This window comes from Ambystoma mexicanum, chromosome 13 (assembly GCF_040938575.1).
Source record: "Ambystoma mexicanum isolate Mex_15411 chromosome 13, UKY_AmexF1_1, whole genome shotgun sequence".
NCBI lineage: Eukaryota > Metazoa > Chordata > Amphibia > Caudata > Ambystomatidae > Ambystoma > Ambystoma mexicanum.
Genome location: NC_090938.1, coordinates 674,250,948 through 675,404,380, shown reverse-complemented (window position 1 = coordinate 675,404,380; position 1,153,433 = coordinate 674,250,948). Strand labels below are relative to the sequence as shown.

Genomic DNA, 1,153,433 nt, shown 5'->3' with positions numbered 1-1,153,433 from the left:
TTAAACAAGCAGGGCGCCACTATATATCCCTGTCTAGCCCCATGTGGAATGCCCCATTTCTTCAATTTGCACCATAGCTTCCCTCTATTGATGGTATCAAAGGCACAAGAGTGATCCATCCACACTACATAAGGACCTGTTTGTTTTAAGTTGTTAGTGGATAAGATTTTAAGTATTGTACCATTTAATGAGGTAGAAAGGCCCCTGCGGAAGCCAGTTTGATATTTCGATATCATATTGGCTTGGTCTGCTCAATCTTCCAAATCTTTATGGACCAATCTAGTAATGATTTTACTGTCCACATCCATCAATGTGATCGCTCTGTAGTTTGTGGGATTGGATCTCTCCCCCTTTTCTAAGATAGGAATGATTATTGCATTATTCCATGAAGGTGGAATTTTGCCAGAACTCAAGATGTTATTGAACAAGGCTAGTAAGACAGAGGACGATAACCGAGTTGATTTACGTAAGATCTCATTAGTTAAGTCATTAGGACCTGATGCTCTTGATTGACTAGAGCTGCAGATGAGGTGTTCAATCTGATTTTTATCCATGGTTAGTGAACACTTCTGATCATTTTCCAATTGACAAACGATTGTATTAGATTCCTCGAATTTGGATTGAAAGTATTTTGTCCAGACTAGCTCACCAATACAATTGAACCGAGAGCTGGAATTCGTCGAGGAAGAAGCATTAATTAAATTCTAAAAATGTCTAGAATTAGACTCCATAACTGCCCGCAACATCCCTTTGCGATCTAAGTCCAGTCTACCTGCCCTTTGTAATGGAGAGCAATTTCGGTATTTGTTCGGCAAAGATTTTATTTCCCTAAGCATCACTTCATACTCGCCCCATTCCAGTTTGTGCTTACGTATGGCGCAATTTAAATTTCTTTTACGGGCTGCCGTTTCTTGATCAAATCTATGTGGATGTTTTGCTAGTTTCCTTCCCTTTTTGGTTATGGGTTTATCGATTTCCCAGAGGGATTCAACAAATGTACCTGGAGTTGTTAGAGGGTTAATTATATTATTCCTGGTACAATTCATTTGTCTGTCTAGTTTGTTATTTAAGTAATCGCCCTGCTGCCTGAACCTCCGGACACAATATCCACTCTGATTTACCGATAATGCAGTGTTATATACGTCCCTTACTTGTGCTGTTTTCTGTAATTCAAAAAATAAGGAGATGGGAATATGGTCAGTAGACCCTCTGTCCACAACTTTACACTCCCTACAGTTCGCAAAAAGCTGATCTGACATGACAAAATAGTCTATAGTGGATGACTTCCCACCACTTCATCCGTGTAGGGGATTTGTGTGATTTTTTTGGGGCACGGGGCGGGGTTGGGGGCATAACTGGCACTGCTGCAGGGTCGCTGCGCCACGGCTGGTTATGGATGTGAGTATCCATGAATACGCTGTACGTGAAAATGGGTTTTGGTGCACGCGCACTCTGTGCGCCAGCCGCGTGCGCCACTTCTGTGCTTGATTCCATGAATTACCCCCTAAATCTCCTGCCATCACAATGTTGTCATCGGGGTATTTCATCGACACAAGTGACAAGAGATCTGAGAGATCATCCCAAAAAAAACAAAAAACGGCCAGATTGGAATGGGCAGGGTTCCAGTACAGACTAATTATGATCCAAGAAGCTTTTAGAAAGGAATTTTCAGGACAAAGGAACAATGCCCTCACCGCAAGAATCCCTTGCCTACTAATCAGCAGTTGTTCAGTCCGGGATATGCGGGAGTCCCATATCATTATCATCATACCACCTTATGGTCTTCCTTTTGGAGCTTTTTGGGTCCCCTGATGAAACGACGTGAAGCCATCAAGATGCCATTTTTCTATGAGCCATGTCTCCTGTAAGAGAACGACATCATGAGTCTCAAAGATATACACCTTCATCTTTTTCTCCCTAAATGAGGTTGAGCCCCGCGTATTCCAACTGACCACCCCCAAACATTGATTCACTAAAGGAAGTCATCAGCCACGGATAGCTTCTGAAAAACCTCTGTGATGATACCCGGAAGGAGATGCCAGATCTTATTTTTTGGGTGTAAACCCTGCTCCTTCCCACTCCTTAATATTCTCTGTGGCTCCATCTTCCCTCAATGCAGGACCTGCTTTAGAAGTCGTCCTAGTCTGAGAACAGTTGAGATCTGGTGATGGTCTTGACCTCCCTCCAATATCAGTAGTGATTGACAAACTTCGAGGACCACTTTATTCATGTTGGCAACTGCGTTCTTTATAGCTGTAGCCTCCAAATGGGATTTCATCACCACCTCTGCCACCCAAGGGGCCTGATTGTATGGGAAACTTATGCGATCAATATCTTGTGCTGAAAGAAGGTAGAGATCAGGTATTTGTCTTGTCAACGACAAAATACAGCTTCTATCAAGGCTTCCCTTGCCCTTAGTGGAATTAGACCTTTTGAGCCATAATTTAGGGATTGCAAACGGATTCACAGGTTTCACCATAGAATTTTGACCACCTTGACCCATCACCATTTCCTTATTAGTAACTTCCCCTTGATTCAATTGTATGGGTTGTCGGGCTGCCTCCATCTGTAGAGTATCTTGTCTGCAATCCCTAGTTTGGCTTTGTTCCTCTAAATCAATTGTGATGATTAGTCCTTTATCGGAACTACTGTGTTGGTTGGGGTGGTCTACATTTGATTCCTCAGGCTGTTTTGTTTTCCTTTTTAGGAATATTGTACAACTCTAAGAGGTTTCTTAGTAGGTCCAGTTAGGTCTTCTGTTTGTAGGCGAACACTGACCTTGTTGACCTTTAGTGGACTCTTTGCTACTCCTGAGCCCAAACTCAGGTTTCCCGAGTGTTCTTCCAAATCTCTTTTGGATTCATTTGCTTTTACTTTTCCCAGAGCATTTTTGTTCGATTCCGAAGTGGGGTTTTCTTAGATTTTATTTAGGGCCTTGAAAAATGTCCTTTTTCCGGCTAATTTTTGTCTTCCTTGTTTCTTGTTATTTGATTTCTGCGGCTGAGTTGGTAAAATCTGTGCTTCCCCAGCTTCAACATTCATTTTTGCTTAAATTTTTCTTTTATTCCTTTGCGGTTTCTTCGGATTTACAGTCTCGGGTGATGCGTCCTTTTGGGGAGTTAAATCTAACGCCAAGTCGTCACCTGAGATTCTTCTTCTGTGGAGTTCTTAGTGTCATTTTTTTTTATTTTTAAGCTCATCTTGGGATTTCTTCAAGTCAGCCCTGGGAATGTCCCCCCAAGGACAGTTGTGCGCGACATCATCACCTAATTGCGCTAATCTTATAAATTCTTCCAATGTTGACTGTGAAAAAGGAGTATCATCTAATGGGAGAGATTCCATAAGTACCTCCCGATAAGCTTCTCTTAATTCCACCAAGTCATTGCCCATAGAAGTGACATCAGATTTTAGGAGTACAAAGTCAGAGTCAAGTTTGACCAAATGTGCCTTGATTTCCTTGCCTATTATTATATTCTGCTTTGCATCTTCACTCAAGAGCAATATTTTGTTTTCAACAGAAGCTTGAATCAGACCATTGGAGCGTATCATTGCAGAGTCACAGGCTTCCACCTCTATTGTTAATTCCAGTAGAGTCCCAGAACTGGATTGTACCTCCACTTTTAACAGTTTGAATACACTGACCAAAGAGTTTAAAACAAAGCTCAGAGTCGAGAGTGTAGAGTCTGAAGTTGAATGGGATTTTTCAATAGGGCTTTAGGTCATCTTTCCATGTTGATGGCTTTGATCTGTGTCTTCAGCTTCCCTAGTTGTAGGAATAGTAACCTCAGGTTCAGCGACAGCAGTCACAACTGCCGGCACCTCCCATTTCTTTATCTGCACCTCGAGTTGGTCCATCAGCGTCATGGCTTCTTCTTCATTTACTCTGCCATTCTAAATAGGCCCACCACATTGAGCCTCAAATATGGCACTATCACTTAGGGTTCTTTTTGTAATTTTTCCATTGAAGATAGTTTTTTTAATTGATGAAGTTGAAAGTGTATAGTCAAAATTGTTTTGCAGTATATTTGACATTGAGATTGTTTGAAGACGAGGGCAGGGACTAGATGTTACTAAATGGACAGAATAATCAGTATTGAGGCCCACCGTCCCCTCATTGTGACTATGGTCTATCTGAGGGTAGTGTATAGAAGTACTAACGTCTTGATCTTCAGAGGCTTGCATATTGTCGGCCTCAGGAGCCCTTAGATCATCCTTCCAAATACCACTTGGACCACCTGTACCACTTCTCAAGTTGTAGCACATTTATGCCAAACTGCGGTATAGGTTTGTTTCAGAGAGTTTAGCAAGACTTTTTTCTTCTATATCTCTTTTCCGAATGCGAATTACACTTCATGTTGAAATGCACCTAGATATGTAAGAGTCTTGCAAGCCTAGTTATCAGAGCCTTATAATGGTTCCAAATCAACCTCTACTCCAGGATCAAAGGGTAAAACCCCACAGTCTCCTGAAGGTTCACTGACACCATAGAGATAAGGTCAAGAAGCAGATTGGTTTCAACAACAGATCCAAAACGGAGAAGTCAAAGTTAACCAAAACTTTCCAATCTAGCCGGCCCCCAGGATCAAAGAGCAAATCCCCACAGTCTCCTGGATTTTTCACGTCTTTGGGCCAAGAAACAAAATAGGCCTAAAATATTGTGTTTCCACGGCTCTGTAGGATTGGTCACCTTGTCCCCTAAATCAGCAAAAAGAGCCCCACATAGTACAAAAGGCACATGCTTTCTCCAGGCAAGACACAAAAATAAGTGTCACCCAGCACCGCACATCAGAGCTCTGCAAGGCCAATCGATCACAAGATTATTTCCACAGCGTATTTGCAGATTACTTCCAGGTACAAATAGACAAGGGATGTTTTCCAAAAGTAGGCTTCAAGAAAGCGTAGCGAGTACTTAACGCTATACCCCCCACTCTCCCACAGTACAGAGTGTCACTTAACACCACACGTATCAGTAATTCATAAGGCAATTTGCGATTCAGGTTCCACACTTATAAGTGACCCTGCACAAATTGGCAGGTTTCCCGCAGTCCCCTCAGCTCGCTTAGAGTCTTAGCAATCCACTGCTTCAATTTGCATATCATGGGTGTAGAATCATATAGAAATCGTGCTGCGTGTAGAGAAGACACAAAAGGCTCTGGTCAACTGAGCTAGTGGCAGCCAGTCGGAACCTTAATTATTAGGATCAAACATTGTGGTATATTTTGTCAAAGGACTTACTTGAAAGCACCCTCCCCGCCACTCCTGAACACAATCAAACACTTCAGCCACGCTTCCGCGTAGGACGTGGATATTCTGGCTGTAGTGGAGCCTGCCTCGTTAAAGCTGCAGTGTCACGTTTCCTCAGCCAGCAATAGTAATAAAAAAAACAGAATGGAGCACACACTTCGTTCCTCTCCTCAGGGACGAAATAACAATTACTTGCACAGCTTCCCAACATGACCAAGTATAGGTGTTGGACACAGACAGACATTTGCTTAGGACTTCATGGCACAGGCTATCCTTAGTTTTCATTAGGTAGGGAAATCCCACCTTAGCATAGGGCATGTTAGGCCTTACTCCATCCTGATTTCTAAGTCAATAAAACTTTGTGTACCAGACTTGAACCGGTTGTCTGTATCTGCTTCATGATGCCTTCACAACATTCACACCTTCTCATCTTCAGCCTTGGATCACCTCTGAAATTCAGACTCTCAAAACAAACATACGCCTTGACCTACGGCGCTGATGCAAATCAAAGACACCTTCGCTACTCCTAGCCTACAAGATTTTCTTTACTGCCATAACCTCTGCATTGGACTATCAAGTCAATATCCATCGCCTACTTCCTTTCTGCTCACTACCTTTCTTCCAAAATCTCTAAAATGTATGACACTCTGACAGCCCTCCTCTCTCACCCATCCCAACCCTTCTTATGTCCATCATTGCTCCCTCCTACGTTATCTATGCTCGACTACTTCTCCCCTACCTCTCTTATTGAATTAGCACCCACCCTTCACAGTGCCAACCCATCTTGCGGTCCCATCAACCCTTTTGTTCCACAAATGGTCAAAGACTTAGTCTCAATCACTTGCCCTTATCGCTTTGAGCTCTTTTACCCCCTCTCTCTCTCCTTGGACTCTTCCCAGCCTCCTTCAAATCTGCAACTGTCGTACCACAATTGAAAAAAATGGCTGCTGACCCAATCATCCCAGAAAACCATCAGCTCATTTCTCTGCTTCCCCATTATTCAAAAGTCCTTGAGCGGGTGGTCTTCGACCGGATAACCAAGTACCTTGAGGACAATGGCCTTTGAGATCCACTTCAATCTGGCTTATGCAGTAAACACTTCATCAAGACTGCACTTGTGCATTTCTCCAACTTTCTCTCTAACGACTCCAAACTCTTCTATACTTATCCTTTTGAACCTGTCTGCTGCTTTTGATACTGTTGACCACTCCTCTGCCCCTCACTCTTCAGGACCTTGCATTTCACAAATCTGCTTTTACCTATATCGACTCCTATGTGGAAGGTTGATCCTTTCAAATTGCTTGGAACTCACAAACCTCTGACTCGACTCCTCTCCTTGTCGGCATCCCCCCAAAGGATCAGTCCATGGACCTCTGCTCTCCACCCTCTATGTCTCTGCTGTAGGAAGACTTATATCATCCTTTGCCTTCCAGCATCACCTTTTTTTAGATGTCACTCAAATGTGTTTCTCCTTTCCCTCCTTCACCCCCAGACATCTCGGAACAGATTACGAAATGTCTCTCTACAATTTGTCACTGGATGGCTCTCCACTGCCTCATACTGAACTCTTCAAAAACAGAAGTCATCTTTCTCCCAGCTTCCAGTGCCATCCCTACCCTCTCCTCTCCTTCCCACTTGGTTTTCTTGCTCCATCACCCAATGGTCACAATCTTGGGGTCCTCTTTGGGTGCCTCTTTTACTTGTATTTAGCTCCTCAAACTTCGGAAAATGTATTCTTTTCTTACTGGCCACAATATCGATAAATGAACACTCTTGTGCTCAGCAAACATTTGGCTACGGCTCAAGAATACTCCTTGGCCTTCCTCTCTATTCCTTGCTCCCTCTAGACAAAATCCTCAACCTTTCTACTCTCTACACTCTAGTTCCTTCTCCTATTCTACAAAGCTATCAATAGTCAGTACCTTTCTAATTGTATCTCATTTTACACACCATCTCTCATTCCCTCCGATCCTTACCCTCCCCTGCCTCCTGTCTCTTCCGCTCTTTATCCCTATTTGCTCCATCCCACTGGAACCCACTGCACATAACAACCAAAGCCAGCCCAACTGTTATCTCTTCAAAGCTTTGCTTAAACGTGACTTACTGTAAAGAGGGAGCTCCCCGTGTCCTCTCCTCTTTCCTCCCTACCTGAGCCCACCACTGCCTCCAGTGACGCTTAATATAATTTTGTATATTTAATTAATACTCCTCTTTGGTTTGAAGCACTTGCGCCCTTAGGTTGTCACCTTTTTAAGGAACCTGTTTTCTTGTATAAATTTTGTTTACGTTTGTTTTGTTTTTCCCCTGGTATATGTTCTATTTTTTTACACCATCTAAGACTGGCTCACTGCTTGTTCTCATCTGTAGGCTATTGTACAGTCACTGGTTGTGGGAATGCTTCTGCCATCTACAAATGTGTTCTTGTAAGTAATTTCTGATTGAAGTAGACATGTTCTTCAAATAAATACAAATACATAAAATGAGACACTGTTGTATGTGTGTGAGCTCTTGGGAAGATTCTTCCGTTCGACAGGCCGTCCTGAGAAATTGGTTTGCTTAAGATTGTCAAAGCTTCTCCCTTCCGAAATTGTTTGTGAACTGCCAGAAAGTATGGAGGAAAGGGGACAGGATGAAGGAGTAAGAAAAGGTCACTCACTATAGTAACTATTGTACTTCTATTTCAGAGCCCTTTCCTCAAAAGCACTTTTCACCAGCTCCCATAAGATATAGCTAGCCAGCATCAGGGCTGACACATGAAAAGGGTGACTGATCGGCAGGCTTCGACTGGCCTATAGGGTAATGCCCGAACCAAAAACACAAAATGCTAGTGTGGGCCAGTTTTTATGTTCAAAGCGGCCCCTTTTTTGTTCCATGTGGGCCAGTTTGATAAGTTACTTCAGCGTGCAGCTTTGACCAGTGGTACGGAATTAATATTCTTTGAAATGCACAATTTGTATCACATTTGATCAAAAACCTCCCACTTCGGCACTACTCAAATAGTCTGTCACAAAAGGAATGAATTGCCATTTGCAACTATGGGCCACTTTTACATTGGTGCTTTAGACAATTTAATGCCCCAGTCCAACCCTGCTGAAGGGCTTTGCCAGGGGTGGAATCAGAAGGATCTGACCACGCCCGAGCCTACACGTATGATAACATTTTAAGGAGAAGGCATGGTGAGGTGCCAATGGCTCCTTTCCCGTACCTGTGGGAGGGACACCTGTGAGTATGTAGGAAAGGGGACTATTGACTAGGAGTACAGTGATCTCCCAAGGGAGGGGGGGGGGGTTCCACCTTTTCTTTGTCACTCATGCTTATGACGTGCACCATGTGCTTATATTACCGATAACATACCTGCCACCATAAGCAATGACATCCCCAGACCTAGGGTTTTATTACTTAAGCATCTGTCCACATGATTTTCAAAGGTTTTATTCTTTTATTTCCAGACCATCATTTCTGGACCCCTTATCTATTCCTGCATGTTAGAAAGTGTGTCATGTGACCATGCTCTCTATGTTCCCAAGTCAGGTAGGAGGTATTTAGCTAGCCAGTATTTTACCTCACAAATGGGCCTCATTCCGAGGTTGGCAGTAAGGGGTTAACGGCGCCGGTAATGGTGCCGGTGCCGTTAACCCCTTAACGCCGCATTACGAGGTCCTTTAGCGGGTCCCGCTAAGGGTGGCTGGTTTTACCAGGCGCCCTTAGTGGGAGCCACTAAAGGACCAGCATGCTAATAACGGGCCCGTTATTAGCATGTTCCCCATTCCCATTCAGCCCTATGGGGGCTCGAATGGGAATGGGGAGGTACCGGGTCCAGGTTCCTTGAATGAGGAATTACCGGGTCCTCTAAGGTTGAAATGGTCCGGTAATTCCTCATTCGAGGAACCCAGACCCGGTATGCGGTAAGGGGGTTGCCATGGTGCTAATAGCACCATGGCTACCTCCAACCTCGTAATGACCCCCATTGTTTTCACCATAGGGCATGCCAAACCTCCAGTACTAGATGACAAAGTGATCTGAGCTAGACAGCACGGACTGACAAACAACCTGACATGGGAGAACTTGGGATCTTTGCATTGCGGATGAAGTGGCTGCCCAGATTTAGTTGTGCAAAGCATAGTACACCAACAGGGTTCTGAAGCACAATAGAATAAGAAATATTAGCACACAGGTTCCATTATAAAAACAATACTGTGTGCAGAGACTAATAACCGCACAGGCTTTAGCTACTGGACTCCAGGTATTTGAAGCTTGGTAATTGGATGAGAGACAACCCAGGGTGCATAAAGATGTATTGTTTCGTTGAAAGAGTACTCTCATAAATATTCAAGTCACTTAGGCCATATGAAAGTATGGTACATTTCATACCAGTGGTGTTTGTGTATTTATGTGGGGGGTTTGAGAGTGCTTCATGCATACACTGCCTCTAACGAGGAATGAAGGAGCACAATAGGTAAACCTATAAACAGAGCATCAATATTTTCTTAAGGTAGAAATATGAAAGGCAGGCACTGAACACGGTGCAACTAAGATGTGACTTTAATAAGTAATTACTTCTATGGAGTGTACAGTAAAATAAACAGGACATGTTTTCTCTTTAGCATTTACTGCATTTGTCATGTAGCTGGTGGGAAGTGATCCAGGTGTCCGCCTCCAGGCAGCTCCAGTGCTTTCACTATCACATGTTGAAGGCATCTCTAGCTTGTAAACAGGATGCGGTGGGATGGAAACACACCTAAGTGAACAAACAACATACATATTGTTAAGAGTGCAGTGAGATACACCACTGATCAGCCCAGAAGCCACACAGAGCCACAGCCAGTAAAGCAAGAGGCGGATCAGCTGCGAGGAGCATTGCACGAATTGATGGTTTTCTGGATGCACCCTTCCTGTCCTGTGTCCTGTGTCAGTTCCAAGGCATCTAGAGTGTGACGGTGCAATTTCATGCATGCTTACACAGCACTTACTCAGCAAAAACAGGGGGCATTATTTTATTTCACTTCTCCCAATAGAAAGGTTCTCTTAATGAGAGCTGAGAAATTAATCATATACGGATTAAAATCTCCATGTATGAGTGAGTCCCAAAACGATTTACCAAAGAGAAAAATCTAATTTCTTTACTAGCCAAAAACGCGATACAAAGATATATTTAAATTTTGAAATAAAAAGCCAGGAAAATATAGCACTTTATGAGCTTTTGCTTTCTTGTAATTTAAAACAAAAATACAAAATAAGTCAATGCATAGTGTGTTTTGGATAGTGAGGATACAGAGAAATACTGATTGCAGCGATTTGAATGCAAGGCTCCTAGAAACATCTAACGTAGAGACAGTGAAGCGGTTTCTTCAGAGAAGTACTGCATGCTGGAACTTGGTTACAAAGCTCCTTCAGAGTTTGGAAAACCTATTGTAAAGAGTAATAGGCCATGCCGGAAATAATTGTGAGACAGGCTGACTGAAAAAGGCCATATGCGGGAGCTTAACAATCTTCCAAAAGGACATGCAGTCTGAGGTGTGTATGGCAACAGAGTAGACAAGGATTAGACTCACTGGATGAAACTTTTAAAAATCATAAAAGTTTGAACTCTATTGCATTGTCCAAAAGCAACATTTTAAGAAATTAACACAGCCGTATAAGTTTAACTGCACATACATCCACAGAAGCAATTGCTAATCTGAATGGAATGAATCCCACACTCTTTGTTTATTCCTGTTTGGGGGCGGGCACACCCAAAACAACACAAAAGCCCTATAAAAAAGGGGGAGTGTTATAGGGCTATTTAGCCCTATAACACTCCCCCACATCAGTGACTAACCAGATCTTAGGCTCTTCCCTATGGATACCACTCCCAAGTTTCTCCACCAAACCCTTAGAAAGCAGATTGACACACAAGAACTTGGTACTTCTTACCTGCACCCATCAAACCACAGGTTTCACTTCTGCCTCTCCCACTAAATGCTCCCTCCATTTTCTTACAAAGCCTAGTACAACAAAACCCTCAATAGTGGCAGAAGGGTACTATACAACACCATTACATCACATTCTGTGATATAATAACATTCTGTGGAGGGAGTGGGCACTTGCACTTCCCCTTCAGACGCAACATCATCAACTGGTTTAAAGAAAATGCCAATTAATTCTCGGGACCTCCCTGCCCCCGCCGCCAGCTTCAGCCCATGTTCTCTCAAATGTACATAATGTTGATTTCCCCACATCTTACGGCCTATCAGCCATGCCATATCTATGTCTGTATACATATAATGGGCCTCATTACACGGATGGCGGAGAACCATGGCGCTATTAGCGCCATGGTTCATGCCGGTAAAATACCGGCACCGCCTTGGCGGAAAGGGGAATTACCGCCCCATTCCAAGGTTGGCGGGGCGGTAATTCCCCCTTCCACCATTGCCCTTCCCCATTCCCATTTTTGCCCCATAGGGCTCAATGGGAATGGGGAAGGCACTAATTACGGTACCGCAAATTGCGGTACCGTGATTAGCTCCCTGGGTCCCTTTGCGGGTTGGTTTTTAACGCCTGCAAAAAGCAGGCGTTAAATCCCCCAACCCGCAAAGGGACCTCGTAGTAAGGCGGTAAGGATTTACCGGTACCGGTATTTTACCGGTACCGGTAAATCCTTACCGCCATCTGTGTAATGAGGCCCATTGTCTGTATATACATTATATATTATGCCTGTATATATTTTATCTAAATGTCTGTTCCTCTTACCCTATTGTACTTACTGTATAGCACTGTAACCTAAGCTGAAAACGTCCTTGTTTCTCTCTGCGCCCTGATACCCCCGGGTCTGGCGCGCATTATAAATAATAAAACAAACAAACTTATTGATCGCAATTCTTAAAAGCCATGCTGAATGTTTTACCTCCCTTCCGGAGGGCTTCAGATGTCTATCTGGAAGTCTTCTCTCATCCAGTATCAGTGCCAGAGGGCTAATTCGGCCAGGTTTTGCTTTGGTGCTGCATTCTTTTCAGGAGGTCAACAATACCTTGCACATGCCTGGGCCCACTAAGTAGATTCCTGCTTCTCCTTCTGCATTACGATGCCATCTGCAAAAGTCATATGAGCAGATCCGTCACTTGTTGTCCCCATCCATGGAAGTTCTTAAGGTGAGACCTGCGAAGAAACAAACACATGTTCCTCATCGGCCAGCATCTAATGTCATCTCTTGAATTATGATAATAAACAGATGCACCTCTCATTAAAATGACACTGAACTGCTTATATTTCCCTCTTAAAGATAACTGTAAGGGTGTAAGGCCCTCTGCTCATGGAGAAGTTACTCACTTCCAATAATCAATCCCAACAAAGATACGCTAGAGTCCTGGCTCTGTCACCAGCATCCCCAGCTAGAACATGAGAAACCAATAACATATAGTTGGATCTCACAGAAACCTTAGATTATAAAGAGCGACTAAAAAGCTTTCTGGGAGAAGCAGTCCAGGAAATGCATCATACTAAAATGCTACAGAATAATTACAATAGACTTTAAACTTGCAGAAGACCGGAAGGTGAGACGAAACAAAGATCATGGACACATTTTCACCAACTACAGACGAGTGACCACCATTTTGAAATAGAGACTGGCCAACACAGAAATCCAAAGAGGGCAACATCCTACAACAGCGTCGAGACTCATGGGCCTTATTATGGGTGTGCCGGTTCGGGAAAAATGCTGGTAATACCTCATCTTGTATTTTTACCAGACCGGCACACTCCAAGTATGCTGGTAGGGGCAGTGAACTACCGGCAGGCCTGACCTGCCGGGAATTCAGGCCCCTACCGGCAAAGAAATTCCCCAATCACTGGTGCCGGTGATTGCGGCAAACTTGGAATGGGAACTTACCGCCATTGCCGGCACCCGTAATATCCAGTTAACAATGGGATATCGAGCGCCGGCAAGGCGAATTTGCCGATAACCCGCTGGTATTACAGGCGGATTACCGGCAAACTCATAATGACCCTCTTAGAAACACCTTGTCCAATACTGTCCCAAACAGATAGAGTTGTGGGACACTGATTACCCCACTTTCTGCAAGACAAAGTTGACCTCCTGAGTAAAATGATGTGGAACGGGAAATCCAGAAGCTGCAGAGTCTCTGTCAGTCACCAGAAAAGAAGAAATTCATGTTCACTTATGTATCACTCCGTGTACCTTTTTTGGCAATCCGTGCAAAATGGGGAGGATTCCAGGCAGTGCTGGAAGTGGAAGAAATGTACTCAGGGGAACTATCACCTCTTTGGAGGGGTGGGGCTGTTAGTAGGGGGTGGGGGCAAGGGATGTGGCATAGTATCTCTTCATGGAACCCAATCCTGACAGTTTGTATAAAAGCAAAGAGCATTATGGGAACATCATAATGTCCACAATTTTAAATGTTAAACATGGCTTATAGTTATTTCAAAAAAGGTAGCAGGCGCTCCTCTCCAGAACGAACATGGCATGATAACCAGTTCTTAGATGAGAGTTTGCAGCACACGCTTTTTGCTCACTGTACCTTTCACAGATGGGAAATATCCATTTGCATATCAATCTTTGTCCCGCCCACATGGGCAGTCCAGCACCGAAATGCTATGGCAAATCCTCTCTGAATAAGAGTACCAACAGCAACCCCATACACGTGTTTCAGCCTTGTTGGACCTCATCAGTGAGGTGAAGCTGTGCCTCTCTGAGCACAGTGAGCAGGGAGTCCACGTCTGGTTGCCCCCAGGTAACTCAGGGTGACCAACCCCAAGTTCCTTACAAATATTTCAAAAAAAGGTAGCAGGCGCTCCTCTCCAGAAGGAACATGGCATGATAACCAGTTCTGAGATGAGAGTTTGCAGCACACGCTTTTTGCTCACTGTACCTTTCACAGATGGGAAATATCCATTTGCATATCAGTCTTTGTCCCGCCCACATGGGCAGTCCAGCACCGAAATGCTATGGCAAATCCTCTCTGAACAAGAGTACCAACAGCAGCCCCATACACGTGTTTCAGCCTTGTTGGGCCTCATCAGTGAGGTGAAGCTGCGCCTCTATGAGCACAGTGAGCAGGGAGTCCACGTCTGGTACAGTGAGCAAAAAGCGTGTGCTGCAAACTCTCATCTCAGAACTGGTTATCATGCCATGTTCCTTCTGGAGAGGAGCGCCTGCTACCTTTTTTTGAAATATTTGTAAGGAACTTGGGGTTGGCCACCCTGAGTTACCTGGGGCAACCAGACGTGGACTCCCTCCTCACTGTGCTCAGAGAGGCGCAGCTTCACCTCACTGATGAGGCCCAACAAGGCTGAAACACGTGTATGGGGTTGCTGTTGGTACTCTTATTCAGAGAGGATTTGCCATAGCATTTCAGTGCTGGACTGCCCATGTGGGCGGGACAAAGACTGATATGCAAATGGATATTTCCCATCTGTGAAAGGTACAGTGAGCAAAAAGCGTGTGCTGCAAACTCTCATCTCAGAACTGGTTATCATGCCATGTTCCTTCTGGAGAGGAGCGCCTGCTACCTTTTTTTTAAATGGCTTATAGTTATTCAGTAAGAAATTGGGAAATATACATCAGTTTGGACATCTGCAACTCTGTATGTGAAGCTTTGGCAGTTTGTCTGCAGTGCAAGGCAGCTTTTGAAAGCTTGTTGAAGAGCGGGTTAGTTGTGCCTGCAAGTTACTCGGGTGTGCAATAAGTGCTGTGAGACAGGCATGGTATCAAGCGAGACACAGACTCAAAGATGTTCATTTCAAAACCTTTATTTACTAAGGTTCCTGGGTTGGTGTAATGCCTAACTGGCCCTTACACTAAACAGATGGTTCCCTTAACTGATGTTTCGAAGGGCCGTCAAAGTCTGAAAGTCCAAAACAGTAATCTGTCTGTGTCAAACCTATGCTTGCCCTCACTCTTTACAAAAAGGTTTTAGGAAGTCTTTAAAAAGGAAAAATAGTGGTTCAAAGGAAAATAGGAAACCAGGGTTGGTTTCAAGTGGTCTTCTCACCAGGTGTAGTTTGGTCAATGTCACAAAATTGAGTTCAATCCAAAAGGGCTGTTTGTAAGACCTTCTCCACAGGGCCCCTGAAATATTCTCAAATATGTTCAATGTCTTTGGTTCCTTAGGGTTCCCTTCCCCAAGCTTCAATTCCTTCAGTATGAAATGTGTTGGGCCTCTCAGGGTTCCCTTCCCCAAGCTCAGGCTGCTTCAGTTTCTAACACCAAATTCAACATTTCAGGATGTACCTTTTCCTCTATATACAGTTCCTTTCTCAAATAACCTTTTTGTGGGGTAGAATCAGAGACTTTTTGAAAACACCAGGTTCTTCTGCTCCTCCTAAGCGCGACCACTCTAATCTTTGGCCCTTCTCTGTATTTCCTGTACTTGCTTTTCTTCTATCCCTTCATCTTCAGGTGTTTCCTGCACCCCTTTGTTATCCTTCACTTGACTGCGCCCACTGGCACCTTCTTTGGCTTTCTCTTCTATCACCTTGTTGTGCCCCTGGCACCTTCCTTTGATTCAATTTACTTTCGTGCACCCTTACACCTGTCACTCGCACCCTTCTATTCACCTTAATGCCTTTCCTTGAAACAATACTGGCTTCCTTTTGGCTGAGGCAATACTTGTGTTTCAAGTGTTTCTTCTTCTTTATTACATGGGTCCCAGACCTCTATAACTTTCTCATATATGCAGGTCCCAGACCCCTTTGGCTTTTTCATATAACTTGGCTTTTCACTACAAGTCCCATAATGTCCCTCTTCCTATGGACAATAGTGGATTTTAAGGTCACGAAAGGATTTTTTTCTCTCGCTTTCCTGCTTCGTTTCGCTTTACACTCTTTCACTTGCTTTCCATTTCATGCCTCTTTGCAATCTGTCGCTTGCTTTTTATTGCATGCTGCTTTACAGTTTGCGCCTTTCTCCTGCTCCGCTGCAGTCACATGCACACTCCTGAGTTTCTCATTCACTTTCACGAAGCTCACCGGGCAGTGTCGCGTTGACAGGCAGTCCCTTCAGGATCAGGGTCTGACTACTTGCCCCTCAGACACGCTTGGGGCCAGCACAGGTCCCAAGGCAATGAGCATTCATCTGAACGCCGCCAGTATGATGCAGGCAGCCTCACTACAGCTGCTTGGAGACACAGCTCTTTTGCCATGCTGCAGACCCTCACAGACACCGGGCCAGCATATCGGCACACCGTTCTCCTCCAGCCTTCAGATCCTGCCACTCTCTGCTCCTTGGCTTCTCTGGTCCAGACAGCATCCTCAATTCGCTCTCTGCTTTTGACAAAAACTGGACTGAGAAGGGATGCCCTGCTGGGCTCAGCCACACAGCCTCCCTTCTTCTCTCCCAAATGCTGCTCTCTCTGCTTTCTCAGCAGTCTCCCTTTATATACCTGTGTTGTATCAATGTGCTGCAGGTGTGTGGTCAGTGCTGGGTTTGCCCGGCCTCCAATACTCCAATTAGCATGACATGCCTGCCCTTCAATCCTGAGTGAGTTCTTAAAGGTGCAGTGTACATTTTCCTTCCCTGCTCTTTCTTTCTGATAATCTGTAGGGGAGAGTCAAGTAGAGTCAGGTTTGCACAGTTGTAGTCAAGTGCCTGACCTTGCCTGACTACAGCCTAATGGTGGTATGTAGTAGGTCTCTTTTTGTATCTACATGTTTTTCCTATGTGTAATTGTCATTGCTCTCAATCGCCTCTTCCTTGTCCCAGTACATGTTGGAAAGGGGGACGGGGGAACGGGATGAGATTGAAAATACCCCCTAAAGGCTGAGGGAGAGTGTGATGATGTATGATATCGAATGAGTGGTGTTTCTAATTTCTGATTGGGAGTATTGGGGTAGTTGTAATGAATGGGTGTTTGTTCCAGTTTCCCTAGTCTTAGAGCCTTATTAAAAGGAAGATGACTGGGAAGAAGAAAGTTAGGTTACAGAATACCCTCTAGGTTTTGAGGGAAGAGAGAAAAGGTTAGTGTCATGTTTTGAAAAAAGGATGGTTTACCTTTAGATCTGGGTTTCTCTAGCTTCCTTCCGAAGGAAAGTCATGGGGTAATACAGGGTCTGGATGACAATATCCCATGAAAGTAAAGGGATAGTAGGAAGGATTAGAGCAAGGTATGGGTGAGTATCATGTCTTGCCTTCAGGCTCTCTCCCCTCAGTCCCCAAAGACCTCCTGTCCAGGTGATCCTCCCTCGCTTGTCCGCCCCCAGGGTTGGGATCCTCTGGGATTATTTGTAAGAACACCCACAGATTTCTCACAGTGCATAATGCAGCTTCATAGTTGGTTGGTAGCATTTCTGTGCAAAGACTCTGGGACCGTGATGTGCTAGCCCCTAGTTCTGGGGGACGGAGCAGTGCTTTAACAAGACATTTTTTGCCAGAGCGCCGCTCTGTCTTGTTCCGGCCCATTCCCTGTGCTGATTACAGGTATATTTAGGCAGGGGACAGACACACAGTGGGGCAAATAAAATCTGACATACACAATGGCACTACCGGGCTGAAAAGCACAGTCTTTTAGCATGACAATGCCTCTCATACGTGAAGTAGTTATAAAAAGCTTTTAAAACTGAATTCAGCATCCTGCAAAATATATCTCAGGCCTGCGACCTGTGGGCACCAGTGCCAAAATCATAAACATCATCAAAATTCTGTAGCAATAGAGAATGGGTGGCAGTGGCCAAGGACATCTACTTTATGATTAGTCTAACGGCTGCGATACAGGGCTCAAGTGCGCAGATAGAAACCGACTGGCTGCAATTTATGGAGGCGTTTGTCAACACAGAGCACATGTCTGGAGGGTAATCGGAACTCTCCACTCGGCCCGAAACCACTTTTCGCATAGAACCCATTGTACAGGACTCAGGAGAGTAGATTACACATCGGCGGCCATAGGCCCGGCTGGTGCTGCCCAAAGAGGAGAATCTCGAAAAGCGGACACTGAGTCCCGAGAAAAGGGCGTGGGGGGCAGGGAGGTGGTAAGCACCCGAGACTTGTGACTCCTTTATGTTCTGAAGTTGTTACGGGCATGCGCCCAACGTATACTATATGCATAAACTCTTTTGTTGTCTTGAAAAACCAATAAAAATTGAATTTAAAAAAAAATAAATCTGTAGCAATACAGTAAGCTGGGCATTTCTGTGTAATAGTGCAAAAGGTGCAGTAGTCTAAAAATATATTGGCTGATTGTAAAGTCGAAACTTAAATGTCCAGGCTTCGTAAACACAAGTCATACAGACTCCCAACATATTTTTGTGCACCTCCACCCGCCTTTGTAAGACAACATGAGACTTCCTACCACATTTGGAGGTGTGACAAACTTGAGGATATTCTCACTCCTATTCCCCCTTGATCCTCTTCTTAGGTGGCCAGGGAAAGGCCATCCGCTCTTGGATCCTGACCCAGGGGGTGGAGAAGCGATGTGGATCACCTGGTTAGAGAGTCCTTGGGGATTGGGAGTGGGGTGCCCGCAAGCGAGACATGGTTTCCCCTTTCCCTATTGACGACTAACCTACCCCTCCCCTGGCCTTTAAAGGCTACTGTAAAACCTCTTGCCTCATTTCCCCATATTTGACCTCTGAAAGTACTGGGACAAGGAAGCGGCAACTAAGAGTAATGAACACTAGAACTTAATTTCACCACTCTGGTACTGGGACGTTGAAGAGGCCTGTAGAGTATGGGGAAACTCAGGCATGTCCCTTTAACTATGGTCATGCAAGCCCAAATGGGAATCCCCACCTGCAACCGGTTATGTGGTTGCAGCTGTATAAAGGGAGACCAGTGAAACAGCAGAGAGAGCAACAGGGAGGCCTGTGTGGGAGAGACCAGCAGGTGACCCGTATCGCGAGGAGGCAACCGTGGTGAGACCTGAGAAGGAGCCAGGACACCGGCAGATGTCCCAAACAGTCTGTGAAGACCAAGGCAATTCGAGCCATTAGGCTTCCACAGGTCATCTGTTACCCCCAGAAGCAGCTGGGGCTGCAAGCAAGGAAGGAGAGAGAGAGAGAGGACGGTGTCCGTGAAGATGAGCACAGCTGTCTGCGTGGGATCTGAAGTGCCTGGAATGCGAGCAGGGCTCGCTGAGACCAGTCTGCTCACCAAGGAAGCCAAACAGAAGTCGCGTAGCTGCTGAAAAGGGAGGGGGACATCGAGGACCGGTGAGTGTAAAGAAATGTCTCTCCAGACTAGGGGTGCTTCTAAGCACTATGCATGAATACTAAAAAGCTGTGTGACTCCGATTGACTTCTGAATTGAATGAAAACCTGAAATTAAGTTAAAGTATGCATATTGAAACTTAAAAAGAATGAAAACTCGAAGAAGAGTTAAATGATGCACATTCAACACCGAACAGAATAAAACTTGGAATTGAGTGAAATGTTATGGGCAAAGCCAATAGTTGATGGAAGCTAAAAGGGAAGGTCCCCTTTTTTTTTTAAGTAACTACGGAAAATAACGCAAGTGTGAGAGAATGTGACAGAAAGGTGGTTATTACATAAAACCACCTCAAAGGGTATTCTTATGAATGGATACAGTGCCGCAAGGTCAAAGACTGGCAAGAGGGGTGTGACAAATAATGGCAAAGCCAAGAGGCTGAAAAAGAGAAGCCAGGAGAGTGTGAACCTGTATATAAAGGCAAGAGGCCAACAAAGAGAAGCCAAGTGAAAGTGAATTTTAGCACAATAGGATTCTTGGTTGCGCGATCTGAGATGGGTGGACCGTGTGGTCTGACAACTGCGCCTAGACCAGGGAGCCCTGAATTGTGAAAGCCAAAGACGTTGTGAAATATACCAAGGAGCACTGTACATAAGCTTGTGATGCACACCAGAAGGAGGGTCAAGTTGGCCTGGATTTGTGTTGAACTTTGAAAGACAAACTAATATCCATTGTTGGATTAAAGTGTTGGGGAAGCGAACCACGAGATCTGAGGCACTAAAAGCACTGTCTTGAGGACAGAGCCTCAAGACCCTTTTCTTTTTAACTGTGTTGCTTGGAACTTGGGGAAGGGAACCCAGAGGATTGTGCAGAACTGTCTTGCCTTGAAATGGAGAAAGGTAATCTTGAGACTTTTGTGGAACTTTCTTGAACTTGGGGAAGGGAGCTGAAAAGGAGGCTCAGAGCTGAAAGAAATACATATCTTGTGTTGAACAGCATTTATCTGATTATTGACAGCCCTACACATTGTTTAGCTTTAGTTGTGAGAGCAAGGATAGGTTTTGACACAGACTTTTAAGTTGAACTCTTTGACTCAGACTTTCCTTAGTTTCGTTCAGGTAGGGAAATCCCACCTTAGCATAGGGCAAGTTAGGCCTTCTACCACCCTGACCTTCGATTTAATAAACTATTTTGTTTTGAACTTTGAATCTGTTGTCTGTGTCTTGCTTCATGATGCCTTTACAGAGGATCTTTCCCGTTGTAAACACCCCTAGTAGTGAGGTTGAATCATTGTACATAACATTACGAGTTCGGCGGTGTGGGAAAAAGTTGCAGTAATTCCGTTATCACTGCTGTTTTGGGCACTAACATAATTACCACCATTTTTACCACACTGCTAAATTCAGAGTTTGGAGGAAAACTGGAGGATTCACCTGCAGCAAAAAGCTGAAGGTAAATCCTCGACTTTTCCTCCGAAACTTGGCAGATTTGACTCGGCGGAATTACTACTCTGCTAAAATCCCTATTGAGTCCTATGGACTCCAGATTTGAGGAATTACACCACCCTACCACCACTTGTAGTCCCGTGATAAGCCCTTTGGACTGAGTGGCAGTAACAGTAAACTAGTTTGGAAGTAATTCTGCAGATTTACAGTGGCATAACCAACTAAACTCTTAATTGAGACAGAACATATTGTAAATGTACTCCTACATCCTGTCTCCTTTTCTCCATACTCATGGGGGTCCATCCCATCAGTATAGGAAAGGTGCAATTTTTAAAAGTTGAAGTCATACACTGACTCTGCCTCACTGACAACACCCGCCAGTTCCTTTTCCCGGTGTTCGCTCCTGCTCCTGCCAGCTTTCATTGTTTCCTCCTGTCATTTTCATTCAATACCAGGCACTCACGTGTCCATCCCCTGTTTTATGGTGGAGACAAAAGCCTTTTTTTCCTTCCGCAGGTAATGTGCGCATCAATATTATATGCAGGGTCGACACTTCTTGTGTTTAATGTATCTGGCTCTCAATCATTACTGGGATGCACGCAGGCCTGTGACACCCTTTCTCATTGGGCATTAAGTAAAAGGCTCTAGCACTGGGGACAGGAGGCATCTTGTCAAGGGCAATAGATTCCCTGAAGAATAGTGTACTTTCCTCCATACTGCACCCCCATTGAAATCATAGCTGGGAGGTGTAGTCCGTCGAAAGGATGGTTGAACAAAAGCACAGCTTCTCCCATGCTGAAAAGGAAAAAAGGGTAGGTTACACAAGGTTGGAATACCTGTCAATGCTGACCCTGCCAAACCCAGTTTTCCCTTATCCGACCTTAGTGAAGAGTGATCCGACGATAGACCTACGTGAATTGCCATAACCACCAGAGAAGTACCTGAGTCCATAGATTAGAAATCTACCTAGTACCAAGTCCGACTACCAGGTGTACAAGGGCTCCAAGGGGCATAGAACAACAAAAATACATGTTTGCAGGGACCGGACCTGAATGGAATGAAGGCGCAAAACTAAAGGAGTCCAAGGGATCCATGGATAGTAATTAAAACAGACAAATCCATGCATTCATGTACCAAACGACAATCCAGGAAGAAAAGTCTGCAAAAACCAAAAGATCCAAAAAAGCAAAGAAAACCAATCCCAGGAGGAAGATCTGAGTTGACAAGTCTGTGTAGAGGAAGCCAGGATTTCACAATGCCATTCAAGATCAAAAACAGGATCGGGATGGAAGGGCACGCTACTCACAGGTAGAATGCTGTTGAGGAGCACAAAGTCCAGGGAACGCATGCATTTTTGAATGCCACTTTGTTATTTCTCGGCACGTCCTGCGACCTGATTGGTTGAGCGTCGTGGGACATGCCAACGTCACTAGCGTCATGCCAGCCATAACGGCCGTCTGAGCCTGGGCTTCTGAAACACGTAGTGTGGAGCATGTTCCTGGTCCCCTAGCCAGCACAGCAACTCTGCCGCTCTTGAGGTTACACAAGGTAACAGCAGCATCAGGCTGTGACAGAGCCCTACTGCAAAGCATGCGGTCCCTGCGGGCATGCTGGATGTAGCCGATGGAACTTAGCCACTAATGCTGATGCTTGCACCTATCGCGCTAGTTCTCATGTCCTATTCTCCGGACTATAAAACTTCCAATTAATGAGATAATACGTGACACCCTGCGAAACCTGTGAATCCAGAATACTTTGGACTTCATATTATTCAGAACCGTCGATGAGCAAGGCTAGAGATTTCGCTGGTAGACGCGTAAGGGGAACACAGGGCTTCATGTTGAATACGTGAAGACTGGGTGTATTCTCCAGCATTTAGGAGTTGTAGGCGAACCGCAACAGGATTCACTATTCGTAGGATTCTGTACGGACCCACAAAGTGAGGTAACATCTTGCGAGTTCCAGGTATACGCAAATGGGATGTGGACAGCCAGACCCTGTCCCCGGGTTTGTACTCCAGGGATGGTCTGCGGCGTGCATTCGCGTACTGTTTCATGCGAGTTGTGCATCTAAGAGCTGTTGGTGCACCTGTGGCCGAGTATGGTGTATATGCTGAATACGTGAATCAGCTGTGGGAAAGGCTATGGGCGATGGAAGGACAGTGGCTAGAGTGTGACGATGTCCATGTAAGGCATAAAAAGGGGGGGGAATTATTATACTTCGCTCAGCTACCTCGAAACTCTGAGGGTCAGATGTTTCTCCAAGCTGATAGTGGGGGGTAGATGTCTTTCCTCTGCAGGTGCCTCACTCAAGAAACAGCCTCCCAGCCGCACTCACACTTGAGCCAGACCACCTGAAGTTCCGGAAGCTGCTCAATACCTTCCTTTTCTCCTCTGCCTTCTCTCTCCCTCTTCCTTGCTAACCTTCCTGTCTGCCTGCCCTGACTGGTTGCCGGGTATGGTACCAGGCCCCTCCATGACCAGTCTTCCTGTACTGCATCCCGGCCTACTGCACACTTCGGGGCTGTAACTCCTACTGCCCCCTGCCTTCCATGCACTTACCCAGAGCTGCACTGCCCTTGCTGCACTTACTCAGAGCCATGGTACCCTGACAACACTTTCCACGTCCCTCTCCCCTGCACTGCCCCCTTTCCGTTTCCCCCTTGCCCTTCTGTTGTCACACTTGCATGATTCGAATGACACGAGGCCTAGTAGGATCATTGTCCTGTCTTCCCTCTGTCCCCCCCTTCCTTAACTTGTGGTGCCTAGAAACACTTGTGTACGGTGCGTTAGAAATACCAAATCATATATCATGGGCAAATTCAGCAAGACCAATGAACGTGGTCCAGGATTCCTGATGTTGCAAAAAGAGACAACAGAGGTAGGTTTCTAGGGTCTGGTTCACTATCTCGGTTTGACGGTCCGTCTGAGGATGATAAGCCAACGAATAATGGGCGTTGATGCCAAGCATGGCTGCGAGAGCATGCCAAAACCGAAAGGTGTGGGCCTCAATCTGATACTATCACTGTAGGGAGGCCAAAGAAGCAAAAGATCCCACGAAAGAAAGGATCGGCCAGTAGCAGAGTCAAAGGTATCCCTTTGCATGAGATAAAGCGAGACATCTTAGTAAAGCAGTCAATCACTACCGAAATGGTATTGTATCCTTGAACGCTAGGTAGTTCCACAACCAAGTCCATCATGATCGAGTGCCACTGGGAGTGGGTGTGACACCTCTTTTCAGGTTTACATTGGCCAGATGGCGCATTTCCGGATGTATTCGACACATTGTTTTTCATGGATGGCCACCAACACCAATGCTTCAACAGGTCCAGGGTTTTATTCTGGCAAGGATGCCAGGATATCTTATTGTCATGACACCACTGGAAGGCTTGAAAGCGCATGCCAGAGTCAGGGAGGAACAAGCGGTTGTGCATCATGGGGAGCCCTTCTATAATAGAGCGGTCATGTCGGCCACTTGTCCGGAGCACTGGCCTACCCAGGTATGGAGATAGTCAAACAGATAACTCAATGGTATACAAGCACAGCATACCTTCTTGGCCCCAGTATCGGTTCCTGTTGTAATGGTTCAGGTTCTCTGCTACCTATAAGAGATAAGGCATCGCCCCTGCCATGTTGACTCCCTGGGCGGTACGCAACTGTGAAAACAAAGAGGAAAGAAAATAGATGCCAATGGGCTTGATGGGCGTCAGTACACTTTGCTGAAGTGATTCCAATGGTCAGTAAAAACAAGCACCTGATGCTTGGCCCCCTGTAAATGATGCCGCCATTCCTGGAAGGAGGCCTTTACGGCCACCAATTCACACTCTGACGGTATAGCGTTGTACTATTGCCGTAGGTTTGCATGCAAAAAAGCCACGGGATGCAGAGAACCTGTTTGAGGGAATTTTAGGGATAACACTGCCCCCATCACCACTGCAGAGGCATCTGCCTGGACCATAAATGCACGGTTCCGGATTGGGGTGCTGGGGGACCGGGGCAGTAATAAAAGCCTCCTTCAAGGTTGAAAAGGCAGCCTGGGCTTCTGCCAACCCGCAAAAACGCACATTCTGACCGGTTAAAAGGTTGCGTGGAGCCACTCAGAGAAAAGGACCTAATGAAGCGCCTGTAGAAGCTGGCAAAGCCAAAGGAGGATTGCAGACTTTTTACTGTGGTAGGTTGAGGACAGTCCAATGTGGTCTGTACCTTGTTAGTGCTCATGTGTACTCCAGAGGGGTTGAAAAGGAAACATAAGAATTCGACTTGCATGGCATGGAAGACGCATTCTTCAAGCTTTGCATAAAGTCGATGTTGCCTAAGGCATTTCAGCATGGTATGCACATGTAGGACGTGTGATTGTGGTTGAGTAAATAAGGATATCGTCCAAGTATAACATGACACACCTATCAATGAGATTGTTGAAGACCTTGTTGATGAAATACAAGAAAGTGGCCAGGCTGTTGCAAAGACCAAATTGCATGACTCAGTTCTCAAACAGCCTGTGCCTGGTGCAGAACGTGGTCTTTCATTCATCGCCTTGTCGAACACAGATAAAATTGTACGTCCCCCTCAAATCCGACTTTAAAAAGATGGTAGCGGAACAAAGTTGGTCCAATAGGACATAACGAGGTTAGCGATTCTTTATAGTGATCTCATTGATTGCAGTATAATCTACACAAGGCCGGAGATCACCTTTGTGTTTGGGCACCAAGAAGATCAGAGAGGCAGCGGGAAACCGAGAAGGATGAATAAAACCATTTTTGTGGGCGGTTGCTAGGTACTCTTGTAGGATTTCGTCTCCCTTGGGTATCAAGGAGTAAGTGCATCTGTGAGGTATCCGAGCCATCTCTACAAGGTAAATCGTAACTACAATGGGCTGGTAGGTGTTCTGCTAATTCTTTGCTGAAGACGTCTATCAGATTGTTATATTCAGGGTGTAAGATGGATCCCACCACTCCTATTTCATGGCAGCCATACAACCTGGCCTGGCATGGACTCTGGAAAACAAAAGCAGACTCAGTACTATGTGAGGAGCATCCATCAGGGAACCAAACCTGTCCAGTCACCCAATCAACAGCTGGATTATGCTCATGAAGACATGGAATTCCCAAGATAACCCGGAAATTCTGGGCTGCTACTAGGTCGAAAGCCATCTGTTCTGTATGCCCTTGGGCTGTTTCCAATGTGAAGACTACAGTATGGTCAATAACAGGACCAGAGGTAAGACGAGAGCCATCAACCGCCTGGACTGGTTCAGGTGTTTCTTTTTTGACCCAGGGAATCCCTTTTTGGTGAGCATACTTGGTGTCCATGTCATTCCCTGTAGGCCCTTGAATCAAGGAAAAGCAAGACGGGGATGGTCTTGCCTTCCGCTACAGACACGGTTCCCGGGAGATAAAGCAAGGCAGCATTCCCCTCTAGGGAGGAATAGGGCAGAGAAGCAGTAAGACTCGTCTGAGAGGCCCGTCCTATGGGCGAATCCTGGTGTTTTCCGCATTCTTGGAAGACTTGACAGAACAGGTACGAATGAGAGGACCTGGCTTCCCACAGTAGAAACAAAGAAGGGACCCTTTCTCTGTTCTCTCTCCTCCTGTGTAAGGGGTCCCTTTAGGATGCCTATTTACATGGGTTTGGTGGTATCTGTGGTTTCTGCAGACAAGGGTGACTCCCCCTTTGTAGTGTGGTGAAAAAGGAAAATAGTGTATGCGACTATGCTCGGCTATTTGGCTGTCTACTTGTAGAACAAGGCCCAGTAATTCAGTATATGCTGTAGGTATCGAGGGCATGATGGCTAGGGTTCAATTTAGTTCCTCAGAAAGGCCTTTATAAAACACAGCCACCCCTTTGTTGTCAGGCCACAAGGTTTCAGCAGCCAGTTGATTGAAGCATGCTACGTAACCAAGGATGCCATCCTTGGTTGGGAAAGGTCCAAAAGTGCACAGTCCTGAGACTGGACCTTGAAACTTATCAAATACCGTGCCCATGTCTGTCAACAAAGTCTCACAGTCATACAGAACTGGATCATTCATTTCTAGCAAGGGGTTGGCCCAAGTAGCTGCCAACCCCCCTTGATTTGACAGAACAAATGCTGCTTTAGTTGTAGAGGTCGGAAAAGCAGAGGGTCTACACAGAAAATGTAACCGGCATTTGTTAATGAATGTCTTGTATGATGCAGGGTCTCGGGAAAAGCATTCCGAAGGTGCCGAAGGGAACGGATGAGAAAGAACCACTGAAAGAGGAGAGGGAGCTCCTGCTGCAGCTGCTGGGAATCCCGCTTCAGAGCCCTCCTCAGGATCCGGAGGGAGAGTATGCAGCTGGCTCTGCATGGCATCCATCCTGTGACTCGGGGGAGCATGTGCCACGGTCATGTCTGCCTAAGGGCAGTGACCACCTGTATCAACATGGTCACTGGAACATTGGCCGCATCAGGCTCTGTGACACTTACTCTTGTGGGGAGGTAAGGCTCCTCAATCTGTCAAGGGCTGTAGATTCCCCAGAGAATAGTATATTTTCCTACGGATCGCACCCTCATGAACAGAAATGAAATCAATGCTGGGAGGTGGAGTCCAGCAAAAAGGTGGTTGTGCATCCACACAGCTTTTCCCAGGCTGAAAAAGGAAAAAAAGGGTAGGATACAAACATTTGGAATACCTGTCAATGCTGACCCTCTCTAACCCAGTTTTCTCTTGTTCTACCTTAGAGAATAGTGATCAGACAATAGACCTACTTGACTTGCCAGAATAACAGTGAAGTACCAAAGTCCGTAGATCAGAAACCCGTCTGGTACCAAGTCCATCTACCAGGTGCGCAAGGGCTCCAAATGGGAAGAAAACACAACAAAAATACAAGTTTGCAGGGACCTAACCCGAACGGAATGAGGGCGCAAAACTAGAGGAGTCCAAGGAATCCCAAGATAGTTACCAAACCAGACAAATCCATGCATCCATGTACCAAAAGACAATCCAGCAAGAAAAGCCAAAGTCTGCAAAACCCAAAAGATCCAAAAAGCCAAGAAAACCAATGCTATGAGGATGATCCGAGGGTGTCCTGTGATAAAGTCGCCTGGGAAATATCTGCCAGGGGGCGTCATTTATCCAAAAATGCACCCTCAGTCAAATCAAACACTTTCCCCAAATATGCCGAGATTGAAGTTTATATATTAAATTATATCCCTCCTAGAATATTTGGGGAAAGTATTTTATGGTTTAGGAAGAAAAAAATGTACATTTTTAAAAATTGCCTACTTGGCTGACAGCAGATGGCGCTTGACGAAGCATGGCCGCCTGAGAGAAGCTCCGAGGCGCGGGACAACATCCTTGCAAATAATAGCTGTGGCACTGCATCAGCTACTACGGAATTGTGGATCGATTGCTGAATGTCCCCCTGATCGCGATCCGAACCTCAACCCGGTACAACACATGGATCCGGAGATTTCAGCTGATCTAGCGCGACCGTGAGGGGGCCTTTGCCAAACCCGGCCCACACTTCCAGAGGAGACGGCCCGCCTCGCGAGGAGACGCTGCAGCTGTGCGGTCTGCTGTGGGGGAGGGGTGCGGCACCGAAGCGCCGGAATTCTCTCTCCTGGGAGCCTGCCAGGACGCTCGTCGGGAGCCTGATCTGGTGGGGGAAGACGCACTCCTTTCCATACCAACTTCGTGGCACCACTGCCTCCCACCATCCGTACAGGATACTGCATTCTGCTGGGCTGGTGCCCGCGGATGTGTTCGGAGCGCGTTACCGGCTCTCATCGCCTTGATCCTCCCAGCTGAGACGCAGCGAGCGCCTGCCCTGCGGCCACGCCACCCCCGCAGAAGTGGAGATTCCGGACCCGCAGACACCTGCAACGGCAGGAGAGGCTGTGACCTGTGTGGATCCACGTGTGAGAGGCGCTGCCTCACACCATCACAGTGAGTCCCCCGTGCGCTACGAGATCTGTATACCGCCTTCCATCTGCGGAGCACGCACCCACCTCGCTCAACATGACGCTCTGCATTGCACCGGTGCCCCCTGACGGAGCTCCATCGTGGGCAAAGATCGTCCCCAGCTCCACTGCACGCTGATGCTGCTGGCGCGCGGCGGTGACCCTTTCCAGCCTCGTCTCACGGCCGAGACCCCACTGTGCGGCCAGCTGCATGCCGCAGACGGCAAAGGTGCATGAACACAGTATCTTTAGCTCCTTGAGACCCCGGCAACTGGGGTACTGACGCTGCACCCTACCACCCCTATGCTATGCCAAGGAACATAATCTAGCCAATCTACTGTGGGTCCTGCCGGACGTACAACAAGATTTCATATACTACATTGCCTTGAGGGGCTCGCCAACTGGCCCCGGCCCCGGTGGAGACCATCCAACTAGTAGCCCTGTGAGATTACTCAGTGTCCATCCAAGGCCCTGGCGGAACAATCCAGGTAAACGACGCGGCGTGCTGTGCCCTGGCACCTGGAGGGCTGTTGGTCGCTCGTCACCGTGGTGAATAACTGTGACCCCTGTGTTGAGCAGTCCCCTCCCAGCTGTAAATTTCTCCACACGGTTCCACTCGTGGAGGGGGTTGCCTGAGGAGTCTGGCTGCCTACGCCATCTTATATCTGCTATTACACCGCTGCTGGGCCCCTCACGCCCCCCCACCCACATCTGCAAGCGAGATGTCATTGACTGTACTAGTGCATGTGGAGCCACTTAGCATTGCAATATCTCAGTGCTCACACGCTGATCCAGCTGCCTTAATTGCACATGGCAACGGATCAACCCTGCACCCTTTGACACACCAGAAGAACTTTAAACGTGTCCCTACATGTGTGTGCCCGAGGTGTGCCACATCTCACAACACATGGGGAAACACAGTTCATCCATGAGCGAAGTGGATTGACCTGATCAGGCATCATTGTTGCTACTGCTGCCGCTGGGGATCCTGCTCCTCGTCGGTGGACCTTCTTGCGGTGGAGGTTACTTGCCCAAGTCTCCATAACAGAGCCGGTGTAATTGGCTGGGAACCTTCAAACTTTCCTCACCATCACGGGGGGCCTTCCTGGTTAACACTGCCTTGCCTGTGCGACTGTTGCACTCTTGGGTCTGTACGCTGTGACTTGCGGGCTGGGTCTGTGAACTCGCAGGGCAGAGAGTGGAGGACTCCCTCGCTTCTGAGCGCATTGTAAACAAGGGAATGTTGGTAACAAGTAGTAAGCTACAAACGCTATTGACCTGAGGCTGAATGCTGCAATAGACACCGAGATCAAGCCTGTCGTCCGCCCGACTACGCTACCCCAATCCCCCTCTACCGAACTGCTAGCGCTAGCGGCCAGCGGGGCTCTTGTGGGGGTGAATTCCAGCAGCTACGCAACATCAAGGACAATTGGTAAAACACGCTCAGTGAGGGTTTAGCTGCGCTCCAGCAACCGTTGCGGTCCAACTACACATCCATATAAAATCACTGAAACTGTGCCTCTAAGTCAGTGTCGGCACTCTAATTCTCAGACCTACAGCGTGAGGAACTGGGTCGTGCTGGCCGATTGGCTCCAAAGGAGCAGTAGTCACTGGGCGCAGTTGCCTAGAAGTACGTGCTAGTCCCTACTACCCACGCGTCTAGCAGGCAACATCGCAACCCGACCCAGGGGTGGGTCCTAGTGTGGGGGCTCCTCCGCCTCTGTCATCGACCGTGTGCGCTGGGTGCGAGCGGTCTGTACGCACAGTTGGAGGGTATCCCCCTACAGAGATTGCGATCTACACATGAGATGGGTGAGCTGGGTGAAATACTCGCTCTGTTACCTTTACATGCTTATTAATAAGATAAACTTGGCATCTGCTACGTGACAGTCACGCACAGAAATCTGATGAGCAGACGGCATGGGTTATAACACTCCTCCGAAGTCACTACAAGACCTGTAAGCAAACGTGACCTTAGGGCACTCCGACGACCCAGAGAAGGCAACAAAGACCACAAGAACAACCAGGAAGCACGTTACGGACCTAGGAGGTATAAGCGGTGAAGGACGTGTATGCTTGGATTCAAGGAGTCATCCCCTTGGCTTCCGAGTAGCACTGACTGCTCCCGACGGAACAGCCCTGATGCCAGGGGTCAGAGGAAGAAATGGACAGTCAAAACCAAGAATCCAAGTCAAAACTCAAGTGGGCCAAATTGAAAAGTGCTGGGGTCAGAGTCGTCGAGTGGAGAGTCAGTCATCCCCTCTACCGGTTGAACGTACAGTAGAAACACTAGCACCCACAATGTCGTCAGATAAAGAGGAACTCCTGAACTGCCTGAAGGCGATGGAAGCCCGACTCACAAACTCGTTCCACAACCAGCTGGAACAGATGAAAGAAGAATTGAAATCTTCCCTCCAGGAAGTAAGCAGAGAAATGACGGACCTAGGAAACAGAGTAGATATAGTCGAAAATGGCTCATCAACTGTGGCAGAAGAACTTAACCAGAACAGTGTCCTCCTGGAACAGCTGGCCAGCGCAACAACCAACTTAGAACTACAAGCAGAAGACCTTGAAAACCGCTCAAGAAGATCCAACATCAGGGTTAAAGGCCTCCCCGAAATGATCCAGGACTGTGACCTTAAAGATACAATGCAACTGTGCTTCAGTAGTCTTCTGCCGGAAACTCAATCAGACCAAATCGGCTTTGATCGTATACATCAGTAGGCCAAAAACGGAATGACCCTGGAGCAAGACCCAGAGATGTTCTAATAGCAGTAACGTCCTACTGTCAGAAAGAAGAAATGCTGAGAGCAGCAAGATTCCACAATGACCTCACAATTAATAGCTCCCACATTCAACTGTACCAAGACCTGGCACTGATCACACTCCGCAAAAGAAGAATGATGCAGCCAATTACAAAGGTACTACAAGCAAAACAGATACGATATAGATGGACTCACCTTTACGGCCTCTCATTTATGTGGGAGGGCAAACAGCAGAAGATTACTACTTGTGAGAAGGGCTGTGCAATCCTGCAGCTAGAAGTAGTCCTGGAACGACCGATTGCCCGAACACGTCCTAACGCCCTAGACACTGCGGGTAAACAATGGGAATGGTCAATTGAGAAAAAGCGTAAATCAAAAAAAACAGAGAAGCCCAAAATCCAGCAACAGAGCCAGGAATGACGAGATGCGGAAGGACGCTCGGAGAAGCAGCCAAACCAGGGAATGAACAGCAGCAGAACGATGATGGAGGTCTACAACACATCGAAACATACAAAACCTACACGGAGGAGAAGGAACAGCACACCCAGAAGATGGGAGCTGAGAGGGAGAACTGGAACGCAGCAAAAAGAGAAAAAAACAAATCAAGAACCACATCAACAGTGCAAGCCCGAGCCCTAGGGTACCAAAATGTAAACGTGAGAGACATGGATGCAGCTCTATCCCAGCTTGTAACACCGCAACCCCTCCCACACCAAAATGGCTGAGTCAAGAGTTATATCTCTGAACGTACAGGGCATGAACTCACCAATAAAACGACGGGCGATACTAGACAGGCTGAAAACATTGCAGACGGCGATTGGGCTCCTGCAGGCGACACACCTCCTCCCTAAAGATGAGAAGCGCATGACCAGTCGGAGCTTTCCACAACAATATTTTGCATCAAGTGGTGAGAAAAAAAGAGGAGTAGCTATACTAATTGGGAGGGCCCTAGACTTTAAAAAACTACAAACTCGCAAAGACAAAGAGGGCAGATACTTGGGGCTCAAAGGGCTGATACATTTTTTTTGTAAAGGTCTTTCTAGTGTTTTACTCTGCGTGCCAAACCAGGTTTGGTTCCTTTGTTCGCCGTCCTTTGGTGGGCTTCTGCACAGAAGCCCTCCTTAGGTGCCCGAGTGTCTGGGTGGACAGGATGTGAGGGAGGGGTTTGAGGCCCCCTGCACAGGGTCTCCTTGAAGACCCAAGTCACACTCTTGTTTGATTGGCTAGGTGGCTGCCCTACCAGGACAGCCACCCTGCTGTATGATTCACAGCCAGGCTATGCGAATGGGTGATTTGGGGCATAAAAAACCAGTCTCTTGGACTGGAAGGCAGAGTGGCCATTTGAAAGAGAGAACCAAAGAGAACCTGAAGGAAGACGACTGCTGCAACTACTGGACACCCGCTGAAGCCCTGATGCAGGTCCGAATCACCTGGAACTTCGACGACAGAGGAGATCTGCAAGGAATCTTCTTCCCTTAAGCTTGGTGGGAACAACCAGCTCGCCAAACACCAGACCCCAGTCCTCATCCTGGTCGAATTTACTGTGCATCGCTGCAGTAGATCGGATAGCCAGTGGGAATAGAACCAGTTTGGGTTTTAAGGAGCACACCTTTTATTCGTCATTTTGCTCCACTGCTGGCTTCTTCCCTGGGCAGTGCAGGACCCTCCAGCCGTCCTTGACACCATGACAGAAGCTTTAGGAACCGCAAGCCTGCAGGAACAACAGCCTCAGCTACAGAATTCTTCTCCTTTAAATGTACTGTGCAAATTTGGTAGTTCGTTCCGTCCGACAGGAGTGAAAGCGCAGGAAATCTTTCGCCTCTCCGAAGGCTTGTCCTTCTCTTCTCCTTTAAGTAACTTTTCCTCCGACCAACTTCGTTTTGAAAGCCTTAACCGCAAACTACTTTGAACTGTGTGATCCTCTGCAAAGACTCTGAACCATTAACATTAGCCCACACCCATTGACTTGAATCCTAGTTGTAGTAGCCTTTTCTAGATTGCCCTGCCTATAACTTGTTGGTGCTATTGATTTTGGATAACCTTGTCTTTCCTCCCTTTTAAATTGGTGGAGTGCCATTTTGCTCACACTTCATTTTGAGCTTAACTTGTCCAGAATTGATTGGGTGTTGTTGTAGTATATTAAAAAGGTGATTTTCTGCTGCTTTATGATAGTGAAGTGTTTTATAAATGATGGTGTAAATAAATGTATATTTTGTTTCTCAGAAACATTGAATCAGTGTTTGTTTGAACCATAGTAATTGTTGTACTTTGTGCAATCTCTTGTACTGCTCACTTTACTGTTGAGATAGGTCTGGCTGCTCAGCCACCGCTACCAAATACTGTGTAGTACGGACTTGTACCAAAGGTGAATTTGTACTTGCACTTGTAGTCTAAATCATGTGTGGTGTTCCCAAAGGGTACTGCATATGATTCTGCCTAACAATGGAAAACTAAAAAAACTTCCAAGCCCTCCACTGCGTCACAAGCCCCAAGAGACAAAGTGACAGCACTCTCGGGCTCCTGCATAGGTGCCATTTTGACCACCACAGACCATCTCAGCAATGTCCTTGCCAAACGGCTCTGAGGCTTCCACCAGGATTCAGCCCATGAGTCAGTTACATCTAGAAGGATTTGGTTCCAGTGCGGCGACTCCTACGGTATCTAGGGGATAGTTTGCACCTCAGGTTAATTGGTCCATGATGAGCACCAGCTCCTGGTCCACGATTTACCCAGCTACATCTAATTCTCTCAGGTTCATGGAACTGTGGTTGAGTAATTATAGGCAAACGTATTGGGTCCCACCTCCACCTGGACCCCAGCCCCTATAGCTTCATGGATTCCTGCCTCACCATTGACATCATCTTAAACCGCACGTGAGGATAGATTTTCAAACGTTTGCAGAAATTCAGGAGTTCTCCAGGAATTACTTCCTAATTGAAGTGGTTGATAAGAGAAGTTATACCTCAGACAGAGCTTCACCCCCTAAGCCTATTCTGAATGAGGACTCACTGATTCTCCCAGATCGCAATCCATCCTAGACACATTCTGCTCCAGGAGAGGAAGATGCATTGTCACCTATGAGCATCAATTCTATTATGGGAGAAGCCCCACCAGACAGTACTGATGTGGGGTATCGGGAAGGAAACAATGAGCTCCTATCATTAACGAGAGCATTCAATGACCGCACAAGTGGAGTAGCAGAGTTTCTAATACTCCCTACACCAGTTGAAGCTCTGGCTAAAACAGGAATCCTGTGGGGTTAGTAGGCCTGAGGTAGGTGTAAAATCAGGCATTGCCCTACAGAAGGAAGTGGTTGCAGAGGACTCCAAGATTTGTAACAAACCTCAATCAGTAGTGCCTACCAAACAAACTGGAACTATGGTACAGGCAGTAATATTGTGACACTATTTGTCCATCACCGCACCCTAGAGCTCGCCATTAGTGGTTGTGGCAGCTTCTCTTTTTACACGGGTACATCTAACGCAGTGTCTTCCTCTGCTTCTACTTCTTATTTGGCTCCATTGGAAGGGGAAGTGCTTTCTTGACTTTATAGGAAAGAAAGTTTACTTAAATGTATCCCTCCATTTAAGGCAGACTAATGCTGATGCACTTCTGGCCACGGCAAACCAACTCCTCTGGAGAGACTTGCAGAGATCCAATCAGACCTTACCAAAGAATGAAAAGCAGATTTTCGGTCCTCTCTTGCTGATGCCAGAGCTATAGGGCAAAATCTTTAGAAACCCCAACCCACCACATTGATACAGCGGCAAGAAGCATATGCCTTGAGGCAGATATGAGAAGAACAGCTTGGCCACATTTGAAAAATGTTCACAGGATGTGCATGATGATCTTGGGTCAGCCCTTTGAGGGCTCAGAACTTTTTCCCAGTACCACAAATCGCATATTAACTAAAAGAAAAAAAGGATATTCACACTGACTGCTGAATTCCTATCCATTCTGACGAAGCCCCTAGACAAGTCATTTCAGTCCTCCTGGGGCTTGAGGCAGGATTTTAGATCCAGGATGTCTGGTGGCAGCTGAGAACCACTACGAGACGTTTTTGCAGGCAACCTTAACATCGGCCATGATGGAGGAGAACCAAAAATTATCTCTACGCCCCCCTGTCTGTGGAAGAGTCATGGATTTCAAAACAGGCTAAGAATTTGTATGAGTCTGGCTATGGTTGGAAAGGGCTACAGACTGGCGCTCTCTCTTCCCCTCTTCTAGGTCAGTATATACAAAGTCTCTTGGACATTAAGGCAGCAGAGCCTGTTCCCATGGCAGAGAATGGCCAGGGTTTCTATTCCAAGAAAGTCACCTTTCCCAAACACAACTGGGCAGGATGGGAACAAAGTTAGACTTGTCCCCTCTTAATGCCTCATCCTAGAATTATTCAATATGACCATGTATGCACAGATCCAGAATTCTCTGTCTCAAGGGGACTTGTTGTGTGCAGTAAACCTGAAGGGTACATCTTGATGTTGTGATATGGCCACCTCACAGGAGATGTCTTCGCTTGTCACTGGGGGAGGAACGTTTGCAGTACAAGCTGCTACCCTTTGACCTGAATGCAGCTTTAAGTATTTACCAAGCTCATGTTAGCAATTGTAATCCAGCTTTACCTGAAAGGGATTCACATATACCACTTATTGACTTCTTCAGCCCTCTAAATTTCATTTCATTTTCATTCTATTAGATTTATAGAGCACCTTTTGCCAAAGGTGCTGAAAAAAATATGTTTTTTAAAAAGCGGTACAATCGTGATAAAATGTAAACATAGGTAAAACAGAAAAGGGAAGAGCCATAAGATTAGGCAATAAAAGAAGATAAAAGATGAGTTTTAAGATTTGACTGCAAGATACGGAGAGATGAAGCAGAACAAAGTGAGAGGGGAAGGGAGTTCCAATGTTTTGGGGGTAGGAGACAAATGAAGCGGAAACAATCTGTATCAAAATGCCCAGAGACCTGGGAATTGAGAATGCAAAGACTGAAAAGATTTGTACATAATGTCGGGTCACTAGAGACCAACACTTTTTGGAACGGATTGGCTTCTGGAAATTAATTTTGCTATTTTGGTCTTTTATGTATTGAATTTTTATTATTTTAATGAGTTAAGATTGTATGTGATTAGATTTTTGTATGAAATAACGTTTCTAATTTCTCATTGAAATGTTTTTTTTTATATTCTGCATGAAGAAATGTTTAAAAAGTCAAAATTTTGTTTTTGGCTATGACCCAATAAACAAATGTTAAAACATTTGTTTTAAAAAGGAAGAAGCACAGGGAGGTTTTGGAACAGTTAAAAGAAATAAATTATGTGATCTTAGAGGGCGGAATGGGACATAAAATGAAAGTAAAGCATAGAGATAAGAGGGGGCCAGGACATGGGTAATTTACAAACAATTGAGAGAAAGTGATAGAGAAGACAATATTTTAAAAGGAAGTAATGAAATAGAAAGTAAAGCGAGTGTAACAGAAGGCCGAACGGGTAAGGAAAAGAGGAGGCGAATAGAGGAATTATAGGCTGAGCAAAGAGGGAGAAGATGGTAGGCAGGAAGACCAAGCAAAATCAATACGGGAAAAGACAAGCGAAAAAAGACGTTAATGGCATGAAAAGAGAGATAGGGGCGAGCACGACAGATGTTAAAAAGTGCGTAATGACAAGAACGAGCAATAGAAGAAATATGAAGAGAAAATGAGAGAGAATGGGATCAATGATAATGCACAGATTACGTGATGATGGTGAGAAAGAGTTAGAAAAAGGGGGAAAAGAGAGAGAGGGAGGGGGAAACTAGGTGGAATAGTGGAAGCAGAAAATAACAAAACATCAGTTTTAGACGGGTTGAGATGAGGAAAATCAGAGGACAGTTTTGAACAGCAGAAAGACAGTTTGAGACAATAGAGTGGAGAGCAGAATCAAAGGGAAAACAAAATCTGAGTGTCATTGGCCCATAGATGAAAAGAAAGATTGCAAGAGGGGATAATGGTAGAAAGGGGAGTAGTATAAAGAGAGAAGAAAAGAGGACCAAGTACCGAACCTTGAGGGACACCATATAGAAGAGGGAGTGAAGGAGAAAGTGTCCAGCCCAGGTTTCGGAGTAGGACCGTTGGGAAAGGTAGAAACAGAACGATCCAAGAACAGACCCCGAAATAAACAAAGTAGAAAGAGAAGAGATAAGAAGAGAGTGATGAACAGTGTTGAACACCGCGGACAAGTCAAGAAGAATAAGGATAGAGGAGAGCTTGGAGTGATGAGCGGAGAGAAGAGAATTTGAGACATGTAAAAGAGCAGTCTCCGTAGAGTCAGAAGGATGAAAGCCAGACTGGAGATGAGGGAGGAGAGAATGAAGATTCTCAAGAATATTAGAAAGAGGAGGCAGAAGAGAGATGGGACGGAAATTGACAGGAATAGATGAGTAAAGAGTGTTTTTTTCAGAATGAGTGCATGCTTAAAGGTAGTAGGAAAACAAGAATTTGCAAAGGAGGAGTTAATAGGAGAGGTGAGATATGGAAGGAGATGAGGATATACTTGAGGGATAAGAGAAGAAGGAAGAGGATGATCTGAAAGAAAAGCACTAGGGTAGATCTTATTGGATCTAGTTTACAGATTGGAATGGTCTATTAGAAGAAATCTTAGATGATTCCCATACAGTCGATTTAATTCATAGGGTTCCTATGAACTATTTTAGAGCGCCGATCTTCGCCACAGTGTACAGAGTAGCGGATATAAGAACAACCGTCAGGTTGTTTCTACGCAGGAAGCATCTTTCAGCTTGGAGGTTTCAACAGCTTCTAGGATGACTACCTTTCTGAGAACTAGCAGCGCCCTTTGCCAGGTTGAAGATGAGGTGGACACAGCAGCATCATGCATCTTCTTGGGGCCAGTCTCGGGATGCTCAGTCAGCTTGGATATCCATCCCTAAATCTCTGCAACAGGACCTTATATGGTTGGAAGTGGTGCTTCCCCTTTTCAGATCCCCCAGAGAATGTCATTATGACAATGGTTTCGTCCCATTTGGGGATGTGAGCAACCCTACAGGAGTGCTCAATGCAGTCTTTGGCCATCTTCAGATAAGTGGGAGCAGTTCAATGTTCTCAAGCGCTGGACTATTTTGCTGGTTCAGAAAGTGTTTTTCCCATGGATTGTGGTCAATGTTTTTTTGACCCAGACGACAACACGTTGTATATGTATTAAATCAACAAGGACGGCGGCAGCAGGTCTCCCCATAATGCAAGATATCTGTAGAGGTCTGGGAGTGGGCCCTCATTCATGTCATTTTCATTGAAGAACCTCATCTTCCAGCAGTGTAGAATGTGGACACGCACAGGGTGAGCAGGATAGCTCAAGCCAACTATGAGGGGGAAGCTCACCCATTGGTTCTTATTCAGCTCTCCCAGCAATGGGGCACCCTCAAGTGGACACGTTTGCATTTGTGTGCAACACAAAGTGCAGAATGTTCACTTCTCAGGGGCAAGGTGGCAGTACTCTGGCTCCCTTTGGGAGGCTTGCATAATACCGTGTTTCAACAGGTCAATATAGGAGTTTCCAATTCTGTTGATTCACATGGTAGTGGTGATATGCTCCCGGTGCATTGATGACACGGATAACCCCTCATTGGCCAGCCTTGGCATGGTTTTCGGACCTAATGTCACTGTCCGGAAAGGTTCTGATATCCCTCCCATCATTTCCACGAATTATTGCTCGTCATGTGCGTGGGGGTGGGAGTGATTCATCTCCTCCCCTCAATCAATGAACTTAGTGAGCGGTTTCCTGAGGGGTTAGCCTTGGGATACATTGGTCTCCCTTAAAGGAACTTGGGTCACTGAAGCAGCTAGAAAGCCCTAAATGTGCAGTCAATACAAAGGCAAGTGGTTAACAATGTGTCACTGGTCACTATACCAAGGACTAAATCCCCTGGAGAACATGCTAAATCAGGTTCCTACTTTCATTACACATCTGGTAGAATCTGGGGTAAAAGTGGACTCTTATTGCACTTATTTTGCATCTGTCAATACATCCAGGAGTTCAAATCCCTCCCGGTCAACATAAGATTGGGTCGCTGGCATTTTGAGGGCTTTATTCGCCTCTCTCCACCGGCAAGACCGTCTCATCCAGCGTGGGACCTTACGTGGGCGTTATCTATATTGTTCAACTCATTTGAGCCCATGGCACCGGCAGAAATGAGATTAGTCACTTGGAAGGTAGCCTTTTTAAAGGCAGTAACTTTAGTTAGATGCATCAGCGAGATATAGGATCTGTCCTCTTCGGAGCCATTGACCATATTCTATAAAGACATGGTCGTCTTGTGCACTCACCCAAAGTGCCTGCCCAAGGTCATTTCATCTTCCCACATCAATCTGGAAGTGTCGCTACCCGTCTTCCTTGGACACTGAAAGGGTGTTGCATTCTGTGGATTTCCATGGGGCTTTGAAGTTTTACCTGCATAGGACATCTTTTTATAAAGACTGCCTCTGAGATTTTCGTAGGTTCTCAGTCGCAATTGCAAGATGGATTGTTTCCTGCATTTTTGTGGTTTATTCTTTCACAACAAATCATCTCTTAAAGGCATTCATGCTCATGCACTCAGAGCAAAAGCTACATCAGTGGTTTTTCAGGGACATGTTTCGTGAGACGTCATGGCTATGGCAGCCACTAGGTCATCTCCATGAGCATCCAGCAACATTTAAAGACTCTACAGCCCTTCAGAAACTAAGAAGCCAATATTACCCTGCTGTCCTGTAGTGACAGGATGAGGTAACTGCAGCTAAGCTAGAGAAGGGTGTGCAAGGCTGAATTATGCAGATTAACTCCCCGAAAAGTGCAGCCTCAGTCTAAAAGGTACTCCAAACTTCTACACCACCTTTACCATCCCCATAAAACTCCAGGTAGGCGTCAAGAACTGCCAAGCATCCTGACCCAGCGCTTTACTGACAGTGAATCCACAGATCAAAAGCCATCCTCATTTAAGAGTGCCTGCATTTCTCCCAGCTTTCTTTCATAATGTATTCCAGTGGCTGGTTTACAAATACACTATACACAAGGGCAACACCCATTCTTCTTCTATACCCGAGGCAAATCTGGTATGGATCGTGGTAGGGGAGATCCTTTTATCAAAGTCTTATTTTATGTCCACCAGCACCCATTCTGTACACAGCCAATTCCTGACTGCGCCACCTCCATCAGTGGGCCTGGCTTTACCAGAATCCCCTCTGGCTAAAAGGAGGAAGGAATACAATATGATTATCTGGCAAGTAGCCTCAAAACTCATGACGTCTCGGGGCCATCACACATCCAAAACATGACTTATCATAATCCCATCACTCCATGCTGGTAATGGTCTCCATGGTGAATGACCCAGGCCCCGGGCCGCATGAAATGCGGAACGATAGAGGATCTGGGAGTTTAGGCGCGGGGTGGGGGGAAAACGGCGCGAAAGCATAGGGAGGGGCGTCCGAATGGCGCCACAAGAAACAAAGGCCCAGGAAGGGCAGGAAGCAGCACCTGGGTAGGTGCGAAATATAACAACAAGAGGTCAGGGGGTAACCCGGCCGCCCCCAGGAAGGAACAAAAGGCCGGGGGGGTATAAGTAAGCCTGGAAAAGGAGAGGCGGCACAAACCAGGTAAGAGCTCACCTCTCTCGGGTAGGCTCTTGGTACCTGGAGAAGGGAAAGGAAAAACGTTTGCTCTTGCGGGTTCACGCGCTTTTGACCCTTCAATAAACAGAGCTCTTGCGGGTGCACGCATTTTATACAGCGTTCGTCGCTTGAGACTAACGCGACAACCGAGACATCACAGAGTCGTGCAGTTGCCAGAACCGGCAGAATTCAGACGAGAAAGATGGCGGATGGGAGAGCGAAGAGGGCCCGGGAATTCTCGGACTGGGCAAGAAAAGCGGAGAAGGAGTATGGAGCCCAATGGGTGCTGGAAGTAATGCAGAAAGAAGAAAGGGCGAAGCAGCATCACCCTTACTGTTCATCGAACACAGCAGCAGTGAGGGCGAGGAAGAAGTGCCACAAGGACAGAAGAGGGGGAGAACGGAGACAGGGAGAACGGAGGAGGAGACGGAGACAATGGTCAAGAAAAAGAGAAAAGATAAAAAGAAAGGTACTGTGAATAATAATGTTGGGAAAAAAATAGTAAAGATGTTAAAAAATTGCGTCACGGTTGCGGGTAAGTCGCCCAAAACCAACGACAGGAAAAGCAGACGGGGGAAGAAGAGCAAGGAAGAATGGTTGGGTAATTCGTCAGAGGAAACCAGCAGTGAGGATGAAGAAAGGGATCATCTAAAAGCTTGGGTAAAGTGGAAAGGAGTGGTGAGCAAGGAAAAGCGGAGTGGGGTAGGGGGGGCAGGGATAGAACCCAAAGAGGCCCCGGTCCCTACCCCACAGGGGGCACCAGTTGAGCCCAAGGAAGTTCCGGTCCCAACACCGCAAGGGACACCAGTAGTCGCAGTGCCACAAGGAGCGCCAATTGTAGCGACGCTACAAAGCACGACGGTAGGCCCAAACATAGGGGCAGGGGCAACAACAACGGCAGTAACGGTAGAGAACGGGGCACCGCTCATGACGAAGTATGGCAGGCCAACCATGGGTAAAGATGCACAGGGCAGGTCAATGAAAGCGATGGCTTGGTACATAAATGACAAAGTAAAGGAAAAAATTTGGAGAAAGGAGTTGATCGATATATTTACATTATTAGATTTTCAAAAAAGGGGGATGAATGTGGCAGTCGAAGACATGAAAGAGGATGAAAAGAGTTTGCTCAAAAAGGGGCCAGTAGTTAGGAACTTCGATAATTGGATGTCGGCCTTTACAATAATGTCGACAATCATATTACAGAAATTCCCGGAGGATGGGGTAGCGTTAGTTGCTTATCAACAGAGGGTGCTGAAGGTCCACGCAGCGTTTGGGGGGGACGCATGGCTAGAGTACGACCATGAGTTCCGAAAGGAGATGGACTGCTTCCCGGACATGGGCTGGGACGAAGAAAATTTCAACCTTTACATCTTTAATGTGCTGAAAGAGAAATGGGATTCCAAGGAGCGGAATACAGGGGGTCAGCAGAAAAGGCAGTACTGGCAGAGCGATTACAAGACAGATTACAGATCTAGTAACCGAAGATACGACTCCAGTTACGACAGATACAGGGAACAGAGTTTTCGGAGCGGAAATTTTGGGCCACAGAGAGGATGGCAGAGCAGCCTGCCCCCAACAACACAAGGGGGGGGCAGTGGGAGCCCGGGTACGGCTCGGACAGAACCAGGGCAATGCAGGAGCTTTGAAAAAGGGGTACAATGCAGCTGGGGTTGGAAGTGCAAATTCAGCCACAAATGCGAGAAATGCAAGGGAGACCACAGGAGTTCCAAGTGCACAAGAGCTGCAGCCCCGAGCGGCAGAAGAGACGAGACACGGAAATAAGAACTGGAGCAGGAAAGGGGCCACGCCGGTAAAGATCGAGAGAATGGAAAAGTGGCTCCGAGATTACCCCGACCAAGAAGCGGCAGAGCAGATTAGGCGAGGCTTTAGTGAGAGGTTCAACATCCCGTTCACCGGCCAAGGAGCGCGAGACATTCCCAGGAATCTGAAATCAGCAAGGGAAAACATAGAGATAGTGACCAAGAAGATCATGAAGGAAGTGGAATTAGGGAGGGTGGAGGGCCCATTCTTGGCCCTACCCTTTGTAGAATTCTTGTGCTCTCCGCTAGGGCTGGTGCCAAAGAAAGAGGAAGGGGAGTACAGGTTGATACACCACCTATCCTACCCCCCGGGGGCCTCAGTGAACGACGGCATCGCACAGAGCGAAGCAACAGTAACGTATTCAGATTTCGAAGACGCAGTGGAATTGGTCAGAAAAGCAGGGGAAGGGGCATGGATGGCGAAAGCAGACATTAAATCGGCATTTCGCCTGTTGCCAGTCAACAGCGGATCACAAAAATGGCTATGTATGCACTGGGAGGGGGAATACTTCATCGACAAGTGCCTCCCAATGGGTTGTGCCATCTCGTGAGCATATTTCGAGAGGGTGAGTTCATTCTTACAATGGGCAGTGGCACAGGAGATGAGGGAGTCCATGATGGTGCATTACCTAGATGATTTTTTATTTGTCGGCCCCAAAGGGGCAGACATGTGCAAGGCAACACTGGACAAATTCGTAGAAATAACGAGTGAGTGGGGCATTCCTCTGGCAGATGAGAAAACGATGGGGCCAACACAGGTGATCCAGTTTCTAGGTATAGAGATCGACTCAAACAAGGGGAGGTGTCGGATCCCAGAGGACAAAGTGACAGAGCTAATCAAAACAATACAGGAGCTGCGAGGAAGAAACAAGGCAACCGTGAAGGAGTTACAAGCACTGGCAGGGAAACTGAACTTCGCAGGGAGAGTCATACCGCAGGGAAAAGTGTTCCAGAGAAGGATCGAGCTGAAGACAAGAGGTGCTACCAAAGGGCACCACAGGGTCAGGCTAGGGGGAGGAATCAAGAGAGACTTAGAAGTCTGGGCTGAATTTTTGGTGAACTTCAGGGGTACAGTGATATGGCGCTCGCCAGTGAATGAGGAAGGTAGAAGAGTGTTATTCACTGACGCAGCCGATGGTTTTGGTTTTGGAGCAATACTGGGGAGAAAATGGTGTGCAGATGAATGGCCGGAATCATGGCAGGTGGCGGAATGGACAAAGAACATAACGCTACTAGAGCTCTTCCCGATATGGGTCGCGTTATGTGCATGGGGGAAGGAGCTAGGCAATAAGGAGTTGGCGGTATGGTCGGACAACATGGCGGTAGTGCATGTGTTAAACAAAGGAAGTGCATCATGCAGTGTAGTGTTGGAATGGATGAGGGCAATCACATTGGAAAGCCTGATGTTAAATACATGCATAAGGGAGAGGCATATCGCAGGAGAGGAAAAAGTGGTGGCTGATGCAATCTCTCGTTTTCAGTGGGAGAGATTCAGAGAGCAGAGACCGGACGCCGACAAGGAAAAGACGCCCACGCCACGAAAGGCATGGGTCCCGTTGAAGGCACTAGAAAAGAAAGCACGGTTGGCCTCAAGGTCGACTCAAAAGTGGTGGAAAAAGAGTGGAACAAAGAAAGGGTCATCGACAAGCTGACCAGGAATGCCCTGACATACAAGACGGGTAAGCGGTACGCAAAGATGGTAAAAGATGTGTTGTTGGAAACAGGTGTAAAAGTGGTGGATGAAATATCAACGGAAAGAATCTGTGAATTCCTAGAAGGGGCATTTGCCAATGGTAAAAAGAAAAGCTGGGCAGCAGCGCATCTGGCGGCGGTGGCATATACCGCAAAAGTGGCGGGCATACCGGACCCGACTGACAGCGATAAGATAAAATATGCGATGAGGGGATGGGCGAAGCTAGAGGGGAAGAAGCCAGATAGCAGAAGACCGGTCAATTTTGGGAAGTTGATAATTTTACTGAAAGTGCTACCTAATATATGCAGCAGCACATACGAAACTGCGCTGTTCAGGGCGGCATTCGCGCTAGCGAACTACGGGGCTTTCAGAATAGGGGAACTGGTGGCCAGGAATACGATGTCAGGAGACGGCCTGGCAAGGAAAGATATCAGTATGGGCGACAAAGGTATGTCAATAATGCTAAGGGAATCTAAGACAGACCAAACAGGGAGGGGGAGAGCGATAGATCTCAATTGCATCAGAGAGAAGGACCACTGTCCCAGATGCATCACCAGGGAATTTTTAGAGCTGCGACCAGAAACTGACGGGCAGCTATTGATACATAGGGACGGCCGCGCGCTCAGCAGGTATCAGTTTCAAGCAGTATTGAAGCAGGCAGTGGCAAAGGCGGGATGGGATCCAGCCGAGTTTAGGACACACTCCTTCCGGATAGAGGCAGCAACCTCTGCGTGGGCGGGGGGCCTGGGGACAAAGGGGGTGAAACGAATTGGGGGATGGAAATCGCAAGAGATACATAAGGGAGGAACTGATATGATATTTATCTCCCCCGTTTCCACAGAGGTTGGACCCTACAAATCGGCCTGGATAGTGGGGCACTCTTTTGTGACCCGGGCAGGCAGGTGGCTGGAAGAGGTGAATCAAGGATTACATTTCAGGAACACAATCACGTCATGGTGGGGCCTCCCGGGGATGCACTGGGCGGACATCCACGACAGGCTATCGGACTTAATAGGTTACAGGGAACCCCCCCCGAGTACCTGGTTATACATTTAGGGGGGAACGATCCGGTGAGCACGAACAGGGGCAAATTGCAAAGGGAGATCTGCGAGTCACTGCATAGCTTGGCTCGCAGCTGGTGGAAGACAGAGATTTTTATGTCAGAGATAATACCTAGAAGGATCTGGCATGGGGCACAAAAGAGACATGCGATCGAGACAGCGAGGAAAAAGTTAAACAAATCAGTAGAGAAGTACTGCAAGAGTACAGGTCTACATTTCATAAGACATGGTTTACACCGGAGCAACCCGGACATGTTCCACCAAGATGGAGTGCACCTATCAAAGGTTGGGATGGGGGTTTTTTCCGACAACATTTTTAGGGCACTCCAAGCAAGAGGCTGTAGGTAGGGGGCTTTTGGGGGGGACCTGAGTGGGTGTAAAGGACACCCACTCAGGTGTGGCGGCATGTGCCCAGGAACGAAGGCTCAGGGATAACAAAGACTCAGAAGGAGCCTTGAGCGGCTTCGGAACTGGACACAATGTGCCCAAAAGCATATGTATATGCAATGTTTTGTTATAATGGATTTTCTGTAAGAAAAATAAAATGCCTACGGCCTACAAATTTTCCATACACAAAAAGTTGTCTGTAACTTATTATTAGGTAGGGATCTGATAAGAGCAGCAAGGTGAACCCACACTACTCAGCCTATGACCCAGGCCCCGGGCCGCATGAAATGCGGAACGATAGAGGGTTTGGGAGTTTAGGCGCGGGGTGGGGGGAAAACGGCGCGAAAGCGTAGGGAGGGGCGTCCGAATGGCGCCACAAGAAACAAAGGCCCAGGAAGGGCAGGAAGCAGCACCTGGGTAGGTGCGAAATATAACAACAAGAGGTCAGGGGGTAACCCGGCCGCCCCCAGGAAGGAACAAAAGGCCGGGGGGGTATAAGTAAACCTGGAAAAGGAGAGGCGGCACAAACCAGGTAAGAGCTCACCTCTCTCGGGTAGGCTCTTGGTACCTGGAGAAGGGAAAGGAAAAATGTTGCCACCCAACCCACTCTGCAAAAGAAACAGAAGAGGTGGGGGTGTGCAGGCAGGAGCCAGGACGCCGAGTACTCCTTCGGTACACGGTACAAGATGGTGCAAAAGTGGAAGAAAGAACGCCGAGTACTCTTTCGGTACACGGTCCAAGGAAAGAAGGAATAAGCAAGAGGAAAGAACGCTGAGTACTCTTTCGGTACACGGTCCAAGAAACGTCGTAGGCGGCATGTGCCCAGGAACGAAGGCTCAGGGTTAACAAAGACTCAGAAGGAGCCTTGAGTGGCTTCGGAACTGGACACAATGTGCCCAAAAGCATATGTATATGTAATGTTTTGTTATAATGGATTTTCTGTAAGAAAAATAAAATGCCTACGGCCTACAAATTTTCCATACACACAAAGTTGTCTGTAACTTATTATTAGGTAGGGATCTGGTAAGAGCAGCAAGGTGAACCCACACTACTCAGCCTATAAGTGATGCTCTTATCCCTGGATTTGATTACATTTTCTTCGGGGCCATACACCGAAAACTAAATGGTCATCCCAACAATCACTAAACTAAGCCCATTTGTATAGTTTTCAGCGTGACCGGTAATTCCTTCCGAGACTGGTAGATGTCCTACAGGTCTGGTCATTCTCAAACACAGACAAGTGGACATGCATTGAATGTATCTGACACAACTACATGGCATTTGCATGTAGTTGCATGCTATCTGCGTTGCATGTGTTCTGCATGTAAAGTATAGTGGAGCCCTAAACTGTAAACAGTTGCCCTGGGGGTTCATAGACTGATTTAGACTACCCCCCACTTCACCTTTAGCACTGTGCCACGTAGAATATATCTGAGTGCTATTGAAAATTCTGTCCAGCTGTCACGGTCACTGACATAGCAATCTGTGCTGTGCCTCTTCATACAACAGCTATTATGATATTATAATGTCACTACACTAGTCATCTCGGCTAGTCCCTTGAAATTTTAAATAGTATTTGCATGCAGTGCAATGCTGTTGCTATTTCATGTATGTATGTATGTGGTGGTGAGGTCACTGCCACCATCTTCCTGGAGTATCTTTTCACCTTTCTTCCAGGTATGACCTGTAATGTTTGAGGGTGGAGATGTGATATTGCAGAAGAGTATGGCATGGGTTCCAGATACAAAATCTAAAGGGCTAATCAAAAAGTTCCAAAGCCGGGGGCACTGTCGAGCAGCCAAACAAGATGGCTGCCTAAATGAGGAGCTCCAGCCCCGTAAAAAGCCGATATATAAATTAATCTGTTTCTGGCTACATATAGGGAAAACTGATACCAGCTGCGCGATCGTAAAGGTGCTGTGAGTCTGGGGGCACACTTTTGTACAGATCCGGATCGGTGGTGAGAGGCAGTGGGGGACTATGCACGTGACATTTCTGGCTCCAGACTACGTGGAGGTGTGGGAGGCGGGGCGTGCCCACCAGTGCGGGCTGCCTGACACTCCTCCGTAGCCCCTTCCGTCCTCTTCATTGCTGACCCACCTGTGAGCAGGGGCAGCTGCTGAGCCAACCGCAATGCCTAGAAGCCTGCGGCAACAGACATTGGGGCTGGCTGCCGGCATCCCCAACTGCGCTCTCCTGGGAGGAGGAGCGGGGAGAGCAAGACGTGTGGCTGGTTTGTGACTGCAGTGACCGCTGGAAAATATACGAACACCAAGGACACGACTTAACGTCCCCCTTCGTCAGAGGCCCGGTCGACCGTTGCCGACTGTGACCTGCTGGGCTTGAACGAGCCTAAAAGGGCGTTGGTGGAGTCCGACTGAAGGCACTGAGCTATGGGACACGAGCACTAGGCGGACTGTGGATTGGTGCGCTGGTTTTGCTGATGCGCACATCAGCCTGGAGGCACATTTCGCCGTGAGAGGAGGCCATACAATACACGGGCCATAGCATGAGGGCACTGCCCTGGGTTTTGCACCAACTCCAGACACCTATCCGACGAGGCATCCTAAACGTGGTGATGACCTCAGCCCTGGCAGATACGCTTGGAGTGGTGTTCGGCAGTCCCTGCTGGGGCCATCAGGCTTTGGTGCCGATTTGGGCCCTCCTGGGTGCCCGTCGTGATCCTGTGCAGTCAAACACCCGATCACAAGTAAGAAGCTGTGGCGCAGACTTATCCACCCATTTGTTAGACTTCCGGGCCGTAAAGTGTGTGCGCTGGGGTGCCCATGCGGCGTGGGCGGTGTTGAACCGGGCTGGTACGCTGCCATTGAAGTGAAGTTTGCATCCCCAGAACGTCGTCCCGCATGTGATGGCTCTGATCCTCTGGTGATCACGGGGGCGGTGCTCCATGCTGCACAAGCTGCCAGAGTTGATCCGGGATCGGCAGGCCCGGGCTAAGAGACTGTCTAACTAGTTGCATGCCCAACACGTTGCGAGTACGCCTTGGAACTCGCTATGCTCCCGGAATGACGGCCACAGGACAATGATGTGAGGATGTAATAGAACCACCGAGCCCTGCATAATCCGCCAGAATATTCAAAGTGGGAAACCTTGGTGCAAATAGGAGTCCGGGTGCTTCTGTGGTGTGGGTAATTGTCACACATTGGCACAGATCAGAAACAAGGTGTAGCTGGGAATACAGCGGCACAACTCACGGGGGCCACGGCGATAAGTCACTCTTGGTACACAGTGTTGTTGTCAGCATCCCCGCCCTAACCGTGTACTCGTGTTTAGGCAACCGATCCCAAGACAGTGAAAATATAGCTCCACACACCACCCTGGGTGATATCCTTTGTTGTCCTTCATCTCCGTGGGAGCGACAGCCCTAGAGGATTGGCCTAGTATCCTTAGACACAGCAGCTAGAAAACGACTGAATATAAGGTACCCTACAGTCTCACGGAGCCCGCCTGAAGTGTGCCAGGAGGGCACAAGCAGATGAATTCCAATGCAAGTGGGGGGCCAACAGTATCCAAATTGACTTACAGTGGCCACAGTGAGACCCGCTTTCAGAGCACAGTGATTCTCGTAATGTCCCATTCCTAAAAGGCCTAAAGTGTTTCTGTGGAGGGGGAGCTGAAAACTGGGAGTACGCCTACGTAACACACTGCTTGGAACTACTTTGGATGTCACGGTACGGCACTGCCTATGACCCAAGACTAAGGGTTTCACTCTAGCGACCCGGGCCCAGCGGCCGCTCATGCAGCGGTAGAGGTCCGCCTAGCTCCCCTTAATACGAAACCTGCTTGACAATCCCGAGGTCAGCTGCAGATACCTACTGGATCACGATCTCGCCACGACGGAGACACAAGTACTCTTGAGGTTAACCTGTCACTGATGTTATACTGACTGCTCCATGGTGAAGACAACAAACCAAGCAATACTGCAGCTACAGTGACCCCTAGACACGATTGGTTTGTCACTCACGAAAGATTCACCACACAATAGTTGAATACGAAATGCTGATATTAAGCGGAAGACAACATGACAAAGGGAGCTGGATCCAAAACGGAAGGCCCAATGGACACATACACTAGTACCCCGGCCACGAACTTAATACCACCACAGAGGACCACCTTCTCTCTGCAATGCAGAATGGTTTCATGGCTGTGAACATGAAACTAGACGACATCGTCACCACCATTGGGTCGCTGAAGTCTAAGCTAGAAAAAGAAGGGGCTCGCGTCACAGAGGTGGAAACAAGAGTGGGCGAAACGGAGGATAAAGTCACAAAGCACAATCAAAGCAATGCGCATCCTCAGCAAGAGTTTGGTAGAGTGCAGAACAAGTGTGACGACATAGAATCAAGGTCTCATCGGAATAACATCCGGATAGTCGGGATCCCAGAGGCAGCCTGTAAAGGCCTGATGTAACAATTCATCGAGAACTTGTTAAAAACACTATTTGACTCTTCCAAATTCTCAAAACACTTCTTAATTGAAAGAGCACACCTGGTCTAGGCCCCAGTCCCCAAACCCGGGGCCCCTCCTCATACCACCCCGGCTAAGATGTTGCTATCGAGACAGAGATCTAATCCTACGTATGGCACGAGAAAAAGGGATGCTGAGGTATGAATCCACACAAATTCATATATATCCTGACTTTGCCGCTAATGTACTGTCCAAACAGTCATACGATCCAGTTGAAAAACTATTACGAATCAGTCAAATCCAATATGCGCTGCTATATCCAGTGAAGTTGCGCATACAACATGGAGGAAGTGCTCACTTCTTTGAGGATCCTGATGAGGCAACTGCGTACATTGAATCCAAGATCTCTATACCACTACCGAGTAGAGATTGCGATGGGGGAGGTGGCTCCCCTGCACGCAACAACGATCTGAACAACATGGACAACGACTGACCCCAGCTGGTTGGTTAGGCCCTCACTGCGAAAGGACTATGGGCACAGGTCATTTAAATCACAGGGCTGGTAGCTGGAAAGTGGCCATCAGAACAGGTCCTCGGACTGCACACAGTGCACCCCAAGAGTGATCAAAATGTTAATTAGTAATGGGGATCCATCATCAAGTTGTGGGGGGGAGGATGTGGGTGGGGAATGCAGTTGATTGCTTTGCAAATGTTTAGCCCTTATAGGTTCACTTTTTCAAGTTGGTATGTTTGAGTTAAAAATACAGTGCAGACTGTTCCTTTAGTGCATAATACTATTACATCCTGGGGCTGGTCCGGCAGCGACTGGGCCTCAACTGTGCATTCTCCAGGCATGGTAGGAACTGATATTACATTTATGTCATGGAACGTCCAAGGACTCAACCACCCTATTAAGGCGTGAAAGGTTGCTGCATACATGAACAGGCATGCTCCTAAAGTGGTGATGCTGCAAGAGACGCACGCCATGGAGGCCATTAATGACTCATTGGCTAAGGCATGGGCCCAGAGCGCGGTTACACCAAATACTAGTCACAGTCACGGGGAGTGCTGACGTTAATACATCAATCCATTCCATTCAAAGAAACCAAGCATAGCATTGACCCAAAGGGCAGATATGTCATTCTATGGGGTGAACTAGCAGGTGTCGTCACAACTCTGGTAAACACTTATGGCCCCAACTTTGATGACCCCCAGTTCTATGGCCAGATATTAGATACCCTACTGGGGAAGCCCCACTCAAATGTTATCTGGGGCAGTGGACTTCAACCTGATATTGAACTGTGTCATGGACAGATCCAGAGCTACACAGTGAGACCGGACCAACGAGAGCCGGATGCTGTTAAATGTGACAAAGCACCTTGGTTTGACGGATGCATGGCGAGTGTGATAACCAACCACACGTGAATACACATTTTACTCGACAGTTCACGACGCACACTCGAGAATAGATTACTGGCTAATCCCCGCCTCATTTATTCCACAGGTAGAAGAGTGTAGGATTTTGCTGTGCACAATTTCAGCTCATTCCCCGATTATTATGACGCTGAAATGGAATGGACACACTACACCACGTCCACTATGGCGTATGCCCCCTACATGCCTGACTGACCCAGTTTTCCTCGAGGTGTTGTACAGTGGGACGGTGGAATTATTTCAAAGGAATGACTGGACTGTGCAGCAACATGGCACGATCTGGGAAGCCTTTAAAGTGTGGGTTAGGGGGGAGGTCATCTCCATGGCTTCTGGGGCATTGAAGGAAACTAGACGTGAATTGGGTAGAGTGGAAACTGACCTTAAAAGTTTGGAAATGGAATCTGGTAACACGCAAGGTTGAGCCCTTCTCGGTTGCATTAAAGGGAATCTTTTGAAATTTAGGGAACTAGCCGACAAGGAGGTACGGCTGCTCTATTATCGCGTACGGGCATGAAGATAACCCGAGGCAGATAGACATTTGACTTTCGCATCGCAAAGGGATTAAACCTGTCCCTCATTTTCATCGCTGACGCAACCGTTTTGACCAGCAAATACTGCGTTCATCACTGTTTGACAGAAAAAACATAATATATTGAGTTGTTCAGCTCCAATAATTCACCTGTATAGGTGCAACAGCACTTTGCGCTTTAGTCTTGCACTTTGTATAGGCCAGTTTTTGTAACTTTTTTAATGTGCGTGTCATAAATTGTGATATGAAAGTATGTCAGATGTGTTATGTAAGGCATTAGGGAGGTGTTGATACCTCAATACAGTGGATATGGTGTATGTGAATACGTGCTACACTGTATAATTTTAAAGAGGTTTATGTCTGTTAGATAGGAGCTAAACAAGTTTTTTGACCAATGAATAATAAAAAGGGTTTAATATAATGCATTATTGAGTCTTAGAAAATCTGTGTTCATAATAATTGGGTGAAGTTTTTTTTTTTTAGATACCACAGGTGATATTTACAGACTTACTATATTGTAGAAGTCTAGTGGGGTAAGACAAGTCCTCATACTTTAACCCCCCCTTTGGGTGTAAACTTTTAATAAGGATTCCAATGCTCTGTTTCCCTGCTCTCCATGATGCTTTCAGGGTACCTTGATGTATGATGTATCAGATATGATTTGCGCCTCCGCCTGCACATGTCTGTGCATTTAAAAGTGCATCCCATTTGTGAAATCGGGATGTGCTTTTAAATGGCCCCTGATTTGCACAAACGCGCAAGGGGGTGAAAATGTGCATTTGAATGAGTGCAGTTAAGATGCGGTCGTTCAGATGCCCTCTGTGGATTGGACTGCTTCTTTGCTTGGCACAAGTGATGTGATGCGCTCACTTGCCCCAAAAGTTGTGCTGATCTTCCCATAAATGTTCCCTACGTGTTTCCAAGTGCGGCCTGAAATGTTCTAACAATGCCATCATAGGTCCTTCCACTCACGCATCCTAACCCAAAAGCAGCCACGCTCCGCATCCGTTCTAAGCCTGCGTCGCCGTCAAGCAATACAACTCTCCTCTTTCCCCCACTGAGGTATTAAATCCCCCCCCCCCACCATTCCCTCTCCCCCACCAATCAGCACCACCCCGAAAACAGCCATACCAGGCCTGAATGCCCCTAATAAAAATACACCTCTTTCCCTGGCACGCAGCGTCCCTAATGAAAAGTATGTCAGAGCTCTCGCTGGCCTGTATATCACACACGCATTGGCCGCGGGCAGACCTGAGTGATAAGGCCGACTCACCTGCGGAGCGTCAGGAAGGAGGCCCTGCATGGCCGTGTGCGGGGGGTAGGAACGGCCCGGGCGGCTAATCGCCCATCACAGCATGTAGATAACGTAGGAAAGAAGCACCAGCCCGATGATGGCGAAAAACATGAGGATGAAAATGTCCAGCATCTCGGAAGCTAGAGGCGCACAGTGAACCCAACACACACTGGGAGGTGGAGGCAGCACGGCTCATCCAGCACACGGGGGAGGGGGGGGCACAGAGCACTCAGCACCTAGCGAGGGGCGGGAGCACAGAGCATCCAGCACGCACAGGGGAGGGGGGACGAGAACTCGAGGAGGAGGAGGAATAAGACGAGGAGAGGAGGGTGCAGGACAGTTGCGAGTGCGCCACAGAATGAGGAAGAATATGAGCACACAGGCGGAGGCGGGTGCTGCAGACACAGCACGCCGAAGGAGGGGGGGGGGGGCGTGGGGGGGATGCGGATGAAGGTCCGGCAGCGGCACAGAAAGTGTGTTTGGGTGGTGGGGGGAGGGCAGTTGACCAGAGGGGGGTGGAGGGACACGGTAACCAGCAGGTGACACTGATGGACAAGATACCGCCCCTCCCGGTGATCGACAGCTAGATTACCCAATGCGGCCAGCAGTACATCGGCGACCCTGCGGCATTATTTCGGAAAAGCCTGGGTCATCTTGAAGGTTTTCGGGGACCAAGGCACTGACAAAACGCTCCCAACCCAAATTAAGGACGGGAACCAAGAATCTCTGTTCGCTCCCACTGCCTTTGCCCAGATCACAGCCCATAGACCCGACCCACCCGATGCCACAGCAACTATCAACATAAGCACGGGAAGTTAAGGGGACCTGCCACTATCGCAATAAGTGGCATTGCCAGGGCAACCAGCAGCCTAAAACCAGGGTAATGTGTTCTAGCACAGGTATAGCAAGAGGAAAGTATACAGATGTTATATAGCTGTAGGAAAAAAATACACACACCCTTGGATTAATAGAACAAAACTCACATTTGCACAAAAAGAAGGGGAGGGGAGATAGAGCCAGAGAACAGAAAAGGAGAAAAAGAGAAAAGAAGTCCGAGTTAATAATATACCTCAAATCAACCTAAAAGGTTACAATTAACCTCAGTAAGACTCACCGGTAACAGTCTTGCGAATGCGAATACTGCTAAGTTTCGGTGATGAGGGGAACGTCTCTATAGTAGACGTTTAAACACATTCTGTATAACCAAGAGAAGAAGACAAAAGGACTAGTGTGAGCACAACACAACCAATCACTCTTAATCTGACACTACAGGGGGTATATATTTCTTTTTTATCCTCCCTAAAATGACAGCCAAGTTCCGTGACTGAAAAAATTCTAGGTGCACGGGAAGTAAACACTGCATGACTATTCAGGACCCCGTCACCAATAGCTGAGGATCAGTGTTGCTTATCAAGAGATAAGGAACCCGTCTGAATCCAAAGAAAAATTGATAAGAACTCGCACTCGCGTGCTAAAATACCAGTGTGTTGCCCACGGGTCACCAAGCTGCCACATGCATGTGATGAGTTGTAAACAGGTACCGTTAACATCATACCCTCTGGGAAGGTAAGCGTGAAAAATCACTGGACCACTCTGTCTCCCACACATTCTAGATCAAAGTGCACATCCAGGAAGAAGTTTTGGTGAAAGCTTGCAAGATCTGGCAGAAGCCCCACTCCATGCAAGCAAGCAACCAACAGGAGACTTGAGGCATGCTACAGGCACCTAACTTCTGAGAAATGGTGCCTCACCACACTTGGCAACCATACTAGGCTGTTGTAGCCTCAGCATTGCAATAGGCTAGGCCCTCTACATTGGGCAGTGCCCTCTTATCACCCACCGTTCCTGGGGTAAGGACGATAAACATTTGGAGGCTTATTGACGCACGGTCGAAGCCAACGCTTCTTTGCAATTTAGGCAAGCTAGTGCACCTCTGGCTACCGCTAATCATAAGCTTCAGTCTTTCCTCCCTCCTGAGAAACAGCAGGCCTTTAAATCAGGCCTGATAAAAGCTAAGCTCACTGAAACCTGTTAGAAACTTACGTCCACCAGATCAATACGTCCAGTAGAGGCATGGCATTGTGGGGCGACTTGCACAGGGATGCATGATACCAATTTTACACAGGAGGTTTGAGACAGGATACTGGATTTGCCATTCGACAGTAAGGATTTGTTTAATCCATCCGTGGACGAAAAGCTAAACAAAAGAAAGACCTTGACCCAAACTTCTTAGTCTCTTTAGGTCCTCCCCAAACCTGGACACAAATCCGTTCTGTAGTCATCTTTCTTCAAGGAGGCCAGGCAGAGATCGTTTGTTGATTTTCGTGGCAAACAGTACAGAAAGAACAGAAATCCTGGCGGGTTTCCCAGTGCCCATAGGGGGAAATAGCCATGTACCTCTTCTAAGGGCTTCTTTGCAGGTACTTCATCCACACTTTCAGCAGATCCAAAGAAGCAAGGACTAGTTGAGCCACCCAAAATTGTCGGCTGCAGGCTCCCTCGTCACTTCTCTCACTGGCATATCACCTCTCAGGATCCTTGGACACTCTCCATGGTATCCAAGGGCCACCACCTTCTGCTACTCTTTATCCTTCTTCCTCCTCCTCGCCTCTCATCCAGATAGTATCCACTCTGCTTCTGGGAGAGGCCACCAAGTGCCTGCCCATGAAAAGAATAGCGGTCGTTCCCCTGAATCAGAGGGGCAGGGCTTCTACTCCCATGTATTCTCTATGCCCAAAAATAACTAGGCTGGCCTGTGGGCAACACTAGATTTTTCTACTTTCAATCTTTTTCTCCGTAATGAAAAGTTCAAGACAGTCATGCCTGCACATATCATGGGATCAGCTCAAAAGGGCGACTGGTTTTGCGCTGTGGCCCTTAAGCCTGCATGAATTCCTGGGTCCATATAGGATCCCCCCGCCCCCACAGATTGTTGAGATTCTCCATCTGCAGGAGGCATTCACAGTGCTGGGCTCTCCCCTTCAAATTGATTTTGAGTACTTACCAAACTTATGAACACCATAGCCAACTTCCTTCATCTGAGGGAGACACATGTTTCCCCCTAATTGGACGATTTGCTGGTTCGGGTCCCCTCGGCTCAGCATCCGGCCACATCAGCCTAGTTTCTAACAGACAGACTGCTCAAACTGGGATTTCTCATAAACCATCAGTTGATTCTGTTTTCATCAGAGACTAACCTTTCTTGTATTTGTATGGGACTCCCAGGTTGCAAGGAATTTTACCATCTCAACAAAGGATCACAGACATCGTGTTGGCAGTTGGCCACTTTAGGCAGAAGAAATCCCCCTCTGTCTGGTGGTTCCGGAGGCTAGGATTGATGGCTAAATGCATACTATGCATCCCACTGGCCCTCTTGTAAATCAGACATCCCCAGTTGCACTTAACCAGCTCCTGGAACGAATCCCCTGGCGGTCAGACAGTATGCCGATTACAGCCTATCTGGCATAGGACCTGGCATGGGTATCAGGTAATAATATCGCCACATATATCGTCGCCGTAAATAATATCGCCGGGAAAATGTCGTGGGGATACTATTTGGGTGACCATATATATGGCGACAGGGGCAAACAAAAAAAATAAAAAAAAATAAAAAATTGGGGGTTGCGGGGGTGTCCCCAATAATGTTGCCACAAAAAACGACAATTTTTCAGCAATATTTTTGTATGGCGATATTTTTGTGGCGACATTATTACATGGAACCTTGGCATGGTGGAGCTAGCTCATCAGTCTGACTGAAGGTATTCCCTTTCAGAAATTTGACCCAGAGGAATGTATTACTATGGACTCCTCTCTCCGGAGATGAGGGGGCACCCTGGAACCTCTCGAAGCTGCATTGTCTATGGTCCCAGGAGGAGAGCCTTCTCCACATAACATCCTTAAACTGCCAGAGTTTTTTTTTAACACCCTGAAGGCTTCCTTCTAGACCTCAGAGGGAAGAGAGTTCTCATCCAGACTGACAGTTCATCTGCATGTTTTACCTGAACAAGCAGGTGGGAACCAGATGTTCTCCCTTTTGCCAGCTAGCAATAAGGACTGGGCGTGGACCATTAAGTAACACATTTCCATGAAGGCCACACATCTCCCTGAAGTGATCCATGTAGAAGCAAACCCCCACAGCAGAATGGATATCAAACACTCTGTCTTGGAATTCGTTTGCACAGTGGGGTCATCCACATGTATACCTCTTTGCCATTTCTGAGAACAGCAAGTGCCCTCTCTTTGTGCCCAGGGGACGAATTGGCAGAGATTGCTTCAATTGACTCCATCTGTATGCATTGTAACCCTGTTCTCCCCAGGTTCCTGTAGAGTTTCTCCACCTGCAGGAATGCCACTCTTATTCTGATAGCCCCTCAATGACCAGCTCACTTCTGGTTTTCTCGCCTAGTGGAAGATTAGAGGGGGACGGGGGTCGGATTCTGCATCCTTTGGCACGCCATTTTCCACAGAACCAGCAGAGCAGCGTCCTCCACCCCTCCCCTAAAATACTGAGCTTAACAACATGGTTCCTGAGCAGCTCATCCCAGACCATCTTTGGTTGTCAGACAAAAACATGGAAATAATGAAAGCAGCTTGGAGGCATCCACCCGGGCCCAGTACACGAAGCAAGTGGACCCGTTTCTGTTATTTACGTTGATTGGGGAATTGCAGCGGGAATCACAATGAGAGTGAAATAGTGTGTGGGAGTGGTCCCCTTCCCTACAAAGTTACAGCTCCTGTTAAGTACTAATGTTTGGGCTATTCGAGCTGGTATGCGAAAATCTGCATCGCAAAACTCAGAGTTGACTTCTCATTCTATGCCCACTGGAAGATAAACAAAGTCGCAACCCTCCTAATGCTTACTATACCCCGATAACTGCTTGTTTGACATGCCTAAAAACACATCGTGCAATGGCAACTTGTATTCAAATCATGTACAAAAAGCTATATGCCTCATTCAAACAATCAATGACTAAAATCAAGTGTCTTTATCGAGCTATCATTTTTCGGATGTGTCGGCACCTTGTAAGTACCACAACACATAAGAGATTCCAAGCAGTCTCACCTCAGATGTGAATGTTAATGTGATTTGTACCATGTACCACTGCCATTTTCATGCTCTCCAGGCACGCATGTGGCTCTAAAAGAAAGGGCAGTTCCTGTTTGTACCTGTTCGGACCAGAAGGACCCAGGACCAGAACCCCTCCCCCTCTTAACATCAGGTAAGCTCCCTTGAAAATGTGTTTCACTCCTCTCTCCTAACAGCCCATTCCTACCATCAACACTCATCGCCAACTACACCGCTCACCAGCAACATCATGGATACCACATCGCAAAAACCTCAACCATGTCACCATACACCCCATCACCCCTCCATCATCCCCCATTACATGAAAATTGATGCTTGCCGATGTAAGCTCAGAAATCAACCATGAAGCTGGCATCGCCGACCTCATCACCACACATGACTTGGATGCCATCTTAATTACTGAGACCTGGATGAGATCCATGTCCACCCACATCCTAGATGTCCTAACCACCAACTGCTACAGAATTTGACAAAAAGACCGACCAGTCAAGTTCGGCGAAGGCCTCGTCATCATTCACAAGGTATCATGACCATTCACCCAACTGGACATCATCACCATTGGCTCTTTTGAAAACCTATCCTGCCACTTTCCACTCTCCCCAACTGACACAGTAACTTTTCATCTCATCTACAGACCACCCAAGCCCAACACCTCCTTCATCAAAGACTTCACAGACTTGATCACCACAAATGTCTCTCATGCATGCCTACAACATCTTCCTCAGTGACTTCAACATCCCTGGCAAGCTAGCAACCAAATCAATGAAGAAAGATCTCCACTGCTTACTCAATACACAGAACCTCAGACAGCACACGAAAGAACCAGCTCACAGGAAAGGTAATATCCGTGACCTCATCATCACCACTTTGCCCACAAAGGCAATCCCCTTTGAGATTAGTCACACCACACCTCTCAAACAAACCCAGTGGAAAGCAAGCAATCAAGGCTTCAGATCCTTCAAGAACCTCCCAGTGGATGCTCTCACAGCAGACCTTACCAAACTCTATCATACATGGCCTAATGTTCCCCTGACGAACCAGGACTGCAACTCGCTTCTGCTAGAATTCAACACCACCCTCACAAATAACCACCATGCCCCAGTGAAACGGCACACCCTCAAGCCTAAACCTTCAGCACCTTGGTACACTGAAGAACTCATCCGCAACAAACAAACCATCAGAAAACAAGAAATGAATTGGTGTAAATCATGCAGCGCATCCAACCTCACCCTGCTCAAGGAACTCTGTGCTACACGCAGGCGACTGTTCAACATTGCCAAGGCCAACTAGTACCAAAACACAATAGCCAGGGCCAACCATGAAAGCAGAGCCCTCTTCAAAGCCATCAAGCACTGCATCAACCCTCTGGCCGACCCACCCATAGCACACTCCATTGAAAAATATCTCCCTAGCAACTCTTCCTTCATCAACAAGATCAACATGATCCACCAACACAAAGACACCAATGCCAAAACTGCAGCACATTACACACCCCATCTCTCAAAACCACAACTACCCGGACAACTATCAAGACACTAACTATGGAAGACCTCCCTTCCATCTTAGCATCCCCCAAGGCCACATTGTATGCGGATGACATCCTCCCTGCCTCCTTACTCAAGACCCTTACGACTGAAGCACTCCTCCCTTACCGGACAATCAACAGCTCCCTAACTCAAGGCACCTTCCCCTGGACCCACAAGACCAGATAAATCCATCCACTTCTTAAGAAACTAACCCTTGACACTGACGATCTCGGCAACTACAGCCCTATTATCCATCTTCCCTTTCTGGGTAAGATTCTTGAGAAAGCAGTAGCCATACAACTCCTCCATAACATCGAAGCCAATAACCTCCCTCGGTCCTCCCGATCTGGTTTCGGACCCAGATGAAGCACAGAAACGGCTACCATTAAGGTGCTCGACAATGCCCTTAAAATCCTTGATGATAGCCATCCTTGCCTCCTAGTTCTCCTTGACCGCTCGGCAGCATTTGGCACAGTAGACCACCAGACACTCACTGACAATCTACATCGCAGCATGGGGATCAGCAAGATCATCTTCGGTTGGGTCAAATCCTACCTTGCAAACCGCCAACAGTTTGTACAAATGGATTCTTCCAGATCACCAACTCTACCGATCACCTGTGGAGTCCCACAAGGATCCATCCTGTCCCCTGTGATCTTCAATCTATACATGGAACCGCTCAAAACCCTTCACTCTCCACACAATATCCACATTCACCAATACGCAGATCTGCCTCAAGATATTCTCCATGAAAGACATCCACAGGCTCAAGGCTTGCCTCAAATGCACCAGGCCTGGATATCCAGTGCTTACCTGAAGATCAACCCCTCCAAACCTGAATTCCTACTGCTGACCCGAACACCCTGACATTCAGACCTGGCTCTCTGCTATGAACCTCGAGGGATTCACACCCCAGCTGGACCTCTGTGCCAAGTCCCTTGGGTTTTACATCGACAGACACCTCATGTTAAAACAGCACATAGCAAGGAAGACACAAACGGCCCGGTTCCAACTTTCTCTACTGTGGAAAATCAAGCCCATCTTCCCAGAAAGCAACTTCAGATCCGCTGTCCAAGCCTTGGTCCTCTCGCACCTGGATGGTGGCAATGCCCTTTTTGAAGGCTTTCCAGTGACTACCCTGGCACCCCTGAAAAGTGTCCTGCATGCTGCAGGACGACTCATTAATTCGACCACATTGCCCTGACCCTCATCGAACTACACTGGCTCCTACAGCAAGCCTGTATCAAATTCAAATCCGGTTGCATCATCTACAAGGCTGTCATGCTGAAGTCCCCAAGCTACCTCACTGAGAAACTCAGCACATGAAGAGGCCTGCGATCCACCATAAGTAAGGAAATGTGCAGACTTGAATTACAACAGTGCAGGAAGGAAAGAACTAGAAGACAGGCCTTCTCTGTCCATGTTCTAAGGCTCTGGAACCTTCTCCCCGTCAACATCAGACTTGCCCTATCACTTCTACAGTTCGGGAAAGAGCTCAACACCTTCCTCTTCAAGGAATGGCTCCTCCTCAACTCATTGGTCCACACATCCTGCACTCCCCACCCTACCCGAGACTCTGATCTGCACCCCACTGCCTTCCCCCATACTGCTAATAGCCCACCCTCCCCTGTTAGCTCCCTGCTCCTTTTTTCTCTGCTTCCCCCAATGTGTTCCTCCCCCCATGATTGCTTCCCGAATAATTTGTATATTAGAAACAATTTATGTTATGTTATTTGGCATTTATGTAGCGCTCTATATATTCTTGGTATGACCTCAGAGTGCTTTTGGGTTGAACGCCCTCGGGGACCAGGTCAGTCGAGAGTAAAGGGAATCATGGGGTGCTTGGGTGCACCCAATATGTAAGCAGCTGATGCGATTGCCTGATGGTAGCTGTATCCTAACATTAGGTGTGGTGGTATTGATGCATCAGTTGAATGTATGCAGACTGGAGGTTGGTCTCAGAGACTGGATTCTAGTGGCATTAGGCCTGTGTAGGACGCTTATGTGTGCAGCTATGCTGATTTTCTTGGGGTATAGCTGCGTTCAAGCAGGATTTTGGGGTGTTTATGGAGTATTGTTCATATGTGAGCAGCTAGGCTGAATTTGATCGAGGGGTGTAGCTGCGCTCTATTGTGTATTGGTGTAGAGTAGAGAGCGAGCGTAGTGATAGGAGAGGTGAGTGTCTGCAGTGGATGTTTTATACTTACGAGCCCACTGTTCCGGATTACATTTACGCATTTTGCGGTAGCTGCGCTCAGAGGAGATGGCACAGTAGGCAGCTAGGCATGTGTAGACCACTCGGGAAGCGGCTAGTCCGCAGTCATAGATCGAGCCCTTGCAGGATGCTAAGGTTGTCATCTATGGTAACCAGTTCCTGATCTGTCTAGTGAGATATTAGTTGCTTTCAGTGGTGTAATTGCTCGGTATCTCCTTGAACATTTGTCCACAGGTTGCAGGGTGTCAGCCGCCCTAGTTGGTCTTAATCGGGTTTATGGAAAGAGACAGGTTTTTAGAGCTTTGCAGAAGGCCATGTAGTCTTGGGTGTGTCGAATGTGTGGGGGGATTGAGTTCCACAGAGGTGTCAAGGTTGAGAAGGCGGATCCTCTCATTCTGGCTGAATTGGAGGTTGGAATCACTAGTAGGAGGGCGGTGCTTGATTTTAGGGTGTGTGATGGGAGGTAGGGTTTTATCTTCTCTTGTAGGTACATTGGGGCGGTCTTGTGCACTGCTCAGTGGGTAATGTATTGGGTTTTGAAGGAGGGCCTTCATCTGACAGGGAGCCAGTGCAGGAGCCGGAGAGTGGGAGAGATGTGGTATCTGTGTCCCATGGCGAGAAGAAGTTTGGCGGCAGCATTTTGGGCTCTTTGGAGTTAGTTAAGTTGGTATGCCGGTGCTCCCAGGTAGAAGGGGTTGGCATAGTCCAATCTTGGAATAACAATGAACATAACAGCGGCGAGCCCGTTGGGAAAGGTGAGGTAAGGGGAAAATGCGTCTAAGGAGTTTGAGGTGGTAGTGACAGGATTTTGATACATTATTGATCTGACGGGAGAGGGTTGGGCCTGAGTCCATGGTGCAGCCAAGGTTTTTACTTTTTGGAGAGGGAAGGGGGGCCAAGGGAGTGGTTGCAGGAGAAGGGCGGTATTGCTGCACACCATGATTTCAGTTTTGTCTGGGTTCAAAAGGAGGTGGTTTTTTGTCATCCATCTGTCAATATCACAGAGGCAAGCCTTAAGGTTGGGACATGGGTTGGTGCTTGTTTTGGGAGTTTTTGGGATAATTTGGGTATTGTTGGCATAGTTGTAACAGGACAGGATGTGCGCACTGATGATTTCTAGTAGAGAGGTCAGATAGAGGTTAAAAAGGAGAGAGGCAGGTGCCTTGGGGTACTCAAGTGGTCACAGCGTGAGCAGTTTAGACAAAAGGTGGTGAGGGAGGAGATTTGTTTCCTGTTGCTTAGGAAGCAATTCATTGGAGTGCCAAGCCATGGATTCCTAGGGAGTAGAGGCGGTCAAGGTGGATTCAGTGGTAAACAGTGTCAAAGGTTGCTGACAGATCAAGAGAATCAGCGCTGCACAACCCTCAAGTCTGATGTTACCTTGAGATCATCCCAGATCGAGATCAGAGTGGTTTCTGTTCCATGGCGCGGTCTGAAGCCTGATTGTGCGTGGTCGAGTAGTTTGTTGTATTCTACGAAGCAGTTGAGCTGGGAGTCTGCAGCCCTGTCGATGATTTTCACAAGAAATCTGGTTTTGGAGATCGGCCTGTAATTCTTAGGGTCGAGGGATGCCTTTTTTTAGAAGTGGTTTGACATGCACTATTTTAAAGGCTTCTGGAAAAGTGCCAGAGGTGAGGGAGTCGTTTAGTATGGACCTTGCATGTTCTCCTGCGCAAATAGAGGAGAATATTTCTTTCAGAAGCGAGGCGGGGCAGCGGTCGAGGGGGGATCCCGAGGGTCTGCTGCCAGATAGTAGACCTAGGAACTCATCTCTCGAGATGGGTTGGAAAGAGTCGATGGTTGGCATTGTGGTCGTCGCGACAATGGGATCGGGGTTGGGGGTAGATGTAGGGCAGGAGGTGCGGGTGGAGAGTTTGGTGTTAAGGGTTGCTATCCTGTCAAGTGCAGTGTCATAGAAATGTAGTGAGAGGGAGTCGCAGAGAGTTTGCGTGGGGGTGGTTTGGGCAGAAGTGCAAGTAGGTTTCACTAATTCGGGGATGATCTTGTGGAGTCCTTTGCTGCTGCTGCTGTCACAGTTGAGAATCTGTTTATTGCAATAGGCCTTTTTGGCCTTTCAGATCGCGGATTTGTAATTACGGTGGTGGAGGGCAAACAGATCTGCTGAGATCAGTTTTAGATGCTTGCCATTTGCACTTAAGAGAGTTATTTTGACTTTTGAAAGTCTTCAGGTGGGGCGTGAGCCATTTGGGGGATGGTCCTTGTGTGAGGCTGCAGGACATGAGGGGGTGATAGGAATTAGTGATTCTTTAAGCCAGGAGTCAAAGGTTTCGATTGCTAAGGGTCTACCACAGGTCAGCGTCGCTGGGGGACAGAGTAGCAGGGCTTCGGCTAGGTCGGGGAGTACCTTGACTTTGTTCCAGCATTTTGGATCAAAAATGGGGGTAGGGGGAGCTGTAGGAGGAGGGGCTGGTGTGTGGATACCGAACGGGATGGCAGAGTGGTCTGTCCAGATAAGTGGTTTGGGATTGGATGTAGAGACATGGTCATGGGAGCTGAAAATCGCATCAAAGGTGTGACCAGAGGAGTGAGTTGGACCAGTGGTATGTCGGGAGAGGTTGAGTGCATCAAGACTGTCGACCAGAGGTTGGGTCATGGGGTTGTTGGGCATATCGAACCAGATATTCAAATCTCCCAATAGTGTGAGAGTAGGGTGATTTACCTGAATGGTAGATATTGAGTCACAGAGATGTGCTGGCAAAATGTCTGTCATATCCAGGGGGTCTGTATATGAGTAGGAAGCTGTGAGGGAGTGTTGATGGTAGCAAGAGTTGTACTAGAAGGGATTCACATGTAGCGTTGCAAGTCTGGGTTTTGACCAGTAAGGCAGAGAAATTAGGCTTGTAGAGTATTGCCACTCCGTCACCTCTGGAAGGTTTGTTGTGGGCGATAAGCGAGTAGCCAGTTGGGAAGACCTTGTGCACAACTGGTGCAAAGTCGTTGGAGAACCAAATTTCAGTGATAAAAATGAGGACAGGATTGTGAGATTATAGGAGGTCAAAGGTGCTGTGTCTGTTTCTACAGAGCAGGCATTGAAAAGGATGCATGCGACTTCATGAGGGGAGGTGATTTTCATGACGCTCATCGCTGGGAGTGCTCTGTGGACATGGGTGCCCAGTGAGATGGGAGGTGTGCTAGGATCAGTCTGGGTGGTTGAGACTGACTGAGGTGGGCTAGTGGTGGTGTCTGGATGCATGTACATTTTGAGGGTCAGGTGGGTGGGTTAAATCGATGGGGAGCGGAAAGTGTAGGTGGGCAGTGGTAGGTATGCAAGAGAGTAAAGGATTCCAAGATGGCCACAGTACTCATCCTCACGCTCTCCGGCGAGGCCCTCTGCAGCAGGCCCTCGGGCCGATCAAAAGCAATCAAACAGCACCAAATACCTCCTGGTGACAGGACGTGGCCCGTTCATACAAGGACAAGAAGGGATTGCCCGACATCTGGACAATAACGGAGTATTCCCAGAGAAGATGACCAACAACCACAGAAGCGAGCCCTCGGCGGGCATCCCCCCACAGCTGCGATGACCACCCAGCAGGTAGGAGGAGGGAGAGGAGAAAGCCTCGCTGAGAAAAGCAACTGACCCCCCCCCCCCCGACGACATCCAGCATGCCGCCGAAGAAGCGAATGCTGTCGCGTAGCAGAGCAAGCAGTGTCAGACAAGAGGAACTCTGATGATCTTGGCCGCCCTCCATCCCAGTAAGAACAGATTAGACCCGGACCCCGACGGCAGCGACAAGGCGCAGAACTTGCTAAGGCGCAGTGTCTGTCCCAAGCCAGCACAGGAAGCCCAGGGGGTAGGAGGCCGTAACACCACACCCTCCGACCGGACCCAGCTTTCCCCAGTGAATTCGGCTCTGGGCGAGACACAGCAATAATATAAGCAGAGGGACGGAGCATTGGAGGGAAGAGAGGAGCAGTGTATCAGAGCCTCTGGAAAATGACACGGCCGTGCATAAGCATTGCAACAAGGCCTCCTGATCAGACTGAAGAGTGGAGGTCAGGGCGCTGGAGGGGGCAAACCTTTACCTAGAAGAGCACGCCCGAAAGCAGGCCAAGTCAGCGACTAAACGGGAAGGAGAGCGCAGGGGGGAAGAATCACTTTCAAATGCCAGGGGCAAGAAGCAAGAACCCCACAGCCAAATCCAAGTTGACCATAGGCCCACAAGGGGGACAAATAGAATGCTGCTGCCCCCACAAGACCACAGAAGCAAACAGGGGAGAAGAAACCTACGACATGGCCTTAAATAAAGAAGATCTTTTGGAATGCCTAAAGGGAATGGAAGAAAGGATAGTGAGCGCCTTTCAGGATCAACTCACAAAAATGAAAGAAGATCTGCGGAGCTCCCTGCAGGAAGTGAGACTCCAGATTAACGACCTAGGCACCAGGGTTGATGTAACGAAACAAGGACTCTCAAATCTCTCTGAAGGCAGAATAGCAAACTCCTGGAACAGGTTGCCAATGCCAACCCGGAATTGCAAGCGGAGGACCTGAAGAATCGTTCTCGCAGGTGTAATATCAGAGTGAAGGGCTTGGCCGAATCTACTCCGGACCGTGAGCTGAAAAGCACGATGCAGCAGTGCTTTGGGGCCTTACTGTCGAACATGCGCCCAGAGGATGTAAGGATTGATTGTATACACAGAGTGGGCCCAAAAAGGTCAGGCCCCGGGCTGAGACCATGCTATGTCCTAGTTGCGCTGGCTTCATCTGCCGAGAAGGAATCTATTTTGAGGGCAGTGAGGCCTATGCAGATATCACGATAAACGGGTTGTCAATTCAGCTATTCCAAGATCTAGTATTAACTACATTGCAGAAACGCAGAGCGATGCAGCCAGTAACGAAAGTGCTCAATGCAAAACAAATCCCCTACAAGTGGACCTTCCCATTCGGGCTCTTGTTCACGTGGGAGGGCTGACAACAGAGTGGTAACGTGCGAAGAAGGCTTGGCTGCTATGAACATGGAAGAGGGGGAAGATCATGCAATGCATAGCCCTAGAGCTGCTCCCCCCCTAAATCCCAACTCCTGGGAATGGTCGAGAGTCAGAGGATGGAAGGCCAACAGAGATAGAGGACCAGAAGGTCCCCAGGGCAAGAAAGGAGACTTGGGTCTCCAAGGCTGACATTGAACCGCATCCGGGGGTCCTGGCAACTGAAGATACAAACCATCGGGGCAACATGAAATGGCGGGCCCAGGATACACCAAAAACGAACATTGGAGCGGGAGGTAGGAGGGCACTTGGGCCAAGCCGGAGAAGGAATGGCAGACTAATGGATTAATTAGAAGGGTAGAGTTTGCCCTTGGTGGAGAAAACCCCCAGGTTATATAAGGTTCGACACCCTAGGGTAGAATCTGGGGGGGCTCAAAGGACCATAAGACCTGGCCGGGGCAGAGAGGAGGGAATATGGGCAGGGATGCGAGTGGAGGGAAATGGGCTAGTGGCAAGGAGGTGGGGGAGAATCAGGGAAGGAGGGAATGGGGTGAAGCAGGCAGGAGGGGGGCTTCCACACATCAGAGGGACTAGAAAATACAGATTAACAGCTAAGATACAGAGACAACCCGGGAACGGAACACAGAGGGCAAGATGGCAATCTCAGTACTATCCTATAATGTTCGGGGCCTAAACTCCACAGTCAAACACATGAAGGTGGAAGGGCAGGTGAACCAAATTCAAGCTGACATAGAAAATGCTACAAGAAACCCACATAAAGAAAGTGGACAAATCTATCCCCCATTTCAACCACTTCTCACAACTACACCAGGCAAATGGACAAGGCAAAACGGCAGAGGTAGTGATAGGTCTCAGAGACTCGCTGCAGGCAAAAGTACTGCGGAGCTTGAAGGATCCCCATGGCCGGTATGTGTTCCTGAAGTTACAAGTAGAACGAAGAATGGCGACACTGGGAAAGGTTCATTCCCCAAACGTGGCAAAGGAACGATTCCTGCGGGATACCCTGCAGAAGTTAGAAAAATTTGCAATAGGGGAAATCATCTTAACAGGCAACCTCAATATAGCATGGGAACTGATATTAACAGAATCGCAGGTAGGAACCAGGGGGAACGCCCCAAATTTAAAACCCCGAGAGAAGCTTTTGAGAATCTTGCACTTAGGGACATGTGCGAAACAAGAAGGGTAAAGAAAAGGGATACACCTGCATCTCATGTATATCAAACAATGTCCAGAATAGACTATGTCTGGATGACACTGACCATTTTGGGGAGGTAACAGATATTCAAATAGGGGCAAAAACACTATCTGATCACGCCTTGATGACCATCAGGGTGAAGAGGTAGGAATCTCATAGGGGGTTGTGGTCATGGACACTCCCCTGGGAACTATTGGAGGATAGGGTGACAGCGGATACACCGAGGGACAAAATAAAGGAATATTTTGAACATAATGACAATCAGGAGGCCTCACAGGAGGGGGTATGGGAAGCTTTTAAGGCTGTAATGAGAGGGTAAGCCATAGCACTCCATACCCAAAAATGCAAGCTGAGAATAGTGCAAGAAGAGGAACTGGAAGCCAACTTAAGGTGGCAATGCTAGAGGTGACCAATAAAAATAAAACAACCATGAGGAAACTGAAGATTAGAAGCCAATTAGAGATGCTACAGTCACGCAAAGCAGAAACAGCCCTACTGCACACACATCAACGCTTCTATGTGAGTGCAAATAAGGCAGGCAGGCTCCTGGCAAGACAAGTGCAAAAAGCGGATGCAAACTGCACTGTAGCAGGCATCATGCAACAAGATGGCATCGGACTCTGAAAGAATATTGAGCTCCTTTGAAAAACTATTATATGGGAAGCTCTATACATCTGACAACCCAGACCACTCAGCGGTGAGAGAGACTATTTTAGGGACCAACATTTGCACAAATTGTCACCCTCGGAGCAGGCGGCTGGCCCGTTTGTCAGAGGGTGAGAAGCCTGAGGTTTGCCACTTCCGCTCCACAGCTCTGCACTTGCGTTTCAGGGCTGCAAGTTCAGAGTCGTACCAGGTGTTACGTTTGGAGGCGGGTTTCAGGTGGATCTTCATGACTGGGGCAAGAATGTCAAGGGTGTTGGTGATGGCTTCTCTGGGACTGTGGCAATGGTTCCTTTTACAGAAGATATATCAATCAAAACAGGAGGCAAAGTGGTGCGTGCACCTCTACTATATTTGGAGAAATCACAAGTAAATTTGCTATGGGGTGACATCTTAAGCACACCCAGTAGGACTCTGGGTGAGAAAATATCCACTGACCTAAGAAGCAGAGAAGGGGATAAGAGATACCATTTCCACACTCCTAAATCCAGGGATTATTGTGCACTCCAGTTCAGCATGCAACACAACCATGTACTCGATAAAGGAGGCGAAGGGGTGAAGGTGGAGAGTGATACAAGATATCTGCCCCTTGAATGACATGGTACAAGCAGAATTTCTGGTAGTTCCTAATCCTGAGACCATTCTGTGCAGCATCCCAAAACAAGCAACACACTTTACTGTTGTAGATTTGAAGAATGCCTTCTTTTCCATACCAACACACCCAGACTCAGTACCTCACCACATTTATGCATGTGGGAAAGAGGTACGAACACACAAGACTGCCACAAGGGTATTGTGAATCCCCTAGCATCTTCAACAGAATATTACACACAGATTTGGTAAATATACATGTACCCAGCAGCATCATTCAGTATGTGTACGCCTTACTGGTATGCAGTGACAATGAGCAACAATGTTGAAGGGACTGTTACACTCTTGTAGCTGTTAGCATCTATAGTGTGCAAGGTAGGTCAAGCAAAGTTACAATACTGCCTCCAGGAAATTCTTTACTTGGGACAATTAATATCCGTCCACATAGAGGCAATAATACCAGTGCGCAGTGCTCCGCAGCCAAAAACTGTCAAAGAAATGTAGAAGTTCCACAGGTTGTGTAATGACTGCAGAGCGTGAATCCTATGTTATGCTGCATACACTAGGCCCTTACAAGCTTTAACAAACTGAAAGAGGTCATTTCCACTGCCCCAGTGTTAGCAACCCCTAACTACATGCACGAGTTGTACTTGTTCTCCCATTCTTATGTCCACATGATGAAGGCAGTACTCACTCAGAAGAGCACTACAGGCTATAAGCCTTTGGCTTATTACAGCAGAGTGCTGGATACAGTAATGCAGGGGCAATTCCCTTGTGAGCAGGCACTTGCCGCTGTTGCATTTGCAATAGGGAAACCATGGGGTGTCCTGTAACATTGTTATGTTAATTTCTTAAGCGCGCGGTCACCTGGGGCATCATTGTGCTAGGGAGGGAGGCCAAGTTCAAACCAGGAGTCAGGGTCAGCACAGGGACACGCCTAGAAGAGTGCAGTTTTAAGTGCTTTTCTGAAAGCCAAATGGTTTGGTAGCTTCCTAATCGGGGGTGGTTACCTGTTCTATAGGTTGGCCGCGGCTATGGAAAAGGCACAGTCACCTATCCTTGTGTGACAGAACCTGGGTCCAATAAGGAGATCTGCAGTAGAAGAGTGCAAAGAGCACCCAGGTTGATAGCGGGAGAATTTCGCTTGAAGGAACTCTGCACCCTGGGAATGGAGAGCATGGTGCACTATGCACAGAGCCTTAAATCTGATGCGCTGGCCAACTGGTAGCTAGTGGAGAGAGCGTAGCACTGGGGTAATGTGGGCTCCATAAGGGGTGCCAGTTACCATCCGGGCTGCCAAATTTTGTAGACGCTGCAACTGCTGTACAAGGCCGATGGGTTGGGCCAAGTACAGTGAGTTGCAGTAGTCTAAACGACATAGAACCAAAGGCACAACCACCGAACGGCGGAGAGGTTCAGGGATCATAGGGAGAACCTTCCTCAGGACCTTAAGTTGGTAGTGGCCTGCCTGGCAGACGGCTGCGACTTGGTTCGTCATCAACAAGGAGGCAGAGAGGATAACCCCTAGATTTCTTATCTTGCCATCCGGGCTAGGAAGAGAACCAAGAGTGGAAGGCCAAAAAGCGGAAACTCAGAGTGAAGGATCAGGGGGACACCCAACCACCAGGACCTCCGTCTTGTCTCCGTTCAGTTTGAGACAGTTGTGGTCCATCCATGCACCAACGGCCATCAAGCAACTCTGAAGGCACGACGACACCTCAGCTTGATCACGGTCGAACCGGATCAAGATCTGTGTTTCGTCAGCGTAGGAGTAGCAGTTGAGGCCGTGGGAGCGGATGAGACACACTAAGACCCAAATGTAGATGTTAAATAAGATCGGAGATAAGGACAAGCCCTGTGGGACACCACAAGTGAGGAAACGGGGGGTGGGGGGTAGGTGGCATGGAGAGGGTCTGTGTGAGATCCACCATTAATGAGGTGAACCAGGCTAGCACCTAACCAGATATGCATATCTGGGCAAGGCGAGATAGCAGGATGGGGTGGTCAATATTGTATGTGGAGCATACAGTATTTGCCATTCTGGAGCATCTAAATCAACCTTAACCACACAGAGGGCATCCATGTATGAGGTTATTTTATGCAGCCCAAACATCAACGTAGTAGTGTAAAACAATAAACCCTGCTACTTTCCTAACAGAACTATTTACTGAGGAAGGCATCGCTAGGCATGACTAACATTTGAGGGGGAGGAGGACATACCAAAAGCAAAGAACAGCCCACTTGAAGAGGGGGACATTATTTTAGTTGATGGGTCAGCAACTATTGACCAGGGGACAGGCATGAGACTTACGGGTGCAGCAGTTGTCTGTCTAGTGGATGGTGAATACGAGGTGGTTGCAAAAAAAAAGGCTGCTTTTGCATTACTCAGCTCAGGCAGCAAAAGCTCATACCGCTTATTGAAGCACTTCTAGCCAAACATGTACCCTCCAATAGCACAAATTATAGAATTACAAGGCTGAGCCCCACAGGAGCAGAAGCAGTTATGGCAGAAAAGAGGGTATACACAATCCCTACAGACATATTATGGTGCCAAGAGAGTACGGGTAACGTTGTTTCCTGCACCTGGCCAGTTGCATCATCAGTCTCATTTGTCCAAGCAATATATTGCTGCAGATATGCAGGATGACTGATTTGTCCCCAATCTGCTCTTACTAAAATGGTTAAAAATTGCATCACATGCCAGACCTATAGTACTGGTCACACCCTGAGAACGATACGAGGTGCACTACCACGCCCTACTGGACCCTTTCGAGAGCTCCATATAGATTATGCCGACATGAGAGAGCGGTGCAATGGGTGTAAGTAAATACATTCTGCACACCAGCAAGGGTGTCGTAAACGCCACCCTCATTGGTATGCAGAAAGTATTTTGCCCACAGCGTCTCCAAGGATTTCCTTTGGAGAATCTGTGAGCAAAATACTGTCAGCAAAAAAACTGTCGGGAGAAGGCTGTAGCAACAAAAATGCAAGTAGCTTATTGGCTGCTGCAGCATTCCCCTTGCAGTTCCACTCACTGATTAGCAGTTCCACTCGCTGATTAGCTGTCTTCTCTCAAACAGAGAGAAGATAGCTATTCATAGAAAGTAGACTTTGGCTTCCAGTGAGTGTTTGCGGAAGTATTTGGCTGAAGCCAAATAAGCTGGATTTCAGCCGAATACTCATTCAAAAATGAAGTTCGGTACCCCTAGTTTAAAACCTGTGGTAACCTTAAGGGTCATGTGACCCACTAGTACTTCAGAGTAAAGCCAACCTTGCAGGAAAGTTCTTCACGCGGGCACAAGGATCATACAGTGCAGCAGCACCCCAAATCGTAGAAAGCTCATCATGGAACCTCTCTAGAACCAGAAACAATGCTACGCAGCCTCAGCTTCATTAGTTCTCTCCTGTTCTAATATCCGTATGCATAACACTCACTAGCGAGCAGGAGGGAGAGCCCACCAGTCGCCCCAGCATACTGGAAAGACTTCAGCAATATCACTGTAGAAAGATGCTTGCTCTTTCGAGCAGACTTCAGAACAGTGGCATGGCCCTTTTAGGTGTTCACTCGTCATTGCAACTTGGTACATGATTGCAGATTAATCCAAACAGGAGAGAATGAATCAAACCTCTACTTAGTGGATCAAGGGAAACACCCATTGGGTGTAAATCAGGAAGGAGGTATAACCAACCAGGAAAGGAGGTTTGAGGGAGATTGGAAACCACCAGTTAGGGAGCAGACTGAATAATCCAATTAACAAACCAAACTATAAAAGGCACGAGGCCCTACGGATAGTACCACTGACCAAGCCACCATCTAGCTGGTGGTGTGGGGGAAGAAAGGAGGCAGTGAGGCCGAGCTGAGAGGAAAGACGTTGAGAGAGAACAAAAAGTATGCTGAGTGGTACATCACAGCAACTGTCTCGGACACTCAGAATGACCAGAGACAGAAAAGGAGAGGCAGCAATAATCCTGTTGGGGCTAATTCCCCAGAGACTGGGAAGAGACCAGTCCTTGGCAAAGGAAGCCATGGCCCAGGAAGCTGCTCTGTGGCTTGTGGGTTACAGCAGCCTAGAAAAACCAATGAGCAAGGAGGACAAAATCTATTCTGATAGGAGTGTAAAAGAGGTACCATGACCACTCCAGTAGTGCTAGAATATCAATGCTGGATACATACCCAAAGCCAATGGGTGAGTAGTACTTGCACGTAGGTATAGCCGGGAAGTGTAGAGGGCACTATGTCCCTGACCAACTAAATGCTGAGGAATACTTGGTAAGAAAAGCATTTCCTTAGACCCGGTCATGTTTTGATTTAGGCCATCCAGACCCCTTTAGTACTAAAATCCTTTTTAGCCACATCCATCCCATTGTTGAATAGACGTGATGAACTCCACTACCAATACCTGTGTGGCCTATTGATCCTTCACCACAGTTTCCAACAAAATTGTCTGATCCGAAATAGTGACATTACTCTGGTCACACATATTGCATATATTATGTTATAACCTGCCCTTGAATAACATTTAAAGACTGTACATTACTATCTTGCGCCCTTAAACTAATAGTAACCAGATAGGCTATATTCATTAATTACTTTCTGCTACTGGAATTTTGCACATAGGATGAAAAGGAAGACTCCACCTTTGAGAATACTACATTGGGGTTCCAGGTTTGTTCTGATACCTTGTGGGATAGATAATTGTTCTCATTTTTAATTGGTGCATCGTTAAGTAAGAGGAAGGTGACTAGCACAAACGTGTGCAGCAAAAGAAACAAATAATTCACCTTTTCGATTTTTATTTGAGGAAAGTAGTGCAAGGTAGATCCACATCCATGAAGCAGAGGGGCACATTTAGGCTGTGGTAAAACTGGAATAACAGTAAGCAACTTAATACAAGAGAATTGGAAACAAAGTGGAATGACACACATTTAAATCAACAGTCACTAGTGTCTCCTTTAATCTGTAAAAAAGTATGACAAGCCACATCAAACTGAAAGCCATAAATCGCAGGAGTCCTAGTAATCATTCTGATTTAGAACCTCATGGTTTTAGTGACCAAAAGTAGACTAACTTGACTAGCAGCCTGCAAAGTACACCCACACTGACGAATATCAGATTGTGCCCTAAAGAGAAAAAAAAGAAGAGGAGGCAGTACGAGGACTTCTGAAATCAGTGGCTTTTTTGCCAACAGCCCAAGTTGCTCAAATGACCCAACCAGGTTCCATTGGAACAAAGAGAAGTAGCTAAGTCTGAGTTATGTAATTCGTGTACAAATGTGCCATCTAAGTGTACAGGCTACACAGAAAAAAAGGGGTTACTAAATTAACATCAAAAGGAAGCCATGTCATTACTGGAAAGGGAAAAAGTAATCACTTCTCACACCACTAGAACTCTGACCAACCTTGGTTACTGTGACCTACTGCAGCCAAACCAGCTTTTCCTAGGCAGCATTGTACTGGCAGATAATACCCCTAAACAAACGTTCCTCATGGAACCTGCAGGAAGGGAATACCAATGGACGTTAAAGTGTATACATTCAATGTTGATCCACCGTTCCCCACCCTCACGAACTAGAAAACACGAGATTGTCAAACGTGCCAAACATTCATAGCATACCCTTAAATCCTCAATGGTCACATACATCTAGTTTAAAAAGAAGCATTGCAAATGTAATATGTGCTAAATGCTACAAACTTTATATCCTAACATAGGAGGTAAAAAAATAAGGACCGACTTAATTATACAGGAGACATTCCTTGAGCAAGACAAGGAATATATATTAAATGAGACTTAACTGAGATATGTATCTGGTTGACGGCAAAATTGTGGGGTGGGGAGCAACTTTATTTTTACAAGAAAACTATTTCATAGCAGTTAGTAAGCAAGTAACAGATGCATAGAGCAGGCATGCAGCAGTATTCAATGTATTAGAGGGTAAAGGCACTGCCCTTTATGAAATGTATACACCAGATATGGACCAGGAGGTGTTCTTTAAAGAAATTGAGATCATAATGGGGGCGGGGTTATTATAAGGGGTGAGTTTAAAGGGGAAGTTCGCTCAGAATTGTATTGGCCCAATCGATCGGGCATGTATTTTGAGCATGCATCGATCGATCTTAAAAATATTTCGCATTTCTTCTATAAGTATCAATGTCCATCAAATATTTCTGATTGCAACACTTTTTCATCTGTATGTTTTCAGACCATAACGGCTGGCATATTGCTCCTTATTATTGCTATCGCAAAAGGACAGATTGGGGCCTGGCGATCGTCCCAGAATATCAATCACAGATGCATTGCCGATGATTATTGTCCAATTCTGGAAGATTGTATCCATGACAGGCGCACATCGGTAGAACATAGCTATGTAAATTTGAAAATGCAAAAATATATTTCAGTACCAGTGTATAATAGACTATAAAAATTAACATGTACTAGGTCTAGTCTTTGCATCAAATTGAACATTTATCCGGCACATAGTTAATCATCAAGCATACCTGCCATCGTCTGTCGCCTAAATATTATGTAAAACTATACTTACATTATTGGTTAATTTTCCATTCTCTCTATCCGAGGGTGAACAACCTCCTCGAACCACAGATCTCAGTAATGGAAACAACTTTATGTCCTCTTTCAGTATAGTGAATATTTATGAATACTTTGTGGATTTTCGACACTTTGTGTCCTTCAAATTGTTAGTACGGTTGATTCAAGGACAAATAACAATGAGACCCTTTATTGTGTCTTCTCAACTAGCAACGGGTTGGTTTCATTTTTGGGAAAACTTGCAGTGAAACAATAAAATATTTCAACCATTCCACATAGCACAATATTTGCCTCAGTTTTAACAGTATCAAAACACCTTGTCCCATAAGATTTATGGATTCTTTTCCAGATGCGGCTAGGCGAGGTGCAGAACACATACATCACACATTACCGTTTGGTTGTGTCCACAAACAAGCATTTGTGCCCTGGGCATATATGTATTGTTTGATACAGATGCCCAGAAGGGAGGTCATCCTGCAGCAGTATGGGTGGGGGTGCAGATCTGTCTGCCCATACAGTTCAGATCGGGCCAGGTGCTGATTGCATTACTGTCAAAAGAGTTTTTACAAACACGTGCCAGTATTTCTTCAATGTAAAGTCAAGCAACTACATCAAAACGAAACAGTTGTATTGCGCCTGTACGCATTCAACCAATTTAATAATTTCTCAAAAAACAAATTTGATTACACAACATAAAAACAGGCTTTTCCACCTCGAATCCAATACAATGACTTCTGAAATTATGTCCATTGCTTAAATCATTTCACCCTTGGTACTCTGCCACCTACTGCAACATTACTCAATGCAACTACTTCTCAACATCTGATAAGTATTGCTGTTAGCCAGCTAGCTATTCACTACCCACCTTCAGTGCAGATCAAAAACACAAACTAATTTCTCAAATCCGAGGCATACATAAATGGTTACAGCATGAAATATGGATACCAATGGATGAAAAGCGGTGGATTAATATATAGAGACGCCACAGGTGGACCAGGAAGGGGGACAAAGGGACGATTGCCCACCAGGCTTGCTTGACTGTTGCTCCCAGGGCCACATGTGCAAAGTACAAATAAAAAAAAGATAAATCGCTAAAGTTCCAGCCTGCCTTGAATGAGCTGAGTTTCGAAAGGCTTACTCACTTCTGTGTAGATGTAGTCCAGGAATTATCTTCATTTCTGCAATGTTGCAGGTGCGCCTGGGGGGCCTCCACATGTGTCCCGCCAAAGTGAGATTAAAATGAGCATAGGCCACAGGCGCATGTTCATACTGCACATCACATTCTGTCACCTGGGATTTCAATGTTGCCTAACACTGGAATAAACCTTTGGTCTCTTGCAACCCACAGCCACTTACCATCATCAGTACACTCCATATCTTAAGAGTTGTTTCTTGCTTTGATTATGTATGACTGCTTCTCCAGTTTTCTGATGAGATTCTTGAGCTCTTGTGAGTTCATTACAAAAAAGAGTTTGGTAGCACCCTGAGTAATAACCATGAATAAAAGTTCAATAATACACACAGATGGATGCACCAGTGAGGTATTACATATTATAATAGTACCATTACTGTCCATATTTTATGCACATAATAGACAATATTGTCCCCTTAAAGCATTTCTCATGAAAGGCTGTGAGAATGTGGGCATCTGATATGCTATTCCTTGCACCTCTTTCCTTTGGGCCTTTCTGAAAACTAAGTGTTTTGAAGGAAATCTCCATCGCTTCATTGAAAACACAAATACATATTATTGGTCACACTTACTCCCTCTCCATCACCATATCCATGGATGGCACCCCACATAGTTACCTCTCCTTCCATGAATTGAAATATGTAGCAAACTGTACAAGAAAGTGCAATACGTCAGCACAATAAATGTCAAGCCAACTCAGCGTCTTTCGCTGTGTTGTCCATGGGCAGACTCCATAGCTATAGTTACCACCGAGTGCGCAACCATAACTTCTCGTGTTTTACAAAACATGAATGGCAAAAAAAATGTGATCTACCATGTACATGCAAACCAGGACAATGGAAGGGTGCGAGTTACAAGCAATTAGTCAAAGGGCTATGTGGGCAAATGAAAGTCAGTAAAGAGATGGCACACAATGGTAACAGGTATGTGAGAAACCTGAGGGTGGTTTCACATATAGACCCCTGGGATTCTTTGTTCAGGTGGCCAGGACACAGCCATCACCTTTGGAACTAGACCCTAGGGGTGGACCAGTCGGAGAGGATCACCTGGACAGTGGGTTTTTGGGGACTGTTGGAGGAATGCCCTCAGATGGGTCTCGGTATTCCCCCCTTTTGTCCGTAACACTCCTACCCGATATCCCATCTATCTTTGGCGGATATTGTCAGCAGAATCCTGTCCCACCCAAACTCTTTAACTTAGAAAAAGGAAAGAGAAAACACCATGGGAAATCAAACCATCTTTTGACCCTTAAAAGTAACCTAGTACCTCCCTCCACTGAACCGAGAGGACATTTAAGACATCCCTCCCTCCAAGCTATCTACCATCATGACAGGAAACTACAACTCCCATAATTCCCTAACTCCACTGAGTTACCCATGTACTACAACTAGAAAGAATAACTAATAATATGCATTGGCCCTGCCCCACTGAGATCAAGCAGGGTCAAGCGCTCAATCACAATCACACCCATTCTGCCTTTAAAGCACACATTTTCCATCACAACTCCCCTTCCCCAATTTCGAAAATCACTAAGAAGAATAAAGATTACTAAAACCACACTGAGAGACAGAAGACAGACTGCCCCATGCTAATACTGGATTGGCCCACTGATAGAGTCAGGCAAGGTCAGGCAGATCCAGCCTAGATCTCACACCTGCAGCCTGTTAAAGAAACCCAGATGTATAAAAGGTGGAGTTCCTGGCAGAACCGGGAGCAGCAGGTCGGAGAACTGAAGGGAGGCTGCGTGGCTGAGTCCAGCAGGGGATCCCTTCTCAATCCCAGTCCCACTTGCTACTTGGGGCAAGGAAAAGCGAGATGCCGGAATGCTGTGGCTGGAGGCTTGCAGCCTGGAGAGAGAGCCAAGAAGCAAGCAGAGCTGCCCCAGCAGGCCTCAGAGCAGTAAGTCTTTTCCTAACAGCATCAGGTGGCCAGTGAGTTTCTAAGCGAGGGGAAACCTGCCACGCGTGAGGCTGAAGCGGGAACTTGTCAGAAATATATCAACTTTTCTTGTGAGCATGCAATCCACTATTTCACAATAAGGAAAGGTGCATTATGGGACATGGAGGGAAAATACCACCCCAAAGACATCTGCACCTTGCCTTTAACTTGGGAACTGTGGACAGATGCTACAAAGTAACAGAATGATACGGCATAGTGAAAGTGCCCAATCAAAAGTCTCCATTTGGATGAACATTTAAGACTGAGAAACTGAATTGAAAGTCTAAACTTTCCTGCAAAAGCCAAGCACACTCGAAAGTCTTCGACATCAGGAAATGGTCCGAGCCCGACTCAGGGGGTCGGAAGTGTAATAGGTTAGGGGAAGAGAACCCCTAAAAGATGTCCATTAAGCTTGGGGAAGGGATCCCCTGCAAGTGTTTTGTTGTTTGATTAAGGTCCGAGCCTGACTGAGGGAGACCTATGTGGAATCAAGTGCTTCTTGTTGAAAGAGGTCCGAGTCAGTCTGAAAAAGATCTACATGAACTTTTAACTCCCTTGTCAAAGGTCTGAGCCCGACTGAGGGAAACCTGTAAACTAACATGGTGTTAAAAGGGTTCAACCCCGACCTAGGGAGACTTACTGATATTTTGCGTTTAAAAGGGGTCCGAGCCCAACTAAGGGAGACCCATGTGAACTTTTGCTTCGAAGGGGTCCGAGCCAGATTGAGGGAGACCCAGTATGAACTGTGAACCTGAGCCTTGAGAACTTTGAGATCCTAAAGAGAAGGAACTTTGTTTTATGTGTGTCCAGGCATTCTGTGAATGTGAGACTGTTTTAGAAAGAGACTTTGTGGCAGAAGGCCCTGACTTATGTACTGAACTGCATCCTTGAGTCAAAGAAGCCAGAGAATGTTCCAAAGCCTGAGTGTGCCCCCTTGTCCCGTGCTGAAAACGTGTGGGAGGGAACCCCACTGTCCAGTCATCCTGATACACACTTTCTTGAACACTGTTCTCTTTTGCATACACCTTTTTCCTTACACACATTTACTATAGCTTAAGGATTGGCAATTTATTTTTAGTATAGGCCATTTTGATTTGACAAGACACTACTAGGACTGTGTTATTTATTATTTGATGGTCAAGCTTCCTCTCATCCTTAGATATAGGGCTAGATAGGCGTTCCACCACCCCATCTTTGCTAAATAAACATCCTTGAACTGTGATTCATTTGTGTCTGTCTTCATTCATGATCCCATACCTTCCTTACAGGTATCAAACTTCATTGTAGATAAGCGTAGGATGAAGGGGCATCAAGGATATGGTGCAATGGAAGAGCACCATAGGATATGGTGTATGTAAAATAGGGTAAATGAGAGGTATAAACCATGAAAGCTGGGTCATTGGATTGAGTGCCACTGCAAAAGATGTATCCTTGACTTGCAAGCCAATGCAACTCCTTGTGGAACTGGCTTGACTCCTTACTTGTTCTAACAAGGCGATTCTTCATTGCATTCAGAGTATATGTTTCAATTACGACTCATGTTAACGACACTTCTTAATGCTATGCGGCCGAGAAGTAATGTTGATCAAAGTTTACAATTAAATGCATCTTTGTTGCATGCTAAAATCCATACATTGTCAGCCTATTTGTTCGGCGTTGTGCATGGTCGGAGCTTAATCCAGTGTTAAAATCACAAAAAAGAAAGGGTTGACTCATTAACATACCAATTGAATGTTGTTTCACCTGAAATTAGCATATGAAAATACACTCTTAAAAAGTGGGGGGACTACTGGGGAAAAGTTGCGCTACTCCGTCCACACTCGTGTCCCTTAGACATCAGCTTTGTCAGAATGCTTGATTACTATCAATCACACAAAAGTCATTGTCCCATCACTCAATGTGCTCTGTGCAAGATCAAATAAAAAATGTTAATATTACATCTTGCATTGTAAATATTCAATTATGTTTTTGCATTACTTTCAGTTGATGTTCTTTTTCTCATAATGAACATTTTACCAAGACCTTTCACAAATTGTTTGGAAATTAAAAAGCATATCTATATAGAATTATAATCCTAAAAGACTTTTCCATGATTTTAAAATAAAGGCACATAATTAAAATTACATTGTCATTTATTGTTGTAACATAAAGCAATGATGTTGAGGGAAACAAATATAAAAAAGGACAAGTAAAACAGAACTATTAATGCATATCTAGTAAGATTACATCACAAAAAATAATTAGAATCAATTATTCAACAATTACATTGCAAGTTTTATACTATTACACTTTTGTATAATCAATACAGTTTCCAAACATTAGAAAAAAGACAAACTTGATTCATAAAAATTGTAAAGACTACTACACATCATTTCAATCTTGAAGTCAACCTTTCAACAAGTTCATGTTTTGGAGGACAACCAACTTTTGCAGTGTTCTCTGGCATAAACTGGGCCCTGGCAACAAATTCTGGAGGCATTCCACGCATGGCCAACACAGGCAATGTTAGATCTTTATCAAATTCATAACCCATCTGCTGGAATATTGGTTTTGCCACCCACTGTTTGCTTCTTTTTGTAAACGCTATGTGGTAAAGAAGCATCCCGAAAGTTCCTGCAGTTTTTGCTGGTTTCCTACCAGCGTTCTCGTTGTGTGCAAGTACAGCCAGTTTTGTTCTGATCTTCATACCATCTACGCCAAAATGCAACCTTTTAGGCCAGTACTTAAGGCACAGATTATGAAACACCTACAAATCTCCAGTGTTGCAGAATACGGTGAGTCCCTTCATGTCTCTTGAAAGTGTTTTGTGCTACACAATCTTCTCCAGTGTTGTGTGAGGAGGGTAGCCTGTCACAAACCACTTTTTCTTACGCTACTGCTCCTTATTCAAAGGTCCATGTACACATTTGTGGAAATGTTAGTTTTCTTCCCAAGAGTGTATGTTTGAACAATGGTGTAGCATTGAATGCAACTTTTCAAGAAGAACATCTACAGATCCATCACAAGTTTTTGTGCTCCACCAAAGATGGTTGCTGATACTGTGACCAATTGAACAACATTTCTGTACCCTTTTTTTTTACCAGCAGCTGTAATTCATTTAGAAATTGATTTTGCGACATGCCATATATCATATTGATGCTGTATGTGTGGGAACTGCTCTTGCATGGCCTTTGGCTATCAAGTCTATTTGCATTCCCCTGGATTGCAGAAGTTCAATGGATTTAATGAAACCATATTCACCATGGAAACAGAAGATGTACATTCAGACGCTTGGATGTCGACTGACTTCACATTTCTTTTGCTTTCCAAGGGCCTCATTACAATTCTGGCAGTCCGGAAATAAGGGTGCCGGTAGCAACGTACCGGCACACTTTCTGGACTGCCAGACTATGAAAATGCCTGCAGGGGGCGGACCTACTGGGAGGACCAGCCCCTGCAGGCATTTGTCTCACGGAAGCAATGGTGCCGGTGCTTCCATGTCCCCATTCCAATGCACAGGAATGGGGAACTTACAGTTTCTGCCGCCTGACTTGTAATGTCCCGGTGGCACTGGGATCTCAGGCGGCAGAATGGTGTTACGTCGGCAGTAACCCGGCGGGTTACCAATGACCTTGTACTGATGTCATTACCTACAGAACGCACCCCTTTTGGACTTCCTGGTCCTTGTCTCAACGGGGCTTGCACTCCCTGGTACTCCCAACATGGCCGTCCAGCGTGAAACACCATCCTCGCTCTACACGTTGGACGTAGCGTGTTCTATTAATAGACCACGCCCGCGGCTCCGCGCATCTCAATGCTATTGCTAAGTAGCGACCAGACGTGTGCTCCGTAGCTCGTGGTATTGCTTCCCTGATTCTGTCCCTACTAACTCCATTCCTAGTCCCTCTCCTTTCTTCTTACTTCCTGGACTCGTGTACTGAGTAGTGCACTTTCTTAATTGCCCGGATTCCTGGATCGTTGCATCCCAGAACTTTGAGTGCACGCTGGAGTCAGAAGAGACTCGTGCAGCCTTATTCAAGACCCGATCCGTCCGCAAGAAGGCATCGACTAAGAAATCCAGCAAAGATCGGACTCAGGTGAGAAGGGGGGAACTCCTTCACCACTGAGGCCTTATGTCTTGGAAGGGGTACATGCAGTATTTAGCAGGAAAAATCAGAACTGTCGCACTGTCCATCACCAGTAAGCCTGAGCCTTTTGCCAGTGAGAGCATTGTCCACTGATATCTGTTTGAGGTTCCAGGCCTGGCTAACAGCGGGGAACAAGAAATATTTCTGATATTTGCAGTATTGAATCTTCTTCTTTGTTGTCTATCTCTCTTCTGGGTGACGCTGTGTGCTGTAACAATTATCAATGGTTACTTTCCATGGGCCACTGGTGACTTTCAATTCAAATTCCAGCCACTGGACATCTGCATCATGACTCTGAATCTTTTATTATTAGTAAAGTATTTATTGAGTGCAGAGCTAGGTTCTAGAAGCAACTGAGCCCTTTACAGAGGTACACGACAATACAGATACATAACTGAGCGCTTCACATAGGTGTACCACATTACAGATGCATAACAGAACACTTTTCAGTGGGAACAGTAGAACAGATATACAGTGGGGGCGGGGTAGGATACAGAGGGGGACAGAGGAGGGGTACAGCTGTACCAGGTGGCAGGGGGGAGAGGGGCAGGTGATGTCTAGCGGGTCAAGTGGCGCGAGGGGTGTCATGATGACCTAGGTGTTGAGAAGGAGAGACTCCTTGAAAAAGTGGGTCTTGAGTTCTGTTCTGAATTGTAGGAGAGTGTGGGTGAGGCTCATGCTCACAGTTAGGATGTTCCATTGTCTTGGGGCATAGGCAGAGAAGGCTTGTTTTCTGGTCCTTTCCATTTTGCAGCAAAAGATTTCAAGTCTGCATGTGTCCTGGCTTCTGGTGGTGCACTGTCCGCCAGAGATGCAGAGTTTCTCTGCGAGGTAGCTGGCTGACTTGAGGGTGACTGCCTTGCAAGACTTGAAGGAAATTTTTGCGTGCAGTGGAAGCCAGTGAAGGTCGATGAGGGCTGGGGTGATGTGGTATCTGCGTAGACCCTTGATGAGACATGCAGCCACGTGTAGGACACTTCTCAGGGGCACAACGGAGGATAACGGGGGGCCTTCAAGGAGTGCATTGCGCCCATCTAGATGGGATAGGACCAGTGCTTGAACAGTGGATCTAAAGCTGACCGGAGGGAGAAAGGGCTTGACTTTTCGCAGGAGGTAGAGTGGATACCAAGCTGTCTGAGTTTTCTTAGCTCTGTGTGTCTTGAAGGAGAGGTGTTTGTTGATGTGGAACCAGACGGACTTGGCGAAAGAGGTGAACTCTGGTGTGCAGCCCTCAGAGTTCATGGTTGATAACCAGGTCTGTATGTGTTGGGTGTTGGAGAAGAGTAGGAATTCAGTCTTGGAGAAGTTGATCTTCATGGTGGACAAGGCTGCGGTGTTGTGCACCGCAGGAGACGCTGGCTGTTTGATACGTCACACGTTGCGCTATGTCCACGCAGCGTATCCTTTAGAAAATAAGGATCGGACCCTCTGCGCAGGTGTTTGGTGATGAAGGGATATCGGTGCAGAGTGTGAGTATGCAGCGCTGCCATTGACCAGCAGCAACCAGAAGGTGTAGTGGCACAGAGTGCAAGTATGCCACGCAGCTGTCGACCAGAAGGGGTAGCAGTGCAGAGTGCGAGTGTGCCGCAAAGCCGCCGACCAGAAGCGACCATAATGTAAGTAAGGTACTGGGTAGTGAGAGCAGCCACTACTGCTCTCTACTGAACTGCCTGGCATTTTTGCATACTTCCACCTATACACCTGACTTACTGTTCTCTGTCTCTGCGCAACCTTAGGCTTTCCCTCCCTTGCGGTTACCCGTACATTGTGTTTTTTTACTCCTTACTGTGTCCCTAGTCTGCAGTTGCTAACTGCTATGTCCTAGGTCTGTCCCCCCCTTTATGTTCCTACTCCTCTGACATTGCTGCTACTGTATTACTGTATCCACTAGGCTCTCTCCCACCTCTAGGTTCCCACCCATCTGCTGTTACTGTGCCTTTGCTGTTCCACTACACTCTGTCTCACTCTCTAGGTTCCCCAGTCCACTTACTGTGTTTACTGTGTCTTGGCTGTTCCACTAGGCTCTCTCCCACTCTCTAGGTTCCCATTCAATTCCACTGTGATTACTGCTGTTACTGTACTGTGTCTCTGCTGTCCCACTAGACTCTCTCCCACTCTCTAAGTCCCCATTTCACTGGTCACTGCGGTTACTGTGCCTCTCTCCTCCTTGTTGTGTGCCATTCCTTGCTTCTTCTTGTGTTTCCCACCTGTTGTGTTCCCCTGTGTGGCTTCCTCCTATCCTCCTCCTGTGCAACCTGTGGTTCCAGCACTGCGCTGTGCTCTCCTCCTCTCTCTCGCTCACCTCCCCCAACTCTCTCACCTCCTCCAACCTTCCTCCTTGCACCCCCAATGGGGCTCTCCATTTCTCCCATCTTCTCTAACTGCTATTCTATCGACTATTCCATCCCTCTCACCAAGTCTGGAAAGAAAATGTTCAAGAGGGATATCCTGGTCTCCAACCCATGCCTTCCTATCGCTGACACCTACATCAGTGCTTCATCCAGACACTCTCACTGACATCATCCTGACCTATGGACCCGTCATATGGTCTCTGTTCTCTCTCCTATCTCCTCCTCCTCTCCCATTGAGGGTGACACCCGGTGGGAGGTCCTTGTGGCCCCTTCCAATCCTCCAATACCATCATCAATGTCTATCTAAGTGGTACCATCATGCTCCAGGGCTCTCAGCCCAATCTCCTCCTCCTTGTTAGGTGTCTCCCGCATCTCATCAATTTCCTCCTTTCTCCTGCTACTCCTAACACCTCTCTGGCCCCTTTGCCACCTCCTTCCTCCTCCACCGCCTCTCTGACACCCACTTTCTTCTCCGATCTGGCCCCTATGCCACCGCAGTCTACTGCCTCCACTCGGTGTACCTCACTACTGCACCACACCCTGGAAGTCTTTCAAATGTGGCAACCTGCTCCACGTAGCTATTCTCAACGCTCGCTCTGCCGTCAAACATTTCTGACCTGCCACCTCATTGACCTGGATGTCCTCGCTCTCACTGAGACATGGTTCACGGCCAGTTCTGTCACAAGTTTTGACAATCTCCTCCCTGAGGGACTACAAGATCCTCTCTAAGCCCAGAACCAACCGGCCAGGAGGTGGAGTGGCCCTGATCTTTCCGGAGTGGGTCCCTACTCCTGTCATTCCTATGCAGCCATACTCCTCCTTTGAATGCCTAGTCTGCAGGCTCTCTCTCTCCTGCCCGCTCTCTGACTGTGGCCACCATCTACAGGCCACCTGGATGCTTCCAATCACTCCTCTGGGCTCTTCTGCAACCTATGCGACTCCCTTTCCCTTTCCATTCTACCCTCTGGTCCGACACTCTGCTGGACACACCTTGGATTTTCTCATCTCGTCAGACATCCCCCTCTCTACCCCTCTCACCTCTCCACTCATGAACTGACCACTTTCTGCTCTCCTCACCTGAAACATCTTGCCCTTCAAGCAAAGCTTACTCCAACACTGCCACTTCCTTCTCAGTCACTCGGCCCATGAAGTGAGTGTCAGTGGATGCCTTTGCCTCTACTTTCTCAATTCCTTCTACTCCTGCTGCTCACTCACACTCTGACACAGCCCTCTCTAACCTGCCTCTTACTATCTCCAACACTCTGGACATCCTTGCCTCTGTCATGAGAATGTGTCTGAAGCCTACCTCCAGGTGCAACTCTTGGTACGACCTCGATCTTGCTGCCCTGAAACACAAGTGCAGGGTGGCTGAGAGGAAGTGGAGGGCTCCGGTGCATCCTCTGACAAACTGGCCTGCCGCCTGCTCCAAAGGCAATACAGACTCTGTCCTCTCTAAGAGGGTCCATATCCAAGCCTGCGTCTCTGTGGCCTCTAACACGGCCGAACTCTTTAAAATCTTAAAAGCTTCAGAGCAGCCAGAGTCATGGAAACTGCTCTCCTGAACACCTGTGAAGATATGCTCTCTAACTTCGACTCCAGCTCTCAGTCTGTCATCATCCTCCTTGACCTTTCCTCAGCCTGGGCATCACGGATCAGGCCCTGGCGTGACTGACACCTTTCCTCCTGGACCGTCCCTCCCAGGTCCAACTTGGGTCCTTTCTCTCCACCACCTCCCTCTCCACATGTGGTGTCCCCGAGGGCTCTGTCCTCTCACCCTGGCTCTTCATTGTCCATCTGGGCCCTTTTGGTCCACCTGAACTACACCTTCTCTAACGTTCAGTGTTATGCGGATGACACTCGCTCTTTTTCTGTCTTCCTTCAGCCTCCTCTCTCCTCCCTTGCTCATTCCTGACTGTCTATCCACGATTCACAATTGGTGCGCTTCCAACGATCTTTGCCTTAATGCCAGTAAAACAAAGATCCTTCTCAATGAGACCCCTACTCCTGCTTTACCGCTCTCACTAAGGGCCGCGCTACTTTGGCCCTCTACCCTCACCTTCCTGTGAGGCAAAAAATATGCATCATCCATAAGGCTTTCTGGGGACAGGGCCTGCACTACATCCAACTCTCTTCCGAAATACTTTCTGTCTAGAGCCCTTCGCTCTGCTACCTCCAACTCTCTGAGAGTCAGACGCTTCTCCAGGCAGAGAGTGGAGGGTAGATCTCTCTCCTCAGCAGGTGCCTCCCTCTGAAACAGCCTCCCTGCTCCTCTCAGACTTGAGCTGGAACACCTGAAGTTCCAGCAGTACCTCAAGACCCTCCTTTTCTCCTCTGCCTTCTCTCTCTCGCTCCCTTGCTAACTTGCCTGTCTGCTGCACCGATTGGTTGCTTGGTTCCCTCAGGGTCTCACTGGGTACCAGGATCCTCCAGGATCAGTCTTCCTTTCCACTGCCTCTTGGCCTACTGCACACTTAGGAGCTGTAACTGTAACCGCTAAAGCCCCCTGTCTCCTTGCACTTACCCAAAGCTGCACTACCCTGGCTGCACATACTCAGAGCCATGAGGCCCTGATCGCACTTCCCCCTTTCCTCTCCCCTTACACTTCCCCCTCTCCTTCCCCTTGCATTTCTTTTGTCGCACTTGGACGATCCAAAATGAGACAAGTCCTGGTAAGAATGTCTTTTTCCACCCTAGGTATTCCCCCTCTTGTCTTGTGTTGCCTAGAAACATTTGTGTACAGGTGCGTTATAAATGTCATTATCATATCAATACATATTGCACATTTTGCCTGGGAAAGGAACTAACTTGTGTAGGTTCTCCACCTCACTTTGGTCCTTTATGACCCCAACCAATGAGGTGCTAGGGCTTAAGCTCCACCCCATGCAGCTATCTTTAGATTTTGAGCCATAGTGACTGCAATACGAGGACTGACTGGCTTTGGAGCAGCCTCCCAGGGGAGGAGGGTGGGCGGATGTGAATCTATGAAAGATACCAATGCTGGAGAAGAACAAGTTACTTACCCCTGGTAATGTTCCATCGACTGGATGTTCCTCCCACGTATTCCTCATCTTTATTTTCTCCAGCTTAGCTGCTTCAGAAGAACGTTTTCGTTAGAGCGTGCTGTGAGTCGAACCGGTCGACTCGATGTCCCTCGAGGGCCTCAGTCTCGAGGTTGACGCCATCACTGGTACATATAGTACGTGCAGCGCCCATTCGCTTCAGTTCTGTTTTTACACCCTTATGCACAATTAACGGCATTAGTGTATCCACGGACCTTGAAAGAGCATACAGTGTAATGCACTGAAATTCTACTGAAGGGTAGGTTGGGAGGGGCGATGAGGAATATGTGGGAGGAACATCCAATCAAAAAAGAACGTTACCAGGGGTAAATAACTTATTCTTCGAATGGATTGTGTCCTCTCACGTATTTGTCATCTTTAGATAGACTCCCAAATCAGTGTTAGTTTTGGAGGAGGGAGTAAGAATTTTAGATGTGAATTTAAGAATTGGTAAGGACAGCATGTAAAACTGCCTTACCAAATATTCCTTCCTGACCTGAGGATGAGTCCAGACAGTATTATTTTGTGAAAGTGTGAATGGAAGACCATGTGACTGATGCACAAATATCATGCATTGGCCCCCCCTTTCTGTAAAGCAGATGTTGTTGCCATGCCCCTTGTGAAATGGGCCCGAGGCATTCTGGAGGATCTTTCTCAGCCAATCTGTTGCATCCCGTAATGCCCAATATGATACAGCCAAAGTTTGTTTTGTAACAGATAGTCCCAACTTGTGACCCGTGTATCCAGAAAAAAGTTGGTCATACTGACATGACTGAGCCATCCTGAAAATGTAAAAGCTAAGTGCTTGTCTTGGATCGAGCCTATGCAGTCTCTCCTCCTCCTTGCTAGGATGTGGAGGAGGATGAAAAGACGATAACACAATTTTCTGGGATAAATGAAAGTCTGATACAATGTTTAGTAGAAAAGTTGGTTTGACTTTAAGAACTACATTGTCCTTAAATAAAATAGTATATGGAGGCTTACAAGATAAGGCCTGTGGTTTGCTCATCCTGCAGGCTGATGTTAATGCAACTTATAGGATGGTTTTAAAGGGAAACTGCCTTAAAGGACACAAATGAAGTGGCTCGAAAAGGAGCCCACATAAGGAATTATGATACAAGATTGAGGTCCCAAATCGGAAATTGAAATGGAGATGGAGGTAACACGTTAGTGGATCCTTTGCGGAATGGTATGATTAATGACCTTTTGAAGTAGGATACCTCCTTCGAGGTATCCTTTAATTGTCCCAATCTGGAGCCCCAGATTTGCCAAATGTAACAAAAAAAGACCTGGACAACTATTGCTAACACACCCAATCGGACTCCATTAAATGGATTTGCTGGAATACTCGTGGCCATCCTAGTATACCTTGAGGGCATTGCTCTTATTGCATCCTGCAGAGTCTTCATTCTCCAAGAAACTGTCTACCAAAGCATTTCTTATCGACAGTAATAACATCACACATCAACCCGCTAGCCAAGGATCTAGGGGAGAACCCATGGGATGCCTAGCAATTGGATCTCAAACCACTTTTAGCATAACATCTTTTGTGATGAAATTACCTGTCCTTACATTCTAAGCGTCATCTTTTCTGACTCATCTCACTCTCTCCTCAACCTTGATTATTAACATCTACAACCATCCTGGGGGTAAGAAATCCAGCAATCATCACTAATATACTCCATGAATGGACTGAACTGTATCCTAGAGGTAACATTTGAGTAGCATGTGACCTAAACGCCCCCCTACTATTATCTATTCCTCCATCACTGAATGAGTAGTACCAAGATAAGTCCTATTCAATTAACCCTGCACCAGCTAGGGGCATTTTGGAATGGGTCAATCTCCATGTCATATTTGATTTGCTGTGTCTGAATCACAAACACAGTAACGTCACATTGCATGTGGACAAATGGGAAAAGTTCTTCCTGTTTGCACTACATTTCCGTGGCTAGGACATTTTGGGAATGTTGTGGTGTTATTTCAGCTACATTCACTGCGTCCTGGACTTATAAAACGTCTCCTCGTAGTACTACCCACATTAGACCCCATATTATGTTAAATACCCAGGGAAACCGTATGTAATGGAGCAGTAAGAATGTCTCTAATATTAATAATTTTGTGTGCATAAAGAAAACCTGTTTGCTACAGTGGCTGGCGATGATTAACTGCGACCTCTCATCTTTGATGCAATATTTGAGAAAATCGCTGCACCTCGATCATCGGGTATCAATTGGCACCGTTCATAAACACAGCACATTTGACCTAGCTATACATCATGCCAAGAAGACTCACTGAAAGAAATGCACTATCATTAGACGCAATCCATTACACACATTGAGTGGGAAAAAGAAACGGATCACTCATGCCCATACTCAATACAAGCATTGGCTTTTCCATTTCTAACGCCGACTCAAAATGTCTCTTCGGCTTGCTCAGAAGTAACAACAATAAGAAATTCTGGTAATTGGCCAGAAACTTCATCAGTGGACAGTCCTCGGAAGAACTTAGCTGATAGTCGAATCTGAGTGGGTCTCGACTATCACACAACTCTATTGTGACCGTGCAAGTCCTCCTGCTAGGGCTATCCCTTATATTCCGTCTGCATAATTTTTCTCTGGTTTCGAAAGGGATGACATCCTTAGAATAAAAGCACTGAAAAACTCACACGCCCCTGGCACGGATTCTTTGGTCAGTGTAGTGCTGAAGGGAAACCCCAAATTCTGGGTCTACATATTAGAGCACCTCTTTTATAACATCTTAATTAACGGGTCTATACCAATGAGTTGGCGGAAATCCATCTTGGTACACGTATTTAAGAAGGGCTGCCGTACGGACCCCCATGACTGCAAACTTTTGGCAATGCTAGACATGAGCCAAAAGATCTTTGCAGATCTTCTTCTGAAAAAACTCTCCCAATGGGCCTTAGATAAAGGGTTGCTTTCCCCTTTCCAAACTGGTTTTCGTAAAGGGCACAGCACCCCGCATAAACTTGCCATCCTTCATTTCCTTATGGCTGAACGTAAGAGTACGGCAAAAAGCAAACCTCATCTCCCACCCACTTCTTTGGAAGAAATCTATAGACTGGGGAATAGACCCTCCATTACTGTACTTTATCTCTGCTTTGTACTCTGACACAGCGGTAGTAGGTCGTATCAACCAGGAGGGGGACATTTCGATAAAAGTATCTACTAACATCGGCCTGAAACAGGGCTGTGTCCTAGTACCTCTATTGTTCAATCTTTATGTTGCTGATATGGGCCTGTCCGTTGACGTCATGTGCAATTTTTCCCACTGCATTGGTAGCACGCCAGTAGCATGGCTTGGATACACCAGTGACACTATCCTGTTGGATCAAACACCCATCGGCCTGCAGCACTCAATAGATGACACTATAAATCTTAAAATAAATGTAAAAACAAAAATGTTAATTATTGGGGACAAATCTAAGCCGTCCCGGTACCGTTGGTCGCTTAATGGAACCCCCTGGAAGTGGTTGAAAGATTTATTTGGGAGTTCCTATCGGTTCATCTCCTGTACTCTACTTCTATTATGATTTAATTCAACCGAAAATCTTAAGGAAATGATTATGCCTGAAGAAATGCATTAATAGAAAAGCGGGTTACAACATTGAGGGCCTTACCCAGATTTTTCAGAGTATACTGCCTGGGTTATTATACAGCCTCGCAATTCTGCCCGAAATCAAGTTAAAGTGGGTGGCCAAGTTCGAAGGTAAACTCCTATGTTCCATATTAGGAGTACAATGATCTGTACCAGTTGAGGCCCTCCGAATGGAACTGGGACTCCCTTCTAATCAATCTTTATGGCTTTGTCAACGCTGCACTCTCTCAATAGTTCCATCTCCCCCAAAGCTTCTGACACATTATTAGGCTTACTGGCTACTCAATATTCCCGGCTACGTACGAATACCTTTTTGCTTGAACTCTGCTGTACTGCACTCAGTCAATTTAAGAACATTGAAATCAAGCTTGTGGATCCAATTCTAGACCCTAATTTGTCAGTAATTCTCAAGTATAAAACCAGAGATCTGGACATGAAACCCCCACATTTTCTTCTTTTTTAAAATAAAACACATTTTAAAGGTCTCATGAGAATAAAACGAACTTTACAATGCTGTTTTTACGATCAAAAAACAATCTGGTTTTTGAAATCCTTCTTTTTCCTCTTGAGACCTTTAAAATGAGATCTTTTCACATAGAACAAGCAATTAGTCTATTGAGACCGCACAACATCTCCTCACTAGCTGCCCCATAATGCCGCCATTTTATCTGAAGGGCTACTCCAACTATGTAACTAACATCATTTCTAATTAAGACGTCAACGGCTGTCTATAACGTCTGGAAAGTTGCTCTTAAATGAATTACACCATCCTGAGGACTTTTGTCATGCCATTTGTGACTTTTATATACTTCTTGTTAGCACAGTTATTTTATGATTTGCATTTTAAAAGTGGGTATCAATTCACTGTACAGCTCGACATTTTAACAATGTCATGTTTTATTGTAATGTTATGAACGCATCATGGTCTTATTATCTTGTATTTTTACTGTGATATGATATCGTTTGTGCTAAAGCTTTGTTTTATAACCAACGCACAATAAAAAAAGAAATTAAAAAAAAATAATACCATCAGTGTACTACATTGAAAAGGTTCCACATCCTTCTCCCTGCACTAGTTACAGAAATTGCTCCAACGGCAGCAGTACAAGGATTTAGTTGCTTGCCTTCTGGCCGAAAGAAAAATCTCCATTACGTCATCCGGGAGGTCCCAATCCTTATATCATAACCTCTCAGAAACCATGCGTGAAGGTTAAATGTCTTGACCTCTGGATGGGGAACACCAACCCTCCTCTCATGAGAGAAGGTCCTCTCTTTGTGGAAGACGTATTGGAGAGCAGATGGACGTGTCCAGAAAGTCTGGGTACCTGGCCCAATCCGGAGCAATCAGGATCATGGACTTCCCGAACTTTCTCAACCTCCTGATCACGTGAGGAATGACAGGGACTGCAGGAAACACATAGAGGAGTGAAAACTCTCAGTCCACCACAAACATGCCCCCTAGAGCTCCTCTTGGGGGAAATTCCCTGGAGCAGAACAGTTCGCACTTCCGGTTGACACTAGGCGCAAATAGATGTACTCGAGGGGTTCCCCAAAGGGCAAAGATCTCTTGAAGGACTTCCTGAGCTAGTTCCCACTCGTGGGAGACTCTGCTCTGCATGACCAGAGCATCTGCCACTGTGTTTTCCTCTCCGGTTAGGTGAACCTCTGACAGGAAGATTCCTTCTTGAATTGCCCAGAACCAAAGCTGCATTGCCTCTCTGCACAGTGGTAGTGACCCTACACCTCCTCTCTTGTTGAGGTAGTACATGGCCAGTGTGCTGTCCGGCATTATCAGGATATTCTTTCCCCGTACAGAGGGCAGAAAGGCCTTCAGCGCTAGTCTGATTGCCCTGGGCTCCAAAAGGTTGATGTGTAGTTTGGACTCTAATGGAGACCAACAACCGCTTACCGTCAGATTGTTGGCATGGGCTCCCCACCAAGTGAGTGAGGCCTCCGTAACTATTATCTCTGGCCATGGCTGCCAAAATGGTACCCCTTTCAGGATGTTCTTGCAGGCCCACCACAGGAGATCCTGTGCAACTCTGCTCAGTACTTGTATTAGATCTAATATCTTGTCCAAGAACAGGGACCACTATGTCCTGAGGGTCAATTGGAGGGATCTCATTCTCAGGTGAGCCTCTGGCACCAGAAAAATGCAGGATGTCATGAGGCCGAGCAACCTCAAAAAGTCAAAGGCCGCAAGACACTGGGCACTCTGGAATTTGGTGACCATCTGCAGGATGTGCTAAGCCCTCACCTCAGGTAGCGAGGTTTTTCCCGAAGGATGCATCCAGGACTGCTCCGATGCATTGGAGTCTATGAGAAGGTATCCTGTGGGACTTCTTGTAATTGAGGGAGAAGCCCAGTCTGTGGAGAGAGGGGCAGGCTATACAGAGATGTTCCAGGACCTGTTTGGGAGAACAAACCCTGATCAGCCAATCGTCCAGGTAGGGGAAGATGTAAATTGAGGGGTAGGTGTCTCCTGAGAATCACTGCCACCACCGCCATTAAGTTGGTGAAAACCCTTGTGGTGGAGATCAGCCCCAATGGCAGAACTCAAAACGGATAGTGAGAACTGCCAATGGCGAACCTCGGGTACTTTCTGTGCTTTTGATTAATAGGCACATGAAAGTGAGGATCCTGAAGGTCCAATGACACCATCCAATCCTGAACCTGGAGGGCCTGAAGGATCTGAGAAAGGGTAATCATCTTGAACTTCTCCTTCCTGAGGAACTTGTTCAAGCATCTGAAGTCCAAGATGGGTCTCAATCCTCCGTTCTTCTTGGGGATTAGTAAATAGGGAGCGTACCACCTTTTGCTCCTCTCTGTCACAGGTACTGGTTCTATAGCACCTTTCTTTAGCAGACTCAAAAGTTCCTGCAAAAGGAACAGATCTGGAACTTTGAATGAGTGTCTCCCCGGTGGAGTATCTTGAGGCCTTTTCGGAAAGGGGAGGCAGTAACCTTGAGCTACTGTTTCCAATGCCCACGCATCTAAAGTAATACCCCACCATTCTTGCAGATGGTGCAAGAGTCTGCCTCCCACTGGTGCCTTGTGGGTTAAGGCTTCAGGTTTTGAGGTGGCTGAAACAGCGACTGATGATAAGGTAGTCGTTGCTTGGGTGGACTTGGCACCCCTCTCTCATCCACCATGAGGGACTCTTCGTTGGCCCTTTTGACTAGCCAGTCCTCTTGCTCTTCTAACTGAGGAGTAGAAGAGAAATGACCTACCCCTCCAAGATGATCCACTGCGGTGAGATGGCTTTGGCTGTCTGTTAGTGGCACCAAGGGATTTGGCTGCTGCCTTTGAGATCTGCAGCTTCTCTAGGCTTTCGTCAACCATGGGGCTAAACAGCTGAGTGCCGTCAAAGGACATGTTGAGGAGCCTAGACTGCATGTCTGGTGCAAATCCAGACTTCAACCATGCCAACCTGCACATCACAGTGCTAGCCGCCAGGGCTCTACTGATGCTGTCAGCAGAGTCCAGTCCTGATTGAAGAGACCCAAACAAAGCCTCCTTTCCATCTCTTACAATATTCAGGAAGCCGTCTCTTTCTTCCCCTTCGGGAATATGCTCAACGGCCATGGCTATACAGTTCCACAGGGTGAACGTAAATTTGGCTAAAGTGGCATTTGCAGACTTAAGAGCCATGCTCCCCGCAGAACACACTTTCCTAGCCCAAGCATCAAAGCGCTTATCTTCCCTGTCTGGCAGAATGGTCGGATAAGCCGCTTGTTTAGAAGTAGATGTTGCCGCCTGAACCACCAGGCTCTCTGGCGTAGGATGTTTAGACAAATATTCAGAATCGGCACTGGAAGGTCTGTTTTTTTTTTATGAGGTTTGTATTCATTGCTGGACAAGATTCGGGAGCCTGCCGGTTTCCCTTTACCCTTTTCTTGTAGGACAATATGGAAAGGAAGTACAGGAACCTTCTGAGGCCCTTTAATATATCCATCAAGTCATCTTGTTCGAATGGGGGTGAGGGTCTGCCCCATCCTAAAAAATCTATTACCTTAGTCATAAGCTGCCTATAAGTGGCATCTGCATGGTCTGCCAGGTCGGCTTGCCAAATTCAAGTTCAGGTGACGTTTCAATGCCATTTGCAGATTGAAGATTTTCGTACAAGTCCTTTAACCTGAACTCCTCAGAGATGAAGGTCTCTGGGACATTATGTGTACCAAATTGTAATCAAAGGGAGGAGTATTTTGGTCTGGAGGCTCGTGTTCTTCTGAAACAGAAGAATAAGATTTGAAAAAAATCCTTTCTAGGTAAATGTTTGTATGATTTTTCAACCTCTGTAGAGGGTAATGAAGACTTAATGGGAAAAGGCATCGGCTTTGACGCCAATGACGTGAAAGGTTTTGGCACCAGTGGTGTCAATGGTTTCGACACCAATGGCATCAACAGTTTCTATCCAATTGGCGTATATGTCCTCAACGACTTTGGCATCGACGGAGCCCTTAAGGGGCTCCAACCCCGACTCTTGAGTCTTCAACACATTTTCGTCGAGTCGAGACCTCAATGGTTTTCGTGGGATTTCTGGCTTATGTCCCAAGCTTGACGGCGCGCAAGGTTTTGCCTTAGCCCTTTCCTTGTCGGCTTTTACAGGTGCAACAGGAGCATGGCTTTTATCCTTCTTCTTAAAGCAAGGATTGCTGTATAGAAAACAAACATCCACAGAAGGCCTAAATAAAACTCAGTTAGTAATCCCCAAAACCCACTGGAAGATCATACTAGAGATTGCGAATTCTCATCTGACAGGGGGGCGCCTAGGACAAGCTAAGACCCAGACACACATCAGTGGGAAGTTTTACTGGCCAGGTATCATGCTGATATAAAAAACTTTATTCAGACATGTGAAATATGTCAGAAGAACAGTACTCACATCCCCCTCCCCTTATGTCCCAAGCTTGACGGTGCGCAGGATTTTGCCTTAGCCCTTTCCTTGTCAGCTTTTACAGGTGCAACAGGAGCATGGCTTTTATCCTTCTCTTTCCAGGGGGTCGGGGCCACCTCCTCGAAGATTTTTAACATTTCCTGTCTGAATGTCTCCCACAAAGCAAGAGTTGATTTGTTTGGGCATGTAATACTCCTCTCAGGGGGCCTACCTGCAGCTAATTTCCCTTTTCACTCTTTCAAAGCCTTACCAGTCATAGACTGAGAGGACCCGCATTCTGCCGTCCGATGTTGCACGCCCAGGCACCACAGACACACTCGATGAGGATCCCTGAGAGACATCTTTGCGACGCAATCGTGGAATTTCTTTAACCCAGTCTTCGGGGTCGATGGTGTCTAAGATGAGGCCATCGTTATTCAACGATGTCGCAGTTTTCACTGGAACCCAAAGCGCGCCATAATTTTTTGAAGCGTCAGCTACCATGGAAAAACTGAATTGAAGCTAATGGGCGCTGCATGTGCTATAGGCACCAGTGCCGTCGACCTCAAGACAGAGGCCCTCGAGGCACATCAAGTAGACTGTATCGACGCACAGTGCCCTCTACCGAAAAAGGTTTTCCCGAAGCAGCTAAGCTGGAGAGGATATCGATCTAAAGATAAGGAATACGTGGGAGGAGCCAATCCATTCGAAATACAGTTAGAGGTAAGTAACAGACGCCTTCAGCATTGGATCATTCACAGAGTCACTGCTTGAATAGAATACTAAGCAGTGAAGCATGTCATGCACTTGTAAAATACAGTTGAGGTTTAACCTCAGCATTAAGCAAAGCACTTGAACCCTTATGCATCCTGGATAACCATGGAAGGGAAGGAGGGTAGAACATAGGCTGTTCCTACCCAACGAAAACAGGTGTCAGAGGACTACCTGCCCGACTGCTGACTCCCTTCTGATGTCTTCTGCTAAGCAGTAATGCTTGGCAAACGTATGGAGCATGCTCCAGGTGGCCAGTCTACAGATGTACTTTATCGCCACTCCCACTTGAAATGCTGCCGTACCACCAGTGGAGTGTGCAGTGGGTGGACCAGGGAGTGGGTCGCCTCTGGATCGTTGGCAGTGGCTGATGCAGTTCACCACCCAGCGTGAAAGGTCTGCAGGCCTGCTTTGATAGGCACTGTCATTTGGTGCGACCTGAGAAAGCCACAAAAAGTTTAGAAGAGGTACAAAAATGTTTAGTTCTGTCACGGTTGGCCAGGGAGCATTTTCCCCAGGATTCAGATTTCCCAGGAGTCACTTGCTACGGACGCATCCGTGGAAACTGCATTGGCGTTTACTGTAGTCCTGTGTGACCTGCGATGTGTATTTTCGGTTATGTACAATTCATCTTGTCATGCATAATCAATTTTAGAATGTGTATTAGGTGACACTATTTTTTGGAGGATTTCTGTGACTCATTAGCCAGATAGGGCCAGGAAGACAGTGGCCCTCATTACGACCCTGGCGGAAATCGAAAAACGATGGCGGAAATGCAATACCGCCATCGAATAGCGCTCGGTGCGACTATGACCCGTCACCGGAAAGTATGAAGCCATTAGCGACACCGTAGTGAACGCCAACGCTAACTGCACCAAGCACGCGCGCGCGCGCCATGCCAAACCGCAAACACCACCATGGTGCAACGGTACGCCAATTCCGACCCTAGCGGACATGTACCTAACGCCATCAGGCATGGCGGAATGTACCATTCCGCCATGGCGAGAAGTACGGCATCGCGAATCAACCGTAAACGGCCCCACTGAGTGCCTGTACACCGCTCCCTGCCCACAAAGTACAACTCCCGGTAGGTGCAATGAAGTCACAATGCAACCATTGAAATGTACAAAGCACCCATGCATGCCAACGAACAAAAGCAACACAAGAGGGGCCAATGGGAGCTGCAGGTCACAGATGGCACGAATACAGAAGCCATCCCAATGGACATGACCACAGTCCCCCACCAAGAAACGCACGCAAACACAGGCACCTGTGCCCAGCAACATTCCGAAAATCACATCATTCCACCAGTCCACCTGGCTGACCGGCATCTGTTACACAAAACCCAATCCCCCGCCCCTGAGCATGACAACATTCAAACTGTCATATAGGCAGCCCCCATCCCTGACCTCACGGGCTTAGTAGGCAAACGCGCCCAGTACAGTACCACGCAACTAAACCCCGAAGCTGGAACCCAATGCAGATCTCCTCACAATACATCGCCCCCCAAATAGGCATATGCCACATCACTTGCAAAGAAAAACGCTACACGGGCCAAATCAGAATAGCAATTTATGCACATCAAAGACACCAAGCCCATACAGCCATCAGGCCATGAACTCCAAAACACTAATCACCATTGTGGGCTGCATCCGCAAGAAATGACCAGCCACTACTTGTGTGTCGCCCTGTACCCCCATGGTACACAGAGCCACATTCACGTACGAAAAGGCAACATGGAAGCGCACAGAACCGCAGGGCTGTCCCAATGGGGAGGCACTAGTCCAGCTGAAAGGCCGAAATGTTGCTCCGAGACACCAGTACTGCGTAAGGGCATGTGGGCCATTGGCGATCGTCCCATAAGATCGTAATGCTGCTCCACCGATTAACACGAAGCAGCAGGTGTCGGGAGTAAAATCCATCTGCAGGAGTGGCATACAGATGGCAGTGGCAAAAGGGGAGGAGATACCTGTCAACCAAAAGAAAAGAAAAAGAACAGAATGGCCATCAGAACTACATTCGAACAACTCACTTCAATGATCACACGAAATCCACAGCCATATGCATGCTAGCCCACTCAAAAGGATCATCACCACCCCAAAACAACTTGCGACTCATAACCATCTATATCGAGGTGCAAACACCATCACTAACGAGTGTACCTGTGCATGCGTCTGTCAAAACAGAATCCATCAGATGGGAATGTCAACGTGCATGGACACAAGTGTCTGAGGGCGCCTCGAGACAGGGAGGACTCAACAAGGCCAGATAGACGATGGCCCCACTATGGCAGGCCTGCATCACATAGCGTAGGGGAGGCGGATAGATCCCAAGAAGCCCTGTACATGGCAAACTCTGTATCAAATCACCTGCCCATGCATCCATTCATCATTCCCTCATCCCGGGATCAAAACGCCTGAATAATTACTCACATGACATTAGAAACATCCATTGAGTCTGTGCGTTATGCAGCCTGCAAAATCCACAGTGCCCCAGCCCGTAATTCCAGTGTTGTGAAGTAACATGTATTTTGGAACGGCCGGCCTCATCGCCCACGTAGCTAATGCGCATCCCAAACTATTCATATCAATCATTGCTCCCTCGCCATGGGCCCTGTCTCAAGGACATTGAACAATAGAACGTTATATTTGCAGTCAGACCTGTGGGCATCTCCTCGCCGCCAGCTGATAACCGAAAGCGCCGCCCTTCGAATTCCTCATTTGCAACATCACGTCGAAAAGGCATCTGTGGCCGTTTGAAATCACTAATTATTCCATCGAGTGCGGCTGTGTGTGAAAATGGCAACTGCCTTCACCCACGAATGGGACGCCCCGCCCGTCGTTGCAACTCGGTACAGTGATGCATGAGGGCCCACCGTTACTCGAGTACTACGTTCCACTGACCCTTCACAAGTCTGTTCGCGACTGCACAGATAGAATGGGAAACAATGGGACCATAGCCGAATGAACATAACAACCAATCCAACACGCCCATCGGGTACAAATACATGATAGCAATAGCAAGATACCATTCCCCGAATTGCAGCGTTGTGCGCGTGACGTGCTCGGCCAAAGGGGAGAGCAGTTTGCACAGGTGGAATGAATCACCACAGGTGGAGGCCATACAGCCTGAAAACACATGAATTGCACAGCCAGTCTCCTCCCACAACCACACCGAAATGCTACCGGCAGGACTCGCGATGTTGGCCCTGGGGGACCTGATAGCACTGCAAGTGCTCCAACTCCAAGAGGAAGACGAACACCAACTACAACCGGCCGCACGGAGGAGACGCAGGAGGAGGAGGAGGGCAAGGCAGGGCCAGCAAGGCCCACCAGCACAGCCACTACCACCACGCAGGCAGCCCGCAATCCCACGCCTCCGAGCACATCCGTTCAACCTCACTGATGAGCAGATCCACACCCTCTACCGTTTGGACCGGGACACCATAGCCGCCATTGTGGACATGACACAGGCTGACCTTGTCAGCATGATAGATAGCCCAACCGCCATCCCACCCCTACTGAAGGTGGTGTCTGTACTCCACTTCCTGGCCACAGGCACCTACCAGCACACAGTCGGACAGTTGCATGGCATTTCTCAGCCACTGTTCTCACGGACACTATTGCAAGTGCTCGATGCCCTCCTGCAGCACGCAGACGACTACATCTGCCTACCACGCTCGGAGCAGGAAATTACAAACACGAAAGTGGGATTCCATGCACTTGGCGGCATACCGGGTTGCATTGGTGCCATCGACTGCACCCATGTGGAATTGGTCGTCCCACATGCCATGGAGGCCCAGTACCGCAACCGAAAACAATTTCATTCCCTGAATGTACAAATGGTGTGTGACTCCAACAGGATCATTACACATTGTTGTGCCCGATTCCCTGGATCAACCCATGATTCTATGGTCTTGAGGAACTCTACAATACCACGCTACATGGAGCGACACGCAGGGAACAGATCCTGGCTACTCGGTGAGTCTCATTACATGCATGATGATGTGGGGTATGTGAATTGGCAATGACCTGGCAGGAAGGGGGGGGGGGGTGTGCGTACGTATCAATGGCATTCCACATCATACGTTTCTCGTCCACATACAGGTGATGCTGGATATCCACTGAAGAGATGGCTCCTCACACCAGTCCGGAACCCACGGGACCAGCATGAGGAGGACTACAACCATGCCCACTCACGTACCCGTGTAGTCATAGAACAGGCATTCGGCCTACTGAAGGGCCGTTTCCGCTGCCTCAGCAGGTCTGGCGGGGCACTCCTGTACCGCCATGAGAAGGTTGCAAAGATGGTGATGGCATGTGTCATGCTCCACAACATGTGCGTACGTAGAAATGTGCCCATGCCCCCTGACGCAGAACTGCAAGCACCTGATGATGGTCATGATGAGGGTGGGGATGTGGCAGCACCTCATGGAGTCTGCGAGGCACCGGAGGCCCGTGACATTCGTCAGCATCTCATTGATGTATGCTTCTAGCACTCACGCCTGGTGGCTGATACATGGACACGGGACTCGTGGCACTGCGTGTGTCTGGGACATGCACAATATGGACTGTACGCCTATGATGGCCTAGTACACAAAGATCAATGTCCACACATCTCATTGGTTGATCGTGCACTTTTTATGGCATATGTGATGTCATGTTGAACACCCTATCGACCCGCCACCCAAGTGAGCCCAACACACCCCCTCCACCCCCCTACCTCCCCCCCGAACACCAGTGTCCAAAGATGCTCATTGTCAGTGGGCTGTCGCTATTGCAGGCCCCCTCTGCGGGTATCAGGGGCACCCCTGCCTGTGGAGCGCAGGTTCCTTCCAGATCTACGTTGGGGGCTGCCCTGGACGGAGCTTGCAACGGATGATGTGTCTGCCTGCTCACGTCCATGCATGTCCCTAAGGGTTTGCGAGAGCTCAGTGAGCACACGGCGCACTGCGGCAAGTTCGGCACATACGTCCTTGGCCGTCGCATGCAGTTCCCCCCTGAGGCTCTCGGTGCTTCTCTCCATTTGGACTCTCAGGCTCTCGGTGCTACTCTCGATTTGTGCCCTAAGTGTCTCAGTTGATGTTTCTATGTCTGCCTTAGTGCCCCCACATTCATCAGCATGGTCCTTGAAGAGCGTGGCCAGTTGCTGCTGTTGTTCGATCAACTGGTCGAGGGACTGTTGCCTCTGCTGGGCCAAGGCCATTTGCGGGGGTGTCACAGAGGGGCTGTTGTCCTCATGTTGCATTGCCACAGGGCTTGTGGGGGATGGCCAGTCGTCGTCTTGTGGGTGCCCCTGCGTGGTATCCTCATGTTGTACGGGATGGGACAGACAGGGGGATTGGGACAGGTCATGGATGGATCTGACTTCGGCATCCCCGTTTTCTGTGTCGGAGCATGCTGCCATCAATGGGGTGTCACCTATGGTGCTGCTGCCACCGGAGGCAGTGCCTTCTGTGGCATCCATTGGGGGGACCTGTGGTGGTGGTGTTGTGGGCATGCTGGCTGCTGGGGTGCCTGTTGATGTTCCCTCCTCTGTGCTGCCACCTGATTTGTGCTGCTGCCGTGTCTTGATGCGTGCAGCTGAGGTGGAGGGTCTCTGGCCGTTGGTCTTGGCCCTCTTTGCAGGTGTGCTGGTAGGGGTGTCCTGTAGCTCGTCGTTTGGATCGGACCCTGTGGTGGAGTAGAGGAGGGCGAGGGTTATTGGTGGGTCTGTGGGAATTGGAATTGCATTGTGTCACATGCATTGGGGTGGTACCTGAGGGTGATTTGGGCCGGGCCCTTGGAGGTGCTTTGATTTGTGTGTGGAGTGAGGGTGCAGTTGTTTGGCAGCCTGCAGTTAGGGTGTGCCTGCTGCACGTGTAGTGCGTGTATTAGGGGTTTTTAATTATTTATGTATTTATTGTGGGTTTTAACGTGCGCTATCAGGCCGATGTGTGTGGACGTTCTCCTGGACATGTGTTTCTGTTGCACTATGTGGACGCATGGTACTTCACATGGATGGACTGTGTGGATTTGGCATTGTTTTTCCTGGCCCACCTACCTGTATCTTCGGATGTCTGCACTCCTTTCTCCATCCCTCCGACTCCCTCTATGCTCTCCATTCCGATGGTGGAGGCACAGATTTCTTCCCAGGGGGTCAACTTGATGGGTGATTCAGGACTTCCCCCGGTGGCTGTGGCAATGTTGCGGTTGGCAGAGAGTATGCTGCGGACGCGTATCCGCAGGTCGTCCCATCGCTTGCGGCATTGCTGTGGGGTGCGGGGTGCGGTCCCCACCGCACTTACCCGCTGTGCCACCAGAGCCCATATGGCCTTCTTGTTTGCAAGTGCCGTCCTGGTCATTTGCGTGCAGAAGACGACGGCAGCATTCTCCTGGAGGGTCTCTGTTAGCACGGTGAGTTCCTCACGGGAGAAGTGGACCTGCCGCTTGCGGTCGCACGCTTTCTTCGCTGCTTTTCCCATTATTCTTGGTTTCGCTAGGGTGGTTGACGGGTTGGGGTGTGTTTCAGGGTAGTGATTTTAGTGGTTGTGTGGTTTTAGTGTATTTATAGGTGTACGCCGGGATGTTTCCCGTTCCGGGCCCATGTTTTAACTTCCGTTTCCGTATATTTCCGGCCACCGTACTTTCCGGTAGGCGCACACTGCGGTGACCGCTAAGAGGGGTGGCGGTATTGCACCTGGGGCGCCGTACGGCGGCGGTGTGGGCCGTTTTGGGGTCATTTCCGCCATCGCGGACTTTGCACTTCCGCCATGCCGTGGTGCTCGTGCCCGATGGGTCGGAATGGGCCGCACTTTGCTCCTTCGTGCAATGGCGGAAACGCTATTTACGCTGTGGCGCTCCGGTCAGTCGCTTTCCGCCAGGGTCGTAATGAGGGCCAGTGTTTTGTGCCCGCTTTCCTCCAAATTGCAGAATTGTCTGTGTCACCTTTCGTTTTATGATTGAATCACTGAAATGCTATTAGATGTATATATACATCCTCCATATCGATTTATGTGTTTTTTTTTACTTTGTTAACGTAGGACCAATGGCCTATGCAATAAATTATAATTATTTTGTATAAAATGACAAACACTGTGTATTATATGTAACATTCTGTGTGGTGATTCAAACAGCATATGGAATGGGACCTGGTATGAGCTAAAACTGGGCCATTAAATCAGTTGCTGAATGGTTCATTTGGGGGACCCCCCTACGTGTGTTTGTCCTGTGTGCACCAGCACAGGCCGCTTAGCGTCCCGTTGTCCAGGCAACAAACTGGTACTGCGTGACAGCAGGCAAATGTGCATATCCTGCCTGTCGATTCTCCCATTGCCTAGGCAATAAGGTTGTATACGAATTGATCGTTTTACAACTGCTCGAATGACAATTGACCTTTTCACAATTGACCGAATTGTGAAGGTCAATTGTACCATATATGTGGGGGGAAACCCCCCACAACCCACCACCAAACCCCCGCAAAACCCATATATATATATATATATATATATATATATATATATATATATATATATATATATATATATATATATATATATATATTCGGTCAATTGTGAAAAGGTCAATTGTGACCCTTTCAATTCGGTCAATTGTTCATTCGAACAATTGTAAACGACCAATTTGAGTAATACCAGCAATAACGTGGGCTAGGTGGTCACCTGACTGCTCTTCAAACTATATCCGTTGTTCTGGTTACCATCACAGCACTTCTGATTGAAGTTGTTCTGCGTGTGTGATAATTTTGAAACCTTTGGTTTTTCTTGACTTTGTACTTGGAACGTTCCCAGACTTCCAGTGCTTCTGGTCAGATGCCTTGCTGTGACCCACGTTCTAACAGAGAACTCCGGAGCAAACATCCAGTTTCTCAGCTGTTACGCTCCTCTCCACTCAACCACGGCACGTCCCTGGATCGCTTGTTTTGCCTGCTCCTTGTTGGCTTGGACATTGCCTTCTACCTAACGACTTCAGCACTTCCATGACCTCCTGGCTGCCTACTCCTGGTCTGTCTTGACGCTGCCAGTTGGTATTACGACCTCAGAACGTCACTGGATATTCTAGGCATATTCCTTATCGGTGACGTCGAAGTTGTTTCTCCAACGCAGAGAATCATATTACCTGTGCCTTGCTACTCATCATCTCTTGATCCCACTCTGAAACCTTCCAACTACTCTCTCCTTCCTCACCAAGACTGTGCATCATTTCCTTATCCAAGGAGTCCCTGCAGATATTACCTACCTACTGGATTAGATTGCTAGAGACCTTTTTAACCATGGAATGGACGCTATGCAGAAGTGACGTTTTGATGGACCTTTCTCCATGAAACTAGTGAGCCCTCGTTCCATTCGGGTTAGGCCCTATTACCCTACTAACCTTATAGCCCCTTTCCGGTGTTGGCTCCGTATTCATCTCAGGATTCCTGGTAAGGAGTCGTTACACATCCCAATTTCACTTGCATTCATACAAGGTTAGTGGTTCTACTATTTCCATCATTCCATTTCCATCTGCCTTTTCCATATATCTAATGCTCTTGTCTTTCTTTCTTCCTAGCTTGGTGTGTGCGATTTGCACTTGCTTTTTCATTCAAACCCCTGTACTACCTGTTGATTCTAAGTGTAGTCCGGTCTCTCGAAAGAAAGGGCGCCCTCAAACGAGGAGGTACACTCTGGGTTTTTAACGTGTCTTGGTGGCAAGCCGTCGGACATCATCCTACGCTGGTTCCTAGTCCTGTAAGTGAGTACAATAAGTTCATTGAATGTAGAGCTTCAGTGCCCGTGAGAGATCAAAGGAGTGAAGGCCGTACTCAGCTGCCGATTAGTGGTTGATGAAAAAGGTAGGGAGTATTATTCGCTGGGACAACGTCATCCCAGAGACCTCAAATTCATCCCGAAAGTGAAGCAGTCTGAGAATCACACTATCCTTTTGAAAAAAGGTGAAACGCAGCTCTGTTGGGAGGGCCTGAAGCTCACCAATTCGTCTCACTGACGTTATGGCTACTAAAAAGATGACTTTCCAGGATAAGAATCATAAATCACATCTATGAATGGGTTCATAAGATGCCGCCACAAGTGCTGACAAGACGGTATTCAAGCTCCAATACGGCACCGGGTAGGTTGCTGGAGGAAAAGTTCATAGTAATCCTTTGAGAAAAACCTTGACCGCTGTGACTAGTGAGGCCTGATGCAGGCCTGTGCTATAGGTTGAGATGGCTGAGAGATGCACTTTAATGGATGATTGCGATAATCCACTCTTGGCCATGTGTAGTAGGTATCACTTGGTCTATAGATAAAATCAGGGGGTCTAGATGAGACGTTGCACACCATGTAGTAAAGCGCGTCCACTTCTTGGCGCAAGTCAAACGAGTGGACTGGACTGTGCCCTGGAGGCTCTGATGACGTCCGTGCATTCCGTGGACAATTTCAGATTTGCTCGTTTTCGCTGCTCAGGAACCAGGCTTCGAGTGACAGACTCGCCAGGTCGTTATGAAGAATTTGCCTCTGTTGGGTTAACAGGTGCCGATGCAGCCCGAGGTGAATGGGTGTCTCTCGAGACACCAAACTTGACGTGCCCACGCTGGCATTATGAGAATCATTTAGCATGGTTGTTCCGCAGAACTTGTGCTAGCAATGGTGTTGGAGGGAACCCGTAGAGGAACTGTGCCGACCACGTCAGGGAGAAGGAGTCTACCAGGGACTGTTTTTCAGGTACCTGGAGGCAAAGCAGTGATACTTAGGGTTGCAGTTTGTTGCAAATAGATCGATCTCTGGTTGGCCACATCGGCAGAAGATTAGATATACTTCTTTGTCGTCCAACTCCCATTCATGTCCTTTCCCGGCAGATGTTGCACCCTTTGTTAAACCCTGTACTTGAGGGCCCATCTCCATAGCTTCTGTGATCTGCAGAGAGAATTGTTGACTTTGTGTCTCCCTGCTTGTTGGTGTAATGCATGGAGGTTCTACTGTCCGGCAGGAATTATTTCAGCGCCCAACGGACAGCTCTGAGTTCAAGAACGTTGATGTGAAGCTAGAGTCCTGTGGCAAGCATGTGCCTTTTGCCTGAAGCTCCCCAGATGTGCTCCCCAGCCTGAGAGGGATGCATCCATTCTGGGGAGCAATGTCTAGATGGGTGATTGAAACAGCATGCCTGGATTTCTATTTTTCTCCTTGTCCCACCACTGCAGCGGTCTGTGAAACGGCAATGTGAGGAGAACAACATCTTCCTATGAGCTGTAGGCTTGCATCCATTGGTGGTCCAGTGTCCCCTGAATCAGCTGCATTCATAACCGGCAGTTGGGAATCAGGTACAGACAGGAGGACATCATTCCCAGGAGGGATTTGAAATGATGTACCATGGTGGAGGCATTGCCGAAAAACCATGAGACCAGTCCCAGCACCGTTTTTATCCTTTCTGCTGAAGGTTGTACTCTGGGGATGCAAGTATCCAACTCTGCCCTGAAGAAAAGAGCTGTTTAAGTAGGTAGAGGGGTTGGCTTGGTCCTGTTGATGAGAAGCCTAGGGTTTCCAGCATGGGTGCTGTCTTTGAGACTGCAACAGATGCAAACCTCTGAGTTTGCCTTTATTAGCCAGTCGTCTAAATATGGAAACGCCTCTATCCCCATTTGCCTGAGGTGTGCTGCCACTGGCGCTATGCATTTTGTAAAAACCCTTGGTGACTATTTCAGGGTGAAAGGGAGTAAACAGAATTGAAATTGTGCATTCCCTACCGAGAACCTGAGATACCGCCTGTACGCTGGGTGAATGGGAATATGGAAATGCACATCTTCCAAATCCCGGGTCGCCAAAAGTCATTCTTGTTCAACCACGGGAGCACATGTTGAAGAGAGGTCATCTTGAATTTGATGCATATGATTAATTTGTTTAGGACACTTAGGTCTAATATTGGGCACCACTGTCTGTCTTTTTTGAGGAGAAAGAACCGAGAATAGTACCCTTTTCATTTCTGGCCCAGTGATACAGGTTTTATGGCCACTTTTTGCAAAAGCTTGTCTACCTCCAGTCTTAGATACTTCAGAAGATGGACCCTTCAAAGTTTGTGGAGGAAGAGAAGGGGGACAGCACACCAATTCTATTGTTTGTCCATTTTATAGCACTTGTAACACCCACTTGTTGGATGTTATCTTTAGCCAATGATGTAAGTGTTGGCTAATTCGCCCTCCCACAGGGGTACGATGTGGGGAGTGCAAGGACGCCCTGTCAATTCTGCCTAGATTGGGCCTTCGCTTGCCCCGACCCATGCCTGCCTCTTAGCATGGAGTATCTGGTTGATTACTATTGGTGCCAGTTGCCCGCCCAATACAAGGTCGAAAACTACCTTTGGTTGTTGAACAACCTGTTGTAACCTCTGAATCTCATGGTAGAAGCACAAAATGGGTGGCGATCCTTGTCTATCTTTCAGCAAGCTTATTGCTCTAGCTTTGTCCGTATCAGATTTAATTCCCTCGAGGTGGTCATTCACTTTTAGCCAAAGAGATCCTGTCCATCAAAGGGCATGTCCAGAATTTGGGCCTGGACTTCAGGTCTGAAATTCTTTGCCTTCATCCAGGCTCGTCTCCTGAGGACAGTACCAAGGGCCATTTGCCTGAAACCAGAATCTGCCACGTCCACAGCCGAGATCCTGTGATCAGATGTAGCCTCACCATCAGCGGCAATGGCTTTTGCCTCTTCTTGAAATTCTGCTGGTAGATGTTTCGCCAGTCTGGACATCATCAGCCAGAGCTGCCTGTCAAATCTTGCCATCATTGCCAGTGTATTAGTTGCTCTTACAGTAAGAGAGGCTGAAGATGATACCTTCCTGCCCATAGCTTCCAATTTGCCACCTTCATTATCTGGTGGGAACTGTCAATGGTGAAGAAGGGTTAGCAAACTTCTTCCTTGCCACAACCATAATCACTGAGTTGGGCTTTGGGTGTGCCCTTAGGCAAAAGGGAGCCTTATCAGGCACCTTATATTTCTACTCTGTATGAGAAACCAGGGCGTGAGTAGATAAGGGGGTTAATTAAAAATGGCCCCCTGTTTCCCATATTGTATTTAAAATTGTAATAGTCCTCACTGTTCCTCTCCGCTTATCCCTATCCTCGTAGAGCACAGACTTCTTCTCACAGGAAACTCTGCCGCTTTAGAGATTATCGTATGGAATGATATAACATCATCAGCAGCACTTTTTCACTGTCAAAGGTTCCGGTACCCTATGAGTACTGCCTGGCAAGTCCATATTTTTGGCGTTTCTATTATATAGTACCATACATTATCTTGGTCTGGTGAATCACTAGGTAGTTCCCCTTCCTCAGGTTCATCGTCTTGTGACTCAGGATCCGAGAAGTCCCTGTACAGGTCACATGATGGGTCTTGCTCATATGGATCTTCCTGACAATCCAACACTGATACTGCGGATGGGGCTGCAGTGGCCCGAGCTCTTGGAGGCGAAGACCTCCTTGGCGATGCACGTCTTGGTAAGGACCCGTCACAGGATGTTGCACGTGGTGTAGGAGAACGCTTGTGCTCTTGGGACCTACCGGGCGGTGGCGATTTGCCCTGAGGTGCTGGTGGTGATCTGCCCTGAGTTGATGCATGTGAAAGGGACATTTACTGATGATGGGGAGCTGTGTCTCATTGTGGTGATCTTGTACCTACGCTTGTAGGTGATATACTCCTGTGTCTCCCTTCCCCTCTTCTTGATGGTGGTGAGATACTTCCCGGACTTGAGGTCGATGGTGCTAGAAGTCAAGCTCTTTGTTGTCTCTGAAATCCTCCATGATACTTTGCATTGATTGTATAAGTGCAGGTTCAAAGGGGTCTGAAACGCCCTCTTGGTTAGGTTGCCAAGGTGGACCGTTTTGTTTTGCCATATGAATGGGCCTTTCCGACACTTACTCAACATCCGAAAACTCCTCCTGGAGAATGCTATTCCCCCATCCCCTTGATAGGTGATAAGTTTATGGTCGCTTCTAGTTTGCTAGGTATTGTCAGCAGTTCTTCCTGTCTTCCTGCCATGGACAGAGCCTCATCCAGCTGCACATTGGATGTTTCTCCTTTCCATCAGTCATCAGTGATTTTCCCATCGATGCAATGCCCATAGACTTTTCCATACTGATGCTCATGGACGGGACCCCTCGACGAAGAATGGAGGACGAGGTGTTGCTCATGGATGAGGACACTTTAACTGTGGTCGTAGACAGATGGCCCTCCGTGGACAGTTTAGGCATCAATGGCACACACCATCAGCGATGCAGTCGCTTGTGAACAGTGTTCCATCGGCTGCAAGCCTGTAGACAATCACCCCAAGGATGAGAGCTTAAGGGAAAGTTCCTTAGCTTCTAAAGAGGTATTCTTCTCAGAATAGTGGCTTTTATGGCCTAGTGTCCCCTTTGAGGGCATAAGAGAGCCTTTGTCACCTTTTCTTCATGTTCTTAGGAGGTGGATAGACTCCCCTCTCTACTGAAATTCTTCTTTTTGGAGTTTGCTTCTCAGTACTTTTATGAGATGCAACAAGGGCTGTTTTAGAAGATTCATCATCAGAAGACTAACCTTTGCTTTCTAGATAAAGGAGCCACCTATGCCTGTCTTGCAATGCCTTATGATAGAAAGTATTGTAGACCTGACCTTCTTGAATATCATGAGGGTATAAGCAGTAAATACACTTTTCATGTGGATCCCTCATTAAAACAACATTTGTTCTACACCTACTGCATTCCTTAATGAGGGAAGGCCTCTTATTGGATGCTTCCAAACCTGGCTCTGCAATGGCCATGAGGTCCCTTGAGAACCTTTCACCCACCGATTTAAGACATGGTGTGACTTTCCTGAACCCAGAAAACACAATGAAGAGCACAAACATTTTCTGTGCTAAAGTAGTAGAAATGGTAGAATAAAGTAGTAAAAACTGTCCAAAAATGTTGAAAGCTCAGAGAGCTTAAGATAATTCCCCTTGTCTTGTAGACTGCAGTGACAAATCTGAAAATGGCTGCCTGGGGTGGAGCTTATGCCCTGCACCTCATTGGTTGGGGTCATAAAGGACCAAAGCAAGGTGGAGGGACTACCCAAGTGAGTGCCTTTTCAGGCATAATGGGCAATTTGTATTGTTTTGTTTCCTATGGAAAAAATGTATATATCAAATGATTTTAAATTACAGAGGATTCCCAGTCTGACAACAGGTAATATTTATTTGCAACCCGACTCGGCACATTCATAGCCCCTTGAATTGACAAAAACAAAGCAGGATTTTTGCAGAGGCAGAATATTAACAATAATGTGAGAGAAGGAACTGATATTGCTCCATCTTTGCAAAAAATGTCCTGATCCATAAGCAGCAGCTGGTATAGAGGGAGGAAGGCCTTTGATACAGGGAGCTGGAGATACCTATACACTGTGTTGTAAAAACTTTACTTGGAACCAAAATTCTCACGCGTTTTGTAAGCTTTATATAGAAGCTTAGATTCTAGCGAATGGGATAAAAAAAAACAATATTTGGAAATCCACTGTGGGACTAGACTAGCTTGACCACTATATATACTAGTATTTTTAATCTCTTCATTTTACTACTGGGGGCAGCAATTCTATTGAAAAAAGGACTATAAATTATGCCCATGCTGCAGTTTCATCTCCAATGAGTGTGGTCGACCTTCTGGTTTTCATTTCAGATTCTGAACACTTGATGAACAGCTTTAAAAAATGTGGTACTTCTAGAATTTCAGTGTCAACATCTTAAACACTGAAATCTTCCCAATCACTCAGCTATGTGTCAGGGGCCCAATTTCCAACCAGCCATTTAGACAGATTTAAGTATCTTGGTATCACGGTCACACACTATGCACTTACTGGAAAGCAATGTAGCACTAAACAAGAAATTGCTACCGGTCGCAGGAGGTGGGTAAAACTGAACTTAACTCTGGGGGTGGTGGTGATAAATGTGTCTTTTGGGGGTGCAAGGCAAGAAATCGATGCAATAAAAATTACTTTCCTTCCCAAATTTGTTTAGTATGCTTCCATGGCCTTTACCTACTAAACAATCGAGACATAGGAAAGACTACATTTCATGTTAGGGGGCAAGGGCAGTGGGAAATTACGACTGATGCCTTCCATTTTGGGACACCCAATAAAGCTGGTGTCTTTACTTTCTGCCCTGTCTGCACGACTGTAATAATTGACATAAGGTGCACACACCGCAACCTGTGTGAATAGCAATAGATTCTGTGCATTCCATGCAGACAATGTAAAAAGGCCTCCAAGTTACCAGAAGGCCACCTCTCATCAGCCATGTCCTGCCAGAATGGAAAAATGTTAAAGTAAGCTCTTACACGAGAATTAAGCATTATGATGAAATCCTGCTAGATAATAAGCAATTGAAATGGCGATTGTGACAAAACGTAGGGACGTGGACACTCATGTTCCTCTTAGAGAAATGCTGGTGGACTTTGGTTTCCTTTGCATCATTTACAAGTCATGCAATTCATAATGCCCAGGATATTATACATCTCCTCACCATTAAATGCAAACAAGCACAAGGTTTCAGAATTATACTATCTCCCAGATATCTCTCACAGTTTCAACAATTTAGCACTATTTATGATGAAAGTCTGCTTCTCAAATAGGTGGGCTAGACAGAGGCTGCATGGAGGGAGGTGTGAAGATGAGATGTGGGCAGTCATTGCAGAAAATGATTAGATGGAAACATGTAGAGAAGTGACAAAAATGAAAGTAGACCTGGATCTCAAGTACACCCAACATGGAATCACTCTATATTGGTTACTGTGGAAAATGAAAACTATAAACTTGCCATCTGACCTACGGCGGACTTGAAGAAAATATCATATTACATACATTTTGGAACTCTGGTAATGTAATTTACTACTAGGAGGAAGTAAACACACAAATTGAACTGGTATCAAGATTCTAAGCTCAGTGTTCCCTCATGCTCTTTGTACTAGCCCCTCCCCCCCAGGACCCATAACATTCCTGTGACATTAACAAATGGAATTACAATGCACTGAGAAATGGCAAGGGAACAGCTTTTGAAGAAATGGAAGAGTAGTAATAAACTCCAGTGCAAGGAATGGATTCAACAGGGGATAACCATATCACCAAAGGAGGAAGGGTCTCATGTTGAAAGGAAGACCCCGGATGACTACACATAAAGCAGGGGTTCATTTAATAAATGGATACAACATTGTGACTAATTACATATGAACTAAAGACTAAGATTTTGCTTTGGTGATCTCACCAACAACCTTCTCCCCTCTTCTCTTTCCTACCCTATTTGTGAATAAGTTATGCCTGACTGAAGGATACACCTGAGCTAGTGGATAAAGTAAGGCAATTATCTGGCAACAGCTGATTTCAATTATGTCAGTAACAGTTGGGGATATTGAAAAGGTCCTGTTTGGAATAGTAATCTGCCAAATTCAAGCTGGCATAGGGGTTGATCTTTGTAAAAAAGAAAATGCTAAAACCATCTGAAAATGCCCCATGGCCCACTAGGGTAGAAGGACAATGTAAACAGTATAAGCAAAGTATGTTAGTGAACAAACAGGAAATCTCTCAGTTTGTGCGAGCACGATTGTGAAATAGGTAAGGCAGAAGTGTTTAAAGAAAAAGCTTAAGGATTGGGTTGTTCATTCTGGTGCTTAACCACCATAGTATAATAAACTGACCAACTTTGAAAGGAAATAAACCTGCCAACAATGCACACCTCGGGCCTCATAGGTTTTCTGGTATTCTGCCAGTAATTCTAGTGGGATACTGGCAAACTGACCTACCGTTTCTGTCACTTGATATCCTGGACTTTACAGGATATTACAGGTGGCGGAATGGGCGGTACATCCTGTAGGACTCCATGGCGGGGATTATTGGTATTACTGGCACCAGTATTACCAGTGCCGGTAATACCAGCAGTTTTCTGCCGGTGGGGGCTTGATTTACCTCCAGCATTTGGCTGGAGGTAAAAGGGTGCACCCCACCAGCAAACGCGTAGTTTTCCAGTGCAGTGAAACTGCTGGTCACAGAACTACCGGCACTTTTCCCCACACCGCAAAACTTTTAATGAGGCCCCTTGAATCTAAATATTAGAAACAAAAACTGTTGGTCATCTATATTACACATTTTCCTGCCTTTTAAACCAGAGCAGCAGGACAATACTTGTCATCAATATGGATATAAGTTCAATGGCTGACTTTGCACATTAACATGTATATATTAAACCATATGATCTACTGAAGGCCAGAAGATTTGACTGAGTCAAGCCTATATATGAAAGATATTTGTTTTAATATTAACCCTGCCTAACTGCAATATACAGGTATTAGGCTCTATCCCATAAAAGTAGAACAGACATAGCGGGGGAATTGAGGAACACATTCTACTTTTACAAAAAAGGCCACCTCCCATGCCGGACCAACAAACAGTCAAATACATTACCAAACCATTAGTTGATAGAAGCGATGATCAAAATCAATGCAGATGGTAATGAAGAAAGATGGCATTTCACAGAACAATAAAAATGATTGCCCCTTTCCTGTATCCAACCAGCACTGACAACTATCACTGTTTAAGCAGGACAGTGATTAAGTGGAGTCTGAAATGGGGTTGGTGGGATCATTTTGGGGCATGGCCTAAGAAGTGTAAATAAGAAATCCATGTTCATTAAGTAGTGAGGCCTCTGTAACTAAAGACATGGCCCAACACTCTCTTTGGTAAATTCCTACTTGGATATAATCAATTTTAATCTTGGGATAATACTGCCCATTCTGATCCTCAAATACATTAAGAAAATACCTAAATCTTAGATCGCTGTCAGAAGCTTTCCTCTTTCCTTCTGAAGATGTACACACACAACGTAGTCAATTACTTACCTTTTTTAGGGGTACAGTACAGGCATTTTAGCAAATGGCCATCTGCCACCCACAATATGAGCCTGCTGTATGGTGGTGGCAGACAGTATAGCATGGGCTCCTAGTCCTGCATGATGTTGAAAAAGGGGGGAAGAAAAGCACCCACCCTTGAGTCCCTTCTAGGGCAGATGCATACAGACAGGCAACTTCGGTAAGGCTGCCTGCCCTTACCTGCTTTATTGGGGCGAGATGGCAGGGGCAGACTGGATGACCACCTACCCCTGTATAGTGCCAGAAAAGTGGGGGAAAAAAGCACATTCCTACATACCTAGGATGCCAAAGATATATCCTCACTTTTATGAGAGATATGATGCAAGTGAACTTCAAGACTAAAGGGACACTTGGTTCTATACAGCAGATGAAAAACATCTGGTTCCAGTTAGAAGGTCATTGCTAAATGGCAATAGCAATGCACATGCAGGGAAGGTAGGTTCCTTATGGAAGCTTGCTTTGTTGTTGGATGTGAACAGTGCTGTGAATACCAGTTCTTTGATAAGGCTGAAAGCGTTTTTTGGTTGTATGCTGGGCGACAGTAAGACCAGCCTGGCCTTTTCAGTTCCGATATTCATAGCTCAGTGTCACTTTGTTGGTACAGTAGGGGTTATTGAATTGCAGAGCAGCTGTAATGGTGTGAATGTCTTAATTTTAAAGTGTTGTTTTATAGGGCGGTTCTGCTACTATTGGTCTTTCTGCACATGGCTCTGTATGAAAAAGAGGGAGGTGGGGTTGGGCATTAGTGGGAGAGGAGGCAGACGTGAAACCTCTGGTGTTGATGGGGGTAGGTCAGAAGTGCCTGATTTCTTTGTGCCACTGTGCTCTATATAGATTTGGCAGAGGAAACATGGGAGTACGTTATCATTGGATAGAGCCCAAGATCTGATAGTTTACAGTGCTTTGGGTCTGGTTATCCACAGATGCGGGCACGTGAGAGGGATAAAGAGGAGAGATTTGTCGTGGTTCAGTTAGTGTTGATGTGCTAATGCTTAGGCTTGTGGTGGTTTGTGTGGAGCATAAAGGGAGACCTTAGAGGGGAGTCAAATCGGGGCAAGGGGGAGTAGACCTTACAAAACAAAACAACCAGCAATCCTGCACTCCTACCATATTCCAGACACCTCCCTTTTCAATAGCTAACATTGGCACTGTAAGTCCCATTCTGTCTCTAATGCTTTGTATGCCAAGTGCAACAAAACAAGCATCTCCAAGTTGGCAGGTGAGGGGGGGGGGGGAGTCAGCATGCACTATATGGGTCAGAGTCGTGTTTGCAAATGGTTATGGGAGGCAAGAACATTTGGTTCAGAGAAGGGACTGCTTGAAATATGAGGAGCGCAGTCACCCATTTCATCTTCCTTAGCATGTTAGTTGGCAGGCTGAGAGTTGTTTCACACGTCACTAACTTACTAAAGTGCTCAGTGGCATTTTGTGACTTTTATCGGTTCTGAGCAGAGCAAGGCGTTTGCCAGGCAGTAAGGACAGGAGGCTGAATCCACATTTCATTCTCCAAGAGGTCTACCCTGTTGTCTACTACACAAGTCCCAAACTCAATTCACACAGTTCAAAACGAACCCTCCCGCCAGACAATGCCCACAACTCAACAGGTATTGCGGCATCAGGGTGATGCAGCAACCCTGCAAAGGGTTGTTCATTATGTAAGGAGGACCAGATAAGATGAAAGGTAAAGTGGTTTTCTTAAAAGGGCCATCTTATTGCAATAACATAGGCCTTTTAGTACCAACCAGCTTTTTATTTAATCTGGTGATCTTATGGTCAGTACGTTTGGCAGAGTGTGTATGATGAACATGTATATTGATTCTCTAATTTGACCATGGTGCTGTGCGCTAGTTTTATTCTTGTGAAGATTGATAAATTGTTGATGTAATATATATTTCTTTTTCCACATACGTTTTTATTAACATTAACACTCAGAACTGTCCCCCCCCACCTGCCTCCCCCTTTTGTCCCATCCGAACCCCGATATAGTCTTTCCTTTTCCTTGTAAGGGCATAGTCAGGGTACTCTTCCTTAAATAAGGCCCATGCCCCTTCTGGGTCCTCCTTTTTCTCCTTCTCCCAACTGCCGGGCCAGCCTCTCTTTCTGTGTCTCCCTCTTACACCAGACCCAATAGTTTCATTTGTCTCAGGCACCATGCTCCACTTGAGTCTTTTTGTAGGATTTCATCACCAAGTCCAGTCCACCACAAAACCCTGGTCATTCCCTGTATGGAGTAAGATACCCATTCCATAGATGTAAACTGCCAGATTTTGCTCACCCATTCATGTGACGTGGGTGGATCCCTTGACTTCTTTTTGAGCAATTACAAGGGCCTCTGATAGCATTAGTATCACGTAGACTTTTCTGTGTGCTTTCGAGGGGAGATCCTCCACTGTTCCTCCAAGTCCCAAGATAGCTCTACCTCAATTACCCTTACATTTGAGTCTGGTCATCTCCTCTACCGCCCCTGATATCATGTCCCAGTACGCCTAGATTCAGGGTCATTCCCACCATACATGTCCCCAAGTCCCTTCTTCCCCACAGTCCCTCCAGCAGTCTTTCTTCACTTGCGGGAATAATTTGTTCAGAGCTCTCGGGGTGAAATGCCATTGGCACATTAGTTTAGTCCAGAACTCTTGTAATTGTATAGATTTCATAAGTTTTGGAATGTTGGCCCACACCTGCACCCAATCGGATTCTTCTGACGGCCCACTGCCTCCTCCCATAGCTTCATAGAACGGGTGTTCCCTGCTTCCTCATTTTGATTGATGGATTTATAGAAGGTGTCAACTACCTTTGTATCTCCCACGTTTACTGTTCAAAGTTTTTCAAAAGGCGTTGGGGGCCTCAGTGCTGCCTTCTTTACCTCCGGCTGCAGTAGCCAGTGTCTCACTTGCGTGTATCTAAATCTCTTCTCCTCCCCCAGGGAGAAGTCTACTTTACATTGGATGAATGATTTGATTTCCCCTCCCTCAAACATCTCTCTTATCTTTAAGCATCCTCCCTTTTCCCATCTGTTAAACCCCTTCCCTCCCTCGGGGAATATTGTGGGTTGTAAAAAATTGGGGTAAATGGTGATGGGTAAGTTGTTAGGTCCACTCTGGTTATTAGTTTGTCACATGTGTGGCCCACTAGTGATCCTATCGTACTTTTATATAGATTTTGAGGTCTGTCCCCTTGGGTTTTCACAGCACTGACTCTAATTGCCCTCCTGCTAGTGCCACTTCCATTTGTCTCCACCCCTTGTTGCTATCATTTTTCATCCAGTCTCTAATTACTCTTATTTGGGTGGCCAGGTAGTATGCTCTCGTGTGTCCGGCACCACCAACCCCCCTGTTTCTTGGCATTTGCATCAGACTTTTTGCCACTCTGGGCTTTTTCTTGTTCCAAATACATTTTCCAATGGACGTTTGTATTATTCTAAAAAATTATTTGGTAACTTCCGTTGGGTTTGTAGTGAAGTAGTACAGGATTTTAGGGAGAATGGTCATTTTAATTACATTAATCCTTCCCAACCATGAAATCCTAAGTGGGCTCCTTTCCTGTAGTAGTCTAATGTCGGCCAATAGGGGCGGATAATTTTTGGTGTATAGTGATTCAATATCTTTGGTGATGTTGATCCCTAGATATTTTGTCGCTGTGGTCACCTAGCTATATTGGAAGGTTTCTTTAATCTGCCGTTCTTTCCGTTTCATTTATCGTTAGGTTCAGGGCCTCAGACTTGTGTGTGTTAATTTTTAAACCTGCTTCCTCTTTAAACTTCCCCAATTCCCTTTCCAATGCCCTAATGGACTGCTCTGGGTCAGTGAGTGTTAACAGTATATCATCTGCAAAGGGCGTTACTTTATGGGACTGCCCACCAAAAGGAATGCCTGCTATGTCCTCAGTGGCCCAAATTGTAGCCAGCAGCAGTTCTAGATGTATTGCGCATAGCAGAGGGGAGAGGGGACAGCCCTGTTTCATACCTCTTGTTTGCTTGATTGGCCCTGATAGCTGCCGGTTTATCAGTAGCCGGAGACTTGGATTAGAGTAGTTTGTCTTGATCATTGCAAACATTTTATCCCTTAATCCAAATGTCTTCATAGTGGCAAACTGCTATTCCAACCTATCGAACGCTTTCTCAGTGTCTAACGCAAGGAGAAGCGCTGGTACCTTTTTTATGTTCACCTTTCGACTAGGTGTGCTACCCTTCTAGTGTTGTCCCCGGTCTGTCTGCCACACATGAAGGCCGTTTGGTCTATTCCAATGAGTTTCCAAAGATAGAGATCTATCATAGTAGCCAGAATTGTTGTATGCATTTTTGCGTCAATATTTATTAGCGCTATCGGCCTGTAGGGCTTGAAGCATGTCGGGTCTTTGCCTGGTTTTGGAAGGAGGACTACCTTGGCTTCTTCCAATGTTGGAGTTATTTTCCCTTCTTTCCCAAATTCATTAAATCGTTGGACTAAGTAGGGGGTCAATTCTTCTCTAAATGTTTTATAGAAGTCAGCCGTAAATAAGTCGGCCCTGGACCTTTGTTATTGGGCATCAAGTTAATTACTTTGCGAATCTCCTCAGCCGTTATAGCCTGGTCTAGGTCCAACCTTCCTTGGATCGTTAAGGTTGGAAGATGTAGCGTTTTCAAGTATTTTAATTGTGCTTGTTCCATGGGATTTTCCGATTTGTCCAGTTCTTTGTAAAACTCTGAATTTATTTTGTATCTCTGATTGCTCGGTACTCTCCCAGCCACTTTGCTTAATTTGATTTGGGTTATAATTATATCTCTTTCTTCCTTCCTTAGAAGCCTGGCTAGCAGCCTATCAGCCTTGTTGGCTTTTACATGATATTTTTGTCTATGGTGTAGCAACGCCCGTTTTGCTTCTCTCGTTTGCAACACCTCCAATTGACCTCTTATGGCCCTATATTCTATCCGAGTTTCACCACTTGCCACAATCCCCATCCAGGTCATAACTTGTTTCAATTTGCTTTCTAGTTCCCTTTCCAACTGCCTTGTTTCCTTGTCCATCCTGACTTTAATTGCGATGACCTTTCCTCTGATCGTGGCTTTAAATGCATCCCACCTCAAGTTTTGGCTTGTGTCTCCCCGCTTGTTGAGTAGAAAATCTTTTACAATGGCCTTTTTTTATCGCTTCCCCCAACTAGACCCTCTTTGACTATATATGACAGGAATTTCTACTTTCACAACCCCTGTACATTTGCCCTTCTCTTTACTGTGATAGTTATGGGCGTGTGGTCGGATAAAGCTATTGCCCCATCTCCATTTCAGCTACCGAGCCTAGCAAGCCTTGTGAGATCCACATGTAGTCGATCCTCGAAGAGGACCTGTGAACGTGGGAGAAAAATGTGTACCCCTTTGCATCCCACTTTTCCCTCCAGGCATCTACTAGTGCTAGCCTGTCCATTTTTTCTTTCAGTTCTTTTGAGGGTCTACCCTGGGAACCCGCTCTACCTACACCCCTATCTGCTTCTGGCTCCCAGGCCATGTTAAAATCCCCCGTTAGGATAATCTGGCCTTTTGAAAATCCTTCCATTTGGTTAATTTCTGTTGTAGGAATTTATCCTGCCCAGAGTTGGGTGCGTAAATGGTAGCTATAGTGTACACCTTTCCACCTGCTTGTAATCTTGTGGCTAGGTACCTACCGCTGTTGTCTTTCTCCCAGATTGTTGCTAGGAGATTGAGGGAGGACCTTATGGCCAGCAAGACCCCACCTTTCCTCCTTCCCTCATTAGATTGAAATAATTTGTTGTATCCCTGGATTCTAAGCTTATGTGCATCCTTCACTTGTATATGCGTTTCCTGGAGTGTCAGGATGCCTGGCTTCTCCCTCTGCAGAAACCTCTACAGTTTTTTCCTTTTCAAAGGGGAGTTAAGCCTCCTGACGTTCAGAGACATGATGGTCATTTAGCTAACCCTTTCCATCCCCATTATGGTATCTGGAGCTGTTTATATCTCCCTTTTCAGTTCAGATGGATTCCAGTCCCCCTGACCCATCCCCCTTACCACCTGCCCCCTCTATTCCCCCCCACCCCCAGCTGGGTGGGCTCAATCGGCCTCTAGCCCCTCCTGATGTTGTGTCTCAGGTATTGAGCCCTTTCCTTACCCTAGACCAGCGAACTGCGGGTTCTCCCCAGTCTAGAATTAGATCCCAATTCCCACCTTCCCCCTAACTTTGGTCAAATCGTGGTATTTACCCTCCATGGGCGATCATTCCAGATGTAATCTGTTCCCTCCTGTTCCTTTTATGTTGATTTTGGGTGCTTCGGGCCCTCTTGATGCTCTTGCATTTAACTTTTGTCCAGTCACACGTTTTCTTTGTTCACAGGCCCATTGCTCCCGTTTTGCTGAGACCTGGTTCTTCCTCCTCTATTCCTAATATGCTCGCTCCCTCATTGCAGGTTGTGATGGTGTTTTCCTGGCCATTCGAACACCAGGCCGAAGGGAAAGGTCCAGCGGTATCCAACATCCTTTTCATTTAGAAGTCTTACTACCGGGCCCTTTCTCCTCCTCTTGTATAGTATTATGTGGGATAGGTCTTGGAAGAGCTGAATTTCCGATCCGTTATATTTTAGCTGTTTCACTCTCCTTGCTGCTCGGAGAATCTCCTCCTTCTGACCGTACTCATGCAGGGCCGCAAGGGTGTCCCTGGGTCTGGCACCAAGCTCTTTCCTCAGCGGACCCAATCTAGTTTTAATTCATAGTCTCCTTCCAGTTCTATTAGGTGTGCAAATATTTGCCTGACCGCCGCCTTGGACATCTTCAGACAGGCCTTTTATCCGTACATTCGATTTCCTGGACCTGTTTTCCAGGTCCTCGGTCTAGAATTCCAAGTTGTGGGTGGCGGTTGCCAGCTTCTCTACTAGGTCTTCTGTCTTCCTTGCATCAACAGCCATGTCCTGCAGTGCCATTTCATTTGTGTCTGCCCTTTCTTCCAGTTTACGGATGTCTCCCTTCACTTCGTGGAGGGCCGATGCCCAGTCCTCTCTGATCTTGTCCATTTGGGTCTCCACCGTTCCTGCAATTTTATCTCCAAAGTCCTGCAAGTACTTTCTAAGGATTTCTTGCGTTGCTGGTTGGCCTGGTCCCTCCTCGTCATGTACCGGCCTGCTTGGCCTGGCTCTCCAGACTCCCTTCCGCATCAGGCTAGTAGTCAGTGTCCTTCCTCCAGAGCATTTGGAATGGGGCCATCCTGCGTGCTTTTTTAGCCTTTTAGGGCCATTTGCGTCTCCTTGCCCGTGGTTTTCGACATCCTCCTCTGAGCCCCTTGATTACAGTACTCTGGCCTTCGGGGGATGTCCCTTTACCGTTGTTGATCTTGGGGCCTTACTTGTGGCCTGTTTTGTCCCTATAGACCTACTGACTTTAGGGCCTATTATATCCACTCTTGCTCCCCACGCCCCCTCCCAGCTTCTTACTGCTCCTTCCAGGTCAGACCAGGTGGGATGTCCTTTTCCACTTTCCTCTCCACCTTGTAGCCTCCTGGGGCTATTTCTCCTCAGGGGCGGGGGCGCCCTCCTTTGTATCCCCCTTCACTTTGTGCTGATTATTTCACTTTTTCCCCTGGGTCCGGGCCCGCAGTCTATCCCCTCCGAGATTCTTGGTGGTCTTTCTCTGTTAGAGGGTCCACGAGATGTTGATAGGGGTTTGTCCTCTCCTTTCTATCTCAATTTTCCCCCTTCGGTCTGCTTCATCTGAGGTGTGGTGTTCCTTCACTAGTGGACACCCTTCTCCTTTCTTTTGGGCCCCTCAGCCGGTGGGGACTGTGCCCACGCTTGTGGTCTACCCACTTTGATTGGGTGCTCTCCAATTAATCCCAGTGGATCACCTCATTCCGAACCCCAGGCTGTGCTCTTCATATCTCACCTTGTGCCTTGTGTGTTTCGTGGGGCAGGAGCCTGGGTCTCACCTCTCTGTTAGGGTCGGGCCACTTGTTGCCTGCTCTGACCTGTTGTATGTTTGGTGCTCCGGTCCAACTCCGCCATCTCCCGTGACACCTCCTCTCCTCTCCGGGTCAGTTGGGCTTCGGGACGGCTCCTCCTCTCCGGATCTGCTGGGCTTCCCTCTCTGCTCAGCTCACCCGGTTTGCCGGCTCCTCCTCCTCCTGCTCTCTGGGTCTGCTGGGCTTCCCTCTCCTCACCGCATGCCCATACTCTGGCCTCCATCTCTGGACTGAGGGCCTCCCCTTCAACTTCTCTGGGGGCAGCGCTTCCTCTCCTTGCCACAATTGGTTGGCTCCCTCTCTGCTCCTCACTCCCAGTCACTGGATGCGCTTTCTGCCCGGAGGGCCTCCACTTTGCCGTCCTGTCTTCCTTCCCCGGGCACCTTGGCGGACTGCCTAACGCCTCTCTGGGATATCTGGGATACGAGTCAGGGGCACTCCACAGGTCATCTCGATCAGGGCTAGTATCAGGTAGTCTCCTTTGCGGAAGGGCCCCCCCTTCGCACCTGCTCCTCCGGGCTCACAGTGTACACCTCCTGGTGTACAGGGCCAGCGCAGCTTCGCCTTCAAACACTGCTGGACTGTCCCTCAATTCTTTGCCCACGTTGCACGCTTGTTTCTCCACTGGACCCGGTTCGCTCTATATTTCGTTTCTTTTTTGTGGTATTTGCTTTCCTGCTGGCTTCTTCTCACCCCTTCTGTGCCACTGCTTTGTACCCGGGGAGAGAAACACACTTGCAGCTTTTTTGCTTGTGGGGGGTCAGGAGAGCGTCTTTCAAGGTGCTCTCCCTATGGCGGCCATCTTGGAATCCCATAATATGTATTTTAATAATGTTTTATTATATTTATGAAAGGTAACGGCAATGAATTCAAAATACATATGTATTCTTTTTTAATGGTGCTTAAGGTTTATGTTAACCAAATGCACGATAAAAAATAAATACAAATAAAATAAAAGTGCCATCAGAGGCTAAAAGGTAGTGAAGAAGCTGCAAGATGGTGAAGAGCAATATGCTGCCAGTGACAAAGGGGGTTTCGGGTGAGGGTGGGGGCAAGAGGAGAGATAGGATAGACTTTCCAATAACACTGCAAACTTCGATTCTACATGATTAGCCCAGACATTTCCTTTTGGGGGATCGTGGCACTTTCTGTGCCGATTGTAGTGGGCTTTCTGACATCCTGATCCTTGCCCTGTAAATATGGAGTTGTTTAAGGTATGTCAGTGTGTCTGTACTTTTGTAGTAGTGGTCTCCAAATCTGTGCCATTCTCCTGTTTCCAGTTAGTTGAGTTAATGGCAGTGTGCTCAAAGTATCAGCTATCCATTAATGGAGTATGTGGTGTCCTCTAGTAAGTTTCAGTGGGGTCTTGTGCACATAGTGGGCTTAGATGGGTTTAGGGTAGAGAGAATGTGTTCCATCTTCTCCAGCATTTGATCTTTCATCGATTCCCATGCCGTTTGAATATTCCCCGTCGTCAGGCTGGGAATCCTTGGTAACATTGCGGTTTCAAATCTAAATGTAAACTTCTGTAATCACTTTAGTGTTTTCTAGAGTTATTTTGGGTCATATTGCCCCACAGCCAATAGGCAGAGTTCCCTAACTCCTCCCCTGGTGTCATGCCCAAAAAGGAATCCCCACCCCTCCCCAACATTGGAAGCCAAATGGAGTATGACCCTCCCACCTTGGTACTTACAGGTCACCATGAGGCAGCCAGTGGGGTGGGGGAGAAAGAGGGTTACGGAGAGGTTGTGGATAGGAAGGGGGTAAGAGGGACACTGTAAAGAGGGTTAGGGTAACAAACGGATAGGCAGGGGGAGTGTAGAGAAAATCGTGCAATGTTTCTCACACAAATGGTTTGGCAAGGTGAGGCTCAGCACTCCCTTAATTAGTGTCTGAAGAAATACTGTACACATACACATAGGGCCTCATTACACGGATGGCGGTAAGGATTTACCGGTACCGGTTAAATACCGGTACCAGTAAATCCTTACCGCCTTACTACGAGGTCCCTTTGCGGGTTGGGGGATTTAACGCCTGCTTTTTGCAGGCGTTAAAAACCAACCCGCAAAGGGACCCAGGGAGCTAATTACGGTACCGCAATTTGCGGTACCGTAATTAGCGCCTTCCCCATTCCCATTGAGCCCTATGGGGCGAAAATGGGAATGGGGAAGGGCAATGGTGGAAGGGGGAATTACCACCCCGCCAACCTTGGAATGGGGCGGTAATTCCCCTTTCCGCCAAGGCGGTGCCGGTATTTTACCGGCATGAACCATGGCGCTAATAGCTCCATGGTTCTCCGCCATCCGTGTAATGAGGCCCATACACTCTTAGAATTGAATGGGCTCCTTATTCCCACCTTCCCTCTTGCACTGACATTCCCAAAGAATCACTGTGAACAAATGAAATGAAACATGATGACATAAGAAAATGGCATGAAACACAACTTCATGACAATGGAACATAGGAGACCAATGCTGTTCACCAACATACACCGTCATGAGGCTGAATAGATGCTCACTGCAGAGTTGCCCAATAAAGATTACCCCTGCTAACTGCGCAGGGAGTATTAATTCTATTAAAGACTAGGAGGCGAGCATTATGCTTCACTTCTTTTATTACTACTCCTCAGCAGTTCAACAAACATATATATAACAACTCTGAAATGTTAAAAGTGTTCCACTGTAACTTTTCCATCTTAAAAACTACAATCCCCCTAGTCTCTGTAGTCCATCTCTCTCAGCCCTCTATGACACTTCCGGTCCTTGGGCTCCTCCTCTGCTTTTTACGTGCTCTGAACTGTCTTTAAGATCCATAACTTGTCCCCCCAACTGTGCGAAGACCCTGAAACTTGTGTGATTAACAGCCGTTGACCTCTCTGTTCTTTGGGCTAACTTGATCCTTCCTTCTGCTTTCAGCTATTCTTCTGCTCATCTCCTATGAAACATACAATAGAGATATTCAGGGTGGTGTCCATGTACGTGTCCTAATCCATACATTTACATTACTTATTAGACAAAACATGATCTGGAGGGAATGTAATGCTCACCTCCTAGTCTTTAATAGAATTAACACTCCCTGTGCAGTTAGCAGGGGTAATCTTTATTCTATGACAAGACTGGAGGAGAGCATTATGCTTGTTCAAAGCTTCCCTAATACTGTCCTTGCCAAACTTTCAGTAGGTTTAAAGTAAAATTCTTTAAATACACAATCACTCAACCAATCTGCTGCTAGCATAATCTCTCTCAATGGCACTCCTGTCATAAAGGTCTCGGAGTCCATCGCTCCTCTCACTGAATGCGCTCCATACGTTCCCACATTCACACCTGCTGCGAGCATCACTTCTTCAACCCATCTTGCAATGGTGGCTATCGCAACTGCGTGAAAAGATTTCCTACGCGCTATTTACAACTGTGTCGTGCCTGCTGACCTGCTTTCTGCAGTTCTCCCCTCATATTCCTTAATACATTCTACTACACACCAATTAGCCTTGCTCGGGAAATAGGGGCAATGGACCGTCGTCGTCCCTGTCTTAGTCCTCTTAGCTATCGAGAACGTTATTCCTTCTGGCCCAAAAGATCGTCTGTTAATCTCTAACGCTCTAACATCCGCTACTCTTGCAAGATACCAGACATAACAGCATTGCTAGTTTGCCTGACAGCTGTTTCAGAGAGATACCTATTGGATGGCCAGTCTTCTAACAAAAGGAGAACCGGTACTTTGTACTTTGCTCCTTTGATGAGCCTCACTACTGCTGGGTTTTCCCCAGCTGGGATTCCCTCGATTGGCAGGTGACCTGCCGAAACCGCTGATCTGTACACTCCTCTTGTGCGAAATGCTTTCCCGTCTTGCAATAAATGCGCTAGAAAGTTTAATATTGCTACTACAGGAGCTGAAACAGGATAAACACTTCTCCCTTTACACCAGTTAGTCCACTTGGCCCAAGCCGCATCGTAGCTCCTCCTAGTGGAAGGAGCCCATGATTCCGCGATAAGCTCTGCAGCTTCCGTCGAAATTCCTGGCAGCGCCCAGCGTCTCCTGACATCCTGCACGCGACTAGCGGGAGTGTCCCTCTCACTCTCAGAGGATGTTACGCTCACCTGGCTCCCACAGGGGTGTCGGTCGGACCCGGACAGCTGCGGTCTCCACCCACGTGATGCGTAGTGCAGCGATGACTGACTGGATCTGCGCTCCTAATCTTGTCTGCTTAACCCGTAGAAATATTCTCCTGCAAGTGGAGAGATGGATTTAGCCACTTGTGGATTCAAGTGATGGCACCCCCACAGTCCTCCCCAACTAATCACCTCCGAAATGCCCTCACAGCAATCTTACCTTATATTCTTGAAAGATGAGCTCTCCATCCTGCGTGGATTTGCAAGGGGCGCGTCGATTCCAGTTACTTCACTGGTTTGAAGGCTCGGGAGAGTTCGGGAGAGTATGGACTCTGAGGTTCCTGGTGAGGACCAGTAAGTATTAAGTTCATAGAGTTCAATATGTCCGATGTTCACTCTTGTTCCCCCCTTCCTTTCTTGTCTTGCAGCTGGCTTGTGAAAAGATGCTCTTGTGGCAGCTGGTGGCACTCAGGTAAGAGTCTGTATTACCCGGCGCTGTCCGGTAAATGTTGCACGTGGAAAACGTGTTGTTTTGTCTCTCTTTACCGATGTGGCACATGAAAATATGGAGATTCACAAAAGGATGCCTCCGGTGGTAAATCAGTTAAGTCTATGGTGGTAAGAATTATATTTGTTGGTTCCCTCGGCTCAACTTGTGGTTTTCTTTTGTCTCCTAGGTGCTGAAGTTCGGCGAAGAAATGGGGTCCGGAGACGAGATGGATCCAAAATCAGGTGTGGAATAGAAATAAGTTTGTTTTCTAACCTTGTCCCTTTCTTTCCTCTTTGTTTTAGGAGCTCTGGATTCGAGGCGGGCGTGGCAGAAGACTGGATGCAGGCTGCAGGCACGGTGAGCGTTACGCTGCTGGATGCAGAATAACGCGAAGCGTGTGTTGCTGGTCGGGCGTGGTTTAAATAGCCTCAAAAGTAGTCCCAGGTAAGAAGTCCTTAGAACCACACCAGAGTAAAAAATAGTCCCTGTAGAAAAATACTCCCTTTCAGGCTTCATGTTGGATTGGAGTCATTTGCAGCATGGTCTGCCTGAGGTAAGTAATGACTATGAGCCTGGCGCCTAAGGCGCCAGGACTGAACCCAGATAGCCCCTAGCCGGGGCTGCTGAGGTTTTACTAAATGTCTAGATGCCTGCTCCCGGGGCTGATGGGCTTGGTCCGGATGCCTGGGGGTAGGCATCATGACAGTGGATGACACAACCTAGCTGGGTCCATGAGCAGTTGGTCTCCTTCGGGGAGGACTCTCGGGAGGTCTATTGACAGTTCCATCAGTGTCGGGAACCACACTTGTGATTTCCATAATGGTGCTACTAAGACCAATTCTGCCCTCTCCCTCCAACATTTCGCTACAACTCTGCTCAACATCACGAAGGGGGAAATGCATAGTGTGGACCGCCTGATCTATCTTGTAGGAAAGCATCGGTCCCCTGCGCTCCCTGATCTAGTCTCCAACTGAAATACTCTTTTGTCTGAGCATTGAGCCGGGATGCAAAGAGATCCATGTGTACTGAGCCCCATCTCGTGTTCAGAATCTGAAAAACTGCTGGATCCAGTCTCCAGAATCCGTAAGGTATCGCGAGTTCCAGTCTGCTACTACGTTCAAGGTTCCGGGCAGGTATTCTGTGCCGTCACCAATGTCTCTGACTGTAGGCATAAATGCCATAAGTCCTTCGCTAACTCCGTTAGGAATTTGGACTTCGTCCCTCGTAGATTGTTTATGTATAGGACTGCCGATATGTTGTCCATTTTCAACAGTACGCACTTCTTCATCTTTCCTCTTGTAAATACCTTGATCACGAAGGAGCCTGCTAGAATTCCAGGAATCCATATTCTTCAACCACCATTCCAGCTCTGTAATGGATTCCTGATCCAGTGGAACTAGCTGGTGGTACCTCAGACATTGCTGCAGGTGCCTTATCTTCAGACTCTGGAGGGCTCAGTAGTGCAAGGGACCTGGGAATATGGCTTGAATGGATGCTGCTAATAACCCCACTATTCCTGCTAATACTCTGAGCGAAACCTGCCGTTTGCTTAAGCACGCTCTGATTTCTCTCTTGATATCCCTTATCATTCGAGCAGGAAGTTCTAATGTAGCTTTCTTGGTGTCTAACACAAATCCCAGAAAGTCTAGCCTCTGCGCTGGCGTGATATCTGACTTTTCTATATCCACTAGAAATCCCAGTGATTGTAGCAGGCTCTGCACCCAACTTGTCTGATAGATTAGTGCCTCTCAGTCTTCTGCTAGGAGCAGTAGATCGTCTAGGTAAATAATCAGCCTGATGCCCTTCTCTCAAATCGCCGCTGCTACTGGCTTCATCCGTTTCGTGAATGCTCAGGGAGCGGATGCAAGACCGAAGGGCATTGTCCTGAATTGCCAGAGCTGTCTGTTCCAGCGAAAAGCTAGGAACATCTTGTATTCCTCTTCTATAGGAATAGTAAGGTACGCATCTTTCAGATCTAAACGCGTCAGCCGTCTCCCTCACTTAGGGAGTCCCTGAGCTGATGGATGCCCTCCATCTTGAAGTGTCGGGACATAATCCCATTCAGATCCTTGAGGTTTATAACTAGGCATACTTTCTCTTTCCTGCGTACTAGAAACACATTGCTCACAAATCTGGGGGTCGCTGTGCATCTTTCTATTGCGCCTTTCTGTTCCAACTGTGCTAGCTCACCGTCTAGGCACTTCTGCTTTGCTAGTGCTAATCTTTGCTGATGTGGCCAATACTGTTGGGTCGGTGTCTAAAATCTAGCCGCAGACCTCTGACTGTCTGCAATATCCAAGTGTCACCGGAAAGCACGCGCCAATTGCTCCAAAACATGCGTGTTCTCCCCCCAACCAGAGGGCATACTATCACTCACCTGGGGTGAATCCTTGGCCTCGTCCCGATCCTCTGGGTCGACCTCTGGGGAAGCGTCCTCTGGATGGGAAGAATGTGTCCTGCTGTTTGATTTTCTTGTGCTCTGGTATTAGAGGGTCTTCGTCCTCCCTGTCCTCGACCGGCTGCACGACCCCTGAAGCGGCCGGTCCCACCAAAAACTCTGCTTGGAAAGATCTTTCAAATGGATGCCTGTGCTTTTTCTAAGGAGGTATATGTGCCAACGAATCGGCCCATCTCTTTCCCAAAGGTCGCCCCGAAGAGGGGCCCTTGCACTGCTTCTCCGGCCTCATAAGATGCTAAATCGCTCAATTTCGGGTCGATCTTTAGAAGCAGGCCTCTCCTTCTTTCTGATGCTATTGCGCACTTCGCGTTTCCCAAAAGGCACACTGCTCTTTGAGCCCAGCCGGCCAGTGCGTCGGGGTCCACTTCTTCCCCTGTGTCTTTTGCCCTCTCTGCTAGGTCCATGATCTTAGCGAGGGGCCCGGATAAGTCTAGCAACTTTTCCTGACAAAACCTCCATGATCTTTCGATTCCCTTGCAGGGATCCTTGCTGGTTTTTGCCACAAATGTTAGCATCTTAGGGCCTAGCTCGGGGGATCTCCGCCACCTTTCCTGGGAGTTCTGGATGCGGGCATTCCGCCCGTAGGCGCTGCCTCACTTCCTTATTGAGGGCCTTACGTAGCCTTATTGTCATGTATTGGGTCACTCTCGAGGATGGTTGCCACTCTGTGGACTTTGGGTTCCTGATACTCTCAGGATCAAACATGTCCTCCTGTAGTTCACAGAGGTGTTTTTCTTTACAAGCTCTTTTGCCACTGCTGGGCTTGACCTCTTCATCCTCTGACCTCTCCTCACTTTCTTGCAAGGCAAGGTTTACCGTCGGGTCCTCTTCCGAGCCTGGGTCATCCTGGGTCATCTCCTGTCCCCTGGAGTGGGGGTCATGAGGTCTGGCAGTGCCTGATGCTGTAGGTAAGCCTCTTTGAGCTTAGCGAAGGTGTCGGCAACCTCTGGGGCCTCTTCTTTCGCCCTGTCTGAAGGGCCCTGGGGGTCGTCAGAGGGTTTCCTCTTGCAGGCTTGTTTACTCCCCATTGACCCTGTTCCTGAGGGTCCCGTGGGCGTGCGCTCCATATCCCTGGTTCTTTCACTGGACTGTGTGAGGATGGCTTCCAGTGTCTCCAGTCTTTTCTTGTAGGAGCCTCACCCCTTGAGCCACTGCATCTAATAGGGAGCTTCCTAGCACCTCTTTGAAGCTGGCAGCAAGGTCTAGCTGCTAGTGCTGTGTGCCTGTATACCTTGAGCAGGTGTCTTAGCATACCCACTGCTCCTGTGATGCTCAGTATTTATAATACATTTTTATTTTTGTTTTTTCTGTGGCTGCACCAGGCTGTCAATTTATCCCTTTACTGGGCCTGTGCACAAGAAAACTCGCTTTGTATGTGCTAGTGCCTACTGAGGAGCCTTGATGTTGAGAAGGGAGAGCCCCCTCCGTGTCAAAAGCCGATGCGTGTGTTAGCGCGTGTCTCCTGAGGTGCACTGCACTTCGCGTGGCCTCCGCGATTCTCGGATCGCTTAATTTTAATTGATAAAGCACAGTTTACAAGTCGTGCCTTCCTGCAATCACCGCCGGGCCCGGTGTTCTTTTCCTCATTCGTCGCGTAGAACTGCAGCATCTGCGCATTAGCGTTAAAACGCGAGCGCTGAAGCTCCGCCCCCAAATGGGTGGGGGCTGGAGTGTTGCAAGCTGTTTACGCTCTTCCTCCTGACAGAGGTGCCCGGTACGATATAATTGTAAGCCGCGAGGCTGAGCTGGTCCCCTGCGGTGCCAGGAATGTGGCACGGGGCTGCTCGTCTCTAGGAAATATCAACTACTGCTTACCTGCAACGCGTGTCCGCTGAATCCTGCTTTCCTCGTGACAAGTGCTGATAAACTTGCTGCGCCCTACATATTATGGTAAAATACCCAATTCTACTCAGAATAACATTATCATTCTACAGAACTGTTACTGTACGCTTACTACGCAATGTTCTCTCTCCTCAGTCAAACACTTAATCAAATCTCACATCTGAACGGAGAGGGATAGAAATAGTACTTATCTGCTTGAAGAGCAGTAAAAGAAGAGGAGGAGCCCAAGGACAGGAAGTGTGTCATAGAGGGGCTGAGAGAGAGAGATGGACTACAGAGACTATGGGGATTGATGGAAAAGTTACAGTGGAACACTAAACATTTCAGATATAGATATATAGATATATATATATATGTTTGTTGAACTGCTGAGGAGTAGTGATAAAACGTAGCATAATGCTCACCTCCAGTCTTGTCATGGAATTACTATTGTCCCAAGAAACACACCGGTAGCTTCCCAGTGTGCTCACTTATCATACATTCATGACTGAGCAGTCTCCATCGTGCGTAAAACACACTGTTTGCATCACAGTGGCTCTCTAAACATAACATTCATGCAAGTGCCAGTTTCGGGTATCTTAGGCTCGGGGAGACTCGTGCGGCATCCCCGAGCATTGAAATGCCGGCAAGGATTCCACAGTACAGGAAGTCTCAAGCAAGCTCCCAATCTCACGCCTTGCCGCCGGGCTCTGATAATACCCACACATAGTTGTCACCGCCAGATCCATTCCACGTCCTGCCCATGCTGCAAGGTTCTCTAACAATCCACAACAAGGCACAGGCAGGAGCGGCTTATCAGAACCCGGTGGCAAGCATGCACTGCACGTTGCCGCCAGGCATCATGGGGCTTGAAGACCTCAAATGTTCGCAGGCCGAATGACTCTCACCGCCATGGCTTGTTAGAAAAGCCAAAATGACTATGGGCCTCATTACGACCCAGGCGGTAAGGGGTTTACGGCAGCGTTAACAGCGCCGACCCTTACCGCCTAAGTACGAGGTCCCTTAGCGCCATGGCGCTTTTAACACCTGCTTTTAGCAGGTGTTAAAATCCATGGCGCTAAGGGACCATGGAGTTAATTACGCCACCGTAATTTACGGTGGCGTAATTAACACCTTCCCCACTCCCATTATGCCCTATGGGGCAAAAATGGGAATGGGGAAGGGTAAATGGGGATTGGGGACTTACCGCCCCGCCAAGGTCGGAATGGGGCGGTAAGTCCGCCAACCACCATGGCGTAAACGTAGTTTACGCCATGGTGGTAAAGTCACGGCCCAGGCGGTAACTTACCGCCTGGGTCGTAATGAGGCCCTATGTCCACACAGGCTACTTGTAGCCTCACATCTGGAGACCATCTTTAGATTTTTTTACCACACGTTCAAGTGGGCCTCCTCTCGAAATGCTCTTATTCATTAGACGATCTACACACTTTTTTCTCGATTTTCCTCTTTCTACTCATATTTTAAAGTTGTCATCAAGTGCTTTCTTTGGTGGTTTTTACTTTTGGTGCTTCCCTGCTGTCAGACCTTTGTCCCCTCAGGATTGAGACCTGTTACAGGATCCTCTTCACCAGACTATGGCTGAACCGAAGGCAAAGCAGTCTTTTCAAAGCACGCTCCACCTTCCGCTTTAAGAATGTCTATGTGGAGGACCAGCATGTAGAGTGTATCTACTGCCTGTATCCGGATCACGTCAACTCATGTACTATCTGCCATTCTTTCTCCAACAAGACTTCCTGCACACAAGGTTGGTGACTTGGCTTGGCAAGGATATTGTGCCCTGAGACACTACTTCTGTTCAGAGCCATGCTTCGCTCCCCACGGCAGACTGCAGGAGTGTACTCCCTCCTCCAAGAGGTCGAGGTCCCAAAAGGATCCTTCCTGTGGTAAGAGGGTGAGCAAGGAACATACCACCAATGCTCAGTCTGCCCAGAATAAGGCAGTCGATGAGCCCAAGCCTTCATGAAAGAAGCCAGAGTCCACTAAGACCATTGTGGTGGTTTACGGCTGCTCCGAAGATGCCATCTGTGTCTACAGCACATTCATCCACCAAGTACTACATCAACGCCCTCCTTGTCAACAGCAACAAGAGCAGCAAGCCTGCTTCAATCTCGTTCACCACTCTGCTGGCCTCATCTTCAGTGACTCAGTCAATGACTGCTTTGTCCATGGTACCATCAACGACCAAGAAGTTCACCTTAGCGATGACGAAAATACTTCGGTTGACTAGCTACCACTTCGATCACACAAATGTCTTCCGGCTCTCCTTGACAATAACAGCCTCTGTTTATGATCACTCCTTATGCTCCCCTCCTGCTGTTCCAGGCCCTTCACAGTTGCCTCCTCAGGAATTCCTTGAGTATGAGAGATATGGATTTTGAGGAACTGGAAGGCGCAGTTTCCGATGACAAGTGGAACATTCTGTCATCACTGCCGCCTGCGCAGCCGTGACCTCTTCCGGCCATGCATCTTCAACATGCTGCTTGTACTCCCCACTGTTTCTCATCATTGACCTGCCCCCACTAAACTGAAAGCAGTCTCTTTTGCAGGACATTTAGTCTACACTACAGATTCTTGTGCCCGAATAACAAAGTACCGTTGGTCCCACCTGCTCCACATCAGCCTCCTGCTCCTCCGGCTCCTCCTAGATGCTGCAGTCACGTCCATCCATTTCCTCACAAGGTAGTGATTCTACTCATACTACAACTGATGAGTTTGATGACCTTGTGCCTGTGGATGGTGAACCAGAATGATCTACCAATCAGCGATTCTTCTCCTGCCTGATTGGTACTTTCCACTAATGTCCCCTACCGGTTAGAAATCTTTGACAAGGTGGTCCAGTTACAAATCAAGGAGTTCCTTTTTCATCACAATATTTTGGGACAGAAAGGATCTGGGTTTCGACGTGCTCATAGCACAGAGTCTTAAACTTCTTTAATTAAAATCCAACATATTTGATATCTTTGGAAAGGGGAATACTGCAATGCTTGTGCTACTGAATCTGTCCACAGAATTCGATTTCGTGGATCACTCCATACTTGCATACATATGTAGCACAGAAATTTTATCTGCCTCAGCTGCAGGCTGGTTAAAATAATTTCTATCAGACCGTAAGGCCAGAGTCTTCATTACGGAGGCTAGGGCAGAGGAGTTCTCAGTAACTTGTGGTGTGCCACAGAGCTCATGTGTGCCGCCTACACTATTCAACATCTTCATGCTCCCATTATTCAATCAATTGGATGCAGCTGGCATAATATATGCCAACTACACAGATGACTCACAATGCCTTGTTCCTCTTTCCGGGGACTATACCATCATCTATATATAGTCTGATTCAACCTTGGATGCAAGCTAATAAGCTCGCACCTAATGATTTTAAAATAGAGCTCATGGTTGTGGGTACCACACCACAACTATGAAAGTTAAGCCCAGAATATCAGCAGTTCAATATTGCGGGTTGTACCATCAAGGCCCAATCCAAAGTTAAGACTCTAGGAGAAACCCTAGATCAAGAGCTGTCCATGAAAGCACAGGTTAATAGCCTGGTCTTCTATACAATTGCTGGCCCAGCTCCACCCCTTCTTAAAAACCATCAACTGTGCTACCATCGCACAAGCTATTATAATGGGGTAAACTGGGCTATTGTGCCAGTTTCCTGCTGGGCATTGCCGAGGGGGAGCTCACCCGTCTGCAGGTCATTCAGAACAATGCTGTTCGCATTGTGGAAGTGCTGCGCAGAACAGATAGTTTCCTCGGCTAGAAGAGCTTTGCACTGGCCCCCTGTGAGTAGCAGAATCCTATTTTGTGTAGATTGTATCACACATCGATGCCTCTATGGGCAGGGGCCCAGGTACATATCTAACTGCATTCCATGGCTACCGGCTCAAAGAAGATTGCAATCCAATAATGGCTACCTTCTGGTAATCCCACAGACCATACTCTCCTGCTTGGCACAGAGGTCCTTCCCACACGCAGCTCCCAAACTCTGGATGGCTACCAGCTCAAAGAAGATTGCAATCCAATAATGGCTACCTTCTGGTAATCCCACAGACCATACTCTCCTGCTTGGCACAGAGGTCCTTCCCACACGCAGCTCCCAAACTCTGGAATGCTCTGCCACTAGACGAGAGTATGCACATCGCTATCGGTCTTCAAACGGGGGCTGAAAACCACCTTGTTTTGTGAAGCCCCATGCTTGTTGATTTCCAGACTCGCTGATGTACCAGATTTATTGTTGACTGTTGGGTTCCTTCTTGTTAAGTACCTCCTTGCCTTAGGTCTCTTGTTGCGCGCTATATAAATAAAAATATGAATATCCAAGGATGCTACGATGTTTGATCTGCTCCCAAAGGAGCAGAGAAAAGAAAGGCGTTGTGACAAATCCCAAGATGTCATCACTTCTCCCCAATGGGGAGCCCCTTCCCATATGGGCTGGGAGGTGAGGCCGCTACCCGATAGTCCCACAGGGAGTGGTACTCAGTGGGAGGATCTCATGGGGAGAGACTCCCCCGCCCCTTTCCCTGGGGATCAGGTACAACGACAGGAGACCACCGTACAACACCTCTCACCCTCCACTCACTTCCTTTACCCCCCTCAGTCCACAAGGCCCACCTTACCATCGCTCACTTCCATACCACACGCTTTCATGTATATATGTGACACTGAATACCCTACAGTTACTGAGATGAGGAAGAATAAGGATGAGTTAATGAAGATCTCCTTGACAAGAACTGAGACAAGGAGGTGTGGAACAATGAAGAGTCCTCCTTAGAACTTGAATTAGCATTTTAGCTGTTATCGCTCAATCAACATGAAGAGAGAGTAAGGACTTAACTTTTGGTCAAACTCACCCAGGAGGATCTGTAAGTCTGGCAGACGTCCAGAGTGGAGGAGAGAGGTGGCTGCTGACTGGGACACGTGCAAAGGAGCTGAAGAGTCTATTCGGTCCCCCGTGTCTAGGCAGACCAAGGAACTGGAGGAGCAGAGGTCCGGTGGAAACAGTAGCTGGTCTGCGCAGTCATGGCAAAGCGCACAACCCACCCAGAGAGAAGTGCTGCAGATGCCGCGGAAGTAGCACAGGAACACGAGAAGCCAAACAAGACATTAGTGAAGGACGTGACCGACAGAGAAGAACCAGCAGAGTCCCAGAAGGTACATGGGCTGTTGGGATCGAGAAAAGGGGCAAGAGAAACCTCAAACCCAGGGTCTGGGTTTCAGATATACCCAAGGGGAATATCTTAAGCAATTGGCCATATGATAGTACCTGGCAGGAGAGTGAACCAGGTATATCAGGAACAAAATACAGAGTAACCACAACCCGAGGAGGAGATCCTCACTAGCCATCTTCTTCATGGTGATGCTTAGCAGACTAGTGAACCAGGTCTTCCCAGATGAAGCCTTAAAGAAACCCGGGCCTGGGACCCGCAATAACAGGTTTATATATGGGAAAGGCCAGGTGAAGGGAGACAGTACCCCTGGCATTGTGAACTAACAGTAAAGCCAAGAAAGATCAGGGGAACAGAGTCATTCCCCTGTTACTTTGAAACTAAAACCAAGAAAGGCCAGGGGAAGGGAGTCATTCCACCTGGCTTTGTGTGGGGAAAAACACAGAGCCAGACACTAGGAGAAGGGAGTAATTCTCCTATTAATTGAGTGTACAAGTAGGATCAAAACAGCGATCCATGATAAGGCAGTCATTCCCCCTGGAGGGAAGAAATAATGAACTTTTGATCCAAAGTCCTGTTGCTACCTATTAGCCCCTATTTCCGTTTCCATGCAAAGCTGGCCCCCCACAAAGGTCCGTGCCCTTCCCTGTCCAGGCCCGTCAGGGCCGGGAAGGCCAGAGTCCATTCAACGTGATAGCACCATGTAAGTGCTGATCATTCTCTGTATTCCTTTCTTGTTCGTTCCAATGTACTTCAGATTTCCCTTACTCCAAATACCACTCACCACCTAATCCTGCCTTGCAGCTTTGTGCTGCAACCTTCACAATTTAACTTGTAACCTTGCGATACATATGTAATTCTTATGCTACCTACTGGATTTAACTTTAGCCTTGTGCTACTTATACAATTCTCATGCAACCTATCTGATTGGACTTGTAGCCTTGTGCTACATATGTTTCTCATATGTAAACTTACCTGATTTTTCTTGCAGCCTTGTGCTACTTATTTAATTCTTATGCAATTTACCTGATTGGACTTGTAGTCTTGTGCTACTTATGTATTCCTATGCAACCTACCTGACATGACTTCACTTTGTGCTACATATGTAACTTACCTGTAAAGACCTGATAACATCTTGTAAAACCATATCCACTGTAACTAGCGCCTAGATGCCTCAGGGCTTTTGTGCGCTGCTATAAATGAAAAATAAAACCTTTATTTTGAAGTACTGAAGTCAGGGGAAGGGAGTCATTCCCCCTGGTGAAAGACTAGACTTGAAAACAGAATTGTGCTGTCCAGGAGTCATTCTCCTTGACCAAGAACCTTGATACGACTTTAGTTATAAGTGTAAGGGACAGAGATAGGGACGTTTGACACTGGACTCTTTAGTTGCAACAACATCCTGACCGATCCATTAGCAATTTTAGTTGAGGCAGGGAAACCCCTCACAGATCTAATATGATAGGTTATTTATAACGCACTTAATACCCAGAGGTTTCTAAGCGTGGACCTGGGGATGGAACCAGTGCTGCACAGTGTCGTCTTGCTTCGAAGGCGAGCATGTTGCCCCTGAGCTATCCTCCCGAGATACAGGGAAAGGTAGGGGATCTCTATTTTGATCTTAAATAAAAGTCTATAGCAATCACTAGGCCACCTGTGTGTCAGGTTCCTCCTTCTGCGTCCTTATAGCTTCCTGTACCAACCCAGAGAACATGCCCGGAAGACTTGTCTATCCCTGTACTGGATGACATCTCAGAGGATGACTACCTAACCATGAAGAACCCTTTTACAGCACCTCCAAAAAAAGGACAGGTTCTAGAAGTACAGGGCCCCTTAGAACACCTCCAAGTGCCCGAAAAAGAAACCTGCTCTAGATTCTGTGCTCTCCGTGGCCAGATGCAACTGCCCAGCCAACCATTCACCATGTGCTGCTCCACTGGATAAGGAAGGAGCGGGGCACTTTTGGCAAGTGCATTATTTCCACTACAGCCACTACCATTAAAGCCGCTTATTCCTTGCACATTCTATTCTGCTATGACAGGAAGTTATGGTTCAAAATGGGTACTATCGTGGATTTCTTGCCAGGCGACAAAGAGGAGGCCATCTCAGATAATGCTTTCTCGTTTGCAGTGGAAAGCGGTGATACCAGTTTCCGGAAGATGGGTATCCATGTGGTGCTGCGCCGAAAGGGATGGTTGAAGGCTACCAACTTCTGGCCAGATGATATGCCTTTTGACAGTGAGAATCTCTTCGGGAAGAAGGTAGGTGACACGCTCCAGGACATCATGATGGACCCAGACACTGCCAGGTCTTTGTGTACCCTGCAACAGCGCTGGCAGTTCTTTTCTTCTGCTAAATCCCAGTTTTCAAGATCCAACTGGGGCTATAGGCTGTCCTATCGGCCACAGTCACATGGGTCTTCCACCTATACATCAGGCGACAACTACAGGGGAAAATCCCAGTACTACAGGGGAAACCAGTGTCGGTGTGGCTCTTCCCAACAGAGAGGTCAAGCCGGTAATGCAGTCCTGACTAGCCTGCGGATTCGCCCACTCCCCATTTCTATTCCCCATGGGAGGGCGTCTTTCCCAGTTCCTTGCTGAGTGATCGAACATCACCACGGACAAACAGGTTATGTCCTTACTCCAACATGGACACACCCAGGCATTTCAAAGCCAACTGGCCCAATATTCCTCTCACCACAAAGGTAGAAAACCATTTGTCAATGCTTAGTCAGGACATTTGGGCCTTCCACGTGAAAGGGGTCATAGAATGCGCCCCTTGCTGTCAATGAGTTTACTCCAGATTCTTCCTGACAAGGCAAAAAATAGCCAGTGGGAGGCCAGTTCTGGATTTTCACCTGTTAAACAAGTTCATCGGTTCACAGACTTTCCATTTGCAGAATTTCAGGATGGGTTACTCTTCAGCACATCCTCACTCACGTTCAACATGGAGAGTTCCTGTCCTCGCTGGACTTGAGGACACATACTACCACTTCTCAATAAATCTGCAACACCGGAGGTTCCTCGGTTTCACAGTGGTAAACATGCACTATCAATTCAGGGGCTTACCCTTTGGCTTCAAGTCCGCCCCAAGGGTTTTCACCAAATGCCTCGCCCTAGCGGCAGCATTCATAAGTACCCTTACTTCGACGATTGGTTAGTCATGGCTCGCTCCTTCCTTCCCCTCATCCATCCATCAGGCCATACGTGACACCACTAGGATTCTCGATCAATTACAGCAAGTCTTGCTTTGCTCCTTTATAGCAAATGTTCTTCCTGGATGCACAGCTAGACTTCGCTTGCCTGGCTACCACATCAGCAGAAAAGGTTGCAGCCATCCGTGCGAAGACGGACTTATCGCTCACATAAGTAGATGGCATTGGTCCACTTTCTGAAATGTCTCCTTGAACTCAGAGCAGAGTTTTGGAGCCCTGAAGTCCATTCTCCTCCATATCCAGGGGAAGGTGGTTCGGGTGTTCAAGGACAACATCACCACCATGTTTTACATATGAAAACAAGGTGCCAACCGATCACCACTAGTCTCAGCAGAGGCCCAATCATTCTGGAAGTGTGTCCTTACCCATGGGATATTCATGTCCCCCTTTCATCTGCCAAGCATCACTCCTTCCAAATGCCTTGGTGTACAAGGTCCTGCAGCAGTTTCACATTGCCTGGCCTTGATTCTGTGAGCCTGTGTTGAAGAAGGGCTTCTGCCGTAGCTCTGGATGAGGTAGGAAGCATTTGTGTTCATCACCCCGAACCCTCCAAAGAATATTGTGCAATTTAACTGGAAAATCCAAAAAGGCCATTCCAACAATTTTTTTCTGTGCATTTTTGCCGAAATTACAGCGCTCCATCATCGAGCTTCTGTGTGGCATTTTTATTTTAATCCAGCTACCCTGCACTGAAAAATTGTGTGTTTGTGTACTTTTTTGCCTACAACTAACTTGCACCATGCAGTGCTTTAAACATGGCCACCCGGGCCTTTTGACCATCTGAGGCAGTGTTTTTGCCGTTTGCCCCTCTCCATCCTGGTTACGGAATGGCTGGGGTTAGTTCCCTCCTTGATTTCTCTGTACTTCCTTTCTCTCCGAGTACTCTCAGCTTGCCCCGTTATGTACTCATTTGAAAGCTGTTTCTATACTCACCTTTCCATCTAATTCCCACTTTAAATTCCTCAACTACTTGGCCCTCATTTTAACTTGAAAATCAAACTTGGATGGATTTTGTATTTAACTTGAAAGTCAAACTTTAGTGTATTTTGCATTTAGCTTTAGTCACACCTGGGTGTATTTTGCGTTTAACTTTGGCCATTGATTGTAACCTGCTAGCCCAGTGACTGTTCCATACCATTGTACGTACTTGTCTCTCTGCCTCCTCTCATAGCATTTTCTGTTTCTCCCATCTACTCCAACTGCTTCTTTATCAACTATCCTTCCCTTCTCACTAAGTCTGGAAATAAGAAATTTAAAAAAAAATATCTTGGCCTCCAACCCTGGTCTCCCCATTGCTGATACATATACCAGCGCCTCTTCCAGATACAGCCTCACCGACATCCTCCATTCCTTCGCCGGATCTATGGACCTCGCATATGATCTCTGTGCTATCGCCTCCTCTCCCATTAATGGTGCCACTTGCTGGGAAGTCCTCATGGCTTCTTTTGACTCCTCCTTCACGTCTACCTAAATGGCACTGTCATGGTCCAAGGTCCTCAGGCCAATTTCCTCCTCTTCGATAGGCGTTTCCCTTGCCTCACCAACTTCCTTTCATCTCCGGCTGTCCCCTCCTCTCATCCCTTGGCTACCTTGCCCACTCTTTCCTCCTCTTCTGCCCCTCTTCAGGCTACCTCCACAACTCTGCAGGTCGTACCTCTGATGTGTCCCCTCCCCGGAAGGTCTTTAAGGCCGGCAACCGTCTTCATCTTGCCACTCTCAACTCTCGCTGTGCTGTCAAACACTCCTAGGACATCTGCCACCTCCTTGAAGAACTGGACCTGGATGTCCTTGGGCTTACGGAGACATGGTTCATGGTCAGCTCTGTCACAAGCTTTGACACTCCTCCCAGATGGCTACAAGATCCTCTCTGCTCCCAGATTCACTCAGCCTGGAGGGGCAGAAGCCCTGATCTTTCCTGAGTGGATTCCTGCGACTATCATTCCCACTCAGATTTACTCCTCTTTTGAATGCCTTGTCGGCAGGCTCTCAATCTCCCCTAGTCACTCTTACTGTTGCTACTCTCTACCGGCCCCCTGGTCAAATCACCTCTTTTCTCTGAGTGGGCTGACCTCTCCTCCTCCCTCCTGGCCTCAACCACTCAACTCCTCCTCCTTAGTGACCTCAACATCCACCTCGATTCTCCCTGTCTCTCATCTCTGCTCTTTTGCAACCTCTGCAATTCCCTCTGCCTCTCCATCCTCCCTTCTGGACCGACGCACTCTACAGGACACACACTATGTCTTCATCTCCTCTGGCCTCCCCCTCTCTATCCCTCTGACCACTCCTCTCTCCTGGAGTGACCACTGCCTTCTCTCCTCTAATCTCTCACTCTCTTCTCCCCAAGCCAACCCCACCCCAACACTGCAACCTACTTTCTCAGACATCCGACCTATGAAGCGTGTGTCAGTTGAGGCTTTCGCTGCCACCTTCTCTCCCACCCCTCCTCCTCTGGCTGTGACACACCCGGACACAACCCTGTCCCTCCTCTACTATTCTATTTCTGATACTCTTGATGCACTTGCCCCTGTCATGAGGATCCGCTTTGATTCCAAAGCCAAGTGCAATTCCTGGTATGACTCCAAACTAGCTACACTTAAACATAAGTGTAGGGCAGCTGAGAGGAAATGGAAGGCTTCATGTTCATCCTGACCAACTGGCCCATCGCCTGCTCCAAAGGCAATACCGACTCTCTGTCCACACAAGAAGAGTATCCACATTCAAGCCCATGTCTATGCAGCATCTAACAACTCGGCCGAATTCTTTAAAATGTACAAGGAGCTTGCCAATCCTGCTGCAGTCTCTAACCCTTCTCTTGCCTCCCAGGCTCTCTGCAATGCCCTTGCCTCTCACTTTATCTCAAAAACCCAGGACATCCTGTCCACCCTTTCCTCCTATTCCCCCTCAGTCTGTGCTTGCAGATCCCCCCCTTTAAGCACCCCTCCACCCTCCTCTTCCTTTCCTCCCCCGATGAGGTCGCTAGACAAGTCCAAACTGGTTCATCCTTGTTCCTCTAAAAGCATCAAGGACCACATTGACACCCTTGCTCCGGCCTTTTTGCAACCACTCCTTTCCCTCAGGATCTTTCCCCTCCCCTCGCAAGCACTCCCTTGTGCATCCTCTTCTCAAGAAACCCACAGCAGATCCTTCCTGTCTGGCAAACTATCGCCCAATTTCCATTACTCCCTTTCTGGTCAAACTCCTTGAAAAGCTGGCCATCTCTCAGCCTAATCTTCATTCCGATTCTGTTGGCTGTCTCCATGACCACCAGTCTGGCTTCAGAGCGGCCAGAAGCACAGAAACTGCTCTCCTGAACATCCGTGAAGATCCGCTCTCCAACCTTGACTAACGTTCCCTCTGTCCTCATCCTCCTCGATCTCTCTTCTGCCTTCGATGCGGTCAACCATACCATCCTGCTCAACAGTCGCCGTGATAACCTGGGTATCACTGATCAGGCTCTGGCCTGGCTGACCTCTTTCCTCTCTGATCGACCCTCCCAGGTCCAACTGGGGTCCTTCCTATCATCTATCTTCCTCTCTACCTGTGGTGTTCCCCGGGGGTCTAAACTCTCGCCCTGGCTTTTCAACCAATATCTGGCAACTCTCGACTCACTGCATTGCCATTTCCTGCTCAGATTTCCAGTGCTGCGCTGACAACACTCAACTCATTTTCAGGCTGCCCTCGGCCACCTCCTCTCCCCCTCATCTCTGATTGCCTAACTGCTATTCAAGATTGGTGTGCCACCAATGATCTTTGTCTGAATGCCAGCAAGATGGACATCCTCCTCATTGGCACACCTTCTCCATCCTTTCCCCACACTCTCTGGCCGGCCTCCCTGGGCCCTTCACCTCCACCCACCTGCCAGGCTAAGAACCTCAGGGTCATCTTTGACTCCACACTTTCCTTCTCCGCCCACATCTCCGAGGTCTCTAAAAAGTTAAACTTCCTAGTGCATATCCTCAGTGGTACTCTGCCTTTCTTCTCCTTCCCTCAGAAGCTCACTGTCTCCCAAGCTCTGGTTCTCTCTAGGTTGGACTATTGTAACCGCCTCTTTCTAAATCTACCGGTCTCTACTCTCCGCCCTCTGCAACTAATCCAGAACAGGACTGCGAGACTTGTCCTTGGCCTCAAGCCCTGGGATCGTATCACTCCAGCTATGAAATCTCTCCATTGGCTCCCACTGATGCAAGGATGAAATTCAAAACCCTCTTCATTGTCCACAAGGCTTTCAGGGGCCTGGGTCCATAATACCTTCAGCTATCCCTCCGCGAATACTTCCCCTCTCAAACTCTTTACTCCTCTACCTCCAACTCCCTCAGGGTCAGTCGTTTTTCAAAGAAACGAGCTGGGGGTAGATTTCTGCCTTCGGCTGGGGTCTCCCTCTGAAACAGCCTCCCTGCTACTCTAAAACTTGAGGAGAACCATCTCCGGTTCCGGAAGCACCTCAAGACCTTCCTCTTTGCTTCTGTCTTCGCCACCCCGGCCCCCTAATGATCTGCTCTCTTGGTGCTGTGCATCTGGCCACCCTCTGTCCCCAGGTACCTGCTCACCCTGCCACCCTCCTGCATTGCCTCCTGGCCACCCCGTGCACTGGGGACTGTATCTGTACCCATACAGCCCCCCCCCCATTTTCTTCTTTTTCTGCACTTATCACACTTACCCAGTCTGCTGCCGTAAACACAGCACTTGCTGGCTGCACTAACACCGTTTATTGTCTCCATTATCTATTATTTATCTGTTCTCCTCTGCTCCGCACCTTCCACTCTCCCCCTTCCATGCACTTTTCCCCCTTTCCCATGCACTTGCGTGTTCTCCATGTCTCGGGGCCTAGTACAATTGTTGTGGTGTTCTCCCCTGTTCCCCTCCCTTTTCGCACTCTGAAACACTTGTATACGAGCGTGATACAAATAAAATATATCATAAGCATCCACAAATCCATTGCTGATTCCCTGAGCAGGGATTTGCACTCCTGCCATCTCATCTTCGAGGCGTGGTGAGTTCCAGAGATAGATTTCTTCACCATCAGTGAAAACACTGAATGCAGGATATTGACCAGAAGGTTCCCTCAAACCGGAAGCCTGGAGACATCTTCATGTTCCTGTGGACAGGTAAGGTTCTCTATGCCTTCACTCTCTCTGATCCCTACGGTCTTACACGCTTTCAGGCGAGAGCGGTGCAAACTGACCCTGGTGGTCCCAGATTGGCGGATTATATTCTGGTTCTTTGAATTTCTCAGCCTCTCGTCAGTGCCTCCAAACCGTCTAACGCCCGTTTTAACCTACAGTCCAGAGACAAGGGGGCAGTACTGAACCACGAACAGCCCCCAATCTGATGGCCTGGCTCATGCTTGCTAACAATTTGGACACATCCCTATACCACAAGAGTGAAGCAATGTTCTAGCTAAGGCATGCATGCCATTAACATCTCCTGCTACCACCACAAGTGATAGTGCTTACGACTTGGTGTGCTGCCAATCAGGCTGATCCTTTTCGCTTCCTACCAGAGGACGTTTTGCCATACCTCCAGTCCTTTGCCTGTGATGGCCTTTCACACTTCTCCATCAGAGTCCATCTGGCGGCTGTTTCAAGATTCAACCGCACACCTGATGAGTCATTGCTGTGGGCCTACCGCTTGGTTAAGGAGTTTCTAAAACGTCTTTTCTGGGCCTTCCATCTGTGCGGACAACAGCACAGGAACTGAAAGTTGTTCTTTCCAAACTCATGGGTCCGCCATTCAAATGTTTGCACAAGGAAGGCAAAGTTCCACTCCTGCAAGGCTGTTTTTTTGGTCACCATCATCTGTGCCAGGAGAGTAGGAGAGATGCAGGCTTTCATGTAAGCCGCCATACTTGGCATTCAGCATGTCCAAGGTACAAATGAATCCTACTTTTATAGCTAAGGTACCTTCATCTTTCCATCTTAATGAGCCCTTTGTCCTGCCTGTTTTCTTTGCTTCCCCCTCTACTCTGGCTGAACACAAGCTTGATCCGCTGGACTTCATGCAGGCTTTAAAATATGACATTGCCTGCATCAAATTGCTACGTAAAGGAATAGTGCGCTCAGCAATATTATTGTCCCGAGGGTTCGGGCATGTGTTTTAAGCATACGCTGATCGATCATACAAACATTTCCTATGCACCTTAACATACTTCTCCACTTTTGTACACATGCGAAATCAAGCAACAGGGCGCTGCCATTGTGTGATAATCTTATCCGTTGCCACATCGCCCAAGCATGACTGCCCTTACGGCTCTAAATCATATCCCCCATCCCTGAGCCTGACATCACCAAACCTAGTGACATTCTCTGCCTTTCTCTGTGGCGTTACTGGGCAGCGTAGCCAAACGCGCCCAATCACCTACGTGACGTGACACAGAACCCTGAAATCAACACATCGTTTCACAACACAGCGCATCACAATTCGGAATATAAAACTGTACTTTAAAAGGAAACAGCAAGACTGTACAATTTGTAAAGTACTTTTATTTCACAATAAAAGCTCAGAGAACATCCGGCTATTGCCATATTCAATCAAATTGTTATTTTTTCTTTGCTCTCGATCCACAAATGTTTATCGCGAGTCACGCAGTGTTCCTTTTGGGTACACAAGGTGTTCATTTTGCGTAAAAGAAGCGCTTTGGTCGCACAGTGAATTGCAAGGCTTGTGCATCAACTTGGCGCTAGACCACCGTAAAGGATGTTATGTTGCTCCTAATGGCTGGTACCGCGTAAGGGCATATCGGCCCTTGGCGATCGTCCCAAAGAGTCAAATATATCCAGTTATTGACATGTATCTGCAGCTGCCGGTTGAAAAACCCATCAGTTGGTATCTGGAATCGATGAATGGTCCCTTTCTATCAAGGTCAAAAAACAATTGAACCTTATACTGTGTGCGCGATGCGTGGGCTTCCTCAGCTCGCAAGCAAAAATTCAAAGCTGGTGACCTTCACTCAGAATGAAGATACGTTCTTAGTTTGCAACATCTAGGCTCACTGCATCCATGAGAACTGGAATTGTGGAGCACGGGCACAGGAGGAGCAATGTGGGGGCTGTCCTTGCTCGATGTTCATGGCGCTGCTGAGGGGTAGGGGAAACTTGGCAATGATAGAATGCGCCCTACTCCAAAATTGGAGCCGAAGGTACACAAAATGGAGTCAAAGTGTGTCTAGCAATAGCCCCACCTCTGCTTATGTCACGGCCTCCTTCCCTTATGTAGCCTAGGTCTCATCCCTTTTGTGGGACGAGCAGTTATTCAGCTATTTGAGCAACTGTATGGTAAGGCAACTGCCGAACCGCAAAGTTTCTTTCACACAGTTATCCATCTGGCCCTCCCACGATCAGTGAAGGTCCCACAGTAGCTCGACGAAACTGATCTGTGAAAGCACAGCGTTACATTGTATGGCAATCGTAAAAATTGTACTAGTTGAAAAAAAAAAAAAGGACAAAGGATACATTTTAAAAGACAAATTGGATGCTTTATTTGGACAATCCATAAAAACATGGCTGATCAAAAAAAACAGATGGTAATCATTTGTACCTGGATTTGAACTGTTCCACAAGCTCTGCTTTAGGTGACCAGGGCACGTTGGCAATGTTTTGTGGCAATATATGTGTACTCGGAACAAAATCGCACACAATTCCGTGATTATGCAACTCCAAAACATTAATAAGATCTTTCACAAAATCGAATTTCATTTGCTCATATAGTGGCTTGACCACCCATTTTTTTTCTTCTTTTTGTAAAGGCCATAGTGTAGCTAAGCATCCCAAAGTTTCCTGCAGTCCTCGATTGTTAACGGCCTACATACTCGTTATGCGCTAATACTGCTAGTTATGTCCTAAATTTCATCCCTTCAATGCCGAAATGCAATCTCTTTGGCCTGTACTTTAGGTACATATTGTGGAACACCTCCAAATCTCCCATGTGACAGAATTCTGTGAGTCCTTTCAGATCTCTTGTTAGAGTTTTATCAAACGCAATCTTCTCAAGGGCTCTGTGTGGAGGTGAAGATCGAATCAACTACTTCTTCCGTTCCTGCTCCAGCGACAAAGGGCCATGTTCACATTGGTGGAAATGTTGGTTTTCTATCCAAGAGTGAACGTTGGAACAGTGGTGCATTAGTGACCTCCATTTTTCTAGTAGAATATCTACAGACCCATCACAAGTTTTGGAGCTCCAACAAAGATGATTGCTGAAAGACTGGGACCACTGTGAAATACTTTCAGAACCTTTTTTTTTCCCTGCAGCTGAGATTTTTTTATTGATGGATTTGGCAACGTGCCATACATCAAATTGATAGCGAATATTTGGAAACTGCTCTATCATTGTCTTGGCTATTGAAACATGTCTATCCATGGCTATGACGTCGATTTGCATTCCCCTTGATTGTAGATCTTCCAGTGATTTTAGAAAACCAAGTTTCTCCATGGCCACTGAGGATTTACATTCGGACACCTGCACGACCACCAAACTCACAATTATTTTTACTTTCCATGTCCTGAAAGTGGTACGTGCAGTACTTTGCTGAAAATCCGGGGCTGTCACACTGTCCATCGCCAGCTAGCCTGAACTGTTTTTCGGAGAATGTACTTTGAATAGACAATTGTTAAATTTTCCAAGCTTCACTAATGGCAGGGAATAGATATTGACGTTGATATTTGTAGTACTGCTTTTTGTAAATGAAATGGAGTCCCACAAATTGACAGAAACTGGACATCTTAATGAAACTAGAGCCACTGAAAAGTAAAGCTGCTGCACACAGTAGATTGCCAGCTGGCAGTTTCCCCGGTATTGGTTGAGCAGACCATGAACATTTTTCATGGAACATTTCACAGGTGGCATGTATTTTGAGGTTATTGCCTTGTGATACACGAGTCACATTCACCAATGGCTTCCCACAAATGTACCCTCTCACTGAATGCACACATTTCAGCATCTTTATAATCTCCATCAAGCTGCTGTCGAATACTATGTATTTGGCCTCCTTTATTAGACTGTCATCCTGCATTAATGTTGTTTCTGACTGAACTGTGGTTGACACATCAACCAAACTGGACATACTGTAGTCGAGATCTTTGTCTAGTTCCTCGGCCAAATGTATTGATGCTTCCGTCTGTCATTTCAGCGTCTGTTACTTAAACCTGAATCGGAGAAAACAACAATGTCGACTGGTTTTTTGGTGGCCCTTTTGTCTGCGACTAATTCTAAAGCATCTTCAATACATTCAGTTTTATCTTCATCTGGTGGAGCAGACGCATTGTAGCAATGGTCCAAAAACACTTTGCTGGCTTCGCCGGTCACATTAAATTCATTTTCTGGCCATTGGGCAAATGCATCTCGAGTCTGAACATGCAGCACTTCAATTAATAGTTGCTCCATGGTGAAAACAGTTTGGCAAGCAGCATCTCTCATTTGTGTCGCTGACTGTATCTGCATAGTCCGTACACCATCGGGCAACTAGAAGACAGGTTGGAAAAAGATGTTAAATGTAAATCCAACATACAGTACTGGACAGTTTACATTAAAAAAAGCATATTATGAAGGACCCAGCACAAAACACTGGTTGAAAATTGAAATTGTTTATAAATTACCTTATCTTTCTTGCTTTTCGTTGAAACATTCTTTTTTGTAACGTCAGCAACAGCAAGATGGTCCACCGACTCGGATCCACGTGCCGCCTCTTCTATATCTGGATCTTGTATACATCCCTAGAAAAGAGTAGCCATTTAAAATAAGTCATTTGTTAAGTCATTTGTATTCGAAATAAAATGATTCCTTCGCACACATGGTTTACACAGATAAACTCGTACATCGTGTACATCATTTAGTAAAAATATACATTTGGGATTTCACCTGATTGATGGCTAGTTTACTCGATCAAAGTTGACTGTCCGAAGCACACTCTTCGAAATGTTGCACTCAAGTAATTTACAAAAACTGCTTGTTTCTAATACGGTCACTGTCTAATAGTATCAGATCTAGGACCGACTTTCTATCATTCAAGGGTCAGTACGCATACCTCTGGCTCTGTATCAACTACAAGGGTTGATGTATCTGTAGTCAAAGCTTCATCATCTACCTGTAACACAGTACTTGTATTAGTATGGTTGAAAACATTTGAAATTTAACACACAAAATGTGACAGACAATGGTACATATCTATTAAAAAACACAAATGAAACATTGTGTAAATGAACGACACGATAGGTAAATATGATGAGATTATCTCATTTGATGGAACTGTCAGTACGCATACATCTGGCTCTGGAACAGCTACAAGGGATGATGTAATTGTAGTCGAAGCTTCAGCATCTCCCTGAAACACAGAACTTGCATTACTATGGATGAAACAATTGAAATTGAACACACATTGCGACGCAGACATTGGTACATATCAATAGCAATCCACGAATGAAACATTGTGTAAACTAATGACACAGTATGTAAATATGATCAGATCATCTCAAATTCCATGCATAAAACAATTCCGGAACTGAATAGCTAAGTAAGACTACCTGATACGCGCTCGAAGTGGTTGTTGACTCCAGGCAAGACATGGATGCCGAATCTTGCTCCTTCATATTCAGTGCATAGTCATGGAGTTGTAAAGGGAAAATATTATTTGATTTAGAAATGCTAATCTTAAAAATTGGCATGTAAGGAGACAGATTATGTAAACACTATGCTCATTTCAAAGGACACTATAGCATAGTTATCTTTGCCCATAAATCAATTTTTTATGAGGCTTCTAAAACCAAGGACAGTTGTTTAGCAAAACAGTCTTTATTTAAAAAGAAATACAATCTTACTAATATGAAAAGTATTATAAGGGACAAAAACACCTAAAACACCAATCAGTTAATTTAGTTACCTGTTCACTACCCCAAGGGCTACAGCTAAATCCGGAACCGTGACTCACCTGAGGCGGCATGTGAACGAATAGAGTCGGTATTGCATTTGGGAGCAATTTTCGAGTCGTTCTGAGTTGATTCTTCTTTGTGTACATGGATGGGTCGTACATATTCTGGGTAAAGTGCAGGCTGCAGATGCGGAATCAATCACCCGTCTTGTCCTCCAAGAGATCTTTGACTCTACTTTCAAGCTCCGCCAGCGCATATTCCATGATTCAGGATTGGTGCACCTCCATGCAGTAAGACTGAGATCCTTCTCAGTGCGACCTCTGTGCCTGCTTTCCCTCTCTCTGTCTGGCCGCCCGCATTGGGCTCTCTTCCTTCGTCTTCCTGCGAGGCCAAAAACATTGGTGTCATCTTTGACTCCACTCTCTCTCCTCACATCTCGGACGTTGCCAAGAAGTCCCACTACCAGCTGCACCGCCTCAAAGGGACTCTTCCCTCTCTCACTTTTCCCCAGAAGCTCACTGTCTCCAGAGCCCTGGTTCTCTCTAGGCTGGCATACTGCAACAGCCTCTTTCTCAATATGCCTTCCTCTACTGTCCGCCCTCTGCAACTAATCCAGAACAGAACTGCGTGACTTATCCTTGGCCTTAAGCCCAGGCACCATATCTCTCCAGCCCTGAAATCTCTGCACTGCCTCCCGGTGGCTGCAAGAATCAAGTTCAAGACACTATGCATTGTCCACAAGTCTTTCTGGTGTCGGGGCCTGCACTACATCCAACTCTCTTCCAAAATACCTTCCTTCTCAAACCATTTGCTCAGCTACCTCCAACTCTCTAAGGATTAGACACTTCTCCAGGCAGAGAGTGGGGGTAGATCTCTCTCTCTCTCTTCTCCAGGTACCGCCCTCTGGAATGGCCTCCCTGCCCCCCTCAAACTTTAGCCGGATGACCTAAGGTCCCGTAAGCAGCTCAACACTTTCCTCTTCTCTACTGCTTTCTCTCTCGCCTGCTAGCCTACCTGTCTGCTGTACCGACTGGTTGCTTGGTTACCCTCAGAGTCTCACTGGGTACCAGGCTCTTTCTTGATCAATCACCCTTGCACTGCCTCTGGGCCTACCACTCACTTAGGGCCTGTAACTGTAACCCTACAGTCCCTTGTTCTCCTTGCACTACCCAAAGCTGTGCTGCCCTGGATGAACTTACTCTGAGCATTGCTGCCCTGTTTTCCCCTCCCCTCTCCCTTACCCCCTTCCGTTTTCCCCTTGCACTAATTGCACAATATGAATGATGCAAGGCCTAGTAAGATAGTTTGTCTTGTCCTCCCTCTGTCTTCCCTGCCTTGTCTTGTCACACCTAGAAACACTTGTGTGCAGGTGTGTTATAAAAGACATCAATCATTATTCAATAAGAGGTACAGGAGAAATAGCCGGGAGTAGAAGAGGTAGTAGTAGTGGTGGTGGATAAAAAGAAGGGTTTGAGGGGAGTGCTGCGAGTCACGAATTTCGGACATCTTAGAAGCAAAAATAGTGGAACCGGAGCAGGCAGTGGACATTGACTTGGGAGGTGTGAGCAAATATTGTAGGCTAGATGAAAGTTTGTACAGGTGATTGCAAAGGGAGGAGATTAGATTTGGAAAGTAGGGTATTTGGGCAGCAAGTAGCTTTTTATAGGCTAGAAGTATGGTAGGTGTCTGTAATTTGCGCCAGCGTCCTAGTTCACAGCACATGTTTGTTTTGAGGGTCTGAATTTTAGAGGTGATCCAAGGCTGGGGACAGGAAGGTTTGAATGTGCAAGCAGGATAATGTTAGTCAAATGGAGTCTTAAGTTCATAGTGAAAGTCAGAGAAAGCATGGGAAATTAAGATGCATGAAAAGGGGAAAGAGGCAGACCAGTCCTCACATCATCCAGGTACGGGACAAGACAGTCCTGCCTGAATTTCTTAGTCATTGAAGAGGGGAGATGAGTAGTAGAAGGTGGAGGGACTGAAATGTTAAAGTGAACAATTGAGTGATCAGAGGTAAAGGAGGTCGGAGAAGGGTGAATTAGAGAGAGAGAGATAACGTCTAGAGTTCCCACCAGAGTGGGTAGGCTGGTCGTGGAAGGAGTAGAGGGAGTGTTCACACAGGAGGGAATTAAGTTGAAGGAACTTGCTGCGGCGAACTAGTGGAGAATTAAGTCCCCCAGCATGAGAATCGGTAGGAAGTGAGTCAGGGAGACGGGTCAGACCAGGAAAAGGGGAGTTTAGAGCTAGAACAGTGATAGGAATAGCAGTTGAATATAGTAGCATATATAAAACAGGAAGAGTTGTCAGACAAGGGGTAGGGATGCAGCATTGAGGGCCTTGTTGATCAGGGCGTAAGAAAGGGTAGGTCCCAATTTTTTTGTTTAAGGGGGATTGAGCTGAAGTAGGGACTAATTATAAAGTGTCAAAGAACACGCACAAAAAAGCTCAATTACCCCTCTTTTAGTCCACCTTGGAATTAGATCGGGGACAAAGAAGAGAATACTGATAGATTATCTATTTCATCTTTCTATAATTCACATAGAACGAAACATTTTTTCCAAAGAGTAAGCAAAGTAAAAACACATTTTTAATCAATACATTTTTCACACATTGATGTAGGGTGGGTGCTTTCCACAAGGCACCTCACACATTTAAAAATAATTCAAAATTAGAAAACACAAATGCTAAAAAGTCCAGCAAAAACACATTTTTCACTCGAGGTGTCTAAGGTTAGTATAGTGACAGTTGTAACAGATCACCTTAACAAATTGTATTCAGAATATTGATTGTCTTGCCATTTTTTTTAGGGGGAAATGTGTTTTTGCTGGACTTTTTAGCATTTGTGTTTTCTAATTTTGTTCTATGTGAATTATAGATAGATGAAATAGATAATCTACCAGTATTCTCTTCCTTGTCCCTGATCTAATTCCAAGGTGGACTAAAAGAGGGGTAATTGAGCTTTTTTGTGCGTGTTCTTTGACACTTGGTGATCAGGGGCCTCACACTGCTTCCCTTCCCACCAGGCCAGGGAAGAGTAGGAGAATGTCAAAATGGAGAGCTGCTAGTATAGCAGAGTCATAAGGGGATATCGAGATTTCTGTGATAGCAAGAAATGAAAGTTGAGGGTTAGAAGAGTTGAAGTGGTCAGTGATGTAGGAAGGCTCGTTGCAGTGTGCGGTAGGCGCGGGTAATGGATGAGGTTGGAGTCCTGTTAAAACAGGGTCATCAGATTTCAGGAATGGCAGGTGCCAGGGGATTGGGGGATTATGAAGCCAGAGAGTGATGCAGGACGTAAACAACATTGAGGCTAAAGGTTATGAGAGGAGGGGAGGGAGTGAGAAGTCAAGATGCAATATGAAGGGTAGAGGAAATGGGCAAGTGAAGAAAATGAAAGGGTGCAGCCCAAGAGAGGGTAGGTAAGTGAGTAGGAAGGGGCGAGTGGTTGGCTGAGAAGAAGCAGGTGTAAGTTCTAACTTGGCCTAGAATGGGCTATTGGTAACTAAGACAGTTAAAAGGCTCAAAACAGCAATGTTACTTGTTCCTATGAGGTAACAAAAGCACTGCGGTGAATGGATAGTCAATGGTTGGAAGGATCCCTATGCATGGAAGCTGAAGTCTGTTAAAGGGTGAGCTCGTTGAGGAGGGGTTCTGACCATAGACCCTTTCCAGCCCCTTTTCAGACCCAAACGGGGAGCTTCCCTTTGCTGCTTTTGGCTGCAGACACCTCATCTAAGGGGAGAGTAAATATGGGAGGCAGTGTGTCACATGTCCCTCTGGCAGCCAATCCAGTGCTCCAGATGGCTTTCACATTTGCAGGCAAATTTTGTTTTACAGGCAGGACCCCCCAGATGGTGCACATGGCCCTCTGGCAAAGCAGGATGTGGCCAGAAAAATCATTGCCCATCATTCTGGATTTGTTTTATCCATTCACAGATAAAGAGCTAAATAAACAGAAGACCCAGACTGCTAAGGGTCTTGCAATTGTTTTAATTTAAATTTGTTTAGGACTCAAGGATCCTTTACAAAACTGTTAAAATATGTACAGGGCACATTACATTTCATTAAATGCAGCATTTCAATCATACAAAATATATACTAAACATTGTATTTTGCTCTGATTACTAACTACTCACTTGCCAGAGCCTATTTTTTTTTGCCTCAAACCTTACCATTATTGAGGATACAAAAGATTTTTAGCCATTTATTTCACTGATTTTCAACACACGTACCATCGCAGATATTAATGCAACGTTAGAACCTGTTGTTAATCTGTCCCAAAAAAGTTCTGAGACAAGGTTTCCTTCATGTCGCACAAAACTCCTAAACAATACTAGGCACGAATTCCATGTCCCTCGCATTCCATTAACAAATGCCTAAGTGTTTGCTTTGTTGGATTGGTACAAACTGTGCATAGCTGTTTTGCTCCATCTCCTTGGTTTCGCCTCTCCAGTACTTCTCCAAAATGTACCAGGTTTAGCCTTATCCTTAAGAGGTTGTTACTGTTGAGCTATCCAGAGATTTCATGAGATAGTTTGAGAAGCAACCCAATTTCATCTCACCCTGCAAAAAAGGGGTTATCAGGGGAGAACCTTTTCACTTTCTCAATTGTTTCTATCCAGTCAATGGACTCTTGCTTCCTCTTAATTTGCAAAGGATTGGATATGAGGCTGTCTATGTTGAAGTAAATCTTGGAAAGGTCTTGCAATCTCCACAGTTGCTTGTAAACCATTACAGCCGTCCTCTTTCTCCCTGGGTGCCAGACAAGTGCTTTGGTGGGTTTTCTGGCTATCTGGATGGGTAAGCCAGAAATCCTGACCAGTCTCCCATAGAACAAAGCAACCTTGCTCCTCTTCAAAAGCCTTCTTTGCTGGATCCTCATCTACAACTCCAGCACATCCCCAAGAAAGCAATTACTGTTCAAGCCAGAGCTACACAACACCCATTGGCTGCAGACTCCCACGTCCCTTTTCATACTGGCAGACCATCGCTCAGGAACAGTGCACACTCTCCATAGTCTCTAAGACCTACACTCTTTGTTCCACTTCACCCATCTTCCTTCCCTCCTTTCATCCAGAGGCGTTCCACTCCTCTTCTGGGGCAAGTCAATAAGCTCCTCTCCACGAAGGCCATAGAAGCCCCCCGTACCCCATGGGTCAATGTTTCTATGGGTCAATGTTCTACTTCTGTCTATTCTTTGTGTCCAAAAAGAACCAGGCTGGCCCGTGGGCAATCTTGGATCTTTCGACCTTTAGTTTTTTTCTCCACATGCTTGCCTAGATCCTTGAATCGCTTCAAATGGACGACTGGTTTTGCGCTGCAGACTTCAGACTCGTACCTTCCTGTTCCAATCTGAGAACCCCGTTGGGGATTCCCAAGTTTGTCCATCTGTCGGAGGTATTTTCAGCACAGTACCCTCCCATTTGTTTTAAACTCTGCTCCGAGAGTGTTTACTGAATATATGAACACAGTAGCCAGCTTCTTTCGTTTGAGGGGGGATACATGTTTACCCATACTGATTGACTGATGTAAGCCCCTTCAACACTCCAAGCAGCTACATTGGCCCAATTACTGACCAACACTGTTCAATCTGGTATTTTCCCATCAGCCATTAGAAATTGACACAGTTCCCTTCCGAGACTGGCCTTTATTGGATTTATGTGAGACTCTCAGGCTGCAAGGATTTTCCCATCCCGACAAAGGCTTGCGATACTTGGCCTGTGTGGGCCATTTTCCTTGGGGACTGTCTCCATCCGCTTGGTGGTTTCAGAGGCTCCTAGAATGGTGGATGCATGCATACTATGTGTTCCACTGCAGGACTGAAAATGTGACTGCTCCATTTGCACTTAGCCAGCTCCTTGAACCAATCTACTCTACAGTAATAATCAGGCTGCATCCAGGACTTGGCATGGTGGAGCCAGCTCAGCAATCTGACTCTGAGTTTCTGTTTTGGAGTTGGACCTATATGTCACAACTGACTCCTCCCTTGGTGGGGGAGGGGAGGGGAGCAGGGCCACCTTGGGCCCCTCAAGGCACATGGTCTATGGTTCCAGAAGGACCCTGAACAGCAGACTATTTTCAGTGCCCTGAGGGCTTTCCTGCCATTCCTCAGATGGAAGAGAGTCTTCTTCCAAACCAACAGTTTAACATCTGTTTTATTGAAACCAGCAAGATGGTTGGGGGCGACAAGATTGCCTCCCACATGTCTGCTGTCAATACAAATGTGGGAGTGGGCCATCGAGCACCATATTTCCCTGAAGGCCATCCGCCTACTGGGGGAGCTCAATGCAGAGGCCAATTTCCTCAGCAGGATGTCCTTGCCGGATCATGGCTGGGAAATCAAGCACTCCATCCTCAAGGCTCTTTTTGCTAAATTGGGGTCACCAACAGGTAGAGGTCTTCGCTATAGCCGATAAAAGCAAGTGTCCTCTCTTTGCCCCCTAGGGGAGAAGTAGACAAACTCTTTGGGCTATGCCATGTCGATCCATTGAGCCTTCCTGTTACTGTATGCTTTTCTCAGAGTCCTCCTCTCCCCAGGGCCCTGGAGAGGTTCTCTAACTGCAGAAGCGCATCTCTCATTTTGATAGCCCCCTAGTGACCAGGAAGGTCTGATTTCTGCTTCAGACAAAACGCAATCTCTTGCAGCAAAAGCAGGGCAGGATCTTCCACTCCTCCCCTCGATTACTCCTGAGCAGCATAGTTCCTGAGCAGCTTACCCTAGGCAATTTCAGGTTGTCTGCAGAAAACGTTGATAATTGAGGCAGCCAAGAAGGCATCTACCCGGGACCAGTACAGAAGTAAGTGGACCAGGTTATTGTTCTTGGCTGCTGACATGCACATCAATCCCTTGAACGATCCTCTAAATGAGATCCTTTCCTTGCCCACCTTGTGGCGTCTGGTTACTTGGTTGACTCCTCTCAAGCTGATCCGTCAGCTGTCTGGGTCTATCACACTACCCATGAAGTCCTTCAACTTCCAACCCAGTTGTGTGCAGACGGTTCCATGTAATAATGTCGCCACAAAAATCTCGCCATGCAAAAATATCGCAGAAAAATGCCCCTGTCCCCATATATATGGTCACCCAAATAATATCGCCACAACATTTTCCCGGCGATATTATTTACAGCGACCATATATGTGGCGATATTATTACCTGATACCGTGCAGACTCTTTGAGGGTCTCACCAGGCTCTATACTCTTGTCATGAGTCCTTATCCAGTTTGGCATTTGAACATCTTCCTTTCATCATTGGCGCTCAAAACCTTCGAACCTTTAGTGATCCACTGAACTGAAGTTTCTGACCTGGAAAGTTGCACTTCTTTTGGCCTTCGAGTGTGAGATTCAGGGCTATCTGCTTCCAAGCCTTGCTCTATTTTCCAACAAGTGCAATATGTTTTTATGCACTCACCTAACCTTTTCAGCTTTAGTAGCGTCCTGGTTACATTTCAACAAGGAGGTGGTCTTGCCCACCTTTTTTCCAAACTCCAAGTCTTTAACGAGTATTGCTCTTCACTCTCTCAATGTCAGAAGAGCGATTAAGTTCTACATTGAACTCAGCTGTTCAGTAGATCATACGCCCTTTTTGTTACTTTTGGTGGTTAACACATTTGCTCATAGGACTTTGAGGCCAATTTCACCAGATGGCTGTTTCAGGCATCGGGCACTGCTACTCCAAACAAAAGCGTGAGCTTCCTTAAGGCATTCACACCATTGGGGCCAAATCCATGGTGCTGGCTTTTCACCGGAATGTCCCTTGGGATGTTATTAGCAGGGCTGCCACATGGTCCTCACCATTTGCATTCTACAAGCAATGCTGTCTGCACCCCAATTCCAGGGCTGATGTCAGATTTGGAGGGGCTGGTGCCATTAGCATTCCAGAATTTCATTTGCGTGTTCTGCTGGTTGGATGTGTATAATACATTCCGTTTCTGTAACTTCAAGACAGTTTGTGTCTGAAGATCATTCTGTTCCTACCTGTACCCCAGACTAAGCTGCTTAGACAGCACTCCAGCAAAGTTGCTCCTAGCTTTTGTCCTTGGTTTCCCCAGATCTCTCTGTACTTATTTTTTGTCCCCGATTAGGAGCGCAAATCATGTGCTTGATTCTTTCTTTCCAGACTTGGCCTGAATACATTAACCTCGATTAAGCCATAAATTACTAAGGAGGAGGAGGAGGGTTTCTGCCACAGGCAAATTTGCACCCTGAAGGCTCCTCTGTGTTACTTGACTTTTCACCTACCTGCCAAAGTTGGTGTCTCCCCTGCCTTCTCCCCATCCCCGTACCTGAAGCACGAGTCCCCTCTTCCCAGTAATACTGTACTTTAGTATAGTTGTACAGAACTGGTCTTTAGTTTGAACCACTTAACGCAAAAGATTGATGTTACTACCTTTTTCACCTATTTTTGTTGTAGTAACCTTAGTCTATGTGCCACTTTGTTTGCAACCTCATAAACGGGCTCACCACTTGTTCGCATGTTTGTGCTAATATATAGACATCTTTTAGGGCAATGGCTCTGCCATCTGCAAGTGTGTGTTCTTGTACGCCCTTTCAGATCACAATTGAGAGCACTGTTATAACATATATAAATATTGTATCCCTATGCTTTGCCATACCGAATAAAACTTAGATCCTGGCCAGATCAGGTTGCTTAGATAGTGCCTCACACTTATGCCACCAGCTCTACTTGAGCAACTGCAATAACAATTGCTTACAAACACTACAGAATCAAAGCAAAAAAGTGCTCTGGAGCTTACCATCATCCTCATCCTGTAACTTTCCTTGACCACACGCCCCCATGAGCTCAGCCTAGACAAACCGGAATATCTAAACACTGTCCTGGACCAACTTGCATGGTGGAAATGTCCAGGCGTGCCATTTCTCCCTCCCAGGCACCTTCTCATTTACTATCATTCTACCCTGCTAACTGCAGGTATCAGCCGGATAATGACAAGAACCGCACAGAGGAGATGGAACCCTCCCAACTTGAAAGCAAGATAATGGAAAAGGACCAAATACTACTGGAATTCTTTCAACTGCTCTAACGAACCGTGTCTCAATGATCAGTGTGCAGTGTGAAGCACAGACCCCCGCCCCCACACAAACCTCTGCACATGCGCCCTCTGAGACCAGCCAAGGAGGGCTTCCAGGGCCACAAGTGGAAACTTTTAATCTTGGTGGGGTGGGGAGCTGCACTATGCAACACTACTGAGATAGTGTTTCATAGTCCATGAAATGAAGGCCAATAGGACAATGACGGAATCTAGATTTTACTGTGCCAACCCGGCTAACTATTCCAAACTGATGAAAGGACTTCCTAGACCAGCTGCATCCTTAATATGCTATCTATATCAAAGCACAGACTTATATGACCCCTTTCTGTATAAAAAGGACTGCCTCTTTGTTGCTGGCATCTGAATGCCCATGCAGCTATAATCAGTGAAGCTATTCCTCCCAGTTTTAAGGTGTACTTTGCTAAACATGCATGTGAAAAGAAGGGTGACATTGTCCTTGCACACAAGGAATGGCTCTACAACAAGGTAGCAACATCCACCACGATCCCATACTGCAAAGCACTCTTGGTGCATTTGACACGTCGCTGAATTGGCAACTTTCCATTTCTATTACTCTTCTGCCCCCTACAACCTCTTTTTGCGAACATTCCCTTATGTGGTTGCTAATTTAACGGTTGACCAAGATTGCTTGATCATCCTCTGCCACGTTATCTAATGGCTGGACCAGAATTCCAACACTGCAGTCCGATCCATGTGAGCAAATCTGGATGCATTATATCAGAAGCAACTTGTCAAGGATCTCATCCACTCTCCAGGGCATAGAACACTCTCCAGGGCATAGAACAAACAATCTTCTGGAACGGCTCCTGACTTTGCCCCTTCCACTCTTTCACTTGGGGCAATCACCTTACATTACCATTAACTATACTATTGCCCTCCTTTTATTTCACCAAGGCAAACTAAGGCCCATCCAGTGTTCAGCCAACCATGGAAATGTATGACGGAATAAACACCTGTGCTCCTGCATTTTGTATCTTTCTTAGAGTCACATGCTGTTTGAATATTCAATAACAGGCTGGGAATCTTCCGTAGCATTAGGGTAGATTGCATTTAAATTTTGAACTGCAATCACTTTAGTGTTATCTCTGAGTCATTTTGGGTCATATTGCCCAACAGTCAATAGGCAGAGAGCCCCTGAAGAATTCTTCACTGGGATGTCATCTTCTGATTTGCATATCGCACTTGAAAGTAGAAATAGGAGCCAAGAAGAGCCATAAGTGGGATAGGAGGGAGGTTTACATGTGAATCTACCATGGCTGGTGAACAGTAGTTGCAGGTAAGTAACTCATTTCTTCTCCGGCAGTGGATCTTTCATAGATTCACTTGCTGTTTGAGTAATTGTAAAGCAGTATACACAGACCCATAAAATGCAAAACATGGGCAGAGGAAGCAGGCTTACCTTCAGGAAACATATTATGCGACCAGATGGCCACTGCTTCTCTGATCCTGGACTCTGGAATCCCTGTACACACAGTAGGACCTCGTAAAGCTCTGCACAGACCACCATGTGGCCGCTCTACAGATAACCAACAGTGATACACCAGGAAGGAATGTGGTAGTGGAAGAAACTGCCCTTGTGGAGCACGCTCCTAAGCAGATCTGGAAGAGGTATGTTAGCCAGGAATTGGCAGTAGGAAATACAGTTCCACGGTCAGCAGGCGATGGACGACTTGGACAGCCCTTTATCCACAGCCGTGGGACCAAAGGCCACAAACAACTGAGAGAACTTAAAGGAATAGTTCGCTCAGAAATATTATTGTCCCAAGGGTTCGGGCATGTGTTTTTAAGCACACGTTGATCGATCGTACAAACATTTCCTATGCACCTTACCGTAGTTTTCCACTTTTCTACACATGCAAAATCAAGCAACAGGGTGTGGCCATTTTGTGATAATCTTATCCGTTGCCGCATCGCCCAAGCAGGACTGCACTTGCGGCACTAAATCATATCCCCGCCCCTGAGCCTGACATCACTAGACACGTACCGCCCATTTCACAACGCCAAAGCACGTCTCGTGTCAACATTCTCTGCGCCTCAGCTAATGGCAGGACGCCTCTTTCCTCAATAAGTATAAACAGATTGCTTCACAACAGACATCAGATTTTCTTTTCCATTCCTCTCATTGTATTTCTTTGAGTATTCTGTGCCTTGTTTCTGTGCTCTGGTCAGCTAACTTCGTTGCTTGTAGCACATGCGAACAGATACCAGTACAATTACTGAAAATTATTTTCGTTTGTTTCCCCCACAATGGCAACAATACAGCCCTACCAGTATGAGCCAGAGTATTCTGAGGCGGAATTACTCGAAAGAGAAAGATGCGGAAACGATAGGGCTTCGGACGACAAATGGGAGGACAATTCAACAGATGAAGAGCCTGGTCCTAGTCACATGGACAGCTTTTCCACCTGGTGTACCTGTTATCGGTGCGCGTTAATGCCAACCAAGGAGGAGAACTGCTGCTGCCGAGAAAACGCTGGATGCTTGTCCAACATATCGCAAGACGAGCCACCACCGCAATGCGTTACCGAGCTGCCAGACTTCAGGGCAGCCTGCCTCACACGGTCCGTGTTGAGGATTTTGATGGTGCTTATGCACGAACTTCGCAACAGTTCACCCTCGGAATCCAAGTAACGAGTAAGTATACTCTGGTTCTGATGTCACTTAGGCCACTATTACAAGGTTGTCTCCTATATTGTCGTAACTTCAATATATCTTTGTCAAACCAATGTAGTCTTGCAATTCTCTAGTAATAGTCGTATAATAGGCGTTCAATATTGTACAGTGTCTAGGTAGCACTTGCGCTGGCAACAATGCCATTGGATACAAGAATTGTCATTGGCAACTAAGGTTTAATACACTTATCTTGGTCATTTAAAACCAGTTTGTATCTTTCTCTTTCACAGGTGGTGCAGGCTGGTGGCCTATGGTTCATACACACGGTGGCTTCATGGGAGGCTTGGACACCGCGTTCGACGAGTAATACCCGCCTGTGCCGTTGGTGCCATTAGAGACACATTCCCCAGTGAGAGCGGTCAATACAGGGGATTTTCCCTCACTGTGCTGCAACCTGAACTTTATAATGTGTAGTACATTTGTGCCATAAAATTAAGAAACAAAATAAAGCACAACAGAACTTTTATCAATGGTTGTTTCAGCTTTTCAGTGAATCAAGTGTCTTCATTCAGGAGTGTTCCGGCCCTTGTCTGCACGCCTAAGGCCCATCCATCCCCCTCCGTTATCAAAGGCAGTTCACACCAGTGGATGTGCGCTGCCAAAGGGGGCTGGCAGGGGTGGGAACGGCCAAGGTGCCTAACACCATGTACACTTCAAAGGTATCTTCCGCACACGGCCCATACTACACATGGCCTATACAGACCCCGTGTCTCCAGGCAGGATCCCCTGAAGCAGGCCACGCCCCTGTAACCCACATAAGACCACGACATATACACGTCATTCATTCACATACACATCCTCTTTTCTAATTCTTTATAAACCACTTGATATTTATCATGAGAGCATCTTTGAGCACTGCAAGTTAACTCGTGAACGTGCTACCTGAGAACCTCGGTGACCACTGCGAATCTGCTCATCGTCGTGCTACCTGCGAACATCTCCCTGTTCTCCTGCCACTAACTACCCTGCTAGCTGAATCTGTTTGTTGGTCAAGGTAAGGGCATGTCTCCTAATCATATCTCCTTGATCTCTACATTTCCATCTATTTCGAGCAAACGTACCCAGCAGTGTTATTTTCATTCGTCTCATTGCCATTGACTTGAGTTTAATTTGTTATGTTATCAAGATGTCAATTGTCATCAGTGTCAATTGGCATGAATTGCATCCTTAGCGGACCGTGTCAATATTATAAGCACGTTTCCTTTTGATGCACGATAGTACATTCAAGGGACGAGTAACATGTTCTGATTTTCGTCACATCAAAGAATTGTTTACAAAAATGATCCTATAATACAGCCGCCCACGCTACACTGCTTTTGCTGTGGTGACCAAAACGTACCTTGCATAGAAGAATGTATGGTATAATCCTTCTTTCACTTTTTTATGCAAAGTAATTTTCGAATAATGTAGACTTTTTTTGTTGCAGAATTTACAATGCCTGCATGTGTGATTTTCGGTTGCCCTTCTAAGACCCATGAGAAATCTGAAGGCACTAAAATGCATGTATTCCCAAAGAGTGTAGATCGAATAAGAGAAAGGGTCAGATATTGCAGATATGCGCTGGCGGAGCTTGAAAGTAGAGTCAAAGATCTCTTGGAGGACAAGAGGGGCGGCTGAGGAGGCTGAGGGGGGCCAAAGGGAAGCAGAGTGTCATGTGCATAACACTGAAAGGTAGAGGAGAAAGTAGAGATCAGGTGGGCCAAATGGGGCACCAGGGTGAGAGGATGGAGCACTGGTGAACTAAGCACCCATCCTGTGCAGTGCCAACCCATTTTGTACACCCATCAACTCATTTGCTCCCCAAATGGTCAAAGACTTTGTTTCAATCACGTGCCCTTATCTCTCTGAGCTCTTTGGCCTCTCTCCCCACCTCTTTCAAATCTGCAACTGTTTTACCCTATTGAAGAAACCTTCTGCTGACCCAAATGTCCCAGCAAACTTTCACCCAGTTTCTCCCTTTGCCCCATTATTGAAATGTCCCAGAGGGGGTGATCTTCCACCTGATCACCAAGTATCTTGAGTATAATGGGTTTGGAGATCCACTTCAATCTGCCTTCAGTAGTATGTATTCCACAGAGACTGCAATCATGCATCTCTTCCACCTCCCCTAATGCGCACCACTCCACTTTTTATATACTCTTCATTTTGGACCTTTGGATCAGTCCTTGGACCCTCTGCTCCTCATTCTCTATACCCCTATCCTAGGTAGACGCTAATCCTTTGGCTTGCACCATCACATTTTTTTTGCTGCTCAAATACTTGTCTCCTTTCCCTCCTTATCCCCAGCCATTTCGTAATTGATTACAATTACTGTCTCCCTGCAATTAGGCGCTGGACGACTCTTCACTGCCTCATGCTGAACACTTCAAAAACAGAAGCCATTTTTTCTCCCGGCTCCCAATGCCATCCCTCATCTTCCTGTTCTTCGGGTCCTTTTTGATAGCGACCTACGACTACAATTCATCACTACCACTGCCTTTGCTGCTCATATGAACCTCAATTTTTGGAAAATTCGTCCTTTTCTTACCAACCACCCTACAAAAACTCAACTCTCCACTGTAGTGCTTTGCAGACATGACTACTGCTCAAGCCTACACTTTGGGCTTCCTCCCTCTAGACCAAGTCCTCAACTCTGCTACCTGCACTCTACAACCTACCCAGATCCTCCCCGTCACTACCTACTGATAACATGCTGGTTGGCTCAAAGCACAACTGCTATCTTTTCAAGTTCCTTGCCCTAATCTACAATGCTATCAATTGTCTTGTTCCTCAATACCTGTCTGATTGTATCTGTTTACTCACCATCTGGTTCCCTACTCTGCACTCCGCCTCACCATCCCATACACTCCCTGTGCCTCCTCTCGCTTGCGCTCTTTCTCCCTACTCACCCTGCACCATTGGAACCCTTCTGCCCATGATAAAGCCTGGCCACCTGTGGATCTCTCCAAAGCTCTGCTTAGACTGCACTTACTGTCTAAAGAGGGATGTCGCCCTGCCCTCTCCCCCCCATCCTCCCTACCGGACCACCTCTGCCTACAGTGACACTTCATGTAATTTTGTATATATACATTTACTCTTCTGTAGTTTGAAGCACTTGCCCCCTCATGTTAATGCCAATTTAGTTAAGTCCCCTGTTTTTATATATCCGAGACAAATTGTCTGATGTTTCCATCTGCTTATATTTACATGACTTGCAAAGGCCTACATCTAGTAGTCGGTGCAGAGTATTGCATGACTTCCTTTCAAAATCGAAAAGGGACGTCGACATGGTGTGTCGAATACTATCACTACTGGGACATGCACTGTACCCATGGTCCCGCACGCGTTAAGGTGCTCAAATTGTTTTGTTTCAGCCATGCGGTTTGGAGGAGAGGGAGGGAGAATTTGACATGCGCCACGTATTGTTAATACTGATACAAAGTTTGTTAGGTTTTGAAAATGACAATAAAATTGATTTACAAAGATTTTGCGGCTCTTCAATGTGGGTTGTTTGCGCGCAAGCTTTGGACCAGACGGTCCACCGGTTACAGGTCACGCAACCACCACAGTACCTCGTACTTCCCATACAATCACCTATGCTGTGCCGCAGTAGACTAGTGTTGCCCGTCTCGGCACAGTTCTCGGACTGCACGGTCCATCCACCAGAGGTCACGGCACCATCACACTGACTCTCGATTTCAGGGCAGTCAGCTCCCCGCCGACTATCAATAAGCTTTCCTGGCATCCCTCGGTTTGTTCTCGTCGCAGTCCGCACCACTGCTTTGATACAACCTTCGAACGCCCTGTTTCAAACTAGCTGGCTTTTTGGTTGCCTCCTAGGTCACAGACTTCTCCTTCCGGATGTCGCTCTCTTTGTCCTTCCTTACTGTTTAGCTTAAGTAGCTGGGACTGCCCCAGCGTAACGCCAGTTCGATTGATAACAGGTGGTTGAACATTATTCAGGCTTGACTATAGCTTTCTTGGGTTCTTCTTCGTCTCAGTACTTGCTACGGCGAGACTGACTGAAACTACAGTAACACATGGTCTCGTATTTTATCATATGGAAGGAAGATTGAGTGTTATTACCCTGTGGGGATGGGCGATAAAGATGCTGTGAGCCAGACTCATGTCCTTGTCCCCAGGAGGGGAGTCCCTCCCGCATGTTACCACACCTAGGGGGACTGTTGGTTGGCAGCTTCACCCCCCTAGCCTCATGGAAATGGGCTCCCCTTTGGAGAAAAGTGACACTATCTGGAGGGTCGTCACACCTCCTGGACACCACACGCTTTCTTATATTGTAGGTCCACGGACTGTAGAGACAAAGCATAAAGACAAGGGGTGGGAAGAAAATGGAACCAGACATTTCAACACATTGGACAAATAGTCATACCTCCCCCTATGGCCAGTACCAACAATCCACAGTAATTCACATCAACAGGAGTGAAGAGCATGACTTTAAAAATCACAGGTAATGATATAAGCCATTTATAACGTGCCTGTACACAAGTGTTTCTCAGTTCTTGGCATAGAATTCCCTAAACTCTTGCTTAGTATAGTGTATCAGGGGTCCTCGCAAGGCTTATAATAGTTACCACAAGGAGTCCACAAAGGGGCGCACAGCAGACAAGAAGTAACACGGTTTATTACAGCTGGTTTAGTACAAATCAAACAGAGCAGTGGAACATAACTGGTTGATGAGAGCCGACAAAATTGCACACAACGAACATCTTTTTTATACTGCTAATACAATGTTCATGGCATTAGAAACTGTTGAACTTCAAACCTCACGTCTTTTGCAGTTCCCACAAAGCCTACTGTTTAAGATACACCATTCCCCTATAGTTAGACATACGTTAGTCAAACCTGATTGGAGCAAACCGATCTGCCCTTTCTTAACTCATCTACTCCCCATGTGGCACCACATTGCTTCTCACTGCTCCCGCAAAGTTTGCAATTAGTAAAAACAGTTTGTGCTGCATTATTCTGTCATTGGTCAGCACCACAGCGGAAAAGAACGCGAGACACCCTGAACTAGTGGGAAGGGAGACATTCACACAGCAACTGCAAGATAGTGACATTCGCAAAACACTGTAGTGGACAGACTCCAGACTGGTTACTTCCCAGGGACACCGAAACGTACTGATTGGTTCTTTAAGGAATGTGGCTCATTCCCACTTCCCCAGTCTCATTCCTGCTGGCCAAAGGGCAATTAAGACTGTCTTGGTATTAGGTGTGTGTTCTTCTGGATCAGGTCCACTTCCCCAGCTCCCATAAACAGCCGTGGGACTGGCTTGCCACCTTGATTACATCACCCTTTGCTGTGTAAGCGACTTTGGTCCGCTGGAGGTGAGCAGCTTTAGTTCAGCTTCCCCCTCCCTAATCCTCGGTGCACGGGTCATGTGCTCGATGCAGGCCTTCTGGGTGAAGCCCAACCTGTGGCATCCCTTTAGTGTGTAATTACATGTGGTTTCTCCTTACATACAAGTTATTTGTGTCAATGTTATTGACAAAGCATCCCCCTCCCCTTGCTCTCTTCCAGGTCTGGTTCAGAAGGGTCACTACATCCCCCAGAATCCACATGTCCCCCTGCAACCCCACACCCAGTTTATTCCCTCAATAGGTAGGTGCCTTCATTACATTCACCCCTTCGATCTTTTGATAGACACCTTCTCTCCCATCATTTCCCTACATAGTTCCTTGGGCATTGCATTCATAACCGTTTTACCCTGTTCATGGCCTCTCCTTCCTCATACCCTTCCAGTGTGTCCCCAATTATTAGACAATCCCATCCATATAAGGAGCAGGCCACCCAGAAAGCATCATAATCTTCTACATTTGGTGGGGGTGCTACAAAAACCACATGCACTCCGTCCTCCCCCCTCATTCATCCTGGGAGGCAGTCCTAGTTCATTACTATCCTCATCAATTTTATTAGCAGACATTATATACTGTGCTTTCCTCTTGACAATTGCACCGGCCGATGATCCACTGGCCGACAGATGGCAACAAGCATCACGACGAGGACTGGGACAGTTATTTTGAACATAGCCGCTAACCACCCAGGCAAATATTGAATCGAGCCAGTTGTCCGGTGTGCTATCATGCTTTAATTTGCCAATTTTTTCATGCAAGGTGCATATCTCCAACAGCTTCCGTGAGTATCCCATTGGTGTCATTGTTGGCAGGTATTGCGGTGCAGCAGCCACTTCCCATTTTATGGCAGACACCACCTTCGATTGGTGTCATTAAATCGAGGATGAATCTATTTTGCAGGGCCATCAGGCGCAGGGCACAACGCTATTCTCGCACTGCGTTCAGTTCTTTTTCGGTCGCCTTTTGCCCTCTGGAGCACCTTGTACCGGCTCATCTGCAGCCACTTACCATTGGTACCCCGGGAAGCAAAAGAGATGTGAAAAACACGATGCCTTGCTGTAAAGTTTTAAATGCTGTGGGATTGCATCCAAGATCTGTGTTCATTTGGCAGATAAATAGTTACTGCCCCTTTTCTTCCTTATTACTTGCTTTAGCTCTCTCTCCTCATTCGGCTCCCTTTCCTTATTCTTCTTTCTTTGCTTAGAAAGTTAGTTCAAAGGCAACAAATCAGCACAGGGCACTACCAAGGCAGAACTGGGCAGGGTCACTAGTGCACATATCCCTCCCCAGTCTGGTGGCAACTGGGCATATGCTGAGGATCCGCAGGCCCACTAGAAGCCCACCACCGCTGCCATCTCTTTCTGTAATGCCAAGATGCCCATCTTCCTCTCGCAGCCAGTGTTCATCCACAACACAACCGTCCCCATTGCTCTGAAACACAAAGAATGCTGTGTGAACAGTTTCATGTATACTGGGTGGTGTTTTTCCATCCATCCATGTAAAAGCATGTACATTGACATCTTATATTCTTTTGCATTCACTATTTTCTTCACCACCCTTTTTTTCATATCCCACCAGCCTTCTGCACGACACTGAACCATCCCTCTTTCCCATTTTCCGTTGTGAAACACTGAACCCTCTATTCACATCAGAGGTCTTGTATATCATGTTCTTGCAGTATATTCTCTGGTGGGTTGTAGCCAACTGTTTCCCCTCTTTGTATCCCTTCGGTATGCTATTTTAGTATCATTTGCTTAGTAGCTTATACCCGATCCATGCTTTAAAGCTGAATATAGTTATCTGAATATACCTCCTCCCCATTGTCTATCCATTGCACTTCTACTGTGTGCCCCTAAAACCGCCCTCTAGTTCTACATAGAGATAAACGCATCAGGCATGCTCCCTCCTCAGCTGCTACTTCTTGTGGGAAGAATTGTTTCGGTGTCCCTGCGATGTGTGGGATTAGGGAGCAAACCTAGCAACTGCTGTTGATGCTACCTTGCCCACTCTCTTGATCTCGTACCACACATTTTCAGATGCCAGGTTTCCTTCCTCCCCAATGGGTTCATAGAACATTTCAAAACTAGTTATACTTCTCTTGGTGCCTGTCTTCCTTGAATTATCAGCTAATGCACCATTATTACCTTTATGCAGACAAAGAGACAGACCAATCCTACCCCTATCAGCTTTATATTAAGCTGATTTTTCTTCTCATTCCCCCATTGCTCTCTTGCCCATCATCTTTTGTGGGCCTTCTATAAAATTCTTATAGCTGGAAAGAAAGTCAACGATAATTGAAGAATACCCTTGAAGTGGTGTTTCTCCCTTCTGTTGCGCTGCTGTTGGCCTTGCAGATATCAAAGATGTGGGTCCATGCCCTTCTTCCCTTCACCTTTATTGCTGTGGGCGTGGCGTATACGACCACAAAGGGCCAATAATTCAAGGTTCTTTCCACTTCGATACAACATTTCGGATGAGGATGTTGTCATCTGGATATTGGGGCTGTGCTTGTGGAAAGTCTGCCTCCCTGTGGGCACTTGTTGGTCTTTCAACATTCGTTGCCCCACATGTTGCACGTTTAATCGGGCAGGAAATTCATTTGAGGACATGGGTTATTTCAGGGACATGCATCCTCCTACCAGTTACAATTTCGTGCAGAGTCAAGTGGTGATCTGCACTGGGTGAGTTGCGAAGTGCAAAAACCGCCAATGGGAGGCAATAAAGCCAATTTTGGCACTGTGAGGATGTTGGCTTTGCTGAGTGTTCTTGAAGAAAGCCGTTTAAACTGTCAACAATCACGTTCGCCTGCAGCCGGTACATTGTGCATAGCCTGCGTTCGATTGCCAGGAGGTGTTTTATTTCTGTAAAGAGGCTGTTGGTGAAATGTTGGCCGTTATCCAATCTCATCACAAACCCCCCCCTCACTTTCATCTTGAAAACATTGCCCTTACCAGGAACTTGGCGGACTCATTGTTTGCACAGGGCCCCGCCTCAAGCCAACGTGAAAAATTGACAGATAACTGTAAGCATATACATGTAAGATGCACATCGGTCTTGCATATCAACTTAATCAATGTACAAGTGCCAGAAGGGGCCCTTCCAGTCACAGCAATGTCTCCCACACTGGCCTCAAAGTATGACCAGACAAAAAATTGCTGACACCACACAATTTCCCATGAACTCTGCCACTCGCTCATGTAAATTTGTTAATGCCACCCTTCATTTATTTCCGCCATGTTCTCTTTTGATGTGGGGGCAGGGAAGTGCAGCTGTTCTAGTGCCACACCCAGCAATTCTGTGGGCATCACAGACTTCCCTGTGCTATTCTGCCTCCATATTAAGTCGGTTGGTGGAACACCCTATTTGAATCCAATACTCTTTCTTCCTTCAGGGCCTCTCCTTGCAGTTCTATAATCTGAACAATGGGTATTGTATTGAAATCTTCCACCTTCTCTCCCTTCTTTCTGTTGCCATCAGGTGTCTGAAATCTAGGTGCTATTGCACTTCCTCCCTCTTCAGAGTATCCCAAATCTAGGGGTAATTGCATTTACTGTTGTGCCCCCATTTTAGGCTCTTTTGCTCCCTCTTGCAAGTATCCCAAGTCTAGGTGCTGTTGCATCTGCTTTTGTGTCACCATTTTGGGTGCTCTCGCCCTCTGTTTGGGTGTCTCAAATCTAGGTGCTGTTGCATTCACTGTTCCACATTTTAGGAGTATTCAGGCATCTTGCACCTAGCTGCTTATCCTCTGCAGCCACTGTCTCAGATTTGGGCCCGATCTAGCTCACCTGCCGCAGTGCTCCCTCACACGTCCATGACTGGCAATTCCAATCTGACAGCGACAACCGAGACCACCTCTCCGCCCCCACAACTCTGATCCATCTACACCACACTCACCCAGAGCACCACTCTGGCACACAGCTACTCACCACAAGCATCCCAACCCACAAACAAAAGAAACCCTTCGGCAAGCCAATAAGAACCCCACCCAGCCCACCACCGTCAATCTAGCACCTTTTGATTAATTGATATTTTATTTCTATCGTGCCCATACACAAGTGTTTCAGAGCGCGACGAGGGAGGGGAACAGTGGAGAACAAAACAAAGATCTTACTAGGCCCAGTGACATTGAGAACGCGCAAGTGCATGGGAGAGGGGGACAGGAAAAGTGCATGGAAGGGAGAGAAGTGGACAGTGCGAAGCAGAGGAGAAACAAATAAAACAAACTGTGGTAGTGCAGCCAGCAATTTGCAAGTGCTAGGTTTAAGGCAGCAGACTGGGTAGGTCTGATACATGCAGGAAGAAAAAAAGGGGGGGCTGTATGGATACAGATACAGACCCCAGTGCAAGGGGTGGCCCGGAGGCAGTGCAGGAGGGTGGCGGGGTGAACAGGTAACTGGGCCCGGAGGACAGAGGGTGGCCAGGTGCACAGTGCCAAGAGAGAGCAGATCAGCAGGGGAGAGGGGGAGCAAAGGCAGAAGAAAAAAGGAAGGTCTTGAGTTGCTTCCGGAACCGTAGATGGTTCTCATCAAGTTTTAGAGTGGCAGGGAGGATGTTCCAGAGGGAGGCCCCAGCCGAAGACAGATCTACCGGCAGCTCGTTTCTTTGAAAAATGTTCATTCACAAACCCTGGGTACACACCACCTATCTCCAACCTCAGGACCAGAATCCTCTTACACTCTGACCCTTTTCACCCTTCCTCCTCTCACCACACCCCCTCTAACGCTCAGACCAGAAGAGCTATCTGGTGCACCAAGAATCTCCCTTCCCCGCTCCAATACACTTCCGCACATCCTCCCGTCAGGCCCCCCCCCCTCCCTTAGGCCATCCATTGAGAATGGCCCTCACCCCACACTTCTATACACTGTGCAATATCCAACTCTCAAGCCAGAGGAGCGCTCTGGTGCTCCAAAACAACATGACCTCACTGACACTACCACAAAATCTGCACCACCTTGCAGAAATTCCCCTCCCAGATCAGTCCCCCGCCCGCATCCCTGCCCGCCTTAGCCAGAAACCCCAAGGACCCCTGCACTTCACACCATATCAAACACTCCTACGTGGGGAGCTCTGCGTCGCACCACTAACCCCAGCCCACCACCGATATGCATACCCTTCCCCCCCCCTTCCACCTCTGACACACCTCACCCCCAGCACCCCTCCCACAAAAACCCAGCGCCTCCTGGACAGCCCCATCCCACTCACCCCCCTCTCCGAATTCCACCCATTCAGGCCCCCCTTCCTCATCAGCTGCTATGCACACCCCTCACTCACATGCCCCCCACCCTCCATCTCCAGACTACCCTTTTCCCTTCTCTCAGCATGGCACACCTTAGTCTTCCCAGAACTATTGGTTCATCCCCTTTCCCCTCTGACCCCCTTACCCTCCCACACACCTCTTGCACCAAAACACCTAAAACACGGGAACAGAAACCAGCCCTGACCCTCAACTCTTCTTGCCTCACCTCGCCTGCATCGGACCTCCCTCCCCACCGTCCCCAGCTGTCAGGACCTCCCTGCTAGCCACTACCCGACTCTACCCTTTTGTACACGACCTCTCGCCTACCACATCTAAACTTCTACCTCCCCATTTAACAGCTAGCCAGAACCCACGCACAACACTGGCACCATTCACCATCCATTTCCCTACCCCGATCACCTCCTAGCATCTCACACAAACCAGCCAACGCTTGCTCCCTCCCTCCCTTCCTCTTCCGACCCACCTCGCTCACTCACTGCCCCCGCAAACAGTATCCCAGATAGCGTTCTGGGCCCCACCCTTGTGACGATACCTCCCCACTGGGCACTCAGTCCTGCCGAGTCCATCTGGCCATGAGCATCAAGGAAGCCACCACATCCCATCAAGTCACCTCCCTCCTATTCAATGTCTGCTTTCAGCCCAATCGCGCACAAGGCTTTCCCACCAGACTACTTGCTCATCTCCCACAACAGACCTTCCAGAGGTGGCAGAGTAGCCATCCTCCACAAACCTCAAATCTCCATCTCACTCACTGAAACCCAGCCATGCACAGCTAACTGCGAATCCCTCCTTGTCAGACTCTCCCTGTTGCCCACTCGCTCACACAGTTTCCTACTCCTCTACAGGCCACCGGGATACAACAGACATTTTGCCAACAGGATCTGTGACTCACTAGTTACCACTCTGGTCAACCACCCAGCACTCACACTATTGGGGGACTTTAATATCTGGTTTGATGTGCCAACAACTCCATAACCCCAACCCTTGGTCGACAATCTAGAGGCATTCAACATTTCCTGCATACTACAGGCCCCACCCACAATGGGGGCCACACCCTTGATGAAATCTTCAGCTCCTCCAACATTGTCTGTGTCCGTCCCCTAACCCCTTATCTGGACAGACCACCATACTTTTCTCTGTCTGTATCTGTACAACACTCCCACCACCCAAGGCCCACCTTGTTCCGCCACATGATCACAAATGCTGGAACAAGGTCAAGGTACCATCTGACCTGGCTGGAGCCCTTCTACGCACACTCCCGGCCTCATATAGACCACTACCTATCAAATCCTTTGACTCCTAGGTAAATGACTTATTCCTCCCTCTCACCCCCTCTGGCTCTGCTGCCATCAGCAAAGGACATACCCCAAAATGGTTCACGCCTCACCTGAAGCCTTTCAAAACCCATAATCACTCCCTCGAGTGCAAATGGCAGGCATCCAAAAACCCCTCATAGCAAGTCTGTGTTCGCCCACCATCACACTAACTACAAATCTGAGATCCGAAAGGCCAAAAAAGCCTAATACAATAAAAGAATCCTGAACTGCTGCAGCGACGAGCTCCACAGGATCATCTCGGAATTCGTGAAGCCATACTGCACCATTGCCCCGTCCACGTCCAAGCAAACGCTCTGCAACTCCCTCTCCCTAAACTTCCACAGCACTGGACAAGACAGCCACCCTTAATGCCAAACTCTCCAACCTCATCCCCTGCCTAAGATACGCTCCTCAACCATCCCGTCCCGTAGAGCCATCTTTCAATCCCATCTAGAGCAAGGAGTTCCTCAAACTATTGGCCAGCAGCAGACCATCCAGCCCCGCCCCTTGCCCCCCGACCTCTGGCCTGCTTCTCGTCTCAAAGAAACCTTCACCTGACCTGTGCAGGAGAACGGGCAAAATCCATACTCAACGACTCCCTCACCTCTGGCATCGTGCCAGAACCCTTCAAAGTAGCGCATTTCAAAGCCCTTCTGAACAAAGCATGCCTTGACTCCCTCCTGCCAATCAATTACAGCCCCATCTCCAACACCCGATTCTTGGGGAAACTCACTGACTGCTCTGCTTACTCAGCTCAACCTTTTCACAGAATCCAACAACCTATTGGACCCCACCCAATCAGAATTCTAGCCGCGCAAGGAAAAAGACACCACACTGATCTCGATCTGGGATGACCACAAAGTCTCGGCAGACTCCGAAGGATGTACTGCACTGGTTCTCCTTGAACTCTCAGCAGCTTTTGAAACCATTAACCACTCAATCCTGCTTGACAGACTCCACTCCCTAGGAATCTGATACTCCGCACTCAACTGGATTGCCTCGTTTCTCAACAATAGGAAACAAATCACCCCCCCTCGTCTCTCCACCACTCACCATGTGAACAGCAGAGAACCCCAAGGCGCTTGCCTCTCACCTATCCTTTTCAACCTCTACATGACCCCTCTGGCAGGGATCATCTGCTTGCACAACTGCACCTGCAATAACTAGGCTGACACCCAAATGATCCTGAGAATCCCCAAAATGTGCACCGATCCACGACACGACCTTCAGCTTGCCTCAGAGATTTAGACCTTTGGATGACAAGGAAACACCTTCTTAACCCAGGGAAAACAGATCATGTGTGTGGCAACACAGCTCTACTTCCACAACCACTCCCATGGCCCCCTTCCCTTGGCGCCCCCCCCAACTCCGTGAAAAACCTTGGCTGCACAACCCTGTCCCACCAGATCAATAATGTATCCACATCCTGTTACTACCAACGCATCTTCCTTTACCTCACATACTCCAACAGACTGCTATGTCCATTGTCATGTCCAGACTGGACTATGCAAACTTCATCTACTTGGGTGCACTAGCCTACCAACAAACTCCAAAGAGTACAAAACAAGGCCGTCAGACTCCTTGCACTGGGACGAAGGGATCACATCTCAACTGCTCTCTGCACCCTTCACTGGCTCCCATTGGACGAAGGGCCACTTTAAAAATCCTATGCATCACCCACCGAGCAGTGCACAAGGTAAGATTACACCCGACCTTCCAACATGCCCCCTAAGGTCAAGTATGGCCCTCCTGCTAGTAATTCCAGCCTCCAATTCAGCCCGGTTTGGAGGGTCTGCCTACTCTACTTTGGCACAGACACTGTGGAACTCACTGTCGCCCCACATGCGACATAACTAGGACTACATGGCCTTCCGTAAAGCATTGAAAACCTGGCTATCCCTAATCCATGAAAGGGACTACCTAGGTTTGCCAAATGCTCCACCAATGGCCAGATTGCAGCTAGAATCAGCTAGAGCAGCATTATGTCGAAAAGTAGGTCAGGCCACGGAAGCCAGATAATAAGGCATCACCATGGACAAGTAGGAACAGTTGGGGCACAGAAGCCGGCTCAAGAGACCAGCAGCCTCTGGACTAGGCAGCTGTAGGCTCTCCTCTCCACACTCCGACTCAACTACAATGGACTAGCAGCCCCTCTTGTGCCAATAAGTTGGCCATGCCCACCCAGCGCTCCAAATCCCATTGCCCACAACTCCAAACCTTAGACTTGACTTCACTATAATCATACGCTATGAACAGGCAAGCTTTCTGCCACCTGACCACACATGCCCCACACTCTAAGACCTGGAGATGTCTGTATTTAACAACCTAGAAACTAAAGCTAATCAGCACCCATAACTGAGCTTAATCATCTTCCCATAAGGAAGCACGACACGGTCACTCCAGGAGATGCCAACCACTGTCATACAAACCTATCCGCAGACCCCTGCGCACCACCACATTCCCAGAGGGTAATAGCTCCTCTGACAGCTAAATGCAACTGAACCTGCGCCTGTCGAACCTTACCCATCTGTGAATTAACACGCAAAATCACCATGGCAGGCCCCCTGCCAACCATCAACGTTTAGCCCCGTTTCCTGTTTACCCAGTCTACCGATCTGGGAATCAACACAGAGAGCCACTACTGCAGAGCCTCATAGCACTTCTGTTTCTAACATTACGGGTGGGTCAGATCATGTCACCTATATGGTGCAAAAGGCAGTATATGCTCAAGTCAGGCAACCCTGGCCTACCTAGGAATAAGGCCAAGAACTCCCACATCCAAGGCACTATTGCAACTATGCTTGGTTGGAGTCTCCTGAGAATCATGCAGTAACCACAAACGTGTCAGAAATTACCCAACCACCTGCCATAAACTATGACCAGGGACCCGTAAAATGGGCCCTCCAACACCTAAAACAGAGCCTCTGGCAAAAGGACCATCCAACCAGGCAAACGTAACATACTCCGCATCAGCCAATCTCTCTCAGAGATCCACTACTGTGAACCACCAGGACAGACACGGCCAGCTCATCGGGTTCCGGAAAAGTAATCAGGAACAGGGGCCTCCTACCAGTAAGCGCAGACACTCACTCCTACTAGTATGCTCATTCTCCACTTTACACCAACAATAGAACGCAGCTAAACCCCTCGATCAATTTTGGCCTAAATGCACACATACCCACACTACTCCTTGAACACCAACACTGTTAAAATGCAGCTATACCCTACAAAGAAATCGGCCTGCCAGCACACAATCTCCTACACACACCCCATGGCAGCCAGAATGCAGACTTGGAGGCCAACTACCTTGCTGCACACATTCCACTGATCTCTCACAACCACCACACTGCACATAGCATTAGAATGCAGCCACCTCTGCGCAAACTGCACTGGCTGTACACATACCAAGTGCACCCAAGCACTATGATGATACTCTCTCCACTGACCTGGATTCCGGTCCTAAAGGGTGTTCAACCCACAGTGCTTTGAGATCATCCCAATGCTATATAATGCGCTATACAAATGTACAATAACATAACATGAGGTTGCACAAAGTGTGTATTGGAGTACATGAAAAATGAAGGTGTAGTTTTTCTACGTCCCTTGTACTCCCAATAGAGGGGAGGAAGGATGGGCGCATGTGAATCTAAGCAGATACAAGCATCAGGAAGACTATTACAGGCATGTAATATTTGTCTTTTGAGGCTTGTGGAGTTGCATAGAATCACATTCTATGCGTAGACTAGCAAACAGTACCAGGAGGAGGAGGTGGGTTGTTAGAAAAAACCAAGGCAAACCGATGTTTTAACACTGCCTGTGCCACCTGAGAATAGGTCCTTGTTTGTGTATCTACACAGTAATGAAGAGTAAATGTGTGAACTGAGCTTTCTGTTGCAGTCTTGCAAATTGCATATATGAGCACATTTGCAATGAAGTCTAATGTTCCACCAGTACCCCGAATAGTGCGCTCTGGGAGTTAACAGTAGTCTTGTTGGACAATGTGTAGCATTGTTGTATGCAATTAGCAATCCATCCAGAAATCACTGCTTTAGAGACAGGGTCGCCTTCTCTCCCTGAAGCTAAGGAATTTAAGAATTGCTTATTGGTTTAGTTTTTTTGAGATAACCACTCTTTACATCTAGTGTATGGAGGGCTCTCCAGAGTTTTGTGGTTGCTGGAAAAACGCTGGTAGTTCAATTGATTGGTTGAAATGGAATTCAGAAATGAACTTCAGTGCAAACCATAGGTGTTCTTAAGACCACTTTGTGTTTATGCATAGTGACAAAGGGTTCAGAGACTGATCACGCTTGTAGCCCACTCACTCTTATAGTGGTGATGGCTATAAGGAAGGCAAGATCGAGGCTTGCTTTATGCATGGGTTGCACTATGCTGGAAGGTGAACAGTCAATGGGACTAACAGACTTCCTATACCATATTACAAATCGCTTCCATTTGTTAAAGTAGCAGTGTCTAGGATTGGGGTTTGTGTGCCTATCAAAATGTTCATGTATCTGTCAGGTAAATTAAGAAGTTCTAACTCTGGCTTCAGGAGCCAAGCTGCTAAGTTGATTGTCTAAGTGTGAAGATGGGATGTTGTCCCTTGATGATGTGACATGTAAGGGCTAGGTAGTTTCATTGGTGGACAAACCAACATCTTGAGGACATGAGAGAACCAGATCTGTCATGTCCACATAGGAGCAACTAGGATCATTGTTAAGTGTTCCCGATGCATCTTGTTGAGAAGTGGGGTGGGGGAAATGCATACATAAATATCCTTGACCAATTGATCCACAGTGCGTTCTCCTTGGACTGTCAGGGAAACCTGTAGGCGTGGCATTTTGGGTTTTCTTGTTTGACAAACAGATCTACGTCTGGTTGACCCCATTTTGTGAAAATGCTGTTCAATGTCTGTATGCAACTCCCACTCATGTTCAGAGGAAGTTCTGTGTTTCTGCTTGGCACATCTGCCAGTTGTGTTCCCCTGGAACCTGTTATGACGTTGTATAAGCATTAGACAGTAGAGGTAGCGATACCTAGTTATCCACAAAAATGAGAAATTTAGAACAGCAAAAATTATACAACACCTATTACACTTATAACATGCAATCATGCTACAATGCACACGCATTCACAGTAACAGTCCGAAACTAATGTCAATCACACGAGAACGGCGCTGACAGCTTGGCAACACATAGCGTTTCAGGAGTTGTCATGGAGACATCCCCGCCCCAGGGTAATCACCCGGGGGTGGGGCGCGAGGCGTACGTGCTCCGGCATACCTGTCGGACCTTGACGCCTCGACTCCGTCTCCAAGGCATCGTTTAAATAGAAGAGACATGCGCGTGCATGTCTCTCTGCAGAAGACAGAACAACGCAGGAACTGAAGGTAAACGTTGGAGAACATTTGCCGCTTTGATTCATAGAATCACTAAAGATATGTTAGAACGGCTGTCTAATAGCCTGTTTCTTTCACAGAGACACAATTGACATATGCGTTTCACCACGCATCTGCAACACACCTGGCTGGAGCCGTGAGGGTTGCAAAATAAAAGCCTTTGGGGCTTACCAGATTTGACAGAGAGCGCATTGAAAGTGATCAGGTAGAACACTCTTCTGTCCTTAAACTGTGTACAGAGTTTTGTAACGCTGATACTAAATGATCATTTCTGACTTTCATTTATTTTTTCTGGCGTACCAATTGAATACTCGTGGGACAAACAAAATGGTATGTGTGAATTTATGTATAGTATACAGACCATTTAATGAACTTGTATTGACAAATGTATGACTATGCGTAGCTTGATGTAATCAAGAGCCTATATACAGCCCTGATGAAGGTTTTCACCGAAATGCATTGGCTAAATGTATATTGATGCCAAAATATGATCGCCCAACAGATCACATTCAGAATAAATCTAATTAGAAAAACAGGGATGTGAATAAAACATTCCTGGCCAAAACTGCACAGATCTAACTGATGCTTTGATTTTATTAGACCATTGGATATAAATACTTTGGGAACTTGCAGCCCTCTCTAGGGGCCAACTGAGAAGCGCCAGTTATAATAAGGCAAAGTTACCTTGTTTTCTTTTGTTGGACGCATGTGCAACCTTGCATGTGGTACAAGAAAATGCAGAAAGCCATCATACAAAGAAGGCACATAACCCCCTTCGGACAGTTATCTGACAACTGGCTGTCTAACAAGGGACTTGAAGCAGCATGTTCTGGACAATCATTGGAGGGGAAGACTAGGGAGTCTTCGGTCGGAATAATTGCCCCCAGAAACTGTTAGACTTGGCTGGGGGCTAGACTTGATTTTTTATCGTTGATGGAAAACCCTGGTTGGAATAAGAGTACTCCTATGTCCCGTCCCCTTTCCTCCATAATTTTGGGACATATCGTCCTGTGGGACAGGACTGGAGCACTTTTTTAAAAAAAAAAGCAAATTGAAAAATGTGTCCTCTTTTTACGCGGGGTACTGTACGCGGCCGTAACCACGCCCTCCTTAGCTCCGCACATCGCCCTTTAGTCCTTTTCTCCGTGCCGTCAGGGCTGGACGCACTTGTATCACCGGGAAGACTTTCTTTTCCCATTGTCCTTCTCTCCTGCTCCGGTTCTGCGATTGCGTAGTCCTCCGTCTATGCCGGATCGGTTGGGATTTGTCGCTTGTTCCTCTTGTGAACGTCGCTTCACTAGGGTGGATCCCCATTCTCTGGAGTGTCTGGGACCGGATCACCATTGGGACTAGTGTTTCTACTGCGTCTCCCTTTCGGTCCGGGCACTTTAATGTCGTCTTCGTTGGTGGGAGATCTTCCAGAGTTCCTCCACTGCATTTTCAGCTCTTCAGCGACAGAAAGAGGCCCAGTAAGTTCCTTACTTTTCAGGACACCCCGGCCGGGGGACTCCTTCCTGGGGTCCTCCAGGTCCGGAAGGGGCTTCAAAAGCTCTGCTACCAGGGTTTCTCATGAGGTGCCTCACAGGCCTAATAAGCGTACCAGGGTTTTCTCAGAGGGTTCCCGCAAGGGGCCTGCCGACACCGGATCACAAACTAAGGTTCACCAATCAGGTGCTAATAGCCAGCCCAGTCATGCTGAGGCTTTGGGTACCGGAGTTCGCTCCAAGGTCTCCTTGTCTGGAGCTTCCCATGCAGACAGCGGGGTGCGCCGTGAGGCCTCCGTTGAGGCTTTCTTTACCGAACCAGGGTTCGAGGCTAAGGTGTGTACCGACCGATCTGAGAGACCTGTTAAGGTCTTGTCTGAGGTGGATTCCTCAACTTTCCTGCACTCGCGGTGTTACCGGTTCTTTTGAGGGGGCACAGGGAGAGGTCGCTGATCGTGTCTCCTCTGTTACCGGCTCAGCCAAGGTTCCTCTCTTAGAGGCTAATTCGAGGGGTCACGTTAGGATGTCCAGTAAACATCCCAGGCCCCATAGTACCGGCTCTGCCGAGGATCCTTGTGTCAAGGCTAAAGTTTCAATCAAGTCCCCTGACCAGTCTGTGGAGTTACCTGCCTCATCCACACATGGGACAGTTCTCAGAAGCTCACAAAATAGCAGGCCTGCCTGCGTGGTCTACGGCAGCCATTTTGGATTCTTCCCTCACATCCACGATATCAATGGCGGGTGCTGGGAACCTTTGTTTTGGTGGACAACCTTGTCCACCAGACAGTGTGAATACGTTCGTCCCTTCCTATGACTGGTGGGCTCGGTTGCTACTACCGCATAGGGTCTTGCTTCCTCCTATTTCTGCCACCTTGCTCTTTGGAGACCCCGTTGATGGCAGGCCCTCTGAGCAGCCTTCTTGACCACGTTTTTGGGGATATGCCCCTCATGAGTGGCCTCTACCCATTCCAGTACCTAAAGTTACAGCAGAGGATACCTTTTTTGGGAAGTTTCAAAGTCTTATGAACACTGATCACATGAGGGAGTACTTTAAAGGCCTTTTTAGGGAAATCTGCCCTCTTGTGTCGCATGCTGCCCCTGCAGCTCCAGTCACGGCACCAGTCGACCCGGCAGCGGTACCACCTCTACCTCTCGGCCCGCCTCCACCCCAACCACCTCTGCCTCCGTTGTCTCCGGTTGACAAGACTCCAGCAGAGCAAGATGCAAATTTGACACTGGTCACATCGCAACCAGCGGATCCTGATGTTCGGGACGACCCTCAGGCAGACCAGGATAGTGAGGACCAGCCCTACTCTGACAGAGCATTCCATGACCGGGTTCTGGACATGTCACTCCTTGACATACCAGTACCTCAGGCACCCGCTCCGCAGGAAGGGGTGCTTTCGGGGGTGCTCACCTTGTCTCCACAGGAGCGCACCGGCCTGTTCCTTCAGAAGGACGTTCTGGCCGAGGCCTGCAAAGTCTGGGATAAACCCCACATTGGGCTACATATAAATAAGAGAATTTACGCCTGTTACATGCTTCACACCTCTGAGGAACTAGCCTTGGCGTCATGTCCGCTTCCTTCCTCAATGGTGGTTGCGGCCGCCACTCTGCAAAACAAGCCGGCCTCTGCGACCTCTGCTGCCGCAGCTCAAGTTCTGGCCAAGGAAGGCAAGTTGCTCGACTCCTTAGCCAAGGAAGTTTTTGCCAACTCGGCGCTGTAATTGAGTCAGGCTAACGCGAAGCTTATTTTGGCGGCAGAGGCGAATATGAAACTGTGGAGGGATTTGGCAGACTTCCAGGAGTTCATTTCTGGAGACAGGTTGGAAGACTTAAAAGGCGATTTGTCAGACATCATGGTATTGGCACAGGATATGCTAGAGGCTGCTGCGCACCATGTGACACCTCAGCTCGAGGCCTCATGTTGGGGGTGGACACCTCATCAAGGTTGGCTTCATGCAACGAAGTTCTCAAAGGAGGTCCAAGATAAAGTTCTGGACCTGCCTTTTGACGGCAAAGAGTTGTTTCATTCTTCAACAGATGGCGAGCTTACAAAGACTAAGGCAAGCATGCAAACTGCCACGTCTGTCGGTGCTAGTGAAGCCCCCAGTCAAAGCTCAGAGATCTGGATCGCAGTCTCGGTGGTCCTCAGGCTTCAGAGGGTTCCAAGAACGCAGGACACGCAGAGCTGATCCCCCAACAGGTAGCTCCCGTCGGAGACAGCAACGGGGTTGATTTTTCTCTCGGTCTTCAGCCTCCTCATCAGGGACAGGTAGTCTCTCTGTGAAAAGTCTGCAAAATGATATTTTTTGGCATTCGCACGGGACTCCAGCGGAAGGACGAATCTCGCCTCATCTGGAGGCGTGGCAAACCATCACCAAAGACCGGTGGGTTTTGTCCATCGCTCGGGCGGGCTTCCGCTTCCCCCTGCTCCACCCTTCAATCCTCCCTTTCAGCAGTCGGGAACGCCCTCCCTCAGAGCTGAAGTCCAGAAGCTTCTAGATCTCAAGGCGGTGGAACCCGTTCCCTTAGTGGAATGAGGGGAGGGGTTTTACTCTTGTCTGTTCACGGTGCCCAAACCCAACCAGGCTGGCCTGCGCGCCATCCTAGACCTTTCGCAGTTCAACATTGCTCTTCCCCAAGAGAAATTCAAGATGATCACGCCCTGCCAAACTAAGTCTTCTCTTCAGAAGGGCGACTGGCTCAGCATTGTGGACCTTCAGGACGCGTATATGCACATCCTGATCTGCAGCCCGCATCGGAAATATCTGCGGTTCTCCCTGGGAGAGGAGCACTTCCAATTCCGAGTGCCCCCTTTTGGTCTCAGCTCAGCGCTGCGTGTCTTCACCAAGATTATGTTGGTCATCGCGGCTTTTCTTCGGCTACAGGTTATTCATGTGTATCCATATTTGGATGACTGGCTTCTGCGCAGTGCTTGTCCAGTGAAAGCCTCAAGCAATCTTCAGTCTCTCCTACAGCTCCTGTTCTGCCTTGGGCTGTCGGTGAACTGGCAGAAATCCTACATGAAGATCTCTCAGGACCTGATATTCCTGGGTTTCTGTTGAAACACGATCGACTGCAGAGTGTACTTGAGTGTGGCCTGATGGCAGATCGGTTAACCACGTGTCAGGTTTTCATTCAGTCAGAGAGCATGTCGTGCTGGTGGTTCCAGAGGCTTCTAGGCCTCATGGCCTTGTGCGTGCCTGCTCTTCCCCCTTGCTCGTCTCAAGATGCGACTCACGCAGATGGCTCTTCGGGGCTCCTGACTTCAGGCAGTGGATCCGGACACCAAAATGATTCCGGTTCCACCCTGCATGACGACAGATCTCCTATGGTGGTCATCTTCCAGCAATCTGTTGGGGGGTGCTCCTTTTCAGGAGCCCTCCCCTCAAACGACCATTACGACGAACGCCTCCCCGATTGGGTGGGCAGGACGTTGGATCATCTTCAGGTTTTCGACCTATGGTCGCCACAGGACAGACAATTTCACAAATTATCTGGAGCTTCTGCCGATTTTCCTGGCGCTCAAAGCTTTCAAGCCAGTAATTGTGCACAAAGTGGTCCGCATCCGCACAGAATGCGGTATCCATGTTTCACATCAACAAGCAGGGGGGTACCAGGTCACCTCCCCTTGTAAATCTAGCCATTCATATTTGGGAATGGGCCATTCAGCACAGTGTTTGGCTGCTGGCAGTGCACATTCTGACCCAACTGAATGTGACTGCAGACTGTCGACGAGCGGTGGTCAGCTACGAGTGGGAACTGAACACTGAGATCCTCTGACCTTTTTCGCCATTGGGGCACTCCAGAAGTGGACCTCTTTGCAACGTCAAACAGTAAACTTCCTCTTTATGCTTCCAGGAACAGACTCGGAGCTTCTTCCCTGGGGGATGCTCTCGAGATTCTGTGGCACAACTTGAGGGCCTACACATTCCTGCCTCTTCCTCTGATTCACCGTGCGCTATGCAAGCTCAGGAACTCGACAAATTGCGCTCTCCTGCTCATAGCCCCTTCGTGGCAAGTCAGATTCTGGTTTTCAGAGCTTCAGCATCTGTCAGTCTGCTCATCGATCAGGCTTCCGCCGATTCCCGACCTGCTTCACCAGAGCAATCAGCAGATGTGGCACCCCTCCCCACAATCATTCAGCTTGGCAGCATGGTGCCAGAGTTCAAATCCTTAGAAAGTTTCAACTTGTCTGCAGATAATATGCGTATTATCAAGGTGGCTAGAAAACCTTCAAAAAGGTCTCAGTATAGGAGCAAGTGGCTCTGTCACTGGTGTTTAGCTAAGCAGCTGGACCCCAGAGAAGCTACCATCGACACGGTCCTGTCATTCGTTTCTCATCTGGCATCTTCAGGCATACATGTCTTGTAGGACTTATTTGATGGTTATCACTGCTTACCTGTCCACGGACTCTTGCTCTTTTTCATTGACAAACCCGGTCATTAAAAGACACTTTGCAGGTCTATTGCATCTTTATCCACCTGTGCGCAACCCACATCCAAAATTGGAATCGGATGTGGTCCTCACTGCCTTATACCATAAACCTTTTGAGCCCCTGGCTACGGTGGACTTGAAGTTCCTTTCCTGGAAAATGGCTTTTCTGATTGCGGTGACGTCTGCAAGGCTTGTAAGCGAGCTTCAGTCTTTGTCTGGAGAACATCCGTTCCTCACCTTTCATAAGGATAAGGTGGTCCTCTGGACTAATCCTTCTTTCCTTCCAAAGGTGATATCTGATTTTCATCTGAACCAGTCTATTTCCTTACCGACTTCTTTCCAGACCCAGCCTCAGATGCCGAGAGGGTATTGCATAATTGGATGTCAGACAAGCACTTAAGTTTTATTTGGACAGAACATCTAAACTTAGGAGCTCTTCCCAGCGTTTTGTGACCTTCGGAGATCTGAAAGGAAAGCCAGCCTCGAAAGCAACTATCTGTCATGCTCATCGGGCCAAGGACACAAACATTACAGGGCCACTTACACAGAGGGCCTGGATGGACACAGTCCATCCAGGCCCTCTTGCGCCAGGCTCATGAAAAACAATAAGCAGGAACATGTATTTGGGTCAAGTATACTTTTATTATGAACATGGCACCTCATTTTGGGTGCCAAGTGTATTTAACATAGGGAACTTTCATTACTACAGCAGCCCCACATGTACTCTTGGGTGGGGCTGCTGCTATTGGGTTGCCTTGCACATGCTGACTCTCTGGGAGTGGCAGGGTGTGGTAGGCAAGCCAGGCCTAGCGGGCATGCCACCGACTGCAGCTATATAAGCTGCTCCAATCCCTGAGACAGAGGCTTCGCATTATTCTGCACTTCCATGCAGCATAACGCTCACTGCCGCCTAGGGTTAAACTTACCTTTGGAAATCCGGTTACCTACCTGCTCTCACCTGTGCGAGTCTTCAAATCTTCCGGAACGCTGAAATCGCCTCTTGGCACCGCAGCTCACCTTCAAACCTTCCAGAACGCTGACATCTTCACCTTGGTACCGCAGCTCATCTTCAAATCTTACGGGATGCTGAAACCTTCATCTTGACACTGCAGCACGACGTGCTCCACCCGCGGCCGCAGCACCTGCAAGTAAAAACAAAAGGCAAGGTTAGACACTTAACAGACATTAGGTTTAAAGTCGCGCTACCACCTAACCTCATGCTTTTCCTTAAACCATCACTCACCTGTTGTCGGACATTGCGGTTTTATCCATCTTCCTCCCGGCTGCGCCTCCACAGCTGCTTTTGGGCCGCATTTCCACCTACTGGGAAGAAAACAGAAGAGAAAATGTTATTCAGGAATTAACAACACTATTGAGAGCAATAATACCAAGACAGAAAACAGAAAGGGGAAAAGACAAGAGACATTGAGAGACACCATCAACCAGGGAAAAGCATAGTCGCAGCTAGACTGGACTATTACTTACCAGGGATTAGTGAAGGAACTAGATGCCATCAACAAGCGCCTCTGCCCGAAGTAGCAGGACGGAGAGCTCATCATCAATAATTATCAGGTGAGCCTTATGGGCTGATACATGCCCACAGAAATCGCACCTTGGGTTGAAGGGTTAGAGAGGTACAACAGTCACCGACCAGCGCACTCACGTTTTCTCATATCCATGCAGGAGCAGTGCAACCAATTGTCGCCATCCACAGCTTATTAGAAGGGGGAAGAGACCTGACGGGGGTGATTCAACTGCTGGGAGGGCTACAACCGTGCCCCGACGCCTCCGCAGAGACCAGGTGAGCGTAACACTATCTCCCGATGGATTGCTTCCTGTATTTTAGAAGCGTATACCGTTCAGGGCCTTCAGCCTCCAAAAGGAATCGATGCCCATCTTGTGTGGGACAAGGCAGCTGCTGTTGCCTTCCAGAAATATGTTCCCTGGGAAACCATTGCCAGAGCAGCTAGGTGGGCTTCCCCATCAGCTTTTTGTATGCATTACTGTTTAGACCTGAGCTCTAGAGCCGATGCTCAGTTCGGGCAGGCGGTTCTTAAAAACCTTTCAGTAAAGGAGTTCCATCCACCAGTTTTCCTATGAGGAGTGCTTGGTAATCTCCCAAAAGTATCTCCCTTTTCCTCGATACGCCCGCCCACCGTCCCCTCTAATAAGTATCCTCTATTATTGCTTAAATGGTCTCAGACCTTGCGATAGAAAAGGACTGAAGGGCGATGCGCGTGGCGGAGCTAAGGAGGGAGGGGTTACAGCCGTGTGCAGTTCCCAGCATAAAAAGGACACATTTTTCAATTCCATGCATTTTTACAAAAAGTGTTCCGGTCCCGTCCCACAGGACGGAATGTCCCAAAAGTATGGAGGAAAGGGGACTATGGACTAGGGGTAAGGTAGTCACTATGGTGAGTAACTTAGTTTATGGTGTCTTGAGTGTGCATCTGACACATTTGTGGCGGGTCTCCTGCTATTAGCCAGTCGTCCAGATAAGGGCACAATGGGATTGATTGCCTGCACAGGTGAACCACCACTACCGCCAGTAACTTTGTCAACTCCGGAGGAACTGAAGCAATCCAGAAGGGTAGCACTTTGAACTGGTAGTGTGCGGACCCTAACTTGAACCATAGGTATTTCCCGTGAACTGGCAACATTGAAATATGAAAGTATGCATCTTTCATGTCCAGTGTTGCCATGTATTCTCCCTGTTTCAAGAGTAAGGTAGTCACCCTTAATCTTTGAGGCTGGACATAAGTATTTGCAGGTCTTAGACCTAACACTAGGCGTCTTTCATTGTCTTTCTTTGGAACAAGGAAGTACACAGAACAAATACCCTTGTTTATCTGTGATGGGGGGGGGGGGGGGGGGAGAGGGAGGTTTTATGGCTCTTTTTGAATAATGATTGTATCTCTGCTTGGAGGATTAGTTTATGTTCCATGGACATGTTCCTGGATCTTGGTGTATGATTGTGTGGTTTCTAGGATCTGATGCAATATCTATTTGTAACTGTTGAAAGTACCCACTTGTCTGTAGCAATTCCCACCCATGCATGGGCAATTGAAGAAATACGAACCCCTACTGCTGGGACATGGGAGGGGATCTGTATGTGGGAGTCATTGTTCGAGGGGGTGGCTGAGCGCTTAGCAGCTTGGCCCCTACACAGACTACACGCTCTTCTGAACACCCTGTAGAACGAGGACGGAGAAGATGACGGTTGCAGTTGGCTGCTATAACGTGAGCTGGTGGCAGCACATGGGGACTATGCAGACTGATGTCCTTGAGTTCCCATTGCCACGAACAGTGTGACTGGTGTTCTAGGCCCCTTGTTGCATAAACAGCTTATTGGCAAATTGTCAAACTTTTAAGAGCCTCTTGCTGTTTCGATAGCATCAACAGCCTTCCCAAATAGCACATTATCCTCAATGGGTTTATATACAAGGGTGATTTGTGTCACAGCTTTAAAGCAGCGTTTCTCAGCTATATGTGGAGTTTAATAAGTGTACCCTCGGCCACCACCCTTCCTGCAGTGACTGCGGAATATAAGGAGTTTTTAATAATGGCATTAGCTGTCGGCTTGCCCTCAGCTAGAGGGCTAAGAATTTGTGACTACAAAGTTTCAAGTGCCCCCTTAACCTGTTCCTCCACTTGGTCCCACTTTGCCCTGTTGAAACTAGCAATAAGGGTAGAGTTATTCACATCTGGAAAGCTGAAGTAGTTACCTTCTTGCGTAGAGAGTAGACTTTCTTGCTCTCTTTACCAGGAGGTGCTTCTGAGATAGCAATGGGATTGTCTGCCCTCTTGCACGTAGTTGTGCCCACTAGAGAGTCTGGCTTTAGGTGACCTCTAATAAAAAGGGGGTCTCTTGGGTGCAGGCTTGAAATGCTTCTCAATGCACAGATTAACAGGTTTGGTAAGGGTGGGAGTAGACAAAGATGAAAGTAGGCATCTTTTAACGTGACTAACAGTGGGATGTATTGCTCCACTTTTTTCTTCTTATTTAGTATGTTGTCGACAAAGTCGGTGTCCCCAGACTCGTGTGTCAATCATGAAGTGGTCCACAGCTCTTTTTAAAAGGTAATTATAAAGAAGCTCATCAACAGGGGAGTTTGCTAGAGGTTAATCTGGTATATTTGGGAATTGTATGAAGTATTCTTTGGGGTCTGTCCCAGGATCGTTTTGTAAAAATAATTCATCCCCATCATCAAGTGCTATTACGGACTCATCATAAGCGTAATATTGGTCTAATCTAGGGCTTTTAGCTGGGACTACCCCTACTTTATCCATTGTACTCTCAAACCTTTCCTTAGTCCATGAACCAGCAGCCAGTGTGTTTTTAAGCGGGAAAACTATTTCCTCTGGAGACTGACTTCCCCTGGAGTGCATGTGATAAGGGAGAGGGAGCCCTATGGCATTCTGAAACCAAAGAAACTATAAACCACAGAAGCTACCTGTTTTGGCAGCTGTTTTGGTGCTTGCACATGATTGGATGTCTACGTAGAGACATTTGGTGTGTTACTACTAGAGGTCAGCGTCTGTTTAGTTTTTAAAACATGCGAGTAAGGCTGTCCAAGAGGCGCAGAGATTTTCTTTGGCACCAATCTGTCTGCTGAAGGGACAGGATCTGTAACTGGATTAACTTTTCGGCAGGTTCGCTAAACTCTGGCTGGAGGGTGTACTTTGTTTAGTATGTGTATGCACCTTGTGGAATGGGCCCAAAGTCTCTGCAGAGCCAAAAGCCCCCTCCACGTCGTAAGCTTTTGTAATACGAGACAACTCACCTGGCGAGAGAGGTCACAATAAGTGACAAAGAGTTGGTCTGATTTTCTGAACTGTTTAGTTTTCTCAAATAAAATTTCAGAGCCTGTGACACGTTCAGATTATGTAAAGCTTCTTCGGCTGGTGAAGAATGTGGTCTAGTATGAAAGACCGGAAGGAACATTTCTTGATTTAGCTGAAATTCCGAAATCACTTTAGGTTTAAAAAAAAAAAAAGAAAAAGAGGGCACTGTACGAAGGACTACCATATCTCTATGAAAAATAAGATACGGTTCCTTTATGGACAAATCGTGACGCTCTGCTACTCTCCTCCCCTAAGTAATGCTACCATGTTAAGAGATCCAAAGTTCAAGAAACCATATGCTCACCTCACGATCAACCAAGCACGGTAAAAAAGAGAAGTAACCAGGAAAAACAAGATGGAGGGATAGGACCAGAAAAAAAAGCACCCGACCTCTTCACCCACCTCGCCAGCCAACAGAGCTCTGGAAAAGAGAGGGTGATAAGCCAGAAAAGTTAGGGCCAGGAGGTAGACCAAGGAAAACCCAGGGATGGAAATGGGAAAGGGAGGGTCACCCCCAGACATCTCATGTGTAAGGGGGGGAACTGGACCAAAAACAAACTATGCCCCTACTAGAACTAACACCCCCCCGACCCCCAAGGCAATCCAGTTAAAGAAGTCCCCGCCCTGCTGATCACTCTCTGGCCTAGGAACGGGCATCTAATCAGAAATGGGGACTGCACTCAGAATTCGGGCAACAGACAGAGTAGCAAAGTAGCGCAAGAACCCTTCAGCCAGAGGCCACTTTACTGATACAACTGGAAAGGGCACACAGAAAAAGGGAAGACCCAACTAATTCAGAAATGCTGAAGATCAGCCACGGCCACTAAAAACCCACACTGTTACTAATGATCAACCCTCTGCATCCACCTCTCACATACTGCACTAAAACAACCAGAACTCCTCAGCACAGCAAAGCGCACACACTTCACAACACTGCAACAAAACATAGTGCACACAACCTTGCAAGAACACCACATGACGTCCGCCTCCTGAATCTCGCACCCAAGCTCAGTGAACGGTACTCCCGAACTGAAGCTGCCAACAGCACATCACAGCTCCCATGCTCTTTCTACCGCTCCTCACACTAACCTACCACCCCCTCTTTTCTTTCACAGAACCGACAGAGTGCAGAGAGACCACACAAGTGGCACCTGTGCGCGGAATAAAAACCTTTAACATTAACATGCAAAGGGTTTGTACATTAACATAGAACCACTGCAGTGGAGGCTCGTGAAAGGGTGGATGCAAATGAAGGAGGCCCTCACAATGCCTCTGGATTGCCTTTTTGATAAAGAAAAAGATGTCGGTTTTCTGCTCAAGTAGGCACCTATCTCTGACAAATAACGTTTACAAGTGTCAACTTACACTCCACTCGATACCAGAAAAGACATTACATAGTCGATTGAAGGCTTCAAGAGATTTAAATTGTCATCTAATGCACAATGACAAAACCTCTGCCATTTACTACAATATTGCTTCTTTGTGGAAACCTTCCTGGAAGCAAACAAATTTTAAATATTGATCAGACAGAAAAAATTGAGCAAAGCTCAGTTCTACAAGAAACAAGCCTTCAAGTTCAGAAAGTGAGAGGGGGGGGGGTGAAGCACCTGCCCTTTCTGAGACAGATGTTGTTCCTTCACCAGAAGATCTACATGTTATGTTACTGCAAGATACAGCACATCCGCAAACCAAATCAGGCGTTGCCAGAACATTACTAGGAGGATCATCGTAGAGTTGTGAGCTACTTTGAACCTCATCAACGTCTTGTGTATTAGGGGGACGTGGGGGAAACAGTCTTGTTTGACCAGTTCAGATGCAGGGCTTCCCCCCAAAGAGCGACTTCCCTGTCCCTTCTCTCAATGCAAATAGAGTACATCAGGCATTTTTCTGGGTTTTAAAAAAATGGTCCACTGACGGGCAGCCAACTTCTTGAATAGCACTCACAACCAATGCTTTTAATTCCCATTTGTGTGGTGCAAATTCTAGTCTGCTCAATTTAAGACTTTCTTTCACTCGACGGGAGACTATCAGAAAAAGATGTTTTTCTCTGACCCAATACCATATTTTCTCTGCGAGAATACAGAGGACAAGACCGAGTCCCTCATTGTCACCATAAAACATTGTGGCAGTATGGTCCATACAAATCTTTACCACCTTACCCTGAACTGAGGGAAAAAATGATTTTATGAGCATAATAAATTGCTTTTAGCTCCCGAGCATTTATTTGGTCCTTCCCCTCCTGCCTTGACCAAAGACCGCCTAGTGCGGACAATGAGCCCCCACCTGTACTCGGACTAGTCCGTTGTTACAACTTGATGTAGAGGGAGTTGAAAGGGAAACACAATAAACAGATTTTGGGACTTGTTCTACCAAATTAGGGATTCTCAAAAAAGGATTTGCCACCAGAATCTCCATGCTCTAAAGGCTCAGTCAGGGGATTCCAGTTGCTGGGAAGAAGCCATTGAATAGTTCTCATTCATTCAAAGTCTTGAGATGGGTACCAGATGGATGCAATATGTCATCAGACCCAAGAGCCTTTGGTACAACGAGCCCGACAGACTAATGCATCATGAAAAGGTTTAAGTCACTTACCTGTAACTATCGCTCTCCAGTATGGGTTTTGCATGTATTCACATGCTCATTAATATTCCCTGTGAGACCAGGTAGCCCCAGTAAAAGAAAAAACAGTTTAACTTTCACTTTAAAACTGTATTTGTCCTCTAAAACCAATCACTGTCCTCTCCCTAAGACCCGCCTCTGGCAGACATCTTCAGCTTTGTTAAGTACGTAAAGTAGTATGATCAAGTAGAGCCACAGAGGGGCCGGAGGGAGGGTTTGCATGTGAATCCATGGCGGACCCATGCTGGAGAACGATAGTTACAGCTAAGTAACTTAACCCTTCTCCAGCATAGGGTCCGACATGTATTCACATGTTCATGAATAACGAATACCAAGCAGTACACATTACACAACCACGGGAGGGGGCAAGGCTCAACAGAAGTAATCAACACTTGCCCCTGGAAAAGACTCGCCTCAAGCGAACAAGTTTCGTAGCACTGCCTGGCCGACTCTCGACTCCTCCCTGGAACCTCTTTCGATGCAGTAGAACCTTGTGAAGGTATGAGTGGACCTCCACGTCGTAGCCCAGCAGATGTCGAGCAGGGGTATACCAGAAAGGAACACCCTCATCACAGCGATTGCTCTGGTAGAGTGGGCTCTCAGGCGGCCCGGCAGAGGCCGGTAAGCCAGCCGATGACAGTGCATGATGCAGCCGGAGAGCCATCTTGAGATGGAAGCCTTTCACATGGCCTTCCCATATTCACAGGTCCAAAGTTCACAAACAATTGAGAAATCTTCGGAAACCTCTGTGTGTGCTACGTCGAACTTCAAGGCACAAGAAACATCCAGCAAATGCAAGGTCCTCTGCGCTGGTGACAAAGGTTTCGGGAAGAAAACCGGTAACACCAAAGGCTAGTTGAGGTGGAATTTAGAAGGAACCTTCATCATGAAAGAGGGGTGCGTTTGCAGCACCACCCTCGATTTGTGTAAAGTCAGATGTAGCTGCTTGCAGGACAGGGCCCGGATCTCACCCACTCGTCTGGCTGACGTGATGGCCATGAGGATTGGCGTCTTCCACAAGAGAAACTTGAGTGGGGTTTGATGCATAGGTTTGAAGGGTGCCCCCATAAGTCGTGTCAGGACTATGTTGAGTTCCCAAGCCGGGGCAGGTACCTTCACCTACAGGGAAAAAACTAATCGAAAAAGCCCCTTGAGAAACTCCTTTACGAGTCTGTGGGACACCCCCCGTGCATATTCCCCACTTTAACTTCCACAGAGTATGTACTAAAGAGGTAGAAAAGGTCATACTCCCCCTCAAACCCTTGAATTGCCATGGGGACCTATGCCCCGCACAATTGATAAAGGATGCGGCTCGTGATCTCGCACCATTTATTACCAAACTAATAAATGCGTCATTCACATCAGGCAGTGCACCTAACAATCTCAAACAATCTTGGGTCCTCCCCCTGCTTAAAAAACCGAACCTAGAAACCCTCCACTCCCACCAATTACCGTCCCATCACTACAGTACCATTCCTTCTTAAAATCCTCGACAAAATAGCATACCAACAAATCCAACATTACCTTGAGCACTTCCATCTCTTAGGAGTCAGACAATCGGGCTTCAGGCCTCAGCACGGCACCAAAACCGCACTCATAGATCTCAAGGCACAGAGAGATGAGATGAGAGATCAGGGTAAAGTGGCACTACTGCTTCTTCTTGATCTCTCGGCTGCATTCGACCTGGGCGACCACGAGATCCTATGTGACCATCTTCAAAAAGCCGCCCACTTTTCTCATGAGGCAACTGACTGGATCCAATCCTTTCTAAACAACCGCACGATGAGTCTTCTCCCTACTAGTAGCAGCCGACCCAACACCCATCACCTGTGGCGTACCTCAGGGATCTTGCGTCTCCCCAACCCTGTACAACATCTTCACGAAGCCCCTTTTTGATGATCTAGACGGTCTGGATATCACCTACACTAACTATGCCGATGATACACAGATCCTCATCCCGTTGACGGGGGATTATGACAAGGATTTGGCCTTTGCCAACAAAGTGTACCTCATCATCCAGGCATGGATGGCCTCACACGGTCTATGCCTGAATGATGACAAAACAGAACTCCTCAATCTACGGTCCTCACATAACCTGAACAAACTAGACCAAAACTACTCCTCCTTCGTAATTGACAACAATAAGATCACGGTAGCCAAGGAGGTAAAAACCCTTGGCTTCTACCTAGACTCCACTCTCACCTTTAAAAAACAAGTTAATGCTATGGCATCCGCCACTTCTTACACATGCAAACTCATCAGAGCAGCCAAACCTTTTCTCTCTCTGTCTAACTGTATCACCTTAGCCAAGGCTCTGATCTTGTCCAAGTTGGACTATTGCAACGCACTTTATGTAGGATGCAACAAATATATCACAAACAAAATTCAGATCCTTCAAAATAATGCCCTAAGAGCGGCCCTCAGTATCCCAAAGAAAACCCACATCTCTGATACTAGAAGGTCTGCCAACTGGCTTTCCACCAAAGACAAAATATTCCTCAAATCGGTCTCCCTGACCCACAAATGCCTCCACCAAGCAGCCCCTCAATACCTTATCTCTAGATTCACCAGACCCACCTCTGCTCGCCCCTCTAGAATAACCAATTCCAATCTCCTCCTGGTGCCAAGGTTTAAGCGTTCCATGTCGGGTGGGAACAGCTTTCCGGTTAAAGCAGCACAATATTGGAACTCCCTTCCACCTCCTTGCAGGGAGGACCTCCCCTACCACCTATTCAGAACCAAGACCATCCATTGGCTCAAGATTCATGACACCCAACACGCTCTCTTGCTGCCCTGACACTCCACTACTATGATTGCAAATATGTATATTTAGGTTGCCAACTGATCAGTGCAGATACCTTGTCACTAGACAACCGATGTATTGTAAATAGTTTTGCCTATGTTGTATACTTCTGTAACCCATGCCTCCTCGGCGCGCGTTGCTTCTTTTTGGCGTGTCCAGCATTGTAACCACGGCTGGACTTCTTTGCCCTGTATGTAACCAAGATTTGCAATCCTCTTCTTGCCCCTGCGCCTTGCTACCCCTTTGGGGTTAGGTGCGCAATATAAATAAATAAAATACAAATAAAATACAAAGAGAATCTTCCCGTGGATCTGGTATAGCGTGAGATGGCCTCCAGGTGTACCTTGGACGAGTGAGCCATACCAGCTTTTGCCAAGGAAAGCAAGTACTGAAGAATCTGTGGGGCCATGGCCCTCAGGAGGTGTAATCTTTTGCAACCGGCACCACATAGAAAAACGCTTCCACTTATGGCCGTAGCACTTTAGTGTCGACAATGCCCTGGCTTTGGCGAGGACCTCCCTACAGTCCCGCTGGTAACTCATAACCCCTAAACTCTAAGGCTGCAGGAGCCATGCCTTCAGGGATGCGGGGTCGTGAAGGATTGTGCCTCCCTCTCTGGTGAGCAGATCCGGAAGTACCAGCAACTTTACTGGAGGTGAAGCTATTATCCGGACCTACTCAGCCTATCAAATCTGCTTCAGCCACGCTGGGGCGATGAATATCATCCTGCACCGATACTGTCCAAATGTGTTGATCACACGTAGCAGGAGAGGAAACAGGGGAGGCGTACAGAAATAGACCCTCCCATGACAAGGAGAACGCATCCCCCAAGCTCCTCGTTTGGTGGAATCTGCTGGCAAACTTCTGGCATTTGGAGCTTGCCACCATGGCAAACGGATCGATTGGGGGTCTCACACATTTGATGAATAGATGATCCACCTGATCCGGACTAAGCTCCCACTCGTGGCAAGCACGCAGTTCCCTACTGAGGGAGTCTGCGATGGTGTTCTTGACGCCTGCCAGATGGAGTGGGACGAGGAACATCCCCTGTCTGATGCTAAGTGCCACAATCCATGAGCTTCCTTGGAGAGCGCTGGGGATCAGGTTCCCCCTTGCTTCCTGATGTAGAACATGGTGGTGTTGTCTGAAGATCATCACCACCTTGCCCTTCACAGACAGTAGGAAAGTCTTTAGGGCCCAGAACACTGCCCGTAGCTCCAGGATGTTGATGTGCAGATCCCTTTCTTCCGGAAGCCGCAGACCTCTGGCGTGTGGATGTCTGGTGTGAGCCCCCAACCTTCCAAAGAGGCATCCGTGGTGACCATCTCCCGGTATGGTGCCGTTTGAAATCCCATCCCCTGCACGATGTAGTGGTGCGCCCCCACCACTCTATCGTCTGCCGGACCTCTTCGTTGAGGGGGATCTTGTCTGCAATCGACAGTCGACCGTCGTTGCACCTTCCCTTGAATGGTTGCTAGCCTCTCCTCCGAGGATGACGCCAGGCAGGCCACTGTGTGGAGTCTGGTGCGGAGGAACAGCGTGTTCTGCTATGGTGTTGGTACGGGTATACATGTATGGTAGGGCCTCGAACCAGTAGTGTTGGCCTTGTACCACAAACCGTAGGAACTTTCGATGTTTCCTGTGGATAGTGACGTGGCCAAGCTGGAGTTTTGAGTCAGAAATTGATACAGAGGTTATCCTCGTAAAATTGTTAAACGTTCCTTTAAGAGGGCTTCGAACAATCATCGAGAAGCATTATTAGAATATAAGTCCAAATCCTCCACATCCGACCAGGATGGGCTAGTTTTTGTGAGCACTTACAATCCTTTATCACACAAGATTGTGAGAATTATTAGGCGGAATTGGCATATTCTTTCTAAAGGAGGTCAACCAATTCCAGCTCCCAGATGTGCGTTCAAACGAGGACGCAATCTAAAAGAATTGATATCTAGGAATGATGTTAGCGAACAGTCTAGCTCATAACGAACCATTACTGAACAACGGGGAATGGAGAAACCGAGTGGCCATGCTCCCTGTGGCATGTGTAAATGCTGTGTCTCCACAAAACGAAGTACCTGTGTTGATATTGGTTTAACCAGACCATGGTGTCAAAAATCGTTCACCAATTGCAACACTAGTGGTGTTGTATACACAGTTTGGTGTCTGTGTTGTAAGTTTACATTGGACAGACTGAACGAAAGGTTAAAGTACAAATAAGCGAACACAAGAGCTGTATTCGGAATAAAAATGTGACAGTGCCCATGGTTGGACACTTTGTAGCTTGCAACCATGATTGTGAAGATTTAAGGTGGACGGTGCTTAAGAAAGTGCGCACCTCCAATGGTTACAACACCGATAGGTCTACTTTAGTGAGAAGAAATGCCACTAATATTCTTAACAAATAGCCATCAAACTGGTCTTAATGAACAGTTAGATTTGGTTCTTTAAATACATCACATTTGGGTGAGCGACTAATACATACTAACTTTGGCGAGACCCGTTGTCCAGGGTTATGGGCTGTGATCCACACAGTGGTACCCCAGAATAACACCATTTAAGTTGAGAATGATTTGTTTGTTGTATTTTATAATACTGGTGTGCTTTGTGTTCCCCCTAGCGACTTTGTATATTTATTGAGTCTCTTTACCCAGTTTACCGTGTGGCAGTGAGTTCATTTATAGACTGATGAGAGCTGATATCAGTTAAGTATTAGCTGAAAAATATTTTCGGGTAGACACTTGAATCAGATTAGTGATGTGACCTCGCTACTTCTTATATTCGCCGAGAGTTTTTTACCTTGGTTTTTTAACCTTGCTTTCTGTGTGCAAGTGAGCTCACGCACAGACACTTCTTAATGACAGCTGATGCTAGCCTAGAACCAGCTGACTAACGTTTGGCCGGGTGCACTAATTAGGCTAGGCATGTGACCTTCAGGCTATATAAGAAAATACGTTTTTTGTTTACTCGCAGCCTGCTTGCCATTTCCTGGGATGTACGCACGTTACTATGAACGTATGCAGGCATTCTGATTGATTTACGGTGAGTCTTGGTGTTTTAACTTTGAATGCGCTGCCGAGTTAGCCACGTACAAGGGAGCTGGGTATTTACATTTTTTATGGTCCCTTTGAATGATGGGTTTGTTTTTGCAGGCTCAGCCGTCTAGGTTTTGAAGTACAACTTGTGATTATAGTAATGAATACGAGAGATTGGTGCTCACCTGTTGAACACTAACAGAGTGTACCTTTTCAGTTTAAAGGGTTCATTTTAAATGGTTTATTTTATGGTTGGATTTGAGAATTGCCACAGTGCCGAAATATTTTACAATCAACATTTAATATAAGCTTACTGTTTGTTTAACCCGTAACAGTTATGAGCTCCGAGTGCGAGTGGAGACGTTTTATACCGATAGCTGCATTTACAAGTTTTGTGCACAACAGGAGCCGACTGTTAAAGAACAGTGGCACGATTTAGACTGCCTAAACAAGTAAGTGTCTGGGCTGTTTTTCCCCTCACATGTCCTTTTACAGCTGTAGGGCTAATACATTGTTGGTTAAGGGCATTACTTTAATTATTAATGTGCCCTATTTAAGTTGCCTTCCTTTGTACAGTTTTCCTTGTTATAGGATGTATCTTCTTACGAACTTTGATAGTTGCTGAGAAGGCCATCCGTTTTATTCAACCATCAATAGTACGCCTGGACCTCGAGTATCCATTCACATATAGTGTGAGTGTTTCTTTTGAACAATCTCTTTATTGTTAAATCATCCAGGACATGAGAACTATATATTGTATCATACTGGCTGTTGACAAACTTTTGTTCGGTTAGAATTTTGCTAACATCAGTGCTAGTCTTTTTAACCACAGATCATTTGATCTAGTGAAGTTCAACAGAATTAGATGTTTTAGCTGTACTCACTCTTTATGAGTAGAGTCAGATTCTGTACTAGACCGTCTCATCATGTCTTTTTGGAAATATTTGTAGTGGTGATACGGGACGGAGTGCAGTATTGATCGTTTGTGAACAGGTAGTGTGTAGCCTTTTTCTAAGGGTGTGTGTCTTACTCTTACAAACAGTGCATTAAACAGGAATGAAATTTAATTAGTTCTTTGTTGAGACGGCTGGATTAATTAATTTAGCAACCTAGTTTTAGGTATTTGGGCAATTTAGCCGCCTGCTGGTGACTCAATTATAGAGCCATATGTATGCAGACTGATCTCAGTTAATGACAATTTGCATGAGATCAGTAATTTTTTGCTTTTTCGTTTAGGTGTAAGGACAAAGCAACAGCTATTGGTGCATCTTAACAACCCTTTTCCATTCCTCTCCGAATACTTCAGACCCTCTGATGAATTTCCAAAAATATAATTAATCAAGATGGAAAGAAACATGTTGGGTCTTTTTTGTGTTGTGAACATATGAAAAACTGATATAATAAGCCGTGACTAGGTCTTCCAGTCACTGAGAACATTATATTTAGCAGTGTTATGATTTTTTGTCACTGGTTATAGTATGTTTATTTTTGTTAATGAATATATCATTGTGGGAGATTAGTTTTTCTGCTACATTATATTATTGTTGTAGGTTTGTTTTTTTATATTTTCTTTGGATATATATACTTTTTTTGATTATATTTAGACCAATAGTATGTATAGTATGTTGTTGCTGATTGAGTGTAGTATGGGTGGAGTGTTGTGGTGATGTGAATGTGTTTGTTAGATTTTGCACTATGAAGAGGAATATGAATTAATTGTATATTTATGATGTATGGGTCTTTCTATTTTTTTCTATATTGACATACGTTAATAGATTTTATTATCCTTATGGTAGTTTTTATGACCAAATAAATGTATTCTTATAAGATCTATATGGGAGTGAATTGAATTCTTTCACTTCTGAACATGAGATAAATTGTTTCACCACTTTTGGTGGGGGTATGCAATAGTTGCTTTTGTTTTGCTCTGCCTTACACTTAAATTGAAGAAGTTGAATCCCGACCTCTCAGTATATATATATATATATATATATATATATATATATATATATATATATATATAGAGTGTTTCCCAGGTGTGGTCAGGTTTGTGTTTGATGATTTGACAAGCACGTACTGCAACATAACCATCCTGAATTTGTGGGACTTTAGGTACTTGTTCAGACAGCGCAGATCTAGGATGGGTCGCCAACCCTCCTCCCACAGACCCCCCCTGGTCTTCTTCCTGATCAGAAAGTATCTGGAATAGACTCCGGAGCCCCAGAGCCTTTGAGGAACAAGCTCTATCGCCCCCTTCCGTAACATGGCTTGCACGTCTTCCAGGAGCTGAGGGATTTGCTGCTCCAGACGGGGAATGTTAGGTAAAATTTCCACAGAGCTGGTAAATCTTCCTTTCCTGGTTCAACGCCAGAACTTTTTGCTTTTCTAGTGGGATATTTTTCATTAATACCTCAGTGAGTAGGAACCTTTTTCCACACTCACCTAATCTTTAACTCTTTTTATGGGTGTCATTTTTAAGACTCTCCATAGTGTCATTTCAAAGTTATCATGTCTAACAATTTATTGGCAATAAGTGCCTGTTGTTGCTGGGTTGCCCTAGGGACTCCCCATTTAAATTTCCTGTGCTAACCTTAAGTGAACTACTATTCCCAAGGGTAGAAAGGATCTTTGGATCCCTTTTACATTTTATTCTGTGAAACCAGCACACCCCACCTTATGTGGAGTGCTGGGGAGATACAATGTATCCCCTTTCACATTAAAACTAACAATTCTGTTACAGTGACAAGCTTACCTTTAATGGCTGGTGGCAGTGATACCTTTTACTAATTTGGTGCACCTTTACCGCGGGCTGTAATCACAGCTGCAGTAAAGGCACCTAAGGGTGCTCATTTTACCAAAATGGCCCCCCTGTCTTCTTTTTTTGCCATTTTAGTGTTTGTCGTTTCTTGTTCCTTCCAGGCAGGAAATTCCTTTGTTTGAGTTTTGTCTTTGGCGGCAGTCCCCTGGATACCCCGCCCATGCTCCAGTCAGTCTGTAAGCACAGGAAGTGGGGGAGGAGTTCAAAACTCCCTCATCCTTTGTCTTACGCCTTCCTTCAACTGGGACAAATCCCAGTGGGGGGCTGGCTGTCCTGATTGGACAACCAGACGCCCCTTTCTTGTAAAATGCAGGGAGAGAATGCAGATGTTGTGCTGTAGTTCCTGATAAATACTGGAAACCTGGTAGCTGAAGTCATGTCGACCACTGGAACAGAAAACCGAAGAGGATGACGAAGGAAAAGAGTCGGGAATGATTCCCAGCCACCGGAGAGCCTGCTGTGTAACCGGAGTCTGCTGCAGCCCTTCCTTCCAATCGACCTGGGGTCTCTGAAAACAACAGCCCGAACCTTGAGCCTGGTGAGACCCACAAAACTCAAGACAACCTGCTTTTTGAGCCATCCCACAGGTTGCTGCAACCTTGCGTTCTTGCAATACCCCCCAATACCCTGGGACCTCCAGCCACTGTGCGGTGCACGGTCGTCCGAATTCCGAATCTCGCTGAAACTTCGTGGGCATCCTGTTGTATCTCCAGAGACATGAATCAAGTCTGAAAAGTCCACTCACAAGAGTGCTGGACCTTTTAAACGACAAGAATTCCACTGCAATTTTCTGTCTTCTTCTGTGCTCCTTGAAAAGGCACCAAACCCGCAGAACAACATTCAGCCGCGAGAGAAATCTTGCCTAGCGCCTTCTTCATCGATCCCTGCTGCAATGTCCGTTCTGGAGGTCGTGTTCAGTCTCCAGGACAAGGAATCCACTGACCGGGTATTTGGCTGCAGTCCCTGAAGTTCTCCTGCTGCAAGCTCTTCTTCATTGCTGAGGTAATGTGTTGGCTTGGGTATATATTTACCTTAAGCCTGTAGGGATTTCTGTGTAGCTTTTGGGGTGTCTTCTGCGATTGGGAGGTCCCTTATCCAGTGCACCCAGTCCCACTGCTAGAATCCTGCAGGGGTGTCTTCTGTGAAGCCCCTGGACCCTATTCTAACCCTAGAAGTAAAGTACTCACCTGTTTGCCAGTTTTCCTAAGGAAACTGACTTTTGCTACTTAAGAACTTATTCTAACACTGCCTGTTGGTCACTAGCACTAGTGACCCCCCTTCTGCCACTGAGAACACTCATGCTCCAAGAATAAGGGAACAACTTTGAAGGGATTGGGACTTCTGCCTAGAAAAGAAATCAAGTGTTTTACTTACTTGTAAAGAGTTGGTGGGTACCTGTAATTCTCAGAGTGAACAGTTACAAAAGTTTTTACTGATCTTGAAAGTGTGATGCACTATTCTTGAAAGTATGATTAACATCTTTTCTTCCTTAGCCACTGTTTTACCAGTCTAAAAGAAAGTAGATGTAAAGGTATTTTACTCTCCTGTGATTAAGTTGTGCCTCTTTGCAAAACTAATGTGTTGGTTTCACCAGATTATTCCTGAAGGGTAATTGTACAAGTGTCCTCCAACTGTCGGTATCACCAGGTTAGTCCTGTTAGGATAACTGTATGAGTGTCCCCCAACTGGGTCTTGCTTCCCCTGACTTGCTGCTAGCCTGTTCCTAAGTTTACATTAGGTTGTTGCCTACCTAGAATAACTATTCAGTAAAATGTGAAATTGGGTTTTACTTTCCCCTTCATTGTGAAGTTAAAGTATGTGGATTTTACTTACCTTGTGTTAGCTGTGTGCCATCCAAAACAAGTTACCAGAATTATTGCTTACCTCAATCTGGGGTTCTCCGATTCCAAATCATCTGTAATTGTGTATTACTTCACTAGGTTTCTACTGCACCTAGAATGTGTGTTTCACTATTCACCAAAAAAAAGTATATAGTCCAGTTGACTGTTTATGTGATTTGTTCCAAGAGTCACTGTACAACTGGAAGGACCAAAAGTAATCTGAAAGTAACCATTGGTCTTTTACTCCCAAAGAATAGGCTTGACCTATACTAAATGTGTATAATAAGGTTTTGGCTTCCCTAGAACTACTTTTAGGTGTTCCAAATAAGGTCTATCCTTGGGTCTGTGTAGTTTCAAGTATAATGTTGTGTTTTATACTATGATTTCATATAATGTGTTAGTACTTAACCCCTAGATTTATCTGGGCCTACCTGTATTTAAATAAATCCTTTATTTTTACCATACATAGTGTTTCAGTGTTTCTTTGGATCATTTGTATTACCATTTTCACTTGTACTGCTTCTACTGCCCTCTCTCCCTCCTAAAATAAGCCTGGCTGCTCTGCCTACGCTGCCATGTACTCAGGTGGTACAGTCTTATACTAAGAGTGGAGTCTTGTACTGCCTCAGTTGAATGGTTTTGAAGAAGTGGGTAGCACTTCAGAAACACTGTCCTAACAGGGAACATGTGGAATATGAGGGCAACTGCATTAGAACTCCAAGGTGTGTCCCTGGGCGAGAGCATCCAGCACCCATCTGTCAGTGATCTTCTTCCACTCGCTGACGAACCCCATCAGCCGGCGTCCCACCGGGGGGGAACAAGTGGGGCCCCGATGTCTTGCCCAGTTCAGGCTTGCTGGGCACCAGCGCCCTGCCTTTTGGGCGATGCTGAACTCTGCTAGTGTAGGCCTGGGAGCGACCGCTGTAAGCTTCCTGCGTGGAGGATCAGTGAGGTTTTCTGTACGACATGGAGTATCCCTTGGATGATCTGCTCGATTTCCCCCCTGAAGGATCGAAAAGATGAGCGATGCTGCTGCAAGAGAATGCACCGTCTCAGTGTCCGTGTTTATGGCTTGAAGGGATTCATCAAAAGACTTCCCAAACAGATTTTTGCTGTCGAACGGCATGTCCAGCACCTTTGCATGAACATCCTGGCGAAAGTTAGTGGCCTTCAACCATCCCTGCCGATGAAGGCAAACACCATTACCAATCTGCCGAAAGACCGAGTCAGCGATGTCTAGGGCCACCGTAATGGTATGGTCCAACGCCACCTCCCCTTCCTGGAAGAGGGCCCAGCTTGTACCAAAGCTCCCAGTCGTATCGGGACAAGATAGCCAGTGCATTAGCCGCTTTGATTGTGGATGCCGCCGTGTAGATGACTCTTCCCCATGGCGTCCATCTTCTTCCACTCATTGTCCGGAGGGACTGATGATGCGAATGCCGGGTTGGCAGAATGTTTTCTTGCGGCGGCCGACACTACCGAGTCCGGCGACTGTTGTGACCTCAAACACTTGGGTGCAGAGACCGTCGCACTCTATTTCTTCTCCAACCTGCCCAGTTTGGTTGGAGCCATGCATGGGTTCTTCATGAGGGCCAGGCCTTCTTCCCAAATGTCATCCATAAAAGGGTACAGCAATGATAGTCTTCCTCTTGGACTCCCGTCGCTAATATAGGAAGACCTCCTTTTTGGTTTCCTCAGGCCCCAGCTGAAACAACTCAGAGGCTTTGGACATTGAGTGGAATTATCCCACCTCATCTGGCGCAGAACCTCTATGAGGGGCGTCCAGGTGCGGCAATTAGCTGTCTTCCGGGACGAAGTCCACATCCTCGTCGGTTTCTGTCTCTGTACCAGTGTCTGTGTGTTTATGCGGGCCCGCTGGTGGAGCCTGGTCTCCGACATGGTGGAGGAGGCTGATTCGTCGGGTGACTTTTCCTCTTCTTGCGTGGAGGCTGGCCAGGGGCCTGTGGAACACCAGGTGCTGAAGGCAACCTCTGCCAGATCTCCGTCACTAGGGCGTGGAGAGTTGGCAGGATGTCCATGGATATGTCCCTCTGCTGGAGAGGGAATGATGGGAGTGCTAGTCCCTGCGCAGTCGTCCTCCTCCTCATGGACTGGGTGGATGGACGATTGCTCCTCGTCGTCCGGGGAGGAGATGTCCATTGGCTGAATGTAAACCTTAAAGGGCTGTTTCGGGGCCTCCTCGTCTCCCCCCCTTTTTCCTCCTGAGGGTTGTGTACTGGGATCAGAACTGGTGCCCCCCCCCCCCTCAAGAGTGCCCGCAGCCTTTGCTGCTGCCTCAGCGGCCGTGCCACGCCTGGGAGGCAGGGACACTGTACAGTAGGGACCACCCTCACCGGGTTGGTACCGCTCACCATAGTGGTCACCCCAGAGGATGTCAACGAAGCGGTCGACGGCGTCTTCGGCTTTGCCTGATGAGCCTGTGAGGCCGCCTTCTCTCCCTGTGGCCGATTTCTCCCGCAATTTGGCTGGGGTGGAGGCGTTACTCTTTGAGGAGGAACCCGATTGCAGGCTGGCTAAGGAGGTGGACGGCGATCGTGGTCTATCCAACCTGGGAACCGCATCAGCAGCAAACCTGGGGGAATCATTCTTGCGGTTCTTGCCCTTGTCTTGGACCCCCACGTCCTCAAAGGACTTCCTCCCGGAGAGAGACCGCTCCTCAGACGGATCGGTCCTGGGTGAGGCATGACCCTGCTCAGAGCACAGGTCAGAGGCCTTGCTCGACTTGAGCCAAGCCGCCAGCCTGCTATAACTGTCCATCTTCTTCAAGAAGCCCAGGCATATCTTGCACCCATTCTCGCTGTGGCTGCCAGAGGTGGGGCTTAGGGAGGACTGTCATTTGATGGGGAAGTATGACCCAGAGGACAGTGATTGGTTTAGAGGAGAACAAGTTACTTCTTACCTGGTAACGTTCTTTCGATGGGATGTTCCTCCGACGTATCCCTTTATCTTAGATAATTCATCTCCAGCTTGCTGGCCTCGGAAATTTGTTCTCTGTAGATGGCGTTGCGCGTCGACGTCCGCCGAGTTGGTGTCCCTCGACAGCCACTGTATCGGCGCCGACGTCACCATGCCCATAAATAGCCATGCGCGGCGTCCGTTGCTCAGTTCCGTTTTGTAGCATAAGATAAGTCTTGCATGAATTGGCTATTGACCTTGAAGGAGCGTGAGCTGCAACCACAAGGGAAGTATTACTGAGGGGATGCAGTGGCATCTAATTAGAGGTGGGAGTAAGAATGTCATGTATCCCTTTTAGGAATGGACCGAATGTAATACGGCTTTGCCAGATCTGGTCTCTGGACTAGCGGAGGAATCCAGATTGTAAAATCTTGTGAATGTATGTGCGGTCAACCATGTGGCAGCCGCACATATGTCTCGGACCGGTACCCCTCTTTGGAGGGCCGAAGAGGCTGCGATACCCCTGGTTGAATGAGCCCTAAGATTTTGAGGGGGCTCTTTCCCTGCCAGTTTGTAACATTCCAGAATGACCAAAATAATCCACCCGGAAATGGTCTGTTTTGTTATGGGTAGTCCCAACTTGTGACCTGAGTAGCCTACAAACAGTTGGTCTGCTTGCCTAATCCTAATCCTAGCCAGTCTGCTGATGTAAAAGCTTAGAGCTCGCCTTGGGTCCAGCCTATGTAGCCTTTCTTCCTCTTTCCCCGGATGGGGAGGAGGGTAGAACGAAGGTAAGGTAATTTTCTGAGTGATGTGAAATTCAGAAACCACCTTTGGGAGGATATTAGGCTTCATCTGTAGGACAACTTTGTCCTTATGGAAAATAGTATGGGGGGGTTTACAAGATAGAGCTTGTAATTCGCTCACCCTCCTAGCAGATGTTAGTGCTACTAATAGGACAGTTTTAAGAGTGAGAAATCTCAGCGAACAAGAGTGGAGTGGTTGGAAGGGAGTACCCATTAGGAAATTTAAGACTAAATTTAAGTCCCATAAGGGAACTTGGAATGGTCTTGGAGGATAGACATTAGTTAATCCCTTGAGAAATTGTATTACTAAGGGTAGTTTGAAATACGATGGTTCCTCCGCAGTGCACTTGAAGATAGCGCCGCGAGATAGCCTTTTACAGTGCCAACTTGAAGGCCTGAGTTTGCCAAGTAGAGTAGAAACCATAACACCGTTGGTGTCCCGCATGAAAAAGGGTCGATATTGTTCTCTCTACACCAGCTGCAAAATGTGTTCCAACGGCAGCGGTATAAAGACTTTGTTGCTGGCCTTCTGGCCAAAACCAACACCTCCAGGACGTCATCAGGGAGGTCCCAATCCTTGTACCTCAACCTTTCAGAAGCCAAGCGTGAAGGTTCTTATGTCTGGATGGAGAACCTGACCTCCCTTCTGCGAGAGAAGATTCTCTTTGAGTGGAAGACGGATTGGAGGGCAGATGGACATATCCAGAAGGTCCGGGTACCACGTTCTCCTGGCCCAGTCCGGGGCAATTAGGATCATGGTTTTCCGGAATCTTCTCAACCTCTTGATCATTTGAGCAATAACAGGGACTGGTGGAAACACGTAAAGGAGTGGAAACTCCCAGTCCACTACGAACGCGTCCCCTAGAGCTCCTTTTGGGAGAAATTCCCTTGAACAGAACAGATCGCACTTCCTGTTGGTACTGGTGGCAAACAGATCCACCTGAGGGGTTCCCCAAAGGGCAAAGATCTCTTGAAGGACTTCCTGAGCTAGCTCCCACTCGTGGGAGACTGTACTCTGCCTGCTCAGAGCACCCGCTGTCAAGTTGTTCTCTCCGTCTAGGTGAACTGCCGATAGAGATTCCTTCCTGAATTGCCCAAAAGCAGAGCAGCATTGCCTCTCTGCACAGTGGCAGTGACCCTACGCCTCCTTTTGTTGAGGTAGTGCATGGCCACTGTGTTGTCTGTCATTATCAGGACATTTCTCCCCTGTACTGATGGCAGGAAAGCTTTCAGCACTAGTCTGATCGCTCTCAGCTCTAACATGTTGATGTGTAGTCTGGACTCTGATGGAGACCAATGACCGCTGATGGTCAAGTCATTGGCATGGGCTCCCCACCCCGTGATTGAGGCGTCTGTCTACTGTTATCTCCGGCCATGGTTGCCAAAACAGTTCTCCTTTCAAAAGTTCTCTGGATAGGCCCACCATTGAAGGTCGTGGGCTATCTTGTCCGGAATCCGGAGGAGATCGGTCATTCTTCCTGAGTATTGTGACCACTGGGTTCTTAGTGCCCACTGGAGAGATCTCATTCTCAGGCGAGCCTCTGGCACAAGGAAGATGCAGGATGCCATGAGGCCTAGCAATCTCAAAAAGTCTAAGGCTTGGAGATGTTGGGCATTTTGAAACTGGTTGATCATCTGCAGAATATCTTGAGCCCTCACCTCTATTGGCAAGGCTTTTCCCAGGGAAGTGTCCAGGACCGCTCCGATGATGAACTGGAGTCTCTGATGGTATCATCTGTGACTTCTTTAAATTGAGGGAGAAGCCCAGTTTGTGAAGGCAGTGGCAGACATAATCTAGCTGGATCTGAGCTTGTTCCGAAGATACAGCTCTGATCAGCCAATCGTCCGGGTAGGGATAGACGTGGATCCCTTCCCTCCTTAGACTTGCAGCCACTACCGACATTAGCTTGGTGAAGACCCTCGGGCGGAGGTCAGCCCAAATGGACGAACTCGAAATTGATAATGAGAGCCGCCAATTGTGAACCTCAGGTATTTCCTGTGTTTGAGAAGGATTGGCACATGGAAATAAGCATCCTGGAGGTCCAGAGATACCAGCCAGTCCTGGATCTGGAGGGCCTGAAGGTTCTGAGAGAGAGTTACCATCTTGAACTTGTCCTTCCTGAGGAACTTGTTCAATTCTCGTAAGTCCAAGATAGGTCTCAGTCCTCCGTCCTTCTTCGGTATGAGAAAGTAGGGGGAGTACCAGCCCTTGTTGCTCTCCGCTACAGGTACTGCTTCTATGGCACCTTTCTCTAGCAGGTCTACAATTTCCCGCAAGAGGAGCGGATCTGGAACTTTTAGAGAGCTGTGCCCCGGTGGATGACTGAGGGATGCGTAGAAAGGGTAGGCAGTAACCTTGGGCAACTGTCTCCAATGCCCAAGCATCTGACGTAATAGCCTGCCATTCCGTCAGATGGTGAGTTAACCTGCCCCCTACAGGTGTTTTGTGTGGAAAGACCTCAGAGTGGTTTGGGGCAGCTGATGCAGATGCCGAGGGTAAAGAGGCACCTGCTGCTGCTGCGGCCTTAGTACTTTTGACCCGTCCACCTCGGGTGGATCTCCTTTGGTCTCTTTGAGACGGCGGTCCTCTGCCTTTCCCGAATGCGGAATAATAGCGAAAGGACTTTCCTCTCCCAGAGGTTCCTGAGGGGCGAAAAGGAGTTTGGCGGATTGCAGCTCCTAAAGATTTTGCTGCTGCTTTAGATGTTTGCAACTTTTCCAGACTGCCATCAGCCTTTTTACCGAATAAAGAGCCGTAAAAGGGCATATTCAAAAGTCTGGCCTGTACATCTGGAGCAAAGCCAGACTTTCATAACCACGCATGCCTGCGGATTGTAGTACTTGCCGCCATGGCCTTGCTGATACTGTCAGCGGAATCGATGCCAGTTTGAAGAGATTCGCACATGGAATCTTTGCCATCTTTAATGATGTTAAGGAAGGCTTCGACTTTCATCTCCTTCCGGTATGCAGTCAGCCGCTGATGAAGCACACTCCCACAGTGTGTGACTGAACCTGGCGAGCGTACAAGTGGCGTTGATGGATTTCAACGCCATACTACAAGCAGAAGAGACTTTTTTTGCCATAGAATCGTACCTTTTGTCATCCCTGTCCTGTGGAACAGTAGGATAAGCGGATCTGCTGCTTGATGAGGTTGCCGCTTGAACCACCAGGCTCTCTGGAGTCGGGTGTTTTGATAAATATTCACGGTCAGCCGCAGCTACCCTATACTTGGCTGACAATTTTTTTATTGACTGCAGGGATAACCTCAGGAGTTTCCCAATTTGATGAAATTTTCCTTTGTAAAGCTGTATGGAAAGAGACCACAGGATCCTCCTGTGGACCTTTATCTAGTATGTCTGTAAGGTCATCCTGTTGAAAAACAGGTGAAGGCGCAGACCAACCCATGAATTCAATAATTCTTGCCATCAGGGTTCTATAGGGGGTTTCGGCATGTTCCCCTGCGTCTGGTTTGACAAATTGCCCTTCTGGAGAAGTGTCCAATCCACTTGCCTCATGTAAGGATTCCTATAGGTCTTTCAACTTTCTTTAGAGGTAAAATCCTCTGAAACAGGTGGTGTGGTCCTCTGCAGCCCGAAGGGTCTTTCTTGGTCAGAATCCTCCCCTTCTTCATAGATTGAAGATAATCTGGGGTACTCTGACCTCGGAAATGGTGTAAAACCCATTTCTAAAGCAGAAGGAGCCAAACTTGTCATTATTGGCCGAGAAAACCTCAATGTCGATGACTCCGATGTGAAAGGCTTCGAAGGCGCCGAGAAAGGCGTTGAGAAAACTGGAAGAGGCCTCGAGGAACTCGAGAGGATCGGGATCCTGCTCGAGGATGTCGACGTTCTCAGCATCATGCTGGAGGCTCTGGGTATAACAGTTGGCTGTGAAGTAACCGTGGTTTTTTCTTTTATCGGCGTCGCCGTCGATTCGATCGACGCGTCGAAGAACCCTTCGATAACGGCGTCGATGGCGCCGATCCATGAGTCGAAGGGATTTTCGACGACGGCGAAGATGGTGCCTTCCGACCCGATGACCCGTGGCGCTCTCGGGTGGACTCTTTCGCTGGGTGCAACGACTCGCGGCGTTTCGATTTTTGGGGTTTTTCACCCAGGGTATCACCCTCTGCTGTCTTCGAGAGGGTCGAAGACGCTTAGCATCTTTTTCCTGAATTCTTCCCACTCAGCCTGAGAGCTGTGTTTTGTGGGGCAGGAGACCCTTTCTGGGGAAACAGAAGATGACGAGGAAGGGGGATCTTCGATGTCTCCTTTTTGAGTGTCTAGATATCGACGAGTGGTGGGAGCTACTTCGAGACCTAGAATGGAAATGCTTTCGACGGCAAGGAGACGAATGCCTCGACCGAAGAAACTTTTGAGGGGGTTTTGACTGACTTACCTCTCTCGAGCTTCCCCTTGCGCTCCTTCAAGGCTTTCGCCGTCATGGACATGCAGTCCTCACACTCCGAACAATGGTGCTCGACTCCCAAGCACCACAAACAGATCCTGTGAGGAACCGTTAGCGACATTTTCTTTCCGCAGTCTTACATTTTTTGAAGCCAGACCACGGAGTCATCGGTTCGGATGAGGAAGCCATTGAGTACGAGTTGATTTCATACAATGTAGAAATATAAAAAGGTTTATCTGACTGAACTGAGCAACGATATTCCGAGGCCCCACGAAGCGCGGAAAAACGGAACTGAGCAACGGACGCCGTGCGTGGCTATTTATGGGCATGGTGATGTCGGCGCCGATACGGTGGCTGTCGAAGGACACCAACTCGGCGGACGTCGACGCGCAGCACCCTCTACAGAGAAAACATTTCCGAGGCCAGCAAGCTGGAGACGAATCATCGAAGATAAGGAATACGTCGGAGGACACAATCCCTTCGAAAAACTGCTTTAAAGAGAAACATTTCTCTTTTACTGAGGATTCCCGGCCTGATGATAGGCAATATTAATGCGCATGTGAATCCATGCCAGACCCCATGCTGGAGAACTGTGATTACTTGTTTAATTGTTGCGATCCTGTCTAAAGGCGAAAAGGCCGTTCTTAGAGTAGTATCTATTACTGCTCCAATAATTTGAATCCTTTGAGATGGGATTAATTTGGACTTGGCCACATTTTAGAGAAACCTAGGTCGTGCAACGTGTCGCATGTAAGCTGCACGTTCTGCAACACTTCCTTCAGTGATTGCGCTTTTAACAACCAATTGTCCAGGTAATTACAAGTTACTCACCGTAGTGACTAACGTACTCCAAGTCCATAATCCCCTTTCCTCCATACTGCATTGACGTCCCTCCTAGGGACAGGAGACAGAACTTTTTTCACCAGAAAAACACTTCTTCCCCTTTAAATATTTACCATTGCCTAATGTCACCAGTTTTATTAGGGGGGGTGTGGTGGGACGTATGGAGGAAAAGGGACTATGGACTAAGAGTACGTTAGTCACTACGGTAAGTAACTTGTCATTACTCTTACGTCCCATCCCCCTTCCTCCATACAGCATGGGCAATTACAAATTAATGTAGCCGCAGGGTGGAGAGAAGACTCTCCTCAAGAAAACAAGTTCCTTCGTACTGCCTGCCCAAATGGCGCGTCAGACCCGGAGGCGGCATCCAAACAGTAGTGCTTGCAGAAAGCTGAAGGAGTGGCCTACGTGGCCGCCCTGCTGATGACCTGCCACGGAACAGCTCTCTGGAATGTGACCACCGCAGCTTTGGCTCCGATAGCGTGGGCATGCATGTTAGCCAGAAGCAGCTTGTGCTGCCACTCATATGCCTCCTAAATAGCTGAGACCATCCACCTTGCTATGGAGGCCTGATAACCTGGCCTTGACCCGCCAAAGATGACAAATGAAGCATCTGACTTGCAGAAGCTCGTGGTTCTGTCAAGATAGAATTTTAGCACTCGCCTGACATCTAAATGATGCAGGACCCTCTGAGAATCGTCTTTGGGGTTTGCGAAGAAAGTCGGGAGTACTATTTCCTCGTTCAGGTGGAAACGCCGAAACTACTTTAGGTGAGAACGCAGGGTGCATTCGGAGGACCAGCGTGTCCCTATGAAAGGTAGTGTATTGCTCGGAGGCCACTAGAGCTTGGATCTCGCTGACACCCCTAGCCGATGTCAGACCCACCAAAAGAGATGTCTTGATGGTGACCAGCCTGATGTCCGCGGACTCCATTGGCTCATAAGACTTCTGCGCCAAGGCGCTCAGCACTATATTGAGGTCCCACACACAGTGGGGCTTCTTAATGGATGGGTAGAGCCTAGTGAGGCCCGTCAGATGTCTAACCACCGGATTGGCGGCTGAGAAAACATCCTCTTCCAAGTTCCACTAGATAAGTGCAGCACGTGTCTATCTGAACACCTGAGTGTGCGAGGTGTGCTGAAAAAGAAAGTACATTGTCCAGTGAGCAAGTGAGGGGATCAACATTCTTATCTTCTGCCCAATGGCAAAACCTAGTCCACTTGCTTTTGTACTGGCTCCTAGTAGCATCGCTCCTAGCCCCTTGATGTCTAGATTTGCCTGCGAAAGGCACAGATGTTTCAGTGTGACCTGATCATGAACCACGCTGCGAGGGCCAACATCTGCAGGGTGAATGACCGTGCCCCCTGCTGGGATAGGAGATGAGCTGGGTGTCATGGCCACAGGGCCCAGAACACAAAAACCACACCATCTAGTGATGGGGGCAATGGGTCACTTGACTCACTTATGTCCCTTTGGGACCCATACATACAGGGTCCTTGGCTGGACTCGGTCCTGGCTCCTTTGGCACCAGGCACATATAGAGATGTGAGCAGAAACACTATTTCAGTGCAGGAGTGCTTTTATTTTACAAGAACTTTCCAGGAGCTGAAAGCCTTTATTCCAGAGAACATCCTCATGTGCTGACTCATCGGGTATGGCTCCCTAGGCCTGGTCTTCATGTGCTGACTCATCAGGTGTGGCAGGCAGGCTGAATCTGGTGGGCATGGCTTCAGAAGCTCAGCTATATAAGCTGCTCCATCCTTAAGGCCGGTGTTTCGCGTTACTGTGCACTTGTGTGCAACGTGACGCTCACCGCCACTTGGACCAGTTTACTTGGCTTTGAAACCAGGTGGTCTCCTGCATACTCACCTCCAGGAAACATATGCTTCATTGCTTCCTCTGCAGACTCCTCTTCTGACATCCAGTGATCTTGATCCCGATGCCGCAGCACCACACTCTGCATCCACGAACTGGGACCCTGTGAAGAAGAAAGACAAGGTTAGAACATCCTTCCTAGGTCCGCGCCGCATTTGATTCCCGCGCGCCCCCTAGTTAATTTACCAGCTACTCTACCGCTGCAGCTTCGTTCCTCATCCCTCCGGCTGCTGCCTCGAGCTCCACAGCTTCTGCCGGGCCGGCAACATCACCTGCAAGGGAACAAAGTAAAAGAGCAAACATCAAAAGTGGAACGGACAGCAATACAAGACAACAAACTTTACAATACAACAAAAACAGACGAGGAAAGACAAAGGCAAACAGGAACACTTACCTGAAGTATAGTGGCTTAGTCGCAGCAGCACTGGACTACTACGTGCAAGGGACCAGTGAAGGAACTCGGTCCAGATCATACAAGCACCCCTTGCCAGAAGCAGCAGGACGGAGTGCTTGCCAAAACTAATCAACAAGTGAGCTTTCCAGGGACAGCGCACCCCATGGGTACCACGGTTTTGAAGAAGGGATCTGGAAGGGGATCAGGAGCACAAGCTGGGATACTCACGCCCCCTATTCGCCACGCAGGAGCAGTCCCGAGCAGCATCACCTATTACCACCAGTCACCACATTAGCGCAGAGGGCAAAGTCGGACCTGAGCGACCTCACCCCCGGGAGGGCTACAACTGTGCCCCAACACCTCCGCAGGGACCAGGTGAGCGTAATACTGGGCCCAGTGGAAGGTGCATCAGAGGCTGGTCCAACAGGCTGAGTAGCTCCGGGAACCATGGCCTCACAGCCCACCACAGAACTACGAGGATGATGCTGAGGTGCCGGAACTCTTATCTTGCAGATCACCTTGTGTACCAGTGGCATGGGTGGGAAGGCATAGGCGTCCATGCTGTTCCACTGTATCTGCAATGCATCGCACAGGGAGCCAAGACCCTGCCAGGATACGAACTGGGGGCACTTCCTATTGAACCAGGTGGCAAAGAGTCCACCTGTGGATGACCCCACCTGCTCAAAATACACTGCAGGACCGGATTGTTCAGCTGCCACTTGGAATTGTCCGCCCCCAGTCTGCTGAGACTGTCCACCTCCAGATTCGACTCCCCCGGGAGGTGGATCGCAGTCAGGTGAATGCTGCTCGACAGGGCCGATTCTCAGATTCAGACCACCAAGGTGCATAATGGAGGGCACCTGGTGCCACCCTGCTTGTTGAGGTAGTACATGCCAGTGGAGTGGTCTGTCTGGATGAGGATCGCTTTGCTGGTGATGAAGCAGGAAAGCCTTGAGGGCCAGCCAGATGGCCCTCAGTTCCAGCCATTTCATATGGGCCGCCTGCACCTGAAGGGACTCCGTGGACGCCGTGGTTGTCCAGGGTCGCTCCTCAGCCTTCCAAGGACAAATCTGTGGTGATGGTAACCTGCGGTGCTGGTTGTCGGAAGGGTCTGCCTACCCTGAGGTTGCAGTCGGTGCGCCACCAGTTAAGGTCCTGGTGAAGGAAGGAAGGAATGCTGACTCCAGATTCCATGAGTCTGAAGTGCAAATGTAATCTCCTCATTTTGAGTCTTGTGAAGTGCACTGCCAGAAGACGTGCTGCCATAATACTCAGGATGTGTTGGTACCACCAAGCTGAGGTCACCCCTCCGTGAGAAAGTGACTTGTTGTCTTCCTGATGGCTGCAATCTTGTTCTCTGATGGAAAAACTCTGACCTTGAATCCCAGATTAGGCCCAGAAACATTAGACTCAGCGTCAGTTCCAGCTGAGACTTCTTGAGATTGATGGAGAATCCCAAGTCGTGCGATGTGTTCATGAGGGCGGAAGAGGTCTGATGGACCACCTTCGGGGATCTCGCCCTGACGAGCAAGTCGTCTAGGTATGGATAGACATGGTGACCTTGGGCCCTCAGAAGTGCTGCCACTGCGTTCATAAGTCTGGTAAAGACCCTTGGGTCTGAATTGAGGGTAGAACTTTGTACTGGAAATGGAAACTCATGATCCTGAACCTCAGTAAGGACCAGTGAGGCTGCCAAATCGGGACGTGCAAGTAAGCGTCCTTCAGATCCAGGGAGCACATACAGTCTCCCCTGCACAGTGTGTCTGCAATAAGCGCTGGGGTAACCATATTGAACTTTTGAAGTGGGAGGGGAAAGGTTCATGGTGGAAGTCTCAGGCCAGCCTGGTTCTTGTGTATGGCAAAAATCCTGGAGTAGAAGCTCATACGCCACTAGGAGGCTGGGACTTCCACTGCCTGGCTCCCTACGAGCTATTGAATCTCTGCCAACAGAGTTGCTGTCCTAATCTATGGGAGTGCAGGGGAGAGGGAGAGGGAGGGGGAGGTAGCCTGTGGAACCCATTGATAGGATCCATGGATCTTCGAACTTCGCGCGCCAATTTGGTGTATGGAATGGAGAGCAAGCCTTCCCCCCCACAAGTGACATGTGGCTCTGGAGAGGAGTGTCATGCCTTCTTTCCCTCTGAGGCCAAGGAGGGGGACTGAAAGAAGCCATTCCCCCGTCCGCCGTGTGCTGCCTGCGGCGGTGTTGAGTTGGAGAGCGGTCGGCTGCCTGGACCATCGTTCTTGGAAGCCCTGGAACACGCCAAAGGCCTGACCCTTTTCGGAACACTGGTGCTTTCAACGGAAAGTCTTGGGCGTGGACTTTGTAAGGATGGATAACTACTTTGCAGTCTGAACTGTTCTTATCCAATTCCTCATCCGTAGAGGAATGAAAGAGGTCACTACCCTCAAAAGGAAGGTCCAATATGCGTTCCTGGACGTCCGGGTTGAACTTGGTAGCCTGGAGCCAGGCCGTCCTTCTCATGTCCGTGGCAATGCAGATAGCATGGCCTGAGGCATCTACATGCGAGACTGGACTCCATGATGTTCTGAGCCACCATCTTCGCATCAGCCAGCCCCGCCTTGAAATGTGCCAGACTATGCAAGTTCCGGAAGGAAGTCAGCTATTTCCCGCCAAAGCCTCTGGTTAATGGCTGCGAGCATAGCATCTGCATTCGCTTGACGAAGGTGCATCAAGGCATTGGAGTAGACCTTTCCATACGCCTCCAAGATCTTCTCCTTGCCTAGCAGTGCTGAGGACGAAGGGGCTGAGGAGGATTGCAGCTTAGAGTATATGGAAACCGCAGCAATCGCAGAGGAGTGTGGGCCCGGGTGTGCCAAAAACAAGAGTATACTCCCCTCCAACTGCCTGTACTTGGGCTGCGCTGAGTGGGGTTTCAGCCATCCCTTTTTGGCCAAGGCAAAAACTTCCTTCTGCATCGGAATCCCTGTTCTTGCCGCAGGGCATAGATGAGGACTTCGGCCAGGACCCCCGCCTCGGGTTGTTCAACCTCGGGCTGTGGAAGCCCCAAGTATTCAGCCAACCCTGCATGTTGATCGTGGAAGGCCTTGGCTGATGAGGGTGTGTTGGGGTCCTCATCTGTGTCAACCAGGGTGTCCGACTGGTCTGGTGCTGGTGGAGGAGTACTGGTAGCTGTGGCTGAGGTGTGGAGACCAGAGCATGCTGTGGAGGCTGCTGTGGAATGACTCGAACTGTAGGTGCCAGGGGAGCCGAATCGAAGGAGCCGGTGTGGGCAGCTGAGGCGCCTGGGCCATAGGTGTAATGACTATGGATGCTGGCAGCGGGACTTATGGAAGCATGTCCCTAATAACATCCCAAAGGATGCAGCTCATTTGAGGGGACCTCATCAGTGTGAGGAACCTTTCAGAAAACCGGTCTTCACAGGCTGGTGGGGGGGCAGGTGACATTGACTGAGTCACTGCTAGGACCTGTGCGTACTCTGCTTAGATTGTTGCAGGGGGCACTTGCCATGTGACATAGAAGGATAAGCTGTAGGCCACGTACCTGGTTGAGACCAGTCCCACCTGGCTTCATCTCTTACCTGCTCCCAAAAAGGGTTTGGTGTCTGACGAGCGGACATCTTGTCTGGCGCAGCAGACATTTTGTCGAGCAGCATGCCACATGCCCAAGTCGTGGTGCCTGGCTCGCTGGGACCAGCCTCCTCCTGGACTCTTGGCAGTGGATTTTTAGGCCTATCCTGCACCTGAGGACCAGATCTGGTAGGCATAGAGCCCTCGGTGGAAGCACCGGTAGTGCTGCTTACAGGCACCCCCTCAGACATTTGTCTGGTATTAGCGCGTAGCACCTCGGGTGGAAACCCGGTAAAAAAAATACTTGCAGTCCCTCAGCGCTGTCTGGTGAGGATCGAGCGATCCCTCGGCCTGGTGGCCGGTAGCTGAATGAACCTCGGGACCTGTGCTGGTGTGAGAACCTGAATGGTCCCTCCCACTCAGACGTTTCCTAGGAATGGAATCATCCTTGCGGGCTGAAATGGAGAAAAGCGGCACTGCCTTGGGCCTGGACTTATGCTTTACGAAATTCTTTAAGTCCTCTGGAGGCAACTTCTCAAAGAGTTCCTGCCACCTTGCTAACTTGTTCTTCAGAGCTTGCGGTGTAAGCACGTTGCACGCAGTACAGCCCTCCCAGTCATGGTCGGGCCAAGGCAGCGGAGGCACAAAGCGTGGAGTGGGGAGCAGAGCCCCTCGCAGGCTGGACACCTGCTGAAGCCCAAGGACGCCGACCTGCGCCAGTGAGGAGCGTGGCACCAGAGGCCCGAGTACCTATTTAAAGAATAGAAGAAAAGAGACTCCGGGGAAGAGCGCGTGGAATTACAAGGCCGAAGCCAAAACCAGGAGCGCTGATTAAAGCGTTCCGTTCCCGTCAACGCAGAAAAGAGGACTGGGGAGTGGCACCGGTGGGCGGAGTCAGGGGAGCGCATGCTTCCAGGGTCACACCTCTAAATTTAAAGGGAAGAAGAGTTTTTCTGGTGAAAAAGGTTTCTGTGTCCCATCCCTAGGAGCGACGCCCAGGCAGTATGGAGGAAACAGGACAGGACGTAAAAGTATGGATAGAGATGAAACTTCAACCGAAGATGAGCTGCTAAAGCAACCTAGAGTTGGTGAAAACCCTGGGAGCTGAAGTCACCCCAAAAAGAGTATTGGTAATGCAACTTCCCGGTTGTAAAACTCAGGTATCGACATTCGTTCAAATGGGTATGTGGAAATGTGCATCTTGAAGATCGAGGGATGCCACCCAGTCGTCATGCTGGAGAGGCGCTAGAATCTAAGGCACAGGTACCATGTGAAAAGTTTCCACTAGCAGAAATGTGTTCAGATCCAAAAGATCTAATAACTGATGAATTCCCCCCGTCTTTTTTGGAATTATTAAATAGGAGTAAAACCCCTGACCCATTTCTTTCTCTGGAACCAATTCCATCGCCCCAAAGGGAGATGTTTTTTAATCTCTTTGAGAAGCGCCGGAGATCATTTTTAGAGCTGGTGGGGAATACTGTGATGTAGCAGGAAGAGCCAGAGAGTAACCTTGGCAATTGATGTTCAATACCCAATACTCTTTTGCATGAAGTTTTCCCATTAAGGAATTCCGTAATCCTTCCTGCTACCGGGAATGTATGCTCCTTGATGCATATTGGAGCAGATGGTTTGTACACTTCTTCTGATCCGGAGAGGCAGAAGACAAGTTGGTGACCCCTGACTTCGCCTTTGGCCTGAATCCCCTCTTGAGGAATAGTAAGGTTTATTAGCGGAGGCTGAACCATTATTATCCAGAGTATGTGGCTTAAGATGATGGTACGGTTGTTTCACCGAGATGGAACAGATTTAGCTTCTGTAACACTGGCCCTGCATTTTTTTATTTAATTTAATAACACTATTTAAATTTTAACAGCGAAACAACATAAACAGGCATTCAACTGAAAATCACAGCAGTATTGTCAGCGGAAGGCGAAACAGTCATGGAGATAATAATACATCCGCAGAACAGGTAATAGATGGCAGTTCTGGTTACATCTCATACCTTTGGGTTAGGAGAGGGGTACAGGGAAGGGGGAAGAGGAGGGTAGGCAGGGGATGTGCCTCAGTAAACATCCAGCCATTTCCCCCCATATCTTTTCAAATTTTCGGGGGCAGCCCCTGGCATTCTAGATACGGCGTTCCAGAGATGCGCATCTACTTAGTTCGTTGATCCAATGGTTCAAGCTTATTGGGTCTGCCGATCCCAGGTTTGCGGCTAGAAGTCTTTTCCCTGCACCCAGTGCCACCAACAGGAACAATATTTGATGCTTAGTGAGGTCGACCTCCCCCCAGATTCCCAAGAGTGTCATTTTGGGGTCTTTTGGAACTGGCGTACCCAGTATGGTGGAGATTGTATTAGTGCACTCACCCCAGAAGGTCTGTAGCACTTGCCAGTTCCAGGTCATGTGAAAGAAGGTGGCCGTCTCTCTTTTGCATCGGACACGTCTCATCTCCGGTCCCTCCCCATCTGACCATGGCTGTGCGAGAGTAGTATTAGCAGTGGAGTATTCTGAGTTGTATCAATCTAAGTTTGGCCTCGATACCCATGTCTCGGTGGGACATTAGTGCGTCTATCCAGTCCTCTGGTTCTAGAATGCCAAGATCTCTTTCCCACCTTTCTTTCAGCTTATCAAGTTCTTTTTTAAAAAAAAAATTTGGTTTTATTGATTTTGAAACAAAAATAAACAGAAAAACAAAACAAAAAAAAAACAACAAAAGATTCGAGCGTTTCACTTGTTACAACTCTTTTAGCATGTGGTTACATCAAAAGAACAAAACTAGAGTCTCATTGTACAGTTGATCGTCCTTGCGTTCGTTTCAGATCTCTAGTAGTAACAATCAGATTAACATTCTCCATACTCACCCCCCTCCCTCCCCGTGGTTGGGCAAACATCATTGCAGCATCTTTTCTCTGTTGACATGTTCATAGCGGGTATTGTTCGGGTCACTATTATGAGGTTTCCTTGATTCTTAGCTGGCTTGCATTGAATGCTCTGGGATTCTTGGTTCATTTAAGATCATGTAGTGTCTTCGGGTTGGGAGTCCATCGTCTCGGAGAGGTGTGTGCTTCGAAACTCCAACCATAAGGTCTCGCATTGCGATGCTTTGTTATGCAGGGAAGCCGTGATCAATTCCATTGTATAAATGTTAGTTGATAAATTGATCCATTCCTTTTTACTTGGAACCTTTTTGGATTTCCATTTTGTTACTAGCAGCGCACAGGCTGCTAATAGGTGTGGGGCAAGACCCCTAAGTCTAGTCCATTCGTCTTCGTTTTTTCCATTCCGAAGAGAACCAAACGTGGATCAACGTCTCTGTATGCCATCTATGACCTTAATCCATGCCAGGACTTCCTCCCAGAATACTCTAATGCGTGGGCAGCTCCACCACATGTGCCAGTAGTCGGCAGTTTCTCCACATTCTCGCCAACATTTCGGGCTCAGAGTCTGAAACATCTTGGACAATTTGAGTGGGTCGTATTGCCATCTATGTAGGAGTTTGATGGCGTGTGATTTAGATTGGCTGGATAAGGACGTCTTAGATGCGTTTTTGCATATCATTTCCCATTGTTCTGGGTCTATCTCCTCTCCTAAGTCTCTCCTCCATCTACTTCTAAGATGTTCCGTGGATCCGGTGCCTGCTTCGATAAGTTCCTTGTACATAACCAATATCAAACCCTTCATTTCAGACTTAGAATCCAAGAGTTGTTCAAATGGTGTGAGTTCTCTCTGCAGTTGTTCTTTCCATGTGGATTTTGTGAGGACTCCTTTTATCTGGATGTATTGGAAGGTGGACAATGGGCCTATCCCTAGGGCATCAATTAGGTCTGGGAGAGTAATGAATTTGTCCTTCTGCTGGAGTTGCCCTACCCTTCCGAGTCCCGCCTCGTACCCGGATTGGAATCTCCCCACCTCAGGTATGTGATCGTTTATGCCAGGGGACCATAAGTGGCTAAGTGGGGACGGCCAGGTGGTGATCTTGCTCATTGCTTTGCCAGGTTGCCATGTTCCAGATGGTACTCAGTATCGGGTGGCCCTTAATTTTCCGTTGTATCCTTTTGTGAGGGGTCCATAGCCATTCTGACACAGTGGCCGGCGAGAAGTAATGATTGTCCATGTGGACCCATTGTAGATGGTTGTGTTCACGTAAGTGTGGGATAAGAATGCGTAGTTGTGAGGCTTTGTAGTATGTTCGCAGGTCGGGGAGACCTACCCCTCCTTCGTCTTTGGAAAGCGTCAGAGTATTGAATGCAATCCTCGCCTTTTTTCCCTGCCAGAGGAACCTAAGCATACGTTTTTTAGCTTCGTCAAAAAACGCATTTGGTATCTCGATAGGTAGCATCTGGAAAGGGTACAGGAATCGGGGAGGCATACCATTTTAACAGCGTTAATCCGCCCTAACCACAAAATCGTGAGTTTGTCCCACCTGTTCAGATCGGCCGAGTTGCTCTGGAGGAGGGGAGGGAAGTTGGCTTTGTATAGGTCCTTTATGTTTTTGGTGATCTGGATGCCTAAGTATTTAAATGCAGAGTGCTCGAGTTTGAGGCCTTAGGGCAAGAACCTGGTTTCGTTTTCCTCCTTTGTTCCTTGCAAAGGGAACAGTATTGATTTAGTCTTGTACACCTTAAACCCAGAGTTTACCATATTCTTCTAATAGTTGGAGAGCATGGGGGACAGATACAGAGGGGTTGGTAATGTGTAGGAGTATGTCATCAGCATAAAGTGCTATCTTATATTCTTTTGTTCCCAATCGCATGCCTTCTATTCTGGAGTCGGATCGTAACTTTTGGGCTAGGGGTTCTAGGGAGAGTGCAAAAAGTATAGCTGAGAGGGGGCACCCCTGTCTAGTACCACGTCCCATGCCAAACCATCTGGAGTATTCCCCATTAACAGAGATAGATGCCGTTGGGGATGTGTATACTGCTTGTATCCCTTTCCTAAATCTCGGCCCAATCCCCACCTTGCGGAGGACTGCCCTCAAGAATCCCCACTCCACTCTATCAAACGCCTTTTCTGCATCTATTGACAGTAGGGCAGGGTCACTTGGTAGTTCTGGTGATGCATGGATGAGATGAAGAGTTTTACGCATGGTGTCAGCCCCTTGCCTACCCAGTATAAATCCGACTTGGTCATTGTGTAGGAGGTGAGGGATCAGTAATCGAGCGGCTAGTACCCTGGTGTAAATTTTTGCGTCCAAGTTGAGCAATGAAATTGGGCGGTATGAAGCACAAAGTTTGGGGTTCCTGCCCGCCTTTGGGATCACTGTTATTAGCGCCTTTGTAAAGGAGTCGGGGGCCGTCCCGGTTTCTAATATCTCGTTAAAGAGCTCTGTCAGGAATGGTGTCAGTTGGTTGCTGAAGGTTTTTATAAAACCCAGCGGTATAACCGTCCTCTCCGGGGGGGATTTACCTATAGTTAGTCTTTTAATTGCCTCTTGGACCTCAGGTTCGGATATCGGGGATTCTAAGAGCTCAGTTTCAGGGTACGAGATTTTGGGCATATCTATCTGGGAGAGATAGTGTTCTGTACCTGATTCTGCTGGAATCACTTCAGTGGTGTACAACGCCTCGTAAAAGTTGGCAAAACTCTCTGGGATAGTGTGGGGGGTTGGGGGGTTCGTAGGGTTATCTTCAGTTATCTCTTTGACTTTCCGTTCTGCCCTTTGTTCTCCGAGTCTGGCTGCCAATAGTGCGTCGGCCTTGTCCCCCTTCTCATAGAATTTCTGTTTGAGGAGGCGGAGTTTGCGTGCTATTTGTTCGTGCGCCAATAGTTTTAGCTCTTCCCTTTTACGTTGTGCCATGTTGATATTGTCGCAGTCCGTGCCCAGGTGTTCTCTGTTCTCGCTCTCCAGTTGGCATATTTAGGACTAAGTCTGTGCTCAATGATCTTTCTCTCTTTTTTTGGTAGATCCTTCTCGTATCAGGGTGCCTCTCCAGGTGGCTTTTGCCGCCTCCCATATTATCTGCTTGGAGACTTCTCCATTGTTATTTAGTTTGAAGTATTCCTCGATTTCAGTTGCCATTTCAACTTTAAATACGACATCTTTCAGCAGGCTTTCATTACAGCGCCACTTCCCTCCTGAAACAGATAAGTCTGCCCATCTTATATCTGACAGGACCATGTCATGGTCCAACCATGTTATTGGAATTATTTCTGACAGCGTTGTGGTGTCAAAGAGGTCCTTGGTGAGGTACAGGTAATCAATCCTGGTGTATGTTTTGTGCAGATTGGAGTAGAATGTGTAACCCCTTTCGTCAGGATGTTTAATTCTCCACGCATCTTGTAGATCATATATCTCCATTATGTCTGAAAGTTCAGTGCGTTCACTTCTCATTTGGCTTCTTATCTCAGGGTTACCGGGTTCCCAGTCTTTGGTCGGGTCTGCCCACTGGTTGAAGTGTCCTCCAAGAACAAATTGGCCGGATGCTTCCAACATTATTTTGGGTATTGTCTTTTCTAGGAACTTGGCTTGTCCTGCATTGGGAGAGTATATTACTGCGACTGTTACTTTGACCTTTGCGATTGTCCCAGATATCAGGAGGGCCCACCCGCTTACATCAGACCAGGACTTTTCCACTTCGAAGTTAATTCCTTTCTTGATCAGGATTCCGACTCCGCCTTTCCTAAGTGGGCCCGAGCCCCAGAATTCCTTTCCCCCTCTTTCTCCAAGTATTCCTCTCTCCTCCCCTTTGGCAAACTTTGTCTCTTGTAGAAGGAGAACGTCTATTTGAGATCTACGGAATTCCCTTGCCACTAGTGATCTCTTGGTCGGCGAGTTGAGGCCTTTCACGTTAAGTGTTCCTATCCTTAGGGGACTCCCTACCCTTCTGCTCTTCAATTGGTGCCATTATCACAGTATTTCGGTTGTGGATTCGAGTCCCATGTCAAGTATGTATATTGGTCATAGGGACTCGCGTTGTCTTGAGTGATCCTTCGTGTTGCCGGTATTGCTTCATCCTCTGTACATTTCTTGTCTGCCCAGCCCCCCACCTTCCACCCTTCCCACATTGACGGCATCCGTGCGGACCCAGGTGAAAACGCTGGTCCCGCATCGAACCACCTTTAGGGACCGTCGCCTCGGGTCCCCAAGACTATTATAACATCATAATCTTGATTGAGCCCCCCTTCACTCCCCCATTGTTGTGTACATGGTCTGGATCTTTTTTGACCATAGATATCCTTACACAGTTCAGGCCATGGACATATGTATTAAAGTATATGTCGTTTTACCAGTGTTGTAGTTCATCAGTTCTCTCCCCCTGGGGTGGTAATTACCTCTCCGAAATTTCCTTAATCCCTTGACACGTTTCCTTCTGGGGCCCTGTATACGCCATCCTCTTTCTTCGTGGCGTGGGTCTCCCCGATCATGTTCCTCTGCGCTTGATCCAAGGAGTTTGGAGATGTATGCCTTGATCTCCCCTTCTGAGCTCAGCTTCATTTTGTTTCCGTTATATTCAAAGGACAGAAAGAAGGGGTACCCCAACCTGTATCTTATGTACTTTTCCTTCAGATGTTTGGTGATAGGCCCACACGTGCGTCAGAGTGCCAGGGTCATGGATGATAGGTCTTGATATATCGAGATTCGGGATCCTTGGAGGGTAATTGAGTCGCTGCCTCTTGCTTTCTCGAGGATCCGTGTTTTGTCCTGAAAGCGGTGGAATCGAGCGAGGACAGATCTCGGTCCGCCTGGGGGCCCTCCGGCTCTGTGTATCCTCTCCGTCTTAGGTTAATCAACTGCATCGTCGGCAACTAAGAGTTTGATGTCGTCGTGCAGGGTATTCTTCAGATCGCTCTCCGTTTCCCCTTCTCGTTCCGGGATTCCGAAAATCCTCAGATTATTCTGCCTCTCCCGGTTTTCCAAGTCATCAAGCTTTAGTTTGAAGCTCTCCTCTCGTTGCTCCAGTACGGTCATCCGTTGGTCGAGTTGTGCTTCAAGAGAGTCTATGGACGCTGGATTGTTCTCGACCCCTTCGTGCCTCTCCTCCACGGTATCTAGACATTGGGTAATCTTGTTGATTTTGGAGCCAATGCTGGCACCCATATTCTTTATTTCGCCCAGCAAGGCGGCAATGTCCCCTTTGGTAGCTGCTGATTCACTTTCCGAGGGATTTGGGTTCGCCATGGTATGGGCACAGTTTTCGGCAGAAGTCGAGACGTAGGAGAATGTGGCTAGTTTCTCCCTAATGTCCATTGGTTCTCTCGAAGTTCCTTAATATCACCAAAGCTGTTCGATGGGGAGACGGAGTCGGGGTCAGAGTAGGCAAACGCCCCTGGATCGGTGGCCCTACCCTCTGCACTTCGACGTCGGTGTTCTCCGTAAGTTAGGCGTTTGCTGGTATGCCCAGGGTGCGGGTTCGGTGATGCGTATGGGTTACCCGGAGTGCGCTTTGGGGGTGATTTCTTCCTGTGCAAGGCGAAACATTTAGGGCCGCTGCGTGGTGGTGCCGCCGTTGTTCACAGGGTAGATGGGATGGGATGGGCGAGCCTACCGTCTCCTCGCTCAGCTCTGTTCCAGGGCCTAGCCTAGCCCGGTCTTCGCAATCTCCGCCGACTCGACTGACGCCGTCCCGCTCCTTTTGCGGCGCGGGACGTCATCGGGAGTGCGAACTCCGTGGTCAGGGTTCTAGGTCTTTCGTGCTTCCTTTGTTCGGCAGGCCTAGGGTCCGCTTCCGACCGTTGCGCGGTTCCTTGCGAGCGGGCCGCGGAGCCGTTCCGTGTGGCATCTTTTTGATTGACGTATATCTCCGGTTTGCAGGGGTCATTTTTCGATCGGGTTTTCGACCAAACAGGGAGGGGGGGGCTCTCTGCTGGCAACACACCGACCTAATATCTGGGGGGGGGGGGTCGTCAAAGTGGGGGCTCAATCCCTCTTAAGGACCCAAAGTGGCGGAGCTCATGCAAAGTCAGACCACATCCGCGTCCCCCCCCTGGTGGCCAGTCCCTTATCAAGTTCTTTAGCTCCGAAGGAGTTCAGGGCCTGGTAGAGTGTGGGAGTAACTTTGGAGGGGATACGTTGCAGGAAAATGTCTGTCTCCTTGGGGGAATTATATATAGCAGTTATATCGGGAAACTGGGTGTGCATGGTGTGAGCAAGTTGTGCATGTTGAAACGGTCCATAGGTGCCAAACCAAATTTATCTTACAAAGTATCAAAGCTTAGCAGTTGTCCCTCTTGGATTATGTGTGTCAGTGTAGATATCCCTCGTGTTTCCCAGTTCCTGAAACAGCCCATTTTTCTCATTTCTGGGAGATGTGCGTTGTGCCCGATGGGTTGGGCTAGTGTTGGTTTTGCCTTCCAACAGACGAGTTTGTGTTTATACCTTCAAGCGTGGAAGGGTGTGGCGTGACATTCTTGGTATTTTTGGGAATTGGTTGTTAGTGGCATGTAGAACCTGAAAAGGGGGGGGGGGCACCGGGAACATAGTCTGTTTCAATGCGGATGTGCGGTAGTGTGGGCTTGGCATGTAGCCAATCATTTACTACCCCTATCTGTGTTGCTAAGTAGTACGTGCGTACGCATGGTAGTCCAATGCCTCCCTCCCAGGCAGAGCGTTGGCGTGTGGGGAGGGTGATTCCGGGTGGTTTCCCTCCCCAAAGCAGCGTACGTAGGTTCCCCATCTATGAGTGCGAAGGTTTCATGGGGGATGGGAAAAGGAGCATTTTGCAGAATATATAGGAGTCTTGGGAGCGTCATCATTTTAAACAGGGCTGCCCTGCCCATTAATGATAGGGGGAGCGATTGCCAGTGAGAGACAACCTTGCTAAATCTATCTAGTACAGGTTGTAGGTTGAGGCAGAGGAATCCGTCTAGGGTCGGACCAATGCGTATGCCCAGGTATTTAAACTCCCTGATAGAGATATGGTAGGGGCAAGTCTCGGGAATCGCAGCTTCGCCACCTTGGATCGGGAAGTAGATCGTTTTGGACTTGTTCACCTTCAGGCCATCAAAGGTTTGGTATTCCTTAAGGATGTGGGATACAATCAAACATGAGGTGACCGGATTACTAAACTATAGAAGGAGGTCGTCTGCATACAACGAGAGCCAATCTTCTCCTGCTCCTGGCCAGGCAAATCCAGACCAGCTTTTATTCAATCTGAGTTCAATTGCCAGTGCATCGATAGCGAGCAAGAAGAGAAGTGGGGAAAGGGGGCATCCCTGTCTAGTTCCTCGGCCCAAATGAAATAGTCTGGAGGACTTGCCATTCACCCTCATGGTAGCCTCTGGGGATGCGTACAGGAGATTAACCCAGGAGATGAGGCTTCACCCAAAGTTCATTCGGGCCATAATTTCCCACAGGGCCTCCCACCCCACAGAGTCAAATGCTTTCTCAAAGTCCACCGCCAGGAGAGCCAGTGGATACGGTACCTCTGAGGCCCTGTCTAGGGCAAGTTGGATTTGTTGGGCATGAATCCACATTGATCTGGGTGGACAAGTGTCTATCCCCTAGAGCAGTCTGTTAGCCAGTGCCCTGGCAAGGACTTTGGCCTCTCCGTTGATCAGCGAGATGGGACGGTAGGAAGCAAATTCTTCCGGGGGCTTTCCGGTTTTATGTATGACCACTATGCTCGCTCTTTTGAGGTCCGGAAGGAGTGCGCCTTGTTTTTTATGCAGTGCATATGTCCCGTTGGCGTGTTGCAGAGGCATTTCCAGGTCTCTGTTGGGAAACCGTTGGGACCCGCGGTCTTTCCAGGTTGGAGTTGTGCCAGCGCCTCTTGGATTTCGTTTTCGGTGATGTCGGTGTCTAGGAGATCTGTTTGTTGTGTAGACAGTTTCGGGATCTCAATCCGGTCGAGAAAACTAGAGGGAGCGGGTGTGGGATTCCCGATTGGAGGGGTATAGAGTTTCTCGTAGTAGGTGGCGAATGTTTCTATTATATTAGAGTCTGCAGTTAGCAGCTTCCCCGCAGGGGACCCGATGGCTCGCACGTACCCTTTGGTTTGTTCACGTCTCTCCAACCAGGCAAGGGTTTTATTTGCCTCGTCTCCTTTCTCGTAAATTTGACTCCAAACTAGCCAGGGGGCCGCCTGTGCATTATCCAAGGCTGTATTACTGAGGGCTTCTTGCACGGTTATCAGGGCTTCCTTGGTGCTTTGGGTACCGTGTGCCAGGAGTTGTTCTTCACATTCCAGCACTTATTTTTCGGCTTCCACAATCTTTTGGGCGTGTCGTTTCCGGTAGGCCGATACCGCGGAGATGGCTTCTCCGCGGAGGACAGTTTTATATGCTTCCCATATCGAGATCGGACATTCCACTGAACCTTCGTTTATTTCAAAGTATTCCGTAGTCTTTTTCTCTAGTTCTTCAGCAATTTCGGGGAGCCGCAGGTGGTATGTATTCAGGCACCAGGTGGTGTCTGGGTGGTGGCAAGCATTTTTCACAGTTATATGGAGCGGGGACTGGTCTGAGATACCTCTTGTCAGGAACTCAGCGGATACAAGCCTGTGGGATATGTTGCAGGGGATGAAGGCACAGTCGATTCTCGAAAACGTTCTGTGTACACCGGAGAAAAATGAGAATCCGGCTTCGATGCCGTGCAGTGATCACCAAGTGTCCGACAATCCCACGGTGTCGGCAAACATGTACAGAGCTGTCGGTGCGAGTCGAGTTTCAGCCCTTCTGTGGGACCTGTCGGCTATGACATCCATAACTTCGTTAAAGTCCCCCCCTATGGCCCATAAATCGGCGTCTTCCTCCAGGAGTATGTTCTGCAGTTCGCGAAGTAGCTCCTTCGTAAGTGTGGGGGGGGGGCGTAGACCGCAACCAGACCCCATTTTTACCCCAGATGTCAGCAAGCAATACCACGAATCAGCCCCTGGGGTCGGTGCGTACCTTCCTGACCTGTATAGGCACTCGTTTGTGGATGAGTATCATTGTACCCCTGGCACTTTTTGTGAAACCAGCTTGATAGGTATGTGGGTAGTTGGATCTTCTAAAGAAGCCGTTGCCGGTTCCGATCAGATGTGTTTCCGTGAGGGCTATATCTGGTGAGTATCGGTTGAGGTACTGAAGCACCAGTCTTCGTTTCACACTGGAGCCTAGGCCGTTGACATTCCTGGTCAATAAGGACAGCTTGTCAGTGTTTGTACTAAATGCGTGGGTCTCATTGTGAGGCATCAAAAGAGATCCGATGTCTTGTTAGCCACTTGGGTCGTATGTAGTGCTCTCCCGAGCTTTGTCTGGTGTGTCACACGTCGGGGTCCATCGCTGCCAATGGGGGCGTAGTGTAGGCCTGGGGTACCCAGATGTATCCCTTGCAGGGCGTCGTCCAGAGGTTGCCATGTGACTGTGTAACTTGTGTCTGGATAATGCGGGTATCTCGGGCCCCGCAGGTGGACTGTTTGTTTCCTGTGCCAGGAGGAATGGGTGTCATGCCTTCTTGTTCTGTGACTCCAATTGCCTATACGCATAAAACTCCCCCCACCCTGTACTCTCCACCCCCCTCAACCCCCCTAACTGGGAGCACCTGTCACCCAAACATTGAACTTTTAACTGTGAAACTTCTTCGGGGTATGCCAGATTGAGGTAGTGATTACACCGCCTAGAGGGCGGTGGCAGCGCAAAGTTAGAGTTCCCTAGTATTACGTTGCAGGTCGGTCCTTGTGGTGTAGAAGCCTCATCCGTTCTCAGTGGTGCTTTCGACCGGATGCTGTGGTGTTTCGGTTTCCAGACCCACCGGGGTTAAGGGGGGGGCGAGAGCTGTCCGGATTTGGGTTTCTGTGCAGACTGTCTATGAGGCGAGCGTCGGGCTCCAGGACCGTTGAGGATTTGCGTTTCGAGCCATTCCCATGCCTCTTTTGGGTTGTAGAACAGGTGTGTGGTGCCCTCATGATGAACTTTGAGCATTGCCAGGAAAATAAAAAAGAGCATACTTGATTGACAGAGATTGGAGTTTCTTCTTGACAGAGTCGAACGACTGGCGGCCTTTTGGACCTCCTTGGTGTAGTCTGGGTAGAACCCCACTCGGTATCCATTGTATGTGATTGGGCCAGAGTGCCGTGCCATCTGGAGGATAGCATCTCGGTCTCGAAAATTTAAAAGGCGTGCAATTATTGTTCTTGGTGGGGCTGCAGGGTTGGGTCGCCCAGTGGGCACTCTATGGGCTTGTTCGGTGGAAAAGAACTTGGATAATTTTTTGGGGACGAAGACATGAGCCAGCCAATCCTCCAAGAAGAGTTCGGCACTGGGGCCCTCTTCTTTTTCCGGGATCCCAAGAATCCTGAGATTGTTGCGTCGCGCCCTTCCTTTGCTGTCCTCGGCGCGATATTCAAGTTGGTTAACTATTTGGGAGATTACGGTTAGCTGCTGTTCCAGTCGACAGACGGTGTCCTCTGTCTAAAATTCTCTGTTCAGCTTCTCCGACTCTGGACGATAGGTTGCGTAGGTCTTGGCGAAGGAGGGACACTTCCGTGGATAGCCCTCCAATTTTGAGTTCCATGGACATTCTCAAATTCCCAAGCTCTTTCATTAGGTCGGTCAGTGAGAAAGGAGGGTCTTGAGCATCCTCACTGGATTCCTCCTCCCAGGTTTGTGTCCCAAGGCGGGGAGGGGCCCCTACTGTGAAGAGGTCTATTTTACTTTGTAGGGTTTTTCTTCTGGCCTTATCCTTGCCTATAGCGCCAGTAGGTGGTCTTGGTGGGGTGCTGGGTCAAGGTAGGTTGTGTTGGCGTCTTGAAGAGGGTTGGTGTTGGAGGATTTTGCATGTGTCTAGTCTCTGCGCTTCCGACCTCTGTTCCAGAGTGTCAGTGGGGTTCCCTCCAAACTCCTGATGGAGGATCCCTTGCTCTTGGTTCGCCTGTTGCGTCTGGTTAAACGTTGCGCACACAGTGGAGGGTGTCCGCTATTGTGTCTGTACGAGGGTGATAGCCGCGCCAGTAGACTGTGCTCGCTTGTGGGTCTTGGCCATGTAGACTTATCTGTGGCAGTGATCATTCCTCAGGGTTGACATGATTCACTGTGTCCGAGTGGATCCTGTTAGTCTCCTGGTGCAATGCGGCGTTGAGGACTGTGTGTCTTCTGTTTTTCTGGTGCCGGCCCGTGCTGTGGCAGAGGTGCCACCAGGTCTTATTGTTGCCTATGTTCCAGTGAGGCTTCCCCCAACTGTTCAGGGGTAAGGTATTCGTCCTGCGTCTGCCAGTTGTGCAGTTAGTCGTTGTGCAAATGGGTGTGTCGTCTGTAGCACCTGGGGCTGTCCACTGGTGTATCCGTGTTTGGGTTGTAGTCACGGGAGTGTGGACAGAGCCTCAGGGGGGTGCCTGTGGTGCCGGTGCCAGGTGGGCTTTCTCTGCGGTGGTCGGGTCTCCGGCCTCCCGGCTCACGCGGGTTTGGTGTTTCCTAACTAATGCCCGCTGTCTTTAGGCAGGTTGTTATGTAGATTGGGTGTGCACTAGCATGCCTCCTGGTGGTAGGTGGAACACGCGTTGTATATGAGCCGGTATCTCAGGTGTGGTCGTGCTCGTTATCCCACTGATGCAGGGTGCACGTCACTTATCTTGCAGCGAGGGGCGTTTTGATCCCAGGTCAGGGTGTTGTATCTTGCAAAGCAGCTTCCAGTGCCTGTTCTCTTGTGTGTATTGCGTGTGGGCTTTGCACCCAGGGCCGTTTACCCCGCTGGGTTTGTGGTCCGGGGTGTTGGGGGTCAGCCTAGCCCTGAAGGAGGCCTACATAGGTAGTGCCCTTCTAGCAGCCCGCCCGTGGCCCGTCTCCAGTAGCAGTGCTGTGGAAGAATAAGTGCTCCTCCTCGCTCTGGGATCAGAGTGCTGTATTCCCGTGAACCGCTCCGGCCAAGTAGACCTGCTCGAGGAAAGGTGTGCTCCTGGCAGTGGCTGCTCTGCCCTGCGTTTGGGGCAAGTACCCTACATGGGGTGGGGGGGGGTCCACTCGGCCGCCATAACAGTGAGATGCCCGTGCTTTGGGGCCCGTGTTGCACTTCTCACCTTGGTCTGCTGCTGGTGTGTGCGGACGCTGGACCCTGTGGCTGGTATCTGGTCTGTCTGGAGGGGCTCACAGGTGACGCCCGCAGCTGCCGTGGATTTGGTGTCCTAGTACACCCGCTTCCAACTGACGATCGCGTCGGTGCGGCACGCTCTCCACATCCGCTCCAGGCTGCCGCGGGCAGTGGTGGTGTGGGGGCAGGCAGATGGCCTCCTTGCGCTGGCCAATATGGCGGCCAACACTACGCTGGCGGTCTTCGGCCCGTTAAATGCTTTCCAGGCTCCAATTCGCCACAGGAAGCAACGTGTGCTGCCCAGACGGTGCCGCCACGTTCCCGGGCAGGCTGGGTGCAAGGTTATTCCACAATGTTTGCAGTGGCAGCCGTGAGCCGATGCTTTTAGGTGTTCATGCACAGCCCACGCATGCGCAGTCCTCGTGCTGCATTTTTGAAGAACTGGGTCAGTTGACGAATCAAATAATGTTTTACCAACAAATTGAAGGTCTAACATCTTATCTTGAATATCCTGACGTAGCTGATAAATATGCATGTATATGCATGCACACTTCACTCGTTACAGCTCTTGCTGTAGTGCCAGTCAGATCTTTGGTCACCTGCAGTTGTTGTATCGCAGCCTCTCTACCTTCTGAGACCCAGAGGAAAAATGCATCTGCAGCTTCCTGTGGGAGCATCTCTGTAAAATGATTCAGGTTTTCCCAATTTAAGATATTAAAACTGGCTAAAACCATATTTGTAGTGACCTTCCAGAGTTGTAGCAAAGCATTGGTATAAGACTTTATGCCCTGTGCCTCCCAGGCTTTAACATTTCTATTCAGCAATGAAGCAGGAAAAGTTGCAGGACCTTTACCCTTCGTACCTAATGCTGCAGAGACTACAGAAGACTGTTCTGATAGGGAAATCTACCTGTACAAAGGGTTCCTCTATTTAGCATCCAAAGCTTTGGATACACGAGGATCAGAATGTGGTTTACCCCTATTGAGTTAATGCCTGTTCAATTACAGTTCCATAGGCAATGGAGATTTGGTTTCTTGAGAGCGTTTGTCTTTTGGTGTAATCTCCAAGGCCTGCATGGCCTTTGCCACAATGTCATGGAACATTTTTGTAGGAGAAACAGATTACCCGAATCTGTGTACTTCAACACCTTTTGTTTCGTGCTAGAAGGAGCAGCACCCTCTACAATTGTAACTGGAGTTAGTAATGGAATTGGCTCCTTAGAATCCACTCATTGAGGAGGTTCAGGAGACCCCATCTTATTCTTAATACGTTGGGCTAAGACTTCCAGAAACTATTCAGACAACAATCCCCAGGACTGTATTAGTAATATCTTTAGCCATATCTGATGGTTCGCCTTGGATTTCTTCTAGTTTCAAAGGAGATGTATTAGAGTCAATCATGGATGATTGCTGAGCAGGAATATAAATGTCGAACACCATAGATCTGGGCACCAGATATTGGTCAACACTAATTGCAGATTCAATTGAGTAGATTCTGCCAAAAATTCCTCAGTTTTAGGAGAACATTGGGGATACATCTCTGGATACTTAGCGCTCACTGGAGTGCCAATACATTCTTGAGGTTGCACTGTGAAGTGTTTTGACTAACCAAAATCCTCAGAGTCCGAAATTAGGCTAATATGCTCATTTTGACTTTCTGGTACCGATGTCGCTATGGTGGATCTGTTCTTACAAGATTTCCTCCTTTTGTTATGTTATTTTACATTTGCATAGCACTTTTTACCATTATTACGATTGCAAAGCTATGTGGGTTGAACGCCAGTGGGCACCACAGTCCAGGCCAGTAGAGAGTAGTGTAGTAGAACGTGCTTGGGTGCACTCGCTATGCATGCAGCCAGTGTGCAATAGGTGGTGTGTAGCTGCATGCTAGGTGTGATGCAGCGGTTGTGCAAGATCAGTAGAATGTGTGCAGCAAGGCCAAGGTCTATGGTATCTGCATTCTGGCAGCCCTGGTGCTTGAGAATGACAATGTGTGCAGCTAAGCCGATTTTGAGGGGTATAGCTGCGTTCTGGACTGTTAAGGGGAACGTGGAGGTGTGTAAGCATCTGTGCAGCTAGGCCAAATTGATTGAGGGGTGTAGCGGCATTCTATTGATTGTTGGTGCAGAGGCAAGAGTTAGCATAGTGGTATGTTTGAGTGCAGATGTGTTTTCCAGGGGAACCTTGTTCCTGTTCAGTTTCCAGTGCCTGTCGATGGCATGGTATCTCCCCGTTTCTTGATGGGTCAGATTGTTTTGGTAAAGACCGGCAGGTGGCAACAGGCAGATCTGGCCCAAAACTCAGGTTATTGTACATGTGCTAGCAACGTCCTAGCTCAGCAGTTCTGCTAAATAGAATCCCTGATGGGTAGTTCTACTAGGACATTCCCAGATAGTTGGGATTAGCAAATAATAAGAGCTAGAACGTTCCCTGCTATATAAAATTGTTACGCTCACCTGGACCCCACAGGGGTGTCGATCGGACCCGGACAGCTGCGGTCTCCAACGCGATGCGTAGTGCCGAGATGACTATCTGGACTGGCCCGCCTAGTCTTGTCTGCTGGACCCCGAAGAAGTATTTTCCTGTAAGTTGAGACAGGGATTAACCACCTATGGGTTTTAGTGATGGCCTCCCAACTGTTCTCGCTCTCCCACACTAATCACCTCCGATATCCCCTTAGTAATCTCATCTTATGTTCGTAAAAGATTAGCTCTCCATCCTGCGTGACTTGCAGGGGCACGTAGATACCAGTTACTTCACTGGTTTGAAGGCGTTGTGAGAGTTCCAGTAAGTATTGACTCTGAAGTCCCTGCCGGGATTGGTAAGTATCAAGTTCAAAGAGTTCAATGTCCCCAATGTTCACTCTTGTCCCCTTCCTTCCTTAAGTTGCAACTGAGTTCGTGAGAAGGTCTCGTAGCTGCTGCTGGCGTTCAGGTAAGAGTCCGTGTTACCCAACGCTGTCCGGTAACTATTGCATGCGTTAACGTGTTGTTTATCTCCCTCTTTACAGATGCAGCATATGAAAATGTGGAGAGTTATGGAATAATACCGCCGGTGGTAAATCAGGTAAGTCTATGGTGGTAAGAGGTTGTATTTGTTGATTCCCTTGGCTCACCTTGTTTTTTCTTGTGTCCCCTAGGTGCCGGATTATGGCGAAGAAATGATGGACAGTGCCGGATCGAAAGATGCTGTGAGAACTGACGAGTATGGGGCCGTGCTGGAGCTGGCGAAGCGACGCGAGCAGGACTGATGTACTTTCCAGGTCCAGAGATGAAATGGTTCCGGAATTAGGTGAGGAATTTGAAATAAGTTAGTTTCCTAAGATTAGCAACCAGGGCATTTCCTGGATTGACAGTGTAGTGCATATATGGAGGGCAATGATCAAGTTCATAAGTGCCATTAGTGCTTGGGTTGCTAGTTCTGCTAGATCACTGGTGGTTAGTTCTGCTATATACATTCACCGTTCGGTGCGATTAGTAGATTAACTGCTAGACGTTGCCCCGGTATCTAGTTCTGCTCTTGGATTTCAAGGTTCTCAAAGACTGGTGGCTACACAGAAATCCATTGGAAACAACCCCTGAAGAATTTCCCACAATTGCACATATTATTGGTTGTATGGGAATGAAACATGTTGGGTGATTAGGAGCTATATTAACCATGCTCTATGAATTCTAGCATTTTCTTTTTGCGGATTTGCTTTAAGGTTTTGTTTAATGTGCTTTCTGTTGTTGGTTAATAGTGATTTATGTTTAAATGTAATTGATGGTGTCTTGGCAACTTAACTGTGGTGGTATGACACATGAGTGCGAAGTATTAATTGAATGTTTTACCAGGGTCTGTCTTGTGTTTTCTTAACAAAATGATAGTTCAAAACAATTTATATTTTTATATGAATAAGGGTAAATTGATTTTTTTTCCCTTCATAGTTGCTCTGTTTTGTGATTCGCTGTGAGTGAACTTGAGCATCCAGTTCTTGTGTCAAGTTTCTTTAAATTGTAACCAGGGTTGACCGGACTGCTTACCACCCTGGAGTTCCCCCTTTGGTATATAAGCGTAGAATTAGAAGGCATGTGCCTTCTCTGACTGATTGTGTAGTGCATAATTGCATAGCCTTGATCAACCCCATGCATTATTGAGGTGATTGTTATGAGTCTAGTCTAGCAGAATTGCCCCCGATTAATGGCGATAGATAACTATGGAATCGGTAGGGTGGACTGAACGATCTAATGCATGCAAAAATGGACAAATCAGTGCACAATGGTTTCATGGGCATATTAGCGGTGTGATGGATGGATGAATAGATCAATCGGTGGATGGATAGGTTGATATATGATTGAATAGATGAATGGGTGTAGGGATGGAAGGATGGATAGATTAGATGGATGGGTGGGTGGAGGGATTTTGTGCTTCATCGGAGAAGCAGGTACCGTGCTTGGTACAGACTAAGAATGTTTTTCTCTTGTGAGAACGTTTCTTACCTTTCTTCTGTACCAAAGCACTAACTGTGGTAGCCGAATTGGGTACTGATGCAGTCACAGAGGAACCAGTCGGTAAAGATTCAACCCTGGAGGCTTTCATCCACTTTATGGCTAATCTTGCCTGTACGGTTGAATTTTGAGGCAGAAGACCCCTTTCCCAGTACCATAGTGATTTTGTCTGGCGTGAACAAATCTTTCTGTACCGGGCGGACCATTTCCCAACTGGAGGTACTAACGTTATCCCACCCAGAGGTACTCACAGGAGTAAGCGTCCAAACTTTACCCTGAACAGTCCTGCATTATTCCCCGAAACTGGGGTGGCAGTCTTCACATGGGTACCGAGGGCTGGTGCCGAAACATGTCCTTTCAAAGTCTTCAGTTGCCTTCGGTACCGGTTCAAGCTTTGATATGGAAAGACCACTATGCAGAGACCTCGGGTGAATTCCACAACAGAAGAGGCACAAAATCATCAGGTGATAGATCCCCAGGCATCAGACACAGGCGTGATGAGGATTGGCCAATGAGAACTGCTACCTACAACGGATGCATTGCTTGAATCCAGTAGTAAACGACATGTGTCGAAGGAAGGCACTGCGTTGAAGAAAAAAAAAGAAAAATACACAGATCCGAATGAAAAAAAGGGGATGGACAGCCAAAAGGTTGCCCCCCAAATAAGGGATGTCACGGAGGGCAGCAATTCCAACCCACCCAGTAGTCTGAAAAAACAGGAACTGGGTGTGGGCAGTTGAGACGTAGGGGTAAAGAGGGGGATGGGAACGAAGAGGGACTGGCGTGCGATGTGGTGCCATGAAGGTAAAACTCTTAAATCGGTAGCCATCTTTTGGAGCCAGCTTCTTCCGACCAGCCTGTGGAGGCAGGCGTCCCAGCCAGTTGGGTAGGAGGGAGAGCAGGATGACAGAAGAACAAACAACTTTCCCCTGGTAATGTTCTTTCGACTGGATGTTCCTCCCATCTATTCCTCATCTTTGATATGTTCGTAAGTCTGCTTGCAGCTTCAGAAACATTTATCATAATATCGGATGCTGTGCATCGTCGAGGCCCTCCGTCCTGTCCTCGGCTAGTGTAAGTAGCTTGTGCAGGGATAATTGCCCCAGTTCTAGTTTGTTCCCCTCTCAATACTCTGCCATCTTAAAAAGGGTGACCCAGACGTTCAAAGAGGAAGATGTAAAATCACTGAAATTCTCTGCAAATAAGAGGGGAAGGCGATAAGGAATACGTGGCTGGATCGGGTCGACAGAACATAACGAGGGGTAAGTAATTTGTTCTTCGAATGGATTGTTTCCTCTCACGTATTCCTCATCTCTGATACACTACCAGAGCAGTCAGTATTAGGAGGTGGGCACAGAGAATTATTTTTGATTAATGCTGTGAAGTACAGACTTCTAACCTGACAGAGTGTAGAAATTATTATTTGCTGAAGGTATGCAAATAGGACTAAGCTGCCACGCTACATATGGCCTGCACGCGTACCCCTCTTTAAAGAGCAAAGAAGTAGATGGAATGCACTCTTAGGCAAACAGAAAAATGCAGTCTTTGCCAGATAATGAATAGAATTCTGAAATGCATAGGATTATCCAGTGTAAGATTGTTAGCTTGGTGACAGCTAGCCCCAATTTATGTCCTGAATAGCCTACAAAAAGCTGGTCATTCTGCCTGACCTTGGACAGTCTGGAAATGTAAAAACATAAGGCGTGCTAGGGCCTAAACGGTGCAATCTCTCCTCTTCCTTAGAAGAGGTGAGGTGGTGATTAAAAAGGCAGTTAACCCTATTTTCTGTACAAAGTGGAACTCAGATACCACCATAGGTAAGAAAGCAGGGGGCACTCTCAACACCTTGATCTTAGAACGTAAGGGTTCAAAAGGTGACCCCATTGCATATCTTGACATTATGTTCAAGTCCAAAGATGGTACAATAAATTGAACTACGGGGAAGATGTTTGTTAACCCTTTAAGAATTGAATTACAATGAGGACCTTGTAATGAGAACCCTCATTAGGCCAACGCTTAAAAATAGAAAGCGCTGCGAAGTAACCCTATAATGTGGAGACCTGAAGCCCTAGATGGGTCAAATGGAGCAAAAAAGACAATACTTCAGTGGCATTACATGTGTAAGGATCAAAACTCTTTCTGCACCAGCTGCTAAATCCAGCGGCAGAGATTTCGTTGCTGGCCTTCTGGCCAAAAGGAACACCTTTACGTCTTCCGGAAGGTCCCAATCTTTGTAAACCAGGCGTAAAGATTAAGAGCGATTTCTGGATAAAGGAGACGACCCTCTTGCGAGAGCAAGTCCTCTTTTTGGGGAAGACTAATCATGGATTCCCCAAACTTCCTCAACCTCTTGATGACATGAGGAATGACGGGGACTGGTGGAGGAAGCACGTACAGAAGAGGAAATTCCCAGTCCATCACAAACGCATCTCCTAGAGCTCCTCTGAGGAAATTCCCTGGAGCAGAAAAAGTTGCACTTCCTGTTGACACTGGAATCAAACAGATACACCTGCAGGGTTCCCTAAAGGGTGAAGATCTCTTGAAGGACTTCCTTGGCCAACTCTCACTCGTGGGAGACAGTGCTCTGCCACCTCAGAGTGTCTGCTGCTAAGTTTTATTCTGGAGTGAACTGCCAGCAGAGCGATTCCTTCTCTTGGTGCCCAAAACCAGAGTGCATTGCTTCTCTGCATAGATGAAGTGACCCTACGCCTCCTCTCTTGTCGAGGTAGACCAAGGCCACTGTATTGTCTATCATTAACAGGAAAGTCTTCCACCCCCACAGAAAGCAAAAAGCCATCAGCGGTAGTCTGACTTTTCTCAGCTCTAAAAGGTTGATGTGAAGCTTGGACTCCGACAGAGACCAATGACCGCTGATTGAATGGTTGTTCGTGTGTGCTTCTCACCCCATGAGGGAGGCATCTGTCATAACTGATCTCCGGACAAGGCTGCCAAAAGGGATCTCCTTTGATCACGTTCTCACGGGTCCACCATAGGAGATCCTAAGCGACCTTGTTCGGGACCTGAAGAAAGTTCATCATTCTGCTGGTGAATTGAGACCACTGGGATATGAGAGTCCACTTGGGGGACCACATTCTCAGATGGGCTTGTGGCACCAGGAAAATGCATGATGCCATGAGGCCGAGCAACCTTAGAAAGTCGAAGGCTGGAAGATACTTGGCACTCAAACCTTTGGACCATCTGCGAAAGATGTTGAGCCCTCAACTCAGGAGGCAAGACTTTTCCAGAGGACGTGTCAAGGACCTCTCAAACTGAAGCCTCTATGATGGTATAAAGTGGGACTTTTTGAAATTCAGGGAGAAGCCCATCTTGTGGTGGAAAAGGCAAGTCCGACTGAGATGATCCTGAGCCTGCTTCGGAGAGCAAGCCCTCATCAGCCAATTGTCTAGGCAGGGGTACATGTGAATCCCTTCCCTCAGACTTGCTGCCACTACCGCCATATGCTTGAACACACTGAGGGCAGAGATGAGCCCGAATGGCAAAACTTGAAACTGATGAGAACCAACAAAAGCGGGCAGTAGGTACTTTCTGTGCTTGAGATGGATGGGTACATGAAGTAAGCATCCTGAAGGTCCAATGGCACTACCAATCCTGGTGCCGAAGAGCCTGAAGGATCTGCGAAAGTGTTACCATCTTGTACTCGTCCTTCATGAGGAACTTGTTAAAGCATCTCAAGTCCAAGATGGGTCGCAAACCTCTGTCCTTTTTGGGGATTAGAAAATAGGGAGTGTACCAACACTGATCCCTTTCTGCCGCAGGTACCAGCTCTATTGCACCTTTCTCCAACAGGGTACATATCTCCTGTAAGAGGAGCGGATCCAGGTCTTTCATTGATTGGCCCCTGGTAGAGCAATACAGGAGTTTTCTTATAAAGGGAAGGCAGTAGCTTTGGGGCACTGTCTGTACTACCCAAGAACCAGAGGTTATACCCCACCAATTCTCCAAACACGGAGTCAGCCTGCCCCCCACTACACTCCTGTGAACTAAGGACTCAAAGGTTTTGGATTTGTTGCCGAAGCGGAGGGCAAAGAAGCGGAAGCAGAGAGCAGCTTTCACTCCTTGTCCTTTGAAAGCACGGGTAGCTCTTCTTTGACCCCTCTGCGCAAACTGGCTCCTTCCCCTTGTAATAGAGGAGTAAAAAACTAAAAAGGGCCCCTCCATCCATGGGAAGACCCTGGGACTGATGATTTGGCTGATGAATTGCAACTCCTAGCGACTTTGCTGCAGCTTTGGATGCTTGCAATTTTTCTAGGCTCGCATCTGCATTTGAGCCGAAACAGTGGGAGCCATTGAATCGCATATCGAATAAGTGTGCCTGAACATCAGGTGCAAAGCCTGATTTCCTGAGTCATGCAAATCTGGCAACGATGCTGGCCGCCATATCCCTGCTGACAGAATCTGCCGAATCCAGTCCGGTTTTGAGAGACTGGCACATGGCATCCTTGTCGTCCTGTACCAGGTTTAGAAAGCCTTCCCTCTCCTCGCTTTCAGGGATATGGTCCACAGGCAAAGCAATAACATCACACAGGGTGAGTGTATTTGGCCAGGGAACAAGTTGCATTCATGGATTTGAGGGCCATGCTGCCAGCACTAAAATCCCTTTATTCTCCACCCTCTCCCGCCCCCCCCAATGCAAACCTTTCGTCTATCCGGGGGGGATAGTTGGATAGGCTGCTGCATTTGAAGTTGACATTGCTGCCTGTACCACTAAACTCAGGAGTTGGATGTCTAGTTGAAAAAACAGGGTCTAGAGAGGCAGCTCTATTTTTTTGTCAAATTCTTATCTGGTTTTAGCCAGTTTTCTAACAGCCTAGCCCTTAAGGCATTGAGAAAAGGTAAAACTGGCTCTCTTGGGAGTCTGCTGATGAGGATGCCAGTCAGATAATTATTTTCCATTATAGCCACTGGCTTTCCCCATCCCAGGTATTCAGTGACCTTTCCCAACACTGCCCTGTATGAAACGTCAGACATTAACATTACTTGCCGTAGTGACTAGAGTACTCCTAGTCCATAGTCCCCTTGCCTCCATCCTTGTGGGGCATCCCTAAACAGGGTGACGTTACCGCAACATTCAATGGCAATGAAACATTGAGCTTCTCCATTTAATTAAGTATAGCATGCCGGGGAGCGGTCTTGGGAACATCGCCAGGCCCCGCCCTCCGGCGCCTCACCCAAGTCCCCTTCCACACATCGGGCGCATACCTGGCTACACTTATTACATATTAGCTATTGGCATACAAGCAGGAGAAGGCAGGTGGGACATATGGAAGAAAGGGGACTATAGACCGCGTACTCTAGTCACTACAGTGAGTAACCTATTACTTGTACGTCCTGTCCCCTTTCCTCCATTCTTGTGGATGATCAAGAACTTAGGTTGGATCTGTAATAACCTGCCTCATAAAGGGGACGAAGCAAAAAGGTTCTTCGGAACCGACTGACCAACCTATGCATCGTGCCTGGAGCTGGTGTCTAGTGAGTAGTGCTTACAGAAGGCTGGAGTGGCCCAAGTAGCCGCTTTGCTGATGACATCCCAGGAAGCATGTTGCTGAAACGCTGTGGCCTTGGCTCTGATCGCATGGGCATTAATCGGCTCAGGAAAAAGTCTGCCAGGGCCATGTACGCCTCCGAAATGGCCTGAAGCATCCAACAGGCAATGGAAGCCTTAGAAGCCGGAGAGCTGGGGAAGGAGCCCCCAAACGGAGCCCCCAACGTCCGAACAATGCCTCAGACTTCCTTAAGGATTCTGTCTGAGAGAAAACTTGAGAACCCTCTTGAAGTCCAAGGAATGTAGGTCCCTCTGCCTCTGACTGCGGGTTCGGGAAGATCATCAGCAAGCAGATATGATTCAGAAGAAATGGAGATTCCACCTTAGGCAAAACATTTGGGTGAGTGAGCAAGATGACCTTGTCGTTGTGAAACAGGGATTGGACGGAAATATTGTATATAAAAGACTGAATGCACAAATAGGGTACGCGGACCCCCGTCCTGCATGCTATTGTTGAATATCCAACCTCTAAAATGCTGACACCAAAGAACCATATGCAGGTAACCCATACTGCTAGCGTACCCACTTATGACCTGGCCACCATTGTTTCATATCCTATGGCCTCCATACCACATACTGTGCCCACATGTAATGAAGCTGCTGATGCTGCATGTCCCATTGCCACTACCAGGCCTACCTTGTCTACTATGCCCATTGATAATGAATGCGCTGTTATTAGTCTCTCTCCATCTCTGTCTGAGTATCACCCTTGATCTTTGTGCAATCACTGAAACTTGGCTACATGAAGCATCTGACCCAGCTCTAGCGCTTGCACTTACCATGGGTTACACCATCCTCTGACAAGACTGACCTTACACCAAAGGAAGCGGCGTAGCCCTCATAGCCAAAGATTATATTGCCATCAGAAAGATTGAAAAACCAGTCACAAGCAATTGTAACTTCCCAATCCTCAAGTTCAACACCTCACAGAAATGCACTGTCACACTCTACACATTGTCTACCACCCCCTGGTCCACTTGCTGACTTCTAGTCCACCGTCACACACCTCTCAGTCAACTCAACCTAAAAACCTCCAAGGTTATCCTGGCAGGTGACCTCAACCTAGTACTCCACAATCCCAACACCACAGCAAAATCCCTTGCTAAGGTGCTGGAAACATTAGGCTGCACACACTCAGTCTCCAATCCACCACACAGCAAAGGAAGCACCATCGACTGGCTAGCACACCACAACTGTCTTCCCATCATCACTGCCAACTCTCCTCTCCCATGAACTGACCACCACCACCTCATCCTGTTCACCCTCTCTCCTCCTAAATACCAGAAAGCACTCGCCATGCATCTCCCTTCTTCCTCCACCAGAAGCGCACGCCTCCTCACTAAAGGGAGACTAGCTCCCTACCTCAGAGTTCCAGCTCTAAAGGCCCTGTTCTACAAAGACTCAAATATACTCGCCCACTGCCTTAACACTATTCTTACTGAGGCACTGGAGAACATTGCCCAACTGTCTGCAAAGCCAAACCCACCAAACACTCCATTACATGGTTAACTCCGGAACTCTCGGAACTGCGTTCCAAAAAGCGTGCAGCCCAATCTAAGGGGCAAACCAAACAACTAGACAGACAATCTTGAGTTCAACATACTCGCCAATGAATACAAAAAAGCGATAATTCACGCCAACGCCAATTCCTTCAACACAAGAATCGCTAATGCCATGTCCAATTCCCTGGAAATATTCGCCATCTTCAGGGAGCTGCAAACTCCTGCCTCTCCCACAACACCACCCCCATCAAGCTATATTCAAGAACAAAGCCTGGTGCACTGACATCCAATCAGCCATTGTCCATAAACTAGTCACCCTCGGCAATAAAATTCTAACCAATCAACTCCATCCTCACCGCCTTAATCCTGTCCACTCCTCCGCCTCCAACCATGGGGCCACCAAATCACACTTCTCATTCAGGGACATCGAGACTGAAGTAATCTCGATCATGAAGAACATTAAACCATCTATGTGCAAAGGGGATATCTGCCCGGCCACCCTTATCAAAGAATAAGCAGACTTGCTCACACCCTTCCTCATGGCATTCATCAATGCCTTCTTCGCATCAGGATCTGTTCCATCTAGCCTAAAGGAAGCGTGGGTACACCCCCTGCTAAAAAGCCTTTCCTCGACCCGACCAACCCTAATAACTACAGACCCATGACCACTCTGCCCTTCCTACTAAAAATCCCAGACAAGGCAGCCTACCTGCAAGTCCAGCACTTCCTAGAATCCAACAACATCTTTGGCTCCCGACAATCGAGCTTCCGTCTGGGTCACGGAACCGAAACAGCCCTGCTAGACCTCAAAAACCAAATAGATGACAGAGACAGGCAACCATGCCCTACTCCTCCTAGACCTCTCGGCCACCTTTCACTTGGTGGCCCACAAGCTACTTTGTCAATGCCTGTGCACCTCAGCCACCTTCTGCCCTATGCCATCACCTGGATCGCCTCCTTCCTCCAAGGCAGAGCCATGCAAGTCTTCTCGGACCATGCATCGGCAAATCCAGCCACCATCCAATGCGGATTCCCACAGGGCTCCTGCCTGTCTCCCATGTTATACAATTTTCATCATACCTCTCTTCAACACACTTGACTCGCTCTGCGTCATGTATACCAACGATACTCAAGTTCTCCTTCTATCCAGCGACTATGAGGCGGACTCCAAAACCCTCAACTCCATTTACTCAACCATCCACACTTGGATGGCTGAGAAGAACTAGTTACTCTTACCTTGTAACGTTCTTTCGATGGGATGTTCCTCCGACGTATTCCTTATCTTAGATATATAAATCCTTCAGCTTTGCTGGCCTCGGAAAATTTTTTCGCCAGAGGGCGCTGCGCGTCGATGATCGCCGAGTCGATGACCCTCGACGGCCTCCGTGCCGATGTCGACGTCATCCTGCCTATAAAGGCCGCGCGCAGCGTCCGTTGCTCAGTTCCGTTTTGTAGTCCCCAGTAATGTTTTTGGATTAGACTAATCACCTTGAAGGAGCATAGGCTGCAAACCCACAGGAAGTCATACTGCGGGGATGGATGGGAGGGTCGATAAGGAATACGTCGGAGGAACATCCCATCGAAAGAACGTTACAAGGTAAGAGTAACTAGTTCTTCGAAGGGATTGTGTCCTCCGACGTATTCCTTATCTTAGATAGACTCCCATAGCAGTGGTATTGTGACTGGAGGCGGGAGTAATAAAAGTTATGTTACCCTTCCAGAATGGACAGAGTGTAACACAGCCTTGCCGAATCTAGTTTCTTGACTAGAGGAGGAATCCAGGCTATAGAATTTGGTAAATGTATGTGCGGACGACCATGTGGCAGCCGCACATATATCTCGAATTGGCACCCCTCTTTGAAGGGCTGAGGATGTTGCGATACCCCTGGTAGAATGAGCCCTTAGATTTTGAGGAGGCTCCTTTCCTGCCAATTTGTAGCACTCCAGAATGGCTAAAATAATCCATCTGGAGATGGTTTGTTTTGTTATTGGAAGGCCCAACTTATGTCCTGCATAACCTACAAAGAGTTGGTCTGCTTGTCTGATCTTAGCCAATCTGCTGATATAGAAGCTCAAGGCTCGCTTAGGGTCCAGCCTGTGCAGTCTCTCTTCCTCCTTCCCCGGATGAGGAGGAGGGTAGAAAGAAGGTAATATAATCTTCTGAGTGATGTGAAACTCCGAGACTACCTTCGGGAGGAAGTTAGGCTTCACCTGAAGAACAACTTTGTCCTTGTAAAAGATTGTATGTGGAGGTTTACACGATAAGGCTTGCAACTCGCTAACCCTTCTAGCAGATGTCAATGCTATTAGCAAAACAGTTTTGAGGGTGAGAAGCTTCAATGAACAAGAGTGTAGTGGTTCAAAAGGGGCACCCTTTAGGAAGTTTAAAATTAGGTTTAAATCCCATAAGGGAACTTGAAAAGGTTTCGGGGGATAAACATTAGTTAATCCTTTTAGGTATTGTATTACCAATGGAATTTTGAAGTATGAAGGCTCCTCTGCAGTGCGCTTAAAGATTGATAGCGCTGCGAGATAGCCCTTAATTGTGCCAACCTGTAGGCCTGAATTAGCCAGGTAAAGTAAGAATGACAACACCATAGGTGTACCACAAGAAAAGGGTTCAATATTCTTTTCTCTGCACCAGCTGCAAAATTTGTTCCAACGGCAGCGGTATAGAGTTTTAGTTGCCGGCCTTCTGGCCGAAAGCAACACCTCCATAACATCATCCGGAAGGTCCCAATCCTTGTACCTCAACCTTTCAGACACCAAGCGTGAAGGTTGAGGGTCTTGATGGCTGGATGGAGAACCTGACCTTCCTTCTGCGAGAGAAGATCCTCTCTGTATGGCAGTCGAATTGGAGGGCAGATGGACATGTCTAGAAGGTCCGGGTACCACGTTCTCCTGGCCCAATCCGGGGCAATTAGGATCATGGTCTTCCGAAACCTTCTCAACCTCCTGATCATTTGAGGAATGACAGGGACCGGAGGGAACGCGTACAGAAGTGGGAACTCCCAGTCCACTACGAACGCATCTCCTAGAGCTCCTCTCGGGGGAAATTCCCTTGAGCAAAATCTGTCGCACTTCCTGTTGATACTGGTGGCGAACAGATCCACTTGAGGGGTTCCCCAAAGGGCGAAGATCTCTTGAAGGACTTCCTGAGCTATCTCCCACTCGTGAGAGACTGTGCTCTGCCTGCTCAGAGCGTCCGCTGTCAAGTTCTTCTCTCCGGCTAGGTGAATTGCCGATAGAGAGATTCCTTCCTGAATTGCCCAAAACCAGAGCTGCATCGCCTCTCTGCACAGTGGTAGTGAGCCTACGCCTCCTCTTTTGATGAGGTAGTGCATGGCCACTGTATTGTCCGTCATTATTAGGACGTTTCTTCCCCGTACAGACGGCAGAAAAGCCTTCAGCGCTAGTCTGATGGCTCTCAGCTCCAACAGGTTGATATGTAGTCTGGACTCCGATGGAGACCAACGACCGCTGATGGTCAAGTCGTTGGCGTGAGCTCCCCACCCCGTGAGTGAGGCATCCGTGACTACTGTTATCTCCGGCCATGGTTGCCAAAACATTTCTCCTTTCAGGATGTTCTCCCGACAGGCCCACCACTGAAGGTCTCGGGCTACTTTGACCGGGATCCGAAGGAGATCTGTCATCCTTCCTGAGAACTGTGACCACTGAGTTCTCAGTGCCCACTGGAGGGATCTCATTCTCAGGCGAGCCTCCGGCACGAGGAATATGCAGGATGCCATGAGGCCTAGCAACCTCAGAAAGTCGTAGGCTGGGAGATATTGGGCATTCTGAAATCTGATGACCATCTGCAGAATATCTCGAGCCCTCACCTCTGGTGGCAAGGCTTTTCCCAGGGAAGTGTCCAGGACTGCTCCAATGAATTGGAGTCTCTGTGATGGTATCATCTGTGACTTCTTTAAATTGAGGGAGAAGCCCAGCTTGTGAAGGAAGTGGCAAACATAATCCAGTTGTCTCTGAGCCTGTTCCGAAGATACAGCTCTGATCAACCAATCGTCTAGGTAAGGGTAGACATGAATCCCTTCCCTCCTTAGACTTGCAGCCACAACCGACATTAGCTTGGTAAAGACCCTCGGGGCGGAGGTTAGCCCAAATGGCAGAACTCGAAATTGATAATGAGAGCTGCCAATTGCGAACCTCAGGTATCTCCTGTGCCTGGGATGGATCGGCACATGGAAATAAGCGTCCTGGAGGTCTAGAGATACCAACCAGTCCTGAAGCTGGAGGGCCTGAAGGATCTGAGAGAGAGTCACCATCTTGAACTTGTCCTTTCGGAGGAATTTGTTCAATTCCCGTAAGTCTAAGATGGGTCTCAGTCCTCCGTCCTTCTTCGGTATTATGAAGTAGGGGGAGTACCAACCCTTGTTCCTTTCCGCTACAGGTACCAGTTCTATGGCACCTTTCTCTAGCAGGTCTAAAACCTCCTGCAAGAGGAGCGGATCTGGAAGCTTCAAAGGGTTGTTCCCCGGTGGATGACTCTGAGGGATATGTAGGAAGGGCAGGCAGTAACCTTGGGCCACTGTCTCCAGAGCCCAAGCATCTGACGTAATAGCCTGCCATTCCGTCAGATGGTGAGTTAACCTGCCCCCTACTGGTGTTCTGTGAGGGGAGACCTCAGAGTGGTTTTGAAGCGGCTGATGCAGTTGCCGAAGGTAAAGTGGCTCCTGCTCCTGCGGGTGCGGCTTTCTTTCCCCTACCCCGTCCACCACGGGTAAATCTTCCTTGGCCTCTTTGAGCCGGTCGTCCCCTGCCCCTTCCATATGAGGAATAGTAACGAAAGGACCGTCCTCTCCACGATGATCCCGAAGGACGAAAGGTATTCTGACGGATAGCAGCTCCCAATGACTTGGCTGCTGCCTTGGACGTTTGCAGTTTCTCCAAACTGTCATCCGCCTTCTTTCCAAAGAGGGTAGAACCGTCAAAGGGCATATTCAAAAGCCTGGTCTGCACGTCAGAGGCAAAACCAGACTTCCTCAACCACGCATGCCTGCGGATTGTGGTACTTGCCGCCATGGCCCTGCTGATACTGTCAGCAGAATCTAGGCCAGTTTGTAGGGTCTCGCACATCGCATCTTTACCATCCCTGATGATGTTTAAAAATGCGTCCCTTTCCTCTCCTTCTTGGAGGCAGTCAGCCGCTGATGAAGCGCACTCCCAAAGGGTGTGGCTGAACCTAGCGAGCGTACAGGTCGCGTTAATAGACTTTAACGCCATGCTACAGGCAGAAAAAACCTTCTTAGCCATGGCATCATACTTTTTGTCATCCCTATCCTGCGGAGCAGTGGGGTATGCAGATGTGCTGCCTGATGAGGTTGCAGCCTGTACAACCAAGCTCTCAGGAGTAGGGTGTTTTGACAAATATTCAGGGTCAGAACTAGCCACCCTGTATTTTGTTGACAGTTTTTTATTTACTGCCGGGATAATTTCTGGCGTTTCCCAGTTTGTCAAAATCCTTCTCTGTAGAGCAGAGTGAAATGGAACCACAGGATCCTCCTGTGGGCCCTTGTCCAGTATGTCAGTGAGGTCATCCTGCTGAAAGGCAGGAGAAGGTGCAGACCAACCCATAAATTCTATGATTCTAGACATCAGAGCTCTATATGGAGTCTCCGCATGTTCTCCTGGGTCTGGTTTGATAAATTCTGCTTCAGGAGAAGTGTCCAAGCCACTAGCTTCCTGAAGTGCATCCTGAAGATTTTTTAATCTTCCTTCCTCAGAGGCGAAAGTCTCTGGCTCTGGTGATGTGGTCCTCTGTAAATCAATATCTTGGTCTGAATCCTCCCTTTCCTCAAAAATCGAGGTTAAAGGGGGATACATTGGTTTTTGGAATGGTATAAACCCCATTTCCAATGCAGAAGGAGCCATCATCACAGGCCTTGAAAACGTCGATGTCGTCGACACCGACGTGAAAGTACTCGAAGGCGCCGTGAAAAGCGTCGAGAAATGTGTACTAGGCCTCGAAGAACTCGAAAGGATCGGAGTCCTGCTCGAGAACGACGTCGACGTTCTCGGCGTCGAGTCGGAGGTCTTTTGTCTAACCGTTGGCTGTGGAGTAGCCGTGGTTCTTTCCTTCACCGGCGTCGATATCGGCGTCGACGTCGGCGTCGACTCGATCGACTGATGCGCCGATGGATCCTTCGACAACGGCGTCGATGGCGCCGACCTCTGTTTCGAAGGAGTTTTCGACGATGGCGTCGATGATGCTTTATCTCCCGATGGCTCGAGGCGCTTTCGGGTTGACTTTTCCGCCGGGTACTGCGACTCGCGGCGTTTAGATTTTTTGGGTTTTTTACCCGGGGTATCACCCTCAGCTGTCTTCGAGGGGGACGAGGCCGCTTTCTCGAAGACGCTTAGCATCTTTTTCCTGAATTCCTCCCACTCAGCTTGCGAGCTGCGTTTTGTGGGGCAATGAACTCTCTCAGGAGAACTCGACGAAGATGACGAAGGGGATCTCCTACGTCTCTTCTTCGAGTGTCTCGATGTCGACGAGTGGTGGGAGCCACTTCGTGATCTAGATCGAGAGTGTTTTTTATGGTGAGGAGACGAACGTCTCGACTCTACCGAAGAAGCTTTCGAGGAAGTTAAAGTTGACCTACCTCTCTCGAGCTTCCCCCTACGCTCCTTCAAGGCTTTCGCCGTCATGGAAAGGCATTCCTCACACTCCGAACTCTGGTGCGTGATTCCCAGACACCACAAACAGACCCTGTGAGGGTCCGTCAACGACATTTTCTTCCCGCAGTCTCGGCACTTTTTGAAACCGGACCGAGGGGTCGTCGGGTCGGAGGAGGATGCCATCGATATCGAGGTAAATAGTAGTTATTATATACGTTTATCTTGACGAGAACTGAGCAACGGTGTTCCGAGGCACAACGAAGCGCGGAAAAACGGAACTGAGCAACGGACGCTGCGCGCGGCCTTTATAGGCAGGATGACGTCGACATCGGCACGGAGGCCGTCGAGGGTCATCGACTCGGCGATCATCGACGCGCAGCGCCCTCTGGCGAAAAAATTTTCCGAGGCCAGCAAAGCTGAAGGATTTATATATCTAAGATAAGGAATACGTCGGAGGACACAATCCCTTCGAAGAACAAGTTACTTTCTTACCTGGTAACATTCTTTCGATGGGATGGTCCGACGACATATTCCATATCTATGACAGGTAATGTCCACAGCTGTGCTGCTTCGGAAAATCTTTGGCGTCTGCGTCCTGCGTCGATGCGCCGTCCCCGAGGACCTCCTCCGACGGCCGAGGTCACCCGATGTGATAAGTAGGACGCACGACGCCCATAGCCTCAGTTATAGTTTTTTCCCAGAACGTGTGCCACCAGTTTTCTGCCAGTCAGACACACAAGGCCTTGCGGAACGCAAGCTGCAATCGCAAAAGAATTTCTGCAGCGGGGAAGGCAGGGAGGGAGCGATATGGAATACGTCGTCGGACCATCCCATCGAAAGAACGTTACCAGGTAAGAAAGTAACTTGTTCTTCAAGGGGATTGGGTCCTTCGACGTATTCCATATCTATGATAGACTCCCAAAGCAGTACCAAGCAAGGAGGTGGGAAAGAATTTAGAATACAAATTTAGCATGCCCAATCAAATTGCGGAAAAGAGAACTGCCTTGCCAAAGGCCAGATCCCTCTGATGGAATCGAGGGAATAGTGACATACAAAAGTATGTACTGAAGCCCAGGTGGCTGCATCACAGATGTGACGAATAGGAACTCCCCTCTGCAGGGCAGTAGATGCAGCCACTCCTCTGGTCGAATGGGCCCGCAAGCCAGCCGGAGGGTCCTTACCCGCCAAGCGGTAACACTCGGAGATAGCTAAAATAATCCAACGAGACAATGTCTGTTTCGTCAAGGCTTGTCCCAAACGCTTTCCAGCGTAACCAATGAAAAGTTGATCGTCCACTCTGACCCGGGACATGCGCGAGATATAAAAGCTCAACGCTCTCCTAGGATCAAGCCTATGGAGCCTCTCCTCTTCCTTACCAGGATGTGGAGGAGGATAGAACGCCAGAAAAACAACCTTCTGGCTCAAATGAAATTCCGAAACCACCTTCGGAAGAAAAGAAGGACGAACTCTAAGGACAACCCTGTACATGTGAAATACTGTGACGGGTGGCTTAACTGAAAGTGCCTGTAACTCACTCACTCTGCGAGTGGAAGTAACCGCTACTAAAAACACAGTTTTCAGAGTTAACAGCCTCAAAGGGCAAGAATGTAAAGGCTCAAACGGAGCACCCATAAGAAACTTAAGAACAAGGTTCAAATCCCAACCTGGCACCAAAAAAGATGACGGAGGGAACACATTAGTGAGCCCTTTCAAAAACTGCGAAATTAAAGGAATCTTAAAATAGGAACACTTCTGACGAGTGCTTAAATATGGACAGCGCCGCCAGGTAACCTTTAATGGTCCCCACTTGCAAGCCCCTGTGGGCCAAAGAAAGCAAAAAAGACAAAACCATGGGAATGTCGCATTCAAAAGGATCCACATTCTGAACTCTGCACCAGTCGCAGAACTTTCTCCAACGGCAACGGTACAGAGACTTTGATGCCGGCCGCCTGGCCAAGAGCAACACCTCCATCACGTCTTCAGGGAGGTCCCAATCCTTATACCTCAACCTTTCAGAAGCCAAGCGTGAAGATTGAGGGATCTGACCCCTGGATGGAGAACCTGACCCCCCCTCCCGTGAGAGCAGATCGTCTCGGTAGGGAAGACGACGTGGAGGGCAGATGGACAAGTCTAGAAGGTCCGGGTACCATGTCCTCCGGGCCCACGCCGGAGCAATGAGGATCATCCGGGAACCGAACCTTCGTAACCTCCGCAACACTTGCGGGATGACGGGGACTGGAGGAAACTCGTACAGCAGTGGGAATGACCACTCCACCACGAATGCGTCTCCTAAGGCTCCTTTTGGAGGAAATTCCCACGAGCAAAACTTTTCGCACTTCCGGTTAACACTGGAGGCGAAGAGATCCACTTGAGGGGTCCCCCAAAGGGGCGAAGATCTCCAGGAGAATCTCCTGAGCCAGCTCCCACTCGTGAGAGATCGTGCTCTGCCTGCTCAGAGCGTCCGCCGTCTCGTTGTCGTCTCCGGCCAGATGAACTGCCGAGATCGAAACTTCCTGCTGGATGGCCCAGAACTCGAGCTGCATCGCCTCCCTGCACATCGAAAGTGACCCTGCCTCCCCCCTTTTTGTTGAGGTAGTGCATGGCCACCGTGTTGTCCGTCAGAATCAGGACACTCTTCCCGCGCACAGTCGGCAGAAAAGCCTTCAGGGCAAGCCTGACGGCCCTCAGCTCCGACAGATTGATATGGAGTCTGGACTCCGACGGAGACCAACGACCGCCGACTGTCAGCTCGTTGGCATGAGCTCCCCATCCCGTGAGGGATGCGTCCGTCACGATCGTCACCTCCGGCCAGGGCAGCCAAAATGGGGCACCCTTCATCAGATTGCCCTTGACGGCCCACCAGAGAAGGTCCCGGGCTACCGAGGGCGGCACCTGAACAGGGTCCGACAGCCTGCCGGAGGACTGAGACCACTGGAGCTTGAGTGCCCACTGCAAAGATCTCATCCGCAGACAAGCCTCTGGCACCAGAAGAATGCAGGATGCCATGAGGCCAAGCAGTCTCAAGAACTCGGACGCTGGGACAGTCTGGGCAAACAAACTTGTCCACCATCTGCTGAATGTGAAGAGCCCTCACCTGAGGAAAACACTGCCCCAGGGACGTGTCGAGCACTGCTCCGATGTATTGGAGCCGAAGCGTTGGTGTCAAATGGTACTTGTTTAAATTGAGGGAGAAGCCCAGCCTGTGAAGGGAGTGGCAGGTGACGGACAGATGATCCAGGACTTGCTCGGGAGAGCTCCCCCTGATCAACCAATCGTCCAGGTAAGGGTAGACATGAATCCCCTCTTTCCTGAGATGCGCTACCACCACCACCATGAGCTTGGTGAAAACCCTCGGGGCGGAGGTCAATCCGAATGGCAGGACCCGAAACTGAAAGTGCAAGTCGCCAACCGCGAACCTCAGGTACTTCTTGTGCTTGGGATGGATCGGCACATGGAAGTAAGCATCCTTGAGATCGAGAGACACCAACCAGTCCTGAAGTTAAAGGGCCTGGAGGACTTGAGAAAGAGTCACCATCTTGAACTTGTCCTTCCTAAGGAGTTTGTTCAAACCGCGCAAGTCCATGATGGGTCTCAATCCCCCCCGTCTTTCTTTGAAATAAAAAAATAAGGGGAATACCATCCCTTGTTCCTCTCCGCTACAGGCACCAGTTCTATGGCGCCTTTCTCCAGAAGGGCTTGAATTTCCTGCGCAAGGAGCGGATCCGGACTCTTCAAAGAGAGGTTCCCTGGTGGATTGTCGTGAGGCCTCTGCCGAAAAGGAAGACAGTAGCCGTGGGTTATGATCTCCAGAACCCACACATCCGAAGTAATGGCTTGCCACTCTACAAGATGCTGCGCCAGCCTTCCCCCAACCGGCGAACCATGGGACCTGGCCTCATGACTGAGTGGTAGCGGCTGCAGCGTTGCCTGAGGGCAAAGAGGCAACTGCCAGAGCGGCCTTGGCACCTCGAGTACCTTTGTTTCCACCTCTGGCACTCTTACAATGGCCTCTTTGACTGCTAGCTCCTCTCGCTTTACTGAAGGAGGAGTAATAGCGAAAGGAACCTCCCCTCCATTGCTGTCCCCTAGGACGAAAAGGCGGAGGTTGGCGAACTGCAACGCCCAACGACTTCGCTGCAGCTTTGGAGGTCTGCAACCTCTCAAGGCTCTCGTCAGCCTTGCTGCCAAAAAGGTGTTCACCATCAAAGGGCATGTTGAGGAGCCAGGACTGCACATCAGGAGCGAACTCAGAATTCCTCAACCACGCAAACCTGCGCATCACGGTGCTCGCCACCATGGACCGGCTGACACAATCTGCCAAGTCCAAACCCGACTGAACGGCCTCACACATGCCATCCTGAACCATCCCGCTCGACCCCTTCGGGAATATGATCAGCCGCTAATGCAACACAGTTCCACAGAGTGTGTGTGAAACGAGACAAGGCACATATGGAGTTGGCCGCCTGAAGCGCCATACCCCCAGAAGGAAACACTTTCTTCGCCCAGCCGTCAAAACATTTGTCGTCCCTATCCGGAGGGATGGTAGGATACGACGCCTGCTTTGCCGGGGCCGTAGCCACCTGCACCACCAAACTCTCCGGGGTGGGGTGCCTAGACAAGTAGCAGGAGTCGCTACTGGCTGGACGGTATTTTCGCGACAAAGACTTGCCCACTGCCGGGAGACTCTCCGGAGCAGTCCAAGCCGCCGCCACCCTTCTCTGCAAAGCCATATGAAAAGGCAAAACCGGGTCAGTGAGTGGACCGAGATCAATTATGTCCGTGAAATCATCCTGAACGAACTCCCCTGGGGGAGCTGACCAACTCAAGTACTCGGTAACCCGAGACATAAGGCGCTGATATGACGAATCGGCATGAGTGCCAGGCTCCGGCCGACAAAACTCCACCTCCGGAGAGGTGTCCAGTCCACTGGCATCATGCAGTGACTGCCTCAGGTCATCAAACTGACTATGGCCCGAGATAAGGTCATCCGGAACCATAACCGGTACCAGGCCGCCATCAGAGCCTTCATCACCCTCTGAAATGTACTCCAGGCGGGGAGAGGTAGACCAATGCGGACCAAAGCAGTGCCAGACCTTAGCTGTAGCCTTTTTAGGGGCAAACCCCGTGCCACGGGGCCCCTCCGACACCACCGCCTCGAAAGGCGTCGAGGGCGCAGAGCGAGTCGGCGCCGACAGAAAAGGCGTCGAGGGCGCAGAGCGAGTCGGCGTCGACAGAAAAGGCGTTGACGTCGAGCGAATCGGCGTCGACGTCAGCTGCAACGCCTCCAGCATCTGCTGGAAAAAACGAGTGTCCTGAAGATGGCCCAATATTTGTTTTATTGACCACCGCAGACAACAATGGTACTTTAGTAAGGGCCGAAACATAGGTCGACTCCAAAGGAAAACCTAATGTTTTTTCCTATGTCATGCATATTGTAAACAATGAATATGTAAATTGTAGAACGCCGTGTTTGTAAAACATGAGTGGAATGAAAGGTATGATTGGTGCATATAGAAGCCAAAAAATTATGTTTTTATAAATTAACATTAAAAGTGATTTATGCATTTGTAACAGTGTATCCTGTCCAAATATTCCCCCCCCCAATCAGGTGTTTTGTCTGCATAAGAAATAAGCAGTCACACTGTACCTATACCTGCGTTCTCATAGGACCACGAGAGAGGGGTAGTCAGTCCGGTTCATAGTACGTGGGTTGCCATCCAGGCCTGGATGATGATATACAGCCTATTCACCAAGGCCAAATCCTTGTTGTAATCCCCAGAAAGAGGGAGGAGAATCTGGGTATCGTCTGCATAGTTCGTGTAGGTGATACAGAGATGGTCCAGATCGTCAAAAAGGGGCTTAGTAAATATGTTGTACATCCTGGTCTTCCTCCTCTTCAAAAATGGACCCGATTGTCTTAAAGAAATCAGCCTTTGGTAGAGGCTCGGAAGACCTAGCTCGACCAACGGTTTCAAAATCCGCAAAGGCATTAAAGGCACCTATGGCCTTGACAAAGGTACCGGCTTCGAAGGCCCAGGTATGTGCTCCTTCACAGGAGTCGAAGAGGAAGGCTTTGCCGTTTGCCTGTGTCGAGACGAAGACTCTTTGAACACGTCACTTGAGAAGTGGTCTGTGCAGACACCCTGCCAGTCTTACTAGACGCGGTGGGCTGTGTAGCCTTTGTGGGCTCTTTCAGGAGGGGCACTCAGAGCTGCCTTCTGGAAAACCTTCAGTATTTTTAGACAGAATTGTTCTCAGTCAGTGGGAGATGCCAACTTAATTGGGAAACTAACTTGTCTGTCAGGAGAGCAGCCCGACGAAAACTACCTATGACGTTGTTTCTTTGCTTTATGGAAGAACGAGCAGCGAGATCTAGATCAAGCACTTTCAGTGTTTTGAGTGCTTTATTTCCTGAGGAAACATCCCTGGAGTCGTCCAAAGGCCTCCTTTTTGAAAGGGTAATAGAAGGGGATGTTGAAGGGGTCCTACATTCCACAAGTTATTCCTCAAGGGGAAACCTCAAGGCCTTCACTGGTCCACACCCAGACTCCACAAACTGATTTGACGCGGGTCCGTAATAGACATTAGCCCCACATTTGGAACAACGCTTGAAGCCAGTCTTCAGTGTAGACATTATTTGATTTTGGAGAAAATACACAGAAGGAATTTGCTACTGTGAAGAATCGTCCGAAGAAGGCTGAGCATACAGAAAAAACGGAGTCAACGATTGCGGCACGAGCTACTATCAACCAGCGACGATGTCATGGCCAAGGACAGGACGGAGGCCGCTGAGGGCGATGTCTCGATATCCGATACTAAAGCTGCAAGACTTACGGATATATCAAAGATTCAGAATATAGGGGAGGACACAATCCATTAGACCAAAAATATATATGTACACACAGACCTATACACTTTTTTACAACCTCAAACAGACTCACTACTGGTTCTCATCTTTGTGCTATTGTAACAGTCACCCTTCGTGGGAATGCCTCCACCATCTGTAAAAGTGTTATCGCAAGTCATTTCTGATGGAAACTGAAAGCCCTATTCTTAAATAAATTCAAATACAAAGTCCAGCATCCAGTCTTTAGCCTATGAGTAAACCTGGTTTCATGCATCCACACCACTGTGCACATGTCGGCACCTCTACTAGAGGTTTTGATGTAGTGGATAGAAACCTCAAGCAGGTCCTCAGTGATGAGCTTGGCTTCTATTAAAAGTTTTAAATGCTTGCTTTATTCTCAATGGGAATAAAAGCTTGAAAATTGACTATTTCCCATCAAGGAATTTGGTTAGCAGCAGCCAGAAGTGCATCGACATTGGCCTTTCTGAAGTGCAAAGAGGCATTGGTGTAGGCCTTGTGACTCAAGGCCTCCTGAAGTACGTTATCCTTAATTCAATAAGCCCGGTGATGAGAAGCTGCACGAGGTAGGCGGCTTAGGTGAAGGCGACGCAAAAGCTTCCACCACCTTGAGAATTGTGTGTGCATGCTCCCTTGACATACTGGTGCGCTTGTGCACCATCTTTTTTGAGTTGCTCATTTTGTGAAGACTGGATTGAAGAGTGAGACATTAGGGCCTTTACCTACCAAAGTGGTGGAGCCCCTGATGTTAGGTTTCAAGAGAACCTTGGGGTGGATCCCAGCAGCAGAGACTGGGAGAGTCTCGAGCATAAACCCAGGAAATCCCAAGGTACCCTCTGCAAGGATGTCATTGGTAACTCCAACTCCCTCTGAACTTAATCCGGCACTAAGAACCCTCATCCCTAGAGCCCATATCAGCAGTTATGGCCTCAAGTGCACCCCCAGTGGGCTTTGGAGCATCCAGGGGACACCTCCCGCACGTGGCAATCCCAGAGAATGAGTAGCCATGCCGGAATGCCTGTGAGAATTAAAAAAAAGTTCCTCCCTCAATGGATCATGAAGCCCTCTGACGAACTTCACAAAACAGGGTGGGAAAGCAAAAAAAAGAATCCTCCATCGACTAATTTTCGACGAAGCGCACAGGTTCCGAAGCTGAACACACTGGGCAAGCGTTCCAGACGTGGTCGGTGACCAGCCATCTCAGAGACTATGCATGTCTAGGGCTGGGAATAGCCTGAAGGAGGTGTATTCTGTTATTACCGCCATACAACAAAGGTACGGCAGTGAATTCGGAGGTGCAACAGCATAAGGAATTCCAAAGGAAAACCTTTTATGAGGGGGAAACTGAAGCAACAGAGAAAGGTTGCAGTGGTGCAAACAGCATCCTGTGCAGTTGAGTGGAAATAATTACTGAAGGGCAAGGCCGGTGGGAGGGATCAGCATGGGCGGGTGATCTCAGGAACTCCCATGCAACAAATTCAAAGGTGATGTTCTTTTTTGTGGTGCAAAAGGGTTCAGTCCTATCCCAGTACTCCCATCAGTATTGAGCAAAAGCAACAGGACATGGTGTAAGCTTTGTCTCCTGTAGAAATATAACTATAATGCCAGAGGAAGCAAAGTGTGAAAGAAGAGAGAACATCCAAAGAAACAGAATGGATATTGTTTTCAATGCACAAAGAGCCTGGTTCATGGACTGCTTTACTGCGACCTGGTGGAATCCATTCAGGCCGCCTTAAAGATCACCAACTTCCATTGAGAAAGATCCAAGCTCCAAAAACGATGTCCTCTGGTTGCAGGCTGATTAGAATAACAATTAAGGGGAGGGCGAAGGAGCATCTACCGCTCCTCTCGCCCACCGCCCTGGAATATAAGCCTTTCCGTTACAGGAAGCAGACGTCAACCTGAGAGATGGAGCCGGTCTGAAAACTATACTCTGTTGGACCTATGAGGAGAAATTTAAATCATACAATAGCCTACACGTTTCAGGTTTCTCGATCACCTTGCCCATCAGAGGGAACCGAGGAAAGGCATTTAGAAACTTGTAGGACCAGTTCAGGAGAAAAGCATATCTGCTAAGAAGGCAAACACTTGTGAGGCTTACAGAGAAAATGTATATGCCCTCAGCTGGGCTGAATGGCGCCACAGAGCCCCCTTGCCTACAAGAGTATGTGAGCCCTGGGACTTTTGCATATTTAGAGTAGGGCGACCATGGCTCCTCGCCTCCACCCAACAGACCACTTTTTTCTGCACTTCATTACACCCTCAGTTGTGTGGACCTCAATGGAACAAACAGGATTTACAGCAAGAGTGGAGAGTTTCCTTCTCATTAGGGACCCATATTATGTTTCCTTCCCACAAATCGCACTTCAGGACGCCCAACCCTTCAGATTCCAGTAGCTGTATGCCCAGTTTACTGCAAGTGCTTATAGCCTCGATAAGAGCCAGCCCTATCAATTGTCCCCATTAGCGAGGTTTCTAATGTTCTTGACTTCTCAATTAGGTTTCTTCAAAGACATATTAAAGGGAGTGATCCCTCAGGGCATGCCACATTCACACCCGTGAGGCAGAGGTTTCAAAACCATCTCATGCTGCAAGTTCAGAAGAAAGTTGCTGACCAGTTCTCAGATTTGAAAGCTAGGCCTACTGATCTAGACCTGGACTAGGACTCAGTTGTGGCCTAGACCTATGCATTCCAAGTGTTTTCACGCCACGGAAAAATGTCTGCAACAGGACCTGCACTCCTTGAAACCCGTAACCTCAGGAATAGAAGGAAAGGTCCAAGAGAAAAAATAGTTTAAGCTGTGCAACAAATCTCATGGCTCCACAAATATTTCGTGCCCCATAGCATGGGAGAAAATAACTGGCAGTTGGGGCATGGAGCATGCGCAAGGGAGGTCTTACGGTGTATGCCTGTGCCAAGTGCTTTTTGAATTGTTGCTGCTCTGCATCATTGTCTGATCCCAATCCCCCCCACCCTGGGTGACAACCCATACAAATTGGAGGCTAGGGGACAGGAGGCAGACACAGGATTACCATAGAGGTTACAGAAGAAAATACATGCACCAGCCACACACGAGACACCCACAAATGAAACAACATACAGCACTCCCACTTGAAACGTAAACTGCACTGAATAAAGTCAGCCAAAGTCAGCCGGGTAAAAATTATACTTTTATTTAAATTTGAGAAAACCAAGAATGACATCTGTTGATCCTTGAGTCTCTTCTCTAATACATGGCCAAAATGTTAAAAATGCTGGGCTGCCCCAGGTCACAGGTGGAAATAAAAAGGTAACCTTGTCATGGGAGAGCAGGTGCATGCAGCTCCCCCGACCAACTCCCAAGACAAGGCATCACACACAAGAAAAAGGGCCACAAAGACAGATGCAATTCAAAGTTAATTTTCATTCTTATTTTATCCATTTGTCTATAGATACTTTACAGCTATGAAAAAAGGCAAAAAAGTGCATTTCTGTGGGAAGAGGAGAGATTGTTTTCCAGAAACAGTACAGGAGAGGAGTGGTAGGGCACAAACAGGTCTTGGGTACAGTTAATGAATGTTCAAGCCTAAATTAAGGTCCCACAGTCAGTTGTGTTATTTGGTCCACTATTAAAAATGTATTTCACATTGTAATAATCTCTCTCCTTCCTTTGGTCAATGATTAAGATAAGTGGCTCTGCTTCCCTGTGCCCCTTTTCACATTTCCCATCCCCTCTTCCGATATAACTTCAGTCCATTTGGTCCGTCATTACGTTTCCCATGGCACCTGTTGGCCACTCAATACTAATTTTACCAGGCTATGTCCATGTAATTTCTGACTTCCTCAGCTGTAGAAGCATACCACTTGCCTACTTACTGTAGGGTCTTCACACACATTGCTTTTTAGAGGCCTCCAAATCCACATTCATTGAAGTTTAAGTTTTAAAAACTTTGATCAAGGCCTCACGCATGAATTAAAGTGTAGTTTCTACCCTTTATTTCTGGAATGCTATAAATTCAGCGGTCCTACTGATGCTCCACTTCATACGACACAAAACACCCAGTAACAGAACCTGCCGCAAAGAATCCCATTTCCAGCCTACAACTTTCCACACAGTAGCAGTTATCCAACTCGGTAAGCAAAGAGGAAAGCTGTTGTACAAGATGGTCTCCAGTGAAAGATAATCTTCTGAAAAACATCATGAAAACACCTTTACATTTTATTATTCTCAATAGGTCTTCTTGGCCAGCTTGTTTTCAGCAGAAAACCCCTTCAGAGCACAGCAGTAGCAACCTTTGGCAAAGGTGGTATCAAACCAGATTGCCTGAAGTGCTTGATGGTGCAAATATGCAGCAGTCCTCTTCCATTCTTCACAGCTCGGATCCCATTTAACAGGAGCTCAATTTGGACATACCTACCAGAAATAGTGGAGCAAACCTGTTTTTTCTGTCAAACATATCCAGTCCTGAGACAAGTTACAGCCTGTGAGAACAGGATCAGACCCATCCTGTACCCATGGTGCAAAGAACAATATTGGATTGTATCACAGTTACATGAGATGAAAGTTTCTTGATTGCGTTAGAGAAAGGTAGTGTTTCATGCATCTGAATAACCAGATAGTGCAATCAGACCATTGGATACAAACAGCACTAGCAAATTGGGGAGATGCTAGTAAGGCTGCATCTTCTAAACAAATTGAATAGTTGCATTCAATAAACTTCCCCCAGTGAAAAGAAGAAATACACAATTTATGGCATTTTGAGCTTGCCCAGCCCAATCAAACTGCATGCACAAAGACTTTGAAACCAGGCCAGTGCTGGACCACGAGTGGTCCAATCACGGTAGGGTCTTTTAGTCAAATGTGTGCTTCCGCAATGGACTTCCCATAAAATGGCCCAGTGTTGAGGAATAAAACCACTCCATCTCACCTATAACACGTCACACTATCAGTAAAATCATTCTTCCACCAAACTGGGGGTTCTCACTAATAAGGAGCTCCACAGTGTACTTTGCCATCTGAATGTGGAAGTGAAGGGGCGGGCCATCAGGATAGGACTCACAAGATACTTCTAGATTTTTTTTAGGTCAGATTAGTTAGTCTCAAAGCGGTCATTCTTGGAAGACCTTCCAGCCCACAATGTTTAAGTCACATTAACGCAATGAGGGAGATCTGCAAACATCAAAGTTCTAGTAAGGTGTTTCCAGAAAAACAGAGAAGTTAAATAAAGAAGGGAATCAAACGGGTGTGTTTCACCCACAGCACATTGTCAATCTGTGGTGGTTATGTAATCTTGAAAGGCTGTGCAGTAGATGTCAGCTGGTTTAGAAAAACTGGTGTTTTGAAGAAGCTTGATCATCATCAAAACAAAATTACAGTATATCACATATGGCATGGGGGAAGCACAAAATTAATAAGGAAAGTAATACGATTTGGTCTTTAAAAAGGTAAGGTCTCTCTTTTTTTATAATCAAAGTAAACCATGCTTTGTGGAGGGGCATGAAGGGTCGACTGTGTTAAGAGCAAATCAAGTTGGACCTTAGCTGTCCTTATTGGACTTCAAACCGTGTGTATAAGGTATTAGAAATGAGTGGGACACAAATGGACGTCAAAGCAAGAGACCGTTTAGACTCTTCCTGCATTTTCTCTCTAGATACTAGTCCTTTAGGGTGTGTGCATTTTGCACTTGAGTGTGAGCCTCCAATCCAATGGTCTTCTCTTGTAACAGTCTTAATAAACCAGCATGTTTCTAGTATGTTTTCATGATTTTATACAGATTGGTTTCGTTTTTTGGTCTTTTGTTAAGACTGCACAAAAAGGAAGGAAAAGATGCCCTTTTCAATATTAAGACAAGGAGGGCGAGGGTGACTGATGCCTGGAATGTCTGAAGCGTGGGCTGTCTTAAAAGAGACTTTGAGCAGAGAGTCTATAGGATCTAGAGGAACCTTTCCGTTGTTCGGGTAGGCTATGATGGGTGAAGCAGGCTTTCAGCATTGTGAGCCATCAAAGACCATACGCTCTGAGAACATACCTTACCAGCTGAGCTGGAGTAGATTTTGGAGGGAAGCGAGGATCATCTACATTTTGCGACACCTAGGTTCTCAGGGAAGATGCAGATGCCAACTACACCTGGGTAGACTGCATAATTAATAAAAAGACTGTCAGCATTACTAGACAGACTGGTTGTGGAAATAAGGTACATTCCCAGAATATAGGCAGTGATCTATGAAGAAAACCTCTGGAGGGCTTCACCCAATATGTTGCAGAGCTTCAGCATCTCGCTGGGAAGTGCTTGATGCAGACACTGGTTCTGCATCAGATAGCACAGTGGGTTTCTATAAACCATACACCCCAAAATCCCAGTTCCTACATATCAGCATATGAAAGGGGCCCATCTGAATGCTCATCTCTACTTTACCCTACTGTGCACAGGTTTCTTGCTCAAGCACCAAAAAAACACTGCATAGAAACCTTTGTTAGAATGTGATGCAGATAGCAGTGGTTTCACTCCACCAGCATTCAAATGTTTTGCTTGAAGGCTCAAAAAGGAACAGCTGTAAACTTCCAGCCAAGGTGGATGGTCAAATCTGCAGAATTGGCCGAAGTCAAGGATGTTTCTTCCTGCTTCCTCCCCTGCCAACTCCCACACATACACTTGTGCCTCAGCATTGACAGAGATCAGTTACCCATCAAAACCTGACAGGTAAGAACATGATAAAGAAAGGCTAAAAAGCAAAAAGGCGAAATCTCTGTAATCAGCTGCAGTGAGACGGGCCCTTCGGACGGCCCTGGAATGAGGTGGCTGACGCTGCTGTGCTTGGCGCTGCACTGGAATGCTTCAGATGGGCTGCACATGTTAAGACAATGAGAGGGACGGGATGGGAAGGGTCCGGTGGCGTTGCTTGGCATTGCAATACTTGGCTGCCCTCTTATAGGACTTCTACGTAGTTGGCGGGCAGCATGCCGGTGTCTCCAGTGCGCTCCACCGTGCCATACATCCAGCCTTCATCAATCTGCTGCACATTGACGATGATGTCACCATCCTGGAACGAGATTTCGTCCTCGTCTGCTGCATTGTAATCATAGACTGCTCGAAATCGTTTCTGAAACAGTAAATAAAAAAAGAATCATTGACTAAACAGTTGGCTTGTACTTTTGGCTCCATCTGACCCACTCGCCTCCTACATCATAAACACATGGGCATTATATACCTCAAGATTTGAACTGTCCACTAGCCATTGCCTAGTGGTAATTGAGTCTTGACGATTAAGAAATTGTGTGCTGTGTATGCACACAATTGAGGTGGCAAGGGACGGTTATGGCTGGCTAGCAGCTTGAAATGTTTACCACTGCTTCAAAGGACTATCAGACTCCCTACAACAGTGACTTCCATTATGTATGAAGGAGGAACACTCCTTCCTCAAAACAGACAGCTGATCAGTCACCTTATTCCGGCTTTGCAATCTCCAGTGTTGGGTATGTTGCTGGAATAGCAGGAGAATGCAGCATAAACTGTACTGAATTGGCATAGAAGCGTAGACCCAGTGAAGGAATAGTAACAGATGCTGCAAGGCGGGCCAACGGGCACTGTCAGAGCTGTATGTGAGCTCCAGATCATGAATAGGTGTATTAAGACTAGAGCTGGGGTGCACTGACAGACCTGTATGTGGTAATTCGAACTGGCATAGCGGTTCTGCAGTCATGACAGACATTCACCATGAAGCACCACAAGCCAAATCTGGACTACCTTCTGACATTCCAGCAGGGCAGGAGCATGGGCAGTTCTCACCCCTCCAGTTATTGGCTACCTCCCAACTATAGAGAGTGCATTTGTCATGCTACAGGGTTTGTATATAATATGTACCTTCTGTTGGAAGGTCCAGACAAGCAAAAAACAGGTTTCATGTAGCAACAATGTTACAGATCTGCAACAATGCTTCTCCATTATGATCTCTTTCTAAGAGTCAAGGACTTGGTGGAGTAATTCCACAGCAGACACTTGGAGATTAGCTTTGTAGCTAAGCACGAGATCTATGAAAGTTAATGCTAGAGAAATCCTATTTTTCTTTAGTGAATGGTTGTGCATTAACCAGAGCGAACGCAACCTGCAGCACCAACATAGGCACATGTAAGTGGGAGGACCATTACCTGGCGGCTCAGTCACTAGTTTTTCTGCTCACTCCAACTCTTCCGTTAAATACCAAGTACAAAATAATAGACAACAAACGTTTGTAGAAAGTGATACTTACCCCTCCAGAAGGAGCCGGGCGCTGGGGGGCAGCCACCGCCACTGGCTCGCTGTAGCCATAGGATTTGGGCGCCTGCTGCTGTGGCTGGATCTGTTGAGGCATCTGCTGGTGATAGGCTAAAAAAAAAATGAACAAAACTCAGGTGAAATGCCTGTAATTAACTTTTGTAGTGCTAAAGCTTCCCAGTCATGGCCAACATCCAGACTGATGTAAACCATCACTTCTGCATATGCCCTTTCCCAAAGGTACAGCAAACACCTTCTGCCTAACTCCCTTCTTTCCCCATGTATGGGGAAAAAAAAAATGTCCTGAAAATGAAATTTATGCCAAGCCAGCTGCAATGAGGACAACAAAGGAGCGCCTCCTTGGTCTACTCAGATGACACGTTCCTACCCTTCTCCATTGCCCGGCTTTGCTGCCTTTTATTTGGTGACTAACTGGTAACATGTTCTAGACAAATCGGCTGTGTTTTTTCCAGCAATTATTTGTTCCAATACCATCTTAAAAGTCAAATGCACATTATTCCAACCCACATGTGCATCAGGCTTAACTAATGTTTGCCAATTATACTTTTGTGAATATTGCTCGTGGACTTGCAACTGGTTTGGACTTACTTTAGGAGTTTAAAACCTTTACCAACAGTGTCTGGGCACTTTTCAACTATACCAAAGTTAGGCTCTATATTTACATAATTAGGCGAATAACCATATTGGTACAGTCAAATTGAATAAATTATATAAATAGAAAATGACTCACCATAATGTACTTAGTCCATAGTCCCCGTTCTTCAGTACTATACTGTATGGGCATCCCTCCCTAGGGGACGGGACCAGAAAAAAGCATTTCCCCTTTAAATTTACAAGCACGCATAGGCGCGGTTATGGGCATGCCCACGCCCCTATATCCCCACGCCCCTATAGCCCCACCCTCCAGTGCCTGGCCCCAGTCCCCTTGTATGCGCCGGACGGCAGGACTAGCCTGACCCAATTATACTGGGGGAGGCCATGGGGTCCTATGGCGGAATGGGGACTATTGACTAGGAGTACATCAGTCACTATGGTGAGTAACTTAATCACTCCTACATTCTGTCCCCTTTCCTCCATACTGTATGGGCAATTACAACTGATAAAGCCAAAAGGCAGGAGTGACTTTGATCACTTAGCATAGTTCGTGAGGACAGCTTGTCCAAATTGAGCATCCACCCTGGAACCAACATCTAGACAGTAGTGCTTACAGAAAGCTGATGGCAAGGCCCATGTGCCTGTCTTACTAATGACCTACCATGGCACCGGTCTCTGGAAAGCTACAGCTGCTGCTTTACCCTTACCGCATGAGCATGCATGTTTTAGGGCATGACATCTGCAATTTATAAGACTCAGTGAAGGTTTCCACCATCCACCTTGATATGGAGGCCTTGGAGGTTTGCCCTCCCGGAACTGATCAGCCAAACGTGACTAGAAGCGCATCAGACTTCCTGAACCATCCTGTCCATCAACAGCCTTGCCGAACAGGTTTGAGTCCTCCACCGGCTTGTTGATTAAGGACGCCCGAGTCTCTGGCTTGAACACGGAGTTCTTCAACCAGACTTGACGTTTTAGCAGGGTACCCTGGGCTAAAGTCCTTCCCGCTGTCACAGCAATATTTTTTAGACTGTTGTGGTTCACCTCTTTACCCTCAGATACAATCGTAAGCAGGCGAGTACGCACCGGTGTAGGGACCTCCTGTAGGCCTTCCTGCAGCAGGTTCCATTGAACACCTAAGTATCTGGCCAACAGCGTAGAGTTCCTGGCTATGTGGGTATAGTATGCTGCCGCAGTAGAGATTCTCTTTCCCAGAGCATACAATTTCTTACATTCTTTGTCAGGCGGTGCTTCGCCTGTGGACAAGGGGAAACCTACCCTCTTCCTTGTTGTTGTGACCACCAGAGAATCCGGGTTGGCATGCCTCCCTAATCTAGAGGAGGTGAGTAGGGGGCAGGGCGAAAAAGGTTTTCCACCAGTGGATTAACAGCCCTGCCCATATTAAAAAGGTGTGAGGGTCCGGGGTAGAGGACAGCCAAGGTGGGTCATCTACTGGCTGGTGCCCCCCCCCCCCCATCCCTGGGTGTGATCAGTAGGATCATCCTGTAGGTATGGGTCAATAGGAACTCCTTCGGTGAGGTCAAAAACCTCTTTATGAAGTAAATCAGAAGTCCTCTGGAACTTAGCCATTGGTGTATAAGGATTTTGTTCACTTGGCCTCTTATGAGCAAACCTTTCAGAAAAGTCTACAAACTTTTCCAGCCTGTTCATGCAACCCTCAAACTTCTCTATGGTCCATGACGAGGAGCCAGATGAGTCTAGAGGAGGAAAGGGCTCTTCCTGATGATCCTCCTCCCTAGAACGTCGAGATTTCTCAACCAGAGTCTAAGATAAGGATAGGTGACTTTCAGAGAAATCTTTCTGCCCTTCCTGGCGTTTCCACGCATCTTTCGACGTGTCCGTCGATTTCTCTTTGTTTAACCGCCGAAACGATCTTAGCGATACCCTCGCTGATGTTCAGTGTTACAGGGAGGTGTTTGGCCTCTGTAGGCGGTTGCACCGTAGATTGACGCAACCAGGACCTTAAGCAGTGTCGACACTCTCTTCTGAGGAGTCTCGACGTCCGCATGGCTTTTGATGCTGGCGCCCTTACTTTTAGACTGTCTGGACGCATGCTGCTGCCGATCACGTGAATCGGCGGGTGCAGTCGAAATATCAGACATACCCTTTGGCACCTTGGAACGCTTCGACTGAACCATAGAAGTGGCACCAGGGGTTGTGTACTTTGTGCTAGTATCGGGTGCATCCCCGTCACCGGGGTGTACATTCCCCATAGCAGGACTTAGGTCGTCCCCAGCGGGGCCGGATGTCGTGGAGCGAGAGCGCTCTGATGTAAGGTCAATGGCGTCCGAAGTGGAGCCTTGGTCGTCGCTTATCTCATCACACACGGCGGTGGAGGGGGCTACCCTCGGCCTGAGACATAGCGTAGGCTGCCCACCGCTTTACTCAACGCTCCTCATTAGTCTTAGGACGTAGGAGCTTACAGGCCTCACAGGATACCTTGTCGTGATTATGGGGAAAACACTTATTGTGCTGCCGGTGCTTGGCTTTCCATGGGAATTTTCCCTTAAAGGAATCTAAATGGTGTCCTGTCCCTAGCTCAGGAATTTAAAAGCAACGACAAAACCAAAAGGGACAAAGAGGGCAGAAGGAAAGACATTGTAGAAAATAATAGAAAACGCCCCAGGCCCCACTCTCCCTACTGTATAGGCCGGCCAGAAGGCCCAGAGCCCAGCCATCGAAGAGTGTTCTTTAGCGGTCTCCGAAGTGGTTCAGGAATCGTTGGGAAGGGGACGATAATATAAATATGACCGGAGATCAGGAAATACATTGCAATTTGGTAAGAGCTCTGCATAAGGCGACCAGCTAGCTGGGCACAAAAAAAACAATCTGAGGGACCTCGATGCGTGAGGGATTTTGCGTACACTACACGTCACGTTAGGAATAGTGTTACAGGCATGCCCATGTCGACGTCCCCTTTCGATCCTCGAAAGACAAGATGCAATACTCCGCTGTTACCACTAGATGTCATACTATATGCACAGCATGTGATTCTAAGCAGAACAAGCATCAGAAAACTACTTTTGGTAGACATTTTGGATGGGTCCTCATGACAACCTTGTCTTTGTGGCAGAGTGTATAAGGCTCTGATGCCACGAGCACCTGGATCACACTTCTACGTCTAGCACATGTCAGACCAACTAACAGAGCAGTCTTGAGCGACACACTTGATGTCAGTGGTAGCCATGGGTTCGAAAGGCTTGTGCGCTAATGCAGCGAGCACCACATTGGAGGGTGTGGACTCTTGACTGGAGGGTAAAGTCTGGTTAACCCTTGCAGATGCCTCTTCACTAGAAGGTTGGCAGAGGAGAAAGATTGTTCTTCAATATCCCTGTATGCCCCAATAGCTGCCAGACATGTGCAACAGGCATCACACTGCATTCCAGTGGTGGCTGGTTAAGCTGAAAAAGACAGCGGGAGCAGGACACTGGATCTATTCTCTTGTCTCTGGCCTAGAAACGGAATCTGATACACCTGCTTTTGTACTGTAGTCTAGTGGACTCCTTTCTCGCCATTTGGATATCCACACTGGACTGTGAAAGCGCTAGCCTCTGCATCTTTATTTAGTTGCTCAGGTACCAGGCTGAGAGGCCAGGGAGTCGAGCTGAGGGTGAACGACCGCCCTCTGCCACACCCCTCCCCCCCGGTGTTAGAGCTGCAATGGTCCCATCGAGGCAACTGTCCCCTGAACTGCTAACCTCACCAGGCCAGAGTACCAGACACTTGCTGGCCAGTCCAGTACCACAGAATCATCCGACATGGAGTCGCGTCCTGAAAAATCTGCAACACCCACTCTATCAATGGCATCGGACGGAATGCTTAACACCACAGGTTGTTCCAGGAAATCTGGAGTGCATCTCCTAGTCACAGTCTGCCCTTCCCCATCCAAGAAGCAAACCGTCTGCATTTGGTATTGTTCCCAGATGCAAAGAGGTCCACCCCTGAGTGGCACCAACACCTGAGCAGGGAGCCAAGGACTTACGGGGGTAGCTCCCATTCGTAGTTGTCAGTCTGAAGCCTGCTGAGTGTGTTGGTCTCTGTGTTGCTCTCTCTCGGCAGGTGGACTGCACAGAGATCGATGCCCTGCTACAGGGCCCACTCCTTGATCTGTAGAGTAAAATTGCACAGAGCTGGCGCCCTTGTACCTCCCTGCTTGGTAAAACATTGAAGTGGTATGTCTGTCCTGATGAGAACCACCTTGTTCTTGATGATGGGTAGAAAGGCCTTAAAGCCAACTGAATCGCTGTCAATTCCATTAAGTTTGTGTTCTTCCTGCGGTTGGGCAGATCACTGGCCATGGATTGTAAAGCTGTCTAGAGTGGCCCCACATGCCTCCAATAAGGAGTCCGTCATAATGATTGTCACCGGCTGCGCCCCCTCATGTTTCTCTGTTGCCTCCACCAGATTAGATCTGACCTGCAGTTGTATAGGGACCCTGTCCGACTGGGAACCCTTCTCCAGGTCCCAGCTTGCCACCAGATGTAACTGCAGCCTTCTCTTCAACTGGGGGTGTTGCACTGTCAGGATGCATGCTGCCATAAGGACGACATAACCTGCCAGTCTAGGATATGTCCTGTGGCCTTGAAGATCACCGTGACCCACTCCCAAGTAGGAAAAATCCTGTTTCCTGGTGTCCCATGCTAGCCCCAGGAAAATCAAGGACTACTTTGGGACGAACTGACTTGGTCTCGTGCACCAAGTACCTAATCTGGTAACTGAGATGGTTTATAGTCATTCCATCGACAGCCAAAGCATCTAATGCCATACCATCTAAAAAAACAAAAAAAAAGCATTTAATACATTTTTTTCCATTTTCTTTTTAATGGGGGTCCCCAAACCCCCCCTTTTTAACCTTGAAACCCCATTTTTATTAAACTAAACCCATTGCCATCTAAAAAATGCATTAGATGCTTTTTTTTAGATTTGTTTTTTTTTTAGATGGTATGGCTGTCGATGCTTTGTTTGTCGATGCAATGACCGGATACCAACTGAGATCCATGAGGCCCTTCATAGTGCTGTGCGCCGCCGCCTGCGAACTGCCAGTGATTAGCCAGTCCTTTAAGTAGGGGTAGACGTGGTGACCCCTGGCACTCATATGCACAGCCGTAGTGTTCATTAGCCTTATGATAACCCATGGAGCAGAGTTTAGGCCGATCGAGAGCACTCCGTATTGCAAGTGATGTACCATGGCTGAACCACAGAAACTACCTGTGCAGCTGCCAAATTGGGACGTGCAGGTAAGCGTCCTTTAGGTCCCGGGAGCACATTCAATCTCCCTGGCAGAGATTTTGCGCCATCTGCGCAGGTGTCATCTTGAATTTTTTGAGTGGGAGGAATAGGTTTAGAAAAGAAAGGTCGAGAACCACACTCAGGCCAGCCTGGTTTTGTTGGGTTCTGTAATAGTAACCAGAGCCCCTTTGATTCAGGGGTACCTGCTTGACCGCTTTAATCTGGAGCAGGGCTAGAACTTCAGACAAGAGTCAGAGACCCCATTTGCAGTAGGGGAGGGAAGACTGGGTGCAGGGATGGTACTGAGAGGCACTAACTTCCGGAAACCACCAAAGTACCGAAGGGTCTTTTACCAATGACCGCCATTGCATTTCGTGGCTCGCCAGTCCCCCCCCACCGGAGAGCGAAGGATCCGGACACCACCCTTACTGTTTCTTGGGGTCAGAGGCCGAGGAGGGGGACTGGTAAACCCCTTAAGCGTTGTCCGCTGGCGTTTATGCCTTAGCAGATTCAGCGATCTATCTGGTTGTCTGCCCAGCAATCTTGGAAACACTGGAAGCCACCGAAATACCCGTTTCCCTGGTCTGACCACCCCCAAGGGCTAAATATCCTCAAAGATGGCTTTGTGAGAATTGCCAGTGACTTTGCGATCCGAGAGCTCACCTTGTTCTTAGTTCCTCGTCGGTTTAGGAGAGGAATAGCTCTGCACCTTCAAATGGGAGGTCTAAAATCCTCTCTTGCATGTCCATATTGAACTTCGTCGCATGCATCTATCTGGAATGTCACATGTCAGTCGCCACACAGATACCTCTTGCTGCTGTATCGATGTGCTCCACTGTGGACTCAAGCAAGGCCTGTGCAACCACATTGGCCTCAGCCAACCACGCCTTGAAGGCAGCCTACCAATAATTAGGTAGATCAGGCATAGAGTCAGCTATTTCTCACCACAACCTTTGGTTGGGCGCAGCCAAGAGTGCATCTGTGTTAGCCTGTCTGAGGTTTAAGCCCACGTTCACATTCACCTTTCAGCCATTCACTTATAGCCGTTTGTCCTGTTTGCTGCGGAAGTTCGCCGCCGAGGAGCCAGAGGTTTTGCATACATAGATGCAGCCGCAATGACCGATGAATGAGGCTGAGAATGCGAGGCTGGAAAGGATGGGCTCACCCTCCACCTGTCTGTACTTGGCATCTGGCCTTTTGTTAACTGGAAGAGCCAAGTAAAATTTGAACCAGCTTTTAACAACCAGTCCTGAAGCATATTTCCGAATCGATATGCCTGACCTACTTTGTGCCCTGAGGGCTAACACCGCTGCAGGGTTCGACAATTGACAGAGATGGGAGCTATTTAGCTCCTGATTTTAGCCAAGGAGAGCCTGGTTAGACTGAAACCAACAGCTACTTTTGACTCCTGGGGCAGGTGTTGCCATACAAACCTAGTTATGAGATATTAACTGTATATGTTTGGGGATGTATATAAAGGACTATACATAACACTTAAGGGACTTTTAGAGCATATTGGAGAACCTGAAATGGACAAAATGATTTGAGTTTGCATCTTGCGCAAAGTTACATTGGCTGCAGATTCTGTACTAGCTCCTGCCTAACTGGTTATGCTGGATACCCAGGAGATGCTTTTTGCTCCTGGTCAACTAATCCCAATTTCGATCTGTGCTCTGCCAGCACCCCAGTTTCTGGTTGCTCTCATTATATATATGATCTGATCATTTATTTGAATTGTGCTCGTACACAAGTGTTTCAGAGCGCGACAAGGCAAGGGATGGGGAAACAAGGGAGAAAAAAACAACCATCTTACTAAGCCCAGTGACATTGAGAATGCGTAAGTGCATGGGAAAGGGAAAGGGGAAAAGTGCATGGAAGGGGGGAGCATGGAAAGTGCAGAGCTGAGGCGAACAGATAAATAAGCAATAAAAATAAATAAAGGCAATAAACAGTGGTAGTGCTGCGTTTACAGCAGCAGACTGGGTAAGTCTGAATAAGTGCAAAAAATATGTATGGGTACAGATACCGTGGCCAGGAGGGTGGCAGGGGACAGAGGTTGGCTAGGTGCACAGTGCCAATAGAGAACAGATCAGCAGGGGAGAGGGGGGGGAGGCAGAAGCAAGGAGGAAGGTCTTGAGGTGCTTCCGGAATAGGAGTTGGTTCTCCTCAAGTTTCAGAGTGGTAGGGAGGCTGTTCCAGAGGGAGGACCCAGCCGAAGAGAGAGATCTACCGCCAGCTTGTTTCATAGAAAAACGACTGACCCTAAGTGAGTTAGAGGTAGAGGAGCGAAGAGCTTGAGATGTGAGGTATTTGCGGAGGGCTAGCTGAAGTTATTTTGGATCCAGGCCCCAGAAAGCTTTGTGGACAATGCAGAGGGTTTTGAATTTAATCTGTGCATACACTGGGAGCCAATGGAGAGATTTCAGAGCTGGAGAGATAGGATCCCAGGGCTTGAGGCTAAGGATAAGTCTTCCAGTTCTGTTAAGTATTAGTTGCAGAGGGCGGAGAGTAGAGGCATGTAGACTAGAAAGAGGCAGTTACAATAATCCTAGCTAGAGAGAACCAGAGCTTGGGAGACCGTGAGCTTCTGGGGGGGAAGGAGAGGAAAGGCAGAGTACCTCTGAGGAGGTGCAGTAGCAAGTTTGACATTGAAGAGACCTCAGAGATGTGGGCGGAGAAGGAAAGTGTGGAGTCAAAGATGACCCAGAGGTTCTTAGCTTCGCAGGTGGGGGTAGGAGGGCCAAGGGAGGCCAGCCAGAGTGAGGGGGAAAGGATGTCTTGCTGGCATTCAAAGATATTTGGCGGCACACCAATCTTGAATGATAGTTAGGCAATCAGAGATAAGAGGAGGTGGCAGAAGGCAGCCTGAAAATGAGTTGAGTGTCATCAGCATAGCACTGGAAATTTGAGCAGAAAATGTCAATGCAGTGGTTGAGAGTTGCTAGGTATTGGTTGAAAAGCCAGGGCGAGAGGTTAGACCCCTGGGGAACACCACAGGTAGAGATGAAGATAGATGATAGGAAGGACCCAAGATGGACCTGGGAGGGTCGATAAGAGGAAAGAGGTCAGCGAGGAGAGAGCCTGATCAGCGATACCCAGGGTATCACAGAGCCGGTTGAGCAGGATAAAATGGTTGACCGTGTCAAAGGCAAACGAAAGATCGAGTAGGATGAGAACAGAGGGAATGTTGGTTGGAGGGCAGATCTTCACAGATCTTCAGGAGAGCAGTTTCCGTGCTTCTGGCAGCTCTGAAGCCAGACTGATGGTCATGGAGAGAGCCAACAGAATAGGAAAGTAGGTTAAGCTGAGAGATGGCCAGCTTTTCCAGGAGTTTGCCCATAAAGGGAGTAATGGAAATTAGACGATAGTTAGACTGACAGGAAGCTGATGTGGGTTTCTTGAGAAGAGGATGCACAAGGGAGTGCTTCAGAGGGGAGGGGAAGGATCCTGAGGCAAAGGAGTGGTTGCAGAAATCGGCAAGGGCCGGAGCGACGGCGTCAATGTGGTCCTTGATGGTTTTAGAGGAACAGGGATGAACCTGTTTTGACAAGGCTTTCATAGATCGGACTTGTCTGGTGACCTTATCAGGGGAGAAAAGAGGAAAGGACGAGAAGGAGGGTGAAGGGTTAAGGGGGGCGGGGTGGTCAGGAGGCACAGAGAGGAAATAGGAGAGGGTGGACAGGATGTCATGGGTTTTTGAGATAAAGTGAGGCAAGGGCATTGCAGAGAGCCTGAGAGGCAAGGGGAGGGGTAGAGACTGTAGCAGGGTTGGCAAGCTCCTTGCAGATTTTAATGAGTTCAGCAGAGTTGTTAGATGCCGCAGAGACACAGGCTTGAATGTGGACTCTTTGTGCGGACAGAGAATCGGCATTGCCTTTGGAGCAGGCGACAGCCCAGTTTGTCAGAGGGTGAGCAAGAAGCCTTCCATTTCCTCTCAGCCGCCCTACACTTACGTTTAAGTGGAGCAAGGTCGGAGTCATACCAGAAATTGCAATTGGCTTTTGACTTCAAGTGGATCCTCATCACAGGGGCAAGAGCATCAACGGTATCAGAAATAGAAGCGTAGAGAAGAGACAGAGCTGTGTCCGGGTGGGAGTCAGCCAGAGGAGGAGGGGCCGAGGATCATGGACCACGACAGTGCTATTTAGGTAGACATTAAGGATGACTCTGGAGGAGTTGAAAGAAGCCATGAGGACTTCCCAGCAAGTGCCACCATTAATGGGAGAGGAGGAGGAGACAGGACGGAGCACAGAGATCATATGGGGGATCCATAGATCTGGCGAAGGAACAACAAAGAGGATGTAGGTCGGGGTCTGTCTGGAAGAGGCGCTGGTATAGTTATCAGCGACAGGGAGACCAAGATACCCTTTTTAAACTTCTTTCCAGACTTAGTGAGAAGGGAAGGATAATTGATAGAGAAGCAGTTGGAATAGATGGGAGAAACAGAAAGCACTATGAGTGTGATGAGGAGGCAGAGGGAGGGGTAAGCAAGTACAGCTGTATAGAACAGTCACTGGGCTAGCAGGTTACAATCAATGGCCAAAGATTAAAATGCAAAATACACCCAAGTATGACTTCAAGTTCAGTGAGGACCCAGTAGTTAAGGAATTGAAAATGGGAGTCAGATGGTAAAGGTGAGTATAGAAACAGCTCCAGATGAGTACATAACAGGAAGAACTGAGGGTACTAGCCGAGAAAGTAAGTCCAGGGAAATCAAGAAGGAGGGAAACTAACACATGCAGAATATGCTAAGAGTTATGTAGTCCAATAGTACAGGCGTAGCAGCATCAAGGTGGGTCAAAGTGTGGTAGTAGAATCATATAGCATCCTGGGAGCAGACAGCGGCCTTAGAATTGGGCCTTCGAACAGAGGGCCGGCTCCCGCCTCCAGGTCCAGCCAATTGGAAGATGAACAAAGCAGTAGCCAATCAACAGGGGCCAAAGTCAGGTTAACAAAGACAACATGGAAAGTCTGCAGCCATCTTAGAATGGGTTGATGGGTGCTGCTGGGGAGGGCAAAGGATCAGAAGTCCCCCAGAATCTGGTGCACTTGTTGGTAGGCGAAAAAGCCTGTGCATCAAGACACATGCTTTTCTAATGCAAGCAGCTGCAATTCCGAATGTACTGCTGTAGAAGCAAAATTTTATTTCCGTATTCCCAAAATGTCTTTGTATAGTGCCTGTGGTAAGGAAGAGAGACCACAATGCTTACCTTGCAAGGAGAGGCAATCTGCAGGAACTTGGGTAGTATCTTCAAGATCAGCTGTGCTGAACAAGCGCTGCGGACGCAAGGTTTTGAAAGCCTTTAACAAGGCAGCTGGTCCACATATGACTAGACACGCGCTGCGAGCGAAAGGACCAGTAAACTCGCGAAAATCACCTGGAGCAAGTTGGAGATGTACGCAGGGAGCGCGATGCAGGAATATCAAGGCAGTAGACAGCAGATCAAGTTAGAAATGTGCGCGCAGGCAGAGCGCGATCATCAGGATGCAGAAGCAGGAGAATAAAGGGTGCAGGAACTCATAAATAACTCTGCAAGACCCTCTGTGCAGTCCTGGAATGGCTCGACAGTTGCTGAGGTCTCGGGGGCTGCTTCATCCTCCATGTCCTTATCCCTCTGCGCTGTGTCAGCCCCCTAAAGTGTAGGCGCTACTGCCGCAGGTGGAGGCTGCTCACCTTCGGTTGTTTGTGCACCAGCCGAAACCCCTGCCTCTGCATGGGTGGGTGCCAGAGCGGGCTGAGCCGAGGGCGGCACTTGCTCCTGCTGTGTAGGACCCGGTGGGGGTTGAGGAACCACCTCCTTATAGATTTAAGGCGGGCAGGCATTTGAGAGGACTTCATGAGCCCCATGAAGCATTCGAAGAAGGTAACCTCACATTGAGGCAGTTGTGGAATGCCTGGTGTGGAGGGGGGATATCCTGGCTGAAACATACTGTGGATGTGGAGCCCTGTGCGGGGTGGTGCCCTTCTGGGTGCACCTCAGGGTAGTGGGCCTGATGGGTTATGAAGTGCAACACTGCACCTGTGTCACAAACCATTCCACACTGGGTTAAAAGGTCTGGGATCCATGGGGCTGAAGGCTGCGCCGAGGAGCTGCTTGGGGCTGGGCTCGGACGCTCCTTTGGTGCGCTCCTGTGGTCAGCTTCTAGGCTGCGCAGAAAGAGGGGGATGCGGATCCAACGCAGGGAAGCAACTATCGCAGGTGGAACACCTGCTAAAACCTGCTTGAGGTGATATGCGCCAGGGCAAGCGAGGCAATGGAAGCTGGTAGAAAAATGACAAAAATAAATGCAGCGAGAAAAGCGGAAAGAGAGCAAACGTTTTTGAGCCTGCTGGAAGAACGTCCAATCCAGTCAGCATGGAAACAGGGACCGAGACCAGGTGCCGGAGGGCAGGGCTATAGGGGCGTGATGACACCAATAGCAGCGCCTGTACATTTAAAGTGGAAATGCTCTTTTCTGGTCCCGTCCATAGGAAGGGATGCCCATAAAGTATAGTATGGAGGAAAGGGGACGGAATGTAGGAGTAAATTGTATAAAAATGTGCACATTTGTCTTTTTTTCTCTGAAAAAGTTTTTGCAATGAGTTGTACAGGTAGATTCTAGTCTGCTTGACTAGACTAATGTAATCTTCTGATGGGAGAACAGTTCTACCCAGTAGATTAAATATATGAAGAAGTCTTGGTGTACAAACAGCTGTTAACAAATGCCCTTCTTGTCCTCTGACCCACTCCATTCTATTCCATAGTATGCACATTGCAGGGATCGGTAGCGGTTGTCTGAAGCAAGGCATGGTAAGTACTAAGAACCCAAGAGTTGCCACAATGAGCAACTCTTACCGACTTCCTCTAGTTTACCAGCCTAGGTGGGACATCTGGTTTCATTAAACAATTCGAACCGGAGAGCACAAACAATTAGAACAGGTCTAGCCAGAAATGTTCTTCACACCATACTGTTCCCCTCATCTATGCTCTGACTAGGGATCACAAACCTTTCATACATTTACTGGAGGGATGGTCCTGGGAGCGGGGTGGGGGGGAAGGGACGTAAGAACACAGGCTAACTTGGTGTACACACGTGAAGTTTTCTTTCAAGGCTGGGGTTTGTTTGGGTGTATCAGGTGAAGCCACTAATTTGTGCCTACATAATATCCCAGACCAACATGTTAGAAACCAATGTAGCCACTGTGGTAGGTCAGAAGACTGACATGGACTCTGATTAGGTATTTCATTGACGAATGTATTGAAGAAAACGAATAAAGCCCATCTTTCCCTATACCACAGGGCTTCCCTACCTAACAAAATTAGCTAAGGTGTTAAGGTGCTTGTCAGTTATAGAAATGAAACTGTCCACCGTCCAACTTTAAGCCGGCCCGAATCCGGCAAGGCCCGCTCTGATAAGGCCCCTGTTGTATGCCTGTTATGCGCATTACTACGATTATCGATGACAGTATAAGGTACGACTTCTGACTCTTTGTCTTGCCTCTCCTTTGCTTCTTTAATTGCTCTATCGCACGCAAGAATTTGACTTGGCCCCACTACCCTCCATTAGAACAGTTATCTATAACAATTAACGTGCTGACACAAGCGCAGAGGGAAATCCAAGCACATCTGCCCACACAGCAACCCTGTACTACAAAGCTACACAGTGAACCAGCCAGCTACCTCCCTTCCCATCCGCGCAAAGAGATAGCCTTCTGTCACGGTATTGCAAGCCCCGTATATTGCCTCCTGAATCTAGATGTGCCCGAGTTCTGACTCCCATCTTGTATTCTGATTCTAAAATGTGCCTGAATTTTGCCACCCACACTGCATCTCGAATCTAGATGTGCCTGAGTACTGACCCCCATATTGCAATTTGATTCTAGAGTGTGCCTGAATTTTTTGCCACCCCAATTGCATTTCAAATCTAGTTGTTCCTGAGCCTTTGACCCCCACACTATTGCATTGATTTCCGTAGATTGTTGCATTCTGCATCCAGCGGCACCCCTCAACTGCCCATACCGCCATTGGCAGATGCTTTTTGCACCTCGGCACACTTAGACGCACCCACCCCCGATGGCCTACTCTATACTGACTGCTGCTTTTGCACCTAGCTGCACCCCTCGCTGACTGCCGCTCCTAGTATTCAGTGGCTCTGCCATCTAATCTCAGCCCCCTACCTACTTTCGCCATGCCTCATCTTCAATCCACCAGCTGCCCCACCTACCTTCCCCTCCAGCATTCCTCCTACATACTTCCTACCCTCCTTCACAGAAAGCAACACCACAGCACCTCATCCTCCACCTAGCATAACCTCTTACACTAGACCCACTAACATCAGGAACCAACTCCTGGGTCTCCGCTCAAGATACCCTAGTATCACTCACCAAGCCCCACCCATCTCACCAAATACGTCAACTACGCTAGCCCTCACGGTCAAACCATCCCCACCTACACCTGCCTTGACGCACCCCAACCCTGCTTCACCGGCACCACGCAACACCACCCCTGCCTCATCCCAACGCATACACAATTTACAGTGTGCCCTTATCAATGCTAGATCCATCCCTGCCCATGCCACTGAAATTCACGAACTTTTAATCAACCTGGACCTCGTCATCCTAGCCATCACCGAGACCTGGCTTCATAGCGCTGCAGGGCCAGCCCTCAACCTTGCCATCCCACAGGGTTACGCCATCATCAGGCAAGACCGCCTTTCCTCAGTAGGAGGTGGGGTAGCACTCATCTTGAAGGATCACCTAGAGGCCAGAAAATCACCTCCAACCTGGGTGACACCATAGACTCCCTAGCTATATATATAAAAAAAAAAAAAAAAAAAAAAAAAAAAAAATCGCCCTCTCCCCCAACTCCACCATCACTTTCAACCTCGTCTACCGCCCACCTGGCCCACTATTGGAGTTCCATGAGAACCTTCTACATCGCCTAACAGAAAACCTAAAACTCACTTCCAAAAGCATCCTTCTAGGTGACCTTAACCTAGGTTACAACGACAAAAAGGACAAGACAGCCAAATCTCTCTCACTAGCCTTAAAAGAACTAGGCTTTGACCAAAAAATAACCTCACACACACACACACACACAACAAAAGCCGTATCCTGGATTGGATAGCCGACCACAACTGTCACATCGACATTAGCTCCATCACCCCGACTCCTTAGTCAGACCACCACAACATTCACTTCTTCATCCCTGTCGCATCTAACACAAAAAAGCCCAACCCTATCCCCCCCAGCACTCGCAAGATGCGCCAAAAATCTTTACTAAAGATAAGATTATACCTCACCTAAACATCCTATGTACAGATCTCAAGTCCTCCGACCCATCAGAGCTAGCAGGATATCTACAAGCGCACCATAAGCACTGCCATTGATGCCATCGCCCCCTTACAGACTAAAAAAGCCAAAACAGTGAAACACTCAAATACATGGTTCTCCACTAAACTGAAAGAACTCCGCTCACAGAAAAGAAAAGCACTGAACACCCGGTAGAAATCCCCTTCCCCAGCCACCCTATCCTCCTAAAAAAAAAAAAATCACCTCCCAATACAAAAAAGCCATAATCACAGCAAAGTCAGTCTCCTACAATGAAAGAATTGCTAATGCAAGCTCCGAATCCAAAGAACTCTTCGCCATTTTCAAAGAACTCACCACACCAGCCACCAAATCACAAGACCTTGTTAAAGACCAAACCTGGTGCAACTCCATACAATCTGCCCTGTTAAACAAAATCGTTGTCCTACAAGCAAAAATTAAGGAGCACCACAAACATCTATCACAGCACCTCAAATCTACCATCACCACTAACCACCTGCCCACCCTCAGCATTGGGCCCCCTTCCACCAAAGCCCCCACCACCCCTTTCAAATTCAGGGAGGTCACAGAACACAAAGTTATTGAGATAATGAACAAGATTAAACCATCCAACTGCAAAGGAGATCCATGTCCAGCCAGTCTGATTAAAGAATGCACTGAAACAATCGCCCCCTTCGTCAAATCTTTCATCAATGCTTCCTTCAACGCCAACACAGTTCCAGACAGCCTAAAAGAAGCCTGGGTACGCCGCTTCTAAAAAAAAATAAAAAAAATTAAAATAAAATAAAAACTCTCGACCCAGAAGTGGCTACTAACTATAGGCCCATCACCACCGTGCCTTTCCTGCTCAAGATCCTGGATAAAGTTGCCTACAGGCAAATCCAGGAATATCTTGAAACCAACCATATCCTAGGCAAAGTCAGGCTTCCGACCAAGTCACAGGACAGAATCAGTCCTACTCGATTTAAAAATACAACTTAGAGACATTATGGACAAAAGCAAACCGGCACCCCTTCTCCTACTGGATCTATCCGCCGCCTTTGACCTTGTCAACCACGATAACTTAGGCATGCACCTAAAAAATGAAGCGCACTTCTCCCCAGAAGCCATCGCATGGGTGGCCTCATTTCTAAATGGTACTCATGAAAGTCTTTTCAGACACTGCCTCGACAACCCCTACTATCATCCACTGCGGCGTCCCCCAAGGCTCCTGTACCGCCCCTACGCTCTAAATATTTACCCTCCCACTCTTCAATGACCTCGACTGTCGTAACGTAGCGTACACCAACTACGCAGACGATACGCAGGTACTACTCCCACTAACTGGGACATATGAAGATGTGACGGCACTAACCAAAATTTACACAGCTATCCAAACCTGGATGGCGGCCAACGGCCTCTGCTTAAACGGGGATAAAACTGAGATCCTCATAGTAGGGACCAGCGAAACTCAACAAACTCCCCCCTCAATACAGATCCTTCAACATCGACAACTTCACCATCACAGTCTCCAAGAATGTTAAAACCCTAGGTGTTCACCTAGATGCCTCACTATCCATGTCCCGCAAGGTCAACGCCATAGCCTTCTCAGCGTTCACCACCAAGGTGATAAACGCTGTCGAGCCTTTTCTCTCCACTAACAACTGCCTATCCATCGCCAGAGCCACAATAGGTACCAAACTGGACTACTGTAATGCCGTTTCCTAGGCACCTCCGCCCACAACAGAAAAAACCTCCAAATCACGCAAAACACGCTCCGGGCAGCGCTGACCATTCCCAAAAGAGAACACATCTTTCAAGCAAGGAAAGATGCCCACTGGCTACCGGTAAAGGAACACATACTCGTTAAAGCCATGGCCATCACACATAGAAGCCTCACACTGGATGCTCCACCCTATCTCGCAGAATCAATCACCCCCAAAGCCTCCATCAGACCCACTAGAGCCCACCGCACCAACATGATCCATGTTCCCGCGTTCCAAAGATCCAGGGCTGTAGGATCCAGCTTTCAATACCTCGCACCCAAAAACTGGAATTCCTTACCAACTTCACTAAGGAATGAAACTTCCTACCCCACCTTCCGCAAAAAGCTAAAAACCCTTCTATTCCGCTAAAGTTTATCCACATGCAGTTATGCCTGCACCGTAACCACAGCAAAGCATAACCCTCTAATTGCAATCTTTTATTGCAACCAACTGCTTACTCTGTACCACATGCTCAGTTATGCTTGCATTGTAACCACAGCAAAGCATAACCCTCTAATTTCAATGTTCTATTGCAACGAACAAGTTACTTTCTTACCTGGTAACGTTCTTTCGATGGGATGGTCCGACGACGTATTCCATATCTACGACATGTAATCACCACAGCTGTGCTGCTTCGGAAACTTTTTTCGGCGTCTGCGTCCTGCGTCGATGCGCCGTCGTCGAGGGCCTCCTCCGACGTCATCCGATGTGATAAGTAGGACGCACGACGCCAGTAGCCTCAGTTGTAGTTTTTTCCCCCAGAACGTGTGACACTAGTCAACTGCCAGTCAGACACAAAGCCTTGCGGAACTAAGCTGCAATCGCAAAAGAAATTCTGCAGCGGGGAAGGCAGGGCGGGAGCGATATGGAATACGTCGTCGGACCATCCCATCGAAAGAACGTTACCAGGTAAGAAAGTAACTTGTTCTTCGAGGGGATTGGGTCCTCCGACGTATTCCATATCTATGACAGACTCCCAAAGCAGTACCAGAGCAAGGAGGAGGGAAAATTTAGAATCAAAATTTAGAATAGCCAATCAAATAGCAGAGCAAAGGACCGCCTTGCCAAAGGCCAGATCCTGTGCTCGGATGGAATCGAGGGAATAGTGACGTACAAATGTATGTACTGAAGCCCAGGTGGCTGCATCACAGATGTTGCGAATAGGAACACCCCTCTGCAGGGCAGTAGACGCAGCCATACCCCTGGTAGAATGGGCCCGCAAGCCAGCCGGTGGGTCCTTACCCGCCAAGCGGTAGCACTCCGAGATGGCCAAAATAATCCAGCGAGACAGTCTGTTTCGTCACAGCTTGCCCCAAACGCTTTCCAGCCTAACCAATAAAGAGTTGATCGTCCACTCTGACCCGGGACATGCGTGAAACATAAAAGCTTAAAGCTCTCCTAGGATCAAGCCTATGGAGCCTCTCCTCTTCCTTACCAGGATGCGGAGGAGGATAAAATGCCGGAAGAACAACCTTCTGGGCCAAATGAAATTCCGTCACTACCTTCGGAAGAAAAGAAGGACGAACTCTAAGGACAACCCTGTCCTTATGAAACACAGTGAAGGGTGGCTTAACTGAAAGTGCCTGTAACTCACTCACTCTGCGAGCGGAAGTAACCGCAACTAAAAACACAGTTTTCAGAGTTAACAGCCTCAAAGGGCAAGAATGTAAAGGCTCAAACGGAGCACCCATAAGAAACTTAAGAACAAGGTTTAAATCCCAACCGGGCACCAGGAAAGGTGACGGAGGGAACACATTAGTGATCCCTTTCAGAAACTGAAATTAAAGGGATTTTAAAGTAAGAACACTCTTCAGACGAGCGCTTAAAGATGGACAGCGCCGCCAGCTAACCTTTAATGGTACCCACTTGCAAGCCCCTGTGGGCCAAAGAAAGTAAAAAGGACAGAACCATGGGGATGTCACATGCAAAAGGATCCACATTCTGAACTCTGCACCAGTCGCAGAACTTACGGCAAGGGTACAGAGACTTTGTTGCTGGCCTTCGGGCCGAAAGCAACACCTCCATCACGTCTTCAGGGAGGTCCCAATCCCTATACCTCAACCTTTCAGAAGCAAAGCGTGAAGGTTGAGGGATCTGACCTCTGGATGGAGAACCTGACCCCCCTCCCGTGAGAGCAGATCGTCTCGGTAGGGAAGACGACGCGGAGGGCAGATGGACAAGTCGAGAAGGTCCGGGTACCACGTCTCCGAGCCCACGCCGGAGCAATGAGGATCATCCGGGAACCGAACTTCCGTAACCTCCGCAGCACTTGCGGGATGACGGGGACTGGTGGAAACGCGTACAGCAGCGGGAATGACCACTCCACCACAAACGCGTCTCCTAAGGCTCCTTTTGGAGGAAATTCCCGCGAGCAAAACCTTTCGCACTTCCGGTTGACACTGGAGGCGAAGAGATCCACTTGAGGGGTCCCCCAAAGGGCGAAGATCTCCAGGAGAATCTCCTGAGCCAACTCCCACTCGTGAGAGATCGTGCTCTGCCTGCTCAGAGCGTCCGTCACGTTTTCGTCTCCGGCCAGATGAACTGCCGAGATCGAAACTTCCTGCTGGATGGCCCAGAACTCGAGCTGCATCGCCTCCCTGCACAGAGGAAGTGACCCTGCCCCCCCCCTTTTTGTTGAGGTAGTGCATGGCCACTGTGTTGTCCGTCAGGATCAGGACACTCTTTCCTCGCACAGTCGGCAGAAAAGCCTTCAGGGCTAGCCTGAAGGCCCTCAGCTCCAACAGATTGATATGGAGTCTGGACTCCGACGGAGACCAACGACCGCTGACTGTCAGCCCGTTGGCATGAGCTCCCAAACCGTGAGGGATGCATCCGTCACGATCATCACCTCCGGCCAGGGAAGCCAAAATGGAGCCCCCTTCATCAAGTTGCCTTCGACGGCCCACCACAGAAGGTCCCGGGCGACCGAGGGCGGCACCTGAACCGGGTCCGACATCCTGCCGGAGGACTGCGACCAATGCGTCTTGAGCGCCCACTGCAAAGATCTCATCCGCAGGCGAGCCTCTGGCACCAGAAGAATGCAGGATGCCATGAGGCCGAGCAACCTCAAGAACTCGAACGCTGGGAGCGTCTGGGCAGGCTGAAATTTGTGCACCATCTGCTGAATGTGAAGAGCCCTCACCTGGGGAGGAAAACACTGCCCCAGGGAAGTGTCGAGCACTGCTCCGATGTACTGGAGCCGCTGTGTTGGCGTCAAATGGGACTTCTTTAAATTGAGGGAGAAGCCCAGCTTGTGAAGGGAGTGGCAGGTGACGGACAGATGATTCAGGACTTGCTCGGGAGAGCTCCCCCTGATCAACCAATCGTCCAGGTAGGGGTAGACGTGAATCCCCCTTGCCTGAGATGCGCTGCCACCACCACCATGAGCTTGGTGAAAACCCTCGGGGCGGAGGTCAATCCGAACAGCAGGACCCGAAACTGAAAGTGCGAGTCGCCAACCGCGAACCTCAGGTACTTCTTGTGCTTGGGATGGATCGGCACATGGAAGTAAGCATCCTTGAGGTCGAGTGACACCAACCAGTCCTGAAGCTGAAGGGCCTGGAGGACTTGAGAGAGAGTAACCATCTTGAACTTGTCCTTCCTGAGGAGTTTGTTCAAACCGCGCAAGTCCATGATGGGTCTCAATCCCCCATCTTTCTTCGAAATCAAAAAATAAGGGGAATACCATCCCTTGTTCCTCTCCGCTACAGGCACCAGTTCTATGGCGCCTTTCTCCAGCAGGGCTTGAATTTCCTGCGCAAGGAGCGGATCCGGACTCTGCAAAGAGGTTCCCCGGTGGATTGTCGCGAGGCCTGTGCCGAAAGGGAAGACAGTAGCCGTGGGTTATGATCTACAGAACCCACACATCTGAAGTAATGGCTTGCCACTCTACAAGATGCTGCGCCAGCCTTCCCCCAACCGGCAAACCATGGGACATGGCCTCATGACTGAATGGGAGCGGCTGCGGCGTTACCTGAGGGCAAAGAGGCAACTGCACGAGCGGCCTTGGCACCATGGGTACCCTGTCGTCCACCTCTGGTACCCCTGCGTTGGCCTCTTTGACTGCCAGCTCTCCTCTCGCTTTACTGAAGGAGTAATAGCGAAAGGAACCACCCCTCCACTGTCCCCTAGGACAAAAAGGCGGAGGTTGGCGAACTGCAGCGCCCAACGACTTCGCTGCAGCTTTTGAGGTCTGCAACCTCTCAAGGCTCTCGTCAGCCTTGCTGCCAAAAAGGTGTTCACTGTCAAAGGGCATGTTGAGGAGCCGGGACTGCACATCAGGAGCAAACCCCGACTTCCGCAACCAGGCAAACCTGCGTATTACGGTGCTCGCCGCCATGGACCTACTGACACATTCAGCTAAGTCCAAACCCGACTGAACGGACTCACACATGGCATCCTTACCATCCTGGACCATAGCAAGGAAACCATCCCGTTCGTCCCCTTCGGGAATATGTTCAACCGCTAATGCAACACAGTTCCACAGAGTGTGTGTGAAACGAGACAAGGCACAAATGGAGTTGGCCGCCTGAAGCGCCATACCACCAGAAGAAAACACTTTCTTCGCCCAGCCATCAAAACGTTTGTCGTCCCTATCAGGAGGGATGGTAGGGTACGACGCCTGCTTTGCCGGGGCCGCCTGCACCACCAAACTCTCCGGAGTGGGGTGCCTGGTCAAGTAGCAGGGGTCGCTACTGGCTGGACCACCGCCGGGAGACTCTCCGGAGCAGTCCAAGCCGCCGCCACCCTTCTCTGTAAAGCCATATGGAACGGCAGTACCGGATCAGTTGGGGGACCAACATCAAGGATGTCCGTCAGATCATCCTGCACAAACTCCCCTGGGGGAGCAGACCATCCCAAGTACTCCAACCCTAGCCATAAGGCGCCGGTACGAGGAATCGGCATGAGAGCCAGGCTCAGGCCTACAAAACTCCACCTCCGGAGGTGTCCAGTCCACTGGCATCATGCAGTGACTGTCTCAAATCGTCAAACTGACTATGGCCCGAGACAATTTCATCTGGAACCTGACTAGGAACCAGGCCATCAGAATCCTCATCCGCCTCTGAAATATAGTCCAGTTGGCGGAAAGAAGGCACCCGAGAGTGCTTGCTCTTAACCAGAGCCTTCCTAGGGGGTTCTCCCGTGCCACGGGGTACCTCCGACACGAAAGGCGTCGAGCGAATCGGTGCCGGCGTCGAGAGAACCGGCACCGGGAGGATCGGCGTCGAGGAAATCGGCGTCGACGTCAGATGCAGCGCCTCCAGCATCGGCGGCGTCGACACAGCCCTCGAAGCCGGAGCCCCGAGCGTGTCCCTCAACGACCTGAGCGTCGACGGCTTCGACGACTTCCTCGGAGCCGGAGACTCGAGAAAGCCTGTCGACGCCCTTGACGCCTAAGACGTCGATGTCTTCCTCGAAGACCTCACAGGTGCATGCGGTCTCGAACGCGTCGAGGACCGGGACCTGGAACGGGTACGTCGAGAACGAGTCTCCTTGTCCGAATGGGACCTCTCCCGTGACTCGTGCCGACCACTCTTGCGAGCGGTGTCTCTCGACCTCTCACGACCGACCCCACTCGGGGGCATGGACGGCTTAGTACCCTGCGACTCAAGAATCGCCAGCATTTTCTTCCCGAAGGAAGCCCATTCCTCCGGCGTCGCACGGCTGGTGGGGTAAGCGACGTGCCGGGCAGAGTCCTCCGAAGAGGACCTGGAAGACGACCGGTGTCGGCGCTTCCGAGAATGCCTCGAAGAGGCTGAGGAGTGGCGAGACCAACTCCTAGAAGGAGACCCACGAGACTTCCGACGATGACGCAGAGTCTCACCCCTCGAATCATCCGTCGAAAGCCCCGCAGACTTAGACTTCCTGGGCTTGGACACCCGACCTACCGACAACTTCTTCTTACGTTCGCGTAAGGCTTTGGACGTGAGCGACTGGCAGTCGATACAGTCATCCGTGTCGTGGGCCTCCCCGAGGCACCAGAGGCAGGCGTCGTGCGAGTCCGTCACCGACATCTTGGACCCACACTCCCCGCACTTCTTGAAACCCGGACGCGGGGTCGAAGACGAAGTAGAAGACATCTTCACATGAAGGATTTTCACAAAACGAACAGGTTCGAAGAACCGAGAAGAACAGAACTCCAAAGAGTCAAGGCATTAACCGAGATTCACGAAACAACACGTCCTACTTATCACATCGGATGATGTCGGAGGAGGCCCTCGACGACGGCGCATCGACGTCATCGACGCAGGACACAGACGCCGAAAAAAGTTTCCGAAGCAGCACAGCTGTGGTGATTGCATGTCATAGATATGGAATACGTCGGAGGACCCAATCCCCTCAAACAACTGTTTACTCTGTTACTCTGTACCTATGTTATGTTTAAGCTTAAGCCTGCTGTAACAGCGCCACGATGCCTCAGGGCAGTTCTGTGCGCTTTATAAATGCAAATAAATAAAAAAAAAAAATAAGCCTCTCTCACTCTACCACTATCTTAACTCAAAGTCAGAATGTCCTGGAATCTGTTGATTTCTCAATAATTGCTTTTCAATAGATATGATATGGCATTTGTAACGTGCCTATACACAAGTGTTTCAAGGCGCAACGAGGCGGGGGGAGGGGGAACAGGGGGAGACAGACAACAATCCTACTACGCCAGGTGTCATTCAGATCGCGCAAGGGTAGAGGGGAAGGGAAAAGTGCAGAGATCTTTAGATAGCCTCCAGTAACTACTTTCATTAGGTCATACAGTCAATTCACTGTGGTCTTGAGCTTTTGTCTTTTCTCTCGTTTCCTCAAGAAAGTGTGATTATTTGCTCTTCCCCTGGTAAACCTATCCAACAAGTATTGTTTGGCTATTTTTATTCTTCTGAACCATTCATAGCCTTTGGTTTTTCCTGCACTTTGCATTTATATACATTACTTACTGTAATCTTATTTCTGATGCTTCCATCAGCTTAGATTCACATGCTGTGCATAGGCCGACATCAAGTGGTAGGTGCAGAGTATTGCATTCTGTTTTTTTAGTTTGGAAAAAAAGGACACCGACTGGGCGCGCTTGTAATACTATCCCTGTGACGTGTATTGTATCCATGATCCTTCACGTGTCGAGGTTCCTTCCATTGTTTGGTTTCTGACAAGAGGGAGCATGAAGTGATAAGTGAGTACAGAAGATAAAGAAGGTGTAAGCTGTTTATGTACTTTCAACTCCAAGAGGGGAAGAAGGACGGGCGCATGTGAATCTAAGCAGATACAAGCCTCAGAAATGCAATAATGGTAAGGAATGTATGCCTTCTGATGCTTGTATATCTGCTTAGAATCCCATGCTGTGCATAGACTAGCGAGTAGTACCAGCAGTTGGTGGTGGAATGTTAGAATGTACATCTGCAAAAAGAGGTCACCACCTGTGAATCGCTCCTAGAATGTGAAACTAAGCAGTAAGGCTGTGTGGATTGAACTTCAGGTAGCTGCTTTTGCTTTGCAAATAGCATCAACAGGTACACTTGCAGTGAAATGTAAAGTAGCCCCTGTACATAGAGTCGAGTGTGCTCTGGGCGTAAAGGGTAATGTTCTCTTGGAAATAGATTAACACATTGGAAGCATTTCAGAATCCTTTTTGAAACAGCTGACAGACAAGATCCCCTTCTCTTCCAGTGGCTAAAGATACAAAAAAAAGGTCAGTTTTCCTTAGTGGTTTAGTTTTATTTAGGTAAAACATTACAGCTCTTCTGGCATCTAAATATATGTAGGTAGGCTTCTCTGTTGAATTTGTAGGGTTTTGAAAGAAATCCAGAAGTTCTGTAGACTGACATGGAACTTGGAGATGAATTTAGGAGAGAATCGTGGGTGTGCACAAAACCACTTTGTCCTTGTAAATGGTGACAAACTGATCTTGAACTGAGAGCACCTGCAGTTCACTCACCCTCCTTATAGATGTAATGGCCACGAGAAAAATAGTCTTACAAGTGTGACACCTAACACTGGTTTTATGCATTGGACATACAGCTTGTTTGTAATTTGGCTTTGGGTCTTAAACTAGTTTCTCTTGGGATATATAGCCATCTAGCACGCAGGAATGTGAGAGCTAGATTACTTTCGACAAAATTAAGTGTTAGTCACTCCGGTGAGTAACGTACTCCTAGTCCATAGCCCCATTTCTCCATCCTGTATGGGAGTCCCTCGCGAGAGACAGAACCTCTTTTCCACCAGAAAAAGACATTTACCCTTTAAATGTACTGGTTAGCGGGCTCCCTTAACCCCGCCCACCGTCGCATCGGCTGTATTACACCTGGTTTTATCATAGGGGGATGGATGGTGGGATGTCTTGAGGAAAGGGGACTAGGGACTAGGAGTACGTTCGTCCAAACAGTAGTGTTTTCAGAAACACTAAGGTGTGGCCCAGGTAGCCGCCCTGCTGATGACCTTCCACGGCACATGCCGTTGGAACGCGATGGCAGTGGCCTTGGCTCTGACCGCATGGGCATGTAAGTTGGTTTGTGCTGCCTCTAACGGGCCTCCTTGATGGCCACGACCATCCACCTTGCTATGGAGACCTTGGAGGCCTGATAACCGGACCTTGACCCCACCGAAAGTGACAAATAAGTGACAAAAAAGGCGTCTGGCTTGCGGAAGTCCTTGGTGCTGTCCAAGTAGTATTTCAGCATGCGTCTGACATCAGACGGTGCAAGACCCTCCGAGGCTCGTCCCTGAGGTCGGCGAAGAAAGTGGTAAAACTTGTTGAGATGGAAGGAGGAGATCACCTTGGGTAGGAAAGCAGGGTGAGTCTGCAGGACGTCCTTGTGAAAAGTGGTGTAGGGTTCTGATGCCACCAGAGCCTGGATCTCGCAGACTCTGCGAGCTGAGGTGAGGCCCACGAGCAGAGCTGTCTTTATGGTGACCAGCCCGATGTTCGCAGACGCCACGGGCACAAAAGGTTTGTGTGCCAAGGCGCCCAACACAACATTAAGGTCCCACACAGGGCGTGGCTTCTTTGTATGCAGGTAAAGCCTGTGGATGCCTGCCAGATGTTGCTTGACCACCGGGTTGGAAGAGAAGAGAAGAGGGCCTCCTCCGAATTCCTGCAAGCCCCTATGGCTGCCAGACAGTTGCAGCATGTATCCACCTGCACACCGGAGTGGGCGAGGTGTGCTGAAAATGAAAGCACGTCTTCCAAGGTGCACCTAAGAGGGTTGATCTCTCTAGATTCGGCCCAATGACAGAATCTAGACCATTTACTCTTATATTGGCTCCTAGTAGCCTTGCTTCTAGCGCCCTGGAGGATCTCTAGGTTAGCCTGAGAGAGGTTTAAGTGAATGGGTGGTCTGTCCGATAGGCTGAGAAGCTTGGAGAACCACGGTCTGGCCGGCCACCAAAGAGCCATCAAAATGATTCACCCTGTGGACGGGAAGGAATATTGTATCTGGAATGCGTCGCCCAGGGAGCCGGAACCCTGCGAGCAGGCAAACTGTTTGCATTTCCTGTTGTCCTCTGAGGCAAAAAGATCCACCTGGGTATGATATCCTCCACTCGTAATTGTCGTCCCCCAGTCTGCCGAGCCTGTCCGCTTCCAAGTTGGATTCCCCCGGGAGGTGGACAGCCATGAGGTAGATGTCGTTCTCCAGAGCCCATTCCCACATGCCAACTGCTAGGTTGCACAGCGGAGGGGATCTGGAGCCCCCATGCTTGTTGACATAGTAAATGCTGGTGGAGTTGTCTGTCTGGATAAGAATGGTCTTGCCCTCGATAAGAGGGAGAAAGGCCTTGAGAGCCAACCATATGGCCTTCAATTCTAGCCAATTGATGTGGGACTCCTACCGAGCGAAGACTCCATGAATGCTGTGGTTGTCCAGTGTGGCTCCCCAGCCCTCTAGGGAAGAGTCCGTAGTAACTGTGACGAGAGGGGTCGGCTGCCGGAAGGGCTTGCCCTGCCATGAAGTCTGCGGACAACCATTGGAGGTCCGAGAGGAGAAAGGGAGGAATGTTGACTGGCTCCTCTTGGGAGCCCTTCTCCTGATCCATGAGGCTGCGAAGTGCAGCTGTAATCTCCACATCCTGAATCTTGTGTGGGGCATGGCCAAAAGGACTGCTGCCATAAGACCCAGTAGGTGCTGGTACCACCAGACTGAGGTCACGTGCCTGGAGACAAAGTGAGCGTAGTTCTCTTGATGGCTGCAATCTTGTCCTCTGAGGGGGAAGACTCAAGGAGCTTGTGTCCCAGATGAGGCCCAAGAAGGTAAGGCTCTGCGTGGGCAGCAGCAGAGACTTCTTGAGATTGATAGTGAACCCCAGGTTGTGTAGTGTGTTCATCAGTGCGGAGGCAGTATGCTGGGCCGCTTCCAGAGAGGTGGCCCGGACAAGCCAGTCGTCCAGGCATCGGTAGACGTGGTGGCCCTGAGGAGGGCTGCCGCTGTATTCATTAACCTGGTAAATACCCTGGGTGCCGAGTTGAGGCCGAAGGGTAGCACTGTGTATTGGAAATGGAAGCCCATGATCCTGAAGCGCAGAAAGGAACGATGCGGCTGCCAAATCGGGACGTGTAGATAAGCGTCCTTCAGATCCAGGGAGCACATCCAGTCTCCTCTGTCCAGTGTTTCCGCAATAAGAGCTGGCGTAACCATCTTGAATTTTTGCAGAGGGAGGGAGAGATTGAGGGTGGAAAGGACCAACAATACTCAGGCCAGTCCGGTTCTTCTGCTCTATCGCTAAAATCCTGGAGGCTGGGACTTCCATTGCATGGCTCTTGATGAGCGACCAGATCTCCGCCAGCATAGTTTTTCCCAATCTGTGGGAGAGGAGGGGACGGTATCAGTAGGCGGTACCCCGTGGAGACTACGGAGAGGATCCAGGGGTTCGAAAAATTCTGGCGGCAAAATTGCACGTGAAAGGCAAGCCTGCCCCCCACCAGAGACACATGGACCCGAAAGGGTGGGTCATGCCTTCTTTCCCTCAGAGGCTGTTGGAGGAGGGGGATTGGAAAAAAACCCTTGCCCCTCCCTTCCCCTTTTGTGGTTTCCTCCGATGCCGACTCCGAGAACGGTCAGATTGTCTGGACCTGCGTTCTTGGAAGCCTTGGAACCCGCCAAAAACACCCGACCCTTGTCGGAGCGTTGCTGCGACTGAGTCTAGGCCTTCGGTGTAGCCTTCTAAAGAAGACTTTGCGGTTTGCGAGCTGTTCTTTTTATCCAATTCCTCAACCGTGGTGGAGTGGAAGAGGTCACTACCCTCGAAGGGAAGGTCCAATATGCTTTCCTGGACATCAGAATTAAACTTATTAGCCCGGAGCCAGGCCATCCTCATGTTCGTGGCAATGCAGATGGCCCGGGCAGAGGTATCAATGTGGACCACGGTGGACTCCATTATGTCCTGCGCTACCAGCCTGGATTCTCCTAGTCCCGCCTTGAAGCACGCTTGGCTCGGTGTTGGGAGTCCTGGGAGGAAGCCCGCAATTTCCTGTCAGAGCCTTTGGTTAGCGGCTGCCAGCAAGGCATCTGCGTTGGCCGGACGCAGGTCCAAGAGGCCGAGTACAGCTTTTTCCCGTACGCCTCCAAGATCTTCTCCTTACCCAGCAGCGTAAAGGACGAGGTGGCGGAGGACGACTGAGGTTTGGAATAGTCACCGCCGTAGCGATCACAGAAGAGTGCGGTTAAGGATGTGCCAAATGCAAGTGTGTGTCGCCCTCCATCTGCCTGTACTTGGCGTCTAGGCGCAAACTGACAGGGTGGGCGGAGTGCGGCTTGAGCCACCCGTTCTTGGCCAGGGCAACTACGTCTTTCTGCATCAGGATTCCAGTTTTGGTAGGGGGTCTTAGGGTGAGGACCTCTGGCAAGACCCCCTCCTCGGGCTGCTCTACCTTTGGCTGAGGAAGGCCCAAATACTCTGCCAAACCTGCAAGGCGTTGGTGGAAGGCCCTAGCTGAAGATGGCGTGTCGTGGTCCTCCTTCTCAGTGTCCACCAGGGTGCTCAGGGGGTCGGGAGCTGGTGGAGGAGTGCTGGGCGCCATGGGCTGCGGTGTGGAGACCGGAGTGTACTGTGGGAGGCAGGGAAGCTGGAATCGGAGGAGCCGGCTGGGGCAGCGGCGGCTGCGCTGGGGCTTGTGGCACCAGAGCCATAGGAGGAATGACTATGGGTGCCAGTGGGGTGACCTGGGGGAGCATGTCCCTGATGGCATCCCGGAGGATGGCCCCCATCTGGGGAGTACGCATCAGCTCTGGGAACCTTCCGAAGAACCCGTCTTCTGAGGCTGTACAGGTGGCAGTTGATATTGACAGAGTGGCTAAGGGCAGCTCGAGCTAGGGTACACTGTCTGGAGTTTAGGGGAAACCTGCCCTGCACCGTTAATGGATAAACTGTAGGCCATGCACCTGGTTGACACCAGTCCCACCTTGTGACTCTTTCCTCCACCCGCTCCGCAAGAGGGGCTATCGGACGAGCAGCTATCTTGGCTGGCGCGGCAGCCATTTTGTTGAGCTGCGTGCCGAAGTCGTGGTGCCTGGCTCACTGGAACCAGCCCCGTCCAAGACGCTTTGTGTTGGAACAAAAGGCCCATCCTGCACCTCAGGCCGTGACTTGGAAGGCGCATTGCCCTCGGCAGAGCTGCCGGTAGTAGTGCTGCGTGAAGGCATCCGTTAGTTAAGATTTTCACAGAACTAGTAAATCTTCCTTTCTTGGTTCAACCCCAGAACTTTTTGCTTTATTAGTGGGATATTTATCATTAATACCTCAGTGAGTGGGAACCATTTTCCACACTAAAATAATCTTTAACTCTTTTTATGGGTGTCATTTTTAAGACTCTACATAGTGTCTTTTTAAAGTTATCATCTTTAACAACTTATTGGCAATAAGTGCCTGTTGTTGCTGGGTTGCCGTAGGGGCTCCCCTTTTATCTATCTTGTGCTAACCTTGAGTGAACCTACAGTTCCCAAGGGTAGAAAGGATCTTTGGATCCCTTTTACATTTTATTTAGTGAAACCAGCACACACCACCTTATGGGGAGTGCTGAGGAGATACAGTTTTAGTGTGAAAGGGGATATATTTTAACAATTCTGTTACAGTGACAAGCTTACATTCAATGGCAGGTGGCAGATATACCTTGTATTAATTTGGTGCACCTTTACCGTGGGCTGTGTTCACAGCTGCAGTAAAGGGACCCAAGTGTGTCCATTTTTACCAAAATGACCCTAGTCTTTTTTCACAATTTTAATGTTTGTCGTTTCTTGTTCGTTCCCCTGACATCCAGGGAGGGAAATTCCTTTCTGTGATTTGTCTTCAGCAGGAGTCCCCTGGACTCCCTGCCCAGGCTCCAGTCTGTCTGAGAGCAGGAAGTGAGGGAGGAGTCAAAAACTTCTTGTAAAATGCAGGGAGAGAATGCAGAGGTTGTGTTGTAATGCCTGATAAATACTGCGAACCTGGAAGCTGAAGATATGTCTACCACTGGAACTTAAACCGAGGAGGAGGAAGGAAAAGCGGTGGAAACGATTTCCAACGACGAGAGAGCCTGCTGTGTAACCGGAGCCTGCTGTAGCCCTTCCTTCCAATAGACCTGGGGACTCCGAAAACGACAACCCAGACCCACTAGACTCAAGACCACCTGCATTTTGAGCCATCCCACGCGTTGCTGCAACCTTGCGTTGTTGCAATATCCCAATACCCTTGGACCTCACGCCATCGTGCAGTGCACGGTCTTCCGAATCTCGCTGAAACTTCGTGGGCATCCTGGTGGATCTCCAGAGGGACGAATCAAGTCCGAAAAGTCCCCTCACCAGAGTGCTGGACCTTTAAAACAATGATTGTATGTCTTCTTCTGTGCTCCTTGAAAAGGCGTCAAATCTGCAGAACCACATTCAGCCGCAAGGGAAGCCTTGCCTAGACTTTTTCATCGATCCCTGCTGCAAAGTCCCTTCTGAGGTCTTGTTTTCAGTCTCCATGACAAGGAATCCACTGACCAGGTACTTGGCTGCGGACCCTGAAGTTCTCCTGCTGCAAAATCTTCAATGCTGAGGTACTGTGCTGGCATGGGTATGTACTTATCTTAAGCCCGTTAGGATTTCTGTGTAGCCATGTGGCGTTTTCTGTGATTTGGAGGTCCCTCGTCCAGTACTCCCAGTCCCACTGCTAGAATCCTGCTAGGGTGTCTTCTGCAAAGCCCCTGGTCCCTCTACTACCTCTAAAGTGAAGTACTCACCCGTTTGCCCAGTTTTCCTAAGGAACGCTGACTTTTGCTACTAAAGAACCTATTCTGACACTGCCTGTTGGTCACTAGTCCTAGTGACCCCCCCCCTCTTCTTTCTGCCACTGAGAACACTCATGAATAAGGGAAAGACGTTGAAGGGATTGGAATTTCTGCCTAGAAAAGAAAATAAGTGTTTCAAAGTTACTTACTTGTAAAGAGTTGGTTGGTAACTGTAACTCTAAGGGTGAACAGTTACAAACTTTCTTACTTATCTTGAATGTGTGATGCACTATTCTTAAAAGTATGGTTAACATCTTTTCTTCCTTAGCCACTATTTTGCCAGCCTAATAGAAAGTAGATGTGAAGTTATTTTACTCTCCTGTGATTAGGTTGTGCCTCTTCCCAAAAGTAAAGTGTTGGTATCACCAGATTAGTATCTTGAGGATCATTGTATGAGTGTCCCCCAACTGGGTCTTGCTTCCCCTGACTTGCTGCTAGCCTCTCCTTAATAAGTCTGCATTAGGTTGTTGCCTACCTAGAATAACTATTCAGTAAAGTTTAACACTGGGTTTTACTTTCCCCCTCCATTGTGACGTTAAACAAAGAATGTGGATTTTACTTACCTTGTGTTAGCTGTGTGCCATCCAAAATAAGTTACAAGAGTTACTACGTACCTCAATCTGGGGTTCCCCAATTTCAAAAGCACCTGTAATTGTATGTTATATCTTTAGGTTTTACTCACCTAGTATAACTGTTATGACAAAAGTAGTTATAGGTTATTACTGCACCTAGAATAAGTGTTTCACTATTCATCAAAAGTATATCATATTGTCCAGTTGACTAAGTGATTTGTGATGAGAATAACTATACAACTGGAAGGGTCTACTGCCCTTGCATTACTGAATGTAATTGTAAAAAGTAAGCATTGGTTTTTACTCCCCAGGAATAGGCTTGACCTATAGTGAATGTGTATGAAAAGGTTTTGACTTCCCTAGAACTACTGTTAGGTATTTCAAATAAGGTCTATACTTGGTCTGTGTACTTTCCAGTATAGTGTTGTGTTTTTATATTGTGATTTCATATACTGTGTTAGTACTTACCCCTAGATTTATCTGGGCGTACATGTATTTAAATACATCCTTTATTTTTACAATACATAGTGTTTGTGTTTCTTTGGATCATTTGTATGACAATTTCACTTATACTGATTCTACAGCCCTCTCTCTCTCCTAAGATAAACCTGGCTGCTCCGTCTACTCTACCATGAACTCAGGTGAGAGTCTTGTACTGCCTCAGTTGAATGGTTTTACTAAGCCCTTAGTTGGACTTCAGAAAAAAAACTGTCCCAACACCCTATGCCTCGGACATGATGCCGGTGCTAAAGCATTGCCCCTCTGGAGTAACCCCGGTATAAGAACCTTGCGGTCCCTCAACACTAAGCCCGGAAGGATCCAGAGACCCCTCGGCTGTGAGCTGGATTAGCCTCAGTATGTGTGCTGGCGCTAGAAACCAACAGGTTCCTCCCGGTCGCGTGCTTCCTTGGGAAGGAATCGCCTTTAACAGGTGCGATGGTGAATAGACTCCTTTCCTTTGGCCTCAGGTGATGTTTGACGAAGTCCTTTAAGTCCTCCGGAAGAGACTTCTGGAAGAGCTCCCTCCACCTAGCTAGCCTGTTCGTCAGTGCCCGTGGAGTCAGTGTTGCACGTGGAACACCCTTCCCCCGCCACGGTCGGTGCCAAGGCAGCGGAGGCAAAGGGCATGGGGGTCGGATGTAGGGAAGAGTCCCTCGCAGGCTGGATACCTTCTGAAGCCCGCTGAAGTCGACATGCGCCGGGGAGGAGCGTGTCGTTGGCAGACCAAGTACCTAATTGAAAAGAAGAACAAGTTACTTCTTACCTGGTAACGTTCTTTCAATTGGATGTTCCTCCAACGTATTCCTCATCTTAGATGTATTCCATCCAGCTCTGCTGCTCTTCGGAAATTTCTTCGGCAGTCGATGTCGAGTCGATAGTCCCTCGAGGGCCTCCGTCGAGGGTGACATCGGGTGTATAAGTAGCACGCGCGGCGCCCAGTGGCCTCAGTTCTGTTTTTCCCCTCTTTTGTATCTGTGATCTTGTACTGTGTAGATTGTGCCGGCAGACAGGTATCATCAGCCTTGTGAGATTTGAGATGGCAATAACCCGGAAAAAATCTACAGAGGGGTAGGTTGGGAGGGCGATGAGAAATACGTTGGAGGAACATCCAATAAAAAGAACGTTACCAGATAAGAAGTAACTTGTTCTTAGAGTGGATTGTGTCCTCCAACGTATTTCTCATCTTAGATAGGCTCCCAAAGCAGTATTTTGCATAGTTCCTCTGGAGGAGGGGTCAGATATATTTTTTTTAAATGCCCATTGATGGCAGAGTAAAGCACTGCTTTTCCAAAAGTTAGCTCTCTAGACTGGGAAGCATCCAGGTTATAGAATTTTGAGGTGGTGTGAAGCGAAGACCAAGTTGCTGCTTTGCAAATGGACCTCATAGGGACACCTCTTTGAAGGGCTGTGGAAGAGGCGATGCCTCTGGTGGAATGAGCTCTAACCCTTCAGGTGGGTCTTTTTGTGCTAGTCTGTAGCATTCTGAAATGCAAAGTACGATCCAGCGCGAAATTGATTGTTTTATTACTGATTGACCCAGCTTTCTTCCAGTGTAGCCTATAAACAACTGGTTGTCCAATCTAAGTCTAGAAAGCCTAGAGATGTAAAAGCTTAAAGCTCTTTTTGGGTCCAGTCTGTGTAGTCTTTCTTCCTCCTTAGATGGATGAGGTGGAGGATAGAATAAGGGTAAAACAGTTTTCTGATTTAAATGAAAATCAGATATTACCTTCGGTAAAAATGATGGTTTAACCCTCAACACAACCCTGTCCTTAAGGAACACAGTATAGGGTGGCCCAGAAGATAGTGCCTGCAATTCGCTCACTCTTCTTGCTGATGTTAGAGCAACTAAAAATGCTGTTTTCCATGTTAATAATCCTAATGGACACGTGTGCATAGGCTCAAAAGAGGCACACATTAAGAATTTTAATACTAAATTTAGATCCCAAATCGGTACTTGAAATGGGTGAGGAGGAAACATTAGTGAGACCTTTTATGAATTGTGTTATCAAAGGAATTTTGAAGTAGGAGCATTCTGCCGATGAGCGCTTGAAGATGGAAAGCGCCGCAAGGTAACCTTTTATTGTTCCGATATTCAGACCTCTATGTGCTAGGGTCAGAAGGAAAGATAGTACTTCCGGAATAGAACATAGAAAAGGATCGACATTCTTTTCCCTGCACCAGTTGTAAAACTTTTTCCAACGGCAACGGTACAGAGACTTTGTTGCTGTACCGAAAGCAACACCTCCATCACATCATCTGGAAGGTTCCAATCCCTGTATCTCAGCCTTTCAGATACCAAGCATGAAGGTTGAATGTTCTGACCTCTGGGTGGAGAACCTGACCTTCCATTTCAGAGAGAAGGTTCTCTGAGGAAGACGTACTGGAGGACAGATGGACATGTCTAGAAGGTCCGGATACCACGTTCTCCTGGCCCAATCCGGGGCAATTAGGATCATGCGGTTCCCGAAGCGTCTCAGCCTCCTGATGACCTGAGGAATGACGGGAATCGGAGGGAACGCGTACAATATTGGGAAATTCCACTCCACCACGAACACGTCCCCCAGGGCTCCTCTCGGGGGAAAATTCCCTTGAGCAATAGCTTTCGCATTTTCGGTTGGTACTGGTTGCGAATAGGTCTACCTGAGGGGTCCCCCAAAGGGCGAAGATCTCTTGAATGACTTCCTGAGCCAATTCCCATTCGTAGGACACCGTGCTCTGCCTGCTCAGAGCATCTGCCGTCACATTCTCTTCCCCGGCTAGATGAATTGCCGTTAAAGAGATTCCCTCTTGAATTGCCCAATACCAGAGCTGCATTGCCTCTTTGCACAGGGGTAGTGACCCCACACCTCTTTTGTTTAGGTAATGCAGGGCCACTGTGTTGTCCGTCATTATCAGGACATTCTTTCCCCCGACAGATGGCAGGAAGGCCTTCAGCGCTAGTCTGATTGCCCTCAGCTTCAAAAGGTTGATATGTAGTTTGGACTCCGATGGAGACCAGTGACCGTTTGTCAAATCGTTGGCATGTGCTCCCCACCCCAGGAGTGAGGCGTCCGTCACTACTGTGACCTCTGGCCATGGTTACCAAAAGGGTTCTCCCTTTAAGATGTTCTCCGCACAGGTCCACCATAGAAGGTCTTGTCTGACCTTGTTCGGACTCTGAAGATCAGTCATTTGACCCGAGAACTGGGACCACTGAGTCTTTAGGGCCCATTGAAGGGATCTCATCCTCATGCGTGCCTCTGGCACCAGAAAAATGCAGGATGCCATGAGGCCGAGCAACCGTAGAAATTCGTAAGCCTGGAGATTCTGGGCATTTTGGAATTTTGAAACCATCTGAAGAATGTCTTGAGCCCTCATCTTGGGAGGCGAGCTATTTCCCAAGGATGTGTCTAATACAGCTCCTATTTATTGAAGCTGTTGGGAAGGTGTCATTTGAGACTTCTTTAAGTTGAGGGAGAAGCCCAGTTTGTGGAGGAAGTGACAGATTACTTTCAGATGATCCAAAGCTTGCTCGGCAGAGCGCGCTCTGATCAGCCAGTCGTCCAGGTAGGGGTAGACATGAATCCCCCCCCTCTCTTGAGGTGCGCTGCCACCACTACCATTAACTTGGTCAAGACCCTTGGGGCGGAGGTTAACCCGAATGGCAGGACTCGAAACGGATAGTGTGAGTCGCCAACAACGAACCTCAGGTATTTTCTGTGCTTGAGATGAATCGGCACATGAAAATAAGCATCCTGGGAGGTCCAATGACACCAACCAGTCCTGGAGTTGAAGGGCCTGAAGGATCTGAGAAGGAGTAACCATCTTGAACGTGTCCTTCCTGAGGAACTTGTTCAAGCTTCTTAAGTCCAAGATGGGTCTCAGTCCTCCGTCCTTTTTGGGGATCAAAAAATACGGGGAGTACCAACCCTTGTTCCTCTCCGCTGCAGGTACTGGTTCTATGGCACCTTTCTCCAGCAGGGTTAGAACTTCCTGCTGTAGGAGCGGATTTGAAAGCTTCAACGGGTGTCTCCCTGGTGGATTGCTTTGAGGTTGCTTTAGAAAAGGAAGGCAATAGCCTTGGGCTATTATTTCTAGAGCCCAAACATCTGAAGTAATGGCTCGCCATTCTTGCAGATGCTGCGACAGCCTGCCTCCTACAGGTGTTTTGTGGTGCAAGTCCTCAAAGTGGTTTTGTGGCGGATGTTGCAGTCGCTGATGGCAAAGAGGCTGCAGCTTGAGCTGGCTTAACACGTTTTCCTCGTCCACCACGAGTGGCTTTTCTTTGGCCCCTTTGACTGGCCATTCCTCTCGTCTTCCCGTATGAGGTATAATAATGATAGGATCATCCCCTCCATGATTGTCCTTGCGCACGAAAAGGCTGAGGTTGCCTAATAGCAGCTCCTAAAGATTTGGCCGCTGCTTTTGAGGTCTGCAACCTCTCAAGGCTCTCGTCAGCCTTGTTGCCAAAAAGGTGAGACCCGTCAAAAGGCATGTTTAGGAGGCGGTTCTGTACGTCCGGTGCAAAACCCGACTTCCGTAACCACGCATACCTGCGCATTACCGTGCTAGTGCCCATAGACCTGCTTACACTATCCGCAGTGTCCAATCGATTCCTGCATGGCCTCCTTTCCATCTCTAACGATGGCTAGGAAACCTTCCCTTTCTTCCCCTTCTGGTATGTGCTCTGCCGCCATTGCGATGCACTCCCACAGAGTGTATGAAAATGTTGCCAAGGCACATGTGGAGTTGGCAGATTTTAATGCCATGCCCCCGGTGGAAAATACCTTCCATGCCCAACCTTCCATGCCATCCATCCACACGCTTATCGTCCCTGTCTGGAGGGATAGACAGGTACGCAAGTTTGTTGGAAGCTGTGGCTGCCTTTATGCCCAAACTCTCGGGAGTTGGATGTTTTGACAGATAGCCGGGGTCGCTACTGGCTGGGTGGTATTTTGATGCTAGGGATTTATTCACCGGAGGAATAGAATCCAGAGTTTCCCAATTCTTGGCCATCCTGTTTTGTAAGGCTACATGAAAAGGTAAAACTGGGTCTTCAGTGGGACCATGATCCAATGGTCTGTCAAATCGTCATGGACGAATTGGGCTGTTTGTTTAGCCCATCCCAAGTAGTCTACCACCTTTGTCATTATTGACGATAAGATGGACTGGCATGCTCTCCTGGATCTGGTCTACCAAAATCATTCTCAGGAGAGGTATCAATGCCACTGGCATTATGTAAGGACTCCACCAAATCCTTCATCCTGCTTTCTTCCGATATTAAGCATTCTGGGACATTTTGGGTGCCATATTCCAACCCAAAAGGTACATCTTCCTCTTCGGATCTCTCCTGATCCTCAAAAATTGAGGTCAAGGATTTGAAAAACTCCTTCCTAGGGAGAGGCTTGAAAACCTTCTCTGGGGGAGGAGGAGGTGTAATACTAGATTTTGAAGAAGACACATATCTTGCAGTTTTCTCGTCCTCCTTTTCTAGCTGCCCTGGCTTGGTTGGAGCCTTTGGCGCCGAAGGTTTCGGCGTCGACATCGATAAAGGAGTCGACGGCATCAATGACATCGTGGTCGTCAACAGGGTCTGCTTCGAGGGTGTCGAGGCGGCCTTCGACAGTTTCCCCTTCGAGGTGTGGAAGGTCTTGGACGGCGTCGTTGACCTCGAACGGTCGACTCGACTCGAGCGTTTTTTCGCTCGGCGTCCTGGAAGGTTCTCTATTCTTCCTTTTACGATCACCCGGGCTCGAGGGCGCACAAGTGTCGGAGCAATGACGTTCCCGGCCGGCTTCCGAAGAAGGCGCAGACCGAGGCTTCGCTTTCTCAAACACCTCCATCATTTTGACCCTAAATGCTTCCCACTCTTCGGAAGATGAATGTTTTGTGGGGCATTTCATTTTCGGAGACTTGTCTGACGACAAGGTGGAGGGAGATCTATGGCGTTGTTTCTTCGACTTTTTCGACGAAGAGCGATGAGAATCGCTTTGAGATCTGGATCTATGCCTTTCGCGTCGAGGAGATTTTTTACCCATGGGGTCTCGACTCAACGCTAGAGGCTTTCCGATCCTTCCAACCTACCTGTAGCTTTCCTCTCCTTTCTCGCAAGGCCTTTCCCGTCATCGCCTGACACTTCGAACAGGCCTCCATGTCGTGGCCTTCCCCGAGACACCACAAACACTCGTGGTGCGGGTCCGTGATCGACATTTTTGAGCCGCATGACTTGCATTTCTTAAAACCCGATCTCGGGGTCGTGGTCGGCGTCGATGACGAGGACATTATTTCTACTGGTAATATTATATTTCCTGACAGAACTCTAGGCGCGCCGAATGTCCGAAGCAACCTCCTGCAGAAAAATGGAACTGAGGCCAACGGGCACCGCGCGTGCTACTTGTACACCTGATGACGTCACCCTCGACGGAGGCCCTCGAGGAACTATCGACTACATCGACGCACGGCGCCCTCTGCCGAAAAAATTTCCGAAGAGCAGCAAAGCTGGATGGAATACATCTAAGATGAGGAATACGTTGGAGGACACAATCCACTCTAAAAAGAAAGCTAGAAGAATATCTGGGGAAGAGCGCATGGTATTACATGGCCAAAGCCAAACACAGGAGCGCTGGTGAATTCGGCCCGTTCACATCTATGCAGAAAAGGGGACTGAGGAGTGGCGCGGGTGGGCGGAGTCAGGCGAGCGCATGCTCCCAGGGCTGCATCCCCGCACACCTCTAAATTTAAAGGGGAAGAAGATTTTTTTCTGGTGAAAAAGGTTCCGTCTCCTGTCCCTCGCGAGAGACGCCCATACACTGTGGAGGAAAGGGGACGGGACGTAAGAGTAAGCACTTTCTTATTTTAAATCCTCATGTTCATACTATGTCCACTTACTGTTGCAGATTCGCCCTGGTCAGAAGCCAGTGCTTTGATTGCGGCAGCCTTAGTGAACACCAAATTGGACTATTGTAATAGTCCTTTATTGGCTACATCTCAAGGTAATATTAAGAAACTGCAGGTGACACAAAACGGTGGACTTGATCGTTGATCACAGGTCTCAGAATTTCATAGGAAACTGCATTGGCTTCCAGGTTGAACAGCGCATTCAGTTTAAAGGTGTTGTCATGGTGTTAAATGTTTGGTGGGTGAAGCACCACGCTATCTTTCTTCTAGAGCGAAAAGAACCCCTGTTCGACGGGCTTTGCAATCTAAACCGAGTAACCCTAGATCAACCACGTGTAATCTTAAATATGATTGGTGGAGCAAGCTTCAATGCCTGGGCTCCTAGCTTATGGAATTCACTTCCACTGGATATTAGAAGCAGTGCATCTACTCTACTTTTCAGGAAACGTCTAAAAAGGAACAAGTTACTTACCTGTAACTGTTCTCCAGCATGGGTCTGGCATGGATTCACATGCTCATGAATATTCCCCGTCAGGCTGGGAATCCTCTGTAAATAAAAAAATCAGTTTCGTTTCTGAACTGTCTTTCTCCTAATAACCAATCACTGGTCTCTGGGTCATACTGCCCCCAGCCAATGGCTGCCCTCTACCTAGGTCCTTCCTCTGGCAGCCATCTTCAGATTTGGTAGCATGTAAAGTGGCAGTAGGGCCAAGAGAAGAGCCGAAGAGGGGTAGGCGGGAGGGTTTGCATGTGTATCCATGCCAGACCCATGCTGGAGAACAACAGTTACAGGTAACTTCTCCAGCATGGGGTCTGGCATGGATTCACATGCTGATGAATAAAAGAATACATAGCAGTACACACATGCACAACCACGGGAGGTGGCAAGGCTCAACATTAAGCATTTCTTACCTCCTCACCAGGCTCACCTTCAAGTGAACAGGTTGCGCAGCACTGCGTGGCAGACTCTGGACTCCTCCCTGGAATCACGGTCGACGCAGTAGAATTTCGTGAAGGTGTGCATCGACTTCCACGTAGCAGCCCTGCAGATGTCCAGCAGAGGCACACCAGACAGGAACGCTGTAGTTGCAGCGATTACGCTGGTCGAATGGGCTCTCGGCTGGCCATGCTACAGTCGGTTTCCCAACCGGTGACAATGAGTGCTGCAGCCGGGGAGCCACCTGGTAATGGAAGCCTTGGAGAAGGCCTTCCCTTGGTTCACAGGGCCAAAGATCACAAACAGCTGTGACTTCTTCTGAAAACTGTGCGGTACACGTAGAACTTCAGCGCTCTAGCCACATCCAACGAGTGCAAAGTCCTCTCAGCCGGCGACAAAGGCGACGGGAAGAAAACAGGTAACACCAAGGGCTCATTGAGATGGAAGTCCAACGGCACCTTGGGCATGGAGGAGGGGTGTGGCCTCAGCACGACCCTTGTTGCGTGGAAAGTCAAGTACAGAGGCTTACAGGAGCGGGCCTGGATCTCTTGCACACGTCGTGCCGAGGTGATGGCCACCAGGAACACAGTCTTCCACGACAGGAATTTCAGAGGCGCCGAATGCAGAGGCTCGAATGTGGGACCCATGAGCCTAGTAAGCACCACATTGAGCTCCCACACCAGGGACGGAGCCTTCACCGGTGGGAACAAGGGAAAAGTCCTTTCATTAACTCCTTAACCAGGTGATGCGACCACAGCGACGATCGCCCCGAGTTCTGGTGTAACGGGAGATAGCTGTCAGATGGATCTTGATGGAGGCGTGCGCCAGCCCCGCCTTGGCCAGCGACAGCAAGTACGGCAGCACTTGAGGGGCCGTAATCTGTAGAGGGTTTATCTTCTGTGCACGGCACCAGACGTTGAACCTCTTCCATTTATGTCCGTAGCACTTAAGAGTCGACGAAGCCCTGGCCTTTGCAAGTACCTCCTTGCAGTCCGCCGGGATCTCGTATCCTCCAAACTCTAGCGCTGCAGGATCAAGGCCTGCATGTTCAGCGACCCTGGGTTGTGGTGCAGAATTGTGCCTCCTTCCCTGGCGAGAAGATCCGACTCTGCCGGAAGCTTGACTGGAGGGGACGCTGACATGTCCAGAGTTTACTGATGAGTCGTAGGAGCAACAGCAGGAACGCATAGAGAAACAGGCCGTCCCAGGGCAATGAGAACGCATCCCCCATGCTCCCCGGCTGGGGAAACCTGCTGGCGAACATCCAGCACTTGGTGTTCGTCGCCGTCGCAAACAGATCCATCTGGGGATTGCCCAATCAATGAAACAGTTATCCACCTCATTCTGCCGAAGTTCCCACTCGTGGCAAGAGCGCAGCTCCCTGCTGAGTGAGTCGGTGATGGAGTTCATCACTCCCGCCAGATGAAAGTGTACCAGGAACATCCTCTGGGCGGCGGCCCAGTGCCATAGGTCCTGTGCTTCCTTGGAGAGCACTGGGGATCTGGTGCCCCCCTGCTTCCGAATGTAGAACATCGTGGTGGTGTTGTCGGTGAAGACATGCACTACCTAACCCTTGAGGGACGGAAGGAATGACTTGAGGGCCCAAAAGACGGCTTGAAGCTCCAGAAGGTTTATGTGTAACGCTCTATCCTCTGGGAGCCACATGCCTCTTGCGTGCAGATTTCCGGTGTTAGGCAGAAACCTGTGCAGTTCCCTTAGGGACCACTGCAAAAGATTTAAGACTACAGGTGTTAGCAGTAAACCCACTTGGTAGCAGTCTGTACCACCCAGATTTACCTGGTAGCTGTGGCTGAGCAGTCAGACTTCCCTCAAGAAGAGTTAGGCAGTATGCAAAGTATACTCAATAGGCACTTAGATACATTAATACAAACAAACACTGACCAGAGCTTTGGTATCAAGGTATATCATTTATTTAAAAACACAGTTGAAACACTCCAGCACTCTTATTGAAAAATATTCTAAACACAGTTACTGTGATATATACACCCCTTTTTCCCTATTAGAAAATCACAGTAAGACACCACTTATTTTCATACAGAGGTGAGCGCTTAACTAGATTGCACTCTAATAAGTTTGTGAAAAAGGGAGGGAAAAAGACAGAATATGAAGAGGTACACCACTCTAGGATTCCAGAACACGGTTAGCAAGGCAGAGAGCAAAAAGTCACTGGTGATCCAAAGTCCAAAGGCTGGGCACACTCTTGGAGAGAGCAGAGCACAAATGCGCCCAAGATCACAGTTACACTAGGCTTAGAAAGTCTTGCAGAGGGTTCAGAAAAGAGTTAGAGAGGCTTAGAAAAGTTTAGCCAGGGTGTCCCAGGCTAACCCAGGTTCGAAAGCCGGGGGCTAAATCTACCCCGTACAGTCGGTTGCAAGGGAAGCCAGGCAGGACACAGTACCTTAAGTGGGAAGGATCCTCTAGCGGTGGCAGTTGTTCCTGGTAGTGGGTGTAAGTTGCGTCGTCATCCAGGGGAAGAGAAGATCTCGACTTGGAGGAAAGATGAAGGTTGTTGCACTACCAGGGCAGAAACCAGCCGCAGAGTTTTCCGGTTAAAGGTGGTACCTTTGTCTCGAGGTCGTGGTAAAACGTGGTATCCCGGTTGCCGGGGTGCTTAGCACGGGCAAGGCAGCCACGAGATACGTCGGGAAAGCGAAAAGACGGTGAAACTGGTTATCCCCACCAGTCAAAGGAAGAAGACTCTCCGGCGGGAGATCTCCTGTGTCGTTGGGAAAAAGTGGTGAGACGGTCCAGCAGGGCTCCACCGGTCATGGTGTCGTGGCAGGTCGGCTCAGCTTCTCCCTCGTTGGATTCTTAGGTCCTGTGGCGACTTCTGAAGTTCCAGTCCCCAAAGCCCTGCTTTTATGCAGCAAACCCCCATTCACTCAGCCTAGCTGTCACTCAAACATGCTAAGTGGTGAGCCGGCCGGCTCACCTGAGCCGGCCGGCTCACCACTTGGGCCAATCAGGATGGAGTGCGACTTGAGTTGCCTAGGCAACTCAGTCCAGGGTGCCTAAATTCCCCTCCACCCCTCCCAAGAACCCCAGACATAGTGGCACCACTTTGGAGGGATTCTGTGGAGAAGCAAGCCCGCCAAAAAGTGGAACAAAGGGCTCGACTTGGGTTGGGAGTCACAGAAGAGAACACAAACGCCATTTTAGAATCAAGTTTTGGCAAAAAATACCAACCGGAGAATTAATATTAATTAAATAAACCGGCGGTATGTGCGAGGCTACAGTAAATAATTAAATAAAGATAGTAGCCTAAAACAATGGGAAATCCCATAGGAAAATATTTGCGGTTGAATATAAAAAGTAGTATCCACTGCCACCAGCCAAAACTCGATCAGGGGGGACGGAGACGTGCCCCCTCGACTAACAGACCCTGGGGCAATCGAATTGCCCCAGCCAGTACGTCCACAATATGATGGTTTATACTGGTTCTGTTCAGAATGTAAGACTAGTAAAGTCAATGGTGACTTTACATGCCCTGGGAGACAGTAGTCAGTCCCAGGGTATGGAGTCTATACTGGGGGGTCACTATGACACCCCTGTGTTACTGCACGGAGGGTGCTGTGTAACACACATCACAAAAACACATGAAACCCTATGGAGTAAAAGGCTCCATAGCCCATTAAACACATCTAGATTCAAAGAAACACACTCAAATCATGTCCAAGAGTGAGGGTAAAAGAGTTTCACTCTTGGCAGGAGAAAAAAATAAACCCAAAAAATCCAGCAAAGCTGCTGGGGGACTCACTAGGTTAGGAAATTCAGCCTGAACAGAGAATTCTCCCTAACATCCGGTATGTGCGCCCCATCCATCCAGGGAGACGTCTGTCGTCAGTCTCTTGATGCGCTGGGGTTTGGAAGTCTGTGCCCGCTGCGAGATACGCGCAGACACCCAACCACCGAATCACTCGACGGAATGTCTCGTTGAGGGCGATCTTGGCCTCGAAGCTTCCCGCAGGCATCGAGGAACTCCTGCAGCGGCCTCAAACGCAGCCGGCACAGCCGAACAAGGTAGATGCATGACGACGACATGCCGAGCAGGGACTGATGGACCACACCCTGGCAACCTTCATGGTCAACAGCCGTTGTACCTTGCCCAGGATAGCATTTATCCTGTCCGGCGGCAAAGCTAGGTGCGCCACCGTGTTGAGTCTGGCTCCCAGGAACTGAGCGTCCTGTGATGGCTCCAAGCAGGACTCTGCATAGTTTATCGAGAACCCCAGTTCCGTGAGCAGGCGGACGGTCCTCGCTGTGTGTTCGACAGAGTTCCTTTGACTTCGCTCGGATGAGCCAATCGTCCAGATAGGGGTAGACGTGGATCCCGCTGCAAGCGCAGCCATCGGTGCCAGGCACTTGAAGACCCTTGAGGCCAACTTCAAACCAAAGGGAAGGGCCTTGAATTGGAAGTGCCACCCTTGGACCACAAAGCGTAGAAACTTTCGATGCCTCTTGAGAATGGGGATGTGGAAATGGGCGTCCTCCAAATCCAGCGACGACAGGTAGTCACCCTCTGCCAGCTGTCCCAGCACGTCCTGAAAGGGGACCATCCAGAACTTCTGGGATTTTATGTATTTGTTGAGGCGGCGAAGATCTAGAATGAGCCGCCAACCGCCGGTCTTCTTTGGGACGAGGAAGTACTGCGAGTATACTCCAAAGCCCGAGAGCCTCTTTTGGACGAGTTCTATTGCGCCCTTTTTTAGCACTGCTCGCACCTCCAGCAGCAGCTGCGGAATGTGGTTTTGTTTCCTGGCCACAGGGGGGAAACGGGCACACTTCCTTCGGAACCCCAGAGCGTGTCCGTGGGTCAGGGCATCCAGCACCCAACGGTCGGTGGAGATGGACTTCCACACACCAATGAAGCTCGCCAGCCGGCCTCCCACCAGGGTGCTCGGGTGGGGGCCTGACATCACGGCTTGTTCAGTCTTGCTTCACCGAGGCCTTACCACCTTGGGGCCCCTTTGCGATGACGTTGTCCTCCGGCCTTGCTGCAGCCTCTGTAGGCTTCCTGGGATGAAGAACGGGCCGCTTGACGGTATGAAGAGCTGCCACCAAATCCTTTGGAGGCACCCTGTGACTTGCCTCTGGAGGACCGAAAGGACGGCCGTCTATGGAGCGGGCCCAAGGCACAGGCCGTCTTGGTGTCTGCCTTGATGGCCTGCAGTGACTCGTCCACTGCCTTTCCGAATAGGTTGTCCCCATCGGAGGGCATGTCCAGTACCCTCGCCTCTACATCTTGACGGAAGTCGGTGGCCCCGAGCCAACCACGCCGGCGAAGCCAAACGCAGTTACCCATCTGGCGGAAGCCGGTGTCGGCGATGTCCGTGGCCACCAGGATGGCGAGGTCCGAAGCCACCTCGCCTTCTTGCAAGATTTCAAGGGCCTCCGCCCTCTTGTCTGGGAGGAAGTCCAGGAGGGGGGCGATTTTAAACCACAGCTCCCTATCGTAGCGGGCGTCTAGCTTCTTCCCATCGGCGTCCGGCAAGGAAGTGGAAGTTGATGCAGTTGCCCCTGCTGATTTCTTCTTGGCCGCCGCAGAGACCACTGAGTCCGGGGACGGCAGCGCTCTGAGGCACATAGGTGCAGAGTCTGGAACCCGGTACTTCACGTACTGATCTCTCTTTGCCGGGGCCGAGGGTCGGTTCTTCAGGAGGGACAGCCCTTTATCCCAGATGTCGTCCAAGAGCACGGTCTTCCCCTTGGCCTCTTGTCGCTGATAAAAGAATCCCTCCTTCTGCTCTTCGGGGGCGTAGCTGAAAAAGCTCTGAGGCCCTAGCGATCATGGCGTGAAATGAGCCAAATTTGTTGGGAGGTGAAGCCCGGGGTGGGGGCGACGGGAGATCTGTACCGCCGCCCGTCCCCGTCGTCTCAGTCGCGAATGGAAAAGAGGTGAAGGATGGCAGGGCGGGGGTGGGTGGACTCGCCTATTCTTGGATGGAGGGCTCCCTGACGGTCCAAGCGCCGCTGGATCACCCGCCGGAGACAAGGGCACCCTTGTCCTTATTTCTGAGCACAGGGTGTGCAGAGCTAGTACGATGTCCTCCAACCTGTCCGTTGGTGGCGGTAGCGGTTGTGCCGAGAGCGTCAGCAGCAGCGTTGTGTCCTCCAGTTCCTTGTCGACCTGCCGTTCCTAGTCAGCTCCCTCGTCACTCTCCACGTCTGCCTCGTCAGGGTCCTTCCCGTAGGACCCGACCAACAAACCTTTTTTCAAGAACTGCCTCGAGGCCCGAAAGCTTGTCCTCGGAGGAGATATCCAAGACCGGTAGCACTATCGTGCCCCCCACCCTTCTCAGCCTGGGGTTTCACGGGGGTCTTATCGATGTGCAGGAAAGATTCCCTCCGGATGGGTAGGGAAACTCTTGGCTTGGGGGCAGTCTTCACTTCCCTCATTCAAAGCTTTAGCTTGGTGAATCTGGGCCTTCACGACCTTAGGCGCGTCTGAGGCCTTCACCGTGGGGGGATTGGAGGGGGTGGGAAGGGTGCAACACCTCGCTCCCCCTTGGCTTTCTCCATCGGAGCCGACCGGGCCTTCTCCAGAAGCTTACCCGGGTGGTCCGACTTACTTTTCGTCGAGCCGGAGCAGTGGCTTGTGGTTGACGGCATCTGCGATGCTGCACCTGGCCTGCCAGCCGCGGAGCCCGTACAAACGGTGCTCCTGGTGCCCACGGACTTGCAGTGCTTTGCCTCATGTTGGGCCCCTGTCGCCGAGGCGCCCTCAAAGGTCTTAGAAGACCGCTCAGATTTTCTCTTCGGAGAAGTACATTGCCAGGGCTCACCTGCCGCCGGGCTCTTTGTCTCCAGCCAGTCAGTGAGTCGTTTGCGACAGTCCTTCATGGTACGGGAGGACATGTCCTTGCAGAACGAACATGCCTCCTCCACATGCGAGTGCCCATCCTCCTTGAAGATGTTCTGTAGTACACATCCTGGGCAGATCCTAAACAGAGGCGTTAAGTCTCCTTTGTCTTCGGCCATGTCTACGAGGGGGTAGGCCTCAAAGATCTTCTGGAATCCTCCAAGAAGTGAAATTTGACAAAAATGTGCCCTTGAGGGGTTAGAGATTTCCGAAACGGGTCCCCTTTATTCAGAAGATGAATCGGTGAAGCTTGAGGCTCAATTTGACCGGAGAAATAAGAGTAAACTCTGAAAAAACACAATACGCAGTAAAAGCTTGAGAGCTAAGCACGAGGACTCCCAACACTTAATGTGCGGTAGAAATCTGAAGCTGGTTGCCAGAGGAGGGGTTTAGGTAGAAGGCAGTCATTGGCTGGGGGCAGTATGATCTAGAGACGAGTTAGTGGTTATTAGGAGAAAGAAAGACCGTTCAGAAACTAAACTTAAACAGATTTATTCTTTTACCGAGGAATCCCAGCCTGACGGGGAATATTCATGAGCATTTGAATCCATGCCAGACCCCATGCTGGAGAACATTTCTTTTTGATAAGAAACTGGACTAAGATACCCACACGACCATAGGCATTGATGAGGTTCTCATCCACCTCCTTGTGTGTCTTCACTCACACTTTCTGCATTATGTCTCAGGTCTGTCATGTGAGCACCCTTCGGCCTTCGGTGAGCATCGCAATATAAACACTTTTTAAATAGGTATCCACCTGGACACGTGACCTGGCGAGATAGGCCGAGAATTATCAGACTTGGACCTTGGTGCAGGTCAGTGCGTTCACCCCATTTTCCTTAGCCCAAAAGCAGAATCCCGTCCATTTGCTTTTGTGCCGCTTGCGCATAGCCCTACTTCTGGCACTTTGAATGATCTCCAGATGGTTGCTAGACAACTTATGATGTTGAAGCGTTAGCTGCTCAGGAACCAGGCCTCTAGGGTTAGCATCTCCGAGGAGGGGTGTAGCACTGCTGCTGCACTAGTAGAGGGCCTTTCCCGAGGGTAAGCACCATCTCCGGCCGGGTTGACAGCTGCCACAGGTTCGAGAACCAAGGTTGTGCCGGCCAGCTAGGAGCTATGAGGATTATCTTCAAGTTCCTCGAATTCCTGATCTTGCTCACCACCTTGTGAACCAGCGGTGTGGGTGGGAATGCATATGCTCACATCACGTCCCAGGGTATCTTGAGTGCATCCATTAGAGAGTTGCAGCGCCTTCCGCCCCAGGATGCAAATTGCCAACATGTCCAGTTGTTTACTGTCGCAAATAGGTCTGTGGTGGGGCGGCCCCATCTGCTGAATACTTCCTGGAGAACTCTCCCATTCAGCTGCCACTCGTAATTGTCGGCGGACAGGCGACTGAGTCGGTTTGCTCACAGGTTGGATTCTCCCAGAAGGTGAACCGCCGGGATCCGCACCTCCTGACTGATCGCCCATTCCAAGATTTCCAGGGTCACCGAGCACAGGTGTGGGGGGGAGGAGGCGACAGGGGGAGGGGATCTGGTGCCCCTCTGTGTTGATCTAGTACATGCAGGTTGTGTTGTCTGTCTGGATGCACACAGACCTGCCCTTGATGGTTGGGAGAAAAGACTTGAGGGCCAACCAGATTGCCATAAGCTCCTGCCAGTTGATATGATGTTGCCAGTCAGTCCAGAGCCCATGCACGAGTGCATTCCACAATGGCTCCCACCCATGGAAGGAGGAGTTTGTGTTAATGGTGTATTCTATGGGGGGTGAACGGAATAGGAATGGCCAGCCCACCAAGATGTTCTCCTCCTGTTACCACCATTTGAGATCATGGTCCAAATGTTGCGGGATGGAGACTTGGGCCCCCTGATGGCAGACTCCTGATCCCAGGAATCAGTGAAATGCAGCTGAATCCTCATGTGGAGTCTGGTGTACAGGACCACCAGGAGGCATGCTGCCAGAATGCCCAGAAGCGGTTTATACCACCAGTCCGTGGTGAATGACCTGCTGCGGAAATGGGAGACGGCAGTCTGAATCGTAACCTTGTCCCCTGTGGGGACTTTCCTCTGCTTCTGTGTGTCCCACAACAGGTCCAGAAACCCTGGTGTCTGTGTAGGGGTGAGCCGAGTTTATTTGTAGTTGATTGAAAACCCCAGGTCGAATAGAGTGATGAGCCTGTCCACTGAGGCTCGAACATGGTCCAGCGACGAGGCCCCAGACTAGCCAGTCGAGGTAGGATTAACATGCAGTCCCTCTGACTCGAGGAGAGCTGCCACCGCATTCATGAGCCTCGTGAAGACTCTCCGGGCTGAATTTAACCCAAAGGGCAGAAACTTGTACTGGAAATGCAGGCCCAAGGAGCAAATCTCTGCTAGGAGTGATGGTGTACCGATATGTGTGATTTGGGGGGGGGTGGGGAGAACCCAGGAGAGGAGAAGGCACAGGGAACTGAAAGCTCTAGTACACAACAGAGATTATCTAGGCGGCTGCGAACTTCGCCCGCCAAGCTTGACTGTGCAGGGCCACCCTGCCTCCAACTTGGGTGCTGTGGACCTGAAAAGAATTGCCATTGTTTCTTCTGGTCAGAGGCTAATGAGTGGGGGCAAACTGGAAGAACCCCTTATTTGAGGCTTTGTGTTTTTTTCGCCTGCACTGACTGGGAGACCTGTGAGGCTGCCTCGCTTTGCGGTCCTGGCAACTGCCAAAAGATCGCCCCTTCTCCGAGCAGGACTGTGGCTGTGAGAAAAGCTTAGCTGCTGGCTTGGTAAGAATCGCCAGCGACTTGGCTGCCCGAGAGCTGTTCTTCTTGTCCAGCTCTTCTCACTTGTGGAGTGGAAAAGATCACCCCCTTCGAAGGGAAGGTCCAGGATTCTATCCTGGACATCCAGGTTGAACAGAGTAGCCTTCAGCCAGGCTATGTGCCTCATTTCCGTTGTCAGACAGATTGCTCTGTTAGCCTTGTCGATGTGGCCTACCGTGGCCTCCATAATGTCCTGTGCCACGAGTTTTCCCTCAGCGAGGCCAGCTTTGAATGCGGCTTGCTTGTCCTGAATATTGTCAGGCAGGAAGTCTGCGATTTCCCTCCACAGGCATTGATTAGCAGCAGCCAGGATGGCGCCTGCGTTGGTCTGCCGGAGTTGTAGGCCAGCTTAAGAGTAGACCATCTTCTCGTATGATTCCAGAGTCTTTTCCGCCTTGTTCAAAAGGGCTGCTGTGCCAGTACTAGAAGTGGATGCCTGGGGCTTTGCATACTTGAATGCTGCAGCGATAACTGATCAGAGGTTGCAGGTGTATCGAGAGTAGCATGCTGCCCCCTCAGCCTGTCTGAAAATAGCTTCCAGTTTTTTGTTAACAGGTTGCGTGGAGTGGGGCTTGAGCCACCACTTCTTGGCCAAGGCGTGCATATCCTTCTGCAAGGGGATACCCGACCTTGCCTCCGCCCTGATGCTTAGGACCTTGGCCACAACTCCTGCTTCAGGGATCTCCTTCTGGGGCTGGGGGATGCCCAGGTATTCCGACTGGCCAGCAATCCTGTCATGGAAGGCTTTTGCCGAGGAAGGAGTGCCCTGCTCCTCATCTGTGAACTGCTGGTCCTCAGCCCCAGGAGGGGTGACACCAGCATCCTTTGGAGATGCTTCCATTGTGGGGGTATGCACCTGCACCGGGGCTACTGGAGCCTCAAGAACAGGCTGATGCTGAGCTGGAGCATGGGCTGTGTTGCGGTGGGTTGCTCGGGCGAAGACTGAGGCAACATGTTCTTGATAATGCCCCTGAGAGTGGAGCCTACTTGTGGAGACCACATGACAGACACACATTTTTCGAAAAATCTGTCCTCACAGGCTGGCTGAGCGCGATCCTGCCTCCCCAGCCCTTGTCCGTACATGGGCTCACTGTACCTGGAACCCAAGATGTTGGGGTACGACATGGTCCAAGGTGACGGGCGTCATTGTTACCCAGTCTGCCCTTGTAGTAAAGCGTCTCTGTTCATCACCTGGCGGGTCTCCACACTTGTCTGTATGGGTTTCTGCCTTTGAGGATTGGGAGTGGCGGCAATCTTGTCTTGTGCCGCTGCCATTTTGTCTGTGCTTTGAGCATGTGAACCTGTAGCCGGCTTGTTCACAGGCTCGGGCCTGCATGCTTGTCTGACTATAACTACAATTTCTTCAGATCGGGTAGCTACATCCACCCCGTATGGCTGTCATATCGGTCCGATTCTGCGAGCCCTGCACTGGCTCACGGTGGCCAAAAGGATCAAGTTTAAATCCTTATGTCTGGTCCACCGGGCGTACCAACACATGGGGGCTGATTTTCTGCAGAATAATGTTTGCCCTATACTCCTGGACCGACCCTCTGCTCGGGGAGTAGTTGCCTAGTGGCCGTTCCCAAGTTTTGGCTGTCCAGGGTAGGTGGTTGTGCGTTCTCGTTTGCTTCTGACAAGCTTTGGAATGATCTACCGGGTAGTTTTAGGCGAGAATCACCTTCACTTTGTCTCTTAAAACACTTTTATTCTAGGGTCAGTGTGTTCAAATTCTGTTGGATCTTAGTGCCAAGATGCCCTTTTGGGTGAATGTGCGCTATATACATTTTGATAACATATTGCAAGATCGGAGCCTGAGCATTATTATGCCCGTCTCTTAGAAACAATCATTTATTTATTTTTGACATTTATAAAGCGCACCAAACCCTCATGCATCAGGGCGCTGTTTCATACATGTTACTCTTAGTGCTTCCGTTACGGTAATGACAGAGCTACGCCTCGTTTTGCGGGGGATACGGCCATAGTACAGATATAGGGTATTAGTTGTGTCCAGTGGTTATAAATAAATTAAATACAAGTGCAGCGGAAGATGCAACGAGAAAAATCAATAGTAAACTATCAATAGACGCAAATGCAGCATGGGTTACAGGGATTCGCATCCGGTAGTGGTACTTCCATATAGGATAAATGCAAATGCAGCACTGGCTGCAAGAAGTCAAATCCATTGGTTACATATAGGTCAAATGTAAGTGCAGCGCAGGCTGCTAATAGATTGAGCCATGAAACAAGCCCAAACAGGTAGTAGCTCAAGTAAGAAGACAGGCAGCATGGTGAGAAACCAGAGGGAAGGCAGACCAGCCTTCCTTACCTTGCATGTGCAGAGATAAGAGTACCAGAACGCCACCTCAATTCACGCTGAAGAGAGATAGAGGTGAGGTCTGGGGTAACAAGACAGCAAATCTGGCTAAGCCACCGTAAGCCCTAGACAGGCAAACAGGCCTTTTATGTGGGCTTTCGCTGTGAGGCCACACCGGCTGTGCCATCTGGCTCCAGTCCGAGTAAAGAACATAAATCGTTTACCAGCCAATGGGGGTGCAGGAGCATGCAGGGATACGAATCTCATTGCAGAAGGGATGGACGGGGGCGGCGGCCATGATGGTGTGGAACTCCGGCTCCTACATACCACATCAAGAATGAATGAATGAAAAAGTAAGCGTGGGCAGTGCCGCAGAGATGAACCAAGTTACTTACCCCTGGAAATGTTCTTTCGACTGGAAGTTCCTCCCACGTATTCCATATCTTTGAATTCCTTATCTTTGATATTTCCGATATCCAGGTTTGGTGCTTCAGAACATTTTATTCAGCAGGTGGCGCTGTGCTTCGCCTCAATGTCACTTGGAGGCCTCCGTCTCGAAGCGGACGTCACCAAAAAGGTATATGTAGCACGCTTAGTGCCCATTGGCCTCCGTTCCATTTTTACGGGTGAAGGATTATCTTGTCTGATGTTTACTCCCCCAGAGAAAACAGACTAACTGCAAGGGAAATTATACCGCGGGACAGGTAGGGAGGAACATCTAGTCAAAAGACGCTACATGGGGTAACTAACTTGTTCTTCGAATGGATTGTGTCCTCCCACATATTGCACATCTTCGATACACTCCCAAAGCAGTTAAAATAATCTGGAGGGAGTAGAATTTTGTATGACATGAGATTACATGATTGTGTATGCACGGAATGCAACACTGCTTTGCCAAATGCAGATTCCTGACCAGTGGAAGAGTCTAAGCTATAAAGTTTAGTGAAGGTGTGTACAGACGACCATTTGGCAGCAACAAGGTCTGTTCTGGGGAACTGGCCCTGATCAGCAAATCTTCTAGGTAGTGGTAAACATGAATTCCACCCCTTCTGAGACTGGCTGCCACAACCGCCATCAGCTTGGTGAAAACCCTCATGCATAGGTCAGCCCAAATGGCAGAACTGTAAACTGACAAGAACCACCAATGGTGAACCTCAGGTACTGTCCATGCTTGCGATTGACTGGCACATGAATGTAAGCATCCTGAATGTCCAATTATACCATCCAATCCTGAAGCTGGATTGCCTGAAGGATCTGAGAAGGTGTTACCATCTTGAACTTATCCTTCCTGAGGAACTTATTCAAGTCTCTGAAGTCCAAGATGGGTCTCAATCCTCGGTCCTTCTTGGGAATTAGAAAATACGGGGAGTACCAGCCCTTGTTCCTCTCTGCTACAGCACCTTTCTCTAGCAGGGTTAAAATCTCCTGCATAAGGAGCGGATCTGGAACTTTCAAAGAGTTGTCCCCGGTGGATAACTGAGGTTTTGCAGAAAAGGGAGGCAGTAACCTTGGGCAACAGTTTCCAATTCCCATGCATCTGAATTAATAACCTGCCATTCTGTCAGATGCTGTGACAATCTCCCTCCTACTGCAGTCTTGTGAATCAAGTCCTCCGAGAGGTTTTGGAGCGGCTGACGCAGTGGCTGAAGGTAAGTCGGTCGCTGCTGTTGCGGTTTTAGTACCCCTTACCCGTCCACTGAGGGAGAATCTTCTATGTCCTCTTTGAGCTGGCCGTCCTCTACCCCTTCCAAATGTGGAGTTGTGACAAAAGGACCTACCACTCCAGGGTGTACCCATGGGGCGGTTTGGAGTCTTATTGCAGCACCAAGGGATCTGGCTGCTGCCTTGGAAATTTGCAGCTTCTCCAAACTCTCATCGGCTTTGTTTCCAAATAAATAAGTGCCGTCAAAGGGCATGTTGAGAAGTATGGATTGTACATCTGGGGCAAATCCTGACTTCCTCAACTAAGCAAATCTGCGCATCACTGTACTTGCCGCCATAGCTCTGCTGATGCGGTCAACAGAGTCGAGACCAGTCTGGAAGGATTCACACATTGCATCTTTCCCACCCTTGACAATATTTAGGAATCCGTCACGCTCCTGCCCGTTGGGGATATGGTCAGCTGCCATGGAAATTAACACCCAAAAGGTGTGTAAATCTTGTTAACATGCACATAGCATTGGCCGATTTCAAGGCAATACGCTCGGCCGAAAAATCCTTTTTGGCCAGGGCATCGTAACGCTCGTCATCCCTATCCTAAGGTATTGTAGGATAGGCATTCTGCCTACTCCGAACCACCAGACTTTCTGGTGTTGGGTGCTTGGATAAGTAAAAAGGGTCAAAGCTTGAAACTCTGTACTTTGCCGTCAACTTTTTATTTACAGCTGGAATTACCTCTGGGGCCTCCCAGTTGGTAGTCACACGCCTTTGTAATGCTTGATGAAAAGGTACAATTGGGTCCTCTTGTGGCCCTCTGTCCAAGAAAACAGTTAGATCGTCTTGTTCAAAAACTGGTGTAGGTCTTGACCACCCCATATACTCCATAACCCTTGACATCAGTTGCCTCTGTCAACTCTGCAAGGTAACCGGGGTCTGCCCTGCCAAATTCAACCCCGGGAGAGGGGTCTATGCCCCTAGCCTCATGTAGGCATTCCAGTAGGTTTTTCATACATGAATCTTCTGAAATTAATGCCCAATGGTATTCCATATTGCAACCCAAAAGGTCTGGATTCATCAGAAGATTCCTCTGCAGCTTCATAGATAGAGGAGAGGGACTTCAAATAATCAGACCTGGGCAAAGGAGGATATGTCTTTTTGAATGTAGTTGTCATATTCGTGGTTGCTGGGGCCGAAAAGATAGAGATTGTCGACGTTGCTGGCTTCGACAGTTGAGTCGATGGCTTGGACACGTGACGTCGAGGAGGTCGACGCTCGAAGCATTGATGGCTTCTCTGCAGTTATCGGTGCTGATGACGCACGTTTCGACCCTGTTGGTATCAAGTCCTTCAGTGAGAATGGCGTTGATGGCTCAGTCCCAGAGAGGACTTTATCTCAACTCGAGGGATTGGATCGCTATCGAGGAGACTTGGCCGCCGGTTCCGAAGACGCATAGCTTTTGTGCTTACGAGGTCTTTCGCACGGAGCATGGCCTTTAGGTGTAGTCGAGGGGGGCAAGGCCGCGTTCGCGAAAACCTTGTAGTCTAAACTCTTCCCACTGGGTCGGTGAACTTGATTTAGTGGGGCAAACGGCCAGTTACGGTGAGGAACTTTTAGACGAGGAAGATGGTGATCTATGGCGCCGTTTCTTTCCATGTCTCGAGGTCGAGTGGTGTGAACCACTTTGTGACCGGGAACGTTTGTTCCTTTTGCGACAAGGAGAAACTGTTTTGACTCTCCTAAAGTTTTTAGTTTTTTTGACTGAGTCGAAGGGGATTTTTGGGTCCTACCTGACGCAAGCTTCCCTCTACGCTCTCTCAGGGCTTTGGCCGTCATGGATACTCAGTCCTCACACCCCGAAAACGGATAAATCGACCACAGACACCATAGGCAGATCCTGTGAAGGTCTGTCACGGACATCTTCGCAACACAGTCACAGCATTTTTTGAAGCCGGACCTAGGAGTGAACGCCGAAGACGAAGCCATTAAACTCAAAGAATGAAGAAATTATCGAAGAATTACCGAAGATATTCCTGTCAAGGAACGAGGCGTACCGCATCCGAAGTGTAAGCGCAGAAAAACAGAACGGAGGCCAACTGGCGCTGTGCGTGCTTCATATACCTTCGGTGACGTGGACATCGAAACTTTAGCCTCTGAGGGACATTGAGTCGACAGGCATCGATGCACAGCGCCCCCTGCAGAAATAATTTTCCAAACCAGCAAAGCTGGATATTGGAAATATCAAAAGATAAGGAACACAAAGATAAGGAACAGGTGGGAGGACACAATCCATTCAAAAGGGAAGGACTGCCTGTACTGCCCGTTTAGAAGTAACAGAGAGGTAACTCTCTCTCAATAACAAAGTACGCCACCTAGGAGTACTACAGTTCTGTTCTTGATTGGTAGGTCAGCAATGGAGCCGCTGAGCCATGGAAGTACTACAGCCAAAGGTAAGGGGACTCCCAACAGTAGACCCATGAAAAGAGAAACAAAAGAGTAGGAGAGGTTTGGGCTGTAGTGAGAACATCAGGGGACTGCACAGGAGTGCTGCAGAGCCAGACGAACAGAATCAACACTTGAAGCAGAGTCTCAGGGTCTCCAAGATGAAGATCCAACAGATGCAGTAGGACACATTCTGTTGAGGAGCCTGGACAGCAGGGTCCTCAGAGGTGCAGCAGGAAAGATTGCTGGCAAGATCAAAATAAGACACTAACAAAAGGAGGAAACAAGACTCCAGTAAGAGGAACCTCCTGAAGCACAGGCAAGGAATATGCTGCTCAGAGACTTCTGGTTAGAGATTGAGCAATAGTGGCCTTAGCTATAGGGTCACAGCTCGAAGAAAATGCATCAAGACCCACTGGAGGGAAGTCTTCATACTGCAGGACAACAGCCGAGCCAGGGTGCCAGAAGAAACATTTGCTCAAATTTTGGGTTCAAATAAGCACAAGTGAGTCCTAGAACTTGGAGTGACTAAGACCTCCAGAACAACCAACCCACCTGTCCCTTCTGCATCGAGGGAAAGGAGCACATTACAAGGTTCTGACTGGTCATAAGAGACTTTCTGGCTTCTAGAGAAAAAAGGTGACAGAATTTTTTTTCTTTCGTCACCATGGGTCCAGAATCAAATTCAGGCAGTTCTGGTGCACAGAGACAGCTTTTTTGCCAAAGCCTGCGGGTTCCAGGTCCCAATAATCTTATTCCTGCATCATTTAAACATTTGGCAGCCTGCCAATCGGTACTGGCCAACACACCAATTTTAAGGGGACTATTCTGAGGTACAAATCATAGTAAGTGGATTCTAGAAGCCTCCTCAGGCATGCACAGGCACAACCAGAGTCCTTCATGCCCAGAGCTCGACAAAACAATCACAAGGGCAACAAAAAAGGTTGCTTGGCTACTGGATTTTACAACAACTAAAGGCTACGTTGGCCGCATACAGAAAGAAAACCTCTTGCGAGACAGAAAGGCTATAACTCATGTGGACACTGTATTAAAGTACATACCGAAAGTACAACCGCCTGGGTCGTGTTCCTGACCTTTGCTTCCCATATGCTGATAACGGAACAGTGAGCCTTAGGGGCAACCTTGAGGTACCCCTCACTATTGCGTGTCACAAGAGTATCCAAAGGATCACAAAAAGAGTAGTCCGTAGTGAGAATTGTTTGGAACACTGGCAAAATAATCAGCGCATCAAAAAAAGTAAAGTACCCGAAATAAGAAGGTTCTACCTTACATTTCTCAAAACCAAGATACTTCATTTGGTCTTTGGTGTACCCGAAAGCCCCGCCCTGAAACTCCTTGGAAGGAGGTGCTTTTGCAGGGCAACTGGGAGGGACTGTTGGCACTCAATTATTTGTCCCTGGTTTTACGGCATACATCTCCACAGAGAAAGTCTTTGGCTCTACTGTTGCAACGGCAAGGCCCATCAGTCTGGCCAACCTCCTTGCATCATCATCTGCCCAGCCATGCATTTGACTATTCTGTGTTCTCACCTTGATTATTCTTAACCCAGAGTGACCTTGTATAAATCTTTGTTGACCCTGCTAGCTCTGTCCAAGTGGACTGGGTTCTATACACAGTTGTGCAGTCTCAGAAGCGTTTAGCCAATGATTTTCCTGCATGCCAGTTTGTTCCTGTGGGGATTTGAAATTAGTTTTCACTTTTGTGATGGCAGATGTGTCCAGTAGCCGCATGCGTGAGGTGGTAATCAGGTCTTACTGTGTGCTGGAACAAAAGTCAGTGAGGTGAATTATCTCATTGACTTTAAAGGACCTAAACAGATGTGCAGGGTCTTTCACATCAACCGGCTAAAACCCCATTATAGCCGAGATGACTTGGTCATGGCATTAGTGACTAACCGAGAGATTGAGGAGGAGACAAACCCCTCCCAGATGACCTGCACACTGAAGCCACAGATGGGTCAGTTAAAGTCATCAACCTTGCAACGGACTGGTCAGAACAGCAAATGCCAGACTATCGCCGTTTACTACAGTTTGCCGGTCTGTTTCCTCCGACTCCAAGTTGTGCAGATTGGTGCACCCATGATGTGGACATTGGAGACAGTAAGCCGGAGAAGATTGTGCTCCACAGGATGTCCGATAATGTTAGGGACACCATCAATGAGGAGGTTTCCAAGATGCTGTCCCTAGGAGTGACAGAGCCATCCCACAGCCCCTGGCCTATCCCAGTGGTATTGGTGCCTAAAAAGACCAGTGGTGGGAAGAGTGAAGTTTGCTTTTGTGTGGATTACAGGGGCTCAAATCTGTCATAAAGACAGATGCTCATCCCATTCCTCGGTCAAATGAGCTCATTGACATGCTTGGCGCTGCCAAGTACATGAGTACTTTGAACTCGCGGCAGAGTATTGGCAGGCCGGCTTGACAGATGGAGCGAGAGAGGTCAGTATTCTCAATTCCAGAAGGACATCATCAACTCACTGATGCCCTTTGGATTGAAGAATGCCCCAGCCACTTTTCAGCGGAAGGTTAACCAGGTTGTGTGGTCTGGAAAACATCAGTGTCTCCTACTTAGATGACAATGCTGTCTTCAGCCACACCTGGGAGGATCACGTATCCCACCTGACACAAGTGCTTCAGGCGTTGCAGAATGCGGTCTGACTATAAAGGCAACAAACTGCCAGATAGCACAGGTCATCGTGACTTACCTAGGCCACCTGGTCAGTGGAGGTAAGAAACAACCTCTCGAAGCAAAGGTAGGGTGTGAAGGAATGGGCCATCCCACCACACAGACGCAGGTGAGCCTTTCTAGGTCTTACCGGGTACTACCGGTCGTTCATCAAGCAGTAAGGGACCATTGCCATGCCCCTGAATGATGTAACTTCCAAGAAGATGCTGAAGAAGGTAACTTGGACGCCTGCATGTCAAACCTTCTTTCAGGATTTAAAGGATGGATTGTGCAGGGCCCAAGTTTTGAAAGTGCCAGACTATGCCTAGGAGTTCATTATCCAGACAGACACCTGTGATTTTGTAATTGGAGCAATGTTAGCGCAGCTGAACTCTCAAGGGGTAGAGCAACCCGTCACCTACATTAGCAGGTGATTGACAAAAAGGGAAAGGAAGTGGTCTGTTGAAAAGAGGCTTACGCGGTCGTGTGGGCTCTAAAGAAGTGGAATTTGTTTCAAGAGAAGTTAGACGAGAAGTACATTTTCAATTTCCTGAATATTTATGAATATTAATATGTATATATTTGCTGAAATTGATCAGAATATTATGCATTATAAGTGTATATAGCTATGGGTTTTTTTTTCTCTCTTTTTCCTCCCCATCCTCTTGTCCCATCTCCTCCTGTTCCTCTTGGTCCTGATTGTGGATTGTTTGACTGTGGGAAAGGTTTTTATTTGATTGCTGTTGAATTTAGAAGAGTTAAGTTTATTAAGTTGAAGATTTTTTTTTTTGATTGTTGGAGAAAAAAAAAAAATCGAATAAAATGAGTTACCAACAAAATATCAGGATTCTGATAACTTGGACCCAGTCTGTCAAATCTCCTTTCAGGATTTAAAGGATGGATTGTGCAGGGAGCCAGTTCTGAAAGTGCCAGACTACGGTCAGGAATTCAATATCCAGACAGACGCCAATGATTTTGGGACTGGAGCAGTGTTAGCCCAGCTGAATTTTCAAGGGGTAGAGCAACCCGTCAGCTACATTAGTGGGGTATTGACAAAAAGGGAAAGGAACTGCGCCGATGTTCAAAAAGGCTTACAAGAATCTGAAACCCTACATCTGTCGGTCGTACAGATCCAGAAAGACCACGGCCTCCTCGATGGTTAATGGCCATGCAAAGGGACAAGGGGAGAGACCTAAGCTTCTGCATTCAGCCATATCCCTAACTGGGGTCAGATATGGACATCAGGCACAAGTCAGGCTACCAGCATGGAAATGCAGATGGCCTCAGCAAGTACTTTTGCCTCGATTACGAACCAAACCTTCAGTAGTGTGGTGGTTGTTCACATGTTGAGGCTGTGGGGCATGCAAGGAATTCGACCATCCGCACAGTGGGTGTGTACTCGCCTGGGCAAATTTGAAATTTTAAAAGAAATTGGATGGTAGATGAACCTCCGGAAAATGTGCAGGGCTAATGAGCACAGATTGTCCTCTGCTCCCCGCACGACATGCACACAGACCTGTGTAATCCAAGTGGACACAGCTACAGGTGCTGTAGACTCTGGCCAAACAGGACCCTCATGCCCCCCACACGACAACATGAATGCAGAGAAACAGATGCATCTCACTCTTAGACCCATCACCACAATCCTCGAAGTATTGTAGGGGTGAGAAAGATTACTCGCTCAGACAGCAGTTCAGACCATACCTAATTGATGATTTGGACAACATGGAAATGACATTGATCGAGCCAGTCGACTATAGTCGAGGTGTTGGACTATACCGCATATACGAGACCCTTGTTGAGCGGGCTTAGGGAGGCAGAGAGGGAGTGGTAAGTTGGTATGGACACATGAAATTACTCAAGTCTTCGGGGAACTGAAGAAAGCAATATGCACAGCTCCAGTACAAGTGATCCCAGACCATCACGACAAGTTGCATTTGTTCTCACATTCCAAAGGAGTAGTGATGACTGCGGTACGCACACAGAAGACTACCCTAGGGCACAAGCCATTGGCTTATTAAAATTGATGTTTAGACCCAGTAACGAGTGGACATTACCCTTGTGAGCAAGATCTGGCTGCTGCTGCATTGATTATCAGAATATTATGCATTCAGTCTGCGAGTATCCCTATGGGGTGTAGTACCATACTTTACGTGGAGCATGCCCTCTGCCATTTTCGAAAGACCCAAGAGTACGTGGACCACAAAGCGAGCTTCTGGATATGAGGCAATTATCTCAAATCCAGTAATCAAGGTAGTGAGGTGCAGGACTTTGAATCCGGCAACGTTTTTAGCTGAACCAGAAGGGGAGGTAGACTATGTACACAACCGTATCACATACAAGAAACAGCACGACTACCTTCCCAAGGTGGGGGAAAAGCCACTTGAGGTGGGAGAAGTGCTCTACATTGATGGGTCAGACACAATAGACCAGACAGCAGCAGAAAGACATACATGGATGGCAGTGGTGAGACTTGGAGCAGACGGTACAGCAGTAGTAATAGCGAGCATGAGATTGCCTTCACATTTTTCGGCGCAAGCATCAGAGGTAGTGGCTCTCATAATGGCACTGTAAGTGCGCAGGGACCAGGAAATTACAGTGTATTCAGATTTGGCCTACAAGACGTCTACAGTACATTCTGGGCTGTCACGATGGCAGAGGAGGGGCATCCAATGTGCTGATGGCACAATGGTGTAGCATGCACCCCTATTGGGTAGGATCATAGATGCGCTTCAACTCCCAGCAGCAAAGGCGATCGTAAAGTTCCAGGCCCACACGAGGGGGGGAGGAGGGGGAGAAGGACGCAGTCTCTTAGGGCAACGAAGCAGCAGAAGCAAAGCGTGCAGCATATTTTCTAGGAATAACAGATTTTGATACCCCATCAAATACACTTATTTGTGTGCGCAAAGTGATTCTAATATAAGGCTATAATATGTTACCAGCCACACAGATAATGGGAGTTTCAGGGAAGGGCTCCGACAGAGAAGGAGCTATGGGTGAGAAGGAGATGTTCAATGTCTTCTACGGATGCTTTGTAGCGACAAGAAAGCACAGGCAAGCTAGTACTCACCAACAGCATTATTGCAGATTGCACTCTCACAACTGTATTATCCTACTCACATGGGTCAAGCGGTACCTGCTGCTCACATTGGGGACGATTGGTTCTGTCCGAATATGGCAGAGCATATACCTGAGTTTATGGAAAACTGTCACCTTTAAAATGATTACTGCAGGTCATACTTTATGCGTTATAAAACCACACGCTGCATATGCTCTACTAGAATGAGCATTTTATATAAACCTCTTCGGATAAACTATAAACCTGTGGCTTTGTTATTCATTTTAATTTCAGAAAGAAGAGAACTATCACATGGGATAAAAAAACTACAGAAGCCCGATAGATAACTAACTCCCCGTCCTGATGAAGGCCCGGCACCACTAAAGGAGAAGACCACGGATGGATGCGGTCCATCTCATGCCATAGGGGCCAAAACGCACTGCGTTGACACAATCTTGCAGCTTCATCCACTGCCCAGTAGTATATGCCTGAGAGGAGATAGGTTAAGAAAAAACCTCAAAACAATATTATTTCTGAAAGTAGTCAGAAATGTGATTAATATAGAAAGAATGATATGTGATTTAAGTAGTATCTCACCTACCCAATGTTGGTATACATTTTTAAATTGTATACGTATATAGGTATATGTCTTGACTAGATGTTATATGTTACACTTGTTTTGTATGTGAAGTGGCGTCTCAAATAGTGAGCCACTTTTTATACTTTGATGAATAGGAACCTAATGAAGACCGGTTAATAAAAAATGTTGTGTACCCTGCAGGCTCCTATGATTCACATTAGCTCTCTTTTTTGAAAAAGGCCTGGTTTTGTTTAAAGACGTTTTTTTGCCCGCAACTCCTGTGGGTTCCAGCTTGGTTTAGAGATTGAGTGATGTATGTCTTATTGCGCACAATGCAGGAGTAGGAGGCAGCTTGTGTTCCCCTCATTCCCTCATATCGTAGTAAGAGGAGCCATAACCCGCCCAATTGGACCTTTCCAACATCTGTATGTTGATATGATCCAGATGTGCCAGGGCTACGCTACACGATAGTGTTAGTAGGACGGTCCTCCCGAGGTCTCAAAGATGGTCCCTGTTCACACACTGATGCCCTCAGGGCAGCAAAATTCCTCAGAGATGTATTCCAATGATGGGGTGTGTGAGGTCCTGCGGTCAGACAATGGGCCTCATTTTGTGAATGAAACTTGAGCACATCACAACCCTACTGGGTATACAGCACAAATTCTTCTGTGCCCATCACCCACAGCCACAAGCAAACTGGGTGTGTGAGCGCCTCAATGGCTTGCTCAAAGAAAAGATTGCAAAGAAAGACCACTTTTATAAAAGGGGTGGCATCACTGTTTGCCCTTCGCACTGAGCAATCAGCCCGGATCCGACCACCACTTAATGCTCCATGAGGTGGTAACAGGAAGGCGCATGAGACTACCCCTGGCTTCTCCCACTAGGGCACTGACAAATGCAACATCTTAAGCTGTTGGAAATGAAATGCATGAATATGTGGCTTTCGTGATGGCTAGTGCGTCTTATTTCTCAACTGCAGGTGCAGGGGGAGAGGTCGAAGAACATTGAGGAAGATATTATCCCATCCACAGGTGAAAGACTCCACAAGCAACCACCACTTTATCCAGGGGACACAGTCTTACTGCAGAGTTTTGTACGGCCCTGGTACAAATCAAGATTTGAAGGGCCCTATGTAGTAGAGCAAGCAACGGATCATGCAGTTAAATTGAATAGGAACAAAGTATGGAATTACACTGGAGACGTTAAGCCCTGCCGAGGTGAGACTTCTTCCTGTCTAAAAGACCATTTAATAATAATAATAATAATTTCGCGTTTATATAGCGCTACGAACCCTCAGGTATCTGAGCGCTGCTTATTATTACCCCTGGTGTGTGGTGCTCATTTATCGACCTCAGAAGGATGAAAGGCTGAGTTTGGCCCTGCCGGGATTCGAACCTGCGTTAGCAAGCTCTGCACGGATGTCAAAGCGAGCGCTCTACTCGCTGTGCAGGGTGGGGGAACAAACGATGCGAACCAAAGAGGGAGGGGCAGACAATGCGGCGCCCCCACCCTCTTCGTTGCCAGGGAAATGCACAACAAATGGGGAAAGGTGTGAGGAAGGACAATGGGGGCAGGAAGGAAGTCCAGCCCCCCGCCCCAAGGGGACAACAAAGGGGAAAGGGGTATAAGTACCCCAACGTGAGGCAGGAAGGACACAACCAGGTAGGAGCTCACCTCATTCGGGTAAGCGCCAGGGCCTGGAAAAGGGGGGGACAGGAAACGTTTTGCCGCCCAGCCCGCCCAACAACAAGAAGAAAAAGAACATGGAACAGGCACGCTGAGTACTCATACGGTACACGGTAGAAGACAAGTCGTAGGCAGCGGCGGCGCGTGTCCAGGAACGGATGTTTTGATGCAAGAAGACCTAGAACAACTGCACGTTCCAGAGCCAGAGAGTGAGGGAAGGACACTACGCACACTATCTTTTCCTTACAATAGGTATTCGAGAAAGTAAAGACTGCCGCAAGCCACATGGTTTTCAAAAGACAACTCATTTCTGAAAGGTTTCATCCGCTTTGTGATACGGACAGAAACTGAACAAATGACTCCCCCACTACTGTTTATGTCTTTCTGCTTTAAGTAGCCCAGACAACCACAACTGACCCGCGGAAATCCATCTGTCATTACTCTGCTTGGTGAATCGAGAATCACTATAGTGTGGGAGCAATTGCTACTCTCAGTACTCACCCAATACTGTAGGCGTAGAGCTTAACTAAACACATATCAACATAATGCATTTCTCAGGCATTCCAGGAGAGTTGCGCAAACCCGTTGAACCAACAAAAACATTCAAGGATAACATGGGAAATATAATTTGTAATATCGTGATCATGTTTTGTGCCTTCTGCTGTCCCTACCTCTTTACACTCCTTGTTCTACGAAGATGGTTTTTTCCCCAAGCACATGCTCCAACACTTACTGACGTAACTCCGATCCATGCTGTTATGGAAGCCATATGTGGGCACACAATAAGCACAGGCACAGTGCAGAAGTAGATTTTAACCAGGTAAATTCTTACATAACGAATTCAGCCTGTATATCAAACAGGTGGTGTAGCCACTTAAGTGAGCAAACAAATGACAAAAGAGCCTTTATGTCTGCTCCCTCATCCCCTATGCCATGAGTGCATCCAAAACGTTTGTGGCAACTGAAATTCCGGGGACAAGAGCACACTGCCTCATGCATTTATCGCTCCGCACCACAAGGGGACGATTCCAAAGGAAGCTTGCCACACTAAGGTGGATGCCCAAAAAACCGTTCCCGTACAAAGATAACTACATAAAGGCTCAGGAAGCATTGAACAATTACTGGAATACAGACAAAAGTATACAGTACATCACAGAGGGGCCGGATAAGGGGGAAGTACAGACAGTGACACAGAATGATTTATGTCCCAAGACAGGACCCAGAGAAATAGGAGGAATGACAGGATGCTGGCAAAGACCGCAGATGCTGGTGAATGGACAATTATACATAGACGGGTGGCAGGAAGGAGTGGTTGGGAGCAAAGCACATGCTCCTCTAAAGGTTCCAGTGGAAGTAGTACAGGAAGAAAATGAGAAGTGCATCAATGAGTGGGAAGCAAGTTCCAAACTGCTAACATGGTAGAAAAAGCAGTTCTCATGTTCATCGTAGAGCTCAAGGGAGCAGCTTTATGTTTCCAGAATGATGGCAAAGTAGAGGTTGGGGAGAATCAAGGATGAAAGCAGATTACGAAGATACCGGGTATGACGGTCGAAACAGCAGTGCTCATGGACCACTACTGGGCCTGCAGGTCGAAGGCATACTTGCAGCTACCACCTAACTGGGGGGAATATGTTGACTTGTACATCTGAACACCCCAGCATTAGTAGTGCCTTGGAAAGACATACAAATAGGAGGGTTCCCTAAAATGGATACGAGCAAAAGAAAGAAGAGATCTGTAGGGTTGACCAGAGTGAAAAGAGGGACCTATGACTCGGATATGGAAAAGGCATTGGATGCGATACAACCAGAGCTCAGGCTGTTCAGCAGAACAGATGTTCTTTGCATCCATCATTCCAGCAGTACAAGCATGCACAAATACCAAATGGCTCCAGATTACGCGTTGGGAGCTGATGCAGACAAACTCAACCATCAAGGAAGAGATGAGCAGTTAGGATAATGGTCCTCCAGATTAGATACTTTGTAGATCGCCTCACAGCTACGGCGGGAGGCATTTGAGCCAAGTTCAGGTCTTCTTGCTGTATATTCACCCCTGCCAATGACAAAGGAAATGGGGCGCTCAAAAAGACCATCACCCGGCTCTCTGAACTGCACATGGAGATGGATGCAGAAACGAAAAATTTAGGAAAGGACGAAGGTTGGATGTCTTATAAATTCTCATGGATACAAACATGGATAGCCAACGGACTGAAAGTACTGGCAGCAGCTTTGATACTAATGTTACTCACATTTTGTGTCATCAGGATAATCATAACGCAGTGTAGAAAGACAACTAATAAGACTTTCGGGATGAAAGTACTGCTGGACGTAGAAACAGGAAAAAAAGGATCATAATGCACTGAAATCACAACTGACAGTGTCCTTTGTTCCTGACAGGAACGGCGTTCCCGTACCCATACAACACCCGTAATTATTGGGGAAAGTGGGTTTGGTGCAAACCTGATGGGGACTGCAGTTACGTGACATGGAGCCTGGATGACCACGCAAAAAACGATTGACATATTGGAGGTATAACAAAGGATTGGATCCCAAAACTGCAGATTAACAGGGAGAGTGGTGTAGGTACCAGAGTGCGGATTATAGACTGGGGGCCTAAAATGACCCTCATGCCCCCGCCAATATAACTGGCAGAGAAACGACAGATGAGCCCCACTCTTAGGCCCATCACTGAGATCCTCAATGTATCTTAGTGGTGAGAAATGTTAGTTAGACAGTCGTTCAGACCATACCTAATAAATGATCTGGACGACATGGAAATGACAGATCGAAACAAGTCGACTAACTGCAAAACGAGGGATTATGACCTCATCACGTAGCCACACTTCTACATGAAGTACATACCCATCCATTCATGAAGTTACACGAACATGCACTAGTTTATTGCATATAGGCAGGTAACACATGCTTAGGACGGACGTCGGTAGAGGACGGACATTTATATTTCACATCCTTCGCCAAAGCTGAAACTGCAAGATGCAAAGTATTCATATGTTTAGCTTGCACATGCTTGACTGCTACTAAAAGAGAAGCCAGAAGGAATGATATGGAAGCTATAGGTCTCTCTGAAATGGAGGACAAAGGAGAGACAGCTTCAGGTACATGGAAAGGCGTACATGATCGCCGCAGACAGAGGCGAGCAGAAACGAGGCACCCAGGCAAGTCCAAGTCGAGACAGGAAAGTTCAAGTTACCAAGACAATGAGCCCCTCAGAAAATGAGGCTAAAATCCTAATAATTACAAGCATGTCAGCCCCATTTCGCAGTCTCAAGACACGTGACCCGGCCGAACAGGACAAAGCTCATTTAACCAAGGTAGACAAAGAGGACTGTTCCCATCGAACCAGAGGGGAAAATGTTACAAGTGTTGCCCACAAACTGCCAACTGAATGCACTCTCCCAGGCTTAGTTGATCAGAGATGCCAACATTAGAGAACACTTTGCACCTCCATGTTCATACCCATTTCCTTGAAAAGGTACAGTCTGGTAAACATTGCAATTAATACTAGTAGAGGTGAACGTAGGAGGAGTCACTAGACATGGCTATCCAGCGGTAGAACTAACCCTTATAGCTCCCATATGTAGCTTACCCAAACTGACCAATGTGAATGTCCGATAGGTTTCTGGGGTGGAACCTGGATTTGTGATGTCACAACGGGATAAAACCGGGTGAGATATGCTTAGAAGACTAGAGCTTCGGAGGATACTTCTTTTTCTGGTGTGAATCCTGTAATTTTCTTTGCTAATAAAATAATAACTTTGTCCAATGGCTGAGTCTTCTGTTTTTGTGGCGGGGAGTCTTTGATGGCCCAAGTGCTCTGTGCTGTTAAGTGGGCTGACTGCTAGAGAGCCCAAGGACACATCTAATACAGCACCATCCCTCTGTCATATTTAGCTGGGATATGACAGCCAAGAGTACATCAAGGCCTCCTGCCATGGCCAGCCTAATTAACTATCAAAGGCTCCATGGATATGCACTGTCCATTTGGTAAGCACTGCAGATGGTGGCAGCAATGAACATAATTAACGCAATAGAGTATACTTCAAACATGCCCACATGGGGCCTGGCTATAGAGTTTAACAAAAGAGACCAGAAACCCCAACAACCTTTGATATGCACTGTGTCAACTTGAAGCCAGCTTTCGCCTCTCAGCATAAAGGGCTGTGACCTGTCCTGTCTGGGACTGACAAGGTTACTCAGCGTAGGGACTACCTTACTCGTAGTCCATAGTTCCCTTTCCCCCATACTTGTGGGACATTCCGTCCATCGGGGCAGGACCTGAGCACTTTTAAAGTATCAAATTAACTTTGTCCCTTTATTTTTATGCTGGGCCACCGCACATGGCCGCAGCCCTGCCTTCCTGAGCTCCGCCTGCGCATCGCCCTTAAGTCCTTTTCTATCGCCAGGTCCAGGATCATTTAGCAACAATAGAGGATACTTATTAGAGGGGACGGTGGGTGGGCATATGGAGGCATGGGGACTATGGACTAGGAGTAAGGTTGTCACTACAGGGAGTAACTGTCATACTCTAACGTCCCGTTTCCTCCATACTTGTGGTAGACTCCCAAGCACCGACTAAAGGAAATATGGGTGGATGGACATTTCCCTTATTGGAACAAATTCTTAAGAACTGCCTGGCGAAATAGGGCATCAGCCCGGGAGCTCATGTCAAGACAATGTCTGCAGAAAGCCAAAGGTGAAGCCCACGTAGCAGCCTTGGCTATGGACTCCCAAGGGATGTATTTTTGGAAGGCAACAGCAGCCACTTTGCCACCGACCAGATGTGCATGAATGCCCTTTGGGGGCTGAAGGCCTTGAGTTTTGTAAGCCTCGGAAATACATGAAGCTATCCAACAAGAGATGGACGCTTTCGCGGCTGGTTTCCCTTTTGAGTTGTGAAAAACTTCCAAGTTCTCTCATTCTGTGGAGGTAAAACTTCAGACCATTTCTGACGTCTAGGTTGTGTAAAACCCTCTCGGCATTGGAGACCTGGTTAGGGAAGAAAACCGGTAAAGATATTGACTGGTTTAAATGGAATTCAGAAACCACCTTGAGAAGGAAAGGGTGAGTGCGAAGCACAACCATATCCTTGTGGAAAGTTAGGAACGGATGTTCGACAGAGCTTGAAGCTCACTTATTCATCTTGCAGATGTTACGGCAATCAAAAAAGGCCAACTTCCAAGAAAGGTACTTGAGCTCGGTAGTGGCCATAGGTTCAAAAGACTTATGACATAAGGCAGTGAGAACCACATTCAGATCCCATTTGGGATGAGGGGCCCGAACCGGTGGAAAAAGATGAAGACCTGCAAAATGTCTCTTGATGACTGTTTGCCAGTGAAAGAGCAGTTGTCTATGGACAGATACGCTGCAATGGTGGATAAGTATGTCCTGCATGATAAAACACGAATGCCAGAGGCTGCAAGGTCAGATAGAAAATACAAAACAGTCAATAGAAGCCTGTCCGGGATTAAGTTGTTTAGCTAGACACCAATGACAAAATCGGAGCCACTAGCCCCTGTACCGAGCTCTCGTAGAGGGCTTACATGCCTCTTGAATTATACGCATGTTCTCCTCAGAGGTTGAACTGCGCTAATGATCGGAACTCTGAAGCATTGTAGGGAGGGATGCCACAACTGGCGATTGCTCTGGTGAAGGTGCTGCAGTACCGAAAACTAGAACCTGGCTGGCCACCAAGGAGCTATGAAGAGGAGCGTGCAGTTGGAGGCCCTCCTGAGTTTCCAGAGCGACCAATGAATCAGCGGCAAAAAAGCAAAATCACTGGCATAAAAGGTTTCCGGTTTGTTGAGGTTGCAAAGAGGTCCACCGCTGGCGACCCCATTGCTGGAAAATCTTGGTGAGAACATTGGTGTTCATCTCCCATTCATAATTCGCCGCACATTGATGTGACCTGGTATATGCACAGCTGGTAGCCAGACATTGTGTTGGATAGCCCAATTCCAAATTTGGATAGCTAAGTCCACCAGAGGAGGAGACTAGGTGCCCCCTTGTTTGCTGATGTAGAACATTGCTACGGAATCGTCCGTGAAAACTCAAACCGCACTGTTGGTGATAGAAGGTTTAAAAGGCTTGAGCGCAAGAAAAACCGCCAGGAGCTCTAGGTAATTGATATGGGACCGCCTGTCTTGGGGCGCCCACAAATCATACACCTCGAGGTGATGCAGTGTCACTCTCCACCTCAGAAGGGAGGAGTCTGTAGTAACCATTACTTATGGGCAGGGCTCCTGGAAGGAGGTCCCCACTGAAAGGTTGCTGGCAGACAACTACCATTGAAGATCCGCTGTCATGCAGGATGGGATTGGAATCATCTTGGAGTCCGGATACGTAGCCTGGGACCAGTATCCCCGAAGAGCAAGCTGAGTGCGCCTCATTTTCAGGTGTGCAAGTGGTAGAGCCAACACACAAGAGGCCATAAGGCCCAGGAGTCTCTGGAACCACCAGGCAGACATATGGGAGACCTGCAGGAAGAGTTGGCACGTGGTTGAAAGGTGAGCAATCCTGTCATCCATCAGGAACACTCTGGTACAGACGGTATCCCAACGGAAACCCAAAAAGATCAAGTTTTGAGCTACCGTCATCAACCATTTCCACCAGTTCACCGACAGTCAAAGATGGAACAGGAGCTGAAGCAGTGACTGAAGATTGGCCATAGCGGTTTGTGGGCAAGGACTGCACAGGAGCCAATCGTCCAATTATGGATATACATCAATTCCCTGCAGTCTAGGAATGCTGTGATGACAGTCATCTTCGTAAAGACATGCAGTGCCGAGCTGAGACCAAACAGTAGCACTTGTTACTGGAAGTGTTCAGTTTCCACGGAGAACCGCAGATATTTTCGATGCGGGCTCCAGATCAGGATATGCATGTAGGCATCGTGGGGGTGTACCACACTGAGCCCTTTCGCAGAGAGGACTTAATCTGGCTGGGCGTAATCATCTTGAATTTCTCTTGGGGTAGAAAGATTGAAATTGGAGGTCGAGGATAGTATGCAGGCCAGCCTGGTTGGGTTTGGGCAAACAGACAGGAGTAATAGCCCTCCCCTTGCTCCCACAAGGGAACAGGCTCCAGTGCTCTGAGGTCTAGAAGTTTCTGTACCTCGGCTCTGAGGGACGGCGACCCAGTCTGCTGAAGAGGAGGTTGAGAGGGTGGGGTAGGGGAAGAGGCAAGCGAAAGCCCGCCCCGGCGACGGACAAAACCCATCGGTCTTTGTGATGGTCTGTCACGCTTCCAGATGAGACTAAATGAGTCTCGTACGACCGATGAAAAACATAATTTAGATGATTTATCGGCGGGGAGACCACCCGTTGCTGAGGAGACTCTTGACCGAGAGAAAAACCACCAACCTTGTCTTGCTGCGAGCACCACAAGCGGGAGCATCTGCCCGGTACGCACGGCAGTCCTGAAAACCTCTGAAACCAGTGAAGGACCTCATTTGAGACCCCGACCTCCGAGTATAAGGTGCCTTAGCTGGGGTTTTGGCAAGTTTGAGCGCTTGCCTTGGTTTTGGCGAGTTCCTCATCAGTGGACGAGTGGAATAATTCCTTCCCTTCGAAGGGAAGATCAAGTACATTGTCCTGAACCTCCTTCGAGAACTTTGTAGCATGCAGCCAGGATTCGCTGGAGATTGTACTCCAACCAGAAGGCCCAGAGGCGAAGTGTCAACATGATGGGCAGCGGCCTCCAGTAGGTCTTGCGCCAGAACTCTGGCATCGGATAAGCCGCCCTTAAAGTTTGAGCCCATCAGGAGGAATATATTGCTGAAACTCGCCAAGCTCCTTCCACGGGTTGACATTAGCAGCCGCTAGGATTAACTTGGCATTAGCCTAACGCAGCCGCAGAGCCGAATTGGAAAATATTTTTCCCCCAATGGCGTTAATAAGCTTGTCCTCCTTGGAAAGGATCTGAGACTCTGCAGTGGAGGATTCAGAGGACGGCTAAGACTGGAGCGTAGCTGCTGCCACCACCGATGAGGGGAGTGGACATGCAGTCAAGGATATGTGTTTGTGTGGAGCTTGTAGCGAGCGTCAATTTTCTTGTTTAGGTGTTGCCCGGAATGAGGTTTTTCCCCAAACCTTGCAGGCTTCGGCCAGGACATCCTTTAGAAGGAACAGACCAGTACGCTCCTGTGTCGACAGAGTGAAAGCTCCAGGAAGTACACCACCTTGTGGAGCCTGGAGGCTTGGGTATTGGGATGTCTAGCAACGCCATCATATCCACAACCCGGTCATGAAAGGCTCGAATAGAGGGGGGTGGGTCTTCACTGTCCTGGTCCGCTTGATCCTCATTCAGTACGGCGGGAACAGAATCCTGACACGCCGCACGCGGCACCTCCGGCGCCGAGGGCAGGGTTGACTGCGCAATGGGAGTCTTTAGCACAGGAGGCAGTGGAGGCAGTCGAGGAGGGGGCACCCAACGGAAGCTGCACTACCAGGACCTGCATAGGGATTGCCGGAGCAATGGGCGGTTCAGGCGGTGATACATTTCCTTGAATAAATCCTTAGAGTATGCCTTCATTGGATGAGAGTGCATAAGCGTCTAAAACTTGCCAAAAGTGCATCCTCAGAAGAAGGCCTAGGCTCTGGAGTGGGTAGACGCTGCTCTGAAGGGGCATACACCCAGTATCGCAAAGAGGATGGTCCTCCACCAACTGGATCCACGTAAACCAAGGGAGCAAACGTAGGATGGAGGGAGACTGCAGCAGTAGAGAATGAGCACGCCAATCCATTGGAGGGCGGAACAGGTTCTTATCCACAAAACGTGGAAAAGGCTGTAAGCCCCGAAAACAGGCCCCTTGGTACCAGCCGTTGTGAACGTTGGTGTGAGAGAGGTAGCCAACATGGCCGCCAACGACCACGGGGGTTGGACAGCCATTTTGTTAACGCCTGAGTTGAACTGTGTCACAGGTGTCACCGAGGTCGTGGTCACCAGAGGGGATCATGGGACTTATGTTCCATTTTAGCTTTGTGACAAGGAACCTCGGCAGAGCCGGTGCTAGTAGATTTAGAGTGTTCTGCGACCCCTTAGAGACTGCTGATGAATTAGCCCACAGTGAGGGAACCTCAGCGGAGCCTGTACTCGAAGACAAGATGTTTAACCTGATTGTTTGCCCCCTCAGCAGGATCGGTTCGACCACAGGCCTGAGTGTGGGAAGGCTTAGCGTCACCCCGAAGCCAGAGCCCTCGAAGGGGATCCTTGGAGGGTAACTCCAGTAGGTTTACTTACCTTAACAGGAACCTCGAGACGAGGTTCGGTACACTTAGTTCAAGGTGTGGAAACCTCAGGAATGACCCGGTGACAAAAACCTCAGAAGTACTGGGCTCAACTTTAGCCCCCAAAAGGGGAACCTCGGATGAAGATCGACCTGGCAGCCCCTTTGCAAGGAGCCTCTGAGGAAACTCTGAATGCCTCTTAGATCCCTTTCGGTACACCTCAGGGAGATCCCTGGTAACAGAGCCACTTGGGCCCCTCCCAGACCCCGAAGACCACCGGGAAGCCGTCACCTGGCTGGGGTGCCCTAAAAAGGAATTAATTTACCAGCTGCTTCTTTTTTCTTCAATGAACTGCTGTAAATGTGAAGGAGTAATCTGCTGGAACACCTCCTCCCACCTGACAAGCCGACGCTGGAATGCCCGGAAGGAGAGGAAGTTGCAATAGAAGCACGAGTCCCACCGGTGTTCTGGGCCCAAGCACTCCAGGCAGAAAGAGTTGGGATCTGCCCTAACGAAATGATGTTCATACGAAGAACAGGACACAAATCCCAGATGCTCTGGCATAGAGGTAAGAAAGACCGTGGTACCGGAGCAGGAAAAAGGACAAGGGACAAGGGAATAAAAAGAAAAGCACAGAGAAAGGGCCTGATGGGCGATGCATGGGGCGGAGCTCAGGAAGGCAGAGCTGCGGTCACGTGCGGTGGCTCCGCGTACAAATAAAAAGGACAACAATGTTTTGATGCTTTAAAAAAGCTGCAGTCCTGTCCGGATGGAATGTCTCACAAGTATGGAGGAAAGGGGACAGAACGTAGGAGTATGTGTTTACAGTAGGCAACCCCTGCAGGGGGACCCCATTTGGAAGGTATGAGCGTGTGGATTGATCAAGACTGAAGAATTAGTTACTTACCAACTGTAACGTTCATTCGACTGGATGTTCCTCCCACGTATTCCTCATCTTAGATCTATTTGCAAGCTTACTGCTTCTATCAGGAAAAAAAATTATGCCAGAGGGCGCTGTGCCCGAGGCCGCGTATCTTGGTCCCTCGAAGGCCGTCGTATAAAGGGCTCGAGCTGCGCCCGTTGGTTCAGTTCTGTTTTTTCGATGTTAATGGTCGCATCAGTTGTATTTTGTGTCGGCAGATGTCATGCTCTTAAGGAAGTACAAGTGCAACAAGCGTAAGAACTGTACGGAGGGGTAGGTTGGGAGGTTCGATGAGGAATACGCGGGAGGAACATCTAGTCGAAAGAACGTTACAGTTGTAAGTAACTTGTTCTTCGAATGGATTGTGTCCTCCCACGTATTCCTCATCTTAGATAGACTCCCATAGCAGTTGTAATTTAGAGGAGGAGGGAGTACCATAGTTCAATTATGCACAGAACGAAGGACGGCTTTTGCAAAAAGGCCTCCTTGGTAATAAGTGGTGTCTAAATAATGTTTTGTAAAAGTGTTCATTAATGACCAAGTGGCCGCAGCACAAATGTCTTGCACTGGGACAGCCCTCTGAAGAGCTGTGGAAGTTGCTATGCCCCTGGTTGAATGAGCCCCTAAACCATCTGGAGGCTCCTTCCCAGCCAATTTGTAACATTCAGATATTGTTAGGATAATCCATCTGGATATAGTTTGCTTGGACAAAGCAAAGGCCCAATTTGTGTCCAGTATAACCGACAAACAACCGATCTGATTGTCTAAATATTTCCAGTCTAGATATGTAGAAACTGAGAGCCCTTTTAGGGTCTAGTCTGTGGAATCTTTCCTCCTCTTTACTAGCGTGCGGAGGATAAAAGGATGGTAAAGCGATTTTCTGTGACAGATGAAAATCCGAAACTATTTTAGGTAGGAAAAAAGGCTTGACCTTTAAAACAACTTTATCCTTGTGGAAAACCGTGTGAGGAGTCTTGCAAGAGCGCCTGCAACTCACTGACCCTCCGGGCTGAAGTTAGAGCCACTAGTAGAACCGTTTTTAAAGTTAGGATCCTTAGAGGACAAGCATGTAAAGGCTCAAAAGGGGCACATAAGAAACTAAGACTAAATTTAAATCCCAAATGGGAACTTGGAATGGTGTAGGAGGGAACGTATTTGTTAACCCTTTAAGAAATTGGATAACTAAAGGCATTTTGAAATATGAAACTTCTTCTGGAGGAGCGCTTGAAGATAGATAGCGCTACCAAATATCCTTTAATAGTTCCAACTTGGAGCCCCGAGTTGGCTAAATGTAATAGAAAGGAAAGCACCATGGGAGTGGTACATTGAAAAGGATCCACATTCTTATCCCTGCACCAGTTACTGAATTTCTTCCAACGCCACCGGTATAAGGATTTTGTTGCTGCCCTTCTGGCCGAAAGCAAAATCTCCATAACGTCATCCGGGAGGTCCCAATCCTTCTATCTCAACCTCTCAGAACCCAGGCGTGAAGGTTGAGTGTCTTGACCTCTGGATGGAGAACCCGACCTTCCTCTTGCGAGAGAAGATCCTCTCTTTGTGGAAGACTTATTGGAGGGCAGATGGACATTTCCAGAAGGTCTGGGTACCATGTCCTCTTGGCCCAGTCCGGGGCAATTAGGATCATGGTTCTCCTGAACTTTCTCAACCTCCTGATTACATGAGGAATCACGGGGACTGGAGGAAATGCGTAAAGGAGTGGATATACCCAGTCCACTACGAATGCGTCCCCTAGAGTTCCTCTCGGGGGAAATTCCCTTGAGCAATACAGATCGCACTTCCGGTTGGCCCTGGTCGTGAACAGATCCACTTGAGGGGTTCCCCAAAGGGTGACGATCTCTTGAAGGACTTCCTGAGCTAGCTCCCACTCGTGGGAGACTCTGCTCTGCCTGCTCAGAGCGTACACCGCCGTGTTCAGCTCTCCGGCTAGGTGAACTGCCGACAGATTCCTTCTTGCATTGCCTCTCTGCACAGTGGGAGTGATCCTACGCCTCCTCGTTTGTTGAGGTAGTACATGTCCATTGTGTTGTCTGTCATTATCAGGACATTCTTTCCCCGTACAGAGTGTTGAAAGGCCTTCAGCGCTAGTCTGATTGCCCTCAGCTCAAAAGGTTGATGTGTAGTTTGGACTCTGATGGAGACCAATGACCACTGATTGTCAGATCGTTGGTGTGGGCTACCCACCCTGTAAGTGAGGCATCCGTCATTCCAGTTATCTCTGGCCATGGTTGCCAAAAAGGTTGCCCTCTGAGGATATTTTCCTTGTGAGACCACCATAGGAGATCTTGAGCCACCTTGGACGGTATTTGTAGAAGATCTGATATCTCCCCTAAAAACTGGCACCATTGAATCCTGAGGGCCCATTGAAGGGATCTCACCCTCTGTCAAGCCTCTGGCACCAGAAAAATGCAAGATGCCATGAGGCCTAGCAACCTTAGGAAGTCGAACGCCGGTGGATGTTGGGCATTCTGACATTATTTTACTATCTGCAGAATGTGGAGCTCTTTCCTCGGGAGTCGAGGCTTTCCCTGAGGTGTTGTCCAGGACCGCTCCGATGAATTAGAGTCTTTGGCTCTGAATCATTTGACTTCTTGTAATTGAGGGAGAAGCCCAATTTGCGTAGGAAGTGACAGGTCATGGCCAGATGTCCCTGAGCCAGTTCGGGTGAACTTGCCCTGATTAGCCAATCGTCCAGATAAGGGTACATGTGAATCCCCTCCCCCCTGAGACTCGCTGCCACTACCGCCATAAGTTTGGTGAAGACCATCGGGGCGGAGGTCAGATCAAATGGCAGAACTCGAAACTGATAGTGAGATCTGCCAATTGCGAACCTCCGGTACTCTGTGTTTGAGATGGATTGGCACATGAAAGTAATCATCCTGAAAGGTCCAATGAAACCAGTCAGTCCTGAAACTGAAGAGCCTGAAGGATCTGAGAAAGGGTCACCATCTTGAACTTGTCCTTCCTGAGGAATTTGTTCAAATTTCTCAAGTCCAAGATGGGTCTCATTCCTCCGTCCTTTTTGGGAATGAGAAAATAAGGGGAGTACCAACCCTTGTTCCTCTCCGCTGCAGGTACATGTTCTATTGTACCTTTCTCTAGCAGGGTTAAAATCTCCCACACAAGGAGCGGGTCTGGAATTTTTACAGAGTTGGCTCCCGGTGGATGATCTTGAGGCCTTTGATGAAAAGGAAGACAGTAACCATGGGTCACTATGTCTAGTGCCCAGGCATCCGACGTAATGCCCCGCCATTCGTCCAGATACTGAGTGATTCTGCTTCCCACCAGGGTTTTGTGGGTTAAGACCTCAAAGTGGCTTTGCAGTAGCTGCAGCAGTGGCTGAGGAGGTAGTAGCCGCTGCTGTGGCTGATCTAGCACCTCTCCCACCACAAAAGGGGTTTCTTTGTTGTATCCTCTGACTGTCCTGCCCTCTCCCTTTTTCAAAAGGGAAATGGAAGCAGAGGGCGACTCTTCCAGGAAGATGACCCTGCGTAAGAGTGCTGTTGAGGTTGCCTTATAGTGACGCTGAGTGATTTTGCTGCCGCTTTCGAGGTCTACAGCTTGTCCAAGCTCTCGTTCGCCTTGCTGCCAAACAACCTCAAGCCGTCAAAGGGCATATTGAGTAATCTGGATTGTACATCAGATGCAAAACCAGATTTTCTTAGCCATGCGAATCTACGCAAGACTGCGCTAGATGCCATGGATCAGCTTCTACTCTCTGCAGTATCCAGTCCTGACTTGAGGCACTCCTCCATAGCCTCCTTCCCATCCTTCACTATCGCCAGGAAACCATCCTGCTCCTCACCCTCCGGGATGTGATCAGCCGCTGCATCTAAACAGCTCCACAGGGTTAAGTGAACCTAGCTAATGTACAAGTCACATTAGTAGATTTAAGGGCCATACTACCAGAAGTAAAAGCGTTCCTCGCCCAGGCATCAATCTTTTTGTCGCCCCTGTCAGGGGGCATAGAGGGATAAGCCGACTGTTCACAGACTAAGCTTGAATCACCAAGCTTTCAGGCGAAGGGTGCTTAGATAAATATTCTGGATCCGAGGGAGCAGGTCTATACTTTCCTACAAATTTCTTATTTACAGCTGGTGGAGATGCAGGTTTCTCCCAAGTTGTCATAACTCTTTTGAAGAGCTTTGTGGAAGGGAAGGTTTGGGTCTCTGAGGACCTTCATCAATAATATCTGCTAAGTCGTCCTGGTCATATCTTGGGGACACTGACTTCCACCCCTTCAACTCTATCACTCTTCCCATGAGGTTCCTATACCCCGGTTCAGCATGGTCTGAGGGGTCAGGCCTTTCGAAATCTACCTCAGGTGAGGTATCTAGGCCACTGGCTGATTGTAGGCAGTCATAAAGGTCTGACATTTTTGAATTTGGATCTGCCAGTTCCTCAGGGACTTCTCTTGTCCCAAATCGAACACCAGCTGATGTAATTTCATCAGAGGTTTGTTCCTCAAAAATAGCAGACAGATTTAAAAATTCTTGCCTGGGCTGAGGGTGGACATTTTTTTTCTGGTAAAGGTGGAACAGACCAGACCTAGCCTTAGCCATAGTGGTCGTCATGGAACTGGTATGAAAAATTTCCCAGACAAAGGCGTTGACGGAATCGACACTGGCTTCGACACACTAAGGAATTCCCGAGGTTATTGAGGAGGGCTTCGATGTCGAGTAAGGCTTCGATGCCGAGGCCGAAGGTATCGACGCCATTTTTGGCTTCGACGGCGTCTGACACGTCAAGTTGATAGCGGACTTCGACGATGAGGACGCCATTTTGTCCTCAGGCAACCTCGATTTATGCACCAAAGGTTTCTGTATATTCTTATGAGGCGCTGGAGAATCATAGTCCGACGACGCCCTCAACTTTGTCGGATTTAGCATGAGACATTTTGGATTTCCCTCCGTCACCTTTAGAGTGGACAGGGGCATGCTCTTAATGCAACTTTGAGGGTGTCGGGCCACCTTCTCAAAATATTTTAGCATTGAAGCCCTAAAGGCCTCCCATTTCTTTGGGGAATCATGTTTCGAAGGACAAGAAATTAACCTTCTGTCGGGCGAGGAAGTAGAGGACGAAGGTCTATGACATTGCTTTTTTGATTTTTCCGAGGAAGACTACTTCCTCGAGCGACTTTTCGACCTCGATCGCCTCGACTCATGACGAGATTTAGTTCGAGTCTTTTAGCCTTTTTGCCGACTTGAAAGACTCTTCCCCCACCGCTAGCTTACCTTGGCGTTCCTTAAGAGCTGTGTTCGACATCACCTGACACGACCCGCACTCGTCGACTCAGTGATCAGGGCTAAGGCACCAAAGACAGTTGCGGTGAGGATCTGTAATGGATATCTTTGTTCCGCATTTGAGACTTTTTAAAACCCGCCTTGGGTGTTGTCGGGGTTGAGGAAGAAGACATTTCTCGATGAGAAAAACTGATGTGCCGTTTCGATACACGAAGCAGAAGCTCAGAAAAACGGAACTGAACCAACGGGCGCGGCTCGAGCCCTTTATACGACGGATGACGTTGACGGCGGCCTTCGAGGGACCAAGCTACGCGGCCTCGAGCACAGCGCCCTCTGGCAAAAATTATTCCGAAAGAAGCAGCAAGCTGGCGAATATATCTAAGATTAGGAATACGTGGGAGGACACAATCCATTTGAAAGTCTGTTCTCGCCGCAGCTTCAAGGGAAACCTGCCGCTTTAATCCGGAACCTCAGAGAGCTCAATTAACTAGAAAGACCCTTTGATCCACTAAAGACAGTAAGATGGATGGGACTTAGTATTACATGTTTTCACCCCCTTACCTTTTCTGTTGCAAAGCACTCTGGTTTTGACATCATGCATCCAGGAGATTGTTGGTGGGGACCCAGGATTGGTTCATTAAGGTAGGCTTAGCCTACACCAATCACTGTGGTCCATTTGGCTTTAAAAGAGGGCTCGGACCCTCTTTTGGGCAGATCTGAAGACTTCACAAGAAGTCATTTGGACCCTGGCTGAGGGTACAGTCTGCCTTACAGCTTCTGCCAGTGAAGGAAAGCCAGGATTTACAAAGAGGGAAACAAGATCCCTCCCCTAAACATCTCCCAGGAAACAGAGCGAGATACTGAATCTAGAGGACACTCCAGCAGCTCCAGAACCAGTACCCAGCCAGCACACAGCGTGCCCTGCTAGGCTCTGTAAGCAAGCTTCCTAGGTGGGAAGTGAGTGTCTGAACCAAACCAAGGGCAAGGCTGTTGACTGGAACACCCTTCTCCGCTTTGGCCCATCCGCCTTAAAGTACGACACAAGCCCAGTGTGGAAGCTAGGAGGAGTACATCGTCAAGCATCAACCAGCGACTGCATTAAAGGACATTTTTGAGCCAGTCGAGCCCCTCGAGCTGCAACTGATTGCACCGCTGCCTTGTCACACTGCAGTCGCCAACATCGCCCGAGACGCCTCGACTAGTGCTTCAGATCCACCAACCAGCACTGAGACAATGATTCCTGACCCCGAGCCGACGTGTAGGCCAGCCGGCAGCCATCCAGCCTCACTCACCGAACTGCCTGCCGCCTGATACTAGTCTTGAAATCTGTGGCAGGAGCTGCAAAGCACCCTGAAGCTGACTCGACCCTGTCGAATACCAAGAACTTTCACAAGCACAAGGTACATTGTAGTGCTGTCCCCCTGGTCCTCTCCGAAGGCCCCTAGTGAGATTTTACGACCAATTGCTCCCTTTGTGTTTAAACCAAGTATACTTTTACTGTTGCAATTAGTTACTTTACCAACTACCCTCCTGTCAGTATCCAGAGTTTAACCCTTATCCTTCTTGAGACGGTCTGTCCTCTGCATTCCTTTACAGGATGGGTTGTATTTTGTAGGGTGCTAGAACTGTCTGTTGTGATAATAAAGTAGATATGTGTTTATAACCTAGACTGGACAATACATTTTATCATTGGGTAATAATTGTATTTTTGCTGTGTTGTAACTAAGCAATGATCCTTGACCTTGCAGAGATGAGTCTGCTGTTCTGTCCACGTTACCAAAATGGGACAAGGAGGTGAACAAGTTACTCTCTTAAATGGTAACGTTCTTTCGATGGGATGGTCCGACAACGTATTCCATATCTATGACAGTAATCACCAAAGCTGTGCTGCTTCGGAAAATCGTTCGGGGTCTGCGTCCAGCGTCGATGACGTCGATACGCCGTCCTCGAGGACATCCTCCAACTGCCGACATCACCAGATGTTATAAATAGGATGCATGACGCCCGTAGCCTCAGTTGTAGTTTTTTTCCCCAGAAAGTCTGGCACCAATATTCTGCCAGTATGACCACAGAAAGCCTGAAAGCAGGGTAGGCAGGGAGGGAGCGATATGGAATACGCCGTAGCACCATCCCATCGAAAGAACGTTACCAGGTAAGAGAGTAACTTGTTCTTCGAGGGGATTGGGTCCTCCGACGTATTCCATATCTATGACAGACTCCCAAAGCAGTACCAACGTAAGGAGGTGGGAAAAGAATTAAGAATATACAAATTTAGAATGCCAAATCAAATTGCACAGTAAAGGACCGCCTTGCCAAAGGCCAGATCCTGCCCCTGGATAGAATTGAGGGAGTAGTGGCATACAAAAGTATGGACCGAAGCCCAGGTGCTGCATCATAGATGTTACGAATAGGAACACCCCTCTGCAGGGCAGTAGAGGCAGCCATACCCCTGGTAGAATGGGCCGTAAGTGTATCGGAGGGTCCTTACTCGCCAAACAGTAACATTCGGCAATTGCCAAGATGATCCATCGAGTCAAAGTCTGCTTAGTAACAGCTCGTCCCAAACGCCTTCCAGCGTAACCAATAAAGAGTTGATCGTCCACTCTGACCGAGACATGCGTGAAATGTAGAAGCTTAAAGCTCTCCTAGGATCGAGCCTATGGAGATTCTCCTCTTCCTTAACAGGATGCGGAGGAGGATAAAATGCCGGAAGAATAACCTTCTGGCCTAAATGAAATTCCGAAACCACCTTCGGAAGAAAGGAAGGACGAACTCTAAGGACAACCCTGTCCTTCTGAAATACAGTGAAGGGTGGCTTAACTGAAAGTGCCTGTAACTCACTCTGCAAGCGGAAGTGACCGCAACCAAGAATACAGTTTTAAGAGTTAAGAGTCTCAAAGGGCACGAATGCAAAGGCTCAAACGGAGCACCCATAAGAAACTTGAGGACAAGGTTCAAATCCCAACCGTGCACCTGGAAAGGTGACGGAGGGAACACATTAGTGAGCCCTTTTAGAAACTGAGAAATTAAAAGGGATTTTAAAATAAGAACACTCCTCAGACGAACGCTTAAATATAGACAGCGCCGCCAGGTAACCTTTAACGGTACCCACTTGCAGGCCCTTATGGGCCAAACAAAGCAAAAAAGACAGAACGATAGGAATGTCGCATGAAAAAGGATCCACATTCTGAACCCTGCACCAGTCGCAGAACTTTCTCCAACGGCAAAGGTACAGGGACAGGGACTTACTTGCCGGCTGTCTGGCCGAAAGCAACACCTCCATCACGTCTTCAGGGAGGTCCCAATCCTTATACCTCAACCTTTCAGAAGCCAAGCATGAAGGTTGAGGGATCTGACCTTTGGATGGAGAACCTGACCCCCACCTCCCGTGAGAGCAGATCGTCTCCGTATTGAAGACTTGGAGGGTAGATGGACAAGTCGAGAAGGTCCGGGTATCACGTCCTCCGGGCCCATGCCGGAGCAATGAGGATCATCTGGGAACCGAACCTTCGTAACCTCCGCAGCACTTGTTGCAGGATGACGGGGACTGGAGGAAACGCGTACAGCAGTGGGAATGACCACGAACGCGTCTCCCAAGGCTCCTCTTGGAGGAAATTCCCGCAAGCAGAACCTTTCGCACTTCCAGTTGACACAGGAGGTGAAGGGATCCTCTTGAGGGGTCCCCCAAAGGGCAAAGATCCTCAGGAGAATCTCCTGAGCCAACTCCCACTCGTGAGAGATCGCGCTCTGCCTGCTCAGAGCGTCCGCCATCTCGTTTTTGTCTCCGGCCAGATGAACAGCTGAGATCGAGCTGCATCACCTCCCTGCACAGAAGTAGTGACCCTGCCCCCCCCCCTTTTTGTTGAGGTAGTGCATGGCCACTGTGTTGTCCGTCAGAATCAGGACATTCTTTCCTTATACAGTCGGCAGAAAAGCCTTCAGGGCAAGCCTGACGGCCCTCTGCTCTTGATATGGAGTCTGGACTCCAACGGAGACCAACGACTGCTGACTGTCAACTCGTTGGCATGAGCGCCCCGTCCCGCGAGGGATGCGTCCGTCAGATCGTCACCTCCGGCCAGGGCAGCCAAAATGGGGCCCCCTTCATCAGATTGCCCTCGACAGCCCACCACAGAAGGTCCCGGGCCATCGAGGGCGGCACCTGAACAGGGTCCGACATCCTGCCGGAGGACAGACCACTGGAGCTTGAGAGCCCATTGCAAAGATCTCATCCGCAACCTGGCCTCTGGCACCAGAAGAATGCAGGATGCCATGAGGCCGAGCAATCTCAAGAACTCGAACGCAGGGAGACTGGGCATGTTGGAACTTGCGCACCATCTGCAGAATGTGAGGAGCCCTCACCTGGGGAGGAACACTGCCCCAGGGACGTGTCAAGCGCTGCTCCGATGTACTGGAGCCGCTGAGTTGGCGTCAAGTGGGACTTCAAGTTGATTGAGAAGCCCAGCCTGTGAAGGGAGTGGCAGGTGACGGACAGATGATCCAGGACTTGCTCGGGAAAGCGCGCCCTGATCAACCAATCGTCCAGGTACGGGTAGACGTGAATCCCCCCTTTCCTGAGATACGCTGCCACCACCACCATGAGCTTGGTGAAAACCCTTGGGGCGGAGGTCAATTCGAACGGCAGGACCCGAAACTGAAAGTGCGAGTCGCCAACCACAAACCTCAGGTACTTCTTGTGCTTGGGATGGATCGGCACATGAAAATGAGCGTCCTTGAGGTCGAGAGACACTGACCAGTCCTGAAGTTAAAGGGCCTGGAGGACTTGAGAGAGAGTAACCATCTTGAACTTGTCCTTCCTGAGGAGTTTGTTCAAACCATGCAAGTCCATGATGGGTCTCAATCCCCCGTCTTTCTTTGAAATAAAAAAATAAGGGGAATACCATCCCTTGTTCCTCTCTGCTACAGGCACCGGTTCTATGGCGCCTTTCTCCAGCAGGGATTGAATTTCCTGCGCAAGGAGCGGATCCTGACTCTTCAAAGAAAGATTCCCTGGTGGATTGTCGTGAGGCCTCTGCCGGAAAGGAAGACAGTAGCCGTGGGTTATGATCTCCAGAACCCACACATCTGAAGTAATGGCACGCCATTGTACCAGATGCTGCGCCAGCCTTCCCCCAACCGGCGAAGCATGGGCCTCATGACTGAGCAGAAGCAGGGACGGCGTTGCCTAAGGGCAAAGAGGCAACTGCTTGCGCGGCCTTGGCACCCAGAGTACCTTGTTTTCCACCTCTGGCACTCCTACGGTTGCCCCTTTGTATTGCAGCACCTCTCGCTTTACTAAAGGATGAGTAATAACGAAAGGAACCTCCCCTCCACTGCTGTCCCCTAGGACGAAAAGGCAGAGGTTGGCGGACTGCAGCGCCCAACGACTTTGCTGCAGCTTTGGAGGTCTGCAACCTCAAGGCTCTCGTCAGCCTTGCTGCCAAAAAGATGTTCACCATCAAAGGGCATGTTGAGGAGCCCGGCATGCACATCAGGAGCAAACCCCGACCTCAACTACGCAAACCTGCGTATCACGGTGCTCGCCGCCATGGACCGGTTGACACAGTCTGCCATGTCCAAACCCGATTGAACGGACTCACATGGCATCCTTGCCATCCTGAATAGCAAGAAAACCATCCCGTTCGTCCCCTTCGGGAATATGTTCTGCCGCTAATGAAATACAGTTCCACAGAGTGTGTGTGAAATGAGACATGGCACATACGGAGTTGGCCACCTGAAGAGCCATACCCCCTGAAGAAAACACTTTCTTCGCCCAGCCATCAAAACGCTTGTCGTCCCACTCAGGAGGGATGGTAGGATACAACGCCTGCTTTGGTGGGGCCGTAGCCGCCTGCACCACCAAACTCTCCGGAGTGGGCAGGGGTCACTACTGGTTGGGCAGTATTTTCGCAGCAAAGACTTGCCCACTGCCGGGAGACTCTCCGGAGCAGTCCAAGTCGCTGCCACCCTTCTTTGCAGAGCCATATGGAACGGCAGTACTGGATCAGTGGATGGACCTTGGTCGAGGATATCAGTCAGGTCATCCTGCACAAAATCAACTGGGGCGCTGACCACCCCAAGTAGTCCATGACCATCGACATAAGGTGCTGCTACGATGACTCGGCATGGGTACCAGGCTCAGGCCTACAGAACTCCACCTCCGGAGAGGTGTCGAGACCACTGGCGTCATGCAGTGACTGACGCAAGTCCTCAATCTGACTATGACCAGAAAGAATCTCCTCTGGTACCGTGTCCAGAACCAACCCATCTTCAGAACCCTCTTCCACCTCAGAAATATACTTCATAGGCTGGAAAGTGGGCAATGAATAAGGGAGAAAGACATGTTTTGCCTTGGCCAGAGCCTTTCTAGGGGGTTCCCCCGTCCCACGGGGTACCTCCGACACCACAGCCTCGAAAGGCGGCGAGGGCGTCGAATGAAATTGCGTCGAGCGTGGTGCCGACAGCATCGACGGCTTCGACACAGGCCTCGAGGGCGGAGCCCCGGGCGTGTCCTTCGACAGCCTGGGCGCCGATGGCATTGACGACTTCCTCAGAGGCTGAGCCTCGAGAGAGTCCGTCGACGACCTTGGCGCCACCGGCGTCGACGAAGACTTCACAGGTACACATGGGCTCGAGCGCGTCGAGGACCGGGACCTGGAACGGGCATGACTGGAATGATTCCCCTTGTCCGAGCGGGACCTCTCCCGCGAATCGTGCCGACCACCCGAGCCTGAAGGCGTACGAGCGGTGTCTCCAGTACGGTCACGACCGACCCCTCTCGGAGGCGCGGACGGAACGGAGCCCTGCGATTCAAGAATCGCCAACATTTTCTTCCCGAAGGAAGCCCATTCCTCTGGAGGAACGCTTGGTGGGATAAGAAACCCACCGACGGTCGGAGTCCTCAGACGAGGAAGGCGACCGATGACAGCGCTTCCGGGAGTGCCTCGAAGAGGCAGAGGAGTGGCGGGACCCACTCCGGGACCAAGACCCCCTAGACTTATGACTACGATGTGGAGAGTCGCCCCTCGAATCATCCGTCGAAAGCCCAGTGGACCTCGCCTTCTGGGGCTTGGACACCTTACCGACCGACAGTTTCTTCTTACGTTCCCGCAAGGCCTTGGACGTAAGCGACTGGCAGTCGAGACAAACATCCGTGTCGTGGGCCTCCCCGAGGCACCGGAGGCAGGCATCGTGCAAGTCTGTCACCGACATGTCGGACCCGCAGTCCCCACTTCTTGAAGCCCGGACGCGGGGTGGAAGAAGAGGAAGACATCCCAAGAATACTTCACAAAACGAACAGGTTAGAAGAACCAAAAGAACAGAAACTCCAAAGAGTCGAGGCGCAACGAGATCTCCGAAGTGAACACGTTCGCGGAAAGAACGGGACTAAGCGTCGTGCGTCCTACTTATAACATCTGGTGAAGTCGGCCGAGGTCCTCGAGGACGGCGTATTGACTTCATTGTTGCAGCAAGATTTTCCAAAGCAGCGCAGCTGTTGTGATTACGGTCGTAGATATGGAATACGTCGGAGGACCCAATCCCCTCGAATTATAATTTACTTGTGTTTCCAATTTGTTTGGATCCCTTCTGGTGTACTAGAGGTGTGGAACGAATCGATGTTTTAGAAACAGATATTCATGCTTGGACCACAGGTGCGCCGGAAGTTGATTAAATACATTCTGGCTTCTAAGAAGGAAGCGATCCAGGTTGTGGCTTCAAGTAAGAATGAGGCTGAAGTGGTTAGGTGGTGGCAGAGGATTTTGTGGTCAACTAGGTCGAAGGCTGCGGACAGGTCTAGGAGGAGTAGCAGGGCAGGTTTCCCTTCATCCCTGATGTCGATCTGGTTTTTAAGGTCTAGGAGTGCAGACTCATTGCCATGTCCTGGACGAAAGCCGGACTGCCGAACTCCTAGGATGTGGTTGGTTTCCAGGTGTGCTGAATTTGAAGCTAAGCCGCTGTGCCCAGGATTTTTTGTAATAACGGGACTGTGGCTATTGGCCAGTAATTGTTAGGGAGGACAGGGGTCGAGGTAAGGTTTTTTTTTTGTAGTGGAAGAACCCAGGCCTCTGAGGCTAGGTGGAACTGAACCAACCTCGAAGGAGGCATTAATGAAGGTTGTGATTAAAGGAATAGGTTGCAGCACCGTCTTTGATAACTGTGGCCGAGCAGACATCACCTTTGCATCTTGATGGTTCGAGACTCAGACTCACCAAGATGTGTGAGGTTTCCAGTTCTGTGACTTTTTGGAAGCAGAACAGTGGGATACGGAGGTTGTTAGTCGTTTGAAAGCTGGTGTTGGCAGTGGTTTGTTGCAAAGGCTTCACGGAGGAGCACTTGGTGAGAATATTTTTGGGTAGGGTATCAATTTTATTTCGACAATCACATTTTGAATATTGGTACACCATGTTTTGTCTTTCAGAAGAGTGGAAGATTGGGTGTTGGGGTGTCTAATTCCTTCAGTATGGTGAATAATTGCTTGGTGTCATATTTGGAATTGGCAATTCTGACATTGAACGTGGTAGCTTTGGCTTGGATGATGGCTTGTTTGTACTGTTTGGCTGCTTTCATGAATGCTAGTTTTATGGCATCAGAGTCTCCGCCCTCCTCTCCCAGAGTTTTCAGCAGTTTATTTTTTGGGTCAAAGTTCCAAGAGGTCAGGGGTGAACCAGGAGTCTAGGTGCCCTGCTGGTTTGGCTTTTAGTAGCCACAGCTGTTACGGTTTTGGTATAGCGGTCTGCTTAGGTGATGGAGCTTGTGGCCAGAGGTGTTCTTGCTTGAGGGCATCAAGGTATGGTAGGATGTTACCCTTGGGGAGTTTGCGTAAGCTGCGAGCCAAGGTTTGAGGAAGAGGTGTGGTAGTGGGTTTGGTGTGGTGGCAGAGAGGGATGTTGAAAGCAATAATCTGACGGTTGGACCATGGGCAGGGAGCGTTGGATCTGATGGAGGCGGGGCAATTAAGGTCTACGATCCAATCCAGAATGCGCACTTTGGCATGTTTAGGGGTGTTGATGTGGTGGCAAAAGCCAAGGGCGTTTGGGTGGTTGGCAAAGGAGGCGGCTTGTGGGTCAGTAGGGTCATTCAGGCCCAGGTCGCCAAGATAGATAACTCTTGACAACAGTTTTATGTTGTCGCTTAACAAATGGATGTTGCCGCCTTTGAAGGTGCAGGTAGGGCCTGGGTGGCAGTAAATGGTGTGGACTGTTATCGTGATAGTAGCGGAGGTAGATATCTTTACAGATTGGATGTCACTTCTTGATGAGGTCTCGAATGGCCTTATGCATAGGTGGTCTTTGGCTATAGGTGAGTGTCATTTCTTTTTTTTTGCACAGTGTAAAACTTTTAGGAACAAACATTTCTTCAAATATTTTTTGCACAATGAATTTATAACCTATCTGGATCCCTAAGCGGAAGATCACCCTTTCCATAAGTGTTGGGTACCTGTCCCTAGGAACGAGGTGATGGAACACCTATCTAATAGGGAAAGAAAAGAACTGTCCCTATATCTACAATGTATGCGTTGCACATATGTTTCTTAATAGAAAAACAGGCTATAGTGAAATGCTAAAAATTGCTCAACCATATCTATTTATATTCCGAAAACATTTTGTGGAGGAGCTATTTCCTCAGGGTGAAGACCCTGTGTATAATTTGTTGACCTCCCACGAAGTGTGTAAACGATATTTCTATAGAGCCAATGAAGGATATGATGGAGAGTCCCGTTTATCTAAAATCTGGTCTAAAACTGAATTAAATTGGATTGGTTAGATTGTGAGAAATTATTTTCTTGCAATCTTCTAAGCGATTGCTCAAGGAATTGTTTTCAATTGTGAAGTAAATCCGGGGACAGGAGAGAGATTGTTTTCCACTCCACTGAAATCAGTTTTTATTCCCTATCCCGTGGCTTCTCTGGGATAGCTTTCATCTTGGCCATTTTCAACTCTTCCCCACATGGGATCCAGCCAGCCACTGAGTGACTCATCCGAAATCTCCTTAGAACGACAGATACCAGCACAAAAAACAAAAAATACACCCAGACATGAACCAAGGAAGCCTGGGGTAAGGGTAAAATTAACAAATTATTCATAACTAAATGACCGTTAATGTAACCAGCAAATGTTCCAAAGTTTGTGTGTGGGGGGGGGAAGGTATGGGGCTCGAGTAGTGCCCATAGTCGCTCAAGAGAGTATCATGTGAATAGAAAGGGGAGATATCCCAGAGATAAATCACTAAAACCGATGCAAGTATGTATTTATGAAAGAAATATAACCGTATGGGACCAAAGTCAAAATATTATTCAATATTGTCCCCAGGTATATGTGGTGACCATCGTCACCTCACATGGTAATGACGATCAGAATGGACGTTGGAAAATTACAGTCCTGATGAAGATGATGAACGAGAGAAATTTGAAACCGGTCGACCAACCAAGATGAACGATATCCCAGAGAAGCCACAGGATACAGAATAAAATAACTGATTTCACTGGAGTGGAGAACAATCTCTTTCCTGTCTGTGGATTTACTTCACAATTAAAGACAATTCCTTGAGCAATCACTTAGAAGATTGCAAGAAAATCATTTCTCACGATCTAACCAATCAATTTAATTTAGTTTTAGACAAGATTTTAGATAAACTGGACTCTCCATCATATCCATCATTGGATCTATAGAAATACTGTTTTCACACTTCCTATGAGGTCAAATTATACACTGGGTCTTCACCCTGAGGAAATAGCTCCTCCACCAATTGTTTTCGGAATATAAATAGATATGGTTGAGCAATTTTTAGCTTTTTACAATAGCCTGTTTTTCTATTAAGAAACATACGTGCAACGCATACATTGTAGATATAGGGACAGCCTCCTTTTCTTTCCCCGTTAGATAGGCGTTCCATCACCTCGTTCCTAGGGACAAGCACCCCACACTTAAGGAAAGGGATTTCTTCCGCTTAGGGATCCAAATAGGTTATACATTCATTGTGCAAAAAATATTTGAAGAAATGTTTGTTCCTAAAAGTGTTACTGTGTGCTAAAAAGATTAGTTTATATAACACTTAAGGTTAATCTATTTGTATTTATTAAGTTTATATAGCGCTTTACGCCAAAGCGCTTTACATTATAACAGAATACATAGAACATGATACCTAGAAGCATAATTACAAACACGAGACAAGCATTAAAAAAAGCATGTAGAACAATTTACCCATGTTAAAAAGGAGTGAAGGAGGGAGGAGTAGGGGGAGAGAAGGGGAGTTAGGGGGGAATAAGATGAAGTTTCAAGGGGAGTAGAGGAAGTGTAAGAGGTAGGTGAGAGAAGAGGAAGGGAAGTGATGAGGAAAGTCAGGACAGGGAAAGGAGAAGAGATTTCAAGGAGGTGCAGGAGGATGATTAGGGGGAATGGAGCAGATAGCGAGAGGTCGAGAGTTCCATTGTAGGGGGGGTAAGGAGTTGAAAGAAACGGAAAAGGCACAAGGTGAGGGAGGAACAGTAAGTAGAAAGATCAGCTGAACGGAGAGAGTGGAAGGGAGTGTAGAAAGAAAGGAGAGGAAAGATTGGGGAAAGATTTAAAAACGAGACAAAGGAAGTGAAATTCAAGTTGGGAGTGAAAGGGAAGCCAGCCAAGGTAAGAGAGCGAAGAGGAAATGGAGTCATGAGGAGCAAGAAGACAAAGGGTACGGATGGCAGAGAGGTAGAGGGATTTAAGGGGAGCAAGATGAGAGGCAGGGAGTACAAAGAGGAGAGAAGAGCAATAGAAGAGACGAGTGAATATAAGGGAAGAGATTAAGAGTTTGGTAGCATGGAAGGTGAGGGAGGTCTGATTTTACGAATATTGAAGGTTAATCTATTATCACCGATCAAACTCCCCGATTGTGTTTCTGCATTTCTTTTTTTTAACACTTTATTTTATGGTTGACTGTTACAACTTAACACATACATCATACTTGACTGTTATATTTATGGTGCACCAATATAGTACATTTTAGGCAAACCATTGATTGCAAGAGAATCATTGTATGGGGTCGGGTGATATTGTGTTGGAGTCTGTCCCCTCCTGACTTGTGGTCAGATATTGACGGATAGGTTCCCATAAGTCCTTTGGCCTGCTTGTGGCCGGCACACCCTTCACAACCTTCCACGCATTCATGCACTGCTATCAAGTCCTTGAGCCAGGCTTACATCGTAGGGGGTTCTCTTTTGCTTTCCAGTTTTTGAGCATATTCCGTTTGGCGACTGGTCCTGCAAAGAGGCTGCTGCGTCTTGACTGATACTTTTCCAATATCACCCAACAGATATTTAAATGGAGTGGCGGGTATATGCATGTCCAAAATATCACTGATCGTGGAGGCCACCACGTCCCAGAATTGTTTGATGGGGGAGGGGGGGAGGAGGTGTATCACGTTTGCTTCGTGGGACGTACATCTGGGGCAGGTTGCCCGTTGGGTGCGTTCAAATTTGGTTATCTTGCTGGGAGTGATATGTAAGTGATTCAGAATTCCGTGTTGTATCAATCGTAGGTTGGCGCAGAGGGAGATAGGCTTGGTATATTGGAAATATTTGGCCTATTGCGTGTCGTCTATGGCTATGTTCAGGTCTTTCTCCCATTTCGCTTTCATGTTGTTTTGGGGGGGAGGGGGGGTTTGGGGGAGTGCGTGTCTGAACTGAGTGTATAGTGAGGAAATGCTGCCTATGAATCCCTCTTGTGACATGACGCTATTAGGAATGGGTGTGTGGTAGGTGCAGATGGGAGTGGCGCCCATCTGTTTCGACATGTTGGTTTCATGCAGTGATATTTTAGTGCTGGGGCGAGACCCGTCCTCACCTTGCTCTGTACCTCCTCTAGTAGGATGAATCTACCGCCTGGAAACAGATCTGCTAGTTGCATTTACATATTCAGATCCCAGGTTTTTTGCAGCGTAGTATACAATGTGGGTGCCATGTCTGGATGGTGCCAGAGGTGGGTGTGAGACCAATATAGTTCTGTGCATCCTACCGTATGGAAAAGTGCCGACCAGGTTCGCACTGTAGAGTAAACAGGGTCTACCACAACTAAGTTATTCTTTGCCTTGACATAAATCATGGATTGTAGGTTCATGGGGGCGGCTACACATTTTTCAGCTTGTATATGGGCGTATTGTTCTGTGCTGTGGGACCAGTATTTTGCAAAGTGCGCTTGCGCAGTGTATTAATACAGTAGGACATCTGGGGTGGCTAGTCCACCTGTATCCTATCTTTCACATAGTTTGGACCAGTTCATACTTACTGCCCCCCTCACCCCCCCCATACGAAGTGGGATGCTAGCTTCTGCAATGTGTCAAAAGAATTGGCGGCCTGGCCATATTGGGTTATTGCTGAATAAGTACAGCAGCTTGGGTATCACAACCATTTTTTAGCAGTGCTATTCGACCATAGGTAGATATGGCGAGCTTGTCCCAGACTTAATTTGGACTTGAGAAGTGTTATATAGGGTTCATAGTTTGAGTCGTACAGGGGCCGGCTATCTGTGGCCATTATCCTGCCCAGCTAACGGGCTGTGGTCGGCGACCAACGAAATTGCGCTGTGGCTGGTGATTCCATTGTGCTCTGGGTTAGGGGAAAATCTCAGATTTGGTTTTATTAACCTTGCAGCCCGAGTATTATTCAAATTCCTGTATCTTCTGCATCACCGGGGGGAGGGTTGGTCTCGGGGTTTCTAAGGTATAGCATGGTGTCATCAGCGTAGAGCGATATAAACTGAGGGGGGACCCTAACGTGAATTCCCAGTCAGAAGTGTTGGTGTCTCAGGCATGTCGCCATGCCCTCTATGGAGAGGGAAAGAGGATACCGTGGGCAACCCTGGCGCGTGCGTCTGTGCAATGTGAATGTGGCCGAGATGTTACTGTTCGTTCTGACTCTGGCCTTCGGGTCATTATATAGTATTCGGATAGTTCTGAAGAAACCAGGGCCAAACCCTATCTTGTGTACTATGGCATACATGTACCTCCAAGAGACAGTCGAATGCTTTCTCAGCATCGAGTGCTACTGCCACTGCCCTCACTTTAAGGTCTAATTGCAATGTTATAGCAAAGAATCTGCAGAGATTTAGGGCTGTGGAGCGCGAGGGAATAAATCCCGACTGGTCAGGGTGAATCAGTTTGTTCATGGATGGCAGAAGACGGTTGGCGATCACTTTAGCAAGTATTTTATTGCCTGAATTTATCAGGGGGGTGGGAAATGGTTTGACGTGGGATCATGTGGGGGTTTATTGGTATTGAGCAATACGGTTATCATTGCCTCTCGCATGGAACCCAGGAGTTTTCCCACGCCCAGAGCTTCTTCCCATAACCGATATGGTATGGCATTTATAACGTGCCTATACACAAGTGTTTATACTCTAGTATTCTGGGGGCTAGTATCGTACTATACCGTTTGTACAGGTCTGACGGGAGTCCATCAGGTCCAGGCGCTTTGCCCGCCGTTAGGGCTTTAATGGCTTGTTCCATCTCTTCAAGTGTGATGGGGAGATCCAACATCTCTCTATCCTCATGCTCTAGCTGCGGCAGTGGAAACAAAGTCAAATATTGTTCGAGTTCGGCTGTTGTGACCCGATCTGTATTTGCGTATAACGCGGAGTAGAACTCCATGAAGACTTTATTTATCTTAACGGCCTCGGTCTGCGTATTGCCCTCCACATCCATTGCCCATAAGATAGGTTTTATCCCCTGTTCTGATTTAATGAGGTTGGCTAGGGTTTTACTGGCTTTATTACCTTCCCCGTACCTCAGGCCGCAGATCAGTTGAGTAACATAGCAGTTCACGGTCAGCTAGGGATCTGCACTTTTCTAGTTGGGCTTGTAATGGTTTAAGTGTTGCAACCCTGGAGGTTTGTGCATGTGCGGTCTCAAGGGACTGCAATGTGTCTTCTGCTTGATTTAGCTCTTTCCTTATTTCCCTCAAAGTCCCCAGTGAAAGTGATAGCAGATGCCCTCTCAGCCAAACCTTGAACGTTGACCAGAGCGCAGTCATTGATCTCACAAAACCCACATTGCGATCAAAGAAATCGGACAGTTCGATACTCAATGGTTCGATTATCGATTCATCCTTTAGGAGTGCCAGAGGCATGCGCCAACACATTGCAGTATGGACAGTTACAGCTGACCGTAAGTCTAATAAAACAGGTGAGTGTTCAAACATTGTGTGCGGTAATATGATGCATTCATTAATTCGGGGGAGCATAACCAGTAGTCTATACGCGAGCTAGAATGGTGAACATGTGGATGAAATGTATATTTTTATTTATTTTATTTGTAGCGCGCACCAGACCCAGGGGCATCCGGGCGCGACGAACTTGGCAAGGATATTTACATAGGTTGCATAAACATACACAACAGAACAGAAATTTACAGTATAAAACAAGGTGTTTCAGTAAGCAATAATCTAGTTACATAAGTTAGTCTAAGCAGAATTTAGATGAGGCATCAGCTACAACTAGAGGTGGTTACATTAGATTTGCGTTGTATTCCTTTTGCGTAGGATGCAGCTCCCTCCAAGTGTCTGCGAGGGTAGTGTGGACATAAGTTGGAGAATGGACAGTGCCGCTTTGGTATGACTCCTACGGCTACTTGAAGTTGTCCATTTGTGGGTCTAGGATAGTGTTTAGGTCACCTCCCCAGATTATCCTAGCCTCACCCACTGCAACTACGTAGGAGACGATCTGCAGCTATAACTCAGGGTATCTATATTCAGACAATAGGAGTTGATCAGAATTAGTACCCGATTATCCATTGCTCCCCATATAATAACAAATCTGCCTTCTGTGTTGATCTTTGTCTTGGTGAGTCGGAATGCAGTGCGTTTGTGGATGAGAGTCAGGATGCCTCTGGATTGAGAAGAGTAGTCTGTGCTAACCCGCATTTCCCCTCAGTCGCGGGCAAATGACTTTCTTTTTTCATGGCATGAGTCTTTTGCAAAAGTAGGCCATCTATTCTGTGTCGTTTAACATAGGCAAGTAGTTTTCTTGCTTTTATGGGGTTTGCTAGGTCTCTAATGTTCCACGTCAGGAGTCTGGACCCCTGGGTCATCCCTGGTGCGCCCATAACTTATCCGTTATGTGTTCCATAAGTACTTTGCTGTCCATTTTGCGTTTCTTCCATTCAGTGCAACCGTCAGTTTTTTCTGGCAAACCTGTTCTTCCCCTCAAATCTGCAACATTGGTACCCCGGCAACAGGCACCCTCACCATCCCTCCAACTGGACAGTGTATACCCGTGCGGCTCTGTGCAGCCATAACTTCCTAGTGCGCTACGGGCCGCTCTTGGGATACACAGCGTCTGCTACTTGCGGTTGGGGTGGATCTAAACCCGTTTTCATACCTCAGTTTGTTTCAATTCATTCATGTGGTATGTTGAGCTACAAGGCCACTTTGGTTCTGTGATATTGGGATATTGCGTTCTATATATGACATTGCCTCGTCTGGTGTCCGAAGAAGTGAGCTCTACCTACATGTTGCAGGCAAAGTTTTGTCTGAAACATTGGGTATGGGATGGACCATTCCCACAGTGCCTTCTTGACTTGGTCAAAGGGCCGTCTGGCTGCCTGGACCCCGCTTGAAAAATCTGGATATATATGGAACCTTGTTGAGCTGTATATCCGTGTACCTTTCTCTCTGGATAGGCGGAGGATCAGGTCTCTGTCCCGATAAGTAAGCGTGCGATGACAGTACGCGGTGGAGCACCTGGTTTGGGCGGGGCCACGAGGGAGCTGTGGGCTTGCTCCACCAGGAACTGTGGATAGAGTTGGCACTGCGGGAGTATCGTTCAGATAACTTCCTCAAAGAACAGTTCCACTGTGGTATTTAAGGGTTTCTCCGTCAATCCCACCACCCAAATGTTGTTCTGACGTGACATGGATTCCAAGTCGTCACACTTGGATTGTACTGTTTTGAGGGCTCTTGATGTTCTCTATATCCTTGCTTTGTGTTATGGCAGTATCTTCCAATGTACCGACCTGGGCCTCTGCCTCCTAGACTCTAGTGTTAACCTTCTGTAGGTCGGATCTAATGGAGGATATATTGATGCCAATGGCATCCAATCTGCTGTTGACTGCAGGGAACCCTGCCTGCAGTGCAGTCATGTACGGGTCCACCTGACCTTCCGATTGTGGTAAGCTGAGTGGTGGGTACGACTGTGGAGACTCGCACCCTCCTCACATTGACTTGTGCTCGTGTAGGCGCCCATGGGGCCCTCCGTTTACGTGCCCTGCATCATTCCTTTGTTCAGTGGATTTCTCTGCATGCATAGTAGACTGGCGCTTGTTTATTTTACATGCATCGATACTTGTATGAAGGTATAGTTCAGTGCAGCAGTTCACTCATGCAGGGTGAGCATTAGCTACCCCCAGGCTCGGTGAAAGCGTAGTGGTATGTCTACTTGCCTCAGTTCTGTTAAGTGAAAACTACCATAACAGGAGCAGAGCGGGTTTGGATCTCGGGTTGTAGTATGCAATTATTAGTGGGAGCCACAGGACCCTGCAAACAGTTGGCCATTGCTTATGCCCCAAATCATTAGATTTGTGTGCTGCAGGAGGGAGTTAATTGTTGCCGTTGGCCAGCCGTCTGAGCATGTGGACTTATTCCTACCTTGGCATTGTCTTGGGAACACAGCGCTTATTCTTGTCTCTCCTAATGTGGTCCGAGCCACTGTGTCCAGAGTCTGCTGCAGGGTACGTAATGCTACCGAGTCCAGTCAGGTTCAGCCCCGGTCATGTCCAGATGATTCACTACCAGGGACGTATAATTAGTAGAGACTGGACGGGAGGGATGAACTGCGTCCTCCGCAAGTCTTATTGTTCCCGGTCCCCACCAAGAGTGATCTGCCTTATACATTTAAGATGGCTCTGGGCAGTAGCACAAACCACATCCAAGAGGCACCCCCAGCGGCCCCCTTCATGAGGTCCCTAACTCCCAGTATCCTATGTGGACAAACACGTATTGAAGCTTTCTTACTTTAGGCTCCAAGGGGAGGGATGCTTTGCGCTCACTGCAGCAGATGACGGTGTCTGCCTGGGAGCTGTGTCATTTCCGTATCTCCCGGGCAGTGGATTCTCTCTATCGGGTTCAGGTTTCCCCGCTCCTAGCCGGCCGCTGGTGTTCAGGCAGGAGGCGGTATAAATGAACACTGCATATGCCCAGTGTGCGCAGCATAGTCACTTTGTATACCCCGCAGGTATAACACAGGAGGCAGTGAGGAACTGACCAGTCCCAGGAAGGTGGTGGGCAGTGGGGGTCGGCATCCTCCACAGCATAGATGTCCCAAGGCTCGGCTACGGGTGTCGGTGTCTCTGGCTGGGCGGGGGTTGCAGGGCTCCCCTCTGCCATCCCCCGGGTCTGTCCTTTCTAAAAGTGGTATATCCTGTAGGGATTGCCAGAGAAAGGGCGGGACCTGAGGCAGCATGGAGCCAAGTTTCAGTTATCTCAAGTGCGTCAAGGTTGTTGGTTATGAGGTGGTCATGGATGTCCAGCTCATGGGCTGGTAGGGAACGGGCATTGACTAAGGCGAATTTCAACATGGTCTCGGCAAGCTTGGTACATTTGCGAGTGTTGACATCAGGGAGATGGTTTACCAGGCCATTAGATTTTATGTCCTGGTTGGGTGCCACACGGGTAGAGGTTGTGGTATAGGGAACTGTCAGTAGGCCAATAGTATAGCTAAGCCTTACGCTCCCTGCCACCTCCTGTGAGAAACCAGATTATTCTTCCATTGGTTCAGGGAGTAGATGGGAGAGTACCTTCGAGTGAGACAATACCTCCCTTTGAAGTGTTACCCATCAGACTCCCTGTCGCGTGCAATGGGGTATCTTCAATAACAGCCCATCATCTTAGTTCCTCCCCTCAAGTCCCATCAACCCTCTATAATATCTAAAAAGAACTTCATTTTGTCCCCTTGATGAGGGCAGGCAAAGTCAGGCACTCTGGCCCAATTACTTTCACCTGAAATCCACTAACCATGGGAAAACGTATAACGGGAATGGGTCAGGATCAGGATCACACTGAACATGTAGAGGACCCGAGAAGGAACATGAAGAGCGAGAGAAATGCTGAGGGGTGCTGTAGAAGAGCCGTGAGAAGTCCAGGAAACGATGAGTCCCTAAGAAGCGATGAAGGGAGAAAATCGTACTGGGCATGGCACGAGTGTGAGAGCTCAGATTGTGAGGCCAAGCCCAAAAAGGAGGCTGTGTGAAAAGCCTACCTTCCCTCCCTTCCGTTTGCGAATATTGGTTCCCCTGTGGTTGGGAAAACACAGGGGTGTCTGAAGGGCAGACGAAAGGCCAAAGCTATTAATTCCGACGAGACGCAGTAAGCAGAAAACCTCAAAGGGGGCTGGTGAAAGCTACAAAAGAAAAGTCTTTTGAATCTTTTAACTGCAAAGTAATGAAGCCAAGATCACGTTTATCCAGAAAATACATTAGAGCGGAGCATAGGCGTTTGAAGAGAAATCATGTGAAAGGAAAGCTCTGTAAGAACAGAAGGATAAAGCTTTTAACTGAGTTGTTGTAGAAAAGTCACTGCATGCGACTGAAACCAATACTAAAGTGTTTTCTACTGTTCAGAAATATTGCATATGGAATTAAAAGTAACCTGGTAATATTCTGTTGCAACCCGAGATCAGTTAAAGGCACAGAACTGGTGGAAAGTGAAAGAACAGTAAACGTATTGAAGAGGGGAACTGCATCCTGGAACTGCATCATGGAACTTGAAGTAAGCAGCAAGGCCAATATATAAAGAAAGACTTTGGGAAACTAATCGAAAAGGGCCTAGGAGCCATGTTAGTAAAAACAAACTGTAAGGAAGATTGGTTGTTGTAAAAATGCTATAAAGTAAAAGTGACCAGACAAAGCAGAAAACCACTACCAGGTCCCTGTTGAACTGTGAATGATACCTTAAAAACCCGATACCCCAGAAGACTGCTACGTACCTGGGGCATGACTGAAAAAACCATGAAGACCCACGATACAACAGGGTCAAAGTGGTCCGGCATGAAGAAAAGGTAAAGTAGTGCGGTTTTCGAAAGCCTCTGACATTAGGTAAAAGGGAAAAATGTAAAAAAGGAAATGTGAAATCGAAGTGGTCCTATAGCGGGTCAAGCTAAACCCTGTGTACATTCGAAAGTCTTTGATAATCAATTTGAACTGAAATTGGTCTGAGCCCGGCTGAGGGGGATACAGGGTGAAGAGAGAATCACCTGAATTGAATACTTGTCAAAAAGAAAGTAGCCTTTTGTTTGTTTTGGTACATCAGGCCCTCTGAATCAAGAGGCTTTGATAAGTAAAGAGACTTGGGCAAGGAAGGACTTGCTTCTGGTAACAGAACTGAATCCTGTGTCTAAGCAGCCAGAGAGTGTGTTATGCTAGAGTGACCCGCCTTGTCCCGTGCTAAAAATGTGGCAAGGGAGGCCAATGGCCTGAACATCCTGACATATTTTGTGAACACTTTTCTTTTTCATAAACACTACCCCACACTATTTGTATTTAGAGGTAAGGATTGGCAATAGTTTGCTTGTATAAGCCCTTTTATTTTGACGAGACTCCACTAGGCCTGCATTATTATTATTTGATGGTCCTAGCTTGCTCCCATCTTTAGATTTAGGATTACATAGGCGTGCATCACACCCTTGTTGTAGTTCAATAAACACGCTTGAACTGTGGTCACTTCTGTCTGTTTTACTGTTGATATCATGTCTTCCTTACACCTGAGAGCGGTACCATGCTACTTCTTTATCATGCTAGGTTGATCAAGCTGGATTGTTTAGGGTGGGAAATGCATCGCCCTTCGATAGACTGTTGGAGGCAGGAATTGTATCAGACCTGGATAGATTGTTTAACCGTGTGTCGCACCGGGATAAAATGGAGGGGATGGGAGATGCACCACATGTGGATGGGCTGTTGGAGATGAGAAGTGTATCACACTTGGATTGAGTGGTGATGGTGGGAAGTGTGTTTCACTTGGATGGACAGTTATGGGCGGGAGATATATCACACTTAAATGGACTGACTGGGTGAAAAATGTGTTGCACTTGAGAGGGATTGGTTGGGGCAGAAACCCGTATCGCACTTGGATGTAATGTTGGGGACAGTGAATGTGTCTCACATGGATGAATTGCTAGGGGTGCTAAATGCATCACACTAGAATGAATGGTTGGGGGAGGGAAATGTATCGCATTTAGATGAAATGTTGGGTGTAGGAAATGTATTGCCACTAACGGTACTAAAAACTCATCTTTCTGCATATGCACCCTCAAACTCTGAACTAAACACAACCTTATCTCTACCCCACCAGTCTCGGGAGGATAGCTCAGGGGCAACGTGCTCGCCTAGGATGTAAGACGACACAGAGCAACACGGTTCGATCCCCGGGTCTGCGCTTAGAAACCTCTGGGTATTAAGTGTGTTATAAATAACATCACCACCACAAAACACACGCACTGTACAACAACCAAAATTAAAACAAGCCATACACAATCACACCTCAAAGCCACATGACTGCTACCAACCAAAAACGCACCAACGCTCAGTGGCCGGTTTCTCCGAACTAAAGCTGCCAACAGAACATCAAAGCTCTTGCTCTTCTCCCTCTCAATCCCACTAACAAACCCTGCAATCCTCCTTCCATTGCAGATCTGCCAGAGCACCAAGAGACCACTCAAGTGTGCGGTACAAAACCCATTAACATTAACCATAAACCTTTCCCTCCATACAACCGTCCTTCCCACCCCCATAAACATAGTTAGCCGGCATTAGAACCGACACATGAAAAAGGAGGAGTGTCAGGTGGCGGAGTGACACCGAAGAACATGTATAAATTTAAAGAAGGCATTTTTCTGTGCATATTGCTCCAATCCCGTCCATATGGAGGAACAACCAGCAGTATGGAGGATAGGGGACTATCGAAGTACAATAGGACCTACAGTGAGAAACGTTCTTTATAGAGGTGGTGACCTTTGAGATTAGTGTAGATGTGCAGAATCAGTACTATGATAGTAAAAGTGCCATTATGTCACCTATAAAGTGCTGTAGAGTAATGGCTATGCTTTCACTGTAAGGGGTCTCCAATAAGCAGAAAAGGGAAGGTATGGTTTAATATACATGGGTGGTTTAGAATACTAGGGTTTATGTAGAAACATGGTTTTCTGCTACTCTAGTACAAGATGTAAAGCAAAGCTGGTCCAGGACGTCTTCAGCATCGATTATTTGGTGGCACCAGTAATGCACAAACTGTGGGAATAAGCAGGACGACAAGGCAGTTCAATTCTTACCAGGGGTGCTTGGCGGAGAGTAGTGATGATCCTGCGGTCTACGGTAGTTTGTTGTATCCTGAGAGCTTCTGCGCTCTGGTTCTCCTCCTTCCCCAGTGCTTGGACCCATCCGGCTCTTCTCAAACTCTTCATGGTATTTAATCTAGGAGACAGAAGATGTGCTATATGTGAAGCACGATCGAAGCCTAAATACCGTTCTAGGGTAAAGTGCACCATGCAAATGTGGTAAATCAATCAACTGTCAATACTCGCGCTGTGCAACACCATAGGGGTTGTGTGGCAGTGCCAGCAAAAGCTCATACAAATGTCAGGTATTGTAAAGAGGCAATAGGATAATGGCCATGACCAGGCCATGATTGAGTCCATGCCACCTGCCACTTCAAAGGCTGCTCCTGCAGACTTAAAATCCAGGACCGCCCCCACCTTATCAAGAATTTCAGGCTAGTGAAAAAAACACTGTTCCAAGTAGCAGTGGTATTCCATTTAGTTTGGATTTTGGAATCTCATTAAGGAAGCCGATTATGTGGGATTCCTCCTTTTTCAAATCACTAATTGTGGTTATAAATAACACATTTAAGGCAGTTCAATGTATTGATCTTGGAAAGATGAATGACAATGTTTTCCCTTCAGTGGTTGTCGCCTGTGATTGCACGTTGCAAATATGAGAATGCTTAACAAGCCGAGCTATTTTACGGACCCTAATGAAATTAAAAGGTAACATTTCACTAGGATGCAAACAGCAAGCATGCCGTTAGCAAGGGTATCCTTGGCAACATTTGCCAATTTACATAAAGGCATAAACACAATTTCAGCCATCAAAATATTGAACTTGGTTTGGTGGAGACTACTGAAAGCACTACTGCAAGCCCTAAAATAAATGCAGGAGTATGGTTGCAGTGCCTAAAGGTGACCAGCAGGTGGCGGCAGAAAACGTGGTCAAGACTACTCTATTTCAATGAAGAAATAAAGTACCAATGTGTGGGTGGCAAGTGGTCAAAAAGGCTGGGGACATTTTTTGCGCGCCTGCGCAAGGAACCTCTGCCCCAAATTTAACTTTTGCCAATTCCTACGGGGCAATATCAGAAACCGGTTGCCTCTCCAGAGCATTTACAAACTTCATAATTTCATAACTAAAGGTTTGTGATTTTGTGTTTGTGTTATCAACTCTGGTATATTCCACACTGAGGTTCCCAATGGCATCAGAAACCTCAAACTTTGTACTTGTTATCAATCAGATTTCACTCGGAACCTGTGCGTGGCATATGGAAAAGTATACTTACCAGTAGAACAAGTTACTTTCTTACTTTCAATGGGATGGTCCGACGACGTATTCCATATCTATGACAGGTAATGTCCACAGCTGTGCTGCTTCGGAAAATCTTTGGCGTCTGCGTCCTGCGTCGATGCGCCGTCCCCGAGGACCTCCGACAGCCGACGTCACCCGAAGTGATAAGTAGGACGCACAACGCCCATAGCCTCAGTTATAGTTTTTTCCCAGAACGTGTGCCACCAGTTTTCTGCCAGTCAGACACACAATGCCTTGCGGAACGCAAGCTGCAATCGCAAAAGAAATTCTGCAGCGGGGAAGGCAGGGAGGGAGCGATATGGAATACGTCGTCGGACCATCCCATTTAAAGAACGTTACCAGGTAAGAAAGTAACTTGTTCTTCGAGGGGATTGGGTCCTCCGACGTATTCCATATCTATGACAGACTCCCAAAGCAGTACCAAGCAAGGAGGTGGGAAGGAATTTAGAATACCAATTAAGCATGCCCAATCAAATTGCGGAATATAGAACTGCCTTGCCAAAGGCCAGATCTTGCCCTCTGATGAAATCGAGGGAGAAGTGACGTACAAAAGTATGTACTGAAGCCCAGGTGGCTGCATCACAAATGTGACAAATAGGAACTCCCCTCTGCAGGGCAGTAGACGTAGCCACTCCCTTGGTAGAATGGGCCCGCAAGCCAGTCGGAGGGTCCTTAACCGCCAAGTGGTAACACTCGGAGATAGCTAAAATAATCCAACGAGACAAAGTCTGTTTCGTCACAGCTTGTCCCAAACGCTTTCCAGCGTAACCAATGAAAAGTTGATCGTCCACTCTGACCCGGGACATGCGCGAAATATAAAAGCTCAACGCTCTCCTAGGATCAAGCCTATGGAGCCTCTCCTCTTCCTTACCAGGATGTGGAGGATGATAGAACGCCGGAAGAACAACCTTCTGGCTCAAATGAAATTCCGAAACCACCTTCGGAAGAAAAGAAGGACGAACTCTAAGGACAACCCTGTCCTTCTGAAACACAGTGAAGGGTGGCTTAACTGAAAGTGCCTGTAACTCACTCACTCTGCGAGCGGAAGTAACCGCAACCAAAAACAGTTTTTAGAGTCAACAGCCTCAAAGGGCAAGAATGTAAAGGCTCAAACGGAGCACCCATAAGAAACTTAAGAACAAGGTTCAAATCCCAACCTGGCACCAAAAAAGGTGACGGAGGGAACACATTAGTGAGCCCTTTCAAAAACTGCGAAATTAAAGGAATCTTAAAATAGGAACACTTCAGACGAGCGCTTAAATATGGACAGCGCCGCCAGGTAACCTTTAATGGTCCCCACTTGCAAGCCCCTGTGGGACAAAGAAAGCAAAAAAGAGAACCACGGGAATGTCACATTCAAAAGGATCCACATTCTGAACTCTGCACCAATCGCAGAACTTTCTCCAACGGCAACGGTACAGAGACTTTGTTGCCGGCTGCCTGGCCGAGAGCAACACCTCCATCACGTCTTCAGGGATCCCAATGCTTATAACTCAACCTTTCAGAAGCCAAGCGTGAAGATTGAGGGATCTGACCTCTGGATGGAGAACCTGATCCCCCTCCCGTGAGAGCAGATCGTCTCGGTAGGGAAGACGACGTGGAGGGCAGATGGACAAGTCTAGAAGGTCCGGGCCCACGCCGGAGCAATGAGGATCATCCGGGAACCAAACCTCCGTAACCTCCGCAGCACTTGCGGGATGACGGGGACTGGAGGAAACGCGTACAGCAGTGGGAATGACCACTCCACCACGAACGCGTCTCCTAAGGCTCCATTTGGAGGAAATTCCCACGAGCAAAACCTTTTGCACTTCCGGTTGACACTGAAAGCGAAGAGATCCACTTGAGGGGTCCCCCAAAGGGCAAAGATCTCCAGGAGAATCTCCTGAGCCAGCTCCCACTCGCGAGAGATCGAGCTCTGCCTGCTCAGAGCTTCCGCCGTCTCGTTGTCTCCGGCCAGATGAACAGCCGAGATCGAAACTTCCTGCTGGATGGCCCAGAATTCGAGCTGCATCGCCTCCCTGCACAGCGGAAGTGACCCTGCCCCCCCCCCCTTTTTGTTGAGGTAGTGCATGGCCACAGTGTTGTCCGTTAGAATCAGGACACTCTTTCCGCGCACAGTCGGCAGAAAAGCCTTCAGGCCTAGCCTGACGGCCCTCAGCTCCAACAGATTGATATGGAGTCTGGATTCCGACGGAGACCAACGACCGCTGACTGTCAACTCGTTGGCATGAGCGCCCCGTCCCGCGAGGGATGCGTCCGTCAGATCGTCACCTCCGGCCAGGGCAACCAAAATGGGGCCCCCTTCATCAGATTGCCCTCGACAGCCCACCACAGAAGGTCCCGGGCCACCGAGGGCGGCGCCTGAACAGGGTCCGACAGCCTGCCGGAGGACTGAGACCACTGGAGCTTGAGTGCCCACTGCAAAGATCTCCTCCGCAGACGAGCCTCTGGCACCAGAAGAATGCAGGATGCCATGAGGCCGAGCAGTCTCAAGAACTCGGACGCTGGGAGAGTCTGGGCAAACTGAAACTTGTGCACCATCTGCTGAATGTGAAGAGCCCTCACCTGAGGAGGAAAACACTGCCCCAGGGACGTGTCGAGCACTGCTCCGATGTACTGGAGCCGCTGCGTTGGTGTCAAATGGGACTTCTTTAAATTGAGGGAGAAGCCCAGCCTGTGAAGGGAGTGGCAGGTGATGGACAGATGATCCAGGACTTGCTCGGGAGAGCTCCCCGTGATCAACCAATCATCCAGGTAGGGGTAGACGTGAATCCCCCCCTTTCCTGAGATGCGCTGCCACAACCACGAGCTTGGTGAAAACCCTCGGGGCGGAGGTCAATCCGAACAGCAGGACCCGAAACTGAAAGTGCGAGTCGCCAACCGCGAACCTCAGGTACTTCTTGTGCTTGGGATGGATGGGCACATGGAAGTAAGCATCCTTGAGGTTGAGAGACACCAACCAGGCCTGAAGTTGAAGGGCCTGGAGAACTTGAGAAAGTCACCATCTTGAACTTGTCCTTCCTGAGGAGTTTGTTCAAACGGCGCAAGTCCATGATGGGTCTCAATCCCCCCGTCTTTCTTGGAAATAAAAAAAATAAAAAAGGGGGGTAATACCATCCCTTGTTCCTCTCCGCTACAGGCACCAGTTCTATGGCGCCTTTCTCCAGCAGGGCTTGAATTTCCTGCGCAAGAAGCGGATCCAGACACTTCAAAGAGAGGTTCCCTGGTGGATTGTCGTGAGGCCTCTGCCGAAAAGGAAGACAGTAGCCGTGGGTTACGATCTCCAGAACCCACACATCCGAAGAAATGGCTTGCCACTCTACAAGATGCTGCGCCAACCTTCCCCCAACCGGCGAACCATGGGACCTGGCCTCATGACTGAGTGGCAGCGGCGTTGCCTGAGGGTAAAGAGGCAACTGCCCGAGCAGCCTTGGCACCTCGAGTACCTTTAGTTCCACCTCTGGCACTCCTACGATGGCCTCTTTGACTGCTAGCTCCCCTCGCTTTACTGAAGGACGAGTAATAGCAAAAGGAACCTCCCCTCCATTGCTGTCCCCTAGGACGAAAAGGCGGAGGTTGGCAAACTGCAGCGCCCAACGACTTCGCTGCAGCTTTGGAGGTCTGCAACCTCTCAAGGCTCTCGTCAGCCTTGCTGCCAAAAAGGTGTTCACCGTCAAAGGGCATGTTGAGGAGCCGGGACTGCACATCAGGAGCGAACCCAGACTTCCGCAACCACGCAAACCTGCGCATTATGGTGCTCGCCGCCATGGACCGGCTGACACAATCCACCAAGTCCAAACCCGACTGAACGGCCTCACACATAGCATCCTTGCCATCCTGAAGCATAGCAAGGAAACCATCCCGTTCGCCCTCTTCGGGAATATGTTCAGCCGCTAATGCAACACAGTTCCACAGAGTGTGTGTGAAACGAGACAAGGCACATATGGAGTTGGCCGCCTGAAGCGCCATACTCCCAGAAGAAAACACTTTCTTCGCCCAGCCGTCAAAATGTTTGTCGTCCCTATCCAGAGGGATGGTACGATACGACGCCTGCTTTGCCGGGGCCATAGCCGCCTGCACCACCAAACTCTCCGGAGTGGGGTTCCTAGACAAGTAGCAAGGGTCGCTACAGGCTGGACGGTATTTTCGCGACAGACTTTCCCACTGCCGGGAGACTCTCCGGAGCAGTCCAAGCCGCTGCCACCCTTCTCTGCAGAGCCATATGAAAAGGCAAAACCGGGTCAGTGGGGGGACCGAGATCAAGGATGTCCGTGAGATCATCCTGAACAAACTCCCCTGCGGGAGTTGACCAACCCAAGTACTCGGTGACCCGAGACATAAGGCGCCGATATGAAGAATCGGCATGAGTGCCAGGCTCCGGCCTACAAAACTCCACCTCCGGAGAGGTGTCCAGTCCACTGGCATCATGCAGCGACTGCCGCAGATCATCAAACTGGCTATGGCCCGAGATAAGGTCATCTGGAACTGTAACCGGAACCAAGCCCTCCCCCCCCCCATCAGAGCCTTAATCACCCTCTGAAATGTACTCCAGGCGGGGAGAGGAAGACCTCTGTGGACCAAAGCAGTGCCTGACCTTAGCCATAGCCTTTCTAGGGGCAAACCCTGTGCCACGGGGCCCCTCCGACTCCACCGCCTCGAAAGGCTTTGAGGGCGCCGAACGAGTCGGCGTCGACAGAAAAGGCATCGACGTCAGCCGCAGCGCCGACACGGGCCTCGAAGCCGGAGCTCCGAGCGTGTCTCGACCTAGGCACCGACGACCCCCTCGGAGGCGGAGCGTCGAGAGAAATCGTTGACGACCTCGGCACCACAGGCGTCGACGTCTTCTTCGAAGATGGCACAGGATCAGGCGGTCTGGAGCGCGTCGAGGACCGGGACCTGGAACGGGCATGGCGAGAACGGCTACCCTTGTCCGAGCGGGACCTCTCCCGCGAGCCGTGCCGACCACCCGAGCCCGAAGGCGTACGGGCGGTGTCTCTCGACCGGTGCCGACCGACCCCACTCGGAGGCGCGGATGGACCGGTGGCCTGCGATTCAAGAATCGCTAGCATCCGCTTCCCGAAGGAAGCCCATTCCTCCGGTGTCGCTTGCATGGAGGGAAAAGCGACCCGCCGACGGGCAGAGTCCTCGGAAGAGGACGGGGAAGGCGACCTATGCCGGCGCTTCCGGGAATGCCTCGAAGAGGCGGAGGAGTGGCGAGACTGACTCCTGGAAGGAGACCCACTGGACTTCCGACGATGATGCGGAGAGTCACCCCTCGAGTCATCCGTCGAAAGCCCCGCAGACCTCGACTTCCGGGGCTTAGACACCCAGCCTACCGACAGCTTCTTCTTGCATTCCCGCAAGGCCTTTGCCATGAGCGACTGGCAGTCGACACAGTCGTCCGTGTCGTGGGCCTCCCCGAGGCACCAGAGGCAGGCGTCGTGCGAGTCCGTGACCGACATCTTGGACCCCCAGTTCTTGAAGCCCGGACGCGGGGTTGAAGATGAGAAAGACATCTCCACAAACAGGTCTTCACAACAAACCGAACAGGTTCAACAAACCGAGAATTGAAAACAGCAAACTCCGAGTCGAGGCGTACCGAGATTCACGAAGCGAACACGTTCGCGGAAAAAAACGGAACTGAGGTTATGGGCGTCGTGCGTCCTACTTATCACATCGGGTGACGTCGGCTGTCGGAGGAGGTCCTCGGGGACGGCGCATCGATGCAGAAGCCAAAGATTTTCCAAAGCAGCACAGCTGTGGACATTACCGGTCAGATATGGAATACTTCGGAGTATATCCGTTTAGGAGCCACACCTTGTGCACAGTTCAATACTCAGTTGTTGCTCTGGTGTGCTTCAACCTTTTTATGAAACTTCAGGAGCGGACATGGGTGTTCCTCTAACAGAACTGCTACACAAAATGCTGCTTACGGTCAAAGACCCACGTCCAACCCCACAGATGCTCAGGAAGCCCTATAAATTATGTAAAAAGACTGACCTGTTGTGAAGTCTCAGTATGTGATTGGTTATTGCGCAGAGACCATTACCTTAAGTGTATGTCTGCTTAACAGCGTCATTTACCTTTTTAGAGGTTTGTAGCCTTTCAGTGCAGCCTGCTTGGCGGCATTGAAATAGATTTCGATTCCCAACTGCTTTTGACACCGTTGACAGTTTTCCCTGCTTGATGACTTGTCTTTTGGTGTCTTTATGTTCTTCTCAACTGATTTATCAGGGCGTTTTGTGACAAAGCATGTTTTTGTAGTCCCTTGGCATACTACTCTCAACCGCCACACACTGAATTTTCAAGGACTTTTTATGGTTTTGGTGAGTAATGGTTGTCTTTCCTCTGGAGCAGTCAGGTGTCCTTAACCCTGCCATGCAAAATCATCCAACGTCCACAGACCATTAATTATTTTACATTCAAGGTTTGCAACAAAGTCGTCCCCCACGCCGAATCAGTTATAAAAGTTAGTCACTGTATTGACTAGAGGGCGCAACCCTTAGTCCCCTTTCCTCCATCCTTCTGGCCATCCCCAGCGTGGGGACAGTAACGGAAACATTTGGCAGCCAAAAATATGAGCTTCTCTTTAACTTTAGAATAGCGCATGGGGCACAGCCCGAGGCATAGGCACGCCCACTAGGCCCCGCCCTCTAGCACCTCACCTCAGTCCCCTTCTAACACATGGGACACTTGTAAGCCTGACTGTACCAATACCTTTTTAGCCCCTGGACTATTAGCGGGGGAAATTTGGTGGGACATATGGAGGAAAGGGCACTAAGGACTAGGAGTACTAGTCACTATGGTGAGTAACTTCTATTACTCATATGTCCTGTCCCCTTTCCTCCATTATTATGATTCCACTGAAACAAAATAACTGGGTGGTGAACAAGTCTAGCTAGAAGCAAACAAGCTCCGGAGGACTGCCTGCCCAAACTCAGCATCATTCCTGGAGTTGATGTACAAAGAGTAATGCCTGCAAAAAGCTGAGTGAGAAGCCAAAGTAGCCGCCTTGCTAATGGTCTTGCAGGAAGCGTTCCTTTGCAACACAACCACTGTGGCCTTGGCCCTCATCACATGAGCGTAGATTTCCTCAGGCACCTTTTGTGCCCAGGGACATGTAGGCCTCAAATGGCCATAACCATCCAGCAAGCAATGGACGTTTTAGAGGCTTGAGTCCCAGGGGCCGTGCTGTCAAACCTGACAAAAAGAGCTTTTCTTACCTGCTTTGTCCGAGAGATGGAATTTAAGCACCCTCCGCAGATCCTGGGAATGCAGAGACCATTCCGCATCAGAGGATTGGGAAAGACCGGTAGGAAAATTCAGGTGGAAGGGAGAGACCACTTTCGGCAGAAACTTTGGATGGGTGCAAAGGACCACCTATATCCTGGTGAAAGACCGAAAACAGCTTGCATGACCACGGAGCCTGCAGCTCGCTAATCCTCTGCACCGAAGTGAGCACCACCAGCCGAGCAGTCTTCACTGTTACGCTTTTGAGGTCCAGTGAGGCCAACAGCTAAATTGGATTGAGCTAAAGTGCAGAAAGCACCACATTCAGATCCCAAACAGGATGCAGTCTATTCACCGGAGGAAACAGTCGCGACAACCGCTTGAGGTGAGCCTTGACCACCGGGTTCGCCTCTGAAAAGACGCCGTCATCCAAGTTCTTATAGGCCGCAGTCGCCAAGAAATAGGTGCGGCAGGTGTCAGCCTGAATACACAACGGGCCACATGGGCCAAGGAGGAGAGAACATCCACTGGGTAAAGGAGAGGGTCTACTCCACGCTCCCAAGCCCAATGACGGAAGCATGACCACTTACTTTTATACTGTGCACGGGTAGAGGGCTTTCTGGTCTCCTGAATTATATCCCAGTTGTCTGCTGACAAGTGAGCCGACGCAAGCCTCAGCTGATCAGGAGCGAAGCTGCTAGGGCCAGCCTGGCCGGGTCCGGGTGTTGCATGGCCCACCCCCTACGCCCCTTTGCTTGTAATGAAGCTCCTGTTGCAGATAGGCAGCAGGACTGATCTCTGCACCCTGAGCTGGAGAAGGTCTGAAAACCAGGGCCTCAACGGCCAATGAGGGGCAATGGGAAAAAGACTGGAGCAAGGGGGAGAGAAGGGAAGGCATAGCCGTTGAGGATGTCCCATGGAAGCTGGAACACATCCCCCCCAGGGAACGTGACACCTGACCTGCCCATGAAGCGAACAGCGAGCACTTATGGTTGTCTTGCAACGCAAAGAGGTCAACATGTGGCATGCCCCATCGGAAAAAGGATCCAGGACGCTGCCATCCAGTTCCTATTCATAGGTGTTGGAGCCAAGCCGGCTCAGCCTGTCTTACGCATTGCTGTACCTCGAAAGAGGATCTGATCCAGATGTCCGGAGACAGAGCCCATTCCCAGATTGAGACCACCTCAATGCAGAGTGCCCATGACCTGGTTCCCCGCGCTTGTTCAGATAGAAAACGGTTGTCGAATTGCTGTTACTGACAAGCACCGATCTGCCTCCTATCAGGGGAAGAAAAGCTTGGATAGCCAAGCCCACCACCTTGAGCTCCAGAAGATTGATGTGAGTTGGCCTCCCCCCCGGATCACAAGCCATGAAAGGAAAACGCCTCTAATGCAGCCCCCGCACATTGATGTCAAGGAGGCACCAGTGTAGGTCCAGTTGAAGAGAAGAAGGCATGAACAGTGTGACAGTGAACCAGTTTCCTGGTGCCAGGAAGCCGCCAAGTGTTGTTGGAGTCACCTCATCTTGAGCCTGGAGTGTGGTACTGCAAGGGCACACCAGGCCAGTAGGCCTAGCAGGTGCTGAAACCACCACAGTGACGTCGAGGAGTTGCGAAGAAAGTGTTTCACCGCCATGCGTATAGACGCCAGCCACTCTGGAGTAGGGAAAACCTGAGCCACGGTATCCCACCCGACCCCCATTAACCATAAGGACTGAGAGGGGATTATCTGGGACTTCTTCTGATTGAGCTAAAATCCTAACTGGAAGAGCACATCAGATAGCCTCTGGCACGAATGGAGGGTCCCCTCCTGGGAAGAGAACCTCACCAACCAGTCGTACAGGTAAGGATACAGGTGATGGCCCTTCGGCTTGAGGCGGATCGCCACCACCGTCAAACTTGAAGACACGGGGCGGAACTGAGGCCGAATGGCAGCACCTTGTACTGAAAATGGAGAGCCATGACCGGGAACCCGCAGAAACTGTGCGGTGGAAAGATGGGGATGTGGAGATGTGGTGATATGCATCTTTTAAGACTAGTGAACACATCCAGTCTCCTGTGCATATTGACTCCGCAATCTGGGTGGGCGTGATCCTCTTGAAGCATTCCAGGGGTAGGGAAAGGCCCAGGAAGAGGAGATCCAGAACTACCCTCAGGCCAGTTTTTGGATACCGAAAAAATTCTGGAATACAACCCAGAGCCCATATCCTGGGGTTGGGGACGGGCGAGAGGCATAGGGGGAAGACACTGGCTCCACTGCCTGAATGTTCAACAGCTTCAGGATCTCCCAGAGTAAGGCAGTGGAGCCCATCTGCAGCAGATGAACAGGGAAGCAAAGGGGGAGACTCAAACTGGAGGAAACAAAGGAGCGGAGACAAGGGTTTGAGAACATGTGCGTCCATGCCTCAATGTGCAAAGTCAGACGGTCCCCAACAGAAGAACCGTGGTTTCTGAGTAATTCATTTTTCTTCCCACCAGAGGAAAGGGCAGAGGAGGGGGGGGGACAAAAAAGCCCCTTGTGGTGCGTTGCCAATTTCCTCAGTGTGTACAGGGAAACCAGTTAGTTTGCCAGGTTTTTCTCTCCAGCCCAGGCTCTGAGGAAAGGAATGGTGTCTGGGCTTGGTAAAAACGGCCAAGGACTTGGCAGTCTGGGTCGAGGTCTTTTTCTTGGGTCAGCTCTTCATCTGTCAATGAGTGAAACGGAACCAAAACCTTACAGGGGAGGTCAAGGATCTGCTCCTGAACGTCAGCGGAAAACCTGGTGACGTGCATCCACACAGTACTCTGCACTCCCAGATCCTCCTGCTGGCTGTGTCAATATGGGAAACCGCCTTGAACGCGGTTTATCTTTCTGGCAGAAGATCCGGGATAAAATCTCTGATCTCCCCCCCACAGCTTCAGATTAGTGGCTGACAGAAGTGCATCCACGTTTGCTTGCCGAAGTGCAGCACAGCATTCAGGTAAGTCTTCCTGCCAAAAGGACTCCAATAATTTGTCCTCCTTGGAGAGGCAACTGGTAGCAGAAGACAAGGACTCCAACGGCTTAGAGTATAAAGAGGTCGGCACCACCACGACCAATGCAGCTGGGGGAGCGCAGCACCAGATTCTTCTCCATCTGCCAAAAACAGTCAACCCTCGACGGGTTTGGGGCCTCCTTCTCGAAGATTAACAACATTTCCTGTCTGAATAACTCCCATTCAGCAGGAGTCGATTTGGTCGGCAAGATATTGTTCTCTCAGGAGAAGAATCGGAAGAGGAGGCGGAAGGCGACCTATAGCGTCTTTTTTTTTCATCTTCTTGGAGGAAGATGAAGAATGGTGTGACCCACTTCTGGATCGAGAACGCCTTTTTGATTTCTTCCTTCGAGGAGACTCACCCAGATTCATCAGACAAGCATTTCGTCGGGCCTACACGCCGCTAATTTTCCTTTTTGCTCTTTGAAGGACTTACTGGTCATTGCTTGACAGAATAGACAGTTTGTCGTGTCATGCTGCATGCCAAGACACCACAGACACTGCGGGTCCGTAAGCGACATCTTGGCGCCGCATTAATGGGCATTTTTTAACCCGGTCTTTAGGGTTGATGGTGTCAATGACGAGGCCATCGTTTGAGTCTGTTTTCTTAAGAATGGAACTGACGCGTGCTTTAAATCTCTGAAGCATTAGCTATTGCAGAAAAACAGAACGGACGCCAACGAGCACTGCGCGTGCTATATGTACCACGGATGGCGTTGGCATCGTGATAGAGACCCTCAAGGGACATCAAGTCGACCACATCGACACACAGCATCCTCTGCCGAAATATTTGGTTTACGAAGCAGTTGAAGCTGGTGACGAATATACCAGAAGATGGGGAATAAGTGGGAGGGCACAATCCATTCGAAAACAGGTGCTTTGTAAGACTAAAAGAGCGCAGATAGTTTTGCTGCCTCCCTTCCGCCTCTTACCCAAACAAGACTGGGTAGCAAAAACATTTTTTAAACCTAGATTTCAAAACAAACATTCCAGAGTGAGGGGAAAACCAATTTTTAAATAAAAATGGAGAATGTAGGCTCTAGGGAAGTCATCTTACTATTTCAATTTACACATGCAATTGATTGATTTGGAATATTTCCCACAGCACACTCGTACATGAGGTTTTGAGTGCAACCCGTGCCTCCACATTTTACCATTACAGCTAGATGAGATGTCTGAAACCAGCTCTGAATGTATTTTTTCGCAGCGTACCACAGCTACCCATGCCTTATTGCATTCTTTTTTTACACCATTATCTGCAAATGCAACTGCTGATTTGATCCACAAGGAGTGGGTTGCTCTTAGAAGTACAACCATGCCTCTGTTGAGAATAGCTCGCCGGGTCGCTGCGGTGCCCTCTTGATAATGTAAACTGATGTTTGCTGGGTGGGAATCTGAAATTCAATGTTCTGTGCATTAAATCAGCAAAGATTGCAAGTGCACCTAGTGGAGAGGATTTAGAGAGAAACAAAGTTTAAAACATCTCCCTCAAAGTCTTGACAATCAGGCTTGGTCGCAGAAAGCCACATCCATTGCCGTGGGATTTTCAAAGTAATCTTGATCATTATCATTCTATTAATTACCTCATCTGCTACAAACATGTATATTTGTGGTTCAGACAAATTGTTTTTCTACATGGGTCCATTGGTGCAGAATTCACAGACCGGAAAAGGCTCTACTCTCTGGCCAGGCTCAGAGTTTAGCACTGGGTGACAGATGAACAAAGTTGTCAGCACCAAACAGAACCTTTTTTGCTGATGCGGACCATGATGAAAGAGGATGCAGAGAAGAGGAATCGAGGATCTTGCAAAGAGTGCAAATGATTGTTATACCAAGGGTAGATCAGTAGGGAAAAGCCAACTCCTATGTGGGTTAAGGATATGGTCGATAAGATTTCCAGCCCACAAACAAACCCGAGAATCCCTGCCAGGCACAGGGGATTCTAACATCCAATATTAATCTCCTGGTGGAGCTTACCAAAGAACAAGTTACTTACCCCAGGTAACTTTCTTTTCACTGGATGTGACCCGCACATATTCCTTATCTTTGATATTCAAAATCCAGCTTTAAATTCTGCAGAGGGCGCTGTGTGCCAATGCAGTTGATTCGATGTCCCTCGAGGGTCTCCGTCTCGAGGATGTCCTAGAAGGTATGTATAGCACGTGCAGCACCCGTTGGCTTCAGAATTTAGTTATTGCTTCCATGAACCAAATGGAGGACAACTTTTCCAAAGCTTCCATCCTGACCGAGGGAAGACTCAAGGCAGTAATGCTTTGTGAACGTGTGTATAGTAGACCACGTAGCTGCCTCACAAATGTTTTTGATTGTGACATCCCTTTGCAGAGCCGTAGAGGTAGCCATGCCCCCTGGTGGAATGGGCCCTTAGGCCTTCTGGAGGATCCTTGCCCGCCAGCCTGCAGCATTCTGAAATTGACAGAATTATCCATCTGGATAAGGTCTGTAGTCACATTTTGTGACCTGAATAGCCTATATAAAGGTGATCATCAATATGAAGTTTGGATAGTCTAGCTATGTAGAAGCTTAGAGCTCTACGTAGATCCAATCTAATCTCTCCTCCTCTGCCGGGATGAGGTGGGGGATAGAAAGCTGGCAATACAATTTTCTTTGGTCCTACAAGGAAATCTGAAATGAATGTAGGTAGAAAACGAAGGCTTAACCCTCTGGACCACCTTATCCTTGTGGAAAATAGTAAAGGGTGGCTTGGATGATAGTGCCTGCAATTCACACTCTACGGGCTGAAGTTAATGCTACCAAGAGGATGGTTTTAAATGTTAGCAACCTTAACAGACATGAATGTAGAGGTTCAAAGGGTGCCATTTTAACACCAGATTAAGGTCCCAAATTGGAACCTGGAAAGGAGATGGGGAAACACATTGGTGAGTCCCTTCAGAAACGGTCACCAGTGGGATCTTGAAATAGGACGATTCCTCCGACGAGCGCTTAAAGATGGATAGCGGTGCCAAATAGCCCTTAATTGATCAAACTGGAGCACCAGTTTGGCTAGGTATTAACAATTCTGGTGTTTTGCAAATTAAATGGTCCACATCCTTGTCCCTGCACCAGCTGCAGAATTGGTTCCAACGGCAAAAAGACTTTGTTGCTGGCCTTCTTGGTGAAAGCAAAATCTCTATTCCATCATCCAAGAGGTCCCGATCCTTGTATCTCAGCCTCTCAGAAACCATGCGTGAAACCAGAGTGTCTTGACCTGTGGATGGAGAACCCAACCCCCCCTCTCGCGAGGAAAGGTCTTCTTAGTGGAAGACTTATTGGAGGGCAGATGGACATGTCCAGAAAGTCCGGGTACCACGTCCTCCTGGCCCAATCAGGAGCAATTGGGATCAAGGATTTCCTGAACTTTCTCAACTTCCTGATCACATGAGGAATGACTGGGACTGGAGGAAACTCGTGCAGGAGTGGATATTCCCAGTCCACCAATAAAGACTCTCCTAGAGCTCTTGGAGGAGATTCCCTGGAGCAGCACAGTTCGCACCTCTGGTTGACACTGGTCGTGAACAGATCCAGTTGAGGGGTTCCCCAAAGGGTGAAGATCTCTTGAAGGACTTCCCTGACCTAGTTCCCACTCGTGGGAGACTGTTCTGCCTGCTCAGAGCATCCGCCACAGTGTTACTTTCCGGCTAGGTGAACTGCCGATAGAGATCCTTCTTGAATTGCCCAGTACCAGAGCTGCATTGCCTCTCTGCACAGCGGTAGTGACCCTACACCACCTCTCTCACTAAAGTAATACATATCCACTGTTGTCTGTCATAATCAGGCCATTCTTTCCCTGTAGAGAGGGAAGAAAGGCCTTCAGCGCTAGTCTAATTGCCCTATGCTCCAGAAGGTTGATGTGTAGTTTGGACTCTGATGGTGAAATAGTAAAGTTTTCTAAAAAGCAGATATTGTAAATGGTGAAAATGCAGGTGTAATTAAGAATAAAACAACCTTCATGTGAAGAGGGACTATGCAGGTAGGCCAGTAAAGAAATTGAGATGGCTTCCAAAGGTGAAGAGTATTCTAGGAGCCACAAAGCCAACCGTTTCAAAATATATTTAAACAAGGACTGAAATGTTTCTCTTTTAATCTTGAAGCACATTTCTTTTTTTAAAGCAGATTATCTTTATGTTCGCAAATAATTCTACAATTTTTAATCTAGGGAAGATTAATGGTCCCAAAGTGAGCAGCACTTGGCCTACAAGGCAAGGGAAAGCAATAAAAAGAACTTTAATGGCAGTATGCGATAGAATCACAGTACCAAGTGCTAATGCACATATACAGGGTTGTCAGTGTGACATCTACCACCTAGTGCACAAACAACAAGGAAGTACTCAACATACAGAATGCTGCACCAGGCAGTACCATGAGTGAAGGTACACTTACATTACTTATCTGGTCCTGCGTCTTCTTGATTCTTTGTAGCTCCGGAGTGTCTGCCACCACACTGAACCCTTTCCCCTTGTTTTTCTCAAAGTCTTCCTTGTAACGCACCTGGTAGGGACAACGAAAAGGGTCAGGGGCATTTAAAATAAGTAATGGGAGGATTTAGGACAGGTACTGCAAATGAAAGCCACACAAAGACAAATGCAAATATTTAGGTGCAGCTTTTTACAGCTTGCAAATGTGTTTAATTGCAAGCCACAGGATGCAGGTCAAAAGTTGAGGTCACTCCTTACATGGAACAGAATTATACGCACAGAAGACCCTGCATGTTCTCCACGAAGCTCCTCCAAATACATAGCTAGTTTCTTCACCTGCCAATAATAATCCATGATCAGAGCATTCAAGAGGAAAGAGGGTGAATAGACAAGGTCTGAGATTACAGGAGTTCTATGGTGAGTAACTAAATGTATCCTTACATCCCTGAAAGCACTCTGCCCCTTTCTTTTCTCTCTGAAGCCAGGCATACGAAGCAAAGTGCAAAAGAAAGCCAGGCAAATTCCTTTTTGGGCCTGTTAGAACTAGAGATGGCCTGAAGCCCTACTCAAAAAATCCCAGGGATACCAGCAGCATGTGAATCACACAACAAGCCCCACCCCCGCTACTAAACATCTACCTCACATACAAACACCCATTTTGCACTGTGCAGCAAACACCTCAAACCCACAGTACTTAATCCACATTGAACACATCACCACCTGCACTCTACCTATAAAAATACAGATGCAACCTTGCGCTACTCCATGTTCCCTCCACTGTACGTCAAGCAAAACAACGTCAACCTCACACTCACAATGTAGAGGCACACCATCACAGACACATGGGCCACCTTCACCTATCCTCGATGGCTTCACAGCTACTAGTACAGAGTCTAGCACAACGTACCCAAGGTCTCATGGACATGCACCTTCTAGAACAACATGTCAATTGAATGCCTCACCCGCTACTTTCCATTCACACACACTCTGACATCCACCTTTCAGCATATCTACCAACCACCACAAACCAAAAGCAACAGTCAACAAAAAAAATCTTCCTTCAAGACCTCAACCTACTCAGAATCCAAGCCACCTAAAACAGACTACTTGAACTGCTCATCAGGACCATAAAGCAGCTCATCACAAAACCAATCCACAAAGAATGCACTACCTGGTATTTGCCACATATCCAGCCATCAAATGCTCAAGATTCCCCTCAGAGAAAATCAACACGCAACTGAGTACACTAAACATACTCATTGACAGCACCAACACTCATTGACCAAAAAAAGTGCGGCTCAAACACCTTCCACATCAGCAAGGGTGCAATCCGGACAAAGAAAGTACTGGCAAAAAACCCAACAAGACAAAACCATCACCTTGACCATACTCACTCAGCATGCAGGAACCTCATCACAGCCACACCAAGCTACACAACCATCAAACAAGCATCTAACAAATAACAGAGCAATCTTCCAAGCTGTGAAGCAATTCATCAACACCCCTCCCCAAAGCCTGCAGTACTGAAATCCACAAATGAATGTCATGAACAACCTGCTTGCAGACCAAATAGACAAGGCAATGCACTGACAGTTCCAAACAGTAGCCCCATACATACCAGCTTACAACATAACCATATACACACAATGCAGGACAATGACTCCATAGACCCAACCAAAACTCAGACCTCAAACCCACCACCTACAAAGAATATGTCCTTCACTACTCAATTATGAAGTCATCTCAGGAGAAGCACTTGCACCACTCGTTTGTCATCCACACATCCCTCATGCAAGGCAACTTCCCAGATCCAGTGAAAACTGGACACCAGTACAAATGTCGGTTTATTCAGATGGAGAACAAACTTGACAACTATTGCCCAAGTACTCCTTTGCCTTGGGGGACCGGATTGAGAAGAGGGTGTCTAGCCAGCTTCATGAAAGTATCATGGAGTACTATTTGTTACAGAACTAACAATCCAGGTTCTGACCATGATGCAGCATCAACAATCCTACATCATCCAAGTTAACAGTCTCTGCATCCTGGACAAAGGAGACAGCTGCTTTCGATATGGTTGATCATGAAACTCCCTGCCTTATCAGCCTTCTTGTAACAAACGCAGGCTTTGATGCAACAGTCCTGCAATGGTTTGCTGCCTAATTCTCAGATTGAGACTTACCAGCAAAGAAATCATGGCTCAAACATAAGACGCCCCGACATCTTGGTACACATGATCAGGAAGCAAGTATGCAATCAAGTCAAAGAAGGTACTGGCGAAAAAAAAACCTGTAGGAGCAAGGATGTTTTGACCTGCAAGTTTCAAAAACATACGGGACAGCCCATCTTACAATGGACGCATGAAGTCTGCGATTATTCAGGCTGTAGCCATCAGATGCTCTAATTTACTATTAAGATTAATTCCAAATCTTCCAGCCATCTCCTCTTGTTTTGCTAATTGGCTATTCACCGTGAAATGTACAGGCTTTCCAAATGTCAAGAAAATAAAAGCCCTGTGTGTGAAGAAAAATTCATAAAGATAGTGTGCAGACAAATGTCTTGGTTAACATGGAAATCTGACAACCTATGGAAGAGAACAACAAGTTACTTACCCCTGGTAACGTTCTTTCGATTGGATGTTCCTCCCACGTAGTCCTCATCTTGTGATTATTATTTCCAATTTCAACTGCTTCAGAATTTCTTTTCAACAGTGGGCGCTGTGTGCCATCTTGTTGAGTCGATGCCCCTCAAGGGCCTCCATTCAACGTCATCAGTATAAGTAGCGCACGCAGCGCCCGTTGGCTTCAGTTCTGTTTTTCCCCCCTCCTGAAGAGGAATTGCCAGGCGTACCATAGACCGGAGGCTCACAGAAAGTGTAAAGTGTAATAACACGTAAATTGTACGCCTGGGCGATGAATACGTGGGAGGAACATCCAATCGAAAGAACGTTACCTAACGGATTGTGTCCTCAAGTATTCCTCATCTTATGACAGACTCCCAAAGCAGTAACAATTTGGAGGTGGGAGTACCAATTACATTTTGATCCAATCATGGACTGAATGGAGGACCGCTTTTGAAAATTGTCCTCCCTGATTGGAAGATGAATCCAGGCAGTAATGTCTCACAAAAGGTATGGATAGACTACCAAGTGGCCGCTCAACAAATATCATTGATTGGGACACCACTTTGAAGAGCAGCAGAGGTTGCCAATCACCTTGTGGAATGTGCCCTTAGGCCTTCCGGCAGGTCCTCCCCCCATTAATCTGTAGCATTCGCCAATAGCCAGGATGATCCATCTGCATATGGCTTGTTTACCGCAAGATCCATTTTGGAGCGAATATATCCAATGAATAATTGGTAATTTTGGCAAAATTTAGCCATTCTGGATATATAAAAATGAAGCCCTTTTTTAGTCCAGTCTATGCAACCTCTACTCCTGCTTTCCTGGATGTGGTGGTGTATAGAAAGTTGGTAAGGTAATTTTTTGTGACATGTGGAAGCCGGAGGCTACCTTTGTAAAAAAAAAAAAAAAAAAAGAAAAATACCTTGAGGATATGGAAAAAACCTTGGCTTTTAAAGACTGGTCTAGCTGGCAACACTTTTCCAATTTTAACTAGAATGTATAATATGTAGTGATCCAATACTGGTTCTTCTTGTCATATTTCGTTCATGTGTCAAATTCTGATTCCCCGTGTTGGCTTTTAGTTCCCCTAACTACAAGCCAACGCGGGGAATCGGAATACACAGCATCAGGATTTAACCCTTGAAATTGACACATGAACGAAATAATATGAAAAGAACAATTCGTTTTTGTTCAGATTAGATATGTTACATGCACTGATTTTATAAAGGCGCATACCGAAACAAGTGTCATCACAAAGGGCGCATTGAGATGATTTTCTCTTATTAAACATTGTTGTTCCAAAAACTCAACTGGCGCAGATCTACACGAGTATTTATGTTGCTCTATTTACCTTGAGGATGACCTTGTCTTTATGTAAAACTGTATGTGGTGGTTTAGAGGAAAGGGCCTGCAACTTGCTTACCCGGTGGGCGGACGTTATTGCAATAAGCAAAACATGTTTTTAATGTCAAGAGTCTTAATAGGCATGAATGTAAAGGCTCAAAGTGAACGCATGTTAAAAATCTTAACACTGGATTGAGATCCCATACAGGGACATTGAATGGGACTGGTGGATGTACATTAGTAAGGCCTTTGAAGAATTGAACAAACAGAGGGGTCTTAATAAATTAATTCTCCTCTGAAGAGCGCAGGAAAATCAAAAGCGCTGTTATGTAACCCTTAATTGTTCCAATCTAGAGCCCCAGATTTGTCAGATGTAACAAAAAGGAAAGCACCATAGGTGTGTCACATAGAAAGGGATCCACATTCTTAACTCTGCACCAGCTGCTGAACTTGTTCCAACGGTAGCGGTACAAAGATTTTGTTGCTGGCCTTCTGGCCTAAAGCAATCTCTCCATTACGTCATCCGGGAGGTCCGAATCCTTGTGTGTGTGTGTGTGTATATATGAGGGACCTCGACGCGTGAGGGATTGTGGGTACAACGCACGTCACTATAGGGATAATGTTACAGACACGCCTTGTCGACGTCCCCTTTTCGACTACGAAAAACAAAATGCAATACTCCGCAGTGACCACTGGATGTCGGACCTATGCACAGCATGTGATTCTAAGCAGATTAACAAACATCAGAAATATATATATGATATATGGCATTTATAACACGCCTATACACAAGTGTTTCAAGGCGCAACGAGGCAAGGGAGGGTAAAGAGGGGAAAAACAGACCCCGATCTTACTAGGCAGGGTGACATTGAGATTGTGCAAGAGCAGGGGGGATGTGGGGGTAGAAAAGTGTGAGGGGGAAGGGAAGTACAGTACATAGGGTAGACAGTAAATAAATCAACAATAAATATGAACAATAAAAAAGTGTGGCAGCTGGTGGCAGATGTAAGGTTAAGTGCAGACATCAGGTGTCAAGTGCTGGTAGGGGGCTGTAGGGATACAGAAACAGCCCTAGGGTGCAAGAGTTGCAAGGGAGGCAGTGCAGTTTGTCAGGAGCTCAACAGGGGAGAGGAGAAGAGAAAGCAGAAGCAAAGAGGACTGTCTTGAGGTGCTTCCCAAACCGGAGATGGTTCTCAATTTTCAGAGAGGTAGGGAGGCTGTTCCAGAGGGAGGACCCAGCCGAATAAAGATCTACCACCAACTCATTGCTTGGAGAAGCGACTGACCCCGAGGGAGTTGGAGGTGAATGAGCGAAGAGCTTGAGAAGGAAGATATTTAGGAAGAGAGAGTTGAAGGTATTGAGGCCCCAGAAGGCCTTGTGGACAATGCAGAGGGGTTTGAATTTAACCCTTGCAGCCACTGGGATCCAGTGCAGAGATTTCAGCCGTGGAGAGATACGATGCCTGGGCTTGAGGCAAAGGACAAGCCTTGCAGTCCTTTCCTTTTCTGGATGAGTTGCAGAGGGCGGTGAGTCGGAGCAGGCGGATTTAGAAAGAGGCTGTTGCAGTAGTCAAGCCTAGAGAGAACCAGAGCTCTGGAGACATTGACCTCCTGGGGGAAGGAGAGGAAAGGAAGACTACCTCTGAGGAGGTGCAGCTGGTAGTGCAACTTCTTAGAAGACGTCGGATGTGAGGAGAGAAGGAGAGTGTGGAGTCAAAGATGACCCAGAGGTTTTTAGCCTCACTGGTGGTAGCAGGAAGAGGGCCAAGAGCCAGCCAGAGAGAGACAGGAAAGGAGGGAGCGGGTGTGCCGAGGAGAATTTGATTCTTACTGGCATTAAGACAGAGGTCATTGGCGGCACAACCTTCAGCCTTTCAGAAACCATGCGTGAAGGCAGAGTGTCTGAACCTCTGGGTGGTGAACCCGACCTTCCTATTGCGAAAGATCCTCTTTGTGGAGGACACATTGGAGGGCAGATGGACATGTCCAGAAGGTCCAGGTAGCACGTCCTCCTGGCCCAATCTGGAGCAATTAGGATCATGGATTTCCTGAACATTCTCACCCTCCTGATTATGTGAGGAATGACGGGGCCTGGAGGAAACTAGTAAAAGAGTGGAAACTCCCAGTCCACTACGAACGCGTCCCCTAGAGCTCCTCTTGGGGGAAATTCCCTGCAGCAAAACAATTGCAATTCCGGTTGAGACTGGTCACGAACAGATTCATTTGAAGGGTTCCCCAAAGGGTGATCTCTTGAAGGACTTCCTGAGCTAGTTCCCACTCGTGGGAATCTGTGGTCTGCCTGCAGAGAATCCGCCGCCGTGTTCTGCTCTCCTAGATGAACTGCTGATAGAGATTCCTTCTTAAATTGCCCAGAACCAAAGCTGCATTGCCACTGCACAGTGGTAGTGACCCTACACGACCTCTCTTGTTGAGGTAGTACATGGCCACTGTGTTGTCCGTCTGTTAAGTTGATAAATGAATCCTCACAATGCAACTTGGTATGATGAATGCTTTTTTATTAAGCTCACATCAGTAACAACCCCGAGCCAGAGGAATCTCTCTCAACTGACCTTCAGCAGAATATGGAACTCACAAGCTGAGGATCCACATTGAGATCAGATAACATTGTGACAGATCATAGAACATTATGCAAAACTATAACACATAACATGCAATCTAAACTATAAAGAGATTAATAATGCTACTTGTAATGGCTCAAACCAAGCCTCTCTAACACCTTCAATTCCTTCTCATTCTTTTCAACATCAGATCCACTCCTTCTCAAAACAGCCACTCTCTATTCCAAACACCCCCTCCTTCAACAAGAATAGAGGAACCTAAATCCATAATCACTTTTTTTGGTTCAGAATATAAAGAAATCCCTTCTTTACCTCGGTGGGAAATTTGACGCTAACCGATTCACCCGATTTCACTTCCAAGTCTCTACACCAATTATTTTTGTCATAACGCATCTTAGACCTATTTCCACTGACAGTCATCCTCTCTCTCACCCTCTCAATATCTAACTCTACACACTGTGACCTCCCCAGCCATCCAGGACACAGATGTGAATTTGGTTTTCTTTGTCTCAATAATTCAAACGGCAAAACTCCAGTGACTCTATGCAGAGCTAATCTGTACTGAAACGTCCTCTCCATCACTGTGCACCCAGTCACCACCTGGGGCCACCGCTATTCTGATGGCCTCCATCAGAGTCCTGTTAAAGCGCTCCACACACCCATTACCCTGCAGATGGTATAACAATGTGATTTGCTCAACTCCATACTTCTCCAAAAACTCCCTTGACACCAATTGGGAACCATTGTCAGAGCGACATCTCCTGGAGAAACCCTCCCTCCAAAACAGATGCTTCAAAAAACATAATACTGCTACTAGATATGTCCCTTATAACACAAACCTCAGGCCACTTTGACAACAAATCCATAATTACTAACAAATATGAAACTCTCCAACCTCTTATATTAAACGGTCCCAAGCGATCTAATGCCACTTCATCCCAAGGAACATTCGGAGTCCCCCTTACAACCATAGGAACCTTCTGCACTCTAATCCCTTGCCACTTTCCACACACCCGGAGCACGCCCTCACCAGCTCTTCAACATCTTTGTCCACCAAGAATCAGCGCCCACCAAGCCTTCTTGCGAACCCTAAATGTCCAACATGTGCCAATTCCACAACAGCATTTCTCATCTTAATTGCGACTACTAATTTGTGAGCGCTATACAAATACTCACCCTTGATACAAAGCTCGTCCCTCACTTTACCATAACCCTCCATTTCCACCTCCTTCCCGTTTATGGCATTTCCAGCAACCAACGCCAAAACATACTGATAAAGTGCATCTTCGGAACAGGCCAAATCCCACTCAGGCTTCTTCAAACTACTGTGTACTTGAAAAATTACCATGTGCCACTACTCTCCACTGTCTGCTCAAATGACCCAGACAATGCATCAGCAACAACATTGCTTTTACTCTGCACATGTACCACTGAGAACGGCAAACCTTGCAATGCACTGACCCACTTCATGATGCGTCTGGACACACCCTCCAGACCACCTTTAGAGAAAATACTAACCAGGGGTTTGTGATCAGAGCAAATAAAATAGACCCCATAAATAACTCTTATACTTCTCCACACCCCAGACACGCCAAAGCTTCCTTCTCAAAAACAGAATACCTATGTTCCTCCTTTATCATTGTCCTTGATGCGAAAGTCACTGTGTGCAGCTCAGAACCATCCTCCTGCATCAACACAGCTCCCAAACCACAATTTCTAGCGTCCACAAAAATTAAAGTCTTTTTCAACGCCTCAAAACTGATCAAAACAGGTGTATTAATCACTGCTTGCTTAACATCTTCAAACTCTCTCATGCAACTCTCATCCCACATGAGCAACGCACCCTTCCTGGCGAGCCTTCTCACGTTTCTTGTCCTGTACAACAAATTAATAAATTTCACATAAAACTCCACTAGACCCAAAAATGACAACACGTCACTCTTGCACTTGGGAGCCTGCATATTTCTTATGGCATCAACTGCATCTTATTTTGGTTTGACCCCCTCATGTGAAATTCCATGTCCCAGATAGACACCTTTTCAAAATCTCCAAAACTCTTCTCAATCGCACATTATGCTCATTGCCCCCACAGACCAACACATCATCTTGATAACAAAAAACCCCTTTCTCATCACCCAACAACTTATGCATGGCACTTTGAAACACTTGCTGCAGACACCAACCCAAAAGGAATCTACCTACATCTGCACAAGCCAATTGGAGTAATGAACGCTGTCAGATCTCTGGAGCTCTCGTGTAGTTCTATTTGATGACACGCCGACTTGAGATCCAATATAGAAAATACTTTTGCTCCTGCCACGCCCACCAATAAGTCATCAATACTTGGCAGAGGAAATCTATCCACAATTAACACACTATTCAAATGGCTCAAGTCAATGCACATCCTGATCGACCCATTTGATTTTCTGACAATAGGACTGATGCATTCCGATGTCTCCACCCTCTCAATGACACCTTCCACTTCAATTTTTTTATTCCTCCAACTCTGCGGAATGCCAACGGCACTGTACACAATTTTGCTATTTTGGGTTCTGCTTCTCTCTTTAATCGAATTTTGTGAACAAACCCTTTAAGACATCCAAGTTCATTGCTAAACAATTGTTGAACATCACTCAGCATGCAGGCCACTTTCTTTTGCTTCAACACAGTTCACAGCCAGGACATGATCTGGATGACTGGCATCTAATTTGATTTTCAACTCTGCTTCATCGCTCCACGATACAAGCTCCCCTCCTTTGTCACACATATGGTAGTTTCTACCTTTCTCCCTTTAATTTCACCTGTAAATTCACCCATAATGTATATAGGTACATCACTGTATGCATTAGCCCTGATGGTAGCTTCCCACAAAGTACAGCACTGAAATTTGTCCCTCCAAATCTCCACATTGATTAGGGTGTAATCAGCACCACTGTCAATTAGCATAGACACAGTGACTCCTTGAATTGTTAACAGGGCATACGGTTTAGACTTAATCTTCCCAGACACTGCTTGCACTGAATTCAAAACCTCTCTTCCTGAATTTGCGTACTCCTCATAGCTTGCACTGATTTCTTGAGCTTAGCCTCCTCCAAAGTTGAAATTCCTACAACAACGGGCAACGTGACCTTTCCTGCCACATTCACGACACAATATGAATTGCCAAGCAGTCTTTATCGAACGCTAAATGCGTTCTGCTTCCACATCTGTAGCATCTCTTCCCAGTCACTCCTTTGTAATCCCTAAACAGTGGGATCCATTGCCAACCCACATTCTTGTTACTGTTAGGAAAAAGTAATTTAATGATGTTAAACCTATCAGACCTTTCATTCCGCCTCACAAACCCACTTAGATTGTTTCTGTGAAGACTTTGAGACTATGCACAGCACCCTCCTCCATGACGGTTTTACTATTGCCATGCACCCCATTTCTGTCCGGTTGGAAAACTTTGATACATTTCTCCGTATGTTAAACAGTCTTCGCAATTTCAATGGCTCTCTAAAGTGGGGGAACGTTCCCTCCACATTTTTTGTCTGATCTCATCATTGGTACACTTCATCATAAATTGGTCTTGTATATGTTTGCCTTGACAATGGGTGAATAAACACTTTACTGATAAACCCCCTTAGCAACATAATTCATTCCTCTATGCTTTCACCAGCTTTTTGCTCTATTGTGGTAAATGTATACCTCTCCAGAATTAAGTTCTCTTCAACATGAAAATGTTCATCAAGTTTGGCTAGAGTTCTTTCATATGCGCCTGCATCCTTCATGTTGATCGGTTCAGGCAGCTTTCTCAGAATGTCTTGCCCTGCAAGTCCCAAACAGTGAAACAACAGCACCTCCTTCCTCTCATTCGAGTAATTTGATCATACCATAGCCAATGCGTACTTTGTGAAACCCTCTCTCCAATCAGACCACCTTATTCTAAGCTCTCCTGGAGTTGCCATGAAAAACACTTGCGCAGGAACATTAGCCTTCTGGACTGCGTGGAGTGGCTGCTCACTATATGTCAACTTTCGCTCAGTTACTGATGCAGCGTATACTGCGTTCACTTGCTTTTGGTTTGGCACCGAGTGTTGTATCCTCAGATCAAGAACATCACCACATGTAATCCAAAGGCCATACTATTGTCTTTTGCATGTCATCTAGCACTCGGTTCTACGTTATTTTGCCGAATGATTTTACATTGTGGGACTTTTCATCGCCACCCTTTCATCGCCCAAAACCTTTTTTTTATTTATGGGGGGCTTTGCCCCCCCCAAACCCCGCCTTACTTAAATAATCATACCCTAAACCGCACCAAACCCCCCCCCCATAAAAAAGTTTTAAAAAAAGGTTTTGGCGATGAAAGGGTTGGCGATGAAAAGTCCCACGATGTAAAATCATTCGACGAAACGCGTGTATACCCTAGCACTGTAACAGACTTAGAACACTTGAGCAGTTCAGAAGAATTCACACAAAAATTGGAAAATCTGAAAATGTACACACTCACCAGGTATGAAAGAGGCAGACCCCTGCTGCCAAATATTGAAGAACCAGAGAAACGCGATGATACGATTCAACAGTAGCAGTAATATCTTCCTTTTATCCGGGTTCACTGTGTTCCGACATTGCTAAAATAGATATAATTTTAGGAGCGGCCCACTGGTGGAAGATCTAAGGGCCCCAGAATGGGAAGAGGCCCCTACTCAGAAATCATTATCGTTCGAAGGTGGTCTAAATTCACAGCCGTGGGCCAGGTGATCAGCACCGACGCACAAGTACATGATTCTGCACATTCAAAACAAAAAGCAGGGGAGGATATTAGGGATGGAACCTACTCCCTGGTCTCAACCCTGAAAAGAGGAAAAGATTTTCCTCCAACAGCCTCAAATATCAAGGGGACAATAGACAACTACTTTAAAAGGAGAAGGCACAGATGCTTAAGTGACTTTGAAGAGGGCTCACAAGGATCCATGTATTTGAAATCAAACCTCCCGGTAGAGACTGGAAGTGCAATACAACATGTGGCAAGTTTGGATTTGTCTCAAGGAAGTAACCTTTCCTCAATTTCTAGCCACGATGTACCAAATCCAGGCCCTTTGTTAAATTCTACAGAAAATACCAGAAGGGAATCAGGGGTTCCGACAGCCCCTAGTATCCAAGGAAACGTATACAGTTCTCCCCGTCCGGCCAAAATTCGAACGGAAGAGCCCATGACAAGTGAGATTACTTTAACTGCCCTGAACTTTGTGCTAAATTCCTTAGTAGGGGTCTTCAAGGAGACAAAAAGACATTCAGGTACACACTGGTATTTTACTAGAAATGTCCAAAGACATTGATTTCTTTGAGTCTTCAAAATAGTGGGTCTCAGCAATGCTATAACTAGTGCAATTCTATCAACACTTGCAGATGCCTTGGCTCTACAAAAGGCGGAGTTAGTAGATACCAACACTATTCTCCGCAACATAAGCATGGAAGGCAAGGAAACCAAATTGCTGCTATTATAACGTATCCACATTCAAGGAAATGTAGAGGTAGTGGATCTGCCTTTGCCAACTGTGCCAAACCAATCCCGATCCCCTTCTACTTGCGAAGACACTCTGTCTCAATTGGTGGAGGAATTTTGTCGCCTAGCTCAGCTGGCAGACATCGCCCCAGAGGATGATGTGATCTGCATAGAAGTAGCACCAGCTCCAAAACAAATGGACACCAAAGAAGGAGAGATTGTGTGGAAGGAAAGTTCCCAACAATCCTACCGAAAGACATAGCAGGATGAGGAAACGTACATAAAAGTGCAGCAGAGAAAAATCAAAAACGGATACCAACAAATTCATCAATAATTTGAGAAGTGCATCTAAAAAAATCTAAGGAAAAGGCAGCACAGGGAGATAAACTAGGAGCCCACAATATGAGGAAACAAGGAATGCCCTCTACAGAAATGAATAAAGAAGAGTCAAGTGATATGGTGAGGCCTGATCCCAGCAAAGTGCACAAGAAAATAGGCATACAAACCAATCTAGTTGTTGCAAAGACCCTGGAGCCTTTAGTCCCGTGGTACCACAGCCCCAAAATCAGTCAAACCGATAAAATGGGCACCTATGTTCCTGCCTAGAAAGATATGAAGTCCCAGTTAGGAGCCACTTTGAAAATAACTCAGATATTTCTCCAGGAACAAAAAAGAGCACGAAGGTGACAGAAGAGCCCAAACCAAGTAGTGATGCCCTTACTGGATCCACCCCAGTAATTCCGGTGCACAGCAAATTACTACATTTAACTTCACACGTAGAAGCTCCAGTAAATCAGATGCAGGAAGGGCAAAAAATGAGATCAGACAAAGGAAATTCATCAGAAGCGGGTGACAAAGCAAAGGGAAAAGCGAACTCGCCCTTTGAGAAAATCTTTCTTTTCGCTGCCCCGCGACTCTGGTTTCATGACCAAAAAGAGAAAATGAATTTCAAACATTTGAACAGACGATCACTCTTAGCACTTCTTAAACAGATTGCAGAGTTGAACAAGTTACTTACCAACTGGTAACTTTCTTTCGACTGGATGTTCCTACAATGCATTCCACATCTTTGACATGTAATGTCCACAGCTGTGCACTTCGGAAACCTTTTCAGCAGAGGGCACCCTGCGTCGATGGCATCGGGTCCATGTACCTCGAGGGCGTTCGTCGAGGACATCACAGGAGGTTATAAATGGGACACACAGCGCCTGTAGCCTCAGTTTAAGTTTTTTCCCCCAAAATGTGTGACACCATTCAGATGCCTGCTGGACTGCATTTAGCCTTGTGGAAAAGGAAGCTGCAATCTCATAGGAAATTCTCCTGAGGGGCAGGTTGGTAGGTCGATGTGGAATGCGTTGGAGGAACATCCAGTCGAAAGAACTTTACCAGTTGGTAAGTAACTTGTTCTTTTGAGTGGATTAGGTCCTCCAACGCATTACACATCTTTAACAGACTCCCAAAGCAGTACCAGTAAATGGAAGAGGGAAAAGAATTTAGAATACCCAATTAGATTGCGGAATAAAGAACCGCCTTCCCAAAGGCCATATCCGGACCATGGATTGTATCATGGGAATAATGTTTTTACAAATGTATGGATTGAAGCCCAAGTAGCGGCATCACAAATATTCCTAATAGGAACACCCCGCTGGAGGGCAGTGGAAGTAGACACGCCCCTAGCGGAATGAGCTCTCAACCCTTCAGGAGGGCGTTTACCCGCCAACCAGTAACACTCCGTAATGGTAAGGATAATCCACCTGGACAAGCTCTGTTTGGTAACAGCCTGGCACAATTGGTGTCCAGCATATCCTACAAAGAGTTGATCGTCCACTCTGACCCTGGACATCCTAGAAATGAAAGCGAAGAGCTCTCCTAGGATCCAACCGATGGAGATGCTCCTCTTCCTTGCCAGGATGAGGAGGAGGGTAGAAGGATGGAAGAACCACCTTTTGACTCAAATGATATTCAGAGACTACCTTAGGTAGAAAAGAAGGACGTACTCGCAGTACAACCCTGTCATTGTGAAACAGTAAAGGGTGGCTTAAGCTCAAAGTGCCTGCAATTCACTCACTCTGCAAGCGGAAGTAACCGTAACCAAGAACAGTCTTGAAGGACAGAAATCTCAAAGGACAAGAGTGCAAAGGTTCAAACGGTGCACCCATGAGAAATCTCTAAACCAAATTCAAATCCCAAACCAGCACCTGGAAAGGTGACGGCAGGAATACATGAGTCAGTCCTTTAAGAAACTGAAAAATCAAAAGGAATCTTAAAGTAAGAACATTCTTCAGACAAGCGCTTAAAGATAGATAGCGCTGCCAGGTAACCTTTAAATGGTACCCACTTGAAGGCCCCTGTGGGCCAAAGAAAGCAAGAAAGACAAAACCATAGGAATGGCGCACTGAAAAAGGATCAACATTGTGATCCCTGCACCAGTCGCAGAACTTACGCCAACGATACAGGGATTTTGTTGCAGGCCGCCTGGCAAAATGCACCACCTCCATCACGTCATTCGGGAGGTCACAATCCTTATACCTCAACCTTTCAGATACTAAGCGTGAAGGTTGAGCGTCTTGACCTCTGTATGGAGAACTTGACCCCCCCCAAACCTCCAACGCGAGAGAGAGCGAGCAGATCCACTCGGCGGGGAAGATGGCGTGGAGGGCAGATGGACATTTCCAGAAGGTCCGGGTACCACACTCTCCTGGCCCAATCTGGAGCAATGAGGATCATGCGGGAACCGAACCGCTGTAATCTCCGCAACACTTGGGGAATGACGGGGACTGGATGAAACGTGTACAGCAGTGGGAATTACCAATCCACCACAAACGTGCCTCCTAAGGCTCCTCTTGGAGGAAATTCCCTTGAGCAGAATCTCTCGCACTTCCGGTTGACACTGGTGGCTAAGAGATCCCCTTGCGGGGTTCCCCAAAAGGGCGAAGCTCTCCTGAAGGACTTCCTGAGCCAACTCCCACTTGTGAGAGACTGCTCTGCCTGCGCAGAGCTTCCGCCGCTGCATTTTCATCGCCGGCCAGATGTACTGCCGAGATCGAAATTTCCTGCTGGATAGCCCAGAACCAGAGATGCATTGCCTCTCTGCACAATAGGAGTGACCCTTTCCCCCATTTTTTTGTTGAGGTAATACATGGTCACTGTGTTGTCCGTCATGACCAAGACACTTCCCCTGTACTAAGGGCAGAAAAGCGTTCAGTGCCAGGCAGATGGCTCGCAACTAACGGATTGATGTGGAGTCTGGACTCCGACAGACACCAACGATCACTGGCGGTCAAGTTGTTGGCATGAGCGCCCCATCCTGTGAGGGAAGCATCCGTCACTAGTCACCTCCGGCCATGGTTGCCAAAACGGTTCCCCCTTCATCAGGTTCCCTTCGTTCACCCACCACAGAAGGTCCTGGGAGACAGAGTGTGGGATCTGAACAGGATCCGTCATCCTGCTGGAGAACTGCGACCACTGCATCTTGAGGACCCATTGCAGGGATCTCATCCGCAGCCTGGCCTCTGGCACCAGAAAAATGCAGGAAGCCATGAGGCCGAGCAACCTTAAGAACTCGAAAGCCCGGAGACTCTGGGCATGTTGAAACTTGTCCACCATCTGCATAATGTGATGAGCCCTTTCCTTGGGAGGCGAACACTTCCAAGGACGTGTCCAACACAGCCCCGATGTACTGGAGCTGTTGGGAAGATGTCAGGTGCGACTTCTTTAAATTCAGGGAGAAGCCCAGTCTGTGGAGGGTGTGGCAGGTGACACCAAGAGGATCCAAAGCTAGCTCTGGAGAACACGCCTGGATCAGCCAGTCGTCCAGGTAGGGGTAGACGTGAATCCCCCCTCGCCTGAGGTATGCTGCCTTGAGGTCCAGAGACACCAACTAATCCTGAAATTGAAGGGCCTGCAGGACTTGAAAAAGTGACCATCTTGAACTTGTCCTTCCTGAGAAGTTTTTTCAACCAACGCAAGTCCATGATGGGTCTCAATACCCCGTCTTTAATTGGGATAAAAAAAATAAGGGGAACACCAACCCTTGTTCCTCTCCGATACAGGCACCAGTTCTAGGGCACCTTTCTCCAGCAGGGACAAGATTTCCTGTGCAAGGAGCGGAGCCGAACTCTTCAAAGAGTGATTACCCGGTGGACTGTCGTGAGGCCGCTGAAGGCAGGGAAGGCATTAGCCATGGGCGATGGTATCCAGAACCCACGCATCTGAAGTAATGGCCCAGCATTCTTTGAGATGCTGAGACAGTCTGCCCCCAACCGGCGAACCATGGGACATGGCCTCACGATTGTTTGGAAGCGGCTGTGGCAGTGCCTGAAAGCAAAGAGGCAGCTGCCTGAGCGGCTTTGGAACCACGATTTCCCCAACCACCACGGGTACTTTTTCGCTGGCCCCTTTGACTGGCGGCCCCTCTCGTTCTACAAAAGGAGGAGTAGAAATGAAACAAACCTCCCCTCCACTGCTGTCCCCTAGGACAGAAAGGCGGGGGTTGACGCACCGCTGCGCTTAAAGACTTTGCTGCAGCTTTTGAGGTCTGCAACCTCTCAAGGCTCTTGTTAGCCTTGCTGCCAAATAAATGTGCGCCATCAAAGGGCATGTTCAGAAGACAGGCTTGCACATCCGGAGCAAACCCCGACTTCCGCAACCATGCAAATCTGCGTATAACGGTGCTCGCAGCCATGGACCGGCTCACACTGTCAGCCGTATCCAAACCCGACTGAAGGGCCTCACACATGGCATCCTTGCCATCCTGCACGATAGCAAGGAAACCATCCCTTTCTTCCCACTAGGGTAGACGCTCCGCAGCAAAAGCAACACAAGACCACAGTGTGTGTGTAAACCTTGCCATGGCACACGTTGAGTTGGCTGATTTCAAGGACATGCTCCAGCAGAAAACACCTTCTGTGCCCAACCGTCTAAGCGCTTGTCGTCCCCATCCGGAGGGATGGTAGGGTACGCCACCTGCCTCCAGGTGGCCGCAGCCGCCTGAACCACCAAACTCTCAGGAGTGGGGTGAGTAGACAAATAGCTGGGGTCGCTAACGGAAGGGCGGTATTTCTTAGTAGATTTTTATTCACCGCTGGAAGAGATTCCAGGGACTGCCAAGCAATTGCCACCCTTTTCTGAAAGGTAGAATGAAATGGCAAAACAGGGTCAGAGGACGGGCCTTGATCCAAGATGTCATTCAGATCATCCTGCACAAAGTCTTCTGGAGGACTAGACCAGCCCAGATAGTCCGAGACACGTGCCATGAGTCTCCTATAAGAAGACTCTGCATGAGCCGCAGGCTCAGGTCTACCAAACTCCACTTCCGGGGAAGTGTCCAGTCCACTTGCATCATGGAGGGTCTGTCTCAACTCCTCCAACTGACTGTCCCCAGAAAACATTGGGGCATCATCCAGGTCACCAGGTTCCTCAACCTCAGACCTTTCCTCCTTCAAAAATATCATCCAGAGGGGGGTTGAAACCCAGGCCTGGAGACAGAAGAGGGCCTGGAGGCCAAAACCGGCCTTACCGACTTCGAAGTAGCCTTTCTAGGAGGATCCACAATGTCTGGGTACTCCTCGGCAAATTCCAAGAAAAAACTCCCAAAGGCACCAATAGCGCCGAAGGCTTAGACGTTGAGAGCGTCGACAACCTCGACATCGAGATCTCCGAAGGCTTCGGCGTCGACACAGGTGCTGACGGCGCCATGGGCTGGTATGACGGCGCCATGGGCTGGTATGACGGCAAGGCAATGTCCAAATCGGACAGACACGGTGCAGAACGAGTCGACGCCGGCCCCGAGCCCTCAATAGGTTGCTGTGGTCTCGCTGGGGACGAGGACCGAGACCTAGAGACACGTCTCTTGCGACCTTTCGAAACCTTGTCCGTACCGTACCTCGGCGGCTCCCGGCATGTGTCGCGTTGTCAACCCGAGCCGAAGGCGTGCAAGCCACAGACTAAGAACGATCCAGGTCTGCTTCGTCAGAAGGCTCGACCAGATCCCTGCCTAGCGATTGAAAAATCGCCATCATAGATTTCTTGAACGGAGCCCATTCCTCCAGAGTCGAGGACTTCGTAGGGCACGTAACCTTCCTCGAGGCACCATCCTCTGAGGACGACGGGGAAGGCGACCAGTGACTGCGCTTCCGCGAGTGCCGGGACGAGGAACACTAGTGGCGGGAAACACTCCAGGACCGAGGACCCCAGGATTCCTTCTGACGCAGAGTCGACCCTCGAGTCATCGGTGGAAACCCCCTTGGACCTGGAAGTCCGGGACTAAACAGGCTTTGAGCCCCTACTCACCTGTAGCTTCCCCTTCCACTCCTGCAAGGCCTTTGCAGTCAGCGACTGGCATTTCGAGCAGTCGTAAGTGTTGTTCGACTCGCCGAGGCACCACAAACAAATGCAGTGGGGGTCGGTGAGCAACATCTTGGACTTGCAGTCCCGGCAGGTCTTGAAACCAGACTGCGGAGTAAGAGGGGTCGAAGAGAAAGACATCTTCAATGAAGAAAGCACACGAGGCGTGAAATTAACACGTTCACAGAAAAGACGGAACTGAGGCTATGGGCGCTGTGTGTCCTATTTATAACATCCTGTGACGTCGTCCTCGACGGAGGCCCTCGAGGGACATGGACCAGATGCCATTGACGCAGGACGCCCTCTGCCGAAAAAGTTCCCGAAGTGCACAGCTGTGGACATTACATGTCAAAGATGTAGAATGCGTCAGAGGACACAATCCATTCGAAGTATCTTTTTGCATCTAAAGACATTGAGTATGTCAACTTTCCTGACTGACAGTTGACCTACTTAGTGGAGGTAGGGTTCACATCCAAGATAGGGGCGAGTGCAGTTCTGGAAGCGGCGGACCTTCTGCAAAAAGTAGGGCTGGCCACTTACGAATCCCTACCCCTACACCTGAGTGGAGGGGACAAAAAAAGAGGGCCCAATCTGAGGAGAAAAGTTACATAAAACTGAAGTCAAAGAATCAACATCAACTGAGCAAGGCCCAGCAAGCAGTGATAAGGCAGCCTTGTGGTCCCTGCTGCCTGAGATCATCACACAGGTCTGTCAGAAATTGGGAGTAAGAGATTCAGCTTTAGTCAGGAAAGCCTAAGGGTGTTAAGTTGGAATACGAAGGGATCCAATTCCTTCAGAAACCCAAAAATGAGAGCAGAGGTATTTGGCAACAATCTGATTCTCCTTCAGGAGACTTAGTCAATTCACCAGATTTAGAGGGTTTCACAATACTCACACAACCTGCGACGACGATAGGGAATGGAAGACCGAAGGGTGGCTTATTTATGGCATGCAACCAGGCAATACCGATCCCCTGCAATTAAGATGGGATTTTGGCAGCCATATTTGTAGCGTCAAACTTCAAGGGGATGAAGTATATAGCAGCCGTAAATCTGTATTGGAAACCCGTGTGTTTGAAGCCTGTAGATTTACTAGATTCTCTATTGGGTGTGTTGACTCAAAACTACACCACCGGGATGCACATGTTTTGATAGCAGGGGATCTAAATTCCCAATGTGTGGAGGGCAGTCGAGGGAAAGGGGTGTCAAAATTCAAGGGGATCACCCTAAATAGGAAAAGATGGATTTCTTTCTTTACTGATTTAAAATTTGTAAATGGGTCTTTTGATGGGTATATTCCACTGGCAAACACGGTCTCGAGGGACATCAGAATCCATCTTGGACTATAATTTTTTATCTAATAATCTTTTTGAACACTGAAAAAGTTTGTGAGAGGGAAGGAGGTTCAAGTGACTACAAACAAGCGCTTAGAAATCTTTCAGATCACACTTAAAGAAATTAAAAGGTGAGGGATGACCAAAATAATAAAAAAAAATAATCATCTGGTGAAATACAAAAAAGACAGTGAACTATACAAAGCCCTAGAACAAGTTGAGCAGATCATTAATGACAATCTTATTGGAAACTGTAATCCCTACAATTTCCATGACTTCCTCTGGTCAGTTGAAGCACCTCAGACTGTCAACTCTAAGACAAACAGTTCATAAACATATATTTGATGAAAGCACTTGGCTGAAGAAACGTGAGAAGCGCTCGTTAGTAAACGCCATAAAAAGGGATCTTGTTGATAAAACTCTCCGCCTAGTGAAACTTAAGGAAATTAAAGTGATTACAAACACTGGTCTAAACAACAGAAAATTATCCATTTGCAGAGGGATAGAGAATCTATGCTCCAGGCTATTCTCAATAAAAACTCGCAAAATTTCTGGGCACTGATTAATACACAAACTTGACCAAGCCATCGCTTTGTCAAACAGCGTTCCGGAATTAGAGTGGGTAACTTACCTTTCAGAAAACTACTCTAACTTGAAAGGGGAGACAACCTTTTGTACATCTGAGGGTCAATGGAATCTGGAAATTACAGAAGTCATTCTTGATCTTATAAGGAAATCCTCAACCTCTAGAGCAGCAGGGCCTGGAGGCCTAATATACAAAGTCCTAAAGGGAAATCCAAAGAGGTGGGCTAATCTGTTGAAAATGCTGTTTCAAGGAATATTAAAATATAAAAAAATCCTGGAGTCCTGGAAAACGGGCATTATTATTCCCATCTTTAAAAAGGGAGATTGTAAAGATCCAAAAAACTATAAACCCATTACTCTCCTTGATGTTGAAAGTAAGTTGTTTGCCAGCTTATTGAGAGACCTGGGACATTGGGCCGATGCAAATAATATTCTTCCGAAACAGACTGTTTCGAAAAGGTCACTCCACGTCCCTAAATGGAATAGTGCTATCTACCCTTTGCAATAATCAAGTTGGTGGGAAAACATCACGCTTATACAGCGCTTCCGTTGATTTATCAAGTGCTTTTGATCTGGTTAATCGAGACAGGGGTGCTCCAATCTCACTTATTTGATATATTATCATTGTTGCATTAAGAAAACACTGTGCAAGTGAACTTAAATCTAGAAGGCTTTCTGTCTGAACATATCCCTGTAAAAAGGGGGGTGAGGCAGGGTTGTATGGTTGCCCCCTTCCTTTTTACTCTTTTCCTTGGAGATTTTGGCCAGGAGGTCCACTGGGCAGTGCCAAGATTGGTCCAAACACAATAAAGTGGCTTATGTACGTGGATGATATACTCCTCCTGGACAAAACACCTGTGGGACTTCAGAAGTTGTTGAATGCCTTAGACCAATACATATGATGGAAAATAGTCTTGTTGTGAATCCCAAAAAGTCAAGAGTGGGGATTTTTGGAGAAAAAGGGATCAGAGGAAGAAATCTTGGGTTTCACTTTAAACGCTACACTGAGAGCTAGCCTCATATGTGCAGATACTACAAAAGTGTTCCCAATTGACGTCACAGTTGCAGAGTATGATTAAACAATACTATAAGTTTTCCCTCCCACCAGCAATCTGGTTTTACACCGACAAGATCACCCCGGTTCTCCTGTATGGCTTAGAGGCTAAACCGTTGACATGGGTAATAGATTGGCAGAAAATTGAGGGCAGGATTTGGAAAAAAGCATTGTCCCTGCCAACAAGTCTGCCAATAGCTAGTCGAAGATTTGAGCTGGGTCTCCCGTCACTCAGGTCAGAGGTTGATTGGAAGCTCCTCGCACTCTTTAGTTCGATATCCAACCCCAGGAAAAATACCCAATGTTATGTTATGTGTCTGCTTGTAACACGCCGGAAGCCCGCAGGCATCAGGGCGCGGGAAACCAAGAAGATCAAATACACATAGTACTCTTCTTTGAAACTAGGATTGGGAGCTGGCGGGAGAAGTCGGCTCTATTGGAACAAAAAAGTTTTAAGCAATTTCCTGAACCTCTGGTAGTTCACTTCTTGCCGTAGTACCATCAGCATTTTGTTCCACTAGATTACTGCTTTCACCGGGAAGGATTTTCCTTGTCCTGGTGCGCGCTTGGCACCGGGTAAATTCAAGGTGCCTCTGTCGGCTAATCTTAAGCATCTTCCGAGTGTATAAAATGAGAAATATTTTTTAGAATAGCTCGGGGCCTCCCCATATAGGCATCTATGGATTATTGTCATGGCTTTAAAATAAACTATCCTCCACTCTTAGCCAGTGGTGTGCTCTTCTCCCTGTAGATTCATGTTCTCCGTTTTTGATATTCTTGACTATGCGAACTGCATCATTTTGTATGACTTGGCACTTTAGCATTTTCCTCTTCGTGGCTCCTAGCAGTAAAGCGTTGCCGTAGTCAAGACGCGACAAAATGATAACTCTAGCAATTGTCACGGCGTTAGCTTTTTTAATGTAGGGTCTTATCGCTCTCAAGAGGCGCAAATAGGCGTTATTTTTCTGCATGTAGCCCAGACCACACCGAAGCTTCCATCATCATTCCGAGAGTTTTGACATGCGGCATCACCGGGATGATGGCGTCTTTGATGGTGAAAGTCTTATATTCCATAACCAACTTTGCTATGGCCTGTTGCGTTCCGAAAATCATCAATTTGGTTTCAGTATTGTTTAAGCCCATCCAATGATGTTGCATCCAATGATCTATAACCTGATATACTTCTGTGATTTAGGCACTGTCGGTGATGTAATCGCCCTTGAGTTCGAAAATAAGCTGCGCGTCATCGGCGTAGTTCGTGAAGAATTCGCTGATGTGTTCCAGGAGTTCGCAGAGGCTTCTCAAGTATAAGTTAAACAGTAAAGGTGACAGGCTTGCTCCCTGCGGGACTCCATAAAGAATGGGAGAGGCCTTGGAAAAATGATCACCCCAATGTACTCTATCGCTCCGATCTTTCAGAAATGACAACCAGGCCAGTGCCTTGGGAGAACAACCTACGATTTTAGACAATGCCTCCTGAAGGAGCTTGGTGATCCACCAAGTCGAAAGCTGCGCTTAAGTCCAGCAGTATGAGAATGCCTGCTTTACCCTTGTCTCTCAAGCCCAACATGTGTCTCTGAAGGTCCAGCATGGCAGATTCGGTGCTATGGGAGGCCCGGAAACCAGATTGTTAATTATGCAGTAACTTCAGGTCTACCACATGTTTTTGCAATTGATTTGTAGCAATTTTATCTAATATCTTCAAAATTAAGTTCGAGTTTGTAATGGGCCGTAAGTTACCGGGATCTTTAGGATCCAATCGTGCTTTTTTGACTAAAGGGGTAATAGTTACCTCCTTAATCTCCTTGGGCACCACACCTTCACTAAATTATGCATTGACTATCTTTGTCAGAACCGGTGAGAAAAGTTCTTTATTCTCCAAGATGATTTTGGTGGGTAGTATATTTTCTGCACACAAAGTCGTTTCATTTTAGCCATTACCTTACATAAATCGCCCTTGGATATGGGCGAGAACCTAAAACTCTCTTGCTTCCAAGTTTGAGGTTTCAACAAGGGTGACAGGTCTGGCTGTAATGATGTTGTTTCTGGCCTTTTGAATCTTGTTAGCAAAAGCTTCCTGCACCCTATCACAGTCTTCACTTGTGGGTGTATGTCGCGGTGACAATACCCTGGGCTTTTTCATTCCCTTGAGGATTTCAAAGATTTTGCTAGATGTTTTAGAGGTAGCCTCAATTTCTTAATTGTAGTAATTTTTCTTATCCTCCCTAACCTCTTGCCTATAGCAGTGGTCATCCCTTTTCCAATTTTCTTTATTTGGATTGGGTTCCGACGCCATATCCTTTCTTTGGCTTGTTTCTCCTGTTTTAGTTTATTAAGATCTCCACTTTACCATATGCTGTGATTGTTTTTTCTCACCAATTTCTGTTTCAGCGGGGCATTGTCTTCCACCAAAACTTGCATGTTTGTTGTATTTCTTTAGCATGCTCTCGCAATCCTCCTTCTCAAGAAAGGACTCTGATCTTCTGTAAGCATGGTTTCAGTATTTCAGGGCCTATATTTTTAAACTTTCTGCTCCACACCTTGATATGGGGGTTGTAATTTCTTATGCACGGTGTATTCAGTTCTATTTCAAAAGTGACTAAGTAATGGTCTGACCATATACATGGTTCAGTAATAACATTCTGACCCTTCAGGTTGTTGGTGAAAACCCAATCTAACTGATTCCCTTGGGGAGTCGTGGGTTCTTTATTTAATACTTGGAAACCCAGATTCTTTGGACTTTTCCAGCAATATTGCTTCTTTGTCCTCAGAATTCCCTCTCCATCTGTTCATATCCCCTAGCAACAATGTAGATGTATTGGTCGAGATATGCTTAGTTGCTTGAGAAGTGACTTCGTTTTCGGAATCTGAAACTAAGGAGGGTGGTCTGTAGAGAGCGATGACATTAAGACTATCATTAGGTGAGTATGTTAGTTTTAATTGGATTGCCTCACAGCCTGAGCATGCAAATTCCGCCTTGAATAACTTCAGGGTATCTCTGGCTATGATGGAAACCCCTCTGCCTATACCATTCTGTTTTTGTTGTAAATTATGTACCCCTCTGGTACTGCATTTTCACACACTGGGCCGATGGGATCCTTCAGCCAGGTTTCAGTTACACACAGAATATCTAAGCCCTTCTCTTTAATGAGGTCATGCACATTATGAGCGTGTTTGTTTAAGGACCTTGTGTTTAGTAGCCCTACTTGCAACTTTGCTATGTTGCCGGTGCTCTCTGGTTTCTTCTCTCCTGCTCTCCCTCCAGCCAGTCTGGAGGGACACTTGGTCAGTGTTGGCTTCCTACTGCCGACTGGATTACCTGTTGGGGCTCTGTTGGACTCTGCCGTGGAGTTTGAGTGTCTCTCCCTCCCCCTCTATCCCCCTGTGTGTGTTGGAATAGCTACGAATTTGCCTCCCCTCACTGTTAGGAGCAGTGGTATGTAAAATACAAAAGGGAGAAAGTATGGGATGATAGCGAAGTTTAGAGGACTTACGATTATGGCACCCCGTGCACCTCCTTGCGCAGACTGAGCCAGACCGAGCCTGCCCGTGCGCACTGGCGCGTTCGCACCGGGTTTGAAGGGAAATGGAGTTGTAGAACTACAATCCTGCTGGGGATTGTAATTCTTAACTGGAAAATAGCGTGTGCTTTTGCTCGAGTCTTCAAAAGGTAAAATTAAAGAAGGCTGCGTACTGAAACAGTAAAGAAGGTAGCTTCTAGCGTCTCCCCCCACTATTAGCAGGTTAATAAGCACAGAAATTCAATACTCTAATTAGTAAAAACACAAAGCTAAAACAATACTGATACAGGCTAAAACCAATCACATTCAACAAGAATAAAATGTATTTTAAAATCTTAGTTCTAACCGTGCTTCCCTTGCAGGCAGTCTTTTATACTGAGTCAGACTGAGCCTGCCCGTGCGCGCCCGCACGTTCGCGCCAGTTTGAAGGGAAATGGAGTTGTAGAACTACAATCCTGCTGGGGATTGTAGTTCTTAACTGGAAAATAGTGCGTGCTATGAAGATCTATGGGTACAACTGAAGTCAGACTCTCCGGGAGTATTGAGTGATTTACAAAGGGCTTTGCAGGAGATTCTGACTAACTGTAACAGTGATATTGATACACTTATCACAAATCCTCTGAAGACAAAGAGGGCGCTATTAACAATCGATTGGATAAAGACAATCACTAAAACTCAGTCTTCCAAAGTGGCGCCTTCTTGCTCCCCGATAGATAAGAGACTTGGTCATCTACCAAATTACTTGTTAAAATTCCCGGATGCAACCGTGAGAAACAACTTTCTTAGAGTGTGCCTAGGTCTGGTTCAGACGGGATCTGTTATCGCCCGTTGGGGACGGGGGGGCAGACTCATGTCCAGACTGCCAGGATACAAAAGACCAGACCACCGTGCACATACTAAGATTTTGCCATGGAACATGGTATGTTCGAAAATAATATCTGGAGCATTTCGGTGCCCGATGGCGGGACACGAAACTGCTTTGACATTAAATGTTGTTCGAGTGTTGCAACAGAGAGGTTTTATTTCTTTGAAGTATGGCAAACAGCTTTCATCTCCTCATCACGTGCCGAAATCCGAAGACTTGCAATTGGGCTATACGTATGAATTTTAGGAGTCCAAAAATGTTTTTTCAAGGATCATTTTGATGGAAAATGAAATTATGTTTATCAGATATGTAACATTTATGTTTCAATAAATCTGATTTTATGAAAAAAACAATACTCGGTTATATCACATTAAAAAAAAAAAAGCCGATTGTCAGTTCGTTGGTGTGGGCTTTCCACCGAGTGAGTGAGGCGTCCGTCACTACAGTTATCTCTGGCCATGGTTGCCAAAAAGATTCTCCCTTGAGAATGTTGTCTTTGCAAGCCCACCACAGAAGGTCCGGCATTGATGGTTTCGCTGAGGAAGGCTGTCCTCTCTTGGTCACACAAGTCTATTTTCACTGTTCCATCGCTCTTCCTGTCCCCATGCGCTAAACCCAAACACTAATTCCATCCTGCTGGGCGGAAACTGGTTCTCATCAGAGGGGACTTGGAAACTCCTTAGTTTGCATCTCGCCCAGGAGATTAATTTGTATTAGTATGGGCTACCCAGCAGACATTAACCTGGTCTTGGCTGCTCCAAAAGCTGCGCGCCTAACCATTGTTAAAAAATACATGTCAATTAAGTCCGAGTAAGCTCGCCCTACCCCTGTGAACATCATTAATGACGGAACGTTAAGTAAGAATCCCCAGCCCCAGGTGCAGCTACTAATAGCACAGAGGCCACAAGAAAATAAAAGCCGGATTCGGGCAAAGGCCTGAGGAAAAGGCCTCTGCCCCTCTCTGCAGCTCCGCTGCGAGAGTTCACAGTGCCCCCAGGACTCAGGATGACCCACCCGCCCACAAAAGCAGAGACGACTGGACCACCCGCCCTGATACTACAAGCGGCCTCTGGCGCAATACACAAATGCGAGGCGCCCAGCCGCATCTCCATGGATGCGAGACAGCACAACACAGCTGAGCCGGAGCCAGCTGACTGGTGTGCCGTGGCCTGCGGCCCCTCCCCTCCCACTTTAAAGGGATAGGAGGTTCGCCGCAAGGCAAAGTCGCATTCGGGCAAAGGCCTGAGGAAAAGGCTTCTGCCCCTCTCTGCAGCTCTCCGCTGCTCGGCGGTGTGCGATGGTTCATGCTTCCATATTCAAGTTAAGGCCAAAAGGCGTCATAACTTGCCTCAATGTCCGCCACTGGGGAAAGCCTACCACTCGCCCCCCCCAGCCCTTCCATGCTTCATTAGAAATTCACGACTCCGTTCGCACACACGCCCCGCCCCTTGCGTGCCAACCCGCAACTGCCAGCTTGGAGCCAGGTTCCATTCTGGCGCTCCCACCCATTTGCATTTCAATATTGGAGCGAGGAACGCCGCACTTCCCCGGCACTGTTTACATCACGGACCCACACCTGTCCAATCACATGGGACATCAACCACGCCTATCTCCACTAAGGTCTACTGCTAAGTTCCGTGATGTGCAACATGATTCCTGCCACTGTATCACCAACAACACTTGCCTCAATGAAAATACAGGGGAAGCCCCGTCGCCCACTTGTAACTTTATATCGGACATTCACTCGCCTGCCCACACAGTTGAAGGCTGCCCTGTGCCCACAACCTCGCTTCCAGATCTGGCGTGCTCAGTACTGCATACGCACCATGCCAAACCCGTACCCCAGTGCCTTCCCGCTATAGTTAATATGATCAAACCACCTGCCATTGCTGTTATGCCCTTGCCGACAGTACTACTGGCTGATGCTGTTGCAATGCCTAGTCAACCACATGTTACTGCCAATGCTATGCCCTTGCCCACAGTAGTACCTGCTGATGCTGTTGTAATGCTTACTCAACCACATGTTACTGCTAATGCTATGCCCCTGCCCACGGCACCTCCGGTTGAGCAACATAACTCCAGCCATACTACGCCCAGGCACCAGGTAATACATCTGCCTGGGCCTTTACCCACTTGTGCCACCAACCCTTGCACGACAACGCCAGCTCTCCTACATCTGCTCTCTCTCACCCCTCCTCCCACCCACACCCTCAAATGTGCACTTATCAATGCTCGTTCATTACCGGCTCATGCACTTGACATTAATGACCTCATTATCAAGGACAATCTGGACCCATTAGTAATCAGAGACACTTTGCTAAACGAAAGTTGTGGCCCTGCACTAGCTCTTGCCATCTCCACAGGTTACACAATACTCATAAAAGACCGCACTCAGAGAGGTGGCGGTGTCGCCCTTATTGCCAGGCAATCCCTCCCCATCAGGGAGGTTGAAGGTCAGATCAGTCCTAGTTGCGACTACCTCCCCCTTAAAATTAACACATCTCACAACTGCACCTTTTCTATGCACATTATATATCGCCCCCGGGGGCCCATTGCCGACTTCCAGGAAAACCTTATCCTCTCTTTGTCGAACATCAAAAGGACCTCAAGTCTTGCTCCTGGGTGATCTGAATCTAGGGCTTAACGACCCCAAGGACTCCCATGCCAATACCGTGAACAAAGCCCTGACAACCTTGGGCTTCTCCCAAATCATCCATGAACTCACACATAGCCCAGCTCCCTTGGCTAGAAGCTGAAGGCAACTCACTCCAGAAAACATTGGACCCTTCTTATCGGTCCCCGCACTCCAAGCCCCGGTCTCCAACAACCCTCACACTCTTGCAACCACCTACAATAACATCACTCAAGCTGTCGACTCTATAGCCCCCCTCTCTCTCAAGAAAGCCAAAAAAGCCAAACACTAATACCTGGTTCTCAAAGGACCTACTAGACGAACCGGCCAAAAAAAGGCTAGCACTCTGCTTGGAAAACCAACCCTTCGGAGGCCACCAGGAGTGCCTTTAAAGCCATCTCTAAAAACTACAAAACAAACATTATACAAGCTAAAGCTGCCTCGTTTAACTCCAGGATCAACAATGCCAAATCAGGATCCAAAGAAATATTCACCATCTTCCGCGAGCTTGAGAAACCCTCCACCACTCCTCCCACTCTCCTCAAGGACCAGAATTGGTGCAACAACATACAGTCAGCCATGCTAGACAAGCTTAATACCCTCCAAACCAAAATCAAAGGCCATCAAAAAGCCCTTAGCCTTCTCATATCAGACCTGCATGACAACACGCCGGCAGCCTCTAATCCTAAACCGTCCACCCAGTTTGACTTCAAAGAAATGACAGAACTGGAAGTCATTGCCTTGCTCAAAACCATCAAACCCTCCAATTGTAAGGGCGATGCCTGCCCGGCACAACTCATTAAAGACTCTGCACACCTCCTCGCCCCTGTCATAACTGCCTTTATCAACTTGTCATTTAAAACTGGCCTTGTCCCCCAAGGACCTTAAGGAAGCCAGGGTTCGCCCGCTCCTCAAAAAACCATCCCTAGACCCAACGGTTCCAGGGAATTATAGGCCCATTACTACCGTTCCGTTCCGTTCCTCCTAATAATCCTTGACAAAGCAGCCTACCTGCAAGTCCAGAAATTTCTCAGACAACCGTCTCCTAGGCCTGCGGCAATCTGGGTTCCGCCCACGACATGGCACTGAAACGGTCCTTCTAGACTTAAAGAATCAAATGGACGATCATCGAGACTCAGGCAAACCTGCGCTCTTACTGCTCCTTGAATTATCAGCTGCCTTTGACTTGGTAGAGCATAACACCCTTTGCCGCCATCTTGCCACTGCAGCTAACTTCTCCCCTAAAGCCTGTGCTTGGATCACCTCCTTTCTCCAAGAAAGGTCTATGAAAGTCTTTTCAGACTCAGCTTCTGCCACCCCCAGCATCATCAAATGTGGAGTACCACAAGGATCCTGCATTGCGCCCACCCTCTATAACCTCTTCACTAGGCCCCTATTCAGCATCCTGGACTCTGCATTTCGTACACAAATGACACAGGTGCTTATTCCACTCACTGGCAGCTACAAAGAGGACCTGATCACCCTCACCACCATATACTCCACAATACAGTAATGGATGGCGGATAACTGGCTCTGCCTTAATAGTGAGAAAACAGAAATCCTCCTAATTGGCTCACCAACCACTCTGGGCAACCTGGACCAGCAATACCGGTCCTTTACTATTGACAACATCCCCATCAAGGTATCCAATAATGTTAAGACACTTGGTGTTTCCCTTGACTCGGACCTGACCATGGAAATACGGGTTAACGCTGTTGCCTCCTCTTCCGCCTACTATTCCAAAGTCCTCAACGCAGCCAGGCCTTTCTTATCCCATCAGAACTGTCTCACCATAGCTAGGGCAATAATTGGATCAAGGTTGGACTACTGCAATGCCCTCCTCGTAGGGACCTCGTGTAAGAACCTTACTAAACCCCAACTGGTGCAAAATAACGCCCTCAGAGCGGCTACGGGAACATCAAGGAAAGATCACATCTCCGCAGTACGGAGGCAGGCTCACTGGCTCCCAGTCCTAGAGTGAATCATCTTTAAAACTCTCACTTACACATAAATGTCTTCATGGTCTGGCACCACCCTACCTCACCCAAAGAATCATTAAGCACACCTCCACAAGACCCCTAAGAAAGAGCTATGCTAACACGATCACCACTCCCAAGTCACTTAAAATCCGCGCTGGGAGGGGGTGGGGGGGTCTAGCTTTCCCACACTGGCCGCTTCTCATTGGAACGCCCTTCCTTCTCACCCAAGGATGATCGGGCCCACCAAGCTTTCCGTAAAGCCATCAAAACCAAGATTCAAAACCATGAACTATTCCCTACTGCCTCATGATTATCTTGTACTACCGATTGAGTGCCCCCCTGATTGTTTTTTTCAGTTCACCTACCTTTCATGTTAACAAGTCATTGATTTTCCATGCTCCTGTACCTAAGAGACCTATTCGGTCACCTATACTCGATCAATTACACTTTCATGTAAGATTTCTTGTAACAGCGCCTCGATGCCCCTGGGCTGTAAGTGCGCTATACAAATGCAAATAAATAAAAATAAATCAAAATGATCAAATTGATGAGCGGGCCGCCTGGAAATGCTTCAGCTCCTATTGTGCAGCTTATCCAGACTAACAGACCACCTCTAATGGGTGCCTGTCTAAATACAACCAGGACTTCTTGTGACAATCCTCCAATCTCAGGCTGCTCCATAAATCTGATTGATGGCTTAGACATCAAAATAACTCTATTGAACACAAGGTCATTATGTAAACATGCTTTGGAGGTCCACTACCACCTTATCCACTACGACATATATATTTTATGCCTCACCAAGACATGGCTAACAGACACACGAGGACCCTTGGTAGATATGTCAGTCCCACAAGGATACTTTGTCAACAAAAACCACACCTTGGGCCATGAGGGTAGGGTCGCAGTCATTGCCAAAAATCGCTTCCAATTTTTTGATAGTCAAATAGCATGCAACAATTGTGAAATATTGCATCTTAAACTGATGCCAACCCTGTGCAGCTGCTTTAATCTCACTGTGGTTTATCGACCGCTATGTGAAATGGGAAATTTCAACAAGAACTTAATAAAGCTACTGAAAACCATAAATGGCCCCAATTGCTCAGCCTTAGTATTTGTCGATTTCAACCGATGGCTCATGATCCAATGGATAAGGAAGGAAGCCTACTAGAACAAGCATCGTAAGAAATTGACTTCAGGGTCAAAAACAATGAACCTACAGCCAAATCAGGCAATACATTGGACTGTGTGATCTCGAAACCTGAAGCTAGAAATAAAATAAATGTCCCATGTAACTGGTTGGGCCAGTGCATTATAAACTTCACCATTCCCTTAGAGTTAGTTCCAAAAAAGCCTCTAAATCCTACTAAATCAGTGTACAACTGCAGTTTAAAAAAAAATAAAGAAAACCCTCCAGAACTGTGTCCTTGATATTAGGTCCACCACATGCTGTATGGATCCTCCTGAAACCCGGGTTGAGACCTTCAACACTGCTCTGACTAAAATGCTGCTGAAAATAGTCGCCCCGGTTAAGAGTAAATTGGTGAGGGAAAACTCCAAACATAAGAATTGGTACACCCCCGATCTTTCAATGTTAAAAAACAGAAGGGAAGTACTGAACAAGCTTGCTTAAAACATCCAACCAAGGCAAATAAAAGTACAATGGAAATCCTTGAGATTGATTATAAGCCTAAGCCAAAAAGAACTTCAATGAAGAAATACTTGGGCCAAAAACAATTCCAAGAAGCTATTTGAGATCCTAAAACACCTTGAAAGCTCCAAGCCCTTTGTCCAACCGATTCATCCCACAGACCAAGATTGCGAGGAGGTCCAGTTGGCCTGTGCCAACAAACTTAAAAAACAGCCCACGATAAAATCGAAAATGACTTGAAACAAGGTGGTTTCTTAGTCCCTGTTCACCCTCTTCATCCAAACTAAATGAAGGACAAGGTACATTTTCTTTCAAACATCTCAGACCAAGATATGGACCAAACACTGTCCTCAATGAACCCAACGTCTCGTCGAGAGAATATTCTTCCCACAAAACTAGTGTTGGATAATAAAGATATATTTACCACTTTCTTCCCTCGCTTTGTCAACTTCTCCTTTGACCACCTATCTGTCCCAAAGGCAATTAAGATTGTTACCATCACACCCCTGGTAAAAAAGGTCAGCCTTGACTCAAAAGATGTCAAAAATCTACAACCAATCACCAACTGCAATCTCTCACTGAAATTTCAGAATAAAATAGCCACCAACCAATTTCAAGCCCACTGTGAATCGGAATCCATGCTTCACAGTTACTCTGTCCGCCGATGGTCTTACCCTGGGAATGCGGGCGTTCAACTTGGCCCACAGAAATAGCACCGTCTTGCTGGTTACTGGGAAGGATTTTATGCTTATCGAAAAACCCAACCCTTTTAGGAGTTTCATAGATTTCGAAACTGCCACACGGGCGTGACTGGAGGAGCTCGCCCTTATCAAACAGTCGTCCAAATATGGAAAGACTGCCATGAGGCCAAGCAACCTTAAGAATTCGACAGCCGGGAAACTGGGCACGTTGAAACTTGACCACCATCAGCAGAATGTGATGAGCCCTCACCTGGGGAGGTGAACACTGCCCCAGGGACGTGTCGAGCACTGCTACGATGTATTGGAGCCGCTGGGAAGGTGTGAAATGCGACTTCTTTGAATTGAGTGAGAAGCACAGCTTGTGAAGTGAATGGCAGGTGACGGATAGATGATCCAGGGCTTGCTTGGGAGAATGCGCCCTGATCAGCCAATCATCCAGGTAGGGATAGACGTGAAACCCCCCCCCTCTCCTGAGGTACGCTGCAACAACCACCATCAGCTTGGTGAAGAATCTCGGGGCGGAGGTCAATCCGAATGGCAGGATCCGGCTCCAGCCGCGAACCTCAGGTACTTCCTGTGCTTGGGATGAATCGGCACATGAAAGTAAGCATCCTTGAGGTCCAAAGAAACCAACCAATCCTGAAGTTAAACGGCCTGGAGAACTTGAGAAAGAGTGACCATCTTGAACTTGTCCTTTAGAAGCTTGTTCAACCAACGCAAGTCCAGGATGGGTCTCAATCCCCGGTCTTTCTTGGGGATCAGAAAATAAGAGGAATACCATTCCTTGTTCCTCACCGCTACAGGCACCAGTTCTATGGCACCTTTCTCCAGCAGGGATCGGATTTCCAACGCAATGAGCGGATCCGAACGCTTCAAAGAGAGCTTCCTCGGTGGATTGTCGCGAGGCCGCTGAATGAAGGGAAGGCAGTAGCTGTGGGCTGTGATATCCAGAACCCACACAACTGAAGTAATGACCTGCCATTCTCCAAGATGCTGCGCAAGTCTGCCCCCAACCGGCGAACCATGGGACATGGCCTCATGACTGAGCTGGAGCGGCTGTGGCAGTGCCTGAGGGCAAAGAGGCAACTGCCTGATCGGCTTTGGCACCCCGAGTACCTTGCCCACCATGGGTACCCTTGCGTTGGCCCCTTTGACTGGCAGCTCATCTCGATCTACCAAACAAGGAGTAGAAACGAAAGGAACCTGCCCTCCATTGCTGTCCCCTAGGACAAAAAGGCGGAGGTTGACGCACTTGAGCGCTCAAAGACTTTGCTGCATCTTTGGAGGTCTGCAACCTCTCAAGGCTCTCATCAGCCTTGCTGCCAAATAAATGAACGCCATCAAAGGGCATGTTCAGAAGACTGGCTTGCCCATCAGGAGCAAACCCCGACTTCCCCAAGCACACAAATCTGCGCAGGATGGTGCTCTAAGCCATGGACCGGCTGACAGTCTGCCGTGTCCAAACCCGACTGAAGGGATTCACACATAGCATCCTTGCCGTCACGCACGAGGGCTAGGAAGCCATCCCTTTCCTCCCCCTCGGGAATATGCTCAGCCGCTAAGGAAGCGCAGTTCCACAGTGTGCGTAAATCTTGCCAAGGCACATGTGGAGTTGACAGCTTTCAGTGCCATGCTCCCTGAAGAAAAGACCTTCCGAGCCTATCCGACAAAGCGCTTGTCGTCCCCATCTGGAGGGATGGTAGGGTACGCCTGCTGCCTCGAGGTGGCCGTAGCCGCCTGCACCTCCAAACTCTGGAGCAGGGTGAGTTGACAAATAGCTGGGGTCATTAACACATGTGCAGTACTTTTTTTCGACAAATTCTTTTATTGACCGCCGGAAGCGAATCCAGGGCCTGCCAAGCCAATTACACCCTTTTTTGCAATTTAAGATGGAAGGGCAATACTGGGTCAGAAGGGGTCCTTGGTCCAAGATGTCAGTAAGGTCATCCTGAATAAAATCCTCAGGAGGACTGGACCACCCCAGGTATTCAGCAACCCTAGACATGAGCCGCCTGTAGGAAGAGTCTGCATGAGCCCCCGGCTCAGGCCTACCAAACTCAACTTCCGGAGAAGTATCCAGGCCACTGGCATCATGGAGGGTCTGCCTCAACTCCAAGGGACGGTCACCCAACAATTCCAGAGCCTCATCCTGAGAAGCAGGGCCTTCATTCTCAGACCTTTCCTCCTCTTCAAATATGTCAAGCAAAGGTTCAGAAAACCCAGCTAAAGTGACAAAAGAGGGCCTGGGGCCCAACACCAGCCTCCCAGACGTAGAGGAAGCCCCTTAAAACTCCTCAGACACATTACGCCCCAAAAACTCAGAGGGCGCCAAGGGCCTCGACACCGAAGGCATCGAAAACATTGACGCCGAGGGCATCGAGAACATAGAGGTCAAGACCGCCAAGGGCTTCGATGCCAGAATCTGCGTCGTGGGTGTCGACGCGAGACCTTTGGCATCGACGCCGCCACAGGCGTGGACAGATAGAACGGTAAAGCATCGTCTGAGTCCGACTCGGCCGGCGCCGAACGAGTGGACTCCTGCATCGGTACCGCCACAGGCTGCAACGGTCTCGCAGTGGACGAGGACCGAGACACGGACACATCTCATGCGACTGCTCTTGTCCACACAGGACCTCGAGGGCTCCCGGTGCGAGTCGATGCGCAAGCCCGAAGGCGTGCGAGCTGCGGATCAAGAGTGTTCTCTGCCGGCTTCGTGAGAAGGCGCGACATGAACCGTGCCTTGCGACTGGAAAATCGCCAACATTTGTTCTTTAAAAGCCTCCCGCTCCTCCGGAGTCGAGGACTTCGTGGGACAGGCTACCTTACGCACAGCGCCATCCTCCGAAGAGGATGGGGAAGGCGAACGGTGCCAGCGCTTCCGAGAGTGCCGCGAGGATGAGGAATGGCGGGAACCACTCCGGGACCGAGAACCTCGTGCTTCCTCCCGACGCAGAGAGTCGCCCCTCGAGTCGTCGGTGCAAACCCTAGACTTTGAACTGGACTTCGAGGGCTTACCTGCACGGACCTTCCCCTTCCTTTCATGCAAGGCCTTGGCTATTGGAGACTGGCATTTAGAGCAGATCGTGTGTCGTGCGACATAGTATTTGCACCATAAGCAAATACTGTGCGGGTCGGTCAACGACATCTTGGACTTGCAGTCCTGGCAAGTCTCAAACCCGGACCTTGGAGTCAGAGGAGTCGGAGAAATAGACATCATAAGAGATCGATGAATCCACGAGGTGTGCCGAGTTTCACGAAGCTATACACGTTCGCTGTCGGAAAAAACTAAACCGAGGCAATGGACGCCGTGCGTCCTATATATAACATCCGGTGATGTCAACTCTCGACGGAGGCCTTCGAGGGACATCAGCTCGAGGCCATCGACGCAAAACGCCCTCTTCTGAAAAGTTTCCGACGTGCACAGCTGTGGACACTACACGTCATAGATGTGGAATACGTCGGAGGACCCTTTTTTGGGGGAAATTTGCTGAATAGTATCATGGAAGACTGGTGGCTGTCGATTTTATGTGGCCAGAATGCGGTTAGCCTGTGCATTAGTGGACTACATGGATACGATCTTAGGTTGACAAACTAATAGCGTAAGTAGATTTGGAAATAACTTGTAATAAAAGTTTATGTAAACTAAAGCTTACAATAAAAAAAACAAAAAAAAAGGCACTTTCTATGCACTGCTGTACTGGGATTAACTGGTCATTGATGGTAGCAGGTGCAAAAAATGGTACGAGTACCTGGGCATCTAATAGCGGTGTCTAACAAATGCCTGATATTTATACACAAGCCACAACTGTTGGTTTGGCCAATGCTTGTTTTTACCAGGACTTCAGTCAAGGGCACGCATAGTGCTTATAAATCGAGTGGCTGAAGGCAGACCAGGTTAAAACATTATTACACCAGTAGCGAGTGTAAATCTCCAATTAAGTCATGTCTGTTTTGAAAAACACTGGCAGGCACTTTGAGTGTAAAGATTGATGATAAGGCTTGATTAAAGCGAGCTCAAAGTTCACATAAAGGTGTTTTGGGCGGGGCAGGAACTGGGTGGGAAGGGTCATATGGATTACCATGGCCAAATACCAAACACCACCTACAAGCTTTGCATCCCATTTCTCCCCATCTATACTCTAATGCAATGTTTCAGCATATAGGGGGAGCTGCACCCAATATCCCAAACTAAAAATAACCTGTGCTGCTATAGCTTCTAACTGCACGCATTCGGTAATGGGCCTTGTACCCTAGATTGTACTCTGGAGCACTGTTTCCCTGGGTATGAAGAATTTGGGACTTAACGGTTTTGGAAATTGTGTGTACATTTCATCATGGCGTGAGGTAATTGAATTGTGTATTTAATGCACATAAACACTTGTCATTACAGGCACTGTTTAATGTAAATGCTCCTCGAGGGTTAAAGGCTACAGCACCTGCTATGGTTTTTATCCAATTATAAAATGGTTTGAGTAAACAATATGTACCACAGGCTGTTCATACTTTCAATATGAACTGTGAACCACAGGTGAGTGACAGCGTCAAAGTGACCCTCAGCAACCAGTCATAAGAAATGGAAAGTAAGTTGGCCGGGCTGTCAAAAGGTGACTATTCTTGACAGACATCTCTGGTGACAGCAAGGGTACCCACAATAGGTGCTAACCTTTTGAGCACCGAAATGAAAGCCAACATTGGCTGAAGTAATTTGTCTCTGCCGGTCTCCTACACCACCTTGACAACGGTATCCAAGATCCACCAACATGCATATCCACTGATTACTACGCTGTAGCTAGCCTCTATGCCCCAGGATCCAGCGAAGATGGGCGCCGCCTCTCTGGAGCCTCCAACTTGCTTCCAGAGTGCCCAGGATATCCAGCACCGGGATTGACTGCTGCCCGCATCAGATCCGGCGCCCCAACCTAGCCGGGAGGCACAGCCGCTCACAAGACAAGGCCAGAAGCTGAAGCCCTGCTCATTCGCCTCTGCCGGCTATGCCGCTTGCAGCTCGCCCTCCCTCTGCAGCATTCCAGTCCCCACCTACCCGCCAGTCCTGCTCACAGCAAAGGTAAGCCATGCCAGTCACAAACTTCCAGGGCAGTGTGTGGGCGTGTGTGTGTGCGGGCGTGTGCAAGGGGCAACCACAAAGGCCCCAAAAAAGAGAAGCCAAGAACGCAGACAAAACAAAAACCAAGGAAAACATTCCAGCCTTATAAAAGGCTTCTTTGTCCTCATAGCAGGATAAAGGCCCTGCAAACTACATTTACCAGCCGCCTCTGGGCCAGGAACTACAGATTTCATGCTGTGAGTGGCACATGCGCACGAAAGCACAAGCACAGGGCTTGTGCTTGAGAATTCAACCAGAGCAGTACATCAGCAAGAGCTCCGGCCAAGGGGAACCATGCAAGGGGCCATAGAATCTTCATTCTGGCCCCTCGCCTGCAAAAGAGAAGTAGTGGGGAAGCTGAGCACGCGCAGCACCATAGGAGCATATGCAGGGGGTACAGCTCAAGCAGACAACGTCCCCCCGCCCTCATTAAAGCAAGTGTGCAGCGCAATTTGTTGCCTGCAGCGACACCCCTCCCAGCATGAGACGCGCATCGGAAATCCATTTAAACAGTCATTGAATGCCGCAAGCACTGTCCTGCATGCATGAGCATTAAAGCCACGGGCGGCCAGCTAATTACGCTGCATTGAACGTCACGGGCTGTTAAGCCTTCACGAACTGCATGCCTATTGCCACATGCGGCGGATCCCAATTGCTGCATGCATTAAGCCACCTTCAGCAAGAAAAGACTTGCATGTGAAACACTTGCAGTTACTTTTAAAAGTTTGCATGAGTGCAAATAGACGACTGCTTCTGCTTGCAAAGGCCTTAGACACCCACTTTGCATCAACCTTGCCCTGGGGAGTGGGAGTCACCAGTCATAGCTGCATGTACTTTAGTGAGCCACGCGCGGCATACTGTGCAATCACTAATGCAAGCTCTCTTTGCAGCATTTGAACTGCTACAGTTACCGGACCTGAGCACGCAGGCAGGAGGCCAGCACTCATACACAGAGCTAAGTGCCTTATTGGGTATCTTGTGTTGCATGCTGCTGAATACAGTGGTGAATGTATGCATGTGGGAGCAGGTTTATGCTGTACAGTTGGCTTTACCCTATGTACTCCAACCCATCCACTACCTCTCGCTAACCCTCTTTCTGGTTACCCTCATCACCCGTACCTATGCAATCAACGTGTCCCTAACCCTCCTGCCATACTGGAGTCAAAGGCCTATTTAAGTTTAGTCTTGCAAGCACCAAGAACGCAGTGGGGGTGGTTGGTTCGTACCACTCCTGCGCCTGGAAGCTTGGAGCCTGATAAACTGTTCATGTACCTACGTGTGCCTGTACTATTCAAAGTTGTGCACCCTCCTCCGGCTCTGTCACTCCTCCCATCACAACACCCTCTCTCCCCACACCCACCCTCGCAGTTGACATACCCCCTCCCTGTACCAGTCCTGCATCCACCACCATGCATCTGCTGGGATGTTACCTGCCCCCAATCCCTTAATTCACCCCTTTGCAGGCTTCGGTACTATTGCCAGAGCCCAATCGACCACGTCGCCCATCCGCTACAACAGCCCACCCCCGAGACCATCCACGCAAGCCTGCACATCACCACACTGCCCCCATATGCTTGGCAATAACCACCAGCGGCCACCTCAGGCCTACTCGGCTGTGCTCACAGCCAGAGCACTACCGGACAGGCACCAAGTCCCCACCCACCCCCTGGTTGCCCTCACCAGGCACATTCACCAGCACAACACCACCACCACCACCAGACCGGCCCCCCCTTCAGCCATCCCCTTTCCACCCACCACTTTCACCCGGGCCCCCTCCGATGCTGACCGTTTACTACCCTATGTCCGCTACCCAACGGACCTCATCTCAACCCTGCACAGACGCACCTCGCTGACATTGTAAGCAACAAAGCGCCAGTTTACCCCTTCCGACTCATCTACCTCCATCCGCACCTCGCAAGGGAGATGCAAAGCCCCCCTGATCATACCTGCTTGCCTTACACGCATCACCACCAACACTCAGCCCACGATCACCAGGCACACATCTCCCGCTCCGCACTCCACCTCCTCAGGCTCCCAGACCCGACTCTCACATCCCCATAAACATGACAGCCACTGACTGCATCTTGCACCTCACTTCACGCACCGCCAGTTCCACCAACCTATCCCCCACGCGTCATATCAGAGCGCAACATGTACCTCAAATACCATACCTCACACCAGGCAAGAATCCACCTACCCAAACCCTCCAGAAACACCACAGACAAGCACACCCAATCAGTCCCCCCCAATACCTCCTTGCACTATGGATCACTAGTGGCACATGCACATGACATTCACGACCTTAACAATCTAGGCATCCTAGCCAGCACTGAAACCTGGCTCACACCCTCCTCTGGCCCAGCGTTGTCCTTAGACATCCCCAGCAGCTACACCTCGCTGCATTGTGACATGTCACAGAAAAAAGGTGCTGTTGCCGTTATCTACAAAGAAACCATTGTCCTACACCCCTTGACCCCCCCCCCTCTCACGGACCGACGTCAACTCAGCCAAAATTAAATGCTCCACTCGGCCCTCCATCTCATCTACCGGCCTCCCGGATCCCTAGCCAGCTTTGAAGCAGATCTCAACTAGCCCTCAGTAACTTGAAACCTACTTCCCAGTTCTTCATCCTCGGTGACCTCAACCTTGGCTATAATGACCCCTTAGACTCAGATGCCACCTCACTAGCCAACAGGGACAGCACAAAGCTAAACCCAACAGATCTCCAGTCCTACCCACACCAAGGGCTGCACGCTAGACTGGCTCCTGGACCATAATAGCAACCACCACACCATATTGTTTGCCATCCCGATCCCGTACAGCCACCAAGCCCGAACCACTCCTAAACCTGCAACCACCCTAGCCCGCAGCACCGATAACCTCTCAAACAATCGCATCATCCTTCTCCTTAGGCAGCCCATACACAACACCGACGACACAACCACCCTTGTGCAACACTTCAATGACCTACTCACCAACACCCTCTATCTCCCGGGGCCCCTCAAAACTAGGAAACCTACACCTCAATGCCTGGTTCACATCAGAACTCAAAGAACTCTGATCCAAGAAAAGAGCTGCTGAAACCACCTGGCCAAATATCCCAGCCCATCTGACACTAGAATCTCCAACGCCTCCTCCAGCTCACGTGACCTCTTCACCCTCTGGGAACTGCATCCCCCTCCCCACCCATCCCTCCTACCACATTCCACAAAGACAATGCATGGTGTACCATCACCCAAGACCCTAACAAAATCACCCTCCTACAGCAAATGATTGCAGTTTAACATTTCAACACCATGTCCCCGCTGCCACTCCACCGGCAGCGCCCAGGGAGTTCCCTTCCTTCAAGTTCCAACCCATCAGTGGCCAAACCCATGGGAACAACAAAGGCCTTAAAAACCCCACCCATTGCAAAGGAGACCACTGCCCAGCTCCCACCACGAAAGACTGCGCCGAACCCCTTCTCCCCTCATTGCCGCCATCAACATCTCATTTGCCTCCAGTACTGTCCCCTCAGCCCTCAAAGATTCTTGGGTACCCCATCCTCAAGAAGCCCTCCCTTGACCCCTCCATCCCTACCAACTACCGCCACATAACCACAGTTCCCTTCCTGCTAAAGATTGATAGGGTTTCCTACCTGCAAATCCAGGACTACCTAGAGGTCCATCACATTCTAGGCTCCCGACAATCCAGATTCAGACCCAAACATGGAACTGAAACGGCTCTAGCTCTACTTGACATCAAAAATAAGCTCGACCAAGACAACATCTCCCTACTCATGCTCCTGGATCTCTCTGCCGTATTTTACCTGGTCAACCAAACCAGAATCTGCCACCACCTCTGCACATTTCTCGCCTTCGGCAGCCAAATGGATGATCCTGTTCCTCGCTGAAAGGACCTTCAGAGTATTCTCTGGCGAAGACTCAGCCACCCCGATCCCCACAGTATGTGTGATACCACAAGGCTCATGTGTCTCCCTGACACTATATAACATGTACACAAAAACAAAACTCTTCGACCACCTCGACTTTCTGGGTGTCTCGTACACTGACTACACAGACACCCAGATACTCCCCCCCCCCCTCCCCCCTTCTCAGGCAAGCAATCACATGACTCCTCAATATCACACTCTACGAAACTATCCAACCTTGGATGGCCACACATTGCTGTGGTCTTAATAATGAGAAGACAGAGCTTCCCCTTGTGGGCCCCTCGGCAAGACTAGCCAAGCCCCATAAGCTCTACATATCCTTCACCATCGATGGCTGCAGCATCCCCGTCGCTGCCTCAGTGAAAACCCTTGGCGTCTACCTAGATTCAACCCTCAACATGACAAGTCAAACCAACCACATTGCCTCTACTTCAGCCTACGCTATCAAATCCAGTTCATTACTGCCAGCACACCTTTCTTGTCCATGAAACATCGGGGCTCGAAGTTGCACGAGCACTCATCTGCTCCAAACTTGATTATTGTAACCCTCTGCTTTGTGGTACCTCTGCCAAAAACACACTCCAATCAATCCGGAAAAATACCCTGAGAGCAGTACTTGAGCGTTACCACGTATCTGAAGCCAGAAGAGCCGCTCACTTACTCCCAGTTCAGTATAGGATTAACTAGGATCCTATCGATCACACTGCTGCCTCTCTGACAATGTGCCTTCCTAACTGGCAACCAAAATCTCAAGGCGAGCCTCTAGTAGGCCACAAGGCACGGCCTACAAACACTGACTCACCACACCCAGATTCAACTGCAAAGGGGGCTAGGGGGTTAGGGAGCTAGGTTCCCAGTCCATGCACCCTGTAATAAACTCATGGTGGCAACAATAAAGATAGACAAGTGATCACAGTTCAAGGGTGTTTATTAAACTGAATATGCAGGTTGGAAAAAGCCTAACCTAAAGCTAAGATGGGAGCAAGCAATGACCATCAAATGAAAAATAAGGCAGCCCTGGTGGCGTCTTGTCAAATAAAAAGAGCCTATTCTAAAAAAAATAAAAAAAAACTATTGCCAACCCTTGCGCTAAATACAAAAAGAAGAGTGTGGGATACGGTTCACAAGAAAGAAAGAAGTGTTCACAAATAAGTCAGGATGTCTTGAGCACAGGATAAGGTGGGACTTCTGAGCACAGCACACTTTTGGGCTTTACCAGCACGAGACAAAAGTTTAGTTTTCAGCTATCAGGACAGTCAATGGTCAAGTCTCCTTTCTCCTAAAAGTCTCTTGCCTTCAAGGACCTGATGCAAACAAATGAAGTTCTGTTCTAAATGTACATTGGGTGATGGCTTCACCCCTGGGTCCCCCTCTTCCGGGTACAGACCCCCTCAAACAGTTCTCATCAATATCATAATCAGAGGTTTTCTCTCCTGCTTCTAAGGATCCGATAGGTTCAAAGAACAAACAAAAAGTTATTTCGAATTGCACTTGGGGTGACAATTCTTCCACCATAGGTCCCCCTTTTCCGCAAACCCGTCTTGAATATCATCCTCCCTCCTGTTGGGTTCACTCTGGCTTGTATTGTAAAGATCTCTTATTCTTGCCTTCATGCGTTGATGGGCTAATGGTTTTCTACCCCCTTGATCTCCCTCTGCCGGGCAGACCCTTCTTGAATATTAGCCTCCCTTCGCCTGGTTTACTCTGGCTTTTGCAAAGATATTTTTCTCCTTAGCATTCACAAATCTTAATGCCTTTTTAAACAGTTCTCCGTGGACATCCCTCTGCCAGGTTCACTTGTCAACACACTGTTTCTTGGGCTCTAGTCTCTCCGACCCCCCCTTTTTATTGGCATCCCTCCCTTGGGTTCACTCCTGCCATTTCACAATTCCTTTCTCTTGCTGTGCTTCCCCTGCGTTTCTCAATGGTTTTTCGGTCAAAGACTTTCGACTGTACAGGGATTTAGCTAGACCCCTGTATGACCACTTTGACCTTTCCTGGTGGCTCTCCTACAGCCTTCTGGTATCAGTACTTTCCTTCAAACATGGGATCGACAAGAGTATCTTGAGTGAGCACCCACGTGGTGCCAGACCCCTCTGGAGCTGGTCTTCCCTAAACAGTTCATAGTTCGATTAACTTTCCTCAAAGTGCCAATTTGCGACCATCATTCAAAACAGTTCTGTTTCTTTATCGGTTCTCCGCTCAACTCACCAGCTGTGATGAACCGCTTGGCTTTCTTCATATCGGGAGTCAAGGCCAGTACCATGGTAGCAGGCGTCTCCCTCTGTCCTGCTTGTCAGCGTAGGCACGCTCTGTGTACCGTTGACATCTGCTGCAACATGCAGTATTACCAATTTTTCTGTGGAGGTTTCACGGGCCTGGCTTGGAAAGGGCAAGTTCACGTCTCTCCTTGTCCCCCCTTCGGTTCGCGCCGTCTTTCTCCTCCTCTTGAACTGCCGTGCTGATTTAGCTCACTCGTCTCCTTGTGTTCCACCTTTTATCCCTGTGGGATAAGGGACAGGGCTGTCAGGTGTATGGTTCTGACCAACTGCCTGATTTCGCATGACCCTTGCATTAGGACATGTCAGGTGAACGGCTTGGTTGTTAATCTGTTGTCTGTGTGCGCGAAAGGGTTTGTGTTGGAAAAAAAAAGAGGGCGGTAGGATTTTTGAGTATCCTATGGGGTAGGATGGAGAAGAACAAGTTACTTCTTACCTTGTAAAGTTCTTTCGATGGGATGTTCCTAAGGTAAGAAGTAACTTGTTCTTCAAAGGGATTGTGTCCCCCGACGTATTCCTTATCTTGATACTCCCATAGCAGTGGAGTGTAAACGGAGGTGGTAGTAAAACTGGAATATTTCCCTTTAAGAATGAACAGAGTAACGCAGCTTTGCCAAATCCTGTCTCTTGGCTAGAGGAGGAATCTAGATTGTAGACTTTTGTAAAGGTATGTGCGGACGACCATGTGGCAGCCGCACATATGTCTCAAAGTGGTACCCCTCTTTGGAGGGCCAAAGAGGCTGCAATACCCCTGGTTGAATGAGCCCTAAGATGTTGAGGGGGCTCTGTCCCTGCCAATTTGTAGCATTCTAGAATGGCTAAAATAATCCATCTTGAAATGGTCTGTTTTGTGATTGGCAATCCATTCTAATTTGTGTCCTGCATAACCTATAAAGGGTTGGTGTGCTTGCCTTATCCTGGCAAGTCTGCTGATATAAAAACTCAAGGCTCGCCTTGGATCCAGCCTATGTAGCCTCTCTTCCTCTTTCCCTGAATGGGGAGGAGGATAGAATGAAGTTAAGGTTATCTTCTGAGTGATGTGGAATTCAGAGACTACCTTTGGAAGGAAATTAGGCTTCACTTGTAGGACAACTTTGTCTTTGTGAAAAATTGTATGAGGAGGTTCGCAAGATAGAGCTTGTAATTCGCTCACTCTTCTGGCAGATGTCAAAGCCACTAGTAAGACTGTTTTAAGGGTGAGAAATCTTAATGAACAAGAATGGAGTGGTTCAAAGGGAGTACCCATCAGGAAATGTAAGACTATATTTAAGTCCCACAAGGGAACTTGGAACGGCTTTGGGGGATAGACATTAGTTAACCCCTTCAGAAATTGGATTACTAGGGGTAATTTGAAATATGATGGCTCCTCCGCAGTGTGCTTGAAGATCGACAGCGCTGCGAGGTAGCCCTTGATCGTACCAACTTGAAGACCTGAATTCGCCAAATAGAGCAAAAAAAGATAACACCATTGGTGTACCGCATCAAAAGGGTTTGATATTCTTTTCTCTACACCAGCTGCAAAACTTGTTCCAACGGCAGTGATATAAAATCTTTGTTGCTGGCCTTCCAGCCGAAAGCAACACCTCCATGACGTCGTCTGGGAGGTCCCAATCCTTGTATCTCAACCTTTCAGAAACCAAGCGTGAAGGTTGAGGGTTCTGATGTCTGGATGGAGGACCTGACCTCCCTTCTGCGAGAGAAGATCCTCCCTGTGCGGAAGACGAATCGAAGGGCAGATGGACATGTCCAGAAGGTCCCGATACCACGTTCTCCTGGCCCAGTCTGGGGCAATTAGAATCATAGTCTTCCGGAATCTTCTCAACCCCCTGATCATCTGAGGAATGACAGGGACCGGAGGAAACGCGTACAGAAGTGGAAACTCCTAGTACACTACAAACGCGTCCCCTAGAGCTCCTCTCGGGGGAAATTCCCTTGAACAAAACTGATTGCACTTCCTGTTGATACTGGTGGCGAACAGATCCACTTGAGGGGTTCCCCAAAGGGTAAAGATCTCTTGAAGGACTTCCTGAGCTATTTCCCACTTGTGGGAGACACTGCTCTGCCTGCTCAGAGAATCCGCTGTCAAGTTCTTCTCTCCTGCTAAGTGAACTGCCGATAGAGAGATTCCTTCTTGAATTGCCCAAAACCAGAGCTGCATCGCCTATCTGCATTGTGGCAGTGATCCTACGCCTCCTCTTTTGTTGAATTAGTGCATGGCCACTGTATTGTCCGTCATTATTAGGACATTTTTCCCTTGAAAAAAAAAAAGCCTTCAGCGCTAGTCTGATAGCTCTCAGCTCCAACAGGTTGATATGTAGTCTGGACACTGATGGAGACCAACGACCGCTGATGGTCAAGTCGTTGGCATGGGCTCCCCACCCCGTGAGTGAGGCATCCATGACTACTGTTATCTCCGGCCATGGTTGCCAAAACTGTTCCTTCAAAATGTTCTGACAGGCCCGCCACTGAAGGTCTCGAGCCACTTTGTCCGGGACCTGAAGGAGATCTGTCATTCTTCCTGAGAATTGCAACCACTGGGTTCTTGGTGCCCACTGGAGAGCTCTCATTCTCAGGCGAGCCTCTGGCACAAGGAAGATGCAGGATGCCATGAGGCCTAGCAACCTCAAAAAGTCGAGGGCGGGGAAAAGTTGGACATTTTGAAACTTGGTGACCATCTGCAGAATATCTTGAGCCCTCACCTCTGGTGGCGAGGCTTTTCCCAGGGAAGTGTCCAGGACCGCTCCGATGAACTGGAGTCTGTGATGGTACCATCTGTGACTTCTTTAAATTGAGGTAGAAGCCCAGTTTGTGAAGGAAGTGGCAGACATAATCTAGTTGGATCTGAGCTTGTTCCGAAGATACTGCTCTGATCAACCAATCGTCTAGGTATGGGGAAGACGTGGTTCCCTTCCCTCCTTAGACTTGCAGCCACTACCGACATTAGCTTGGTGAAGACCCTCGGGGCGGAGGTCAGCCCAAATGGCAGAACTCGAAATTGATAGTAAGAGTTGCCAATTGCGAACCTCAGGTATTTCCTGTGTTTGAGATGGACTGGCACATGGAAATAAGCATCCTGAAGGTCTAGAGATACCAGCCAGTCCTGAAGCTGGAGGACCTGAAGGATCTGAGAGAGCGTTACCATCTTGAACTTGTCCTTCCTGAGGAATTTTTTCAATTCTCGCAAGTCCAATATGGGTCTCAGTCCTCCGTCCTTCGGTACTAGAAAGTAGGGAATACCAACCCGTGTTCCTCTCCACTACAGGTACCAGTTCGATGGCACCTTTCTCTAGCAGGTCTAGAATCTCCTGCGAAAGGAGCGGATCTGGAAACTTCAAAGAGTTGTTCCCCGGTAGATGAGACTGAGGGGTGCGTAGAAAGGGCAGGCAGTAACCTTGGGCAACTGTTTCCAATACCCAAGCATCTGACGTAATAGCCTGCCATTCCGTCAGATGTTGAGTTAACCTGCCCCCTACTGGTGTCTTGTGAGGAGAGACCTCAGAGTCGTTTAGAGGCAGCTGACGCAGATGCCGAGGGCAAGGAGGCACCTGCTGCGGCTTTTGTACTTTTAACGTGTCCACTGCGGGTGAATCGTTTTTGGCCCCTTTGAGCGGCTGTCCTCTGCCTTTTCCGAATGCGGAATAAAAGCGAAGGACCTACCCCCTCCAAGAGATTCCTGAGGGGCAATACAGAGTTTGACGGATTGCAGCTCCAAGAGATTTTGCTGCTGCCTTGGATGTTTGTAACTTCTCTAGGCTGTCATCAGCCTTCTTACCAAACAAAGAAGTGCCGTCAAAGGGCACATTCGAAAGTCTGGCCTACACAACTGGAGCAAAACCAGACTTTAGCAACCACGCAAATCTGCAGATTGTAGTACTTGCCGCCATGGCCCTGCTGATACTGTCAGCAGAATCAATGCCAGTTTGAAGGGACTCACACATTGCGTCTTTACCATCTTTAATCATGTTCAGAAATGCTTCCCTTTCCTCTCCTTCCGGGAGACCGTCAGCCGCAGATGAAGCACATTCACAAAGTGTATGACTGAATCTTGCGAGCGTGCAAGTAGCATTAATGGATTTAAGCGCTATGCTACATGCTGAGAAGACCTTTTTGACATGGCGTCAAACCTTTTATCATCTCTGTCTTGTGGAATAGTAGGGTATGCAGATCTACTGTTCGATGAAGTTGCTGCTTTTACAACCAAACTCTCTGGAGTTGGAGGTTTGCTCAAATATTCAGGGTCAAAAGCAGATACCCTATATTTGGCAGATAGTTGGTTAACTGCCGGGATAACCTCAGGAGTTTCCCAGTTGAAAGATATTTTTCTCTGCAATGCAGCATGAAAGGGAACCACAGGATCTTCCTGTGGGCCTTTAAGTAAAATGTCCGTAAGATCATCCTGTTGAAAAGAAGGTAAAGGTGTAGACCACCCCATGAACTATTATTCTGGCCATTAACACCCTATAAGGGGTCTCAGCATGTTCCCCTGGGTCTAATTTAGCGAATTCTACTTCTGGAGAAGTACCTAAACCACTTGCCTCATGCAAAGAGTCTTGAAGGTCCTTCAATCTGTTCTCTTCAGAGATAACTTCCTCTGGTATAGGTGTAGTGGTCCTCTGTAACCCAAAAGGTCTTTCATGGTCAGAATCCTCCCCTTCCTCATATAAAGAGGACAAAGCTCTGAAATAATCTGACCTTGGGTATGGCTTAAAACCCATTTTCTAGAGCAGAAGGGGCTAAGCTTGTAGTCACCAGTTTAGAAAATGTCGAAGTTGTTGACACGGAAGTCAAAGGCTTCAATGAAACCGAAAAAGGCGTCTAAAAAGTATGAAGAGGCCTCGAAGAACTCGAGAGGATCGGAATCCTACTCGGAGTCGAGGTTATTGACGACATCCTCATGGTCGGAGCCCTCGGTACGTCTACTGACTGAGATGTAGTAACAGCAGTAGGTCTGTCCTTTATCGGTGTCGAAGACGGCATCCATTCGACCGATTTGTGTGTCGACGGGCCCTTAGATAAAGGAGTCGATGATGCAGATTTATGAGTCGAAGGAACCTTCGGCGACGGAGTCAATGACGTGGTCTTACTACCTTTGCTCAAGGGTTCATGACGCTCTCAGGCAGTTTCTTCCGCCGGGTGCAACGACTCGCGGCGCTTCGATTTTTCGGGTCTTTCACCCAGGGTATCACCTTTAGCCGTCTCCGAGGGGGTCGAAGCCGCGTTCTCGAAGACGCTAAGCATTTTTAACGGAATTCCTCCCACTTAGCTGGAGAGTTGTGTTTCGTGGGGCAGGTGACCCTTTCTGGGGAAGTGGAAGACGAAGAGGGAGATCTACAACACCTCTTGTTCAAGTGTTTAGATCTCGAAGACTGATGGGAACTGCTTCGAGACCTTGAACGGGAATGTTTCCTGTGATGGCAAGGAGACGAATGTCTCGAATCTGCCGAGGAAACTTTCAAAGAAGTTGATGTTTTAAGAGTCTTCCCTCTTTCTAGCTTCCCCTTACGCTCCTTCAAGGCTTCCGCCGTCATGGACATACAGTCCTCGCATTCCGAAACAGTGATGCTCCGATCCCAGGCACCACAAGCAGATCCTGTGAGCATCCGTCAACATTTTCTTCCCACAATCTCGACACTTTTTGAAGCCGGACCGTGGGGTTGACGGTTCGGAAGAGGAAGCCATCGAATGAAGAAGATATCTTCGAGGAATAATAAGAAATACTTAAAGGACTGAGCAACACGATTACGAGGTCCACGAAGGGCGGAAAAATGGAACTGAGCAATGGACGCTGCTTAAGTCTATTTATACGCACAATGACGTCGGCGCCGACACGGAGGCTGTCGAGGGACACCAACTCTAGGGACGTCGACACGCAGCGCCCTATACTGAAAAATAATTCCGAGGCCAGCAAGCTGGAAGGGATCTATTAAGATAAAGGAATACGTCGGAGGACACAATCCCTTTGAAAAGGTGTTACACGTGTGTATAGTCCTTGTGCTAGGGGTTTGGGTAACTACAGACAGTGAGATTGGTAGGGGTTGTGGAACAAACGAAAATGACCATAGTATATCGTGCCGTGAACAAGGGGGATTGTGGGAATAGTAGTGTGCTGTCAATGCGGTATACTGGGGTTTCGGTAGAGAACAATCAGAGGGACTTGAAAAAGAATGCCGGGGTGTATTCAGGGAGGTAACAGAAAACCAAGGATTCTGGGAGTTGTGGTTTTTGAGTGCAACGGGATGGTTGGAAATTGTTAAGGGAGCATCTTTGGTTGGAAAGGAGGTGGAATAACTAAAAAAAGCCTCAGGGACTTTGTCCCTGGTAGAATACCACGTCCCTCCTGTTGTATTCCTCCAAGTATAACCCTGGGCTCACCAACCCAGGTGATCCTCCCTTGCTCGTCCGCCTCTAGGGTTTGGATCTGAGCGCGCCAGACCTTTCCTGGCCACATGAATAAGGGATTCTTCAGGTCTACCTGGAAGAATACCCTCAGGTTCCTTACAACCCGCATTTTGGAACGGGCTTCCAAGCTCCCTCAGCGACAAAGCATCCTACATTTTCACTAAGAAGCTCAAAACCTACCTCTTCAACTAAGACTCCTATCCTTTGTGTCCAACTCCTCTTTCTCTTCCTGCACGACTAACCAGCGCCCAACATGCCGACGGGCTTGGTGCGCCTCTCTAAATGCCAAAGAAAAATAATAAACGGCCCTCTCTCACACACACGCACACACACACACACGTTTGCAGCGATAGACTGGGAACTAGAGTGGCAAAGTAAGTTGCACATTGACAGCATTCATAATTATATTTGCTTATATGGCAAATCGCGGAAAGGAGAGCTGTGCCTGCCAAGACATGAGACCAGAGTCATAATGGAGAGATTGTTATTGCAAACCACTGGAGTACATGCAAATTTTCGAATGGTGAAAACTTAAATTGAAACAGCTTCCTCAGGCCAACCTCTGCACCACCTCAGAACTCCAAAACAAGCTGGGGCTGTTGCTGTCTTCATCCCATGCCCCCAAAGACTGTCCCATACCAAAACTGCGCTCACATGCCACCGCTTAGAGGTGCCAATCATGGCAGTGGTCTTCTCAGTTTATTCTGTGCTTTTCTAGGCACCCTTACTCCAAAAGAACAACTTTGGTGTTCTCGCCTTAGGCTCCTGCTCGTCAAAACATGAGGTGGCTAATAGGGGAACACCACTTTTGTTTGAACGGTCTTAATCACATTTGTGGCTGTGTCTTTGTGCCCCATGGCTCAGTCAGTAAAAGCACTGTAAGCTTTAATATTTACGACGTAGCAAAAGCAGACGTTCTAATTGATTCAGGACACACAAGGTTGACCTGTTGTGGCACCTTGGATTGCATGATCACCGGGTCACACCTTACCCAAGGCCTCACCTAAAACTAGGGGATGATCAAGCACAGCATGTGGATCTATAGGAAAACACTGAAAACAACCCCAGATGGTAGTTGAAATGTACACTTTCAGTTGGGACATGAGATCTATGTGATCACTGCAATCACTGTGCTGCCTAAAATACAAAATCGGAAAATTCCAAATACAAAAATTGTGGGGCAAAGTTGTCTTAAAGGAGCCAATTCAGCGGCAGAAGGGTTTTTTGGGGGTGGGGGAGGGGTGCACCTACCAACTGTAAGAGTAAAGGAGGATGTCAGAGGGGGCAGATGCACAGGAAATGACCCAGGTATTCCAAGCAGCAGGTGCCCCTTATAAACGGCATTACCAGAAACGGTAGGGCGTAATAATGCATTGGGCGTACACACAGTCCAAGATACTGGACTATGATTAGCTAAATGAGGGAAGGACAAAAATAGCGCCATCATAAACACACAGGGAAATCCCGCAGGGCGGGCCCCACCTGGGAAATCTAGATATGAACCACGTCACCAATATGACAGATCTGCAAAAGGGGGAATGGGGGGGGGAAATCAAGCTGCTCATTACGAGAAAACCAAAATAACTAGAACTGGGTGATCACAGGGCAGTCAGCCAAACTAGCCGCCCTGCATGGCAACGGGGAGGGTGGCTCTGTACTAGTGTACTGGTCCCATTACCGCCGATTGCAATCGGCAGGCGGCCATGGGAAGGGAACACTGGGTGGAGTGGCGTTCCTGGGAGTACCAAATAGGCATAAAGTTCTTGAGCTCTGCAGAGCTGAACAGCCTCCAAAATATCTAATACAAAGTTTGCAAAGGTCACTATCCAACAGGTATTGTGTAAATGCCCCCTTTCCCACCAGCTACAGGGTGTTTTGTGTTCCATTCGATGGTGCTGACCAATGGCAGCGCATTAAAGTTCTGGCAGTCAGCACAAATTTTGCTTCAGTAATAAATTGTTCCGGGGTGGGGTGTGAATAAATCTACCACATGGGTACATTTATTAACTGTTTGCTTCAATTATCAACGTAATCTTCGAGGAGGCAATGTCTACAACCAATAAAATCCCACAGAAACACAGAAAAAGTGAATTCTCCAATTTACAAGTGTTTCGATGGATTTCTGACCATTGGATTTTTTGGTATAAAACTACTGTTCGAAGTCCATTCAGATGTCAGCCTTTCAATCAGAGCCTGTCCACAGATCCATTTGATTTGTGCTCACCCAACTGTAAAGCAGTGTTGCTTCTTTCCCTGTGTTTGCTCCACCTCGAGAATGTGATTTTTTTTTATTATGCTCCAATTGGTGGACCCCTGACTAGACAGTGATCACATAGTTTGTATTTGGTGCTTTGGAGATGATCTATATATTGCTTTTTAGCCAGCAAATGCAACAAAGATACCACAGCCTTTTCATCAATGTCGCAGAGTTCGGCATCATTCGTGGAGCACCTTCTTGCCTATGAAGAGCGTGTTGAACGGCTCGTCGTTACTGCAAATTGAGACCTGACCCGGGAGCCGGCAGGCAAAGCCGGCCTCCTCAAAGGGCCGCCTATAAGGGCCTGGGAGAGTCCCCTTGGCGGTGGCCTTTGTCCTTGTCCTAGATCTGATTACCCTGCCTTGTCATGGGCCATCTCTGTTCTCCTGTTTCCGAAGCCGCACTTAGCATGTTCCCTCTGCCTGGAGTCCCAACGCGCACAACCAAGTTAATTTCACCTCTCGGCATCCTTGCGCCTTATCTCGCTCCCTGCACCATCTACGAGGCCTCATACTGACCTTAACTGTCCAGCACTGCACCAGTAACTTCTCTCATGTCACCCTACTTCCTGACTTTCAACTTCTACAATTTTACATTCTTAACATTCCACAAGTCCCGACGCTACAGACTTTCACCCTTATCTTCTTGGTTGGATGCCCTCCCCTCTGCGTGCATACTGGCCTGCACGAACATACCCCCACCCCCTTCTCACGAGACTACTTATCTTGCCTAAAATATTCTGTTGCTTTGCTGCCTCTGCATTGTCCCTACCCGCCTACCCTAGCCTGAAACACGTTTATGGCCAGCAAAATCCATCTGTGTTCAGCAATTGCCTGCTATGTTTATTGTTGGGCTTTTTACCCCCATTTACCAATCCAAATCTGGGGGCTGTGATAACACTGGTCACGCATAAATGTTATGCCTTCCACCTTATCATGATGTCTAACCTCTGTGCTTTGTAATTGCTCCTGTTCTATTAATCTATGCCTTTCTTTCCCTCTATTGAAAGTCAACTTGGTTTCTGATACTACTAGATGCATCCAATAGCTAGACCGTTTACCTATTTTAGAAGGCAAATCTATGCTTTAGATGCCTGCAGGAAAGAACGTCAAATCTTCCTATCTGTGAACTGCTGACTGTTTAAAAAAAAAAGTTTGCTTTTCCTCTTTACAACCTTTCCCCACTTTTACATTCTTGGCCTGATCCTTGCATCACTGTGCGGCTAGTTGAGTCGCCCTTCCCCACTTTTACATTCTTGGCCTGATCCTTGCATCACTGTGCAGCTAGTTGAGTCGGGCTCTGCAGTTCCTCCCTCTTTCCCCTGCCACCTCCTTCTCCCCTTTTCCTCTCATGGTGCTCTCAATCTCCCCCATCATCTCCAACTGCTCATCTATCACCTATCCTACCCCTCTTTTCTTTAACATTTAAGGTTTGAGTCATTCACAACAACGTTACCTTCACCATAGCTTTGGTGCCAATACAGTCTATGGTTACAATAAAACACAATTTTTCCTTTGATACAGTTACAACAGACATTGGCTTTCGGCTTGTGTCGCATCTGACCAGTTTTCAAAACATTTTAAACACAACAATTACTATCGATAGTCACTTCTTTAAGGCTCCAAGAAAATAAAAAAATAAAATATAGGCAAATTAATACAGTTTGCGTGGACATCCTGCATATTATATTATTGGTGTATATTTGGTGAGAAATGACTTATATGCTCGATTCTTTATGAATACACAAGCCAGACTGGATATTCTGCTCGCTACATTAATGAGGACAAAATCTTGTGGGGCTTGTGGTGGTTACCAGGATTATCATCGGCATTCACAAATGTGATTAGAGGGGCCAAATCCCTCAGAAACGTGGTCATTGTTCCCTGCATTGCTTTCTCAATTGGACATAGCAGCTAAATACCATATTTTGGCCCACCATTCTTTTATACCTAGCTTGTTTTGTGACTTCCATTGCTGTGCGATTAACAGATGTGCTGCTACTAGGAAGAAGGTAATTAATCTGGAGATTGTGGCTGTTCGTTTGTAATTCCCCTGTGTGTCTTCGTTTCCCAGAAGTAAAACAAGTGGATCCATTTCCAGTTCAAACCCACATATTTGTCTGATCTGCCTGCCAAAAGGTTTGCAATTGGGGCATTCCCACCACATGTGGAAAAATTAGCCTGAAGGTGTGTTGCATCACCAATAGGTAGTTGTAGGAGTAATTTGTGCATATGCTCTAGGGTGAGATACCAGTTTACAGGTATTTTCCCCTGAGGTGGACTGCTTGTTGTCCAGATGTTCTTTTATTGGCTCTTGTCCAGATGTTGAACCACATAAGATCTATAAGCCTCACTACATCTCCTTCCCATCAGACCATATATGCGTGTAGGGGTTTAAACCTGGTTTTATTGAGCACCTTGTAAAGAGTTGCTAACTCAGATCTTGGGGGCGGGATCTCCTAGAAACAAATCCTCAAATGCAGTGTTCTTGCGTTTCCCCAAGGGTGTTACTCGTGGTTGGGTAGCCCAGTGGTATAGCTGCAGATGCTCAAACCTATCCCTTTCTCCCGCCATGTGGGCCTGTCTGCATTCCTCAAACGTGAGTGGATGGTTGTCCCGATACAGCTGGCCCAGTGTATGAAGGCCCCCCCTCCTTCCACCGGGTGAATCTTCGCTTGTGTAAGCACAGGAGAAATTCCCCATTACCCCACAGTCCAGTCTTTGGTGAAGGAAATGTTGTCACCTTATATTTACGCGCAGCTTTGTCCCAGTATTCCAATGTGGCGTTGGAAGACCCCCCCCCCCCCCAACCCCCAGCTTGCAAATCTTGGGGGAAACCCAGCATGCCTCATGTAGCGGGGTTCCTGTGACCTCTTGCTCAATGTCTACCCAATGTTAAGTTTGTGTTTGGGACACCTTCTGGCTCTCCAGAACCGGTGCTAGCTGAGCCACGTTCAATATCCAGCACTGCGAGACCCCTGCTATTTTAGGCGCCATTAATGTATGTCTGGCTACTCTAGGCCTCGTCTGGGACCATATAAAGCTAAATATCTGCTATTGCAAATCTTTAAAGGGAGATTTCGGTATCCAAATAGGCCATGTCTGGAAGACGTATAGTAAGCGTGGTAGCAGAGTCATCTTAACTACCGTCATCTTCCCAAACCAGGAGATTTCCGAACCCGCCCACCTTACTAAATCTTGTTTGATTCTAGTGAACAAAAGGGGTGATATTAGCTGTATAAAGATCAATATATTTTGCAGTCAAGGATACCCCTAGGTATTTTAAGGTTCGTGGGGCCCATGAGAAGGGGCGATCGCTTCAGTTGCACAACCATATCTGATGGCTCTGTAATGTTAATAGCTGATTTTGTTAGGTTAATTTTAAAGCCTGAGACCTTGCAGAAATGTTCCAGAAGCGTGAGGATATGCGGTAGCGTGGTTCCACAGTCCTGCATATAAATAAGGAGGTCAACAGCAAATAGAGCTAGCTTGTGGTAGTGGCCCGCTATTTCAAACCCTTGAATGCCTCCGGATGAACGCACCAAACAAGCCAAGGGTTCCATAGACAGAGCGAATAATAATGGGGACAACGGGCACCCTTGGCGAGCACCTAAATAAGTGCACTGAATTGGGGAGAACCCTGTTTACTTTAATCTCTGTAGATGGTAATACAAAGTTGGCCAGTAGCAGTGTGTGGAAGCGCTGCCGAACCTCTCCAGGACCTTAGACATATATGACCAATCCACTCTGCGGAACGCTTTCTCAGTGTCGATTGCTCGCTTATGTTCTTACGCCCAGGCCGAAATGTCTATTGTACGCCGGAGGTTCTCATGTGCTTGGCGCCCAAGTATAAACCTTGTTTGATCTGCCAACACCAGTTCTGTTAAGAACTGGGTCAATCCTGTGGCCAGCACCTTTGAACAGATTAGAGAATCATAGTTTAGGACTGCGATAGGAAGGATGAGCACAGGGTAGGATCTTTATCTGGCTTAGCAAGTAAAGTCAGGAGCGATTCCCCCATAGTAGGTGTGATCATACCTGCCTCTGCAAAGTAGTTAAACAAAGTTGCCATATAAGGGGAGAGGACTGCTGAGATTTTTTCTTTTCTTTTAAAAAGGCGGCCGTGTAGCCGTCCGGACCGGGTGCCTTATTGCCTGGGAGGGAATGGATGGCATGTGCCATTTCTTCCTTTGTAATCGGTGCGTCCAGAGCTTGCCTTTGTTCGACCATGACCTGGGTAAACTGAGCCTCTTGAATTAAGGCCCCTGTTGAGGGCTCGCAGATACGTCTGCTGTGATTAGCTCACAGTAGAATTGTGATGGGAGTTGTATTTTCTCAGATTCGTTAGTATGAAGCTGACCGCTACTGTCTTGCAGGCCCTCTATTCCATTACTATTATGCTGCTCATGAAGTTTGTAGGCTAGCATTCGGGACACTTTATTGGAGGTGCTAAAGTAAAGGTGCTTTGTGCAGAGCAGTTTCTGCGAGATATCCCCTGCCCACAATACCTTCAACTCTTCTCTGGCTACCTGGAGCTGTCGATGTGTTCCTGGCCCCATCACGCTTCTATTGAGATTCCCATTTGATCACCTTTTCCTCGGCTGGAACTCTCTGGGAGGATAATAGTTTCTTGCGGGCTGTGGCTATACTGATCAGTTCTCCCCTTAAAGTGGGCTTGAGAGCCTCCCACACTCCTGAGATGAACACTTCCTCTAAGATTTTTCTTGAAAGTACTGTGTTCCGTGTTGTAATATCAGAACATATGACGGTCTATTAGTAGCAAATTATTCAGTCTCCATCCCATGGACTTCCTACCTCCCAGGCTGTATCCTAAATGTACTGTGATTGGGGAATGATCAGATGAACAAGTTACTCTTACCTGGTAATGTTCTTTCGATGGGATGGTCCGACGACGTATTCCATATCTATGACAGTAATCACCACAGCTGTGCTGCTTCGGAAAATCTTTCGGCGTCTGTGTCCTGCGTCGATACGCTGTCCGAGGGCCTCCGTCAAGCCAACGTCGCCGGATGTTATAAGTAGGGCGCACAACACCCGTAGCCTCAGTTGTAGTTTTTTCCCCAGAACGTGTGGCACCAATCTACTGCCAGTATGACCACAGAAAGCCTTGCGGAAACGTAAGCTGCAATCGCATAAGAAATTCTGTAGCGGGTAGGCAGGGAGGGAGGGAGCGACATGGAATACTTCGTCGGACCATCCCATCGAAAGACCGTTACCAGGTAAAATAGTAACCTGTTCGAGGGGATTGGGTCCTCCGACGTATTCCATATCTATGACAGACTCCCAAAGCGGTATCAACGTAAGGAGGTGGGAAAAAATTTTAGAAACTATAAATTTAGAATGTCCAATCAAATTGCAGAGTAAAGGACTGCCTTGCCAAAGGCCAGATCCTGCCCATGGGAAGAATCTAGGGAGTAGTGACGTACAAAAGAATGAACCGAAGCCCAAGTGGCTGCTTCACAGATGTTACGAATAGGAACACCCCTCTGCAGAGCAGTAAAGGCAGCCATAACCCTAGTCGAACGGGCCTGTAAGCCTTGTGGGATGTTTCAACCCACTAGTCCAAGCCCTGCAACATTACTGTGCATTGCTCGCAGCAGAAACATCAGAATGGCCGCCGGAAAGCATGCTGCTCTCTAAAAATCACCAGAAAGTGCGCAGTAAAAATCTGGAAAATAGGCCGCCATCCACTTTTGCCTATGTCAGTGTTAACACCGGAGACCACTGCTAAAACCCATCATTTGGCTGCCCACTGAGCAAAATCATTGCAAAAGAAACCCAGAGCTGTTTTAAAAATCCATTTTTTCCTTGGCTGTCGAAATTGCAAAAATCATGGCACAAACCACCCAAAAAGATCCAACCTCCTTGTTGGGTGGTGAACATCATTCTACTTCGAGAATCCACATAATATATACTTCTGTGGACATTGTATTTATCTGATCAAAGTCCACTTTTGAGGATGGTTGAGCTGGAAGAAAACTGTCAAAAATGGGTGTAGTACCGTTACTCACCTCTGTCAGAAGCTGGAGATTTAAAACCTGTCATGTGTAAGGTTGTACATTGAACTCAAACTATGCCAAAGAAAGACTTGCTATCATAAGCTTAAGAGGTGGATACAATTCAAAACTATATTCTAAAAAGGCTTTAAGTAAGAAATTGGTTGATGTATTTGTTAAAAATGTAAGTTATATTTTAGGACAAGACAGTTTCAGACATTGTGTTAAAAGTTAAGGTTTCCCACACTGGGCTTCAAACACATTCCACACCTCCTCCCAAACAAAGGAACCTGTTCTACTGTGCTCTGCTAAGAAACTGGCAGGCTGGTGTGAAAAGGAACTGGCAGGCTGGTGTGAAAAGGAAGTGGGAGTGGCACCCTGGCCTGTTGCTCTGAGTGCAGACAAAGGGCTCCCTTGAGCTGAATGGAAATGCTAATTTGGGGCGTCAATAGAAACTGCCCTGGCAGGAAGGAGGCCATGTGACTCTCTGACTCAGCCAAGACCTTGGAGGCGGGCCAGACTGAAAATGTGGATTTGACATTGGATTAAATATATGTTTAAGGAAAATACTTCTAAAATATTGTCCCGAACTGACAAAAATATGAAACTCAGATTATTGAAATGAAAAATTCGCCCACAGTTTAAAGCTAATCTGGAATCTCTGCGATGTTCTGAGACTGAACCACAAATGTTAATATTGCGGCTATTGTGGTTGTGCTAGGAACATGAAAAAGTACAGAAGTAGGACCAGATGGTATGTGCATGTATATGTAAAAAAATTGTACAGATCCGAAAATGTGTAACCAACCAAAAGCACGAAACTCCTTTGTGAACCGAAACTCTTAGGAACATGGGACTTGAACAGAGACGTGCCTTAATTAATCTATCATGTAAATATGTCTTATGAACAAGTTGTACATATGGGAAATATGTTTTTGGGAAAAATAGATGTTCTAAGTAAAAGCAAAGGGGAGGTTCTCCCCTAGGTTGTAAATGGCAGCATCACTGACACATGATGACACACTGTTCCCTTCTCCAATCAGGAGACGGGGAATTCTCTGACCTATCAGATCCTTAGAGGGTTGGGCATAGACAATCAGCCTCCCCACCCACTTTGGAAAATTGATAAATAGGGACTGTTGAGGACACAGACACACTTTATCACTCATCAACTGATTCCTTGGCGAAGCACCCTGCAGGAAAATCCAGACTCTAGAACCAGACTCTAAAACCCTGAAGCAGAGGCCTAATCCAAAAAGCTGAACCCTTTTCAGCAGGCCTTTAAAATCTAGCAAATCTGATTTTAACCCCTAAACTTCCAAGGGGCACCACAAAATCCAACATCCTGGCTGAGCTGTTTTGCTGTTCTAGCCAAGAACCTCATGCTAGAACCAAGATCCAGACCCATAGAGAAGAGCTGTACCCAGAACCAACCAGTCCGGTCCAGTCGAAGAGGCCACGCAGACCAGAGAGCCTTGCTGAGAGCAGAGTCCAGGTGCCCTGATCCTGTCCGGTGGCGAGTGAAGTCCAAACCCTTGACCAGATCTTTGACGGGCCCATTCCATTCCAAAGCAACAGGAGTGAGTATTTAGTCTAGAACTGTCCATAGTCATCTCTTAGTTTAAAGTAATCCTATTCAATCCATTTCAACCTATCCAGAACTGCATTATAAAATCTTTTGTCCATCCTGAATTCTTCTCATTATATAGTCTGTGATAATTGTAGCTATAATCATCTGTGCGCTAATATTTTCTGAAGATAGTCAAGTGTCCTGGCGCACAGCAATCAGAGCGGAAGGCGCCCTGTTCTGGTGGTTCTCCCGTTGGGTATCTTGCACTTTCATAGCTCCTAAGTATAAGTCCATCTTGGTTCCTAATCTTTAAGGCGCATCTTTCATTTTGAATCTTGACTCGGTTTCTGAAAAATCTACCTTCACAAAAACCTCTACCTTTTGAACCGTGCATCCTAGAAACGAAATGTAAATGTCATTTTGAAGCTAACATCCTCAGCTGTCAAACAAACCCAAAACGTCAGTTTTTCTGCAATCGCGATTCCCGCACGCGGAAAAGTTGACGCGATTTCGCATTTGGCTCAATTTCACCACATGTAAAAATAGCTATTTTGTGATTTCTACTTCTGAATTTCATTTTCCATCTGCTAATCATTCTACAATCATTGCTAGTGTTGACCTGAACCAATCCAAAGCCACTCACTAGTTCTGAATATCATTTAGCGAATTAAAATCATTTGTAGCATTTTCCCCATTCAATTCAAACCACATTTACAAGCCATTGACCCGTTTTAAAAATCATTACTGTTCTCTCCAAGCTTGCTGGGGGAATTGGGATTGAACTGCATTGTTGATTGTTATTCCTGATACCTGTCTGCCCTCATTCCATATCTTCATATGCATGTTGGGGGGAGTGAGTAGTAACGGGGGAAGAGTGACATTGTCCTTGGTTAAATTCATATCAAGTTTATTTCTGTGTTGCGTTCTTTCATATCACTGCATTTCCTTGAACCACACAACCACAAAGTATTCTCTGCTACATTAATCTTCCTATTCCTACTCCTAATTGATTAAAGAGATTGTTGATATTGTAATATTAACCGTTGCTGATGATTGTTCATATAAGTGTGATATTCAGATATTATTCATAAAAGTGTAATCTATATATATTGCTCAATTTTTCAAATAAATCTTTTAATTTGTAAAACAAACCTATTTCTTGGTTCAGTGAGACCGGGGGAATTCAAAGCGAGGGGCGTTATATAAGGGTAAATCATCCAGAATTAAACAAACTTTTTACATTAAATATATAAATAAGGGTTTCCATTAGGCATCCCATACTAGGCATTCACTTAGTTGGAGTGCTGGGTTGAAATCACTTACAGCCTACAGGAGGGTCCTTACCCGCCAGGCTGTAAAACTCAGAAATTGCCAAGATAATCCATGTAGACAAAGTCTGCTTAGTCACAGCTTGTCCCAAACGTCTTCCAGCGTAACCAATAAAGAGCTGATCGTCCACTTTGACCCGGGACATGAGTGAAATGTAGAAACTCAAAGCTCTCCTACGATCCAGCCTATGGAGCCTCTCCTCTTCCTTACCAGGATGTGGAGGAGGATAAAATGTCGGAAGAATAACATTCTGGCTTAAATGAAATTCCGACACCACCTTCGGAAGAAAGGAAGGACCAACTCGAAGGACAACTCTATCCTTATGAAACACAGTGAAGGGTGGCTTAACTGAAAGTTGCTGTAACTCACTCACTCGGCGAGCGGAAGTGACCGCAACTAAAAATACAGTTTTAAGGGCTAATAGTCTCAAAGGACAAGAATGTAAAGGCTCAAATGGAGCACCCTTTAGAAACTTGAGAAAAAGGTTCAAATCCCAACCGGGCACCTAGAAAGGTGACGGAGGGAACACATTAGTGAGCCCTATCAGAAACTGAGAAATTAAAGGCATTTTAAAATAAGAACACTCCTCAGACGAGCGCTTAAATATGGACAGAGCTGGCAGGTAACCTTTAACGGTACTCACTTGCAAGGGCTAAAGAAAGCAAAAAAGACAGAACCACAGGAATGTCACATGAAAAAGGATCCACATTCTTAACCCTGCACCAGTCGCAGAACTTTCTCCAACGGCAATGGTACAGGGACTTTGTTGCCGGCCGTATGGCCGAAAGCAACACCTCCATCATGTCTTCAGGGAGGTCCCGATCCTTAGACCTCAACCTTTCAGAAGCTAAGCGTGAAGGTTGAGGGATCTGACCTCTGGATGGAGAACCGGACCTCCCCCTCCAGTGAGAGCAGATCGTCTGGGTAGGGAAGACGACGTACAGGGCAGATGGAGAAGTCGAGAAGGTCCGGGTACCACGTCCTCCGGGCCCATGCCGGAGCAATGAGGATCATCTGGGAACCGAACCTCGGTAACCTCCGCAACACTTGCGGGATGACAGGGACTGGAGGAAACGCGTACAGCAGTGGGAAGGACAACTCGACTACGAACGCGTCTAAGGCTCCTCTCGGAGGAAATTCCCATGAGCAGAAACTTTCGCACTTCCGGTTGACACTGGAGGTGAAGAGATCCACTTGAGGTGTCCCCCAAAGGGCGAAGATCTCCAGGAGAATCTCCTGAGCCAACTCCCACTCGTGAGAGATCGCGCTCTGCCTGCTCAGAGCATCCGCCGTCTCGTTTTCGTCTCCGGCCAGATGAACTGCCGAGATCGAAATTTCCTGCTGAATGGCCGAGAACCAGAGCTGCATCGCCTCCCTGCACAGAAGAAGTGACCTTGCCCCCCCCCCTTTTTGTTGAGGTAGTGCATGGCCACTGTGTTGTCCGTCAGAATCAGGACATTCTTTCCTCGCACAGTCGGCAGAAAAGCCTTCAGGGCAAGCCCGACGGCCCTCAGCTCCAACAGATTGATATGGAGTCTGGACTCCGACAGAGACCAACGACCGCTGACTGTCAGCTTGTTAGCATGAGCTCCCTATCCCGTGAGGGATGCGTCCGTCACGATCATCCCCTCCGACCAGGGTAGCCAAAATGGAGCCCCCCTCAGATTGCCTTCAACGGCCCACCACAGAAGGTCCTGGGCGACCGAGGGTGGCACCTGAAGGGGGTCCGACATCCTGCCCGAGGACTGACCACTGGAGCTTGAGAGCCCATTGCAAATATCTCATCTGCAACCTGGCCTCCGGCACCAGAAGAATGCAGGATTCCATGAGGCCGAGCAACCTCAAGAACTCTAACATTGTGAGGCTCTGGGCATGTTGAAACTTGTGCACCATCTGCTAAATGTGGTGAACCTTCACCTGGGGAGGAACACACTGCCCCAGGGACGTGTCGAGCACTACTCCGATGTACTGGAGCCGCTGAGTTGGCGTCAAGTGGGGCTTCTTTAAGTTGAGGGAGAAGGCCAGCTTGTGAAGGGAGTGGCAGGTGACGGACAGATGATCCAGTACTTGCTCGGGAGAGGGCGCCCTGATCAACCAATCGTCCAGGTAGGGGTAGACGTGAATCCCCCTTTCCTGAGATACGCTGCCACCACCATGAGCTTGGTGAAAACCCTCGGGCGGAAGTCAATCCGAACGGCAGGACCCAAAACTGAAAGTGCGAGTCGCCAACCGCAAACCTCAGGTACTTCTTGTGCTTGAGATGGATCGGCACATGAAAATAAGCATCCTTGAGGTTGAGAGACACCAACCAGTCCTGAAGTTGAAGGGCCTGGAGGACTTGAGAAAGAGTAACCATCTTGAACTTGTCCTTCCTGAGGAGCTTGTTCAAACCGTGCAAGTCCATGATGGGTCTCAATCCCTCCGTTCTTCTTCGAAATCAAAAAATAAGGGGAATACCATCCCTTGTTCCTCTCCGCTAAAGGCACCAGTTCTATGGCACCTTTCTCCAGCAGGGATTGAATTTTCTGGGCAAGGAGCGGATCCGGACTCTTCAAAGAGATTTCCTGGTGGATTGTCGTGAGGCCTCTGCCGGAAAGGAAGACAGTAGCCGTGGGACATGATCTCCAGAACGCACACTGAATACCAAACCAAACTGAATAAAGGCACGCCATTTTACAAGATGCTGCGCCACCCTTCCCCCAACCGGAGAAGCATGGGCCTCATGACGGAGCTGAAGCGGCTGCGGCAGTGCCCGAGGGCAAAGAGGCAACTGCTTGCGCGGCCTTGGCACCTCGAGTACCTTGTTTTCCACCTCTGGCACTCCTACGGTTGCTCCTTTGACTTGCCGCTCCTCTCGATTTACTAAAGGACGAGTAATATCGAAAGGAACCCCCCCCTCCATTGCTGTCCCCTAGGACGAAAAGGCAGAGGTTGGCTAACTGCAACGCCCAACGACTTCGCTACAGCTTTGGAGGTCTGCAACCTCTCAAGACTCTTGTCAACCTTGCTGCCAAAAAGATGTTCACACCATCAAAGGGCATGTTGAGGAGCCGGGCTTGCACATCAAGAGCAAAACCAGACTTTCGCAACCAGGCAAACCTGCGTATTACGGTGCTCACCGCCATGGACCGGCTGACGCAATCAACCATGTCCAGACCCGACTGAACGGATTCACACATGGCATCCTTGCCATCCTGCACAATAGCAAGGAAACCATCCCGTTCCTCACCTTCGGGAAAATGATCAGCCGCTAAGGAAATACAGTTCCACAGAGTGTGCGTTAGACGAGACAAGGCACAAACTGAGTTGGCAGCCTGAAGCGCCATACCCCAGAAGAAAATACCTTCTTCGCCCAGCCGTCAAAACGTTTGTCATCCCTATCAGGAGGGATGGTAAGGTACAACGCCTGCTTTGCTGGGGCCATAGCCGCCTGCCCTACCAAACTCTGAGTAGGGTGCATGGTCAAGTAGCAGGGGTCGCCACTGGCTGGCCGATATTTCTTCGGCAAGGACTTGCTCACTGCTGAGAGACTCTCCGGAGAAGTCCAAGCTGCAGCCACCCTTCTCTGCAAGGCCATATGGAATGGCAGCACCGGGTCAGTTGGAGGACCTTGGTCCAGGATATCAGTCAGGTCATCCTGCTGAAAATCCCCAGGGGGGGCAGACCACCCCAGGTAATCCGTGACCCTCGACATGAGGCGCCAGTATGAGGATTCGGCATCGCGCCAGGCTCCGGCCTACCAAACTCCACCTCCGGAGAGGTGTCTGGACCACTGGCGTCGTGCAGCGACTGACACAGGTTCTCAAGTTGACTATGACCAGAAACAAGGTCATCAGGAACCCCTGCAGGAACCTCACCTTCCTCAGACCCCTCATCCACCTCAGAAATATAATCCATAGGCTGGAATGAGGGTACAGAAAAAGGCACAAAGACATGTTTAGCCTTGGCCAGCGCCTTCCTGGGGTGCCACGGGCACCTCTGACAAAGCCACCTCGAAAGGCGTCGATGGAATCGGTGTTGAGCGCAGCGCCGACAGCTTCGACGGCGTCGACACGGGCCTCGAGGGCGGAGCCCCGAGCCCATCTCTCGACAGCCTGGGCGCCAATGGCGTTGACGACTTCCTCAGAGGCGGGGCCTTGAGCGAGTCAGTCAACGACCTCGGCGTTGCCAGCGTCTATGTCTTCCTCGAAGACTTCACAGGTTATCGCCATCTCGAGGGCGTCGAGGACCGGGACCTGGAACGGGCATGTCTAGAGCGACCATCCTTGTCCGACCGGGACCTCGAAGGCGCTCGGTGGTCGCGACGACTGCTCGAGCCCGAAGGCGTACGAGCGGTGTCTAGCACGGCCACAACGGGCGTCTTCAGACGGCGCGGACGTACCAGAGCCCTGCGATTGAAAAATCGCAAACATCTCCTTTCGGAAGGAACCCCATTCCTCAGGAGTGGAAAGCTTGTTGGGACAATCAACCCGCCGACGGGCGGAATCCTCAGAAGAGGACGGGGAAGGCGACCTGTGATGGCGCTTCCTGGAGTGCCTCGAAGAGGCAGAGGAATGGCGGGACCGACTCCCAGACTCATGACAACGATGCAGAGAGTCGCCCCTCGAATCGTCTGTCGAAAGACCAGTGGAACGCGACTTCCGGGGCTTGGCCACCTTACCGACCGACAGCTTCTTCTTACGCTCACGCAGGGCCTTCGATGTGAGCGATTGGCAGTCGACAGTCGTCCGTATCATGGTCCTCTCCGAGGCACCAGAGGCAAGCGCTGTGCGTATCCGTCAGCGACATCTTGGACCCGCACACCCAACACTTCTTAAACCCAGACCGCAGGGTGGAAGAAGCCGAAGACGACATACTAATAGCAATGAAGAAACAGGTTTGAAGAACCGAAAGAACAGGATTCAGTAGAATCGAGGCGCGCCGAGATCTCCGAAGCAAACAGGTTGGCGGAAAAAAACTGGACTGAGGCTACGGGCGTCGTGCGTCCCACTTATAACATCCGGTGACGTCGGCTCGACGGAGGCACTTGAGGACAGCGTATCGACGTCATCAACGCAGGACGCAGACACCGAAATATTTTCTGAAGCAGCACAGCTGTGGTGATTACTGTCAATTATGGAATACGTCGGAGGACCCAATCCCCTCGAAACTAAAGCTACTTCTATTGTGGCTGCTAAGATCCCTTGCAATAGAGTGAGAAACCAGAAAAAAATTAATTCTGGAATGTTAATGTTAAAGGATATTTGTACCGCACACTATCGCCATCGGGGTGGTCCCATGGCGCTCTGGCGGCTCTGAAAAGAAAAGGGAAGGGGTGGGGTAGTGCGAGTTAGTGGGGATGAGCTGGAAAAGTGCAAGAGCAGTAATGTGCTGTTGGCAGTCTCACAGTAATTTTGTTGGCTGGACTTGGGGTGTTTTCTGGTCGGTAGCCGGCGTGTACTGTTGGGCGAGTCTATATGTGGCTTGTTTTTTTGTTGCAGTGAAGTTTGTGTGGATTGTTGCGTTTATAGGCTTTGGGTTGTGTTTGGTTAGAGTTTGAGAGGTGTATGCAGAGGGGTAAAATTGTTAGTAGATTGGTTAATTGGTATAGCTAACATTCACATTTTTATCCAGCCGCGGCACACGCCGACATCCACAGCTCAATCCAGGTGTGGCACCTGCCACCATCCACAATCCCATCTAGATGCGACTCTGGCCAATTTTCAGAATTCCAACCAAGTGTGGCCCATGATGATATTCACGATACTATCTAGATGCAACGCATGCTAACCTCCAGGATTCCATCTAGGTGTGGCACATGCTAACAAGACTTGCTCACTAATGTAGGTTCCAGCTCCTCCTCTGTTCTCATCCTTGACGTGTCCTCAGCTTTGACACAGTCAATCACACCACCCTGATAAAACAGCTGTGTGACACCCTTGGTATCACAGACCTGGCTCTGGACAGTTTGAACTCCTTCCTCTCTGACTGACCCTCCCAGGTTCAATTGGGCCTGTTCATCTCCACCATCTCAATCTCCACCTGTGGTGTCCCACTGGGCTCGATCGTCTCATCCTGGCTCTTCAATATCTACCTGGCCCCTCTAACACATCTAATCTCCACCTGCTCTCCTAATTTTCAGTGTTAAGCTGATGACACCTCTTTCAAGCTACCCTCTTCTACTTACTCTCATTCCAGTCTGCCCGTCTGCTATGCAGGCACAGTGCACTACTAACAATCTCTACCTTAATGCCAGTAAGACAGATCCTTCTCCCTGGACCCCTGCTGCCTCCTTCCCGCCCACCCTCTGGCCAACCTTTTTGGGCCCCGTACCCTCACCCTTGTGTGAAGCAAATCGCGTAGTTATATTCGACTCTGACTCCTCCTTCTCTCCTCACATCATGGACCTGGCCAAGAAGGCCACTTTCAGCTACACCTCCCCAAAGGCGTTCTCCCCTTCCTAATCTTCCCCCCCGAAACTCAATGTCTCCAGAGCTGTGGTTTTCTCCAGGCTGGACTACTGCAACAGCCTCTTCCTCAATCTTCCTAATTCCTCCCTTTGCCCCCTTAAACTAATCCAGAATACAACAGCAAGACTTATCTTTATACTCAAGCCCAGGTACCACCTCTCTCCAGCCCTTAAATCTCTCCAACGGCTCCCGGTTGCTGCATGGATCAAATTCAAAACCCTCTGTCATCCAACAAGGCTTTCTGGGGCCGAGGACCACGCTATTTCAAACTCTCCCTAAATACCTCCATAACAGAGCACTTTGCTCTTCTAGCTCTCTGCAAATCAGATGTTTTTCCAAGCAGAGAAAGGGGGGTGGGTAGAACTCTCCTCCACAGATGCCTCTCTCTGGAATGGCCTCCCTGCCCCTCTCAGACTTGAGCCGGATCTTCTTAAGTTCCAGAAGCTCCTCAGAGCCTTCCTTTTCTCCTCTCCCTCCCCTGCTAACGTCCCCTCTGCCCGAGACTGGTGGCCGGGTTCCTACAGAGTCCTACAGGGTGCCAGGCTCTCCTCAGCATTTTTTCTACTTTGACCCGCCTCAATCTTGCACTTGCCCTCTTGGCCCCCCACCTACAATTGGCTGGATTGAATTGCACCCCTTGGAGCCATTCCAGCTCCAAACTTGCTCCTAGTTGTAGACCCCCTCCCTCACTAGCTGCATCCCCCTGCCTGGCCCCGTCCACCTGGCCTCCTTGTGGGCCCTCGCGCCCAGTTCCTGCACTTTCCCACCTCCTCTCCTTCATGCACCTTTTTACTGCACTTGCACAATCTGAACGTCGTAAGGCCCATTAGGATCCCTACTTTTCTGCTACCTTCTCCACCCCCACCTTGCTGCGCACCGAAACACTTGTGTATAGGCGCATTACAAATGAACAATAAAGAACCCGTGTTACCCACATCAACGCCAAAAATGTCAAACCCATCAGCAAAATGGAATTCTCTAAACTGGTTAAAGAAAGCGCAAACTCCAATCAATCTCCTATACTTTCCCTGCCAATTTCTCTGGAAGTCAAAAATGCATCACTGCCAGTTGGAATCTTTGCAAGACAGCCTACACATTAACCTCACTGCTAGAAACATTGAAATCCTGAAGACCTCACAAACTACTGACCGATCTGAAGCCTGACCAGCAAAAGTCCTGGAAACCTATGTTCATGCCGATATTCTGGAACACACTTATTTCAACAACTTCCTGAACCAAACCAGAGTAGGTTTCAGACCCCCTGAAAGCAACCCAACCAATGCTCCTAGCCACATGGGACAACCTAAAGATCAATACGGACTACATCATCTTGGCCCTCCTACGAGTAGACATCTCAGTGATTAGACACAGTAAACCACTCATCAAGAGACTGCAAGAATCATTACTGGGCAACACTGCTATGAGGAGCCAACTCCTTATGGATAGAACAGAAAAACAGAATAATCCCCAGCAGTTCAGCCACCAGCAACATAACATGCGGAACATCTCATAGATGGAGATGATCACCCCCACACTTGAGCATAGGCATGGGTCTACTCATTGGGGATAGAGGAACATAGGCCTCATCTGCTACAGCTAAGCAGACACCCTGATTGTCTTACAAAATGACAGCCAGTAAAGACTGAGGGGAACACCAAGATCCGTCAACAGACTACTTCAAATAATTCAGCAGATAAGACATGGATCTGCCTCCTCTAATGGCACAAACAAACCATGCAACATAGTTACAAGGGAATAAGCACAATTCAGGATCCGTTTACATTTCAGAAAGCCCTGAAGGCCTGGATTTTCAACAAACAGTAGCCAACCAATGCACACAGGAAGTCAACTCAAACCAATGTTGACACAGAAAGTAGAGCAACCTGTCGATATGCTACAAGAGTATGCCACACTCATGTCCAACCTGGGATGACCCAAGTGCATGAGATGGTATCAGTAGAACTTGAGAACATAATTAAATGCCAGTGACGTGAAACTCCATGCTGCGCCACCATCCTGCAAGCCAGGATTACAATTTAATAACTACCCTGGGACCACAATTGCAACGCCTGTCACCGTATGGACTGATCAAGTTGCAAACATTACAGCGGCACAGCCACAGGAGCTGGATTTATCAGCAAATCGTGAACGGAACTTCGAACTGAAAGTTTCCACCTTAACTACAGCCTACAAAGGGCAGCATACCAAGGCACCGCCATTAGGGCACAGGATCCACAGAAGCTGGGCAAAGCACCAAGCAACCTGGCAATCTCACAAATGAGGGTGCTCCTTCAAGAACCACTGCATGAGGTGTGCCACTGTTATTCAATCCACTGGGTGTTCCCTAGGCATCCATTAACAACGCCTGCTGCAGCATGTCACAACACAAAAGTGCCCACTTCGAACTCCATATTCTATAAGTCTTGGAGCAATTCAGTCTCCCTATTGTCTTTGCAGCAATGCAGTCTTCTCCTGTAGGTTAACCCCGTTAACACTGAATCGGGAGAAGACCTACACACAGCACAGACAGGGTCAAAGTCCAATTTAGACATCTCAGGAACGTGTCTTGCACTTACTACACCTGGGGCACTACCTCCAAGGAATTGCTACACCAATTTGGGATGCTGTGCTCCAACATGCATACCAACAAATCCACCCACACACAATTACTATTCCTCAAGAAGCAAACAGAATGCCATGTCTCTCAACTTCTGTAACACAATTTTGACCATTGAACCCTTACACCATGAGCACCCCAAGTCTCATCTTTAGACAAAGGCCCCTAATGCAAACCATCGCAAAATACAAATGTCAGTGGAGTTACTTCTGAAATGCATGCAACAGCAGAGCTATCTAGCATCCTCACCCACTCCCCCAATAATCGACCCTGGTCATCATCCTCATCCATGCTAAACTAGACTGCTAACCATCTCCCGGCCCACTAACTGAACATGCTAATCAGCCCACTCCCCAGTAAACAGTCCCTGCTAAACTCTGCACCCTGCTAACCGACCCCTGGTAACGGAACTATACCATTACTGCGACAACACCGTCGCCCGTTACGAAACTGCGCCTTTGCGCAGTAAAAAAATGCCGACCCCCATTATTGCGACTAAGGGAATCTGGGATTGCGGTGGTGTCCCCTACACCTCTTAGTCAAGGTAATGGGGTTCGTGGGTTGCAGGGGTGTCCCCCCACTTCTGTTAAATGGTGAGCAGGGAACAAGAATGTTTTAAGGGAAAACATTTTTTGAAGGATCCTGCGGCACCAGCGCTGATCCACTTAAGTGGGCGGGAACCAACGCCACAGGGATCGAGGGAAGTCAGCGGCACACTTCTGTGTGCTGCTGTTAAGGTAAATTGGGGGGGGGCGGTCGCGGGGTAAGGGGATGCGGGCCACAGCGATGCATCTGATCACTGCGCCGAAATGGTGGTCAACATTTCAGTCAGCAGAATTATGGGTGGTGCAGTTACATACATGCCAACCCTCCGGGAGACTCAAGATTTTTCACATTCTCCCGCCTAAAGTAATTCCAACCCCAATGCAGTCCTATGGGGGAATAAACATCTCACGATTTTTCTCACTAAATCTCCCTCGCAGGTACGCTGAAATGTTGGCATGCATGCAGTTATTAGATTCCTGGTAACCAACCCGGCTCCCCGGTAACTGACCTGGCTCCTCATCAGCCTTCTCCCCACTAACAGACTGCCAAGTTCCTGCCCCACTCAGCCCGAGACCAACAGACCGAGACCCCACCCCCCCTGTGCCAACTAACCTGCTAATCAACCCCCAACCCACTCTAATCTATGCCCGCCAATAGAATGGTTCTTTATGAAATTTCTGAATATACAAGGGCGCGCGCCCCAAAAATATTTTTGCCCGAAATACCACTATTTCAGAGGGGTTTCACGCACCCGGAACACTCCTTTGCTCCCCCACCCCACCATAAACATTCCTACCTAATCCCCCACTGCCCTCAGACACAATCACAAACAGAAACAGAAACCCACACTTAAACGCCCACCTGCCCTCTCCCTTTCAGACAACAAACACTCCTCTTCAACAGCCATAAACACATACACCTACCTTCTCACCTACTTACCCCACTTGACCCCCCCCCCCCACTACAAACATTCCCCTTCAAAACACACACATTTTTACCCGATGTGCCCACGGCTTCTGCCAGGCGTGGTGGCGCACATCAGCTTCTGCGCACACTTGTGCGAGGCACGTGACAGGTTGCTTTTAAAAAGACCGCTCTGAGCGGTCACAGCGCAGTCTTTAAGCGATTTTAGATTTTATTTGTTTAATCTTTCAATAGAAATGTTCACTCCACACCAGTAAAACTGCCACACTAATAAACCTTCTCGTCCACCCACGCCCCGATAATAAAACCTGCCCATCAACCCGCTGCCTGCTAATCAGCTGTGACATTATTAATCATCCCACTTTGGTGGCCATGTTAAGGTTTCCTGTGAAGACTGCTCTATGCATGGAACCTCCAATCTACCGTCGGCCTTGTGAGATTTGGAAAAGGTAAAGTTTTTGGCGATTACTTCTGCCTTGAAATTGAGGCTTTTTCTTTCCGCATAGACCATGAAGCCAACCTTCTCCAAGCAGATTGTTGACCGCTTATTTCAGGCTGACACAAAAATGTCTATTTGACCTGGCGCCTTCACGCCACAGAAAAATAGTTTCTGAATAAGGTGCAGGTAACCTGGGTATTGAGGAACTCTACTATGTACCTACGGTTTCAGGTACCTGACATTACTACTTGCCTCTTGTATATCACAATGAATGGAGTGTCTACTGTAGAATGACTGCATCCTCTACACCAGGTACAAGTTAATTTGTGTAGACCTGTTTGAATGGCAGCACACAAGAAACAAGCTGGATGGCTGCGCGCTGCACTATGCATTTTATGGCACAAAGTGCAATGGCTTGAGACAAGAACGTTACAGCGCCGACTGCTCAAGATGGAAATAAGGTTTTATGATGTCATGTTATTTATATCAAATTGGAACAATCGCCACATAGGCATCAATGGAGGAATTGTATTTGCCTACCAAATAGGTAAGCGAAAGTTATTGCTAAAGTAGTTACATGTTCAAAACAGTTTAATCCGATCTAGTCTACCGGGAATGATGTGAACATTGGAAGAATGTTAATCTATTGTTCATGCATACTAACAAGCCTGCAAGCAGCCATGAACGTTTGATAACACCCCCCCCGCCTCCATTACCCCCACCCCAAAAGCATGGCCTTACACGGTTTGATGCCAGTCGACACGTTAACGAGTACTATATACAGGTTCATACTGAATAATTTTCTAGTTTCCACAGAAGTGTTGAGAACAGAACTTTTTTTTGCAAGGAGTTAAAATTCGTGGCTCTGGTTCCAGTCACCTAGGAAGGCATCCCTATACAACTATACACAACCATTCCTATTTACACAGCTGGGAAGGGAGAGTAAGGAAAATGGCAGCAACCAGGTTAGGAAACCAAGGCGGCTGCAAAAGCACAAAAATAGAAACCGCAAAACAAAGGTAAATTATCAGGTACTACTTTCATTGGCATTCAATTAGATTCAAGGAATGAGATTTGCAAAGGGGTGTACAATACGTGAATTCACCAGTAAACAAAAAAGAAAGGGGGAAATAGCTCCCAATAAAATCCGTCTAGTTGCAAACAGCCAAATAGCAAGCTTTCACAGTGCCTGGTGCTCCACTAAAACGGCAGTTTCAAAAATCGGGCCTACACTGGAAACGAAATCGGCGCAAAGGAGGAGGTCTACAAACCAAAAACTTGTACTGAAAGCTTTTCCTCGACAATCAGATAGACTATAGCGACAGTCTTGGTCAGTCACCTGCTCCAGCTATTCTAATCGGCACATGGGAGCAGAAAGCGGTCTTCAATTCCTTTGTGGGGCGGAGGACCCCGTCTAGGCCCTACACGTTTGATTTAAAAAGTGCCACCATCTAGGCCCTACACGTTTGATTATTTAAAAAGTGCCATATTTATTATGCAAAACTAAAGGTTCACCCATAAAATAAAGATTCAACATCATAAAAACCTCAAACGGCCCCGCCATCTCCAAATCCAGAGCAGGCAGATCATGGTTGGGTGTGCTTCTTTATAGTGCTTGGTGTGCAACCACACAATCTCTGTAGCATAGAGATGGGCTCATCGTTCAATAAACAAGCAGCATAAATCCGTATCGAGTGACCAAAGATAAACGAGGTAAAAAAGGTCTCAGAGACCATGAACTATGCTTTTGCCCAAAAAGCAAGCGCTACTAGCACTGTGACCCCACCATGAATTCCAGTATGGGCTGCCAAGTGAGCTGCTTTAGCATTACACAAAAATGACTAGAGGGATGGTGAGGAGCACAACACACACTGCAACAGATGCACACAAAAAGTCCAAACATACAGCATTTACAACCTGCATAGTGAGGTGGAAAAATGGAAATGACAACCATACCTGGCTCTGCATCTCACTCTGCTGCTTTAGTCGCAGGTTTTCAGGCGTGTCGGCCACCATAGTATACGACTGCTTTGGATAGTGTCTGAAAAACAAGAATAACAGACGTGTATTTATTCATCTGCATTTTACAGTTTAGTTGTTTATTTGTATACTGCACTGAAAAACCACAGGCATCAGGGCGCAACTTTACACATTCAAGAAGAAACAACGGGCAATAAGGCCTTAGGTGGTAGAAGCCATAAAATGGGAACTGAGAGGAAGGTTACGAAACAAGAATCGGAATATATTATCCAAAGAAATGATTTTTCAAAGCGTTCCGAAATTACTTTTGGTCAGCCTCCAGTCTGAGGGCAGAGGGCAGCGAGTTCCAGCGCGCGTTTGAAGCTAGGGCAGAGCACCTGCTGTTGGTTCGAGGAGCGAAGTGCTCTACTTGGCATATAGCAGGAGATCCAGGGCTTCAACTACAGAGGCACCTTTCCAAAGAAGCACTGATGGATCAAAGTACAGGCTTTGAAGTGTATGCACTGCTGTATCAGTAGCCAGTGAAGATCCCTCTGGTGGTTCGAGTTATGACCCTTCTTGAAATCTTTTAACAATGCACACAGCATCATTCTGAAGTACCTGCCATTTTTTATGTAATAAGAGGCTCCAATCAATAGCGAATTGCAATAATGAAACCTCGACAAAATGGTTGCTCGGCCACGATAGCAGTTCTTTTTCGTGATGAAGAGGCTGATGCTTCTAAGTAGCCGAAGGTCATGGCTACAATTTCAGCTCACTGGAATGACATAGGAATCCACATTCAGAGAGGCTTCCAACTGAAATCCAAGGGTTTAAACCTTGTTTTGTACTTCAATAACACTGTTCCCGATTTGAAATTTTCTATAGTCCAAACTCAGTTTAGAACATTTTAATATTATTTCTTTATTGGGATTTAGTTCAATCTAGAACTCTACACAAATTAGAGCATCAAAGAACGAAATACAAATGCAGATAGTCAACAAAACCAGAGATCAAAAGATCATACATAAAACACCACATATAAAACAGTTCATACAACAATCCAACTTTTCAAGTTCACCCTGGTTTAGACGAAGTGTGGATCAAATTATCACGATAGACCACTGAATTAATCAAAGTTCGTAAAATCCAACTGTAAAATCTATAAAGTCTATTGAACCTATGGAATCCTAAAACATTAAACCCCTTCCATTCAATCCTAAAAAGGGAGTACAACCCCCCTACCCAATTCTTTAATTCTGTCACCTTTTCCATACTGCAGTTCCAACCTGAAGGCAGTGAAAAGTAAACCTAAGAAGCAGCAAAAGTGCCCCAGTGCCAAAAGGCCATCACCAATTCCAGTCCTATTCCCCAGAAGAATATCCCGCCAATACTGCAACTCTTACACACAATTCTCCATTGTCCCCATGACCAGATGGATTAGAGTACTTGGGAGTGAACCCCCTCATTCAGCCAACAAAGGTTTGATGTGCAACCATACATGATACAAGGCAATTTGTGCAGAAGTAGTACCTGCATTTAAACAGTAATCCCAAAAGGAATCTGCTAAAATGCACTCCTAACTATGGACCAAAGCCCCAGGTTGCACATGTACAGAGGCCCCAGGTTAATACACTGCGTGAGCACATCCCTGGCAGATTCAGGTTTTTCTTTTAATCCGGATATGCGACAATACCTGTTCTCAGCAGCTAGACCCAACCAAGGAACCGTTATAGACCGTACCAGCAATTGGTTTGTGCGTAGCTGCAACAAGAATAGTCTTCAAGGCGGATCAGGGCATAAAAGCAGATAAGTTTCAGATTTTCTGTAGCGATGTACCACATGGGACACGGCTTTGTGTCCCTTAAATTTCAAGAGATGTTGTAGATCCCGCACCAATCTCTCTCGTTAAACTGTCTCTCTAAATATTTTTTTAAGTGAATTTAGGGCGTATTTTTGTCAGGAGTCCAACTTATCTCCGTAAAAGGCAAGTAATTTAGGGTCTTGAAGTTGGAACCCCTGTGTACCTTTTCCGCATCATAATTCTGCCCCAATGCTGCCAATAACAGCGCCAGATCAAGATTTTAGGTAGAAGCACCCCATGGCCCGGAGTGCCAAACCGCGTAAAGAGGTTAAGCCCAATTCAAGGCACAAATATTCCATAGAGCAAGAGGGTCCTAAGCCCAGTGTGGAGCGCCAAAAAATCCCTCCAACCTATTTAAGTACAAGTGCCTCAATGGCATACAGGATGGAGGGAACAAAGCATTGCCTATACACCATGATAATCCCGGCCCTCTTCCTGCTCCCTCCTTTGAGGCAAAAAAAAAAACCTTGGGGTCATCTTCGACTTCACACTCTGCTTCTCTCCTCACATCTGACGTCTAAGAAGTCACACTACCAGCTGCACCTCCTCAGGAGGTATTCTCCCTTTCCTCACCTTTCTCCAGAGCTCTGGTTCTCTCTAGGCCTGACTATTGCAACAGTCTCTTTCTAAACCTGCCTGCTTCTACTCTCCGCCCTCTGCAACTCAGGACTGCGAGACTCATTGTTGGCCTCAAGCCCAGGGATCGAATCTCTCCAGGACTGAAATCTTTGCACCGGCTCCCAGTGGCTGCAAGGATGAAGTACAAAACCCTCTGCATTGTCCACAAAGCCTTCTGGGGGTTTGGGCCTCAATACCTTCAACTCTCTCTTCCTAAATATCTCCCTTTTTGAGCTCTTCGCTCATCCGCCTCCAACTCCCTTAGGGTCAGTCGCTTCTCCAAGCAACGAGTTGGTGGGAAAACTCTTCAGCTGGGGCCTCCCCATGCAACAGCCTCCCTGAAAATTGAGGAGAAACATCTCTGGTTCCGGAAGCACCTCAAAACCCTTCTCTTTGCTTCTGCTTTTTCTCCTCCTCTCCCCTGCTGACTTCCTGGCTGAAACTGCACTGGTTACCTGGCCACCCTCTGAACTCTGTGCCCAGGTCCTCTCCCCCGTGAGTCGCACACCTGCACTGCCTTCCTGGCAACCCCCGCACTTGGGGACCATTTTCTGGATCCCTACAGTCCCACTACCAGCACTTGACACCTGATGTCTGCACTTACCCCTGCACTTGCCACCTGCTGGCCTTACTTTTACCTATTATTTATTCTATTTTCCCATGTACTGCACTGTCCACCCTATACTCCCTCCCCCCTCTCCCATGCACTTACGTGATCTGAATGACACCTGGCCCAGTAGGATCATTGTCAATCTTCCCTCTGTTCCCCCTCCCTTGCCTCGTTGCGCCTTGAAACACTTGTGTATAGGCGGGTTATAAATGCCATATCATATGGATAATCCCGCACGATCCTCTGGCAATCATGCACGCCTGGAGAGTCAGATGTTCAGCGCTTCTAATTTTGTTAATTAAGTGGTTATAATCAGCCCGAGCATTAGTCTCTAAGCCCAAATAGGAGTAGGACTGACGGAGCATAATCGATTATACCGATTAAGGTATCAATCCTGGTCCTGTTGACTCTGTTCCTAGTGACCAGCATTAAGCTGGTCTTCTCCAGGTTGATAATCCATGTTGGTAGGCATAATTTGACAACTGGTTGAGCATGTTCTTCATGCCTTTATAGGTCTGATCGAACAGGACCAAGTCGTCAGCGTTCAACATGCCAACCACTGGCAGGTCTCATATCCTGGGGGGGCGGGGGGCAATTTGACTTTACAAACTAAACAGAGGAGAAGGTCAGCTATGTACAAATTATACAACATTGTGGCCGCTACACACCCTTGTTTAACTCCCATATTTATGGATATGGGGTCAGATGTGTCTAACCTTACTCTGGCGCGGTAGTTATTGTACAAGAGAATCAATATGTGCACAAGCCAGTATGGACATTTTAGAGCCCTAAGCTTGGTCCAGAGTGTATCCCTATTGAACTGGTCAAAAGCACTTCTGAAATCCACGAAGGTGATATATAATCTAACATCCCTTCCACTCAGAGTGGTCTGGATGAGCTGATCCAGTACTCTAATATTATGAGAAGTGCCAGAGCCAGGCTGAAAACCATTCTGTGCAAGATTAAGAACATTGTTATTGGATGCCCATTTCTGGAATTCCTTTAATACCAGTGATGCGAATATTTTTCCGGTCACATCCAAAATGGACAGCAGACGATAGTTGTTAATATTGGTCCGGTCTCCTTTTTTATGAACCGGAATAAGCACAGACTACTGCCATTAAGCCGGTATCATATGTTCTCTACAGACTTGAGAGAATAAGATGAACAAAACCAGAGACCAATTCGCAGGATCTTTCAACAACACTATGTTAGCCAAACCATTCGGGCCTGGCGCTTTAGAAAACTTAAGCTTCCTAATAGCGTCTTTCAAAATCTGACGGCTCATAGGTAAGGGCCACGGTCCATAGGAGAAGATATTTTAGTGTTGAAGAATTTAGCAGTGACATGTGCAGCCCATTCAGCACCGATATAGGGTTTAAAATCTTGGTCAACCTGTCACCCCCTGACAGTCGCCAGGATCTTCCATTTAGGCAACTGTCTCGAGTGGTCATTACTTGCACAAAGAGCTGCCAAGCAGACCTCTGTTGAGAGACTGTAGTGTTTTAACCAGGTGTGGAATTTTCCCCTTACAGATTTAATCGCACAGTGCACCAGGGATACAGAGCCCTGGTGCTCACCATAAGAGCTCTAATCTCCCTGTGCATCCTGCGCTTATTGTCTCGTATATTTATATCAAAGGGTTTATCACCCCCAATGTTACCAAAAGTGATGGGTTTCCACAACATGTGACGATGGAATGAGCTAACCCATGGATCCAAGATTCAATGGAGTCCAGATATTTACCTCTGAGGCTACTCCGGTCAACAAACCACAAGGGGAAGGCAGAGGCACACCTCCAGGCAATATTATTCTGACTCCTACTAATCCGGTTCCCCGCGTGATTCGGTATCACCTCCCCACACATAAGATTCTCCACAATGTCAGCAATTGTCTTAACCAGTGAGAGAGTTGCATGGTCACTATAATCATTAGAGGTCACTTAAGGATGCTACACGTTAAAACAATCATTGCCAGCTATGTAGTCCAAAGTGCCCTCTTTTGAGCCTACCGACAGGTTGCACAACCAGGTTGGTCCCCAAAAGTGCGACCATTTAGCAGAGTCAGATTCCATTCCTTTAAGAAGCCCAACCACTGCCTTGCCCTGCCATTGGATTTTTAGCTCATCATAGTACAGTGTTCAAACGCATTTTCATAAACCCCACTCCCATCCCATCTACGCATTTGGCGTTCCAATCTCCAGAAAGAACCACCGGGTTGTCAATTGTGGCATTACACCAAGATGACAGTACGAAGTCCAAATTGACAAACATGAACTCTGATTTGCGAATGTCAGGTGGATCATAGATTTTTACTACCAGCATACTCTGTCACCCCCACACCCTCAGGAAAAGGAAATCATTTGCTGGAGCCATTCCCCATCCTTGGGCAGCGTCAAACTTTGCAGCCACTTGGGCGATGTTTCGTTTAGTTGGGGATTTTACACCAGCCCGTGAGCACTTGCACTCTGTACAGCGCAAAGGCCCATCTTCTGCAGTCACTGGAATGTCCAATAGAAAGCCCAAGTGTACTAAGGATGTCTGATGCTGCCAGATAAGCTCTGCAATCTCCGTCAGACAGCAGTGGATCTGTGTTGTCTTTCGAAGCAAATGTCGTAGAGGTTAAATAAAATCACAAAATCCCCCGAGTTCTAAATCCTTAACGAGAGCGGGGTATCTTATTAAACAGTGCCATTAGTGTAGAGCAGTTGAGTTGGCGAGATCCTTTGACTTTGTCCGATGGAGTAATAATGAGCTTTTCTGCATCCAGTACAAATGGTGGGCCCTTATCAGGGCTTTGCTGTCGATCAGGTTTGTGCGGGCCAGGATGGGTGTTCTGTTTACCTCATTCATGATTATCTTGTTTTTGGGCAAATTGATGTTATTACTGCTAGGAACAGTTTGCCGATCGGGCGAAGATGGCTTTTACTGGTGCCTCCACCACCAGCCAGCTCGTTCGTGTTCCCACAGTCTGAGCAGACATCTTGCGCTGCGCCACCCTTTTCCGTTGTTTCTTTGACATCACATTGTTTTCTAATGGTAAAGTTGAATTGAGAGGCTGGGCATCCATGAGTACAGTGTCTAGGAGGTGTAGGTCTGCTCCTGGTCTGCTTGATCGTTTTATCTTGTAATCTTTTGGCCAGTCTGAGGAGTTTCCTAGAGGGAAAATAAGTTGAGGAACTCGCCTCTATCACTTATGTTTAAGGGTTCATTAGCGCGGGGCTGTCCCTCGGCAGGGACTGGGAGCGGTAGGGGCTTGGGGGTGCGCAGGGGAGATTTATTCGATGGCAGAGTGTTTCTCAGATCTAATTGCTCCTGAGGAATTGAGCAATGCATCACACCAGTACCTTTATGACTAGTTAATAGTTCATGCATCGCTGATCTAGTGGACCCTTGCATTTTAAGGTCCTCATGCATAGCCCCACAAAGTTTTAATAGTATCCTGACAGCGAAATTAAGTACTCTGTTACTTCATAAAGTTCCAGTGGTTTTGTGTATGTTGTAAATATCAAGAATTGAATCTGAGTGATCATTTCCGGATTCATAAAGCAGATTCTGACTAGCTGATAAATCACTGGTTGGCCAGCAGGCTTGGCGGTAACAACGGGCTAGGGAGTGTGGGGGGGGGGGGGGGGGGGTTTGAGGAGAGCACGAAACTCCAACCTTTTTAGCTGAGGCAACCGCCGCCAGATCGGAACCAGAGCAGACTTCAAATAAGTCAACTACACATAGCACAGGAGGGGTCATTGTCCTGGTTTCACAAGTAACCAAAGCAGGCGGGGCACTACCTTGGAGAGCACAGCACAGCTTAGTAGAGAATCATTGTCTAAGTCCAGAGGTAAAGAGCTTGTGTCACCCTCTGGCGAGCAGTTCATTTCCACCACGGTTGTCGGCGTGGCTGAGGCAGCAGGCAGTTTGGTAGGAAAGTAGGCATCTATGGGGCCTTTCCGAGCAGCCTGCGCCTCCACTGAGGGGGCCGAAGTCGCTGTGCACTGTCCGATGCTTTCCAGAGCAGGTATACTCGCAGTGTGCTTTCCAGATCCAAGGCCATAAGGCTTTTTGATGTGGCAAGCCGAAGCCTTAAAGCGATTCTGTCTTTTGTCAGGCACGACAAGAGAGTGGGGACAAGCAAATATTTAGAAAATTGGAAAAGTAGAAAAGTAAATAAAATAAAAATGAAATCAGAAAGGAAGGGGGGAAAAAAAAGATTGGGAAGGGAGGGCAGTGAACGGGAAGGAAGAACAAGTTACTGACCAAACTGGTAACGTTCTTTAGACTGGATGTTCCTCCACCGTATTCCTCATGTATGACATTCAATGTCCACAGCTGTGCTGCTTTGGAAATTTATTATTTTATTATTTTTTCGGCCGAGGGCTCCCTTGCGATTATGGCGTTAAGTCGATGTCCCTCGAGGGCCTCTGTCGAGGGGGACGTCATCGGATGGTATAACACGCAAGGTGCCCGTAGCCTCAGTTCATGTTTTTCCGTTTTCCCCCCTCCCAACGTGTGGCACACATACCCAGAACACAGCATCGACTGCACTCAGCCTTGCGGGACGTAAGCTGTAATGGCATGGGAAATTCTTGAGGGGTAGGCTGGGAGGGCGATGAGGAATATCCAGTCGAAAGAACGTTACCAGTTTGGTAAGTAACTTGTTCTTCAAATGGATTGTGTCCTCCAATGTATTCCTCATCTAGGACAGTCTCCCAAAGCAGTTACCATGATTGGCGGTGGAAAAAGCAATGCCCCTGGTGGAATGAGCGTGAAAACCCTCAGGAGGGTCCTTACCAGCCAGCACGTAGCATTCCAAAATAGTGAGGATAATCCACCTAAACAAGGTCTGCTTAGAAACAGCCCGTCCTAAACGGTGTCCAGCATACCCCACAAAGAGCTTGTCATCCACTTAGATGTTGGCCATTCTGGAGAGAGAAAAGCTCAAGGCTCTTCTAGGATCCAGCCTATGGAGCCGTTCCTCTTCCTTACTAGGATAAGGAGGATAGAAAGCGGTGAGTACCACCACCTTCTGAATCAAATTAAATTCCGACACAACCTTAGGAAGAAGGGACGCACATACTCTCAATACAACCCTGTCCTTATGGAACAAAGTAAAGGGTGCCTTAGAAGAAAGTGCCTGCAACTCGCTCACTCTTCTAGCAGGTGTAACTGCAACTAAGAAAATGTCAAACCATAATGCACAAGAGTGCAAAAGCTCAAACGGAGCACCCATCAGCAATTTCAGAATCAAATTAAGGTCCCAGACCGGCACCTGAAACGGCGGGAACACATTTGTGAGCCCTTTCAAAAATTGAGTGATCAGAGCAATCTTAAAATCATGCTACTCCACTGAAGAGCGCTTAAAAGATAGAAAGCGCTACAATTTAATTTAATTCCCACCTGATGACCCCTGTAGGCCAAAGAAAGCAAGGAGAGAACCTCCGGAAACTAGCACTGAAAAGTATCAACTTTCTTTCCTCTGCATCAGTCGCAAAACTTAGGCCAATGGCAATGCTACAGGGACTTCTTTGCCGGCCTCATAGCCTAAAGGAACACCTCCATTACGTAATACGGGAGGTTCCAATCCCTATATCTCAACCTCTCAGAATCCATGCGTAAAGGTGGAGTCTTGACCTCTGGGTCGAGTACCTGACCTTCCTCCTGCGATAGTAGATCCTCTTAGGGGTAGAGTATTGGAAGACAGAGGGACATGTCTAGAAGGTCCGGGTATCACGCTCTCCTGGCCCAATCTGGAGCAATGAGGATCATGCGGGTCGCAACCTCCTGAGAACTGGAGGAATGACTGGGATCAGAGGAAATGCATACAGTAGCGGGAAGAGCTACTCCACGACGAATGAGTCTCCTACAGCACCTCAGAGGAAATTCTCTCGAGCAATACTGTTTGCACTTCCAGTTGGCACTGGTCACAAACAGATCCATCCACTTGCGGGGTTCCCCAAAGGGCGAAGATCTTGTGAAGTACTTCCTGAGCTAGCTCCCACTCGTGGGAGACTGCGCCCTGCTTGCTCAGAGCGTCCGCCGCCATGTTCTCCTTTCCGGCTAGATGAATCGCTGATGGGGAGATTCCCTCATGAATTGCCCAGAACCAGAGCTGCATTGCCTCCCTGCACAGAGGTAGTGATCCCTTACACCCCCTCTTGTTGAGGTAATGCATCGCCACTGTGTTGTCGATCATGATCAGGACATCCTTCCCCCGTACAGACGGCAGAAAAGCCTTCAGTGCCAGTCTGATGGCTCTCAGCTTTAAAAGACTGATGTGAAGTCTGGACTCTGATGAAGACCAACGACCACATGGTTGGCATGGGCGCCCCACCCCGTCAAGGAAGCGTCTGTCAATACGGAGACAGCCGGCCATGGCTGCCAAAAAGGTTCCCTTTTCATGACATTTTTCCCGTTGACCCACCACAGAAGCTTCTGCAAGACCGAGATTGGAACATGAAGGAGATCCGACCTCCTGCCAGAGAACTGGGACCACTGAGTCCGTAGAGCCCACTGAAGGGATCTCATTCTTAAGGGGCCTCTGGCACCAGAAAAATGCTGGATGCCCTGAGGCCTAGCAAGCTTAAGAATTCTAAAGCCGGAAGACTCTGGACTTGTTGAAATTGTATGACCATCTGAAGAATGTGATGAGCCCTCCCCTTGGGTGGCAAGCACATCCCCCCCCCAATGACATGTCCAAAATTGCCCCCATGTTACTGGAGCTGTTGGGATGGTGTCATATGCGACTTCTTGGAATTGAGGGAAAAGCCCAGCTTGTGAAGGGAGTGGCAGGTGACGCTGAGATGATCCAAGGCTTGTTCGGGAGAACGCGCCCTGATCAACCAATCGTCCAGGTAGGGGTAGAGGTGAATCCCCCTCTCCCGAGATGCGCTGCCACCACCACCATGAGCTTGGTGAAGACCCTCGGGAGGATGTGAGCCCGAATGGCAGTACCGCCAACTGCGAAACTCTGGAATTTTATGTGCTGGAGATGGATCGGCACATGAAAATCAGCATCCTGCAGGTCCAATGACACCAACCAATCCTGAAGTTGGAGGGCCTGAAGGTACTGAGAAGAGGGACCATCTTGAACTTGTCCTTCCTGAGGAACTTTTTCAAGTATCGTAAATCCAAGATGGGTCTTAGTACTCCGTCCTCCTTGGGTATAAAAACATAAGGGTAATACCAACCCTTGTTCCACTCCGCTACAGGCACTGGTTTTATAGCACCTTTCTTCAGCAGGGCTAAAATCTCCTGCACAAGGAGCGGATCCGGAAACTTCAAAGTGTGTTTCCCCGGTGGATTGTCATGAGGCCTTCGAAGAAAAGGGAGGCAGTAACTGTGGCCTATTGTATCCAGAGCCCACGCCTCTGAAGTAATGGCTCCCCACTCTTCGAGATGCTGCGACAGCCTGCCCCCCACTGGAGAACAATGACGGCCTCAGAGCGGTTTGGAAGCGGCAGTGCCTGATGGCAAAGAGGCAGCTGCCCGAGCGGCTTTGGCACCCCTACCTCGTCGACCACGAGGGAACTTAAGTTGGCCCCTTTGACTGACCATCGTCTCGCCTTTCCAAATGAGTAATAACGAAAGGAACCACCCCTCCATTGCTGTCCCCTAGAACGAAAAGGCGGAGGTTGTCTAACAGCAGCACCCAAAGATTTGGCAGCTGCCTTGGAGGTCTGCAACTTCTCAAGTCTCTAGTCAGCCTTGTTGCCAAAAAGATGCGACCCGTCAAAGGGCATGTTGAGAAGACAGGCCTGCACATCTGGTGCAAAACCCCGACTTCCGCAACCACACAAATCTGCGCATCACAATGCTCGTAGGCATGGATCTTGCGACACTATCCGCAGTGTCCAACCCAGACTGAAGGGATTCACACATGGCAACCTTGCCACCCTGCACAAGAGCTAGAAAGCCATCACTTTCTTCCCCTTCGGGAATAAGCTCAGCCACTAGCGAAATGCAATTCCACAGAGTGTGCAAAAATTTTGCTAAGGCACAGGTGGAGTTGGCCGATTTCAGTGCCATACTCCCAGCAGAAAATACCTTGTGCGGCCAACCATCCATGCATGCATTTGTCATCCCCATCAGGAGGGATTGTAGGGTACGCAGCCTGCTTTGAGGTGGCTGTAGCCGCCTGGACCACCAAACACCCGGGAGTGTGTGCGCGGACAGATAGACGGAGAGGGAGGGGGGGGTGGTTTTGGTTGCTGCTGGATGGGGGCTATTTCCTTGACAACCACTTGTTAACCGCCAGAATAGACTCTGGGGTATTCCAAGTAGCAGCCACCTTTTGCAATGCCACATGAAATTGGAAAAACCGGGTCAGTGGACTGACCCTGATCCAAGATGTCAGTAAGTTCATTCTGATAATATTCTACTGGAGGCCTAGACCAACCCAGGTACTCTGCAACCCTTAACATCAGTCTCCAATAAGATGCGGCAGGATCTCCAGGCCCTGGCTTGCCAAACTCCATCTCTGGAGAAGTGTCCAGGCCACTGGCATCAATGAAGGACAGACACAGATCCTCAATCCGATACTCCTCGGAAATGAAACATTCCGAAGCTTTGGGTGTCCTATATGCAAGACCAAAAGGACCCACCTCCTCATCGGATCTCTCCTCATCTTGATGAATATTCTGGAGAGACTGAAAAAAACTCTTTCCAATAGACAGGAGTACACCTCTCTTCAGGCACAGGCTTCACAGACTTCCAAGGAGCCTTCCTTGGAACATCCGCAGCCACAGAGGCTTCCATCAGTAAATTCTGCCCAGCGGGTACAGATGGTGTTGACGTCGACAATGGCGGCAACGGCCTGACAGATTCACTTGACAGACATGGCGCTGATGGCGTCGACAACTTCACAGGGTTTCACCGGAGACGAATACCGCAGCCTGGAACGTCTCTAGAGATCACCCGATGCCTTATCCAAACTGGACCTAGACGGCTCCCGATGCTTATCGCGCCGGCTACCTGGGCCCATGAGTGTCGGGTCGAGACCGTTCTTTGCCGGCTTGCAATGAAGGCGTGGACGGACTGTGCACGGAGATTGAAAAATGTGCAGCATTTGTTGCGGAAAAGACTCCCATTCCTCGTGGGTAGAGGATTTAGTGGGGCAGGCCACCTTTTTCGGGTAGTCATCAGACGAGGACGGGGAAGGCGAACGGTGACGCCTCTTCCAAGACTGCCTCAACGAAGAGGAAGAGTGGCCGTAACCACTCCGGGACCTAGATCTCTTGGACTTCCTCCGACGAGGGGAGTACCCCCTCGACTCATCGGGCGATAGACCAGTAGACTTAGACTTATGGAGCTCGGAAACACAGCCTACCTTCAATTTCCTATCATGCACCCGCAAGGCCTTGGCAGTCAATGACTGGCACTTCGAGCAGTCGTCCGTGTCGTGATCCTCGCCCAGGCACCACAAGCAAATACCATGCAGGTCTGTGATTGACATCTTGTACCCGCTGTCCTGACATTTCTTGAAGCCCAACCTCGGGTGGAAGACATAATACTGAAAGCAATAGGAAACACGAGGCGCGCCGAGTTCTCAAAAACAAGTTTGGGAAAAAACTGAACTGAGGCCACAGGCGCTGTGCGTGCTACTTATAACATCCGATGACGTTACACTTGACGGGGGGCCCTCGAGGGACATATATCCGACGCCAAAAGTTCCAGAGCAGCACAGCTGTGGACATTACATGTCAGATGAGGAATACGTGGGACGACAATCCATTCGAAGGGGCAGTATGCAATGTCGGTTGGCTAATTACACCAAAGGCACTGGATCACACAAAACGGGCGCAAAAGGTGGTCACAGTTGAAGACAACCGCTATCGCAATTTCAGAATTATGGTCACAAAGCAAAGCTCACCTTATTCCATATATCAAGCAATGAGCGCTCTTGAGCAAGTGAGTTGGCAGTTAAGTTAGCTGGCAGAAGAAAAGGGGGTGGGGGAGAAGGCAAGTCCGGAATCCACAAACACAGCTCAACACAGCTCAACACAGCTCAACACAGCTCAACACAGCTCAACACAGCTCAACACAGCTCAACACAGCTCAACACAGCTCAACACAGCTCAACACAGCTCAACACTCATGCCTCGCTCTGCGAGTGGGAAGGCTATTTAGCCATGTGTGTCAGGCAGGGACAGTAAACAATGAAGAAAGACTGGTCCTCCAATCTTGAAACGCACCATGTATCGCCAGCAAAATGAGCAGAATCCCCAACACAGCTCAACACTCCTGCCTCACTCCACCATTTTACCAGTTGCATTGATTAGATAAATTGACAGTGGCAAAAGCAGTGCAGAGGTGCATTACAAAAACGTGATGATCATGAAGTCATGCTGCAGCAATAATTCCCAAATGGTATTAAACTAAAATCCACCAGATTAACAAGTTACTTACCCCTGGTAACGTACTTTCAATTGGATGTTCCTCCCACGTATTCCGCATCTTTAATAATCATATTCGAGCTTCAAAAATAAATCGACAGAGGGCGCTGTGCGGTAGCAATGACTGTCCCTCGAAGGCCTCCGTCCGATGGTTGAAGTCATCCGCAGTAGATGTAGCACACGCTGAGCCTGTTGGCTTCAGTTCTTGTTTTTCCATGTTTAGAGGAATTACTATATTGCCTCCTTAGTCTTTAGAAAAATCAGAGCAGAGTGTACATACACGTACATTCTGCAGCAGAGTAGGTTGGATGGGGCGATGACAAAGTTACTCACCATAGTGACTAACTTACTTCTAGTCCATAGACCCCTTTCCTCCATACTTGAAGGGACATTCCGTCCATCAGGACGGGACTGAAGCACTGCAAGCATCAAAAAATGTACTTTTGCCCTTTAGTTTTTATGCGGGCCCACCTCATGAGCGTAGCCCCGCCTTTCTGAGCTCCGCCCCAGGCATCGCCCTTCAGTGTTTTTCTATCGCCAGGTTAAGGACCATTTAGCAAAGAGGATACAGCGGGCAGATGGAGGAAAGGGGACTATGGACTAGGAGTAAGGTAGTTACTGCGGTGGCCGTCATACTACTACATCCCATCCCCTTTACTCCATACTTGTGGGATTCCCAAGCACTGACCAAAGGAAAAACAGGTGGAGGGAAATCTCCCTTATTTGAACAAATTCTTAAGAACTGCCTGGCCGAACTGGGCATCAGCCCAGGAACTCATGTCAAGACAATGTCTGCAAAAAGCCGAAGGGGAGGCCCATGTAGCAGCCTTGACTATTGACTCCCAAGGGACCTATTTTTGGAAGGCAACAGCAGCTGCTTTGACACGGACCAAATGTGCATGAATGCCCTTTGGGGCTGAAGGCCCTGAATTTTGTAGGCCACGGAGATGCATGAAGCTACCCAATGAGCGATGGATGCTTTCGAGGCAGGCTTCCCCTTTTAGGTCATCAAACGTAACAGTTATGAAGAACTTCTAAGTTTGCGTGTTCTGTCAAGGTAAAACTTCAGAGCTTGTCTGACATCCAGGTTGTGTAAAACCCTCTCGGCATCAGAGACCAGGTCCGGAAAGAAAACAGTTAAGGATATTGACTGGTTTAAGTGGAACTCGGAGACAACTTTGGGAAGGAAAGAAGGATGAGTGCGAAGCACAAACTTATCCTTGTGGTAAGTTAGGAACGGATGTTCGACAGAGCTTGAAGCTCACTTATTCTTTTCGCAGATGCTACTGCAATCAAGAAGGCCACTTCCCAAGAAAGGTACTTGAGCTCGGTAGTGGCCATAGGTTCAAAAGGCTTATGACAGCGCAGTGAGGACCACATTCGGATCCCATTTTGGATGAGGAGGCCTAAACAGAGGAAAAAGATGAAGACTACCTGCAAAATGTGCCTTGATGACTGGGTTTGCCAGTGAAAAAGAGCAACTGTCTGTAAACAGATAAGCCACAATGGCGGATAGGTATGGCTTGCATGATTAGACATGGATGCCAGAGGCTGCAAGGTCTGATAAAAAACAAGACACAAAAATAGAAGCCTGTCAGGGATCAAGCTGCTTAGCTAAACACCAATGACAAAATTGAAGCCATTTGCTCTTGTACTGAGCCCTCGTAAAAGGCTTACGTGCCGGCTGAATTATGCACATGTTATGCTCTGAAAGATTGAACTGCGCTAAGGACCGGAACTCGGGTACCAGGCTGCCACATTGAAGGATTGTGGGGAGGGGTGCCACAACTGGTGATTGCTCTAGTGAAGGAGGTTGGGAATCTGCGGCAACTTGATCGGGTTGCACAACGACAGGTGCTGCAATTCCAAAAACCAGAACCTGGCTGGCCACCAAGGAGCTATGAATGAGTGCGCAGTTGGAAGCACTCTTGGGTTTCCAGAGAGACAGATGAAAGAGTGGCATAGGAGGGAAGGCGTAATCTTTCATGTTGTCCCAAGGGATCTCTAGAGTGTCCCCCCCAAAAGAAGACACTCCGAGAAAGTCCCTGAAAGCATAAAGAGGAAGTTTCCGGTTCATTAAGGTTGTAAAGAGGTCGACCGCTGGAGCACCCCATTGCTGGAAATTCTTGGTGAGAACATAGGTATTCATCTCCCATGCTTAACTTGCCAGATTGGCAGCTGAGGGAGTCTGCCGCAACATTGATGTGACCCGAATGTGCACTGTCTGAAGTCGGACATTGTGCTGGATCGTTCCAATTCCATATTTGGATAGCTAGATCCACCAGAGGAGGAGACCTAGCGCCCCCTGTTTGTTGATGTAGAACATCGCTACGGAATTGTCAGTGCAAATTCGAACCATACTCTTGATGAGGGCTGAAAAGCCTGGAGCGCCAGAAAGACTGCCAGAAGCTCCAAGTAGTCGATATGGGACAGTCTGTCCTGGGACATCGACAAATCTTACACCTTGAGGTGACGCAGTGTCAGCCCCCCGCTTCACAGAAGGGAGGAGTCTGTAGTAACCGTTACTTGTGGGCAGGGCTCCTGGAAGGAGGTTCCCACCAAAAGGCTGCTGGCGGAAGACCACCATTGAAGATCCACCGTCATGGAGGATGGAACTGGAATCATCTTGGAGTCTGGATCCGTAGCCTGAGACCAGCAGCTCCGAAGAGCAAGCCGAGTGCGCCTCATTTTCAGTCGTGCAAGAGGTAGAACACACACAAGAGGCCATAAAACCCAGGAGTCTCTGGAACCACCAGGCCGACATGTGGGAGGACTGCAGGAAAAGCTGGCACATGGTTGACAGGTCTGAAATCCTGCCGCACCATCCGGAACACTCTGGTACAGCATCCCAATGGAAAACTAGAAAGATCAGGTCTTGAGCAACCCTCCTAGATGATTTCCGCCAGTTCACAAGCAGCTGAGATGGAACAGGAGCTGGACGAGCGACTGAAGATTGCCTGTTGCGGCTTGCGGGCAAGGACTGCGCAGGAGCAAACTCCCTGCAGTCTGAGGAATGCTGTGATGACCGCCATCATCTTTGTAAAGACACGCAGCGCCGAGCTAAGACCAAACGGTAGCACTCGATACTGGAAGTGTTCCATTCTCAGAGAACCGCAGATCTTTCCGATGCAGGCTCCAGATCAGGATATGCATGTAGGCGTCCTGAATGTCCACCACACTGAGCCAATCGCCCTTCTGGAGCGAGGACTATTCAGCAGGGCATAATCATCTTGAATTTCTCTTGAGGTAGAAAGCGATTGAAATTGGAGAGGTTGAGGATAGTGCGCTGGCGAGCCCGGTTGGTTTTGGGCACTGTAAACAGACAGAAGCAATAGCCCTCCCCTTGCTCCCGCAAGCAAACAGGCTCCACTGCTCTGAGGTCTAAAGGTTTCTGAACCTCAGCTCCGAGGGAGGGCAACCCAGTCTGCTGAATGAGGGTGAGAGGGTGGGGTAGGAGGGAGGGGCAAGCAGAAGCCTGCCCGGGCATCCGACAAAACCCATCGGTCTTCTGCAATTGTCTGCCACGCCTCAAGTTGAGACGATATTCGTCCTTCCACTGGAGTCTTGAGACGGATGGAAAACATCATTTAAATGGTTTATCAGCGGTGAGATGCACAGTTGCTGAAGAGGAGGTTGTTGTGCGAGAGAAAAACCAGCCACCTTGCCTTGCCTGCTTGCGGCGAAGCCCACACGCAGAGCTTCTGCCCGGCGTGCACAATGGTCCTGGAACCCTCGTAACCAGAGAAGGACCTTGCTTGAGACCCCAACCTCTGAGTATAAGCTGCTTTAGCTGTGGTTTTGGCAGCGACCGACAAAGATTTAACCGTTTGCCTGCTTGCCTTAATTTTGGTAAGTTCCTCATCAGTGGAGGAGACTCACTAAATAGACTCGCGCAGCGTCCGTTGCTCAGTTCTGTTTTGAAGCTTAAGAGTAGCTGTGCACAAATTGGTTATTGACCTTGAAGGAGCGTAAGCTGCAACTACAAGGGAAGTTTTAGTGAAGGGATGGATGGGAGGGGCGATAAGGAATACGCCGGAGGAACATCCCATCGAAAGAACGTTACAAGGTAATAAGTAACTTGTTCTTCGAAGGGATTGTGTCCTCCAACGTATTACTCATCTTGATAAGACTCCCATAGCAGTGGTGTGTAAACGGGAGGTGGGAGTAAAATTGGAATATTTCCCTTAAGAATGAACAGAGTGTAACACAGCTTTGCCAAATCTTGTCTCCTGGCTAAAGGAGGAATCCAGATTGCACATACCTTTACAAAATTCTACAGACGACCATGTGGCAGCCGCACATATGTCTTGAATCGGTACCCCTCTTTGGAGGGCCAAAGAGGCTGCAATACCCCTGGTTGAATGAGTCCTAAGGTGTTGAGGGGGCCCTTTCCCTGCCAATTTAGAATGGCTAAAATAATCCATCTGGAAATGGTCTGTTTTGTGATTGGCAATCCTAATTTGTGTCCTGCATAACCTATAAACAGTTGGTCTGCTTGCCTAATCCTAGCAAGTCTGCTGATATAACAACCCAAGGCTCGCCTTGGATCCAGCCTATGTAGCCTCTCTTCCGCTTTCCCAGGATGGAGAGGGGGGATAGAATGAAGGTAAGGTTATCTTCTGAGTGATGTGGAATTCAGAGACTACCTTTGGGAGGAAATTAGGCTTCACTTGTAGGACAACTTTGTCTTTGCGAAAAATTGTATGAGGAGGTTTGCAAGATAGAGCTTGTAATTTGCTCACTCTTCTGGCAGATGTCAAAGCCACTAGTAAGACTGTTTTAAAGTAATGGTTTGGTCAAAATCTTTTATTGCCCCTACGGGTCGGCCATGTGTTTTTAAGCCGAAGACGCTCGATTTAAAAAAAATTTCCTATTGACCTTACCCGAGTTTTCATCCATTAAACGCACGCGAAAACAGGCATCAGGGAGCTGCCATTTTGTGATAATCCTATCATTTCCCCCCCCCCCATTGCCCTGGCTTACCTGCTTTTGCGGCACTAAAGCACGTCTCGTGTCAACATTCGCTGCGCTTCAGCTAGTGACGTGTCACCATGGAAATGGCAGGACACCTCTTTCCTCAATAAGTATAAACAGACTGTTTCACAACTCACAGCAGCAGATTTTCGATTCCAATCCTCGCTCTGTGTTACTTTGAGTATTCTGTGACTCGTTTCTGTGCTCTGGTCAGCTACCTTCGTTGCTTGTAGCCCGTGTGAACAGATACCAGTACCACCGCTATAAATTATGTTAGTTTAACACACAATGGCGACAATAATGCCCTACATGTACGAACCCAAGTATACCGAGGAGGAACTACTGGAAAGGGAAACACGCGAAAACGATGGGTCTTCGGACGGCAGTTGGGAGGACGATTCAACAGCTGAAGAGCCTGGACCTAGCCGCATGGACGGTGTTTCCACCTGGTGCACATGCAATCGGTGCGAGCTAATGCCAACCGAGGACGAGAACTGCTGCTGCTTTGAAAACTCGGGATGCGTGGCCTACATTTCGGAAGGCGAGCCACGACCGCAATGCATCACCGAGCTGCCAGACTTCAGGGCAGCCTGCCTCACACGGTCCGTGTGGAGGATAATGGTGCTTATGCACAAACTTCGTGCAACTGTTCGTCCTCGTAATCCGAGTAACAAGCAAGTATACTCTGCTTGTCATGCCACTCCTATTTCATGGTCTTCTACTATATCCAAAATAACATATACATATCATTGTAACGCATGAAAGTCGTTCAATAGTGTGCAGTGTCTAGATAGCATTTGTCCAAGCAGAATGCCATTAGTTACAAGAATTGTCATGGACAACAAACGTTTATTAAACTTATCTTCGTCATTTAAAAACAGTTTGTTTCATTCCTTTTCACAGGTGGTACCGGCTGGTGGCCTATCGTTCCTTTACATGGTGGCTCCACGGGAGGCTTGGACACCGCATTCGAAGAGTGATACCCGCCTGTGCCGTTTGTGCCATAAAAGAAATGTTCGAGTGACAGCGGTCAGGGGATTTTCTCTCGCTGTGCTGCAACCTGACCTGTACAATGTTTAAAGTCTTGTATTTTTGTGTCATCAAAATAAAATACAAAATAAAACACCACATATATTTTAACAACGGTTGTTTTGATTTTTTAAATGAATCAAGTGCGTCTCCATTCAAGGATGGACGTCAGACATCTGTGCTCGGAATGGGTGAAAGTCAGGTCGCTATGAAGCAGGGTGGTCACTATCTAAGCTAGCATAATATATTCTCAATAATGCATGCACTAAATAACACTTGTTCAAAGTCTTTCAGTCGGTTATGTCTCTAAAAGTCACACATCTATACTATCAATTAACATTGGATTATACAGGCCTTAGGTTAAGGGTCTTGACCACTATAATACACTGTTTGAAGTGTGGGTCTGTGCTCACAAGAATCCCCGCTATGTGGCATTTGTTATTGATAGGCAACAATATACTGCAGTAGAGTCTAATGTTAGTTGGGGATCTGATAGGTGGGCATCATGGTGTGGTCAGTGGTCTGGCACATGGAGAATACCTTGCAGGGACACAGGATCAGAATGGCAGTAAATTTCCACTGGCGAGGGTGCGTGGGCAAGGACACGTTTGTGGAGATGAACGAGCTATGTGCTTAGTTCAGGCTGGTTCACATGCAGGACCGTGATCTCAGAGGAAGAGTGATGCGTTACATTTATTAGCTGTTGCAAATACCTCTGGAGTTTTCCAGTCAGAGTGGGAACGAGGGTGGGGGCCATGTGCTCTGCGCAGTGAGGCCTGGTCACCAAGATTGAGTGGAAAGGGGGTACAAAAATGGATGCCCCGTGTCCTGCTCAGTGGTCCCATCTATGCGAATGTCATCCAAAGTTATCACATATGGGCAAGGGGCGAACCCACTACTGGAGGCACTTGGTACGAGTTTCTACTGAGAAGTAAAGGATGAGGGGCCTGATGGCCCCTCGCTCCCACACACTTGCCTGCACGCCCCAGGCCCATCCATCCAACCCCCCTCTATCAAATGGGGTTCGCACTCGGGGAGGAGCGCTGGCATTGGGGGGCTGTCACGGGCGCAAACAGCCAAGGTGCCAAACAGCATGTACACTTCAAAAGGTATCCCACGCCCAGGGGCCATCGCTCACATGGCCTTATCAGACCCTGTGTCTCCAGGCAGGCCCCCCCTGAGGCAGGCCACCCCCCTGCAATCCACATAAGTGTGTCTTCATTTGGCAGTCTTCCTGTGCCTTATCTGCACGCCCCAGGCCCATCAATCCCACCCCCTCTATCAAAGGCGGTTCGCACCCGGGGATGAGCGCTGGCATGGGGGGCTGTCACGGGCGCAAACGTCCAAGGTGCCAAACAGCATGTACACTTCAAAAGGTATCCCAGGGGCCATCGCTCACATGGCCTCCTCAGACCCTGTGTCTCCAGACAGGCCTCCCCTGAGGCAGGCCGCCCCCCTGGAAATCACATAATACCACGACATACACCCGTCATTCATTCACACAAACACCCCTGTTTCTGTGTGCTACCTGTGGCAATCTACCTGTTCTCCTGCAACATACTGCTCGGCCTGCTGAATCCAGCTGTTTGTTGGTCAAGGTAAGGCCATGTATCCTAGTCATATTTCAGTCATTTTTACATATCTATTTGCGATTACAGTACCCAATAGAGCTATGGTCAGTGGTCTCATTGCTATTGACTTCAGTTTCAATTGTTATGCTATCAATAGATCTATTTATTTGCATCTGTGTCAATTGTCATCGAATTGCATCCTTCGGGGCTCCAGTCTATAATGTAAGCATGTTTCCTTTTCGTGCAAGACAGAACATCCAAGGGACAAGTCATATGTTCAGAGTTTAGTCACATAATTAAAAAACATTTTTTTTTTAAAAAAACTTTTCTTTATTGGCAAAAAGCAGTGGCCAGCACGTTACATATAACAACAACAGCACACATTACATATTTTGAAGAGTGGATGGCGATGCAAAGACTACAGAAGATCGCATATATTCACGAAAGCAAGTTAATCACAAGGCCAATCATCACTTAGCTTGATCCATCCCCTGCTCAGGAGATGGGGGGAGAAGACAGAAGTTCCAAGTCCACCCTGCTGTTCAGATAGCTACAAAACTCAGTCCATACATTTTTAGGTTGAGCATTCACAGGCAGCGTGTTGATATAGTCCTCACACATTTGTGTCCAGGTAAGGGCCTTTAACCACATTTCCAGTGTGGGTGGGGGAAATCGACACTTCCAACACTGCAGGGTGCATTTCTTGGCCACTATCGCCGCCACATTCAGAAATCTAGCGACCCGCCTTGCCTCAGTCCCCTCCCAGAGCCCAAACAAAAGAGCCAGGGGGTCAGGGTCAATCTGGAACCCCACCATCTCTGAGAGGGCCCCAAGCACCGCCTCCCAAAACGGAGCCAATGCCCCACAGAACCAGAACATGTGGGAGTGATCTGCATCAGTGGATCTGCATCTCTAGCAGGGGTGGGAGTGATCCCGTGCAAATTTCCCAACCACGTGAGGAGTGTAGTACAGGCGATTGAGTAACTTGTATTGAATACATCCAACTCTGGAATTGAGGGAGACCTTGCGTGTATGTATGCACATTTTGGCCCACATACCATCAGTGATGTCTAACCCCAGCTCCCGGCTCCAAGCATCTCGGACAGCGTGGGGGGGGGGGAGGGGGTCTACAGCTCGCGCCATCAACATTTTATCCAGGGCGGACACTCTGCCCCTACCCCCTGTGGAATTCGCAATGTAGCAGATCTCAGGGGACTCCGGGGGTTTGTCCGGATACGAAGGCCACATGTCTTGGACTGCTGCTCCGAGTCTAAAGTATTGCAGCATCTCCAATGAGGACCTGGTCTCCAGGTCTGCAGGGTGATAAATTTCCCACCAGGGAACAAGTCTGAGAACAACTGATATCCCAGGTCCAACCAGTGACGCATAAGCAGCTTATCCTGCGTGGGGGCAAGGCCCGGGAATGACCACAAGGGAAGCCATTTGTAGTCCGGGGGGATGGGGGGGCCAGATCGGGGTAGCAGAACCTGTCGCCACGCCCTGATAGTAGAGGCCACTGGGTCAGCAGGGGTGTCCGAGCGATACGAGTGGAAAAGGATCAAGGACATGACATTTAACTCACCAGTCGCAAGGATCTCGAGCTTAACATGCGGGGGAGGGCCCTGGTGCCGGTACCAGTGTGTAGCGTGCTGAGCTTGTGCGGCTATCCAGTACTGGATGAGATCCGGTGCATTGAAGCCCCCTTTCTCATAGGATAGTGTCATATGTTGCCACTTCCTGCGCACGGCCCCAGAATGACATAAGCGAGCACACCCCGCATGCAAGTCCACAAAGTATAGTTTCCCGGGCCAAAGTGGAACGTTAGCAAATATGTACAGGAGCTTTGGAACTATGATCATTTTGATTAAAGACAGCCTCCCTGATAGTGAGAGGGGGAGGTTACACCATCTTTTCATCTTGGCCTCAGTATATTGCACGGCAGCCCCATAATTATCAGCCAATAGGGAGGATTTCGAGAGGGACACCTGGACCCCCAGATATTTGATGCCTTCAGGGGCCCACTTGAGCGGGAATTCGCATGCAGGTTGGGAAGTTGCAGGTGTGAGGGGAAAGATTTCTGATTTAGTGTAATTTATAGTGAAGCCCGAGAATGTGCCAATTTTGATTATTTCACGAATGATTGGGTCGAGATGGACTGAGGGGTCTCTAATGTACAGAAGTACATCATCCGCATTAAGTGATATAATTTCGGGGGTATCCCGTAGCCATATCCCTTTGCATGTATGGTTGTCTCTTACATTATCCCCGCCATGGGCTCAATAGCCATCGAGAACAGCAGGGGAGAGAATGGGCATCCTTGACGTGTCCCTCTGTGGAGGGAGAAGGAGGAAGATAAATGAGAGTTAACCAGGACTTTGGCCACAGGGTTAGTATAGAACAGTTTAATGTAGGACAACATACGTGGGCCAAGTCCCATCTTCTCAAGCACCGCCCACAAGTACTGCCATGAGACCATGTCGAACGCCTTTTGGGCATCTAGTGTCACGGCAAACGCATCGGCTTTAGGGTCAATCCTAGGGATGCCATTGAACAGTCGCCGAAGGTTTAGTGCAGTGGAGCAGGCAGGGACAAAACCACTCTGATCCGGGTGGATCAAGTATTTCATGATGGGGAGGAAACTATTTGCTATGATCTTGGCGAAAATGTTGGTGTCGGTATTAATGAGGGACAGAGGTCGGTAGGAGCCGCATTCATCCAGAGGCTTACCAGGCTTGGGGAGCGCGGTTATGACAGCCTCAAGTAGGGACTGGGGGAGAGTAGCAAGGCGTAGCAACTCATCCCAAACCTCATACAGACGCGGGGCAAGAAGGGCGACGTGCTCTTGATAAAAATCGGCAGTTAAGCCGTCTGGACCGGGAGCTTTTCCTTTAGGGAGGGTCGAGATGACCAAGGCGATCTCATCAAGGGTGAAGGGAGTATCTAATTGTTCTTTAGTGGCTTGAGATATAAGGGACATTGGGATGCGGTGAAGGAGGATATTCAGATCTTGCGGGCTCTGCTCCCGTTGCTGAGCATAAAGGGTTGCATAGAAATCTGCAAAGGTCTCAACAATGGGCCGGTCAGACCAATGTCGCACTCCATTATTGTCGATACCATCAATCCGGGCTCTGCCCCCCTCGGTCCGGGCAAGACGGGCAAGGGTTCGACCAGGCCTCTCCTTCGCCATATTTCCGGCCCGCAACGGGTCGGGCAAGGTATCTCATCTCGCTGAGGGCGAGGGACTCGAACGTGTCCAGTTCAGTTCGAATCTGGGCTAGCTTGGGTGGAGAAGGGGCGGTGGCGTACTCGCGCTCAAGTTCCTTAAGTCTGGACTCAGAGTGGCGTAAAGAGTTCCCAATGTCTTTCAGGACCCCAGCCTCCCTGGAAATACACACGCCCCTTATGAAAACTTTGAATGCCTCCCATCTCACCCCATCTGATGTGTAGTGGCGTTTGTTATTATCAAAAAACGAGGTGACATCTGCAAGGATGTCGGCCCTGAAGACAACATCATGAAGTGCCTCTGACTTAAAACACCAGTTAGAGTTATGGGGGGGGGTTGTGCGGGTGCAAAGCTATGTCCAATGTGATCGGGGAATGGTCGGACAACGTGCGCGGCAGAATCTGCGTGCCGAGTGTTTTGCCCATGAGCCCAGCAGAAAGAAGGAAAAGATCAATTCTGGAATGATGTCGTGGGCCGAGGAATAAAAAGTAAACTCTTTAGACAGTGGGTAGCGCGCTCTCCAGGAATCGACCAGACCAGCAGTGACCATGTGTGCATGGAGGCGGCGAGCGGCCCTGGACAGTATTCTGGGTGCAGCCCCAGATCTGTCCAATTCGGAGTCTAGAATGAGATTCATGTCCCCCCCCAGATAATTGGAACCCCAACATATCCTTGGAGCATGGCGACAATGTGGTAAAAAAATCAGGTGCATCTATGCTCGGGGCGTATGCATTAACTAGAAGGCATTCTGTATTAGCAAGGAAACAGTGGAGGATCACGTACCTACTCTCACGATCTATGTAGCTACTGCGCAGGGAGAATTCCAAGGACTTGTAGATTAAGGTGAGGACACCTCTGGACTGTGAGGAGTACACTGTGTAATATCTGTTGGGGCCCCATGCCGGGGTGAGAGAGGACGAGAGGTGTGCAAGGGCGTGGGTTTCTTGCAAGAGAAGTATTTTGACCTCGTGTCTCTGGGCATATGCTGTAATCCTGCGTGCCTTCGTGAAGTTGCTGAGCCCTCTAATATTCCAAGACATTAGCCTAATAGCCATTCATTAGCATTCACGGGGCATCCCAGTAATGTGTGGCATCATTTGTTGAGTAAGTGCCGGCTAACAATACAATGACACGCTGCATCGCGCCAAAAGCCACTACTACCTCGCCATTTTTATTATAACATCCCGCAACTGTACCACCCCCCCCCCTCACTGCCTCCCCCAACACAGCAGTGCCCAAAAACCCACCCGAAGATCTGAGGCGAGCTTGCCAACCCCAACAGGGCAACACTTGTCTGCAAGCCCAACTGGGGCGCAACCTGTGACCATAACAAGCCAAACTCGGCGCTACAACTGCAGCGGGGGTCGCTGCTGCCGTGGACCTGACTTAAATGAGCGATCGGTGGAATACACCATATATCGTACAGCGGTAACACATGCTAAGTTTCAAGGAGGCATCACAACAAATTACAATTAACAGAGGATATACAAAATAGAGGATCCATGAGTAGGGAAGGAAATACAAAATGAAGAGTGCCAGTAGTACAGACGAAGGCACATATACGGGGGTCAAGATTGGCCACCTCAACCCTCGTCCTCGGGCACGTCCACAGGGCCGGGAAGGGGAATCTGGGATTCAATAAATTTTACCGCCTCATCCGGGACAGTGAAGAAATATAGCTTATTGCGGTGGGTGAGCTTCAGCCTTGCGTGGAACAACATGGCGTATTCCACCTTCCTTTCTCTGAGCAGCTTCTTGACACCGTTGAACTGCCTGCGCTCCATTTGAACATTAACGGAAAAATCGTGAAAGATACGGATAGTCTGAGATTCCAGTTTAAGTTCACCCCTCTCCCGGGCCAAGCGCAGAATGTGATCCCCGTCCCTGAAACTGAGGACCTTAGCGATAATCGGCCTGGGGAAATCGCCCGGCTTGGGGCGAGGGGCCAATGCTCAGTGGGCCCGCTCAATCGTGAAGAATGGGGAAAGTTGGGGATTGCCCAAGAGGTCCCTCAGGAGGTTTTCAACAGCTTGTTCCATTTTGCCTTTGAGGGCCGTCTCAAGGACCCCCACAATGCGAATATTGTTCCTGCGGGACCTGGACTCTAAGTAGTCGCACTTCGCCTTGACTTGTTTCATGTCGCGCACCAGATCCGAGACCGTGTTTTGAAGTGTGTGCACCTCATCCAATCCTGGTCTCGGCCTCAATCAGCCTAGCGCCGTGCTCATCAAGCTTGGTGCGCAGTGAGGCAACACTGGCATTGATGTCGTCAAGTTTTTCATGAAATGACGCGAAGTTCTTAGCCATGGTTTCCATCAGAGTTGTGAGGTCCGGTTGAGGGGAACCAGAGGGAGTGTCTGAGTCGTCCTGAGGCAAGGCTGCCCCCCCCCTCCCCCTGCTCCTGTCTAGGGAGCGCCTTGGCATACTTGTCCATCGCCCCCGCTTTATTGGCCCCGCGTGATTTGCTGGACATGTTCGGGGACACGCCGAGATCTCAGAGGGCAGTCTTTGTAGGATGTAAGCACAGAGTGTCGGGGCCCAAGGGGGTAAGAGGGTCAGAAGAGAAGTGAGGGTCTCAACCTCCCATATAAAACAGGATCCTCGGATGTGTAGAGGCTGGGGCGAGATGCCCAATAAACCGGTGCGTTGCAGGGCACCAGTACCACCGTGCAAGGGCGGACAGTCTGTCAGGCAGTGACAAACAGCAGTGTGATCCGGAGGGGATACTGTCAGGCGGGGCGAACCTCAGGACCGGGGGGCCACAGGCTGTTAGTGCTGGCCGCGGAGGGTAGCACCGTCAATAGGCGCTTAGAGTGTTCAGGGCGCCGGCAGCCGGATGCAGCGTTCGGGAAAGCAGACACGGTGTCACAAGCAGCGAGGGGGTGGAAAGAGCGGTGGTGGATGGTCAGGAACAGAGCGGCGCCACAAGGACCACCAGGGGGGCTGCACCGCCACGGTAGAGCCAAGGGCGCGTAGCTCGGGGGAAGGCCGGTGAGAGTGTGGGCAGCTGCGCCCTATGTAGTGAGGAGAGCACAGCCCTTAGGAATATCAGCCTGAAGAAGGGCCGGTGCATGGGAGTCCCAGGCCCACAACTCCTCACCTGTATGTAGCAAAGTTCAGCAGGGGATGTAGATGGCGTTTCCAGCGGGATCCGACCCCCCAACCAGGAGCGGTGGGCCGCTCACGAGGCACCGGCAGGAGAGCCACGTTGTCAGAGCGGGATCCGGAGCGTTCAGCCCTCTCCACAGGTGCAGGCGGGTCAATCCAGGCGTCTCCGCAGCGGGGGACCGCTTCAGCGGCCCGGCCCCAGCGGTGCACTGAAAGGATACCGCCCGTTGCAGGGGCGACGTCGCCGCCTCAATCGCCCCCCAGGGGCAGGTCCGAGCGGGGAGCCGCCGGCACCGGCCGCAAGAAGTACGGGACCGGGGAAGCCGGCACACGCCGAGGAGCCGCCTCGCGTAGGACACAGGGAGAACAGGGCCGCAGCTGGAGTACGCGGCCCTGGTGTTGTGATGTCTTCGGTCCTCGTTGCAGGGGGCCTCTCCTGCAGCCCCCGCGATGCGATGGAGGCAGCCGCCTGCTGCAATAGTGATGGCCCCGCCACGGACAATCCGGGGGCCAGGACGTAGAATGGAGCCGTGCGGGCAGGCCGCGAGCACCCAGCACAGGGAGAGCAGCCAGAGGAGGGAAGCGCCGCCCGAGAGGCACGTGAGGGTCAGGCCAGAGAGCAGGGCAACCAAAAAGGAGACAAGGCCCGCTGTCGCAAGCGGTCCCACACAGCGCGGCAGGGCGAAGGAAACCCACAAGGGTGGGGGCGCTGCTGGAGTACGCAGCGCAGAAGACTTCAGCTATCAGGCGCCCGGCACAGCGGCTTCAGAGCTCCGATTTTTGCCCTGGAAATGATCAGCACGATGTAAAGTCTAGGATTAGCACAATGCCCACGGTTTCAGCCTCAGATGCAGCAGGGAACCGCTGATTTAGGCGGATGGTCGACAGCAGGGCCACAGAGCAAGAGCTAGGCAGCCATCTTGCAGGCTGCTCAACAGCAGCCCCCCCCCTTAATTAAAAAAATGTCTCACTTATGCAAATACTAAGCCGCACATGATTAACTGGTATAGTTCCGGCGACCAAAACAAACTTTGCATTGAGCATGGTATAGTTCATTAACTTTTTATGACATTTTTATTCATCAAGGTTTTATAACAATCTTGATATTTACTTTTCAGAATTTTGAACAATGCCTGCCTGTTCGAATAGCGGTTGCCCTTCGAAGACCCATGCTAAATCTGAAGGCACTACAATGCATGTATTCCCGAAAACTGTTGATCGAATAAGAGAATGTGTCAGACATTGCGGATATCCACTGAATGAGCTGGAAAGTAGAGTCCAACAAGTCTTTGAGAACAAGAGGGGTGATCGATACCGCATCTGCAGCCGGCACTTTCCCTCGAACATGTACACCACATCTTGGGTAACAAAGAATAAATGGCAATCGACACGAAAATTGCTCGCAAACGCTATTCCCACTCTATTCGTCCACATTCCACCAATGCCGAGTCAAGTGTCAGTTTTTACCTTTAGGCCTTGGGGTAGTGTGTAGGTAGCCGAATGGATTCATTGATATTTTAGGTATTGTTTCCAATTTGTAATACTTTCGACATTGATATGAGTGTATAGCTTTTTGAATAATGACATTTATCAATATATTATTTTTAGATTTCACAACCCACAAACGAAATCTATATATGGGCACAGGGAACTGTGCTATATTGCGCATTACTCAAGTATTCTGTCTCCTTACATGGCAATTTTAAATATTGGTATTTCATTATCAAACAATTTACCTTTACAACTTCTTGACTATCTCTTGAATCTGAAGCAAGAACATTCTACTTCCATGACGTGCTCGTAGTTATCAACCACTTCTAGCGCGTATCAGGTAATCATACTTGGCTATTCCGCTACAGACTTGTTTTATGCATGTCAAGTAATAGTTTTTATGTATCGTGTGATTATTTTACCAATTGTTTGGTTAGGGCTTTCCAATTGATATAACCTTAGTTGTCGTCCCCTGGTGTTTGTTTTCAGTTATAATTAGTGTTATCCATACTAATGCAAGTACGGTCTTTCAGGGAGATGCTGAAGCGTCCACCAGATTGACAACAGCCCTAGATGTTCTTCAGCAGCACGAGGTATGGATACGGACAGCTCCATCGACCGTGATCATCAGGACTGGAACACTTGTCGTTTGATTGTTCTACACCATGTTTCATTCGTGGTTATCCATATATATGTACCTGTGCGGGCGACCCCAAGTGTGTGTTGTGTTTTCAATATTGTAATCCTTACTAATGCAAATACTATGTTTCAGGCAGTTGTTGAAGAGTCAACCCACGCACTTGATGCGGAGCCCGACATTCAAGTAATTCCAGGGGAAGCGGGACCATCCAGATACGAATCGGCGCAACAGCTTTTGGAAGTGCGCACCACATTGACAACAGCCCTAGATATTCTTCAGCAGCACGAGGTATGGATACTGACCGCTCCATCGAGCGTGATCATATAACTTGATTCCATTTGCTATACTTTCTTCCCTATTAACTCAAGTACTGTGTTTCAGGGAGACGATGGAGCTTCCACTACAATCACAAGATCCCATTTAGATGATGCAGATGTAAAGAAATCGGATAAATAAGTCGATTAAATCTGATCATTTTTAAATATTCCTTGATTCTTTTAGACAATGCAACATTTGTGGTTATCTCTTTATATGTACCTGTGCCGTCGACCCCAAGTGTGTGTTATGTTTACAATATTGAAACGCAAGTACTGTGTTTCAGGGAGTTGCTGATGCCTCCTCTTCAATACAATAATTCGTGGCAGTCCATGCAGAGCCAGAGGTATGGATACTGACAGCTCCATCGAACAAGGTCATCAGAGCTCGAATACTTGTCGTTTGATTGTTCCACACAATGTTTAAATCGTATTTGGCTATTGAGATGTATATGTGTGTTCGTCCTCACGTGTGTTTTATGCTAACAATATTTTGATACACAGTAATGAAAATACTATGTTTCAGGGAGTTGATGGAGCCTCATTCCGTGCTGTCTATGCGGAAAACAGAAAATATAGTAATTGCAGCGCAAGAGGAAGGGGAGACATGCGGATACGTATCGGAGCAACAGCGTGCAGATGTTGAAGGTCGAGTCAAAAAAGTTGCAAAGAAAAGAAACAAAAATAATGTTAGTTACGAACAGTTCATAACTTGTGCTGGGGACTATTTTATGTTTTTTTCCCAGTCAATTGTACTATACTTTATCTTGTGTTTAAACTGAACATCCCTTTTCCAATCTGTCCTTTAGTTACCCGTGGGTCTACGAACTATACATACACAGACAGTGAAGCGAATGAGAGATGTTGCTTGCCAGACCATTTACACTATGGAGGCTATGGAGGAACTATTAATTCAGACACGACGTGTTGAGACTCGGGATGCTCATGTCCAATGTACAGAAAATGAAATGAATGTGTCCGGAGAATCCAGTAAAGTTGTATTGGACCATTGCTACAGTACGACCGCACCACCGCAACAACATGATACTGAATGTATTGTAGCTCTGAAGTAGTCGCATCAATTCACACAATCTACACCCACCAGAAAATTGCCACCAAAAAAAGCTGTCGAAATTGTGTTCTCCCATCAATGTTGACGTAGCAGATGTTGAATGACAGAATGAACCAGCAGCAGCATTCACCGACGCATCAGAACTTGATAGCAGCGATATTTCTTTCAAATGTGGTGATATGTCCTCAACGTCACAGGTCGAAACAACGTTGACGCAGGATGACAGTCTAATGAAAGAGGGCAAATACATAGTATTCGACAGTTGTTTGATGGATATTATAAGTATGCTGAAATGTGGGCATTCCGTCAGATGGAAAGTATGTGGGAAGCCATTGATTCATGTGACTCGTCAAAAACAAGGCAGTAACGTCACAATACATGCCGCCTGTAGATTAAATCATACGTTCTCATGGTCTGCACAACCGATTCTGGGGAAACTGCCAGCAGGCAATCTACTGTGTGCCGCTGCATTACTTTTTAGTGGCTCCAGTTTTAGAAAGTTAGGGTCTTTCTTTCAGTTTGTGGGACTCCATGTCATTTAAAAAAAACTCAGTACTACAAATACCAACGTGAATATCTGTTTCCGGCCATTAGTGATGCTTGGAAAATTGAACAATTGTCTCTAGCAAGTACATTCGAAGGCAAATGATTCAGGCTAGCAGGTGATGGACAGTGCGCCAGCCATGGATTTTCTGCCAAGTACTGCACCTACCACTTTCAGGACATGGATAGTAAGAAAATTGTGAGTTCGGTGGTCGTGCAGGTAACAATGTACATCCTCAGTGGCCATGGAGAAACTAGGATTTATAAAATCAGTGGAATATCTGCAATCGAGGGGAATGCACATCGACCTCATAGCCACGGACAGACACGTTTCAATTGCCAAGACAATGAGAGAGCAGTTCCCACATATTAAACATCAATTTGACGTATGGCATCTTGCTAAATCAATCAATAAGAAAATCCCGGCTGCAGGGGAAAAAAAAGGTTTGGAAAGTATTTCAGAGTGGTCCTAGTCCATCAGCAACCATCTATGGTGGAGCTCCAAAACTTGTGAAGGGTCAGTGGAAATACTACTTGAAAAATGGCGGTCACTGATGCACCACTGTACCAACGTGCACCACTGGTCAGAAAACCTACATTTCCACCAATGTGAACATGGCCCTTTGTCCCCAGTGGAGGCACGAAAGAAGAAGAAGTGGTTGAATCCATCTTCACCGACACACAAAGCCATTGAGAAGATTGTTTTCGATAAAACTATCAAGAGATTTGAGGGGACTGACAGAATTCTGTCACACAGGAGGTTTGGAGGTGTTCCACAATATGTGCCTAAAGTACAGGCCAAAGCGCTTGCATTTCAGCATACAGGGCATGAGAAATAGGACTCTACTTGCCTTCTTGGCCCATAACGAGAATCTCGTCCGTGAACAATCTAGGACAACGCGTAATGTAAGGATGCCTCGCTACACTAAGGCCTTTTCAAAATGAAGTAAGCAATGGGTGATCAAACCAGTCTATGAGGAAATGGAGTTCGACTTTGTCAAAAGCCTTATTGTTGCTGTATAAGAGAAGCACAGGTATGGAATTTTGAACGTTTCTGTGCAGAGCACTGATGCATTGCCACCCAACACTGCCACTGTGCCATGTCCACCCAAAGGAGAGCTGGTTGTGAAGTACAAATCCCAGTTTAAATAATTGTAATATGATTGTCTTTTTGTAAATAAATGTTATTGTACAGTGTGCATAGAAAGTACGCTAACCCTAACCCCTACCTTCACCATCCTGGGTGCCGAACAACCTGGGTGTCATCCTTTGAATTCTCCCTCTATTCACCTCCTATTGCTGACTATGTGTATGTATATATTTTTGTTGATGCAACCAATTTTCGCAATCTCTTGTAAATGCTGCGCACTGGAGGCTTGTGTATTGCAAATAATAAAAACAAACAAATAATAAATCTCACTTTCAACTCAACTCCTCGGGTACTTTATACTTTCCCTGACCTTCCCCAAAAAATTAAAAGTCTCAATAGTTATGGTTTTTTGGGGCTTCAAAGCTCACAGACGAGGACAAAATTAGGGGCCTTAGAACACGCCAAGCAAGCCGTTGCAGATGGGAGAGAAGCCAGTTCGCATTTGCACATTGAGGCGCAGTACATAGATGGATTTGAAACTTAAAAGTTCTCACAGATGGCTTTACTACGGGATATTGCAAAGAAAGAATGAATGCTCATTTCTAGTGAAGGTCAGTGGCTTTGATGTTCAGCTCGCGCCCTGAAGAGGCCCACAACTCGCACTGGCAGTATAAGGTTCTGTTTTTTGACCTTGAGAGACAGGGACCATGCCGAAAGCACTTCATTTAAAGGGTGGGGGGGTGCAATAACGTAAGACGATAAGGCAGAAAATTCTGAAACTAGACCGAGTTTCATGTTAGTTCAGTATACGAAAAAGCGCCGTCAAGAGCACAGTGGGATTTACGGACTGCATTACGCAGAGACACAATGGAAATTGCAAATATTATGTAAGTAATTCTTTAGACACTTTTATACCAGAATGAAGAATTAATGAATGAATGAATGAAGAGCTTGGAAAACGTTTGTGGGATCGTCCTTGTAGCGGGCACATGGGCATGCAGGTCTACATTCCACACGCATGTAGACAAAAAGTCGTTTCTCATTGTGTACTAACCTAGATTTATTTCGTTACTTTTCGCATTGATTTTAGAGCAGAACATACTCCATTGCACTATCCTTGAAAGCAAATAGTTTCAGCTCGGCCGTAACAAATAAAATGAATAATATTAATAAAGATCGGCTGGCGAGACTAATTATACATTCTATTTTTTCAAAACAGGTATATCATTCCCTTTTGCTACTGCCACCAGTTTCAGACACCGGCAGATGGTTTTTTTTAACCGCCAGCTGCAGCTTAATGTAAACAACTGCACAATTCTGATTTTATGGGAAGATCGCCAAGGGCCCATATGCCCTTACGCGGTACTAGTGGCTGGAAGCAACATATCAACCTTTACGCTGGCCTAGTGCCTACTTGATGGAACAGCCTTGCGGTTCAAAGTGCGGCAAAAGTGCTTCTTTTAACGAAAACCAACACCCTGCGTACCATAAAGGAACTGCGCGTGACTCACGATAAACTTTTACGGATTTGCGGATAGAGATAAAAGAAAATAAATGGCTTTTGGAGTTCATATGGCAATTGCTGAATATTCTATAAACATTTAATGTCAAATAAATGTACTTTACCAAATGTACCGTGTTGCTGTTTGATTTTAAAGTGCAGTTTCATATTCCGAATTGTGGCGCGCTGTGTTGTGAGTTGATCTGTGTTGGTTTCCGGGTTCTGTGTGAAGTCGCGTAGAAGACGACTCGGTGCGTTTGCCTACGCAGCACAGAAACGTCAGAGGGAGGCAGGGAATATGAATGTTTTGATAATATCAGGCTCAGGGGCGGGGGATATGATTTAGTGCCACAAAAGCAGGTCAGCCAGGGCGATGGGGGAAATGATAGGATTATCACAAAATGGCAGCTCCCTGATGCCTGTTTTCGTGTGCGTTTAATGGACGAAAACTCGGGTAAGGTCCATAGGAAAGTTTTCTAAAATCGAGCGATTTAGGCTTAAAAACACATAGCCGACCCGTAGGGGCAATAACATTTTTTGACCGAACCATTCCTTTGAGGGTGAGAAATCTTAATGCACAAGAATGGAGTGGTTCAAAGGGAGTACCCATCAGGAAATTTAAGACTATATTTAAGTCCCACAAGGGAACTTGGAACGGCTTTGGGGGATAGACATTAGTTAACGCCTTCAGAAATTGGATTACTAGGGGTAATTTGAAGCATGATGGCTCCTCCGCAGTGCGCTTGAAGATAGACAGTGCTGCAAGTTAGCCATTGATCGTACCAACTTGAAGACACATTCGCCAAATAGAGCAAAAGAGAACACCATTGGTGTACCGCATGAAAAGGGTTCGATATTCTTTTCTCTACACCAGCTGCAAAACTTGTTCCAACGGCAGCGATATAAAGTCTTTGTTGCTGGCCTTCTAACCGAAAGCAACACCTCCATGACGTCATCTGGGAGGTCCCAATCCTTGTATCTCAACCTTTCAGAAACCAAGCGTGAAGGTTGAGAGTTCTGATGTCTGGATGGAGAACCTGACCTCCCTTCTGCGAGAGAAGATCCTCCCTGTGTGGAAGACGAATCGGAGGGCAGGTGGACGAGTCCAGAAGGTTCGGGCACCACGTTCTCCTGGCCCAGTCTGGGGCAATTAGGATCATAGTCTTCCGGAATCTTCTCAACCTCCTGATCATCGGAGGAATGACGGACTGGAGGAAACACGTACAGAAGTGGAAACTCCCAGTCCACTACAAACGCGTCCCCTAGAGCTCCTCTCGGGGGAAATTCCCTTGAACAAAACTGATCGCACTTCCTGTTGATACTGGTGGCGAACAGATCCACTTGAGGGGTTCCCCAAAGGGTGAAGATCTCTTGAAGAACTTCCTGAGCTATTTCCCACTCGTGGGAGACTGTGCTCTGCCTGCTCAGAGCGTCCGCTGTCAAGTTCTTCTCTCCAGCTAAGTGAACTGCCGATAGAGATTCCTTCTTGAATTGCCCAAAACAAGAGATGCATCGCCTCTCTGCACAGTGATCCTACGCCTCCTCTTTTGTTGAGGTAGTGCATGGCCACTGTGCTGTCCGTCATTATGAGAACATTTTCCCCTTGTACAGATGGCAGAAAAGCCTTCAGCGCTAGTCTGATAGCTCTCAGCTCCTACAGGTTGATATGTAGTCTGGACCAACGACCGCTGATGGTCAAGTCGTTGGCATGGGCTCCCCACCCCGTGAGTGAGGCATCCATTCTCCTTTCAAAATGTTCTCCCGACAGGCCCACCACTGAAGGTCTCGAGCCACTTTGTCCAAGACCTGAAGGAGATCTGTCATTCTTCCTGAGAATTGCTACCACTGGGTTCTTGGTGCCCACTGGAGAGCTCTCATTCTTAGGCGAGCCTCTGGCACAAGGAAAATGCAGGATGCCATGAGACCTAGCAACCGCAAAAAGTCGAAGGCTGGGAGACGTTGGGCATTTTGAAACTTGGTGACCATCTGCAGAATATCTTGAGCCCTCACCTATGGTGGCAAGGCTTTCCCCAGGGAAGTGTCCAGGTACACTCCAATAAACTAGAGTCTCTGTGATGGTATCATGTGACTTATTTAAATTGAGGGCGAAGCCCAGTTCGTGAAGGAAGTGGCAGACATAATCTAGTTGGATCTGAGCTTGTTCAAGATACTGCTCTGATCAACCAATCGTCTAGGTAGGAGTAGACGTGGATCCCTTCCCTCCTTAGACTTGCAGCCACTACCGACATTAGCTTGAAGACCCTCGGCGGAGGTCAGCCCAAATGGCAGAACTCGAAATTGATAGTGAGAGTTACCAATGGCGAACCTCAGGTATTTCCTGTGTTTGAGATGGATTGGCACATGGAAATAAGCATCCTGAAGGTCTAGAGATACCAGCCAGTCCTGAAGCTGGAGGGCCTGAAGGATCTGAGAGAGAGTCACCATCTTGAACTTGTCCTTCCTGAGGAATTTGTTCAATTCTCTTAAGTCCAAGATGGGTCTCAGTCCTCCGTCCTTCAGTACTAGAAAATAGGGGGAATACCAACCCTTGTTCCTCCCAGCTGCAGGTACCGGTTCTATGGCACCTTTCTCTAGCAGGTCTAGAATCTCCTGCGAAAGGAGCGGATCCGGAAACTTCAAAGAGTTGTTCCGGTGGATGACTGAAGGGTGCGTAGAAAAGGCAGACAGTAACCTTTGGCAACTATCTCCAATGTCCAAGCATCTGAAGTAATAGCCTGCCATTCTGTCAGATGTTGAGTTAACCTGCCCCCTACTGGTGTCTTGTGAGGAGAGACCTCAGAGTGGTTTAGAGGGGGCTGACGCAGATGCCGAGGGCAAGGAGGCACCTGCTGCGGCTTTTGTACTTTTAACCCGTCCACCGCAGGGAAATCGTTTTTGGCCCCTCTGCCTTTTCAGAATGCGGAATAAAAGCAAAAGGACATACCCCTCCAAGAGGTTCCTGATGGGCGATACAGAGCTTGACAGATTGCAGCTCCAAGAGATTTTGCTGCTGCCTTGGATGTTTGTAACTTCTCTAGGCTGTCATCAGCCTTCTTACCAAACAAAGAAGTGCCGTCCAAGGACATATTCAAAAGTCTGACCTGTAAATCTGGAGCAAAACCAGACTTTCGCAACCACGCAAATCTGCAGATTGTAGTACTTGCCGCCATGGCCCTGCTGATACCGTCAGCAGAATCAATGCCAGTTTGAAGGAACTCACACATTGCGTCTTTACAATCTTTAATGATGTTCAGAAATGCTTCCCTTTTCTCTCCTTCCAGGAGACAGTCAGCCGCAGATGAAGCACACTCCCAAAGTGTATGGCTGAATCTTGCGAGCGTGCAAGTAGCATTAATGGATTTAAGCGCTATGCTACATGCTGAGAAGACCTTTTTAGACATGGCGTCAAACCTTTTATCATCCCCGTCTTGTGGAATAGTAGGGTATGCAGATCTACTGTTCAATGAAGTTGCTGCTTGTACAACCAAACTCGCTGGGGTTGGATGTTTGCTCAAATATTCAGGGTCAGAAGCAGATACCCTATATTTGGCAGATAGTTTTTTGTTGACTGCCAGGATAACGTCAGGGGTTTCCCAGTTGACAGATATTTTTCTCTGCAATGCAGTATGAAAGGGAACCACAGGATCTTCCTGTGGGCCTTTAAGTAAAAAGTCTAACATCATCCTGTTGAAAAGAAGGTAAAGGTGTAGACCACCCCATGAACTCTACTATTCTGGCCATTAACACCCTATAAGGGGTCTCAGCATGTTCCCCTGGGTCTGGTTTAGCGAATTCAACTTCTGGCGAAGTATCTAAACCACTTGCCTCATGCAAAGAGTCTTGAAAGTCTTTCAATCTATTCTCTTCAGAGATAAATTCCTCTGGAATTGGTGTAGTGGTCCTCTGTAACCCAAAGGGTCTTTCATGGTCAGAATCCTCCCCTTCCTCATATATAGAGGACAAAGCTCTGAAATAATCTGACCTTGGGTATGGTTTAAAACCCATTTCTAAAGCAGAAGGGGCCAAGCTTGTAGTCACTGGTTGAGAAAATGTCGAAGTTGTCGACGCGGAAGTCAAAGGCTTTGATGAAACCGAAAAAGGCGTCGGAAAAGTATGAAGAGGACTCAAAGAACTCTAGAGGATCGGAATCCTACTCAGAGTGGTCGAGGATATCGACGACATCCTCGAGGTAATGGTCGAAGCCCTCGGTACGTCTACTGACTGAGATGTAGTAACAGCAGTAGTTATGTCCTTTATCTGTGTCGACAGCGGCATCGAAGACGGCGTCGATTCGACCAATTTGTGTGTCGACGGACCCTTCGATAAAGGAGTCAATGACGCAGATTTATGAGTCGAAGGAACCGTCGACGACTGCGTCGATGACGCGGTCTTACTGCCTTTGCTCGAGGGTTCATGGCGCTCTCGGGCCGTTTCTTTCGCCAGGTGCAACGACTCGCGGTGTTTCGATTTTTCGAGTCTTTCACCCATGGTATCACCTTTAGCCGTCTCCAAGGGGGTCAAGGCCGCTTTCTCAAAGACGCTAAGCATTTTTTTATGGAATTCCTCCCACTTAGCTGGAGAGCTGTGTTTCGTGGGGCAGGTGACCCTTTCAGGGGAAGTAGAAGAAGAAGAGGGAGAACTACAACGCCTCTTTTTCAAGTGTTTAGATCCCGAAGACTGATGGGAACCGCTTCAAGACCTTGAGCGAGAATGTTTCCTGTGACGGCGAGGAGACAAATGTCTCGACTCTGCCGAGGAAACTTTCGAAGAAGTAGAAGTTTAAAGAGTCTTACCTGTGTCTAGCTTCCCCTTACGCTCCTTCAAGGCTTTCGCTGTCATGGACATACAGTCCTCGCATTCAGAACAGTGATGCTCCGATCCCAGGCACCACAAACAGATCCTGTGAGGATCTGTCAATGACAATTTCTTCCCACAATCTCGACACTTTTTGAAGCCGGACCGTGGGGTCGACAGTTCGTAAGAGGAAGCCATCGAATGAAGAAGATATCTTTGAGGAATAATAAGAAATACTTGAAGTACTGAGCAACATGATTCCGAGGCCCACGAAGCGTGGAAAAACTGAACTGAGCAACAGACGCTGCGCGAGTCTATACGCACAATGACGTCGCGCCGATACAGAGGCTGTCGAGGGACACCAACTGGAGTGACGTCGACGCGCAGCGCCCTCTACTGAAAAGTTTCTCCGAGGCCAGCAAGCTGGAAGTGATCTATGAAGATAAGGAATACGTCGGAGGACACAATCCCTTCGAAATGCACTCCCAAAGGGTGTTGGTAAATCTTGCTATTGTGCACATAGCATCGGCAGATTTTAAAGCCATAGTGTTGGCTGAGAAAACCTTCTGCGTCATAGCGTTTATAATCTCTGTCCTGTGGTATTCGTGAGATAGGCATTTTGTCTACCTGAGGAAGTGGTTGCCTGCACTACCAGGCTTTCTGGTGTAGGATGCTTTGTGAGTTGGAGGGTCAGAACTAGAAGCTCTGTATTTGGCTGTTCGTTTTTATTTACAGCCGGGACAACCTCAGGTGTTTCCCCAGTTGGAAGTCTCTCCTCTGCAAAGCCTGATGGAAAGGGACAATTGGGTCTTCCTGTGGTCCTGTGTCTAATATATCAGTTAAATAGTCCCGTTCAAAAACAGGCGTGGGTCTGGACCATCCCATATACTCCATGACTCTTACGAGCTACCTGTACGTTACTTCAGCATGGTCCCCAGGATCTGCCTTTCCAAAATCCACTTCAGGAGAAGTATCAATACCACTGGCTTCATGAAGACAATCTTACAAATTCTTCATGCGAGATTCGAGATAGAAGTTCATCCGGCAGAGATGGTGACCCATATTGCAACCCAAAGGGTCCGTCATCCTCAGAAGACTCCTCTGGGTCTTCATAAATTGAAGGTAGTATTTGAAAGTACTCTGTACGTGGTTGTGGTGTATTAGTTTTTTCAAATGAAGTAGGTGTTAATGGAAGTCATAACAGGAGCCGAAAAAAGTAGAAATAGTTGATGTTGAAGGTCTCGACAAAAGTGCCGATGGATTTGACGATAGCGTTGATGTCTTCATCATTATTGTCGATTTCTTCGACAAATGTGTCGAAGGGATTGACACGCGGTGCCGAGGTGGTGGACACTGGAAGCATCGATGGCTTCTCCCTCTGTACCGGCGCCGACTGCGTAGATGACACTTTTCGGAACCCGTTGTATAGATTTCCTTCCGCATCGATGACAGATTTTTTATGTTTTGAGGCAGCTTTCTCTCGACTCGAGGGATGCGATCGCTCTCGAGGAGGTTTGATGGCTGGGTCCGAAGACACACGGCTCTTGTGCTTCCGAGGTGTTTCGACTGTAGCATCGCCTCTAGGTGTTGTCCAGGGGGCCAAGGCTGCGTTCTCGAACATCATACGGAGCCTAAACTCCCCCCACTGAGTTTGAAGGGCAAACGACCCGATCAGGTGCACTAGACGAAGTGGACAGCGACCTATGGCGGCGCTTCTTGCCATGCGTCAAACACTAGGAACGATGTGAACCACTTCCTGAACGGGAGTATTTGGACCCCTTGCGATGAGGAGACAGTCTCGACTCGTCTGACGATTTACGTTTAGATGCGGTAGAAGGGGATTTCTGAGGCTTACCTCTCGCCAACTTCCCTCTGCGCTATCTCAAGGCCTTGGCTGTAATCGACAGACAATCCTCGCACTCCGAACATGGATGTTCTGACCCTAGACACCACAGCCAGATCCTGTGCGGGCCAGTCAGACATTTTAGCACTGCAGTCCCGGCACTTCTTAAATCTGGACAGAGGAGTGGCTGGTGCCGATGGTAAAGCCATTGTGTGTCGAAAACTCAATGAATTTTCGAAAAAACTCGAAGTAAGATTTCTGACTAGGAACTGGGCTTTACGTTACCGAAGCTGTAAAGCGCAGAAAACCAGAACTGAGGCCAATGTGCGCTGCGCGTGCTACTTATACCTGCAGTGACGTCGAAATGAGGGACACCGACTTGACCAGGTATCGACACAGCTCCCTCTACTTAAAAAAAAGTATGTTCCGAGGTAGCAAGCTGGATATTGGGAAATAGGACATAATCCATTCGAAATAATGCGCTGAGACAGTGGCCTCACTCGGACGAGGGGCGGTTGCTACGCAGGAGAGCTGTAGGACGGGCCAGGCATGAGGGCCCCGATTTGGAAGGTGGCAAAAGTAGGTATAGGGGCGCGGGACAGAGCTGGTGGTTGAGTTTCAGGGTGCCTGTGAGGCTGTGTGAGAGCATTTAAGAGGGTGGTTGTATCAGAGAAAAAGTTCAGAAGCCAAAGAACGCAGAAGGATTAGGGAGCAGGGTCAAAGAGAAGCACAAGGAGGAATGGGTGTTTTAAGAGCATTCTCTAAAGGAGGGTCGAAAGACAGAAAAGGGGATGGGTGGAAAAATAACTGCTCAACATAATGCCGGATTAGACCAGCCCAAGGAGACCTTCCTTATCTTCTGTTGGGGCGTGTGAGCCTCATGTTCATCAGCAGTAAAAGGAAGAAAAAGATCATATCCTCTGGAGGTGACAGGACAGTCAATTTGGGAGTGGAAGGAGAGCAAAGGACCTAACAGATAGCAGATCCTTTACTATAGCCTCCTTCACAGCAGCTCACACAGAGCACAGCAGTTATGAGCAGGGGGCCCTGAGATGATCAAGTGTGGTATGTTTGGGGGCACACTGATAGCCGTTTTGCATAGGTGTACTGGCGATGAATGAGCATCCCACAACCTACCAACCAGTTCAGACACTAACCACTGTACCCATGCCAAACAATGCTGAGGGACCAGAGGGAGAAAATGCGAAAGGTCGAGAGACTTCATGAGCTTTTTATTCAGTTTCACAGACGTGGCTAAATGTGCCGACTTTAAAATGCCAAGGCTTTTTTCCTATTTTAGCCAAACTGCCAGCAGCCCTGCTGTCCTCGTAACTTGGGGTGTGGGGGTGGGGTGGGTGCTGGGGGGCTGCAACCTGTGGTTCTCCAATTGCCAACACGCCTGTACACAAGTGTTTCTAGGTACAACAAGACATGGGGGTGGGGGAGACAGGAGGCCAAAACAACGATCTCACTAGGCCTTGTGACATTCAGATCATGCAAGTGCTGGGAGGGAAGAAGTGCCAGAGGGCATGGGGTTGGGGGCTACGGGGAGGGGGGGGGAAAATCAGGTAACTCAATAAGTGCTGCCTGAGGGTGGCTCATAAGTGCAGAGACACAAGGGACTGTAGGGTTGCAGATACAGACCCTGGGGAGCCCGGAGGCAGTGCAAGGGCAACTGGACATGCAGGAGCCTGGGCCTGAGTTTCAGTGGGTGGACAGGTGACCAGTGTGCAGAGACAGCAAGGAAGAGGGAAAGAGAAAGCCGAAGCGAAAAGTAAGGTCTCGAGTAAAAAGTTGGTTAAACAATTGTGTTAAGACAAATGGAAGCCACAGTCTTTGGCAGAGAAAACGCTTCACTTTAAGAACCTTATAGAATACAGTGAATGAAGGCTTACATGGAAGTACCTGCAACTCGCTCACCCTGCAGGCTGATGTTATTGCAACTAGCAAAATGGTTTTCAATGCCAGCAGCCTTAATGGACTTGTATGCCATTTGAACCTCTTCATTCATGTTAGAAACTTTAAAACAAGATTTAAACCCCAAACAGTGACCTGAAAGGGAGTAGGTGGGGGCACATTAGTGAGTCCCTTAAGAAACTGTATGGTTAATGGGATTTTAAAGTATGAAGTCTCCTCCGATGAGCACTTGAAAACTGAATGCGCTGCCAGATCACCCTCTATGGTTCCAATCTGGAGCCCCATATTTGCTAAATGTAACAAAGGATAATACTGTAAGTGCATAGCATCGAAGAGGATCTACATTCTTTTCCCTGCACCAGCTGCTGAGTACAAGGATTTTGTTGCTGGCCGAAAGCAAGGTCTCCATTACTCTGTCCGGGAGGTCCCAATCCTTATACCTGAATCTCTCAAACCATGCGTGAAGGTAGAGTGTCTTGAACTCTGGATGGAGAATCAGACCCTCCTGCGAATGAAGGTCCTCTCTTTTGGGGAAGACACATTGGAGGGCAGATGGACATGTCTAGAAGGTCCGGGTACCACATCCTCCTGGCGCAATCCGGGGCAATTAGGATCATTGATTACCTGTACTCTCAACTTTCTGATCACACGCGGAATGATGGGGACTGTAGGAAACCCATACAGAAGTGGAAATTTGCAGTCCACTACAAACACATCCCATAGTGCTCCTCTTCGGGGACATTCCCTGGTGCAGAACAGCTTGCACTTCCGGTTGGCACTGGTATCAAACTGGTCTTCTTGAGCAGTTCCCCAAAGGCTGAAGGATTCGTGAAGGACTTCCTGAGCTAGCTCCCACTCGTGGGAGACTGTGCTCGGCCTGCTCAGAGCGTATGCCGCCATGTTCTGCTCTCTGGCTAGGTGAACTGCTGTAAGGGAGATGCCTCTAGAATTGCACAGAACCAGTGCCGCCTTGCCCCTCTGCACAATGGTAGTGACCCTACACCACCTCTTTTGTTGAGGTAGTACATAGCCACAGGGTTGTCTGTCATTATCAAGACTTTCTCCCATACAGAGGGTAGAAGAGGCCTTCAGCACTGGTCTGATTGACCTCAGCTCCAAAAGGTTGATGCGTAGTTTGGACTCGGATGGAGAACTGGTTGTCATATCGTTGGCTTGGGCAATACGGCCATGCTTGCTGAAAGAGTTCTCCCATCAGAATATTGTCCTCGCAGGCCCAACACAGGAGATCCTGCGCAACCCTGAAGTAGGTCTGGCATCTTGCCTGAAAATTGAGACCACTGTGTCTCAAACCCATTGAAGAGATCTCATTCTCAGGCGACCTTCTGGCACCAGAAAAATGCAGGACCAATGAGGCCAAGCAACCTCAAAAAGTCGGGAGGCTGGAAGACGCTGGGCACATTGGTGACCATCTACAGAATGTGTTCAGCAGTCACCTCAGGAGGCAAGGCTTTTGCCAAGGTTGTATAGAGCACTGCTCCGATGAACTGGAGTCTTTGAGATTGTATCATGGGGGACGTCTTGTAACTGAGGGAGACGTCTGTGGATGGAGTGGTAGGTGACGCAGAGATGTTCTAGGACTTGTTTGGGTAAACATGCCCTGATCAGCTAATCGTTTGTGTGTAGGGGGTAGACATGAATCCCCTCTCTCCGGAGACTCGCTGCCACCGCCGCCATTAACTTGGTGAAGATGCTCTGGGTGGAGGTCAGCCCAAATGGCTGACATTGAAACAGAGTGAGTCGCCAACTGCGAACCTCAGGTACTCTGCGCTTGTGATGGATAGGCACATGAAACTGAGCATCCTGATGGTTGAATGGCACCATCCAGTCTTAGAGTGCGAGGACCTGAAGGATATGAGAAATGGTAACCACCTTGAACTGGTCCTTCCTGGGGAATTTGTTCAAATTGAAGTCGAAAATGGGTCTCAATCCTCTGTCCTTCTTGGGGATTAGGAAATAAGGGGAGTACCAACCTTGGTTCCTTTCCGCTACAGGTACTGGTTCTATAGCACTTTTCTCTAGCAGGGTCAACATTTCCTGCACAAGGAGCGGATATTGAATTTTGAATGACTTGTGTCCCGGTGGATGATCCAGAGGCCTTTTTAGAAAGGGAAGGCAGTAACCTTGGGCTAGTTTCCAATGCCCATGCATCTGAAGTAATGCCACGCCATTCTTTCAGATGCAGCGAGAGTGCCTCCCACAACAGTCTTGTGGGTTAAGGACTCTCAGAGAAGTTTAGAGGCAGCTGCAACGGTGGTTGAAGGTAAAGCAGCTGATGTTTGAGCAGACTACCTCTGCCTCGTCCACCCAGAGGGAAGCTTTTCGTGCCTCTATGACTAGCCTGTCCTCTCACTCTTCCAACTGTAAAAAACGAAAGGACCTAACCCTCCAAGATGACTTACTAGGATAAGAATGTTTAGGCTGTCTGATTGCAGCGCTGAGGGACTTTGCTGCTGCTTTAGAGGTCTGCAGCTTCTCCAGGCTTTCGTAAGCCTTGCTGCCAATCAGCCGAGAGCAGTCTAAAGGCATATTGAGAAGCCAATGTACCTGCTTCTGAAGAAGTCCTTGGTGCTAGACCGCGTCGAGAAGGTTCCACTTCACTTCGCAGCCCTCGAGACAGTTAGTGGCAGGAGACAGCTGCAGGCATCAGGCAGTTTGGCAAGCAAGCCTGGATGGACGTCTTCAGGCTGTGCGGCGCAGACACTCTGGGACAAGAAGAATTATCATCTCTGTGCTGGTTGGTGAATCTGGAATGCTGGACGAGGCTCTGGTGACTGCGCAGTGACAACAGTCAGCGGTGCAGCTGGATGCGGTTCGAGGACTAGACTGTCTCGAAAATGTCCTTAAAAGATGGATGCTGAATGATGCTTGGGTGGCATTCCTAGCTTCTTTGCAGGACTCATCCTTTTAAAGGTGGACAGCTCAACGCTCAAGAGGGTTTGCAGGCAACAGCCTTGTCCTTTGTCCAGCTAATCTAAAGCACTTCCCACCTAGGAAGCTTGCTGTCAGAACCTAGCATGGCACGCTGTGTGCTGGCTGGGTACCGGTTCTGGAGCTGCTGGACGGGTCCTTTGAGTCCAGCATCTCCCTCTGTTCGCAGGGAGATGTTTAGGGGAGGGATCTTGCTTCCCTCTTGGAACTCCTGGCCTTCCTTCACTGGCGGAAGATGTAAGGTAAACCATCTTCAGCCCGGGTCGAAATGAGATCCTTACTCCTTTCAAAGTCTTCAGATGATCTGTTAAGTGAGGGGTTCAGGCCTCTTTTAAAGCCAAATGGGCCCCAGTGATTGGTGTAGGCTAAACCCGCCTTAATGAACCAACAATCTTCACTTATGCACATGGTCAGGTGGACCCAGACATGCATTTCATTGCCTTTCATACAGAGGGGTGGGCACTGGCTTCAGGTTGACATATTGCATACCAAAGGGGTGTTAGTCCTGCCTTCCTGTTGTCTCTTCCGCCAACCAAACATCTCCTCTAGGCTTGCTTCAATTATCTCATTAGTATGCAGTGCCACCAGCCGGCGTACAAAAAGTAATGCAGATCCATTGGGCCTTTTGATATTTAAACTTGGCTGCCCATGCTGGAGGAAGGTGTGCCTGCCCCCTACTTGAGATGCATTGATGTACCCAGAGCTGTCACATTCCAGCTGACAATGACAGGGGAAGACTGCCTGTATGCCGTCTATTCCCGGCGCACATGTGACTGTTTTGTGCAGGAAGCAAATGGACTGTGTGGAATGGCCTCACACAGTCCTCTGAGGATGGTCTCCCATCATTCCTTTTCATTATTAAAAAAATCATTAAAGCCCAGGCAAGCGCACTCTCCCAGTGCGGATGGTCGAATTCCTCATGGCATTGGAAGACTTCAAGGCCATGCTTCCTGGTGTGAAGATCATTCGCTCCCAAGCGTCCACACACAGTCCGTCCAGCGGAATTGTGGGGTATGCTGACTGTTTAGTGGATGTTGCCGCCTGGGCAGCCAGACTTTCTGGTGTAGGATGCCTGGACAAATATTCAGGGTCACTGCTGGATGGTCTATACTTCTTGAAAGTTTTTGTTAACTGCAGCAATAGTCTCTGGAGTTTGCCAATTTGATGTTACCCTTTTTGTGCAGAGCAAGGAACAAGTTACTTACCTGCAACTGTTCTCCAGCATGGGTCTGGCATGGATTCACATGCTCATGAATAAGAGAATACATAGCAGTACACACATGCACAACCACGGGAGGTGGCAACAGGCTCAACATTAAGCAATACAACTCAACATTAAGCAACTCTTACCTCCTCACCAGGCTCACCTTAAGCGAACAGGTTGCGCAGCACTGCTTGGCTGACCCTGGAGTCCCGATCGATGCAGTAAATCTTGTGAAGGTGTGCGTCGACCTCCACGTCACAGCCCTGCAGATGTCCAGCAGGGGCACACCAGACAGGAACGCCGTGGTAGCAGCGATCACTCTGGTCGAATGGGCTCTCGGAAGGCCGGGCAGCGGTCGGTTTGCCAACCGGTGACAGTGCATTTTGCAGCTGGAGAGCCATCTGGAAATGGAAGTCTTCGAGAGAGCCTTCCCTTGATTCACAGTCTCAAAGTTCACAAACAGCTGTGAGGTCTTCTGAAAACTCTTCGTGCAGTCCACGTAGAACTTCAGCGCTCTAGCTACGTCCAACGAGTGCAGAGTCCTTTCAGCCGGCGACGAAGGAGACGGGAAGAAAACTGGCAACACCAAGGGTTCGTTGAGGTGGAAGTCCGACGGCACCTTGGAAATGAAGGAGGGGTGCATCCTCAGCACCACCCTCGTGTCGTGAAACGTAAAGTATGGCGGCTTGCAAGATAGAGCCTGGATCTCTCCCACTCGTGCGGCGGTGATGGCCACGAGAAACGCTGTCTTCCACGACAGAAACTTCAACAGTGCCAAATGCATAGGCTCAAATGGGCCCCCCCCCCCCCATGAGCCTGGACAGCACCACGTTGAGCTCCCACACCAGGGCAGGGGCCTTCACCGGCGGGAATGATCAGAACAATCCTTTCATAAATTCTTTCACCAGTCGATGAGACCACAAGGACGCCCGTCCCGTAGTTCTGGTGTATCGTGAGATGGCGGCCAGATGTATCTTGATGGAAGCGTGAGCTAGTCCAGCCTTGGCCAATGACAGTAGTTACGGCAATATTTGAGGGGCCGTAATCCACAGAGGGTTAATCTTCTGTGCACGGCACCAGACAGAGAACCTCTTCCATTTATGTCCGTAGCTCTTGAGAGTTGAGGACGTCCTGGCCTTTGCAAGAACCGCTCTGCAGTCGGCCGGGATGTTGTACCCTCCAAACTCTAGTGCTACAGGAGCCAGGCCTGCAAGTTCAGCGACTCCGGGTTGTGGTGAAGAATGGCGCCTCCTTCTCTGGAGAGAAGATCTGCATCCGTCGGCAGCTTGACTGGTGTGGACGACAAGTCCAGAAGGTCCGGGAACCAGATCTGTCTCAGCCACGCCGGTGCGACGAGGATCATCCTGCACCGGGACCTCTTGAGCTGGTTGATGAGCCGGAGCAGCAACGGCAGCGGAGGGAACGCATAAAGAAATAGGCCGTCCCAGGGGAACGAGAAAGCATCGCCCATGCTCCTCGGCTGGGGGAACCTGCTGGCGAACCTCTGGCGCTTGGAATTCGTCGCCATCACGAAGAGATCGATTTGGGGTTTGCCCCATCGTCGGAAGAGTCGATCCACTTGATCATGGCGTAGTTCCCACTCGTGGCACGAGCGCAACTCTCTGCTGAGAGAGTCGGCGATCGTGTTTTTTATTCCTGCCAGATGAAGAGGCACCAGAAACATCGCTTGGGCGACGGCCCAATGCCACAGATCCTGGGCTTCCTTGGATAGGGCAGGGGATCTGGTTCCGCCCTGCTTCCGGATGTAGAACATCATGGTGGTGTTGTCGGTGAAGATCCTCACCACCTTGCCCTTGAGGGACGGAAGAAAAGACCTGAGGGCCCAGAACACTGCGCGGATCTCCAAGATGTTGATGTGGAGAGACTTCTCCGGGAGCCAAAGGCCTCTCGCGTGAAAATCTCCGGAGTGCGCTCCCCAAACTTCCAAGGAGGCATCCGTCGTCACCGTCACCTAGTGAGCTGGGGTCTGAAAGTCTGTGCCCGCCGACAGATGGGAGTGGGCACCCCACCACCGGATCGCCTGGCGGAACGTCTCGTTGAGGGGGGATCCGGTCCTCGAAGCTGCCCGTCGACTGGACCCAGCGGGCGTCGAGGAACTCTTGTAAGGGGCGCATCCGAAGCCTGCAAAGGCGCACCAGATAAATGCAGGAGGACATCATCCTGAGGAGGGACTGAATAGATCTTACCCTGGCCATGTCCGTGGCCAGCAGACGCTGCACCTTGCCCAGAATGGTCCTGGTCCTTTCCTCCGACGGCGAGGCCAGCCACGCCACCATGTCGAGCTTGGCTCCCAGAAACAGGGCGACTTGCGACTGAACCAGGTGAGATTTTGGAAAGATGGAGAATCCCAGGTCCTTGAGCAGCTGGACGGTCTTCGCAGTGTGCTCCACCGCAAGCTCCCTTGTCCTTGCCCGGATGAGCCTGTCGTCCAGGTAGGGGTAGACGTGGATCCCTGTAGGTGCAGCCGCGCCGCCACCGGTGCAAGGCACTTGGTGAACACCCTGGGTGCCGACTTCAATCCGAACGGGAGGGCCTTGAACTGGTAGTGCCGCCCTTGGACAACGAACCTGAGGAACTTTCGGTGTCCTTTTAGAATGGGGATGTGGAAGTACGCATCCTCCAAGTCCAACGACGACGGGAAATCGCCCTCCTCCAGCTGTCCCAGCTCGTGCTGGAGGGTGACCATCCGGAAGTTCAGTGCCTTGATGTACTTGTTCAGTCGTCGCAGGTCCAGGATGGGGCGCCATCCTCCTGTCTTCTTTATGAGGAAGTACCTTCAGTAAACCCCGGAGCCCCAAAGCCTCTTTGGGACGAGCTTGATGGCACCCTTCTTGACCATCGCCCTTACTTCCAACAGTAGTTGAGGGACGTGATTTTCCTTCCTGGCCACGGGTGGAACGCGAGGGCACTTCTGAAACTCGAGGGCGTGCCCTTGGGCCAGGGGGTCCAGCACCCAACGGTTGGTGGAGATGGACTCCCACACGCTGACGAACCTCGCCAGCCGGCCTCCGACCAGGGTGCTTCGGCGGGGGCCCGACCCCACAGTCGATTCAATCCTGTTTGGAGGCCGCCTTGCCTCCCTGTCGACGACGACGACGGGCACCACCTGACTTGCGCGTCCCCTGTAAGCTTCCTGGGACAAAGCTCTTCCTGCTTGGCGGTACGTGGAGGAGCCACTGCCGGATCCCTTGGAGGCACCTTGTCTGCCTCCGGAGCTCTGAAAGGACGCCCGCCGTCGTTGGAGCACTCCCAGTGCCCAGGCAGTCTCTGTGTCGGTCTTGATGGCCTGAAGGGACTCATCAACCGCCTTCCCAAACAGGCTGTTCCCGTCGAAGGGCATGTCCAAAACCTTGGTTTGTACGTCCTGGCAGAAATCCGTCGGCTTGAGCCATCCTCATCGTCTCAGGCAAACGCTGTTGCCCAACTGCCCCCCCAGCTTTCTTCTTTGCCGCCGCCGAGACGACCGAATCTGGGGTAGGTTGCACCCGAAGGCACAAGGGGGCAGCGTCGGGGACCCGGTACTTCTCGTACCAGTCCCTCTTTGCCGGTGCCGTGGCAGGGTTCTTGAGGAGGACGCGCCTCTCATCCCAGATGTCATCAAGAAGTGGTACGGCGAGGACCGTCTTCCTTTTAGCCTCGCGCCATTGGTAAAGGAACCCTTCCTTCTCTTCTGGGCAGAGCTGGAAGAGCTTGGATGCCCAGGAAATCATGGCATGAAAAGATCCAATTTCGTCGGGCGGGGACGCCCGAGCAAGGGGCAACAGGGGACACGTCCCGTCGTCGCCTCCGTCATCATCTGTACCTGTCGTAGCCGTGTCCGTGCCTGCATCATCCCCGTGGGTAGTAGACCGGGGGGAAGGCAGAGCAGGCCGCAGAGGTGGGAGAGGTGGGAGAGGTGGCGTAGGATGCGTCGTCCTCTTATGCGGTGGACTTTCCGAAGGTCCCGGCTCCGGTTCCTCTGTCGGGGGGAGGGGCAACCTTGTCCTTATCTCCAAGCATAAGGACTGAATCGCTGACAAAATGGCCGCCGAAGTGTCCTGCGGCGCCTGAAACGACGGGCGCAAGGGCTCTTGAGGAACCTCGTCGGCGACACAGTCGCTCTCGTCGTCGCCCTCGTCGGGATCCCTCCCGATGGGCTGGGCCTCTTCCACGGTTGCAGGGAGACTGTCCTGAGGTCGCCTCCACTGGCGTCGCCTCCACTGGCGTAGCCTCCACAGGCTGAGCCAGGGCCGCTGCGACATCCTCAATCGAGGTCTTAGCAGGGTGAATTAAGGCCATTGTCACCTTCTGTACGCCTGGGGCCTTCACCTTGGGGGGAGGGTCCGAGCCTCGCTCCCCTCTGCTGGAATCTTCGAGATCGACCGGGGCCTCTCCAGAAGCTTTGCCGGGTTCTCGGACTTCCTCTTACCCGAGCCAGAGCGCTGGCTCGTGGTTGATGGCGCTGGGGAGGTTGCGCCCTGCCTGGCAGCTAAGGAGCCCCACCGTTCGGCGCTCCCGGTGCCCGCGGACTCGCGGTGCTTGGCCTTTTGTTGGGCCCCCCTAGCCGGGGCGCCCTCACAGAACTTAGAAGACCGCTCAGAGTTCTTTTTCTTCTTCTCGCCTGACGGGCTCTTCCCTTCCAGCCAGTTGGCGAGACGGAGGTGGCGATCCTTCATGGACCGCTCCGACATGTTCCCACAAAACGCACAGTCCTTCTCCGTGTGAGTCTTGTCCTCATGGAGACAGTAGAGGCATAAAGAATGCTCGTCCTCCTTGAACACATTCTGAAGCTGGCATCTAGGGCAGGTCCTGAACAGCTTCCCCGGGCGTCTAGCTTCCTTTCTCCTGGGCCATGTCCGGGGTAGGCCTCGGAACTTCTGGAATCCTCCAAAAGCGTAACTCGACGAAATCTTCACCCTTTAGGGGCGTAGAAAACTCCGAAACGGATCCCCGTTGATCGGATGTAGAAACGGTGGAGCTTGAGGCTCTATTTAACCGAAAAATTAGAAAAATCTCCTGAAAAAGTGCAAAAACGCAGCAAAAGCTCGAGAGCTACAGCACGAGGACTCCCAACACTTGAACGTGCGGTAAAAATCTGAGGATGGCTGCCAGAGGCGGATCTTAGGGAGATGGCAGTCATTGGCTGGGGGCAGTATGACCCCAGAGACCAGTGATTGGTTACTACTAAGAAAGACAGATCAGAAACGAAACTGATACTGATTCCCTGAGGGGGAATATTCATGAGCATGTGAATCCATGCCAGACCCCATGCTGGAGAAACATGAAGCCCCTGCAGTCTGAGGAATGCTGCGATGACCAACATCTTCGTAAAGACACGCAGTGCTAAGCTGAGATCAAACGGAAGCACGCGATACTGGAAGAGATCCTGGCCCACAGAGAACTGCAGATCTTTTCGATGCAGGCTCCATAGGAGAATGTGCATGCGAGCATCTTGAAGGTCTACCACGCGGAGCCAATTGCCTTTCCGGAGAGCGGGCTTTATCTGGCTGGGCGTAATCATCTTGGAATTGCTCTTGGGGGAGAAAGATTGAACTTGGATAGGTCGAGGATAGTGCGCAGGCCAGCCTGGTTAGGTTTGGGCACTGTAAACAAACAGGAATAATAGCCCTCCCCTTGTTCCCGGAGGGGAACAGGTTCCACTGCTCTGAGGTCTAGAAGTTTCTGTACCTTGGCTCTGAGGGTGGGTAACCCAGTCTGTTAGAGAGGAAGGATTGAAGGTTGGGCTAGAGGGGAGGGGCAAGGGGGAGCCCACCCTTGCAACCGACAAAACCCATCGGTCTTTGGTGATGGTCTGCCACACCTCCAGATTAGACGAAATTTGTCCTCCCACCTAAGTCTCGTGCTACCAATGAGAAATATTTTAATGTTTTATCGGCAGGGAGACCGCCCATTCCCAAAGAAGAGGCTATTGGCTTACAGCAAAACTAGCCACCTTGCCGTTGCCGTTTACGGCAGGGGCCCACCCGATGGCGCATCTGTTCGGCGTGCACAATGGTCCTAAAAGCCTCTGAAACCAGTGTGTAAGGTGCCGTTGGAGTTTTTGCAAGGACCGACAATGGCAGTTTGATTGCTTGCCTTGGTCTTCCTTAGATCCTCATCCATGGAGGAGTGGAACAGTTCCTTACCCTCGAAGGGAAGATCAAGCATCTTGTCCTGAAGTTCCTTTGAAAACTTGCATGCAGACACACTTGGCAGGAGATGTCTACCCCGACCATAAGGCATCAAGCGGAAGTGTCTACGTGATGGGCCGCAGCCTCAAGTAGATCCTTCGGCAGAACCCTGGCATCGGACAAGCCGCCCTTGAAGTCATCAAGCCCATTAGCAGGAATATAGTCCTGAACTCTGCTAGCTCTCTCCACAGCTTGACATTGGCTGCTGCCAGGATAAGCTCAGTATTAGCCGGACGCAGCTGAAGAGCCGAATTGGAAAACCCCGTTTTCCCCAATGGCATCAAAAAGCTGGTCCTCTGCAGTGGAGGATGTAGAGGCCGGCTTAGACTGGGGCGTAGATGCTGCCACTACTATAGACGATGGGAGCGGGCAAGCGGACAAGGCTGTCCTCAGATAAATGGAGCTTGTAGCGAGCGTCCATTTTCTTGTTTAGGTGCTGTGCGGAATGAGGGTTTTCCCCAGACCTTACGGGCCTCGGCCATGACATCCTTCTGAAGGAACAGGCCAGTGCGCTCCTGTGTCGACAGAGTAAACGATCCAGACAGAACCCCCTCTGGTGGGGCTGGGGTCTCGGGTATTGGAATGTCTAGCAGGGCCATCATATCCAGCACCCAGTTGTGAAAGGCTCTAATAGAGCAGGGCGGTGCATCGCCGTCCTAGTCCGCCCGGTCCTCATCCAGTGAGGCGGAAGCAGAAGACTGATCCACCGCATGTGGCGCCTCAGGGCCCGAAGGGGCAGCTGGCAGAGCAAACAGTCTTTTCCACAGGGGAAAGAGGCGGCTTGTGGGGGAGGCAGCCCCACAGGGAGAGGTGGCACTACCGGAACCTGCATGGGGTTTGCTGCAGCAAGGACCGGTTCAGGCAGCTTAGGATCCATTTCCTTTAAGAAATCCTTAAAGTACGCCTTCATGGGATCGGAATGCATTAGTGTGACATTTTCCAAAAATTGCATCCTCAGATGAAGGTCTAGGTGCTGGAGTGGGCAGAGTTCGCTCGGAAGGGACATACCCCCAGGATTGCAAAGAGTATGGTTGCCAGGATGGACCTCCACCAATTGAATCCACATAGATCAAAGGCATAGAAGGAGGAGGGAGCGTGACTATATGCCACAGCAGAATGCGAGCACGCCAATCCATTGGAGGGCGGAACGGGTTCTTACTTTCCACAAAACATGGAAAAGGCTGTTCTGCCCCAAAAACAGGCCTCTCAGCACAAGTCGTGGTGAATGTTGGTGTAAGAGAGGGAATCAAAATGGTCACCATGGACCGCAGGGGTTGGGCTGCCATTTTGTCAATGCCTCAGGCAAACTGCGTCACAGGAGTAAGTGAGGCCATAGTCACCACAGGGGTGTTCGGGGTCTTACGTGCCATTTTAGCATTGGAACAAGGAATCTCAGCAGAACTGGTGCTAGCAGAACTAGGATATTTATTACACACCTTAGAGGCTGCTGATAAATTAGCCCACAGTGAGGAATCCTCGGCTGATGGTGCTTGACCGGCTTCTTTGCCCCCTCACCAGTATTGGTTGCACCACAGGTCTGAGTGTGGAATGGCGTAGTTACCCCCTGAAGCCAAGACCCCAAGGGGGGGGAGAGGGGGAAAGGGGGGGTCCCTCTCAATCGTGCATGTGCTTGATACATCCCCAAAAAGGGGAACCTCAGGAGTAACCCTGGTATGTTTAGTCACCTCGAGAGGGACCTCGCGACGCGGTACACTTAGTTCCAGAGGAAACCTCGGGCGGACCCCGGTAACATCCCCAGAAGTACTGGGCCCAACTTTAGCCCCTGAAATGGGAAACTCAGGATATCCGGTTTTTGGCAGCCCCCTTGCAGAGGTCCTCGGAGGAATCTCTGGATCACCTTTTAGATCCCTTGCGGGACACCTCAGTGAAATTCCTGGTAATTTATTTTATTTACTTTTTACGTTTGTATAGCGCACAAAACAGCCCATGGGCATCGCAGCACTGTTACTTGCAGGGAGCTTAGTTACAGGGAGGTACAATATAAATAAGGGAGGTCCAATATACATATTTTACATAATTTACATTGGTAACACATTAATGCAGTAAGCTAGTTGGAGATACATTTGCAGATTTATAGGGAGAGGTGGCGCGAGGTCCTATAGGGACTGTGGTGTAGATCAGGCGAACAGAGTGGTTTTCATGGCTTTGCGGAAAGGCAAGGAGTGAGGCTTCGGCACGAGCCCCTCCCGGACCTAGAGGACCCCAGGAAGGAGTCCCCTGGCCGGGGTGCCCTGAAAAGGAAGAAAATTAACGGCGGATTCCTTTTTTCTTCGATGAAGAGCTGTAAGTGCGGTGGAGGAATGCATGCAAACACCTCCTCCCACCTGACAAGACGCTGGAGTGCCCAGACGGAGAGGGAGTCACAATAGAAGCAAGAGTACTAATAGTGTTCTGCGCCCAAGCACTCCAGGCAAAGAGTGGGGATCCGTCCTCGCAAAGCGGCGTTTGCGCAATGAACAGAAGACGAATCCCAGATGCTCCGGCATAGACGGAAGAAAGACGACCGTGGAACCGGAGCAGGAAAATGAAGGACAAGGGAATAAAAAGAAAAATAATCTGTAAGATGCAAGTATGTCCTACCCAGAGGAGAAAAGGACTGAAGGGCAATGCGCAGCATAGGAAGGCGGGGTTACAGTCACGTGCGGTGGCATGCGTGAAAATAAAAAGGCCAAAAAAATAATTTTTTATGCTTTTAAAAAAAGTGCTCCGGTCCCATAGGATGGAATGTCCCACATGGGACGTAGGAGTAATGTGTTTATTTCATTAAACTCAATCACTTTGATGATTGTTACACTGGTTGGGAAACTATACTGTGCAAATCCATGTAATGGGTGGAGGAGACATGCCCAGCCAAGGTGCAAACTAAAGAACTCAATACCCACTGAATGGAGAAAGCCTCTCCCCTCAAGGACATATCTAACGAATAAGAGTTTTATAAATGCATGTGGAGACCCAGGTGGCTGCCCTACATAAGTCTTCAACGGGGACAGCTCTCTGGAAGGCTCTGATGCCGTCTTCACTATAGTGGACTGAGCATGTATTTGTTCAGGAACCTGGGACCAAAGATTTCGTAAGCCTTAGAAATACAAAATGCAATCCATCTGGAGATGGAAGCTTTGCTTGCAGAGTTAGCAGGTGAAAGGCCACCTTAGGCAACAAAGTCGGTCAAATTCCCTGGAAGATCTTCAAAGTTATTGTCAGGTCGAGATTATGCAAAGTCTCCTCTGCTGAGTAAGTGTGAGGTCAAGTGTGGAAGACCAGCAAAAGAAATATTTTGATTTAAATGAAAATCTTTGGAATGAAAGATGGCACTTAATCCGAATAGACCTCCGTCACTCTCCTCGCGGAGGTTATGGGCACATAAAAAGGCAGCCTTCCATGTGAGAAGCTGGCTCCATCATTCGACAGCACTTAAGGACTCTTGACAGGTTAATAAAGGATTGTATTGTTATTTTAAAAAAAGTGATGCTCATTTCATTGTGTGCCTTGAAATTTGAGGAATGTTTTTCTTTGATGTCCAAAATAAACGCAGCCTGTAATATGTTCAACAAGATCATTTATTGGCTGTTTCTTGGGGGGCAAGGGTACTGCTACTCGACAAAAAAATGAATGAATGTTGGTTTAATTGCAGTCAGATCACCATCATAAAATCTAGTGCCCTGACTGGGTGGAGATTAAAAATATCCAGTTAAATCAAGTGATCGAGGACTGAGGCAGGACCAGTGATGCAATAACGAGATTTCCAGGCAAAAGCCATGGGGTTAAACAGTGAAGTATTACAAGGACACCTTTCCGTCCCACACATTAAATCTGCCCCATTGCAATAAAACGTAATTTCCAAACAGAGTGACTCAATCACTTATATGGACTCCCAGTTTTTGAAGACCAGGCACAGCGAGATTACATGATATTCCCAGTATCACACAATTTGGTAAAGCCAGGTTTTTAATGCACTCTGTATTTAGGCACTTAACCACATATCTGAGTTCCGACAGGTACAAACGTTAAGCTTTGGTGATAACTACAATGCTGTCTATATAGAGTTTACACAGAGTAAACACATCAGATATTAAAGTAACCGGACAATATATAATTCATTATAGAAACGGATTAAGAGCATCATAGTAGCTTTATTTTTCACATCCTAAATGGAAGCAGACAAGATCCACAATGCAAAGAAATGTGAACCTACACAATAATTTACATCGCTACACGCTCAGCACAAAGTCACAATTAAAGAAAGTGTGCAATAAGGTCATCTGTAAATAGTAACTGTTTGGAAGACATTTATGCATGATGCTCCACATACAACCAATAAAAATACAATCTGAAGATAAACAGATACTTTTTTTGCGTGCCAAACTAGCAGACATGGAAATAAAGTAAACTTTAAATAAAGGCGTTTAATTCTAGGACTCATTTTAATTGTCTCTGCAGACATTCGACAGGTACCTGGAGCAGTGGGTGGGCTTTCAGATGTTAATCGCTGTTTAAATGGAATAAAGACTCCTTAAGAAAAGGCAAACTATGTCCTGCAAAGCCATTAGTTTAAGAATGTGACAAAGTTAGTACCCTGACCTTGCCTGTTATGGGATGTATACCAGGAAGGAATCCGAGCCAGTCCCTATCTCAAAGTGGGACAGTGTCAATTGGGAAGGATTCATCGCCCGTCTCCGCCCCAAATACCATTCTACATATATGCCATACCAATATGCTTCAGCCCAGGTGTCTGAACAAAGTATTTGCTAAGTTTTCGTTCTTGTCCAAAGAAACCGCAGACATGGGAGTAGACTACCCACGAAACAGAAAGCAATCAGTGCCCCACACAAACCCATATCAAAGACCCTAGCTCATCCATCAGGAACCCCGAGAGTGGACTACAGACACCACTGGGTGAAGGGACACGGCAGAATGAGTAGCCGGCGCACCGCACTTCAGCCCCAGTCCACACAGCAATGAGACCAGTGAGGCTGCCGTAGACCACCAGACAAACTTAGAAAATACCCAACAGACTATACTTAGCTTAGGGGTGGCAAGGCCAGACCCCTATAACACAAACTCTCGCACTGTACAAAACACCAGTGTTCCACAGCTGCACTGCGTAGAGAAAGGGGGTATGGCTTAATGCACTGTACAACAGCTTTGTCGTATGGAATACCTCCAGGGTGAAGTAAGATCGGGCCAGATTGGCAAAGGCCAACCAGATGATTGGGAAGTTGTTGGTTGTTCGGGTGATGTCAGAGGAAGTGTATGTGGCACACTAAGAGCAGCGTTAGGAAGGATGGTGGAGTGTGGAGGCAATCTTTGGATCAGGCAAGTCATTGGTTAGTGAGTGCAAGTGGTACTGCATTGTGATTGTGAAGTAAAGACAGACAAATGTGAAGTGTTTGTGTGAGTGGAGGATAGGAAGGGGGGGTCAGCCTGGAAAAGGGGGCGCACAGACAAAAGGAAGAGCATCAAAGGGTGGAGGGAAGGCTTAGAAGTATTGAGAGATTGTAGGGGCAGAAGACGACGGGGAGTAGAACAGGAGGAGAGCAGTAAGAGGGAAACATCATGGAGTGATAGGGAGCAGACTGAATCGGGAACAACGTCTGAAAGCCACAACTCCTTATTCCTTTTCAGTCAACTAACCATTTTATAGTGTGTGGTCACTCTACGAAAGCACCGAGGGAAAGGTTAGACAGAAGGCATTTGGCCTTTAGATATTCACTTCTAGCAAAAGTCAAACCTTCGCCAATATGCGTCAATATTCTATATATTAAGCTGGGGAGTCCTGGAATAAGGAGAACTGGTGCTTTATAGACAGAGGGAGAAATGGCTTTAAAGCCCTGAGAAACCACTCACTAAAAACCCTTGAACTGCCTAAGAATGAGTATTACTTGAGCCACATGTGATTATTCCGGTGGATTCTTTCCCGATTCCTCAGCGGTAACCTCGTCCCACGTTGCCAGGAGACCGCAGTCACTAACTGATCCTGACCCTCGGGTGGCTATGAGGGAGGATCACATGGGAGGAGACAGCCTCTGGGGGGGGGGGATATTAGGGCTCCATTGGAGACATGGTATCCCCCTTATTCCCTTGAAAATAACCTCACCATGTCTGAAACCCTCATTGCATATCGTCATTTATCCACTCCTTTTCCTATGAAGAATAGGAAAAACTCTTACCAAATCTATGGAGCAACCTTCCAACTTTGGTCTACCTTGGCAACGTGATGAAATCACCTTTTCAATTCCACTTGTCAAACAGAACTGACTTACCATCAAAATCTTTTAAAAATGCTTATCCAAATTCCATACGTCAGTCATTCACAATGGACTTCTGTTCCCAGAATTTATGAAATACTGCGACAACGAACAAATAAGAGGGATTGAGCACAGTGGAGCAAAAGAGACCAGCAGCGCTCTAGTGTTTGCTGACACACCTGTGCCCGGGAAATTTAAGCAGCTCAAACAGTATCGGAGACGGCTGCTCTGGCGACTGGCGAGACAGCACTGCCCCTCTACTGCTCACCAGGGGAGGAAAGATGAACTGCTGAACCAAGAGATGCTGCAGGAATGCAAGAAGCCAGTGAAGAACTACTGGGAGTTTGCAGACTAAAGAAAGCAGCATTTTGCTTACTGGAACCAAGAGGACAGCAGACGTGTCGAGTGGAAGCCGCGCAGTACCAGCTAACGAAAGAAAGGAGGCAGCGAGAAGGAAGCAGATGGGAATCTTTCACCGGCTGACCGCAAGAGAAGAAACCAATGCCTACAGAAACCAAGTCCACACAGAAGCAGCAGAGACACCGGGGTGTATCGACGAACACACTGAGGGCGAACAATTGAAAGTTACTTGCCTGAGAGAGAAGAGAAATTGACATCGAGAACAAAAAATAAGGAACTCAAGTCAAACAAACCCTAAAATGTAAATTTACACATAGCAAATACATAAGAAATAGAGAGGACAATAAATCAGAGAGAAAATAATGTAACAGAAGATAATAAATCAGGAAGATACATTTATACTACATACAACCTACCAGGGGAGTATACAAGGTAGTCACGAGTGTGTGAAAACCAGAAGCCATGGCAGGAGAGTACAACAGGCATTTGAAAATGATTGTGTTACACAAGAAAGAAGTTGAACAGTTATGTGCAGGTGTTGCTCTTGGTCAAGAGAGGCCCATAACTGTTGCGATTGAAAACCTCAAGGAGTAAAGAATCCAGGGGGGGAAGGGAAATACCCTCCGAGAACAAGAACATTATCATTGAAGAAACCTTTTTGAAAGTAATGTATTCTTTTATTAACACTTTTCTAGACAACTTAAGGTTAAAGACATTTCTCTTGTTCATCTTAGAGTTAGGTTTATAGTGAGGGTCAAAATAGAACTTTGGACAACTGACAGTTTTGTTTTTGACAGACCCTTAGTTTTTGTTTAGGTTGGGGAAATTCCTCAAAGCAGGGTCAGCGAGGACTTTTCCCAACCCCTTTTATTTTCAATTAAAGTCTTTAACCAAACACATGGCACACTTGTGTCAGTTTCATTCCGGACTCCTCACAGACCGCTGTGGGCATTCTGAAAAATAAAGTTACTCAAAGTAGTGACTACCTTACTCCCAGTGACTACCTTACTCCTAGTCCCCTTTCCTCCATACTGGTGGGACATTCCGTCCTTCAGGACGGGAAGGAGCACTTGTGTTAAAAAGCATCAAAAATGAAAAAGGTTTGTCCTATTTGTATGCGGAGTACCGCACGTGGCCGTAACCCCGCCCACCTGAGCTCCGCCCGCACATCGCTCTTCAGTCCTTTTCTATCGCCAGGTCTGCGACCATTCAAGCAATAATAGAGGATACTTATTAGAGGGGACGGCGGGTGGGCGTATGGAGGAAAGGAGACTATGGACTACGAGTAAGGTAGTCCCTACGGTGAGTAACTTTTACGTCCCATGCCCTTTCCTCGATACTTGTGGGAGATTCCCAAGCAAACCTCACAGGTTATAAGGGTGGATGGAAACTCTTTACTGGAATCAGTTCTTAACAGCCTGGAGCTCCAGGGCCAAGCAGTAATGCTTACAAAAAGCCGATGGGGAAACCCACGTAGCCGCTTTGGCAATTGTTTCCCTGGAAACATACTTTTGGAAGGCAACAGCAGTCACTTTGCCACGTACAAGGTGGGCATGAATGCCCCTCGGAGGTTGAAGACCCTGAATGGTATATGCTTCAGAAATGCAGGAGGCAATCCATTGGAGATAGTAGCCTTTGAAGCAGCTTTCCTTTTTGGGTCTCCGAATGTAGTAGTGTGAGGAGCCCCTGAGTTCACTCGTCCCGTCGAGATAAAACGTCAGGGCTCGCCTGACATCTGAGTTGTGCAAGACTCTCTCGGCATCTGAGGCAGGATTCGGAAAAAAAAGACAGGCAATGAGAGAGATTTAAATGAAAATCGGTAACCACTTTAGGCTGGAAAGAAGGAGTGCGGAGCACAACCATATCCTTATGGAAGGTGAGGAACGGATGTTGCACAGACAGCTTGAAGCTCTCTTACTCACCTTGCCGATGTCACCGCAATCAAAAAAGCGACCTTCCAAGAAAGGTATTTGAGATCAGCAGTGGCCATGGGTTCAAATGGTTTATGGCATAAGGCGGTGAGTACCACATTCAAATCCAATTTGGGATGAAGATTGCATACCAGTAGAAAAAGATGCAATAGACCTGCAAAATGCCTTTTAATGACTCGATTCCTCAAAGAAAAAGAAGAGCTGTCAGAGGACAGGTAGGCGGCAATAGCCGACAAGTAAGTCCTGCAAGACAAGACATGGATGCCCGAAGCTGCAAGTTGAGATATGAACGAAAGAACAGTGTCAATCGTAGCGTGTCTGGGGTCAAGCTGCTTAGCTAAACAGCAGAGGCAAAACCGGAGCCACTTGCTCCTATATTGGGACCTCGTAGAAGGTTTCCTGGCTGCTTGGATAATGCACATATTGTCCTCGGACAAGTTAAACCGCGCTAAAGATTTGAATTCAGGCACCAGGCCGCCAAGCAGAAGGATTGTGGGGAGGGGTGCCACATCTGCTGATTGCACTGGTGAAGCAGGTCGGGAATCAACGGCAGTCTGATCGGAGGAAGAATCGAGAGATGCTGAAGTTCCAAGAACCAGAATCTGGCTGGCCACCAAGGAGCTATGAACAGGAGAGTGCAATTAAATGTATTCCTGAGCTTGCAAAGTGAACGATGAATGAGAGGAAGTGGCGGGAAAGCATAGGCCTTCATGTTGTGCCATGGGATATCAAGAGCGTCCCCTAGGGAGTAGTCTCCGAGACCGTTCCTGGAAGCATAACTAGGACGTTTCCATTTTGTAAAAGTCGCAAAAAGGTCCACTACTGGAGTGGCGCATTGGCAAAAAAATGGTAGAGAGAACCTCTGTGTTCAGTTCCCACTCGTAGCTGCCCGCTGTCTGTCGGCTGACTGAGTCTGCAGTCACACTGAAGTTACCCGGTATGTGTACTGCCAGCAGCCAAATGCTGTGCTGGATGGCCCATTCCCAAATTGGTGAGGTCCACAAGGTGAAGTGACTTGCTGCCACCCTGCTTTTTGATATAAAACATCGCCAGAGAGTTGTCCGTGCGGATGCGGGCCACCCTGTTTGTGATGGACTGTTGAAAAGCTTTTAGCGCCAGAAATACAGCTAGGCGTTCCAGATAATATGAAACTGCCTGTCCTGCACTGTCCATGGATCAAAAACCTGGAGATCCAGCGTCGCGGCCCACCCCAGAAGGGACGAGTCCGTGGTAATCGTCACTTGTGGGTAGGGCTCCTGAAAGGAGGCCCCCACGGAAAGATTGTTGGTCGAAGACCATCCTAGCAGATCCCTCATCATGCAGGATGGAACTGGGATCATCTTAGAATCGGAGTCCAAAGCCTGACACCAAGATCTCCAAAGAGCCAGCTGAGTACACCTAATTTTCAGACATGCAAGAGAAAGAGCAAGCACACACGAAGCCATGAGGTCCAGAAGTCTTTGATACCACCAAACAGTCATATGCGCCGACACGTGGTGGATAGATCCACAATCCTGTTTGCCGTTAGGTACACCCTGGAATTGATCATATTCCAACGGAAACCCAGGAAAATCAGGTCTTGGGAGAACGTCATGAAATATTTCTGCCAGTTCACCGACAACCCAAGATGGCCCAGGAGCTGGAGGAGCGACTGCAGATTGCTCAAAGCAGTCTGGACAAGGGCGGCATAGGAGCAAATTCTCCAAATACGGATATACATGAACACCCTGTAGCCGAAGGAAAGCTGCGATGACCGGCATCTTCGTAAAGACAGAGCCGAGCTGAGACCCAAAGAGCACACAGAACTGGAAATGTTCTCCTCCCAGGGAGAAGCGTCGATATTTCTGATGCGGCCGCCATATCAGATGTGCATATAAGCATCCTGAAAGTCCACTACACTGAGCTAGTCGCCCTTCCGAAGATGGGACTTTATTTGGCAAGGTGTGATTATCTTGAATTTCTCTTGAGGAAGAGAAAGATTGAACTGGGAAAGATAGAGGATCGTGCGCAGGCCAGCCTGGTTGGGTTTGATCCCTGAACAGACTAGAATAGAAACACTCCACTTGCTCCCCAAGGGGAACAGCTTCGACCGCTCCGAAGTTTCTGGCCCTCGGCTCCGAGGGAGGGCGTCCCGATCTGTTGGAGGGGAGGGTTGTAGGGTGGGGTAGAGTAGAGGGGCAAGCGAAAGACTGCCCAAGCGATGGACGAAACCCACCGGTCTTCGGTGATGGTCTGCCACGCCTCCAGATGAAACGAGATTCGTCCTCCCACCGGAGTCTCGTGCAACAGACAAATATTTTTTTGGATCGGCAAGGGGGGGGCGACTACCTGTCCCTGGAGAAGAGGCGGATGGCCGAAAGAAAATCCAACCACCCTGCCGTTGTTGCATTCAGCGAGTCCCGCCAGCAGGCGCATCAGACCAGCGTGCACGACAATCCTGAAACCCCCTGAACCCAGAGAAGGACCGAGTCTGGGACCCCGACCTCGGAGTATAAGGGGCCTTAGCTGGAGCTTTCGCCAATGTTGATAAAAGATTTGGCGGTTTGGGTACTTGCTTTCATCCTTGTGAGCTCCTCGTTGGTAGAACGATGAAACAATTCCTTGCCGTCAAAAGGAAGGCCAAGAACTTTGTCTTGCACTTCCTTTGAAAACGTTGTCGCATGGAGCCACGCCTGGCGAGGTGTCCACCCCTTCCATAAGGCCTCGAGCTGAGGTATCCACACGGTGTGCCGCAGCTTCCAGTAGATCCTTTGCCAGCACTCTGGCATCCGACAACTTGGCTTTAAAGCCCTCTAGCCTATCCGCAGGAATGCACTCCTGGAAATCGGCTACCTCTTTCAACAGCCTCCGATTGGCTGCTGCCAGGATGAGCCTGGTGTTTGCTCGACGTAGCTGGATCGCAGAACTGGCAAAAACGTCTTGCTCAAGGAGCCCAAAAGTTTATCCTCCTTGGATAGGATTTGAGCCGCTGCCGTTGAAGATGCAGAGGCCAGCATGGAGTGGAGGGTGGCTGCAGCCACCACGGCGGAGGATGGGAGCGGACAAGCCGATAAGGCCATCTCCTCAGAGGTGTGAAGCCTGTATCGAGCGTCAATTCTCTTGTTGATGTGGAGCCCAGTGTGGGGTTTATCCCAGACTTTGCGGTCCTCGACCAAGACGTCCTTCTGGAGGAACAGGGCGGTGCGCTTTTGAGGTCACACGGTAAAGTCTTCCGAAAGTAACCCCTCCTGCGGAGTGGGGGCTTCAGGCACTGGAATGTGATGGAGGGCCATCATATCCAGGACCTGCTCATGGAATGCTCTCACTGAGTAGGGCTGCTCCTCTGTCCTGATCTGCTTGCGGCTCCTCCAATGAGGCAGGAGCAGAAGACCGGTCCTGCACACATACCGCCTCAGGTTTGAAAGTGTTGGCCCAGTCCTCTGGTGTCTTCTCTATAGGAGACAACGGGGCTAAGGGAGGAAGAGGTGCAGAAGAGGTGGAGGGAGTGGTACCACCGGAATCTGCATCAGAACGGCTGGGGCCAAAGGCGGGCCAGGAGGCTCAGGGTATACTTCCCTGAAAAGACGCTTGAAATACGCCTTCATAGGGTCAGAGTGCATGAGCATCTGAAATTTCCCAAAGAACTAATCCTCAGCCGAAGGCTTTGGCGTAGGTACAGGCAGAGGCCGCTCGTGAGGGGCATACCCCCATGAATGCCCACCACCAGCCGGGTCCAAGTAAACCAGTGGAACAGAAGCAGAAGGTAGCAAGACTGTATCCGAGCATGCCAGTAAACTGACGGGCGGAACAGATTTCTGTTGTCCACTTGATGTGGAAAAGGTTGCTCAGCCCCAAAAGGAATGCTCCCAGCACCAGACGACGTGAACATTGGTGTAAGAAAAGTATCCGACATGGCCGCTGTAGACCATGGAGGTTGGCCCGCCATTTGGTCGACACCTGAAGAGAACTGCGTCACATGTGGAGGTAAGGCATGTGTCTCGTCAGGGGACTTCAACACCACCGTAGCCTTGACACAAGGATCATTGGCAGAGCCGGTATTGGAGGAGTAATGGTCAGTGGCTGCCCTCTTTGCCCCCTCGACAGAACCGGTACCGCTATGACCCGGAGCGTGAGACGGTTGAGGAAAATACCTCACCGACAAGACCTTCAAAGAGGGTCCCTCGGATCAGTCGGTGCTGACCGTAGCCTTAATAAGAGGAACCTCTGGGTTTAACCCAATACATAAAGCTCCCTCTAAAGGGGCCTCGAGCCGAGACTCGGTATGGAATGCTCCAGAAACTGAGACCTCAGGGCGTACCCCGGTGACGGTGTGAAAAGCTCCAGAAATTGAGACCTCAGGGCAAACCCTGGTATCCAGAGCCACAGACGAACTGGGCTTAACCTTAGCCCCCAAATGGAGAACCTCGGAACGATGTCCGGTACTGGCAGGTCCGCTGCGGGACCCCTCAGAGAACACTCCGGTACGCCTATTCGGCCCTTGGGGCACCTCAGGGAACCCCTTGTTACAAGAGCTACACGATGCCCTCCCGGAGCTGGAAGAACCCAGAAAGGAGTCCCCTGGCCAGGGCGCCCTAAAAAGTAAAGAACTTACCAGGCATTTCTTCTTTTCGTCGATGAAAAGCTGGAAATGAGGTGGAGGAACGTGCTGAAACACCTCCTCCCACCGAAGAGGACGCTGGAGTTCCCGGACGGAGAGGGGGTTGTAGTAGAAGCACAAATCCCAAGGATGTTCTTGGCCTAGGCACTCCAAGCAAAGAGTGGGGATCCGCCCTAACGAAGCAACATTTGCAGGAAGAACAGGACACGAATCCCAAAAGCTCCAGCATAGACCAAGGACTACACGACAGGAGAACCAGAGCCGGAAGAAAGGACAATGGGAACAAAAATAAAGTTCCCAGTGATGCTAGTGTGTCCAGCCCCGACCGCACGAAGAAAAGTACTGAAGGGCGATGGTGGTGCAGAGCTCAGGAGGGCGAGGTTACGGCCACGTGCAGTACCCCGCGTAAAAATAGGACAAAAAAAATAATGTTTGGGACGGAAATGAGACTGGACGTAGGAGTATGTGTTAAGCATTTGCAGGGTCCATCTTCAGCTGCTGGCCACGTGAGACGGTCTGGCATTTCAGAATGGGGTAAAAGCCCAAATAGTACATTGGAGCACATGTCAACACGTTTATGAAAAACATGCACATTACTATTCAGGGTAGTAGCTTGGCACGAAGTCAAACTTCAACTGTTTATTAATGTATATATTTTGGTAAAAAGTACAATTAATCTTGAATGCTAATTTTATCGCATTCAATTTATTTTAGGTTAGTTTGATAAATAGTGGGTTAGCAAACCCAAACCAAATCGCTAAAGATAAAAAGAGCAATATTTATGCATTATGCCAAACAATAAAAAGTAGTGACATTAAAAAGCCAAGTCATTCAATTGTAAATACTGTAGAAGCCCTCCATCCTATAAAAAAGGTCCATCACACAGATATTCCTACACAGCATAATTTAAATAGCGCTATTAGTTCTTGTGCATTAAAACATCCCCCAACACTTTACTATTTTATAGCATATTGTAGAATCATGTATTATGAGCAGCGGGCAAATAAAGCAAATCAGTCTGCCTGCACAGTCAGCCATTTTCGCTCAAATGACATGATTCAAAGTCTGAAGGGGACTGATCACAAACACCAGCACACACATCCTCCATGTCCAGCCACCAAGTCTGGCTGAAGACTGCTCATCCATGACCATTCCCTATAATTCAAACGCAGGGTAGACTTTGCAAGTAGACCCCCCCCACCCCCACCCAAGCCGCTTCTTGCGGCAGTCCTTTTCTGATTTGTTGAGGTTCCAATTTAAATGTTGTATAATTTATGTTGCCCTTTGACACGCAACTGCTTTAGTCACCCAGGCGATTGGAACATTAGGATTCACTGGACTTATTTTCATGCATGAACAACTCCAAGTGTCTTTTGCAATTACAGAAGCTAGACGAGGCCTGGCAGTTCTAGTGATTATTAACACCAGTACGCCGCTCTTTAACCGTATTGCTTGTATTGGGGTACAATGGAGAAAACCAAAAAAACATAGGGTGGCATAATAAAACTATTCCCAATATACTGCGCGAAGATGAAGTAGAAGCCATGCACAAAAAGGATTCATGACTAGCTAGGAGGATGGACCGTACAATCAGCCAAATGCACAAAAGTGCAGAATCCCGGTGGATCCCCACAGAATCAAAAAGAAATTCAGAGTTCAGCATTCTTTTTCCAAATGGGTAGAATCAGCAAAGGAAGGGGGGTTTGTTTGGCGAGTGGCTAGATTGACTGAAGACTGCATTGGGGATGCAGTGGAGGCGAGGGAGCGAGAGCGAATTCCCATCCAATAGGAGCATTAGATAACAGTTTACTAGCCCGTTTAGCCATTTCCAACTGGCAGGCGGGTTGTGGTGGAGCCCTTACTAGTAATGTAAGTGCTCTACAAAGCAGATGTGCAGTTTAGAGGTTAGTCTTCAAATGCGCCTAAGGGCACATGGTCCATAGTTTGCTAAACTCAAAGTCTTCAAAGCAAACATTCAACAACGTAGAAACACGCATGTGAATACTGATACTCTAAATCTCGTTCACACATGCTGCAGAGCGGTCACCGAAGAACAAAAATAAAAACACAATATTCCCTCAATTTACCTAGCCTCGTTTAGAGTAACATTTGCTGTTTCAAGTAAAATGAAAGATTACAGGGACTGTTAAAGCACTCGCCACCATGCCCTGCCCCAATTCGATGTACTTCTTGCCCAAGATCTCGCTCTTCATTTTCAGATACTTTAAACCCAGACAACCCCTTCTCGTCTGTGGAAGAACCACCCTTAAAATGCAATAGCAACCACAGCACTCCCTTCGCTCTGCTTGCACCGTTTAGCTGTTACATTAATGCTTCACAGGGATATCTAGCAGGGGTACTTTACTACCAAGAGGACAGACTGCAAACTCGAGATTGCAGCGTTGTAACGCTGCCCATCCAAATCCAACCTGCCCAAACCAGGGTTGGATTGAGCCATCAGCCAATCGGCCCGTGGTTGATACAAAACCATGGAGTAGACCTGGGGGCCGGTTTCTGTGCCTTCACACTTCAGGAACCGGCCCCCAGGTCCTCTGCCTCGCCGCCCGGAGGAATGCAAGTTGCAAAGGATCTGTAAGTAACTAATTTACAGATCCTTTACAATTGCAGCCCCGTCGCCGCTGCAGATGCAGAGCAAGTTAACACCCAAGTATTACCTTTCTTTGATAAATGCGGCGGGCCGGCGGCCAACTGCCGTGGCCCACAACTCCATGGCGCCAGCAGCAGCCAGTGTTACAAAACACTGGGAGGAAGAGGCAGGGCTGGGCGGGGCTGCCTCAGCCAAGCCTGCTCCCTCCCAGTGTTTTGTATTACAAACTCTGGCTTCTCTCCGCCAAGTTGCAGCAGTGGCTAGAGCGGGTTTTTTAATCCGCTTCTGTGATATACACTCCAACAGAGCACTTAAGGTTGCACCGTGGGAACGGAGGTGAGATGCACTCCAGGTTTTTTTAATGCACCCGTCTGATGAGGGCTCATGGACTGCCCCCGTGCTGCATGGGCTGCGTTAGTGGTGCAAGTACAAGGAGCTGGCATATTTGATCTATATGCCGGGCGAACTACAATGTCCTAAAGAGAGGTTTGCTTTGATTTTATTTTTGGTTTTTCAGTCGGTCGCCGGGCAAAGCAGGCAGATTAATGGGGGTGCACATGCCGCAGGGGAGGTTTTTTTATGTGTAGATTTAATATGGATGCTGAATTACGTGCTCAATGGCACTTCATGGTTTTATATATGAGCTCTGGGCGATCTGCCACATGGGCGGATGTTGATGTTTAATGTGGTTGTGTTTAAACGAAAGGGACTTTGATTTACATGCTGGATACCGCTTTTTTCAAGCTTGAGTTATGATGCGCCCAGGGTTGGGCGCCGTGCTGCATGGGCATTGTGATGCATAACTACATCTATTCAGGAGCGTAGGAACTGACTATTTCCTTCTGGGCCTTGCACTTTTTAGCATGTTTGGATTATAGGATGCAAAGGGGGATTCGCATTTTGAGGGGCAGCTGGGTGGAAGGGCCGCCGTATCACACGCGGCTACCCTCTATAATTCACTTGTTATAACATTTCTATGGCCGCCAGGAACCATGGGCTGCTTCTTTATGCGTTGCCGGGATTAGACCTCGCGAGTGGGTGAGCGTGTTTTTACTCAAGGATCTGGGAGGTCATGCAAGATGCTTAATGTTTGTAATTTCAGACTGATTCCGTGGATTCGGTTACATTTCAGTTGGCCGTCAAATGATTGTAGGGACAGAGGTATGGGCCAGGTGCTAATATGTTCATACGGGACGGGACTAGAGTAAACTTGCTTCACACGGGATGCTTTGGAAGCACGAATTTAGGATAGGTGCAGCATTTGGTAATATAAATTAGAGCGGTTGTGATGATGGCGGCCTCGTGTTACCTCAAAGGAGGGTTGGGGATTGTAAAGGTTGTGCCCAGCGCAGTACAGTCCCGCGTTGTTTCCACAGGCCTGGAGGGGCAGGTTTTTCCCGTTTGCAATGCAATGCATGTATAGGTTTAGATGGCGTGCCTCCATTAAGCATCCTTTTGGATAAACATGTTAGAAAATGGGATGAGCCGCATTTCTGTTGCCGGGCAATTACAGCAGGGGTTGGGTTGGTGGGGAGCGTGGGGGGTTAAGAACAGCGTACTCACAATTTATACATTATTTGGGTCACTTCCAGTGCATACACTAGGCTCTCAGGGGGACAACTATGCTATTTGGCCTCCGAGCAGCATGATGGAAGACAGCGTGGAGCAGGACAGCGAGACCGGATGCACAGAGCAGCTGCCTTCCACAGCCTCCTCCAGCATGAGCCAGGAGTCAAAAGGTAGGTCACTTTGCCTCGGGGTTCTTTTGTGCAGTGTTTCCAATTTTAAACATGGGACTCTGGTTGAATAAGAGCACGTATGACAAGGAGCGTGTATTTTTTATTTATTGTTGAGTTTAATCAAAAATTGATTTTTTTTACAACATCTTCGATTTAGTTTCATAGTGAGTTAATCATTTACTTTATTTATTTGCATTTTTAAAGCGCTCAGACAGCCCGCAGGCATCGAGGTGCTGTTACAGGAACAGTTTTTTCTTTAAGTTGCGCAATTGGGTTTTTTTTTGTCTTAGTTGCGTATTTATAACGTGCTTGAATACCCAGAGGTTTCTAAGTGCGGACCTGGGGATCGAACCGGTGTTGCTGTGTCACCTTGCTTCAAAGGCGAACACGTTGCCGCTGAGCTATCCTCCCAGGACATCATAGTGGGACTTATCTCTAAAAGGATCGATGAGGAAACAAAAAGGAGGCTAGGCGTAGTCTAAAAACTCACATTGCGTTAAGTTTGTTTTGTCGTTAATTGTTGCAACATTTTAAGTCGCCATCTGCCATGAGGTTCTGTCCCCGCTAATCAGTCTTGCCCACCATGTTTCTTCGTCTGTCATTGACGATTGTCTAAGTAGGTGTTTCATGTAAGCAAGCCTAATATCCACTGTACCAGGACAGGATAGTAGTAAATGGAGAATTGTCTCCTTTTCCTTGCTACAAAATCTACAGTTGGTGGTCAGCAAAAGTCCTCCGATTTGACGTATTTAGTTGGTGGCGAGGAGAATCAGTCTGGCTCTCATTATGGTGTTTCGAGCTGATCGACTATGGAACTTTTTATATAGTTCTTGAGCGAATTCTGTTTGTTCCACGTAGGCGATGGTGGGGTGCAAGTTTGCTGCAGTTATAGTACAAATCCAGTCCAGCTCTTACTATTTTGGTTACCCTTGTGGGATTGTACTTTAGATCGTCTTCTGAGGACTACACTTTTTTTTTTTAGAAGAGCTAAGTTTGTTTCTCCATGATTTGAGCTTTTTGCAGTTTGATTCACATTTCTTGGATGACCAAGCCGTGGAGGTAGGTACAGTTCGGAAGAACACATTTCCTGTACAACATGTGTATTACACTCAACGGTGCCCTGTAGGGAGAGTAGACTTAGCTCAAGTCTGATCAGAGAAGCTGGGATCGAGTTTGGCAGCCCAAAAATCGTTCTCCAAAAGTGGGTCTCCAGTTTTGGCCAAATTGTTTTGGGTAGATATGGCATAGCCGCAGAACCGTAGGTCACAGTTGGAACAACCATTGACTTGTAAAGGTTTAGTACTGGGATTGTGGAAGAGCGTCCACATTTTCTGTCTATAACCTTTCCTTGTGTCGCCAAGTTTCTGATCTTCGTTAGGAGAGCTTCTTGCATGGAGAGTTCTTTTTTTGAGTTGTCAAGAACCACACTGAAGTATTTAAACTTTTTGACGTTGTCGACATCTATCTTGTTGAGACCAGTTTAGTTTTTCCAGTTTCTTCGTCGAGCATTCCACAACCATTATTTTTGTTTTATCAATATTTATATTTCTAAGTTGTTTTCGGTAGTGAATCTGAGTAGGTTGGCAAGTTGGTGCTGTAAGCCAATGGGTGTCTGATCTATTAAGATGAGATAGTCTGCATATAATAGTCTGCTGATTTTGACTTGGGCTAATTTCGGTGTAAACTATCCGATGGCCTCCTCTGTGTATTGATAGTCCCCCATGTAGGCTAGAAAAAGGGCCAGGGCCAATGGACACCCATGTTTGACTCTTTTTGTCTCAATTGGGGCGGTTAGACATCCATGCTGATTCAGACGAACTTTGATGTTGGTATCTGTGTGTAAAGCTTTGATGGGTTTAAGGATGTCATTTGGACATTCCCAGGCTTCAATTTTTCCTAGAGCCTAGCTCTATTGACCCTGTCGAAGGCCTGAGAGAAGTCTATGAATGTGGTAAACTGTCTTGGGCCGCCCTCCATCACTTTGCTTTTCGGAATAGACAATAGGAAGAGGTTATCGCTTTTCCTAGGTTTTTTTTTTTAAAACCCGTTTGAAAGTGGTCGTTGCATGGCGCTTGAGATGCCCATCTTTGAATTTTTTTTTAGCAGTAGTGATGCGTAGACTTTCCCTATCGGGTCCAGGAGAGCAATTGGGCGATAATTTGTGGGATCTTGGTTGTCTCCCCTTTTTTTTGTATATCGGGACCACGATCGCAGATGACCACGAGGGCAGAACGTATTGAGATTCCGCACATCTGATGAACACAGATTTTATCAACTTTGACCATTCCTCCAGGTGGGTTTTTAGGTCGAGGTTGGTGATGCCATCTGGACCTGGCGCCCGTGATTTCTTCAGTTTTCTTAGGAGGTAACATATTTCCTCTAGGTCGTCAAATTTCGTCCATCCTTGGATTGATTTAAACCCACTTGGGTGCTCCGGAGTCGACGGAGGCAAAGGACTCTCGAATGGGTTTGTTGTGGGAAGAGATCTAAAGTGCGATGTGCAAGAGGCTTCGCTGATGGTATTTACAATTGCCATTCCGTTAGGTGTTATCGGTTTCAGCAGTTACCAAAATTCCCTGGAGTTTTTGGTACAGATTGATTTAAGTAAGGCTTCTGCATCTTGTTGGTATAGCTTCCAACTGTGCGATCTCACCCAGGATTTATATCTTCTGGTAGCCTCTTGAAGATCTGTTTTAGCCTCCCCCAGTGGGAGGTTTACTGCAGTTTTTTGCTTTTCTAAATTCTCGTCATTTTAAAACCAGAGGTTTGTTTTAAGTATGGATAATCGTTTGAGAACTGTGTTTCCCTTTCTTTGTGGTTTCCTGTACGCCATGAGTAGAGGGTCGTAATCGACTGAATATGGGGAGACTTCATCTCCTGGTTTGCTGTATTGATTCTGTAAGTCTCTGATGCGGTTTTCGGCGAGTCTCAGCCTGGTTCCCTGGAGATTCTGCTCTAGGCCAACCTTCAACCTGTCTTTGATCGAGATGAGTAGACTTCCAAGTAGTCAGCAAAAGGTTGTGGTCACTAGATGCTGTTGGGGTGACTTCAAAGGGGGTAGTTAAGGACAGGATAGGGTCGGACACAAAGATATAGTCAATAGTGGACAGAGATGTTCCATTTGACCATGTTGGTAGGCGATTTGGGTTTTTGAATACAGTGTCAAGGTTGGAAAGCTTCCTCGAGTTAATCAGGTTCAGCCAATCCTTTCCTCCTAGTCCACCAGGCGATGCTTTTTCTTTAGGTTTTTGCTGATTGCAAAAAGCGTTTAGGTCCCCACATACTAAAATGTGATAAGTTTTGTAGGTGGCCCGTACGTCAATCGTATTGTTAATTAACACTAAAAATGTCTTTCCGTCTATTGCTGCAGGGTTACAGTACGTGTTGAGAACTGCAATAGAGAGAGACCTTCCGGTTGGTGTTGCGACCAAGTAAGCAAAAGAGCTAACAAGGAGTAGTTAGCGACGAGAACGGTGATACAGTGAGGCCTCGGTCCGTTCAACATGCCGTTAGGAGGTCCGAAGTGGGTCGACCTAGAGTGCCCTTTTCACAGGAGCCAGAAATGTTTCATATCCATCGAGGGAAGGCTTGTTGGACAGCCAAGTTTCCTGTAGGCACAGGAGGTCGTAGAAGCGCAGGTAGACGTCACTGGTCGTATTTAGATGCAAGTACCCCCTAGTGTTCCAGCAGCCCACCCTTAGCTCGTGAGGGGTTGATGTTTTCTGTCGAAGTAGAGTCTGGCATAGGGTTCCTGTTCTTGGGCTGCTATTTTGTACGCTGCGTTGTAAGCGCTTTAGGAAGCCATGACCAGTAGAGAGTCGGGTTATTGGTTCCGGCTGCCGGATCATCTTTCTTAAAGTGAAGATTTTGAGTGATCGTCCTTTTGGTTTCTTGACATTCTTTACAGAGTTTGGGTTTTCCTTCGGTGTCCACTTTTTTTTAGATGGACGGTGCCTGAATTGGATGGCATTACTGTCTCCTGCAAAAACAAAGAGGTGATGGCTGGAAGGTTTAGAATGAATCTTAACCACTGGCATTGCTCTGGGCAACCCTCCAGACCACCGTTCTTCGCCTGCCAAGCCATTACAGAAGGGAAAGTCCATATGCAAATCAGGCTTGGTCCCACCCCAAAAGGGGCAGTCCAGCCCGAACTGCTAGGCCACAACCCTTCTGCACGAGACCACAAGCATCCCCAAACATGTTTCGCCCTTGTTGGGGCTCATCAGTGAGGAGTAGCTTGAGTCTCTAGGCCCAGCAGGCACGGGACCCACGTCTGGGCATACCCGTCCCACTCGGGGTGACAAAGCAAAAACAAAGAGGTGATGGCTGGAAGGTTTAGAATGAATCTTAACCACTGGCATTGCTCTGGGCAACCCTCCAGACCACCGTTCTTCGCCTGCCAAGCCATTACAGAAGGGAAAGTCCATATGCAAATCAGGCTTGGTCCCACCCCAAAAGGGGCAGTCCAGCCCGAACTGCTAGGCCACATCCCTTCTGCACGAGACCACAAGCATCCCCAAACATGTTTCGCCCTTGTTGGGGCTCATCAGTGAGGAGTAGCTTGAGTCTCTAGGCCCAGCAGGCACGGGACCCACGTCTGGGCATACCCGTCCCACTCGGGGTGACAAAGCAAAAACAAAGAGGTGATGGCTGGAAGGTTTAGAATGAATCTTAACCACTGGCATTGCATTGGGCAACCCTCCAGACCACCGTTCTTCGCCTGCCAAGTCATTACAGAAGGGAAAGTCCATATGCAAATCAGGCTTGGTCCCACCCCAAAAGGGGCAGTCCAGCCCGAACTGCTAGGCCACATCCCTTCTGCACGAGACCACAAGCATCCCCAAACATGTTTCGCCCTTGTTGGGGCTCATCAGTGAGGAGTAGCTTGAGTCTCTAGGCCCAGCAGGCACGGGACCCACGTCTGGGCATACCCGTCCCACTCGGGGTGACAAAGCAAAAACAAAGAGGTGATGTCTCCTGTGACAGTCGTTTTTTCTTAGAACGTTTACTTGGGTACTGAGGCAGAACTCTCCCGAAGATGTAGGACGGTGGTCTCTCTGGTTTCATCGAGTAATGTTTGGTTTACGTTGGTTTTCCAATTGTTGGTGGTTTTGACTAGAATTCATGTTTATGACCGCCTTAGTTGGTGAGGGCCCGTAGTTTTTATGGTGATCGTGCAGCGTATTTTCCCTCTGTGAGGTCAAGTCATATCCCAAACTTAGGAATTCTCTATCCTGGTCGATTAAGAGATTTTTGACCCTTCTTGATAGGATGTGGAGGTGATATATCGCTCTTCCATGGTAAATACTCAGCTCTACGGTCCACAAAGTCGTCCGAATTAATTTGTTGAAGCTTAGGTATGAGGTGAATAAGGGACAGAATTCCTCCTCTGTTTAGAGTGACTTCATCTTGATTTTTCATAATTTGTTCTAGTTTAAGGATTCATTTTCTGGGAGATTTTTCGAGCTTTGATGGTTTTCGGTAGACTTCCGTCTTCGATCTGTAGTGCAGTTCAGCATGACCTGCATTATATCTAGTGCTGTTCTCTATTCAATGGCTTCGTAGTGTTTCTTGACGTAAGGGTCTAGGGCTGGAGACTTTCCAAGGCGTTGGTGCGATCTCCTGGTTGTAGACAGTGCTTTTCAGAGCTAGAATTGGAGTGTTTCGGCCCGTCCTTAGAGATCAAATTTTTAGAAGTAGCATTGCTACTTTTAGACACTGTTTTTGGTCTATGTGTTGCTAGGGCTTCAATTTTCTTCCTTCTCTCCTCTAGTCATAAAGGGAGATGGAGACCTTTCCTCGTCTGCTTTGGGTCTTGACGAGGGATCGTGGTTTAGAGGGCCCGATATGGGGAGTCTATTAGGTTCTTCTAAGAGCTGGTCTGTTGTTCCAGGAGAAGCTGCAGCATCTAAGTGCTGGGTGAGATTAATCATGTCGTCACTTGCCATAAAATCCTATTTTTTGGTGAATCCGGGAATTTTTGCTTTGTAGATGTGTCATAAGAGATCGTAGATTTGCCCTCCTGATGGTTTAGTAAATTTTGAGGAACAGTGTAAGAAGTGGCGACCAGATTTGTCTTGGTAGGCGTTGTTGGCCTAATTTTGGTAACCGCTTTAGGTATGGGAATATCCAAATTCGACAGAGGCTTGTTCTGTCTGGGCTTAGAAGGTTCAAAAATTGAATAAGGTTGGTCCGCCAGCTCTGATGAGACTTCCTTGTTCATCTACTACTAACACAATGTTGTTGGAGATCCCATGGGCATCTTGGGTAGCAGATGGTTGAGCTTTTTTGGAGGCAGGCTTGCACAAGAATGCTCAAGGACAAAGGTATAAGGTATCGATGGGGCTATACATCTCACTCACATTTGAGTGGGAAGGATCTACAATGAAAATCACCTCTGAAAAAGGGACGGAAGGATGAGGACAGAGAATGGCACACCAAGGGGTCGAGGCGAAAGAGGATCCTGAAAGTTCAGGAGAATGAATAACTCTCGACATGGAGCATTGATCTTCCCTCCCATCTGTCCCTTTGTGTTTATATAACAAGCATCAGACGATCACGTTAAAACCGTAACTGGGCGCTGAAGATCAGTGCTCAGCAATCGCATGCGGGGGACTGGGCCCAACGCTGGACAATTCTGAAGGAGGAGGGGTGTTGGAAGGGGAAGGGAAAGCGTTTGGGACACGAAAAACGCTGGTTCTGAGGATAGTCTTCGGGGTATGCTGATGGGGGATCTGATGTAAGACAGACACCAAATGGTGACTAAAAACGGGGTTGGAACTCAGGCCTAGAAAATGGGGTTTTTCTTTTTTCTGAATTACGAGCAACATGTTGGGGGCTCATTGTTAATATGGTTATATTGAAATAGGACTGCTTGTTTCGCGGTTCCCACTGGTGGTCCGAGAACGACTGGGTGGTGTTAACCTGGCCGGATCGGACTCCGATTGAAGGGGGGGGGGGAGGGTGGGATGGTAGGAACAACTCAGGGTTCATAGAAGGGAAGGGTTGAAAAGAAGAGGGACACAAAACGGGATCATGATGGGAACCAGACGGGTCGATTGGTGACCCTCCTAGGGCCTAACAGGACCCAACCCAATGGTAACGAATCAGACACAAGGCCGCCCAGCACAACAGAGGCACTGAAACAGACATTTTGGACATTTAAGCACACACCCATAGCTCAAGATGTCATCCACATTCCAAAATGATCCACTACGCATATGCACACTTAATGTAAAGGGCCTGAACTCTTGCACAAAACGATCTACGCTGGCCAGGGAATTCAGGCGATCTAACATTCTATTTCTTCAGGAAACACGTTATCAAAGAGGGGAGGAGAAAGCAATCCCATGCCACGAAATCGGTCTCTCCCTCTGGAGCTCTGGAATTTCAAAAAAGGCGGGAGTGGGGATTATAATTCGCAAAGGCCTCCGTATGACAAATCTTGGGTCTTGGTCCGACACAGAAGGAAGGGCTCTGGTAGTTGTGAGAAACATACGTGGCACAATTGTTACTTTCGCCACACTCTATGCACCCAATCAAGGGCAAAATAGGTTCCTCCACAAAACCACCGAGAAAGTTTTCACTGTGGCACAGGGGCACACAGTTCTTGGAGGAAACTTCAACACGTGGATTGACAGCTCTATGGATAGGCAAACTAAAATAGATGCACTTAACCCGCCACAGTCACAAGAACAAGCTGAAATCAAAATAATTCTTGACCTATACGGCCTCACCGATAGTTGGCGCCACCTACACCAAGTAGATAGAGGCTTCACTTTACCCTCCATTCCCCAAGACTCAAGCGTAAGGACTACATCTTCCTCTCCGAAGGCCTGCTACGAGTGCTTCATAGTGCAGACATACACCCCACTGCATGGTCAGACCACGACATGGTCTCTGTGGATATAGGCTGGAATGACCTTGCCCCCCGGAATACTAAATGGAGATGCAACAAATCTTTATGGTCCGACATGGTCTTTAGAGAGGACCTTGAGAATGAGATTAAACAATTTTTCACCACCAATGACACAGGTGAGGTTGGGAAGGTGCACATATGGGAGGCAGCCAAGGCCACATGTAGGGGGATCCTGAGAGAGTGTGCCCGGAAAAAGAGGGAACGTGCCCTGTTGGAAAAGAACATTAGAGAAAAGCTTTGTACGGCCGAAAAACTGGCAGTCTTTCCCACATGACAGATCCATGCCGAAGCCAGAGAACTCAGGGAGGAATTGAGAATACCTATTGTAGGCAAAGTAGCTCAAAACCTGCAATATTTGAAACAGAAATATTATGAAAAAGGCGATAAAGCAGATGCCCTCCTGGCGGCCAGTCTCCGAGCGCAAAAAACAGAACGATGGGTCGACTCCATAGAGGGGACAGATGGCACCCTCCTAGACACGATAGAAACATCTCCGGAGGGAATACAAGAAGCATTTGCCTCTTTCTATGAAGATCTTTACACTTTGGACCCCCCCCTCCATTAGGAAATATTGACACATACCTTAAGGATACAGGGCCTGCCCCCCCCCCCCCCGCCCACACACACACACACACACACACACAGGCTGTATCCCTAGACACTCCAGTCACAGAAGAGGAAGTTACTGCTGCCATAAAGCGCTTAAAGACAGGGAAGGCCCCGGGGGAGGATGGCTTCATGCCTGCTTTTTATAAAGCATTTTCTATACTCCTTGCCCCCTTCTTGGCAACTCTGTTTAGCAATATTTTTGAAACGGGCCAAGCGCCCCAATCCTTTGCTCAGGCCATCCTCGCCGTCATTCCAAAAGAAGGTAGAGACCCTAAACATTGCAGCTCCCATCGACCCATCTCTCTTCTCAACATCGATGCTAAAATATACGCAAGGGTCATCGCAGGCCAGCTTGAAATGTACTTACGTCGACTTATGCATTCTGACGAAGTTGGCTTCGTCATCGGGAGACAGGGAGCTGACACGATGAGAAAAACACTCCATCTGATACACGAAGCACAAGGAATGAGAAAAGACCCATCTCTTCTGTCCTTAGATGCTGAAAAAGCCTTTGACAGGGTGGCCTGGGACATCCTGGAGAGAGTATTAGTTTGGAATGGGTTGGGACCGAAACTCTGTCGTGCCATTAAGGCACTGTACACATCTCCAACGACATCTGTGACAGTGAACGGAGGCTACTCAAGGTGGTTCCCTTTGGAAAGGGGACCAAGACAAGGCTGTCCACTGTCCGTAATACTGTTTGTGCTGCCCCGTGAACCGCTGGCGCAGACACTAAGACACGATGACCGGGTTAAAGGAATTAAAGTGGGAGAACTAGAATATAAACTGGGTCTTTACGCTGATGATATTCTCCTACATCTACTGATCCTTTAAAGTTAGTCCCAGCTGCACTATGCATAATTGAAGAATATGGCGAATTAGCCGGCCTCAAAATTAATACAGGAAAATCGATCCTCCTCCCAATTGATAAAAGCATAAGGGTGAAGGTCAGCCTCTCCACACTCCGATATCTGGGCATTAACGTTACCCGTGAATTAGGCTCTTTATATCAAGTTAATTTCCCCCCACTATCACTTAACCTCCAGAAAGATATCGAAAGGTGGTCCAGACTCACCGTCTCCTGGTATGGCCGCCTACGCTATAAAAATGGTGAGACTGCCTAAAATACTCTTTCAAATGCTGCCCATTACAATGCCCAAAGAATATTTTACTGACACTAGGAAGTCCCTCTTAACCTTCCTATGGCAAGATAAAAAGCCCAGAGTCCCCAGATCCTTGCCACAAGTACGAAAAGACAATGCAGGGGTAGGCCTCCCAGACATAGAAACATATTACAGAGCGACCCAATTGCGCATATTAATCCCGCACGTCAGGCAACAGTCGGACCCACAATGGATTTACCAGGTTACTCACCGTAGTGACCACCTTACTCCTAGTCCATAGTCCCCTTTCCTCCATACTTATGGGACATCGCTCCGTCCTGTGGGACGGGACCGGAGCACTTTGTAGAAAGCATCCACATTTTTTCAAAAATGTGTCCCTCCTCCCTTTCACGCGGCCGTAACCCCGCCCACCTTGGCTCCGCCCCGCGCATCGCCCATCAGTCCTTTTCTATCGCAGGGTCAAGACCCATAAGCAATAACAGAGGAACCTTATTAGAGGGGACGGCGGGCGGGCGTGCGTGCGTATGGAGGAAAGGGGACTATGGACTAGGAGTAAGGTGGTCACTACAGTGACTAACCTGGTAATACGCCTACGTCCCGTCCCCTTTCCTCCATACATATGGGAGATTCCCAAGCACTCCTTACAGGAACTATGGGTGGATGAAAATACCCCTTACTGAAACAGGTTCTTCAGCAGAGCCTGGCCGAACTGAGCGTCAGCTCTAAAGCTCATATCGAGGCAGTAATGCTAACAGAAAGGAGATGGGGAGGCCCAAGTAGCCGCTTTAGCGATGGACTCCCAGGGAACATACTTCTGAAAAGCTACCGCGGCTGCCTTGCCTCGCACCTGGTGTGCATGGATACCTTTAGGAGGTTTCAGCTTTTGGACGGTGAAAGATTCCGTGATACAGGCAGCAATCCATCTGGAAATGGATGCCTTAGACGCCGGCCTGCCCTGAGGTTTACCGAAGGTCACAAACAGTTGGGAAGAGCTCCGAAGCTCGGAAGTCCTGTCCAGGTAGAACTTAAGAGCTCTTCGGACATCCAGGCAGTGTAGAACCCTTTCCGCCTCCGAGGCAGGGTTCGGGGAAAAAAAAGACCGGAAGGGAAATCGACTGATTCAGATGGAATTCGGTCACTACCTTTGGTAGGAAAGCTGGGTTCGTCCGAAGGACTACCCTGTCCTTGTGAAAGACCAAGAAAGGATGCTCCACCGACAATGCCTGGAGCTCACTCACTCTCCTCGCTGACGTAACAGCTACCAGAAAGGACACTTTCCAGGACACATACTTGAGGTCAACCGTAGCCATTGGCTCAAAGGGTTTATGGCACAGCACCGTCAGGACTAAATTTAGGTCCCAAGGTGGGTGCAGACTACGAACCGGAGGGTAGATGCAGGTCAAGCCAGCAAAATGTCTTCACCACCGGATTAAAGAATAAGAACACCGGTCTGTAGAGGTAAGCGGAAATCGCCGAGAGATAAGTCCTGCAAGACAGAACATGAACCCCTGACTCTGCTAGGGAGGATACAAAGGACAGCACCGTGTCAATCATCGCCACCCTCGGGTCCAATTCTTTCTCCAAACACCAATAACAGAACCTGAGCCATTTACTCTTGTATTGGGATCTGGTCGAGGGTTTCCTGGCTGCCTGGATAATACGCATGTTATCCGCAGACAAACCCATTTGCATTTGCTCTAGAGACGTGAACTCAGGCACCATGCCGCCAAGTTGAGCGATTGTGGGGAGGGGTGCCACATCTGCTGTTCCCCTTGGTGAAGAAGATCCGGAGTTACTGGTAACCTGATCAGCGGACACACCGACAGGTGTTGAGGTTCTGTGAACCAAAACCTGGCCGGCCACCACGGAGCTATCAGTAGAAAAGAACAGTTGACAGAACTCTTCAACTTCCAAATTGCTCGATGAACTAAGGGAAGAGGCGGGAAGGCGTAAGCTCTCATTTTGTGCCATGGAATCTCGAGTGCGTCCCCCAGAGAGGAGGCTCCCAGCCCCCCTCTGGAGGCGTACTGAGGAAGCTTCTTGTTTACCGCTGTGGCGACGAGGTCCACCTCCGGTGTGCCCCAATGCGAAAAAATCCATGAGAGGATCTCCGCCTTCAACTCCCACTCGTAGCTGACCACTGTCAGCCGGCTGAGGGCATCCGCGGTGATATTCAGCCGGCCCGGGATGTGCACTGCAAGCAGCCAGACCCCATGAAGCACGACCCACTCCCAAATCTGGATGGACAGGTCCACGAGAGGGGGAGACTTTGTTCCCCCTTGCTTGTTTATGTAATACATTGACACCGCATTGTACGTTATTATGCGGACCACCTTGTTGACAATGAGAGGTCTAACCGCCTTGAGCGCCAGAAAAATCGCCGGAAGCTCCAAATGATTTAGGTGCAGGAGCTTGTCCTGAGGTGACCAGAGGTCCGAGACCTGAAGAAGATCTAACGTCGCGCCCCACCCGAAAAGGGAGGAGTCTGTCGTGACCGTCACCATGGGGGCTGGGTCCTGGAACCCCGCGCCCACTGACAGGTTGCTGAGAGATGACCACCAGTCCAGGTCCACTCTCATGGAATCCGGAATCATTATCCGCTTGGAATCCGGGTCCACAGCCTGACGCCAGGAACTCCGAAGAGCCTTCTGGGTCCATCTCATTTTGAGACGAGCAAGAGGAAGAGCCAGTACACACGAGGCCATGAGGCCCAGAAGCCTCTGGAACCACCAGGCCGACATGCTCTCCGACTGCGCAAACATCTGACACATGGCCAACAGATCCGCCATTCTGTCCCCGGTCAGATACACTCGGCAGTCTATCGTGTTCCAACGAAAACCCAGGAAAGTCAGGTCCTGTGAGACCGTCATGGAGGATTTCCGCCAGTTCACCGACAGCCCAAGATGGAACAGGAGCTGAAGGAGAGACTGGAGGTTGCCCGCTGCTGCCAACGGACAAGGGCTGCGTAGGAGCCAGTCGTCCAAATAGGGATACACATAGATACCCTGGAGACGAAGATAGGCAGCAATCACCGTCATCTTCGTGAAGACACGCGGTGCCGAACTGAGGCCAAAAGGAAGCACCCGAAACTGGAAGTGCTCCTCTCTCATAGAGAAACGGAGTTATCTCCTGTGTGGATTCCAAATCAGGATATGCATGTACGCATCCTGAAGATCCACCACGCTGAGCCAATCACTCTTATGAGGAGCGAATCTGGCTGGGCGTGATCATCTTGAATTTCTCTTGGGGTAGGAAAAGATTGAACTGGGAAAGGTCTAGGATGGTGCGCAGGTCAGCCTGGTTGGGTTTGGGCACCGTAAACAAAAAGCCCTCCCCTCGCTCCCCAAGGGGGAACGGGTTCCACAGCTCTGAGGAGCAGAAGTTTCTGAACCGCGGCCTTGAGGGACGGTGAGCCAGACAGCTGAAAAGGAGGGTTGAGGGGTGGGGTAGGGGGTAAAGGTAAGCGTAAACCCGCTCGAGCGACTGACAAGACCCATCTGTCTTCTGTGATGGCCTGCCACGCCTCCCAATGAGACGCAATGCGTCCTACCACCGGGGTCCCGTGCGAGCGCGGAAAACCCTAATTTGGCAGGTTTATCGGTGGCGGTGCCACCTGAACCTGATGAGGAGGCTGTCGTCTACAGCGGTTATTCCCCGCAGGAGTATCCACTCTGCGAGATTTGCGGTCGAGGAAGCCCCTAAAACCAGAAGAAGGTCGACCCTGCGACAACGGCCTTTGAGCCTTAAAGGGAGCTTTAACCAGAACAGACAATGATTTAGCCGTCCGAGTGCTGTCTTTGGTTTTGGTGAGCTCTACATCAGTAGAAGAATGAAAAAGCTCCTTATCAAATGGGAGGTCCAGAACCTTGTTTTGCACCTCCTTGGAGAACTTAGTGGCATGCAGCCACGCTTGCCGCGAGGTATCAACCCCAAGCATCAGACCCCGAGCTGAGGTGTCTACGTGACGAGCCGCAGCCTCCAGGAGATCCTGGGCCAAGACCCTGGCATCGGAAAGGCCTCCTCGGATATCCTCCAACTTCTCGACCGGAATATGCTCCTCAAACTCTGACAGACCTCTCCACATCCGCATGTTAGCTCCCGCCAAAATCAATTCTGCATTGGCCTGCCTGAGCTGCAAGGCCGAATTGGCAAAGATTTTCCTCCCTAGGGAGTCCAGGAGCTTGTCCTTTCCCAAGACCTGAGTAGCCGTCACAGAGGAGGATGCTGCAGGCCTGGATTGCAACGTAGCCGCAGCCACCACTGTGGAGGAGGGAGGCGGACAAGACAAGGCCACTTCTTCCGAAGAATGCAGCCTGTACCTCGCGTCAATCTTTTTATTGACAAAAAGTCCCGAGTGTGGCTTTTCCCAAACTCTACGGACCTCAGCCAAAACGTCCTTCTGCAAGACCAGGCCGGTACACTCCAAAGGAGACAAGGTGAATGCCCCAGAAAGCACGCCCTCCTGCGGAGTAGGTGCCTCGGGCACCGGAACATCTAAGAAACTCATGTCCAGCACCCGGTCATGGAAAGCTCCGATAGAGCGGGGAAGGTCCTCGTTGTCCTGACCGCCTTGAGGGTCATCCGACAGGTCAGGATCCTGCTAAGCCGTGTCGGGCACTGTCTTGTCCACTGGGGACAATGGTGGCACAGGCGGAAGCGCAGGGAGAGGCACCACGGGCAAGGGAGGCGCCGGCGGAACCACCTTCAGAATGGGTGGAGCCGGAGGCACAGGTGGGCATATCTCCTTGAAAAGCCCTTTGAAATATTCCCTCATGGGGTCGGTGCGCATAAGCGCTTGAAATTTACCGAAAAAAGCGTCCTCAGGAGATTGTTTCGGAACCTGAGGCGGCCTCTCATGAGATGGACAAATCCAGGGACGTAACGGAGAAGGGTGCCACACTGGCCCCTCCACTGACGAATCCACATAAATCAAGGGAGCCGCCCCCGCGGGCAACGAAACATTGTGGGGAAGAAGCATCCGGGCATTCCAATCATAAACTGGCCGGTAAGGATGCGCACAAGGGACCTTAGGTTCATCCGAAGGACCGAACTCTACACCAGGGGCCGATGGCGTAGTTGTAGGGGTAGTACCTAAAAGGGCCACCGTGGTCGTGGCGGGAATGGCCGCCATTTTGTCCTCATCTGAGGGGAACTGCGGCACGTGAGGAAGGGGTCCCCGTCGATGTGTCGGGGGTCTTAATTTTAGCCTTAACGTAAGGAACCTCGGCAGAGCCGGTATTATGAGGCCTGGAATGTTTCTGCGACATACCAACCGCCAACTGAGCCTTCCAAGGAAGGGCCTCGGCACTGCCGGTAAAAGAAGAAACTTTCTTCTTTGCCCCCTCAACAGATCTGGTGTCACCACAAGAACGGGAACGGTGCGCTGTCACCGACAGGGTCTTTCCCGGCCCCTCAGAACTGTTGGTATCCTTAGCCTCTGTACGAGGGACCTCGGACCTAGGCCCGGTAGAAGCCTTATCGGCACGGGCCTCGAACATCCGTTCGGTAACCTCAAGCCCAGCCAAGACCTCGGGGCGCAGCCCGGTTTTATTTTTGAGGGAAGCCGAAAGAGCAGCCTCAAAGCAAGCTCCAGTACCCCATGACTCAGTAGAACTGGGTCTACAAACAGCCCCCACAGGAGGGGCCTCGGAGCGTACTCCGGTGTTCACAGGTCCCTTACGGAGACCCTCGGAACAAACTCCGGTAGAATTATTAGGCCCGACAGGCACCTCAGGGCGAACCCCGGTAAAAGAGCGATCAACGCCCCTCCCGGCTCGAGAGGAACCCAGAAAGGTATCCCTTGGCCGGGGTGCTCTGAAAAGTAAAGAATTTACCGGGCGTTTTTTCTTCTTGTCGATGAACGCCTGAAAATGCGAAGGAGTCCGTCCGAACACCTCCTCCCACCGCTCTAACCGACGTTGAAGTGCCCGGACTGAAAGGGAGTCACAGTAAAAACAGGAGTCCCACCGGTGTTCCGGACCCAAACACTCTAAACAAAGAGGAGGGGGATCCGCCCTCGCGAAGCGACGGTGACACGATGAAAAGTCTGGAAAATCTAGTTTAAAAGACAGACTAGTAAACAAACGCTAGCGAGAGCCAGAGAGGGAAAACAAGGAAGAAAATCTTCCGAGGGTGCAAGTGCGTCCAGCCCCGATCGTGCAGAGAAAAGGACTGATGGGCGATGCGGAGCCAAGGTGGGCGGGGTTACGGCCGCATGCCGGGCCCCGCGCAGGAAAGAGGGACGCATTTTTGAAAAAAATTTGGATGCTTTTTACAAAGTGCTCCAGTCCCGTCCCACAGGACAGAGAGATGTCCCATAAGTATGGAGGAAAGGGGACGGGACGTAGGAGTAAGCTTTAGACAATTACCATCTTCACCCATTTATTCTAGGTGAATGGCTTTGGGACCCAGGGCCCCAATTACGGAATAGCATTAAAACTCACCCCATCATTGGAACAATATGGGCACTGTGGAAACCTGCTAAGAAAATGGAGGGAATTACGACCTGGCCCTCCCCCCTGGGACACCTGTGGGCGCCGGGAATCCGAGACTTGATCCCGGACCCCGGAAGCTTTGAGGACTGGTATCAGGCGGGATTAGAAAGAGCTGGGCAGCTGTGGAGGAATAATACCTTTATCACCATTCAGGAGCTACAAGAGGCACTCTGTATAAGCCCACTCTGTGTTCTTATACTTGAGACTCAAGGGGGTTATGACAAGTGCGATATGGAAGAGCCAACTACAAAGGAACCTCACCCCGTTTGAAATAATTCTTGATACCTGTACGAGCTCTAAAGGCCTAATAAGCGCAATGTACTCAGCGCTGATTGAGGTCTCCACCACACAATCCCTCACGCTGAAGAGCAATTGGGAAGCAGATATGGGTAGACATCTCGCAGAAACTATGGTTACAAATATGTAGGAGAACAGCAAAATCATCCAAATCCTGCCAATACAAGCTGCATGCCATCAAGCTAATATACAGATGGCAAAACGACCCACTTAGATTAGCTAAAATGTATCAAGGGGTAAGTCCATACTGCTGGAGGGGTTGTGGAAAGAAAGCTGACTATTGGCATATGTCGTGGGGATGTGGGGCGGTCCAAGCTTACTGGTCAGAAGTTCTCAGTTGGATTAAAGAGTTAGATGAAGAAATGGAGAAACAACCATTGTTGATTCTATTTGGCCTGATCGAAACAGAAGAGACTACCATTAAAGCACCCAAAATGATACAAGGCCTACTAATGGCCGTAAGAGCTTGTCTCACTATGGTGTGGAAGAGGGCTATGCTCCCTACCAAAACAGAATGATAGATGTCGCCCAAAACATTTATAGAATGGACAACCTGACTGCAGCCCTTCATGGGGACCGCACCTCAGTTGAAAATGCATGGTTGGAATTTCGGGCTAAATACATCACTCAGTAGAATGTGTGCGAAACATTATGAAAGTCAAAGACATCCTATAAAACAGTTGATAATGTCAGCTACGCCAGATCCAAAAAAAAGTATTATGTTCCTCTGCTTTGTGTAATGATTCTAATAATGATCCCAATGTGGAAAGTTGAATTGCATTAACCCTCCTGTTGGTATTATGAGGGAAAGAGGGGGAAGGGGGACTGGGGGTAGACAGCTTTTGAGAATGCTACTGAGAAAATTATAAGCTTCACAACAATACCAAATGTTATATGCAATATTTTGTATATTTCCTTTTATACAACTTTTTGATGAACATGTCTAATTGAAAGTTGAAACCCCTACTTTAAAATTATTAAAAACGAAATTTAAAAAAAAACAAACATAAGTGCTATACAGTAACATATCATTTGGTCTTGGGCATCAGCTTGCATTCACAGTAATTTGACAATGTGGATCTATACACAGATATTAATGATAAATATGGTGCCATTCTTGTAGGAAATGTATATCACATTAGTGAAATCATAACCATATTTTTCGTAGTGTACTTAGGAACAATGCTATTTGATGCCACTTCCTGTTTTGTCAAGGGGTGAAAGGTCGTGTTCATGCCACTCCTGCGCCTCTGAGCTCAGAGAACTGTATGCAAAGTTATGTTATTTTAGGAGCTGTGTTGTAGTGTAGCATTTTCTGTAAATTTGTGAATTGACGCGATTCATGGATGATGGTTTGAGGGCCACTTTTTCTGAGGCGCGGGTGGGCCACTTTTTTGAGGTGAGGGATGGGCCATTTTTTGAGGTGAGGGATGGGCCACTTTTTTTGGGTGTCTGGGCCCATTTCATGTCCCAGTCTGACCCTGGCCCAAACGACCTTTCACTGCCCACTTGCTTCTCTTCACCTTCCTGCACCAACTGCACCCCTTTTAGGCAACTGGATGGTACGCCCCACTCATGTTGCACTTGGAGGAATTCCATCGTCACCCATTTTTTCGGCTTCTCATTTCATCAAGGGAAGCGTTCTGCAGGGTTGCGGCATCATTCTGAAACCAAATATCTGTTACTGCCTCAACAATTCGTGAGTGGTGGCCGTTGCAGGTAGAGGCGAATTTCATTTTGGGCTGTGGGTGGCTGTGTGCAATGTGTGGAAGGAGTTTCAAGCTTGTGATTTTCCTGACCACTGGGAGAAACTAGCAGGGATTTTGGCTCATGCCCGAACCGCCAGAAAGACTCCCACTCAACATGAAGGTTAAGTCGCAGGTCACAGAATAGCACCCGATCAAGTTAAGAGTAAGGTTTGAGGCTTGTCGCAGGTTGCCAACCAAGAAACAACAAAATTAAGGTCATCAAAATGTAAGCAGCTCCTCTTCTGACCCAACATTTCTTGCCTCCCATAACCCTTATCATGTAACATCGTAACAAGTGGAGTTCACAGACTACCCCTTTTGCCTTATCTGCAGATCCTTATTTTATTGCCAATGTGGTACAATGTAGAAAAGCAAGGACAAAGCGAGCCAGACACAAAGAGCATGCCAGAGAGAGAGGGTGCCGGAGTGGGCACCGCAAGGGCAAAAACAGTGGCAGAAGGGCTTGAGTGCTTGCATTAACTCCCACCAACGATATAGTCAACCGGGTTACATCCTTCAGCATCTACCACCATATCAATGAAACCTACTTAATTTTCACCCAAGGCCAGAAAGAAGGCACTTAGCGGGTGTGAAGGAGTTTCTGAAATTAAACTTTCTAGCAGAAAATTAATAGCACTAAAAATGGTCACTGGTGCATGCTACATTAATTCTACATGCTTTGACTGCAGAAAATGAACCAAAAACTTGAAAAATCCCGGCAATTAAGAACACGAAAGTCGCACAAACACTAAAATCAGTGGGGGGGGGGCAGGCTCCATGATCTAATGCAGTGATATTCAAACTGGGGGATGGGGGTTCAGAGGATGTCCAGGGGGAGGAGAGGTGCAAGGCTATTTCAAATGAGAAGATGGTTCAACAGAACATAAACAGTTCTGGCTTTTGAGCAGCCAGACAACAGCATTTTAACTAAAGAGGGGAACATGCATAAAAGGTTTGAAAACCACTGATCTAAGGTTAACATCGTGGAAAAGAAAGGTTCTATACCACTCAGCATTATGCAAAGGAGACAAGAGACTCGACCACAACAATATGAACCACTTAGTTTTGAGGGCATTTCGCCCCTTTCAAATCAGCAAACCCACATTTTGAGGTTAGAAAAATCCATAACTAAACTAACCGTATAAACACTGCTTGCCTTAAAAGGCTGAAGTGATGCATCCTGCCCAGGTTTCTAGTTCGTTCACTGAGCAGCGTAGGCTCCACTGCTAGAGTGCAGCACCAACCAAAATTGCCCGTTGACGTCACCATATAGCAGACAACAAACATTGCATGATCCATCATTGCACATCAACTCTCACACACAGATCAAGCCTAATCACCTGAGAACAGAAGCCAAAAGCGCTCACCTGGATCGCAAAGAAAACTCCAGACATACAGACAAAGGTCGACCACTACATTGCACCAATAAAACATGCCAGGCTCAAACACCACATAACTAAACCCAGGCCAACTCAGTTTTGTAGAGTGCACGTTACAAGCAACTAGCAAAACAAATTAACCATAAAGGTGTGGCTCACCATCACAAAAGATAAACCCAAGTCCTAACGCTAAACTAAGAACTGGATTCCACCACAAGGCACAAACCAAGAACTGGATAAGTTGCATCGTAACAGGAACATGAATTAAACACTTCAGGTCATGCCATGTGGCAGCCTTGCTTGAATGCTGAACAGGCTCCCATCTTCACAAGTTGAATCACCTTCCACGAACATTTGTTACCTAATATTAACCAAATGGCAATATTTGAACACGAAACTGGCTCCATTACTACAAAAACCATCGTCACATTACATGAAACCCAAACTCAGTCAAGGATTTACCACATAAAATGAACGAAACACAAGATTGAGCACCATAACCATGCAATGTAAACAAAACGAAGGCTTCTGTAACGAAAACGCAGGCTTCTGTTCAATCGCTCCAGATCTCATGCTCCAGACAGGGCCCCACGCCTGACTCCCATTTCCACATCTCCTTTGCCTTCTTTTCAGCATTCAGCTGCCCAGAACACGCTGTGCTTTTGCAGAGTTCTTGCGGTTACACAAGCGAAGCCAACTATGGAAGCGTTCCAGCAGAAAAATGCTCAACTGTGACCCATCAGTGTTCAAGAACAGGCCTCTCCAGCTGCGAGGCAAGACAAGCACGGGATGGATGTAACCAGAGCCAATCTCCTCATCCCACATGGCCTCGGGTGAACTGAACAGACATCGGGTATTACACACGGGCACGGACCACAGGGTCACTGCGGATCAGCCAACAAGTCCCATCACTTTACTAAAATGTGATCAGTATCCATAAGGTGGCCCATCACCCCCTCTTCTGAACGATTCTGTCTGTGCCGCACAAGTGGAAATCCATTTAATAGAATGACTTGCTTTAGGAACATCACACCAGCTTTGAGAACCATAGACTGGCTACCAGTCAAAAGATTTACTTCAAAACCCTTTGCATAGCTAACATAGTCATGCACGTCCAAGGAGCGGAATTTGTGCAGGAAAAAAAATCGCCATCTACAAACCAAAGCCAACCCAAGAGATTCAGCAATAAAACCCGCCTTGAACCAAAGCAATACTCAATACTGGATACAGAAATATGTTGGATCATCAGCAAAAAGTTGCAACTCGCTACACAAAGAGCTACGAACAGAAGAACACCTAAAACGCAGAAAAATACTAAAACCCTGTCTAACTCCACAACCTAAACAGGAAGCACAACTGAGAAAAGGAAAAAATTTGAAAGGCACCACAAACCATTGTAAAACCAAAACTAACTGGACTGGCGCAACGAAAGAAAAAGATAATAACGACAAACCGCAAATTAAGGAATTCAGACTAATCGAAAATGGGCAACTTAAACACACAGACCACCCTCCGTACTAACCCTACTAAAAAAACTTTACTAAAAGCCTCATTGCTAAATTGCCAAATATAACATACACCTACCAGAGCACAGACCGGAAATCGCACAGCAAACAGCACAAACTCTAATTTTACTCAACTTAAACTAAATCTCCAGCACTTTGCCAGACACAAAACAATCCCATATAGACTCACACTACCACACTCAACCCATACCATCTAGAGGCAAACCCAACACAGTGACCGTTTTGTTCCGAACGGAAGTGATCAACAGCAGAGCAAAAAGCTCTTGTGCTATCCCTCTCCCTTCCTAACCCTCCTTCCTTTTCTAATCTTCCGCCCACCCCCCGAATGCACGAAGACAATAAAATTGTAGTGGCTAGAGGTATACATCTCAATAACATAACTTAACAGCAGTCTTTACTCTTCATCTTCAGCAAAACTTCCCCATGTGCCACTTGGCAAACCTAACCCCTCCACTGCTCAGGGCAAACGTGTGGGAGCATTTGCCTGGTGACAGTAGTCGCATACATAAAGGAAGCTTTTGCAATAACAGGGATAAAAGTTATGATACCGCGATACAAACAGAGGAAGCAGTTCAACTCACTGGATAAATGCAGCTATAAAAGTTCTATTACAGGCGCGGTCAGTGGTGGAAGAGTTATATTTCACAGAATTAAAGCCACAGCCTTATCGGTACCTGTACAGACTATGGGGCCAAATGAGGCAAATGAAATTGCAGGGCCAAACAGACGTCTTTCTGGGAGGGCAAAAGGGGCACTTGCCCAGAGCACCCACCTTGGAGGGGGTCCCCACGAGAGGGCCTGATCTAAAGAAGTAAGATTTCATTGTTCACCATAATTAAATAGCACATCTCCGGATATTTTATGGCATGCTGCTGAGGTTCTAAGGCCATTGCCTGTCTGTTTTGACAAGTACATTCCGCCTTGATCAATTCATCATGTAATGCCTTCTGTGTTCACTGTGGTATACATAGTGTGTGTGTTCCTAATGGCACAACTCTGTGGCATTCTTTCCTTCCTGTGGGAATTATGTTTATCATGTGCAATAGGTAAAGTTGAAATGCATTTTGATAAATTCAATGCCACAATCGTTTAGAAGTTAGCTCACTGTGTCAAGCACTCATTGCAGAGATATGTGTTCATATGCAAGATTAGAATAGTATATTGGTTTTGGTGAATAGAATCAGCCTGTGCACACTACCCGGGCCTTGACAAAGACCATGGAAGGGTGAACCAATAAGCACGTGTGAATGTTGGCACAAACGTTTTTGTGAAAAATTATATGCTGTTCATTGGCATGAATGCTTTTCTTATAGGATGAAAAACACTAAGTGAAGTAACTTGTGTCTATATGATAAATGTAAAAACTAACCTAACAAAGACTAGGTGAGATAACTTATGCCTGCAAGATGAATGTGAAACAAAATAAAGTGCTAACATTGTTTGAAAAACCCAACGAGTGTGTATCTCACAATCATTACATAATTTGAGAAATTGTGAGTACATCTGAATTAAAAGCACAAACACTTGCATAGGAAACAAAACGCCAAGATTAGAATAGCACATTCCAGCAAAGCTGACTGAGCCTTTCTTATGTTTGAAGTTTATAAACACACCTGCATATGTGCTTGGTTTTATAGCACAACAGTTGATATTATCAGCAATGTACCTTCACCAGATAGGGGTTGCTAAAAAAAAACGAACATATCTGGGTGGTAAAGGTCTAGAAATAGGTTTGTTCAGATAGGGTGTTGTAAAACCTAGGCAATCACCGGTTAGTCCAAGAGGTGAATAAGTATCCAAATTCAAGACTGTGGAACAAAAGCGTTCATGCTTGTATCCTGGCTTTGTCAGCAGACGATAGTTATCCTGGTCAAATCATCTAATATATTTTACATTACTGTGCTGTCTTATGTGAGGTTTGCCTTCTTACATGCAGTGACATTTAGCCCATTACTTGATCTTTCTTATGTAAGGTAGACAGAAGGGAACAGACTAGTTTTTACAGGCCTCGAGCAAGCATATTTTAAGGTCTGCTCATTTTACACAAAAAACGGTTTGCTTTTTTGTAAAAGTCAACGTTTTTATGCACGTTTATAAATGTTAATGTCGCACGCCATTGTTTTGGAAGTATTTAAAGCTTTAAAATACAAATGAAAAACCCATATTAAATGTGTTAAAGCACATCGATTGGTATGCTGGTACTTATATACTTCCCTTCATGATGGAGAGAACAAAGCTAGAATCATTCCCATTTTGCATAACACCCTTCTATAACATTTTGTTTTTTATAAATGGTCATGTTTGGTAATGTGATGTGTACTTTCTAAGTCAGTTTTATAAAATGAGATTGTTTTAGTTCATAAGAGCTGGAAAAGAAAGTGTTCAATTGCAGAAATTCCAGAGTTGGCACAAATCCACACCTTGACCAATGTGGGATCCTGGGCATCTCATTTAATCTTGTATTGCCTAACCTTTCAACATTTTCAGCCCTTCAGAGTGCTTTCCTTCTCAGGGTACAATCTTCATAAAAGCCTCAATCATAGGTTCACAGGTTATAATGTTCCTCCCACTATAATAGTGAGCATTGATATATTGCACACCACCGCACTTGTTCCTTTGATCTCTGATGACAACACTGAAAACCATATCCCATTTTTTATCTCGGTCTGCCTAGATACAGACAAATTCCTGGTGGCTTCTAATCTGCATCCACTATCCATGCCATGGTATGGTAGGTGTAGATTTCTCCTTCCTTCCATTTGGTCTCCTCTCCATGCTTGAGCACTTTTGCATTCTGTGAGGCAGCTAATGCGAGTTCTCTGTTCTGTGGCTTTTATACAGCGCTCTATATAGCGCTCTGTCTGTTCTGGGTTACATGTACCTTTTACATATGGTCCTGCATTAATACTACAGGCTGCATACCTTCCTGGATGCCAATGAGAAAAAGTCTCCTGTATCTATACTAGAACATAAGTAACCTCTTCATAGACTAATGTTGGCCTTCAAATGCTACTTGTTTATTATTCTGGTTAGAGCAAGAATGAAGAGGGTAAGGGGACTTAAAGGGAGTTAACATGCTTATTTTGAATGCTGCAAGGCAGCATATCAACCTATAGGTTGTGATCTGGATGAGATGGTTGGGGGTGCGACCAGATATTCTTGATCACTCAATTCCTTTGGTTTGGTGGAGAGGGGGCCCCAAAGATGTCTGTGCCCAGGGCCCCAAATGTGATTAAGATGGCACTGGGGCCAAATGAGGCAAATAAAATTGCGGGGCCCCTTCATTTGCATACATCACAGCACAGGAAGTGACATCACTCCAGCTTGAACTCGGAAGGATGAAACTTGAGGGGATTGGAACCTGTGGCCAGCAGTTTAAACATTGATTTCAGCAGTAGGCACATTAACCCAATGGCTATCATTGCTGCATGCATACTAATTTATGTCACACAAGAGTATAAAGGTTACCGTCTACTTGCCCCTTTGCCCCAATACACACAGCACACTTGTTTGTTTATGGTAGACCATCTGCTATACACGATTCAATAACCTGGCATGGCAGCACGTTTCACTCATTCTCTGTTGGGCACTGAATGGCAGCAAAATGATTTAAAAAAAAGTTAATGATGGCTCTGCTGAGGCCAGCCATCTACTACAGGGGATTACCTTATTTGCCCAGGATCACACACGGTTGTCAAACAGTGAAGCTGGGATTTTCACGCATGCAGAGTTTAACCACTTGAAGACATACCTTCCCAGCTCCACTTGGCACAAATAAAGATTGGATTTCAAGGCCTCCAATAATGGGCCTCATTCTAAATTGGGTGGTAAGGGTTAAGGGTCACCGGTAATGATGCTGGTGCCGTTTAACCCTTACCGCCCAATTCCGAGGTCCCTTAACGGGACCGTAAAGGACGTATGGTCCGACGGGTTCCGCTAAGGGACCAGGGCGCTAATAACAGGCCTGCTATTTGCAGGCCTGTAATTAGTATCTTACCCATTCCCATTGAGCTCTATGGGGGCTCAAATGGGAATGGTTTACTGAATGGGGATTTACCGGGTTCGCCAAGGTCGGAATGACCCGCTAAGCCCCCATTCAGCCAGACCGGACCCGGATCCGGTTTTGGAGGCAGCCATGGTGCTAATAGCACCATGGCTGCCTCCAAAATCGGAATGACCCCCCCAATGTCTTGCACAGCAATGTTCTCCATTTTCCCCATGGTTATTCATGCAAATGCCATGGAGTCCTCATTTTCCGTGGCATTCTGGGACTTTAAGTTTTCCTAAATTTCAAACGGGAGAGAAAAACTACAGGTTCCAGAATCGAAATGAAAGACAGGAACTTCATGGCCTTCTCACACGTGGCCCTGAGAAACTCAGATAGCCTTATAAAATACACATATCTAATGGCAACATTACAATAGGTTTATCCTTGGAGAAACATGTCAAAGCAAAATAATTGCTTTATTTTCCACACCCTGAATGGAAAACTAGAAGGCCCACAATGCAAAATATGAAAAGCCTGAAAAAAATGGTTTTAAGACAACTACTTGGATAAATGTTACTTTTGTCACAAACTTCCAGCAGGCTGTTGTGTACGATGTTAAGGCCCTTTTTTTTAACACGTCAGGCATCATGGCAAACCTTTAAAAGGAGAGCTTTATTTTAAGTGAACACCTTCTTACTGGGGTAATGAGCTCATATCAGTGGCAACAACAGGGTTTGCTGGATTAGAGAAAGGAGCAAGCTGCAGGCCGAGTTCAGGACGCTGCGTCTGGCATTGCATAAAAATGGCACTCAGTCTGAGCTTTGAAACTGTGGGATTGGGACACCTTATGGGCCGGCCTAGCTTCATTCACAATGTAAACATACGAGAACGAAAGTCCATCCCTCTTTTGATGTGCGTTTATATTGTGAAGAAACTAGGCCTGGCCGAGTAGCGTCATGCAACCTCATGATGGCTGGTTTCGCTACGCACTACAGTGCTAGAGATTCTCAGACGCTGACAAGCCTCTGCGCTGGGCCCCATGAGCGCGAGGGCAAGTGCAGATGCACATGCTGCACTTGCCTAGCGTCGGCCCTGCGGACTCTGATTCACATTACCAGGCGGGCGGGCATACGTTAGAGCATGAACGAACTAGCGCAACTTTTTACATCCTAATCAAGGGCTCGAAAAACACATGCATTATCCTGCAGTTGGGCTAAAAATAATGGTTGGCTCTAGACATATTATGGACTAATTTGTTTTAAATAGATATTGGTGAAGTATTACTCCTCCTAAGAGGACTGGACACCTTTGCCTACGCCAGGCCAGATTGTTTCATGAGAATACGTATTGGCCGACTACATGAGAACCAGACATTTACGTAAAGCTGGAACACAGAAATCACTTGCAGGTTATTGCAGTTACTCTGGTTAGTGCATATGCACATGTACTTTGGCATGTATGGAGTTTGGGAATAAGCAGGAATCACAGCACTACAGCAAGGAAGCGCATGGTTAGAAAGTGAATGTTATGTAGCATGCACCTATAGATACTGCTTTGGGTGATGACAACCACTGAGATTTTCGGTGTTAGGCACCTGATGGGGCTTGAGCACATTCAGGTCTTACCACACTGGATCACATGATCATACTTTCTTTGAAAGAGTCAAATGGCAATGTAATGTGTTGACTTTATTTTCTCTCGTTTTCTCTCCCTTTTAAATTTTTTTTTATTAATTACTGGTTTAAACCAACCATGGGTGTGTTTGTCTTTTCATTCTTCCCTTGTGACTTATGTATTGAATTATGAATCTAACATTGTATGGATTTCATCATGTGGGAATAATATTGAATCTGGCTTTTGGTTTGGTGTTGACTATTGCTTGGACACTATCGATTTGTGAATATTTTCTCAACATCCGATGTGTATGTTTAACATGTGGGATTAGGAACAAGTTACTTACCTGTAACTGTTGTTCTCCAGCATGGGTCTGGGCATGGATTCACATGCTCATGAATATTCCCTGGCGTCAGGCTGGGAATCCTCGGTAAAGAAAAAATCAGTTTAGTTTCTGAACTGTCTTTCTCCTAATAACCAATCACTGGTCATACTGCCCCCAGCGAATGACTGCCCTCTACCTAAACCCCTCTGGCAGCCATCTTCAGATTTGGTAGCACGTAAGTGGCAGTAAGACCAAGAGAAGAGCCGCAGAGGGCAAGGAGGGAGGGTTCACATGTGAATCCATGCCAGACCCAGGTTGGAGAACAGTTACATGTAAGTAACTTGTTCCTTCTCCAGCGTGTGGTCTGGCATGGATTCACATGCTCATGAATACATAGCAGTACACATGCACAACCACGAGAGGTGGCAAGGCTCAACATTAAGCATCTTAGCTCCTCACCAGGCCCACCTTCAGGCGACCAGGTTGCACAGCACTGCCTGGCCGACTCTGGACTCCTCCCTGGAATCCCGGTCGATGCAGTAGAATCTCGTGAAGGTGTGCTCGACCTCCACGTAGCAGCCCTGCAGATGTCCAGCAAAGGCACACCAGAAAGGAACGCCGTGGTAGCAGCGATCGCTCTGGTTGAATGGGCTCTCGGACAGGTGGGAAGTGGTCGGTTTGTCAACCGGTGAGTGCATGATGCAGCCGGAGAGCCATCTGGAAATGGAAGCCTTCGAGTGGGCCTACCCTTGGTTCACAGGTCCATAGTTCACAAATCGCTGCGATGTCTTCCGAAGGGTCTTCGTGCAGTCCACGTAAAACTTCATCGCTCTAGCCACATCCAGCGAGTGCGAAGTCGTCTCGGCCAGCGACGAAGAAGACTGGAAGAAAACGGGTAACACCAAGGGCTCGTTAAGATGGAAGTCCGACAGCACCTTAGGCATGAAGGAGGGGTACGTCCTCAGCACTACCCTCGTCTCGTGGAATGTCAGGTATGGAGGTTTACAGGAGAGGGCTTGGATCTCTCCCACTCGTGCGGAGGTGATGGCCACAAGAAACGCTTTCTTTCACGATAGGAATTTCAACAGTGCCGAATGCAGCAGCTCGAATGGCGGTGCCATGAGCATGCTCAGCACCACACTGAGCTCCCACGCCGGGGCCGGAGCCTTCACTGGCAGGAATGACCGGAACAGTCCTTTCATGAACTCCATCATGCGATGGGACCACACAGATGATCGCCCGGAGTTCTAGTGTAGCAGGAAATCGCCGCTAAATGGATTTTGATGGAGACATGAGCTAGCCCCGCCTTGGCCAGCGACAGTAGGTACAGAAGCACTTGAGGGGCCGTAATCCGCAGAGGGTTAATCGTCTGTGCACGGCACCAGACAGAGAACCTCTTCCATTTGTGTCCATAGCACTTGAGGGTCGAGAACGCCCTGGCCTTTGCAAGCACCTCCTTTCAGTCTGCTGAGATATCGTACCCTCCAAACTCTAGTGCTAAAGGAGCCAGGCCTGCAAGTTCAGCGACCCCGGGTCGTGGTGGAGAATGGCGCCTCCTCTGGCGAGAAGATCCGTGTGTCGGTAGTTTGACTGGGCGGGGGGGAGAGACGCTGACATGTCCAGAATGTCCGGGAACCAGATCTGCCTCGGCCACGCCGGTGCGAGGATCATCCTGCTCCAGGACCGTCTGAGTTGATTGATGAGTCGTAGCAGCAGTGGCAATGGTGGGAACGCATACAGGAACAGGCCGTCCCAGAGGAATGAGAAGGCATCGCTCATGCTCCCTTGCTGGGGAAACCTGCTGGTGAACCTCCGGCACTTGGCGTTCGCCGCCGTCACAAATAGGTCGATCTGGGGATTGCCCCATCGTCGGAACTGGAGATCCACTTGATCCTGCCGCAGTTCCCACTCGTGGCACGAGCGCAGCTCCCTGCTGAGTGAATCGGCGATGGTGTTCTTTATTCCTAACAGATGAAAGGGTACCAGAAACATCCCTTGGGCGACGGCCCAGCACCACAGATCCAGGGCTTCCTTGGATAGGGCTGGGGATCTGGTGCCTCCCTGCTTCCGGATGTAGAACATCGTGGTGTTGTTGTCGGTTAAGATCCTCATCACCTTGCCCTTGAGGGACGGAAGGAACGACCTGAGGGCCCAGAACACGACTCAGAGCTCCAGGACATTGATGTGTAGCGACCTCTCCTCCGGGAGCCAAAGGCCTCTTGCGTGGAGATCTCCGGTGTGCGCTGCCCATCCCTCCAGGGAAGCATCCGTCGTCACCGTTTCCTGATGTGCCGGGGTCTGGAAGTCCATACCCCGCCGCCAGATGCCCCATCACCAGATCACTTGGCGGAAGGTCTCGTTGAGCGGGATTTTGTCTTCGAAGCTGCCTGCCGCTTGCATCCAACTGGTGTTGAGGAACTCCTGCAGTGGACGCATCCGAAGCCTGCACAGGCGCGCGAGGTAGATGCACGAAGACATCATGCCGAGCAGGGACTTGATGGACCACACCCTGGCCACGTCCAAGACCGACAGCCGTTGCACCTTGCCCAGGATGGCTTTCGTCCTTTCCTCCGACGGAGAAGCCAATCGCGCCACTGTGCCGAGCCTGGCTCCCAGGAACAGGGCGACTTGAGACAGTGCTAAGTGGGATTTCGCGAAGTTGATCGAGAATGCCAGATCCGTGAGCAGTTGAACGGTCTTCGCTGTGTGAATGACGGTGAGTTCTCTTGACCTTGCTCGGATGAGCCAATCGTCTAGGTAGGGGGTAGATGTGGATCCTTTTTAGGCACAGCCGTGCCGCCACTGGTGCTATACATTTGGTTAACACCATGGCCGCCGACTTCAATCCAAAGGGAAGGGCCTTGAACTGGTAGTGCTGCCCTTGGACCACGAATCGCAGGAACTTTCAATGTCCTTTTAGAATGGGGATGAACGTAGGCATCCTCCAAGTCCAGTGACGAAAGGAAGTATCCTTCCTCCAGCTGTCCCAGCACGTGCTGGAGGGTGACCATCTGAAACTTCTGGGACTTTATGTACTTGTTTAGACGAAGAAGGTCCAGGATGGGCCGCCAGTCATTTTCCTTACGAGGAAGTATCACGAGTACACGCCGGAGCCCCGGAGCCTCTTTGGGACGAGTTTGATGGCTCTTTTTTTTTTTTTTTTTTTTTTAACATCGCTCGTTCCTCCAGTAGCAGTTGAGGGATGTGGTTTTCCTTCCTGGCCACAAGTGGGATGCAGGGACACTTTAGAAATTCCAGAGTGTGCCCGCGGGCCAGGGCATCCAGCACCCAAAGGTCGGAGATGGACTCCCACACGCTGACGAATTTCGCCAGCCGGCCTCCCACCGGGCTGCTCGGGTGGGGGCCCAACCCTATGGTTGGGTGAGTCCCGCTTGGCCGCCGCCTTGGCCTCCTTGGCGACGAGGTGATACTGCTGTCTTGCCGCGTCCTCTGTAGGCTTCCTGCGACGTGGAGCAGGCCGCTTGGCGGTACGATGAGGAGCCGCCGCATCCCTTGGAGGCACCTTGCTTGCCTCCGGAGTTCCGAAAGGGCGGCCATCGCTGTTGAACACCCAAGGCCCGGGCTGTCTCTGTATCCGCCTTGATGGCCTGCAGTGACTCGTCCACTGTCTTGCCGAACAGGTTGTTCCCGTCGAAGGGCATGTCCAGAATCCTGGTCTGAAAGTCTTGGCGGAAACCGGTTGCCTTGAGCCAACCGTACCGACAAAGGCAAATACTGTTGCCCATCTGTCGAAAACCGGTGTCAGCAATGTCCGTGGCCACCGTAATGGCGTGGTCCGAAGCCACCTCGCCTTCCTGTAGGATCTCCAGGGCTTCAGCCCTCTTGTCGTCTGGGAAGAAGTCCAGCAAGGGAGCGATCTTAAACCACAGCTCCCCGTCGTAGCGTAACACAAGCGCAAGGGCGTTGGCTGCTTTGATCGTCGTCGCCGCAGATGAGATGACCCGCCGTCCCATGGCATCCAGTTTCTACTCTTCGCTGTCCGGCGGGGAAGTCGAAGCCATCGCCCCCGCTGCTTTCTTCTTGGCCGCTATGGAGACGACCGAAGCCGGGGATGGCTGTGCCCTTAGGCACATGGGGGTGGAGTCCGGGACCCGTAACTTCTCGTACCGGTCCCCCTTAGCAGGAGCCATTGACTGGTTCTTCAGGAGTGTCAGCCCCTCGTTTCAGATGTTGTCCAGTAATGGAACTTAGAGGACCGTCTTCCTCTTGGTCTCACGCCGTTGGTAGAGGAAACCTTCCTTCTTCTGTTCTTCGGGGCAGAGCTGGAAGAGCTCGGATGCCCTAGCGATCATGGCGTGGAAGGAGCCAATTTCGTCGGGCGGGGAAGCCCGAGGGGGTGGTGATGGAAGGTCCATTCCGTCGTCACCACCGTTGCCATCCGTCCCCGCTGTCTCCATTCCCGTGTCATCCCTCGGAACAGGGGAAGGCTGTGAAGGCTGGAATGAGGGGAGGGGGGCGAGTTCTCCTCCACTTGCTTGGAGGGCTACCCAACGGTCCAGGCTCCGCTGGATCGTCCGCTGGGGGTAAGGGCAACCTTGTCCTCATCTCCGTACACAAGGCCTGAATCGCCATCAAGATTGCTCCTGAGTTGTCTTGTGACATAGGCACCGGCTGAGACGGGAGCGACTGTTGCAGAGTACGTTCCGTCCCCTCTACAGCTTACGGCTCCTAGTCAGCACCGCTGTCGCTTTCTTCATCCGCCTCGTCGGGATCTATCCCGTGGGACCAGACCTCCTCGAACTTCTTGTTCAGGATCTTTGCAATGCCAGCCAGCTCCTCTTCAGAGGCGTTATCTGTGTCTGTAATGGCCACTGCCGCCCCCCCCCCTTTTCTACCCGGGGTCTTATCGATGGGCTGAAAAGAGGATTTCCTCCGCGGCGGCAGGGAAACTGTAGGCCCCGAGGCCGCCTCCACTGGGGTAGCCTCCGCAGGCTTTGCCGGGACCGCCACGATGACCTCGATCGAGGCCTTAGCCGGGTAAATTAGGGTCTTCACGACTTTGGGCGTGCCTGAGGCCTTCCCCTTTGGGAGGGGGGGGGGGGGGTTGGTGGGGTTACCGCCTCGCTCCCCCTCTGCTGTCTCCGATGGGATCGTCCAGGACTTCTCCCGAAGCTTACCTGGGTTCTCCAATTTCCTCTTCCCCGAGCCAGAGAGTTAGCTCATGGTTGATGGCGTCAGTGATAATGCGCACTGCCTGGCAGCCGAGGGCCCGACCGATCAGCGCTCTCGGTGCCCGCAGTCTCGCAGTGCTTAGCCTTTTGTTGGGCCCCTGTCACCGGGGCGCCCTCAAAGGTCTTAGAAGACCGCTCGCTCTCCTTCTCATCTGCTGCTGAGCTCTTCCCTTCCAGGCAGTTGGTGAGTCGGATACGACAATCCTTCATAGTTCGTTCGGACATGTTCTTGCAAAACGCACAGTCTTCTCCACTTGCGTTTTGTCTTTGTGAAGGCAGTAGAGGCATTGAGAATGCTCATCCTCCTGAAAAGACATTCTGTAATCCACATCCAGGGCAGCTCCTGAACAGCTTGGATCTGGGCGTCGGGTTTCCTTTGTCCTGGGCCATGTCCATGCGGGGAAGGCCTCAAAGATCTTCTGGAATCCTCCAAGAAGTGAAACTCAACAAAAAACTTTGCCCTTGAGGGGCGTAGAAAATTCAGAACCAGGTCCCCGTTGGTTGGAAGTAGAAACGGTGGAGCTTGAGGCTCGATTGACTGAAAAAATGAGGTTAAACTCTTTGAAAAAAAAAAAAAAAAAACAATCGCTAAACGCAGCAAAATCGAGAGCTATAGCACGAGGACTCCCAACACTTGAACATGCGGTAAAAATCTGAAGATGGCTCCCAGAGGAGGGGCTTAGATAGAGGGCAGTCATTGGCTGGGGGCATTATGACCCAGAGACCAGTGATTGGTTATTAGGAGAAAGACAGTTCAGAAACGAAACAAACTGATTTTTTCTTTACCGAGGATTCCAAACCTGACTGGGAATATTCATGAGCATGTGAATCCATGCCAGACCCCATGCTGGAGAATTACTTGTTTCAACCAACAATGGTTTACCATTTATACCCTTCTTCCCCTTTTCTTCCCCGTGGAATACGGGCATTTTCTGTTCTGTGGACTTATGGGGTATTCCAATTTCTGCTATTCGGGAATTCATTTTATTTCTTTTGTTATATAGGCCAGCCTTAAAAAAGACCCAAGTGGGTCGAAACACGTGTTGGCTTCCAAGTGGCCAGCACATATGACTTGCTCATGCTGAATTAAACAATCAACCCAACAGTGTCACTTTATATACATTGTTGGTATTTCATTTTTATTTGGTACAAGACCACTCAGTCATTTGGGTTTAATTTGACATTTTGGGTTTAATTTGACATTGTCTCATATCAGTTTAGTGCCAGCGCACACCCCATACAAAACTATTTTCCTTGAATTTGTGCTATATGCAGGTTGGGATTTTCCTGCAGCTGTACGGGGGTGCGGCAGACACGTTCCCCAAGCTTTATTAGTCTTCTCTAAACGCAATTCCATAGTGCCCATTACCTGGCAATCCCACTCTACACTCACTCAGTAAAAATAATGGTCCCCTCAGCAACATACCAACCGTGTCGTTTGCTGAGCCTTCTTATTTCAGACTTTAAAATTAAACAAGATACTTCCAAAAAACAATATAACCGCGGTCTAACCGTTGATGTTTTTATTTGTTGACACAAAGAGGAGCATTAGGCATCTGTGCCTTTCAGCTTTCAGTTGAAATGGGCACCTGGGCCCCAATTTGAGGGGCTTGGGGGCGGTGAGTTGTGTCGGGCTGGCAGTCTTAAACATACTGCTTTAATTTCAGACATTAAAAACGGGCACAGCCCGCATGCTACAAGATGACCTTTCCTAGAACCCTGAGACCGTCCCCTGCCTCTTGCGTTCTCCAGCAGCATGCTTAGGAACTCATCAGCTTTTTATTCCCATCAGCACCCTGATGTCAAAGAGCGATTAAAGCTTTTTAGCAGACATTTAGTAGTCCAGCCCAACTCTGGCTGTTTGACCCATGATAATCTGAAGCAATTCACCAATCACTGCAGTCCTTTGATCTTAAATTATAATAAATACCCCATGGCCACCTCCGACTGCTTTTGCCAGCTGTAAGCGAAGGGGAAACACCCCCACAACCATTATGTTGAATTGTGCCCCACCAGCCACGATATCTTCAGCCAGCCCTGCTGGGGAGAAACCAAGATAGTACATCAAAGCAGAATAATTTACGCCAATTACTGGAAATAAACTTTTCAAAAACAAAAATTTACTTTCACAAATCTAAAAAGACCAATTAAGAGAAAAACATTTTTTATGCCCGGACTTTTTTTAACCTCAAAATGTTACCTGGAACCAGCCCCATCACTGTTCATAGCTCTGCAAAAAAAAAAGTAAAGGACTCCCATCTCTTTGCATTTTTAGTGTATTCCCACGCACAAACGACCCAGAGATTAAGTGATTTACGCTTTTCATCACTTCAACATTCTTAAATCTCTGCCACCCATTAAATCCAGGACCATGACAGGTGACCACTGACTTTTTAACTTGAAATGGTTACCTTAAATAGTCATAGAAAATACCCTATTGCAGATACAACTCTTGAAAAATGTCAGACACACCCCCAAACCTTATCCTTACCCAACCATCAGCACCGCCACTGCCTTCTGCCAACTTCCTTGTTTCGCTGTACGCACATGAGTTATTTGGTTTACTAAGCTAAAAATACTGAAAAAGTGCTTCTGTTTTTCCGCCCGAGTCCAGGACTAGGATAATGACTGCATCCATTAGGGGCTCCCTAGACTACTGTAATGGTATTTATCTAGGCCAACCTGAGGCTTTACTACAACGACTGCAGAGCCTCCAAAATGCAGCAGCTTGGCTCACCCTAGGATCCCCTAGCCTTGCTCACTCTTCTGACCTTCTACGCCACCTTCATTGGCTCCCTGTTAGAAGCAGAGTCAAATTTAAAATATTATGCCTTGTTCATCGCACCACTCAACGCTGGGGCAGAGTTTCTTCTGCCTAGACATCTACCCTACAAACCTAGTAGGCTCCTACCACTCGTAGCTTAACAAGCCCAGATTCCAACGGGCCAGATCAGGAGGCAGATCCTTTATTGTACTTGCCATCCCGCTCTGGAATGCCCGGCCACTTGAGCTCCCCAACACTCCAGTCTACCTTCTCTTTAGAAAACAGAATTGTATGATCGGACCGAATAAAAAGCCCAAAAAATGCTACCACCAAAGGTTTCTAACACCAAAAGTTCGAACCTTTGCTGGTAGCCTTGAAGTATAAAAGAAAATATATAAAAATGAATACAAGCCTACGGGGGCTGTATAAGTATCCCCCGCAACACCCCGCTCGTTATACTGTGTGGCATAGTGAGCGGGATGTTGCAGGGGACACCCCTGCAACACCCACAAAAAAAAAATTAAACAGACGACCCTGCAGCGCCGGATCCCGATCACGGAAGTGAAAGGGAACTGGCGCCGCAGGGACACAGCGTCTTAATGGGTAAGTAGAGTTTGAGTATGCTGGAGGTGTGGGTGGATGTGTGTTGAGGGTGTGTGGGTCAGTGGGGTTTTTACTGCCTGTTTGCATGGGAAATATGCGAACCTTTTCTGGTTCGCACATTTCTCATGCAAGCTGTTCCGTCGAGGACTTTGTCGTGGCAGAAAAATCACATAGATCTTTCGAAAACATCAGAAAATTAATCTGTTCCAACCCCCTGGGTCTGAAGCTACCTCACTCCTCAGCGCCTTGATGCATTTTGGCCTTTGTTCATGCTCTACAAATATCCCTACAATACAATTCCACCACAGGCCGCCATCGAGTAAGTGTGGCCTGTCTGGAAATATTTGTCGAAACTGGGTAATACCAACAACATGTTGCTATCTCAGTCTTCATACACAATACATATGGAACTTTGTATCACGCCCCAGTAACCTCATGTTGACTTGATTAAAACAAAAGCTTAAAAATAAGTGTCTTCTCTGGGTGGTAAGGAATACCCCTACCATGGCACAGATTCAAGCCAAGGTTGCAGTTGCCAGTCATCATGGTGGAGGGCTCTCTGTGCAAAATCAACCTCTTTACAATCCTGCTACTTGTCCTTGATTCCATTTATGGTCTCACCCCCACACATCCAATTCAGGGTGAGTAATGGAGGGGGAGCTGGGAGCTATGTAGCTTTTGCTTGTTGTCTAGAAGAGCCTGGTGAGCTTGACACCAACAGCTACCAGGAGACACTTTTGGCTCCCAAGGCCAACCGATGTTGAACAAGCACACCCATTTGTATTGAACTGTGCATTTAGGACAATTTATATATACTATGACACGTCTATACAGCATTCAATGCATAAGGGTTCATACATAATGGACAAAATTGATACGTTTGCATCTTGTGTAGAAGTCAGATTCGCAGAACACTATTTACCATCTCCTCGTTCCCGTGGTAGCTCCTGGTCACTGGTTAACGCTGATCTTAATTTCGATCCCTGCAATACCTCAATGAATGCATCCCACTGTATTCTTCCCTCAGTTTTTCTGCTCATTGTCTCATGGCGTACAGTCCCCCAGCCATCGCACACATGCAACCTTTCCCCCACTCCATGCCCCAGTATTATGTTTCTAGTCTTACAACTTCACCACCTGATATATATCACATTTAATTCAACATTCCCTTATTTAAAGAGGCACCTTATATTGGGAATGCCTCGGTTTCAGCCAACTGTCGGTTTGAAATGACAACCTGGTCCGAAATAAATGGGATGGAAAGAAAATTGCTATTGCATACATCCCTGGTTTGAAACCAGGGTCTAAAATAGGTTTTCCGCCCCTCAGTCCACGACATGCTTTCCATTAGCACCCTCGAAAGGGGCCCTGGCCAATCAAGAGGCTAGGAACGTGGGCTGCATTGTCGGCGGGGATACATTGGGTGCAGTAGGGGTTACCTTCACAGCGTCAGCCCCCAATGCCTTCGTGAGAGCAGCCGCCACCAGCTCAATCAATGACTTTTCCTGTGCCGCCTTGGCATTCTTGTGCAGGTCGGCTGCCTTTTCCTCAGCACTTGGCTTCTTGGGCTACTCCCGCAGCTATGGGCGATTTCCTCTTTGAGGAGGAGCTTGATCACTGGCTGGCGATGGAGGCGGATGGCAATGTTGATTGCGCCCTGGCCATCACGGGACCTGCTTGCGTGGCAACCCTTATGGAACCAGACTTGCAGTGCTTGGCCTCGTCTTGGTCCCCACGGATGGAGCGCCCTCAAAGGACTTAGAAGCCCGCTCCTCGGACCGGCCGTTCCTGATTGAGGCACGACCCTGCTCGGGGCACAGGCAGAGTCCTTGGCGTTCAGCCACGCTGCCAGTCTACTGGGTTGATCCTTCATCGTTTTCTTGGAGAAGCCGAGACCGATCTTGTACTCCGCTTCCTTGTTGTCCAAGTGAACACAGAGGCATTGGAAGTTTTTGTCCTCTACAAACACGTTTCGTAGCCCACATCTGGTGCAGAGACTAAAAAGGGACCTTCCCTCCTCCTCCTTAGTCATGGCCACAGGTGTGGAGTAGGCCTGATGGCCTTCTGGAAACTTCAAAGAAGCTTCGACTATCCTCGCCCTTGAGGGGCACTAGAAATTCACTGACAAACGGATCCCCACTGTTGGCAGATGGAGAGTAGAGCACAGAGGCTCTTTTTTGACAAAAATAGAGGAGAAATACAGTTTGCAAGTGAAAGTGAAACAGTTTCTTTTACTGAGGAGTCCCGGACCGACAATGGGGAATTATGAGCCTGTGAATACATGCCAGACCCCATGCGGGAGAAATAGTGGAACTACGTTTCCTGCTGTCCTACCCACTCCCCACAAACCATGCCGCCATACAATACAAACCCCCAAACAAATGTGCCTGATGTTTAAGGGAACGTTCAGTGGACTGCACTGAAGTGCCAAGTTTCAACTCCTTCCTGCACTTTAAGTACATGAACAGTAAAAGTAGAGAACACTGCTTCCAATCGCTCCTGCTCACTTCGACCACTGATCTACATAAGTGCTAATGGCTATAGCACCCAGACGACCGGCACAGATAACTACCCACCTCCTGTGTTAAGGGACCCTTGCTTCGCTCAGGCCCTTAACTTTGAGAGGGGGAAGGGGGGCAGGGGTTAACTGCCGGGTCGACCTGCCCCCTCTGGTCATATCGCCCCAATGTAAAATATTCCACTTAACTCAGAGACTGGACTAATTCCTGGTAGCAAAATGCAACTTTTAATTCCTGCCTGGCCAAGCCAAAGGTGCCATTACCCTATCCTCTCCATTTGCCCCAGTGCCTCAATCCGCTTGTGCAGCCACTACCTGTAATAGCCACTGCTGGTCCTCCACCAACATCTTCCTAGTCCTCTGATCCACCCAGATTCCTTCTAATGAAGTGGCCCTAGCCCACTCCTTTGGCACCATGGCATGGGTTGGTACAGACCCTACACTGGCATGTGGCCGACCCTCTTCCTTGCTACTGAACCTTCTGGATACTTCCCCCTTCAATGAATTTGCATCCACCAACACTTTGCCTACTGAATAGCTGCGACAATGCCCAAGCAACAAGGTATGCTGGCAGAGTCTGTCCCCAATAAAAGTGATTTGCCCTTTTTCACCACTAAACGCCTTGGCACCTGCTGGAGGTGGACCGAGTTATTTTTGGGAGTGATTCCCAGCTATTTAGGGTGCTGAAACAAATCCAACCCCATGGGCATAAAGACTTAAATACAAGGAATTTTGCCAAGACATTTGCAGAGATATCTAATATTGCTGTTAAAATTGGAAAGGGAGCATTTATCGCTCTTAATGCACAAGTATTAAATGGCTTTTAGCTCACGAAATCTGAATCGTTCATCTTTGACCGCATTAAACAAATTGCTGCAACAAACTTGCCCAGAACTCTGGAGCAAACTTAAATATAAAATTATGCAACTCATCCAGCCCAGGTCCTTGATTGTTTAAATTCAGAGATTAATACTGCTATCTCTTATTCAGTGGATAAGCAGGAACAAGATTGTTGAACTGGTTTCTCTTTTACATTTCTACATTCAGATTCCAAAAATATTTTTCATCAATTCCAGGATGGCCGCCGACTAAGTAGTATGCGCTGGACTGTCCTGGGCCTGCAAAGGACTACACGTCCCTGTCTGCAAATACCATGAAATCCAAATGGAACCAAAGGTGAAAGAAAGGGATAATTTCCTTCCAGAGGTGCAGCAAGAAAGTTGATTAGCGGGCAGTATAAGCAAGGCAGGGAGAGTGTTGCAGTCACTCCCTAACCGAAAACCACCATAGGTGAGAGTGGAGAGGCAAGGGAGGAAATAACCCGTGGGGGTCGCCCAGAGACCAGAGGACTGCTTGGGGAGGCGGGCACGAAAGGCCGATCGGCGACCCACTTTGTGCAATGAACTGCAGAGGGCACAGTGAGAGCAAGGCCCGAGCAAGGAAACAGCCGCTGTGGGAACCAGAGCAAACATGCTCATGGTGGTGGGACAAGATGACTATTAAAGACAGCGGAAGACTTAAAAACTGGGAAGCACCCACCTGGGGCAGGTAACATTACCTCTCGCCACAGCAATGCACATGGTGAAAAGGGCTAGCCATAGGTGGCGTAAGACAACGGAAAACAGGAAAGGATCCCAAAGGACAACATCAACCGGTATGGAAAGGCATTGCCCATAGTCTAGTTACTTTAGCAGATTGAGTGGGGGCTGGGACCTACAATGGGCTGGATCCGACAGTGAGAGAAATTGGGAGTCCATGTAGTTAATACTTATCAAAATAACAGGCTCGTTGTGAGAAGACAGACTCCCAGAAGCCTAAAACAAAGGGGAAAGACACCTCAGCCTGTTTGAAACCTTACCTCCTGCCCCCCCCTGAAGGACAGTTAGAGCACTGCTGGAAACATAAGACAGCTGGCAGTATAGCTCCTCACAAAGTACAGGATATATTGGGGAATCAAATGGCGCTCAGCAAGGAAGCTCTGATTGGGTGCCTCAGAGAGTTCGAGGGGCGAATAACTACCACCATACAGGATTAATTCACACCCTTAAAAGAGCAGCTCACACATTCAATGGAGGAGGTGAAAGATGATATGAGGAGTTTAGGAGATTGAGTGGATGACCCCTGGATTGAGTGCATCCCGAGGGATGCGTAAAAAAGGCAGGCAGTAACCTTGGGCAACTGTCTCCAATGCCCAAGCATCTGACGTAATAGCCTGCCATTCCGTCAGATGTTGAGTTAACCTGCCCCCTACTGGTGTCGTGAGGAGAGACCTCAGAGTGGTTTGGAGGCGACTGATGCAGATCCCAAGGTTAAAGAGGCGCCTGCTGCTGCTGCGGCTTTTGTGTTTTTACCCCGTCCACACCTCAGGTGAATTTCTTCTGACCCCTTTGAACCGGCTGTTCTCGGCACTTTCCGAATGCGGAATAGAAGCGAAAGGACTTACCTCTCCAAGAGGTTGCTGAGGGGCGATATGGTGTCTGACGGATTGCAGCTCCTAAGGATTTTGCTGCTGCCTTTGATGTTTGTAGTTTTTCTAAACTGTCATCCGCCTTCTTACCAAACAAAGAAGAGCCGTCAAGTAGCATTGATGGATTTCAACACCATGCTACATGCAGAAAAGACTTTTTTGGCTATAGAGTCATATCTCTTATCCCTGTCCTGTGAAACAGTAGGGTAAGCCGATTTACTACCTGCTGAAGTAGCTGCCTGAACAACCAGACTCCGGAGTTGGGTGTTTGGATAAATATTCAGGGTCAGCAGAAGACACCCGATATTTAGCTTATAGTTTCTTGTTAACTGCCGGGATAACCTCAGGTGTTTCTCATTTTGCCAATATTCTCCTTTGTAATGCTGCATGAAATGGCACTACATGATCCTCCTGTGGACCTTTGACCAAGATGTCTGAGGTCGTCTTGCTGAAAAGCAGGTGAGGGTGTGGACCATCCCATAAACTCCATTATCCTTGCCATCAAGGTTCTATAAGGGGTTTCAGCATGTTCCCCTGGGTCTGGTGTGGCAAATTCCACTTCTGGGGAAGTGTCCAACCCACTTGCTTCCTGTAGGGTTTCATGGAGGTCTTTCAACCTACCTTCCTCAGGGGTAAACTCCTCTAGTGCAGGAGTTGCAGATCCCTGCAACTCAAAAGGCCTTTCTTGATCTGAATCCTCCCCTTCTTCATAAATAGAAGATAAGACCCTGGAGTGGTCAGGTCTTGAAAATGGTATAAATCCCATTTCCAGAGCAGAAGGAGCCAGATTTGTCATGATTGGCTGAGAAAATGTCGACGCAGACGTTAAAGGCTTTGAAGCCATCGAAAAAGGCGTAGAGAAAGGTGGTAGAGGCCTCGAACTCTAGTGTATCAGGATTCTACTCGAGGTTGTCGACGACATTCTCGTGCTCGAGGCTCAGGGTATGGCCACTGGCTGTGAGGTGGCCGTGGGTTTGTCCTTTCTCGGCGTCGACTCGACTGACCTGTGCGTCGAAGAACCCTTCGATAACGGCGTCGATGACGCCGATCTATGTGTCAAAGGGATCCTAGACGACGGCGAAGACGCAACTTTGCCTTTACTCGAAGGTTCGTGACGCTCGAGTGGCTTCTTTCGCCGGGTACTGCGACTCGCGGCTTTTTGATTTTTTTGGGTCTTTCACCCAGGGAATCACCCTCAGCAGTCTTCGAGGGGGTCGAGGCCGCTTTTTCGAAGACGCTTAGCATCTTTTTCCTGAATTCCTCCCACTTAGCCTGAGAGCTATGTTTTGTGGGACAGGAGACCCTCTTTGGGGAAACGGAAGACTAAGACGAGGAAGGGGATCTTCAACGTCTTTTTTGAATGCTTAGATCTCGAAGAGTGATGGGAACTGCTTCGAGAGCTAGAACGAGAATGTCTTATGATGGAGGAGACTAATGTCTCGACTCTGCCGAGGAAACTTTAGAAGAAGTTTTAACTTCCTTACCTCTCTTGAGCTTCCCCTTACGCTCCTTCAAGGCTTTCGCCGTCATGGACATGCAGTCCTCGCACTCCGAACAATGGTGCTCGATTCCCAGGCACCACAAACAGATCCTGTGAGGATCCGTCAACAACATTTTATTTCCACAGTCTCGACATTTTTTGAAGCCGGACCGTGGAGTCGTCGGTTCGGATGAGTGACTGAAGAACTGAGCAACGATATTCCGAGGCCCACCGAAGCGCGGAAAAACAGAACTGAGCAACGGACGCTGCGCAAGTCTATTTATATGCGTGGTGACGTCAGCGCCGATACGGAGGCCGTCGAGGGACGTCGACGCGCAGCACCCTCTACTGAAAAAAAAATTCCAGAGGCCAGCAGGCTGGGAGATGATCTATCAAAGATAAGGAATACGTCGGAGGACACAATCCCTTCGAAACAGTATTTTGTGTGTAGGGATGGGGTTTGGTTTAAATGTATACTATATTTACAAAAAGGCTGGCTTTTGTGAAAGAAAGGAAAAAAATAAAAATGTGAAAGCTAGTTTGAAAGCAGCAGAACCAGTTCTTCCTGGGCAGGAACTTCAAAGATATCCAGCCCTTTGGGAAAGGAAGCCCCTTTACAAACTTGAAAGGACCAAGGTGTGGGAATTCACGACCGCGTCAGACTGACTGGCATTTTAGCTGCAAGGACCAAAGGATCCAGGGGAACTAGCACTTCACAGAGAAGTGTGAATTCCGTTTTACACCTCGCCTCAGCTTCATCTGCCAGAATCAAAGGGCTCTATGGTAACCCTGTTCAGAACTGACACGGAGGGGGCATTTGGTTGGGCGGTTGGAAAGACTGCCCACTTTTGGGAACAAAGCCAGCCCATTTGATTTAAAAGACATTTTATATTGAGACTCCGATTGGGCGGACATGCTGAGGACAGTGGGGTGACATCACAGTTCACACATTTTTCGAGAGGAGCAGCAGTGATACGTTTTGTGCAGCAGCGACAGATATTGTTTCCTCGGAATCAAGCGGAGTCGAGCGTAGAGTCAGTCTACGGCAGTCGACTATTTTTCTGCGCGAGAGGAGCTGCAGCGACGTGATTCTGCTGCCCTTGGAGTCCCCCTCACTGTGCCTTTAAGAAACTTGTTAGTGCCGGTGGGCGTACTCTACTTAAACTCGACCCAAACGCGGAGCGCGAGCGGAGTCGAGCATAGAGTCAGTCTACGGCAGTCCACGGCTGGTCGAGGCTGTGAGGCTCCTAGCGAACAGTGCAACAGTGCGACCGCAATGACGGGCACAATCAGGCAGGAGTGGCTAGGCGGTCCCAGGTACTGGCCCCCTCACCCGATGAAAGACAATCCAACAACGTCGGATGCAGAACCCTTGGACCGCTCTGAAAGACGACTCGTCAAGGTAAGCTCAGTGCCACGGAAACGTGTGACTGAGAATTGCTTGGATCCACGTACAGTACAAATGAAATTTTGCCACTGCGACATTTTCTCACCTGTACCAAAGAATAAGTCTTCGGAATGTTTATCAACTGACTTACTTCCTGTTAGTACAGAAACATTTACATTTGATAACGGGGCTGAAATTGCAGGCTCACTGAGTTCGACCATCCCTCTTGATATCCCTGATATCACAACCTGCCTGCTATCATCTGGCCATGCTGACCTAAATGCAGTTGTAACTGTTGATGAGCATCTCATCGAAATGAGACCGTCGAGCCAGTCAACCGATTCCGTAGCTACAGGTGTGACTGAGTCTGACCCAGTAAGCGAGGTCGAAATCTCAACTGCAATCACAGACGTAAACAAAGAGGAGGCTTACCTTCCACAAAGACCTTTACTATCCTTGCTTGACCTGCCTCCCCTTCAACGAAATGTTGCGTCACCAGCCGCGGTAAACCCAATTCACTGACAAAGGAGACAAGTTTTTTACGGCATTCGACTTGACCGACGCCGAGTTAATGGAAGCCTCGCAAGATGAGGAAGTCACCACACCATTAAACGATTGAGGTACCATCTTCGAAACTCTCCCAAGAACCAGTCACCTTTGTCAACGATCAAGACGACACCATTCTGGCCGACAGCACGACAGTATCCAATCTAAACAACAAGAATCAAACAGTTTCCAATAACATAGAACAAAGAGTCACCTCCTGTCGAGAAGTTAAAGTAAAATCTTTAAAAAAAACATTGCCTTGTGTTATCTCTACTTACCCACGGCCTCAATTGTTTGAGACTGATGACGTAACATTGTGAACGAGCAGTTCTCCGTCCGTTCGCCAGAATCAACGAGTCCAGGAAATTTCCTCCAGCCGGGCCCACAAGTCAAGTAACTTTTTGCTAAAACCTCCCTGTGGTGCGCTAATGGATCTCTCGTCGGGGTTTGCCCCACATTGTGGCCACCCAGTACACGGCTTTAGTAGCTCTGACGACAGAGAAATCCTAGCATCAAGTCGTCCGTCACACAATTCTTGTATCCAGTATCACAAGATGTCGCCAGTGCGCTTATCGAGAAACAGGGGAATGCTCTTAAAACAACCAAATGCCCTAAAAGGTGCCGTTACGATTGCAAATGGACTCATCTTCAACATCTGATCCCCAGTCCAAATCAGTAAATAGCAACCATTCACACACGGCCGACAAGACTAGTGCCGAGTCTAAGCCTAGCCGCTCGTCGGCAGCAGCTATGCAGATCTACAATAACGTTTTGGCCGCTTCGTCAGCTGCACTTTTGCCTTTTTTGAAGATGTACGAATCTCTTCACAAGGCCCACAAGGACCAGTCTTCACTTATCATTTCTCTAAAAGAAAAGATGGACAGTTTCAACTCAGTTACAAACTTTCTACAAAGTCAGCTGACCCAGGAAGCTGAACGAACCTTGCGCTGGCAGGAGCGCTTAAGCGACCTTGCCGCACGCCACCATTGCCAAAACGATTCTCTTGAAGATGGTCTACTAGAGGCAGTGAAGTGGATGCGGCACCCTACTGCTGAGACGATCTCTAGAGTTGAAAACCAAACAATTGGATTATCATCTGTGAGAAAACTCGACGCAAGTCTATTTCCATCATCAGAGTCCATGATTCAGGGCTCCAACAAACCAAAAGAGCGGCCATTAACTAGACCTACATCCAACTCAATACCTAAGGTCACCTCCTTAATAATGCCTCAACCGAAACAAGATTCTGTATCAAGTAAGAATAAGTCTGATTCACCTTGCAATGCTTTAGCTCCTGCTCAACTTACGTGTCAATTACCGACCGATTCATCAGTGACACATATAGATACGATGCCCATAGCGTCCTTTGGTATCTTCCAAGGACCGCCAAAACAACAAGAAGGACAACCAATAACCACTGATAGTTTTTTAAAGGGACCACCGACTCAAGGAAGACAAAGAAAATCGAGGCAGGTAACCAGGAAGGGTGTATCGTCTTTAAACACACGAAACATGATTCAAAATTTACCAACAGATGCAAACCCAGGCCTTTTCAATCGAGCTGATACTACGAACCAGCCTGTTGCCAACGCCACAAAAGATAGTCAAATCAACACACGCTCTTGGGCCATCGGAAGTCCATTCTAGTAAGCGTCAAAGAATGTACTCCGATCCAGAAAGCTCTGTAGGGAACGTTTCCAAATCCATGATCGATATTTGCGATCTATCTACATACTCTGACATGTCTGACGTTCAACTTACCGCCAATCCTGGCATGGCATGGGAAGCTCCACAAGTGGGGCGTCTTTCGAACAGAGTCCCAGCACCAAGCAGAAATGCGAAACCTGATAATAAGTCAAATATGTCTGAGCAAAACAAGGAACAAAAGTCATCTCGTCTGAATCCAAAACATATCACCTCTCAAGGAAATAAGTCTGCACGCTATATCTCAAAGGCTTCCACATCATTGAGTTCTCGAACCACATCTTCGACCTGCAAATTAAGATTGCAAAATATTCATCAAGACGAGGACGACTTGAACTTGAATCGTCGAACTGTGATGAAACTATTCACCTGTATCCCTTCACTTCGAACAATTACATCCGAAGACATATAAATCGTGAAGTATGCCACTGAACGTTGTTGTGACCAAGTTCTTTTGCATATCTCATCTGCCTTAGTCCGCAATTCCATCTTGAACACAGCGGACGAACTACTGAGGTATGGATTCGATATTTCACTCGAACCAACAAGCCCTGGTCTTGCTAATCCAAAGTCAAGTCCAGGGCATGCAACTTTCAACCATATGGACCAAAGACGTCTGGACCCGCGGCGAATTGCCCTCACTACCGACTGCCAAAGATCACATACTGATCAGACTTTTAAAAAAACGAGAAATGGCAAAATAGACTGGCATTAGCCATCAATTTCTGGAAACAAATGTCCACGTGAATTTATCTCTTGGAACACCAGAGGGTGCTCCCATTTATTCTATCAATTCGATGTGGATTTGGATAACGTTTTTGTCATATGTCTGCAAGGGACATGGTTAAGCGTGCCTCCAACCAGAGATGGATTTATGATCCTACTAAATCCTGCAATCAAAAACACAAAAGGGCGTCTGTTCGTACAAAGCGCCTTATTACAAACGAATCAAGACATAGATGCGAGGAAGCATTTGCTCATCTTAAATGGGTATTGGAACCCGGGGAAAATCACTACAAAATCCGTTATCGATTCCACAATTCACATACTTGACGACGTCATAGTGAAGTATAAGAATCTCTCAATCTGTGCAGGAGATTTGAACTGCAATTGGTTCAAATAGGACGAAGGAACTCAGAGTTATAAGCCAGCCCCAGTCAAAGAAATTGCGTGTCGGGGTCGTCAATGGAGTCAAGCGCTCCATATGAGGAATTGCCAAATGGTCAACGGGCATGTGACAGGAGACCTTCCTCCAAAGCAAACGTGGTCAAATAATAAGGTTCATTCAATCATCGACTACTTTTGGGTATCGCAAAATCTGTTTGAAAAAGATTTGTCATTAACAATCTTACCCATGACAAACAGTGATCACAATCTTATGCGACTCACCTGTCCGGTGGAATGGCCAACAGAAAACCGATGCTACGACATTCCTGTTGCAGTGAACGCAGGTGGCAACCGTCTAAGGATCAATAAAGCAAAAATCCAAATGATCAGCCAGAACTTCAGCAATGAAGAAGAAACTGCGGTTGACTATCTTCCTTTGCTTTTCGATTTTGTAACCGTACGAGCGGCAAATTCCACCATGGGACACAAACAAACACATCGACAATTCTGATGCAAGCTAAAAAAGCAATGCGACGAGATTTGAGGAAGCTGAAGAAGTTGCTTAAGACTACCAACGACACGAGCTCCATAATCTCTGCAATCCACACACATCGCAAATTGTATCGTAATTGGCTAAAATCTCAGAAAATTATAATAGAGCAGGACAAAGCTGAGATTTTAATGAAACAACTAGTGCAGAAAAATTCCCGGGAAACATGGGCAATCATTAACTCTGGGAACTCCAAACACCAGTCCATGGTGTCAAATGAGATGAACAAGTTACTTTCTTACCTGGTAACGTTCTTTCGATGGGATGGTCCGACGACGTATTCCATATCTATGACATGTAATCACCACAGCTGTGCTGCTTCGGAAACTTTTTCGGCGTCTGCGTCCTGCGTCGATGCGCCGTCGTCGAGGACCTCCTCCGACGTCCGACGTCATCCGATGTGATAAGTAGGACGCACGACGCCCATAAACTCAGTTGTAGTTTTTTCCCCCAGAACGTGTGACATAAGTCAACTGCCAGTCAGACACAAAGCCTTGCGGAACGTAAGCTGCAATCGCAAAAGAAATTCTGCAGCGGGGAAGGCCAGGCGGGAGCGATATGGAATACGTCGTCGGACCATCCCATCGAAAGAACGTTACCAGGTAAGAAAGTAACTTGTTCTTCGAGGGGATTGGGTACTCCGACGTATTCCATATCTATGACAGACTCCCAAAGCAGTACCAAAGCAAGGAGGAGGGAAAGAATTTAGAATCAAAATGTAGAATAGCCAATCAAATAGCAGAGCAAAGGACCGCCTTGCCAAAGGCCAGATCCTGTGCTCGGATGGAATCAAGGGAATAGTGACGTACAAATGTATGTACTGAAGCCCAGGTGGCTGCATCACAGATGTTGCGAATAGGAACACTCCTCTGCAGGGCAGTAGACGCAGCCATACCCCTGGTAGAATGGGCCCGCAAGCCAGCCGGTGGGTCCTTACCCGCCAAACGGTAGCACTCCGAGATGGCCAAAATAATCCAGCGAGACAAAGACTGTTTCGTCACAGCTTGCCCCAAACGCTTACCAGCGTAACCAATAAAGAGTTGATCATCCACTCTGACCCGGGACATGCGTGAAACATAAAAGCTTAAAGCTCTCCTAGGATCAAGCCTATGGAGCCTCTCCTCTTCCTTACCAGGATGCGGAGGAGGATAGAATGCCGGAAGAACAACCTTCTGGGCCAAATGAAATTCCGTCACTACCTTCGGAAGAAAAGAAGGACGAACTCTAAGGACAACCCTGTCCTTGTGGAATACAGTGAAGGGAGGCTTAACTGAAAGTGCCTGTAACTCACTCACTCTGCGAGCGGAAGTAACTGCAACTAAAAACACAGTTTTCAGAGTCAACAGCCTCAAAGGGCAAGAATGTAAAGGCTCAAACGGAGCACCCATAAGAAACTTAAGAACCAGGTTTAAATCCCAACCGGGCACCAGGAAAGTGACAGAGGGAACACATTAGTGAGCCCTTTCAGGAACTGTGAAATCAAAGGGATTTTAAAGTAAGAACACTCTTCAGACGAGCGCTTAAAGATGGACAGCGCCGCCAGGTAACCCTTAACGGTACCCACTTGCAAGCCCCTGTGGGCCAAAGAAAGTAAAAAGGACAGAACCATGGGGATGTCACATGCAAAAGGATCCACATTCTGAACTCTGCACCAGTCGCAGAACTTACGCCAACGGTACAGAAACTTCGTTGCCGGCCTTCGGGCCGAAAGCAACACCTCCATCACGTCCTCAGGGAGGTCCCAATCCTTATACCTCAACCTTTCAGAAACCAAGCGTGAAGGTTGAGGGATCTGACCTCTGGATGGAGAACCTGACCCCCCTCCCGTGAGAGCAGATCGTCTCGGTAGGGAAGACGACGTGGAGGGCAGATGGATAAGTCGAGAAGGTCCGGGTACCACATCCTCCGAGCCCACGCCGGGGCAATGAGGATCATCCGGGAACCGAACTTCCGTAACCTCCGCAGCACTTGCGGGATGACGGGGACTGGAGGAAACGCGTACAGCAGCGGGAATGACCACTCCACCACGAACGCGTCTCCTAAGGCTCCTTCTGGAGGAAATTCCCGCGAGCAAAAGCTTTCGCACTTCCGGTTGACAATGGAGGCGAAGAGATCCACTTGAGGGGTCCCCCAAAGGGCGAAGATCTCCAGGAGAATCTCCTGAGCCAACTCCCACTCGTGAGAGATCGCGCTCTGCCTGCTCAGAGCGTCCGCCGTCACGTTTTCGGCACCGGCCAGATGAACTGCCGAGACCGAAACTTCCTGCTGGATGGCCCAGAACTCGAGCTGCATCGCCTCTCTGCACAGAGGAAGTGACCCTGCCCCCCCCCTTTTTGTTGAGGTAGTGCATGGCCACTGTGTTGTCCGTCAGGATCAGGACATTCTTCCCTCGCACAGACGGCAGAAAAGCCTTCAGGGCTAGCCTGACGGCCCTCAGCTCCAACAGATTGATATGGAGTCTGGACTCCGACGGAGACCAACGACCGCTGACTGTCAGCCCGTTGGCATGAGCTCCCCATCCCGTGAGGGATGCATCCGTCACGATCGTCACCTCCGGCCAGGGAAGCCAAAATGGAGCCCCCTTCATCAAGTTGCCTTCGACGGCCCACCACAGAAGGTCCCGGGCGACCGAGGACGGCACCTGAATCGAGTCCGACATCCTGCCGGAGGACTGCGACCATTGCGTCTTGAGTGCCCACTGCAAAGATCTCATCCGCAGGCGAGCCTCTGGCACCAGAAGAATGCAGGATGCCATGAGGCCGAGCAACCTCAAGAACTCGAACGCTGGGAGCGTCTGGGCATGCTGAAACTTGTGCACCATCTGCTGAATGTGAAGAGCCCTCACCTGGGGAGGAAAACACTGCCCCAGGGAAGTGTCGAGCACTGCTCCGATGTACTGGAGCCGCTGCGTTGGCGTCAAATGGGACTTCTTTAAATTGAGGGAGAAGCCCAGCCTGTGAAGGGAGCGACAGGCGATCGATAGATGATCCAGGACTTGCTCGGGAGAGCTCACCCTGATCAACCAATCGTCCAGGTAGGGGTAGACGTGAATCCCCCCTTGCCTGAGATGTGCTGCCACCACCACCATGAGCTTGGTGAAAACCCTCGGGGCGGAGGTCAATCCGAACGGCAGGACCCGAAACTGAAAGTGCGAGTCACCAACCGCGAACCTCAGGTACTTCTTGTGCTTGGGATGGATCGGCACATGGAAGTAAGCATCCTTGAGGTCGAGTGACACCAACCAGTCCTGAAGCTGAAGGGCCTGGAGGACTTGTGAGAGAGTAACCATCTTGAACTTGTCCTTCCTGAGGAGTTTGTTCAAATCGCGCAAGTCCATGATGGGTCTCAATCCCCCGTCTTTCTTCGAAACCAAAAAATAAGGGGAATACCATCCCTTGTTCCTCTCCGCTACAGGCACCAATTCTATGGCGCCTTTCTCCAGCAGGGCTTGAATTTCCTGCGCAAGGAGCGGATCCGGACTCTGCAAAGAGAGGTTCCCCGGTGGATTGTCGCGAGGCCTGTGCCGAAAAGGAAGACAGTAGCCATGGGCTATGATCTCCAGAACCCACACATCTGAAGTAATGGCTTGCCACTCTACAAGATGCTGCGCCAGCCTTCCCCCAACCGGCGAACCATGGGACATGGCCTCACGACTGAATGGGAGCGGCTGCGGCGTTACCTGAGGGCAAAGAGGCAACTGCCCGAGCGGCCTTGGCACCACGGGTACCCTGTCGTCCACCTCTGGTACCCCTGCGTTGGCCTCTTTGACTGCCAGCTCCTCTCGCTTTACTGAAGGATGACTAATAGCGAAAGGAACCACCCCTCCACTGCTGTCCCCTAGGACGAAAAGGCGGAGGTTGGCGAACTGCAGCGCCCAACGACTTCGCTGCAGCTTTTGAGGTCTGCAACCTCTCAAGGCTCTCGTCAGCCTTGCTGCCAAAAAGGTGTTCACCATCAAAGGGCATGTTGAGGAGCCGGGACTGCACATCAGGAGCAAACCCCGACTTCCGCAACCACGCAAACCTGCGTATCACGGTGCTCGCCGCCATGGACCTACTGACGCATTCAGCCAAGTCCAGACCCGACTGAACGGACTCACACATGGCATCCTTACCATCCTGGACCATAGCAAGGAAACCATCCCGTTCAACCCCTTCGGGAATATGTTCAGCCGCTAACGCAACACAATTCCACAGAGTGTGCGTGAAACGAGACAAGGCACAAATGGAGTTGGCCGCCTGAAGCGCCATACCACCAGAAGAAAACACTTTCTTCGCCCAGCCATCAAAACGTTTGTCGTCCCCATCAGGAGGGATGGTAGGGTACGACGCCTGCTTTGCCGGGGCCGTGGCCGCCTGCACCACCAAACTCTCCGGAGTGGGGTGCCTGGTCAAGTAGCAGGGGTCGCTACTGGCTGGACGGTATTTACGCGACAAGGATCTGCCCACCGCCGGGAGACTCTCCGGAGCAGTCCAAGCCGCCGCCACCCTTCTCTGTAAAGCCATATGGAACGGCAGTACCGGGTCAGTTGGGGGACCAACATCAAGGATGTCCGTCAGATCATCCTGCACAAACTCCCCTGGGGGAGCAGACCATCCCAGATACTCAGACACCCTAGCCATAAGGCGCCGGTACGAGGAATCGGCATGGGAGCCAGGCTCAGGCCTACAAAATTCCACCTCCGGAGAGGTGTCCAGTCCACTGGCATCATGCAGTGACTGCCTCAAATCGTCAAACTGACTATGGCCCGAGACAATTTCATCTGGCACCTGACTAGGAACCAGGCCATCAGAATCCTCATCCGCCTCCGAAATATATTCCAGGTGGCGAAAAGGCACCCGAGAGTGCTTGCTCTTAACCAGAGCCTTCCTAGGGGTACACCCGTGACACGGGGCACCTCCGACACGAAAGGCGTCGATGGCGTCGAGCGAATCGGCAACGGCGCCGAGAGGATCGGCGTCGACGTCGAGGAAATCGGCGTCGACGTGAGATGCAGCGCCTCCAGTATCGGCGGCGTCGACACAGCCCTCGAAGCCGGAGCCCCGAGCGTGTCCCTCGACGACCTGAACGTCGACGGCTTCGACGAGGCCCTCGAAGCCGGAGCCTCGAGAAAGCCTGTCGACGCCCTCGACGCCTCAGACGTCGATGTCTTCCTCGAAGACTTCACAGGAGCACACGGTCTCGAACGCGTCGAGGACCGGGACCTGGACCTGGAACGGGTACGGCGAGAACGAGCCTCCTTGTCCGAACGGGACCGCTCCCGTGACTCGTGCCGACCACTCTTGCGAGCGGCGTCTCTCGACCTCACACGGCCGACCCCACTCGGGGGCGCGGACGGCTGAGTACCCTGCGACTCAAGAATCGCCAACATTTTCTTCCCGAAGGAAGCCCATTCTTCCGGCGTCGCACGGCTGGTGGGGTAACCGACGTGCCGTGCAGAATCCTCGGAAGAGGACCTGGAAGGCGACCGGTGACGGCGCTTCCGAGAATGCCTCGAAGAGGCCGAGGAGTGGCGAGACCCACTCCTAGAAGAAGACCGACGAGACTTCCGACGATGACGCGGAGAGTCACCCCTCGAATCATCCGTCGAAAGCCCCGTCGACTTCGACTTCCGGGGCTTGGACACCGACCTACCGACAACTTCTTCTTACGTTCGCGTAAGGCTTTGGATGTGAGCGACTGGCAGTCGACACAGTCATCCGTGTCGTGGGCCTCCCCGAGGCACCAGAGGCAGGCGTCGTGCGAGTCAGTCACCGACATCTCGGACCCACACTCCCCGCACTTCTTAAAGCCCGGACGCGGGGTTGAAGACGAAGTGGAAGACATCGCCGAAGGAAATTCACAAACGAACAGGTTCGAAGAACCAGAAAGAGCAGAACTCCAAAGAGTCGAGGCTTAGAACCGAGAAACACGAAGCAACACGTTCGCGGAAAAAACGGAACTGAGGCTATGGGCGTCGTGCGTCCTACTTATCACATCGGATGACGTCGGAGGAGGTTCTCGACGACGGCGCATCGACGTCATCGACGCAGGACGCAGACGCCGAAAAAGTTTCCGAAGCAGCACAGCTGTGGTGATTACATGTCATAGATATGGAATACGTCGGAGGACCCAATCCCCTCGAATGACTCAGCGCAATGGATGCGCCATTACGCAAAAAATGTTAGCAATCCACATGAAGTCGCAAGTGGTTCTGATCAAAATCTGCCTTCATGGGGCTTGCGTATTTCAGCCGATGACATAACACTTGCAATTCGGTCATTGAAGAACTCTAATGCCGCTGGTCCGGACTTAATTACGAACGTAATGTTAAAAAACAATGAGGCGGAATGGGCTATCTTCATAGAATCCCTATTTTCAAGAATATCTTTAACAAAGAAAATTCCCGTTTCTTGGCGGGATGCAATAATAGTTCCAATCCATAAGAAGGGCAATTGGGCTGATCCATCCAACTATCGCCTGATTGCCCTGTTGGATACCATCGGAATTTTTTTTGCCTCTTTTCTACGTCAACAGCTTTTTCAATTGTCAGTCGTGGAACAAATCCCAGACATTTGACAAACAGGATTCACAAAAGGAGTCGGGGGTCGAAGTGAATTTGCTGCTAATGACCATCTTAAAACTTGAAAGTATAAGGGCTAAAACACGATTGTACGTCGCCTTTATTGACCTACGTGGCGCCTTTGATAGTATCAATCGATCCAAGCTATGGCAAAAACTGAAAAATTGGAACTGTCCTAGTAATCTGATCGACCCAATAAGAGCGCTTCATTCAGATACAGTCATTAGCATACGTTTAAACAATCAAGGTGCCCTATCTGATCAAATATCTACGAACATGGGCGTGAAACAAGGCTGCCCACTAGCTGCCGAGTTGTTCAAACTCTTCATTGCCGATATTCCAGCCTATCGCACAAATGTGAGATGTTTTCCACCAATCCTAAATAACACCGAAATTGGATGCCTCATTTACGCTGATGTGGTCCTCGTAGACCAGACCCAGATAGGCCTACAACGGCAAATGAAACATTTACATGAATATCTCATTAAAAATGACTTGGAGATAAACACTGACAAGACCAAGATCGTCGTCATTGGCGGAACAAACCTTAAAAGACAAAGTGCCTTCACTTGGTACATCGACAAGAACCCGCTTGATGTAGTAGATTCAATAAGATACTTAGGAATCTCTTTCAACAACTCCCTCTGCGAACATCACTGGAAAACTGACCTAATAGCTCGAATGACTCAATTCAGCATACAAGCACAGCTCTTGAACAAATGTATGGGAAATTCACCCTTACTCCCATATTGATATTCTACTCTCAAAAAGTAGTACCGGCGATTACTTTTGGTTCAGAAGCAGGCTGGAGCATAGATGTGGCTTTTTGGCAGAAACTCGAGAGCATTTTTTGGCGGCGGGTCCTGAAGCTGCCAACATGCATTTCAATGATTCAGCTAAGACATGAGCTTTCCTTAAACTCGTTAGACACTAGTGTCTTGTGGAAATCTTTAATGGCATTCCGGAAAATGATTCTAACGCCCATGCCTCCTGCCTATCAGATCTTTTCAAAAAGTGTTGGGCCTAGTCACTCTAACCTACTTGAAGAGTGGAAACAACGTTTGGTACAGATCTTAACTGGTGCTGATCTAAATACCACTGACCTGATAATGAGACCACAATCTGCACAAAAAAAAAGTTTGAGACTGCGAAGTGGATCCAGAATAATGAGCAACAGAGTAAGATGGCCTCAACACTAGACGCTGGAATAGGCAAACACAAGCTCGGTGTTCCATGCAACTATCTGACGAACTGTCTGTCTAGATACCATTGTGAGCAGTTCTTGTGAATACGTCTGAATGCCATAGATACAAGAGCCATGTTGTGGCTTCGTCATTCCAAAGAAATATCTGATGATACATACCGATTTTGTTCGAAGGAACCCGAATCCCTAGAACATCTAATAACTAAATGCACAATGGTCACGGCAAAAAGAATCTTACATCTTGGGAACTTTAGCCCTGCGAGCTCCGACTCTCGAGACTGGTGGTCACATGCAATGGCTGGCAATTCCGTGAAACTATGCTGTGCGATAGTTGACTTCATCGCCTCTTGAATTGGAGGCCATGGGTCAATTGACACAGATCGTGCCTCCCTAATTATTAAGTTAGAGAGTATTTGAACGAGGACTTTGGCCGCCCTTGTGTTCTTCATGCATTCACCTTTCTTTTATTTTCTTGTGGTTTGGTCTAGTGTTAGTGTTTTTGGAGGAACATGTGACAAAAAAATGTTTGTAAAAGTCTGATGTCACAGTTATGCTGAGACACAGTAGACTGATGTTTCAAAAAAAAAAAGTAATCTGAATAAGCAGTAATGTGAAATGGTTTTTAATCTAATTTTTATATCAACAAGATGAGCATGTGGGTCTTTATAGCATGTGGGGGACGTGAACAGCATTAAAGAGGCATTTCTGAAGAAAGCGTATATGACACAGATGCAAATTTAATGGAAATATGGAAATATGCCCGACATTGATAGGTTCATGTGCAGCCATTTGGAGAATTTTAGGTTAAATGCTGTCCATAGAAATGGCAAAAGATTGCCAGAAGAACAAAACAGCATCGCACAGACTTGGGGTTTGAAGTGACATATTCCTTGTGAAATATGGGATCTGCCCATCTGGTTTTCAGGAGTATAACAATTGTAAATATAAGGGTTTTGTTTCAGGGGCGTGGCCTGGAGTCGATGGCGTGCAGTGGCTGATCCGCCGAGCTCTGGCCGAGACGCCGTTTCCTGATCCTTTTTCACCGGCATAAGTGAAGCACCAGCCCGCAGAAAAGAACGCAGTAGTGGGAGAAGCGGTTCCTGTCAAGATTTGCTTGAGGGTTCGGGTTATTGGACCCCCTGGATGGTAGCAGCGGCCCCGGAACGCACTCCCTCCCCCGCCACGCTCGCATCCAAGATGGCGCCTTGCGCAGCGTAGCGGAGCCCCCGTGCGGAGTACCTCCACCAGCGTGCTTTTGGGATTCGGCAGCAGAGAGGAGCGGAGAAGAGGCATCGCATAGGGGAGTGGCCACCCTTGCGACACTCGACCGTAGTCGGCACCAGACTTGCGAGCTCCCGCCCCACTCCCCCTTCACTGTGCGAGGACCGCTCTGCTGGTCCTACGCGCCGGCACTGAACACTACACGCGGGCACCGCCGCATCCGCAGGTGGCCCACTGAGGGAGAACACAGTCTCCGGAGCCCCACTCTACTGCTACACGGCGTGTATCCCGCAGACGGGGGTGCACGGGAGCGGACACGGCAATACTAACAGCCTCTGGCTCCTAGGAGCCACACCTGATTGCTGCGCAGCCACCCTTTTGGAAGCAGGGAGAACGGAAGAGCAGTTGTAGAGACACTTCAAGCCTCTGGTTCATCCAACGGTCCAGAGCCTGGACGAGAAGGCAGAGGTGCCACGGAATGCTCCAATGACAGAAGCCTAAAAGATAAGGTGCGTGTGACCACAGAACACCCGCTGGCGGGACCCCTGTTACCGCCGCCCTCCTGCATTTGCCTCCTTGGCTTGACTAACTTGGCTACCTAATTGGACCCTTACAACAAGGGGCGACAATTCCCACCCCCCAGACACAAACCACTGCTGAGCCACAAGGGCTCCATTACCAGTAAGCCCGAAGCCGAGGGGCAAAATATCGGCGCCTAGCTGGGGCCTAGGGGATCACACAACACTAGTGAGTAGCACCCCCGATCAATCCCAACTATTGGCAACAAACTCTCTGGGCACAGCTACCCCGGGATCCTCATTTCAGGCCCCACATAAGCAAGTGGCCTCAACTTTCACCCCCAACGGCAACCCAGCTCCTGAGCCCCAGGGCAACTGCTACTGCTATCCCAATATGGCCGCCAAGAATAAAGCTAGAGCTGCCACCATGGACTCCTTTGTTTCCGCCAAGGCAAAGACCCCCTCCCAAGCCAGAACAAGCCCCTCCGAAATCACCCGGCCAAATGAGGGGGAAGCCACCGATAACCACTCAAAAATTGGACGCTATTGCCTCATTGAAAACCCACATAGACACCAAGATCGATGAGTTTAAAATAGACATACAACTCATTCGCCAGGACGCTCGCAACTTAGCTGAGAGGGTGACGACCATTGAGAATTCAACAGAGGAAACATCCGGGGCCACCGCAGCCCTACAGTCCGAAGTCTCAGACTTGAAGAGGAAAGTTGCTTTCCTAGAAGAGAGGGCGGAGGAGGCCGAAGGTCGGGCTAGACGGGGCAACATCAGGATCCTGGGAATCCCCGAGGGAAGCGATGGTTCGAACACCACATCCTACATCGAAACCTTGCTGCTACAGGAGATTGGGGCCGGAAAGCTGACACAGGGATTCCCGGTCGAAAGGGCCCACAGGTCCCTCCAGAAACGCCCTCCCCCTGGCTCGCATCCACGACCAATAATAGCTAAGATACTGAACTTTCAAGATAGACAAACTATTTTCAGACATTCCAGGGAAGAAGGTCCTATTGAACGGGGGGACTCTAAGATCACCATATACCCAGACTACACTCAAAGTGCAGAGAGAGAGAGGAATTCATTTGTCCCGATAAAAGCAAGGCTTCGTCATTTGAACCTCAAATACAGGTTGCTCTACCTGTCGCGCCTAAGAGTCATTCATAATGGGCGAGCGATATTCCTTGACAACCCAGAGGCAGCCAACATGTGGCTAGAAGATAACCTCGCTGACGGCAAGGACGCCCCACGGAAGGAAGACTAAACCCTTAAGACCTTTCATAACACCCACACGCAGCCATTAAGAGCACAGGAAACGCAAACAGCCGGACCCTAGAAGGTAATCCAATGAACAGTTCGCCGTAAAGAAACGGCCCGCGTTCGGCCCCGTCGCCTGACACCAGCCCTACCCCCATCGAAAAACCCAATCGGGCCAGTTTACCGCCCGACCCAACTCACGCCTGATTCCCAGATGGGTTTAGACGGCTCGAGAGCGCCTGAGCACCGCGACAGAGTTGTAGTCGCTGGGCGCACCAGTTTGAGTTACGTCATTAGTTCCGATAGTTTCACAGTCTTCGTTTCACTAATGCTGAAGAAATACGAGATGGATGCAGGATATGACCCAAGAGTTCGTGAACCAGTAGTTTCCCGCCTGCAGCCCTCAAACCGCGGATTGACGTTGCACCAAGCCCAAGGGATGGAACCTCATGCCAAATTCGGAATACTGATCCAATGGCGTCACAACTCACCGTGATGACATGGAACGTGAGGGGAAAGGGCTCGTACCTCAGAAGGAATCGCATACAATCTTACCTCAGGAGGAATAAAGTCTCGATCGCACTGTAACAGGAGACCCATCTTACGGAGGACGCCATGTCCAAACTAGCAGACCAATGGGAAGGGACTGTGAGAGGGTCCCCATACTCCAAATATGCGAGAGGTGTACTAATATGGGTAAACCCGAACGTGCCCTTCCAGTTACAGGGGTGTGAATTCGACAAGGAAGGAAGATGCATAGCACTGTGGGACACTATAGAACAGACCCTTATTTGCCTGGCTAACTCATACTTTCCACAGCATGGAATACCGTCACACCTCAGTGCAATGAGCACAAAGCTGGCACACCACCGAGGTCGAACCTTCATATGGGGTGGAGATTTCAATTGCGTCATGGACACAACTATGGACAGATCAATACCTCCTCCCCAACCAAGCAACCCCGCAACTCGCACCCTGACGGAAACACTTAACCAACTTAACCTGGTGGATATCTGGAGGGTACATCACCCAGCTGACAGGATCTACTCACATTATTCAGCCCCACACAGCGTCCACACAAGAATTGATTATTTGTTGATCGACAAGGAACAGGTCCCGTTGGCAACAGCCACAGAGTACTTGGGGAGATTATCTCCGACCACTCTCCGCTGATCATGCAATGGCAACTAAAGGGACCCAAACCCCCGATCCCCATGTGGAGGATGCCCACCGCGGCACTAGATGACCCGGAGTTCAGAGAAGACCTTGCTGAGAGATTAGAGGAATACATCGAAATCAACAAGGGCTCGGTGTCCACCTGGAGCACATTGTGGGAAGCCATGAAGGTGGTTACCAGAGGAGAAATATCAAGAGCTGGCGGCACCCGCAAACAATTAAAGTTGACACTTGAGGCTCAAGAATCAGATCACACGTTTGGAGTCTACCTCTGACATCTCCCCAGAGATCGAAAGGAAGCTGAAAGAAGGCCGCTAAAAATGTCAGTCATCTTGGGACAGATTGGAGAAATTCGACTTTGCAACATACACCACTAGATCCCACAAAGTCAGACAAACCGGGTAGATTGCTGGCCTGGCTGTGCAAGCGAGAACACCCCAAACACCTCCCAACTGAGATAAGGGACGAAGCAGGAGTATCCCACAAGACGCAATTGGGGATCAATGAAACGTTTGCTAAATTCTATTCCAAATTGTATGCCCATGAAGACCAGATACCTACTGCAGAATTAATAGACACCCTGGAAGAGATAGGCCTCCCCCAAATATCCAGTGAGCACCAACAAGGCCCACGGAAGTGACGGCCTTCCGCCTGAGTTTTATAAAACATACGAATCTGTTCTCACCCGAATCCTGCATGAAGTTTATCAGGAGGCCTACGCAAATGGGGTCTTGCCCAACACCATGAAAGAGATTATAATCATCCCCATGCTCAAGCCGCACAAATCACCCACTGATTGTGACTCCTATCGACCCTTGGCCATGCTAAATTACAACAGCAAGATTCTCACCTCCATACTGGCCAGCAGACTTGCTAGAGTGGTGGGGTCCATAATTCACGAAGACCAGAACAGATTCGTCCCAGGTCGCATTACCACAGCTAACCTGAGAAGGCTTCAACATATCATGGCTGAAACCTACGAGAGTGAGGAAGACCTAGCGGTATTGTCACTTGACGCTATTAAGGCCTTCGACGCCATCTACTGGGAGTGGCTGGTGGAGGTTTTGAGGAGTTTTGGTTTTGGAAAGGGCTTCATTAGATGGATCAAGGTACTCTATAATTCTCCAACGGCTAGAGTTAAGACAGGCAGAATAGTATCAGAATCCTGGGAAATACAGAGGGGCACGAGACAGGGGTGCCCACTCTCGCCCATGTTGTATATACTGGGCCTGGAGCCAATTGCCATATACTTTCGGCAACAGTTCTTCGACGCTGGCATTAAGGTGGACAAGGTCTATAATATAATATTATATGCGGACGATGTCCTTCTATACTTGAAGAATCCCGAGGCCAATGCACCAACAGTACTGGGGGTACTTGATAACTATGCAAAATACTCTGGGATACAGTTTAGCAGACACAAATCCTCCGCATTCCCCCTGGCCGGACTGCGAGGCATGGCAGCGAAGGACCTCCCGCCTATAGGGATAAAGTGGCAACTCGACAAGTTCTGATACTTAGGAATCAATGTGAGCCACACTCTGCAGCTCACACATGAGCACAACACTGAAGTTGCAATCACCGGCCTTCGCCTATCTATAAAATTCTGGTCCAAACTCCCACTGGCAATGGTAGGAAGAGCGGCGATTGCCAAGATGATAATTCTCCCCCGATTCCTATATTTCTTTGTGAACATTTGCCACTACGTTCGGCCGCCCTTCTTCAAGAAACTAGAGGCAATCTTCAAGGACTTTTTGTGGGGTCCCCATAGGCACAAACTAACATTGGCCACGTTATCTTTGCCACATAAAGAGGGAGGAATAAAACTTCCAGATCTCCAGCTGTACCATCTAGCTGCCCAGCTCAGTCACATAAGTGGCTATCAAACGAACCTTCGGCCGAAATGGGGCTACTGAGGCAGTCTCCTACCAACATAATCCCCAAGGAAATCCTATGGCACCCTTTCCGGCAACCTTCGGAAACCCCTCTGGTCGTTGAGCTTGGCAGGCAGATATGGGCCAGGACCTGCTACATAAGGCAGGTGAAATATCCGTACTCTCCAGCTAATCCTATATTGGTGGATGTGTGCAAAACGGAGGCAGAACTACCCACAGCAAGGAGGTGGGAAGAAGCTGGCATATACACGTGGGGAGACCTGTTTGAAGAAAGGGAATTTAGGGACTTCGAGTCGCTACAGGCCAATGAAGGACTATGTAAGGGTCAGTTTCACTGGTACCACCGGCTCAAACAGACCGCCAAGAAGCAATGGAACAGTTCGCCGGAGGAACCCACCCCGGACCCATTGCTACAGGAAATGCACGACCTTTCAGATGGATGGAGACCAATCTCCAGGCTCTACAACAAGCTTAACGATAAACCTAATCCCAAAGGAGAGGCGCTGAAGGCGAGATGGGAGGCAGATCTTGAAACCTCACTTACTGATAAGGAATGGGAAAGAGCATTAATATACCCCAAGAAAGTGTCGAGAAACTCCAGATTTGGTCAGATCCAGCTGAACGTCCTTTATCAGACATGTATGACCCCCCATAGGGTCGCTTCCTTCAACGAAAAGGTCTCCCCGGCGTGCCCATGGTGTGGGAATGACAAAGCGGATATGATCCACATGTTCTGGACCTGCACTAAGGTGATGCCACTCTGGTCCAAAGCTAAACAGTCCTGCACAGACGCCGGAATGGGAAGGTACAACTGGACACCTGGAGAATGCCTATTGGGGACTTACCCCAGACCAAGCAAACTCAAACATGTTGTAAAATTGATGGACATTTCATGTATATTAGTTAAAAGGACTATAGCGATGGCCTGGAAGACACCAGCAGGCCCCAGACATGAACGATGGTTGAAGGAAATGGCGAGATGGACGACTGCCAAAACCAGGGCCTGGCAGGACGGAACCATATCCAGTGGAGACGTGGCAAGCGGCACCCTGGATTCCTGGAAGGCCCTCCTGAGCGACATGCGCTTCAACGCAGACCACAAGCCTCTCACTTCCTGAGATACCAGAACTTTGTTCTAATGCACCATCCCGAATGCCACATGCAGTATCATACGAAGACTGTTGTTTTTCTTTGTTCTTGTTTTAGTTCATATGTTTGTATTGTCTTGTTCTAACTGCAACAAAAAAAAAAAAATACTAAAAAAAAAAAAAAGGGTTTTGTTTCATAACTGATTTTGGCAAACGTAACCGTGGTATAACAAAGCACATCATAAAAACACCCACACTAAAACTGATGTCATTTCCCTGGGTCCAATCTGCTTACAAGGAGATGGCGACATCCACAGCCTGACCTATCCCATCTTAGCGGTATGTCCAGGTTATTTCCGCCCACATAGTAAAAATCCTCTGATGTCATCCTGCTTATTAAACAAGGAAGCATAGAGAGTCAGGACTTTCAGAATCCAGATCCAGAGATTCAACATTCCACATTCACCCTGCAAGACTCAAGATCCAGGCAGAACCTCCAATCCAGGCAGAACCCCCAATCCAGGCAGAACCCCCAATCCAGGCAGAACCCCCAATCCAGAATTAAACCCTACAAAAATACCAATAATTCAGGGAGAAAGGGGGGGGGAAGGCTGCTGACCCGTTGGGAGAATCCAGTGACCAGACCTGTCCTTGCCTAGCTGATGCACCCCTCTGTCCACTGTGACCAGAACCCGGTTACCCCGCTGTTCCCTAAAGGAGAGCCTAGCCACTACACAGTGAAGAGATCCTTGTCCCGCTGGCCAGAGACCCGGTTAGCTGTCCAAACTACCCAATTCAAGTGCATTTTTTAAGTATACCCCCTACCCAGTAACCAAAAAGCTGCATACAACGTTCTGTTACCTTGAAATTTGTCCAATCCTATAGGAAATCCTGTAAGTACCCTAGTAACTTCTTAAATTGTCAGAAACCTCTGTGTATCCTGTCCTTAGAAAAATCTGTGTTAGTTTCCATGTGTAGCTTAATTCTCTCCAAATCATTTCAGTCCGTTGTGTAAGTCCTTAGTACTATTTTGAATAAATGAATTCATTTCCCATAGAGATGAACGTGGCGTGAATAGGTTAACCTTGCAAATTAACCTCATTGCGTACTGTGTCTTTCTTTAATATAGCCACTAAAATATAGTTGCACTAAAACAAATCATTTTGCTACCAAAACAGTTTGCCCATGAAAGTGTTTCCCTTTCAGAAACAGATTTTCTTCCCCTATAAAGAATCCCATACGGTCACCCATCAAGAGTCACCCTTTCACTTTAGTATCATACCTGTTATGTGCCTTTGTACCTCATCAGCAAAACCGATTTTCGATTCTGTCAGTTTAACTCATTTCTGAAATGGTTTGCTTATTTTAAAACCTGTGAAAACTAAGCAATTGCAATTTTGCCACGTGTGATTCTTGCTGCACCGTTTTTCCTTCCCAAAGTCCTGCATGCCGTTAAGTACCTTGCCTTGTAGCTTGAAAGTTTCTTGCTTCTTTAGTACAGCCACGCAAATTCCTGTTTTATCCATGCAACCGCACATGCAAAATAACTATTCAGTAATTCCAAATGTCATTTTGCTCATTTTTAAAGGGTTGTTAATCCGATTTTGGCCTCCCATTCAGGGATGGTAGGTTGTATTTCCAATCCGATTTTTGCCCATTATACCCGATTCTTTGCTACTCCTCTCCACTCACAAAACTTGGTTAAGAGGGGTTTGAAGGAGTGTTGCCGGGGAATGCCTAACAGTTGTGCCATTTAAAAGTATTACCTAAAAGTAAACTTGCTTTTCATTTTTGCATTGGTGTGTCTGATGTTAGAAGGTTAAATTAAGGGTACCCTATAATTTTGCTGTGTAATCACCACACTGGTGATTGCTGCCCTATATTGAATAGGTTTGATTTTATTCAAAATTATTTCATTATACACACCGGCCTGGTTCATGGTCCATTGCGACAAAGGGCGTAGGTCAATGGGGGTGTGAGACGGTTGGCTGCCTTCTCAAACAGAATCTGAATTTAATAAACTTAAAAGCTTATTTATTGCGCGCCACATCCCTGGCCAGTACAAAGAGTCTTGGTCTGGAGTGTGCCGTGTCTTTAAATCAGTAACTGGCCTGTTCAGGTGTCTTAGAATACCTTTTATTAAATACTGAAAGTACGCCATGGGATCAGAATGCATACGCGTCTGATACTTGCCAAAATACGCATCCTCAGAAGAAAGTCTAGGCGCTTGCATGGGTAGAGGCAGCTTGGAAGGGGCACACCCCCAGGATCGCAAAGAGGATGGTTGCAATGCAGGTCCACCACCAACTGGATCCACATAAACCAAAGAAGTGGACGTAGGAGGGAGCGACACTGGGCAGCGGAGTCTGAGTACGGCAATCCATTGGAGGGCGGAACAGATTGTTATCCACAAAACATGGAAAAGGCTGCTCAGCTCCAATAACAGACCCCTTCAGTACCAGCCGTTGTGAAAGTTGATGTGAGAGGTAGACAAAATGGCTGCTGTGGACCTCAGGGATTGGACCACCATTTTGTTAACGTTCAAGGTGAACTGCGTCACATGTATCAGTGAGACTGGTCACCACAGGTGAATCAGGGGATTTATGTTCCATTTTAGCCTTGTGACAAGGAACCTCGGCAGAGCCGGTGCTAGCAGCCTTGAGTGTTTCTGCGACCCCTTGGACTGCTGATGAATTAGCCCCAAATGAGGGAACCTCGGCAGAGTCGGAACTCAAAGACTTCAACCAGCTTCTTTGCCGCCTCAGCAGGATCGCTTCGACCCCAGGTCTGAGTGTGGGAAGGCTTAGAGTCACCCACTGAAGATCGAGCCCTCGAAGGGGGCCCCTCAATATTGCTGGTCTTCGATATAGCCCCAAGAAGGAGAAACTCGGGGGTAACCCAGGTACGTTTAGTCACCTTGACAGGAATCTCGAGCCGAGACTCGGTACACTTCGCTCCAGATGTGGAAATCTCAGAGATGACCCCAGTGACAAAAGCCCCAGAAGTACTGGGCCTAACTTTAGCCCCCAAAAGGGAAACCTCGGATGAATATCCAGTCTTGGCAGCCCCTTTGCAGGGGATCTCGGAAGAAACTCTGGAGTGCCATTTAGATACCTTTCCGGACACCACAGGGAGATCCTTGTTAACAGCCACTTGAGCCCCTCCTGGACCCAGAAGACCCCGCGAAGGAGTGCCGTGGCAGGGGTGCCCTAAAAAGAAACAAACTTTTACCAGCCGTTTCCTTTTTTTCTTCAATGAACAGCTGTAAATGTGGTGGAGAAATCTGCTGGAACACCTCCTCCCACCTGACAAGCAAACACTGGAGTGCCCGGATGGAGAGTGAGTTGCAGTAGAAGCAAGAGTCCCACCGGTGTTCCATGCTAAGCACTCCAGGAAAAGAGTTGGGATCCCCTCCCTAAATTACATTTGCACGATGAACAGGACACGAATCACAGACTCTGGCATAGACGGAAGAAAGATGACCGTGAAACTGGACAAGGCCACGGGAACAAAAAGAAAAATATTCCCAGATGCAAGCGCGTCCGACCCGACCACGTGGAGAAAAGTACTGAAGGGCGATGTGTGGAGAGAGCTCAGAAAGGCAGGGCTACGTTCACGTTCAGTGGCCCCGTTAAAAATAAAGGACAAAAAAGTAAATATTTTGATGCTTTAAAGTGCTCTGGTCCCATCCCGATGGGACACCTCTGAGATCAGGACCCACACCCTGGTGATTGACGGCCAACCTCAAATCACTAAAAACACTCAAGCACCGTCTGGAACGGACCTGGAGTACCATCCCTATGGCCCAGAACGAAAACGCCTTTGCAAGAATAACCAGGGCATACAGACTATAAATAAGGAAAACCTAGAAAACATTCTATGGGAACAGAATCCTAAACGCTCGAAACCAGAGCATGGAACTGCAGAGTGATCTCCAAATTCAACTCCCCGGTCTGCTCTGCCCCACCCACTGCATCCCATCCACCCATCTCCCAATCCCTATGTGACACCTTATCATAACTCTGCCACAAGGTCGCTATTGACAATTGGTACACATGCCCCTGCCCCCTACCGACCCACATGCCGACCCTCATTAACCCCCCCCCCCAGATACAAACCTTCAACTCGTTCTCTCCCATTTCACACTAGGAGTTCCTCTCACTTCTAGCACAAAGCTACCCATCAGGCTCTCCCTCTCACCTTCCCCAAAAACATCCTAGCCTCAACCTGCTCAGGCAGTATCACACGATCAATCCTCACCCACATCAGGATCCTTACTGAAAGCCCTAAAAAACTCCTACATCAAAGCCCCTCCTCAAAAAAGGTACACGTGGCCCACCCCTCCCCCAGAACTACCAGCCAATCTCCAACACTCTTCGTTGCCAAACACATGGACCGCACAGCATACAAGCAGCTTGGCCTATTCACTGAAGCCAACAACCTTCTAGACCATGCACAATCAGGCTTCAGAACGCTCAGAGGAACAGAATCCTCCCAGGTGTCCGTCTTGGATGACATTAAAAAAAAACCAGCTGATGCAGAAGGCTACGCTGTACTCCTCCTCCTCGACCTCTCTGCAGACAGCACCATCGATCACACCATCATACTAGGCAGGCTACAAACACTAGGAATCAAAGACGCAGCCCTCTCAAGGATCTCCGCTTTAATTTCTAATCGCTCACAAATTCTGCTCCTCAACCGGTTCACCTCTACCTCATGACCAGTAACAAAAGGGGTCCCACAAGGAGCATTCAATCCCCCCTAATCTTCAATCTAGACTTAAACCCTCGGCCCACAATCATCCGCTCCCACAATATTACTTGCGACAACTACACAGACTACACCCAGATCATCCTTAAATTCCCCAAATTGTCAGGCTCCAAAAGCCCACACCCGGCATCATGCCTCTCGGATACCAACCACTGGATGACGACCAACCACCTCATCCTCAACCCTGGGAAAACTGAAATCCTAGTCTGCAGGAAAACAGCGCTCCCTCCCAAACCGATTCCGTGACCACAATCCCTAGGACCCGCAGCGGCAACTTCCAACCTGGTGAAAAACCTTGGATGCACAATGGACACAGACTTATCCCTCTCCCAACACACCAAACAAGTTTCTTCCATCTATGGATTCTAAAGGGTATTTTCCCTTACCTCACCTATACTTACAGCTTCTTAGCCATCAACTCCATCTCCATCTTAGACTAAGCAAACTGCAAAGAATCCAAAACGCTGCAGCACGCCTGCTCATTAACCCATCTTCCAGAGAACACATCAACCCTACACTAAAAGTCCTCCATTGGCTCCAGATTGGTCGACGAACTACCTTTAAAGCCATGTGCATCACCCACCAGGACGTCCAAAACACAGGCCCATAATTCCTTCAAGACAAAATTCAGCACTACCACCCCTGAAGGAGTCACAGATCTTGACCACCACATGGCCTAGTGGTCCACCTTTACAACTCCTCCAGACTGGGCGGATCCTCGTTCTCCATCCAAGCACCAATCTTGAACTCCCTATCCCTACACATTCGCAATATTGAAAAATCACCCAAATTCTGAAAGGCCCTGAAAAACTGGGTTTTCCCTGCCTCCTCTTGAAACCGTCCCTCCTCTCTAAACTATATTGCTAAACCCAAACACACCATTCATATCCACCAATTAAAGCACAGATGCCAGCGGCAGCCTTCTCAACGGTTCACTGTGACAAACTATCGCCCTCCCCATGCATAACACTCCTAGCCATCAATACCCATGCCAGCAGCGTTCGCTGAGGCACACCGCAATAAACCTTGTTCATCCCAAGAAAAAAACACCACTTCTAGCTACCAATATCTCACGAATGGCGGCAGCTTCTGCCGCGAGGCACTCCTTAAACGTTCGCCCTCCCCGTTATCTCTCACCTTCTAGCATCCTCCATCATATCCCACCTCACCCACGCTGCACAGACTTTCATTCCAGGGAGACCACAAATAGCAAGGCCAGTCATCCGCATTGGACAAAGAAAAACACTGCAACCAAACTCCATCCAAACATACGGTACATATACCCTGCACCACGTCTGGACAGGCTGCAGGCACGGCCACCCATCGATGCACCATAGAATGCAGCTATGGCAATGCCATTCTGGTCTAGTAGCACACACAGCCGTACATGCCTCAACACCTCTGCCACTAGTATACAGAGACAACCAACGAACCACCAACAGCACCCACCCAAGTGCCTGACCTCTGGGCTGCTTACTGGAGCCTAGCCAGCCACCTAAGTCCTATTACAGTGAAATTGCACACAAGCATCTCTTTACCTAAACTCTTAGAACCTCCAATACATAGACTGCGGTCACTGAGGGCTTTCCAACCACAACGTGCCTTCGGGCCATACAAATGGGAAAAGAGCGCTATATAAATAACTAATACAATAAACAATATTCTGACTATTTGCATTGATTAAAGGAACCAGGATGCTACATCAACCATTATTCCAGAGTCAACAGCGCCCTCAAAACTTTACATTTTTTAGAATAATCCTTCAGATGCGGCTACAATAAATAAGTATTTGTTCAAATTCACTCTAAAACATCATGGAGACTAGAGGGTATATTATTGACAACCTAAAACAGACCCTCTTTTCAAATACTCAACAAAAAAAAAAAAGACTTGATATTTTGGTGGTCATACGTCATTTTCGGTCTACAACCTGTTGGCTTACTTCCAATTCCTTTTTTGTAAGGTAGATATACTTTGGTCACAAGTGTTGACGGAATTACCATATACTGTATAACTAAATTTGGTAATCCAACAAGTTTTTAATATGCTAACAAATATTTTCCAATACAATTCACATAATTAGCAGCAATTAGGATTCTGTGGAATACCACTGAGTAGTGTACTTGTTAGCTTTTTATATAAAAACCACTGTTCTGCTATGTAATAAAAGCTCTACAGTTCCAATTCTGGTTGCATTTCTTCTTACGTCACATTCATTCACACCTTTCATACTTCGAATCCTTCTACCCAACATGCACCATTGCTAAGTTCTCTAAAGCCATTTATCTCAGGACATTCTTCAGGGGAACAATACTAGCTTTTCCACAATACTTCTTTAAAACAACCAGAAAAAGTTTGCCTCAATGTTCTTTATTTCTTTCATGGACCGTCTTCTAATTTGTGCCAAGGTGTATTCATTCAATATTCTCTATTGCTATTTTGCAATTCTCTTAACTTCTATTGTATAGTATTTGCCAACCGTTCTCTGAAAAAGAGAGACAGTTTAGTTTAACCGTTCCTTCAGATTACTGTTATTAATGCCGGTGTCCAACTCAAATTGGTTACCAGGAAGTTATTTGCCCGTTTACTTTGTGCAGGCATTTTAAGGATTAAAATGTCAACACTCACCAACTGTCGGTATCTTTATAAGTAGCAGCTTCTAGGGCCGTATTTTACACTGATGTCGCTCTTCATCAAGGCTCAAATCATTCAGATAGTTGAACAAGTTACTTAACTCTGGTAACGGTCTTTCGACTGAATGTTCCTCCAATGTATTCCTCATCTTTGACATGTAATGTCCAGCTTCAGCTGCTTCGGAAAAAGAAATTCGGCAGAGGACGCTGTGCGTCGAGTTGATGTCCCTTGAAGGCCTCGGTCGAGGGGGACTTCATCAGAAGTTATATGTAGCACGCATGGTGCCCATTGGCCCCAGTTCTGCTTTTACCCCCTTCTTGTGTAGCACAGATGCCCATAAATATGGGCATGATAGTACTCAGCCTTGGTGGAACGGAAGCTGTAATAGCATGGGAAATTCTACAGAGGGACAGGCTGGGAGGGCGATGAGGAATACGTTGGAGAAACATCCAGTTGAAAGTGCCTTACCAGGGGTAAGTAGCTTGTTCTTTGAATGGATTGTGTCCTCCAACGTATTCCTCCTCTTTGACAGACTCCCAAAGCAGTATTTACGATAGGAGAAGGGTGTAGAATTTATATATTAAGGATTTTCAAGGGCAGAGTAAAGTACTGCCATACCAAAAGCAACACCTTGTGCATGGGAAGCATCCAGAGAATAATGCTTTTTTTAACGTGTGCATTGATGACCACGTTGCAGCATTACAGATATTCCTAATAGGAATACCCCTTTGAAGGGCTGTAGATAGTCATGCCCCTGGTGGAATGAGCTTGCAAACCTTCAGGAGGGTCTTTGCCTGCCAGTCTGTAGCATTCAGATATGGTAAAAATGATCCATCTAGACAAGGTCTGTTTGGAAACCGCCTGGCCTAGTTTGTGTCCTGTGTATCCCATAAAATGTTGGTCGTCCACTCTCAACTTTGACATTCTGGAGATGTAAAAACGTAACACTCTCCTAGGGTCCAGCCTATGAAGCCTTTCCTCTTCGTTACCAGGATGAGGTGGAGGATAGAAGGAAGGCAGAACTATTTTCTGACTTAAATGAAATTCAGAAACTACCTTTGGCAAGAAAGGTTTAACCCTTAAAACAACCCTGTCCTTGTGGAATATAGTAAAGGGTGGCTTGGATGAAAGTGCCTGCAAACCGCACTCTACAGGCTGATGTTAGAGCTACCAATAGTATTGCGTTAAAGGTTAACCTTAACTGACATGTGTGCAAAGATTCAAATGGAGCACACATCCGGAATTTCAAAACCAGGTTGAGGTCCCAAATCGGAACCTGAAAAGGAGATGGAGGGAACACATTAGTGAGCTCTTTTAGAAATTGAGTCACCAGTGGGATTTTGAAATGGGAACATTCTTCGGACGAGCCTTTAAAGATTGACAGCACTGCCAAGTAGCCCTTAATGGTGCCAACCTGAAGGCTCTTATTGGCCAAGTAAAGCAAAAAGGATAAAACATCCATAGTTTTACAATGAAAAGGATCAACATTATTTTCTTTGCACTAGTTGCAAAACTTATTCTAACGGCACAGAGACTTTGTTGCTGGCCTTCAACACCTCCATTACGTCATCTGGGAGGTCCCAATCCTTGTATCTCAGCCTTTCAGAAACCAAGCATGAAGGTTGAGAGTCATGACCTCTGGATGGAGAACCCGAGGCTCCTCTCGAGAGGGTCATCTCTTTGAGGAAGACGCATCGGAGGACAAATGGACATGTCCAGAAGCCCGGATACCACGTTCTCCTGGCCCAATTCGGGGCATTAAGGATCCTGGATTTCTTGGACCTTCTCAACCTCCCGATTACGCAAGGAATGACTGGACTGGAGGAAACACGTACAGGAGTGGAAACTCCTAGTCCACCACGAACGTATCTCCTAGAGCTCCTCTTGGGGGAAATTCCCTTGCGCAGTACTGCTCGCACTTCCGGTTGACACCGGTCACTAACAGTTCCACATGAGGATTTCCCCAAAGGGTGAAGATCTCTTGAAGGACTTCCTGAGCTAGTTCCCACTCGTGGAGACTGCTCCGCCTGCGCAGAGCGTTCACCGCTGTGTTTTCCTCACCGGCTAAGTTAACTGCAGACAGGTAGATTCCTTCTTGAATTGCCCAGTACCAGAGCTGCATTCCTTCTCTGCACAGTGGTAGTGAGCCTACACCTCTCTTGAGGTAGTACATGGCAACTGTGTTGTCCGTCATTATCAGAACATTCTTTCCCCATCCAGAGGGCAGGAAAGACTTCAGCACTAGTCTGATTTCTCTCAGCTCCAAAAGATTGATGTGTTTGGACTACAATGGAGACCAACTACCGCTGATTGTCAGATCGAGTGAGGCGTCCATCACTACTGTAATCTCCGACTATGGTTGCCAAAAAAGCTCTCCCTTCAGAATATTTTCCTTGCAGGCCCACCATAGAAGATCCTGTGAGACTCTGGTTGGAATCTGAAGTCGGTCCGACATCTTTCCTGATAATTGGGACCATTGTGTTCCAAGAGCCCATTGAGGGGATGTCATTCTAAAAATGCAGGATGCCATGAGGCCGAGCAACCTAAAAAAATAAGAAAAATAAAAATAAAAAGGCCGGAAGACTCTGGTCACTCTGAAATTTGGTTACCATATGAAGGATGACTAGAGCCCTCACCTCGGGTGGCAAGCTCTTTCCCAAGGATGTATCACAGCTCTGATGTACTGGAGCTTTTGGAAAATGTCATATGGGACTTCTTGTAATTGAGGGAGAAGCCCAGTCTGAAGGCAGTGGCAGGTAACGTTGAGATGATTCAGGACTTGTTCGAGAGAATGCACCCTGATCAGCCAATCTTCCTGGGGTAGACGTGAATTCCCCCTCTCCTGAGACTAGCTGCCACTACCGCCATCGGTTTGGTGAAAGCCCTTGGGGCGGAGGTCAGCCCGAATGACAGAACTCGAAATTGATAAGCCAACTGCCAACCTTAGATATTTTCTGTGCTTGAGATGGATTGGCACAAGAAAATAACCATCCTGAAGGTCAAACGACACCAAATCCTGGAGTTGGAGGGCCTGAAGGATCTGAGAAAGAGCGACCATCTTGAACTTGTCCTTCCTGAGGAACTTGTTTAAGTATCTCAAGTCCAAGATGGGTTTCAGTCCTCCGTCCTTTTTGGGGGATCAAAAATATGGTGCATACCAACCCTCGTTCCTCTCCGCTACAGAAACCGGTTCTTTAGCGCCTTTCTCTAGCAGGGTTAAAATTTCCTGCAAAAGGAGCGGTTCCGGAATCCTCAAAGAGTATTTCCCTGGTGGATTGTTCTGAGGCTTCTTTATAAAAACAAAGGCAGTAATGATGGGCTATTGTTTCCAGAGCCCAAGCTTCTAAAGTAATGTCTCACCATTCTTCTAGATGCTGAGACAGTCTGCCCCCCCCCCCACTGGCGAGCTGTGACTCAAGAGCTCAGAGTGGTTTTGTAGTGGCTGTTGCAGAGGACGATAGTAAGGAGGCTGCTGCTTGAGCTGGCTTGGCACCTCTACCTCATCCACCACAAGGACATTTTCCTTGGCCTCTGACTGGCCATTCCTTTTGCCCTTGCGAATTAGGAGTAGTAGCGAAAAGATCTACCCCTCAAAGGTTGTCCACGCGGACGAAAAGGCTGAGGTTGCCCAAACGCAGTGCCTAAAGTTTTGGCCGCCGCCTTCGAGGTCTGCAACTTCTCAAGGCTCTCCACAGCCTTGCTGCCAAAAAGATGAGACCCGTCAAAAGGGATGTTGAGAAGTCTAGCTTGCACATCAAGTGCAACACCCTACTACCTCAACCACGCAAATATGCGCATCACAGTGCTGGTAGGCATGGACCTGCTGATGCTATCTGCAGAATCCAATACAGATTGAAGGGACTCGTACATGGCTTCTTTGCAGGTCCGAATAATAGCTAAGAAGCATTTCCTTTCCTCCCCTTCTGGACTATACTCTGCCACCATAGAAATGCACTCCCATAGAGTGTACGAAAACTTTGCAAGAGCACAAGTGGAGTTGGCAGATTTTAATGCCGTGCTCCCTGCGGAAAATATCTTTCTTGCCCATCCCTCTATGCGCTTGTCATCCCCATCAGGAGGGATGGTAGGGTACACTGCTTGTTTTGAAGTAGCCGTAGCTGCTTGGACCACCAGACTCTCTGGAGTGGGGTGCTGTGATAGATAGCCGGGGTCGCTACTGGAGGGACAGTATTTTTGATGAGATTCTGGTCAACTGCTGGATTAGTTTCCAGAGTCTCCCAATTCCAGCCCACCCTTTTTTGAAGCGCCACATGAAAAGGCAAAACTGGATTAGTAAGTGGACCCGCGTCCAGAATGTCAGTGAGATCATCTTGGTCATAGGGTGCTGGAGGCCTACTCCAACCCAAGTACTCGACCACTTTAGACATGAGCTGCCTGTAAGAGGAGTCTGCATGTTCCCCAGGTTCTGGTTTTCCAAACTCCAGCTCTGGAGAGGTGTCAATTCCACTTACATTATTATCATATAGATTCTGCTTTCCGTTGAAATTAGGCATTCTGGTACATTAGGTGTACTGTATTGAAGCCCAAAAGGGACATCATCGCAATGCTCTTCCTCTTCAAAAATAGAACTTCAACTTGAAAGTCCTTCTTCGGCAGAGGATATATATTTTCTGGTTTTGAACCCAGAGGCTTCGACGTTGTCGAAGTCGATGTTTTCTTAGACAGTGCCTTTTTTGGAAGGTCACTTGGCTCTGAAGGTTTAGCTGGCAAAATTGGCACAGCTGGCGTCAGTTTAGTAAGGGTCGAGGGCCTGATGGGCGTCATCGACACCAATGGTGAATGTCTCGAAGGCGTCAACGACCTCTTCCCAGGTCTTGAATGATCCTTCAATTTCTCAGATCAGGGCATCGAGGGCCCTCAATGCAGATCATGCCTTTTACCCCGGGCTCGAGGGCGTGCACGTTTTTAGGTCGAGACCTCTTCTTTCTGGCTTCCTTAGAAGGCTTGGTCGGAGCACAGTTTCTCAAATATTTGTAACATTTCCACTCAGAAAGCTTCCCATTCTGCCAGGGTTGACTTTTTCGAAGGGCATGTAAACCTTTCGGGGGAACCATCAGACGAAGTCAACAAAGACGACCTGCAGTGCTTGCTCTTTGAAGAGGACGAGTGGCAGGAACCACTCCTGGACCTGGTACACTTGGCCTTCTTCCTCCTAGGAGAGTCACCTCTCGACTCATCGGTCGAAGGCCTAACAGGTCAGGGCTCAGGGGACTTGGGTGTTTCGCCTACCTTGAGTCGTTCCCTCAAGGCTTTTCCAGTCATGGACTGGCACTTGAAGCAAAATGTAGTATTGCGGTCCTCCCCGAGGCACACCAGGCAGATTTAATGCGGGTCGGTTTGGGACATCTTCCAACCACACTCTGCATTTTTTTTTAAACCGAACAGGTGTCCACGGTGCAGATGAAGACAATTATCGAGTTTGAAAACAATTGCTCAGAGTAACAAACTTCACACTATGAGTCGTGCCGAGTTTTGTACGAAGCAAACGCTGTTTGCGGAAAAACAGAACCGAGGCCAACGGGTTCTGCGCGTACTACATATACCTTCCGACGCCCTCACCCTCGACGGAGGCCTTCAAGGGACATCGACTCAATGCCATCGACACACGGTGTCCTCTGCCAAAAAATATTTGCTGAAGCTGGACATTACATGTCAAAGATGAGGAAAACATTGGAGGACACAATCCATTCGAAATTAACTATGTTAAGTGCTTCTCTCCTAGTGTCCCAGGAGGATAACTCAGCGGCAGCGTGCTTGTCTAGAAAACAAGACGACACGGAGCAACACGGGTTCGATTCCTGGGTCCGCGCTTAGAAACCTCATGGTATTAAGCGCGTTATAAATAACCTATCATATCATAGTGTTCCTATTAGTAGATATTCTGTGGGGCAGAGGGGAGAACACCACAAGCCGAGCCCCTTATTAAATGGAATCTTGCACTGGGTACAGCAGCATGCTATACAACACGTTGCGTATGTTTTTGTCTAAACTAGATTGGAACTCACCTGCTCTGACGGCAGTCAATCGCTTACCACCTTTGCTACATTAATAGCAGACTTCACCCCGCTTCTTAAATTAAATCTTTAGCTTCGGTATCTTGTAGTCCTCGAGATACCGAGACACGAAAACATTTACCCATACTTTAGTTTTCGTGTACTGAAAAGTTGCAATTCATTCTCAATATTCTTTAATTAAGCTGCCCATTTGCCGCGGGTGTTCTAGTTCGCTGCTTACCATCTGTCTTTCACTGTCAGCTCTCACTCCTTGGTCGCAGCAGTACGGGTCCTCGTTAGTTCAGGAAGTTGCCTTCGTTACCACTTTTAAATACCTCGTATTTTAGGCGTTTTTCCTAATCATCACATTACCCACATTGTGCGCGTTTCCATGGGCATGGGGGGGAGCTGATATCTATTTTTTCACTTTCTTCTTCTTGATACCTTGTCTCCCTTTTGTAGCTAGACATGTAACGGTGCTATGCGGTTTTATTAATTCTATAGATGAACGTTGGCTCTGTGCATCCCATATGTCGCAGGCGAAAACGTCCATCTAATGCTACTCATTTCATTTTCATTCCTCCGAGCGCTCCTTCAAACCTGTTATCACACTGTTAGGAAAATGTGTTTTTAGTAACAATTTCCATTTGTCAATGTTGACGTGCCCTCCTGCTTTCACTTGATACACTATGCTCCACTTTAGTTCATGAGCTTTATGTATGTATTCAATAAAGTATTCTGTTTTTACTACAGCTTTTGTTTCCAGTGATCCTTGTTTTTATTTTTATGTTTTTCTGATGTATAATTTTCCACAAGGGCTCCATATACTACCATTCTTGAATAGCAGTTTGTCAACGTTTGTTGTTTCCAGACTCTATAAACCCAGGTCTATTGTAACACTTCTGCTAGTTGGATTGCAACTAGTGCAGTTCCACAAGGGAATATGCCCTTTGGGGCTCATCATACCCCAATTTACAGTGATGGTTTGTTAATTTGCGGACAAGCCAACAAACAATGAGGGACTCCAAGCAGAAAAATACGCACGGTCGTGCTTGGAAAAAACGTATACATATAGAGCAACTAGGAGACCGAGGTATAGGAACTTGTTTAGGTGAACAGGCAAGACTGGGCCATTAATAGCACAGCTAGTCAAAAATACAACTAGGTAAGTACTAACCACATCACAAGACAGGAGATGAAAAAATTCAATTCACATCCTTAATTTAATAAGTATATCATAAGAATTATAAAAACTCCTAATTGTCATGAAACATTGAAGTCATAAAATACAATCCATGGAAAAAATAAGTACATGATTGTCAAGAAAATTACTCAGAACAATGTGCAACACAACCAGACCCATACAAGTCACCAATCACTCCATTCATACTAAACTCATACATATCTAAAATTCATACCTCAAATACAATGGTGAAAAACACGGACTATACATTGACACAAATAAACTAATTGCACAAGATATTATAGCACCATGTTCAAATTCCAGTAAATGACAAGCACTATATTACTAGAATATCATTAGAATGTCCTAACATTGGAGACCTTCAAAAGTCATTCATTGACAATATGGGCCACAACAAAAGTAGGGTTGTCACGGTATTAATTTTATAACGGTACGATAAACTTCTTGCCAAGTGACGGTATATCATGTTATCGCGGTATAGCACGCGGAGTTAACTAATCTTAACACATATTTTCTAAAAGGTCACAAATTGTCAGATTTATCATCACAAACAAAACCAGGCACACAGAGCCAGAATTGGGGTTTTCAACATACTTTCCACTGAAATGCCACCCCTTGCTTCCACCAAACACAAACACACATGTGGAGAGGAGGAGGGGGAGGGTGGCCTGCTGCAACTGGGAAAGTAAACTGATAGTTTTTCTTAAGTGGTCATTTAGGCTTTTAGCTCCCCCACTGGCTACTGGGGAAGATGAAAATGTTGCCATCTTTATAACCTGCATGCCACAGATCAATGGAGGATGATGGTAGTATAAGCTTGTGTGCATACACACACACACACACACACACACACGCTCTCTTTACGTTACAGTCTTTAGTTTACTTGCGGGCCAACATGTTACCCTTTGGTATGACAGTAGGGAATACCCACAGAGATTAGTGAATTTCACAGTGTGACTTATTATATGTAAATTCAATGATAGAACCAGGGAAATCCTCCATTGTCATATGTTTAGCAAACATTATCCATTATAAATATATAAACCCCAAAGCCGCCAACCCAAAGTAAACCCTTTTCCTTCTTGGCACTGTATTTATTCTTCCTATTGCTAACATGTTGATTTTGTGTCAGGCACGTGTGGTTTATGGAAGGGCATTAAAAACTGCTCCAACTGAAACTACTTTGCAGATGGCACATCCAACAGTGCAAGACCAAGACTGCGCAGAACTTGCTTACTGCAGCCTTTCCAAATCAGATTGAAAAGCACACTTAACGGTATAAACGGTATACCGGTATAAACAATGTGCCGGTTATTATTGTTTGAGTGGTTCACGGTATCTTTAACGGTATACCTTAATACCGTTACATCCCTAAACAAAAGTGGACCACTTAAAGAACCGACATGTTTCTTTCCATCTTCATGGTTAGATTATGTGGAAATTCATCAGGGTGACTTAAGAACTGAAGTCCTCAATGATGGATGGTGCCGGGGTCTTGCAAAGCACCATAAGCCAGTCTTGTCCTGACACCTAAACAAACAAGGACAGAAATTACTGATCTCTAATTGAATTAATGAGTTCAGTATAAATCTGTGACACGCTCTATCAATGGGCGTGAATGCAAGGTCACATGACCTATTAAAAACACCTGCAGAAGGTCACAAACAACGGGTGGACCAACAGGGTATAGAAACTACATGCATTAGGTTCTAACTCAGTGTACAGTGCAAGAGAGTGAATACAAAAGAGGAAAAGGTCATGTGGAGGCTCTGAGAGCAGACAATCTGAGAATAAATGCACAATCTCAGAAATTGCTATTGATATAAAATTGACACAATATTCAAGACAATTAGCATATACCAATTCTATTTGGAAAAAGTAGCATATACCAATTCTATTTGAAAAAAGTGGGAGAATGGGCGGTCTGGTATAAAACAAGCAGTCCGTGAACAGCTGGTGATTCTCAGGTAGTAAACCAAGGATACCCTTAGTAGCCATAAATGGTCAGAATCAGAGAAAAAGAGAAGCAACAAGGTTAGTAATACATTGACATACGTAATATATTATATAATTCAGTAACTCTGGAGCTAAGGTTAAAGAAACACTTACTCTGCCGTTGACCGAATCACGGCGTACGCCCCAATAATTGGATCAGACAAGTAAAACCAAGCGCAGTGTAACCAAGCGACACTCCTAGGAAAATATACCCTATGGAAATGAAGCATAAAGTCAAATATGACAGATACCAGGTGGGGAAGCAAGTATGTAAGTTCTTGGAATGTCAGGTCAATTAGAATCTAGCATGGATAGGCTAAAGCGACAGAAAATGGACACCTGAAGAATTTACTTGGATGGATCGGTGTCCGCTAGAACGTGGTTAGCAGTCAAGTTATAACATACACCATCAGGTTGCTGGAGCAACATACGTGGATGCAGAAATGATTGTGGCAGATATGTCTCAACAAAGGCTATACAAAGTGTCTGGCAAATAAAACGATAAGTACAAGCACTGTTAGCAAAATGGACAACCTGTCCGTGCATATGTTATTTAAATAAATGCACATTGTCTCGAACGCGAGTGTAACATCGCATCGTATAGTGAAAGATTACATTATAGACGGCACGTATTAAAAAACCGGAAGAGCGGCATGCATCGAAAGTCAGTGATGATATAATGTAGTTCTGTGCCAAAGTGTGCGTTAAGTCCTGAAAACAGCGCGTGTCGTCAATGCATGTGGGTCAGAATCAAACGGGCTGTAACTGACACACCAGCGTCATACGTATCTCCAAGTATATCGGATAGTTACGGTGACAATGAGACAAATTAGGGCCCGGGGAGTAACACCGAGATTAAAGGGCAAGTGCACTCATACAGCTGGTATACTATAGCCCAAAGAATATAGAATCATATGCTTACCGGGAGCGGGAACCTCCATCTGGTATCCATTGTACAAACGAGCGCAGTCTCAGGGAAATGGGGAAAGCACAAACTAACAGCTCAATATATACTGTAGAGCATCACGGTACTAGTCAAGTATGGGAGCACGTTCAAAGGAAATAAGTGCGGCCATATTGGAAAGGAGTCGCCATTCACATAGCGCTGTTATAAACCTCACTGAGATTTGCACAACAAACCGAATGAGCCGCATAACGCAAGAAAAAGGGGGTGGCCATAAAAAAGAGAATGAAGATGGCAAATAAAAAACAGTTGCATCTAAAATCAAGATTACATCCAAAAAAGGAAAGGGTTAGAAAGCGAGGTCTAATTGTTCATTGAGGCCAATTAAATGGCTTTTGGTGAGAAATATTAACCTCATCTCCTCCTTAATCAAAATACTTCTACTTGTATTGTCGCCATTAGCAGTGCGTACCTTTTTCAAAACTGTCCATTTCAGATCTTCACAGTCATGATTATTCATCAAGAAATGGCCAACCAAAGGAGCTGTGATGTTTTTATTCCTAATGCAGCTCTTATGTTCGGTAACGCCGATCTTTATTTTGCGTTCAGTTTGTCCAATGTACAATTTAGGGCAAGGACACCAGATGGCATATATAACTCCACTCGTGTTGCAGTTTGTGAAGATACGTTGTTGCCAGGGTTTAGTCAAACCTATATCAACCATTGTGGTACGTTTGGTAGAGGAGCAGCATTTGTTAATTTGCGGGACAGAATTATTTTGTGTCACCTGATCTTTGATTTTCTTGCTTTTTATATGCTATCAAGCGTCTCTTTAGTGGATGTTTACCATTCTCCAATTTTTGTGAACACTTTTCTTGATATGGTTGGAGGATTGTTATGTGTTCACAAACACCAGGGTTTATTCATTACCCTGGTCTGTTCTACTCTGATGTAGCAATGCTTCACGATTGTTGTAATTTGCTCATTTTATTGCTTGGACGTTAATTTCGGTGGGTATCCCCTATTGTGCAATGTGTCTCTTAATTTCTTGGCTCCTTGCTTGTAATCGTCCCGATTAGTGCTGTTCCTCTTAATTCTCAGGAATTGGCCTAATCGTAGATTGTCCCGTATATGCCTGGGGTAAAAGCTAGTGTATTGTAATAAGGCATTTTTGTCTGTTGGTTTAAGAAAAGGTTTTACAAATAAGCTCTTGTTTTCAATGTCGGCTTTGATAGTGAGGTTTATATTTAGGGTGTATGTAAATGTAAGATGTCCATCTTGTTTATTTTATCCTTTCGAAAAAGTCAGCCGCTTCAGCTTCGTTCCCTGTCCAAAAGATAATCGCCACAGGCGAAAGTGTTTCTTTAAAGGAGTTTGTTTCTGCATACACTCTATTTTCTTCAAAGTACTTCTTACATCTGCAATGATATTCGCTGTGGGATGCTCGTATACAGAGCTACTACATCTAGGCACATTAGGATCTCTTATTGTCGAATGTCACACCTATTTCTTTGATCATTTGCGTGGTATCTTTAACATACAAGGTCATGTTCTCAACTAGACGCAAGCACGTGTCTGCGAATTTGGACAGAGGTTCTAGAGTTGAATCTAAACCCGAAACCATCAGAAGTCCTGGTGGCTTAGTCAGGGTTTTGCGCATTTTTGGGAGGGAATACAATTGGGGCATTCTTGGTTTGTTAACTACCAAGAATAATTCTTTTTTTAAAATCCATGCTCTCTCCCTTGCGCTTTTTCTACTTTTGGGCTCATCAATTTGTCCAATTTTCCAGTAGATCTTCTAGTGTTTGATAATTCTTATCTTGTAATTGTCCTTTACATTCATTGATATAGTCTGTTCCATCTTGGACCACTATAGCTCCTCCCTTATCCGCTCTTCAAATTATTTTATTCTCATAAAGGGATCTGAGCATCTCTTTTTCAACCTTGCTCTTGACCACTTTCAATTTCTAGTTTCTCTAGTTCTCCCAAAACTCGGTTTTCAAAAACTATTGCAAAAAATGGGTATAAATCTCGATTTGTTCCAGATGCCACTGTCTTTCCTCATTTTCCACCTCTTTGTCTGCAAAATATTATTTCAGATGGATCTTGCGCATTAGATCTGAAAATTCCTGTCTGAAGTGCATTGGTTATATGGAGTAGGTGAAACAAAACATTACAACAATTTAAAGGGGATACAATTTAATCAAATATGTTCAAGTTCACCCTAAAACATATTGATTGTTATGTAGAATGTTAACTTAGGCTTCTTTGTCAATATCAACTGGTTTAATGTAATTTATTTCGGATTTTCCTTTTACATCTTTCTTATTTCAATTATCATTACATAGGCGCATAGGCGGAGCATGGAACTTCGACAATGTATTCTTCTACTGCAACCGGTCCGGAGGAGGAGTTAAGAAAAGTGAAAACGTATTGATTTATACTAATGGTTATAGATTGTTTTTTTACATTTAAGTTTCAATTTGTGGTGATTTGCTATATCAGCAAATTGCAATGCATTACATCAACAACCTTGATGTATTTATCGGAGAAACACATGCAACAATCAAAGTACACCTTCAGAAAAATGTACTTTGTCACTAAATAACAATCCCTTTCACCATGTGTTTTAGTTCATAAACTTTAGTTGATTCGCAAAAAAATGGAGTAGGTGAAACAAAATAACACTGCAACGCATTAAATAAGATACAATTTAATCAATGTTTGAGGGTGAACTGGAACCAACGTCCCTGCGACATCTCTGAAGGTTATCAGGTACAGTTTTCATATATGTCTTTGAAAAATGTTAAACATACATACATTGGTCGACTATGGTATTATCAATTTAAAAATGTTAATCAGATATTTTTTTAGATAGTTTAACTTATTGCAAGGTCAACAATCATTAAAATCACTTTAAGGCATGAGATCGAAAGCTTTTAACATTCCATGGTTTAAACATGTATTCAATGTTCTTTGAATTTATTATGTTCAAGGACTGTGCTACTGAAGTTGCCAAAATTGAAATGACATGAACAAGAGGTATACATAACATTGTAAAATATCAATTATCCATTTCTTATATTTGGATACATGGATATATGACCATTTATGTGGAAAAGCGAATTTCAATATTTATACAGTTTAAAAATGTTTTTTCTGGTGGTCATCAAATACAATTTGACAGTTTCACAGAAAAGCCGCAAAAAAGGGTACATTTGAAACAATAACTAGTTCAGGATTTACTCCATTGATATTACATTTTCAAGTTGTAATTGATCTATTCCGTATGTGTGCTAAAAATTAAGCATTTATTTTTTATTAGAGGCCTGCGACGAAGGAGCATAAAGACTCAGACAACTACATTAACCAATGTTGTTGGTTGCCAAAAAGACACGACTTGGGAGCAGCTACATGTTAAGGCTGAGCACGGTTCATGCAAGTTTCAGTGTCATGATGCTGCAGCCCAGTGGCATGAACCTGAAGTATCAGCAGTGACCCATGGAAAGTATGCATGGATCACTGTTACACCACACGTCACCCAGAAGAGACGGACAACACAGCAGATGTTTCTTAATTGCTTATAGAACCGCCCACAAAATCAACACTCTAAAAAATTATTTCTAGGAACCTGAACATGTTCCCCGTTTCTGCAATACATGTGGACAGTATCACAAAGAAGTAACTGAAGCATCTTCGCCACTAATAGACTATTGTGCTCATGAGGAGGACTTCACTCATCCTAGTGTTGAGAACGTATCCACCTCAATGAAATCGCAATCCACAGTACTTCTGGATGATTGGCTACTAAAGGAACCAAAATACATTTTATTCGACTGCTGCCTGATCGAGATTATGAAAATTGTTAAATGTGATAATAAATTGGGTGGGAGGATTTGTGGGGATCCATTGGTTAAGTTTACTCATGTAGTTAAAGGCACCAACATGCAGATCAAGGGTAGCTGTGTACACCACCATAACCCATTTTCATGGTCTACTCAACCTATGCTTGGTAAAGTGCCTGCCGGAAATGTACTTTGTTCATCTGCATTGTTGTTCATCAGATCAACTTTCAGTACACTTTCAAGTTTTCCTAACTTTGTGGGACTCCACTTCCTTTCAAAAACCCAATACTACAAACATCAGATAGATTTCTTGTTCCCTGCTATTAGCCAGGCAGGAACACTCAAACAGTTGTCAGTGGACAATGCTCTTGCTGGCAAAAGGCTCTGGCTTTCCAATGATGGACAGTGCGACAGTCCTGGTTTTTCTGCTAAATACTGCACTTACCACTTCCAAGACATGCAAACCAAAAAAATAGTGAGTTTGGTGGGTGTGCACGCAACTGAATGTACATCTCCTGTTGCCATGGAAAAATATGTTTTCATCAAATCCATTCAACTTCTGCATTCAAGAGGAATGCAGATAGACCCCGATGGCCACTGACAGGCATGTTTCAATTGCCATGAAAGAGCAGTTCCCAGACATAAAGCATGAATATGGTGTATGGCATGTCGCAAAATCCATTTAACAAAACATTACAACGGCTGAAGAAAAAAAAAAAAAGGCTACACAAAACATTTTAAATTGGTCAGTCTGTAAACAACCATTTTTGGATGGAGCTCAAAAACTTGCCACAGATCTGTTGCTAATATGCTTGAAAAAACAGCATTCAGCGATGCACCATCGTTCTAACGTTTCTTGGCAAGTAAACAAACATTTCCAGGAATGTGCACGTGGACCAAGGAGCAGAAGCGTAATAAAATGTGGTTGGTTACAGGCTTGCCTGCTCACGCAGAGCACTTGAGAAGATGGTTTGACAAAACGCTTTCAAGAGACAGGAGGGGACCCACCGTATTCTGCCACACTGGAAATTTGGAGGTGTTCCACAATATGTGCCTAAAGTGCAGGCCTAAAAGGTTACATTTTCGCATAGACTGTATGGAGGGCAGAACAAGACTGGCTGTACCTTTACACAATGAGAACATTGGCAGGGAACAAGCAAAAATTGCAGGAATTTTCACAATGCCTCATTACAAGGAGTTAACAAAAGAAGCCAATAATGGGTGGCAAAGACAACCTACCAGTAGATGGATATTGTTTTTGTGAAAGATCCAACATTGAATGTACTGGCCATGCAAACACATGGAACGGATCCAGATTGTGCCGCTTAAAATTGCAAAAGAGTTTTGCCCTCCCAAACTTGAAGTTGTGGAAAGGTTGACTTGAGATTTAAATGAGTGGCTCTCTTTACAATGATTAACAAAAGGCAGTTAAGCTTTCGTAAAGTGCCTAAAGGCTGTTTTCATTGTACAAAAAAAAAATTCTAAAGTGACTTCAGATGTAAGTGATCAAAAACATTTGCTTTTTAATGAATTACTGTTTGTGAAGTAATGTCACTAGATCGGCATACACATTTCTACTTTCTTTTTCTATTTTTAACCATCAAAACAAACTATTTTTCAACAATGAATGCCAGTGTAATTATTTAAAGTATTTCACTCGAATCATTGTCTCAATGCCAGCAAAACTGATCCTTTATTATTAGGACTGCTGTTAGATCTTGCCTCAATTCACTCTGGCCAGCCTCCCTAGGCTCTCCTCAAGCCAGAAACCTTGGATCTCCGACTCCTCTCCCTTTCCTTCATCACATCCTGGACCTTGCCAAAAAAGGATATTTTCCAACTTCACCTCCTTAGAGCTATCCTCCCTTTCCTCACTTATACCCAGACGCTCAATGTTTCTAGAGCTCTGGTACTCTCGAGGCTGTACTATTAACAGCCTCTTCCTTAATCTACCCGTTTCCTTTCCCGGCCCCACTCTAATACGAAATAGGACTGCAAGATTTCTCCTTGGAATCAAGAACAGGGACTGCATATCTCACCCTGGCTCTTCAACCTTTACTTGGCACCTGTGGCCAACCTCATCTCTACATTCTCTCGTAACTTTCAGTGTTATGCGGATTACACTCCGCTCTCCAAGGTCTGCGCTGCCTCCTCTCTAGCTTATTCCTGACGGTATCCGCGATTCAGGAATGGTGTGCCTCCAACGATCTCTGCCTTAATGCCAGTAAGACTGGGATTCTTCTCATTGGGACCCCTGCTACCGCTTTGGCTCTTTCACTCCGGCCACCCTCCTTGGGCCCTCACATTACAGATGTTTTAGAATTCCCACTACCAGCTGCACCTATTCAGAGGTATTCTTCCTTTTCTCACTTCCCCAGACGCTCACTGTCTCAAGAGCCCTAGTTCTCTCTAAGCTAGAATATTGCAACAGCCTCTTTCTAAATCTTCCTGCCTCTATGCTTCTGGATACGTTGCAGAGGCCGAACAGGACTGCAAGACTTGTCCTCCAGGCCTGAAATCTCTCTGCTGGCTCCCAGTGGATGCAAGGATCAAGTTCAAGACCCTCTGCTTTGTCCACAAGGCTTTCTGGGGCTGGGGGCCACACTACATCCAACTCTCTCTTACCAAGCCATTTCCTTCACTAGTCCTCTCCTCATCCACCTCCAACTCCGAGGGTCAGATGCTTTTCCAGGCAGAAAGTGTGTGGGGGCGGGGTGATCTCTTTCCTCGGCAGGTGCCTCCCTCTGGAACAGCCATCCCTGCCTCTCAAACATGAGCAGGAACATCTCATGTTCCGGAAGCAACTGAAGACCTTCCTTAATGATTTAGCTTTCTCTCCCTCTCCCCTATTGATGTTATCATTCTGCTGCACTAACTGGTTACCTGGCCACCCTCTGAACCTTATGGGTACCAGGCTCCCTCATGGCAAGTATCACCCACACACTGCCTCCAGGACCACCGTGCACTATGACTAACTGCAACCCTACGTTCCCATGCCTACTTGCACTTAATTAGAGCCAGCCACCCCGGCGGCACACTCAAGCTTGCTTATTGCACTCTCCCCTCCCCCCTTGCGCATGCACACTTTCAATGACAAGGCCTAGTAAGATGGTATGTTCTGTTACCCTTCCTTGTCTTGTTGCGCCTAGAAACACCTGTGTCATAGTTTGCTTCCCTGGCCCCCAAACCCTTTTGTCTTGTGGCGACTTGAAATAACATTTTTTGGTGTAGACAGAAATGAAGTAAATGAAGTAAATGAAGTAAATGAAGTAAATGAAGTAAATGAAGTCTGAACACGCTGGAAAGTAGGAACCATAAGTGGCTGCAGATTGCAATAGACCAAAAGGTTCATGTGCCACAGTGTTAGCCAACAGTGACTTAACGGGCAAATGAATATGTAGCAGGAAGCACAATGCCCCACCACACAACTACAACTTAACAGTCCCAAGGATGTTCACCCCATGGAAAACAAAACCAGTCAGGACAAAAGGATACGAACGTCTGAACACACGCTCACCAAGATGGATCCACTAGGACAACACTTCAACACGACCCCGACCCTGGACCATTCAAAGCCTTAACCGACCAGGGTCACACTAGATCACCTGAGAATAGATATCACCCACCTAGTCCCACACCTGAAAATTAGGTTCAGACGCACCCACCAATACAAATAGGATAGAGTTGGATCAGCGCAACACCACCAAATCCAGTCGGCCGACGAGGAACCAGCAACATCCGAACCCACAGGTATACAACTCTAACAGAATCATAAGTATCTGAAACAGGATACAGATACCCAACCCTCAATCTTATGCATACTTAAACCCACACAAAACACCACAACCATCTCTCTTCCAGCAATTTGCACGTACGTTACCACACTGCATCAACAACACAAACTTCACCCACAGCACTCGAGGCCATCATCCGATCCGATACTAGCACCAAAGCTCAGCACTTGGTGTATACCAAGCTGAAGCTGCCAACAGCACACCACTTCTCCCACTCTCCTTCTCCACTCCTTCCGTCTAACCCTACCCCCACCCTTCCTGTTTACAGATCCGTCAGAGCGCCTGGGGACCAATTCCGTTGGGGACGGTGCGCTATACAAGTACCGCTATATATTATATTCAATTATAAAGTGGTTACTGAAATATATTGCAGATTTGAGTGTCATGGGTACAGCATTCCAGCCAACGGCTTCTTCAATAGTATTTGGACACTAATCATCAACAACGCATCTGTGATAACGATCATCTGGGATGATCGCCAGACAACAATCTGTCCTTTTGCGGTTGCAGTAACAAGGAGCAACAAGGCAGCCTATAGGTTCTAGAAACGTGCGGAAGTGTTGCATGCATTTCAATTTTAAAAGCACTAATTTCTCCTCTGTATTGGAGCGCCATGTGCGTAGATTACTCGGTCATGGAAGATAACTTTCTGTGAAGAAGAACAAGTTACTTCTTACCTTGTAACGTTCTTTCGATGGGATGTTCCTCCAACGTATTCCTTATCTTAGATATCTCCTTCCAGCTCTGCTGGCATCGGAAAATTTTTCTCTAGAGGGCGCTGCGCGTCGACGTCCGCCGAGTCGATGTCCCTCGACAGCCACCGTATCGACGTCAACGTCATCCTGCCTATAAAGGCCGCGCGCAGCGTCCGTTGCTCAGTTCCGTTGGAGCCCACAGTATTTCTGTCTGGACTAGACTAATCACCCTGAAGGAGCGTAAGCTGCAACAAGGGAAGTAGAACTGCGGGGATGGATGGGAGGGTCGATAAGGAATACGTCGGAGGAACATCCCACCGAAAGAACGTTTCAAGGTAAGAAGTAACTTGTTCTTCGAAGGGATTGTGTCCTCCGACGTATTCCTTATCTTATATAGGCTCCCATAGCAGTGTTCTATTATTGGAGGTGGGAGTACTGACTTCATGCTGCCTTCTATTGATGAATAGAGTGCAATACTGCCCTTCCAAACCTAGTCTCTTGACTGGAGGAGGAATCCAAGTTGTAAAATCATGTAAAGGTATGGACGGACGACCATGTGGCAGCCGCACAAATGTCTTTAACCGGCACACCTCTTTTGAGGGCCGATGAAGCTGCAATACCTCTGGTCGAATGAGCCCTAAGGTTTTGAGGGGGCTCTTTTCCTGCCAGTTTATAACATTCCAAAATGGCTAGAATGATCCATCTGGAAATGGTCTGCTTAGTTATCGGCAACCCCAGCTTGTGACCTGCATAGCCTACAAACAGCTGGTCTGCTTGTCTTATCCTGGCCAGTCTACTGATGTAAAAACTTAAAGCCTTTCTAGGGTCCAACCTGTGTAACCTCTCTTCCTCTTTCCCCGGATGAGGATAGAAAGATGGCAGGGTAATCTTCTGAGTGATATGGAATTCAGAAACCACCTTTGGGAGGAAATTAGGTTTCACTTGCAGGACAACTTTGTCTTTGTGAAAGATTGTACGAGGGGGTTTACAAGAAAGCTTTTAACTCGCTCACCCTTCTAGCAGATGTCAGTGCTATTAATAAGACAGTTTTAAGGGTAAGAAATCTTAAACAAGAATGGAGTGGTTCGAAAGGTGTGCCCATCAGGAAAGTTAGAAGTTTAAATCCCATAGGGGAACCTGGAATGGTCTTGGGGGATAAACGTTGGTTAACCCCTTTAGAAACTGTATTACCAAGGGTAACTTGAAATAGGATGGTTCTTCCGCAGTGCGCTTAAAGATGGATAGCGCTGCGAGATAGCCCTTAATGGTGCCAACTTGAAGGCCTGAATTCGCCAAATAGAGTAGGAAGGACAAAACTATTGGTGTACCACATGAAAAGGGGTCGATTTTCTTTTCTCTACACCAGCTGCAAAATCTGTTCCAACGGCAGCGGTATACAGACTTTGTTGCTGGCCTCCTTGCCGAAAGCAACACCTCCATAACATCATCAGGGAGGTCCCAATCCTTGTACCTCAGCCTTTCAGAAGCCAAGCGTGAAGGTTGAGGGTTTTGATGTCTGGATGGAGAACCTGACCTCCCTTCTGTGAGAGTAGGTTCTCTCTGAGTGGAAGTCGAATTGGAGGGCAGATGGACAAGTCCAGAAGGTCCGGGTACCACGTTCTCCTGGCCCAATCCGGGGCAATTAGGATCATGGTTTTCCAGAAATCTTCTCAACCTCCTGATCATTTGAGGAATGACAGGGACCGGTGGGAACGCGTACAGAAGCGGAAACTCCCAGTCCACTATGAACACGTCTCCCAGAGCTCCGCTCGGGGGAAATTCCCTTGAGCAGAACAGATCGCACTTCCTGTTGACACTGGTGGCGAACAGATCCACCTGAGGTGTTCCCCAAAGGGCGAAGATCTCGTGAAGGACTTCCTGAGCTAGTTCCCACTCGTGGGAGACTGTGCTCTGCCTGCTCAGAGCGTCCGCTGTCAAGTTCTTCTCTCCGGCTAGGTGAACTGCCGATAGAGAGATTCCTTCTTGGATTGCCCAAAACCAGAGCTGGATCGCCTCTCTGCACAGGGGTAGTGATCCTACGCCTCCTCTTTTGTTGAGGTAATGCATGGCCACTGTGTTGTCCGTCATTATCAGGATATTCTTCCCTTGTACAGCTGGCAGGAACGCCTTCAGCGCAAGTCTGATGGCCCTCAGCTCTAACAACGACCGCTGATGGTCAAGTCGTTGGCGTGGGCTCCCCACCCCGTGAGTGAGGCATCCGTGACTACTGTTATCTCCGGCCAGGGTTGCCAAAACTGTTCTCCTTTCAGAATGTTCTCCTGACAGGCCCACCACTGAAGGTCTCGAGCAACCCTGTCGGGAACCTGAAGATCTGTCCTTCTTCCTGAGAATTGTGACCACCGAGTCCTCAGTGCCCACTGGAGGGATCTCATTCTCAGGCGAGCCTCTGGCACTAGGAAAATGCAGGATGCCATGAGGCCTAGCAACCTCAAAAAGTCGAAGGCTGGGAGACGTTGGGCATCTTGGAACTTGGTAACCATCTGTAGAATATCTTGAGCCCTCACCTCTGGTGGCGAGGCTTTTCCCAGGGAAGTGTCCAGGATCGCTCTGATGAACTGGAGTCTCTGCGATGGTATCATTTGTGACTTCTTTAAATTGAGGGAGAAGCCCAGTCTGTGAAGGGAGTGGCAAACGTGATTTAGCTGGATCTGAGCTTGTTCCGAAGATACAGCCCTGATCAACCAATCGTCCAGGTAGGGGTAGACGTGAATCCCTTCCCTCCTTAGACTTGCCGCCACTACCGACATTAACTTGGTGAAGACCCTCGGGGCGGAAGTCAGCCCAAATGGCAGCACTCGAAATTGATATTGAGAGTTGCGAACCTCAGGTATTTCCTGTGTTTGAGATGGATAGGCACATGGAAATAAGCGTCCTGAAGGTCCAGAGATACCAACCAGTCCTGGAATTGAAGGGCCTGAAGGATCCGAGAAAGTTACCATCTTGAATTTGTCTTTCCTGAGGAATTTGTTCAATTCTCGCAAGTCCAAGATGGGTCTCAGTCCTCCGTCTTTCTTTGGAATGAGAAAGTAAGGGGAGTACCAGCCCTTGTTCCTCTCCGTTACAGGTACCGGTTCTATGGCACCTTTCTCTAGCAGGTCCATAAGTTTCCTGCAAGAGGAGCGGATCTGGAGCTTTCTGAGAGCTGATCCTCGTGGATGACTGAGGTAAGCGTAGGAGAGACAGGCAGTAACCTTGGGCGACTGTTTCCAATGCCCAAGCATCTGACGTGATAGCCTGCCCTTCCGCCAGATGTTGAGTTAACCTGCCTCCTACAGGTGTCCTGTGAGCGAAGTCCTCAGAGTGGTTTTGGGGCGGCTGATGCAGATGCCGATGGTAAAGAGGCACCTGCTGTTGCTGCGGCTTTTGAATATCTACCCCGTCCACCTCGGGTAGTTCTTTGTCCCCTTTGAGCCGGTCGTCCTCTACCTCTTCCGAATGGGGAGTAGAAACGAAAGGACTTGCCCCTCGCAGAGGTTCCTGTGGGACGAAAAGGTGTCTGACGGATTGCAGCGCCTAGGGATTTTGCTGCTGCTTTTGATGTTTGCAGTTTTTCTAAACGGCCATCCGCCTTTTTCCCCAAACAAAGAAGAGCCATCGAATGGCATGTTCAAGAGCCTGGCTTGCACATCTGGGGCAAAACCAGACTCTCAACCAAGCGAATCTCCTGGTTGTTGTACTTGCCGCCATTGCTCTGCTGATACTGTCAGCCGAATCAATGCCCGTCTGGAGGGATTCGCACATAGCGTCTTTACCGTCCTGTATAATATTTAGGAACGCCTCCCTTTCTTCTACCTCCGGGATGCAGTCAGCCACTGTAGAAGCACACTCCCAAAGTGTATGGCTGAATCTAGCAAGGGTGCAAGTAGCATTAACAGATTTTAACGCCATGCTACATGCCGAAAAAAACTCTTTGCCATAGCATCATATTTCTTATCGTCCCTGTCCTGTGGGACGGTAGGGTAAGCAGTCTTGACGTCAGTAGAAGATGCTGCCTGTACCACCAGACTTTCTGGGGATGGGTGTTTTGACCAAAACTCCGGGTCTGCAGAAGATACCCTGTATTTTGTAGACAGTTTTTTATTTACTGCCGGGACGACATCTGGGGTTTCCCAGTTCGTCATAATCTTCCTCTGAAGAGCTTTATGAAAGGGCACTACAGGATCCTCATGTGGACCTTTGTCAAGAATATCCGTGAGGTCATCTTGTTGGAAAGCCTGTGAAGGTGTTGACCACCCCATAAATTCTGTGATCCTGGCCATTAAGGCTCTATAGGGGGTTTCAGCATGCTCCCCCGGTCTGGCCTAGCAAACTCCACCTCAGGGGAAGTGTCTAACCCACTTGCCTCATGTAAGGAATCATGAAGATCCTCTAACCTGCGTTCTTCTGAGGATAACTCCTCTCTAACTGGGGTTGCAGGTCCCTGCAACTCAAATGTGTCTTCCTGTTCAGATAGTTCTCCCTCTTCCATAATTGAGGACATAGTTCTCAATTGTTCTGAACTCACAAAGGGTGTAAAACCCATCTCCAAGGCAGAGGGTGCCAAACTTGTCATAATCGGCCTCGAAAAGGTCGATGTCGTCGACGCCGAAGGCTTCGGGCATGGCGTCGAAAATAAAGGCGGAGGCCTCGAGGTCCTCGATAGAATTGGGATTCTGCTCGAGGAAGTCGACAATCTCGACGCCATCATCATCGAGGACCTGGGGATAGCCACTGGGTGCGTCGTAACCGTGACTTTCCTTGGCGTCGACGCCGGTGTCGAAGATGGCGTTGAGTCGACAGACCCGTGTGTCGAAGGTCCCTTCGACAACGGCGTCGAAGACACCGACCTCGGCGGTGACGGAACCTTCGTCGATGGCGACGATGGAACCTTCGAAGAAGGTTTTGAGGTCATAGCTTTACTCGAGGGTTCGTGACGCGCTCGAGAAGCTTCCTTCGCCGGGTACTGCGACTCGTGGCGTTTTTGACCTTCGGGTCTTTCGACCAGAGCATCGCTCTCGGCAGTCTTCGAGGGGGTCGAGGCCGCTTTCTCGAAGACGCTCATCATATTTTTGCAGAATTCCTCCCATTCAGCCCGGGAACTATGTTTCGTGGGGCAAGGGATTCTTTTTGGAGAAACGGAGGAAGAGGAGGACGGAGAAGGGGATCTTCGACGTCTCCTCTTCAAGTGCTTCGATCTCGAGGAGTGATGGGACCCACTCCGAGACCTAGAGCGCGAATGGTGACGAGGAGACGAATGTCTCGACTTCGTCGAGGAAGAAGAAGCTTTTGAAGTCTTACCTTTCTCCAGCTTCCCCCTACGCTCCTTCAGGGCCTTAGCTGTCATGGACATACAGTCCTCGCACTCCGAACAATGGTGTTCAGCTCCCAAACACCACAGACAAACTCTGTGAGGGTCAGTCAGCGACATCTTTTTCCCACAATCTCGGCATTTTTTAAAGCCGGACCGAGGGGTCGTCGGTTCCGACGAGTAAGCCATCGAGTACGGATCGAATATCGAGGTAAATAGGATAAATTGTCTACGAAACTGAGCAACGGTATTCCGAGGCACTGAGTAAGCACGGAAAAACGGAACTGAGCAACGGACGCTGCACGCGGCCTTTATAGGCAGGATGACGTCGATGTCGATACGGCAGCTGTCGAGGGACGTCGACGCGCAGCGCCCTCTAGAGACAAATTTTCCGAGGCCAGCAGAGCTGGAAGGAGATATCTAAGATAAGGAATACGTCGGAGGACACAATACCTTCGAACGCAAAGACTTGATTAATCCATCGATGATCAGATTTGGCATTAGAAGATCACTGTTACACCAAAAATGAGAACGATCTGAAGTTCACTAGCTATGAACTGTGTTCGAAAAGGTAAACCAAGTTTCTGTGGACTTACTACTTTCATCAGTGCGTCAAACTGAAAACTACTTGTTAGGCTCCCGACTATTGCTGCTTTCTCCAAAATAAAAGGTTTATCGTTTTTGTAAAAAGAAACCAAGGTTTTGAGTTTGTTGTGGACGTGTGTTTTTAAGTTCCTGGTTCTGCGTTAGATAAAGTCATTACATTGGTGATGACAGGGTACGTTTGTCTAAGCTGCCCCCTAACGTCATTGAAATTGGTGTCTAGTGATGTCAGCGTTGGAGGCGGGCAAACCGAATCAGTGCCATGAGGACCTTTGAACTTGGCGATAGGTGAGCGGATAAGAATAGCACAAGATGGTGGTACCCGAGCAGTCGTTTTCGCATGTGTTAAAGAGAAAAACTGGGTTAAGTTGCATTGAAAATTTATGAACAATATGTATGCTCTGAAAAACATGCCCGAGCCATTGGGCCAATAACATTTCTGACCGAACTACCCCTATAAGCAAACCTCTAGTCTTTTTTCCTCTCTCCCCCAACACCCCCCCCCTTTTGTTTTCAGATCCACGAGAGCACCTGGAGACAATGCAAATGGTAGCGGTACAAGGTATAACTGCCAATTGCATGTATAGTTCCATGCTGAACACCGGGACACAGTTCAGCTTTCTTGCATCAATTCTACCACTGTAAACAGGGTTGCTATGTCGGCAGTAGCAAGTGGTAGGCTCAGACTTGCCAGTAGGGAAAGTCAAATGTGTGCCAGTTTAAGGTGCTTTAATCTGCACCATTTGCAACACATTTGCAGTTAAAAAAAAAGTGCACCCTAAGTAGTAGGTTTCTCGTGGAAAATCACTAAGGGCACTGTTCGAATGTGGATAATGTTAAATCCAGTGAGCCTCCCGATTGGTGAGCTTGCATTTGGTACACAGGGCTTTGGGCAGCTGGACGGGTGTGGATCACTGGGCACTGTTCAAAGCAGAAGGAGCGCTGGCCCCAGGGCCGGCGCTAGGTGTGTGCAGCATGTGCAGCTGCACGTGGCCCCACGCCTGCTTGCACCCTGCAGCGACGGTGCCGTTGACTCCCTCTTCTTGCAGGCTGCAGCGTGGGCATGTGTTCAGAGTCCCTATGCTTGCTGCAGGCCACTCTGAGTGCACGGGGCACACGCTGCAGCATGCATGACGGGGAAGCTTATCTTTTATTGTGGGGTAGACCTCCTGCTACGACACTGGAGAGACAAATGCCCCCCACCCCCTCCCAGCAGCCCAAAGCACTGCAGCCCTCGTAAGCACTGCTGATCACTTTAAAAGTGTGTGCAATTTACTAGTGTTGGCCTATTTAAGAGACCATTGTTGTGGACAAGGCATTCTTAACGTGTTAAGAACTGCAAAGGCATTTTTATTTCGAAAGCACATGCAAAGCAGCAGTTGGCTGCCTAAAATCTCTTCCTCCAGCAGAATTAAACATATCGCACAAAACAGTTGTATCCATTTGCTGTATTTCCACATGTTTATATTTACACCAAGCCAAATAGAGTTGAAGTAGAATGACATGCATTACTTACCGTAATAGCATTTCTGATGATTGTATCTGCTTAGATTCACATGCTGTGCATATGGTCTGACATCCAGTGGTAACCGCAGAGTATTGCATCTGGTCTTTCGGGGACCGAAAGGGAACGTTGGCATAGGTGTGTCTAACACTATCCCTATCGTGACGTGTGTAGTACCCAAAATTCTTCATGCGCCGAGGTCCCTCCGATTGTATTTCTTCTGCCATGAGGGAGCCCAAGGCTATAGTGAGTGAGTACGTAAAGAGAGAAAGTAGTAAGACGTCTATGTTCCTTCCACCCGAGCGGGGAGGTAGGGAGGGTGCATGTGAATCTAGGCAGATACAATCATCATCAGAAATGCTATTACGATAAGTAATGCATGTCTTCTAATGCTTCTTAATCTGCTTAGAATCACATGCTGTGCATACACTAGCAAGCAGTACCTGGAGTTGGAGGTGGGTTGTGAGAAGGAACATTAGAGAAAAGATGTTTTAGTACTGCTTGTCCCACCTGAGAATCAGACCTAGAATGAGTGTCTAGGCAATAGTGTTTTGTAAAGGTGTGTACAGAACCCCAGGTTGCTGCTTCGCAAATGGACTCAAGAGATACATTTGCAATGAATGCTATGGATGCCCCAGTGCCTCGAGTAGAGTGCACTCTATGCTTGAAGGGCAGTTCTCTCTTATCAAGAGAGAAACCTAGTGTGATGCATTGGACAATCCACCTTGAGATAACTGATTTAGAGACAGGGTCCCCTTCTCTACCAGCTGCCACTGAAACGAAGAATTGTTTAGTCTTCCTTAGTGGTTTAGTTCTTTCCAGGTAAAACATGACTGCCCTGCGCACGTCTTGTGTGTGAAGGCTTCTTTCGGCCATGTTAGTAGGGTTCTGGAAGAAAGTGGGTAGTTCGATCGACTGGTTCACATGGAACTTCGAGATGAATTTAGCCGCAAACCTGGGATGTGTGCGCAGAACTACCTTATCTTTGTGGACTGTGACAAAGGGGTCTAAAACAGAAAGAGCCTGTAGTTCGCTAACCCTTCTGATAGAAGTGATAGCCACTAGGAAGGCTGTCTTATAAGTCAGGTCTTCCAGACTTGCTTTATGCATAGGCTCAAAGGGGGCTCCCATGAGCCTGGTCAAAACCACCCAGGGGCTGGGTGAGAGATGGGAGGATAAATCCTCTTAACCCCTTGCAAGGCTTTAATCGCCGGTATTTTCCACCATACCACCTTTTGGTGTGGTGTGGTGTAGGCTGACAGAGCAGCCAGATGAACCTTCAGGGAATTTAAGACTAACCCAGAGTCCAACAGGTGGGTTAGATACAACACAATGCGTGAGGGTGAGCAATCGAACGGATTGACGCCCTTGGAATTGCACCGGATGACAAAACGTTTCCATTTGCTCGCATAGCAATAACATGTATTAGGTTTCCTCGCTTCCCTGATTATGTCCATGCACCTCTGAGGGAGTTGCAGGTGTCCAAACTATGATCTCAGGAGCCAGGCTGCCAAGTTCAGAGTCTGTGGGCATGGGTGTAGGGTCCCCCCCCCCCCCCGTCCTGAGATATGTTGTACAGGCAGGGCAGCTTGACTGGTGGGGAGGGGGACATTTCCATCAGGTGAGTGAACCAGGGTTGGCGGGCCCACATGGGGGCCACAAGTATCATGGTAACTGGTTCCTGGTGCATCTTGTGCACTATCTTGTTTAAAAGGGGAGTCGGAGGGGACGGGGGGGGCGTAGACAAATTTCCCCGACCAAGTTATCCAGAGACCGTTCCCCTTGGATCGGTTCTGGGGGTACCTGGAGGCGTAGTCTTGGCATTGGGCGTTCTGAGTAGCGAACAGGTCGATCTCTGGGAAACCCCATTCTGCGAAGACGTTGGACACAATGTCTTTGTGCAGTCACCATTCGTATTCTTCTGGCAGAGGAAAATCTCTGCCGAGTACGTCTGCCAGAAGATTGAGTTCCCCTGGAACAGGTTGGGACAACAAAAACATCTTGTGTTTGAGAGCCCATATCCAAATGTTTTGTGACAGCTTGGATAACCCTGGAGAGCGAGTGCTCCCCTGTTTGTTCAGGTAATACATTGCTGTAGTGCTGTCGGTTAGGATCAGCACTGTCTTCCCTTGCAGCTGCATCTGAAAGGCTTTCAATGCTTTGAACACCGCTAATCGCTCCAGTAAGTTTATATGATTGTACGCTACGAGAGGACCACACTCCGTGTGCTGTCTGCTGAAGCAGGTGAGGCCACCCCCACCCCGTGAGAGGAGTCTGTCGTGAGAGTGGCTTCCACTGCACGGGTGGTGAAGGTCTTCCCCCTTCAAGAGGTTTTCTCTTGACCACCACTGCAGAGAGAACGAGGGCTGGCGAGACAACAGATCTTCCCATTGTCCGCTGGCCTGACACCACTGGCTGTTGAGCCACTCTTGCATGGGACGCATGCGCAGCCGCACGTGGGGAACCAAGAATATACACATGTCATCATCCCTAGCAAACGCATGGCCTTGCATACGTTCACCTCCTGTCTGGCTACATATTGAGGAATCTGAGAGCATGTTCTGACCCCTCTCGCTGGAGGGGAAGACAAGACCATCTTCCGTCCGAATTAGCGCTCCCAGAAATTGTTTCACTTGGCTCGGGACTAAGCTGGATTTCTTTTCATTAATTGAAAAACCCAGGCTGAAGAGGAGATCTACTGTTTTTTGGGTGTTTGAAAAACAAGCATCGAACGAGTCCCCTGTAATGAGCCAGTCGTCGAGGTAAGGGTAAACTGGGACTGATAGTCTGCTCAGGTGTGCTGCTGCCACTGCCAGGACTTTGGTAAACACCCTTGGCACCGAGGCGATGCCGAAGGGGAGTACCTTGAATTGGTAGTGTGTCCTGGATCATGTACCTTGGGTGTTTTCTGTGCGCTGGCAACAATGAAATATGAAAGTATGCATCTTTCATGTCCAATGTTTCCATGAAGTCCACTTGTTTCAGCAAAGGGTCACCTCCTGCAGTGTTACCATGCGAAATTTCTGGGGTTTTATAAAGTTGTTCACTGGGCGCAGATCTAGAACAGGACGCATGGTGAGATCCTTTTTGAGTACAAGTACGTACACTGAATAAATACCCTCGTTTACCTGAAGAATAGGGATGGCTTCTATGGCGTCCTTTCCCAGCAGTGCTTCCACCTCTTGGATCAGGATCTCCAGATGGTCCGGTGAAAGGCGCCGTGAGCGCGGCAGTCTGAACTGTGGATGTCGGGCGAATTCCACGCAATAACCGTGGCAGACAGTCTTTAAGACCCCACTGGTCGGAGGTTATCCCCTCCCATGCCTTGAGGAAAGATGTTAATCGCCCCCCCAACTGGGGAGACATGGGAGGGGAGCTGGAGGTGGTCATTTCTGGCCAGAGGCTGTGGCTCCTCTGGGATTGGGGCCTCTGCCTCTACCTTTGCTGCATTTCCGACCCATTGAGGGGTCGGAAGTGGGGCTTCAGATATTTGATTTGTGTTGAAGTTACCCGTGCCGTAGTTTTGACCAGCACAGGCTTGCCCTCGAAAGAACCGCTGAGAATTATTACCCTTCTGGGAGGAGGGTTTGCGTAATTTGGTGCAAGGACCTTATAGTCTCATGCTCCTTATTGGCTGTCTCCAACACTTCAGCCACTTCTTTCCCGAAGAGGTTAGTCTCCTCAATGGGTTTATTAATGAGGGAGGCCCAAGTCTCAGGTCTAAATCCTGATGTACGCAGCCATGCGTCTCTTTTCAGAAGAGTCCCTTGTGCAAGACACCTGCCTGCTGTTTCTGTAGTGTCCAGGGTGTTCACCACATTCTGGTTAACCAGTCTTCCCTCTGAAACAATGGCGAGAAGCTTTGTCCTGGCAGGTTCAGGAACCTCCTGGATGCCTTCCTGCAGCAAGTTCCATTGGGCATCAGCGTAGCTTCCTAATAGCGTAGTATTATTAGCAACCCGAATAGTGTATGCAGCTGCTGATGTGACGTTTGCCCAGGGCATACAACCTTTTAGACTCCTTGTCCGGTGGCGATTCTCCCGTGGAAAGGGGTACCCCTGCCCTCTTTCGAGTGGTAGTGACTACCAGTGAGTCTGGGATAGCGTGCCCTTTGATATACAGAGGGTCGGAAGGAGAAGGTCGAAATAATTTTTCGACTCTCTGGTTCACTGCCCGTGTCTGAGCAGGTGAGATCAATGAAGGAGCTACCCGTCTCTTAACAGAGTTAAGGAGGGAGATGGATTGACTCGCCAGAGGTTTTTCCTTAATTATATCCTCCACGAAATCCTGCTCAGGTACCGCCTCTTGAGTGGCAATTTTGAAGTATTCAGCTGCTTTCTTCAACATGGAGTTGAAAGCCATCTGGTCATCCACAGGGGAGGCCTGGTGAGCTGGGGTGGACAGAGGAGAGTCTAGGCACAAAATATCAGAGTCCTGATCTTGCTGTGTCCAAGGGTCTTGACCTTTCTGCTGCGTTTCCTCCCAGTTCTCAGTCGTATCCTGTTGATCTTCCTCATAGTTTGAGAAAAAAAGCTTCTTCATTGTAGATGTCTGTGTGTCCATATGGACCACGTCTTGTTGGAAAACCTGAGACTGAACTTCTTGAATTTGGAGGTCTACCCGAGACCTTTTCGGGGGAGGATGATCAGAAGAACTGATAATCTGCTCCAGCCGATCCATACAACCCTCAAATTTTTCTGTAGTCTATTTAGAGGACCCAAACGGGCCTACACGAGGAGAAACTGCGTTCTCCGCACTGTGGCATCGAAAGGAACCTCTCGGGGTGTCGGAGAGAGGCTGTTGACTATCTACGTAAGTGTCATCAGAATCGGGAACCCAATCCGCCAAAATCTTTTCCCGCGGCCTGGCCCATAAACTTAGGCGGAAACGGAGTATGGCCCACCGCCACTGCGATTCTTCCGATGCTACTCTTGATAGTCGCCGAATCATCGTGAGACAATGGCTCCAATGATTTCTCGGCAGTAGAAAAAACGTCCGCGGCACTAGAAGGCCTAGCGGTCGGTTTTCCGGGTAGAGGCCTAGTCGCAGTTTTCGGGCCTACTGAGGCCTTGGAAATCGCCGAAGCGTTGGGCTCCCACGCTTCGGCACGTGTAGGTTTTGGAGTAGCACCCTTGGTCTGTTTCAACTGCCCAGTCGCAATGCACTGCTGCGGATGCGGGGAAGGCTTTGGATCTGAGCGATCCAAGGGAACCAGCGAAGTTTTTGGCGGCCCCGTTGGCTCTTTCGCCTTTTTCGATGAAGATGTTGAAATTGGCATAGGTGTTGTGTGCTTAGAGCGATGCGCTTGTACACCCGCCGCCGGGTGTAGTCCCTGTAGCAAGACCAGAGTCCAGCCTGGAAGGGTCGGGGACGGACGTAGCGGACCTAGAAGCGTTCGCCTCAAGGTATATAACATCCGCATTGGACGTTTGGTCATCCGAAGTAGTACCCAGTTATTTTCAGCTGATGTGGCGGTGGGCGTGGAGGGGGGGTTGCCTACGCAGCCCACTGCTTTACACGGCGCTCCTTAAGGTCTTGGACCGAAGGAGTTTGCACATCGCTTCTCATTGTGCTCTAGGGGGAGACAGGCGTTACACGTCCTGTGTTCGTCCTTCCAAGGATATCTGACCCTACACTTACGGCAGAATCTAAATTGAGTCCTTTCCATAGCAAAAGGGAAGGATGACCAGACCGACGGGGAAAAGAGGGGAAAGGAGGAAAGACATACTAAACGATATGGCCAACCTGACCCCACTCTCCCTACTGTATAGGTCGGCCAGAGGGCCCGACCACGTGGAAAATCCGGCCGCCGGATCTTAGGCACTGAAATCCACAGCCGTAGACGATTCCCCCGTAGTTTGTCGAAGATGTTCTTATTGGGCAAAGTGACTTAACGGGGAATAAACCGACAATTCGGTAAAGATAAACAATGTCTCTAGTAAGAGCTCCGCTTTAGGGCGACTAGTTATCTGGGTGAAAAAAAACAATCTGAGGGACCTCGGCGCATGAAGGATTTTGGGTACTACACATGTCACGATAGGGATAGTGTTACAAACACGCCTAAGCAGACGTCCCCTTTCAGTCCCCAAAAGAAAAGATCCAATACTCCGCGATTACCACTGGATGTCGGACCATATGCACAGCATGTGATTCTAAGCAGATTAACAAGCATCAGAAGCAACATTTTCCTCACTTTGTATATGAAGCCTGCAAGTGAGCCATGAATATTTACCAAGGATGTGAAGAGAGGTCATCATCCTGGAGACTGGAGGAGATATTTTCTCTGGTTCTGGATCTGTACTGATTTTCAGGACACAATTTGATACATGTGGGTGGACACAACCCCAGTTCTGTGTTTTTAAGGCCAGCATTTTAAAAAGTTTGCTTGCTCAAGTGTTTAACTATAACGCTGAGTCCGGCAAGGGCTGGGCCCAGAGGCACAAGGGGGCAGCATCGGGGACCCGGTACTTCTTCTCGTACCTGTCCCTCTTGGCGGGTGTCGTAGAAGGGTTCTTGAGGATAGCCAGCCCCTCGTCCCAGATGTCATCGAGCAAAGGCACCCCGAGGACCGTCTTTCTCTTGGCCTCTCGTCGTTGGTAAAGAAAACCTTCCTTTTTCTGTTCCTCAGGGCAGAGCTGGAAGAGCTCGGATGCCCTGGCTATCATGGTGTGAAAAGAGCCAATTTCGTCGGTCGGAGAGGCCCGAGGGAGGTGGGGGGGGGGTGATGACGGGATGTCGGTTGTGTCATCGCCGCCGTCCATCCCCGTCGCCATATCCTCCCGAGGGTCCGGCGAGGGGAATGAGGGGTCCACAGGCCTCGCGGGCACGAAGGGCGGAGCGGGGTGGACTCTCCTCCGCTTGTTCGGAGGGCTTCCCGACGGGCCTGGTTCTGGATCCTCCGTCTGGGTCCATAGTAACGTCGTCCTTATCTCAGTACATAAGGATTGGATCGTCAACTAAATGGCCCCCGAGCTATCCTGGGGCTCGGGTAATGGCTGCGACGGACGGGATGGCTGCTCCACTGGGCCCTCGTCGTCGCCATCTTCGATCACATCAGCAGGAACCTTCCCCTGGGATCGAACCTTCTCGAACCTCGCGCTGAGGCCAATGAACCTCTCGTTGAGGCCTTTCAAGGTATCCACCGGATCCTCCTCGGAGGCTGAATCCGAGTCCGTAATGGCCACCGGCCCACCCACCCCCTCTTTTTCCGCTGGGGTCTTCACGGGGGTCTTAACGATGGTCTGGAAAGAGGATTCCCCCCCGCGGTGGCAGGGAAACTCTGGGCCCTGAAGCCGCCTCCACTGTTGTAGCCTCTGCCGGCTTCGCCAGGGCCGCTGCGCCAACCTCAAAAGAGGCCTTTGCCGGGTGGATCAAGGCCCTCACCACCTTAGGTGCGTTCCGGGCCTTCGCTTTGGGGGGAGGGGCATCCCCTCGCTCCCCCTCGGCTCCCTTCGAGATCGACCGGGGCCTCTCCAGAAGCTTACCTGGGTTCTCGGACTTCCTCTTCCCCGAACCAGAGCGCTGGCTCGTGGTTGATCGTTCTGGGGAAGTCGCGCCCTGCCTGGCAGCTGAGGAGCCCGACCTTTCGGCGCTCCTGGTGCCCGCGGACTCGCGGTGCTTGGCCTTCTGTTGGGCCACGTCGCCGGGGCGCCCTCACAGGACTAAGACCGCTCAGACTTTCTTCGCCTTCTCACCTGCTGTGCCCTTCTCCAGCCAGGCGGCGAGGCGGGAACGACTATCTTGCTTGGTCCGTTCCGACAGGTTCTTGCAGAACGCACAGTCCTTCTCCACGTGCATCTTGTCCTCATGAAGGCAGTAGAGACATCTCGAATGCTTGTCCTCCTTGAAAACATTTTGCAATCTGCATCCTGGGCAGCTCCTGAACAGCTTGGATCCGGGCGTCGAGCTTCCCTTGTCCTGGGCCATGTCCGTTGAGGTAGGCCACAGATCTTCTGGAATCCTCCAAGAAGCGTAACACGAAGAAAACTTAACCCTTGAGGGGCGTAGAAGAATTCCGAAACGGGTCCCCGTTATCCGAAGTAGAAACGGTGGAGCTTGAGGCTCGATTAACCAAAAAAAATGAGAAAAAATCTCCTGAAAAAGCGCGAAAATGCAATAAAAGCTAGAGAGCTAAAACACGAGGACTCCCAACACTTGAAGGTGCGGTAAAAATCTGAGGATGGCTGCCAGGGGAGGGGCTTAGGTAGAGGGCAGTCATTGGCTGGGGGCAGTATGACCCAGAGATCAGTGAACGGGGAATATTCATGAGCATGTGAATCCATGCCAGACCCCATGCTGGAGAAAGATGGATAATTCATAGTACATAATTATCAAAATTATATCAATAATATCATTATTCCTGTGATGTTTCTGTGCACATTTTAAGAGGTGTTAGGACTCTGGTATGTTCTGGGGGGTCGTAGCGGAAAATAGGGTATTACTCCAAATGTATGTATGTTAAAAATCTGACACTTCATCTGATGCCCGTTTTCCTTGAGCACAATTGTGTAAATTCTGGAAAAGTTTAGAGGTTGTGTTCTGGATGAAAAGGGCAGGATTCTGTCAAAAGTGAACACAACATCTTACAAAGCCAGGGATCAGATGGTTAGGCGCTACAGAAAATATGTGAACTGGAAATATAATATCAGAAAAATTGTACATAGATTATGCACGGCAGAAGCTTATCGGGAAAAATTGACCCAGTTGCAGAGGGAACAATTTATAGCAGGCACTCCCAGAAATCCCAAATCAGAAGGCAGTAGCCACCAGAGGGGCCTTCCGACGATTCCCTCAGGAAGGCACGGGCTCCTATGGAACCCCCAGAAGCATCGTTGAAACTAGGATCGTGGAATACCAGAGGCTTTGCTCACTTAACTGTCACATCAGACGTTAACTTTGGGAGTTTCGACGCCTTATGTCTGCAGGAAACTTGGCTAATTGAGCCACCCACTTTAGACGGTTTCCAAATGGCACATTCGCCGGCTCAAAGAAGCGAGAGGGGCAGACCGAGATCTGGCCTTATTACTGCCATAAGAGTGGGCTCTGGCTTATCATTGTCAAAGATACTTCTGGCCTCAGAATTCATTCTGGCGACGCTCTTGGAGTGGGAAAAGAAGGAAGGTTCTTCGGAGCTGAATCAAAATGCAGAGATTCTATTGATCAACATCTACTGGAACCCAAAGCGAGTGACCAACGACTATTTCCTCGCTCAAATCGAGACTCTAATAGACGACTTTCTGATAACATCTACTTCCAGCGACGTGATCATCACCTGAGACCTGAATACTGATCTAACCTTCCACTCCAAAGTGCTCCAAAGTAGAAATAACATGTGGCACAACCTTCTAAATGCAAGAGAGATGTACATTCTCAAGCAAAAGGACGTGAAGAAGCTCAAAGCCATCCCAACTTGGGAGAGAGAGGATCAAGCGGCAACTATAGACTACATACAGGTTTCGAGAAGCCTATTGCCATTGCTCATAACCTTTACAATTACCAGGACGCAACATAGCGACCATAACTTGCTCACCTTCTCGTGGTATTCACGGAAAAGAGAGGCGGTTTACGAAGCTCAGAACCTGGAAGTAAATCAGAGCGGGATAAGGCTGAGACTGTCAGAAGTAGCCATTGCCAACATAACCACCTAATACAAGGCACGATCGCTGGTTGCCAATTTATGCCCGGAAAGACGGATCGAATACTCGCCCCTTCTGACAGTGTACCATCGGAAAAAAGGAGCGTTGAAGCAAGAAAACAAGGTCCCACTCCATACTTACAATGAACAGCTAGTTGCACGAAGAAAGGGGGTCAGAAAATTGCAACGGGAGGCCGCAAAAACAACATCCTTAAGAATGAAGGTTGAAGCTATTAAGGCAGCAAAAACCTATATAACCTGGTTGAAGTTAACAAAAGCAAACAGGTTCCAAGCTGACGCGGAGAATATGCTGCGCGCTATCAGTGGCCATAAGGCACGCGACTTCTGGTCACTGATTAAGGGTAATTCTAAAGTAGTGAACCAGGCACTGCAAAATTCAATTGGTGAAAAAACATGGCTATCCCACTTTAAAAAACTGTATGGAGTCAAAGAGAAAAAAAAAAAGAGAGCAAGGCCTCCAGCTCTGGGGACCGGTGGGAAATCCCTCTGGACCTGAACACAATCAAAGGGAAAATAATACATCTCAATGGATCCAGAGCGGCAGGCCCCGACGGAATAACCAATTTTGATATAAAAAACAAATTGGAATTCTGGGCACTTTTCATCAAGGAGGTCTTCTCAAATTGCGTCAGACTCTCGACCATTCCTTCGTCATGGAAAAAAGCGATCCTGGTCCCCATTTTTAAAAAGGGAGCTAAAGATAACCCTTCACATTACCGCCCTATTGCTCTACTTGATTCCATAGGAAAGCTCTTTGGTGCCCTAATCCTGGATAATTTCAGTAATTGGATCTCCGTGACTGGCCTGTCGGACCCTTTCCAGGCGGGTTTCGTGAAAAATGTCGGAACAACGGTTAACATCTTGGCGGTGAGCACACTTAAAGCTTAAGTGTTCGAGGGCAGCCCGAAGATCTACATGGCATTCATTGATCTGGTACAGGCCTTCGATCGGGTAGACAAGCAACGTCTTTGGGAAAAATTACAACTTCATGCCTGTCCCCCAAGGATACTGGAGCCCATAAAGGCCTTGTACACGGAAACTACAATATGTGTTCGGTTAAACAATCAAGGCCTGCTATCTTCCTGGATGAAGACGGAAAGAGGGGTAAAGCAGGGATGTCCCTTAGCTCCCGCCCTGTACAACGCATACACGGCCGATTTTAAAGAGCACGAAACAAGAGTCCGGATGTTCCCCCCAACACTGGGACCCAGCAAAATCTCACGCCTATTATATGCGGACGATATAATCCTCTTCGATGTTACTCCGATCGGCCTCCAGAGGCAGATAAACAACCTCGACTCCTATCTGAAGGAAAACAACCTCTTGATGAACTTGGAAAAGACTAAGATCATGACTCTGGGCGGAAACGAAAGGAAGTTGGAGAAATTCACATGGGCGGTAAATAACACCAAACTTGAACTGGTGGATAGCTTCAAAAACCTGGGCGTTATTATCAACAAGAACAGTAAGGAAACAATGATGCAGGAGAGCATCATGTCCAAAGCGAGACTACTCATTTCACAATCCCGAGCAGTATTGAAAAAATATGGAAAATTCACGATGGCGCCAGTGGTGACGTTCTATAAGTCTAAAGTGATCCCAACACTCACCTACGGGGCAGAAGCTCTACCAAACCTCCCAACATCCTTTTGGTTAAAACTGGAAGGATTCTATTGGAGAAAGGTCCTTAATCTCCCTGACTCGCTTCCAATGGTGTTAATAAGAAGGGAACTTTCTCTACAATCGCTGACCTCCATTGTGACCCGTAACGAAGCCATGCTATTCCGAAAGTCTTTACTCCCAAGCGCCCCTTTGATTATGCAAGAAATCCATCAAGAAATTCAGTCGGGATCATGCAAAATGCTAACAAAATGGGCGGCAAAGATCGACGCAATTCTGAAGGGTGTTGGAAGTTCTAAAGACGAATTAATTTACAACCCTTCTAAGGTCAAATTGCGTCTACTACACCAAGATTGGATTGATACACTGGAAAAAGCAGCCGCTTCGAATTTGTTCACTGATCTGCCTCTACAACTGACTAAAGTGAACGAACTTAAGTCTTACTTGGGGAAAGTGCCAGATTCGAATCTTAGGGCGAACTTCTTAAGAATCCGCCTGAACATTCTTCACACAAGAGAAGTTCTATTCCGAAGAAAACTGGCTTCGGACAAAACCTGCAGATTCTGTAGAAAGTTAGAGATGGCAGAAACCATAAAACACCTACTGCTAAACTGCTTAGGAGTCACGGGCCCCCGCCAGAGACATCTGGGACACTTGTTCAAAAATCTATATATCTATGATGAAGAGGAATGGTGGTGTCGGCTTCTAAGTGGGGAAAAGACTACTTGGGTGATTGCGGTGGTGGGCTTCTTCCGAGAGTTAAAACTGCTCACCTGATGGCAGTTAAGAGGGGGCTTGTTTGCCAGCCGGGCGTCCCTATCTCATTTCCTCCTGGGGGGAAGCTAAATTTGACCCTGACTCCGAACCTGAACTCGAATTGAAAAAGAATTGATCTGACGGAGCCTCGCGGGCGTGATGTTTGGGGCGCAGGACAAAGAATGACGGTGGGGAACCTGGAACAGTTAACGTGGAAACTTCTCTTTTCTTCGTTTTACACCTCTTCAATTTTGTAAAAATAGTTCTATACAATTAAATCAAATAAAAAAAAATAAATAAATAAAAAAAATATGCATTTCAGTCAAAAATAGATTTGTGCGCAAAGTGACAAGAGGAGTGTTCTCTCTGTATGCCATAAAAATGAGGTCTCATGACACGGGATGACTCACAATTCAGTTCCCCAGTAAAGCGACAGAGAACCCTCTGCCCATCGGGATCCTCAGAGGGTTGGGCATAGAAAGTCAGCCTTCCCACCCACTTTCAAAAGACATAAAAAGAGCCACTGAGACCCAAGTAGGGACATTCACTTTCCACTTCAAACTGATTTCTTGCGAAGCGCTTTGCCAGAAGACTCCAGAACCAGAACTTAGAACCCAGACTTCAGAACTTGTAGCAGAGAGGCCTAGTCCACAAACTGAATCCTTCAGAGGCCTCGGAATCCAGCAACCTAACTACATTATTGAACAGCCGGGCAAGCTGTTTGATTCTGGCCTAGAACCTTGTGCCAGACCCAGAAAGCAGTGCTGTATCCAGAACCAGACCCAGCAGACCAGACCAGACCGCTGTGCAGTGCCAAGAACTTTTACCAGAACCAGAGATCCAGACCAGCAGAGCAGAGCTGACCCAGATAGCTGTGACTTCAGAACCACCAGCCAGAAGTCCAATCTAAACCTGTTGACCAGATCTTGATGGCCTATTTCAAATTTATAGTGCGAGTATCCAGCCATAACTGTGCAAAACCAATCTTAGTTTAAAATAATCTAATTGAAACCATTTCAAACTATTTAGAACTGCATCATAGAAATCGTGTGTCCATTCTGTGATTTCAAACCTGTGAAAGTGTCATTTGAATCTTACTTTATTTCTGAAAATCTACCTTCACTAAATCGTCCGTATCTTTGAAACCGCATGTGCTAGGAACGAGATTTAACCGACCTTCTATTCCTTATAGTTTTTCTGCAATTGCGATCGGCGCACTCTGAAAAGTGCCGCGAATTGCAATTTGACTCAATTTTACCACACATTAAAAATAGCTGTCCTGGCTTTGCATTGCTGAAATACGTTTTCAACCTGATAATCCCTCATGAATCATTGCTAGTGTTGACCTGAACTAATTCAAAGTAACTGTCACCTACCCTGAATCTCCTATAGGGAATTAAAATCATTTTTAGTATATTTTCACTTCATTGCAAATCACATTAAAAGTATTTCTGCATGTTTTAAAAGCATACCGGTTGCTCTAAGCTTGCTAGGGGTGAACTAGAATTTGTATTGCATTTGATTATATTCCTGGAAATTGTGTGCTCTCCTTCCATCTCTTTATATTGCATAGGAGGGGGGGAGGAGTTAATTGCCACACCGGGAAAAGTGATTATATCATCCCTTGTTGAAACCATATCAGTTTATCCCTGTGCTGCATTCTTTTCCATCATTGCATTCCTTGAAACCATAAAGTATTCTCAGCTACCTTATCCTTTCTATACCAACTCCTAAGAGATTTTAAAAAAAGTGTGCTAGTGTAATATTATCCATTGTTGATCAACTTTATATTCATAAGTGTGCTATCAAATATTAATTTATTCATAAAAGTGTGAGATATATTGTTCAATTTTTCAAATAAATCTGTTAATTTGCAAAACAAACCTACTTCTTGTCTCAGTGAGATCAGTGGGAATTCAAAGAGGGGCGTTATACAAGGGTTTCTCATTCAGATCTATGAACTTGTCATAAAAATATATAAATAAGGGCTTCCCTTGGGCATCCCAGACTAGGCATTGACTTAGTTGGAGTGCTGAATTGAAGTCACTTAACTCCATAATACAGGCCGCAATCCATCTGGAGATAGTCGCTTTGGAGGCCTGCTTGCCCTGCGGGTTACCAAAGATTACAAAAAGTTGAGAAGAACTCCTAAATTCAGATGTTCTGTCCAGATAGAACTTAAGAGCTCTTCTAACATCCAGGCAATGCAAAAACCTCTCAGCTTCCGAAGCCGGGTTTGGAAAGAAAACAGGCAGCGCGATTGACTGATTTAGATTGAAATCAGAAACCACCTTTGGTAGGAAAGAAGGATTTGTCCCAAGGATCCTTGTGGAAAACCAAGAAGGGATGCTCCACCGACAAAGCTTGGAGCTTACTCACTCGCCATGCTGAGGTAACGGCGACCAAGAAGGCCACCTTCCACGAAAGGCGTTTAAGATCTACCGTAGCCATTGGTTCGAAAGGCTTATGGCACAAGGCCGTAAGAACTACATTCAGAAACCACGTCGGATGCGGTTCACGAACAAGAGGGGAAAAGACACATAAGACCCGCAAAGTGACGTTTAATCACTGGGTTTGACAGTGAGAAAGAGCACTGGTCCATGGATAGGTAGGAGGCCACAGCCGAAAGATAAGTCCTGCATGACAGAACATGAATGCCTGACTCTGCAAGATGAGACGAAGGACAACACCGTGTCAATCGTAGCCACCCTGGGGTCCAATTGTTTGTCTAAACACCAGTGACAGAACCAAAGCCACTTGCTCTTATAATGCAACGCCGAAGGCTTCCTGGATCATGCGCATGTTGTCAGCAGACAGGTTGAGATGTTCTAGAGATCTGAACTAAGGCACCATGCCGCCAAGCTGAACGATTGTGGGGAGGGGTGCGACAGCTGTCGATATCTCTGGTGAAGCAAATCGGGAACTAGCAGAAGCCCGATTGGTGCACACAATGACAGATGTTGAAGCTCTGAAAACCAGAACCTGGCCGGCCACCACAGAGCTATGAGCAGACGAGAACAATTGACCGTGTTCTTCAGCTTGCAAATCGTCCTATGAATCAGAGGCAGAGGCGGGAAAGCATAGGCCCTCATGTTGTGCCATGGAATCTCGAAAGCATCTCCCAGAGAGGATGCTCCCAGCCCGTTTCTGTTGGCATACAGAGGAAGTTTGTTTGCCGATGTCGTGAAGAGGTCCACTTCCGGAGTGCCCCAACACAGGAATATCTGCAAGAGGACCTCAGCTTTCAATTCCCACTCGTAGCTGACCATTGTTTGTCGGGTGAGGGCATCTGCCGTGACGTTCAGCTGGCCTGGAATGTGCACTGCCACCAGCCAGACACCATGCTGAACCGCCCATCCCCAAATTTGAATGGCCAGATCCCCAAGAGGAGGAGACTTTATGCCCCCCTGCTTGTTGATGTGAAACATGGACACTACATTGTCCGTGTGGACAAACCACTTTGTTGGCAATGACTGGCCTGAAGGCCTTGAGCGCCAAAAAAAATCGCCAAAAGCTCCAGATGATTTATATGAAGGAACCTGTCTTGTGGCGACCAGAGGTCAGAGACCTGAAGATCCAACGTCGCACCCCAGAAGGGAGGAGTCCGTCGTGATCGTCACCATCGGAGCGGGGTCCTGGAAACCCGCACCCACCGATAGGTTGCTGAGAGACGACCACCACACCAGGTCCATTCTCATTAAAGCCGGAATCTATATCTTGGCGTTCGTATCCACAGCTTGATGCCAAGAACTCCGAAGAGCCATCTGCGTCCGCCTAATCTTGAGTCGAGCAAGGGGGAAGAGCCAATACACAGAAGGCCATGAGGCCCAGAAGCCTCTGGAACCACCAGGCTGACATGTTCTCCGACAGCACAAACATCTGACACGTGGCCAACAGATCCACCATTCTGTCCCCGGTCAGGTGTAAACTGCAGTCGATAGTGTTCCAACAAAAACCCAGGAAAGTCAGGTCCTGAGAGACCATCATGGAACATTTCCGCCAGTTCATCGACAGCCCAAGGTGAAACAGCAGCTGGAGGAGAGACTGAAGATCGCTCGAGGCTTTTAGCAGACAAGGACTGCACAGCAGCCAATCGTCCAAATACGGATACACATGGATACCCTGTAGCCGAAGATAAGCTGCGATAACCGACGTCTTCGTAAAGACACGCAGTGCAGAGCTGAGGCCAAAGGGGAGCACTCGGAACTGGAAGTGCTCCTCGCCCACAGAAAACCGTAGGTATCTCCGATGCGGATTCCAGATCAGGATATGCATATACGCATCCTGGAGGTCCACCACGCTGAGCCAATCGCCCTTCTGTAAAGAGGACTTTATCTGACAGGGTGTGATCATCTTGAATTTCTCTTGGGGTAGAGAGACACTGAACTGGGAAAGGTCTAGGATGGTGCGCAGGCCAGCCTGGTTGGGTTTGGGCATGGTAAACAGGAATAGAATCCCCGACCCTCGTTCCCATAGAGGAACGGGTACCACTGACCTGCGATCCAGTAACTTCTGAATCTCAGCACGGAGGGAGGATGACCCAGACTGCTGGAAGGGAGGATTGATGGGTGGGGTGAGGGGGGGGTGGTGGGGGGTGATATAAGCGGAAGCCCGCCCGAGCGACTGACAAGACCGACCGATCCTCTGCGATGGTCGGCCAAGCCTCCCAATGAGACACAATGCGTCCTCCCACTGGGGTCTTGTGCGGGCACAGAAAACTCTGTTTGTTGGTGGCAGCACAACCTGACCCTGAAGAGGCGGCTGAGGAGCAGGAGAATAAAATCGACTGTTGCTGCCTTTGGTGGAAATTTCCCAAAGGGGTGTCAAACCTGCGGGAATTGCGATCTAAATCTGAAAACAGAGGAAGGCTGAGGGTTTGACAACGATCTGTGTGTCCTGAAAGGAGGTTTAACCAGGACAGACAAGGACTTGGCGGTCTGAGTGGTGTCCTTAGTTTTGGTCAGGTCCATGTCAGTTGTAGAGTGAAAGGGCTCCTTGCCATTGAAAGGCAGGTCCAAAACCTTAACCTGCACCTCCTTGGAGAACTTGGTGGCATGCAGCCAAGCTTGACGAGAGGTATCCACACTGAGAATAAGGCCCGGGCCGAGGTGTCGACGTGGTGCGCCGCAGCCTCCAGGAGATCCAGTGCCAAGACCCTGGCGTCCAACAAAACCGCTTTGAAATCTTCCAACTTTTCAGCGGGAATAAACTCCTCAAACTCTGACAGACCTTTCCACATTTTCATATTCACCCCCGCTAACACCATTTCTGCATTGGCTTGACGCAGCGGCAGAGCCGAGTTAGCGAAAATCCTCCTCACAAGGGAGTCAAGAAGCTGGTCCTCTTTGGCCAGAACCAGTGTAGCCATCGAAGAAGAGGCTGACGCAGGTCTAGATTGCAAAGTGGCTGCCGCCACAACCATGAATTGAGCCTGTAACGTGCATCAATCTTCTTGTTGACAAACAGTCCAGAGTGTGGCTTCTCCCAAACTTTACGGACCTCAGCCAAAACGTCTTTCTGCAAGAACAAGCCGGTACGCTCCGAAGGAGATAAGCTGAACGCCCCCCGAAAGCACGCCCTCCTGCGGAGCGGGTGCCTCAGGTACTGGAACATCCAATAGACACATGTCCAGCATCCGATCATGAAAAGCTCTGACAGAGCGGAGCTGGTCTTCGCTGTCCTGATTGCCCTGTACATCATCCGACAGGTCCGGAACAGGTTGAGTCGCATCCGGCACTACAATAGCCTTGTCCACTGGGGACAATGTAGGCAGGGGTGGAAGAGTTGGGGGAGGCCCAGCTGGTAAAGGCGGCGCCGGCGGAGGCACAGCAGCCGGGACTGTCGGCGAAGGCAGGCATATCTCCCCGAAAAAGCCTCGAAAGTACTCCTTCATGGGGTCAGAACGCATCAGTTTTTGAAACTTGCCGAAAAGGGAGTTCTGCGACAATTGTTTAGGTGTGACAGGAGGAGGCCTCTCATGAGCAGAGTAATTCCAGGGGCGTAAGGGATAGGGTTGCCAAGAAAGCCCTTCCCCACTGTTGTCTACATAAATCAAGGGTGCTGATGCCGCAGGAAGCGAAACATTGTGCAGTAGAGGCATCCGAGCGTTCCAGTCAAACTGGACGAAACAGATGTGCACAAGGAAATCAATGAGAAAACAGCGAATGACCACAAATTTGCGGAACACTCCCATCCCCTGCACACCCTAGTGTTACAATAACAACCAAATGCTCATGCGATTTCATAAAATAAAACTTTATAAATTGAGCTTGTCATCAATTAATGTTTTTGTTCCCAAAGAAGGGATTCTTAGTTGAAAAAAAATACCATTTGACATGACAGTTGTATATATTTAAGATGAACAAGTTACTTCTTACCTTGTAACGTTCTTTCGACGGGATGTTCCTCCGACGTATTCCTCATCTTAGATATATCCTTCCAGCTCTGCTGGCCTCGAAAAAATTTTTCTCTAGAGGGCGCTGCGCGTCGACGTCCCTCGAATCGATGTCCCTCGACAGCCGCCGTATCGACGCTCGACGTCATCCTGCCCATAAAGGCCGCGCGCAACGTCCGTTGCTCAGTTCCGTTTTGTAGCCCACAGTATTACTGTCTGGACTAGACTAATCACCCTGAAGGAGCGTAAGCTGCAACAACAAGGGAAGTAGAGCTGCGGGGATGGATGGGAGGGTCGATGAGGAATACGTCGGAGGAACATCCCGTCGAAAGAACGTTACAAGGTAAGAAGTAACTTGTTCTTCGAAGGGATTGTGTCCTCCGACGTATTCCTCATCTTAGATAGGCTCCCATAGCAGTATTCTATATTCGGAGGAGGGAGTACTGACTTCACGCTGTCTTCTATTGATGAATAGAATGCAGTACAGCCCTTCCAAACCTAGTCTCTTGACTAGAGGAGGAATCCAGATTGTAAAAACGTGTAAAGGTATGGACAGACGACCATGTAGCGGCCGCACATATATCTTTAATCGGCACGCCTCTTTTGAGGGCCGATGAAGCTGCAATACCTCTGGTCGAATGAGCCCTAAGGTTTTGAGGGGGCTCTTTCCCTGCCAGTTTATAACATTCCAGAATGGCTAGAATGATCCATCTGGAAATGGTCTGCTTAGTTATTGGTAACCCCAGCTTGTGACCTGCGTAACCTACAAACAGCTGGTCTGCCTGTCTTATCCTGGCTAGTCTACTAATGTAAAAACTTAAAACCCTCCTAGGGTCTAGTCTGTGTAACCTCTCTTCCTCTTTCCCCGGGTGAGGAGGAGGATAGAAAGATGGTAGGGTAATCTTCTGAGAGATATGGAATTCAGAAACTACCTTTGGGAGGAAATTAGGCTTCACTTGCAGGACAACTTTGTCTTTGTGAAAGATTGTATGGGGGGGTTTACAAGAAAGAGCTTGTAATTCGCTCACCCTTCTAGCAGATGTAAGTGCTATTAATAAAACAGTCTTAAGGGTAAGGAATCTTAACGAACAAGAATGGAGAGGTTCGAAAGGTGTACCCATCAGGAAAGTTAGTACTAAGTTTAAATCCCATAGGGGAACTTGGAATGGTCTTGGGGGATAAACATTGGTTAACCCCTTTAGAAACTGTATTACCAAGGGTAATTTAAAATAGGATAGTTCCTCCGCAGTACGCTTAAAGATAGATAGCGCTGCGAGATAGCCCTTAATGGTGCCAACTTGAAGGCCTGAATTTGCCAAATATAGTAAGAAGGACAAAACCATTGGTGTACCACATGAAAATGGGTCGATATTCTGTTCTCTACACCAGCTGCAAAATCTGTTCCAACGGCAGCGGTATAAAGACTTTGTTGCTGGCCTCCTTGCCGAAAGCAACACCTCCATAACATCATCAGGGAGGTCCCAATCCTTGTACCTCAGCCGTTCAGAAGCCAAGCGTGAAGGTTGAGGGTTTTGATGTCTGGATGGAGAACCTGACCTCCCTTCTGTGAGAGTGGGTTCTCTCTGAGCGGAAGTCGAATTGGAGGGCAGATGGACAAGTCTAGAAGGTCCGGGTACCACGTTCTCCTGGCCCAATCCGGGGCAATTAGGATCATGGTTCGCCGGAATCTTCTCAACCTCCTGATCATTTGAGGAATGACAGGGACCGGTGGGAACGCGTACAGAAGCGGAAACTCCCAGTCCACTATGAACGCGTCTCCCAGAGCTCCTCTCGGGGGAAATTCCCTTGAGCAGAACAGGTCGCATTTCCTGTTTAGGCTGGTGGCGAACAGATCTACCTGAGGGGTTCCCCAAAGGGCGAAGATCTCTTGAAGGACTTCCTGAGCTAGCTCCCACTCGTGGGAGACTGTTCTGCCTGCTCAGAGCGTCCGCTGTCAAGTTCTTCTCTCCGGCTAGGTGAACTGCCGATAGAGAGATTCCTTCTTGGATTGCCCAAAACCAGAGCTGCATCGCCTCTGCACAGGGGTAGTGATCCTACGCCTCCTCTTTTGTTGAGGTAGTGCATGGCCACCATGTTGTCCGTCATTATCAGGACGTTCTTCCCTTGTACAGCTGGCAGGAAAGCCTTCAACGCAAGTCTGATGGCTCTCAGCTCTAACAGGTTGATGTGTAGTCTGGACTCCGATGGAGACCAACGACCGCTGATGGTCAAGTCGTTGGCGTGGGCTCCCCACCCCGTGAGTGAGGCATCCGTGACTACTGTTATCTCCGGCCAGGGTTGCCAAAACTGTTCTCCTTTCAGAATGTTCTCCTGACAGGCCCACCAATGAAGGTCTCGAGCCACCCTGCCGGGAACCTGAAGAAGATCTGTCATTCTCCCTGAGAATTGTGACCACTGAGTCCTCAGTGCCCACTGGAGGGATCTCATTCTCAGGCGAGCCTCTGGCACAAGGAAAATGCAGGATGCCATGAGGCCTAGCAACCTCAAAAAGTCGAAGGCTGGGAGACGTTGGGCATGTTGGAACTTGGTAACCATCTGTAGAATATCTTGAGCCCTCACCTCTGGTGGCGAGGCTTTTCCCAGGGAAGTATCCAGGATCGCTCCTATGAACTGGAGTCTCTGCGATGGTATCATTTGAGACTTCTTTAAATTGAGGGAGAAGCCCAGTTTGTGAAGGGAGTAGCACACGTGATTTAGCTGGATCTGAGCTTGCTCTGGAGAAACAGCCCTGATCAGCCAATCGTCCAGGTAGGGGTAGACGTGAATCCCTTCCCTCCTTAGACTTGCAGCCACTACCGACATTAACTTGGAGAAGACCCTCGGGGCGGAGGTCAGCCCAAATGGCAGTACTCGAAATTGATAGTGAGAGTTGCCAATTGCGAACCTCAGGTATTTCCTGTGTTTGAGATGGATAGGCACATGGAAATAAGCGTCCTGAAGGTCCAGAGATACCAACCAGTCCTGAAACTGAAGGGCCGGGAGGATCTGAGAGAGTGACCATCTTGAATTTGTCTTTCCTGAGGAATTTGTTCAATTCTCGCAAGTCCAAGATGGGTCTCAGTCCTCCGTCTTTCTTCGGAATGAGAAAGTAAGGGGAATACCAGCCCTTGTTCCTCTCCGCTACAGGTACCGGTTCTATGGCACCTTTCTCTAGCAGGTCCAAAATTTCCTGCAAGAGGAGCGGATCTGGAGCTTTCTGAGAGCTGATCCCCGGTGGATGACTCTGAGGTATACGTAGGAAAGGCAGGCAGTAACCTTGGGCGACTGTTTCCAATGCCCAAGCATCTGACGTGATAGCCTGCCATACCGTCAGATGTTGAGTCAACCTGCCTCCTACAGGTGTCCTGTGAGGGGAGTCCTCAGAGTGGTTTTGGGGCGGCTGATGCAGATGCCGATGGTAAAGAGGCACCTGCTGTTGCTGCGGCTTTAGAATATCTACCCCGTCCACCTCGGGTAGTTCTTCTTTGACCCCTTTGAGCCGGTCGTCCTCTACCTCTTGCGAATGCGGAGTAGAAGCGAAAGGATTTGCCCCTCGCAGAGGTTCCCGTGGGACGAAAAGGAGTCTGACGGATTGCAGCTCCAAGGGATTTTGCTGCTGCTTTTGAAGTTTGCAGTTTCTCTAAACCGTCATCCGCCTTTTTCCCGAACAAAGAAGAGCCATCAAATGGCATGTTCAAGAGCCTGGCTTGCACATCTGGGGCAAAACCCGACTTTCTCAACCAAGCGAACCTCCTGGTTGATGTACTTGCCGCCATTGCTCTGCTGATACTGTCAGCCGAATCAATGCCCGTCTGGAGGGATTCGCACATAGCGTCTTTACCGTCCTGTATAATATTCAGGAACGCATCCCTTTCTTCTCCCTCCGGGATACAGTCAGCCGCTGTAGAAGCACACTCCCAAAGTGTATGGCTGAACCTAGCAAGGGTGCAAGTAGCATTAACAGACTTTAACGCCATGCTACATGCTGAAAAGACTTTCTTTGCCATAGCATCATATTTTTTATCGTCCCTGTCCTGTGGGACTGTAGGATAAGCTGTCTTGACATCGGTAGAGGATGCTGCTTGTACCACCAGACTTTCTGGGGATGAATGTTTAGACAAGAACTCTGGGTCTGTGGAAGATACCCTGTACTTTGCAGACAGTTTTTTATTTACTGCTGGTATTACATCTGGGGTTTCCCAGTTTGTCATGATCTTTCTCTGAAGAGCTTTATGAAAGGGCACCACTGGATCCTCTTGTGGGCCTTTGTCAAGAATATCCGTGAGGTCATCTTGCTGGAAAGATTGTGAAGGTGTAGACCACCCCATGAACTCTGTAATCCTGGACATTAAGGCTCTGTAGGGGGTTTCAGCATGCTCCCCCGGGTCTGGCTTAGCAAAATCCACCTCAGGGGAAGTGTCTAACCCACTTGCCTCATGTAAAGAATCATGAAGATCCTTTAATCTGCGCTCTTCAGAGGAAAATTCCTCTCTAACTGGGGTTACAGGTCCCTGTTACTCAAATGTGTCTTGTTCAGACAAATCACCCTCTTCTAAAATTGAGGATATAGTTCTCAATTGTTCTGAACTCATAAAGGGAGTAAATCCCATTTCCAAGGCAGAGGGTGCCGAACTTGTCATTATTGGCCTCGAGAACGTCGATGTCGTCGAAGGCTTCGAGCGTGGCGTCGAAAACAGAGGTGGAGGCGTCGAGGACCTCGACAGAATTGGAATTCTACTCGACAATATCGACGTCGAGGGCCTGGGGATCGTCACTGGATGTGTGGTCACCGTGACTTTTCTCGGCGCCGGTGTCGAGGCCGGCGTCGAGTCGACAGACCCGTGTGTCGAAGGTCCCTTCGACAACGGCGTCGACGGCGGAACCTTCGAGGAAGGTTTGGAGGTCATAGTCCTACTCGAGGGTTCGAGACGCACTCGAGAGGTTTCTTTCGCCGGGTACTGCGACTCGCTGCGTTTTTGACCTTCGGGTCTTTCGACCAGAGCATCGCTCTCGGCAGTCTTCGAGGGGGTCGAGGCCGCTTTCTCGAAGACGCTCATCATATTTTTCCTGAATTCCTCCCATTCAGCCCGGGAACTATGTTTCGTGGGGCAAGGGATTCTTTTTGGCGAAACAGAGGAAGAGGAAGACGGAGAAGGGTATCTTCGAAGTCTCCTCTTCGAGTGCTTCGATCTCGAGGAGTGATGAGACCCACTCCGAGACCTGGAGCGTGAATGGTGACGAGGAGACGAATGTCTCGACTTCGTCGACGAAGAAGAAGCTTTAAAAGTCTTACCTTTCTCCAGCTTCCCCCTACGCTCCTTCAGGGCCTTAGCTGTCATGGACATACAGTCCTCGCACTCCGAACAATGGTGTTCGGCTCCCAAGCACCACAGACAATTTCTGTGAGGATCGGTCAACGACATCTTTTTCCCACAATCTCGACATTTTTTGAAGCCGGATCGAGGAGTTGTCGGTTCCGACGAGGAAGCCATCGAGTACGGATCGAATAACTCGAGGTAAATAGGTATTATCTGACTAAGAACTGAGCAACGGTATTCCGAGGCACCGAGTAGCGCGGAAAAACGGAACTGAGCAACGGACGCTGCGCGCGGCCTTTATGGGCAGGATGACGTCGAGCGTCGATACGGCGGCTGTCGAGGGACATCGACTCGAGGGACGTCGACGCGCAGCGCCCTCTAGAGAAAAATTTTTCCGAGGCCAGCAGAGCTGGAAGGATATATCTAAGATGAGGAATACGTCGGAGGACACAATCCCTTCGAAAAACAAGATTTTCTTTTGCCGTTAATGGTTCAAATTGTCACTATTACTTCATAGTTTCAACAAACCAATCCCTCAAGGATTCATATAAATTATTATATATAACAGGTAGACATTTGTACAGTGCACATTATCCTGGACCAATTTTCTCAATGGTGCATGATGATACCAATGTCACAAAGTACAGAACTCTTTACACATTTCGGGGAATATGTAGCCCCTTCATCAGAAGATATCTACCCGAGTTTTTCTTTGTCCATCTACATAAATTGAAAAATATCATTATAATAATTTCAACATGAATTTCTATCCATCTGTCATAACTGGATCTTTAATCATCAGTGATGCCCTGATTCTTGTCTTTTGCTGATATTTGTTTAAGAATTTTAATGTCAACTTGGTTTGCACTGCAATGCCAATCCTAAAAAATAAAAAAGACTGAGTGCAAGTCACAATGGTAGAACAAAATGCTTTAATAAAAAAACATTACACTATCTTCTCAAATGTATTGACAGAAAAAATGTCAATGGTTACCTGATGATCAGGTTAGATGTAGCCGGATATGGTATAAGGTCTAACTTCTGTGATAGTGATGGTTATATGTGATTTGCCATCCTGTTGGCTGACTTCAGGGCACATTCATAAGCGTTCACCTGCGAATTAAAAAGGGAATCCTAAGTATGCTGTCCTTGTGTGCTCTAAATACAATAGGTCTCCAGTATTTATTATATCAATGTGCAATTGCACATAGTCAAAAATTCTTACCAATTAAACCTGGTATTGTGTAGTCAGTAGATGCTTGTGGCGATCCAGATTTGATCTGATACGCTTCTTGATTATCAAAAATCATCTGCAGTAAATATTTGAGTGTAAGGGAACATCTATTTGGAATAGGAGAAGTAATCAAGGTCATATATAAATGTAAATCATCATAACATCCATTGGTGTTATATTAAAGAGGTCAAGGTAGCAATAGGCTTACCTGTATTAGTGGACTCTTGAACAAGTATATTCAGGAATGTGTGTTTACAAGGCGATATCCTAGAGAGCTGTATACGCCTTCTATTACAAGTCCAAATGTGGTATAGCAGAAAGCCTACAATTATGTTAACAATAGTGGTCAGTCATGTGTCATTTCAAAATGTAATCAAAAAAGTATTCTAAGTTGAATCCCATATGGATACAAGTCTGACAATAGTTAATAGAGCTTACCTAGAGGGGGACTCTTTGAGACGAGCTCCAGCCGTTACTGCTCGAAAAAAACGGCACAGCCAAAATGGCCGCCGTTATAATCATGTTACGTGATGTCATCGCCGCGACATTTTAGCCGTGTTGATCTACATAATGGAAAACAAACGTAGAGGTTTATAGAAGCCACACTTGTACTTACTCTTGCCTGTCAGGGTATGTAAAAAACAAATTATGATCTTTAGATGACAGTGATGTCAAATGAGTCCAGGTATCAAATCTATCCAAGAGTAGCTGAACCTGGTCAATCCCTGATAGAGGAAATCAATGTTCACCTGAAAAAGCACCCCTACACCCAAGGCCGATGGAGTAGTTGTAAGGGTTGTATCCAAAATGGCTACCGTGGTCTTGGCGAGAACGGCCGCCATTTTGTCGGCACCCGAGGAGAACTGCGACACGTGTGGCAGTGAAGCAGGGATCCCCATAGGTGGGTCAGGGGTCTTAATTTTAGCCTTAACCCAAGGAACCTCAGCCGAGCCGGTACTGTGTGGCATAGAATGTTTCTGTGACATCGTAACAGCCAAACTAGCCCTCAAAGCAAGGACCTCGGCACTGCCGGTAACGGAGGGATTACGGTCTAAAACCTCACTCCGTGCCCGCTCAACAGACCTGGGGTCTCCGCAAGAGCGGGAACGGTGAGGAACACACCTCACCTGCAAGATCTTAACAGGTCCCTCAGAACTGTTGGTCACCTTAGCCTCTAAATGATGGGCCTCGGAACAGAGTCCGGTAAAAGACCCCTCACGAGGGGCCTCGAACTTTCGTTCGGTGTCAACAACCTCAACTGAGGTCTCAGGGCGTACCCCGGTGATTTTACGGGAAGCTCCAACCAGGGAGACATCGAAGCAAGCTCCGGTACCCGATGCCTCAGTAGAACTGGGCTCACAAACAGGCCCCACAGGAGGGGCCTTGGAATGTAATCCGGTATCAATAGGCCCCTTATGGATGCCCTCGGAGAAAACTCTGGTAGAATTCTTAGGCCTGGAAGGCACCTCAGGGCTAGCCCTGGTAATGGAGCTTTTGACGCTCCTACCGGAACGGGAAGACCCCAGGAAGGAGCCCCCCGGGCGGGGTGCCCTAAAAAGTAAAGAACTCACCGGGCATTTATTTTCGTCGATGAAAGTTTGAAAATGCGCCGGGAGAGTATGTTGAACCACCACCTCCCACCGCTCCAAACGGTGTTGAAGTACCCGGACCGAAAGGGAGTCGCAATAAAAGCACGAGTCCCCATCGGTGGTCCGGACCCAAACACTCTAAGCACAGAGGATGGGGATCCGCACTAGCAAAGCATCGCTGACAAGAAAAACTATTTGGAAAGTCTAGCTGAAACAGCATAGAGAGACTACCATGCGACCGCTAAGCCAAAGCAAGAGAGGAGGAACTGGAAAGAAAAAAAATCTTCTGAAGATAGTGCGTCCAGTCCCGGCCGAGCGGAGAAAAGGACTGATGGGCGATGTGCTGGACGGAGCTAAGAAGGGCAGGATTACAGCCGTATGCCGTGCCCTGCGTAAAACGAGAGGGCACATTTTTAAAAACATGTTATGCTTTTTACAAAGTGCTCCGGTCCCGTTCCCGTCCCATAAGTATAGAGGAAAGGGGACGGGACGTAGGAGTACTAGAATTTCACACCTGGTGGTCATGTTTCCAATGCAGATGCTTACCCACAAGAACACATAAAAGTTCCATGTAAGCGCACGTCTAATGCTTGGATTTTGTTTTCTTTGGAATATTTCCTAATAACTTTATGAGAAGCACCATAAAATGGCTTTCGGCGAAGGACCAATGACATGTCTAGGATAGCTTCCGACTTACTGCCAACTGCTTCTCACTGCCCTTTTTAGCATTTAACTAATGCCATTAACTATCAAATGTATCTTTCTGTATTATACTTTATCTTGTGCTGTATATTTTGCATGTATTGTCTGAAACGATTATGTAAACTTGTAACCTTATGCAATGCGCCCAGATACCCTCGGGTTCGGAGGGCTATATAAAACAAAAAGTGTTTGTTTGGGTTTAAAAGGTGGGCACCTTTTATACTTTGCTAGTGTAATTTTCCACTCAGATTATTTATACATTTGTTTTTTTTTTACCATGTTTTCGCACCTACCTACATACGTAGTGGTCATTATCTTGTGATGTCATTCCTGTGATGTCATTCCTGTGATGTCATTCCTGTGATGTCATTCCTGTGATGTCACTTCCTACGATGTCATCAAATGCAAATTAAGTGGCACCGCACTTAATTTTACGCACTTAGCCCCAAAAATCCTAGGGCTTCCAGCCCATGGCTGGTCCAATATTTCACCCAAACCTGCTCTATAGGCAATCGGGTGTGTGAAGGGCTATTCTATCTAATTGGCATTTAGTTGCATATTGGACATAAACCCATCTATGTCTCACTTCCTTAACTCGCTTCGATCCACTGCAGAGCCGTCATCACACAAACAGCTTCTTTGTTGCATTTAGAACATGCTCAACAACGCCACAGCGTAGAAGGAGTTAAAATCTTTCAAGAAAGAAGCACCGAGGCGGATGTGGGCAGCGCTAAGCCAGGCTGCTGGGAACCACAAGCAGAGTGAGCTCTGCAGTGTGGAATTCCTGGAATTTCCAGCCATTATGGACTTCCCTTTCACTGGCAGAACAGACCCCGCCCTCCCCTCCGGTCCCAGAAAGCAAGCAAACTCAGCGGGGTCAAATTCCTCCTGCGCCACACAGGGCAGCTCACAAAACGACTCCAAGAATGGGTATGGTCCAGAACGGGTCGGCAATCCCCTCGGGTGGACAGAACTGGGTGGGGTTTCAGACGGAATTCTCCTCCAAGGAGAAGGAGTCGGGCATGTACATGAAAGGAGGATGTGAAATTCCAACGACCAGAGGTCGGGCCAAACCGCTAGTGGGAACAAGCATTGACAAAGCCAATTTTTCCACAGGCATGTGGCTGGCATTTGCCCTTTGACAGCTATCTCCATCATGTGCCCCGATACTAACGTCATTTTCCGGTACATTCAGCATATGGCAGGTTTCATTCTCAGATACCACCATCGAAGGCCACTGTACTCGCACCACTGCCAGTAACTAGCATCAAATGCCGCGCAGCACAGAAGGTCTGAGATGCAGTATTGCATGCAGGTGATCTTATCTATTAAAGATGTGCAGGGCATTAGTTGGCAAACGGTGGCTGTGCCGTCGAAGCTTACAAAACAGCACAGTGATTAGCAAAGATAGGCCAGTGATCTCGTGGTGGGAAAGTAAGATTCAATACCTCGAAACAAGTGGCTCAAAGGAGAAGCGCAGCACGATTTCTCAAGGGCAAGAAGTGCTGTGCCTCTGGCTGAACAGGAAACTACAAAGGAGAGACACGGTGCGTAGACTTCAGGCCACACAACAATCAAAAAGAAAATACAGCAAACTTGAGGGCTAAAAAAAAAAAGGTGGCAAAGAAAACATTACACTCTCAGAAAGGGTGGGAGAGCGGACAATGACAGTCCTGTAGCCAGAGAAAATGACTGCAGAGGGACTGGAAGAGAGCAAGTCATGTCTGGATTGGACAGCCCATCAGCACCCGCCACCTCGGAAGAGATAGTCACCCAACGACCCACACGCTTAAAAGCAGACACTTTTTCGTGCCGTCTGTGGCAAGTCTAAGTTTGACCCAAAGGTCCACCATAGACCGTGCACGCACACCTGCTCAGTCTATGGTCTCGGTCAAATTGCTCAGCAAATGTGCATTGCCCAATGCATCCCTCCTCCCACAGTAGTTTAGAATGTGGTCAGCCGTTGCGCACTGCTCCGCATCTTCTTCAGAACCAGACTGGCCCAGACAAAAATAAATGCTTTCCATACCCACGTGAAAACGCCATTTGTCGATCGCAAGACATGAACGATGTCACCTAGGCATTGGTTGCGCTTCAGACATCCAGTAACCCGTCCTCTACAAAGAACCACATGCTCAGCAGTTAAAGCAGGTATTTCACCAAGTTTTCCATAGTAAGATGGCTTCTTTAATTTAGACCAGCCTACTAGGTAGCTTTATAGTCAACTATCCGGGCAGCCAGTTTTAAAGTATAATGAGAAATAGTTGCAGGATGAATGAGATCCTTCTTCCAGCGTGTTCGAGGACAACGGTTCCATTGCCGTCACTGCTTCAATGCAATAAAAACCCTGGCGAATGATATACCACGCAGAGGTATGTCCATCACAAGTTCATGCATTCCTCCACACCAACTCCAAATCACATTACAAAGTGCAGAAAAAAGCGTGGAAATCGTATCATCCGACAGAGGACCGGAGAAAAAGTGCACGGACATCAGAGAGTGTCTGAGGTTGGGTTTTTGTAAGGGCGCGGGTGGTGATGTTGGGATTTGTAAGGGGCCCAGGCGGCGGGTGCAAAGGAGTACAGGGAGTGGGGTAGATGCTGGGGGCAGGGAAATATTTCAAGTAATTTGAAAGATGGGCGCGCGTTCTTAAGCACTAGCAAAAAAAAAAATTTAAAAAAAAAACACAACTATACTGCTGCTACTGTGGGATGGTGTCACAGATTACGGACAATGTGCTAAGAACTTTGAGTTTGGTGACTAGGGGAAGGACAATGCAAAGAGATTACATAATGTACAGTGCTCTATATAGCCATTGCTTGAAGTTCACCTCCAGTTCTGAGCCACAAAAGCAAGGCATTGTGGGTATGCAAGCACTGCCCCCTTAGACAAATAAAATTTCCTGGAGAAAAAGGTTTGCATTTGAGGTAATTTCCATACCCACAATGCCTTGCTGTTATGGCTCAGAACTGGAGGTGAACTTCCAGCAATGACTACTAGGTGGCATTGTGGAATGTGCATATATGGGATACATTACTCACCGTAATCGTATTTCTTATGCTTGTATCTGCTTAGATTCACATGCTGTGCATAGGCCGACATCTAGTGGAAGCTGCGGAGTATTACAGTTTGTTTTTCGAAACTCGAAAATGGGCGTCGACACAGGGAGTGCCAGCAATACTATCCCTAGTGTGACGTCCACTGTACCCAAGATCCCTCACGCGTCTAGGATCCTCAGATTGTATTTTTTCTGACATGAGGTAGAATGAGGAGTAGCGCGAGTACAGATAATCCAAGCAGATAGAAAGGTAAGACTACAAGCAACCATGCGCCTTCTCTCAGAGGGGAGGAAGGGTGGGTCGCATGTGAATCTAAGCAGATACAAGCATCAGAAATACGATTACGGTGAGTAATGTATCCCTTCTGAGGCTTGTGGAATCTGCTTAGATCACATGCTGTGCATAGATTAGCGAGCAGTACCTGAAGGAGGTGGGATGTGAGAAGGGTCATGAGCAAATAAGTGTCTTAGAACCGCTTGCCCCACTTGTGTATCTGCCTTGGAATGGGTGTCAATGCAGTAATGCTGAGTAAAAGTGTGAATAGAGCTCCAAGTAGCTGCTTTGCAAATGGTGTCAAGGGGTACATTTGCAATGAAAGCCAGAGTGGCCCCAATGCCTCTAGTAGAGTGGGCTCTTGGCGTGAAAGGCAGAGTTCTTTCAGAGAGTGAGTAACACAGCTGGATAAGTTAATAATCCACTTCGAGATGGCACCTTTAGTGACGCGATCCCCCTCTCTGCCTGTAGCTACAGAGACAAACAGTCTGGTTTTATTTACATAGTAGAGGACCGCCCTACGCACATCTAGGGTGTGTAGTTTCACCTCAGCCGAGCTTTGAGGGTCCTGGAAGAAAGCCGGAAGCTCGATGGACTGGTTTATGTGGAATTTAGATATGCATTTAGGTGAGAACCTAGGGTGTGTGCGTAAAACCAGTTTCTCTTTATGGACCGTAAAGAAGGGATCCTGCACTGACGGAGCCTGAATTTAACTGACCCTTCTTATAGAAGTAATAGCTACTAAGAAGGCCGTTTTATAAGTCAGGTGTTTGAGACTACTTTTATGCATGGGCTCCAAAGGGGGTCCCATGAGTTTAGATAGCACCACATTAAGGTCCCACCCTGGTGGTGGGTTTGAAATAGGAGGGTGAAGTCTCTTTACTCCTTCCATGAAGGCTTTAACTACTGGTACTTTCCACCACGAGACCTTGTTATGGGAAGTGGTGTATGCTGACAGGGCTGCCAGGTGTACTTTGGGAGTTAAAAACCAATCCTGCGTCCAGCAAGTGGAGCATGTATGTAACAATAGTGGAAGGAGTGCAATCAACTGGGTTGATTTGTCTACTCTGGCACCAGATAACGAATCTCTTGCACTTGTCAAAGTAACAGCGCCTTGCGTTTGGTTTCCTAGATTCCTTTAGGATGTCCATACACCTCTGTGGTAAATTGAGATGTCCAAACTCTATGACTTCAGGAGCCATGCTGCCAGGTTCATTGAATTGGGTTGCTGGTGCACTGTTTGACCTTGGTGCTGGGACAGTAGGTTGTACTAGGCTGGAAGTTTGATGGGCTCGCACACCGCCATCCTGCGTAGGTGTGGGAACCACGGTTGTCTTGCCCACATGGGAGCAACTAGGATGAGCGTCATCGACTCTGTTCATCTTGTTCACCACCTTCCTGGGGAGGAGTTGGTGGAAAAGCGTACGCAAACATCCCTGGCCAGTTCATCCACAGGGCGTTCCCCTGGGAGTCTGGTTGGGGGAACCTGGATGCAAATCCTGGGCATTGTCTGTTTTCGCTTGTGGCGAATAAGTCTATAGTGGGGAAACCCCACTGAGAGAAGATATCTTCTACGACCTCTCTGTAGAACCCATTCGTGTTCCTCTGGGAGGGAGTCTCTGCTCAGAGCATCCGCTAGGGAAATGAGCTCCCCTGGAACATGTTGTGATGACGGGAAGATGTTCCGTCTGAGTGCCCATATCCAGATTTTCTGGGCAAGCTTCGACAGATTTGGCGAACAAGTCCCTCCTTGCTTGTTCAGGTAGAACATGGCTGTTGTGCTGTCCGTCCGGATTAGCACCGACAGGTTTAGTAGGTGGGGCTCGAACACTCGAAGCGCTCTGAATACTGCCAAAAGCTCTAGCAGGTTGATGTGGTTCTTGACCACTGAGGGAGACCAGAGACCCTGAGCTGTGTGGTGGAGATGGTGAGCTCCCCACCCAGTCAGACATGCATCGGTAGTGACTACTGCCTGTACTTCGGGATCGTAAAAGGGTTTTCCCTGTGCAAGATTCTCTCTTGTCCACCAGTGAAGGCTTTGTACTAGTGTTGGCGAAACGACCACTAGATCGTCCCACTGACCACTTGCCTGAGACCACCTTTTCGCCAACCATTCCTGCATGGGACACATGCGCAGGTGCGTGTGGGGGACCAGGTAAATACATGACGCCATCATGCCCAGTAAACGTATTGCTTTGCGTACCGTTATTTGGTGACCGGACTGATATTGCGGAATTCTTTTCTCTGAAGGAAAGGTCAACCCCTCTGGAGTATCTAGGATTGCTCCTAGGAACTGTTTGGAGGTGCTTGGCACCAGGCTTGACTTTATCTCGTTGATTGAGAAGCCTAATTCGTGGAGGAGGTCGATAGTCCTTTCAATGTTTGTCCTGCAAATTACTGGGGGTTTCCCCTGTTATCAGCCAGTCGTCCAGATAAGGGTACACCAGGATTGCCTCCCTGCGTATGTGTGCAGCCGCCACCGCCAGTACCTTGGTGAATACCCTTGGTGCTGAAGCTATCCCGAAGGGCAGTACCTTTAATTGGTAGTGCCGACTGTCCACCTTGAAGCGCAAGTACCTTCTGTGCGCTGGGAACATGGAAATATGAAAATAGGCATCTTTCATATCCAAGGTTGCCATGTAATCCCCCTTTTTTAGGAGGGGATTACCTCTTGTAGCGTAGTCATACGAAACTTTTGGGCTTGACATACTTGTTGGCAGACCGTAAGTCCCATACTGGGCGCATTGTCAAATCTTTTTTTGGCACAAGGAAGTAAGTTGAATAAATACCCTTGTTTACCTGGTGTCCCGGGACGAGTTCTATCGCGTCCTTTTCTAGCAGAATGGCGATCTCCTCGAGGAGAATCTTCTGATGTTCTAAAGATTGTATTCTTTGTCGTGGAGGATCGTTCCGGGGACGCTAGAGTAGTTCTATACAGTACCCTGAGGATACTGTTGACAGCACCCATCTGTCTGATGTGATGTGATCCCTTCCCAAGCCTGGGTGAAGTTGGAAATGCGTCCCCCTACTGGGGTTGCGTGAGAAGGGACCCTGAACTGAGCGTCACTGCTTTGGTGGAGGCGTGCCGCCTCCTTTGCTGGGGCTGCCTCTGCCTTTACCACGTCTTCTCCTATTACCCCTGCCGTAAGCCAACAGTGTTGGCTGTTCCACTGTGTACCCTGCCCCTGGGAATAGTTAGATCCTCTGGGAATTTTGGCCGCATGGGCGACGAAAATTACTATGCCCTCTCTGGTTAGGGGGTTTATTGGTTAACTGGCCAAGGGACTTGAGTGTCTCGTATTCGTCCTTGGCATTCTTCAGTGCGTCCTCGACCGCCTTACCAAACAGATCGACTTCCACCGGTTTGTCCAATAATGATGCCTGGGTTTCTGCCTTAAAACCAGACTGCCGTAACCACGCATGTCTCTTGATAACAGTACCTTCTGCTATAAATCTGCCTGCGTTGTCCGCGGCGTCAAAGGTTGCTTTTAAAATACAACCAGACACGGCTCTACCCTCTGCGGAAATCCGAGCTAACTGGCCCTTTAAGCGTTCCGGAGCAGAGGCTATGAGTGCCGCGACTTCTTCCCACTGATGGCAGTTGTAGCTGGCCAACAGGGTGGTGGAGTTTGCAATCCTTGCCCGATAGGCGGACGTTAAGGCTACTTTCCTGCCGAAACCATATAGTATTTTGCTCTCCTTGTCTGGAGGAGCTTCGGACGACGACAAGGGAGTTCCAGCCCTCTTACGGGTGTTAGTGACAACTAGGGAGTCTGGTTTCAGATGTCCTCTTATATAGAGAGGGTCAGACTGGGCTGCCCTGAAAAGTTTTTCAGCTCTGGGATTGACTACTCTGGTGAGGTTTGGGTTCACCAGGGACGGGTCTATTCTCCGCTGAATAGACTTGAGGATAGGGATGGTCTGGCCAACAGGCCTCCTTTCTCCCACTAACTCTTCTGCGAAGTCCCTCTCCTCCTGGACACCGTGGGTGTCAATATGGAAGTGTTCTGCTGCACGTGCGAGAACCTCATTCAGGAGGGGTTGGTTATCGACAGGGGAGTCGGTAAGCAGGGCTTCCTTCTCTACCGGGGAATCTACTCTGTAGGTTTCAGGGTCTTCCTCTTGGTCCTCATCGTCCCCATAGTAGCCCATCCCAGTTTGCTCTTCTACCATGGTCAAATCTTGGTCCTCACCAAAGGAAGTCTCTCCTTGATACTGTGAGTATGGCCGTGAGTATGGTTGTACCTCGAAGGGGTCTGTAGACCTCATCAGTGTCTCAAACCGGGGCTTCTTACTTGGGGAGGATAGGATCATTAGAGCCTGAGGGTGTAGCCCCTTGTGGATCATAAGAAAGGAAGTGGTCTGGATTTTTATCGTAAAAGTCTGCCAAGGAAGACATGACCCTATCTATGTCATCACTGGACCATTTTTTGGAACTGGGAATGACTCTCTCAGAAAGATTTGGAGATTTATCTTGAGTAGATTTGCTCTCTGAAATATCAGCAGACCTGGTCTTGTCTGCCTGTTTAGGAGGAGAGGAGTGTTTTACATGTGTGGAAGAGTGCAGAGGCTGCTTCTTCTGCTGTGTTGCCCCCTCCCCGTGAGTGGAAAAGTGTTTTCCCTGTCCCTTTGTGGCTCCGGAGGTTTTCGACGCCTGGCGTCGAGGATCGGTGGTAGAGTCCCTGTCCTTCGAACAAGGGGCCGTGCTGATCTTGTCTGCAGGCTCCGACTCCTGGAGTGTGGCCTGGGGGTGGAAGTCGTCTTCGTCTTCCGACGATCGAACGTCCGTTAGCCTAGGGAGCGAGGCACTCTTGGCAAGAGTGGATGATTGCCTGGAGTCATGCGGGGATTTCGAACGCCCAGAGGACACAGATTCGGACCGTTCTGTTTGTGCCTCTTTCCGAGCAATCGACGTCGTCGAGTCTCGGTTGGACTTCGTGTGTTTAGTGTGGGTGGTGTGTGAAGCACCTGTGTCGCTGGGGGTCTTCCCCATAGCCGCCCTGTCGGACGACCTTCCGAGGTCGGGGACCTGCGCTCGGCTGTCTTTCGACGCCGGAATGCCCTCGCCGTCAGAAAGCACGGCGTCGCTGCCATCGCTGAAGGCACCCTCCGCTGCCATGGCCGCCTGCCTGGCGTGGTGGGCCCAACGCTTTGTCGAATGGTCCTTAAGTGTCTTAGGTTTAAACCTACTACACGCTCTGCAGTTCGCTTCGGGGTGGTCCCTCGGGAAGCAGAGATTGCACGTGGCGTGCCTGTCGACCCAAGGGTATTTGCGATTGCACTTGGGGCAGAATTGAAAAGGGGTACCCCTCCATACGCACCTTGAGGCAGCGGGCTGTTAAGTGTAGGAAATGTATAAGGTGTACCTATATACCAAGAGTGTAGAGTATGTCCAACCCCCCCCCCACTCTCCCTACTTGTAGGGCCGAGGCCAGAGGCCTTCCAAGGCCCGGGCCGAGGCCCAAATCCATCGTGCAGCAGCCGACGGTCGATTTCTTCTCCAGCCGGCGTCGAGTGTCGAAGTTAGACGTTGGGATGGGGAAGGATGTCAATAAATCAATATTTTAGCAAAAGTATGGCTAAGGCCAGGGGGCTCCGCAAAATGCTTCCGACCAGTATGGCGGAAAAAAACATTCTGAGGATCCTAGACGCGTGAGGGATCTTGGGTACAGTGGACGTCACACTAGGGATAGTATTACTGGCACGCCCTGTGTCGACGCCCATTTTCGAGTTTCAAAAAACAAACTAATACTCCGCAGCTTCCACTAGATGTCAGCCTATGCACAGCATTGGATCTAAGCAGATTCCACAAGCCTCAGATATATATATATATATATATATATATATATATATATATATATATATATATATATATACACACACACACATATATATACACATACACACACACACACACACACACACACACACACACACACACACACACACACACACACACACACACAGTAAAAAAGGTGCATCAAATTAATCAGCCCAAGCAAAGACTTGAAAAATGTACATCATGAGACAGCCAAATGCCTTTGATTGGAAATCTAGTTCTGTGACCTGCTAATTACACGTGTGCAGCTGGTGCTCAAACCATTAGCTGATCCCAAACTACTTCACATTCCATCTTGACACCCTGCCACCCTAAACAAAGTACTCTAAAAGTGACAATGTGTAAACAACAACTTCCACCTAGTTTGCAGGTTCTCTGCCTGCCATAATGATACTCCCTCTGTTTAGTCTCTAGCTTTGACTTCCCCTTCTATAAACAATCCAAAGCTAACTAGATGTTTAGGCAGTGTACCAATCAACATATACATCCAGTCTGTACATATACAGACCTACTGGCATGGTGGAATGTTTGCGGACTGCTTCATTAGAAAACACAGGGCCTAAGCTGCACAGGAGCCTGAGATTCTCTGCCCTACTCTAGAAAGGAAAAACGTAAAAGGGTGTCCGTCAGGATGTTTTAAATACTCCTCCGTGCAGAATCCTATGCTAATTTAACTTCTGTCCCTAACACTACAAAGAAAAAACAAAATACAACAAAGTTACAGTTTGGGCCCTAGCCCGAATAAAAGGGAGAGATGTTCATCATAAGGCACTCCTTGCCCACATGCAACGTTCAATCAAGTACACTGAATGCCTCTTCATTCTTTCTCCTCAGGTCTATTAGTCTGATTTATCCCCCTCTCTCTCTCTACAAGTGTGTTCCACGCCACACTTTCACTTTCCCACAGGGTTCCGCATCGGGCGCAGCTTGCTCTTATTTCCCGCTGGCTTCTGGTGAGGCTTCGTTGACAGCTTTCCTGTACGCCAGTTATTTGCGTCTCAGGCGCAATCGTTCTCCCGTGCTCTTCTGATCCAGGAGCTGCCGGCTCCTTGCTTGTAAGGTATTGTGAGCATTCTGCATATTCTACTGCCCCTGGGTCTGCCCCACATGCTTCCCTTGTTTTTGCATATCAAGTAGCTTTGGGTTCTCATCGTAAATTAAGAGGGTAATACAGACGTGGAAACCTTACGCACTGTTCTTAGCGAGGCCCAACCAGGCCGAAACACGTGTCTGGGGTTGCTGTTGGTACTCTTGTTCAGAAGAGAATTGCCAGGCATTTCGGTGCTTGACTGCCCTTAGGCAGGACAAAGTGATATGTAGTGGACATTTCTCTTCTGTGAAAGGCTGGTGGGCTAAAGACTGGTTGAGACCTACCCTGGATATAAGCTGGTAGTAGGGAAACTCCGTGAACCACCCCCTTCTGTGTGCTTCCTCTGACCTGCCTTTGGTCCTCTCCAGCTCTGAAGGATTCTCTCCCCGTCCTTTCCAGTTTTGTTTGGGTTTTTATCTGCCACTCTGGCAATGCGATTATCCACAACTCTCCAGTTACAGGTAAGGACGGTGAATACAAAAGGAGTCAGAAACCAAACCAGCCTTTCTGACAAGTTTAAAATGATCATGTAGTAGCTGCCAAATAGTCAAAAGGTAGGGGCTAGAGCGAACGCTTATCATCCCTTTCAGGGGATTTCCCGTCCTATAAACCCAGTAGGGTTCACCCCCAGTGGGATCAGCTTCCCCTTTTGGAGGATGGGGCGGGGGGGTGCGGTGAAGGGCAAGCGTGGCAGGCTCACCTTCCTAGTCTGAAAGATGGTAGATCCCCCTTGGAGAGGGGGCAAATTCCCTGGATTCGTCACACCGAACACAGTATTTAATCTCCAGATATTACTCATCGATTATGAATAATACAATTTGCACTCAATGGCCATGATGTTGGATTCTTAGCTAGTAAGAAATGGGCTGTGTGAATGGGTAGAAATGAAGCGTCGAGTGACTTTATGCTGGCTAATAGCTTGCGACTCGAATTTGTACCACCTGACTATATTATATAATAGCACTCTGGCCAATGGAAAGGCTAGCAAAGCAGGTGGAATCCACAAGTAACCACGCGTTCCATTCAAGCTCCTTGAGCCTCTCCCAGGCTACCAGCTTTGTGCCTTAGCTAATATCTCCCCAATGCTCCCCACTAGAATCCCTCACCCTGACCCCCATATCCAACTCACCTATGCAACTCCCAGACCAACTCCAGGCCTTGGTAAATCTTTACTTCCAATCAATGACACATTTGTTTAGCGTTTTTATTTTTTGGAAATGGTTGCATGTGCATCTCAAAACCTACTTCCCTTAATGGAGGGAAAGAAAAAAATTAAAAATAAAACTTCAGCACCATGGCAGTCCAGGGTATTACCATAAATACTACATTTGTTGGTGGCAGGCTGGTAACGCAGCGCTCATGGCTACCTGGCTTCGGCAGGCATGGCGTTCCAAACTGTTCTTAAGTCACCAGCTCAGACTTTCTTCTATCATTGAACTTTTTGGTTCATTACATTGCTAAACTGCTCTTTAAAAACCACACGATTGGGGAAACTGTCCTGAACAACAAGGACTTCAGCCAGCTGCATAGAACCTTGCACTAGCATTTAGGATATTGTTTTGAGACTTTTCACGGAGGTACGCTTTACACGTACAGCCATTTATCTCACTAGTGTCTTCAGAAGTACACAAAAATGATATAGCATTTCTCATTTTATGGACGAATAAGGTCAGATGACATTAAAAACTATTGTAAAAAATTGCTAATCAAATAAATTGGCTAAACAAGACAAAGTGAACCAAATGCTGCTAAATCAAACTAAGTTATGCCTTGTACACTCGCCCCCCCGTAGGCCAATTCTCATTCGTAGTAGCGCATGTGCAACATCATGCAAATGGAGAAGGAAAAAGCAAAACGCTTGCGAAAAATACACATGCACTCTCGTTTTCGAAAGAGTCCCGTCTCTGTGCCCTAGCACTTAATATGCACGTCGCCAATTCCTGGCTCTGACCCCCCCCCCACCCTCCCCTTCCAGTCCTGCAATGAACACCCCATTGACTCCAAGGAGGGAATCCAATGGACTACCTGGTTAGTAGCACCCACAACTCCTAGGAGCTCTTGAGCACACCTCAAAACCATCATGCATCCACAACACGATTTAGCTTAATACCAACACCACACTAGCAATGAAGGGGCAGCAGAGCAATAATGTAAGCTTTCATACCTTCCATTGTTTACATTTTCTTCTTGTCAAAGACTGAAAACTATACGCTCATCAAAACAGTCACTAAATTAAGCCCATTTGTACATTGAGTGGCAATTATTTCCAAATGTGGTAGACTGTTTCCAAGTGCTCTGATGGTGAGTATTCAAACAAAAAACCACCTAGTTTGAGGAACCACAGTAAAACATAGTTTTATTGCATGGATTTAAATTTCATGCTGTATGCATGTTTGGCTAACACCAGTTATCTGGCCATTCTTCAAGATAGCCTGACAAGTGGGCATGAATGTAATGTTTCTTTTGACATGTCTGACAAATGTCCATGTGATTGCATGTTCCTAATATTGCATGAATTCTAAAAGTATTGCAGAATCCTAAACTGCATGCAGTTGCCACTGGAGTTAATTGATTTACACTAGTCCCCGTGCCACCTTACATGCTGTGCACCTAAGACCGAGGCGCACAAAATAAATAAATCAGACCAGCTGTCACAGTCACCAATCAATCCACCTCGCGCTTCAAGACTTCATACTATAGCTATTATAATCTCACTTCACTAGTCATCTATAATAATTGAACAGTCACTTGAAATTACAAATACGATTTGCATGCAACTAAGGCTCTTTATTTCATGTCTGTTCAGACTATGGTCTGCCAAAGAGCCATTCACCCCACATCGCCTCAGTCAAAACAATGGTAGTAAAGCACTACACAAATATCAAGTAACCTAGCACTGTAGGCATTTAAAGACTATACACCATTATAGATCGGTAGGGGCTCGTCCAGATTTCTTATTTGGTTCCCACCTAGTAATTCTTTAAAGCTCTAATGTAGGATATATGATAGGTTATTTATAATGCGCTTAATAGCCAGAGGTTTCTAAGCACATACTCAAGAATCGAACCTGTGTTGCTCCGTGTCGTCTTGCTTCCAAGGTGAGCATGTTGCCCCCGAGCTATCCTCCCGAGATAATCCACACCCACTTGTACATAGGTGTCACTTTATGCAAGTAATATACACATGTACATACATTTGAGCGGTATTGAAGTGTCAACATTAAAGTCACTACAAACATTCCAAATTACAGATTTCCTGAATATAAACAAAGTCCCTCCAACTACAAATCAAATGTTACTGCTGAATGATTTTCTACTCCACTGCAGCAACCTCAGTTCTAGTGCGTTTCTTAATGCTCTTGGAAACACAGCTAGCACCAAACATGGACGGCCACCTGGCAGTAAAGTGATTAACTTGTACTGCATTATTCGATCACAAGACTCGCATCACATGTAGGACTGCATTTTTTAAAATGTATTTTATTGTTCATTTATAACACGCTTAATACCAGAAAGTGGTTTCCAAGCGCGGGATCGGTATTCGAACCTGGTTTCCAAGCGCGGGATCGGTATTCGAACCTGGGTATGCACGTTGTCTTGCTTCCGAGACAAACACGTTGCCCCTGAGCTAGCCTTCCTCCCCAAGCTATTTAATACACAAAGTGGTGTGAATTGGTTGCGCGGAAAATTACCGCTTGAGCAGTAAGTAGTTGGGATTTTTTTTTAACCAAACACCCCCACTTTATTTTTGTAATCTGCTGTTCTGCATGTCCTGATTTTTGTATCGTCCCAGGTTTTCCGTTAAGTTTGATGCATATTTGTACCCAGGCCTGAATGTTTATTCACATGCTCGTTTCATTTAATTTTCATACATGTTTCGGCACGTATGGCTTTTTTGCATGTTGGGAGCCTGCCTAAAGGACGAGAGTTACATGATGGCAAAGCATGTGAATTTTTTGCTCATTTTATTTTTGCAACAATGCACGTAAAAAAACAGCTGCTGGCTGTATGGGTTTGTGGTTGCACACATGCTTTTGTTTAGCAGATGTCCGCATTTCGAGGGACACATCCAAAATAGATACATTTTCAAATTATTGAAAGTAAATAATTAAAAATCCTTGATTAAATTGATGTCTTACCAGTCTAGGTAGAAGACAAAAAATTCGAAAACCGAAACAGACAACAGAGTCATTTGTTACTTTTTAGACAATAGAAAAAAAACGTGCAAAACATACGCTTTTAAACACTAGCCTTTTCAAAACGAAAATGCACGTGCTCTTGTATATAGCAACACGATGCCAAACTTAGTGAACTTCCATGGAAGAGTTCAAAAGGTAAGGAGAAAATGATCCTCACATTTTTCTGTGCACCTTAAATAAGATACAACCATATATAACTTGGGAAACGCCTATTACGGTTCTAAATCACACAATCAAGTTTGATGATCTAGTAACGTGCGAGCCATAGTTTCTAGAACGTCTTTAGACCACTCCTCCCCTCACCCCCCAATGAACTTCTGGCACTATAAAACCTAGTTCCGGGTCTCTCTCAATCTCTTGAATTCCAAGAGGGTACAAGTTATTAAAGAATGACTTGTAAATGCAAATACGCTTTCAAGCCTGATTATTAAATATGGAATATGGGGAAGACAGACAGGCATTACTTACCATTGTAGCATTTCTGATGATTGCTTCTGCTTAAATTCACATGCTCTGCATATAGTATGACATTTATTGGTAATCGCGGAGTATTGCATCTTTAGAGGATTGAAAGGGGTCCTCGACATGGGCGTGACTGTAATAGTATCCTTAACGCAATGTGTAGTGTACCCAAAATCCCTTACGCATCGAGGTCCCTCCGATTGTGTTTTTTCTGCGGCGAGGGAGCCTTATGACCAACATGAGTACAGAGAGAGAAGGTGTAAGATGTCTATGTACCTTCTACTCCATGAGGGGAGGAAGGGTGGGCGCATGTGAATCTAAGCAGATACAATGATAAAATGCTATTACGGTAAGTAATGCATGTCTTCTGATGCTTGTTGGAGCAGCAGTGTCTGGTGTGGTCTTCGTGCTTCCCTAAGTATGTCCATGCATCTGAGGGAGTTGGAGGTGCCTGAACTCTGACCTCAGGAGCCAGGCCGCTAAATTGAGAGTGAAGGCATGGATGAAGTGTCCCCCCCCCCCCCCCAATGTCCTGCGACAGCATGTTGTAGGGGCATGGCAGCTTCCTGGGAGAAGAGACTAATGCCATGAGATGGGAGAACCAAGGTTGGTAGGGCCACATCAGGGCCACCAGAATCATCGTGGCTGGCTCTTTGTGCATCTTGTTGAGCAGAGGAGTCCGGGGAGGGGAGGTGCGTACACAAATTTCCCTGACCCTGTTATCCAAAGACTGTTTCCCTTGTAGTGGTTCTGAGGGTGCCTGGAGGCGTAATCTGGGCATTGTGCGTTCTCCAGAATTGCAAATAGTTCAATCTCTGGGAAGCCCCAGTTTGAAAACAAACAATGTCTACGTATAGTTCACACTCGTACTCTACGAGTAATGGGAAGTCTCTACTGAGAACATCCACCAAAAGATTGAGTTCCCCTGGAACATATTGTGACAGGAACATTTTGTGTTTGAGAGCCCATTTCCATATGTTATGTGACAGTTTGGATAGTCCAGAAGAGCAAGAGGTCCCTTGTTTATTCAGGTAATACATGGCCGTAGTACGGTCCACAAGGACTAGGACTGTCTTCCCTTGGAGGTGTGTTTGGAATGCCTTCAAAGCCTTGCACACTGCTAGCAGTTCCAACAGGTTTATGTGGTTGGATGCTACTGCTGGGGACCACAAGCCATGCGCCGTCTGATGAAAGAGTTGAGCCCCCCTCACCCAGTCGGAGATGCGTCTGGTGAGTGGCTTGTACTCTGCGGGAGGTGAAGGTTTTCCCCTGCACAAGGTTTTCCCTTGACCACTGCGGTGACTGAACGAGGTCTGCCGAGAACCACTAGATCATCCCATTGTCTGCTGGCCTGACACCATTGGCTTGAGAGACACTTGCATGGGGCGCATGCGTACACTTGCGTATTGAACTAGGTAGATGCAGGAGGCCACCATCCATAACAGAGGCATGGCTTTGCAGACAGTCACCTTGCGATTGGCTACATAATGAGGGATCTGGAACAGCATGTTCTGAACCCTCTCGGAAGGAAAAAACGACGAGTGTCTTTGGTCTGAATTAGAGCCCCCAGAAATGGTTTGACTTGGCTGGAGTCCAGCTGGACTCTTGTTTATCAAGAACCCTAGACTGAAGGATTATCTAACCTCTTTTGGGTATTTGATAGGCAAGGGATGAAGCAGAGGTGGCTGAAGGAGGGAAATGCTCTCTAGAAAGAAGGGATTATCAGATAAAGCCCTAGAGAGGGGCTGAGGGCTTTCGGAGTACTCCTCTTGAGTACTTTTAGGCCGTTCTGCTGCCAAAACGATAGCCGCAAGACTCTTGCGTATCTTTGGTGGTTGTAAAAGGGATTTCAACATGCCTATAGGCGTCATCGCGATTACCGGCTCCGCCAAAACCTTTGGAGCCGACGCACTGACAGCGTGTTGGCACTCGTGTTCTTTTTAGATGAGATGCCCTTATGAGTGGAATGCCCCGACAGATGCGGAGAGGACGCCGGACTGTGAGGTTCGGCAGGCACTGAAGTCTCTAGCAGGGCTGTTGGCATCTGCTGCTTCGACGTTATCTGTCGAGGAAGCGGGGGGCGGGGGGGGGTGTATGCTTATCCTTGGGTGGTGTGTGTTCCCCAGTTGCCGGGTGTGAACTCCCTATAGCAGTACCGGCGATCTGCCAGTCAGGGCTGGGGAGAGGCACCTGGGAACCAGAAGTTTCTGCCGTAAGGTCTATGGCCTCCAGGTTAGAGCGATGGCTGCCGCTGGAGTCCTAGTAATCTGAGGCGACAGCGCCAATGGGGGGGGGGGAACCCCTCACGTAGGCTGCCCACTGCTTAGTCAACCTATCATTTAACACCTTTGGACGAAAGACTTGGGAGGACTTACAGGATCGCTCGCTGGTCATGACCTAAGCACCTATTGCATCTGCAATGGGTGTCCTTCCAGGGATATTTTCTGTTGCAAGTCGGACAAAACTTAAATCGAGTCCTCTCCATAGCAAAGGCGAAAAGCGCCTAGCAACAACACTTTACCAAGACCCTTCATTGCCTGCTTTTTAAGACAACAAGCGTGCCAAATCCTTCTAACTGCCAGAAAGAACCCCTATTCTTTTTCAAAGCAACACAATCTTTTTCTCTAAAGACTTTTCAAGATCACTCAATCCAGGAGGACAAGATTCCTTGATATCAGAACTCTTGAAATCCCTCAACATCAGATCCTAGTAAGATGATAATTACCATTCCCGACGGTCCTACTAAACAATTCACAGATCAAAATGATGAATTCAATCTACTTCAATCTCTTCAAACTGCACCGATGGATAGATTTATCGGCGGTGTTCGAGACTGTGGACCATCAGGTATTGTTGATCGGCTAGTAACAGCTGGCCTATCGGGCCAGGTGCTGGCATGGTTTGCCTCTTTTTTAGCCGACCGAAGCAGAACACCGACGATTGCCTCTTTTCTTTCTGCCACCATGGCTGTGCTGTGTGGGATCCCCAGGGCTCTGCCTTGTCCCCCGCTTTGTTAAACATCTACATTCAGCCTCTATTTTGCTCATCCGCTCTTCAGCTTCAGGTGTTACTCCTACGCTGATATACAAATCATCGTCCGGCTGGATTCTACCCAACCAGGCCTTGCGTCTCAGTTTAGGAGTTTCCAGTTAGCCGTGGATGGGCAGTAATTGGCTGAAATTGAATGGGGATTAGACCGAAGCCCTGGTTGTGTACCCACCGCACGTCCCTCGGGCGGCCAGCCTTGCTACTGAGCCGACCTGGTCCTCAGCCTTTTGGCCTATCGAACTTGGAGCATGTCCCTCCCCAGCGGTGGAGGTTAAGAATCTGGCAGTGATCTTCTCAGCCTCACTGTCTATGTAAAGCCAAGTGGTAGTCATTTGTAAGGCAGGCTTCTTTCAACTGCGTGTGCTTCGGAAGGTCCTACCTTTTCTTCCCATCCAACTGAGGCAGCTGGTTACGGCCTCCTTAGTTTTAAGTCAGTTGGATCATTGTAATTCCCAGTTTTTAGCTCAGCCCATCTATCTCTTTCATCGCCTGCAGCTCTTTCAAAACTATGCTGCACGCATATGTACCAGTACCCTTTATGGTGCCCATGTGTCCCCGATTCGCCGGTCTTTGCACTGGCTCACAGTTCTCCAGCGCTTTAAATCACTGGTGACTGTACATCAGGCTTTTTATTGCTCAGGTGCCGAGTATCTCCGAGATAAATTTCAACTCTACGCACCCTCTCGGGATCTGTGGTCAAAGGGTTCCTGCCTGCGCTCTACAATAATTAACATAATATACAACCTCCTCGGTCCCCTCGACCAACTCCTCCAAAGCAGATGCTATACCTCATTCACCTACGTTCAAGAAACCTAAGAATCAACACAAAGTTTACTCCGAAGCACAGCAGATCTGTTTCTTCTATTGACTCTCCATCTACTTCGACTCAACTAAGAAAAATGGAGGTCTCCCATCAAATTCCCTGATGCTTCTCTTTCAACTTTACAGACTTGACAAACTCTGTACTTGGCCACCCTTCGCCATTACTTTGTCTAATTTACTATTTGCCTTTATCCAACCAGCCTATCCTTTGCGGAATAGCTCCACTAACCATTCTACTTTTTCATGCTAATCTAACTTTTGACTTTAAATTCATTTCATGCTCTCTGCCTCTTCACCTGTGCTTACTCTGTCACTGTACTCCGTTATCCCCCAGGCTACTCTTGCTTTTGAGCTAATCTCACCTTTTCCCTTATGCCACTTCATATATTTCATCTTTTATTCATCTTGCCTTCTCATACGTTTTCTCAGTCTTGCTCCCTTCCTTTTGTTCGTCCCCTAAGTTTTCACAATGTACAGTCATTTTTACTCTATTGTTTTGTTACATTTCTTAAAAATGCATTCATTATATTATATTAGCGTCTTATTTCGCTTTGCATTTTTTTTACTATAGCCATTATCCTCTTAGACAATACTGACTGTTAACTTCATTACGTGGAAGGTTAAAGGGTTGAATCATCCTATCAAATGTACTAAAATAATTTCCCAAATTGCCAAAAGTAAACCCAATAGTGTTTGCCTCCAAGAGACTCATTTGTGTTCGGCTTACGAAAAGCGCAAGATCAGAGCCTTATGGGTCAGCCACACACTTTCTAAAGCCCCAGACAAAAAAAAGCGATGTTTCTATATTGATCAACAAACATCTACATTTTACTTTAGTTAATAAAGAAAATGATCCTGAAGGCTGATGGATCATTGTAGAAGCAATCATTAATAACCTGCAAGTTACTATAATCAATATTTATGGTCCCAACGCCCCCAATCCCGTTTTTTGGTCCAATTTGAATTCAAAACACAGAAGAATCCAGATCAACTTATTGTCTGTGGAGATATGAATCAAGTTTTTTTACTTTGCCCAAATCTACCTTAAAATTTTGTTCACTCCAATCCCGTAACAGTTTCCTAAACCTACTTCAAAATCTTAATCTAGTTGACTCTTGGCACTTTTGCCATCCAGAAACAAAAGATTTTACTTTTTATTCCCCTCCCCACCAATACTTTTCTAGAGTGGTTTATATTTGTTTCCTCGTCGTTAACGCCACTAACTCCACTATTTGGAACTCTGAAATTGGACCCATAACCATTTCTGATCATGCACCCGGCTCTACCACTTTAGAATGGATACCCATTTCCAAACTTCCTCCAAGGTGGAGATTTAATTAATTTCTCTTCAATGACAAAGCCTTCATTGACAAAACAGTATTTTATTGACGATTTCTTTCTCCATAATCATCCTGAACATACCTTCATGAACAATTATTGGGATCCTTGGGTTCATAATTCCATTTATGGCCATTAAAAAACAATCAGAACTCACTGACAACACTCTATTGTCCTCTATCAAACGTATCAAACAGTCGTAATATACCAACCCTGATTCCAATACCATGAAAGCTCTCATGGGTAAACATATTGAATATAATAAATTATGCACACAAAGAGCTGCTAATTCTATACCTCGATCTAGAACTACATTATATAGTGGATCCGACAAAGCCGAGAACATTTTAGCTTCCTATTTAAAAAAGAAAAAATGCTCATTACCCATATCCTTTCTCCTGATGGTATAAGATTAACCAATCCAAAAGATAAAGGATTTTCATGATTTTTTACTCCAACCTATATTCCACTGATTCCTCTATTAGTACTTCCGATATCCATTCTGTCTTCAGGAAAAACAAAAATAACTCAATCCAGTCAACCTTTCCGCCTCTTGACATTCCTATCTCCCTATCTGAAATCAAACAAACCAGATCAGACTTCAAACCCAATAAGGCCACAGGTCCTGACGGATTTACTGTAGTTTTTTATAAAACTGGTCTACTCCATTGCTCCAAAACTCTTACAATTAAAACTCTTACTTTGTTGAAACTGGTCAAAGTCCTGGTTCCTTGGGTGAACTGCTTCTCATATTCTTTCCCAAACCTGATAAAGATGCCTCCTTAATTAAAAACGACAGACCTATCTCAATTATTAATTCCGATTCTAAGATATTTGGCAAAATTCTAGCGAAGCGCCTAGAGCAATACCTTCCTAGCCTTATACACCCTGACCAATCTGGTTTTATCAAAGATCACCACGCTTCTTACAATACTAGACTTATTCAAAACGCTTTCTTACTCAAAATTCTGATGATCCCCTCACTCTTAGCCCTTGCCGAGAAAGCTTTTGATCGGGTCTCTTGGTCTTTTAGGTTTCAGTCCTTAACTTGGCACAGTTTCTCTCCTTATTTTATCAATCTGGTCAAAGTCCTATACTCCTCTCCAGCTACTCAAATTCTTATTAACAATTCTCTCTTCCTTCCAAATTAAAAAAGGAGGCATCCATCAAGGCGGTCCCCTCTCTCCCTTATTATTTACGCTTGCACTAGAAACTCATACAAAGCATTACAACACATTCCAACATCAAAGGCATCTTCATTAATATAGAAATTAAACTTTCTGCCTATGCAGATAAACTACTTTATCTCTCCAACCTCACCTCCTCTATTCAACATTTAATAACTATGAACTTTTCTTTAGTCTCTGGATACAAGTTACATTTTGACAAATCTGAGGTCATGCATCTCACCAACGCCTGTAATCCTACCAATACCCCTCTATTCGGCATGTCATGGCAAACCTCACATATTAAGTATCTTGGGCTTCAAATTGCTAACGATATTCATACAACCATTATTCTCAATACTAACCTTTTAATTGAAAAAGTTACAGAACTGAGACCCCCTTTTCTCATCTTGGTGGGGGTGCCTTGATACCATAAAAATGATGAATAGCCCATTATCTTTTACTCCTCATCTATGATCCCCACTGCAATTCACTCTTCATTTTACCAAAATGAAGCGTCCCTTCTTCAATTCTTATGGAATGAAAGTGCCATGCATTGCTATGACCAAATTAAGACTACCTAAACGTTTAGGTGGTGTTTAACTCCCTAACTTTCAGTTTACCATAAAGCCTTTATTCTAAAACTATTAACTACCTTTAAACATTTTGAAGCCCATTCTGAAAATGCTCCTCTTTGGGTTGGCATATAAAGTAGCTTTATTTCTCCTCCACTCTACCTCTCCCATTGTGCAATGACTTCCTCTTTGCCCAATATTACCTCATTTCCTACTCTACACTTTTTCAAAACCATTTGGAATAAACTCCCTAACAATTCTCTAAAACCAACTTGATGACATCTTCCTCTGGTTTAATAAACAGACTTCCACCAAATCCAACGCCACTACTATTCACAGATAGTATTCTTCAGGCATTACTTTTGTTAAACCAACTTTTTCACAACTCTGCTGAGATCCCCTTTGCACGGATTGGTCTTCAATACAATATCCCTGAATCGGATATCCCTTTTCACACATCTGTTATCAAATCAATAATTGAATCCCTCTCTACGACCCAAAATTACCCTTTTCTGACTTCTATTAGTGCTGCAAAGCTTTATGCATTCCTACATGATCCCCCCCCACCCCCACCCAACCTAATAAACCACAGCACTATCAGACTATGGGACACAGACTGGAACTTTCCACCGCACTCAGCTCTTTGGACCCAAATTTGGAAAATGTGTTATTCCGCATCTGCCGGTGCGAATCTTACCCAAACCTAATTTTTCACTGTGCTTTCCTCACACCCCTGCGTATTGCCAAAGCCGTGGATAATTCACCTAACAATTGCTGGTCATGTCACAAACCTAGTTCTGATTTTCATCATTTAATTTTCAAATGTGAATCGGTCTTCGCATTTTGGACTAAGATTGGTTATCATTGCAACAGATCTTTCAAGTTACTGAATATTTATTGCTTTCTAATCTTATATTGGCTCCATTGCTAACCCAATTATACAAAAAAACTGAAACTCCTACTTTATTAAATTTGTCAATATTGCGTTTCAGGACATTCGCGAGCGCTCCAATTTCCACCGAGCGCTCGTTGTGGCACGGCGATTCACGGCGGCGGTGGCCGGCGAGGTGAGGGGAGGTGGAGAGCCTGAGGAGCGAGATCTGGAGCCCGAACACACGGGCCCAGGCCGGCTGGAGCAGGAGACCAGGAGTGGAGAGAACCCAGGAGGCTGCAGCCCTGAGGGCGACACAGCGCAAGAGGTCCGTGGGCCACGCCGGTAAGGAGAGGGGGAGGCATAGCCCTACAGTTGAGACCTAGCCACAAAACGGTCTGCCAAAACGGCAAAGGGAGTAGAAATCCTGAAATAGAAGGCAACCAATAAACTAATTGAAGGCAGAGGGCGCCCTGAGAGAGGCGGAATCCAAAGACCGAGACGAAGGGAAGCCAAACAGACTCAGAAGCTGGCCTAACAGGAAGGGAGTAGGACCCACATTCAGTGGGAAAGACAGTTCCAAGCCACACATGTGATCGCAACACAGGGGAAGAAGGGAGATGAGAATCCATAACTAGCACAATAACTGAAAACACTCGGCAGCTATACAGTGCCCCACCCATCAGTGACAACAATCTCCTGCACAGAATATTAGCACTGTAATAATCCATGAGACAAGGAAGAATACATTCCGCGCAACAATAAGCAGACAAACAGTCACCACAATGGGTAAGGATAAACTAACAACAAAAAAGGTGGGCAACCAGAGCACTATGGAGCAATTCACAACTCCCACCCTGTCGCTACCAACAGAGCCAAATGGCCCGGAAGATAGGCAGAACCCGGAAGAAGCCCTCTCTCTAAGGGATGTGATGACCGCCATTGCCAACTCACGCGCATCCATGGAAGTTAAAATGGATGGCATTACCACAGAAGTCTCCCTGTTGCGGCATGACCTTCAGAAACTATCATCCCGTACTGGAGAGACCGAAACCCGCATATCGGTTGCGGAAGATGAGCTGAGAGGCATGGGACAACAAATGAACAGAGCTCTAGAACGAATTAAGATACTGGAGAGCAGGGTGGAGGAGGGAGAGGGCAGATCAAGAAGAAATAACATCCGCATTCTTGGACTGCCCGAAAAAACTGAAGGAGAGAGCATGGAACTGTTCCTAGAAAAATGGCTGGTTGATCTGTTTGCGCCCAAGACCCTCTCATCGCTATTCTCAATAGAAAGGGCACATCGAATCCCAACAGGCGACCCGATCCCCGGTAAACAGCCGAGAACTGTTGTAGCGAAGATCCTTAACTACAGAGATCGTGACGCAGTGCTGCAGATGGCCAGAACAAAAAGAGAAATAACATACAATGGCTCCAGGATCGGCTTCTTTCCAGATTTCACTAGGGAAGTGCAAAAGATGAGACAATCGTTTGACCCCCTCAAAAGGCGACTTCAGACACAAAATGTAAAATATGGCCTCCTGTTCCCTGCACAACTGAAAATATACCATAACGGCACCACAATACATTTTACTGATCCCAAAGAGGCATGGACCTGGGCTGAAAGAAATCTGAAGGGGGAATGGAACCCACATAGAAGACAAGAAACGAGAAGGAACAGACCACGCCGGAATGAACCACCGGATAGACCGGACTACCAAGAACAGGAAGCGATGCCCCAAAGAGATGATGAATAACTGCAGCAGAAGGCATAAAATGACAAAGCACATGACAAACACATAAAACGTAATCGGCCCACCATAAGCAGCACCGAGCATTAAAGCTGGCGGCCCGAAGACCAACACAGCACAAACCCCCACAGCAGGAAGTGCACTCGAAGGTACTCTTGGACTACAGAGACCTAAGCACTAGGAAAATAGTTAGTTAGTTAAGTTAAATGTTTTGTTTAACGGGCGACAGATGCTTCAGTTGGGGAAGGAGTATGGGGAGGGGGAACCAAGAGTCACACATGTATCCAAATGACACCTGGCCTATCAAGGCCACTACGTACAGGCAATATATGAAGATCACAAAAGTCAATCATCTGCATACACCAAGAAACTCGGTGAATAATGGCTACGGACGCACATAAGGAGAAAAAACTTGCCTTCATGACTTGGAATGTGAATGGTCTAGGAAATAGTATAAAGAGAAGACTAGTAACACAATATATAAACCGACATGAGCCAGATATAGTAATGCTGACTGAAACACACCTGGTGGGCACGAACTGCCAATTCTTCAAGAGAACGAAATATAAAACAGCAGTCCACGCGGGTTTCTCGATGGGCTCGAGAGGAGTGTTAATCCTGATACATAAAAGAACCCCGATAGATGTAACAAAAATAATTCAAGACCCGGGGGGCAGATTTGTGTATGTGCAAGGTATACTATGGAACCAAACCATAGCGACAATGGCAATCTACTCACCCCCAGCACTAATGGCCCCTCTACTGGAGGAAATCACGCCTATAATAACAGACAATCCAGCGGATGTGCTGGTGGTGGGCGGAGACTTTAATGATGTGATGAACACTGTTGAGGACCGCACACACCAAAGAGGGAGAAATCCGACACTGCCGACCAAACTGGCGAACTTTGCATCAGCACTGGGCCTGAAAGACGCATGGAGGGACCTTCATCCAGAAGAGAGACAATTCTCTTTCCATTCGGGTGCACATGGATCGATGTCCAGGATAGACTACTTTCTCCTCCCTGGAGAGAATATGCATAAAATAACTGAGGCAACTCTGCAACCCCGAGGAATATCGGATCACTCCCCACTCACAATGACGCTCGAGACAGAAAGACCTCGTCCTCCACCGAATTGGCGACTGAATACATTCTATCTAGGATTCCCGGAACTCACAAAGAAACTCCAAGAAGCAACTAAAATGTATTTTGAACTAAACCAAGATTCCGTGGATGATCCTGGAATAGTATGGGAGGCATACAAGGCGACCCTAAGAGGTGAAATTTTGAGCTGGACCACAGCACACAAAAAAGCACACCGACGAGAAGTAACAGAAGCAGAGGTAGAGGTGAGGCAAGCAGAGGAAAACTTTATTAGCTCCGGTGCGGAAGAAGACAACCTAGCCCTCCAAAGGGCACAAAGGAAGCTACACAATGTTGCGCTAACATGCGCGAAACAAGCACACAGAACTATGCGCGCAAAAATATACGAAACAGGAGACAAAGCTAGCAAAATGCTGGCATGGTTAGAAAAGAGAGAGGAGAGCCACCCACAGGTACGCAGAATAAGAATCTCGGACACTGAATGGGCCTCAACGGACGCAGGTATCGCAGAGGCCTTTGCAACCTACTATGAAAAGCTATACGCCCCACCGACGAACCAAATAGATCCCAACATGTTGGACGCAGTGACCATCCCACCATTGAACGAAACCCAAAAGATGGAACTCGAGGCTGAAATAACGGAGGAAGAACTAATGACTGCCATCTCCCAACTTCAGAATGGGAAAACCCCAGGACCTAACGGCCTACCAGTGGAAACATGGAAAAAAATCGGCACAGAAGAAGTGGCACCACACATGCTCAAAATGTTCCTACAGGCGAAAGAAAAAGGCATACTACCACCGGACCTAAGGAAAGCTAATATAGTAGTGATACACAAAAAAGGCAAACCCCCAGATACCTGCAGCTCGTATCGACCAATCTCTCTAATTAATACTGAAGCTAAAACTCTGGCGAAAATACTGGCCAACAGATTGCAGAAGGTAATAACTTCCTTGGTCCACCCGGACCAATGCGGCTTCATGCCGCAAAGATCCACACGAATGAACATTCATAGACTCCACGCTGCCATTGAAAAATCCTCCACCCTACAGGACCCACTCGCCCTGCTCACTATTGATTTTGAGAAGGCCTTCGACTCGATCCACTGGGAGGGCCTATGGCTCATTATGGACAGAATGGGATTTGGAGAGCATTTTACGAATTGGGTTAAACTCTTATACAATGCACCGAAGGCAGAAATTAGAGTCAATGGCTGGTCCTCACGTACCATAGCACTGGGGAAGGGTACTAGACAGGGATGTCCCCTCTCTGCGATGTTATTTGCACTCGCAATAGAACCGCTCGCAATAATGCTAAGGGACTCCACAAATTGGAAGTGGTTCCACTGGGCACAAAACTGGGAGGACAAGGTATCCTTATATGCAGATGACCTCCTCATCTACCTAAGTAATCCAGTGGCATCCTGCCCCATCGTTATGAATATACTGAACACTTATGGAAACTTCAGTGGGTTAAAAGTAAATTATGACAAATCCCTGCTGTTTCCGATTAAAGGTCTAGATGCAGCAACCTTAGATACTTGCCTATTTAAGACGGAGAGAGAGCAGTTCCAATACCTAGGGATACAAATCACCACAGACCTAACACAATACATAGAGAAAAATCTGCACCCAGTGAGGGACAGGCTCGTAAATGACGTAAAACACTGGATGAACCTTCCGCTCACCCTGCTAGGGAGAGCTGCCCTATTCAAGATGTTGGCCCTCCCCCGGTTCCTATATGTCCTGCAGAACGCACCATTATACATACCTAAAGTAGAATTTCGCAAAATAGAGGAATCACTTAGGACACTGCTATGGGGAGGGGGGCATCCCCGAATTGCGCTACAAACATTACACCGCTCGATATGGGAAGGGGGAATCGGCCTCCCACACCTACAAATGTACTACTGGGCAGCCCAAATGTCAGTAGTGAATGACATATTACATGGCGACCCAATGCTACCACATAATAGAGAAGACACCCAGGCAAACCATGGGATCACCCCGCTAGAAAGCCTCTACCTAAAAACAACAAGACAAGTCACACCCACAATGACTGCTCAGAGAACACAGATATGGACAGACACACATAAACACCTGGGATGGGAAGGGAAAGTCACATTAAAACAACCCCTATGGCATAATAAAAATCTTCCAGAACTTAAAGCAATTCCCAAGTTGATATCCTGGGAGGAGAAGGGGATAGAGACATTGGAACACATGATACGGGATGGAGAAATTAAGACCTTTCAAGTCCTAAGAGAAGAATTTGATCTCCCCATCACAGAACACTTCCACTACCTACAGATGAGACATGCTCTCACGGCGAGTGAAATAGACATTCCAAATGTGCCAGAATGCACCCCGATAGAGAGGAACATTGTGATGGATCGAATCGATCACAAAGTAACATCCACAATGTACAACGCCATCAACTCGTTTGCCACAAAGGAGCTCACAAGACTCAAAGAGAAGTGGGAAAAAGATGTGGGCCAAATACAACCAGAAGACTGGACAGTGGCTCTTATGTACCCCCGAGAATCGACAATCTCAGCCAGAATTAGACTGGTTCAACTAAAAATTCTACATAGAATATACTACCCTAGGGACGACCTACACCAATGGGGGAGAGCGGCGGATCCCAACTGTCTAAGATGCCACCAACAGAGAGGAACCTTCTTTCACACTTTATGGGAATGTCCGCACATACAAGACTTTTGGCAACGATGCTGTGATAGGCTATCAACAGTGCTTGGCCGCGAAATCCCAATGGACCCCAAACTCCTAATACTAGGGATGGATGCGGAGATTGAATTATCAAGATTCGAAAAACTCATGTTTGCAACAGCCACAAGTCTCGCCAAGAGAAACATTGCTCAATTGTGGGGCTCACCCACTCCACCCAGGTACGAAAAATGGATAACGGATGTAGATGGATGTGTGCCAATGGAAATAAGAGTGTATACTACGAGGGGATGCCCAGAAAAAGCGACCAAGATATGGCAAAGGTGGCAGGACAACTGAAGGTTGATAAAGAAGCCGTTAGACACCGAATGCCAAGCAATGAACTTAGATAAGTGATCGAAACGAACTCATGATAGCTGTATAATGTACGCAAAGACAGGTCGAATGCCGGGGAAAATGTATACATGTGTGATTAACCACAATGACTAAGGGTGAATTAAGTATTTTGGTTGGATTTTGTTTGTAATTTATAAAACAATAAAAAGTATTTTATGAAAAAATATTGCGTTTCAGAACATTACTTGTAATGGAAGAATGCATCCAACTTATCTTTTAGCTCCTGGTGGAATTCCATCTGTTCCACTCATCATAAATGTCATTCTTTTTCCTTTGGCGGTTTGCACAAATTTAAAAAAATGTAATACATGTATTCATTATCTCAACAATCCTCACTAAGTATATTTAATTCTTAAACATTGATGTCCCTTCCCCATCCTTTCCCTGCAGTTTTCTGTCTTGTTTTCTCATTGTCTCCCCCCGTGTTTGTCTCTTAATGTCTACTTAGTAATATAAATTGCATTGAATGTATTCAGTTCAACTTATTTGTTATTGATATTTTACTCTGAGAAAGTATATATGTTAAAATCTGTTATAAATATATACCTTTTTATTGTATTACCTGCCATTTACTCATCCAATAAAATTATTAAACAAAAAAATAAAATGGGAACATTATCCCAGTATCTGACTCAGTAAAGACACTGGGAGTTTACTTTGACTCTCACCTCTTTTCGAAAACATGCCTCCTATCTAAAATCTTTGTGTTCATATTATATCCATTTGTTGTGGCAGATTCGTCCATATTTATCCGAACCTAACATAGCTTTGAATGCGGCGGCCATAGTCAACACGAAGTTGGACTATTGCAACAGTCTTCTTAGGTGGACATTGCAGGGCAATATTAAGAAACTACAAGTCCTGCAAAATTGTGCAGTGTGAGCCGTCTGTGGTCTCGACCGCCGTTTCCATGATTTGGAATATCGCAGGAAACTACACTGGCTACCAAATGAACAACGCATTCAGTTTAAAGGCGCTGTCATGGTGTTTAAATGCTTGATGGGTGAAGCACCAAGTTAGCGCTCCTCTAGAGTGAAAAAACTCCTTCCCATCGGACACTGCGTTCAAATAACAAATGATATTGGAACAGCCACATGTTATCCTAAAAAAAGATCAGTGGAGCAAGCTTCAACACTTTGGCCCCATCTCTTTGGAACTCGCTCCCTCTGGATGTTAATGTTAAAGGACATTTGTACCCCGCACTATCACCTCCGGAGTGGTCCCCTGGCGTTCTGGCAGCTCTGAAAGAGGGAGGGGGTGGTTAGTGGGAGCAAGCTGGAAAAGTGCAAGAGAGCAGTGATGTGCTGTTGGCAGCCTCAGCCCGGTGGGTCCGTTGGCTGGGCCTGGGGTGTTTTCGGCCAGTAGTCGTAGTGTACTGTTGTGCGAGTCTATGGGTGTTTGTTTTGTTGCAACGTAGTGAAGTTTGTGCGGTTTGCTGTGTTGTAGGTTTGTGTTTGGTTTGCAGTATGAGAGGTGTATGCAGAGGGGGGAAATTGTTAGTGCAATTGGTTAGTTGGCATCTTTATCCTAACTTTGAGGCGTTCGGGTTCTGTGATCTCCCAAGGTGGGGTTCAGGAGCACCCCTGCGTCCTTGTCCTGGACTGAGTTTCGAATGCCCTTCGAGATCCCCTTTTTTTTCTCCATCCTCACCCCAGCCTCCCACGCAGCCCTACCTGTTTTCACTCCTCCCTTATATGGCTAGCGCATTGGCCAAGTGCCCCCAGCTAAGGTAGTGTGGTGAATGCCAATATCCGGAATAATTCCGGAACAGTGGTGCCTGGTGGCGACAGATGGGTGAGTGCGGGTGTTGGGTGGGATTGGGGTGAGTTGTTGAGTCTTCATGGGTGTCGCTGGTGTTCCACTCTGCCCGGCATCCTTTGTCCAGGTACCGTGGAAGCTTCTCCCAATAGCGGGTTGTCCACAGTCGGTTCAGGGAGTTGTCTGTGTCCACTTCTGTTTAGTCATCCGTTTCCTTTGTTTCGGTTTTCAGTTGGAGTCTGTGGTGTTGAAGAGCCAGGTTTTTAGTAATTTCCTAAATTTTAGGTGATTTTTGTTGTTTATTTCTTTGGGGATGTTGTTCCAGGTTTTTGCAGCTAAGTAGTAGAAGGAGGTGCCTTCCAAGTTTTTTCTTGAGGTATGGTTTTGGTTCCAGGCGGATTTCGTTACTTGACCTGAGGAGTCTTGTTGGCTTGTAGGCTTGTAGATTATTTTCTTTTGTAGGAATTCTGGTCCTTGTCCACCGATCGCTCTGTGAGTTATGCACATTGTTTTGAAGGTGATGCAATGTTTTACTGGGAGCCAGTGCAGTGTTTTTAGGGCTGGAGTGATGTGTTCTCTTCTCGTAGTTTGAGTAGTAGTCTGGTTGCTGTATTTTGGATCCTTTGTAGTTTCTTCAGGAGGTATTCTGGTATTCCCAGGTAGAGGCTGCTTGTATAGTCGATATTTGACAAGATGAGGGCGACGATAGTGAGTGTTTTGACAACAGGAAATATTCATGAGCATGTGAATCCATGCCAGACCCATGCTGGGGAACAACAGCTACAGGTAAGTAACTTGTTCCATAGCGCCACTTGTCCGAAGGCCTCATGCTGCTCACAAGACAGAAGAAAACCAGAATATTGCAGAAGCAACAAACACTGGGCTAGAGATATTGTCCACCCAGGCCTGTGCTCGGCTAATCATCTCAGTTCAACTTTTTATCAAAGAGAAAGGGTAGTGGTAGCAGGATTGCGCCTCCTTCCCTGGCGAGTAGATCTGCGACCACTGGTAGCTTGACTGGAGGTGCTGCTGACATGCTGAGAAGGTCTGGGTAACAGACCTGCCTCCGCCATGCTGGAGCGACGAGGATCATCCTGCACCGACACAGTCTTGAGTTGACTTAGGACTCAGAGGTAGAGGCAACGTGTACAAGAACAGGTCTTCTCACGGAAAGGAGAATGCATCTCCCATGCTCCCCGGATGGGGGAACCTGCTGGCGAACCTCTGGCACTTTGTGTTCGTCGCCAATAGATCGATCTGGGGTCTGCCCCACCTGCGGAAGAGGCTGTCCACTTGATCCTGCCGCAGCACCCATCGTGGCGAGAGCGCAGCTCCCTGCTGAGAGAGTCAGCGACTTTACTCCTGCGAGGTGAAAAGGAACGAGAAACATCCCCTGGGCGATGGCCCAGTGCCACTGGAGAGCGCTGAGGACCCTGGTGCTCCCCCTGCTTCCTGATTTAAAACATTGGGGTGGTATTGTGCGTTAAGACCCTCACCACCTTGCCCTTGAGGAATGGAAGAAATTACTTTAGGACCCAAAACACTGCCTACAGTTCCTGGACGTTGATGTGGATCTGCTCCTCTGCCAGCCGCAGGCCTCTGGCGTGGAGATGTCTGATGTGGGTTCCCCCAGACCTCCAGGTATGCCTCATTCGGGACCGTCTGGTACGGCGGGCTTTGGAATTCTGTGGCCCGGCGATGCTGGAGCGTACACCCCACCACCATATCGCTCAAATGAACAATCTGTCTTTGAAGCTTCTGGACACCCGATCCAATAAGCGTCCAGGAATTCCTGGAGCAGTCGCATCAGCAGCCGGGTCAGGTAGATACACGAGGATATGCCGATCAGCGACTGGACAGTCCTTACTGTAGCGATCTTCAGTGCGAACAGCCGTTGCACCTTGTCCAAAATGACCACTATCCTCTCTTGCGAGGGGGCCGCCAGGCAGGACAGTGTGGAGCCGGGCCCACAGGAATAGCGCGTCCTGCGATTGATTCTAGCAGGACTTTGCATAGTTCACGTATAACCCCAAACTCGTCAGCAGCCGGTCGGTTTGCTCCATGTGATCGACGGCAATGTCCCTTGACTTGGCCCGGATGCTTCCACTTGTACGACGAAGCGCAGGAACTTGAGATGTTTTTCGTGAATGGGGACGTGGAAGTAAGCGTCCTCTAGATCCACCGACAACAGTCTCCCTCCTCCAGTTGGCCGAGCACGTGCTGCAACGAGACCATCCTGAATTTCTGGGACTTGATGTACTTGTTCAGTCGCCGTAGCGAATGGGCCTCCAGCCCTCGGTCTTCTTTCTTACTAGTAAGCATCTTGAGTAAACTCAAGCCCGAGAGTCACTTCGGAACCAGCTCCAGGGCCCTTTTTTTTTTTACATGGCCCGAACCTCCAGCACCAGGGTGCAGGGTCCGATGTCCTGGCCGGTTCAGTCCTGCTTGGAGGCCGGTGCCCCTGCCCTGGGAGCCTTGACGACGGCGCCCACCTCCAAGGCCTTCGAGCAACCCCTGTAGGCTTCCTGGGTCATGGAATGGAAGGGCTGGCAGTAAGAGGACGATCTGCTCCCGAAACTCGAAGATCTGCCAGACTTCCCTCCTGAGGAACAAAAGGACAGACTGTGCTGTTGCAGCGTGCCCAGGGTACAGGCCGTCTGTCGGTCTAGATAGCATGAAGAGATTAATCGTCTGGACCTCCTGCCTAAAGTTGGTGGCCTTAAGCCAACCACGACGATTGAGGCAAACCTGTTTCCCCATCTGGCAGAACCCAGTGTCCGCGATGTCCAGGGCCACAGTAATGGTGTGGCCCGACGCCACATCACCTTCCTGAAGGATCTCTATCGCCTCAACCCATTTGTCCTAGAGGAGGAAGTCCAGGATTGGAGCCATCTTGTACCATAGCTCCCGGTCGGACCTGGCCAGGATAGCTAAAGGGTGGTAGCCTTAACCGTCGTCACCGTCGAGTAGATGCCCTTTCTACCCACGCCGTCCAACTTCTTCCCCTCGCTGAACGGAGGCAGAGGACAACTGGTTGGATGACTTCTTCCATGCAGCGGCCAAGATGACCGAGTCTGGTGAAGGCTTTGACCATAAACACTTGGGTGCACACTACGGAACACGTTATTTCTTTCCAAGCCGGTCCCTTTTTGCTGGGGCCGATGCAGGGTTCTTGAGCAGCGCCAGTCCCTCATCCCAGATGTCGTCCAGGAGGTGTACTGCCAAAAAGGTCTTCCTTTTTGCCTCCCCGCGTACAGGAATCCCCCCTTAGTCTCCTCCGGTGCGAGCTGTACTGATGCTCTGGTAATCATTGAGTGGAAAGAACCCACTTCGTCCGGGGGAGAAGCCCTTGGCGGCGTAGAGATGCCACCGTCATTGGTGTCAGTCATCGCCGGGTCCGTTCCCTTATCCCTAGGGAGGCCAGGGGGGGGGGGGGGGGGTCGGGGGGGAATACTGCGACTGGAGCAGCGGCATAGGGTGGCTCTTTGGCGGTGGTGGCCACGGTCAAGTCAGCATCCTCTTATGAATATCCAACACCAGCGTGTGGAGGGTCGAGAAAATATCATGCGACAGATCTCTGCGAGGTGCCTGGGGAGTAGGGTCGCAGTTTCCGGCGGGTACCTCCTCGATGTTCCAGTCGTCCCCAAAGTCTTCTGGGATGGTGTGGACGCAACCCTCATCCACTACGGAGGATGAAATATCCCCCCCACCCCACTTATTGGGTCCTGAGGGGTCAGGCTAAGGGACAGCATCCTCTTCTTCGAAGTCCTTTCGGCTGGTTTGGCCGAAGCCTCCGGTCTGGGAGGAAGAGACACTCTGGCCACCACCAGGGCAACCTGGCCCGGGTTAGCCCCTTTTGCCTTCGAAAGGGTGGCCGCCACCTATTAGATAAATGCAAACGATTTAGCCTATATGACCTGGGCCTTAACAGACAGGTCAGCCACCTTTTCGTTCTGCTTGGTCTTCTCTAGTTTCTACCGTAGCTTCCCTGCGATAGCAGACTCCGACGACCCGGACCAGACGGCCTGGTCTTGGACCCCCCCCCCCGCCCCCCTCAGATGTGGTGCCCTCAAAGGACTTCAACGTCCGATCTGGCTGGATCCGGAGGAGGCATGCCCCCTGTGAACCACACAGGGCAGGGGCCTTGGATTTGAGCCACGCCACCAGCCTGCTGTGCCGATCCTTCATTGTGCACTTGATAAAGACGTCAGATCTCGCTATCTTCCTCCATGTGCATCGGGTGAAGACAAGAAAGGCACTTGGAATGTTTGTCCTCCATGAAAACATTCTTCAAGCCGCAACTGCCGCAAAGCTTGAAGAGGGAACACCATGCCCTCCTGACATGATCCGGAGTGCGGTGTAGGCCTGATGGCCTTCTGGAAACCTTGAAGAAACCGATAGTGCCATCAAATAACCTTTAATGGTCCGAACCTCGAGCCCCAGATTGGCTAGGTACAGTAGAAAGGATAACAAGCATAGCAAAGGGCCTACATTCTTGTCCCTGCACCAGCTGGAGAATGCGTTCCAACGACAGCAGTACAAGGACTTCGTTGCTGGCCTTCTCACCGAAAACAAATCTCCATTACGTCACCCGGGAGGTCCCAATCCTTGTATCTCAACCTCTCAGAAGCCATGCGTGATGGCTCAGTGTCTTCACCTCTGGATGGCGAACCCCGAACCTCCTCTCGCGAGAGAAGGTCCTCTCTTCAGAGCAGATGGACAGGTCCAGAAGATCCGGGTACCATGTCCTCCTTCCCCAATCCAGGGCTATTAGGATTGTGCGTTTCCCGAACTTTCTCAACCTCCTGATCACGTGAGGAATGACAGGGAGTAGTGGAAACGTGTACAGGCGTGGAAACTCCCAGTCCACCACCAACGCGTCTCCTAGAGCACCTCTTGGGGGAAATTGAAATTCCCTGGAGCAGTACAGGTGCAGAGGTCAGCCCGAACGGCAGAACTCGAAACTGATAATGAGAACCTCCAATGGCGAACCAAAGGTACGTCCTGTGCTTGAGAGGAATTGGCACAAGAAAATAAGTATCCTGAAGGTCCAATGACACCCTTCAAATCCTGGAGTTGGAGGGCCTGAAGGATCTGAGAAAGTGTGTCTAAGATGGGTCTCAGTCCTCCATCCTTCTTGGGGATTACGAAATATGGAGAGTACCACCATTTGTTCCTTTCCACTAGAGGTACCGGTTCTATAGCACCTTTCTCTAGCAGGGTCACAATTTCCTGCACAAGGAGCAGATCTATCAAAGAATGGCTCCCCAGTGCATGGTTTTGAGGTCTGAATGAACGGAAGGCAGTAACCTTGGGCTATGGTTTCTAATGTCCAAGCAGCCGAAGTAATGTCTCGCCATTCTTTCAGATGCTGGGACAGTCTGCCTCCCACTGCGGTGTCGTGACTCAAGATCTCAGAGGTTTTGAGGCAGCTGAAGCAGTGGCTGTTGGTAAAGATGCCCCTGCTTGAGCGGGCTTTGCACCTCTCCCTCGTCCACCATGAGGTAATCATCTTTGGCCTCTTTGACCAGCCATTCCTCACGCGCTTCCAACTGAGAAGCAGTAGCGAAAGGATCTACCCCTCCATGAAGGTCCACTGGGGCAAAAAGGATGAGGCTGCATAATACTGGCACCCAAAGATTTGGCTGCCACCTTTGAGGCCTGCAGCTTCTCCAGGATTATGTCAGCCTTGCTGCCTAAAAAGTGAGACGTCAAAAGGCATGTTAAGGAGTCTAGATTGCACATCCAGTACAAATCCAGACTTCCCTAACCAAGCAAATCTGCTAATTCCAGTCCTTGCCGCCATGGCTCTGCTGATGCAGCCGGCAGAATGCAGACCTGACTGAAGAGACTCACACATTGCTTCCTTGCCATCCCTAACAATAGCCAAGAAACAGTCTTTCCTACCTTTCGGGATTATGCAGAGCCACCATATAAATGCAGTCCCATAGAATGTATGAAAACTTTGAAAAGGCACATGTGGCGTTGGCTGACTTAAGAGCCATGATCCCTACAGAAAATACTTTTCTTGCCCAGACATCTATCCGTTTGTCATCCCTATCCGGTGAGATGGTTGGATAAGCTCCAGCAGTTGCTGCATGCACTACCAGACTTTCTGGGGTAGGGTGTTTCGATAAGTAGCCGTGGGTCATTTCTTGACAGGCAGTATTTTCTTGTCAAGTTCATATTTACTGCCGGAATTGACTCCGGTGTTTCCCAATTGGCACTTACACATTTCTGAAGAGCAATCCGGAAGAATGTGGGGGCCAAAACACCTGGGCTAATTGGGCAGCCAAGAAGGGCTGGCTGAAATGGGGAAAATTAGAATATTAACTCTAAATGTTAGGGGCCTGAACTCCCCTGTGAAAAGGAGAAAAGTAGAGACTATGCTCAGGAGGGAAAAGGCCGACGTGCTCCTACTACAGGAAACGCACATTAAAGCCCTGGATAGGGGGAAAGTTGATTGCGACAAGGGGGGTGGGGGGGGGGTGGAAGTAACATTGATAGATAGACAAGGAAGGGAGATACACATTTGCCCACCCTGAAGCTTCACAACACCATGCTTACTCTGGCATCCATCTATGCCCCAAACACGGGCCAAGATGGTTTCCTGCGAGATACAATGGGGAGATTGGCGGCTCAACCATAATGGCGAGGGGGCACCCACCCAGTGGCCCCTCACCCACTATGGAGGAGCTAAGGATCCAGCCCAGTGAAACAGTGAGCACTCTCTTAGCTGCTTTTTCCAGCTGATGGAGTGCTCCTGGGCTGGCTGAACTGTCAAACACAGTTTCCCTTTGACAGTTTAGTTCCCCAGTCGCACATGCTCACTGAGCCATGCAAGTGCTGGGGCATTTTGCTTTGCCAGCATTGCATAGCTCATTGGAAATGCTGGCTGGGGCACTGCATGTCTGTATGTCCGAGGGGAAGCTCCTGCGCCTCCTTGTACAAACGGACAGAGCAGCCTGGAGCAGGGCGTTTCAGCACCCACATGCAGGCCAATGCAGAAGGTACATTTATGTTCATTATTTTTATTGAAACATGTGTATGGATGCGTGTATGCTTATGTTATGAGTGAGTGTATGGTGATGGATGCTAGTGTGAATGATAGCGATTGCTCTATGAATGTGCAGCGCCTTGCATACACACATAATCATGTTGATTGTGTTAAGCCTAGTGGGGGACAGGGATGGTATCTTTTTACTATCATAGATGTCCAGTTAAAAGTATGCTCTTCAATGCAACATTTTAACCCATTTAAAAAAAAAAAAAAAACCCACAGGGGAACCCCCGACCCCCCCACCACCCCCCAAATCCTCCTTCATTGGTTCAGGCTCCCTCACTATGCTGGGTCGCTATGGCATTTTTGGGGGAAATTGTTATGACCCTCCACTTAAAAAACTCACCAGCCGCCACTGGCCCTCAAAACTGTTGGGAACAGGATGGGGGGAACCCAGGGACTATGGTGGGAGCACAATGGACGGGAACCATGGGACAGTGGAGGAGCAGAGTGGGGAGAGCCCATGGTGTGTGATGGGGTGGGGCGAGACCAGGGACTGGGTAGGTGCGGGATGAGGGAGCCCAGCAACTGATGGCAGCAGGTGACGGCGTGCAATATATACTGTCCATTTGGCATTTCTGGGGGGTCCCGACCTGCCCAAATTTTGCTCGTGGGGGGGTGTGGGGGCGCGCCTGCCAAAAAAGTTTGAAGACCACTGATCTAGAGCATCACCTTGCTTGCGGTAGAGCCTTTATTGGTGTTTCTGAACACTAGAAAGTCAAGAATATTTCCTGAATTTTCATTCTGTCTAGATAGAATTGTAGGGCCATCCTAACAGCCAAAGAGTGATGATCCCTTTCTGCATCCAAGGATGGATTATGGAACAACACTGGAAGGGACATTTTCTGATTAACATGGAATTCTGAAACCCCTTAGATAAGAACGACGGATGAGTGGGTCCATAAACCGTTATTCAGCTGACAAAGCTTGAATTTCACCTAATTGTCTAGCAGATTCAATTGCTATAAATAAAAGTGACTCCAAGAAACTTACCTTTAATGGGGGGGCTGACAGACATACCAGACACAGACCATCGAAATATCGCTTTACAACTGGGTTGGAAAGTGAAATGCATTGGGCACTTACTTGAATTCTGACGAACATAGATAAGTACATTCTGCATGATTTAACCAGAATGCCTGAGGCGGCTAGGCTAGAAACAAAAAGGATGGGACATAAAAGGAAGGCATGGTTATCAACAGTAAAACAGACAAGTGACCACAGTTCAAGGGTGTTTATTGAACTTCAAAAAGGGTATGAAAAACGCCTATGTAATCCTAAATCTACAGATGGGAGCAAGCTACGACCATCAAATAATAATGCAGTCTTAATGGTGTCTTGTCAAAATAAAAGGGCCTATACTAAAAAAAAATTGCGAATCCTTACCTATAAATACAAATAGTGGGGGAGAACAATGTTAAGAAAAAGAAAGAAGTATTCAAAATATGTCAGGATGCCGCTGGCCTTCCCTCCCCACGTTTTTAGCACTGGACAAGGCGGTTCACTAGAGCGTACCACAATCTTTCGCTTCTTTAGCATGGGGATACAGTTCAATCATTAGCATCAGGACCTTCTGTGCGCAAGTCTCTTTACTTCTCGGTCTCTTCGTTCACTGGGTCTGCTGCAAACAAAAATTCTTTTCCTCAAGGGATTTTCTCACCTATTCACTATATATAGGTGATTCACTATTCACCCAGATCCCCCTCAGTCGGGCTCAGATCCCTTTTCTACAATGTTTGCAGGATATTCTTTTCGGGTGGCTCACGGTTCATCCCGGATCCCCCTCAGCCGGGCTCAGATCCCTTTCCACACAATTGTCTCTCAGCCGGCTCAGACCAATTTCAATTTTACATCAAGTAAAAAAGACTTTCAAATGTGCACAAGGTTTGGCTTGACCCATCGCAGGACCACGATTTTACAACTTCTTCTCTTGTGCCTTTATCACCTTTCGGTTCAATATCTAACAGACTTTCGAATGAACACCCACATGGTGTCGGACCACTGTTTATGGCATCGAATCTTAGCTTCAAAGTTCAGTCACTCTTTGGCTGCTTTAACTATATTTGTATCGCTTTCCACATGCACTTCAGGCACTGTTCCCTTCAATTTCCTTTATACAATGTTGCAGCTTGCAACCTTGGTTTCCACACAGCCTGGGCTGATATCAGTCTCCCAAACTCACCGGCTGTGCTGTATTCACCGGTGGTACTTTGTTGTAGGTGCCAAGGACAGTACCACAGCAGCAAACTATTCTCCCTGCCTCTACTATCAACGCAGGAGCGCCCCGGGTACCTATGACACAAAATGCCAGTCTTCAGCCAGTCCGATAGCACAGCGAGCAGAGCGCTCGCTTTAACATCTGTGCAGAGCCTGTCGATGCAGGTTCCAATCCCGGCAGGGCCAAACTCAGCCTTTCATCCTTCCGAGGTCGATAAATGAGCACCAAACACTGTGGGTAATATGCAGCGCTCATATCTGAGGGTTTGTAGCAAATATATCTTACGTTTCCTATTCCTGAAGGCTCATGAAAGTTAAGTCTTTCGGTGAAAAGGTCAAGGGCACTTCCCTCCTTGCAATCCTCTTTGGTCTTGCCGTATTTCACCTTGTATTTAAATTCACATCTTGGAACTGCTGCTTCCTCATGTGCTTTGCCTCACTCAGTGTGCTTTCGTGCTCTGCCTTTTATCCGTGTGGGGAAGCTCGGACATGTCAGGATATTCTGCTCGGGTGTTAGTCTGTTTTCCCTCAAAATGAGTTGTCCATGAGAACGTGTTTGTGTCGGAAAAGTGGTGCCGGGCCGGGGGGGGGGGGGGGGGGGGGGTTGGGCAGGGGGTTGGATGGGGTAAAGGTGTTACAGGGAAGGGGATACCACGTCTTGCCAACCGGGTGTCCCACCTGCACTCCCAATAACCCCTTTTCCAGGTGATCCTCCCCTACTGGTCCACCCCCAGGCACTGGATCCATAAGCGATGGCCGTATCCTGGCCACCTGGATGACAGATTTCAGGGGACTAGCGGATGAGACACCATCAGGTTTCTCTGAGACATCATCCAGGGGAGGAAGTGACGGGTTCTTAGGTCTCTATACTTCGGTGACAAAACTAGAGCCAAAACTAAAGCCATTTACCTTCATATTGAGTCCTTAAAGAGGATTTTCCTTGCCACCTGCAAAATCTGCCCCTTCTCCTCCGAAAGGTGCCAACCCCCTAAGGATTTGTCTGCAGTAATAAGCTGCCAAGTTCAATGCTCATGGGGAGGGGTGCAGGACCTGATCTTCCGCCCGAGTTCACTTCGGAATATCAAAACAAAACTGGAGATTCACCAGATCCGAGAAGCAGAACCAAGACTAGGGCATGCCATCCCCTCCTAGAACTTCCAAAGCTAGTAAGTTATCGGAAGAAACAAACCCCTCCATTGCATCGCATGAAATCTCCAGGGCATCTGATGGGGCGTCCACACCTTGGCTCCTCTTAAATGCATAGGACATTTATTTTTCTTGTCCGTGGCAAACGTGTCCACCTGCTGACCTCTCGAATTTGTGGATAGGCTTAAGAGCTACCAACTGGTGCAGTTCCCTTCCATGGTTGGCCGCTACCAGACAAGCGATCTGGATCTGCATCGTTTACTCCTGGCAAATGTACTACTGAAAGACAACTACCATAGTAAATGATCTATTCCCAGATTGGTACCACAAGGAAGAGAGCTGCACTGACATCTGTGCATCTGTAAACGGTCTTGTTCTGAATGTTGGGCAAGAATGCCTTCAGAGCAAGAAATACTGCCTTGAATTCTAAACTGAGGATTCATGGTAGCTCCCCAACCAAGGAGAGAGGCATCCATGATAATTGTGTCTGAATAGGAGGGCTCAACGAATGGCATTGGTTTGAGGGTCTAAAGCTTTGGACCAGAGGCCCCCCCAGGCTAGTTGAGTTCTGTACATTTTGAGCCTGGCCAGGGGGGACTGCTTTTACACAAGGTTCAGAAGCTGTTGAAACAAGCACACTTGCACAGGTAGTCTGGAGGACAATTGAGCACGTTTTCTCTGTCTGGTCTGTTCTCGTGAATTCTCTGGCCAGAAGTGTACCCAAAAGGAGGCCTATGAAGATCAGTTCTTGAGCGTCCATCAAGGCATTCTACCTTCCAATTTACTGACGGGTCCAATTTGAACAGATGATTCAGGACATACTGGAGTTGTGCCTCCACTACCTGTAGGTAACAAGTTCTCATGGGTGCCGTGGAGGAAGGCTGCAACCAGTGCCATCATTTTTGTAAAGATCCCGGGTGCAAAAACTTGACACTTGTTTGTCTCCCACATGTGATGAATTTTTTCGAATGTAGTCAGATCTCTGCCCTTTCCATCTTATGGGAGGATGCAACAACCAGTGTCTTAGTTGGTAACATTCCAACCTATCCTTTTCTGACAACACAAGTTGTTGTTTGCATTCCTTAAAACATCTATCCTCTCCCCCTTCCATCTTAACTCCTACCTTTTTGCATGCAACTACCCACCATCCAGCAAAGGAGCCCTGTGACATTCCCAGGGAAAACTGTGGATTCCCAAACAATGGGGTACGGAGATGGGTTTGTAGACAGTTGCCAGTGTTTGATCAAATGGTCCCATATGTCACTTACTACCAGAAGTATATGGCTCGTACCTACATTCCTGGGTCTGTCCTGCTTGCATATCCACAGGACCCCCTGTATGACTCAAGTGTGCTGCAGCGTAGTATTTAGCGAAATTTGGGAAATCAAAGCCTCCCTTCGACCTCAGTGCCATCACGGTCTCCAATGCTATTTTGATTTTTTTTTTTTTTTACAAATAGAGTATTTAGCCTGTTAAGTGCTTTAAAGAATGTTAATGGAACCTTGAATGGAAGCATGTGGAAAAGATAAAGTAATCTGGGAAATACAACCATTTTTATTGATGCTATCTTCCCAAATCAAGAAATTCGCATTGGAGTCCTTATTCCAAGTCTACTTTAATTTTTGAGAGCAGCTCTGGGAAATTCGCACTGTATATGGTCGAAATAGTTTTAAATTAGGTACACCCCCAGGTAAGCTATCTTGTCCGATGCCAGATTGAACAGGGACACCTTCTGCAGACCCATCAACTGGTTCTTAGTGAGACCCAAGTTCAGCAGCTCCGATTTGGTCATTAACCTTTAGCCCCGCCACCACTTCTACCCTGGAGAGGTCCCTGCAGCACTACTGGAATTGAAGTTTCTGGATAAGTCAGAGCCAACATGTCATCAGCAAAAGCAATTTTGTATTGTTCTTCCCCCAAAATGTATCCCCTGAATAGCTGGATTTTGTCTGATAGCAGGAGTGATTCTAAATATATTGCATATAAGAGTGGGGACAGAGGACACCCTTGTCTCGTCCCCCTGGAGATTTGCACCTTTTCCGACAATCATGAGTTCATAGAAAGCCTCATCGCGGGACAGCTGTAGACTGCTTTAACCATCTGTATAAATCTTGGTCTCAACCCTGTGCTCTCCAATGCCTCAAATAAGAATAAGCATTCGACTTGGTCAAACACTTTCGGCGTCAAGCGCTATTAATACTTCCGAAACACTACAGAGCTCGACTTGCTCTATCAAATGTGACACCATTCTAGTGTTGTACCACGTGTTTCTTCCCCGGATAAACCCAGATTGTCACCCCTTCTACCAGATCTTGTGGGGATGGACCAATCTAGCAGCTAGGACTCTGGCGCAGATTTTAGCGCTCAAATTTAGAAGCGCGATGGGACGATAAGATCCACGAAGCTTCGGATCCTTATTGGGCTTACCAAGCACTACAACTTTAGCCTCTGCCATTGAGGGGGGTCACCATACCTCTGGCCGAATGAGTTAAAAAGGCATGCTTCAGACTTAATTTAGTGCAGAACCTTTGATAGAAGCATGCCAGATAACCATCCGGTCCAGGAAATTCGCAGCAAACCTTTCATCACAGCCTCTACTTCCTCACTAGTGATTTCTTCCTCCAAACATTCCCTCTCCGATTCCCCCAGTTTCTGACCTGCCCAAAGTATTGTTTTACTGTCTGCTGATCAGGGTTGTCTGACTTATACAGGGACAAATAAAACTTCTCAAAGGAGTTCCCTACCTTCTTAGTCTCAGTTGTTATCGACCCATCTCTCTGGGTTTAGGCCGTTATGGTACGATCTGCCTCTGCACATCTCAATAGGAGTCTATGCGCCCTATTTGCATTTGTGTAGGAACGCTGCTTCGTGTATAGTAGGGATCTTTCCGCCCTACGTGCGCAGAGCAACTCCAACTGTGCTTCAAGGTCCTTCAGCTTTTTATATGTAACCCGGCTCTTAACTTGCTAACAATTGCACAAACCCTAGTATCTGGAATTCAAGGTCCGATTCCATAGCCTCCCTTTGTTTTTGTTTCTGGGACAGTATGGCAGTATGGCTATGATTTGCCTGCGAGATCCCTTCTTGTGCCGCTTCTTGATTCTCATTCTCTGCAAAGTATTCTTCTATCCGGTCTCCCAGCCTTGCCACTGCTATTTCGTTTGAGAGGATCTATGGCGGGAACGACAAGGCCCACAACCCTCTGTGCGGTTCCCCCATCTGTATAGCGATTGTTAATGGTGCAGGGTCAGATAATGAAATTGTTTCCAAGTTCAAGTATTGTACCTCTCCCATGAGAGTTGCCGAGACCCTGATGTAATCAATTCTAGACATTGTTTGGTGTACATGTGAGAAACTAAATAAATCCACTTTCCTCCTTTTTTCACCCGGCAAACATCTTTAAGAGCCAAGTTGTCAAAGGCTTCTTTTAAGCTCTTGGGCGGAAGACTGCTCCCCTGAACCACTGCCCCAACAGAGAGATGCTGGGTCAGTGGTTCAGGCGGGCAGTCCCATGCCAAGTTGAAGTCGCCTGTGAGGCTATCTTCCCCACCGCAAACTTTTCTAATTTCAATATTACTTCTTGAAAGAAATTAACCTGATTTACGTTTGGCGCATGTATAGTCCAAGGTCAAACTCTGGTGACCCAGTTGCACCTGTAAGAATAAGAATCGCCCCAGTTTATCTTGAAGTGTTTAAGACTTGTGCTTGGAGGGAGCCCCTCAAGAACGATTAGCACCCCTGGAGGTTTCCCCAAAGCATTTGCTTGACAAATGTGTGTTAAGTGTTGAAAATGGGGAGCTGATCTATCTGATCTTTGTGAGTCTCCCGAAGCATAATGACATCAGCCTGGTAGTATCTCAGTCCTTCAACTTTTTCGTTTGACCAGTGAATTTAAGCCTTGTACATTGCACGATGTAGTCCTAAGTGACATTGGACCCATTATAGCCATTTCCCTTCCTTGGTAACATCACCAGAAGTTTAATATAGTTTGAGATTGGTCTGCAGACATAGGTCACTCCCCCCTCACTGATAAGAACCCCCCCAACCCCCACAACGTCCCAGAACCAAACTCCCTGCGTGCCTCCTCCCCTCTTCTTTCCTGGTCAGGACCAGAGTTCCCAAGACCCACCCCAGATACTATCCTAGGGTTTTGGAACTGGTTCACACCCGGGAACCTCCCCTGGAGGGAGGAACTAAGCCCCATAACAGACTCAGTCCCCAAACCTCTCCCTCCCTCCCTCCCTCCAGGCCCTTATTGTCCAACTACAGACATATCCCTCCTTTCTCACCCCCTCATCAACGCTCTTATTGAAGCCGTATGGACAAGGTAGCCCCAATTTGAAACCTCTTGTGGTGTTATTGACCTTAGTTCCGGCACACCTCTCTTCATTTGACCTGGGGGCCTTTTCAATGTTACATCTCTGCCACCTCTCCTTCTCCCGAAACCTCAAGAGTCGGGACTCACTGCTGCTCGCCTTCCCACGTAAACAGGAGACCAAACGGAAACGTCCACTTATAAGCAATGTTTTTTGTTAAGATTTTTGTCAGCGGGTGCATAGCTTTCCTCCTTTGTAGTGTGGTTAGCACCAAGTTCTGGTAAAGATATATCTGGATTCCATTGATTGTTACACCCGGGTGGACCCTTGCAGCACAGAGTATTTCCTCCTTCATTGTGTATGAGGACAGGGCCACCAGGACATCTCGTGGCTTCGCTCTTGGATCCCACTCCATAGGTCCTACCCTATGCAGTCTATCTTCACATCCTCTGGTTGAGGATGTCAGGAGGCTCTCAAAACATTGCTGCATAGTGTCCCTCGGGTCAGCGTCAGGGATGGCCTCATTTAGGCCCTTCACCCGAATGTCTGATCTGCGGGAGTGATTTTCCAAGTCCTCCACCTGCAGTTCAAGGTTGTGGGTAGCCCTGGCCACCTGTGCCAAGAGGTAACTATTTTGTTTAACTTCCTAAGCGACTTCCGACAAGCCTCAGTTATGTCCACGCTAGACAGCCGATCTCATGAATTGGTATCGCCTGGCATTGAAGATCATAGCCTAAAGGAATCAAATTGAGTAACTTGGTCATTCAGCGGGATAGAACGTTTAAAGTGACATGGATGCTGTGACAGATATCCCCCGATTAGGGCTTCTGATCTCACACCAAGTCTTCAATGGTAGGAGGTTGTAAAGGTAAGCGTACAGTGATCTGTGCTCCTAATCTACTGTACGAGCCATGGGCGATTTGCAAAGATCTTTTCCCTAAAAGCAACCTCTGGCAGAAAGTCCAAAGCACTGTTTAATGGTCATACGAGAGTGACTCCCTAAAGACAAATACCTTGGTTAACTCCCAGCAGTTGAAATGTTTGTCACGCTCTGCTGCATGCTGTTTGAGGGTAAACATGCTGCCCTGAGTGAGAGAACTACAGCAAGGCTATAGTGTGTACTTGCCACAAATACCAATTTTCAACTGGGATGGTTTTGCAACATGTTAGGAAGTCAGAGGCAAATAACGTGTGGACACATTCAGCAGCTGATGTGTTCTGCTCCCGAGCCATTGTTATAGTTACTGCAATTAATTTTCCAAAAATCCCACTGCACTTACTTTTCAGTAGTTCTAGGTTGACCTACATGCACTGTGAAAGAAGAATTTACAAATACTGAGGAACTACAAGCCTGCATGTTACCTGTGGAGTAGATCTCTCGTCATAAAATCCTAAGGTTTGTCACCATCTTACCTAAGTGCTTATCTGCCTTATAAATCCGAAATTCTTCAAAGACTAGAGCTCTGCTGGAAACACTAGCTATATATTGGTTTTCACCCATTTCCCCAATAAAGTCTTGGGGCACCTTTGTGCCAGAAAATTCTGCAAACGTCCCCACCCCAGTTATCAGAAGGCCACGGGCACACAGTGCTTGGCAATCCACATGGACATATGCAACATATATATGCTTGCCAAGAATAATAAATGCCTAGTTTATTAGGCAATACCTTTGAAATACCCCATGCCCCTCTCACACCGATCATCCCAGAAAGGTAGAATCATCAAAAGAAAATCAAGCTCTCAGTGCTAGAGGCGGCCAACAAACAGGAAAGTTGAGGTGTATGACCTAGGCCTTGTGTTGAGGGAGCGCACTGGTTGGTTTATGCAGAAACTAACAGTTCAACATGTACACAAATGTTATGACAAGCGAACTGTGGTCTTGGGCTAGCACTTACGAGTTGCAGTATGGCTTCTTGTCATAGCCCTTGTAATTCTTCATGTTCAAGGTCATCTTGCAGGTCTCGCAATGGAAGCATGCTTTGTGCCAGAACTGGGGAAAAAAGAAACGTTTTAGAAAAGTAAACACCTGCAAATAGTAAGTCACAAGTTATCCACAGCGATTCAGCTCCAACTTTACTTTGCAACATTAATCTGCAATGCTGACACCATAGCTACCCTCATACTTCAGCAATAGCTCCATTCACAAAAGGGCAGTGATCATGCCCTTACTGTCTGTAGCTTGCTATTTGATCTGTGGAATGGCCTAGCAAAGATCTGCATACAATTCAAGTCACCTGGCAACAGAAAACGATTTCAGTATATAGGTTGGATAAACACCTATACGTTCTAGGTATGCAACCTACAACTGAGTGGTTTCCCAAGTAAGGGTGCAACAGGTGAACTAATGTAAATTTCCAGGTGTCTATGTTCAATGCAAAACAACCAAAGGTATTAATGTACTTTAAAAAGAAACTATCACGGCTCGCGACAACCTGCTCCATAAAATAGTCCCCAAAAGATTGCCAGCGAAAAGTCCATCCCCGTATAAGCAGCAGTTTCTCAGTCTGGTCTCCCTCAGGCTTTTTTGCTATAACCTAATCTCAAGTCAATCCACATTATTTCAGCCTTCTGGTTCCACCATCTTCACAGCCTTGGTGCTTTGCAGGTGGCACTGGTGACTCGAGGATTATTCAGTCTCGGAGACGGTTCACAAGTTTATTTGACTTCAGGGCCCCAAGGCCACCTCCCTGGTCTAGAAAGTTACAATCCTGCCTTGCTCAGGCGTCCCAACAGTTCCGATTTATGCTGCAGGTAAAGACCAAAAAGGTAAATGCTTTATCTGTTGAACCTCCCTTACAGACATCCAGGGGTTTGTTATCTAAAAAGGGGCAGTGGATTGTGCCTTTCAGAGAAACTGCCCGATTCAGTCTTCGTATCACGCCATGTACTCCTCTCCCTCACTTCCTGATGCTCCCTGTTGCTTCTATCGCTTTCCTTTAACTCCGCCCACCTGCTCTATACTTTGAATCTTCCCTCTGTCCCTCCAATGTCTCTCGCTCTCAAGCCTTGCTTAGACTCTTCGATATAACTACTCCCTCCACCTCCTCCACACCATAACTCTGCTCCAACTTCAAACACCCTTCATCCACTCACATGCATTTCACATTCATTCCCTACACGTCCTCTTCCAAGCACTTGCCAGTCTCTTATATACACACATACATACACACACATTCCACTTGCACTCACTAACCAATGCCTCACCTGCTCCAAACATTACCTCCACATTCCACTCCACTGTCCATCCTCCTGCTGGTCTCTTGGTTTGCCTCCTCCGAACAATCCATAACTTCCTGATTCCGGTTGTCTTTTAACCCCCCGCCCCACAACCTATCCTCTGGTTGGTCTGCAGTGCCTGGTCAATCTGACCCGGTCCTGCCCATCTGGGAGAGGTTACATATAAAAAAGCCTTCATATCATCGCTTTACCCCCCTGAACTTTTTCTCCCCATGGAGCCACCCCAGAACAATGATTGTTTGTTATGCACCATGTCCCAGTTCAAGTTACAGGGGTGCAGTTAGGCCTCGCTACCCCTAAATTAAGTCCCATTTTATTTGGTTGGGTTTTCCTTCATGTTTGATCGTCTGGGGGACCCACACCGGTCTCCTCAGGTGAGCCAAGGCTGGTGTGTGGTGTGTAGCTTTGGAAAATGCTGCACAAGTAGCCCACACCTGAATTCAAAAAGGCATGGGGATATGCAAATGGCCACTGTGCAAACAAGTTGACACAAGGGGGGGGTGAGGAATTGGGGCGCTCCCAACTGCCTCATGTCCCTATGGGGTAGGCCTGGCTCTATTCCTCCCTGGTAACACTACCACCTCAGGTTGAGCGGGATTCCCATCCTCTCTTGTTCAGACTGCCTTCTATCACGGTTAATAAATAGTTTCTCCTGGACCTATAACAGTTCCCCTCCTGGAACTAGTCTCCCTCAGGATTCACAACAGCAGACTACAGTTGTAGAGCTCGTCATCCCTGCCACTCCAAATTCATCAGGGTCTGTGTCAGGCCACCAGTATTAGAATGCTTTACTGACATGGATCAGATCTTGCCTGCAGCTCTCTTTGGGATCATTGGTGGAGGCCTGAGGCTTTAGGCCTTCCAAATCCCTCAACGTGAGGCAAGTGCTCCTCCAGCAGCATAGCGACTCGCTCTTATTAAGAAGTCCACGCCCTGGACCACTTCCACCTTGGTCTCTTGTATTACAAACTCTCGAGTCTTTCCCTGTGGCAGTTTCTCCTGGGACTGGCATTCAGAAGAATCACCCGTTGCATCAAGAAAGCACAAGCAGACCCATCAGTCTCCCCGGTGTGGCTCTCCCAGTTTGTCTTCTTTAGACTTCAGTTACTAGGTTAGACGGTATTCCTATCACGCCATCGGATTAGTTAATCCCCTTCTGGACTGTAGGTTTGAACCTAATTTGTTATTCTCTCAGTGGTCTCAAATTATTCTCATTATTGATCGATTAGTAGGATTTCAGTGTTGGTTAATTGTAATGGGACGTCCATTGCCTGGAATTGGAATTAGGATTTGCAAGGTTTGATAAGCATTCATGATGTACTGTGCCATCTTGGAAAATTGTATTTCCAGCAACATGGTTCCATGGGGTATCCCTACACTGCTGGGGCTTAAGCACGTCGGATGTTGCAGTCCAGTATATATCCCTGCTTCCCACTCCAGGTAAGAAATAGGTGGTTTCTCTTGTTTGGCGAACTCACCATTGTTATGTTATGTTATTACAACTTATAGAGCGCACGGTCGTCCAAAGGCATCTTGGCACTAAGCAGGAGAACTGCTCAGTCGAAGAGAGACCAAAGGAGGAGCCGGAGATTAGAATAGGTTAGTTTTCAATGCTCTTCTAAAACTAAGGTGGTCCGCGGTGGCTTTAAGTAGCGGGGGGTAGGTTGTTCCAAAGTATGGGCACAGCAACTCTGGAAAACTCTGCCGCCGAGCCTTTCCCGGTTAGCTCTAGGAACAATAAGATGGTTAGAAGTAGCGGAATGGAGATCCCGATCCGGAACATATCGAACAAATTTAGACTAAGAATTCGGCTCCCTGACCGTGAATTGCCCGGTGGACAATGCACAAAGACTTGAAATGAATTCGCTGCTTCACCGGAAGCCAACGATGTTGGCGTAACACTGGCGTGATGTGGGCCCCATAGGGAGAGCCAGTGGCTAACCTGGCTGCAAGATTGTGCATACGCTGAAGACAGTGGATAAGACCGATCGGTTGTGCCAGGTACAGTGAATTACAATAGTCCAACTAGGAGAGGACTAGTGCAGCCACCACAGGATGGCGAAGGGCTTTGGGGATCATAGGCATGACCCTCTTGAGAATCCGGATCTGATGAGTGGACTGACACACGGCCGTAACCTGGTTAGCCATAGACAAAGAGGCGGAGAGGATAACCCCCAAGTTCTTTACTTTACTGACTGGACCAGGTAGAGGGCCATGGGAAAGAGGTCAAAAAGCAGGAGTCCACAGTAGAGGTTTGGGGGGGCATCCTACCAACAGTACCTCCGTCTTATCACCATTTAACTTTAGCCAATTCTAGTCCATCCATATCCCGACTGCCTTTAGACAATCATGGAGACAGGCTGAGACCTCAGTTTGATCCTGGTCCAAACTGATCAGGATTTGTGCGTCATCCGCGTATGAGTAACAATTAAGCCCATAAGAACAGATGAGGCAAATCATGGCCCATATGTTGAACAGAATCGGCGATAGAGAAGATCCCTGAGGGACCCCACAGGTGAGGGGGCAGGAAACAGAGAAAGGGTGGCATAGCGAGAGTGTGTGCAATCAGAAAGAAACGAGGTAAACCAGGCAAGAACAGAGCCGGATATCCCAATCTGTGAGAGGCGGATGGAGTGGTCCACCGTGTCGAATGCGGCGGAGAGATCTAATAGGATCAGAGCCCCAACTCCACCTGCATCGACAAGTCTGGACATATCCTGTACAGAGACAAGGACACTTTCCGTACCTCTCCCTGGTCTAAAACCAGCCTGTGAATGATTAAAGCTTTTAGAGGATTCCAGAAAGGAAGACGAGGAGTGACCAGAGATTCCAGGAGTTTAGACAAGAGGGAGAAGAGAGAGAGGGCGGAAATTAGCCGGGATAGTAGGGTCCAGGGAGGGCTTCTTAAGGAGGGGAATGACACTCGCCGATTTCAGCTCTGGGGGAACCAGTCCGGTTTGGCATGAGTTATTTATCGCCATCGTGATATCAGTCAGGATGTCGGGGGCAATAGTCTTCATAATAGCAGCAGGAATAGCATCCTCAGGAGAGCAGGATTTGATCTTTAAAATGGCTGCCAGAACTTCTGCTTCGGTGAATAGAGGGAAGGAAGACCAACTAGCAGGAGTGTCAGTGGAAAGGGCGGGCACAAAGCAGGTGGTATCGGAAGGCAGTAAAGCAAGGGATTTTGCAATGTTAGCTCGAATAACATCAATTTTTGTAGTGAAGGAGGCCAGGCCATTGCACAGTTCCTGAGAGGGTTTAGCCATAGAGGTAAGAGTTTGCGAGGAGGCCAACGAATGCACAATGGAAAAAAGAGTTTTAGGTTTGCACAGCGCGTGTTCAATTTCCTGAGCAAAGAAGGTGGATTTCACCAGTTTTACGCTGGCCAGATAAGTGGACAGGTTCAGTTTATATAGGTCTATAAGCGTAGGATTATAGCATAGTCGCCATTTGCGTTCAGCTTGCCTAAGTTGACAGCGAGCCATTTTAAGCTGGTCCGTGAACCAGGGTTGAGCGGGTAGTCTGCGACCTTGAGTCTGTTTCAACGGGGCATAATGATCAGCTGTAGTCATCAGAGAGTGAGAAAGTGAGGTCAAGAATAGTGGCTTCATAGAGGCACAATTAGAAATAATATGGGCACTAAGTGCCTTCGGGTCGACTGACCGCCAAGAGCGTATTAGCCCTTTGCGGGTGGGGGGGGCATCCCTCCGCAAATGCGATTACAAAAGAAACCATGAACCCCACATACTTCAAATACTTCAAATCCCTACCTTTATTATCAGTTTTAAAGTCATACAGGTGGCTGTTACTACCTTCTAGCCCAAAACTAATTTGAAAGAAAAATTGTAGAGTGTGGAAAGCCCTCTCCTCAAACCCCAGTATTAGTCTTTGGGGAAAGAGTGTGGGCTCTAACTTCACTCAGTTGTTTGCTCATATTGAAATGGGGTGGGTTTGGCCACCATGGTAAAAAAACAAAAAAAACACAACAATGTAAAGATGTTTTATTTACTTGTACCGCGCCGCAGCCCGCAGGCATCAAGGCACAACATGTAACAAAAGACAAGACAGGTACTGTTGAAAAGGTGCCACATAAGTACCTATAACAGACATGTTTCATTTCCACTTCGAGTGTGGACCCCCTGCATTGGTGCCTTCCCCTGCCCCAACCCGTTCTAATGAGTAATCAGTACCAGCAGTGTAATTCAGGGATCACGGGTCTACTTTGGCACTGCAACCACCACTTAATTGCATAGAGGACCCTGCCTGCACCAGTGCAGGTACTATTTTACAATGACAAAATATCAATGGCAAGATAAAAACTAGGGGGCCCAACCCCACTACTTCCCAATTCACTTGAACCCTGGGTTTGCACCAAGATGTTTTTCTCGGATAGCCAAATGAGGTCCACTGACGAGCAGAGGGCGGCCCATGCATCAATTCACAAATCAAAGGCACATATCTAGGAATGTGAGCAGTGTATCACCGATGGTCATGCGAGGTACACGGAATAGCAGAACGGGTTCGACCAGACCAATTGATATGAATACTAGTGTTGACATGGTAAGGTTCACCTGATGGATATGTAGGCAAGCAGTTTAGCAAAAAAGCAGGCCCATTTCTTTCTCGTGTCATAAGCAGTCAGCAGGGTTGATGACACTTTAATATCCTTTTAGCGCTATACAAATCACCAAATCAAATGGCAAGGTAATCAAATGTAATCTGTAGTAAAGTATGTTGTATAACCTCAAAGATCTGGATAGAACAGTGGGAAATCAAACAGTGAACTTTTATGAATAAAACAAAGCAGGGCATTTCAACTAGTTAGCAAAGATGGACTTGTTAACCAGAAAAAAAGTGTCCGCTTTTGTCCAACACAAATGACTGAAGAAATGACACCAACATCTAGACGTGATATAGCTATATACAGGGTGCAAAAATTCAAGTTGCAAGTTACTAGCCAGCCATTAGAAATTAACTTGCCACCTCAATTCTATACATGGAGATACACACCCCAAATAAATACTTATCAGTAATAGTCTGTGGCTTGTATCTCCTTTAAAGAAAATCGTATACTATGCATATACCGACATGCAGAATATTATATCTTGTCCCGTTTACGAATTCGAAAAGGGGGTCGACAGGGGCATAGCGGTAGCACTATCCCAGGACTATGTAGTTATCCATGCACATTCACACGTCAATGTCCTCTGATTGTTATTTTTCTGTCCTGACAAAACATGATAAAGTATCCTATACGCACACAGACTTTGCTCCCTTGCGGGAGGACTAGAAAGCAGTACCTGAGAGGCGGTAGGTGAGCCAAGGCAACAGTTGCAAATAAATGCCTTAACACCGCTTGTCCCACACCTGTGAATCTGACATTACATGTTGTTGCGTAAATAGGAGCACTGCTCCAGGTTGCGGTCTTGCATATTGATTCAAACAGCACATTTGCTAGGAATGCAGGTGTTGCCCCTGTACTTTGTGTTCAGCGAGCCCCTGGTTTGAAAGGTAGTGTTTTATTTGACAGTCTAAGATTGCTGTATACACTTGACAATCCATCTACCAATGGCTGCTTTTGTGACGGGGTCTACTTTCCTTCCTATAGCCAAACAAAAAAGTTAATCAGTTTCCCCGATAGATTGTTTTCTAAAAGGTAGTACATTACTGCACTTCTAACATCAAGTGTATGGAGCCCCCCCCCCTTCTTGACACCACTTTACTTTTGTAAATCGACAAAGGCTTCTGAAACAGATAGCGCTTGTAATTTGCGTATCCTTATGGATGAGATTGTGAGAAGGAAAGCCACCTTTTAAGTTAGTTCCTTTATTGAAGCCTTGTACATGGGTTCAAAAGTTGGAGCCGTTAATTTGCTTAATACAATGTTAAGATTGCATCACGACGTTGGATATGCAATTGGAGGGTACATTTATTTGACCCCTTATATAAAAGCTTTGGCAACACAAATCCTCTGCAAGAAGACTTGTATGGCAATGTAGGGTATGCAGACAGTGTAGCCAAGTAAACCTGGAGTACCAAACTAGGCCAGAGTCTAGTAGAGAAAGGAAGTGATTTAGTATGCTACAATTAATAGGACCAATACTGTTTGAATACCAGAAGACAAACCTTGGCCATGTATTGAAGCAGCAATGTCTGGTGTAAGGTTTACATGCCTCCATTAATATTTTCATACACCTGGATGATAGACTGAGGGGGCCTATGACCTCAAGCCAGGCTGCCAAGTTGGTTGTAAGAGGTGTCTGATGTGTAACTTGTTGGGACTGTTGAGTTAACAGGTCCACGGACACCATCAGTTTGTGTGGTGGTGACGTGTTGAGCAGATGAGAATACCATGGCTTTCTCGTCCACATTGGAGAAACCCAAATCATTGTTGCATGTCCCTAATGCAACCTGCAAACTAATTTTGCTAATGGGTGGGGGAAGCATAGGAGAATATCCCCCGATAAACTCATCCATAGTGCATTGCCAGTGACCCCCCTTGTGTGGGAACCTGGATGCAAAACGTTAGCATTTTGCGTTTTCTGTGGCTGCAAAGAGTTGGATGACCGCACAGTGCAAAGATCTGTTTGAATACGTTGGTTTTTAGTTCCCGCTCGTGTTCCTGTACACTGCCTAAGCGGTCTGCTAGCAGGTTTTGCACCCCTGGGAGATGCTGTGCTTAAAAGTGAATTGGCTTCCTGAAACCACTTCCAGATTCTCTGTGAGCGAATGCATAATTCTAGTGAGTGTGTTCCCCACTGGTTTGCTGATGTAGAACACGGCAGTAGGGTGTGTGGATTAGCACACTATTGATTTCTTGGCTGGACTGAAAATAGTCCCCTTTCCCCCTGCCAGAAGTTCCAGTACATTTATGCGTTTCTATGGCTTGTTGTACAGATAATCTTATGTATTTTCAAATATTACAATGACCATGAGTACCTAAACCAGATTTATGACAAGCTCACTGTTTTGAGAAGACACAGCAACGTTTTCTCTTCTAGTGAACACATGTTGCCAACATTCCTGCTATCTTGTCTTTATTACTTCACAAGAAATCACTGTCCTCAGACACCAAAATGAGTTAACAGGCGGGAAACCAATATAAAGTAAACGCAGGTAATGTCACAGTATAAATGCAGTCATAGCAGTATACCATACCAACCTTTTTTTCTTGGAACCTTTGTTTGATCCATGCCTCTAATGGGACACTTTGGTGTTCCTCTATCCCCTTTTTCACATTACCTTGGATAGTGTTCACATCTCCCAGCAATGTGGGGTTTTCTTTGTATGTATCTTTTCCAGATTTTGAGGCAAAGAATTTGGCTTTGAATGCTCTGTCAGTGTTTGGATTTTTAATAGTATGTACACGGATTGCCTTGTGTTTGCTCTTCGGTGTCGAATGGGAACAATGTATTGTGAATAAAGTCGACCGATCTACTTTTACAAGCCAAAATATGTATGCTAGACTTTGGTTGGGGCTCCAGGTTGTTGTGCTTTATATGTACAACCTTAGTGTCACCAGGTATGGACTTCACAGCGAGATTGGGCGTCTGCCCTCCGGAGTTGGGGACTGCTTGTGAGGAAACGAACGTCAGTTTCCTCTGCGTCGCTTTCAAAGCAGATACTACTGCTCCTCGACTTCGACGTCCACCACCTCAGCAGGTGACCGTCTCTTTTTGCAATCGCATCACATACTGCCCAGCACTTTGTGCAGCGCTCCTTTAATGTCTTCCGTTTAAATAATGTGCAAGCCTCAAACGTATCCTCTCTATGATCCATCGGTAGATAATTGCACACCCGGTGCCTACCCATGGGAACTTAGAATTGCAGCATGGGCAGAATTTAAAAGTAGTGTTAAGAGGCCTCCAGATATGTGTCATCCCACGCCTTTCTATGCATTAAAATCTTGCAAATGAGACACCTTTTATCTTACTATGCATAACACGTGCGCAGGGGAGCCGACTTTCCAGGGGGTGCCCAAATATAGGAAGTGACATCACCAGCGGTTACATGATCGCATTTGCACGTAGTTGCCAACTTGGTGTGAGGGGGCGCAGAACAGTGGAAACATTGGCTAGCATATACTGCATATACTAAAGTCAAGTAAGAAGGATGTTTAAGCCTTCCAGTTCATTCCAGTAGGCCATCACTGCCTCTACTCCACCCCTCGATAATCATCCAGGTTGTAGTAGCCCTCAAAAGGCAGAGCAACACAAATAGGATGGGAGAACGAAATGCCATCCCATCCTGTGAGTGTGTCAAACCTCAGAGCAAAGACTGTGCGTGTGCCTCCTACCTTGGAGAACAATCTTACTAATTTGGTGCAAATCTCGCAAGTGTGTGCGTGGGAATCCCATGCATGTGTGTGGGCTGCAGAGCCCAGATCACATGCTCACTTCAGTGTGAAACTCTGGCCAAGGCTCTTTGGGCAAGCATTCAGGATGGGTCTCACCTTTAAAAGTGATATATTGAGTTGGCACCTCACTCCTTGGAGCATAGTATGCCTGTTGCTGGTAATCTCACAACTGAACGTACAGTTCCACTCTTGGTCATCTCAGTGACCCCCATGTATATTGATGGAGACAATCTCCCATCTGGGAAGACCATTATATTTCTGTTAAAACACTTGAATTCTCACTCCAGTTTTCTCGATCTATAGATCCATACCATATTCAATGTGTGTGCAGGGGTGATAATTTGTGTCTGAGAGAGCTCATTCTTTCATTCAGGAGAGATAAAGGGGTAACAACCCCCTGTATGTGGGATCAGGCTTATTTTGCCCCATGGCCCCTCACTCTACAATGAGTGAGCATGTTTTAAGACCCTGCTGATTCTGCTATCCTACAGGCTCGAGCCTTCTATCCCATGCCCCATCACTGCCTCCAACATTCTGAGCGGCAGCTCATGTACAGCAGGCAGCTCATGTACAGCAGGCAGCTCGGGACACACCTGTTGCCAATTGAATGTAGCCAGATCTACTATTTAGACACTTGGAGAGTGCCATGAACCCACAATGGTGGTGAAGAAGCACTCTACATACAGAACACAATGGTATAGTGTTGCAGTCCTGCTGAGAAATGTCAATTTGGTCTGTTTAAATGTAAAGCAGAGTGGCTCAGAAGTACACGCACTGTGCCATTAAAAATAAAGCAGGTGGAAGTGCTGCTTCGGTGGCATCAAGAGTATGCAATTCCCTGCTGGGTAGTGTTGGTCATTTCCTATTGAAATATAGCAGCGCTATTGAGAAGTGCCATTAAAAGTGAAGCTGTCCAGTAGGCTGGATCACTGCTGCCCCATAAAAGGTGTAGAAGCCTCTGAGAAATGGCAGTACTGTCCCAACGGTGAGAAGTGTCGTTTTTTCACATTAACTATATTAAAGCACTGTGGGATATTGAATAGTGCTGCTATATTCCGAGTAATTCCATTCCTTTAAATATATTAGCTCTGGTATAACCACGACAGTGTGGAGTTATTCTGATGATTATGAAGATGATATCAGACTTGCTCAATAGTTCTGGTTCTCCATCATTAAATGTACTTCAGATCTTCAGAGTCTCGGGAGGATAACTCAGGGGCAAGGTGCTCGCCTTGGAAGCAAGACATGGAGCAACACAGGTTCGAACCCTCGGTCCGCGCTTAGAAACCTCTGGGTATTACGTGCATTATAAATAAACTAAAATTAAAATAATTAAATCTGCTGAGAAGTGCTGGGGCCTTGTCAATAAGAGTGTAGCAGCTCAACTGAGAAGTGCTGATGTTGTCCCATCAAATGTATATCAGCCCCACTAAGATGATCTAGCATTGCCTCAACAAAAGCATAGTATTACAATTATAGAAGCCCTGTTGCCAAGAGGGGTGCACAGATGTACAAATACATCCAAGCCAAAAAGTTTTAGAAATTGAGGGACAGACTTGCTTTGCATCTGTGCCTCCATTTCTAAAAATCTTTTTGGGTTGGGTGTACCTCTACACCCCTCTTGGCAAGAGGGGTGCACAGATGTAGAAGTATACCCAAACCAAAATGATTTTTAGAAATGTAGGCACAGATGCAAAACAAGAGCATCTTGCTTTGCATCCATCCCTCAATTTCTAAACATCGTTTTTTACCCGGCTTTCACCCGGGCCGCCAGAGAGACAGACAGTATGGATGGAACAAAGGGCCATCCATACTGCGTCTCTTCTCGCTGGATACTTTTACAAATTAATTTTGTTAAAACAGTGTAAAATACTCCCCCAGCCCAACACCTTATCCGGGGCATGGATTAGTATTCAATGTCTAGTTTAAACGTCCATTAAACCTTTACTTGAATCAATGAGTTATAGAAGATTAATTAATGTGGTAAATATTATTCGTCAGTGGCAGCAGGGCGCTTGCTCAAGGGTGAGAGATTGTCATTACAGCAATAACAGTGGTCACAGCTGCTTTCAAATCTTCAAGACTATTTTTATTTATTTGTATTTATTGGGCATTTATAATGCACCTATACAGCAAAGGTGTTTCAAGCCCATGAAGACAAGGGAGAGGGTCATAAGGGAGGAAATAAAATGTTTCTACTAGGTCCTCAGACATTCGGATTGTGCATGTGCCGTAACAAGAAAGACAGGACGGGGGAGGAGACGGAAGAGGGGGGACAGGGATGAACAATCAATAACATTCCTACTAGGCCGTGAAACTTCGAAGTGTGCAAGTGCAGTAACAGAAAGAGGGAAGAGGAGGGCGGGGGAAGAGGAGAGTGCAGGACGGTGAAGGGGGATGCTCAGGCAGGAGGAAGAAGGGTACATTTAGTCCAAGTGAACAGGATCACTTGCACTTAGAGGAGAGTGTGCATAAGGACGTACTCTAGGAGAAAGGTAAGGAGCCAAATCAAAAAAAAAATCCGCCAGGCTGGGACAAGGAGGCAAAGTAGACCATGAGGATGGGACTCCCAGAGAGTGGAGCCATCCAGAGGTCTCACCAGGTAATGTGAGAGGAGGACCAAGGGAGGCCGGACAGCAGGTGAGGGAGAAGCAATAGGCCAACTTGATCAAAACAGCAATACAACCATCTAGAAACAAGTAATTCTGTACCCAACAACCTGAAACCGTCATGGATTCTCCCTCTTCTAAAAAAAACAATTCCGTGACCCTGCCATTCCCACTAATTAAAGGCCTATCACCACGGTCCCCTTCCTGCTAAAAATCCTCAACAGAGTTGCCTACCTGCAAATTCAAGACTACTTGGAGTCCAATCAACTGTTAGGCCTACGTCAATCTGGCTTCCTTCCTCAACATGGAACAGAAACTGCCCTTGTTGACCTCAAAAGTCAGATTGATGACGACATCAAGGACAAAAACAAAGCAGCTATCCTACTCCTCCTAGACCTCTCAGCAGCCTTCGACCTGGTTGACCACAAAATACTCTGCAACCACCACTCATCTGCTGCCCACTTCTCCCCCTCTGCTGTCATGTGGATACAATCCTTCTTTGCCAACAGAACCATGAGGGTTTTCTCATCTGTGGCTGCAGCAGATCCCATCCCCATCACCTGCGGTGTCCCACAAGGGTCCTACGTCTCCCCCACCCTCTACAATATCTTTACAAAACCCCTCTTTGATAAGCTGGACCATCTGGGCGTCACCTACACCAACTACGCAGATGACACCCAGATACTCCTCACCATCACTGGCAACTACAATACAGACGCCACTAGGATTAATGAAATCTTCTCCGTCATTCAGGCATGGATGGCCACACAAGGCCTCTGCCTGAATGATGAGAAGACAGAGCTCCTCCTAGTCGGATCCCCCCCAACAACCTACAGAAACGAAGCCCTGATTATTCCAACCTCATCATAGATGGCAACATCATCCCAGTCGTTAAAAACCTTAGGCTTCTACCTTGACACCAACACCAACCACTCCAAACGAGTCAACATGACCGCCTCAGCTACCGCCTATACTGGGAAACTAATTCGGGCCTGCAGACCTTTTCTATCTACGAATAGCTGCCTCACTCTGGCCAGGACCCTTATACAATCGAAGCTTGCCTATTGCAACAGCCTCTACCTAGGTACCAACCAAGCTATAAGCAATAAACTTCAGATCCTACAAAAATAATGCGTTGCGAGCAGCACTAAATATTCCCAGGAGAGAGCACATCTCCCACATAAGAATATCTTGCAAATGGCTATCCATTCAACTGAAAAATTGACTTAAAAACCCTCTGCCTTACCTACAAAGCCCTAAACCACCTAGCCCCCCCGCCCATCTCACCAACAAACTCACTCTGAAACCATGTACGAGAATCACTAAATCCTCCAATACTCTCTGCCTCACTGTGTCCAGATTCACCTCCAAAAGAGCTTGTGGCTCGAGTTTCACTGTCCTTGCCCCTCAACTTTGGAACACCCTGCCGCTGAACATCAAATCGACCAAATCCTTCCAACTGTTCAGGAAATTAGTCATTAGCTGGCTTCTGGAGAAACCAACCCTAAAACAGACTAAGCACATTACTAACTGCATATATTGTACATACCTTAGAAATGTTTAACCGCGTGATCCAACTACCCTGCTTGTATATATTGTATATTGCATATTACCTATACAATTGCATAACTGCAAATTCTATTTATATTGTACTTATGTAACCTGTCCTTTATGCACCCATTTACCCCTGGGTCTGGAGCGCTATATAAAAACAAACAAATAAGTGTCCAGGATAAAAGGGAAAAAAACCTAGGTTTCAACATACATCAGAACAAGCAAAAACACCTAGATGTGAGTGACACGGATAGTCCTTAAGTCCCCAGAATGGACAACATACAATTGTGGGTGACATGCAGCAGACTAAAGCATTGGTAAAAGGAGTAAGAGTTGGGCCAGTTTAATGGGGAACGATAATGGCTGCTCCCACTGCCTGCACCTTTCTTACCTGGTCAGTCTCTGCTGGTTGACGGCTGCACTGCATGCTCCACAGGCAGGGGCTGCTCCTATAGGAGCTGCCCTTTGCCGAAGGAACTGCACTAATGAGGTCGGAAGCCAACATGGAAGGGCTATGGTGAGTGAAAAACAAAGGAAAGAGCAGAGGAGGGGAGAAACTAGCGCAGGAGCGTGAAAAAGACAACAGCAAATAAATAAGGTTGAAAGGGAGCAGAGGGGACACAAGAAGGTGTCTCTGCTCAACTGCATTCAGACACTTCAAACATTCAAAAATCGGACTCTACGGCCAGCATAGCACTGTTACAAAACAATGAAATGGTTGCATTTGCAAATGAAGTAGAAACTCAGCAAAACAGGTCCCTATAGTGGTAATCCAGATAGGCATTTAATTGGGTGTTTAGCGCTTCACGCAGAATTCCTCCAACTTCTAAGCACAGTCATTATTAGCTCTGTTGGTAGTCCGTTTAGGGACTTCTGAAGGGTGCAAGGCTAACTCCGGACAGCCAACATTTGACCGCGAGATTCGATAACTTGCCTCTACGCTATCACAACACTGGCAAACCTTTAAGCACTACTAGTTCCAGCAAAAGAGACAACACAAGTAATGTTTGCTTTACTGTGCAAGTGGCCAGGTGTGTGTGTCTTGAACATTAAAATATACACAGAAGAGATCAAATGTGCAGACCTTTTGTCGAGGAAAAATGAAATGGCATATTGAGTGACCTATGGTACACAAATCATTTGTTGGTCCAAGGATGAATTCCTTCTAAATACAGTCTACTAAATTCCTACAATGTGGAGTTTTTCTAATTCGGGAAGCAGAGTTAACCTCTATCGCCATCAATTAAATATTTCCATCTATGAAGAGTTTGCACTGCAGAGGCAATGAACTGTTTCTGTTCTACGTGGGTGGTGATCCCACTGCTGTTATGCTATTCCTAATTCTATGTGAGGAGAGCTTGGATCACTTACCCCCCCCCCCCTGCTGAACAAGTTCTTCTTTGTGAGGGGATTTGGGACTTGTAAGCACGTGCTGTTCCCATTCTATGCAAGTGTAGCTTGCATTTCTGAGGACCATCATTCACCTTTAAAGTGTTGGGTTGCTTGTACTGGTCCATCCCACGCAGCTTCTTCTCTATGCGAGGTGACCCTCTACTGCAGTGACCAACTTCCCTGATGTAATCTTGTACTGTTGAGACCCATGATGTTCCTGTTACATGTGAGGCAAGAATGATCTACTGGGGTCCATGCAGTGCTGTATTTAGGCTTTTTGTTGCCTTAGGCCCAAATAAGTGCATGCACCCACACCCAACTTTACTCCACCTCTGCCAGACTCTGCACCTTCAACAGATTCCGCACCTTCAACAAAACATCAACGTTGGCCAAACAACGCCCCTTCACCCCCATTTTGACTCCATAACATAAGGATGTTTTGAAGGTTGCAGGGATTAGAAAGTTAATGCTTCCTCTCTATTAATTAAGCCTGTCATCTTCTATGTTATGTTAGTTTAAAGAATGTTTTCAGATCTCTGCTGCCCAAGACTTGGAAACGCCAGTGTGTTCTACAGTTGAGCGCACTAGGGGTAATTGTTATGGCTATTTGACTACTTTCGTTTACGACCGAAATCAATCTTTTAGAGGAAGTGATAGGAACATAAGCTGTCTGTCAACTGGGCACAAGTGAGAAGGTTGGAATGAGGAATTTTGGTTTCAATGCAAATATGGTTTCTTTCACAAATTGCCTGCTGTCACTCCAAGAGAAGCACATAGCTCATAGTCTAATATTAATGCAACATACCGAAATGTCTACATCTGGTCTTGCCAAATGGTAAAGTTTACATATGAAATATATGAAAGTGGTACAGGAACATCTTATACAAATGTTGAATAAAAAAAAAAAATTTAAAAAAACTCAACCCCCTTCTCACTGTTACTGTTCTGGTGCTGGCAGGGGACAAATTAGAAATAAGGCAAGATACCTGCTGCAGCTGATGTACCTCAAATCTCTTAGGCTGGAACGCCATTAAAATGTGTAAACTCTGCCTAGGTATAAACAACTCATTAGCACTAGGGTGGGGGGAGCAGTCAATCTCGTCGTGCGGATCGCGGGCTGAACCTGCTGATCTCAGCCTATGTCTCACGGAAACCACAGGCTGCCTCTCCCTCCCGGACCACCACCTTCTCCCCATCTTCCTCTCGCTTTTATTAAAATTCCCAATTCCCCCTCCCCATCCCAACTTACCCGATATTGGTGGCGGCGAGGTCCACCGCCGACGCCGATTCTCTATCTTCCTTTGCCGGCCACAACTGAAATGGATATGGAGCCCCTCTTCCATCCCTGTTGTGGCCATCTTGGAACAGTCATTTCATGAATGGGACGCTGCAGGGTATTCATAGAAAAGACCCCACGATCAGCACCCCGGGTTACCACTTTGGTAACCCAGGGTTCTAATGGCATTAGTAACCTGTTTCATGGACTACACCATGGGGTAATGTTCCGGTGCCCTCGTCAAATGCCCTCACTTCACTCTGGCTGTCGGGCCATTCCCCCCCCCTCCCCCCACCCCGATGTAACCCGTGGAACGGGTTACCTACACCACAGTAGAGTAAAGACATTTGGAGAAGGTTCTTGGAATTTTTAGCTGTGCATTCCCACAGCGGACAAACGGATAAGGGCAACCCTGAACATTCATGTGAGGGATGCAACAGCATTCCTCGTAGCGGCACAATGCAGGCACCTTTTTATAACAAGTAGTGGTACATACTGATTACATCATTGCTGTTTGAGCAATTGTTCATAATGCCCAATACTCGAAGAGTAAAATTGAGCAATGTGTCGGGTGTTCCAGCACAATATTACCTTTGTGGGTGTGATTAAGGCTATGGGTCTTGCTAGCTTGCTTCTAAGGTAATCTTCGTAGAGTTAGTTGGATTGTACAATACATAGGAACATTTTGCGATGTGTGGGTATAGATATAGATTCCCTGCTGTCAATTAAAATACTGTTTCACAGTAAGCATCCCACCTTGTATTTAAAATAAAATGAAAGTAAACATTACGTATAAGCATCGCACTTACGCATTGTGACATTTTGCAGTTGGTTCTCCTGGTAGTACTGAGCATGCAGCAGAATGATCAAAGACGCAGGATAAATCCAGCAGGGATGCTGTTTGCCCGTTTAGCAGTGAGCAGCTTCTGTAACGAGATGGCTGAATGGATATCTTTACGGGACACCTTTACAGCTGTGAAACAGTGCGCACCTTTGGCACACCATTTTTGTTCTCGCTCTTCTATGGCTTTGGGTATTCTTTCACAGGTTTCTTGATGCACTTGCGCATTCAGATTTACTCTTCGCCATTTTACCTTCTTTATGATCCATTTCATGCTTGCACCTTTTGAGCGGCCACAGACCTCGGAAATGTTGGGCCGGGGAGGGAAATTAGTGCTTGCTTCTGAAGAATGTTTTAGTGCCACCCGTAGGAACTCTGTGCGTGACTGGTGCACAGGCATGCGTTTAATATTGTAAAATGATGCATCATTTTTAACCTTTACTTTTCTGAAGGGAAAGCCCTCATTTCTGCAATGGTTTAAAAAATGCATGACGTGTATTTGAATATGTAAGTGATTGCTTAACAAAGCGTAGGTGTGTATTGATTAGAAAGAACTCCACAAATAATGTGTAGTGGCACCAATAAAATGAAGTTTTGGTTGTTTTTGCATATTAAAGAGCATTTTGGGAAGGTAAGAATGGCCAAAGAGCTGTATTTCTGTAACATATGTCAGTTGTATGACTGAATCACTAAATACCTAAAGCATGCTGGGTTTGGTATGTTTAAGAAAATAAATACAATAGCCACCCTTACAATAAAGCTTTTGCAAATATCGAGCGCTAAATATACGTTTGCCCATCAAATACATTAGCTGTCAGTGGAATGACTGCTAAGAGCTCAAAATTACTCGCAGTGTTGTAAATCAGCCCGACTTGGAAATACAAATACATAATTGGCTTTATATTTAAAAATTGACAACCAGTAAATTGAAAATAAATTGCTATAAAATGCTGCTCCTCTGGCAATCTGACACCCTAGGCCTGGGCCTAGTCAGCCTTGTTGCAAATAGGTCTATGGGTCCATGGCATACCTTTTCTATATTAGGCTTCAGGAGTGCACACTCCCCATCTATGTTTCACCGGTTCTATAGACCCATTCCTTATGTGTTCTGTATGGGCATCTTCTACCCTAGGTTACTTGCACAGATCCACTTCACATGTTCTATATATTAATAGCTTGCATTGCTGTTGCCCTGATTCAAATTTTCTGTTTGCGAGAGGGAAGTGTGATCAGCACCTTCTCAAGAAGACCTGTTCTATGTGAGCATAGCGTTAAAATGTTTATGCTGCTGTTGTACCTATTCTTTGCATGCAGGGGAAGCGCACAACTTTAGTGCTCATCTGCTCCATCCGTGAAAGGGAGTTTGTTCTACTGGACACCAATTTATCTGTTAATTTGAGAGTAACTTGCTTTTCTGTCATGATGTGGACCGTTGCTGAATAATGGCCATAAAGTTTTAACTTTTTGGATGCGTCCGCTGGATTTTCACATCCGGATTGCTGATCTTTGAATGGGAAATGAACCCGCTGAATTATTGGTCTACGTCGGTAGTCTTATAAGGCGACTTTTTATAACAGTAACTGGAACGCAGTGATGGTGGATGTACAGGACGGCTTCACAATCACGAGGCAACACAGAGGTCCAGCACCTTCCTTATACAGGAAGGCGACAAGGGCTCAAAAGCAACGCTAATCAGAAGTTAAACGAAAAAAACATGGGGAAACCTATTTGAATTTTGGGTACTTTCAGTAAAGAACTTCATGTACTGACTTTGATGGAAGCATGAACAAACTATCGGCAATACAGACTAATAATTTTTTATTTATTACATTTTTATGTAGCGTGTCTGCTTAACAATTAAGTGGCAGTAATTAAGTTCAATTTTAATACAAATGCCCTGACAAAGCCAGGAGGGCGAAACTGAAGGCTATGCAGTTGGCACAGTTCTTTGATGAAACATTTTTTGTTCAGATATTGAATAAAAAAACTATAATTTCAATTTCACTCTTACTAACTCACACACTGACAAACGTATATGCTGAGATGCATGGTTTCAATAAAACTTAAAACGTGTTTGTGTACCATTTTCAATTGGGAAGCACTTGCCTTTAGGGATACTCTAAACTCAATTGGATTTTCACACACTTTTCGTCCTGAGGCCAGCTAGGATCTTTGAGGGGTCTCAGGAAACCTTTATCTGCATAATCAAGCCCTGGCCAGTCTTCTTGACCTGGGCTGCAGTTAATGCATCAGGTTTTTCATCTTTATAAACCAAAAAGATGACAATTTCTCTTAGCTGTGCGTCTGTTTAGGAGCACATTCTCTTCAGATTCACATCCATTCTTTCCACTTTGGTTGGCCAGCAGAGAAGCTCTCTAGTGCAGATTCTTTGGCACACTGCTGTTCACATTGTAGTCCAGCAGGTTGCAAGCCAACAGCTATGCCCCTAGTGCTGCGAGGTGGCCTTCCTCCGGCACAAGAGGCAACCTTATTTTTAACTTCCAAGTTTTTAAAAATGTTACTCAACTAGTTTAAACACTCAATTCTACGCTCATGAGGCAGATACAAGAGCATTCTGACCACGGGATCGTCTCTCACCTGTGAGGGCCAGGCCTGTAACATGCAGAAATAGCAGCTGTTACATAACAACCCACCAATCCCTTTTGTTCTCCAACTACCTTCACCTTGCATAGAGTTTATTCTTAGCTTGTCCATTCTTGGCCTCCTGCTATAGCAGTTCCCGCATCGCTACTATGGTGTTCAGAGTGGAAATTTCTAGGGATTTTTGATACAGCCTTAGTTTGCATAATTCCAAATATGCTTTGAATACCTCCCTCTCCCCCCCCCCCCCACCCCTTCAACAATCCAGACTCCTGGTCCACCTTAACATATCCACTCACGCGCGAGCAATCACAAACCTTCCTTTTCCCCCCCAGCTACATCACCTCAAAACCTTCCTCTTTGCCTCTGCTTTCTGTCCCGCTCTCCCATGCTAAAATCACTGAACCTGCACTGAATCTGCAACTGGGCCACTCACCGATCTCGGTCCTTGGCCCAGCCACTCTTCCCTGCACTGCCTCCCTGCACTACGGGACTGTCTCTGTATCCTACAGCCCCTCCTCCCGGCACTTTAATTGCACTTGCCACCAGCTGGCCCTATTATTTATCTTGTATTCTACTAACCCTGTACTGCACTTTCCCCTCTCCCTTTCCCCTTGCACTTTTCCCTTTCCCTCTACCCTTGCACTTGCGCAATCTGAATGACACCTGGCCTAGTAGGATCGTTGTCCGTCTCCCCTTGTCTCCCCCCCCCCCTGCCTCGTCGCACCTTGAAACACTTGTGTATAGGCGCGTTACAAATGCCACATCATACCTGCCTCCCATTGTCTATTGCACCCACTTTTCTCATCCCCTTGCCTACTCCCGTTCCTCCACAAACAAGGTCTGGACAACCAGGGCAGGGGTACAATACGCAAACTCCCATACAAGCCAGGCACTCTGAACTACTATGGTCGCGATTTAGCACAATAAACAAAACAGATTAACATAATATAACCATGACTGTGTCTAACAAAGTTTATGATGCCACAAGGAAAACTGATGGGAGGTGGAAGAATGGTAACTGCATTGCCATTGTAGGACTGACATTCTTTTCCAAGTCAAGAGGCAAATGTGCACTTTCCATGGAAGTATGCCGCCTGCCCAGGCCTGTCTGCAGTGTCTAGGGAGCCTACGGTGATGCTTATGAATTCCAACAAACCAGACTTTCTCCACCCTATCCCACAGGTGTCCAGGAAGTAAGCAGAGGACATCAGCATGAAACGTGATTGTATGTACAAAGTTTATTGCGGTAAACAATACCTTAAATGTCATTTAAGCAAAACAAATGGGAAACAATTCCAATACAATTTATAAAAGCAAAACTAGGACTACACAATAAAACCGACACTTTTTTAAAAATACGTATCACCTCATCAAAACGAATTAAAAAATACTGATGAAAGAAGGACAAAAAATACATTTGTCCAGTCAACTTTGCTGTGAAGAGAAGAGCTGTTTTGATGCAATATTTAAGTCAAGCGCCCTAGCAGCAACTTGGTCTAAAATGGGTTCATGATATACAAGCAGCACAAAACACAAACACCTTGTGACTTCAGGAGTGGAATCGGCGTCCCAGCCAGGATTTTAACATATTTAGGGCATATTAGAAAAATATGGGTTTCTGTTTCTTCCCAGGCCTGACAGAATGGACACGTAGGCATTTCGCTTCTTACTTCACCCCACATAGCTGCTGTTCTGCCAAAAAGGTAGTGCTGCGAATCTAAATTGTGTGAGCCAAACTCTGCCAACAGAGATTCCAACGGCCACACCAAATAACATTGCATCCGAGAATTGCAAACAAATACACACACCGGTTGCTTCTTTAAACTGCTTAAACAATGCAAGGCGTCACAATGGACAGAAGTGGTATATTCGCAACCAGTCTTTTGCCCTTCACTCTGTCTTAGTCTACAACTGCCGGCGTCCTCGCTCCTCCTAGAGCACACTGCCGTGGGCTCAGGCTGGCAGGCGACGTGGCACTGATGTCATAGCAGGTGCCATACTACACATACCCTCTTCACAGATTTCTTAAAAGGTCCATGCAAAGTTGATCTCCTACACGTATCCCCTCAGATGTTTAGGTCTTATGTAGGTTCTTCCCGACCTTGACTGCTGATGATTCCCAGATGCATGATCAAGCAAGGAAAATTTACTTCTGCAGTGTTAACACCTTCGCCTTCTCTTTCTCTGTAAATTCTTCATCTCCCCGACATTCTCTCCCTCATCAGCATTATCGCTCTCTTCTGTCCATTCCCCTGACCAAATACTCTATTCATGTTCCATACTCTCCCACCATCATATCTGACAGCATGTTTAAACACTTCTTTCACTACATTGGGCCTGGAACACTTACAAAACCCATCACAGAGCAGGAGGTAGTTTGATTCTCATGTTATCGCCTATAGTAGGAAGAGCGCCGTCTCTCCTAGTCCCAGCACGATCATGCGCTTTTTTGTTTCTCAACTGACTACATCTGATGTTACTAACACTCTCCAACGTGCTCCCCGTAAGTGTCCTTGCCCATCCAGGCTGGAACAAGTTTGGGATTGGCTTTCCTACCTCTAAGCTCAAAAGGAGAAACTCCTGTTGTACAATGAGGGATAAACCCGTGAGAAACAATCACCTCTCACTGCCTTCTCCCAGTCTCTCATTAGCCCAAGCCCACCTGATGGCTTCTTTAATAACCTTCTTAAAGCGTTCTACAACTTGGTTTGTGGATGGTATATGGTGCTTTTCTTATGTTCAATGGAGTTCTCCTCTGACAGTATTCCTCCATTTCCTTAGATATAAATTGTGACCCATTGTCAGTCACAATGACTCTGGGGAATCCTTCCCGCTCACTAATTTCTTCTAAAAAACTCGATAACAGCCCATGTTAATTTAGATCAATACTTCAACCCACCTAGTTAGCAAATCGAGGAATACCAGGCAAAAAGATTGTACTCCATTACTCCACACAGGACCCAAAACATTCATTCCCAAATTATCCCATGGGCGTTTTTTAATATCTGTAATAACCATGGGAATATTAGAACACACACTGTCACTCTTATTGCAAAGGATACAATATGACAGTGGTTTCAATTTGCAAATTGCAGACTGGCCACCAGTAGTCACTTCTCCTCTGTTAGGTTTTAATAATCCCTAGGTGGTCTTCGTGGGTAAGTATCATGAGTTGTTCACTAACGTTATATGGAGGAATAATTTCGTCACCACGCATGATCTCTTCCTGGACACACTTATCTGGAATTTAATAGAAGATCTAAGTCCCAATTCATCGCAAATTCTTTTGCGAGGATGGTCTTTCCCCAATTCTTGTTTGAGTCTGCTTAAACTAGTATCCTGTCTCGTGGCTTCTCCCCATTCTTCCCGCGGCACTGGAACAAGGTTATTGCTAAAACCACTTCTTGCTCTCTATCCTCATTGTTTAACTCCACCCCGGTTGTTATCCTTGACAGACCGTCTGCTGCAAAGATCTTCACTCCAGGTAACTACTTTGCTGTGCAATTGTATTCTTGCAGTTGGCCCTTTGAGGTAATCATTTCCACCAGGGTTTTGTGATCAGTGCAGAACTCTACATTCATGCCCCAGATGAAATGCCTAAATTTGTCCGCAGCACATTTGATCGCCAGTGCTTCATTTTCAATAGTAGCATTACAACATCTCTGCTCTCTTCAGTAGTCTGGAAGCAAAGGCTATGAAAAATTATTTCCCATTCTCTTCCTATGTTATCACTGCACCATCAGTTATAATCGTCATCCTGTTACTCCTGAAGTTCTGTGGTGCAGGAGCTTGCGCCAGAGACTTTTTAATGAAATCAAACTCTTCTTCACACGCTCTGCTCCAAACAAACGTACTCTTCCCTTTGGTAAGCTCACGCACGGATGCACTGTTTCGCAGAATCGTGAATACATTTGGAGTAGTACCCCGCAATTCCTAGAAATGTTCAAACTTTTTCACCAGTCTAGGCAGGTTTTCCAACTGCTTCTGCAAGTTGTCTTTTGGGACGTATGCCTTTGGCTGAGATAACGTGTCCTAGATATTAATCTTCTGGTCTATTAATTTTGCCCGACTCAAAGTCATGCCTGCAGCATGTAATTTCTTAAAGACGCCGTCCAATCTTTTGTTGTGAAACTTGATACGGTCTTCATAGACCATGATGTCATCTTGGAGGCATAAGATTCCTTCATCCCCACTGAATAGTTTGTACATGACCTTTTGAAATACTGAGGCATACGTCCGTACTGAAACAGTCCTTCAGGTGTGCTGAACGCGGTCAAGCACTTGGATTCGTCATGTAACTTCACTTGATATGCAGATGCGAGGTCCAGAGTTGAGAAGTATTTTGCCAGACCTATGATCAATATAATCTCCTGTATGTTGGGCAGTGGATGTCTCTCTGGAACCACACAGTTCTCTCAGGTCTACACAAATGCTGAGTTTTCCAATCATCTTCCTTAAAACAACTAGATTTGAAACCCATTCTGCCGCATCTATGCCCTCTGTGATGCCTTCACTTTCCAGTTTCTTCAATTCTAGTTTGACCTCTTCCCTCATCGACAAAGGGATACTGCGCAGATTCTGCGCTACTGGTGTGCAGTCATTTTTATTTTGTGCACATATATGCATAGGCAGCCTATTTCATCTCATACTTTCTCTTCACTGTCGACATATCACACGACGTGCGTGGTTTCCTCAGCATTGGTATCTAATTTCACCTTGAGTTTCCTTTGATGTGTCCAGCTCAAATGTTGCCCTTCTTAGTCACAAACCTTTCCCTTGGCTTGTCTGTCCTTGAATCTCAGAGTGGCACAAAACCACCCATTTAAATTCATATCAATCTCCTTAAAAAAATGCACCTTTTTACCATCCGCTTTGGGGTAATAGTGTGTACTTGGCACCTGAATCAATCATCGACATTAAATGTGCTGTCCACAAACACTGAGGCTTTGCAGCTGTCTATTTCTTCCTCATCTACCACCATCGATATGCATTCTTCGCCCTCAACGTGGTCACTGCCGATCCAATTGGTGGACGGCTTCTTGGTCCTGCAGCATCTTGAGAGGTGACCTTTGTCTTTGCATATGCGGCAGATCATTTTCAAGTCCGGACATTGAGTTGTCTGCCCAATGTTTCGCACTATCGCACCTGAAACATCTCCTTTGACTGCTCCTCCTTGGACGGTTTCTTCTTGTGCGAAAATACATTCTGCCTCTCTGGTCATCTCTCAAAGAGGGTTTCTGCATCCGATCTACACTTTGGGCAAGTTTATAGTTGTGGTGTGACTTCTGTCTTTAAGTTTGTGTCCTTCATTCGGTCTAATACTTTGACACATTTCTCTGTGTGATCTACTTCTTTAGCTACCCTCAGTTTCCAAATTTATAGCGCTCTAGTAGTGCAACCTTTTTTGTAATCTTTACTAATCTTTTTGACACTCCTTTCGTATTCATTGAGGTCTTCATCCTCATTTTCTGGGAGGTCTGGTAAATCTTCAAATTTCTCTTGTCCAGCAGGACTTCGGCTATGCAACACGAGAGACTTTCTCAAAGGACTTTATCCATCTCTTGCAGGGTAAAGCAGGTTCTCCCATTTCAGGTAGAAATAAAGCTGGTGGGGGCACACTGCTAAATGAGATTGGCGAGATGGAGGGTATTGCAGAAGTTGTACAATGATTGTCAGCTCTATTCTTGCTACAAGCAAGTGTGGATTGTCACAAACCGTCTAGAAATGTGGTTTGATTGGAGTCAAACGCTGGGTATAACATGTTAGCGTTAAGGTACTTTTTTTGTACCTGTATTATTGGAGTATGTGGCTTGTGTACCATGTAGTGTCAAACATTTAAATCCCTTCTTTCTAGGTTGGAGGAGAGTGCTCTTATACACCATATTATACGGTAGAGATCGTCCGATTTACCTGGAAACAGTGTCCATGCATGGCTCCTACACCGTATATTACGGCAGAAAATGCTGTGCTGTCAGGGCTGGCCTCGTGAAGCATTATGCGAAGCTCTGCGTCCACGCTTGGGGGGACTGCGGAACGTAAAGTTTGAGTGTTATGCTTGATGGACCTTGGGATTTCACCTCGCGACTGGGAAAAGCCCTGCGGTCGGCTGCTTGGGATCTCAGCTTACCGTTGTTGTGTCAGCTGGTGAGATCAGGTGAGTGCACACTGGGCGGCTTCGGGGCTTGGGGCTTAGAAGCATCCCATACTCATTGCAGTATATGGCTTCAAGGAGAGAGGAGTTACAGGAATTAACTTAGGTATTTATTTGGGATATAGATATATTCAAACAAGCGTACACAAGCACACATGTGATTGCACTCCCCCGGAGCAGCAAATAAAGAGCAAGATTGCCGATCTACATGAACCACTCAGCCGCGTGCAGTCATTTTCAAAAGAGTCGTTTATTTCATGACAAGTGGACAAAAGTAAAAAATACTCTGACCTCAAGCACACCACCGCGGGCTCAGGCTGGCAGGTGATGCGGCACAGATGTCATAGCAGGTGAACATATAGTCAGGGAATTTTGCGCCGTTCTCTAGAACAGAGGTCATCCAAAATGTGGCTTGATAAAGAAAGTTAATTGCACTCGTGACTGCTGTATTGCTAGTCTATAGTCCCCTTTGCACCATATTATTGTGACATTTCGTAATATGGGGGCGTGACCCGATCATTTTGTGCGCCTCCACAAAAACGGTGTCCTTTATTTTTACAAGGTGCCCAGTGAGTATGAGGAGGCAACTCTGCCCTAGGAGTACAGCAGTCCCTATGCTAACATTTCCTTACTCCTAAATCCCGCCCCTTTCTCCCTACTTCTGGGAGATTTACAAGCATGCATCTACCTATGGGTGGAAGATCCCAAATTCATCTGAATTGAAAAGGTTCCCAAGGACAGCTTCTCAAACTAGGCATCGGACAAGCTCAGTGCACACAGCTCAGAGAAAAATCTCAACTGCTGCTTCATGGCCTGCAGTTTCATCCATGCAGATATCAAAGCATGTGTTCTGGTTTCTGTCAAGTGGCCTACCCTCTGGCCTCAACTGGTGCATAAATGGTACGCATGGAGAGATACAATGTGTGCCACTTGCAAGATTATAATGCGTGAAAAGCCTGGTACAACACTTCTGTTAAAAGTAAGCCACATTGATTTCACAGAATTGTCTGTTTTTAGGAAGACTGGTCTGGTCCTGAATGGTGGGCAAAAAATATTTTAGAGACATTACTTTCAATTCCAGGTAACTAATGTGCCATTTCCCATCCTCCAAGGACCCTAGGTCGGAAGCTTGCAGGTGGCTCATGGCCACTCCCCAACCAAGGAAGGAGGAATCTGTGGCAATGCGGACATGTGGTATGGGATCCACAAAAGGCACTCCAGTGGTAGGTTTTGAGCATCAGACTGCCAAATCAAATCCTGAATCATTTCCTGAAGGATCAGGATTAGTAATTGAGGGTTGAAAACCATAAGGGGAGTTTTCCTAAAGACCACTTGGTGGTAAAACGAAAACTATCCCTTGGTATACAGGTCACCAATTCTTAATAAAAGTCTGTACTACCCAAATGATTGGTAGAATGGCAGAGCAGCCAGGCTTACGAGGAGGATGTGAGCTGTAGTAAGTACACTGAACCCAGTAAATACAATAGTCCAAAGAAACTCTTACACACTGAAAGAATGAATAAAGAATGCATTTTTAACTAACCTAAAACAAAATATATCACACTTTAATTTTTTTATTTTATTTGGGGGGGGTCCCCCCCCCAGCCTCCCGTTTCTCTAGGTTTAAAACCCCAACCCAAACAGTGCCCGACCCATTTTAACCACTTACACCCCGACTACATATGTTTATTTTTAAAACAATATTTTGTTCGTTTTTTAGGTTCATTAAAATTTGCATTCGTTATTTTTAATTTTTTTAAAATCACTGCATACCCAATGCAGGTAGGTAAATACTTATTTTAACTAATCAACACACAAGACTTATTCAAAATACTTTTCATAGGTGACTGCTTCAATTGTAGTTACTCGCAGTTACAATTGTTAGATAATGAAACGGTAATTGCATTCAAAGTCAAATCAGACTAAGTCTGTAGGAAGGAAAATGAGTGTTATCAGTACTTTAGCAGCAATTCACTTTGTATTTTGAATACTACCTAGCCCTTTGGTAGTCCAGTCCCTAACTATCCAAGACTTCATCAAAGTCAGTGTAGGAGTGGAACAAAATTCTTATGTAGCAGCAGAAAAGGAAACGTTCCTGTCATTTAAATAAAAATGCTTAGCAAGGTAACAAGTTATAGGGACCCTGTGAAGGACTTCCAAATAAGACAACCTGTCCAGCCTGGTCCAGGGCTATGGGTGGACACCCAAACACCTTTTCACACACTAGAGCGACTATTCCGCTTAAGGCAAGTTCTACCTTTAGCCCCACAGTACCTTGGGGTGGATGATGAAAATGCATCTGGATTCTGTCCTGTGCAGCAGCAACGGACACGGTCTCCTGATTCCTCGGACTGGTGACGAAATGAAGACTGAATGGAATGTCACAGCAGCAGCCGCGAGAGAGGATCCTCAGCAAGGATTTCTTCGGTCTCCCACTTCAGGTCCGTGGTTTTTGGCACATTTCTATAAGCTCCAACAAAGGATGGTTACAGTCTGGTCGATCTTACTCGGTTCTGGAGTCTGGCACTGCGCTAGAGGAGACGTAGTCTGGTAGGATTGTGCCTCTGGAGATCCAACTGGAGCTCGCCAAAGTTCTGGGAGGATTCGTCCATGCCACGAAGTTGCACTGCAAAGGGGTTGGAGGTCTCCTGATATTCGCGGTTTGCAGCCCTGGAAGGTCACACCACCTGGGGAGATGGCTCGATTTGTAGTTTTCTTGGGCCAGTTGGTCCCACCAGCCAAAGGCAAAGAAAACAGGGCGAGGACAGCAGTGGTCGCTTCACGGTTACTTGAAGGTTCTGCAGGCATCTGTTGACTTCAGCTCCGGATCTCATCTTCAAATTGTCCACTTGCCTTCTGCCTCTGGAACCTTATATTCAGTTTTCCCACTCACTCCTCTGAAACCTTTCAGCAGTTTACAGAAAGAGGCGGGTGGCTGTCCAAGACAGCCAAACCCCCAGTAGGATCTTGTTACATTCAGGCACTCTTGCTGACCAACAGCACTGTAATAGATCTTCCCTCTAACACAAACCAAAGTGTCACCGACAAACCTATAGAACCAGAGCACCACTTAGGACACTAGGGGACACACACACACACACACTTCATATCTGCCTCTCCCTTGAACTTATTAACAACCCCCCTCTTTTCCTATAGGTCCACACAAGCTGGGTCACCAAAAGACCCAAATGCACTACACAAGGCAATGTTAATGAGCTCCAACTGTGTTCTGAGACCCCAATTCTACTTAGTAAACTATCAAAGTTATGGTCACACTCCAAAGTAGCTCATTGTAGCTGTTGCAGTCTACCAAGCTACACCCAGCAGATCAATATCTCCCAGCAATTTTGAATCCTCCAACATACCAGTTACTCCAACAAGCAACATTGGTAGGACTTCGCTCAAATGGCTTATTCTACTTTGCCATAACTTTCAAAGAGGGAATCTGAAGAATTCTCTTAAACAGTTTTGGGTGTTGCATTACACTATACTTTGTCCGAAATCACAGTGAAACACAATCACGTTTTCAGTACAAAGGGAAAGGAACAACATATCAACACTGGCGATTAGGCGTTTAAAGCCAATCCGCGCAATAGGAGACTCTTAAAACAGAGCTTTATCAATGCAACTAGAGTATGTTAGTTTGTGACTTGCACAGAGCATGTGAATTCATTTGCTTCTGTCAGACATCAGTAAATCACACTTTTCCTTGGGTGGCCGTGGCTCAAATGCCAAAGCATGGGCACTACTCCAGGACACCATTAGCCAGTATAAACCGAGAGAGTACTCACTATGTCTGCATAACCTGTGCACCTCCAAAACACTTAACACTGTTGGCTGAGAGGCAGTCCACGTGGTGTTGTCAATGGGATTTTGGTGTGTTCCGTTTTTGTACACTTACACTGAAAGCAGAAGCAGACTGCATGATGTAACGCTAGGTATGCATGTATGGGATGTAGAATGCGCAACCCTAGCTGGGACGCAACAGAGTGCTGCACATTGGGGATGCAACCCGGGGAACGAACAGAGCTAGGACACAAGTGGGAGAGAAGAAGTGTCAAAAGGAGGAACAGCGAAATATCCACCGCGACCTTCCGTAAGTACACCCAATCCCTCCAAATGTGTGGGTAATTGCATCTATGAAACTACCTTGGACACCCAGAAGGAGGTAAAGACAAATTGGAACAGCAAGTGCATTACTTATGATTACTTAACAGTAGAACAAATTACTTGCCCCTGGTAACATTCTTTCGACTGGATGTTCCTCCAACGTATTCCTCATCTTTGACATGTAATGTCCAGTTTCAGCTGCTTCGGAAAACTTTGTCGGCAGAGGCCGCTGTGCATCGATGGCATAGAGTCCATGTCCCTTTAGGGCCTCCGTCGAGGGTGATTTAATCGAAGGGCATACATAGCATGAGCAGTGCTTGTTGGCCTCAGTTCTGTTTCTCCCCTCTTGCAGCAAAGATGCCCATAGATACAGGCATGACAGTACTCGGCCTTGGTGGAACGGAAGCTGAAATATCATGGGAAATTCTACCGAGGGGTAGGTTGGGAGGGCGATGAGGAATATGTTGGAGGAACATCCAGTTGAAAGAACGTTACCATGTGTAACTTGTTCTTCGAATGGACTGTGTCCTCCAACGTATTAATCTTTGACAGACTCCCAAAGCAGTATTATGTTAGGAGGGTGTAGAATTGTAGTCTGTACATTTCCATGAGCAGAGAATTGCCTTGCCAAAAACACCATCCCGACCATGGGAAGAATCCAGGCAGTAATGTTTTGTAAACGTGTGGATGGAAGACCACGTTGCCGCGTCACAGATGTTTCTAATAGGAACACCCCTTTGAAGGGCTGTAGATGTAGCCATGCCCCTGGTGGAATGAGCCCGCAAACCTTCAACAGTGTATTTCCCTGCCAGCCTGTAGCACTCAGAAATTGCCAAAATTATCCACCTAGATAAGGTCTGTTTGTTAACAGCCTGACCTAGTTTGTGTCCTGTACACCCTATGAAAAGCTGATCATCAAAACATATTTTGGATGTTCTGGAAAAATAAAAGCTTAGCGCTCTTCTAGCATCTAACCTATGAAGTCTTTCCTCCTCTTTACCTGGATGAGGTTCCGGAGAGAAGGAAGGCAAATCTGAAATGATTTTGGGCAAAAACGAAGGTTTGACCTTCAATACAACTTTGTACTTGTGGAAGATTGTAAAGGGTGGCTTGACTGACAGTGCTTGCAACTTGCTCACTCTGTGGGTTGATGTGAGAGCAACCAATACAATGGTTTTAAAGATGAATAACCTTAGAGGACATGTGTGCAACGGTTCAAAGGGTGCACACATTAGGACATTTAATACCAGATTTAGGTCCCAAATCGGAACCTGGAAAGGAGATGGAGGGTACAAATTAGTGAGCCCTTTCAGAAATTGGGTCACCAGTGGGATTATGAAATGGGAGCATTCCTCCGATGAGCGGTTAAAAATGAAAGAGCCGCCAGATAGCTTTTAATGGTACCACTCTGGAGCCCCAGATTGGCTAAGGATAGAAGGATGGATAAAACATCCTGTATTTTACACAGAAAAGGATATACATCATTTTTCGTGCACCAGTTGCAGAACTTGTTCCAACGGCACAAAGATTTTGTTGCTGGTCTAGACGAAAGCAACACGTCCATAGCATCATATCGGAGGTTCCAATCCTTATATCTTAGCCTTTCAGAAACCAAGCACGAAGACTGAGTGTTGCCCTCTGGATGGAGAACCTGACCCTCCTCTCGCGAGAGGTCCTCTCTTTGTGGAAGACGTACTGGAGGACAGATGGACATGTCCGGGATACCACATTCTCCTGGCCCAATCCGGGGCAATTAGGATCATTCCTTTCCTGAACTTTCTCAACCTCCTGATTACATGAGGAATGACAGGGACTGGGGGAAACGTGTACAGGAGTGAAACTCCCAGTCCACCACAAACGTGTCTCCTAGAGCTCCTCTTGGAGGAAATTCCCTGGAGCAGTACATTTTGCACTTCTGGTTTATCCCAGTCACTCACAGATCCACTTGAGGGGTTCACCAAAGGGTGAAGATCTCTTGAAGGACTTCCTGAGCTAGTTCCCACTAGTAGGAAACTGCTCTGCCTGCTCAGAGCATCCGCCACAGTGTCCTCTCTGGCTAGGTGAACTGCCGATACGTAGATTCCTTCTTGGATTGCCCAGCACCAGAGCTACATTGCCTCTGCACAGTGCTAGTGACCCTACACCACCTCTCTTGTTGAGGAAGTACATGGCCACTTTGTTGACGGTCATTATCAGGACATTCTCTCCCCGTTCAGAGGTCAGAAAGGCCTCCCGCGCTATTCTGATTGCCCTCAGCTCCAAAAGGTTGCTGTGTAGTTTGGGCTCCGATGGAGACGAGCGACTGCAGACTGTCAGATCGTTGGCATGCGGTCCCCACCCGGTGAGTGAGGCATCTGTCACTACTGTAATCTCCGGCCATGGTCCCTTCAGAATATATTTCCTCGCAGGCCCACCACAGCAGATCCTGTGAGACCCCGTTTTGAATCGGAAGTTGGTCCGACATCTTTCCTGATAACTGGGACCATTGTGTTCTTGGAGCCCATTGAAGGATCTCCTCGTCAGGCGGCCCTCTGGCACCAGAAAAATGCAGAATGCCATGAGGCCGAGCAACCTTAAGGCCGGAAGACTCGGGGGTACTCTGAAATTTGGTACCCATCTGAAGAACGTCTTCAGCCCTCACAATGGGTGGAACGCTCTTTCCCAAAGGATGGTCTCTAGCACAGATCTGATATACTGAGCTGTTGGTGTCATGTGGGACTTCTTGTAATTGAGAAGCCCAGTCTGAAGAGAATGGCAGGTGACAGATGATCCAAGACTTGTTCGAGAGAATGTGCCCTGATCAGCCAATCATCTCCCCCACCCCCTCTCTGGAGATTCACTGCCACTACCACCATCAGTTTGATGAAAACCCTCGGGGTGGAGGTCAGCCTGAAAGGCAGAACTTGAAACTGCTAGTGAGAACTGCCAACTGCGAACCTCATTTCAGTACTTGAGATGGATTGGCACATGAAAATAAGCATCCTGAAGGTCCAATGACACCAAGCAATCCTGGAGTTGGAGGGCCTGACTGATCTGAGAAAGTGTGGCCATCTTGAACTCATCGTTCCTGAGGAACTTGTTCAAGTATCTCAAGTCCAAGATAAGTCTCAGTCCACCATCCCTTTTGGGGATAAAAAATAATATGGGGAGTTCCATCCCTTGTTCCTATCCGCTACAGGGACTGGTTCTATAGCACCTTTCTCTAGCTGGGTTAAAACCTCCTGCACAAGGAGCGGATCCAGAATTCTCAAAGTGCAGTTCCCCGCTGGATTATTCTAACCAGGTTATTCATCATAGTGACCACCTTACTCCTAGTCCATAGACACTTTCCTCCATACTTTTGGGACATCTCTCCGTCCTGAGCACAGGAGCGCTTTGTAAAAGCATCCAAAATTTCAAAAAAGAAAATTCTCTTTTGTCCTTCCTCTCTTTCTACGCAGGGCCCGGCACGCGGCCGTAACCCCGCCCATCTCGGCTCTGCCCCACGCATCGCCCATCAGTCCTTTTCTATTGCCGGGTCAGAGACCCTTTATCAATAACAGAGGAACCTTCTTAGAGGGGACGGCGGGCGTATGGAGGAAAGAGGACTATGGCCTAGGTGTAAAGTGGTCACTACGGTGAGTAACCTGGTTATGCTCCTACGTCCCGTCCCCTTTCCTCCATACTTATGGGAGATTCCCAAGCACTCCTTACAGGAACTATGGGTGGATGGAAAAAAAAAAACCTTACTGGAACAGGTTCTTCAGCGCAGCCTGACCAAACTGGGCATCCGCTCTTGAACTCTGGTCTAGACAATGTTTACAAAAACCAGATGGGGAGGCCCAAGTAGCCGCCTTTGCGATGGTTTCCCAGGGGACATATTTCGGAAAGGCAACTCCAGCTGCCTTGCCCTGCACCTGGGTGTGCATGAATACCTTTAGGAGGCTTCAGCCCTTGAACGGTGTAAGACTCCGTAATGCAGGCCGCAATCCATCAGGAGATGGTCGCCTTAGAGGCCTGCTTACCTTGTGGATTACCAAAAGTGACAGTTGAGAAGATCTCCTAAACTCGGAAGCCCCGTCAAGATAGAACTTAAGAACCCTTCTAACATCCAGACAGTGTAAAACCCTTTCCGCCTCTGAAGCGGGGTTCGGAAAAAAGACTGGCAAGGTAATATGACTGGTTTAGATGAAATTCAGAAACCACCTTTGGCAAGAATGCGGGGTTTGTCCGTAGGACCACCTTATCCTTGTAAAAAGCCAAGAAGGGATGTTCCACCAACAAAGCTTGGAGTTCGCTCACACGCCTTGCCGAAGTGACGGCCACCAAAAAGGGCACCTTCCATGAAAGGTGCTTGAGGTTCACCGTGGCCATTGGTTCGAAAGGCTTATGTTACAACGCCGTCAGAACCACATTTAGATCCACGCCGGGTGCGGACTGCGGATCGGAGGAAAGAGGCGCATCAAGCCTGCAAAATGTCTCTTAACCACTGGTTAAGCCAGAGAGTAAGAACATTGGTCTGTAGATAGATAGGCGGAAACCGCCGAAAGGTAAGTTCTACATGATAAAACATGAACTCCCAACTCTGCTAGGTGGGATACAAAGGACAGTACTGGGTCAACTGTAGCCCGCCTTGGGTCCATCTGCTTGTCTAAAGACCAATGACAGAACCTAAGCCATTTGCTTTTGTACTGAGACCTGGTTGAAGGTTTTCTGGCTGCATGGATAATGCGCATGTTATCCGAGAACATACCAAGATGCTCTAAAGACCTGAACTCAGGCACCACGCCACCAAGCTGAGCGATTGTGGGCAGGGGTGCCAAAGTTGTTCCCCCAGGTGAAGATCGGGGGTCACCGGTAATCTGATTGGCGGATACACTGACAGGTGTTGAAGTTCTGAGAACCAAAACCTGGCCGGCCACCACGGGGCAATGAACAGGAGATAACAGTTCACTGAGTTCTTCAATTTGCAAATCGTCCGATGGACTAGAGGTGGAGGCGGTAAGGCATAAGCCCTCATGTTGTGCCATGGAATCCCGAGAGCATCCCCCAGAGAGGAGGCTCTCAACCCTTTTCTGGAGGCATACAGAGGAAGCTTCTCGTTTGCCGCCGTAGCGAAGAGGTCCACTGCCGGAGCGCCCCAGAGCAGGAAAATCCATGAGAGGACCTCCGTCTTCAGTTCCCACTCGTAGCCGACTATCGTCCGCCGACTGAGGGCATCTGGCGCGATATTCAGCTGGCCCGGAATGTGTACTGCCAGTAGCCAAACTCCATGTTGGGACCGCCCATTCCCAAATCTTGATGGACAGGTCCACGAGAGGGGGAGACATAGTGCCCCCTTGCTTGTTGATGTAAAACATCGACACTGCATTGTCCGTGCGAATCCGGACCACTTTGTTGGCTATGATCGGTCTGAACGCCTTGAGCGCTAGGAAGATCGCCAGGAGTTCCAGATGATTTATGTGGAGGAGCTTGTCCTGAGGCGACCAAAGATCTGAGACCTGAAGATCATTCAATGTTGCACCCCACCCGAGAAGGGAGGAGTCAGTCGTGACCGTTACCGTCTGAGTTGGGTCCTGAAACCCCGCCCCAACAAGAGCCATCTGAGTCCGCCTCATCTTGAGGAGAGCAAGAGGAAGTGCCGAAACACACAAAGCCATGAGGCCCAGAAGCCTCTGGAACCACCAGGCCGACATGCTCTCCGACTGCGCAAACATCCGACACGTGGCCAACAGATCCCCCATTCTGTCCCCGGTCAGGTACACTATGCAGTCGATCGTGTTCCAGCAAAAACCCAGGAAGATCAAGTCCTGAGAGACCGTCATGGAAGATTTCCACCAGTTCACCGACAGCCCGAGGTGGAACAGGAGTTGGAAGAGAGACTGAAGATTGCAGGCAGCTTTCAGTGGACAAGGGCTGCGCAAGAGTCAGTCGTCCAAATACGGATATACAAGGATACCCTGCAGTCAAATATAGGACGCGATCACCGACATCTTCGTAAAGACACGTGGTGCCGAGCGTAGGCCAAAAGTAAGCACTCGAAACTGGAAATGCTCCTCTCCCAGAGAGAAACGGAGATATATCCTGTGTGGACTCCATATCAGGATATGCATGAAGATCCACCACGCTGAGCCAGTCGCCCATCTGCAAAGGAGGACCGAATCTGACCGGGCGTGATAATCTTGATTTTCTCTTGGGGTAGGAAAAGATTGAACTGGGAAAGGTCTAGGATGGTGCGCAGGCCAGCCTGGTTGAGTTTGGGCACCGTAAACAGCCGGGAGTAGAAGCCCTCCCCTCGCTCCCCCAGGGGAACGGGTTCCACAGCTCTGAGGTCCAACAGTTTCTGCATCTTGGCTTTTAGGGAGGGCAATCCCGACAGCTGGAAAGGAGGGTTGAAGGGTGGGGTAGGGGTAAGCGGAAGCTCGCCCGAGCGACTGACAAGACCCATCTGTCCACAGTGATGGTCTGCCACGTCTCCCAATGAGAGGCAATGCGTCCTCCCACAGGGGTCTAGTGCGAGCGAGGAAAACCCTCATTTGGCAGGCTTTTCAGTGGTGTTACCACCTGAACCCGAAGAGGAGGCTGAGGAGCGGGAGAGTCTGTTGCTGCCTCTGACGGTTATTAACCGAAGGGGTATCTACTCCGAGATTTCCAGTCGAGGAAGCACCTGAAACCAGAGGAGGACCGGCTCTGCGACAGCGGTCTCTGGGTCCTGGGGTTTTAACCAGGACTGACAAGGACTTAGCTGTCTGGGTGCTGTCCTTCGTTTTGGTGAGCTCCACATCCGTTGTGGAATGAAAAAGCTATTACCGTCAAACAGCAGGTGCAACAACTTGTCCTGCACCTCTTTCGAGAACTTGGTGGCATGCAGCCACGCCTGTCGAGAGGTGGCAACACCCAGCATAAGGCCCCGAGCCGACGTGATGAGCCGCAGCCTCAAGCAGATCCTGAGCCAAGACTCTGGCGTCAGATAAACCCGCCTTAAAGTCTTCCAGCTTTTCGACCGGAATTAATTCCTCGAACTGACAGACCTTTCCACATCTTCATGTTGGCCCCCGCTAACACTAGTTCCGCGTTGGCCTGCCGGAGCTGCAAGGCCGAGTTAACGAAAATCTTCCTCCCAAGGGAGTCCAAGAGTTTGTCCTCTTTCCCCAGAACCTGAGTCGCCGTCGTAGAAGAGGACGCTGCAGGCCTGGACTGCAAAGTGGCCGTGGCCACCACTGTGGAGGAGGGGGGGGGGGCAGACAAGATGACAGGGCCACCTCTTCCGAAGCATGCAGCCTGTAACACGTGTCAATTTTCTTATTGACAAAGTCCAGAGTGTGGCTTTTCCCAGACTCTGCGGACCTCAGCCAAAACATCCTTTTGCAAGAACAGGCCGGGGCGCTCCGAAGGAGACAAAGTGAACACCCCCTATAGCACACCCTCCTGCGGAGCGGGTGCCTCAGGGACTGGCACATCCAATAGGCACATCATGGCCAGTACCCGGTCATTAAAGGCTCTGATAGAGCGGGGCTGGTCTTCGCTGTCCTGCGCATCATCCGACAGGTCAGGATCCTGCTGAACCGTGTCAGGCACCGTCTTGTCCACAGGGAACAATGGGGGCAAGGGTGGAAGGGTCAAAGGTGGCACTGTATGCAAGGGCGGCACGGGCGGAAACACTGGTAGAGCAGGTGGAGCCGGAGGCGCTGGCGGGCATATCTCCCGAAAAAGACCCTTGAAATACTCTCTCATGGGGTCGGTACGCATGGGCGTCTCAAATTTGCCGAAAAAAGGCGTCCTCCGGGGACAGTTTTGGAGCCGCCGGAGAAGGCCTCTCATGAGGAGGATAATTCCAGGGATGCAGCGGGGACGGTTGCCACATAGGCCCATCCCCCGAAGTGTCCACAACAATCAAAGGTGCCGAACCAACAGGCAACGAGACATTGTGCGGGAGGGGCATCCAGCCATTCCAATCATAAACTGGACGAAACTGATGCGTACAAGGAACTTTATGTTCACCCGTGGAACCAACTCCACTCCGATGGCGTAGTTGTAGGGTGAGCGCCCAAAATGGCCGCAGTGGTCGTGTTGGGAACGGCTGCCATTTTGCTATCCCCTGAGGGGAACTGCGGCACGTGTGGAAGTGAAGCAGGGGTCCACATCGGTGGGTCAGGGGTCTTAATCTTAGCCTTTACATAAGGAACCTCGGCCGAGCCGGTACTATGAGGCCAGGAATGTTTCTGCGACATACCAATAGCCAAACTAGCCTTCACAGGAAGGACCTCGGCACTGCCGATAAGGGAGGAACTTCCACTCCTTGCCCCCTAAACAGTTCTGGCGTCGCCACAAGAGCGGGAACGGTGAGGAACAACCTTCGCCGATAAGGTTGTGGCAGGTCTCTCAGAAATGTTGGTTGCTTTAGCCTCTGCACAAGGGACCTCGGACCCAGGTCCGGTAACAGCCTTACTAGCGTGGGCCTCGAACATCTGTTCGGTAACACCCAGCCGAGGCCTCGGGGCGCCCCCCGGTACTTGAGGAAAGCCGATAACGAGGACTCAGAGGGAGCTCCGGTACCCCACGATTCAGTAGAACAGGGTCTACTGGTATTCCCCCACAGGAGGGGCCTCAGAGCGTGCTCCGGTATCCATAGGCCCCTTATGGCGACCCTTGGAGAAAACTCTGGTACAATTATTAGGCCCAGAAGGCACCTCGGGGCAATCCCTGGTTACAGAGCGATCAATGCTCCTCCGGGCACGGGAAGAGCCCGGAAAGCTATCTCCCGGCCGGGGTGCTCTGAAAAGTAAACTTCTTACCGGGCGTTTCTTCTTTTCGTCGATAAATACCTGAAAATGCGAAGGAGGAGTAAATCGAAACATCTCCTCCGACTGCTCCAACTGACATTGAAGTGGCCGGGCCGAAAGGGAGTCACAATAAAACCAGGAGTCCCAACGGTGACCCGGACCCAAACACTCTAAAAAAAAAGAGGATGGGGATCTGCCCTCGCGAAGCGTCAGTGACACGATGAACAATCTGGAAAGTCTAGTTTAAGCGACCTAGACAGACTAGCAAAACGATTGCTAGCGAGAGTCAGAGGAGGAAAAGGGAAGAAGATCTTCCGAGGATGCAAGCGCGTCCAGTCCCGATCGAGCGGAGAAAGGGACTGATGGGTGATGCAGAGCCTAGATGGGCGGGGTTATGGCCATGTGCCGGGCCCCGCGTAGAAAGAGGAAGGACAAAAGAAAATTCTTTTTTAAAATTTTGGATGCTTTTACAAAGCGCTCCGGTCCCATCCACAGGATGGAGAGATGTCCCATAAGTATGGAGGAAAGGGGACGGGACGTAGGAGTAGGTGGTCTTCTTTTAAAAAGGAAGGCAGTAACCGTGGGCTACAGTTTCCAAAGCCCAAGCATCCAAAGTAATGTCTCGCCATTCTTCTAGATGCAGAGACAGTCTGTTCCCACATACACTCTCCTCCCCCCCCCCCCCACTGGTGAACTGTGACTCAAATCCTCAGAGTGGTTTTGTGGCGGCTGATAAGGAGGCTGCTGCAGAGGCTGATAAGGAGGCTGCTGCTTGAGCTGGTTTAGCACCTTCACCTCGTCCACCACAAGGAAATCTTCTCTGGCCTCTGACTGGCCATTCCTCTCGTCCTTCCAACTATTGAGTAGTAGCGAAAAGATCTACTCCTCCAAGGTTGTCCACTAGGAAGAAAAGGCTGAGGATGCTGAATAGCGGCGCCTAGAGATTTGGCTGTCACCTTTGAGGTCTGCAACTTCTCAAGGCTCTCGTCAGCCTTGCTGCCAAAAAGATGAGACCCGTCAAAAGGCATGTTGGGAAGCCTTGACTGCACATCCAGTGCAAAAACCATATTTCCTCAACCATGCAAATCTGCGCATAACAGTGCTGGTAGCCAAGGATCTGCTGATATCTGCAGTATCCAATCCCGATTGAAGGGATTCACAATTAGCTTACTTGCCGTCCTTAACAATAGCTAAGAGGCCATCCCAGTCGTGCCCTTTGGGAATATGCTCTGCCACCATAGAAATGCAATCCCACAGAGTATATGAAAATGTTGCCAGGGCACAAGTGGAGTTGGCAAATTTCAGTGCCATGCTCCCTGCAGAAAATACTTCTCGCCTCAACCATCTACATGCTTGTCATCCCGGTCAGGAGGGATGACCGGGAACGCTGCTTGTTTTTAAGTAGCTGTAGCCGCCTGCACCACCAGATTCTCCAGAGTGGGGTGTTTTGACAGGTAGTCAGGGGATCACTACTGAGGGTCAGTATTTTCTTTTGTCAGATGCTTATTAACTGCCGGATTGGCCTCTGGAGTTTCCCAGTTTGTAGCCACCCTTTTTTAATGCCATATGAAAGGGCAAAAAAGGGTCAGTCTGAGGACCCCTATCCAAAATATCAGCTTGATCATCTTGTTCACAAGGGACTGGCTGCCTACTCTTTGCCATGTACTCCACTACCTTCGACATGAGTTGCCTGTATGAAGCGTCAGCATGTTCGCCAGGCTCAGGTCTTCCAAACTCCAGTTCGGGTGCATCTACTCCACTTGCATAATGTAAATTATCATACAAATCATTGATTCTGGCCTCCTCCCGTTTGAAACACTAATACATTGGGTGTACCATATTGGACCCCAAATGTAGCGTCTTACTCATCAGTTTCTCTTCTTCAAAAATTGAAGTGAGTATTTTGAAAAACTCTTTTTGGGAAGAGGAGCATAAACTTTCAGGTTTGGAAGTCCTAGGCTTCAATGACGTTGAAGGCTTTATTGGTGCCGACAGATGAGGGGCGCTAGACTTCGATGGAACAGCCGGCGTATGTGACGCAGCTGGCGTTTAAGGTTTCGGTGTCGACGTAGAGGGCCTGGCGGGAGTGGAAGGCATCAATGTCGTCGAGGACCTAGACTTTTCTTTCTTCTGCTCATCTGATGAAGGCCTCGAGGGCTCCCGATGCTTGTCGGCCCGTTTTCCCAGGCTCAAGAGCGCACAGGTTCTCAGGCAAGACCCATCCTTACCAGCTTCCTTCTAAGGCTCGGTAGCAGCATGACCTTGCTTTTCGGAAATTTTCAACATTTCCGACCGAAAAACTTCCCATTCAGCTGGGGTAGATTTTTTCGTAGGGCAAGCTACCCTTTTGGGGGAGTCGGTCGATGAAGGCGACCTCCGGTTTCTTCTCTTTGCAAACGAGTGGCGGGAGCCACTCCTCGACCTAGAACACTTGGCCTTCTTCCTCCGAGGAGAGTCGGTTCTCGACTCATCGGTCGATGGCCCAGCGGGTCGGGCTTGGGGAGGGGGGGGGGAATTTGGGGATTTTTCCTACCTCGAGTTTCCCCTTCCGTTCCTTCAAGGCCTTTTCTGTCATGGACTGACACCTGGAACAACTGGACGAATCGTGGTCCGCCCTGAAGCACCACAAGCCGATACAGTGAAGGTCAGTAAGACATCTTGGACCCGCAGTCCCACCATTCTTTGAAGCTGGATTTCGGTGTGGAAGATTAAGAATCTTGTAACAAACTGTCACAAAATGAGGCGTGCTGAATTTCGTATCGAAGCAAATGCTGTCGCAGAAAAACAGAACTGAAGCCAACGGATGCTGCACGTGCTATATATGTCCTTCGATGACATCAGCCTCGACGGAGGCCCTCTAGGGATGATGCCATAAACGCACAGCGCCCTCTGCCGAAAAAGTTTTCCGAAGCAGCTGAAGCTGGACATTACATGTCAAAGATGAGGAATACTTTGGAGGACACTATCCATTCCTCTGATTCAGCCTTACTCTTGATTTCTTCTATAATTGAGGTTTGGCTTCTCCCAAAGACACAAAACCAAATTAAAGTGACCACAAATAACTCCCACAACAAAGGAGTGGCTATAAAAGTCCCCCTACGTCATAATGATGCCTGTTGACGTACCCACCTCTAAGATGGTATAGAACTAATGACTACAGGGAGCAGGATTAACTGAAGAACTGGCAGAAGAAGTCTGAATCATAGTCATGGAGAATACCATGAAGTAATTAAAACTGTGTCTGTTCCTTGTTGAAGTCCTTGCCTAAATACAGGAACACACAAGAAATAGCCTGTAATCGGCTTCTCTTAACATTACTACACATAACCCATGGTTTAGTTGCAATACTAGGTTGCTGTGATGGCACTACGAAAGTCCCAAAAGACAATAGGCAGCCAATCCCACTTCCGGGTAGTAGTGAGACAAATGTGCCCAAATGGCGCCTCTGGTATAAATATCTGAAAGAACAAAAAAAGTCATGCTCTGGTAGATCTGCCTTAGATTCCTCCAAAAGTTCCATTGCATAGGCCGTGGTAATCACAGCTTGACCCATCCCCACAGATTAGAGAAGCAAGGTTTTAAACCCTTGTGAGCTGCCCTGAAGTTAATGAAAAGGGAAATCACAGATCAAATCTAGCTGCGTTAACGAGTGTATTAAATTATTCTGCTGGACGTAGGCCTCCCACTATGCAGGATTCTCAAATCTAGCTGTGCTTGCAGAGATACTAGAGTTGCACTGCTGGGTGCGGGCCTCTCTCCCACAGTGCAGTATTCACAGGTCTAGCTGTGTACGGGTTGACATTCAAATTGCATTGTTAGGCTGTAACTGTGTCTAAGGTGGTACTCAAATTGCATTGTCTGGTGTAGGCCTCTCCCACTGTAGAGGACCCTCAGGTCTAGCTGGGGGTGGTCTTGTGCTCAACTGCACCGTCGGGGGGTAGACCACCCCCTCCTACTACACAGGACTCTCGAGAATAGTTAGGCTTAGTCTCTAGCCCAAACTTAGGCAAACCAACTTAACACTCCGAGAAAGGACTAGACCGTGATAGTATAGTATCAACCCCCACTAATAGCTTAGAGACCTAGATAGACAGCTACCGAACGTAGTCCTACTCCTCCAGACAACTGTACGCCCAGCACCCCAACCCCACCGGACAACACTCCAAGGTTACATAGCCAACCCACCTCAAGAATAAGCGCACACTAAAAGCGGTGAGCCGGCCAAGCGCAGGGGCGCGAATGGCTGCCCAGCAGATACCCACACACCACCCGCAGAATATCGAGAGAGGTGCCAAACCTGACTGCTGACTGGTCTCCCTAACGGGGATGAGGAACGAGGCGCGCTCCATCACACCGCGAGAACACGTGCAGAGGAGGAGCAGGCTACCGAAGATAGTGGCAGAGGAGGGCCGAGACAAATAAAGACGGCACCTGCAGCCCGAGGCACCGACAGGGCGCCCCCCCCCCTCCAAACACACAAGTTCTGCCGGAGCAAGCCCACGCGGCGGCAGCCCGGAGGGGGAGGCTCTGCCCCGGTCCCCAACAGCGAGAGGCAGGCGGGCAGCCACAGGCCCGGAGCCGCGGCGGCGCAGCAAGCAGCAGCAGCCAGCAGAGTCGCAACCGGAGCACCCGGTAAGGACAAGACAGTGAGGGCAGGAGATTGTAGCGGCTCCCTCAGCGAAGCTGCAGCTGGGTAGAGCGACCACAAAGACTTTAGCCAATGCGTGCCGGTGGGCCTGCACCTTCAGGGGCGGCATAGACCCTGCGGCGCGGGGCCCAGGGAGGTGCCGGGGAGCGGCAGGGCCGACGAGGGCCTGAGAAGGACAGGGCCATGTCTGGGATAACCCGCAAGGAAGGGAGAGCACCGACTACGAAGTGGAGGCCGCCCAGGGGCACACTGCCCCTATCCAAGCACATTTTCACAAGGCCACAAACATCAACATGCCCGACAAACAGAAAGGTGGCAGAGGGAGGCAAACGAGCATGGAGACATTCGCCCGCAAGAGCGAGGACACACAACCTGGGACGGCGGACACAGCTACATCATACGCCACGCAAGGGGAGCTCAAACAAGTGGAGGGCAGTATCCTAGAGGCCATAGAGGCGCAGAAGGCCTCAATAGAGGGCATGCTAGACGCAGTGATTGTAGATGTGGGCCGCCTCAGGCAGGACACGAGGAACCTGGCAGATAGGGTGACGGTGGAACAGGTGCAGAGCAACACAGCGAACGCGACCACCTCTGTCACAAATGTCGGATGCATTGGAACGGATCAGAACACTAGAACGCACGGCCTAAGATGCAGAAGGCCGAGCGAGACGCAACAATGTGCTCATCGGAGGGATGCCAGAGGGGATGGAAGGCAGAGACCCCACAGATTACATAGATAACTTATTGCTCCAGGAAGTAGGCGCAGGAACCCTGTTCCAGGGCTTCGTGGTAGAAAGGGCGCACAGGGCACGACCCGGGCCCGCCACCGAGGCCCACGATCGCGAAGATCTTTAACTTTAAAGACAGGGAGAAAATCCTGACATTCTCGAGAGAAGGCGGGGAGATAATACGCAACTGAGCCAGAATAACCATCTACCCTGACTATACGGCTCTTGTGCAAAGACAGCTAGCCCAGTTCTGGCGGACCAAAGAGCGCCTTTGGGCAGCAGGGGTGAAATTCATGTTACTCTACCCGTCCAAGCTCAAAATTCTGCACAACGGGAGGACGCAGATCTTTGAGACCACGGCAGACACCCAGGAGTGGATGGACCAGCAGGGGATTCCCACAACTAAGAGGGGGTTGAGAGGAACCGTGAAGCACCCCGGCGAGGCAGGGAATGAGGGGGAGGACAAAACATTAAGGACATCCTGTCCAATAAAGATACAGCAGGACAATCAGTAGAAAAAGAACCGAAAGCTTAAATCAATGGTGAACCCGGGGGCTCGAGGCCTCTGGCACTGGACCGCCAAAACCCACAGAGGGCACCCCAAGCAGCGATAAGTTAGCAGTGTCAGTTTCAAGGCACTACGCAGCGACAAGTGCACCCGCGGAACGAGGGCAGCACCTGGAATGCAGCGGGCCAGAGCAGGGGGGGAGGGAGGCTGGGCGTTGGTTTATAGTAGTGTGGTTAAGTTTGTTAAGAGAATGCACGAGAGGAGGTAAACCTAATGAGCGAAGAGGTCACGGACACGGCAAAGGCAACGAAAGAGCGTAAGTGAGGCTACACTCGGACGCGGGAACCCAGCGAGGAACACCAAAGAGAAGCGGTGGTGAGAAACGGACACTGGTGGCGGGGCAGTCTGCCAGAACAGGGGGAGACAAGAGGGAAGGTGGACCCGCGGGTTGCCGGGGGATTAGCCAGGAGAAGACGACGGGCGGACCTCCCAGCCAGCAGGCCAGAAAGGGGAAAACTAAACAGGCCGATGGGAACGAGCGGGCCGCTGGAATCTGTAAAACACAGGAACCAAGATGAACTAAAAGTGGTGACTTGGAACGTCAGGGGGCTAAATGCCTACATGAAGAGACAGTCTACGCATGGCTAAACAAAGTGAAAGCCCACATCGCAATGCTGCAAGAGACCCAACCGACGGCTGAAAAGCGAGCCAAGATGGCCAAGAAATGGGGCGGCCAGATGTACAGCTCCACATACTCTAATTATGCGAGTGGGGTGGCGACCTGGATTGCCCCGGGCATCCCATTCCAACTCAAACAGGAGAGAGAGAGATGCCTAAGGCAGGGTCCTGATCGTTCACGGAATGCTGGAGAAACAGGAAGAGTGTCTAGTGAATACCTACGCCCCAAATCACGACGCGACAGACTTCTTTAAATCACTCACACCCCGGTTGGCCCGTACAGGAATGCTACGACCATCTGGGCCGGAGACCTTAATTGCACATTGGACCCCAGGCTGGACAATAAACACAAAAGGGCCGCACCACCAGCGCGGGTGCTGCAGAAGGCACTGGACCAGCTCGAGCTAGAAGACATCAGGAGGAAGGTACATGGGGGCAAAAAGGGATACACGCACTATAGTGCCCCACATGGGACATTCACCCGAATTGACTATTCACGGGCAAAGAGACACTAGGCGAATTCACTGGGGCACACATTCACGCACGAACCCCATCTGATCACACCCCACTGGGATTAACATGAGCGGATGAGTACGTAGAACTAACAAGCGCAGATTGCATCCAGTACTGATGATTGCGTAGAATGGATGAGTACGTAGAGCTGCTGAATGCGTAGAGCATGGGCCAGACAAGAGTGCATGCGTGGGGCGGACTGGAGTGTGTGGAGCAGACTGGGGTGCATGGAGTGGATAGGAGAACATGGAACGGACTGGAGCGCATAGAATTGCAGGACGTATATAGGATGTTTTGGAATGCAGAGAACGTTTGAAAGAGCATATAACCCATCATATCACACCACCACGCTTATTCTCTCCTTTACACCACCACTCAAATAGAACACAGAAATACTATGCCACCATTTGGTATAACTGTTCTCATACGAACATCCGGCGCACACTCTACATCATTCTAAGTAAACACTGCTGGTTACACACCCCCCCAGCCAGGTGTTCTCCTCAAGCCTAACGCAGCAACATTTGGTCTGGATAAATCCTGCCAGAACGAACACATACTCCTGATCTCTCAACCACCACACCTACCGCTAAGAAGCAGCTATTACACGAATACCGCACCAGCTGCACACATACCCGGTGCTCACATGCACCTTTGACTCTCTCTACTCCCGCTAATGATCTGAACTTCAGTTCCCAAGGGCGTTCAACCTACCAGCGCCTTCAGACCATACCAATTGTATGTTATTTTGCATTTATAAAGCGCCTTATATAACGTAACAGACATACAGGAAAGCCCCCACGTGGAGACTTAGGGCGGAAGCACTCCTGGAAGGGGATTTCGAAGCCCATATCCAAACCACAATAGACTACTTCGAGCACAATATGGGTAGTGTGGACAGCACGGGAACGACTTGGGAGGCTTTTAAGGTGGTGATCAGGGGGGGCAGCGATTGGGAAGACGGGAGGCCTTAGGAGAAAAACCATGGCTGAATTGGACAAGACAGAAAGGAAGATCGAGAGGGCAGACGCACAGGCGGAGAGGGAAGGGGGAGAAACGGGTGACCTCACCACTCTGAAACAGTGTACAGCGGCCTGGGAGAGACTAGGGCGACTAGACCATGGGAAATGCATACAAAGTCTGCACGCAGAAGAAGATAAGCCTAGTAGACTTCTCGCCTGGCTAACCAAACAGGAGTCCAAGCGAGAACCATAAACTCAATCCGAAACAGTCGGGGGGAGATCGAAAGGTCCCAGGAGGGTATAAATACGGTGTTTTCGCATTTTTATGAGGAACTTTACACCAAAGTACAGGAAACAGAAGAGGGAGACCTTGAAGACGCATTTGCGGAAATCAAACTCCGACTGTCAGAAGAGCAGGCCCAGATGTTGGACGCCCCCCCTTACTGTGGAGGAACTGACAGCGGCCATCACCCAGTTACCGACAGGGAAGTCCCCAGGGCCTGAAGGGTTACCATGGGAATTCTATAAAAGATACAAAGATAGCTTGGCTCCGAGATTGTTAGAGATGCTGGATGAGGCGTACGAGAGCGGACCACTCCCGAGCAGTATGTCAGAATCTGTAAATGTCCCGATACTTAAGGCAGGGAAGCCGCCCCTCAAGTGTGGGTCCTACAGACCGATCTCTGATAAATCAAGATTCCAAGATATTGACAGCAGCATTGGCCAACCGGCTAAAAAGGGTGGTGGAAAGATTTCTTAATTGTGGGTAATTTTCCTTCCATGTGGCAACCCCTAAACTTTTTGCTGTTTTCACCATGATCTAGACTTTGCCAGAGAAGTGCAGCCTTCTGCCGCACTCCTCTGGGCTTTCGCTCCATTCTTACAGGGAATGGACATGCCCTTAAGACAGTCAGTACCGGGAAACGTTGTTTTCCGTAGTTTCTTTATCATGTTGCAGCTTTCGCGCAACATGGCACAAGAGGGCACTGTAAGCTAAGTTACTGCTCTCTTGGGTCTCTAGTCTTCTACAGGCCCTAGATACTCTCTTTGGATTGTAAATGAACGGTGCAAGTGAATCACGGATGGGATTGGTGGCAGCGACCGTTTGTGTTTTTGAGCACCTTTTGGCGTTTTAAGCACGTTTCTCGCGCTTAGCCCAAAATGGTGGCCTGGCTCCCAAAATGGCCAGACCACGAGGCTCTTCGTCCTGTCCGCTGACCGTCTTGCCCCCTTCAACTCCCCCAGGTCGAGCCGACCCGGGGCCTTCCTTATTTGGGCATGTACTTTCCCGCGTAACACAGATGCTTTTGCGGGCTTCTACAGGCCTTGTTTGTGCCACAGGATGGGGGCTGGGATGTCTGGTCCCAATACACATCCTGGGCGCCAGAGAGTCTAGGGTGGTGTGAATGCCTGGGACCACTGTGGTCCGTGATAAGGTCCACAGATGGTGCAAGTGTTTTATGAGCGGATCTCCCATTGGGTCCCCTCCGTTTTGGCGCAAAGGGAACCGTGGATAAGAGGGGGCTGGAAACGCCACTACCATGTCGATCTCCTGAGTTCTCACGAACAAAGGAATACAGGAGCCAAGTATCCTGCAACCACAAGGCTGAACCGAGGAAACGCTGGTGACCAGTCGAAGGACTGCTCCTCTGCACTGCTGTCGCTTTGTGAAACCCTTGGTACCTCGGATCGAACGAGAAGGCCTGTACTGGTACTTCGACCCTTGGAATAGTGGGAACAACTATTTTCGGCATCTTCATCTCCTGCACGTAAGCCTTCGGAAGTGTCTCTCGGCCATCCAGCAGACTGACCAGCCTACCCAGGAGTCTTGCTCTGTAACCGCCGTCAGGCTGTGTGGTATTACGAGTTCTTGTCACTCTCACACGATTCGTACACTTGGCATTCCCAGGTCTGAAGTGATTAGTGTACCTTTGGCTGAAATACACACGGCCGCTCCGTTGCCCTGCTGTGGTAACAAACTGTGCGGGTTCACTGCGTTTGGGACGCCCTCAACTCAACTTCTGCTGCTGTGGAATCTACACCACGACGAGACGTCCCCTGCTCCTATCTGAACCTGCCAGCACTGAAACTGATGCGGAGAAGCCTGCGTCTGCTTGCATCGGGGACCGGTGAGTAGCATCGCTAGGAACTGGTCGCCCTCCTGCAGGAGCCCATAGCTTTTCCCCGCTGTGTCTAACAGCACGCCTTTCTGTACTCGTGCTCTGCTTCTGCCCACAGTGGAGGCTGCGCTTGAGTCGCAGAGCTCTGTTCATCTTCATTTGTTCACCGAACTAAACTGCCTGATTCCCTCGAAGAGACTCCCCTTTTTGCCCGTTGGCACCAGCGTGTGCAGGTACTTTTGAGCACAAGGCTCCACTCTTCGTAGGGCTTGTACTTTCTTTTAGTTAGGTGCCTCTGAAGGCAGACTGGGTCTAATTTTTATTTGCACTGCCCGTTTTCCTCCCCATCTAGGTGGTCTACACATTTTGTGCGTCTAACTCGTTAGACTCGTTTGTATTTGTGTATATATATTGTATTGGTTTGATATGTGTTGGTTTACTGGAGTTTTATTGCGATTTCTCGCTACGGTCAATGTTACAAAGGCCTTGTAATAAATGTTTCTATATTTTTAATATAACACCTGCCTGGAGTAATTTGTAAGCGTCCTTGCTTTGTGTGCTCATTGCGGGCTTTCAGTCACCCTCACCCCTCTTGAGACCTAGTCTTGACCGCCGTGATCGCTACCCTGATTTGTCTGGCTTGTCCAGCGGTTACCCTGTTCCAAGAAACTAGGCTGACCTTCTGAACCTCTGCCCTTCCAGGACAGAGGTCAGAAATCAATCTTAACAGGTGGTACCCACAATGGTACACACAGACCAGACGGGGTATGTGCTGGAAAGGAAACACGGCATGGAATCTCCGGGGACTCCATCACGTGATTGACAGGACGAACCAAGAGGAAGGAGAATACGCAGTGGCGTCATTAGATGCAATCAAAGTGTTTGATTCAGTGAACTGGAACTGGAACTGGCTTCTGGGGGCACTCGCCCACTTTGGGATAGGCAGGGGGTTCCCACGTTGCATAACGCTGCTGTACAACGACCCGAGGGCCAGAGTTAAGACGGGGAGGCATGTCTCAGGCGAATGGAGCATAGGGTGAGGCACGAAACAGGGATGCCCGCTGTCCCCGATGCTATATATATATATATATATTGGCCCTAGAACCGTTTGCAGCCTTCCTAAGGGCGGAGTACGGGGACACCGGCATAGTGATAGATGGGGAAACACCAGATTTCAATATATGCAGATGACATACTGCTTCACGTCCAGGAACCACGAACCCACCTGCCGGACCTACTAAAGGCACTGGGAGCGTTCGGCAGGTTATCGGGAATCACCATCAATAAGGGAAAATCCTCGCTGTTCCCCCTGGCAGGTCTGAGGGCGACGGCGTCAAACCAGCTGCCACACCTGGGTTTGACATGGACTCCAATCACCTTCAGATACCTGGGGGTGGACATTTATCACGACACCACGGAAACACATGGCCAACACGCAGGCAGCCGTGAACAAGATAGAGAACGCCATGCAGTTCTGGAAAACACTACCGCTCGGGATGATAGGCCGGGCAGCCCTAATGAAGATGGGGGGACACACTGTGTCCAGACTTTACGATCAACTGCTGGGTTCCATCAACTCTAGGACATTGAACAGTTGAACAAAATGGGAGGAGGAACTTCGGCGACCCCTCAAGAATGAAGAATGGAACAGAGCACTTCAATACACGAAGAGTCTACAGAAACGCAAGGTTTAGACAGCTGCAGTTCTACATAGTGCACAGGGCATATTTAACGCCTAAAAGAATGTCTAACATAGGGGACAGACAAACACGGAGTTGCCCACGCTGCCAGGAGGAATAGGCAGATATGGTGCATATGTTTTGGACATGCCCGGGAGGGACAGCCTTCTGGAATACGCTACAGGAAAGAGCGTTGAAGGCAGGAATCCACATGCGAGCCTGGTCGCCAGCGTCCTACATACTGGGCCTGTTCCCGAGGGGAGACAAGCAGAGGACCCATGTAGCCAAGATGACAGACTCGATGACAATACTGGCGAAATGCCGCATTGCAATGGCATGGAAAGCAAGCGCAGGACCCTCGATAGAAGGCTGGTGGGCGGACCTACAAAAATGGGCAGTAGCAGAAACAACGGTCTAGACCAGAGCCTCGCAAAGGGGAGAAAATAACAGTGGGGCCAGACTACTAGCGTGGAATACCTTGGTACAAGACTTATTTGGGAATGACGAGGAGAATGGCACAACTTCGAGCGAGCCGGGAGGGGAGGAGAACTGCCTTGTCCACTCCCTAGCGCAGCACGCAGATCTGAACGAGAACACCATGACGGAGGGGGAGGGTGCCCAGCCGTGACCTGAGCGGATAAAGCGCATTGCGAACTCAAACTTGAAAGTGCCAGAGCAAAGGTTGCGAGTTGTTGTTCATTTGTGTTGTGTTTGTTAAATGAAAAATAAAAATTGTTATAAAAAAAAAGAAAAAAAAAAAAAAAGCACACTAAAAGCACCCAAGCTTACTAACACAAGAACAAACACCAGTACCGCCATCACAAGGCACCGCAGTGAACCACCCAACCAGCATATCCGCACTGAGCACCAACATGCCCTGGACCAGGAAGGGCCGCAGAGAAAGAGCACAAGACAAGGCCGCATTGGACATAGACGCACAAATCCAACTAGCCCCTAAAGCAACAACAGCAAATGAAGTACACAGCGGCAAAAACCAAAACGACCAGAAGGAACTGCCAAAGGGAAAAATGCTTACATCTCACACCTTACCTCGCAACAACCCCTGAACCTGGATACCTCAATGATAGACATCAAGACACACAAACAGCGAGAGAGCCAGGAAAAAGACGGGAGCACCAAAGAAGAGTGTGGGTAGACTCTGACTCCATCACCCCATATATCACAAGAACAGATGAACACCATCAGAACCCAAGGCACACCGAACAAAACGATGAAGCTCCAATAAGTAACAAGCCAAACATCAATTTAACTGACCAATTCAACAAAGAGGCCTCTGCGGATCTTCATCGAACCAGTATGAATAGAGAAGAACAAGTTACTTCTTACCTTGTAACGTTCTTTCGACGGGATGTTCCTCCGACGTATTCCTCATCTTAGATATCTCCTTCCAGCTCTGCTGGCCTCAGAAAATGTTTCTCTAGAGGGCGCTGCGCGTCGACGTCCTCCGAGTCGATGTCCCTCGACAGCCGCCGTATCGACGTCGACGTCATCCTGCCTATAAAGGCCGCGCGCAGCGTCCGTTGCTCAGTTCCGTTTTGTAGCCCACAATAATTCTTTCTGGACTAGACTAATCACCCTGAAGGAGCGTAAGCTGCAACAACAAGGGAAGTAGAACTGCAGGGATGGATGGGAGGGTCGATGAGGAATACGTCGGAGGAACATCCCGTCGAAAGAACGTTACAAGGTAAGAAGTAACTTGTTCTTCGAAGGGATTGTGTCCTCCGACGTATTCCTCATCTTAGATAGGCTCCCATAGCAGTATTCTATTATTGGAGGAGGAGTACTGACTTCACGCTGTCTTCTATTGATGAATAGAATGCAGTACAGCCCTTCCAAACCTAGTCTCTTGACTGGAGGAGGAATCCAAGTTGTAAAATCGTGTAAAGGTATGGACAGACAACCATGTAGCGGCCGCGCAGATGTCTTTAACCGTCACACCTCTTTTGAGGGCCGATGAAGCTGCAATACCTCTGGTCGAATGAGCCCTAAGGTTTTGAGGGGGCTCTTTCCCTGCCAGTTTATAACATTCCAGAATGGCTAGAATGATCCATCTGGAAATTGTCTGCTTAGTTATTGGTAACCCCAGCTTGTGACCTATGTAACCTACAAACATCTGGTCTGCCTGTCTTATCCTGGCTAGTCTACTGATGTAAAAACTTAATGCCCTTCTAGGGTCTAGCCTGTGTAACCTCTCTTCCTCTTTCCCCGGATGAGGAGGAGGATAGAAAGATGGCAGGGTAATCTTCTGAGTGATATGGAATTCAGAAACCACCTTTGGGAGGAAATTAGGCTTCACTTGCAGGACAACTTTGTCTTTGTGAAGGATTGTGTGAGGGGGTTTACAAGAAAGAGCTTGTAATTCGCTCACCCTTCTAGCAGATGTAAGTGCTATTAATAACAGTTTTAAGGGTAAGGAATCTTAACGAACAAGAATGGAGTGGTTCGAAAGGTGTGCCCATCAGGAAAGTTAGGACTAAGTTTAAATCCCATAGGGGAACTTGGAATGGTCTTGGGGGATAAACGTTGGTTAACCCCTTTAGAAACTGTATTACCAAGGGTAACTTGAAATAGGATGGTTCTTCCGCAGTGCGCTTAAAGATGGATAGCGCTGCGAGATAGCCCTTAATGGTGCCAACTTGAAGGCCTGAATTCGCCAAATATAGTAGGAAGGACAAAACCATTGGTGTACCACATGAAAAAGGGTCGATATTCTGTTCTCTACACCAGCTGCAAAATCTGTTCCAACAGCAGCGGTATAAAGACTTTGTTGCTGGCCTCCTTGCCGAAAGCAACACCTCCATAACATCATCAGGGAGGTCCCAATCCTTGTACCTCAGCCTTTCAGAAGCCAAGCGTGAAGGTTGAGGGTTTTGATGTCTGGATGGAGAACCTTTCCTCCCTTCTGTGAGAGTAGGTTATCTCTGAGTGGAAGTCGAATTGGAGGGCAGATGGACAAGTCTAGAAGGTCCTGGTACCACGTTCTCCTGGCCCAATCTGTGGCAATTAGGATCATGGTTCTCCGGAATCTTCTCAACCTCCTGATCATTTGAGGAATGACAGGGAGCGGTGGGAACGCGTACAGAAGCGGAAACTCCCAGTCCACTATGAACGCGTCTCCCAGAGCTCCTCTCGGGGGAAATTCCCTTGAACAGAACAGATCGCATTTCCTGTAGACGCTGGTGGCGAACAGATCCACCTGAGGGGTTCCCCAAAGGGCGAAGATCTCTTGAAGGACTTCCTGAGCTAGCTCCCACTCGTGGGAGACTGTGCTCTGCCTGCTCAGAGCGTCCGCTGTCAAGTTCTTCTCTCCGGCTAGGTGAACTGCCGATAGAAAGATTCCTTCTTGGATTGCCCAAAACCAGAGCTGCATCGCCTCTCTGCACAGGGGTAGTGATCCTACGCCTCCTCTTTTGTTGAGATAATGCATGGCCACCGTGTTGTCCGTCATTATCAGGACGTTTTTCCTTTGTACAGCTGGCAGGAACGCCTTCAGCGCAAGTCTGATGGCTTTCAGCTCTAACAGGTTGATATGTAGTCTGGACTCCGATGGAGACCAACGACCGCTGATGGTCAAGTCGTTGGCGTGGGCTCCCCACCCCGTGAGTGAGGCATCCGTGACTACTGTTACCTCCGGCCAGGGTTGCCAAAACTGTTCTCTTTTCAGAATGTTCTCCTGACAGGCCCACCACTGAAGGTCTCGAGCCACCCTGTCGGGAACCTGAAGAAGATCTGTCATTCTCCCTGAGAATTGTGACCACTGAGTCCTCAGTGCCCACTGGAGGGATCTCATTCTCAGGCGAGCCTCTGGCACTAGAAAAATGCAGGATGCCATGAGGCCTAGCAACCTCAAAAAGTCGAAGGCTGGGAGACGTTGGGCATCTTGGAACTTGGTAACCATCTGTAGAATATCTTGAGCCCTCACCTCTGGTGGCGAGGCTTTTCCCAGGGAAGTGTCCAGGATCGCTCCTATGAACTGGAGTCTCTGCGATGGTATCATTTGTGACTTCTTTAAATTGAGGGAGAAGCCCAGTCTGTGAAGGGAGTGGCACACGTGATTTAGCTGGATCTGAGCTTGTTCCGAAGAAACAGCCCTGATCAATCGTCCAGGTAGGGGTAGACGTGAATCCCTTCCCTCCTTAGACTTGCCGCCACTACCGACATTAACTTGGTGAAGACCCTCGGGGCGGAGGTCAGCCCAAATGGCAGCACTCGAAATTGATAGTGAGAGTTGCCAATTGCGAACCTCAGGTATTTCCTGCGTTTGAGATGGATAGCACATGGAAATAAGCGTCCTGAAGGTCTAGAGATACCAACCAGTCCTGGAACTGAAGGGCCTGGAGGATCTGAGAAAGAGTGACCATCTTGAATTTGTCTTTCCTGAGGAATTTGTTCAATTCTCGCAAGTCCAAGATGGGTCTCAGTCCTCCGTCTTTCTTTGGAATGAGAAAGTAAGGGGAGTACCAGCCCTTGTTCCTCTCTGCTACAGGTACCGGTTCTATGGTACCTTTCTCTAGCAGGTCCAAAATTTCCTGCAAGAGGAGCGGATCTGGAGCTTTCCGAGAGCTGATCCCCGGTGGATGACTGAGGTATGCGTAGGAAAGGCAGGCAGTAACCTTGGGCAACTGTTTCCAATGCCCAAGCATCTGACGTGATAGCCTGCCATACCGCCAGATGTTGAGTCAACCTGCCTCCTACAGATGTCCTGTGAGGGAAGTCCTCAGAGTGGTTTTGGGGCGGCTGATGCAGATGCCGATGGTAAAGAGGCACCTGCTGTTGCTGCGGCTTTTGAATATCTACCCCATCCACCTCGGGTAGTTCTTCTTTGTCCCCTTTGAGCCGGTCGTCCTCTACCTCTTCCGAATGCAGAGTAGAAGCGAAAGGACTTGCCCCTCGCAGAGGTTCCTGTGGGACGAAAAGGTGTCTGACGGATTGCAGCGCCTAGGGATTTTGCTGCTGCTTTTGAAGTTTGCAGTTTCTCTAAACGGTCATCCGCCTTTTTCCCGAACAAAGAAGAGCCATCGAATGGCATGTTCAAGAGCCTGGCTTGCACAACTGGGGCAAAACCAGACTCTCAACCAAGCGAATCTCCTGGTTGTTGTACTTGCCGCCATTGCTCTGCTGATACTGTCAGCCGAATCAATGCCTGTCTGGAGGGATTCGCACATAGCGTCTTTACCGTCTTGTATGATATTCAGGAACGCCTCCCTTTCTTCTCCCTCCGGGATTCAGTCAGCCGCTGTAGAAGCACACTCCCAAAGTGTATGGCTGAACCTAGCAAGGGTGCAAGTAGCATTAACAGATTTTAACGCCATGCTACATGCCGAAAAAAACTCTCTTTGCCATAGCATCATATTTTTTATCGTCCCTGTCCTCTGGGATGGTAGGATAAGCCGTCTTGACATCGGTAGAAGATGCTGCCTGTACCACCAGACTTTCTGGGGATGGGTGTTTTGACAAAAACTCTGGGTCTGTAGAGGATACCCTGTATTTTGTAGACAGTTTTTTTTTTATTTACTGCCGGGACGACATCTGGGGTTTCCCAGTTCGTCATAATCTTCCTCTGAAGAGCTTTATGAAAAGGCACCACAGGATCCTCCTGTGGGCCTTTGTCAAGAATATCCGTGAGGTCATCTTGTTGGAAAGATTGTGAAGGTGCAGACCACCCCATAAACTGTGATCCTGGCCATTAAGGCTCTATAGGGGGTTTTCTGCATGCTCCCCCGGGTCTGGCCTAGCAAACTCCACCTCAGGGGAAGTGTCTAACCCACTTGCCTCATGTAAGGAATCATGAAGATCCTTTAACCTGCGTTCTTCAGAGGAAAATTCCTCTCTAATTGGGGTTACAGGTCCCTGCAACTCAAATGTGTCTTCCTGTTCAGACAATTCACCCTCTTCCATAATTGAGGACATAGTTCTCAATTGTTCTGAACTCAAAGGGTGTAAACCCCATTTCCAAGGCAGAGGGTGCCGAACTTGTCATAATCGGCCTCGAAAACGTCGATGTCGTTGACGCCGAAGGTTTCGAGCGTAGCGTCGAAAACAAAGGCGGAGGCCTCGATGACCTCGACAGAATTGGGATTCTGCTCGACAATCTCGAAGCCATCGTCATCGAGGACCTGAGGATAGTCACTGGGTGTGTTGTAACCGTGACTTTTCTTGGCGTCGACGCCGGTGTTGAAGTTGGCGTCGAGTCGACAGACCCGTGTGTCGAAGGTCCCTTCGACAACGGCGTCGAAGACACCGACCTCGGCGTCGACGGAACCTTCGTCAACGGAACCTTCGAGGTAGGTTTGGAGGTCATAGTCCTACTCGAGGGTTCGAGACGCGCTAGAGAGGTTTCCTTCGCCGGGTACTGCGACTCGCGGCGTTTTTGACCTTCGGGTCTTTCGACCAGAGCATCGCTCTCGGCAGTCTTCGAGGGGGTTGAGGCCGCTTTCTCGAAGACTCTCATCATATTTTTGCGGAATTCCTCCCATTCAGCCCGGGAACTATGTTTCGTGGGGCAAGGGATTCTCTTTGGCGAAACAGAGGAAGAGGAGGACGGAGAAGGGGATCTTCGACGTCTCCTCTTCGAGTGCTTCGATCTCGAGGAGTGATGGGACCCACTCCGAGACCTGGAGCGCGAATGGTGACGAGGAGACGACTGTCTTGACTTCGTCGACGAAGCAGCTTTAAAAGTCTTACCTTTCTCCAGGTTCCCAGTACGCTCCTTCAGGGCCTTAGCTGTCATGGACATACAGTCCTCGCACTCCGAACAATGGTGTTCAGCTCCCAAACACCACAGACAAACTGTGGGGGTCAGTCAGCGACATCTTTTTCCCACAATCTCGGCATTTTTTGAAGCCGGATCGAGGAGTTGTCGGTTCCGACGAAGAAGCCATCGAGTACGGATCGAATAACTCGAGGTAAATAGGTTTAACCTGACAAAACTGAGCAATGGTATTCCGAGGCACTGAGTAAGCGCGGAAAAACGGAACTGAGCAACGGACGCTGCGCGCGGCCTTTATAGGCAGGATGACGTCGATACGGCGGCTGTCGAGGGACATCGACTCGGAGGACGTCGACGCGCAGCGCCCTCTAGAGAAAAATTTTCCGAGGCCAGCAGAGCTGGAAGGAGATATCTAAGATGAGGAATACGTCGGAGGACACAATCCCTTCGAAGCACTGCTATAGAACAGCCAAGCTCTCAATCTAGCAGACCACTCCAATGAAGATGCAGCTTTCGCTGATGCTCATCCTCCACCATTCAACCGCAATAAAGATGCACTGCAACCAAACAACTGCAAACCAAAACAAGGAACAAGCAAAACCACACCAAAAAGATTCACTGCAAGCTAATTAATGCTAGGTCAATGTCCAAACATGCCACGGAAATATACGATCTGCTCTGCGACGGAGGGATCGGCATCCGATTTGTAACAAACACGGCTAGACGACAACTACAAGATCACCCTCAACAATTGCCTGCCTGAATACTTCAAATGCGTCCAAGCAAACAGAAAAACCAAAAGAAGGGGGTGGAGGGGGTGCGCTGGCAATCATCCACAAGGAACGCCTGGATATCAAATTGGAAGACCCTCTAAACATCGATAAATGTGAATCCTTAATCATACGCCTATCAGTAAGCCCCACAACAAACCTGAAATTCATACTGATATACAGACCACCAACCTATGATGCAACCATCGTAGACGCCTTCACAGAAGCAATCGCCATCCTAGCCATCAAACACAATCATATGATCGTCCCCAGAGAATTCAACATCTGGTTCGAAGAAGAAACCATGACCATACAAAAATCACTAACCAACCAACTAGCAGCAATGAATCTACAACAACTAGTCAAAGGAGCGACCCACTCGGCAGGGCATACACTTGACGCAATCTTCGCAAACAACTCCTTATCACACCACCCCCAATTAAAATACTCTGGAGAGACCATCTCATCATCCCCTTCATAATCAAAAAGGACCACTCGAGTAAACAATCAACCAAACAAACAAACCACCAGTCACCATGAAAAGAAACTGGACAACCATCAAAAACTCCAACCTTATTGAACTCCTGGAGCTCAACAAACCACACCCTACATTTATGGAAGACGACTACCTGGACCAAAAAGTAGCCCTGCTGCACTCCTGGATTCTAACATCACCAAAGAAAAACCTCTCACTCCTCCTTATAAACTGGCAACAGCAAATGGTTCACCCCACTACTCCGCACCATGAAAAGGAAAGGAAGAAGTTACTTACCTGTAACTGTTCTCCAGTATGGGTCTGGCATGGATTCACATGCTCATGAATATTCCCAGTCAGGCTGGGAATCCTTTGTAAAGAAAAAAAATCAGTATCAGTTTCGTTTCTGATCTGTCTTTCTTAGTAGTAACCAATCACTGATCTCTGGGTCATACTGCCCCCAGCCAATGACTGCCCTCTCTCTAAGCCCCACCTCTGGCAGCCATTCTCAGATTTGGTAGCACGTAAAGTGGCAGTATGACCAAGTGAAGAGCCGCAGAGGGGTAGGCGGGAGGGTTCGCATATGAATCCATGCCAGACCCATGCTGGAGAACAACAGTTACAGGTAAGTACTTGTTCCTTCTCCAGCATGGGGGTCTGGCATGGGGGTCTGGCATGGATTCACATGCTCATGAATAAAAGAATACATAGCAATACACATGCACAACCACGGGAGGTGGCAACAGGCTCAACATTAAGCAATACAACAACTCAACATTAAGCATCTCTTACCTCCTCACCAGGCTCACCTTAGGCGAACAGGTTGCGCAGCACTGCTTGGCCGACCCTGGACTCCTCCCTGGAGTCCCGATCGACGCAGTAGAATCTTGTGAAGGTGTGCGTCGACCTCCACGTAGCAGCCCTGCAGATGTCCAGCAGGGGCACACCAGACAGGAACGCCGTGGTAGCAGCTATCGCTCTGGTCGAATGGGCTCTCGGACGGCCGGGCAGCGGTCGGTTTGCCAACCAGTACCGTGCATGATGCAGCTGGAGAGCCATCTGGAAATGGAAGTCTTCGAGAGAGCCTTCCCTTGATTCACAGTCCCAAAGTTCACAAACAATTGTGACGTCTTCCGAAAACTCTTCGTGCAGTCCACGTAGAACTTCAGCGCTCTAGCTACATCCAGCGAGTGCAAAGTCCTCTCGGCCGGCATCGAAGGCGACGGGAAGAAAACTGGTAACACCAAGGCCTCGTTGAGGTGGAAGTCCGATGGCACCTTGGGCATGAAGGAGGGGTGCGTTCTCAGCACCACCCTCGTGTCGTGAAAAGTCAAGTATGGAGGTTTGCAAGATAGCGCCTGGATCTCTCCCACTCTTCGTGCGGAGGTGATGGCCACGAGGAACGCCGTCTTCCACGACAGGAACATCAAAGGCGCCGAATGCATAGGCTCGAATGAGGCCCCCCCCCCCAATGAGCCTGGTCAGCACCACATTAAGCTCCCACGCCGGGGCTGGAGCCTTCGCCAGCGGCAACAATTTGAATAGTCCCTTCATAAATTCCTTCACCAGGCGATGAGACCACAGGGACAACCGTCCCATAGTCCTGGTATATCGGGAGATGGCAGCCAGATGTATTTTGATGGAGGCGTGAGCCAGTCCAGCTTTGGCCAGCGACAGTAGGTACGGCAGTACTTGAGGGGCCATAATCCGCAGAGGGTTAATCTTCTGTGCACGGCACCAGACAGAGAACCTCTTCCACTTAGGTCCATAGCATTTGAGAGTTGAGGACGCCCTGGCTTTTGCAAGAACCTCTCTGCAGTCAGCCGGGATAGCGTACCCTCCAAACTCTAGTGCTGCAGGAGCCAGGCCTGCAAGTTCAGCAACTCTGGGTTGTGATGAAGAATGGTGCCTCCTTCTCTGGAGAGAAAATCCGCGTCCGCCGGCAGCTTGACTGGTGGGGACGTTGACAAGTCCGGGAACCAGATCTGCCTCAGCCACGCCGGTATGACTAGGATCATTCTGCACCTGGACTTCTTTAGCTGGTTGATGAGACAGAGCAGCAACGGCAACGGAGGGAACGCATATAGAAACAGGCCGTCCCAAGGGAACGAGAAAGCATCGCCCATGCTCCTCGGCTGTGGGAACCTGCTGGCGAACCTCTGGCACTTGGAGTTCGTCGAAAGAGCCGATCCACCTGGTCCTGATGCAGTTCCCACTCGTGGCACGATCGCAGCTCCCTGCTGAGTGAGTCGGCAATGGTCTTTTTTTATTCCTGCCAGGTGGAAGGGAACCAGAAACATCCCCTGGGTGACGGCCCAGTGCCACAGATCCTGGGCCTCCTTGGATAGGGCTGGGGATCTGGTGCCTCCCTGCTTCCGTATGTAGAACATCGTGGTGGTGTTGTCGTTGAAGATCCTCACCACTTTGTCCTTGAGGGACGGAAGGAACGACTTGAGCGCCCAGAACACTGCTCGAAGCTCCAGAAGGTTGATGTGGAGAGACCTCTCCTCCGGGAGCCAAAAGGCCTCTTGCGTGGAGATCTCCGATGTGGGCCCCCCAACCCTCCAGGGAGGCGTCCGTCGTCACCGTCTCCTGGAACGCTGGGGTCTGAAAGTCCATGCCTACCGTGAGGTGCGCACGGGTACCCCACCATAGGATCGCCCGACGGAACTCCTCGTCGAGAGGCATCCTGTCTTCGAAGCAGCCCGTCGCCTGAAACCAGCGGGCGCCGAGGAACTCCTGTAGCGGACGCATCCGAAGTCTGCAATAGAAAATGCACGAGGACATCATCCCGAGGAGGGACTTGATGGACCTCACCCTGGCCACGCCCGTGGCTAGCAGGCGTTGTACCTTGCCCAAAATGGCCTTCGTTCTCTCCTCCGACGGGGAGGCCAATTGCCTCACTGTATCGAGCTTCGCTCCCAGAAACAGTGCTACTTGCGACGGAACCAGGTGGGATTTGGGGTAGTTGATGGGGAATCCCAGTTCCATGAGCAGCCGGACGGTCCTCGCTGTGTGTTCGACGGCGAGTTCTCTTGTCCTTGCACGGATTAGCCAGTCGTCTAGGTTGGGGTAGACGTGGATCCCCTGCAGGCGCAGCCGCGCCGCTACTGGTGCCAGGCACTTGGTGAATACCCTGGGTGCCGACTTTAATCCGAACGGCAGGGCTCTGAATTGGTAGTGGCGCTCCTGAACCACGAACCTGAGAAACTGTCCTTTTAGAATGGGGATGTGGAAGTAAGCATCCTCCAGGTCCAACGACGATAGGAAGTCGCCCTCCTCCAGCTGTCCCAGCACGTGCTGGAGGGTGACCATCCTGAATTTCTGTGCCTTGATGTACTTGTTTAACCGACGCAGGCCAGGGTGTCCTGCACCCAACGGTCAGTGGAGATGGACTCCCACACGCTGACTAACTTAGTCTGCCGGCCTCCAACTGGGGTGCTTCGGTGGGGGCCTGACGCTACAGCCGGTTCAGTCCTGCTTGGAGGAGGCCTTGCCGCCTTGGCCTCCTTGATGACGGCGGCGGGATCCTCCTTGCTTGCCGCGACCTCTGTAGGCCTCCTGGGACGTGGAGCGGGCCGCCTGGCGGTATGTAGAAGAGCCACCGCTGGATCCCTTGGAGGCACCCTGTCTGCCTCCGGAGCTCCAAAAGGGCCGTCGTTGTTGAAGCACACCTAGGGCCCGGGCCGTCTCCGAGTCGGTCTTGATGGCCTGGAGGGACTCATCCACCGTCTTCCCAAAAAGGTTGTTGCCATCGAACGGCATATCCAACACTCTGGTCTGTAGTCCGTCGCCTTGAGTCACCCTCGTCGTCGTAGGCAAACCCAGTTGCCCATCTGGCGAAATCCGGTATCGACAATGTCCGTTGCCACCGTTATGGCGTGATCTGACGCCACCTCGCTTCCTGAAGGATCTGTAGGGCCTCCGCTCTCGTGTCGTCCGGCAGGAAGTCCAGCAGGGGAGCTTACCTGAACCAAAGCTCCCTGTCGTAACGGGCTACGGTCGCTAAGGCATTGGCCGCCTTAATTGTCGTTGCCGCCGACGAAATGACCCGTCGTCCCATGGAGTCCAACTTCTTGCCCTCGCTGTCCGGCGGGGAAGTGGAAGTTGATGCTGCCGCACCCGCTGCCTTCTTCTTGGCCGCTGCCGAGACGACCGAGTCTGGCGTAGGCTGAGCCCTGAGGCACAAGGGGGCGATGTCGGGGACCCGGTACTTCTTCTCGTACCTGTCCCTCTTGGCAGGCGTCGTAGAAGGGTTCTTGAGGACAGCCAGCCCTTCGTCCCAGATGTCGTCGAGCAACGGCACAGCCAGGACCGTCTTTCTCTTGGCCGCCCGTCGTTGATTAAGAAAGCCTTCCTTCTTCTGTTCCTCCGGGCAGAGTTGGAAGAGCTCGGACGCCCTGGCTATCATGGCGTGAAAGGAGCCAATGTCGTCGGGCGGTGAGGCCCGAGGGGGAGGCGATGAAGGAATGTCCTTTGCATCATCGCCACCGTCGCCGGTCCCCGTATATGTCGTCGTATTCTCCCGAGGGTCAGGCGAGGGGGATGAGGGGTCCACAGGCCTTGTGGGCACGAAGGGCGGAGCGGGATGGACTCTCCTCCGCTTGTTCGGGGGGCTTCCCGATGGTCCTGGCTCAGGATCCTCCATCGGGGTCCGTGGTAACCTCGTCCTCATCTCAGTACATAATGATTGGAATGCCAACAAAATGGCCACCGAGCTATCCTGAGGCTCTGGCAATGGCTGCGACGGGAGGGACGGTTGCTCCACCGGGCCTTCGTCGTCATCCTCGCTATCTTCGATCTCCTCAGCAGGCTCCTTCCCCTGGAATCGAAGTTTCTCGAACCTCTCGTTGAGGCCCTTCACGATTTTCACCAGATCCTCCTCAGAGGCTGATTCTGAGTCTGTAATGGCCACCGCCCCTCCCCCCCTCTTTTCCCGCCAGGGTCTTCACAGGGGTCTTAACGATGGGCTGGAAAGAGGATTCCCTCCGCGGTAGCAGGGATACTCTGGGCCCAGAGGCCGTCTCCACTAGCGTAGTCTCAGCCGGCTTCGCCAGGGCCGCAGCGACCACTTCGATAGAGGCCTTTGCCGGCTGGATCAAAGCCCTCACCACCTTAGGTGCGTCCTGGGCCTTCACCTTGGGGGGGGGGGGGTCAGCGCCTCCCTCCCCCTCGGGAGCCTTCGAGATCGACCAAGGCCGCTCCAGCAGCTTACCCGGGTTCTCGGACTTCCTCTTGCCCGAACCAGAGCGCTGGCTCGTGGTTGAACGTGCCAGGGAAGTCGCGCCCTGCCTGGCAGCTGAAGAGCCCGACCTTTCGGCACTCCCAGTGCCCATGGACTTGCGGTGCTTGGGCTTCTGTTGGGCCCCCGTCGCCGGGGCGCCCTCACAGGACTTAGAAGCCCACTCAGACTTTTTCGCCTTCTCACCTGCTGTGCTCTTCTCCAGCCAGGCAGCGAGGCGGGAACGACGATCTTGCTTGGTCCGTTCCGAAAGGTTCTAGCAGAAGGCACAGTCCTTCTCCACGTGAGTCTTGTCCTCATGAAGGCAGTAGAGGGGAATTGTTTCTTACCTGTAACTCCATTTCTCCAGCATTGGTATCTTTCATGGATTCACATGCTTAGAATATTCCCCGTCGTCAGACTGGGACCCCTCGGTACACATATATAGCCTTTTCCTATAGAAAAACTTCCGACACTTTTGTGTCCTATCTACGTCCTTTTAGGACCCGCCTACGCATGCTCCGTAGGCCGTCCCAGTATAAGAGGCCCGCCCCCGCGGCTCCCCTTCAGATTTCGGCCCCTTCAAAGTAGGAAGGGTTAAACTTATCAAATACATTGCATTCCGGGGAGGTTGGCGGGCGCATGTGAATCCATGAATGATACCAATGCTGGAGAAATGGAGTTACAGGTAAGAAACTATTCCCTTCTCCAGCATTGGATCTTTCATGGATTCACATGCTTAGAATAGATTGTATAGCAGTAACACTTGAGACGGCGGTGAGAATGTAATGTAATATACCCTCACCATACTACACAATGCATATGTAAAGTAGGAACAAGTTAACTCAGATAACCTTACCCACAGAAAGTATACTGTCATCAAAAAGGTAGAAAACAGATTCTCCACAGCGTGGAGCTTAACTTACTGAAACAGATGGCGCAGGACAGCTCTTCCCATCTGCACCTCGTCCGCATGCTGCCTGGCAAGGCAGTAGTAGCGGGTAAACGTGTGGGGCACTGACCATGCCGCAGCTTGGCATATGTCCGTCAGCTGAATTCCTGCCCATAAAGCTACTGAGGAGGACATAGATCTTGTAGAATGGGCTCAAGGATGTCCTTGCAGTGGCCTTCCGGCCTTGAGTGACAAAACGCAATTGTCGATGAGACCCATCGAGCCAATCCCTGTTTAGAGATTGCTTTTCCTCTCGTCGACGGACCATATGCGATGAACAGTTGTCGAGTAGACCTGAGTTCCTGTGTACGATGTAGGTAAAATTTCAGAGCCCTCTTAACGTCCAGGGTATGAAGAGCTTTTTCTGCTGTCGATGATGGTGTGGCGAAGAAAGTAGGGAGAACAATGGACGAGTGTTTGTGATACACTGTTGGAACTTTTGGGACGAACGTAGGATTAGTTGCCAGGACCACTTTGTCCTTAAAGAAACTTAGGTATGGCGGGTCTACGACCAGCGCTTGCAGTTCGAGATTCTCATAGCTGATGTGATAGCAATCAAGAATGCCAACTTCCACGAAATTAATTTTATGTCGGACGTGGCCATAGGCTCAAAAGGCGGTTTCATTAAGCCTGCTAACACTGTGTTGAGACTCCAAGTTGGGGGGAAACGTTTTACCGGGGGGAAAACTTGTAATAAACCCCTCATGAAGTGTTTCACAAGTCTGTCGCTAAATAGAGGAGACGACTGCCTCTTCCTCGTGAACCTTGTGATGGCCGCCAGGTGCACCTTTATCGATGTGAAGGATAACCCCCCCTCTCCGCCAAGAGGAGCAGGTAAGGTAGAACTTGTTCCGGCGTCACCAACAAAGGTTGTAGGCCTTGTTGTCCTCTACACCATTTACAGAACCTCCGCCACTTATAGGAGTAAGATTTGTTTGTAGAAGGGGCTCGAGCCGCCTGCAGAATTTTTTGACAATCCTCCGAAACGTCTAAAGCACCGAACTCCGAAAAGTCAGGAGCCAGGCTGTAAGGTTGAGACTGTCCGGGTCGTGATGCCACACCGTGCCTTTGTCCTGGGATAGTAGGTTTGGGACTCTCGGAAACGCTATGGGATGTTCCAGCGACAGGTGAAGCAGGTCGGAGAACCACGGTTGCCTTGGCCAGTATGGTGCCACTAGAATTACCCAGCAATTGTATCTGCGTATCCACTGTATTGTCCTCCGTATGAGGGGGAACGGGGGAAAAGCATAAAGGAACATGTCCGTCCATGGGAAGGAGAATGCCTCCCCCATGGAACCCTCTTGAGGCCTTCTGCTTGCGAATTGCTCGCATTTCTTGTTGTCTTTGGTCGCGAAGGCGTCTAGAGGGGGGTGACCCCATTTCTCGAACACTTTCATCAGGTGAACTGTGTCCATTTCCCACTCGTGTATCTGGGCCATGCTTCTGCTGAGGGAGTCTGCTTGGGAGTTCCTTACTCCTGGGAGGTGGTGAGCCACGATGGAAATGTCGTGCTTTAATGCCCAATGCCATGTTTTCTGGGCTTCTATGGAAAGAGTTCTTGATCGCGTCCCTCCTTGTTTCCTCAGATAAAACATGGCCGTTGTATTGTCGGTCAGTACTCGTACTCGCGAACCCTTGATGTGTGGTAGGAATGCCTTCAAGGCCCATCGTACTGCTCTGAGCTCTAACACGTTTATGTGTAGGAGTGACTCCGTTGGAGACCAGCGACCTTGCGTTTGGAGTGCACCCATGTGAGCTCCCCATCCGGTTAGGGACGCATCCGTGACTATGGTTCGCCGAAACTCCGGTTCCTGTAGGGGTACACCGTTGTTCAGATTGTGGAAACTCTGCCACCACTGAAGGGTCCGAAGCAGCTTATCGTCGTCGATGGTTATCTTGTCTAACCACGATCCTTGAGCCTGCGTCCATCGGTCCGCGAGGAATTCCTGGACTGGCCTCATGAATAGGCGACAGTTTTCCACCAGATGGATGCAGGATGCCATGGCCCCTAGGACCGAAACGTATTTTCTCACTGAGAGCCTGGTGTTTCGCATAGTCGGCTCGCTTGCTGATTGAGTCTTGAGGTTCTGTCGAGAGAAGGTTTCACTAGCCCTAACTGGGTCTCGAACTGTGCCCCCAGGAATACCAGCGTTCTCGATGGCCGCAGAGAGGATTTTTCGAAGTTTATGGCGAATCCCAGCTGTTGTAGAAGCTGCATGGTGGCTTGTAAACTTGTGTTGGTCGACGGTGGGGAGGATCCCCTTACCAGCCAGTCGTCGAGGTATGGGTATACATGGTGGCCTTGCTTCCTTAGCCAGGCCGCTACTGGAGCCAGGCATTTCGTGAACGTTCTGGAGAGGTCTTGAGCCCAAAGGGAAGAACCGTGAACTGGTAGTGAGTCCGCCCTATTACAAATCTCAGGAATTTTCTGTGTTTCCGACACATTGGGATATGGAAGTACGCGTCCTGTAAATCCAGGGACGCTAGAAAATCCCCCTCTTGAACGGCGCGGATACCTTCCTGCAGAGTGAGCATCTTGAATTTTAGGCTCTTTAAAGACTTGTTGAGATCGCGTAAGTCTAAAATGGGACGCCATTTGCCGTTCGGCTTTTTTACGACGAAATATCTTGAGTAGACTCCTTGACCTCTCTGTGATGTTGGAACTAATTCCATCACGCCCTTTGCTAACATGAGTGTTACCTCTTGTTGCAGTATCTTCAGATGGGAATGAGTGGTGAACGCAGGTGGAATGTGCGGAGGGCTGTGTTTGAATTGTAGAGAGTGTCCGTTTCTTATAGTGTCCAGCACCCATTGATCCGTCATTCGTTCCCATTCGTCGCCATATGCTGACACTCTTCCCCCCAGAACGGTGTGTTGTATGTCACTGCTGATCTTTATTTTGCTTGTCTCTCGACGACGGATATGATGGTCTTTTCCTGGACGTCTGGAAGTTACGGCGTCGGCTTGCCGTTTGGGAAGCACGTCTCTATCCCTGGGAGGGGTAAGCCGATCTGTCTCCGGACGCAGAGAATCTGGAATTACCTGAAGCCCCTCTAAAGGGACGAAAAGACTTGTAGCTTCGGCCACTCTGGAGGGCACCCAATGAACGTGCCGTGTCCGAGTCCTCTTTCATTCCCTTTAGGGCTTCGTCCACCTTCTCACCGAAAAGAAGGTCTCCCTCAAAGGGCATATCTAAAACTTTGTATTGTACCTCTGGCCTGAAGTAGGTACACTTAAGCCATGACTGTCGTCGTAATACAACCCCATTATTGACTTGCTTGAAGCCTGACTCAGCGAGGTCCACCGCAATGTTTATTGCGTGATTTGAGGCTTCCTCTCCCTCTCGGACAAGTAACATCGCTGCCTTCCTATGCTCTTCCGGAGGATGATCAAGCAACGGAGCTAGCCTGTGCCACATCTCCCTGTCGTATCTGGCTACAATCGCCAAAGAGTTTGCGGCCTTTACTGTGGTTGCTCCCACGGATAGCACTTTTTTGCCAAAGGCATCCTGGCGTCTAGCTTCGTTTTCAGGCAGAGTCGTGCACTTGTGCTGGGCCTTCGCCTTCCTCGCCGCTGCCGCCGACACCACCGAGTCTGGCGTTGGTTGGGAGGATAAACACTTGGGGGTAGACTCTGGAGCCTTAAACTTTTTCTCGAGGCGTCCTTTCACTGCCGGCTCTGAAAAAGGGTGACGCATTGTCTGCAACCCCTCCTTCCACACGTGGTCTAGTATTGGTATTGAGAACACAGTCCTTTTTCTATTCTTCCTGGGACAAACCAAATTCTTTGCACGCCTTCTCCATCATAGAATGGAATGATGCAATGTCGTCCGGAGGGGACGGGTGAGCTGGGCTTCTAGGGGTTTCCAACTCCACCTCTGACTCCCAGGTTGGATCCCTGGAGGGGGAAGATGAGATATCCGACATGGCTCCCCTGTCAGACTCCGAATCTGGCAGCTCACCTTCCTCTTGTGCCAGTGCTGAGATTGGCGTGCGTAGGTGCGTCGTTGGACTGGACGGGCCCGGCTCGTCGACGGGTGACTGTGGCAGGTTTGCCTGAGGTAGTCTCTAGTCCAACGACTGAAGCGTGGACAGAATTTCCAACGACAAAACAGATTGAGGATTGAGAAGAGGGGCAGATACCGGTATACCGGATCCCCTCGTCGACGACTTGTCAGCCACTCGTAGCCCTAGGTCTGCTGGGCCAGCTATTCTCTCGTTCTCCGAGGACAGCGACACAGCCTGTTCTTGCAGTAAAGTATCCGGGGGGGATCGGATCAAAAACTTCATGCCTCCAGGCCTCCTGTAGAACCCCCGTCGACGAGGCCATCGTCGCCGCCGTTGTCGGTGGGACGGTGGAGGCCACCTGCGTTAGTGGCAGGGTGGAGGCCGATGACTGGACCGCCGTCGACGACCGTGACTTAGCAGGTGGTTTAGGCGGTCCCGCCTTTTCCACACTTGGCCTGCTTTTACTCGACTCTCGACTTGTGGTCGATCTATGATGATCGCCCGAGGAGGCTTTCCTTTCCTTTTCATGCTTTTTCGAAGAAGATGATTTCTTTGACGAGGAGTCTCTAGCTGAGTGACTCCCAGATGACTCTTTTTCCGTCGGTCGAGATTTCTTCGCCAGTGGTTCCGACGAGGTAGCGCGGCGCGATGTTTTCGCCGATTGTGTGGAGCCTACCTCCGAAGGGGGGTATACCCCCGCTCCATCATTCAACCATGCCACCAGCCGTCGACTCCGGTCTTTGAGGGTTTTTTGAGAAAACCCTTTGCATATGTCGCAGTTATCAGCCGAATGATGAGGGTGGAGGCAATATATACAATCCATATGTCCGTCCCCCTCGTAAACTTTTTTCAAGCCGCACGTCGCGCATGGACGGAACAGCGCTTTTCCTGACATGGGGTACATTTTTTCCAACTCCAGGTATACAACCTTGTACAAAATAGTAAGATAACGCGAGGAGATCCCACTACTTTGGAGACGGTTGAAATCTGAAGGGGAGCCGCGGGGGCGGGCCTCTTATACTGGGACGGCCTACGGAGCATGCGTAGGCGGGTCCTAAAAGGACGTAGATAGGACACAAAAGTGTCGGAAGTTTTCCTATAGGAAAAGGCTATATATGTGTACCGAGGGGTCCCAGTCTGACGACGGGGAATATTCTAAGCATGTGAATCCATGAAAGATCCAATGCTGGAGAAACATTGTGAATGCTCGTCCTCCTTGAAAACATTTTGTAATCCACATCCAGGGCGGCACCTGAACAGCTTGGATCCGGGCGTCGAGCTTCCCTTGCCCTGGGCCATGTCCGTTGAGGTAGGCCACAGATCTTCCGGAATGCTCCAAGAAGCGTAAACTCGACGAAAACTTCACCCTTGAGGTGCGTAGAAGAATTCCAAAACGGGTCCCCGTTATCGGAAGTAGAAACGGTGGAGCTTGAGGCTCGATTAACCGGAAAAATGAGAAAATCTCCTGAAAACGCGCGAAAACGCAGCAAAAACGAGAGCTAAAGCACGAGGACTCCCAACACTTGAACGTGCGGTAAAATCGGAGGATGGCTGCCAGAGGCGGGGCTTAGGGAGAGGGCAGTCATTGGCTGGGGGCAGAGACCCAGAGATCAGTGATTGGTTACTACTAAAAAAGACAGATCAGAAGCGAAACTGATACTGATTTTTTTCTTTACCGAGGATTCCCAGCCTGACGGGGAATATTCATGAGCATGTGAATCCATGCCAGACCCCGTGCTGAAGAAAAACGTAAATTAGAACTTGATTGGAGAAAACAAAATGCTGTGAATAAGCTGAAATTCCTACAACAGAACTGCGCATACAAAAAGGAAATACAACAAGCAAAGAGGAAACACTACAACAATCAAATCTTCGAAGCACGAAACACCCAAAAAGAACTCTTCAAAATTATAAATGAAATTAAAAACCCTCCGGGATGCAACAACACACCAACTCAGTCTACGAAACTATGCAATGACATTGCAGACCACTTCAAAAACAAAATCACCACCATCCAACAAACCATACAAAGCAGACCACCCAATCTGACTACGACCCCCACCTACACTCAGGAGGAACACGATTCCCCCCCCCACCTACACTCAGGAGGAACACCCGAACAAACTAGGACGCTTTCCGGAAATATCAGTGGAGACATTTGTCAAACTGGTGAATGAAAGCAATAACTCAGGGTCTCCCGAAGACCCCTGCCTGCCAGACATATACAAATCTATTCTTAAACAAGGAACGCCCATGGAAAACTACAGGAACGTCCTCAACATTTCAATCGCAACAAGGAAAGGGCCACAAGCCTTCAAATCTGCATACATCAGGCCACTACTCAAAGATACAAAGAGAACCGTAGAGGACCTCTCCAACTACAGACCCATCTCCAATATCCCGTACAAAGCCAAGCTGCTCGAAACATACCTATGCAAAACGCCCCAAGAATTCATATAAGAGCAGGGCCTACTAGACCAGGCACAAGTTGGCTTCAGACCAATGAGAGGAACGGAATAAGCAGTCCCCAATATGAGATGGCCAAAAAATGAACAGACAGACAACAGCACTGCCTGGATACTCCTAGACCCATTAGCAGCATTCGATAGTTAATCACGGCACCCTCATTACGAGATTAGAAGGACTCGGACTAACAGACACCGCCCTACTATGGATCAAATCTTTCCTAACAAACAGAACGGAAACCGTATGGATGAAACCCTTCAAATCCAGTCCCAGAAATTCCACCTGTGGAGTACCACAAAGATCATCATTCTCCCCGCAACTATTCAACATCTACCTATATCTACTCATCAAAATCATCAAAAGTCACGGCCTCACCTGCTACAACTACACCGACGATACACAATCTTCAAAATACAAGACAACCTGGAAAACAAGGCTCGAAAACTGCCTCCGCGATGTATTCAACTGGATGAACTCCCAACTGCCTCAAAATCAACCCAGGCAAAACAGAAATTATCTCAAAAAAAAAAAAAAAAAAAAAAGAGAAGGAGAAAACCACTCCATTCCTTGGCCAAGGGAACTCTTGACAACCCGGGCAGCCTTGCCGATTGTAAAAAACCTGGGGGTCCTGATAAACAACAATCTGACGCTAGAGCCACAAGTAAATGCTCTCCTCAAGAAATGCTTCTTCCTCCTGCGAGCGGTAGAAAGGATCCTACCGTTCCCATCATTCGCCAATAAAATCAACCATCATTGCCCTCGTCATGTCCAGAGTAGACTACGCCAACAGCCTACACTTGGGTATGCCTGAACGACAAACTACAACACATACAAAATGCGGCAGCCAGACTGCTTCTGAAACTACCCCGAAGAGAACACTCCATGCCAGCGCTGCAAACACTACATTGGCTACCAATAAAACAATGAATAAAATTCAAACCAATGTGCATCACGCATAGAGCAGTACACAACCAATGCGCCGAGTTCCTGAGAGACAAACTACATCTACACCAACCATCAAGAACGCTCAGATCAAGCATCTACTTCTGCCTGGAACCGAAACTCTGCAACAAAAGAAAACTGAGGATCTTCCTTCTCTCACCAAGCGGCGAAAACCTGGAACTACCTTCCAAAGCACATACGTAACACAAGAAACTACTTATTATTCAGGAAATTACTCAAAACTTGGCTCTTCACGTCATAACTAGAAAGACAGGCCACAGGGGCACACTCAACTAAAAACATTGATGAATGAAGAGACAGACCCTGATCCACACCAAGCAACCTACAGAAAACCCTAAGGAAAAACCTCAAGACATACCAAATGTCTAACAGAGACAGCGGTAATAGGACCAAAAGACAGAATACATAGCAAGACGAAGACAGAAACACCAGGACAACTCATCAATAGGACCCGGACCCTAAATTATAGCCATTCCCAACAGACCTAATCACAGCAGACAGCTAGGGAATAATAAACCCTGTACCATTAGATTCAATTCAGAGGGTGATAAATAAGCATCCACTCTACACAATGCGCCATCAGACACAAACTACAACTAAACAATAAGGTAGAGTGTACAAAAAGTGGGTTCTAGGTAACGAACAATCCTGCGCTAAACTCTGTGTATAGTGTGTATAGTTCTCTTGGAGTTGATCTGTTGTTGCAAGGTCACAGGTTGGGAGAGGCAAACCCAATTCCTCTTACTGGGGAAATTTAAGAGAAAACGTCTAACTAAAGAGTTTCTTATATAGCGCAATCACTCACCCAAAGGTCTCAGGGCGCTTACATAACGACACAAACAGATAACAAATTGGAAAAATAAGAGGAAAAAGAAATGGCCGCGATGGCGATTAACACATCCTGAGAGATAGCCAGAGATCTTTAGGGCAAACGGTGGCGATCAAAAAGAAAGGTCTTAAGACCTTTTCTGAATTGTTGCAATGTGGTGGACTGTTTAAGGTGGAGAGGGATTATGTTCCAATTCTTAGGGCCCCAGGCCCCAAAGCTTGCTTCACCCACTTTCTTCAGAAGAACCACGTCCTGGTTACCTTGCAGGATAAGTATTCGGACCCTTATTTATGGAAGAACCTCAAGCGCATGTACGTTTTTATTTGCATTGTAGTAAGGTTTAGACACATTGTCTAGTGGGTGAAGGTCAGCCGACACGTGTTTCAACCCCTCAGGGTCTTTATCAAGGTAATTTGGTAAGGTTCATATGGCACAATCCAGTCGGTTCGTAGAGCCATTGGCTAGTAGTAGTCCATATATTAGGCTATTGTGGGCTGATGCCTGCGTTCTGCTCACTCCCTTCTACTTACCAAATTGCCATGATAAAGACCCTCGGGGGTTGAAACGCGTGTCTGCTGACCTTCACCCACTAGTCAATGCGTCTAAACCTTACTACAATGCAAATAAAAACTTACATGTAACAACCACAGCAGAAACGCTTGAGATCCTTCCATAAATAAGTGTCTGAATACTTATCCTGCAAGGTAACCGGGACCTTTTCGCTACAACTAAACAATAGCCCTAAGGAAGTCACCCCACGGAAACCAAAGAACCAACTGAAAGACAGTCATGATAGGAGGAAACAGAATACTCAGGCTGACCAAGACAGGCGCAATAGGATGCTTCATCAACAGCATTCTGACCCTGAACCATTCAAAGCTTCAAATGACCAAGTTCACATAACAAGAAAATAGATCGTACCAACCCAGTTCCGCACCAGCAGAAAAGGTTCAGACACCTACCACCGCACACAAGACTCACTGACACAGCTGGATACGTGCAGCACCACCACAGTGAGACAACCGAGAAGGAACCAGCAACAACCCCACCCAGAGGTATACAACTCCAACAGACCCAGAAGTACCTGGACCAGGATATAGACCCCACTAACCCAACCCTCAATTTTCTGCATACTCCTCCCACACAACTCACAACCATTTCTCTCCCAGCAATCCACACGCACTTTACCACACTACATCAACAACACAGACCGCACCTACAGCCAGGGCAGTTTCTAGCCAACTTGGTGCCCAGGGTGAAACATGAGAATGCACCCCCGCCCCAATCCCCGACTGGCACACGTCACTTACAAACACCTCTGTCGTGTGACAAAACTCCTCAATATGAATTAGTAAATGCTATAAAAATGAAGCTGGGTTCATTACATTGTAATTCTACTTGAATTACAATGTGGAAAAACAGCTGTTGCTGCCCAAGTAAATGTTTTTTCAGTCACCGGCTCTTACGGTAGGCCTTGCCTAAATGCAGTTTCAAACTGTTCGTACTGGCACACTGGTTGAAAACCCTACCAGGGTCTGAGGGATCACTGACCTGGCCCTGTGTTGCAGGTGTTCTGTTCGTACCACCTCACTTGTATTTTGCAAGGGGCAATACTAGACTAACTAAATGAATTATTTTCTGATAGGTTATCATTCCAAGATGGACAGACTGATATGCTCTTATAGTACCCTTTCAAAATAGCTCTCAGAGTAGGAAAGGGGACAAATGGCACCAATGAGGATTCATGTATGCTTTCATTAAATCACAGTGAATTTCAGGACTATAAAAGTGATCAGAGATCTATACATTTGATAAACTAGTCTGTGATAAAGGGATTGTACATGGTAATCTCTAAATTCATAATTGATGCATGCTTGGTACTCACATCACGGTTCACAATACTCCCTCTAACATTAAAATGTTAGAAACCATGAACCATACATGCTCATTTGGACAGCTTACGTTTTTGGATGAGAGTATAAAATGGCTGCAACATCATCCACTCAAATGGGGTACAAGGGCTCTTTTGCTTCTTGTTTCTGAAGAATTTTAGAGGAGGAAGGGCTGGGTCTTGGTGTGGGCATGCCCATCCCTAATACAGAAACATCTTTAGGGAATTATATCTACAGATAGGGCAGGCTACAGCACAAGAGACACCCATTAAACAATGCACAGAAAGGCTACACAGAAAGGATTGTACCTCTTTCAAACTTTAGCCTCACCAGTAATAAGTTGAAGCGTTTTAAACAAAACCGACTTCTAATGCCCAGTAAAGGGTATACAGTTCACAGCCACTACCGCCTCACTATTACGTAGGCACCACGGGTTATTTCGGCAAAAAAGAGCAGGCCCATGCTTTATCTAACAGAGCTGGCATTAGCATCTCGTATTAGTGCTGGCCTGCAGCTAGTGAAAATCATGGTGTGGCAGTGTAGAAAGGGTGTTTGGCCTCGTGAATTTACAATTTGAGGCAACTTCTTTGATTGCTTTATGTGTTTAAGTGTGGGCACAGTATGGCATGCTCGTCAGAGTTCCAAACAAAACATCTGAGTGTGCTCTTGTATGGACATTGGGCACATCAGACAAAAAAGGGTATATGTGAAGTTACACAAGGGAGCACCACATAGATGCCTTTAACTAACAGGTTGGTGGCTTGTGCTGCGCACAAATCATTGCTGCACACCTATCACTGCTTTGATTTGCCATGGACTACTGTCTGCACGGTGATACACAATTAACTCTACTTTCCTAATCAAGGTGCCAAATGACATTAAGTTGCCATCTGGTGCGTTTGCTTGTCAGTGGCTGGCCCTGTTTCAGACAATTAAAAGAACTTTGCTGCTGAGCAGATGCATTTAGTCCATGTCCCTTAAGCAAGAAAATTCAAGTTAACCTTCCCAGAGATGTGCCAAATTTAACTAAAAACTAATATATATTTTATTTTAAAGTTGGTGTGTCAAATAAAGAGAAACGTTTTAAACAATTGTCTTTATTGTTGTGTGGCAAGTTAATTATCTTGGAAGAACACATTGGTTTGGTCAGCTAACTGATACTTGCCTGGCCTGGTGAATACAAATGCGCCATGTTCAGTTCTTAACATTACATTTTAAGCAGATACCGTGTAACAACAATGGTTTGTTAAGTGAGCCATCACTTGTAAATTGCCCCACTTGAAAGGCTATCAGCACAAAGAATGAGGGGCACAGGGTGTGTGACTCCAGAGCATCTCACAAGCTGCATTTGGAATATGCATTAATGGAGTCCAAGATGGCCGCATAGAGTGGAGGTAGTCGTTCCCCGCGCTCCCGCCTGGCCTGCAACTGCCTGCCCGCCTGCCCTACGTGCAGCCCTCCCCGGCACTCGGATTAGGCGGTGGGGGATCCGTGGAGCGGGGGACGGCGTCGGATCTGGAGGTCAGCCCCTGAGGAAGAGAGGCCAGTGGCGCTGGGGCGTCAGCGGTCGAGCGGCCCGAGCCTGAAGCCGCGTCTCCCGAGTGAAGAGGGAGAGTCTGCGGCGCTTGTGGCGGACCTGGAGGGCTCCGGCCGGGGACTCATCGAGTGGCTGCCATCCCCCCCTCACCCTCCTGCTCCCCGTCGGTTCGCAGAGGAGAGGACAGGCGGCCCACGGCACTTGGAGCGGATGAGGCAGGCTCAGCACGAGGGTGCGCTGTGAAGCCACGGTTCCATCCGAGGCCCGGTGAGGGGGAGACGTGACCACTTCTGCTGGCAGAGGGACGACGGACGAGAGGGACTCCCCCCTGGCCTGGGGGTGCGAGGCGAGCCTGGGGCGGTGGTGTGGGGGAGCCGAGCAGAGAAAACAAGGGAGCGATTTTGCGGCTGGCGCTCCCACCGGGCGCTTTGGTCGGCGGGCTCGGGGTGGGCCCGGGGACCTTGAATTGGCGCCGCGACCTCGGGAGAGGTGTGCAGAGCGGTACGGCCGGCGCCTGGACCGGATCCTGCTATCTGGAGGTTGCCGGTTTCGGAGCCGAGGGCGGCCATTTGGGGTGTGCGGGGGGCCCCCGCTGGACAATTTGGACACTACAAGACAGCAGAGGACCAAACTTTTGTTCAGTGAAACAGCTGGAGCCTCGGATCTTCACCGTGTAAAGGGTGGCCTGGTGCTTGGGCCTACTGAAAAGGTTCACCCGAGGAGGGGGTGCCCTGGTCCGGGCTAGGGAGTGAAGCCTGGCTTAGACACAGTCTACTATATTTCATACAGCCCGGGAGCATGACATGATTCCTCTACATACTGTGCGCCCCCCCCCAGTGGACTCTGCATTGACGCTTCTTCTGACCAATATTCCGGCTCTCTGCTTCCCGGTGATCAGTGGGGGTAGCCTTGTTGTCAAGGGATGTCTAGAAGTAAGACAAAGGACTGCGAACCCCAGGGGAAGAGCCCCAAAAAAACTACGGGCGGCACTCTTGCAAACTTTTGGACTAGAGATACCGAGATGACTGAGGCGCAAGAGAGGACCCAAGATCTAGGCGGGAGCCCCTCTGCAGCGTCCCTAGAGCCCCAAGATAGGCCGATAACCCAAGCGATGTTAGCACAGTTCATGGGTGAGCTGGTGGAGAAGATCACGGCTGCTGGCCAACAGCAAATGGACAAGTTGCGAGAAGATCTGGCTGAAGGCTTAAGGAAAATTAAAAGACGTGAATAAAGTTGAGGAGAGAGTGGACATTAATGAGCGGGCCATTCAAGAACTGACGGAAGATGCAAGAAAAGTGGACAATATGCTGGAGACCTTGGAGGTATCCACGCAAATCCTAGAGTTACAAGCGGAAGATCTAGAGAACAGGTCTAGAAGGGCAAACAATAGAGTCAAATCGCTGCCAGAAGGTGTTCAAGATCAGGAGCTGGCCCTAGTGCTAAAAGATCAATTTGTGGATCAGCTAAACTCAGGCACCAACTCAGAGATGCAGTTTGACACAGGGGCTGGAGCCGGGGTCCAGACCGAGAGATGTGCTGGTGGCCTTCCACAACTATGCGGTCAAGGAGAGGATCATGGAGAAGGCGAGAAGGACCGCTCACATTACTTACAATGGTCAGGAGATCTCGCTATATCAGGACCTAGCAAAGATTACACTAATTAAAAAGAGACGTATGGGTCCAGTCCTGTCTTTCCTTAGATCTCAACAAATTCGCTACAGGTAGGCCCATCCCTTCGGCTTGTTCACTTGGCAAGGTTCTCACCATAAAATCACGACCTGCAATCAGGGGATGGCCCTGCTGGGCCTGGAGGAACAGGCCTCGTCCCCAGTGACGGTTGCGGAGGTGCAGTCGTCGCGTCGCAAGCCATGGGAATGGTCCGCCATCAAGAATAGGAAAGGAAGGAAGAGACCTACGAACGCAGCTCCAAGGAAATCGACCGGTATTGGAGCTCAGGACTGTCTCAGGACAAGGTAGTCCTCCGGCTGCCACTTAGGAGGTTCAATGGCAAGGAGACGTCTCAGATTGAAGCCCGGGGAGGGCACTAATGAAAGTTGTTCTGTTGATGTTGTTGGGCAGTTCTTTAGTGGCGTAATGATGTCCAGGTCCGGACAGCGGGTACCATTGGGGGTCTTGGAATGGGAATGGGTTTTCCTGCGTGGGAAGTTTCTGGGTTTGGTATTGAGATCGGCTCTCGTGGAGAACTCGCGGGGGGGGCCCGAGTGCCAGTCGATCTCGTCTAGAAGGGAGAGTTGGGGGGGTGGGGGGGCAGGGTTTTGATCCAAGGTTCAGGCCGACACCGATTAAGCAGCGGCCCATGGGGAGGCCGCTCACTGCACATAAGTGGGGATGGGCTCGGAGCCCCCGAAATGGTTGGTACAGCCCCATATGAAAAAGGCCCATGGGTAGCCCAGATGCTCTAAAGTTTCTTTCTCTAAATGTGAACGGCCTCAATTCTCAGGTGAAGAGGGGGAAGGTGGAGAGGTTTCTTAGGGGAGAACAGCCCCTGATCGTGGCAATGCAAGAGACCCATGTCCACACTAAGGATGCCCACAGGATTAGATTCTGGGGATACTCCAGAGTGGTACAAGCTACCCAAGCAAGCAAAAAGGGGGGTGTTTTAAATCGCTCTGCGCGACGGGTCGGGGCTGGCCATTAGGGATATGCAGGATAACCTGGGACGGTACGTAGCGGTGTTACTTGAGAGCAAGGGGGAGGTCTTCACGGTAGCCACCATTTACGCTCCCAACCATGCGCAAGACCCCTTCAAACAAAATTCTCTCACCCGCTTAGGGAAGTTTGCACGGGCGAACATCCTCTTGATGGGGGACTTTAACATTGCATGGGACCCTTCCATGGACAGGAGTTCCTCAACATGCGAGACTCAGGGCACTGTCAGGTGATCTTGTAAAGAAAATGCGGGATTTGGCTCTGGTTGATGCTTGGTGAGAACTCTATAGGCAGGCTGATGGTTATACCTTTTACTCCCAAGCTCGTAGGTCTCACTCGCCGATAGATTATATTTGGATCTCAAAACCTCTATTGGGCATGGCGACAATGGAGGTTGGGCGATCGCCCTTGGTGATCGCGCGCCGCTCACTTTGCTTCTGGCTACACCCAGGGGACCCCCAGTCATTTGGAAATGGAGATACCCAGTCTCATTGTTCAGGGATCAGGTCTTGGTCAGGGAAATGGAGCAGGAAATACGGGAATAAGTGGGAGGACACGACCCCTCAGATTTGGTGGGAAGCCCTTAAGGCCACAATCTGGGCAGGATCATAGCACTCAAGGTCAGAAGGGAACGTGAACTACGGCTGGAGGAACAACAGTTGGAGGCCAGACTGAAGGAGGTCATGACCCGGATGGGGTCTAAGATGTCGGCAGCCGTCAAAAAGGAGTACAGGGCAGTGAGAGGCCAGCTGAACCTCATACAGACTAGAGCGGCCAAGCGCAATCTCCTCAGGTTGTGACAAAGGTTCTATATCAAGGGCAGCAAAACTGACTGCTGGCCAAAAAGTTGCGTAAGGAGGCAGGTGACAAAACAATTCTAAAAATAAAGGGTGAGCGAGGGGTCCTGCTCACATCGACCTCTGATATCGAGGGGGCATTCACTAACTTCTATGCTGCCCTTTATAGCTCAAGTTACCCCGATAGCGCGAACCAGGATGCATATTTGCGAGATGTTGGCATTCTACGTGTTTCGCAGGATGATAGGGATGCGCTGGAAGTTGAGATCTCTAGGGATGAAGTGAGGAGAGTTATTAATAACCTTCAGCCTAATAAAGCCTCAGGCCCTAATGGCTTTGTCTCAGAGTTTTATAAAACCCATAAAGAAGTGTTAATTCCCATCTTAACCAAATTATTTAACTGTATGGGGTCCTCGGGGCGCCTCCCTGATTCCATGAATGAAGCCAAAGTCATCTTAATACACAAACAGGGCAAGGATCCGACTGATTGCGCATCCTACCGCCCAATCGCGTTAATGAACGTGGACGCCAAGATCTATGCTAAAGTGTTGGCCAACCGTCTCAAGACCATCCTCCCTAAACTTCTCCATAGGGATCAATAGGGATTTATAAAAGGTCGACAAACAGACAACGTCAGAAGACTGGCTCACCTAATCGAAAAGGCTCAGAAGTGGGATATCCCAGCCCTTCTTTTGGCGACTGACGCCGAGAAGGCTTTTGATCGGGTTGAGTGGGGGTTCCTTTTTGTGGTTCTAGGGGGAATGGGATTTTGCCCGAGCTTTATCTCACGGGTAAGGAGATACTACCAAAATCCAGTTATACGACTGGCAATAAATCATCAAGTTTACGCCCCGATACGGGTGGGAAGGGGCACCAAGCAGGGCTGTCCGATGTCACCGCTCCTTTACGCCCTCCACCTGGAACCGTTCTTGGAGACGGTGCGTGCAGCCAAGGATATTGAGGGAATCCCGTTTGGGGGCAAGGTCCACAATATCGCAGCTTTTGCTGACGCTATGATCCTGTCATTGACTCACCCGATCACCTCATTGCAGGCAGTGGCAAGAGAACTGACTAGATTTGGCCAAGTTGCTGGCCTTAAGATCAATCCCCATAGGTCTGAGGCTCTTCCTCTCACGCTGTCACCCGCTGCAACTCGGGACCTCAACAAGGCTTACAATTACAGATGGGTTGGTTCCTCGCTGAGGTATCTGGGAATCTGACCAAGTCTGTGGAGCAATTATATGCAGCAAATTACCCGCTGCTCCTTCAGAAGGTCAAATCGAAGCTGGTGGACTGGGGTCCCCTGGAGATCTCATGGTTGGATAGGATCAACACTTTAAAGATGGCAATCCTTCCTCTATCACCTCAGTCTTGCCGGTTAGTGGAATATGCATTCCTTTGTTTACATATTCCTAACGCATTGCGTGTCATCCCAAAGTCTGCAGAGAGCAGCCAGCCGCACATTGCAGAGCAGCGCTCACGGCGAAGCAGGCAGCTTAGTCTGTTTGGCAGCTTTCTCGGTGGGCACCATACTGTGCCCACCCTCCTGAGCTATTTAGCTCTGCGCCCGGGCGGTCATCCGCCATGCCCGGGCCAAGAAACGGCGCTGCCTACAGCACATGAGGCCTCGCCCGATGCGATACTTGCACCAAAGCCGAGCACTCGTGTATACCGAGCTGAAGCTGCCAACAGCACACCACTTCTCCCACTCTCCTACTACCCTGCCCCCCCCTCGACTAACCCTACCCGCCCTCCTCCTGTTTACAGATCCGCCAGAATGCCTGGGGACCAATTCCATTGGTGACAGTGCGCTATACAAGTACCTTTAACATAACATTTCCTTAAATCAGTACAGCAAACAAGGTAGGTAGACCATGCTCTTAATTGTGTCAAATAAATGCAACCAGTCCGCCTCAGCAGAGGGGAGATTGGAAAATAAAAAGGGCAGTATAATCTCGTTCTGCATGGAACTGAAAAACGTTATCCCAATATGATGCATATAAGACAACAAGAAAGCCAGTTCCCCCAGATGCCTGGTCATTGTACTAGTCAACAGAAAAAAGTGAAGGATGAGGAAATCACCGAGCAGCTGGGCAAAGGCAAAAGCCAGGATGGATAATTAATAAAGATGCAGGCCTAGAAAGGAAGTCATCTTTCAAAGACTTTCTTCATGAAAAACCTTGTAGGCCCCAGTCCTTCCCAAGCATCAAGGAGGTCTACAGCAGCCTATTGTAGGTACAGATGACATCCCCTTTGGAAGAAATGACATACTATTATAGCCCCAAAAGAAACACGACTAAGCGGTCTACTAACTAGAACAAACTATTTACAGTGTTGATTGTGAGCCTTTACAAAAGGCCTGGACAGACCTGGCTACATGGAAAGGCTTAAACGTTGTAGCACCATAGCAATATACAAACCGAACGATTTAGCTGTTGGCACAAGAGTCTACATTGCCGAATTGTCCGATGTCTACGGGGAAAGTCCTACACCACTTAAAACCCCTGCCTGAAGGGTGAGAAAGACATGCTTCATGTTTGGTCTACTCCCCTGATGTGTGGCAGACAAAAAAATAAACACGCCTTGGCAATGTCAACAGTTTGGCCATTGTGTAGGCATTGGAAAGGCACGTGCCTAATACTAAAAGAAACTGTTGGCTTTGCCAATCCTTGTTTATAACCTGACTTCAGTAAAGGACACACATGGTGCTTATACATGGAGTGGCTGGAGGCAGACCCGGTTGCCCTTTTTATTACATCAGTGGCATGTTTACAGCTCCAAATAAGTCAATTACTCTCAGAAAACTGCTTTGAAAAAGCACGGGCAGGGGGGGCGTGGCTGACAGCACGCCATGCGGCTGTGCTTTGTGAGCTCCGCTCCAAGGTGCCCAAGCAATGTGATTTTATCGGTCTACATGGAAAATTCAGGCCTGATTTTGCTCGGTAGAGGACCGCGATGAAAACCAGGCGTGGCAGCCAATTTTCTGATCCGAACCGCGTCCCATGAAGCCTGCTATTTGAATACGGAATGCACACGCTGGCGGCTACAGAGAAGGAAATGGCGGAGCGCGCCATCCGAGGCAGGCCCTGAGCGGGAGACCCGCGGACTCTGCCACCTGAACGCTGAAGCGGCCCCCTCCCCGGTGCTAAAGGACTCGACGGGGCTCCCACTGCCTCCGCCGGGGACCTTACAAAAACGGGGCAGCCCCGGTGGAAGAATCGGGGGTGGGGGTGGCAGAGTCAGGGCCGCAGCTGGTCTGAAAGCTGGGGCGGAGCGGCCCTCCTTGCCGAAGTGGTGGGGACCGGAGGGCTGGAACTGCGGTGCCCCGGACGGGCTACAGCGGGCTGGAGGTCTGGCCCTCCTGGGATCCGGAACACAGCGCCGCCCCCGGAGATCCGCTCAGGGCGACGCACAGGAGAAGCCTTGCGCCCAGGGGGCCAGACGGTCTGCCCCACTCCTCGGAATGCTGAGGGGGGGGGGGGGGGAAGAGCGGAGCGGCTGAGCATCTGGGGGGCCGGCCCAGAGATCTGTCCCACTGGGTCCCGTTGCTCGGTCTCACCCCTGGGGGCCCGCTCGGGGCTGCGCATATATCACTGAGCCCCAGGAAGCGTCAGCTGCGGATGAGGACGCGGGGACAGCCTAATCCCTAGCACCGGGGAGAGAAACCAAAGCGAGAAGTGAGGGTTTCTGATGATACAGCGAGGAGGAGATATCTGCTGTAACGGACATACACCATTGACCAACTGAGGACTTGATGTGGCAAATTACCGCCGGAGGCAGACGGGGACTGCCAGAAGGTAGTATCTTAATGTGCCTTGGCGGCTCGACCCTCTCGTCTTCCCACCCCTGACGGAGAGGTGCTGTGACACCAGGGCACCACACCTAATACCCTGGACCTGTAAAGTTACCGGGAGCTGAATCATTGATTGCTGGCGAGTGTGGCACAGCCCCAGGGTGGAAATTTGATACCCCATCTTTCACGAATTGCACTACCTTTGCGCCACAACTCCCCGAGCGACCATCCAAACCTCCCAAGTGCCCCAAAACACAGCCCCTGCAGAACGGGGAGAGGGCCCTGATCCAACCCCAAGGAACTCAAAACCCTGTTCCTGGAGGACGCGACCACCCTGGGACCCTCCACTGCATTGATGTCGCTTCTTGGTCAAAATAGACACCACGCGGCCAATGGAGGTTCTCAGACCTCTGTAGATGTCTTCCTCCCACCCTGGGGACTCATCCAAGAGCACCCTACTTCCAAACGCGGGTGAGAGACTGAGGATAAGCTGGACGGCCTGAACACAAACTTGTAAGTTATGCAGCTCCCTATCGCCATTAGAGGCCCTGATAACTATACTCGGGGACACTGGAAATGTCCACATGATAATCGGCTTGGGCGCCTGAGTGGATGGCGCCCGACTTACTTCACACTTGGTTAAAGTTAATTCTGGGGATGAGATTAGTACACTCCGAGATGGAACCAAACTGGTTATTTTGTTTTGTCCGTTTTTATTTTGATTACTTGTTTGAGTTCAACCTGAAATTTTTAAATTGGGGTCATCACCCCTCTCCCCATAGACTTCAAATGAACTACATTGCAGTGAACTCTCTGACCAGATGCTTTGCGCTTAGTCCTTGTGGGGGAGGAAATGTGAAGCGAAAACGCATGCGACTGAAATATGGCAACCCCGAGTTATAGATGCATTTCCCTTAACGTGCAGGGTCTCTGAAACGGAAAGCGCTCCTCCACAGATTAGGATCCTTAGACTCAGCATTTTTATTCCTTTAGGAGACCCACTTACGGGCCGCAGATGAATTCCGCCTTAACGACAAGCTCTATCCCACTAAGTTCCTTGCCTCAAGTGGCCTAAAGAAGCGAGGGGTTGCCATTCTAGTGCGCAGGGGGATTTTCTTTAAAACTGTAGGGGTAGTGCGGGACGAGGAAGGGAGGTTTTTGCTGGTTAACGCCATGTTGGATGGTCGTAAAATCACATTGGTGTCCATATACGGCCCCAACGCTAACCAGGATCTGTTTTTTATGAAACTGTCGAAAGCCCTACTCGACCATGCAGAGGGGGAAGTGATCATGGGCGGAGAATTCAATGCAGTGGTTAACCCCCTATTTGATAAGACCCTCCCGCCCACGCTAAATGACAGGAATAAATTCAGAGCCCTTACCTCCCTGCTTAAAGAACACTCCCTGATTGAAGCGTGGAGGTACTGTCAAGAGGAGAGGGACTACACCTATTTTTCAGCCATTCATGGGGGATTCTCCAGACTGGATATGTTCTTTATAGAAGATTCGCTCATCCATGAGGTTGAGGAAACAGATTCTCCCTGAGGCGCTCACAGACCATGCACCAGTGCTATTAACCTTAGCTCCCACACGAGTTAGCCCCCACACTAGACCCACCTGGAAGCTAAACGACTTCCTCCTAGAGGACCCAGTGACCTGTGCCCATATTAGAGAATCCTTATACTTCAATGAGAACGACACTGACTATGGGTGCTGGGGCACCGTCTGGGATGCAAGTAAGACGTAATCAGGGGGCATTTCATTGACCAAGCAGCACAACAAAGAAAAACTAGGAGATTGCTCCTCCAAGGACAACTAGAGGGGGTAGCCCATAGGTTAGAGCAGATACATAAAAAGAAACCCTCGCAGCGCACAATAAGAGACTTCCGAATGGCAAAAAAAGAGCTTGAAGCACACCATATGGAGAAGGCGGCCTATTGCATGATGCGCACCAAGCAATTCTTTTATACCAAAGGGAACTAGGCTAATAAACTATTAGCGGCTAAGCTAGGAAAACTGACACGGCAGAACAGGCTTGACCACTTGCAAGATAAACAGGGCAAGAGCATCAACTCTGAAGAGGGGAAATGCCTCATTGTTGAGGAATTCTTTAGGGAACATGCAGCCCCCCCATAGAGGAGACTCACAATCCACTAAGGGGTTTATAAACACAGCGACCTTACCACAACTCACACAAGCCCTTCAGGAACCCTTCGAAGACGCAATATTTATTTTATTTATTTTTTTACATTTATAAAGCGCTCACACAGCCCGCAGGCATCGAGGCGCTGTTACAGGAATTGTTGGTTTTTCTTAGTTGTGTTTTTTTTTTTTCTTTGTCTTAGTTACGTATTTATAACGCGCTTTAACACTCAGAGGTTTCTAAGCGCGGACCCGGGGATCGAACCTGTTGTTGCTTTGTGTCGTCTTGCTTCCAAGACGCGCACGCTGCCGCTGTGCTATCCTCCCGGGAATATCCCCAGAAGAAGTGGAATCAGCTATAAAATCACTCCCTATTGGCAAGACTCCGGGCCCAGATGGCTTCACAAATAGGTTTTACAAAACCTTCTGTAAAAACCTTATACCACACCTCGCAAGGTTATTCAACGAATGCTGGGAAACCGGAACTGTTACAGTCCATAGCGGAATCTGACAACCCTAATCTTGAAGCCAGGAAAGGATCCTGCAGAATGCCCATCTTACTGGCCCATAGCCTTGCTCAATACAGATGCCAAGCTATATAGCAAGATTATAGCACGGAGATTGGGGAGATTTTGCCCACACTAATAGACAGGGACCAAACCGGTTTTATTCAAGGTCGATCTGCCCACGACAACATCCGCAGAGCGAATGACCTGATGGCCATGTCCCCATCAATCCCTGGCCCTCTATCCCTACTATCTCTAGATGCCCATAGAGCATTCGATAGCATGTGATGGGAATACTTGCAGTTGGTCCTGAGCGGCTTTGGGTTTTGCCCACAATTTACTAAATTGGTGTTATCAAACTTCCGGATGCCCTCTATCCGAATACGAATCAACTCTCGGTGGACACCTCAGATACCCCTTAATAGGGGAACCAGGCAGGGGTGTCTCCCATCGCCGCTGATATTTGCACTGGCCTGGAACCCCTGGCTCAACACATCCGGCTCCGCCCTGACATTCAGGGATTCGAGATAGAAGGGAGTAGTTTCTTACCTGTAACTCCATTTCTCCAGCATTGGTATCTTTCATGGATTCACATGCTTAGAATATTCCCCGTCGTCAGACTGGGAACCCTCGGTACACATATATATAGTCATTTCCAATAGGAAAAACTTCTGCCCTATCCCCGTCTGCGTCCTCTACGGGGCCGCCCACGTACGCCCCGTTGGACGTGATGGTATATAAGCCCCGCCCCCGCGGGTCCCTTCAGATTTCGACCCCTCCAAGATAACGGGGGGGAAAACTTGCTTACATACCAATCTTCCACATTGCAGTCCGGGGAGGCCGGAGGGCGCATGTGAATCCATGAAAGATACCAATGCTGGAGAAATGGAGTTACAGGTAAGAAACTACTCCCTTCTCCAGCATTGGATCTTTCATGGATTCACATGCTTAGAATAGATTGTCAAGCAGTAACATTAAGAAGGAGGTGAGAGTGCAATGTAACTTACATTCGTAGAGACACCCCCAAACACTACCGTTTACACCATGTATGTAAGCAACAACTTATTATACTGATACGAAACGGATTTCCGCCATACAATGCTATGTCATATGACTCAGTATGCACCCCTTGCGCACATATCTACCCAACCACTTATGTTTAGGTCAATAAACTATGCACATTCATGTATACACTCTGAAAAACCAGCTGAGGCCAAATAATAATAGGCAGCATTCTTCTTGAAACTTTGGCTTACCTCATTGAAAAAGGTGGCGAAGCACTGCCCTTCCCATTTGTACCTCATCCGCGTGCTGCTTTTCCAGGCAGTAGTGGCGCGTAAACGTGTGCGGAACAGACCATGCCGCCGCCTGGCAGATGTCCGTCAGCGGAATTCCTGCCCATAGAGCCACGGAGGAAGATGTCGATCTCGTGGAATGGGCTCTGGGACGATGTAGTAGAGGTCTCCCGGCCTTGGAATGACACAGGGTAATCGCCGAGGAGACCCAGCGAGCCAGACCTTGTTTGGAGATAGCCTTACCCCTAGCCGAGGGGCCGTAGGCGACGAATAGCTGTCTGGTGGCTCTGATATCTTGCGTTTTTTGCAGGTAAAATTTTAGCGCCCTTTTGACGTCCAGAGTGTGAAGAGCCTTCTCCGCCGTCGACGAAGGAGATGCAAAGAAAGTAGGGAGTACCAGGGTCGAGTGCTTATGATAGACCGACGGTACTTTTGGGATGAATGAAGGGTTAGTTGATAAAATAACTTTGTCCTTAAAGAACCTCAGATATGGAGGGTCTATGACCAGTGCCTGTAGTTCCGACATTCTTCTAGCCGAAGTGATGGCAACTAGGAACGCGAGTTTCCAAGATAGAAATTGTAGAGATGAAGAGGACATTGGCTCAAAGGGAGGCTTCATTAAGGCAGCTAGAACCGTGTTCAGACTCCACGACGGTGGGAACCGTTTTTCCGGAGGGAAGGTTCTAAACAGACCCTTCATGAAATGCTTCACTAGCCTGTCACTGAATAGTGGAGGGGACTGTCTTCTTCTGGTAAATCTCGAAACAGCCGCCAGGTGTACTTTGATTGACGATGATGACAGTCCGCTTTCCGCAAGATGAAGAAGATACGGGAGGATTTGCTCCGGAGTTACTTCCAAAGGTTGTATATTTTGTTGTGTTTGACACCATATACAGAACCTTTTCCATTTGCTTACATATGATTTGTTAGTGGACGGGGCTCTGGCCGCCTGCAGAATCCTTCGGCAATCAGTCGAGACTTTTAGGTTCCCGAACTCTGAGAAGTCAGGAGCCATGCAGTTAAGTTCAGGCTGTCCGGATTGTGGTGCCACACGGTCCCCTCGTCCCTGGACAGGAGGTTCGGTACTTTCCTGAATGGTATCGGCTGATCCAGCGACAGATGAAGGAGGTCTGAGAACCATGGTTGCCTCGGCCAGCGCGGGGCCACTAGGATGACCCGGCAATTGTACCTGTGGATCCCCTGGATCGTCCTCCGTATGAGGGGAAATGGAGGGAAGGCGTAGAGGAACTTGCCTGTCCACAGAAACGAGAACGCTTCCCCCAGGGAGCCTGTTTGGGGCCATCTGCTCGCGAACTGAGCACATTTTCGGTTTCTTTCCGTGGCGAAGAGATCGATCGACGGGGTCCCCCATCTTTCGAAGATTTCCCCGAGTTGAGTGGAGTCCAGCTCCCACTCGTGTATTTGTGACATAGTCCTGCTCAGGGAATCCGCCTGTAAGTTCTTCGCTCCCGGTAGGTGGTATGCCACTAGGGAGATGTGGTGTTTTAAAGCCCAATGCCAGATCTTTTGAGCTTCCTTCGAGAGGGTCCTGGATCTGGTGCCACCCTGTTTTATCAGGTAGAACATAGCTGTCGTATTGTCCGTGAGCACTCTTACTTTTGACCCCTTGATGTGTGGGAGGAAAGATTTCAGGGCCCATCTCACCGCCCTTAGCTCCAGGACGTTGATATGTAGGCGAGATTCGGTCGACGACCACCTGCCTTGGGTTTGGTGGCGTGACATGTGTGCTCCCCAGCCCGACAGAGAGGCGTCTGTAATGATGGTGTTCTGAAATTCCGGCTCCTGCAGGGGGACCCCTCTGTCCAGGTTGCGCGCCACTTTCCACCATCGGATGGCTTTGATAACTCGTTCGTCGTCAACTATTATCTTGTCCGACCAGCGGCCTGTGGCCTGCTTCCATCTGTCTGATAGGAACTCCTGTAGAGGTCTCATGAACAACCGGCAGTTCGCGACTAGGTGGATGCACGATGCCATGGAGCCGAGGAGAGCCGCATATTTTCTTACTGACAACCTTCTCTGTAAACGAAGTTGGCTTGTCAGGTGTTTGATCTTCAACAACCTTTCCAGGGATGGTTTCACTAGTCCCGTGTGGGTGTCGAATTGAGCACCTAGGAACTTCAAGCTCTTCGAGGGCTTTAGTGAAGACTTTTCGTAGTTCACTGCAAATCCCAGACGCTGTAGCAGTCGCAAGGTGGTCAATAGGCTGTCGCTGGTCGACGCTGGGGAGGATCCCCTCACGAGCCAGTCGTCGAGGTACGGGTAAACGTGATGCCCTTCCTTCCGCAGCCAGGCTGCTACGGGTGCTAGGCACTTTGTAAAGGTTCTTGGGGAGGACTTCAGGCCGAAAGGGAGCACAGTAAATTGGTAGTGTGTTTGGCCGACTAGGAACCTCAGGAACCTCCTGTGGTGAGTGCGCACCGGAATGTGAAAATACGCATCTTGGAGGTCCAGAGACGCCAGGAAATCGTTCTTTTGGACCGATCTGATTACCTCCTGTAGAGTAAGCATCTTGAACTTTTGACTCAGCAGGGTTTTGTTGAGGTCCCGTAGGTCGAGGATGGGGCGCCACTTCCCGTTTGGTTTCTTTACTACGAAGCAGCGTGAGTAAACCCCTAAGCCTCTCTGTGAAGCAGGGACTAACTCGATGGCGCCTTTTTTTAGCATGAGCGCAACCTCTCGACGCAAGACGCTTAGGTGTGGTTGAGACAGGCGTATCGGTGGACGTCTTGGAGGTCTGGATTTGAATCTTAGGGAATGTCCCAGTCTCACCGTGTCCAGAACCCACCGATCTGTCGTAATTGACTCCCATTCCTCGACGCAACTTGACACTCTCCCTCCTAGAACGTCATTGTTGATCTTTTTGTTTTCCCGTCGACGACGAGTAAGTGGGACGTCTCTTAGAGGCCTGGAAATTTCTGCGTCGGGTCGAGGACTGTGAGGCGCGTCTATAGCCTTGGGACGGATATGAAGACCTCCCGAATGCTCTATCCCTGGATCCCGCAAATCGTGCGTTTCCCGTAGCTCCTCTAAAGGGGCGAAAGGAACAAAAGGGCTTACCGCTTTGGAGAGAGCCCAGCGAGCGCGCCGTCTCAGAGTCCTCCTTCATTCCTTTCAAGGCCTCATCCACCTTTTCGCCAAACAGGTGGTCACCTTCGAAAGGCATGTCGACGACCTTATATTGCACCTCGGGTCTAAAGTTGGTGCACTTGAGCCAGGCCTGGCGTCGTAGAACCACTCCGTTGTTAATTTGTTTGAACCCTGAGTCTGCCAGGTCCACCGCTATATTGATAGCATGGTTCGAGGCTTCTTCTCCTTCACGAACCAGGGACATAGCTGATTTTCTGTGTTCTTCTGGGAGGTGGTCCAAAATGGGTGCCAGTCTGTGCCACATCTCCCTGTCATACCTGGCCATGATTGCCAGGGAGTTCGCTGCCTTCACTGTTGACGCTCCCACTGACAGGATCTTCTTACCGAAAGCGTCTTGGCGTCTAGCTTCGGAGTCCGGCGGGGTAGAGCACTTATGCTGGGCCTTCGCCTTTCTCGTCGCCGCCGCTGATACCACCGAGTCAGGCGTGGGTTGCGTAGAGAGGCATTTTGGCGTCGAATCTGGAACTTTAAATTTTTTCTCTACGCGGCCTTTGACCGCAGGTTCCGAGAATGGATGCCGCATGGTTTGGACGCCCTCTTTCCATACGTGGTCCAGTATCGGTATCGAAAAAACGGAACGCCTATTCTTGCCCATGTGGTCAAAGAGGAAGCAGTCCTTCTTTTCTTCTTGTTGGGTCAAACCGAACTCCTTGCAGGCTTTTTCCATCATGGAATGGAAGGCCCCTATGTCATCCGGTGGAGATGGGTGAATGGGACTTTTCGGAGGATCCACCTCCACATCCGAAACCCATGACGGGTCTCTCGATGGCGAGAGGGAGATATCAGAAGCTGACCCCTGTTCAGAGAGGGAGTCCGAGAGCTCACCTTCTTCCTGGACTGTTGGAGCAGTTGGGCCCACGACCGATCTAGTCGGGCGGTGTGAAGGTCCGGGCTCGTCGACGAGGGGAGTCGTCGGAACAGGCGGGAGCCTTTCGTCCAGGGACTTCAAGAGCGAGTGTAAGGAGGAAAGTACCTCCATGGAGAGAGTAGCCTGGGCGTTTGGAGGCTGGGTGAAAACTTGAGAGCAGGTTGCACCAGAAGGAAATCTGGGCCGTAGCCCCAGGTCTTCCGGGCTCACTATTCTGAAGCCGTCGTCTTCTTTGGAGGCGATCGAAACTGCCTGTTCTTGTAGCAGTGTGTCGGGTAGCCCCATGTCGAACGTTTCTGGCCTCCAGGCCTGGAACTCCGTCGACGAGGGAATCGTCGTCGACGATGAGCCCGTTTGAAAGGCGGGGGACTGTGACGGAGTGGGCACTTGGATCGTCGCCGTCGTCGACGGAGGGCCTGCAGGTGGCTTAGGCGGTCCCGCCTTCGCGGAGCTCTCCCTGCGTTTATCCGCCTCTCTACTCGTAGCTGATCTTTTCTGATCGCTCGAGGAGGATTTTGGCCTGTCCTTATCTTTCTTCGACGAAGAAGAAGAAGAAGAAGAAGATTTCTTCGTCGATTCTTTCGATGAGGCCTTAGAGGAATGACTTCGAGGCACGTCCTTCTCCGTAGGTCGTGATTTTTTGGCCGGAGGTTCCGACGGATGTGAGCGTCGGGAGGCTTCTGATGTTTTCGCTGAGGCGATACTGCGCACCGATCCTACCTCCGACTGAGGGTACGCTCCAGCGCCGTCGTTCAGCCACGAGACCAGTCGCCGATTCCGGTCCTTCAGGGTTTTTTGGGAAAAACCCTTGCAGATATCACATTGGTCCGCCGAGTGGTGGGGGTGAAGGCAGTAGATGCAGTCAAGATGGCCATCCCCTTCATAAACCTTCTTTAGACCGCACGTGGCACACGGGCGGAAAAGAGGCTTACCCGACATTATTGCCAGACCAACTAACAAAACTCGTAGGAGTTGGAAGCGGACCAAACAGACAAACTCGCAGGAGTTAGAAACAATCGATAAGTATTTGAAGAAAATACACGAGGAGATCCCACTATCTTTGGAGACGGTTGAAATCTGAAGGGACCCGCGGGGGCGGGGCTTATATACCATCACGTCCAACGGGGCGTACGTGGGCGGCCCCGTAGAGGACGCAGACGGGGATAGGGCAGAAGTTTTTCCTATTGGAAATGACTATATATATGTGTACCGAGGGTTCCCAGTCTGACGACGGGGAATATTCTAAGCATGTGAATCCATGAAAGATCCAATGCTGGAGAAGATCAATGTCACAAAGTCGCACTTTATGCAGATGATGTGCTCTGTTTCCTGAGGGACGCCCAAACCTCAGTGCCCCCGCTCATGGACCTGCTTGATCAATTCGCGGTAATATCGGGTTTCACGATAAACATGAGAAAATAGATAGGCCTGAACTTATCTGAACCGCAACACGTGGTAAACGCCCTTCACAAAACCTACTTCCTCAGATGGGAAAACTCCAAAATCACTTATCTTGGGGTGCACCATTCCCCCTTTACTAAAAGAAGCTAAAGTATTTTTGCAGAAATGGGCCCTTCAAGAGACATTCTGGTTCGGGCGCATAACCGTAGTCAAAATGACTTTCCTCCCGAAGCTTCTTTACACGCTACAGGCACTCCCACTGTTCATCCCAAAGCGAGACTTATTAAACCTGCAGACAGAGTTAAATCGCTTCATCTGGCAGCGGAAAACGGACAGAATTCGGCGCAAGATTCTCACTCGAGGCAAGCAGTTGGATGGCGCTATACCAAGATAATATCAGGCAACCCAAATTGCCCCCATCCTGAGCTGGACCAACCCACCTGACCCCCCCCCCTAAGTGGCAGGACATCGAACAACTGTTCTCTGGAGCCCCCCCTCGCTCATCTTCCCTTCCTCTCGCGTGAAACACAAACCTCCCAGAAGCCCCTCCTCCAAACCACGAAAGCAACACTCCAGTGTTGGCATAGACAGTACAAACTAAGAGGAAATCCACCAGGATTGGGACCCCTATACCCAATCACGCAGAATTCAGCCTTTACCCCTGGGCTTCAGGCTAACTCCTATCGACACTGGTCAAGAGAGGGACCCCCGAGACTGCAAGAGCTCTATAATGACAATACCCCACTGACATTTGCCCAATGCAAAGGAAAGTTTAACCTCTGAGACCAAGAGGTTTCGATACATACAATTACGGCATTGGATCACCAACCCGATTAAGAAAGCTGCTACTAGGCCCCCTTCAGGCCTAGAACTGACAGCTGCGGAAGGTCAACGCTCACAGAGAGTAACAAGTTGCTATCGCCTTCTAGAACAGGTCCCAGAAGATGAAACTCCCGTATATGATGGCTTGGGAGAGAGCTAGGAATTGAGACACCCCCAGAAGCTCGGCAAAGAATTTGGGACAGGGCACAGAAGTCCTCTAGATGCACGTCAGTGAAGGAATGTGCACTTAAGATCTGTTACCGCTGGTATTTTTCCACCGCACAGACTACACGTGATAAACCCGGAATATCCGGATACGTGTTGGCACGGCTGCGGGGCGAAGGGGGACCTGGGACACCTATGGTGGCACTGCCCGGTCATTCAAACTTATTGGCTAGAGATTAGGTCCAAAATCAAGAGCATATGCAGGATTCTTCTCCCCATGGACCCATTTGTAATGCTATTAGGCGATTCCGCGTACAACGGGTCCTACCCCCGCTCTGGCCCTACTGCCCACTTGATCACCCCACTACTTATGGCGGCCCGCCTTACACGAGCGTGCTTTTGGAAGGAAATAGAAGGCCCGCATATAGAATACTGGTGGGTCAAGGTGTGGGAACTCTTGGAAATGGATAATTTAACGGCTGCAATAGAAGGTCAGACTCCCAAATTCACAAACACATGGGGCTCATTCCTAGACCACATCGCAGAAAAAGAACATATGTTCTTCCAGCAGAGAATGATCAAGTACCTCTGCCAACCCTGACACACCTTTAAAACAGGGAAAGTGCCAACTAAATGGGCATCTGGTAATGAGAGTAGTCCGTCATGGGGCCTCATGAAGAACTGGTTGAAACCTTGGTGAGGTTTTTTTTGTTTATTCTTCTTTTCGTTCCCCCCTGCGTCCCTTAATTTAGATAATAGCTGTTAAGCAATCTATCCCATCCCCAGAGGATACCTACAAACTTTATATACGTGATGAATTACAAAGATGTTAAAATGAAATGTTGATGTTGAATTAAAAATTGTTATACCTGCAGAGAAACTATGAACTTCATCTCCTTATAAACGCTGCCAGAATTCACTGAGCTGATTAATTGTAAAAGGCAGCAGACTGGATTGATTCATAGCCTTTGAGATTGACTGTGCTACCACTTGTAATGACATTTGATGAATGTACCGTTCAAACAATATATCAATAAAAAGATTATGGCAAAAAAAGAAAAAAGCATGGGCAGGCACTAAAGTGCAACGTTTGATGTTAAGGCGTGATTAAAGTGGGCTCTGAGATCCCAGGAGGTGGTGCTTTGGACAGGCAGGGGCAGGGGCAGGAACTGGGTGGGAAAATAACCAAACATACACGATTTGTGTCCTCCTCATATGCCATTTCTCCCTATCTGTACTCTAATGCAATAGTTTTGGCTTATAGGTGTCACAAGTACCACCTAACAGCCCAAACTAAAAAAAGAAAAGAAAAATTTAAAACAAAGTCATAGCTTGCCCAAACTAACCTCTGCACTGCCAGAGCAGCGAGCGAAGAAGAGTCCGTCTTCTGCTGTTCTGCTGAGTGTCTAAGTAGGCCTTGGGAACTGTATTGGCCGATCTTACTCTGACACCCTGGTCAGAGGCGAGAGGAGACAATTCTTGGCTAGCCAGTCTGTGTACCTTAACTGTGCTAGGTTGCGGTTTCGCATTTGAAAATGCTATGCTACTGGACATTTTTTTCTACCAACTCTAAAGTCGGATTTACTTTGTGATTTGTTCCTACACTCCAACAGCCCTACCATACAATACTAGTGGATCTGTACAATTGTACTCTTCATCTGCAATAAATGATGTAGCCCCATTAGTGCTAATAGAACTATGAGGATCTTCTCACTAACAGCCTCTGCGGTACTTTGGCGGGTCCCACAAGGGCCATGAGTCTCCCCTACGCTTTACAATGTCTTTACAAAGCCTCTCTTCGACTTACTTGATCTAGGTGTCACGTATACCAATTACGCTGCTGACACCCAGATACTCGTTCCCATCACGGGAGACCACGCAATAGACAACGCTCTCAACAAAATCTATTCAGTAATCCAAGCCTGCATGGCAAACATGGACTCTGCTTAAACGACGAAATAACTGAATTGCTAATCCTTGGTTCTCACGATAGACTTAACAAGCTTGACCATGCCTTCAAATCTGTCACCATCGATGGCAACATTATCAAGGTCTCTAATAACACAAAAACTCTTGGTATCTACCTTGACGCCACACTATCCTTCACCAGACAAACAAATGATGTGGTAGCAGCATCAGCATACACTTGCAAACTAATCACTGCATGTAGGCGCTTCCTCACGGCATCCAACTGTATCACGCTTGCCAGAACCCTAGTTATGTTCTAAATTGATTACTGCAATCCCTCTACTTAGGGATCTGCCAAGAAATATCAATAAGCTGCAAGTAACACAGAATAATGCTATCAGGGCAACATCTCTAAGAAATCCCACATATCGGACACCAGACGCAACCTGCACTGTTTGTCTGTCGAGCACAGAATCTCCCTTAAAACACTTGCTCTAACACACAAAGTAAGAGCGCATCTTGCCCCAGTTTACCTTACCAACATACTTTCCTCACATACGTCCACAAGGCCACACAGAGCTGCCCAAGCTCATACCATGTCCATCCCGAGATTTAAGCTCCAAAACTCTGGTGGCTCCAGTTTCCCTGTTTTGGCAGCCAAGCTATGGAACACGCTTCCTTCTTCCCTCAAATCAGAACCCTCCTAATCATTTAAGAGTAACACTAAACTCTGGCTCCAGGAACTTGACCTTGCTGGACACCCACAAGCTTAGCTTCCTTATAGGGATCTAGTAGGGAGTCCCCACCCCACCTAGATCCTTCCGGCACTGTCTCTGGCTTTTATGTGATTCTGATTGTACTGCCTTTACTCAATACTGTGTATTGCCTGTCTAGACTATGTAACCTATGTAATTACTGTATATTTTGTGTAACACTTTGTTTGCTAAACATGCGCCCAGATGCCCCAGGGCCAGGAGCGGTTTACAAATAAAATAAATACAAATAGTGCCTGGAAAATCTAAAAAAGCCAAACTTGCAAACTCATGTTTCACCCCAGAACTCTGAGCTGCGCAAAGCCAAGCGCTTAGCCGAAAACAACTAAGAAATCACTTTTCACCCCACAAATAGAATTTTTCCTTGGCAGCAAAATAGTCCAAACAAGCAATTATCTCTGCCAAACCATATACAATCAGAATTGCCAATGTGAAATCTAACACCAGTGAGTTTTTACCATCCTGAGGGAATTAGAATCCCCAGCCCACTAACCCCACCACCCCCTTCCCAGCATTAAAGATGAAGCTTGGTGCTCCAAAATACGAACTATTCTGGAGAAGATTGAGACACTAAGTAAAAACTTCTACCAGAAGCTATCCAGGATCAAACCTCCTGCCACTCCACTACCCCCCCCCCCCCATGCCTCCCAGTACCTTCACAGGAAACCAACCGCCCCCCACTGTTCCACTTCACCTCCGTCACCCACATGGAAACAGACTCGATTCTCAAAAGCTTGAAACCCTCTGGGTGCAAAGGTGACATCTGCCCCCCAACCATAAGGACTGTGCAGACGAACTGATCCCATTAATCACCAAATTCATTAATGCTTCTTTCTCAGCTGGCCTAGTGCCAACTAACCTGAAAGAGGCTTAGGTACTCCCTTTGATCAAAAAAATTCTTGAACCCGACAGTCCCCGCCAATTACTGGCCCGCCCATCACCACACAGTTTCTCTTAAAAATTCTGGATAGAGCGGCATATATACAGATCCAACAATTTCTAGAAACTCATACTAGGGGTAGGACCATGTGGTTTACGAGCGGGCCATGGCACAGAAACTGCCCTGCTCAACCTCAAAAACCAGCTAGATGAGATTAGAGATCAGGGCAACGCAGCACTCCTTCTCCTGGACCGCTCAGTGGCTTTTGACCTTGTTTCACTAGATCCTCTGCCAACACTTGACCACAGCAGCATGTTTCTCACCAGAAGCCAATGCCTGGGTGGTTTCCTTCCTGGAGGTAAGATCCACAAAGGTTTTCACCGAGAACCACAGTGCCCCACCTGCTCCCATACCCTGCATTATCCCCCAAGGTTATTGTCTGTCCTCAACACTTTACATCATACACCAGACACCTTTTCGATCTACTTTACTCCATTGGCATATCCTACACAAATGACGCTGATGACGAGCAATTCCTCGTACCCCACCGCCCCCTTCCATCTGGCAACTACATTGAAGACACTCACGCACTTACAGGGTTTATGCCTCAATACAGGCCTGGATGGCCACCCATCACCTCTTTCTTAATGATAGAAAGACAGAGCTTCTCCTAGTGGGTCCATCAGCCACTATCAAGAATCTCAACGCCCAATAGACCTTCGTACTAACAGCATACAAATCCCAGTTTCATCTTCAGTGAAAACCAGTGGCGTGCACCTTAACGCGACACGATCCCTCACAAGGCAAGGGAATGCCATTGCCTAATCTTCGGCACACCACAAAATTGATTAATGCCGCCAGACCCTTCCTCTCCCAAGACGATTGCCTCACGATTGCCCGTACAAAGGATCGAGGTTGGACTATTGCAACGTCCCATTTGCTTGCACCTCAGGCCAGAACATTGCAGATTACAGGTGATCCAAGCAATGCAGTTAGAGCTGCTCTGAAAATCCCAAGACATGACCATATCTCCTAAGCCAGGAAGAGTATCAACTGGCTACCTATAAAAGAACGTATTATCTACAAAACACTTTCCATCACTCACAGATATCGGTCCAATTCTGCCACAATATACCTGGCACAGAAAATCATCAGGGATCAATCAAGCAGACCCCGCAGAACAGCCATCTGTAACTAACTATTGCAACCTAAATTCAAACGCACCAAAGCTGGTGGTGCCAGCTTCCCAACCTTTGCAGCTAAACAGTGGAACTCCCTCCCTTAATCCCTGAGAGTAGAAAAATCCTACTGGGTATTCAGGAGAACACTGAAAACGTGACTATTTGCATAACTATTCATGTTGGGATGCTCCATTTCTTGCCAGATTACCGTTTTATTTTTTCCTGCCTCCACTGAAAGCTTTTCATATGTGTAACTGGTTTAAAGGAGCCTTGATGCCCGTGGGTTTAGTGAGCTTTATAAATGGAAAAAAATAAAATAATGCAGAGCCAAAAGGAACCTCAGGTGAGCTGCCCCTTTTGGCATGTGTAAGTACGCATCCTCGACATGGCTAGGAAGGATTCTGTGAAGCACGTCCCATCACGATTCAAGTTGATGAATATCCTCGCTTCTCCAGAAACATTAATTACCACAAAGATTATATAATCAACCCTAGTATCCTCTCCCCAACTACCTTCTTCACGATTAGAACAGCTGTCAATTCTGAGACCAACTGGGTTCGGCAGGCAAACAATGGACAAGAGGCCTGAACCCGAACGTAGGGAAGTACTGCGCATGCTTATCAGAGCCCTTTCTCCAGCTCTGAAAACCCAAGCCTCACCTTAACTAAAAGCCTACCAGCACTGTTCCTCAAGTACGATTACTGTCTCAAGACAGAGGCCCAAGCACCGGACGACTAAAGTCGCATGCACTTCTACTTGCACTTCGGCCCCACAACTGGAGGGAAAAAAAATGAAATCTGTCCCACGACATGAAGGACCTAATGGAAACAGACCAACAAAAAAAGCGCCCATTATGGGGATGGGGTGCAAGTTATCGCGACTCCTGAGTGGTGGAAGGGGCGCACCAGACAGCTGTGGATTGACTTTCTTTGGTATTGTGAGCAAAGGGTACATGTTGTAGGGGTGGGGAATAAACAATTATGTAAAGATAAAGAGGAAGGGAAGACTCAAGTAGCAGATCTGGACAATAACATGGCACTTGGCACTACCAAAAATGCTCACCACCTCCACACATTTTTAACAAGCATTGGCAATGCCAACAGTTGGGGCTTTGCGTAGGCATGGGAAAGGCACTTGCCAGGCACAGCCGTAGTGCTATTACCTGACCATTGATGGTAGCACATGTGAAATGGAGCAAGTACATGTGCATCCAACAGCAGTGCCTGGCAAATGCCCAATGCATACACAAGCCACAACTGTTAGATTTGCCAATGCTCGTTTTCCCCAGGACTTCAGTGAAGGTGACGCAGTGCGTGGCTGAAGCAGATGTGGTCAAGACATTTTATTTTAGAGAAAAATACAGTGGCAGGTTTACAACTCCAGTCATTACCTCTCAGAAGCCGGTTTTGAAAAAACACTGGCAGGCACTTCAAGTGCCAAGTTTAATGGTAAAGCGAGCTCAAACAGTTCCCATGAAGAAGTGTTTTTGGGCAGGGAGGGGCAGGAACCGGGTAGGAATGGCCATAGGGATTAGTATGTCCATGGGCAGTCAATGGGTTGGCAAATAACTAAACGCCTACAAGCTCCGAGTCCCTCATCTGCTATGTCTCCCTATCCATACATAGAATAGTTTATCTAATAACCAAACTAAAACGAGTATTTGTGAATTGTACGAATGTTATCGGCATTCGGCACAAACAAGCAGAAATGCGTAGGCCAGCCAGATAGGTGATTCAAGCGACCACTAACATTACATTGCCAACTAAGCAGGACGACGGTGACTAAAAAGAGAAACGTTCTTGTGCCGAGCCAATACTAAAAAGGAGGGTTGCAAGAGGGGGCAGGAAGTGGTTACTCGGGGACACAAATGCACCCAGTTGTTGGCAGCTAGTTCGGCCGGTCACCATCAGCTCACTGTTCGTTTGACTAAACAAAATAACGGCCGCTTATCAAACTAAGCACATAACTGAAGCGTCTTTGTTAATGTTGGCAATAGCACCCTCGCTTTCAGGGGCGGGTGAGAAACTCTTGCAACAAGCTGGAGCCGTGAACGAGCGGGGGCGAGCTTCTACCCGGCAGCTCCCCGTGGACTAAGTTCCTAGTACATTATAATTTATATTACTTGAATACCCAGCAGCGCCATGGACGGGCGATTACAGATCTGCGAAGTGAACCGAACATGGGAGCATCAAGGGCGCATGCAGAGCTTCTAGGAGGAGCTTGTCCCTCCCGTGCAAAGGGCAGCAGCGGCCGCACCCTTTACAACAAACTACTTAGGCAGTTACGGAACGCAAACAAACCAGCAACAACCCACATGTACATTACACCAACACCACCTGGGGTTATCCTGGACGGACTTTACACGTGCTATGGGCATTATAAAGCTCCGTGGAGAAGCCCATTAAGAAAAAAAGAAAACAGAAGTATAACCCCCCCCCCCCCCCCCCAATGAGCGTGTGAAGTTACAAATACATTTAACTTAGTGCGATCTCGTACCCATCTGCCATTAGTTTTAATTAATTTGAAGGTAAACCATTGTTAACTTATGATAGCGGATGCCTACCATTCTAGTGTTCTCAAAATCCAAATCAAAAGACACAATAAAGGACATCCGTCTTGAGAATAAAGTCGCTCCTTGCACGTTGAAAGGTTTGCGGCGCAGAGGCGTGTGACCGATATAGATCGGTGTACAATTCCTTTCTCCTGAGGCTGGTCTCAAACGTGCAGGTGAGGTGATCCACTTGCCTGCAGTGCAGAGCCGCCACTAAAGATTTGAACTGCTGAGAACTTGAGGCATGGATGGGAACAATATACCAGGGAGGGGTGGGTGTAGCCAGCAATGCACTGCGAACGCCACGTTACACGAGTGCTGCAGTGAAGGCTACATCATCGGGACCTCGTCCGCCTTCAAAACGGAGGATCAGCAACCTTTCCAGTATGGTAAGTAGTGGGGTCGAGGTGGAGTAGTAGCTAAAAAGGAACGGAAGTACAGATTAACTTATTTTCCTACTACGCGCCACATGCCCATGGGCCTCAGGGCTCACAGATTGATACATCCGTTATCATACACCATGAGAGCAAGGTAAACGACTCGTTGGACCCAGAATATTGCTCAGTGACATACGCATCCTTCCATCATACATTGGAGCTGGTGGCTGAGATGGGCAAGGGGCATTGCTGGCCAAGATTGATATTTCGGCTCCTGTTGGTGCACCTAGATAGCTTCCACTTACTGGGTTTTTCGGAAGGAGGCGGGGTTCCATTGAGACAGGTGCTTGCCTGTGGGTTGCTCAGTGTCTTGTGCATTTCTTTAGGCCTTCCGCTCAATTTTTGAGTGGGCAGGATGGTGATCCCACTGGTACCTGTGAAGACAGGGTCCGGCGGAAGAGATACGTTCCTGGGCATTGAAATAGACAGTCAGGGAGGCCTGCATGTTGCCCGCTGACAAGGTAATGGGACTGCTCAGAGATTTCGAATAACTTGGCTATAGACAGGAGCACTCTGGAGAAGCTGCAGCAATTGCTGGGCAAGTTGAACTTTGCCTCAAGGGTTATCTCAGCAGGCAGACTATTTGATAAGAGGGCAATGGCGGGGTCACGCAGAAGCATTACCACGTCAGGCTCAGTTCAGCCCCAATGGAGGATCTGCACATGTGGCGCACATTCCTGGGAGGGTTCAATGGGATAAGGTTGTGGAGGGCACCTTGGGCAACCAGCAGTGAGCTCAAATCTACTTGGATGTGTCAAGAAGGGACGTATTTGGGGTCATCCTAGGTCAGGAATGGTGAGCGCAGAAGTGGCCGACACAATGGTGAAAAAAGAAAGGACTAGGAAAATCATGGCGCTAGAGCTGTTCCGGATTGTGTTAGCTCTCTTGATGTGGCCAGGCAGGCTGAGGAACAGGAAGGTGCATTTTTTAGTCTGATAACAGGGCGGTTGTGCAGTCTATTAACTTACTGTCAGCATCAGGTCCAGTTGTGCCAAGTTTGCTGAGAAAACATGGATATTTGTTTGTACCAGGATATCAAATTTAGGACACCATGTGCAGGGTACTGTTAACAAGAGCATGTCAGGTACAGTGTTTTCAGTGGACCAAGTTCCGGAGGGCCCACCCTGCGGCGCAGGCCCTGCAGTTCTAGAAAGAAGGGTGGCAACTTGTGTCGTGGACTGGGCATTCTGGGGTCTAGGGGAACTGTCGCTCACACCAGGAGTTATGTCCAGGTACCCGGAGGGCTATGCCAAGTTCCTAAATGTGTTGCGCACACAAGGTTGCGCAGATGAACAGCTGAAGAGCAGGTGCATGTATTTCGGGTCTGGGCACACAGAAGTGGTAAGAGGTGGAGCTGAGCCACTGGCCACATGGCGGCAATAGCTTTCTACAGCAAGCCCATGGGTAAGTGTGATCCCTACAAATGGTTTTGTGGCACGAACTGCACTGAAGGATGGGGCAGGATAGAGGCTCCTAAGAAGAATGGGCACAGGCCCATTGATTTCAGGGTATTACTGAACCTACTTCGAGGTTTGCCCACAGTGTTTTATGATGACTATGGGATGGCATTGTTTAGGGCAGCCTTTGCTCTGGCCTTTTTTGGTGCGATTCGGGTCAGCAAGCTTGTCTCGGCTGGCAAGAATGACCAGTCAGGTAGGGCGCTGCTAGAAAAGGATGTGATGTTAATGGACGCTGGGATAAGCACAAGGTTGAGGAGATCCAAGTTGAATCTGAATGGATAGGCGAAATGGGTTTCTTTATTTAGATCCGCGGGTAAAGAGAAGTGCCCAACCTGCTTGCTTTCGCAGTACCCGAGCAAAAAAGCAATGGGTGGCGAGTACCTACTAATGTATGGTGACTAGTCCCCATGGACCAGGTTTCAATTTCGCATGGTTTTGGCGGCAGCGTTGGCCGAGGGTGGCTACCAGGGTAAGGGTTGGTCCTCAAACAGCTTCAGAATAGGGGCAGCTACGACTGCTGTCCAGCTAGGCATGCCTGCACCAGCAATACAGAAGTTGGGTAGGCGGGATTCTGACTGCTACATGTTATAAGTAAGGCTCATTTGTGTTGTGGTCACAGAGAGGAGCTCAGCCATGGAGGAGAGGTGGCAGCATGGGTCTGAGGAACACAGAACTGGTCTGGCTGGGCACACAATGGAATAGTTTGCTGCCCACAATTCACAGACAGCTGCGGAGGATGCCGCAATGTGGACTTGCACCTGGGGGTGGGGGTAATGATCTGGCCATACTGGGGAAAGGGCAGCTAAAAGCCCACATACAGGAGGGCATCAGAATTGTGGGTCAAATGCTGGTAGGAACAGAAGTTCTGTGGTCCGAGATTCCGCCTCACAAGGTGTGGCAAGGGGCAGCTTCCACGACTGCCATGGAAAAGTACAGAAAAAGTTAATACGAGTTTGGAAAAAAGGTTATGTCAGGCACAGGTCTATCCTGAGCATTACCTGCCGGTCAGACAAGCCAGGATGGGGTTAGACAGGTGCTGACACCATTCCAGACAGTGGAGACTGACAACTGAATGCTGTGGAGCTGGGTTATTCACTCTATGCGGGGGCTTACTGGCCTAGCAGTAAAATAACCAGAGGTGGTTGTCCGCTACGAAATAAAACAGAAGCGACAGGGTCACCCGGAAGGACTTTAGACCGAAGTGCTGGTGCAAAGATTGTGGAATCCAGCAAATGGCAAAGGGCCATCCGGGGTGTGGTTTAGGCCAAGTACACTGAGCAAGGCTGGGACCACCCATTAGGTTTCCTGCAATAAACGTGATCTGTTCTTCAAATATCAATAAATATAAAAAATATCCTCTGATTTTTATTATGATGGCAATATGTGGTATGTTGTGTAGGTTGGGACCTCAGTAGGGGTTGGCCCCGCTATGCTTGCAAAACTGATAATCAGCCTGCGGAAGCACCACCTCCCATATTGTAAGCAGTGGGGTTGAGGCGCTCATGATAGATGCCTGTGACATGCACTTACCAAACTGTCTGAGCTCCCCCTGCTCCCTGGAAAGAGGGGACCTCTCTAAGCAACAAAAGGTGAGATGCCTGTTATTGCTCCTTTACGAGTGTGGTGTGTAAAAAGACCCAATGGAGGACAGCTGCAGCATACTAGAGTTCTGCTAGCTGGCGAGGTTGTGGCACACGAGTGGGGAGGAAATAAACCAACTCAGCCAGAGGGGCACAGAATGCTAGGGCAGGATCACCTCTGATAAATGACAGACCCTGTTTGAAGGACCCAGTGAACCTACTCTCTTGGTAACCTGTGTGAGGAAAGCTGGCAGCGTGTGTCAAGTTTTGCTTCCTTACCGGTCAAAGACTAAATTTCACTATGCCACTGACAGAAAAGCCCACCAAACACAACTGTTGAGGAGTTTGAGGGGAGGTTGGAAAGCACTTTCATAACTGTGCTTCCAGTTCCATCACAAACCTGGAATCCATTGTGGAGCGAGCAGACATGAGGATACCACACCCCACCCCTCAACTGCAAGTTTGCGATTTCCTCAGAGATACTGTCCATTTTATTGTCTTTAGTGTGAATAGGCTGTGTTCCAGGAAAAGCAGAGGTTGTGAGGGAGGCTGTGTTCCAGGAACTCGGGAGGTTGTGAGGGCGACTCACTTATCGAATAAGCCCGATTGTGGAACTGGTAAGGGCACAGTCGTGTCGCAACTCAGTCAGCTTTTTGGTTTTCATCAGAGGCCACCAGCCCAGGTTGCTAAGACGAATCTTACAAAGGAGTGTGGGAGCCTCTAGTGAGAAAGAACATGGGTCAAATACCCTACTCTATGGAATTTCTTCCACTCACGAGGATCTACAACCACGTTTTAGCTCATTGAACCCTTCACAGAGGAGAAATACCCACTTGCATATCAGTGTTTGTCTCTCTGCTCCCCCCACCCCCACAAGGGCAGTCCAGCACCGAAATTCTAGGCATATCTCTGAACAAGAGTACCATCAGCAACCCCAGACACGCGTTTCGGCCAAGTCGGGCCTCATCAATGAGGTGAAGCTGAGCCTCTCAGACACAGTGAGCTAATAGTCGAGCAATCATTGTAATAGATCCAATTAAATGCAATATTCCAAGACTGTATAAGGTACTCAGACAATATACCTTTTTTTCCTGCCAGACATAATATGTACTCTATTGAATCTCTTAACTTCAGGATTGTGCATGCAGAGCTACCAAGGAGATGATATAAAAAGGCATCATAATCTCAGGTCATGCTCCCATCACTCTGGAAATGAAATTAACCTTTCCTTTACCGAAATCAAACACATGGAGAATGAATGCAACACTTCTTGATGACACTGACATTTTGGACAAAATAGTAATAGAAGCAAGGTTTTTTGTGGTAGAGCACTGGATTGGTGAAGTGAAAGTGGAAGTCGTGTGGGGGGCTTTCAAGTGCTTCATAAGAGGAATGGTGATGGGCCTCTCGAGCAGAAAGAAAAAGAGAAAGACAATAAAATTACGAGCCTGAAGGAGGAAATTGTGGAACTTGAAAAACAAAATATGCAAACTTACACAGAGTTCGTTCAACATACTCAAAAAGAAAAAGGAAAAGCTGAAAGATTTACTAACAACGAAGGCAGAAAGACTCCTTTTCAGAACAAGATGCAATTATTATGAAAGAAGAGATAAGTGTTATCGACTATTGGCTCATCGTCAACGAGTGATGATAGTGAAAGGACGATTAGTGCAATTGAAAATAGATAGGATTTTGACATACGACCCTATTGAAATTAACGAAACATCCAAGGAATACTATTCCAAACTATACTCCTCAGAAGTGCGTGTGAGTCATGGAGGAAGTGAAACACTTTGTAAACGGTTGTAAAGTCTGAAGTCAAAGTATAGGGATTGCCTCAAGAAGGACTTGAGTGTGGAGGAGTTCAAAAGAGAGGCAAGTGTTTTAAATTGAAGCAAATGCCCGGGGCCGGATGGTCTGCCAGCCAAACTGTATAAGATCTTTCCAGATGAGGTTTTCAATCTTATGCTGGCTATGCTGCGCTGCTCATTGGGTGATGGTCGGCTTCCTGCGACAAGATATGCCTCCATCTCCTTTTTCCTGAAAGGGGGGGAAAATCTTCAATGAATACATGCAGCTACAGACCCATAAGCATGATTAACACAGACAATACAATTTTTGCCAAAGCCTTAGTTTTAAGAATGGAGCACTTGTTACTTCACATTATTGATCTGAGCCAAACAGGCTTTGAAAAAGTAAGGCATGCCTCGGAGAATAGGAGGAGATTGTTTACTTTATACGAGAGCAGGGAACATCTGAAGGAGGTTGTGGTATCTTTGGATGCGGAGAAAGCTGGCGATCGAATAGAGTGGGAGTACCTCTTGGAAAGTTTTGTATTTGGGAAAAATATGATAGAATGATTTCGGCTCTTATGCTCATGTCCAACTGCTAGTGTGAACACAAATGGCCTTGTACCCCTCTTAAGTTCACATTTCTGATACAAGACAGGGCTGTCCCCTCTCGCCCATATTATTTGTCATTGCAATGGAGCTCCTAGCTGTGAAGATAAAACAAGACAGTGTAATTGAAGGACTACATTATAGTGAAGCCTATCAAAACAAAAAATCTGGTTTTACACAGATGATATGCGGTTGGTTCTTCAAAACAGCGAGTCCACCGTTTCAGTGCTAATAGACCAAAATGAAATCTTTCACAGTCTCTCAGGCTACAAGCTTAATTGGACAAAATCAGAAGCATTGCCGGCATCAAACTCCTGCTCGAACTTAAAACTGTGTGCCTATGGTTTCAACTGGTGTCCGGATAAGATGCACTACCTTGGTGTTTGGCTGACTAAAGATGTAACTAAAATGGAGGTCAATCTATCGTACATTACCCACAATTCAGAGTCAGAGATTTAAAAAGGAGGAATGAGGTGATATTAAGCCTCTGGGGAGAGTGCATGCAATTAAAATGACGTCACCACAAATTAATTATGTTCTAGCATGATCGCCATGCAGATAAAAAAAGAATTTCATAAAGAAAATTGAGAGCTTAATCCAAACGTTCCTGTGGGAGGGTAAGCAGCCACGTTTGAAACTTTGGAAACTACAACTGTCCCAGGAAAGTGGTGGTCTAGGTGTTCCAGATTTTGATAACTATCACCTGGCGTTTGGTGCTCGACAATTGCTTCCGTTCCTAGAAATCTGAACGGATGTCTGGCCACAGGCTGAGGCGAGTGTATCTTCTCCATTATGCCCTAGAGCAATTTGAACGTCGAAAGACTGGGCAGGTTGTAAATCTTTCCCACCAACGGCATTTATAAGGTCATGTTGGAAGGATATTCGGAGGAAAAGCAAAAAGATGTTGACAACAGTATTACTTCAATCTGGGTGAATCCAGACATAAAACTGGAAGGGAAATCTCTGCTCTGGTCAAATTGGCTGCTGTCAAGCTTTAAGCGATCAACTTTGGAAAAAGGTCTCAAAGATTGCACTCTGGGGAATATATAATACTGAAGAAAGCACTGGTGAACAAGGTTCCAGAGGATGGCAAAGGGTGGCATGTTTGATTAAGAATATACAAATCAGAAGGTCACCTGGCCTCTAAGGTGTACAAGAATTTGGAGCAGTACAGAGATCCAAATAAAGATCAATTGGATAAATGGTCACAAAACTCTAGGCTCAGAGATGACCGAGAACAGGTGGCGGAATCTGTGCAAAAATGTGGCCCTTACCTCTTTGAATCTGGGTGAAAGGAGTCGCCAAATCAAAATATTAAACAGTATTTTGGACGCCGCAAAAATTATTGACAAGCGGTTTACTTGATTCGGAGGCCTGTTAGAGGTGTAAGCATGTCAAGGGAACCTTTGAACACATGATTTGGGATTGCAACACATTAAGAAACTTCAGGAGGGAGATCAAATCAAGAATGAATAAGGTTCTTATGCTGAACGAAGACTTGGATTTTGTGAGTATAATTCTGGGTGAGGAAGATTTAGTGGGAGATGTGCTGGGTGCTCCAACTGTGATGAACTTAGTTTAAGGTCTGTTTCTTTGTGACTTTGATGTGGATGTGTGTCTTGGTTATGTTCTGTATACATTATTAAACGTGTAAATAAAAAATAAAAAATACTGTATAAACAATCGCTAGGGTACTAGTGTCAAACATAATGGCAAACCATGATCGCCAGAGTGAAGGTGAGCACCTTTCCTCGAGCAGAAAAACGGTAAAGTAATCCTACAATGATATGATAGGTTATTTATAATGCGCCCTTAATACCCAGAGGTTTCTAAGCGCTGACCCAGGGATCGAACCCGTGTGGCTCTGTGTCACCTTGCTTCAAAGGCGAGCACGTTGCCCCTCCCACCCCCCGTGCTAGCCTCCTGAGACTCGCACAAACGCCTGCCAAGGAAAGATGAACCGAATTTTAACTGTTCTGTAGCCATTTTATATTAATGTTAAATTTGACAAATTCATCAAAACAAATGACTCGTACTGCAAAATGCAATACACATTATTGGTCACCATTATGGATATCCGAATTGCAATGCAGAAATTGCCTCCCGCACATTTTCTGGGACTATGAACAAACAATTTAAACCCTAAGAATGTAGGTTATATTAAAGTGGCCTGACAAATATATATGCAAGAAGGACAAAAGTAGCCCATCTATATATCATGAAGCGTTTGCAGGAAAAAACATTTTTTCCAAGTGACTGAATTCGCAACATGGATGAGGTGTCTAGATGAAGGTTGAGGGCCTTAAGTGTCACATATAACCCTGAAGTACTTCCAGCTATTATAACACACAAAACAGACTGAGGAACAGAAAAGCTTCACCAGAGCTATTTATTGTATTGTGCAATTAATGCAACCCTAACTCTTTCCCTGCAGGGAGTGCACTAAGCTACCCCTGCTTGATGTTACTAACCCTAAATGAATGCTAATATGCCGACTGTCGGCAGAATTTGCATGGGGACTATTCATACCTTATATTACAAACATGAAAAACCATATTCACAGTGAACTGCCACAATAAATTTTATACATCTAAATTTCGTTAATCCAAACAATTAAAACCAAGACAGTTACGGAAAAAAACCATTTCCCGGCTGTACCCTTGGATGAAACAGACAGGTCACGTGGGACTCGGCGTCACACTCTTCGACAATTTAATTGCCCTCCGTGAGGTGTGTCTGGTTGGTCCAGGAGTTATTTATTAAAACATTTTATAAAAATATATGTATGTGTCGCACAAATTCTCAGCACAAAAATGCACTTTATATTTGATTCATTTCTTTACAAGTGCATGTACCATTCTCTTGTGCGTGACTGTTTAACATCTTTATAAATAGAAAGCATAAATTCTCTGAGATAAATTCAAACAATTTGTGTTTAAAAGTGCATAAGTCCACTTGTGTCACTCTAAATAGGGTGACATCTATATATCTGGTCGACCGGTTTCAATGATGTCTTGCGTGTATCATATTCTTCAGGACCCAATATTGCTTCTTTAGACCCAATCAGCAAGCCCCATAGAGGCGAGATTGCGACATATCCTGTCCAATTGTTTTTATACGCAAGGAACAGCACGTTCGAGAGCTTGTTGTGCTTAGCGTCTACCGCGAGGAACGCTACCCGCGATAATCACGAAACCAGGAAACAACGTGACGGAAGAGATCGTGCTCAGGAATTGAGAATCCAACAAGACTTCCTTCATAAAACGCTATGAACAAAGCTGCGAGACCACAACAAGCTCTCCTTATTGAAGGGACGTCTACAAGTAGAAAGATAAGTACCATTTCAGGCTTTCCAACTCTACTATTTGAAAGTGGCAATACCACAGAAACCGAACGTGCTGTTCCTTGCATATAAAAACAATTGGACAGGATATGTCGCAATCTCGCCTCTATGGGGCTTGCTGATTGGGTCTAAAGAAGCAATATTGGGTCCTGAAGAATATGATACACGCAAGACATCATTGAAACCGGTCGACCAGATATATAGATGTCACCCTATTTAGAGTGACACAAGTGGACTTATGCACTTTTAAACACAAATTGTTTGAATTTATCTCAGAGAATTTATGCTTTCTATTTATAAAGATGTTAAACAGTCACGCACAAGAGAATGGTACATGCACTTGTAAAGAAATGAATCAAATATAAAGTGCATTTTTGTGCTGAGAATTTGTGCGACACATACATATATTTTTATAAAATGTTTTAATAAATAACTCCTGGATCAACCAGACACACCTCACGGAGGGCAATTAAATTGTCGAAGAGTGTGACGCCGAGTCCCACGTGACCTGTCTGTTTCATCCAAGGGTACAGCCGGGAAATGGTTTTTTTCCGTAACTGTCTTGGTTTTAATTGTTTGGATTAACGAAATTTAGATGTATAAAATTTATTGTGGCAGTTCACTGTGAATATGGTTTTTCATGTTTGTAATATAGGGTATGAATAGTCCCCATGCAAATTCTGCCGACAGTCGGCATATTAGCATTCATTTAGGGTTAGTAACATCAAGCAGGGGTAGCTTAGTGCACTCCCTGCAGGGAAAGAGTTAGGGTTGCATTAATTGCACAATACAATAAATAGCTCTGGTGAAGCTTTTCTGTTCCTCAGTCTGTTTTGTGTGTTATAGTACTTTTTGGTAACAGAAAGGACACATACCCGCTTCTTGAGGTAATGTGGAGTTGAGGCAAATCCCTGTGTGTTAGTTGTACTTCCAGCTATGCCAGTGTTGCTCCCAAAATAAGTTCAGCATTTTACTTGCTCTACTTTCGAAAGATTTGCTCTGCCGCCTCAGGATTGGGTCTGTTCCAATCAATTTATAAAAGTTTTTTTTTCTAGTAAATAAGCTTTCCTCTACAAATCTTGGACGACAAAGCATTCAGACGCAAGATCAACCCTTTGACGCGAACTAGAAACTTTCTCAACAAAAAGATCCTAGATGGGGAGAAGGATTCTGAGCTATGAGAATATGCTATATTTGCTGATCGCTCAGTAGAAACCAAACTCGACGGAATGCAAATCAGATAATTGGTGCAAAGACCTAGAATAACTAATTTGAGGGGGTATTAGGACTGTGCAACAGACACTGATGTTAGAATGTGAGGGGGTGCCATCACCAGGAATGATTAGGCATACACCCCCCCCCCCCCTTCCCTCATTCAGCCAATATATCAAGTACAAATATTGTCAACACAGTGGAGTGGACCCTCACTGTAAAAACATGTGCAAAAGTAAAGATAGAGCTGAAATAGATTTGCCTTGCCCTACCGAACAGGACTCGTCACCCACATTAAACTGTAATGCAGATGAATCGTCATAGAATTGGGCAAATAAGACCTAAATCACGGGGGTTGATCTACCAGCCACAGGCACTCCCATTTCGGAGAATTCAGGCATGAAGGATTATTTTGCATCCAGAATACAGGTGCCAGGGATTGAAATTACTAATAGCTATGTATCTTAGAAACAGCTGATTAGCTCGGCACCAACAACTACAGAGAACCACTTATAACACCCCCAAGCCAAGTGCACATACTTGTATGCGACATTAACTGTGCATGTTTTCGGAATGTGTTTAAAATTAGCATTAAGGCACATACAAAAGACAGTTCAAGCATACCGAGTCACATATTTTCTGGTATGCAATATAGTAGCTCCTGCTCACTGGGTGATGCCAGATACCCAGGAGTTGCTTTTAGTTGCTGTTCAAGTCTTATTTTTAATGCATCAATCACAGGTTTAGGGGGGCTACATAAAAATGTGTCAAGTGCTAAAACACAAGGAAATGTTTACATGCCATTAGATTTGTTTACAATGCCAAAATGGGAATATCTGGTTGGTTCAAATAAATATCTAAGAGTCCCTGTGAAAACACCCTCAACATAAATAAGGATCAATCTACTGGGTGGCAGCTGTCAAATGTGTGATTTTGCTCAAATGGTATGCATATGTGAGGGGTCGAGGGGGGGGGGGGGGGGACTTCATCTGACAACCAGAAATCACTAGCCTGTAGTACTGCAAGCAACTATGCTTTGACAGAATTTGGAAGCAGCGCTATATTGAGTTATTTATCACAGTGCTGGGAAAATAAATCTTGCTGTCTGAGCCAAATAAAAAATAAAAAAAACTGTTTTGCATAAAAGACCACACCACGCATTTCTACTTGCGACTGTTGACATTGCTGGAAAAGACAAGCAAACACCATTTCAAAACATCGGGCGAAGAGGAATCAAAAAGGAGAAAGAAAGGGGCAAAAAGGCACAAACGGTTGAGGTCCAAAGTGTACCTTAGCTGGCCACCTTTGCCTATTGAAAAACACGAACCAGCGAACATGATGTAACCTTAACACAGATCAATGAGTGGGGACATGCTAAACAGGTTACCTCTTCCAAGCACCTGGTCCAGGAGTAGAAAAAAGCCGAAGAGGGGAGGGCCTGGGTGGCAAGCCTGCGGATAAGATGGCTCCCCGAGTGCCTCCGGAGCCATGAGGAAGCAAAGGCCTGATAAAGCGCAAACCTATGATGTTTAAAACTTGCTTGCCCTGGCGTTGTTCATGTGAACTTCCTGAGAGGTCGGGCGTGCAGGGCAGTTTCTAGCCAACTTGGTGCCCAGGGCGAAACATCAGAATGCCCCCCCGCCCCCCACTGGCACATGTCACTCCCAAACTACACCTCTGTTGTGTGACCCCCCTCCTCAATATGAATAAATAATTGTTATATAAATGAAGTTTGTTTCATTGCTTCAATATATTGTAATTCAAGTACTTTACAGAAGAATTGTAATGTGAAAACTCAGCTGTTGCTGCCCAAGTAAATGTTTGTCACATGCTCTTAGGGAAGGTCTTGCCTGAATGCAGTTTCAAACTGTTCATACTGGCACACTGCAGTGTGTCCAGCCTGCAGGGGTCTGAGGGTGCACGGACCACTGGCACTGGCCCTGTGTTGCAGGTGTTCTGTTCGTACCACCTCACGTCTTTCACAAGGGGCAATATAAACCATATGAATTATTTTCTGATAGAATGTTATCATTCCAAGATGGACAGTCTGGTACACTCTTATTGTACTCTTTCAAAATACCTCTCTGCGGGCAAATAGCACCAATGAGGATTCCTGTATGCCTTGCATTAAATCACAGAGCATTTCAGGACTCTAAGTGATCGGAGATTTATACATTTGGTAAACAAGTCTGTGATAAAAAAGGATTGTATGTGTGAACCTATAAATTCATAACTGATGCATGGCTTGGTGCTCAGATCACATTCACAATCCTCACCCTAACATTAAAATGTTTGTAAACATGAACCATGCATGCCGATTTGGACATCTTACATTTTTGGATGCGAGTATAAAATTGTTGCAACATCAGCCACTTGAATGGGGTAGAAGGGCTCTTTTGCTTCTAGTTTCTGAAGAATTTTAGGAGGAAGAGCTAGGTCTCGGTGTGGGCATGCCGCACCCCAATACAGAAACATCTTTAGGGAATTATATATACAGAAAGGGCAGGATACCGCACAGGAGACCCAATAAACAATGCACAGAAAGGCTACACAGAAAGGAATGTACCACTTTCTAACTTTAGCCTGACCAGTAATAAGCTGATGAAGCGTTATAAACAAAACCGGCTTCTGATGTACGGTAAAGGGTCCACAGTTCCTCAGTCACTACCTCCTCTCTATTACGCAGGCCTCAGGGGTTATTTCGGCAAAAAAAGAGCAGGCGCATGCTTTATCTAACAGAGCTAGCATTAACATATTAGTGCTGGCCTGCAGCTAGTGAAAATCATGGTGTGGCAGTGTAGAAAGCGCATTTGGCCTAGTGGACTTACAATTTGAGGCAACTTCTTTGATTGCTTTATGTGTTGAAGTCTGGGCAAAGTATGGCATGCTCGTCAGAGCAAGTATTAAAACAGGATAAGGTTAGAAACCTTAGATGGGATAAATGCCTTCCCTAACCGTTATCAAAAACAGTCTTAACACAACAAAAACTGTTCTTTGGGAGAACTCATTTTAGTATAGACTTTACTGTCACATTCGTCAAAATTACTGTGGTTAAAACAACGAGCTGGCTGTCCCCAATAGAAGAACATCCTGACCCTGTTGGGCGTGCCTTGCCCTATGTTATATGTGATACGCTAAAGATCTCTAATAGGGATAGCGGGAGAAAAAAAAAACAGTCTTTCATCGCTACTGTTATCATTTATGTCAAACCTCGTTAAAAACAAACAAAAGGACAACCAATTAACTATATTGTGGAGACCCGACTGGTTATTAAATCCTGTCTGGAGACTAATTGGATGGAAGATTGCAGCCTGGGGATTTTTATAAGTAATGTATTCACGCACAGGAATCAGAAATTCAAAACAAGAGTGGTTGTGCTCAACTTGGTTGGCATCTAAAAAGGTCCCATACATCTGGGACACCTTAAAAAATTATCACTGCCCGTGAGTTCAATTGCACTTATACCGTATCCCCTCATTACCAATTGGTCGACCGGTTTCAATGGCTAATACAATTTATGCCATCTTCTTCAAGACCATTTGTTTTTTAAAGGTGATTTGAGTTCCAGCGTGTGTGCGACAAAGCAGGCGAGCACCTCCGTCCCCTGGTGCCAGGCGATGGCTGCTAATGCTTAAACTGTGGGATATGGATCAACATGGGACAGGCGTCCCAGCAAGTGTTGGTAGTGCCAGACGCCTCGTGATTCTTGCCGTGGCTAGTTGCTGCTTTCTCTCCAGCCGCCATCTGCTCACACACATGCTGGAACTCGAATCACCTTTAAAAAACAAATGGTCGATTCCAAGACGGCGGCGATGGGGAGAGGACGTACCTGAACGTCGCTCTGTCCCGTCTCCCCCAATCCAAGCCGCAACAAACATGCACCTCACTTAGCGGAAACTCTCACATAGCATTTGGAGGTTGAGAGCCACGGGACCCGAAGGACAGAAGAGGAACTTGGGTGCTCCCGGCACTACTAGCCCCCGGGACGTGCATAGAGCGGACGCGGTCCTCGGATGCGAGGAGAGCGCCTGAGGAGCCTAGGACACCGGTGCGGGACCCCCAAGCAGCGAGGGACGGCACAGTAGTGTGGCTTCCCCCAGCAAGAGAGCCGTAGTCGAGGCGAAGGACATTCGAGGGACTGGGAATCGGGCGAGTTCCGGGCCCGTAGTGCCCGCGGGACCAGAGGAGGAGCCTGGTGCCCCACACACAGATGCTGAGAGCGGAGGCGCGAGCGCCGCGCCTCCCCCCCCCCCGGAAGCGTGTCACCCAGATCACCAGAGCGGCCCGCACTGTAACTGAAGCGAACCGGATTGGGAAGAGTAGCAGCAGGAAGGCAGATCAGATCGTGACCGCCCACTGAGGATCCTCAGGTACGCGGCCCAAGAGGGGGGGGGGGGGGGGCGGTGACCGGGCCCGACAACTGCCATCATACGCAATAGGTCCAGGAGGCCTGAACAGACAGTGAGGAGGCCCATCGCACCTCCACCCGGGAGCTGCCGAAGACAGCCACAAAGCTCCACACAGACACGTGCAGAAAACACGACCAAGAGGAAGAACCTCGAAGAAGGAGAGACAGCCAAACCCGTAGCGGGGGCATCCTAACGCCATTCACCTCCCCCCCACTGCACGCCCACCACCCAACCAACCTGTAGCCCCGGTATCGTGTAGGCCGGCACCTCCCCCCAGCCGCTCCCCCCCCGGTCCCTCCCCACCCTCTCTCCCGTGCCGGCCTTCCCTCCTCCACATTTCCTGTGCACGCAATAATAGGCGGAGACAAGTTGTACGATTGGAAGTGTTAATGCCACAGCAGCTTTATTTTGCATAAAGTCTTGGAGTTATCTTACATACGATCCGTAATTCACCACACCACAGGTTCTTCTACTCCGTGTGAGGTTACCTAGGGTCGCCCCCCCCCCCTCCCCGTCGGCGTCATGCGGACGCCTCTGGGGTACCCCGGCCCTGTCTATCTTCTCTCTACCCCGTGTTCATCTGTCGTTGATTGCCACTTGCCCCCATCCATATCGTTTAGTTCTCCTCTTAACTTTGGTCCATTGACCCAAAATGCAGCTCTGCCCGCCCCCTCCCGTCTCTGGGTCCCCCGGGTCCCCTTCTATCTAACGCAGGCCGCCCCTTGGCGCCTTGCGACTGGCAAGTTCCTATACAGACACCACCGACAGTGTCCCAACATCACATACATACACCGGGCCGGCCCCGACCTCCGGTGCCGACCCACCACCACTTTCTCCCTGCCTAAAAGGTCATCGTCCTGCGATGTCCATATGTACTAGTGTCCCATACTACTTAGACTCACAGTCCCAACTTCTTCTCTAACACAGCCTCTACTCGAGACCCTCATCCCCCAATTCCTTCCCCCCCCGGGGGGCTTCCACTTGAATACCTTTGTTGTATTTTGACCTTCGTTCTTTTGATCCCCCCCCCCCGGCCCTCTCTTTTGGGTTTGGAATGGTTTCCAAGACCCCTATCTCCCTCCCCTTTTCCCAGGGCCTCCCCTGAGTCTAGTACTCCTGGGGCACCGTAAGGTCTAATCTGTCAGCTGTGCATTCCCCTATGGGCCTGACAGCGCTTTGCTACAGGGATCGCAATGTAACTCCTCCAAGACTCTCTGCGGGCTGCTGGCGGCAGAGAGTTCCCCCATTTATTTTTTTATTTGTTTTCTTTTTTTTCTTTCTTTTTCCTCCTTCCTGCATCTCATACCCTCACCCGTGCCATTGTGGCCAGTACTCGCCAAATGCAGACATGTTTGAGTATGGATAGAGGAGACCGATTGGTAGGAAGGAGAAAGTTACACATACCCTAGCGTGTCAATGTTTGTGGGAGGGGGGACGCACAGTGAAGAATCGGCCCCCCTTAACCCACCACCCCCCCCTGTGGACAATCCCCTTGTTGAAATCTCTCCTTCGCATTGCGCTTTTACCCTTAAACTCCAACGTAATATCCACCAGAAACATTGACTGGCCCCACACTGGTGTTTGACCCCTTTAACGAGAGTGGATGCTGCCCTTTTTATATCCCCTCCGGTGGTTAAAGTGTACGAAAAGAAGTAGTAACAGTGCTTTACAGAGCGCAAATTACGTGCCATATCCCCCCACCGCAATTGGTACGACATTAACCAACCTGCATACTGCTGTGACTGTTTCCATTATTCATCATTTATGCCTGCGCACCTCGTGTCTTTTTCGCTTGGGCGCTTTACCCCTTTACCTGCGTAGGCCCCGTACCATGAACGTGTTACCTAAACATTTTCATCGCCGAGTTGTGCAGGGCCAATCGGGGCACCCTGCCATAAATGGCCCCTTCCGGCAGGCGCCACTACCCACGAGGCATACTAGGGTGTGCGGGGCGCCCAGCAGCGAAAATTACCCGCCGCCATCATAGTAATCATGCACTTAATTACCCTGCTCCAGTGGGGGTTCCGTTCCCACACTAGCCCTACCGGGATTCTTAAAAGCAGCATCCAAACATCCGTTTAATCGTTGCCCCAAGCAGACTGCCCCTTTATTTTAAAATTCACTGTCACACCCCCAGTTACATCCATACTGCTTGCCTGGATGAGAGGATCCGTATAATCCAAACCGGGCCCTCCCTCGCGCTGGACACCCACGCGCCTTCGCATACCTAACCGCACCATAAAAGTGGGATAGGGAGGGCGTGTAACCTAGAAAATGATGCTACAAACCAGCCTGCCGTGCAAGCTCTGCTGAAGCTTATATTCCTTAACAACATTGCGCAGCGGCTATATTAGCACATGTAAATTCCAAACGGTTGCCCATACTCGAGGTGAGTATCGAGATGCACGTCCTGACACGCCCACACTTATACACCACACACTTCTGAACATCATGCCTGTGCCAAGCGCCCGAATGGTGAAAAGAACTATGCCCACGAAAAACCCCTAATGGTTTTATATTCACGCACCAACTTCTAAGCGCTTTGGGGAAGGCTGGCGTATGGGCTGGTCACTTCTATAACACCCCTGTTCGCTACGTGGGGATCCGAGACCTGCACAGGATCAATTGCTGATACTTACCGGCCCATGTCATAACCCATAGCGGTCCCCTGGAAACGTGGCTCCTTACTAGAAACGTCTCGTCTGCCATAACACAAATGTGGCCCTAAGCCATACCTCTGTCCTTGGTCGCTATTCACCTCCGCTATTACCCGTCCCAGAATGCCTACTGCGAAATTGCCCGTGGCCCGTTTCACCCAATCGCCATGAGTAATGTTGCTACAACTGCGTTCCTCTATTGAATTGCCACCTTCTGTCAGGACCTGTCGCCACATGAGACGTGAACCCGGGGAAACGCAGAACCGGATTTCGCTCTTGGTAGGCACCGAAACATAAAACAGCTGTCGCTGGTGCGCGCACCGCGGCCCCACCCCCGCTCTGGTTTCCCAAGGCAACACTCTGTATTTGTCGCCGATAACACCGCACCAAGGATCCCAACTCCAGTGGCCGACCGCCTTTTTCGAGAGCGCCGCGAGCTGGCACCTCGCCTCCGCCGGAACACCCCCTCCACTGGAACATGCCTTTCCTTCCGAATACAGGCACCTGCTCAGGAGCACCCGAACTTTCCACAGCGCACATGGCTCAGCTGATACCCTATCCTGCGCCAAGTCGCACCAGTTTACGCCCCCGGGGTTAAAGCAGCCCTGAGAAAACCTGAACACTTCCTTCCGTCCCGCCGTTCACTAAATAAAGACATACCACTGTGACGCACATTAACAATTATTAGTGTAGAACAACCTTCCCCGCGCCAAGCTTGCCCCCATCGGCGGCAGACCTTCCGTGTGCGTTTACCCCAACGCTAGACCACTATTACCCTGCATAGGAGAGGCTTCCTCCCAATACAAGGATTCGCGGGAACCGGGGTCCATACTCTCCCCCGCACCTTCGTTCCTCTTTAGAGCTATCATACAACATACGGCAAACCCAACAATACGCATAATCTTAATTACCCTCATTGCGCTAGTGCCAATAAAACATAACTCTGGCATACATTCCTCCCACTGCATAATCCGCCCTGCAGAGCAACCCCTGCGCACACTTGTGTGCCATCCGTACTACTCAAACAACCCCGGTGCACGACAGAATCTTAAATCCCGTGCTGAGGGTGGAAGTTACGTGCTCCCGATACCACCTCCTTTCTTCAACGACACCAACTAGGCACAGTAGCATGCTGAGCTATCTGACCTGCCGAAAACCTGGTAATTCTAGCTTTAAAAAGATCTGTCCTCCCTCATCGGGAATTGAACTCAAGACTGCAGGATGGGGGGTGCTGACATTGACCACTAGGCTACCAGACTGCTAGTCTAAACTGCGCCGTTGTTGACTTGCTAGAAAACACAGCCACTAATGTGCTGCATTTTCACCCCCGTTCCCAACCTACCCGGGAAACGCATGTAAATTACCCCGCCACGTGCTTTCCAACCATTGCTGGGGCGGGTTGTCCCACCGGGCAGATAAGGGACCTGTGCCTGACCTCCTGTCCGCCTGCGGACCCTTGGCCCGCTCCCTGATTGCAATCACGACTAGCCGGTGCTGGTGCACCTTACGCCCGTAAACCCACTGTCGGCATTGAATTCGTGCCCGGCAGCCCATCAACGCTCTCCTATTGGAAGACATTAGCTGCGCACTTTATTTACAAAAGCACCCCTTTGGAAAGTCTTTTATTTTAACAGCTATGAGGCGATAACACCTGTTATTAGTATAGTGCTTCGAATGCGCCTACAAGACTCGCAAAGGAGTTTATGGCAGGAGAGCAGACCGAGAGCTAAAACAGACTTCGTGTCCAGGTTTTCAGGAATCCCCGTATTGCCCGGCACCGTGCATGTGTGCGGTGCCCCCCCACACCCCTTATCAGCATGTCCCCCCAAAGTTAGTAAGGGGAGTAGCACTCCACATTCCCAAGTCCCCCAAAAGTGCGAGACTCAAACCAAATGCGCTTTTTAAATATTCCTTTGAGGCGAGGAAGCGCCTTGATGCGACTCGGCTGGCGCTAGACGGATATTTCTTTCCGTTCCCATATTCGTTGTATACAAACACACCCCGAGTGGCAGCAGGAAAGATATTCCAGAGGGTTACTGGACTGTGGGGTACGAGTTTCCCTGGAGTAAACTTTCACCCACAATGAAAAAGCAGGGGTATCGTAACATGCCAAATATCCAGCGCCGAGAAGCGCGGGGCATGTCTCCGAAGATGCTAACAATATCGTTTCGTATCTCATTGAAGTACATAGTAATGGCATGTCCCTTCACCATACACATATATCCGATCCCCTTCATTACACATATAGACCCAACATTATACATATATACCTCTAACCACATTAATGCATGTCTTGGCATAACATATGCACCCGGATTCCTTTTTAGAACCCCCTGCCTCTTCCCCAGACAACCCAAGTCCCAATTCATGGAACACCTGCCCGGTCCAAACTGACCCTGCACTGCCGACACAACCCCCGATTCCTGGAACCGTGCAAAGTGTATTTTTGTCACCTTGAACCGGGCAAATACTCCACGAATCGGTCTCCGGCGTTTACTTTTCACCAGAGAGGCAGGGGACCGACGAAGCAATAACATGCAAGAACTCCGAGATATCGACAACACAAGAATAGCCCGCACGCGTTTCAACGCAGGCTCCAAGCGCTTTATAACAAACATTTCCCCATTCAAAATAATACATTATGGGGGCCATGACCTTTCATGCCATGCAATCAGATTCAAGCAGCAGGCCTGGCCCAACGGACCAGCCCTTAGCACGACACGCGCGAGTAAGGTCAGATACGTTTTTTTTTTTTAGTTTTTTTTTTTTAGTTTTTTTTTTTTTAGCGCCTGCAGACGCAACTTCACAGTTTCCAGCCCCCGAAAGTGGCACTAATCCGCCCCTCCTGAGCCTCTCAGCCACATGCATGTCACCCTCAGAAAATCGCTTTTTCCCTCTGGGCCTCCGTTCGCGTATCTGAAAACACACAGCGCCTAGACATAGGCTACCGCCGGTTTTCAGCGCCAAAGCGAAAACACGGCTGGGCTTCGATGCTGGCTGGTAAAGTCACATCCAGAGCCCTTGATGAACTGAACGTCGGCTGACCGTTCCCAAGAAACAAGGTCGGGTCACAGCGCACTTTAAACTGGATTTTATTAACCCCTGAGATTCAGTCCCGAAAAACGCCGAGGCTAATGCACATCGCATAAGGCGCTGTCACCAGGACCACTAACTCACTGACCCTGAGGCCACGCATCCCACGATTTCACCCCCCAAACTAATCAGGTCCTTCTATCCCTCAGAGGCCTTGTGCCTTCTCTCTTCCCTCTACCTTTCCCAGTCCCTGCATCGCTCCCGCTCTGCCCCCCCCCCCCCCCCCCCCCCCGACGCCCCCATAGCTCACAGACCCACTCTTTGCCAAACGAATGTCCGCCAACTAGACCCCCCCACCCCCAGGGGCAGTTCGCTATAATCCCGAATTAAAAGCATTCATCGCAAACTCCCGCCAGTGGCATAACACAAGAGCCTAGACACACACGCTTTCGGCGCTATTGTGGACTAGACTGTCCCCGACTCGCCGAGCAGCGCTGTCCGGATCCCCCCTGTGGGCCAACTTACCATGCTTCTTGTGCCCACGTGGGCGGGGGGCAGGAAGCCGGAGGAAGAGGGTTCCGTTCGTAAAGCGGAACAGGGTGCTGCATCTGCATTAACCATGCCATAATAGACAAAATCGACGTTCAAAACGCATACTACCTAATTCGTACAACTCTGCAAGACGCACCTGAACCGCAGATCCTCTCTCAGCATTTCCTATGCAGCACGGCGGCCACTTTAACCCCTGAATGCCCGGAAGCGCGGCACCGGTGCAATCCACCATGGCAAACCTGTCTGGGCCTTTGATAATCCGCCCCCTGACATGCCCAAAAAGACATACGCATACAATATAACCACGTCTATCCTTGTAAACACAGGCCGGCTTGGGCAACGGCAAACTAGTGTGTCCCCTTACCGCCCAACCTTGCCAGCCCCTCTCACCAAAGGTCACCCGACTGCTGCAACCCCGTACACTAGTACCATTTGGCCTGGCATACCTGACGTACAGCAGGAAACAGTGGGAGTTCAATGCTCCCCAATAACTTGTTGGAACCCCCTGCTCTCAGCAACTCGACACCCAGCCGACTGTACTACTAACCCTTTATCGAATACTGGCCCTTGCCAAGCTCATTACGCCGCTCCTTACCCGACGCACCATCCTGGCTGCATCCTTATCACTGCTCCGCTGGAACCCCGATAAAACCGGAACCATTCATCTTCTGGCTGGAACACTTCCTCTTCTTGCTTGGGAACAGCAACACGAACAAAAATGCTTCTGCTTCAGCTTCTGCTTCTACTTGTGCCCACGTGGGAGGGGGGGCAGGAAGCCGGAGGAAGAGATCGTTCCTGTGACGATCCTACCCTTTTGTAGGGTCTTCCCCCCCCCCCGGCTTCCTGTCCCCCCCCCCAAACAATCCCAGGTACCCCCAGCCACTTCCGGGGCGGCCCCCTACCCGCTGTCGTGAGTTGACCCCTCCCCCCCGCACCCCCGTGTGCCGCCAGGAAGCTGAGACTCGGGGGGGGGGGGGGGGGGCGAGTCTCTGGCCCGGCAGCCCCCACTAAGGGGCGGCGCCTGCCATGCCGCGTCCCGCGGCGCATTCGCCCGCCGGAATAGGTCGGAATGGCATAGAATGAACAAGGAAAGACAAGGGAAGAGCCCAGCGTCCACAAAAAGGTAACTAGGAGAGGCCCCAGCAGAAACAACCAACAGAAACCCGGTATGACCAATCACTCCAACCCGGAAGAGCAAAATACACTGAAGGGGAGCTTTCCAGTAACTAAGGTGCAGAGAAGGGGGAGGAGGGCATCCGGAACACCTCTTGGAATCTAAGGGTTTTAGTATACCTACAAGTTATCCCTGAGAAGGTCGGGCATGGCGCGGACGGCGCAACGCCTGAGCGATCATAGGGACCAGAGCCCATCTCAGGGCAGTTTTGGGGGGTGGAGGGGAAGGGGGCAAGTTGGGGGTTGCCTTACTCGTGGAGGGGGGGGAGGGGGGGAAACCCGGGAACCATTCTGATACTCAGGGAAGCTCCTGGATACATACCCAGAGACTCACTGTCCGTGAACATGATGGGGACTAAAATCTTAACATACAGCATCCGAGGCCTCAACTCCCCCGGTCAAAAGGAAAAAAGTGGAGCACTTTCTAAAACAAGAAAGATACGACATTATCATGCTTCAAGAAACATTAGAATACAAGATAGGACAAAGGTCTGCCTGAAAGGGTACAATCAAACGCTCAAGACAAAAAGACAGGGGTCCTAATAGCATTCAAGGACTCCCTAAAAGTTCAGATCCTTTGAACAGAGGCAGACAAACAGGGGAGATATTTACTACTAAACATTAAAATAGAAGTGTCCCCCCTAACGCTAGCGGTACTCTATGCCCCAAACACGAGACAAGAAGAATTTATTAAAGACACATTGGGAAAACTAGAAAGATTCACCATGGGAGCGATAGTGATGGGAGGCGACTTGAACATAGCGTGGGACCCTAAGCTTGACAGATCTGCCCCCGGACAATAGGGGCAATGCTCCCCCTCAAACACCCTGAAACAGAAAATGACCAACCTGCCATTGGTGGATATTTGGAGACACATTAACTCTAATCGACAAGGCTTCACATACTACTCCCATGTCCACCAAACCGTGTCGAGGATAGATTACTTCTGGGGAAAATGTGGAAGGCAGACATAGGCTCTATCTCACTCTGACCATGCCCCCCTCGCGGTTGAGATAATGCTTACCCCACGGGGCCCCGGTCTGTGGAAATGGCGACTCCCAGAGGAGATAGTCAGAGACCCGGTATTGGGGAACTCCATTCGCGAACAAATTTCCTTATACCTTACAATTAATAACCTCCCAGATATTTCAAAGGAAACCCAATGTGAGGCTCTAAAGGCAGTCACGAGGGAACAATCTCATTAAAAGCCCAGTGGGAAAAACTCAACCTCCAATGGGAGAGGGAGCTGGAGGTAGAAATTAGCAAAATCCACATGGAAATGTTACAGAAACCCAATAGGAAACTGAGACATGTACAAGGCCAATTAGAATCCATCCGCACAAAAAAGCAAAAAGGCACCTACTTGTGCTGAAACATTGGTGTTACATCAAGGCTAATAGAGCAGACAGGCTACTGGCCAGACAGCTGAAGGGGAAAACAAAAAAAACAAAAAATCAAGATAGGACAGTAATGGAGCTGACGGTTGAGAAAGGGAACAGAAAGACCCAAACGAGGGAAATTGGGGCCATATTTGAGCAATTATACCAGCGATTGTACACGTCAAACCACCCGGTTGAGAATCTCCAAAAGTTATTTATAGAGAGGGTAACACTTCCGGTACTAACGGATGACGAGAGAGACACGCTAGATAAGGACATGTCATCAAAGCTATTAAAGATCTTCCCAGGAAGAAGGCTCATGGACCGGACGGCTATAACGCCCAATTTTATAACACATACAGTGATCTATTAGCTCCGGCCCTCATGAAGCTATTTAATACATTCAAAGAAAAAGCCAATATCACCCCATTGATGAATGAAGCGCAAAAATGCTAGTAATACAGAAAGAGGGAAAAGATCCAGACCTCCCAACATCCTATCGCCCTATAGCTCTGATAAACCTGGACGCCAAGTTGTACACCAAAATCCTAGCTACTAGACTCACGCAAATACTCCCGAAACCAGTCGGGTTTTGTTCCCAGTAGACAAACGCACAACATCATCAGGAGGGTCCTCCACATTGTGGAAAAAATAGGAATAAAGCAAACCCCAGCGATAATATTGGCCTTGGACGCGTTTGACCGAGTTTAATGGTCTCTTCTATTCCACACACTGAGGAGAATGGGGTGGGGGAATTCTTCATCAAAATGATAAAAGCCAACTACAACTCACCTAACAGAGTAGCAGTAAATGGTGCCCTATCCGAGAAGATTCAAATCGAGAGGGGGACGAAACGGGGATGCCCCTTATTGTATGCAATTTTCTTGGAGCCCCTACTCTTGCAGATTAGAAACAACGAAGAAATAAAGGGCATAGAAATGGGAGGCACGAACCACAAAATAGCAGCATACGCAGATATGCTAGTGATGCTGAAGGACCCAGAAAATTCTCTCTCACTTCTCATGCAAGAAATAGAAACATTCGACTCCCTTTCAGGGCTCAAGATAAACAGACAGAAGTCAGAGATAAGGATACTGGCGGGAGATACCGAGCAAATACAATCTGCCGCAGCGGCCCTCCAGCTACAAATGGCTCAACAGGGAGTTAAATAACTGGGAATTATCCTGACGCATAACATACAACTATACTCCCAAAACCACCCTCAGCTACTACGACAAATAAAAAGGGACCTGGAGAAGTGGAATCCATTAGCTATAACCTGATGGGGGGGGTGGGGGGATTACGGTGATCAAGAGGACTATCCTTCCTCAACTCATGTACCTATTCTAAGCCCTGCCTATAAGACCCCCTCCGCAGTTCTTTAAATCCCTAACAAAAGTGGTCAAGGAATACATATGGCGAGGGAAGACCCCGAGAGTATCTAATACGGCCCTCACCGCCTCCAGAAAAGACGGGGGCTGTGCTCTACCACACTTAAAAAAAAATATGAGGCGGCCCAACTGTGGGTCCTGAAAGAATTGATACCGGAAGTCTCCCAGAAACTGGGCAGCCCAAGACAGCAGTGGCAACCACCCCCATGAGACACATGCTATGAGTGGGGAAAAAAACAGACACCCCAATCTACAAATAAGCAAAATAATGCAGACTGCACTGGAAATATGGGACAGAGCCACACAGAAGGGCACCTTAACTAAAAACCCTGCACCTTTTATGCCCCTATTCAAAAATCCAGCTCCCGCCAGGTCTCGAAAAAAAGGTATTCCAAAAGTGGGAGGAGGCAGGCTGCAAAATGGTTGGGGACATGTACCAGGGAGGACAAGCTCATTTGAAGAGTGTACTTCACTACTGAAACTCAATGCCAAAGACACATACAAATATAACCAGCTTTGCCACTGGCTATACTCGCCCAGAATAAGGGAAGCGGCCACGAGAGATCTAACCCCATTTGAAAATTACCTCATGACAAATGACGGAACAAGAAAGTTTGTTTCAAACACGTACAAATTCATAAACACACTCGAGGAGGCAGTAACATTGCAATACATGAAGAGATGGGGGGGGGGGGACAAAAAAAAAAAAACACAATCCCCAGGGAATGGTGGGAATACACCTGGGAGTTGATACGCAAACTCACGAAGGCAATACACACCAAAGAAATGTGGATGAAAATTCTCAAGCAATGGCACTATATACCATAAAGATTACATACGATGTTCTGGGGAGTACCTAATGAATGCTGGAGGGCATTATGGGGGTGGGGGGGAGGGGACTGGCATCACATATGGGACTGCCCAAATCTACAACAATACTGGAAGGAGGTTAAGGCCCACAATAAGTCAATGTTCCCAGACATGGGAGACCCGGAGGAAGAAGTATGGCTATGTGGGATATGGGGCCCGAGAGATAGAACCCTCACTAAATCCCAGAAGAGAAACTTTATGGGCCTCCTGATTGGAGTGTGGTTAGAAATAGCCCACAAATGGAAGCAGAAACACGCGCCAATGGCACGTGACTGGATAAGGAGAGTATGGTCCCGTATCCCGATGGAGCAAATAACCTACAATCTCCAAGGGAACCACCAAAAATTCAGAGACGATTGGGCAATAACCTTGAAATATTTGCAAAGTGACTAAATGGAACAGTGGTGTCCACACAAAATAAAGATACTGGACGTGTTAAGCTAAACATAAGCATAGACGCTTCGGAACACGGAGCAGAAATGTGGTCTAACCTGGTGGGGGAGGCGAGAGGGGGGCTGGAGAAGGGGGTAAGTTTACAAGTTCATTGTTGTAAAATCAATAAAAATACTTAAAACAAATTGTCCTGGGGCGCTGTTGAGCTGCCTGAAAAATGGCCGCCTAGTTCGTGAGCTCCGTGCCCAATTGACGCCAATCCGACTGCACCGGCGGGTATCCTGATCTGCACTAGCTACAACTTCCACCACACGAAAAGCAAGACCTGAGGCTTCTTCAGTCCGTATCCTGAGGAAAATCGGCCCTTTATACCCGAGCTGTGCCGGGCCGAACTTTTGGGGCTGCGGGAGGCCACGCCGACAGCTGTGACTGTCTGTGCTCCGAGGGCTCGTGGTGGAGCCATCGGGGCCTTGTCTTTGTCTGGGCTGCTGCCTGCAACCAGTTGGAACATCCGAGCCTGCTGCCGTCTGGGTCTGCCTCGCTGCTCCGGGTGGCTCCCTCTGTTCCCCTCCAAAGTGTGGGCTGCTAGCGGGCTCTCGGATTGCACTGGGGATTGTGTGGGGGACCCGCGGCCCGCAGGCGACGGCGCCCAAGATGTGAGGGGCGTCTGCTCAGAGTGCCCCCCTCCTTCTGGTGCCCCCTGGCTCCGCACCGCCAGCCTGCGCAGCCAAGCCTGTTGGTTGCGTCGGGCGGCCCGTGTTACTGTGGGCTCCTCTGTCTTGGCCCTGGGCTGCAGCGAAGGACCACCCGGGACTCTGCGGCAGCTGCTGGCCCACGAACCCAGGTGAGAGGTCGCATGGTGCGCTGCACCTTGGCCCCGGTGGGGCTCTCTTGGGTCCCGTGCCCCCCCACTAGCGTGCATGTGGAGCTTTGGGGCCACACCCCCCTGAAGTCTGGGGGCCCCCGCTGCTGAGCTAGCTCTGGAGGTGTGCTGGCCTCCCTGCCCTGTGGCTTCTACCGTCACTGCTGCATTTGGTTGCAACCTCGCCCGACTCCTGGGGCCTCCGTGCAGCCTGCTGCTGGGTGGGCCTCTCCAGACGTGACCTGAACTCTTGCTGTCCTGGGAACCAGCGCTGCTTCAGCGGCGGTCTGTAGCCTTGTATACGATTCTTCCTGTTCTGAGACTGCTGGGGCCACATTCACTGCACCCTAGTGGTGCATCTGGCTCATCCCGCTTCACTGGACCACCATGGTACTACAATACACTACGTTTCTCCCTGCTCATCTATACCTGCGTGTGCATGCGCCTGCTATGCTCTGACCAAGTGCGAGTCCTGGGGTAGAGTTGACGCACTCATGCCAGTGGGGTGCAGTAGGGGCGGAGGACCACACCATTATCTCAAACCTCTTGTATTCCCATCCCTCTGTGCCAGGATTTTCTGGGTGGGCCACACCAGCATATTGACACCCTTGTCTTGAAACTACTCGATTATGCCCGGACACCCAATGATTTATGGACTGCCTCTCGCTGGAACCCCTACGCTGCTGCTCCTTGCACCCCTGCTCCCAACACCAGCTGTGGCAGTCACTACATACTGCTTTGCCTACCTCAGGCACTGAATACTGATACTGCTGTTGGACCCAATACATTTGAACTAGCCTGGTGCGTCAGCCCCACGGAAATGTCGAACAGGTTCAGAGGCACTAGCAAGGTGGACGCCATGGATGTTTGCTAAGGCGGCGTCCTGAGTCGGGTCACTCGTCAGCCAGCAGCATATTGCCTCACCCCCGGATATACCAGCCCCCAACCTCACTGCGATGATGAAATCCATGGCCAAGAAATTTGCCTCCTTCCACGAAAAGTTGGATGATATCAATGCTAAAGTCGCATCCCTTAAATCGCAGCTTGACCAGGCCGGAACCAGAATCACCGAAGCTGAAACTAGAATTGGGACCAACGAGGATAGTATACATGTCCTTCAGGATACGGTTACTTCCCTTAGCCGCGATATGAAGTTCATTAAATCCAAATGCGATGATTTGGAATCCAGATCGTGCAGGAACAACATTCGCATTGTAGGGGTTCCAGAGAATGCTCTTAAAGGCTGTATGGAACTGGCGGTTGAAAATCTGCTTAAAGAATTATTGGGCAACCCTCAGCTGTCTTCACTGTTAAGCGTGCCCACCGCGCTCTGCCTCCTCGCTCCAAGCCCAGCGACTTCGTCAAACCCATCATTGCTAAAAATTTGAGTTACAAGGAAGGGACCTTGTACTCAGTCTGGCCCGCGACAAAGGGGAACTACACCTTGGCTCCCAGACAACCCGGATCTTCCCCGACTTTTCCGTGGGCGTACAGCAGGAAAGACACCAGTTCCTCAGAGTAAAAAAAGATGCAGAGGGACGCAACATCTCCTATGCCACTTTATTTCCGGCACTCCTCAAATTCACCTTCAGAGATAAATTCTTCTTGTTCACTGTCCCTGATGAAGCGGTAAAGTTTCAGCCCAGCCGATGACCTCATGGATAATGACTCACCAGTGGCTCATTGCCTCTATTTTGCCTGGGTCTTCAGTAACAAATATCCTTCTTTGCCTGGGCTGATGGTAGTGTTGAACTAAGTGTTTCTTCACGGCATGTCTTAATTGTGTTGAGATGTGGCTTGCTTGCCCATGTGGGCCATGGAGGGAATTCCTTCGAAATTGTTATTGCCTTATACAATGAATCACGTGTTGGTATTCTATTGCCTATTGACTCACTGTACTGTGCTTTTGATAACTAGTCATTGCTATATTTTTTTTACATTACACAGGTACAGTTGCCCATTGTTGTATATGCCCATTAGGCGAGATTATGTTCTGGTATCTTGCACCGCCGGCCTCATGTGCCAATCTTGGTATTTCATCGCTCCTACTAAGTTAATTGCACGGCAGCAGCAGAACACACTGCTGTTGCAATGGTTATTTTGGAGGGACTGTTGGGTGTCCGCCCCTGTTGGGCCACCAGTGTCCACCGACCCGTGGTTTGGGGGGTCCGCTGTGGAAGGGGGGATGGGTGAGGGGGGGGGGGAAGACACTGCCGATTGGGGTTGGGCAGTGAAGGAGGGGGAGGAATTGTTACGGGAAGTTATATTGAAAATGGCAGAGGTGGAACAGCATCTCACACTAAAGAAGGGCGGCATAACCGTAATAATCTTACTGGCAGGCGCACGCTAGGTCGCACTAGCTGGGATGTACACTAAAGTAACAATGATTGCAAACATTGTCCTGGAACGTCCGGGGACTGAGCAATTACACTAAGGCCCGGAAAATTACAGCTTACGCCCAAAGGCATGGGATCAAGATACTTATGCTGCAAGAAACACATGCCCGTGGCCGACTAGCAGCAACCATTGCACCGTCCTGGGGGCCTAAAAGATTCTACACCACTTATTCCACCCAGGCCAGAGGTGTATGGACACTCATAAATCGATCAAGTTCGTGCTTCATAAAAGATTCCTTGACCACGAGGGTAGGTATGGTGTGTCATTCTACACTGTACGTTGGTGAACAGGGAGTAGGGACACACCAGATTTCTTTGATAAGGTTGCCTTCATCCTGTTGGGCTATGTGGGAGTACAGATCATTTGGGGAGGAAACACGAACCTAATACTCAACACTCATACTCTATAGGACGGGAACGGCACCCAGAGCCCTATCGCGCACGCGCACTACAAATGCACATCACTTGGTGTCCGGGACATTTGGAGAGCTCTCCATCCCCAGACGCGAGAATATACACATTATTCGTCAGTACATGATAGTTCCTCAAGGATTTACTTTTTCCTGGCATCTAGCGATTTGATAGGGAAGATAGATAAAGCCCAAATACTTACCCGTACATTATCTGACCATGCCCCGGTCACCCTGTCAATCGAGTTGGGATTGCCTGTGCCTACGTACAGCACTTAGCGTTTTAAATTCGCCGCCCTCCTAGATATAGTGTTCAAAGCCGACATACTGGCAGACATTGTGACTTTTTTCAAGCGTTACACCCTAGAGGCTACCACGACCGGGGTCCACTGGGAAGCTTTCAAAGTGTACATAAGGGGAATGGCCATCTCCAGGGAAGCTGGAGTGCTCAAGGTGATAAGGAATGACCCGAGTCAGTCTGAGTCTAAACTTCATGAGCTGGAACGAGACTGCATGTCGGCAGCCGACCCCACAAAACTTGCACAAATAAGGGAGGAACTTGAGGTTTGAGGCAAACGCCTGGAGTGAGGTTGACTATGTAAGCCGCCCGCATGCTGCCCACAAATACGGGGAGGGAGAGAGGCTGGGTAGGACGCTTGCCAGATTGGTGCGTGGGGAACGGGGCAACACCCAGATTGTGTCTGTCAAGGATACACAGGGCACACCTCACTTGGCCGACCAACAGATATTGGAGATCTTTACTGAATTTTACACTAACCTCTATGAGTCACCTCCGGAACACCGTGACCACCACATTAGGGACCTCCTTGACCAGATCCCCACATCTCTCATCTCCCACTCAGTTAGGGACCAACTAGATTCCCCAATTCTGCTCGAGGAGATTGTGAAGGCCATCTGACCTTACGAAGGGTAGGGACCCTGGGCCTGACGGGACACACCCCAGAGTTTTGCCAGGAACACGTAGCGATCCTCGCTCAGACTGTTGGAATTGTGGTCCGGATCACTCCAAGAGTCCATTCTCCCCCCCCTCTGTGCGTGATGCTGCTATAATAGTGCTGCTCAAACCCAATAAACCCGAGGATGAATGTGGTTCATACAGGCCTCGCTCGCTCGCTCATGAATATTGATGCTAAGATCTTTGCAAAGGTGATAGCTAATCGTTTCCTCCCGAGCATGCCATTTCTAGTACATGAAGACCAGGGCGTATTTGTGCCCGGCAGATCTACATCCCACAACATCCGGCGGCTCTTCAATGTGATGGCTAGAATCGACCAGTACTCAATCAGTGCCGTCGCAGTTGCGCTCAATGCCCAAAAAGCATTCGATATGGTCTCATGGCAGTATATGTGGTTAGTCCTGGAGACGATGGGGATTGGTCCCAATATGATTAGATACATTAAATTGCTATACGTCTCCGGTCGCGAGGGTCTGTGTTAATTCCCTGACATCCACATTATTTACACTCTTTAGGAGGGACACGCCAAGGTTGCCCATTCTCCCCGATCCTTTTCGCATTGGTCATCGAACCAATGGCGGACTTTATCAGAGCATGCCATGCTCAAAGGAATACATTTGAATGATTCCACAGAAATAATAATATCCCCTATATACCAATGACATGCTACTATACGTCAGGGACCCTACCACTCACTTGGATCCCATTCTACACGATATCACACATGTAAGGTACCTTCTCTGGCTTCACAATTATTCTAAAATCGGAAATGTTCCCGCTCACTACAAAACAGCCTGTCTCGGAGTATCCACTGCGCTGGTCCCCTGGCGGGATCAGATACCTGGGAGTCCGAGTGTCCCTATCCGACTCCACCCTGCTGGCTGACAACTACACTGCCGTTGCACAATTAGCGGACTCCAAAATGGCGAGGTGGTGCTCCCTCCCCCTGTCACTGGCCGGCAAACTCTCCCTCGTCAAGATGATTCTGGTCCCTAAACTGCTTTACATTTTCAGCAACATGCCTATCTGGCCCAGGAATCAATATTTCATTAAGTTACACAGATCGTGTGAGCAATTCCTGTGGCATGCGGGTGCTGTTTGCAAGAAATGGCTAGACATGACACTTCCATATGACAGAGGGGGGTCTTACAGCTCCAGACCTAAAACTGTATTGGATAGCCGCACAGGCCCAGTTTGCCACGTACTGGTACCAGAGTCAGCTAACTCGCCCGCATGACAAGTTGGAAATTATGGCTGCGCCCGAGGTTAATGCTATGACCTTGATCTTCTGTTGTGAGCTTGTGCCGGACTCCCCGCTTGACCCGGTGGCAACTACTCTACTTGCCTGGGGCCGTCTTCTAAGCCCCACTGTGGAGTGTTACCCCAATTACAGGTGGCTCCCTACATGGGGATTTCCTGGGCTGGAACCTACGAACGATAGGGCCCTGGCCCGGCACTCGAGCGCACTGGGATACCGGGCTCTGACTGATCTTTCCTGATGTGAAATTTATTGACTCAGACATGGAGGCAGGGCCACTCTGGATCTGCGCTCGAGCTGTTACAATACTATAGGCTTCGCGCTGCCTTCCGTGCCAGGTGGCCCTCCTTTCCTGACGAACCACCTGACGCCCCAGCGGCTGCATATACTGCTAACTCGAGTGGTGCCCGTGGTGTGGTCTCCTCCCTATATAGATTGCTATTGGCCGGGACTCCAAACCCGCCTCCCAATGCTCGTACTGCTTGGGCAGCTGAACTGGACCTCGAAATATCTGACCACTTATGGCAAAAGATGTGCTCGCACACAAATAGAGTATCCCTCAATTTCCGGGATTGGTGTATGCAGTTCAAGTTAGTGAACAGATTATACTACACTCCCCGCAAGATCCCCAAGTTCTCTCGCAATGGCACACAACCCTGCGGTCGCTGCAAGTTAGAGGGAGCAGATCATCTGCACATGTTCTGGACCCGTCACGGATTGGGAGATCTCTGAGATGGGATCTTGAGGGCTCTTTCTGACATCATTGGAGCCGTGGTTAATCCTAGCCCACTGGGAAATCTGTTTGGTGTGTGGCGCTCTGATGAGACCAGACGGATGGCTAGATTTTTAAACATAAGCTGTATGGTAGGCAAGAAATGTGTGCTTCAGAACTGGAAGAGTCCTTCTCCCCCCAACTTTTCAGAAGTGGCTCACTGCCCTTACCTGGTCCCAACCCTGTGAAAAATACCTTAAATTGCTCCCGGCACACTCCCGATCCAAGAACATATGGTCTGCTTTTAACAGATACCTTGTTGGTCGAGCTGAGAGTGGGTCTGGACCAGACTCTCCTGCGACCACATGAGTGGGTTCTGGTACATTGCAAAAGGAATAAGCAGCAGCATATGATGCACAATGTACTACTTGCTTTTCGCCTGAACCATGACCTGCTAATTGACTATGTATTATGCTCCGACATGTGCGTTTGCTGTAAACCTCTGCCTATAAATAAAAACTTTAAAAAAAAAAACAAATGGTCCTGAAGAAGATGGCATAAATTGTATTAGCCATTGAAACCGGTCGATCAATTGGTCATGAGGGGCCTCATATGACCATTGGGATATCACAACGAAAGAATGGAGGATACGGTATAAGTGTGTTTTTTTTTTTTTTTTTTTTTTTTTTTTTTTTTTTTTTTAAAGGTGTCCCAGATGTATGGGACCTTTTAGATACCAAGTTCAGCACAACCACTCTTGTTTGGAATTTCCGATTCCTGTGGGTGAATAAATAACTTATAAAAATCCCCAGGCTGCAATCTTCCATCCAATTAGTCACACAGACAGGAATAACCAGTCCTGTCTCCACAATAGTTGATCGTTGACCTCTTTTGTTTGTGTTTTTACAAAAATGAGGTTGACATAAATGAGAACAGCAGCGAGGGACAGTTTTTTCTCTTCTCCTGCTATCCCTATTAAATAGCCGGCGCACCACCTATAAACTAGGGCAAGACACTCCTGACAGGGTCAGGGTGTTCTATTAGGGACAGCAAGCTTGTTGTTTTAACCACAGTAATTTTGACAAATGCGACAGTAAAGTCTATACTCATAAGAGCCACATACACAAAACATCCGAGTGTGCTCTTGTATGGACATTGGGCACATCAGACAAAAACAGGATATATATATATATGACAATGCATTACTTACCGTAAAAGCATTTCTGATGGTTGTATCTGCTTAGATTCACATGCTGTGCATAGGTCCAACATCCAGTGGTCACTGCGGAGTATTGCATTTTGTTTTACGTAGTCGAAAAGGGACGTCGACAAGGCGTGTCTGAAATACTATCCCTATAGTGACGTGCGTTGTACCCACAATCCCTCACGCGTCGAGGTCCCTCGGTTTGTATTTTTCTGCCCTGAGGGAGCCTTCTAGACGTGAGGGAGTACAGAAAAGAGATATAAAAGGAAGTCTATGTTCCTTCCATCCGAGCGGGGAGGAAGGGTGGGCGCATGTGAATCTAAGCAGATACAACCATCAGAAATGCTTTTACGGTAAGTAATGCATTGTCTTCTGATGTTTGTTAATCTGCTTAGAATCACATGCTGTGCATAGACTAGCGAGCAGTACCCGGAGTTGGCGGTGGGTTATGAGAAGGAACAGTAGAGAAAATATGTCGTAATACTGCTTGTCCCACCTGGGAGTCAGATCTCGAGTGTGCATCTAAACAGTGTTTTGTAAAGGTGTGCACAGAACTCCAGGTAGCCGCTTTGCAGATGGACTCAAGGGGAACATTTGCAATGAATGCTATGGACGCCCCCGTGCCTCGAGTAGAGTGTGCTCTTGGCTTAAAGGGCAGTTCTCTCTTAGCAAGAGTATAGCAGAGAGTGATGCATTGAACAATCCATCTAGAAATAGTGGACTTTGAAACTGCATCCCCTTCTCTTCCTGCTGCCACCGAGACGAAGAACTGATTAGTCTTCCTCAGTGGTCTGGTTCTTTCCATGTAGAACATGACCACTCTGCGCACATCTAGTGTGTGCAGAGTTTTTTCTCCCAAGTTGGAAGGATTTTGAAAGAACGTTGGCAGTTCTATAGACTGGTTTACGTGGAATTTCGAGATGAATTTTGGAGCAAACCTTGGGTGCGTGCGTAGAACCACCTTATCTCTGTGAACTGTAACGAAGGGGTCTAGAACAGAACGAGCCTGTAGTTCACTTACTATCCTGATGGAGGTGATAGCTATTAGAAAAGCAGTCTTAAGAGTGAGGTGTTTAAGAGATGCTTTGTGCATGGGTTCGAATGGTGAGCCCATGAGTCTGGTAAGTACCACGTTAAGGTCCCATCCGGGAGCTGGTCAGCTATCGGGGGGTGTATTCTCTTTACTCCCTCCATGAAGGCCTTTATAACAGGGATCTTCCACCACGACACCTTGAGTTGGGAAGTGGTGTATGCAGAAAGTGCCGCTAGGTGGACTTTAATGGAATTGAACACTAGACCTGAATCCAATAAGTGGGTCAGGTATAGAACAATATGTGTGGGAGAGCAGTCAATCGGGTTGATGCTTTTTCCTCTGCACCAGATGACAAATCTCTTCCACTTGCTAGAATAGCAGTGGCGAGTGTTAGGTTTTCTGGCTTCCCTGAGGATGTCCATGCATCTCTGCGGGAGCTGTAGATGTCCGAATTCTATGATCTCAGGAGCCAAGCTGCTAAGTTCATGTTCTGGGGGCATGGATGCAGAGTCCTGCCCTTGTCTTGTGACAGCATGTTGTACTGGCAGGGGAGTTTCACTGGGGGAGATAGAGACATCTCCATCAAGTGAGCGAACCATGGCTGTCGGGCCCACATTGGGGCCACCAGTATCATGGTCACTTGTTCCTGGTGCATCTTGTGCACCACCTTCTTGAGAAGGGGAGTCGGGGGGAAAAGCGTAAACAAATTTCCCTGACCATTGCATCGACAGACCGTTCCCCTTGGATTGGTTCTGGGGGTACCGGGAGGCGTAACTTTGGCATTGTGAGTTCTCCAGGGTTGCGAACAGGTCTATTTCTGGGAATCCCCATTGTGTGAAGACGATGTCTTCGTGCAGTCGCCATTCGTACTCTTCGGGCAGGGGGAAATCTCTGCTGAGTTTGTCTGCCAGCAGATTGAGTTCCCCTGGTACATGTTGTGACAGTAGGAACATGTTTTGTTTGAGAGCCCACTTCCATATATTTTGGGCCAGTTTGGACAGTCCTGGAGAGTGGGTGCCCCCCTGCTTGTTGATGTAGTACATGGCTGTGGTGCTGTCTGTAAGGACCAACACAGTCTTGCCTTGTAGGTGTTTCTGGAAGGCTTTTAGCGCCTTGAACACAGCTAGTAGCTCCAGTAGATTTATGTGTTTGGATGCTACGTTCGGAGTCCACACTCCGTGAGCAGTCTGATGGGATAGGTGAGCCCCCCCATCCTGTGAGGGATGCGTCTGTGGTTAGAGTGGCTTCCGCCGCGGGTGTGGCAAAGGGTCCCTCTTTCCAGGTTTTCCTTTGTCCACCACCGTAGCGAGAGAACCAAGGCCTGCGAGACCACCACTAGATCGTCCCATAGTCCGCTGGCCTGACACCACTGGCTGTTGAGCCACTCTTGCATAGGGCGCATGCGCAGGCGCGCGTGAGGTACCAAATAAATACATGACGCCATCATGCCTAGCAAGCGCATTGCTTTGCGTACCGTCACCTCTCGACCGGTCACATATTGAGGGATCTGAAACAGCATGTTTTGGACCCTCTCGTTGGAGGGGAAGACGAGGCAGTCCTTTGTTTGAATTAGAGCCCCTAGGAATTGTTTGATTTGGCTGGGGTCTAGGCTGGACTTCTTTTCGTTGATGGAGAAGCCCAACTGGAACAAAAGGTCTACAGTCTTTTGGGTATTGGAGAAGCATGTTTCGTAAGAATCCCCTGTTATGAGCCAGTCGTCCAGGTAAGGGTAAACTGGGATGGACAACCTGCGCAGGTGGGCCGCTGCCACTGCCAGTACCTTCGTGAATACCCTTGGTGCCGATGCTATGCCGAAGGGTAGCACTCTGAACTGGTAGTGTTTGCCCTCTATCATGAACCTGAGGTATCTTCTGTGCGCTGGCAACATTAAAATATGAAAGTATGCATCTTTCATGTCCAATGTTGTCATGTAATCTCCCTGTGATAGCAGTGGGATCACTTCCTGTAAGGTCACCATACGAAACTTCTGGGGTTTGATTAACTTGTTCGCTGGGCGCAGATCTAATACAGGGCGCATGGTTAGATCCTTTTTGGGTACAAGGAAGTACACTGAATAAATACCTTCCGTTACCTGAGATAGAGGCACGACCTCTATGGCTCCTTTTTCCAGCAGTTGTTGTACTTCTTGGAGAAGGGTGGCAAGGTGTTCCGGTGTCATGCGTCGTCCCCTCGGGGGTCTGTATGTTGGGTAACTGTTGAATTCGATGCAGTATCCGTGGGCTACGGTGGAAAGTACCCAGCGGTCTGACGTTATTCCCTCCCATGCTGGAAGAAAGGATGTTATCCGGCCCCCGACCGGTGTTGCATGGGAGGGGACGCGAATCTTCGCGTCACTTGGTGTTGTTGGGGGCTTGGGAGCCTATGGGGGTGGACCCCCGACCTCTCCCTTTGCCACGGCGCTGGCCTCTTTGGCTGTACTGCCCACTATTGGTCTGGTAATTGGTGGCAGGGTACTGTTGCTGCTGATTCTGCTGTTGGCGTTGGCCACGAAAAAAGCGTTTGTTGCCATAGCCGCGTCTGGTAGTGGGCTTAGCGATCTGGTCAAGAGTTTTGATAGTATCGAACTCTTTTTTAGCCATCTCCAGAGCCTCATCCACCGCTTTCCCGAAGAGGTTTGAGTCTTCAACAGGTTTATTTATTAAAGACGCCTGTGTCTCCGGTTTGAACCCTGAGTTGCGCAGCCATACGTGGCATTTTAGGAGTATTCCCTGAACCAGGGAATGTCCCGCTGTCTCTGCAGCATCCAGAGAGTTCTTTACAATACCATGGTTGACCTGGGTTCCTTCGCCAATAGTTGATAGCAGGCGTGTACGTAGTGGTTCCGGTGCTTCTTCGGAGTCTTTGCGCAGTTTAGCCGACTGCGCGTCCGCGTAGCTAGCAAAGAATTGTTGTTCGCAATTCTTGCCGAAAAGGCAGCCGAGGATGTGACTCTCTTTGCAAGGGCATATAACCTCTTGCCCTCCTTGTCAGGTGGTGCCTCGCTGGTGGACCGCGGCACCCCTGCCCTCTTCCTTGTATTAGTTACTACAAGGGAATCCGGAATGGAATGTCCCCTGATGTACAGCGGGTCTGAGGGTGAAGGAGTGAAAAGTTTTTCAATTCTTGGATTAACTCCTCTGATTAGTGCGGGTGTGGATAGCGAAGGGATGATTCTTCTCTTCACTGAAGCGAGGAGGGGAATGGTCTGGCTGACCGGGGGTTTCTCCTTAATTACTCTTTCCACAAAGTCTATTTCAGGAGAGATCTCCCCAGTGTCCAGTTCGAAATGTGCTGCTGCTCTGCGCAACAGGGCATTGAATGTGGGCTGATCGTCAATGGGAGACGTGTTTCTAACAGGTGAATTGTCAGGAGGATTTAGGTTCAGGACATCAGTGTCCCGAGTATACTGATGGGGATTGCCAGGGATGAGAAGGTCCTTCTTCTGGATTTTCTCCAAAGCCTTCTACTACCATGTCTGGGCTGTCTTCCAGACCTTCCTCCTGGTTCTGTCCCTCTTCATCGTCCACAAATTCATCCTCCTCCAAGTATTGTTCCTCACCAGTGAGGTCATACACATTATGGAAATCTGAGGCTGTGTCCTGCTGGGGATTGAATAGTTTCGGATATTTGGCCCGGGGGTCCTCTTGAGGCCCTTCTCTTGGGAGTAGGAGGGTTCTGGGTCTTCATAAACCTCTCCATTCTCTCCATGCAGAGATGGAGCCTTTCCATGGTTTCATGGGGTACCCCTGAGCGGTCTAGCGGGGGAAAATTAGTTTCATCTAGCTGAAAACGGCTCGACCTCTCCCACAACGTCGAGGAAAGTGTCCCGTCGCCTTCCGTAAAGCCTTCCGGTGTGCTGGGGGTCCCCCCCCCCCGACTGAAGGGGGTAGTCCCTGTCTTTCTTTGGGCTTTTTCGGCGTGTCTTTTGACCTTTGCGTAGCGCTCGACGTGTCTTTCGGCGTACGCTTCTGGGCGTCGGCTACAACGATCCTCGCCAAGCTCTCTGCGACTCGTTTGTCAGCGGAGGGCTCTGGTTACGGGTGTCGATCGTTCTACGGCGGCGTGCGCTCTCTGCTGGTGCGCGCCGGCCGATGGTTTGGGGGCGGCGCCCTTATTTGCCGAAAGCCCAGTCGCGGCTGCGGTTGCGAGAGGGGCTTCGAACCTGAACGGTCCGAGGAGGCCGCCGGTGGAACCTGCGTCTCTTTGGGCGCTGATGCTTTCTTCGTCTTCGACAAAGAAGAGCCATGGGTTGTGTGCTTATGTGTGGTATCGGGTGCGTCAGTGTCGCCGGGGTGTTCATCCCCATAAGCAGGGCGTGAGCCGAGCCCGTCGGGCCGGGGACAGACGACGAAGAGCGCAAGCGCTCTTTAGAGGGGTCTACGACTTCCGTAGCGGAGGTCGTGTTTTCACGTTCCTCGTCACTGTCGGTGGTAGCAGCGGTGGGTGAAGAATCGGCCTTCGACATAGCGTAGGCCGCCCACCTCTTGACCCTACGGTCTTTTAGAGTCTTTGGCTTAAGAAGCCGACAAGCCATGCAACCCTCCTCTTTGTGATCGAGGGGCAAGCAGCGGTTACACCATGAATGCTTGTCCTTCCAAGTAAACTTGCCCTTGCAAAGCGGGCAAAACCTAAAGGGTGTCCTCTCCATAGCCGAGGCAATAAATCGGGATAACGACCCCAAGGGAAAGGAAGGGGAAAAGGAAAGGCATTCTCAGAAAAGAACCAGAGATGTCCCACGACCCCACTCTCCCTACTGTATTTGGCCTGCGAGGCCAGGCCATGTGTTCGGCAATGCCGAAGGATCTCCTCTGCTCGTCCCCTCCGTCGAAGATCTTGCTCGGCGGAGACAGCTTAACAACTGTGTCGAGGGAGGGATCGATGTGTTATATATTAAATAGGAAAACGACCAAAGGTCGAGGAGATGAAATCTGCAATGTCTCTCGAGGAGCTCCGCGTAAAGGCGGCCAGTAACTGGGCGGAAAAAAACAATCTGAGGGACCTCGACGCGTGAGGGATTGTGGGTACAATGCACGTCACTATAGGGATAGTATTTCAGACACGCCTTGTCGACATCCCTTTTCGACTACGAAAAACAAAATGCAATACTCCGCAGTGACCACTGGATGTCGGACCTATGCACAGCATGTGAATCTAAGCAGATTAACAAACATCAGAAATATATATGTGTGTGTTTTGTTACATAAGGGAGCACCACATAGACGCCATTAACCAACATGGTAGCGACTTGTGCAGCACACAAATCATTGCTGCACACATCAGTGCGTTGATTTGCCATGGACTACTGTCTGCACGGTGACACAATGAACTCTACTTTCCTAATCAAGGTGCCAGGTGACATCGAATTGCCTTCTGGGGTGTGCGCACTAGGCAGTCGCTGGCTTGTTTAGACAATTAAAAGACCTTTGATGCTAAGCAGAGGCATTTAGTGCATGTCCCAAAGCAGCCAGTAGAATACTTAAGCAAGAAAATGAGTTAACCTTCACAGGGATGCGCCATATGTACCTAAAAAGTAATATATATTTTTTAAAAGGTTTTGGTGTGTCAAATAAAGAGACAAACACAAAGACTATAATTTAAAACTTGTGTGTGGGGCACATTAATACCCTTGGCATGCATGGGTTTGGTCAGCTAACTGGTACTTGTACTGGCCTGGTGAATACAAATGCCCCATGTTCAGGTCTTAACACTGAAATGTTAGGCAGATCATGTGCAAAAACAATGACTTGTTAAGTGAGACATCACTTATAAATTGCCCCAATTGAAAGGCTATCAGCACAAAGAATGGGGGGCATGGGGTGTGTGACTCCATAGCACCTCACACGCTGCGATTTGGAATATGCATTCCTTTATTTGCATATTCCGAACGTATGCAGTCATGCACAAGTCGAGCAGCCAGCCGCACATCCAGCCGCGCATCGCAGAGGAGCACTCACCGGCACAGCAGGCTGCTTAAATCTGCTGTCCGGAAAGCAGCTCTATGGGTGGGGCCCCTTACTGAGGCAGCCAGCCTCCTGTTCGAGATAGTCGGTGGAGCTCTGTTACGGCGCTGAACCACTACGGACCCTTTTCATGGGCTTCAATTTCAAGAGAATGGGGAAGTAGTCTCTCCTAGGTGCCTCAGGCTGCCATTTTGGACTGCCTTGAGCTCTGGGAGGGGGGGGGGGGGGCTGGGTGTCAGTGCAACTCCATGGTGTCAGGTGGAATATTGGAAGTGGACAGAGACACCTGAGCTGGTGGTGTGTGGAAGGGCCAGTGTTTCTCCTGTAAGTTACAATATACAGTTGAGCAATAATAAACCTATGAACTTCACTGCTTTCCTGGGTGGTGTGTAACAGAAGAACCCCCACAGTGATCACTTCACTATACCCACCTCTTTACTGGAGCCACATTTCTCACAGTTGGCAATATGGCGAAAGCACACAAAGAAAAAACTTCCGACACTGCTTCAGACACAGGATAAGGTGAAGTAAAGTGAGAACACGGTGGCCGTGGTCCATGAACAAGCGAATCCAGCTAACTCACCAGGTTGGGTAAACGCTGGATAAACGCAAAGCACGTAATTATATATTGGCCCCGATCTATTTGGTGATTCTGCATTACGACGAAGCTACTAACATTGATTTGATACACTGTCATTACTCTACCATGGCGGGAATACTGCATAACACAAGGGCACAAGTAGACTATTTGATTGCTGCAGCTCTCCCGGGTTTGACTCAGGAGGTGGGACAACAACTGCATTGGCCAACACGGGAGGAGGTTGGGCAGCCATTAAATCGCTTTAAGATAAAACTTCCAGCCCTGATGGATTAACCTTTAATTAAAAAAAAAAAGTTTTCAGTGTCTCTTAATCCCTCACCTAACACATGCAATATATTCTTGTCAACAGGGAAGATCACCTAATCTATGCAGGAGTCTAAGTTTGATTCTGAAACCCAATAAAGATCCGAGCCCAACGGACTCAAGACCATTAACTATTATGAACAATGACTCTAAAATAGATTAGAACGTTTTGGCTAACCGCTTGATGGCCATGCTTCCAGACTTGATCAACGTGGACCAGACAGGCTTTACCCTTCATAGAAGTGTACATTATAATTGAAGGAATATAGGTATCCTAGATATGGGTGGGTGGACAGGTCTCACTGCATGCCCATAAGGCTTTTGACCAACTGGACTAGGAATCTGTCCAAACTCTTACAGATTGTTAGATTTGGTCTTACTTTTCTGCGATATATCCTTGCTAATTACAATGTACCTACTACAAGGATATTGGTTAATGGGAAATTGACTCAAACTCTCAATTACGAGAGGTACGAGGCAGAAATGCCCTTTATCCACTCTCCCATTTGCTCCTTCTATGGAGCCATTTGCGTAAACAGGTTAGGCATAACGGGAACAGGACAGGGAATACAAGCTCTTTATGCGGGTGATGTCTTGGTTACAGATACTGCACTTTCTGTGGTTGCAATGATGGATGAGCTGAGGAGATTCAGTTTGGGCTCCGGATTCTCGGTTAATAACTCAAAATCTCAAGGTTTAGCAATCTCTCCCCAAACTGAGCAATCATTATTGAACCTGTGTCCAATAAAATGGACGCATGAAGCAATAGATTACACAGTTAAGATCCAGTCGGCTGTGAAAGACCTTTATCGACTTAATATCCAAGCTGTTGCACAATGTCCTTGCTCTCCCCGTGCACATCCCTGTTGGAAACTTGCATGCTCTACAGAGTAAAATATTCTCTTTCATATGTAACGGTAGAAGAGCTGAAATGACAAAGTCCTGTTGACAAGCACTAAACTAGGGGTGACTGGGGTTGCAGATATTATCTTGCTGCGCAACTCATGTGTTCACGTGGGGGGTCAAAGGTTATTCCCCGCCCACAATGGCTACACTCGGCGCAAGCCTCAACTGCAGACCCACTTGCACATCTCCCCTTCACTAACGCTAAACAGTCTCCTGCGGTATTCCCTCTCTTAACCAAGACTGCTCTTTCTCTCATGTTGGGACAAGGCGATTGGGAGGTGGAGGTGACATGGGAATTGGGCCCACTATCCCCAGTCTTTGGTAAAGCTGACTTTATGCCTATCTGGAAAGAAAGGATTCCAACTTTGGGAAAGGTGTGGTCTGAAGGAATGAAGACAGCTGTATTTAGAAGGAGCCCCACCAACAGTTGCTGAATGTAAAGCAATGTTTGATCGAGACGACAACAACAAGCGATTCAGATACTTGCAGTGGTGTCTAGGGGTCTTTAACCTTGATGCAAAGTGTGGTGCTACCAGGGCTTTATCTGCGCTACAATGTACTTATCTTACAGGTTTCATGAAGGCTCAAGTGTCAACGCTTTATAAACTCTTAGATCGTCGGTGGTCAAGAACTGTTGCCTTATGTGATAAAGGAGCAAGATCTGGGTCAACACATTGCGGATGAATCCTGGGATCGCACCTGGGCAAGGAATCTCCGGCTTCCCGGTGAACATCAGACAGGAAATGGCAACTAAGACAATGTTAATTGCCCCCAGAAATGCTTAAGATTAATCTGGTGCATCCTAATTTATTCTGGGGGGGTGGCAGGGGCAGTGCAATGAGTTTGGGACATTACTACATATGTGGTGTTCATGTGCTAGGGCAAGTTACTTTTGGGAGGAGGTTCTCCCCCATATCAAATAGATTACAGGTGTTGGTTTGCCACTGGATCTGCCAATTATACTTTCTGAAGATACGGGAGATGGGAATCTATCCAACTGGAGGTAATGGAGCTGCTCTGATCCCTCACCTCTCACTTGCAGCAAAAATCACAACAGCGCGTAACTGGAAGGCTCACAAAGGTCCAAACATTCAATTGTGATGGGCCAAAGTTTGGGAGATTCTAGCTGCAGGAAAAAGAATAGATTTTTTTAAATCGCTACTCTATCACTGGGACTGTAGACTGAATATTATGGGATATGGCTCCCATTCATTTCCCCTCAACCCCTCTTCCCCCACCTACTCTATGGTGCCCTCTGTTTCTCCTATCTTTTCAAACCATTTCTATCGACTATTCTGCTCTCCTCACTAAGTATGGTAGGAAGAAGTTCAAAAAGGATATCCTGGTCTCCATCCCTGGCCTCCCCATCGCCTATACCAGTGCTTACTCCAGACAGACCCTCACTGACATCCTCTTTGTCGTTCCCTTGTCAGACCATAGGGTCTCTGTGCTCTCCTTCTCTTCTCCCATTAATGGTGGCACCCGGTGGGAGGCCCTCCTGGCCCCCGTCCACTCCTCCAAGGTCATCATTAATGTTTACTTGAAATGGCACCATCTTGGTCCAAGGCCCTAGGGCCAACCTTCTCTTTGATGGACACTTCCCATGCCTAATCAATTTCCTTCCTTTTCCTGCTGCCGCTTCTCTCCCTTCTTTGGCTTCCTCACCTCACCCCTCTGCCTCCTACTTGGCTACCCTGGCCTCTCCTCCTTCCTGTTCTCCCCCCCACCCCCTCAGGCTCCTTCTAAACCTCTGCGGAAGTCTTTCAAGGTTAGCAACCTTCTCCATATTGCCACTCAACTCTCACTCTGCTGTCAAGCACTCCTCCGACTGCTGACTCATGGAAGAACTTGATCTCGATGTCCTCGGATTCACCGAGACATGTTTCACGGCCAGCTCAGTCACGAGCTTGGACACTCTCCTCCCAGATGGCTACAAGATCCTCTTCATGCCCAGGTCCAACCGTTCGAGGGGGTGTGATCTTCCCAGAGTGGGTTCCTGTATCCATCATTCCTATGCAGGCCTACTCCTCTATTGAATGCCTTGTTTGCTGGCGATCTTTCTTGGCCACTCTCTTACCGTGACTACTATCCATCAGCCACCTGGTCAGATCATCTCCTTCCTCTGAATGGGCGGACCTCTCCTTCTTGGCCTCGACCACTCAACTACTCCTTCTTGGAGACCTTAACATCCACCTGGATGCTTCCTGTCCCTCCCTCTGGACTCTTGCGACCTCTGCGACACTCTTGCTATTCTCCCCTCTGGCCCAACTCACTCTGCATGTTCTGATCTCCTAAAACACTCCCCCCCCCCCTCAGTCCCCCTCACCACTCCACTCTCCTGGAGTGATCACTTTCTCTTTTCCTCCCATCTCTCATGCTCTACCCCACAGGCCAAGCTAACTCCATCACTGCCACCTACTTTCTCGGTCATTCGACCCATGAGGCATGTGTCAGCTTAGGCTTTCGCCGCCACCTTCTCTCCCTCTCCTCCTCTGGCTGACTCATCCTGACACAGCCCTTTCCATGCACCATTCTTCCATCTCTGATACTCTTGATGTTCTTGCCCCAGTCATGAGGATCCGCTTGAAGCCCAAAGCCAAGTGCAACTGCTGGTATGAATCTGACCTAGTCACCCTTAAACGCAATTGCAGGGTGGCTGAGAGGAAATAGCTGGCTTCTTGCACATCCTCCGACAAACTAGCCTGACGGCTGCTCCAAAAGCAATACTGGCTCTGTCCACTTAGAGAGCCCACATCCAAGCCTGAGTCTCTGTGCGGCATCCAACAACTTGGCTCAACTCTTTCAAATCTGAAAGGAGCAGGCCAATCCTGCTGCAGTCTCTCCTGCTCCTCTTCCTCCTGCAGTCTCTCCTCCTCCTCCTGCAGTCTCTCCTCCTCCTCTTCCTCCTGCAGTCTCTCCTCCTCCTCCTCCTCCTGCAGTCTCTCCTCCTCCTCCTGCAGTCTCTTCTCCTCCTCCTCCTGCAGTCTCTCCTCCTCCTCCTCCTGCAGTCTCTCCTCCCTCTTTTCTCTTCCTTTCCTCTGTTCTCCCCTAACGAGGTTTCTAGACAAGTCCAATATATGAGTCTTGTCAAAACAGGTTCTTTCCAAAACCATGAAGGACCACATTGACACCCTCACTCCTGCCCTGGCTGACTTCTGCAATCACCCCTTCACCACTGGAGCCTTCCCTTCCCCCTGAAGCCCTCTTGTGCACCATCTTCTCACAAAACCCTCAGATGACACCTCCTGCCCAGCTAACTATCGCCTGATCTCCATCACTCCTTTCCTGGGCAAACTCCTGGAAAAGCTGGCCATCTACCAGCTTATTCTTCACACTGACTGTTGGTTGTCTCCATGACCATCAGTCTGGCTTCAGAGCAGCCAGAAGCATGGAAACTGCTCTCCTGAACATCCGTGAAGACCTGCTCTCTAACCTTGACTCTAATCTCCCCTCTGTCCTCATCTTACTCGATCGGTCTTCTGCCTTTGACACGGTCAACCATGCCATCCCGCTCAATCGTCCGATGACCTGGGTATCAGGCCCTGGTCTAGCTGACCTCATTCCTCTCTGATCGACCGTGCCACGTCCAACTTGGGTCCTTCCTTGGCGCTCACTCTCTACCTGTGGTGTTCCCCAGGGGTCTAACCTCTCTCCCTGGCTGTTCAATATTTGGCACCTCTCGCCCACTGCATTGCTGCTCTGCACCAACTTTCAGTGCTATGCGGATGACACTTAGCTCGTTTCAGGCTCCACTCTGCCACCTCTTCTTCTCATCTCGGATTGTCTGTCTGCTATCCAGGAGTGGTGTGCCGCCAACCATCTGTCTTAATGCCAATAAGACAAGATTCTCCTCAACTGCACGCCTGCACCCTCCTTGCCTGTCACTCTCTGGCTGGCATCCCTTGGCCCTCTTCTTGCTCCCACCTGTGAGGCTAGGAAGCTCGGTCATCTTGACTCCACTTCCTCACATCTCTGACGTCTCTAAGAAGTCAAACTACCAACTGCACCTCCTCAGAGGTATTCTTCCTTTCCTCTCCTTCCCCCAGAAGCTCACTGTCTCTAGAACTCTGGTTCTCGCTAGGCTGGAATACTGCAACAGCCTCTTTTAAAATCTGCCTGCTTCTATTCTCAGCCCTCTGCAACTCATCCAAAACAGAACTGCAAGACTTGTCCTTGGCCTCAAGCCTAGGGATCATATCTCTCCAACACTGAAATCTCTGCATTGCCTCCCAGTGGCTGCAAGGAATAAGTTCAAGACCCCCTGCATTGTCCACAAGGCCTTCTCGGGCCTGGGGCCTCAATACCAAAGCTCTTTGTAAATACCTTCCTACTCTAGCTCTTCACTCCTCCACTCCCTCAGGGTCAGTCGCTTCTCCAAGCAACCAGTTGGTGGCAGATCTCTTTCTTCAGCTGGGGCCTCCCATGGAACAGCCTCACTGCCTCTCTGAAACAGAACCATCTCCGGTTCCGGAAGCACCTCAAGACCTTCCTCTTTGCTTCTGCCTTCTCGCTTCCTCTCCCCTGCTGATTTCCTGTCAGATACTGCACTGGTTACCTGGCTACCCTGGGATTTCGGGCCCAGGTCCCTACCCGCACGGTTTCACACCTGCACTGCCTTCCGGCAACCCTGGCACTTGGGTCTGTATCTGTAACCCTACAGTCCCCCTACCGGCACTTTTGGACACCTGCTGTCAGCACTTACCCTTGCACCTGCCACCAGCTGGCCACACTTCGGGTTATTATTTTGATCCCATGTACAGCACTGCCCCCCCTCCCTTTTCCCCTGACTCTTTTACCTTCCCCCCCTCGCCCCTGCACGATCTCAATGTGACTTGGCCTAGTAGGATCGTTCTCAGTCTTCCCTCGGTTCCCCTTTCGTTGCACCTTGAAACACTTGTGTATAGACACGTTACAAATGCCATATCATATGTTAATAATACACTTCCTTGGATACAAGCCTAACCTGTTCAGGTACCTAGCTTTGATGCAAGTGAGATATCGGGGTACTGTGAGATGATTGGATGGCATGCTTAAATGAGAGGAGGCACTGTCAATTTGATCATTCGGAGTAAGGGTTGTTATTGCTGGAATCAAAATATTACTTGTCCGAATTAAGTATTGATTGGAATCATCTTATGTCATTGATCTGTTAATTTATTGCTATAGCAAGAAAGTAAAAAAAAAAAATAGCCAAAGAATACACTTTACGGCAGCAAATTTTGTGTAATATATTATTAACTAGAGGGGTTGTAGAAGGGCCTGGCAGTAGCAACGTTGAAGCACCAATGGGCTGTTACAAAGACTTTGTTTTCTTTGGTGGGCTTGTAGCAATCGTTTCTATTGTCCCCCATGATAAGGGTATCATTTGCACACTATCATAGCACATGGAGATTGACAGAGGGGGTGGATTTATGGGTAGTTGTCTGCAGTCCTTATTTTAGCATTCTTCAATAGCATTTCACACGCCGAATTCCTTTGTGGATCTACTCTTGCCTTACCTCTAGATCCTTTAGTTATTTACCACAAACATTGTGCAATTGCATTTTTTGTTTCTGTCCAGGATGGACACCGGTAAAGCAATTATTTGCGCTGTAGCCAAATTCTCTCTTCCTCCGGAGGGATGTCTCCCCAGACAGGAACAGAATGGTATCTGAAAATAAGAATGTTGCCTGCTTCCCTCCAGTCCTGGAGGAATTACACTGGTTGTCTCTTGAGGAGAGGATCATGTGCAGAAGGCTGCACGCTCAAACAATCTAATCAAAACCAAAACACATTACAGACGCAGCATTAGCACCACTTATATCACTCCCCTCCACACATACACAGACCCCTCCATTCTACTCAACCAATACAAGACCATCGTCACAGGCACAAAACAAACCCCTAGAATTACAAAAAATACAACAAACATCACAAACCATGGTTCACCAGTTCCTACCTTTCCATCAAGCAGAAAGCCTAACAAGGCCTGGCAAAATAACCCATGCCCAGCAACCAGAACACCACTGAAACACTGCGCCAAGTAGTTAAAAACAGCCACATGCAATGCCAAAGCCACTCAATTACCTCCAAAAACTCCAATCAGCCCACAATCTTAAACAGAAACTTTTCAACTTATGTCAGTCCCTCTCCAAACCACAATCTACACCTTCTCCACCTCCAGCCACTGCAATATGCAACTCCCTCAAGGAGTACTTCAACTGCACAATGCTCAACAGTAAAGCCCTCTCCTCTCCCACGCTGCTTCCAAACATTCCGACACATGGGAAATTATTCCATCGATACAGACGCTCATCAACCTCACTGCCAAAACAACATGCATACTTCCTGGTGACGCATGCCCACCTCAAGCTGCATCCAACTGCATCAGCACACCAGCTCCCCACGGGCACAATATCAACTTCCATCTCTCATTTCAATTGTCTCTGTACTGCAAAATTGACAAATCTCCCCCCTCCACAAAAGACCATCCCTTGATCCCACATGGAGAAAACTACCGCCATGTTACTAACCTGCCATACCTCGACAGAATCGTCGAACAATTGTTACTACACAACTAACATCACCACAAACCACCTCAACCCTTTCCACTCTGGCTTCTGATCAGGGCACAGCACGGAGGCTGCTACTCTTCATATCCTCGATGGTCTACACAACATGACCAACAAAAAGGACACCGCACTACTCCTACCTCTCTACAGCCTCTAACACGATTGCGCACACCATTCTACTAGACATCCTAACTCGCAACTCTATAGCACCGTACTCTGGTTCACCTCTTTACACACTGACTGGACACACTGTCTCCATGCCCACTTACCGATCACACTCAGAACTTAACAGGCTCCTCCCAGTTTCTACTCCTCTTCAACCTATAAGTTGAATCCCTTGGATGGACCCTTAGCAAACAACGACTATTTCCATCAATACGCAGACACAGACTGAAGTACCTACCCATCTGCCTGCACAAACCCGACCTCACCCCCTGGATCCAAGAACTTGCCACAGACAAGCCACACATTCCTCTCCTCACCCGTCAAATCCCTTTAGACACCCACATTTCCTTCACACACACTACATTGCTGTTGTCACCAGAACATGTAATCTACAACTACACCAACACAATATCCTTCCTCGTGCTTCTGCACAGCAGTCCAAGCACTGGTTCTCTGTAAACTGGATTACGGCAAAGCTCTCCCCAAAAGCACCCTTGCAACCCTACTGCAAGCCATACAAAAAGCAGCCAGACTCATCCTCCACCTGCCTAAACTTTTTTATTTATTTATATTTTTTAACTTGTGTGCATCTACTTTGGTAGATTTTACAAGAAAGTTGGACCAACTAGTCTTCGCTCGTCATTCGTTTGTGACGAGTGTTTGAGAGTGTTTTACATTCTTCCACAGCTGTTGGAGAATCTTTGCCACCGCTATTGTCCAAGAGGTTTTGGAGCCACCACGCCTCCTCTTCTGGTGTGTTGTAATCGGCTGTTACTGGGCTTACGTATGCTTTCCTGATTTGTTTGAGTTTTGTGTAGTTTATTAGAAGGTGGCAAACAGTTTTGATTTTGTCGCTTTCTTTGAACAGTCTGCATGTGTTAGAGTAAGAGTGGCCTCTGATGTAGAGGATGTCATTTGTGTGAAGATTTAGTCTGGCTCTTAAGAAGAGTTGGCAAAGGGGTCTGTTTGGGAATCATTTGAGGTAGTGGAGGTTCGTTCAGTTTAATTTGCTGGACTGGCAAGTGCATCAGAAGTTTCTAAGTGTGGATCCAGTCTAGCTCTGCTAGTTTTCTTTTGATTTTGCAGGGGTTCCCCGATTAGTTCCTCTTCCGAACAGGCAATTCGGTCGAGCTGTTGATTTGATTTGCCCATTTTGTTAGCATGCTGCATCTTTCCGTTTTCCTTTCTGTGTCAATCATTCTGTATAGTGGAGACCGTCGGACAGTCTTGTTTTTCTGAAAAGGGAGATGTTAAAATTCACTGTGGCTTTGAGTGAGGTCAGGCCCAGTTCTCTCCAGATTATTGCCATTGAAGTGGATTGGGGTAGATTTAGCACAGATCTCCAAAAGAAGCTTTCCAGGTTTTACCACAGTGAGTCCGGAATTGTTGGTATTGCTTCACCTCCGTATGTTAAGGCTGGGACGACTTTTGCCTTGTAGAATTTTAAAGTTGGAATTAAGGAGAAGCGTCCGAATTTCTTTTCATGCATGCATGCCCGAGTTGCTAGAGATCGTCTTTTTGCCCAAAGGTGCTTTTGCATGCTTGCTTCTGTTGGTTAGCTGTCCATAATTACACCAAGGTATTTGAAATTGCCCACTGTTTCGATCTGTGCCTTTGAGATTCTATTTGAAGGTTGTTTATCTTTTCGCATTCTTCTCCAAATTCAGGACCTGTGTCTTGTTTATCTCCAGGTTTGCTTCGTTCATGTAATCCGAGAGGTGGTTTAGCTGCCTTTGGAGGCCCATCTGCGTCTGGTCCATCAATGTTATGTCGTCTGCATACATAAGATGCGGAACAAGTGTTCCCCCTATTTTTGGGGGGGGGCTCTGTTAAGGCACGCGTCTTTGTAATCCCCCAAAAAGGCAACAAACAGGGCTGGAGCGAGTGGGCAGCCTCGCTCAACTCCTCTGCAAGTTTGCACTTCTGATGAGTAGTCCATTTCTGTTTAGTTTTACTCTCATAGTAGTGGCCGTGTGGAGGGCTCAGATCGGAGTGAGGATGTTAGTTGTGCCATTCCAGGAGTGGAGCTTAGACCATAACTGCTCTGTCAACCAGGTTGAAAGCCTGTGTTAGGTCTATAAACGCCAGAACAGTCTGGAGGAGCTTTCTAGGGTTTTGTTTTTGATAATGCTTAGCAGCATTAGGTTGACTGTTGTGGCTGAATTTTTTTTAAAGCCCACTTGGAGTGGGTCTGCGCAGGGTGCTAATGATGCCCAGACTTGGAATCTTTAAGAGCAGCATTCCGAAAATCTTGCCGATAAGAGTCCAGAAGGGCTATTGGGCGATAGTTATGTGGGTCGGATCTGTCTTGTAGATGGGTACTACTGTTGACGTGGCCCATGATCTAGTGATTGATCTTGAACATGATATGATATGGCATTTGTAACGCGCCTATACACAAGTGTTTCAAGGCGCGACGAGGCAGGGAGGGGGGAACAAAGGGAAGACAGACAACGATCATACTAGGCCAGGTGACATTCAGACCGCACAAGTGCAGGGGTAGGGGGAAGGGAAAAAGTGCAAGGGGAAGGGGAGGGGGAAGTGCAGTACAAAGTAAGTAGAATAAAAAATAAATAAATAAAAAAAAAAATCGGGCCAGCTGGTGGCAAGTGCAAGGTAAGTGCAGACAAGTGCTGGGAAGGAGGGGCTGTAGGGATACAGAGACAGTCCCACAGTGCAGGGGTTGCCAGGGAGGCAGTGCAAGTGGAGAGTGGCTGGGCCCAGGACCGAGGATGGTGAGGGTGGCCCAGTTGCAGATTCAGTGCAGTTTCAGTGAAGAATTTAGCAGGGGAGCGGTAGAGAGAAAGCAGAAGCAAAGAGGAAGGTTTTGAGGTGCTTCCGGAACCGGAGATGGTTCTCCTCAAGTTTCAGGGAGGCAGGAAGGCTGTTCCAGAGGGAGGCCCCTGCCGCGGAGAGAGATCTACCCCCAGCTCGTTGCTTCGAGAAGCGGCTGACCCTGAGGGAGTTGGAGACGGATGAGCGAAGGGCTCGGGAAGGAAGATATTTAGGAAGAGAGTTGAAGGTATTTAGGCCCCAGGCCCCAGAAGGCCTTGTGGACAATGCAGAGGGTTTTGAACTTAATCCTCGCGGCCACTGGGAGCCAATGTAGAGATTTCAGTCCTGGAGAGATACGGTCCCTGGGCTTGAGGCCAAGGACAAGTCTCGCAGTTCTGTTTTGGATGAGTTGCGGAGAGTGGAGGCAGGCAGATTTAGATAGAGGCTGTTACAATGGTCCAGCTTCGAGAGAACCAGGGCTCGGGAGACAGTGAGCTTCTGGGGGAAGGAGAGGAAGGGAAGAATACCTCTGAGGAGGTGCAGCTGGTAGTGTGACTTCTTAGAGACGTCAGATATATGAGGAGAGAAGGAGAGTGTGGAGTCGAAGATGACCCTGAGGTTTTTTGCCTTGCAGGTAGGAGCAGGAAGAGGGCCAAGAGAGGCTGGCCAGAGAGCTGCAGGGAAGGTGGGAGTGGGTGTGCCGATGAGTAGAATCTCAGTCTTACTGGCATTAAGGCAGAGGTCATTGGCGGCACACCATTCCTGGATAGCAGACAGACAGTCAGAGATGAGGGAAGGAGAGGCGGAGGCTGAGGGTAGCCTGAAAATGAGCTGGGTATCGTCCGCACAGCACTGAAAGTTGGGGCAGAGGCCGGCGATGCGGTGGGCAAGGAGTGCCAGATACTGGTTGAACAGCCAGGGAGAGAGATTAGATCCCTGGGGAACACCACAGGTGGAGAAAAAGATGTCAGAGGAAGGACCCAAGTTTGACCTGGGAGGGTCGATTGGAAAGGAAAGAGGTCAGCCACGTCAGAGCCTGACCAGTGATACCCAGTGATACCCATCTGTTAAAGACTAGGCTAATGAATGGGGCCCACTTTATCGGAAAGTTTTTAAGGTCAACATTGGTGACTCAGTTGGGCCCTGGGGCTCGCAAGGCTTTAAGTTTACTGATGATTGTAGGTATGTACTCTACGTTGGAGACATGTGCCCAGGCTGTGTCAAGGTCGTCCAGGGAGGTCGTTGCAGAAGGTATGGGCGCTTGAAATAGTGCCTCAAAATGTTGTTTCCATCGCTCCCCACTAACCCCGTTTGACAGGACAGTTTTGCTGTGGTGAGCTGGTGTTTTTATAAGGGCCCTGAATTCCCTGCTGTTTCTGCCTGCTCCTTTCTTAGTATGTCTGAGTCATTTTGATGAAGAAGTGCCCGGTGATTTTTTAACCATGCTTTGTATTTCAATCTTTAGTTTGGATTGAAGTGCGGGAGATTTGGAGATTTTTGCTTTTCTTTTGAGTTGTCTTAAGGCTGCGTGTTTGGAGACCACCCGTTTGTCTTACTGGTGGATGCCCCATTGCATTGTCTGGTGCCCGGCCGTGGTTTAACTTCGAAGGGGCTTAAGAGGGGTTGATAGTCGGCTTCCGCTGTTGGGCAGTCTGTGGCGTTGAGTTTAAGTTGGTAGCTCCCGTTAAGTTGTTCAACTCTCGCAGCAGTGATTCTCAAACGGTTGCCCTGAGCAGTGCATTCAATGTTTTCCTTCATTGATACTTTGGTAACTGAGGTTGAGTTCCATGTAGCTTGTAGAAGATTGTGGTCGCTCGCCGAAGTTCAAATTACTTCAAACGTTATTAGTTTCAGAATTGCATCTGTGACAAAGATGTAATCTATCGTTCCCTTTAGGTTGGCTCTCTCACAGGTGGGGGGCCTGCCCTGGTCCGGGAGTGCCAGGTCGATGTTGTGGAAACCGAGCGAGGTCATCAGTTCGTTCCATAGCATGCCTCTTTTCTCGAATGTGTTTTTTTGTCTCGTCTGCTGATCTGCGGGTACGTCTAGCTTACATTTAGCATGGAGATCGCCGCAGATAATATGAGCGATCTCATTGTCTACGTAGATGGAGTCTATGGATTTTTTGATCAGTTTCAGTTTGCTCCTTTATCATCGGAGGTGTTGATTATGGCCAGTTGAGTGGTCCGTTTTTTGGCTGAGGACCGAATGTAGTGCACCCAGTTGGTGGATTGAAGCCGATTGCGTTTCCTGGATTTCGATGCCGCTGCCAATAGCAAGCCGGAAGATGGACGGCCCAGTCTGTTCTTGGCGGCTGGTTCGAATCCGATGTCGAAACCGACTAGAAGTGGTTCGCACAGCCACAATTCCTGTAAGGCAAGTAGATTGAACTGGCCTAGGTCAATGCCTCCTGTGATCGTCATATGGTTGTAACCGCAGGTGTTCCACAAGGCGATTGAGGGTCGTTGCGGTTCGGTCAGGAGGAGGGTGCTGTAGTCATGCGCGACGGCCCATCTTTGTGGGGGCTCTGATTGCTATTTTTTTGTGGTGATGGATAGGGCTTTTGGCAGCCAGGCCCACAACTGCTTCAACAGTATTGGAGTAAAAGCCTTTTGCGTCGCGAGGGGGGGGGGGGGGGGGGGATAGTTTCTGGCGCATGTGGAGCCGCTCCTTCAAATCGGTTTCCCTGTGTTACTGAGTCTTTGAGTCTAGGGGAAAACCTTTTGGGCGACTTCTTGTGTGGCTCCAAGTTGTTTTGCGCTTCTTGGACTGATCTTGGATGCAGAGTCTAGATGATTGCATGTTCTGGTTTGGGGAGTGTTCTTACTTTCTTTCTCGGTTCGTTTGTCGATATTCGCTTTTTATGGTCTCGTCTTTATACAGGCTTTCTGTTTGTGATACGTAGTGCTGTTCGTTTTCCACAGTTGACTGTTCGCTGGATAAGTTTGGGTTTTGTTCGCTGTGGTCGGGCACTGTTAGCTTTACATCGTTGCAGAGGAGGTCTTTCCTGTCTTATGTACAGATAGCATTTGGCTTTATCTTCCTTGTGGTATGGTTCAAGAGTAGGTCGTCCGAAGAGAGATGTTGAAAAGCCTTGCTGCAATGGAATATTTTTAGTACTGTCCCACTATTCCGTACTGTGGCCACCTTGTTTCTGCCAATTTGCTCTAGTTTTAGAATTGTGATTGGTAAGTTTTTTCTCCTGTTACGGCTCGTCGCAAATTTAGCGTGGCCTCGTGGTTTGTAGTAGCCTGATCGGTCTTTTCCCAGAGTCGTCTTCATATCTGTTCTTGCAGTAGTATTGAAGGTGCGACTCGTGCTGTCTTGGAGGCGAGTCGCCGTGAGTGGGGAGTGTGTCTTTGGGGATGGTGTTCCAATTTCCCCATCTGTCTTCTTTGATAGAGCAGTGGCGGCAAGTTATTGTGAGGGTTTTGACTCCCGTCGTGTGACTTGAGGTGGTTTGTTCTGCGATGTGTTGGGGATCTTGAGCGTTTGGATCAATCTAGTGAAGCTCTGTAGCCAACAGTGGGGGCCTTGCAGGACAAGCGGGCCGAGGGGCGAGTTTTTTCCTTTTCTCTAGAGTGGTCGACAAAATGTTGTGATATTTTCATAATTTGTCAGCAAGAAATTTCTCAATGGTGATCGGAGACCCCTCTCGCTGGCAGTCGTTGGCCAGGATGCCTACTGCAACTGGCTTTGGTTCTGAGAATGTTGCCCCCGAAGTTCTTCTAATTGGGTTTGTTTGGGTCTTAGCAGTAGGGTTCTTTTTTGATTCTCATAGTACTTTTGTCATTTGGCGGCTCTTGGATTTTTAAGGGCGTTTGATGTTTTAGTGGTTTCCTTATTTGTGGAGGCTGCTTGTGCGTTGGTAGCAGCCCGCAGCGTCTTTTGGGTTGTATCTTCATTGATGCATAGGGTCTCACCCGACCGAGCTTGCGTTGATTTGAATATGAACAGATCAGGCTGAGGCGCTGGAATGCAGGAGCCCCTGGCTTGTTGGTCATTGAATATGCTGAAAATGTCTTGCGCTTGAGGTGCTGGTTGTTTTGCAAAGTTGAAGGAGGCCCTACCAGCAGCTCCTGGTGATGTCTGGGTTCCTGCGTGGTGTGCCACTTTGGCGTGGTTTGAATGTGACCAGTCCATTGTCCATTGGATGATCTTGCGAGGGCGTACGACTAACGCTCACCTGATTCCCGTAGAGGCGCCGGTCTTGACTGGGCGTATACCGTATCTTCAAAGGTGATGTGTAACACACGGCTGGCTCTTTGGGCTGGACCTCTGTGCACTGTATGTCGGACTCGAAGGGTAAGATGTCTGCAGATAGAAAATATGCGATTAATGAACTGGGTTATTGAATGTCTCTCTCTTCTTCCCTTTCTCTTCTCCTGTAGAACCCCAAAGGTGAACGCTCTCACCTTAGGTAAGTGAACGCCGTGCTCTCCATCTGCCTCGGGGCAGGGTGCTGTAACCAGTTTCTTCACTGGATAAGGGGAGCAGGCCTCTTGACTTCAGAGGACTGCTGTCCGTCGTTTACTGCACGAACGGTAAGTTTCGAGTAATTCTAATGTCTTTAAAAGTCTTTAGTAATGATGTCTCTTGTTTTGCAGGGTTCCGGCGATGGCGGATGACGGGCTGAAGTGAGTTGAAGATGGAGCCCGTGTGATGAATAGAAGCGCCTGGAAGCACGTAAGTAAGCGCTTGTTGCCTGCTTCACGATGCGCTCTAACTGTCTTTTTATTTTGCAGGTACAAGTTCGGAGCGGCTGCAGGGTGCCGGAATACCCACTGGGTTAGATGTGGAAAGGAGTAATGGCACGTGAGTATTAAAGTTCCCCAATGTCTTTAAACGCACCTTGTTTTGTCTTTCAGATGCCGGAATGCAGCGCGAGGCGTTGGTGACAGCCGATGGACCAGGTAAGTGAAGCGCTGTCACTGAAGACCGTAATGCTAACCTGTTCTTTCTTGTCTTTATAGGTGTTGCTGAAGACTGGATTCAGGATGGTAAGCCCTTTTCCTTAGGCCCAGGATCAGATGCGAAGACACGATGAGCGTTCTGCTGCAGAGGATGCAGAATAACGCAAAGCAAGATTCATCCATCGGGTGTGGTTTAAATAGCCTCCTGTAGTGCTTAGGTGTCTCCTTCCACAGCCACGCCTAGGTAAGAAAAGATTTCCTGCTTTCCAGAAGAGTTCCAGTGTTCTGAACCTAGGGAGTGGCTCCTGCCCCACCCAACAGGAAAAGTAGTTCCAAACAGAAAAGGATCAGAGGCTCAACTGGCAGGCAAGTAAGCAGCATGGTCTGCTGCAGGTAAGTCCACCCAAGCATTATGAGCCCGGCGCTTCCAGCGCTGGGACTGGGCCTATTTATGAGCCTGGTGCCACTGGCGCCAGGACTGGGTCCAAAAGGTCCCAATTGGGACTGGTTGGCACTCGGAACCTGGGTTATGGATCTGCTTCCAAGGGAGTTGGGAAAACCCTGACCTTTTGGAAGCAGAGATCATGACAACGACTTAGTTCGGCGGCTTTCTGTATGTCTCCCTTGTTTTGTTCATGGCAGTCACATATCCCTTGAGGTAAATCAGTTTCGAGTGCATCATGGCGGATATGGTGGTATGATCTTTCAAGGCTTCATTAATCGACTCGTACAGTTTTCTAAAAGGTGCAAGGGCAATTGTATTTGCAGACATGATGGTGAGCATGTCTGGTCTTTTGGATGGAGTTTGGTACTTCACTTCTGTTTCTGCTCCTTATGGGAGTGTTTGGGAACAGGTCATGGGTCTTTCGCCGGGGTGGAGTTTGATTTATGGTGAGGTCACTGGGTTTTGGGTTTGGGCAGGGTTTTGGGTTTGGACAGTGTATTGGGATTCGAGGCCCGTTTGGTGGGTTTTTGCGGCTTTCCCGGTGTTCGCTGTCGTCATGCTGCCCTCTGGGGGCGTCGTTCAGCGTTTGGCTCTCTTGTGGAGAAGGGGTGTCCACAACCGTGGGGGGCAGCGGAGCGTCTGTATTTTTGCACTGCGGGGAAAGAAGACTGTATGTGGTCGATTGGAGCTGCTTGCAGAGTTGAGGGTGTTGGGTGCTGAGGAGCTGGCAAGCTCGAGAGCTGATTACGTAAGTGCTTGGGATAGGAGTAGAATCATCTTCTGTAATATCTGCCTCGCTGGGTTCTGTGCTTTCCTCTGAGGGCTGGTGGGGGCCGGTTGGTTCAGCTTCCACAGGGGTCCTTGTGTCAAGGTCAATCACTGGTGCAGTTTCCCGGGTGTCGCCCGTTTTGGGGGTCTTGGAGTTTGGGGGGGCGGTGTCTTGAATAGCTTCAAGCATCTCGGCATCCGACAGTTCTAAAAGGGCATATGGCCTCTTGCTCTGTTTTTTGAAGAAGTCTCAACAAGTTGCTTTGTGAAGGGTTTGTGAGCAGTTTATTTTACAGTTGTTAGCTTCCTCGATTTCTTGTTAATTTGTTTCTCTTTTCCTTGGTTTTTCTTTTTCTGCCTGCTCCGGAAGATGGCCGGGTTCCTGGTTGTCCATGCTGGGTGGCTGAGATTGTTCTTCTGCGTCTTGAGGCATGTGTAATCTCTCAGGGCATTTTTCCTTTGTGTTTTTCCTGCAAGGCTTTAATTTGGGGCTTGGTGTGTCTTTGTTCTTAGTCAGAGTCGTTATGGTTGAGAGGGGGCTGAGTTTTCTTTGTTGCATCCTAAGTCGATCCATTCATCATCGTGTGCGGCTTTTTTGAAGAGAGTGACCGAGTTTTCCCACGTTGTAGATTTCTTCTCAGCAACGCTGGCTGCAGTATCCGCTTCAGCCAGTAGGGGGCAAACAGCACGGTCGTCTGAGCTGGCGTGGATCTGTACGGCAGTAGTCACCCGCTTGGAGGGCGTCTCCTTGGCTCCTTCAGCAAGGTACTGTGGGTGTGAAGCAGCGCCAGGCTTTTCCCGATGGCTCGGGGAGACTGCTTGCTCTTTCTGAGCGGCAGGCGAGGGCTCCTGCGGCATGGAGCCGCTTCTAGTGGACAGTGGGATCCTTCTGGCGTCTGAGGTGAGCATATCCGGGAGTGTTGGAGCTGGAGCATTCTCCCTGACCCGCTAGCACTCTGCCCCCCCCCCCCCCCCACCACTCCTCGTCCCTCCCCTGGGCAGAGCCCAGTGCCGTCAGCCCTTCGGGTGGCAGTGGAGGGGACGCACACGGCGATGACGAAGGTGTGGAGGAGTACAGGGTGCGCAGGCGAGAAGGTTGGCAGCACTGAGGCTGTTCTGTGAGCGCCTAGGGGGCTGACGGGGGCATCTGGCTCGGTCTCCCCTGGTGCTGTTTTTTGATTATGTCGACCAGTTTGAGATCGCGGGGTCTTGAGGTCGATGTATTCAGCACTGAGGACAGTTGCAGTGGCAGGAACCCAGCTGCCCGAGTGCGTGATTTCTCAGTAGTTGTTGGCGCAGAGAGCAGACGAGGGTGCTCCAAAATGGTCCCTTGCGTCATAGGCATGCCTCGAGCGCTTCTCAACGTTCTTTTTTCGACCAGATCTTCAGACATAATGTTGGTACTCCCGCTGGACGTTGGTGCTGGTTTCTCTGTCTGCCATCTGGCGATCAGCCCTGACAGGGACTGCAGAGACTGCGACTCCCTCAGAGACTGGCTCCTAAACATTCATACATCATTCCCTCTCTCACCCAGCTCCACAAAGCTCAGAATTGCTTTCAAAAGACTCTGCATTGCATCTAAAGCCATCCACCTCAAAACGTAATCTCCCCCACCCACAACAAACTCAAACCCATCACCCACACAAATACCAGACAAGCAAGCCAACATAGTCTATACATTCCACTCTAAACTCGCATGCACACAAAAACAAGCAAGCATTTACACACTGGGCATGGCACACCATACCTTTTCACACCTGCACTGCACCCTCCCTCACCACATTCAGAAAGAACCTAAAAATAACACCCATTTCCACACATATAACCCTTCCCTCCACCCCCGCTACCACTTGCCTATCCTACAAAATGTTTAACTTCTTGTTCAACTCCCACCTTTTCAAATTTCGAACCATGTAAGGTGCTCCAAGACACTGGGAATAGCCAGTGCTACGCAAAAATGTATGACGTCTTGTGAACAAACTCCACTGATCTGCGTCAAAATACTTTAATATGCAACGCCCTTTTCTATTATGCGCAGCTTTGTTAATTGGGTGCATTTGCCTCCAAAAGTATGTTCAGTGCCCTGCAAAAGTGGAAACCACCCCCGCTCTTAAAATTCTGGCAGACTACTGAATACAGTATTTTCTAGGATAATCCAGCGATTTAAGGAGCCATGGCACTCTGCTGCTTCAAAAAGGAGTGGCAACTCCAGTAAGACGTCGCACGCACAAACCTTAATCACTCGCATCAGGATCCTTCCCGAATGCCCTAAAAACATCCTACACCAAACCCATTCTCAAAAAACGGACCCTTGACCCACTCCTCCCTCAAAGCTACCGACCTATCTCCAATATGCGTTTCATAGCAAAACTGATTGACCGGGCTGCTTGCACACAGCTTCGCCAATGCCAACAACCTCCTAGACCCAGCGCAATCAGGAATCAGACTGCAAAGAGGAACAGAATCCTCCCTAGTTTCATCTGGGACGACCTAAAAGAAACAGCCAACGCAGACGGCTGCGCGGCTCTCCTTTCTGCGGTCTTTGATACCATCAATCACTCAATTCTATTAGTCAGACTACAAACACTAGGAATCACAAGCACAGCCCTTTCGTGGACCTCTCATCTGTAACAGGTCGCAGATCATGCATCTTGACCAGTTCACATCCATATCACGTCCAGTTTGTAAAGGTGTCCCCAAGGAGCATCCACGTCACCTCTAATCTTCAATTTCTACATACAACCCATTCCCGCAATCATCCGCTCGTACAACCTTACCTGCTACAACTATGCAGACAATACCCAGATCATCCTCAAAATTACAAACTCTGAAGGCTCTGCCAGCCAGGACCGGTCATCATGCCTCTCTGACATTGATCACTGGATGACGACCAACCACATAATCCTCAACCCCTGGGAAAACTGAAATCGTAGTCTGCGGGAAAACATCGCTCATCCCCCAACCAATACCGTGGCCCAAATCACTAGGACAAGCACATGCACCTTTTAACGTGGTTAAAAACCTTGGATGCGAATTTGACTCAGATTTATCCCTCACATACCACCAGCGTATCCAAAACCGCCTTCTTCCACCTATGTATCCTCACGTAGATTTTCCCAAACCTCACTTATACCAAGGAAACTCCAAAGAATCCAAAATGCGGCAGCATGCCTGCTCATTAACCTACCTGCCAGATAACACATCAGCCCTACTTTGAGTCTCCTCCACAGGCTCCCTATTGCTCGAAGCATCACCTTCAAACCCATACATATCAGCCATTGCGCAGTCCACAATACCAGCCCTGAATTCCTCCAAGACGTAATAAGTAACCCAGGGTAGCACACGCCCACCACCACGTAATTCTCTGCTACTATTAACCTGTATAACTCACCCAGGGAAGCTCTCAACACTAGCTATCTCCCCCTACTAAGGTATTCCCAAATCTATATTCAATAAACCATCAACTTGTTACACTATGGAAACCTACTGTAGGCTAGCCACCCCCCCGCCCCCTGCACACCATGCAGGATTCTCGAATCTAGATTCAGCCTCCCCCTTGTCTATTATATAATGTGACCTACTGCATTTTGAGACCAAATCTTGTTGCACACTATACAGGATTCCAAATACAGGTGTAGCCTCTATCTCGGTTCAATATATGCAGATACCTGCTACAGTATGAAAGCTATGCCCATCAGTATAGGAATCTCATTTCTAGATCTGGACATATATTGCCTTAGCTGACCAATCTTGGAGACTACGGTACGTATATCCTCACACCACTAGTGTTGACACAGGCCGCAGGCACGGCCAAGCATCCATGCATGATAGAATACGGCTACTGACAAGCACATCAGGTCTAGCGCACACAGCCATCCAGACTGAAACATCCGACGTACCTCAACACCTCTGCCACTAGCCTACAGCAACCACTGCCCCGAAGGAATCTGGTATAGCTGGCCTCACAGACTCACAGTAGCAAGCTATTGCTAACCCTCAACAGCACCCACCCACATGTCCGACATCTCTTGGGCTGCTTAGTCGAGCCTTGCCAGCCACCCAAGTCCTAGAAAGGCAACATGCACACATGGATCTCCTAAGCTAAACACCCTAGAATTTCCAACCACATAGACTATGGTCAAGAAAGGCGTTCAACCGAAGAAAAAGCACATTGAGACCACACAAGTGGGGAAAGAGCGCTATACAAATAACCAAATACAATACAGTGGAATGTAAACTTTTTGGGGATGAAGGGTATGGATCTAGGACTGTTCCCCATGCTCGCCCTTGTACCCCCTCACCTGCCCCATCCTGTTTAGCTGGCTCTGCGCTGAATTTACACAAAATCCAAACTCTTACGGTAACTTTGCCGGAATAGTTGGTGATGGGAACAGATTAAGTCAGTTTGTCATTGCTCCTTGGTGATCAGCACCACCTTCCTAGGATTGGTCTTCTAGTATCCCATCATTAATAATTTGCTTGCCCTAAATCTTGTGCCGACACACCTGCCCTTGGTTACTTGATGTTCAGATGGTTTATCCTTGATTGTTGCCCCACTCCGATGTGATCCATAATGTTACAAATGGAGCTCTGCATTCTTTTTAGCTCACTATGTTTCTCCTTTGCGTCTCAGATGAATTGCTCTTCCCTAGATTGTTGCTCACTGTATACCTTGTTTTGCCCTTAAAGAATTGCTGCCCCATAGTATTGTGTTCCTGGGCATTCTAGATCAACTGTTGCCCCACTGTATTAATAGTTTACCAATCTACTTATGCCCTCTACATATAGCTCTAATTTGTCTACTCCCCTCTTCTTAACTGAACAATCCGCCCCACTACACAAACATCCCCCACCCAGGGATCTCTTATGCCTAGAAGTTACCATATCAATGTGGAGCTATTACAAAGCTCTCCTGTTTAAATCCTCCTCCCCACACAAAAGCAGCTAACTCAGACCAAAAGCTCTATAAGCCGTCAGATCTTAGGCTCTTCCCTCATTCAAATGTCACAGCAAAACACAGAATGAAAGTGGCGCCCAGGAATCTCTAGCTTCCCCCTGGCACCCTTCAACTCCTCAGGTTTTGCAGACAAAAAGACTGGTGCAGGGAAGACGACTCAGCAACACGATACTAAGAGGAAATCAACACCTATACAAGGTGCAGAAGATACTGACGCCAAGAAGGGCACGCCATGACGAGACACCGAAAAATCCAGGGTAGAAGCAGATCGGTGCAAGCAAGGCACAAAGAATACCAGTTCAATGCAGAAAGAGGGCACTGGCAAACACAAGAGGGTAAGCTTTTTAAATAAAACGTTTCAACCGCCTCCAGTCAGGTCTCAAATGGCACATAGTGGCACCTATACACTAACTGAAGAACCCCTCAAAAGAACATGCCAAAATAAAAGGTCATTAGAACTAGACCTCCACGAGGTGGAGAAAGAATAGTGTAGAGAAGCAGAGGCACAGGAGAGCATCTATAATCAAGATGACAACACTCCTTTGTGGCCTGGACCGAGCATTGGAGCAAACATTAGGCGATCAATTACCTACCCATCTCTGCATTACCAGTTTCTCAAACTGAAAGAAGACAATCTGCAACCACAGCATGGCCCGTTACTGCAATTAGTCTGGTTTTAGTGCGTTACTAGAACCGGATTAAGTGTTCTAGTGTCAGAATTCGAAGGCAAGGCTAAAATATCCCCAACATTAAACTTACTCTAAGAATCCAGCCTGCACTAAACACAAAACAGTTATTAGCCTAATGATGATCAGAAAATCAATTGCAATAGTACAACTTCTTTAAATACAAAATAATAAACTAATACAAAATAATAAACTAAGGATAATAAGCAGTGCAAAAACAAACTTGTGCAAGAAAAGCAATTAAGTGACTGCAAATTGTCATGTAGGATGCTGTTCTGTTGAAGCTGTACACCAAACAATTTAAATGTGCTGTTCATCTCTCAAGGGATTAAAAAAATCCAGTCTATCCAAAATAAACTCATGTATATTTTTTGTCATCATGCAAATGTCTTCCTTTTAGCGATTTAAGACCAACCAAACACTATATGCACATACCAACTAGGTCACTCTTACAGCAATTTAAAGATCACTTGCTAAAAACATCCAACAGAACTCTACAACAATGTACCTACCACCACCCTTTCCAATGCATACTAGCAACATACACGGGAACATATGGACACAAATGTCACTATGATTCAACACACCAGCTAGAAAAAAGACCCACAGGCATAGCTCAAGGTACATCAAGTCTGGCCACACTAACACAACAAAGCTATCTTGCATTGTCCTCCTTACCCCACTACCCTACCCCATCCCAGTCTCCTTCAGATTTGCCAGAGAGGCCGGAAGACCATGCAATAGGAAAAAGTGGGTGGTTTAACATCTGCCACTCCCTCTATCCCGATGAACTCCACCCTCCCCCCCCCACCCTTTTTCTTACAGGGCTATGCATGCACAGAGGCTATCAAAATGGCACAAGAGCAGTAGACAAGACAACGTACAAAAGATGCAACACTAAAAACAAAAGGTCGCATTAGAGCAACTTCTATTAAGGAGAACGTAGGAGTACAAATGAAAAGAAGCTTACGACGCTGCGTAAACACAAGAGTTGTAGAGTCCTGCACACCAGTAAAGAGTTAGGGGATATTGTACGCTAATAAAGAGCAAGACTATCCTATAGAGGATTTTACAATGCAGGGGTTATGCTGGCAAAGCGGGTCACTCCTGGCCCTCGGACCTCAATTCTACTATTCTACTGCTCCTTGCCTACAACGTGCCTCAGCGCGCATCTTCATTGTACCTCAAGCTGGTTGCTTTCTGTCTGAGCTGCAGACCTCACGCTCTCCGCGCACATTGGCTTTTCAACAGCAGCTGTTATGCTCGGCATGTAGACCTGCACGCACCTTCATTCTGTCCAATGCAGTAGTTTCACCTGTTGTCACGCCTAGAGGGAGCTGTTGCCTGAAGGTATATAGTGGTCCTACTGTGTTAATTTAAACCTGCACGTTGGCCCGTGTACACAAGCTTCTATACTAGTGTATGCATAATCTATTGCATCTATAAAATTGGGGAAATTGTATAGAAACATATCCAATTGGAACAACTTATTGCTTAGAATATATTGTTACCAGAGTTCCATTTGTGGGGATGGCACCATGTCCAGAAGGTTTATGTACCCAGCTGACTGGGACCAAATTTCATGCAAAACAGACCATTTCGATTCAAGCTCATCAAGCTTCTCTGGGAAGGCTGGTCACCTTCCAGGAGAGGAGAAACTACCCCAGATACATTTGCTTTAAAAGGTTATGGTTCTGCCACCAAGAGGGAAGTCGCACCAAGGAGGCAACTAAGAGTGAAGTAGGCGAACAAATAAGTGGGCAGTGTTAGAGGAGCCCAGAAGAGTTATTGCAGTCTAGAGAAGGAATCCACCATCTTTCAATTTCCCTAGGGCACCCACACTTGCTGTGCCTCCATCCCTCTTCCTGAAGACAAAGCATTCTGAGACGGACATCAAAAATAGCCTTGTGTCACAGCAGCCACTATCGGACCCGTGCAGAAGGCTTGAAATGGACCAACATGCTGCGGCAAATTGGCCGTAGGAGGGGGTGAACACTTGGGCCAGAGTGTACCCCAATAAGGTTTGAGGTGAAATCTTTCTGAAGTCCGAAGTCCCCTGCCATAGAGTGCAAGGAGGGAGCAAGACCTTCCCCTCAACTATCTTAGAGGACCATTTGGGGTGAACGCAGTTTGGACAATCTATGCTTGAACTCTTTAACCAAGACCCTGCTGACTGGAGCAGACTGCATCTGTAAGCGGTCTCTGGCAACCTTCCTAGCTGGGCAAGGCAGAAAAAGGACTCGCTCTCCCCTTCCCCCCTCCTTATCCCAGGAGAGCCTGGATAGGGTTTCCCAGCAACCCTGAAGTTAAAGACCAGTTCTGGGCTAGGTTTGTCATCTCAATCCACTCAAGTGGACTCAACCACCTTGGAGCTGCTGCAGGTGCCCCGTACCCTGAAACAAACTGACACTTGCAGCATATCAATCCGAGCCCCTGACTCAGCTGTCACCTGTCTGTTCTTTACCCGATTCGAGACAATGACCACTGCAGGACTGCACCGATTGTGTCAACACAACAATCTATGCTCACTCAAAACTGTTGAGCCTCAAAAACAAGCCTAAAAAGATTTGTAGTGGTTCTGTACTCCTCGCCTGCATAAAGGACCGCAGTGAGATTTAAGAACCCCCAACTCCCTACCTTTTTAAAGACATCATCATTGAACATTGCTGCTGAATAGATTGCCTGTCTCACCTGGTCTTCAGATCCAAAGTGCCTCATCTTAAAGTCTGCACAATCTGTGTCTTCTCGTACAGGGGTGGGTTGCTAGTGTGGTTAGTTTTAGTTTAATAAAATTCTGCCATTTTTATAGAAAAATTGACTGGCCATCCTTTATTTTGCTACCACAGGAGAAGTGCTGTTTGGATGCTCTTTTGCCAGCTCACATCGTGAAGTGTATAGCCTGCCATCTGCTTTGAAACACAAGTTGCTTGTTGTGTAAGCATCTAACAAATGCACAATAAATAAAATTACTATAAGAGGCAAAGGCGGTATACCAGTTGGGCAGTGCCTATTAAACCTTTAGGATAGTATTGGGATAACTGCTGGTTTATAAGTAGTGAGGGGCTGAGTAGGAGTTTTATCCGCAGAGCAAGCATCAACACACCTTGTGCTTTCTGCTGCAGCCCTGAGATCCAAGGCCATAAAAAAGACCAGAAGCCCCATTTGGCTGGGGCATCTGGAGGACACTTCAGGGGGTTGGTTACACGTCAATGTGTGCGTTTTAAATAGGATACCAGACTTGCGACTTGAGCAACAGCCCTGGTTAAAAAAAAAAGTCCCATCTGGTCCGATACCTTTAGGGATTCCAGCAGTGTTGTGAAGACAGGATCCTTAAAAGGCCAGGTCTGGTGTCTGTGAGATCTGCATATATTCACTTACTCCCACTGGTACACAGCAGGATGAGCACCGAATGTGTGTTTACTGCAGGAAAAGCGGAAGGGTTACTACAAACAGTGCCTAGATGTTAAAAGGAGACCGTATGACAATCGGGCGGGGGCAGAAAGGGAAGTAATGACAGACAGAAAGCTTAAAATACTTAGTGACTATGATAATTCCATCACTGTTTCAGCGCCCAGGGTTCCTCAAACTAAGTCTGCCAGATCAGACGGGCAGTCGCCATCCCGAGGATTAGTCAGCCTTCGTCTGCCATAGACCCAGACAGGGAAAGGGGACGGAGAAAATAAACTCCAATTACTCCTACCGAAGCGCCGAGACAATCAGCTACAAACCCACCCAGCAAATTAAAAGTTCACACACAGCCAAAGGGCGTCTCTTTCCAATAGCGTCCAAACGATGCCAATCAAAGCCACATCTGGGGAAGAAACATCTGGTTTTCAGAGATGGGAGGTTGCGTTAGAACAGAACAAGGGCCCTTGGTTTTTATTCACAGCTGCAGAACAGCAAAGCAGCCCCAAGTCTACACTCGACAGATTATACTATGTGTTGGAATAGCGAATGGTTTTCTCAGATTCGGAATCCAGCAAAAAAGGTCTCCACGGATCCCGAATCCGCTAGAAAAATAAATAAAAACCGGCCCGTGACCTTGGTGAGCCACGTCAAGCCGATGCACCTGCAGCAATTCACGGTTCCCAGTGGTCGCAGACGTTCCAAAACCTGCGTGTGCGTAAAGGTTAGATGGCTGCAGCCTGCAGGCACAGCAGCAGTGAATGACTAGGAGCGGATATTGGGTCTTCATTAGGTACAAATTGTGGGCGATTGAAGTGGGAGGGACACAAAGATGCAGGCTGTGAGACACCATACCTATAAAAGATTATTCCGTGCAGCGTTTCTTTCTAGATTCAGCGACCTGCGTGCTGGTAATTGTGGGGCTTCAGGATGTGGAAAATAAAGCAATAACAAGACAGACACTTTGCTCAGCTTTATCATCAGATTGGTTACTTTATTATGTCATTCCTGAAAAATTATCAATCTTATTTTAGTCTTTCGTTTAAACACTTTTTAAAAGCCCATCGCTGGTCAGCCATGACTCCACCTCTAGCCCTGCCCCATCAACACTCCATCTCCCGACTCATGGCACCCAAGATTAACCCACCCTCATCCTGCCCCAGCGCCCCCATACATTTTCAAAACTGAATACACTCACTGCACCTTTCGGCAGAAACCAGAGTAAAACATAAAAGGCACAACTTGCAATGCAAGAATTCTGCTTCTCAAACTTTAGTGATTAACAATGTCCTACGATATTGCATGGAACCCTACTCTTGGAATGCTCATGCAGCCGAGCACGGGGGACGGGTATGCACGTGGCACACGCAAAGACTCGTCCCTGGGAATTTTTAAAAATGCTTCACTTGATTAAGCATTCAGATTTTTGTTAGAAGGTTCTACCTCTACCAGCGCACCACCCGGATGAACCCAGAAAGCAGGACAGCATCATGGCCCATAGGAGAGATGCTCGTGCACAGTTAGGTCCGTGGGAGGACGCGCCGCTCATCCTTGGAGAGAATTGCCATCATATCTGGAGTTGGGGAAAGTCGGGTGCTCCCCGCAAGGAGAGATCGCCCGAACTCGGGCATAGTGAAGGCGAGCCAAGTGGTTTTTCAGCCCTTACATTGCAGGGGCTCGCCAACTAAAAGGAACGTGGGAAAGGTAGGGGGCGGTGGTTGCTTAGCAATACTGAAAAAAAAATAATTAGTATGACATAATGGGTAAAATAGATTTCATCCATAGCTCCTGCTCGGTAAACAGCAGCCCCATTCCTGTACAAAGAGCGGTACTATTTTCAGCGTTGCTAAGGAACCGTGCTCGCCCTGCTGCAGAGGGGCCGTGCCGCCACCATTTCAGAGCCAGCTTGTCTGACGGGCTCACGCTGCTCCTGCAAGTTCCCCAGACTCGAGACTTTTACTAAACGACCCAAAGGCCAAGGATAGCGTTTTCACGAAACGATCCAGGGGGCTTGGCTCGCCGGCCTATAAGGCAGTTTCAATCTCCTCGACAATGTCCAATAGCTCCCCATCTGGGGGGCTCGCTGGCGCAGACGAGACAGACTGCTAAACCTTCCAGGATGCTCTTCTCTGCCACCAGCAGCAGATCCGACTCGGAACTGGTAGCCGAGAATCAGTGACGTCAGGCCAGGATTCGTTATGTATGTCCCTTACACATTGGTAAAGCGTTAAAGCGCTCGGTGCCGTTGCCCATTACGTAGTGCATTCCTGCAGCGAGTGGGGTTTTCGGCAGACAATATAGTCTGGCATACCACAAATTATGAGTGACACAGCAGGTTAGAAAGCCAACTTCATCCCATCCAGAAAATAGAACTGGGACTCAACAAGTCTGCAGAAAACTCATGAAACACTAACAGCCAGTTCGCAGGTCATATTTTATCTATACTCCATCAGTAAGGAAACAAATTAACCACAACAGAGAAAATTAAATGGTCACAAAACAAAGCCTTATTTTCTTCCTTGAAAACCAGTGAATAATGCCATAAAATCAAAGTAACGCCAAAAAAAAATGGTGAGTCAAAGGTTTTGAATTAATCTTCTCCACTGCTCTAGGCAACCTTGGACAAAACGGTTTGTGAACTGGTCTGCACCACTGCAAAACGGGACAAGCATGTGCAAAGCATCAGCACCCTATTCTAATGAAAACTGCCCGCAGGTGTCAGCTGCGCGGGTAGGTAATCACTTCAATGGGGTGCAGATGGGAAAGCATCAGCACCCTATTATTAAATGTGCCCGCTCCAGCACTGGAAAGCCCGGCGTCAGCACAAGAGATGGGCGCATTTAATTTCTACAGGGCACCTGCCGTGCCTTCTCCCACCTTTCCGGCTCAGGGGAGCCAATGAAAGACCCCCGAAGTGGCGGGGGGGCTAATAGCACACCAGGTGGTCACCCGGGCAGCCCTGCCCAAGGCCAGCCGGGGTGCAACAGGGATGTGACCAAGATGTTCCAGTTGGACTGCCCCTTTTGTGCAGTGACCAAACCTGCTTTGCATACGGCATCCCCCCCCACCCCCTTTCTTTAATGGCTTGGAAGGCTGAAGAACAATGGTTTGGAGTGTTACCCAGAGATATGCCAGAGGTTCAAATTGTAAACCTTCCAGCTATCTCTATTTTTGCTTTGAAAAAAAATAATTAATTAATGAATGAATGCCGGTGTCAATGGTGGGGGGGCGTTGAGCTGCATGGCTCGCGTCTTTCCGTGCAACCCATAAACCAAGGGGCGACGTAGCAAACTCTTGACAAGGCAAATAAACGCTTTGCAATCAGGCACCAGAAAACCAGGAACCACATTTCAAAATAACCCTACGGCTTCATGGTTAGTGCAAATCTTTCCTTTAAGTTCTTGGAGTGAATCACGCAGCAAGCTAGGCAAACAATGGGACCTCACATATAGAGTGGAAGCTAGCAGAGCGCTAGCTAGAAGCAATATAGAAGCCATACCATGAGCAACACAATTGCATTTCACTCAGATGAGATGACGCAACACTAGCTACTGCGGTCCAAATATTCAAATTAATTTACTAAAAACACAGCAATTAGATAAGATTTAATAAGTGCGGTTAGCGTTTATTGGGTGAAAGGTCATCATTCTAGTTCCACAGGAGTACATAGATATGAAGGAACTACGTGAAAAGGGAGGCAAATAAAAACTCAGCCTATAGCTGCGAATGGTTCATAGCAGAGATATTTGAGCACGAGGTCACATCTCAAAGCCCTGGGCATCTGGTCCTATGTCTCAACTGCACCAGTTGAAAGCCGTATACCTAAAAGGCAAAAAATGACAGAGGGCCCCAGGTGGGCAGATCATGGATGCGGAGCCTAGAGTGGGTGGGGTTGCACAATGATTCATTTTAGGGACAAATGCTACTTTTTAAAAGTTGTGTTTTTTACAACGTTCCATGTTGGGGGGAGTCTGACTCTAGCTACAGACATCTGGGCCACCTCGCCAGGTTTTGCCGCCAACGGAGGCAATATTGAAAGATCAAGCCTGAAGCTAATGTTGGAAATTATAAGGTTCAAGGCAAGTGGAAACGGGAGGGGCCATTACAGGAGGTGTTTTCACAGAAGAATTCCTACAGCATGCAGAACCATTTTGTGCATGTCGCTGGTGTTCTTACCCCATACACTTCAAATGTCATTGAACATAAAAGAGTTAACCTTTTAATCTAAAAAAAAAAAAAAAAAAAAAAAAAAAAAAAAAAAAAAAAAAAACAGGGATTACCTTTTTTGTGGGTGCCACTTGTGGCACTTACACCCCTCAACTCTGACCCACCGCCTCGATATCTCCTCCAGATCCACAGGGCCCGCTGCAGGGCAGTGAATGGAAATGGAGGGAACAAGGGCAGCATTGTGAGGGAGAAAAGTAGATGGGGCAGGTAACAAACACTGATGGGACAGGAGAATGGAGAATGAAGGTGGGCAGAAGCGTGAGCGAGAGATCGAGTGTGAGGGAAGGCAAGAGATAAAGTGATTGAATGGATCCAGGTGTGGGTACAGAGAATGAATGAGAGCAGGAGAAAAGTGCAATAGTTCATAAGGCACAAGAGTAAGGGAAAATGCAGGGTGAAGAGGATTAAAGGGCGCGAGAACAGAGCAGCAGTTTCAGGAGTGTATGGCGAATGGGGACTAATGGAGGTCTCAAGAGTCAGGAAAGAGGGCAGGAGAATGGGAGAGAAGGGAGGCAAGCAAATGAGAAATGGGCCGTGGAGGGAAAGCAATGTAAAGGCAACTGGTGTGACAAGGGAGTTGAAGAGGGATTTGTGATCCTAGGGCCAACCCCCCCACCCCACCAAGTTCATGACAAGACAGAGGCCAGAAAATACTGCAACCATCCATTCTATTTTGGACGAATCCCAAATGCACCAATGCTCGACAAATACAGTGAGGTACCCTCTTAACTCAGCCATACAGACCAGGTACAGTACAAATCTATCCACGCGTGAGTGAAGAGCCGCAGGCCATGGTCCAAGACATACATAGACAGCTTGGACTAAGCACAGAGAAGCCATTTTGCCGACGTCATTAGAGACCACGACATAGCAGCGTTAGACATGAAGCACAAGTGCAATCCCCACTGTGCGGCACAAACTCACACTCGAATACATGAAGACCATGAGCGTACAGTTGGACAGATACATATACATATCGTCATTGCTTTTATTATTTTGTCATTAGCCAAACGCAATAACGAAGAAACCGCAAGGCACAAGAGATCCTGATCAAGCTTGCTGATGCTTAAAGCCAATAGTCGCGTGGACATACAGGAGTATGTATGGAACCTGATAAAACCACATACAGCTACCTCAGAGAATGTAGTAGAACATGGACAATGTAGAAAGCGCATTATATGGTTTAGGAAAATTATTGAGCACAAGACGAGCTGAGCTGATTCAGGCTGGACAGGGAGCAAGACGCGCGAGACAGAACCCACATCCAAGGTTAAGAGATATGAAGACATTCCAATGCCCAGACGACAAAAGGTACCAGCTGCACAGAAATTGAATTAATCCTCATAACTCCGAGCTACAGAGCTAATTTTCGTGGTCTCTAGACAAGTGATGCAGCTGAAGCAGACAATGGACAGTGATCACAGGTGGGAAGGAAGAGCCAATCCCAGGCAGCCAGACGTAGGCTGCAACAAATGTGCGACAAGTGTTGCGACAAGCTGGACATAGTCTCATAAGGCAAAGGGTGTGTACACAAGTTAAAATACAGACAATCGTTCGCATCACCTTGAAAAAGGTGCTCAGTGAGCCGAGAAACATTTCAGGTCCTAGGCCTGGGGACATCAGTTCTAGCCAATCACAGTTTAGTATTCTAGGGGTGGGTAGCCAATGGTAAGTCCACTACTCTGCAACAATGTATTAAGTTTGTAAATTGGGGATCGGACAGGTCAGCCACCATACATCCGAGAGCCAGTAGAATAACACATATTTACCCATGTAGGTTATTATACTCCTGACAGTTAATCCCACACAGCGATTGGTTTTTGGAGAAAGGCCCAAATGATGGAGTAGTGACGTGTTTTTAGAACAAAAGTGGCCTGCTGTGACATGCTGGAATTTTTCAGAGTTCTTGTATCGATCCCTGTTGGTTTGTCTGTAATAAACTGCAGTGTGAACTTGTCAGTGACCGAGTCCTCCATGCATACTGGGGGAGGGAGTTGGGCTCTACAAGTCTGCGGACTTGCAGCATAGCTCTGGCATACCTGGCAGTCTGTCCCCAACAAGTTGGCAGCATAGTCGATGGTTCGCTTCGTCAGCCCGTCACAAGGTAGTCTCCCGCTGCAGAAACAGAGGCTGCAGGACCATTGCGTATTTCGAGAAGACACTGTAAAGTATTGTCAAGGTATTGTCTAACAGTAGGGACAGGAGCAGAGGTAGATCCCCCTTTTCTACGTGTATGGAACATTCTGTTTTAGAGAAACAGTTCTGGTGAATAACCTAGACAATTGACTCGAAGGCACGGATGACCGATGTTCTGCAAATAGTTGTTTTCCTGTGGGTTGGGTGTTTTAGCTCGGGTCATACATGACAGTATCCCCGTAAGGGTTAGCAAAGGAGCTGGCCTAGATTGCAGAAGTTGAGTCGACTGGTTAAGTCTCCTGGAGTGAGACGTTTTGCAAGCTAGGCGACACAGCGGGTACAGTTCGATCACAAGAGAATGTTCGTATACTCTGCCTGCAGGCAGGAAGGCTGTGGTGTTTGGGAGTAATGGGCTATAAGTGTGCGCTTCGTATTCGATTTTTCAGCAATTGTTCAGCACTACTTTGCTTAGTAACTTGGTGACGACACCCATAGTTTTGTACATAGGACACGCAGAGCATGAGACGGTGAGGAGGTAGCGTTGGAACTTGGGGTTGGCAGACGAGGTGAACAAGTAGCGCTGCGCAAGATTGAGGGCGTGCCTGAGGAGGCAGTGAGGACGAGTTTGTGAAGGGGCGGTACGTGTATATCATGCTTGTTTGTGGAGCCGAAGAGGCTCGTAGTAACCTGAAACGTATTGTTATTGCATTGTACTTTTTTCCCTTAACACCGGATTGTCAAAACCCTCAAATGGAGTGCAGGTAAATGCAAGGAAAGTATCGGGGAGGGAGGGGGAGGAGTGAGGTGCCCCTCCAGCACCTGTGTAAGACCCTACTGAGAAAAGATATGTAAATATAGCATAAAATGCTCCAAAATCACTGAGAGAAAGTTAACTAAACCGTGGCCACCTTGCAGACGTTTCTCCAAAGATGTGCAGCAATCACTACTGACACACATACAAGGAGCTAACAAAATGCATGGCCGTATTCAAATTGCGGTGCATGTTCCAGGAGGGTGAAGAGGATGCAGCGAGGAGTCAGTGGATGCTGAGCCAGCAGGAAGTGAAGGAGCCAGAGGCTCACCCCTCCATTCCTCCACGTGTCCCTCCAAGTGTAGCATCCTATGACACAGACAATGAGCAAAGGATGTACCCGTTACAAGAGACAATAGCCTTACAGGAATTGAGAGCAGTAGAGGGGTATTCAAATGCGACATACAAGCCACCACCACATACAAAGGAGGAGGGTGAAAAAGGCACAGGGCAGCCAGCTACTGAATGAGAGGTGAGCAGCGAGACGCAGAAGGGAGCCAAGGAGGGGCTTGGGAGCATAGCCACGAAGGAATGGATAGGAGGACAGATACTCCTGAAGCTTGAAGGGAAACAGACAGGGAGGCAGAAAGGGGGAGGGGGGTTGGCCAAGGCAATGGAAGGTATGAAGGGAAACAACAACGCATCAGACTGGGCGGAGATAATGGATGAGGCAGGTAGGAGGGAGAGGAACGAGAGGAGAAACTAGAAAGAGGACAGGGAGAGGAGAAGAAAAGAGAAGTTGGAGAGAAGATAGAGAACAAAGGGAGGAGAAGGAACAGATGCAAAGGAAAAGATACAAGACGGTTGAATGGGATCGCAGAGAGGAAAAGAGTGGAACAGGAGCAGCGGGACAGAAAGACAAGAGAAGTGGAAGAGATCGAGAGGCAAAGGGAAGTAGCAGAGAAGGAAAAGCACAAGTTGGTTGAGAGGGAACAGAGGAAGTTACAGTTGGACAGACTGGCAAGGGAACGAGCGTGTAGGTAGGATGAGTGAACAATAAGGGCGGTAAGACACAGGGGAAACAACAAACTTGAGTAGAGCAGACAAACGGAACCAGACAGCACAAGCTTACGGAGTAGGAGCACGATGGAAAGAGACAAGAGTAGGCCTAGGAGCTTGAGGAGGAAGCAGATATGACTTAAGGGATATTGACCTCAGCAGCAAACCTAACACGAGGCAATATGACGACAGTGTCCGGGTACACATACTATAACTGTATAAGCAGGTACCTAAAGCAAGAGAGGGGACAGACAGGTAAGATGGACTAGAAGCACGCATGGGGAGGAGGAGTTCACACAGATGCCCTTATTGGAGAGGGGAGAGGTGGGACCTCAGTATATACCACGGAAACATGCAGACAAGGAGAATGAAGTGTAGGCTGCCATCGGTGAGTGCAGGGGCTGGGAAGAGAATGAGATGGAAAGAATGACAGCGGGGAAACAGGTTAGCAGTGGGGGACGTAAAAGGACTACTAGTGGCAATCCTTTGGGACGCTGCTGATGACATATGCAAGAGGGTGGGGTTCTCTGGAGTGACAACACAAAACACAGCACACAATGGTTTGCCGTTCACTGCAGAGCTGCCGTATGGCAAGCATTAAGGGCACAATACCTAGACACTTCGGACATTGGGGCAATTATATCCCAGAAAATGAGGGAAGACCAAGACCCTGTGCAGTATATTTAGGAGATTCGAGAGCTTTGGCACCTTGAAACTCAAAAACCGTGGGACAAAACAATAACAATATTCTATCACATATTAGTGTAGGGGCTAACAGAGTCCGTCCAGTAACACTTTAGAAAATTGGTGGGAATGGAAGCAGACGGTGGCCAGAAATACACCTCACAATAGTTCACCATTGTAGACTATGGCAGGAAAATCTCAAGAAAAAGGCGGAGGAGAGGTAAGCGAAACTGGTACAGAATAAAAACGATCAAGTACGTGATGGATGGGGCGGTACTAGCAAGCCCCACCACACAGGGACAGCAGCAGCAACCACCACCACCACCACCACCACAGCAGTTCACACCGCCCACAGGGGGAGGGTTCGAACCACAAATGCATCATAAACAAGGGGGCTTTCAAGGAGGGTTTCAGAGATATGGGCAGCAGATTCAGCAGGGCCCAGGGGATTTTTCAGGGAGATTCCAAGGGCAAGGGAGGGGAGCGAGCCACCACAGTGTCGGACGTGTGGGCAATTTAGGACACATTCTGAGAGTGTGTAGGAGCAGGTGGCTGCAGCAGAACTGGGGAGCAAAGGAGCAGCAGCCATATCAAGGGGACCAGGACGACTATCCACGACCAGCAGCAGCAAGGAGAGATACAGAGCGCACCTGGCAGATTCACAAGCACAAATACAAGCACCACAGGTGCAAATGCAGATACAAGCACCAGTACCACAGTATTTACAAGCACCACAGGCTAGCAGGTACACACAGCAATTGGCGCAGATACAGAGCAATGACGCAGCATCACATTTGGACTCCATGGCAACGGTTCCCATTAGATAACTGGGAGGAGTTACCATGGTGGGGAACAACCCCATTACAGGAAATGGGATGTCCTTATACCCTTAATAGGATAGCCCACAGATGAACTTGATGTGTCCCATCCTGTCGATCACACCCAACCCTGCAGAGGATCCTCACATAGGGGTGGCGATAGGTGACAACTTTTTCCTTTCTGGTTGACAAAGGGGAGACCAGATCCTGCATTAGGGAAGGATCATTTAAGTTGTCAGGAAATGCCATGACAATCAAGGATTCTCTGGGGCTCAATTATTATTATTATTAACAAGAAGCAGCTCCTTTCACAGACAATATCTCACTTTCTATAGGAGAACACGATCTCTCTCTGCCTTTACTCTCGACAGTCACCTGTAAACATACGGGGAAGAGACATGAGCAGACTGAGCATAACCATTTCATTCACTGACAAAGAAATTGTGTGCTCCACACAAGGAATACACATGCTCAATGTAAGGGAGATTGTTCAAGCTTATTGTGGACAGAAGCTTGAGAGGGGGGGTGCCGGGTGGACGCATAAATGTTCCAGTATGGGACTGAGATTGCTATTGCATGGCTTCCAGGTATTGCAGGTAAAATGTGGCAGGTTCCAGATGGATACGTATGCAGGCCGGAGCTACCATTGGACGAGGGAACTATAGTACCCATAGAAACGGAGGCAGCGGTTGCGAGAGAGGACTGAATAGCAGTACATGGGATGGACGACACAGGACGAGCAGCGATCGCAGTGGCAGAGGGGTGCAGGTTGACCACAGTGACAGACGAAGAGCTATTCAGGGAAGAGGTTAGAAAAAGAGATGGTGTTCAAGACGAGTGGGACTTACTGTTTAAGGATACACTATAGGGAGGTACCTCAGAGGATGGCTCTGGAAGCCCCACCCCCATTCTGCGAGGAAGATCTGGCCAAGGTACCCAGCACCCTATAGACAACACGTCGGGAAGATGTGGGGCTCTTTAAGAGCACAGCAGGAGTGAAAATCAAACTGAAACCAGGAGCAATTTTACCAAGAGTAAAACCGTACCCAATGAGACAATTACATCGATAATAAGAGAGGCGCATTCTGGTACCATCAGAGTCCCCATGTAACACGGCAGTGTGTCCATTGAGGAAGGCAAAGGTGGGGTGGAGGGGGTCATAGCGTTTCATACAGGATTCAAAGCCTCTTAACCACATTATAGAAGCAGATTACCATTTGGTTGGAAATCCAGAAACATTTTGTGCAGCATTCCAGCGGAAGCTGCCTGCTTCACGGTCATTGACTTGAAGAATGCCTTCTTCTCAGTACCACTACACCCAGACTCACAAGACTGGACTTCCTTTATGTACAGAAACTGGAAGTGGAAACCTACAAGACTTCCTCAAGGGTACTGCAAGTCACCATCTATCTTTAACAGAACAGAGTGATACTGATGGACCTTTGCAAGATACAGATGGACAGCACAGTGTTACAGTATGTGGATGACATTTTGATCTGCAGCAAGTAAGTAGAGCAGTGTAGACAGGACTCAGAGCACAGGGTGACAGTGTTAGCCGACAAGAGGTACATGGTGGACAAGGGCAAACTACAGTACTGTACATTGGACAGACTATCTCACAATATGTCCAACAGATTACCCCAGAAAGGGCAGAGACAATACGCAAGACAGCTAAGCCCACGACAGTGAGAGAAATGCGGCAGTTCTTAGGGTTGTGTAACTACTGCAGAGCATGGGCTTTTGACACCAGCACATACAATAGGCCGCTCTTGGGCGCTCTCAAAGAAGTACAGAATGGGCACAAAACACTGACATAGACCACAGAGATACTGATGCATTTGACATGTTCAAAGAGGAACTATGCACAGCACCAGTGTTAGAGATCCCAGACTACAAAAAGGAATTGTTCTTATTCTCACGCTGACTGTAGTGATGAAAGCATAACCGACAAATGAGAAGCGTGGGACACAAGCCAATAGCCTACTAAAGTGGGAAGCTTGACCCAGTGATGAGAGGACACTACCAGTACGAACAAGCTTTGGCAGCTGCCGCATTTGCACTGGAGAAGTCAGCAGCAATTACCATGGGGTGCCCCACTACTCTTTACGTGGAGCACACCCTTTGAGATACTGCAGAAGAGCACCTTGACTACACAAAAAGCATCAGGGTACAAAGTGATACTATCAAATGCTTCAAAGAAAATAGTGAGGTGAAGACTTGTCAACTCCTGCTAGAAAAATTGCGATGTCCTACGAGAAAGAGGGTAACTAGTTACACGACTGTGCAGAAAACATACAGGCATTCAGTCACACTCGCAAGGTAAATGATGATGCACTTGAGGGGAGGAGACGTGTTGTACATTGATGGGTCATCAACTATTGACCAGACACATGGGATCAGGCATACAGGAACTGCAGTAGTAAGATTGAAAGAAGATGGAACAAGTGAGTTGGTAGCCAGTGCGCAATTACCATCCCATTATACAGCACAAGCAGCAGAACGAGTGGCCCCAATAATAGCATTGGAACACAACAGAGACAAGGAAGTGACAGTATACTCTGACTCCGCTTATGTGACATCAACAGTACACTCAGGATTGTCACAATGGATCAGGAGAGGATTCAGGTGGGGGCAGATGGGTCACCATTACAGCATGCACTTCTATTGGGCAAACTGATTGAAGTAATTGATTATCCAGCACGGATAGCCACAGTGAAGTGCCAAGCACACACTAGAGGGGAAGATCCTATTTCAAGGGGGGGAACGAAGCAGCAGACTTTGAAGCAAAATGTGCAGCATATTTTGGAGAGCTACTAGAAATGGAGAACGCATCAAATATCCGAGTGCACCAGGAGCAAGGGTACAATGTATTGCCAGAATCAGATTATGGAATTGCAGAGAGCTGCACCCAGGGAAGAGAAGGAGTTGTGGACAAAAAGGGGATGTACAGCATCTCCAACAGATGCCCAATGGCGGCAGTGGTCATGCCACTAGTATTGCTGAACACTGCACTAGCACAATTGCACTATCCAACACACATGGGGAAGAGGTCATTGATGCCCGCAAACGTGGCTGAATCCTTCAGTAATTGTTTGACCTGTAAGCAGTTTACAGCAGGGTACACCTTTAGAGTTGTGAGAGGAGCCATAGCTCGACCAGTAGGTCCAATCCAGCATTTACAGACGTGATCCAAGTGTGTCAAGAGTACTGCTACTTGATGGTGCGTGTCCATTCTACAGGTGGATAGAGGCAGATCCCCGTCCACATGAAGACGACCTCAGAGCGGCCAAATTCATAGTCAGGGAAGTGTTCCCAAGATGGGGCGTGTGGGAGGTCCTGCGGTCCAACAACAGCCCTCACTTCGCAAATGAGATGTTCCAGTACATCAACACTTTGCTGGGCATTCAACACAAGTTCACCTGTGCGTACCACCCGCAAGCAAATGGCATGTGTGAAAGCCTGAATGGTCTCCTGAAGGAGGCCATAGCCAAAAAACAGCCAAGCACGAAGAAAAATGTTGTACTGCTTGCCTCGTTGCGACCATCATTTAACGCCCCATGAGGTGGTGACAGGACGGCGCATGCATCTCCCACTGGCTCCTCCCACAAGAGCATTGAAAGATCGTGAGAATAGTGCAGATGTTACAACAAGGATGCATGAATAGATAACTTCCTTGATTGCTAGTGGCTCTCATCTCGCCAGATATAGCGACACCGGGGGCGAGGGGGCCAGAAGACAGCGGAAAAACCGGGTTTTCCTTGCTCTTCCAAAACCACCAAGGACCATATTGACACCCTTGCTCCTGCCCTGGTTGATTTCTGCTACCTCTCCTTTGCCTCGGGTGCCTTCCCTTCCCCCCCTGAAGCACTCCCTTGTGCACCCTCTTGCCCAGCTAATTATCGCCCAATCTCTTTCACTCCCTTTCTGGGCCAACTCCTAGAAAAGCTGGCCATCTTGCAGCTTACCCTTCACTCAGATTCTGTCCGATTCTGATGGTTGTCTCCACGATCATCAATCTGGCTTTAGAGCTGCCAGAAGCACGGAAACCGCTCATGAACATCCGTGCAGATCTGCTCTCCAGCCGACTCAAACATCCCCTGTCCTCATCCTACTTGATCTCTCTTCTTCCTTCGATACGGTCAACCATACCATCCTGCTCAACCAGCTCCGTAACAACCTGGGTGTCACCGATCAGGCACTGGCCTGGCTGACCTCTTCCTCTCTGATCGATCCTGCCAGGTCCAACTCAGATCCTTCCTTTCCTCTATCTCCCTCTCTACCTGTGGTGTTCCCCAGGGGTCAAACCTCTCACCCTGGTTTTCAACCAATACCTGGCAACTCTCGCATCACCATTTTCTGCTACCATTTTCAGTGCTATGCTGATGACAAGCTTATTTTCATGCTTCCCTCAGCCACTCCCTCGCCTTTTCTCATCTCCGATTGCCCATCGGCCATTCAGGATTGGTGTGCCGCCAATGATCTCTGCCTGAACGCCAGTAAGACGGACATCCTCCTCATCGGCACACCTCTACCCTCCTTCACTCACTCTGGTCGGCCTCCCTTGGCCCTCCTCCTACCCCTACCTGTGAGGCCAAGAACCTTGGAGTCATCTTTGACTCCACGCTTTCCTTCTCTGCCCACATCTCCGATGTCTCTAAAAAGTCAAACTGCACCTCCTCAGAGGTATTCTGCCTTTCCTCTCCTTCCCCCAGAACTCGCTGTCTCCCGAGCCCTGGTTCTCTCTAAGTTGGACTATTGCAACAGCCTCTTTCTAGGTCTAGCTGCTTCTCTTCTCCTCTCCTCCCTTTGCAACTTATCCAGAACAGGACTGCAAGACTGGTCCGTGGCCTTAAGCCCTGGGATCATATCTCGCCAGCTCTGAAATCTCTCCAATGGCTCCCAGTAGCTGCAAGGATTAAATTCAAAGTCTGTTGCATTGTCCAAAAGGCTTTCTGGGGCCTGGGTCCACTATACCTTCAGCTGTCCCTGCGTAAATACCTTCCCTCTCGAGCTCTTAACTCCACTACCTCAGGGTCAGTTGTTTTTCAAAGAAACGAGCGGGGATCAAACTTTTGTCTTCGACTGTGGCCTCCCTCTGTAACAGCCTCCCTGCCGCTCTGAAACTTGAGGAAAACCATCTCCGGTTCCAGAAGCACCTCAACGCCTTCTCCTTTGCTTCTGCCTTTGCCCCTCCTCTCCCCTACTGATCTGCTCCCTCTTGGCACCGTGGATATGGCCTACTTTCCAATTTCCAGGCCCACGTACCTGCTCACCTTGCCACCCACCTGCACTGCCTCCTGGCAATCCCTTGCACTGGGCCTGTATCTGTAACCATACACCCCCACCCCCTTTTCTTTCGGTACTCACCAGACTCATGCGGTCTATTGTCTTAAAACTAGAACTTGCCACCTGCTGGCTGCACTTCCAATGTTTGTTTGCTTGCTATGATTTATCCGTTTTACTTTGCTCTGCACTTTTCCCCTCTTCTCCCCCCCTTCCATGCAAGTTTCCCCTTTTTCCCTCTCCCATGCACTTGCGTATTCTCAATGTCACTGGGCCTAGTAAGATCGTTGTTTTTTTCCTCCTTGTTCCGTTCCCTTGCTGCACTCTGAAACACTGGTGTACGATAGCGATATGAATAAAATATCAACATGAAGATTACATAAAGACATTAGACCTGATGAACAACTATTGGCAGCTGGATGAAGCCATACAGTACATAACTGATGGGCCCGAGAAGGGAGACAAAGACCATAACACTGAAGGAATTGCTGTGTCCATGGACGAAAGTGAAGGAAACAGGAGGAGTGCCTGGATGCTGGGAGAGGCCACAGATACTCGTGTATGGCCAAGTGTACACAGAAGATGGATTGAAGAAGGGAGTGGTGGGGAGCAAGGCGCACACGCTAGCACAAAACCCAGTGAACAAGGTACAGAAAGAAAATGACAAGTGCCTGAAGGAATGGGAAGCAAGCGCAAAGTTACTGACATGGGTGGAGAATGAAGTTGGGCCACTGTCAATAATACCACTGACGGCACCAACACTGTGTAATCAGAATAACAACGAAGTAGAAGTCGGTAAGAATGTTGGATGAAGGAGCATACAAGCATGCAGCAATGAAGACCACTACTAGGCGTGCAGATCAAAGGCATACGAGAAGATACCATCCAATTCGGCAGGAGTTTGCTCGATGGTACGCATCAACATGCCGTCGGTTGTGCCACAGAAAAATGTACAGCTTGATGAATTACTGAAAATGGAACCAACAAAAGGAAGAAGAGGTCCCTGAAGGAGAAACAGACAGGCAAGAAAGAGAAGCCAGCTGAATTGAGGAGTAAAAAGGGTGAATTAACTTCTCAGAAGCATCAGATACAATACTAGATGAAGTGCCAGCAGAACACAGACTATTCAGCAGGACACAGATGTTCTTTGCATCAATACCACCATCCGTACAGACACACAAATGCAAAATGGTTACAGATTACCTGTTGGGAGCCGATGGTGACAATCAACTCCACAGTGAACGGGTTCAACGCGATAAAAGAAGAGCTCCGAGCAGTAAGGTTGGTGGCACTCCAGAATAGATACATTCTGGATCTGCTCACGGCAATGGAAGGAGGAGTGTGCATAAAAATTGGGAGTTCCTGTTGCACACTCATACCTGGCAATGACAACAGTGCACTGTTAGAAGCAGTATTTCAACTATGCCAGATACATGCCAAAATGGAAGAAGCAGCAAAGGGGAATGGGAATGACCAGAGCTGGATAGCATACATATGGTCATGGATGCCATCATGGCTGTCAGATGGACTAAAGGCGATAATGGGAGCACTGGTACAGGCAGCATTGTCAATGTGTGGGATAAAAATCTTCCTCACCAAGCGTAAGACGACGGCAGAGAAAGCCATAGGGATGCAGGTCCTGATGAATGCAAACATGGGAGGAGCAAAGGATGAGATTGTGGCAGAAAGAAACAAGATAAGAGAGAACACCGACATGTGAATTGTTCCCACTTGGAGTAATGAAGTTGGACAACCCATTCAATGCAAAGTATTATGAAGTGAAGTGGGTGTGGTGCAACCCGGAAGGAGTATGCCGTTATATGAACTGGTCCTTTGATGATCATACAAACTACTATGGACACCTCGGACGAATAACAAAAATAGGTCAACCAAGAGCGAAAAGATTGTCGTATAAGAGTGTGGTCGAACAAACGAGGGAGTCAGGATCCTAGGATCACCCCCACCCTCCAACCAAGTTCATGACAAGACGGAAGGCAAGAAAATACTGCAACGACCCATTCTATTTCAGACAAATTCCAAATGCACCAATGATCGACAAATACACTGAGAGGTACCCGCTTGATCAGCCATACAGACCAAGTGCGGTACAAATCTATCCATGCGCGAGTGATGAGCCGCAGGCCATGGTCAGAGACACCTATATGGACAGCTTGGACTACGCGCAGAGAAGTCATGTTGCTGACGTCATTAGAGACACCATGACATTGCAGCGTTAGACATGTAGCACACATGCAATCCGCACTGCGCGGCACAAACACACACTCGAATACAAGAACATGAGCATACAGTTCTATAGTTGGAGGACAGATGCATACTGTCATTGCTTTTATTATATTGTCATTAGCCAAACGCAGTAACGCAGAAACCACAAGGCACAAGAGATCCCGATTGAGCTTGCTGATGCTTAAAGCCAATAGTCGCGTGGCCATACGGGAGTACATATGGAACCTGATCAAACCATGTGCAGCTAGACAGTGTAGAAGGTTTGGGAAAAATACAGCAGGCCTCAAATTATTGAGCAGGTGACGAGCTGAGCCAATTCAGGCTGGACATGGAGCAAGACGCGCGAGAGAGAACCCACAGCCAAGGTTAAGAGATACAAAGACATTCCAATCCCCAGGCGACAAATCGACCAACTGCACAGTAATTGAATACATTCCCCTAATTCGGAGCTACAGAGCTCAATTTCGTGGTCTCTAGACACGTGATGCAGCTGAAGCAGACAATGGACAGTGATCAGTGGCCGGAAGGAAGATCCGATCCCAGGCAGCTAGATGCCGGCTGCAACAAGTATGCAACACATGTGCAACAAGTGTTGCGACGAGCGGGACATGGTCTCATAAGGCATAAGTGGTGTATGCAAGTTACAATACAGACACAATCATTTGCATCAACTTGAAAAGGTGCACAGTGTGCCGAGAAATATTCCAGGTGCCAGGTCTGGGGGACATCAGCTCTAGCCAATCACAGTTTAGTACCCTAGGAGTAGGTAGCAACGGGCAAGAACCAATGGCAAGTCCACTACTCTGCAACAATGTATTAAGCTAGTAAATTAGGGAATCTGACAGGTTTGCCACCTGAAATGTGAGAGCCAGTAGAATACATAGGTAGCCATGTAGGTCATACTCCTGACGACCAAACCCACACAGTGATAGGCTTTTGGAGAACGGCCCAAATGATGGAGTAGCGACGTGTTTTTAGAACAAACGTGGCCTGCGTGCCATTTACTGTGTGACATGCTGGAATTTTTCTGAGTTCTTGTATCGATCCCTGTTGGTTTTGTCTGTAATAAACCGCAGTTTGAACCTACAGTTGACAGAGTCCTTCGTGCATACTGGGGGAGGGAGTTGGGTCGCATGCGGACTACCAACATCACTCTGGCATACCTGGGAGTCTGTCCCCCAACTGAGTGAAAAAGTGAGTGAAGGAAGGCAGGCTAGGATGCGAATAGCAGCAAAATGAGGAAAGGAGCAGTATCTTTATAACAAAGAAACTTTGGCAGAAATGGAGAAAGAAAAAGGTGTAAGGATTAAGGGAAGGCAAGAACAGAGGATTACTGTTCAAAAAGAGCAGGAAAGAGTGGGATAGTAGAGGAAATTGCTAGTAAGGAAAAAAAGGAGGGCAAAAAGACTGCTGTATGGGAGACAATGGAAGCAGGAGGGAAAGGAGTAAAAGGGAAGCATATTTGTGATGAGGTGGGCAGGTGCTTGCCCTAGTTGCCCACCTATACGCAGTCACAGCTGCAATAGATACATTGACTGGGAACTATTTAAAATGTAGCCACTTAGATAAGAATGTATGCTCCACCAGCACCCCAAGTTTCAGCTTTGTCTCAACCTCATTTCAATAAACGAATTAGAGGTGGATGATCCAGACACAGGGGTGCCTGGATAAGGGCGGTTGTCCCTTAAAAAGGTGTGGCTGGTGGGGAATAATAAATGGTAGACGTTTAACACAGAGTACCTTTATTTTAAAAACCAAACAATATTGTTTTTAGGTCCACATTCCTTTGCAGGCTGCCACTGCAATTGTGCATTCAAGGTGGTGAAAATAAAGCTATAAATGCCTTTTTGCTCGACCCATTTCTATAACAATGCATGTAATGTCAGGTTGGTTTTTTAAGTGAGGTGTACTTTTGAAGTCATCGACAGAAAAACAAATAATTTCGTTTTTGGAAACCCAAACCTTACAGAATATTTGTGATCTATCACTGGGAAGATGTAGTCAAATGCTTACATCACAGCCTGGGTCCAAACACCGATTTCACCACTTAACAAAATAAATGGGTGATCCTGGTGAAATCATTGAATCTCCTGTGCTTGATAGGCTGTCAGTGGTGTCGCTAGAAGTGAATTAGTTTGCATTTTTGGCTAGGACGAAAAACCATCATGGTTTACTAAAAACCTTTGAGTTGTTGGATATTTATAATAGTGAAAATATATTGCACAGCTATTATTCTCTTGGCTTACATGTGGAAACTTCTTTTAATGTCTTCACCAAAGGTATCCTAGAGTATTGAAGACTGATGTTACGGCTTGTAATGTTATTTATTGTGAGGTCACTTCTGATCAGGTCAATCCATATTATGCAAATTAGGGTTCTGCACATCTTTTGCTGGACATGTTCAGAAGACAAATTAGAACATATGTGCCCTGTATGACTAACAGTGCCACAGTGTTGTGAATTTGTTGTGCTGTATATGTGTTCAAGAGTCTCTGGGAGGGAGCGGGGAGGCAAGCCCATGCAGCTGCCCCGATTTTGACTGTCTTACTACAGAGCAACCAGGCCTACAGATAAGCAGCCCGATTCATGGAATTATCTGCGCGTAAAATGCAGATTTGCGCCCCATTCTGCCTGAAAATCCCCGTTTTGAGATCTGGGGATTTTCAGGCAGAATGGCATGCAAATCTGCATTTTACGCGCAAATAATTCCATGAATCAGGGGCAAAGTGTCTATCAGCCACTTTTACTCCCCAACAATAGGCAAATACTGCCAAAAAAACAGAAAGGGAGTAAAAATACTCAAACTAAAAAATAAGAAACAGACACTTATAACCTTGTGCCCCTGCGTTTACCCACACCGCTCCACGAATATGTATGGACAAGTAGTGCATGTAGTAGAACAGGAAGAAACTATTATTACTGCCTTATTGGAAGAAGTAAAGTATCTTTTAATAACATTTCAGTTTTCCAATTAAAACATTGTTACGTGCTTATAAAAATATTAGGGAGTCAAATACTCCCACTTCCAAATTTTATTTGGAGCAGTGACAGCAACATCTCTTTCATGGCATTAAATATGCACTTTGCCTCGTGCACATGTTGCAAGCTTCCCTTTTCTGGCTGCCGTAACCTTAATTCAGTGGTATTCAAACTTTTTCATACCAACCCCCCTCCTCCTCCTCCTCCTCCCGGCACAGTGTCAAAAAAAAAATTTGAGGCCCCCCCCCCCCCCCCCACCTAGGCGTTGGTATAGGGGGCTCGGTTCTGTCAACTATAGACAGATTATCTAGAAGACGTCTACAACTGAAGACTTTAAATGTGTGCTTGGCAGCAGGTCACAAATTGCCTTTGATAGCATCCAGCTGGGATTTTCCTTTTACTCTGGTTTCATCTGCGTTAGCACCTTGCTGACAGAGCAATTACTAACTTTTCAGTGGCAATTGAGTGTTTCAGCTGGCCTCTGGCTGTCTGCCCCGTGAGATTAAAGGGCACTCTCCTCGATATACATTCTTATTTAAGAAATCCAAATCCAAGGGTGCCACATACTGTGTCCACTCCTCCTAACTGTAGGCAAGGGAAGCACATTCACATTGAAATGGGCCCCTGTGAGCAAGTGCTAAAGCTGCTCTTTGTTATGCCACAGTGCCCGACTGTCAGTAAAGAGGGGAGAGTGGGAGGGGTGTGTGTGATGAGGTGAGGTGTTGGACCAGGAAATATCAGGTCCTGGTCACTTTTGTCATCCGAGTGCTAAATCCGCCTCTGCAAAAAGGCAGTGTTTATTAAACAGATTCTGTGCGGCCTTCAACAGCTGGGAAAATTGACACAGGTGGGGGGAGGGTGGGGGGGGGGGTTCATCCACCCACAATCTTGCAGCCCACCCGACACGCCTCACACTAAGGTGCACAATTTGCACTCTCCACTAGCCATTGGCTAGTGATATTGGACTCTTGGCGAGTAAGAAAGTGTGTGCGGTGTGCATCTTTACTAAACACCTATGTCCACAACCCCCACTGCAACCCTACCTTAGACTGGATGATCCCTGGTTGCTTTTACATCCTTTGCTGACAAATTGGCCACCTTAACCTTCCCGTTAACTCAGAATTCCCTAGTTTCTCTGCTCCCTTCATCATGGGATTCACCCTAGGATTTTAAAGCGCAACGTAGCTTCTCAAATCTAGGTCTGTGCTCAATACATACCCCAATAATAATAATAATAATAATAATAATAAGCATAGAATTGAAGTGGCGAGTGACTTGTGGCTGGCTAGCAGCTTGCACGCTGAATGCTTTCACATTCTGTGAAAGTTAAAAGATATGCCTGGCTCGGAATTAAGGTTGGATAAGCAGGAGCTAAAACCAGCCCCTAGGTGTCCAGCATTAACCAGTGCCCAGGAGCAACCGCTGGGGGAATGAGAAGCTAATGCAAATGTAACTTCCACATAAGTCGCAAACATACAATTGTGTACATTATGTATGACCCCTTATGCAGTGTATAGGTGTCCTAATGTGTATTTTTAGATTGTACCAAATGCACACAGTTAAATTCACATAGATTTTTTTTTGGCATCCGTTGGCCTGGGGAGTCAAAAAGTAGCACCCGTTAGCTGTAACCAGGCTCTTCTAGGCTACAAGCAGGAGTCAAATAACTCCCACCTTCCTTCAATTTCGAACCCTGCATAGCACCAAATTACATGACCCTTTCATTAAATTATGTTGATGTCGGAGGCCACCAGCGTTGCACACAGGCAATGGCTGCCTGAGTGTACTGGTCCTGCCGAGGCCGGGCTGTTACGGAGGATTGAGCCCCCCCCCCCCTGACCCCCCCCAGGCGGACCCAACTTGGCGATTTGATGTGGCGACACCCCCCCCGGGCACCCCACGCTCGAAATAGCGACCTCCGGGAACCCCGTTGAGCCCAAGAACGGGTCCCGAGACATACGGGCGGAAAAGTGAAAGCGTGGCCTCGGCGACCACGAAGCCGGATGAGGGGAGGCGTCTCATCGAGGTCACGAGGAGGCACGGGGTGAGCAGCTCCCACCCCTCGATCGGCCACCTACACCTGCGGGAGGAGCAGCCCCCAGCGGAACGGGAGGACAGTTCTGGAGCGAGAGGTGGGCCTTCGTCCCCCCCTCCACCCCACGCCCGGGCCAGAGCATACCACAGGCCCGACTCGGCAGACACCGAGGCTAACTGGAGGTTGGTGCCTGAGGACTGGGGCAGAGGAGCCGGGACCACGCTGAGCCTGTAGCCCCCACTCATCGGATTGGATTGCCTTGGGGCATTGGACAGCCCAAAAAAGTTAAGGCGGCCCGGGAAGGCGGGAGCCTCCCATACCGCAGCAGGGCCTGCACCCCGGCACGAAAACAAGGAGCCGCTTTCTTCGGATGGGTGGGCAGAGGTGAGGGACCGTGAGCATACCGGTCACTCCCGGTCCGTGAGGCCAGCGACCACACCTGAACATTCCCTCCCCCACGGGGGACACTGAGGAGGCTCTGGTGGCCCCGGGTGCGAGGCCCCCACGCGGTGTTGGTGGGGCATGTGCCCGCCCGGAGACAACCCTTCCCCTCCCCCCCCAAAAATACAGTGCGGACGATAGCCATCAAGCAGAGGGAGAAGACCACGGTGCCCTGCCCCCTCTGGGCCTGGTCAAACGGATTCAGCTGCCTATGCAGTCCCCCACGAGGAGGCCGACGAGAACCCCCGACTGTCACGGCTAGTCCGGACAGGGTGTGAGGCCCCCGCCCGGTGTCGGTGGGGCGTATGCCTGCCCTACAGCAACCCCCCTGCAGAAGCAAAGTCACACTAGGGTCGGGTGAGGAGGGGCCCGGCCCCGGTCCCCCCCCTCTCTCTCGAACCCCCTCCGGGCACCCCAGGAAGAAAATCACCAGCTGACCTGTGAAGGACTTATCTACCCCTGCCGGGGCCGCAGTGGTCTCGCAGCAGGGGACAGGGGGTTACCCGATGAACCGGCAGAAAACCTAGCAAGAATTTTGCTTCCAGGAGGCTGCAAGTAGCAACAAAGGTACGACCCTCAATAGCAAAATGGACCCGTTGGAGGCCCCGGCTCCTACCACAGCGGCAATGGAAAAGGGTTTCGCCTCACTCCTGCAGGTGATCAGGGACATGCGCTCCGACATCGCCCAGAAATTCCTAAAAATTAACCAGAGGGTGGATAAGGTCGAGGACAGACTGTTACAGGTGGAGACCAACCAATCCTCATCTGCATCCCAAGAAATACAAATAGGCATGAGGCTAGCGGCCCTGGAGAAGAGGGACGGGCCAGGCAGATGGACGACTTTGAAAATAGGGAAAGGAGGAACAACCTCAGAATCTTTGGGGTTACCGAATCGGAAGAAGAAACAGACATTACCCGAGCGGTGAGATATATCATCACCCTCCTGTTCGCGGAAGAGATGACAACGGAACTCACATTTGATAGGGTGCAAAGGGCCGGGGGCAGAGTGGGGGGGGGGCCCGGTCGATCCTGGCCCGGTTTCACTATTACTTGGAAAAGACAAAAGTGCTGGAGGAGGCCAGAAAGGCCCAGGAGATCACTTACAATAACGCCCAGATCTCAATCTACCAGGATCTCTCGGCCTACACATTGGCCAAACTTAGAATGTGCCGCCCCCTAACGCAACTGCTCCAGGAAAAAAGGGTGCGCTACAGATGGGGCTACCCCTTCTCCCTGGCCTTCGAGTATATGGGTCAACCGTCAACTCTGATTACGGAAGATGACATAAAGGGGAGCCATCCAAGATTAAGTAGCGGACCCGAACCCCTGGAGGGGCCCATCGGGACCAGAGATGGGCAGGACAAGTGGCCCTGGCCCATCGGGAAACAGGAGAAGGAAAACGGGCGCGAGGAAATTCAGAAAAATGAATACTCCGTCACCAGCGAAGGACGGAGTGGAACGACTGAGGATGGGGGCGCCCCGTCAGGCTCTGAAATGGTGGAGTGATGTCTCAGAAGTTCTACCACTTACAACGTCCCAACGAACATCAAGTATAAGGGGGCCATAGAGGAGACGTTGCGACAGGGGGGTGGGCTCAAAGCGATGAGCTTTATACAGATGGCCTGGCCGAGGTGCGCGGGCTGGTGGTTCGGCCAAAGCCAGCGATGGCAGAACTAATTGGCTGGACGCCGTGGAAGAGGGGGGGGGGGGGACACGAAAGTTGGGGTTCAGTTTCGGGCGGGGACAGGGGGGCAGTTGGGGAAATGTTTTACACCCACCCAGGGAGGCGGGGAGGGAGGAAAGGGGGAGCATAAATCAAAACTAAGGGGAGTACGCAAGAAAGGGTAATGAGAGGATGTCGACAGAGAAAAGCGATTCTTGATAATGGCTGAAAGTCTGCCGGCCCTGGGAGTAGATTCCCTCAACGTACGGGGCCTGAACACCCCCACAAAGAGGTCGCTGGTCTGTAGGGAATTTAGGAGGGCGAACCTCGACCTTCTCTTCTTACAAGAGACTCACTGGGCACGGGGGAAGGAGCCCAAGATGCGGGGGGAATTGGGGAGGTCTTCTGCGCATCCCACAAGGGCAAAAAAGAGGAGCAAGCCATCCTTCTAGCAAGGAATGTTAGTTTCGAAGAAGAGGCCATGTTGCAAGACCCAGAGGGCCGTTACTTGCTGGTAAAAGAGTCCCTGCAGGGCGCCCCACTCACTCTTGCTGTAGCATATGGTCCAAATGAAGGTCAAGCCCAATTCTGGGAAGAGGTGGGGGACAGACTCAAGCTCTTTGTCCAGGGTACGATGGTGGTGGGGGGAGATTTCAACATAGTCCTGGACCCAATCCAGGACAGGAAACGCGCTGGTCCCCAGATCTCCAGGGCAGTGGACGAGACCATGGCACAGATCTTCCAAAGGGTTAACTCAGAACTAGCAAACAGGGAAGTGAGTGGGCACCACTGGTTAGAAATCTTTTACATATCCAAGTCGATGTAGAAGTAAAAAATATACTAATTGTTGTTCAAATGGAGCTGGCTGCGACAAGTCTGGAGACACCCGGACTTCAAAGTACAACAACAGCTAGAGACCAAGTATGAATACCAGGTCACACAGCTGCTCTCAAAACGGCCCAGATCCGGGCATCGAGTTATAAAGTTCAAAAAATGTAATTTTCATTAAGGTATCAAGAAGTGCTTCCAGGTTGATAAATAATACAGTAGTCAGTTGATTTTCAGATTGTATTTTATCCAAAAGATAAAGCTGTCACTAATGATTCCTTAGTGAGGGAGCATTTGCCGCAACCCATATATATTACAGACTAAAGCCAATGCATTTCGGAACATTTGTCCTTCTTCAGGGCCAGTCTAAACAGTTACACATTGACAACATAATGTACCAATACCAATATGACCATTTCATACAAGTGCAACGCACTTCTCACGCCTGTATCAAGGTGGGTCCCCAAACTAAAAACAAAATTGCATAGTTGCACTGTGCCCGGTGGCTACCCATAACGAGATATCCAGAAACCTACTAACAATATCTGGCTCGCCACCCTAACTCACCACACAGTGACCATACATGCCTCAGATTAGAGAAAACCTGCTCGCTGAAACGCCCCAAAACTGCAGAACTCGCAAATACTGAGGTCACCCATCTGGCAACAATATGCCTCCAGTGTACATAAGATAACACCAAGGAAATACACAGTTGCTTCTGGTGCTACACGCACCAGCTGCTCAGCAGAACACCCATCTATTCCCTATCCCTCCCCTAACCAACCCAGAACACTTTCCTATCAGTCACAAGAGTGCCTGGAGACCATAAAAAATGAAAACAGGGTGCAGTATAAATCAACATAACATAACTTAGAAAGACAGATATAATCTATAGGTCATCAACACACATTATCTTTATGGTTTTGTTATTTATCCAAGTTCAGAGGGTGGGGAATGACCACAGCTTTTCCAATGCGCTTCAGATTTCACATGAAGGATTTTAGTCTGAAATGCATTGGCCCATTATACCAGTATGCTTCTGTGTTCAACTATATGGAATATGTGGCCCATAAAAAGCTTTTCTTCAGACCCTTGAATTTTTGCATTTATTTTAAATTAAGGCTTTATTGAATGTGCACGATTAGTAAAGTGATTTGCGAGCATGCAGCACCTGAGATACTTAGTTTTGTCCTTTTCTCAAAGTTACATGTACCCAACAGTGCCTATTGCAGGGATCAAAATTACGTTTTGATAAGCAGGAGCTACAAGCAGCTCCTTGGTATCCCGCAGTGACCAGGAGCTGCCACTGGAAAACCAGGAGCTAGTACATATGTTTCCATCTTTGTGGAACACTCACTTTGTCCGTTGTTAAAGACCCCTTAGGCTTAAAATGTTGTATATTAGGTGTCTTAATGATTATTTATAGATTGTCACAAATGCACAAAGTTAAATCCACATATGTGCGTTTGTTCGTACCAGTTGGCATAGGGAGACAAAAGTAGCAGTTGGCTTCAAGCTAACCAGGCTCTTCTAGGCCATCAGTAGGAGCTAAATAGAACCCCTCAATTTCAAAACCTGCTATTGGGGAACTGTAGTGTTCCTATCAAATACTTTCAGTTTACTGTAACATTTAGCAGAGTTGGCAGTGGTGCCGACTCCCATTGCCTATAATGTCTGTGTTAAGGGCAGCAAGAGGGAGATTAACGTTTTTAGAAAGGCCATGGCAGGGAGCTTGGGATGGTGGAAGTCATTCCAGAGAGATCAGGAGAAGGATTGTGGAGTGAAGTAACAGAGGGTAGATGTGGCTTGAATGGTTGATGAGCAGTGTAGAAGGGTGGATGGAGGAAAGTGGAAGGAAAGGAAGTGTTCAGATAATGATGTGTTATTTATATAGCACCTTAATCCAAAGCGCTTTACAGAGCACATATTTACATACAATATCACCCAACCGAAATTGGTACTCATTTATCGACCTCGGAAGGATTAAAGGCTGAGTTGGCCTTGCCGGGATTCAAACCTGCGACCTGCAGATCACACTAAGATCGCAGCAGCGACTGCTCAACCCGCTGAGCTATCTTACTGGCTGAAACTGAGACTATGTAGAAGGAGCAGCATGGTAATGGGGTAAACCTATGGGAGGGAGAGGGATGTTGGGATAGGGTCTGAGGAGGGCATGAGGAGGAAGCTATAGTGTACAATTTCAGTAACTACCAAAATAAAATATTTTAGATGCAATAAGGGGACGGCAGAAGGACCTACTCAAAACGTGGTTGGGGGGGAAAAAAGTGTATAGTCTGTCCACATGTGTTAGCACTGTGGTGCGTGGGGTAAGGGAGCTGGACTGCTTTGTCTGTGCCGGGTCAAAGAGTAGCTGACATTGACAGATGCCTGGGGGTGGTAATGATGCAGACATGGGAGCCCAATGACTGCTTCGCCGGAAGATGGCATGCATCATCAGAGGGTCAGGCAGGCAAATGGAAGCTAGGGTAGGACCTGCAGCTGGACTGCAGGCACAGGCTCAAGGGCGGGTGCCGCCTGCCTGGAGTACCAGATGGCACCAATTCCCGGCTGATACTTATGTATCTCCTCCAAGTCACCTCTCAGACAACGCACAGATTCGTGACAGTCAGCCTAGTGTTGAAAATAGCCCTATTTGTGCACGGGTTCAGCCCATCGCTACTGGCAATTTTTTTTTAAATAAATTTGTATTTCTGTTTGCAAAGGCAAATATGCAATATCCAGTGGCCCCATCAACGTGTAGCTGCAATTCACCAATTAAACCCGGATGTACCCTTCATTGAGCAGTAATGTACCTGAAATGCGTGGAACTGCATTGGAACGAGTGGGCTAAAAGAGCGAAGGGATCTTCCTCTCAGTTAGCTTATCACCCAATGTCTGGTGAGGAATACACGAAAAAAAAATGTTTTTAAAAAAGGTTAGCAGGTAGCAGCCTATTCCAATCATAGTCTTTATCTGATGTTCACTGTGTAAAGTCACCGAAGGCTACGGCTCGCAGCAATTAATGGAGAAATAAAAGCTCGTAAAAGGGTACCGTTTCCCAAACATGGAGATTAATTCTAAACCTTCCAGCCATCACCTTTTTGTTTTTGCTATGTCACCCCGAGTGGGACGGGTATGCCCAGACGTGGGTCCCGTGCCTGCTGGGCCTAGAGACCCAAGCTACTCCTCACTGATGAGCCCCAACAAGGGCGAAACATGTTTGGGGATGCTTGTGGTCTCGTGCAGAAGGGATGTGGCCTAGCAGTTCGGGCTGGACTGCCCCTTTTGGGGTGGGGCCAAGCCTGATTTGCATATGGTCTTTCCCTTCTGTAATGGCTTGGCAGGCGAAGAACGGTGGTCTGGAGGGTTGCCCAGAGCATTGCCAGTGGTTAAGATTAATTCTAAACCTTCCAGCCATCACCTTTTTGTTTTTGCTATGTCACCCCGAGTGGGACGGGTATGCCCAGACGTGGGTCCCGTGCCTGCTGGGCCTAGAGACCCAAGCTACTCCTCACTGATGAGCCCCAACAAGGGCGAAACATGTTTGGGGATGCTTGTGGTCTCGTGCAGAAGGGATGTGGCCTAGCAGTTCGGGCTGGACTGCCCCTTTTGGGGTGGGGCCAAGCCTGATTTGCATATGGTCTTTCCCTTCTGTAATGGCTTGGCAGGCGAAGAACGGTGGTCTGGAGGGTTGCCCAGAGCATTGCCAGTGGTTAAGATTAATTCTAAACCTTCCAGCCATCACCTTTTTGTTTTTGCTATGTCACCCCGAGTGGGACGGGTATGCCCAGACGTGGGTCCCGTGCCTGCTGGGCCTAGAGACCCAAGCTACTCCTCACTGATGAGCCCCAACAAGGGCGAAACATGTTTGGGGATGCTTGTGGTCTCGTGCAGAAGGGATGTGGCCTAGCAGTTCGGGCTGGACTGCCCCTTTTGGGGTGGGGCCAAGCCTGATTTGCATATGGTCTTTCCCTTCTGTAATGGCTTGGCAGGCGAAGAACGGTGGTCTGGAGGGTTGCCCAGAGCATTGCCAGTGGTTAAGATTAATTCTAAACCTTCCAGCCATCACCTTTTTGTTTTTGCTGTAACCTTAATCCATAACATTCCGCAATCCCCACAATAGGAATCCCTCTGAAACGGGCTCGGGAACCTCCACATTCCCGAGTACCGCTCAAGCCAAGTGAGCAACAGGCAAGTGAATATGCCGGGCAGACACACCCTCTCGCTGCTCCATCAGATGAGGTCAAAGCGCTGCTGTGCAAGCAGTTGGCAGAGGTGGAGGATTACCGCTTGCCAGATCGGCGCTCCCTAGAGCCTGGGCTATTGGTGTTGCTCTCAAAGTCCCCCACCCCCGCCGCGCCCAAAGAATTACACATTTCCCACTTTTCTATGCGGGCAACCTGCTTATCCGAACGGACTGAAGGCTGAAATACGAGATTGACCGTAAGCAGCACCGACATGTTGGAAAAAGTGAACACACACTCGATAGCCGTCAGCCGAGAACTCCAGCGGTACACGCCCTAAGCCATCACCACTGTTTAAAGTTTTCCGAGTAAGGAGGGTGTGAGCAGAATGAAACATTTAAAGGCTGTACAAAATGCCTCTGCCGTTAGGACAGGCTCCCGACACTAACATCCGCTTTTGCAACAAACACATACTTTCTGCGTCGCAACTTCCTTCCAACTATTGACATCAATTGCAAAGAAGCAGCGACTGAACAGAATGAAACTTCATTTGGGATCGCCCGGGGAAGTGAGCGCTCGGGGGCCGGGGATTGAGAGACCTGCGACTGGTGGGCACTGAGAGACAAGCCACGGCAGGTTTAAAGGGCGCTGCCCGAGTAGATGTTTGTGAAGAAAACTTAAGAACCTAATTCCTATTCCATTTCCGCTGCCTCGCAGACAGAAAACCAAAAAGGGCGTGCGGAGTCAACTGGGCAATGAGAAGGCTCAAATGGAGGAAGAGTGGGAGAGAAGGGATGGTAATCATATCTGGCGAAACGCCCGATGGGCCACGGGTCTGAAGGTACTGCAGCACTGACTGTAGAGGGAAGCGAGACGTGCATACCGATGTCATCGTCACAGAGTCGTGCATAATTATCCTCAACGTGGTATTGCGAAACCCTGTTCCCATTCATGAATACAAAAGCGAGCTAGCCATACAGAACTCTAGTAAGCAAAAGACGGGCAAAGTGCACAAAAAACAAGGGCACTTCAGCACAATAAGTGCAGTGCCACACAGATCAATCGGGTTCTTGTTTTTCCTACCTCAACTATTCTTTTTCTACTTCCTCGCTTACCAACATCACGTTCCTGTCGTTTTCAACTGACATTTTCAAAGATTGTACTTTTCTTTCCGTTGCTTATTTTATTGTGTCTAGTCTTGACTATTGGTCTGCTCTTTTAATCGGACTTACTATTTACCATCTTGCTCCTGTATGCTCTTATATACAGTTCTGTGATTCATCACTTCTGGTCCCTCTCCTCGCACTTATGCCACTTGCTCTCCCTTGGCTTCCTTTAATAAATGTACTCATGGCCTTCCATCTTCTCTTGTGCCAATGTACATACCTCCTCGATTTTTACATTCAGAAAATCAAATTTCTCCTTAATATTCCTAAACCATCCTGTGCCCAGTCACACTGTTTCTCACTTTCACTTTTTGCACTCAAGCACTGGAATACCTTGCCGCTATTAGGTCTCCTCCGTGTATTTCATTTTAAAATCTCATCTTTCCATTTAATTCTAAAATCATGTACCAATTCTTATTTTGCATATATGCATTGAACTATTAACATTTTAATTCAACACTGCTGAAAGCGCTGTATCAAATTAATTAAAATACTAATGTGAAGATGTGGACCTACATACACTGAAGCTCTTGGCAAAACTGCTTAGCAAAATCATAGAATTTAATTCGCCACTACTCACATTTTTTAGTGGTGAAAGCCAACTTCCCAAGTAAAATGACAGAAAAAAAGTGGAAATAAGCCTAATCAGTAAAGAACACATTGGTTTGCTTTTATGGCACAGCCCTATCAGAGTGTTATTTTGTTACCTGTTGGAGAATAATTGGGCAATTTGTTTCGTTTTTCTCACCTTAGACCCCAAAGACTAAGGAGGCCTAGTGCATCTTTGTCAGCCTGCTCCCTATACCTGCTGAGGCAACCCCCATGCAAACTTGTCAACTTGCTCCAGTTCTGCCCCTTTGCCTCAGTTTTGCACTCTTCTTGCCCTTCTCGCAGTTTCAAAGTATGGTGTTCTCTTTAATCTTGGTGCCCCACTTATTGCCATAGGCAGCACAGATTTTGGAAAGGACAAGGCACGACCAGGTTCCCCGCCCAGCAAAATGGAAGCCATGCAGACCAACGACTTGGAAGGGTAAGCACGACATTCCTGTCTTAGGGCTACTGGACCCCTACCGGTGATAGGGTGGCCAAAGGACCATTGCGGCAAACAGTTGCCACCTCTGGCACAGATCCCTCTTGGGAGTATTAACAGGTAAAATGTCTTCTACTGTGGAAAAGGGATGCAAGGACAATGGTTGGTTAAGGTAATACCTAAAATACGTAAGGGGGTGCAGCTATAAAAAAAAAAAGAGATTAAAAAAAAAATTCTATTCCTGAGAAAAAGCACTATATGTGTTCTTTGAAGCCTAACAATTGGTCTATTTGTGCAGCACCTCTGGAGTTCTGGGTGACCAACTGAAGACTATTCCTCACAACAAACTGTCAGAAGTCTTACTAAAGACCATCCACATATGGAAAGCATAGATTTACCCTGTGAAGATTGAGAGTGAGGGGCAAGGATAGAGAGGCGCGCTCTGTCAGAGAGCTATTTGTAACCAAGCACCTGGACAAACTTGGGGAACTAGGGGAGGCAGGTAACAAAATACCTGGAGTAACAGTTCTTAGAAGCAGAACTGGGGACGTACCCAGCCAACCTGAATGGGACTTGTTTTACATGACTATTCGTGCCATTCAGTCAAATTTGCTACCCTTGGTCCATATGCGGCTAGTTTCCTTTCTTAACTTGAGGTTATAATGAACACAGATTGTAAGCATCCTGCAAGCTGGAACCATGCCTTTAAACATGTGTTGGAAGCATGATCTCTCCAAGATATCAAGACAAGAGAGTAAATGCGTGAGGCAGAAAGTTATAAAAAAATTTAACAGGGGGGGGGGGGACTACTACATACGTAACCAAAAACTAAATGCAATAAAGCTTCTTTGTGCAACGTATTTGAGTCCAGAGTTTCCTTGGTCCATTGTCAAGTGAGACGTGTATAGGGGCCAGGCACTGCATTGCATGGGGTTACATCCACAAATAGGTCCATGTCCACCCACCAGTACAGACCGATGCACTAGATAGCACAAAAAGGATCACCCTAGGCACACAGAGGACATTACACACCTGGGAGACACTAGAGAGCATTGATGGTACGGAGTAAGCACAGAAACTCAGGAGGGCACCAACCCCGTCACTAATATCCTGCCAAACCTCACAAGTAGCAGCACAAAACTGCATGCATGTAGAACTTCGTGTACTCCAGTGGGCGTGTGTAGGTTGGCAATGCATACACCATGGATTTATATAATGTGCCGAAAGTACCACAAGAGTGCTTAAAATACTACATCCTATCCTCTATAGGGCGACCTGCCATCCCGATGGGTTAAGCACTGTGTTACATGCCAAGCCAGTGGTCTTCATTATACCTACAACCTCACTGCATGCCATCTGCATAGGGGTGTCCCTTCCTCCCTGTATATATAACGGGTGTGGCACCCGTCCACCAAACAATATAACGGGTGTGCCCCGCTCCTACGGCTTGGTCAGTACAAACGTCAAGCTCTTTTCACAAAAATAAGCATATGTGCGTGTCCACGTCCACCTGGGCCCCGCCCTCCAGGACCCCTCACCTTGTCCAAGCAGTTGACCTTCTCGGTAGGGTAGACGATCTTGTTGCATCGCGCACAGCTGGGGTTCATGGTGGGGCTGCTCCCTTCTCAGGCCGGGGGCTTCTCTGTACTCGGGCCCGCTCTCTCCAGCTCTTAGCACTTCGCTCGCGCCGCTGACTGTCCTCACACACCGGACGCACGCGCGCGCGCTTCCTGCTCGCCCTCTCTAGCTGTTGAGTCCGACAACTGCCACCGCTGCCCGCGCGCTCACAAGCGGAAGGTGAGGGAGGGGCGGGACCAAGCGCGCGCGCGCGCGCGCGGTCCGCATGATGGGGAAGCGACTAGGCTACAGGCGCGCTCACAGTGCCCGACGTACACTAAAAAGAGGCACAGAGAAAGGACTATTAATGCAGGCTTTCGCGCTAACAGCTACGGAAACAAAATCAAGCCGAGAAAAGCCAAAACCCCGTTCATCTTTGATCAGTGGAACTTATTAATTTCACGAGATGGCGCAGAAAAGTATCATTACTTCGTGTAAACCTCAACACTCTAACTATGTTGTACTACAATATGTATATCAACATATGCAAAATGTACAAAATGAGATTTTAAATTATTTGATCAAGAAATACTTTATTTTTGTATCACTGCTTGATTGAATTCTTCCTAAGGTTTGTTCCCGACGTCAACGTCTTTTCAAAATGGCGCTAACGATTGTGGGTTTTTAAAGTGAGCAGGAGAGTAGACAGTCAGCTAGTATGCTAAGTGAGCTCCAGCAACGAAGACAGGACAGCACTGAACAGTGAGCGCTGTCTCCTGTTAACTGCAGCTCTGTGTCTATGGTTTTCCTCAGCTCTTGCCTGGACTTTTGCCTACAATTATTTTGTGGTGTGCTATCAATTGTGGGACTCCATCAAGAGCACGAGTGTTTTCTATATGCTATTGATAAACATTTGAGATCGTTTTCACTTTTTAAAACGTGTCTCAGTGGAGCCAACTAGGGCAGTGGCATTGAAAGGGTACAGCTCTACCTCGTAGCTCTCAACCATTTGTGCTGCAAAGGCGGGTGAAATCACCCGATTTGGTTTTTGGCAGGTGAGATGCCCATTGGAATGTATGGGCGTGCAGAAGGCTTGGCGGTGGTTCAGCCCTTTACAAGGCAGGTGACACCCGCCAAAAGCGTGTGAGTTGAGATTTGCTACCTTCCAAGCTTCCCAGTTCCGTGCATGATGACACCTCGAGCCAGCATACATTGCTGGGTCGGCAAGCGCCACGTACTAATGCGGCCTCCCTGACGAATAAAGGAGACACAGAGACCTAACAGCATCGGGCACCCATGCTCTCGCTCTGCTGTCAAACACTCCTCTGACATCTGCCACCTCCTTGAAGAACTAGACCTTGATGTCCTTGGTCTTACTGAGACATGGTTCAGGGCCAGCTCTGTCACGAGCTTTGACACTTTCCTCCCTGATGGCTACAAGATCCTCTTAGCACCCAGATCCTCCCGGTCCGGTGGGCGGCGTAGCCCTGATCTTTCCTGAGTGGATTCCTTCCTCTATCATTCCCACTCAGACCTACTCTTCTTTTGAATGCCTTGTCTGTAGGCTTTCTCTCTCGCCTACCCATTCTCTTACTGTGGTTACCATCTACCGGCCTCCTGGTCAAATCACCTCCTTTCTCTCTGAGTGGGCAGACCTCTCCTCCTCCCTCCTGGCCTCTACCACTCAACTCCTCCTCCTCGGTGACCTCAATATACATTTAGACTCTCCTTGCTCCTCCTGTGTACTCTTCCGTGACCTCTGCGACTCCCTCTCCCTGTCCATCCTCCCCGCTGGCCCGACTCACTCTGCAGGGCACACACTCGATGTCTTGATCTCCTTTGACCTCCTCCTCTCCATCCCTCTGAACACTCCTCTCTCCTGGAGCAATCACTCCGTCCTCTCCTCTGATCTCTCCTTCTCTTACCCCCAGCCTACCCCAACACTGCCACCTACCTTCTCGGATATCCAGCCCATGAAGCGTGTGTCAGTTGAGGCTTTTGCCGCCACTTTCTCCGCCCCCTCCACCTTTGGCTGTCTCACATACTGACACAACCCTGTCTCTGCTCTACTCTTCAATTTCTGATACGCTTGATGCTCTTGCCCCTGTCATGAGGATCCGTTTGAAGTCCAAAGGCAAGTGCAATTCCTGGTATGACTCCGACCTAGCTACACTTAAACATAAGTGTAGGGCGGCTCAGAGGAAATGGAGGACTTCCTGTTCATCCTCTGACAAACTGGCCTGTCGCCTGCTACAAAGGCAATACCGACTCTCTGTCCTCACCAAGAAGTGAGTCCACATTCAAGCACGTGTCTCTGCGGCATCTAACAACTCGGCCGAACTCTTTAAAATCTGCAAGGAGCTGGCCAACCCTGCTGCAGAAACTACCCCTCCTGTTGCCTCCCAGGCTCTTTGCAATGCTCTTGCCTCTCACTTCATTTAAAAAACCCAGGACATCCTGTCCACCCTCTCTGCCCACATCCCTTCCCCTCCCCTATCCATCTGTGCTTGCTGACCCTCCTTTAGCCACCCCCCACCATCCTTCTCGTCCTTTCCTCTTTTCTCCCTTAATGAGGTCGCTAGACAAGTCCGATCTATGAAAGCCTCATCAAAACAGGTTCATCCCTGTTCCTCTAAAACCATCAAGGACCACATTGACACCCTTACTGATTTCATTGTCACTGGGCCTAGTAAGATCGCTGTTTTGTTCTCCCCTGCTCCCCTGCCCTGCCTTGTCGCGCTCTGAATCACTTGTGTACGAGCGCGATAGAAATAAAATATCAATATCAATGTCCTTGTGACACAGGACTGTCCCTTTTATTACCAACACACCATAGCTCCCTCAAAGGAGCATACCACACTCATAGCTCTCAACCATTTGTGTCTCAAAGGCGGGTGAAAACGCCCAATTTTGTTTTTGGTGGGTGGGAGCCCATTGAAATGAATGGGTGTGCAGGAGTCTTGGCAGGTGAGTCAGCTCTTTACAAGGCGGGTCACACCCACCAAAAGCTGGTGAGTTGAGAGCTATGCCACACTCCTCCTTTTTCATAATCAAAACAAACGAACACATAATGAACTCAATATCACAACAGGTGGAGAAAACAAGAATGTCAAACTGTATCTGGTTTTGGTCAATAACAACGTCACCTGTTGCATGGTTCTGGTCAAGGGAAACCTACTTCCAAGTCCTGCAGGTAGCTTGGCTGCCGGCGGCGCTCCTGTGTGGGATAACGGCGCTCCTCGATCCGACAATCATCGCCTTCCCCTGGATTTGTTGGGTCGCCCTCATCACCACTGGACAGGGAGCCCCCCTGATCTGACTCTTAACTGCCAAGTCCTGGCCATCGTTTAGGACTCTGTCCTCCAGCCCAGGGCCGGAACAAGAGTGTGTGTGGCGCACCAGCAAAACATTTCTTGCTGGCTCCATTCTCCAGACCCAGGGTGTTCCAGACATGACTTTCAGACCCTGTAATCTCATCCTCAGTATTCATGTCTAGTCTTGTGGAAGAACACACAGTATTGTAGCCTGGTTACAGAAACTGTCAAAGACTCACATATGATTTTGCAGCTGTTCAAATTGGTATATATGTACTGCATTGTATAGACACCTCTTTGTTAGGGTGAATATTGTGACCAATCAAAACTGAAGAGTCCATTATTCGCTTAAAAGGTTTTCTTAATGAATCACCATAAGACATGTTTAACATTTCAAATTGTGGACATTATGTTCCCATAATGCTCCTTGCTTTTATGCAAATTGCCAGGATTGAGTTCTATATAGAGCTACTGGGTTGCACAACCTGGCCGGGAGCCACATCCCTTGCCCCCGCCCCTTCCTTCCCAAAGCCCTGCACCTCCTAAGAAGTGACGGTTCCCCCAAGAAAAGTTTTCCATTTCCAGCACTGCTCCTGCCCCTGTCCTCATTCGACGTAAGCGACGTCGCCAACTTCCAGAAGAAACTGGAGTTCCTTGTGACTGTTATCTGGCCATACGAAACAGTAATCATGGAGCCTTTTGCATCCACACCGCTAAATGGGTGCGGCTGTGGGAATGACAGCTTCCCTGTCAGGTGTCTGGTACAGATCAAAACCTTGCCCCTCACTTCCAGAGGTTGTTCATGGTGCCTTCTCCTGTCATTCTCCCTCTCATTTGCTCATCTCATCCTCTCGAATACAGCATCGTCATTGATCACACTTGGGCTACGAGGCGAGTGATCTGGCAACAGCCCTCTCGTTGGAACAGTGCTAACGCTGGCGGTACACTGGTTGAGCAATGGGGACGGGGGGTGCGGTACTCGGACAAGGACTGGTACAACGCCCTCTGTTCACATTCTGCTTGTCCATGTGCAATTTGAAATACCTTATTGAGCGTGCGCATCAGCCTTTCCGCTTCCCTGTTCGCTCTCAACCAGACAGGTGTCACCTTCCGGTGTCACACCCTGTTGGCGCGCAGGTACTTAGAGAAGCTTCCACTTTGGAAGAGCCGCAGCCCATTGTCGGTGCAGAGTTCTGCAGGGAGTCTGCGGGTGGGAAAGATCTTCTCCAATGTCAGCACTACGTCTTCCAGCGAAGTGGACTCAACAAACTCCCCCTCCGGGTACCGAGTTCACTGATCCACAAGTACTAGAAAGTGTGTGTTGCGGCACGTAGAGCAAAAGTCCATATGCACAACTTCCCGCGGCAGGATGCTCCGGTCCATGGACTCAAGGCGAGGTTCCTTCTGGTGGGGCAATGCTGCTTGGTACCACACGCAACTGCAAACAAACTCCTCAACCTTCTGCTCGAGTCCTGGAAACCAGGCTTTTAGTCGAAGATGCCCCTTAGTCTTGGCCAGCCCCTGGTGACCTTTGTGGGCTAGCTCCAGCACACATGGCAGTAAACTCGCCAGGATGACCATTTTCGATCCCCTGAAGACCAACCCATCTTCCATGAAAGTGAGTTTATTCCGTGTGCGCCACATCTGCTTGAGTGCTTGATGTACCTCACGTGTGCATCAGTCCAATTTCTTGAGCACCCTCTTCCACTCACCCTGATCCAAGTGGACTGCAGTATATGAAATCATTCATTGCCCGCCGAAGCTTCTTTGATGTCTTCAATGGACATGGAGACGGGCGTCGTGGCAGTTGCAAGGCTGTGTAAACATTCTTCCTTCTCACCCTCCTCCTGGCTTAGTTCCTGTGGCCCGACTTTGTAGGGTGTCGGGACAAGTAGTCCGCTGCATTGGCACTCACGGGTCAGAACACCAATTCGATATCATATTCTTGGAGAACGAGCATTTTTCGATGCAAGCTAGGGGTTTGGAGGAGGATCCAACCATTATTGGAATCAGGGGCTTATGATCCATGACGACAGTCACAGCCTTGCTGAATATGTACAGATGGAAGTGTTTGCAGCCCCAGACAGCGCCAGGGCCCCCCTTCTCTATCTGCATGTACCTTTGCACACAAAGACTACTGGGTGATGACTACCCTCCGTCATCCAGTTGCATCAACACTGCCCCTAGGCCAAAAGGCAGGGCTTTAAGTGGGCCGGGGCCTGCCGGGCCCGGGCCCCGGCAGGCTCCGAAATTTCGTTTTGAGGTGGGGCCCACTAATCTCCCCTGGCAGCCCCGGCCACTACACGAAAAGGCATTTTTTTCTACAGCCTGAAGCTTTCGCTCGTGTGCGAGAGCTTCAGGCTTCAGAAAAAAATGCCTTTCAGCCATAATGGTGGCGCCGCACCTGCGAGGCATCCCTTTAATCAAGTGATGCACGTCGGCCGGCGCCACCATTATGGAGAAAACGTGAGGCCGCTGGAAGCAGAGGCCTTGCTTTCTAAATACTGAAGAGCGGGAGTTTTAGTCTTTAGGATAAAGGCCTCTGCTTCCAGTGGCCTCACCCTTTCAGCCTTAATGATGACGCTGCCCCTCCCGAGCTGGCGAGGGGCAGCATCACCATTAAGGCTGAATAGGCGAGGCGCTGTCCCCTGCCAGGCAAGCCTATAGAACATAAATGCAGAGATTAGCACCCTCTCTCCCATTGGGAGAGAGGGTGCTAATCTCTACAAAAGGCTGCCTGGCAGGGGTGCCAGTAGCCCATTGAGCCGGGGCTCGTCAAGGGGGTGTGGCCCAACAGGCCACCAAGACCCCCGCTGTTAGGCCACGCCCCCTCGATGAGCCCCGGCTCGATTTGTAGTGCCACTTAAGGCACTGCCAAAAGGGCTGGTGTCCATGATGATTTCTGCTTTCTTTCCTGGGTCAAAGAACGCCATGGTGTCATCTGCGGTAAGGGCGCTCTTAATGTCCTCAAATGCGCTCTTCTCCAGGGTGGTCCACCTCCATGGACAGTCTTTCTTGGTAAGGTTACAGAGAAGCTCAGGCAGGTTGGCCAGGTTCCTTATGAACCTGCTGCAGTAAGTAACCATCCCAAGGAAACTGTGCACCTCAGACACGTTATTGGGAGCTCCCGCTCCTGGATGTCTTTCACCTTCGCTGGGTCAGGAGAGATACCACCTTCCTGCTAAACAAAACGGAAAAATTCTATTTTCCCAAAAAACAAAAAAAAAAGAAAGGAGCACTTGTCCTTGTGCAGCGTCAACCCCAGCTGTTGGATCTGCTTGATGGCTTTCCCTAGTCTGTCCAGGTGCTCTTGTTCCAACTTGGAAAACACCATGATATCGTCACTAATGTTAATGGCACCGCTGAGTCAAGCCAGTGCCCCACGAATGGTGTTTTGTAAGACTTCAGTCACTGACGATATCCAGAAGCGCAGGCACTTGTACCTGTATAGCCCTTTATGCGTGGTGAATGTCGTGATATAGTGGGACGCTGGGTCTGACACCAACTGGTGGTATCCAGATCTGAGGTCTAGTTTTGAAAAGTACTTTGCGCCCTGCAGGTCCGTCAGGATGTCATCTAATGTCGGCGTGATATCCTGCTCCCTTCTGATGGCACGATTTGGGAGACACATGTCCATGCAAATATGGATCGACTCTGGCTTCTTCAATGGGAGATACCCACGGAGTTGGCCCTTCCATTTCTTCTATGATGTCCATCTTTAGCAGGTTGTCCAAGTCTCTCTCAACTTTCTCTCGCAGGTGGAAAGGCACACGCCTATGCTTCAGCACTATCGGCTGGATGGTGGAGTCAATATGAAGGCCAATTAGTTCTCCGGTTAGCTTCCGTATACCTGTGAATACGCTCAAGAAGCGGGCCAGTACGGACTGGATGTCTACCAGGTATACGCCAAAGTTGACAATGTGGAGTCCTCTGCAGCAGCACAACCTAGCAGCGTCACATCACTCACCTTGTTGACGAAAAACCGTGCTTTTATGGTCATGTTGTCATGCTGCACAGAGGACACGAAAACACCCCTTAGAGGCAGTGGGTGCTTCCCTACAAACATATAGATGCGCACTTGAATTTCCTTCAATGACAGGACCTCTCTCAGCTTCCGATAGTGGTCATCTGCCATGAAGCTAACCGGCGTCCCTGTGTCAATTATTACGGGGATTGGAGAATCACAGATGCGGACAATGCATCTGGGCTGGCGCCTTTTGGACACTTTCAGTTCTCTCACGCTGGAGATGAAGAACACGTCTTCCTCGTCTTCTTCCTCTGGTTGGTCCATCTCAAGGGGAGGCTGCTCCACCTGGACAACCTTGTGTAAAGGTGCCTTATAAATGAGTTATCATATCATATATCATATCATAACCTTGCATGCTGACCTTTGAAATGTCTGTCTTGGGGATGCCTAACCTCTTGATTGACTGGACAGTGCTGGTGCACAGCAGACACCTGCAAAGTGATTTGATGTGCCACATCTGCCACAGATGTGGCCTTTTGCTAGGCAGTGTTTAGAATGGGGGAGGACGTAGCCACATTGGGGGCACTGGGTACCATTGTTTCCTCAGACATCCTTCTTGTTCCACAACAGTCTTTTGTTCGACCTTCTGGACTGCTGTCTCCCCAGGCACATGCATCTTCAAGTCTGACCAACTTCAAAGCGGCACACATCTTGGTAGCCCTTAGGTTCGCTAGCTCATGCTAGCGTCCCAGTTGCAGGATGCGTGCTAGGATAATGAGAGCTCACACAGTATCTGTCTCCTCATCTTTATCGACGAGCAAACCAGGTCAAGCTGCCACCACATTTCTTGCTCATCTGGCCAGGCACACATAACTGCCATGTGCTGCAGTCTACTATAGAAGGCATTGAGTGATTCCCCTTCTGTTAAGCTCACCTGGTATCCACAGAGACACCACCCAGCTGGGTTACTCGCTGTTATGCTTCTCAGCTTTGCCCTGATGTGGTCTGCGGGGAAGGTTCTGCCTGAAAATACAGGAGGACTGTGTTCAAGACTGACCGACTGGGGTAAGTATCCTCCCTCCACCCCCGTATGCTTTCAATCCCTCTGGTGCCCTCGCCTCACCTTGTGGTAGAATTAGGCGTGCTCTCCGTCCTGCCTTCTTTGCAGGCGCATGTTGTCTTTCATGGGCGAGTGCGGTCCAGTTACTTCACTGACGCCGGCCCGTTTGGTATTGTTCAGGTAGGTCTTATTGCTGTTCTTTAGTTTTGTTGCTATCCTGCATGCCTTTCTTTGTTTAAAATGTCTCTTTTTTCTCCCTTAGGTATGCAGAGTTTCAGCGCGGCGAACTGGCTTGGTTGAGCCCAGCTGGTAAATGATGGCGCATTAAGAGCGCTATAATGTGGTAAGTAAGCGCTATGCGCAGCGCTGCGAAGTCTTGCCTTTGCTAACCTGTGTTTTCCTTCCTTGTAGGCCGCAGTGTTCTTCAGTGCGAGTGGAATGCCCGGAGTGGTGCCAGCCGAGAGGCGACCAGCCAGGTAAGCCTTTTGAGCAGTTCGTAATTTGTAAATGTCTCTACTGCTTTCTTTAATGTTGTCTCTATCTTCCTCTTTCAGGTCGTTCTGTCCGGGAGGCGTGCAGATTCGAGGAAGCTGTTCTCAGTAGCTGCGAGTGTTTAAAGATGAAGACTGCAGGTAAGATGCTGCTGCTAATGATGTTCCTTTTGTCTCCTTGCAGGTTCTGCTTCTCCGAGGTTCGAGGGAATAGCTGGACACGGTGAGCATCACGTTGCAAGCTGCAAAGTAACACGAAGCATGTTCTGCAGTCAGGGTGTGGTTTATATAGCCCAGGTAAAGTGGTACCAGGGAAAGTAGTTCCAGGCCTGTGACACCCAAAACACTAGACCGCATAGCTTGGTTCATAGGAACCAAGCTATGTGGATGCCTCCATGTTGGCTGACAATACAATAAAGTAGTTCCCAAGCACATTGTTGTTCATGGTGTATGAGCCTGGCGCCATAGGCGCCACTACTGGCCCCATGAGGGCTTGTGAAGAGGATGCCAGGCTCTAGAGGCCCGAGTCCTGACTCCACCTGGCCAATGGGTTTGCCAGAGGGGGTTTTGGGCGAGGGTCATGACAGCACTCCCCCCTAAGGGCGCTCCCATGGTGTTCCTTCTGTCTGGCCCAGGTTTGGTTGGGAAGTTCAGATGGAATTTCCTGATTAGACGTGGTGCGTGGATATTCTCACTGGGCTCCCAGGATCTATCTTGTGCTCCAAGTCCTTTTCAATCGACGAGATAATATAGCTTGGTCCTAGAGTATTTAGAGTCCAAGATATCTTTGACTTCGAATTCTGGTTCTGTGTCAACAAGTATGGGCTTAGGTGGTGTCCCAATCCGTGTGCCGGGTTGCATTGGTTTCAAGAGGGACACATGGAATACCGGGTGGATGTGTAGATTAGGTGGTAAATCCAGTTTCACGGCTGCTGGGTTGATAATTGCCGTAATGGTATAGAGTCCTAAGAATCTGGGATGAAAGGGCCGGGTTCCCTTGATGGGTACGAATTTAGCGACTAACCAAACTTTGTCTCTTACTTGATAATCAGGGGCCTTTTTTCCAGTGTTGGTCAGCAAATTTCTTTTGTTTTTCTTTGGCATGAATAAGGTGTTCCTTTGCCCTTTTGAAAGCCTGAGTAATGGTTGTGTGTAGAGTCTTTACCGCTGGCAATTCCAAGCTGGCTGTAAGGTCTAGTTCAGAGGTACGTGGATGTCTGCCATGAACGGTATAGAAGGGCGTTTGTCCCGTGCTTGAATGCAAAGAATTGTTATATGCATATTCGGCTATCCATGGTAGGTCTTTCCAATTCCTTTGTTCGTGGTGCAGCATGCACCGTAAATATTGCTCGAGTGTCTGATTGGTTCTCTCGGTTTGGCCGTCCGTTTGGGGATGGTGACTGGTAGATAGCCGAAAGTCGATCTGTGCCATTGCACAGCATTTTTTCCAGAAGTTTGAAACAAACTGGCTCCCTCAATCAGAGACCAGAACCGGAGTGGTGCCAGCCAAGAGGCGACCAGCCAGGTAAGCCTTTTGATCAGTTCGTAATTTGTAAATGTCTCTACTGCTTTCTTTAATGTTGCCTCTATCTTCCTCTTTCAGGCCGTTCTGTCCGGGAGGCGTGCAGATTCGAGGAAGCTGTTCTCAGTAGCTGCGAGTGTTTAAAGATGAAGACTGCAGGTAAGATGCTGCTGCTAATGATGTTCCTTTTGTCTCCTTGCAGGTTCTGCTTCTCCGAGGTTCGAGGGAATAGCTGGACACGGTGAGCGTCACGTTGAAAGCTGCAAAGTAACACGAAGCATGTTCTGCAGTCAGGGTGTGGTTTATATAGCCCAGGTAAAGTAGTACCAGGGAAAGTAGTTCCAGGCCTGCCACACCCAAAACACTAGACCGCATAGCTTGGTTCATAAGAGCCAAGCTATGTGGATGCCTCCATGTTGGCTGACAATACAATAAAGTAGTTCCCAAGCACATTGTTGTTCATGGTGTATTAGACTGGCGCCATAGGCGCCAGGACTGGCACCATGAGGGCTTTTGAAGAGGATGGCAGGCTCTAGAGGCCTGATTCCTGACTCCACCTGGCCAATGGGTTTGCCAGAGGGTTTTTTGGGCGATGGTCGTGACACCTTCCTTCTGTGCTGCCGTCCTCATAAGCAATCTTTCATAGTCTAGGTTCGGCATTGGCGTGAAATACTCTTCTAGCAAATTCTTCACAGCATCAAATGTGCCATCAACAGGTCATAGGGTCTCAAAGATGTGCGCAGCAGCCCCAGCTGAGTATAGCATGATTGACATTTTGGTGATGTCATCATCTTCACCTGTAGCTCCCAGAAACATCTGAAGACACTTCACCCGTGCAGGGCACCTTGGACCCATGGACGATGAGGCTCCTGTAACATCAAACTCTTGCAGTGGGGCAAGGGAGGCTTGAGAGCGTGGCACTCTGCCGCCAGCGGGGCTCCCCGGCATTGTTCGCCATTATATGTGTCCAACGGAGTGCTACGCAGGTATGTGCGTCAAGAAGTCACTGAAATGGACAGCCTTGGCAGGGATCTGGGGCAGGCCAGTGGGCTCTTATCACCCCTCTCGTAAGTGGGGGATCAAAGATGGGGCACTCAAGCACTCCAGACAGGAGCTGCAACCCTCTCCAGGCCTGAGCTTGACAGTGTTCCTTTGAATGTACTTCATTAAACATGCAGGGTATCAGACATGCAATCTTCTTCTTATACTTTTTCCTTTTTTATTACTTTCCTTTGTTAACTTCTTCTAATAAAGTCATCCAACCACTGCTGGCACATACCTTGCAAGTGGTTATTACACTAGGTGGGTGTGAGACAGGCATGGTATCAAGAGAGACACAGACTCAAAGGTGTTAGTTTCAAAACCTTTATTTACTAAGGTTCCTGGGTTGGTGTAATGCCTAGCTGGTCCTAACTCTAAAGGGATGGTTCCCTTAACCATGTTTCTAAAGGCTGTTGATGTCTGATAGTCCAAAATAAAAGTCAATCTGTGTCTAAACCTATGCTTGCCCTCACTCTTTACAAAAATGTGATAGGAAGTCATTAAAAAGGAGAAACAGTATTTCAACAGAAAATATGAATCTAGGAAACCAAGGTTGGTTTCAGGTGGTCTTCCCACCAGGTGTAGTTTGGTCAATGTCACAAAAATGACTTTAATCAAAAAGGGCTGTTCGTAAGACCTTCTCCACAGAGCCCTTGCACTATTCTCAAATACTGTCAGGAATTGGGGCTTAAGAGCAGCCAGGAAACGTGTGTGGCACTAGAGACTACAGTTCCCAGCAGGTTTGGGGAAAAACGGTAGTCATTTGCGCTTTGGGCGGATTAACAGCTGAAGGCTGATTGCAGTTCCTATTTCAACCGCCGGACGGCGTGCGCAGGTGTGGCTTATTGAGAGTATGTAGTACGGGCGGTCACAACGGCGTTCAGGAGGAACTTTGGACATCTGAGGAACGTCGAAGGAATGCTTCACTACATTCATTCGGGCTGCAGCAGTGATCTTTATCTGGAGGATTCAATGCATTGCTACGTTTGGTCTGGGTCTTTTCCCAGTATGCAGCTTGCCTTCACAATTGCCTAAAAAGTACACCTTCGGTGTCAAGTTCATTTTGGAAGCGTTACGGGCAGCTTTAAGACGCTCTGTTCCACGTTTGCGATTATGTTTGCTTACGCTCGCCCACCGGGCCATGTGTGTGTCTCATTCATGAAGGGAGTCATTCCAGTGTATGTTTCATCTCGCTTGCTTTAGTCACTAAGTGTGCCAATGTCCAAATGTGCTACATGTTACTTGTATTATCTCAGTGTGGAAATGTGTTCCTTGTTACTCTGTGAATCTATGCACATGCTTCATGTTATATGTATTTGCTTCATGTGTCAAATTCTGCTAAAACATCAGGTTGTGTAAGGAGGGATAGGGCAGGAATTGGATGTGGGAATATATCTAAGAAAGGTGCATGCAGGAAATTACTGGAGCCTACAGGTATTAGGGTGCACAGGTGTTGCAGTAGGCTGGTGTTAGGAGTATATTTATATGTGTTTTGTTCCTTCCCTTGCAACTCACTTACCCTGTTTTCCGGTTTCCCTAATATCCCTTCCCTATCCACAACCTCTCCCTAATCCCTCCTTCCCCCATTGGCTGCCACGTGGGCCCTTATGATTCTACTATCAGGAGCCCGTGGCAACCTCGGGTGGAGGGGCTGATCTATTTGGCTTCTGTGGTTCGAGGGAGGGTGTCGTACCCTTGTACCTCTTGTGTGATTCTTGACAGAATAAGCCATCCCCGATTTTGGCGTAATTGAACCACCCAGGCCGAATGGAGTCAAGTCCTCCCCCTTTAGCGGAAGTGCTAAAGGCCTTGCAGGAAATACAGGTGGAGTTAGCGCATGCACGACAGGAAGCTAGTTCTTTGAAGGCTCAGGTGCAGGGGTTGGTAGCACAAGGGACCCATTTGGAGGCTGCCTCAGCCAGTTCTTCTGGCGCAGCCACATCAGGTAGGACCTTCACTGTTATTGTACAACCCCCTATTATTGTGTCTTTGACAGCACCCGAGGGGTTTTCAGGAGATCCACAAAAATTCATGATGTTTCTGACACAATGTAGATTACACCTTTCATATGTAAACCCGCTGCTTTTGAGACTATCCAGGCCAGGACGGCGTTTGTGATTTCCTATCTAACAGGAGATGCGGCAGCTTGGGCAATGCCATTGGTTCAAAAGGATGACCCTCTATTGTACAACTGGGATGGGTTTTTGGGGGAGTTTGGGAGGTTATTTGATCGAAGGGAGGTATCCTTGGCACAGGATAAAGAATTACTAGCTTTATGACAAGGGACACGTGACTTGGTGTCATATGTGATGCAGTTCGATAGGCTAGTGATTGAGACAGAATGGCCAGAGAATAAACAGACTGTGTTGTTTTATCAGGGCCTAAGGGAAGAGTTGAAAGATGCTATTGCTCAGGTGGAGCCTCAGCCGAATGGTTACACAGCTATGATCGATTTGGCTTTAAGATTAGACCACCGAATGAATGAAAGGAAAGGAGACAAGAAAAAAACCAGAGAGTGCCCCCTTTGTAAGGTTGGACAAGGGAAGAGGGAGCAGGATGGGGAAGGGGAGCCTATGCAAATCGGGAGTGTGAGAGGGCCACTATCGGCTGCAGAGAAAGAATTGCGTAAGAGCAATAATCTGTGTTTGTATTGTGGGCAAGCAGGACATTATGTTCAGACATGCCCTAATACCCCAAAGAAGGGAGGAGGAGGGGTCAAAAGCAAGGAGGTGCCAGGTAAAAGAGTGGGCCGGCCTTAGGGGTAACGTAGGTATATGGCCCGTCTGAAGGACAGTTCCCAGACTGGGTACCCAACACAGTTGGAAAGGAGAATTTGCACTTGTATCTATTGGTGACATTGATTCTTGTAGGTTCTAAACAGGTGGTGCAGCCAATGGTAGACTCTGGGGCTACAGAGAATTTTATTGACATCGCTTTGGCCAAACAACTGGGATTGCCCCTTCGAGAGAAGTCTCAGGTTGAGGGAATGCAGTCAATGGATGGTTCGACACTCATTTAGGGACCAATTACACAACAAACACAATCTCTACAAATGAAGTGTGGGTCAGGACATATGGAGGAAATTATGTTTGATTTAATAGTCGCTCCACAGTTTGGACTTATTTTAGGAATATCCTGGCTAGTGCAACACAATCCCTGCATTGACTGGGTCACGCTGGAGGTATTTTTTGAGAGACCAGAGTGTTGGGAGCATATGGAAGGGGAATTTGGCCCTGCCTTATTCCTGGCTGACAAGACGCCCTCACCGCAGGTGATCGGAGCAGTACTGGTGGAGGTGCCTCCTCAGTATTCTGAGTTTACAGGGATCTTTGATAAGGGTGGGGCAGAAAGGATACCCCCTCATAAGCCTTATGATTGTGTCATTGAATTAGAACCTGGAGCCAAGTTGCCATGTAGCAGAATATATGCTTTTGTTTTGTTTGTTTGTTTGTTTATTTATTTGTACAGCGCTCCTGACCCAGGGGTATGTGGGTGCTTAAACATCAAGTTACAGGCAATGGTGAGGAACATTTGTACATTTGTGCAACATATGTATAGCTACAAGAAAGCAGATAGTACCAAGCAGACATAGAACAGGATACATTCGTACATTAGGCAAACATACATAATTGGTTATTTATTGAGTAACCAAGTGATGACCTTAGTTCTGAAAGGTTGGAAGGTGGGGGTGGATTTGATATCCAGTGGGATAGTGTTTCACAGTTGTGAGGCTAGAACTGGGAAGCTGCATCCACCGGCTCTTTTGAGGGAGTATTTGGGCACCGTCAGTTGTGGTGTATTGGAGGATCTGGTGGTTCTGGTATTCTGTCTTAAGGTGAATTTATTGGTTAAATAGGGCAGGGCTACGTGGTTGAGAGCTTTGTAAGTGAGGCAGATGGTTTTTAGGTCTATTTTGTGTAGGATGGAGAGCCATTTGCATGAAGTTCTTGTAGCCGAGATATGTTCTCTTCTGGGGATATTGAGGGCTGCACAGAGTGCATTGTTTTGTAGAACTTGCAGTTTATTGATTACCGTCTTGTTGGCACCTACATAAAGGCTGTTACAGTAATCCAGTTTGGATTGTATAAGTGCTCTGGCTAAAATGAGGCAGTTGTTCGGGGCGATCAGAGGTCTGCAGGCCCTAATTAGTTTACCAGTGTAAACGTGGCTGAGGCGGTTTTATTAATTTGTTTGGCAAGTTTGGTATTCGTGTCTAAATAGAAACCAAGAGTTTTTACACTCTTAGCGATGGGAATAGTGTTACCATCAATGGTGAAGCTGGTGTAACTAGGGCTAAGATTCTGGATGGTGTTAGGTGAGCCGACAAGGAGCAGTTCGGTCTAGTCATCATTCAGGCAGAGGCCATGTGTGGCCATCCATGCCTGAATGATGGAGAAGACTTCACTGATCCGGTTGGCGTCCTAGTTGTAATTGCCGGACAAGGTGAGGAGTATCTAGGTGTCATCTGTGTAGTTAGTGTAGGTGACACCCAGATGGTCCATTTTGTCGAATAGGGGCTTTGTAAATATATTATACAAAGTGGGTGAGACACAAGAACCTTGTGGGACACCGCAAGTAATGGGAATAGGGTCGGCCACTGCTAGTGGTGAGAAGACCCGCATGGTCCTGTTTTGACGGAGACAGAGAACCAGCATCTGAAGGAGTTTTTGGATAACATGTTGGGGTAGGGTTTTATTAGGCATTCCACTTCTCCGGTATCGTCCCCCTTATTTTTTGTGCCCAAAAAGGAAGGAACCCAGAGAACTTGTATAGATTACCGGGCATTGAATAAGGTGACAGTGAAAAATAGGTATTGATTGCCATTAATTTCTGTATTGTTGGACCAAGTAAAGACAGCAGTGGTTTATACCAAGTTGGACTTAAGAGAGGCCTATCACTTGATACGAGTAAAGTAAGGGGATGAGTGGAAAACAGCATTCAGAACTAAATTAGAATTGTTTGAATATTTGGTAATGCCTTTCGGACTGTGCAATGCGCTAGCCGCATTCCAATATTTCATGCAAGAGGTGTTGAGTGATTTATTGATGTATTTGCTATTGTATATATTGATATCTTGATTTATTCATCTTCAAAGCAACAGCATGTGGAACATGTGAGGGCAGTATTGTAAAGGTTGCAGGAATGCCAATTGTATGTAAAACTTGAGAAATGTGCCTTTCACACAGAACGGGTTGAGTTTTTGGGGTTCATTCTGACTCCCACAGGCATTGTTATGGACAAGACAAAGGTACATGCGGTCACAGAATGGCCAAGTCCTCAATGTATTGAGGACATCCAATCCTTCGTGGGGGTTGTTAACTTTTAGCACAGATTTATTTCGAACTTCTCATACATTGCGGCTCCGAATACCAGGTTGTTGAGAAAGGCTACAAGGTTTAGTTGGGATGCAGAAGCAGAAGGTGCCTTTCAGGAATTGAAGAAGGCATTTAGCTCAGCTCCGATATTGAGACATCCTGACCCAAAAAAGCTGTTTCAGGTAGAAACGGACGCTTCAAATACAGCAGTAGGAGCAGTGTTGTCCCAGAAGGATGAGGAGGGGGTTTGGCATCCTGTGGCATTCTATTCTCGCAAACTTACTAGTTGCGAACAAAATTATTCCATCACTGACAAAGAATTGTTGGCAATTCGAGTGGCCTTTTTAGAATGCAGGCATTATCTGTTGGGAGCCAGACATCAGGTGGTGGTAGTTAGAGATCATTAGAATTTGCAATACTCCAAGACAGGTCACACCCTCAGTCCACGCCAATTGAGGTGGTCACAATATTTCAATGAGTTTGACTTTGTGGTCACTTTCGTCCTGGAAGGAAGAATGCAAAGGCGGATGCCTTAACCAGGCAAAAGAATCTAGAAAATGTGGTGACAGAGGTTAAACTATTGGAACAGGTAAAGAAAAGTATGAAGCAGAGAGGGGTGAGATGGGGTGGGGAGGATCCATTACGAACTATCAGAAAGGGTCTTCCTTATTATGCAGGGAAATAGTTTTTGCCCTCTCAGGAGTTACAAGAGAAAGCATTGTACTGGTGTCACAACTCACCACTTGCAGGACGTTCAGGATGCAAAAAGACCCAACACATGTTAGAAAAGTATTTCTAGTGGCCAAATCTGAAAAAAGATGTGATTGAGTACATTCAAGGTGTTAAAGTGAGAATCGCGGGAAAGTTGTGTACCTGAATACCTGGTTGATCTCGACGGGGCAGCCAGACTGACGAGAAGAATTGGTGACACAAGCAACCAGCCTCTCCTCCACCCAGAATGGGTACTGGGTAGAAGATGGACCGATTCCCAACGCCACAAGCTGCTCTCTCCTGGTTTCAGTGACGTCGGGACTGTGCGAGCACAGACAGGAGAGGTTGAAGGAGCGAATCCTTGAGGTGGCGAGGCTCCAGAGTCCAAAGAAGTCAGGGGCGAACTCCTGGAGAATGGCACTGGATGCTATGGTGATTGAGAGTCCAAAGAAGAGTGAGCTGTACTCCCGAAGCTGGCACTGGATGCTTTGGTGGTTGAGAGTCCAAAGGAGAGGGAGCCTTACTTCCGAAGCTGGCACTGGATGCTGTGGTGATTGAGAGTCCAAAGGAGAGGGAGCCGTACTCCCAAAGCTGGCACTGGATGCTGAGGTAATTGAGAGTCCAAAGGAGAGGGAGCCTTACTCCCGAAACTGGCACTGGATGCTGTGGTGATTGAGAGTCCAAAGGAGAGGGAGCCGTACTCCCGAAGCTGGCACTGAATGCTGTGGTAATTGAGAGTCCAAAGGGAAGGAAGCAAGCACCAGGAAAGGCACTGGCAGAATACCACTAGGTACAGGCTGAGCCAGGGAGGAGAGAAGAGGCAAAGGCAGGCAGGGAGCACTGGGCAGGCTGAGGGAGAGGAACCTGGAAAGAGAAGGGAAACCAAACAGGGACCAGGTAGGGAAGGAGAAATGCTGGCTGAGAACCACAACCAAACCCAAAGGGAAAAACCCTGAAGGCAGCAGGGAAGAAAGGGAAGGGAATCCCCAGGCAGAAGAGTAGGGCAAGGCAAGTGCTGGAAAAACAAGGGAGAGCGAGTACACGATCCGGAACAGAACGCGTTGAGACGCGATCTGCTCCCGATCCTCACTCTCCCTTTATGGGTCGCCGGCGCCCGCGAGGCCTGGAACACAAGCCTGATTGTAGCCGGGTGCCGGCGGACCCAGAGCGAGGCTTGAGCAGCAAGCCGCTCCAATCCCGGGCAACCGCTCCACGGCGCACGCGCGGAACCATGACCGCGGTCTCCCGTGCATGCGCCGAGGAGCTGCAGCCCAGGTCCCCGGAGCTCTCCCTCCGGCGCCTCCCCAAGCGCGAAAGCACGAATAGAGGCACCAGGAAGGAAGAGCGTGAGTAGCGAACCCCGGTCTCCCGGTAAGCGTGACACTATACCCCCTCCCAGGAAGGCCCGGAGCCCCTGGTTTCCAAGGAAACCGGCGATAGAACTCACACACAAGGCGCAGAGCGTGCACATGCCGAGAAGGTTCCCAAGTGCGATCACAAGCCGGGTACCCCTTCCAATCCACCAAAAAATGGAGCACCCCCCTGCAATAGCAGGCATCACAAATCTCCTGAACCTCGAATTCTGGGACCCCCTGTACCAGAACAGGAGCTGGACAAGTACCGGCACGACCATAGGGATCCACCACATAGGGCTTCAAAAGGGAAACATGAAAAACAGGATGAATATGCCATGAATGGGGCAGCTGGAGACGAAAAGCCACAGAGGACAGGCGTTTGGTAATTGTAAATGGGCCAAAGTACCGGGGAGCCAAGTTAACAGGTAAGTTGCGAAGTGGCAGATTTCTAGAGGACAGCCAAACCCTATCCCCAACCTGGAAATCAGGTTCCACCCTCCTCCTACGGTCAGCCTGAGACTTCATATGGTCTTGGGCAGCCTTCAATGAGTTGCGTGCCAGTTCATGCTGTCGTTGGATTGCTGAAATCAAGGCATCAGCGGAAGGAACCGTACTGGTCGGTACAGGGTGGAAAGGTATTAATTTTGGATGTTGACCCATTGAGCAATAAAAAGGACTGGTCCCGATGGAAGAATGAATGGAATTATTGTAGGACACCTCGGCTAGATCTAGATAAGCCATCCAATTGGTCTGCGTGGCATTTGCAAAACTACGGAGGTATGCTTCCAGTGTCTGATTCGTTCTCTCCGTGAGACCATTGGATTGTGGATGATAACCTGAGCTTAAGGCTCTGCGAATACCAAGGTGGCCACAAACTTTACTCCAGAAGGAAGAGAGGAACTGAGCCCCTCGGTCAGAGATGATCGTCTCAGGAAGGCCATGTAAACGATAGATTTCATGCAGAAAAGCTGTGGCCATCTGGACAGCAGTAGGTATCTTCTTGAAAGGAATGAAATGGGCATACTTCGTAAAACAGTCCACAACGACCATAATACAAGTGTGCCCTTCAGAGGGAGGTAGGTCAACAATGAAGTCGGTGGCGATGGTGTGCCAAGGGTATGGCGGCAATTCAGTAGGTGAAAGCAACCCCAAAGGATGTTGTCTGGGAACCTTGGATTGAGCACAGATCGGACAGACCTGTACATATTTCCGAACCTCCCCAGCCCAGCCAGGCCACCAAAATTGTCGCGACAGCAATTCTTGTGTTGCTCGAATCCCTCAATGGCCTCCAATGGGGGAATCATGGACGCCGTGCAAAATGCCATCACGAATCTCCCCCTCGGGGATGTACAGTCTTCTCCGAAAGAATAGAAGGCCATGATTTTCGGATATTGAGGGCCGTTGGAGCAAAGCCGACCTCCAAGAATCAGTTCGGGTAGCGTCTGATATCGACTGTAAGAGTGGTGATAAAGTCGATAGAAAATGATGAGAAGAGATCAGTGGTTGAGTCCGACTGGAGATGCCCTCTTCCTTCTCTATCTCCAAGGACCGAGACAAGGCATCACCTCTTAAATTCGAAGATCCGGGGATGTAAGTAATATGAAACACAAACGGAGAAAAGAAGAAGGCCCACCGAGCCTGTCGTGGTGTCCGACATTGCAAGGAGCGCAAGTACTGCAGGTTGCAGTGATCAGTACGGACCTCAATAGAGAAGCGGGCTCCCAACAGGTGATGTCTCCACTCCTCAAACGCGGTCTTGATAGCCAACAGTTCCTTCTCAATAACTGCATAGTTCCTCTCACTAGAATTCAGCTTACGAGAGAAGTAGGCCACTAGATGTTCAACCGACGTAGCGGGATCCTTCTGCAAAAGTACAGCCCCAACAGCAAAGTCCGAAGCGTCCGCTTCAACGATGAAGGGCAAGTCGTCCTGTGGGTGGCGTAGGATCGGAGCGGCCATAAAGGCTGACTTCAAGGTGTCAAAAGCTTGCGTGGCAGAAGAGTTCCACAGGAAAGCAATCTTGCTGCTAGTCAGTCTAGTGAGAGGTGCCGAGATCTGAGAGAAACAAGGAATAAATTGCCTGTAAAAGTTGGCGAATCCCAAAAAGCGTTGCAAGGACCTTACATTATGAGGCTGTTTCCACTCTTGAATAGCCTGGACCTTCTTGGGATCCATCTCAATACCAGCCTGACTGATCACGAATCCTAGGAACTCTATCCTCGATTGATGAAAGGAACACTTCTCTGCCTTGGCAAACAGATGATTGTGGAATAGCCGATGGAGGACCTCTCGTACATGACTTATGTGTTCCTCCCTCGATCTGGAGAAGATTAATATATCATCCAGATAAATCCAGACAGAGATTCTAATTACGTCTCCGAAGATGTGATCCATGAGCCGTTGGAAAACCACAGAGGCATTGCACAGGCCAAAAGGCATCACCCTGTATTCAAAGTGCCCAAATGGTGACTTAAATGCCGTCTTCCATTCATCTCCACTCTTGATGCGGACCAGATGATAGGCCCCTCGTAGATCAAGCTTAGTAAAAATCCGAGCCCGATGTAGGGTCTCTAGAATACTACGAATCAAAGGTAGTGGGTACCGGTCCTTAATGGTAATATCGTTTAATTGCCGGAAATCTACACAGGGTCTCAAAGTGCCTTCTTTTTGTTTAACAAAAAATAGAGGAAATCCTGTGGGTGACTTGGATGGTACGATGTATCCCTTACTCAAACAGTCTGATAAGTAATCCTGTAGCACTCGTCTCTCTTCCCGGGACAAAGCATACAGTCTGCCGTGGGGAATCTCAACACCAGGAGACAGTTCTATGGCACAATCGAACGACCGATGAGGTGGCAGGGGTATGTTACCTGGTTCGGCAAAAACCTGTTCAAAGTCGGCATATTCAGGAGGAATCTGAAATGCGGAACAAAGGCTGGCCCCCTTGCCACGAAGTTCCAAGTCAGTCGAAGAAACCAGAGTCTGGACTGGCAGGCTGCATTTCTGGGTGCAAGATGTGGAGGAGAAGGTCAAGGTGTGCGTCCTCCAATTAATAACTGGGTTGTGATGCTGGAGCCAAGGTAACCCCAAGACCAACTTGTAGGTGGGTGACCTGATAACATCCAGAGCAAGCTCCTCCACGTTATCGGCGATCCGAAGATTTAGTCCTACTGTGTGCAAACGAACCGGTTCAGAAGATAAAGGAGTACCGTCGATAACCTCCACAGGAAGGGCAGAGTGTCTGGGCAAAAGGGGAATCTTGTTGATGTTTGCAAATGTTTCATCGATGTAATTGCCAGACGCTCCACTATCCAACAGCCCAAAAGCTTCAAGCGTCCGGCCGGGCAATTGGATCTGGACCTTCAAAGTTAGTAAAATAGCTGGTTGCATGGGAAGAAGAATCGAGCAAGAAGTGGAAAGGTCTGGAAAAGGGGTGAGACCTGTCGTTGCCTCTCCTCCACACGACAGGTCCTCTAGTTTCTCAACTTCTTCTTCTGAGGTCGTAAAGGACACGTTCCCAAGTAGTGCCCGGCTGCACCACAGTAAAGACATAGGCGTAAAGTTCTTCTTCGCCTCCTTTCCTCGTCAGATAACGGCCCTCTCACAGCTCCCAACTGCATAGGTTCGAGTCCAGATTCTGTCGACCCAAAAGCCCCGGCGGGAAGACTGGCTGTTCTGGGACCGACTCTCTCCAGCCGACGTCTCTCAGCCTTTCGTTCAGCTAATCTCTGGTCAATACAAAGCACCTGATTGATTAAGAGTTGGAGACTCTCAGGTTCGGGGATGTGAAGTAGCTCGTCCTTGTACTCTTCCCTCAGCCCCCGGCGAAACAGGGTCTTCTGCGTGATTTCAGGCCATTGTGAATCTGTAGCCAGCAGGCGGAAGCGACTGATGTATGTTATTATGTCAAAACTGCCCTGCTTGATGTCCATCAACTGATTCTGCACATCGGCTGCCAGGTTGGGTGTCTGAAAGACCTCCAGGAATGCCTTCTCAAAAGCAGCAAAATCATTCAATATGGGGCTGTTATCAGCCACAAAAGGTGTTGCCCAGGCTAGGGCATTCCCAGTTAGGTTTCCCAAAATATATCCGATCTTGGCCTTATCATTATTGAAATAGGTCGACCTGAAGAGAAAATGGATACGGCAGTGGTTGCAGAATTCCGCCACTCGACGTGGGTCTCCATCAAACCTGATTGGGGCAGTATGAGCCAAAGAACTCTCAGCCTGCGGAGCACTCCCTGTCCCCTGAGTTACCATCTGGCGTAAGACTTGGTTTTCTTGGTGTAAGGCAGTCATCTCCGCTCTGAGGGCTTGCAACTCATTCCGCAGATCCTGTGTGTCTTCCATTTCCAAATCGGAAGGTAGGCGTCTCAATCTGTTAAGGTGAGAATCGCAGGAAAGTTGCATACCTGAATACCTGGTTGATCTCGACGGGGCAGCCAGACTGACGAGAAGAATTGGTGACACAAGCAACCAGCCTCTCCTCCACCCAGAATGGGTACTGGGTAGAAGATGGACCGATTCCCAACGCCACAAGCTGCTCTCTCCTGGTTTCAGTGACGTTGGGACTGTGCGAGCACAGACAGGAGAGGTTGAAGGAGCGAATCCTTGAGGTGGCGAGGCTCCAGAGTCCAAAGAAGTCAGGGGCGAACTCCTGGAGAATGGCACTGGATGCTATGGTGATTGAGAGTCCAAAGAAGAGGGAGCCGTACTCCCGAAGCTGGCACTGGATGCTGTGGTGGTTGAGAGTCCAAAGGAGAGGGAGCCTTACTTCCGAAGCTGGCACTGGATGCTGTGGTGATTGAGAGTCCAAAGGAGAGGGAGCCGTACTCCCGAAGCTGGCACTGGATGCTGAGGTAATTGAGAGTCCAAAGGAGAGGGAGCCTTACTCCCGAAACTGGCACTGGATGCTGTGGTGATTGAGAGTCCAAAGGAGAGGGAGCCGTACTCCCGAAGCTGGCACTGGATGCTGTGGTAATTGAGAGTCCAAAGGAAAGGAAGCAAGCACCAGGAAAGGCACTGGCAGAATACCACTAGGTACAGGCTGAGCCAGGGAGGAGAGAAGAGGCAAAGGCAGGCAGGGAGCACTGGGCAGGCTGAGGGAGAGGAACCTGGAAAGAGAAGGGAAACCAAACAGGGACCAGGTAGGGAAGGAGAAATGCTGGCTGAGAACCACAATCAAACCCAAAGGGAAAAACCCTGAAGGCAGCAGGGAAGAAAGGGAAGGGAATCCCCAGGCAGAAGAGTAGGGCAAGGCAAGCGCTGGAAAAACAAGGGAGAGCGAGTACACGATCCGGAACAGAACGCGTTGAGACGCGATCTGGTCCCAATCCTCACTCTCCCTTTATGGTCCGCCGGCGCCCGCGAGGCTTGGAACGCAAGCCTGATTGTAGCCGGGCGCTGGCAGACCCAGAGCGAGGCTTGAGCAGCAAGCCGCTCCAATCCCGGGCAACCGCTCCACGGCGCACGCGCGGAACCGTGACCGCGGTCTCCCGCACATGCGCTGAGGAGCTGCACCCCAGGTCCCCGGAACTCTCCCTCCGGCGCCTCCCCAAGCGCGAAAGCGCGAATAGAGGCGCCAGGAAGGAAGAGCGTGAGTAGCGAACCCCGGTCTCCCGGTAAGCGTGACACAAGGATGTGAAACATGTGTTTGCAACAAGGCGGACCATGTTAGAAAGACAGGGTTGCTCCAACCATTAACCACACCTGAGAAAGCCTGGACACATATTTCCATGGACTTTAATACTGACCGTCCTCCTGATAATCAACATGATACCATTTGAGGGGCATGGCCTAGCAGCCATGAGATAGGACATGTCTTCCTGGAGCCCCGATGATCCTGCAGAATCCTGACCGACACGGCGGATGGAACCGAGGCCCTGTAGCCCTAAACGGCGATAACACTTTGGGAATACGCTGTGACTAAGAAGACTGCGTTTCCAGAGTGATCCGTGGTGGAGTAAGGAAGATACATGGACAATAGCAAACCGAAACCACAGGGCAGACAAATGGAAAATGGCGCCCACAACATAACAAAGGACAGAGCTGCAGCAAAGCGGACTGCAGGGACAGGCAGCTATGGAAGCCCGGAAGGCGAGGATAATAGCCATACATCTGTCACACACGCACTCGAAAGAGAGCCCAGGAGGATTTATTGCACCCGGCAGTTGCGGAGCAGAATTGAAGCGGAGTGCATAGTGCCCAGATAACAAGGTTCACAGATCACCGCAATGTAAACACCCCGGCTTCCAATGTTATAATGTGAAAGGATCTGCTGGCAGCCGCTGCGAATATTGCGGAGGGACCAGGGGGTGCAGAACAGGACACCGCGGCACACAGAGACGGATGCTGGGTCTTTGAGTGGCTGTGCAGTAACGGGGCAGCCTGCTATCACGAGCAACACAACTGGTGGTCGCACACAAAGGCAGGCGTGGCAGATAAACAACACAAGGCTGACGAAGTATGCTGCGTGCCTAGTGGATACACTGGCCCTCATTACAAGGTGGGCGCAAAGGGATACTGTGCACCGGTAATGACACAGGTGCCGGTAATCCCTTTGCTCCCTATTCTGAGGTCACTTTGTGGGTCCTTCCCTTAACACCTGGTTTTATCAGGCGTTAAGGATGGCACCCGCAAAGGGATACCGGGGTCAATAACGGTACCGCAATTTGTGGTACCGTTAGTGATGCCTTCCCCCTTCCCATTGAGCCCTATGGGGGCTCAAATGGGAATGGGGAATGGCTTTACAAATGGGGACTTACCGGTCTTGCCAAGGTCAGACTGGACCGGTAAGCCCCCATACCACCAAGTCGGTGGCGGTACCGGTATTGGTGCTAGTGATGGCGCTAATAGCACCATGACTAGCACCAACCTCGGAATGAAGGCCACTGTGTCTGAACGGGGCAACAGTATCAGCTGTAAGGATCGAAACAGCATTCAGAGGAATGTTGCACGGCCCACTGCGGACGAAAATGGAATAAAGGAACGTAAACACTGGAGACAGTGACGGACACGAGTGTCAGCAGTGTAGACACACATACGCAGTTGCAATCCACAAGGTCCGACACCAGAGGGTCTCGGGAGATCATGCTTTAAGGAACATATGAGCGTGGTGCAGCACACGGGCCGATATTGTAAGTGGATGCAGCTCGATGGTTGGAAAGGCTAAGGTGTCAGACCATTTACAGCCACAGTGGTCAACTCGATCACGGCGGAGCCCGAGGCGATGGACAACGTTGAGGGCTGCAATCCCTATTAACTCTGCAGATGTGGGCTGGGGGCAAAGTGTCTACCTGCAGCCAATACAGGCGGCGCGACTGGGCTGGCAGAAAGGACAGACAAGGTAGCTCACCCCTTTAGGGCGCGCAGCTCACCCTGTGAAGGGACACACAAAACGGGAACTGGCGTGCCCGACCGCAGAGGCTCAACTGTCGGCAGCATTTTGGCCCGAAGCCCAATGTGGCCACAAGCTGGATAATCAGAACTGGGGCAGAGCAGGAATCATTAGTCGACAACATCGGAAGCATGGAAAATAGAGGGAGGACGTGAAGAGGAAGGCAAGAGATGAGAGGTGGGAATAACGCAGGAAGATGAAGGATACCACAGGCTGGCACAAGACATTGCTACGGAGGCCAGCACTCACACGGAATAGTCACTGAAGATAGACAGGAGTCGCACTGACGTAAGGGCTGGGTGGCCCGGCAGCGAGGCATAGCTGTCTGCCGAACAGATGTAAGCGAGATACCCGAACAGTGGCACGCAAGTGGCGCAATGGCTGCAAACTGAACAAACCAAAAGGAAAACAGCCACCAATAGACATCTTTATCAAAGCATCCCAGCCACCAGGAGGTGCAAAGACCCCAGAGCGCAGCACACAAGGAGAGGGGTCCGCAGCACGGGATGACCAACAGATCCTAGCCGCCATCGCAGAGCTAAAATCCTCATGGGGCTCCAAGATGGACATCGACATCGCTGAACTGAAGACGGCACTGGAGTCAAAGATAGACGCTGTCAGTGTGGAGGCAACCTCCTCAGGCAAGATGTTAGGGTGCTGGCTGAGCACACGGTTGGGCTGGAAAAACAGGTGGGAGAAAATACAACCACATGCACAGACAACGCCCAAGAGGTTCACACATTGCAGCAACAGGTGTGTAACCTGGAGAACAGAGTGGAGGAAGCAGAAGGACACGCTCGCAGAAGCAACATCCTTATAGTGGTACTGCCAGAGGAAGTCGAAAACCCGGATCCAATGAACTATATAGAGAACATGCTACTGCAAGAAATAGGCGCCGGAGAGTTCACACAAGGATTCACAGTTGAGAGGGCGCATAGGGCCCTGACGAGGAGGCCGCCACCAGGAGCCCTCCCGAGGCCAATCATCGCCAAGATCCTGAACTACAAAGACAGGGAGAAAATCCTGGAGCACTTCTGTAATGGGGGGACTATATAAAGAGCATCAGCGACGATCATGGCGTATCCGGATTACACCTTTGTGGTACAGAGGCAACGCTTGAGTTATGTGTCGGTGAAGAGAAGGTTGCTTGAATTGTGATTTAAGTACATGCTGCTATATCCCGCAAGGCTGAAAGTACTGCATAAAGATAAAGCATGCTTTTTTGACACCCGTGAAGAGGTACCTACGTGGCTAGACAGGACGAACTGCCCGGCGAATGCAGATGACCAAGCGGAAAAGAGCCAGGAGAAGTGAGTGGGCGTCTCTGTGGATCCAGTACCTGATGGACTGAACATTTATGGGTAACGCAACAGCCAGACTATTAGCCATTTGATATAATTAACATTGAACGCAGTCATGTCTAGAATAGAGGAGACACATTGGAGTGGGACAGACGGATATAAGCCATGTAGCCCATAGCTAGCATGTGTGCCGGGGCAGCACTGAAGAGTGCAGCACTAGGAGACACGCTATCACCCCCGATAGTTTAGTTGGTTGGGAAACTAATAGAGTGGTATCCCCTGATGAGCACTGAGTATCGGCAGTACCGAGAAAGGGACTAGATGTGGGGTAGCCTGAGATCCAGGGATGGAGCTGGGCAACAGTTGGGGGTAGTTAAAGGGGAGAGAGGGGGAAGAGTTGGGGTAGATAAAGGGAGCAGGAGGGGGGATGGGGATTTGGGGTGTTTGTAAAGGTTGGTAGGGGCGAGAGTTTGGGGTGTGGGAGCGGAGGTAGTTGGGGATTTTGAAATGGTGTTAATGGTTGGGGAGCGAGCTTACACCTATACACCACTGCGCATGGAGCGGAAGACAAGGGAGGACATGGGTGGACTGCACATGGAGCGGAAGACAAAGGAGGATAGGGGAGGGACTGTGTATGGATAGGATGGGTGATTTAAAGATCGCCACCTGGAATGTCATGGGGCTCAATAGTTATTTGAAAAGGAATAAGGTCATGATGTATCTGAAATGTCAGAGAATTGATATCGCTTTACTACAGGAAACTCACCTAATGAAAGAAAAGCAGGAAATAGTGGGAAGGAAATGGAGGGGCACCACCATAGGAGCGACATACTCAGCGTACGCCAGAGGGGTTATTACGTGGATAGCGCCACATGTCCCTTTTCAGTTGTTACAGTCCACTATAGAACCAGATGGGAGGATGCTACTGATAAAGGGCCTGATAGAAAATAGAGAGTTCAGTATCATCAACACCTATACCCCGAACCATGATACTGTAGGTTACTTCAAGGATTTATATAGCAAGATCAGTCCTTACATGGGTGGGGTAGTTATATGGGGAGAGGTCTTTAACTGCACCTTGGATCCCAGTGTGGACCGATCAGATTGGAAGATGGTGAAGCACACCCCAGCAGCCAAGGCACTACAAACCCTATTGAGAGACTTTCATCTAGTAGATATATGGAGGATGCACCACCCACAAGACAGGCAATAGTCCCACTACGTGGCCCCGCAAGATCTGCACACATGGCTGGACTATATGTTCTCCACGTCGGAACTGATGGGAGAACTAGTGCGCTCGGAATACAAAGCAAGAGTCCTTTCACACCACTAGCCGCTGATCATGGAGTGGCAGTATTCGCCACCTAGAGCACGGATCGCAACATGGAGACTCGGAGCAGAGGCCTTGAAAGATGTAATATTTACAGATGACCTGAGGAAAGAGATAGTGGAATATTTTGAACATAATACTGGGAGTGTGGAATCAGCTGGTACATTATGGGAGGCATTTAAGGTGGTGGTGAGGGGAGCAGCGATATCCAAATCCAAAGGGCTGCAGGGCGAGATCACTAGAGGGCTACATGAAGCAGAGAAGAAATTAGACGAAATGATGCGTAGGGAAGGACACTCCCCTGGGGATACTGGAACTGTTAGACAGTTGCAACAAGAGTGCGAGGAATACTGGAGGAGATTGTGTAACATGAACTATAAAAAATATGTGGAAAGACAGCATGCAGGGGAGGGGATAAGCCGGGCAGGCTGTTAGCCTGGTTATACAAATGTGAAACGCCCAGGCAATCGATCAGGGCAATAAAGGGTATAAATGGGCAAACACTCGATACTGAAAGGGAAGTGAACAATCGCTTTGTAGAGTTTTACCAGCAGCTGTATAAAGATACTGGTGGAGAAACATAGATGGATATAATAGACACATTGGAAGACATTGGCCTTCCCAAACTTGAGACATCAGAAAGGGTGAGCTTAGAGGTCCCAATTGTCTTAGAGGAACCAGAGACGGTGATCAAGCTCTTACCTACCAGTAAGATCCCAGGAACGGACGTACTCCCTAGTGAGTTTTATAAAACATACATGGTGGAACTGCTTCCCCCCCTGCTGGCGATGCTAAATGAAGCATTAGAAGAAGGGGTACTACCGGATTTTTTGAGAGAGGCGATTATCATCCCGCTCCTCAAGCCTACAGCCAACCATGGACTGCGGGTCATACAGACCGTTGTCCATGCTTAACCAAGACAGCAAGATACTTACTGCAGTATTGGCGAACAGGCTGAGACCGGTTCTTAATAGACTCATACATCCTGATCAGACCGGGTATGTCCCGCATAGAAACATAACTGATAACCTCAGAAGATTGCATCATATCATCGAGCAAACGGAAGAGGACTCACAAGAGGTTGCAATAATATCATTAGATGCGGTGAAGGCCTTTGACTCTGTCAAATGGCCTTGGTTGATAGCGGCCTTAAAGGGGTATGGGATGGGGCCGGTGTATTTGAGGTGGGTGCATCTGCTATATAGCGTGGCACTGGCTCGGGTTAAGACGGGAGCGATTATCTCTGATAGATGGCTTGGTAGGGGTACCAGGCAGGGATGTCCGTGGTCCCCGATGTTGTTTATTCTAGCATTGGAGCCCCAGGCAATATACTTGAGGCATCATTACAGAGAAGTGGGAATTCCTACGAAGAGAGGGCCACATCTGATATCAATGTATGCTGATGATATGCTGTTGTATCTAAGATACCCTGAGGAGAATCTGCAATAATGAAATTATCGGGGCAAGAACAAAAATCCCCCGTGCAGAAAGACTGTGTAGACACTGTAATATAGAGGTGGAGACAGCAAGACATATTTTAACCCTATGCCCTAATCTAAAGGAATACTATAATAAAGGGTATTCAAATTTTGTAGGGGATATGCGAAGAATTGAATCAGACCAATTTTGGTCAGCCATCTATGACGGAGAAATTAAGGTCTTTATTGGGGCAGCCTTTTATATTTGGAAGCGAGTAATGTGATGTATTTAGTAACGTGTTTTAGATTGTAAATAGGATTTGATTATAAACTAGTTGGTTAATGCTTCTCTTCTTTATGTGTAATATGTAATCATGTATGGTTGATGTAATAATTTTGTAGTGTATAAGGTTTTAATTAACCAAAAACACTTTAATTCAATAAAAAAAAAAAAAAAGAATCTGCAATACATATTAGAAGTGATGGATAGATATGCAGCATTTTCTGGAATAACAGTGAATCCCAAAATGTCATGTATATTTTCCCTTGGTAGATATAAAGGGATACCACGGGAGGAGCTGCCGATACTCCAAGTACAATGGGAGACAGAGACCTTTGGATACCTGAGAATTGACGTATATCATACGACCGAGGCCGAATATAAGCATAACACAGAGAAGTCAGTGTCTAACATTGAACACAGTATGAAGTTCTGGGCTAAGCTCCCTCTGACTATGACAGGAAGAGTGGCGTTGTTAAAGATGGTGGTGCTGGCCAGGTTGTTGCACTTCTTTAGGAAACATTCCGTACATGATACCCAAGCAATTCTTTGTCAAGCTCTAAAGCTTGTGCAGGGGATTCATATGGCACTACACCAGAAATAGGAGAGCGCTATGGAAACTACAGAACACATATGATAGAGGGGGCATCAGATTGCCAAACTTTGAGATGTATTTCCTAGCTAGTCAATTACAATATGTGGCCAGGTGGTTATCAGATGACTCAACACCGGAGTCTAGATTACTGAAGGCAGAATGTGCCCCGTTCTTTCTAAAAGAATGGATATGGGTGACAAAATCACAACAAAGGGGATGCACGAGAATGTTGGAATTGGGAGGGAAGATATGGCAGAGAGCCTGCCAGGCTATGAAGAACCCTGCCCCGTGTTCCCCACAGATACCGTTAGTGGTATTGACTGGAGGGGATGAGCAATTCCGAAAGATAATACAGAGACATTGGGAACCAAATGGCATTGCAATGTTAGGGGCTATATGGCAGGATGGGAAGGTGGTGGAATTTGACACGCCAGTAGAAGACACCAGTTTGCACCGGGGACAATATATTGCCTATACCAGGTTGGTGCGGACGGTGAAAGACACATCGGCAGATATAGTGCTAAAGGTCAGCCCGGCACAGCCATAGAAACAATTTATGACGTGTCAGATGGAGGCCATGAAGTCTCCTGAATTTACGAACTGCTCATGTCCAGGGTGGGTAAGGAGGTGCTCCAGCTGATACGAGACTGGGAAGAAGAAGCTGGAGAGCCTATGAGTGACGGGCTATGGGTGAGAGCCAAGAGGTATCACAAGAAAGTATCTAGGAATGCGAGGTTGCAGCAAATCCAGTTATATATTACCCATAGGGCGTACATGACCCCTCCGAGGATTGCACGATTTAAGATTGCAGAGATACAAACATATCCTAAATGTGGGGAAGTAAATGCGGGAATAGTACACATGTTCTGGGCATGCCCTGAAATAAGGAGATTCTGGGGGGAGGTGGCCCACCGTTTGAATGAGAAAGGGATTAAACTGGAAGTGGAATCTTTATGGGCGTGCATGGTAGGATGGTTTCCCAGGCCACGCAAGAGGAAACATGTGGGTAAGCTAAAGGACCTGGCCTATATACTGGCCAAGCGGAGAATTGCCATGGGATGGAAAGCTAACAATAGGCCAAGGGTGGAAGTGTGGTGGCACGACCTTCAGAAATGGGTGTAAGCGGAGACAGCAGTGTGGAGCGAAGCAGTTAACAGAGGCGGGGATGACCTAGGAGAGACATTGATGGCTTGGAGGCAATTAGTAGCCACACTGTTTGAGTCGACCCAAACTGGTTCAGAAGAGGATGACTCTGCGACAGGCGCAGAAATGAGAACAGAGAATGGTGAAGTAGAGTAAGCTCGGGGGGAGGGGAAGGTAACAGGGAGGCGTTGGACATAACATAAAGTCGTTGCAACTATGACTGTTGTTTATTGTTTGGTTTATGTTGGTTATGTGTGTTATTAAAATTAATAGAAATTATTTTATTTTTAAATGACACCATTTGGGTAGTAGTAGACTATCTATCTAAACAGACTTATTTTGTGCAATGTATTGGTATCTCTAGCGCTGGGCAACTGGCTGAGTTATTTCTGCAACACATTGTACGATTACATGGTCTTCCTCGAAGTATTGTTTCAAATCGAGGGTCTCAATTTACTTCCAAGTTGTGGCGTGCCTTCAGTAGGATGTTGGGAATTAACTGCGCTCTGTCCACTAGCTATCATCCCCAGACTGATGGGCAGGTGGAGAGAGACAATCAGACTTTGGAACAGTATTTACATTGTTATTTGGGGGATGGCATAGACTCATGGGTACAAGCATTGTGGCTAGCAGAATGTACATACAACAATACCAAACATGCTTCGCTCGGTATGGCGCCAAATGAATGTTTGTATGCACATACGCAAAACATGTTACCAGAGGGTTTTTCCGGAAGTGGAACAGATTCCTGTATTACAGGAAAGGAAGCAGTTGCTTCTAGACATTAGACGGAAGGCACAATCCAACTTGGAGCAGGCCAAGGCGGCCTACAAGAAGTAGGCAGATAAGAAACATCGGGAAGCTCCCAAATACAAGATAGGGGACCGGGTTTGGTTGTCCACACATAATTTACCATTGTTGGGGCCATGCAATTTGGTGCAACGTTTCATTAGCCCCTATAAAATTGTACAGTATGTCTCTTCAGTGGCTGTTAAATTACATCTGCCTGTCAATTTCAAGATACACCCGGTATTCCATGTGTCTCTGCTTTAACCCGCAGCTCCTGGGATCTGTACGCAGAGGCCTCCACTGATTATGAAGGATGGGCAAGTGGAATATGAGGTGAAGTGGATTCTGAACTCTAGGAGGCGGCAGCAGGGATTGTGGTATTTGATTCAGTGGAGTGGCTATGGTCCTGAGGATTGCTCATGGGAGACTGCAGTTCATGCCCCCAGACTGGTGCGTCAATTTCATCTGAGACATCCCGAAAAGCCTGGTCCTGGGAAGAGCCCTGGGAGAGGAGGTAACATCAGGAATTGGGGCTTGAGAGCAGCCAGGAAACGTGTGGGGTACTAGAGACTACAGTTCCCAGCAGGCTTGGGGAAAAACAATAGTAATTTGCACTTCACGGATTAACAGCTGGAGGCTGATTGCAGTTCCTATTTCAACCGCTGGCCGCCGTGCGCAGATGTGGCTTATTGAGAGTATACAGCACGGGCGGTGGAGATCTGAGGAACGCCGAAGGAATGCTTCACTACATTAATTCCGGGCTGCGGCAGTCATCTTTATCTGGAGGATTCAACGTGTTGCTACGTTTGGTCCGGGTCTTTTCGCACGGGAGACCCGGGCCGTCAGTTAAGTGCTGGGAAATCTGATATGAGCATGGTTTTGATGTACAGGGCATTCACCTTTCTGCAGGCTAATAAGCATTGGGGAATCAGCGGGCATAAAGTAACTTGGTGGAGTTAAATGCCGTTACGCGCAGAGTTGTCCAGTATGCAGCTTGCCTTCACAATTGCCAAAAAACGACACCTTCGGTGTCACGTTCGTTTTGGGAGCATTACGGGCAGCTTAAAGACGCTCTATTCCACGTTTGTGATTATGTTTGCTTACGCTTGCCCACCGGGCCATGTGTGTGTCTCATTCATAAAGGGGGTCATTCCTGTGTATGTTTCATCTCACTTGCTTTAGTCACTAAGCGTGGCAATGTGTTACTCACCACACCAAAGATCGGAAGATTGGAACCGGACCTCAAAGACAGAAGTGGTGGAATCCTCTGAGCAACCAGTCTCGACCTCAGCTACCCTGATTTCAGTGAATCAGGCTTCCTCAAAAGAGGGGCTCTTTTCTATGATGTATCCCTCTGCTGTGTTTATAAGACAGACAGAGGTATCAATCAAATAAAAGAGCGGGGTAGACACACACACCGCTAGACCAACAGCTGAAAAGAAACCACAGAAAGGGTTATACGCGGTATAGATAAGAATAGCAATTGTAGGACAATCAACAATTCATGAATACCTGAATAACTAGTTGGTTGGAGTAGCAGAGTAGGTACAGAGCCTAGAAGGACAATGCAAAAGACAATAAGGAACTAGCTTAACTGATTTAAGGACTCCCCTTTAACCCTAGAGCATGCACAACCAACCTGGAAGGAGATGGTTGAGGAGCAAGAGGGAAATCCAGTTGGAAAGGACACAACAACAGGAGAAAATAATAAACAGGGAAGTTAGTGAGGAAAGATACACCCGAACGGCACGAGGGACGCACTAGGTACGGGTTGGTGTAAATAACTGGAAAGCGTCCTGAACTGCACTCAAAGGATGAGAGCATAAATCCAGCACAATGTCCAAGGAAAAGAGTAGCTTTCTTCACAGCGAGGGTAGGCAGTGTTTATCCAAGAACAACAATCACAGGATGCAATGAACACAGTTTGAAATGAAAGCACACTTACTAAAGGCAATTATTGCCAGGGAATGATCGCTCTGATACAGCCCTTGTCGAAGGAACCAAAAAGCTACAGAGCGTAGGCAAACGACTTCTGACAGGAAGCCGCCAACAATCCAGGAAACGTTCCGAGTCGTAACAGCGAGTAGAACCAAAGTCAACAGGGCAATCCGTAATCAGTCCGAATGGAAGGCAAAGTCAAAAACCAGGGAAAATACGTTGGAAGGTTTGAAGAAGGAAATTAGCTCGGGGCTAAACACGTAAGGATACGTGTAGACTACAATTAGCAGCACCGAGCCCCGAGAGGAGCCTGGTTAAGAAGGTAAGGGGCGGAGCATCAGTGTACGCGTTGTGCGTACTGATCGTGTCAGCTGACACGGCCGAGCATCGGTGTACGCGTTGTGCGTAATGAGCGTGTCAGCTGACACGGCCGATACCGATGCCGGCGTCCATACAGTCTCCATGGAAACCGATAACGCTGCCACACCGATGTCTTTCCCCGGACTGTGTGAGCCGGTGTAAATGCCGAGGGAGACTGGCAAGAGCAGCGCTGCCGGAGCGTAATAGCATCCGCCCCCAAAGACGCCGGCAACCTCCGGGAGGCATGGAACTCCCTAAGAAGATCAGGACAATGCAAATTGTCAAGGGGTTCCCAAGTCCAATCCTCGGGACCAAAACCCTTCCAGTCAACCAGATAAAAAGTAGTTCCCCTAGTTATTCTACAATCCAGAATGCTAGACACCTCATACTCCTCCTCGCCATCCACCAACACAGGAGGTGGACGAGCCGATAGACGCGTGGAAGGAGGACAGGGTTTGAGTAAGGACACATGGAAGACAGGATGGATACGCCATGACTTCGGCAAAGCCAACTTAACAGCAACAGGGTTGATCATAGAGATGATGAGAAAAGGACCCACAAATCGTGGTAGCAAAGATCTTTTACCTGCTATTCGCAGGTTCCGTGAAGACAACCAAACTCTCATGCCGACCCGATAGTCGGGGCCAGGCACACGGCGAGCATCCGCAGTCCTCTTGGCATGCTCTTGGGCCCGGAGCAGATGGCAACGGATGTCCCGATGCAACTGGTCCAGATCACGAACACAATCCGAAGCAGCTGGATTAGTTGGAGGCAAGGACGGGTCGAGCGGCAAGGAGCGTGGATGACACCCATATAAGGCAAAAAATTGTGACACTCATGTGACTGAATGCATCGAGTTGTTATAAGCGAATTCCGCTTGGGGTAAGGCAGTAAACCAAGATTGCTGAAATTGAAGGCATAGAAAACGCAAATATTGCTCTATAGTAGCGTTTGCCCTTTCAGTCTGACCGTCCGTCTGAGGATGATACGACGAGGAGTATCTGTCGTCGATGCCAAAAGAATTAGTAAGTGCCCTCCAGAAACGGGATGTGAACTGCGTCCCCCGATCAGACACGATGATGGACGGCAATCCGAAATACCTGAAAACATTAGCCATAAACAACCTGGCCAACTGAGGAGCGGAAGGCAAACCTGCACAGGGCACAAAAATGGCGTATTTGGTAAAGTAGTCAATCAGTACCCAAATGGTATCATGTCCACTCACTTCAGGTAGATCGACTATAAAATCCATTGAGACCATGTGCCAAGGTTTGTAAGGGACCGGTAGTGGACGTAATAAGCCTACGGGTTTAGATCTGGAAGTTTTGCATTGTGCACATATTACACAAGAGGAAACAGTCTTTGACGTCCCTAGACATGTTAGACCACCAGGCCCAGCGACGTAAGGCCTCTACCGTCTTCTTGTGGCCGGGGTGTGCCGCGATGACAGAGTCATGAGACCACTGTAAGGCCAAGGTACGGCATGACCTGGTGGTATGAAGATGTGCCCTTGTATGAATGGGAGACCCTGAACCATGTCTAGGTTTAGATCAACGACTTCCGTAGGATGAGTAGAAACACAATTGTCAATGACAGAACGTAGTGAAGGTTGCACAGCACATGCACAGATAACCTTGTTAGGAAGCAGTGGAAGGGGTTCCGTCTTTGACGGCCGCTCCCCAGCATGAAGGCGAGATAGAGCATCAGCAGACACCTGAGCCCTGGCAGGACGATAGGTAATAAGAAAATCGTACTGCGAAAAGAACAGATGCCAACAGGCCTGCCTGGCAGTTAGGCATTTCATGGTCTTAAAAGCAAGCAGACTCCTGTGATCAGAAAAAACTGTGACAGGACGACGAGCCCCTAATAAATGATGCCTCCACTCAGAAAAGGCGTCCCGGATGGCCAAGAGTTCACGTTCAGTGATTGAATAGTTCTTTTCATAGGTCGTACATTTACAAGAAAAGAAAGCAGTGGGGTGTATTTCACCAGTAAGGGGACACTCCTGCGACAGGACCGCGCCAAAAGCAAAACCAGAAGCGTCGGCTTCCACATAAAATGGTAACTCCGGATCGGGATGTTTTAGAATTGGAGCCGATGTGAATGCCAATTTTAGTTGTTCAAATGAATCTTGAGCTGCCTTGGCCCAGACATATGTAACCTTAGCACTGGTCAAGGAGGTTAGAGGCGCAGAAAGCCCCGAAAACCCAAGTATGAAACGGTGATAAAAATTGGCGATTCTCAAAAATGACTGGAGTGATTTCACTGTTTTCGGGGTAGGCCATTCCAAAATAGCCCTCACTTTGGATTTGCTCATGCAAACTCCCTGATTAGTCAGGTCATATCCCAAGAACTCAACCTCGCGGTGTGAAAAATACATTTCTCAATTTTCACATACAAGTGATTGTCCGCAAACGCTAAAGTACGGTTCTGACATGTTGGATATGTTCTGGAAGTGTCCTGGAATAGATCAGAATGTCATCTAAATAGACGACAACATACTCGTCCAATATATCATGAAAAAGATCATTCATAAAAGCCTGAAAGGTGGCTGGGGCATTGCAGAGACCAAACTGCGGTTTTCCACTCATCTCCTGCTCGCATGCGTACCAAATTGTACGCTCCTCGGAGATCCAGTTTCGTAAATATTTGAGAAGAACCTAATTGGTCTAGAAGGACCGATATTAACGGGAGTGGATGTTGATTTTTAATGGTCACAGCATTCAAGGCACGATAGTCTATGCAAGGACGAAGGTCTCCTTCTTTTTTGGGGACAAAAAAAGTAGAGATGCCGCTGGTGATTTGGATGGACAGATGAAACCCATCGCAAGTGCTTTGCCAATGTACTCCTTTAACACTTGGTCTTCTTTGAGCGTTAGCGAGTATACACCCTGCCGGTAGGTGTCTTAGCCCCTGGTATCAGATCTATTGGACAATCATAGATCCGGTTAGGCGGAAGGGTCTCTGCCATACCCTTGTCGAAAACATCCAAGTAATCCATATATTCAGCCGGAACCGAGGGTAGCGCAGAGACAGCTCCTATATGCAAAGAGGACACAAGTGCTTGAGTTGGACTACTCTGATTGATAGTATGCAAGGAAGTGCATGACGTATTGCATACAGAGGACGGAAACTGCACCAGTTGCCATCACAAGTCGAGGGGACATGCTCTAAACGCCCTTGTGAAGGCCGTAAAGTACCTTTCCGCCATGGTGCTAATACCGCCATCGCGGACCACCCATAAATGGCCATGTGCAGTGTTCCCAGCTGTCACAGGTGCACACAATCAGCACAGGTGGAGGCAATACAGACTGGCCAAGTACAAAAGGAGCACACCCCACCCCTTCCCACACTCCACAATGATTCCAATACGACTAGCAATGTTGGGGCTGGAGGACCTGATTGCAATGGAAGCGCTACAGCAACAACAACTACTACAACAACAGGCAGCACACAGGAGACGCAGGAGGAGAAGGAGGGCAAGGCAGGGCCAGCAAGCCCCACCAGCACAGCCAGTGCTACCACGCAGGCAGCCCCCAATCCCACGCACCAGAGCCAGTCCATTCAACCTCACTGCTGAGCAGATCCACACCCTGTACCGTTTGGACCGGGACACCATCACCACCATCGTGGACATGATACACAACGACATTGTCAGCATGATTGAAACACCCAGCGCCACCCCCCCTACTGAAGGTAGTGTCCGTGCTCCACTTCCTGGCCACAGGCACCTACCAGCACACAGTGGGACACTTGCATGGCATTTCACAACCATTATTCTCACGTACGCTGAACCAAGTGCTCAATGCCCTCCTCAAGCACACAGACGACTACATTACCTTATCACGGATTGCCCAGGAGATGGCAAACACCAAAGTGGGTTTCCATGCACTGGCCGGCATAACTGGTTGCATTGGTGCCATCGACTGCACCCATGTGGAATTGGTGGCCTCACATGGCATGGAGGTAGCGTACCGCAACCGTAAGCAATACCACTCAATTAACGTACAAATGGTATGTGACTCAAACAGGATCATCACACATTGTTGTGCCCGATACCCCGGATCAACCCATGAATCAATGGTCCTGCAGAACTCCACAATACCACGCTACATGGAGCGACATGCAGGGCCGTGATCCTGGCTACTTGGTGAGTCTCATGTCATGGCCATGGAATTGTGAAGTGGATAGGTGATTGACGTACCAATGCATGCTTTACCTGGCTGACAGGGGGGGGGGATGCATACTTCATCTGGCTGACAGGGGCGGGGGGATGCATACTTCATCTGGCTGACAGAGGGGGGAAGGATGCATACTTCATCTGGCTGCGAGTAGCAGAGGTAATGGAGCCAGCTCATACCCTAAAGCAGTCCAGACTTTAGCTGACACCTGACCACATCATGCCAGATGTAGGCAGCCCCAGCATGTGAATGAAGATGTGTCCCAACCATGACCCAACCAAATGCATGTGCACTATACAAAATCAGACCACATCCACCACAAAGAAATGCACCTACATGCAATGACTTCAGCCAATACACGGCACCAAACACCATCAACTGGAAGGGCAGTCCACCATAACTGCGCACAAAGGAGCCACATGACGGACATGAACATCAAAACACCAATACATGGACATAGAGGCCCAAATGAATTGCATAACAACATTTGAAGTGCTCAGTGAGGTCATCATGAGGCTGACAGCAATGGTGCCATGATGAGAGCATTGATAACACATGGACATTGGCCAGATCACCAAAACAACCGCTATGTACTAACACAGTGAATGGGCACTCATAAGGTACTGGACCCCCCTGCATACAGTGGTTGAAGGCATGCAAAACAGTCCATAAGAGGAATACACATATAGCGGTCACATCGTGTGACTCCATTCGTGCATGAAAATGGGCTTCAAAGTAAGAGATGAATGCATGCCATGGTGTCACGTCATGATTTGAAATCTGATGTCATGACTGACACATACATTGTTGCCCACATACAGGTGATGGAGGCTGTCCCTTGAAGAGGTGGCTCCTTACCCCAGTCCGGAACCCACACAACCGGCACGAGGAGGACTTTAATCATGCACATACACAAACCCGTGTGGTAATTGAGCAGACATTTGGCCTCTTGAAGGCACGGTTTCGCTGCCTCAGCAGGTCTGGTGGGGCACTCCTGTACCGCCATGAGAAGGTGGCAAAGACCGTCATAGCATGTGTAATGCTACACAATATGTGCATCAGACGGAATGTGCCCCTGTCCCCTGACGCTGAACTGTAACCACCTGATGATGAGGATGAGGAGGGTGGGGATGGGGCAGCACCTCAGGGAGGAAGCGATGCACAGGAGGGACGTGCCATGCGTCAGACTCTCATTAACCAATGCTTCTAGCACACATGGATAGTGGGTGTCACATGGAGATGGCACTTGGGGCACTGTGTGTGTCTGGGACATGCACACTGTGGACTGTTCACCAATAAAGCACACGTACACAATGAGCAATGTCCACATATGTGATTTGTGCATAACCAAAAAGTCTATTGAAATTGTGATTTGAATGAACACACCCCATCCCCCCTGCCCCCTCAAGTCCCCAACACACCCCATCCCCCCTCCACCCTCAAGTCCCCAACACACCCCACCCCCCCCTCCACCCTCAAGTCTCCAACACACCCCATCCCCCCTCCCCCTCAAGTCCCCAACACACCCCATCCCCCCTCCCCCCTCAACTTCCCACAAAAGTGTGTGGATGCATCATGTGGGATGGTCCCACTGGGTGTTCTCTATTGCCCCCCCCTCTCCCTGCACCCGGGGCACCCCTGCCTGTACTCTGCAGGTTCCTGGCAGATCTGCGGACGGGGCTGGATGGGGCAGAACTGGCAGCAGAGGAGGTACTTGGCCCCTCACAAGGACGCATGTCCCTCAGAACCTGAACAAGGTTTGTGAGCACGTGCCGTACCGTGGCTAATTCCGTACATATGTCCTTGGTTGAGGATTCTATTGCCGCCTTCACTGTATCAGCACATTTTTGCATTTCGGCCCTAGCACTCCCACATTCGGCCACATGCTGGTTCATCAGTGAGGACAGTTGTTGTTGCCGCTGGATTATCTGTTCCATTGATTCCTGGTTTCTCGGGGCCAACGAGGATGCCAGTGGCTTGTCGAATGTGCTGCTCCCCTCCTGCATGATTTCAACTGGGGATGGAGTGGCTGGCCAAGAGTTATCAGGGGATTGACCCTGTATGGCTTCATCATGCAGGCTGCATGGGAACAGGTAGGGGGAATGAAGGTGGCCAGTGGGGGGGGTCCTACAAATGCATCTGCATTCCCTGCATCTTCGTCCGAGCCACCTGCGGTGGCAGCAGTCTCGCCCATTGTGCTGCTTCCGGCAGAACCAGTGCCTTCGGTGGGCAACACTTGCTGGGTGTCTGATGATGGTGCAACCATGGTACTTGGCCTGGTGGACATCTGTGCCCCGGCCTGTGCTGTCACCGATGATTTTGGCTTCTGAGGGATTTTGTGTTTTACAGCATAGGTGGAGGGTTGCTGTGTGGGGACATCGGGCCTGGCTTTCTTCGCAGGTGTGGTGGCAGTGTCTTCCTTGTCACTGTCCGAATGAGAGCCTGTGGTGGAGCAAAGGGGGGAAAGGGTTAGTGATGCCTCTGTGGACTTTGAGCAGGCATTGTGATGGCTGCATTCAATTTGATTTCTACATGTTGCACGTTGGAGGCAGTGACATACTTGTAGGTGGTATAAGCATGGAGGCATGTGTGTGGCTACGGGAAGGGTGTGCATACTGCATGTGTACAAGGTGGAGGTCAGAACTGCCTGTTGGCAGTATTGTGCAGATGTGTTGTGTTAACCCTGTCAGGCTTCATTGTAATTCCCATCAAAGTGGACTTCAGTGACTTTGGCATGGCTGAATTTGAGGCACCTACCTGCGTCACATGAGGTTGGGGCTCCTCTCTCCATGTCTCCGACCCCCGCGATGCATTCGGTGCCAATGAGTGCGGCACATGTCTCCTCCCATGGCTGCATTTTTATTGGGGACTGTGCTCCTCCACCAGTTTCCATGGCCAGGTTCCTGTTGGCAGAAAGAATGCTCCTTGTGCGGAGCCGTAGGTCATCCCACCCCTTCCTGCACTGTCGTGCATTGCGGGGTGTAGTGCCAACTGCACTTACCCTCTGTGCAACCATGGCCCATATGGCCTTCTTACGAGCTATTGCTGGCCTTGTCATCTCAGTGGAGAACACCACATCTGCGTGTTCCTGAAGTGTGTTGGCCAACATGTTCAGCTCCTCCTTGGAGAAGCGCTCCTGCCGCAGCCGCTCTCCACTTTTTTTTAACAACTTTTGGCATTGTGGTGAAGGATTGAGGTAGAGGAAGGTTTGCCGAGGTTGTGGGGGTCAGGTGTCCACTGGTTGCGGCGGATGGCAATGGACTGTGTTTTTTAAGATGGCCGCCGTGCTCTTTCCCGTTCCTGTGCGTTGACGCAACTTCCGGATCCGCTTATTTGCGGTCACCGCTAATTGCGGTGATCGTTGATATCGATGGCTGAGGTGGCGGACGCGCTATTTGCACGGCATAAAATGCTGGTAAGTGGCGTTTTTAGTGCTTTACCACCATGGCGGTTGTTACATTACCGACATGGCGCAATGCTCGTGCCCGAGAGGTCATAATGTGCCGCTTTTAGTGCTATATGGCCAGCACGGACACGTTGATTGCGCCATGCCGGTAATGTCCGCAAATTACCACCAGGGTCGTAATGAGGGCCTTTATCTCACTTTCCGCTCCATGCCGCATTAAAACTGTGGGCCTCATCATGAGTTGGGCAGTATCCCGACTGGGATACCGTCCAACTGTTTTTGTGTTACTGCCTGGTGTATTACCGCCGGATCACAGGTTGGGTGGTAACTGTAAATCCTCATTCCCCATTGGGTACATTGGACCCAATGGGGAATTTTCGGGGCAATTAGCATGCGCTAATAGCAATGCGCTAATTGCGCCCAAACATGGGCGTTAAGTCAGCGTATTTACACCCAGCTTGGAGCTGGAGGCACATGGTGCCAGACTCATGTTTGGGCAGACCCTTAAATGCAGCGGTAATAGCGTTATCATTGCATTTAAGGGCTAAAGGCCAACTTGTGATGAGGCCCTGTGTCTTTCTCCTGCTCCGCTTCAGTCAAACGCACACTTCCGAGTATTCCCTCTCACTCACTGGGCAGCGTCGCATTGACAAGCGGTCCCTCTGGATACATGGGTTGAGGTCAGGGTCTCACCACTTGCCCCTCAGACACCCTTGGGACAGGCACACGTCCCAAGGAAACAAGCATTTTACTGAACGCCACCAGCAAGATACAGGCTGCCTTACTCCAGCTCCTTGGAGGCACTACTCCCTAGCCATGCCGCAGCCCCTCACAAACACTGCGCCAGCATCTCGGCAGGTTGTTCTCCTCCAGGCTTCAACTCCTGCTGCTCTCTGTGCCCTGGCTTTTTTGGTTTGGACAGCATCCCCAGCGCGCTCTCCTCCTTGTGAAAAACCACACTTTTTACAGTTGAAAAAACAGACAAGTGTAGTCAGGTGTGAGTGGTGTAAGGAAGGCATGGTATCAACAGTAAGACAGTCACAAGCCAAGTGACCACAGATCAAGGGCATTTATTGAACTTCAAAAATGGTATGATAAACGCCTATCCTAACCTAAATCTACAGATGGGAGCAAGCTAAAACCATCAAATAATAATAATGCAGTCCTAGTGTCAAAATAAAAGGGCCTATACTAATAAACCTATTGCCAATCCTTACCTCTAAATGCAAATAGTGTGGGGAGTAGTGTTATGAAAAAGAAAGAAGTGTTCAAAATGATGTGTCATGGTGTTCAGCCTGTTGCCCTCCCTTCTCCCCATTTTCAACACGGGACAAGGTGCTTCACTCGAGCATAGCACAGTCTATGGCTTCTTTAGCACACAGACACAGTTCAATCATTAGCATCAGGACCTTATGTACGCAAGTCTCTTTGCTTCTCAAGGTCTCTTCATTCAGAGAGCCTGATGCAACCAAACAACAAAAAAACAATTTCTTTTCCTCTTGGGATTTTCTCAAGTATTCACTTTAGGTGAGTCACTGTTCACCTGGATCCCCCTCATCTGGGCTCAGATCCCTTTAGTACAATGTTCATTCCCTTTGGATTCCCCTCATCCGGGCTCAGATCCCTTTTTCACAATGTTCACAGGATATTCTTTTTGGGTGACTCACGGTTCACCCCATGATCCCCCTCACCCAGGCTAAGATCCCTTTTTAACACAATTAGTCTCCCTCAGCCGGGCTCGTACCAATTTCAATTTACATCAAGCATCGAAGACTTTCGAATGTGCACAGGGTTTAGCTTGACCTGTCACAGGGCCACCTCGATTTTACAATTACTTACCTTTAACCATTATCACCTTTTGGTTGGATACCTAACAGAGACTTTTGAATGAACGCCCACATGGTGCCGGACCACTCGGTTTACATTATCGAATCTTAACTTCAAAGTTCAGTCACTCATCTGCTGCTTTAATTATATTCCCATTGCTTGCCACATACGCTTCATCCACGGTTCTCTTCAATTTCCTTTACACAATTTTACAGCTTGCAACCTTGGTTGCCACACAGACCGGGCTGATATCAGTCTCTACAACTCACTGGCTGTGCTAACTTCACTGGTGTTGCTTTGGTGTAGGAGCCCAGGACAGTAACACAGCAGCAAATGATTCTCCCCGCCTTGCCTATCAACTCGGGAGAGCCACGGCTACCTCCGACACACAATGCAGGATTCTTCAGCTTTGATTCCAGGTCTTACGTTTCCTATTCTCGAAGGCTCATGAAAGTTATGGTCTTCCAGTGATAAGGTCAAGAGCACTTCCCTCCTTGCAATCCTCATCGGTCTCGCTATCTTTTGCCTTGTATTAAAATGCCATCTTGGAACTTCTGCTTCCTCGTGTGCTTTGCCTCGTTCAGAGTGTGCTCTCGTGCTCTACCTTTTATCTGTGTGGGGAAGCGTGATGAAAGTCAGGTGTGTGTAATGATCAGTAATTGCCTGAACCTGCCTGACCATTGTATTGGGACATGTCAGCAATACGGCTCGGGTGTTAGTCCGTTTTCCCTCACAATGAGTTGTCCGTGAAAACGTGTTTGTGTCAGAAAAGTGGGGGGTTGCATCCTTAAGTATCCTGCTTGGTAGGATGGGGTAAAGGTGTTACAGGGAAGGGGATGCCACATTTTGCCATCCGGTGTCGCACTTCGACTCCCCGAAGACCCCTTCTCCAGGTGATCCTCCCACACTGGTTCACCCCCAGGGACTAGATCCAAAAGCGGTGGCCGTGTCCTGGTGTCCTGGATGACAGATCCCAGGGGACTAGCGGGTGACACACCCTCAGGCTTTTCACAGTGGTCATTATTAAATGCCTGACACTATTAGTGGGCGAACTTGAATTCTTTCTATAGTAGATTGCCCTTACTTTCCCCATGTTGTTTCTATGGGTAATCTTCACTGATCCTAGTTGCATCCTCGTCTCAGGAGTTGTTGGAAATGCAGAGGGGGAGATGGGGTGAGATTGAAAATACCCCATGGAGGCTGAGGGAGAGTAGGTTGTGGTATTACTGGGAATGGGGGAATACCATGTCTCACCCTCGGGTATCCTCCTCCCAATCCCTCATGACACTCCACTCAGGTGATCATCCCTCGCTTGTCCACCCCCAGAGTCGGGATCCAAAAGCAATGGTCCTTCTCTGGCATCCTGAACAGAAGATCCTGAGGGAGTAGGTGGGAGAATACTGTCAGGTTTCTCACAAACCCTTCCCCTATGCAGTTTGGACTGGATGGCTTCACAGGGGAACCTCGAAAGGAAATCCATATTTCCTTGTTCTTTGCCCTTTCAGTGTTCCCCTGAGAAGCAATAGGGTTGCAAGTTCAAGAACCAGCGCATAACCCTTCTGTTGGACTCTTTCCTTTGACTGATCCATATTATGGGGGAGTGGTTTGTGATCAATCTAAATTTTCGGACCAATAAGTAATACTTGAGATGTATGATGACCCACTTAATCGCTAAAGCTTCCAGTTCGGTCACTGAATATTTCTTTTCCCTGGGAAACAGTTTTTCGACTAGTATATAGAATGGGATGTTGTAGACCGCCATGGTTCTGAGATAATACTTCATCTAAACCAGTCAAAAAACGCCCATTTGTAATATGAAGTCCTTAGAAAAGTCTGCTACCTTGAAAATAGGGCTTTGATAACATGTTTGTTTGAGGGCCCGATAGCATACTTTGTCCTCCTTAACCCATTTCAGTTTCGGGGGCTCTGTGCTTCGTAGTTTGTAGGTCAATCTGGCTGTTTTATTGGAAAAATTAGGTATGAATCTCCAATAGTACCCAATTAATCCTAGGAAAGATCTAAAATCCTATTCCACAGCAGGTTGAGCTAACTATCACTTTCTTAGTTTGGCTGTTAACCCGACTTTTCGTAAGGCTCTTATTTATTTAATTTTATTTTTTACATTTATAAAGCATACAAAGCAGACCTCGGGTTCGTGGCGCTGTTACAAGCAAGGCTTACTTAGTTACAGGAGACAGAAAGAAAGACAGCCGGATACAACTAATACCTTCTTGAACACAGGTATCGAAGGGAAAAGCCTAGGGGTGTAATGTGAACTAGTTGAAGAGACTCGTTTTGAGGGCTTTGCGGAAGGACAGATGCAAAGTCTCATTCCTTAAGGTATTTAGGCGGGCATTCCATTGTTTTGGAGCTATGAAAGAGAAGCTGGTGCCGCCCGCTTTGGCCCATTTGATGGTAGGTATGTTCAGTTGGTTGGAATAGTGTGATCGTATGGGTCTGGAGCAACTGGCTCTGACTACTTTCTCTGAGAGATAAGAGGGGCTGTGAGGGCAAGGCATTGGTGGTTTATGGCTAGGGTCTTGAAGATGATGCATTCTTTGATGGGAAGCCAGTGTGCAGCGCGCCTAGTATAGGAGATATGCTCCCTCTTGGGAATGTTCATGGCTGCTCGGAGCGCATTATTTTGAATAATTTGCGGTCCGTGGAGATTTTTGGCAGAGTGTCAGGATCACCAAGCTGTCATCCTCTGTTAAGGTTACTCCCAGGATCCGCCCCGTCAGGGACATTCAACACTCCCTTCCTCTGCCAAACATCCAGCTGGAGGGAGAGTTCCTCCTCGGTTATGGTCCAGAGAGCAAAAAAAATTCCAAGAGACACTACCTTGGAACAACATTCTAAACAGAAGGAACAAGAAAAAATCACTTCAATTTTCAGCTTCTCACCTCTAACAAATAAGATCAAGAAGGAGGTGATAAAACTCTGGTCACTCCTAAATGTAGGTGAATCAAGTCTAGAAAAACCCAGATTCGCAATCAAAAGAGGGAAGAACCTGAGAGACTCCCTAATCCATACTTACAAGGAACCAAGGGATTCCATCACAAACACCTTGTGGAACCAGACAAAACCTACAGGACATGCATCGTGTGGGACATGTAGTGCATGCATCGGAACAACTAGAACTACATCAATTGACATCGGATGGCACTACCCATGGCACCAAAAAACAATCACAAACTGCAACAGCAAGAATGTTGTATATTTAATTACCTGCCCCTGCGGAATGCAATACGTAGGAATGGCTACTCGACCTATAAAAACCAGATTGGCTGAACAACGGTCGTGCATCCGCACCAAAAAACTGACTGCTCCAATGGTAACCCATTTCGTAGAAAACCAACATGGCGCAACTGATTTCAAATGGACAATTATTGAAAAAATCAATATTCCAAAACGAGGAGGAAATATACATAACCTACTTTTCAGAAGAGAACTTTGGATCCTCTACCTAAAAACAGACAGGACGGGCCTGAATGAACCGACTAGCTGGCAGACCCTGGCAACCTTGTGAATGGAGCCTCCATGAATGTCATTTGTGTATTTTATTATGATCATTATTTTATTTTGTTGCACTTGTAGTTTTTGTGTTTGCCTTGATTGCTTCGATATGCCTTGATGTTCCTTTCATCTCGAGACACATTCTTTAACCACACATGCATGCTCTCTGTATACCTGTCTACTTGTACCAATTAACTCTAATTCTATGTCAAGACTCGGAGGCTCAGATTATGCTTTACTTCTCTTTACTAAACTCGAGCAGCAAAAAATTAAACAAACATATCAATCATGAAAAACCAGAAAACTACAATTCCAATAAAACCCAATATATTTGTAGTTCGTTTTTCATTGGTGATCAAAACACGTGACTTCCTCACACCAATCACCGCTACTTCTCCTCTATAACATGTCAGAAGTCCTTAGTCCTTCCTCTTTCTTTGCTGCTCGAGCAGCCGAGATAAGTACCTTTATATGTTTTTTCCTATGTGGATGATTATTGTACAGTATGTGACAGGGTTTAGCTAATTAGCAGTGCGCGCGCGTAGGTTCGCTTAAGCGCTCTGCGAGAGGGATTTGGCGGAATATATCCGCAGGCAATAGACGCGACGGGACCTTTCGTTCCGGCGTCAGTTTCTCTTCGTGCCGAGACTCGACATACACGGAAGTTCGCAGCGACGCTACGGGAGTTCCGGCGTCGTTGCGAACTTGTGTATGCTAGAGTTCTTTCGGCTGACACACCCGCGTTTCGTCGCTTTGACATTTACAGCCTTTGAAGTCTGACTAAGGAGCAGGGAATTGCTTCGTGTTGTGAAAGGATTCCTGCAGGATTTGCTGGCCGCGGGCGCCATCTAGTGGCGTTTTATGATATCACAGCCAACAAGGTTGACTGAAGGCTTTTTCAACCTGCCTAAAACACCGACCCTCATTCTGTCCGCTGGGAAGAGGTACGAGAAAGTGTGGCAGCTGATTGACGGGCACAGCCCCAAGTAAAACTGTAGTGGAGACTCGCCTAGCTACAATCATTATTATAATTGTGACGGGGGCAGCCCAAGTGAACTGCATAAGCTCTACATAAGTGCTATCAAGCCGTGTGAAGATGAGCGATTATTCAAACGACTCTCAAGGCCCCCATGTCAGCGGGCTGCGCATGAGTCAGGCAGTCCAGAGATGGGAGAGTGCCGGGAGCTCCCGGGAAGACAGGGGCATTTTGAGGAGCCTGGCCGCGTTGTCGCAAGACAGGCAACGCAAGCGGAAAGGGGGAAGAAAGCATTCAACCCGCAGGGACCGTAGCGCCCAGACCCCCCCGGGTTCACCCCGCAAAGCTACGGGGAAAAGGAAGGCGAGATCTCGCACAAGGCGGGCCACAACTTCTAGCGAATCAGACGATGATTACTGCAGAAGCAGTTCAAAATCTGAGGGCTACACCTCATCCGAGTGTCAAACCTCCCCAGAAGAGGCCGAGAGCCCACCGAAGAACAAGAAGGGCAGGAGGGAAAGTGAGGATCCTATTAAAGACGAGTTCGATCCCGATGATCTAGTGCATCCCCGGTCCAATGAATGGGACCCTCCAGAGAAGATCGCCGAATACATTAGGCGACGCTTGAGAGCACCGCTAAGTAAACAAGCGAGAGCTAAATTGAGGGCAGAGTGCCCAAGGCCTAGAGTGCCAGACGGAGTGGCAGAAACTCCCGAAATTGATGACAGGATTCTCACGTTCCTGGGCAGGTACGGCAGGGACGTCAAGAAGGGCATTGATAGATCCTGGCGCGCCTGCCAGGATAAACTGCTGGACTTACTAGGGCCAATTACTAGAATCTGGCAATTGGCAGAAGAGGCGAAAACGAAAGGAGAGCCCATAGATCCGGATGTAGTAGCAGGCTGGGCACAGAGGACCCTCTGTCTACTGGGGAACGCCAATACAGCGTTGGCGACGGAGAGGAGAAGGTCCATTCTTATGAAACTAGATTCCAGACTGGGCGAAATGGCGGCTTCCGAACAGGCTATGGCGGCAAAAGGCAAGCTGTTCGGGGACGCATTCATCAAGGACATGGCAAAATTCGCCAGTACTTATGTGTCACTGGATAGAGCTCAATCTTCGTTGAAGAAAATCTTTGGCCGGAAGGTTTTCGATAGAGCTGGAGGAGGAAAGGGCCGCTCGTCCAGCCGTGGCCAATTCAGAGGCTCCTTCAGGGACAGAACTTCCTGGCAGCAGGAAGACCGAAGATCCAACCCCTTCTTTCCTTCCAGGGGAAGAGGCAGGGGTAGAGGCTGGAGGGGCAATAGTAGACAGCAGCATCAAAGTAATTCAGGTAAGAGATACAGAATGCGCACAAAGTTCGCATGTGAGTATTCCTCCGGTAGGAGGAAGGGTGCGTTTGCATGTAGAGAAATGGGAAGAATTGTCCTCAGATGTTTGGATAAGAGAAACCGTGAGAGGTTTTCAGTTAGAGTTTTGGCAAGAGCCATATCAGGTAGAATTGCCGAGGCAGATTCAGTTCAGCAGAGAAGACGAGAGCCTTCTAGACAAGGAGGTAGAGTTGCTCAGGCTCAAGAACGCAGTGGGCCCAGCTTCAAGAGACAGAAGAGGTTTTGTAAGCAATATCTTTCTAGTAAAAAGAAAGAACAAAGTAAGGCCGGTAATAAATCTGAGGGCTTTGAACTACTTTCTAGTATACAGACATTTCAAAATGGAAGGTATTCATCTTTTGAGGGATGTTCTCCAACATGGGGATTGGTTGGCGCGAATAGACCTCAGAGATGCATACTTGACGGTTCCTATACAAGCAGAGCAGACGAGATTTCTACAGTTTCTATGGAAAGGACGGAAATGGGAGTTCAAATGCCTTCCGTTCGGGTTAGCTTCGGCACCATGGTGCTTCACCAAACTGCTGAAGCCAGTGGTAGCATTCCTGAGGAAGCAGGGGATCAGGTTGATTATTTATCTGGACGATATCTGTCTGATGTGTCAGGACAGGGAAGTGCTAATTCAACAGGTTCATACGACTGCAGGATTGCTCCAGCAGCTGGGATTCCTAGTGAACTGGGAGAAATCGGAGCTAGAACCAGCGCAGGAGATGGAATTTCTGGGGTTCAGCTTAGAGACGACACAAGGCGTTCTCAAGCTTCCGTTGGACAAAGTAAATTCAGTGAAAAAAGAGATCAAGTGTATGATGACAAGACGAGAGGTTTCTTTGAGAGAGATAGCGAGGCTGGTAGGACGTCTGTCATCATCGATTCAAGCGATATTCCCAGGTCCACTGCATTACAGAGCGTTGCAGAGACTGAAGATAGAGCATCTTCGGAGAGGCCTATCCTACGAACAGAAAGTGGAATTGTCGCAAGAAGCGAAACTGGAATTGGAATGGTGGTACCATCACATGGAAGCGTGGAATGGCAGGGCGATATTTGGCTCATCCCCGGACCTAGTGATAGAATCCGACGCCAGTCGTTGGGGATGGGGAGCCAGGTGCGGAGACCAAGCGACAGGAGGGAGATGGTCGAACGAAGAGCTAGGTCTCCACATCAATTGCCTGGAACTTCTAGCGGGCTCCTTCGCTGTCCAGTGTTGGACACAGGAAAGAGTCAAGGCCGCCATTCTGTTGAAAATGGACAACGTTTCAGCAGTCAGATATATAAATCGGCTGGGCGGAACAAAGTCGCAAAGGCTGACAGAGATGGCCAAGGAGTTTTGGCAGATATGTCTCCAGAAGGGTATAACCGTGAGAGCAGAGCACTTGCCGGGGGATCTCAATCAGGTAGCAGATTGGAATTCGAGGTACCTGAGGGATTCCAGCGATTGGCAGTTGCACGACTCAGTGTTTCAGGAGCTGATGCGTCGCAGGGGTCCGTGCCGGACGGATCTGTTCGCCTCCAGGCTGAACAAGAAAATCTCCAGATTCTTCAGTTGGAGACCAGATCCGAAAGCGGCAGCGACAGATGCATTTCTGCAGGTTTGGGGTCCAGGAAAGGAGTATGCCTTTCCCCCCTTCGCCATGATAGCGCGCACAGTAGCGCAAGTCAGGCGTCAAATAGCCACACTGATTCTGATAACGCCAGACTGGAGAGGTCAGCCTTGGTTTCCGGATCATCTGGAGTTGTCCTTCGAACCTCCGATTCGGTTGCCGGTCAGAGAGGACATATTGCTAAGTCCAGCTGGAGAGCTGCATCCGTTGGTCGAGTCAGGGAAGCTGAGCCTATTAGCGTGGGCGATTTCAGGAGAAATTGGGCTAAGCCGGGACTTTCAGGCACGGCTCAAGAATTTATCAGAGAATCCTGGGCTCCAGCTACAGGGAAAGCTTATAGACTGGCATGGACTAGATGGGATAATTGGTGTTTGGAGAGACAGGTTGATCCCTTACGTACAGATGTAGTACACGTTGTAAATTTCTTAGCAGCACTAGCAGCACAGGCGAAGGCCTACAGAACGATTAATAATTATAGATCAGCAATATCTGCAGGACATACATATATAGAGGGTAAGCCAGTAGGTGAACATCCTCTGGTATGCAGGCTTATGAAAGGTATTAAATGCATGAGACCTCCTACACCTAGATATTCTCGCTTATGGGATGTAAATATAGTGTTGAGAATGTTCGAAGCTTGGCCAGACAACGAGTTATTGTCTAGAAAAGCTTTGTGGGCTAAATTAACCACATTGCTATGCCTGAAAGTATATGAAGAAGCAGCGAATAAAGTGAGGCCTGCGGGGGAATATCAGTTGTTGATAGCTATTAGAAAACCGTTCAAAGCGGTGTCGTCGGCCACTTTATCTAGATGGGTTAGTCACCTGTGTGACTTCTGACTATACATCTACAGTGTGACTTATGTATTGATGTGCATACACTCTAATCCTCAGCGAGGGTCGACCTCATCACAGTCAGATTGAGTCACTTATACTGCATCTTTGGCTATACCATTGTATTTCTGGAGCAATGTTCCATATCCTTGAATGGTCCGTTCTTTGTGTCCATTTCAGCCTCACACTCGGCAACACGCACTCATTTAATCAAGCAGCACACATGTACTACACAGTCATAGCCCTTTTACCAGAAGGCGTCATCCTTTGACCTGATCAGGAGGCAAGCTTCCTCCTCCATTGTTTTTCCCTCCCGACACCCGCGGGTACAACCACAATTTCTAACCCCTCCAACATGGCACCGGACCATAGACTACTCGATAGTCCATTTTTTGTGTCCACTCCAGTATCGAATGATGGAACATAAGATCTAACACTTCCGGCAACAGACACAAACGGACATTGCCGGTATATGAGCACGGATCGGAACCTGAGAAGGACCGGCCCTAAGGGACCCCGGATAATAATACGAGGTAGGCGAAATCCCTGCCTCTCCTCGTCTACTCACAATTTAGTTTTGACTACATTTTAGGTTGAAATGTTTCCCGTTACCTGGTAGCCTCGCCTTTAGACTCGTCCTATATGATATGCACCTGGACCCCACTACAACAATCAGTCCGGATACATTTGTTTTGTTTTTCTGCTTAGATGTAGATTAGCATCAGACTGGCATTTTATGCCACCAAGATTTCAGAATTTCAAACTCTTAAGTTTTGCAACCTTTAAAGACTTATGGTTGTCTCTCTCCCCCTTTTCTGATGAAGTCTCTGTTGTTTAAAATACGCCGCGGGCCTATTCTTAATTGAACTGACCCTTTTACTTCAGCACTTTCCTTTTGCACGATGTTGTATATACTTACAATTCCTTTGCCCTCCAAAAGTGAGATGACAAAATTACTTATCACACTTTAGATTCCTGAGCATGTGAACAACTCCATGCCATCCTAGGAAGTCATGCATTAATCCTTCCTTACCACATGTATTGACATAACTGGGGATCTTCACAATTGGGTAAGACAATACCACAGCAGACTGTGGGGCAGCACCCTCCCAGCCTATTTTGCAGATCAAATTCACGACATTTACCTATAACTCTGCATTTGTTTTGTTTTCTTTCCCCATTCCTTTCCCCCTCCATCTACAGGTGGGATCTCCTGTCTTAATCTACCCTATACCAGCAACCATTTTTAGACACATCATGTCATGAGTGCCTGTCCAGCCCTGATGAAAGTGGTTTCATTCTGATAACACCACTGAAACCGGTAGGCTTTTTCTTCACCAAACCTTCCAGACGAGTGATAAACTTCTGAAACCCAGTGGAAGTTTTTGGTCTGTGATCCTCTTGAAGAAAACAACATGAGGACCACTCAAACTCTGAACTGAAGCCTAAAAAGAAAATTAGGAAGACTAGTTCATAGCAGATATAGGAGAGCTGAATAAAAAGACTTTGGCATCATCCAGCACTGTGTTCTAAGATGCGAAAACACAATATTCAGATTTACCTCAAAGAAACAACACCTGTGTGAACATAACGAACAAGGGTATACTCAGGTTTGAGACCCTCCCTCGGTCCTTTTAGTGCCAAGTTGTCTTAAAGGGGAACTTCTGGCCACCTCGTCCTCATTTTGTTTCCATTCTTGACTCAGCAACTTGAGGTGAGCTCCCCCTACTTGTCTCTAGCTATTTACAGTCTGCATATTGTTTTTGTTCACGTTTACTAACCAAGGCTTTTCTTTACAGTCAGTGGTGTTCCAGTTGTGTCCCTCTACGGCTTTCTCTTAATTGACTGCTCGGCTATATTTTTATATTGGCAGAGTGGTACATTATTAGGAAGAACTCTTCCCCTACACGACTAGTTCAAGTTAACTGGACCTGGTCAAGCCTAGGCTTAGCAGAGGGTGTTCTGACAGAGGTACCAGCAAATAGGTCATTGCAGTAGTCAAGTTTTGCACCTATGGTGGCTCTGGCTATTGAGACACAGTTCTGAGTAGATAGGTAGGGTTTGTCTGCATTGATCAATTTCATTGTGAATGAAGCTGAGGTTGCAGTGGCACCTAACCTGGCGTGTCATGGAGAGATTGGAATCGAGGTACACCCGCAGTGTCTTTACTAAGGGTGAGGCAGTGATTTGTGTGTTGTCTATGGTGAAGGAGATGTATTGTCTATTAAGCTTTTTAAGGGTTTCTTTGGGGCCGACTAGGAGGATTTTGGTTTTGTCACCATTAAAACAGAGCCCGTTAGCTGCCATCCAGGCTTGGATGGTGGCATAGGTATTGTGCAGTGTTTTGGCATCACTTTCATATGAGCCAGAAAGTGGGAGGAAGCCCTGAGTGTCGTCAGCATAGTTTGTGTATGCTATGCCGAGAGCGTGCAGCTTGTCGAAGAGAGGTTTAGTAATATATTGTACAAGGTGGTCGAGGTACAGGAGCTTGGTGGGACTCCTCAGTGAATGGTGGTGGGTGCCGCGCAGGCCTGCTCGAAGAAAAACCTCATGGCTCTTCCTTCAAGGAAGGAGGTGATCCTGGTAGTGGCTTAGGGCGTTAATTAAGATGATGTTGTGAGATGTCTGCAGAGGGTCTTGTGGTCCACAAGGTCAAACTCTACAGATAAATCAAGAAGGAGGAGAAGTGCTGGTTTGCATTTGTCCATTATTTTAGCTAATTGTTTTTTTAGGTCCAGTAATGCAGATTCAGTTCCGTGGCAAGGGCGGAAACCTGATTGCCTCTTTCATAAGATATCGTGGGTTCGAGGAAGTGCTGGATTTGGGAGTATGCAGCTTTGTCAAGAATTGTTAGCAGAAATGGGACTGTGGTGATGGGCCGGTAGTTGTTCTGGGAGGAGGGGGTGTATCGAAGGTTTTTTCAGAAGAGGGCATGCCCAGGCCTCTTTAAGGCATGGTAGAACAATGCCAGATGCAAAGGAGGCATTTATGAATGCTCGCAGGAATGGTGCTAAGGTGTCAGCTCAGTCTTTGATGATATTGGCGGGGCATTGTTATTACAGTGTATAGATGGTACAAATGGTCATCCCAGGTTGGACTGTGGATTTGTCATACCTTCTGCTCATTCCACCAGTGAACCCAGGTCCCTTTCAGCCCGACTGACCCCACAACCCCCACAACTCACTTCACGCAACTCTCATGATTTCCAGGGCTCACTTTGGCAATCCGGTTTGGCCCGCGGACGGGCGCAACATCGGCCCAAGGTTTGCACCCTGCATTCACGCCTACAACCTTTTCTTCATTGGCAGTTGCCCTGGAGACTAGGAAGCAGCACGCTTCGAGGAACGCATCCTCGTCGCGTTGCCATTTCCATCCATTCACGTGACCCAGAGTCTCGGTCACGTGACACGTTCTCACGTCACGTGACCAGGAAGCGTTCAGTACAAAGGCTGTAATTCGCTTTCGTACCGCGCTTCACAGCTGTTTTTTCTTTCGGAAACTCTGTTTGGCTCTTGTGATTCCTGTGTTTACTCTTGGAACCTGTACCCTGCTTCGTCTCACGGATTGTGTTTGGATTACCCTTGGCTTTGAATTGGAACTTCGAATTGTTACTTGCCTGCCGACCTCGGACCATTTTATGGACTTGCTTTTGGATTGCCCCTGGCCTTCGTCCTACTGACTCGGAATTCTACGGACTCTCCTGCTATCACGTGCTCTTGCCAAGTACTAAGTAAACCGCTCAAGGAACGAGCCCAGGTGGGGTTTCTTGGATCTGCAGTTGGCTTTCCTGCTGCTTCCGTGGCATCTTGAACCTGTCCGCGTGAGTCCTGGAACCCTTCCAAACCCCTAGGTTTCCCTCAGTGCTTCTGACAACACTTGGTAAGGTCTCTTGTTTTACCTACCTTTGCATGAGTTATTCCTGCTTGCCTGGTATTTAACCTACGTTTCTTTTCAGCTTCCTTGGGGTTTCCAGCACTCGGCGGCGTCGGACTTCTCCACCTGTGGCCTCAAGGGTTATACAGGGAGTGGAAATATACTAGTGGCGGAAACATCATGGCCGGAAAATAAGAAATCAGTGGTCTTCTACCGGGGTTTAAGTAATCCGATGAAAGACGCCCTATCAGTGGTCCCATCTTTGCCTACCCAATTTCCTGATCTTGTTGATTTGGCTCTCCAAGTGGACGCCCGACGTTCAGAACTGAGGGCCCAGGCTGGGTCTCCCTTCCCCTCAGGTACACCCACACCCGCGTCCTCTTCTGATGCCTCCGGGGAACCCATGCAGATCGGAGGGGTTAGGTCCCCTATTACTTCAAGGGAAAGAGAGAGGAGGAGAACAGATAATGCCTGTTTCTATTGTGGCTTGAACGGCCACTTCGTTAAAGAATGTCCCCGTCGACCTAAACCAAGGACTCAGGTTTTTCTCACAGCTCGACCCTAGAATTGGGGCCTGGATCGAGCGCTCTCTGTCAGACCCCAGACTCTGTTCCCGCGTTTGGCCGTGTTAGGCCCATTCAGGTACAGGCCACCCTTCAGCCTACCCCTGGCACCATCCATCCAGTCACTATCATTATCGATTCAGGAGCCACAGGGAATTACATTGATATCACCCTAGCCCGAACACTGAACTTACCTTTGGTTAACAAAATCCGACCAGAACCTGTACAAGCAGTCGATGGAACTGCATTGACCTCCGGTCCCATCAAACAACAAACCGCACCACTCATGTTAACAATCCAGTCCGTGCACAGTGAATCCATTCATTTAAATTTGATTGCCATGCACCAGTTCGGCTAATACTAGGGATACCCTGGTTACGGGACCATAACCCTCATATCAATTGGGGAACGGGTCAGGTGCACTTCGAGTCGGAGCTATGCCAGAACTACTGCCTCCCTATGGTCAGAGAGGAAGGAACACCTGCGTCAGTGTCGGGGGGGCTATCGCCCATCTCAGGGTGTCAGACGACCTTGAGTCTCCACATATAGTGGGCATGGTTGCCGCTAATGTCCCCGCGGTATACCATGATTATGCTGAAGTCTTTGACCAGGGTTCTTCCGAGATACTTCCCCCGCATCGCCCTTATGATTGTCCCATTGATCTAACCCCTGGGATCCCGGTACCTGTGGCTCATATCTATTCTCTGTCCCCATCCGAGGATCAAGCCCTTAAGGACTGTATTACGAAATCTCTACGTTTGGGCCATATTAGACCCTCCAAATCATCAGCTGCCAGTCCAATCTTCTTCGTCCCGAAGAAGGAGGGCGATCTTCGTCCCTGTGTGGACTACCGATGTCTCAATGCCATTACGGTTAAGAATCGGTATCCCATACCACTTATCTCTCCCTTATTGGACCGTCTAACCAATGCTTCCGTTTTCTCCAAACTGGATCTACGATGGGCGTATAACCTCGTCCGAATGCGTAAAGGGGACGAGTGGAAAACCGCCTTCTGTACACGATATGGTCTTTACGAATACACTGTCATGCCGTTCGGGCTCTGCAATGCCCCGGCCACGTTCCAGCATTTCATGAATGACGTTTTTTGTGATATACTGGACGTGTTCGTGGTAGTGTATTTAGATGATATACTCATATTTTCGCATAGTCTGGAACAACACGTACAACACGTCCGAGAAGTGCTCTCTCACTTGAGGAAACACTCCTTATTCGCTAAACCCGAGAAATGCCAGTTTTATGTAGATAACATCGAATTCCTAGGGTTCAACATCACACCTGGTGGCCTGGCGATGAATTATTCCAAGGTACGAGCGGTCTTAGAATGGCCAACTCCGAAGACCCTAAAGGCCCTACAATCTTTCTTGGGTTTCTCCAACTTCTATCGCCGCTTTATCTCTGGGTTCTCTTCCATAGTGTCACCGCTTACGTCTCTTACGAGCCCTCACACCCCTTTCGTCTGGACAGAGGTACACCAAAAAGCCTTTGAGGATCTAAAAATGGCCTTTACTACCGCTCCCGTATTGCAATATCCCTATTCCGAACGTCCATTCATTGTCGAGGCAGACGCCTCCTCATTTTCTCTAGGGGCAGTTCTGTCACAAACCTGTGCCTCCACTGGTCGTTTGCATCCCGTGGCCTACCACTCCCGTAAGTTTAGCTCCAGGGAGGCCCATTACACCGTTACCGAGAAGGAGCTCCTGGCGGTTATGGACGCCTTTCGGGTTTGGCGACACCACCTCCTGGGGGCGAAGCATAAGACCACTGTGTTTACCGAACATCAGAATCTGCAAGACCTAGCCTCCCTTAAGTGTGTGAATATCAGACAGGTTAGGTGGCATCAGTGTTTTGCAGCCTTCGACTTCCAAATCAGGCATCGCTCTGGCATGGCTCACGGCAAGCCTGACGCGCTGTCTCGTTCTCCTGGGGGGGGTTGCACTACCTGTCTTCCCCGAGACTCTCCTACACCAAGGAAACGTTATCTGCACCTGTACACCCCCACTGACGCTACTTGACACGATCCGTACTTGGGTACTGCAGCACCCCGATCAGGCATCAGAATGGGACCCTGTATATTATGATGGATTACCTTATGTACAAAACCGTCTAGTCCTACCCACCAGCGAAACCAGAAATATAGCCCTGGAGTGGTCCCACAACTCCCCTGTCAACGGCCACCCGGGTCAGGACCGTACTCTGGACCTCTTGAAACACTGGTGCTGGTGGCCCTCCAGGAAGCGGGACGTTGTACAGTACGTACAGACATGCTCAGTGTGTGCCCAGTGTAAACACCGCAGGGGCCAACCGGTGGGCCTCCTACGACCACTACCAATTCCACCGAGACCTTGGCACACTCTGACCATGGATTTTGTAACTCACCTTCCTAGGGTCCGGGGATTCGACACTATCTGGGTGGTGGTTGATACCTTCACTAAAATGGCCCGTTTTCTTCCCTGCCAGGGCATTCCATCAGCCCCTAAATTAGCAAACCTGTTTTTTGAGTCCATTTTTTGTTTTTTTGGCCTGCCATCGGTACTCATTTCGGATAGGGGTTCCCAGTTTATGTCCCGTTTTTGGCGTGCCCTGACCGGCCTTCTCGGTATTGAGACGCGCTACTCCTCTGCCTACCACCCAGAAACCGATGGTCAGACCGAAAGGACGAACCAGTCAATGGAACAGTACCTGCGTTGTTTGACTCTGCAACTACAGACAAACTGGTTGCAGGCCCTCCGGTTTGCGGAGTTTGCCTACAACAATGCTGTCCATGCTTCCACCGGTTCCTCGCCCTTTTATGCTTTGTATGGCCAGAATCCACGTGTCTATCCCGTCCCCGATTTCTCTTCGGCGGTCCGCTGCTGCCTGCATTCGGGATATGTCCTCTGTTCATGCGCAGACCATCACTCACCTTAGAGAGGCGCAGGCATCAATGAAGTCCCGGGCAGACGCTAAACGCGACCCAGCCCCAGTATATTCTGTGGGGTCCCGGGTGTGGTTGTCCACCCGTCACCTTCGCTTGGCGGGTTGTCGGAAGCTGCTGCCCCGTTTCATTGGTCCCTACATGGTTTCCCGGGTCATCAATCCAGTGACTTACCGTTTGGTGCTCCCGTCCTCTTGGCGCATACATCCCGTCTTTCACACATCCCTGCTCAAACCTTGCCCGGACACTTCCCGTCTTCGTTCCTCTCCTGCCCCGGTGTCCCTAGGTTCCCCTGATGTTTTCGAGGTTTCTGATATCCTGGGTTCCCGTCTCTTTAGGGGTGGCTTGCAGTATTTAGTGGACTGGAAGGGTTATGGTCCTGAGGAGAGGTCCTGGGTTTCCGCTGCGGACGTCCAACCCCCGTTTGGTGGCCCGATTCCATCGGGAACATCCTTCCTGCCCACATGGTCGTGGGCCTTTGGGGGGGGCTCTGTCATACCTTCTGCTCATTCCACCAGTGAACCCAGATCCCCTTCAGCCCGACTGACCCCACAACTCACTTCACGCAACTCTCACGGTTTCCGGGGCTCACGTTGGCAATCCGGTTTGGCCCACGGGCAGGCGCAACATCGGCCCAAGGTTTGCACCCTGCATTCACGCCTACGACCTTTTCTTCATTGGCAGTTGCCCTGGAGACTAGGAAGCAGCACGCTTCGAGGAACGCATCCTTGTCGCGTTGCCGTTTCCATCCATTCACATCACCCAGAGTCTCGGTCACGTGACACGTTCTCACGTCACGTGACCAGGAAGCGTTCAGTACAAAGGCTGTAATTCGCTTTCGTACCGCGCTTCACAGCTGTTTCTTCTTTCGGAAACTCTATTTGGCTCTTGTAATTCCTGTGTTTACTCTTGGAACCTGTACCCTGCTTCATCTCACGGATTGTGTTTGGATTACCCTTGGCTTTGAATTGGAACTTCGAATTGTTACTTGCCTGCCGACCTCGGACCGTTTTATGGGCTTGCTTTTGGATTGCCCCTGGCCTTCGTCCTACTGACTCGGAATTCTACGGACTCTCCTGCTATCACGTGCTCTTGCCAAGTACTAAGTAAACCGCTCAAGGAACGAGCCCAGGTGGGGTTTCTTGGATCTGCAGTTAGCTTTCCTGCTGCTTCCGTGGCATCTTGAACCTGTCCGCGTGAGTCCTGGAACCCTTCCACTCCCCTAGGTTTCCCTCAGTGCTTCTGACAACACTTGGTAAGGTCTCTTGTTTTACCTACCTTTGCACAAGTTATTCCTGCTTGCCTGGTATTTAACCTATGTTTCTTTTCAGCTTCCTTGGGGTTTCCAGCACTCGGCGGCGTCAGACTTCTCCACCTGTGGCCTCAAGGGTTATACAGGGAGTGGAATTATATCTCCCTGTGTGACAGTTGGGGACGGAGGTCTCACATATCTGCACGACGATCAAGGTCTAACAGGATTACAATGTCATCAATGTATGCCCCGCCAAATTCCGAATAAGGTTAGAGAATCTTATCCATCAACCTTTGGAAAGTTGCTGGGGCAACATGCAACCCGAAGGATAACACTTTAAACCAGTATAGACCTATTAGGGTGGCAAAAGCGGTCTTTCCTTTATCAAGTCCATGTAGTGGGACTTGCCAATACCCTTTGGTTATGTCTAGGGTGGACAAATAAACGGCACTACCCAATTTGTCGATAGAATCATCATTATGAGGCATTGGGTAGGTGTTGAAAGTTGAGATGTTATTTACCTTTTAGAAGTTTATACAGAACCTCTAACTTTTGTCTGGCTTTTACACTAGAACAATGAGGGAAAACTAGGGACTGGTAGATGGTTTGATTATGTTGGCCTGGAGCATTTGCTCTACTTCTTTGATGACAGTATTTCTACGGTCCTAAGGTAGTCGCTACGGTTTGAGATGTACTTCCTTGCCTGCAGGGGTGCGGATGTGATGGTATATTCCTTTCACCCTGCCGGGCTCTTCACGGAACACGCCAGGGAATTGTTCTAACAATTCAAGGAGATCCTATGGTTGATTGTGAGTGATATCAGAGGGATTAGAGTATTATTATTCACCTCTTCCGGTATCATACAAGTTAACAACTTGGCATTAGATTCAGAGGTGTTCTCCTTCCATGCTTATTATACGTTTATATGTACATTTGCGTCTTCTGGAGACGGTCTGGTTGGGCAATGTTATAGTTACACGGCCCTGTCTTGTCCCATACCTCATATGGCCGATGTCATTTAGGAATAAGCTTGTTATCTGAGGTAGGGCGAAGTACAAGGACTTTTTGTCCGATGAAAAAAGACCTAAGCAATACCTTCACATCATAAGACGCTTTCTGTTGGCTTTGTGCTCTACCAAGGTGGTCTTGTACAAGGGATCGAAGGGCTGTCATATGTTCTTTTAATCGAGAGGCTGTCTGGTACAGTGGGATTGGAGCTTCTTCCCTTTCCTCCCATATTTCTAGAAGCATATGTAAAACATTGCATACAATAATCCCAAGTATGAGAAACCAGTGGGGGCTTGAGGTGTTTTTCGTATGGCAAACAAAGCCCAAGGAATCATCTGATCCCAGTTGGATCCGTCCTTGTCAACCAGCTTCTTAACAATGGTCTTAAGGGTCTTGTTAAACCTTTCAACTAATCTGTCCATTTGGAGATGGAAAACAGACATCCTCAAGATGGTTATATGAAGTAGCTCTTTTACTTCCCCATGAGCTTACTCATAAAGGTGGTACTTTGGTCTGTTAATACTTCTTTGGGGAATCCCAGTCGAGAGAAGAAGGGAAGTAAATACTTGAGTAGCTGCTTAGTGGTATTATTGCGCAAGGGAAATACCTCTGGGTATCGGGTGGCATTGTCAAGTATCACTAACACGTATTTGTTCCCTAACTTAGATTTTTCGAGGGGTCCAATGATGTCCATTCCAACCCTCAAAAATGGTACTTCGATGATGGGTAATGGATTTAAGAGGGCTGGTGGTGGTAAGTGAGTACTGGTACGCTGACATATTTCACAAGTCTGGATGAAATGTTTCGTGTCTACCTGTATTCCTGTCCAGTAGAACTTGTTGGCCAGGTGAGCCTGAGTTTTGGCTCGACCTAAATGTCTTCCTGTAAGAAGTGAGTGTACAATCTCAGGCACTATCGGTTTGTGACTTCGGGGCACCACTAGCTGTATTCTTGGTATCCCTTCTGAAGTAACATCCTCTCTATACATAAAAAGAAAAATGGCCCTCCTCCTTTCCAACCCTCAGATTCAAGTACAACCTGTAGGAAGGCATCAGCGAGTAAGGTATCGTTCTGCTGAGCAAAGGCCAAGTCAGGGAGTATGTCAGGACTTTTGTCACGGATGGCTGTGGGTTGGATAGAACTAGCTTGGGCATCGGCTTCCCCAAAGCCTAAAGCACCTCTGTCAGTAGCATCTTTCTCAGCCTCTTCTCTAAGGATAGGCAATGTAAGGGAGCATGGTATCACAAGTGTGACACTGATACAAGATTTACAAGTTGCAAAACCCATATTATCTTTTTGGGGTTTGGAGAAACTCCTATTCTGTCCTATAGCTAAGGTGGGAGTAGTCTCTGCTATCAAACAATAAAGAAAATACAGTCCTAGTCTATGTCAAATCAAAATTGCCTATACTAACACAGCATAATGCCTGCCCTATCTCTTATACAAAAAGTGTGTAAAGGGAAATATGTATGCAAAGGAAAGTCAGTGTTATAACATAATGTTACCCCTAGAGTAAATACTCCGTTAGGAAATGCCAGCCAGAAGCCTAGGAAATCTCAAATTGAATTCCGTAGTGGAAAAACACTAACCTGTTCGGGTGTCAATGGATCTGGAGCTGCAACGGTCGTCGGAAGGATCCCCCCGAAACTCCTGCTCCCCCCTGTACCAAATAATAAGAATTGGTAGGGGAGAACACGAATCCCAGGGAAACCCTCTGGGGGAAAAAAACCCTGGATGACAGGAATCCTTCGTCTTGCTGAGGATGATCACTTGCTTCGGAAATGGTGGAACTTGGGGTCCCTCGTTCCTTAGGTAGCAGCGTGAACAGGAGATCTATATTATGAGAGGCACAGGTGAGTGGGAGAAAGGAGACTGAGGAGATGGTACATGAAATGCAGGTATCGAGTCTGATACTAACGTCGGGTCTGGAAACGTGACAACCGTGGGAATGTAACTTCTCCGGCCGTTTACGGGGGGAGAGTCCAACACAGAGGAATGTGACTGAAAAGGGAAGAATGGTAAGTCTGAATAGAAGGAAGAAGGGAGAACCTGTTCTAACCTAGGAATACACTTACTTCCGCTAGGCGGATGGGTTGCCCTATACAGAGAGCATAGTGATTGGCTCGGCTGGTCGGGACGAGGGAGTTCTCGAGGCTGCTGGAAGAAAGGGAAGGGAAAGGAGCGAAACAAGGGAACGTTAATACAGGACAGAAATTAGAGAAAGCAGTTGGACTTGGGTAGTTTCTATTCGCGAGCGAACTTACAGAGCACCACTAATAGTAGTAGTGACGCATCGGAACAGAGTTCCGGATTCCTTAAAAGGGGTCAGATGATCAGTCACGTGATCTTGATGACAACGTGCAACGACTAGCCCGTTGACACAGGTTCTTCTTGTTTTCCCCGTTTCTCCTGGAAACAGAACCCCACACAGGGACCAATGACGCCGTAGTTGCCAACGGCGAAACAGTGTGACACATAAATCAATGAATCAATGTGGCTTAGTCAGCTCTCCTTTCCACGTTGGACAACACAGAGTAAGGTGGCCCCTGTAAATAGGATGACACACTCTAGCTCAGGTTCTCAAAACAAAGGCAGTTCAAAACGTGGATCGAGGCCCGCTTGGCCTTCCATGTTAAAGTCACTTACTCCAGCTTTCAAAAGTTCTTTCACAGTTCAACAAAAGTTCACGCAGGTCTCCTTCGGCTGGGCTCAGACCTCTCAAAGCAAAAGGTTCACATAGGTCTCCCTCGGTCGGGCTTGGACCTTTCAACCAAAAAGTACCTGATTCAAAGTAGATCTCCCTCAGCCAGGCTCGGACCTCGCAATCACAGCACTTGCAGGGGTTCCCTTCCCTAAGCTTTATTCACATTCGTTAGGGGTTCCCTTCCCCTAATTTATCACACTTCTGGACTCCCTCAGTCGGGCACAGACCGTTCACTGATGTGGAAGACTTTCAAATGTGCAAAGCTTTTACTATAGACCTCCGCAGGACCACTTTGACTTTCTCTTCAGCTCACACTTTTGTTTTATTTACCCCATTGTCTCTTGGTAGTTCAGTAGCATAAGCACAAATGTTCATAGAAATCTTTCACTTAAAGTAGTTTGTTAGTTGTTATAACAAGATATCACATATTTCGCTGAGACTTTCAAGTGGGCTACTTCCTGTTGGCCGACCACTCCGCTACTCTGTCACTGGCTTCACAGTTATCAGTAATTTAAAGTTCAGCACTGGTCTGCCTTCCTTCGTGTCTCATCAGCATGCACGCAGCCTTCAATTGTGAGATATACTGTCGCAACTTCAATCTTTTCTTAACACACCGGCCTTTCATGTAATTCGCGATCTAACCGGCTGTGTGAACTCCTTTCTTGTCTTTGCGGCTTTAATTCATGAGTCAAGGTTAATAGCAGAGGCTTGGCCTCGCCTCCGCAACCCTGTCGTTCACCTGGAAGGGTCGCTGGCATCCTTGAAACACAATGCAGTCTTGTCTGGGATTTGGCCTTCTCCGTGTATCTTTCACGGCTCCTCAGAGGCAATGACCTCTTGCAGAGATCTCCTGGGTTTCCCTACCCTTTTCATTCGTCCCTCGATCGGTTGTTCTGCTCCAGTGGGTTCGCCTTTGCCCCAGAAGATCTGCTCCTTCTCCTGTTCCACCTTGCGCATAGTGTGTCTCTATGCTCTGCCTTTTATCTGTGTGGGGAGAGCTAATGGGTACCAGATGTTTGTGATTAAAGTCAAGTTCCTGACTTTGCCTGACCCGAATAGCGGGACATGTCCAAAATAGGATGGGACATGGGTACGGGAAAAGAGGGAATACCACGTCTCATCATAGGTTGCCCCACCCCCACTTGCTAAAGACCCCCTACCCAGGTGATCTTGCCCCACTGGTAAACCCTCAGGGTCTGGATCCAAAGGCGATGGCTGTGCCCTGGCCACCTGAGAGAGAGATCCCCGGGGACTAGCAGGTGAGACACCCTTTGGTTTCTCACAGCAACACCACTCTTTCAAGTATCCCCTGGGCTATGTGATCCCCTGTTTGGATCTGAAAGGCCTCTTCTCCATGGCTATGGAATAATATCTTTACATCCCCTCTAAAATCAGGATCAATCACCCCAGCCAGGACACTGATGCCAAACTTCCACGCAAGTCCTGACTTGGGTGCCAACCTGATGTATGTTCCGGGAGGTGGAATAAGAACAAGATCAGTAGGGATGAGACGTCTTTCTTTTGGCGGGATGGTTTCAGTCCAGCTACTACAACGATCGAACCCAACAGACCCTTTAGTGGCCACTCTGTGGTTGGTGGCTCTATCACTTAACTTCCAGTATTTCAGGGTCCCCCAACTCGTTCCTGTTGAGTTGCATCCCACTCATTACACCATATGTGAGACATGCATGGTATCGAGAGAGACACAGACTCAAAGGTGTTAGTTTCCAAACCTTTGTTTAATAAGGTTCCTGGGTTGGTGTAATGCCTAACTAGCCCTAACTCTAAAGGGATGGATCCCTTAACTGATGTTTCTAAAGGCCTTCGATGTCTGATAGTTCAAAATAAAGGTCTGTCTGTGTCTGAACCTAATCCTTCCCTCACTCTTTAGAAAAATGTAATAGGAAGTCTTTGAAAAAAAGGAAAAACAGTAGTTCAACAGAAAATAGTAAACCAAGGTTGGTTTTAGGTGGTCTTCTCACCAGTTGTAGTTTGGTCAATGTCACAAAAATGAGTTTAATCAAAAAGGACTGTTCGTAAGATCTTCTCCACAAAGCCCATGCAATATTCTCAAATACCTTCAGTGTCTTTGGTTCCTTTGAGCTCCCTTGCCCAAGCTTCAACTTGTCCACGTTGCAAACACCACAAAAGAAATATAACAGTTCCTTTTGAAACTTCTCAGGGTTCCCTTTCCCAAGCTTCAATCCTTCCAGCACTACAAAATAACAAGTCTCCAACTCTGCTAGGCCTCTCAGGGTTCCCTTCCCCAAGCTCAGACCCATTCAGTTTCCAACACAAACTCCGTTTTGTCAGGATGTACTTTACATTTCCTTCAATATTTTGAAATAAGAGGTATTCCACTTTGTTAGGCCTCTCAGGGTTCCCTTCCCCAAGCTTATGCCCCTTTTTGGTTTCAAACACAAGTTCAGCTTGTCAGGATGTACCTTTCCTTTTATACACAGTTCTTTCATACACACTTCAGTTGCGGGGTACAATCAGAGACTTTCAAAACCGCATGATTGCTTGCTCCTTCTAGGTGTGACCACTCTGATCTGTAAACCCTCTCTATATTCCTTGCTCTTCCTTTTACACCTTTCACCTCCAGCACCCCTTCTTGTTTTACTTTGCTTCTTCCTCGTGCACACTTGCACCTTCCCTTTGCTGTTTCTTTTTTCGACTGTGCACTCTTGCACCTTCCTTTGCTTTCTTATCCTGCCTCTTGTGCACCTCACATACTTTCGTGCACCCTTGCACCTGTCTGTTTATTTCTCGTGCTTCCTGCGCACTTGTGTTACGTCGTCGCGTGACTCACGGTGCCTCAGTTGAGGCCCGGGTGCCTTGCGGGTGTACGACCGCTGGTGCTTGCGACGCCTTCCCACCCATAGGTGGACCACTGACCTGGATCCCGGTGCTCTCACCCCCACCCACATTTCGGCAGGCTCCTCCTGCTCTTTGCCAACCTGGCGGGGGTCCAGATCTTTAGGGTACAAGGCAGCTGGACCGCGTCCATGTTTGCCTCACCATCATTTCCACGCCAAGGCCAGGCAAACACCTGCGTGCATTCCGCACAGCGTTGCATAGCAACCATGTCAGCATACATAAAAGCAGGAAGTAGACTCCGTTTGGCACGTCTCAACACTCTTGTTGCTCGCTCCTGTTTCTTTTCCTCTGTGCATCCTTTCTGGATGTTTCCTTGTCTCTTGCCTGTTCCCTGCTCTGTCTTGTAGCTCTCTGCCTTATAGCTCCCTGCCTTGTTGCTCTCTGCCCTGTTGCTCTCTGCCTCCTTCTTGCTTGCCATCTTCTTCCTTGCTGCCCTGTGATTGCTCCTTGCCTTGCCTCTGCCCTGTCTTGCCATCTATTGTGTTATTTCTGGATTCCCAGTCTCAGTGCCTTACACTGTTTTTGTACAACGTAAAAAATATTGGGTTATCCATTCCGTGGTGCAAGAAGTATTGTCCTGTCTCCTGCCACCTGGTACATTGACTGGGTAGGCGGTTACAGGGCAGTGCTTTTACGCTCTTCAGTTCCTGTTCTGCCTTCAAGGAACATCGTGGTGGATACCACTCCCCGAACTCCAAGATCAGGTACGCGCCAGCATTCCCTCCAGCGTGACAACTTGACACACTGTCCTCTATTTAGCGTGCACACTTTGCACTCTTTAAAAGTCTTTATTTTACTTTTCCTTCTTTGCCCTCTTCAGATGCTTTTCTTTCACTTAAAACTTCTTCTGCGCCACTAGCGCAACTTTCTTCTTTCTCTTCCATGCCACTAGCGCAACTTCCTTCTTTCTCTTTCTCTTATTCTGATTATTTCTTACGCTTTCTGTCCTTTGTACACTTTATCCACTTTCCGCTCTGCGCTGCTTTAAAATGGTGTCTTTCTCCCGCTCCACTTCAGTCAAACGCACGCTTCCTCTGACTGACTGGGCAGCGTTGCGTTGACAAGTGGTCCCTCTGGATACACGGGGTTGAGGTCAGGGTCTCACCACTTGCCCCTCAGACGCCCATGGGACCGGGACACGTCCCAGGGGAACTAGCATTTTACGTAACGCCACCAGCAGGATACAGGCTGCCTTACACCAGCTCCTTGGAGACACGACTCCCTAGCCATGCTGCAGCCTCTCACAAACACCGGGCTAGTGTCTCGGCACGCCGTTCTCCTCCAGGCTTCAAATCCTGCTGCTCTCTGTTCCTTGGCATCTCTGGTTCTGGCAGCATCCCCAGCTCGCTCTCCTCCTTGTTAAAAACCACACCTTTTAAAGTTGAAAAAACAGTCAAGTGGAGTCAGGTGTGAATGGTCATTATTAAATGCCTGACTCTGCCTCACTCTATTAGTGGGACAACTTGAGCTCTTTCTATAGTAGGTTTGCCTTGCTTTCCCCATGTTGTTTCTATGGGTAAACATCACTGATCGTAGTTGCCTCCTCCTCGTCTCAGTATTTGTTGGAAATGGGGAGGGGGAGATGGGGTAAGATCGAAAATACATCATGAAGGCTGAGGGAGAGTGGGTTGGGGTATTACTGGGAATGGGGGAATACCATGTCTCACCGTGGGGTACCCTCCTTCCAATCCCTCGTGACCCTCCACTCATGTGATCCTCACTCGCTTGTCCTGTAAGAGGATTCAATTCAACACTACAGCTAAGTCAATGCCTAGTCTGGGATACTGAATGGAAACCCTTATTGATATATCTTTATGTCCAGTTCATGAGTTCTGGATGACTACCCCTATATAACACCCCTCTCTTGGAATCCCCCTGACCCCACTGAGCCAAGAAGTAGTTCTGTTTTGCAAGTTTAAAAGGTTTCTATTTGAGAATTTAAACAATATATATATATCACACTTTTATAATGAATTAATAATTGAATATCACACTTAATCTGAGCAGGAATCAATAATGGATAGCCTGGCACTAGCACACTTCTTTATAATCAATGATGAGTGGGTATAGGGTGGATAAGATAGCAACAATACTTTTATGGTTTCAAATAGATGCAATGTGGAAGGAAAATGCAGTACAGAAAATAACTTGGTAGGATTTCAGCAAAAGACAATGTAATCACTTTCCTGGACAATTCACCCCCCCTTTATGCAATGTAAGGAGATGAAGCTGAGAGCACCCAGTTCTTAGGAATGCAATCAAATAGAATTCAGTTCAATTCCCCCCCAGCAGCTTATACAACAGATAGAAGTTTTGAAACATAGGCAAAATGCTTTGAATATGGTGACAATGCAGTGAGAAATATGCTGAAAATGCTTTTAATTCCCTTTAGGAGGTTCAGGGTGAGTGAGAGATACTAGGGATGAGTTCGGGCTCACTTTAGCAATGATTCAGAGATGGTGATTAAGAGGCAAACGAATTTTTAGCAAGGAAAGAAATGACTGCTGATGGTTACATGTGGCTGGATTTTAACCAAATCAAGTTCCTAGCACAATCGGTTACGGAGTTATGAACGATTTTGTGAAGGTTGTTTTTCGGATTTGAAATTTTAAAAGTTCAAAGCGACATGTTACAGCTTTGCAGCTGCAGAATTGACAAATGACAGTGGTGCAGCTTTACAAATGACAGATGACAGTTAGGAGGCAGTTCTGGTTAGATTAAAATAGTTTGGATTAGATTATTTTAACTAAGAGATTGGTTCTGCACAGTTCTGCTAGGTACTCACAATATATTTTTGAAATAGGCCTCGCCACGGATCTGGTCAGGTTTTGGACTGGACTCCGGTTCTGGTCTCGGCACTTCACAGTGATCTGGGTCAGCTCTCTGGTTCTGCTAACAGCGGTCTGGGTCACTCTGGATCTCTGGCCTCTGGTTCTGGATACTGCTCTCCTTTCTCTGGGTACAGCACTGCTTCTGGATCTTTCTGGCACAGGGTTTCAGGCCAGAATCAACAGCTGGGTCTGGCTGTGAATAGTCTACAAATGATTTTTGGGCCTGCTGACAAATACTTTTGCTTGCAGTGGGCCTTCTTGGTTCAAAGTTCTGTAGTCTCTGTTTAGCTTGGAAGTCTAAGTGTAGGATCTCTGGATGTGAAGTCGTCGGTCAGCATGCTCCGCAGCAAATGGAATTGAATGTCTCTACCTGTCCCAGCAGTCTCTTTTTATGTGTTATGAAAGTGGGTGTGTGCCTGGGCCTAGCTAGCCTGCCCCTTTCTACTTGTCATTAGCCCAATTCTCCCCTCTCCCATGATTGGGGGAAGGAAATGTGAGTCAGAGTGATGCTGTAGGTTTTATGGGTCAGAGGATCCTCCCCTGGTCAGTTTGCCCACAAATCTATATTTGATTCAAATACATATTGCACAGATACACAGTGGTTTAAAATTACATTCACCCATCACATATCACATGAGTTATACTCTGTTTAAACTCGGCTCTTCCTGAGGGCTTGCATTCAAAAATGGCAACTTATTTTCGATTTTAGTGGGTTATGCAACCTTGGTTCTTCATTAAAAGTTATACACATATACACAGGCTGTCCATACCTACTCCAGTAAATTCCCATATCTATAGCTTAAACACAGAGTATGTGGTGTCAATAAATAGCAGGGTTTTGCCCCAGAACATCACACAAATTGGAGTTTGGGCTTGAATCGAAAGTACGTTTTTTAAATTAAGGCTCTCAAAGTTATACATTCCCGTCATTTGATTACAAAGAGTTATCAGTGTTTCTGTAAAATATATATTTTGCTTTCAATTCAGTTCTCAGAGTGTTGGAGTCCGCCTCCAAGACTTGGGTGGGTCAGTGACCATGCCTCTGCTGGCAGGCAGGCTTTTGTTGACAGGAAACAGTCAAAATCAACATATTCTATTCAAGTGCAAGAGCCTATTGTGTGGTCTCCAGGAGGCTGAGGTCAGCAGACCAGGGGGTCACTTTGCATTTGGTTATTATGACCATGTGATATCCTGGGCTGTGGTGTGAATCTCTTGAGGTGAGAGGGTTTCCCAGGCTTCTGGCCTCTGGGAACAGCAGGTGGCTAATTTTTGATTAAAATGCAGCCTTTGAAGTCAGCTGAGTCAAATTCCTTTGTCAGCAACTGCACTCAGTTCTCCTGTCAGAGTTTAGACCGCTAGCGCCGCCTTGAGGATTTTGTTGGTACTGCATCCATTTTTGGGATCTTTCTTGGATTAATGCATTCCAAACAGGAATGGTTCTTACATGGTAGTAAATAATCCTTGCTTAACATTGTTTTGATGGGGCTCCTTACAGTAAAATGGTTATGTGGAACCCCACAAAAGGGTTGAATCTTTAAAGTGGTCCGATGAGCCACGATTTCAGCAACTTTTTGACATCAGTAACAGTGGATTTTTTTAACAAAGATCTTTCTTTACACTGGTGGGTGGCAAGTTAGGTAACCATTTTGGTGTGCGCACAAACTGCGTGGTTCTCCTGGATTCTGGCGCACATGTGGGCTTTTTGGCCATCTTGGATTTTCTAAGCCCACAGCACCAAATGTTGCAGCATGATAGCTCAAACGTGGGTCAGGACACCCAACAGTCCACCCCCAGGTTCGGGATCCATCCAAAAGCAGTGGCCATTCCCTGGCCACCCGAATCGAAGATCCTGAGGGAGTAGGTGGGAGAATACCATCAGGTTTCTCACATGGGGCTAGCAGACATCCACACGCCTGGTGCCTTCCCTAGTATCATGCGCCACTCCGGGATCTCCTCACTGGAAGTATTGAGTGTGCAGGAGGAAGTGGGCGGAGGCCTCGCATGCCCACAAATTCACCACTGGCAGCCCAGATCAGCTACAGCAGCATCTGCCAGCGCGCATATGCCGTCTTCTGTTGTACAGCGTGGATGCCGGCACAGCCCCTGGGTACTAGGATGCAGGCAGCGTGCCATGCCCGGAAACATGGTTCTGGAGACGGTCGAGCAGGTGTCGGCCACATGGATGATATTCCGTAGTGGTAACTGCTCCATCGCCAGTGTTGGGTCAGGGAGTGCCACATACTAATGTGAGACCCCCCCCACCCGATGAGTAAATGCCACACAGAGACCTCTTAATAGTATCAGGCTCCCATGTTCATGGATGACCTTGTGACACAGGACTGCTCCTTTTATTACCAACACACCATGACGTGTCACGCCATAGCTCCCTTAAATGGGCACTCCCCACATACATAACTGCATGATTTCTGCTTCCAATTGCATGTTGAAACTTGTAGTTTCGTTTTTCCCATTGTAAGGATGTGCCTACCACTCCCAGCATGCGTACGAAAAAAAACCAGGACTAGCTTGAAGAAAGTGACATGTAACTGGGAAACTTGTCAGCTATGTATAGCACCTGCATGCAGTGCTTTAAGTGGGATTAGAAATCGAGGGGGGCTCTCCTTATGGGGTGTGATCTAAGTACACCCATACTTAGGCCACACCCTCTAAGGAGAGCCCCCCTCACCTGAAGCGGTGGGGGGGGGCTTGCTGGTAAAAAGAGTAGAGATGGGACTCACTAGCATCATTAACTTTGATGCACTCAGCCCCTCCTGGGCGCACCAAAGGTCTGACACCAGTGTGCCCCAGCCCGCACGCAGTAGGCAGCCCTTTCATTCAAGGAGCCGCGTGGTGCAACACTTTAACCACAGGCTCCTTGAATGAAAGGGCTGCCTGTTGCTGATGGCTCTGTACTCAGAAACAGAAGGAGGGCTGGACTTCCCAGCTCTCCTTTTGTTTTCGAGTAAAGTCCTCACGCAGCATGAAGGCAAGGTGCATTCTTTGTAAGGCTTTTTCAATGGTTAATATGAAAGTAGAGGTTGGTAGAAGCCTTTCTCTCTGTAAGGGAGTCCTGTTTTCCTGTCCCCAACGCAACAATATGTCTGCTACCAGATTTTTGGTTCCTGGGATGTAAGTCAGTAAAAAAACGATATTGAGAAAAGAAATGGGCCCACCGTGCTTGCCAACTATTTCTTCAATCAGTAGATTCCTGTGATCGGTTCGTATTTGATCACTTCAGGGGCTACAAGCAGAATATGACGCCACTTGGTATAAGCTAGTTTGATTGCGAGTAGCTCTTTTTCTAATACGTAGTAGTTTCTTTCTGAGTCTGATAGTGTCTTGGAGAAAAAACAGACGGACGGGATGTTCTTGATCATCTTGACGTTGCTTAAGAAAAATAGCCTTCTTACGGATTTGCATTTGGTGCTGCAGATCGGTGCAAAACACTTCATCTGAGTGCTCAACAAGGGTGTTGGCAAGCATGTTAAGTTCAGGTTCACTGAAACCTGGCTTGTGGCGATGTACTGCAGGTTGCCTTGCGGACATGTCTCTCAGTGTTGGTAGCTGCTCAGGTTTTCACTCACACTCCTGTGCACCGAGGATTCCAATGGATTGTGTTTTTGTAATGGCCGCTGGTACATTTCCTGTTCTGGCGATGATGTTATTTCTGGTAACGGTAATACCAGAACAGTAATACCAGAAATAATAATGAGCCCCTGCTACACCAGTGAACCAAAGAAATTAAAGTGAATAACCCAAAGACCCAAGTAAAAACCAGTTACAGAAGAGGGCACAAGGGTGACAGAGAGGCCTAAGAAAGTAGGTGTTAATAAAACACCATCAACTGAACTTTTGTGAATGAATGCAGAGCGACAAAGCCTCAAAATCTGGAAAGGGTGTGTAACAAGTAATGGCAGAGCCAACAGGCTGAGAAGGAAAGCCAGAAGATTGTAAAACTACACATCAAAGCCAAAAGGCTGAAAGTTAGGGATCCTGGTTGCGTGACCTGTAAGGGTTGGACCGTTTGGTCTGCCAACTATGCATAGACCAGTGAGCCCTAGATATTGCAAATCAAAAGACATTGTGGTGATGAAGAGAAGGTCCTGGGGAAGGCAACCCTGAGACCTGAGAAGCTACATTGTGTGGTCTTGAGAAACAAAGCCTCAAGACCGTTTTTGTGTTTGTGAACTGTGGTGCTTGAAACTTGGGGAAGTGAACCCTGAGGATTGGTTATGAACCATATTGAACTATATTACTGTAAACTACAGAAAGGTGATCTTGACACTTTTTGGTGAAACTTTTGTATACTTGGGAAAGGGGAGCTGAAAAGAAGATGCAAGCTGGAAGAAGCTCAGAACTTTGCGCTGAACACTATTTCTATTGACTTTGACATTCATACACTTTTGTTGGCTTTAGTTGTGAGGCCAAGGATAGGTTTTGGACACAGACAGACTTTTAAGTTGAACTCTTTGAAGCAGACTTTCCTTAATTTCATGAAGGTAGGGAAATCGTACCTTAGTTTAGGGCAAAATAGACCTTCTACCATCCTAACATTTGGCTTAATAAAGTATTTTGCTTTGAACTTTAAGTCTGTTGTCTGCGTCTTGCCTCTTGATACCCTTACACTTTCAGATTACCTGGTATATTCCCCTGCCTGCAATCATTATACAATTTCAGCTGCCTTGTTGTACTAGCCTGCCAGGACTTCTCTTTAAGGTTTTCAGATCACCTGGTATACTCTCCTGCCAGAGTTCTTTGCACAATTTCAACATGTATTGCACAGTTCTTTGATATAATTTCAACTGCCTGGTGTACTCGCCTGCCAGGACTTCTTATGTGTTTCACAGTTCCTTGATACACCGCAATAGCATATACCATAAGGTCCTTGGTATATCTATCTGTGGTAATAGTTGCTAAAACATAGTTACTCAAACTTCTACCCCGCATTGGCATCTAATGCATCTGAACTTGTTTGGGGTTTATCTTTGCTCTTTGCCTGGTCTGCTTTTAAACATTCTTATGATTGGGTGTTGAATTTGTACTTTTCCTTGACTGCATTTAAACAAACTGTATTTTCTGCATTAGCACTCTTGTACCATTCAATTACTTGTAGGTGCGCTTGTCGGAATGCCCTGGGGCCCCCAGATGTTTTGGGCAGAATCAGTGGCTTTTTCCAGCATCTCCGAAGCTGCTTGTGCTTCTACTATGTGGCTTCTTCACCTGCCTTCCAGTTTGAAGTGTGCAGTTGATCCTCCATGGTAATGAACGGCTTTGCGGTCACATGCCAGATTTCCCTCTCGGCCCTGTGTGGAGAATGCTATCTGGTAGAGCGGACCCACATCTAGGAGCTCCTATGCAGCTGCCGGTGTCTCCACGGCATCTCTTTCTCACATGCAGCATCTCTTCTCCCGTCCTGGCGGCCTTCTCCGTTTCCCCACCCTTGTCGGTGTGCCTCGCATTCTGGAGCCTCAGCGTGGATGGCAACATCTCCTCCTGCATTGCTTGCTCCTGCACGGCATGTCTCAATATCGCGGTTGCCAACTTTAAATGTCCCGCTCAATAAAGGTTTGGAAAAACAACTAGTCTGCATGTTGTGCTTTGTGCACCTACCGCTTTGCACAAACTCCCTTGTCCTGCTCCTTGTCTCAGTACCTGGGTGGTTTGGGAGTTGGAGTCTATGAATGTCTTTGGGCTTTTAACTTCCAAATGTTTTTTCTCATGGATTTCACATAAAGGTACATTTAAACCAAAAGGTGTTATGTGTGAGTTGTGGGTGTTTGGGTGAAAGGTGGGGGCCTGACTGGAATGACAATATGCCAGCAAGAACTCGGGTATCAGAGGGTCTTCCACATGGGGAAGGGGGGAACACTGTGACTTTACCAATGAAGCCAAAACAACTCCCCGGTAGTTGTCCCCGGTAGTTGTCTCCTACCATGTGATCCTCCCTCATATTACCACCCCCAGGGTCAGGATCAGGTAGGTAGGAGGTCACCACCAGGGAATTTGTGCTGACTCCATAGGGGTCATGTGACGGAGTCCGTCCCTTTCTGGGAAGTAAAATATGGGCATTAGCCTTCTGGAAGACCAGGAAGGCACAGAGATAGGGGCTTTCCTCTAATGTTGATGACTCTTTTTGGTGTTACCGAGGAAACGTCTCGAGGGGAGGAAAGGCCGGAGGACGACGGTTACGCCTGGGCGTATTAGACGATCCGGGGAGAAAAAAGAAAAGAAAAGAGATTCCTGTTGTTCGTCCTGAGGTGCCGTTGCACAAAAGAAAGTCTACGTTCGAGTTATTACGGCGACCGGTTGTCGCCACATAAAGTTTCAGAGCCGAGAGATTGACGAAACACAGCGGCGGCATCGGTGATTACAAAGTAGCCGAAGGGGGCGTGTGCTGCTAAAAAAAAGAGGATTATCGTTGTAATTCTCAAAACCTACGTATTGGCTCTGAGTTTCATTCATGTTTTAAGTACTAACTTGTCACAAGTGGTGTCAGAAGTGGGATTCTGAGAACGTCATGGAGGACCTCATTAAGACCCTTTCTGAGGGACAACAGATGCTACAACAAGCCATACAAATGCAGAATCAGCAAGCACAAGCAGATAGATTAGCATTCCAACAGGCCTTACAAATGCAACAAGCGCAGTTGTTGGAAGTCACAAATATCAGAAATAATCCTCAAGTCCCTACTTCCGTTCTACAAAAATACTCAGCAGGAGAAGACCCTGCACATTTCTTCGTGAACTTCGAGAGGGTTGCCAGAAATGCCCAATGGCCGGCCGAGAGATGGTGCCACTACATCGCACCATTGATGACCGGTGAGATGCAGTCAGCTTACCAGACAGCAAATCCCACGGGGGATACCACTTATGGAGATATGAAGAAGGTGGTTCTAGAACGTATGGGACAAGATGAGGAGACTTATCGTATCAAGTTCAGAGAGGTTAGACTGGGAGAAGGGGAGACCCCCAGACAGATGTTCTACCGAGTGAAGGAACTGGCTGAGAAGTGGTTACAACCCACTATGTCCGCACCGGCTGAGATTTTGGAAAAGGTCATCTTAGAGCAATTCATAGAAGGACTACCCGGCCCAGTACAACGATGGGTCAAACAACACCATCGATTGTCATTGTTAGAGGCAGTAGAAGTAGCGGCGGCGTATCAAAAGGCAGGACAGGGCCGGGTGTTGACCTCTGCTCCTAGTTATAAACCACACGTCGTGGTGAATAAACTTACACCCCAACCAAGATGGCCTCATTCTATGTTGAGGAAACCCGAAGGGGAGAACGTACGGATCAGACCTAGCAGTGAGGGACCCTCGAACTATCGTACAACGACAACGTCTATTCGAGGCCCACAATGCTTCGATTGTGGAGAATGGGGGCATCTCGCCAGATTCTGTCCAAAGAAACCGAAACCAGAACCAATGGATGTGAGTGTTCTAGAATCTATGAAGGAAAGAGACTACCCGGAAACTATACACGGAAGACAGTCTCAATATCTATACACCTGTGAGGCGGAGGTCGACGGGAAGCCTACCACTGCCCTAGTTGATTCCGGAAGTCTACAGACAGCGGTGACTGCAGACCTGGTAGGTGAAGGTCCGCATTCAGCAGGGGAAATTCCTATTAGATGTGTGCATGGGGATATAAAGACGTACCCGGCAAGAAAGGTACAGATTAAGGTGGGGGGAGAAACAGTCGGAGTGAAAGCAGCAGTGCTACCCAGTCTACCGAAACCTTTACTAATTGGCTCCGATCTACCGAAATTCTCTAAACTAATTCATGAAATTGAGAAGAGCTGGTGGGAAATGGCCCCTTTTCATGGAGAAGAAATAACCTCCCCGTACACCAAACCTCAGCAGAGTCGGAAACTAAGGAGGAAAATGAAGGAGGAGTGGAGAACTAAGAATGTGTGTCCAGTATCCGTAGATTGGAGGTTAGATGAGGAGGGCGATAGTTTCAGAACAGCTCAGGACCTAGATCCATTACTCCAATATGCTCGGGAGCGGGCTAAAGAAGTTTCACCTGGAGAAGGTCCCCATTTCATCAAAGAAAAAGGACTATTGTATAGAGTGAGCAAAACCAGGAGTGGGGAGGTGTTGAAGCAGTTGGTGGTCCCAAGCAAATATTATATGACGGTACTAGAGGTCGCACATGTACAGATCGGTGAGGGACATCTCGGAACCGAAAAGACTTCTAAGAAGATTTTAGATAGATTCTACTGGCCCGGGATATACCAGCAGGTGGCTAGATTTTGTCAGTCATGTGAGGAGTGTCAAAAGAAAAATAGAGCGAACATCAAGAAGGCACCTCTGCAACCTATGCCGTTGGTACTTGAACCCTTCAGCCGGATAGGAATTGATGTTGTCGGACCACTGGAACCGACCAGAAGAGGTCATAAATATATACTGGTTATCGTAGACTATGCTACAAGGTATCCGGAGGCTTTTCCCCTAAAGGCAACAAATACACAACAAATATGTGATGTCCTAGTTCCCTTCATTGGAAGAGTGGGAATTCCTAAAGAAATTGTCACGGACCGTGGAACCAACTTCATGTCCAACGTTTTGAAGCAAGTCTGTGAAACCCTCAAAATTGAGCATTTAAAGACAGCAGTCTATCATCCACAGACTGATGGTTTAGTGGAACGCTATAACCAAACGATCAAACAAATGTTACGGAAGACAACCTCGCCAGAAAATAAAGACTGGGACAGAATGCTACCCTGGATATTGATGTCTTTGAGGAACACTCCCCAGTCATCAACCGGGTTTTCTCCCTTCGAATTGTTGTTCGGAAGGCCGGTAAGGACTCTGTTAGATGTGTTGAAGGAAAACTGGGAAGAGCAGTTAGAAAATGAGGTGTCTTTGACCGAATACGCCGGCCAACTGCGGGAGAGGATAGAGAAATTGCAGGCTACAGCTAGCAATAACCTCCTACAAGCCCAGATAAACCAAGAAAGATATTACAATCAAAAGGCCCAGCTCCGTACCTTCAAAATAGGAGATCAGGTCTTGGTGCTACTGCCCACTTCGGACAATAAGATGTTGGCTACCTGGAAGGGGCCTTTTGAAATTCAAGAAGTTTTAGGACCATTAACTTACAAGGTGAAACAACCGGGTACGAGACTGTCGTGCCAGACATATCATGTGAATTTATTAAAAAAATGGATACCACCCATTCAACCTATCGCTATGGTTTATAGTGATCCCGCATCAGAAGAACATTTTCCACAACTTAAGGAAAGAATAGGAATTGAAAGTTTGAGCATCAATCCTGAACTGAAGTCTGATGAAAGGTCTGAGCTGAACCATCTCTTGCAAGAGTTTGCGGAAATCTTCTCTTCTCTTCCAGGGAGAACTGATCTAACATGTCATCACATAACAACCAAACCTGGATCTATCGTTCGTCTCAGACCCTACCGAATCCCTGAATCAAAGATACAAGCTATCAATCAAGAAGTGAAGGAAATGTTAGATTTAGGGATCATCGAACCGTCATATAGTGATTGGAGTTCTCCGGTGGTCTTAGTACCGAAAACCGATGGCACCGTAAGATTTTGTATGGACTTCCGGAAAGTAAACGAAGTTTCCAAATTTGATGCCTACCCAATGCCCCGAATAGAGGACCTCTTGAACAACCTGGGGAAGGCCAAGTTTCTAACTACCATCGACCTAACCAAAGGGTATTGGCAGATTCCGTTGTTGCCATCGGACTAAGAAAAGACAGCGTTTGCAACACCTACTGGGTTATATCAATTCACAGTACTACCTTTTGGCCTACATGGGGCTCCGGCAACATTTCAGAGGTTGATGAACCACCTAGTAAAAGGACATGAAAGTTATGTCGGAGCATATTTGGATGACATTATCATTTACAGTCAGAGCTGGGAAGAGCATCTAATACATTTACGGAAGATGTTTGAGACCCTGAGAGGGGCCGGATTGCACATAAACCCAAAGAAAACCCATGTGGCAACCTTTCGTACGAAGTATCTGGGGTATTACGTGGGACAAGGGATGATAAAGCCACAAGAAGAGAAAGTGAAGGCCATCAAGCAATTAAAATTCCCTGAGACCCCGAAGCAAGTAAGGGCCTTTCTGGGGTTTGTGGGGTATTACAGAAGATTTATCCCACATTTTTCCTCGTTGGCTTCCCCTTTAACAGACCTGTTGAGGAAAACCGCTAGGAACAGAAAAGCTTGGAAAACGGATGAAACCATTAGGGCCTTTAATGGTTTAAAAGAAGCTCTAACCAAGCAGGCAGTTTTACACTGTCCTGATTTTAGTGTACCATTTATTCTACAAACTGATGCCTCGGGCACAGGTCTGGGGGCAGTACTTTACCAAAAGGAAGGAGAAAGAGAAAGACCTATCCTATTCATAAGTAGGAAGTTACTACCGCATGAACTAAGCTACCCAACCATCGAGAAGGAATGTTTGGCAGTCAAATGGGCCATTGAAACACTTAGGTATTACCTACTTGGTCGAGAGTTTACACTGATAACTGACCATGCACCGTTAGTTTGGCTATCTCGAAACAAAGACTCGAACCAACGAGTGTTGAGGTGGTTCCTTTCCCTTCAGCCCTTCTCATTTAAAACTATTCACCAACCGGGGAAGATGCTTTCACGGGCCGATTTCTTGTCCAGAGCAGAAACCCTTCCCGAGCGTAAGGGCTTAGTAGAGGGGGTGTGACGGAGTCCGTCCCTTTCTGGGAAGTAAAATATGGGCATTAGCCTTCTGGAAGACCAGGAAGGCACAGAGATAGGGGCTTTCCTCTAATGTTGATGACTCTTTTTGGTGTTACCGAGGAAACGTCTCGAGGGGAGGAAAGGCCGGAGGACGACGGTTACGCCTGGGCGTATTAGACGATCCGGGGAGAAAAAAGAAAAGAAAAGAGATTCCTGTTGTTCGTCCTGAGGTGCCGTTGCACAAAAGAAAGTCTACGTTCGAGTTATTACGGCGACCGGTTGTCGCCACATAAAGTTTCAGAGCCGAGAGATTGACGAAACACAGCGGCGGCATCGGTGATTACAAAGTAGCCGAAGGGGGCGTGTGCTGCGCAGCGGAGCCTGCGAGGAAGACAGCTGATCTCCCAGCCGCCGTGTGAGCCTTGTTGAATGCGGTCAGCAAGGAGAATCTGAGGAAACGGAGGCAGCGACGTTGAAGGGAGGAGACCAGCTGACAAGGAGATACCGAGGGGAAGAGAAGGCAGATCGCGGGAGACTCCGCTTGAAGACATCAAAAGCGCACTTTGCTACGAAGGTACGTGGAGTTCCGAGAGAGAGAGAAAAGAGAAAGGAAGAGATCATATGGGCATGGAGTAATGCGGAGGAGTTATAGTGGGCTGCGGGGTGAGGAAAAGAGTCTGAAAGGCTGTCTATCACCGGAGCGGCTGTTATAAAACGTATGGGGAATGTCGTTAAGAAGGCCCATCGATACGGACTTCCAATGAACCATTCATCAAGAGGCCCCAAATAGAAGAGGAAGTTAAGAGACTCATATAGTGCAAGAAAGGAAGAGCAAAGACTAGAAACAGTGCAAGAAAGAAGGAGCAAACGACCTGAGAAAGACATTTAGAGACTTACCTGGGAATAAGAGTCCTAGAGTGTTTTACAAGAAGGAAGTTAAGAGACACATACAGTGTAATGAAGGAAGAACAAAAAAACTAGAAACAGTGCAAGAAAGAAAGAGCAAACGATCTGGGAAAGGCATTTAGAGGCTTACCTGAGAAAAGAGTCCTAGAGTATTTTACCGGAAGGCCTCGGCTTCAAGCTACTGCAAAAGGGAAACGTATCCTTTTCAACCTTGAAAGAAAAATAGAAACCAGTTGTTAGAATTAAAAAAAGAGGATTATCGTTGTAATTCTCAAAACCTACGTATTGGCTCTGAGTTTCATTCATGTTTTAAGTACTAACTTGTCACAGGTCATCACACTTTCCCACCAGATTTGCCATTTATGTCATGTTCCATAGAGAAAGAGAGTTAAAAGATTTTATCTTATGTCCGCGCCTTACCTGAGATGTTTGGCATTTTCATTCTGGTAAGAGACAGGGCCTATCCTGTTGGGAAGCCACCCTGCCCCCTGATTACACAGGAAGGCAAGGGGGGCCTCACCTCAGGTTGAATCCTGATTTGGGGAAACCCTTGCAGGAAAAAAAACCACTGCAAAGATGATGAAACGCAGCAGATGTTTGTAGAAGCAGTTTAATAGCAGATAGCAGAAGAATGGTGCAGCAAATGGCAGTGGCAATACCAGGTTTCAAGGCTGCTTATAAGAAATTGAGGGGCAAATTCCAAGGGCAAGCAAACTGCAGGAACCAGTAGAAGGAGTGGTGAGAGGATCAGCAGGAGGCAAGGTACAAGGGTCAACAGTAGAAGTGTAGCGGATGCCAAAGGCAGATAAGCAGGAAGAGACTCAGAACTCAGTGGAGCGAAGGCAGAATGGGTATTCAGAGAAATGAGGAAGGAAAACTGGAACAAGAGAAAAGGTAAGAAGGATAAGAGCCTCCGACAATGGAGGAGAGCAAGTTGCGATGCACTATTTTACCGGAAAGGTGGCTACTTGTAGAGCCGGTGCCATTCAACACTGCAATGTTCGAATGCAGCATTCGGAAACAGAAACGCTTCGCTGCCATCTTGCGAAGGTCATCGTGGTACAGAGCGGTCACCATCTTGGGAAGGGAAAAGTCCTCTGATATCGGGACCAGAAGGAGAAATAAGGGTGCAACCTAACAGCTTCCCCTCCTCTCCTGTGGAGACGAACTGAGGTTTGCTCTTCAAAATGCTTCCTCTACCCCAATTAAAATCAGAAGTGGCGAGGTAGTAGGAAGGGTAGTGTATGAGACTCTATGGGAACCAACCTCTAATGACATCTATGGAGGAGCAGAAGAGAGAGATGACCATAAAAGTTCACCCGGAAAGAGAAGAACCCTAGGAAATGCTGTTTGTTCCTTAGAAAGAGAGGTTGATTGAGAATTGAACAAAGATGAGTTGTTGTGGGAAAATGTCAACATTTGTAAGTACTCAATGGGCCTCATTACGAGTTTGGAGCCATGGTGCTATTAGCGCCATGGCTGCCTCCAAACCTGTGTCTGGGTCCCTCCGGGTAGTCGGAATGGGAACTTACCGGGTCATTCCAACCTTGGAGGACCCGGTAAGTCCCCATTCTGGAAACCATTCCCCATTCCCATTCGAGCCCCCATAGGGCTCAATGGGAATGGGGAAGGAGCTAATAACGGGCCCGGAAATAGCGGGCCCGTTATTAGCTGCCTGGTCCCTTAGCGGCTCCCACTAAGGGCAGCTGGTAAAACCAGCTGGCTTTAGTGGGACCCGCTAAGGGACCTCAGAATGCAGCGGTAGGGGGTTAACAGCACCAGCATCCTTACCGGTGCGATTAACCCCCTACCGCTGCACTCGTAAAAATGTTGTTAGAAAAAATGCTCCACTCTAGAAATAGAACCTGGCATTAATAAGCATACCACTCTATTATCTGAAAAAGGTAGAACACCGGCACAACCGATAGTGGTATCCCAACCAAACTTCCCAACCACTAAAATCCAAGTCAAGCCCCCTACCAGGGATAACAACAACCTTCCTAATTCCCCATCAACTTGGGAAGTTTCCTGTCCCTTAGAGACAGAGGACTATGAGATTTTCGAGACCCAGGAGGTTCTCTCCATCCTCCAGGATAACAGTCCCGCTACATCGGGGAGGGAGAGGGAAGATAGTATTTTCCCTGAGAAAGATACCCTTTTAGAGCTATATGTTCCCTCGGGTAAACCGGAAACGCTCTAATTAGGAGGAGAAGATGGCGGGACACCATTCTCTAGGCCATCATCACTTGCAGGAGACAAACCAGATCCCTCAGGGGAGGAATGTGGATTCCGTCCGGGGTACTGCCTTTCAGAACAGGGGGAGCAAGAACTCTTCATCCCTGTTAAGTCAGGGTATATTCCTTGACAAAGTAACCAGAATCCTGACTTCAAGTTTTGAACTCGTCGTGTAGTGGACGAGTTCTTTTTGTCAATGTACCCGACAGAGAGGTAGAAAAACTCTCTGAACGGTCAATTGACCTAAAGATGAGGGGACGTCACAGGAACCGGTCAACCTGCAAAGGAACCTGTTAGGCCACTTACCTGGGGGGAGACGAGACGAGACGCTCCCGGTCCTGGCGGATCTATCCGAGGTTTCGGTTAGCAGGGAGAGGAGTCTCCCGGCGCCCGAATCCTCGGATAGTATCCGTTGCGCGCATGCGCCACAGCCCGCGGAGTCCAACGGCTTGCGCTTCAAGCCTCGTTGTCACTCTGGGGTTACGGGCTGCGCATGCGCAAGGCGGCCTGCGTTCCACGCCTCGGCTTCATGCCGAGGGATGTAAAAAGCGGCTGTGTCGGGAAACGAATCGCGTCTTAACGCGGTTCGTTCCTGACCAGCCGTAGCAGCGCCTACCTTCTTTTTTGCTACTGTTTTGCCTCCAGCCTGGGTTCCTGTTCTTGGTCCTTTTGCCTGCTTGCCTTCCTGGGTCCGGTCCACGTTGGCTTTCCCGGATTCCAGCCCTCTTTGGGTTATTTGGGAGCCTTTCCTTGCTGCCTACCAGGAATCAGTCTCTCTTGCCTTTTGGACTCACCCTGCATTCGCTCACCCCTTGGTTTCCAAGACTTTCCTGCTACCATCGGCAAGCCAATCCCTATACCCAGATCTCCTGCCTACTGGGTTTCCTTTTGCTCTCTGTGGTACCTTGCCCCTTCATGTTATCCAACCTATTGGTTGTCACCGCTCCCAGAAGAATCGGTGCACTTACCTGGTACCTTTAGCCAGTGATCAGTCCTTCAGCCTGGCCTCTCCAGTACAGACATCATCCAAGAGTCCCGCCACTACAGGTGCTGTCCGACCCAGGGACACACACCTTAACAGATTAAGACGCCTACCAATCTGTACTGATCCAGGGATGGATGACATTGAGGAATTAAGAACTGAGATCCGAGCCTTACGAGCCGAGATGACGGCACTCCACCAAGAGAATTTGGCCTTACGGCAGATGGTTGTTCAAGGGTCCGGAGCAAATATAACGCCAGAGTCTGTGATGGCACAGACCAGCCCAGTGAAATTTGATGGAGATCCCAGACGAGTAGCAGAGTTCTGCAATCATTGCCGGATTCATTTTTTGTGTCGCCCAACCCATTTCAATCAGGACAAAGCCAAGATTGGATATATATTGGGTAACCTGGTTGGGAATGCGTTGGCTTGGGGTACGCCCCTTGTTGTAGCCAAGAGTCCGATTCTGGAGGATTTTTTAGCCTTTGAGAAGGCCTTTTTGGACGTCTTCCAGTCACCAAATCTAGCAGCAACAGCACAGAACCAGTTAATGGACTTAAGACAAGGCACCAGTGATATCATTGCCTATATCAGTCGTTTCCGCCAGTTAGCCACAGATTCCCAGTGGCCAGAAGTTACCCAGAAAACCCTCTTTCGTAGAGGATTAAGGGAAGAGTACAAAGACGAATTGTTACATATCCCAGAACCTGAGACCTTACAGGCACTACAAGAACAAGTCCTACGTATTGATCATAGATTGACGGAGAGGCGAAATGAGCGACGCAGATCTGACAAACCGCTTCCCAGAATCCTGCCAGATATTCCCAAAGCCCAAGGCTCACAAGAACCAGTATCCGAACCCATGCAATTGGGAGCTCTGAGAGGACCCCTGTCAGAAGCTGAAAAGAAAAGAAGAAGAGATCTCCGGTTGTGCCTGTACTGTGGGGCCTCAGGGCATTATCTTTCTATGTGCCCACAACGTCCTCTCCGTAGGTCGGAAAACTAAACGGCCTGTCGTATGTAGGGAAGGCGACGACAGGCCCCTCTTCCTTGATATCAGTCCTTCCAGAGAACGACAGGGAGAAACAACCCATGCAGCCAGTAGTCCTCATGGCCTTGAGGATCAATGTTACCTGGGCGAGAAATGACCCTGTAGAAGTCCTCGGGCTGCTGGATTGTGGGGCTTCCGGGAATTATATCGATGCTGACTTCGCAGCCAAGACCGGGATTGCTTTGTTACAGAAAAGTTGCGCCTCCATGGTGGAGGTCATTGAAGGCACTCCTCTGTCTTCCGGACCGGTCCATCAGCATACTGGGACACTACAACTTCAAATCGAGGAGCACCGGGAATTGATTTCTCTTGACGTCATCAAGACTCCTTCGTATCCAATCATCCTGGGTTTGCCTTGGTTGTTACATCACAACCCCAGTATTAACTGGGAGACCAGGACACTGGAATTCTGTTCAGTCCGTTGCAAGCAGGAATGCTTTGACCACTATCATCCGGCTCTGAAGGCCTCGTCTTCCACTCAGACCGAAGTAGGTAACAGAACTGGTCTCTACTCGGTCACTACGATACCAACTGAATACAGGGAATTCCACGAGGTATTCTCTGATCCCAAAGAGATTCCATTGCCTCCGCATAGAAGCTTTGATTGTTCGATAGAGCTTCTTCCTAACACAACAATACCACATGGCAAGGTCTACTCCCTAACTGTGCAAGAAAAGGAAGCTCTCCAGGAATATCTACAAGATTGCCTCCAAAAGGGATACATCGTACCCTCCACATCTCCTGCGGGATTTCCTTTGTTCTTTGTTAAGAAGAAGGAGGACACTCTTCGGCCATGCATTGACTATCGTCAATTAAACGACATCACTAAGAAAGACCGGTACCCGCTCCCCTTGATACGCACCATTATGGAGTCATTACATGAAGCCCGGGTGTTCACGAAGCTGGACCTCAGAGGGGTCTATCATCTTGTGCGGATTCGAACCGGTGATGAGTGGAAAACCGCATTTAAGACTCCGATGGGCCATTAAGAGTATCGCGTGATGCCATTTGGGTTGTGCAATGCCCCCTCCATATTCCAACGCTTTATGGATAACATCTTTGCTGATTTGATCGGAGTATCAGTCTGGGTTTATCTGGATGATATCCTTGTGTATTCCAAAGACCGCAATGAACACTTAGTTCAAGTCCAAGAGGTTCTCAAGAGGCTACAGCTGAACCATCTATCTGTATGTCAAGCCTGAAAAGTGTCTTTTTCATCAAGCTCAAGTGGAGTTCCTGGGTTATGTCATCAGTGCTACGGGAATACATATGGACCCTGCGAAAGTCCGTGCCATCCTGGAATGGAAACCTCCCAGAGACCGACGATCCTTGCAACGCTTCCTTGGGTTTATAAACTTTTATCGGCGATTCATTCCATCATTTTCCAAATGGGCAGCCCCGCTCTCTAACTTGACCAGCAATAAGAGATCCTCTTCGTGGGAACCGGAGGCCGCTGCTTCCTTTCTGCGGTTAAAAGAAGCCTTTAGCACCTCCCCCATTCTTCAACATCCACGGGAGGATAGACCCTACATTGTTGAAGCAGATGCATCGGATTATGCTGTGGGAGCAGTATTATTGCAATTGGATCGAGATGTAGAGATGGAGCTTCCCTTAGCTTACTATTCCAGAAAACTTACTGCCGGTGAGCGAAATTATCCCATCATCGAGAAGGAGCTCCTTGCCATCAAGACTGCTTTCGAAGAGTGGCGCCACCATCTATTGGGAGGACGTTTCCCTGTAGAAGTGAGTACCGACCACCGCAACCTACAGTTTCTACGTTCATTACAATGTAGAACATCACGTCAGGCGCGATGGGCCTTCTTCTTTTCGCAATTTGATTTCCACATCACATACATACCCCACAACAAGAACGTCAAGGCTGACGCGTTATCCCGCTCACTGGAGGATGACATAGCACAAGAAAACAAGGGAGAGCTTGTGCTAGCCCCGAAACACTTTCTTCTGGCTCTTACACCTTACCTACAGAGAGTCGCTCAGGAGACCGCTGCGGACCCGAGACGTACAACTTTATTGAAGAACCCGCAAGTGAGCGAAAAGGACGGCCTCCTGCTCTTCCGAAATAGATTGTACATACCCTCTGAAGAACTCCGTAGGGCCGTATTGCAAGGACTACATGATTCTAAAGTTGCAGGACATCGTGGGGTACGCGCTACACAGGAGAAGATAGCCCGTCAATTCTGGTGGCCTGGCTGGGCTAGTCAAATCAAGCAATATGTGGAGACCTGTCCAGTATGTGCCCAGGTCAAGACACCTAGACAGAAACCTGTAGGCCTATTGCAACCCACTGAAATTCCACCTTACCCCTGGCACACACTTGCCACAGACTTTATCGTGGATCTGCCAAGCTCCGAGGGTCAGACTTGCATCATGGTAGTAGTGGACTGCTTCACCAAGATGGCACATTTCGTCCCCTTTCCGAAAATACCCACAGCTACTCAGATGGCCCAGTCTTTCTTACAGAACATCTATCGTCTACATGGCTTGCCAGAGAAGATTATATCTGATTGGGGCTCTCAATTTGTATCCGCCTTCTGGGGTCAACTCTGTCGCCATTTGAGTATACACAGGGCTCTCAGCTCTGGCCACCACCCACAGACCAACGGGCAGACGGAAAGAACCAATCAGACTTTGGAACAATATCTACGCTGTTTCACTAATGCTTCCCAATCCAATTGGGTATCTAATCTAGCTTTGGCAGAGGTAGCCTATAACAACTCCATGCACTCAGCTACTGGGTTTAGCCCTTTCTATTGTTCTTCCGGCCTACACCCCAAACTCCTACCACTCTCACCCTGTCATGATCCGCCCCTGGAAGCTATGGCACGATTGGAAAGCACTGCCACGAAGAACCTGACAGTAACGGCCTAGCCCTCAACCAATATGGCCGCCATCGCTATTTAAACCAGCCCCGCCCACTTACCTGCGTGTTGTATCTGTGATTTCCATCGATACGCTCGCTCGGCTACTCCTCCGAGTAGCCTCCCCCACCCAGCCTCCTTCCGTTTTCTACCTGCCCTGCACACCTCTTGTCCAGCCTACGATTTACCTTGCTTCCTTCGTTCTCCGGCGTCTGCCGCTCTTCGTTCCACTCTGTTTACTTACCTTCGGCGCCTCGCCGTTCCGACTCGCGGTATCCTCCGCCACTCTCGCGCCTCCTTGCGTTCACCTCTATTAACTTCGGGGTTCTGCCTATCCTTTGGGTTTGGGACTATCCATAGCTTCTAGTCTCTTCCTCTCTTTCTTATCGTTCTGCTTTCATCGCTCTCTTCTGAATCATTTACGGATCCTTCTGTGACTTCTCACATATGGTTTATTATTCCTGCCAGTTTGCTTCCTATGGGATCCTGAGAAGATAAGAGTCACCCCAGAACTTTACCGGTCTGCCTCTTGCAACTATACTCGACTCGAGTATCCTTCCTGGAACTGCCTGCAGGGTTTTTTGTGCCATCCATCGGCTTTTTCCCTGTCTTTTTGGGGCTTGGCTCCTCGGGGCCCCCCTCAAGACAGGTCCCATTCCCTGTCGAGGTGGCCTCCGAGGGAGCCAGGCCTTACTTGCATGACAGGAAGTCAAAGGAGAAACCATCTAAGGAACGTTCCAAGGTACTACGGAAGAAGTCATCCAGTGTCCCAGGATCTTCAGGTGAGGAGCAGGGGGCGGAAGGTGATCAGCGTGACACACCCGTACAACCCAGTTCAGTTCCTTCAGCTGATCAGCTGATAGCCAATATACAAGGTTGTCATAGCCAGGTGTTGGGTGCCTTGCATATGGCAAAGGCGAGTATGAAAAAGGCTGCTGACAAGCATCGCAATCTTGGTCCGGTTTTTCAAGTAGGAGACCTAGTGTGGCTATCATCCAGAAATCTCCCGGCCCGAAACCTTCCGTTGAAACTGGCCCCTAGGTTCCATGGTCCTTTTCGTATCATTAAACAAGTGTCACCGGTGGCTTTTAGACTGGCTTTACCACCTTCATGGCGTGTTCACCCGGTCTTTCATGTGTCCCTGTTAAAACCCTGTCGTCCCGATTCCTTTGGTCGTTCACACTCTCGACCAGCAGCGGTCGATGTTCAGGATACGCCAGAGTTTGAGGTCCAGGAGATTTGTGACTCCCGTTTTTATAGGGGTAAATTGCAATTTCTAGTGGACTGGAAGGGCTATCCCCCCTGTGACCGCACCTGGGAACCGGTCGTCAATGTTCATGCCCCTCGTCTTGTTCGGGAGTTCTATCTCTCTCATCCTTGGAAACCCGGTTCTCCTGGTCTTCCTGTGGGGGGTTATGGTGTTAGGCCACTTACCTGGGGGGAGACGAGACGCTCCCGGTCCTGGCGGATCTATCCGAGGTTTCGGTTAGCAGGGAGAGGAGTCTCCCGGCGCCCGAATCCTCGGATAGTATCCGTTGCGCGCATGCGCCACAGCCCGCGGAGTCCAACGGCTTGCGCTTCAAGCCTCGTTGTCGCTCCGGGGTTACGGGCTGCGCATGCGCAAGGCGGCCTGCGTTCCACGCCTCGGCTTCATGCCGAGGGATGTAAATAGCGGCTGTGTCGGGTAACGAATCGCGTTTTAACGCGGTTTGTTCCTGACCAGCCGTAGCAGCGCCTACCTTCTGTTTTGCTACTGTTTTGCCTCCAGCCTGGGTTCCTGTTCTTGGTCCTTTTGCCTGCTTGCCTTCCTGGGTCCGGTCCACGTTGGCTCTCCCGGATTCCAGCCCTCTTTGGGTTATTTGGGAGCCTTTCCTTGCTGCCTACCAGGAATCAGTCTCTCTTGCCTTTTGGACTCACCCTGCATTCCCTCACCCCTTGGTTTCCAAGACTTTCCTGCTACCATCGGCAAGCCAATCCCTATACCCAGATCTCCTGCCTACTGGGTTTCCTTTTGCTCTCTGTGGTACCTTGCCCCTTCATGTTATCCAACCTATTGGTTGTCACCGCTCCCAGATGAATCGGTGCACTTACCTGGTACCTTTAGCCAGTGATCAGTCCTTCAGCCTGGCCTCTCCAGTACAGACATCATCCAAGAGTCCCGTCACTACAGGTGCTGTCCGACCCAGGGACACACACCTTAACAGAACCGTACATTAGTGACAGAAGACAACCTGAATATTAATGAACAGATAACCAAACTCTAGTACCTGAAAATTGACTGTAGTTGACTGAATGGCAATTCCAGAATAGTAAGATTGGCGTCAGAATTCTAAGATCACGAAAATAAACAGTAATTCACCGGAACCAAAAACAAAGACAAAAACTCGAATTAGAAATATAGGAACAGTCTTACCAGTTGAGAGTTTCCAAGGAAGTATAATGTCCAGAAGATGAAATGAAGAGCAGGAGCGATCCGCAAAAGCAGGAGCATTGATCCACCTACCCACCGCCGGCACGAGGACGCCTAAACCAAGAATCCAGTAAGCAACAATGTCCACCTGAAAACCGATGGCACGCGGACGCCTAGTACACAAGAGAGTCTCAAGTTCCAATGGGACAATGAGGAAGTCTGTATCCACAGGTCTGTAGAAAGTTCCAGTTGCAGCAGAGTGGAGATGAAGAAAACCGGAGTAAAGAGCAGAACCCAAGGCTTACCAAGTACGTAAATAGCACCGCAAGCCGAATGGGAAAGACCAGAGGAAATCCGTGAACAGTTCCAAGAATCGGAAACCAAGCGGGCGAAATCAAGCAGACATCCGTGATCCGTAACAATTCCAAAGAGGGGTTCCGTAGGTCGAGGCAATCCAACAAGAGGCACAAAACAAGGGAAAAACCAGCAGGAGTCCAGTAAACGATCCGGATCAAACACTAATCCAACAGAAGCAAAGCAAGGTCCGTAGCGGCAAGAGAAATAACAATTTCAGAAGCAGCGAGTAGCGGGGAGGCGGGGCATAAGAACGAAAAACAAAAGTCACGTGAGAGTCTAACAACGTGCAAAGACACGTGACCTCAGGTACGCAGAGTGACTGCGTTTCCATGGTAAAGCCCAGCGCTGCTTTAATGACACAGAACGAACTGGCTGAGCAAACTTCCGTGTCCTGAACCAGCATCTCCGTGACAAAAGCGGAGGAAAACCAGGCGAGGAAGGTAAGTGAGCAGGACCAGAAAGACTGCCAGTATGCTTCCCTGAATTACGAATCCTGACAATCTCCAGCAATCCCCTCTATGAATTACAGGGATTAGAGACACCTAAATCGCTTATGGACTCAAGAAAATCTATCGCCGGGGCAAACCCTATCCTAATAGAGCCTACTGAGAATCTGATAATACCATCTCCAGGATATGTTATTCCTGTGAAGAATAAGGCCCCCTGCAAGGCATTGTCCCCTAAATGTACTTGTACCATCACCCCTACCCGTAGACAAAAATCAAAAGTATGATGTAGGGAGTGAGTGTATTGGGCTAACTTATAACCAGGTCTGTTATGCCCAGATCGAGGAACCTAGGAATCCCAGGAAGAAAGTCGGGGAGGGAAAGAAACTCACAAAGAAGGGAGCCACCATTTCTCTATATACCTGGGATAACATCACATATAGAGTCCGAGCCATTCTTATTGAAAGGAGGGTTTGGGACCAACTCGACAGCGAAAGTAGGGGATGTGTGCTGTAAGATCTGAATTAGTTCCCAGGGCTGGAAGAGGTTAGGAAAAGGAAAAGTAGGTTGTGAACATGGCCATGTTGAAAGATAGCCTCAGATGCAAATCCCCATTGGGAAAAGAGTTATCTCTAACAGTGGCATTAATACCCAACCTGACCATGTGTTAGGTCACCCTCCAGCCTGGCTTTATACAACCAAGTGTTATACCATTTATTGCTTTCTGTTTGGTTGTATTATATATTTGCACTATCACTGGTCACTATAGGTGGTGGTCACACACTGATCTTAAAGCACTTTTTTGTGGCTTTGTACATTTTGACTCAATTTCTAAATTCAATTATGTTAAAGGTTTCTTTGAATACTATGACAAAAGCATCTTTGCTAAGAAAAATCACAACAAAAATATAATTGCATGACTAAGAAATGCATTTAACAGTGCAATATTAAAATACTGGTTTTTCTTTATACATTTTTGTCTGCATTCTCAATTCTATCAGTACTAGTACATACAGAATGATTTTGGATGTATGTAACATGACTGAATTAATTTAGGCCTACTACCCTTGAAAAGTAGACCCCAGAACTACAGACTTCAGCGCAAACCCCCCTTGTACTATTAATCCCCAACCTGCCAGCCCAGATAGTTATAGGGAGTAACATACACCGGATCGACCAATGGGTCTCTCAGGTGGCCCAAATAGGGGTAGAAATAAGAACCCCTAAATAAAACCCACAAGTATAGACTCTTGGGAAATAGAATCTTTCATACCTGAAACCCCTGGCTAGGGCTGAGACATCAGACTTAAGGGGGAGATCAGTCTTCTGGAAGGATCCCTGTGTCATAATCTAATCAAAGACTTTTGTGCGGAAAGACATGTCTTTAGGGGACGGGTATGTAATGAATCCGATGGTGTCATCACTTCTTTCCCAGCAGTGACCTCTCCATGTGTGGCCGGGGGACTGCTGACACTACCTGCTCCTGACCCTGGGGGGCGGCTATGTGAGGGAGGATCACTTGGGGGAAGACAACCCTCAAGTGAGTGACACATCATCAGTGAGACGTGGTATCCCCACCAATCAATGGACCCTAAACCCCCTTCTGACAACCTTAAGAAACATCCCTTCCCTAATGGGCTCATGGGTTGTACTTCTCATACCATTCCCCTAAAAAGCACTAGGACAAGGAAGAATAGGAGTATCCTGAACGAAGATCACTTTCCCAGTACTGTGACGAGGGAGAAGTATGGAGGAATGATGATCACTTCTAATGAGAACCATTGTGAGCAGTCTAGTCTTTCCCCAACAACTGAGATGAGAAAGAGGCGAGGAGCAAGGATGATCACTCCTAATGAAAACTACTGTCAGCAGTCTAGTCTTTTTTGCACTAGCACCTTTTGGCATATCTCATGCACAGAATGCAATTACCATAATAAACGATCTCTGAACAAAATAACCGGACAGACACAAACAATTTGGAAAAGTACTACTTTATTGTCAGCTCAAATAAAGTAGGGAGATCTGGCAAGCATAACATGTCGCAGCTTACTCATTCTCAGTTACTTTTCCATTATACAAAGACTTTATACCTCAATGTGTGTCAACTATGACATCATCCTAAGTGGCAAATAGTATAACCTATTGAAGGGAGGTATTGGTTAAGGGAACATGTATACCTATAGTATGTATAAATGTTAATAGCATCATTGGATGCCCCTTATCTGTTAGGCATGCTTCGAACTACCTCTAAATATGTATAAAACAGATTATAGATAAACAGTAACTGTGGATTAGCTTTTGCAACATTGTATAGCATGCCGCTACATAGTCCCTTATGATTGGTTGGCATACTCTCCCAATCTTGGACATTCGTCTCGCTAGTAGCACGTAAGCAAAACAAAACCCAGGTGCAGAGAACAACATCAGACCACTGCTCACTTTGGTCAATTAGCCTACCATCTCTTATCAGTTAGACCATGAACCAAAGCATCCCCTTTGTAGTTGACCTTGCTGGCTGTTCCCTTTTCTGGGACTTTCAAGAGAGTGTCAGCACATTGCTTTCTTCAGTTGAAGCTTAATGAATAGGCCTTGTTTTGGAGCTTTGCACCATGTGTCAGTAGACCACGAATTCGTCCATTTTGACCTTTTATTTGCTGCTATTTGATTTAATTATTCTGGGTGTCATTACTTCTCTAGGCCTCTGGAGACTTGGTCGTCCATCTTACATGTGCTTTCTGCATCCTTAATTGTTCAATATTTGGCACTAGCAAATGTTTTAGCTTCTGCTTAATCTAAGAGAAATATGTCCTTCGTACATAGCTTATCCATGTTAAGTCCCTTTGTACCTTCCAATTATTTCTTGATATGTCGTCCCCAGTCTCAGCCAACAGATATTCTTTGCTTCTTGCACAAAAACGTTTTTCTCAGCGTCTTTCAGCCTCGCAGCCTTGGTTTGTCTTCTGTGGTAGTTTTGACACAATCCAACGTCCATCTTTCCTTCATGGCCGCTTTCCCCATGTTATAGTTTTGTACTGCAGCAAGCTTCTATATGTCTCATCTACCTTGCGTTTCTGTGTATATACATTTGCTACTCATCTGGTTACTTATCTTCTTTAGTATATGTGATGTCTTCGACTCTGAATACATGTTTCTTTTGTTACTTCAGTTACATTATAATTCTTTAATTATTCGTCCATCGTTTCAGTGCCTCTTAGTATCTTCTCTTCATGACATCACGCTGCTTTGATCTGATTTCATTTACAGCTCTTCTATGTTCAATGGTGTATGCCGACATCCTTCCACCACATCAGTGCGATGGTACATTTGATACGGTGTCTGAGTGCATAACATCTCTCATATCTTCGATGCAGTATTGGGATAATACTTGGTGTCATGCACATAGTCTTTCTGTTATTCCGGAGGTGAGGGGGCGGGCCCTAGAGATGAAGTTAGCTGCTTCTCTACACTTTCCTCAAATCCTATTGGCCGGAGCCAGTGTAAAAGCAAGGAAAGACTCAGGAAGTGTGAGAGAGGCCCTCCCTGGAGAACCTGGCTGCAGGAATCGTTTGGTGGAGAAGAAGGGTCCTTGGACTGCTATCACTGAGAAGTGAAGGGTGAACCCTTGCACCCCAACAGCTGGTGGAGAACTGGGTTCTGCTGGGAGAACCCCAGAAACCGCTTAGACCCCCAAAAAGGGGGTGAAACCCTGGGCCCCAACAGTGTGCCAGAGGGAAGCTGGAGGCTCCCTCACTGAGGAAGTGCAGCTGAAAGCAGGAGGAGTTCTCCAGCTCACAGCAGAGCAAGGTACCGACAGTGGCACAGGAGTTCAGACAGCTACAAGGTCTGAGAGGACAGCCCAGTGAGCAATGTGCTTTGGAGAGGCTCACGGAAAACGGAGCGGAGCACGAGGAAGAAAATCATGCTTCCTGAAGGCGGCAGAGGCTGGGACACTATACAGGGTACAGACCAAAGAAGCCCTAAATATAAAGCTGGTGAGCCCAGGGAAAGGGTTGGACACCAAAGCACTGTCAAGCAGTGTAACCAAAGCCCTAGACATTGGGACTGGAGTCTGTGACCCACAGTACAAACTTGGGGAAGACCAAGAAGGGTCTGGGACCCACAGAAAAAACTTGGGGAAGACCAAGAAGGGTCTGGGACACACAGTACTAGTTTGGGGAAGCAACGCCTGAGAGAGGTCAAAGGGAGAGAAGGCGAAACCCTTGCCTTGTGAACTTTGCAAAAACACAATAGTAACGAGTCTGGGACCCGCATCCAAGGGAAGCAAAGCCTGAGAGAGGTAAAGGAGAGAGAAGCATAACCTCTTAACTCATGTACTTTGTGAAGCTATTACAAATGTGCAAACAGCCCTGGCAGGAGAGTATACTAGGCAAAGGTCAAGTGTGTATAAAGCTACATAAGAGAATCCCAAGGAAGACCCATGCCCCTGGGACTTTTACTTGCATGGCATTTAGAGAGAGAGAGATTGCTTTATAAAGTCCTGGCAGGAGAGTATACCAGGCAAAGAGTGGATCTGGGATTCACACCCATAAGGAGTGGTACAAGAAAACCTGGAAGAGGAACATGCCAGGTGTTTTGTGAGTTCAGGACTCGCACCTAAATGGTGCTTATATAAAAAGAGAATTCTAAGGAAGATAAATGCTCTTGAGAATTGAACTGTATTGAATATGAGATCCTGGGGAAGCGAGCCATTCTTGATCAGCAGAATTTGGTTAGTTTTGAACTTTTGCTTTGGATGGAAAGACTCCTGGGGAAGGGAGTCATCCCTATTGAAACTGTGAACATTGGCCATTTGGAACTTTTGTGTTGGAGTTTGAACCTTTGTGTTGGATTTGAACATGTGTGCACTTCAAGAAGTAGAGACAGTTCCCTTTGCACCTTAGAGTTTGTTTTTAGAGTGTGAGGGCGAGGATAGGATTTTAGATGCAGGACATACATTTATTTTGGACATCTTGACACTGGACAGACCCTTAGTTTTAGTTAAAGTAGGGAAATACCTCCTACAGTAGGGACAGCAAGGCATTTTCCAACCCCTTTTCCTTTGAATAAAAATGAGTAACCACTCTGTGTCCGCGTCTCATTACTGGCTCCTCACACAAGAGAGAGTGCACATGACACTTGCTATGTGTGCTCGTTAATACTGCACACTGCTGGCCCACCCAGCTTTTTGTCCTGCAAGAGATACCACAGACATAAAACAATGCATGATTCATTTAGCTTTATGCCGGGTTAGGGGGATGTTTCAGGGGCATACAGCATGTGTACAAGACGTGAGGTGGTTCAGGATGATGATTATATTAGAATAAAAGAGATGGTAGAAGAGGAAGAAACGAACAACATTGTGGTGTACTATAAAACTGAGAGGGCCAGAAAGGGAGATATAAGTCTTTCAACACCACACTACATGTATTGCATGGATAAGGACACAGGTCAAGTAAAACCTTGGTGTATGAAAAGGACACGCATGGAAGTAAGTGGTTCAATATACTACCAACATGAGTGGGTAGAAGTGTTGATTGGGTGTAGGGCAATGGGATTGATAGGGAAGGAGAGGGAAGAAGTGCTTCAAGTTAACAAAAAATGTCACGAAATATGGGGCGATAACGCCAATTTACTGACATGGCACAATGAGAAAAAGAAACCAGTGCCAATACATGTGCTTACCAAGTCTTCTTTATGTTTCAGATTGAGGGGCTACTATCTCGTAGAGGACAAAAGGTACTGTGAGGTGATGCTTGATCTTCCAGGCCTACGATCTAGTCTACGAGTTCAGACTGTGCTTTCACCCTGAACTAGCCCACTACTCTAGACTATGTGCTTAGTACGTAATAGCCCATCATTATAGATTTTGTATGCATCTGAAACTCGCCTACTACCATAGACTGTGTGCTTAGTACGTAACAGCCTATCATTATAGATTTTGTGTTACCCCCTAACTAGATTAGAAACTGTGTGTTTATCATGTTTAGACAGACCCGAAACTGCCACCTACTCTAGCATGGAATCACTAAGACATGTGACACTTACTATGGCCACCATCCTCCCGCTATTCCACGATATAGAGCCGTCCAACCTACCTTCCAACACTTGGAACAAAACGCTGCTCACCCCACCCACAGGAACAAAAACCACCCCTATCACCTACATAATGGATTGCGAAATATGCTACCCGACCCACACCCCTCATACCCTGCCCGACATACTTGAGAAATGCTAAACTAGGCTCTCGCACAAACTCAACTAATATGATGAATCCAGTCATGGCATGCCCCTTGCTCTTAAGAAATGCTTGACTGAGTCCTCGCATCTGCGCCAAGCATATACCCACCAGAACCACCTTGTCACAATTTAAGGTTAGCAAACCACCACACCAAACCACGCCACCACACCACAGTAGCAATCTTAACCTCAGTAGCAAACCTAACAACCTCTGCCCTGATACTCCATGCACTTGACCACCAGAGATTTCAGCGGGCGCCACCACCATCAAAGGTGCGCTCATCAATGCACGCTCCTTAGTCGTCCACTCTCCTGACATTGCAGACGTGATCACATCCAACAAACTGCACTTCCTTGCAGTAACTGAAACATGGCTACATCCTGCTGCCGGTCCATCTCTCTCTATTACGGTACCTAAAAACTATTCTATCATTAGAACAGACAGAGCAACAGGGATATGGGGTGGAGTAACCAGGGCTTTAAATGGGCTGGGGCCTGCTGGGGCTGGGCCCCGGCAGGCTCCGAAATTTCGTTTTGAGGCGGGGCCCTGCCGGGGCCCACTAATCTCCCCAGCAGCCCCGGCCACTACACGAAAAGGCATTTTGTTCTACAGCCTGAAGCTCTCGCTCGTGTGCGAGAGCTTCAGGCTTCAGAAAAAAATGCCTTTCAGCTATAATGGTGGCGCCGCACCTGCGAGGCATCCCTTTAATCAAGGGATGCACGTGGGCCGGCGTCACCATTATGGAGAAACGTGAGGCTGCTGGAAGCAGAGGCCTTGCTTTCTAAATACTGAAGCTCCTGCGGATTCGCGGGAGTTTCAGTCTTTAGGAAAAAGGCCTCTGCTTCCAGTGGCCTCACCCTTTCAGCCTTAATGGTGACGCTGCCCCTCCCCAGCTGGCGAGGGGCAGCACCACCATTAAGGCTGAATAGGCGAGGCGCTGTCCCCTGCCAGGCAAGCCTATACAAAATAAATGCAGAGATCAGCACCCTCTCCCCCATAGGGGAGAGGGTGCTAATCTCTACAAAAGGCTGCCTGGCAGGGGTGCCAGTAGCCCATTGAGCCGGGGCTCGTCAAGGGGGCGTGGCCTAACGGCCCATCAAGACCCTGTTGTTAGGCCACGCCCCCTCGATGAGCCCCGGCTCGATTTGTAGTGCCACTTAAGGCACTGGGAGTAAATGTCATTGCTAAAACTAGTTTACATATCAGAGAAGTCAATAACATAGACACACCGTCGTCCGCAGAACTGTTATCCTTCAAACTTCCATTATCTAGCCCCCGAACAACACTAGTCCACTTAATCTACAGACCACCAGGAGCTATCACTTCCTTCGAGGAGGACATTTCCCATCTTTTGACTGCCAACTCAAAACCAGGTTCCCAAATCATTTTACTGGGGGATTTCAACCTCGGTTTACAGGACCCGAATGATGCAAATGCCTCCCTGATTAACAACACCATCACACAACTGGGTCTGTCACAACACATCAACAAATCCACACATATCAAAGGTAGAACACTGGATTGGCTTGCTGAAGTCAACTGCGACATTTCTGTGACTGACATCACACCATGTGCCTTGTCAGACTGCCATTTTATCACTTTTATGATACCCAAAGTCAGTCAAAAAAGTGAATCGACTAGCGAGGCACCTAAAACCTTAACCCGAAACACACGAAATATCACCATCGAAAACGTGAGACCTCTGATAAAACCAATCACCTCCGAATTCCTTAATTCCCCCAACATTGACCCCTCATCACTAGTTGAACTTTATAACAACACACTGGAACAAGCCTTGAACCTAATAGCTCCACGCAAACTAAGAAAGCCTAAACCCCCTGCGCATGTGAACAAATGGTTCTCAGCAGAACTAAAGGCACTTTGCAACCTTAAGAGAACAGCTGAATCCTGTTGGAGAAAAGCCCCATCGATCACCACCAAGGATAATTTCTCTCTGACAGCAGCCACTTATAAAACTGCCATCACGAATGCCAAAAAAGAGATCTGCAATACAAGAATTCACAACGCCAAATCTGGCACTAAAAAGCTTTTCTCCATACTACGAGAACTGGAATCACCCGGGCCCACCACTGATAACTGCATCAAGGACAAAACTTGGTGCAACAACATCCAGCAAGCGCTCTCTAATTGCTCTCCTACAAACCAAAATAAAATTAAAAAAAACAGTCTCATGTCTAAAGACCACTTTGCAGTTCGCACAGCCCTCCTCCCCCCAACTGCCCCCCATTCCACTTCTCACCCATTACAGAGGAGGAAGTAATAAACATAATTACTAGCCTAAAACCATCTAATTACCTAGGCGACCTATGGCCAGCCACAGTCATTAAGGATGGAGCTAGAGACCTCGCTCCCTTTATCACCTCGCTGATTAAGGCCTCGTTCAAAAACGCGGTAGTTCCCAACAACCTTAAAGAGGCTTGGGTCCTACCCTTGCTCAAAAAATCAAACCTAGACCCCAACGCACCCACTAATTATAGGCCCATCACTACGGTCCCCTTCCTCTTAAAAATACTAGGCAGAGTAGCTTACCTCCAAATACAACACCATTTGGAAGACAATAACCTTCTAGTACTGAGACAATCTGGCTTTGGACCCAGGCATGGAACAGAAACAGCCCTCCTGGATCTAAAAATCCAAATGGATGAAGCCAAAGACAAGGGCAACCTGGCCATTCTGCTTTTGTTGGATCTGTCTGCAGCCTTCGACCTAGTCGACCACCAAATTCTCACCAAACACCTCTCTTCGGCTACCGCATTCTCCCAGGATGCCACCAAGTGGATTCAGTCCTTCCTATCGGACAGATCAACCAGGGTCTTCGCCCCATCTGGCGGCGCTGCTGCTGACCCTGCTCCAATCCAATGTGGAGTCCCCCAAGACTCTTGTATCTCCCCCACACTTTACAATGTCTTCACTAAGCTCCTCTTTGACCGCCTCGACGATCTGGGTGTTACATATACCAACTATTCTGACGGCACCCAGATCCTCATCGCCCTCACGGGGAGCTATGACGAAGATGTTGCAGAGCTAAATGAGATCTACCTTGAAATCCAAGCATGGATGGCCCCCCACAGCCTCTGCTTAAACGATGACAAAATGGAACTGCTTATTGTCGGTTCACAGGCCAGTCTCAACAAATTGGATCCCAGATATCATTCCTTTACCATTGATGGCAACATCATAAAAGTGTCGAAAGAAGTCAAAACATTGGGGGTGTATCTTGACTCCACACTTTCCCTTAAAAAACAAATCAAGGCCACTATTTCATCCACAGCCTATACCAATAAACATATACATGCCTGTAAACCATTTCTTTCTACCAACAGCTGCCTCACATTGGCTAGAGCCCTCATTTTGTCCAAGCTGGACTACTGCAACACTCTCTTCCTTGGCTCCTCGAACCACAACTTAAACAGATTACAGATACTCCAAAATAATGCTCTCCGATGTGCCCTCAATTTTCCCCGTAAGGCCCACATCTCCACCTTTAGAAAATAATCTCACTGGCTCCCTTTCCGCGAGAGAATTAAACTACGGGCGCTGGTCATTACACACAAATGCCTATACTTGACAGCCCCACACTACCTCTCAGACAAATTCACAAGTCATAACTCCACTAGACCAACAAGATCCCTGTACTTACACCAACTCAACATACCGAAGTTCAACCTGAAAACAGCTGGAGGAGCAAGCTTCCCTGTGCTAGCAGCTAAACACTGGAATGCACTACCCATGACAATCATAGCAGAAACCTCATTCTAGTCATTTAGAGCCAAAGTCAAGGAATTGTTCATAACCCAACAATAGTCAGACCTCTGCACTTAGACACTTGTAACTGGCCTACCTTCTTATTTAAGCTTTTGTCTATCATTATATTATCTGTATCATATGTATGCGATGATGGCGGCAAACCAAACTGTAACCCGGTCCCGCAACAACCTACTATGCCACACCTTGGACCACTCTGTAACTAGGTCTCGTGAACCAGTCTCTGCCCTGTATGTGCAACATTCTGTAACCATTGTTGATCCTAAGTACTAGCGCCCAGTTCCCCAGGGTTCGGCTGCGCGCTACAAATAAACGAACTAAACTAAACTACGAGGTGGGACTGACGTATTAATGGATAATTTGTAGGCCTATGGGACCCATGCCTATGCTCAACTACCACCATATTAGCATGGCATGTGTACTCTTGTCACTTTACATTCCCCAACTCTTGTGGTGCCGAAATTGCACCTTATCTCGTTTAATAAACATCCAGCTATCAAGGAACTGTACTGCCCACGTATAAGAAGGTCGCTGAAAATGCACAGCAATATGAGAAATGTGGCCTTCTCAAAGAGAAATAGGTCTTTCAGTCTGCAAAGGAATAAGAGGGATAATTATTTTCGAAGATGTCGTCAGACAAGCTCAAGGAAATACTGGAGGAGTTCCGCCTCTGTTCCAAGACTGCAGCATTTTTCACTTTCTTGCTCAAGGGGTGCCAACAGCAGCCACAGCAAAATGGCTCCAAATCACCGGCTGCGAGCTGATGCGGTTGGCAAATGGCACCGAAAGAGGTTTGAATGCCATCAAAGTGGAGGTTCGGGCATTGCGCTTGACCACCCAGAAAAATAGGCACATTTTGGAAATAACTGCCATGCAGGGCGGCGTGTGTGCGAAAATATGGATATATTGTTGCACTATGACTCAACAAACAATGCCAAAAACGGCAGCCTGACCGACACCATTATGGTGTTGGACACCCTCAATGTGGCAATGGAGAAAGAGACTAGCAGGGTGGTCGATGATGATTGGTACAGCACACTTTTTTCCCGGATGCCTAGGTGGTTGAGCAACATTTTTAAAATGTTGGTTCCCATCTGTCAGACTTCTATGGCTCTTGACCCCGTAGTGTAGCCGTAGAGTCTTCAAAATAATACCCTTCCCGAATGAGTAATAGACTAGAACAATCTAGGAAGGTTATTAAACAGAAGATGGACCTCAATCTCGAGTTGGCATGGAACAGGATGTGCAAGAAGACTCTGAGGCAAATACTGGAAGTAAGTAAACCCCTGCAGAAGAAGGACAAACAATCACTATGCAAGTAGACTACCCTTGGAACAAGAAACAAGAAAAACAGACACCAAACTAACCTGTGGAAAACGGGAAACCACAGAGGAGCCAAGGTAATGCTGGTGGTTCAGTAGGAGGTTATGACTGCAACACAAATATTAACAAATGACCATCGAGTGACAGGAAAAGAAAAGAACAATATGTGCATAGAGAAAAGTAGGCTTACCAAAACAATAATGCGTAGGAATCCCTTCCGCAGATGTGATGAAGAAGCAATAGGACCCTATCCCGACGACACAAGTACGCCTCCCTTGAGGTGGCGAGTCTCTAGTTCCGGGTGAGCCACCGGACCCGACGGCACGAGGACGCCTATCATAGGGGCTGATGACTTGATGAAAACACAGTAAGGTCCAATAAGTTCTGTTCCCAAGAAGAGTCATGCAGAGTCCGTCAATTACCTCCTAAAATCAGAGTACAACTGGATACTGTGGACAGAGGCTTGGCGGGCAAGGATCCGTTCAGGTAGGTGGACAAATCCGCAGGCACCAGGTAAGGCAGGGGCAAAAACGAGAGCAATCCGTGGAACGAGCCGAGGTCTAGCAACCAGTGAACAATACAAAACAATTCAGGAGACAAAAACAATCCAGGTAAACAAGGCGTAGGTTTGACAAGAGTTTGGAAGTAACAAGGACAGACAAGGGCTAGGCAGAAAACAGTAGTCAGTAGAGCGTAGTCCGTCGTCAAATAGCAATAAACAATCCAGGTACAAAACCGTAAGACGCTTAATCAGAAGAGCCGCGAACCGTAACTCGGCGGCTTATGAGGCTGCTGACACGTGACCTGATAGAGCATGCCACGTGACCCGGAAACCCTGAACGCCGTACCAGTTTCCATGGAAACCGGCTGCCTTCCAGGAAATTGGTGTGTGCATTAAGGAAAACCCTACGAGGCATAGAAGCAGTAGAACGCCTTGATTTCCATGGCCGGGCACGTAAAGTTTCCTGGACTCTTCTCGGTCTCTTACATGAGGAGGGAGGAGGAAACGAAGATTGAAAGCTTGCAGGTAAGCATTTCCTAACACCTTCCTTGTAGTGCTGATTGTTGCCTTTTGTGGGTGTCAGATCATACTTAAATATACACGCAGCAACATGCACTCAGCAAAAATATACATGCAGCAAAGTATTGAAAAACACATGTAGAAAAACACTTTAAATATATTAGGGCAGGGCATTCTTGCTTGAAGTAAGTGTTTTTCTTTTTGCATGCATTATATATATATATATATTATTTTTTTATTTTCCTTTATAAGCATAGTGTTATATTAGATCGTACAGTTGGGACATGTCCCCACTATGGAGTTTGTGTTTGGGACATGCCCCCATTATGGAGTTTGTATTTGGATAGTGTGAGCTACTATTGTCATTGTGAGCAAGAGAACGGTCATTTTAGTATAACATCAGAGTTACAGGCTGCAAATGTCACCATTTTATCCTGCTAAGTTGCTTTTCATACCTAAAGACCCTTCAATTGAATTTTATTTTGTGGTGAGTGCAGGTGCCTCAAGGTCAGGATGTTTTGGTAGGAAAAGCAGACATTGATTAATTATTGCAAAGGAAGCAGCCCCCATAACTTGAAACCCAATTTCAGACAACCAGGTGACTTCCAAGGTGAAAGGCGTATAAATACACTAAGGACACAACATGGCATTAGTGCCAAATTACAAAGTTAGAGCGTGAACACAGCACTTCCAGTGCTACAAAAGGCCCTGTTTTTGTGAAGTAACTGCCTTCATAATTTGAAGAAAATAGCTGAATTTAAATTCGAACAGTGGTGCCCGAGCTTGGCGACTCATCAAAAAGATAGCAGGGAGGGCATGGTATAGTGGTTTACGGCTTGTGTCAAGATGGAAGTCGCCTGGCATGCAGGTGCAGGGATTGCAGAACAGAGAAATGCAATTATAATGTTCTGGGACTTCGCAACATCCCTATTGTTTCCCACATTCCCATTGGTCAGATCTCAGTGAGACGTGAAGGCTCAAAGTTATCTAAAAATGCATATGTCTCCAATTAGTACAGAGCTTCTTTGTCAGCAATGCCTGGTACGGGTCATCCAATACGAACAAAGTCCGAACATAAATTAGGTCCTGGTTTAGGTGTGGAGATTTCTCGGGGAGGAAAGGGTGGATCTGCCAATTAGGGAGCAGGATGTGCAGTGTTCTATATGGTTTTTGTGATATGTAGCCAATGATACTCTTAGGTTTAGAATTATTTTAACACTTATCAAATATGCAAAATGTGTGGCTTGCCGCTTTAATTTGTTTGGCCCCAAATGGGCGCATGAGATGCTGTCCTGTTTTTATGCTGTGTGCTGTCTCCTGGCTGCTCTGGAAATAAAGCTGTGTTCTTTCTGCAGTTTGTGTACTCTATTTTAGAGAAATTTTTGTCTTCTAATTTTTGGTTGTTTTGGGACAGCTCCACCTTAACACTGTGAAGCAGATGGACAGCAGAGCGCTGAACCCCAACCAATGCCTCATCTTCATGAAAGAGCCACAGAGACTGAGGACGCCCGTGAGCAATGCAATCCTCCAGGATGCCATAAATTCAGTGTCCGGCTGTGGCAGTGCGGAAAGCCTGGGAAAGAGCACGATGCCACAGGACCCATGCAAGCAGAAGCCAATTAGTGGTTCGCTTCGGCACCCAGGCCGATGCTCAACCAGAGACGTATGTTCAATCTTAGACCACCAGGGACATGAGAGAGGAGCAAGACTCCCTTCAAAGATTATACTTACCGGGCGAACAACCGTCAAGGAAACTCCAACACAGACTTGGAAACACATTTGTTAAAGTGCACAGAGAAAGTGGACATGCTTAGTCCCATTTTAAAGCTTGTTCCTGTACATGCAAACTCTGGGAGGGAAAGAGGAAAGCAGATTGGCTAGGGAAAGCTGGCCAATGCCAGGAAGAGGGGGAAGTATAAAGGAGTGGACAGGAAACAGGAAGAGGCCGGCTGTTCGGGTGAGATCAGAGGAGATGGGGATGGTAGACCAAGGGACCAGGAGAAGGAAGGAGCAGCAGAGTGTGGAGGCCTTTATTGGAGAACAATGAGATATTGGCTTAGTGAGTGCAAGGCTACTGCAAAGTTAGTGTGTGTGTTGCAGGTGGAAAGAAGGTAGTGTAAGGAGCGAATGTGAATTGAATGATACTGGGTGTAAGGAAGGTGTTAGTATAGTGAAGTGAGAGGAGGGCAATAGTAGTGGCAGGAGGGGAGTAGTAGTGGAATGAGAGGAGTAGTAGTAGTAGTAGAGTTGTGTTAAGAGTAGTAGTGGGCAAAGGAGAAGTAGTGGAAGAGGAGTAGTAGCAGGGAGAAGAGGAGTTTCAAAGGGCAATTATGTGCAGAAAGAATATTATAAATAAAATAACGTATTGGAACATGCATTGATTTGCTATTATAGCTGCTGAAATGTTCATCCTATGTGTGCCAACAGTGTTCCACGTGCTTGTGTTTCACCTATAAAGAAGGCCTTCTCAAGGCTACAGTGGTTGTGCTCTGTCAAATCTAGAAATTGTCTGGGTGGAAAACTTCTATTAATTTCAGTCTTCCACAGATATTGCTGGTTAGAGTACTCATGGTTGTATTTTATGTTATTATAATATTGGATGTGCAAGGCATCCTTACACATAATTAAAATAAAACATAGAACCAATTTGTCATGTCTGTACACACATCACCCTCACACCAAACTCCCAGCATTGCCCATTCTTATTCACGTACCCAACGGCGGCGGCAGCGGCTCGCCAGACAATGGGATTTCACAGCTGGCAAACCAGGTTCGTTGCAGCCTTTCCTGCATTGGCACTTGCCATGGCGTCTTTCCCATAGCCACCGGCATTACACGAGAGCACAGTGTTCCCCGCGTCACGTGGTCAGGAAGCAGTCTCTGATTACATTGCGGGTCACGTGACGCTCCACGCACAGTTCCGCGTTCCGCGTCACGTGACCATGCTCTTGCATTCAAATAGAGCAGGAGAACGTGGGAGAAACGCTTTACAGCTGATTTCTTTGGAGCTCTGTTTGGCGTTTTGTGTTTTTTGGATTTCCTAATATTCACGACTTCGGAACGTTTCACAGACTACCTTTGTCTTTTCCCTTGGATTCATCCGCAACCATTCTGTCTTCTGGAATTCGACCTCTTACATTGTTATCTGGACTGAGACTGGACTCCCTCGGCTTTGTCATTCCTCTGGCTCTCAACCTTGCTTTGTATACTGGACTGCCTAAGGATCAGCCACGCTACTCTATACAGCGATTCAGGTGCCTCCCAGAGTGTTATTAGAACTTTAACAGGTAGCTGCTGCCGCTGCTCCTTTAGAAGCTTTGCTAAGTTGTCTTGTGCATTCCATTTAGTCACTGTGTGTAACCTAACCATTCCTTGCCTTACAGTGGTCCAGGGGTTTTTCCGGCATTCCCGGTTCCAGGCTGACGACACTCTACACCTGTGGCCTCAAAGATTGCATGGGTAGTGGTTTTCACTTCTGCTTGTGCGGTACTTGGGGACGGAGGTTCCATATATCTGCACAACCATCAAGACATAACACAATTACGACAACTTAATAAAACAAATTTAAAAAACATGCCTAATCAACAGTCAAACATGCTGATATGCACACATTTTAAAGTACAACATGCTAATATCGGAGTTTTACAACGCCTGCATGATTCAACAGTTTAACAGTTATTATTGCCAGGGACGCTTCGACCTGCTAGTTGATCTTAGAAACAATTCATTAAGGTTTTAATACATAAAATCATGGACATATGGCCCTAACAATGTTGTCCTCTCCTCCTTTAAAGCCCCGCAGTCCATTATAATATGTTCCCTTGTCTGTAGCACTCTCATCACATTGGATGTATCACACGACCCATCAGTTTCATTGCTTACTGTCGATCTTACACAACGTATCTCACCGTTTGCAAGCCAGATTAACCTAAACCGTAAGAATTGGCAGCAGCAATAGGCATTCAGAAACTTTACAAGGTCTGGAGGTACAGCTCCCAATCATTTATCGCATGGTGACAGACTCTTGTGCAGTGTTAACCTCCTCACTCTTCCAATTGTCTGTCGCCAGTCATATTCAAACAAGCTTTTTTTAACTGCCCAGCGATCAGCGATCAAAGTACCAACAGATTGTTCACAAACCATCAAGATTGATTCTGCACATTTAACACATTCTTTCATAGGGCCAGTGGACACCCGCATCATTGCCTTGGAAAGGTCTACATGAAGAGAATTTACTGGGGGATGCAAAAGTTTACAATACTCAGAAACTATCTTCCAGTCCAAGTGGCCACGCAAGTATGCCAGACCGAGCTCAAATCGCAGTGTTTCAACTGGCACGCAGTCTGGTAGATTCAGGGCTCTATTCCAGACTCTGCTTTCTACCCTTGCATAGTCAATCCAACAAGATACCGCACCCAGGTCCAGGCAATAAAATAGTACAGGTATGTCCTTTATTTTATACAAATCAATTAATTGACAGATGGAAAAACAGCAAAACCTTGAGTTGATCTTTCTCATCTGTGCTGCAAGTGGGTTTGCTTTCATTATTAGAAGACAGACAGAGTGGAGGCAATAATCGGTTAAGTGTGTAACACAAAATCCAGGTAGGTAGGTACACTCAATAGCAGGCGCAAAACCTGATCCCACAGGATCCAAGTAAACCTTGTATTTTTAATGTATAATTTATTTGGTGATTATTCTACTTTTATTTTATGAAGTTAGTTGGCGCCACTTCGAAAAAGAGATTCAAGGACAAATACCCTCACTGATAAATGAGCATCCACAAGAATATCCAATAATTGGAAAACTAACTTCGTAATATAAGAAGTGGAATAATCACCAAATAAATGATACATTTAATTCTACATTGTGGTATGGGGCCTACAGGCAGGGGCTGCGTGAGTGTCCGCCGCACAAGAGGAAGGGGTGGGGGGCAAGGGCAGGGGAGAACATTGTCTACAGGACCAAAACTGGACACGAGAAACTGTGTATAGACAAAAGTAGCCTGCAGGCAATTTTCAAGGAATGCGTGAATGAGACCATAGGCCAGTTTCTTCCCCACTTTGGTGCAAGAAAAGAGGAGGAGGACTTGAAGTAGCATAAAAGGAACACCTGAAAATAAAAACTGACGAACCACTAAACATCAAAAACTGTGAATCGCTAATCCTTCAGATGACAGTAAATCCCAAAACAAACCTCAAATTCATACTGGTTTACAGACCATTGACATATGACACAGCATTCGTTAACACCTTCATAGAAGCCATCACCAACCTAGCCATCAAACATGAACACCTGATAATCCTCTGGGACTTTAACATCTGGTATGAAGAAGAAAATGCTAAATCAAAAAAATCGGTAATTGAGCAACTCACCACAAGGAAACTACGCCAGTTGGTTAAAGGAGCAACACACACAGCAGGGCACACGCTTGACGCAATCTCCACCAGAAAAAACCTTATCAGCACTGCACCACTGATGCAGATACCCTGGAGCGACCACCTCATCATTCCTTGACCATCTAAAGAAGCCGAACAACCCAAAAAACTCCTGTATATTGTAAAAAAAACCCTCAAAGATCATCAAAGGTAGCAACTTAACAGAACATAGATCTAATAGATTGATCGCCGAAGCAATCAACAGCATGTCCCCGGAAAAGCCATTTACCCCATCATGAAAGAGAGCAATAGCAAAATGGTTTACTCCCCTCCTCAGTGCAATGAAAAAGAACAAGAAACTCAAACTAGAATGGAGGAAAGAATACAACCAGACAAAGAAAATTACATTACAGTTGATAAATCCGATCTTACAAAAATTTAATTCAAAAAGCAAAAAAGAAAAACTACGACAACTGAATCACCAAAGCCACCAACACCTAAAAAGAACTGTTCAACATTAAAAACGAAATGAGGAAACCACTGGGTTGCAACAACACACTGGTACCTTCACAGAAACTAACAACGACCTCACGGACCACTTCAAGAATAAAATCAGCGTCATCCATAGAATCATACAAAGCAGACCAATGAACCAAAACGCACAACCCACCCCACCAACCATGGAACCACAGAGCAAACTCAAAACCTTCCCACAAATATCAATATCCTACATTTGTCAAGCTGGTAAGACATAGCAATAAAGCAAGCTCCCCCATGGACCATGCCCTCCAGACATCTACAAGTCAATCCTCATGCAGGGCACACCGTTGCAATACTTCAGAAACCTCTTTAACCTGTCACTCACAACAGGAGAAGTACCACGATCATTCAAATCAGCGTATATCAAACCACTCCTCAAGGACATGTCAGGAGACGTGGAAAACCTCTCTAACTACAGGCCTATCTCAAACATTCACAGCCCAGCAAAACCTGCTAGAAACCTAGGTGTACAAACTAACACAGGAACAGGCAGAAAAATACCAGCTGCTGGACCAGACACAAATTGGCTTTAGACCCACGAGAGGGACAAATATGGCACTCCTATCTATCTGGAATGACCTAAAGACAAGCGCAGACTCTGACACAAACTCTGCCCTGATACTACTATGTGACCTCTCCACAGCGTTCAACACAGTCAGCAATGACATCCTCATCAAGAGACTAGAAGAAATAGGATTAAGCGATCTAGCCCTGCTCTTGATTAAATCATTCCTAATTGATAGAACAGTAACTGTCTGGATAATATCCTTGAAATATCTACCTGACACCATTAATCAAGCCCATCAAAAGATACAGCCTTACCTGCTACCAGTGGAGTAACTTGGCTGAAAAAGTTGGGAGGGGGCATGACATTCGAAGAAAAGGTGCCCCAAATGGTGAGCCATGAAAGTTGGGGGGGACAAACACCCTTGTCCCCCCCCTAAAATTACGCCCATGACTGCTACAACTACGCAGACGACACACAAATCATCTATAAAATCAAAGACTCACAAGAAGAGAACATAATGCGGGAAGACTGTCTAAAAGAACTCTACGAATGGAGAAACACAAACAGCCTCAAACTCAACCCAGGCAAGATAGAAATTATGGTTATCTCCAAAAACCAGGAAAATAACCATTATATCCAATGACCCACAGAACTAGGAACAGAACCCAATCTATTGAAAATAGTGAAAAACCTTAGAGTCCTAATGGACAACGTACTAACGCTAAAACTACAAGTAAATGCAATAATCAAGAAATGCTTCTTCCTCCTACACACAATGAAAAGAATCCTACCATTCCTCTCCTTCGCTCAATAAAACACTTCCATCATCACACTCATCATGTACAGAATAGACTATGCCAACAGCCTCTAACTCGGAATGCCGGAACACCTGTTGAACAAACTGCAACATATCCAAAATGCAGCGGCCAGATTTCTCAAACTAGCACGAAGGGACCGTATCACCACAGTGCTAAAAATGTTACACTGGCTGCCAATCAAACTGCAAATTACGTTCAAAGCGTGCATAACGCACGGAGCAATTTATAGCCAAGGAGCAGAATTCCTACAAAAGAAAATAACCATCTACATACCAACAAGAACACACAGATCAAACAATGACATCCACCTGGAACCAAAACCCTACTCAAGAAAAAAATGTGGAGGATCTTCATTCTCCCACCTGGCAGCCAAAACATGGAACACCCTTCCGAAAGAAATACGTAATACGAAGGATCTCTTTAGATTTAGAAAATGGCTTAAAACTTCGCTCTTCAGCACACAATCAGACAGGAACAAGTAGAAAACAAATAAACCACTGAAAATAAAACAGGCCATAACGAGCATGCATAGAAGAAAGAAGCCAGGGAGGTAGGGAGCCCAGGATATAGCCACCCCCAAGCCAACACCTACTTTAGCCATCACCTAAGGACAGACACCCTAGCTGCAGACGAGGGAGCAGTAACCAACAACTGGCACCTGCAAGACAGGGAGAACCTACAATTCGGACAGAGGGAACCCGCCCTAGAAACTCAGGCAGGTGATGGCAGGCAACCCCCTGGCGACCTATGAGCAAATCCAGCATCATAACCAGCTCGACCCAAGGGTGGGGGTGCAACACCACCTTCATACCCACAGACCACCAAACAGTTACAGAGACACGGCACCACTATGCACAGAACACAGCTAGGGACTCGGCGATTGATAGATTTTGTGGTGGCCTTAATGAAGTCAGGACACAGTCTTTGGTGACTGTGGTATTTATTTGATACCAATGGTAAAACAATCAACTTGGGAGTATAAGGTCCAGGGGCAGGGGCATAACTGTACTCACAGTCAGACAGTCTTATTCAGGCGGATGCTTCTCTGCTGCTTGCATGTGTCCTTCAGTGGGACACACAACTCACACCCGAGCACCCCGGAGGCTGTCCTCAGCCATGGCATTACATTCTGGTGTGTGTGTGATCCTGGGTATCCAGGCCTGGGAGCCTGCAAGCTCTGTGCTTCAGGAGGAGCACAGGGGCAGTTCTTTCACTCTGCTCTCCTGCCCACTTCTGGCATTACGCGCATTCCTTTGCGTTTCTCACCATGAGTTCTCGCGAGATCGCCTTTGCGCGATCTCGCGACGGGAAGTCCCCACACACCTCCTTTGGTGGGAAAAAGGACAGGTGGTCAGTGCATAACAAAGTCTGAGAACTTGCTGGGCTTCATTCTCTCACGCTGGGGTTTGCCTTGGTCGGAGGGTGGATCTGAATGGCGACATGGGACGTGGGGAGATTCGGGTGGATCGGGTTCTCCTTGTGTCATTTCTCTCGGTGCTCCCTCAGGCGGGGACGAAGGGCTCATGCCTGCGGGTTCTTCATGATGCTGCGTTCTCGTTGAGTTCTCCCTGGTATGGTGCGGGTTGCTGGAAGGACTTTGCTGGGCCAGTCCTTCTCCTGCTTCCTCGGTTGGGTGGTTGGTAGATTCTCTTCTGTGGTACATGGCCACTCTTTCCAAGTTCCATCGCCTACCATCGCTGGTGCATATGTGTTGGGTCCCTTTGCGATGACCTCTATGGGTCTACTGTATTTAGAGCCGGTCATGGTGTCTTTATGGGGAAGGCGTATTTTTACCAGGTCGCCTTCGCTAACTGCTGTGCGTTGAGCAGCCCTGCGTTTGTTCCCTTTAGCCTTCATCGCTTTCTTGTTTCTCTGCATGCGGAATACTATGTCTTGCATGTCCACATCTTTGTCTACCCTTACTTGGTGTAGCCGGGGCGGTACCAGCGTGGACGCCGCCCTTCTCCCTCTCAACAGTTGGAAAGGTGAAACACCTGTGATGGCTTTTGGTGTGATGCGGTGTGCCGCAACAGCCTCTTTTACTGTTTTGCTGGGGTCTAAGCACGATGCATGCGCCAACTGTAGAGCTCCTTTGATGAAGAGGTTTGCGCTCTACGAGCCCATTGGCTTGTGGGTGGTACAGACTCGCTCTCAACTGTGGGATGTTGTGCTTTTTGAGGAATCTCTCAATTTCTCGGGACACTAGTTGCACCCCGTTGTCGGTCACTATCTCTTCGGGAAGGCCTTCACGCTGGAAGACGGCGGTGAGTGCCCCGATGACTGTCCTGGTGGTGATGTCTGCGGCGAATTCGACCTCCACCCACTTGGAAAAGTAGTCCACCATGACGGTTCCATACTTGTGCTCGGAGGACATGCCGTCCAGTAGGCCGATGAAGTCCAGTCCTATTTTGTGCCACACTCCTTTGGGGACCTCGGTGGGCATCATGGGACCCTGTCTCACGGACAGGCGTTTGTCGCTGTTGATGCATTCATGGCACCTCTCTATCATCGCCCGTATGTCCTGGTCCATGCCTGGCCACCAGTAGGCGTTGCGTACTGTACGCCTCGTCATGTTGCTTCCTAGGTGGCCTGAATGTGCTCTGCACAGGATAACTTTACGGATGCCTCTGGGAGAATCACACAGTCACCTCTCAGAATGAGACGGTTCATGGCCGTAATTTCGTCGCTCACTTTCCAGTAGGGGCGTAGGCCTTCTGGGACTGCTCTTTCATTGGGCCATCCTTCGCAGACCCACACTGCCACGCGGCAGAGGGCTTCGTCCTGCTTGTATTCATCTTGCAAGTGGCGCTCGCTTAGTTCCATAAATTCGCCGTTCCTGTGATCACCTATGGAGGCCACTACGCATTCGTCCTCAAGGAATGTGGTTCCTGGGGTATTTTAGTTCAGGAGCCTAGACATGCGATCTGCTTGGGCGTTCTTCCAACCTGCAATGTCGGCTATCTCATAGGTATATTCTTGGAGTTTGGCGGCGATTCTGGCCAGTCTCAGTGTGGCAGTCTTTGTGCCGCCTGGGCTTGGCATGTGTATGAGTGGTTTGTGGTCGGTGACCAATTGGAATTTTGTACCCCAGACATACGACCAGAAGTTTTCTACGGCCCAGGCACAAGCTAGCATTTCCTTTTCCACTGTGGAGTAGTTCTTCTCCGATGCTGACAGGGCCTTTGAGGCGAAAGCTACAATGTTCTCAGTGTCACCCCTTTTTTAGGTTAGGGTGGTGCCTAGCCCATAGGCGCTGGCATCAGTCATGATGCATGTTTCCCATTCTGGGTTGAAGGGTTTTGAACAGGCTGGATGGAGGATCCTTCTCTTGATCTCCTTGAATGCTTCATCCTGCTGTGGCCCCCATGCGTAGCTCGCACCTTTGTTCAGGAGTTCCCTTATGGGGGACGTGGTTTCCGAGAATCTCGGGACGAATTTCGCGTAGTACTCCGCAAGACCCAGAAAGGACCAGAGTTCGTCTTTGGACATCGGGGCCGGGGCATCGGTTATGGTTTCCAGGAGGTTCTTCTTGGGGCTCACTCCCTCCTTCGAGACAGGGCCACCTTAAGCACTTTTGGCGCCTGGGGCATGAACACCTTTGGGGCCCCCCTCCACCAGACCAAAGGAATTAAGTTGCGCAATCCTGCCACTCCCCCCGCCACACATCGCAAATACAACCCATAGCTTAATATACTGATGGCAGAGATCAAAATAAGCATGGCAAACTCCCTTTCAGTCTCCTTCCCCTCTTCATTCTTACTGTAATCAGAATGTTAAACAAGTAGCATGTCAAGGGCAATATTAGCAGTCCACGATGGGGTACTTGTGTTCTAGCATAGATACAGGAAACATCTCATCAAAAGCAGCCACAGGGAATGTCTATCAGACATAGTATAACTGCAGGACACAGATCATATGAAAAAGATGCGCATGATCTAGAAAACACAAACGACTCAGATTATCTGCCTCACAGAAACTTGAGCAAACATGCTCAAGTATGGATACAGGCACCCAATAAGAAGCAAGGAGAAAGCTACACATGCCATAGCATAGAGAATGGATGACGATTTGAAGATACCAGAACGGTGTCTGTATCCAAAAAGACTGAGATTAGAAGAAGGACATGGCTTTCAAGTAGTGCTGGCATCAGAGAGCAAATAAACAAGTGGCTCTGGTGAGCAATATATTAATGCTCACTTTTATTATAGAGGAAGCAACCGTGTGTATAGCCAGTGAAACCATGAATGAGTCTTTTTTTTTTAATCATACCCTGAGAATGAAATCACTCTGAAGGGCTGGCCATTTCGAAAGGTTTAGGCACTAGCACTTTTGACAAGTGAGGCAATACAAAATTAAATGAGATGCCCAGGATCACATATTGGTTAAAAGGTGAAGCTGGGATTGGCACCCTCTCTGCAATGTCTGCTCTTTACCACTTACACTTCTAGTTTTTATCCTGAACTAAAATAATCAAATTTTAAAGAAATGACTTGGAAAATATGCAAATCACATGACCCAACACAAACCTTTTTATAGAAGACAGCACAGTACTGTCAGTGATAAACGATTTGTCCAGGATCACTTTATCGTCTGCCGGCATAGCCAGGATCCAAGCATAAACGTGTTGATTCCACAGTCTGGAATTTGGATACATAATCAACTCTCTGGACTAACACTTTGTTTGTCATTGGAGGTGCCTGCCTAGGATTTACAACTCCCCATCTGAACAAACCAATTTCTAGACCTTCAACATACTGATGCTATGTTAGTTTCTGTAGCAACCGCTATCTGTTGCAGGTACATTGGTGATGATAACACCTGGTGTGCTAAAAACAAAAGTACATATACATGCAGGCTTATCAACGTCATACATTAGAATGGCTGAGTCAGCCTTGCTGTAATTTGGTATTGTAATCTTGCATATGAACGCAAATCGCTGCAATGTGTGCTTAACACAGTGAGCTATCATCTCGACCATGGCGACACTCAAATTTATCAATATCCATTTCAACTTTAGCTATTTCACAGGATGCATATAATCCACTCAGAAAGGTGGGGGCGCTATAGGTGTTGTACCGCACAAACTACAGTGACCATGGAGAGCATTACAGGATGAAACGATCAGAGCAGAATGTACTTGTCAACAACAGCAGGCAACATGCTTAGAGCCTCAGCAGCACACCTTTAAAACATTCTGACGTGTGTTAATTAATTTTGGTGACTAAAGGGAACTGACTTAATTAGGCTGCATTTTGGGGCCCCCTCCAAGGTGGGGTCCCGGGGCAAGTGCCCCTTTTGCCCTCCCATAAAGACGTCTCTGCTTCGAGATGCGATACCCGAGGTATTCAACTTCCCCTATGCCGAAAATGAATTTTTCGTGGCGCAGGTGGACCCCTGCTGCTTGCAGTCTGCTCAGTACTGTAGCGAGTGCCTTGTCGTGGGTCTCTGAGTTCTTTGCGTACACGAGTATGTCGTCCTGAAAGTAGGAGATGTTCGCGATTCCTTTCAGCAAGGAGCTCATCCTCCTCTGGAATGCGGATGCCGCTGAGGACAACCCGAACGGCATTTGGGTATACTGGAATGTGCCGAACGGGTGATGAACGAAGTGAGCAGGCGCGATGCTTTGTGCAAGTTGATCTGGTGGTATGCGTCATGCATGTCTAGCTTCGAGAACACTGTTGCTTCTTTCATCATGAGCACTATCTCACTGATGCTGGGGAGCGGGAAGCTGTCGGTGACGTCTTCTAGGTTGAGGCTTCTGAGGTCAAAGCAGACTCTGAGGTTGTTTGAAGATTTCTTTTTAATGAGTACTACTGGGCTCAACCATTCTGAGGATTCTACTGTTTTGATGGTGCCCTCTTCGACCATTTTCTGGAGGTGGGCTTCCAGTGCTGGTCTTGCTGTGGCAGGTATGGACCTGACCTTGTGCTTCACGGGTACTGCGTTTGGTTTTAGGCAGATCTTGTGGATAGTTCTTGATTTTCCCCAGAGTTTCGGAGAACAGGCCAGGGAAGGCTTCTTTCCAACTCAGCACTCCCCCTGAAGAGACCGCAAGCACCTGTTCTGGTGTGCTGGGGTCTAGTCTTATGCTGAGCCTTTGTTGATCATCCCACCCTAGTACAGCGGGGCCTTGAGAAGCGAAGTAGACTTTGGTTGTGGTGGACCTGCCTTTGAACTCAACTTTGCTTTAATGTAGCCGAGCAGATCCATGGTGGCTCCTCCGAAGACCTTCGGCTTTTGTCTGGTGGCTCTAATTTCTACTTTGTCTTGCCACATCATCTCTTTGTAGGTGTTAATGGGCAGGATGGTGAGATCTGAAGCTGAGTCGGCCATGACTCGTGTCTCCATGCCGTCCACTTTTATTGTGCAGTGGGGCTTTTCTCTCCTGGCTTGGGGGGCGTTGGCCATGATGACCATAGGTTTGTCGTGTAACTCGTCATCTTCACTCAACTCTTTGTCGCCGTCGATGCAGGTGACGGCTTTTCCCTTCCACGTGCAAACCGAAATGTCAACATCTTGAACACTCCTTGTTCCTGGCGGGGCAGTCGGGATCACTGGCGATGTGTTTGGTGCATCTGTTTGTCTGGGACTTTTGTCTCTGGGGTTGTCGCGGGGCTGTCTTTCTTTGCGCCCTCTCCATTGCAGCGCCGATATGTCAGGTACCGGCGACTGACTCCCGACCTCTTTGCGCCTGCTGGTGGTCTCCTCTTTGACTCTGGCAATTTGGATGACCTTGTCGAGGTGCACTTCCTTCTCCTGGATGAATTTATCCTGCACTTTTCTGGAATTGGTGTGGACTACGAGCATGTTGCAGATGACTTGTTCTGCATTGTCGCCAAATCCGCATAGGGATGCTAGTTCCCTCATCCTGGTAATATAGTCGTCGACTGGTTTGTTGCCCTCCTGCTTGCGAGTGTAAAATCTCAGTCTGTGCAACACCAAGTTCTCTTTATTGGTGAACCTCTTCACGATGCAGCAAATTGCCTCCTGGTATGCATCGTCGTCTTCATCAGCCTCTGGCATGGCCTTTCGTCCTGCAAATATGCGCTGCCCTTCGACCCCCATTGCGTTCAACAGCATTGCTTTCTTCCTGGCTGGTGCGCATTCCATTCTGCCCATCGCCTCCAGATATGTGGAAAAAAGCGGTTTCCACTGCTGCCACAGAATCGCTGGGGTCCCGGGCGAGGGGAGGAACGCTGGGCGTGGGGGGGTTAGCGCCATGCATGGCAGGTAAGCAGGGTTCTGGATCCTCGTCGCCAATTGTGTGGTAGCCTTAATGAAGACAGGACACAGTCTTTGGTAACTGTGGTATTTATTTGATACCAGTGGTAAAGTTATCAACTTGGGAGTATAAGGTCCAGAGGCATAACTGTACTCACAGTCAGACAGTCTTGGTAGCTGCTTCTCTGCTGCTTGCATGTGTCCTTCAGTGGGACACACAACTCACACCCGAGCACCCAGGAGGCTGTCCTCCGCCATGGCATTACGCTCTGGTGTGTGTGTGATCCTGGGTATCCAGGCCTGGGAGCCTGCAAGCTCAGTCCTTCAGGAGGAGCGCTGGGGCAGTCCTTTCACTCTGCTCTACTGCCTGCTTCTGGGTTTCCGCACGTTCCTTCGTGCTTCTCAACATGAGTTCTCGCGAAGACGAGAAGTCCCCACAGATTTCCAAAGCAAAAAGGTAATAAAAGCCCCACTAAACCAACCACTAAACCTCAACTCTCCTCTCCACATACACCTCTCAAACGCTGAACAAACCACATCCTTGCACAGCAATCCACACGCACTTCACAACACTGCAACAACAAAACAAACCACACATAGCCTCGCACAACAGCACATGGGAGCACACCGATCTATAACCCGCACCAATGCTCAGCGAATGGTGCCAACAAAACTGAAGCTGCCAACAGTACATCAAACACTTCTCACTCTACCTTTGTCCCGCTATGCCCCACTAACCAACTCTACCCTCTTACCTTTCAGAGCCGCCAGAGCGCCAGGTGACCACTCCGGTGGTGATAGTCGTGGTATAAATATCCTCTAACATTAACAAATATGTCCAGTGTTCTTTTGGGTGCGGGTCAAGAGAAAAAATTCTCTATGCGGGTCTGCCCCCACCACCTCTCCCTAATTGAATAGCATGAAACTGTCCCAAAACATTCAGAGGTGGTCCTTTATTTGTTGTAAAGCTTTGTACCTCTTTTCTTTAAAAGAACTGCGAATGGTTTATAACACTCAATCCACACGGCTTCTCCGTTTTGGAAATGTTCACAGTCCATATTATGACCGCTAGAGGACGCTGTGACAAACGGAAGTGGGGGTATAGCTCAGTGGTAGAGCATTTGACTGCAGATCAAGAGGTCCCTGGTTCAAATCCGGGTGCCCCCTTCGTGTATTTTTAGAAGGTTATTTACTTCCGCTTTATTTTGCATTTCACTTAAAGGATAGTTCCGGGACTTTTTTTTTATTGTCCCTACGGGTCGGCCATGTGTTTGTAAGCATAAATCGGTAGATCGTAGGAAACTTTCCTATGGACCTTACCCGACTTTTCGCCCATTATCGCACTCGAAATCAGCCTCCATTTTGTGATAATCCTATCATTCCGCCGCATCGACCTGGCTCACCTGCCTTTGCGGCACTAAATCAAATCCCCCGCCCCTGAAACAGACTTTATCAAAACATTCATATTCCCCGCCTCTATCCGTGACGTGACTGTGCTGCGTAGGCAAACGCGCCCAGGCGTCTTCTACGCGACTCCACACAGACCCCGGAAATCAACACAGATCAGCTCACAATACAGCGCACCACAATTCGGAATATGAAACTGTACTTTGAAATCAAACCGCAAGATTGTAAATGTGGTAAAGTACATTTATTTGACATCAAATGTTTAGAGAATATTCAGCGATTTGCATTTTTATTTGCTCATGTTCCAAAAAGTTCGTATTGAGGAACGCGATGGTCCTTTGCTGTACACAGGGTCTTAGAGCATCTCACAATACAGCACCACAATTCGGAATGTGAAACCGTGGTTTAAAAGCAAACGGCAAGATTGTACATTTGGCAAAGTACGTTTATTGGACATCAAATGTTTAGAGAATATTCAGCGATTTGCATTTTTATTTGCTCATGTTCCAAAAAGTTCGTATTGAGGAACGCGATGGTCCTTTGCTGTACACAGGGTCTTAGAGCATCTCACAATACAGCACCACAATTCGGAATGTGAAACCGTGGTTTAAAAGCAAACGGCAAGATTGTACATTTGGCAAAGTACGTTTATTGGACATCAAATGTTTAGAGAATATTCAGCGATTTGCATTTTTCTTTGCTCTCGATCCAAATTAGTTCGTCTTGAGGGAAGCGATGTTCGTGTGCAGTACACAGGGTGTTGGTTTACGATAAAAATAAGCTCTTCTGTCGCACTGATAATCGCATGGCTGTTCCAACAACGAGGCACTAGGCCACCACAACGGTAGGTATGTTGCATCTAACCGTTAGTACCGCGTAAGGGCATACTTGTACTTGGCGATCGTCCCATAAAATGGTCAGGGTGGTAACGTTGTTCACGCGGAGAAGCAACTGGCGGCTGTAGAAGCCGTCCGCCGGTGTCTGGTACTCGTGACACAGACAGTAGTGAATGATGTACCTAAAAACATAAAAAATGAAATTAGTCTCACCATCAGATCCTTATTAAAATTATTCATTTCATAGCGAGGACAGCGCTACTGGGTGTACACAAGTGTTTAAAGGCGTGGCGAGGCATGGAGGGGGGGGAGTGGAGTACAAGGTAAGTAGCATAAAATAATAAATAAATAGGGCCAGCTGGTGGCAAGTGCAAGGTAAGTGCAGAACAAGTGCTGGGAAGGGGGGGCTGTAGGATACTGAGACAGTCCCCCAGTGCAGGGGTTGACAGGGAGGCAGTGCAGGTGGAGAGTGGAAGGGCCCAGGACCGAGGTCGCAGACAGTGGACCAGTTGTAGCAGGGGAGAGGGAGAGAGAAAGCAGAAGCAAAGAGGAAGGTTTTGAGGTGCTTCAGTAAAAGAAGATGGTTCTCCTCCAGATAGTGCGCGGTAGAAAACACTATGCCACATAGAACGAACAAGTACAACTGAACCCGTCTTTAAAGCCACTGTATAGTAATGAAATTGCGGTATAAACTCATCAAAAGTTACTTACATTATATTTGCATTTTCCATTGTGTCTCTGTGTAGGGCAGACCTGAAACACCACTCCTTCTTTGCCGACGTTACTTCTTCTAATGAACGTGGCTCATCGTTTCGTTTCTGAAATTTTATTCATTATCTTTTCTTAGTCTTTCAGGATGGTCCCGGCCTGTCAAGGTCAAATCACAATAGAACCTTATATTGGGTCGTGGGCCTTTCCGCCACCCAAGCAAAACATCAAAGCAGCTGACCTTCACTTTGAGCGAGCACACATTTCTAGTTAGCTCCAGTTAGTGTAAGGGCATCTTGTCTGCGTGCCTTTTTTTTTATTGTCCCTATGGGTCGGCCATGTGTTTGTAATACGGAAACATTCTATAATTTTTGTAAAAATGATTTATATTACTGTTTGGTTTAATTGCAATGGGCCTGCAACATGAGGAGACTCGAGAGAACAGACAATCGAATTACAATCATTTAAACCGTGATGTGTATTTCTCAATGAGCTCTGCTTTAGGTGGACATGGAACAGAGGCAATGTTGGGTGGCAATGCAGTTGTCCCCTGCATAGGTTCGTTCACCACTCCATGTATGTGCCTATCGAGGACATCTACGATAAGTCTCTCAATAAACTCATATTGCATATCCTCAAACACTGGTTTGATCACCCATTGTTTACTTCTTTTAGTGAAGGCCTTATTGTAGCGAAGCGTCCCTAAAGTTCCGGTCGTCCTACTTTGTTGACGGCCAACATTATGGTTATGTGCCAAGACCGCTAGAAGAGTCCGATTTATCATGCCTTCCATGCCAAAATGCAATCTTTTGGGCCTGTACTTTAGGCACATATTGTGGAACACCTCCAAATCTCCTGTGTGGCAGAATTCCGTGAGTCCCCTCAAATCTCTTGTTATAGTTTTATCAAATACAATCTTTTCAATGGCCTTGTGAGTGGGTGATGAAGGAATCAACCACTTCTTCTTCCGTGCCTCCTCTGTGGACAAATGGCCATGTTCACATTTGTGGAAATGCTCATTTGTCGACCATTGATGTACGTTGCTACAGTGCAACATTACTGACCGCCATTTTTCCAGTAGAATTTCCAACGACCCTTCACATGTTTTTGAGCTCCACCAAAGATGGTTGCTGATTGACTTGGACCACTGTGAAATACCTTGCATATCTTTTTTTTTTCCTGCAGCCGACAATTTTTTATTGATTGTTTTTGCAAGATGCCATACGTCAAATTGGTGATTTATATTTTTGTACTGTTCTCTCATTGTCTTGGCAATTGAAACGTGTCTGTCCGTGGCTATCAGGTCGATCACCATTCCCCGCGATTGTAGTTCTTGCAATGATGCTACAAAGCCAACTTTCTCCATGGCCACTGAGGATGTTCTTTGTGACACCTGCACGACCACCGAACTCACAATTTTCTTACTTTCCATGTCCTGAAAGTGGTAGGTGCAGTACTTGGCTGAAAATCCTGGACTGTCGCATTGTCCATCACCGGCTAGCCTGAAGCGTTTGCCCGCGAATGTACTTTCCATTGACATTTTTTCCATTCTCCAAGCTTCGCTGATGGCTGGAAATAGATAATCGGTTTGGTATTTGTAGAACTGACTTTTCGCAATGAAATGGATTCCCACAAACTGAAAGAAATACTGTAACTTTTTAAAACTTGAACCACTAAAAAGTGCGGCCGCTGCACAAAGTAGATTGCCTGCTGGCAGTTGCCCCAGCATGGGTTGTGCAGACCATGCGAACGGATGATATTGTGTACAGGTGGCATGTATTTTAAGGTTAGTGCCTCGAATTGCACGAGTCACATTAATCAATGGCTCCCCACATACTTCCCCACCAACCCAATGCCCACATTTCATCATCATAATAATATCCATCAAACAGCTATCGAATACAATGAATTTGGCCTCTTTCCTTATACTGTCACTCTGCATCCCAGCTGGTTCGGCCTGTAACGTTGAGGACATGTCACTCGCATGAAAGGTACAATCTCTGATATCGTCTTCCGCTATGCTGAGTGATATTGATGGTGTTTCATTGTCGTCCACTTCATTCTCTTCCATTGCAACATCTGTTCCTTGTCCGGAGATGGGAGAAAAAAACAATGTCTTCAACTTTCGCGTGCTCTTATTTTTTGCGGGTGTGGATTCTGTGAATTGATCTACGACTGCATCCAAACTACCAGGAGGACATTCACTATCAATGGCTGGTGGTGGTATAGCTCCGTTGTCAATCACTTCATATTCTTCCCATTGGCACGATGCATCTCCAGTCTCAAGTCCCTGCCAAAAGGTTTGACAAGCAACATCTCTCGTTCGCTTCACTGTCTGTGTAGATCTAGTTCTTACACCCACTCGCAACTAGAGGACAGATTAGAAAAGGGATGTTCAGTTTAAACACAACTTACAGTATTGAACTATTGACAGTGAAAGACAACATAATATAGTGAACAGGACACTAACCTTCTTTTGCTTTCTTTTCTTTGAAACTTTCTTTCCTCGAACTTCAACATCTGGACGCTGTTGCTCCGACTCGTGTGTGCATGTCTCCACTTCCTCTCGCGCTGCAACGACTATACTTTCATGATAAGCACATCCATCACTCACTGAGGCTCCATCGACTCGCTGAAACATAGAACTTTCATTAGTATGTATAATAATATTGAAAACACAAAATGTACTTGGGGACCAATACCCATACGTACATCTCAATAGCAAAACACGAATGAACGCATTGTGTAGAACATTCAAACGACAATAGTTCACGCATTGTTGATCTAGTTAGATTGAACTGTCAAGATCCATACCTCGGGCTCCGCATAGACTTCCATTGATGATATTATTGAAGATGACGCTTCAGCAACTCCCTGAAACACAGTAATTGCATTAGTATGGTTTTCTATTTTGTTTAAAAGAACATAAACTTTCTGCAGGCGTCAACGGCTCATCTAAATAGACCTGCACAAATGATCAGTTGTCTAAAATAAATAATGGATATCCAAATATGATTCGATTTGCTCCATCGTTGGAAGTGTCACCACCCAGAGATCTGCATCAACTACTAGGGGTGATGTTCTTGTTGAAGAAGCTCCGTCAGCTCCCTGAAACATAGTACTTGCGTTAATAAAGAAGGAAGTATAGCGGATGTAATCACGTCATTTGATCTCGCATGATTGATCTGTCAGTATCCATACCTCGAAATGCATAAGAACATGAAGGGACGCTGTAACTGCGGTGCACACTTCTGCAAGCTGTTGCGCCGACCCGTAACTGCATGCTCCCCCTTCCTCTTGGACAAATGCTCCATCGACTCCCTGAAACATAGGACTTTCATTAGTAATGAACACAATATTGAAAAAAGAAGACACATAGGAGGGCGACGACAGAAGGACATACAAATGGCTAAAAACGAAAGAAACATTGTGTGTAACAATCACGCTACAAGAATGCAAGATCTGATGATCTCCATCGATGGAACTGTCCGGAAACGTACCTCGAGCATCTGAGTGACATCTACGGTTGTCGTCAATGCGTTGGACTCCTCAGCATCTCCCTGAAAGACAGTACTTGCATTATTTTGGATAACAATAATTATAACTGAAAACAAAGACTAGAGGACGAGTACTGTGGTGTACCATTAGGTAAAATAATTACACGATCAATTAAAACTATTGATTTACATGCCTAAAACAAGTCAGTGTCAGAATAGCTAAGTAAGATTACCCGATAGGCGCTTGAAGTGGCTGATGACTGCAATAACGACACGGATGGAGAATCTTCAGCCTTCATATTGAGTGGATACATAAATGGGGAAATTATTGTTAGCTAATGCTACACACTACCGCAATGCCGAGAGATAAATACGTAAACTTGACTCACCAGTGGAGGGATGTGGACGAATAGAGTGGGAATAGCGGTTGAGAGCAATTTTCGCCTCGCTCGCGGTGTTTTCGTCCTTATTAGCAATGATGTGGAGTACATGTCTGGGCTAAAGTGCCTGCTGCAGATGCGGTATCGATCACCCCTCTTGTCCGCAAAGACTTCTAGGACTCTACTTTCTATCTCAGAGGCTGGATATCCGCAATATCGGACCCATTCTCTTATCTGATCTATTGTCTTAGGGAAAACATGCATTATAGTACCTTCAGATTTGTTATGGGTCTTCGAAGAGCAACCGCCAATGGAACAGGCAGGCATTATGGAAAGTTCTGAAAAGTAAAGATCAACAATTCTCTATGAATACCAATGTGTTAAAACATTAAATGACACATAAAAGGTTCAATGCAAGGTCCGTTTTGGTTCTTGGAACTATACATGTTATTCACATGCGGATAAGTATTTCAATAACTTTCAAAAAATAGAAAAAGTAATTTGACTAAACTCAGAACATGTGACTAGTTCCTTGCATGTACTGTCGTGAACGAAAAGAAAACATGGATGCAATTTGATGACTACTAGCAAATAGATATAAATTAAAAAATTGGACGCAAAATGATTATGGTACATGGACTTACCTTGACGAACAAACAGTTAGATGCAGGGATCAGAGTAGTTTCTTGTCGTAGAACAGGGAGCAGTTCACAGGTTGCAAACTGACGAGTTTGCTCAAAGTGGTCACGGAAGTTCACAGAGACGAAGAGCAGATAACCAGCACCTTCACGGGTTGACTAGCAAAGCGCAAAGAAGTTCTCATTAGAAATATGAAGTGGGTTATAAAGAATTCGAAACAGGGGTGTGTTTGTGAATGAATGACGTGTATATGTCGTGGCATTATGCGGTCTGCAGGGGGCCGTCCAGCGTGAGGGGGGATGCTTGGCAGGAGACACGGGGTCTGGAGGTAGACATGGGAACAACAACCCATGCTCTATAGACCACTTTGAAGTGTACATGGTCTTTGGCACCTCTTGGCCTTTATCGCTCCCTGACAGCTCCACTTGCCAGCACAAGTACCCCGGTGCGAACTGCCTTTGATAGGGCGGGGGGGTGGATCGGGGCGGTGGTCGTGCAGACAAGACACAGGAAGACTCGTGAATGGAGACACACTTATGTGGATTGCAGGGGGCCGTCCAGCGTGAGGGGGGATGCTTGGCAGGAGACACGGGGTCTGGAGGTAGACATGGGAACAACAACCCATGCTCTATAGACCACTTTGAAGTGTACATGGTCTTTGGCACCTCTTGGCCTTTATCGCTCCCTGACAGCTCCACTTGCCAGCACAAGTACCCCGGTGCGAACTGCCTTTGATAGGGCGGGGGGTGGATCGGGGCGGTGGTCGTGCAGACAAGACACAGGAAGACTCGTGAATGGAGACACACTTATGTGGATTGCAGGGGGCCGTCCAGCGTGAGGGGGGATGCTTGGCAGGAGACACGGGGTCTGGAGGTAGACATGGGAACAACAACCCATGCTCTATAGACCACTTTGAAGTGTACATGGTCTTTGGCACCTCTTGGCCTTTATCGCTCCCTGACAGCTCCACTTGCCAGCACAAGTACCCCGGTGCGAACTGCCTTTGATAGGGCGGGGGGTGGATCGGGGCGGTGGTCGTGCAGACAAGACACAGGAAGACTCGTGAATGGAGACACACTTATGTGGATTGCAGGGGGCCGTCCAGCGTGAGGGGGGATGCTTGGCAGGAGACACGGGGTCTGGAGGTAGACATGGGAACAACAACCCATGCTCTATAGACCACTTTGAAGTGTACATGGTCTTTGGCACCTCTTGGCCTTTATCGCTCCCTGACAGCTCCACTTGCCAGCACAAGTACCCCGGTGCGAACTGCCTTTGATAGGGCGGGGGGTGGATCGGGGCGGTGGTCGTGCAGACAAGACCCGTTTGCCGCAGGGCCTCACCAAGGAGAGGCCATCTAACTGAATGTAAGAGGATGGCTGCAGGATCTACTACATGGAATGCAGGGGGGTGAGTTTATAAATACCTCACCCTCCCAGGAGAATATACACTAGATTCATTTAAAAAATCAAAACAACCATTGTTAAAATATATGTTGGGCTTTATTTTAGATTTTAATTAAACATAAATAATAAACATTACACATTGTAAAGTTGAGGTTGCAGCACATCGAGGGAAAATCCGCGGTATTGTCCACTGTCACTGGGGAAATGTTGTCTAATGGCAAGTACCGCACAGGCAGGTATTACTCTCCGAACGCGGTGTCCGAGCCTCCCGTGAAGCCACCAAGTGAAGCAACGATAGGCCACCAGCCTGTACCACCTGTGAAAAAAAAAGATGCAAACTGTATTAAACTGACCAAACTTTCTTATCAATGTCGATTCAGGTAACACATGTCATTTTTCTTAGAAAAAAATTATATCTAGAAAATGCACTATATGGAACAAATTTACATGCGTTCGAATGATATGTAAATGTAATTTTATATGTGGGAGACGACCATGAAATAGTGGTGGCATCACTGACATCACAAACAGAGTATACTTACTCGTTACTCGGATTACGCGGACGAACAGTGCCGCAAAGTTCGTGCATAAGCACCATCATCATCCTCAACACGGTCCGTGAGAGGCAGGCTTCCCTGAACTCTGGCAGCTCGGTGATGCATTGCGGACTTTGCTCGCCTTCCTGCAGACTTTGCTCGCTTTCCGAAATGTAGGCCAAGCACCCGGAATTTTCACGGCAGCAGCAGTTCTCCTCCTCAGTTGGCATTAGCTCGCACCGATTGCACGTGCACCAGGTGGAGACGCCGTCCATGCGACATGGTCCAGGCTCTTCATCCGTTGACTGGTCCTCCCAACTGCCGTCCGAATCCCCATCGTTTTCGCGTGCTTGACTTTCCAGTAGTTCTTCCTCGGTGTACTCGGGCTCGTACATATACGGCATTATTGTGGCCATTGTGCGGTAAAGATAGTAAAATAATTTACAGAGATGGTACAGGTGTTCACACGGGCTACAAGCGGCGAAGGTAGCTGACCAGAGCACTGAAACGAGTCACAGAATACTCAAAGTAACACAGAGAGAGGAATGGAATCGAAAATCTGCTGCTGTGTGTTGTGAAACGGTCTGTTTATACTTATTGGGGAAAGAGGCGTCCTGCCATTTCCATGGCAACACGTCAATAGCTGAGGCGCAGCGATTGTTGACACGAGACGTGCTTGAAATGGGCAGTACGCGTCTGCTGATGTCAGGCTCAGGGGCGGGGGATTTGATTTAGTGCCGCAAAGGCAGGTGAGCCAGGTCGATGCGGCGGAATGATAGGATTATCACAAAATGGAGGCTGATTTCGAGTGCGATAATGGGCGAAAAGTCGGGTAAGGTCCATAGGAAAGTTTCCTACGATCTACCGATTTATGCTTACAAACACATGGCCGACCCGTAGGGACAATAAAAAAAAAGTCCCGGAACTATCCTTTAAGAGAAACGTCTCTGGACCGGCCTTTCTCTGTCCACCTCGGTTCGCTGGGGGACATTGAAAAAAGCCCGCCGGCAAATCTGAATCAACACGTGTTTCTGCTTCCATGTTTAGTGTGTGTCGCTAGCGTATTGTTTCTTATTAAAAAAAGCCAAAAACACCATATACCGCCTGTCCATTTATTTATTGCGATGAGTCACGAAGGGCGGGCGCGGCTTTTATTTGAGGATTTTCCAGTGAAATTGTCCTATTTTTTTCCAGCATTTCTGACTAATTTAACAACAAAAAAATCAGCAATTACAGGGTTATCATCTGCTGAGAGGAATGATGTTTGCAGATGTCATTAGCACTGCTGGAATTATCTGTGATGTCATCAGCAGTGAGACCTCATCATGATCTGTCACATTTTAGTTAGTAACGCATTGGGTGTAGTGGGGTATTCAGCAGTGGGCACGTGCCGCTCGATATGTGCTGTGATAGGATGTTATGTAGGGTGTTATAATGGCGCAGGGCTGTTTTGTGATTTTATCAGCAGTGAGCTAGGAAGTTTTGTGATGTTAGATGTTCTCACGTTTTCCACAGAATATGTGTATAAAAAGCCGCGCATAAAAAGACTCGTCCCTGCCTCTTTCTATACAAACACACGTTCTATTTCTTTTCATGCCATGTGTGGTGTCACGTGTCGGTACTGTATTGTCGGTGTTGTAGTTCATAAAACACTTCATAGGAGATCCCGAAGACACCTGTTCTTGTCTTGGTGCCAATCGTACAGCATTTCTATTGTTTAAACTTCGTATGCATTGCCTTTTTATAATTTCACTCATAGAAATCCACATCTAATTTAATGTACTGGTGTAATTTCCCTTCAGCAGTTTACAAGAGTTGTATGTATTGTATGATGCTTTGATGCAGATCACTGATATTATTAACTAAGTTCTGATATAGATACAATAATATGTTTTATTGGCCTGATTAAAAAACAATCACTGCTCATGAAGAACAAATTATTTCCATATAGTTGGTGAATATTGGTTATGTACTAACTACAGCCTCGGATAAGCAAATCGCTTCAGAACCAGGGGGGAATTTTGACCCGTGTCTTTGAAGTTTCATGGGCCAGAGCAGCCTGATGAGCCGCCTACTGGAAAACTGGGACCCCACCCCCTCTTACCTAGATGACCATGATCATCTCAGAACTCCAGTGGTGGCTACATGAGCACCACCACCTAACAGGGTTTCTGCTAGTTCTGCCTTCCCCAGTGGTGCTCACTACCAGTGCAAGGGGTTAGCGGGTTACCCTTGCTCAGGAGATGGCCCAGGTTTGGTGGTCACCAGGGTTCTCTCCAGGCTTTCCCTTTATGATACTCAACCTGCCGGCATGGTCACTGAATGTCAAGGGTTTGTTGCTAATAGTTATGAACCCATGTAGCCATACAGGGCTTAAGGAAGTTGGTCACCTTCAAATTGTATATGCCATACAGTGGCACTTATTCTCATCCTGATACTCTACCTAAGGATTAATATCTCCCCCATTCCCTCCTTTCATTATCCCTGAGTCCCTCAAGGAGGGTTTCCAGCTTGGATTAGCCATCTCCTCTGCTGTCTGTAGTCACGTCAATCAGAGAGAAGCCATGGCGGGTGCAATGGTAAACTGGAGAAGTATACCTGCCATCTAATTAAAAGATTCCTAATATACAAACCTCCCATTAGACCACCATATTCTTCCTGGAAACTCCCTGTAGTCCTCAATTGTCCAGTGCTACTAACCCCCTTTGGGAGATCCCTCTGAAACTCCTGACCTGAAAGTTGTTTTTTCTCATAGCCATCACCTGGTCGAGAAGGATCAGCGAGCTGGGTCTCTTCCGTGTTTCCCCCATCTCCATTTTCTCGGAGACAGCTCAGTACTCCGCCCCTCTTCTACAAGTCCAAAGTGATGTCCTTCTTCCACCTCAATGAGGACCTGGTGCCTCATATGATGCTAGACGATGAGCATTTCCCAACAGGGTATGATATCAGCCCCCAGGATGTCGGTAGGGAGGTCAAGATTTATCTTGACTGCACTGTGTTGTCCAGATCCACCAACTTCCTTTTTGTGATGTTTGACACCAGGCATGAAGGATCTAAATCAGGGGAGTCCAACTCCAGGCCTCAAGGGCCGTAAACTTGGTGGGTTTTCAGGATATCAACACAAAGTTTGTGTTGGCGAGCCGCAGACAGCCAAAAAGTCAAAATCGCTTTGTTACAATGGTAGTCAAAGAGAAATGATCATGAATTTCATTCAAGGTTCTGTTTGCTAGTTTAACCGTATGTTCAGCCGACACGTTTTTTCGATGTTAGGTCGTTTTCAAGGCATTTATTCATAGTTCCAGTACCCATGCATCTAGGTAATATTTCATATGGGTGTATGGGTTACTGTCGTTCTGTCCTCTTGCTAGGCTGTTTTCATGGATACAATATCCTTAAGTGTATATGTTCAACAAATGGGTCCGATCCCAGGCAACGCGCGGTATCCTTCATTAATATTCATGAGCTACATTTGCATGCATTTAGAATCATGGTATGCAAATTTATCTCATGAATGTTAATGAGGGATATCCTGAAAACCTGACATGTTTCCAGCCCTTTCTAAACCCTCAGTTCCCACCATTAGTTGCTTGATTAAACTCACTACTTCCAGGGCATACATATGCTGGCAGGTCGCCCCACCCCCTCTTCCAGCACAAGGTGTCCAGGGCTAATTCATCAGGGGGATGGCTTCCGTCTGGATAGCTTTCTAAGAAGTCTCATTAACCAATCTTTGTTGTAGTACCACGTGAGCTAACCTGGTTACTTTTGTAATGAACTATCACCTGTCAATTTCTACCCTCCTCTGTCTTTCGACACTGCAATTCTGAATGCGCACCATTAGGTTATTGGGTATCCCTTGAATAAAGTCACTGATGCGCATCATAATGAGCTGATATTTTTCTTCACTGTATGTATGGTGCCAAGCCCCGGCTTGATACATCCTCATCATTGAGGACTGGGACAAGGATGAGGGATGAATGGGTAGCCATTGATCTTCATTACACTAAACCCTACTCTTCCTCGTTGCAGCCCTCCTTCCATACATTCCCTCCCTGAGACAGTTGTATTTGGCTACCTAATTGGTACTATTGGTGTATTACTCTTCATGCCTACCTTTTAGCGCCTACTGGGGCTTAAAAAGAAAGGGGAGAGTATATAACTTTGTTTAAATTAGCAAGAGGGTCTCCCGCCTTGGCGGTGGAATCAATTTCAACATTGATGAGGAAGTGTTGGACTTAGTGTAATGAAGATTACCTGTAAGTAATTCCCTCAGTAGCTCTTATTTAGTAACCGTGTTCACCTTCCTGTGATCCAACACACACTAGAATTTGTTATGTTCCCGGCTGCTTTGGTCAGTGGTAGAGCATAGGACCACAAAAGGAGAGATCTCTGCTTCTTATCTGGGTGTCCTCTCTGGGCATTAAAATGTCTAAGTTATTCTGAAAAAAGCTCTCCATTACATGTCTTTGTTTTCTGTGCATAGAGTGACATGAAATGCCCCAATTTTACTTTCACGGACAAACCATGGTTGTCTATGGTTTTACCATGGCCATGGACAAAGTCCATGGATAACCATGGCGGCATATGATTTTGACCATGGTTAACTATTGAAACCTATGGATGTTAAAATGTTCATGCCAGACTTTGGGTAACCATGATCTAATAGTCTCCATGGTACCTACCATATCCACACTGTCCCTGATCCTGAAAAATTTGGATAACCATGCACAATGAGATGTTTTGGCATTCTAGTTTATCCCCAGTTCATTTTACATGTGAATTTTGGTTTCAGATTAGAAGCATGTATAACCATGGTTAGAAATAATTAGGCTAGAAGAACGCGATTCTGTGAACTATTGTGGGACATAAAGTCATCCCACTAAAACATTTCCTTGTCAGCAATAACAGAGCATTCCATTCAGAGAAAAATCCACTAAGAAAGCAGACATTATGCAAAAGCATGGTAAACGGATCTTTTATAACAAATCAGGTGTAGCTGTTGCATACCAGGTGGTTCCTGGGTGCAACTCCACACCTTTAAAGGACCCTAACAATATCATGATACCTTAAATTAGGTATCGATGAATAGCGAACAGGGAAAATAGCCTAACAGTGTTATACAGTGATGAACATTTATATGTGCTCTGCTAACTGTTTTAGCAATGTATTTATTCATGATGGGGGTGAAAACATACCCTGCTTTAATTGGGCAAAACATTGTGGGTTTGCAAATAGGCTAAACCCTGGCGAACGTAGCTCACAGTTCTCTTTCCTGGTAGTAGATGAAATAGAGGTCCCCAGTCTGCCCAGTATTGCATTAGGCTTATGCCACATGCTCACAATTCACACTTATTATGCTAATACAAGGACTTAGATTACCTATCCCTTTGGGGGATGGCGATAACAAGGAATTATTGAAGGTCCTCACGTTCATAGTTGTAGTTCTTTTGGGGGAGGGGGAGAAACAATAACTAGTATTTGGATGTTAAAGAAATAAAGAAATACATATTTTACTTCCAATCCTTAAAACCCCCCAACTTAATAATCATCCACAAAATAAAGAGATGAGTGAAGTCAAAGTTGCACATCAATGGAACACGGACAAAACATGGTAAAGTTACATTGAACATAAACAAGGCTGAGCATGTATAACAATGAACGACTCTGATTGCCTGTCCTTGTGTATCCCTGCTTCATGGACAGAAAGAATGGGCGTAATTACCGAGATCAATGGCCAGACCATGGACAACAATAACTCGGACAGACAGAACAGTGATGACATGTACACGTACAGTACAGTGTACAGTGCAACTTTGTTTATCTATGATACTGTGGCCAATCAAACAATTCCTGTCCTTCTATACCCATGAAACAGGGACGCAGAGCATGGACATGATTCCAATGATTCATGGACAGACCATGGAAAAAAAAATCAGGGGCAGAAAGAACATTGATGACCATGTATATACATAAACAGGACGGTTTATCCATGATACATGGACAACTGAAGAACAGGGTAACTGTCATGCCTGCGCCATGGGCGCATACATTTGCGATCAATATGGACCTTATTTCCCATTTGCGAGACTTTGGTGCTTTTCTATTTTTCCCAACAAACTACACTTACCACAATGCACTTGGCTATAACCATCTATTCCTGGCCATTCCTATTCGTCATCTTCGGAACTACAATCCCCAGAAGCCCTAGGGATCTGCTCTGCTTCCACCAACTCAGGAACAGAGAGGGAGGTGGCCGATTGTCTGCAGGTGTGCTGATCCAGGTGCGACCAATTAGCCTGCCTCTGTGCTGGGCAGGGCGGTATAAAAGCTGCTGCCTGCAGGGGCTCAGTCTCTTGCATTAAGAGTCCTTCCAGCACCTTTTTGCTTTGAGCTACGGATCTTGTATGCGGTTCCTCCTTACTCCGGCTTTGGATCCAGTGCCCTGCCGGGCTCTCTACATTGCAGCCGATCACGCGCTGCTGATTTCCAGCCTCCTCCAGTGCCCTGCCGGGCCCTCTACATTGTAGCAGATCACGCTCTGCTGCTTTCCAATTTCTCAATTATTTGGAGCCTATTTTCTATGCCCAAAAGGGATTTTACACAAGACTTGGTGGCAAACATTGGTCAAACCTTTGACCATTTGATGACCACTCCATAGAGGGGTCTGGTGGTGTTAACTAAGTATTTGAATCAATTAATTGGCTTGTTAGTTTAAACCTATTAACAATAACTTAATTGGATTGGAATACAGGGCAAATTAATTTTGAAAACTGTGGCATGCATTTACCGTATCTGCCCATTAACCTTGTGCCAGATGGGCAGAGTATCAAACGCTGACCATTTTCCGGCTAGGACACTATGTAATAATAAATACAGGTGACACCAAAATTGATATTGTCGATAAATATGCATGGTGGCATCAAACACAAACCTCACTTGTACAGAAAGTGTGCATGCACATTATTTGATAAAGGAAAGTTGGGTATGCATACCACCTCCTTGTACATTATGCTCATACTATCTGTACCAAGGAACAGAATATGCCAATTTTCTCCATGACACAAACATGGTTCAAATATTGTACTCATTAATACATTTGTCAGTTGGGAAAGGTAACTGGAGATGACAGGGTTTTAGCAATAACACTACCATAACAAGTAAGGACATTTACTGAAAAATGATGTGCATGGTGGCACCAAACACAAATCTTGCATGTATTAAAATAAGCCAGCTGGAAACACAGGGGCTCATTGGCCAACATTCCTGCACAGTCCAGGACTCTGTCTTGACTACATTGCTACTGAGGTCTCCATTCAGGACCTCCTTCTAGGCCTCCGCACCATGGCCCAGAGCAACTGGCGAGCAACAATTTATGGTGCTGGGAGCAACATGTTGCTCCCGAGCGACACGTTGGGGATCCCTGTCATACACTCTAGGTGCCGCTTTCAATTTTCAAAATTAGTGTTATTTTTAATTAAAGCCTTATAACATGAGAAAGTTATGTGTGACAAATCCATTGAGTTCTCCCTTCTCCCAAAGAGGGAGCCACCCCCTTTTGGACTAGGGAGGTGAGCCCTCTACGCAAAATACTGCCTAAGAGATTGAGGAAGCATGATCCAAATGGGGGTGACTCCCCCTTAGGCGGACAAGGACTCTCAAGTGAGCCAACCTTAACATCTCCCTTATCATCAATGTCCCAAATGGTTGTTGCATATTGGGAACTGATAACAATAGCGAGGACAAGGGCCCTTTAAATGTGCTTAATTGTGCTGATGCCCCGTCCTTGAGGCCTGAACCACAAGACCAATGGGACTCTCTCTCATTTTAGGGAGAGACATATAGCGAACAAGACCCCACAGCAGCATGGAACCAATGCATCCTCGAGGCAAGACCGTGACCTATATACATGGTGGGTGGAGAGAGTTGGAAGCCTGCAGAACTCTGCTGGTTCTAAGACCCATGGACGCTCAGAGTCCAGAGCTCTCAGTACCAGAGAGACAGAGCTGCGACCAAGACGGCAGACTGTCGTGCCCGAAACAAGGCGCCCGGACCAAGTAGAAGAAGATCAAAGAACTGAGAAGTGCGTTTCAAGGACAGAAGGAACAGCCTCCTTATGTAACGACCGACACAGCAGAAAAGCAGGTACACTGTTCCTAATAAGGAGAAAATAGAGGGCGGCGCAGCTCCAACTCCATCCAGTGGAAGGTTAAAAGGCTAAAAAAACTATCCACGAGCTCGGTGGGGCTACAGAAAGGCAAAGATTGAGAGAAAACCCCAAAGAGCGTGAAAGCAAAGTTAATATCCTAACAAGGGCTACACAAATCCCAAGAGTAAGCAGAACACTCTGACGGGTGACAGTGAGAATAAAAGCATATGAGGGGTTACTGAATATCAAGAAGAAAATAAACATTCTGAGTGGGTGACAGCCAGAATAACAACCCACAGGGTTACAGAATATCAAGAAGAGAGGAGTCTACTCCTAGGGGTCGAAAGCGAGAATAACACCAGTGGCTGCCGAATATCAACTAGAGAGGAAAACACTTCAAACACCAAGGGGCTACCGAATACTGACAAGAGAGCAGAAGCCCACAAGAGGTTACTGAATACCGACAAGAGAGAACACTCTAAGTGGGTGAAGCCAAATATAATCACTCTTGAGGGGTTACCAAATAGTAACAAGTGAGAAAAGACATCCAAGAGAGCAAAGCTAAACATGACAACCCTCAATGGGTTACCGAATATCAAGAAGAGAGCAGAATATTCCGAGGGTGTGAAAGACTACCAACCCACAAGGGGTTACCAAAATTGCAAAAGTGAGAGCGACACTCCAAGGGGGTGGATCTGAACGGAGTGTCTTGCAAAGTTAAATTGCAGAATTAAGAAGATAACCACTTGTTTTGAATAAGACTTAGTTAAAAGGGATCAGGAGTTCCTTCATGTGGAGGAAAGCAAGATACTTGGATTTTGAACTGTATGAGTAGGCCTCAGCCTGAAGCTCCAACAAGGAGCCCAGAGACATTTGGACTTTACGAGCAGGCGAAGGCCTTAGAGAGAGAGAGAGAGACTTATTTTATTTTATTTATTTTTATTGTTCATTTGTTAGACACTTATACAGGAAGTCAATTATGTTTCACAGCACCCAGGAAGGGGTCAAGCACCAACCAGCACAAGCCAAAAAGGGGAAGTAGGGGCACTTCTCCAGGCCTTCTTTTGTTTTCCTTTATTAGTGGTAGGTTCAGGTAGCGTGATAGCATAGGTTTGGAACGAGGACAACGTTTATACTTTTGAAAGACATTCCGACGAACACCCTTTTAGTATTTTTTAGAATAGGGAACCTTTACTGTAGTAGTAGTAGTGCTCGGAGAGGCATTTATACTTTAATTTAATTATGTTAATAGTTGGAACCATGTCTAGTTGTCATTCTCACATGTCTGACCTACCGCACATGTCAAAATGTATTTTCTCTTTTGTACAATGCCAACATAGCCCCCTCACTTACAAGTCCTTGGAGTGGTAAAGTATGTGTACAAATCATGCATAGACCTTTTATGAATAGATTGTACATGATTTACCACTCCAGGGGATTTTCTAGTTCTTGCCAGGTGGAGTGTGGCCACAAAAATGAAATTCATATTTCTGTCACCCCTTATTCACTGTGCCTTTCATAAGATAATGCATTTGTAACGTCATCTAATTTTGATACTGGTGTAAATGCATTGGATTCCTATGGAATCTGCTGGATTTTAGAACCTGCTAAAAGTGGGCAGATTCCATAGGAATCCATGTTAAATGCCTTTCACCTTATTTACGTGGCAGGAAGAATTTACAATGTATTGTGACGAATTGAGGGAATTTGTTCCTTCTCCCCAATTTGGCTAGGGAGGTGAGCCTGCTCTGCAGTTCTGCAATTCCCTCCCTAGGGGTTGGGGAAAGTGGGACCTCACTGGGACAGACTCCCCTTTATGGGACAAGGAAGCCCGTTCCCATGAGGAACTCCCTAAACCTGGACACATGATGGCCTACATGGGCCCTTCCAGCATATCAAACACTGTTAACTACCAAAACCGGATTGAAGAGAAAGTTAACATAGACCATCATATGGAGAAAGAGATGTTGGCCCTTTAAATGGAAAGCAGCAATCCACTGCAATAAATGGATTAAAGGAGGAGGATTTGTCAGAGCGAGAGACAAGAACATGTACCGAAGCAGGGCAAGGCCCCATAACATGTCAGACCAAGAGGCGGCCGGGCCACTGATGAATGCAGAGCCTGCGAAATCCAGAGTTGCTAGAAGCCAGCAAACCAAATGCTGGAAATCTGACACCTGCAATAGACAGAGAGAAGCAAAGCCGTCAGGAGTCAGAGAATTCGTAGTGGCATGACCACATAGGTATCGTGGTGGGTAGAAGGCCCTTGCAACAATACTGATACTACCACGGGATAGTCGCAGTCAAGTATTTGACTCCCCAGTGCGACACGAAAAAACTTGGAGAAAGAGCGAGCATCAACCGACAGAGACACCGATAAACATGAACTGGAAACGAGACGAAGGGGAAGAGAGAAGACAAGATCTCTGAGAATCCCAGAGATGTTCCCTAAGAATCAGCCTGGTAACGGGGAACAGGATAGGCACGGGAGGTCCAAAGAGGATAATTCTATGAACCGGGATACTTGTCTCAGTGAAAATGGAAAAGGCTTCAAAGTAAACCTGATAAACCTGAACTGTCTTAACATAAGGGAAAAGACAATCACGGACTTGTAAAGTTATACCCAGAGAAGTGGAAACCAATCAGAGTTCGTCTCACTAATAGTGAAAAGAACATACAAAATTACAGACTCTGAACTGCCTTAATATAATAAAGGAAGCAATAAAACTCCCTGAGAAATTAAACAATGAGACAGGATAACACTATACTGGAAAGGGGTGAATGTCAGGAAACCGTAACCACGTAGACTATGGAAACCTCCGTGCCCAAGCGCCAGTCAGAGAGATTACTAAAAAAACTTGCTGACCGGTTATTGGGGCCACAGGTAGTTGAAAGCAGGAACACAGGACCCCGGGCCGCTGCAAGGAAAGGACAACAGTAAGACAGTTGACAAGAAACCTCTCATGTAACAAGGTTCGGGGCAAAAGACAAAGGACACCTACCTAGGTGGATGTTGTAGGGCGCTGGAGGTGAGGGGCCTCTAACCCCGGTGTGTAGCTGTGAAATGCCAAGGGGTACTAAAGAACAGGAAGGCGAACCCAGCAGCTGCAGGTTGATGAGGGCGTGCAGATATAGTGGAGGAATTCTGCTTCGTGTTCCAGCAGGAAAGTACAAAGGTACTGCCAATACACGGGGGAGGACAGAAGGCAGCAGGAGGTACTTCCGTGATAAACAAGAGTTCACTGAAGAGGTAATCCGTTAACTAGTCCGAGGTCGGCAACCAAACATTAAAGAGCAGGGCGAAGACAAGAGCAGTCCGGTTAACAGTCCGTGGCCGTCAGAAGCACAGGGTAGATCAATCCAGATGTAAGGCAAAAGCAATCCAGGAGCGTAGCAGAGGTTCAAAAGTTCCAAAAAGGTCTGAGATGACAAGGTCGAAGAAGCGCGTAGCAACTGCAAAGAACAGCTGATAAGCACTGTTCTAGGGAACCGGCTTCCTTATGAGCGTTGTTCGGCTGTTACGAGTGATACTGTTGCTTGCATTTCGTTTCCACGGAAATCGCAGTCTCCATTGTGGCCACAGACGCCGCGGTTGCCGGAAACGACGCGCAAGTAAGCCATCTGCAACGGGAGAGCCATAGTGCCGTACACCAAGATGCTGCCGCTGGGTGCGCACAGAAGACTTCAAGGTAGGGGGGCTGTCTGGGGTAACTGGGTACAAGGGAGAAGTGGTGCCAAGGCAATAGCTAGGGGTAACTGAGTATAATGAGGAAGGTTTGACAGTGAAGGACATCCCTTGACTGAAAACAGGAAAGTGGGAGATAATGAAGAATGACTATGGTAAACTAAAGGTGAAAGAAGCTTTGTGGATAAATATCCTAAAAGAGACACCAGATTAGAAAAAGCTGTAGTACAAAGGGCCAGAAAACCAAAACCTTATATTAAACTCTTTTTCAAAAGATACTACACACCCCAAAAACATTGATCTAAGAATTCAACAAGAGCCAAAGAAACTCTAAGGAAGAAAGCAAAAGTCACAATTTGATGAGAGAGTTGCATGAACTAATACAAAGAGTCAAGAAAGACTATTTAAAGATTGGACATTCATCTGAAATACCAAGAATAAGAACACATGTGTGGCAAGTACCTATCAGGAGAAGGGAAACGTTCTTCTGTCCTTAGTTTTAAAAAAATATATATTTTTATTGTTTTAAACAACACAACAAACATAACCAACATTTAGGACTATATCCCGTAATGCACATCTTGTCTTAAATCACATGTTACGCTTTGCAGTCCTCCCACCCTCCCTCCCCTTTAACTCGAGCCCCTAATTCAGTGCCTTCCAGTTCGTTGCTTAGGGTTTATCTCCATTATTATATTCGGGCATGTCATCTCCACTGGATTCAGCCTCGGGAAGTCCCAACATTGTGGTTATCATTTGCCTCCATGCCATCAGGGGCCCTGTTTCTTCCTCCCCTACCCTGCAGACCGCTTCGTACCATGCCATCGTCTCCGCCTCTGCCCATTTTAGGAGGTCGTGCCACCACACCTCTAGTCTAGGTCTATGGGCTGCTTTCCAGCTCATAGCTATTCTCCATTTGGCCAGTATGTACGCCAGATCTTTCAGTTTGCGAATGTGTTTTAAATTACGTGGTCTAGCAAATCCCCCCAACATGCATGCCCACGCTGATTGTACCTCCAGCTTGATCCCCCTTTGGGCCAGGCGTTGCTTAACCTCCTCCCAGAACCTACCTACCTCCGGGCATGCCCAGAACATGTGAATCATCCCGGCATCCACCTCCCCGCACTTAGGGCATTTCTGTGTCCCTGTATTTCCAAACATGGCGATTCTACTCGGGGTCATATATGCCCTGTGGGTAATGTACATCTGGATTTGCTGCAGCCGTGCAGTCCCTGCTCAGCAATCTTGACTCTGTTGTCTCTTCGCCTGATAGCCATCTGGCCACGTACTGAAACTGCCATGCCAGGTGGTATATCTCGAAATTCAGCAGGTTTATACCCCCCTTATCATACGGGGTCTGCAACTTCCATAGGGCTACCCTATTCCTAGAGTTGTGCCATATGAAGCCCCTGCATAAGCTCTGGAGCTTCGCGTAAAAACGTTTGGGGAGCATGTATGGGATATTTGTGAAGACGTGTAACAGTCTGGGCAGAACCACCATCTTGAGCAAGGCCGCCCTGCCCACCATGGCCAGGGGGAGCTTCGCCCAGAACCCCATGCTATTCTTGATGCCCTCCACAGCCTTCTCTGTGTTATGTTTGTATTCATCTGCTACCTTATGATATATTTCGATCCCCAAGTATCTAAATGTTTCGGACTGCCAGGGTATTTGCAGAACGGGTAGGTCTCTCGGTGGGGACCCTCTGTATCTCTCCAGAGGAAACATGCTGGATTTATTAGGGTTTACTGCTATGCCGAAGAGGGTTGCATAATGTTTCATCACCTCTCCTGAACGCATACTGCCATGGAATCACAACATGCATACCTAGAGAGATTTGTCATCTCCTGCCTAACTCCATTATTGGCCTGACTGTAAATGTTGTAATGCATTACGCACTAACACACTAGCCAATGTTAAGTAGCACCATAGCAATAGAGAAATGTCATGATTAGCCTGCATCTCCTTTAGACAGGTGTAACAATATTAGCATGTACCACACTTAGCCGGAAATTCTCAAGCTTAGCCTGCACCGTGTAATAACGGAAGAATCGGGTATATTGTGCAACTCTTTTTATTCTTCAACCCGTAAACCGTGACCATCAATCCCCTCCCAGCTCCCTGCTCCTTCAAAGATCAACCGCCGCCACGAGTGTGGAACTAGGAGAGGTTCCATGCACATGGGACAAAAGACAAAGGCACGCGAAAGCGCGAGCCACTTACAACACTTCTCCCCCCGTAAACCACAAAAACATGTGAGCACAAATTTTCACACAGGAAAACACAATGAGGGGAAGAACGGAAAAATAAAAAAAGGAAAATAAGGAAATGATGAAGAAAGAACCATCAGAAAGAAAAAAACAACAACATAAAGTTGAATATCTGTAAACTCTAAGAGTTAAATATCTGTAAAGTCTAAGACAAAGTCCTTGTATTTTGCTGGAAGCTTCTTCATTCTGTTAGGGCGGTTATTCATGTCATTGAAAGCCTCCGCAGGAGAAGAAGCCTCACTTGGTTCAGCCCCGGCTGGAATTAAAACAGAATTGTCCGAAACAGACACTGAAGATTCATCAGCATCCTCTGGCCCCACCTCTGCCGGGATAAGAGCAAAATTATCAGAATCACATTCGGAAGACTCATCCGCCTCCCCACCAAATGGCGCAACACCTTCACTCCCCGGGGAAGACACCTCAACACTTTCATGACCCACCACATTGGCCTGCCCAGAGACTACCACATCACTACTGGCATCCAGAGGGCTCGGTATATGAACCACACTCTCAGCCGCACACTCGAGACCATCTCCATTTGTGGCCCCGCTCCCCTCACAACCCTGGTCCTGAGTACCCGCAAAGTTTCCCTTAACAGGAACCACCCGCCTCAAACTCCACCTGGTACCATCCTGTAGTTTAACATAACCACGACTGACTTTGGTCACGATACACGGCTGCATAAACTTGGAACAGCCTTTAGCCACGAACCTAGGATTTTTCACGACAACAAAATCACCAACTAGCACACGCAGGGGTTTCCTTTTGCAAAGCTGAGATTCCCAAAATCGGGATTGTTTAATACGTACCCTATCAAGAACCTCCTGCATGTTGACGCAAGTTTGTACACCACCCCCAAGAGCGGCTATCCTGAGTTTGGACCCCGGTTTCCTACCCCTCATTAACTCAAACGGAGACAAACCAGTAAAAGACGAAGGGGTAAGCCTATAAGCCTTAAGTGCCTCAGACACCACACTGCACCACGGCAAACCATTGGCGATGGCCAACTGAACAGCCCCTTTCACGAACCGGTTCATCTGCTCCACTAACCCGTTGGCCTCCGGGTTGTACAAAGCCACCCTATGGTGACGAATCCCTAGTTTAGAGAAGAACTCTTGCATGGCACCCGATACAAACTGGGGACCGTTGTCGGTGACGACTCCCGCAGGAACACCCTCCCTGTCAAACACTGATGACAAGAAATCAATCACCTTTTCGGTGGTGACTGAGGACAAAGCCGTGGCCTCCACCCACCTGGAGGTGTAGTCGACCAACACTACAAAATACTTCAAACCTCCACCCAAAGCGTCTAGGGGACCCATAATGTCAACGGCCACTTTTGACCACACATCTTGGGGCACTTCCACAGGTTGAATGGGTTGGGGCAAGGTTGTTTTGCTCTTATCGCTGATGGAACAGGCCACACAATCTTTAACTACCCTCTCAACTTCCTCATCCATCTTGGGCCACCAATACCCTTCTCTAAGCCTCCTTTTTGTCATGGATCTACCGATGTGCCCCTCATGAGCCAACTCCACCAACTTAGCCTTTAGACATTCAGGCGGTATTAACCTAGCACCCCTAGCAATGCCCCACGGACCATCCGACAACTCAGACCACACCTGACCGAACGATTTATTCAAATCGTCCTTGCCCACACCAGTTGCGAGAGCTGTTTTAATGCTATTTAACACCAGATCTCGTCCACACTCTATACACCACTCCTGCTCACTGACGGCCGGAAACACCTTGGCCACCAACATACACTCGTCACCCGTCACGCACTGTGTTGGGTCTCCCACGCATATATCGTGGCAGGGGAAACGAGAGAGACAGTCCGCAACAATATTTTTAGTGCCAGGTATATATTCGACTCTAAAATTATACTCCCTCATGTCGGCCATCCAACGCATCACCCTAGAGGATGCCTGGGACAATCCCTTAGTTGTCAACACATGCACCAGGGGCTTGTGATCGGTGCGTATAGTGTATTCCACCCCCCACAAGAATGTTCTGAAATGCTTGGATGCCCAGACGGCGGCCAAGGCCTCCCTCTCTATGACGGCGTATCTGCGCTCAGTCTCACTAAGAACCCTGGAGGCGAAAGCAATGGGGCGGTACGACCCGTCAAAAAACTGCTCAAGAACAGCCCCTACACCATACTCACTAGCATCCACTGTTAAAACCGTCTTCCTTGAGGGAGAAAAGGAAGCTAAAGATGGAGCCTGGTCTACCAGAGCCTTTAAGCCTTCAAACTCAAGCTGGCACAACTCTGACCACTCAAAACGTACACCCTTTTTGAGCAAAGCTCTCATGGCAACTGTCTTGTCGGAGTACGTGGGAATGAACCTGCTGTAATATTCAGCCAACCCCAAAAACGACCTTAGCTGGTCCTTACTGGTGGGTGGAGACACCTCACACAATGCCTTTACTAATTCAGCCTTGGGATGTGTCCCTTTGGCATCAAGAGTGTGTCCCAGATAAGTTACACTCTCCACCCCTATTTTACACTTACTCATTTTGACCGTTAGACCACTCCTCTCCAAAATGCCTAAGACTTGTAGAACCCTCTCATCATGTTCCTTACGTGACCTGCCCCACACCAAGATATCGTCCTGAAAATACTCCACCCCATCCTCTCCACAAAACAACTTCTGCATAACTCGCTGAAAAACAGCAGAAGCAGAGGCCAAGCCAAAAGGCATCCGCCGGAAACGAAAAGCTCCGAACGGGGTAATGAATGAGGTGAGAGGGCGTGATTCGACGTGCAGATCCACCTGGTGATAGGCAGAGGACAAATCTAGAGTGGAGAAACAAGACGCCCCTCCCACAAGCGAAAGCATTTCGTTTATATTTGGCAAGGGATGTCTGTCGATCCAGATATTGCAATTTAAATCTCTAAGATCGACACACATCCTCATGCCTCCATCGGATTTGCGTGCCAAGACAATAGGGGCTAACCACTCTGAGGACTCCACCTCCTCAATTACACCGGCTTCCATGAGTTTGTTAAGTTCCGTCCTGAGTGCCTCACATGCATGATAGGTACTCGCCTGACCTTGTGCACAACGGGGATGGCACCCCTCTTAAGCACAATCTTGTGTGAAAAACCCTGCAACTTGCCCAGGACAGGGGAGAAAACTGACGGAAACTTCTCTTGAAGAACTTCGGCTGTCAACGAGCTACCATGACCCAAACTACCTTCCCTTCCTTTGCTCACACACAAAACAGGAACAGCTTTACCCGGGCGAACCTCTATATCGAGGGCAGCCTCCTCATCCCACCCAATAACCGGATCACCCTTATGAGCTACATAAAGCTTTCCTCTGGTTTTCCGGCCGTGAAATTCTATATCAACCCAGTCGTATCCAAATACTTTAATTGGAACACGCCCATACGCACATGGATTGATGTCAGGCGGACTCAAATCAGATACCTCTTTATGGAACTTGGCCTTGTACAGCTCGGGAGAAACCATGGTATAAGGAGAACCCGTGTCGACCAACACACTAAGGGGAACTCCATTCACACTAAGGGTAGCCCACGCACTCTTTTTGGTTGGTCCCACACTCAACAGCGCACCTTCCTTGGGAAGAACACCTGCCACAGGGGAGGGGCTGACATATCCTACAACCGTTACATTTCTATCATCCTCATCAGGATCCACCATGCGTACAACTTCCCTCTGTGGAGCAGTCTTGCACATGCGGGCAAAATGTCCCCTTCCCTTGCATTTTCTGCACACAATAGCGGAAGCAGGACACTCCTTAGCTCCTGCAACATGACCCCTCCAACCACATTTCTTGCAAAGATCTCTGCTATTTGACGTCGCCCTTTGATCCCTGTCCCTGGCACGACTATCCTCAGCCTTGCGTGGCTGGACCATGTGTACGATGTCCGCCTTCTCTGTCACTTCCTTGACGCTCTTCCTTGATTCCTCCAGGGCACGAGCTATTTCAATCACTTTCTCCAATGGAGGGTCCTTTTCTGTCCATAACCTCTCCCTGACCTTTGAGTCACTAGTCCTCATCATGATCTGGTCACGAATGTATTCATCCGTAAGTCCCGTGAATTTACAGGTAGAAATGAGGGTGCGCAGAGCCGTCGCATATGAGTCGATGTTCTCGCCAGGACCCTGTGCCCTCGAGAAAAAATGATACCTCTTCAGCACAATGTTGGCTCTCTTGCCGAAGCGTGTCTCCAACTTCTTAAGAGCAGTTTCTAATGTCAAAACCACTGCCTGCCCCCCCTCTCCATCACCATCGCCAGAAGGTAAAGCCAATACGTCCTGGCCTGGAAGATGTCTGAAGATCCTCAAACCCTCCGTGCCAAGGCAATTAAGTAGGGTTGCTTCCTTGTCGTCATCAGACATCCTGGAACCCCCTGACGCTCTCAGATATACTTTGAAAGTGTCCACCCAAAGCTCCCATGCAATGGGGGGCTCTCCTGGATTGGGAAGAAAAGCTGGGGGAGGGCGAGCATTACTGTACTGCATGGCTAATAGAAACAGAAATCGTCACAGAAGAAGAGCACAACCGCAGATGGGAATGATGGAGAAGTCTGCACGTGACCAGGTCAGGTTGATTGAGAGAACTTCCTTCGAACACAAGGTATTAACCTGTACAACCAGTTAAAAAAAAAAACAGCAGACTCCAATGAAGGAGTTATTTCATCCAAATCACCTCTTCAGGGAGCAGGACTCGCTGAACGTGAATGCCACAAATAGTTGGCGGTTGGAGAATGCCAGCCAATATAATTTCACTTCTAGCAAGTCCCCAGTCACAAGTCACTTTCCTCCTAGCTGAAGAGGATGTGGCCAACCGTGGAATCGCAGTCCCTGAGGCTTCCACACTCAAGGGGTTAACATTCCTCTCCTCGCCGCCGAGGAAAGGGTAACCACGCCCACCGATGTACAGGAAACCCCTGGTCTTGCTTCCTCACGGGAAGGGGGCGGAGCCGAACAAACGCGGAAAACCGTGGTCTTTGCAGGAGCCCTCCCGGGCTATTAAGATCCACCGGGCCGTGCCCCCCACCCAGGGTCCACCTCTCACCTGCAGAGGTCCGTCGTCTGCAACGAGCGAGGAGCCATAGCGCGGCAGCTGCAAACACCGCCTTGAGCCACGCTCGACCCCGTCCGGGAGCGCGGCTCGGATTAAGATCCCTGAGAACGAAGAGCAGCGGTTAATCAGCCAGGAGCCAGCGGCCGTATACTCCGCCGTGAGCCGCGCTCGACCTCGTCCGGGAGCGCGGCTCGGAAGACCAGCTGAGGACACCAGAAGATGATGGTGCACGGCTTCGTGAGGCGCGTGGGTTGGAGGTTGAAGAAAGCCTCGTCGCCAGTGTAATAACGGAAGAATCGGGTATATTGTGCAACTCTTTTTATTCTTCAACCCGTACACCGTGACCATCAATCCCCTCCCAGCTCCCTGCTCCTTCAAAGATCAACCGCCGCCACGAGCGTGGAACTAGGAGAGGTTCCACGCACATGGGACAAAAGACAAAGGCACGCGAAAGCGCGAGCCACTTACAACACACCGCATCTAGACAGAAATGTGATTGTTAGCATATGCCACACTTAGAGGGAATTCTCAAGTTTAGTCTGCGCTAATAGCAAGCCCCGGTTGAATTTAGAAGTGTGCCTAATATCCTCTGTGTGTAAAGTTGCATTTAGAAGTGTGCCTTATAGCGTGCCCTGGTTGAATTTAGAAGTGTGCCTAATATCCTCTCTGGGTAAAGTTGAATTTAGAAATGTACCCAATACCCTGTCTGTGTAAAGTTGAATTTAGAAGTGCGTCTAATACCGTGCCCAACTTGAATCTAGAACTCTGCCTAATAGCCTCTCTGTGTAGAGTTGATTTTAGAAGTGTGCCTAATAGCATGCCCTGCTTGAATTTAGAAGTGTGCCTAATAGCGTGCCCTGCTTGAATTTAGAAGTGTGCCTAATAGCGTGCCCTGGTTGAATTTTGAAATGTGCCTAATAGCGTGCCCTGGTTGAATTTAGAAGTGTGCCTAATAGCGTGCCCTGGTTGAATTTAGAAGTGCGTCTAATACAGTGCCCAACTTGAATCTAGAACTCTGCCTAATAGCCTCTCTGTGTAGAGTTGATTTTAGAAGTGTGCCTAATAGCATGCCCTGCTTGAATTTAGAAGTGTGCCTAATAGCGTGCCCTGGTTGAATTTAGAAGTGCGTCTAATATCATCTATGTGTGCCTAATAGCGTGCCCTGGTTGAACCTAGAACTCTGTCTAATAGCCTCTCTGTGTAAAGTTGAATTTACAAGTGCGCCTAATTGCGTGCTGGACAGCAATCATTGCCTGCAGTATAATTTCATTAGTACCATACCCGAGAGAACCACAAAGTTTAGCCTGCGTCGCATCCAGATAGAAATGTGATTGTTAGCATATGCCACACTTAGATGGAATTTCAGAAATATGATCGCTACCATACGTGATTCTTAGCCGCACCACACTTAGAATTCTGAACCTAGCTTGCGTCGCATCTAGACAGAAATGTGACCCTTAGCATGTGCCACACTTAGAATTCTGAACTTTAGCTCGTGTTACACCTAGACAGAAATGTGACTCTTAGCATGTGCCACACTTAGAATTCTGAACTTTAGCTCGTGTTACACCTAGATAGAAATGTGACTGTTAGCATTTAACACACTAGTATGGAGTTCTGAACTTTAGAAGTGCACTTAGAAGTTGAATTTAGAAGTGAAAAGCGAAAAGTTGAATTTAAAAGTGTACCCAACAGCCTCGCTGTGAATCTAGAAGGTGCCCAATAACCTCTTTGTGAAAGTGAATTTAGAAGTGCGGTTAGAAGATGAATTTAGTAGTGTGCCCAATAGCCTCTCTGTCAAAAGTTGAATTTAGAAGTGTGTTTAGAAGATGAATTAAGAAGTGTACCCAATAGCCTTTCTGCGAAAAGTTGAATTTAGAAGTGTCCCCAATAGCCTCTTTGTGAAAGTTGAATTTGGAAGTGCGTTTAGAAGATGAATTTAGTAGTGTGCCCAATAGCCTCTCTGTGAAAAGTTGAATTTAGAAGCGTGCCCAATAGCCTCTCTGTGAAAAGTTGAATTTAGAAGCGTGCCCAATAGCCTCTCTGTGAAAAGTTGAATTTAGAAGCGTGCCCAATAGCCTCTCTGTGAAAAGTTGAATTTAGAAGTGCGTCAATAGCCTCTCTGTAAAAAGTTGAATTTAGAAGTGCGTTTAGAAGATGAATTTAGAAGTGTACCCAATAGCCTCGCAGTGAATGTAGAAGGTGCCCAATAGCCTATCTGTGAAAAGTTGAATTTAGAAGTGTGCCCAATAACCTCTCTGTGAAAAGTCGAATTTAAAAGTGCGTTTAGAAGATGAATTTAGAAGTGTGCCCAATAGCCTCTCTGTGGAAAGTTGAATTTAGAAGTGCGTTTAGAAGATGAATTTAGAAGTGTCCCCAATAGCCTCTCTGTGAAAGTTGAATTTGAAGTGCGTTTAGAAGATGAATTTAGAAGTGTGCCCAATAGCCTCTATGTGAAAAGTTGATTTTAAAAGTGTACCCAACACACTCCACGCTTACTCTCTTCTTTACACCACCACTCAAATAGAACACAGCGATACTATGACACCATTCGGTATAGCTGTTCTCATACCAACATCTGCCTCATACTCCCCATCACTCTAACTAAACACTGCTGGTTACACCCCCCCCGAGCCAGGCGTTCTCCTTAGGCCTAACGCAGCCACGATCGGTCTGGATAATTCCTGCCAGAACGAACACATACTATTGACCTCTCAACCACCACACCTACCGCTAAGAAGCAGCTATTACACGAATGTCACACCAGCTGCACACATATCCGGTGCTCACACGCACCTTTGACTCTCTCTACTCTCTCTACTGCCTCTAACTTCGGTTCTCAAGGGCGTTCAACCTACCAGCACCTTCAGACCATACCAATGGTATATAAGGCGCTATATAAATGCAAAGTAACATAACATAACATAACTTCTAGGATATACTGCAAGTTCTCCTCAGGGTAGCGCAGGTATAGCAGCATATCATCAGTGTACAATGATATCAGATGGGGTCCCCCCTTCGTGTGGATGCCTATCTCTCCATATTGTTGTCTAAGGCAGATTGCTAGTGGTTCTAGTGCCAGTATGTACAGCATGGGGAGCCAGGGGCAGCCCTGCCTCGTGCCTCTGCTAAATTGCCATTTGTCCGAGATTATCGCGCCCGTTTTAACCCTCGCTACTGGGGAGCTGTATATCATCTTAACCCACCTCAGATACACAGGACCTATCCCGTATTCTTTTAGGGCCGCCATCATCCAAGGCCACCTCACAGAGTCGAAGGCTTTTATTGCATCCAGCGAGACTATCAGCATTTCACCGAGCTTACCCTCTGTCTGTTCTATTATATGGTGGAGTCTCCTATGGTTGTCGGTAATGTTCCTTCCAGGGACATATCCGGTTTGATTGGGGTGTATGAGTTTGTTGATTACCCTTTTCAGTCTATTCGCCAGCACTGCCGTAAGGATTTTGCAGTCCTGGTTTAACATTGATAGGGGTCTGTATGACCCGCAGTCTGTGCTTGGTTTACCGGGTTTTAGAAGCGGGATGATCACCGCCTCTCTCAGGGATTCCGGCAGCATCCCCCTTTCAAACGCTTCATTTAGCATGGTCAGCACTGGGGGAAGTACTTCTTGTCTATATTTTATAAAACTCACTGGGGAGCCCGTCCAGCACCGGGGCCTTACAGGTGGGTAAGTGCAGGACCACTGTCTCAAGTTCCTCTAATATAATTGGGGCATCTAGATTTTCCCTTTCCTCCTCATTTAATTTAGGCAATCCTATATCTTCTAATGTTTCCAGAATCTCCCACTCTGCTTCCTCCCCCGTATCCTCATAGAGGCGTTTGTAGAATCTAAGGAACCCTTCTTTAACTCCCTCCTGGGTGTTCCAGATCTGCCCTTCTCCTCCCAGTATCTCTCTGGTTACCGTTCTCGGTGTCTCATTTTTATATAGCCATGCCAACAGCCTCCCTGTCTTTTCCCCTCCTGCATGTTGTCTTTCCACATATTTCTTATAGTTCAAATTGCATAGTCGTTCCCAGAGCTCCCTGTTGGCTTGTTGCAAGTGGCTCACTTGTTCGGCGTCCTCCTGTGAGGTGCCCTCTTTCTGCATCAATACTTCCAATTTCTTTTCAGTCTCGTGCAGTTCACGCTCTATACCCCCTTGGAGCCCACTAGATTTGGATATGGCTGCGCCTCTTACTACCACTTTAAACACCTCCCATGGGGTTTCTTCCGACTTCACGCTCCCGTATTAGTGTCAAAATACTCAATGATTTCCTCCCTTAAATCCTCCTGAAATGCAGTCACATAGGACTTCGGCTCTAAGTCTCCATGTTGGAATTCTTGCCCTGGGGGGGCTGGTGTCTCCACTCCACCACCAGGGGGGAGTGGTCTGATAACGTTCTTGCCTTATATTCGGAGGCGGCGAACATATAATCCAGTCTCGTATATAGGTCCTGAGGGGCTGCGTAGTGCGAGTAGTGCCTATCATTCAGGTGTTGCTGTCTTCAGATGTCCTCTAGCCCAAAGTCTTTCAGCAAAGCCAGTAGGGCTTTTGCGGCGGGGATGGGCTCATCTAGTTTAGTATCGGACCTATCTATTTTAGGACATAACGTGCAGTTGAAATCCCCCCCCCAATGATCGCCCCTCCCAGAAGGGGGACAACTTTGCCATATAAGGTCCTAAAGTAGGCCGCTGTGTCTTGATTGGGGGCATAAGTATTTATAATACACAATTCTCTGTTTTCCAGCAATCCCCGGATTACGACCATTCTCCCGTCTGCTTCCGCCGTGGCTTGGAGCATCTGAAACGGCACGTGAGGTGCTACCCAGGTAACCACCCCCCTGGCATAAGCTGAATATGTTGCTCCCACGGTGGTCCCTCTCCACTTTTTTTGGCCTTTTCAAGTTTGTCCCTGGTGAGGTGGGTTTCCTGTAATAATGCTATGTCCACTTTCAGCCTCCACAGTAGCTGTTAAAACCCCTCACATTCCAAGTTACGATTCTGAGACTTCCCGTAGCCATCCTTGTCTTGTTCCCCTTCCCCCTCTCACTCTTCCCCTCTCAAACGTAATTTGGCATGAATATGGGCTTGTTCCCTGTCTAAAATCTACATCAACTCCCCAACTAACTCCCCCCTCCCAGTCCCCCCAACTTTGTTCCCTGCACACCTACCCTCCCCACCCCCCACCCGTCCCATTCCCAACTGGTGCCCAGCTCCATCCCTGGATCTCAGGCTCTCCCACATTTGGTCCTATCTCGGGTTGCTGAGATCAGGGACCCAGCAGGATAATACCGATCAATTGGTATCCAACTAATCTATACCCGGGGGTGTGATTGTGGGTTCCGTAGGGCTCCTGCATTTTACTCTATATCTCCGTACCTCAGAATACTATTCAATGCGGCCTATGTGGTCAAGGGCCTAGCTGCCCACATATATTCAAGTCCCAATGTCTGAATCCGCGGCACTATAAGTACCGCAGAGTCTGTGCTACTTATCTGGGCCTCCTTCCTTCTGGGTGCCAGTCTCCGATGGACAGTACTGCGTATCCAACCAGTCTGATGCCTCTTCTGGCGTGTCGAAGAACAGTGCTCTGTTCTGATGGTATACTTTCAATTTCGCTGGATACATCAGCATGTACTTATACCCTGCTTCCCGCAGCCGTGTTTCACTGCACCATAGTTCATGCGCTGTCTCTGTGCCATCAGTGTGTAATCCGGCGATGACGTAATGGTCGCCGATGCCCTTTGTGTCGTTCCACCTTGCCGAAAAAAATTCCAGGATTCTCTCCCTGTCTCGGTAATTCAGGATTTTGGCGATGATTGGTCTCGGTGGGGCCCCTGGTGGTGGCTCCGAGTTAAGTCCCTGTGTGCCCGTTCCACTGCAAATCCTTGAGTCAGCCCCCCTCCTGTTATTTCCTGCAGCAGCATTGTTTTGATGAAGTCCATGGGGTCTGGTCCCTCTGCTCCTTCTGGTAGTCCTATAATGCGTACGTTATTTCTCTGGGCACATCCCTCCGCTTCTTCTGCCCTGTTTTCCAGGTTACTCACTCGTTGTTCTAGGGTGTGGATCTCTGATTTGTGCGACGCGCATGCAGCTGTGTTCGGGGCCATCTCTTTTTCAAGTTCGCCTGTGCGTTCCGCCAGCGTTCTGATGTCTTGCCTGAGGAGATACACCTCTTCCTGTACGGCGCCCACTTTGAGTTCTAGTGCAGTCTTTATTTCGGCCATGGCCGATTCCAATTTGGTTTCCCATGCGAGTTTCAGGTCCGCTATTGCTTCCAGGATCTGCGGGTCTTTATTTCCCGCAGCAATATCTGCGACGGGGTCTTTTCCTTGCTTCTGGACCAGTCTGACATTTGCGGTGTTCTTGCATATTCGTCCAGCGTGGGCTGCTTGCCCTTCCCCTTGGTCTGTTTATTCGCCATCTGGGCGTCGCCTGTTGTCAATCAGCAGGTGCTCGGAAATGTGGCTTTTGGCGCCTCAGGGATGGTTCGTGCTTGGGCATATTGCCCACAGGGGGCTATTGTGAACCTGCTTGTGCACTGTCCTCCTTTGGCCAGCCGCCCGCGTGATTTGTAAAGTCCTCTCCCGGCGTGGGCGAGAATTCTCTTTCCACAGTTGGATGTCAGTTTCAGTGTGTTAGTTTGCCACCCCGCTGCAACACCACAGGTGCAACTATGTGTCTTCGCGCACCAGCAATTACACTGTCCTCAATGTTTCCAAGGCTTTCTGCTTCGCTCCTCTTCGGCGACACTGCTTGAGCAGCTTCCTTAGCTCCCTCTAGTGTCTGTTCTTTAATGGGACGCTCTAACGCTTTCCGCGATCACAGTTGTTTTTTCCCCTTTGTTTTCCTCCCATTTGTCCACCTTCATATTTTAAGATTTCTTCTTGTTATGTTTCGTTTTTTTGCCTTTTTTTTTTTTTTAAACTGCCCTCTGAGCGTGTGACCCTAGTCCCTCCAGCATGCTGGTGCTCCTCTATGGATTAACGCACCGGTGGCTCAGCATATGCCTGCTGCATCAATCCTGCCAGGGGCAGGCTACAGAGGAAACCACACTCAGCGCCTTAGTCTCTGCTTTGAAGGCGGACCACACTGGAAGCAGTGTGTTTGTTCGCTTGTGGACGCACACAGCGGGCGGACCTTAGAGGGCACCTCACGCTGTCCCGGTAGGAATGCAGTTACATGCTATTGTGGGCGGTCCGCAGTGGGGACAAGCTGTCCTTCTCATATGGCAGTTTTAATAGCTTCACCTCAAATCCTCACCCGCTTCTTGTCCCTCGAATGAATCAGCCGGTCCGGTCTCCCGTTGTAGGCCTCTTCTTCCACTGAAATTATGCCCGTCTGAAACATCCGTACATGCGCCTGGAGTCACGCCGCCCGTTTACACTGCTGTATCAGTTGCCATCCCCAGTATGTAATATACAATGCTGAGCCGCTTGCTTCTTGTGTATATCTCCAACCTCCTTGCCCTCCAGGCCCAGTGTCTGCTTCACTTCGGCACATGTTGTCACGGCTGCTTCTCTCTTCGTTGCGGTACCTCAGTTCAGTCTCTGTCATCTCCCACAGTGGCCGCCATTTTGCACAACGGCATCCGGCAGGTCCGTGAACCTCGCTGCCTCTGTCCTTGCAGCTGCTTGTCCTTCCAGCCGCACGTCTTCACGTGATTTGCCTGCCACATGCAGACGTCCGTTAAAATACCTTTTGTTGTACCAGTGCATATAGTTGTCTCTGGCACACCGTTGACTTTCTCTGTTTCTTTGGGGGTGCTACCGTTACAATGTATCATGCCTAATGCTGCATCAAAGCTTCTTTTTACGCCGCCTTTGCAGACCGGCATCCACGTCTCAGCTGGTCACCTGTCCTCTCTGCAGCTGTGCCGTGCAGTCCTCTTTCCGTCACAGCACCGCCCTTTGTTCGGCACTGCCGGCCATCTTAGTTTTTCGGCTCAATGATGGATACAATCCTGGCGTTAGCTTGCAACTTTGTATTACCGGCACATCCAGCCTCCAGCTTGTTCCCATAAGTGCACCATTTGTTCATGCACCTGGTGTTCCATTTGGAGGCCTGAACGTTCTATTTTAACACTGTATTCCAGGCAGGATCATTGCGGATCGGCAGGAGCTCCACGAGAAACACGTCCTACTTCATGGCTTCTTAGCCACGCCCGCTTCTGTCCTTAGTTGTTTGTGTTAGTGGTAGGGTCAGTTAGTATTAGCTTTTAGACGGTGGACTCATCCTTTTTTGGACATTCAAAGATGACAGACGAGCACCTTAGTTAATCATAGGCAGGGAAAACCCCATAGCGATAGGGATAGTTTGGCCCTCACATTATTATTTAATAAACATACTTGAAGAATGTCCTCCAACAGTCTGTGTCCTTCTTCTGACTCGACATATATGGTGTCAGAGTGGGATGTAGACCAACTGATAAAAGTTGGGGACCCATACTGTTCACTAAGCTGAGTCCCAAAGCCAGAGTCCCTATGGTGGCCACAGCTGAGTTCATAGGATTAGAACCAACATAGCACTGAAGACGTTGAAATACCCTCTGGTGAGAGATGCCTGATCTCCAATGGTCTGGCATTGGCCCCTCCCCAAGGAACCTATACCAGATTAGCTTCAAAATCCAGGTTGTCTTGGAGATATATGTCGGATGTTGTGGCAGGAATCATTGATCCTGATTTCCGAGGGGATATTAAGATTCTCCTCCACAATCATGGAAATAATCTATATGCTGAGAAGGTGGCCCAGGGGATACTGGAAAAAACATTATTCCTGATACCCCAAAGGATAGCGACCCACACCGAAACAGACAGGGCAACAAAATAATTTGGAGAAGCAGATCTTCCCAAAAGCCAGAAGAGCCTCCAAGAATCAGTAGAGATCATCCCATTGCCTGATGTAGCATTTGCTCAATGGAATGACCCTGTCCTCACTGAGGCCTTTGGGAGGGTAGTCACAGAAGAAGCTGGATGCAATCAGACCAGTCCCTTCTTCTTTCTACATCAGGTATCCTATCAAAATACAGACTATGAGCCAAGTTGTTTTGTGTACCAGTTGTGTTGTTGATCAAGAGAAACCTAAGAAACTGATATTCTTGAATATAAAACAGAGTGAAGAGAAATCCTGGGGAAGGGAACCACACTGTTAACTACCAAAACTGGATTGAAGAGAAGAGAAAGTTAACAAAGACCATCATATAAGAGAAAGAGATGTTGGCTCTTTTGATGAAAGGAGGAGGATTAGTCGGAGCATCTGATAGAGGAACGGGTACTGAAGCATGGTTTGGCCCCTGTTGACGTGAGATCAAGAGGAGGTGGAGATGCCGATGAACGCCGCAAAATCCTGAGTTGCTGGAAGCCAGCAAACCAAATGCTGAAAATCCAGCTTCTGCGAGAGACAGAGGGAAGTGAAGTCGAAAGGAGGTGATGGTAACAGGGGAACACAGAGGCACGGTAGGTCTGAAGAGGATCATTATATGATCTGAGATACTCGTCCGAGTGAAAACGGAAAAGGCTTGAAAGTGAACCTGGTAAACTGAAGTGGCAAGACAATAGCAGAAGCACAGAGATGTAGAAAACCAATCAAATATTGTCTCACTAAAGGTGACAAGAACATAGAAAGTAAATAACAGACTCTGAACTGTCTTGATATAAGGAAGGAGCCAATAGAACTCCCAGAAAAATCAAACAATCAGTCAGGGATAACACTATACTGGAAAGAGGGGAAGGACATCCCTTGGCTAAAAGCATAAAAGTGCGAGATAATAGAGAATGAGTATGGTAAGCTTAAGGCCAGAGAAGATTCATGGATACATATCCTAAAAGAAAAACCAGATCAGAAAAACCGGAAATATAAATGTCCAGAAAACCCAAACCTTATACGAAACTCTGTTTCATCAGCTAATACAAACCCCAAAAACATTGATCGAAGATTCCAACAAGAGCCAAAGAAACGCAACTCTAGAGAAGAAAGCAAAGGACACAATCTGATGAGAGAGTTGTATGAACTAATACAAAGAGTCAAGAAAAGCTATTCAAAGATTGGACATGAATCTTAAAAACCAAGAATAAGAAGACACATGTGGCAAGCACTCAACAGGAGAAGGGAGACATTCTCCTGTCCTTAGTTGTTTGTGTTGGTAGGGTCAGTTAGTATTAGCTTTTGGATGGTGGCCTCATCCGTTTTTTGACATTCAAAGATAACAGAAGAGCCCCATTGTGAATCATAGGCAGGGAAACCCCATAGTGATAGGGATATTTAGGCCTTCACATTATTATGTTATAAACATACTTAAAGAATGTCCGCCAAGAGACTGCGTCCTTCATCTGACTTGCCACTGTCACAGTGTTACAATTGCACAGAGGGGATGGTGCTGCATGTAAGTGCACTCGTTGACAGTCACCTGGGTGCAATTTGCACCATTTAGCAAATTATCCCCTAAGTATTTTCTTTCCTATTTCTCCTACATCCTTTCCAGAGCATCAACATCCACCACCTCTGTCCAGTGGGATGCGGTCGAACGGACCGCATCCAAATGTTTGCATGGACTAAAAGTCCGAAAAATGCTACCACCAAAGGTTCGAACCACCAAAAGTTCGAACCTTTGGTGGTAGCATTATAGGTAAGTATAAAAAGCACACCCGCGAAAAAAAGAAAAAGAAAACGGGGGCTGCGGGTGTGTCCCCTGCAACATCCCCCTCACTATACTTTACAGTATAGTGAGCAGGGGAAACCCCTGCAGCCCCCGTAAAAAAAAAAGAAAAGGACCCTGCGGCGCCGGTTCCCGATCACGGAAGTGAAAGGGAAGTGGCGCCGCAGGAAACCAGCGTGAAGAAGAAGGTAAGTAGGCTATGTTTATGTTGGGTTTGTGGGTGGGGGTGTGCTGAGGGTGTGGGTGGGGGGTGTGTTATGGGTGTTCGCATGAGAAAGGTGCAAACTTTTGGTAGTTCGTACCTTTCTCATACTTGCCAACCCTACCGATTTAGGCGGTAGGATACCGCTTTTTAAGCAGTCCTACCGCCTACCGATTTTTTGACACCAAATACCGATTTTTTTGGTAAAAAAAAATATATATATATATATATTTTTTTTTACATTTTTTTTTTTTGCCCACGCCAGCTCGTGGGAGTCTTTCAAGGGCTCCCCCGAGCTGGCGTACCGGGAGAATGCCCGGCATGCAGGCTTTTAATGTCAAAGGCACCCACGGCAGTGGGCTAAAGCACCCCTCCGCCGCGGGTGCCTTTGGCAAAAGGCGCCATTAGTCCCCCACCACGCCAGCTTGGGGGAGTCTTTCAAGGACTTCCCCGAGCTGGCATAGCGGGAGAAGGCGTGGCATGCAGGCTGTTAATGTCAAAGGCACCCACGGTGGTGGGCTAAAAGCGCCCCTCCGCCGCAGGTGCCTTTGGCAAAAGGCGCCATTAGCCCCCCACCACGCCAACTCGGGGAGTCTTTCAAGGACTTCCCCGAGCTGACGTAGTGGGAGAAGGCACGGCATGCAGGCTGTTAATGTCAAAGGAACCCACGGCGGTGGACTAAAAGCGCCCCTATGCCGCGGGTGCCTTTGGCAAAAGGCGCCATTAGCCCCCCACCACGCCAACTCGGGGGAGTCTTTCAAGGACTTCCCCGAGCTGGCGTAGCGAGAGAAGGCGCAGCATGCAGGCTTTTAATGTCAAAGGCACCCACGGCGGTGGGCTAAAAGCGCCCCTCCACCGCGGGTGCCTTTTGGCCAAAGGTGCCATTAGCCCCCCACCACGCCAGCTCGGGGGAGTCTTTCAAGGACTTCCCCGAGCTGGCGTAGCGGGAGAAGGCGCAGCATGCAGGCCTTTGATGTAAAAGGCGCCCACGGCGGTGGGCTAAGGGCGCCCCTCCGCCGCGAGTGCCTTTCACAAAAGGCGCCATTAGCCCCCCCACCACGTCAACTCCGGTGAGTCTTTCAAGGACTCCCCCGAGCTGGCGTGATGGCAGAAGGCGTGGCAGGCGCCTCATTGTCATTGAATGCACGCGCGGCGGCGGGCTCATTCAATGACAATGGGCTGCTGACGCGCCCTATTCCTACCATTAACTTTAAGATTCCTACAGATTGTTGGTCACAGAATGTTGGCATGTATGCTTTCTCATGCGAACGTTCCGGCCGCGGTAAATTCAGACCGCGGCCGGATCACTTAGATTCTGTCCAGTGCTGACAAAATAATAGAATATTGGGGTCTTTATCGCAGCTAAAGTCAAATTATGGACAGGGGGGCTGGTGCACATGTCCTTTGCTATTTCTCCTTGTTAGTGATAGTTGGTAATCGGGATCCATAGTTACAGAGATACACACACGTGTGTCTCCTTTTGTTACCTGGTCTTTGTTTCCTGTGCAGAGGGCAACAAAGGATCTTCTCTATACTGTATGGTGCAGGCCTTAAAGCTTATTTTTTAAGTCTGAGCCTACAAACATAAACATTGCAGCAAATTTGGTTTTCTTCGATGTTGGCCTGTAATATTATTTACTCTAATTTTCCAGAAGGCCATTATACCGTATATCATTCATCTAGCCCCAATTATAATCACTGCACCAGGAAAGAGGCACTGTTTAATGGCAGTGGCTCAAAAGCTTTTAAATTACAGTCCTAAAATTGAAGGGGTTCCTCCAAAATGCTTCCCCTCTGTGTTCAACATTTCCCTTCCTTCCTCCCTCCCTCACTCACCACTTGCATGGCATAAGTTGCTAATTTTGCTCTCGTTCGCAGCTCTAGGAGACATGTGCTGGCTGCTGAGGCCTTTCGTGTGTTGGACCTCACTGTCAGACCTGGCGGCTTATAACTCTTGTGACTCGGAAGCTCTAGGACTGCATTTCAGATCTCTCTCCCCATCCGGAACTATTTTGTACTAGGGCAGCCAGTACATTTTTTAATTAATCTACAATTAATTTCCTAGAATACCTTGCATACAGCTTCCTCTCCACCATTGCAGGCCAGGGATGGTTTGGAAGAAGCAGAACTCATGTGAAAATCTGCTGCTAGCATTTAAGGCTCCTCTGATTGGTCAGCTGTAACAGCCCCTGCTTGTTGTAGTCCAGCATGGGTCAATGGTGCAGCGTTCATGTCATGTCCCTGACACTCTTGTTCCTGATTTTCCTGAATTTTGAGTTTACATGCTTAGGATGTTAGGAAATGCATGCACATGAGTCATGATAATGGGATTAGGTTACAGCATAACTGTTTTTATTGTTATAATTGTATGTTTTATAATGAATTTAAAAAACGATATAAAAATCATATTAAGTTGTGAAAGGGGTCTTCTATTTAGAATAATTTATATGCAAAAGTGAGTGTGATCTTAATGGCGCTTTGCTGTCAGCCCAGTGTAAATTATTTCTAACAAATAACATATTTGTCATGCCCATGTGGGTGAGGGTGGCATCACTCTCTCCAAGACTTTGCAACATGTGTTACTCTATTGCAAACTTTGTCCAGCTCCATTAAATGTTTTAGGCAGCCATCTGGAGTGGAGTACCTGTGCACCAGGTGACGAGTCAGTGGGCCGGCTGACTGTGTAACCCACCATATTATTATTATTATTATTAGGGACGGGTATTTATTGAGCGCAGAACTATCTTCGAGAATCAACAGAGCGCTCTACAATCATAGGGAGAAGAACACTGTGAGGGAAGCAGAGAAAAAAGGAGCGGGGAGCATATGCGCAGAGATGAGAGAGAGTAAAGAAGAGAGGAGTCTCTCGCTTATGATTGGTCTGTCTCCAGCAACGACCAAACCACAGTGTCGCCTGGTCGAGGGGCCGACCAAGCTGATGAGCTTGGGACAGAAGCATTGACCAAGTTCACACCAAGATCGAGGTATTTGTGTTTCCGCTCTCACTCTTTCGACAGGCACCTGCAGCTGCAGGAGTTCTTGTTTTCGCCTTTTCCAGCCTCACAGTTGGCAAAGGCCCTCTCACGCCTTTGCCCAGAAAAGAGACTCAACATAAACTTGGGACTAGTAATAAGAAGCCTGAACTAAAGGCTGAGTCAGGCTTGGAGGAGGTTGGGTGAAGAGACTGGAGAGGCCAGTGAACTTCTTAGGAAGGAAGAACTGTGTCCACAGTGTATATAGTTCAAGAGTTTCACAAATCACTTTGCGGTTGAGGGTCAATATGCGTGTCTGGTATCACTTTGTAAATCCACGTACTGAGGGTTTACTGTGTTGTTCCTTAATGTCCAGGTGGAGGCACATCTAAATCAGCAGAATGAAAATTCTTTGAGTTGTGAGTCTTGTGGATACCGCACGTCACACCAGCTCTTTAAATGTTCAAACACCATACATGGTTCCGATTAACATCGGGAAACAAGACGGGGTTACAAGGACCCCAACCACTTTTGCTCATCATAAAAGCTACCTTATCAACAACCTGGCGTGCACATCTCAGAGACTTCACAGTAAAGTATTTATAGTCTCAAGAAGAAAAGAGCATCAACATCAACCCCAATTTATTTGTTTTTCATGTTAAACAAGCAGGCAGCTTTCCAATCTCCAAAAAGTACTTTGTTCACCTTTTCTCTCACAAATTTACCAATCATTTGCCGAGAGCAGTAATGGGGTCGTAAAATGCACATGGCTCATTACAGATAACAAAACCACGAATTATCAGATTTTAAGAAGATTTAGAACTTTTTAGATGAAAGGGTTAAGGTGAACTTGCTCTCACGACCCATTTGCCACAGATTGCTGCCTGTTGGGTAGACCTTAACTAAAAGCTCTTATTTGAGAGCACAGCTGAATGCAATCATGAAAGCTCTGACCCGATGCACACTGTCAGACCCCAAGACACACTGCACCAACACTTTTTTTGTTTTTTTGTATTTCATTTCTAACACTTGGTGGTGACATTACAACATTCATTCATTATACAGAGCCATAAGATAGGACATCACTGGGTTTGTTCCACACAATGCCTCATGAGTTTCAGGCATCAACAATGCAGTCATCCGGATCAATGGTTGCATCTCCATACTCCACTGCATTTAGCAGGCAACATAGTTACATATACCTCTTCCATAGCATTAGGCCAAATCACATCATTAGGCCACTTCTCCACCGGGCGTTTCTTCTTCCACTTCATCAGTATACCCCCTTTCTGCACCCAATACTTGAGGAAACAAAGAGGGATGGAACACTCCCTCCCTAGACACCCCCCAAAACCTCCCCACTGAAGCAACGTCCATGATCCATAGAAGGATGCCATCATGCATAAGCTACTGACACATGACAGCTTAACAACCCAGTAGCCCAACAGTCCATTCCAACAAAGGCAGACGTCCACAGCAGCCCCACCTGCAAAGCACCCAGGTTGGAGGACCCCTCACAACATCACAAAACATTATTGCTTGACGTTGACACAAATGCAGAATCTTACCTGGGCATAAAGATGTTTCATCCTATTATTCAAAAGGTGAGGTATGCATGTAAACTTCTTAAACTATTCCATAAAGTGTACTCAAATCATGTAAATCTATTATGATGTGTGGGTAAACCCTTGTAGGGCCCTGAAAATGTCCACTGGCTCCCTCCAGATGGAGGACCTGTTTGATTCCAGAGGAGCCAATTTCTCTTGGTGCTGCAATACCCCCAACACTGATGTGCAACCCAGGCTGCTGGCACCTGTCATACTTATGGCCAGAGAGGGCTCTCGCAATGAATCTCCTCTTAGGTAATGTGTCCTTTCCAGCCACAGCTGCAACTGGACCTCCAGCTCTGGCGTGATGTGGACATGTGCCTCGAGTCTGGCCTTTTATGCCTGTGAAGTTAGGATGTAGGGGGCTCACGTGCAATCTTGCCTAGACAGCCACAAACACGTCCGCCGCCATGTATCCCTGGGCCTGAAGCAACTCCTAGTTGGGATGTAGGGGTCTCATATGCAATCTTGCCTAGGCAGCCATAAACACACAGGCCTCCATGTGTCCCTTGGCCTGAAGCAACTACTGGTTGGGATGTAGGGGGCTCATATGCAATCTTGCCTAGGCAGCCACAACCACACAGGCCGCCTTGTGTCCCTGGGCCTGAAGCAACTCCTGGTTGGGATGTAGGGGGCTCATATGCAATCTTGCCTAGGCAGCCATAAACACACAGGCCGCCATGTGTCCATGAGCCTGAAGCAACTCCTGGTTGGGATGTAGGGGGTTCATATGCAATCTTGCCTAGGCAGCCACAACCACACAGGCCGCCTTGTGTCCCTGGGCCTGAAGCAACTCCTGTTTGGGATTTAGGGGGCTCATATGCAATCTTGTCTAGGCAGCCATAAACACACAGGCCGCCATGTGTCCCTGGGCCTGAAGCAACTCCTGGTTGAAGCCACGCTTGCAAGTAGTTGTTTCCTCAAATAAATTTGAGTTTCTTTGTTCAGTCTTCCTGAAGGTGGTCCACTCCCTCAGTAGTCCAGAACCTGGCCCTTATAAACTGAGGATCCTGAGAGCGCTTCAGTCGTGATTCTTCCAGGTTCAGGGGAAACCCCTGAAACTTCAGGGTTTCGCACTTGCGTATACATGCTCCATCAGCTGTGCCTGGGAAGATGCACTGTTCAAGCAATGGTCCAGGTCTGGATCACTTCAGATCGTTTCTAAGTGGAGATGAACCACCACCAATTCAAAGACCGTGGTGAAAACTCTGGGCGCCACTTTGAAACAAAGTGTCATGTCTCTCAGTTGAAAAGGCATTCCCGAAATTGAGAGCCAGAGAAATGTTTGATGTGCTCGATTGATTGGTATATGAAAATGAGCGTCCTAAAGATCCAGGTCTGCCATGAAATATTTCCGTATGATCAAAGGGATAACCTTCTGTAGACACTCCATTTTAAAATGATGCCTCGGAATACTCGAGTTTAATCTATTCAATCCCAGAATCAATCTGAATTGTACGTTGTGCTTTGAGGTAAAAAATATGATTGAGTAAAAGCCTTGACAGTGCTATTCATGTGATACTGCTGTTATAACTCCCTTGTGGCAAAGAGCTTTGATTTCCAGAATCATTGCCATGTTCTTGCTCAAGCCATTGGCTAGCGGGGTCTGAAACTCTCCTGACTTCTCGGGATGAGACCCAGACTCTATGCTGTATCCTCTGCAAATGACCAGGGAACAGTGTTCACCCAGGCATCAAAATTCTTTCACTGACTTATAAATGTCGCAATTCCGATGCGCCCCAGTATCTGTCCGATCGGATATCCTCTTGTAGAGTGGGCCGTTCACTGCATTCCTATGACCCTTCTAAACCTGCAAAACCTAGATTCAAACTCACTGGGTTTGGTGGCACTATGTTTGACGTTCAGGCTCCCATAGCCTGGAATGAGCTCCCTATCCACCCTGTCAGAACACTGAACCTTAACAGGGTAAAGCGCCTGGTGACCGAAGAGAAGCTGTTGAACCCGTAGTGCAGTGGTATATTCTTCCCACCAATGTAACACTCCGTTGTGTATAAAAACAGTCTGAGCGGTCAATTGGTTGAAAGATGTTTGAAGAATGAACAGGACCCTCTGGAACTCCTGAGGACTGCAAGTTCCTTCCCGATGAATGGTAATTTCACAAGATAGACTGAAAACTCACTGATTCTCAGTAGGGTAAGGTACGGTACATCCCGACAAGAAAACGACAATAGATTGGAAGTAGACAGCCTCTGTAAAGATACAAGAACTATATAAGACAAGGAAAGGCAAAAGAACCAATAACTGGAAAATGAACAGGAAATAAGGACTCTTACTTGTATATTATTGAGACGGGAAGCAACGAGGAAAGTAGGATGAATTTGATCTCTCCGGATCCAAAGAAGAGTCCGAAATGAGCCCAGGCTCACGGTGTTGAAGAAATCCTCAGTCCGGTGTAAGTCCTATTCCCGCCGGCACGCGTACGCCTGGACAGTTTAGGAAATCCCAGAAGTGCTATAGGCAGTCTCTAGTCCAGCACTCGTATCCTATTCCCGCCGGCACGCGTACGCCTAGAGTGAAGAATCCCAGAAGTGCTACAGGCAGTCTCTAGTCCAGCACTCGTATCCTATTCCCGCCGGCACGCGTACGCCTAGGATGAAGGATGAAGGATCCAAGAGTTCCGGGTCAGAATCAGGTAATCAGACAAAACAAAGCATGAGACAAGAATCGAAGTCAAAAGGAAGTCCGGGTCGTAGCAGGAGTTCGTAGCTGAAGCTCGAAGCAGAAGTACCGAGGGCAAGACAAGAGCAAAATCCAATAGACAGGCCAGAGGTCAAGAAGGGACAAGATCCAAAATAGCAAGCGCCACTGTAGTAATCCAAGGAAAACAATCAGAAGCACCGAAACAGCAAACTGGGCGGACTTAAGATTGCGTGACCACAACGCGGGAGTCACGTGACCGGGAAACCGGAGCAACACGTGACTGCAGACGTAGTAGTGGCCATCGTCGCCATGGCAACCCCCAATGCCTTCGAAACAAGCCTTTAGAGGAATGGAAGCGCTTGTTGCTGTTCCTAGCTATTTTGACTCCCGTAAGTCTGTCGGGTACGCGGGAACGTGTAGTAGAAATTGGCGTTCTGACACACCCGAGGCAGGCCAACTCCATTTCCGACTTCAAGAAGGGAGTAAAGCCCACTTATTCAAGCATGATCCCGACTAATTCTTATTATTGCCCTCTGTTTCTTCACTCTTAGGGTTCTTCTTTCCTGTTTGTCCGTCTCGTTTGTCTTTCTGTCCGCTTCGTTGCCCATGGGCGATTTAGCGCGTTATAAAAATTCAATCAAATCAAATCTGTAGAGAGATTCTCCAATATGCCCGAGAACCACTGAAGTCGGGCCCCCTCCTTCTGGTATCATGATTTCTGAATTTTAGGTGGAAAGAAGAGTTTTGCAGTGTTCTGCAAGAATTTCGATCTCCCATAGGAGGATGAGTAGAGGTAAAAAGTCCTCTTTCCAGTGGATGCCCGTTGCTTGGACTTTAGATTAGACTTCTTGCAGAGTTGATCAGCACACTTCTCAGCCTGGACAACCTAATGGATGCTTTCTTCCAGCGAGTCTCCAAAAAGCCTTCTACCTCCAAACGGGATCTGCATTGCTGTGGATTTCTGGTGGCCATCAAGGCGTCACGCAATGACATGCAGGTGCCTGTGTCCTGAGATTGCCGCTCCCACAGTCATGGAAGATGCTTGGACTCCATTATAAGCCAAATCTGACAGCAATTCCATTTTGGTCTTCATGTCTGTTCAAATGTGAAGGTAACCCCCCTGAATCTGTTTCTGCTGTACATGAGGCCTAATTTAAGCGCTGGTCTTCAAGCTCAAGTATTTCCTGGCATGTTTTCTTCAACACTTATCAGCCGTCTTATCACCCTGGTCTCTTAAAGCCAGCCTCTTCCAAAGCCATTGGAAACACGCAACCAGGCTTGGTAGAGTGGAATCTACCTGCACTGTCTGAGACAAGGACTCCTCCTCTTTCAATATGTCCACCTTTGTCATTAACCTTGTGAAATTGATTATTTCTGGGTCAGGCCATGCCTTTAGGATTGCCCCCTTAATCCTGTCCTAGCCTCCTCTTGGTGGTGTGCTTGAATTATCTGGGAATTGGTTTCGTCCTCAACTCCCCTACCCTGCTAGGGATCTCTTGCAGAAAGTCCATAAAGTCAAATACCCAACCCAAAATGACATCCAGTGCCTCTTTGTCAAGATGCTTTTCTCTGACGCCTTCCTTATTCTGTGGGACCTCAGATGATTCTGAGGAGGGGGATGCTGTACTAGTGCCTGGCAAGGAAAACGTTTTTAGGGCCCTGCTTTTCTTTTTGCTCTTTCTACTATCCTCCTCTTTCAGGGCTTTTTTAAACAGGCACAGGATTTCCTTTTGTGATATTGTGAAGGATTAACATCTAGCAAGGGTGTAAAGGCCCCAGGCTTTAAAATTAGGTGGGTCATTCTTCTCAGAAAGGCTGGTCTGCTAACCAGACCCTGTTTCATTAAACTCCATGACAAAAGCATAGTGTATAGCTGTGCCCTGCTGCATCAGAATTCAGCTGTGCAGCGCCTGCTCCACAGTGGCACAGAGCAGATTCAGAGGTCACAGTTGCCGTGTTTGACAGATGCTGACAGCCAAGTCACCGCTGGGCAGCGATTGCATTTAACCCTACACCTTTGTTCCAAAATGATCATGATTGTGATGAGGTACGCACCTGGTGGTCAGATAATATGAAAATATAAGCCATACCTATTTTTGGTATGTTTGTTGGTAGTTCACATAATTATTAAAGCATCATCTCATTTGTAGCATACCAGGGCCATCCATGTGAGCTCAGACAGCTATCAGAGTGTTACGCTCACCTGGTATCCACAGGGACGCCACCCAGCCGGGTTACTCGCTGGTATGCTTTTCAGCTTTGCCCTGATGTGGTCTGCGGGAAAGGTTCTGCCTGAAAATACAGGAGGACTGTGTTCAAGACTGACCGACTGGGGTAAGTATCCTCCCCCCACCCCCGTATGATTTCAGTCCCTCTGGCGCCGTCTCCTCACCTTGTGGTAGAATTAGGTGTGCTCTCCGTCCTGCCTTCTTTGCAAGGGCGCGATGTCTTTCATGGGCAAGTGCGGCCCAGTTACTTCACTGATGCCGGCCTGTTTGATATTGTTCAGGTAGGTCTTATTGCTGTTCTTTAGTTTTGTTGCTATCCTGCATGCCTTTCTTAGTTTAAAATGTCTCTTTTTTATCTGTTAGGTATGCGGAGCTTCAGCGCGGCGAACTGGCTTGGTTGAGCCCAGCTGGTAAATGATGGCACATTAAGAGCGCTATTATGCGGTAAGTAAGCACTATGCGCAGCGCTGCAAAGTCTTGCCTTTGCTAACCTGTGTTTTCCTTCCTTGTAGGGCGCGGTGTTCTTCAGCGCGAGTGGAATGTCCGGAGTGGTGCCAGCCAAGAGGCAACCAGCCAGGTAAGCCTTTTCAGCAGTTCGTAATTTGTAAATGTCTCTACTGCTTTCTTTAATGTTGTCTCTATCTTCTTCTTTCAGGTCGCTCTGTCCGGGGGGCGTGCAGATTCGAGGAAGCTGTTGTCAGTTGCTGCGAGTGTTTAAAGATGAGGACTGCAGATAAGATGCTGCTGCTAATGATGTTCCTTTTGTCTCCTTGCGGGTTCTGCTTCTCCGAGGTTTGAGGGAATAGCTGGACACGGTGAGTGTCACGTTGCAAGCTGTAAAGTAACGTGAAGCGAGTTGTCTTGCTCGGGTGTGGTTTAAATAGCCCCAACAAAATAGCCCAGGTAAAGTAGTCCCTAGGCTACCACACCCAAAACACTAGACCTCATAGCTTGGTTCTTAGGAACCAAGCTATGTGGATGCCTCCATGTTGGCTGACAATACAATAAAGTAGTTCCCAAGCACATTGTTTTTCATGGTGTATGAGCCTGGCCCCAGGAGGGCTTTTGAAGAGGATGCCAGGCTCTAGAGGCCCGAGTCCTGACTCCACCTGGCCAATGGGTTTGCCAGAGGGGGTTTTGGGCGAGGGTTGTGACACAGAGGCTCTGTGGATTTGCAGGCACCTGTCTGTCTACGTTCCAGTGAATGAGACAAAATGGCAGGAGGCATGCCTCTAGTGACACTCTGAGAGGAAAGGTAACCCCTCCCTTACAGGCCTGTGATCTCCCAGCAGGAATGGCTCTGTGAGCCTGGCTTGAAAGAGCCAAGTTCATACCAAAAGCCTGTCTCACACTCTGCGGCTGCTCACCAGAGAGGCTTTGAAGCAGAGAGGATTTGAAGCTGCAGGCTGGGAAAAGGATGGAGTTAGGACAGGCTTAAGTGGGTTTGAGGAAGGGCTTCTCCATCTTACTTTTCTGTGGGCTTTTCTCTCCTTCCTATCCCCTTTACCTGCTGTGGAACAAGGCGCACTGGGTATGACATCAGATAGCAAGGGGCACTTGTCACAAGGATAGGGATTGGACTCCTTAAAGCAAGCTTCCTTTACACTAATCGCATCTGGCATTTTGCCTATAAATGAGTAGGTCTCCCTCTCCTTCTTTCATTCACTTTTGGACCTTCAAGGACTTAAGAACAAATTCATTTGGACCTCTTTGGGGAGAGTTGATCTTTCAAAAGCACTCAGCCGTTGATTTGAAGGAGTGCTCCATGGCAGAGGCAGGCTCTGCTCTCTACCCACCCCCAGGGCACATTGGGGTGACTCTTGCTGAGGACCAATATCTGTCACTATGCTTGTAAACTTCCATTGTAGGGGAGTGCAGAAACTGTAAAGAACTCACCTTGTGGTGGAGCCCCCTGCAATGGTTCTCACAGTATCCTGAGTACCAGAACTGCCTTGATCCTTATTTCCATCACCTTGAACTGATCAAGCCGTATTTGAACCATGTTTGTACATTAAAACCAGCCAGGCTCACTGGTGCTGCTTTTGGTGCTCACTTGAACGTTGAACCACCACTGCTAGCATCATCAAACTGACTCAATGCTGCATCCCCCCAGCAGAGGCTTGTCACCTGTCCAGCTTGAGCACAAACACACTGTGTAGATGACTTCAAACTGCAACATTAAACCAAGCATCAAACCGCCTGGACATGACATCGAAGCTCGACTCAAAACGCTGGACCATTGCATCACTTATCGACCGGAATCTGTGTTTTTCATAATTTCGAACCATGCTCCATCATCAAACGGTATCAGGTAATATTATCCCCACCAATAATATCGCCATATACATGGTCGTCGGAACGGCCATAGGCGATATTATTAGTGGGGTTAATTCTGGGGGGGAAATGGGAGCAGGGGTTGTGGGGGTGTCCCCCGCAGGCTTAATGGGTTAATATTGCTGCAGAAATATGGCGCCATTCTTGCATGGCGATATCTTTGCGGGGATATTAACACATGGAATCCATCAAACCACTCCTGGTGGTCCATTACACCTGCATCGCTCTATGCCACCTTCGAACTGCATGCAGCAGCCTCTTGAATCGGCATTGTCTCGACACTTAGGACCAACTCTACTCGATGCCATCGAATCCTGTATAACCCACATGCACAACAGTGCAAAGCCTGGTTGAACAACGCCAAACCGCCTAACATTGGAATCAGGGGCTTTGAAGTGACCCTGTCTCCCTAGCCCACCTTTTAAGGCCCTAAAGACTGGTTAAATCCCTTTGCACCTTTTTCATCACAAAATATCCTTTTGAACAACATTGCGACATTTCCTGCCTGTTTTCCTCAATGACAAAGTATCCAGCATGCATATACATTTCTGTCCTGCATCTTCTGTCTTCTTTTACAGGGGTAGGTTTTCTATAGTGCTTTTAATAGTGTATAATTGAGTTGTTTATTTAAAGTGTATATTTTTATAGTACTTTGGTTGGACATTCTTTTATTTTGGAACTGTTGTACTATTGCTGTTTAGGTTGCACTTGCTCATATTCACACCCCTTCTGAGAGTATAGCCTTCACTCACCCCGCGTTACCACAAAAGGCGAAGGAGGTAGATATCTTAGCTGTGCCTGCATTACCTTTATGATTTGGATCACTGTTGGCGTCTACAGGTGTGGGGGCTGTGTAGGCGGCTTAGCCCCTACTCATCCTTGTACATCAGCACAGCAGGAGTCATTTTGTCACAGACAACTTTGGAGAGGATTTCTTCTTCTTAAGAGACCTCCTCTTTTTGTTATTTGCAGAAAAGGAAGAACTCAAGGACTCTGTATCCCTCTCAACATGCTTCCTACACCATCCACTCATTTTGACCTTCAGCCGAAACAGTTGTCACTAGGACTACAACGATGTACAGAATTCCCGGCATAGCATTCATACTAACCTCCGTGCATGCCCAGGCATGCTAGGTTTTCCCAGCCTAAGATGGTTACCACTGCATACCTCAGTAACCCTAGGTACTAGACCTACTGTATTAGCCCCTACCCTCTGAACCTGGGGCTCTGTTGACATTCTTGCAATTGGCATGCTAACCTTAATCCCACGTACGGGGCACAGTATCATCATTGAAGCGTGCAGATGAGCTCTGCCCTGCACCTCTGACTTGCATCTCCAAGGGTCCTAGCGGGGAGCCCTGCTGACTCGAGTGCCTATATCCAGTTCCATTAACATGTGCTGATTAGTGTAGTGATTCTCCATGCTGGGTTTCATAGGGGCTGAGTCCTCTCAAGCTCCATCTCCCTCCCCGGTGCTGTTAGGCCGACTCTTGTTTATCCACAACTGAAGCTCCCACTCTCCCCTCACAGCTTTCCCCCCAGAATCCAGAACCCTTTATGTCAAAACCTCAACCAATCAGCGGACCAAAGTGCATCCTGATCAATGCCAGATCTGTTGCTAAAAATAGCCACAATATTTATGACCTCATTTCACCTGAAATCCCTGATATCCTCTTCATCACCGAAACCTGCTTCTCACAAGACTACTGGACCACAATTATGGCCGCAAATCACTCCTGGTAAAAGTTTTGCTCACTCCCTCACACACTCACAGCTTCCTGCTCATATACAGACCCCTGGGCTACAACAGATGTTTTGCAGAAACTCTTAGTGACTCTTTAGCAGCCCTCTTGCCCCCTCATTCTCTCTTCACAATTCTAGGGGACTTTAATATCAGGTTTGACGTCCCACATAACCCCACCCTACATCTAACACAACTTGTATCAGGCCCTACCGGATCTGCAGTCCATACCCTAGACACACTCTTCAGCCCTCCAGAACTCATCACCCCACTACCGTCTTGTCCACTAGTCTGGACGGATCACTCAGCCATCTTCTTCACTCTCTTGACTGTAGACCCTCCCTCCACCCCGGCAGCCACCCACCCACTCCCCTCTATGGAAGAAAGTCAAAGCAACGTCTGACCTGGCGGCCTCCCTACTTGCCTCCCTGGCCTCCATACCACTTCAGTCAGGTCAGATCTCCATCCGCCACTTTGGTCTATGGCTCTCTGAAGCTCTCAGCCCACTCATCCCAGTTAGATCCTTCTCTAGCAGACAGGGCCTCTCCCCAGATGATTCACCTCAGCTCTCAAATCTCTCAAATCCCAGCACCACATCCTAGAGCGCAGATGGCCGGCAAACCCTTCTCTGCCAACTAGAATAGCCTACACCCAGCAGTTCAAAGGTATTTGGGTTGTTTATCGAAATCGCAGCAGATATGACTGTAGTAGATTTTGCTGCAATTCTACTTTAGTAAAACAACCAAAACCTAAATAAACACCTCAAATTCAAACCCCCCTTACTTACCTTTCCGTTGCCCGCCGCCACCGCTACTGTCGTTTCTCCAATACCCCTGCTGCGTCAGTTCTGCCCCTCTAACGCAGGTCGGATCCGACAATACAGGGTCCCATTTTCTTTTTTCTTTTTTTTTTTGTTGGGTCCCCCGCTTCCAATGTCAAGGAAGCGGGAGACAACCCCACCTCCTCTAACCCCATTATAACGAATATGGGGAGTTGGGGACACCCCCGCAACCCCTGCTCCTCGTGTTCGTTATTTTGGGCTTCAGATTAATCGTACTGGCCGAATTCATCCAAATGCTCCATACGAGCATTTTTATTCAATCTATTTGGGTATTTCCACTCAAAGCTTACCGGTTGAAAATACGCAAGGCCAACAAATCCTATTACAGTAATGCAATCACCAATGCTCCAAACATCTATAGGGAGCTCCACAAGCTTATCTCAGAATTCAAATGCCCCAGCATGCACTGCCTCCTCTACTGGCCACTCCCAAACATTCTGTGACTCTCTCTCAGACAACTTCCACAACATAGCCGTGGAAAGAAACATCGCCATTTTCACAAAAATATCATCGCTCACGCCCCCCTCTCTAGCGACCATGAACAGGATTTCAGATCTGCCTTCCACCCGCACTCTCTTCTCTTCCTTCTCTCCTCTCTCTCACCCTGACTTCCCAAAGCTACTAACAGCTGCCCCTCTAGATCCTTTGGAGACCCCTGTCCTCCTACCCTACAAACAGAATACCTATCCTCAACCTGTGTCGGCGACACAGCAAGATCTATTTTTAACTCATCTCTCAACTCAGGCACCGGCCCAGCAGAATTTAAAACCTCGCACATCAAACCCCTACTCAAAAAGCCCTCTCTTTTTACCCTCCCGTTGGAGGATACATAAAACCCAGCCACAGGAAGACCATGCTGAATCTAAGTCCCTAGATGATGGCTGAGAACCCCCATCCTCCCCCCTCAGATCAGCTCCTCTCACTGGAGGTCGCCCAGAAGACCCCCCCACCCCCGACACCAAAAACTGAAATTTTTAACGATGAATGTCAGAGGTCTCAACGCCCCGCAGAAGAGGAATGCGATAGTGCGGCGCTTACAGAACGATGAGGCCTCCATAGTCTTCCTCCAGGAGACGCATCTGACCCCTGCTGATTTCTCCCAGCTCTGTGACCGGCAATTCCCGCTACAATTCCTGGCGCCGAATGGCACAAAGAAGGGTGGTACAGCGATCCTATTTAACAAGGGCCTCAGGCCACAGATCCTAGACTCCTTGCTTTGACTGGATGGCCGCTTCGTAGCTATAAAATGCCGAATATTCAGCCAACTTTACACACTGATCTCGGTTTACACTCCTAATGATGAGCAAGAGGAGTTCTATTCAGCTTTAGAAAGAGCCCTCCCACCATTCGCTGAGGGCCAGACCATCATCGGGGGAGATTTTAACGGGGTTCCTGATCCAGTGACAGATAAATCACACCCTCCGGCTCATAGAGACTTCGGCCTGGCAACAGCATTACTCAAACTATTTAGAACCTTGGATGTAGTGGACACCTGGAGAGTCCTCCATTCGGAGGTCCGAGACTACTCATTTTACTCATACGTACATAGAACATATTCACGCATCGACCTCCACCTGGCCTCCCTGCAAGTCTTAGCATTTACAGATGAAGTCCTCATCGGTTCTAGAATCCTGTCAGATCATGCCCCAATAATCCTAACACTCAGAGCCCACGACCCTGACCCGACCCTGCAACGCAGATGGTCCCTCTATGACCCGATCTTGGGAGATATCTCAGTAAGAGGCGTGGTGGCTAAAGCGATAAAGGAGTTCTTTAAGGAAAATAAGAATGAGGATACCTCCCTGCAAACACGTGGGATGCAATAAAGGCGGTGGTGAGAGGGGTGCTAATCTCCCAAGGAGCAGCCTACCACAAACAAAAGCAACAGATTCGCCAAAACCTTGAGAGCAAGGTGCAGGAAGCTGAGACAGTATGTAAAGCCAGAAATTGGACCCCGAAAACCTACCGAGCCTTGCAGGCTGCCCGGAAGAAATTGGAGGCTCATTATGCAGAGGATACAGCACAGCTCCTAACCAAAACGAAACAAAGCTACTACGCGAGAGGTAATAAAGCAAATAAATTGCTGGTGGAAAAATTAGGAAGAGTCAAGAGGAGGAACACAATTATAGGCCTGAATGATCCCCAGGAAGAACCCAGTTCGCGGATCATGATAAACTACAGATCGCAGAGGCCCACATTGCAGATACGATGTCGGGGACCCCTAGATCCTGTGGAGAACAGCAAACCTACTTGCAGGACGCAGCTCTACCTCACATCACAACCGCAGGAGGGGAAGAGTTGGAAGCCCCGGTCACCCATGAGGAAGTCGATGCAACCATTAAAAGCCTGAAATCAAGAGCCCCTGGACCAGATGGGTTCTTGTCTAGATTTTACAAACTCTTTGGCCTGAGCTGCTGGCCCCCATGACGACGCTCTTTAATTCCTTGGCCACCTCTGGATCTATAACTCCGTTGATGCAAGAATCACAGTTTTAGCTCTCAAACCAGGAAAAGATCCAGAGACAGGCATAGAGGCCCATCTCTCTATTAAACCTAGATGCGAACATTTACTCGAAGGTCTTGGCGAATCGACTAGCGAGAATGCTCCCGGATATTATAGATCCAGACCAGACAGGCTTCATAATGAACAGAGCAACCACAGATAATACACGCAGGGTCCTCAATCTGATTGAGATAGCTAAACGAGACTCACGAAAACTAGCCCTGCTGGCCTTGGATGCAACCAAGGCCTTTGATAAAGTAGACTGGTCATTCTCCGACTCACCCTGGAATCCTTCCATTTTGGACCCTCCTTTTCGAAGCTCGTCCTAGCAAATTAGCCCCGAATACTCTCCTCCGGATGAACGGCCTAATATCCAGCTCAATTCCTCTATCATGTGGCACTAGGCAGGGGTGTCCTCTCTCCCCTCTCCTCTTCGCCCTGGTAATGGAACCCCTAGCTCGCCGTATCCACCTCAACCCCAGAATTAATGGCCTCCAAGTAGGCCCTTCCCAACATAAGATTGCGCTATACACGGAAGATGTGATGCTGACCATAACGGACACCGCCCAGTCACTGATGGCCGCCCTAGCAGAAATCCATAGATTCGGCAGAGTCTCGGGATTTTCCATCAATTTTGCGAAATCAACAGCCTTGGGGATAGGCCTCGAACGGGGAGACAAAGAGTCCTTTAGTGCCCATTGCTCGATCCCACTAAGCCAAAAGTCAATCCCTTAACTCGGAGTCCAGATCCCCGCTTGCCCCGAGGACACCTACCGGATAAACTTCCCGCCGCTATTCAAGACCTTGGAGAAAGACCTAGATCGCTGGCTCTCACAGGAGATTTCGCTAATAGGTTGCATCGCAGCCTGCAAGATGAACCTCCTACCATGATTCCTTTACGCCTTCTCCGCCCTCCCCACCATAATCCCCGACCTCCGCTTCAGCGTCTTCAGAGGAAGATATTCAGCTTCATTTGGAAAGGGAAAAAGTCACGTATCCCACAGAAAACTATGCTGTGTGCCCCAAACCTGGGAGGCCTCGGGGTCCATGACCTCCAAAGGTACCAGATGGCGGCGCAAATAGCTCATACTCGAGCCTGGACCATCGCATCAGGACGCCCCAAGTGGACGGACATAGAACAGTCCCGACTACCTCTCCCCCTCCGCTTTCTGTTACACCTGCCAGCCTCCCTACGGCGGACTTGGCCATCCATCCTAGCATCAACTAAACAGACGCTAAAAGCATGGGACTGGGCCCACAAATCCAGAGGCATCCCGAGAGACGTAAGCCCATCCGCCCCAGTGTTCCACAATCCGGCCTTCTCACCCGGGACCGCCCCATCAAACTTTCAAAACTGGATTGCCAGAGGCCTCAATTCATTAAGTCAGCTGTTCGAAGGGACTCAGCCGCTGACCTTCGTCCAATGTAAAATCAACTTTGGCCTCTCGGAGACCGATAGGTTCTCTTATATCCAAATCCGACATTGGTGCTCGCACCCCAAGACCCGCATGGCGGCCACTCGGGAACTAGATTCCCTCGAATTAACAGCTGCAGATCCTCCGAGCCGAGGGCGAATCTCAACACTATACAAACTATGCCAGACGAACTTGCTTGAAGCTAAAGCAACTTATATGTCACAGTGGGAAACAGAGTTAGGACACCCGATACAAGACCAGTCCTGGGCAGACATTTGGTCACAAACTCATTCATCCTCCTTCTGCGTGACCAACCGAGAATGTGCACATAAACTCCTGCTAAGGTGGTACTACCCACCACTTCGACTGCACCACTTCAATCAGTCCCCGGACCCGCTATGCTGGCGCTATTGTGGCATGACGGGCTCCTACCTACACATGTGGTGGACATGCCCGATAGTGGTGAACTTTTGGTCCCTGTGTATAGCCACCATAGCAGACATCACCCAGACCACGCTGCCACTGGAGCCAGAACCAATACTACTGGGGGTCCCGATTCTGGGCATATAATCGAGATCTGGTAAGCAGGCAGCCCTCATGACACAGCTGCTTCTAGCCGCTAAAATCACAGTGGCCCGAACCTGTAAATCCCCATAGGGCCCACTAATGATTCTGTGGTGGTTAAAACTCTGGGACATCTACATAGCGGAAAAGATCATGGCGGCAAACAGGGGCCACCTTCACCGCTTCACAAACATTTGGTCGCCCATGATAGACTATGACCAACGTTTCCCAGCTCTAACATACAAGCCACGCTTGGTGATGAACGCCCTACGGGCAGAGGACAGGGATCTGGCCCAATCAGCTGAGAACCGAGATCCTGAAGACAGCCAGAATTAGAGGGTGGGGAGGGAAGGAAACTTAATGGAAGATGAAAATAGCATAAAATGCAACATATGCCAAATTGTTTGTAATGTTCTCCTGTATGCTGACCAAAAATAAACAAGTTTAAAAAAAAAAAGAAGCCCTCTCTTGACCCCCTTCTACCGACCAACTACAGGCCGATCTCCAACAACCGATTCATAGCTAAACTAATTGCCCGAACAGCCTACTCTCAACTATGCCATTTCCCCAAATCCAAACATCTCCTCGACCCCGTCCAATCCCGCTTCAGATGCCTAAGAGGAACTGAATCATGCCTAGTCTCCATCTGGGATGATCCTAAAAGGTACTCAGATTTGGAAGGTTGCGACGCACTAATTCTACTCAACCACTCAGCAGCCTTGGAGGTTGGCGCCACAATAGCAAGTACTGGGACAAGGAAGACGGACAAAGAGTTAATTAAATGAAAAAACAATAGAATGATGTGCATGCAATTAACACAGGGGGTGCTTCATATTGGACACCGATGGTGGCCAAGCACTTGACAGCACAGCAATCTGCTCCTCTGGGCTCTTCCCATTTTTCATAATTTGTGATACTTTAAAATCAAGTACTCTGCGTGTAATATGCAAGGAAAATATTCCAAAACCACATCTCTTTGCATAGTTTTTCCATATCTGGCTGCACACTCGTCTCCCTTCTTTCATATCATAACTCTCATATTTTACGACGCCATGAAATGACAATTGGGGCTCATTACGAGTTTGGTGGTGCGGGGAAAAAAGTCCAGGTAATTCTGTTTACTTCCATTTTTCCTGCACCGCCACACTACAAGTTTGCCAGTATTACCTCCTGCTGTATTACCAGATGGTAATAGAGCCGGTTTTGGAGGTAAAAGTGGAGGAGTTACCTCTTGCTTCAAGCTGGAGGTAACTCCTCCACTTTACCTCATATATTCAGTGGTATTACCATCCGGTAATCCTGACGGAGGTAATACCAGCAAAAATCCCCAATGGAGTTGTATTGAACTCATAAAATGGGGATTTTCTCCTCCGAACCACCACTTGTAATCTGGCGGTATTATCGCCAGAGTTAATACCTCCAGTGGTAAAACCACCTGACCAAGTGGTGGTATCAGTAATTCTGTACGCCGGTATTCCAGCGAATTTACCACCGGAATACCAGCAAACTCGTAATGAGCCCCAATGTCCTTAACAAAAGCTGTTTTTTCTCTCAACTCACTATGCATCATCCTGCGCTTTAAGTGGGCCGGGGCTAGCATTCTGCAAATATTGCCTTTGAACAAGTGCTCTGCTTGGCCTCTCCAACTGACTTCCAAACCTGATTTCTTCCCCCAGGTCACCTAAATAATAAGACGAGTTTCAATACTGCTCTTTACCAGTAGAGGGCACTATCAGCTATGTTTAGAATCAGATCATTTGTATTTTGTTTATTTGTAAAGCGCGCTAAGCCCTGAGGAATCTGGGTGCATTTCTTAATGTTACACATTAAGTTACATACATACATACATGCATTACAAAGGAGTACATAGTTAAAGATATCAGTTAATGATATTTGGATTTACATTGTTTTCAAACACGGAAATATATAAGAAATACATTGTGCCTCATTACGAGGTTGGCGACCCTGTAACACTATTTCCTCTGCCTGATATTCCAGCGACACCCCAGTTGCGGCGGAACGGTTGTAGAATGTATTTCCTTTCATTGCAAGTATGAAAACTGTGTTGGGTCCGTAAGGTCGCTCCTTTAATTTCGTAGGCCTCACCGCTTTTAGTGGTTTATTAGGTACTTGGGATTTGAGGCTATGCCAGGCCCTTTTTAGCCCACCCCCCTCAAAAATTACATGGCTGGACTGTAAATGTTGCATTGCAAACACACTTATTAACTTGGCCATGCTGACTAGTGCCGCACCGAGTGAGAACTGTGAAGATTGGCCGGCGTCGCATCCGGAGGGAAGTTTGAGTGTTAGCATGTGCCACACTTAGATGGACTTAGATCGAATGCTCAACTGTACCCCACGTCGCACCTAGATAGAAATGTGAATGTTAGCATGTGCCACACTTAGATGGAATGCTCAACTGTAGCATGCGTCGCACCTAGATAGAAATGTGAATGTTAGCATGTGCCACACTCAGATTGAACTTCTAACTTTAGTCCACGTCACATCTAGACAGGATTGTGAATGTTGGCTTGTGCCACACTTAGACAAACTTAAATGGAATTCTCAACTGTAGCCTGCGTCCCACCTAGATGGAGATGTGAGTATTGGCATGTGCCACACTTAGATTGAATGCTCAACCTTAGCCTGCGTCACATCTAGAAAGGATATTGAATGTTAGCAATTGCCACACTCAGATGGTGAATGATAGCAAGCACCACACCTAGACATAATTGCCAATTAACCGATCCACTAACAACTTGACCCCTCTGCATACACCTCTCGAACTCTAACCAAACACAACCATAACCCTAAATCACAGCAATATGCACAAACTTCACTACACTGCAACAACAAGACAAACCACACATGGACTTGCACAACAGCACACAGTGACTACTGACCGTAAAACACCCCAAGCCCAGCCAACGGACCCACCAGGCTGATGCTGCCAACAGCCCATCACTGCTCGCTTGCACTTTTCCACCTTTCTCCCACTAACTCACCCCACCTTCCCTTTTTCAGAGCCGTCAGAGCGCCAGGGGACCACTCCGGTGGTGATAGTACGCGGTATAAATATCCTTTAACATTAACATTAACTTTACCTCCACATCCCTCTTCCTCGTCCCAGTACTAATATGTGAGGTGTTCCACCTCCAACCAGGAACCCCTTTTGCCTTCCCATTCTTCTTTTTGGCCCTTCCTCCTGCTCACCGTACATGACAGCCCTCCTCCCTTGAACCTACTCGTTCTTCCTGTTCCTGCCTTTGACAGGGACTCCTTGGGTGGTGTTCCGCCTTCCCCCATCGGGCCGAGCCTGGGCGGAGCCACACTCATCACACCACTTGGCTGTCTCCCTGCCAGGTGGGTGGTCTTTGGCTTGTGGCGACTCTTGGGATCCCCTCTGCTGAGCAGGGTTTCACAGTTGCACATTGGGCCAGGGGCCCACAGGACTCCTGTCGCCTCTGCATAGCTACGGATCCCAGTCAGGGAGGGACGCCGCTCCACTGGGCCCGCGGAGCGTATCTCCAGTGCTGCTGCCCAGGGTCAGTCGTGACACAGGCACGGGCATGCTTGCAAAAGAATAAAAACGGATGTTAATGAATTTTACAGCGACTGCCGCCACGCGGCCTGTCCACCGACAGGGTTACTGGACAACGAGGGTTCCTTATTTAGGCTGCTGCAGGTGGCATGATTGTGTTGGCTCCTGAATGCTGTGCCTGTCCCCTGATGTAAGGGATGCCATGGGGAAGCATGCTGAGAAAAGGCACCACCTGCAGCCTAGGTCTCCCTCGCCCTCCTCATCTTCCCCACCTCGACCACCCAAGAGGAGAAGGAAGGATAAGGTCTCTGAAGGCAGGCTTTTTGAGATTTTCAGAAGCGCCCTACAGAAGGAGGGTATCAGGGGTTCCCATGGTGGAGGTGTGTTCACCCTCTTCCTCCTCTGAGTCCTCCTGCTCTAGCTCTGACGATCACCATCTTCTCAATGCGAGGACCTCAAAAGGAAAATACCTTGATAAAGAGGCTACTGTTCTTATCTAGGGAACCCACTACATGGGATTTCCAGACTCTGTACTCCCTGAGGTGCTCCTGTGCGTCTCAAGGCCCCCTTTGCCCCAGTTTAAGCGCACCCTGTAAACGGGCCTCCACCTCCTTACAGAAATGAAGAATGAAATCTTGAGGGAATGGACTAAGTGAGACCAGACATTGGTGCCCAGGTTCTTGGCAAACCTGTATCCTTTGACAGGGGATAAGACTTCAATGCCACAGGTCATCCAGGTGGATAATATCCTCCCGAGCCCGTTAGGGAAGTCTTCTATGACAGCAGAGGACGCCGTCATGGCTCACACGGAGAAGAGGGTGGATGTTGCCCTGAACACGGCATATGGGGGTGCACACCTTACCCTTCGATCTGCCACCTACTCCTCCTACACTGCTGAAACAGCGTTAGTGGGACTGAAGTTGGCGATCCAAGCAGCTGAGAATGGTTTGGATCTGATTTTGGTGCTACAGGCCGCGAGGGCACAGGCAGAGTTCATGTCGAACCCTGCTTATGATGGGGTGAAAGCTGCGGCTAATCAATGCCGGTGGGAGCAATAAGGAATGAACTTACTATACAGTCTCTAAACTCCATCATAGCACGAAACGAACTGATGCTATACCGAAAAATGCTCTTACCCAACTCCTCGTTGATACTTAAAGCAGTTGAACAAGAAATGAGAGATGGGAAGTGCAAGATGCTTCAACAATGGGAGGAGAAAAATATCTCACGCTTAGACTGGGCAGGCTGCTCTCTAGAGGATCTTATTCACACTGCGGGAAAAGTTTTTAAAAAAAAGTGATGGAGAGAAACTAGATACAAACCATAGACGAAGTCCAGTTAGTAAAATCAATGAAAAACATCCCAAACAATCCAGTGAAAATTAATCAAACGAGAACCTACCTACTGAAGTGCCCTTCCAAGATGCTCCGCGAAAATTTTATGCGTATCCGCCTCAACATCGCATACACAAATGAGGTATTAGAGAGGCGAAAAAAAACCAACTCCAGCCTCTGCCGATCCTGCTCCCAACCTGACTCAATAGAAATCTTGAAGCACCTACTCCTAACATGTAGAGGGGTAGATGAAACTCGTTCTCGTCATCTGGAGCATTTACTTGGCAACTTTGACTTTGTGGATGACGAGGGAACATGGAACAACTTGTTGAGTGGTGAGAACACTAAATGGACAATCGCAGTGGTGGGGTTTTACGAAAACCTCGGCCTCCTAAATCGCCTAGACCAGGACAGACCAAGCAATGCAACTAGAGGAGCAGACGCTGCTAAGAAATAAAACTGCATCCCCACTCAATTCTCTCTGTCTAAATTTCCCTTCTCACAAAGAGCAGAGGCTGGCAGGATCTGGACCTTTTTCTTCTTCTTTTTTCACCGAACCCAGGAACAATCTTGTAAAAATTGTTTCTTTTTAAACAATTAAATCAAGTTAAAAAAATTTTTAAAAAAGAAAGCTGCGGCTATGTCCATGGGCTCGGTGATCGCTGGGCAGAGGCATCTGCACATTCCAAATTGGCGAATGGACTCCACCAGAGGAATACGGCTTTGAAGATCCCTTTCTAGGGGGCGCATGTTGTTTGGCGATTCCCATGAAGATAAGGTTCACCAGGTTTTTACGGCAGACAACCATGCAGGGCAGCTGAGGAGAAAACAGACCAGGCCTCCCACCCGGTTCGCCAGGCTGTGCGCTCCCTGCAAAGGCCCAGTACTCAAGGGCGGCCTCTGGTGGGGAGGAAATGGCACCCCAGGCACCCGGCAGCAGAATTCCTGACACCAGGCATGTTGGTGGTCGTCTGAAGCACTTCTGGACCCAGTGGACCCAGCTTTCTGGCAATGCCTGGGCCAACCGCCTCGTGCATTGGTGCTACAGGATTGAGTTTATGTCCCTGCCGTCTCCCTCTAGCATAGTTTGGATGCCCCTCCCCAGGTGCTCCTCCAAGAGATTGGCAATGTAGCAGACTCTTCGGGACCTGCAGGTCAAGAAGGTCATCAGAAGAGTTCCCCGGGGGAAACGAGGTCTAGGGATGTACTCCATCATGTTCTTTGTTCCCAAGCTGTCTGGGACTTAGACTCATCAGACTTGAAAGTCCTGAACCGCCTTATTCCAACTCAGCACTTCAAGATAGAATGTCTCCATTGAATCATTCTGCAGGTTCCTGGCTTCCCTAGACCTACATGATGCGTATTTCCATGTCCCAATGTGGACGTCGCATTAACAGTTCCTCTGGTTTGCAGTTGGCAAGGATCACTTCCAGTTCCGTGCACTAACCTTTGGCCTGAAGTCACCTACAGAGGTCTTTATCAAGGTGATGGGACCAATTATGGCCGCTCTTCACCTATTGGGAATACAGGTATTCCTGTATTTGGACGATTGGCTCCTCAAATCCCCGTCGAAGGCCTTGCTGATCCGGCATGTGGAGGCCACATGCACCGTGCTGCAGACCATGGGTATCCTCGTCAACTGGTCAAAGTCACGTCTGCAACCATCCCAGGAGCTGCAGTAAACTGGGGTCATCGGTGGCGCACCGGTTGTGGGACCGTTTGGACCATCTTACATGGGTATATGGCATCCTGTGTCTTCCTTGTTCCCTGGGCCAGAATGCATATACGGCCCCTGCTGCTCCACCTGCACAGGTTCTGGAGGGAGGATTCCTTGGACTTCGAGACCCGGTCCCTGTGGGTCTGTCGTTTCGGGTGTGGCTTCACCTGCTCAACCTCCTGAGGGGGTTACCCCCCCAGCAGCCGTCACCGACCATTGTTACCCCAGATGCCAGCCATACCGGGTGGTGGGCTCTGGCCCTGGGTCAGCCCCACCAGGAGCTGTCGTTCGTCCAGGAGGCAGTCAGTTCTTCCGTCAGCCTTCAGTACGCTTTAGGCTTTTTCCCCAGTGCTCAAGGGGGTGTCTGTTTTGCTTCAGTCTGGCAACACTGCCACAGTGGCCTGTATCAACAGGCAGGGGTGCTCCTGCTGCCGGCCTCTGGGCTCTCTGGCACTGCATTTGGGGGCCTGGGTGGAAGAGCGCCTCTTGGCCTTGTTGGCCTGCCACATCAGGGGTAGGGACAACGCTGTGGCAGAGAGACTGAGTAGTGTGTTCTCATCGGCAGACTGGGAACTGCGGGAGGTGGCATTTTGGAAAATATGCAGGGTGTTGGGGATGGGTGGATAGGTGCTATGTCCACGCCTTGGCGGATGGGGCTCCTGTACGCGTTCCCTCCCTCCCTCTCTCTCATCCAGAAGGGCTTGTTCAAGATCAAGGACTTGCAGCTGGTGGTTCCTCTATGGCCCTGCAGGTGCTGGTTCCCCCTCCTGCTGCACCTGTGTCTTCCATAATCCCTCTAGTAGAACTTGATCTGGGAGGCCTGGAAACTGAAAGGGTTCACCTGAGGTCCAAAGGGGCTCTCGGAGGAAGTGGCTTCCTCCATTCAGCGTGATAAGACACCCTTGTACCCTGAGGGCATATGAACGAGACTGGAAGAACTTTATAATAAGGTATCAGGTGCAGGGGTCTCTCTCTCCTTTTAGTTTTAACATGGGGCTTTCCATCTTCACTCTTCAGGCTCAGTGGGCTGCCATCCGGTTTTTGGAGGGCCTGAGGTTGGGGAACGCAGGATGCTGGATCTGGTGGGGCGCTCCTCAAGAGTTCTCTCTTTGGCTAGGCCTGTTTCTTGAGGCTCCTTACCACCTGGTCGTCGCCCCGGATACCCTGTTCCTCACGTCCCATCCCTTCTTTCTCCTAAGGTGTTGTCTAAATTTCACATTTCCCAAGAGGTCGTCCTTCTTTCTTCCCCACCCTGTTCTCCCCAGAGGAGGAGCGCTGGGATACCCTGGATGTCTGCAGGGCTGTCCTGGTATATCTGCAGCATAGCAGGGTCTTTTGTTCCTGCACGAGCCTGTTTGTGACCTTTGGGGGTCCTTCTCGAGGGAAGAAGGCATCTGTGCCCACAATCAATAGGTGGCCATGACACACCATCTCCCTGGACTACTCGTCGATGGGGTCCCTCTCCCGGCTGGTGTGCAGGGCAGGCCCACGCAGGCATGGCTTTCTCTTGGGCAGAGGCGGGTGGTGTTGCTATCAAGGATATTTTCATGGCTACCACCTGGGCTGACCCCAACACGTTGATTCGACACTATCACCTTGACCTCCACCGGCAGGAGTCTGGGGCTTTTGGAACTCGGGTGTTGAGTGTTGCACTGCTGTGATCACTTTGCTGGGGCATGGTCTTGGGCCCTGCTGGGGCATGGTCTTGGGCTGTGTGCTTCAATAAATGTGGTGTTGGTCGGTTTTGCATATCTACGCCTGGTCTGTGGTTTTGTTCTAGGCCCATTCTCTCTGAAGGTGGCATGCCTCATGTATTAGTACTGGGACGAGGAAGAGGGACGTGGAGGTAATGCCCGGATTGCTTACCAACACTCTTCGTCACTCCTAGTCCTACTCTTCCTTGTCCCAGTACGGCTTTCCCGCCTCTTCCCCCCTCCTGGCGAATGGGCCTTCTGGGCAGTTGGTAGTAACTGGTAAGTTCAAGGGAGAAGTGTTGTTATGCCCGGTTAGCAGGAGAAGGGCCCAAAAAGAAGAAGGGAAAGGGACAAGGGGTTCCTGGTAAGAGGTGAGACACCGCACTATTAGTACTGCGACGAGGAAGAATATAACTAGGAGTAATGAGGATTGCTGGTAAGTAAACCGAACGTCACTGGGCGTTGGAAGGGCCCTCTCCTCCTTCTCCTCGATTTCGTAGCCCACTTAAATCACTGGCCCCCCTCGGTACTATTCATTTAACCCCTACTGCACTGTATCGTCCCATTCCTACAATAAAACCACTTATTGTCTCCCCCTTTATCTCCAGTAAAGAGCGCCGCCTCCCCCTTCCTCTGCGTTCATATCACCTCCTGTTTCTTTGACTATTCAAACAGCTGTTACTTAGCAACACGATCCACCTTCGTAGCAGCCAAATACATTCCAACACTGTGATATGCAGAGCACATTATTTTGTTTTCAAGGCGTTGTGGCTTAGCTGGAAGAGCGTCTAATTGCAGATCGAGAAATCCCGTGCAAGTCCGGGTACCCCTTCCCTTTTCCCTTATCACTGATATTTAAGATTTGTCTTCAGAATTTCTAAATTACTCTGTGCAAAGCTCACTATAAAACCATGTTTTCCTGTGCAAACCGGCAGCATTCACTTCAGGTAAAAGGCCTTTGCTCGGCGTTAGATCATGCAAGCCCTCGAGGTGTATCTTCCTGTTTTAATAATTGGTGAGAAGGGTCCGACTGGGGCATAAAATGGACTCGGGCACCACTGAAAAAGTGGCATACATTCACAAATGGAATTTATCCTTTTTGTGGCACACTGCTTTAGTATTACCCAAGGGGGAGTTTTGGGGTGAAATGTGTTGGTTTAAGTCATTGCTGCACAGTAAAGTAACTCATCAAACTGGCCCACTTGGGCCGAAATGATTATCCCACGCTAGCAAGTTTGGGGCATTGCCCTGTTGGCCAATCAGAGTCTGTTAGTGAGATTTTAAATTAAAGTCTTACTAGCTGTACGAAGTACGCTGATCTATTTTCTTGTCCTTGGCCGTCCTTAGCCTCGCTGCCCAGTTCCTCAAGTGAGTATAGTAGCATTGGCAGGTGGAAACATTGGCAAAGCCAACAGTTTTGGCTTTTGCGTAGGGGTGGGAAAGGCATTTGCAAGGAACTCCCATAATGATACTTCCTGGCTGCAAAACGGTAACAGGTGCAAAATCATGCGTGCACCTCAGCATATGATACCTGTGCCTGGCAAATGCCTATCTAACACTGATGCACAAGGCAAAACGATTGGATTTGGCAATGCTGGTTTAGGACTTCAGTGAAAGGACTCACATACTGCTTATAAATCAAATGGCTGAAGGCACTCCAGGCTAAGAAATGTTACTACACCAGTATCGCATTTATAGCTGCCCTTAACCAATTATCTCTCTGAAGACGGCTTTGAAATAACACTGGCAGGCACTTGCAGGGAAACGTTTAGTGTTATTGCTTGATAAAGCTACGCAAAAGAAATGACAGGCGGTGTGCTTTGGGCAGAGAGGGGCAGATCATCGGTGCCACTGGTCATAGGAATTAGCAGTGTCAGGGGCAGCCGAAGGATGGATAAATAACCAAATACCCACAGCTGTGTGTCCCCCCCAACATCCCACCTCCTTTCAAGCTGTAGCTTATAGATGACACTTAAGTGCCACATAATAGCCAAATCTAAAAACACAGAAATGGAAGCGGCTGTTGTGTTTTGTTGTGTCAAAATAAGCCTGTAAAAAAAGCTTATTAAAAAGCTTCTTTAATTGTACAAACATTATGAAGTGACTCTTTTTAAAGAATTACAATGTTAACTTTTAATGATCACTTCCAGCATATTTTGTAGTCAATATAAGAATGTTGCACTTATCATACTGAGCAAAGAGCATTATCAAAACCTAGACTAACTATATCAATTATTTTCTGGTAGTAAATTGCCATTTCAAGATGGAGAATCTGCTTAATTCTTACTGTCCTCTTCCCAAATTAGTTTTCCCGATAGCTATGCATAAAATCAGAGCACATTTTGGGAACATAAGAATGACCACTGATACTTATATTTGTAAAATATATCTGGGATACAGGGGTTGAATGCTTGAATTGTTAAATACACAATGCACACCAGGATTGATGCTTATTTCATTTTTGACAACACTCACCCTACCATTAAAATGTTCATAGCCATGTGATTTGGCCCGCAAAATATTGAGATGTCATGATAAAATGCACAGGCATCCTTCTACATAGGATAATATGAGAAAGTTATTTTGCAATGTGTTTTCTCTTCTGTTTAATGTTTGCATATGACCCACACTAGCTCACTCTCCATCTGCAGGTCCGCCATGCCGAGAAACACAAAAACTGCAGTAACGAGTGCTTTCAAAATAAGTGATCATTTTATCTTCTCTCAGCATACTGCCCCTCTCCAGCTTATTCAAAGGAAATCACATTCAGCTTTATTTTTTATTCAATATCCATTCATCCATAAAAGCAATCGTGAAAGAGAATGAAAACAATTCCATCCAGTATCCATCATTTCCTCCCTGATGTTACAAGTGCTGATTGGATAACTTGAACAGTGTGACAGGGTCTGGGATATGATCCTGTCAAGCGGGCTCATGCTCCCACTCAAGCTGGGATGGGCGGTTCACCAGACCCCCAGAGGTGGTGTGAGAGAGCCGAGAGGCACCCCATCTATGGCTCCACTGTATGATTGGAGTCATGTATGGGCAGTGGTGCCGGTTTCTCTTTTCCAGTGCCTAGCAGCCTCTTTTCTGCTCAGGTATCTTTCTCTGACCTTTCAGGTGGTTTAGCAGAATGATGGTGTTAAGAGTGACCTGGTGTACCAACAAACGAGACAGAGACTACATCTACCAGAATCCACCACTCTTCTCATACCAATGGAATGGCAAGTGTAGCCCAGGGAGCAGCACCATTTAGAAACTAACAACAGAGAGTACAAGTACCACAATGCAACTGGGTATAAAGTACAAAACCCGCCCAGGGAAGAAGTAAAGGAATGGTTGTCTTGGCAGAAGAGGCATTTCTTCACCCACCCAGGAACTGACTGGGAGACCCAACATCTGCCACTGGATCCCCAGATGTGAAAAGTGAAGCAGCTGCAGCAGAACCCTCACCAAGATCCATATGGACAGTGACTTACCTGATATAGGAGGCGGACAGAGAGCAAACAACACTAGAGGCCTCCTGGCAGGCTGGAAGGAAATGGAGGCTAAAACATGGGCAAGGATAAGTGCCATTATGAAGACTACCCAGAAGAATTCCAGCCAACACAGGGGAGACATAGGAGGAGGTTGGGGTAGACACGGCAGAGATTGGCTCAGAGAGACAGCTAACCTGCGTACCCAATGGGAGATTAGAGAACTTTCTAAACGGGAAACGCAGGCCTATAAAAACCCAGGAGTGTCAGTTTTCAGTGAAAGGTGTTCAAGTGAGTGCAAAGGATGTGTGCAATAGGACAAGAGTCCAGAGAGGAGTGAGCAGCAGATGGTGGAGAGTACTGGCCTTGTAATTCACTGCTCACTTGTGATTTGGGTCCTGACGCCGGACCTAGACACTGTACCTGACACTGTCGACTAACTTGATCGACATGCCCCTGCATGCACATTCCTCCTCCCAGCCCCCTCAGGAAACAAACCAAGTATTATCTTTTCTCTTCATTCCTTACTGTTAATTTCCCTATCCCTCTAGGAACCTTCCTCTCCTCCTCTTTTCTGTTCACTACTCCTTTCAGCCTTCTCTCAGCTCTGCCCTCCTCCTTAACGGAATAGTGCGCTAAAAAATGCCATTGTCCCGAGCATTCGGTCATGTTGTTTTAAGCAAACTGTGATCGACCGTAAAAACATTTCCTATGCACCCTACCTTAGCTTTCCTCACTTTTACACATGCAAAATCAATGAGTCGGACGCGGCCATCTTGTGCTAATCTTATCCGTGGATCGATCACCCTAAATTCAAGTGCCCCTGCGGTACTAAATCATATCACCCGCCCCTGAAGCTGACATCACTAGACGCGTACGGCCCATTTCACAACACGAGTGCACGTCTCGTGTCAATGTTCTCTGTGCGCCAGCTAATGCCATGTCTCAATGGAAATGGCAGGACGCTTCTTTCCTCAATAATTATAAACACACCGCTTCTCATCAGACAACATCAGAGTTGCTTTTTCAATAGTTTCACTGTCTTTTTTTTTTATATAGCCTGTGACTCGTTTCTGCTCTGTTCAGCTATCCTTGTTGCACAGAGCCCCTGCAAACAGATACTTATACAAGCATTACCATTGATTTCAATCGTCACTTGCGTTTAATGTAAACATGTTGTCGTATAATGGCAACAATACAGCCCTACCAGTACGAGCGGGAGTATTCTGAGGTGGAATTGGTTGATAGAGAAAGATGCAGAAAAGATGGGGCATCGGATGACAGTTGGGAAGACGAATCACTGGATCCTGAGCCTATTCGCATGCAAGACGTTTCCACCTGGTCTACCTGCAATCGGTGCAAGGTCATGCCAATCGAGGAGGAGAACTGCTGCTGCAAAGAAAACTCTGGATGGTTGGCCTACATATCGGAAGAAGACACACCACCGCGATGCGTTACCGAGCTGCATGACTTCAAGGCAGCCTTCCTCACAAGGTCCATGTTGAGGATTATGATGGTGCTTTTGTACGAACTTCGCACAACAGTTTGCCCTCGCAATCTAAGTAACGAGTAAGTGTACTCTAGGTGTCATGTCATTTTGACCACAAAGACCACTTACATTTCATGTTTCTCTCCTATATAGTCCTAACTTTGATCTATCACTGCCTAATGAATGTAGTCTGCCAATTCAATACATTTCTCACGCTTTTGTGAAATCAGAGTGTTCATCTTATGTGCCTTTCACGTTCAACTAAGAAACAATATTTCTCTGTGCCCCAAACGTTATGGATTGCATGTGTGTTCACTTTTGTAATGTTTGTACACTTCAAAGCCTAAGTTCATTGATCCATGAAGTAACATTTGTGTGGGCAACTATGCCATAGGATACAGGGTGCATTTTCAAGTAAGGTTTGTACACTTATCAGGTTAATTTAAATGTATGTATGTATGTATGTTTCTCTTCCACAGGTGGTACAGGCTGGTGGCCTATCATTCATTTACATGATGGCTTTATGGGAGGCTTGGATTCAGAGTTCGACGAGTAATACCCGTCTGTGTCGTCGGAGCAAGCCGAAGTATACAATTTGTATTATATTTGTGCCATCAACATCAGCATCAAAATAACATACAAATGAGCTTTTATGAATAGTTGTTTCCATTTTTTAGTGAATCAAGGACACGCTCACTTGTCTATGATATGATATGGTATGATATAATATGGCATTTATAACGTGCCTATACACAAGAGTTTCAAGGCGCGACGAGGCAAGGGAGGAGGAACAGAGGGAAGACAGAGACAACGATTTTACTAGGCCAGGTGACATTGACATCACGCAAGTGCAGGGGACGGTGGGGAGGTAAAAGTGCGGGGGCAAAAGGAAAGGGGCCGTGCAGTACATAGGATAACAATAAAATAAATAAGACAATGCATAAGATAAACAATAAATAAGAGACAATAAATAAATGTTCGGCCAGCTGGTGGCAAGTCTATGAGGGACATGAAAGAATGGTTGGTGCCCCTTTACGCTCACCTACTCCACAACAATCCATCCTACCTCCATTATAACCCACTACACTACTGGGTGGGTGGGAACGGCCAATGTGCCAAACACCATTTACACTTCAAAGGTATCTTCCGCACAGGGGCCATTGTTCACATGGCCTCCCCAGACCCAGAGTCTCTAGGCTCCCCTCTCTCGCAGACCCCACCCCTGCAATCCACATAAGTGTATCCCCCTTCAGCAGTATTCCAGACCTTTTCTGGATGCCTCATGCCCATTTCTCCCCATTGCAGTATCAATGGCAGTTTGCACCTGTGGCCCTGCGTCCCAAGGAGGCTTGCAGGGTGGGAACACCATGTACATTTCAAAGGTATCTTCCCCACAGGGACCATTGTTGTCATGGCCTCCCCAGACCCAGTGTCTCCAGGCGCCGGACCACTTTGCAGCTGGTCTTTCCCATGGCTTTTAAAAGTTCAGTGGCACACAAGTTCTTTGTTCATATCATTTTGCTGTTTGCAATCTTTTTTCAACACAGTCCGGTTTACTATCGGTTCTCCCTCCGACTCACCGGCAGTGCTGAAATCCTTGTCATTTCTTATCTCTGGAGTCAAGAACGGTATCACGGTAGCAGGCACGTCTACCCACCTCGGTTATCACTGCGGTAGATTCCCGTGCACCGTTGACATCTGTTATACTACACGTTAGCTGTAGTTCCCAGTCTTATGATTCCTTTCACAGAGGCTTCGCCGATCGGGTCGAAAAGGGCAAGGGCACTTCCCTCCTTGTTGTCCTCTCTGTCTCACTGCCTTTCTTCTCCATTCGAACTGCTGTCTTGGAATAGCTTCTTCCTCATGCGTTTGGCCTTGCTCAAAGCGTGCTCTCATGCTCACCCTTTTATCCCTGTGGGGAAGGGAAAGGGCCGTCAGGTGTGTTTCGTTATTGTCAATTGCATGACTCTGCCTGACCCTTGTGTTGGGACATGTCAGGTAAACGGCTCTGTGCTAGTCTGTTGACTTTCACGGTGTAGCAAAGTGTTTATGTTGGAAGGGGGGGGGTAGAGCTGCTAAATATCCCTAGGGGTTGGATGGGGAAAAGGTGTTACAAGGAAGGGGGTAACACATCCCACCCGTCGGTGTCCAACTTTCATCCCCGAAGACCCCCTATTCAGGTGATCCTCCCCCACTGGTCCACCCACAGAAACCGGATCCAATAGCGATGGGCGTGTCCTGGCCACCTGGATCTATTTATTTATTTATTGTTTGCTTGTTGGGCGCTTATACAATATGAATATACTGTTTCGAAGTGCCCACAGGGCAGGGAGGGAGGGTGGGAAATACGTTACAAAAACAATATTAAAAGCAGAGGGAGAAGAGGAGGAGGGACAAACCTACTATGCCTTGTGAGTATTCAGAATGTGCAAGTGCAGAAAGGAAGAGGGAAGAGCGAGTAAGTGCTGGGGAGTCCGAGCTCGTAGGTGAACTGTGCACGAAGTGCTAGGAATGATGAGTGCTACGTGACCTGGGCCGCGGGAGGCGTAAGTGCGAGTCGCCAGACCGAAGGGTGTGCAGATGAAAGCGCTGTGGATAGAATAGGATCTGTGAGGAAGGGCAAGGCCCCAAAAATGCATAGGGGCCAAGGACACCAATTCAGCAACTGTGGGATTAGCAGAGGAGAGAAGGAGGGAAGGAGGAGGAAAAGAGGTAGGTCTTAAGGAGCTTATAGAATTTGAAAAGATCCTGCAGAGGGAGGGGGAGGCTATTCCAAAGGAGAGAGCCCACAGAGGAAAGTGAGCGACCCCCTGCCCTCCTTTTAGCAAAGCACTTTACACAAAATGAGTTGGTGCCAGAGGAGCAAAGTGGTCTAGACGGAGAGTATTTAGTGAGATAATGTTGAAGATAGTGTGGTCCCCGGGCCCAGACAGCCTTCTGGATGATGCAGAGGGATTTGAATTTAATCTGTGTAGCAACCGGGAGGCAGTGAAGATTCCTGAGGACTAGCGGGTCAGACACCTTCAGGTTTCTCACACCATGAGGGCCCTGATGATGATATACCAAAAGCAAGGGACTGTGCAGTAGAAAAGGGAGAGGTGTTCTTTGTTTACGATCAGCAACAATTGACCAGGAGACTGGGATCAGGCGTACAGGCAGTGGACAGCCTGGTGGAAAGGGAGTATAATGTGCTGGTGCAGAAAAAATTACTGGTGCACTATTCTGCCCAGGCGGCAGAACTCATTGCGCCGGTCGAAGTGCTAGAAGAATCCCTGGAATGCCAGGTTAAAATATATTCAGACTCAGCCTATGTTACCAGTATGGTCCATTCAGGACTGTTACGATGGAAGAGGAGAGGCTTCCGAAGAGCAGATGGCTCACCGGTACAACATGCAGTGCTGCTGGGTAGGTTGATCTATGCACTCGGGCGGCCCACACTTCTCTCGCTGTTGTCAAGTGTGCCGCCCATACCAATAACACAGATGCAATTTCTGTTGGAAACAAGGCCGCACACCAAGCAGCAACAGTAGTGGCCTACCTTCCATTGCCAGATGTTACAGCATATCCAGAAGTAGCAACAATGAAAATGCAGTTAAAAGTGCCATACACCGTTGTCCCCATTACGCAATTAATAGAAATACAAGAGCAGGCACCCCAGACTGAAAACGTACTCTGGAAAAAAGAAGGTGTGAGCAATCTGCTGTGATTTGATATGGAGGCAGGTAATCACAGGAAAACCAATAAATCCCCAGGAATTGGTCATGGTTGCGTTCGAGCAATTGCACTATCCTGCACATGTATTGAAGCAGCGCATTACTGCAGCTATACAAGAGGATTGGTATGTACCAAATATTAATGAATTCTTTCATGTTTTTATTTCAAACTGCATGACACGTCAGACATACAATCAGTGCTCCAGATAAGATTTTGAAGTAGGAGTATTCTACTGCCTGTTTTTTTTTAAAGTTAGGAGTAAAACACATTTTTCAAGAGTAAAAAATACCAATGGGAGTAAAAATGTTTTAACTGGAAAAAAGAAATGTTTTCACAATAATTAATCCTTTGCACCTAGTTATTCATACATATTAAAAGATGCACGTTTACCTCTTCTGATCAGGTTAGCAGTTTCTTCCTGTGGTACATCGTGCACTGCTGGTCCAAACATATGCATGCAGCTGTGTGGGTGAAAGCAGGGGCGCAAGGCCCTACATGTCTGTTTCCTATGTTTTGTTGGGAGCATTTGTACTCCCTATTTGTATTTTTTGCCAGTATTTGCCTATTTTTAGGGAGTAAAAGTGGCTGATACACCCCTTATCTGTAGGGCTGCATACAATACTGGGCAAACACTCCATACGCTGTGAGGCATGTTACCACGCCCCAGCAGACCATTTCAAGAGCTACGAGTTGACTTTGCCGACATGGGAGAATGGTGCAACATGTACAGATATTTGACTGCTGTCATGTGCCCCTTCTCACATTGGGTTGAGGTGGGTCCTTGTGCACATCCAGATGCTAAATCAGCAGCCAGGATTATGGTAAGTGAGGTATTTCCTCGTTGGTGAGTGTGCGAAGTACTTAAATCAGACAATGGCACACACTTCTTTAATGAGCTGTTTAAGGAGATCGCAGCTCTCTTAGGAATAAAGCATGAGATGTGCTCAATTTATCCCCTGCAGCCCAACAGTGTTGTTGAGCGAATCAATGGCCTGTTGAAGGCAAAATTGTCAAAACTTTGCATCACTCTCAAGAAGAATTGGGTCCATTGTTTGCCCATGGCCCTCTTCTGTTTATGAACGCAGCCCTACAAGGATCAGCACCTCTCCCCCCACGCAATTGTGACTGGGTTACGAATGTACACACCAATCTCACCAATACAGTGTGCTTCAGATGCTCACAGGGCTGCATCCGTTTTAGGAGATTAATTTCATGCTTATTTATGCAATTTAACTAAGTGAATTAGGCTCATCTCTCAACATATAGCACCCATGCGAACAGAAGATGAAGACAGCACTGCACTAGGAACAGCAAGCTCGCCACCACTCAGCTGTCACCGGGTGATAGAATATGTGTGCGCAACTTTATCTCCAGGTGGAGTGAGCCACGGTACAATGGCCCGTATACAATAATTTATGCCATTGCATTTTCAGTCAAGTTGAAGCAGCTGCGGTATTGGGTGCGGCAATCAGATGCTCAGAGGCCCCCCCCCATGCTGCACCCCCTTCAGAGGATCCTGTATAATTTCCTGTGTTTTTCCCTGTTTTCCTGTTGAGTAATTCTTCTGTATTACAACTTCCAACACTGTTTCTTTACACTATAGCTTAGCTTCTACCTCATCAACGGAGCAGACTGTAATATTGAGGAATGTGTATCTCTATCCCTGCCATGTTCCATTATTGCTTGCAATCAATTGCTGCTATGTACAATAATGTTACAATTATTGTATTTATTGCACTGTTAAACCCTTCTCCTCACTCTCTCCAATAAATGCATTGTGTAATATTGTGTGTGTTATCTGATTTTATTATTCTTTTTATTGTCAGAATATGCTTTTATTCACTCAGCCAGTTTATATGGTTGGATCATATAAAAGGGGGGGGGGGTCTAATAGGGGTATGACGTAACAGTTTGTAATGATAACATTTCACATGAGCTGGTACATCTAAAAAAGGACACATAGTGGACATGACCACGTGGCGATGGCCGCCCCGGGTAAAATGTTGGTTAGAGGCGAATAAAGAATACAACCAGTATAAAGGGATGGTATTTGATACAATGTCCGATGTGCACCATCCCGAATTCAGTAACTTGTTGGACAGTCATATGCGCTCAGTGGGGAAGTAGAGGTGGAATGAGAGCTGCTTTGTCTGCTCTCTCATCCCCACACGTTGGGAGCACCCAAAATGCAAGTACTCTTAGAAATGCCACCTTTAGAAGCCCAGTGTTTGGTTCATCTGGTATTATGTCAGGTTTGCAGCATGTTCCAGAGGCACAAGGTACGAGTTGCGTTTACGGATATAGACGAAGCACAGTGTGCAATGAATGACAAAGACCTGCGGTACAGACCACACCCGATGCTGAAGATGGACAGAGTATTGTTTAGGTCAGACAGGTTTCAGGAGGCAGTTGTGAGCTGTGTGGCAGGGGGAATGGTGGCATTCATTGAAGGAGTAATATCAAACATCAATAAGAATTGTCTCACAATATGGGCCACGTGCGTATCGAAATGAAACGTGGATCGAAGCAAAAGAAGTTCCGGTGAAGATATAGCAAGAAGAAGAATGCGAGATTTGCTTCGGGACCATGGTACGTTTCCGGTGGACACCAACAACAAATGCAATAAGACTCTATTCATCCCATATCTGAACAAGGGCACATCAGCCCCAATGGACATTTTCTGGGTGTGCGGTCAGCGAGCATATATGCATCTCCTACTATCATGGAAAGGGGTGTGCTCGATATCAACCCTGCATTCAGCAATCCTGGTGGTTCCCGAGGTCCATCAGATCATAGCATCGTTGCATGTTGTTGGGCAGCCAAGTGCACTTCCGCCTTACTCCCCAACCAACACGAAGAAAGAAGCGTTCACTGACAAGACGGCAGAAGCGATCCAACTACTTTTCCAAAGATTCGTCAAAATTACTAAAGGACATATCAGACAAATATCAACTGTTCACCAAAACTGAGGTGCTTTTCGCCTCCATCCTACTGCCAGGTGTCCAGGCTGCAGCCAATGCAAAATGGCTGCAGATCATCAGGTGGGAAATGATTCAGTTGACAAATGAAATAGAGCAAAGCCTGAATGCTATCAAGAGTGAACTGCGTGGCATCCAGCTGACGATGCTCCAAAATTGCTATGGTCTAGACCTGCTGAGGCTGATGGAAGGAGGAATGTGCAAAAAAATGGGGTTGTCCTGTTGTACATACCTCCATATGATGCAGAAAATGGGTCCCTGTCACACATCTAGGGGTCTTCCATAAGCTCAAAACAGTCATGGAAACTGAAGCAGGAGTAGAAGCTGAAGATTGGTTCGACACAATGTTTTCATGGGTATCCAATTGTTTGGGCAGTGGTGACAATAAAAGTTCCTATCGTGGTCTTGTTACTGGTGATGTTCTGCACGTGCCAAATGATACATGGATGCTTTGTGAAGACAATCCCAAACAGTGCTATGATAATGATCTCGAAAGGAGCAAATATGGCTTCCTCTGGTGCAAAGAATAGGCAATTTCAAACAAATGATCCAACAAAGTCACGTATGGTTCAAATTGAGCAACCCATGGATCCCCCTGGGACTTTGACCTCACCCCCATCTGACCCAGCGAAAAATGTAGTGCACTGGCCTGACATAGCTGATGATGGAGGATGCATTTATCTTACATGTAACCTGGAAAAATATGCAGTGGATGGGGAAAGCTTGCGTCATGTGTGCAGGGTGTGGGCACCCAAGGATGACGATTATAGGAGGAAAGAAGCAGCTGGGTTAGTTAATATAGGATTACCTGATGGGCGGAATGTTGGGATTCATGTCCAGCTCTCAGCCCTGCCAAACAATTCAGATTTAGAAAAGTATACTAGTGTGCAAGAAAGTGACCGCACACGTTCAAAGTGGGGTGAGATGCGTGCAGCACGCCAATCAAATAGGGTAAATCACAATAGATGCGAAACCATAAGTGGGCCCCAATATAAGGCATGTGTGATATGTGAGTAAAATAGCTGAAATGCAGTAAATAGTAATGAAAACCTAGATTCCACCCCATGCTGCAAATAGCCCCAAAGTCCCACCATCTTGCAAACGAGGCCTACTTCGCCATAGGCCAGGGAAAAGCATAACCTAGCATTGCATGGAGACACGGTATGATTCCTTCTCCCCTCCCCAGCCCCGAGAAAATAGACAGAGACACCAGACACAGGGACCTTCAGGCCTCATAGATAACATACAATTGTATTGTGTCGCAGGTCTCCCAAACCCGAATGCAATGTGAATGGCCGAGCACGACCAGGGCTGTGCTCAGTACGAAGGACATGCCCATGGAAGCCAGGGCATAGATCCTGAGTTGCCAAAAGCTTGGTGAAGATTTAGGACTCAAGCGTCCCCCAGAATAGCAGCCATACCATTTGAACTACCATATGTCCACAAATAACACCTCTAAATCCATCAAGAGGTGTGTGATTAGTTGGGTCCTTGAGAGTTCCAGAAGAAGCTCCAAGTAGGGGAAGTTGTCAAGGGAGAAGCAAGGAATTAACCCCCCTGTGATGTGTACCATGAGGAACCAGCAGTGAAGCCAACAAATGTAGGCCTACGACGGGAAGGCATGGATTAGGAAAATCGCTTAATTGTTCAAGCAGGCCAGGATGTCCTTGAGAATATCCACTGAACTCATATTGATGACCAGGTGTGTACTGTGATGCTGGAAATGCATCGGAGGGACAGGGCCTCCGTATCCTTGTCCTTATCTGCTTTTTATCGTGTTCTGTTGTGTTTTCCGCGCAGGAGTTCGTGTGGGACTCCTGGCGGTGCAGCTCTCTTGGTTTGGTGAACAGACCCATGGGATACCCTTATGGCACCCATGGGTAGGGGTGCAACCCTGTGCCCCTAGTGTATGTTTTTGGGCACCTGTGGGTGACCCACAGAGCAGGGTACAGGCTGGTGGCAGCTCCGTGCTGAAATGACTAGTGCCCTGGGCGTCCTCCATTTTGGGATGCTGTCTTGAAAAGGGGAAAAATCTTCCTCGGGACCAGCCCTTGAGAGCAAAAATTACCCAATTCAGCCCAAAATACAGGTTCTATCGTGCTGAGCAGTGAACTCATGCTGGTGAAAAATGACACCTTCAAAATGTTTAGCATTTATTAGACAAAAAAAGCATAAACAGTGAATTTAGCAACACTTTGGAATTCAAGTATTAGCGAAGATTACAAAGCTCATTAGAGCAAACACAAAATATAGAGAAACATAGAACTTAGAGAAACACAGTCTTACGCCCCTTCAATCAGCGCTGGGAGATCCTGGCCCTCATAAGCTATTGCCAGCCCCACTCAGATGACAGCACTGCAGGGTGCCGACAGAGCATCAGGTTCCGGACACTCGCTCTTGCTCGAACCAAGTCCACGGATCGATCTCCCACCTGATTCATGTGGGCATGCATTTTTTGTAATCTCGTGCCGTCAGTCACCATGACGCACTATCCTCGCACAAGAAATAAGTTTACTTATGGAAAAACCCAGCTCAGTGAATTTCCACTGTGCTCCTTTCTGTGCCCCTCCTGGCTTGGAGCTCATCTGCGAAAGCACAGGAATGTCTTCTTATCAGTGTGAGTGCAAGGCCGTCTCAGGGAAAGAGGATTTGTTTACATAGCCATGCAGAGCTACAGACAGGCAGAATATTCTAAGGGAACCCGAGATGAATTAGCCCCATGTGAGCAAACTCTAAAAGGCATGCACTCATAGCTTAGTGCCCATAGTGCTTCAAAGATCTAAGCGCTATATAGGTGCTATAATGCTCCAAACCCTCCAATAATGTCTCTATTAGTTACAGAACTGGGGCCTTCACCCTGCCTGTCTATCTACAATGCATAATGTGACCTACCACCCCTACTAGGCCTGCATATTCCTTGTAGCTCACTAATGTATAATGGAGGCGCTACCACAGATTACTGTCAGCATTACTTTCAGCATTTAGCACATACTTTGAATGAACTATTGGCTTTCAGCGGCTAATGCTGTCATCTAAAGCCCTAATTAGCAAATTGGCACTTTGTATATCATGGCATTCCACCCCTTTTCAAAGTGTGGGCGACAATGCTGGCTAATACCCATCAACATAGTATGTAGTGCAGTGATAAATGAGGTGGTTAAAGACCTTGGGGTTTTGCAAGAGGTTTAAGCAAACTAACTTCTAGCGGTTAGTCAGCGTGGCATGCAAGATTAATAAAAACACTACCTAAACCAAAATGTACACAAAGTGAATAGGGACTTTTACCCTAGCCAAAACCTGGCCTACAAAAAATACTAAAAAAATTATATCACTGATTGTCAGTTAAAGAGCAGCATGCGGTTAAAATATCAAGGCAATCTGGTGTAGTCTATTCTACAATGCACTATTGCATTTATATATGGTTACCAACTCTAAACCTGGCATCCTTCCACTCTAAGGGCCTACCCTCCCCCCTGATCCCAGGGCATTCAAATGTGACTATGGACTATGTGATTAGTCACTTCCCCCATGTTAGTAGAACCCAACCAAAAAACATCTAATTTCATGAGCAAGGTGAACCCATGGGTACCAGGTTATCTAAATAAAAACAATTCTACTAATTTTCATTAAATCATGGCATGTGTTATTAATGCAATCAAAAGCAAGCGGTTTAATCCATATGTTTGCTGGTAACTGTAGCTCTGTGTGCCAGTGGGTTGAGGATAGTCGCCCCCACTCGGAGTGAAAAGCCAACACCTGCTGATTTAACAATGTTTGCCATAAAATGCATCGTGTGTATTTAGCAGTCTTGTTGACCTGCCCTATGGCAGAAAAAAATGTCTTCATAGCTAAAGTTTTGCCATCTGCAGTGGTGGCCAATACTTGTAGCAGTGTCGCGCAGGGTAGGGTTTATCAATGGGCCCCACTAGGCCAGAGGTTTTGTAGCAGAGCTGGCATCAGAACCCATAGTGGCTAGCTTATTGCGCACAGTTTCTATGTCAAAAGCGTTTAAAGTTCCTGTTACCCCCCCCCCCCGCTGCTCCCGCAATTAATGAATCTAGCTCCCTAGCTACGCGCACTTTGGTGATGGGCCATAGAAATTGACTCCATTTGCAGCAGCTTGGTTGTAATAATGGCACATTGCGTCGTGACAAATCTATATCTAAGTGTACTTCTGTAATGATATACGCGTGCATTATGTGTTTGCAATTTAAATGTTGTTTAACTACTGGAAAATCTAGCATGCTCACAGTTTCTACCTTGTGTGACTTGGAGAATACCCTTCTCCAAGTGGGATGCCTACCATACACAATATTAGTTTTAGATACAAACACCATACTACCATCCGGCAGTGGCTGTTTCATCGTACAATTGTTTGAAATGCATTTGGTCAAGTTATAGTCCATAAACTCTTGGCGAGAACACTCGCTGTAGTTCTTTAGTCAGAAAAAACATGAAACATCAAACAAATTGTTGGATCCATTCACTGAAACATTTGGGCCTAGGATTTCATAAGCACCAGTAATATGAGTCAGTGACAAAAGATGCCCGACAATGTGCCAGGCCAGTACGCTAGCAGTTCCATGTGGATACTCATTTGTAGCGCTTTTCTAATGAATTGCTCTAAATGTCTACAATCAAAATGTGTCTCCTTGCATCAGTGTGCTGCAGACAGCCGTCCCCATAAAAACATAAAACTTGTTGGTTTTTAACATAAACCGTGTGCACACACTGTGTCATAAAATCAAGTATCAAGTCAGTCATGGGTTCATTTACCCGCCTTAAGGCTGGCTGTAAAAGTATCCTCGTGTTTCAAAGGTTACCATCTCAAATTAGATTTCATATACTTGGCAGCATTCCTTCAAATTAAGAACCTTTATCTATGCACAGATAACTTTGGTGTGCGCACTCATTTGATCTCAAAACATATTACGCTCCTACTTGCATAATCCTGCTGCCCCCACCATTCATAAATCATACTCCTGGCTACATTCACTTTAGTAATTCTCAAAACAAAAACTCTGGTTAAAGCAATTCAGTTGGAAGATCAAAACATTTTGTTTTTCACAGATTCAAAAAAACATTTTTCAATGTGTTAGCATTCAAGTGCTGTTTCACACAGCTGTTTGGGTTACATGTTGTCAGTCCACAACCCATTACGGTTGCTTTGTCCACAGACAAGAAAGGCAAAACATATCAACCAGGTTATTTCCAGCAACTGAATCATTTGAATGTGCAGTATCAAATCAAATGTTTGACAATATGCCAAGTCAGCACTGTGACAGTTCTGGGAAAGTTATTACTTTGTTGGACACTTCTCGCAGGTTGCAGAACAAATGTCCTCACGCGTCACGCACGTTAGCAGCATTGAGTGCGGTACAGGACAGGTTCAAAGTTCACATAGCACCTCGCATTGACCCGCTTTCTCTGAGAATGCGTCTGCTTGACTGATCAGTGTCACCCGGCAATTGCACACATTCTATCCCAATCATGGCACGCTACTGTCTTGGTTTTCTGCCTAGGCAAGATACAAACAGAAATGTTAGGATTTCATCAAAAGTATAATATCAGCGTTATCCACGTTAGGATGTCATCAAAACTACAATATCAGCGTTATCCACCCCTTCCCTTAACACCACCCCACCTTCAGAAGTCTCATTAGGTAATTACACACTTTATCATTGCTACTGCAATTATTTGTCACCCTTCTGTGTGTTACTGGGGGCTCATTTGCACTCAACCATACAGGGTGTAACTGCCTAATCACAAACTCATTTGTGCAATGCGATCATATTTGGTCAATGGTACTTCAAACTGATCTGTGATTTTACAAAAGCCATATAATAAGTACCCAGATCGCACTTCTCAATGTATCAATGCTTTTCTTTGTCACCAAAGCGATCACGAATGCCAGGCGCCAACTTGCTTACAGTGTTTCATGATCTTGATTTAGGTTGCCCTAATGGCATCACTCCATATTTCAAAGGTAAAGTCCTTCAGTCCAATACCGCCTGCAGTTGCACAAGCAGCTTTGTTTATTTTTCTCCATACAGCCAGTGTCTTTAAAGCCTCTGGTTTTCCACTTGTCATTTTCCCAAAGGGTGTCTGCTGATTTCTTGGGCTACCCCTTTGAGAGCGATAGTCTAAGTCTGTTTCTTTATTTGCTTCAACAAATCATTCATTCTTGCACTAAGCCGCGAGGCTTCTGGATCATGGCTAATGTGCAGTGTTCTTGGTATACTCAGTTCTGCATGTTGTTTCTTGCAAAACAGCTACCTTTGTCAGTTTTGCTTCCATCTGGAACGCCATAATGTCTTTGTCAGTTTCTCCAGGCCTGGCAATGTAGCTTGCATTTTGCTGGCTGTGTATTTTCACTTCTCAAAGCACCTAGAGGTTTCTTCTCCAGTGCACAGCACTCTACTTCAGTTCACATCACATGGGGCACTGGGATGCAGCTTGCATGGCAATGTCTCTTGAAATGGGCAGCTGTCTTTTCTTAGCCCATTCACAGGTGCACAGTTTCCGCAAATGTTCAGACGCGTGATGCACCCAGCCTGCCATTTGCATGCAGCATTTCTTTTTCTTCCAGTGTTGATACTGGGCAAATTCCTTGCTTCTAATCAGCTTTGTTATTGCATGCCAGTGTCAGAAAGCGTGCGTACATCGGCATGTGTAAGGTAGATTGCGCTCTTTTTCATCTCCTCGCTCATGGCAATTATTGCCTTCAGTTCAGTTTCAGCATTCTGGCTTTCCAGTCCCACCTCTGTGTTTGCTCACACTGACAGTGTCTCTCACAGGGGATGGAATGCAGGAACATCGGCTTTTGTTTATCATTCCTGTGCACATGGCAGCGCCATACGCACACAGCAAGCTTGTCTCTTTGCCTATAACTCATAAGCTGGGGCGGCTTCAATGGAAGGCACTCGTTTCAGACAGTTCATCCAGATTAACTGTTTTCTGCACTGCTTCAACAACTCAAAAAAGCTCCCATATCTGCCAGCTGCTGTAAACACCATTTTACTAGACAGGAGCGCGGCATTCTGCTTTCCTGCCTTCCTCCCACAGCCATTTCAGCCAGCCCATGACAGGAATGTCTGTGCAAGTTATCTTCAAGCCACAAGGTCTGCACAGCAACATCATTGTAGACAATAATTTCCGGTTCAAAAGGATCAGTTTTCATTATGGGGCCCAGTGTGATGTAATTCTGCAAATCATCCTTAGCCTGCTGAAAGACAGACTGTTGCTCTAGGTCCAACGTAAAATCATGTTTCTTTCTGGTGACTTTGTAGTTTGGCTTCACAAACTCACTCCAATGCAATGTGCGATCTTTCAAAAGAACCTGCAACCCACTGAATCTTTGTGCTGTCTTATCACACACAGATTTTTCATTCTGTTGTACCATTGCCAAACTAAAACCAATTATTTCCTTTACAGCGCCAAACCATAGTGCATTTAGTGTCATTTTTAGTGCAGCTCCCTGCATGATTTCTGCATGAATAACCCACACTCTGTATTGCTTGTGGGCTGTTCATTTGTCAACAACTTTTTCACCATGAATCACATTGAACATGTCACTGTAATTTCCAAAACATACATCACTTAATAGCAACAGGCCTTTGTCTTTAGCAGCAAATCCATGGCATAGCGTGGGAACAGTCACATACTCTAGGGGCAATTTAGGGGCAATTTAGAAAATATAAATTGTCTTTTCCCCCAAATCATTGCAAACTGATTCTGCAATTCCAAATCAATACACAAAAATCGAAAATCCAAATGCCATTCACTCACTTTTTTTTTTTTCAAGTGAGTCTCTCACCCATTGTAAGCATGGCACAGCTAAAATGCAATGTAGCCATTTTAGTGTGTTTCCTTAAACAGAATGCACCACCAGCACATGGAATTTACATTTGCCAAAAAACAAACCCTTTAGGCTTTCAACACAGATGTTACTCTTTCTCCCTAAACTCGGCTCATTCCCCAGGTTATCATAGGAATGTCAACACTTCCAAAAGCATAAATTTAAAAAGCAAACCTTCGCCTCCTTACATTACAGCCCCCCACTCGCTAGCACACTGGGGCTGGATCTCAATGTTTAAATCACTATTCACAATTTGCATGTCAAATACTTGCAACTTTTTTTTCTTTTCTCTGCCCTCATGCCAAAATAGAGCAAAAACTTTCGTCTCACTTTGCAATCCAAATTATAACTTTGTCAAGAGAAACCGCATGAAAAAATTATTTCCTAATTGAACATAAATCTTTCTTCACCATTCATCGGAGTGCTTTGAACATAGCCATTTCCCGCTTGTTCATCGCCTTCTGCTCCCTGGCTTCATTCTCAAGCAGTAAGTCAGCCACGACTGATTTACTGAAGGGGAAAGTCTTAACCACCCAAGCTATCGGCCGCGGCAGGCCGACACAAAAGTGCTGTCTATTGGTGTCTCAGAGCTGCAGTGAGACGACCAAGGAAATGCGACAGCCTGCTCCTCAATCTGCACTGTATTCTCTCACACAATTTGTCATTTCATAGCAAGGCACTGCTCTGCACGATACCACCAAATCTTGCCACCAAATATCTTGAAAAGGGGAAAAATCTTCCTCGGGACCAGCCCTTGAGAGCAAAAATTACCCAATTCAGCCCAAAATACAGGTTCTATCGTGCTGAGCAGTGAACTCATGCTAGTGAAAAATGACACCTTCAAAATGTTTAGCATTTATTAGACAAAAAGCATAAACAGTGAATTTAGCAACACTTTGGAATTCAAGTATTAGCGAAGATTACAAAGCTCATTAGAGCAAACACAAAATATGAAGAAACATAGAACTTAGAGAAATACAGAGAAACACAGTCTTACGCCCCTTCAATCAGCGCTGGGAGACCCTGGCCCTCATAAGCTAGCTGCTGCCAGCCCCGCTCAGATGACAGCGCTGCAGGGTGCCGACAGAGCATCAGATTCCGGACACTCGCTCTTGCTCGAACCAAGTCCACGGATCGATCTCCCACCTGATTCATGTGGGCACTATCCTCGCACAAGAAATAAGTTTACTTATGGAAAAACCCAGCTCAGTGAATTTCCACTGTGCTCCTTTGTGTGCCCCTCCCTGCTTGGAGCTCATCTGCGAAAGCACAGGAATGTCTTCTTATCAGTGTGAGTGCAAGGCCATCTCAGGGAAAGAGGATTTGTTTACATAGCCATGCAGAGCTACAGAAAGGCAGAATATTCTAAGGGAAGCCGAGATGAATTAACCCCATGTGAGCAAACTCTAAAAGGCATGCACTCATAGCTTAGTGCCCATAGCGCTTCAAAGATCTAAGCGCTATATAGGTGCTATAATGCTCCAAACCCTCCAATAATGTCTCTATTAGCTACAGAACTGGGGCCTTCACCCTGCCCGTCTATCTACAATGCATAATGTGACCTACCACCCCTACTAGGCCTGCATATTCTTTGTAGCTCACTAATGCATAATGGAGGCGCTACCACAGATTACTGTCAGCATTATTTTCAGCATTTAGCACATACTTTGAATGAACTATTAGCTTTCAGCGGCTAATGCTGTCATCTAAAGCCCTAATTAGCAAATTGGCACTTTGTATGTCACGACAGATGCCCAGGTCCTGTCATTGGAATCGGTAGATTCCTGATGGAGACAAAATGGCCCCCATGGCCTCTTGCCTTCCATCGCCTGTTACCTTGATCTTCCCGAAGTCCCGGGAAGCCCTGACTCTGTCCCTTCCCCCTGACTGGCTGTTGGGTGGAAGTTCCATATATGGTAGTGTGGGGAAGCGGTGACCAGACTGGCTGGAGCCTTCCTAACGACCGTATGTTGTGGGTACGCCTGTGGGTGGGACCTGGGTGAATGGAGTGTGTGACGAATACGCATTCGATGTTGTGGGTGTCTAGTATCTGGTGGTTGACACAATGACTGAAACAGCTCTGCCCGAAACCGGTATGAATGCAGTATGAAGTGTTGAATGGCTTGCTACTTGTCCCAATACATATAACTTGTTGTGAGTGTCTGGAGAGAAGTGAATGGCTTGAATGCATTGTGTGCCTGATTGGTTGCCTGCCTGCATGAATGCCCTTCATAGGGATTGGATGCTTCAGTGTGACCCAGCGGACTGAATGGGAGATCAACAGTATATCTGGGGACCGCTCACTGCTAGGAATCGTGTTCAGAAGTGTTCAGAAGCTGAAGGCCACTGCGACGAGTAACTGGAGTAACTGAAGCTTGACCTTGAAGCCCTGCTGGACGAGAAGAATTGCTGTTGCTCTCCTTTACAGTCTGAAAGCTGCTGTGTCTCCAAGGACTGACCCAGAGAGGACCTGGTAAGGCACCCTCTTCCCGAGCTACGAGGGACCATCGTGCACCAGCTGACCTTTGCCAAAGCTCCCAGGTAGACAGACCTTCGACAGGCTGCCGACCCGATACGGGGACTGCTGCGGAACTCCAAAGAGAAGCACCCGGACTGTTGTCCGCCACTGTCGATGATCGCCGTCGCCGACCAGAGCCGCCGTGCTCCCGTTTGCCTAAGAACTTTTGAATCCAAGGACGCTCTTGTCCGCATCGTCGCCGCTGTATCCTGCTGGAGAAGGCCTGACCGTCGACGCAGCGAGGAGCATTCGCCGGTGGGTTTCCCACCACCCAAAAGACCACAGAGATGCCAACGACTTGACACCCGTGCTGGACCACAGTTCTTCAAACTCTTTGCGGTCCAGAACTATCAACACCGAGGTGCCCCGCACGCCTCTTCCTTGCAGGAGGTTTACGCTTCCCCGTCAACGAGCACCGCTAGGAACGACGCGGCCACTTCACCGTCGTAGCTCAACCTGTTCTCTGTCGGACGTCCGACGACCCGTGACTCCTGCCTTAAAGGGAGGACACTCAAGAAGGGCCGTCGATTCCCCGACGAGGAACGCTACAACACCAAGGTGGGAACAATATATGGACTGGGCTTGTGATACATCTTTGCTTTACAGGTTGCCAAGGTGGGGGGATCTCCACACAGAACTGTGTCTAGTGGCACGGGGCCAGCATTCTGCCAATTGTTCAACCATCTTGCTTTCCTTCTTCTCTCTACTGCTGGTTTCCTCTTCATTTTGATCTGTGTGTCATTCTGACCGTATGCTTTTTAATGAGATCGGATAACGTTAGTGGTAGCACTTTAGAACTGTATATATTTACCATTGCTGATTTTCGGAGTACAAAGTGAGTTATTGTGATATTGTATATACCTTTGAATATTAATTATATAAACACTGTGTTGTAACCAATACAGTGTGTGAACATTCCTTTGTGGGTGCTTGGGTACTACACTGTACTTAAGAACCAGCCCGCATCACCTTCTGAGAATCTAGGCCTTGATTGCTCGACCACGTACCAATAATAGAGAATCTTGGCTGGGGTCCCCTGTGCCTCTCCTCTATCATATAGAGAGCAGAAGTACAGACACCCCCCCAACAGCGTTTTTACATGTACCACATGATCAGGCCAACAGGAAGAATAATACATCATGCAAACTCGCCAATCAGGGAGGTGGGAACCTTAGGGAATGGCATGGTAACCCACGTGTCAGTGGGTCAGGTTGGAGTCATAACTGCCCAATGGGGTGATGGACAATAGGGGACTGTTAGTATGTATATAGGCGGCTGCCAGTGAGGGTGGGAGGGTTAACACAGTATACTGCGTGTGTCAGAGTTGATGATATTCTTTTTTATAAACTTGGGTTTGCTTTGAACTAGCAGTTGGGTTGCAAGATATCCTCTGTCGCTTTCCTTGTTGTAAGTGAAACAAGAGGTGATGGCTGGAAGGTTTAGAATTAATCTTAACCTCTGGTATTGCTCTGGGCAACCCTCCAGTTATCTACCAACAAATGGCCCTTCATAATGGTCAATGAAAGTTAGCAACACATAAAAAGTAACTTTTAAAGACTAGTTTATATTTATAATCTCTGCTAGTTTGACACATACAAAGGGGATATAATGTATGTGGATATTCACATTTTCGTAACACCATGCATACACGAACCTTGAAGTTTGTGTCAAACAATAACTTTAGGCAAATTAACTTATCACATAATGTATTTTATAGTGTGCTTTAAATGCTGAAAGTAAAGTGGTTTAAAACAGAGGACATGTTTTAGGGTTGCATTACTTACTTCTGAAACGTCTGGTCTTCCATTAAGGATGTATAAAATTGCAATGATAGGCTTTTGTGTTATATATTTATTTCAAATGTATGTGTTTATAATATATATTTGCCTTATATGTGTATTGATTACTGTTGGGAGAGACAGATAACTTTATATCTTTTAACTGCTTCACATAAACATGTTATGATGCCAAATCAATATATGGACATAAACAGTTTGGCAACTCTAACAAGGAAACTTGTTATTAATTATGTTACAACTGTATAGTTAAACATGTTGGCCCTCATAACAAGTCAGGCGTTAAGGGTTGAACGGCGCCGTCGGCGCTGTTAACCCTTAACGCCTGATTCACACTTTAACGCCTGCTTTTTGCAGGCGTTAAAGTCCAAGGTGCTAAGCGACCTTGGTGCTAATTACGGCACCGTAATTTACGGTCCCGTAATTAGCGCCTTCCCCATCCCCATTATGCCCTATGGGGCAAAAATGGGAATGGGGGAAGGGCAAATGGTGAATGGGGAATTACCGCCCCACTCACCTTGGAATGGGGCGGTAATTCCGCCATCCACCATGGCGGAATCCGGCTTGGACCATGGTGCTAATAGCACCATGGTCCAACGCCTGACTTGTAATGAGGGCCGTTGTGTCCTCACGACTGGTTTAAAGTTGCATCTTTCTGTTGTTGCCATGTCTTTGGCAAATCACAATAAACTTGTTTTGTAATCTCCTTTCAAAATGCAGATGAACCCACAATACCATGGGAAACATGGATGCAGAACATTTTAGATTGTGTCACTGCCATCCATGGTCCCAACTTCAACATGGAAAGGCACAGAGCACTATTAATGCATTGTCTATGGTATGAAGGCAGAAGAATCTTAAGAAGCCTTCCTGACCTTGCTCCTACGTCTCTGGTGAAGGGTCTGATGCACCCACGCATTATGAGGTTATCATTAAGAAACTCGACAAACACTTTGAGAAACATTGAAGTACTGTTTTCCAACGATATTACTTCAGCACAAGGGAACATGCTAAAGATTAATCTATTGAGTGATTCATAACTGCACTCAGAGAATTAGATAAATACCTGCAATTTTGGCCCTTTATATGACAAACGTTTACGTGATCAATTTATTGTCATGGAGTTCCCCCCTTCTAACCTGAGACCGATCCTTGCTGGACTCCATGGGCGGTGTCTTCTTGCCGACAGACCTGGACTTGAATAAGGCTGAGCGAGTCTCTTCCGACTCCAGCGTGCGTTTAAGATTCCGGGATGCATTAATCCGGGGATCCGGGAAACGAAGAAGACGTGCTTATGGCACACGAGTCCAGGAAGCAAGAGGAAAGGGAAAAGGGCAAGGAATGGAAGTAGAAAAGCTAGGAACCAGGAAAGCAATACAGCGAACTACGGAGCAAACGTCTGATCGCTACTTGGCAATAGCATTGAGACGCGCAGAGCCGCGGGGGTGCAGTCTATTAGTAGAATACGTTACGTCCAACGTATAGACCACGGAAGGCGTGTCACGCTGGACGGCGATGTTGGGAGTGTCAGGGAATGCAAGGCACGTTGCGATAAGGACCAGGAAGACCAAAAGGGGCGCGTCCTGTGGGTCATGACAGCATGCCTCCTTCGAAAACCTGTTCCTCCAGGTTTGCCTGGGTGTATGAGGTGGTATCTTCTGAGCAGTCTAGTGGTATTCAGATTAGAAAAGTGGTTCCCAAGTTCTTTCACTGGGGGGATATCCTTTCCATTCAACCAGGTATTGAAGCTGACCCCGTTTATACCTGGAGTCGCATATCCGGGACACTTCATATTCCAGTTGATTGTCCACCATCACAGGAGTGGGTCTGCAGGATTTCCGGGAGGATTGAATGTAAGGTTTTAATAAGGAGGTGTGAAGAACTGGGTGAATCTTTTTCCAGGATTCTGGTAGCTTGAGCCGGTTTGAGACTGGGTTTATAATTTCCTTGATGGAAAACGGACCATAATTTGTTGACCAATTTGTTTGGCCATAGATGTCAGGGTAGTAATTTCGAGGACAACCAGACTTGATCTCCAACTGAATAAGAAGGCCCGGGTCTTCTTTTGGAATCCGCATATCTCTTGGTCTGTGTTCTAGCCTTCTCTAAGTGCTCTTTGGTCTCCTTATGTATGTTGATGAGTGTTTCAATCCAGGAGTCGACAGTAGGTACCGGTGTTGGTTGTGGAAGAACTGAGGGCAGAACTGATGGATGGAATCTTTGGCTGCAATAAAAGGGACTGGTCTTAACTGCTGAATGATCGGAATTGTTATAGGCAAATTCAGCCACAGGTATCAGGAGCGACCAGTCATCCTGAACCTTAGTGGCAACACATCGAAGATATTGTTCCAGAGCCTGATTAGCACATTCTGTGGCCCTGTTGGTTTGAGGGTGATAACCTGATGAAAGAGCGCGTTGGATTCCTAATATTTGACAGAGGTGTTTCCAGAATTGTGAGACGTACTGAGGTCCTCGATCGGAAATTATCTTGGAAGGAAGTCCATGAAGGCGGAATATGTGCTCCAGGAAGATTCCAGTCAGTTCAGATGAGGATGGTACCTTACTGGGGGGTGTGAAATGAGCCATATGAGCGAACAAGTCAATGGTGACCATGATAGTGGTGTACCCTCTGGAAGGCTGTAATTCCACAATGAAGTCTGTAGCGATAAATTACCATGGCCTTGTTGGCAGTGCGGGTTGTAGAAGAAGACCCACCGGCCTCTTGTTGTCATGTTTATTCTGACTACAGATTGCACAGGCTCGGACGTATAGTTGTACGTCAGTCTTCATTTTAGGCCCCCAAAATTGTCTTTGAATGAGGTGGAGGGTGTTGGTGATGCCACGATGTCCGGAGTGAAGGGTATCATGACAGAGGTTTATTATTCTTTGTTGTAATTTTTGTGTAGGAATGAGCAGAGCGTTGTCCTTGAACAAATATCCTTCCTTGACTCTCAGGTTCCATTGATTCTTACTTGAAATATTCTTCCAGAGTTCAGAGGATTGGGTTTGTACTCTGATTTCTTCCAGGAGATGCACTGCTTGAGCTACAAAAATCGTGTGGGGAAACATTTTAGGATAGGCCTTATCTTCGGTAGTGTCAGGCCGTCGAGATAAGGCGTCAGCAATCAAGTTTTGTGATCCAGGAACATGAGTGATGTGGAACTGGTACTGGGCAAAGAAGAAGGCCCAACGAGCCAGACGACTGTTCCAACACTCTAATGACTGTAGAATTTGAAGATTTCGGTGGTCCGTGCGGACCTGGACTGGATATATAGCTCCCAGGAGTAGATGTCGCCACTAAGTGAAGGCTTGGCAGATGGCTAAAAGTTCTTTTTCCAGGACGGAGTAGTGTGCCTCACTGGGAGTCAGGGTTTGTGAAAGGTAAGCAATGGGGTGTTCTAGTTTATCCTCAAATTCTTGCTTCAACACCGCTCCAATGGCGTAGTTAGAGGCATCCGTTTCCACCAGGAATGGCGATCAATGTCAGGTTGGGCCAGAATGGGGGCTTGAGTAAATCTTGTCTTCAAGAGTTGGAATGCCTTATCCTGCGGAATAGACCAGACAAAGGGGGTGTCTTTCTTCAGGAGAGCAACAATCGGTTGAACAATCTCAGAGAAGGTGGGTATAAACTTCTGGTATAAATTGGCAAGCCCGAGGAAGGATTGAACTTGTTTCACGGGCGTGGGAGCAGGCCAGGATAATATAGCCCTGGCCTTTGAAGGGTCCATGCCAATTCCCTCTGGAGTAAGGATAAATCCTAGGTAATGAACAGAAGCAACGTGAAACAGACATTTCTCGGGTTTGGCCAAGAGTTTATGTTCACGGAGTCGTTGTAGTACTGCCTTTACATGCTCTTCATGCTTTAGAAGGTCCTTTGAGTAGATCGAAATGTCGTCCAGGTAGACGTTGATGAAGAGGAATAGCATGTCAGAGAACACCCTGTCCATAAAACGTTGAAAGATTGCTGGGGCATTAGCTAATCCAAAGGGCATGACCAGATATTCAAAGTGACCAAAGGGTGTTCTGAATGCTGTTTTCCATTCGTCTCCTTCCCGGATACAAATCAAATGATAGGCACCCCAGACTTCCAGTTTCGTGAAAATCACAGCGCCTCTGACCGCTTCCAGGATATCCGAGATTAAGGGTAAAGGGTACCGGTCCTTGAGGGTGCATTAATTTAATCCACGATAATCGAGGCAGGGTCTGAGTTCCTTAGTGTCCTTCGTAGGAACAAAGAACAATGAAGCTCCGGCTGGAGATTTTGAAGGTCTTATGGTGCCATTCTCAAGGTTGGTATCCAAGTATTCTCTGAGGGCCTTTTTCTCAGGTTCGGAAAGGATGAATATCCTGCCAAAGGGAATCACTGCTGAGGGATCCGTGTCTATGGCGTGGGTTACGTGATCGCTACTTGGCAATAGCATTGAGACGCGCGGAGCCACGGGGGTGCGGTCTATTAATAGAATACGTTACGTCCAATGTATAGACCGCGGAAGGCGTGTCACGCTGGACGGCCATGTTGGGAGTGTCAGGGAATGCAAGGCCCGTTGCGATAAGGACCAGAAAGACCAAAAGGGGCGCGTCCTGTGGGTCATGACATTTATGCTCAAAGTAAAGGAATTAAAAATAAGGGAGGAAACATGGGCAAAGGGAGATCCATCCTTGAATGACGCTTTAGACATTGCCAAAAGAATTGAACATATGATGACATGTGTCAAACAACTAGAAAACAAGGAGAATAAAGATTCTGTTTGCACCATATCTCCCCCTGACAAAGAAAAATGTCAAGAGAAAATAAAGTTTCCAACAATGCAGATGACAAAACCATCAGTACCAAACCTTCATCCACAAAAGCATTGTTATAGATGTGGTAGTTTCACACATTTGGCTAACAACACTTCTTGCCCAGCACTTAATGCACAATGTGGGGTGGGAAATGTGGTAGAAAAGGACATTACACCAAACGGTGTCACAGCCTGTCCAAAAAAGTAATAAAAGAGATCAATGGCAACACTGAAAATGAAGCATCGGAAGGCCAATCCTCCGAAGAGGAGTCCGCTGGTGCCGCATGGTTGGTTTGATTTGTTGACTCTAATGTTGAAGAATAACCATACTCAAGGGTATACATTAATGAAACACCGGTCAGGATGCCAATTGATTCGGGCTCTGACTATACCATAATAAATAGGGAAACATGGCAGTCTAAATCAATTAGTGTCAGTCTCAAACACTCACATGTTTAGGCTAGTGCTTATGGTGGGTCCAGAATTAATATGTTAGGGTGGTTCCACGCAATCCTAAAATACAAAGGTAAAACCACAAAGAACAAAATATATGTCTCGGATAAAGGGGGCTGCCTGCTAGGATGGTTTCAACAAAAAGACATGGGTCTAACCATTGATCCAGAAGAACTGGGTTGTGTCTCTACCATATCTACCAATCCAGAAGAAAAAGTAAAATGTATCTAGAGAAGAACTTGGATGTTTCAAAGGCAAATGTCACAAGATTAAATTGAAGAAAGGTGCCACTCCTGTTATTGCGAAAGCAAGATGTATCCCAATTGCACTTAGGGAGGCAGTCACTAAAGAGATCATCAGACTAATAGAAAATGACATAATTGAACCCATAGAGGCATCTGAAGGGTGTTCCCCATGGTAATAGTGAGAAAACCAAATGACTGTGCCCGTCTGTGCATAGACCTAAGGGCTTGCAACAAAGGTGTTGTGGGTGACCGTTTTCCCTTTTCAAATATTGTGGAAATGGCTAGCCTCACAGAAGGTGCTAAAATATTCTCTACTCTTGACTTGGCCTCTGCTTACCATCAGATAACCCTACACCCCAATTCCAGAAGTCACATCACATTTATTACCCAAAAGTCACATTCCAGTGTAAGACAATGGGCCTCATCGTAAGGTTGGCGCTAAAAATCAGCCCGTACCGGCATGGCGGTAATAACATGTCCGGCTTGGCACCAACCCGCAAATAGTGGGAGATCAAGAGTGCATAAGCACGCGCACCCCTGCATGTCGGTAACGGCCGTACCGGCATGCCGTTAATGACCCTCAAACTCCCACATAGCGGCATCGACCAATACGCGCAGAACGCCTCCGGCATCGGCAAACCCTAAATAGCGCTACCGTTATGAACATAGTGCTAATACCCGGTCATTTAATACCAGACCCGGAAGTAACGTCATCGCGCCGGAACGGGAAATGCCATGGCGGCCATCTTCAAAAACACAATTCATTGCCACCCTCCACCTACAGGACCTTCTACACCACAACTCATAGGCCACCGCGGACAACATGTCGAAGGCCACCCGGAAAGGCACGGCCCACCTGCGCAAACCCCGTTTCACGGACGATGAGCTCAACATGTTAGCCGACACCCTAGTGTCAAATGCTGAAGTGGTGTTCTGTAATGACCTCAGGCGTCGAGCCCAGCTAAAGAAGAAGGCCATCTGGGAAGAAGTTGCCCAGAATGTAAGTGCAGTCGGCACCACCGCATGCACAGTGCGAGATTGTAAAAAACGGTGGGACGACCTCAGGCTGAGAGTCTGGCACATATTGTCGGCCAATCGGAGCCAGGGGCTGGCAACAGGAGGAGGACCACACTCACCACTGAAATTGGCCAGATGGGAGGAGACCTGCAGCTCCGTCATAGACGTGGAGTCAATCGAAGGAGTTGGTGGAGTAGAGTTTGGCGTGCCAACATCGGCAGATGAAGGTGAGTGTCCCTACAAAAACACGAAAACTAATCAAAATCATTGTTCCCCAAATGTGGCAGCAATGCCAGTCAATACATGGCCCATCATGCACATCTACACATATCCATATACACATGCCGGGTCCACCACTATCCCATCCCAATGCATGTTGCGCCCATACACAAATACACACCCGACACACATATTACGGACATGTGTCACCCAGGACGACACTCCCAACACACATCAAGGCCCAACACCAGCCAACATGGTGTACATGTGAACACGACTACGCTTTCAAAATGCACCCTCCAACATTGCATGTACACAGTCCCGTACAAAGCCAGGAATGCAACTGATCAGATGGCACCACATGCCCAAAGACCAATGCATGCATAATGCAAGCGCCACAATCACTGATGCCCTGCCACTCTCTGTCCCCCACAGGTACGGATGCAGGCAGTGATGAATCACATGGGAGTGCACAATGCACAACAGCAGCCAAAAGGCCTAAGCGGCAAGCTGATGGCACAAGACCATCAACCTCAAGTGGACCAAGGATGGGCCAAGCGGGAAGCGAGTCAACAAGCGGTGCCAAAACAGCCACTCAGACAACCACACAGGACGAGCAGACACCTGCCCCTGCACCCCTGGTCACACCATCCACACTGGCTGAGGACACAGCAGGCATGGAGGAAGGCACACAGCCTGCTGCTGCCAGCACAATTGGGGAGAAGGCTGCATCGGCAGATCATAGTGTTAATGAGGGAGCTGAGCCGGACAATGAGGGCGATGCAGGACTTGTCCACTCAGAGCCTGTAGTGCACACACCAAGCCCGCAGGCCACCCCACAGGACACACCTCGGCGGGACTCATCCGACCAGGGCAGCCATGGAGAGTAGTCTCCGGCTATGCACAGCCCCATGATTCATGCTGTGCCACCACATCACCCGCCGACCACAACCCACACTGCCATACGGGACCTTGAGGGACATCTCTCCAGAATGGAGGCCCGGCAGGAGGTGATGCTCGGCTATGTGCAGCAGTACCTTGCTGAAGGGGAGACAACACGCCGTATGATCCAGGACAGTACAGCGGCCGTAATCCAGGCCATTAACTCAAGTGCACAGCAAGTGCGTGATGGCTTCAATGCCTTGGGTCAGATCCTCACCAGGATTGCTGACAGCATGGACCAACAGCAAACCCTGCCCCTGTGATCACAACCATCTGGGTCATCAGCATGATCCACGCCAGTGAGCTCGAGGCAGACCAGCCCCGTCCGCATGTCCCTGCGGAGTTCCTGCCGCTCAGAGATCCAACCCCCACCTCCGAAGGGGGCTCAACAATAGCAGGGCCACCCTGCAAAATCTCTTTGGGTATACATCCAGACACATGTCGTGCCATAGTTGACTTTGGGTGTTAGGGGGTGGGTGGAGGGTGGTTGTGGGTGTAGTGTGTAGCACTGGGGTGTTTGGGGGCATGATATGATATGGCATTTGTAACGCGCCTATACACAAGTGTTTCAAGGCGTGACGAGGCAGGGAGGGGGGAACAGAGGGAAGACAGACAACAATCCTACTAGGCCAGGTATCCTTCAGATCGCGCAAGTGCATGGGTAGGGGGAAGGGAAAAGTGCAAGGGGAAAGTAGGGAGTAGGGTGGGGGGAGGTGGAGGGGTGGTGGGTGTAGTGTGTAGTTCTGGGGTGTTTGGGGGCATGGGAGTAGGCTGGGGGGGGGGGAGGTGGAGGGATTGTGGGGGTGTGGATTGTTGAATCATGTTGTACTAAATTCCTCACAAATACACCAGTTGTGTAGCAAACATCACTTGACTGGACATTGTTGATTTTTTGTATGTCAATTTATTGCTTCATGGTGATTCGTGCACATGTGCCCACACACCCAGTGCCCACAGTTCACAACATATGGCACCCTCTGCATCAAAGTACATCAGAATGATTGGTCGATGACCATTTGGCGCGCTGCGCGACCCTCACGTGTTTCGCGTCCTGGCCTATGTCCTACTTCTACTCCTTCCTCTCCTTCTACTTCACCAGGTGGTGGCAGCTCCACGTCAGGTGGCAGGGGATGTTCCGCCGGATGCACATGTTATACAGCATTGCACATGCCGTGATGATCTTGCCCACCTTCTCAAGCCCGCATGTGAGTGCCCCTACCGACCTGCTGATGCAGCGAAACCGTGCCTTCACCAATCTCAGCTACTGTGGGGTTTAGCAGGGAAGGAGGAGGTGAAAAGGAAGGTCTTGGAGTGAGACTATTTAGTGAGAGCCAGTTGTAGATAGCGTGGTCCCCGGCCCAGACAGCCTTATGGATGATGCAGCAGGATCTGAATTTGATCCTTGCAGCAACCAGGAGCCAGTGGAGACATTTTAAGGCTGGAAAGATGCAGTCCCTAGGCTTGAGGCCAAGGATAAGTCTGGCAGCCCTATTCTGGATTAGCTAGGGGGAGTTGGAGAGAAGAAGAGGGCAGACTAAGGAAGAGGCTATTGCAGTAGTCTAGTCTAGAGGGAACCAGCGCTCTAGAGACTTTGAGCTTCTGGGTGAAAGTGAGGAAAGGAAGGATTCCTTTGAGGAGGTGGATTTGAAAGTGGGCCTTTTTGGCAAGGTTCTGAATGTGAAGGAGGAAGGAAAGAGAGTAGTCGAAGATGACTACAAGGTTTCTGGCTTCAGATGAAGGACAGGGGAGAGAGCCCATAGAACATGGCCAGAGTGAGGGGAAGAAAGAGGGAGCAGAAGTCCCAATAGGAATAATCTCAGTCTGCTGGCATTGAGGCAGAGATCATTGGAGGTACACCAGGACTGTGTGGCAGTTAGGTATAATGTAGGAAGTAAGGAGAGGATCAGAGGGAGGTTTGCAGAAGAGTTGTGTGTTATCTACATAACACTGCGAGTTAGGGGAGAAGGTGGAAATGAGGTGTGCAAGCAGAGCAAGATATGTGTTAAAGAGCCAGAGAGAAAGCATGACGCCCTGGGGGACGCCACAGGTGGAAATAGAGATAGGGGAGGAGAAAGAGCCCAGAATAACCTGTGATGGGCGGTCATTGGGGAAGGAGGACAGCCAGTACAGTGCCTGTTCCGAGATACCTAGGGTATCGTAGAGATGTTTTATGAGAATGGAGTGGTTGACTGTGTCAAATACAGAAGAGAGATCAAGTAGAATGCGAACAGCTGGAGAGTTGGAGTCAAGAGATGCGAGTAGTTCCTCATGGGTGTTCAGAAGAGCAGTTTATGTGCCTCTGGATGCTCGGAATAAAGATTTATGGTCATGTAGGCAACCAACAAGTTCAGTGTGCTAGATCAGTTGGGGGGAAGACCAGCTTCTCCAAGAGTTTCCCAAGGAAGGGGTGACAGAGATCGAGCGGTAGTTGGCTGGACCAGACAGGTCTGCAGAAGGTTTTTTCAGGAGGGGGCGCACAAGGGAGTGCTTGAGGGAGGAGGGGTAAGATCCAGTAACAAATGATTGATTGCAGAAATCAGCACGTGCAGGGGCAAGAGAGACAATATTGTCCTGGTTCCGGAGGAACACGGGAGACCTGTTTGGAGGAGACCTTCATGGAGGTACAACTCTAGTGACCTCATCAGGTGTGATAGGAGAAAAGGAGTAGAGAAAGGCAGAGGGGTGTTGGGAGGCAATAGGAGGAAGAGGGTGGGGAAAGGGGAGGGGAGAGGGAAGCGAGGGTGCTCAGGATGTCCTGTGTTTTTCTAGTGAACTGTGTGGCCAGTGCGTTGCAGAGGGTCTGGGAGGGAAGAGGTGAGGAGACTGCGGGAGGGTTGGCTAGTTCCCAGATTTTAAAGAGCTCAGCCATGTTGTTGGATGCACTAGAGACACAAACCTGGATGTGGGCCCATTTCTTGGAGAGTCAGCATTGCCTTTGGAGCAGGCGACAGGCCAGTTTGTCAGAGGGTGAGCCTGAGGTCTGCCACTTCCGTTGCACAGCTTGGCACTTGTGTTTTAGGGCTGCAAATTTAGAGTCGTACCAGGTGTTATGCTTGGAGGCATGTTTCGGGCAGATCCCCATGACTGAAGCAATAATGGCAAAAGTATTGGTGATGGCAGCAGTTGACACTCATCTAATCGGACGGATGTTCGTGAACAACGTTGTTAGGGCTGGGGAGGTGTGGTCAGACAACCGAGAAGACCCAGGTGATAGGGGAGGAGAGAATGGTCTGACCAGGTGGGTGGGGTGATCAGTGGGGGTAAACGATCAGTGTGGATGAAGGCATCAAAAGTGTGTCCAGCCAAGTGGGTAGGACCAGAAGGGAGAGCGAGGTACAGAAGTCAAAGAAGAGAGTGGATGCCATGATTGAGGAGTCAAGGGGGATGTTGAAGTCATCCAGGAGAAGTTTAGAGGTGGTTGTGAGGAGAGAGGGGGAGAAGTCAGCCCATTCAGAGAGGAACAGGGTGGTAGTGCCAGGTGGCCTGTAGATAGTGGCAATGGTGAGGGAGCAGGTGGGAGAGATGAGCAGCTTGCAAACTAGGCTCTCAAAGTCTGGGTGTGTATGAGTTAAGAAGGGACCCACTAAGAGCAACCCCGCCACCAGCAAGGTTAGGGCAAGGTTTGGAGATGATCTTATAGCCATCAGGGAGAAGGGGGTCCAAAGCAGTGACTGAGCTGGCATGAATCCATATCTCGGGAAGAACAAGGATATCTAGGTCAAGGTCCTCAAGGAGGAGGCGGATGTCGGCAGAGTGCTTGATGGCAGAGCGAGCATTAAGCGTGGCTAGATGCAAGAGGTCACTACCTTTGAAGGTTTTCCGAGGAGGGGTATAGGGGCGTGGTACACAAGTCAGAGAAGGGGATCAGAGAGTGTGGAAGAAGCAGTAGCAGGTGTGCGAAGGAAGTTGATGAGGGATGGCAAGTGCAGTTCAAAGAGGAGGTGGTTGGGTTGAGGACCCTGAACCAAGATAGTGCCATTGTGATAGACATTAATGATATGATATATGACAGGGCATTTATAACACGCCTATACACAAGTGTTTCAAGGCGCGATGAGGCAAGGGAGGGGGAACAGAGGGAAGACAGACAACAATCATACTAGGCCAGGTGTCATTGAGATCGCGAATGTGCATGGGAAGGGCGAAGGCAGAAAGTGCAGGGGGAGAGGACAGTGCGGTACATGCGATAATAGAATAAATAAACAATAGGTAAAGTACGGCCAGCAGGTGGCAAGTGCAAGGGTAAGTGCAGACATCAGGTGTCAAGTGCTGGTAGTGGGAATGTAGCGGTACAGAAAACAGTCCAAGTGCGAGGGTTGACAGGAAGGCAGTGCAGGTGTGCGACTGGCGGGGGAGGTGACCTGGGTCCGAGAGCAGAGGTGGTCCGGGTAATAAGGGAAGTTTCAGTATCAGCCAGGAAGTCAGCAGGGGAGAGGGGGAGAAAAAACAGATGCAAAGAGTAAGGTTTTGAGGTGCTTCCGGAACCAGAGATGATTCTCAAGTTTCAGGGAGACAGGGAGGCTGTTCCAGAGGGAGGCCCCAGCCAAGGAAAGAGATCTACCACCAACTCATTGCTTGAAGAAGCGACCGACACAGAGAGTTGGAGGCAGATGAGCGAAGAGCTTGAGAAGGAAGATATTTAGGAAGAAATAGTTGAAGGTATAGAGGCCCCAGGCCCCAGAAGGCCTTGTGAACAATGCAGAGGATTTTGAACTTAATCCTCGCAGCCACTGGGAGCCTGTGCAGAGATTTCAGTCCTGGAGAGATACGATCCCTGGGCTTGAGGCCAAAGAAAAGTCTTGCAGTCCTGTTCTGGATGAGTTGCAGAGGGCGGAGAGTAGAAAAAGGCAGATTTAGAAAGAGGCTGTTGCAATAGTCCAGCCTGGAGAGAACCAGAGCTCTGGAGACAGTGAGCTCCTAGGGGAAAGCAAGGGGAGGAAAGCAAGAATACCTCTGAGGAGGTGCAGCTGTTAGTGTGACTTGGTAGAGATGTCAGAGATGTGGGAAGAGAAGGAGAGTGTGGAGTCGAAGATGACCCCGAGGTTTTTAGCCTCGCAGCTGGGAGCAGGTAGAGGGCCAAGGGAGGCCGGCCAGAGAGTGACAGGAAAGGAGGGAGCGGGTGTGCCAATGAGGAGAATCTCAGTCTTACTGGCATTAAGGCAGAGATCATTGGCGGCACACCACTAGTGGATGGCGGACAGACAATCAGAGATGAGACAGGGAGAAGAGGTGGCTGAGGGCAGCCTGAAAATTAGCTGAGTGTCATCTGCATTGCACTGAAAGTTGGGGTATAGCACTGCAATACGGTGGGAAAGAAGTGCCAGGTATTGGTTGAACAGCCAGGGAGCGAGGTTAGACCCCTGGGGAACACCACAGGTAGAGATAGAGATAGAGGAGAGGAAGGACATCAAGTTGAACCTGGGGGGGTAGGGGGGTCGATCAGAGAGGAAAGAAGTCAGCCACGCCAGGTCCTGACTGGTGATCCCCAGGTTATCACGGAGGCGGTTGAGCAGGATGGCATGGTTGACCATGTCAAAGGCAGAAGAGAGAGATCAAGTAAGATGAGTACACAGGAGGTGTTGGAATCAAGGTTGGAGAGCAGGTCTTCACGGATGTTCAGGAGAGCAGTTTCTGTGCTTCTGGCAGCTCTGAAGCCAGACTGATGATCATTGAGAAAACCAACAGATTCAGTGTGGAGGCACAGTAATGCATTGAGACGAAGGATTAAAGGATAGTTCCGGGACTTTTTTTTTATTGTCCCTACGGGTCGGCCATGTGTTTGTAAGCATAAATCGGTAGATCGTAGGAAACTTTCCTATGGACCTTACCCGACTTTTCGCCCATTATCGCACTCGAAATCAGCCTCCATTTTGTGATAATCCTATCATTCCGCCGCATCGACCTGGCTCACCTGCCTTTGCGGCACTAAATCAAATCCCCCGCCCCTGAGCCTGACATCAGCAGACGCGTACTGCCCATTTCAAGCACGTCTCGTGTCAACAATCGCTGCGCCTCAGCTATTGACGTGTAGCCATGGAAATGGCAGGACGCCTCTTTCCCCAATAAGTATAAACAGACCGTTTCACAACATACAGCAGCAGATTTTCGATTCCATTCCTCTCTCTGTGTTACTTTGAGTATTCTGTGACTCGTTTCAGTGCTCTGGTCAGCTACCTTCGCCGCTTGTAGCCCGTGTGAACACCTGTACCATCTCTGTAAATTATTTTACTATCTTTACCGCACAATGGCCACAATAATGCCGTATATGTACGAGCCCGAGTACACCGAGGAGGAACTACTGGAAAGGCAAGCACGCGAAAACGATGGGGATTCGGACGGCAGTTGGGAGGACCAGTCAACGGATGAAGAGCCTGGACCATGTCGCATGGACGGCGTCTCCACCTGGTGCACGTGCAATCGGTGCGAGCTAATGCCAACTGAGGAGGAGAACTGCTGCTGCCGTGAAAATTCCGGGTGCTTGGCCTACATTTCGGAAAGCGAGCAAAGTCAGCAGGAAGGCGAGCAAAGTCCGCAATGCATCACCGAGCTGCCAGAGTTCAGGGAAGCCTGCCTCTCACGGACAGTGTTGAGGATGATGATGGTGCTTATGCACGAACTTCGTGGCACTGTTCGTCCGCGTAATCCGAGTAACGAGTAAGTATAGTCTGTTTGTGATGTCAGTGATGCCACCACTATTTCATGGTCGTCTCCCACATATAAAATTACATTTACATATCATTCGAACGCATGTAAATTGGTTCCATATAGTGCATTTTCTAGATATAATTTTTTTCTAAGAAAAATGACATGTGTTACCTGAATCGACATTGATAAGAAAGTTTGGTCAGTTTAATACAGTTTGCATCTTTTTTTTTTCACAGGTGGTACAGGCTGGTGGCCTATCGTTGCTTCACTTGGTGGCTTCACGGGAGGCTCGGACACCGCGTTCGGAGAGTAATACCTGCCTGTGCGGTACTTGCCATTAGACAACATTTCCCCAGTGACAGTGGACAATACCGCGGATTTTCCCTCGATGTGCTGAAACCTCAACTTTACAATGTGTAATGTTTATTATTTATGTTTAATTAAAATCTAAAATAAAGCCCAACATATATTTTAACAATGGTTGTTTTGATTTTTTAAATGAATCTAGTGTGTCTCCGTTGAATAGCCTTCCAGTGCCTTGTCTTGTCACACCACATGTCTCCGGCCAGCATCCTCCCTCACGCTGGCCGCACACCTTCAATCCACATAACCGTTGAACCCATATATGCAGCAGTCATACATATATTATTTTGTGGGTTGGCATCAAGCGTTTGCAATAAAAAGCTGTTGGATTTTATTGATACAAAACATGGTTATAGGTAAATAATAAATATGGTTGATCATAATAAATCCTCTTTTTGGGCACCGGGTACAGAGATGACCCCCATATATTCTCCTGGGAGGGTGAGGTATTTATAAACTCACCCCCCTGCCTTCCATGTAGTAGATCCTGCAGCCATCCTCTTACATTCAGTTAGATGGCCTCTCCTTGGTGAGGCCCTGCGGCAAACGGGTCTTGTCTGCACGACCACCGCCCCAATCCACCCCCCGCCCTATCAAAGGCAGTTCGCACCGGGGTACTTGTGCTGGCAAGTGGAGCTGTCAGGGAGCGATAAAGGCCAAGAGGTGCCAAAGACCATGTACACTTCAAAGTGGTCTATAGAGCATGGGTTGTTGTTCCCATGTCTACCTCCAGACCCCGTGTCTCCTGCCAAGCATCCCCCCTCACGCTGGACGGCCCCCTGCAATCCACATAAGTGTGTCTCCATTCACGAGTCTTCCTGTGTCTTGTCTGCACGACCACCGCCCCGATCCACCCCCCGCCCTATCAAAGGCAGTTCGCACCGGGGTACTTGTGCTGGCAAGTGGAGCTGTCAGGGAGCGATAAAGGCCAAGAGGTGCCAAAGACCATGTACACTTCAAAGTGGTCTATAGAGCATGGGTTGTTGTTCCCATGTCTACCTCCAGACCCCGTGTCTCCTGCCAAGCATCCCCCCTCACGCTGGACGGCCCCCTGCAGACCGCATAATGCCACGACATATACACGTCATTCATTCACAAACACACCCCTGTTTCGAATTCTTTATAACCCACTTCATATTTCTAATGAGAACTTCTTTGCGCTTTGCTAGTCAACCCGTGAAGGTGCTGGTTATCTGCTCTTCGTCTCTGTGAACTTCCGTGACCACTTTGAGCAAACTCGTCAGTTTGCAACCTGTGAACTGCTCCCTGTTCTACGACAAGAAACTACTCTGATCCCTGCATCTAACTGTTTGTTCGTCAAGGTAAGTCCATGTACCATAATCATTTTGCGTCCAATTTTTTAATTTATATCTATTTGCTAGTAGTCATCAAATTGCATCCATGTTTTCTTTTCGTTCACGACAGTACATGCAAGGAACTAGTCACATGTTCTGAGTTTAGTCAAATTACTTTTTCTATTTTTTGAAAGTTATTGAAATACTTATCCGCATGTGAATAACGTGTATAGTTGCAAGAACCAAAACGGACCTTGCATTGAACCTTTTATGTGTCATTTAATGTTTGAACACATTGGTATTCATAGAGAATTGTTGATCTTTACTTTTCAGAACTTTCCATAATGCCTGCCTGTTCCATTGGCGGTTGCCCTTCGAAGACCCATAACAAATCTGAAGGTACTATAATGCATGTTTTCCCTGAGACAATAGATCAGATAAGAGAATGGGTCCGATATTGCGGATATCCAGCCTCTGAGCTAGAAAGTAGAGTCCTAGAAGTCTTTGCGGACAAGAGGGGTGATCGATACCGCATCTGCAGCAGGCACTTTAGCCCAGACATGTACTCCACATCATTGCTAATAAAGAAGAAAACACCGCGAGCGAGGCGAAAATTGCTCTCAACCGCTATTCCCACTCTATTCGTCCACATCCCTCCACTGGTGAGTCAAGTTTACGTATTTATCTCTCGGCCTTGCGGTAGTGTGTAGCATTAGCTAACAATAATTTCCCCATTTATGTATCCACTCAATATGAAGGCGGAAGATTCTCCATCCGTGTCGTTATTGCAGTCATCAGCCACTTCAAGCGCCTATCGGGTAATCTTACTTAGCTATTCTGACACTGACTTGTTTTAGGCATGTAAATCAATAGTTTTAATTGATCGTGTAATTATTTTACCTAATGGTACACCACAGTACTCGTCCTCTAGTCTTTGTTTTCAGTTATAATTATTGTTATCCAAAATAATGCAAGTACTGTCTTTCAGGGAGATGCTGAGGAGTCCAACGCATTGACGACAACCGTAGATGTCACTCAGATGCTCGAGGTACGTTTCCGGACAGTTCCATCGATGAAGATCATCAGATCTTGCATTCTTGTAGCGTGATTGTTACACACAATGTTTCTTTCGTTTTTAGCCATTGGTATGTCCTTCTGTCGTCGCCCTCCTATGTGTCTTCTTTTTTCAATATTGTGTTCATTACTAATGAAAGTCCTATGTTTCAGGGAGTCGATGGAGCATTAGTCCAAGAAGAAGGGGGAGCATGCAGTTACGGGTCGGCGCAACAGCTTGCAGAAGTGTGCACCGCAGTTACAGCGTCCCTTGATGTTCTTATGCATTTCGAGGTATGGATACTGACAGATCAATCATGCGAGATCAAATGACGTGATTACATCCGCTATACTTCCTTCTTTATTAACGCAAGTACTATGTTTCAGGGAGCTGACGGAGCTTCTTCAACAAGAACATCACCCCTAGTAGTTGATGCAGATCTCTGGGTGGTGACACTTCCAACGATGGAGCAAATCGAATCATATTTAGATATCCATTATTTATTTTAGACAACTGATCATTTGTGCAGGTCTATTTAGATGAGCCGTTGACGCCTGCAGAAAGTTTATGTTCTTTTAAACAAAATAGAAAACCATACTAATGCAATTACTGTGTTTCAGGGAGTTGCTGAAGCGTCATCTTCAATAATATCATCAATGGAAGTCTATGCGGAGCCCGAGGTATGGATCTTGACAGTTCAATCTAACTAGATCAACAATGCGTGAACTATTGTCGTTTGAATGTTCTACACAATGCGTTCATTCGTGTTTTGCTATTGAGATGTACGTATGGGTATTGGTCCCCAAGTACATTTTGTGTTTTCAATATTATTATACATACTAATGAAAGTTCTATGTTTCAGGGAGTCGATGGAACCTCAGTGAGTGATGGATGTGCTTATCATGAAAATATAGTTGTTGCAGCGCGAGAGGAAGTGGAGACATGCACACACGAGTCGGAGCAACAGCGTCCAGATGTTGAAGTTCGAGGCAAGAAAGTTTCAAAGAAAAGAAAGCAAAAGAAGGTTAGTGTCCTGTTCACTATATTATGTTGTCTTTCACTGTCAATAGTTCAATACTGTAAGTTGTGTTTAAACTGAACATCCCTTTTCTAATCTGTCCTCTAGTTGCGAGTGGGTGTAAGAACTAGATCTACACAGACAGTGAAGCGAACGAGAGATGTTGCTTGTCAAACCTTTTGGCAGGGACTTGAGACTGGAGATGCATCGTGCCAATGGGAAGAATATGAAGTGATTGACAACGGAGCTATACCACCACCAGCCATTGATAGTGAATGTCCTCCTGGTAGTTTGGATGCAGTCGGAGATCAATTCACAGAATCCACACCCGCAAAAAATAAGAGCGCGCGAAAGTTGAAGACATTGTTTTTTTCTCCCATCTCCGGACAAGGAACAGATGTTGCAATGGAAGAGAATGAAGTGGACGACAATGAAACACCATCAATATCACTCAGCATAGCGGAAGACGATATCAGAGATTGTACCTTTCATGCGAGTGACATGTCCTCAACGTTACAGGCCGAACCAGCTGGGATGCAGAGTGACAGTATAAGGAAAGAGGCCAAATTCATTGTATTCGATAGCTGTTTGATGGATATTATTATGATGATGAAATGTGGGCATTGGGTTGGTGGGGAAGTATGTGGGGAGCCATTGATTAACGTGACTCGTGCAATTCGAGGCACTAACCTTAAAATACATGCCACCTGTACACAATATCATCCGTTCGCATGGTCTGCACAACCCATGCTGGGGCAACTGCCAGCAGGCAATCTACTTTGTGCAGCGGCCGCACTTTTTAGTGGTTCAAGTTTTAAAAAGTTACAGTATTTCTTTGTTTGTGGGAATCCATTTCATTGCGAAAAGTCAGTTCTACAAATACCAAACCGATTATCTATTTCCAGCCATCAGCGAAGCTTGGAGAATGGAAAAAATGTCAATGGAAAGTACATTCGCGGGCAAACGCTTCAGGCTAGCCGGTGATGGACAGTGCGACAGCCCAGGATTTTCAGCCAAGTACTGCACCTACCACTTTCAGGACATGGAAAGTAAGAAAATTGTGAGTTCGGTGGTCGTGCAGGTGTCACAAGTACATCCTCAGTGGCCATGGAGAAAGTTGGCTTTGTAGCATCATTGCAAGAACTACAATCGCGGGGAATGGTGATCGCCACGGACAGACACGTTTCAATTGCCAAGACAATGAGAGAAGAGTACAAAAATATAAATCACCAATTTGACGTATGGCATCTTGCAAAAACAATCAATAAAAAATTGTCGGCTGCAGGAAAAAAAAAAGATATGCAAGGTATTTCACAGTGGTCCAAGTCAATCAGCAACCATCTTTGGTGGAGCTCAAAAACATCTGAAGGGTCGTTGGAAATTCTACTGGAAAAATGGCGGTCAGTAATGTTGCACTGTAGCAACGTACATCGATGGTCGACAAATGAGCATTTCCACAAATGTGAACATGGCCATTTGTCCACAGAGGAGGCACGGAAGAAGAAGTGGTTGATTCCTTCATCACCCACTCACAAGGCCATTGAAAAGATTGTATTTGATAAAACTATAACAAGAGATTTGAGGGGACTCACGGAATTCTGCCACACAGGAGATTTGGAGGTGTTCCACAATATGTGCCTAAAGTACAGGCCCAAAAGATTGCATTTTGGCATGGAAGGCATGATAAATCGGACTCTTCTAGCGGTCTTGGCACATAACCATAATGTTGGCCGTCAACAAAGTAGGACGACCGGAACTTTAGGGACGCTTCGCTACAATAAGGCCTTCACTAAAAGAAGTAAACAATGGGTGATCAAACCAGTGTTTGAGGATATGCAATATGAGTTTATTGAGAGACTTATCGTAGATGTCCTCGATAGGCACATACATGGAGTGGTGAACGAACCTATGCAGGGGACAACTGCATTGCCACCCAACATTGCCTCTGTTCCATGTCCACCTAAAGCAGAGCTCATTGAGAAATACACATCACGGTTTAAATGATTGTAATTTGATTGTCTGTTCTCTCGAGTCTCCTCATGTTGCAGGCCCATTGCAATTAAACCAAACAGTAATATAAATCATTTTTACAAAAATTATAGAATGTTTCCGTATTACAAACACATGGCCGACCCATAGGGACAATAAAAAAAAAGGCACGCAGACAAGATGCCCTTACACTAACTGCAGCTAACTAGAAATGTGTGCTCGCTCAAAGTGAAGGTCAGCTGCTTTGATGTTTTGCTCGGGTGGCGGAACGGCCCACGACCCAGTATAAGGTTCTATTGTGATTTGACCTTGACAGGCCGGGACCATCCTGAAAGACTAAGAAAAGATAATGAATAAAATTTCAGAAACTAAACGATGAGCCACGTTCATTAGAAGAAGTAACGTCGGCAAAGAAGGAGTGGTGTTTCGGGTCTGCCCTACACAGAGACACAATGGAAAATGCAAATATAATGTAAGTAACTTTTGATGGGTTTATACCGCAATTTCATTACTATACAGTGGCTTTAAAGACGGGTTCAGTTGTACTTGTTCGTTCTATGTGGCATATTGTTTTCTACCGCGCACTATCTTGAGGAGAAACATCTGCTTTTACTGAAGCACCTCAAAACCTTCCTCTTTGCTTCTGCTTTCTCTCTCCCTCTCCCCTGCTACAACTGGTCCACTGTCTGCGACCTCGGTCCTGGGCCCTTCCACTCTCCACCTGCACTGCCTCCCCGTCAACCCCTGCACTGGGGGACTGTCTCAGTATCCTACAGCCCCCCCTTCCCAGCACTTGTTCTGCACTTACCTTGCACTTGCCACCAGCTGGCCCTATTTATTTATTATTTTATGCTACTTACCTTGTACTCCACTCCCCCCCCCCCTCCCTGCCTCGCCACGCCTTTAAACACTTGTGTACACCCAGTAGCGCTGTCCTCGCTATGATTTTAATAAGCATCTGATGGTGAGACTAATTTCATTTTTTATGTTTTTAGGTACATCATTCACTACTGTCTGTGTCACGAGTACCGGACACCGGCGGACGGCTTCTACAGCCGCCAGTTGCTTCTCCGCGTGAACAACGTTACCACCCTGACCATTTTATGGGACGATCGCCAAGTACAAGTATGCCCTTACGCGGTACTAACGGTTAGATGCAACATACCTACCGTTGTGGTGGCCTAGTGCCTCGTTGTTGGAACAGCCATGCGATTATCAGTGCGACCGAAGAGCTTATTTTTATCGTAAACCAACACCCTGTGTACTGCACACGAACATCGCTTCCCTCAAGACTAACTAATTTGGATCGAGAGCAAAGAAAAATGCAAATCGCTGAATATTCTCTAAACATTTGATGTCCAATAAACGTACTTTGCCAAATGTACAATCTTGCCGTTTGCTTTTAAACCACGGTTTCACATTCCGAATTGTGGCGCTGTATTGTGAGATGCTCTAAGACCCTGTGTACAGCAAAGGACCATCGCGTTCCTCAATACGAACTTTTTGGAACATGAGCAAATAAAAATGCAAATCGCTGAATATTCTCTAAACATTTGATGTCAAATAAATGTACTTTACCACATTTACAATCTTGCGGTTTGATTTCAAAGTACAGTTTCATATTCCGAATTGTGGTGCGCTGTATTGTGAGCTGATCTGTGTTGATTTCCGGGGTCTGTGTGGAGTCGCGTAGAAGACGCCTGGGCGCGTTTGCCTACGCAGCACAGTCACGTCACGGATAGAGGCGGGGAATATGAATGTTTTGATAAAGTCTGTTTCAGGGGCGGGGGATTTGATTTAGTGCCGCAAAGGCAGGTGAGCCAGGTCGATGCGGCGGAATGATAGGATTATCACAAAATGGAGGCTGATTTCGAGTGCGATAATGGGCGAAAAGTCGGGTAAGGTCCATAGGAAAGTTTCCTACGATCTACCGATTTATGCTTACAAACACATGGCCGACCCGTAGGGACAATAAAAAAAAAGTCCCGGAACTATCCATTAAGTAAGGCAAGGAAGGAAGAATGGCATAGGTATACCTTGGATCAACAGCTGTTTAGGTTACTGGGGAAAAAAAGAGAAAAGCAAACAATGTGCAGCCATGACTCACAGTTATTCTTGAGGGGTGCACAAGGTTCCAGAGGCCCGAATTCGTGGGGTAACAGGCTGCATGCCTGGTGGCTTTCCAAAGTACTGCTGCAGGAAAGAGGGGGAGGGGTCCCCTGAGCCCGGACAGGCACTTTGTTTGACCCCAACAAAGACACCTACATGATATGATATTTATAACATGCTTAATACCCAGAGGTTTCTAAGCACGGACCTGGGGCTCGAACCTGTATTGCTCCCTGTCGTTTTGTTTCCAAAGCAAGCACATTGTCCCTCAGCTATCCTCCCAAGACAAGGATGCCGGCAATACGGCTTTGGGAGCTGTACAGCTTCCAAACATGGTGACAAGATCATAGCTTTTGCCTCTAAAGCTCTAAAAGAGGTTGAACAAAGAAACTCTGTAATTGAAAAAGAGGCCCTATCTGTCATATGAGCCATAAAGAAGTTCAGAAACATTCTATTGGGTAGGACATTCACCATTGTTACTGATCACAAGCCACCGATTGCTGTATTTATGTCTAAAGGTTTGGGTGGTATATCAAGAAGAATGAACTGGGTTACATCGATACAAGGTTATGATTATGTGATTAATCACATATCAGGTAGAGAAAATGAAATAGCAGGACTCAGATGAACCAGCTAAAGACGGTGTCCAGTTAAAGGTGCGATTACAAAAGGTTTGAATGCAATAGGTTCGGGTCAATAGGACCGAAAACAAAAGGTTCGATTTTTTTTAATTATAATTTTTTTGGGTGTGGGTTTGTATAGATATAAAAAGTGTTGTTTACCACAAAAACAGGGGTTGGGGGGACCCCCCCAAAAAAAAAACTATTTTCCAACTTATTGTATTTCGAAACTTTTCATTCGCACCTTTAACCTATAACCGCTAAAGAGGTATTCTGGGTATGTTGTGAGTCTCTAACCCAAGACGAATTGGCACATAACATGAGCAATAATAATTTAACAGTTCAACCCTGCCCGGACTCGAACCTGCATTAGCAGGTGCATCACAACAAATGTCAAAGCAAGCTGCTCTACTCACTGTGCGATCGGACCAGCTCTGATGAGCAATGATCTAGATCTATAAAAAGTGAAAGATTATGTAATAAATGGATGGGTTATTTGGACTTATGATAAAGGTCTAGGAGCATTTCACAAAATAAAAGGTGAGTTAAATGTTGAAGATACACATGTAGTGAGAGCTGGTAGAATCATCTCTCAAAGTGGTATGAAAAAAAAACGAATTGACTTACCACATGAAAGTCACATGGGTACGTCTAGAACCAAAGGTCTGCTTCAAACGGATTATTGGTGGCCAGGTCTGGACATGGAGGTTGAAACAGTTATAAAGAATTGCAATACATGTTCCTTCTCAGATAAGGTACTCAAAACTTTTACACAACCTTTAAAACCAATTGAACTACCTACGTTTCCTGTGAATACATAGCATTGTATGTATTGGGACAGTTAACATCCAAAGAAGGAAGAAGGAAATATGTGATTGTGATGATCAATCTTTACTCTAAATGGGTAGAAGTAAAATCTGTCTTTCAGGCAGACTCTAGAGCAGTAACTACATTTATGGATGATATATTTCAAAGAGAAGGAATCCCTCACATTCTCACAGACAATGGTGTTCAATTCACATCAAACCGTATGAGAAAATGATTGAAGAACATGGGAATTGAACACCATAGATCATCACTATTCCATCCCTCAACCAATGGCATAGTGGAGAGGTTCAACAGAACGCTAATCCAAACATTTGCATTTCTATTCAGGGAGGAAGAGACTGGGAACATGAGATAGACAAGCTTGCTTTAACATATAGATTGGCTCCACATGCCACTACTGTATTAATCCCATTTGAAATTCTAAGGAGAAGAAAGTCTGTCGCCCTTGGTAGGGATGGATGAGGTTCATTGAGTGGAACGATTTAGAGTTGAGAAAAAAGGTTTCAAAAAGAAATCTGAGATCGCTATGAAATGGTACAATAATAAATGTAACACAAAGTTATCATGGATTAAAAAGGCACCAAGTATGGGCCTGCAGACCGGTAAGTGTGCTTAAGGGAGGAAGTAAATTCTCTGGCCCATTTAAGGTAGATTGTGTTTTAGATGATGCTGTGATATTAAATGATGGAAGGACTTGGAATAAAAGCGGAATAGCCACTCGAGGTAAACAAAATATATGGTGGGAGATAGGATATAATATATTGTATTTATAGCGTGCCTATACACAAAGCGCGACGAGGCGTGGGAAGGGAACAAGGGGGAACAAGACAACAATCTTACTAGGCCCAGTGACAATGAGATCACGCAAGTGCAGGGAGGGGAACAAGGGGTGAAGTGCGAGGGGAAGGTAGGGTGAGACGTGCCGGACAAATGATAGACAAAAAAAACACAGAAGCAAAAAAGGAAGTGCGGCCAGCAAGTGGCAGTGCAGGGTTTGGAAACTGCACACAGCAGGTAATTGGAAAGTGCAGTTAACGGGACTGTAGGGTAACAGATACAGCCCCAAAGTGCAGTGATTGCCATGCAGCAGTGCAGGTGTGCAACTGGGGGGCAGGGACCTGGGCCACAGGTGCTGAGGGTATCCAGGTAACCAGTGCAATGACAGACAGGAGATCAGTAGGGAAGAGGAAGAGATAAGACAGAAGCAAAGAGGAAAGTCTTGAGCAGCTTCCAGGACCTGCAATGGTTCTGCTTAAGTTTCAGAGAGGCAGGGAGGCTGTTCCAGAGGGATGCACCAGCCGACGAGAGAGATATGCCTCCAACTCTTTGCTTGGAAAAGCGATTGACTCTCAAGGAGTTGGAGGTAGAAGAGCGAAGAGCTCGAGTAAGGAGATACTTCAGAAGAGAAAGCTGGAGATATTTTGGTCCCAGGCCCCAGAAGGCCTTGTGAACAATGCAGAGGGTCTTGAATGTGATTCTTCCAGCCACTGGGAGCCAATGGAGAGATTTTAGTACTGGAGAGATACGATCCCTGAGCTTGAGACCGAGGACAAGTCTTGCAGCCCTGTTCTGGATGAGTTGGAGAGGACGGAGAGTGGAGGCAGGCAGATTCACGAAGAGGCTGTTACAGTAGTCAAGCCTAGAGAGGACCAGAGCTCTAGCGACAGTGAGCTTCTGGGGGAAGGAGAGGAGGGAAGAATACCTCTGAGGAGGTGAAGTTGGTAGTTTGACTCCTTAGAGACGTCAGAGATGTGAGGAGAGAAGGAGAGAGTGGAATCAAAGATAACCCGGAGGTTCTTAGCCTCATAGGTGGGAGCAGGAAGTGGGCCAAGGGAGGCCAGCCAAAGAGTGGCAAGAAAGAGAGGTGTAGGTGCGCCAATGAGGAGGATCTCCATCTTACTGGCATTCAGGCAGAGATCATTGGCGGTAAACCATTGTTGGATTGCAGACAGACAGGCAGAGAGGAAAGAAGGACAGGAGGCGGCAGAGGGGAGCATAAAAACATGCTGGGTGACATCCGCACAGCATTGGAAGTTAGAGCAGAGTTGAGCGATGCAGTGGGCCAGAGGAGCCAAGTATTGGTTGAACAACCAGGCATAGAGGTTAGACCCCTGGGGAACACCGCAGGTGGAGAGAGAGATAGAGGAGAGGAAGGACCCGAGTTGGACCTGGGAGGGTCGGCCAGAGAGGAAAGAGGTCAGCCAGGCCAGAGCCTGATCAGTGATACCCAGGTTATCACGGGGCCGGTTGAGCAGTGTGGTATGGTTGACTGTGTCAAAGGCAGAGGAGAGAACAAGAAGGATAAGGACAGAGAGGAGATTAGACTCAAGGTTAGAGAGCAGGTCTTTGCAGATGTTCAGGGGAGCAGTTTCCGTAGGTGTGTTATATATTTCTATCAAATGTTTATGGTTAAAATATAAATTTGACTTATATTGGCATTGATTACTGTTGGGTGAGACACATAACTTTATAGCTTTTAACTGCTTCACATAAATATGTTATGATGCAAAGTCCATGTATGGCCATAAACAGTTTGGTAACTCTGACAAAGAAACATGTTACTACTTCTATTACAACTGTATAGATAAACATGTTGTGTCCTCATGACTGGTTTAAAGTTGCATCTTTCTGTTGTTGCCATGTCTTTGACAGATCCTAATAAACTTGTTTTGTAATCTCCTTGGAGATATAGAATCTTCACACGGTTCTATTGCCCTGTATATATTTGTGAGCCAACCTTCTGGGGCTGAGAACCAGCTGCCACAGGAGGGCTTAATTCCTTAGATAATAAATACTTTTGTTGGAGAAACTTACCTGCCTCCTGGAAATCCCTGTCATGAATCAAGTACACAATAATGGGGGAAGGTGTGTCGACACTCTCCCCCAAACCACAGAAGCCGAATGAAGTCGACCCTCCACCCGTGGTTGGCACAGGTACCTGATATACAAAACACAGGATACCACGTGGCAGCCAGTGGGGAGAAGAGGGTTAGGGAGAGGTTGTGGACAGGGAGTGGAATTAGGAACACCGGATAAAGGGTTAGGGAATGCCTAGTTTGGATTGTACAGGGGACGTGACAGGGAAAAAACACTACACTATCTAATACCATAGAAAATACCATAGACTATAACCACAAACTCAAGTCACCAATAATACCCCTTAATACAGGCCCCTGATGCACCTTCCTTGGTCACTTGTACCCTAGTACCTCTTGATACAGGTACCTGTTGTCATACAATTTCAGGGTTCACATTTAAGCAAGCAAGAACAATGAAGCATACACATGGGAGGTTCTCCCAGCATGAAGAACATAACACATGGCCCTATGGGCAGGCATTAGCGACACGTTCAAACATGAAATGCCATAGACATGGAACAGACAAAACCACTGTGCTGTTTTTCTGAACCCACTCTGCATAATCTAGTTCCCAGTACTGCCGTACTGATACTCTAGTGAAGCCTGTGCTTCTTTTCAGTGCGAGCGCTACATGCATGGAAAAGCCACAACCCTGAAAACCATGTGGCGAGAACGCAGTTGGCTTCTCCAGACATTTTTACTGAGAACCTATGAATTCTAAACTCATAGGTAATGTCCATCAAAAGTTATTTCCATAGCCATATGAAAATACAATGTACATCATCAGAGTAGTGCCAGTATAACAATGAGCGTTCACAACAAAACCACTCCCGTACTTATCTTTTCATCCGGGACGCTCGCAAGCCTTCCCGGACGTAAGTCGCGCGAATCCTCCTTCTGCAGCTGCGAGTTCAAAGTGCCTGTGCTTTGAAAATGAATTCCCGGCATGGAAACCGTGCATCCTCCGTTCTCTGCTTCCAGTTCGAGTTGCCTGCTATAAAAGAATACATACAGGCGCGAGCGGTCTCCCTTAATCCTCCGGCATGACTTTGTCTCGAAAACAAAATAAGCCACACCTGCCGTGCGCCGTTGGCCCTAGATAAGATGTTACTAATTAGTGTCAGCTGGCCTTATGCGTGCACGGCAAGAACTACCAGATGTCCCAAGGATGCTGGGAAAGGTAGTTCATTCTCTGTATCCTGCTTTCCTGAGTCCATGACATCTCTTCCACCTCCTCCACCCCATACTCCTGACAATCCCTCACTTGAACATGTTTCTGTAGGAATGCATACATTGTCGGGTTGCTTTACATGTGATTTGTGCTCTTTGCAAATGAACTCTGTAAGAATGAGTTCCTGAAAGCCAAAACGTAAACATGTGAATCAACTCGAGCTCAGAGATATGCGGGAAAGTGCCTGCATTACAATGTATGTTACAATCTCAGCTTCAGTTTAACCAAATTGTGTGATCCTGGGCAAATAATGTTACTTTCCCTGTGCCTTATCTGAGAAAATTGGGAGTTCTCATAGCATGCCAACTCTTGTACATCACAATACTGGTACCAAAACAGTGCAAAATCAGTCTGGCATTAATGGGTGTCTTTGAAAGAGGGCTGCATTAGGCTGATAGGATCACATGTCAATTGAATTACTTAAGATTAAACCATCATACAGCAATGTTGGCTGTAATCATTGACTGGGATGTTTCAGTGCATCACCTCCAGATGCCAAGGCCCAAGAGAAAAATAGGCACTCAGACACAGGCTTAAAGTGGAGCTGAGAGCATGACTCGAGTGGGGATGTTTGGGGAAAGAGACAAATAGAAAGGAACACAAGTGGACAGTGGGACATAAAGAGCGAGACACACATAGAAAGTGAGACAAGGAGAGAACTATGGACATGGAGATGGGCGCAGCAGGGAGATTCATAGGAATGGGTTGGAGTAAGCACAAAGGGTCCCTGCCAAGAGCAACTTCTGAACCCACAAAGTCCCTAGCACCATCTCCCTTCTCAAGGCTTTAATCCGTCTATGTGCAATGTAAACATCAAAGTAAACTATGCAAGTCAGTGGAGGAGACAGTGCAGTGGGTGAGAATTTAAATGCACACCAAGCGGTTCCTGTTTCAAGCCTGAGCGTCACCTTTACATTTTCCGAGTGTAACGTCTTAACTGCGAAAGTCCGATTCAGAAGAGATTTCGTACTAATTTATATATTTGTACACAAATAGGAGCAGCGATAGTCTGCACTGTAAATTCATTTAAAAATGCGCTGTTATGGCGTTATAGTTAATTGGCATGAAGCAACCGTCAATTAAATGTTTAGCAACAATCGGGGACTGCCTCTTCACACGGTTTCCAAAAGAGCCTCACACCGGTTCCAATCACCCGACCACAAGCAAGATACTCCCAACTATAGACTGCTTCCCGTCCAGCGCGATATATGAATATGAATGATACGTATTTCTCTACTCCTCCGCCTCTTCCTCCGAGCTTTGAAATTCTTTCTCAGGCTGTACACGCAGGATCTGTCTTGGCAAAAGTATTTGCCACAGTACATTGTTCATCCGGGGATATAGCTCAGTGGTAGAGCATTTGACTGCAGATCAAGAGGTCCCCGGTTCAAATCCGGGTGTCCCCTCGTTTTTTTACCATTTTCGAAATTTAAATAATCGGACAGTTATTATATGGATAATATTTAAAAATCTTTTACATGTCTATTTTCCAACTTGGACATTTCTTTTCAGTGCGCGACTGAAAACTGAAAAGGCACGGGCTTAAATTATATTTTCGTTTGTAGTGTAGGTTTAAACTTTAAAGTAATACTTATTTACGATATCGAAACTTAATGGCCCGCTCACTTTCCGGTATTCTTCATTACTCCGAGTCATATTCTTCCTCGTGACAGTACTTAGTTATGAGCTCCCCACCTCCAACTCAGGAATCTATTCTATCTTTTTAATATGGCATATGCCTGCCCCACGCCTCCCCTGAGAGTACAGGATCCCCATACTCCCACAATGTGTCAGTTCAACACCACCTAACACATTATGGAAGGGGTTTTAACCCCGCATCGGGGCAGGCGAGAAGGGTCATAAGTACTGTGATGAGGAAGAGTGGATTAGGAGAAAGAATACTGGTAAGTAGCCAGGTCATTACTTCCACATCCCTCTTCCTAGTCGCAGCACTTACTTGTGAGATATACCAAAGATAGTGGTGAAAAAAGGATCCATGAAAAACAACACAGACCAACCACAGTGCAGTTCAAACACCCCATCACCAATGTATTCCCAAGCACCACAACAAATCACCATTGACCATGTGTACTAGCACTCAACAGTCCCTCCCCGAAGGAGGAAGACCCTTGCGCGTGCAAATTGAGGCAATAGTATCTGGTGAACGTATTCGGATCGTCACAGGTCGCTGCCCTGCAGATGTCCTTAATCAGCCCTCCCTGAGCCTCATCCCAAGGTGCTACCATACCCCTAGTAGAGCGACCGTGTTCAGAAGCTAGAAAAGAAACCTGCACCCCAGAATAGGCTGGGGCAATTACCTGCCGAATGAATCGGCTAATCGTAAGCACAGTCTCCTTCGTGCCAGGCTTTGGAACCCCAAATCTTACACACTGTTTGAATGCCGAAAGGAAGATGTTCTGTCCAGTTAAGCCAAGACAGACCTTTTAACATACAACTTGTGCCACCACTCCTCTGGAGAAGTGGGACTGGAAAACAAGGACTAAAGCACAATATCCTGTGTCTGATGGAACTTAGAGGTGACTTTAGAAAGGAACACCGGATCACACTGGAGAACCAGGGAATCCGAGAAAACATGCAGGATTGGAGCTGTACACAATGCTCCAATTTCGCTGAGCCTCCCAACTGAGCCACCAGGAAATTGTTTTCCATGTGAGCAACTTGATGTTGATCGACTCCACTGGTTCAAATGGAGAGTCCTGTAAAGCGAGCAAAACTAGGCAAAGGTCCCAGGGAGATACATTAGTGCACAGCATGGGCTTGGACAACAGGAAGGTTTTCAACATCCGTGAGACCAACAGCTCACAGTCAGAACTGAGAACCGAGGGCTCCCTGAAAGCCTGAATCACCACCCACTGGGTCCTATGAGATGACACTGCCAGACCCATTTCCCAGCTGTCCTGCAGGAACTGCAAAATCATGGGTACAGATCTGTCCACTGCCCGCACATACTTCTGAGCGCACAACCATGCAAAGTTCCTCCAATGTGCCTCATAAACCTTCAGAGTCGAGGGCCGTCTGGATTTCTGTATTGACATTGCCAAATGCAGAGTCAAGCCCTGCCTGTGCAGACCCTGCCTTTCATCTTCCAACCCCCCCAATTCGGAATCCAAGAGACAGAAGACCCCAGTCCCATCCTCAGCGGGCATGAAGACAAGGGCAGGAACCCGGAGCAACTACCAGGGCAATTAGTAGAGGATACCAGGAGTGCCTTGGCTACACCAGCGCTACCAGAATCACCGCCGCCCTGAGTCTGGAATCTTCAGCAGTACCTTGGGAAGCAGAAGAATCAGAGGAAATGCATAAAGAAGCCTCTTTGGCTAGTCCAGTGTCAAGGCGCCCACTCCCTAAGCCCCTGCAGACGGGAACCGCGAGCAAGACCAGGGCAGTTGGGTATCCAGAGGCATGGCAAACAAGTCCAGCACCAGCATCCTGATCCTCTGGTAGAGCAGGCGAAACACAGACCATCGCAAGATCCAACCGGATGAAAGGAAAATTCTGCCCAGGATTTCGGCTTGGATGTTGTCCATACCCTGACATGAACTATCCACAAGGTTAGCAGGTTGCATTCCGGGCAGCATTCCAACTGGAAGGCTAGCGACTCCAGCTGGCATGACTTTTTATCACCTTGGAGATTCACATATGCCAACCCCAGTGTGTTGTCCATCCGCACCAGAACAGCCAACCCCAGGAGGGCACTGGAAAACCTTTCAGGGTCAGGAAGATCGCTGCCAGCTCCTCCAATCGGATGACTGAGAAGCCTGCATGGACGTCCAATGCCCCTGAGCACTCTGGGTCCCAAACACTGCACCCACGGTCATTGCTGTCGGTAGTAACTATGTTCAGCAAGGGGTGAACCAATGGGAAATCCTGCAGAAGATTGTCCAAGTCCATCCACCGTTAGGTCTGGAAAAATGGCGATCCGTTGCTCGTATTTATCTGGGAATCCGTCCTCCAAGAGCGGTGCATGTGTGACATCAATGTATGCATGTGAACCCTTGCCCACCGGCCCACAAACACACACACCACTGTCCATGCACTCAGAGAACCTCCCTGGCCGTAACCCAGTCCTTGGCCAGCAGACTCCCCAAGAGATGCTGCAGGCAGACTGCCAGATCCATCGGCAGTAGCACCTGCCCCTGCGCTGTCCAAAAGCAGGCCCCTTTGTACTGTAGATCTTGGGAAGATGCTAATCAAGCTGTGTCCCAATTGATCAGGAACCACAGAGATTTCAACACTCCACAGACGATTGCTAGATGATCCACCAACAGAACTCTGGAAGAAGACTTGAGCAGCAAGTCATCCACGAAAGGAAATACCTGTATCCCCCTGGCATGAAGGAGTGCCAAAATACCCGTATTCCCCTTGGCATGAAGGAGTGCCACCACCAGGCCCAACACCTTCGTAAATACCCTGGGAGCAGTCTTTAGGCTGAAGGGAAGGGCTGGAATTGGAAATATCCACACAGGAAGATAAATAACAGATGTTTTCGATAAAACCACCGAATGGGCACATGAAAGTATGCTTCCTGAAGATCCAGGTGTTGTGTCCTAGTTTCACGGACACGTTTATTTAAAGTTTTAGTCCTCTTTTAATGTTCATGACCGGCTGTGGCGTGGCCACAGAAAAAGGGAAGAGGCGGGGTTACCGCCTCTAACGCCAGTGCTGGCGTAGTTAATAAAGAGTGTGCATACACTAACTTGGCTCCCGCGTATCATTGCGTGAATCATTGTCGGAGCCTGATTTAGTTTACTTTCGCTTCCGACCTACGTCGGAAGCCAACACTGGCGACGAGGAACTTCGACCCACACCCATCTACAGGCAACCCCAGCGTCGCGCGGGGACCGCGCTACACCGCCTCTGCCTCCGGCATCCGCCCGCCTGCAGGCAACTTCAGCGTCGCGTGAGGGCCGCGCCGCATCCACTGCCTCCGGCGTCTGCTGCTCGCCACCGGCCCGCCCACGCTCGCTCGCCGAAGACAGCAACGTCTTAAGGGCAGTGAAGGAGCTCAGCATCCGGCGGCTGCACGCATCAGCTGGCAGCCTGCTCGCCGAAGACTGAGGGGCAGTGAAGGAGCACAGCAACCGTCGGCTGCACGCATCAGCTGGCAGCCTGCATTTTACGTGTGGCTCACCGACCACAGCTGCTGCCTGGACACGGCAGCCCCCTTATCAACCTGCCTTATCTCTCAAGAAGAAACGCGGCAGCCCGACATCCAAGGGCCTACTCCTGCACATGACGCCTTCATGCTGCCAAAGTCACCGCTAGCCCCTATGTTCAGCGGGCGCGACCGAGCCGCTACAAGAAGTGGCGCAGGTCCCTCAACACAAGCCATTCCCGTGAGTACAGCGTCACAACAGAGCAGCCAGGCTACATCATCCACCGACATGTTAACGGACAATATTGACAGTGGCCTACAGAGCCCCCAAGCCAGCTCCACTCCAAGAACAGTCAACAATGGAGAGGACACATCCTCTGAATCTCTGCAGCTACAAGCAGTCCCTCATTTCGACATGACGGACACCAACAGCCTGGCGCCCAGATGGGCCAGGTGGCTGAAAGAACTTCACATTTACATCGACGCCTCGGGTGTGCGAGAAGAACGCCGCTTGAGGGGCATCCTACTTCACTCTCTGGGCCCTGTGGTAAGAGACATCGTGTTTGAAATGCCCGAGGACAAAACCAACTCTTTTCAAGGCATAATTGACGCATTGAATGCATACTTCGCACCCCTACGGAACGTCGACTACGAGAGACATGTGTTCCACACCACGACGCAAGACAAAGATGAAACCATGGACAACTTCGTCATGAGACTAAGAAAAAGAGCGAAGTACTGTGATTTCGACAAATATTCTACCGAAGAAGCCCTGAAATCCCAAACCATAGCAGGATGCGGTTCTCCTGACTTTCGCAAGAAATTACTACAAAAGAGCAGAACACTAGAGGAGATTCTCCAAATTGCAAGAGCCGATGCTGCACTAACCCTTCAAACGGAATCTCTAGGCAACATTTCCATCACACATAATGCCAAATCAGCCTCCCTTTGCCCCCTCCGCACGCCTGCCAGCCCGTCGGACCAAAAAAAATGCTATCGCTGTGGTTTCCGCTTTCCACATACAGGCCCGTGCCCTGCAATCGGACATCAATGTGATAAATGCGGAGGGGACAACCACTTCCAGTCCGTCTGCAGGAACATCAAATTCCTTCAAACTGCGGGAAGCAGCAGAGAAGGCGGACGTCCAAGAAAGGAAAGCCCGCGCAAAAACTCACATCGAGGCTCCACATACGGAAGGAGGCGCTCTCACAGCTCATCCAAAGAACAAGCGCCTTCGTCAAGGAGGCGAGAAGAGAGGAGAGAGAGAGAAACGTCCACCCACCGAGAGTGCAGACGCCACTCTCCACACCGCAGACCAAGGCACAGGATAAGGTACGTCGATGACTCGCCGCAGGACAGACAGCCTTTAAGGTCATCCTCATCCAGTGGAGAAAGGAAAAGAGCATATGTACATGCCATTGGAAATGCCACAGCGGCCGAATACAGTCCGACCCTACTACTCCAACTAAATGGCCAAAACCTAGAATTCCTAATAGACACCGGCGCTACTGTGAACGTCATCAATGACATAATATACAAATCACTGGAAGTCAAGAAAGACCTGAAGACAGCCGACACACTAATATACCCCTACGGATCCAACAGGCCGCTAGACTGTATCGGAATGTTCACTGCACGCTGCAGCTACAAGGAGCAGAACCAGAAAGTAAAGATATACGTAATAAAAGGTGAAGTCCCGGGAGGAAGCATCCTGAGTTTCCGCACAGCGATACAAATGGGCCTCATCAGCATCATGTATCAGATCATGTCTGCATACACCTCTGGCGCCAAAGACATGATACAAAAGATATTCCCGTCACTCTTCAAAGGACTTGGGTGTTTAAAGGACAAACAAATCAAGCTGCACATTAATCAGCAAGTAAAACCCATCGCCCAACACTACAGGGGCATTCCCCTCAACATACAACGGCAAGTGGAAGATGAGATTCACTCACTGCTCCAACAAGGCATAATTGAACCAGTGTCGGGCCCGACCCCATGGGTGTCACCCATAGTACCGGTACCCAAGAAGGACGGCACCTCCAAAATACGCATCTGCGTAGACATGCGGGCCCCAAATGTAGCCATCGAAAGAGAACGACACTTGGCTCCACGCATGACGGACATGATACACCTACTACACGGAGCCACCGTCTTTTCGAAGCTTGATCTAAACAAGGGCTACCACCAACTTGAACTTCACCCGTCCTCTCGATACATAACCACTTTCTCAACTCATCTAGGACTTTTCAGATACAAGAGGTTAAGCTTTGGCGTATCATCTGCAGCTGAGATCTTTCAGAACGAGATACACCAAATAATAAAGCACATACCGCACTGTTTGAATTACAGTGATGACATTCTCATCTTCGGCACCTCCCAAGAAAGCCACGATGACACGCTACGAAGGGTCTGCATGGCGCTAGAAAACGCCAATCTCACGCTCAACCCGGAAAAGTGTGAGATCAACAAGACCACCCTGAAATTCTTTGGCCACATCTTCTCAAACAAAGGCATGCGCCCCGACCCTGAGAAAGTGCAAGCCCTGGTGGATGCCCCCACTCCCATTTCGGCGTCCGGCATACGATCGTTCCTGGGCATGGCCAGCTATTGCACGAGATACATTCAAGACTTTGCGTCTGTAAGCACCCCGCTAAGAGCCCTCACCGGGAAAGACCAGGCATTTGAGTGGACAACAGAATGCGAGGCAGCATTTCAGGAAATCAAAAGGCGCATATCCTCTGCGTCATGCATGGCCTACTATGACCCCAGTTATGACACGGAACTCACTGTGGACGCCAGCCCGGTAGGCTTAGGGGCCATTCTAGCCCAATCCAGACCGGGAGCGCCGCCCAATGCACCCAAGCGCATAGTAGCCTACGCCAGCCGGAGTCTATCAAAGGCAGAGTGCGCATACTCGCAACCCGAAAAGGAGAGCCTTGCCGTGGTATGGGCGTGCGAGCACTACCACCTCTTTCTATATGGCCGCCCCTTCACGGTTGTGACTGATCACCAAGCACTGACAACGATATATGGCAAACCCACGGCCAAAATGCCACCCCGAATCGCCAGATGGGGTCTACGCCTACAGGAATATTCCTTCAAGATCATACATCGCCCGGGCAAAGAGAACAACCCAGCTGACTTTCTCTCCCGATACCCACTACCTGCTCAAGTAGAACGGCAATCCTTGAAAGCAAATCAATATCTTAACTTCCTAGTCAACAATGCACTCCCCAAACATGTCTCCATTACTCAACTTGTGGAAGCCACCTCTACTGACAAAATGCTGTCCCTCATAAAAGAATGTCTGCGAACAGACCGATGGCATGTCAAAGACCTGACCGAAGCCGAACAGGCTCAACTCCGCGTTTTCAAACTAATACGACACACCCTATCTGTGTCCCCAGAAGGCCTGCTGCTCAAAGAGAACAGAATTGTAATACCATCCAGCCTGCAGAAACAAATACTGGACATAGCACACGCTGGACACCGCGGAATTGTGTCCACCAAGAGACAACTGAGGACAAAGGTCTGGTTCCCCAAACTAGACGAACAGGTGGAACAGATCCTAGGCAAGTGCCTCACCTGCCAAGCGGTGGGTCACCGAACCTTCCCGGCACCCCTACAGCCGTCTGCGATGCCTCCACAAGTGTGGGACCGAGTGGCTGTAGATATGTTTGGACCACTGGCAAACGGGAAATACGTGCTAGTAATTGTGGACGAAATGTCACGATTCCCGGAGGTGCACCTCATTCACTCAACAAGTGCTCAAGCAGTCATACCCGCCCTGGACAAGACGTTCGCTGACTACGGCATTCCATCGGTAGTCAAGTCGGACAATGGCCCTCCATTCAGCGGGCATGACTTCGCAATGTTTGCGGAACATCTTGGTTTTCAACATCGAACAATCACACCGCTGTGGCCGCAAGCAAACGGAATGGCGGAAAAATTCATGAGCTCTCTCAAGAGAACCCTACAAGTATGTTCCATCACGAATCGGTCATTCATGCAGGCCATTTGCACCCTCCTACGTGAATACCGGAACACCCCACACAGCACCACAGGGGTGTGTCCGTCCACCCTAATGTTCGGGCGTATCCTACGAACACAACTGCCCCACAATCCTCACGCCCGTCCGTCACCAACGGCCGTGGACGACGCCATCACAAAAGACACGAGGAGCAAACAGCTGACCAAGACATACACCGATCAAAAGAGACAGGCCAAGCCGTGCCACATCCAAGTGGGAGACGTAGTGCTGGTGAGGCAAGAACAAAGCACCAAGGACACTCCGGCATTCAGGCCCGAACCCCTAGAAGTGACGCACGTAAATGGCTCCATGATAACAGCAGCCAGCCCCACAGGGACTATTACGAGAAACTCGTCATTCTTCAAGAACTTTAAGGGACACTCGGAACCGATCACCGACCACTCGATGACTGACCAGGAATCCTCAGAAGTGGAATCGGAATATCAGGTCGAAGTGGAAGACGCGGACGACAGCGACAGTGACACACCAGTGCGGTGGGAGAAGACCCCACGGAAAAGCCCCTCCAAAAGGACCATTCGCCGACCCCCTCGGTGGATAGAAGAAATGTAAGGTTATGAGCTCCTCATTTAAGTGGGGGGGAGATGTTGTGTCCTAGTTTCACGGACACGTTTATTTAAAGTTTTAGTCCTCTTTTAATGTTCATGACCGGCTGTGGCGTGGCCACAGAAAAAGGGAAGAGGCGGGGTTACCGCCTCTAACGCCAGTGCTGGCGTAGTTAATAAAGAGTGTGCATACACTAACTTGGCTCCCGCGTATCATTGCGTGAATCATTGTCGGAGCCTGATTTAGTTTACTTTCGCTTCCGACCTACGTCGGAAGCCAACACCAGGGATGCAAAAACGTTCAACTCATTGATCAACTGGATTATCCCATGCATACTATCCATCTTGAAATGCAGCGTCTGTACGAACACATACTCTCAGGAACCCACTGTCTCACAGATTACTAAAACATTTTAACACATGGAAAGTTAAGGTACATAAGAGAAATTTTAAGATGGCCGCCATTGTGCCAGTGAGAAAACTCCCAAGATGGCTGCAGGAGGGGGAAAGACAGGTTAGATACCAGTAACTGTGCAGTTCTGCAATTATGCAACCTTTACAAATCAGGAAGGAATCCAGTGTTTAACCTTTTCGTTTGCAAGCCAGGTTGCTTGCTGTTAAGCTTACTGTGTCTTCGAGTGCGCGTACTTGCAGAATCTGTTGCCAGAAACTCGCCCCTGTGGAAAGAAACATGACAACTTCAGTAAACTGCCAGCAGTAGGATTTCTGCTTCTGTAAAACTACTTTTGGATGTCAAGACTTTTCGCAATTGGAAAACATTGAAAAGAAACGTTTTTCTGGTTATTGTCCACGTGAAGGCTGTGCGCAGCAGCGTGGTCACAGAAGGAGTCAGCGTGAAAATTACATGTTCTTTGGTCCCCGGAAGGTCGCTCTCAGCCTCGGCAAAGTGAGCGTGTCAGTTACACCCAGTAGCGTGTCAGTTACACGTTGTCTTGCTCTCCAGGAGACCTCTCACTGACTCAGCAATACCCGCTCTCTCTCTCTCTGCCGAGTCAATTTCCCAGTTTCTCGCTGCGAGGCTGCTCACAGCGCTTGTATATACATTGTTGCAAGGCCCGGTGGGCCAGTCAAAATCCTGAGCTCGCACTCCTTTCAAAATGACACTGACATTGAAGCATTCTTACCTATTTTGCCATGGATAGTCAAGATTCTTGATTTAAACCTGCAAGAGTTCAAATTCATTTACATGAACACTTGGAAAAGGAAAATGCATTTGTTTTGTTACCCTGTTAACCAAAGGAGAGCATAATGACTAATCCCCCTCACTAACGTGAGAAGGGGGTTTAGATTCTGTTAAAGACAAGGAGGTGAATATTATACATAACAATCTTTACTCCTGAACAACAGCTGAAAAGAAAAAACTTTGTAACAAAACAAAAAAGTTTCCAACATACACCTATAACACGGTTCCAAACAGTGCAAGGGGAACACCCCAGTCCAAGTGGAGGGCAGGTCACGCCCTAGAGACAACCAATGTGCTGAGAGCCAACCCCATAAAGGTTCATTACTCTAACCCCAACTCCTCTTTCTGCAGCTGTCTCGCAGTAGACATCCACAGCACAATCCAAGTGTGTAGCACGAAGAGCAAGGATCCAACAAAACTGATAGAATCTTGACTTCTCCGCAACTTGAAACTGTAACGAAGCTCCTCTTTGACCAGGACCTCCCACCCAAAAGCTGAAAGAATAACAAAAACAGATGAGGGTGGACGGGAGGGATAATACTCGCCTCCTTATCTTTAATAGAATCTAAACCCCCTCTTCACATTGTGAGGGTGATTAGTCATTCTATGTCAAGACAGGAGGCTTCATATTATGCAAGTTCAAAGCCCTTGCATTACATCAATTACAACATGAGCAATAGGCTTATGATAAAATGTTTTGAAAGTTGATTCCCTTGACCAATCAGCTGCTTTCAGTATTTGTTCTAAACTACCCCCAAGGAAAGCGGCTTTAGAGGCCATAGCACCCCGAACCGAATGGGGACCAAAAGAGGATGTGTCAACCCCCGCCTCCCGCATGACCCACCTAATCCATCTAGCCAAAGTGGAAGGGGATACCGCCTTATAGGGTTTCCTGTAGGAAATCAGCAGCTGAGAGGTATTCAGAGGCCTAAGACCTTTCGTTGTCAACTCAAAACATTTAAAACATTTAACAACACATAGTTTACAATCTTCAGGAAAGGCTGGATAAGAAATTGAGGACAGCAAACATTTAGTTCTTTGTGAAATAAAGGAGGTAACCCGTTGGGGGGTAAACTCTTATTGTCCACATCCAACGCTCTGATATCAGACACTCTCTTAATAGACACCAGACAGAACAACATTGCCAGTTTGGAAAATAGCTGCTGCAAAGACAGCTTTTCATTAGGAGGCCAGGCTCGGAAGAGATCCAACA

The 1,153,433-nt window shown here is 48.0% G+C and overlaps 1 protein-coding gene, 3 long non-coding RNA genes and 2 other non-coding genes across 6 annotated transcripts; 3 read left to right on the top strand and 3 right to left on the bottom strand.

The window, feature by feature from the left end:
• Positions 1-9,763: 9,763 nt before the first annotated feature.
• Positions 9,764-54,170, bottom strand: LOC138521688 (uncharacterized). The gene is made up of 3 exons (XR_011283096.1): positions 53,764-54,170; positions 12,128-12,378; positions 9,764-9,982 (listed from the first exon to the last, which is right to left on the bottom strand). It is a non-coding gene; the product is annotated as an uncharacterized lncRNA (long non-coding RNA).
• Positions 54,171-263,354: 209,184 nt separating this feature from the next.
• On the bottom strand, positions 263,355-903,584 carry LASP1 (LIM and SH3 protein 1). Its single transcript, XM_069634699.1, has 7 exons — positions 903,324-903,584; positions 701,086-701,180; positions 460,768-460,852; positions 386,217-386,324; positions 370,271-370,412; positions 268,424-268,539; positions 263,355-267,277 (listed from the first exon to the last, which is right to left on the bottom strand). Exons 1-7 carry the CDS (start codon positions 903,390-903,392, stop codon positions 267,104-267,106), a joined length of 789 nt encoding a protein of 262 aa, XP_069490800.1. The 5' UTR covers positions 903,393-903,584; the 3' UTR covers positions 263,355-267,103.
• A 53,247-nt stretch (positions 903,585-956,831) lies between these two features.
• LOC138520658 (uncharacterized) lies at positions 956,832-980,017 on the top strand. Its single transcript, XR_011282844.1, has 2 exons — positions 956,832-956,925; positions 979,552-980,017. It is a non-coding gene; the product is annotated as an uncharacterized lncRNA (long non-coding RNA).
• Positions 980,018-1,024,327: 44,310 nt separating this feature from the next.
• Positions 1,024,328-1,024,399, top strand: TRNAC-GCA (transfer RNA cysteine (anticodon GCA)). Its single transcript has one exon. It is a non-coding gene; the product is annotated as a tRNA-Cys (tRNA).
• Positions 1,024,400-1,103,605: 79,206 nt separating this feature from the next.
• Positions 1,103,606-1,141,156, bottom strand: LOC138521686 (uncharacterized). The gene is made up of 2 exons (XR_011283095.1): positions 1,140,910-1,141,156; positions 1,103,606-1,106,983 (listed from the first exon to the last, which is right to left on the bottom strand). It is a non-coding gene; the product is annotated as an uncharacterized lncRNA (long non-coding RNA).
• A 1,482-nt stretch (positions 1,141,157-1,142,638) lies between these two features.
• Positions 1,142,639-1,142,710, top strand: TRNAC-GCA (transfer RNA cysteine (anticodon GCA)). The gene has a single exon. It is a non-coding gene; the product is annotated as a tRNA-Cys (tRNA).
• Positions 1,142,711-1,153,433: the final 10,723 nt, after the last annotated feature.

Coding starts and splice junctions, on each gene's coding strand:
- LASP1 (XM_069634699.1), bottom strand. CDS start 903,392: ATGAACCCCAGCTGTGCGCGATGCAACAAGATCGTCTACCCTACCGAG. Junction 701,181..903,323: donor AGGTCAACTGCTTGGACAAG/GTGAGGGGTCCT, acceptor TTTTTTCCCCAG/TTCTGGCACAAAGCATGCTT. Junction 386,325..460,767: donor AGAGTGAGATGCAGAGCCAG/GTATGGTTGTCA, acceptor TGTCCCTACCAG/GTGCGTTACAAGGAAGACTT.